Source organism: Lissotriton helveticus, chromosome 8 (genome assembly GCF_964261635.1).
Source record: "Lissotriton helveticus chromosome 8, aLisHel1.1, whole genome shotgun sequence".
Taxonomy (NCBI): domain Eukaryota; kingdom Metazoa; phylum Chordata; class Amphibia; order Caudata; family Salamandridae; genus Lissotriton; species Lissotriton helveticus.
This window is the reverse complement of record NC_136069.1, coordinates 993,428,109-994,581,541: the sequence shown is the minus strand read 5'-3', so window position 1 is coordinate 994,581,541 and position 1,153,433 is coordinate 993,428,109. Positions and strand designations below refer to the sequence as shown.

At 44.1% G+C, this 1,153,433-nt stretch overlaps 2 protein-coding genes across 3 annotated transcripts; both read right to left on the bottom strand.

Moving 5' to 3' along the window:
- Window positions 1-17,729: 17,729 nt before the first annotated feature.
- On the bottom strand, window positions 17,730-32,438 carry LOC144771846 (uncharacterized). Its single transcript, XM_078656112.1, has 5 exons — window positions 32,410-32,438; window positions 23,958-24,147; window positions 22,547-22,720; window positions 19,776-19,937; window positions 17,730-18,338 (listed from the first exon to the last, which is right to left on the bottom strand). The coding sequence occupies exons 2-4, from the start codon at window positions 24,133-24,135 to the stop codon at window positions 19,813-19,815; spliced, it is 477 nt and encodes a 158-aa protein (XP_078512238.1). The 5' UTR covers window positions 24,136-24,147; window positions 32,410-32,438; the 3' UTR covers window positions 17,730-18,338; window positions 19,776-19,812.
- A 422,874-nt stretch (window positions 32,439-455,312) lies between these two features.
- Window positions 455,313-929,924, bottom strand: LOC144773049 (transmembrane protein 45A-like). 2 transcript variants are annotated; one of them, XM_078657833.1, is made up of 8 exons: window positions 929,873-929,924; window positions 772,238-772,328; window positions 628,264-628,393; window positions 626,659-626,868; window positions 619,891-620,103; window positions 587,982-588,166; window positions 506,271-506,416; window positions 455,313-456,818 (listed from the first exon to the last, which is right to left on the bottom strand). In XM_078657833.1, the coding sequence occupies exons 4-8, from the start codon at window positions 626,846-626,848 to the stop codon at window positions 456,725-456,727; spliced, it is 828 nt and encodes a 275-aa protein (XP_078513959.1). In that variant the 5' UTR covers window positions 626,849-626,868; window positions 628,264-628,393; window positions 772,238-772,328; window positions 929,873-929,924; the 3' UTR covers window positions 455,313-456,724. The 2 variants fall into 2 exon arrangements, with proteins under 2 accessions (XP_078513959.1, XP_078513958.1); XM_078657832.1 differs by lacking the exon at window positions 628,264-628,393.
- Between the last annotated feature and the right edge of the window lie 223,509 nt (window positions 929,925-1,153,433).

The following is a 1,153,433-nucleotide window of genomic DNA, read 5'->3' as shown; positions in this document are numbered from 1 at the left end:
AGAGCCAGTAGTCGAGTGGGCAGGTGAGGGGCCCCGCTGAGGCTGCGTAAGTGATTGATAACATCTTTCCTTGCCTCCTGGGACGACTGACCTGCATGCTGCTTATGTGAGCATTGCGGGGGAACTGTGGCCCATGCGGGCTTAAGATGGCAGCTCTAGGTGCCCAGGGAGGAAGAGCTTTTGTCTGCCTGGTGCTCATCAGGCAGGCCCAGTAAGGCTTTGGCCTCTGTCAGCGAGTGCAGGAAGCGGGGCTTGCCCTCCCACTGAAATAAGAGTGCAAAAGGGTGACCCCACTGATAACGGATGCCCTGTGCTCATAGCTTATCAGTAACTGGCTTAAAGTCTTGCCGTTTACGGAGAGTGACATTTACAACAAGGGGTGGTGAGGGACAGAGTCTCTGAATTAAGCAGAATACTCTCACCCTGTCAAGAGATCAGGGCTAGATCCGACACCGTTTTTTAGCTCACTGCACCATCCCAGTTTCAGAACCTGGCTGTATGCAAATTAGTCTGTTCCTGTCCCAGTGCATGATGGGAACAGGGCAAACCAAACTACAAAAGCCAATTCTTACACTGGGAAGGAAACAAGCTTCCGGGGACCGGTTTCTGGCATTACAGCCGTCTTCGGCCCGGCTTGCTTGAATCCTGATGGTGCAATGAGCAAGGGACTCATGTCTGAGTATACCCTTCCACGCTTAGGGTGGACAAAAATATTTACAACAAGGGGTGGTGAGGGACAGAGTCTCTGAATTAAGCAGAATACTCTCACCCTGTCAAGAGATCAGGGCTAGATCCGACACCGTTTTTTAGCTCACTGCACCATCCCAGTGTCAGAACCTGGCTGTATGCAAATTAGTCTGTTCCTGTCCCAGTGCATGATGGGAACAGGGCAAACCAAACTACAAAAGCCAATTCTTACACTGGGAAGGAAACAAGCTTCCGGGGACCGGTTTCTGGCATTACAGCCGTCTTCGGCCCGGCTTGCTTGAATCCTGATGGTGCAATGAGCAAGCGACTCATGTCTGAGTATACCCTTCCACGCTTAGGGTGGACAAAAATATTTACAACAAGGGGTGGTGAGGGACAGAGTCTCTGAATTAAGCAGAATACTCTCACCCTGTCAAGAGATCAGGGCTAGATCCGACACCGTTTTTTAGCTCACTGCACCATCCCAGTTTCAGAACCTGGCTGTATGCAAATTAGTCTGTTCCTGTCCCAGTGCATGATGGGAACAGGGCAAACCAAACTACAAAAGCCAATTCTTACACTGGGAAAGAAACAAGCTTCCGGGGACCGGTTTCTGGCATTACAGCCGTCTTCGGCCCGGCTTGCTTGAATCCTGATGGTGCAATGAGCAAGGGACTCATGTCTGAGTATACCCTTCCACGCTTAGGGTGGACAAAAATATTTACAACAAGGGGTGGTGAGGGACAGAGTCTCTGAATTAAGCAGAATACTCTCACCCTGTCAAGAGATCAGGGCTAGATCCGACACCCTTTTTTAGCTCACTGCACCAACCCAGTTTCAGAACCTGGCTGTATGCAAATTAGTCTGTTCCTGTCCCAGTGCATGATGGGAACAGGGCAAACCAAACTACAAAAGCCAATTCTTACACTGGGAAGGAAACAAGCTTCCGGGGACCGGTTTCTGGCATTACAGCCGTCTTCGGCCCGGCTTGCTTGAATCCTGATGGTGCAATGAGCAAGGGACTCATGTCTGAGTATACCCTTCCACGCTTAGGGTGGACAAAAATATTTACAACAAGGGGTGGTGAGTGTAAGAATTGGCTTTTGTAGTCTGGTCTGCCCTGTTCCCATGATGCACTGGGCCAGGGACAGACTAATTTGCATACAGCCAGGTTCTGAAACTGGGATGGTGCAATGAGCTAAAAAACGGTGTTGGATCTAGCCCTGATCTCTTGACTGGGTGAGAGTACTCTGCTTAATTCAGAGACTCTGTCCATCACCACCCCTTGTTGTAAATATGTTTACGGAGAGTGACAGCAGAGAGGTCTTGGTAGAGTTGGATTGAGTGCCCGTGATATTTGATCTCTGTCTTATTACGGGCCGCGTGCATGATTGCTTCCTTTTACGCAAAAAAAAGTGCACTGTGGTGAGGATATCCGGTCCACTGTCTTTGTGAGCCACTCCCCAGAAGACCCCAGAAGACCCTGTGGGCCTGATCAAGGCAGGCGGGAAAGCATCCTCAGCTCCTCGTATCATCTGCAGGAGCTTGGCAGTGAATGCCACTTTGTCTGTGCCTTCAGCGCCAATATGGACCCCCCGTATGTGAATATTGTTGCGGAGGCTCCTTTTTCAAGGTCCTCCTGCTTGGTCTGAAGCTCAATGTGTTGATCTTCTAATGCATTAATGTGCCGCTGTAGCATCTTGTGGTCCTCTGACCGAGCATCAACAATCCGCTCCAGGTCATTAACCTGGTCCCCTACCTCAATTACTTCTCTTCAGATATTGTGGAGTCCCAACTTAAATTCCTCTTTGAGGAAAGAGATATCAGTACATATCTCCAACAGGAACAGGTCTATGTATCCTTGGGAGACTGGCGCTGTAGCCTCCCCGCCCGTCAGGACCAGCGTCGAAGCTGAGGACTGCATTGACACTTACGGTGGGGGGACCTTGTCCAACAAGATGTCACCAGGTGTTCCTTACATGCCTAAGAGCGTGGCATAGCAGAGGTCCAGAGGTGCTCAGTTATGCAGTCTCATGTGGAAGATCATCACTTCGATGGAATTCGTCCACTTAACGTGTCGCCAGGTGATCATGAAAGCAGCTGTCATTATACCGTGTGTTTGTGTGCCTAGATCCATCTAGGAGCACCACAAGGGGTTCCCAAGGGTGGGGATTTTACATGCCACTCGCCGCATTAGGTCTCAGTGTGGCTCATGCGTCTAATGCGCTCTCAGCGATGTCCAGGGTGATCTGTGCTGAAACTTAGGATGTTACCCTGGGCAGGTGTAAGGACTCAGAGTCAGTTAGCATTCTAGTGCTAACAATGTAATTACACTAAACACCCACCCACCACTGATGTCAGTGGTCAGGTGACACAGCTCTAATAAAAGTGGCCGAGCGCACGTGCTCTGGGCCAGTTGCACCATGTATCCAGAGTGTCCTGTGTCTCCGTTATTTACCAGCATGAGGGCCTAGGGCCCGACCCTACAATGGCGTCGAGGGCGGACGCTAGCCACGCGTGCCGCAGCTAAAAGAAAACTTAGTGGGAAAGGGGAAGGGAGCTGCCTACATCGAAGGCACACCCCCCAAGAAAGGCGCCGGCCGCCGAGAGGCCCACGTGGCGTGTGTCGAGCCCCGGGCCCGGAGGGGAATGAGAAGGTGACCGGGAGCCCACCCAGCACCTCTCAGCCCACCCGCGGCCTGCCTGCAGCGTCCCCCACCGCGCAGCGTGTGTGAAGTGAGGCTGCGGCGGCGGGGTGAATAAATTGCAAAGTGGAGCGACCGCAGCGTGTGGCGAGCTGCCGCGCACCGAGAACTGAAAGCGGAGCCCACCCGCGAAGACTCTGTGAACACTGCCCATATCAAAGACAGAGTCCCGGCACCCGCTCTTGCCCCAGCACAGCGGGAGATCAAATGCGGAGCTGCAAGGAGGCCAGGAGAAGAGGCAGCGAGGCGGCCCCGCCTCGTGATCAGGAGCTCAAAGCACAACTGCCCTCATCGAGCCAGAGATCCCCAGCACCAGCTCTAGCCCCAGCACAACGCTGAAAAGAGCAAGGGGAGCGAACGCAATGTGTGTCACCCCTCCCCATGCAGCGCGGGAAGTGTAAGGCTGCGATAGCGGGGCAGAAGTGAAGAGACAGTCCGACTAGCAACCGGTTGGAACGGCGCCCGCAAAACCCCCTGCAGAGCCAGAAGCGCGAAAGGACTGCCGGTGTTCTGAGAAGCGCTGTACCCCCATGACTCGCTGTACCCCCTACGTCACGGGGGTGCAGCGATTCTCAGAACCAAGCTATTCGTCGTCGCTCCCCCATGGCGCTTTGTACCCCCTACGTCATGGGGGAGGAGCTGTTCAGGTGCTTTAGTGTATTCAGAGGAAAGGGCAGGCGCGCGTCGCCTTGATTCAAGCATGCTTCATTAGCTCAGTTGTGAGAGCGTTGGACTGCAGAGCTAGAGGACACTGGTTCAATCCTGGGTTTCGGCATAGTTGCAACTTGTGCTTTTATTTTTATTTTATTTCTGTATTTATTTATTTATGCGATTTTATATAGCGCGGACTTTACCCGAAGGTGTCAGAGCGCTTCACAATAGGACCAGTAATGATACAAGAGGAAACAATTGCAAATTAACAAATTACAAAAGCAAACGTTAAGTTACATGATCAAAAGTGACAATAGTGAGCAACCAAAATACATGAGGTAGCAATCGGTACATTACTGGAGAAAAAAGTGATATGTGTGCAGGTTACAAAAGCATACAAAGTACAAGTAGAGGTATAATACTGCAATAAATGGCAGACACTCCAGCACAAGAACAAACGTTACGTAGGCAATGGTGGCACTTGTGCAAGTATCTAAAGCAAACAAAATGTGAGAGGTAGCAAACAGTGTGTTACAAGAGAAAAGTGACATGTGCAAGTTACAAAAGGGTACCATAACAGGTACAAGGATAATACTGGAAAAAATGGTAAACATTCAAACTACCAGAACACACTCGGAAGGAACTTCCATAGTCCTGGACAATAGACTTTTCAATAATGGGAGGTCTTCCTTCAGATGATAGCGAGGGTGTGAATTAGATTTGGAGGTGTCTTTGGAGGAGGAGTTGTAACGTAGTGGTTACCATAAATGAAGACACTGCAAGTGTAGAGGATTTGCGTCAGGTTTATTTAATTTATAACCTCTAAAGAGCGCCGAGCCGATGGTGCACCGCTCTCGGCTTTCGCGCTAATCCTGGCGCCTGTGCGCGCACAGCCAGAACATGGCCGCCTGCACGGCACGTCGGTACGTGACGTGCATACACTAGACTGCGCCACCACATATCTCGCCCTTTTTCCCAATACAGAAACTGTTAACTCACAGTCCGCCGTTCATGTCAAAGTCTCTGAACCAGGCTGTTTTGACCACCGCTCTCCCCCTCCGGGTCAGTCTCACCGGGGTGGATGGGGTACCTCCTTCCTGAGTCCTTTCATCGCTCCTACCACTTCCAAATGCAGCCTCACTATTTTCTCTTCTATTCACGTTACCTTCACTCGCCAACGCTTGGTTGGCATCACCGGGTCTCTCTTCCTGCTGCTCTCGGCTCTTCTCATCCGGATGCATCTCAGAATGTTCTTGCTCTGCAGCTCCTTCCTCCTTGTCTTCCAGGTCTGCTCCAACCTGGTCCCAACGTAGCACTTTGTTGCATCTTGCCATGCGGTCCAGTGACCACACGTTTCCGTCACTTAGCAGAGCTGCTCTGGCCATCACTTCCTTGACCTGCATAGGCTTGCTATACTTGCTGTCTCCTTTCTTTTGCAGCGTTGCCAACTTTACTCGCACCCATTTTCCTTTTTCCAATCTTGTCTCCTTCACCTTTTTCCGGTTGTTGTAGTGTTTTGAGTAAATGGCTTGCGCCCTTTCCAAGTTGGCTCGCACCACTGCAGGGGACCATTCACTCACTATGGTCTTTTCCTTCCACACTCTATTGTCTTGAGTGAATGGTTCGCGGCCTCTTAATATCTGGAAGGGGCTGTACCCTGTCCCTGTAGGGGTGATCCTGTACGCCCATACCAAGTGCCATATCTCCTTTTCCCAATCCTTGTTGATGGAGATAGCTGCTTGAACGGACCCCATCACCACTCTATTAAATCTCTCCACCAGTCCGTTTCCTGCGGGGTGATATATTGACGTGTGCTTGACCAGTATGCCATTTCTCTGCATGAAATTGTTCCATTTCTCTGACCTGAATTGGGGACCATTGTCGCTCAGGATGGACTTAGGGATGCCTTCCCTCACAAATGTGTCGGCCAGGAACTTAATAATGGTCTCCGCATCCATCGCCTCATCTATTTTCAGCTCAGGCCACTTGGAGTACCTATCCATAAGAACACATACATACTTTTGGACTCCGTGTATGTCCAGTATCGGGCCCAGAATATCCGCTGATAACTCTTCCCATGGGTTCCTTGGGGGATCGAACTTGCCGAGAGCCGGGCGTAGTGGTTTAAGTGCCTTATCCGCCCCTTGGCACTGTGAGCAGTCCCTGACATGCCTCTCAGCCTTTACGTCCATCCCTGGCCACCAGTAGTTTTGCTTGGCTCTCAATTTCAATTTCCCTATCCCCAAGTGTCCTTCATGGAGAATGTCCAATAGTTTGGGGATGATTCCTGCCGGGGGGATGACTTTCTCCCCTCTGTATACAAACACTCCTAGGTCGTCCATCGACAACTCTTCTCTGACTTCGAAGTATGGGTTGAGGTCCCCACGGGTTTGTCTTTTGTCTGGCCATCCCTTCGTGATGTATGATTTTACTTCTTCTAGGATCTGGTCTTCTCCATATGCTTCCTTCCATTCCTGATGTTCTATGGTTTTCTCTTGGTCTTCTGTGAGTGCCACCATTTCTTCCGCCCCTGCTTGGTCTTCTCCATTCTGATCCATGGCCACTGCTCTACTCAGATAGTCTGCCACCCTGTTCCTACTGCCGGGGATGTGTTCGACATCGTATCTAAATTCTAGCAGTTTGAGAGTCATCTTTGAGATTCTGGGCGTAGCACTTGCGTGTCCGCTGGATGTTAGTACCTTCAGTAAGGGTTTATGATCTGTTTTCAATAGGAAACGTGTGCCCCACAAAAACTGCCTGAATCTGGTCATGGCCCATACGACCGCTAGCATTTCTTTTTCAATTACGCTGTACTTCTTTTCAGTTTCACTCAGTGCGCGGGATGCGAAGCTGAGCGTTTCCATTCTCCCCTGACCTCGGTCTTGCATCAGGACGGCAACCAGCCCCTTGTCGCTGGCATCGGTGGTGAGCACTGTGTTACCTTGGGGGTCATATCCTTGGAGTGGTACTGCTCCTGCCACCTCTCTCTTGATGACTTCAAATTCGCCTTGCGCTTCCTCCGACCAGCAGAATTCTGTGTTGTCTCTCGTCAGTTGCCTCATGTGGTGGGTCTTGGAGGCGAAGTGCTGCACGAACTTACTATAATATTCCGCCATTCCAATGAACGATCGGACTTCTTCTTTGTTGGAGGGCGGTGGTGCTTCGCAAATGGCTCTCACGTTGTCTGCTTTCGGGGTAACCCCTCGCACCTCTATCTCGTGTCCTAGGTACGTCACGGACTCCATCCCTATCCGGCACTTGGTCCATTCAGCTGTGAGGCCCTTACCCTCAAGGATCTTTAGTACTTTTCCGAGTTTGTTGTCATGATCCTGTCTGTCCCATCCCATTACCAGGATGTCGTCCTGGAAGTATTGGACTCCATCTGTGTCTTTGAATAGTTGGTGCATCAGCTTTTGCAACACCGCAGCCGCTGATGCTAGCCCGAACGGCATGTGGCGGAACTGATAGCACCCAAATGGGGTGATACACGAGGTTAGTTTGCGGCTCTCCGGGTGCAGGGAAATCTGGTGGTAGGCGGAGGTCAAATCTATGGTTGAGTACCATTTGACCCCCCTTGTGCTGGCCAGCATTTCCTTGATCCTGGACAAGGGAAATTTCCCCACCACAATGTTCTTGTTCAGTTCGCGTAGGTCGACACACAGCCTGACCTTCCCGCTTGGCTTCATCACTACTACCAAGGGCGCGAGCTACTCCGCGCATGTGATGGGTTCGATGATCCCTTTCCTCTCCAGATCCTGTAGTTCCTCTTGCACTGCGTCTCTCACTGCCAATGGCACATTCCTCACCTTGTGGGCGACCGGTATGGCATCTTCCTTCAGGATTATCTTGTGCGCGAACTTCTCCATCCTTCCAACTGTGCCTCCGAAAACCTTAGGGTACTCACTTTTCCATTTTTCCAAGTCCGGCCATGTTCCCGGTTCCGTGAGTAGTATCTGTTCTTTGCCCCCTGGATCCAACTTGATGCCCAGGTCGCCTTGGTCAAGCCATCCTAGGACCGAGGGTCCTCTCTCTGATATGTAGAGTTTGCAGAACGCAGATCGGCCTCTGAACTCGAAATGTAATGGTCTGAACCCAGCCATGGGTATTCGGTCCCCATTGTACGTCACTGGTCGAATGTCCAGCTTTTCCAGTTCTGGGCCTAGGTGTGGTGCAAAGCTCTCCTCCCATACTGCTCTCTGAATGATGGTGTAAGGTGAACCCGTGTCAGCCACCACGTTTATCGGTATTCCTCCAATCGACATCTCCAGGACGGGTTTCATTGTTCTCTTGCCGTCAACACTCAGCACTTGACCATCTACGCCTAGTACTTGATCCTCGATATAAATGACTGTGACGACATCTTCCTCCGTGCCCTCTTCTTGTTCTTCACTGTCCTGTCCGATGTATTTCACCACGCTCTTCGCGGCCTTTCTCCGACACACCTTCTCATAGTGGCCCACTATCCCGCAGTACATACATTTTGCGCGTAATGCTGGGCACTTCCTGTCGTGCGCCTCGTGGGACCAGCTCCCGCACCGGTAGCATGACTTCTTGTTGCTTCCCGCTTATTTACCCGGAGGGCCTGGGTTGCCTTGCCATCTGTTGGGTCCCTTCGCCGCCGACCCCTTGTACTTGTGGTCCCGGCGCGGTTCCTCATCGTCTACTCTGTTCACCATGGCGGTGGGCGCCGTCTCCTTCCTCGTTGCTTTGCACACCTGCGCGCCAGTTCTGCTCTTTTGACAATCACCATCACTTCCTTCAGGGTGGTGTCTCCGCTGGCCCACAGCTTGTCCTGCACTGCTGTGCTCGTGGTGTGCATCACCACCTGGTCCTTGATGAACTCTTCTTCCCAATTATCGTACTTGCACGTGGACGCCAGTCTCTTCAGGGCTGCAACATATTCCTCCCCTGTCTCGCCTGGACGTTGTTTCCTCTGCTGGAAATTAAATCTGTCTACCGACACACACACCGCCGGTCTGTAGTGTTCATTTAGGTCATCGATGGCATTGGCATGCACGTTGTCGTCCGTGCTTCCTCTTTCCTTTGGCACCAGGCTCTTGTATATTCTCAGACCTTCTGGGCCTAGGTTGAGTAATAGGATACGTTTTTTTCTTTTAGGATTGAACACCTCCTCGCTCTCGTCTTCCAATACTTCTATAAAATTGTCTATGTATTCTCTCCAGTCCTCCTACTTCATTAGTGGTTCCCCTGGCCTGGGTAGAAATTGTACTGGCGCCATCGCGTATCCCGCCTGCGCACTCATCTTCTCACTCTTGATCGCGGAGGGCGTGCTCCCTTGGTTCCTGGGACTGCCTGGTGTGTTGTCTTGCTCTTCCTTGCTTGTGTGAGACTGGGGACTACTTGCGTCCGCCCCCTCGCTCTTCGGTGGGGGATCCAGCGCTGTCTCTCTGTCTCGCCGGTTGCTGTTTGGTTTGGCGCGCTTTGCCTTGGGCTTGCTTGGTTTGGCGCGCTATCTTGTTGGCTTCTGGGTAGTGCCCTGTCCCTTCGGTAGGTTTGTTCTGCCTTTCTGGGCGATCCTGGGCTCTGCCACGCTCTTTAGGGCTGGTACCTGTGTGTTTGATTCTGGCTAGTCTCTCCCCGACCTCCAGCTCTCTTGACCTTTCAGCGCTGTGGTCCTGCTCCTCTGCCACGTGTCTTCTGTGCACCGGTGTGGTTGTTGGTTCCCTCGGTGGCTCCTGCTCGTGTCGATCCTCGTGGTGGGTGGGTCTAACATCCCACCCTCGTCGCCATTGTAACGTAGTGGTTACCATAAATGAAGACACTGCAAGTGTAGAGGATTTGCGTCAGGTTTATTTAATTTATAACCTCTAAAGAGCACCGAGCCGATGGTGCACCGCTCTCGGCTTTCACGCTAATCCCGGCGCCTGTACGTCACGTCGGTACGTGACGTGCATAAACTAGACTGCGCCACCACAGGAGTCGGTCTTAAGTCAAAATCAAAATCAAATTAAGATCAAAATACGGCGGTCTATCCGCAACGCGGGTGGCCTTATTAGACTTAGTTTTTATACCCGTTTTACACCCCTTTTACAATAAAGGCCTGACGGATCTCTGTTATATGTATTCATATGTATTTCCACCTGTTATAGAAGGGACCTTGCAGCTTTTCTGTGTTATTTACTGTCCCTTGGTTTCTCACGCTTACTAAGTGTTCCCGCCAGGAATTGTTTTCGCCCACGGGCGGGATACTTGAAATGTTCCTTGACCGGTGGGGTTTTACCAATGTGCGCTTCTAGTTGCAATGCCTGTGCAATTTGCATATAAGCTTCATGCCTCAACTGCCTAGACGATGTCTTTGTGTCATAACACGAAATGGTTAACACTTCCGGTCACGCAGCCTTAAGACGCTCACGTTGGTGTGGAGATGGCGTGCTCTCATTTTATAGATTGACTCTACATACGTTGGCCCAACTGGACGCTAAATCCAGACGGGGCTGGGAGAGCTTGGCCCCGCTCTGGGGTTCCAGCGTTACTACTACGCCACTGTCGGTGGTGGTAAGGTATCTTACTAATGCCAAGGGTTCCGTATTCAGTGCAGGTAGGTACTATATATTGTCCCAAACTAGTACCTTCACAATGTACTTCCATGGGTACATCGGGGACTACTTCCTATCATGGCGCAGTTTCGCGCTTATCCGCTACAGGCCTTCCCAAGTGGCTGAGTGCGGATTAGAGCCGATTACGAGCCGGGGGGCGTAACCCAATCAGGTTCCACTTATACCAGTTTGGATTACGCCCTTCGCTTGTGTTCCCAAATTGCTCCTAGGCTCTTAATGCCTCAAGGTCAGACGGAGCATTTTTTTGACTTACGCGTTACCGGCTGTAACAACAAGAGGGCCCTCGGAGTGCGCACACGCTCCTTATAACTAGACATGGCTCTTACGCCCTTGTGGGCTGCAATGATTTGGACTACAGCTCTGCTGAGGAGCCGGTTATATTTTTAATTTCACTTCTGGTGTGCAAAGGGTTGGCTCCCCCTCTTACTCCTCCGTGATTGGTGCCTTGCACTACAATATTACATTCTGACACCCTTACACGGGCGTGATTGGTGCTTGGCACTACAGTATTACATTCGGACACCCTTACAAGGCTGGGTGAGTTACAAGGAGGATCAAACGTACATTAAAGGAGCATTCGCTCCAGAATGCACTCTGTGCCAATCGGGATTTTTCCGTCCCAGTGTCGGTCACCAGGGCCCCAGGTATACAGTCCTCAACACGGTGTGGTAAGCCCTATGACCGCCCATCATTATTATTTACGCATATCCTTTGGGCGTTGTTTTTTTGTCTTGTTTCTTATCCTTTTTCTTTTTTCCTATTTCATTTCTCCTACCGCCAAGGTCGGTCTTCTTCCTACCATTGACATCCACTCCCGCCTGATTCTAGATCTTAAATACGATGGATTTATCCAGCACTGTCGTACTAGATAGTTCAGTCTCTCTGGGGACTCCGCGGGTTGCAGGGTCCACGATACGGTTTTGGGTACGTCTTTCACCCCTTCTCCTCCAAGAGATGTAAATCCCTTTTCTGGGAAATGGATGATTTATCCATGCCACATGGGGAGTCGTTCACCATTAACTTTGTGGCAAGGTATCTGGAGTTTTTGGGGCAAGTTTAGCCTTCCCCTAGACCCGAGTTTTTGGGGCAAGTTTAGCCTTCCCCTAGACCACCGGGGATACGTCATAATAACGGTCTTTTACGTTTGCACCTTCTTATCGCCATTTTCGCCTATAACCCCTTATGCTTCAGGGTTTCTGCTTCCGGTCCCTTTTCGGGAATACACAATATCACGGCCAGTTCCAGCTGCACTTCCGTTCCCCTATGCCTCAGGGGGTTCATCCAGTATCTCGTTCTCTGGCATTGTCTGAGGGTGCAATCCTTCACATACTTCCCCTTGAAGCTCACTCTGGAGCTTTCCGTGCAAGGGTTCCTTCGGGTGCTTTGGTGTGCTGGTATTATTACCTTCGTTCCCATTAGCCTCTTTGGCTCTTTCCAATATATTGTAAACGGAGCTACCGCCAACTTAGGAGGTTCCTGTTCCTCCTACTAAAGGAGGGGTTGACTCCTTTTCCCTTAGACACCCTTCTAATGCCTTATATTGGCAAGGGGTGTGGCGTTAAGGCGACTGACGCTGGAATCTGGGGATCACGGTTCGATCCTCGGCGCCAGATTAGCCTGGCACCATGTGACTCTGGCAATAGCTTGCTTAATCTTCCTGACGACCCCTACAGCTCGAGACCCTTAAGGGTGATCGTTTGCGCTTTGCCAATGTGAATTATTATTACACCTTCACTGTCAGCAGAAACAGATCCTAGCATTTCTGATGTATGAAGACCTCCATGCCGACTTCAACACCCATGGCCAAGGGTTGTGTCCTGATTACCAAGGTTTCTGGCATGTCCGCCGTCAAGTAAGCAATCACCTTTTTTGGGTTCAGAGTTTCCGATAACAACGGAAAATTGTCAGGCGCTTAACTGCGTTGCTGGCGCTCCCCTATAACTCCAGGTTCTTCAGTCCCTTGCGTTTCATTCAACGTGGGGGGGCCAGGTTAGCTGGTGGATATATGACACGGGACTCTGCTGTGGGGTTAATTTTCCCCACATGGCGGGCGCTCTTATACCAAATGTGTGCATATTGATTTTTCACTCGGTTTTTCAAATGGACCGGGTTTTAGACTATTATTTTCCAACAGAGGGTGAATGGATAGGCTTGAGCCAATATTTCTCGTTAGGTATTCCGTTCAATCCCTCCCAAATCAGAATATTCCTCAGGGGAAGGGTTTTTCTCTACTTTCCCTTATTGATAATGGCCTATTCAAACATACTATCCGGTGATGATAGGCCTAATCTAATTTGCCAGTGTGCGTTGTGTACGGTTTGGCTGGCGTGGATGGGGAGCAGGTAGTATTTATGCTCACCGTGGTTTTCTGTACCCCCTAAGTCAAAAGGGAGTTTATACATGCCTGTTCAAGTTGTTTGTTGCGCGTTGGCTAGGGCTCGGCTGGCGTGGATGGGGAGCAGGTAGTATTTCTGCTCCCCGTTGTTTTGTGTACTCCCTAAGTCAAAAGGGAACTTATACAGGCCTAATCTTGGTTGACAGTGTGTGTTGACTAGGGTGATGGTATTTGTATACCCCATTTGCAGCTCCTTAATCATTCTAACATATAATTTCTGCACTATCTTTTCAGTTTTGGACAAAAGAGTGTTACCCCGGTGTCTTGTCATCAGGTACGATATCTTTTTCACCTTTTTAGGGCTTGCAAGCGAAAAGCACTTTTACTAGGGTTTCAAAAATGGACCTTGAAATACCACATAGCTTGTGCATGTGCATTTCAAGGTCCATTTTGATTGGGCTTTGCATGCGTGCGGTTTTATAACAAAACACGCAATAGGCCATAGGCGGTCGCTTAACTCCACCTATGGCCTATTGGTGTTTGTTATGCGCACCAAAGCCCATGTGTCTTCAATTATGGCAGCCAGACACGGCCGCTCTAATTCTTGCAAGAATTGAGTTTCAGAGGTGCCGCCCTGGACTGAGGAGCTTGCAGCAGTGCAGGACTTCCTGAAGGAAGTCATCCTGTGTGAACTTTATACATTTGGGGGGGGGGGGGCGCGAACTAGACCTGAAGGCATCAGAGCGCTTTACATGAGCACCAGTTGTGTTACAGACGGACACATTAATTGTTAGGTCTCGCTAAACCAATGCGTAAGCATTGTTCGGCGAGATTATAGTAAGGCTTCCGAAAAGTCTCTTCGTAACAACAAAGGTACCAGAGGGTCAAATAGTGGCAAGTGTACTCGGACTGGGACTAGATACTGATACCAGCAGCTACACCCTGACTCTTATAAAACTAGTAAGATAAGCCAAACCTGTGGATGGTCTTGAACACCCATCAGCCACCAATCGGAACCGCCCTTCATCATTTGGGGTTCCGTGAGAGACCCACACACCAAGATGTCATATCACTGTTGAACCCGGCCTCATGGCGTGGTCCTACCCCTCCCGCATGGCAGGCCCAGGACGACATCAGCCCTACACCAGGCCTCGGGCAGCCCCTTCGGCCCGACCCTGCACGCCCCAACACCACAGGTGCGGCTACCATCCCGGATCCCCACCACCAGCCTGACCCCAGCGTAGGCCCATCACGACCTAAGCACGAGGCCGTGCCCGACTCCATCTTGGGCCCACCACGTCACAACCACGTGCCCTCGGCCCAGGCCCCAGCGAACCCCCGACATCGAGGCACCAAGATCCACCCATGTGGTCGAGTGGCCACTCGACAGATCCCGGAGGAAAAGGAGTTTCGATGGGCCTCCAGCCGTCCACCGGACGCCTGGTATCGATCGCCCTCAGGCCTCCCTGGGCGCTGGATCCACCCTCCTGCTGGGTGTCTGGACACCATCATCCCGGCCCCTCTGGCCCCCAGGCGCGAGGGTCCGGACATCAAAGGACCTCCGTCCTATATCTGGGCCAGCCCCGGAGTAGGACGCCAGTTGTATCCTGGACTGGAAGCCCTGCTGACGCTGTCACGGTCGACACCAGACGAACTCATTGCCTGTAACCTGAAGATATCCCGAGAGCCTGCTGGCGCTGCCGCGGCCCACCTTTGCTGTACTATCTTACGAGCCTGCTGGCGCTGCCACGGCTGAACCATCCTGAGAGCCTGCTGGCGCTGCCGCGGCTGAACCATCTTGAGAGCCTGCTGGCACTGCCGCGGGTGAACCATCTCTAGAGCCTGCTGGCGCTGCCGCAGCCTCCTCTCCGTTAAGATCACCTGTCGAGTCCTGCTAGCGCTGCCGCGGCTCGACCCACGGAACCCCCGGCTCGAGGATTGAGAGCTGTGCGCAGGGTATCCTTTCCTGCACCCATCTTGAGACTGTCCCGCTACCCTATCCCTTATTTACGAGACTTTCCAGATCCCTCGATCTGCCTGTACATACCGCTGAGATCCAGCAACCTTTATTCCTGATAAAGCCTAAGAACTTATCCTCTTGTGTGGTGTCCGTTTGTAGTGTTGTGGTTACTCTACTGTACGATCCTAGGAGAGGGCCCTCGCTCAGGAGGCCTCTCGATAACGCTCGGCTACTTCTCGACAGAGAGGTGGACCTAGGGGTGGTCAGTCAGACATCTTCTGCCTCCCCCGGGATCGCCTTTCTAACAATCACCAACAGGAATGGGCCGAGCAGATGACCATTTGTCCCTCCTGTTGGGAGCGTGGGGTGGCCTCTCTACACTATGAGTAGCTGTAGGGTGTGACTGATGAGAAAGAAGACTGTGCAGTGCAAAAATTGAATGCAACTAAAATAAAAAAGTGTGTTAAAATTGGATTGGGAAGTGAAGAACAAATTTATTCGGATAATGCTTCCTCTTCCAACATTAAAAATAGTCAAGACAGGTAAAGATATACACTGTCTAATGGTGGAACGTGGTCAACATGTTTCAGCAATTCACGGCCATTATGCCTTGCTTTCTTCAGGACCTATTTGAAGACTATGGCTACTGCAGCAAATGAATACCAAAACGTGTAATCAAATTGTGAAATAAATAAACAAATAGTGAATCAATAGACAGACTGGCACAAATATCACCTGGAACTCCTAGGTGCAATGTCCCGTCTCCTCTTACAATTTCAGTTATTCACCGAATTGTAAGGTGTGAAGACCTCACCCCACCTGGCAGCGGCTCAGGGCAAAAGTGAAGCACCGCTCTTTCAGTCGGTACTTCAAACCGGCATCTGTGCCGACTGGGGAGGGACCAATGGTCATCTGCTCGGCCCATTCCTGTTTGTGATAAGACATCTTGGTGTGTGTGGGTCTCTCACGGAACCCCAAATGATGAAGGACGGTTCGGAGTGGTGACTGATGGGTGTTCAAGACCATCCACAGGTTTGGCTTATCTTACTAGTTTTATAAGAGTCAGGGTGTAGCTGCTGGTATCAGTATCTAGTCCCAGTCCGAGTACACTTGCCACTATTTGACCCTCTGGTACCTTTGTTGTTATGAGTATACTGTGGGGAATGTATCCAGAGCTCGGTCGTTAAACTTTCCCTTGGGTCCCCTCCTAATTGTGTTTGTGTAGTTGTTCCGAAAAGTCTCCCCAAACTGCGGATTCAATTCAGTTCATGTGAGCCAGGCGCGTGCACATCGCCAGCCACATCCCACACCATGCCTCGGCATCAGACTTGAAAGGAAGCCGCTCCCCCGCCCCACTCCGCGCAATGCCAGAGCTAGTTTTTCTCGCTTTTTATTTGGTGTTCTTTGCGGCCCATGCTTCATTCCACCTACCACTTTACACTGACTTGTTCACTTTCCTCCCATTTCTATCACCTTCCCTCAGTCTCCTCCTTCATGTATTCCTCTTTGTCAATCTCCGTCTCCCATTCTTCATCTTCGATGCATCTTTTATTTTCTTACATGCTTTGGTGTACTTTCTCCTTTCTTCCCCTTCCTCCATATTTTCTACAACTTTATCACCAGTATTCTCATATCTTCTTTATTACTGCCTTCCTTATTTGATTTCCTCTTCTTCATTCCACCTTCCTTGTTCTCGCTCCGGTTTTCTCTTTCTTACCTCATTCCTCGTTCTTTCCAACATTGCCCCATCCTCTTCAGTCTCTTTCTCTGTGCTTCTGCTTTTCTCCGTCTCTACTTCTGCTCATTATTTCTTGTGTCCCCAATGTGCAGCTTCCCGGCTTTATTCCTTCCATTCTCTTCTTTCTATCCTGTTGATCTTTCCCCTCTACTCCTTCCACCCTGCATGCCTGCCTCGACTGCTTCCTTCGTTTTCGCGCTTTATTTCCGTAGTCTGTATTCTGTCAATCCACTTCTGTTCTCCTCCCTCATAACCCCCTCCTCCGTTTATCCCTCTCTTCGCCCCTCCTCCTTCTTGCTTATCATATTATTTTCTTCCTCCTCTCCTTTCCTTCCTCGTCTTTCCCGCTCTTTCTTGCTTCCTTGGTTCCTCTGTCCCTGTCTGTGTCCAGCCCCCTCTCCCTGGTACCTCAGACCTTTCCAGCTGCCTCCCGACCACCCTGACAGTCGGGAGCTGGTGCCTGTGGGTACAGAGTCTGGCTTGGCGTGATTTATGCCATTGGTATAACAGCAGACACACTGCAGTCCATCACTGCAGTCCCCCCCCGATTAAAATTCAGCTCCGGCCCGACTGCAGCACTCCACAAATGGAATATTCTACATAATTTCCGAAAATGCTTGTTTATCTGGTTTAAAAAGTGACCTTGTGTGATGTAACTAGTGTTCATTTAAAGCGCTGCAATACCTTCCGATAGGGTTCGCGCTAAATAAAAGTGCAGAAAAAACACAAGACAAATCGAACGCTTTAAAGCAAGAAAGGAACACCTCGGTGGGTGAATCACCCAGCTGGTGTCACAAGGCCCCCATAGGCAGAGCGGATATTTCTTGCCATCCCCACCTCTGCTCATTATGCAGAGGCTACCAGGCCTTACAGTAACACCTCGTCACCCAGAATACCCTCGGCCCCCTCTCCAATCTCACACCTCAGCAAAGAGCCTTTGATCAGCATTAAACAGGCGAGTGCTCCCCCCTGGGGCGCTACCTCCGGGCATAAAACACATTATACACCACCTTGAGTGTACCCGTTCTTTGAGGTAGACAGTACCATATAGGAGAGGTGCAAAATAAGTGTATAATCTTGTTGTAAGCCTTTATTACTGCAGGACATAATCAGGGTTTCTTTGCTACAACAGCTTGAATTATATACAACACTACATTGGGCGCTAAAAACTGGAAAAAAATCACATTGGAATGTTTAGAACCCAAACTGCTCAAAATTACTCAAAACGTAACCATGAACAAATCAATTTACACTGGAAGAATACTGACGCATTTGCTGTGCTTAATACAAGCTTTAGTTTATTAAAAAAACAAAACTTAAAACCGGTTTGCCCATAGGCAATTAAAACAGAAGTGGAATGCATGCAGGGTGAACGAACTGCTCAACTTTGCGGAAAATTGTTCTTAAAGTCCACCAATGCAGTGTGCTAAAGTGTTTGGTCTTTCAGGGCAGTTTCTCAACTACTTTTCATCAGTGGTTGTTAAGTCCCCAGAGTAATCATTTGGGTCAGCAGCATCATCCGCATCTGCACTTTCTGCCTCCACATTATCTGCTCCTCATTTTCATTGTTTTCACCATCAATGTCCTCCTTTTCGTTTTGCTCATTGTCTTCATCATTCGCATCAGTTGTTTCCTCAACTACCGATTCTCCCGTTTGTTCAACGATTTCAAAGGGATTCTCACCCTAAAAGTAAACACAAGTTTTAAACCATCTTTAGCAAAATTCTCCAGAACAAATGCACACTAACTATTACAAAAGTAACAGCAAAAGTCTTGTTAACAGTGCAAGTAAAGAACTCAGATTTCAGATCACAAAAAAGCAGAAAGAATATATTATTAGAAAAGGCATCTTACAACGGGGAGAACATATGCAGGACTTATACATTTTAGAGTATGTCCAGACAGACCATAGGATGGAAAAATCCATGCCAGGTCTATGAACGCCCATGAGCTCCGAGGAGTCCTTGTACAGAGGGGGCGATGACTGGAATATTGAGGGTGGGCATCACATTTCCAAGAAATTCATTTCCTGCGAAACTACAATTTTTTGGGTGAAACTCAGTACGGAAGAAGTGTTATTTGCAAAGCTGAGGAAGGAGTACACAGATCTGAACATTCAATATGCAGTGTGAGCCCTGGTGGCAGGAAGGGTGCAAGTGCATCCACAGCATTACAGGCTGCAAGCTAATTGTTGATGGTAATTAACTTATCCGTTTGCAGCATGTGTACCTGTTTGATTTAATTAATGATTTTATTTAATGTGTATAGCACTTGAATCACCCCCAGGGGGGTATCTCAGCGCTTGGAAGCACAGCATAGGTCATGGGTACTCACAAACGTTCTCTCAGGGGCCAAATTTACACTGTGGTTTGTGTCTGAGGGCCGCACCAGTGGGGTCAGTGGGGTGTAGTGTAGTTCCTATATTCCCAATAGGCTCTGCGCATTGGAATAATATCTTCAATAGTATAGACGTAGGACAGAGGTTAACTAGGTCTTCTACTGACTATATTAGACTTAAGTTTTGTGTGCCAGCTAGCTCAGAGTTCACTAGAAACTTTCTCGAATAGGCGAGGAGGATTTTAACCTCCCTGGATAGACAAGAAGGGATTTAGTTTCTGACAACCATAGAACACGACAACTTTGCTCTCCCTGATCAAGAGTACATCTCTAGAGTCGTGTGAAAACAAAAGACAGCTATTTTACTCAGTCAATACGTGCATTCTTAGTTTCACCAGATTGTAGAGAAAAGAAGAGACGGGCGTTTTCAATAAAAGGTGTTATTTATTGATCAGTCTCTTTTCTCATACAAGAGAAATGAATCGCTACAATTGCAATACTTAGGGTTAAGTAGAATGCATATAGTAAAAGCAGGATTATAAAATAATACTGTAAAAGCATTGATATGGTTTCTTAGCCATATGATACTTTAAAATGGATAAAAGATATACATACATATATACATTGACTAATCGTCAATGGTGCTTCTAACTACGCCTACCCCGGTGTACCTGACCTAAGCCTAATACGTGGGAGGGAGTGAGTAAGTAGCAGTTTAAGTTAAGTTTGTTTTGCCAAGAATCTGACTCAAGAATTCTCTGTAAGGTTTTAGTCAGTTCAGTACCTGGGATTTAGAATGCTGGAGGGCTGGTATCTCTCTCTCAGGACTCGGTATCCCAGTCACCCGCGAGGGCAAGCTGGAAACGCACCGGGACTTGACTGTTGGGTTGTTTAGGATACTTGTAGCAATGAGTACGCTCTCCCTTTTTATTTGTTCCTTGTAAGCCTGGAAATTTTTTTAGATAAATAAACGTTAATTTATACACATACTGCTAGTTCAACTACAATAACTTGGTTGGAACCTAGAAGAGAAGGCCTTCAATGTGGACAGAAACCCTATAGAAACTACTCTGCCACCAGGGTGTGCCAGATAAGCGTTTAAAAAACACCAGGGACTCTTATTAGGGAATGACCCGCAATCTCGCTCCCTCCACAAGCAAGCAATCAAACCCCACCAAGCAGGCCGTGACCTGAAACCCTCAAGGGAAAAGAGCACAGCCAAGAGACAAGGCGAGCAGGACTCCAAGGCAGACTGCAAGGCAACGGGTTACACCGAGTCTGATTGAATGGTTTGAAAAACCTCTGGTAGATTTTCTGAAGACAAATAAAAAAACATTGTCATTTACAATGCAAATAGATCAAAGTCTCTCAAATGCGAGACCTTTGACGCACTCGTGCTTTAGCTGTAAACATCGTAAGATAAAGACAAGGAGGTGCAATTGCTTCAAAAGCAAAGCTATAGAAAATAAGCATTTGCAATGCAATAGGTCTCGCAGCATTTAAGTTTGAGTTACTGGCATTGTAAATGACAATGCTTTGCATAAATTCTTTTTTGGTGTCCGTGTGTGCATGGCAGTGGTGGTGCAGAGATGCAAATCAAAGTATCATGAAACAGCAGCCTCTGAATTTAATGGAATGTCGGCAGATAACAGAACCTAGCCAGAGATGAACTGCCAGCAGTGTTTGGTCCACCAGCCATGTTTAGAGGCAATGTATTCAGGTTTACTCAAGAGAAGTGCCTTGTAGCTCACACAACACACTTCGAGGTGGATTATGAAATGGAGAGGGAACTCCTGTAATTATTTCAAAGAAGGGCAAACAAGCTCACATTGTCTGTTGTTGGCGATTAGAAAAGCGACCGCGTAAGAGAAACTTTGACAGGTGTTAATGAGAACTGTGAGAGAGTAGTGTGGGGCCTCATTGGGCAAATGATAAGACAAGTACCTGGAACGTGAACCACAAATGTTTAACATGAAGGGCAAGCTTTATAATGTGCTTTAATGTAAGCTGGGACTCCGATGTCTGTGCTCTTTTCTGGACATGCCCTTTGAAGGACACAGATTGGTCAATGAGAGAGCCGAAGGATTTGGAAAAAAATGAAATAGGAAGAAGAGGCCATCCAATTTCAAAGACATGCCCTTCACATTGACAAAGCCTTTATTTTGAGATACCCATAATTAATATTATAACCACCACACTGCCCAATTATTTCAACTATCAAACCAATACCAAGGTGTTGGCGATGTGAAGGTCTGTAATTGTTAATGACGTGATGGATTGCACTGACATTCATATAGAGCCACTCTCACACAGACAGAGCGCCCCACACACACACACAGACACAGACAGAGCGCCCCACACACACACACAGACAGAGCGCCCCACACAGACAGAGCGCCCCACACAGACAGAGCGCCCCACACAGACACAGACAGAGCGCCCCACACAGACACAGACAGAACGCCCCACACACACACAGACAGAGCCACACACACACAGACAGAGCCACACACACACAGCCGCACACACACACAGACACAGCCGCACACACACACAGACACAGCCGCACACACACACAGACACAGCCGCACACACACAGACACAGCCACACACACACAGACACAGCCACACACACAGACACAGCCACACACACAGACACAGCCACACACACAGACACAGCCACACACAGACAGCCCCACACAGCCACACACAGACAGCCCCACACAGCCACACACACAGACACACACAGCCACACACACACACAGACACAGCCACACACACACACAGACACAGCCACACACACACAGACACAGCCACACACACACAGACACACACACACACAGACACAGCCACACACACAGGCACAGCCACACACACACAGACACAGCCACACACACACAGACACAGCCCCACACACAGACACAGCCACACACACAGACACACACACAGACACACACACAGACAGACACACACACAGACACAGCCACACATACAGACACATCTTCTCACCTGCACAATGGAAAGGACAAAATAGCACACAGGCTTCGATCAAACACCTTCCAGATTAACTGCCCAGAATGCAGCAGCACGCACAGCTTCAGACCCAGCACTTACCCACCAAATACACTTCCGCCACATAAGCAGCACTGGCTGCTGAGACTAGCCAGCCACCAGGGTAAAACCAGACAGAGCAGATGTTCTGAAGTGGCCGCTACCCACAAGACAAGGAGGCCACCAATTTCCAGGACATGGCTCACCAAGACTAACTATTAGTCAGTCAAAGCTCTAGCCTGTAGAAGGGGCAATCCAAAAACCACTTGTAACCCAACCGTGTCCCCGTCCTCCCTCGCCCCAAAAGAATGTACAGTTAAATGAGATTGATAGGACACTTTGTTAGGCTGAAACAGGGCACATTAACTATAATATCCAGACGCGGGTAGAAATCTAAGCTCGGAATCAGAAAGGGGGGCCCTGAACACTGCAGGGGGGCTGGGGAGTTCAGCAGTCAATTATACTCTGCCTTGAAAATAGTACTGTGCCAAAATGGCCTCTTACCCAGAGTGACTAGTACATGTCGCAACTCAGCGCCCATCACAGAGCCATTGGCTTCTTTGTCGAAGACCCTCAGCCCCTCCACAAAGTCATCGTAGGTACCCTGGTCCTTGTTCTTCGCAATTGTCTGCAGCATGGGCAAGAACTCGTCAAAGCCAATCATCTTGGTGTTAAGCTCTGGGAAGGAGAGAAGAGTTCAGAGGAGCAGTCACCGGCTGCAGCAGCGTGCCAGGCTGGCGAGTACACATTAACAGTGACAAACTTTAAACAATGTGATCGTCCAAGTTCCCCAAAACCCCCCTACCACCTCCAGTCAGGTTTTTGTCCCATCCCAGACTGCCAATGAATATTACTGATATGGTCCATCTATCAACTGTGAACGAGGCAGAGATCCCCAATTCAATGTGTGGCACAGGGTAAGAGCTGAGGGCAGAGGGGTAAGAGCTGAGGGCAGAGGGGTAAGAGCTGAGGGCAGAGGGGTAAGAGCTGAGGGCACAGGGGTAAGAGCTGAGGGCACAGGGGTAAGAGCTGAGGGCACAGGGGTAAGAGCTGAGGGCACAGGGGTAAGAGCTGAGGGCACAGGGGTAAGAGCTGAGGGCACAGGTGTAAGAGCTGAGGGCACAGGTGTAAGAGCTGAGGGCACAGGGGTAAGAGCTGAGGGCACAGGTAAGAGCTGAGGGCACAGGTAAGAGCTGAGGGCACAGGTAAGAGCTGAGGGCACAGGTAAGAGCTGAGGGCACAGGTAAGAGCTGATCTGCCACGATTGTCACATTTTATGTAATATCCTAAATCAGATACAAGCAACACGTTGCGTCCAAGTGAAAGGGGCCCATTAGACTCTAATGGAAGCCTAAGGTTTAGTAATAATAGCCAACTAGGATATAGTGAGCACTTCTGACTTGCCCCCTAGGTTCAATGCACCACAGACATAATAAGCCCCTGGGTCTCATCGTAACAGACTTTGCACTCTGAAATACACCCTAAAATGTAGCTCCTTCAGATTCACCCAAGTTAATTTTCAACTGGGGGGTGCTCTGGTCCACGGATGAGTGGCGTGTGCTCAGATCCAGGGGTGAGTGGCGGGTGCTCTGGCCAGGGGTGCGTGGCGGGTGCTCTGGCCAGGGGTGCGTGGCGGGTGCTCTGGTTCAGGGGTGCGTGGCGGGTGCTCAGATCTAGGGGTGAGTGGCGGGTGCTCAGGTCCAGGGCTGAGTGGCGGGTGCTCAGGTCCAGGGCTGAGTGGCGGGTGCTCAGGTCCAGGGCTGAGTGGCGGGTGCTCAGGTCCAGGGCTGAGTGGCGGGTGCTCAGGTCCAGGGGTGAGTAGCGGGTGCTCAGATCTAGGGGTGAGTAGGGGTACTCTGGTCCAGGGGTGAGAGGCGAAACCTAAAAACCAGATGCTGTCTATCTAGAAACATACCTTTTTTGACCGCATTGCCATTTGATCCAGGTTTTCTCAATTTAGGTTTTTTGTCGACAAACGCCCCTCCAATGGGTTTATTAAGCGATTGCATCATCTTTCTTTTCATCCACCTTCCAGCAGGCCGACCAAATACCAGATTTGTCTGGTAGTCGACAACAATTCCAGGTCTCTGCATACCGCCATAATCCTGCAAATTGATAACATAAAATTAGCAGAGAGTATGCAGATAAGGCAAGTTACATGGTGTGCAAAAATGTGTTAACAGTTTTATAATAATGGCAGGCATAATCCAAGAACCAATGTTGGGTGGTCAAGGAATTCGTCGGCTAAGCAGCAATTGTTGCCATTCTGGTAGGTGTAGATACTTCTTGGCTACAATTCTGAAAACTGCAGTAAGGACACTGCTGTACAGCTTTTCATTTGCATTAGTGAGCTTGAGAAATAAAGAAGATAAAATGCTTATAAACATGTGTGTGGTTGTGTCTGGTTGCGCGTGTGGTTTGGTTGTGTGTGGTGTGGTTGTGTCTGAGAGAACAGGGAGTTAGAGAAGGAGGCGGGGTGAAAGAGAACAGCAGATAAGCACAGTAAAAGAGAACAGGGAGTTAAAGAAGGAGGTGTGGTGGAAGAGAGCAGCAGATCAGCACGTGAGAAGAGAAGAGAACAGGGAGTTAGAGAAGGAGGCGGGGTGGAAGAGAGCAGCAGTTCAGCACGTGAGATGACAAGAGAACAGGGAGTTCGAGAAGGAGGCAGGGTGGAAGAGAGCAGCAGTTCAGCACGTGAGATGACAAGAGAACAGGGAGTTAGAGAAGGAGGCAGGGTGGAAGAGAGCAGCAGATCAGCACGTGAGAAGAGAAGAGAACAGGGCGATAGAGAGAGGGAGGGCGAGAGAGAGAGAGGGAGGGCGAGAGAGAGAGAGGGAGGGCGAGAGAGAGAGAGGGAGGGCGAGAGAGAGAGAGGGAGGGCGAGAGAGAGGGAGGGCGAGAGAGAGGGAGGGCGAGAGAGAGAGAGGGAGGGCGAGAGAGAGATGGGAGGGCGAGAGAGAGATGGGAGGGCGATAGAGAGAGAGAGAGAGGGCGATAGAGAGAGAGAGAGAGGGCGATAGAGAGAGAGAGAGAGGGCGATAGAGAGAGGGCGATAGAGAGAGGGCGATAGAGAGAGGGCGATAGAGAGAGGGCGATAGAGAGAGGGCGAGAGAGAGAGAGAGCGAGAGAGGGCGATAGAGAGAGAGAGAGAGAGAGAGAGGGAGGGAGGGCGATAGAGGGAGGGCCATAGCCAGAGAGAGAGAGAGACAGGGCGAGAGAGGGAGAGCGAGAGCGATAGAGAGAGAGGGAGAGAGGGAGGGCGAGAGAGGGAGAGAGAGAGAGATAGAGAGAGAGGGCGATAGAGAGAGGGCGATAGAGAGAGGGCGATATAGAGAGAGAGAGGGCGATATAGAGAGAGAGAGGGCGATAGAGAGAGAGGGAGGGCGATAGAGAGAGAGAGGGAGGGCGATAGAGAGAGAGGGAGGGTGATAGAGAGAGGGAGGGCGATAGAGAGAGAGGGAGGGCGATAGAGAGAGAGGGAGGGCGATAGAGAGAGAGGGAGGGCGATAGAGAGAGAGGGAGGGCGATAGAGAGAGAGGGAGGGCGATAGAGAGAGAGAGGGCGATAGAGAGAGAGAGGGCGATAGAGAGAGAGAGAGAGGGCGATAGAGAGAGAGAGAGGGCGATAGAGAGAGAGAGAGAGAGGGCGATAGAGAGAGAGAGAGAGAGAGGGAGGGCGGTAGAGAGAGAGGGCGATAGAGAGGGAGGGAGGGCGATAGAGAGGGAGGGAGGGCGAGAGAGAGAGAGGGAGGGCGAGAGAGAGAGGGCGAGAGAGAGAGGGCAAGAGAGAGAGGACGAGAGAGAGAGGGCGAGAGAGAGAGGGCGATAGAGAGAGGGCGATAGAGAGAGGGCGATAGAGAGAGGGCGATAGAGGGAGGGCGATAGAGGGAGGGCGATAGAGGGAGGGCGATAGAGGGAGGGCGATAGAGGGAGGGCGATAGAGGGAGGGCGATAGAGGGAGGGCGATAGAGGGAGGGCGATAGAGGGAGGGCGATAGAGAGAGAGGGCGATAGAGAGAGGGCGATAGAGAGAGGGCAATAGAGAGAGGGCGAAAGAGAGAGAGAGGGCGATAGAGAGAGGGCGATAGAGAGAGAGGGCGATAGAGAGAGAGGGCGATAGAGAGAGAGGGCGATAGAGAGAGAGGGCGATAGAGAGAGGGCGATAGAGGGAGGGCGATAGAGAGAGGGCGATAGAGAGAGGGCGATAGAGAGAGGGCGATAGAGAGAGGGCGATAGAGGGCGATAGAGAGAGGGCGATAGAGAGAGGGCGATAGAGGGCGATAGAGAGAGGGCGATAGAGAGAGAGAGAGAGAGAGGGCGATAGAGAGAGAGAGAGAGGGCGATAGAGAGAGGGCGATAGAGAGAGGGCGATAGAGAGAGGGCGATAGAGAGAGGGCGATAGAGAGAGGGCGATAGAGAGAGGGCGATTTAGAGAGAGAGATAGGGAGGGCGATAGAGAGAGAGGGCGATAGAGAGAGAGGGCGATAGAGAGAGAGAGGGAGGGCGATAGAGAGAGGGCGATAGAGAGAGAGGGCGATAGAGAGAGAGAGAGGGAGGGCGATAGAGAGAGAGAGAGAGAGATAGAGAGAGAGGGCGATAGAGGGCGAGAGAGAGAGAGAGGGCGATAGAGAGAGGGCGATAGAGAGAGAGAGAGAGGGCGATAGAGAGAGGGCGATAGAGAGAGAGAGAGAGAGAGGGCGATAGAGGGAGGGCCATAGCTAGAGAGAGAGAGAGAGGGCCATAGCTAGAGAGAGAGAGAGAGGGCGATAGGGAGAGAGAGGGAGGGCGATAGAGAGAGGGAGGGCGATAGAGAGAGGGAGGGCAATAGAGAGAGAGGGAGGGCGAGAGAGAGATGGGAGGGCGAGAGAGAGATGGGAGGGCGATAGAGAGAGAGAGAGAGGGCGATAGAGAGAGAGAGAGAGGGCGATAGAGAGAGAGAGAGAGGGCGATAGAGAGAGGGCGATAGAGAGAGGGCGATAGAGAGAGGGCGAGAGAGAGAGAGAGCGAGAGAGGGCGATAGAGAGAGAGAGAGAGAGAGAGAGGGAGGGAGGGCGATAGAGGGAGGGCCATAGCCAGAGAGAGAGAGAGACAGGGCGAGAGAGGGAGAGCGAGAGCGATAGAGAGAGAGGGAGAGAGGGAGGGCGAGAGAGGGAGAGAGAGAGAGATAGAGAGAGAGGGCGATAGAGAGAGGGCGATAGAGAGAGGGCGATATAGAGAGAGAGAGGGCGATATAGAGAGAGAGAGGGCGATAGAGAGAGAGGGAGGGCGATAGAGAGAGAGAGGGAGGGCGATAGAGAGAGAGGGAGGGCGATAGAGAGAGAGAGAGGGCGATAGAGAGAGAGGGAGGGCGATAGAGAGAGAGAGGGAGGGCGATAGAGAGAGAGGGAGGGCGATAGAGAGAGAGAGAGAGGGCGATATAGAGAGAGAGAGGGCGATAGAGAGAGAGGGAGGGCGATAGAGAGAGAGAGGGAGGGCGATAGAGAGAGAGGGAGGGCGATAGAGAGAGGGAGGGCGATAGAGAGAGAGGGAGGGCGATAGAGAGAGAGGGAGGGCGATAGAGAGAGAGGGAGGGCGATAGAGAGAGAGGGAGGGCGATAGAGAGAGAGGGAGGGCGATAGAGAGAGAGAGGGCGATAGAGAGAGAGAGAGAGGGCGATAGAGAGAGAGAGAGGGCGATAGAGAGAGAGAGAGGGCGATAGAGAGAGAGAGAGAGAGGGCGATAGAGAGAGAGAGAGAGAGAGGGAGGGCGGTAGAGAGAGAGGGCGATAGAGAGGGAGGGAGGGCGATAGAGAGGGAGGGAGGGCGAGAGAGAGAGAGGGAGGGCGAGAGAGAGAGGGCGAGAGAGAGAGGGCGAGAGAGAGAGGGCGAGAGAGAGAGGGCGAGAGAGAGAGGGCGATAGAGAGAGGGCGATAGAGAGAGGGCGATAGAGAGAGGGCGATAGAGGGAGGGCGATAGAGGGAGGGCGATAGAGGGAGGGCGATAGAGGGAGGGCGATAGAGGGAGGGCGATAGAGGGAGGGCGATAGAGGGAGGGCGATAGAGGGAGGGCGATAGAGGGAGGGCGATAGAGGGAGGGCGATAGAGAGAGAGGGCGATAGAGAGAGGGCGATAGAGAGAGGGCGATAGAGAGAGGGCGATAGAGAGAGAGGGCGATAGAGAGAGGGCGATAGAGAGAGAGGGCGATAGAGAGAGAGGGCGATAGAGAGAGAGGGCAATAGAGAGAGAGGGCGATAGAGAGAGGGCGATAGAGAGAGGGCGATAGAGAGAGGGCGATAGAGAGAGGGCGATAGAGGGCGATAGAGAGAGGGCGATAGAGAGAGAGAGAGAGAGAGAGGGCGATAGAGAGAGAGAGAGAGGGCGATAGAGAGAGGGCGATAGAGAGAGGGCGATAGAGAGAGGGCGATAGAGAGAGGGCGATAGAGAGAGGGCGATAGAGAGAGGGCGATTTAGAGAGAGAGATAGGGAGGGCGATAGAGAGAGAGGGCGATAGAGAGAGAGGGCGATAGAGAGAGAGAGGGAGGGCGATAGAGAGAGGGCGATAGAGAGAGAGGGCGATAGAGAGAGAGAGAGGGAGGGCGATAGAGAGAGAGAGAGAGAGATAGAGAGAGAGGGCGATAGAGGGCGAGAGAGGGCGATATAGAGAGAGAGAGGGCGATAGAGAGAGAGGGAGGGCGATAGAGAGAGAGAGGGAGGGCGATAGAGAGAGAGAGAGGGCGATAGAGAGAGAGGGAGGGCGATAGAGAGAGAGAGGGAGGGCGATAGAGAGAGAGGGAGGGCGATAGAGAGAGGGAGGGCGATAGAGAGAGAGGGAGGGCGATAGAGAGAGAGGGAGGGCGATAGAGAGAGAGGGAGGGCGATAGAGAGAGAGGGAGGGCGATAGAGAGAGAGGGAGGGCGATAGAGAGAGAGAGGGCGATAGAGAGAGAGAGAGAGGGCGATAGAGAGAGAGAGAGGGCGATAGAGAGAGAGAGAGGGCGATAGAGAGAGAGAGAGAGAGGGCGATAGAGAGAGAGAGAGAGAGAGGGAGGGCGGTAGAGAGAGAGGGCGATAGAGAGGGAGGGAGGGCGATAGAGAGGGAGGGAGGGCGAGAGAGAGAGAGGGAGGGCGAGAGAGAGAGGGCGATAGAGAGAGGGCGATATAGAGAGAGAGAGGGCGATATAGAGAGAGAGAGGGCGATAGAGAGAGAGGGAGGGCGATAGAGAGAGAGAGGGAGGGCGATAGAGAGAGAGGGAGGGCGATAGAGAGAGAGAGAGGGCGATAGAGAGAGAGGGAGGGCGATAGAGAGAGAGAGGGAGGGCGATAGAGAGAGAGGGAGGGCGATAGAGAGAGAGAGAGAGGGCGATATAGAGAGAGAGAGGGCGATAGAGAGAGAGGGAGGGCGATAGAGAGAGAGAGGGAGGGCGATAGAGAGAGAGGGAGGGCGATAGAGAGAGGGAGGGCGATAGAGAGAGAGGGAGGGCGATAGAGAGAGAGGGAGGGCGATAGAGAGAGAGGGAGGGCGATAGAGAGAGAGGGAGGGCGATAGAGAGAGAGGGAGGGCGATAGAGAGAGAGAGGGCGATAGAGAGAGAGAGAGAGGGCGATAGAGAGAGAGAGAGGGCGATAGAGAGAGAGAGAGGGCGATAGAGAGAGAGAGAGAGAGGGCGATAGAGAGAGAGAGAGAGAGAGGGAGGGCGGTAGAGAGAGAGGGCGATAGAGAGGGAGGGAGGGCGATAGAGAGGGAGGGAGGGCGAGAGAGAGAGAGGGAGGGCGAGAGAGAGAGGGCGAGAGAGAGAGGGCGAGAGAGAGAGGGCGAGAGAGAGAGGGCGAGAGAGAGAGGGCGATAGAGAGAGGGCGATAGAGAGAGGGCGATAGAGAGAGGGCGATAGAGGGAGGGCGATAGAGGGAGGGCGATAGAGGGAGGGCGATAGAGGGAGGGCGATAGAGGGAGGGCGATAGAGGGAGGGCGATAGAGGGAGGGCGATAGAGGGAGGGCGATAGAGGGAGGGCGATAGAGGGAGGGCGATAGAGAGAGAGGGCGATAGAGAGAGGGCGATAGAGAGAGGGCGATAGAGAGAGGGCGATAGAGAGAGAGGGCGATAGAGAGAGGGCGATAGAGAGAGAGGGCGATAGAGAGAGAGGGCGATAGAGAGAGAGGGCAATAGAGAGAGAGGGCGATAGAGAGAGGGCGATAGAGAGAGGGCGATAGAGAGAGGGCGATAGAGAGAGGGCGATAGAGGGCGATAGAGAGAGGGCGATAGAGAGAGAGAGAGAGAGAGGGCGATAGAGAGAGAGAGAGAGGGCGATAGAGAGAGGGCGATAGAGAGAGGGCGATAGAGAGAGGGCGATAGAGAGAGGGCGATAGAGAGAGGGCGATAGAGAGAGGGCGATAGAGAGAGGGCGATTTAGAGAGAGAGATAGGGAGGGCGATAGAGAGAGAGGGCGATAGAGAGAGAGGGCGATAGAGAGAGAGAGGGAGGGCGATAGAGAGAGGGCGATAGAGAGAGAGGGCGATAGAGAGAGAGAGAGGGAGGGCGATAGAGAGAGAGAGAGAGAGATAGAGAGAGAGGGCGATAGAGGGCGAGAGAGAGAGAGAGGGCGATAGAGAGAGGGCGATAGAGAGAGAGAGAGAGAGGGCGATAGAGAGAGGGCGATAGAGAGAGAGAGAGAGAGAGGGCGATAGAGGGAGGGCCATAGCTAGAGAGAGAGAGAGAGGGCCATAGCTAGAGAGAGAGAGAGAGGGCGATAGGGAGAGAGAGGGAGGGCGATAGAGAGAGGGAGGGCGATAGAGAGAGGGAGGGCGATAGAGAGAGGGAGGGCGATAGAGAGAGAGGGCGATAGAGAGAGAGAGAGGGCGATAGAGAGAGAGAGAGGGCGATAGAGAGAGAGAGAGGGCGATAGAGAGAGAGGGAGCGATAGAGAGAGAGAGAGGGAGATAGAGAGAGGGAGGGCGATTGAGAGAGGGAGGGCGAGAGAGAGGGAGGGCGAGAGAGAGAGGGAGGGCGAGAGAGAGAGGGAGGGCGAGAGAGAGAGGGAGGGCGAGAGAGATAGAGGGAGGGCGAGAGAGACAGAGGGAGGGCGATAGAGAGACAGAGGGAGGGCGATAGAGAGACAGAGGGAGGGCGATAGAGAAACAGAGGGAGGGCGATAGAGAGACAGAGGGAGGGCGATAGAGAGACAGAGGGAGGGCGATAGAGAGACAGAGGGAGGGCGATAGAGAGACAGAGGGAGGGCGATAGAGAGACAGAGGGAGGGCGATAGAGAGACAGAGGGAGGGCGATAGAGAGACAGAGGGAGGGCGATAGAGAGACAGAGGGAGGGCGATAGAGAGACAGAGGGAGGGCGATAGAGAGACAGAGGGAGGGCGATAGAGAGAGAGAGGGAGGGCGATAGAGAGAGAGAGGGAGGGGGAGGGCGATAGAGAGAGAGGGAGGGCGATAGAGAGGAAGGGAGGGCGATAGAGAGGAAGGGAGGGCCCTGGAGTATTCTATTTACTCACGAAAACACAGTAGTTTATTAATTTGAATGCGGATGTGCTCTAATTTGTAAGCCCGAGACGTGATTCTGTATGTTTTCTGTATTAATGCCTTTGTGTAATTGACATACAAAATAGACAAACAAAGCGGTATAACACATGAATATTCAAGAACCCCAATTCTACTACTCTCTTGTAGCCCAACAAACAAATCATCAGAAAATGAAGCAGAGTTGAGGGGCATGCCAGGTAGAGATCCATGCCACACAAGCGTCCGGTGGGGATGTATGGCATAATTACAGCACCAGGACGCCTCAGCGACCCATCATATTCAGAACACTGGTACTCACAACAGCAAGGAGGTAGGGAGAACGGTGGGACGGTAACTACTGCACACAAGTCTGTCTTCGTTTTGAACAAGAGATCGGCTTCTTTTTAGACAAGCAACCATCCTCAACTTGTCCCAAGTACAATATCACTCCTAATTGGAGTCCAAGGAGAAATAAAGTTGGTCGTGTCTCGGTTGCAAATTCGCAACCTTGACCGCCCCCCAAACTTGGGGGCTTATTTACAAGCCCCTTGCACCACTTTTGCGTCATTTATAACATAGGAAAAGTGACGCAAAAGTGGCGCAAGGGGCTTTTAAATCTGCCCCTTGGTATTTAAGTCACCTGCACTTCTGTTGAACGTTGTAATACCTAAGAAAGGATTCTACTCTAATGTGAATTAAAATCTCCCGAGCTGATGCCGCAGCCATTCCTTTGAAGGGGAGGCTGAGGTCAGTCAGGAGAGCTGCTGGCTGCGCCCGGTGCCGCCTGCACAGCCAGTGACCGTAGCCGGTGCGTCGGACCATGGCTCCCCGCTCCCCACAGGCCCCTCCCGGCGCGGCGCCGCTGCACTCATCGGTGTCCAGACGCACCACCTGGGGCAGCCGGTAGGAGCTGATTGTTGGTGAGCTGGTCCAGGGGCAGCGAGGCCGAATTCCAGCGCACCTCCTTGAGCGGGGGCACGGCGGCGGCGGGCTCCATGCTCCCGGGCGGGGGAGAGGTGGCGGCAGCCCCGGGCTCCCCCGTCAGCCGCAGCGGGACATGCTGCTGCTGCCACCGGTCAAAGCAGGGTCGCCTTAGCCGCGTCCGCCCGCAGCGCTGCCCCTCTGCCGCCGAGGCTGCCTCTGGTAGGAAGCGCCATCGCAGCGCCTGCCAGAGCTGACTAATCACAGCGGCGGAGGAGCTCGCGCGCGCGACATGGCAACGTAGAACTGGCCCCACCCACACTTGCGTAAATGTGTGCACAAACAGGGGGTACAGTCCCTGATGGGCGGGGTAGTGAGACGTCATGAAAATTATAATGCGCATGCGCACCATTAGTGCGCATGCGCACAACGATGAGGGGACACTGCCACATGGGGGACAGTGGATTATAGAACACCGGCGACACCATAGTGAGAGACACAGTAATTAAAGCGGAGCCCACCCGCGTCATCATGAGGCCCCCTCACCCCATGGACACATGAACTGCCGGCACCCGCGCGTGTACGAAGCGCTGTCTATAATATTAAAACGGAAGAGACTCACCACGTCAGAGGGACAATCGCAGTGCAGCCAGGTGCGTGCACAAGTGCAGCAGAGAAGCACCCCGGCGAAGACTGCAGCGTGAGTGAAGCTGCCCTGGCCAACTGGAGAGCTGCAGGCTGTTGAATGGATGCAGCAGAAAGGCGTGTGCCCCAACCGCATTTGCACAGGCACACAGGGAGAACAAAGAGGAAACACCTACCAGGCTGTGAGTGCCCTTGCCCTGGGGGAAAAAGATAATAAGGACGAGCCCAGTCCACGAGAAGCCTGCACTGGCACTCCTCCAAAGGAAGTGAAAGGCATTGGAAGACTCGGTGAGGAACGAGCCGAGCACAGCACTGGAAAAGTAAGCATCACTGCCATCTAGTGGCCAAAGCACACTACTGCGTCCACTGAATAAAAGACTGGCACCTAGGGTGCATGCAGTGAACAGACTTGAGCCGGGGAGTTTGGAGGCAACGTTGTGCCAGAAAGAAAGCAATGCAGCACAGGGGTAACTGTTGCAGCCCAGAAGTGCTAGAGGAAAAGTAACCAACTCCCTCCAGGCAAGGAAGGGAGAAAGCGAGCAAGCTCACCGTACCAACAGAATAAGACCACAGCAGAACTGGGAACACAGCCAAGAATGCCTAGAGCGCATAGATGATGCCCAAATTAGGAAAAGAAACACTTTTGTCTGTGAGATAACAGTAAGGATACCCAGGCAAGGACAATGCAAAAGGATGGTGCCCAGTAATACTGCCTGCGACCTGCACTACTCCTAAAACCACAGAAAGCAAAGGTGAAGGCAAACAGATTTGCCAGAGTGGTACTAGGCGACTACACCGTGTTTGCGGACAAAGAGAAAAAGTGCAGGAGGAGCACCAAGTAACACCGTTACAGAGACACATCAGCGCAAGACAGACTGCTAAGCAGGAAAGACTGCCAAGCATGAAGGTAAATGCACAGCAACGCTGAATATAGTGGTACCGAGATACTACCCAGATGCAAAAGGTGATGGCGCAGGAGCGCGCCAGAAGCGCAAAGAGCACCCCCAGCAACAGGAGTGCAAGAACTTCCCAGAAGACACTCAAAAGCACGCAGCAAGTGCCCCCGAGAAATTCACAAGGATCGCAACTAGCAACGCACCGAAGACGGAAGACCAGAAGAAGCAAAATGGAGTGGTGACGCAACCCTCCAGAAGCAACGTTCCAAAAGCAACCACGCCACGCCGGAAGAGAACGCAGCGATACCTAGTGGCCACAGGTCATCGCTGCAGCAGTATGGCGAAAGTAGGAGCAACCCCCTCACGAACCGACGATGGTTCTGGAACCCGGCACCAGGAAGTGCAAAGCCGCCTGACACAAATGCGCAGCTGTGCAGACAGCACTAGCCCAAAGCAGCAAACCACAACGGACACCCGAAGAGCGCACCCAGTTGCGCACCAAAGCAATCAAACTGCAATGAAAGAAAAATGGTTGCGCAGACAACCCGCAGCATTGAAGACTCAACACAAGAGCAACCTGACCACTCAGCCTGGTCACAAAGCACGAGGTCCAAGAAGCTCAGCACCACGAAGCCTACCTGCCGGACATCGGCGGAAGGGACCAGCACGAGGTCCAAGAAGCTCAGCACCACGAAGCCTACCTGCCGGACATCGGCAGAAGGGACCAGCACGTGGTCCAAGAAGTTCAGCCAAGGCGCAGTCCGTGGACATGGACCAACGAACTTCAACTTCACAATTAATGGAGGTGACAGAAAGAGGAAGTGAAGGTCGCGACGCTAACCCTGGGAGTTAAGTGACAAGAAGATAGTGTCCTAGGCCTAGGACAAGACCAGGAGGACACGTGCAGAGTGCGCGCACTGCACGAGGAAGCCTGGCCAGGAAAGATGAAGAAGATCGAGCCAGGTTACGTCGCGAGAAGAAAGATCAGAGTGGCCACCGCCACTAAGAAAGAAGGAAGGAGAAATCAGAGTGGCACGCTGCCACTGCAAGAAGAAGCCGCCCCTGCGGAAAGAAGGAAGGTGACAGGCACTGGAATACCTGAGTGCGTTGGAGAACAAGGTGATAGGCACTGGAACATCTGAGTGCATTGGAAGACAAGGCCTGGCAAGAGCACTGGCAGCACAGATCAAAGACAGCTACCTACGGGCCATCCACATGGCGATCGCAGAAGAAAGCAAGCTAGACTGTTGGCGACATCTACCTCTGGGGTTGAGCGGAAGATTGGATGGCGAGACTGCTCAGGCCTCCGGAAGCCGAGGAACTGATCACTTCACACCAGCCCGTGGCAACCCAGGAAGCAGAGGCCTTAAGGGACTCTGGTGGCAGCAAGTAACGCACGGGAGACAGATCTACAGATGCGCGTCTGCAGGACCCTCGCGGATGAAAGCCTCGCGAACAAGGAAAAGAGTCGACAACTCAACCTTCAGGTGGAACTAGGACACAACAGTGAGGCTCGTGGAGTGCCCTGCTCACGGCCCGAAGGCTATGGTAGAGCAACACGACCGACAACACCAGTCCAGTGGAAACCTGGTACAGAGGTCCTACCGGACGTCTTGTGAGAGAAGAACACCGGCGAGAGGGGCATCCTAGTGAGAGGGATGTTTGAACCTACTCTCTTCACCTGCCAAGAAACACACTGAAGCCTGCCCGGAAACATCACGGAACCAGCGTGGGGAAAAGAAGTCAGAAGACAAATAACACCCAAGTCATCCATCTCTCTTTTAACTATTCATCGTCACCAAGAGAGCAAAGCAAAAGGCAGGGCTGAGAACAACCTCCAGACGGCACAGATAAAGAATGAACCCGCCGAACAACTGCGAACCGTGCCACAGAGAACTGGTGGTCCTAGATACAGGAACTACACTGCCTGCAGCCTGCTAGCAGTCAACGAGACTCGTTGATAATCAGAAGTCCAAATGTTATTTTGGTATCTTTTCCTTCCTCGCAGGGTTTTGACTTTTTCCGTTTGGTTTGATTTTCACCAATTTTGGGAGGGATGTAAGGACTCAGAGTCAGTTAGCATTCTAGTGCTAACAATATAATTACACTAAACACCCACCCACCACTGATGTCACTGGTCAGGTGACACAGCTCCAATAAAAGTGGCCGAGCGCACGTGCTCTGGGCCAGTTGCACCATGTATCCAGAGTGTCCTGTGTCTCCGTTATTTACCAGCATGAGGGTCTAGGGCCCGACCCTACAGCAGGCATACTCGCTGTTAGACTGCCTCTTGTCCCTGAAACGCTAGAAGCTTTCACGCACTCAATGCGTGCTCTAGTGGTGGGCTTTCTCTGCAGTCACGCGGCCTTCGGTCTCCACATCCACCGCTAGGGGAGGGCGAGTCCTCCTCCCAGGTTCACCGTCCGGACACCCCCGGTGTGTCAAGGGCGCGGGGCGACAATCTAGTTCAGATTCAACAGAGCCTAATGTGAGGTGTGTGGGGCCACCCGTTGTCATGACTCAGGATCTTGTGCGGCAGTGAGGAGCGATGCAAGCAGGACCTCTGTGCCAACGGGAGTCCCAGAGCCCGATCTGGGCTTATTCAGATGACCGCCAATCAGTTCCACCCCCTACAGTCCTTGCAGCTGTCTAAGCCGCCGGGGGGCCCACAAGAAGAGTGAGCGCAAACTCAGCCCCAGGGATTCAGCTGAGCCATCCACAGCACGCCTTGGATCAAGAGAGGGGGTGGGCTTGCCACAGATGCCTGGGTGTAGATGGCGGCCATCAACCCGACTGCAGTTGCTGTAAGACCCCGATGTGTAGGCCTGCGTGGCACCCAGGTATGCTGCAGCAAATGTCAAACCCGGTGATTCTGGTAGCGGGGCGACCCGATGACAGGGAGCAAGCAATAGCCCAGCCAGCCCCCACAGCTCATGGAGGCAGGAGCCAACACCCCAGGTGGCCTCCCTCAGTGGACGGGCACGGCCCCAGACCAGGGACACCAGGCAAGTGCTTTGTCGATGCAATGGAAGAGGGCACGGGCGTGCTGCGAGTACCTGAGCAAGATGGTGACCGCCGCCCTGCTTTACAGCTTCACTCGATCAGGAGGTGCTGGAAGATGTCAATCAGCTTGGGCATGGATGCAGACTGCAATCTGAGGATCAGCAGCAAGATCCCAGGAGCCCCAAGGGCGGCTGGAACAGTTAGCACTCTTCTGAGTCCCTCCGCGGCGCCCCATGTGGCACCCACAAAATGGCAGCTGACAGTCTCCGTCTCCGCTGGTCGCTGTCCCCAGCCGGGAAGCGGCCTTTTGGGACACGATCGGTAGACTAGTGAGCCCTAGCGGGCTTCAGGTGCAGGGACAGGCGCTCCACGTCTCCGCTACCACTCTGGAGTGCTTTAAGCACCGTACAGCAGGCCCCGGGGGAAACGGAGTACACCAGAGGCACGTCTCACACCATTGCTCCGGTGGCTACGCCCACCTAAAATATTTTTTTTAATGAATGAGTGGTTGAGAGAAGGGTAGGGGTGAAGCAACACAATGGGTGGGGCATAAGCAACAGAACAGGTGGAGGAGAAGCGACACGAGGGAGAGAACACTGGCAAAAGAGAGCAACGTGGAGCCCAGGTGAAGAAGCTCGCAGGTGAGAGAGAGCATCTAGCATGTGGATGTGGAACAGGAGCAAATAAGCAAAAGTGAGGAAGGGGCATGGAGAGAAAAGCACATGCGTAAGACAGCTGGAAAACACATGCACAGTCATGGAGTGTTGAAAAAAAGCAGTTCCCTAAAAATGAGCGCAGAAAGAACAGAAGCCAGCCAATCAAAAAGATGGTAAAGGGACTATGCTCCATTGATGGGGCAAACACAAGATGGACACGCTAAATCAAGAAAAGTCATACAATAGAAATCAAGCAAATGAGAGTGACAGTATGGCCAACCAGCGGTAAGCAATGGGTGGTCTGCAAGCCCCTGTACCTTCTTGGTAACCTCTCAATATTTCCTCACAAGCAACCATACAGCTTGCATTGTCTGTAAGACTCGATCTAAAAAGGAAAAGTGCATCTACAGCACAAAATAAAATTACAATTTACAGTATGCTTTGGAAATAAAGGAAGGACAAGATAGCACTGTAGTGAGAGTGTACAGAGGGCAGGCACTGCAGAGAAGCACAATGTTTTTTTGGTTGAACATACCTGCAGAAAACAAGCAGAGCCCTAAAAGGTCAGCTTAATTTATCATACTCATCGTTGCCTCTTGGAAGGGCAGAGCCTGAGGTACCAAAAGATAAGTGAGTGCAAACATGTGCTACCTTAGCTCACCCAAATTGTAGTTAATTAAACCCCAACAACTCAAGTTGGCATCCTCCCATAGTTAATACTGTGAAACTCACAGTCAGCTAAGCTTGTGGTTTTTTCACTGATTTCTTGCTATTGCTTGTTTGTTGCTGCTGGCACAACAATAGTTCTTTAATAACTCATGGAAATAAATATTTGTTTATAATGTATATAACTCATTATAAGCTATTAGAGGTCACATTTATCACACTTTTGCCTGTTATTTTCTTAGAACAATCTACTACAATATAAATTACTTTGTTTCTTAGAAATGTGTGTCGTGTTGTTTTCTGATGAGGATAAAGTTTATTTCACCATGGAAATATATCAACAGTAGACGGATGTATGTCGTTACAACGCATGCTTTTTCCACGCATGCCTTTACAACGCAGGTTTTACAACGCAAGTCGTTACAACAACTTGCGTTGGGGAGTGCTGGATAGTGAATAGTTTAATTTACTATTCCAACTCCAGTCCCCGTGGATAGTAGGGAGGGTGCTGAATAGTAAAATAAACTATTACCTACCCTACAGCGCCCCCCAGCACAATTCGTTGTAAAGAATTGCGTTGTAAAAGTTGCGTGGTAAAAGTAGTGTGTGGTAAAAGTTGCGTTGTAAACGCTGTTTACCACAGTAGACACATGTTGTGCGATGAGCGACTCAAGATTCGCATGACAAGCAGTATTAGGCCACCACATATTTATTCAAATTGTCTGGCAAACATAACCATGCTTACTAGCCAGGGATATCTTCAGTGAACGAAATTGCGCCCTTTTTATCCTTTCTTTTGGTATCTTCACATTTTCAATGCTGGGCACGTGAACAGACAACAAAGCCTGGTAGGGGATTTGGTGCAACTCTTAGGCCCCATCCATAAAACTCTCAAGTCTACATTGCTCCTACATTCCCATAACAGAGATACATCATCAGTCAATACACAAACTGAACTCAGTCCCGGTCTCTGTTAGAAACCTCAGAACCACTAGGAAAGTCAGCTCCAGATTTCAGAAAGGGATTCAGTATCATCCCCAGGGCACGAGTCAGGGGTACACACGGGTACACAGCGTCCACCCACTATTTTCAGAAGGTGGACGCCGTCCACACGCAAAAATGTTGGGCCTCACAGAAATATGTTGAACTTGTCCCAGTGTAATTTTGAGACACCAGGAAACGTTAAGCAGCTCCTGCATGTTGTCGACTTTCCATTCGCAGCAGCAACATGGAGGAAGCAAGGGGGCTTTTTTTCACCTAAAGCTGGGCAACGATAAAGACAGAAGTTAAGTAGCCATCAGGCCTCCTTTTGATCGAGTATCGGACTAAAGGCGTCCTGGAACCTCACAAATGCAAATGCACCGGTGAGGAAACAAAAGCACACAGCTTATCTCTTCACAGGTACTTAAGAGATGCATGTTTTAACTTTGTTGTATATAAGTGCATGCACTGTAAGGATGTCAAATGGGTTGGTCTGTCTCAGAATTTACTCAAATAACAGTTTAAATAGCACTCTTTTATTTCTTTTATAGTGCTACTCATCCCACTGCAGAGTGTTAGAGCGCTGTACACAACATACACATTATCCATTCCAAATGTAAATCAATGTACAAGATGTCTTACATGAGACAGTCAGGGTTACAAGGTGCAGGAGTCAAATACCCTTCATAGCTCACTGTTGTCAACTAGAAGGATTACAATTTATTAACTGCAAAATGATCTATGTGTTCAAAGCAGTAATCCACTTACTTATCTACATAAAATTCAAATCTGGGATCTGCATGTTACACAATATGCTTTGCAGCAGACAACGTTTTTAAAAAACATATTTTATTGCATTTTCAGTTGGCATGTGTTTTAACATACACATATAAGAGCATCACTTCCAATGAGGTTACTTCCTGTGATGCCACGTGGAATGTCACACGTTGTGATGTCATATGCTTTGATGACACTGTCATGATGTCACTTGCATACTGCCTAACTTGGTCAGTCTCCCACTTCTTTTTTTAGGGCTTGTGCCCTGCTCATATCCTTAGCAAATTGTGCACTATACAAATGCCCAAAAATAATAACAATAAGTGCATATGTTAAGAAGTAAAAGAAGACGCACCTGAAACATTAATGAAAGAGTTAAAGTCACCCTAGAGTACAAGTCCGGTCATTCTGTAAAGCGGTTTAGAAAGGGTTTTTCTCTGAAAGAGTATTCTTTTTAGATATAGAACATAACTTGGCGCCTCCCCTAATCACTTTAATGTCTATTTTTTTCATCATTCTTGTGTCATTTTGTAAAGTTTTTGCATATTGGCAGAACGTGAAATCGAGACGAAACCCCACCACCCAATCCTATTCAGTGCTTAATTTGAGGCAATGGTTTCTGGTGCTTAATTGTCAACACCGGGCTTGTGACAGTCTGCCACAAAGTGGGGGTGTCTGGCTAATTTAGAGATCAAAACAACAACAGTTAATTATTAATTCAATATACATTAAAAATGACTATCACCATTCTTATAGCTTTAGGGGCCTGAAATAGTCTGAATTGTCACACTAGTAAATTCAAATTCATAAAGCTTTATTCGATTTGTAAAGACAGAATCATAAAAGCATACAGTTTAAAAACAGCATGATAAAATGCCTGTGGCATGTAAAAATAGATATATTAAAAAATAGATAAAAAGTGATGCAGTACTCGGGACACTTACTCACAAAAACAGAATAAATTGATGTTAAAAAACATATAATAACATTTGCTAATCTAGTTATTTACCAGTTGTTCTAAGATTGCATCGAGGTCCTGACCCTGACTTTTAGATAAGTAGATACAACTTTAATGACATGTGCATTTTCTAGGGTTTTCAATTTATAATAGGCCACTCTGAAACTTTCCCTCGGGAGCAAATAGAACCTGCAGAATAGTATGCAGTGGATGTTAGACTGGGGTGAGATGTTATCATACGGACAGTTTTCTGTATTTCTAGTCCAATTGTTACATTGTGGGAAAGTGACTAATCTAAAAAAAGTATCGGTGCAAAAGCGGGTCAAGAGCATACGAGGGAAGGGGGATGGTTCTAAGGTTAAGTACTGTTGTACCCCTTCAGTGTTAATGGTCAATTGGTGCTCTGCGACCATGCACTTACCCTTTTCTACAGACCATTTGTTACTATCCGCGTGCTCAATCCCCCAGATCCCAGCTCCGTAAGTGCCAGTTGATATGCATTTGTCTTTATAAATCTGTAAGAGGGCCCTAACCGGCCTTCCTCCCAATTTTTTCGCAACATGAATCAGTGCGCCCGTAGCCCTAGAGAACGCTAGGCTCCATGCCATTACGGCTGCCTGCAAGTGCCCCTTCTATAAAAGTTGATGCCAAGGTATGAAAACCTATCAGTGTTCTCCACTTTTCTACCATCCAGGAAAATTGGGCATTGTTTCTTTCTAGTCCCAGTTCCACAGGACATGGTAAAAGTTTTGGAGACATTTACGTGTAGACCTCTATTTTTCATGAACTCTGTGAACTTCCCTACTGCCCTTTATAGTCCTACACTTGTTTGTGACATTATAGCGGCATCATCCGCATATAAAAGTATGGGTATTGGAATCCCGTTAATGGTAGGGTAGTCGTGGCATGCTCCGTTGAGATGTTGACCAACTGCATTTATGTATAGGGTAAAGAGCAGAGGTGCTAAGATGCACCCCTGTCTTACTCCTCTGCGGATCTGGAACTTATCAGAGCACTCACCCCCCCTTCCGTATCTGACTCGTGCTCCTGCCCCCCTGTAGAGTTCTTTTATGAACAAGAGGATATGTTTATCTAAGCCGATCTCAGGGAGTATCACCCAGAGCAGCTCATGGTCTACGCAATCGAATGCGGAACTTACGTCCACGAAGGTCACGAAGAGGTTTCCTTTTTTTGAGGGAGTATATTTGGCTATTATTAGGGCTAGGTTTAAGCCTTGTTCTATGGTTCCTTTGCTTGCTCTAAAACCGTATTGTAAATTTGAGATAACGTCGTGCTCTCCTGTCCACTCCTGTATTCTGTTTAAAATAATCCTCCCGGCAACCTTCATCAGGGCGTCGAGTAGTGAAATTGGACGGTAACAGGAAGGGTAATTCCTGTCACCTTTCTTGAAGATCGGCACTACAATAGCCTCTGGCCAGGTTGAGATAAAACCGGAGGTATTTAAAGAGTTTAGCACGTTGGTGAGCAGGGGTGCCCATAGGTCAATCATTGATTTATATACATCTATGGGGACACAGTCCGGGCCGGGGGCCTTCCCCGAAGGGCTTTCCTTCAATGCCATAAGGACTTCCTCGCATTCAAATATGATGCCTAACGGAAATGCACTAGGTATTGTATGCCCTGTGGATGCACCATAGTCAGATCTCTGTATGTTCCCAGAATCCACAGGTTCCGCTTTATCGTATAAGCTACTAAAGTGTGTAACCCAAGTGTCACCAGGTATTACTAGGTCTATTTTAGAAGCCTGCTTACTTTGCAGGAAAGGGGCATTTACTGCCTTCCAAAAGGCTGTGTTGTCCCTCCTGTCGGTTGCCTCCTGAAGTGCCAGCCATGCATCCTTTTTTAGTTGTTTTTTCCTGCTTGATAAAGCAGCACGGTAAGTATGCCTGGCTATCCGGATTTTTACCTGTGATCTTGGGATGATATGTAAGACCTCTTTTAGTGCTTTAAGTGCCTTAGTGCAGCTCTCATTAAACCAGCCTTGTCTGTTTTGTGAAGCATGTCTAGGTGCCCTTGTCAAAAGTGTTTTTATCTCTAATAAGATTTTAGTAAACGAGTTAATAACTATCTGGTGCTCGTCGTTAGTCGAGAGGCATATCTGGATGTCCTCATAAGTATTTTTAACTAGAGTTTGTAGAAAGTCCGCAGGCACCACTTTGTCCCATTTGATGTAGTACCCATTGGTACTAGCAAGTTTTAGTGGCGGACTATGTGAAATGCTATTCATTTTATTTGATGAGTCATTAAATTTTAAGATCACAGAAATGGGATAGTGGTCACTTAAGACGATATCTGGTGTATCCCAATTAAGTATTGTCCCTGAGTACCTTGATGATAAAAGTATATAATCAATGGTTGAATTGCATCCTCTCCCATTAAAGGTGGGTCGGAAGGGCTTAACTGGGGAGCACAATTCATTAACATATGACAGAACAAAATGGGAGGTTAGACTATTCAGAAGGTCCCCTAATTTAGAGTGACAGAAATGCGTGGGAGCATCTTCCTTGTTATCTCCTAATCCACAATGCATGCCTTGCCCCGGGGACACAGAGGGCGATTAAAATCCCCTGCCCATAAAAGGGCCATGTCTCCATCCATCTGCTCCTCTATTTTAGATAGATTTAACCTAAGGTTGTTAACAACTGTTTCAGGTAATGAAGTTGGAATATTGTTATAGAAGTTTACCAATGTGAGATTTTTTAGAGCTCCCCAAGAGGTGACAATGATTTGGTAAAACTCTGTGGATGTGAGCTTTACATCTGTGGGTCCTATATTAGTTGAAATATATGTACATAATCCCCCCTTATTTCTGCCATACAAACTAGGCGTGGCTGGGGTATGGAGAGTCTTGTAACCCAAGAGGTGAAACTCATTGATTGTCCATGTTTCTTGTATACAAACGAAACTGTATTGGGTCACGGTTTCCAGCCATAGGGGATTAGTGATTTTGCCAGATAGACCCACCACATTCCAACATAATAAGTTGTTAGTAGGTTGAGCCTCTGTGATGGAGACGGGACTATCCGCCCTTGCTATTAAACCCTCCATTGTACCCGGGGCTGGAGGGGAGCTAAGGTGCAGTTCGTGCTCCTTATGGTGTGTTAAGGACTTGATTAATGGGGTGTTAGTTGACGGTAGGTTATTCGAATTGATAAACTCACAGATTAAAGGGGAGATGTTAGTACCCATATCTAAATCCTTGGTGTTTGCAGGATCCTTTCCCTGTAGCTCGTATGATTTAATCAATGTCGGATTAAACTGTATAGGTTGTTGTACCATCTTACTTGTCTCCCTTAATTAATTTTTCCCACCATTTCGTCATAAGTGCCTAAGATCGTTGCCAAGTTGATGTTGGGCAATGTAGCCTTATCTTTGTGGCTTATGTGTTCTTCCCTAACCCGGCTCCCTCCCTTTAAGCCATCCCATTCAATGGATTTTGTTTCCACATGCAATTTACTGGGATCCATTGGATTGATCTGTTCACCTTCATGTCCACCATTTGGGGCCGCTAGCTTTTCTGAATGTTTAGGTGCATAGCGGTCCCTGAGCGCCAGATTAAAGAGTCAATCTACTCCTTCCAGTCCAGAAAACGTGGCAAAACGATTAAAGGTAGGAATGTTAAAACTGGGGCCTGCTATATTACGCATGTAAGGAGTCCGGGGTCTTAGAGGATTAGTCAATAAGGATTGGGGGTAGAAGTAACTTAAGTCGTGTGTCGAAATTCCGCCCCACCTCTCTCAGTATACCAATCTCCAATATGTGTAATTACCCTGCGATCTCTAAAGTTGATAATGATAACATCCCCTTGTATGTCCTTCGGTCTGTGCCCCACCCAACCTAATCTTCTTAAGTGCAGGATTTCACCATCAATATTGGGGGGTAATGGCCTATTCTTTCTCAGCCAGTGTACTACTTTGTTTTTGAGTTCTAGATATCCTTCTGTTTTCCTGGCAACTAGTTCCGGGACCCCGGTAAGTACCACAACATAGGGTGCCATCTCAGGTGGCAGATCTATTTGTTGTGGAATTCCCCTTGGGTTCTTATCAGAGGGGAGCATCCTGACAGTGCATGGGTATTGTCTGGTTTGTTAACTTGTCCTCCCGCTCTTCCTCCCCTATGGATCACATGGCCTTTATCTGTTATCGAGGGTGCCAGTATGTTTTCATTGGATACGGGTAATAAATCCACACTATTCGTTACGTTAGTTGGTTTCAACCCTGTAGGTATAGCACATGTAGGCTGTTTCTGCCTATGGGTTATCAGTTCCTTGGTTAATTCAGTATTGGTTGCAATTGCTTCCTCTATGGACCCCAATTGTTCTGCCATTCTTTTCACCCTCTCCACAAGTGGTAGTAATAGGGATTTAACTAGTTGCTCAATGTTTCCCATTAGATCTTGAGTGGGATAAGAATGTGGGGGAAAATGATCAGGCAGGGTCTTCCTTACAGCTGTTCTTGGGCCCTTTAAGGGGCTCAGGAGTATTTTAGGTGTTTTTGCGCGCCTACCTTTTTGACTGTACCCCCCGTGCTTTCTTTTTTTACAAGCCCTGGGCCCAATGATTTATTTTGTATTTTCTTTCGTGGGGTGGGCTTAAGAGGTGTTATTGATATAAGCTCCTTGGATGTAATTTCTAGTGGTGTTTCGATATTTGAGTCGTTGGTGTTATGTTCCCTGTTTAATTCAGTTGATACTGTTAGGTCTTGTAACTGTAAAGGGACACTGATGTCACTAATTAAATCTTTTTCCGTACTTTCATTTGGTGGGGTGGTCGCTAGCTGGATGGGGCCCCGGGACGAGCGTTTGTTGTACAGGAGTTCTGAAGACAGATGACGCTCAGTGATAGTAATGTAAAGACAGTATCCAAATTAGATGAGCAGGAAAGGCTTTATTGTAAATCCCACCAGGGAGGCAAGTCTTTCAGCAGCCAGTCCAGGTTACAACTGCCTGGCTTCAACGTGAACATTCCCCAAAGACCAACCCAACATTCTTCACAAGGAATTCTGCATTTAAAGGAGAAAATACAACAGATATCTATCTCACGTTCTAACACTGAGACGGCCCTGGTTATAAACTGATCTAATGTCCCTCTAACGGACCCTCCCACCAAGGATTTCCTGCCTTTGCTAAGATGTGAATTCATATTTCTGTGATGTATAATTACAGGGCTAGAATCAGGTACAACAAAAATCTCAAGATCACGGAGAGTTAATTATAGCAGTATTGTTGCACAGTTCGAACTATTATGAGTCCAGTAAATAATGTCACTAGTAAAATACTACGATCTTACTGTAAGTGTCCCGAAGTGCAGATGTAAAGGTGGGTGGCCTCGTCTGGCCTTGGACGGCCACAGATGGCCCGCCGTTTGCCCGGGCTTAGCCCGGCACGGCCCGCGACGCGGGGGCTGCCCTCCGATTAAATGCGCCTCCGGGCGCGGAAATGGCGTGGGCGGCTTCCGCCGCAGAGGAGCCTAGGATTAGTACTCCCCTCCTCCGCTCGGCGGCCGCGAAGAATGGAGCTGCGGCAGCGGGAGGGGAGACCGAGAAGACCAGCGTCCACAGTGAAGAGAAGGTAGGTAAAGAGCTTGCCCCGTAGGTATTTTCACAATTTGCCCTTTTCCATATTTTAACGACTAATGCTGTAGGGTCAGGCATAGAGCGTGAACCCCCCCCCCACTGTCTAACTTCTGTGGATATCTCAAGGGCCAACGCCCCTCTGTCAGCCATAAGTGAGGGTTCCTGCTGCATGGCAAACACCAAATTATCTATCACCACCAACAGGGCGGCTCGAAAATAAATGAGAAAACAGTCAGCATGATACCTCCTTCATACAGGCCCCTTGATGTAGTGTGCTACATGATTCTGGGTGTCCCTCTTTCCCAGAGTAGCTACCTAGTCACTGAATCAACCGACCTAAAAATATTCTCCGAGACCTCATATGGTGTGTTTTGCACTACACAGAGGAACTTGTGCAGCATTATCATCTTATACAATGCTCCTCTCCCCATCAATGACAGTGGTAGTCTTCTCTGTTGCTTCAAACCTGATTTATAGTCTTTGAGAATCCAGTCTTGTCCAAATTGTGAAGTAATTGGGAAACGCAGGTTCATGAGAAAATGTAGTTTATTCTCAGTAGACAGCTTATACATCCACGCTTGGTAAGAACCTTCCCTTCAGTTCCCAACTCCCACTAACAGAATGTACAAGAGGAAAGAACAATAACATTCTATGGAAGAATATTCTGAAAAGGAATACCACACACCTTCCCCCTATCTATATATATAAAAACCAAAGTATGTCCGTTTGTCCTTTATGCATTACTACACCATTCATCTGATCAGCATGAAACTTTGGGAAGTTGTTGAGTACACTCCCGCAAAGGTTTCTGGCTAAAACAAAAACAACAAAAATTTGTTAAAAGTTATTTAGTACACTCCCGCGAAGGTTTCTGGCAAATAATTGTTTTTTTTTTAAAAATGGTTATATATCGGCCCCCCCGGCCACCCAGGGCCCTCATAATCTTTCCGATACTGAACGTTTACACTTTCCGGTGCGACTTGCTTTTGCACTGACCATCAACAAAGCACAAGGACAATCGCTGCAAGTGTGTGGACTAGATTTGTAGAATCCGTGCTTCTCACATGGACAACTGTATGTAGCCAGCTCACGCATCGGAAAACCTTCTAATTTATTAGTCTATGCACCAGACGGAAACACAAAAAATATCGTGTATCCACAAGCACTCGAATAAAAAAATAGAATTAAAACAACACTTTGAAATGTTTTCCATATTACAATGAATAAGTTTCAATAAAAATGACACAATGTAAATTGAATGTTATCATAACAAGTTTCCTTAAATTTCCTTTCTTCTGAGATCGCAACAACGCGCGACGGGTAAGCTAGTAAAAAAATAAAAAATAAAAATAAAAAAATGTGGATATACAAACAATTAACAGTTAATAATGAATAACATCTTTCAATTTGATATGAGTATGCTTAATGCGATAACTTTTCCTTAACTCAATCACATTACTTCCAGATTCAGAAATGTCATTACATGAGTCAGTATTGTTATCACTAGACATGGGAGAAGCTAGAGTCTGATAATTACCTACACCTATAGAACATGACTCCGAAACATTAGGAGTAGATCTGACATTCTCATATTTATCCAATACAACAGAATCATTTTCATTCTCATCAGTAGATTTGGAAGTAATGGGTTGAGAAAATGTTTGGGAATTTGCAAATTTACAAAAAGAAATGCGTCTAAAATTCCAAATCTTCCCCCCATCTACTCTTACTGCTTTATTGAAGACTTCCAATACTTTACAAGGATCAGAACATTTGGCCCACTTTTTGCCAGAAAGGCCACCAAATTTGACACAAACAAAGTCTCCCACTTTAACTCTTGAACTATGATTACGATGTTGCAAAACATTACTCTTCATTTTCTCTTGATATTTCTAAACACGCTCCCTGACCTGTGATAAATTAAGAGTAGAATCATTAGAAGTTTTAACTTTCATCCACCAAGGTAAAAGTTTAGAACCAGGTTTCCTCCCTCGTAACATCTCAAATGGCGATAAACCTGTGACAGAATTTGGAGAAGTACGATACGACAACAAAGTAGCATGTAGGGCCTTTTTCCATTCAAACCCACTTTTTTATAGCTAGTTGGATGGATTCTTTAACAACCCTATTGAAGCGTTCTACTTGACCATTGGCTTGTGGGTTATAATTGGACACTCTTTTATGCAGAATACCACACCTTTCAAGAAACAGATCAAGCTCCTTGCTAATAAATTGGGGGCCATTGTCGGAAACAATTTCTGCAGGTAGTCCTTCACGGCAAAAGACTTCATCTAAGAATTCAATTATTTGTGTTGAACCGATTTTATCTACAACTTTCAACTGAGGCCATTTTGAAAAGTAATCTATTAAGACTAATGCGTACACATCCTTGTTAGGAGACAAGCCAAGTGTCCCGATAATGTCAATGCCAAGTTTCCTCCATGGGCTTAAAACATACTCAATAGGAGTAACATCCCGCTGGCAATGGTTTCACTGATTTGTCACTTTTAGAACAAGGAAGACACAGTCTGACCCACTTATCTACCATGCCATCGACACCAGGGCACCAATAAAATTCCCTAATGCTTCTTTTGGTGCTGGACATACCCATTTTTCTCTTATCTTAAAAGGGGGAATAATTGTATCCCCTCTTCTTACACAACCATGAGAAAACATTAATTCCTCTTTGATCTTGCAAAAAGACAAAAGATCACCAGTTAATTTCCTTTTTTCAGGCCAACCCACTTGCAGAAATGTTATAACATTAGATAACATACCATCCTGACACATAGCAATCTTCCATTCAGATTCAGAAATGATATCAGATAACGAAACATTGGTGTTTCCACCCTTTATATCGTCAATTGTGTATGCAGCATCAAAATCAAAACTACTGTTAACAGAATAATGTGTGTCAGGCAAAGGTAACCGAGACAAGCAATCAGCATGAACGTTCAAATGCCCAGGAACATATTGAACGATACACGGATATTCTTGTAATTTAGCAGCCAGACGTGCCAAAAGAGCAGTAAGTGTTCTACCACCACCAGTTGCTAACATATTGATTAAAGGCTTGTGGTCTGTTCTTAAACAAAATTTGGTACCCCACAAAAATTTACGAAAATGTTGCACAGCCCAAGTACATGCTAATAACTCTTTTTCGATGGTGGAATAATTGTATTCAGCGCCACGTAACGTTCTGGATGCATACAAAACAACATATTCTTCGCCCTTATTTTTCTGCACTAACACAGAACCTAAACCAACATTGCTGGCATCCACAGTCACAATACATTCTCTTCCGACCTCAAAAGGTCTTAAAAATGGCGCATCAACAATTTCTTTTTTCAGAAGTTCAAAAGTACATTGTTGTTCTTTGTTCCAGATGAATTTTACATTTTTCTTTAAAATAGATCTTAAAGGAAGGACTTTAGAAGAGTAATCTTGTACACATTTACTGTAAAATTCTGTCACTCCTAAAAACAAAACTAATTGTTCTTTCGTTTTAGGAGCAGGGGCATTGAAAATGCTTTGGACATGATTAAGCTTAGGTCTAATACCATTACTAGAGATTTCATGTCCCAAGTATTCCACTTTGTTTTGTCTGAATTTGCATTTAGAACATTTTAAAGTCAGACCTTTCTTTAGTACGCATTTTAACACATTTCCCAAATTTTTATCATGATCCTCATGGTTCTTCCCAAAAATTTGAATATCATCCTGGAAGGCGATGGCACCAGAACACCCTTTCAGGACTTCTATCATGAGCCTTTGGAAAACAGACGCAGCAAGGGTTAGACCGAACGGCATGTAGGAAAACTGAAACAAAGGTTGTCAGAAATTTAAAGTCTTCGTGTAGAACTACCTGGTGGTAGGCACTAGCTAGATCTATAGTGGAAAAGACACAAGAACCTGAAAGTGTAGAAATTAGCTCATGTATGTGGGGTAGAGGGTGTCTATCGATCCATATTTTGCTTATTTAAACTACGAAGGTCTACACATAAACGAAGATCACCATTGCTCTTAAGGAATAAAACAACTGGAGAAACCCACTGAGAGGATTCAGTAGGTTCAATAATGTTTTTGGAATCTAAATCAGACAAAATCACTTTATATTTATCACAATACGCTAATGGTACATTTCTTACCCTGTGCCTGACAGGGATTGCGCCCTCCTTAAGAATGATTTTGTGTTTGAAATTTACAAATTCCCCTAAATTATCAGTGAAAACGGAAGGAAACCTGTTTCTTAATTCATTAGCGAGCTCTTCGCTGTCAGGAGGTACAACATAAACAGGTGACGGAGCATTGGGATCTAACTTTATACCCATTTCTTGTTGATGGGGCCACCAAGAATGGAAACACCTTTAGTGGCTACATATACTTTCCCTCTGGTTCTTCTGTTTTTAAAATCTAGATCTGCCCACATAAATCCGTCAAGATCAATCTTGTGACCAAAATAACCACCCGGCTGAATATCAGGCGGAAATAATTTTTTAGTTCTCCAAAATTCATCAAAAATATCTCTGCCTATAATACTGTACAAAAGGGGGTGGTGATGGATGGAGCATCTGAATCAATCAAACACTCACACCCAGTCAAAAGATCTGGGTTTAATCCATCACCGTTCTTTAGCCCACTCTGCCACCCCAGTTCAGACATGGCTATATGCAAATCAGTCTGACCCTGTGCCTCATGGGAACAGTCCAGCCCGAACTGCCAAGCCATGTCTTCCCCGGACCGGAAACAAGCTTCCGAGGACCGGTTTCTGGCATTCCAGCCGTCTTCAGCCCGGCTTGCTTGAATCCAGTGGCAAAGTGAGCAAGGGACTCACGTCTGAGCATACCCTGCCACACTTGTGCGGCCAAAAGCGGTACAAAAGGGGGTGGGGATGGACGGAGCATCTGAATCAATCAAACACCCACACGGTGCAGGGATGTTTATCCAATTAACCAATTAACAGCTACTGGTGCTATCAGAACACAGAAGTCGCAAGACAGCTGCTGGTGCAATCAAAACATGAAATTAGAGTAAAACACAGTACTTGTTTTGTTACAAGTGAACGCTGTCTGTTCAAAATCCCATCCTCGTCGCCAAATTGTGAAGTATTTGGGAAACGCAGGTTCATGAGAAAATGTAGTTTATTCTCAGTAGACAGCTTATACATCCACGCTTGGTAAGAACCTTCCCATCAGTTCCCAACTCTCACTAACAGAATGTACAAGAGTAAAGAACAATAACATTCTATGGAAGAATATTCTGAATAGGAATACCACAAGTCTAAGTTATGGAGTATGAATCTTTATAGTCTATAGTGACCTAGATTCCCAAATATGTGAAACAATCCCTTGTCCACTATACGAGGTACTCACAGTCTCGAGGGGACTCCCACTCATTGAGTGAATAGGCCACGTATTTGTGTCAATTGACATTTTTACCCGCATGTATCAAGAATGTGGTAAACATGTCTAAAACCCTCAGGTTCGAATGCAGGAGAACAGTGAGATGGTAGTCTGCATACAGAGAAATAACATTCTCACAGTCAGGATCCCAATGAGGGCTGCTCACCAGGGCATTATGTCTGACTCAGTCTGCCAGTGGATCCATAGCAAGGGTGAACAAAAGGGGGATAGCGGGCACCCCTAACATGTTCCTCATCATAATGTAAACTCCCACGAGAGTTGCAAATCACCCCAACCCTAGATTAGGGATGTGTTATAGCAACTCAACCCTTGATCAAAATTCGTGCCTGAATTCAATTTTTTGAAGAATTCCCCTAATATACGCCCATTCAAGCAAGTTGAGTGCCTTTTCTGCATATAGGTTATAGCACGTCTTCTCCTCTTGCCTTCATCCGGTACTGAGGGCATAGATTGTGACGGATGGATCTGTATGGCATAAAGCCCAATTGGCCCAGGCAATTAGTTTTTCGAATACGGTATATCTATTGGCTAACACCTTAGCTAATATTTTAATAGCAAGGTTAAGTAGTGAGATTGGCTTGTATCTTGTGCAGCCCCCCAGAAGTGCTTTTTTCTTAAGTATTCAAATAAATTCAGAGGCCACTAACTCTTTTCTAGTAGATATTTGTGATCTCTACTCAAATATGGAGTAGGGATATCTTGGTACAAAGATAAGAATCTATTGCTAGGGCTAAACAACCACTCCTGGTGCTTGGTACATACCTTCGCTTTCTCAAAAAGCCGAGTCCACCAGGTCTACCCCATCCGTTTTGACACTTCGGATCCAACTCTGACTCTAATCTCTATGAGCCACCCAGGCGAGGAGTTTGCCTGCTCTGTTGTCCACTTCATACAACTGGTGTTGTTTAGCGAGAAAGGTATTCCTGGCTTACCCACCCACAAGTTGTGTATATTCTTCTCTGGTTAGAGTTATTCCATGACCCATTGAGGCATTCGATTCTGCTATATCTTTTGCCTCCCTCTTGCTCAGCCATTGTTCCAGATTCATAAGGGCCTTCAGGTCTTTCCTATGACTTCTAGCTAATTTAGATATAAATCTCCCACATATAACCATTTTTTAGGATTCTCATAATGTCACCCCAGATTTAACCGAGCATGTATTTTCTGTGTTGTGCCCTGCATGTGTTTATTGGTATCCTAGCGCTTGATGTCCCCTGGATCCAGTCTCCGCCCTCTTCCACCCATACCTCTTTTGGCCTCTAATCTCATACACAGTAGGGAGTGATCAGATATTCCCCTCTGGTGAAAATGGACATCAGCACATCTTGCTCTCTGTTTCTTCGGCACCAGGAAATAATCCAGGCTAGAAAGCAACTGCATACTTCCTGATGCGTATGAGTATTGCTTCACCCCGGGTGTATATCCCTCTGCATGTCTATTAATCCCAGGTCCTCAACAAAGCTTTGTAGTCTGTTATCAGTCCTCCCTTGTATTGTGTCAGAACCCATTCTATCCATGTCTAGGTTCATGATGATATTTAAATCACCACACATAATCAGCAGTTTATCTGGTGCTTGGTCTATCCATTTCCCCATTTTCCCTACCATCATCAATTGAAGCCCAAGAGTAACATACCACAACACTACCATTACAGTTTCCCCATTCCAGTCCCTGTTGATAACGGGCTAGCAGCCCTCAGGGTCTGTCCACTCTACATAACCATCAGCGTTAGCAAGTGTCGCACAAGCGACCCCCCTTAAAATCAGGTTGAGAAACCAGAGTGAGCCAATACCTTATACCTGTCTTTTCCCAGGAAGCCTCAACGGTTCCCCATCAGAGAGGACTCCTATACCAACATCGGGTATGGGTACTGCCTGTAAAACAATTTTTGCATGATCCCTCACTTAACCTTATCACCCAGTCCATTCATTTTCCAAGTAGGTATCTTAAGGCCACTGTCCTGTGCCTAGATGTTGGTTCAGTCATTGTGCTTGATACCACTGCGTCTCACCCAACCTTCAAACACACATACCACCAGCCATGCCATATATTAGTGCAGCCTTCGACACAGTCAACCATTGTGTCCTCCTCCAACGGCTGGCGGCAGCAGGGCTCACCGGGATGGCGCTCAGGTGGATAGAGTCCTTCCTTGCCGGGCGCACATTCCAGGTATGGGACAGCAATCACCACTCGTCCACCCTCCCCCTCACGAGCGGGGTCCCCCAGGGATCATCTCTAAGCCCTACGCTTTTTAATGCTTATATGGCCCCCCTTGAAGACGTGGTGACACCCCTCGGCATCAAAATAGTGAGTTACGCGGATGACACACAGCTGGTCGTCTCCCTATCCCAACTAGACGACCACCCAGACAATTTGGCAAATTGCCTTACGAAAATCTATGGCTGGATGTGTGAATCATCACTCAAATTAAACGGGTCGAAGACCGAAGTGATGCTCATGGGAAAGCAATGGGTGACCATCCCCCCATCAGCCTGGCCAGACGTGTTCGGGGAAATTCCCACCCCGAAAAAAGAAATTAAGACCCTAGGAGTCTGGCTAGAACCCGAGCTCTCAATGAAAACACAAGCGGCCAAAACTGCAGGAACCTGTTTTGGGCTTATGCGCACCACCCGCAAGATTCTTCCCCTACTCCCGCCCACCTCCAGAAAACTCCTAGTCCAAGGGCTAATACTGTCACGGTTGGACTACAGTAACATGGTTTACCTGGGTGCCCCAGAGGCCACCTTGGCTAAAATACAACGAACACAGAACGCTGCAGCCCGACTACTCATGAACCTTTCCTCCAGAGTGTCAGCTAAACCTGCCATCAAAGCCCTGCACTGGCTCCCGGTGCGTCAAAGGGTGGAATTCAAAGCCATGTGCACGGCTTACAAACTGATTAATGGAGCTGGCCCTCCGATTCTCAGCGACCTGATAACTCCTTATATAGCTCCCAGATCCCTGCGGTCCGAGAATGAACATCTAGCCAACATCCCCAAATTTAAAAAGACACGCACTGGAGGCCGACGCTTCTCTGTGAAAGCTTCCACCGGATGGAACTCACTCCCACGTACCCTCAGACTGGAACCCAGCTATCTTATTTTCAGAAAAAAATTGAAAACACTTCTATTTCCGAAATAACGTCCCCCCCTTTTCTTTTTTTTTTCTCCTCCATCTCATCTGGATATCAAAATCATTACAGCGCGGGGATGCCTTCGGGTCACCAGGCGCTCTAAAAGTCGTTAAAATAAATAAAATAAATAAATATATACACACCATAAAATCAGCACATATCTCCATATTTCCTAACAGCTCCCCAACCTACTGCCTCATGCTTCGGGTTTCAAACTATCCACTATGTCAATGCACCTGTCACCTCCCAATAAACAATACCAGCAACCATATGGCAATGACAAAAAACTGTTTCCACGCCCCCAATTTGGGGAGGTAGACTGAACGCTTGAAATTGCAGATTTACGTTCCTTTGGCACCTCCAGCTCTGATTTTTTATTAACTCCAGGTCAATCAAAAAATATTATTGTAGTATCACCCACCTGTTACCGCATGCTCATGGTTTTCTTGGTCTGTTTGAGCATTGTCTGTAGGGCCAAAGTAATCCAGGATTTTCTCCAACTCTCGGCTAGGCATCTTTAATTCTCTTTGTCACTTACCTTGTACAGGGCATCAACCATTGAACCATTGCCCTACTTCGTCTGGTGACATAAAGACTTGTGACCCCCACTCGGATACAATTTTGAGCCTTCGTGTAAATAACACATATATTGAATATTCTATTTCCATTTTGTCAAATAGCATTCCTTGGTCTGTACTTTCTGTGTGTTGTCCAGGAAGACCATGATTGCATGGTTCTAAAACGTTATAAGGCCACTTAGCTGAGCTGACCTCAGGATAAGGTCCTGGTCTGTAAAGTTTAAGTTCAGTTTTAAGAGTGGTCAGGTTGTCGTCCCGGGTTGCACAGCAAGTTCTCAGTGCTATCTCCACAGGAAAAGACCTGGACAATTGTTCTTCTTCCATCATAGATATTCTGCAAAATGATTTGCCCTGCTCCCCTCTGCTTTTTTGGGGTGGCTCACCAGGCATTTTCTTGTAGTCAGCTCACCTGAGATTAATATCCAATGTTACGTATCCATTTTATATTCTAGCGCTGATTTGGTTTCTCTCACGGGTTCCATTATCTTACTGAGTGTAGGCTCTTGATCTCCAGGGTCTTTCTGTGACCGGCCCAACTCGTAATCTGTATTCTCACTCTCTGCCCTACTTTGAAAAGCATATTTCTCCAGTTTGTTAAATTGGCCTAGGTTTGGACCTTTGTCTCAGACCATTGTCCAGGTTTGATAGGACCTTTCACAGACCTCCTCATTCCCCAAGCTCCACCAATATTCAGAAGGGCATAGCTGTGTCCCTACAATGTTGCACTTCCACCACCATCAGTCCAGACTGCATGACAGGCCATCTGTGGGTGCTTGCTTCCACCCCTTCTGCTGTGTATTATATAGTGGGAGCCCTCTCGTCCTTCCTCATAGACACCACGCAGGTCAATGGCATCAGCTGTCACCAAGTGCTCAGCCTTTTAGTGATCAGGGCCATAATCTCCTGCACAGCTATTCAGGCAAGGGTAACACCACTACCTCCCTGGCCTCTCTTCTCACCAAGTACAGTGACTGCCACATTGGCCCACATGTCACAGGCAGCAGGGGAGGGGACCGGCAGGCTTGTTACCTAAGGACCTCAAGGCAGCCGCACCGCTCCTGCCCAGGTGTGGGGATGATGCCTCTTAACAGCCTCGGTCTTCCTCCACTGGGACTGCACCCAGGCGACCAATAGGTGTTGTATGGCATGCTTGTTGTTGGTCTTAATGAGATTGCGGCCTCTGACCTACAGAAGGAGCTCTTCCCAGCGCCAAAACACAACCTTAGGCCACCCTCCAAGATGCCACCAGACCACATATCGCCTCTGCCGATCAGGTACCAGTCCTGCTCCTCTTTGCCTCTACGCCCAGCTGCATGTTAACACCTTGGCTCTCCGTGCCTCCTAGACGTCTGGCACAACTCCTGCCTCTACACCCCTAAGTACTTCCATAACCACCCGGGCACCCCCTATTGTCTACCAGGGTGGACTCTCATGTCACCTGTGTCATCAGGATCATGCTGGAGCTTCATTTCTCGCCTAGAGCTCTACTCTGGGCCACAGTCAATGTCTTTCTAGGTATTCACATCACCTGTACATGGCAATGATGGTATAGGATTTGGACACACTGAGTAATGTTCCTTAATTGTGTGCAATGCGAGACAGTCTTTGAGTCTTTCGTGTTCTTCAGACTTGTTCACTTGTTGTGAACAGGCTAGGTGAAGTATGCAGTGGCTGTGGGCTGGGTCCTGATGAGCATGCTAAATGCCTCAAACAAAGAGTAGTCAAACTGTCACATGGCTAGAAACTATTCAGTAACCAAATTGTAAACATTTATTTTAATATTGTGTGCCCTTACATGTCACTGAGGCCTTGCTTAGCAGTCAGTAGCTTTCCTGACTCAAAAGAAGCATGCATGATAAACAATATATGTTGTTGATTTCTCCCAGTGGCTCAGGCCTGGGCTGTTCCAAGTACTATAGGGCCTAGGCAGAGTGTCATTTACCCTCCCTGAACCAGGAACCTTTCCACTTCTTAAACCTTAAATTACACACTGCACAAACAGACAAACAATGACATTGATAAACATAGACAGACAATGACACACACATGATAGGGCTACAAATACAGTTATGTAAAATCTTGAATATCGCCCTAAAAAACGTTTTTTTTAAAAAGTCATATTTTACAGAGCTGTTGCTAAATATCATCGACTTTCAACCCACCCACTGCTTTGAAACAGACACAACTTCTTATCATGTTTGGTGTGACAACATCAAAAGAGGTACAAGTCTATTTATATTGTCAAATTATATTTGCCTCAAATTATACTGTGATTAGTGAGCAATTGTTAGACCTGGTATCTTTGGCGTGCTTTCCCCTAACTTTTTGCTTTCTGACCTCTGTTTTGCTTACTTTATTTTTGCCGACCCTAGGAATCTGAGCACTTTACCACTGCTAACCAGTACTAAAGTGCATGTGCTCTTTACTTTAAACGTTGTAACATTAGTGTTATCCACAAGTGGCATATTCGATTTACTTATAAGTCTCTAGTAAAGTGCAATACATGTGTCCAGGGCTTGGAAATCAAATGCTGCTAGCGAGCTTGTAGCGCTGATTGCATCACCCATCACCCATGTATGTAGCCCTTCAAACATGTCTCAGGCTTGCCATTGCAGAGCCTGTGTTTGCAGTTTTATACTGCCATTTCGACCTGGCAAGTTACTTGCCAGGCCCAAACCTTCCTTTTATTACATATAGGTCTCTCCCAAGGTAGGCCCAGAACAGCCCATGGGCAGGGTCCAGTGTATTTAAAAAGTGGAACATGTACTTTTAAGTTTTATATGTCCTCATAGTGAAATACACCTACAATTGTATTTCACTATTGCAAGGCTTTCTCTCGCATAGGTTAACATTGGGATTGCCTTATTACATTTCAATTTCCAAATGGGGAAAGATGGGAAATCCAAATTTGGTGTCCCTGGCCTCACAATTTAAATAGTTGGGTTTTAAATTGCTGTTTCTGAATGCCACTTTTAGAAAGTTGTATAAACACGAATATCCAGTAGCTTTGTTTAGAACTTATTCAAAACCAAGCCAGTGGAATCAGTTCAAAGGCTTGTGTGATATATTTCACAATTTTTTTTAAATATTCCTGAATTCATTGACATTCAAGTCATGTCAAGCATTAAGGACAATACAAACTGATAACATTTTTCAACATATGAATTACATAGACAAATAACACATGTAAACAATTATCTACAAATGTGTATAATACATCAGCAATATTATGTGCAGTTTAGGAAACAAAAAAGGGTAGGCAAAGCACCAGTCCATAAATCAAAAATAGCAATCAGGTGGAGTAGCAAGTCCAAATTTGCAAACCACTATATTGTCTCCTGTCGTTAGGGTAACACCTCAAATCCTTCAGTCTAATATTAGGTGGTGACTTTAATGCTAAGCTGAGGCACATTTGCCACAAAGGTAACCCATTTGTGCCAGAAGATCTTGTGATCAGTGACTCCAACTCTTACCAAAGAGGCCAGAAACTTTTGGAGGCTCTTGGTTGGGCTGGGTTAAGAAATGCAATGTCTGGGGCCCTAGTCTGTCCTGGGGACTGGCCACCTTTGTGGGTTGGGGAAAAGGGGCCATTATAGATTGTATCTTTATTTTGAGATCTCTCAACAGCTTGGTTATCCCCGGAGTGGTTCACGAAACCACCTTCAGCGACCATAACCCCATAGAAATTGCTGAAGGACTCAATGTTGGCCCAGGTGTAACTCCTGACCCTGGGCTGACTGACTTAACCACCAAGGTCTGAGGGTAAAGTGGCGTAATCTCCCAATGTCCAAAGTGTATAAATATATGGTGACATAGACCTGGAGCCCCTGTTAGCCCTGGATATATCACCCTCCCTGGTTGTGACATCCTTCAACCAGCTAAATGAATCCACTGCTAACACTATAAGGGATATGGCGAGAATAACCAGGGGTGGCAAACCAGGCTGGTTCAACAAAACCTGCAGGCCCATGAGAAATTAGTAGCGTGAGGATTTAAACACTGCCCTGCAGTAGAGAAAATATTAAGGAGGCTAGGAGGGTGTATGAACTTGCCTTGGTGAAGCAAAAGGCAGAGCTTAAATAAGCTTCTTGGGATCGGTTGGTGTCTACATGCTCCTCTAGAGACCCCAGGGGTTTTTGGGCAGTGGTCAACAGAAGGCAGCTCAACGTGGCTGCTCAAGATGATTTAGGCTCCTCCATCCCTCCAGCCGTATGGGTCACACATTGTCAAAAGGTATATGCGCTGGACAAATACCTCCCTTCTAACCAGGGTGATGGTGATAATTTGTACCCTTTGGAGATTAGGTTTGAGTTTGAGGAGGAATATAAGGCAATCATGGGTAACCCATCCAATAAAGCCCTGGTGCCAGATGGAATACCTATGGACCTCTACAAGGACAAACCCCATCTCTGGGCTTCAGTTCTGGCTAACGTTCTTAATGCTGTATCCCAACTAGGTCTCGCGACAATCTGGAAATCAGCCACCGTAGTGCTTGTATTTAAGAAGGGGAACCGTCAGGACCTGGCCTGTTACAGACCAATTTCTCTGTTATGCTCAGTAGTAAAAGTAGTAGGGTGCATAGTCCTTCAGCGAGTCGCTGTTTGGGCTCGGGAAAAAAACATCATCTGCCCCGTCCAATACAGATTCAGGGAAGGGATGGGCAGTGTAGAACAATACCTGAACCTCAACCTCATTATTGGGAAGTATGTCGTGGTGAAGCAGGGATTCATCTTCCTTGCATTCATGGACCTCAGTAGCGGTTTTGATAGGGTGAACAGGTCCAAGCTCTAGGACATTCTTGGGGAGATGGTTCTGTTTGCCGACTGGATTAACTTCCTTGGAGCTTTGCATATGGACGTAAACGTATGCGCTAGATAAGGCCCAGAGGGGGAAACTACTGAATCTTTTAGTCTTCCGCGTGGGGTCAGGCAGGGATGTGTGTTGGCCCCATTATTGTCTTTATTATATAATAATAGCCTAAACACTTGCTTGAGTGAAAATGGAGCTGATCTGCCGAGGGTTAAGTCTAGCAGGGTTACGTCCTTGCTATACACTGACAATGCTGTGTTGATGGCTCAGAGGGCTAATGGGCTAAAACTCCTGGTGGACCGGTTTGTGATGTTCATGGATGACCTGGATTTGGACACTAACATCTCCAAGATACATGGTCTGTGAGAGGAAATCAGCTAAGACGAGGCCTATTGACATCAAAGGGCAACACATCACTAGGGTCTCCACTTTTTCCTACCTGGGGATTTCATTTGACCACCAAAATAACTGTCTTCCTTGTATCTCCAGCTGCTGTTCTAAATTCACCCAAGCCTGCTGCGCCCTATTGAGATTTTCACTGTCAGTATGTAACAAGTCAGTTCTGCCCCTGTTACAAATATACAAAATGAAGTGTCTCCCAGTTTTGACTTAAGAATACGCTATTTTGGGGCACCGAAAGTGCAAGGGGATCCAGTTGGAAGAGGGCCATCTATGTAGGACATTCTTGGGGGTAGGTCCAAACGTTCCTCTTTTGTCACCCACGAGGAATTAGGTTTAAATTTTGTGGAGAATCAGGTTAAACTGACTCCATTGTTACTATGTATCTCTGTCTGGGCCAATGAGAGCCTGTGGTTTAACAGGAGTGTGATTGAGGACTGTATGGAATCCATGTATGGCCAGAAGAAACCGTGGATACACTACATCAAATTGGTTACCCACTCCCTCGATCACATGAATATCTTCGATAGACCAAACCTCCTCAAAAAGGGCGACGCAGTCTCCTAATGGAAACTTTTTAAAATAGGACCAAAGAGGAAAAGGAAGCTCGGGCGCTTACGAAAAATTCTATTAGATCTTTTCTGTTGCTGAAATCTGTTAGTGGCCCAGAAAATTATCTCACTGCAGTTAAGCAACTGGGATAACTAAGGGATAGATCCTTACTTTCTAAATTCCGACTGGGTACTATACCTACGATGATTTGCTTTCCTCTGGGTCAATGTGATACCCATGCCCTTTTAATTTGTTCTTGTGATGACAGTTCCCCTCAGACCCTAATACACCTGGTCCTATTTTGTAAATATTATGAATTTCTCTGTAGAAGATACCTTTTACCACTTTTTAAAGAGAGGGGTTTTATTACATTTCAACCTGCTTTTCTATGCTTACAGTTATTACAGGGTCAGTCGATGATGACGGCAGTTATCGGCTATTTAAAAGGCGCCTTACACTGGAATAAATTAATGTATGCCTAGTAACGATGGTGTACATGATAGGCTGGGGATTTGATCTTAAATGGATTTTACATGTTCATGAATTTTTTTAATCAGATGAATTGATTTGGCTAGCATTTAATAATGGTTTTTAATGTTTTATGTGTTCCTTCTTGACATGTGTTTTATCTTTTATGATTATAATGTATAATCGAATAAATATTAACATCAATCAACTCAGCATCTGAATTTTACTTGCTGTAAGTCTTGCTCTGCCAAGTGGTGCCAATCCAGTCTGGGGCCATTGGAAGTGAGTTTAAACTGCTGCATCTGCCATAACCTGCACATTGATGCCGTTGCGCAGATCTGAACCAATACATCTCCTGCTGTGAGATAGAAATCAAGGCATCGGAGCTGTTGCAGGGACCAGGTCGCTGCATCACACTCCAAGCCACCGCAACGCCCCTAGAACCACCGAATCGGAAACAATACATTGCCGCCACTGCATGGAGATGATCGACCCATCACCCCTACAGCATCGCATTCGGAACCGCTGCAATCGGAAATTATGCTTCGCTCAAGTAAAACAATGCATTCCCAAAGATGTATGGAGAAATCTGGCGCAACAGCCAAACTGTGTGGGTATCATCGATGCATTCTGTGCTGCGACAAAGATTAAGGCTCTTTTACTCAGGGGCACCCCATCACGAGATGCCTGTACTCTTGACTTTGTCCCGGTCCAGTGTGACCAATTAATAATGAGCGCTATTGCTTTTAGGCCCTATTTTTCCATTCAATCTTTAATAATTCATTTCTCTACTGATTTGATTTTTGTCTTTTTGGTCTTGTTTTATTCATAAAATGATTGTCTATTTTCCTAAATTAGTGTGGAGTCTTCTTGTGTTATTTTCACTGTATGATTGTATGTTGTGTGCACAAATACTTTACACATTGCCTCTTAGTTAAGTCTGACTGCTCTGTGCCAAGCTACCTGAGGGTGAGAATAGGTTAATTGACTGTGTTACAGACTTACCTGACTAGGATTGTGGTTCCTGCTTAAATAGGGTGCATACCTCTGCCAAACAGAAACCATTTTTCGACCAACAATCAACAAGGGTTTCCTAGTCTAAATATGGATGTTTTTCTCAATGTAAACTAGATTATTTGGATTGATCAGGATCTACAGCAAGAAATGTTATAGATTCAGGTTATTTGAAGAAAATTGAGTTTGATAGAATTCATGTATTGTTTGATTCAGACTCTATATTTCGGTGTGGTTGAATGCAGAGGGGGCATATCCTTTTCCATTGTTCAGTTCTGTGTGTTACTAGTTGGAAATCCATTGTAGGGAATAAAGATAATTAGGTTTAACAGTAGTTATAAGTTCATGAAAATGAGGAATTACAAGTCTCCCAAATGAGGGTCACTTATTGAACTGAATCAATTGCACAAACAAAAATGGTGTATGTGATATGTGTCCTTGATGGACTAGTTTATGCTTATATGGTGAACAGCAAATACGTTTTAGAGGGTATATAAAAGAAGGTTCATTAAAATGATTTAATGAGTTGTGAAAAGAAAGACGTAAATATCAAAGAAACACCCATGATTTGCTTTGCAGAAAACCTTTCTCTTTAAAAAGTGTAAATCTTAAGACACAGTATTTAGTTGTTTTAAAGTATAGTTAGGTTTAATTTGTTTTTCTCCCTTTGTCTTTGCAAGCGTGCAAATTAGAATGTGCTGCTTTGGATTTATATATCAATGAACATTCATGCACTGGATTACTACTGCAGATTGTAGGAAATTGAGTTACTAGTTGAAGGGGGTGAAACCCTACTCATGCAGGAAGCATAGTTCTTGTCAGTGTGAAACAAAAGCAAACCTCAAATTAACCTGTTCCCAACCCTCTTGTAGCTTGGATCAGAGCAGGATAGGCTTACGTTAGAGGCAATGTGTAAAGTATTTATACAGCACTTCAAAGAGTAATAAACTGAAAACAAAATGCAAGAAAACTCCAACACCAATTTTTAATAAATAAAACAAGACCAAAATGACAAAAATCCAATTGGTAGATTCAGAGATATGCAATTATTAAGATTTTAGTGAAAATAGTACCAAAAAGCACAAAGTGGCAACTGTGATTATCAGGTGGAGCCAGACCGGTACAAAGTCACAAGTGCAAGCCAACCACAATAGAGCATGGACTGGCACAGGTAACCAAGGGCCAGATGTAGGTAGCCCAATACCGGTCGGTAACGGCCGAAAATACCGATTTTCGGCCATTACCGACCGGTATTTGGCATTCGGGATGTAGGGGACCAAAAAGTAGCTGAATCTGTAAATTTTCCGATTCGGTAACTTTTCCGATTCGGAAACTTTACCGAATCGGTAAATTTACAGAATCGGTAAATTTACCGATTCGGAAACTTTACCGAATCGGTTTATTTACCGAATCTGTAAAGTTTCCGAATCGGAAAAGTTACAGAATCGGAAAATTTACCGATTCGGTAAATAAGAAATGGTAAAAATGAATTTCGAGATGTAGGTCCCCTTTTAAATACCAAATTTGCATGAAATTCGGTATTTAAGAGTCGGTATTTACCATGGATTGAAAGCAGGTGGTAACCAGGTGCATGCTATAAAAAAGGACCCAAAATGCACCACTTACACCAGAATGGCCGCATTCTATGTCATTGCGAGGCAGCTACGGCTCCAGGCAGAAGGAGAGAGGGTCTGGAGGAAGGAGGAGCAGGTTTATAGGCAGAGGATCACACTTTTCCAGCTCACTGTGCCTGAGATCCTCCAGAGGTACAGGCTGGCCCCACAAACAATCCTAGACCTCATCAGGGACCTACACCCACTATTGGACTATCCTACCCCAAGAGCGCACCCCACCCCACCCCATGTGCAGGTGCTGTGCAGCCTACACCTGCTTGCATCTGGAACTACCAGAGTGTGGTTCCTGCGGTAGGTGGGGTGTCCCAGAGCTGTCTGTACCGTTTCTTTAAAAAATTCCTTGATGCCATGTTGCAGAGAATGCATCACTACATTAGCTTCCCTGCTACGCATTCAGAAGTGCTAAGGACGAAGACAGACTTCTATCAGATGGCGCAGTTCCCTAACATCATTGGCTGCATTGATGGTACCCACATACCAATATGCCCACCTGCTGCCACAGAGTACATTTATCGGAACCGTAAATCCACCCACACCATAAATGTACAGGTGATCTGTGATGCAAAATACGTGATCACTGACATAGTAGCCAAATTCCCAGGGAGGACCCACGACTCCTACATCTTCCAAAACAGTGGGATCTATGACCGCCTGACTGCGGGGGAATTCGGCGAAGGATACTTGCTAGGTGAGACACTGTGTGTAAATCACTTGAATCGTAATACAGGTGGATGTGTGTGAGCATGTGATTAATGTAAATTTCTTATTACTAATAGGTGACAGTGCATATGCCCTCCGGTCCTTCATCCTCACACCCTACCTCAACCCAACAACACCAAGTCAGAGGAGATACAACAGGGCACACAAAACAACTAGAAATATTGTGGAGCGCACCTTTGGCATGTGGAAGAGCAGGTTTCGCTGCCTCTATAAAAGTGGAGGGGCCCGCCAATACACACCAATCACCTGCTGCAAAATGATTGCAGCCTGTGCAGTCAAGAAGGGCACAGAAAGTGGAAATCTCAGATTATGAGGACCATGACGATGAGGAAGCAGTCCCTGAACCACACACATCTGGAGGAGCAACATCAACTGATGGCAGACACAGACGGGAAGAGGTCACACGCAACTATTTTTAAGTAAGTAAGGAGACAAAGACAGGCGTAGTATGCTACAACACTAGTTTATTTTTGTAATAACGTTGGTTTTTTAAAGCACAAAAGTGCAACAAGAAGCATTTAACTACAATGCTCTCTGTTCTGGTTAAGTTCACCATGAACTGTGAAAGTTATTTCCTTGCTCGCTTCCCAGTAACACTAGTAGGTTGTTCAACCTGCTCACTGTCTTGCTGGCCTGTGGCGTCAGCATGGCGTCAGCATGGCGTCAGCATGGCGCCTGCTCCTCCTAGTTTCAGTTACAGGGGTGCTTCCAATGCTGCTCCTGCTCGTGATCTCCTCACTAATAGGCACATCCAGAGCAGCTGTGTGTGCAGTTTGTGCATTCAACAGCGCCTCAAGGGCACTGGTCATCCTGCCCATGCCCCTGGTGACCTCATTTGTGTTTTGTGTCATGGCCTCCTGCATGTTTGAGCAGCTCCTGCATAACAGGGATGTGGCAGTGGCCAGGCAGTTGATGGCTGTACTTTGGACATGTGCACGACGCCTATCCCTGTGCCTTGCAGCAAAGTCATTTTCTATTTTGGTGCATAGTAGCTGCACCGAGTTGTTCATTCCCCGCATCCCTGCTGCCATCTCCTTGTTGACCTGTACCATCTCCTTGTTGACCTGTACTATCTCACTGATGCCCTTTCCTATCTCTCCCATGTTACTATTCAGGGACCTCAGCTGTCGTTTGCATGCCTGGATGCCTCTTCCCTGCATCCTTTGTATCCACACCATGCTCCCCTCCAGACCAAGGAACACACTTCCACCCTCAACTGGTGCATCTGCTGGCCTTTCTTGCACTCAGCGGCGTCTTGCTGTACTATGGTCCATCCCTGCACTGGAGTGTGTTGTGCCAGGGCTCACTGCTACAGGCAAGTTCTGTTGTCCGTCACCCTCCATGTCAGCTGCTACGGACTCCAAATCGGGGAGTGGAGCCACGACATGCCTCCTGCCTGGTTGTGATGGGGGGACCACATCATGCTGTGATGCTGGCATTTCTGGTGATGACAGCAGGAGAGGGGACTGTGATCTGCTAGGGGACGCCTGCAACTCTTGGGCCATTTCTGTGTCTTGGGCAGGTGGATGGCTACTTGATGCAGCTTTCTCCAGTTGTACGTTGGGGGTACTTTGTCCTGCATCCTGACTCTCCTCCCTCTCAGGTGGTGTCCCTTCAGCCTCCTGCGAGCGCCTGCGAGACGTTTCACCTGTGGACTTATGAGCGTACATTAGCTAAGCGCTACTGTCTCACAGTCACTACGATTAAATATTTATCACATTGGCCATGTTCTGCATGCAGTCATTACATGTACTAATTGGTTGGTGTGCTGTATGACATGTCCTTACATTTCCTGTCTACATATTGCATCATGCATTGGCCCTGTATATTGCTAGCAGTACTGGACTTGGGTTCACTTGCCCACTAAGGGTACAGGTAAGGGTGTTGCTTTTGGGGGGAATGCAGTGCATTTATCTTACCTTTTTTGCTTGCAGCTCTGGCCGAGCTGTCTACATCTCCTAGTCCGCAGACGCTGTCTGGTTCTAGGGATGAGGCCACCATCTCCTCCAGGTCAGTCAGGGGGGGTGCTGGGTTCTTGCCTCCGCCTGTTTTTGATGCCTGCTTGTGTTGGTCTGCCATTTTCTTCTTGGTTTGGCTCCTCAGGTCATAAACACCTTTTTTAAGGTCATCTATGTCCCTGGTGGTGACCCCCACAGCATTCACTTTCTCCATAATGTCCAGCCAGATTTTTCTTTTGGCTGATTCAGCCACAGTGAGGGACTGCCTGCCAAACAATTTGTGGTGCACCTTGACCACCTCCTCCACAAGGACCTGCAGCTCCATGCTGCTGAACTTCAGTTTCCTCCTCTTTTTCTTGGCTGCTTGTCATTTTTCACTTTTAAAAGTGCTCCAAACCCTTTCTGTTGCTCCTGCACTCTGCTCAGCTCCAACTGCCTTTCCAGAAGCTTCTAATTAGTTGCAGCTGCCTGTGTATTCACTTCCTGGTAGGGAGGGGGAGGGTGGTGGCACCTGATTGGCTGCCTACTTGAGTTTCAGTTTTGTTAGCTTTCCGAATTGGAATTTACCGAATCGGTATTTACCGAATCGGTAAATACCGAATCGGTATTCCCTATTCATTCCTATGAGGAATGAATGGGGAATACCAATTCGGTATTTACCGATTCGGTAAATACCGATACGGTAAATTCCGATTGTCCGATACCGAATTTTACCGAATCGGTATTTTTTACTGAATTTTTACCTACATCCCATGTTCCGATTCTAAAATACCGATTCGGTATTTTAGAATCGGTAAAATCGATTTACCTACATCTGGCCCCAAGTTAGGTCAGCTGAATAAGAGTACTGTGAATCTTGAGTGTGGAGTGATGCGAGGTACCGCAACGTCCCGCTTCAAGGATGTGTTGCGCAGCTGAGGCAATGCATCACTTCCCAGGTGCTGCAAAGCGGCTATGCGAGGTTCTGTGTCATCGTTGAGGATCCCTTTAAAAAGGGCTTGTGGTGCGAACTTCGGCGTTGAGGATGTGTCACACAGTCGTTGTGATGTATCGTATTATATAGATTGTGAACCTTTGGTTGTCTAAGAGTAAAGCCAATATTGTCACTCGTTGAACTATGTATAAGGTTGAAGAGGGTGACATTTTTGTTCAAAGCTTGGATTACTGCTGGAATAAAACTGGATAAAAAAGAACACATTGTTTGACTTATTTCGATTTTCCAAATATATTTGCTGTACATCCTGGGTTGTGGACCTGACCAGGCTCAAACATTTGACAAAAGTTTATTTTGCCAGGTCAAAATGACAGTTTAAACTGCACACACAGGCTGCTCAGACATTTTTAAAGGGCTCCATTTGAAAGTCATCAGGAGTGTTTTTGAACAACTACATTTTACTCAGTTAAGCCAAGAGACTGTTGTAGTATTGTGTAGGCTAATTATGCCAACAGTTTCTGGACATCGCTAAGATTTTTTTCACAAAGCTTCTGAGACTACAGAGGGATTTTCCATCATGACCAACATTATCCCTGTCAAGAATTAACACACAGGGTGCTTTGTTTACATCATAAATAAATGGCATTATATCTGTGATTTAAAAAAATTAAAATGGGTATGTATCTTTTGTGACATAAAAGAAATTTTCTACCCAAGTTATTATTAAAAAAAAAGGATCTGGATATCACTTTGATGAAAACAAGGTCCAAATGACTGTGCTGATAATATGTTGTGAAACTGAAATAAATGTGGAATCCACTATAATCACAAGAATATTGCATCCCTACATGAAGGGTCTTTAATAGATTTGTTCTCAATAGGCTAAAAACCTTCACCATTTTAAGGATCACTGACACAATATCAATGAAAACAATGTCGTTTGACACATATATTGTGTCAAAAATATTGTTTACCGAAATATTGTGTACCTATACTTATAATGGTAAGTACAACTATATTGTTGACACTAACATTGACAAAAAATATACATAAATATTGATTTTTTAATAAAGAGTTTAAAGCAGTAAAAAATATTTTAATGCATACATTTACTTTAAGATGAATTAAATAAATTCCACTAATATATATCTCTATAAATTCACTGAAAAAAAACAAAGGTTTCAGGAACAGTATAGTTAGAAATTAGCATTTAAAAAACCTTTTAAATTCACTGAAAAAACCATAGGTTTCAGGGACGTTACAGTTAAAAATTATCATTTTAAAAACCTTAGATATTCACTGAAAAAACTACAGGTTTCAGGGACATTATACTGATTTGGACATTTCACTCGTACAAAACCAGAGAAATTCAGCCGTTATAGTTAGTTTAGCTAACTATAACTCGCGCCCCCGCAATGCACTGCTGATGATGTGACATGTTACATCATTCATGACATGGTCAGTGACTTCACTGTCACATCATATGTTTTATATATATATATATATGCCAAGGTGTATTGCAGTATGAGTGGGTGTGTGAGTATCTGAATGGATGATTTAGTAGGTCCGTGACTGACTGTATAAATGAGTGATTAAGCGTGTCTTACTGAATGCATGGGTTAGTGAGTAAACTGTGTAAATGTCTGTATACGTCTGTCAGTTGGTGTGTAAGCAGCTGCATGGGTTGGTGAGTAGCTACATGAGGGTCTATATGGTTTATTGATTGGTTGTCTGAGTATCTGTATAGGTGCCTGAGTGTGTCTGTAGGTGGGTGGGGGTGTGACTCTGTGCATAGATGTGTGAGGGGGTAATTCACTGAGTGTATGGGTTCAAGAGTGAATCTGTATGGGTGGGTGAGTCTGTGTATGGGTGTGTTGGTGAGGGAATGGATGTATCAGTGGTACAGTGTGAGTAAATACATATGTGAAAGGTAGTATATGTGAGTGTTGGAGTATATAAATCACTATATGTTAAAGTGAGTGATTGTGAGAGTGGCTGTATGGATGAGTGTGTGCTTGTATCAGTGATTGAATATGAGAGTAAGTGTGTGTTAGTATCTCTAAGAATACGTGAGGTGGTGTGTGTATAACTGTATAGGTGAGTAAATGGGAGTGTGAATGATCCTTTGCATGACTGACTAGGTGTGTGAGTGACTCTATGGATGAGTGGTGGTGTGTGAATGTATGTATAGGTGTATGAGTGTATAAGATACTACTGTATTGATGAGTGACTGCATGTATGACTGAATGAGTGGATGTGTGTGTAGACCTAGGAATCAGTGAGAGGGTATGTCATAACTGGTATTGGTGTGTCTATGGTTACGAAAATGGTAGTCTGTATTTTAGAGTGGGTGTATCAACGGTTATATTAGGCTGTGAAGAGGTGCATCAGATTATCACGTGGATGATGTCATCAGTGATGTCATTTGAGATGTCATCAGTGATGTCACTGACCATGTCATGAATGATGTGATATGTGATGTCATCAGCAGTGCAATGCGGCGGCGTGAGTTGTAGTTAGCTGAACTAACTATAACAGCCGAAATTCTCTGGTTTTGTTCAAGTGAAATGTCCAACTAGCTATAACATCCCTGAAATCGTATTTTTTTCAGTGAATTTCTAATGTTTTTTTAAATGCTAATTTCTAACTTTAATGTCCGTCAAACCTATGGTTTTTTCGGTGAATTTCAAAGGTTTTTTAAATGCTAATATCAAACTATATTGTCCCTGAAACCTGTGTTTTTTTCAGTGAATTTCAAAGGTTTTTTAACCCCGGAAATGCTTCTGAATTTATAAAAAAGCATCCTTGCGATGTATATGCAGATTAATGTTGTTGTGGGAATGCAGGTAGCCCTATCACCCTGTGGATGAGGATAGAACCACATTTGTACATTGGGCGTAAAGGCCTTGTAGTTAGTGTTCGAGGCATTATGACAATGCTGCACACAGCCAGATATGTAAGGAAAGCAGTTTCAGAGAATCAAATCCAACATTGTCACACACACAAATATGTGTAAACGGTCACAGTAAAATATTATTTGTGTAGAAAGAGGACAATGTAAGAAAATGTGCAATGTTGATATGTGGGCCTAACCTGAACACATAACACTACCATTGATCCAAATAGATGGAACTGCAACACCAGAGTCAAATTTTCTCCTTTACTTGAGTGCTGCTGCTTGAGGCATTGCAGCCAGCATGTGGCCTTGTTAATAATCCAGGGTGCCATTTTAAAATATCAATTTAAAGAGCAAATGTGCAACATAGTGCAAAACATAGAAGATATGCTATCACAAAGCATTATGTATGTATGTTTACTGTATTACTTTCACATTATCTCATTGTAACTCAGTAATAGTTAACATACTGTATACCTATGGAACATTTAATTGAAACAATTTTAATTTAATTATGTTCACTGCAATTAATAATGTTTCCAATAAGCCCAAGGTGGGCAAATCTAGTACCTTACATTCAATGGTACTGTTCACTGAAACAATTCACATTCTTCTCCACATTCTTCTCCATTATTCCTAGCTATTTGTCCTAACAATTAAAAATTGTTATAATAGTTCACACAAATTTACACATATTTTGCCAAAGTGGGCTATTGCACAAGGACACCTTTCTCATCATGGTATATTTAAAACACTATTAAACGTTTTGTATCATAACATTATTTTCTCTCATTGAATATATTTTTTATCCATGGTCATTTACCTATTGTAACCCTTTATCAAGTGCTCAGACTAAAGTGCTTATTTAAAGTACGTAAACCTACTGCTTAAAGTATTTATACTACCCCTCCTGTTACCTTCAGTAATTCACACACTGCAGGATTGCTGAGAAGTCTTTGTGGCCCCACTTCCTTTTTTTACCACTCTGCAAACACACCTCCTTGTGCACTATTAGTTGGGGGATGAAGTCCCCTCAGCTGCTGAGGGTCCTCGGGGGTGGAAAACCCCCCCTATAGCCTCCAGTATGTCCCAGACAGCCGGAAGGCTAAGAGGTATTCAGAAGCAATTCCCCCTTTCTCCATTAATCTGCAAACATATCACCTGGCCCACTGTTGTTTGGGGAATAAACTCCTCTTGGATGCTGAGGGACTTTGGGGAGCCAAGAAGCCATCCTGGTACTTTCTGTAAGTCCTACACAGCAGGATTCCTGAGAGCTGCTCAGAGGCCTGCCTCCTTTCAACATCATTTTGCAAATGTCATTACTAGAAATTCACTGAAAAGTCAAAGGTTGCATGGATATTATAGTTAGGAAATATTTTTTTTTAAATTGAAAAGTGAACAGAAAAAACAAAGATTACAGGGAGGTTATAGTTAGGCTCAGGTTTAACTAGTACAAAATCAGTGAAATTCAGCAGTTATAGTTAGCTGAGCTAAATGTAATTCAAGCCCCACTATGCACTGCTTATGATCTCAAATATTACATCACTCATGATATGGTCAGTGACATCACTGATGGCATCTCAAATCACATCACTGAAGACATAATCCACAAAATCTCCTACGCACCCACTCCCACCCCATAGAACCTTTCATATATCTATTCCCACATAAGCATTCATTCATTGATCTTTATTGCGGCACAATCTGGCCATAAAAGACACATAAAAACAACAGTACATTTTACACAGTAGATACAAAAGTACATACATGATATGCTGTTGGGGAGCTGGAATACAGTACAATTCATCAAATTTAGTGTTAATTCATGAATTTAAAAAGGCACATAAAATATAAAACTTTTGTTAAAATACAAGATAAAAAACTTTTTAAGTGGCACCATAGAGAATGATCCTAAAGGTTGACTCAACAATATTCCTCGGACAATCAGGACAACATAACCTCTGCATGGCGAACGACCAGATAAGCAGCTACAGCTCCAACCCCGCTTCTTGCGTGAATAACTTACAAGCAATACAAATCTGCTGACACAGAACACAGTAAGACGACTAGTATCTGTTTTGATGATCCTAAATGCTTCCACATACGAACGAATACCTAGGGCATTACACAAGGGCTTTATCCATCGTCTCCTTGCTCTGTCGTATGTGGTGCAGAACAACAATATATGTTTCTCATCCTCTCTTAAGTTGGACTGACAACATGTACAGTTCAAACTTTTTGTTGTCCCGGTGTGCTTTTCCCACCTAGCTAGGACTACATTCGTTTTAAGTATTCCGTATCTAACTTTTAGGTATAGACTTTTTGCAAGCTGGGGTTGTATCTCATCTAAAAACTCCTCAAAGTGTGGTACACTTTTAAAGTTAAGAAAACTACTGGTGATAGAGCCACAAGCATGATCATTTAGAGAGTTATGAGAGATATAGGACCAGAATCTTGCCTTTACAAGTTTCTTGCAACTTTGTGTCAAAAGTGCAGGGTTTTCCCAGAAGTTTTTACATGCTTTAACCAAGGATTGGTATTGTAAGCATCAAGGTTCTTCACTTCCAGAATGCCACTTTTGTAATCTGCAAGATCTGGAGTACTCCATAGTCTAACCCAATGTAGGAGTGGGCGGAGTACTGCAAGATCGTCCGTGCGCTTCATATTAAGGTCTAAATAAAGGGGTAAGAGTGGGGTGCGTGTGGGTAATCTCAGAATACTCCTGTAGAAGTTATTCTCACTTTTCTTAAAAAGATTCCCCGCATTCATACCCCAAATTTCGGCACCATATAAGGCACCGGCCTGTGCCTTGGATTTGAACACTTCCAGAGCTGGTGTAATAGATTTGTTTAAGCTGGCCCCATGTCGTATTGTGATGGGTAGGGTGTTCTGATTAAAAATGGTTTTGCTTTTTTCTAGTTGTGTCTTCCAGGAATTTTTGGAGTCAAGAGAGACGCCCAAGTAGGAGAAATCTGATACAAGTTCCAGTTTTTGGTTGTTAAGAAGGAAATGGCCCTTAAAGGATTTATGGGGATTGAGGGCCATACATTTGTGCTTACTTGTGTTAATTTCTAATCCCTTCTTGTCACAGTACAATTTGAAGGAGTTTAAAAGGTTTTGCAGACCACTCAGGGTTTGTGAGATCAGAATGGTGTCGTCCGCAAATAAAGGTGCGGGAACCCTCTCTCCATTCAACTTAGGTGAGTCATTTTGACTCTCATCTAAATGTGCCGGAATATCATTGACAGATAGGAAAAGAGAGTAGGGGCCAACGCGCACCCTTGGCGGACTCCCCGCCTAATTGGAACAGGATTAGATAGTTCCCCATTCGGACCCCAGCGTATCCTTGCAAAGTTGTTATTATGCAATCTTCTGATCTGCTCGAGTAAACAGACTGGTAGTTCCATTGCAAACAAACAATCCCATAAACGATCCCGCAAAACTAAATCAAAAGCTGCCCTAAGGTCAACAAAAGCTACATAAATATTTCCCTTCAATAAAAAAACATATTTCCAACAAATACAACAAAATCTGAGCACTTGATCGATTGTACTGGTGTTACATCTAAAGCCTGTTTGGAATTTGGTAAAGATATCATGCTCATCAATCCACTGATTTATACGAATTAAAAGGTGCCTCGCAAAAATGTTTTGCAAAATATCTAAAAGACTAATGGGACGATAGTTAGAAGGAACACCTCTATCTCCCTTTTTGAAAATTAAAACAATTTCAGCGCCCCTTTAACTATCAGGTAAATTACCACCAGTAGCAAATATGTTAAAAAGATTGTTGATGTAGGGTGCCCACACTCCAATCTCATGCTTGTACAAGTCCCCAGGTATTTTGTCTAGTCCAGGCGCTTTACCATTTTTTACTGAGCTAATGGCTTGCTCAGTTTCTTCTAGACTAAACACTAGGGGATTTGTGCTATGTACAATTCTAGAGCAATTATCAACGGATGGCTCCTTGTTTCCTGGGGCTTCATATAATTGGGTGAAATGATTGACCCAGGTTTGCTCGTCAATAAACACATCCTCGGGTATTTTGTCTCTATTTTTCTCATTAGCAACAAGTTTCCAAAACCCCACACTATCCTTAGCCTTAGCAGCTAGTAACATATTCCCCCAACATTCCTCGTCCCAAAGGGCTCTGGCGTTAAGCTGTGTCTTCTTGTATTTGCTCCTAAGTGCCCTGATCACATCTGGTGTCTTGTTCTTGATAGCATCTATAAGTGAACTCTTCAGTAAGCGGCACTCCTTATTATACCAAGGTTTGGACCCTACAGCACTAATTTTATGCATCAACCTTTTTTTTGGCATTTTCGACACGTAGGGTACAAGAGATGTGAAAAACTTGGTATGTGCATCTATAAAATCATTGTCCTCTACCGGATGGGATAAATGATTAGAAAATGTATCTGCAAAGAGTTGATAGATGCTAGACAATGCCTCCCCATTTCCCAATATGCTAGGCCATTTAAGGGAACGCCTATTAATGCTCATTACTGGGGCATCATGGGATTTATTCTCCATGGAGAGAACCTCTGACATTGAGTTAGTACTAGGGAGCAATCGGTAATTTATTAACAACTGCAACGGCCGATGGTCACTTTCATACCTTGGGACAATTTCAAAGTCTATCAGATAAGACCAAATGTCAAGGGATACCAGCATATAATCTATACAGCTATGGGAGTTGTTTTTAACAAAGTTGGGGGCCTTGGGAGAATCAGAACGGAAGCGGCCATTACAAGCCCTCATTCCATGTACTGCAACTAGTTTTGTCATTTGCACAGCTAGAGTCGTACAGCGCACTCCCTCCGTATAGGATAGAGATGGGATATTGTTAGCACTGTCCTCATCTCCAAAAACATTGCCAAACCCCTTAATTGGCTCGAAATTACAATTAAAATCCCTTCCGATCAGGATGCTTCGCGAGTCTATATTATTAACAAGGAGATTGTCCAGTTTTTCCAGGGTTGTAGACTCTTTTGAGTAATGCGCCTACCATCCCTTGGGTTAACTGCCAGCCCCAGTATGTAAGCTGAGTCTGTGTGTAATTGCTTAATATTTACTTTAAGAGACACTTTAATCCACACTGTGAGTCCTCCCTCGGGTCTCCCTCGGGTTGAAGCTACTGCCTCTATATTAAAGGTTTTATACCCTACCCTGTGTGGTATATCAAGGGCCCAAGTTTCCTGCAGTAGGCAGATATCACTGGAGTCTATATAATTAGACCAATCGGGAACTGAAAGATTTTTTGCCAGACCCGCGATGTTCCAGGATATCACTATGAGGTTAGGATGGCTGATTAGGGTTTCCTCTGCTGGTTGCGACTCCTTATTTATAGCATCGCGGATACAATTTCTTGTAGCAGGGGTTGTGTCTAGAGTTGTGATTTGATGATAGTCGACCACTTCATCGCACCTTGTTATTGATGTGCTTGCTGCATGGCTTTTAGCTCCCTCATGGTTAGTCCGTTCTAAGGGCATAGCTACTCTTACTTTGTTGCTAACAGGTAAAGATGTCAAGGACTCACCTAAAGCCCCACTATCTGCAGTGATATACTTATTGTATGGGTTCTTCTCAACCTCAGGATCAATGTTCCATCTAACGATAGAGGTACCCCTGTGATAGGGTTTTTGGATTTCTCATGGACACTATTATAATTAGCACCATATACATGGGGATCAACCTTAATTGCACCAGCATTATGGTCCTCAGCAAGTGATAATCGCTGGTTTAACACCTCCCTCTCTCTAACAGAGGCAAATAATAGTCCACTTTCAATAATCGCTTTAGTGGAATTATCCCAACTTCGCTCTGAGTTTATGCTTGTCCCGCATAAATATTTTTCTTGGGCATTAATAGTTTTGCACAACAAAGGCCCAGTACCCTTTAAATGTCAATCGTTCTGGTCCAGGGAGCTCAGAGCTTGGTATCTGTTCTGTGTTAGTACCTCAAAAGCTGGCCAGTGGTTGGGGGTGAAAGGCCTATCTCTTTTAGTGGCAGCAGGTATCTTACTAAGATGATTATAAAAATAGCCCAATGGCCGCACCAGTACCTCGTTCTCATTCGGAGTTAGAGAGGCTGCTCTAAGCAAGCAGTTGCAATATGCTGTGGATATTTAAAATTAACGATGACACAATCACCCCTACAGGATTTATTTGAGTTGCCAATCCAATGTACCCTTCTAGTTGTTAAAATTTGGTCAGAGTAATTGGTTGGGAACCCACAGTGCCTATGCAACCACAAGACCGTTTTATATTTGAGCGAATCATGTGATTCCAGACGGGATTGATCCTGACTAACATCTAGAGGGGGAACGTTAGAAAGGACAACAACATAAGGTGCATAATCTGGCGGGAGATTAATAGAGCGACTTTTCTTGGGTGCTAATGCTCCAGGCATACTTACAGATGCCGCTGTTACCTTAGCGGTTTGGCTTTCCACTGGCGGGTCTAGTATATCTAATCTGTTTAGACTAGGTCCCCCAGCATGCGGTTTCGGGACAGTATAATTACGTGGTACACTCCTCTCTTTAGACCCAAGGCTGTCAATCTTACCAGTATGTGCATCTAATAGTCTGCCTAGTCTGGACACTTCAGCTGTAAGTAGGTCTATTTTGTCTGCCAGTGGTTTAACAATAGTTTCAAATTTTCCCTCTATAATACTAGCTAATAGATCCAATTGCTCGGTGTTAACATTAACAACATTGTTCTTATGTAAAGTCTCATTGTCGCAAGCAGTGTTCTTTGGTGTGTTTTCAACTCTTCTCTTGTTGTTGTTTCCCCCACGCTTGGTTTGTAGTTTTCTACAGGCCCTCATTGTTCTCAGGGCCGGAGATTGGCGTAGCGGGATATCATCAGAGACTTCAGGAAAATCCTGATTAGGGGCTGGCGTTACTGGTAATTCTGTTGGTATAACATCGGGATCATAGTTTACATCCACAGTTCCTTCTGTATCGACTGTGGGAGATGTAAGGGGTAAATCAGATTGACTTTCCCGGCCCAGCGACTTTCTCCGGTCATTATTAATCTTATTTACCACTTTGACTAGATAGTTATCCATAGTGAATTTATTTTTGGACATTTTAGTTGCCGCTAGTTGGTCCCAAGGACTATAGGTGTATAGAGTACGGATAGTTGGTGGTAAAAGATACTGTTTTTAATCAGCACAGGTACTCCAGAAGCGCACAAAGTACTACGTTAAAAATAATGTCATATAAAAAGTCTTTGTTGTAAAACATACTAATTAGTCGTTCACGACAGCCAAGATGGGTTGCCCAGCCCAGCCTCGTCCTGACCCGGACTCGCCTGGCGCTGTACGCGGGCCTCCCACGGGGCGGGAGGTGTTTCGCTGTTTAGTTGCGCCCCCGGGCGCTGACTGTGATGTCACCGGTGCGCCGGTGAACCCCGGGGCACCTGGGAAATGGAGCCTTTGGCGGGGAAATCCACGGTGTTTCAGCCATTTCCCTCCCAGCAGTCGGTCAGCAAAATGAAATATTTAGGCCGTTGCCCTCACGGCGCGGTCTCCACAAGCTGCAAACAGGCGTTAACTGGGCAAATCTAGTAACTTACATTCAATGGTACTGTTCACTGAAACAATTCACATTCTTCTCCATTATTCCTAGCTGTTTGTCCTAACAATTAAAAATTGTTATAATAGTTCACACAAATTTACACATATTTTGCCAAAGTGGGCTATTGCACAAAGACACCTTTCTCATCATGGTATATTTAAAACACTATTAAACGTTTTCTATCATAAAATTATTTTCTCTCATTGAATATATTTTTTATCCATGGGTCATTTACCTATTGTAACCCTTTATCAAGTGCTCAAACTAAAGTGCTTATTTAAAGTACGTAAACCTACTGCTTAAAGTATTTATACTACCCCTCCTGTTACCTTCAGTAATTCACACACTGCAGGATTGCTGAGAAGTCTTTGTGGCCCCACTTCCTTTTTTTACCACTCTGCAAACACACCTACTTGTGCACTATTAGTTGGGGGATGAAGTCCCCTCAGCTGCTGAGGGTCCTTGGAGGTGGACAAACTCTCCTATAGCCTCCAGTATCTCCCAGACAGCCGGAAGGCTAAGAGGTATTCAGCGGCAATTCCCCCTTTCTCCACTACTCTGCAAACGTATCACCTGGCCCACTGTTGTTTGGGGAATAAACTCCTCTTGGATGCCGAGGGACTTTGGGGAGCCAAGAAGCCGTCCTGGTACTTTCTGTAAGTCCTACACAGCAGGATTCCTGCGAGCTGCTCAGAGGCCTGCCTCCTTTCAACATCACTTTGCAAATGTCATTACTAGAAATTCACTAAAAAATCAAAGGTTGCATGGACATTATAGTTAGGAAATAGAATTTTAAAAACTGAAAAGTTAACAGAAAAAAGAAAGATTACAGGGAGGTTATAGTTAGGCTCAGGTTTAACTAGTACACAATCAGTGAAATTCAGCAGTTATAGTTAGCTGAGCTAAATGTAATTCCAGCCCCACAATGCACTGCTTATGATCTCAAATATTACATCATTCATGAAATGGTCAGTGACATCACTGATGGCATCTCAAATCACATCACTGATGACATCATCCACAAAATCACTAACGCACCCACTCCCACCCCATAGAACCTTTTATATATCTATTCCCACATAACCAATCACAAATTAATTCACAGACCCATACCAGTACTTACAAATCCACTCACTCATTCATAGAGCTACACACGCATCCACTCACTCACCCATACAGCCACTCATACACCCACCCACTCACGAATACAGCCACTGACATATACACTCATGCAGTCTTACAGTCACTCACAGAGTAAGTCACTCACTCATAGAGCTAATCACACACCTACTCATGCACTGATACAGTCAATAACACAGCCACTTACTCACCCATACAGTTACACACATACCCACTTACTCATACAGATACTAATTCATACTCACTCACTTATAAAGTCACTGACACAAACACACACCCATACAGCTACTCATATCCCCAATTACTCATGTGTACCTCCTTTCAATACCCAGTTGCTTACCCATATACCACTGACACATCCACTCACTCACACAGCCATTCACACACTCACTCACCTATACAGCTCCTCACACACACATTCACTAACCCATAAAGCCACTGATTCACCCACTCACTCATTCATACAGGCAGTCCTACAGCCCCTCACCCACCCACTCAGATATCCATACAGGTACTCAGACAGCCAATTAATCACCCATACAGCTACTCATACAAACATACATCCACTTAGACTCATACTGACAGACTGATACAAACATTCACACAACCAGTCACTCATCCATATATTCATTGAGGCACCTTATCACTCACTTATACAATCAGTCACACACCCACTGAATCATCCAAACAGGCACTCCTACACCCACTGATTCACCAATAAACCTTGGTATATGTATTTAACACTCATAAACTTTTTTAAAAACACTCACAGGCACTGGATGATCACATCACTAATGTAACTTGCGATGTCATGAATGATTTCACTGACCAAGTCATGAGTGATGTCATATGTGAGGTCATAAGTGGAGAAGTGTGGCTCACTGGTTAGAGGAGGCAGACCCTGAAGCAGAGGTGTGACCCGGGACCAGGGTTTATTTATTTATTAATAGTTTTCTATAGCGCAGACATGACCCATGGGTATCAGAGCGCTTAACATCATGAGGTATAGGTTACAGATAGATTGTACATATAGCGTTGAGCTTGAAATGAGCTTGAGATGAATGACTAACGTCCATGACAGTCTTCAGTTGTGCAAAACTTGATTATGGGAGGAATGTGCTCATAAAAAAGTTCTTAATTTCTTTCTTGAATGTTGTTGTGTTTCTAATTTTTCTAAGGTTTGCAGGAAGGGAGTTCCAAATCTTGGGAGCTACGCCTGAGAAAGTCCTTTCATATGTTTTTTTCTTCTTAAAGATAGGTGGTTTCAGGAGCAGATAATTGGCACTCCTAACAAGTCTGTTTCTTCCTGTGATTTCTATTTTGTGGGCGAGATATTTAGGTGTGTTATGGTGAATCGCTTTGTGGGTGATACATGCCATTTTCATCTGTACTCTGGCCTCGTACAGTAACCAGTTTAAGGCCTTCAGGTGAGGTTTGACGTGGTCGAATTTCCTCGATCCTGTAATAAGTCTTGCCGCAGCATTGAGACATGCTTTTAAGGGTGCAGTTGAAATTTTTGGTAGGCCAGCAAGTGTAGTACAACCATATTCGATCCTAGATATGACCAGCGATTGCACCGCCAATTTCAGGTCTGTCTCCGTTAAAAAAGATTTCATCTTTCTCAAATAGTTCAAATGGAAACGGGCATTTTTTGCCATAGAATTAATATGGGTTTTCATATCCAGGTTCTCGTCCAGTGTGATTCCGAGGGATTTCGCCGAGTCAACTAGAATTGGGATGCAATTTAATGCTGTAATCCTTTTGGACCATTCTTTGACTAAGGATTGATTTTTTTGTGGTGAGATGAGTAAGAATTCGGTTTTGTTAGCGTTGAGCTTGAGATGATTGTTGGTTAACCAATTTAGCGATGTTTTGAGGGCATCATTCATTGTAGTTATGTCTTCCAGGCTGACGATCTTGATGTAAAGTTGCGTGTCATCTGCATACATGTGATAGGATATTTTTGAATTCAGTAGAATTTCTGTGAGAGGTTCGATGTATAAGTTAAACAGAGAAGGAGATAATGTGGATCCTTGCGGTACTCCGAGTGTGTTTGGGCATGAAGGCGATAGTGTTTGGTTTACTAGGAATCTCTGTGTTCTGTTTTTTAGAAATGATTCAAACCATTTCAATACCGTGCCAGACATTCCCATCCTTTCTTGAAGTCAGTTCAGTAATTTTTCATGGTTTACTGTGTCAAATCCTGCTGACAAGCTAGGAGGATGAGTAGACACGATTGATTTCGATCAAGAGCTTGCAGTGCATCATCGACAATGTGAAGGATTGCTGTTTTCGTGCTATGATTAGCTCTGAATCCCGATTGGCAGTCATCAAGTAAAGAGTAATTGTCGATATGTTTACTCAGTTGATTCTGTACACATTTCTCTATGAGTTTTGCAAGAAAGGGGTGTTGGTTACTGGGCGGTAGTTGTTTGGATCTGTTGGGTCCGCTGTGGGTTTTTTAATGATCGGGACTACTTGTCCCGACCTAAGGCATTCTGGCATTCTGGCAGGCATCCCTGTCAGAGTGAGGCGTTTATAATGTCTGTCCATATTGGAATCATATTATGGCTGATTTCTTTCAGGCATTTCGATGGTATAGGGTCATTAAAATGGTTATTATGTTTGGTGGATGCAAGTGTTTTAGCAATTTCATTCTGGTCTAATAATTTGAAGGTGTTCCATTGTGCCTTGTTTTTGGTTGTCCTGTTCTCATAGTTTGGAACGGAAGGTGGTGTAGGCGTGATGTCTTTGATGTTATCCGCGGCGGTCTTAAGCTCTTCTTCCAACTTATTGGCTTTGTTAATGAAGAAGGTAGAAAATTCATCGCAACTTAGTTGTGTTTTAGTGACCTCTTGGACAGATTTTGCTAGTTTGTTGGATTGTTGTTTGATGATTTCGAATAGTTTACATGGTCTGTTTTTGGCGTTATCCAATTCAGTTCTGATAAATTCCTTTTTTGTGTTGATGATCTTCTTGTTATAATCATTTCTGATTTTTCTGAGAGTTTACAGTGCAGGGGAGGATGGGTGTTGTCTCCATTTTCTTTCTGCTGGTCTCAAGGTACGTCTTTCTTCATTCAGCATTCCATTGAACCAAGGATTTTTATTCCTTTCTGTAACTCTTTTTAATTTGAGTGGAATGGTGTCATTGACTATTTTTTCGTTACTCTGGTATTGTAATGGTTCGTTAGGTCGATCACATTTTTCAAGTTGTCAGGTGGGTTGAGGTCTCTCTTGCAACTTTCGGATCGCAGATCCATATTAGCGTCTCTGGTATCTCGGATCCATTTTTTCATTTTGGTAGTTTGATTCGTTTTTATTTTTTCCCGTGATTGTATTCGGAAGGTTATGGCATGGTGATCTGACCAGTCGCACTGTTCATTGGAGAGAATTGAGATGTCCTTGTTCTTCGAGATAATCCAATCCAGTGTAGCTCCTTTTGAGTGCGTTGGTTGAAGACATGCTTGGGATAGTTTCAGATCATATAAAAATTCTTTAAAGGCGTTGACCTGTTTGTCGTTGTTTTCGTTCCAACGAAGATTGAAGTCACCTAAAAATATATTATTGATGTCAGAGGTGGCGTTAGCAGTGATGATTTCCATCATTTGGTCAATGAAAATCATGTTGTTTCCAGGTGGATGATATAGGGCATGTAACTTGCAGATCTGTTTGTTTGCCGATCTTATGTTGAGCCCTAGGTATTCGCATGATTCGAGGGGGTCAGATTGAAATTGGCTAACTTCTAAATTTGACCTATGGATACAGGTAATACCTCCCCCTGTCCTTCTCTGCCTATCTAGTCCTAATATGTTGTATTGCGGTGGTACCAGAAGGTCCATGACTGGCGATGAGGATTCAGATAGCCAGGTTTCAGTCAGGATTGTTATGTCTATTTCTTGATTGATGATGATGTCAGCTATGTCCGAAGCATGTTTCGCCGCAGATCGACAGTTGAGCAGCAGTCTTTTTAGAGAATTCCCCGATCTGGTTGTGGTCATGTTTAACGGATCTGAGGATATTTGGATTTGTTGTAAATTGTTGAAGTTCAATTCCCTTACCTTCCAAGTGGATTTTCTGTTTATGTTTATCTCTACTCTTTTTATTTCTTGTGTTATCATGGGGTTTGATGATTCATATTCCTGGAGTAGTGATGTTATGTCTTCTTCCGTTAGATGGTTTTGGTTCCTAACTGGTCTGTTTTGTCGGTCTGTCAGTGGTAGAGATTTCTTATTATTTAACGCAATGGACGTATTGACTAAGTCTTTGATGAGTTCTACTTCATTCTGAGTCTTCTTAGAGATATCACATAGTTTTTCAATCCTTTTCATGGTGCTTTGTAAGTCTTCTGCTAGATTGCTGATTTGTGTTTGGGTTTCGCATATTTTTCTCATGACCTTGGGTGTCGTCGTGTGAATATTCTTCCGTAAGTTCCCAGTTTCATTGTTTCTGTTCCTGATTTTCCGTTTGGAGTCATGTGTCGTTAATTTCTTGCTCTTTCCCTTCAGTCGATTATTATCTCTCTCATTTATCTGGGTTAGCCAATTTATCATATTTTGTTGAACCGCTGCTATGTTTGTTGTTATATGTAACTTGTGTTCTCTCTGATTTATTCTCGCTTGATGATTTTTCTATCTCGTCTATGGCTCCCGATTGAGGGTCTTGTTCCCGTAGGTTATTTGATGGGATATTTGTTTGTACCGGTTCCTGTTGTTCTCTGGTTGGAGTAATAATTATAGTGTCGTTTTCGTCTTTGCTTAGGTTGTCTGGTGGCGTCTTCTGGTGTTGTATTTGTGTGGTTTGTTCCGGTTCCAGTTGGTCTCTAGTTGTTGCGTTACTTGTAGCGGGATTGTCTGGTGGGAGGAGGTTGTCTTCTGAGCTGCCCTGGTGAAAGGGTGTGTTTGAGTTCTCTACATTTCTTTTTAGGGTGGAGAAGATGTAGTCGAATTTTTCCAGATCTTTGTTAGAGTCTTGGATCATCACTATACCATTCATAAAGATAGTTATGCAAATGTCCGCTCTGAGTGTAGCCGATGCTGTGGTCATGAATTTCGTTCCATGAGGGATGTTGGTAGAGGTTTTAATATTTAGCAGGTTTGTGATGGTATTTCGCCATTTAGCCCTTCTTCTAGTGAAGAAAATCATATCTTTTAAAATGATCCCTTTATCCATACAGAATGAAGTGTCAGCGATCAGTGTTTCAGGGTTTCTCCTCATGACGTTATGTTTAAATTTTTGGGCTGCATTTTTGGAGAGATATGAAGGGTATTGTATGTTGTAAACATTTATGCCTATTCGTTCCAGATAATTGTCTTCCATCTTGTGATATGTATTGGCGTTGTAGGCAAGGAATTTCTTCATCCAAGTGGTATTGTAAATATCTTGTGTTAATTACCGGCTAATAATTATCACGGTAATATTAAGTATTATAACAATAGGATTAAATAGCTGTATCCCGTATTATAACAATTATGCTTATCTTAGTAATTGTGCTTACTTGATATATTCTTGTTATCGATTACTCCTCTCAGAAGTTTCTTCTGTATTCCATTAGAGTATGCTATCTTCATAACAAATTAGATCAATGAAGTTCAATTAGATCTTTAAAGATGTCCACCGTTTTAGTTGTTTTACTATGGGCTGAGTACTTTCTCTCTTTTTACTCTTTTAATTTAGTCCTCTTTCTCTTTTCATCCTCTGTTTGGGATCTGGAGTTGGCTCCTTTCTCTCTGTCCATTACATTTTTTAAATTCATAAGTCCTCTTTCTACTGCCTCTGAAGTGGTGCCATTTTGATTTACTCTCTTTTTGTGCAGTGCAGTAAGAGCTACATATCCTTCTCTTAGCAGTATATGGGTAAGTTGTCCTAAGCGGCTGCCATTTTAGAGTCAGGCACGCCGCTTTGGGAGTTTCCTACAGTTTCACTTTCTGCTCTTTCATAGTAATTTATTTCAATCCCCGCTAGTATTCCGTTCAGGGTTGCAGGGTCCCTTTAAATACTTTCCAGTGCAAAAACCGCTCTGCCTGCGATCCCGTCTCTTATCCCGGTCGCTTGCTGCTATGCATCACAGCGCTGTTCCCTCCTCGTTCCTCTTCTTACCGCGTTGGGCGCGCCTCTTCACTCAGGCTGCGTTCTTCATCCCGGTCCTTGGGCAGAGTCGAGGACACCCCGGCAATATCACAGATGGCATCCAGGAGCCGCTAATCAATTTCCATCAGGCGCTACACAGCCATGTACGCGGTGAGCACCGTGGCGATCCGCTCCTTTATGTCCGGTGATATCAGGCGACATCTGCTGTCCCCGTCGGTGTGCGGCGATCTACGGGGTCAGGAGGGGTCGTCCCGTCGTGTCCTCGGGCACCCTCAACAGCCTTAGATGGTGGCCGTCCCGATGTCCAGTGAGGGTCAGTCTTCCAGGCAACCTTCCAGGGTAGGTCGAGGTATCTATGTAATAACCTCTAGAACTGCTGTCTCTGCGTGCTCGGGGGGGGGGTTAAATTAGGGATTTAAACTTTAAAAAGTTATCCCGAACCCTAGGAGCTCTCGAAGTGAGCTCCTACGCTGCGGCCATCTTGCCAGCCATACTTAGCTGGCTAAGTATGGCTAAGGTTCAATTCCTGACGCAGCAGGGTCTTGAGCCCAAATGTACACGGACTCGATAATTCTCGCTTCGGTGCCTACTTGAATCACGGGTTCACACTCTGCAACTCTGCACAATAGCTTGCTTAATCTCCACTACGGCCCCCCGTGGCGGGATGCCTGGCTTTCACCTTGGGGATGCCCAGTACGGGTTATCTCACAGGGAAAAAGCCAGGACGGGTTCCCAAAGCAAGCGCCTTGAGACCTTGCGGTGATAAGGCGCTATATAAGAACCATTGACATTGACATTGACATAAGCAGTGCATTGCGGGGCACGAGTTATAGTTAACTCAGCCAACTATAACTGGTTCACTGGTTTTGTACAAGTGATACCTTAGCCTAACTATAATGCCCCTGTAACCTTTGGCTTTTTCAGGGTGTATATATATATATATATATATATATATATATATATATATATATATATATATATATATATATATATATATATATATATAAAAAAAGAAATATATATATAACTATATATTCACTGGAAAAAAACATAGGTTTTAGGGAAAGTTATAGTTAGTTGGACATTTCACTCGTATAAAACCAGGGAAATTCCCCCGTTATAGTTAATTCAGCTAACTATAACTCACGCCCCCGCAATGCGTTGCTGATGACGTCACATATAACACCACTCATGACATGGTCAGTGACATCACTGATGACATCTCAAATGACATCACTGATGACATCATCCAGTGACAGTGTGTTCTGTAAAGTTTAAATATGTTTAATATATATAGGGAAAGGCGTATTGAAGAATAAGTGGGTGTATAAGTGTCTGAATGGATGAGTTTATAGGTGCGTGACTGACTATGAGTGTTTAAACATATCTTACTGAATGCATAGGTTAGTGAGTAAACTGTGTGAATGTCTGTATCCGTCTGTCTGTTGGTGTGTAAGCGGCTGCGTAGGTTTGTGAATAGCTACATGAGTGTCTATATGGGTTATTGATTGGTTGTCTGAGTATCTTTATGGGTGCCTCAGTGTTTGTGTGGGTGGGGTGAATGTGACTCTGTGCATAGATGTGTGACTGGGTGATTCACTGGGTGCATGGTTTCAAGAGTGCATCTGTTATGGACTGTATGGGTGGGTGAGTGTGTGTATGGGTGTGTTAGTGAGTGAATGTATATCTCAGTGGTACATGTGTGAGTAACTACATATGAGAAAGGCAGTATATGTGTGTGTTGGGATATATAAATGGCTATAAGTGACAGTGTGTGATTGTGGGAGTGGCTGTATGAATGAGTGTGTGTTTGTATCAATGATTGTATAAGAGTAAGAATGTGCTAGTATTTGTATGAGTAATTTCGCTGGCGTGTGTATATCTTAATAGGTGAGTAAATGGCAGTGTGATTATTTATTTGCATGACTGACTAGGTGTGTGAGTACCTCTATGGATGAGTGGTGGTGTGTGAGTATCTATATAGGTGCATGAGTGCATATGATAGTCCTGTACTGAGTGACCATAAGTATGGGTGACTGTACAGGTGAGTGAGTGGTTGTGGGGTAAACCTAAGAATCAGTGAGTGGTTATGTAGTTATTGGGTTGGAGTGTCTATGGTTTTGAGAATGGCAGTCTGTAATTTCGAGTGGGTGTATCAAAGGTTATATTAGTTTGTGAGAAGATGCATCAAATTATCACATGGATGATGTCATCAGTGATGTCATCAGTGATGTCATTTGAGATGTCATGAGTGATGTCACTGACTATGTCATGAGTGATGTAATATGTGACGTCATCAGCAGTGCATTGCGGGGGTGCGAGTTATAGTTAGCTAAACTAACTATAACGGGGTTTTGTACGAGTGAAATGTCCAACTAACTGTAACTTTCCCTAAAACCTATGGTTTTTTCAGTGAATTTCTAAGGTTTTTTGAAATGCTAATTTCTAACTATAACATGCCTGAAACCTATGGTTTTTTAAGTGAATTTCAAAGGTTTCTTAAATGCTATTTTCTAACTATGCCTACAGAGACAGGACACGTGAATAAAGAAGAAAAATGGACGGAGGGAAGCAAAAGAAATGCAGAAAGAAGCAACAGAAGTCCACAAAGACAAAGAAAAGTTCAGGAAAAGCAAGACATCTGCAGAAAGAACCAACAGAGGAGCAGAAAGAGGCCTTGTTGAAAAATCATCCTGGCCCACAACTTTTTCAGAGGGGCACTGGTGGTAACTGACTCTGACTAAGCATGCCTAGAGCTAGTGCTATGCTAAAAGACACTTAGAATGCACTGAAAACGCCTACATACACTAGGGAACACTATGGGTTGTGGTACCCCTGTGATTAGCATGACCTCCTCTGTAAGGCCCTAGTACATAATAGGGCAGGGGGATACATGTCACTCAAGCCCGCCCCCTTCCTTCACCACTGTGCAAACGCGCCCCTTGGCACGTTTTAAGTTGGGGGATAAAGTCCCCTTGAATCCTGAGGGTCCCTGGGGTCCAACAAGCCCACCAGGTACCTCCAGTAAGCGCCACAGAGCTGTGTTGCATAGAAGTGTTAAAAGGGGCGTGGCCTGGACCACCTCTCTGCAACGCAGCCCTGTTGCGCTTTCTGGAGGTACCTGATGGGCTAGACAGCCCACAGAGACCCTCAGGTTTGAAGGGGAATTCATTTACCTACTAAAAACGAGCCACAGGGTGTGTTTGCACACATGTCACCTCATGTCCCGCCCCCTCCGTTCCCCACTGTGCAAACGGGCCCCGGGGCGCGTTTCAAGTTGGGGGATAAAGTCACCTTGAATCCTGAGGGTCCAACTAGCCCACCAGGTTCCTCCAGTAAATGCCACAGAGCTGCATTGCAGAGCGGTGTAAAAAGGGGCGTGGCCTGGACCACCTCTCTGCAGTGCAGCCCTGTGGTGCCTACTGGAGGTACCTGGTGGGCTAGTTGGCCCCCAGGGGCTCTCAGGATTGAAGGGGAATTAATTCCCCAACTTAAAATGCACCACAGGGCGTGTTTGCACATATGTCACCTCAGGCCCGCCCCTCCCTTCACCACTGTGCAAACGTGCCCCGTGGTTTGTTTTAACTTGGAGGATTAAGTCCCCTTGAATCCTGAGGGTCCCTGGAGTCCAACTAGCACACCAGGTACCTCCAGCAAGCGCCACAGAGATGCGTTGCAGAGAGGTGTAAAATGGGGCGTGGCCTGGACCACCTCTCTGCAAAGCAGGCCTGTGGCGCTTACTGGAGGTACCTGGTGGGCTAGTTGGCCCCCAGGGGCCCTCGGGATTGAAAGGGAATTAATTCCCCAACTTAAAACGCACCACAGGGCGTGTTTGCACATATGTCACCTCAGGACCCGCCCCCTCCCTTCACCACTGTGCAAACGTGCCCAGTGGCGCGTTTTAAGTTGTGGGATTACGTCCCTTTGAATCTTGAGGGTCCCTGGAGTCCAACTAGCCCACCAGGTACCTTTAGTAAGCGCCACAGAGCTGCGTTGCAGAGGGTGTAAAAAGGGGCATGACCTGGACCACTTCTCTGCAATGCAGCCCTGTGGCGCCTATTGGAGGTACCTGGTGGGCTAGTTGGCCCACAGGGACCCCCAGTATTGAAGGGGAATTAAATCCCCCTACTTAAAACGCGCCACAGGGTGCGTTTGCAGAGTGTTGCTGGGAGGGGGTGGGGCCTCCGGCACGATCCCAATTTTTTTTAAATAATTTCTTTTTTTTGGAAGAGGGCTGTGTGGCTCCCCCTTCTTTTTACTTTTTATGGGCCCTGGAGATCCCATCCCCCAGGACCTGACCCCCATTAAAAAAAATATATATATATTTTAACGGGAAGGGGGCCGTGTGGGACCCCTTCCCGTGGCCAATTCCGGGCCCTAGAGACCCCATTTTTTTTATTATTATGGAGGGTGCTGCGTGGCCCCCCTCCTCAGGCCTTTTATTGACCCGGGGACCCCATCCCCCGGGCCGGCCTTTGCGTGATTTAAAAAAAATAATAATAATATTAGGGATGGGGGGGCCCACTTCTGGCCCGGGGTCCCCATCTCCGGGGCCTGGCCACTTCTTTGGGGACCGTGAGGGGAGCCCCAATGCCCCCACGGTCCCTGCGGGCTCCCTACCTCCTTTGGGAGCTGGCATTGCTTTTCCACAAAGGGAGCTGCTAACATGCAGCCACCCATGTGGAAAAGCAACCTGGTTTGAATTTTGGAAGAGAGAGCAGGTTTCCTGCTCTCTCTTCCAAAATCCAAACCACAGTTTGCTATGGCGGGGCGGGAGCAGTGAGGCTCCCGCCCTGCCATAGCAAGCTTTTTGTGTCCTGGGGGTGGGCACCACAGGGCACTGCAGGAGCTGGCCCTGGGGGGTGGCAGTCCCCATCGCCATCTCAGGCTCCTGGAGGGGGGCTTGAAGACAACGAAGAGTGGGAGGTCGCACTTCGTTTTTAAAAATTTTCTCAGGCGGAATTGCGCACCCAACGTGAATTCGGCTGATTTGTTTTTTTAAAAAAAATGCTTTTTTGGTCCCTGGGTGTCCTTGTGGGACCCCCTGAGCAGGTGTTTCTACCCTGCCCCCTTTTCTTGTTTTTCGCATTTCTTTTTATCTTATCTTGTGCCTTGGTTACCGAGGCACAAGATGACTGCCAACACTTCCTGCTTTTGAGTGTTGACAGATAATTGGAATAAAGCTCGTGATCAGCAGGGTGGGCGGACTGACCGTGCCTCTAAATATCGAAACTTTTATTGTTTGATTTTCTCAGCAACTGCTGAACGAATTTACACCATTTAAAAAAAGGTCTCTTTCTGAACCAAAGCCTATCTTTTTGCCAAATTTGGTGTAATTCCGTTCAGCAGTTTCGACTGTAACCGTGTCTAAAGTTTCCTATGGGAAATTGATTTCCCGACCTCTATTTTTTAATGTCAAATTTGGTGTAATTTCGTTCAGCAGTTCGGGCTGTAGCCGTGTCTAAAATTTCCTATGGGAATTAACATGGAAAAAACACATTTTGGGACCCCTCTTTTTCCTCTACCCCGACTTGCCGAATCTCCCTGAACCTTTTAAGATAGGAGCAGACCGGAGCGGGCAATAAGTTTTGAAAATTTCGTGAAGATTCGTCAACTGGCGCCATAGTCATGGGAAAAAAAAAGCTTTTTGAATAGAAACAAGGTCCTAACTATAACTATTATCTCACACAATAGAGGGGAGAGGGTCAAACCACTACTCTTCCACCCCGAACCACCTAAGTCACTATATTACACACGTAGAGGTGTGGTGAGGGACCAACAAACACATAAATAGTGAATTTTACGGATACTGACAAACTCATGTGTTTGAGAAAACTGCCCTCACTCACACACAGATGTGTGTGACATGCTTCATCATAGGGCCTGCTACAATGCCCAGGCATAGCCACGTACAGGGCGGAGAATAGGGAGGGGAAAGGTATAACATAAAGAAATGACAGACACTGAAACGTGACAAACAATATACTAACCAAGACACGTTCCTACTCGCCTGGGTACAATAAAAAATGAAAAGACAAGGTACAGTCACAAATGGTAGTTTAAAACTGACTCAAGGATGCCAAATATCCCTTTATTAGTAGGCTCCAAGGCCAGGATTAAAATTTAATAATGGATGGTGGTGTTAAGGAAGGACTATTAGGAACCTATAACACCCCTCCTCAAATGCTGGAGTCAACATGTTTCGACCTGAGTGTGCCCCCAATTAGTAGGTCACTTTGGTCTTCATCAGGACGTCTTTTCTGTCCCAGTCCCAGATGCAAAACTCCTTACCTCGATGCATAGTCAAGGAGATAATGTTAGATCAAATTGATCCAGTTCGTGTAGAGGAAATTCCGACCACACGGAATACGTAAACTGTAAAGAAATAAACAAGCAACATTCCAAGAGGAGTAATCCGAACATATGAACCCCTTATAGACACTATTGAAGCCTATTCCCCTTAAGTTTATAATACTGCTAATGTATTAGAAGTCCAATTCCTTTATCCCCACATCTGACTACTAAATAGCAGAGACTCCTAACAACCGGACAAACACATCCCATACTTCGACGGAACCTCCAAACCTGAGTTTTTCCATCGTATACTGGAACGTCGCAGGCCTAACCACAAAAATAACATCCTCTACGTGGCTTGACACAGCAAACCGACACCAAATTCTGTGCCTGCAAGAAACTTGGTGCACAACCCCACTACATTTAGTGGGCTATAAAACTATTTTCACCCAAGCAGTACCTGGAAACATGGGCAGACCAAAGGGGGGCCTTACGACCTTCATAGCCAACACCCTCCCCCTTAGAACGAAACTATTAAAGGAGTCACCCACCTTCCAAATCATACTAATCACGCAGACAGCGGTACCTAATGGAAATCATCATATACTGATAAACTACTATAATAATTCAGGTACATTGGAATGCTGCTCGTACCTAGACGAAATAGCCGTATTCTTAACTTCTTTTCAAAGAGATAATAACAAATCCCGAATCTATTTCATCTGGGGTGGTGACTTCAACCTTACACTGTGCCCGAAGCACAAAAGCGGCAATTGTGGGCTTCATAATGAACTTGGGAATCCCATACCCCACTTTGTGCATATGCCATGTGGTAGCAAGTTAAATGAAATCCTTTTCACATTAGACCTAGACTTCGTCAATGAACTAGTCAATCCGCAGCAGGAGTATCTACCCACTTTCCATGGGCGAGGTTGTTCTACAACTATTGACTACATCATAGGCTCAAACTCTTATAAAGGTCAATTAACTAACTACGAAGTTGGGCCAAACCCAATAAGCGACCACTATCCACTCAGTGTGGTAATTCACTTGGAACAACCAGGAGTATGCCCCGCAAAATTTAGCTCCCTTGATCAACAATCGATGTCCATGAATAAACGGAACGGATACTCAGTAAAATGGGTAAAGATTGATCCGGAAGAGATGTCCCAGAGGATTCTCGAAAAAACTCACCACTGGTTAGCTAAATGCATGACCCTGGAGACATCACCAGAAACAATTGTCACCTCCTTCCAAAACATTCAGGAAGTAATAAAGGACGAGCTATTTGTCAACACAAAAAACAAGCCCAGACTTCCCATTACGAGATGGTTTGACACTGCCTGCCGGAAGGCACTAACATCCCTCAAAGAAGCTCTATGCAAGCGACCGAGAGACCCTCAAAATATCTCGCAGTTGAGGAAAACCTATAACTCGACCCGGAAAAATCGTAAAAAGCAGATCAAGCAAGAACTTTGGCAGCGCCTACACGACAGTGCCTATAGGAAAGATAGCACTGCATTTTGGCAGACAGTAAGGTCACCCTTCTTAGCTAATAGCAGCGACCCTGACCATCTTGACGTGGCAATAACTGAGGAAGATTGGGTCTCCCATTTCACAAAAATCTTTGGAACACCAATAGATGCTGCACCAAATAACCAGTTACAAGATCCTGAACCGGTGAAGAACAATATTTACCCGATTGACCTACGGTTCACTCTCAACGAAATCATAAAGGCAATCAAGGCCTCAAAAGCTGGAAAGGCCCCTGGCCCCGATGGGGTCCCAATGTATCTGTTCTTGCATGATGTTGACTACTGGTCAAAAATAATCACACGGGTCATGTCGGCAGTAGTATCCTCTGGTCTCTTTCATTCATGGTCAACCTCCACACTACTACCCATTTTCAAAAAAGGTGACCGTAACGACCCTGCTTGCTATAGACCAATCTCCCTTCTGGACTCCACGGGCAAGATTGCAGGTCGACTACTCCTGGACCGATTACTATCTTGGGCCCGGGAGAATAACATCATAACTGACCTGCAATATGGTTTCCAGAAGGGGCTCGGGACCGTGGAACAGGCACTTAACCTTGTCCTCCTGGTAGGAAAATATGCCCGCGCAAAAGGAGGTAACATCTTCCTTGTCTATGTAGATCTAAGCGCGGCTTTTGACTGTGTCCAGCATGCAAAGCTCTGGCAAATACTAGCTGCCCTGGGAGTAGACCCCCCGATACTAGCCTTTCTAAGGGAACTCTACAGTAACGCAGAAGGCCGAGTACGATTCGGCACCAGTGGTGAATTGTCACGTTCCTTCCGAATAACGAAAGGAGTCAGGCAGGGTTGTGTACTGGCTCCCTTCCTGTTCAACCTCTACACAAACGGGCTCGAACAGGCGATGCTGGAAGGGAGCCAGGACCTGCCTCAGATAAATCACCGCCCAATTCCTACCCTCCTGTACGCCGATGACTCTGTAATTTTAGCACGGACCCTAAACCAACTTCAACGGCAGCTCAATAAATACGTATCATTCATGGACTCACTTGGCCTTAAAGTTAACATCAAAAAAACGTTCACAATGAATACTGGCCCCAGAATAAAAGCTTCAAAGCCCATATTGATTGACAATAACAGTCTCGAAAGAACTCCGGTGTATCCATATCTGGGCATTCTGGTGGACGACGAAATGAACTGGCATAAGGCAGTGGAAGCCAGAAACCTACATTTCCGTCATGCAACCTCTACACTAATTACTTTTTCAAGGAAACTAGGCAAACCAGCCCCTCCTGAACTGTTAGCTATATATTACGCAAAATGGCACAGTGTGGCTACCTACGGAGCTGGAATCTGGGGATATGGACGTATTGACCAGCTTCAGGTTACTGAAAACGCCTTCATTAAATACATTTTAGCCCTTCCCCAAAGCTCGCCGACATTAGCTGCGCACCGGGAGCTCGGTATGGAGGTTATCATCGACACCATTCGTTGCCAGCCCATCTTATTGTGGCAACGAATATGGTGCAATACCGAAAGTCATCTAACTCGCTCCCTTATCACGGACTGCCTCGGCGTAACAAATTGGCGGAAAATCCCGTGGCTTAACTACATATATAACTTCTTCAAAGACCTGGACTGCGAGCAATATTTTCATGAACCGCCCTCAGTCGAAGACGTTTCAAGGAAACAACTAAAGCAAAAATGTATGGGCCATCTGAGAGAACTCCGAAATCAGGCAGAGATTACTAAAGCGCAAAACGGAAAAATCTGTTTAGTGCAGTCAGGAAAAGCTATCCAGTCCTATTTGACATATTTTTTAACGAATCATGAAAAGTTTCTACTTACTAGACTACGTTTTGACCTTTTTTATCGTCTGGTAGCATTCCCAGAAATGAAGAACTGGTCCCGTAATCTGCCGAGATGTCCCTGTGATGGAGTCGCTTTACAATCAACGATTCATGTCGTCCTCTTTTGCAAATATTACAAGCTAGCAAGGAAAACATGGATTATTCCCATACTCCGATCAAGTGGACTCAGACATTCATATCCAGCACTCTACTATTTACAATCCCCGAAATCCCCCTATGAAGCCAAACGTATAGCAACTTTTCTCAAAGCAGTAGTATCAATACGTCGTAATCTTTTCAGTTAAATGAATTTCTTTTTTAATCTGTAAAAACATTTCAATGATTTAAAAGTTTTATTGTATAGTGATTTATTCATTCTGTGACCTTATTACTTTCTCTTTTTGTATTAAATGTACTTTTTATGATTTGCAACTCGTCAAATCGAATAAAAGAAATTGAACTGAACTGAACGGACTACTAAATAGTTAGTCATTTACATTCATGTTCAATAATTTCGAACTTAAATAAAGTGTAGAGGTGTATCATAAAATTCAATAGAAGATGTTCAATGCAGAGTTGAGGTTGGTTTTAAGAGAGTTTATACTAATATCTAATACTCTATTTGTGCACTAGATCAAAATCCCACAAAACTACACACTCCTGTGGTTGAGTGTAATTGAGCCCCTGATGTTAATTTAGGCATATTTACTCACCGAGTTTATTAGCAAATAAAACTCGAAATGGCATAGTTGGGGTGGAGTTCCAAAGAGCATAACCTATGTTTACAGGGCACAAAACAAGACTATGGTCAATGTAACTTTGCTTGAAAACATTATCCGTGATGTTTAGTGCTTTACATAAGTACTGGCTTCCCCGTGTTTGCCAAGGATTTGTACAAACCGGGACCTCGTTACTTTACATTCCAATTAGCGATATTCCTCCCGTATATCACAATATTAAAGTGTAAGAGTGACATAAACCAAAAGGCTCCATCGTATGGTCTGCTCAGGGGGATATCCCAGGCATTCACATTGTTTAACTTAAATCCCACTGCTTCGTTAATTGCCAGTCAAAGTTTAATATTATGCCCCCAAAATTAGGTTAGCCGTAATATTTCCCGTGGTCATGCAAACATGCTATCTACATTGAAGCTGTTAATTTAACCCGGGGTACATTCGTCAGGAGTATTATAGTCTACCCTCCATAACGATCTAATGTAAGCCATATGTGCCCAATGCCCTTCTTACTGCTCTGCGGTAATGCTCCGTCACCTTCGGTGCCCCAGGAATAGATGCCGCGAAGGTAGCCGAGTATCGGGGCATTCTCCATTATATCCTGCTTGTGAGGTTGAACAATTAGCCCATCCCCTCGCGTCTCGAACGTGGTGACGTCAGAGTGTGCACGTATTCTCCTACAGTGTAAATTGTGGGAAATGTAGTCCCACCCCACCTTCCAGCACTCGTAGCGATCTCTGCTAACTGATGCACAACCATGGGTAGAACAATACCCCAATCCCCTCGCATCTAGAGCATAGTGACGTCAGAGCGCATACGTGATCGCCTACGGTGTATTTCATGGGAAATGTAGTCCCGCCCGACCTTCCATTACTCGTAGCGATATCTGTAAACTGATGCACAACCATGGGTGGTCATAGATTTATGATGGAATTAAAGTAATCGTTAGTTCTACCCCATATAGCTTGCGTTTATAATGTGTATATGAATCCAGTTGAAAGTAATTGATACAAAAATGCGGCTAGGGGGCAATCATATCAAATGACAAGTCCATATCCCTGGGTCCCCTGTTTCAGAGAAAAACTTCCATTATACTTTAATGGTAGCCTGACTCTTGCATCATTTATAGAGATGCTATTTAAAAATCTCTGAGCGAGATAGGAGCTTCACTATGTGGAGATATGGATTATTCCTGATCTAGCACCCTTCCTAATGATCAAATAATCCCACGTGTACAGTACTGCACTCAATAATTCTTCCTGGACTGGAACGGGGGTTAGATATAGGATAGGGAGAACTAAGTGTTAGGTCACAATAAAGATATTTCAAGTCCCACCACAGTTGTTACATGTTTCGTCAGAGACTAAATAAATGTTGTTGTTTTGGGACATCAATCAATCAGTCAGACATGTGATTTACATCCCATATCACGGATGGGCAGATCAGAACATGAAAGGTTTCTACTGTACATAGATCATCTGCTCAGCGCATGCCATGGTATATCGTTGTTGAGTCCATTCAAGTGGCTTTTGAGTCGGAAGACTCATTTTTGTTCACGCATAAATAATGCCCTTTCAGATGGATGAGATCCTAAAGATGGTTTCTCAATGATTGTCCATCTAAGGTCGTCGGAGGTGTGGCCTGCTTCACAAAAGTGGGATGTGAGCCTCGTATTAGATGTGCCACATATAATCGTGCTCCGATGTTCGGTGATGCGGGTCTTCACTTATCTGTTCGTCATTCCCACGTATTGTTTCGCGCATGGGCATGTAATTAAATAAATCACTCCTTGTGAATTACAATTTGTGTGTCCTCTTTGTTCCCAGGGAGTGGGTAGTCCCAGGTTAATACTTTTAGTGTCAGAGGTGAGGTGAAAAACACTACACCCCCCACACTTGAAGTGGCCCATCACAGGTGGAAGGCCTGTGATAGTAGATATTTGTCCTTGTCTATGTAGGATTCTAGGTTTAGTATGGATCAAGAGGTCTTTCAAATTATGACTGCGCCGAAATGAGAAAAGAGGTTTTTCCATAACCAAGTTCCCTGAGTTTAGAATCCTATAGTTTTTCAAAACTGTCCTTCTGATTTGTTGGAGGACGTACTAAATGTCGAAACAAACACTGTTTTTTTCACTTCTGCTCTCGTAGATTTGGACAACAGGGATTCTCTGTTCGTGTTCAATGCCCTTTTCTTAGCCCTCTTAATTATCCTCGAAGGATAGCCCCTTTCCCTCAATTTACTGGATAGGAGGGATGCTTCTTCCGCAAAGTCATTACGTTCAGAACAGTTTCGTCTTATGTGGAAGAATTGTCCCACCGGTAGGTTCTCCCGTAGTGATCTTGGATGGAAGCTGTTAAATGCCAGCAGGGCATTTTTGTCGGTGGGTTTGTGGTACACTTTGGTGTGCATAGTGCCACCCTGGGGTTCAATAACCAGATCCAGGAATGGGAGGCTAGTTTTAGTAATGGTAGAGGTAAAGTGTAGTAGGGGGTTTATATTGTTCAGCTATAATAGGAATGCATCCACCGAGTCTTTATCCCCTCTCCTGATGACAAGGACATCGTCAATATAACAACGCCACAGTCTCAGGTGCAATCTCCATGGGCAAGCGTCGTCATAGATGACTGTCTGTTCAAATGCCCCCACATATAGAACCGCCAGGCTCGGCGCAAAGGCGCTGCCCGTGGAGGTGCCATGAATCTGAAGGTATACTGTACCCGCATACTCAAAGAAGTTTTTGGTGAGGGCAATTTCCACAAGATGTAAAATGAAGGCCCTAGGTGTCTGGTATTGCCAATCTTCCTGGAATAGGATGTCCTCTAGGGGTATATTTGTATATAAGGCCTCGATGTCGAGGCCTATGAGGTATTCCATCTCCGGGTCGAATGGCATGTTCTTAACATGATTGAGGATATCCAGGGTGTCCCTAAGGTATGCAGGGAGCTTTTGGACCAACGGTTTTAGAAAGAAATCACAAAACTGTGACAGTGGTTCCAGTAGAGACCCCATTCCGGAGACGATGGTCCTACTGGCGACCGCCAGTAGGTTTTATATATATATATATATATATATATATATATTTCTTTTTTTCTTACACACGAACACTTTTCTGGTTCACAGATGAAAGGCACACACGAAGTTTTGTCAAAGCAGGATGCTTTATTTGGTGCTTATCCTCTCCCCCCCTTCATCGACAGACAGACGCGTTTCGCCTCGCGGCTTTTTCAATGTCGTTTTGTAAGCGTAAAGTTCAACCATTTAAACTCTTCACACATCATAGTTTGTTATAGACATAGAAGATGGACTTTCCATCATCCTTGTTACTATACTTTACTAAAGCGACCATCTTACAGTGTGGTTAACATGGTTCACAACAATAAAATATTTCATTATAAAGTGCATGTGCGAGAAATTATATTATAAAAAAAATAATAATAATGAAATATTATCGGGTGCCATCTTGATTGCCACAACGATTTATCCAGTCTTCATCCATCTAGGGACTGTATAATTACACCACTACAGTGTACCCGGCTGGGTTAACTGTGAGTGTAATTATTTTTATCACATATGGTGTTGTACTCCCACCCTAATATCAGTTTTGCCAACGAAAATCAGAAGTCCCATACACCGCTTCAGTCCTGACGAGACCCACTATACTATTTGGGTCGAAACATCGTCAACGCCCCTAAAAAACGAACCCTGCAAACAGTGGCTATGATTCATGATAGTCACTGAGACATATATTTTTGTCATTTTTTATTAAATAACTGGTCGTTTTTCTATTTTTCCTTGTATAATAATCCTTTTAGAAACCCTTGATAATTCACTTTATAATTGTTACTTTATTTGGTTTTTTGGTTCTTTTAAATACACTTTGGGTCACTTCTGCACATTTTGTATCTAAAACGCTATATGTGTATAAATGCAACTTTGATTGAAAACATTCAAATCATGGTTTAAAAAACAAAAAATGAAAAATGAAACATAAATGATGATGCAACATCTTACTGTGTAGAGTTCTTTTTCGCTTTTGGACATCCTTCTAAATACCCTTCCTATATGTTATTGATTAACGGTTATTATATTTATTAATCATAAAACTAATGTGCCACAAGAACCATTGTTTTTGATATATTGTGAACCCATCCAAGGCATATTTACTCCAAGCTATTCTGGGCTGGTTGCCAGCTGAGACAAGCGACACATGATTAAGGGAGTCTAATTCTGTTAAAAAACGTTTCAATGAGAGGGATGGGAATATTTTGAAATAGGTAGAGTACCTTAGGGAGGACAACCACCTTCATAAGTGCTATCAGCCATGCGACCATCAGGGGTAGTTTAATCTATTCCTCCACTTTCTCCGTAATATCTGATATGGTTTACCCATAGTTTTCTCGTAGAATTGTATCTATTTCCCAGTGGTACTGTATACCAAAGTATTGAATCAGAGCCTGCTGCAATTACGAGAGGATACTGTAGTCGTGGCGCCTCAGTGGCACTGGTTAACGGCATTAGGACAGATTTGGTCCAATTTATAGTGAGTCCAGAACATTTCCTAAATGGAATTATTTATTTTAATAAGGGCTTCAGGTTAGATGAAGGGTTTTTGATTTTCAAGAATATGTTGTCTACATATAGGCAAAGGAGTACTATGCGATGTCCAAATTGAATATGTCTGTGGTGATGGCATTCCCTGAGTATACATGCCATTGGTTCTAGTGCCAGAGCAAAAAGTATCAGGGAAAGTGGGCACCCCTGTCTAGTGCCTCTTTGGATTGCTACAGAATCTGAAAGTTGGTTGTTGACCTATATTCTAGTCTTATTGGCAGTATATAGGAGGGAGATCCATTTCAGCAGTGACTTGACTAGTCACATTCGTTCCAAGACCTTGAGTTAATATGGCAATTTGATGGAATAGAAGGCCTTGGACGTGTGTAAGAATGCTGCTGCAACCTCTGGATGGGGGTTTATTTGATGGGTGATAGCAAACAGGGTTCACAAATTATCTGCAGTTGAACGTCCTGATATAAATCCCGATTGGCCTGGGTGGACCATTGCTGGAAGTATTGGAAGCAACCTGTTTGCTATCATTTTGGTTGGCAGATTGTTGTCCCTATTTATTAGTTAGAAGGGTTATTAGAAATCACAGTATTGTGGTGCTTTGCCTGGTTTGAGTATGGGATTACTGTGGCTTCTCGAATCGTTAGTGGAAGAATCTCTAACTACATGCCTCAGCATAAACTTCCAGTAAGAAGGATGCTAATTCTGCATGTATTCTTTGTCAAATTCAGCCTGGAGGCCATTCCTGCAGGGCACTGCGCATTCCCTAGTGATTTTGTCCCTGCTCTCACCGCTTGTAGGGTAATAAGAGCACAGAGGGGTTCTCACTGTGTGGTCTCCAGCCAAGCTAGGGTGGCTCTATCTAGGTAGGTGGTCACTTCCATGCCAGTAACATTGGACTGCGTCATGTAGAGATTAGCACAGAATTCAGCAAAGGCATTCAGAATATCTATTTGATTGTGCACCATTGTACCATTGTGCCATTTTGATTTTCGACTTGGATAATGTTGGAGGTGGATAGAATAGCCATGCCAGGGTGCTTCACAGCCTCTCTCCCCTCTCCATGTTTTCTAGCTGCATAGTATTTTCTATTAATTTATAACACTTATAGAGCGCACTAGCACCTTAAAGGTATCCTGGCCTGAAGGCTTTTACATAGATAAGAAGCAAACTGCTATTGAGCGAGTTGAATCTGTGAACATAGAATTACATGGGAAAGACCCAGGTTTCTAAGGCTTTTCTGAATAGCAGATCTTAAGGCATCTGGAGGATTATTACAAAGCTAAGTCGTTCTGATCATGAACCCCCTCTCTTTTTTTCCTGATCTTTGCAACGCAAATGAAGTTTGCAGTAGCTGAGCCAAGGCATCTACCTGGAATGTATATTTTCATTCTTAGCAGGGTCCATGAAATCTAATTTCTCATTCGGCAGCTTTCCTAAATTCTAGGTGTTTCAAGTTAAGTTCCCTCAGCCCGCTCTCAGTGCAGTCTGCCAGGCTTACGCTTTTTAGTGCAACAATCTCTTGCTCAAGTTTATCAAGATCCCCTCTAAGTGATTTGAGGGAACCTCAACTTTTAGAGATGCATTCCCCCTGAATAACCATCCTAAATGCCTCCCAGAGGGTAGCACAGGCTGAAACCAATACTTTGTTATCTGTTAACTTTGCAGTAATAGCCTGTTGAATTGAGTCTAGGAGTTCTTCTGGGCTCAATCTCTGTTGTTGGGGGAAGGCTATGCATTCTGAAATGTTGAGATGCATGTGGACTGGTGAGTGATTCAAAAAGGTTCTAGAGTGATATTTCACAGTGTCAACCCATCCTACTGTATACCTATGCGCCGATCCAGTAAACTGGTCGGGAAAGGAGGTAGGTGCCCAAGAGTGATTGAAGTATTCTCTTGTTTGTGAATGACGAGTGCAATATATATCTACCAAATCTAACCGTTTCTTAGTGATCTTCAATTCCTGTCTGGGTTGTTTGTTATGCAGAGGGTACACATGTATACAGTCTAGGGTTAGTTCTGCATTAAAATCGCCCACCCAGAGTACACTGCGTAGGTTGAGTTTCTGAAGAAAGGTTGCAATCATCGAGAAGAAGGTGAGGTCGTCAGGGATGTATGACGTTACAACGCATACTTTTACAACGCCTTCCTTTACAACGCAATTTTTACAACGCAGGATCCATTACAACAAATGTTTTTACAACGCAAGTTTTTACATCGCAGATGCCTTTACAACGCATGCCATTACAACGTAAGTATTGGTAAGTATATAATATTTTTAAAAATGTAATTAATTAAAATTAATATATAATTTTTATTTTTATTTATTTTTCTTTTTTTTATAATTATATATATATTTTTAATTTAATAATTTAGGTGTTTTAAAATAACGGATGTAATAGTAGGGTAAGTGCTGGATAGTGTAGGGGTAAAAATTACTATTCTAACTCCATGGGGGTGTAATAGTAGGGTAAGTGCTGGATAGTGTAGGGGTAAAAAATACTATTCTAACTCCAGGGGGGTGTAATAGTAGGGTAAGTGCTGGATAGTGTAGGGGTAAAAATTACTATTCTATCTCCAGGGGGGTGTAATAGTAGGGTAAGTGCTGGATAGTGTAGGGGTAAAAATTACTATTCTAACTCCAGGGGGGTGTAATAGTAGGGTAAGTGCTGGATAGTGTAGGGGTAAAAAATACTATTCTAGCTCCAGGGGGGTGAAATAGTAGGGTAAGTGCTGGATAGTGTAGGGGTAAAAATTACTATTCTAACTCCAGGGGGGTGAAATAGTAGGGTAAGTGCTGGATAGTGTAGGGGTAAAAATTACTATTCTAACTCCAGGGGGGTGAAATAGTAGGGTAAGTGCTGGATAGTGTAGGGGTAAAAATTACTATTCTAACTCCAGGGGGGTGAAATAGTAGGGTAAGTGCTGGATAGTGTGGGGGTAAAAATTACTATTCTAACTCCAGGGGGGTGTAATAGTAGGGTAAGTGCTGGATAGTGTGGGGGTAAAAATTACTTATATATATTTTTTTTACTTAATATTAAAATTACTTAAATTAATTAATTTAATTTATTTAAAGTACTTTTTATTAATAATATTTTCTATTTTTTTTCTATTTAATTAATTTAAATAAAATATTTTTAATTAAATAAATGTTTTAATAAAATGATATACTTACGTTGTAATGGCATGCGTTGTAATAGCATCTGCGATGTAATGTCATGCGTTGTAAAAGCATTCGTTGTAAAGGATCCTGCGTTGTAATAGTTGCGCTGTAAAAGTAGTCCGTTGTAATAGTTGCGTTGTAACGGTTGTTTACCAGGTCGTCATGATTAGGACCACAAATAATCAAGAGCGTGACATGTGTGCCTCTTAGGACTCCTTGTATAAGTGCGACCCTGCCATTGAAAAAGTGCGACCCTGCCTTGGGTATCTGTCTCCTGGTGTAGAAGGTGAAAGGGTACTCCTTATTTAGTCAGTGTTGCTACCCTCCCTATGGTAAGTTGAGTGTGATCAGCAATGATCAGTTCACTCCAGGATCGAGTGAGCCAGCTGAGTTTATTTGGTGGGGAATGGGTCTCCTGTATAAGAGCAATGTCCATTGTATGCCAGGATGTATCGTGATTTTTGGTGCTCATTAACTCCTGGTATGTTCCAGGTAAGCAGGTTCAGTCTGTATTGAGACTGGATGTCTTTATGTGGTGGTGCAGTATGCGTGTTTATGTATTCGTCCTGTACTTTTGCCATGTTCATATGTAGGCATGTGATACCACGAAAACTGATAAATTACACTCATGTTTAGCCACTTTAACTATTCCCCTCCATCCCCCACCCACATCGAGCCTTAACTCCTTGATGACTTAACCCTAAGGAACTCATAAACATAACAACAAATGTTAATCTGTTTGTAGTACTAATGTGAGTACCTGTAGTGTCCTTACCTTGTGGGGAGCAGAGTAGCATAGTATACAAGTTGTTTTACTGGGCACCAATCTGATACATAACTCAGATAGTCTCTGTGCCTCTGGGACTGAACCATTGTCCATTGCCCCAGGATGTCTAAGAACAAGAAGTTAGATGGCTCTCCCTTGGGTGTCAGTGAGCGCTTCTTGCGATGGCTTGTTTGATGTAGTCAGAGGTATCATTCGGCTTAGCAAAGGTTCATGCCTCTTCATTATGTGATAATTGGAGTTGAGCTGGATACATCATGGCATATTGTACACCATGGTCTCACAGTTTTTGTTAGACCAGCATGAATTTCCTCCATCACTCCTGCACCTCCATTGTAAAATTCAGGAAAATCAAGATCATGGATCCCACATATTGTACTTGGGCTTTGTCTTTAGCAAGGCAATATACAGTGTCTTTGGGTCCGGTGTAGGTGGCCCATTACCGGTCGGTAAACCCGAAATTCGGTAAATTTCAGGCTTACCGACCGGTATTGAGCCATTTCTGATGTAGGGGATGATTCGGTAAATACCAATTCGGTAAATACCGAATCGTACTGATTCGGTATTGCTTACCGATTTTTTATCTACATAGCATTTACCGATTCTAAAATACCGAATCGGTAAAATTCAGTATTTTAGAATCGGTAAATTTTTATTGCCTACATCTAGCCCTAAGTCTCTAATTTAGTAGTTTACCAATGATAGGTCGAGAGCAGTTATGGTATGGGTACCAGGGCTCTGTGGGATCTTTCAATCATAAGTACCATAGTTAAGCTTTCCTTACCAAATATGTACAGTAGCATTGATTTGACATAGTCTTCGACTCGCTTCATAATTGTGGATTCTCGAATGGCCGCAATTCTCACATTATTCCTACATGATTGAGTTTCAAGGTCTTTGTTTTTGGCTCGTATTTTTACTAACTCCAAGATTACGTCACTGGGTGGTTTACACTGTTGACTGGCATCATCTTCTATATCTTATATGTGCTGTTCCGCTGCATCAATGCGTACATTTTGCCTACCTAGGCGTTTCTTCATGGCATCAAGGCGGCTGTTCTAAATGTCTAGTTTGGTTTCTATCGTTAACAATCTACCTCTCATCTCAAGAAGCAGGCCCTTCTTGTCATTGTCATCCTGCCTCTGTACAGCTGCTGACTTCTGGGCATCTGCTTGAGAAGTTCATAAAATGTGAGTGTGGATTGCCTTCCATCTGATTTCCCATTGTGGAGCTGGAGGGACAATATCCGGTGTCCCATGACTATCAGGCTAGACACCACGCTCATGGTGGGTAGTCCTGCCGGTCTGGAGAGCAGTGCGCGTCAACACAACATTCAGGCAGGTGAGGCAGCTCGGTCCTGTGGGACAAAGTAGGTGCTTGACTCTCCAACCGGTAGTTGCCCCATCGGCACAAGGCTTGAAGCAGCCCATGGTGTCTACTCAAGGAGTGTTCTATCCCTGGGCACATGGCTGATGATCTGCAATCACCAGGCTCTGGCCATCCGAATCATCCTTCCTTCGGGTCTGGGCATGGTATGTGGCTTGTCTGTAGAAAATGACAATGTATATGTACATAAGCGGCGTTCATTTGTGTTCACCACAGCCACTGTTGAAAGTAAAGCGAAAATCACGAAGCAGTGGCCACGCCATCTTGTCCCTTTTAGGCCCCATCACGAACGTAGGTGGCAGCCATTTTGTGTGTCATGACCTCTCTGCCCACTGCCAATAGCCTGCGCGTCTCTCCCCCTCACTCCCCAGCCTCGCAAGCATTCCCCCGCGCCCCGACTGCCCCCGCTCTCTCATGCACGGGTTATAAGACCTCTCCTTCTGCGCGACTCTGCCCCTGGGAATCACACCCCGCGCCTGACCAACACCTCCCTTCCTTTCACGAATACCTCTCCTTTGATGACCCCTTCCTCCCTGCCCGATTGTCCAGCCTCATCCCAGGCCATCACCTAGCCCGGCAGATGCAGTTTATTGCCCCCTACAGTAGGACCTCGCCTCACATCAAAGGAGCGGTGGTTAATCAATACCCTCACACCTCCAGATCCGACCGATCACCCACTTTCCCGTTCCCAGCGGAATGTCCAGCTGCGCGACAACCACCACATGCTGAGATTGGGGTGGGAACTCTACTGTAGATGTGTGTGGGAACGGGCTTGGACCGGGAATTCCGGGGATGCATTTCCGTGCTTCAAAGTGTCTTTATTGCAATAAGGAATGTTTGTGCTTCATAAATCTGTGTATAAAAGACGGAGCCTCAGAGAAACTTGTTAGAGCACCTCTTGAAGACATTGTGCGCGTGTCCGAAATGACAGGCTCTCCTCATGAGAAATAAAAATCTGTTCTTGCACTCCCGCTTCCAGCGCCCGTCTCTTTATTTGGTAACTAAGAGGCGTCTTGTGCCAGCAGCCTGGGCATCGGTTGTAATTTGGGCTGTTTTTCCACAATTGGCGTCCCAACGCGGGCCCATCAGCGACATAAGGTCCGGTAAGAGAGGTCCAGACGATGGGGTGAACATTTGAACGATTGGAGTATACCTGCCTTGAGAGGGCCCTCGTCCGGCTGCCGATTGAATGAACTTCACCGATTCCGAACGGACCTCTCTCAAGCGACCTACTGTCCTGACTGGGATCCCACAGGAATGCTGCGGTAAAAACATGGAGTAAGAGAACGATCGGGCGCTGGAAAGGGAAGGCGAAGAACTGTCCACACGGTCCGGTCCGGGTAAGGTTAAGTAGGACGTCTTCACGTCTGATAATCGGCATTTAAATACTGGTATTGTTCATTGATTGGTTCAGGTAGCCTTGGTTGCTACTTGAAGTATTGGTTCTCTTTGAGACATTCTCTGTTTGCAAACAGCGACGAATAGGAACGTTCCTCTCTCTTTGCAAATAGTGAAGGATAGGTAATGCGGACTTTTGTCCCCCGTTGTAATCCGTCATGCCTATTTTTCTCCCCACTGATTGATTGATTGCTCTGTTGCTCTTTGAGACATTCGCTGTCTACAAACGGGGAAGAATAGGAATATTCTGTCTCCCTTTGCAGATAGTGAAGGGTAGGTAATGCAGACTTTTGTCCCCATTGTAATCCGTCATGCCTATCTTTCTCCCCACTGATTGTTTGTTATCGATTTTTATCGATTATCGCTCTTGAGATATTCCCTGTCTACAAACAGAGAAGAATAGGAATATTCTGTCTCCCTTTGCAGATAGCGAAGGATAGGTATTGCGGACTTTTGTCTCCCGTTGTAATCCATCATGCCTATTTTTCTCCCCACTGATTGATTGATTGCTCTGTTGCTCTTTGAGATATTCGCTGTCTACAAACGGGGAAGAATAGGAATATTCTGTCTCCCTTTGCAGATAGTGAAGGGTAGGTAATGCAGACTTTTGTCCCCATTGTAATCCGTCATGCCTATCTTTCTCCCCACTGATTGTTTGTTATCGATTTTTATCGATTATCGCTCTTGAGATATTCCCTGTCTACAAACAGAGAAGAATAGGAATATTCTGTCTCCCTTTGCAGATAGCGAAGGATAGGTAATGCGGACTTTTGTCCCCCGTTGTAATCCGTCATGCCTGTTTTTCTCCCCACTGATTGATTGATTGTCTGGACATTTATTGTTCAAGGAATAGTTCTTTTGAGGTATTCTCTGTTTGCAAATAACGTGGAATAGAAATATTCTGTCTAGTCTTTGCAAGTAGTGAAGGGTAGGTAATGCGGACCTTTGTCCCCCGTTGTAATCTGTCATGCCTATCTACTCCCCACTGATTGGTAAACTAGTTCCACCCGGACCACTTATTAGAGGTAGATCATCTGGCTCAACCGGAGGGCGCCCCTAATAAAAAGGACATACGTAAAATACGAAGTAATCACCGTATCCTGTTAACAGAAACTTTAGCATGAAACGCACTAGAAAAGGAAGGAAAAAGAAATCGAGCAAAATCAGTAGGCCACTGATGAGTTTTTTTGACTTCGCTAGAAATAAGAAACGTTAGAAATAGCCCGCAATAAGAAACATGAGAGTGGTGAGAGAAGCCAAGCTTGACTTCACGGCAGCCACGAGGTAGCTAGGCTCCACCGCCCCTCACTGCTCCAAACTTGTCTGCCCCACCGCCCGCCACGCCCAATAACGGTAACATAATATAGATACAAGTCAGCAGATGCCTACCCCCATTCTGGAAGCTCCCGAAGTGCAACAGGTCCACGGTTACGCCCATCCGGAAGACGAGGCCTCGACACGTGCAGGGCGGGGCCCGGCTGGCCGCCATCGGCCGGAGAGGTCGTGGGGTGGATGGCCCGGAATGTACTGGTCTTCCCATCCTCTTCTTCTGGCACCTTGCAGGCCACGGGGGGGATGTCTTGCTTATGCCCCCGACCCCCCCTCTCTCATCGCCTGGTCCGGCCATCACGAATGTCAGCGGCCGGAGAGGTCGTGGGGGGATGGCCCGAAATGTACTGGTCTTTCCATTCTCCTCTTCTGGCGCCTTGCAGGCCACGGGGAGGGGATGTCTTGCTTATGCCTCCGACCCCCCCTCTCTCATCGCCTGGTCCGGCCATCACGAAAGTCAGCGCCGGGAGACGGCGTGGGGTGCACTGGGAGGGAGAGGCGGCGCGGACGAGCCTCTCCCACCTCCCCAGGTGGAGGTCCCTCAGCTGCACCCCCAACGCTCCACTCACCCGACAAGGGTTCGTCCACTGTTGCGGTGCAACACCACGCCCGACAGGCTGGAGTCCGTCTGCCCTTACGATCCAGCGACTGCCGGTTGCCGCGGAACTCATAACATGGCGGTCGACTCTGCAAGATTGGGCCTGGCGTGCAAAGATGGCCTGGTCGCTTGTCAGCTAGAAAATAAGTCCCCGTCCAGAAGCGTTCTCCCCAGCTTTGAAGATTCTACGAGAACCGCGGGGGCCCCCGACTCCCGCGGGCCCCCCCCCAATGGGGAATGACTGCCATGATTACCCGCGGAACGACCAAGACGTAGCCGCGAGACGTTGGCGCTCTCATGCTGGCGCCAGCCTCAGTTTGAATGACCAAAATCCTGCAGACTACCAATTTGATCAGTTCCGGTGGAACACCAGTATGACCCGGTAGGAAAGATTGTTGCCTCCCTCCCCCCTTTGACTGATGGTTCTTATCGGCGGCCCCTTCTGTTGCCCTTTAACGAAACTTTTGGACTGCCGAAAGAGGCTCTGGTCCAACCACGAGTTGGTGGAGACATTTTGACTATGCTTGGACCTGCCTGACCGCACCCAAAATGGCGCCGATGCAAATGAAACTCGCAACTCCCTGTTGTGTTCCGGTTGCTCAGCCGTGATATCATGAGATATGTATGCAGTTTTTTTTTAAGCGCATGGCGGGAGGGGATGGGTACTGATTGAACATTCGGACAATGAATTGATATTAAGTTCTGACGCGTCATTGATTACCGTATTATTGAAAGTTCGAATTTTCGACACTTATGGTACTTGCCCACAATGAATTTTCGATATGATTTTATTGCACTTGTCGCACCTTTATGAAATCAACGGTCACCGACTCCGTTACGTTTTCCTCAAATAAATATCCCTCATGTACAGTTCCAGTCTGCACCGTGGCCGGCCCACGTGGTTGTAGGCCCGTATTTGTGCGCCAACATTTTCAAATAAAGGTTTTTTGAAAAGCAAACATAGTTGTAGCGCTTAGATTGGTACGTTTCGAATAAATGGCCACTGTTTCCGATATAAGTAAAATACAGGTGAAATGAAGCAACTCGATTACTTAAAGGTTAAAAAGCAAAGTACACAGAAATATCGCAAATGTGAATGGTCCAGGTTTGTTGTGTGTGTGTTTTTTTTAAAAATATTTTTGTGCAACGTAAAGCGATCGATAAAGGTCCCGATATTTAGCCTTTACTTTATGTGCCACATGTATCAGGGAAGTTGTTTCAGATGCCCCTAAGCCACTCCGAAGGAATGCCACCTAGCCCCTCTAGTTTCCGTGCCTGATGAACAAAAACGACCCTGTACCACTGTAGACCATCCCTCCTCCTCGAAGGAGAGCACGAGTTCACCCCACTTTACACTGACTGCCCTTTGTTTTTGACCCTTCCCTACACACGATCCATAATACCACCCTTTGGCGATCTATGCAATATACAGTCCATCAATGATTATCTCTCCCGCACTACCGGTCCCTCTGGGCTTAAAACGCCGAGATGAAAGGGACTGCATCCCGCGGAGATAGGTCGAGTATGTGGTAAGTAAAAGCATTTTCGGGTTTATGCGCGCTGATGTGTTTTAAAACGCTGCCCCCACCCCTTCTTTTTCCCTTCTTTTCTGCAGGTCACATCGGAACGTCGACTAAAGTATGGAGAAGACCTAAGCAACACGCCATGGTTCCGCACGGAAAAATTGTATATTGTCTATGGGGACTGCCCCTGAGAACGTGACGAATTTGTGTGATATGAATGCACGTGTGGATGCCCTGATGTGTATAGCTCGACTGAATACACGTTGCACCCGTTTGGATTGATAAGAGAAATGTTTTATGTATGACTTAAGTGATGATCGAACGGCCGATGGAATGGGGAAAAGGGGTCTGAACACGGTGCCTATACACGACGAACAAACAAAGATATAGCACTCCCTAAACTTAGAAACGACTGTCTCTCTCTCTCTCTCTGAACCCAGCGACTGGGAGGGTGGCCTGAAGCAGAAACTTGACGGGTTATTGCAGTATGACAAAATATGACTCCAACCGGCACCCAAATAATGCAACCAAGAATGACGTGCACCCATGAGTAAATTCATACGATAACTAAATAGGGAAAGGTTCAGGAATATTCCGGGGTGAGGTTTACCCGAGTACACTCCTCCTGGAAGACTAGGAATATTGTCAATGTTTAAGATTTACCACCTCCTTCTTGCACCCTCATAGACATGAAACTCAAAGCTGCCCCATTGTTCTCCCGACTGACACCCTCCGTTGCCTCAGCCTGGATACCCATTCGCTAAAAATGATTCGAAGATCCCACCGTGAGTATTAGCCCGACCAGGTTAGTTCCCGAACAATTGACAAAGGTGTAAGTATTTGCAACCGAGGCCACCAGCAAAGGCAGCCAGATGAATTAAGTAGGATACTAAGGATGCGCAGCATGCAGGAAGAAATCTTTTTGGCCAAGTACTGTTCTATGTTTTGTCTTGGATTTTTGTATACAATACATGTACTATTCCCTCCCTGCCTGAATTCATGTGTACGTAATGTATGGATCTACGTCGTCCCTCAGCCTGTGTTTCTATATAACTTGACCCCTGTTGTTCTGTGTTGTGTGCGCCCTAAATGGCCTATTATTGTACATGTTTCTCTCTCTCTTTCTCTCTCTCCATGTCGTACGTGTACCGAATAGTTCATTTAAAATGCGGACGACTCTCTCTCTCTGAGAGTCCCCCTGTTCCCTCTTCCTTTGTGTGGTAACGCTGTGCCCCGCCGGCACAAGCTTAATTGGTTTTTGAACACAAAGGTGTTCGGCAAAATTGACAGCAACTAAAACAATTGTAATTTGCCATATTACTACCTCTCCTTTCTGTAAAATGATGGAACTTGAATTGGCTAAGAAGGAAAGGACAGGTAAGACGACTGATGTCCCCTAATATGGCCTTTTTATAAGGGGACTATATGTCAGTGGCCTTCTGTTCTCAGTCCGTTAGAAACACAATACCCAATGCCCAGATTGCCCCACCTCTCTGCACCCAAGTACGGATGTCCAAAGCGTCCTCGTTTCTCCCGATTGACCCCAGCTCCATATCCCGAAGTATAACTGACGACCCTGATTAACCGTTGCTCCCCGAGAAAAGAATGTTTAGCCTTTGTTCCTCTCTCATGATGATAGAAGACTGCCAGTGCTTGGGTTAGAAAGACGAGTCTCTACCGTAGGATCCGATTTCGACTTTGATGGAATACGCAGTTGATAAGAGTCTGACTTCTCTCCATATACGTCATGAATGAACGCCAAATAGACTTAGTACAAACTCAGTAGAAATGACCGCATACATACTCCATAGTGATAACTTCTGACTGTGACCGATGAACGTATCCCCAACTACTTAAGATTGGGGGCGGAATAGAAATGTATAAATGTCTTCTCCTGCCAGTTCTCTAAAGCTTGTTTTGGACCCATTCAAAGATACACAATCACCGGAGGAGAGGGGCCGGACGTGACGCACAGCCTAGCCACAGATCATGAAGCACATGTGACCTCGACCAAAGGTGGAGCCGCAGAGCAACGAGACGCGGGACGAGGCACCACTCTCAAACACGGGAAATGAAAGGATGGAGGGCTGCTTTGAAGCCCTCTGCTTGCTGACCCACGCGTGCCAGAAGTCCCCGCCCCTTTTAGCCCGATTGATGGGCCTGCCTGCTCGTTATCCTTTGCTCCCTTGGTTTGTCTCAAAGATCTGATCCCACTCCGCCCTCTCCTCTTCCCTCGATTATCCGACAACCCCCCCTTTTTTTTCACATGGATTTTGACTCAGAGAAGAAGAACAGCATTTAGGTAGAATAGGGTTTGCCACGGAAGGAGAAAGAAATGCAGGTGCCCAGCATGAGGCACCCTTGAAAAGATTAGTTAGAAAACAGGACTGTGGTCTAACAGCAGCGGACAGATCGCACCCTGCAACGTGTAAGGATTGATCCGAGCTGGACCTATAGCTCCACCGCCGGTGCTCAACAGCACCAACGGAAGAAGAAGAACTACTAGAGCCTACCAGTGATGGCTCGCTGCTAAAAAGACACTGTGGTGAAGACCCCCCCTTTTTCAAACTTTCTACCCCCCCCCCTGACTACTTGCTTGTATTGAACTGAATTCCTCCCTCAACCACTTTGTATTGCTTTCAAAATGTTTCATCGGTCACTTTTAACTGTACATTGATACCGCCGGAGAGAGAGTCAGAACATGGTTTCATAATGTGCCGGAACATTTCCTTGATTGACTCCGACTGAGTTGTATACCGATCTCTAGACTCGTATATATATATCGACAAATGTAAATTCATATGTATTGCACCTCGTCTATCGCATCGACTGCACATGGTTATATGCAATCCGCCAGTATTGACAAACGCTATTTCATTGACCACACATGGCTATATGTACACCCCGTCAGTTATGATAAACACGGAAATGAACTAACTTATGTTAAAAAGCGGCGACTGTGGAAAATGACAATGTATATGTACATATGCGGCGTTCATTTGTGTTCACCACAGCCACTGTTGAAAGTAAAGCGAAAATCACGATGCAGTGGCCACGCCATCTTGTCCCTTTTAGGCCCCATCACGAACGTAGGTGGCAGCCATTTTGTGTGTCATGACCTCTCTGCCCACTGCCAATAGCCTGCGCGTCTCTCCCCCTCACTCCCCAGCCTCGCAAGCATTCTCCCGCGCCCCGACTGCCCCCGCTCTCTCATGCACGGGTCATAAGACCTCTCCTTCTGCGCGACTCTGCCCCTGGGAATCACACCCCGCGCCTGACCAACACCTCCCTTCCTTTCACGAATACCTCTCCTTTGATGACCCCTTCCTCTGCCCGATTGTCCAGCCTCATCCCAGGCCATCACCTAGCCCGGCAGATGCAGTTTATTGCCCCCTACAGTAGGACCTCGCCTCACATCAAAGGAGCGGTGGTTAATCAATACCCTCACACCTCCAGATCCGACCGATCACCCACTTTCCCGTTCCCAGCAGAATGTCCAGCTACGCGACAACCACCACATGCTGAGATTGGGGTGGGAACTCTACTGTAGATGTGTGTGGGAACGGGCTTGGACCGGGAATTCCGGGGATGCCTTTCCGTACTTCAAAGTGTCTTTATTGCAATAAGGAATGTTTGTGCATCATAAATCTGTGTATAAAAGACGGAGCCTCAGAGAAACTTGTTAGAGCACCTCTTGAAGACATTGTGCGTGTGTCCGAAATGACAGGCTCTCCTCATGAGAAATAAAAATCTGTTCTTGCACTCCCGCTTCCAGCGCCCGTCTCTTTATTTGGTAACTGTTCAAGATATGAACTAAGAGGCGTCTTGTGCCAGCAGCCTGGGCATCGGTTGTAATTTGGGCTGTTTTTCCACATGTCCACCCAGCTTAAGAAACATCAATTCCTGCACTGGAGTTATTAAAATTCAAGTACAGTGCTGTGGGTTGCCGATGTTTAATATTGATGGAGGTATTTGATGGATATTAAGCTTCGACCTTGGAGCGTAATTTCTGGTGGCCATCTTGTATGGTGCTCTCTAACACCTCCCTGATGCAATATTCACTCCCCATATTCTGATTCACTCATATGAACTGACCATTACATGATTCACCTAAAGATTGCCATTTCATTGTCATTGATGGCTACAATTGCTGCAAACCGCAAGATATGAGTTAAATCTTAGAAGAACCACGACCTACCTACCTTCTGCTATGAACTAACCACGTTCTTACCTTACAACCCAAAAAAATTGTTCTTTAGCTATAACTCGTACTTATATGCATCCTGAACAACCTTTCCCAATCCAGACAGCCCGAACTACTTGATGCAGGTTGGTTGACACTTGAATTAAATATAAAAATTTCCATAAGCAACTAAAAGAATCCTGGAGAGATAGTGCAAGACAATGTATAAAGGCAGCAACAAAAGGCAAAAAGACACATTCCTACATCATTTTAGAAGTGCAGACGCAGGGATCTTTGTATCTCAGTCTTCGAGTGTAACTATTAAATAGCCCAATCACAGGTTGTATGGAACTTTGTTTGTCGACAAGGAGAAATTAACAAGAGCAATCATCTACATCAAACCTTCTTTCTTAATATGATTACTGTACGCTTTTTAGTAGTCGATAAAGAGAAAGTATTTGAGTTAAAGGGTTTTACTCGCAACACAATAAGGTTTATATTATTATTCAGTAAATATTAATCTTTTAGTTCCTCATCATTACAAGTTCAAATAATTCATTAATCAAACTTTCCAAATAAGGTCAAATGCAATATTAGTAAATATTATAGTCAAAATAGAGATAATACAATATGCGTGTTCCATAAAGGAAGTTCCTTAATCTGGCCAGATGTTTGGACAATTATATGTGCCTTTACAGACACAGAGCTACAGAAAGGGCTCAAAAGAAATCTCCCATGAAGAGAGATTATATCCCAAGATTCCCAGAAAGAGGGACTCCCAAGTGCCGCTGCTACTCTAGGAACACACGTCGGTAGGCTAGCTTTTTTTTTGTTTTTAACCGTTACCATACAGAAATCCAAGAGTCACCATTTGCCATCAGGCTTATACACAGTATCTGTAAAGCAGTGCAGACTGGACATATTGCTGCTACCACTCCAGAAACCCTGCAAAGCAGAGGTCTAATCATCTGAGCCAGCTCTATCATTGCTTAACAAAACAGTATCTAGTGCTGTCAACGTGTCTACCAGGTCCCTACATGTAATTGCATGATCCACTGTTGTATCATCCCTTCTGCATAGCTTCATGTGGATCTCTTCCTCTAGCATCCATTCCTCTACATCTCTGTGCTAATGTAGTATCTGTGGGGCGCGCTGACCCATCCATGTAATGGCCACCCTGCGCCTGGCCAAAACCAGTGTGAGCTGCAAGAATTTGTAAGCCATCTTACAGCCTTTGAGCCTACTTATATTCCCTATAAACAGAACTGTGGCTTGAGGGCAGCCTGCAGCATGCGGGTGCATGTGCGTTTGTCCCCTACCCAGACCCAGAAGTCCTGTACTCTTTCACATCCCAAGGCCAAATGAAGGAAGTCAGCCCCATGGGACCCACAGCGAGGGCACTCGTCCGAGAGGCCTTAAGTTATCCGGTGTAATGTCAGGAGCCTCAGGTAGGTACGATGTAAAAAAACTGTAATGAATCAACTTCAATTGAGCATTACTTGAGACAGTCCTCGTAGGGCGCAAATGTTAGCCCAATCAATCTCCCCCATGGTTTCCTCCAGGAATTCTCTATGGTGTACAAGTAACTCTCAAGGAGCACCATCTTGGACATCACTATTCTGCCCATTAGTGATAGTGGCAGTGTGTTCCAAAAGGCAACCAGTGCTCGCAATGAGTCCATCGCCCTCCGCACATTATGACGCAACTGCTTGGCTCCCGGAGTGCGCGACCCAAATTCCCAAGTAGCGAGAGTGATCCAGCTTCCAACAGAAGCCCATGTCAGGCAGGTGCTCCACCGGAGTCACCACCAATGTAGCAAGAGGAAATAGCAGGGATTTATTGCGATTCATCTGCAGCCCAGACAGGGCCCCAAAGTCATCCAATAGAGGCTTAGTTAGGCTAACTTAAGTCAGTTCATTATGTTACTTCTCTTATATGCAATTAATGCTTATGTATGTCTACTTACTACAAATTTGCATACGTATACATTATTTTCCATAAAATTGTGCACTCTTTGGTTAAATGCATTTTCGTTTACAAATGAGGAATCCACTGATTTAGAATGCACTTGCTCCTGAAATTAACTTCACAAAATGATTTCCAAATAGAGAAACCCAGAATGCAGTGACTCCAAAAACAGTGACTCTTAACCACTATATGGCCGTCTAGCAGATCACTTCATCTCAAAAGCCAAAGATGTTGAAAAATATCTTGACAAAAAATCCAAATATATTCATTTGATCAATCCAACCTAGGTTTTCACTAGTTAAATCATACAATGAATGAGGATCCTGTCCTTCAACTGCATGTCTTTTGATGATTTTACTAAATTTAGCAAGGCTTGTGGCTCAGCAGGATCACCAGCAGAACAATGTCAGGTAAGAATTTCAATGCGCCTTGTTGATAATAGCTCAGCAGCCTCACAGCCAAAGCTCACATCATCCCAATTCTTGGTGTCTGTACTATTCCAACATGAACCCTGCTCCTCTTATATCTAATCTGTTCTAAACAAAATAAAGGCAAAGAGCAAGCTGACCAAACACCAATGAGTCATTTTTATACAAACTCGTGAATATAGTTGTGTTGCAACCGCAGCTTCTCAGCTGCCTGGGAACCTGAGAACTGTGGTTCTGGGGTTCCCAGGTCTCAGGAAATGCTGCATTAAGCCCGCAGCTGCAGCTTGCACGTTTTATTCACCTAGGTACTGCCTTCTCTCTTGCTCCTAGGCTCCAAGCTGCTGTTCCTTTTTCCTCCCACTCCAAAAAGAGGCAATTACCTGCACTAGGGATAGCAGCTGTATTTTAAAGCGGTTCCTCAGGTTTTCGTTCCTATTTCTTTCTCTTTCCCATTGTGGCTGTTTCTTTCTTGATTCCTTTCTGGTATTTACAATCCTTTGTGTTTCCTATCATGTGATATTTGATGTCACTTCCTTTTTCTGCTCTTGTGCTACATAAAGGCTTCAGTCTGGTTGGAAGGTGCCGTGTTCCTTTGCTTGTTTTCTCACTCCCTCCACTTGCTGATCCTGACTCCTGAAGAATTCCAATGCTGGATTCTGGACTCCTGGTTTTCTTCAACCCTGTGAAGTCTTCATCCAGCAAGAAAGTTTCTACGCCTTTGGCTTTTTCCTACTGAGTATGTGTCAGCTTTCCAAGGGCATTTGCCTACCACACATTTGAGTGTGGCTTCCAGAAACAGTCAAACAATCAGGATGTAAAGGGGCTCAATGGAGCACTGTCTACGGTCGGGGGAGGAGACTTTTGAGTCAATTGACCCAAGGGATACACTCTCTCTAGTGTTTCTTGCATGGGTTTTCAGTTGTCCAATGTACAAGTGACTGTTACTGGAATAAATCAAACATGGGGTATCCCTTGCCTGTTCTGAGAAAGTCATTTTCCAAGTGAATATCCATTGATTAGTTAATACATGAAAAGGAATCCTTTTTTGTTGGTAAGAGCCTCGCCCATTCTAGTAGTGGCATGCTTCATCATCGGGTCTTATCCTTGTCCTCAAAAACCAGGATGGGCTCGACTGTTTTCCAGGGAACACTGTTGATATTTCTGTGACTGGGGTACCTAGAAAACTTAAAAATACCACTGACAGACCTAGGTTTTCCTTTATTAGTGGTCTGGGTGGGTATAGATTAAAACTTATCTTGAAAAGGGTTAGGATGTAATGGTCCTATGGCCTTAAAATAATCGTCAACACATTTCATCCCCAATTCTATGGCCTCCCTGGTCCAAGGATTTTTTTTTAGAATATTGCGATGTTGTTTTCCTTGGTATCACATTCATTCACAACTTTTTATAAAAGGCAGGCTGTGCCTAATTGCATGCAAGGTGAGTAGTTTTATTCACCTTATTTTACAATCTATGTTCCTGAAAACAAAAAGCAATACATCATCAATGCCTCTAATTAACTTAAACTTAACGTGGGATCTCACACAGGCAAAGAAACTGTAACAAGACAATGTATGCTTCCCAGGGCACGCACTTGATGGTATAGGTGACCATCAACTAAGGAGTGCCAAACCGTGCATATTTGTGTATGATTGATGCCGAGGTCATGTGAGCAAACCCACTTGTGTTTTACTCGTTTGCATATCAAATGCTACACATATTTTGTGATCATTGTTGTCATGCCTTAATTTTATTTGATTTGATTTTTAAATTTAATAAAGCGCAACTAATGGCCAGGGGCGTCTTGGTGCTGAGGACTTGGCTAGACGTGTGTAAGAAGAATGCGGCTTGTAAGCATGTCTTATAGGTCGGTTAAAAATAACCATGTTTTCAATCATTTCTTGAAGAGTCTGAGTGACGTGCTGTTTTTGATCGTCAGTGGCAGGCGGTTCCATATTTTTGCAGTTCCTAGCAGAAAATTCCTACCTCCCCAACGGGCCTGTCTGTGCCTGGGGATTTGCAGCAGTTTTAACTGAGCAGATCTCAAGTTCCTGGAGGGCACATAGTATTTTATATGTGATGTCAGGTACAAAGGGCCTCTGCCTTGGAGCGCCTTGAACGCAATACACAATGACTTAAAGATTATCCTTTTTCTTCGCAAACCATGCATCATTAGCAACAAAAAACTAACATACAGAATAACATTCATGAGGCAAAGCACCCCAATTCATACTGTATATTGTCACTTACCCCTTTTGGGATTATAGTCTTTCCCATCGGGGGCAGGGGAGCATATCCCTGTAGTCACACACTGCTGTTTTCAAGCCACCATGGAAGGTAAATAGTGGAGCCAAGGTATTAAACAGGAATCCGAAATATAGCAAGGAAGACAAATTAATTTACTTAATCCCTGAATTTATGGAGATAGAGTATTCTACTCACGTCATCAAAGGCAACTTGCCTCTCAGTTACCTAACTCAGTGCCCACACTCTCCTGGCTCATCTCAATTTGTTATGTGGGGAGGCTGGCTTTAAAAATGCTTTCTGGCGGTTCCAGGATAGTTTGATGTTGACCATGTAATGACATTGAACGTCCTCTTACGCCTTGTGTGTGGCGAGGAACTCAGGGGAATTGGAGTTTCTTCATCAGCATGGATGTATGTAGGCCACTACAAAACCAAGGGTTCTCCACTCCTACACCCTCCCCAAAATGCACAAAGGGAGATCACCACCTCCCGGAAGACCAATTTGCTTGGGTATAGGATCCATGTTGGAACCACTGTCCAATTTTACGACTCCTGGTTGAAAAGGGAAGGTCTTACATCAAAGACACTAAACACTCTCTCAATATTCTTAGTGAGATGGATTACGACCAGAACATTGAAATCATGCTCTGCATAGATGTAGAGGCACTGTACATGACACAGCGTGGCTTTCAAACAACCCTCAAACTCATCTCACTAACCCAGGAGCAATTTATTTTACTCGAAGTTGGGGCTCATAGCACTGCGAGTCACACATTCACACGCCAGAACACACTGCACCTAAATCAGTGAAAAGAAGGTGAGCTAATGGATAACAGGGGTACCTCACTAACCTATACTTTATTTCTATACATTATATACATTTCAAATACTCAACAGTCATAAGGAATAAACATCAAGGTACTCCGCTATTTGGTCAATGGACCAACTAGTAGGAATCAGTTGATGGTGATTAAGTCCAGCTCAATCACAATATTCCCATAACTTCTTAACATTTAATTGTTATGACTTTTTATTCAAATAAAAAAAGACTCAAGTTTATATTTTACAGAATTTTATCTAGATTCATTAGGGAAGGAAAATTTTGTAATAGCAAATTCTTATTAGACAAATACATTCTAAAACATTTATTGAATACATTTAAGAAATGAAAATTTTAGAAAACATACTACCAATCTGCCATAGGAAGATGACAGAACTGCATAGAACATGTTCCTAAGCTGACTGTCTTTCTAACCTCCTCGATGTCTCCCTCCCGACATAAAATCTCCGCAACCAATCTCGTTTCTGTTCCCCATCAAAAGCTTAAAGTCCAAAATATTTCAAAGTTTCTTGCACCATAAAATTGTTCAAACCGACAGCATGTCGTGGTGCGTAATAAAGTCCATGGAACCAACTTTTTTACCTCATTCGCACAAGCTCTTTTATACCCTTTTCACTAACTATCTTAACCCAAAATTTAAACTTTTAGGGTTCTGCACTAATTTCTTATTGGTCCATTAGAGGGGTGGTGATGATCACCTCATGTCCTCCTCGTTCAAACCAGTTTGTGAATTTACACAGTCATTTTCGAGGCTTTCTCATGACTTAATGTTCACATTTGTACTTGTCATTCATTTCTTGTAACAATTCTAAATATTCAAGTTTCAACTTCTTCCTTTCCCAGGCTTTTAAATGCAGGCATCCTTTGGCACATCTCCCGTTCATAGGCCAGGCTGGCCTTAACTTCCCTGGCTCCGGCATAGGCCATGCACTCATAACTTGTTACTCGTATCGCGCATGCGTGGGGGCCATCTTTGGAAACCATTTCCACCATCGTGTTTAAACAGCCACTTTCAGACTAGGCCACGGAGGCCACAATGGGAATTAATATAAAAACCAACACAACAGAAATTAGATATAGAAATTAAGCCCTTCTTTTTACCTCCCACCATTCTGATTTTTCCCTTTTTAGGTATTACCTAGCTAAGCAAACATATAGGCGATTTTTACTTACCATCTGCAATATTTGCCACAAAACTTTTAATATAAGCCCAAAACACATGTGTTTATTCAGTTATATCTACAATATTACGGCTCTATATTAGTATGACTCATTGTTTTTATTTGCAAATTAATGTTTTGCAAGACAGCAGTTAGTTTTCCCACGTGTTGTGTTAAATTCAGGAGCTTTTGGTTGATTAGTTTACATGCTTCACACAATTAATAATATTACGGTTAAGAGAGAATGACTTTACAAGGGGTACACAAACATTTTGGTCTCTCCCCTGCTCCATCAACTCCCCCCTTTGGTGATTTTATCACCAAAAATCACCCCAACTAAATTTCTAAAAACATGTTTCAGGTTCTTTTTCCTTTATGGCTTAAACATTAGTATATTTCATACTTTGTCTTTTTGAGTTGTTATACACTTTCTCTCTATACTCTTCCAACTCTATTACTCCCATTTCACGTTCTCTCTGCTTATTTTTCTCAATTTTCTTTTTTATCGGTTTTTCAGTTGTTCTTTTCCTAATACATATGCACACTAATCTTAGTATTAATGGTATCAATATTACTATTGTTACTGGTATTAGAATTGTCCCTGTTAATGAACTACCTATTTCTGAAAACCACTTCTTTACAACAGAAAAACTCCTACCAAGTTTCTCAAGAACACTATCAACCTCCTGTGGAGTAATTTCTTTATGTAATTCAGTAATATTCTTAATGTATCTTTGAATGTTTTGACTTTTGTCAGGTATGTAGGTACAACAGTGTTGCACTTTTAGTACTCCACAAACTCCTCCTTCTTTTGCTAACAGAACATCAAGAGCAAGTCGATTTTGCATCACCATAGCTCTCATGGCAACCATTTTAGTTTTTACCATTAAAAATCCTCCAGCAATATTTGTTGATAAATCTACTATTGTTGATGATTTTCTAAATTTATTTGAATTAAATGATATACCCACAGCTGGTATCAATGCTCCAAATATGTCATCTATTATCTCTACAAAACTTTCCCTTCTTCTACGTGTTAATGGTTTACCTATTTCATGAATTCCTTTAGTTCCTCTATCTACATGAAATATTTTTGGAAAGACCAGACCCACATAACAAGTCCCGTACCAATGATCAGGCACCCTACATTAAGCTTTGTTTCGCATATAAAATAAATCGCTGGAAATACAGGAACATTTCCACCTTTAAATCCCCATCCCCCTTTGATTATGTACGTGTCTTTACATTCACTTGCACCCACAAAATAATTGTCATACATAGTGTTATCCCTACGAATACACAAATTCCCTTGTTGTGGCAAATCTAAACCTATTGCTACATTAATATTACCTTTCTCAAGGTTTTTATCTTCAAAATTCCATATTGGGTTTTTTGTTTTGCTTTCAGTTGCTTTTCTTTGATATTTAATACTCCTGTCCTCAACCATATCTAAAAATAACTTTTCCTCTTACGCATTTTGCATGTTAGATTATATCTAAAAGCATATTCTAAAGTCATTTCTTTTGTTTCCAGAAAATATTCACCAAAAACTTTAGCAGATTTCACTTTGTTCAATCCATGTGTTATAGAAAGTTTTGCAAAAACATCATCTACATCTGAAAAATAATATTCTAATTTGCCTGTTTTATCAAATAAGCTGGCTAACACTACAAGTGATTCCATAAGTCAAAGGAAGGTGATGATATGCAACACCCTCTGATACAGATGCAGGTAACTTCATACAAACATAGCAGTCACGAATGTCCATTGTTTCGACATATTCATATAACAATCTAGTAAAAACATTCTTTGAAAAATCTTTAATTGATCTATCTCTATGAAGCTCAGTATTATCTACAAATTTTACATCACTCCTTAAATCATGAATCTTTTCACTCTTGGTGTTATTTTGTTCTCCATGTGAATGTTCAGAACTTGGTCTAAATGGAATAATTATTGGTAAAATAAACCATATAAGCATTAATAAACCGGTACCATAAAACCACATTCTACACCATTTATGAAAAATAGCACATTTAGATCTTCTATTACCGTTTTCAGACTTTTTTTTTACTCAAAGTCTTTTTTCACACCTAAATATGTGTCCTTTTAAATCCTTCTCCTTTGTAATGTCTCTTTAAAAGTATGTCTTTAAATTATTTTCTTTTGTAATGTCTCTTTCCTTTCTATTTTGTCGACCTTCTTTAATTTGTCATCCTTTGGTGTCCAGTACAAACACAGTTTATTTCTAATCACCTTTTCACTCACCAAAGTCACCTTGGTTCTCTTGACTGCTTTACACTTCCTCTATATCAGGCAGTGCAACATAAGTCCATTCAGGTGATTTATATTTCAGATTTGGTCTCCTCACTCTTTTTGGCCTTTGCTAAATTTCTTTATTTGTTTTTATTTGATCCTCCAGGCTGGTTATTTCATTCACTTGTTCCTTTTGATTTCTATTCACATTTATCAATTTGAACTTCAGTCCTTTGATTTCTTTAGGCCAATTATCTCCTTTTCTTGGCTAATTATTTTCAGGGTCTATTATCCCACGTCTGGTAGGAGCGCCGGGGTAGGACATGGATGATCTTGTTACTGCAAACCAACACTACAACTTAGTGTCTGCCTCCACCAGAACTGGTTGCCACACGTTCTCAACTCAACTAGGGTTGGGTTAGATCTACTAGTGCCACTTTTTAGGGTGCTGTACAGGAAGTCATATTTCACCTCATTTGGGGTTTTGACCGCTACCAAAATGTGTAGGTAGATCACTTTTGATTGGATCTGAGGAATTACCATCACTAGAATAAAGACAGGAAACATGTTGACCTATTATAATAGCACACATTCCCACACACCTTAACGTCGGCGGGTGCGTCTTTTAGTTTTTAACCAGGGTAGTGGCCACATCTCATTAAAATTGTTCTGAGTGGACCACTGCTTCCTGTTTTAACTCACACATACACCTTAGTATCACCGACACTCAAATTCATACTAAGGGCCCTCACATGCACTGCACACAATGGCTTGGAAAAAAGATCTCCGCCAAGTAGGCCCCTCTAAGGGCGCTTGATCGGGAGAGGTGTGGCTCACTGGTTAGAGGCGGCAGACCTGTAAGCAGAGAACGGCCCGGGACCAGGGTTCAATTCCCGACGCGGCAGGGTCTTGGACCAGGGTCCACGGACTTGATAAGTCTCGCCTCAGTGCCTACTCTAACCAGGGAACACACTCGGTAACTCTGGGCATTAAGCTTGCCTCATCTCTACAACGGCCCCCCACAGACGCCGGGGATGCCTGGTTTCACCCTGGAGATACCCAGAAAGGGACCATCTCACAGGGAAAACCAAGACGGGTTCCCCAGCGGTCTACAGCGCCAGGACACTCGGGTAGAGTAACAGTGCACTTTACAAGTATCCCACATTTACATTTATTGCATCGCCGACCCGAGTAGGAGCAGGCCGGATGATTTCCGAAAAGGAGGAATCCCTTCTCCTGACCTTACGTTTCCCCACACACTAGGGTACACTATCCTTTTTATCTGACCTCTACCTTCTTGTCTCATTAGGAACTTCATACCTTGTTGGTTATTGTATTATCCCATGTTCAATTTTCCAAGCTCTTTTCTTGGGACTTTTTGTTTGAGCTGTTTCTCCTTCACTTTCATCAGACTCTGTTTCCGATCTTATCTCACTTCCTCTTATCCTGAACTTTATAATTTCAGGTTCCACAATTGAATTTTGATTTTCTTTTGTTAATTCAGTTCTTCCACAAGGAAACATTCCATTGCTGGTGCTTGGAGTCTCTGCCTCATCGTGAGTTAGTTCTTTTTCACCAGTTTCAAGACTATTCCTTCTCTCCAAGTTTTCTGTTTGATTTGCAGAGTTCTCACTTTCACCAGTTTTACTTTGTTCGTTCTCAGTGTCCAAAACGGTATTTGATACTTCCAGATGTAGAATTACAGGTCGATCTTCAAGATCTGGAATCTCCACTATCTCAGTCTCTGCTTCTGATGCAGAACTTGTATCTGATATCTCCAGATGTCGCCTCACAGGTCGAGCTCCCAGATCTGGAGTTCTGTCAGTTTCACTTTCTGTGTCAGAGTCTGAACTAGTATTTGCCTCTTCCAGATGTCGACTCGCATGTGGATCTTCAGGTTCTAAAACTCTGAACGTGGGTCTTGCGGGGTCCCACCTTTTCACACCTGCGCACTTCACTGCTGTGGTGCTGACTAGGATCACTTGGCGTGGTTTGTCCCAACGCCGAACCAGGCAGTTTCTTCTTCTGTGCATCTTTATTTAAACTCAGTCTCCCGGGTTTAGGTCATGAGCTGGATGTTTTTCCTGAGTACTCGCATCAGTTTCAACCTGGTGACACACAGAAGTCACTAAATCAGCCAGTTCCTTCCAATAATCCAGTATAAGGTCATCATTTATAGTCAGCAGTTTGTTGACAGGTGCAAATGCTTGTCCCATTACTTGTCCTATCAGTATTTCATGAGGACTCAAACCTGTTTTTTCTGTCTGGTATGCTTCTTAAGGTAATTAGAACAAGTGACAAAGCATCAGGCCATTTGAGTTCTGTGGCCAAACACATTTTTCCTAGTCTGTTTGTGATTGTTCCATTTACTTGTTCAACTACCCCAGAAGCCCCTGGTCTGTAAGCGGAATGCAATTTCTGTTGAATGTCCAATGCTTTACATATCAATTGTATGCTCTCATTTTGAAAGTGACTTTGTCTGTCTGTTTCGATTGTTAATGGAAATCTGAACCTGAGGATGACTTCTCTCAAAGGGAGTTTTGCTACAGTGACTCCTTCATTCCTCCTGGTTGGATATGCCTCCACCCATCGAGAAAACAAGCAAACAATCACAAGAACATAACACAATCAATTGCCATGTGGTATCTCAATGAAATCTAATTGCATTCTGGTAAAAGGACCTCCCTCCCACACTATGTATCCCAGACTTACACAAGTTTTTCTTCCTGGATCTAATTGTTGACGCATTAGACATCTTTGACACGAGCTCTCCGCAACTATGCAAAACTTTGGATTATTCCAAGTCTGTTTGAAAAGTCTAATCTTTGCATCCCTGCCAATGTGTGCCTGTCCATGGTACATCCGGGCCATGTTAGAGATCATGCTATCAGGCATAACTGGTCTTTCATGTCTGTAAACCCAAATTTCATCTTCCTGTCTTTGTCTACAACCTGCTTTTATCCATTTATCCTTTTCCTCATCACTTGCCTCTTTTTGTAATTGTCTCACTTCCTGCCAGGTCTCAACTATGTTAGTAAGCATTAAAGGACTTCAAACATGTTCTTTTTCTCTCCCCCTATTCATGGATGCCATGTGCCTAGCACAGTATTGAGCTATAACGTCCGCAAACCTGTTTCCTTCAGTGATGTAATCATCTCCATTTTTGTGGCAGCACACTTTACAACCACAATCATTGTAGGCAGCTGTATCGCCTCAAGTAACATCTTCACAAATTTACCATTTCTTATGGGAGATCCCGCAGAAGTCATATATCCTCTTTGGGACCATAGTTGTCCATGTTCGTGGACAACTCCGAATCCATATTGACTATCAGTCACTATAGTGATTCGGACATCTTTTCCTAATTTGCATGCTCGAATCAAGGCAATCAGCTTGGCCACTTGGGCGGGACATATTCCTTTCTAACAAGATGCTTCCATGATAGCTGTTACTGTGCATATAGCATATGCAGCACTCAAAACTCCTTCATCTGTTCTCAAGCATGAACCATCCACAAATAACACAACGGACCAACATTTGCTGCTCTGCTGCTTGCGGGGGCAGTGGCTTGACATCCTACAGCCACACGCCGTGAGGGGAACAGCTGGCTGACCGCGAACGCCGTGAGGGCAACAGCAGTAGTTTCCATCAAGGGAACTACACCACCCAGCACCACCCGGGGCCGGCGCACACCTGACACGCAATCAGCGCACCCGGAGGCGCTTCAAGAGGCTCACGCTCCACGAGTCCTCGGGGGAACAACGGACCAACATTTGCTGCTCTGCTGCTTGCGGGGGCAGTGGCTTGACATCCTACAGCCACACGCCGTGAGGGGAACGGCTGGCTGACCGCGAATGCCATGAGGGCAACGGCAGTAGTTTCCATCAAGGGAACTACACCACCCGGGGCCGGTGCACACCTGACATGCGATCAGCGCGCCCGGAGGCGCTTCAAGAGGCTCACGCTCCTCTCGCCCCGCGAGTCGCGCGAGGGAGCCACCCGGGAGAAGCCCGGGACAAGGGCGGGACAGTCTTTGGCAGTCGTTGGCAGGAGGCAGGGCTGGCCCCCCCTAAGAATACACAATGGGCAAGCGGAAATGCCCCAGACCAGGGAGGTAAGAAAGCAAAATTATCCAAACATTCTGAGTCCATCATATCTTACCTCTCTTCAGCTATGGGGGCACTCACCAAGGAAATTGCTAATGCCGAATCTGAACTGGGCCTACCTTCCACCTTACCATTATCGCCCACACATCCCACTGACATTGTCCATTGGTCCCCCAGAGGTGCACATTCTAAAGGTAAATCCAACCGCAATTCCTGTGGGTTCCCCTTCTACAGAGGGTAACCAGATGACTGTCTTGCCGGAGCCTGCTTTACCGCGGGCCAAAGTTTTGAAAACCACTTCCAAACGGAGGAGGAAGACTGAGGGGAAGGTTCCCACACAAACACAGCATGATGTCACCCTCGGAGACCAACTTGAGTCCCTGTTTATTGCACGCATCGAACCCCTAGTGCTGGGTATTGCTAAGGACATTGTTGAGACTTTGAACACTTGCCTCAGTGGGTTACTTATAAAATGCACCCTAATTGACAAATTGGTTAAAGATTTTGCTACTATTTCGTCCCAGCTGGCAGGGGGAAAATTGCCTTGTGATGTTGTACCCAATAATGATATGGAAATAGCCGACTCTAGCCCACCGAGTTGTGGGAGGGTCCCCGATACGGACAGGGTAGGATGTCAAATAAGAATTACAACCAGTCCGAGCCCAGGCTCAGGGGGCACTAAGCAAGTAGAACACGTGAGGGGCAGCATCACTAATATAACATCACCACTTAAAGGGCAAAAGGTTCGACAGTTAAATGCAGAACTACCCCCAGAAGCAGCCCCCTTAGTTGCAGTCTTTGTGGGGGTACCCCCTCTGGTAGAAGGGACGGTTGAATCAGCCTCTGCCCTAATCAACAAGGCAAAGACATTGTGTGCGGGGGCATGTAGCGGCGGGACGGAAATTGCCAACAAAGTAATATTCGCCCGCAGGGTAGGGTGGATAGGGAAACGATCCAAGCAAATACAGGGTGACTGCATTATTGTTAATTTTGACTGCCCAGATGTGGCATATAGATTATTCAGGGATGGGTCAGATATCTCAGGGGATGAATATTTGAGACCCATTCCCCTGGGGTATTTTTACCCACCCCTACCTTTAGTCACTGGTTTCCGGGACAGTCATGCAGGGCGAATGAGAGGGAGAATGCACCCAATAGCAGGTGGGCCCAGACCAGTAACACAGAAACAACATAATTCCGGGAGAGACCCAGGCGCTGGACCTGTGTTGTTTTCAAGCTAAATAACGGTGATGGATCAAGCCCTGATCTTTGGACTGGGTAAGAGTGGTCTGCTTAATTCAGACACTCTTTTCATCACCACCCCCTTTTCTGAATCGTTTTTGGCCACTATAGGTGTGGCAGGGTATACTCAGACATGAGTCCCTTGCTCACTGCTCCATCAGGATTCAAGCAAGCCGGGCCGAAGACGCCTGAAATGGCAGAAACCGGTCCCCGGAAGCTTGTCTCCTTTCTGGTGAAGAATTGGCTTGGTAGTTTGGTCTGCCCTGTTCCCATGATGCACTGGGCCAGGGACAGACTAATTTGCATATAGCCAGGTTCTGAGCTGGGATGGGGCAGTGAGCTAAATAACGGTGATGGATCAAGCCCTGATCTTTGGACTGGGTAAGAGTGGTCTGCTTAATTCAGACACTCTGTTCATCACCACCCCCTTTTCTGAATCGTTGTTTTCAAGCTCAGCGCACAAGGCAAAGGAGGGGGAGGCACTGACCTTGGTCAATCGATTTTCACCCCTCTCGGACATCGAGGAAATAGATTGACATCCAGTTCCCGTACAAGTTACTCGTACGAGCCCCCCTATCATGAGAGAATTGGGTGTATGCAAGCTGATTAGCTGGAACATTGCAGGGGCAAGAGCAAAGAGGAAAGATGTAACATGGCTGGAGTTCATTAGCGCCCATGACATTATAGCTTGCCAGGAAACCTGGGACACTACCTCTGAGCTCTGGCTAGACGGTTTTATCACTTTCACTACACCAGCAGTCCCTAGCAGGTCTGGTAGGGCCAAGGGTGGTCTTATGTTCCTTTTTTCATTGAACCTGAAAAGTAAATTCAGGCAGATCAATTGTGACTCTTTAAATCTTCTTGTTGTTGAATGGAAAGTTTCACCCAATTGTATGGTTCTTTTAATTAATTTTTATAATGCTTGGGATAGAGATAAGGAAACAGAACACTTAGATTGTTTGGATAATTTCCTATCTATGTTCAGTCAGAATAATCACACGAATTTCGATTTGGTTTTATTAGGTGATTTTAACGTGCACTTATGCAGTGACTTGTGTGTGGTAGAAGAAGAGGTACACATGCGGAGCAGCCAGGCACCCCACTTCGAACATTCTAAGGGGGGGGAGGATCTGGAGGAGTTGCTAGCTAACCATAATTTGTATGAAGCAAATATTACGGAGGATGGGGCTAGAACTGTAACTTACAAAGGTTCGACTTCTGGTTCTGTAGTCGATTACATCTTTTTATCGCCGGGCTTCTTATCCAGAGTCAAGACCTATAACGCAATTGTTTCTGCCCACAGTGACCATAACCCAGTTTTGCGTGTGGTCGCATGGGGGGAACGATTGGACACTAACTTACTATCTGACATCCCGGGTCCAACCCTATGTCCTACAGACCAGGGGAGAAGGCTCAAATGGGCAAATGTGGTCCCTGGGAATTTTATGCAGGAAATATTACCTAAAATTGTGGGTCAAATGGGGATCTGTCACGAGGAAGGCTCCACTGCATGTGAAGTCATGGGAGCCTTCGAGCGCATTTGCGCGGAAGTCTCTGAGGCCTTAACGGTTAAATGCACCCGGGGGGCGGAAAAGAAATTTAAATGGTTCGATGCTAAGTGTTCTAAAGCACATAGGTTGCTAATAACGGCGCTGAAAAACACCCCGAGAGACAGGGCTGAAATTGCGGAGGCAAGAAGGGTGTATAAGGCCACTATTAAGGATAGAAAGCGAGCGATAAACCAGGCAGCGTGGGATAATTTAACATCCACAGGGGTCCTGCAGGATAGCTCCCAATTTTGGGCTACCGTTAACCAACCCTTTTTCTCAGACAATGATAACAGGATAATGGATTGTGTCATACCAGATGAAAAGTGGCTTAACCACTTTAGTACAGTGTATGGCAATAGCGATCCGGATAGTCTGTCCAAATGTGGGAGCCGCTGGAGTGTGCACCACTGGTCTTTACCCCAGCCGTGGTGGAGAAGGCCATTCTAGAAACATCTAAAAAGAAGGCCCAGGGGCCTGACGGGGTGCCCGGTGATTTTTATATGCACTCACCAAAACTTTGGGCGGGGGTCCTGAGTAAAGTTTTCACAGCTGCTAACAGCAATATCTTCCCTAATAGTTGGGTTACATCAGTCATCGTGCCAATTTTTAAGAACGGCCAGCGTGATGACCCGGGGTGCTATAGGCCCATCTCCCTCCTAGACTCTGCTATTAAGATCCTAGGCAGAGTCTTATTGTATCAACTGAGAGAAAACATCGGGAGGAGGGGTGGATTGTCGAACCTGCAGTATGGATTTTGGGAGAAAAGAGGGACTGTGGACCAATGCCTAAACCTCCAACTGCTAATATCAAAATACACAGTTGCCAAGGAGGGGTCCTTGTTTCTGGCATTCATGGACCTCTCCTCGGCCTTCGATTTAGTAAATAGGGCAAAACTGTGGGCTGTTTTATTGGAGATGGGGGTTGATTATTCGCTTATGAACTTTATAGCCTCCCTACATCAGGAACTCTTTGCTAAAGTAAGAGTTACAAGAGAGGGTAGGTGCACCACCCATTTTAAATCAGAGAGAGGAGTGTGGCAGGGCTGCATCCTAGCCCCCCTCCTCTTTACCATCTATATAAATGGTCTTGAAAAACACCTGGAAGATGTGGAGGGGATGTACCGCGTGTAGGAGAGATAAGAATACCTGCTCTCCTATACGCGGACGATGCAGTCCTGATAGCATGTACAGGGGTGAGCCTACAGCGCCTGTTAGATTCATTTGGTTCATTTATGGATCAGTTGGACTTGAAAATTAATACTACTAAGTCCCACACGATGGTGGTAACCCACAACAGAAGGAAGGAAAGATCTATTTCTTTGTTTTGTAAGGGGGAGGTAGTGACCGGAGTCACACATTTTCCCTATTTGGGTGTGACTTTTGATGAGAAAGGTACCTGGGGCCCCCAGATTAAGTTAAAGAAGCTTGCCATGGCAAGAGCTGCTTCAGCCATTATGGGATTTGCTAGCAGGATGGGAGCGAGGCCAATGGAGGCTATTCTAAAGATATATAACGCTAAGTGCATATCCATAGCCATGTATGGTGCGCCTCTATGGGGGTATTTGTTGCATGAAACGCTCCAAAGGACAGAAAACAAGTTCATAAGACAACTTCTTTATGTCCCTCAATCTACTCCGACTTATTCGATTCACAGGGAGCTGGGCATAGAGTATGTAACAGACAAGCTCAGATTGGCCCCCCTAACATGTTGGTTAAAGACATGGCTAAACAACGAACTAACTCTTAACCACGCCATTCTGAAATACCTCATGTCCCTTGCCCACAGGAAGAGAATTCCTTGGCGGGAATATGTGAGACAGACTTTTGAACAGCTTGGTCGCCAAAACTTATTCTATTCGCCATCCTCTATTAGAATGGAGGATATTTCTTGGGTTAAAAAACACTTGTTGGAAAAAATGAGTTTGGCTCGGGAGGAACTAGAATTTAAAAAATCAACAGTTAGATTACATTATATGCTGTTATCCTCCCCTTCTCTGGAGCCCTACCTCGTTTCTGTAACTAAACCCTTCCATAGACATTTGTTAATTAAACTTAGATTTATTTTAATCCCATACATGTTGGGTTGTTTTCAGTCTTGGAGTTCACCGGAAAAAGGACCTCCATGTAAATGCGATGAATTTTCCACTCAGGACACTATGCACTTTATGATGTTTTGCACTTTATATAGGGATCCGAGGATCAAATATTTGTTACCGATTTTAAAAGAAGCAGGGTTTACTCAAGTAAGGCCAGCTTTGATGTACCTACAGTCCCTTGGCAGTATTCGTATTACATACTCTGTGGCCAGTTTTTTAGTGGCAGCATATAGAATTAAAACAAGGACTTCGTCTGCCACTGTTGTTGTTGTAGATCACACTTAGGAAACAATGTGTAGTATGATCAGTTAAAATTATTTGCAATGCCTATTTTTGCACACTATGTATATAATGACTGTTTTCATGAACTATATACAATGAATTTGGATGTTTTAAATTGTATATAAATTGTTGCTGTTTTTTGGGCTTTTATGATTTTAAAACAAATTGAATAAAGTGTATTTTGACTGACTGACTGACACATAATCTGGTTCTTCCAAAGGTTCATCCTTGATGTCAGGTCTTGGTTTTGTACAATACTCAAGCACATCCAAACATTTATGATCAATGTCAGTTTTTTACTTCAACATTCAATGCATCAGGCAATAAAGTGGAAGGATTCACATTTACACATCTTGCAACTGTAACATTGTCTGCACCCAGAATCACTCGCCCATATCTGGTCAAATGACTATTTGTCATGAATTGCGTTTTCGTTCTAGTGCGGAGTATTTCAACTTAATGTGGCATGTAAACTTTCACTGGGTATCCCATCACAATGCCTTCACTCTGTTCCAAACTCACACTTGTAGCAGCTACAGCTTTCAGACATCGAGGCAATGCTCTGGCTACTGGATCCAAAACAGCTGAAAAGTATGCAATTGGTCGTCTCATTCTTCCATGCCTTTGAATTAGAACTGACAATGCACACCCATCTCTTTCACTGCAATACAGTTCGAATTCTTTTTTATATTCAGGCATGCCTAACGTGGGCGCTTAAGACAAACTGGTTTTCATTTGTTCAAAAGCTTCCATTTCTTTTTCATTCAGTACTATAGGGTCTTTCACATTCCATTTAGTTAATCGCTGTAAAGGCTGTGCAAATAATGAAAATCCACTTATCCACTGTTGGCAGTCACCAACCATTTCAAGAAACCTGTTTTTGTGTCTTTGGGGGCTCATTCCTCTTATAATCCTGATTCTTTCAATAGTCACTTTTCTCATCCCTTTTCCAATCTTATGACCTACATACTGCACCTCTTGTTGACAAAACTGTAATTTTGATGAAGACACTTTATGTCCTCCTTCTGCCAAATGGTTCAGCAATGCAATGGTATCAGAAAACACGCTTCTTTGGTCCTTGATGCCACTAATGGGTCATCAATATATTGAACCAAAACAGATTTTACAGACATATTCACACTTTCTAATGATTTTTTCAGTATCTGATTAAAAATGGAAGATCTTTCCGTATACCCATGAGGAATTCGGCACCATGCCAAAATACGCTTGCCAAACCTAAATGCAAATATTGTCTGGCTGTCAGGGTGTAATGGAACTGTAAAAAACTGCATTACACAAATGTATTGTATTTTGCTGTTTTACAACGCGCTCTGTTACTACCAGAGTGTCCTGGCGCGAAATAAATGACTGTGTACCATTTACTTGATCATTTCTCCCAGGAGAGAAAACAGTACTTAACGTTATTGCGGCTGGGGTCATTTCCATCAAAAGATCTGACACCAAAATGGAAATACCCCAGGCAATCCAAGGAATGACGCTTATGCGGAGGTCGGGACGAGTCCCTTTTACACTTGCTATGCATATTCCCCTCCCTGGCAGCTACTCGAAGAACGGTCCTCCGGGAAGCCTTAAGGAAGGAAGAAATACGGACATGCAAAGCTGCTGTCATCCAATGCCTTGGGGGGTCATCAATCCAACTGTCCTGTAGAGCAATAACATTTCTCAAAATGGCAGCAAGAGAGCTGGATAAAAAGGAAATCATTCACTAATTTAATTAGTTCCAGCATACCCATCAATGGCATTGTCTTAATGTTTTAAATTCTTCTGTTTTAAAATTTAAAATGTATTTTTATTTAAGGTGGTTCCCCACCCTTTTATGATTTTTTTATTGAAATCAAATAAAAGTATTCATGACTGACAATGACTGTGTACCATTCTGCATCATGCTGAATTTGATATAATATCACAGCTGGATTTGGTACAATTGGACAACATGGAACAACAATTTTGTTTACGTTTCTTAAATCCTGCACTATTCTAAAAGTTCTGTTCAGCTTTTTCAGTCCCATTATTGGTGAATTACATGAACTGCTCATTATTTCTTTCAGGATCCCTTGCTCAATCATTTTGTTAATTACTGGAATTACTCCTTCAATGATTTCTGGTGTCAGTTTATACTGTGGGGTATTTGGATAAATGGCATCTTCTTTTACAGTAATTTTCTCTTGGGCTTACTCCTTTCATTAGACCTATCTCTTCTCCTGTAAAAATCCCACACCTCATCTTTAACTGTTCCTTTCAATTCAATGGGAATGTTCTCTTTGTTGAACACAGGGAATGAATCACTCTTTTCTGAATCAATTATCGACATTGTCATCAATTATCGACATTGTCATTTTATACAAAATATCATAATCTGCTGTCTGGAAAGCAATGCCATCTGGTGTACAGTAAATGGCACTATTCATTTTGCAGAGTATATCGCATCCAAGCAGATTTCAGGACTGCTATCACAGACTACAAAGCGATGCATTTCTTTAACAGAACCAATTTCCACCTCCACGGGGTGAGTAAAAGGGGTTTTAATCTGCCTATTCGTTATACCTACAACTTAGATGAATTCTCCTGAGAGAGGAATGTTTTGAATATCTATTGATCTAACTGTAGAAAGTGTAGCACCTATGTCCACTAGGAAAGTAACATTTGCACCATTTACCTTTCCATTTACAAAAGGACCAGACTGATCTACCTCTAGAGTTGCGCCAAGCAGGCACTCCACTTCCTCTCCTAGGCACTTTCAATAACTCTCATCTGAGTCATTTCCATCCAGTCTCAACCAATACTGCGAAACAGTAGCTGCACGCGGCAATTGTTTTACCCGCTCTCCTCCGTAGAATCCTGTCTCTGCACTGTATTTCTGAATATTAACACTCTGTAGGAGAGGTGGTAGTGGCACATGACTCTGTTGAGTAACTACCTGTTGTTGAGGCGGTGATTGTTGATTCAACTCATTCTGCACCTGTGGATTCAATGATTTATTTTCGGGATTAACTTTTGGAGGTAAATTACACTCTTTCTTCCAATACCCTATCTTTCCGCAATTATGAAATGGCCATTTCTTTTTAGCCTCATCTATATTCATTTGCCCCTTTCCTTTACTACTATTAATTTTCATTTTTGATTGACCCATTTCATTAGTTTGATTACTCAATTGCGCTTCTTGTTGTTCTGCTGCTTTTACTTGTACCCACATAGCCTTTTCTTTAAGCTTACTTTGCCTAGCTTCTATATCATCACTACAATATTTTGCATACCTCAATATCTTATCAACTGAACTGGATTGCCAACACATCATGTGATGTTTTATCATTGTCACCTATTTCAGGTCTCAAACCAAGCACATATCGATATACAAAGTGACTCCTATCCTTCTCACTCAAGTTCCCATATCCACTATATTGTTTGAAAACTAGAAGTAATATTTCATAATAAGCATGCACAGATTATTTAGGCTGTTGAGTAGTTCTATCAATTTTTACCCAATCCGTTTGTTTTGTCAGAATTTTATTTTTCAAAAATGTTATGACTTGGTCATATTTCCTCATCACCTCCGGACCTGGAGCTCCTGTTTTTGCATCTCTTGGATATTCCTCCTTTGGCCAATCAATTGTAATTTTACATTCTGTTCACAATTCTGCAGGCACAACTATGTCAAACAATCCATCTAAGCCTTCCCACAACATCTTTGAAACTTTCACAAGCCTATGTACTTGTCTATACCATTCTACAGGTTTTTCTCGTAAACTGGAAAAGTCACTCGTAATTGATAATATATCTTGACTAGTCCATGGTACATGTACATAACCTCCTCCTGGTATTTCCCTCATCGGATATTCTGCTACCACTGGTTCCTTTTCTTTAACAGGAAAAGCTAAGGATGTTTTATCATTTGCGTCTTCCTTTTTCTTTATCCACCTGCTTCTCCATCGATCTACATCTCCCCATTTTCTTAATAATACAGTTAATCCTTTTATCTGTGTCAATCTTCCTGCTGTGTTTAAATTATCTATATCCTTTTTGGTAAATCCACTCTTTATGGTTTCTGTAATATTTTTATTTTTGCAAATTCTATCCATAATCCATTTGCTGTTTCTTCTATGTTTATCATGTAGATTTTTTGCTCTCCAAGTTATGCTTTTACACATAAACATCAGTTCCTCATCTTGATATGTTTTTGGTCTATCTGTCCCAAAAGTACTGATAATCAGTTCTTCCATGTCTATTTTTAATCTGACCACATCCAAAAGTTTAGGTTCTGAATCTTTCTTTTGTAAAGTTTTAACCCAATCATTTAATTCTTCTGCTGTTGATCCTACTGAAGTTTTAGACAAATCTATTTTATCTATACTTCTTTCCGGAGTTTCTGTTGCTAATTCTGCTCCCATAGAAATTTTATATATTGGACTTTGATTCATAGTTAAATCAGGTAGTGTTGTTCTAATTGTACTCTTTGTTTCATTAAGGTCAGGATACATTTTTTCTCTTACTTTTTGCATACTGGAATTCAAAGGAATCGTTAACGAATGCTCATCTATTGTCTGATTCTCAAAGACCGGTATTACAGGACCTATAGTTACTGGCACAGTTACAGCTTCTACATTTTTCGTTAATTCTTTTATTTTCTCAACTAATTCTTTTGTAGATCTTTTTAATTCAGAGGTACTAGGTTTTTCAATTTGTATTATCTCCTGCTCTTCAGAGATACTTTTTACTTTGGAATATCGGTTTGGGGTTTCTGTTATTCCAATCTCCATTGGCGGTGCATTTGGTGTCACCACTGCAGAAGTTGGTTGATATGGAGGGGGTCTCCTATTTAGAATGTCCTTCAACACCTTTTCTTCTGTGTCACTAAATCCACAACCACCTTTTTGTTAGTATTTGATGTTTTCTTTTCTCTGTACACTTTCTCCCTACTGTATCATCAACTGTTCGCATAGGATACATTCATCCCACATATCAGCACATCTCCATCTTTTCATCCTACTCTCATGTGTAGTTTCCCATAATCCTCTTGGACTACATCGGTTTTCTTTTGTATCTCTAAATATCTCTCTTTCTCTTTCACACATCTCATCTTCCCATTCCATCAAGGCTTCAAATTGTGTTGGTCTAGGTCTTGGCTCGAGTTTCATCATTTTTTCTCTTAAATTTTGTAACACCACTGTGCTAAACAAACCTATTTCTGGAAATGCCAATACTCCATCATTTTGAGTATATTTCACCCAGTTCTCTAGCCATATACAAGTATGATAGGCATATTTTGTCATCATGTATGATGCAGGCGTTTTCGGCAGAGGAAGGATTTTTCCCTCTGTAGTGACTATTTCTTTGTCTTTCTTAAAAAGATTCTTAATTTTCTTGAACCATGAAAGTTTCTCCTTGTCTTGTTCATAGTTATAATCCATTTAAAAATCTTTGTTTTTTTTACTCAAAACAAAATTGTACTCTCCCTTTCAGTCTGTTCCGATATTCTGACCTATCCCAGCGCAACTCACACAAACGCACCAATCAGATCAGTACACATAACAATCACACAGAACTATTCCAGAGCGATTCTCGCTGATGCAGCAATGAAAACTGTATACATTACAGTCACTTGGACCTAGCCCAGCGCGACTCTTGCTGATGTCAGCTCTACTCTCGCTTCTGCTGACCCCTCCTTTACAAAATTTATCGGCACAGTATTTATTTATTTTATACAACTAAAATCAGTTAGTTACAACACAAAACATTTCCCTTGTCTATTTCACTAAACCAAAGAGATAGTTTGTTCGAGTACACAAGAATTCTGTATTTCTAGTAGGCAGCGCTTATCTCTACCCTACCACAGAATTTAGTTTCGGCGATAAAGTAGCACTGCCCTCTATTTTACCCTTCTATCAAGCAGAAGGCAAACCCATTTTCTCTGGGGATAAAACACTTGTAGAGACTATACTGCTCCTGAAAATTAAGTCCAGAGTTTTACAAGGATACCTAATGCTATTCATTTAACATGACTCACACAAGAATTCCCTAACATAACACCTTCTTGTGTTATCAAACTTTAAAACTAGACAATGCACAATTCCATGTAACTACCTTGTTACATATATCCACTCCCAACGCGAGTCACACATTCACACACAATAACACACTGCCCCTGAATCAGTGAAAAGAAGGCGAGCTGCTGGATAAGCCAGGTACCTCATTAACCTATACTCTATTTCTATACATTATGTACATTTCAAATACTCAACAGTCATAAGGAATAAACATTTGGTCGATGGACCAATTAGTAGGAAACAGTTGATGGCGATTAAGTCCAGCTCAATCACAATATTCCCATAACTTCTTCACATTTGATTGTCATGACTTTTTATTCAAATAAAAAAAGACTCAAGTTTATATTTTACAGAATTTTATCTAGATACATTAGGAAAGGAACATTTTATAATAACAAATTCTTATTAGACAAACACATTCTAAAACATTTATTGAATACATTTAAGAAATGAAAATTTTAGAAAACATATTCCCAATCTGCCATAGGAAGATGACAGAACTGCATAGAACAGGTTCCCAAGCTGACTGTCTTTCTAACATCCTCGATGTCTCCCTCCCAACATAAAATCTCCGCACCCAATCTCGTTTCTTTTCCCCATCAAAATAATAAAGTCCAAAATATTTCGAAGTCTCTTGCACCATAAATTTGTTCAAACCGACAGCATGTTGTGGTGCGTAATAAAGTCCACAGAACCAACTTTTTTACTTCATTCACACAAGCTCTTTTATACCCTTTTCACTAACTATCTAAAACCAAAATTGAAACTTTTAGGGTCCGCACTCATTTCTTATTGGTCCATTAGAGGGGTGGTGATGATCACCTCATGTCCACCTTGTTCAAACCAGTTTGTGAATTTACACAGTCATTTTCCATGTTTTTTCATGACTTAATGTTCACATTTGTACTTGTCATTCATTTTTTATAACCATTCTACATATTCAAGTTTCAACTTCTTCCTTTCCCAAGCTTTTAAATGCAGGCATCCTTTAGCACATCTCCCGTTCATAGGCCAGGCTGGCCTTGACATCTCTTGCTTCGAGCATAGGCCATGCACTCATAACTTGTTACTCGTATCACGCACTTTTAATATAAGCACAAAACACATACCTTTATTCAGTTATATCTACAATATCACATCTCTATATTAGTATGACTCATTGTTTTTATTAGCAAATTAATGTTTTGCAAAACAGCAGTTTGTTTTCCTGTGTGTTGTGTTAAATTCAGGTGCTTTTGGTTTATTAGTTTACATGCTTCACAAAATTAATAATATTACGGTTATGAGAGAATGACTTTACAAGGGGTACACAACATTTTTTGTCTCTCCCCTGCTCCATCACTGTACACAAGCATCTCCCAGTTGGACAGCCTTAGGGTGATCACAGACCTACTACACAATCAGGAGTGAAACTGGGTTGCACCCATTGACTGGATCATGAGACTGGCCAAACTGGCCTTCCAAAGAATTACTTTGCCTTTGAAGTCAAAATCTACCTCCAATGACACCGGACTTTAAAGGAAAGCACATTTGCGCCCAGCATAGCATGTCTATACGTCTGCTGGTTTGAGGAAGAGAACATCTGGTCTATCAACCTCTATAAAAGTGAGATACACCAATGCGCTGATATAGAGACGAAGCAACCACAATGAGAGGATGGATGGAGCGCTGAAACTTTTTTGATACTCACCCCAGTCACTATTAGTTAAGGGGTGAATCCATCAACCTTCTTTACCTCACTTCGCCACCCCAGTTCAGACCCAGCCATATGCAAATCAGTCTTGACCCTGTTCCTCATGGGAACAGTCCAGCCCGAACTGCCGATTTATAGACAACATCATTGTGATCTGGCATGGCAACAATGGAAACACACTGGTCTTTCTGTAATGGTTGAACAACAGAAACTCCTTCTTAAACTTAACAAGGACTTCAGACAACCAGACAGTGCATTTTCTAGACATAACTATTAAGATAAACTGCTGACACCGGATGATGAAGAGAAGTCGTTAATTCAAACCATATCCTCAGGCACCACCTGGCAACTGAGGCACCCAACATTCTAAGGTGACCTTCACTCTAACATTCTTGGGTAGGGACGTACCAAGGGTGAGGGAAAGGCGGGTTGGGAAGGCAGGGAAGATACCAAGTATATAAATATGGTACACATGCAGAAAACAGGCATAGATTACAACAATAACAATCAAGGCAAGCTTTGGAAAACTGTCCACCACTACCTACACAAAACCTCAGGCAAGAACAGTCTACTCCACTTCATTAGCGCACACACCTTGTGCACTCATAGAGAATTGTCCAGTAGGACAGTTCTTGTAAATTAGGAGGAATTGCTCTGACCTGAACAATTTCAACAAGAAGCTGAAATCCTCGCGAAGAAATTTCTTGACAGAATACCCGAAGGGAATTATCACCAAAGCAAATCAACAAGCTAACAATGCCCCAAGAGAATCACTACTTAAAACAAGTGGGAAGAAGGAGACCAAGGGCCAGATGTAGGTAGCATAATACCAGTCGGTAACGGCCGAAATTACAGAATTTTTGCCGTTACCGACCGGTATTAGGCTTTTCAGATGTAGGAGGCCAAATTGAAGGATTCGGTAATTTACCGAAACGGTAGGTAATTTAAGTGATCGGTAAATTACCAAATCTTTAAAATACCGATTTGGTAATTTACCGAATCCCTAATGTTGGGAGCACTCAAGTAAGTGCATTCCTCATTTAAGGATTCGTTATTTACCACCAACTACAAGTTGGTGGTAAATATCGAAAACCGTTAAAAAAGCAATTTTAGGCTTTTTTAACAGTGCCATGTGGCACACATACATGCCCTTAGGGCATGTATGTGTGCCACATGTGCACCCATGCACTATTCAGGGGTGAAACAGGGTGTCAATGTGACACCCTGCCACCCTTGTAAGTCTTCCCCTTATTACCAATTCGGCAGTTACAGAATCGGTACCTCCTATGGGCCTCCAGGCCCATAGGAATGAATGGGAATTACCGATTCGGTAAATACTGAATCGGTAAATACCGAATCAGTAAATTCCGAATATTACCGATTCAGTAATATTTACCGAATCATTAGCTACATCACATTTACCGATTCCTAAATACCGAATCGGTAAAATTTGGTATTTAGGAATCAGTATATGTGATTACCTACATCTGGCCGAAAATCTCTTATTTGTGTGAGTACATGGAAAAACTCCTCCAACATCATCAAGAAAATCTTAAATAAACACTGGCCTATTTTTATTTTTTAGTTTAATAAAAGCTTTATTATAATGTAATACAAATGTACAGAATTTTCTTTTGCTTAGAATAAAATTCCAGGTTATGGAATAGATTAATTATAAACAAAGTTTGCATTTAAATAAAGATGAGTTCAATTGTACAATGAACGTATTGAGATAGTATTGTAATTCTGCACTTACGAAATTGCATTTTTATATTTTGCAATGAAAGAAAAAGAAAGAAAAACGAAGAAAAACGAAAGAAGATAGAGAAGAGAAGAAGAGGGGGAAAAGAAGGGAATGAGGGAAAAATAAGAACATATGTAGTATATATCAATATATGCATCACATAATAAACTTATATCATATAATGACTTATTTCATATAGCAACTTCTTGTCATGTAACAGCTCATCTCATATAAAGGCAATGGTACAAACTATATATGATAATAAAAAAGAAAGGGAAAAACAGTCATGGGGCTGAAAAACCATTGTAGAATCATTGGAGGGGTTATGCTTCTTGTTTAAGTAACCAGTAAGTGGAGGTCCCTATTAATCATATGTAATGTAGATGTAGCCGATGCTGTATGAAGTCTATGGTGAGAACAAAGAAGATTACACCAGCTAGTAACATTTACATTTGTGGTGTTCTTCCAGTTAGATGTGATAACTTGAAACACATTGGCAAGTGATATGTCTAAACATTTACCTAGTTTGGAGTGTGCTGGCCAAGAACATGAGGAACTTCCCAGAAAGATGCATTGAATATCAAAAAGAGAAGTTAATGGAACAAGTAGTAGAGATAGTTCTACATATATGCAGCCAAAAGATTGTAATTGTTGGACATTAAAAAAACATATGTAGGTAGGTGCCAGGGAGGGTTGTTGGAAGAGTTGTGTTGTATTTATGCAAAGAAAGCGGGATAATATATAATCTGTTATAAAAATAATAAAGAGTTTGTGTAGTCCTGGCATTGCATGAGGTATGATGTATCTTTCTCCAAATTAAGCCCCAGAACTTTAAAGAAAAGGAATGCTGATAGTCAGTCTCCCACATAAGTTACATTTTGGATTTGGGACGTGAAGGGGTAATGTATAGTATTTATATAACTACATATCGTGGGAGCTCACTTCATTTCCGCAGCAGTAGTCGTGGCATTACGAACAGGTGATTTTGTTATCTGCTCGGGTGATGTCATGAGTGATGTCACTGACCATGTCATGAGTGATGTGACGTCATCAGCAGTGCATTGCGGGCGCGTGAGTTATAGTTAGCTGAACTAACTATAACAGGGGAATTTCAATGGTTTTGTATGAGTGAAATGTCCAGCTAACTATAACATGTGTGAAACCAATGGTTTTTTCAGTGAATTTGCAAGGTTTTTTAAATGCTAATTCCTAACTATAACGTGGCTGAAACCTATGGTTTTTTCAGTGAATTTCAAAGGTTTTTTAAATGCTAATTCCTAACTATAACGTGGCTGAAACCTATGGTTTTTTCAGAGAATTTCAAAGGTTTTTTTAAATGATAATTTTTAAATGTATTAATTGTTATATTTTTTTATACTAATTTACTACATTGTTTTAAAGTATTTATTTGTAGATATTTTATTTTTTAAATTACATTACATATTTTTAATATAAATTGAAAAAATGTTTTAAAAAAATATTGAAATTGTAATATATTTTTTATTTATTTAATATTTGTTTAATTTATATATATTTTATAAAGCAGGCAATGATATCCCATGGAAGGAAATTCAAGTTACTGGTAAGTACAGTTAAATTTACTTTTCAGGAATAGTAGGGAGCTGAAAGATGCAGCACTGAGGTATCTCCTGATAACAGGTGAGTAAATTGGAATTCGTAGTTCGACTGATTTTTGAGGAATTTTTTTAAGTTCCAAAACTCCACACTTAGGAAAAATTTCAAAGTGAAACCAGTCAATGTTAGCCTATGGAAGGAAATTCAAGTTACTGTAACTACGATTAGAATTACTTTTCAGGATCAGTAGTGGGCTGAAAGATGCAGCACTGAGGTCTCTCCTGATAACAGGGGAGTAAATCGGAATTCGTAGTTCGGCTGATTTTAGAGGAATTTTTTAAAGTTCCAAAACTCCACACTTTGAAAAATTTCCAAGTGAAACCAGTCAATGTTAGCCTATGGAAGGAAATTCAAGTTACTGTAAGTATGGTTAGAATTACTTTTCAGGATCAGTAGTGCGCTCAAAGATGCAGCACTGACGTTTCTTGTGATAACAGGTGAATAGATTGGAATTCGTAGTTCGGCTGATTTTACAGGAATATTTTGCTTAATAGTGAAGGAAGGGGCCAGGGTCTGAGGAAACGTGTGCAAACACGCCCTGTGGCGTGTTCTAGATTGGGGAATTAATTCCTCTTCAATCCTGAGGTCCCCTGTGAGACAACTAGCCCACCAGGTACCTCCAGCATGCGCCAGGCAGCTGTGTTGCAGAGAGGTGTTCCGAGGGCACGCCCCCTTTTTACAACACTCTGCGACACAGCTCCGTGGCACTTACTGGAGATACCTGTTGGACTAGTTGCCCGCTAGGGGACCTCTGGACTGAAGAGGAATTAATTCCCCATCTTAAAACGTGCCACAGGGCATGTTTGCACTCACATCACCTCAAGTCCCACCCCCTACCTTCACCTCTGTACAAACGCGCCCTGTAGCGTGTTCTAAGTTGGGGGATTAAGTCCCCTTGCATACTGGGGGTCCCTGGGGGCCAACTAGCCCACCAGGAACCTCCAGTATGCGCAGGGGGCTGCTTGCAGAGAGGTGTAAAAAGGGTCGTGGCCTCATTACACCTCTCTGCAACGCAGCCCCCTGGCGGGTATGCAGAGGGGAAACTAATTCCCCTTGCATACTGGAGGCCCCCTCAGGGCCAACTAGCCCACCAGGAACCTCCAGTATGCTCCAGGGGGCTGCCTTGCAGAGAGGTGTAATGAGGCCATGCCCCTTTTTACACCTCTCTGCAACGCAGCCCCCTGGCGTGTTTGCAGAGGGGGAAGTAATTTCCCTTGAATATTGGGGGTCCCTGTGGGCCAACTAGCCCACCAGGAACCTCCAGTATGCGCCAGGGGGCTGCATTTCAGAGAGTTGTAATGAGGCCACGCCCCTTTTCCCACCTTTCTGCAACGCAGCCCCCTGGCGCGTTTGAAGAGGGGGAACTAATTCCCCTTGCATACTGGAGGTCCCTGGGGGCCAACTAGCCCACCAGGAACCTCCAGTATGCGCTCGGGAAGGTACAGAGTACAGTACTTTGTACCCCGCCATTTTAAAAAAAAGAAATATATATATTATTTGGCCTTGGGGGACCTTGTGGGACCCCCTGAGCAGGCCTAGGGGATCAGGGTGTTTCTACCCTGCCCCCTTTGCGTGTTTTGTACAATTGTTTCACTGCTTTCTTGTGCCTCGGTTCTACCGAGGCACAAGATGGCTGCCAACACTTCCTGGTTTGGAGTGTTGACTGACAGTTGACAGCCAATGACCATGCAGCTCGTGCTCGGGAAGGTACAGAGTACAGTACAGAATACAGTACAGACTACCGTACTTTGTACCCAGTGATTTAAAAAAAATGATACTTTTTTGGGGCCTTGCGGTCCTCGTTGGACCCCCTGTGCAGGCCTAGGCGGTCAGGGTGTTTCTACCCTGCCCCCTTTGCGTGTTTTGCACGTTTGTTTCACTGCTTTCTTGTGCATCGGTTCTACCGAGGCACAACCAATGACCATGCAGCTCGTGCTCGGGAAGGTACACAGTACAGTACAGAGTACGGTACTTCATACCCCGCGATTTAAAAAAAATATATATATATTTTTTGGCCTTGGAGTCCTTGTTGGACCCCCTGAGCAGGCCTAGGGGGTCAGGGTGTTTCTACATCTGGAAATTTTTTACCTTCCCCGAAGGAGAAAAGAAGGTAAATGCGGCAAAGGTGTGCTGCAAGATCTGTGCCACCAGCTTATCAAGAGGGAATCCAAATAAAAATACAGCTTTGGGAATGCCACTTTAATAAGGCATGTTGAAAGAAGACACCCCATCAACTATGCAAGGGAGAGTGTCAGGGACCTGGCACGCAATCCCCCAGCAGATGGCGGCAGCACCTCGACTGGTGGAGCAACACCTTCGGGAAGTCAAGCTGCAAGATCGATTCCGAATATACAGCCGGTCTTTGCAGACATCAAAATTGTCTGGATGGACTGTGATGAACTGCTTTGTTATGGGAGCAGAGGATTGAACTTATTGCTCATAAAAAACAAGACCACCGCTGCTCCACCCACCACTAATTTTCCCCCTTTTTTTTGCTCCTGTTGAGCAGTTTTGGATTCCCTGGTTTTGTTTTTTCTCCCCCCAAAAAAACCAAAAAAAGTTTAAAATCTTTCTAAAAAACTTTAAAAAAAATATAACATCTAAAAAAGAAGAAAAAAAAAAGTTCTTTTTAGAACTACCTCCAATTCTCCAAAAAAAGCTATATTCTGTTTAAAAAAAAAAAGAATGTATGTGAAGGGGAGAAATGACTGAAGGAACAAATGACAGAAGGGGAGTGAGTGAGGGTGAATTGATGAAGGAGAATGAGGATGTGACAGGACAGAGGGAGTGAGAGAAGGAGTGAGTGAAGTGGAGTATGGTGAGTGAGGGAAGGGGAATGAGTGAAGTAGCGAAGGAAGGGAAGAGAGGGGAAGGGAAGTGAAGCAACGGGACTGAAAGAAGGTGAGTGTGGGAGGTGAGTGAGGGGAAGGGGAGTGAACATGGGGAATGAGGATAAGTGAGGAAAGCGGAGTAAAGTAACGGGGGTGAGGATGGGTAAGAGAAGAGCAGTGAGGTTGAGGAAAGAGGGGTGATAGAGGGTGGATAAAAGCAAGTGAGCGTGAGACAAAGGGAGTGAGGGAGTGAGGAGACAGAGGGAGTGAAGGAAAGAGTGAGAGAAGGGGACTGAGTGAGGGAGCATAGAAAGGTAAGTGAGGGAGTGTAGGTGAGTTAAAGGGAGTGAGCGTGACGGAAGAGGAGTGAGAGAGTGAGGGGACGGAGGTACTGAGGCTAAGAGAGAGGGAGTGAGGGAAGGAGAATGAGGATGTGACAGGACAGAGGGAGTGAGAGAAGGAGTGAGTGAAGTGGAGTAAGGTGAGTGAGGGAAGGGGAATGAGTGAGTGAGTGAAGGAAGGGAATAGAGGGGAAGAGGACTGAAGCATAGGTACTGAGAGAAGGTGAGTGGGGGATGAAAGTAAAGGGAAGGGGAGAGAAGGATGGGAAATAAGGGGTAGTGAGTGAACCGGAGTAAGGGAACGGGGTGAAGGAGGGTGAGGGTCGGCAGAGAGCGTGAGTAAAGAGAGGTAAAAGAGGGTAGATAAAAGTGAGTGAGGGTAAGACAAGGGGAGTGAGGGAGTGAGGGGATAGAGGAAGTGAAGGAAAGAGTGACAGAAAGGGACTGAGTGAGGGAGCAAAGAAAGAAAGGTGAGGGAGTGTGGCTGAGTTATAGGGAGTGAGTGAGACGGAAGAGGAGTGAGAGAGTGAGAGAATGGAGAGAGTGAGGCTAAGAGAGAGACAGTGAGAGAAGGGGAGTGAGGATGTGAGAAGACAGTGGGAGTGAGAGAAGGAGTGAGTGAAGTAGAGTAAGGTGAGTGAGGGATGATGAATGAGTAAGGGAGCGAAGGGAGGGAAGAGAGGGGAAGGGAAGTGAAGCAGGGGGACAGAAAGAAGGTGAGTGTGGGAGGTGAGTGAGGGGAAGGGGAGTGAACATGGGGAATGAGGATAAGTGAGGAAAGCAGAGTAAGGTAACGGGGGTGAGGATGGGTGAGATAAGAGTAGTGAGGTTAAGGAAAAGAGTGATGAGAAACTAAATTTTGTTTGTCAAACTTACCTTATAAGTAATGTAAACTTAATTACATATTTTTACTAAATGTAATATCTGTGGAAGAGGAAAAAAAAGTTATAATTTTTATAATATATATTTCAAAATATAAGAGACAAGGCAGGAGATTAAAAGTCATAAAAAAGGTACTAAGAGATAAAGTATGAGTGAAGGACACAGAAAGAGAAACAAAGGAATACTGAAGGAAAGAGAGAGGGGAAATGTTGGACGGCGACCTCAGGGGCGAGCAGGAAGTGTACCTGACCACCCTGGGGCTCACCTTCCTAAGTACAAGACGAGCACTGGCGGGAGACTTCTCAGGGGGAGAGTCTCGAATCTAGGATTGTACACACTATACCAACACCACACGACAAAGAGACACCACACCGTAGCTTCTTAAGAACGTTTCTTTATCTCTTGATTCAAAAGGATCTTTATGATCGGCAAAGGCAGGTAGTTACAAATAGGGCAAGGGCCCATAGAGTCTCGGTCAGGGTAGGGGTAGCGGGACAGTCTTATGGTTCAGTGTCAATATCGGTGCGTATCCGGCGCACAGCTCTCAATCCTCGAGCCGGGGGATACGATGCCATCTTTGGGGTCCAGCCTGACCAAGAGAGTCAGGGAGCCGCGAGTCACTCAGCAGGGCTCAAGCAGGATGTTGGAGGTCTTACGATCTTCAGGGGAGCTGCGAGTCACTCAGCAGGGCTCAGGGGTTCCAAAGTTGTAGGGGAGCCGTGAGTCACTCAGCAGGGCTCAGGTGTTCCAAAGTTGCAAGGGAGCCCCGAGTCGCTCAGCAGGGCTCAGGTGGTTCCAGCAGAAGTCCTTCTCTGCCAAGCGAGCCGCGACCACGTCAGCAGGGCTCTCGTCGTCCCAGAGTCTAATCTGCCCGATAGTCCCGGAGCATCCCCAGTTATAGGACTGCTCCTCCTTGATCTCCGGAGTTCTGGTATGCGGGGGTCTTGGCACCTGGGGGCCGCTTGTTGGGGTTTCCTGCCACGCGGCCCTTTGATCCATTCATGTCAGGTTCGGGAGGAGTCCCAGACACACAGCAGGCGTGGAGCCAGCCCGCAGGGTGGCTGGAGGGGCGATCGAAACCCATCTCTCGAGGGGAGGTCGGAGGTGTGAGAGAAACTGCTCCTCCCTCTCTCACTCAAGGGGAGCGCGCTGTCCTCCAGCCAGCGTGGCGCCTCTCGGCCTAGGCCGTGCTGGATCGGGCGGCCATCTTAGATGCCGGGAAGTGGGCACACAGTGCCTACGGGCCCGGGAAGATGGAGGCACGGACGGGGCAGTCCGGGGACGGGTGTGTGTAACATGGAGGGAAGGGTTGGCTAGGCCGGGGGACTCAGGGGTCTGTTGTGGGGTACAGCTCGGAAGGGTGTGGCTAAGGGTCAGGGAGGACCACGCCATGAGGCCGGGTCTAACAGAAAAAGAAATAGAGGGAGAGCAAATTACTAAGAGGATAATGAGGTGGATAGATTCAGTGACAGAGAGCAAGAGAGGGAGAGAGAAAATAACTGAAGGTGAGTAAGATACTAAAGGAATGTGAGTTATCAGAACTAATGGAGGAAAGGGGAGTAAGGAAAGGGGAGTGAGTGACAGGGAAGGGGAGTGAGTGAGGGTGCATTCACGACAATGAGGAATGGAAGGTAAGTGAGAGTGAGTGAAGGGGTGTGAGAGAGTGAGGGGATAGAGGGAGTGAGGGTAACAGAGAGGGAGTGAGGGAAGAGGAGTGAAGAAGTGAGAGGACAGAGGGAGTGAGAGAAGGAGTGAGTAAAGTGGAGTAAGGTGAGTGAGAGAAGGGGAATGACTGAGGGAGCAAAGGAAGGAAAGAAGGGGAAGGGGAGTGAAGCAGAGGAACTGGGAAATGGTGACTGTAGGAGGAGAGTGAGAGTAAGGGGAGTTAAGGATGGGGAATGAGGATAAGTGAGGGAAGTGGAATAAGGGAAGGGAGGTGAGGGAGGGTGAGAGAAGGGCAGTGAGGTTGAGGAAAGAGGAGTGATAGAGGGTGGTTAAAGGCAAGTGAGCGTAAGACAAGGGGAGTGAGGGAGTGAGGACATAGAGGTAGTAAAGGAAGGAGTGAGAGAAGGAGACTAAGTAAGGGACCATAGAAAGGTAAATAAGGGAGTGTTCGTGAGTTAAAGGGAGTGAGTGTGAGGGAAGGGGGAGTGACAAAGTGAGGGGATGGAGGGAGTGAGGGTAAGAGTGAGAGAGTGAGGGAAGGGGAGTGAGGATGTGACAGGACAGAGGGAGTGAAGGAAGGAGGGACAGAAAGGAACTGAGTGAGGGAACAAAGAAAGGTAAGTGAGGGAGTGTGGGTGAGTTATAGGGAGTGAGCGTGACGGAAGAGGAATGAGAGAGTGAGAGGATGGAGAGAGTGAGGCTAAGAGAGAGAGAGTGAGAAAAGGGGAGTGAGGATGTGAGAGGACAGTGGGAGTGAGAGAAGGAGTGAGTGAAGTGGAGTAAGGTGAGTGAGGGAAGGGGAATGAGTGAGGGAGCGAAGGAAGGGAAGAGAGGGGAAGGGAAGTAAAGCAGGGGGACTGAAAGAAGGTGAGTGTGGGAGGTGAGTGAGGGGAAGGGGAGTGAACATAGGGAATGAGGATAAGTGAGGAAAGCGGAGTAAAGGAATGGCGGTGAGGAAGGGTAAGAGAAGAGCAGTGAGGTTGAGAAAAGAGGGGTGATAAAGGGTGGGTAAAGGCAAGTGAGCGTGAGACAAGGGGAGTGAGGGAGTGAGGAGACAGAGGGAGTGAAGGAAAGAGTGAGAGAAGGGGACTGAGTGAGGGAGCATAGAAAGGTAAGTGAGGGAGTGTAGGTGAGTTATAGGGATTGAGCGTGATGGAAGAGGAGTGAGAGAGTGAGGGGACGGAGGTAGTGAAGCTAAGAGAGAGGGAGTGACGGAAGGAGAATGAGGATGTGACAGGACAGAGGGACTGAGAGAAAGAGTGAGTGAAGTGGAGTAAGGTGAGTGAGGAAAGGGGAATGAGTGAGTGAGCGAAGGAAGGGAATAGAGGGGAAGAGGACTGAAGCATAGGTACTGAGAGAAGGTGAGTGGGGGATGAAAGTAAAGGGAAGGGGAGAGAAGGATGGGGAATGAGGGGTAGTGAGGGAACCGGAGTAAGGGAACGGGGGTGAGAGAACAGCAGAGAACGTGAGTAAAGAGGGGTGAAAGAGGGTGGATAAAAGTGAGTGAGGGTAAGACAAGGGGAGTGAGGGAGTGAGGGGATAGAAAGAGTGAAGGAAATAGTGACAAAAAGGGACTGAGTGAGGGAGCAAAGCAAGATAAGTGAGGGAGTGTAGCTGAGTTATAGGGAGTGAGCATGACGGAAAAGGAGTGAGAGAGTGAGAGGATGTAGAGAGTGAGGCTAAGAGAGAGAGAGTGAGAGAAGGGGAGTGAGGATGTGAGAGGACAGTGGGAGTGAGAGAAGGAGTGAGTGAAGTGGAGTAAGGTGAGTGAAGGAAGAGGAATGGCTGAGGGAGCAAAGGAAGGAAAGAAGGGGAAGGGGAATGAAGCAAAGGAACTGGGAACAGTTGACTGTAGGAGGAGAGTGAGGGTAAGGGGAGTTAAGGATGAGGAATGAGGATAAGTGAGGGAAGTGGAATAAGGGAAGGGAGGTGAGGGAGGGTGAGAGAAGGGCAGTGAGGTTGAAGAAAGAGGAGTGATATCGGGTTGAAAAAGGTGAGTGAGCGTGAGACAAGGGGAGTATAATATATATTTCACAATACGAAATACAAAATAACTTGTACAACATGTTATATGGTTTATTTTTGCTGTTCTCAGAATATATTGAATTTCACTTAAAACAGTGAGTTCAATACTACTCATCATATGACAGCGGGCAAAAAAAAACACAATAAAAAAGATTGTGTTTAAAAAACCCATACAACGTTTCAATAAATAATGTAAAATTTAGAAAAAAACATATCTTAACTCACTTTTGATCCACGTACTTTTCCACGAGGCCAAATAGTATATGGAACTCCTTTTCTTTGGAAATTACTCAATAGTATTCTTATACTTCCATTTACCCGAGTTTCTGAAAGAAAAGCTCCCAACATCTTTTACATCATGAAACAATAGTTATATTTCAATCTCTGGCTTACTCATGATTAACATTTCCTATAATACTGATATCACTCACTATGTGATACACTTACACTACCTCTATGACAATTACAAGTTTTTTTATTATCATGATCAATCTCACTCACAAAGTAATTTTGAACAGCAGACTAAGTTTTATTAACTGCTCCAATCCTCATAGGCCAATTACCTTTCCTAAAATGTTGGTTGTAAGAACACTAGGTAACAATTTTGTAAGTCAGAAGTCAAACGTTGTTTGAAAGTCAATTGAGTATCATTACAATTAGTCCAGCCTTTTTGACATTTTAAATAGGCTGTGTAATGTCCTGATGTTGTCGAAGGACCATCATTGTAAATATTTGCTGCAGTTGCAAAGGTTCTTCCTGAAATTGATAATTGAGAAGACACACATTTTTTAAATAAAGTTGTCAATTTAATTCCATCAGGTCTACATCGTTGGAACATTAAAATTACATACTGTCCATATCTTTGTATAAATAATGTTGATAGCATTGCAGATTTACATTGAGTATAGACCATGTTTTGATTTGCTTCTCTAACTAGATTATTAAAAGACACTGATTTGCAGTCTGGTAAAGTCAAATATATAAATCTTTCAGTGGCTATTGTAGTAGTACTTGAAAAGGAACAATTGTCACAGATATGCTGCCATTTATAAGAAAGGCCAAAAAGATTTTCTGCATCTATACCTTCATCTTGCAATACAAAAAGCATATACATTAGAAATTCCTGACAATCTTGCTGAATATTCTGTGAAAACTGGTTTAGACCAGAACATATGTCTAAAACATGTCGAATTTCAGAAACACTTTCTATTTTTGTTCTATCACTGCTACATTTCTGAAACACAGAATTCAACAAACAACAAAATCTTTGATCCTGATTTTCAACAATCTGTTCTTGTAAAGTTTGGAGAAAAAACAACAACATTAACCACTACATTAACATAGCAGTTGACACCAGAACTGTTTTCAAACTGAAATCCAACAACATATTTAACTGAATCCTTTTCCTTTCTGCTTACAATTACTGCTTAATCTACTTTTTTTCTTTTTGCTACAACTTCACTAGAATTTTTCTCATTTTTTCTTTTTCGGCCTACCGCACGCTTTTCAAATAGAGGATATCGAGGTAAATTTGGAGCATACTCTCTTCTTAACCTATTATATTCTTTTACACAATTTAGATCTGCACTAATATTTGTCTCATCAAAATCAATCAAGTACAATCCAGATAAAGTTCTGACTCGAGATAAAGCAACATATGCCATACCCTCCTTGAACACAGAACTTCCAATATTCACCAAAGCACTATCTACACTTAAACCATGAGATTTATGAATAGTCACCGCATATGCCAAAGAAACAGGAAACTGTTTTCGGCGGACATATAAATCTTTCACAAGCAAAAATCAAGCAGAACAACGGCTGATTTGTTGTACTTCAATACCATGAAATTTAATTTTTATAAATTCAATTCCATCTCTATTTCGGTAATTCACAAAATCAACAACATGACCCATTGCTCCATTTACTAAACCTCTTTCCACATGTAAATTCCGTCGTAAAATTATACGACAATTTAAACATGCATACAGAGTCTTTTCCAAACCAGCAGTTTTAGATATTGTCTTCTCTAAAGAATCCAATTTTGATTTCAATTTTTCTGACACAATAATAGTTGCTCCTTCATGCTCTATTTTATCAATAGCTTCCAGTTTCACAATCTCTTGATTTTCTAACTTTAACATTTTGTTGTTGAAGATTGAACATTCTTGCAGAGTTGGCATCAAGAATATCACAGATTTGTTGTCAGGAATTTTCTTAAAAATATTCTCTGGCAGAATGTTTTCATTTGGAAACAAATTTGAAATTAATCGTGCATGTAAAGCTTCTTTGCCATGCTCACTTACTTTTCCAATTCTTATATCTTGTAGAATATTTTTATAATCTTCATCCTTTGCCTGTCGCATATTTTGAAGCAGTTCTCAATATTTGAAATGTAACCATATGTTAACATTTCCAATGCTTCCTAAGCACTTCCTGGTATCTTAATGCGTAAGCATTTTAAACACTGGTTGTCCTTTCACTGGAGTTAGCTGCAGTAGATCTTCAAAAACAATGATGTGTTTGCCTCCAAATAACACATCATACTCTGTTTTAAGAATTGCTTGCATTCTTAAATGCACAAAAGCAAGCATTACGTTTGATACCATGCTTACCTCATCAATGATAAGAAGTTTCATTTTCTTTAGGACTCTGGAAACTTCACAAGAAGCTTCACTAGATAGCTTGTGGTATTGTAATTTATTATCATGCTCTACTGGCAGCATCAATAAACGATGTAAAGTAATCCCTTTAATGTTATGTGCTGCCAACCCAGTTGGAGCGGTACCAACACAAGACAGCGATGACTCCGTTCTTTTCTGCAGATAAGTTGCAATTGCTTTAATCAGAAAACTTTTTCCAGTTCCTGCTTCTCCACTCACATACAGTCGGACAGGCATAAATGATGTACATGAGCACTCTTTTTTCTCATGACATAAACCATGCTTAATCTGTTCTGTGACTTCGTCATATATTTGTCTCTGCTCAATGTTGAGTTCTTTTTCCAAATCTTCTAAGTTAACTACATCCTCCTGAGCTTGTTCCATGGCTCTTTCCACTTCATCCATGGCAGTGGCAGCTTCATTTGGGATAATCGGTCCTCCCAGTGGATCCTGACTCAATGAAGCAGAACTCTGACTGTCTTGAGAACTGTCTCTAGAAATCTCTGCTGCAATTGTAGCTTCTTGCTGTATTTCCTCATTCAACATTTGCAGATAATTTGAAAAAACAGGGCATTCTATGGTATCCTTGGTTGCATTGAAGGAATCTTCATAACTGAGAAAATCTCCAAGTAGTTCCTCTTCTGTACGCCATGGCTTAAAGAGTTACGAAAAAGCTAAATATTAAAATACCCTTTTGTCAGGAGATTCACAACTCAATTTTCGATGATTAATCAAATGGCCTTTTCTTTGTTTCACCAGACATCCTTCACATCCAATTACAGCATATACTCCTTTATTGATATATTTTGTGAGGTTCCTCTTAAAAGTATAGGTTTGCAGAACTTCATAAAGACAAACGTTCTCAAGATGACTACTTCTATTTGGATAGTATGTATCCAACATATTTGTCTTCAAAATATCTGTACTGTTTGGTTCTTGCTCCGCCAAATACTCTATTTCTTGTACAGATTTCAAAACTCGGTTTCGTGTTGCAGCAAGACCTAGACTCACCCAAATGATTGTTCTAGATTTGGCATGTAGACTTGCTGATGATAACTGATCAGAACATTCATATGCTCCAATTTCTCGATGCGACAACATCTTCAGACTGTAACTGTATAATTTCTTACTTAGACTCTTTTCATGTGAAATTTCCTCCCACATTTCCTTCAGTTCCGTCTTTTCTGATTTTGTGAGGTAAGACGTCACATATCGAGCCACAGCAATAGGGTTGTCAGCAACATATTGAATATCCATGTTAGCATTCCACATGGACAAAATGACTAGGTTGTAGTCATTTATGTATTTGGACTCTTCTTTTCTTCTTAAGTTGTATGTATTTTTCGGTGATTTTCTTGTCACAGTATGTCACAGAGAAGACATAAAATTGTTCACTCTTCCTTTCGATTTTACTGGACGTGGAAATGCAAAACGACATTTTGTGTAGAACTTGTCCTTGGATTTGTATTTTTGACGACAGTATTTTCCACAACGATGGGTTTGAAAGTGTAAAACTTGATTTCGTAAATTGTTCTCTTCTATACTTTTCGGAACAGCACATGTAGAATACTGTTCAATGAAACTCATCACTGTGTCATCCGAATCTGTTCCGAATTTGGGTCCATCTTTGATCCATAGCAGCATATGTATGTGAGGAGCACCTCTTGCTTGATACTCCTTTCTCCAAAAGAAATCCAAAACCTCTCCAAGTGGAGGATTTTTTTTGTTTGTGATAAAAGAAATCATAGCTTCAATCCTATGATTGAAATACCTGCATACATTAACTGGATCCAAAGAGCACAGTTCTCCAGGTGTCTTGTATTCAATATTTTCATTGCTTGCATTTGCCTCTCGTAGAAATTCAAGTAAGTCTTCCCAAGCATACTCAGCACAACTAAGAGTGAGGAACCATGTAGGAGTTCCTAAGTTTCTTAGCATACATTTCAATTCCCCATGACGATGGTACCAATACTCGTTAGTACTACACTGACATGCCATGAGATTAATTAGCTGAGATTCCAAAATACAGTCTTGCAGTTTGACTTTATCCATAAAGTCCCTTGCCGAAACATTTTGCAGATGTACTCCACTTTTTCAGTATATGGTTCACTGCATAAGAAAGTCCAGACAAGTCACTCTCAAACAGTAGATGAAACAAATATGGAATGCATTGACGAAACCTTGGATCTTCTGCATATAATCTTAAAGTACGGTATTCAGATGCAGGAATTTGAACAGGTCGGTCGTCATATCGTCCACCTTGACCTGTTGGAAATTACTGTGGAAAACAACGAGATTCCAAACTTTCTTCCCATACACTAATGGAACTTCCTTTTGCTTCTTTCATTTGTAACAAGTCAATAGCATTCCCCATTACTTCTTTGGAATGGAATGGATGAACACTATAATGTTCATAAATTTCTTCACTTCGAGAGACATCAACTTTTTCAATTTGCCCAGCTGAGAAATCACTGTCTTCTTCTACAGTTGTTTCCTCCTCTCCAATATATACATTTTTGTAGTAGTGATTATTTTTTACCAAATACAACATTGCCTTTTTGACTTTCCTAACAGCCACTAATTCTTGCCAGATTTTCTTACTCTTTGTTGGAACACCATTAACTAGAATAACCAGAGGTTCCTCTTCTACTTTTTCTACACCAATTGTATCAATATTTTTCTTAAAATCTAGAGGCAAATAAATAACTCTTCCCTTTAATCCTCTCTGTAAATCCGAAGGAGGCAATTTCCCTGTCTTAGGCTCCATGCGAACAATAGCCTGAAAAGGATGCACACATTGAATCAGAATAGACTCATAGGTATTTAAATCTATCAATTCAGAAGGAATGTCTACCAACTCCAGATTATTATGAACAGCTCTAGCAGGCATTCTGTTTTCATTTAATTTATTATAACAATATTTACAAATACATTGATCAGAACCCAAATCAAAACAATTTTCTACCAACAAATAAGTTGCAAAATCCTTCCACTCATCAATATTTTTCATTTCACTTTTTACATATAAATCAACTAACCTAGTCTGATTCTTATAATGAGTTCGTCGACAACACACACAAGAAAAATTAGGCCTTTCACTTGAATTGACCGTAAACTTTGTAATTTCATGGTCACATTTTTCTGTACTTGAAATCTGTACATTCTCTTCCACATTACCTTCTATTACTGTATCAGTTTCTGCACTGTCCTCATTTTCACCAAAGTAACAAAACTCAATTTCTTCACAAATGTTTTTCACATCTAATTCAGTTCCATGCAAAAGAGCACTGTTTAACTGTTTTAGCTTAAGTGCTGGACTTTTTGCATAATACAACCTTCTCACTAATTTCCTCACTTTATTATGATGCACTGCTAACATCCTAAAATGGTGAAAAACACTCTGACATACTTTTCTTGAAAGACAAACCAGTGAATGCCCATGCAAACCTGTTTTTTCTCTCACTCTGCAAGGATCTAACTCTTGCAACATTTTCATCTTTTGTTTTAGACTTTTCTTAGTATATGTCCGTAAGAAATTGAGAAACAAATCAATTGAATCCTGTTGCACACTACAAATACTACTACAATTCCAAGTATACACTGGAGCCTTAGGACTTCTCCCTAAAACGTCATCAGCTAACACCTCTTCTGCACTTCTAGGCACAATTTCTTTCTTTTTCAACCGGACAACCGTCCTTCACCTCATATGCTAGACCACTGGTGTCAACTGCATGCACTAAATCATTATCCTGAAAGTAACTTTCTTCATTAAAAAATGGCTCACAACTTGAACTATGCTTCCATTCTCCAGAAAAAACATCACAAAAATTAGTCCGATTGATTACTCTTTTCCACTTACATTTTGTTTCAAAACATTGATTACCTTATCTAGTGTACAAATTCTCTTGATTACTAAACCGTATAATTTTTTTTTCACTTTAAAAGCCTGATCCACAATCTTCACTATACTTTTTTCTTGTAAAAAGCACTCTTCTTTTTGTACATTTTTACATTTTTTTATAAATTTAAAACAATTCTGTTATAAAACATTCGTCTACGAATGTCAATAAATTGATTTCTCTGTCTATTGCTATAGAGAATATCATCTCCTTCTAAAGGTCTAACATTTTTTGAGGGGCTCTGTTTTTTCTTTGTATTTACAGAGGATTTTTTTTTCTTTGAAAGAACATCTTTTTTTTTAGATTGTATTAATTTCCTTAAAAACTCCTTTGTTTGCTTACCAGGAGCATTCTTTTTTTTCACTGAAGATTGTGTTTTGGATGAATCTTCTAATGGTGTTTTCTTGGACCATAAATCATGTTTATATATTTTTATCTTCTTTCCTTCGTCAGCATATTCTTTTATCTTTCAATAGATGATTACAATCTGTGGTAAAGAAAAAATAACATATTATAGACCACTACTAACATACTACATAGCAATTACAATAAGTAAACAATATAAACACTAGTTTACAACATAACTAAGTTTATACCACAGCAACTGTGTCATAGCAACAATGCAGTACAATTTCATTATTAATCTCACTCTCTGCCTGCACCATCTCACTCTGTGCCTGTGTCTCATCTCACTCTGTGCCTGTGTCTCATCTCACTCTGTGCCTGCCCCATCACACTCTTTGTGTGTCTTATTTCTCTCTTTGTGTGTCTCATCTCACTCTTTGCCTGTGTCTCATCTCACTCTGTGCCTGTGTCTCATCTCACTCTGTGCCTGTGTCTAATCTCACTCTGTGCCTGTGTCTCATCTCCCTCTGTGCCTGTGTCTTATCTCACTCTGTGCCTGCCTCATTTCTCTCTTTGTGTGTGTCATTTCTCACTTTGCGTGTGTCTCATCTCACTCTGTGCCTGTGTCTCATCTCACTCAGTCTCTGCCCCATCTCTCTCTTTGTGTGTGTCATTTCACTCTGTGCCTATGTCTCATCTCACTCTGTGCCTATGTCTCATCTCACTCTGTGCCTGTGTCTCATCTCACTCTATGCCTGTGTCTCATTTCACTCTGTGCCTATGTCTCATCTCACTCTGTGCCTGCCCCATCTCTCTCTTTGTGTGTGTCATTTCTCTCTTTGCGTGTCTCATCTCACTCTGTGCCTGTGTCTTATCTCACTCTGTGCCTGCCCCATCTCACTCTTTGTGTGCCTCATTTCTCTCTTTGCGTGTCTCATCTCACTCTGTGCATGTGTCTCATCTCTCTCTGTGCCTGTGTCTCATCTCACTCTGTGCCTGTGTCTCATCTCACTCTGTGCCTGGGTCTCATCTCACTCACTGCCTGTGTCTCATCTCACTCTGTGCCTGTGTCTCATCTCACTCTGTACCTGCCCCATCTCTCTCTTTGTGTGTGTATTTTCTCTCTTTGTGTGTCTCATCTCACTCTGTGCCTGTGTCTCATCTCACTCTGTGTCTGTGTCTTATCTCACTCATTTTTGACAAGGATCACTCTGAGTGTCTGTGTGAAATTGATTTATATTTTCACATTTTTCAATAATGTAACCTGTGTTTGCTCACAGTTTACATTTCTTACCTTAAAGGGTACTCTGTGCCTATGTCTCATGTCACTCTGTGCCTGTGTCTCATGTCACTCTGTGCCTGTATCTCATCTCACTCTGTGCCTGTGTCTCATCTCACTCTGTGCCTGTGTCTCATCTCACTCTGTGCCTGCCCCATCTCTCTCTTTGCGTCTGTCTCGTCTCACTCTGTGCCTGTGTCTCATCTCACTCTGTGCCTGTGTCTCATGTCACTCTGTGCCTGTGTCTCATCTCACTCTGTGCCTGTGTCTCATCTCACTCTGTGCCTGTGTCTCATCTCACTCTGTGCCTGCCCCATCTCTCTCTTTGCGTCTGTCTCGTCTCACTCTGTGCCTGTGTCTCATCTCACTCTGTGCCTGTGTCTCATCTCACTCTGTGCTTGTGTCTCACCTCACTCTGTGCCAGTGTCTCATCTCACTCTGTGCCTGCCCCATCTCTCTCTTTGTGTCTGCCCCATCTCTCTCTTTGTGTGTGTCATTTCTCTCTTTGTGTGTGTCTCATCTCACTCTGGTAAATATTTAATGGTAAAATGTATGTCTTTAATATTTTTGACAAGGATCACACTGAGTGTCTGTGTGAAATAAGGATTTATATTTTCACATTTTTCAATAATGTCACCACACAGGCACAGAGAGAGATGAGACACAGGCACAGAGTGAGATGAGACACAGGCACAGAGTGAGATTAGACACACGCAAAGAGAGAGATGGGGCAGGCACAGAGTGAGATGAGACACAGGCACGGAGTGAGATGAGACACAGACACAGAGTGTCTAATATTCAACACATGGGCTGAGTTCTCTGTCTTAAAGAAATGACTGTGATAAATGGTTTTAGTAAAATGAGCACTTTTATTTATTTTTTCATGCTGCCTAAGATTCACTACTAGTACATATCCTAAAGCCTAACTGACTTCAAGAATACATGTATTCCCATATTTTTTAACACATCAACTAAGCAAATTATTCACCCAGATTCATTTAAAATCAAGCTTGACTCACAGTGTGATCTTAGGCACATGACCAGGATGTTACATGTAATCTACCATGTCTGACTCTGCCTCCACTATGTGTGTTTGTGCTCATACTATCTCACTGTCTCTACTGGCAAAAAACAGACCATATATATATATAAGCAAGACATAACATTCCTTTTTCATTTCAACAGCACACCCTGGATCTTTATTGCACAGCTTAGAGCCTATTTGTGAAGTAAGAGGCCTAACAGATATGCTGCCTAAGATTCACTACTGGTACATATCCTAAAGCCTAACTGACTGTCAGAACAGAGACTGGTTGACTAACCTTAAATAAGCCGGTACAGCAGGAGCGAGGAAGCTAATTCGCCCCTTCCCTATCCGCGGCACTACCTGCGTGCGGTAAAGATACACTCCACAGATATGGCCACTCAAGGGGAAGGGGTAAAAATGGATAAATAAAACATAACACTGTGGCAGCCTGAAACCATCTTTGGACAGGGTTGGTAAGGTTGTAGACCACACTCCTATGTCTGCATCTGGCTCCCTACAATAGAGACACAAGGAACAAGCATGAGAATTCTCCCCCCTAACTCTATACCCCAAATATATATATATCTTGAATAACAAGGTGACCACTCACTCTAAGAACTGCCACAAGTATCCTGAGAATAAAGGCACAAAATGTAAAAATAAAGAACAAAAAAAGTTCTTGGCTGTTGTAGTTCAGATTTGCCAGTGGTACATCAAATACAAACGATACCAATTACAAATGATATGTAACACAGAAGACCTCTAGTTATCTGCCAACGTCTTCTTGAATTGTTCTTGGCGTTGTATTCCACACAAAAAATTAGATATATGTTCTTCCAGCAGGGATTCACTTGTCCTCAAAACCCAGTGTAATAACTCCGAGCCTCTCAACAGCTCTGTGAAGGAAAAAACAAATCACGTGGCTTCTCTTGCTCTGTGAAGGATATGGCCATCAAACATATGTCCCTTTAATACCACGGAACGCTAGTTGCCTCACTAGCTACCTGCTAGGGTTCCAAATGAGCGCGTGAGAAATGGCACTCTTAAACGGAAGAAAAACGAAAGTCGGGGATGAAAGCTCGAGTTAGCGCCCCAGCGCGACTCGAGCAGAGCTACTTCAGGTGCACTTCAGCTCTGTCGAAAGGTCATAGATCACGGATGCGCTCCAGCGCGAACGCGATCTCTTCTCAAAAATCAGGAAAACACCCGCGGCCTCTTGCATCCACTGCCGAAGGGTGTTTAGAACTTGTTACCTCACAATTAGTAGGTGGATGGCTTCTCTGGCGGTTTGTATTCTTTGGACTCGGGCTATCTCAAAAGAATGAGTGACAAGCCCCGAGTCCATGACTGAGTGGCGTCTATATAGGAAACAGAAGGAGGAAGGAAAGAATTGATAAACACAAAGGACAGATCACTATCTAGGCATTCTGGGACCTGTAGTTTTCTGAGTTTATCCTTCTATCTGACTGAGTATGTGACACTGACTTCAAGAATACATGTATTCCCATATTTTTAAAAACATCAACTAAGCAAATTATTCACCCAGATTCATTTAAAATCAAGCTTGACTCACAGTGTGATCTTAGGCACATGACCAGGATGTTACATGTAATCTACCATGTCTGTCTCTGCCTCCACTTTGTGTGTTTGTGCTCATATTATCTCACTGTCTCTACTGGCAAAAAACAGACCATATATATATAAGCAAGACATAACATTAATTTTTCATTTCAACAGCACACCCTGGATCTTTATTGCACAGCGTAGAGCCTATTTGGAAACTAAGTTGCTTGACAGACATGCTGCCTAAGATTCTCTACTAGTACATATCATAAAGCCTAACTGACTTCAAGAATACATGTATTCCCATATTTTTAAACACATCAACTAAGCAAATTATTCACCCAGATTCATGTAAAATCAAGCTTGACTCACAGTGTGATCTTAGACACATGACCAGTATGTTACATGTAATCTATCATGTCTGTCTCTGCTTGCACTTTGTGTGTCAGTGCTCATACTATCTCACTCTCTCTACCGGCAAAAAACAGACCATATATATATAAGAAAGACATAACATTCCTTTTTCATTTCAACAGCACACCCTGGATCTTTATTGCACAGCTTAGAGCCGATTTGGGAACTAAGAGGCCTCACAGACATGCTGCCTAAGGTTCTCTAGCAGTACATATCCTAAAGCCTAACTGACTTCAAGAATACACGCATTCCCATATTTTTAAACACATCAACTAAGCAAATCAGTCACCCAGATACATTTAAAATCAAACTTGACTCACAGTGTGATTTTAGACACATGACCAGGATGTTACATGTAATCTACCATGTCTGTCTCTACCTCCACTATGTGTGTCTGTGCTTATACTATCTAACTGTCTCTACTGGCAAAAAACAGACCATATATATATAAGCAAGACATAACATTCCTTTTTCATTTCAGCAGCACACCCTGGATCTTTATTGCACAGCTTAGAGCCTATTTGTGAAGTAAGAGGCCTAACAGATATGCTGCCTAAGATTCACTACTAGTACATATCCTAAAGCCTAAATGACTGTCAGAACAGAGACTAGTTGACTAACCTTAAATAAGCCGGTACAGCAGGAGCAAGGAAGCTAATTCGCCCCTTCCCTATCCGCGGCACTACCTGCGTGCGGTAAAGATACACTCCACAGATATGGCTACTCAAGGGGAAGGGGTAAAAATGGATAAATAAAACATAACACTGTGGCAGCCAGAAACCATCTTTGGACAGGGTTGGTAAGGTTGTAGACCACACTCCTATGTCTGCATCTGGCTCCATACAATAGAGACACAAGGAACAAGCATGAGAATTCTCCCCCCTAACTCTATACCCCAAATATATATATATATATCTTGAATAACAAGGTGACCACTCACTCTAAGAACTGCCACAAGTATCCTGAGAATAAAGGCACAAAATGTAAAAATAAAGAAAAAGAAAAGTTCTTGGCTGGCGTAGTTCAGATTTGCCAGTGGTTCATCAAATACGAACGATACCAATTACAAATGATATGTAACACAGAAGATCTCTACTTATCTGCCAACGTTTTCTTGAATGGTTCTTGGCGTTGTATTCCACACAAAAAATTAGATATATGTTCTTCCAGCAGGGATTCACTTGTCCTCAAAACCCAGTGTAATAACTCCGAGCCTCTCAACAGCTCTGTGAAGGAAAAAACAAATCACGTGGCTTCTCTTGCTCAGTGAAGGATATGGCCATCAAACATATGTCCCTTTAATACCACGGAACGCTAGTTGCCTCACTAGCTACCTGCTAGGGTTCCAAATGAGCGCGTGAGAAATGGCACTCTTAAACGGAAGAAAAACGAAAGTCGGGGATGAAAGCTCGAGTTAGCGCCCCAGCGCGACTCGAGCAGAGCTACTTCAGGTGTACTTCAGCTCTGTCGAAAGGTCATAGATCACGGACGCGCTCCAGCGCGAACTCGATGTCTTCTCAAAAATCAGGAAAACACCCGCGGCCTCTTGCATCCGCTGCCGAAGGGTGTTTCGAACTTGTCACCTCACAGTTAGTAGGTGGATGGCTTCTCTGGCGGTTTGTATTCTTTGGACTCGGGCTATCTCAAAAGAACGAGTGACAAGCCCCGAGTCCATGACTGAGTGGCGTCTATATAGGAAACAGAAGGAGGAAGGAAAGAATTTATAAACACAAAGGACAGATCACTATCTAGGCATTTTGGGACCTGTAGTTTTCTGAGTTTATCCTTCTATCTGACTGAGTATGTGACACTGACTTCAAGAATACATGTATTCCCATATTTTTAAACACATCAACTAAGCAAATTATTCACCTAGATTCATTTAAAATCAAGCTTGACTCACAGTGTGATCTTAGGCACATGACCAGGATGTTAGATGTAATTTACCATGTCTGTCTCTGCCTCCACTATGTGTGTTTGTGCTCATATTATCTCACTGTCTCTACTGGCAAAAAACAGACCATATATATATATAAGCAAGACATAACATTCATTTTTCATTTCAACAGCACACCCTGGATCTTTATTGCACAGCTTAGAGCCCATTTGTGAAGTAAGAGGCCTAACAGACATGCTGCCTAAGATTCACTACTAGTACATATCCTAAAGCCTAACTGACTTCAAGAATACATGTATTCCCATATTTTTAAACACATCAGTTAAGCAAATTATTCACCCAGATTCATTTAAAATCAAGCTTGACTCACAGTGTGATCTTAGGCACATGACCAGGATGTTACATGTAACCTACCATGTCTGTCTATGCCTCCACTACATGTGTTTGCGCTCATACTATCTCACTGTCTCTACTGGCAAAAAACAGACCATATATATATATAAGCAAGACATAGCGTTGGTTTTTCTTTTCAACAGCACACCCTGGATCTTTATTGCACAGCTTAGGGCCTATTTGTGAAGTAAGAGGCCTAACAGACATGCTGCCTAAAATTCACTACTAGTACATATCCTAAAGCCTAACTGACTTCAAGAATACATGTAATCCCATATTTATAAACACATCAACTAAGCAAATTATTCACCCAGATTCATTTAAAATCAAGCTTGACTCACAGTGTGATCTTAGGCACACAACCAGGATGTTACATGTAATCTACCATGTCTGTCTCTACCTCCACTATGTGTGTTTGTGCTCATACTATCTCACTGTCTCTACTGGCAAAAACAGACCATATATATATAAGCAAGACATAACATTCCTTTTTCATTTCAACAGCACACCCTGGATCTTTATTGCACAGCTTAGAGCCTATTTGTGAAGTAAGAGGCCTAACAGACATGCTGCCTAAGATTCACTACTAGTACATATCCTAAACCCTAACTGGCTTCAAGAATACATGTATTCCCATATTTTTAAACTCATCAACTAAGCAAATTTTTCACCCAGATTCATTTAAAATCAAGCTTGACTCACAGTGTGATCTTAGGCACATGACCAGGATGTTACTTGTAATCTACTATGTCTGTCTCTGCCTCCAATATGTGTGTTTGTGCTCATACTATCTCACTGTCTCTACTGGCAAAAAACAGACCATATATATATAAGCAAGACATAACAATTCTTTTTCATTTCAACAGCACACCCTGGATCTTTATTGCATAGCTTAGAGCCTATTTGTGAAGTAAGAGGCCTAACAGACATGCTGCCTAAGATTCACTACTAGTACATATCCTAAAGCCTAACTGACTGTCAGAACAGAGACTGGTTTACTAACCTTAAATAAGCCGGTACAGCAGGAGCGAGGAAGCTAATTTGCCCCTTCCCTATCCGCGGCACTACCTGCGTGCGGTAAAGATACACTCCACAGATATGGCCACTCAAGGGGAAGGGGTAAAAATGGATAAATAAAACATAACACTGTGGCAGCCAGAAACCATCTTTGGACAGGGTTGGTAAGGTTGTAGACCACACTCCTATGTATGCATCTGGCTCCCTACAATAGAGACACAAGGAACAAGCATGAGAATTCTCCCCCCTAACTCTTTACCCCAAATATATATATATATCTTGAATAACAAGGTGACCACTCACTCTAAGAACTGCCACAAGTATCCTGAGAATAACTGACTTCAAGAATACATGTATTCCCATATTTTTAAACACATCAACTAAGCAAATTATTCACCCAGATTCATTTAAAATCAAGCTTGACGCACAGTGTGATCTTAGGCACATGACCAGGATGTTAAATGTAATCTACCATGTCTGTCTCTGCCTCCACTATGTGTGTTTGTGCTCATACTATCTCACTGTCTCTACTGACAAAAAACAGACCATATACATATAAGTAAGACATAACATTCCTTTTTCATTTCAACAGCACACCCTGGATCTTTATTGCACAGCTTAGAGCCTATTTGTGAAGTAAGAGGCCTAACATTTTTTCATGCTGCCTAAGATTCTCTACTAGTACATATCCTAAAGCCTAACTGACTTCAAGAATACATGTATTCCCATATATTTAAACACATCAACTAAGCACATTATTCACCCAGATTCATTTAAAATCAAGCTTGACTCACAGTGTGATCTTAGGCACATGACCAGGATGTTACATGTAATCTACCATGTCTGTCTCTGCCTCCACTATGTGTGTCTGTGCTCATACCGTCTCACCATCTCTCACCATCTTACATTTTACCGAAAAACATGTAGCATAGTAAATTGTTTTACACACAGAGCACAGCCCATTTAAATGACCACTACATTACAAGGCAGAAACCTGACTCATTTCCAAAATACATTTCCAATATGCACCATTCATATTTTTTGCCAGCATTACAAAGAAACATGAGACACAATGCAAGAATAAACAAGCCCAATATGCTTCTTAATCTTCCCCGTAGTGCATACAGCACTCTATCTATATTAAATGAATCATTACTCACCTTTAAAAATGCTTTTGAAGATTTAGAACAGTGTCAGTCACAGACACCAGATTTTCTTAAGCAGAATCTCTGAAATTCACCTGAAACACTGCAACCACAAAGGTCCCTGATTCTCTGTAATTCTTCACACATATCCCTGGACTTAACCAATCAAAATTCTGCCCACACTATTTCAAAACCAAACTGACATTTTAATTGGTTCTACATTTCAACACTTTCAAACTCACATAATATTCACCCATCCCCTCAGTGATCATTCAGCCTGTTACCATGGTAACTCCCACCTAACTCAGCACACAGGTGAAAAGTTCATCATACTATGTTGCAAATGAATCCAGCAAGGGTGTTTGAGCTCTCAATATACTAGCTAATCATGTGCAATGTTTCTTTCAATGACTTTTTTTCAACCATTAGAATTACTTCTTTCAAAAAACAAAAGCATGCACCCTAATTTTCGGTGGAGAATTTTTAAAAAAAACACCAATCATTTCTTCTTTTTCAAGTGCACTGAATCTCAACCACTTTTTTTCATAACTCCTACTTTAAAACTGCCATTTCATTTTCACAACTCATCTGAATACAACCACATCTACCTTCAAGATGCCTAAAGTCTGGATTGTGGGTCATAGCTTTGTCCACTGGAGTGAAAGAAATGCAGCAAACAGTGGTATTCACAACCTTTATTTTATCAAATGTGGATATTATGTGGATTTGCCAGAGAGGATTGAGATGTCACCAATTGATACCATTGGTAAAATCCTTTATGCATCTACCACACCCTGACCTCAAAATTGTGCACTGTGGTGAAATGACCTGGGCACTTTGACTGGGGTAGGTCTGGAAATGCTTTTAAAGGACATCTTTGGGCAATTGATGTCACATTTTCCAAAAACGGCCTTGGTATATTCTAACACATGCCAAAGGCAAAGGCACTTTCCTCAGAGACTATGGTATGGGTTCCATATACCACAACAATCTTGCGTTACAACATGCAAGGCATCCATAGTCGAGATGGTGTACATTTTACAGATGAGGGGAATAGAGTCTTCCTCTTGAATTTTAGACTCTGCATCAGTACATACTTGTAGGTACAAAAAACACCCACATAACACAACAGCTCTTTTCAGAGCTACCCTACCTCCAAACACTATTTTCTTTCACTGTTTTTTCCCATGGTGCGCTCAGGGTACGCGTACCGGGAAGCGTACATGGGAACGCACCCAGCGGTTACCCCGCGAAAAGTTTTTAAAAAAAAGTTGTTTTGCCTTTCAGGGTCCTTCTAGGCCCCCCTCAGAAAACCTAGGGGGTCATAGGGTATCTACCCTGCCCCTTTGAATCATTTCCCCCTTTTTTTTTCACCTCTTGTGTCTCGGTTCTACCGAGACACAAGATGGCGGACTCTCCGGACTGTTTGGAATGTTGACAGACACTCGAGAGCCAATCAGCTTTCCGCTCACACACTTCCGTGGCGCGCCGGGTACGCTTACTGGTACGCGTACCGGTAAGCGCTCGAAGTGCGCATAGAGATATATATGTGTTTTTTAAGTTACTTTTCATAAAAACTACTGGAGCAATTTTAAACAAATCTGGAAAACGCCCTACTACGTACCAGTCCCTACCAGTTTGCCAAGTTTGGTGTAATTCCGTTCAGCCGTTCGGCCTGTAGCCGTGTCTAAATGTCCTATGGAAAATTGCATGGGGAAAACACATTTGAAAGTGTTGAAATTTAGAACCAATTAAAATGTTACTTTGGTTTTGAATTTGTGGGTGATGAAGTTTGATTGGTCATGTATATATCAAAAATGAGAGGGAAACACAGCCATTTTGTGATAGTACTGTCTGAGATACACTTGTGAGGAATTTTTGGTGTTCAATTTCTGGTGTGAGATTTACACAGTACTAGCTCTTCTCCTGCTTTCTAAAAGGTGAGTTGTTAATTAACTGTAAGTTAATTGGAAAAATGTTTTCTGTTAGTTATTTACTGTCCTTCTGTTATAGTTATGGATTGAGTTAGGCTTCATCACATGCAGTGCTTTATATTTCTACTTCCTGCCTGATACTATACACTGTCCAAAGTTAACTTCACTGTTAAAAACTCAGAAGTACCTTTGTCAACTTGACCTCTACAGTGACTTAACTCTAATGATATAGTTATATAAAGTATTTGAAAAAATGTGTGCATATTAATATTAAACAACTAAATATTTGATAAAGCTAGTTTTATATTATGTATTACTAAAAACGATAAATGAAAGTGATTATTTTTTTCTGCAATTTACAGCAAGAAATTTCAAAATAAAATGGATCACAATAAAGAGACCGTCGAAATTTCTTTTGAATTTTCCACTACTTTTATGGACATTTTGAATGTCCCGGTTATCGACAGCACCATTAATGAAGAATAAGCATGGGCGGATTTTGCGAATTGGCAATCCGCGAACTTGCGTATTTATGGATTCGCATTCCGCAAAATCCGCGAACTCTCGCGAATTTGCAGATTTTTTGGTTTTTTTTGTGTTCGCAAGGATTTCTGCCAGTTCGCGAGGGTTGTGTACCAGTTCGCAATTGCGAACTTACTTGTCGGCTCGCAACGGCCGCGACTATGTTGTTTCTACGTCTGGTTCATCATCACAGGTTCACAGCATCCTCTGTTTCACCACTGCCACCCTCTGGTACACCCATGCCACCCTCTGGTACATCACTGCCACTCTCTGGTTGGTTTATCACTGTAGATTATGGGGGTGAAAAAAAGCAAGCACACCTGTCCTGCTTCAACTGACATGAATTAATTTGGGGTTGATTAATGTGTCACTGAATTTAAACTTCCAGTCTGGCTGGCACCTGCTTCCTTATCTGTAATTTGCTTTCTGTTGCAGTGCAATTTTTTTTCACAGGACCTTTGTGGCCTACTTGTAGCTATTCTCTGAGCCTGCTGTGAGGGTCGGAGCAGGGTCATAGAATAGTTGCAAGTAGGCAACTGAACTCTGAGGGGGCCCCTCAGGAAGCACTACAGGGAATAGTTACTAATGATAAGATTGAACTTTTGCACCTGCTGAGTTGTTTCAGTTTTGTCTGTAATTGCTTTCTGTTGCAGTGTAATTTTTTTAACAGGACCTTTGTTGTATACTTGTAGCTATTCTCTGAGCCTGCTGTGAGGGTCAGAGCAGGGTCATAGAATAGTTGCAAATAGGCAAATGAACTCTGCAGGGGCCCCTCAGGAAGCACTACAGGGAATGGTTACTAATGATAAGATTGAACTTTTGCACCTGCTGAGTGCTTTCAGTTTTGCCAAAATCCAAATATCCCGCAGCATCCACAACAAGTAATCCTTCCAAGTCAAGATCCAAATCAAAGTGACCAGCACATGAAGAAAGCACTGGGAGGAGCCTGCTGGACAGGAACAGGAAGTTGGAGAATGTGGGACACTTTCTTCCTCCCACCCCCCCCAAAATGGACTCCTTGCAAAGAAAAAATGCAGGCAAATGTCAACCTGAGGAGTTATTCTGATAAAAATCATAATTTTCAAGGTTTATGCTGCCTGCTGGTGGATTTCAAGTGCGAAATTGCAAATTTTGCAATCTCGCAATTGCGAGATTGTCGCTGCCCGCCGCATCTACATGTTCGCAAGTGTTTACTCCCGCGAAATTGTATAGTATTCTAGTTGGCAAGTGCGACCAAGCAAAAAATCCGCTTCGCACGGATTTTACGAATTTTTGGCAAGTTCGCGAGAGTTCGCGGATTGCGAATTTGCCGAAAATCCGCAAAATCCGCGAGCGGAACGGATTTTACGCCCATGCTTAATGAAGAAGTTTCTGTTGGAGGAGATGACATGAGGGATTTTTTTGATCAGTCTCTTGACGGCAAATTTCTCGAATGTTTGGAGACCATAGAGTTCCAGGATTCACCTTTGCAGACTTTTGATGAGGAGATTCCTGATGATGTGATTGAAGAGGAAATTCCTGATGAAGACATATTACTAGTTCTTTTAAATTATGAAAATTCAGAAGAATACATTTATATTTAGAAATTAAAACATTAAGACATTATTCATTTTTATTTGTAATTTATGAGGTAGTAGCGAAGTGATTGTAGTATAAAGTGAGACTTATAGTATAGACTGCAACATTTTTATGTTACAAAGTCAGTTTACTCATAGTTACTTCCCTTCACCCACTATATTTTCTCAAATGTGTATTTGACATCTTTTCTTCATCTCCTGCCTCCTTTCTCTCACTGTCTGTCTCTGATGCACCCTATTGCCGCCATTTTGTGTAGTTTCAGAAGAGAGTGACATGTAATAGTTGAGAACGTGAAAAGGGGGCAGGGTAGATTGCCCCTGACCCCCCAGGCCTTAGCAGGGGGTCCCAAAAGTATCTGTTTCTGCTTTCCTGAGAGACTAAGGTATGGGTTCCATATACCACAATAACTTGCGTTACAACATGCAAGATATCTACAGAGGAAACGTTGTACATTTCTCAGATTAGGGGAATAGAGTATTCCTCTTGAATTTTAAAATCTGCATCGGTACCTACATGTAGATACAAAAAACACCCACATAACACAACAGCTACCCTACATCTAAGCACTCTTAATTATTTTTTTACTCTAATATTTTTTACTGTTTTTCCCCGTGGTGCGCTCAGGGTACGCGTACCAGGAAGCGTACATGGGAACGCACCCAGCGCTTACCCCGCAAAAATGTCAAAAACATTTTTTAGTTTTTTTTTCAGGGTCCTTCTAGGCCCCCCTCAGAAAACCTAGGGGGTTAGGGGGTGTCTACCCTGCTCCCTTTTAATCATTTCCCCCTTTTTTTTTCACCTCTTGTGTCTCGGTTCTACCGAGACACAAGATGGTGGACTCTCCAGACTGTTTGGAATGTTGACAGACACCCAAGAGCCAATCAGCTTTCCGCTCGCGCACTCCCGTGGCGCGCCGGGTGCGCTCCCGGGTACGCATACCGGTAAGCGCCCGAAGCGCGCATATAGAAATATATGAGTTTTTAAAGTTAAGTAAAAACCACTGAAGCAATTTTCACCAAATATAGAAAAGGCACTTCTGCGTACCAGTCCCTACAATTTTGCAAAGTTTGGTGTAATTTCATTTAGCGGTTCGGGCTGTAGCCTTGTCTATTGGTCCTATGGAAATTAACATGGGGAAAACACATTTTGGGACCCCCCTTTTTTCTCAGCCCCTGCATGACGAATCCCCCCGAAACTTCCAGAGAAGAAGCGGAGCGGAGCTGGCCTAAATTTTGGAAAATTACACGCAAATTCCTCAACGGGCGCCAAAGTTATTCCCAATAGAATGTTGTGGATTTCCTATGGAAACTAGGTCCTAATTATAACTACCTACGGGCGACCGCCAGTAGGTTATACACATATATATATATATATATACACATATATTTTATTTATTTATATATTCACTGAAAAAACCATAGGTTTCACACACGTTATAGTTAGGAATTAGCATTTAAAAAAACCATAGAAATTCACTGAAAAAACCATAGGTTTCACCTATGTTATAGTTAGCTGGACATTTTTCTCATACAAAACCTTTGAAATTCCTCCGTTATAGTTAGCTCAGCTAACTATAACTTGCGCGCCCGCAATGCACTGCTGATGACGTCGCATATTACATCACTCATGACATGGTCAGTGACATCACTCATGACATCACTGATGACATCTCAAATGACATCACTGATGACATCACTGATGTCATCATCCACTGGATGTGTGTCTTTCTGAAAAATAAATATTTTTATATATGTATATCTAAAGGTCGACTGAAGAATAAATAGGTAAATAAGTGTGTAAATGGATGTTTTTTTTGTAACTTTCATTGTATAACTGACTTATTAAGTGTATCTTAGTGAATACATGTATTAGCGAGTAATGTTTAAATATGTAAATATCTGTATCAGTGCCTCACTTTGTGTATAAGTGGCTGCATGGGTTGGTGAGTAGCTACACGAGTGTCTATATGGGTTATTAGTTGGTTTTTTGAGTATCAGTATGAGTGTCTGTATGGTTTGGTGGGGGTATTACTTACCGCATAGATGCATGAATGGGTGACTCACTGTTTGTATGTGTTTTGAAGACAGCATGTGTGCACAACTGTATTTGTGGATGAGTGTGTGTATGGGTGTGATAGTAAGTGGATGACTGGCTCAATAGTATCTTTATGAGTAAGTACATATGTTTTAAACTAGTATATGTGAGTATTGATGTATATAAGTGAGTATATGTGAGAGCGAGAGATTCTAAGATTTCCTGTATAAATAACTATGACATTCTATAAGTGATTGTTTAAGAGAGTCTACGATTCTGTAGAAGTTAGTGTAGTGGTGTGTGTATAGCTGTATGTGCAAATAAATGGATGTTTGATCGTTTATTTGCATGTGTGAGTATGTGTGTGAGTGACTCTATAGATGAGTGCCGGTGTATAACAGGATATATAAGTGTATGAGTACATATCATGAGTGACTATATAGAACTGTTGGTGAATGAGTGGATGTGTATGTAGATTTTGGAATTACTGAATAGATTGTTCTAACTGAAATTGCTATCTCCATTTTTTTGAAAATTGTAGTTTCTATTTTTGATCGTGTGTATCAAAGGTTATACTACAGTGAGAGGAGGTATGCCACAAGGATGATGCCATCAGTGATGTCATCAGGGATGTCATTTGAGATGTCATCAGTGATGTCATGAGTGATGTCACTGACCATGTCATGAGTGATGTAATATGTGACATCATCAGCAGTGCATTGCGGTCGCGCAAGTTATAGTTAGCTGAGCTAACTATAACGGAGGAATTTCAAATGTTTTGTATGAGAGAAATGTCTAGCTAACTATAACATGGGTGAAACCTATGGTTTTTTCAGGGAATTTTTAAGGTTTTCTAAATGCTAATTCCTAACTATAACGTGTGTAAAATCTATGTTTTTTCAGTGAATTTCTAAGTTTTTTTAAATTCTAATTCCTAACAATAACGTGTGTGAAACCCATGGTTTTTTCAGTGAATTTCAAAGGTTTTGTAAATGATAATTTTGAAATATACTAATTATTATATTTCTTTCTTTTTATAGTAATTGCCTACATTTTTATTATAAATACTAATATTTATTTTATTTTTAAAGTTACATTTCATATTTTTAATGTAAATTAATAACAAAAGTAAATTCAAAAAGAATGCACTGCTAGTGAAACTACCTGGGTGAATTTGTAAGTGTTTGTTAGGGGTATTTTTACAACACTCTTGTGTCTCTTTTACACCACCGTTGCATCACATTTCTGATAAAGCAGTGGTGCAAAAGATGCGCCATGGTATGTGGTATTTAGAATGTGACGTATGTGGGAGGTGCATTACATTGTAAATCCCTGTACCAGAAGGAGACATTCCTACATAGGGGGGGAGGGGGGGGGCGTTCCGCTGCAGGAACACCTCCTAAAAGTGGCTCACTAAAATCTACAAGATTTCACTTTGTCACTTTTGCGCTCTTGCTGTGTCAAAACCCTGCACTACCTTGAAGCAGGTGTAAGGATTAACACAACAGTCTGAGCATATGGCCCCCAGACCATTGCTAGAGATACGTTGCACTTCCAATATAACTCAAACAATGCACCACCTTTACAGCACAGATACATCACATATATGTTTCATTTTTGGCCCTTGGTACATCGCATTGTAAATACGACGCATCCATGGTGGTAGTGTCACGGAGCACAATAACTGACATATTCCTGGGGATATGCGAGTTATTGTACATGTGCCCATTAGTGTTTTAATGTAGTAATAGGATTACTACATACCGATAAATGAGTCACTTCAAAACTAAAACAACAGTGACAGAGTGTTTGCTGGAAGTGTAAAGATACAAACTAGTAAATTGAACGTATAAAACACAAATTTGAAAGTACATAGAAGACTGCATACATCGTTTATAAGGGTTTGAAGCAGTCTATGCCATCAGGCCTATTTTAAAGCATGACTACTTAGATAGTGGGTGGATGATTACAAGACTGCAAGGAAAGAACCTGATTGAATTTATAACAGCCTCAGTTGTACCACAGTAAACAGATAAACACATACTGCTGAATGGCTCACTACAATATTGAAACAGTAGTGGGAGAATGTTTGCTGGAAGTATTAGGATACACATTGTGGAATTGAACGTATAAAACATAAGTTTGCTGGTGCATAGAACAGTGCATCCACAGTCCATAGAGGTTTGAAACAGCCTATGCACTAAGTCCTCTTTTAATCCATGACTATCTAGATACTGACTGGATCATTACACTTCAGCAAAGAAAGTTCCTCACTAAATTTATTACAGCTTCAGTTTTACCACTGTACAATCAAAAAGAACATACTGCTGAGTGGCTCACTACAATACTAAAACAGCAGTGTCAGGGTGTTTGGTGGAAGTCTAATGATACAGACTGGGGAATTGAAGGCATAAAACACAAGTTTGCACCTGCATACAAGACTGCATGTATACTCCATACGGATTTTAAGCAATCGATACCCTCAAACCCACTTTACATATTTTAAATCAATACAAACATTTAAAGAATATATAACTGAATCTATAACTGCTTCACTTTTAGTACAATAAATACATTAGTAGATAGTGCTCAAACCTTTATTATTTTTCAACAATAAATGTATTCCTGTAACATCTCATAATTTAACAGACATTCCAATACAACTTCATCAGATATATGATTCAGATCAATGTCCTCGTCAGCAGGTTCTGATTTAATGTGTTCTAAAATTTCAATATAATTTAAAACTTCAACGAAATCTCCATCAAAGCTTTCATCTTCGAAATCACAATTCAGGTCTGCAGCACTAATTTCCCCTTCTTCACTCTCATTGCCTGTGACAGAGACGATTAGTTTTTCAATTGCACTCAAGGTAATATCCAAAATCTCCTGAGTATCAGGCTGTTCTCTTTCCATAACTTTTCCTTTATGTTCTTGCTCCTTGTATAAAAATATAAACAGCTAATTTTATCACTTTTTGTAATATATAATGTAAAACTACCGTTTTCACCTATTTTGGCCTACAAAAAATACTATATAAATACCATTATCTAATAACATTCCATTAGTAGACTTTTAGTCCTTTGCAAAATTATACAACTATAATTACCTAACATTCATTAACCTAGGCCTCTCAGTTTATTATCTAATTTTTATATTCTTAATTTCCTTCTGTTCTTCTACTAACTTTTCTTTATGCAGTTGCTTGTTATCTATTCTGTCAATACTTCAATATCTTGTGTTTTTTATTAATGTTCCTTCTTAATTTAAAAGTCTTTCTACTATTCCTAACTCAATGTGTTCTTTTCCCTTAAGACCTTGCTTAACACAAATATTATCGTTTCTTGTTTTAAGTTAGAGAAAATACATCGACTGAGTACATTCAATATTGTCTATAATGTTAGGTAAATTTACTTACTCGCTAACTTGTCAAACAACTTCCTTTAACTGCCACAGAAATATTTCCACTTTCTCTTCACGAATGTCTCAAGAACAACTCAAAACGGGTCTGAACTCCGAAACGTCTTCGATAAAGTGCGCACTCGTTAGTAAGCACGCGCCTCACCAAGGATTCCCCACAACTCTGTGGTAAATGACTAGATCGCAACCGCGTCTCAGCCGTCTCGGCCCGTGCAGGGACTTGCGATGGGGCAAGCAGGGCGGGCGTGGGAGGGGCAAGGTGAGGGGTGATAAACAACGGAATCTGCATGATTGCAGGTAGCTAAACAATTACATTAATGAAATGAATTTTGGGCCATATTATCAACAAAACGCGATATCAACAAAAGGCGACACATTATCTCCGCTTTTATCAGCAGGAAAGTGCCGATGAAGTGGCGATAATCTAACTCGTTTTGTAGATAATATGACCCGAAATGCATGCTAATGGCTTCGTGGTGACGATCATGCGTGGTTAGGGGGTCGTACATGCATGTTTAGGCTCTATTTTTTTTTTTTAAGAAAAATCGCAGCGTACGCGTACAGAAATATGTACAATTACGAGCAGGAGCTGCATGCTGATTGGCTGTCAATACTACAAGCCAGGAAATGTTGCAAGCCATCTTATTTGTCACGGCAGCCGAGTCACAAGGAAACAGTAAAACAAAGTTGACAAATAAGGAAAGGGGGCACGATCGAAACATTCTGAACCTATAGTGTTGCTCAGGGGGTGGTAGATTTATTGTACGCGTACCAACTACGTATGGACGATGTACAGCTGCAATGTTGAAAGTCGTCACGTAAGCGTACGTAAGCAAGAAAACTAAAAATAAATTTAGATATTTATGAAGTGTATTTGTGTATGTGTTGTGTGGCTCTAAAAAGAGCCGTTGTGTTTATTACGAGATTTTAGTACCTACAAGTAAGTACCCGATGCACAGTCTTAAGTTTATAAGGAACACTCCGTTCCCCTCATCTGTAAAATGTACACCATCTCTCCTATAGATGCCATGCATATTGAAACGCAGATTATTGTTGTAAATGGACCCCATTCGGTAGTCTCGGAGAAAGGCAGAAACAGATTTATTCACATATTTCCTAGCTTTTTCAAACTGTGGACAATAATGGTTGGACCGCTTCCATCTCTGCCTTTGGCATATATTAGAATATACAAAGACAGTTTTGGGGAACAGTGTCATCAATTGGGCAAAGGTGTCCTTCATGAGCATTTCCAGAGCTACCCCAGTCAAAGTGCCTAGGTCATTGCCACAACAGTGCACAATTATGAGGTCAGGGTGTTCAGGATGCATAAAGGATTTCACCAATGGCATCAATTGGTACAACTTTAATCCTCTCTGTTCAATCCATTTAATGTCTACATTTGGTAAACCTAGGTCCTTGTGAATTCTTTTCTGTTTTGCGTACCTTTGACTCCAGAAAATACAGCTGTGTCCCACAATCCACACTGTAAGCATTTTAAGAGAGGTCTGGATGCACTCTGATGGCGTCTGTAACTGAAATGCTAGTTTCAAAAGTAAGATTTTTCTAAAATGGTGGACAACATGCTGGTTTCAAAAAACGAAAAGAAATGATTGGTTGACAACATTTTACAGAAAACTAGGTTCCATCATTCTGTTTTTTAAAAGCCTTATTTTTATTGGTTAAGAAAAAGTGATAAAAAAGAAGGTTACATAAGATAAGCTGGTATATTCTCCAGTCAAGCACACTTGCTGTTTTAATTTGCAACAATGTATGATGAACTTTTCACCTGTGTGCTGAGTAAGGTGTTCCCTGAAGTGTTTCTATGGTAATTGGCAGATTCTGGAACGGGTGAAGGGTTGAAAGTTCTATTAGTTCAAAAGCTTTGGAATGTTAAACCAATAGAAACGTGTGTTTTCTTTTGAATTAGTGTGAACAGGATTTTAATTGGTTATTTATATGTATGTATGCGTAAAATGAGAGGGAAAATGTTCAATTTGACGGTTGTGCTGCAAACACTGAACTCCAGAGATTTTGTAGAAAAATATCCACTGTGTGAGTGGTATTCTTGTTAATCTAGAATTCAATTTGAAAGGTGAGTTGAAAAGTTGTATGTGAGTGCGTGTATCTGTGTACATTAACGAATTATGGGGTATATTATCAAGACTCGGCGATACAATTAAAGGTGATAGATTATGGGCCATATTATCAATAAAGGACGATACATTAGCACCGCTTTTATCGATAGGAAACTGCCACTAAAGCGGCAATAATGGTCTCGATAATATATCCTTGTGAATTTCCATAGAAGCCCAGGTTATCACCATAACCTGGATTTCTATGGGAATTCATAAGATTATATTATCGAGAGCATTATCACTGTTAGGATTCACGCCTAGTCCCCTTTCTATGACCATGCACTATCCATCACATGACTTACCTGATTGGGGATTTAAGCTGTGTACGCCCCTTCCTTTTTGCTTGGTATCTTTTCTAGGTTTGATTCCAGGTCCTGGAAGTGTTTTTGTTTGTTCTGGTTTTGGAGACTATGGTGCTTTTGGGCTCATAAGCACTTCTTGAGCTGTCTCCCCTGCTTCTAGCCCCGTGCCTTTTTGTCTTGTTTTCCCTCCCTGCCGCCCTCCCTTTTCCCGTGGACCTCTTTTGGATTCCTACGTTTCGTCGAGTTGATCGTTTTTGTCAATTCCCATTTCAGAGTCGGAACCTAGTGCTTTGGGGGTTCTGGGGCTCCAGTAACCTCGGTGGAAGCTTCGCTTTGGAGGACAGCTGCTTTGGTGGTGCAATGGAGCCGCTCTGTAACTTTCCGGAGTGCCGCACGGCTGTGCGCTTGCCCAGCGGGTCCGGCTTCTGCATCTTTTGCAGCCACTCGACGTCGTTGTGCCGATTTGGGCACTTTTGGCGTCCGTGGATTCCGACCGGAGCAGAGAAGGTGCTCCGCTCCTACTGTTTGTGGATTTTGCCCTATTACCCTCGTTTTGGAGAGTTATGTTCCCTTAACTTTAACCAGGGTTTTTTTTCTGGCCTTATTAGACTTTTTCCCCCGAGTACTTTTAACGAGAAGGGTTGGGTTTGTTTTGAAGTCTACTTCCTGGATTGGACTCCAACTGAGAAACGGAGAGCAAGGCTAGAAAGGACCACGTCCCCCACTGGATATTCTTTGCATTTAGCTCTGGTAAGAAAGTCAATGACGTTGTGATGGGTATGGCATGATCATGGTTAAAAGGGGGAGGGGTCTGATGTATGTCAGTAATGAATAGTAACGTTGCGCCTTGTTTTATAGGTGCAGTCACGTGGAGGGTCTAACTGACATAGGAGTGGTTCCCTTGTCTCTCTTCCTTGTTTTCATTTTTTCTCTCTCCCACCCTCTCCCGGTGTTCATCTGCTTTCTCATCGTGTGTTATTCGGTGAGAGACATATGGGCAGGGGTAGCGGATTGGGCCATACGTCGTTCCTGCAGTGTGGTGGGCGTTCTGAGGTGGAATCCAACAATCACTGCTTTACCGGCAATTTCCTATCGATAAAAGCGGTGATAATGTATCGTCCTTTATTGATAATATGGCCCATAATCTATCACCTTTTTGTTGATAATATGTCCCAAAATTCATTTTATTAATTTAATTGATTACTTACCTGCAATGATCCAGGGGGCATATTACCAAGGGGGCGATAGGCAATTATCAACGATTTAGTTTCCGTTTTCGGCCGCTAAACGGCGATAATTCTATCGCCCTATTAGCAACCTGTCGCTAACTGATGTTAGCGATAGCTTTTAGGCGATAGCGAGCAGTTTGAGGCCCGCTTTGCATGTCAGCGATGTTTATCGCTAATGACGTGCAAACTGGGTGTACCCAACCAGTTAGCAACTGAAAGCAATCACTAACGTCGCTATCGCCTATTAGCAAGGCAGGCTTACCCTTGGAAATATTTGCGCTAACCGCGAATATCTCCAAATACTAACACCTGCCCAGACCAGTTCTTAGCCATGTTAGCAATGGCAGGTGGATAACATGGCTAAGACCATTTCATCTCTAATGCGTGAATATCGCTGTATTCTCAACGATATTCATGCATTTTGCAGCTATGGCTGGATATTTGAGCACAACGGAGAAAAACGTTGCTAATAACATGTTTTCTCCGCTAACATATCCAGCGATAGGCAGCGATAAAAAAATCGTTGCTAACCCTATTTAGCAATCAATATCACTACTTGTTGGTAATGTGCCCCCAGATTTCGTTGTTTATCACTCCTCACCCTGCCCCACCTCCGCCCCACCTGCCTGTCCCATCGCAACTCCCTCCACGGGCCGCGGCTGTTTCTATATTCCGTTATATTGTACTGTCTATTTATACTCTCAGTTTTTATTAGTTTTTCCTTGCTTCATACTCCTTGTTCTTTTACTGTAAGTCCTCTTATTTTTATACTCCGAGGTTTGTCCTCATACTCCTCCCTCTGTTCTTGTAAGTAATATAATAGAATATTTGATATATTTTTTTTGTAATGTTATATATATTTTTTTATTATAGGTTGTGTTTATCGATACTAAAAATACTGATGTATGACGTTACAACGCAGGCTATTACAACGTCGGCCTTTACAACGCGGTTTTTACATCGCAAACCTTTACAACGCATAGCGCTTAGAGGTGCTGGATAGTGGTAAGTATAATTTTCTATTCCAACTCCAGTCCCCGTGGACACTAGGGAAGGTGTTGGATAGAAAATTAAACTTATTCCCTATCCTAGAGCGCCCCCAGCCCAATTCGTTGTAATGGTTTGCGTTGTAATGACCACGTTGTAATGGTAGTGCGTTGTAAAAGTTTCGTTGTAAGTGATGTTTACCTAAAAATACTGCATCATGCCAGCGAAGTACCAAAAGAAAAAGCAATGAAAGAAAAGTGTGTATTTGAAGAGAACTCACCAGGAAGATTTACATGAAGAGAGATGTCTTAACAAACAGAAAAAAAGTCCTGGTAAGAGCAGGAGCAGTTTTTTGAGGAAAATACTAAAGACTAAGGGGGTCATTAGGATACACCGGCGGCCACATTAGGATCAACCGCCACTAAAGACCGACCTGCGGCGGTAGCGGGCCAAGCAAAGCCGTCCGACGCGGGCGGTGATGGCCAAAACAGACCGCGGCGGTCGGAAAAGCTGTGGAAAAGCAACAACCCGCCGCAAGGAGAGCGGACACACCACATGGGAAATTAGGATATCCCTGAGGGTGTCGCGGTTGGAACCGCTGTTACCGACCGCCGCGGACGTACACAGGATTGAATGGGAAAAACAGCAGAAGAGCTGCAGTATAGCCACCACAGTGGACGGGACATGAAAAACATGGCGGACGATGACAGAACACCGCAGTGATGCCAAACATTGCACAAATAAAATAGTCATGCCCCCCAAATACATTAGAAACCGGTCCTCGGAAGCTTGTTTCCGGTCCAGGGAAGGCTTCGCTTGGCAGTTCGGGCTGGACTGTTCCCAGGAGGCACAGGGTCAGACTGATTTGCATATAGCCATGTCTGAACTGGGGTGGCAGAGTGGGCTAAAGAACGGTGATGGATCAAACCCAGATCTTTTGACTGGGTGTGAGTGTTTGATTGGTTCAGATGCTACGTCCATCACCACCCCCTTTTGTACCGCTTTGACCGCCATAAGTGTGGCAGGGTATGCTCAGACGTGAGTCCCTTGCTCACTTTGCCACTGGATTCAAGCAAGCCGGGCTGAAGACGGCTGGAATGCCAGAAACCGGTCCTCGGAAGCTTGTTTCCGGTCCAGGGAAGGCATGGCTTGGCAGTTCGGGCTGGACTGTTCCCAGGAGGCACAGGGTCAGACTGATTTGCATATAGCCATGTCTGAACTGGGGTGGCAGAGTGGGCTAAAGAACGGTGATGGATTCAACCCAGATCTTTTGACTGGGTGTGAGTGTTTGATTGGTTCAGATGCTCCGTCCATCACCACCCCCTTTTGTACCGCTTTGGCCGCCATAAGTGTGGCAGGGTATGCTCAGACGTGAGTCCCTTGCTCACTTTGCCACTGGATTCAAGCAAGCCAGGCTGAAGATGGCTGGAATGCCAGAAACCGGTCCTCAGAAGCCTGTTTCCGGTCCAGGGAAGGCATGGCTTGGCAGTTCGGGCTGGACTGTTCCCAGGAGGCACAGGGTCAGACTGATTTGCATATAGCCATGTCTGAACTGGGGTGGCAGAGTGGGCTTAAGAACGGTGATGGATCAAACCCAGTTATTTTGACTGGGTGTGAGTGTTTGATTGGTTCAGATGCTCCGTCCATCACCACCCCCTTTTGTACCGCTTTGGCTGCCATAAGTGTGGCAGGGTATGCTCAGACGTGAGTCCCTTGCTCACTTTGCCACTGGATTCAAGCAAGCCGGGCTGAAGACGGCTGGAATGCCAGAAACCAGTCCTCGGAAGCTTGTTTCCGGTCCAGGGAAGGCATGGCTTGGCAGTTCGGGCTGGACTGTTCACAGGAGGCACAGGGTCAGACTGATTTGCATATAGCCATGTCTGAACTGGGGTGGCAGAGTGGGCTAAAGAATGATGATGGATCAAACCCAGATCTTTTGACTGGGTGTGAGTGTTTGATTGGTTCAGATGCTCCGTCCATCACCACCCCCTTTTGTACCCCAAATACATAACACACATACAAATAAAAAAAATGCAAATAAAAATAAAACAGCACAGGACAACTCCCACAACACACCTGACACCCAAATTCCACTTGGACACACCCACACAGCTGAGTATAAAGCCACCCCCTTCACTAACCACAATCATTTTCAACACTCCAGAAGAGAAGGCATACACCACATCTAACAGGAGAGGCAAAAGAGCACAGCACACACACACATTCACCACTACCAGCACCATCATCATTACACCAGCACAAACAATCTACCAGCACACAACACACCTCACACCTCAACACCACACCCCTGCACCCACAAACACCTCAACCACCACACACCATGCCATCACAAAAAATGCCAAAATTCACCGAGAGTGAGTTGACAGTCAATCAATCAATCATTCAAGGGATTTGTATAGCGCGCTACTCACCGTTAGGGTCTCAAGGCGCTGGGCGGGGGTCGCTACTGCTCGAACAGCCAGGTCTTGAGTTGTTTCCTGAAGGCGAGATGGTCCTGGGTTAGCCGGAGGTGGGTGGGGAGGGAGTTCCATGTCTTGGCTGCCATATAGGAGAGGGATCTTCCTCCGGTGGCGGCTTTGCGAATTCGTGGGAGGGTGGCGAGGGCGAGGCTGGCGGAGCGGAGCTGGCGGGTTGGTGTGTAGAATGCGAGGCGGTTGTTGAGGTAGGTGGGGCCCACGTCGTGGAGAGCCTTGTGTGCATGGGTGAGGAGTCAGAATATGATTCTCTTGCTGACGGGGAGCCAGTGCAGATCGTTCAGATGGGCAGAGATGTGGCTGTGGCGGGGGATGTCCAGGATGAGTCTTGTCGAGGCGTTCTGTATGCGCTGTAGCCTTTTCTGGAGCTTGGCAGTGGTTCCGGCGTAGAGGGTGTTTCCGTAGTCCAGGCGGCTGGTGACAAGGGCCTGGGTGACCGTCTTCCTGGTTGCGGTGGGGATCCATCGGAACATTTTCCGGAGCATGCGCAGGGTGTTGAAGCAGGATGACGAGACGGCGTTGACTTGCTTGGTCATTGTGAGGGAGGAGTCCAGGATGAAGCCCAGGTTGCGTGCGTGGTCTGTGGGTTTGGGGGCGGTGCCCAGGGCAGGTGGCCACCAGGAGTCGTCCCAGGCAGAGGGGGATGGTCCCAGGATGAGGACTTCCGTCTTGTCAGACAGTCATGGTCAATGAGATTGTGAGAGTAGAGCCACAACTGTTTGGTAGCCTGGTCCAACAGACACCATTAGCCACAAGGACATGAATGTGGGAAAGGATAGTCCAAAGGGTGAATGCAGTAGGGACCACCCCAAGATCCAAGAAGGAGATCATGAAGCGGCGGCATGCTCTCAAGACTGTTGCAAAGGAGAGGAAGAGCAAGAACTGGACGCTGGCGAACGTGACTGGCAGTGGCCCTCCCATCCCACCGAAAACATTTACACCATGGGAGGAGAAGGTGCTTGCCACACTGCTTCCTGAGAGTCTCACAGGAGTAGCTGGGGGAGCGGAGGCTGGTAAGTACAAACAAATGCCAAACAACACACTGAGAAGTACTTCCTTGCAATACCTAAACACCATTACACTGTCCACCCTCACCCAACAGGTAGCTAGCCATCTTGCTTAGGAGGCCTGTATGGCGGAGGGAGGCCTGCACTACCACTCCCAGCATGCCCCCTGGCCCACACTCTAGCAGCATACAGGCCTCCCCCACCCAGGAGCATGTGTCAGCCATTGCACAGTTCAACAAACAGACTTTCAGGTAGGTAGCCATCTTGTATTGGAGCACTGTTTGGGGTGGGGAGGCCTGTATCACTACTCCCAGCATGCCCCTGGCCCACACTCCAGCAGCATGCAGGCCTCCCCCACCCAGGAGCACGTGTCAGCCCTTGCACAGTTCAACAAACAGACTTACAGGTAGGTAGCCATCTTGTATTGGAGCACTGTTTGGGGGTGGGAGGCCTGTATCACTACTCCCAGCATGCCCCCTGACCCACACTTCAGCAGCATGCAGGCCTACTCCACCCAGTAGCATGTGTCAGCTATTGCACAGTTCAACAAACAGACTTACATGTAGGTAGCCATCTTGTATTGGAGCACTGTTTGGGGTTGGGAGGCCTGTATCACTACTCCCAGAATGCCCCCTGGCCCATACTCCTGCAGCATGCAGGCCTCTCCCACCCAGGAGCATGTGTCAGCCATTGCACAGTTCAACAAACAGACTTACAGGTAGGTAGCCATCTTCACTGGGAGGGTGTTTGTGGGAGGGAGGCCTGCACTACCACTCCCAGCATGCCCCCTGGCCCACACTCCAGGAGCATGTGTCAGCCATTGCACTCTTCACCCTCACTTAACATGTAGGTAGGTATCTTAACTCTTCCTGATGTGTGTGTGTGTGTGTGTTTGGTAGACCTACATCCCTAAACACAACAACAATTGCATGCAATGCATTGACATTCAACATGTATGAGTAAATGATGTTCCTCTGCACTATGATATTACACACAGTGTTGCCATGAATTGTACTACTGGCGACTTCATAATTGTGTCGTGTACAGACCGTCGATGATACGCAGATGATACAATTCTTGCACAGTTCCCAACACTGACCATTCCCCATCTACTCCACAGGTGATGAAGAACTCACTGGTGAGGACCACGCCAACGATCAGCAGAGCCAGTCTCCACCCCCGGCACATGGACTCTAAGATGTGGACTCCCAGGACAGTTTGGACGATGAGCTCCAGCCCGGCCCATCTGGTGTGCCACAGACCCAGAGGTCCCAGGACCCCATCCTCCCCACCACCATGTCTGCTGCAACAACAGCGCAGCAGACCCCTGCTGTCACAGCCTCTGCCTCCACTGCAGCCACTACCACCACCACCGCCACCGCCACTACCACTAGTACCACCAGTACCACCTGCAGCACCCTCCCTGTCCTAGGGGATGACCAGCCCACAGCAACAAGGAGGGCAGGGAGAGAGTGCGTGAACCCACAGTGGCGAGGCAAGAGGTCCGTGGCAGTAGAGCAGGTGGGAGGGCCAGGGTCGCCACCAGACCATGGGAGAAGTGGACACCATCCCTGGACCACTTCACCAGGAGGCATACCAAGAGGTCCAGGGACAAAGTGTCCTGTTGGATGAACTATTGCGGGAGCTCATCCTGCTGATGAGGTCCATCGACAACCGCCTTGGACAGATGGTGGCCCTCATGGGCCAGCAAGTGGCGTTGCAGAGGGACAGGCCTGTGTCCCAACCACCATCTCCATCCCCTCCTGTTGTGCCGCAGTATGACAGTGCACCAGCCTCCCCTGCGCCAACAGAGAGGGCGAGTCCTCTGATGCCGCTGGCCGTTCAGCAGGCCCTCCTCTAGGGGGCATCCGAAGAAGAGCCTGGGAGTACCCAGAGGCAAAGCACCTGCCACACGCCAGTCACAGAGCCAGCCGTGATGACAACCCTCTTCCCCACTGCATTCACTGTTTGGACTGTCTTTACCCACATTTCCTTGGCAATGGCACCTGTCTGTTGGACTGGGTCACCACATCCATGTGGTGTCTACTCTTGCATCTCATCGAACAGGACTGTCAACTCACTGCTCATTCCCCACCTTCATGTAAATATTCCCGCACAATTCACATGTCCACCTTCAAAATAAAATACCTGACGCACCTCATTTTGTCCATTATCGTTTTTAGTGCAATATTTACAGTGTCCACAATGTCCATGATGTGTCCAAATGATGTACAGTATGTAGGGCAGTATTCTTCTGTAGCACCTAGGGAGACACAACAGAACAACATTCACTGGTCTCATTGTGGCATCACACGCAGAACACTACACAAAACATACACAAGACACAACTGGCAAACTAGACAATGGGCTGCAGGTGTGAACAAATAGGGTCCAGCATACGTCCCCATATGAAACGTCAATGTCACATTTACCACACACAGGTGACTGAACGTGTGCCAGTCGGTTACACCCGCGCATGGCCCGTCACAACAACAGCAACCACACCAGACAATGTACACGTTGTACCTCGTCACCCACCTTCAAGTGAAGTAGCGGCCGATGAGCTGCTGGCGCAGGTCTACTCCTTCCACCTCTCCACTGTCCTCATCACTGGACTCAGGTCCTTAAGAAGGTGGTGGCCTTGGCTCCTCACCATCGTCCAGGAGCAGGGGGACCCCTTGTGGATGGCCAGGTTGTGCAGCATACAGCATGCCACAACGATCTTGCACACCTTCCCAGGCGAGTATGCCAGTGCACCTCCGGTCCTGTCAAGGCAGCGGAATCTTGACTTCAGCAGGCCAAAAGTCCGTTCGATTACCCGTCGGGTCCTGCCATGGGTCTCATTGTAGCGGATGTCAGCTGGGGTTCTGGGATTCCTGAGGGGGCTCAACAGCCATGGCCTACTGGGATAAGCTGAGTCACCTGTGAATGACAAACACCCATTGCAATGTTGCACAGCCAGAGTGCATCAAGTAACACACAGCACGCCATATCAGTAGGCATACTCACTCACAATCCAAATACGCTCGGGATGCAGATTCTCCATCATCCGTGTCACCATGCTGTTCCTCATGATGTACGAATCATGCGCCGAGCCAGGATACTTTGCACACACATGAGACATGGTCATGTCCGCAAGGCACACCACCTGCACATTGATAGAATGATAATGTTTGGGGTTCCTATGAATGTGCTCCGTCGCCTGTGGTGCCACCAGACCTACATGGGTGCAATCGATGGCACCAACAATATGTGGGATGCGCCCAAGGGGATAGAAGTTCCCCTTCACGGCAGCCAATGCTCCTCCCCTAGGGAAATGGATGTAGCGATTCCGATACAGCATCATGGCTGCAAGAACATCCCTCAGCACCATGCTGAACATGGGCTGCGACATCCCTCCAGCGCTAGCCATGGTCTCCTGGAAGGAACCTGTCCCAAAGAATTGGAGTGCTGCCATCACCTTTGATGTGGGTGTGAATGCCGTTGGATAGTGACGGCGAGGCTGCAGGTGGGGCTCCAATAGATCACACAGGATCTTCAGTGTTGGTCTATCCAGGCGGAATTTCCGTATTATTGCCTCATTCTCCATGTCCTCCAGCACTGTCATGTGACATAGGAGATTTGGCCTCCTCCTAGTTGAGATGTAAAATTGAAAATGTCAGTGACAACCATCATGAGATGGCCGGAGCACATGCCATCAATGATGTCATGGAAAAACAAAGACTGCCTGAGAGATGCCTGGCACGCCAGGTTACATGGGTGGCCTTTTGATACACACAGAGGGCACACCTCTCCACTGACAATACACAAGTGCCACAAACACATCGGGGAATGTGAATGCGCACATACTGGAGAACACAATTCACATGTGCAGGCAAGGTGCTGCAACATCTGCCAATGTTTTGGAAATTACCATGTCTGTATCATACCCATCTGCTGTACCTGTCACACCTCAATGCATCATGTAAACTCTGCACACATCCATCAACACAATGATCACAGTATCAGGAAAACTTTCAGTTGTGTCCATGATTTGTTGTGAATGCACCAGTCTGATACGATACAATGCAGTGACACAAGCATTGTCAAGGCCATCACTGACCCACAACAAAATGATTAGTACTACATCATCAACACCAGCTCAAGAGTGTCAAGCATCATCAGCCATCAAATGCATAACTAACATGTCAGGGACCACAGACCAAAGTGTGTCACACTGAACGTTCGTCCACCTGTGGATGACATGGAAGTATGGCATTGTGTGTACAATGATGTGCCCTTCACCATGTTGCTGCTGTGTACTGATACAGTGTTCTGGAATGACATAGCCATTAATGGTTATGAAAATAGTGGTACCTACTGCCTGTCCCCGCAGTGTGACGTCAGCACCACCCCCTTCACAAGTGCGGTACCCATTGGCATATGGACATGTTTACATGGCGGTGGGCATGCTCCGCCGCATGCATCGCGGTACCTACAGCCTGTCCCCGGCGGTGTGACACCAGCAACACCCCCTTCACAAGTGCGGTAGCCATTGGCATATGGACATGTGTACATGGCGGTGGGCATGCTCCGCCAGCGCGGAGGCGGTAATTGGATACTTTTGAATGATGCACCATTGCGGTAGCGCACCCCGGGCACCCGCGGTGCATCACCACCATGGAGCATTGCCTACAGCCAATGGGAGCGATGATCACGGTGGCATGATGCAGATTTGAAAGTCGCGGAAGGTGTGCTCTGCCAGCGCGGAGGCGGTAATTGGATACTTTTGAATGATGCACCATCGCGGTAGCGCACCCCGGGCCCCCGCGGTGCATCACCGCCATGGAGCATTCCCTACAGCCAATGGGAGCGATGATCGCGGTGGCATGATGGAGATTTGAAAGTCGCGGAAGGTGTGCTCCGCCAGCACGGAGGCGGTCATTGGATACTTTTGAATGATGCACCATCGCGGTAGCGCACCCCGGGCACCCGCGGTGCATCACCGCCATGGAGCATTGCCTACAGCCAATGGGAGCGATGATCGCGGTGGCATGATGCAGATTTAAAAGTCGCGGAAGGTGTGCTCCGCCAGCGCAGAGGCGGTCATTGGATACTTTTGAATGATGCACCATCGCGGTAACGCACCCCGGGCACCCGCGGTACATCACCACCATGGAGCATTGCCTACAGCCAATGGGAGCGATGATCGCGGTGGCATTATGCAGATTTGAAAGTCGCGGAAGGTGTGCTCTGCCACCGCGGAGGCGGTCATTGGATAATTTTGAAAGAGGCAAACCTGGACAACCAATTGTTGCTGCTTTGCAGCTTCCAACGACCCCAGGGGGCTATAAATCTGTGGGAGTGAGCCTCATATTTCCACTGCTCACAGAGCCTGCTGCCTGGGACCCTCTGCTGCTTCTGCCTGGGACCCTCTCCTGCTGTGGCCTGGGACCCTCTGCTGCTGCTGCCTGAAGAGCCTGATGCCTGGGACCCCTCACCACTCACTTCCACCACAGGTGTTACATGTCCACAGGGATGGCAAGGACAGAGAAGATCCGTGCCAATCCATTCACAAGTGAGGAGCTGGAGGTCCTTGTGGACTAGGTGGTGGCACAGTATCCAAGGCTGTTTGGTGGTCCCAATGTAGTGGTAAGTCACCATGATGGTAGCTGCAGGGCAGGGGGGTGTCAGATGTGTAGTTGCGCAGCTGCAGTATATGCCTGGTGGTGTGGTGTTGTGCGAAACACTGACAGACAAGCTGTCTCCAGGGCAAGGGAGTGTGTGTCACAATGTCACTCTTTTATATGCCTGGACTTGTATGTGTGTGTGGTGTGTGTTATGTTGTCAGACATACAGAGCCAACGGTTGATAGCCATGTAGGATCCAGGACAGTATTTGCATGTGTAAATATTTCTGTGTGCACCTGTACTCTGAGTCAGTGTGACCCAGAGAGTAGATTCAGTGCCTGCCCACCATAACGAGTAGACATCACCAAACTTACATGCTCCTTGCTACAGTTCCTTCACACTGAATAGTAGATATGCCCCATCTATGCTGTGGACTACTGCAGACCTACACACTTCTGTCAATGCATATTGTGTTGAGGCATCGTGCATTTGTGGGAATATCATGGAGCCTATACGCCCCAATGTGTGCATGCAATCACAAATGTCTTTGCCATGCATAGTGCCCTTGTGAGGGGTCCCCCAGTTTTGGAGGGAGGGAGTTTACAATTAGTCATGAGTCTGTGTCTTGCTGCAATTCTGATAGATGTTGGTATCTGACATTGTGTAACTGGACATTTACCCTTCTTTTCTCTCATACCTGCAGCTCAAGGTACACTAGCGTAAGGCCTTGTGGAGGGCCATTGCAGAAAAGGTGCGAGTCCTAGGGATTTCTAACAGATGACGCACCCAGTGTCACAAGAGGTGGGACGACATCAGCCGGCTGGCAAAGCAAGTGGCAGAGATGACCTTGGGGATGCTACCACGCACAGGGCGTTTGGCACTGCGCAGCATGACTCCACTGATGGGCCGCATATTGGCAGTGACTCACCCAGACCTGGATGCACATCTGAGAGAGCATCGGCAGCAAGGCAGGGGTGGTGAGTATCTGGGGAGGGTGACATTTGCTGGGAGTGGATGCATGTGTACAGGGCCTGTGGCACCGGAGAGCCATCTGATGTGCGTGCAATGCTGTGATGTGCTGTGTAATGTGAGTGGCTGCTGTGATGTGTCATTCTATCAGGCATTGGCCCACCTTGGCCTTACTGGGCTGATAATCCCTGATGTACTTTCGCATTGCCAGATGGGTTAGGCTCCACATGGTCATTCTTCATTGGGATAGTGTGGGGAATCCATAATGGGGTGAACTGCAGTGTCAACTTTCTTAGTGTGACTTCATGTATGCCTACTTTGCATGCACCATGATCGTTGAGGCCCACACATCAGACAACAATGTGCCCCAGGTTACCACATGGTGCTTGCTATGGCCTACTTGGCATTGTGGACTGTAATGACCTAATAGATGTGTGTGTTGTCCCCTCCTGTTCTCTGAAGGTCTGACATTGGTAATAAGTGTTGTATCGACATCATGTCCCTAGGGCAGGGAGAGTTGGGGGGGGCACTCCATCTACGGGCAGGGAGTAGTGCTGTGTTGCATCAACATGGCTAATTCATGGCATTATTTGTGTGTTACAGGCACTGTTGTGGTCTATGTAGTGTGTTGCTGCACAGTGATTGCAGGGTGTGGTGGTTACCATGTAGATTTGGGCATCTCCTATACTGCATTGCTTGTAATTCGTGTGACCAGATGATGACACTTACAAAACCCTGTATCTCTCTCTCATGCAGATTCGCAAGAGACCACGGAGGAGCATGAGCCAGGAACCAGTGGTGGCGAGAGTAGCACTACAGCTGCACCAGAGGCCAGTGACACTGAGCCCACCAGTGCATCTGAGGGGGACAGAAGTATGCAGGAGGAATCTGTGCCAGAGACACAGAGTACCACATCATCAGATACCAGGGGGATGCATCCATGTTGGCAGGCACAGGGGATGGGGAGTCTGCATCATCATCTACCACCCAGCGGCCAGTGCCCAGCCTCCCATCCACTTCCTCTGGTGCTGCCCGTATCCGTGTCACTAAGAGGGGATGAGTCACATTCACACCTGGCACCGCTGCCCCTGCACCTGTCCCCCCTGCTGCCCTCCATGCAGAGTATGTTGAGCTACTGCGCCAGCTTTGTGTGGGCAACCGACGCACGCCACGACTGAACCACCGACCCCCACCACCATCCTCCGCGCCTGGACCCCGATCAGCACCGAAGACACCGTCCGCACGATGAACTCCATCCACTCCGGTTCCCCGACCGACCCCTGCCCTCACCACGTCTTCAACAAGGCCGACGCTGTCATCGCACCCCACCTGCGGGACATCATCAACACCTCCTTCGACACCGCCACCTTCCCGGAGAGCTGGAAGCACGCCGAACTCAGCGCTCTACTATAGAAGCCATCAGCCGACCCCACCGACCTCAAGAACTACCGCCCCATCTCGCTGCTACCGTTTCCTGCAAAAGTCATCGAGAAGACCGTCAACAAGCAACTGGCTGCCTTCCTCGAGACGAACGGATCTCTCGACCTCTCGCAGTCTGGCTTCCGGGCCAACCACAGCACTGAGACCGCCCTGATCGCAGCCACCGATGACATCCGAGCCCTGCTCAACAACGGAGAGACAGCGGCCCTCATCCTCCTAGACCTCTCCGCGGCCTTCGACACGGTCTGCCGCCGAACCCTAGTGCAGCGCCTCAGCAGCGTCGGAATCCAGGAGAAGGCACTGGAATGGATCACCTCGTTCCTCGCCGGAAGGACACAGAGAGTCCGCCTTCCCCCGTTCAGATCAGAAGCCACCGAAGTCATCTGCGGCGTCCCTCAAGGCTCCTCGCTCAGCCCAACCCTCTTCAACATCTACATGAGCCCCCTCGCAGCCATCGCACGCCAACACAACCTCAACATCATCTCCTACGCCGACTATACCCAGCTGATCCTCTCCCTCACCAACGACCCCGCCACCGCCAGAGCCAACCTTCACGAAGGGATGACAGACGTAGCCAAGTGGATGATGAGCAGCTGCCTGAAACTGAACGCTGACAAGACGGAAGTCCTCATCCTGGGATCTTCACCCTCCGCCTGGGACGACTCCTGGTGGCCCCCCGGCCTGGGCAGCGCACCCAAACCAACAGACCACGCACGCAACCTGGGCTTCATCCTGGACTCCTCCCTCTCCATGACCAAACAAGTCAACGCCGCCTCCTCGTCATGCTTCAACATCCTGCGCATGCTACGCAAGATCTTCCGGTGGATCCCCACCGAGACTAGGAAGATGGTCACCCAGGCCCTTGTCACCAGCCGTCTGGACTACGGCAACTCTCTCTACGCCGGAACCACCGCCAAACTCCAGAAGAGACTCCAGCAGATCCAGAACGCCTCAGCACGACTCATCTTGGACATCCCCCGTCACAGCCACATCTCCGGACACCTGAGAGACCTGCACTGGCTCCCGGTCAATAAGAGAATCACCTTCCGTCTCCTCACCCACGCACACAAGGCCCTACACAACCAAGGCCCAGGACACCTCAACAGCCGCCTCAACTTCTACGCTCCCACACGCCAACTTCGATCGACCGACCACACCCTCGCCGCCATCCCCCGGATCCGAAGAGCCACCACAGGAGGAAGGTCCTTCTACTACCTGGCCGCCAAGACGTGGAACTCCCTCCCGACCCACCTCCGCCTGACCCAGGACCACCTCGCCTTCAGGAAGCAGCTCAAGACCTGGCTGTTCGAGCAGTAGCAGACCCCCCTCCCCCAGCGCCTTGAGACCCTCCGGGTGAGTAGTGCGCTATATAAATGATGTGATTGATTGATTGATTGATAGACCACCCTGCTCAATGCCTTCAGTGACCATGACAAGAAATTAGACCAGGTGGTTGCATACATGGAGGGCATACACTCAGATGTGGGTGGGCTACACCGTTCAGTACAGGCGTTGTCATCCACAGTCACATCAGCCCTTCAACAGGCACATGCTCCTATTGCAGCTCAGGTGCCTTTCTCCACCCCCCAGTCAGTGGCCACATCAGATGACAGTGTGCACGCTTCGCCTGCATCAACGAAAAGGTACAGCACCAGGAGCACACAACAGACACAACCCAAACACTCCCGCCCACAGACACCATCCCCACTGAAGAGCATGGCACCCCAGAATGCACAGACAAAAGCCAGTCAGGGAAGGGCAAGGCCAGAAGAGCAATGAGGCAGACATCAGGCACACATGCTGCAGAGGCATCACCAGCAAAAGACTCTCCTGTCCGTAGTACAACACACAAACCTACCCATGCAGTGTCTGTGCCCACTGAGGAGCTCTTGTATATCTGGGGTACACCTAGGAAGAGCACAGGGACACATCCACCAAAAACATCTACCCCAATTCCACGTCCATTGATGCAGGTGGAGGAGGGCAGTGTAGAGACCACCCCTGGCAAGAAGGCAAAGGAGGGCACTGTAGGGGGTACACCTGGCAAGAAGGCAAGGGAGGGAAGTGTAGAGACCACCCCTGGCAAGAAGGCAAAGGAGGGCACTGTAGGGGGTACACCTGGCAAGAAGGCAAAGGAGGGCAGGATAGAGACCACCCCTGGCAAGAAGGCAAAGGAGGGCACTGTAGGGGGTACACCTGGCAAAAAGGCAAAGGAGGGCAGTGTAGACACCACCCCTGGCAAGCAGGCGAAATAGGGCACTGTTGGGGGTACACCTGGCAAAGAGGGAAAGGTGGTCCAGAGACGTAGCCAGACCAAGCTTTCTGCGGGTTCCAGCACATCTCCAGAGGTGGTACCAGTGTCTGCACCTGATGTAGGACAGTTGGGGGGTGTGCCTGTTGTGTCATCACCACTTCCCATCAACCCCAAAACAGGGAAGCCATTTCATATTCCCAAAAAGTGGAAGGGCACCCCGCCAACCTCACCCACCCACACTGTGTCAGAGGTCAGCATGACTCCACCTCCACGTGCCACTATGCCACCTGGTCCACACAGTCCTCCAGCTTGCCAAGCCACTGTTAGCCCCACAGCACCTGGGGCTCTGTCACCACAGTCAAGTGGGCCTGCTGTCCCCGACACACAGCCAGGTACAAGTCCGCATGACAGCCAGGAGTGAGTTGACATCACCCTCATACACCTGTGCATCATACAGGTGTGCTAGTTCTGTACATTGTTTGGAACATGTGTGTGTTGCTGGCCCTGTTGCTCTGCTGTGCTGTACTCTCCCCTGCCATGGACACTGGCCCTGTTGCTCTGCTGTGCTGTACACTCCCCTGCCATGGACACTGGCCCTGTTGCTATGCTGTGCTGTACTCCCCCCTGCCATGGACACTGGCCCTGTTGCTCTGCTGCGCTGTACTCTCACCTGCCATGGACACTGGCCTTGTTACTCTGCTGTGTTGGCCTCTCACCTACCATGGACACTGGCCCTGCTGCTCTGCTGTGTTGGCCTCTCACCTGCCATGGACACTGGCCCTGTTGCTCTGCTGTGCTGTACTCTCACCTGCCATGGACACTGGCCCTGTTGCTTTGCTGTACTCTCCCCTGCCATGGACACTGGCCTTGTTGCTCTGTTGTGTTGGCCTCTCACCTGCCATGGACACTGGCCCTGTTGCTCTGCTGTGCTGTACTCTCCCCTGCCATGGACACTGGCCCTGTTGTTCTGCTGTGCGCTATGCTGTACTCTCCCCTGCCATGGACACTGGCCCTGTTGCTCTGCTGTGCTGTACTCTCACCTGCCATGGACACTGGCCTTGTTGCTCTGCTGTGTTGGCCTCCCACCTGCCATGGACACTGGCCCTGTTGCTCTGCTGTGTTGGCCTCTCACCTGCCATGGACACTGGCCCTGTTGCGCTGCTGTGCTGTACTCTCCCCTGACATGGGCACTGGCCCTGTTGCTCTGCTGTGCTGTACTCTCCCCTACCATGGACACTGCCTGTTGCTCTTCTGTGCTGTACTCTCCTCTGCCATGGACACTGGCCCTGTTGCTCTGCTGTGCTGTACTCTCACCTGCCATGGACACTGGTGCCTGTTGCTCTGCTATGTTGGCCTCTCACCTGCCATGGACACTGGCCCTGTTGCTCTGCTGTGCTGTACTCTCACCTGCCATGGACACTGGCCTTGTTGTTCTGCTGTGTTGGCCTCTCCCCTGCCATGGACACTGGCCCTGTTGCTCTGCTATGTTGGCCTCTCCCCTGTGCTATGGACACTGGCCTTCCTGTTTGTGTTTCACCTGGGCATGGTATCTAGCATTTGTACATCATTTTGAGCCTTGCTGTTGTCTACTATTGTTGTACCGCTACATCTGTGCAATCTGTGAATAAATACAGATACTTGTGTTGTGTGTTTTGTCAGTGTCCTTGCTGATTAAAGTTCTGTTTGCATGTGATTGCCTGTGCACCATGCTCCATGTATAACTTCAACATTGCAAGGCTCTTTGCAGGCATCATATTTTTGGACAGGGGTGACAGGGTCTTCAGTCCATTCTGACCCTGCAAATGTTGTCATGTGTGATGGCTATTTTACCTGCCATGCAGCCATCTTGTTAGTGGTTTGCTACTGTTGCCTACACTGTTCACATGTCTGGTTGGGGGACACTGCCAGCACAGGGTGTGATGCTGTGCAAATGTTTAGGAGCTGGCTGGGATATGTCATGAAGTATGTGTGTGGTTTCCTTTCTGTGTGCCCAGCCTTGTATGTGTATGGTCATCTTGTGTTGGCCCTTGGTCCTGGTACCATGGCCTACATGAGATGCGTGGTCTTGGGTGTAGCAGAGGTGTGCAGTGTGAAGGGTGTCAGTTTGTAGTAGATGTATGTGTGCCCCTGTATTGTGGGTGACACACATGTGTCACCCAGGAGTTGTATGCCTGTTGTTTGTTTTGTCTTGCCCTGTGTAGAGGATTGTATGCACTTGTGTGAGCTGTTTGTAGTGCACTGTGCTGTGTGTTGGTGTGTCCATGGTGCTGTGTGTGACTCCTCCTTGTTGTGTTTGTAAGTTAGAAGTGTGCAAAGTGTGTGAGTTGCACATCAGTGTTGTGTTTGGTTGATCCTCAATGTGTTTTGGGTGTTTTTGTGTAAACTGTGTGGCCCTGCTGCTCCACACTGGCATTGTGTTTGTCATGCATTGCAGGCACATGGTGGTTTTCTACTCCTGTATGGCATGGTGTGTGTGGTTTTAGTCCATCCACTATGTGTGCCACTTGTGCCTGGTCATTGTGGGTGTTCCCTCCCTCTATTTGTGTGTAGTACACCCCTTACATGTCTGCTACTGACGTTCAGGCTGTTTCACTTTGATGTGAGCTGTCCCCTTGGTTTCCATGTGTGTGTGCCTCTACATCACTTCATTTGTGGGCTTGTGCTTTGTGGTGCAGTTCTTGGGCCATGAGTGTTATTCCACTCTGTACATTGCCCCAATGGTTTATGTGTGCTGTCCTTGTGCTATTGGTCATTCTGTAGTGGTCATGTGCACTTCAGATATGTGTGCTGGCCAGTGCTCTGGTGGAGGTGGCTGGGCTCTTGTATCCCTGAATGGTCCATGTTTAGTTGTTGTGTTGGATGTGTGGATGTTGGCTGTGGTATTGCTTCAGTTCCTGGGTGTGCTGTTGTATTTGTGCAGTGCTGTGTCGTGGCGTGTGTGATGCGGTTGTGTCAGTCATGTGTGTGTGTGGCTGTTGTGCTTGTTATGCACACACTTCTTGTTGTGCATGCAGTGCTGTGTGCATGTGGCCTTGGCATTGCCTGATGTGCATCCCCTGATGTCTTGTGGTGTTTGTTGATTGGGGTTTCATGTGCATCTGTGATCGGTTTGATGTGGCAGTGTGTGTTTGTCCAGATGCATTTCTTGTGTGATTAGTGTTATGGTGTGTGTGTTTTGTTCCGGAGTGATGTTGTTGTGTACTCCTGTTGTGTCTGTGCTCCTATTGCTTTTCCCCAGTTTGGCTGACAGGGTATGTCTGTTTCTGTTGGAGTTCAGTATGTGTTCCTGTAGTGTTTGTATGTTGTTCTTGTGCTGTCATCTGTTGAGGCATCCCTGTGTGTGTGTTGTGTTTGTGGCTACACCCAGGGTGTTTGTTTGTTTGTGTGTGTATGTCATGGGAGGAATTGTGAGCCTTCAGTGTGTGTGGCACTGGTGTTGTGTGTTCCTTGTCAGCCACTCCTGCAGTGACTGTGTCCCTGGTTGTGTGTTGTGTGGTGTAGAGGGTGTGCATTGTGCTTGTTGTTGCAGTGCTTGTTGGTGTGCCTGGGTGGTGCACGGGATGGGCACCTGGCCTGTGACTTGTTGGGGTGTGTTGATGTGTGGTTGGGGGTGGTGTGTCCCTATGGTGTTTGTGCCCTGCCCATGCCTTGGAGTGGCCCTGCCTTCTGCATAGTGCGCATGTGTTGACCGCGGCGGTGACGTGACCGGGACCAGGACGTTGCTGTTGGTTGGTGGACGATGTGTGTTACAGATGCAGAGGGGTGCCTTGTTGTCAGGTGGTTGATGTGTGGGTGCCCGTGTGGATGTGTTGTGTCCCCCAGCAGGGTGTCTGTGTGGTGCTTGGGCCCTGAGTCAGCATGTGTGTTGTGTGTTGCATATGTGTAGTTGCGTACCTGCCTCGTCGTCCACGGCGGCCCATCTGGCGGTAGTGTTGTAGCAGGTACATCACCGGATGCATATGGAGGGCTGGGTCCATGGCGTTCATGACCGGGTCTCCGATTTCGCGCTCCGCTGTCGACTTTCTGCCTGCTCAGGCTGGGCGGTGTCTCCGCTGCGGTGCGTCTGCTTGTTTTGGCCATCCTAATTTGTCGAGCGGGGCGGACGTCATTCGGCACGGCGGTGAGTCTCGATTGGCTCCGCCGTAGCAGGCGCACTTTCATAGCGGTGCGCGTCGCTCCGCGGCGGACGGGAATTAACCTATGCTTTGTTATCCTAATGTGGCGGACGTGAGTACCGCTGCTCGCGGGCGGAAAAAGCTCTTTTTTTGCCCCGCCACCACCGCGGTGCCACCGCCCGACATCCTAATGGACCCCTAGGAGTAGTGTTCAGAAACAGAAAAATGTCTTTAGTATATCAGCAACGAAAAAATAAACTACTAATAAAGAAAAGAATAATGGAAAATCACGTGCAGACAAAACTGAGTATAGCACAAGAAGGAAAAAGCAATTCATGGAAATTAGGAAACAAATGTTTTATAATAGATTGGTATCAAATTTAATGAAAGAAATTAAGGTATATAGGAAAAAAACAGTATTTTATAAGAAAAAGAAAGCTACAGAAAATGTAGTTGCGAAAGCTTTGGAATTGAAAAGAAAACTGTTTATTTTAGTAATCAATAGAATTGGATCACTAGATAAACCAGTCCATTTAATGAAGGGCAAAAGTAGGTGGAGAAGACAAATTAACAAAAGCCATTTTTGTGAGTTTTTTTTGGGTGAATGGAAACATAGTTCAAGTTCTGAGCCTTTTTTTAATGAAGAAAGTTATCTTCAGAGTAATGATTTGTTGCATGCAGTTGACACTACTGGTCGTGCTTATGAGGTTCGACATGGTTGTCCTATTGAGAAAGAGAAAATTGTTCCTAGAAATGCAGAAGAGGTGTTAGCTGATGAAGTTTTAGGGAGACGTCCTAAAGCTCCAGTGTACACTTGGAATTGTAGTAGTATTTGCAGTGTGCTGCAAGAATCTATTGATTTTTTACGCAATTTCTTACGTACTTATACCAAGAAAAGTGTTAAACAAAAGATTAAAATGTTACAAGGACTAGACCCTTGCAGAGTGAAAGAAAATACTGGTTTGCAAGGTCATTCTCGGCCTTGTGTTTCTAAAAAAGTATGTTGAAGTGTTTTCCACCATTTCAGGATGTTAGCAGTTCATCATACTCAGATGAGGAAATTAGTCAGAACATTGTATTACGCGAAAAGTCCAGCTCTAATGTTAAAAAGTTGAACAGTGCTCTTTTGTATGGATCTGTATCAGATGTAACAAATGTTTGTAATGAAATTGAGATTAGTTACTTTGGGCCTCAGGAAGACAGTGCACAAAGTGGGAGATTAATAGAAGAAAATGTGGAAGAGAATGTAGGACAGTGCAGTGTAGAACATTTTGAGCAAGAAATTATACAGCTTAAGGTGATTTCAGGTGAAAGGCCAAATTATTCTTGTATCTTTTGTTGACGAATTCATTATAAAAATCAGACCAGGACTGTTGATCTGTATTTAAAAAGTGAAAAGGAAAATGATAATAAGTGGAAGGATTTTGCAACTTATTTGTTGGTAGAGAATTGGTTTGATTTGGGTTCTAATCAGCGTATTTGTAAATATTGTTATAACAAAACTAGAAGAGAACAAAATGCCTGCTAGAGCTCTGCATAATAATCTTGAGTTGGTAAATATTCCTTCTGAACTGATGGATTTGAATACCTATGAGTCTATTCTTATTCAATGTGTGCATCCATTTCAGGCTATTGTTCGTATGGAGCCTAAGACAGGAAAATTGCCTCCTTCTGATTTACAAAGAGGATTAAAGGGAAGAGTTGTATATTTGCCACTAGATTTAAAGAAACATATTGAAACTATTGGTGTAGAAAATGCAGAGGATGAACCTTTAGTTATTCTTGTTAATGGCGTTCCTACTAAGAGTAAGAAAATCTGGCAAGAATTAGTGGATGTTAGGAAAGTGAAAAAGGCAATGTTGTATCTGGTAAAAAATAATCAATATTACAAAAATGTGTATGTAGGAGAAGAAGAAATAACTGTAAAAAAAGATACTGACTTGCCATCTGGACAAATTGAAAAAGTGGAAGTGTCCAGAACTGAAGAAATCTACGAACATTACAGTGTTCATCCATTGCATTCCAAAGAAATGATGGGGAATGCTATAGAGTTATTTCAAATGAAAGAAGCAAAAGGAAGTCCCATTAGTGTATGGGAAAAAAGCTTGGAAGCTCATTGTTTCCCTCAATTGTTTCCTACAGGAAAAGGAGGACGATATGATGAACGACCTGTGCAGATTCCTGCATCTGAATACCGGACATCAAGATTATATGCAGAAGATGCAAGATTTCGACAATGTAGTCCATATTTCATTTTCAATCTTTATTTCGGCTATTTGGCCATAAAAGATAAACAATAAAACATATACAATCACAGTAAATCACAGTATAATCAATCAGTGCACTCTTAAGCAATAAAACCTTGGAAATGCGTATTACTAAAGGTGTCTAAAAACTATGAATCTTAAAATTAAGAATAAGAGGGAGCCTGCGTCTTTAAAATACGGTTGCGGGTGTGCCAAGCATTGATAAGAAATGTTGCCAGTGCAAACACAGTTGGGCCTGTAACATCAGATTTTAAAATCCTATACATTGGGGCATACTCCCTACAACCCATGTTTCTAATCAATGGAAGGAGCCAGTATTTCCTCGCGACCCTGTAAGCTGGGCAAAAGAGGACCACATGTAAATCAGTTTCCTCCGCGGCATCACAGACCGGGCACTGCTTGGTGGTGGGAGGCGATGACCAGGAGCTGGTAAAAGATCGAAGAGGCAATGTGCCATATCTCCATTGGAGAAACAGCTTCCTGGCCAACACAGGGGAAATGGCATCTAAAACCCCCTCAAACCTATATAAGTCCTTAATTTGTGCAAATACAGAGGATAGTGACCCTTCACCCTGACTATCTAGGGCCCTAGCCAATTTTAGTTCATGGTATGCATTGGCCAGGGATCTCTTAGAAATGTTTAGTGCGGCATTAGCAGGATCAGTCCATAGGTCAGAGAACCCCATTTCCATACAAGTATTTTGGATATATTTAATCCAGGGGATCCGAAGCGCTTTCGGATGGGTCAATAGCTCCATCAATTCCGCCCTATAGGCTGCAAGATCGTTGCTACTCCACAGCCTACGCCAGAAGGCTATGGGTCTCAAACCTATTTCATCAGCTATTGGTCGTAGACCCAGATCCAACCTCAGGGGGAAGAGCGGGGTGCTGGGCGGAAGTGCCACTATCTGTCTGATGAAAATATTCTCCGTTAAGGTCAGACTACGACAGGGTGTGTGTCCCCACAGTTCCGCCCCATACATGGTTGCACCCCTAGCCTGCACCCTGTAAATCTGGATAAGCGACCCCAGCGGACGGTATGAGGAGCCATTCATTATCCGTGCGATACCCCCTGTTGTTTGTACCAATTTAAGGTTCGCCCTGCTCTGATGAGATCCCCAAGACATGGTTTCATTGAGAGTCACACCAAGGTATTCGAAGGTGGAGACTCTCTCAAGCCGTGCGTCTCCCAGTAGCGGGTTTGGCCGCAATTTTTGGCTTGGGTTAAAAACCATGAACTTCGTTTTGGCCGCGTTGATTTCTAACCCCCTGTCAGTGCAGAAGGCCACAAATGAATCTAGGATCCTCTGTATCCCCATGGGGGTTTTAGACGGCAGCAGGGTGTCATCTGCAAACATAATTGCAGGCACCCTGCTGCCATTCAGTTTGGGTGCGTCCGTATAATCGGTGGCATTCAGGTGGGCGATTACCCCGTTGACGAAGAGGCAAAACAGGGTCGGTGCCAACACACAACCCTGCCTTACCCCCCGGCCAACGGGGAATCTATCCGTGAGTGCCCCGGACCTCCCGCACCTCACTCGAGCATAGTTATTATGGTGTAGTCTCTGTAAGATTAGCAGGATGTCCGGGGGAACGCCCATCTCTGCCAGAACGCTCCAGAGTTTCCCTCTGGGCACCAGGTCGAAGGCGGCCCGTAAATCCACAAAAATTGTGTAAAGACTGCCGCCCTCGAATAATGCTGCCCTCCAATAGATGATGTTCAATCTAAAGACCTGGTCCACTGTGGAAACTCCCTTCCTAAATCCCGCCTGGTAGGGGCTGAGGACACCCACCTCTTCCGCCCAGTCCTGGAGCCGATTCAGCAATACCCTTCCAAACAGTTTCTGTGCTACATCAATTAAACTGATGGGTCTGTAGTTGGCTGGGAGGAGAGGCGAGCCCTTTTTAAATATGGGCACCACCTCCCCCCCCAGCCAAGTACTAGGGATTTCCATGCCGCCAAGAACTCCGTTAAACAGAGCGGCAAGGTAGGGGGCCCAAACAATGGGCTCCTGTTTAAACAGGTCTCCGGGTAGGCCATCCAATCCTGGCGCCTTTCCCGCGGCGAGTCCTGCTATAGCTGCAGTAACCTCGCCTAGAGTTATTGGATCCCCCTCATAGTTTGTCCAGCCAACCCCAGTCTCAGTGGTAGATTCTCCCGGCTCAGAGCTGTAGAGGGACTGAAAAGGTGTGGCGCCGCGGCCAGGGCGACTGACGCTGGAATCTGGGGACCACGGTTCGATCCCCGGCTCCGACGGCAGGTTAGCCCAGCACCATGTGACTCTGGGCAATAGCTCGCTTAATCTTCCCGATGGCCCCCAGCGCCTAGAGACCCTTACGGGTGATTGTGCGCTTTACAAATGTGGACTTTACTTTACTTTGGTGCGATGTTTGGCTCAATTGCCGACTGAAGATTTTCCGACCCCCCACTCACTATCCTCCAAAACAGTCGATGGTCTTTAATCACTAGGGCCTTGGTAAGTTCTTCCCATTGATTTTCCTCCCATTCAGCTTTAGCATGGGCAACAAGGTTTTTATAGGCCCGTCTACTTTCTTTTAGCTTATCCCCCCCTAGCCCCTCCTTGATAGATCTAAGGAGTTCCCCCTTTGCCCTTCTACAGGCTGTGTTGTACCATGAGGATTTGCATTGCCCCGCCCTACTTAAAGACCGTGTATTACTAAAGAGGTTAGGGGCAACAGCTTTTATGAGGTCCTCATGGGCCTTATATGATTTAGCCTGAGAGTCTTTATTATTCACCCCGGTATCCAAGTCCCCCACAGTCTCCAAGACGGGAATTATCCCTTCATAGAGCCTAGGAAGTTTCTCCTTGCTAGCGACCAGGTGTTCCCACCTGATTCTTCTCCTGCTATTTTCCAGGAGAAGTTCAGGTTTGCTTCCCTCCAAGGACGTCGTGAGAGTCTGGAGACCAGGATGAACAAGATCAAGCTCAAGTGCATTATGGTCACTATCTAACCTTTCCGTTACCCTGAAGTCCCGGATGGTTGGCCACTTCACCATTTGGACCAAGACATAATCCAAGCGAGATTCTCTTCCCACTCTATTATAGGTGGTTCTGCTGGGTATGTCAGATCTCATTCGCCCATTACAGGCTCTAATTCCAAACTTTAGGGTGAGGGCTGTGATTTGTAATGCCAGGGGAGTCCATGCCTTCGGGGGGGGAGCTTCTACCGGGGGCACTGACCATCTAGCCTCTTCTTCCATTGGGAACCCCTCCAGAAGACCTGGCAATGGCTCGAAATGAGAATTAAAATCCCCTCCCACCACATAGGATAGGTCACTTGATAACTCAGATAGATAGTTTGTGAGTTCATCTATGGTAGGTGATTCCTTGGCAATTCCAACTGGCCTGGAATAGATGTTAATTAAAACAAGTTTAACTTGATTTGGCCAGGATAGTAAAACCACAAGAATATCATCAGAGGTGACCGGTAGCCGTTTTGCCTCACAGCCTAGGTGAGATGCAACCCAGGTTGTGAGCCCGCCTGACGGACGACCTTTGCCCTCCCACCTAGCTGGAATGAAAAATGACTGGTAACCTTGGTGCCCACAGTCTTCTCTTGCCCAGGTTTCTTGAAACATACAAATATCTCCAGTTTCAATGTAATTTACCCAGTCATGGTCATCCATATATGTAGTCCATATTAGTTTCATCTTTTGTTTGAGAGTGATTTGTCTGAACTTTCTTATGCAGTAAACCACATATTGAAAACAGGTGTACATCTGCAAAATGTTTCGGCAAAGGAATTTATGGATAAAGTACAGCAGAAAGATAATGTTTTGGAAACTCAACTGATTAATCTGATGGCATGTCAGCGTTGTACTAATGAGTACTGGTACCGTCGTCATGGAGAACTTAAATGTATGCTAAGGAACGTAGGAACTCCTACATGGTTCCTTACTCTAAGCTGTGCTGAATATGCTTGGGATGATTTACTTCAATTTCTTCGAGAGGCAAATTCAAATATACCAAATATCGAATACAAGACACCTGGAGAATTGTGCTCTTTGGATCCTGTTAATGTATGCAGGTATTTCAATCATAGATTCGAAGCTATGATGTCTTTTATCACCAATAAAAAAAATCCTCCTCTTGGAGAGGTTCTGGATTTCTTTTGGGGAAAGGAGTATCAAGCGAGAGGTGCTCCTCACAAACATATGCTATTATGGATCAAAGATGCTCTCAAATTTGGAACAGACTCAGATGATACTGTGTTGTCTTTTATTGAAGAATATGCTACATGTGAAGGACCCAAAAGTACACAAGATAAGGACTTAAGACAACAAGTCTTATGATTCCAAAGCCATCGTTGTGGCAAATACTGTCATCGAAAGTACAAATATAAGGACAAATTCTACAGCAAATGCCGTTTTGCATTTCCTCGACCTGTAATATCGAAAGGAAGAGTGAACAGTTTTATGTCATCTTTGTGACATAATATCACAAGAAAGTCTCCAAAAAATACCTAGAACTTAAGAAGAAATGAACAGTCAAAATACATAAATGACTATAACTCAGTCATTTTGTCTATGTGGAATGCTAATATGGATATTCAATGTGTTGCAGACAATTCCATTGCTGTTGCTCGATATGTAACATTGTACATAACAAAGTCAGAAAAGACGGAATTGAAGGAAATGTGGGAAGAGATTTCCCATGAGAAGAGTCTAAGTAAGAAATTATACAGTTACAATTTGAAGATGTTATCTCATCGAGAAATTGGAGCGTATGAATGCTCGGATCGCTCATCATCTGCAAGTCTATTCTCCAAATCTAGAAGAATCATTTGGGTGAGTCTAGGTCTTGCTGCAACATGAAACCGAGTTCTTAAATCTGTACAAGAAATTGAATATTTAGCTAAAAAAAGCCAGAAAGTACTGATATTGTGAAAACAAATATGTTGGATACATATTATCCACATAGAAGTCATCATCTTGAGAACATTTGTCTCTATGAAGTGCTGCAAAACTATATTTTTAAACGGAATATTACCGAAAACATTAATAATGGTATATATGCCGTCATTGGTTCTGAAGGATGTCTGGTGAAACAAAGAAAATGACATTTGATTAATCACTGTAAACTGAGTTGCGAAACACCTGACAAAAGGGAATTTTACTATTTAGCTCTTTTGCAACTTTTCAAGCCATGGTGTTCAGAATTGGAATTACTTGGAAATTTTGAGAGCTATGAAGATTCTTTCAATGCAACTAAATATACTATAGAATGTCCTGTTTTTGCTAATTATATCAAAATGTTGAATGACGAAATTGAGCAAGAAGCTACAATTGCAGCTGAGATTGCTAGAGAAAGTTCTCAAGACAGTGAAACTTCTGCTCCGTTGAGTCAGGGCCCACTGGGAGAACCAATTGTTCTAAATGAAGCAGAAACTGGTATGGAAGAGGTGGAAACAGTAATGTATCAAGGTTAAGAACATCTAACAAACTTAGGAAACTTTGAAGAACAACTAAATCTTGAGCAGAAAGAAATATATGAGCAAGTGAGAGAACAGATTGACCATGGATTTCTTCATGAGAATAACGAGTGCTCTTGCTCATCATTTGAACCTATCCGTATGTATGTGAGTGGACAAGCTGGAACAGGAAAAAGTTTTTTAATTAAAGTAATCACAAGTTTTCTACAGAAAAGAACTGACTTGCATTTGTCTTGTGTTGTGTTGTTCTTTTCAGAACTAACTTCACTTTTTTTCCCAGTCTTTTAAGTCTTTTTTGAATGAATGTGTAGTGTATAAATGAATGACTGAAATGACTGAGTGAAGGGGAGGAAGGGACTGAGAGAATGAGTGAGGAAAGAGGAGTATGATGAGTGAGGAAAGGGGAGTCAAAGAGTAACTGAAACAAGGGGACTAAGGGTTGTGGAGTGAGGTAAGTGGAAAGAAAGAGTAAGGGAAGGGCAGTAAGGAAAGACAAGTGAGAGACGAGGAGTGAGAAAAGGGGAGCATGGAAAAGAGACAGAGAAGGTAAGTAAGGGATGGAAAGGGAGAAGTAGAGAAGAGTGAAGGGAGTGAAAGTAAAGGGAAAGGGTATGAGGGTGAGGGAAGGGGGTAATGGGAAGTGACAGATGGGGACTGAGAGAAGGGGAGTAAAGAATGGAGTGACAGAAGGACAGCGAGGGGGAGTGAGAAAAAGGGAATGGGAAAGTGAAAGGGTGAAAAATACAGACAGGAGAGAGTGTAGTGGGGTAAGGGGAGTGACGGTGAGTGAAGGACAGTGACACTTACGGAAGGTGTAAAGGGTGAAGGAAGAGAAATGAGAGTGAAGGAAGGATACTAAGAGAGAGGAAAGGGGATTGAGGGATAAAGTAGGAGTGAAGGAAAAAGAAAGAGAGAGACAGGAAGAGTGAGGGAGAGAAAGAGAGAGAGAGTAAGAGAGAAAGAGAGGGAGAACAAATGACTGAAAGGGAATAAGGCGGTTACACTGAGTGAGACAGAGAAACAGAGGGAGAGAGAAATGGAGTGAAGGAGAGTGGAGGAGTAAAGGAACTTCATCATCTGACTCAGATGTGGAGTTTATTGAAGAGCAGCCACATAGTAAGAAGACCAAGGTGTCCTTTATCTGGAAGTTTTCCACCTTTCTAGAGGGGCACTAGAAGGTAAATGCACCAAAGTTAACCTGCAAAATGTGTGGTAGTGTCCTATCTAGAGCACACCAAAAGAAACACTAGACTTTTAGTATACACACATTGATTACACACGTAAAAAATGTAAAAATGTACATGATGATGTCACATATTACATCATAAATGACATGGTCAGTGACATCACTGATGACATCTCAAATGACATTACTGATGACATCACTGATGACATCGTCCAGTGAATGTGGTTTGCTTCGTTATTTAAATATGCATTGAAGAATGAGTGGATATATAAAAATAATAGCAGTGTAATTGATTGTTTACTTTAACAATTTATAGTGTCTCACTAAATATAGTGCATACTGTCTAAACTGTGTGAATATCTGTATCACTTTGTCAGTTGTTGTGTAAACTGGTTGTCCAGTTGGTTTCTTGCTATGTGAAAGTCTATATTAGTTATTGATTAGTTAACTGAGTATTTGTAGGGGAGAGTGAATGTGTGTGTAGTTCGGTGGGGGTGTGTGACTGGCCAAAGATGTGTGAATAATTGATTCAGTAGATATATGAAATTAAAACTACATGTTGTAACAGTTGTTTGGGTGATTGAATATCTTTATGGGTGTGGTGATAAGCAAATATATTTCTCAATGATACATGTCCAACAAACTAGAAAAATAAAAGGCAGTGTATGTGTCAGTTGTTGTATATAAATAGGTGTACATAAGACTCAATGATTGTGTGAGTGACTATATGGATAACTGTATACTTGTAATAATGATTTTATAATACACTAAGTATGACTTACTATCTAAATGAATAGATGAAGTGGTGTTTGTATAACTGTGTAGCTAAGTAAGTATGTAAGTACGATCCATTGTTTACATAAGGGAGTACCATAACTTCATATGTGAATAGGTTGTGTACTGGGGTGTAATGTCGATATAGGTGTATAAGTATTTTTGATAGTGTTCTATTGTTCATTGACAGCATGTATGAGTGAATCTACAGGTAAGTGTTTAGATGTGTGTATACATCTAAGAATCTCTTAGTGGATTTTAATATACTTGTATTGCTGTGTCAATGGATTCAAATATGATACTCTGTATATTACAAAGAGTGATGAAAGATTTTACTAATGTATGAAAAGGTGTATTTGATTGTCACGTGGATGATGTCATCAGTGATTTCATCAGTGATGTAATTTGAGATGTCATCAGTGATGTCACTGACCATGTCATGAATGATGTAATATGTGACATCATCAGCAGTGGATTGCGGGTGCACGAAATATAGTTAGTACAACTAACTATATAGGAGCTATTTCATTGGTTTTGTATGAGTGAAATGTCCAGCTAACTATAACACCCCTAAAACTTATAGCTTTTTGAGTGAATTTCAAAGGTTTTTTAAATGCTAATTCCTAACTATATAAGGCCTGAAACCTATGTTTTTTTCGGTGAATTTGCAAGGTTTTTTAAATGCTAATTCCTAACTATATAAGGCCTGAAACCTATGTTTTTTTCAGTGAATTTCAAAGGTTTTTTAAATGCTAATTCCTAACAATATAACGCCTGAAACCTATGTTTTTTTCAGTGAATTTCAAGGGTTTTTTAATTGCTAATCCGTACCTATATCAGGCCTGAAACCTATGGTTTTTTCATTGAATTTCAAAGGTTTTTTGAATGCTAATTTCTAACTATAACGTGTGTTAAACCTATGTTTTTTTCAGTGAATTTCAAAGATTTTAAATGCTAAATCTTAACTATGACGTGTGTGAAAGCTATGATTTTCTAGTGAATTTTCAATATTTTTAAAAATGCTAATTTGTAAATCACTATATAATTATCAATTTATTTTTCAACAAACTGCCTTTGTATATTGTAATACATTGACTGTATTATGTAATATGCAACAGCACATATATTTTTTATGATTTGCATAAAGTTGATCAGTATACTCTACATCTTCAATCCACATGTAAACAGTCAAATTTTTTTTGTGTTTCTCAAACATGCGTGCACCTCGCGATTTTTTTTTAAAAGAGAAGGCCCAGGGGTTCAGGGAGTCTCTTCCTTGCCTCCTTTTCACGTTTAGATACTTTTATAAAAATCGTTGTAAAACGCCATTTTGATGTGACGTGCGCGCACCGATGCGCGCACGTCAAGTCATGTGACTCGAAAACAACACTTTTCATTGGTTAATAGTAGTTTCTGTTCTAGAATCTTCAAAAACCCGACCTACTTCCCTCACTATCTGTTTCACTCTCTTGGGAGAAGGAGCCTTTCCAGCTTTCCAGAGAAATTTCTTAATAATGGCACAAAGACAAGATTCCTCTTCAGAATCAGATGACCTTGAACATCAGATTCCACCTGCTGTGGCCAGCACATCAACAGCACCACCATATGCCTCACCATCCTCCTCACAATTGGATATAAGGCCATTCCTGAGTTCTGTGCACATGAGATGCAACATGTGCAATAAAATAATCGTCTACGGAGAGCAGAGCCTCAATCTGGTTGAACGTAAAATTCGAGGCCACCAATGCTCCCAGAGGAGATGATTTTTTTTAATTTTTGATTTACTTTGTTCCTGTTGTACAGTTTTGCTGATCCAGTTTCCTGGTCCTGTTTGAAAAAAAATAAAAACAATATTTAAAACTTTAAAAAAATATAAAACATCAAAAAAAAATGTTATTTTCAGAACTTACTCACTTTTCCAGAAAGAGCTGTATGTCTTACACACTGTGTCATTCATCTTTTTTAATGAATGTGTAGTGTATAAATAAATGACTGAAATGACTGAGTGAAGGGGAGGAAGGGACTGAGGGAATAAGTGAGGAAAGGGGAGTATTGTGAGCGAGGAAAGGGGAGTCAAAGAGTGACTGAAAGAAGGGGACTAAGGGTAGGGGAGTGAGTTAAGGGGAGTAAAAAAGTGAGGGAAGGTCACTAAGGAAAATAGAGTGAGGGAGGTGGAGTGAGAAAAGGGGAGCGGGGTGGAGACAGGGAAGGGGAGTAAGGGACGGAGAGAGGGAAATAGAGTAGGGTAAGGGGAGTGAAGGTAAGAGAAGTGAAGTGATGGTAAGGGAAAGGGTATGAGGATGATAAAAGGGAGGTAAGTGAAAGTGACAAGTGGGGAGTGAGGAAGAGTTGAATTGAGTGAGGGAATGGAGGGACTTAGGAAAGCGTAGTGAGGGAAGGGGATTGAGGATTTAAATGAGTGAAGGAGAGTGAGGGAGAGTGAGGGAAAGAGAGCGGAAAAGACAAGAGGGGTGACATAGAGATAGGAGGAAATGTAGTGGGGGAAGGGGAGTGACGGTGAATGAAGGGCAGTGACAGTTAGAGAAAGGGTATGAGGGTGAGGGAAGGAGAATGAGGGAGAAAGAGAAGGAGAGCAAGTGAGTAAGAGGGAGTGAGGTGGTTAGACTGAGTGACATAGAAGAAGAGAGGGAGAGAAAAATGGAGTGAAGGGGAGTGGGGGACTAAACGAATGGGAGTTAGCAAAAGTGAATGAGGAAAGTGAAGTAAGGGAAGAGGATTGACGGATGGAGTGATGGAAACAGAGTAAGGGGGAGTAAGAGAATAGAAGCAGGTGAAAGAGAATAGGAATGATGCACAGAGATGAGAATATGAAGTAGGAGAAGATGAGTGAGAGTTAGTGAAGGGCAGTGACAGGGTGGGAAAAAGAAGCATATTAAGAGAGAGGAAACAGTAGTGAGTGAGAGAGAAGGATTTATGGAAAGAGAGAGGAAAGAAAAGAATGAGTGGTGGAGAGGGAGGGAGACAGTGAGAGAGACAAACAGAGGGAGAGTGAAGAAGTGTGAAGGAGTAAATCAGTTATACTGACTGAGACAAAGGAAGAGACTTAGAAACGGATGACGGAAAGGAGAATGAGGGAGAGAATAAAGGAAGGGAAGTGAGCAAAAGGGAGTGAAAGAGTGAGAGAAGTAGAGAGACTGAAGGTCAGTGAGGGATGATGTAATAGAAAGAGAGTAAGGGGGAGTGAGAACAGATTGAGCGATACAGCAACACAAGGTAGTGATTAAGGAAGGAAGATAGGAAAGAGAAGTGAGAGACAGGCAGTGGAAAGAGGGAGTTAGACAAGGTCAGTTATGGTGAAGGAAGAGTACTTTTGGAGAGAAAATGAGTGTAGAGATGAATGAAGGGCAGTAATGACAACGAGAAAAGGAGAGTAAGATCAGTAAAGGAAGGTTAGTAAGAGAGAGATTAAAGAATTTGAAAGAGAGAAAGTAAAGTATGAGAGTAATGAAAAAGTATTTTTTGTTTGTCAAACTTACCTTATAAATAATGACAACTTTATAGTATATTTTTTCAAAAAATATACTATCTGTGGAAGAAAAGAAAAAAATTAGTTATAATATATATTTCATAATACAAAAGAAAATAGGAGTGAAGGAAACAGAAAGAGAAAGAGAGGAAGGGTGAGGGAATGAGAAAGAGAGAGAGAGTGAGAGAGAAAGAGAGGGAGAGCAAGTGACTAACACGAAATGAAGTGATAAGACTGAGTGAGACAAAGGGAAAGAGGGAGAGAGAAATGAACTGAAAGAAGTGAGAGACTAAAAGAATACAAATTAGCAAAAGAGGTTGAGGAAAGGGGAATAACGGAAGGGGATTGACAGGTGGAATGAGCGAAAGAAAATGAGGGAAAGCTAGGAAATGGGAGCAGGAGAAAGGGAATGACAGTGATGCACAGAGAGGAAAGCATGAAATGGGAGAACACAACTCAGATTGAGTGAAGAGCAGTGACAGTGAGAGAAGGGATATAAGTCTAACAGGAGGTGAGAGATTGAAAAAGAAACATTTTAAGAGAAACGAAAAAGAAGTACGTGAAAGACAAGTATGTATGTAAAGAGAGAATAGAAAAGGAAACAATGAAGAGAGAGGGAGAAAGTGAAAGAGACAAACAGAAGGAGACTGAGGGAGTGTGAAAGAATAAAACAGTTATAGTGACTAAGACAGAGGAAGAGATTTAGACATGGATGAAGGAAAGGTGAGTGAAGGAGGGAATAAAGGAAGGGGAGTGAGCAAAAGGGAGTGAAGGAGTGTAAGAAGTGGAGTGACTGAAGGTCAGTGAGGGATGATGTATTTGAAAGAGAGTAAGGGAAGAGTGAGAAGAGATTGAGCGATACAGCAACACAAGGTAATCATTGAGGAAGATAGAAAAGAGAAGTGAGAGACAGACAGTGAAAAGAGAGAGTTATGCAAGGTCAGTTATGGTGAGGGAAGAGTACTTTTGGTGAGAAAAGGAGTATAGAGGTGAATGAAGGGCAGTAATCACAACGAGAAAAGGTGAGTAAGATGAGTAAAGGAAGGTTAGTAAGAGAGAGATTAAAGAATGGGAAAGACACAAAGAAAAGTAAGAGAGTGATGAAAAAGTATTTTTTGTTTGTCAAACTTACCTCAAAAATTATGACAACTTTATAGTATATTTAAAAAATATATACTATTTGTGGAAGGAAAGAAAAAATTTAGATATAATATATATTTCGTAATAGAAATAAAGTAGAAGTGAAAGAAACAGAAACAAAAAGAGAGGAAGGGTGAGGAAGAGAGAAAGAGAGCGAGAGAGAGAGAGAGAAAGAGAGGGAGAGCAAGTGACTTACTGGAAATGAAGTGATTAGACTGAGTGAGACAAAGGGAGAGAGGGAGAGAAAAATGAAGTGAAAGAAGTGAGAGACTAAAGGAATGGGAGTTAGCAAAACAAAATGAGGAAAGAGGAGTAAGGGAAAGGGACTGACGGATGGAGTGAGGGAAAGAGAATGAAAGAAGTGCAGAGAGTGAAAGAAAGTGAGGGATGATGAGTAAGGGGAGAGTGAGAAGAGACTGATCAATACAGCAAGACAAGGGTAGTGATGGAGGAAGATAGGAAAAAGAATTGAGGGACAGAGAGGGGAAAGAGGGAGTTGGATAAGGTACTTCAGGGTGAAGGAAGAGTACTGATGGTGAGTAAAGGAATGTAACGGTGAATGCAGAGGAGTAAAGAGAATGATGGAAGGGGACTAACGTAAAGAAAAGGAAGGTGAGTAAGAGAGAGTGAAGAAAGGAAATAAGAGAAAAAGATATAATAGAGTGATGAAAAGAATTTTTTTATTTGTCATACTTACCTTATAAATAATGACAAGTTATATAGTATCTGTGGAAGACAAAAAAAATTGAGTTATAATATATATTTCACAATACAACAGAAAATAGGAGTGAAGGAAACAGAAACTGAAAGAAAGGAAGGGTGAGGGAGAGAGAGAGAGGGAGAGAGTGACAGAGAAAGAGAGGGAGAACAAGTGACTGACAGGAAATGAATAGGTTAGACTGAGTGAGACAAAGGGAGTGAGGGAGTGAGGTAGAGAGAAATGGAGTGAAAGGAGTGAGACACTAAAGGAATTAGAGTAAAGAAAAAAAAATTGAGGAAACGGAAATAAGGGAAGTGGATTGACGAATGGAGTGAACGAAAGAGATTGAGGGGGGTGAGGGAATGGGAGCAGGACAAAAGGAATTAGAGTGATGCAGAGAGAGGAGAACATAAAGTGGTGGAAAAGAACTAAGATTGAATGAAGCACAGTGTCAGTGAGGGAAGGCATATAAGGGTGAGGTAAGAGATATGATGGAAAAAAAGCATATTAAGAGAAAGTAAAAAGAAGTAAGTGATAGAGAAGGATTTATGGTAAAAGAGAAAAAAAATAAAAGGAAGACTGGTAGAGAAATAGGGAGACAGTAAAAGAGACAAACAGATGAAGATTGAGAGACTGTGAGGGACTAAGTCAGTTATAGTGACTTAGACAGAGGAATAGACTTAGAAACGGATCGAGGAAAGGGAAATGAGGGAGGAAAAAAAGGAGAAAGGAAGTTAGCAAAAGGGAGTGAGGAAGTGAAAGGAGTGGAATAAGTGAAGGTGACTGAGGGATGATGTGAATGAAAGAGAGTAAGAGGGCAATACAGCAAGACAAGGGTAGTGATAGAGGAAGATAGAAAAGAGAAGTGAGGGACAGACAGAGGAAAGAGGGAATAAGGACAATGAGAGAAGAGGAGTACGTTGAGGAAAGGTAAAGGAGTAAAAGAGAGAGTGAAAAAAGAAAGAGAGAAAGAGAAGTAAGAGAGTGATGAAAAAGTATTTTTTCTTTGTCGTACTTACCGTATAAATATAATATCTGTGAAAGACGAGAAAGAAACGAGTTATAATCTATATTTCATAATACAAAATAATTTGTACAATATGTTATATATTTTATTTTGCTGTTCTCAGAATATATTGAATTTCACTAAAAACAGTGACCTCAATACTACTCATCATACTACTCATCATATGACAGCGGGCAAAAAAAAAACACAATCAAAAAGATTGTGTTTAAAAAACCCGTACAACATTTCAATAAATAATGTAAATATTTGAAAACAACATATCTTAAATGTTTTCTTTCAATCAGCAATTTCTTACATAAGTACCCAATATCAACAACAACATTATTACTTCTTATTTATACTCTCTAAATAAAGTTATGTATAAACATATGCTAACAACATTTACCTTTTCTCATGGCCATATAGTATGTGTGACATCCTTAGTTTGGAAGTTACTTCATAGTACTCTTTTCCGTCCATTTCCCAACCTTCGGAATCAAAAGCACCAACATCTTTTCTACCATTCAACAATGGTTAACAACATTTACCTGAGATAGTCATTTTTTGTTTCAAATACCTTTCCTCATGGCCAAATAGTATGTGTGAAATCCTTAGGGGCCAATCATGATGACGGACGGACCTGAGTCCGCCACCATAGAGTAGGAGGGACCGTCCGCAGGGGCAGCGGCGGTCCCTCCATGCAGATTAGGATGTGACCGCCAGGGTGGCGGTCACATCCTCTATTTTTAACATTGCGGCGGGTGCAGCTTCAAGCTGCACCCTCCACAATGTTAGAAATGCATGCACGGCATTTGTGTGCACAAAGCGGCAGGCACCACGCAAATGCAGGGGGGGTACCATAGGTACCCCCATGTGCATCCCCCACCCCCCCTTCACCCAGGGGGCCCGCAACGGGCCCCCGGAGTGAAGGTCCGTATGCTTTTCCACGGCGGAAAAGCCGCCGTGGAAAAGCATACTTTCTACTCCATCATAATTTGGCTGGCGGTGTCTGATAGACACCGCCAGACATGTTAATGCTTTTCCGCCGCGGTCGGAAGGCAACCGAGGCGGAAAAGCGGCGGACAGATTCCAAGTACCACCAGCCATCCTAATTTGGCGGTGGGTCTTTCAAGCATCCGCGGCGGTTTTCCTGCATCCTCCGGGCCGGCGGTGGCTTCCGCCGGCCCAGAGGATGCGGGAAATCCGTGATCCTAATGACCCCCTTAGTTTGGAAGATACTTAATAGTACTCGTATCCGTCCGTTTCCCAACCATCTGAATAAAAAGCACCAACATCTTTTGTACCATCCAACAATGGTTATCCCTGGGGTTTTTTTCAACTTGATCACCCTCACTCACAAAGTTATTCTCAACAGCGGACTAACCTTTCTTAATGGGACTCAACTGCCTACATCAATTATTTCCCCTAAAATTTGGGTTTTAAAAACACTAGGTAAGAATTTGGTAAGTCAAAAGCAAACGTCGTTTAAAAGTCAATTGAGTATCATTACATTGTGTCCAGCCTTTTGGAGATTTTAAATAAGCTGTGTAATGCCCTGATGTTGTAGAAGAACCATCATGGAAAATAATAGCTACAGTTACAATAGTTCTTCCTGAAATTGATAGTTGAGAAGCCACAACATTTTTAATCATAGTTGTCAATTTTGTCACCAAAGACCGCTGACCTGACTGTGCCCCCTTGTCCTCCCCCCTCCCTTCTTCACTCCCCCAAGACTTCCCCCCCCTACCCCTCTACCCCTTTACTCCTCCCACTCGCCATGCAGGTCTTACCCCCCTGTAAGCCTCAGATTGGACCTCTAAATCGGCCTTCTTGTCCTCTCCCCCCCTCCCCTTCCTCATCCCGCCTACGGCGCTTTGCATCCCGCAGCCCCCCACACGGATACGGTACCGCACATGCCCGCTCCTGACTGCCCCGACTGTACCACACATTTACGGATTTGACTTCACCCAGTCTTTAATCTTTATAATCCCAGGTTGTTGTTCATAGTTTTTTTTAGTTTTGGACAAAAATTTGAATATACACTGCATAGATGTAACACCTGCTTTTACACAGTACCACAGGTATAACACATCTGTTGCCCCAACCTAACCATTCCTTTGGCGGAGTGCTGGGAAACGAATAGTTTATTCAGAGAACTGCTGTTGTTGATTTGCGATAATTTTCTAGACTTATTGTGCAACTATAACCAATGACCCTGTCATAATGTATGCATCACTTTGCTTTTATCATAGTGTCTCTTATTTGTATACATCAATGTACCTGAACAACTGCGGAGTCATGTAATGACTGTATTGTGCCCTGATTATGACATTACTGCACGTCTGTGTACTTGCCAAAAGAAAAACAAAAATGCAATAAAAGATATTCAAACAAAAAAAATAGTTGTCAATTTTGTTCCATCAGGTCTACATCGTTGGAGCATTAAAATTACATATTGTCCATATCTTCGTAAAAATAATGTTGATAACATTTGTGAGGTACATTGGGTACGGACCATGTTTCGATTTGCTTCTCTAACTAGATTATTAAAAGACACTGATTTGCAGTCTGGTAACGTTAAGTATATAAATCTTTCAGTGTCTATTTCTGTACTACTTGAAAATGGACAATTGTCACAGTCATGTTGCCATTTATAAGAAAGTCCAAAAAGAGCTTCAATGTCTACACCTTCATAATGCAATATAACAAGTATATACATTAAAAATTCCTGACAATCTTGCTGAATATTCTGTGAAAATTGAGTTACACCAGAACATATGTCCAAAACATTTCGAATATCAGAGACACTTTCTATTTTACTTTTATCACTGCTACATTTCTCAAAGACAGAATTCAACAAACAACAAAATCTTTCCTCCCGATTTTCAACAATCTGTTCTTGTAAACTTTCAAGAAAAAAACAACGTTAACCACTACATTAGCATAGCAGTTGACATCAGAACTGTTTTCAAACTGAAATCCAACAACCTCTTCAATAGTATCCTTTTTCTTTTTGCTTACAATTACAGGTTCATCTAGTTTTCTTCTTTTCTCTACAACCTCACTACATATTTTCTCATATCTTCTTTTTCGACGTACCACAGGCTTTTCAAATAAAGGATATTGAGGTAAATTTGAAACATATTCTCTTCTTAACCTATTATACTCTTTCACACAATTTTGATCTGCACTAATCTTTGTTTCATCAAAATCAATCAAGTATGATCCAGATAAGGTTCTTACTCGAGATAAAGCAACATATGCCATACCCTCTTTGAACACAGTGCTTCCAATATGCACCAAAGCACTATCTACACTCAAACCTTGCGATTTATGATGGTCACCGCATATGCCAAACAAACAGGAAACTGTTTTCGGCTGACATATAAATCTTTTACTAGCAAAAATTGAGTAGAACAACGACTCAGTTGTTGTACTTCTTCAATATCATCAAATTTGATTTTCAAAAAATCAATGTCATCTCTATTTGGGTAATTCACAAAACCAACAACATGTCCCATTGCTCCATTTACTAAACCTCTTTCCAATTTTGACTTGAACTTTTCTGACAAAATAATAGTAGCTCCTTCATGCTCTATTCTATCAATGGCTTCCAATTTTATGATTTGTTCATTTTCTAACTTAAACATTTTTTCATTGAGATTGCACATTCTTGCAGAGTTGGCATTAAGCATATTACTGATTTATTTTCAGCAATTTTTCTATATATATTCTCTACACCAACATTTTCCTTTGGAAACAAATTTGAAAGTATTCGTTCCTCTAAAGGTTTTTTGCCATGTTCACTCACTTTTCCAATGCTTATATCTTCAAGAATACTTTTATAACCAGCATCCTTTGACTGTCGCATATTTTGGGTTAGTTCTGAATATTTGAAATATAACCATATATTAACATTTCCACTGCTTCCCAGGCACTTTCTGGTGTCTTCATGTGTAACGGTTTTAAACACTGGTTGTCCTTTCACAGGAGTTAGCTGTAGTAGATCTCCAAAAATGATGATATGTTTGCCTCCAAATAATACATCATACTCTGTTTTAAGAATTTGTTGCATTCTTAAATGCACAAAGGCAAGCATTAAATTTGATACCATGCTTACCTCATCAATAATGAGAAGTTTCATTTTTTTCAGGACTCTGGAAACTTCACAACAAACTTCTCCAGATAGCTTGTGGTATTCTAATTTATTTTCGTGCTCTACTGGCAGCATCAATAAACGATGTAAAGTAATTCCTTTAATTTTATGTGCTGACAACCCAGTTGGAGCGGTAACAACACAAGAGAGTGACGATTCAGTTCTTTTCTGTAGATAAGTTGTAATTACTTTAATTAGAAAACTTTTTCCAGTTCCTGCTTCTTCACTCACGTACAGTCGGACAGGTTTAAATGACGTTACATGAGCACTCTTTTTTCTCATGACATAAACCATGCTCAATCTGCTCTGTGACTTCATCGTATATTTGTTTTTGCTCAACATTTAGTTGTTTTTCCAATTCTTCTAAGTTTATTACATCCTCCTGAGCTTGTTCCATTGCTCTTTCCACCTCATCCATGGCAGTGGCTGCTTCATTTTGGATAATTGGCCCTCCTAGTGGATCCTGACTCAACGAAGCAGAACTTTGACTGTCTTGAGAACTGTCTCTAGCAATCTCTGCTGCAATTGTAGCTTCTTGATGTATTTCCTTGTTCAACATTTGGAGATAATTAGTAAAAACAGGATATTCTATAGTATTTTTGATTGCGTTGAATGAATCTTCATAACTGAGAAAATCTCCAAGTAGTTCCTCTTCTGTACGCTATGGCTTAAAGAGTTGCAAAAGAGCTAAATAGTAAAATTCCCTTTTGTCAAGAGTTTCACAACTCAGTTTTCGATGATTAATCAAATGTCCTTTTCTTTGTTTCACCAGACATCCTTCAGATCCAATCACAGCATATACTGCTTTATTGATATCTTCTGTAATGTTCTTCTTAAAAGTATAGCTTTGCAGTACTTCATAGCGACAAACATTCTAAAGATGATTACTTCTATTTGGATAGTATGTATCCAACATATTTGTCTTCAAAATATCTGTACTGTTTGGTTCTCTCTCTGCTAAATACTCAATTTCTTGTACAGATTTCAAAACTCGGTTTCGTGTTCTTGCAAGACCTAAACTCCCCCAAATGATTGTTCTAGATTTGGCATATAGACTTGCAGAGGATAAGCGATCTGATCATTCATATGCTCCGATTTCTCAATGGGACAACATCTTCAAACTGTAGCTGTACAATTTCTTGCTTAGGCTCTTTTCATGAGAAATTTCTTCCCACATTTCCTTTAGTTCTGTCTTTTCAGATTTCGTAATGTAAGAAGTTACATATCGAGCCACAGCAATGGAGTTGTCTGCAACATATTGAATATCAATGTTTGCATTCCACATGGACAAAATGACTGGGTTATAGTCATTTATATACTTTGACTCTTCATTTCTTCTTAAGTTATAGGTATTTTTCGGTGATTTTCGTGTCACAGTATGTCGCAAAGATGACATAAAATTGTTCACTCTTCCTTTTGATGTTACTGGTCGTGGAAATCCAAAACGATATTTTGTGTAGAACTTGTCCTTTGATTTGTACTTTCAACGATAGTATTTTCCACAACAATGGGTTTGAAACCGCAAGACTTGATGTTTTAAATTCTTTTGTTCTGTCTTTTTAGGAACAGCACATAAAGAATACTGTTCAGTAAAACTCATCACTGTCTCATCCGAATCTGTTCCAAATTTGGGGGCATCTTTGATCCATAGCAGCATATGTATGTGAGGAGCACCTCTTGCTTGATACTCCTTTCTCCAAAAGAAATCCAGAACCTCTCCAAGAGGAGGATTTTTTTTGTTTGTGATAAAAGACATCATAGCTTCAAATCCATGATTAAAATACCTGCATACATTAACTGGATCCAAAGAGCACAATTCTCCAGGTGTCTTGTATTCTATATTTTCTATGTTTGCATTTGCCTCTCAAAGAAATTGAAGAAAATCTTCCCAAGCATACTCAGCACAGCTTAGAGTAAGGAACCATGTAGGAGTTCCTAAGTTTCTTAGCATACATTTCAATTCCCCATGACGACGGTACCAATACTCGTTAGTACCACGCTGACATGCCATGAGATTAAATAGCTGAGATTTCAAAACAGTGTCATTCTGTTGGACTTTATTCATAAAGTCCCTTGCCGAAACATTCTGCAGATGAACTCCACTTTTTAGTATGTGGTTCACTGCATAAGAAAGTCCAGACAAGTCACTCTCAAACAGAAGATGAAACAAATATGGAATACATTGACGAAACCTTGGATCTTCTGCATATAATCTTGATGTCTGGTATTCAGATGCTGGTATCTGCACAGGTCGCTCATCATATCGTCCACCTTGACCTGTTGGAAATAACTGAGGAAAACAACGAGCTTCCAACCTTTCTTCCCATACACTAATGGGACTTCCTTTTGCTTCTTTCATTTGGAATAACTCAATAGCATTCCCTATTACCTCTTTGGAATGCAATGTATGAACACTGTAATGTTCGTATATTTGTTCACTTCTGGACACATCCACTTTTTCAATTTGTCCAGCTGACAAATAACTGTCCTCTTCTACAGTTGTTTCCTCTTCTCCTACATATAAATTTTTGTAGTAATGATTGTTTTTTACCAAATACAACGTTGCCTTTTTCACTTTCCAAACATCCACTAATTCTTGACAGATTTTCTTGCTCTTCGTAGGTACGCCATTAACTAGAATAACTAAAGGTTCCTCTTCCACATTTTCAACACCAATTGTTTCAATATTTTTCTTTAAATCTAGAGGCAAATATACAACTCTTCCATTTAATCCTCTCTGTAAATCAGAAGGAGGCAATTTCCCTGTCCTAGGCTCCATACGAACAATAGCCTGAAATGGATGCACACATTGAATCAAAATAGACTCATAAATATTTAAATCCTTCAGTTCAGAAGGAATATTTACCAACTCAAGATTATTATGTACAGCTCTAGCTGGCATTTTGTTTTCATTTAATTTATTATAACAATATTTACAAATACGTTGATCAGAACCCAAATCAAAACATTTCTCTACCAACAAATAAGTTGCAAATTCCTTCCACTCATTATTATTCTCGTTTTCACTTTTTAAATATAGAATAACTAACCTGGTCTGATTTTTATAATGAATTCTTCTACAACAAATACAAGAAAAGTTTGGCCTTTCACCTGAAATGACCTTAAACCTTGTAATTTCTTGGTCAAATTTTTCTGTACTAAAACTTTGTACATTTTCTTCCAAATTTCTATCTATTACTGTATCAGTTTCTGCACTGCCCTCTTTTTCACAAAAGTAACTAACCTCAATTTCTTCACAAATGTTCTTTACATCTAATACAGATCCATGTAAAAGAGCACTGTTTAACTGTTTTAGCTTAAGTGCTGGACTTTTTGCATAATACATCCTGCTCACTAATTTCCTCACTTCAGTATGATGCACTGCTAACATCCTAAAATGGTGAAATACACTCTGGCATACTTTTTTAGAAAGACAAGCCAGAGAATGACCTTGCAAACCTGTTTTTCTCTCACTTGGCAGGAGTCTAATTCTTGCAACATCTTAATCTTCTGTTTAATACTTTTCTTAGAATACTTACGTAAGAAATTGCTGAAAAAATCAATTGAATCCTGCCGTACACCACAAATACTACTACAATTCCAAGTGTACACTGGAGCCTTGGAACGTCTCCGTAAAACTTCATCAGATAACACCTCTTCTGCATTTCTTGGGACAATTTTCTCTTTTTCAATCGCACAACCGTCCTTCACCTCATATGCTCAACCACTGGTGTCAACTGCATGCAACAAATCATTAGTCTGAAAGTAAGTCTCTTCATTAAAAAATGGCTCAGAACTTGAACTATGCTTCCATTGTCCAGAAAAAACATTACAAAAATTAGTTCTATTAATTAGTCTTTTCCACTTACTTTTTGCTTTCAAAAGATTAATTGCCTTGTCTAGTGTACAAAGTCTATTGATTACTAAAATAAATAATTTCTATTTTAATTCAAATGCTTCATCCACAATACCTTCAATTCTTTTTTTTGCTGATAAAAAGCTGTTTTCCTTTTAGAAGTCTTTCCACTTTTCAACAAATTTAATACAATTCTGTTATAAATCATTCTCTTGCGAATTTCAACAAACATATTTTTTCGTCTATTACTGTAGTTAATTTGATCGCTACAAACTTTTCCAATTTTTTTAACTCCTTTTTTTGTTCTTAGAGATGATTTTTTGATCTTTTCCACATTATCCACATTTTTTATCTTTCAGTTAATTTCCTTTTTAAAAAAAAAAAAAATTACATTTTTTTTTATTGACAGCACAGGCAGTTATTCATTACAGAAATAAAGCACTTTTGAAAAAAAAATGATAGTACATACAATGCCTCAAAGACTTAATCAAATAGCAATAAGCATAGAAATGACAGTAAGTCAAATAGAGGTACATCAGTTTCATTTTAAAAATCATCAAATGGGCTCGCAGCCAGCTTTTAAACCAGCGAATGACCTTGCAAACCCGTTTTTCTCTCACTTGGCAGGAGTCTAATTCTTGCAACATCTTAATCTTCTGTTTAATACTTTTCTTAGATTAATACTTTTCTTAGAATACTTACGTAAGAAATTGCTGAAAAAATCAATTGAATCCTGCCGTACACTACAAATACTACTACAATTCCAAGTGTACACTGGAGCCTTAGAACGTCTCCCTAAAACTTCATCAGATAACACCTCTTCTGCATTTCTTGGGACAATTTTCTCTTTTTCAATCGCACAACCGTCCTTCACCTCATATGCTCGACCACTGGTGTCAACTGCATGCAACAAATCATTAGTCTGAAAGTAAATCTCTTCATTAAAAAATGGCTCAGAACTTGAACTATGCTTCCATTGTCCAGAAAAAACATTACAAAAAATAGTTCTAATAATTAGTCTTTTCCACTTACTTTTTGCTTTCAAAAGATTAATTGCGTTGTCTAGTGTACAAAGTCTATTGATTACTAAAATAAATAATTTCTTTTTTAATTCAAATGCTTCATCCACAATACCTTCAATTCTTTTTTTTGCTTACAAAAAGCTGTTTTCCTTTTAGAAGTCTTTCCACTTTTCAACAAATTTAATACAATTCTGTTATAAATCATTCTCTTGCGAATTTCAACGAACATATTTTTTCGTCTATTACTGTAGTTAATTTGATCGCTACAAACTTTCCCAATTTTTTTTAACTCCTTTTTTTTGTTCTTAGAGATGATTTTTTTTATCTTTTCCAAATTATCCACATTTTTTTATCTTTCAGTTAATTTCCTTATAAAATCCTTTGTTGTCTTACCAGAAGCATTCTTCTTTTTCTCTGTACAATGTTGTTTAGATACATCTTCTAATTGTGTTGTCTTGGGAAAGTAAGCCTGTTTATATTTTCTTCTCTTAGAATCCTTAGTAGGCATCTTGATTTTCTTTCTGTAGATAATAACAATCTATTGAGAAGAAAATAAAACATGTTATACACCACTACTAACATACTACATAGCAATTACAACAACTACATGATGTAAACACTAATTCACTTCATAAGTAAGTTAAAGGTACAGCAACAGTGTCTGAGCAGAGTAGGAAATCATACAGTCACTGCTGTTTCTCAGTTTATGGCAGTTCAGTGGTGTTTCAACATTATAGGGGAATTTCCTTTGAATGGTGTTTCAAGATTCTGAACAGTACAGTTCTGTTTAGACAGTGTAGGGAGTCATGGTGAGATTCCTATTTCTGACTTTAGAGCAATACAGTTGTGCTTGGGCAGTGTATAGTATCATTCAAGGGCTAGAAGTATAAAGTACTGCATATCCTAAACTCTAACTCACTCCATGAGTACATGTATTCCCAAGTCTTAAAACACATATACCGAGGAAGAGAAATGATTACTACATGCTACAGAAAAACTTGCTATAGAATTTCTACAGCACGGCCAGGATCTTCACTACACAGCATGGAGACTGTTTCCAAATTAAGAGGCCTGACAGACATACTGTATAGCAGTTTCTAGTACTACATACCCTAAACCCTAACACACTTCATCAGAACATGTATTCCCATATTTTTTAAACACATCAACAAACCAAATTATTACAATACTACAAAAAGACTCACTCGAATAATTTTTAATTATAAATTATACATTTATTCATCAAACATTTCATACTCCATTAAAACCTCCAACATCACTTCGTCCGGTATTTCATTTTGATTTTCCTCAAATTCAAAATTTTGATCTTCAAATTCAAAATCTTCCACCGCTTCCAGTAATTCACTGTCCAAAGTCTCATGAAAGAAATCTGCATTTTTTTATTTAATTTCCTCTGCAAAAGGTCCATCTATTAGGTTCTCTATTAGTTCGTCTGACATGTCAAAATTTAAAGCAAAGTTCTCCTGATGCTCTTCCATTGCACCAATATGATAATGTTGTTGCACCTTGCAAAAAAATATAAACACTTAATTATATTATTTTCTCTAATAGATAATAATAAACTATCTTTATCAATTTTATAAGTACATATATTCCCATATTTTTAAACACACTAACTACGCAAATTATTCTGCCACCTTCCTCTTAAATGAAAACAGGCTCACACTGTGATCTTACACACATAACACTATCCCTTCCAATTCAGTAAAATGATTACTACAATCAAAGAGAGTTTTGCTGGGAATATTCTTTCAGGCTTTCCAACACTGCATTTATGTTGCAAGACTTGGTTTACTACAATGAAGTGAACTTAAAGCAGTGTATTGTCCCTCTGCCTACAGCCCACCACCATCTATCCTCTGTGTGTACCATGTCGGTGTCTGCTTGCACTATCTGTGTCTCCGCTTGAACCATCTCACCCTCTCTCTCCACCATCTTTTCTGTGACTGCACAATCTGTCCCTCTGCCTGCAGCCCTACACCATCTATTCTCTGTGTGTACCATGTCTGTGTCTGCTTGCACCATATGTCCCTCTGCCTATAGCCCTACACCATGTATCCTCTGTGTGTACCATGTCTGTGTCTGCTTGCACCATCTGTCCCTCTGCGTACCATGTCTGTGTCTGCTTGCACTGTCTGTGTCTCTGCTTGAATCATCTCACCCTCTCTCTGCACCATCTTTTCTGTGACTGCACCATCTGTCCCCCTGCCTGCAGCCCTACACCATCCATCCTCTGTGTGTACCTTATCTGTGTCTGCTTGCACTATCTGTGTCTCTGCTTGAAATATCTCACCCTCTCTCTGCACCATCTTTTCCAATTTACAGCACTATTTCTATACCAGCATTTATTCAAAACACTGCAGTTGTGTTGCAAGAGTTTTGAATATTTTTCTAGGAATGGAGTTTCAAGGTTTAGGACAATGAAGTGAACTTGAACCAGTGTAGTGAGTTAAGGTGGGACTGAGAATGTACAAATCAAATTCACTGAAATGATTACTACATGCTACAGACACAGTTGCTTTAGCATTTCAACACCACACCCAGTATCTAAATTGCACAGCATAAACACAATTTGAAAATTAAGAGGCTTGAAACACATACTGCATAGGACTTTCTACAACTACATCACCTAAACCATGAGTTCATGATTTAGGTGATTTAGCACACAGAGGGAGACAAAGTACAAACAGAGACAACATGGTACACACAGAGGGTGCGAGACTACAGGCAGAGAAGGAAAATATTTAACATGTAAGCGCTGTCTAACACACACCGCATGAAACAACAAGGGTTTGGCTATAGCGCAGCAAGGCCGCGCCATATTAGATTCTCAACAAAACAAAATGCCAGTACTGCTCACTGTTTTAGCAAATTTTGATGCACAATGATTGAAACAATTGCAGCATAACCACACAACTAATTGTGACTGTATTAATCTTTTAAATTTTTTCAAGATTTTTCACAATTTCAAAACAATTCTGTTTTAGAAGGGTTTACCTTGAGGAGAGGGAATATTTAAAATCTGTGGTTTATTTGGGTGAATAGATAAAGGTGTATTTTTTTGACACTTAAAGAAAAAATAATAATAGATAAAACTTTAGATTGAAAGGTGTTGGAACTACAATCACACATCACATTCATAATCTATCATTAGATCGAATCAAACATCCTATGCATTCATTCACAGTTAAAAGAAGGGTGTTATAGAAAAAAGGAAAAAGAATAAGGGGAAAAATGTGAATAGCCTCACCAGGGTTCGGGGGAACCGTCTATTAATCAATGTGGTGGGGTAGTATTTTACTCAATAGGTTTATGTATCTCACAATTATATAACAGGCTATCAATACTTTTTACAATCTTGATATTTTACAATGTTATTAACCCAAGATTAGCCTGAAAAACAGAAAGAGAGATGGTCGACACGTTTTGAAGCCCCTAAGTCATGGGGGTTCTAATCAGGACCTTGAGGGATCAATCCTGCAAAAGAATGAAACAACAGTTCTTACTACACTATCCCATGAGAGAAACCTTCAACTTTACAGCAGACGAACGTCCTCAGCTGAATTACCTTGTATTCTACACAATCCTGTGTTGCTCCTAGTATCAATGCACTGTGACACGTTTCACAGGTTACAAAAGGAGTTCAATACACATCCGCAACGCACTGTCAATTGTATAAGGTTGCCGTCGTCGTCTGCAGGGCAAAGGCAAGCTGTTGTATGATACTTTGTAATGTACACAATGTGGTAAACCAACATGAGACTAATATATTCACAAATATATACCTTCCCAAAGGAGGGGGCCTTCCTAAAATGGGACAGCTGCTCAATCGACCAATGTTTGTTTCATAATTCCTGTATGAAATATAAACGAATATAGTTGTTGTCGATTTCGAGTGAAACACATATTTTCAAACGTTAACTTCATTATAGTTGTACTCTGAGCGTGATGGCACCTCGTTATTGTCTTCTATCAGAAACGGCCTTATGCCGATATATTTTGTTAGAAAACGATGGGGATGGAGCTTCGCGCTGTTTGAACGGTAGACCGCTTTGGATGCCGCTTTTATTTTCAAACGTTAACTTCATCATAGTTGTATTCTGAGCGTAATGCCATCTCGTTATTGTCTTCTATCAGAAACGACCTTATGCCAATATATTTTGTTAGAAAACGGTGGGGATGGGGCTTCGCGCTGTTTGAACGGTAGACCGCTTTGGATGCCGCTTTTATCTAATATTACATCTAGCCGCGGCAGTTGCAAATCGTGCGGCTCTGAATCCCACATCGTGAGTTATTTCATGGACATACCTGGTTTGATGGAATGTCTCTCCTATCACCCAGCGCAGCGTTTGTTCATCCGCTGCTGCACTCTCGTTATGTTCGTCTCTCGGCGCTGGTAGATGAAGTACATCTAGCGCCAGGCATTGTGGGGGATGTAGTTTCGTCGGTAAGACGTACAGTTAGTTTTGCAATAGACCTTAAGTTCTCATTCACTAAGAATACTTTACAAATCAGGTACATTGATGATTTAGTGAAAAATTATATATAAAACATCGTCTTTAGTTCACCATTCAGAAGGTAATTGTTTTTTGGCCTCAATCGAATGGGAGACTGGGAATTGAAGTTCGTGTGTATTATCGGGTGACCTGCCCGATTTCGTAGGCCATATGTATGATGGTGCGTTGCAGCTGCTGTATTGTGGTCTATGAAGTTCAATCTTTCGTGTCCTTGTGTCTGTCTTTTGAATCATCCAGATTCATATGAAAAGGGTGCATTTAGAGATGGTATAATTCTGACATCTCATTGAGTCCTGTGACTGCAGAGTTGTATTTTAGAATTATAGTCGCTTCTCGTGAAGATAGTTTTGCTTCGAGGTCACCTCCTCTTGGGTCGGGTTCCACCTTGGAGATTACAGTCCATTTCAGGTCTTTTTCTGAGTGCTAGCAGATTACCTAAAGACTTTGTTGCCGGGACCCATCGAGGACCAGGAATCCAGTTGGTTCTGCGTTGCTGGGGCTGAGAAAGGACGTGACAGGAGACGCACTCGATTTGTCGGAGTGCCGCTGATTGCTGTGTAGCGCTGCGGGACTGCGAGGCATTACTAACAGCTGCAGCCTCTTCCCGCAGCGGCCACGCCCCCTGCCCGCCGAGCCCATAGCTTTTCGCGGCACCCGCTTCGCGGGTGCCACTCACTAGCAAATTACCTAAAGACTTTGTTGCCGGGACCCATCAAGGACCAGGAATCCAGTTGGTTCCGCGTTGCTGGGGCTGAGAAAGGACGTGACAGGAGACGCACTCGATTTGTCGGAGTGCCGCTGATTGCTGTGTAGCGCTGCGGGACTGCGAGGCATTACTAACAGCTGCAGCCTCTTACCGCAGCGGCCACGCCCCCTGCCTGCCGAGGGCCTTAAGAGAAGTTCAGGCTCTCCGTGGAGTGGGACGCGAGCGAGACGACGCAAGGGACGAAGCCCGGACAAAGGGCAGACAGTCTTAGACAGTCCGAGACAGGCCGTGACTGGACTGGGAATATACTGCCCGTGCTGACAACAAGCTACCCCGCCAAGGAAGACATTTTGTGCTTGGTCTGTAACCACTCTGAGGTGCACTATCTTATTTCCCTCTTTTCATAGTGTTTAACCTTACTTGTATGGTATAGATTTTGTGCTATAACTAACTCTATTGAGGATGCCAAAAAAGATTCCCGCCGTTGCGGCAAACACTATGGATAATTATATGGTACATGTTGTATCTAAGATCAATAGCGACAGAAGACAGTCACTAGGACTAAGTCAATCCCCTATTCTGCACCCCCTGAGCCCACCACCAAATTCCCCGTGGGTAGATATACCATCCCAGGATATAGGAAACGAAGTCCCAGACACTGAGATACGTGATAGTGAGACTCTTAATCATAGTGTACCTTTAGAGTCTGACCAAGAATTACATCACAATCATAACACTGAGTCTCAGGTTGATGATACAGTACAGGATTCCCCTATGCAGGTGGATACACAGGCGGACATGGCAGTCGAAGACCCCCTTATCCTCGTGCCAGTTACACGGGCGATTAGAAAGTGTAGAAAAGTTCAGATAAATCGCGGAGGGTCTCGTCCAGGGAAAAAAAGGGCTGCATCGCCAGTGAAAACTAGGGACAAAAGTAGGGGGCAAGGGGATGCTAGTGACAAACATATCAACCATAGTCACAAATTTAGCTAACACAAATAAAGAGCTTATCACGAGTGGGTTAGAGGGAGGTATAAATGTAGCACAGATCAATCCTCCTGGACATACACCAGCAATAGATCATAACCACCCAGTGACAAGAGAAGATCCGCCTCCAAAACTATCTGAATTGACCACATGAAGCGCAGAAAAAGATTCATTACAATTTATAGAAGATGACTCACCCTTAGTGTTGGTACTGGCAAACGTCCCCCCTCTGGTTACTGGCCAAATAGAATCCCCCACATCATTGACAAGTAAGGCCCTGCATTGGTTGTCGGGTAATATGCAGATGGCCCCTCGGGGAAAACAACAGCTAGCAGGAGAGGTCAGGTCGGCCAGAAGGGTACCTTGGATAGGGCAAAATCCAAAAAAGTTTAACGGTGATTGTATAGTTCTAAACTTCACGAATTCAGCTGTACTACCTAGCATCCTGTCAAATATACTCCCCCCTCAACGTAGGAGAGGCACTATTGTCCCACTCACTCTAGAATTTTTTGGCAAGAAACAACGAAGTATGACCTACCCTAAGACAACTAATACTTTTACTAGGCCAATACAGAATGGAACAACATATGGAAGGGGCACAGGTGCTCCTGTCAACAATTGGGGGAGTAGTTTAGAAAGGTGGGAAGGGCCACATCAAACTCACCATCACGAATATCAATACCCTACTCATTATAACAACCAGTACAACATCCCTATTTTCAACAGGTTTGACGCCTTCTATGGACAGGGAGGGCTGGAAGGGGTTGAATGACTACCTGATACATTTTCCTTTCCTGATTATAACATCTGTTTACAACAAGGTGTAGGATCAGGGTATGAGGATAATACTTTTGTGATGCACGGTTTTAACTCTGAGATGATAGTTTCATCAGCCCAGATAAATCGACCTAATAATTTATCAAATATGCATAACCCTGCCTCTTCTCAAGTAGATATAATATATAATTCCGTGGAAGAACACGTAGACAGATGTATAGGACCATCGCATGTTATCCCACTTGAAAAGGCAAACACAGACATTACAACTCTGTGCTCATCCCCACCCTGTAATGAAAGTTTAATATCATGGAATATCGCAGGGCTTTTTGATAAATCTAGCGACATTGGATGGTTGTCTCTAGTTAAGCAATATGTGGTAATATATCTCCAGGAAACATGGCTGGTGGAAAAAAATGTTCATATTGAGGGGTTTCAAAGCTTTTTCATCCCAGCAGAACCCTCAACTAGCGATAGAGCAAAGGGGGGTTTGGCAATCTATGTTAACCTGGCTCTTATATGCTTTAAAGCGGAGTGTCACTCTGGAAATAGAAATATTCAAGTTTTGGAGCTAAAGAGGGGTAAAACTACTTTCACTCTGATTAATTTCTATAACGCAGTGAATCATACAGGTGATTGTAACATACAATCTTTGTGCGACTTCCTGAGAGAAAATGTTGAGAATTTGCTCCGCCAAATGCTGATTGCAGGTGATTTTAATACACACCCGTGTGGAAACCCCGGAGAGACTGTTATCGACCAACTGGGATGTAACAGCCTGGAAGGCTTCCACTTTGATCACTCGCGGCGTGGAACAGAACTAAACACGCTAATGAATGAAAATAATCTAATTTCAGCAATGTCTACGGTGGCGGACCAAACTCTTTTTCCCATTCCTACGTTTAAAGGCCGTGTAACTGGATCATACATAGACCACATTTTATTGACTGCAGACCTTGCCAACACTGTTCTGGACTTCCACATCCAAATGAGCATTTATAGTGATCACAACCCTATATGTATCAAAATGGGTGGGGGAATCTTTGAGCAGCGAAAGCCACAAGTGGATCCTGGGCTCATAAAGTGTATAAATGGTAAGCGTTGTTTAAAATGGTCAATGGTGAACTGTGAAAACCTGTATACCTCTATTAATAACCTGTGTAGTTCTGAACTCTCACTATGTATATTACCTGCTTCATCATCGCAACAAATTCTGGCAGCCTTTGAGGGTGTTGCCTTAACAGTAGGGTCGATGTTAATGGTGCCAGTAAAAAGGGAATGCTAGTAGTAACCCAAAATGGTTTGATAACGCCTGCTCCAAGGCCAGCCGTGAGCTTAAGACCGCATTGAAAACCAAACCCAGAGACCCGGTCCATATTAAGGCCATGCGTGCTAGGTTTAAAAAATCCCTTGCTACCCGAAAGTGAGAGGTAAAGAAAAATGCTTGGGAGTCCCTTTTAGATCCCGAGACATTGAGAAATAGTGCTAAGTTCTGGGATATCATAAATAAACCCTTGTTTGATTGTTCAAGTAATTCCACTGTGGGTACAAATATCCCAGAGGAAGAGTGGGTAAATCATTTTTGTTCCATTTTTAAAAGCAATGAGTCTCAGGCAGAAAATATTTTGGCTAGATCTAAGGAGAATTCTCTGCTTTTCACATTAAATGAGGTTGAAAAGGGAATTGAAGAGCTGACAAGTAACAAGGCCCCAGGACCGGATGGCCTTCCACCGGACCTTTTTAAATCCTGTATATCGCTATGGGCACCAGTCCTCACCGCCGTACTTAATGCAGCCGTGTCTTCTGGTTGCCCAAAGTCGTGGGGGGTATCCACCATCGTACCCGTGTTTAAGAAAGGAGATCGTAATAGCCCCCTCGGCTACAGACCAATATAACTAATTAATTCTGTTGTCAAAGTAGTGGGGGGAGTAATTTTAAATAGATTAGTCGCATGGGCAGATGAAAATAAAGTAATATCCCCAATTCAATATGGATTTAGACCCGGCCACTCTACGATTACCCAGTGTCTGAATTTGTACCTAATTATAGGGAAGTACACCATGGCCCGTCAAGGTACAATTCACATGGCGTTCATGGATCTATCGTCGGCTTTCGACTGTGTAAGCCGTAGAAAGCTCTGGGACGCCATGGTGAAAATGGGCGTAGAGCATAATTTAATCAACTTGTTAGCTGATATGCATTCTGATACGAGAGCAAACGTCCGGTACACACAAGATTTAAATGTGACAAGAGATTTTGGAGTGTACCGGGGCGTCCGTCAAGGGTGCATTTTAGCCCCGTTCCTTTTTAATTTATATATAAATGATTTGGAAGAGCATCTTTTAAGCACAGGAGTAGACTACCCTTATATTGGACGAAAGGGACTGCCGGTTCTGCTTTATGCGGACGACGCAGTCCTTTTGTCCAGAACTGCCATCGGTCTTCAAACTTTATTAAATTCCTTCTTTACATTTATGAAATCTCGTGATCTGAGCATAAACAACTCCAAATCTTTCGTAATGAAGGTTGGCCAAGGTAATAAAAAGCCAAACTGCCTAAATGTTAACGGGGTAACAATCCCTGTAACAAAAACATTCTCCTATCTCGGAGTCCTGTTCGACCATCAACTGAACTGGGGACCCGTAATACAGAAAAAAAAGGGAGAGGTAACCCGGGCAAATGCAGCAATATTCAATTTTGCAAGAAAAATGGGCAATAGTCCAGTGGCTGCATTACTCCAACTTTACCAGGCCAAGAGTGTTGCTACTGCATGCTACGGCAGTGAGATATGGGGATATGCCCCACTAGGAGCCCTGGAGATAGTAGAAAATAATTTTCTTAAACAGATACTGAAGGCTCCTAGGGGAACAGCAAATTTTTCCGTACACGAAGAGCTGGGTATGCCATTTCTATGTGATGAAATAGCAGTAAACTCTCTAGTATGTTGGCTAAACTGCTGGTTAAATAATGATGTACCTCTCACTCAGCTCATATTGAGGGAAGCAGTAACATGGGAAAATAGGCTTAAGGTCCCTTGGATAAAGTATTTAAGCAACTGCTTTAATGAAATGGGGCACCCCGAACTCTTTTCGACTCCAAAATCCATTACGAAACTGGATATTACTCTTGTAAAGAAGGCTTTCATCTCTTCCAGGTATTTAGCCTTGGAGGCCGGTGAATTAAAGAAAAGAAGTGTACGAAAACATGTGCTATTAAAAACAACTATGCTCATGGAACCGTATTTGTCATGGCAGATGTCAAGCTATGATCGTTTTTTGTTGACAAGGTTCCGGCTGGATTTATTTCACTTACTTCTGGCTGTGCCTAAGGGATCCTACCGTGGTCAAGTGTTGCCGACTTGCTGCTGCGACGAAAAGTCTCCGCAAGACCTGGCACACTTTTTATTTTTCTGTCCATTTTATATTATACCACGGAGGTTGTACCTAAAACCTTGTCTTAAAAAATTGAAGAGCTGGGTATGCCAGACCAGTACTTTATTATCTTCAGATGCTAAGCTGTGATTGTACCTTATTTGTATGCAGTTTTTTAAAATTAGCACTCAAATTTAGGAAAAGTATGGAAGGACAATAGTGCTGGTAATAGATATGTTTCCAGTAAATTACTAACCTTTTTTATATTCTCAGAAAATTCTCTTTTAACATTTTGAGTGTATATTCTGCCTGTAACTTTTTGTAATCCACTTACTCTAAGCTGTTTTTATCTCTTTTTTATGTAAGTATGAGTCAATATCTGTTTTTTGTGTAATGCTTTTATGGTTGCTATTTTAAACAACCGAATAAAGTTATTTGACTGACTGACTGAGTGCGAATATTCCATCCAGTGTTGTACGAGTGGTGCAGTGAGAATATTCTTCTTAATTCGCGATTTATGTTGGTTTATTCGCTGTATCACCTCTTGACTTGTTTTTCCTATGTACAGTCTGTTGCAAGGGCAAACAATGCCATATATAACAAACTTGGTTTTACAATTTGTAAATTTTGAGTGTCTCCATGAAATGCCATTATGTTGGAACAAGTCTCCCTCCATTGTCAGTGGACAGCATACACATGTTCCACATTGATGATGGCCTGTGATAGGCGGCACATTAATGTATTCTCTCAGTGATGGAGGTTTTTTTGCTGGTATTGCTGCTCTGACTATGTGGTTAGCCACACTCTTATCTTTCTTGAACGCGAACAAAGGCGTTTCTTTAAGATGTTCAACCAAATCATTAACAAGGTGCCAGTTCTGACAGATCTGTTTTTTTAACCAATTTGACGTGGGGCAGAAAGTTGAAACACAAACTATTCTATTTTGGTCTTTTCCTGTCCTTTTTGTGAGGAGGGTGTCTCTTGGTGTCCACCAGGCTCTTTTTAGCGCACGCTTCAAAAGTTTACTTGGGTATCCACGAAGTAGTAGTCGCTGTCTTAGGGCATTAGCATGAAACATGTATTCGTCTTTGAAAGTACAATTTGTCCGAATGCGTAAAAATTGACCCAGCGGTAGATTTTCTCGAAGACTTCTTGGGTGGTAGCTTAAAAAATGTAAAGCTTTGTTGCGATCTGTCTCCTTTTTATACAAAGTAGTGACCAAGTTACCATCCGAACAATAAACTTCTACATCGAGAAATGGTAATCTGTACTTTGAATGTTGTATGAAGAATTTAATGTGTTCAGTCCGATTATTTAGCCACTGATGGAAGGACAATAGTTGTTCTTCAGTCCCTGACCACGTGAAAAAAATATCGTCTATGTATCAAAGCCATCCTCCGATCCATTGGAAGTGTGGATTATTCTCATAGATAAACTTTTCTTCGAATTGACTCATAAACAGAACTGCCAGTTCTGGGGCAAATGGACATCCCATTGCCACGCCACGGGTTTGGAAGAAAAAATCGTCTTTGAATTTAAAGAAATTCCATTTAAGAGCTAGTCTTGCCAAATCCATGATAAATTCAGTTGGCACCTTCATAGTTCTTTCTCTTGTATTTAAGACCAGTCTTAGTACCTCCAGCCCCTCTTCTTGGGGGATCTGGGTGTATAGTGATGTAATATCCATACTTACTAGGTAGTCTTTGTTCTCTTCAAAAGATAAGTCTGTCAATTTGCTAATAAAGTCCGTAGTGTCCTGCAAAAAGGACTTGACTTTAGTCATGAAAGGTTTCAGGAAAAAATCAATGAACTTTGAAACAGGTTCAAAGAGGGAGTCACAGCCAGACACTATAGGTCTACCAGGTGGTTGTTTCTCATCCTTGTGGATTTTTGGTAATACGTAGAACAAGGGAATGCGTGGGTGTTTATTCTGCAGATATTCTAGTTCCTTTTTGCCAAGGAAACCTTGTTCAAAACCCTGATTGATGATAGCGAATAGTTCTCTTTGTAGTTCTTGAGTGGGATCCTTATCCAGTTTCTTATAACAGCCTTGGTCTGATATTTGTTTATTAATCTCGGCCGTATATGATTCCACTCCCCAGATGACTATGGAACCACCCTTGTCGGCCTGTTTAATTATAACTTCTTTCTCATTGGCAAGGGTTTGTAGAGCGTTCCTTTGATCTCTCGATAAATTGGGTTTAATGAAACCTGCTTTTTTCTTTTCTTGTGATGAAATTGCAGAGAGGATTGTTTTTTCAAAGGCCAAAACCTCTTTTGGCACCTTGCTTGCAGGGGACAAAATTTTGATTTTTTTCTAAAGCCAGTCGTTTCTGGGCTCTGTAGTGGAGCGATGTCAGCAAAAAATGTAGTCAATCTTATTTTCCTACAGAATTCAATAAATTCTGACTTGAGCCTGATGAAATCTGTGTTCCGAGTGGGCACAAATGATAGTCCTTTTTCCAAAAGGCTACTTTCTGTTGTTGATAGAACTTTATTGGAAAGATTAAAAATTGGCGACTTTAGTTCTTTTAAATGCTGTAGTTCTGCCTCCGTGTTGACATTTCCCATGGTTGGACAAATCTGGTTTTTGCACGTGATTTTGGTTGGCCGCGGCCTAAAAAAGGCGGCTGTTGTTGTTGTTGTTGTCCTCCTTGTTGGTAATTTTGTTGTTGAAAATTGGGTTGGAAAGAGCCTCTTTTTGCAAAGCCTGGTCTGTAGTTTGTGTTATCTGTTTCACTCCCACTAGATGAAGATGTGTCTGAAAAGGTGATAAAATTGTTCCGGGATCTTCCCTGATTTTCTGGGAGGAAGCGTCGGGCTTCTGGTCTAGTACAAAAATCTTGTTGTACGTAAGGATATGCTTTCTCCAAGGAAAAATTCCTTTTGTCTCTTTCAAAGTTACTTTCTTTCTGGTTGATTGTGTAGTCTTTAAACTCGATGATATCTTTGTCTACTTTGTCCAACAAAGCTTTTGAGTCCGTAATATGTTGATTGTTTTTTATTTCTGTCTCCAAAGCTTCTATTTCTTCTAATTGGACTTTAGAGAGACGCAGTGCTGTTTCCACTGTTAATACCATCAGGTCTCTGCTACATTTGGTTTCTATTTGGCTGTAGCCTTTTTTGTAAATAGGATCCTCTGTAAATACTACTGGGATATTTCTGATAATTAATCCTCCAGGAATGGTGCCCGATCGCAGATGTTGAAGAAGGAAGTGGCCGTGAAGTTCAGTTCGTATTTGTTTCTTTTTCAACCGAATGAGTTTCTCTGACTCGTTGTTCACTTTAGCTGAATTGCTGAGTGTCGCTGATCCGAATAAAGGAGGGTTGCTCAAAAGATCTTTTATGTGTTCCTCTGAATCAGCCAGAGTGTCATTTTCTGTCATGGTCTTCAGAGAATTTTTAACACGAAAGATCTTTGAAGGAAATTGTGAGGGGTATTGAATTATCTATTTTTGTGCTTAAGAATGAAGATAAAGTGCTTGAACCATAAGACAAACGAAATGGACAAGATAGCTTGTGACAAAGAAGGAAAACAAGAGGATGCACACCTCTAGACGTGATTAATGGAAGAAGAAGAAATCAGCCTAGATATGGACTTATTTTCATGTCCTGAAATAGACCTCGTGAGCCAGCGCCCGCTAACAAAGCATGAAACAACAAGGGTTTGGCTATAGCGCAGCAAGGCCGCGCCGTATTAGATTCTCAACAAAACAAAATGCCAGTACTGCTCACTGTTTTAGCAAATTTTGATGCACAATGATTGAAACAATTGTAGCATAACCACACAACTAATTGTGACTGTATTAATCTTTTTAATTATTTCAAGATTTTTCACAATTTCAAAACAATTCTGTTTTAGAAGGGTTTACCTTGAGAAGAGGGAATATTTAAAATCTGTGGTTTATTTGGGTGAATAGATAAAGGTGTATTTTTTTGACACCTGAAGAAAAAATAATAATAGATAAAACTTTAGATTGAAAGGTGTTGGAACTACAATCACACATCACATTCATCATCTATCATTAGATCGAATCAAACATCTTTGCATTCATTCACAGTCAAAAGAAGGGTGTTATAGAAAAAAGGAAAAATAATAAGGGGAAAAAATGTGAATAGCCTCACCAGGGTTCGGGGGAACAGTCTATTAATCAATGTGGTGGGGTACTATTTTACTCATTAAGTTTATGTATCTCACAATTATATAACAGGCTATCAATACTTTTTACAATCTTGATATTTTACAATGTTATTAACCCAAGATTAGCCTGAAAAACAGAAAGAGAGATGGTCGAAGCCCCTAAGTCATGGGGGTTCTCATCAGGACCTTGAGGGATCAATCCTGCAAAAGAATGAAACAATAGTTCTTACTACACCATCCCATGAGAGAAACCTTCAACTTTACAGCGGACGAACGTCCTCAGCTGAATTACCTTGTCTTCTACACAATCCTGTGTTGCTCCTAGTATCAATGCACTGTGACACGTTTCACAGGTTACAAAAGGAGTTCAATACACATCCACAACGCACTGTCAATTGTATAAGGTTGCCGTCGTCGTCTGCGGGAAAAAGGCAAGCTGTTGTATGATACTTTGTAATGTACACAATGTGGTAAACCAACATGAGACTAATTATTTCGCAAATATTTACCTTCCCAGAGGAGGGGGCCTTCCTAAAATGGGGCAGGTGCTCAATCGACCAATGTTTGTTTCATAATTCCTGTTTGAACTATAAACGAATATAGTTGTTGTCGATTTCGAGGGAAAACATATTTTCAAACGTTAACTCCATCATAGTTGTACTCTGAGCGTGATGGCACCTCGTTATTGTCTTCTATCAGAAACGGCCTTATGCCGATATATTTTGTTAGAAAACGATGGGGATGGAGCTTCGCGCTGTTTGAACGGTAGACCACTTAGGATGCTGCTTTTATTTTCAACCGTTAACTTCATCATAGTTGTATTCTGAGCATAATGCCATCTCGTTATTGTCTTCTATCAGAAACGACCTTATGCCGATATATTTTGTTAGAAAACGGTGGGGATGGGGCTTCGCGCTGTTTGAACGGTAGACCGCTTTGGATGCCGGTTTTAACTAATATTACATCTAGCCGCGGCAGTTGCAAATCGTGCGGCTTTGAATCCCACATCGTGAGTTATTTCGTGGACATACCTGGTTTGATGGAATGTCCCTCCTATCACCCGGCGCAGCGTTTGTTCATCCGCTGCTGCACTCTCGTTATGTTCGTCTCTCGGCGCTGGTAGATGTATTACATCTAGCGCCAGGCATTGTGGGGGATGTAGTTTCGTCGGTAAGACGTACAGTTAGTTTTCCAATAGACCTTAAGTTCTCATTCACTTAGAATACTTTACAAATCAGGTACATTGATGATTTAGTGAAAAATTATATATAAAACATCGTCGTTAGTTCACCATTCAGAAGGTAATTGTTTTTTGGCCTCAATCGAATGGGAGACTGGGAATTGAAGTTCGTGTGTATTATCGGGTGACCTGCCCAATTTCGTAGGCCATATGTATGATGGTGCGTTGCAGCTGCTGTATTGTGGTCTATGAAGTTCAATCTTTCGTGTCCTTGTGTCTGTCTTTTAAACCATCCATATTCATATGAAAAGGGTGCATTTAGAGATGGTATAACTCTGACATCTTATTGAGTCCTGTGACTGCAGAGTTGTATTTTAGAATTAGAGTCGCTTCTCGTGAAGATAGTTTTGCTTCTAGGTCACCTCCTCTCGGGTCGGGTTCCACCTTGGAGATTACAGTCCACTTCAGGTCTTTTTCTGAGTGCGAATATTCCATCCAGTGTTGTACGAGTGGTGCAGTGGGAATATTCTTCTTAATTCGTGATTTATGTTTTTTTATTCGCTGTCTCATCTCTTGACTTGTTTTTCCTATGTACAGTCTGTTGCAAGGGCAAACAATACATATATAACAAACTTGGTTTTACAATTTGTACATTTTGAGTGTCTCCATGAAATGCCATTATGTTGGAACAAGTCTCCCTCCATTGTCAGTGGACAGCATACACATGTTCCACATTGATGATATTGATATTGATATTGATATTGAGATGTATTTATAAAGCGCTCGTTCGCCCGGGGGCTTCATGGCGCTATAGACAGGGACACAACGCATCAGTCACAGGAAGCAAAAAGGTACTCATCAAAACGCTTGAGAAAAGAGCCATGTTTTGAGGGAGTGTCTGAAACTAAGGATGTTTCCGCACATTTTAAGGTGAAGAGGAAGGGAATTCCAGAAGGCAGCTGCAAGGTGGTCAAAGCAGCTGCCTCCAAGACGCTTCCTTTTATAAGTGGGGACAGTCAGAAGATGTTTGTGCATGGAGCGAAGATTCCTAGGGGGGTCATATTTTTTAAACAGATCTCTGATGAATAGAGGGCCTGTTTGTTGTAAGGACTTAAATAAAATACAACCAGTCTTAAAAGCCACCCGTTGCTCAACAGGCAGCCAATGTAGTTGTTTTAGGCCCAGTCTGACAGACTGCCTCTTAGGTAGATTCAGAATGAGTCTGGCTGCCTGATTCTGAATCAACTGGAGTCGCTTTAACTCGCCGATCGGGAGCCCAAGATAGAGACTGTTGGAAAAATCCAATCTGGACAGAACCAGGGAGATAACAATCTGTGTGAGCGCCTCCAAAGAGAAGAAACGCGCAATTTTCTTAATTTTCTTCAGCTGAAATAAACTGGAGGACACCACTGCGCTGACCTGCCTTTTCAGAGACAGATCTTCGCTAAGGAAGATTCCAAGGCTCTTAACTGAAGACGATTTAGATGGGGGGGCTCCCATGCTGGACGGCCAAAAGCCAGGGTTCCAGCTGAGTACACTCTGCCCAGGCAAGACCAACTCAGTCTTGCCTGGGTTGAGCTTCAGGTGATTGCAGCTCATCCAACTCAGGATGTGAGACATGGTGTTTTGAAACACTACCACTGAGTCCTCGGTGTTTAAAGGAAAGATGAGCTGCAAATCATCTGCGTAATTGAAGATGGTAACTCTGGTATCCCTGAGGGAGTACAGCAGGGGGCGTAGGTAAAGATTAAAAAGCAAAGGTGACAGGGAGGAGCCCTGAGGGACTCCACAGGTGGTAGGGATAGTGGGGGCCGTAAAGGGGCCCAGTCTCACGGATTGGGTGCGGCCAGTAATAAATGAGCGAATCCAGCTCAACGCAGGACCCCTAAGGCCGGCCTGTTCGACACGGTTGACCAAGATGGTATAGTCAACCGTGTCGAACGCCGCTGATAGGTCTAATAATACCAGCGCCTGATGGATCCCCTTGTCTGCATTCCGCCTCAAAGTATTCTGAACTGAGACGATGACTGCTTCAGTGGAATGAAGAGGACGGAAGCCAGCCTGGTTAGGCGCAAGGAACTGTGATTCTTCCAAGAATTGGGACATGCTATCACAAACATGAGCCTCCAATATCTTGGCACAGTACGGCAGCAGGGAAATGGGCCTATAATTGAGAGGATCCGATGGATTAGCCCCAGCTTTTTTCAGCAAAGGGATGAGAAGGGCTTTTTTAAAACTGGCAGGGACCAAACCCTGTGAGAGGGAACCATTCATCATGAAAAGAATGCTCTCAGGGATGGCAGCTCCCACTTCCCGCAGGATGTAGGGAGGGCAGACATCATCAGGAGAGCCAGATTTTACTTTAAAAAGAAGTTTGGATAGGCAGGCGGCATCAATGGGGGGGAAAGATTCCAGGGTAGAGGGATTGTGAAAGATGTCCGGGGAAGGAGGGGATAAGGTGGTAAGAATACTTTGCTTTATGGTGCAAATCTTATTCAGAAAGAAGGTATTAAGGGTATTACAGAGATCCTGAGTAGGAGCCACAACTGGGGAAGTTCTGTCACTGCCACAAAGACCCTCCACAATGTTGAATAAATCTCTGGATTTATTGCGTGAATGAAGAATTTGCTCAGAGAAATAGTCCGTTTTGTGCTTCTGAATAAGTTTCTGATACTCCTTCCGTGCCCTACAATAATCAGCCTTGTCAGATTCTAAATAGGCCGACCGCCACTTACGTTCCCTTTGACGAACTTGCAGCTTTGCGGCTTTAAGATGAGGTGTAAACCATCTATGAGCGTCATGAGTACGGGAACGGGGGAAATTGGAACATGGAGCATGGGCATTGGCAGCCTGAGATAGCCAGCTGGAGAAGGCTTCTTCATACCCATCAATATCCTGATTGAACGGGGGGAGGGATGAAGTTAAGGTATCAATAAAGGCAGGGAGGTCAGCGTGCTTCCAGAGTCTGACTTTCCCTCCTTGCTGAGGCGGCTGTTTCCTATTCTCAGTGAAGGTGATGGAAAAATCGATCAGAAAGTGGTCCGACCAAATACATGGAGTGATGGAGTTAATGATGAGAGGGATGTCCTGCGACCAAATCTGGTCGAGGCTGTGTCCTTTTTTATGGGTGGGGAGATGAATCTGCTGGATGAGATTCATATCCGAAAGGGTTTCTTTCAATGCGGCTGCCTGCCCCACCGGCTCAGCAGCGTCCAGCCAGAGATTAAAATCACCCAGCAGCACAATTTTCTTATAGCTGATTATCAGGGGAGCCAAAGATTCTGCTAAAAGTGCAGCGAATGTGGGCATGCTCTGGGGGGGGCGATAGATGAGGACCATAAGTAAGGATGATGGCCTGTGATAGGTGGCAAATTAATGTATTCTCTCAGTGATGCAGGTTTTTTTGCTGGCATTGCTGCTCTGACTATGTGGTTAGCCACACTCTTATCTTTCTTGCACGCGAACAAAGGCGTTTCTTTAAGATGTTCAACCAAATCATTAACAAGGTGCCAGTTCTGACAGATCTGTTTTTTTAATCAATTCAATGTGGGGCAGAAAGTTGAAACACAAACTATTCTACGTCCCAAGTCGAATTGGTTAAAAAAACAGATCTGTCAGAACTGGCACCTTGTTAATGATTTGGTTGAACATCTTAAAGAAACGCCTTTGTTTGCGTTCAAGAAAGAAAAGAGTGTGGCTAACCACATAGTCAGTGCAGCAATGCCAGCAAAAAAACCTCCATCACTGAGAGAATACATTAATTTGCCGCCTATCACAGGCCATCATCAATGTGGAACATGTGCATGCTGTCCACTGACAATGGAGGGAGACTTGTTCCAACATAATGGCATTTCATGGAGACATTCAAAATTTACAAATTGTAAAACCAAGTTTGTTATATATGGCATTGTTTGCCCTTGCAACAGACTGTACATAGGAAAAACAAGTCAAGAGGTGAGACAGCGAATTAACCAACATAAATCGCGAATTAAGAAGAATATTCTCACTGCACCACTCGTACAACACTGGATGGAATATTCGCACTCAGAAAAAGACCTGAAATGGACTGTAATCTCCAAGGTGGAACCCGACCCGAGAGGAGGTGACCTAGAAGCAAAACTATCTTCACGAGAAGCGACTCTAATACTAAAATACAACTCTGCAGTCACATGACTCAATGAGATGTCAGAATTAAACCCTCTCTAAATGCACCCTTTTCATATGAATCTGGATGATTCAAAAGACAGACACAAGGACACGAAAGATTGAACTTCATAGACCAAAATACAGCAGCTGCAACGCACCATCGTACATATGGCCTACGAAATCGGGCAGGTCACCGGATAATACACACAAACTTCAATTCCCAGTCTCCCATTCGATTGAGGCCAAAAAACAATTACCTTCTGAATGGTGAACTAACGACGATGTTTTATATATAATTTTTCACTAAATCATCAATGTACCTGATTTGTAAAGTATTCTAAGTGAATGAGAACTTAAGGTCTATTGGAAAACTAACTGTATGTCTTACCGACGAAACTACATCCCCCAAAATGCCTGGCGCTAGATGTAATTCATCTACCAGTGCCGAGAGACGAACATAACGAGAGTGCAGCAGCGGATGAACAAACGTTGCGCCGGGCGATAGGAGAGACATTCCATCAAACCAGGTATGTCCAGGAAATAACTCACGATGTGGGATTCAAAGCCGCACGATTTGCAACTGCCGCGGCTATATGTAATATTAGATAAAAGCGGCATCCAAAGCGGTCTACCGTTCAAACAGCGCGAAGCCCCATCCCCACCGTTTTCTAACAAAATATATCGGCATAAGGTCGTTTCTGATAGAAGACAATAACGAGATGGCATTACGCTCAGAATACAACTATGATGAAGTTAATGTTTGAAAATAAAAGCAGCATCCAAAGCGGTCTACCGTTCAAACAGCGCGAAGCTCCATCCCCATCGTTTTCTAACAAAATATATCGGCATAAGGCCGTTTCTGATAGAAGACAATAACGAGGTGCCATCACGCTCCGAGTACAACTATGATGAAGTTAACGTTTGAAAATATGTTTTCCCTCGAAATTGACAACAACTATATTCGTTTATATTTCATACAGGAATTATGAAACAAACATTGGTCGATTGAGCAACTGTCCCATTTTAGGAAGGCCCCCTCCTTTGGGAAGGTAAATATTTGCGAAATAATTAGTCTCATGTTGGTTTACCACATTGTGTACATTACAAAGTATCATACAACAGCTTGTCTTTGTCCCGCAGACGACGACGGCAACCTTATACAATTGACAGTGCGTTGTGGATGTGTATTGAACTCCTTTTGTAACCTGTGAAACGTGTCACAGTGCATTGATACTAGGAGCAACACAGGATTGTGTAGAAGACAAGGTAATTCAGCTGAGGACGTTCGTCCGCTGTAAAGTTGAAGGTTTCTCTCATGGGATAGTGTAGTAAGAACTGTTGTTTCATTCTTTTGCAGGATTGATCCCTAGAGGTCCTGATGAGAACCCCCATGACTTAAGGGCTTCGAAACGCGTCGACCATCTCTCTTTCTGTTTTTCAGGCTAATCTTGGGTTAATAACATTGTAAAATATCTAGATTGTAAAAAGTATTGATAGCCTGTTATATAATTGTGAGATACATACACTTAATGAGTAAAATAGTACCCCACCACATTGATTAATAGACGGTTCCCCCGAACCCTGGTGAGGCTATTCACATTTTTTCCCCTTATTCTTTTTCCTTTTTTCTATAACACCCTTCTTTTGACTGTGAATGAATGCATAGGATGTTTGATTCGATCTAATGATAGATGATGAATGTGATGTGTGATTGTAGTTCCAACACCTTTCAATCTAAAGTTTTATCTATTATTATTTTTTCTTCAGGTGTCAAAAAAATACACCTTTATCTATTCACCCAATTAAACCACAGATTTTAAATGTTCCCTCTCCTCAAGGTAAACCCTTCTAAAACAGAATTGTTTTGAAATTGTGAAAAATCTTGACAAAAATTACAAAGATTAATACAGTCACAATTAGTTGTGTAGTTATGCTACAATTGTTTCAATCATTGTGCATCAAAATGTGCTAAAACAGTGAGCAGTACTTGCATTTTGTTTTGTTGAGAATTAAACACGGCACAGCCTTGCTGCGCTATAGCTAAACCCTTGTTGTTTCATGCTTTGTTAGCGGGCGCTGGCTCACGAGGTCTATTTCAGGACATGAAAATAAGTCCATATCTAGGCTGATTTCTTCTTCTTCCATGAATCACGTCTAGAGGTGTGCATCCTCTTGTTTTCCTTCTTTGTCACAAGCTATCTTGTCCATTTCGTTTGTCTTATGGTTCAAGCACTTTATCTTCATTCTTAAGCACAATAGGTAGATAATTCAATACCCCTCACAATTTCCTTCAAAGATCTTTCGAGTTAAAAATTCCCCGAAGACCATGACAGAAAATGACACACTATGAACACATAAAAGATCTTTTGAGCAACCCTCCTTTATTCGGATCAGCGACACTCAGCAATTCAGCTAAAGTGAACAACGAGTCAGAGAAACTCATTCGGTTGAAAAAGAAACAAATCCTAACTGACCTTCACGGCCACTTCCTTCTTCAACATCTGCGATCGGGCACCATTCCTGGAGGATTAATTATCAGAAATATCCCAGTAGTATTTACCGAGGATGCTATTTACAAAAAAGGCTACAGCCAAATAGAAACCAAATGTAGCAGAGACCTGATGGTATTAACAGTGGAAACAGCACTGCGTCTCTCTAAAGTCCAATTAGAAGAAATAGAAGCTTTGGAGACAGAAATAAAAAACAATCAACATATTATGGACTCAAAAGCTTTGTTGGACAAAGTAGACAAAGATATCATCGAGTTTAAAGACTACACAATCAACCAGAAAGAAAGTAACTTTGAAAGAGACAAAAGGAATTTTTCCTTGGAGAAAGCATATCCTTACGTACAACAAGATTTTTATACTAGACCAGAAGCCCAACGCTTCCTCCCAGAAAATCAGGGAAGATCCCGGAACAATTTTATCACCTTTTCAGACACATCTTCATCTAGTGGGAGTGAAACAGATAACACAAACTACAGACCAGGCTTTGCAAAAAGAGGCTCTTTCCAACCCAATTTTCAACAACAAAATTACCAAGAAGGAAGACAAGAACAACAACAGCTGCCTTTTTTAGGCCGCGGCCAACCAAAATCACGTGCAAAAACCAGATTTGTCCAACCATGGGAAATGTCAACACGGAGGCAGAACTACAGCATTTACAAGAACTAAAGTCGCCAATTTTTAATCTTTCCAATAAAGTTCTATCAACAACAGAAAGTAGCCTTTTGGAAAAAGGACTATCATTTGTGCCCACTCAGAAGACAGATTTCATCAGGCTCAAGTCAGAATTTATTGAATTCTGTAGGAAAATAAGATTGACTACATTTTTTGCTGACATCGCTCCACTACAGAGCCCAGAAATGACTGGCTTTAGAAAAAAATCAAAATTTTGTCCCCCGCAAGCAAGGTGCCAAAAGAGGTTTTGGCCTTTGAAAAAACAATCCTCTCTGCAATTTCATCACAAGAAAAGAAAAAAGCAGGTTTCATTAAACCCAATTTATCGAGAGATCAAAGGAACGCTCTACAAACCCTTGCCAATGAGAAAGAAGTTATAATTAAACAGGCCGACAAGGGTGGTTCCATAGTCATCTGGGGAGTGGAATCATATACGGCCGAGATTAATAAACAAGTATCAGACCAAGGCTGTTATAAGAAACTGGATAAGGATCCCACTCAAGAACTACAAAGAGAACTATTCGCTCTCATCAATCAGGGTTTTGAACAAGGTTTCCTTGGCAAAAAGGAACTAGAATATCTGCAGAATAAACACCCACGCATTGCCTTGTTCTACGTATTACCAAAAATCCACAAGGATGAGAAACAACCACCTGGTAGACCTATAGTGTCTGGCTGTGACTCCCTCTTTGAACCTGTTTCAAAGTTCATTGATTTTTTCCTGAAACCTTTCATGACTAAAGTCAAGTCCTTTTTGCAGGACACTACGGACTCTATTAGCAAATTGACAGACTTATCTCTTAAAGAGAACAAAGACTACCTAGTAAGTATGGATATTACATCACTATACACCCAGATCCCCCAAGAAGAGGGGCTGGAGGTACTAAGACTGGTCTTAAATACAAGAGAAAGAACTATGAAGGTGCCAACTGAATTTATCATGGATTTGGCAAGACTAGCTCTTAAACGGAATTTCTTTAAATTCAAAGACAATTTTTTCTTACAAACCCGTGGCGTGGCAATGGCATGTCCATTTGCCCCAGAACTGGCAGTTGTGTTTATGAGTCAATTCGAAGAAAAGTTTATCTATGAGAATAATCCACACTTCCAATGGATCGGAGGATGGCTCCGATACATAGACGAAATTTTTTTCACGTGGTCAGGGACTGAAGAACAACTATTGTCCTTCCATCAGTGGCTAAATAATCGGACTGAACACATTAAATTGTCCATACAACATTCAAAGTACAGATTACCATTTCTCGATGTAGAAGTTTATTGTTCGGATGGTAACTTGGTCACTACTTTGTATAAAAAGGAGACAGATAGCAACAAAGCTTTACATTTTTCAAGCTACCACCCAAGAAGTCTTCGAGAAAATCTACCGCTGGGTCAATTTTTACGCATTTGGAGAAATTGTACTTTCAAAGACGAATACATGTTTCACGCTAATGCCCTAAGACAGCGACTACTACTTCGTGGATACCCAAGTAAACTTTTGAAGCGTGCGCTATCAAGAGCCTGGTGGACACCAAGAGACGCCCTCCTCACAAAAAGGACAGGAAAAGACCAAAATAGAATAGTTTGTGTTTCAACTTTCTGCCCCATGTCGAATTGGTTAAAAAAACAGATCTGTCAGATCTGGCACCTTGTGGAAAAGTAAATTTTGCCATGTTATATGTGCCTACGTGTTCCCCATCCTATGTTATATGTGCATGATTAAATATGCATATGTATCCCCCTATGATCGATTAAAGACGCAATTATAGTTGTGTCCAACTCTAGTATGCCAGTTTCCAGTTCTCGTGAAAGCAACAAGTATTAGGCCCATGTTACCACGATTTACAGTGTACACGTTAATTCATTGAATTGTCCCCGTTTCTAGGCCTCAAAAGGGCCCGGACACCAGATTCAAGCTCCAGTCTCCTGAACCCGCTCCGAGGAGCGATGCAGCCCCCACCTGCATCCCTGACCCTTCACTTACTTTCTGCCGCGCGGTGCCCGGCCCGGCCTGGCTCTGCCTGCCTGTCTGCCAAGAGTATGTTATGCTTCTAGTTATCTGTCCAGCCTCTCGTCTTTGCATTCCTAAGCTACTGAACCGCATCAACAGTTCCAGCCATGGTCTAGTCTTTCTGTCTCCATGTAAGAGAAATACTGTATTAATATTCATAGAATATTCCTAGCACACGCAATACATGTAGAATTATGCATGCACCAGTCTTAGAGTCAAGTAGCCTCTGCCCTGATAACTTTTAGTTTCTATCAACATGTACTCCAAACACAAGATACCAGATATGCCATAGGTACATGTTGTCCTGACACCGTAGACTTTAGTCTCCTCTTCTAGTGTAGAAGTCATAGCCCCCAGTTCTCCCTGGTAACACGTCATTGTCCGTTTGCGCGCACCACTAGGTTAAAGGTCCCAGCTGCTCTCAGGTAGCCCCCTCCATGTTTCCGCCCACTCATGACATTTCTCTGACGTTTCATACCACATGTTTATGTATACGCCCTGTACACGCCTTCTTGTTACACCCATTTTGTTCTTATCTTTCGCGACTGCTACGAGTTACGCCTACTGCTACGCCTACTGTATTGAATGTAATGTAATTGTTTCCGTATATATACTATGTACTGTTACTGAACGTTATCCTCCCCCCATGCCATTCCCATTCCCTGGCAGCTGCCATCCATTCTATTTCCGTGCAGGCTATCCCGTTCCTGTCCCTTCCCTTATGCCTGATTAAAGCCTGATAGACTCAGATACCTCGAATCCTGTCTCTTATTTATTGAGCTATCTGTTTTATTCACTGTATTCAAAAATAGTACCGGTAATTAATTATTTATTTACCACATAATGGCGCCCGAATAGGGACTTGCCCTTTCCCCACGCGCCGGCGAAGCCACGCAGGCCCCCTGACCCTCTGCAGCCGTGACGGAACTATACCGTGCACGTGCAGATATTTCTGCTTCAAGTATCCCTCAGGCCCACGGAGGAGACGGAGGTTGAGGTCCAGCATCCAGACGAGGCGGTGAGGAATGCGGCGAGTCCCGACCAGAGCCCAAGCTGAGAGTACAAGGTCCGAGGTATCCGGAGGCCCACCTGTAACTGAAGTCCGAAGTTCGTAGTCCGACGTCGTAGCAGTCCAGTCCAGTCCGAGGCCTTCCGTTCTTGCTGCCCGGTGAGTACCGTTGCTGGGGTAGTATCTAGACAGGGTCAATTAATTTGTCTCTGGTCCATTGGGTTTGGGTACACAGATCCAGTCCGAAGTATTCACCTAGGTGGATACGGGTCCGACGTGTCTCTTTATGGGACCGGTATGTTCTGTACTGTTTTAGCAGTGCATCCAGTAATTCTAGTAAGTCTGTTCTCGAGAAATTCATGTGTTCTGTTTTCAATGTACCAGGTAATATTCTGTTCGAACTGTTATTAATGTTATTTAATGTGTTTTCAATGTCGTGGTATGAGTGATTTGTTTTGCTATTCATTACTGTGTTTAGCGTGTATTGTATTGTGTTTGGATTCAAGTCTAGAATGCCTCTGTTCTCCAAGTTACGTCAGATAGGAACCCGGAAAGGGTTACTCGAAGAAGCAGTTCCTGTCCCTCCTAGGGACAGTCCAGGACACTTTATGTATCACAAGCATGGCTTAAGTGCCATATTATATCTAGACTTATGGGCGGATTACACCAAGGAACTAGAACAGCAATATAGATGGCCCGTATCAGGTACATGGGATGCCGAGTGCATCATGCGAGTAGAAGAAGCATTATGGAAAAAGAAAGCCAGACAGTCCCAGAAAGATGCCATCGAGTTATGGCGTAAAGAATCTCATAAAAGAACCGAAAAAGAATTCAGAAAAACAGAATTAAGTAGGGAATCCGCAGAAAAAGCCCAAGAAAGGGAATTAATCGAAGAAGGTGAACGAGTTAGAGCAGAACAGTCAGACAGACAGAGAAATGCTCTTATAAGGGGCATGTATCCTCTTCTTGCCAAGGGCTTGCCGAAGGCAACCCCGGAAGCATCCAGTAATTTTCCGCCACCATTAGTCCCGACTAAGCTACGTCATAAACCGACCGCAGCTGAAATTTTTCTTTCGTCCTATTTGGACGATACAGTCCCAGAATATGCAAATCATATTCCGCCTGTTCAACCTCAGCACCCTGTTAATAATGTAATCCCTGTTCCTCCAGCCACTGGTCCCGGGGACCAAGTTAATGTACCCCCGGCCCAGCCTACAGTAAATGCACCCGTTTTACCAGTCACGTTACCAGCACCCGCACGTCCGGTATTACCTGACGACTCTAGCCCAGGAGGGGCGGCGGGAGGCGCTCCTACCACCCCGCCTCAAACGAAACGAATGACGCTGAGAGAAGTAGCGTTACAACGTACACCGAAAGTCTCTACTTACGCAGCCCTCAAGAAATACCTTACTGATTGCGTATATGATTCAGTACCAGGTGAAGATTACATGATACTGTATTCAGTACGTTTACGACGAGTTACCACCTTTTTGGTTACTCTGCCAGACATGAAGGACCATCTAGATAGAATATATCGTTTTATCCGTACAGGGGAGGATCCAGAAAGTATTCACGAAGCTATGGCACACAGAAAAGTCGAGGCTCAACATCTGATTTTACAGTTTTTGATTAACTGTTTAATAAGAGAACAAGACTATCCTGAGAAAGATAAAGATAAGATGAAAGTCCTGACAAAGTGGAGTGATAATATAGCCGAGGGAAAACACAAGACACAGAATTGTATAGACGCTATGTACAGGAAAATCCGTAAGGAAATTCTAGACATACACGAAAAAGAGAAAGCAAGGAAAATAGCCGAGAAAGAGAATGACTCTTCAAGTGAAGAGGTAGACAGCGAGAATCCCGACAGAATAGCGTATGTAGGTAGAACTAGATTTTCCGACAGACATTCACGTCCAGATTACAAGAAAAGTTTTTCTCCTCCAGTACCAGAACAGTGTTCTCTTGAGCAAGTGTTCCAAGCTACCGATAAAATTCTGAAATCACGAATAGGTTATAGTGAGCTCAGTACAATGCATGAACAAGAACTAGCCCGATCAGCAGTCCGGTGGACTACTGATTCTACCACTTTTCCAGACGAAATAGTGGCACAAATGTTCCTGAAACTGCCCCCAGCCGAGCAGCGACTGGTGGGTATGTATATGATCCAGCACCTCATTACCCTGTATGAGGAACAGCATTCTGATCCAGGTCCACTACATGATGTACTAAACGAGTTACTCCAGTACAGATGGAAAGGTCTAGGTACCGATTTAATTAATGTCATTCTAGAACAACGCCACAAATACCGAACTTTTCTGAATCCGCATTTTGTTCCCGTTCCACCCCCAGTAAGGAAGTCATTCTACATAGATAGACAGAATCCGTTACGAGAAGTACATCCAGTTAGGACAGCGGTGGGTGCTCTAGAACGAGTATTTGTTTACACCCCCATCACAAAAATAGAACTTTTAGAAATGAAAAAGTTAATTCCCTGTCATGATAAAGATCCAGCAGGGTTCCACCGTGAATTAAAGGACATGCTCCGTATGGGAGAATACACGTATCCTGATATCATTAAAATGTCAAAGGTCCTGTTGCCTGTGGGCATATATGAAAAACTCAAGGAAAAAGAATGGGAGGTGGGAGAGAAAAAGATAGATTGGACAGCTCTAGAAGCTGAAGATAATACACGAGTACCAGGTACCGGTCTTGGGGATAAAGCTAAAGAATTGCCCGAGTTATTAATACAAGTCTTGCCAAGATTACTAGCCACGAAAAAGGAAGACTGGGATGCCATCTCAGCCTGTAAACAGAAACAAGATGAAGATACTAGTGATTTTTATTCTAGATTTGAGAAATGTTTTATTATTAATAGTGGTCTGAAAACAAGTAGTGAATCGTACCCTCATCTTTTTGTTACCAAACTAGTCGAGAATTCAAGTCCACAAGTTAAAAATCGAGTCCTGAAAGTCGAAAGTACCTGGCAAGCTAATACTCCGTCACAGATGCTCCAGATGCTCCAGTATCACCAGAACAGAATCAGGGAAGAGCAGGAACATGAAAGAAGACGTATGAAAGACACGAAAATGAAAGTATTAGTTGCACAATCTGTTCCACAAGACAGTCAAAAGAGGGGTCCGAATCAAGCCAGTCATCCTACAGCTCCCGTTAAAGGGACATGCAATTACTGTAAACAGCCAGGTCATTTTATAAACGAATGTGCAGTTCTGAAACATAACATAGCTACTGGTAAGACTAAAGAAAGACCACGTCCGCCTAGACAAGAACATGTTTTACAGAATTCCCAGCCACCGCAGAACGCACAACAGACAGTTACAGCACCGCAGCCTATCGCTGCAACACAGCATGTTACACAGCAGATGTACCAGTATGCACAGTCAGAGTATCCAGATTATCAACCATATTCATGAAACAGCCTAGTGAGGGAGGTTGGCTTGCCTCTCATCGAGATTCCTGTAGATCAAGAGGGTCCCTATGTACATAGTCAAGTATTAGGGAAAGACAGAAAGTTTCTGATTGATACAGGGGCAAGTAGGACTACCATCAGTCATGACGAGGTTCCAGGGGCTCCGCTCTCAGGCTCAAGAAATGTTTCCCTTGGATTTTCAGGAAAGCCTATTGTTAATGAAATATCGAAACCAGTTACTCTAGAAGTTGGTCCATTGTCCCGAACTACAGATTTGTTACTCACGAAGTCTTGTCCAGAAAATTTATTAGGCATTAAGACACTGAAAGAATTAGGTGCCATAATTTGTTGCTCCCCAGAGGGAGTAAGACTGTTCCTGCGAGATTTTAAAGGTCATTATGTATTACGTGATTTTGATCCAAGATTATTGAATGTACCACAGCATTTATGGGCGCAAGGTCCAACTGATGTAGGTTGTATGCATATCACACCCCATCGTGTGACTCTAAAGCAAGGTGTTGTATTACCACGAATCAGACAGTACAAATTGCCACCTGAGGCTGTAGCAGCCTTATCCAAAATATTAACAACTTATTGCTCAAGGAGTGGTTGTAGAAACTGACTCCAATGTATGTAATTCTCCTATCATTCCAGTCCTGAAACGTACCGATCCAAATGCACCTCCAGTATATCGATTAGTGATTGACCTTCGAGAACTTAATAAGTGTATCATACCGCAGTACCCAGTAGTCCCTGATATTTCATCACTCTTGACAGCTATTGATTCTGAAGCCACATTCTTTTCAGTTATCGATCTCAAGAACGCATTCTTTAGTGTCCCTATTCATTCAGACAGCCAGTTCCTTTTCGGATTCTGTTTAAATGGAAGAAGCTATAAATTCACACGAGCACCTCAAGGTTTCACAGAAAGTCCTAGCATTTACAGTCAAGCACTTAAAAGACAACTAGACAATATTCACATGCCAACTGACACTGCCCTACTCCAGTATGTCGATGATCTGTTAATTACAGCCCGTTCTGAACGTGACTGCGAACGTGCGTCACTTACAGTCCTGTATTTCCTGGCCGAGATGGGGCACAAGGTGTCCCCTTCCAAATTACAATTCTGTGTCCAGCAAGTGGTCTACTTGGGACACTTACTGTCCAAGAGGGGTAGGTAGTTGACACCTGACCGTATCCAGTTAATAGTACATCTTCCACAGCCCAAGACTCAGAAAGAGGTACGAGCTTTTATCGGCCTCACTTCTTACTGTAGACAATGGATTCCTCAGTATGCATATCTAGCCAAACCACTGATACAGTTAACGACACAGGAGGCAGCCGTATCGACTGTCCTCCCTTGGACCCAGGAACATACACTTGTTTTTAATGAGTTAAAGAAAGCTTTATGCCAAGCACCTGTTCTAGCAACACCGAACTACAGTAAGTCTTTTACACTTTTTGTCACAGAACGTGATGGTACTGCATTATCTGTTCTCACACAAGATCAAGCAGGACAATACAAGCCCTGTGCTTATTTTTCTAGCACATTAGATCCAGTGGCCCAGGCTCTGCCTGCGTGCCTCAAGTCAGTTGCAGCCACAGCTCTAGCTATCAGACAAAGTGATTCCATAGTGTTAGGACATTCCCTGACAGTACAAGTTCCACACTCCGTGGAAGTTCTTTTAAACCGAACTCAGACCCAGCACTTGACAATTGCACGTTTAACAGGTTATGAACTGACACTGTTTCAGCCACACATAGAAATCAGACGCTGCAACGTTTTAAATCCAGCTACACTGTTACCGTCAGTTACTTCAAATACTGCCACACATGACTGTGTGGAAATTGTTAACACCATGACAAAGCCAAGACAAGACTTGACAGACATTGCATTACCTGATCCCGACCTGACACTTTATGTGGATGGTTCATGTATGAGAACATGTACAGGAGAACTAGTAGCCGCGTATGCAGTGACTACTGAAACCGAAGTTATAGAAACACATCGTATTGACACCCTGTCCGCCCAAGCAGCAGAGCTTGTCGCTCTGACCCAAGCCTGCATACGTGCCAAGAACCTGAAAGTTAACATATACACAGATTCACGTTATGCATTCGGAGTCGTACACGACTTTGGAATGCTCTGGCAAGAGAGAGGTTTCATGACTTCTCATGGAACTAAGATTCAGCATGGTCTCCTCATTCAAGCTCTGTTAGATGCAATACATTTACCGACAGCTATCGCCATTATGAAGTGCAAGGCACATACGAAAGTTACTGACATCATTTCCCAGGGTAACGACCTGGCAGATCGAACAGCCAAGCTTACAGCTCAGACTCCAGACATTCCAGTTAACACGACACCGACACTCATTCCAGATCAGACTACTTGTATGACAGTTAAGGACCCTACACAAGATGTAATAGATATACAGTCACATGCCACTCCAGATGAAATCAAGAAATGGTCCGAACAAGGAGGGGTCCAGACAGATCAAGGATGGTTGACGAAGGGAAAAGCCACATGGTTTCTCCCCGACTCAATGGTTCAAGTCATTATTAATACCGCACATAGTCCAGTACACCTAGGAGAAAAAGCTATGTTAGACAGTATCCAGAACATTTGGTTCAACAAGCATTTACGAGCAGCAGCCAAACAGAAAGTGCGTACCTGTATGATATGTTGTCAGTTCAATCCAGGTAAAAGTGTCCCGGTGGAACAAGGTGGATTCCAACCTCCTGACCACCCTTTTGAAGTCCTCCAAATGGATTATATTCAGATGGAGAGATGTCGAGGTTTCAAGTATGTCCTCGTAGTTGTATGTGCTTTGTCCAGATGGACAGAAGCGTATCCGGTTCCAGATTACACAGCCGCGACCACTGCCAGGCAGTTGGTTCGTGAGTTTTTCCCCCGCTATGGTTTACCACGGGTCGTGTATTCAGACAACGGCCAGCCATTCTCATCTGAACTCATGAAACAAGTATCCCTTCTGTTAGGGTACCAGTGTGTACGGCACCCCGAAGCAGCTGGTCTAGTTGAGAGACATAATCAGACTTTGAAAATCCGCATTGCCAAAGTATGTACAGAAAAAGGTGTAGATTGGTTGGTAGCACTGCCAGTTGCCCTTTTTTATATGAGAATGGTTGCACACTCTAGATCAGGTCTGTCCCCGTACGAGGTCGTATTCGGCCGTCCTCCTAATATGTGGGGTACACCTATGCCCCGAAAGATTACAGACGTTTCCAGTAATATGTTGACAGATTACCTAGCTTCCTTGATGTCTGCCCTACACTCTTGTCGTTCACAGGTTGCCGCTGCTTTTCCAGACAACACTGAGGTGAAACCGCATGAAGTCGTTCCGGGAGAATTCGTCCTGGTGCGCAATTTTGATCGTTCAAGTCCGTTGGAGCCCCGTTGGAAGGAGCCCCAGCTGGTGTTATTAACAACAAGGACCGCAGTCAAGCTCGAGGGACGCAAAGGCTGGGTGCATACCAGCCATATCAAGAAATTCCATGGATTACGGCCAAAGACATTTATCAAGGACTGCCCTATTCTTAAGGACTGCCCAAAGACAGACTCTGAATTCAAACTTCCCCTGTTAGAGAAAACTCCGCAGCAGGAGTATAAAGTAAAACTCCGGTCGAGTAAAATAAGTCAGCCAGTTTAATTGTTTAAGTCCCTCTCGGGTGAAGCGGTTAGACAGGTTCCTGACATGTATGAGATAGACCCACATAGTGAGAGAGTTAGTCAAAACTCTAAAAGATGTATTATCGTTCTATTCTTTTTATTGTTTTTGAGTCTTATGGTTACATGTATAAGTTATGCTTTACATTTATGTTTTCCTATTTCACATGTACATATGTATTCTAATGCTACAGTAGAGCACACATTTAGTGACCTGCCTCCTCACGAGTTATCCTATCGTCTTGCTATGCGTAATAACACATTTATCAGAATGTTACACTATTCACACCAGACCAGCAATGCCACTAATTGTTGGGTGTGTGGTCGACTCCCCCCTTTCCAGACACCGAAGGGAGTTCTGCCACTCTTTCCTTATCCGTTTTCACATAATGGTTCGTGTGGAGCATGGTCCACGTTAACGTCATCCTCCACTGATATGTCCCTTCTGAATCGAACATGTTTCCCAGACAAGCAAGGTCTTTCCCATAGAACAGGGTTAGATCTAGAAAATGAAGTATATGATTTAGGTAATTATTCCTCGAATTTCATGGTTCTGAATGTTCAGTCCGATACTACTCCAGATTTGCCTGCTATTTCAGTACTACCAGTCAAAGGCGAATTATGTGTCAGAAAGAATGGTTCCGCACATGTAGGACATAGTGATTGTACTACTGTGGTCGAGTATAGTGACAGTGGGAAATCTATTTTCAAAGCCTCACGTCATTCTTATTTTGTTTGTGGTCAGACCGCATATGTTCGTCTGCCCCTCGATTGGGATGGAACATGTTACATTGCCTTCCTACTGCCACCAGTTTTTCTAGCCCCATCCGATTATCACAGAAACACACATCTAGTACACGTTAGACATAGAAGGGAGACTGAGTCCCCAATTGTCGATCAAACTGAAACTACTCTAGAACAATATCAAGACTTCAATAAAGGTTTCTTTTTCTTTATAGGCCCTGTCCAGAATAGTAAGTTAATACGTAGGTTAACCAGAACCCTTGAAGCAGTAGTGAATGAGACTACTTCCGCTCTAGGTAACTTAACCGAAGAGCAATCTGCCATTAGATTTGTCGTGCTCCAAAATCGTCTCGTTCTTGACGTCATACTGGCCGATAGAGGAGGAGCTTGTAGAGTCATCGGATCTAGTTGCTGCATTTTCATTCCTAATAACGCGCCGTCTGTTTATTCAGCTATAACCAGACTTCATAAAATTGCCCATCAGTTACACCAAGATCCAGGCACCTGGACATGGTCCGGTTGGCTCTGGAGTATCATATCTGCCTGGGGATGGAAAGTATTGTCATTCCTAGGTATAGCAGTAATGATCATATTCAGTTGCTGCCTCTGTTTACAATGTGGCCCTGCGATTTGCGGCTTGTGCGCTACATCCTGTATTCCTAGTCCTAAGTCCCGTTCCAAGACAATTCGAGACGAGCAAATGATGCTATATGAACAGATAGATGGTATCATGAATATTGATGTTTCCTGATGGAAACGTAGGGCACAAGGAGGGAATGTGGAAAAGTAAATTTTGCCATGTTATATGTGCCTACGTGTTCCCCATCCTATGTTATATGTGCATGATTAAATATGCATATGTATCCCCCTATGATCGATTAAAGACGCAATTATAGTTGTGTCCAACTCTAGTATGCCAGTTTCCAGTTCTCGTGAAAGCAACAAGTATTAGGCCCATGTTACCACGATTTACAGTGTACACGTTAATTCATTGAATTGTCCCCGTTTCTAGGCCTCAAAAGGGCCCGGACACCAGATTCAAGCTCCAGTCTCCTGAACCCGCTCCGAGGAGCGATGCAGCCCCCACCTGCATCCCTGACCCTTCACTTACTTTCTGCCGCGCGGTGCCCGGCCCGGCCTGGCTCTGCCTGCCTGTCTGCCAAGAGTATGTTATGCTTCTAGTTATCTGTCCAGCCTCTCGTCTTTGCATTCCTAAGCTACTGAACCGCATCAACAGTTCCAGCCATGGTCTAGTCTTTCTGTCTCCATGTAAGAGAAATACTGTATTAATATTCATAGAATATTCCTAGCACACGCAATACATGTAGAATTATGCATGCACCAGTCTTAGAGTCAAGTAGCCTCTGCCCTGATAACTTTTAGTTTCTATCAACATGTACTCCAAACACAAGATACCAGATATGCCATAGGTACATGTCGTCCTGACACCGTAGACTTTAGTCTCCTCTTCTAGTGTAGAAGTCATAGCCCCCAGTTCTCCCTGGTAACACGTCATTGTCCGTTTGCGCGCACCACTAGGTTAAAGGTCCCAGCTGCTCTCAGGTAGCCCCCTCCATGTTTCCGCCCACTCATGACATTTCTCTGACGTTTCATACCACATGTCTATGTATACGCCCTGTACACGCCTTCTTGTTACACCCATTTTGTTCTTATCTTTCGCGACTGCTACGAGTTACGCCTACTGCTACGCCTACTGTATTGAATGTAATGTAATTGTTTCCGTATATATACTATGTACTGTTACTGAACGTTATCCTCCCCCCATGCCATTCCCATTCCCTGGCAGCTGCCATCCATTCTATTTCCGTGCAGGCTATCCCGTTCCTGTCCCTTCCCTTATGCCTGATTAAAGCCTGATAGACTCAGATACCTCGAATCCTGTCTCTTATTTATTGAGCTATCTGTTTTATTCACTGTATTCAAAAATAGTACCGGTAATTAATTATTTATTTACCACATAATGGCGCCCGAATAGGGACTTGCCCTTTCCCCACGCGCCGGCGAAGCCACGCAGGCCCCCTGACCCTCTGCAGCCGTGACGGAACTATACCGTGCACGTGCAGATATTTCTGCTTCAAGTATCCCTCAGGCCCACGGAGGAGACGGAGGTTGAGGTCCAGCATCCAGACGAGGCGGTGAGGAATGCGGCGAGTCCCGACCAGAGCCCAAGCTGAGAGTACAAGGTCCGAGGTATCCGGAGGCCCACCTGTAACTGAAGTCCGAAGTTCGTAGTCCGACGTCGTAGCAGTCCAGTCCAGTCCGAGGCCTTCCGTTCTTGCTGCCCGGTGAGTACCGTTGCTGGGGTAGTATCTAGACAGGGTCAATTAATTTGTCTCTGGTCCATTGGGTTTGGGTACACAGATCCAGTCCGAAGTATTCACCTAGGTGGATACGGGTCCGACGTGTCTCTTTATGGGACCGGTATGTTCTGTACTGTTTTAGCAGTGCATCCAGTAATTCTAGTAAGTCTGTTCTCGAGAAATTCATGTGTTCTGTTTTCAATGTACCAGGTAATATTCTGTTCGAACTGTTATTAATGTTATTTAATGTGTTTTCAATGTCGTGGTATGAGTGATTTGTTTTGCTATTCATTACTGTGTTTAGCGTGTATTGTATTGTGTTTGGATTCAAGTCTAGAATGCCTCTGTTCTCCAAGTTACGTCAGATAGGAACCCGGAAAGGGTTACTCGAAGAAGCAGTTCCTGTCCCTCCTAGGGACAGTCCAGGACACTTTATGTATCACAAGCATGGCTTAAGTGCCATATTATATCTAGACTTATGGGCGGATTACACCAAGGAACTAGAACAGCAATATAGATGGCCCGTATCAGGTACATGGGATGCCGAGTGCATCATGCGAGTAGAAGAAGCATTATGGAAAAAGAAAGCCAGACAGTCCCAGAAAGATGCCATCGAGTTATGGCGTAAAGAATCTCATAAAAGAACCGAAAAAGAATTCAGAAAAACAGAATTAAGTAGGGAATCCGCAGAAAAAGCCCAAGAAAGGGAATTAATCGAAGAAGGTGAACGAGTTAGAGCAGAACAGTCAGACAGACAGAGAAATGCTCTTATAAGGGGCATGTATCCTCTTCTTGCCAAGGGCTTGCCGAAGGCAACCCCGGAAGCATCCAGTAATTTTCCGCCACCATTAGTCCCGACTAAGCTACGTCATAAACCGACCGCAGCTGAAATTTTTCTTTCGTCCTATTTGGACGATACAGTCCCAGAATATGCAAATCATATTCCGCCTGTTCAACCTCAGCACCCTGTTAATAATGTAATCCCTGTTCCTCCAGCCACTGGTCCCGGGGACCAAGTTAATGTACCCCCGGCCCAGCCTACAGTAAATGCACCCGTTTTACCAGTCACGTTACCAGCACCCGCACGTCCGGTATTACCTGACGACTCTAGCCCAGGAGGGGCGGCGGGAGGCGCTCCTACCACCCCGCCTCAAACGAAACGAATGACGCTGAGAGAAGTAGCGTTACAACGTACACCGAAAGTCTCTACTTACGCAGCCCTCAAGAAATACCTTACTGATTGCGTATATGATTCAGTACCAGGTGAAGATTACATGATACTGTATTCAGTACGTTTACGACGAGTTACCACCTTTTTGGTTACTCTGCCAGACATGAAGGACCATCTAGATAGAATATATCGTTTTATCCGTACAGGGGAGGATCCAGAAAGTATTCACGAAGCTATGGCACACAGAAAAGTCGAGGCTCAACATCTGATTTTACAGTTTTTGATTAACTGTTTAATAAGAGAACAAGACTATCCTGAGAAAGATAAAGATAAGATGAAAGTCCTGACAAAGTGGAGTGATAATATAGCCGAGGGAAAACACAAGACACAGAATTGTATAGACGCTATGTACAGGAAAATCCGTAAGGAAATTCTAGACATACACGAAAAAGAGAAAGCAAGGAAAATAGCCGAGAAAGAGAATGACTCTTCAAGTGAAGAGGTAGACAGCGAGAATCCCGACAGAATAGCGTATGTAGGTAGAACTAGATTTTCCGACAGACATTCACGTCCAGATTACAAGAAAAGTTTTTCTCCTCCAGTACCAGAACAGTGTTCTCTTGAGCAAGTGTTCCAAGCTACCGATAAAATTCTGAAATCACGAATAGGTTATAGTGAGCTCAGTACAATGCATGAACAAGAACTAGCCCGATCAGCAGTCCGGTGGACTACTGATTCTACCACTTTTCCAGACGAAATAGTGGCACAAATGTTCCTGAAACTGCCCCCAGCCGAGCAGCGACTGGTGGGTATGTATATGATCCAGCACCTCATTACCCTGTATGAGGAACAGCATTCTGATCCAGGTCCACTACATGATGTACTAAACGAGTTACTCCAGTACAGATGGAAAGGTCTAGGTACCGATTTAATTAATGTCATTCTAGAACAACGCCACAAATACCGAACTTTTCTGAATCCGCATTTTGTTCCCGTTCCACCCCCAGTAAGGAAGTCATTCTACATAGATAGACAGAATCCGTTACGAGAAGTACATCCAGTTAGGACAGCGGTGGGTGCTCTAGAACGAGTATTTGTTTACACCCCCATCACAAAAATAGAACTTTTAGAAATGAAAAAGTTAATTCCCTGTCATGATAAAGATCCAGCAGGGTTCCACCGTGAATTAAAGGACATGCTCCGTATGGGAGAATACACGTATCCTGATATCATTAAAATGTCAAAGGTCCTGTTGCCTGTGGGCATATATGAAAAACTCAAGGAAAAAGAATGGGAGGTGGGAGAGAAAAAGATAGATTGGACAGCTCTAGAAGCTGAAGATAATACACGAGTACCAGGTACCGGTCTTGGGGATAAAGCTAAAGAATTGCCCGAGTTATTAATACAAGTCTTGCCAAGATTACTAGCCACGAAAAAGGAAGACTGGGATGCCATCTCAGCCTGTAAACAGAAACAAGATGAAGATACTAGTGATTTTTATTCTAGATTTGAGAAATGTTTTATTATTAATAGTGGTCTGAAAACAAGTAGTGAATCGTACCCTCATCTTTTTGTTACCAAACTAGTCGAGAATTCAAGTCCACAAGTTAAAAATCGAGTCCTGAAAGTCGAAAGTACCTGGCAAGCTAATACTCCGTCACAGATGCTCCAGATGCTCCAGTATCACCAGAACAGAATCAGGGAAGAGCAGGAACATGAAAGAAGACGTATGAAAGACACGAAAATGAAAGTATTAGTTGCACAATCTGTTCCACAAGACAGTCAAAAGAGGGGTCCGAATCAAGCCAGTCATCCTACAGCTCCCGTTAAAGGGACATGCAATTACTGTAAACAGCCAGGTCATTTTATAAACGAATGTGCAGTTCTGAAACATAACATAGCTACTGGTAAGACTAAAGAAAGACCACGTCCGCCTAGACAAGAACATGTTTTACAGAATTCCCAGCCACCGCAGAACGCACAACAGACAGTTACAGCACCGCAGCCTATCGCTGCAACACAGCATGTTACACAGCAGATGTACCAGTATGCACAGTCAGAGTATCCAGATTATCAACCATATTCATGAAACAGCCTAGTGAGGGAGGTTGGCTTGCCTCTCATCGAGATTCCTGTAGATCAAGAGGGTCCCTATGTACATAGTCAAGTATTAGGGAAAGACAGAAAGTTTCTGATTGATACAGGGGCAAGTAGGACTACCATCAGTCATGACGAGGTTCCAGGGGCTCCGCTCTCAGGCTCAAGAAATGTTTCCCTTGGATTTTCAGGAAAGCCTATTGTTAATGAAATATCGAAACCAGTTACTCTAGAAGTTGGTCCATTGTCCCGAACTACAGATTTGTTACTCACGAAGTCTTGTCCAGAAAATTTATTAGGCATTAAGACACTGAAAGAATTAGGTGCCATAATTTGTTGCTCCCCAGAGGGAGTAAGACTGTTCCTGCGAGATTTTAAAGGTCATTATGTATTACGTGATTTTGATCCAAGATTATTGAATGTACCACAGCATTTATGGGCGCAAGGTCCAACTGATGTAGGTTGTATGCATATCACACCCCATCGTGTGACTCTAAAGCAAGGTGTTGTATTACCACGAATCAGACAGTACAAATTGCCACCTGAGGCTGTAGCAGCCTTATCCAAAATTATTAACAAACTTATTGCTCAAGGAGTGGTTGTAGAAACTGACTCCAATGTATGTAATTCTCCTATCATTCCAGTCCTGAAACGTACCGATCCAAATGCACCTCCAGTATATCGATTAGTGATTGACCTTCGAGAACTTAATAAGTGTATCATACCGCAGTACCCAGTAGTCCCTGATATTTCATCACTCTTGACAGCTATTGATTCTGAAGCCACATTCTTTTCAGTTATCGATCTCAAGAACGCATTCTTTAGTGTCCCTATTCATTCAGACAGCCAGTTCCTTTTCGGATTCTGTTTAAATGGAAGAAGCTATAAATTCACACGAGCACCTCAAGGTTTCACAGAAAGTCCTAGCATTTACAGTCAAGCACTTAAAAGACAACTAGACAATATTCACATGCCAACTGACACTGCCCTACTCCAGTATGTCGATGATCTGTTAATTACAGCCCGTTCTGAACGTGACTGCGAACGTGCGTCACTTACAGTCCTGTATTTCCTGGCCGAGATGGGGCACAAGGTGTCCCCTTCCAAATTACAATTCTGTGTCCAGCAAGTGGTCTACTTGGGACACTTACTGTCCAAGAGGGGTAGGTAGTTGACACCTGACCGTATCCAGTTAATAGTACATCTTCCACAGCCCAAGACTCAGAAAGAGGTACGAGCTTTTATCGGCCTCACTTCTTACTGTAGACAATGGATTCCTCAGTATGCATATCTAGCCAAACCACTGATACAGTTAACGACACAGGAGGCAGCCGTATCGACTGTCCTCCCTTGGACCCAGGAACATACACTTGTTTTTAATGAGTTAAAGAAAGCTTTATGCCAAGCACCTGTTCTAGCAACACCGAACTACAGTAAGTCTTTTACACTTTTTGTCACAGAACGTGATGGTACTGCATTATCTGTTCTCACACAAGATCAAGCAGGACAATACAAGCCCTGTGCTTATTTTTCTAGCACATTAGATCCAGTGGCCCAGGCTCTGCCTGCGTGCCTCAAGTCAGTTGCAGCCACAGCTCTAGCTATCAGACAAAGTGATTCCATAGTGTTAGGACATTCCCTGACAGTACAAGTTCCACACTCCGTGGAAGTTCTTTTAAACCGAACTCAGACCCAGCACTTGACAATTGCACGTTTAACAGGTTATGAACTGACACTGTTTCAGCCACACATAGAAATCAGACGCTGCAATGTTTTAAATCCAGCTACACTGTTACCGTCAGTTACTTCAAATACTGCCACACATGACTGTGTGGAAATTGTTAACACCATGACAAAGCCAAGACAAGACTTGACAGACATTGCATTACCTGATCCCGACCTGACACTTTATGTGGATGGTTCATGTATGAGAACATGTACAGGAGAACTAGTAGCCGCGTATGCAGTGACTACTGAAACCGAAGTTATAGAAACACATCGTATTGACACCCTGTCCGCCCAAGCAGCAGAGCTTGTCGCTCTGACCCAAGCCTGCATACGTGCCAAGAACCTGAAAGTTAACATATACACAGATTCACGTTATGCATTCGGAGTCGTACACGACTTTGGAATGCTCTGGCAAGAGAGAGGTTTCATGACTTCTCATGGAACTAAGATTCAGCATGGTCTCCTCATTCAAGCTCTGTTAGATGCAATACATTTACCGACAGCTATCGCCATTATGAAGTGCAAGGCACATACGAAAGTTACTGACATCATTTCCCAGGGTAACGACCTGGCAGATCGAACAGCCAAGCTTACAGCTCAGACTCCAGACATTCCAGTTAACACGACACCGACACTCATTCCAGATCAGACTACTTGTATGACAGTTAAGGACCCTACACAAGATGTAATAGATATACAGTCACATGCCACTCCAGATGAAATCAAGAAATGGTCCGAACAAGGAGGGGTCCAGACAGATCAAGGATGGTTGACGAAGGGAAAAGCCACATGGTTTCTCCCCGACTCAATGGTTCAAGTCATTATTAATACCGCACATAGTCCAGTACACCTAGGAGAAAAAGCTATGTTAGACAGTATCCAGAACATTTGGTTCAACAAGCATTTACGAGCAGCAGCCAAACAGAAAGTGCGTACCTGTATGATATGTTGTCAGTTCAATCCAGGTAAAAGTGTCCCGGTGGAACAAGGTGGATTCCAACCTCCTGACCACCCTTTTGAAGTCCTCCAAATGGATTATATTCAGATGGAGAGATGTCGAGGTTTCAAGTATGTCCTCGTAGTTGTATGTGCTTTGTCCAGATGGACAGAAGCGTATCCGGTTCCAGATTACACAGCCGCGACCACTGCCAGGCAGTTGGTTCGTGAGTTTTTCCCCCGCTATGGTTTACCACGGGTCGTGTATTCAGACAACGGCCAGCCATTCTCATCTGAACTCATGAAACAAGTATCCCTTCTGTTAGGGTACCAGTGTGTACGGCACCCCGAAGCAGCTGGTCTAGTTGAGAGACATAATCAGACTTTGAAAATCCGCATTGCCAAAGTATGTACAGAAAAAGGTGTAGATTGGTTGGTAGCACTGCCAGTTGCCCTTTTTTATATGAGAATGGTTGCACACTCTAGATCAGGTCTGTCCCCGTACGAGGTCGTATTCGGCCGTCCTCCTAATATGTGGGGTACACCTATGCCCCGAAAGATTACAGACGTTTCCAGTAATATGTTGACAGATTACCTAGCTTCCTTGATGTCTGCCCTACACTCTTGTCGTTCACAGGTTGCCGCTGCTTTTCCAGACAACACTGAGGTGAAACCGCATGAAGTCGTTCCGGGAGAATTCGTCCTGGTGCGCAATTTTGATCGTTCAAGTCCGTTGGAGCCCCGTTGGAAGGAGCCCCAGCTGGTGTTATTAACAACAAGGACCGCAGTCAAGCTCGAGGGATGCAAAGGCTGGGTGCATACCAGCCATATCAAGAAATTCCATGGATTACGGCCAAAGACATTTATCAAGGACTGCCCTATTCTTAAGGACTGCCCAAAGACAGACTCTGAATTCAAACTTCCCCTGTTAGAGAAAACTCCGCAGCAGGAGTATAAAGTAAAACTCCGGTCGAGTAAAATAAGTCAGCCAGTTTAATTGTTTAAGTCCCTCTCGGGTGAAGCGGTTAGACAGGTTCCTGACATGTATGAGATAGACCCACATAGTGAGAGAGTTAGTCAAAACTCTAAAAGATGTATTATCGTTCTATTCTTTTTATTGTTTTTGAGTCTTATGGTTACATGTATAAGTTATGCTTTACATTTATGTTTTCCTATTTCACATGTACATATGTATTCTAATGCTACAGTAGAGCACACATTTAGTGACCTGCCTCCTCACGAGTTATCCTATCGTCTTGCTATGCGTAATAACACATTTATCAGAATGTTACACTATTCACACCAGACCAGCAATGCCACTAATTGTTGGGTGTGTGGTCGACTCCCCCCTTTCCAGACACCGAAGGGAGTTCTGCCACTCTTTCCTTATCCGTTTTCACATAATGGTTCGTGTGGAGCATGGTCCACGTTAACGTCATCCTCCACTGATATGTCCCTTCTGAATCGAACATGTTTCCCAGACAAGCAAGGTCTTTCCCATAGAACAGGGTTAGATCTAGAAAATGAAGTATATGATTTAGGTAATTATTCCTCGAATTTCATGGTTCTGAATGTTCAGTCCGATACTACTCCAGATTTGCCTGCTATTTCAGTACTACCAGTCAAAGGCGAATTATGTGTCAGAAAGAATGGTTCCGCACATGTAGGACATAGTGATTGTACTACTGTGGTCGAGTATAGTGACAGTGGGAAATCTATTTTCAAAGCCTCACGTCATTCTTATTTTGTTTGTGGTCAGACCGCATATGTTCGTCTGCCCCTCGATTGGGATGGAACATGTTACATTGCCTTCCTACTGCCACCAGTTTTTCTAGCCCCATCCGATTATCACAGAAACACACATCTAGTACACGTTAGACATAGAAGGGAGACTGAGTCCCCAATTGTCGATCAAACTGAAACTACTCTAGAACAATATCAAGACTTCAATAAAGGTTTCTTTTTCTTTATAGGCCCTGTCCAGAATAGTAAGTTAATACGTAGGTTAACCAGAACCCTTGAAGCAGTAGTGAATGAGACTACTTCCGCTCTAGGTAACTTAACCGAAGAGCAATCTGCCATTAGATTTGTCGTGCTCCAAAATCGTCTCGTTCTTGACGTCATACTGGCCGATAGAGGAGGAGCTTGTAGAGTCATCGGATCTAGTTGCTGCATTTTCATTCCTAATAACGCGCCGTCTGTTTATTCAGCTATAACCAGACTTCATAAAATTGCCCATCAGTTACACCAAGATCCAGGCACCTGGACATGGTCCGGTTGGCTCTGGAGTATCATATCTGCCTGGGGATGGAAAGTATTGTCATTCCTAGGTATAGCAGTAATGATCATATTCAGTTGCTGCCTCTGTTTACAATGTGGCCCTGCGATTTGCGGCTTGTGCGCTACATCCTGTATTCCTAGTCCTAAGTCCCGTTCCAAGACAATTCGAGACGAGCAAATGATGCTATATGAACAGATAGATGGTATCATGAATATTGATGTTTCCTGATGGAAACGTAGGGCACAAGGAGGGAATGTGGAAAAGTAAATTTTGCCATGTTATATGTGCCTACGTGTTCCCCATCCTATGTTATATGTGCATGATTAAATATGCATATGTATCCCCCTATGATCGATTAAAGACGCAATTATAGTTGTGTCCAACTCTAGTATGCCAGTTTCCAGTTCTCGTGAAAGCAACAAGTATTAGGCCCATGTTACCACGATTTACAGTGTACACGTTAATTCATTGAATTGTCCCCGTTTCTAGGCCTCAAAAGGGCCCGGACACCAGATTCAAGCTCCAGTCTCCTGAACCCGCTCCGAGGAGCGATGCAGCCCCCACCTGCATCCCTGACCCTTCACTTACTTTCTGCCGCGCGGTGCCCGGCCCGGCCTGGCTCTGCCTGCCTGTCTGCCAAGAGTATGTTATGCTTCTAGTTATCAGTCCAGCCTCTCGTCTTTGCATTCCTAAGCTACTGAACCGCATCAACAGTTCCAGCCATGGTCTAGTCTTTCTGTCTCCATGTAAGAGAAATACTGTATTAATATTCATAGAATATTCCTAGCACACGCAATACATGTAGAATTATGCATGCACCAGTCTTAGAGTCAAGTAGCCTCTGCCCTGATAACTTTTAGTTTCTATCAACATGTACTCCAAACACAAGATACCAGATATGCCATAGGTACATGTCGTCCTGACACCGTAGACTTTAGTCTCCTCTTCTAGTGTAGAAGTCATAGCCCCCAGTTCTCCCTGGTAACACGTCATTGTCCGTTTGCGCGCACCACTAGGTTAAAGGTCCCAGCTTCTCTCAGGTAGCCCCCTCCATGTTTCCGCCCACTCATGACATTTCTCTGACGTTTCATACCACATGTCTATGTATACGCCCTGTACACGCCTTCTTGTTACACCCATTTTGTTCTTATCTTTCGCGACTGCTACGAGTTACGCCTACTGCTACGCCTACTGTATTGAATGTAATGTAATTGTTTCCGTATATATACTATGTACTGTTACTGAACGTTATCCTCCCCCCATGCCATTCCCATTCCCTGGCAACTGCCATCCATTCTATTTCCGTGCAGGCTATCCCGTTCCTGTCCCTTCCCTTATGCCTGATTAAAGCCTGATAGACTCAGATACCTCGAATCCTGTCTCTTATTTATTGAGCTATCTGTTTTATTCACTGTATTCAAAAATAGTACCGGTAATTAATTATTTATTTACCACAACCTTATTAATGATTTGGTTGAACATCTTAAAGAAACGCCTTTGTTCGCGTTCAAGAAAGATAAGAGTGTGGCTAACCACATAGTCAGAGCAGCAATGCCAGCAAAAAAACCTCCATCACTGAGAGAATACATTAATTTGCTGCCTATCACAGGCCATCATCAATGTGGAACATGTGTATGCTGTCCACTGACAATGGAGGGAGACTTGTTCCAACATAATGGCATTTCATGGAGACACTCAAAATTTACAAATTGTAAAACCAAGTTTGTTATATATGGCATTGTTTGCCCTTGCAACAGACTGTACATAGGAAAAAGAAGTCAAAAGGTGAGACAGCGAATAAACCAACATAAATCGCGAATTAAGAAGAATATTCTCACTGCACCACTCGTACAACACTGGATGGAATATTCGCACTCAGAAAAAGACCTGAAATGGACTGTAATCTCCAAGGTGGAACCCGACCCGAGAGGAGGTGACCTAGAAGCAAAACTATCTTCACGAGAAGCGACTCTAATTCTAAAATACAACTCTGCAGTCACAGGACTCAATGAGATGTCAGAATTATATCATCTCTAAATGCACCCTTTTCATATGAATCTGGATGGTTCAAAAGATAGACACAAGGACACGAAAGATTGAACTTCATAGACCACAATACAGCAGCTGCAACGCACCATCATACATATGACCTACGAAATCGGGCAGGTCACCCCGTGTGGGGTCTGTAAATTTACTAAGAGTACAAAAATTTTGCAATTGACTGACCAACTACTATGGACCCAACGCTATCACACGAATTGCAACTCGACCCACGTGATTTACCTCATCACCTGCCCCTGCCAAAAACAATACATTGGGATGACATGCAGGAAGGTGAAAATCCGAATCGGAGAACATCGGAGCAATGTGAGGCTAAAAAAGAATACAACAAAACTATGTGCCCACTTTGTCGAAATGGGCCACACATGCGATGACTTGAGGTGGACAGTCCTTGAGGTGCTGCAAGAGAGAGACACTAATTCTGAACAAATCCTTTTCGAAAAGGAGCAAAGATGGGTGAATCGCTTGAAAACCCACTTGCTTGGGATGAACGATAATATTCCCTGGCACCATTTTTCCTGAGTTTTGCGTAAAGCTCAGCTCTGATCACAAGAATCAGGGAGATCCCTATCTGTTATGAGTGTGCAACCTAAATTGAGACCAACTTCACATGAGCACTATGTTTGCACTCACTCCGTCACACTTCTTATTATTATAGATCTTCCCACTGAGGTGTGACAACATGAACACTCTAGAGGAGTGTGCAACCTAAATTGAGACCAACTCCACATGAGCATTATGTTTGCACTCATTCCGTCACACTTCTTATTATTATAGATCTCCCCACTGAGGTGTGACAACATTAACACTCTAGAGGAGAATGACCCCTCTTTGGAAATTAATCGTTTTTCATATGAGGAGGTACACCAACCCTTTATCTGTTACGAGTGTGTAATCTGACCGGAACTGAACACTGTTCATTTCAACTACTAACAGTATGTGAGGCTCCCTACATGGGGACTTGTCCGGTAAAATTCAGACCTTGACTTATCTCATGACATTAGTCTGCAGATTTTATCTGATTCTAGGTATCAGTATTAAATAGCGTTTTTGGTTAACACATTATAATTGTGTTTTTTAATACCTAATTTTTTGAGCAAAAACACAGAAATGGCGTGTATTTGGTAAACTTTGCAATAATATTCTCTGCCGTGACGCTAGTCTGTCTTCCCGACAATGCAGACCTTGTCCATTTCTATGCTATCTTGTCATAACACGCTGCCTCTCCGCGCCTCGGCGCTTCCAGAGGCAGAGTCAGTACTAGCAACAAACGGACGAACATGTGGGTAAGTGAGAACCCTGCCGTGTGAATCCCGGGTGGGGCCCCTCCGTCTAACATGACTACTCACATTGTGTTTATCGTTTTCAGTAAATTCTGCATTGACTCTTAGCACTCTGAAGAGGAATTCTCCTCCGTGTACTCAGGTAATTAAGTGCGGAGTGTTTGACAAATGATATGAAGATGCATTAGCGTCTTCTCTTTATTCACCAGCCTGCCCTCCGAATTGAGCACTAAAAAGATACTGAGATAATGTTTATTGAATCCTAATGCCAATGACACTGCTAGCGCTCTTTCAAAATCACACCAGTGTTACTATACTAAGGTTGCCTGCTTGCTAGTGGTCACCTTAATTCTGTGAATTCCATAACAAAGAATTGATCGTTTCTGACTGAGACTCTAGCCTGTTTCTCTACCCACTTTTTCATCACTCGTAGAGAGTATGTGTGCATGCATTTTCACGCACATTTTACAATTTGGCACATTCTAAATAGAATAAGATGTCACAGACTGCGACGCATGTGGCCAGTCCAGTATGCCGATGTCACATATATGAATCATATGATGTTGTGTTTTATGTATCCAAAATACAGGGAAATGAATCTGTGAGTACTTAAACACATGAATACTGCACAAGTTGTGTAAGTACTTTTTGCTTTGTTTTTGTCCTGACGAAAGCTCCACAGACCCGGCTGGGCCATAAGGAGCTGAAACATGTCGACTTTTAACTACCAATTGTATATGGTAATCTAGTCACTCGATTACCGAATATACCCTATTCTTTTAGTCAACAGTTCTCACCTTCCCGAATAAATTGCTTGAGGTGTGCTAACTGTTTTTAATATTTCTCTTATAGTTCGACCTTGTGTTCCCTTCCATTTGGAGGTACAATTGTTGGTCTCTGGACACTTCTACACTGTTCCAGAGGTGCCTCGGGTGAGGCCGGCATACCAAACCTTTTGACTACCCAATGACTATGCCATGAGGCTTGATGAGGGGCGGAAGAAACAAATATACCGCAACTTCTAAATCTTCAGCGTCTATGAGGGTTGTCAATTTGAACCAATGGTTCGTGTAGATACAAGTGTCTCCTTCTCTTTGATTAATCTAAACTCTATCCCTGGGGAATCGAATGGGACAAGTTTCCTCATCCCTCCTTTTTTGATGAACACCCGATAATACACACGAACTTCAATTCCCAGTCTTTTATTCGATTGAGGCCAAAAAACAATTACCTTCTGAATGGTGAACTAACGACGATGTTTTATATATAATTTTTCACTAAATCATCAATGTACCTGATTTGTAAAGTATTCTAAGTGAATGAGAACTTAAGGCCTATTGGAAAACTAACTGTACGTCTTACCGACGAAACTACATCCCCCACAATGCCTGGCGCTAGATGTACTTCATCTACCAGCGCCGAGAGACAAACATAACGAGAGTGCAGCAGCGGATGAACAAACGCTGCGCCGGGTGATAGGAGAGACATTCCATCAAACCAGGTATGTCCACGAAATAACTCACGATGTGGGATTCAGAGCTGCACGATTTGCAACTGCCGCGGCTAGATGTAATATTAGATAAAAGTGGCATCCAAAGCGGTCTACCGTTCAAACAGCGCGAAGCCCCATCCCCACCGTTTTCTAACAAAATATATCGGCATAAGGTCGTTTCTGATAGAAGACAATAACGAGATGGCATTACGCTCAGAATACAACTATGATGAAGTTAATGTTTGAAAATAAAAGCGGCATCCAAAGTGGTCTACCATTCAAACAGCGCGAAGCTCCATCCCTATCGTTTTCTAACAAAATATATCGGCATAAGGCCGTTTCTGATAGAAGACAATAACGAGGTGCCATCACGCTCAGAGTACAACTATGATGAAGTTAACGTTTGAAAATATGTTTTCCCTCGAAATCGACAACAACTATATTCGTTTATATTTCATACAGGAATTATGAAACAAACATTGGTCGATTGAGCACCTGTCCCATTTTAGGAAGGCCCCCTCCTTTGGGAAGGTAAATATTTGCGAAATAATTAGTCTCATGTTGGTTTACCACATTGTGTACATTACAAAGTATCATACAACAGCTTGCCTTTGTCCCGCAGACGACGACGGCAACCTTATACAATTGACAGTGCGTTGTGGATGTGTATTGAACTCCTTTTGTAACCTGTGAAACGTGTCACAGTGCATTGATACTAGGAGCAACACAGGATTGTGTAGAAGACAAGGTAATTCAGCTGAGGACGTTCGTCCGCTGTAAAGTTGAAGGTTTCTCTCATGGGATAGTGTAGTAAGAACTGTTGTTTCATTCTTTTGCAGGATTGATCCCTCAAGGTCCTGATGAGAACCCCCATGACTTAGGGGCTTCGAAACGCGTCGACCATCTCTCTTTTTGTTTTTCAGGCTAATCTTGGGTTAATAACATTGTAAAATATCAAGATTGTAAAAAGTATTAATAGCCTGTTATATAATTGTGAGATACATAAACTTAATGAGTAAAATAGTACCCCACCACATTGATTAATAGAAGGTTCCCCCGAACCCTGGTGAGGATAATCACATTTTTTCCCCTTATTCTTTTTCCTTTTTTCTATAACACCCTTCTTTTGACTGTGAATGAATGCATAGGATGTTTGATTCGATCTAATGATAGATGATGAATGTGATGTGTGATTGTAGTTCCAACACCTTTCAATCTAAAGTTTTATCTAATATTATTTTTTCTTCAGGTGTCAAAAAAATACACCTTTATCTATTCACCCAAATAAACCACAGATTTTAAACATTCCCTCTCCTCAAGGTAAACCCTTCTAAACCAGAATTGTTTTGAAATTGTGAAAAATCTTGAAAAAATTAAAAAGATTAATACAGTCACAATTAGTTGTGTGGTTATGCTACAATTGTTTCAATCACTGTGCATCAAAATGTGCTAAAACAGTGAGCAGTACTGGCATTTTGTTTTGTTGAGAGTCTAACGCACACCAGCAACCATATCATATTAGGCCTCTGCAGATGCACATGAAAGGGTGCAGGCAGTGGGAGAGGGTTGGTGCAGACAGAAAATGAGATACTGCAGGCAGAGAGTAAACTGGTACAATCAGAGGATAGGTGATGCAGGGCTACAGGCAGAGGAAGAGATGATGCAGTCAGAGAAAAGGTGGTGCAGAGAAAGGGTGAGATGGTTCAAGCAGAAACACAGATAGTGCAAGCAGACACAGACATGGTACACACAGAGGATAAAATGGTACAACAGAGAAGAAATACTGGAAACAGTGAGTGAAATGTTACATGCAGAGACTAATTGGAGCACAGAGAGGGAGAGATAGGGAAGACAGAGATAAAATGATACACACAGAGAATGCAAGACTACAGGCAGAGAAGGAAAAGATTTAACATGTAAGCGCTGTCTAACACACACCAGCAGCCATATCATAATAGGTCTCTGCAGATGCACATAAGGCAGTGGGAGAGGGTTGATGCAGACAGAAAATGAGATAAGCAGAGAGAGGTAGACTGTGAGGAGAGACGGGAGATTATAGAAAAAGGTGCAAATATAATTCTTTATTTTACACAGACACTCAGTGTGATCCTGGACAAAAAGTTTAAAACCATCCATTTTAAGAGACAGAACACAGCCTATCTATTTCAGAACTACAATACAGTACAGAAACCAGAGTCATTTTCAAAATACATTTCCAATTTACAGCATTACTTTTTTGCCAGCATTACATCCAAACAGGAGACACAATATCAGGAGAAAGAACACAGTATAAGCAGAGAGATACACTGTGAGAAGAGACAGAGGATATTATACAAAAAGGTGCAAATATAATTCTTTAATTTACACAGACACTCAGTGTGATCCTGGACAAAAAGTTTAAAACCAAACTGTTTACCAAAACACATTTACTACACGAAAAAGTTTAAGAGACAGAACACAACCTATCTATTTCAGAACTACAATACAGTGCAGAAACAAGTAGTCATTTTCAAAATACACTTCCAATTTGCAGCATTACTTTTTTGCCAGCATTACATCCAAACATGAGACACAATATCAGAAGAAAGAACACAGTATAAGCAGAGAGAAGCACACTGTGAAGAGAGACAGGAAAGAAAATAGAAAAAGGTGCAAATATAATTCTATAATTTACACAGACACTCAGTGTGATCCTGGACAAAAAGTTTAAAACCATACATTTTACCAAAACACATTTACCACACAAAAAAGTTAAAGACACAGAACACAGCCTATCTATTTCAGCACTACAATACAGTACAGAAACCTGAGTCATTTTCAAAATACATTGCCAATTTACAGCATTACTTTTTTGCCAGCATGACATCCAAACATGAGACACAATATCAGAAGAAAGAACACAGTATAAGCAAAGAGAGTTACACTGTGAGAAGAGACAGAGGAGATTATACAAAAAGGTGCAAATATAATTCTTTCATTTACACAGACACTGGTATCCTGGACAAAAAGTTTAAAACCAAACTTTTTACCAAAACACATTTACAACACTAAAACGTTTAAGAGACTACATTACAGTGCAGAAACCTGAGTCATTTTCAAAATACATTTCCAATTTACAGCATTACTTTTTTGCCAGCATTACATCCAAACATGAGACTCACTCTGTGACCTTAGACACATAAAAGAAATCCTTCAATTCAGTCAAATGATTACTACAGTGAAAGGGGTGAGGAGGGGGTCTTGCTAGTAGTGTTGTATAAAGAGAGCAAGGGTGAGGTAGAGAGAAAGACAGAGACAATGAGAGGGAAGAAATAAACAAAAAGAAGTAAATCACATGGAGGGAGGGAGTTAGAAAACAGGAGTAAAGGAAAGGGATAATGACAGTGAGGAAAAAGATATGAGAGTAAGGAAAGGAGAATGATAAAAAAGCATATTAAGAAAAAGGAGTAAGTGAAACAGAATGATTTATAGAAAAAGAGAGGAAGGAAAAAGAACAGTGGTGGAGAGAAAGGAAGACAATGAGAGAGAATGAAAGACAGGGAAAGTGAGTAACTTCCACACTACAACACATTTTTATTATCAACTTACATTGCACAACATATATCCCATTACAAATTAATAACTCAGCTTTAAAAATGCTTTTGAAGATTTAGAACAGTCAATCACACACCAGATTTTCTTAAGCAGAATCTCTGAAATGTAGCTCACACACTGCAACCACAAATGGCACTGATTCCCTCTCATTTTTCACACATATTCCAGTACATAACCAATGAAATTTCTTCCCACACAAATTCAAAACCAAACTAACATTTTAATTGGTTGTACATTTCAACACTATCAACCTTCCCCCACTGAACTCTCTGCCTGTTACCATGGTAACTCTCCATAGAACACCTAATTGCGCTCAAAAGGTGAAAAGTTCTTCTCTCAATGTTGCAAACCAAAGCAGCAAGTGTGTTTGACTTCTCAACAGAGTCTTCCTTTTAAACTTTAGACTCTGCATTGGTACTTACTTGTAGGTACAAAAAACACTCAATAAACACAATGGCTCTTTTTAGAGCCACCCAACATCTAAACACACAAACTTGTTATTTGAATGTATTTTTTTTTGTTTTTTATTCTGGCGTGCGCGCACCTCGCGACTTTTTCAAAAAAATGTTTTGTTTGCCCTTCGGGGTCCTTCAGGGACCCCCTCAGAAGGCCTAGGGGGTCAGGGAGACTCTACCCTGCCTCCTTTACCACATTCTCCACTTTTATTTCTCACACTCTTTTAAAACTACACAAAATGGCGTCTATAGGGTGCGCGCAGCGTGCGCGCACCTCCCGACTTTTTTGTATAAAAAAAGATTTTTTTTTTTGCCCTTTGGGGCTCTTCAGGGACCCCCTCAGAATGCCGAGGGGGTCAGGGAGACTCTACCATGCCTCCTTTACCACGTTCTCCACTTTTATTTCCCACACTCTTTTAAAACTATACAAAATGGCGGATATAGGGTGCGCGCAACGTGCGCGCACCTCGCGACTTTTTAAAAAAAAATTTACATTTTTTTTGCCCTTCAGGGTCCTTCAGGGATGCCCTGAGAAGGCCTAGGGGGTCAGAGAGACTCTACCCTGCCCCCTTTTCACACTTTCCACTTTTGGCCTCTGCCTCGGACAAAAAATGGCGGCCAACACTTCCTCATTTCGTCCGAATGGAATGTTGACAGACGTCTAAAAGCAAATCAGAATTTCGCTCAGGCATACATGGTGCGCGCACAGGTGCACGCATGGTGCGCGCTTATAGATATATAATTTTTTTCAAATTCAATTTTCTCAACAACTACTAGAGGGATGTACGCCATTTAAACAAAAGGGCAATCTGCGAATCAGACTCTACCTTTTTGCCAAATTTCTTTGAATTCCGTTCTGCCGTTCGGGCTGTAGCCGTGTCTAAATAGTCCTATGGAAAATTGCATGAGGAAAACACGTTTTGGGACCCCCCTTTTTTCTCAGCCCCCACTTCACGAATCCCCCCAAAACTTTCAGGGAAGAAGCGGAGCAGAGCGGGCCATCTTCTTTGAGAAATTTGCGAAGATTCATCAACCGGTGCCAAAGTTATTCCCAATACAATGTTGCAGATGTCCTATGGAAACTAGGTCCTAATTATATCTACCTACTGGCGTACCCCGCAATTAAAAAAAAAAACCAAAAAAACAGCAGGCCTGGGGGTCAGGGTGCTTCTACCCTGCCCCCTTTTTGAGTTCTACACATTTGTTTTTCTGCTTTCTTGTGCCTCAGTCTACCGAGGCACAAGAGGGCTGCCAACAATTTCTGTTTTGGAGTGTTGACAGACAGTGGCAGCCAATCAGCACGAGCTGCATGCTCATTGGCTTTCAACACTTCAAACCAGGATGCCTTGACAGCCATCTTGTGCTCGGTAGACCGAGGCACAAGAAATCAGAAAAATAAACGTGTAGAACACAAAAAGGGGGCAGGGTAGAAACGCCCTGACCCCCCCAGGCCTGCCCGGGGTGGTCACACAAGGACCCCCAAGGCCCAAAAAATGTTTTTTAAAAACCCGGTCTGTCTTTTTTCAAATTACCCCCCTGGGGGGACCAAATCGCGGGGGCATAGTGATAAAGAAGTGTGGTGGGGCACCAATCCCCCCCACACTGCCCCGGGGACCGCCGTCCCCGGGGCAAAGCAACGCACCCCCCTGGCGCATACAGGAGGCTTCTGGTGGGCTAGTTGGCCCCCAGGGACCCACAGCATGCAAGGGGAATTAGTTCCCCCTCTGCAAACGCGACAGTGGGCTGCGTTGCAGAGAGGTGTAAAAAGGGGAATAGCCTCATTACACCTCTCCGCAATGCAGCCCCCTGGTGCATACTGGAGGTTCCAGGTGGGCTAGTTGGCCCCCAATTACCCCCAGTATGCAAGGGGATTTAGTTCCCCCTCTGCAAATGCACCCGGGGGCTGCGTTGCAGAGAGGTGCAAAAAAGGGTGTGGCCTCAGTACACCTCTCTGCAATGCAGCCCCCTGGCGCATACTGGAGGTTCCAGGTGGGCTAGTTGCCCCCCAGGGACCCCCAGTATGCAAGGGGAATTAGTTTCCCTTCTGCAAACGCACCGGGGGCTGCGTTGCAGAGAGGTGTAAAAAGGGGCATAGCCTCATTACACCTCTCTGCAATGCAGCCCCCTGGTGCATACTGGAGGTTCCAGGTGGACTAGTTGGCCCCCAGGGACCCCCAGTATGCAAGGGGAATTAGTTCCCCCTCTGCAAACATGCCAGGGGGCTGCGTTGCAGAGAGGTGTAAAAAGGGGCATAGCCTCATTACACCTCTCTGCAATGCAGCCCCCTGGCGCATACTGAAGGTTCTAGGTGGCCCCCAGGGACCCCTAGTATGCAAGGGGAATTAGTTCCCCCTATGCAAACGCGCCTGGGGGCTGCGCTGCAGAGATGTGTAAAAAAGGGTGCGGCCTCATTACACCTCTCTGCAATGCGGCCCCCTGGGGAATACTGGAGGTTCCTGGTGGGCTAGTTGGCCCCCAGGTACCCCCAGTATGCAAGGGGAATTGGTTCCCCCTCTGCAAACACATCAGGGGCTGCGTTGCAGAGAGGTGTAAAAATATTTTTTTTCAATTTATATTAAAAATATGTAATATAATTTAAAAAAATAAAAAATCTAAAAATAAATAATTTAAAATAATGTAGTAAATCAGTATAAAAAATATAACAATTAATACATTTAAAGATTATCATTTACAAAACCATTGAAATTCACTGAAAAAACCATAGGTTTCAGCCATGTTATAGTTAGGAATTACCATTTAAAAAACCTTTGAAATTCCCCCGTTATAGTTAGTTGTACTCACTATAACTTGCGCGCCCGCAATCCACTGCTGATGATGTCACATATTACATCATTCATGACATGGTCAGTGACATCACTGATGACATCACTGATAACATCTCAAATGACATCACTGATGACATTATCCTAGTGAAAGAGTGGCAGACCTCCTCTCAGCGTAATATAACCCTTGATACACACATTCAAAAATAGAAACTAAAATTTTCAAAAAAATGGAGATACCAATTCCAGTTAGAACAACCTATTCAGTAATTCCAAAATCTACATACACATCCAGTCATTCAATAACAGTTCTATATGGGCACTCATACATATACTCACTCATCATATGTACTCATACACCTATACATCTTATTACACACGGATACTCATCTATAGAGTTACTCACACACAAAGAATCCTGTGGCTGCTGTTCGGCCATTTTGATATGAAAAAAGCTGGAACAAAGCAGAGATCCTTCTCTCAGGAAACCAAAAGAGATAGTGAGGGAAGTGGGTGGGGTTTTTCAAGATTCTGGAAAAGAAACTACTATAAACCAATTAAAAGTGTTGTTTTCATGTCACATGACTTTACGTGCGCACAACGTGTGCGCACGCATGCATGCACGTTGCGCGACCGTCACATATAAAATTACGTTTTACCCGATTTTCGTAAAAGCTTTTAAAAACCTGAAAAGGAGGCAGGGAAGAGACTCCCAGACCTCCTAGGCCTTCTCATGGGGTCCCTGAAGGACCCCGAAGGGCAAAAAAAACATTTTTGTTTTTAAATCGCGAGGTGTGCGCACGTTGCTTGCACCCTCGAGGCAGAACTGAGTCAAAAACAATAGTAGAGAACATGAAAAGGGGGCAGGGTAGAGACTCCCTGACCCCCTAAGCCTTCTCAGGGGGTCTCTGAAGGACCCCGAAGGGCAAAAAAAACATTTAAAAAAAAAGAAATCACGAGTTGCGCGCAACTTGCGCGCACATTGAAAAAAAAAATCTATTGACAAATTTGACTGTTTATATTTTGATTGAAGATGTAGACTATACTGTTTAACTTTATCCAAATCATAAAAAACTAGCTGTGCTGTTGCATATTACAGGATAAAGCCAATGTATTACAATATACAAAGGCAGTTTGTTGGAAAAATAAATATATACAAAATATAAAAATTGATACAGAAATTAGCATTTTATAAACCTTGGAAATTCACTGAAAAAACCATAGGTTTCACACACGTTATATTTAGGAATTAGCACTTAAAAGACTTTGTAAAATCACTGAAAAAACCATAGGTTTCAGGCCTGATATAGTTAGGAATTAGCATTTAAAAAACCTTGGAAATTCACTGAAAAAACTGTAGATTTTAGAGGTGTTATAGTTAGCTGGACATTTCACTCATACAAAACCATTGAAATTCCTCCGATATAGTTAGTTGTACTAACTATATCTCGTGCGCCCGCAATCCACTGCTGATGATGTCACATATGACATCATTCATGACATGGTCAGTGACATCACTGATGACATCTCAAATGACATCACTGATGACATCATCCATGTGACGGTACACCTCATCATACACTAGTATAACCTTTCGTCACTCACTGTAAAATACATATATTTACCAGAGTACCATATTTAAATCCATTGACACACCGATACAAGTTTCTAAAAAACACTTAGTGATTCCTAGATCTATACACACATCTAATCACTTACTTACAGATTCACTTATACATGCGGTCAATGATCAATAGAACACTATCAAATATACTTATACACCTATATCGACATTGCACACCAGCACACATCCTATTCACTTATAAAGTCATCCTATTCACTCATGCAAACAATGGATCATACTTACATTTACTTGGCTATACACTTATGCAAACAGCACTTTATCTATTCATATAGATAGTAAATTAAACTTAGTGTGTTATAAAATCACTATTACAAGTATACAGTTATCTATATAGTCACACATACAATCAGAGAGTCTTACGTATACTTATTTATAAACAACAACTGACACATACATTGCCTTTTATTTTTCTACTTTGTTGGACATGTACCATTAAGAGAGATATTTGCTCATCACCACTCCCATACAGATATTCACTCACTCAAACAACTGTTATAACATGTAGTCTTAACGTCATATACCTACTAAATCAACAATTCACACATCTTTGGGCAGTCACACACCTCCCACCGAACAACACACACATTCACTCTCCCATACAAATACTTAGTTAACTAATCAATAACTAATATAGACTTTCACATAGCAAGAAACCAACTGGACAACCAGTTTACACAACAACTGACAAAGTGATACAGATATTTACACAGTTTAGACAGTATGCACTATATTTAGTGAGACACTATAAATTGTTAAAGTAAACAATCAATTACACTGCTATTAAATCCTCCATCCAAATATCTACTCCGGTAGGGCTGTGCCATTGTCTTTACAGGGTGGTACAGAGGATTTTGGCCCAGTGCTGGCTGGAGAGTCGCATATGCCCGTCTCTATAGCCAGCATATGAGATAAAAAGCCCAGGGCGGAAACAATCGAACAATGGGTGGCGTAAAGGCTAATGAGGATTAAAAAAAATATATAGACTTTCAAATAGCTAGTAACCAACTGGAGAAGTAGTTTTTACAACAACTGACAAAGTGATACAGATGTTCACACAGTTTTGTCACTATCCAATATATTTAGAGAGATACTTTAAATTAGCAAGTAAACAGTCAATCACACTGCTACTAAATTCTCCATCCAGATATTTATATTTATATATCCACTCATTCTTCAATGCAAATTTCTATATATATAATACATATTTAAATAACAAAGCAAACCACATTCTCTGGATGAAATTATCAGTGATGTCATTTGAGATGTCATCAGTGATGTCACTGACCATGTCATGAATGATGTAATATGTGACATCATCAGCAGTCGATTGCGAGCGCGCGAGATATAGTTAGTACAACTAAGTATATCAGAGAAACTTCAATGGCTTTGTAAGAGTGAAATGTCCAGCTAACTATAACACTCCTAAAATCTACAGTTTTTTCAGTGAATTTTTAAGGTTTTTTAAATGCTAATTCCTAACTATATCAGGCCTGAAACCTATGTTTTTTTCAGTGAACTTCAAAGGTTTTTTAAATGCTATTTCCTAACTATATCAGGCCTGAAACCTATGTTTTTTTCAGTGAATATATATATATATATATTACCTACTGGCGGTCGCCAGTAGGTATATATAGTTAGGATTTTTTCCCTATGGGATTTTTGAAAATTCTATGTCTAATAACTTTGGCGTTTGTGGACGGAATTGGCTGAAATTTTCTGGAAAATGGAACATTTTGTTTCTGAGCAGCCCCTGGAAATTTGGGGGGGGTTCGTCCAGGGGGGGTTGAGAAAAAAGGGGGGTCCCAAAACGTGTTTTTAACATTGAGTTTTCCATAGGGCGGTTGGCCTCACTTTTAGCCTGAACGGCTGAATGGATTTGCACGAAACTTGGCAAAATTGTAGGGACTGGTAGCCCGATGTGCCTTTTGTAGGTCTCAATATATGTGCTCCAGTGGATTTTGAGAAATTAACGTTTAAAAAAAGATATATATCTGTAACAGTGGACCGGGCAGCGCCCCGGTTCGCGGACCTTACGCGTACCGGAACTTCGCGTAGCGAAGCTGATTGGTTCTCCGGTGTCTGTCAACATTCTAAACAGTCCGGAGCGGCCGCCATCTTGTCTCTCGGTAGGATTGAGAGACAAGAGGAGGCCAAAACAAAGGGGGAAATAACCATAAGGGGGCATACTAGATCCTCCCTGACCCCCTAGGTTTAATGTGGAGGTTTTAAAAGGGCCCCGCGGGGCAAAAAAAAAAAAAAAAATTGTTTTTTTGCGTGGGTAGCGCCCGGTCCGCGAACCGGGAAGCGTTCTGGGCAGCGTACTGCAATGAAAAATGAATGATAGACTTTTCAAATACTGTATGTTAATTGATTGTTGGTTTTGTTGATTATTTTTTATTTTTTTTTATTTTTCAAGCAATTATTTATTATTGTGATTGTGTTTCAAAATTTAAGAACATTTCTAACATTTCACTGTCTGAAATGTCGTAATTTTCATTGAACATAGCTTGTAATCTATGAGGGTGTAAAATGTCCTCATTTTGAAGGAGGTCATCCACTGCTTGCACACATTGCAGTAGTTCTTGGTCCCAAGTTTCATCCATAAATTCTATATAATTTGGATCAATTAATTCTTGGCTGCTCTGTTGCAGGACAATTTGAAATGAAACTTTCTGTTCGCCTTCCATGTTGCCTGAAATTTGGATAAAAAAATATATATTAGTAGAGATAGGGCACTGTTGGGATTAATTTTAGATAGGCATTTTTTAACAGAGAATTTATCTTTGGGCAGTGTATAGTATCAGAGTGGAAGTAGGAATATAAAAAAGTGTATGTGATTTAACGTAAGTAAATTCATAATTATAAAAGAGAAGCCTAACTCCATCCATAACTATAACAGAGAAGTCTATCAAAATCTATAACTACTACAGAGGGATAGTATATAACTATCAGAAAAAGTTTACCATATTAACTGATAGTGCACAATATAGTTCAGTTTTTAAAATAACAACTTACCTTTAGAAAGAAGTTGAAGTGATTAGTGAAAATCCAATTGAAATGTACACCAGGAAGTAGTAGTCAAAATGGCTGTGTTTCATTCTCTTCTTTTATATATATTCAGGTACATAACCAATCAAATGTCAGGTAAAAAAAGTAGAAAATGAAAGTAACATTTTAATTGGTTGTCAATTCCAACACTTCAGATGTGTTTTGAGAAGTAATTTACCTCAGGGTATTTAGAGAGGTCTACAGGCTAAATGGCTAAATGGAATTCCAATCAAATTTGTGAAAATGGTAGGGATTGGTATGTAGTATGAGCTAATCTATATTTGGTGAAATTGTCTCCAGTGGCTTTTCTGTAAACTACTTTCCCACCTTTTTTGATGGTGCGCTTCCCAGGGAGCGACCCGGTACGCGAACCGTTGAGCGCCCCGGTTCGCGAACCTTAAGCGTTACGGGAGTCCACCATTTTGTGTTTCGGTCGAATTAAGATACAAAATGGAGGGCAAATAATGTTCAGAATGGGTAGAAGGGGGCACGGTAGACTTATCTTGACCCCCTAGGTTTTGTGAGGGTGGCTGAGGAGGCTTATATGTGCGAAAAAAAACCATTTTTTTTAAAAATTTCGCGAGGTTAGCTCCCGGTTCGCGTACCGGGTAGCGCCCCGGGGAGCGTACTTTGTTGAAAATTAGTGAAAAAAGTTAGAGTAAAATAATAATTGTGAGTGATCAGATGTAGGGTAGCTCTGAGAAGAGCTTTTGGGTTTATGGTACATTTAGGTACTTATAAGTAGGTACCAATGCACAGTCTTAAATTCAGAGTGAAAATTCTGTTGCCCTCATCTGAGAAGTGAACTCCATCTCCTCTGTAGATATCTTGCATGTAGTAACGCAAGTTATTGTTGTACATGGAGCCCATTCCATGGTCTCTCATGTAAGCTGAAACAGATTTGTTTACATGCTTCCTCGACTTCTCAATTTGTGGACAAAATTGGTTTGACCACCTCCATTTCTGTCTTTGGCATATATTTGAATATACCAAGGCAGTCTGAGGAAAAAGTGCCATTAATTGCTCAAAGGTGTCCTTTAAAAGCATTTCCAGACCTACCCCAGTCAAAGTGCCCAAATCATTACCTCCACAGTGCACAATTAACAGGTCAGGTTTGGGCAAATGCATAAAGGTTTTCACCAATGGTATCAATTGGTGACATTTTAATCCTCTGTGGCCAAACCACTTAATTTCCACATCTTGTAAATTGAGGTTAGGTAATTTTCTGTTCTCAGCATACCTGTGAGCCCAGTGGATATAACTATGTCCAACAATCCAGACAGAAAACATGGTGAGAGAAGGTTCTCCTGCAGTCAGATGAAGTGTGGCAATGAAATGGCAGTTGAAAAATGAGAGTTTAAAATGAAAAAAACTGTGGAGTTTCTGTGTTCATGAAGCAGTAACAGTGATTGGTGGATTTTGATTGCTGAAAACAGAAAGTTAGGGTGCATGGATGAGTTCTTTGAAAGATGTATTTTGAGTGGTCAATAAAAAATCATTAAATGAAAGAATGCACTGGATATGCAGGTGCACTGAGAGTTCAGAGTTCAATTGCAACATTGTTGTGTGAACTTGCAAACACCAGACGTCTTCCAAGAGGTGGTTGCCATGCAGAAAAGGCATGAAATGGCAGAGGGGGGAAGGGTTTTCATTTGAAAAAAAGTGAGGGAAGAGTTTTGATTGGGTGACATGAGAGATATGTGTGAAGAATTACAGCATTTCTGTGCTTTTGATAGCTGCAGACTCTGGAGTGCATACCTTTTGCTCTGCTGAAGACAAATTGGTGTGTTTCTGAGACTGTTTTCAAACTCAAAGTATTTGCTAAGGTGAGAAAATATTTCTTTAATTTAGATAGAGAATAGTGTGCTTTAAGGAGAAAATTATGAATTATGTGGCGCAAATTGCTTGTAAATATGCTCCCACCTGTGCATGGAAAATTTAGATTTTGAATGTTTGTGTTACATAGCCATGTTAAAAGGGATACAAACATGCTGCAAAGGCAATCAAAAAACGCTTTTATGTGTCTTAAGGACATTTTAAGTAATTTTCCCATGTGCAGTGTTTTGAAATTATGATTTGAAAATCGTTTTTGGGGAAAAGGAATTGTTTTTAAATTTATGACAAGGACATAATGGTGTATGCTTCTTTATAAGGCAATTGACTGTCCCTGATGTTATTTTTCCCATTTTAATGTAAGACCTTTCTCTGTGGCGCAAATTGCTTGTAAATATGCTCCCACCTGTGCATGGCAAATTTAGATTTTAAATGTTTGTGTTACATAGCCATGTTAAAAGTGACCCAACCATGCTGGAAAGGCAATCAAAAAACACTTTCATGTGTCTTAAGGACATTTTAAGTAATTTCCCTGTGGGCAGTGTTTTCAAATTATGAATTGAAAATCGTTTTTGAGGTAAAGGAATGTTGTTAAAATTTATGTGCGCCATATGCCCCCAAATTTCTTTTTCAGGGGTGCAGCAGGGTGTTCTTGAGACACCCCTGCACCTTTGGAAAAATTCCTAATTTGCGATGAGCTAATTGCTAATCGCAAATTGCACCTTCATTCATATGGGTATCCTGGCCCATGGAAATGAATGGGTAATTTGCAATTAGCAATTTGCTCATCGCAAATTTGGAATGGTAAAGAATCGCTATTTATTCCTTAAAATTCGCTATTTAGGAAATGCAAAATAGTTTGATGGTACATATGGCGGTTTATGTCTAACAAGATAAGAAGCTTAGGGATACATTTATGATGACTGGCGCAATGAAGTGGACATCACTTACTTCATTGGTAGAGCTTTACATGTATTATGTCCTCTGTATTCTTCATCAAGCGTAACTTTAATCTGCAATCCTGAGTAGGCCTCACCTTAAACAAACCTCTGGATAGGCCACACCTTATCGTCATCATGAATTAATCATTTAAAATGCTAGGGACAGATTTATGATAGGTGTATGCCTCTTTTGCGCCACTTACAAAACACTGTCCACGGGGAAATGACTTAAAATGTCCTTAAGACACATGAATGTGTTTTTTTAAAGCGTTTGCAATTTTTTTGGGTAACTTTTAACATGGCTATGTGACTCAAACAGTCAAAATCTAAATTCACCATGCACAGGTGGGAGCATATTTACAAGGAATGTGCTCCATGGGGAAAGGTCTTATAATGTAATATGGGAAAAATGACATCAGAGACAGTGAAATGCCTTATAGAGAAGCATACACCATTATGTCCTTGTCATAATTTTACAAACCATTCCTTTTCCCCAAAAACGATTTTCAAATCATAATTTGAAAACACTGCACATGTGGAAATGACTTAAAATGTCCTTAATTCAAAATTTGCTATTCTTTATTTTGCGATTGCACTGAAGGATTTGCAAATTTTGCGATTCCTTAAATGCAATGTATCAAACAAAAAATATGTAAAAAATAACATTAAGGATTTGGAAACTACCACCAACTTCTAGTTTGTGGTAATTTCCGAATTCTTTTCAAAAAGCATTTTTTTCCAAAAAACAAAAGGTGCCATATGACGCCAATACATGTCCTTAGGGCATGTATGTGCGCCATATGCCCCCAAATTTCTTTTTCAGGGGTGCAGCAGGGTGTTCTTGAGATACCCCTGCACCCTTGAAAAAATTCCTAATTTGCGATGAGCTAATTGCTAATCGCAAATTGCACCTTCATTCCTATGAGCCTCCTAGCCCATGGAAATGAATGGGTAATTTGCAATTAGCAATTTGCTCATTGCAAATTAGGAATGGTAAAGAATTGCTATTTATTCCTTAAAATTCGCTATTTAGGAAATGCAAAATAGTTTGATGGTACATATGGTGGTTCATCTGTAACAAGATAAGAAGCTTAGGGATACATTTATGATGACTGGCGAAATAAAGTGGACATAACTTACTTCATTGGTAGGCCTTTACATGTATTATCTCCTCTGTATTCTTCATCAAGCGTAACTTTAATCTGCAATCCTGAGTAGGCCTCACCTTAAACAAACCTCTGGATAGGCCACACCTTATCGTCATCCTGGATTAATCATTTAAAATGCTAGGGACAGATTTATGATAGGTGTATGCCTCTTTTGCGCCACTGTGCATCACTTTTATGATGCAGCGGCGGTGCAAAAGATTTGCTATGAGGCGACAAAATTACAAATTGATGCATTTAGGCAGATATGTCATGGTGTAAAAAAAACGTACCACATGAAACCGATGCAGCAGTGATGCAAAAGATGCACCATGTTGCAAGACAAAACAAGTTTGATGCAAAATAAGGAATAGCAAAATTTGCTATTCCTTATTTTGCGATTGCACTGAAGGATTTGCAAATTTTGCGATTCCTTAAATGCAATGTATCAAACTAAAAATATGTAAAAAATGACATTAAGGATTTGGAAACTACCACCAACTTCTAGTTGGTGGTAATTGGCGAATTCTTTTCAAAAAGCATTTTTTAAAAAAAAACAAAAGGTGCCATATGACGCCAATACATGCCCTTAGGGCATGTATGTGCGCCATATGCCCCCAAATTTCTTTTTCAGGGGTGCAGCAGGGTGTTCTTGAGACACCCCTGCACCCTTGGAAAAATTCCTAATTTGCGAAGAGCTAATTGCTAATCGCAAATTGTACCTTCATTCCTATGAGCCTCCTAGCCCATGGAAATGAATGGGTAATTTGCAATTAGCAATTTGCTCATTGCAAATTAGGATTGGTAAAGAATTGCTATTTATTCCTTAAAATTCGCTATTTAGGAAATGCAAAATAGTTTGATGGTACATATGGCGGTTCATCTGTAACAAGATAAGAAGCTTAGGGATAGATTTATGATGACTGGCGCATCACCAGGGATGTGCCAGTCATCCTGTGCCGCTGTTCCGCCACCCATGGTGTGCTGCATTTACAATGCGGGGCATCATGGGGCAAAAATGGCACAGATGCGTGACGTATCTGTGCTGTAAAGGTAGTGATTGCTGGAGTTGTATCGCAAGTGCGATGCAGCTCAAGCAAGGCTCAGGGGTGCCCCATCTCCACAATGTTGCGTCAAGACCTATGCCTGCTTAAAGCAGGCGCAGGGTTTTGACGCAGCTTTCTCCTATCTGATTGTAAATACGGCACACCATGGGTGGCAGAGCAGCGGTGCACGTTAACTGGTGCATGCCTGGGGATGTGCCATTTAACATAAATCTGCCCCTTTACATTTAAGTATGTGCAGGGGACACAGAGTTGGTGAGGCGTATCCAAGGTTAAGAAGAGATGAGTCCTGTTCACTGAAAAATTAGACATAGGCTTCACCTGCTCAGCATCGCTGGACATGGCTAAATAATAGCTGCAAAATGTTAATATTGTTAAACAATTTTACTATTATAATCTCTGAGATTTGTCTCTTACTCTGCAACATCTCATTGTTGTTATCTTTCTTTAAAGATAAAGACAACATCAACATGAGCGACAATCTGCAATCAGTTGATTTTGACCTCATCATTGAACTTGTAATTGAAACATCAGTGGATGTTGATCCCTTGGATGATTTAAATCCTGAGGATGAAGAAGAGCGTGATGAGGATGCAGATTTGTCCGAATTATATGACATAGGGTGGGAAGCTGACCTGCTTGAGCCTATTTAACTATAAACATTTATTTTTAAAATTTATAATAAATAAAAAGTAAAAGTGTAAACCGTTTAATTTAAAAATAAAGACACCTTCAAAAACAGGTTATGTGTAGTGTCTTCAATAAAATATTAAAATATGCTCATAAAATTAGATCAGATTCACATATAAAATAGCACAGGTAACATGAATATAAATTCCATTTCTTTTCTGCTATTTCGGTATTGTAAATTTGCCAAGGACTAAAAAATCTTCTATTTAAAATGTCAAGTAGTGTGTTAAGTTTTTGATCACTGTTATTGATTTACTGTTTGGTAATAGTGGTTAATAACATTTTTTAATATATTTTACCACAGATTCAACTGCAGATCATTTCAACATTTCACCATGCCAACGAAAGAAAGAGAGAGAAAGGCTGCAAAACGTCAAAGACAGCAGGTGAATCAAAAGAAGCAGCAGTCCTCTAACAAAAAGATTTGTCAAGTCACGAAGAAAGCACCGGGTAAGAGTACAAAAACATTCATAAGAAATATGTGTAGTAAAAAAAATATTACTACAGAAAATGTTTCAGTCCATAAAAAGAGAAGCAATTCAAATGGAAAGGAAAGGCCAATCAAAAATGTTACTGCTAGAGCAAGAGATAACTCTGTGCATGATAGTAGAAGGAAACAACAGTTTAGGGACATTCGTAAACGAATGTTCCGCAACAGGATAATTGGCAATTTGTTAAAAAATATTAAGAAAGGTCAACAGAAAGTGGTTTTTTATAAGAGAAAAAAAAAAGTTGAGAAAGTTATTGATCAGGCATTTGAAATTAAACGTAAGTTATTTATTTTGATAATCAATAGAATTAGGAAGCTAAACAAGGCAATTTATGATTTCAAAAGAAATAGTAGATGGAAGAGAATAGTTAATCGTAGTAATTTTTGTGAAGTTTTTTCTGGAGAATGGATTCATAGTTCAAGCTGTGAGGCATTTTTTAATGAGGAGAGTTATTTCCAGGATAATGATTTGGTGCATGCAGTTGACACCAGTGGTCGTGCTTATGAAGTGAAAGATGGTTGTCCAGTTGAAAAAGAAAAACTTGTGACAACAGAGGCAGAAGAGGTGTTAGGTAATGAGGTTTTAGGAAGACGTGCTAAGGGTCCTGTGTACACCTGGAAGTGTAGTAGTATTTGTAGTGTGTGACAGGATTCCATCAATTTGCTTTGTGATTTTGTACGGTCATTTAATAAGAAAAGTTTGAAGCAGAAAATAAGGTTGTTGCAAGAATTAGATCCTTGCAGAGTGAGAGAAGTGACAGGTTTGCATGGTCATTCACTGGCTTGTCTTTCCAGGAGAGTATGCCAGAGTGTTTTTCATCATTTCAGGATGCTAGCAGTGCATCATAATAAAGTGAGGAAATTAGTTAGAATGTTGTATTATGCTAAGAGTCCAGCAATTATGCTTAAACAATTATGCGCTGCTCTTTTGCATGGTTCTGAAATAGATGTGAAGAATATATGTGAAGAAATTGAGTTTTGTTACTTTGGAAGTAAAGAGGAGAATGTTGAAATTGACCAAGAAGAAGCGGGTAATGTGGAAGATAGTGTACAGGTTTCCAGTACAGATAATTTCCAGAGGGAAATTGTCACATTTCAGGTCAAATCAAGTGAGAGGCCAAATTTCACTTGTGTGTGTTGTCGACGCACTTATTATAAGAATCAGACTAAGTTAGTGGATTTATATGCAAAAAGTGAAAGGGAAAATAATAGTGAATGGAAGGATTTCACAACATACTTGATGGTAGAAAATTGTTTTGATTTGGGATTGGATCAACGTGTGTGTACTTATTGTTGTTGCAAATTAAATCAAAACCAGATGCCTGCTAGAGCAGTTCATAATAATCTGGAATTGGTTGAGATTCCTTCTGAATTGAAGGATTTAAATACTTATGAATCTATTTTGATTCAAAGTATCCATCCCTTTCAGGCTATTGTAAGAATGGAGCCAAAGACAGGGAAATTGCCTCCATCAGATTTACAGAGAGGATTAAAGGGAAGAGTTGTTTATTTGTCTCTAGATTTGAAGAAAAACATTAACACAATTGGAGTAGAAAAAGTGGAAGAGGAACCTCTGGTTATCTTAGTTAATGGGGTTCCGACAAAGAATAAGAAAATATGGCAAGATTTAGTAGATGTTAGAAAAGTTAAAAAGGCAACATTGTATTTGAAAAAAAATAATAAATACTATAAGAATGTATATGTTGCAGAAGAGGAAGTAAGTGAGGAAGAGGATAGCGATTTGTGTGCTGGTCAAATTGAGAAAGTAGAACCCTCTACTAGTGAAGAAATATATGAACATTATTGTGTTCATCCTTTGCATTCCAAGGAAGTCATGGGGAATGCTATTGAGTTGTTTCAAATGAAACAAGCCAAAGGGAGTCCCATTAGTGTTTGGGAGGAAAGTTTGGAAGCTCGGTGTTTCCCACAGCTTTTTCCAACAGGTCAGGGAGGAAGATATGATGAGCGACCTCATCAAATTCCTGCTTCTGAATACCAGACTTTGCGATTGTATGCAGGAGATGCTAGTTTTCGACAATGCATTCCTTATTTGTTTCATCTCCTGTTTGAAAGCGATCTGTCTGGACTGTCATATGCAGTGAACCACATCTTGAAAAGTGGTATACACATGCAAAACATCTCGGCAAGTGACTTTATGGATAAAGTCAATGTCCAAGACAGTATTTTGGATTCTCACCTGATTAATCTCATGGCGTGTCAGCGTGGTACTAATGAGTACTGGTACCGTCGTCATGGTGATTTAAAATGTATGCTGAGGAACTTAGGTACTCCCACATGGTTCCTCACTCTGAGCTGTGCCGAGTATGGCTGGGAAGACTTACTTGAATTTCTACGAGAGGCAAATGCTAACGTAGATAACATCGAATTCAAGACACCCGGAGAACTGTGCTCTTTGGATCCAGTCAATGTATGTAGGTACTTCAATCATAGATTTGAAGCTATGATGTCTTTCATCATGAATAAGAAGAATCCACCTCTTGGAGAGGTGTTGGATTTCTTCTGGAGAAAGGAGTACCAAGCAAGAGGTGCTCCTCATATACATATGTTGCTGTGGATCAAGGATGCACCTAAATTTGGAACGGATCCAGAAGACTCAGTGATGAGTTTCATCCAACAGTATTCTACGTGTGCTGTTCCAAACGCAAAGGAGAAGAAAAGCCTAAGAGAAAAAGTTCTGCGTTTCCAAAGCCATCGATGTGGAAAGTACTGCTGTCGTAAATTCCGAAACAAGGACAAGTTCTACACCAAATGTCGTTTCGGCTTTCCACGACCGGTGATTTCTAAAGGAAGAGTAAACAGTTTGATGTCTTCGCTGCAACATAATGTCATGAAGAAATCACCTAAAAACACATACAATTTGAAGAGGAACGAAGAGTCAAAGTACATCAACGACTACAACCCGGTGATTTTGTCCATGTGGAATGCTAACATGGATATACAGTTTGTGGCTGATAACTGTATGGCTGTGGCTCGGTATGTGACGTCTTACATCACCAAAAAAGAGAAGACAGAATTGAAGGATATGTGGGAGGACATTTCCCATGAAAAGAGCCTCAGCAAGAAGTTGTACAGTTTCAGTCTGAAGATGTTGTCGCATCGAGAAATTGGAGCTTACGAATGCTCTGATCGGTTGTCTTCAGCAAGTCTCTATGCCAAGTCCAGGAGTATCGTTTGGGCGAGTCTTGGTCTTGCTGCAACGCGTAATCGAGTTCTGAAACCTGTGCGGGAAATTGAGTATTTGGCGGAAAAGGAGCCAAACAGTACCGACATTTTGAAGACCAACATGTTGGATACATATTATCCAAATAGAAGCAGTCACCTCGACAATGTTTGTCTGTATGAGGTTCTTCAAAATTACATATTCAAGAGGAACATCAAAGAAGATACTGAGAAAGGAGTGTATGCTGTAATAGGAAGTGAGGGATGTCTGGTCAAGCAAAGAAATTGCCACTTGGTAAACCATCGAAAATTGAGTGGCGAATCTCCTGAAAAAAAGGAGTTTTTCTATTTAGCACTTTTGCAACTTTTCAAGCCTTGGCGTGCAGAAGAGGAACTGCTTGGAGATTTCCTCTGTTACGAAGACTCTTTCAATGCCGCCAAGGAGACCATAGAATGTCCTGCTTTTCCCAAATATGTAGAAATGTTGAATGCGGAAATTGAGCAGGAAGCAACGATTGCAGCCGAGATTGCCAGAGACAGTTCTCAGGACAGTCAGAGTTCTGCTTCATTGAGTCAGGATCCACTAGGAGGACATGTTATCGAAAATGAAGCTGCCACTGCCATGAATGAAGTGGAAAGAGCCATGGCACATGCTCAGGAGGATGCGGTTAACTTAGAAGAGTTGGAAAGACAACTCAACGTTGAGCAGAGGAAAATATATGACGAAGTTACCATGCAAATTGATCATGGATTAAGTCATGACAAGAAAGAGTGCTCATGTACGTCGTTGAAGCCTGTCCGACTGTACGTGAGTGGAGAAGCGGGAACTGGAAAAAGTTTCCTCATTAAAGCAATTTCATGCTATTTGCAGGAAAGGACAGAGTCATCGCTGTCTTGTGTTGTCACCGCTCCAACTGGACTGGCAGCACATAACATTAAAGGGATTACTTTACATCGTTTACTGATGCTGACAGTGGAGCATGACAACAAATTACACTATCACAAGCTATCTGAAGATGCTTGTTTTGAAGTTTCAAGAATCTTGAGGAAAATGAAACTTCTTATCATTGACGAAGTAAGCATGGTTTCCAATGTCATGCTTGCCTTTGTGCATTTGAGAATGCAAGAAGTTCTCAAAACAGAGTATGATGTGTTATTTGGTGGCAAACACATCATTGTTTTCGGAGATCTTTTGCAGCTGACACCAGTGAAAGGGCAACCTGTGTTCAAAATGCTCACGCATGAAGATACCAGGAAGTGCCTAGGCAGCATTGGCAACGTCAATATATGGTTAAACTTCAATTATGCTGAACTGCATGAAAATATGCGTCAGGCGAAGGATGAAGTTTACAAGACTATTCTACAAGATGTTAGAATTGGAAAAGTGACCGAGCATGGGAAAGAAGCTTTACATGCACGATTGCTGTCAAATTTATATCCAGAACAAGATGTTGTGCCTGAGAATATTTTTCAGAAAATTACTGATAAGAAATCTGGAATATGTTTGATGCCAACTCTTGCAGAATGTGCCAAATTCAACAACAAAATGTTGCATTTAGAAAAGCAAGAGATTGTGAAACTGGAAGCTATTGACAGAGTAGAGCATATGGGATCAACAATTATTTTGTCTGAGAATCTGAAAACAAAATTGGATTCATTAGAGAAGAGTATATCTAAAACTGCAGGTTTTGAAAAGACTCTGAATGTGTGCTTGAACTGCCGTATAATTTTAAGAAGGAATTTACATGTTGAAAGAGGTCTGGTAAATGGATCAATGGGTAATGTTGTTTATTTTGTAAAATACAGAAATAGAGATGGAATTGAATTTTTAAAAATAAAATTTGATGGCATTGAGGAAGTACAGCTAATTGGTCGTTGCTCTGCTAGATTTTTGCTTGTAAAAGACTTATATGTTCGCCGTAAGCAGTTTCCTGTTTGCTTGGCATATGCGGTGACAATCCATAAATCGCAAGGTTTAAGTGTAGACTGTGCATTGGTGAATATTGGCAGTTCTGTGTTCAAGGAGGGTATGGCATATGTGGCATTGTCACGAGTTAGAACTTTATCGGGATTGTACTTGATTGAGTGTGATGTCACAAACATTTGTGCGAATCTAGATTGTGTTAAGGAATACAATAGGTTAAGAAGAGAGTATGCGCCACATTTGCCTCAGTATCCTTTGTTTGAGAAACGTGTGGTAGGCCGGAAACGAAGAAATGTGACCAATACTGGGGAGGTTGTAGCAAAAAGACGAAAAGTCGATGAACCTAAAATTACAAGCAGAAACAAAAAGGATTCTGTTGAAGATGTTGTTGGTTTTCAATTTGAAAACAGTTCTGGTGTCAACTGCTATGCTAATGTAGTGGTTAATGTTTTGTTTTCTCTAGAAAATGTAAAAGAAGAGATTGTGGTCAATTCTGATCAAAGATTTTGCAGTTTGTTAAATTCTGTGTTAGAGAAATGTAGCACTGATAGAACAAACGTAGAAAGTGTGTCTGAAATTCGAAATCTGTTAGACAGATGTTCAGGCCAAACACAATTCTCTCAAAATATTCAGCAAGATTGTCAGGAGTTTTTAATGTATATGCTTGATGTATTGCATGCTGAAGGTGTAGATGTAGATCAGCTGTTTGGGCTTTCTTATCAATGGCAGCATGACTGCGAGAACTGTATGGTATCAAGTACTACTAGTGTAGACTCAGAAAGATTTATATATTTAACTTTGCCAGACAGTAAATCAGTCTCCTTTAATAAGCTAGTAAAAGCAGCTGATCACAACATGGAGTGTAGCCAATGTAAATCTGAAATGATGTCCACATTATTTATACGAACATATGGCCAGTATGTAATTTTAATGTTCCAACGATGTAGGCCTGATGGAACAAAATTGACAACTTTAATTAAAAATTTTGTAGCTTCGCAGTTGTCAATATCAGGAAGGACTTTTGTAACTGCAGCAATTATATATCATGACGGCCCTTCAATAACATCAGGACATTACACAGCTTATTTAAAGTCTAGAAATGGCTGGTCATTCTGCAACGATTCTGTTTTAATTTACAAAAAAAAATTGCCGTATGACCTTAAAAACTCTTACCTGGTGTTTTTAAAACCAAAATTTTAGGGAAATAATCTCGGGATGTGCTCTGTGGAATTTCAAGAAGTTCTAATGGCTCCTACACAATTTGGCCTTGAGGATAAGTGTAGTTCAGAGACATAACTTCTAACTATAAGACTGGACGTCATGGAGAAATAAGTGCACTTTGAATGAGTTCAGAAAAACTATTTCTTTTTATAAGCTAATTGAAGCAGCCAATCAAAACATAGAGTAGAGGGAATGTAAGTCTGCAATGCTGTCTACTGTTTTACATTGCTTTGTGATTGAAAGTGATGTAGAGAATTAAATAATTGTAGTAGTCATAGAGTTAGTGTAAGTCTGCTTCATAGTAAGCAGTATCAGTGTCATAGGAAATGTAGAACATGACTGAGCAAGAAGGGGAAGATATTACTATTCCTGGATTGTGAAAATGATCTTCAACATTTTAATTCTGAAAGTTGCAGAAATGTCAAATGACGGGATTGGCTTACAAGAAATCCAAGAGTTATAAATGGCTCTGACAAGATTTGGCCTTGTGGAAACTTGTGGTAGAGAGCAAGAAGTCATTTATTGCATGTAACATGTTTTTAAAAACGATGGAGATTTTCTTTCAGAAAGTGGCGGGCTGAAATTAATAACAGCACAACAGAGTGTAAGCTGTTCATAGGACATCCTTTGACGTCATGGAAAGTAAGTTAACTTTAAGGAGTTCTGAATTCTGATTTGTTATGTTGTATGGGTTTTTTAAACACAATCATTTTGATTGTGTTTTTTTTCCCCGCTGTTATATGATGAATACCTTCAAGTCACTGTTTTTAGTGAATTTTGATACATTCTGAGAACAGCAAAAATAAACCATTTAACATGTATAATTAATTCTGTACTGTTTGCATTTATGATGTATATGTAGAACTGTGTAGGAGGCATGGAGAAGGTGAGGCTTCTGTAAGTGTCAAAGTTGTTGCATGCAGTGCTGCGCTTCTGCGTATTCTTTCATATGCTAGACTACATCTGCACAATGAGATACCTAAGCAAAGGAAACACAAGTGATGTGATTGTGAAATGAGCAAAATAAATTGCACGTATTTCATTTACATCACCTGTGTTTCCTATCATTACGAATCACATTGTGCAGATCAAGTTTAGGTCTGTCCAGGGAAACATAGGAGGTTTGGACTTTGTTCAAGAGTGCAGTGGACATGACTCACTTCATTGGTAGACCTTCACATATATTATGTCCTCTATTCTCTTCAACAACTCGAAATTTCATCTGCAACCCTGAGTAGGCCTCACCTCAAACAAACCTCTGGATAGGAGACATCTTATTGGCATCCTGAAGCAATTATTTAAAATGTTAGTGTCTTGCGACACTTTTCTGAGACAACAGCAATGCAAAAGATGCACCATGTTTTAAGATAGGCCTCACTTCATCTGCATCAAGATACTGTTAGTTTAAAATGTATATCTTTAGGACTGTGTAGGGGGCCTGGAGAAGCAGAAGCTTCTGTAAGTGTCAAAGTTGTTGAAAAACTGTTTGTCCTTCAATCTTTTCCCTTGTCTTTTGTAATTTTTAAATACATGTTTTAATATTTTTCAAATGTTTGTTCTCTCTTTCACAGATTGAAAGTATAAAAACAAAAAGTGAGTAATTTAACGACAATTATAAGGTAAATGTTTTGTACTCTTTTCGTTACATTTCTATCACATTCACCTACTATTAGTTTCACAGCTTCATTTCTTTAACCCTCAGTTTCCTGCCTTTGCTACTTCCCTCATTCTTTTCTCTATTACCTACTTACTCAACTCCTTCCACTCTTTTTGTCAGTCCCTCTCTTCTCATAGTTCCTCACTCTTGTTCACTCACTCCGTCTCTATTACTCTTAGTGTCTTTGACTGATCACTGTATCACTATTTGTTCATAATGCTTTCTCTGTGTAGTTGAAGCACACTAAGGGGCATATTATGAACACAGCCAATAAAATTATTGCTCTTTTTATTGGCAGAAAACTGGTGCAAAAGTGGTTTTAGCGGCAGTTTTCTGCCGCAAAAGCAGCTTTAGCGACACATTTCTGCCAATAAAAGCTGCAAAACTTTTATTGCCTATGTTGATGATATGGCTCTATGTTACTTACATTTCTTTGCTGTTTCAATTAATCTTTTTCTGTTATTTTTTGTTTTCTGTTTTCTATTTTTTCTCTCTGTTATTCCTCATGTTTTAATCTTATTTTGAACATTCACTCACATTCTCCAAGAAACTCTTCTTTGTTAATGTTATACTCTCTCTTTTTTTCTTTCACTTCGTTATCTGTTTTGTTTTTCACAATTATACCCTCTTCCGTCTTTTCTTCGGTAAATAGATCTATTAAACAGTATCTCTTCTTTACTCCCTATAGCTGTCTTTCTTTTAACATCACTCTCTGTTTACTTTCCTTATACTTACTCTTTTTAAAAAAAAAAAAAATTTGGGTTAGCTCCCGGTCCGCGTACCGGGAAGCTAACCGGGAAGCGAACCAAAAGAAATAGAGCTTGCCAGAGTGCTAAACATTCTAGCAATTTTTTTTGAAAGGGAAGGTAGTTCTGAAAAGAACTTTTTTTTAAATATTTTTGTTGTTTTATATATTTTTTTTATTTTTTTTTTATTTTTTGTTTTTTTTGTATTTTTTGAACGATTTTATATTTTTTTGGGTTTTTTTGGGGGGGGAAACAACAAAAAACAGGCATTGAAAAGGGCTCAACAGGAGCAAAAAAAAAATTACTGGGGGCGGTTAGGGCAATTATGATGTTCATAAGCCAGGTTGATAGCATTTATGCTCATATTGCCACATGCTAACAACGCACGACAGTGCATACAAGTGTGTATCATGTGGCCAAAATTTTCTTGTATGTTTGGCACAGTTTCCCGTGCCTCTGCTGGTGTCAATGAAATTGATATTCTTGATCTGGCCACAGGAGTTGATCTTGGATTTTCCTGCAAATCCCGTATTTCCGCCCGGCTATAATTGAGTGGATGCTTCCTGGTCATGTGCCTGTGCATAGTATGGTTCCCATAACTATATTTCTTATCCGTCCCTCTGGATAATTGTTCTTTGCAGATGAGGCAGGTGACATACCTCGCATTCACTTTTTTTTGGCCAGGAGGGATCGAATAAAACTGCCAGATGAAACTGGCTTTCTTATGGGAAACCCGGGGCACCTCTTCTAAGAACTGTGGTTCTTCTCCCTCCTCTTCCTCCATTTCTTCCTCTTCCTCCTCAGTGTTGGTCATGACCTGGGGAGGTGGTCCTCTCTTCCCATGAGGAGGTGGAGGTGGTGGTGGTGGTGCACCAGCTGAAGCAACTACTGAAGCCATTTCTGATATAGTAATAAAGGTCTTCCTCTCACAATGATGAAAGTCAGAGTGAGGAAAGAAGGAGGGGTTTTCATCATTTGGGAAAAACAATACTTCTCAACCAATGAAAAGTGTTATTTTAGGTCACCTGACCTAGCCTTACATGATTATGAAACCAAAAGTGAAATGAACCAATGAAAAGTGTTATTAACAAGTCACATGACCTGTTATGCTGACCTGTTATGCTTACGTTACGCGCTCCGGTCCGCGCCCCGGATAGCTTCCGGGTCGCTGCGCTTCGCGCCTCGGTCCGCGCCCCGGGGCACTTCCGGGTGCGCTAACGCGGTACGTCACAAGACGCATTACGCGGCAACGCGATACGTCGCGCTTTCGCGACGCGCCGCGGATTGCTTTCGGGGAGCTGCGTTTCGCGCCTCGGTCCGCGCCCCGGGGCACTTCCGGGTGCGCTAACGCAGTACGTCATAAGACGCATTACGCGTCAACGCGATACCGTCACTATGTTGATTTCTTACCGGTTCGCGGACCGGGTCGCGGCATCAATTTGAGCTAACGGAAAGCTTTCCGGTTCGCGGACCGGGAGCGAAACAAAAAAAATATTTAAAAAAAATTATTAATAAACATATAAAATATATTTTTGGATTTAAAGAAGAATACATTTTACAGCTATAGATATTAGCTTTTAAAAAACCAATGAAATTCACTGAAAAAACCATAGGTTATAGACCATATATAGTTAGGAATTAGCATTTACAAAACCTTGAAAATTCACTGAAAAAACCATAGGTTATACACCACATATAGTTAGGAATTAGCATTTATAAAACCTTATTTTACTCACACAAAACCAATGAAATTCCATATATTGTTAGTTGTACTAACTATATATCGTGCACTCGCAATCCACTGCTGATCATGTCACATATTACATCATTCATGACATGGTCAGTGACATCACTGATGACATCACTGATGACATCTCAAATGACATCACTGATGACATCACTGATGACATCTCAAATGACATCACTGATGACATCACTGATGACAACATCCAGTGACTGTATTTTTCTGTAAAGTTAAAATATATCTTACATATTTAAGAATGAGTAGATGTATAAGTGTCTGGATGAAGGATTTAGTAGGTGCATGACTGACTGTATGAGTGAGTGGTTAAATGTGTCTCACTGAGTGCATGGTTTAGTGACTAAACTGTCTTAATTTGTGCATCATTATGTCTGTTGTTCTGTAAACTGCTGCATGTGTTGATCAGTAGCTATATGAGTAACTATATGGGTTATTGATTGGTTGCCCAAGCATTTGTATGGGAGACTGAGTGTGTGTGTGGGTGGCTGGGAGGTGTATGACTCTGTGCATAGATGTATGGGTTCAAAAGTGCATGTGGAAACAGCTGTATGGGCGGTTGACTGTGTGCATGACTGTATTGGTGAGTGAATAGATATCTCAGTGCTACATGTCAAAGTAAGTACATATGTAAAATACAGTACATGTGAGAGTTGACATATATAAATAACTGTGCATAAGAGCCAGTGAATGTGTGAGTGGCTGTATGGATCCTTGTGCACTTGTATCCAGGATTGTATAAGTGAGTAAATATGTTTTAGTATATGTTTGAATAAGTAAGGTGTGTATAACTGTATAGTTGTGAAAATGGAGGTGTGATTGATTCTTTGCATGACTGACTAGGTGTGTAAGTAACTCCATGGATGAGTGACAGTCTGTGAGTGTCTGTTTACACTGAGTGTATCTAAGGTTATATTAGAGTCTGAAGAGGTTCATCGTATTATCACATGAATGATGTCATCAGTGATGTGATCAGTAATGTCAAATGAGATGTCATCAGTGATGTCATCAGTGATGTCATTTGAGATGTCATCAGTGATGTCATCAGTGATGTCATTTGAGATGTCATCAGTGATGTCATCAGTGATGTCACTGACCATGTCATGAATGATGTAATATGTGACATGATCAGCAGTGGATTGCGGGTGCGCGATATATAGTTAGTACAACTAACTATATATGGAATTTCATTGGTTTTGTGTGAGTAAAATAAGGTTTTTTAAATGCTAATTCCTAACTATATATGGTGTATAACCTATGGTTTTTTCAGTGAATATATATATATATATATATATATATATATATATTACCTACTGGCGGTCGCCAGTAGGTATATATAGTTAGGATTTTTTCCCTATGGGATTTTTGAAAATTCTATGTCTAATAACTTTGGCGTTTGTGGACGGAATTGGCTGAAATTTTCAGGAAAATGGAACATTTTGTTTCTGAGCAGCCCCTGAAAATTTGGGGGGGGGTTCGTCAAGGGGGGGCCGAGAAAAAAGGGGGGTCCCAAAACGCGTTTTTCCAATGTTAATTTCCATAGGGCGGTTGGCCTCACTTTTAGCCCGAACGGCTGAATGGATTTGCACGAAACTTGGCAAAATTGTAGGGACTGTTAGCCCGATGTGCCTTTGCTAGGTCTCAATATATGTGCTCCAGTGGATTTTGAGAAATTAACGTTCAAAAAAAGATATATATCTGTAAGCGCGCTCTGGGCAGCGCTCCGGTTCGCGTACTTGACGCGTAACGGAACTTCGCGAAGCGAAGCTGATTGGCTCTCCGGTGTCTGTCAACATTCTAAACAGTCCGGAGCGGCCGCCATCTTGTCTCTCGGTAGGATCGAGAGACAAGAGTAGGCCAAAACAAAGGGGGAAATGACCATAAGGGGGCATAGTAGATCCTCCCTGACCCCCTAGGTTTGATGTGGAGGCTTTAAAAGGGCCCCGCAGGGCAAAAAAAAAAACATTTTTTTTTTTTTTGCGTGGGGAGCGCCCGGTTCGCGAACCGGGAAGCGTTCTGGGGAGCGTACTATAAGGAAAAAAGAATGATAGACTTTTCAAATACTGTATGTTAATTGATTGTTGGTTTTGTTGATTATTTTTTAATTTCTTTATTTTTTAAGCAATTATTTATTATTGTGATTGTGTTTCAAAATTTAATAAACTTTCTAACATTTCACTGTATGAAATGTCATTATTTTCATTGAACATAGTTTGTAATCTCTGAGGGTGTAAAATGTCCTCATTTTGAAGGAGGTCATCTACTGCTTGCACACATTTCAGTAGTTCTTGGTCCCAAGTTTCATCCATAAATTCTATATAATTTGGATCAATTATTTCTTGGCTGCTCTCTTGCAGGACAATTTGAAATGAAACTTTGTGTTCGCCTTCCATTTTGCCTGAAATTTGGATAAAAAAAATATATATTAGTAGAGATAGGGCACTGTTGGGATTAATTTTAGATAGGCAGTTTTTATCAGTGAATTTATCTTTGGGCAGTGTATAGTATCAGAGTGGAAGTAGGAATATAAAAAAGTGTATGTGATTTAACGTAAGTAAATTCATAATTATACAAGAGAAGCCTAACTCCATCCATAACTATAACAGAGAAGTCTATCTAAATTTATAAGTACTACAGAGGGATAGTATATAACTAACAGAAAAAGTTTACTATATTAACTTAAAGTGCACAATATACTTCAGTTTTTAAAATAACAACTTACCTTTACAAAGAAGTTGAAGTGATTAGTGAAAATCCAATTGAAATGTACAACAAGAAGTAGTAGTCAAAATGGCTGTGTTTCCTTCTCTTCCTTTATATATATTCAGGTATATAACCAATCAAATGTCAGGTAATAAAAGTAGAAAATGAAAGTAACATTTTCCTTGGTTGTCAATTCCAACACTTCAGATGTGTTTTGTGAAGTAATTTACCTCACGGTATTTAGAGAGGTCTACAGGCTAAATGGCTAAATGGAATTTCAATCAAATTTGTGAAAATGATAGGGATTGGTATGTAGTATGAGCTAATCTATATTTGGTGAGGGTGTCTCCAGTCGTTTTTCTGTAAATTACTTTCCCACCTTTTTTGATGGTGCGCTTCCCAGGGAGCGACCCGGTACGCGAACTGGCGAGCGCCCCGGTACGCGAACCTGAAGCGTTACGGGAGTCCACCATTTTGTGTTTCGGTCGAATTAAGATACAAGATGGAGGGCAAATAATGTTCAGAATGGGTAGAAGGGGGCACGGTAGACTTATCTTGACCCCCTAGGTTTTCTGAGGGTGGCTGAGGAGGCCCATATGTGCGGAAAAAAAAAGAAAATTAAAAAAAAATTCGCGAGGTTAGCTTCCGGTTCGCGTACCGGGTAGCGCTCTGGGGAGCGTACTTTGTTGAAAATTAGTGAAAAAAGTTAGAGTAAAATAATAATTGTGAGTGATCAGATGTAGGGTAGCTCTGAGAAGAGCTTTTGGGTTTATGGTACATTTAGGTACTTATAAGTAGGTAACTAATCAACAACAAACTTAGGGGTCTACTTAGAAATCCAATAGTGATCATATACTTATTGTCGCCAAGTCAATAGTACAAGGGTACAATAACAGAAAACCTAACAAACCAGATCACAAGATGTGAAGCACCAGTAAACGTAAGTCACCCCTAGTTGAGGATTCCCATCAAAGGTCTTGTATGAATCAATATTATCATTTGGTAATCCTTATCGGGTATTGTGCCTCTTGATCATTGAGACCAGCATACCCAGATAGCCAGTTCGGGGTAGCGACCCACAATCACTCGGTACTACCACATGATGTTGATATGATGGGAAGTGCAGTGCAAAAAAGGGGATCAGTGGTGATTAAAATAGGATAGGGAGCTTAACAAAGACTAATTTTAATAAACGTTAGCCCCTTCCTCACTAAAAACAAGAACAGTGTAACATCATAATCGCAGTCCACACAAATAGCTGCGAGGAGACCAACATGTTTCAGCCACCATGGGGTAATTCCCCAGGCTTTCGTCAGGGTCTCTGTTCTAGGAATATGCTACTGCTAATAAGTGAATAAGGTGTGAAAAATTATACAAAAAACACACGTGAAAACCAGTAAAGGATATAATGTTCCTTCAACTGTGTCAACTCCTCTCTTCGGCACCTGGTTGACTAAATACTGTATGAGGGGGACAAACGTACAAGTAAAACACAATCAGCTATACTGGTCCGTTATGAAAATACAATGTTTCGCAAACTCTGTAACTTCTTTACTCACCCAGAATGTCCGGGGAGTGGACCTCACCTCTTCCTGGACCTGGCTCAGGATATGTGAGACCCCGCTCTACAATAACAGAAACCAACTCCGTGAATACAAAAGACCAAGGGGTCAGACATTATTCTGCTCTGGCAATGTACATAATATGAAGTCATAAGGTTTTCTATGTTTGGAGCTTATTAACAACCATCAAAAGATTCCCAGGTACAACCTTCTGTCCATTCTACTGTCAACTATCGGCTGAGTAAATACTAGCGCTATATGACTTGAGCCAGCAAACAAATAGCAGATAGAAAAAGCGCCTGGTATATAACTAGTAAAAACGGTAGAAAATGGTTCCTACCTGTCCGTCGTTGTCTCAGGCAGTGACTGAGTCAGGGGGAGGCACAGACACTCCTGTCTACTGACTACTTCACTGTTCTGATGTGTGATGGCCACCCAATTGGTTACGTTTACTGGTGCTTCACATCTTGTGATCTGGTTTGTTAGGTTTTCTGTTATTGTACCCTTGTACTATTGACTTGGCGACAATAAGTATATGATCACTATTGGATTTCTAAGTAGACCCCTAAGTTAGGCTTGGTCTTTAAACATTCCTCTAGCCCTGCAATAGAGTGTGTTTTTTCACTTATAAGTAGGTACCAATGCACAGTCTTAAATTCAGAATGAAAATTCTGTTGCCCTCATCTGAGAAGTGAACTCCATCTCCTCTGTAGATATCTTGCATGTAGTAACGCAAGTTATTGTTGTACATGGAGCCCATTCCATGGTCTCTCATGTAAGCTGAAACAGATTTGTTTACATGCTTCCTCGACTTCTCAATTTGTGGACAAAATTGGTTTGACCACCTCCATTTCTGTCTTTGGCATATATTTGAATATACCAAGGCAGTTTGAGGAAAAAGTGCCATCAATTGCTCAAAGGTGTCCTTTAAAAGCATTTCCAGACCTACCCCAGTCAAAGTGCCCAAATCATTACCTCCACAGTGCACAATTAACAGGTCAGGTTTTGGCAAATGCATAAAGGTTTTCACCAATGGTATCAATTGGTGACATTTTAATCCTCTGTGGCCAAACCACTTAATTTCCACATCTTGTAAATTGAGGTTAGGTAAATTTCTGTTCTCAGCATACCTCTGAGCCCAATAGATGTAACTATGTCCAACAATCCAGACAGAAAACATGGTGAGAGAAGGTTCTGCTGCAGTCAGATGAAGTGTGGCAATGAAATGGCAGTTGAAAAAATAAGAGTTTAAAATGAAAAAAACTGTGGAGTTTCTGTGTTAATGAAGCAGTAACAGTGATTGGTGGATTTTGATTGCTGAAAACAGAAAGTTAGGGTGCATGGATGAGTTCTTTGAAAGATGTATTTTGAGTGGTCAATAAAAAATCATTAAATGAAAGATTGCACTGGATATGCAGGTGCACTGAGAGTTCAGAGTTCAATTGAAACATTGTTGTGTGAACTTGCAAACACCAGAGGTCTTCCAAGAGGTGGTTGCTATGCAAAAAAGGCAGAGAGGGCAGAGGGGGGAAGGGTTTTGATTTGAAAAAATGAGGGAAGAGTTTTGATTGGGTGACATGAGAGATATGTGTGAAGAATTACAGCATTTCTGTGCCATTGTTGGTTCCAGCCTCTGGTGTGCATACCTTTTGCTCTGCTAAAGACAAATTGGTGTGTTTCTGAGACTGTTTTGAAACTCATAAAGTATTTGCTAAGGTGAGAAAAGATGTATTTAATTTAGATAGAGAATAGTGTGCTTTAAGGAGAAAATTATGAAGAAAGTTGTGTTTTTAAAATGTTGCTTTGTCTCAAGTGTTTTACAAATAGATTTTGTTTCTTTGAGAAATTGTAATTGGAGAAAATGTGAAGTATTAGTACTGACAGGGTGTTTTTGTGCATAGGAGCTGTGGAGTGTTTTCAAATTATGACTTGAAAATCGTTTTTGAGGAAAAGGAATGGTTTTAAAATTTATGACAAGGACATAATGGTGTATGCTTCTTTATAAGGCATTTGAGTGTCTCTGATGTTATTTTTCCCATTTTAATGTAAGACCTTTCCATGAAAATCGTTTTTGGGGTAAAGGAATGCTTTTAAAATTTATGACAAGGACATAATGGTGTATGCTTCTTTATAAGGCATTTGAGTGTCTCTGATGTTATTTTTCCCATATTAAATTAAAAGACCTTTCCCCGTGGTGCAAATTCCTTGTAAATATGCTCCCACTTGTGCTTGGCAAATTTAGATTTTGATTGTTTGAGTTACATAGCCATGTTAAAAGTGACCCAAAAATGCTGCAAAGGCTTTAAAAAAACGCTTTCAGGTGTCTTAAGGTCATTTTAAGTCATTTCCCCATGTGCAGTGTTTTCAAATTATGACTTGAAAATCGTTTTTGAGGTAAAGGAATGCTTTTAAAATTTATGACAAGGACATAATGGTGTATGCTTCTTTATAAGGCATTTGAGTGTCTCTGATGTTATTTTTCCCATTTTAAATAAAAAGACCTTTCCCCGTGGTGCAAATTCCTTGTAAATATGCTCCCACCTGTGCTTGGCAAATTTAGATTTTGATTGTTTGAGTTACATAGCCATGTTAAAAGTGACCCAAAAATGCTGCAAAGGCTTTAAAAAAACGCTTATAGGTGTCTTAAGGTCATTTTAAGTCATTTCCCCATGTGCAGTGTTTTCAAATTATGACTTGAAAATCGTTTTTGAGGTAAAGGAATGCTTTTAAAATTTATGACAAGGACATAATGGTGTATGCTTCTTTATAAGGCATTTGAGTGTCTCTGATGTTATTTTTCCCATTTTAAATTAAAAGACCTTTCCCCGTGGTGCAAATTCCTTGTAAATATGCTCCCACCTGTGCTTGGCAAATTTAGATTTTGATTGTTTGAGTTACATAGCCATGTTAAAAAGTGACCCAAAAATGCTGCAAAGGCGTTAAAAAAACGCTTTCATGACCTGTGTTTCCTAAGTTTACGAATGACATTGTGCAGATGAAGTTTAGGTCTGTCCATGGACACAACAGAGGTCTGGCCTTTGTTCAAGAGTGAAGTGGACATCACTTACTTCATTGGTAGGCCTTTACATGTATTATCTCTTCTGTATTCTTCAACAAGCGTAACTTTGATCTGCAACCCTGAGTAGGCCTCACCTTAAACAAACCTCTGGATAGGCCACACCTTATCGTCATCCTGAATTACCGCCATATGTATCATCAAACTATTTTGCATTTCCTAAATAGCAAATTTTAAGGAATCGCTATTTAGGAAATGCAAAGCGGTATGTATGTACAAAATCGCTATTAAATAGCGATTCTTTACCATTCCTAATTTGCGTTGAGCAAATTGCTAATTGCAAATTACCGATTCATTTCCATGGGCCAGGAGGCCCATAGGAATGAAGGTGCAATTTGCGATTAGCAATTTGCTAATCGCAAATTAGGAATTTTTCTAAGGGTGCAGGGGTGTCTCAAGAACACCCTGCTGCACCCCTGAAAAAGAAATTTGGGGGCATATGGCGCACATACATGCCCTAAGGGCATGTATGGGCGTCATATGGCACCTTTTGTTTTTTTGAAAAAAGCTTTTTGAAAAGAATTCGCAAATTACCACCAACTAGAAGTTGGTGGTAATTTGCAAATCCTTAATGGCATTTTTTGCATATTTTTTGTTTGATACATTGCATTTAAGGAATCGCAAAATTTGCAATTCCTTAAGTGCAATCGCAAAATAAGGAATAGCAAATTTTGCTATTCCTTATTTTGCATGAAACTTGTTTGCTACATACCATTTGTCTAATTAGCATTCGCAAAGGCCGAAATTCGCAGAATTTCGGCCTTTGCGAATGCTAATTAGCTTGATACATATGGCCCTTAATCATTTAAAATGCTAGCGACAGATTTATGATAGGTGTATGCCTCTTTTGCGCCACTGTGCGTCACTTTTGTGACGCAGTGCCGGTGCAAAAAATTTGCTATGTGGCGACAAAATTACAACATGATGCATCTAGGCAGATGTGTCATGCTGTAAAAAAAACGTGCCACATGAAACCGATGCAGCAGTGATGCAACAGAGGCACCATGTTGCAAGACAGGCCTCACTTGGGGCCATATGTATCAAGCTAATTAGCATTCGATAAGGTGTGGCCTATCTAGAGGTTTGTTTAAGGTGAGGCCTACTCAGGGTTGCAGATCAAAGTTACGCTTGTTGAAGAATACAGAGGAGATAATACATGTAAAGGCCTACCAATGAAGTAAGTGATGTCCACTTCACTCTTGAACAAAGGCCAGACCTCTGTTGTGTCCATGGACAGACCTAAACTTCATCTGCACAATGTCATTCGTAAACTTAGGAAACACAGGTGATGAAAGTGTTTTTTTAACGCTTTTGCAGCATTTTTGGGTCACTTTTTAACATGGCTATGTAACTCAAACAATCAAAATCTAAATTTGCCAAGCACAGGTGGGAGCATATTTACAAGGAATTTGCACCACGGGGAAAGGTCTTTTAATTTAAAATGGGAAATATAACATCAGAGACACTCAAATGCCTTATAAAGAAGAATACACCATTATGTCCTTGTCATAAATTGTAAAAGCATTCCTTTACCTCAAAAACGATTTTCAAGTCATAATTTGAAAACACTGCATATGGCCCTTAATCATTTAAAATGCTAGGGACAGATTTATGATAGGTGTATGCCTCTTTTGCGCCACTGTGCGTCACTTTTGTGACGCAGTGGCGGTTCAAAAGATTTGCTATGTGGCGACAAAATTACAAATTGATGCATCTAGGCAGATGTGTCATGCTGTAAAAAAAACGTGCCATATGAAACCGATGCAGCAGTGATGCAAAAGATGCACCATGTTGCAAGACAGGCCTCACTTGGGGCCATATGTATCAAGCTAATTAGCATTTCGCAAAGGCCGAAATTCTGCGAATTTCGGCCTTTGCGAATGCTAATTAGACAAATGGTATGTATCAAACAAGTTTGATGCAAAATAAGGAATAGCAAAATTTGCTAATCCTTATTTTGCGATTGCACTTAAGGAATTGCAAATTTTGCGATTCCTTAAATGCAATGTATCAAACAAAAAATATGCAAAAAATGCCATTAAGGATTTGCAAATTACCACCAACTTGTAGTTGGTGGTAATTTGCGAATTCTTTTCAAAAACCTTTTTTCCAAAAAACAAAAGGTGCCATATGACGCCCATACATGCCCTTAGGGCATGTATGTGCGCCATATGCCCCCAAATTTCTTTTTCAGGGGTGCAGCAGGGTGTTCTTGAGACACCCCTGCACCCTTGGAAAAATTCCTAATTTGCGATTAGCTAATTGCTAATCGCAAATTGCACCTTCATTCCTATGGGCCTCCTGGCCCATGGAAATGAATGGGTAATTTGCAATTTGCAATTTGCTCATCGCAAATTAGGAATGGTAAAGAATCGCTATTTAATACCGATTTTGTACATACATACCGTTTTGCATTTCCTAAATAGCGATTCCTTAAAATTCGCTATTTAGGAAATGCAAAATAGTTTGATGATACATATGGCGGTTCATCTCCAACAAGATAAGAAGCTTAGGGATAGATTTATGATGACTGGCGCATCCCCAGGGATGTTCCAGTCATCCTGCGCCGCTGTTCCGCCACCCATGGTGTGCTGCATTTACAATGCGGCGCACCATGGGGCAAAAACGGCACAGATGCGTGATGCATCTGTGCCGTAAAGGTGGCGCATTGCTGGAGCTGCATCACAAGTGCGATGCAGCTCCAGCAAGGCTCAGGGGTGCCCCATCTCCACAATGCTGCGTCAAGACCTATGCCTGCTTCAAGCAGGCGCAGGGTTTTGACGCAGCATTGTCCTATCTGATTGTAAATGCGGCACACCATGGGTGGCAGAGCAGCGGTGCATGTTAACTGGTGCATCCCTGGGGATGTGCCAGTTAACATAAATCTGCCCCTTTACATTTAAGTATGTGCAGGGGACACAGGGTCGGTGAGGCTTATCCAAGGTTAAGAAGAGAGGAGTCCTGTTCACTGAAAAATTGGACATAGGCTTCACCTCCTCAGCATCGCTGGACATGGCTAAATAATAGCTGCAAAATGTTACTCTTGTTAAACAATTGTACTATTATAATCTCTGAGATTTGTCTCTTACTCTGCAACATCTCATTGTTGTTATCTTTCTTTAAAGATAACAACAACATCAACATGAGCGACAATCAGCAATCAGTTGATTTCGACCTCATCATTGAACTCGTAATTGAAACATCAGTGGATGTTGATCCCTTGGATGATTTAAATCCTGAGGATGAAGAAGAACATGATGAGGATGCAGATTTGTCAGAATTGTATGACATAGGATGGGAAGCTGACGTGCTTGAGCCTATGGAACTATAAACATTTATTTTTAAAATGTATAATAAATGAAATGTAAAAATGTAAACCGTTTCATTTAAAAATAAAGACACCTTTAAAAACAGGTTATGTGTAGTGTCTTCAATAAAATATTAAAATATGCTCATAAAATTAGATCAGATTCACATATAAAACAGCACAGGTAAAATGAATATAAATTCCATTTCTTTTCTGCTATTTCTGTATTCTAAATTTGCCAAGCACTAAAAAATATTCTATGTAAAAATGTCAAGTAGTGTGTTAAGTTTTTGATGACTGTTATTGATTTACTGTTTGGTAATAGTGGTTAATAACATTTTTTATTATATTTTACCACAGATTCAACTGCAGATTATTTCAAGATTTCAGCATGCCAACCAAAGAAAGACTTAGAAAGGCTGCAAAACGTCAAAGACAGCAGGTCAATGAAAAAAAGCAGCAGTCCTCTAACAAAAAGATTTGTCAAGTCACCAAGAAAGCACCAGGTAAGAGTACAAAAACATTCATAAGAAATATTTGTAGTAAAAAAAATATTACTACAGAAAATGTTTCAGTCCAGAAAAAGAGAAGCAATTTAAACGGAAAGGAAAGGCCAATGAAAAATGTTACTGCTAGAGCAAGAGATAACTCTGTGCATGATAGTAGAAGGAAACAACAGTTTAGGGACATTCGTAAACGAATGTTCCGCAACAGGATAATTGGCAATTTGTTAAAAAATATTAAGAAAGGTCAACAGAAAGTGGTTTTTTATAAGAGAAAAAAAATAGTTGAGAAAGTTATTGATCAGGCATTTGAAATTAAACGTAAGTTATTTATTTTGATAATCAATAGAATTAGGAAGCTAAACAAGGCAATTTATGATTTCAAAAGAAATAGTAGATGGAAGAGAATAGTTAATCGTAGTAATTTTTGTGAAGTTTTTTCTGGAGAATGGATGCATAGTTCAAGTTGTGAGGCATTTTTTAATGAGGAGAGTTATTTCCAGGATAATGATTTGGTGCATGCAGTTGACACCAGTGGTCGAGCTTATGAAGTGAAAGATGGTTGTCCAGTTAAAAAAGAAAAACTTGTGACAACAGAGACAGAAGAGGTGTTAGGTAATGAGGTTTTAGGAAGACGTCCTAAGGGTCCTGTTTACACCTGGAAGTGTAGTAGTATTTGCAGTGTGCGACAGGATTCCATCAATTTGCTTTGTGATTTTGTACGGTCATTTAATAAGAAAAGTTTGAAGCAGAAAATGAAGTTGTTGCAAGAATTAGATCCTTGCAGAGTGAGAGAAGTGACAGGTTTGCATGGTCATTCACTGGCTTGTCTTTCCAGGAGAGTATGCCAGAGTGTTTTTCATCATTTCAGGATGCTAGCAGTGCATCATAATAAAGTGAGGAAATTAGTTAGAATGTTGTATTATGCTAAGAGTCCAGCAATTATGCTTAAACAATTATGCGCTGCTCTTTTGCATGGTTCTGAAATAGATGTGAAGACTATATGTGAAGAAATTGAGTTTTGTTACTTTGGAAGTAAAGAGGAGAATGTTGAAATTGACCAAGAAGAAGAGGGTAATGTGGAAGATAGTGTACAGGTTTCCAGTACAGATAATTTTCAGAGGGAAATTGCGACGTTTCAGGTGAAATCAAGTGAGAGGCCTAATTTCACTTGTGTGTGTTGTCGACGCACTTATTATAAGAATCAGACTAAGTTAGTGGATTTATATGCAAAAAGTGAAAGGGAAAATAATAGTGAATGGAAGGATTTCACAACATACTTGATGGTAGAAAATTGTTTTGATTTGGGATTGGATCAACGTGTGTGTACTTATTGTTGTAACAAATTAAATCAAAACCAGATGCCTGCTAGAGCAGTTCATAATAATCTGGAATTGGTTGAGATTCCTTCTGAATTGAAGGATTTAAATACTTATGAATCTATTTTGATTCAAAGTATCCATCCCTTTCAGGCTATTGTAAGAATGGAGCCAAAGACAGGGAAATTGCCTCCATCAGATTTACAGAGAGGATTAAAGGGAAGAGTTTTTTATTTGCCTCTAGATTTGAAGAAAAACATTAACACAATTGGAGTAAAAAAAGTGGAAGAGGAACCTCTGGTTATCTTAGTTAATGGGGTTCCGACAAAGAATAAGAAAATATGGCAAGATTTAGTGGATGTTAGGAAAGTCAAAAAGGCAACATTGTATTTGAAAAAAAATAATAAATACTGTAAGAATGTATATGTTGCAGAAGAGGAAGTAAGTGAGGAAGAGGATAGCGATTTGTGTGCTGGTCAAATTGAGAAAGTAGAACCCTCTACTAGTGAAGAAATATATGAACATTATAGTGTTCATCCTTTGCATTCCAAGGAAGTCATGGGGAATGCTATTGAGTTGTTTCAAATGAAACAAGCCAAAGGGAGTCCTATTAGTGTTTGGGAGGAAAGTTTGGAAGCTCGGTGTTTCCCACAGCTTTTTCCAACAGGTCAGGGAGGAAGATATGATGAGCGACCTCATCAAATTCCTGCTTCTGAATACCGGACTTTGCGATTGTATGGAGGAGATGCTAGGTTTCGACAATGTATTCCCTATTTGTTTCATCTCCTGTTTGAAAGCGATCTGTCTGGACTGTCATATGCAGTGAACCACATCATGAAAAGTGGTATACACATGCAAAACATCTCGGCAAGTGACTTTATGGATAAAGTCAATGTCCAAGACAGTATTTTAGATTGTCATCTGATTAATCTCATGGCGTGTCAGCGTGGTACTAATGAGTACTGGTACCGTCGTCATGGTGATTTAAAATGTATGCTGAGGAACTTAGGAACTCCCACATGGTTCCTCACTCTGAGCTGTGCCGAGTATGGCTGGGAAGACTTACTTGAATTTCTACGAGAGGCAAATGGAAACATCGAAAACATCGAATTCAAGACACCCGGAGAACTGTGCTCTTTGGATCCAGTCAATGTATGCAGGTACTTTAATCATAGATTTGAAGCTATGATGTCTTTCATCATGAATAAGAAGAATCCACCTCTTGGAGAGGTGTTGGATTTCTTATGGAGAAAGGAGTACCAAGCAAGAGGTGCTCCTCATATACATATGCTGCTGTGGATCAAGGATGCACCTAAATTTGGAACAGATCCAGAAGACTCAGTGATGAGTTTTATACAACAGTATTCTACGTGTGCTGTTCCAAACGCAAAGGAGAAGAAAAGCCTAAGAGAAAAAGTTCTACGTTTCCAAAGCCATCGATGTGGAAAGTACTGTCGTCGTAAATTCCGAAACAAGGACAGGTTCTACACCAAATGTCGTTTCGGCTTTCCACGACCGGTGATTTCTAAAGGAAGAGTAAACAGTTTGATGTCTTTGCTGCGACATAATGTGATGAAGAAATCACCTAAAAACACATACAATTTGAAGAGGAACGAAGAGTCCAAGTACATCAACGACTACAACCCGGTGATTTTGTCCATGTGGAATGCTAACATGGATATACAGTTTGTGGCTGATAACTGTATGGCTGTGGCTCGGTATGTGACATCTTACATCACCAAAAAAGAGAAGACAGAATTGAAGGATATGTGGGAGGACATTTCCCATGAAAAGAGCCTCAGTAAGAAGTTGTACAGTTTCAGTCTGAAGATGTTGTCGCATCGAGAAATCGGAGCTTACGAATGTTCTGACCGGTTGTCTTCAGCAAGTCTCTATGCCAAATCTAGGAGTATCGTTTGGGCGAGTCTTGGTCTTGCTGCAACGCGTAATCGAGTTCTGAAACCTGTGCGGGAAATTGAGTATTTGGCGGAAAAGGAGCCAAACAGTACCGACATTTTGAAGACCAACATGTTGGATACATATTATCCAAATCGAAGCAGTCACCTCGACAATGTTTGTCTGTATGAGGTTCTTCAAAATTACATATTCAAGAGGAACATCAAAGACGATACTGAGAAAGGAGTGTATGCTGTAATTGGAAGTGAGGGATGTCTGGTCAAGCAAAGAAAATGCCACTTGGTAAACCATCGAAAATTGAGTGGCGAATCTCCTGAAAAAAAGGAGTTTTTCTATTTAGCACTTTTGCAACTTTTCAAGCCTTGGCGTGCAGAAGAGGAACTACTTGGAGATTTCCTCTGTTACGAAGACTCTTTCAATGCCGCCAAGGAGACCATAGAATGTCCTGCTTTTCCCAAATATGTAGAAATGTTGAATGCGGAAATTGAGCAGGAAGCAACGATTGCAGCCGAGATTGCCAGAGACAGTTCTCAGGACAGTCAGAGTTCTGCTTCATTGAGTCAGGATCCACTAGGAGGACCTGTTATCGAAAATGAAGCTGCCACTGCTATGAATGAAGTGGAAAGAGCCATGGCACATGCTCAGGAGGATGCGGTTAACTTAGAAGAGTTGGAAAGACAACTCAACGTTGAGCAGAGGAAAATATATGACGAAGTTACCATGCAAATTGATCATGGATTAACTCATGAGAAGAAAGAGTGCTCATGTACGTCGTTGAAGCCTGTCCGACTGTACGTGAGTGGAGAAGCGGGAACTGGAAAAAGTTTCGTTATTAAAGCAATTTCATGTTATTTGCAGGAAAGGACTGAGTCATCGCTGTCTTGTGTTGTCACCGCTCCAACTGGACTGGCAGCACATAACATTAAAGGGATTACTTTACATCGTTTACTGATGCTGCCAGTGGAGCATGACAACAAATTACAATATCACAAGCTATCTGGAGATGCTTGTTGTGAAGTTTCAAGAATCTTGAGGAAAATGAAACTTCTTATCATTGACGAAGTAAGCATGGTTTCCAATGTCATGCTTGCCTTTGTGCATTTGAGAATGCAAGAAGTTCTCAAAACAGAGTATGATGTGTTATTTGGTGGCAAACACATCATTGTTTTCGGAGATCTTCTGCAGCTGACACCAGTGAAAGGGCAACCTGTGTTCAAAATGCTCACGCATGAAGATACCAGGAAGTGCCTAGGGAGCATTGGCAACGTCAATATATGGTTAAACTTCAATTATGCTGAACTGCATGAAAATATGCGTCAGGCGAAGGATGAAGTTTACAAGACTATTCTACAAGATGTTAGAATTGGAAAAGTGACCGAGCATGGGAAAGAAGCTTTACATGCACGATTACTGTCAAATTTATATCCAGAACAAGATGTTGTGCCTGAGAATATTTTTCAGAAAATTACTGAGAAGAAATCTGGAATATGTTTGATGCCAACTCTTGCAGAATGTGCCAAATTCAACCACAAAATGTTGCATTTAGAAAAGCAAGAGATTGTGAAACTGGAAGCTATTGACAGAGTAGAGCATATGGGATCAACAATTATTTTGTCTGAGAATTTGAAAACAAAATTGGATTCATTAGAGAAGACTATATCTAAAACTGCAGGTTTTGAAAAGACTCTGAATGTGTGCTTGAACTGCCGTATAATTTTAAGGAGGAATTTACATGTTGAAAGAGGTCTGGTAAATAGATCAATGGGTAATGTTGTTGATTTTGTAAAATACAGAAATAGAGATGGAATTGAATTTTTAAAAATTAAATTTGATGGCATTGAGGAAGTACAGCTAATTGGTCGTTGTTCTGCTAGATTTTTGCTTGTAAAAGACTTATATGTTCGCCGTAAGCAGTTTCCTGTTTGCTTGGCATATGCGATGACAATCCATAAATCGCAAGGTTTAAGTGTAGACAGTGCATTGGTGAATATTGCCAGTTCTGTGTTCAAGGAGGGTATGGCATATGTGGCATTGTCACGAGTTAGAACTTTATCGGGATTGTACTTGATTGAGTGTGATGTCACAAACATTTGTGCGGATCTAGATTGTGTTAAGGAATACAATAGGTTAAGAAGAGAGTATGCGCCACATTTGCCTCAATATCCTTTGTTTGAGAAACGTGTGGTAGGCCGGAAACGAAGAAATGTGACCAATACTGGGGAGGTTGTAGCAAAAAGACGAAAAGTCGATGAACCTGAAATTATAAGCAGAAACAAAAAGGATTCTGTTGAAGATGTTGTTGGTTTTCAATTTGAAAACAGTTCTGGTGTCAACTGCTATGCTAATGTAGTGGTTAATGTTTTGTTTTCTCTAGAAAATGTAAAAGAAGAGATTGTGGTCAATTCTGATCAAAGATTTTGCAGTTTGTTAAATTCTGTGTTAGAGAAATGTAGCACTGATAGAACAAAAATAGAAAGTGTGTCTGAAATTCGAAATCTGTTAGACAGATGTTCAGGCCAAACACAATTCTCTCAAAATATTCAGCAAGATTGTCAGGAGTTTTTAATGTATATGCTTGATGTATTGCATGCTGAAGGTGTAGATGTAGATCACCTGTTTGGGCTTTCTTATCAATGGCAGCATGACTGCGAGAACTGTAGGGTATCAAGTACTACTAGTGTAGACTCAGAAAGATTTATATATTTAACTTTGCCAGACAGTAAATCAGTCTCTTTTAATAAGCTAGTAAAAGCAGCTGATCACAACATGGAGTGTAGCCAATGTAAATCTGAAATGATGTCAACATTATTTATACGAACATATGGCCAGTATGTCATTTTAATGTTCCAACGATGTAGGCCTGATGGAACAAAATTGACTACTTTAATAAAAAAAATTGTGGCTTCACAGTTGTCAATATCAGGAAGGACTTTTGTAACTGCAGCAATTATATATCATGACGGTCCTTCAATAACATCAGGACATTACACAGCTTATTTAAAGTCTAGAAATGGCTGGTCATTCTGCAATGATTCTGTTTTAATTAAAAAAAAAAAATTGCCGTATGACCTTAAAAACTCTTACCTGGTGTTTTTAAAACCAAAATTTTAGGGAAAGAATCTCGGGATGTGCTCTGAGGAATTTCAAGAAGTTCTAATGGCTCCTACACGATTTGGCCTTGAGGATAAGTGTAGTACAGAGACATAACTTCTTACCATAACACTGGACGTCATGGAAAAATAACTGCACTTTGAATGAATTCAGAAAAACTGTTTCTTTTTATAAGCAAATTGAAGCAGCCAATCAAAACATGGAGTAGAGGGAATGTAAGTCTGCAATGCTGTCTACTGTTTTATATTGCTTTGTGATTAAAAGTGATGTAGAGAATTAAATAATTGTAGTAGTCATCGAGATAGTGTAAGTCTGCTTCATAGTAAGCAGTATCAGTGTCATAGGAAATGTAGAACATGACTGAGCAAGAAGGGGAAGATATTACTAGTCCAGGATTGTGAAAATGATCTTCAACATTTTAATTGTGAAAGTTGCGGAAATACAACATGAGGGGATTGGCTTACAAGAATTCTAAGAGTTATAAATGGCTCTGACATGATTTGGCCTTGTGGAAACATGTGGTAGAGAGCAAGAAGTCATTTATTGTATGTAACATGTTTTTCAAAACGATGGAGGTTTTCTTTCAGAAAGTGGCGGGCTGAAAGTAATAACAGCACAACAGAGTGTAAGCTGTTCATAGGACATCCTTCGACGTCATGGAAAGTAAGTTAACTTTAAGGAGTTCTGAATTCTGATTTGTTATGTTGTATGGGTTTTTTAAACACAATCATTTTGATTGTGTTTTTTTTTCCCCGCTGTTATATGATGAATACCTTCAAGTCACTGTTTTTAGTGAAATTTGATACATTCTGAGAACAGCAAAAATAAACCATTTAACATGTATAATTAATTCTGTACTGTTTGCATTTATGATGTACATTTAGAACTGTGTAGGAGGCATGGAGAAGGAGAGGCTTCTGTAAGTGTCAAAGTTGTTGCATACAGTGCTCATATTCTACGTAGTCTTTCATATGATAGACTACATTTCCACAATGAGATACCTAAGCAAAGGAAACACAGGTGATATGATTGTGGAATGAGCAAAAAAAATTGCACGTTTTTCAATTATATTACCTGTGTTTCCGAACATTACACATCACATTGTGTAGATGAGGTTAAGGCCTGTTCCTGGAGACAGAGGAGGTCTGACATTTGTTCAAGAGTGCAGTGGACATGACTCACTTCGTTGGTAGGCCTCCACATGTATTATCTCCTCTGTATTCTTCAACAAACCTAAATTCCTTCTGCAACCCTGAGTAGGACTTACCTGAAACAAATCTGTGGATAGGTTACACCTTATTGGCATCTTGACACAATCATTTAAAATGTTAGGGTCAGATTTATGGTGGCCGTGCGCCTCTTATGCTCCGTTGTGGGTCACTTTTGTGTAAAAGATGCACTATGTTGCAAGATAGGTTTCAGTTCATCTCCAGCAAGATACCATCAGTTTAAAATGTATATAATTAGCACTGTGTAGGGGGCATACAGAAGCTGAAGCTTTTGTAAGTGTCAAAGTTGTTGCATGCAGTGCTGCACTTCTGGGTACTGTTTAATATGCTGGACTACATCTGCACTATGAGATACCTAAGCAAAGGCAACACAGGTGATGTGATTGTGAAATGAGGAAAAGAAACTCCACATTTTTCAATTACATCACCTGTGTTTCCTAAGTTTACGAATGACATTGTGCAGATGAAGTTTAGGTCTGTCCACGGACACAGAAGAGGTCTGGCCTTTGTTCAAGAGTGAAGTGGACATGACTTACTTCATTGGTAGGCCTTCACATGTATTATCTCCTCTGTATTCTTCAACAAGCATAAATTTGATATGCAATCCTGAGTAGGCCTCACCTTAAACAAACCTCTGGAGAGGCCACACCTTATCGTCATCCTGAATCAATCATTTCAAATGTTAGGGACAGATTTCTGATAGGTGTATGCCTCTTTTGCGCCACTGTGCGTCACTTTTGTGATGCAGCGGCGGTGCAAAAGATTTGCTATGAGGCGACAAAATTACAAATTGATGCATCTAGGCAGATGTGTCATGCTGTAAAAAACCCGTGCCACATGAAACCGATGCAGCAGTGATGGAAAAGATGCACCATGTTGCAAGACAGGCCTGACTTCATCTCCAACAAGATAAGAAGCTAAGTCTTCTGTAAATGTCAAAATTGTTGTATATACTGCTCAACTTCTATGTACTCTTTGATATGCTAGACTCCATCTGCACTATGAGATACCTAGCCAAAGGCAACACAGGTGATGTGATTGTGAAATGAGGAAAAGAAACTCCACATTTTTCAATTACATCACCTGTGTTTCCTAAGTTTACGAATGACATTGTGCAGATGAAGTTTAGGTCTGTCCACGGACACAGAAGAGGTCTGGCCTTTGTTCAAGAGTGAAGTGGACATGACTTACTTCATTGGTAGGCCTTCACATGTATTATCTCCTCTGTATTCTTCAACAAGCATAAATTTGATATGCAATCCTGAGTAGGCCTCACCTTAAACAAACCTCTGGAGAGGCCACACCTTATCGTCATCCTGAATCAATCATTTCAAATGTTAGGGACAGATTTATGGTAGGTGTATGCCTCTTTTGCGCCACTGTGCGTCACTTTTGTGATGCAGCGGCGGTGCAAAAGATTTGCTATGAGGCGACAAAATTACAAATTGATGCATCTAGGCAGATGTGTCATGCTGTAAAAAACCCGTGCCACATGAAACCGATGCAGCAGTGATGCAAAAGATGCACCATGTTGCAAGACAGGCCTGACTTCATCTCCAACAAGATAAGAAGCTAAGTCTTCTGTAAATGTCAAAATTGTTGTATATACTGCTCAACTTCTATGTACTCTTTGATATGCTAGACTCCATCTGCACTATGAGATACCTAACCAAAGGCAACACAGGTGATGTGATTGTGAAATGAGGAAAAGAAACTCCACATTTTTCAATTACATCACCTGTGTTTCCTAAGTTTACGAATGACATTGTGCAGATGAAGTTTAGGTCTGTCCACGGACACAGAAGAGGTCTGGCCTTTGTTCGAGAGTGAAGTGGACATGACTTACTTCATTGGTAGGCCTTCACATGTATTATGTCCTCTGTTCTCTTCAACAACTCGAAATTTCATTTGGAACCCTGAGTAGGCCTCACCTCAAACAAACCTCTGGATAGGACACATCTTATTGGCATCCTGAAGCAATCATTTAAAATGTTAGTGTCTTGCGACACTTTTGTGAGACAACAGCAGTGCAAAAGATGCACCATGTTTTAAGATAGGCCTCACTTCATCTGCATCAAGATACTGTTAGTTTAAAATGTATATCTTTAGGACTGTGTAGGGGGCCTGGAGAAGCAGAAGCTTCTGTAAGTGTCAAAGTTGTTGAAAAACTGTTTGTCCTTCAATCTTTTCCCTTGTCTTTTCTAATTTTTAAATACATGTTTTAATATTTTTCAAATGTTTGTTCTCTCTTTCACAGATTGAAAGTATAAAAACAAAAAGTGAGTAAGTTAACGACAATTATAAGGTAAATGTTTTGTACTCTTTTCGTTACATTTCTATCACATTCACCTACTAGTAGTTCGACAGCTTCATTTCTTTAACCCTCAGTTTCCTGCCTTTGCTACTTTCCTCATTCCTTTCTCTATTACCTACTTACTCAACTCCTTCCACTCTTTTTCTCAGTCCCTCTCTTATCATAGTTCCTCACTCTTGTTCACTCACTCCGTCTCTATTACTCTTAGTGTCTTTGACTGATCACTCTTTCACTACTTGTTCATAATGCTTTCTCTGTGTAGTTGAAGCACACTAAGGGGCATATTATGAACACAGCCAATAAAATTATTGCTGTTTTTATTGGCAGAAAACTGGTGCAAAAGTGGTTTTAGCTGCAGTTTTCTGCCGCAAAAGCGGCTTTAGCGACACATTTCTGCCGATAAAAGCTGCAAAACTTTTATTGCCTATGTTGATGATATGGCTCTATGTTATTTACATTTCTTTGCTGTTTCAATTAATCTTTTTCTGTTATTTTTTCTTTTCTGTTTTCTGTTTTTTCTCTCTGTTATTCCACATGTTTTAATCTTATTTTGAACATTCACTCACATTCTCCAAGAAACTCTTCTTTGTTATTGTTCTACTCTCTTTTTTTTCTTTCACTTCCTTATCTATTTTGTTTTTCACAATTATACCCTCTTCCATCTTTTCTTCGGTAAATAGATCTATTAAACAGTATCTCTGGTTTACTCCCTATAGCTGTCTTTCTTTTAACATTACTCTCTGTTTACTTCCCTTATACTTACTCTTCTTTTTTTTTTTTTAAATGTTTTGGTTCGCTCCCGGTTCGCGAACCGGGAAGCGAACGGGGAAGCGAACCAAAAGAAATAGAGCTTGCCAGAGTGCTAAACATTCTAGCAATTTTTTTTGAAAGGGGAGGTAGTTCTGAAAAGAACTTTTTTTTAATGTTTTTGTTGTTTTATATATATATTTTTTTTTCTGAACATTTTTTGTTTTTTTGTATTTTTTGAACAGTTTTATGTTTTTTTTTGTTTTTGATGGAGGTGAAACAACAAAAAACAGGCATTGAAAAGGGCTCAACAGGAGCAAAAAAAAAAATTACTGTCTGGGGCGTTTAGGGCAATTGTGATTTTCATAAGCTAGGTTGATTAAGGTAATGCTCATGTTACCACATGACAGCAATGCACCGCAATACAAACAGGTAAACTTGATATGAACAAAGTTCTCCTGAATGTTTGGCACGGTTTCCCGTGCTTCTGCTCCTGTCAAAGATATCTGTGATGTTGACCTGGCCACAGGAGTTGTTGTTGGGTTGTCCTGCAGGTCACGCATCTCTGCCCGGCTGTAGTTCAATGGATGCCACCTGCTCATGTGACGATGCATGGTGTAGTTACCGAAGCTATACTTTTTATCAGTGCCTCTAGATAACTGGTCTTTACATATGAGGCAGGTGACATACCTAGCATTTACTTTCTTCTGCCCTTCAGGGAGTGAAAAAAACTGCCAAATAAAACTGGTTTTCCGATGAGAAACCCGGGGCACCTCTTGTAAGAACTGTGGTCCTTCTGTCTCCTCTTCCTCTAGTTCATCCTCTTCCTCCTCTGTGTTGCTGATGAACTGGGGAGGTGGTCCTCTCTTCCCATGAGGAGGTGGAGGTGGTGGTGGGGGTGCACCAGCTGAAGCAACTAATGAAGCCATTGCTCAACTATCAAAAAAGGTCTTCCTCTCACAAAGATGAAAGTCAGAGTGAGGAAAGAAGGAGGGGTTTTCATCATTTGGGTAAAACAATAGTTCTAAACCAATGAAAAGTGTTATTTTTAGGTCACCTGACCTAGCCTTACATCATTATGAAACCAAAAGTGAAATGAACCAATGAAAAGTTTTATTAACAAGTCACATGACCTGTTACGCTTATGTTACGCGCTGCGGAACGCGCCCCGGATCGCTTCCGGGTCGCTGCGCTTCGCGCCCCGGAGCACTTCCGGGTGCGCTAACGCGGCGCGTCATAAGACGCATTACGCGGCAACGCGATACGTCGCGCTTTCGCGACGCGCCCCAGATCGCTTCCGGGGAGCTGCGCTTCGCGTCTCAGTTCGCGTACCGGAGCACTTCCGGGTGCGCTAACGCGGCGCGTCATAAGACGCATTACGCGACAACGTGATACGTCGCGCTTCCGCGACGCGTCACGATGTTGATTTCTAACGCGGCAGTTGCGCAAACGGAACGTTTACCGGTTCGCGGACCGGGTCGCGGCATCAAGATGAGCTAACGGGAAGCTTCCCGGTTCGCGAACCCGGGAGCGAAGAAAAAAAAATATTTTAAAAAAAATTATTAATAAACATATAAAATATATTTTTGGATTTAAAGAAGAATACATTTTACAGCTACAAATATTAGCTTTTAAAAAACCAATGAAATTCACTGAAAAAACCATAGGTTATAGACCATATATAGTTAGGAATTAGCATTTACAAAACCTTGAAAATTCACTGAAAAAACCATAGGTTATAGACCATATATAGTTAGGAATTAGCATTTAAAAAACCTTATTTTACTCACACAAAACCATTGAAATTCCATATATAGTTAGTTGTACTAACTATATATCGCGCACCCGCAATCCACTGCTGATCATGTCACATATTACATCATTCATGACATGGTCAGTGACATCACTGATGACATCACTGATGACATCTCAAATGACATCACTGATGACATCACTGATGACATCACTGACGACATCTCAAATGACATCACTGATGACATCTCAAATGACATCACTGATGACATCACTGATGACATCTCATTTGACATTACTGATCACATCACTGATGACATCATTCATGTGATAATACGATGAACCTCTTCAGACTCTAATATAACCTTAGATACACTCAGTGAAAACAGACACTCACAGACTGTCACTCATCCATGGAGTTACTCACACACCTAGTCAGTCATGCAAAGAATCAATCACACCTCCATTTCCTCAACTATACAGTTATACACACCTTACTTATTCAAACATATACTAAAACATATTTACTCACTTATAGAATCCTGGATACAAGTTCACAATGATTCATACAGCCACTCACACATTCACTGGCTCTTATGCACAGTTATTTATATATGTCAACTCTCACATGTACTGTGTTTTACATATGTACTTACTTTGACATGTAGCACTGAGATATCCATTCACTCACCAATGCACTCATGCACACAGTCAACCGCCCATACAGATGTTTCCACATGCACTTTTGAACCCATACACCTAGTGAATCAACTGCTCACACATCTATGCAGAGAGTCATACACCTCCCAGCCACCCATACACACTCTTAGTCTCCCATACAAATACTTGGGCAACCAATCAATAACCCATATAGTTAATCATATAGCTACTGATCAACACATGCAGCAGTTTACAGAACAACAGACATAATGATGCACAAATTAAGACAGTTTAGTCACTAACCCATGCACTCAGTGAGACACATTTAATCACTCACTCATACAGTCAGTCATGCACCTACTAAATCCTTCGTCCAGACACTTATACATCCACTCATTCTTCAATATGTAAGACATATTTTAACTTTACAGAAACATACAGTCACTGGATGTTGTCATCAGTGATGTCATCAGTGATGTCATTTGAGATGTCATCAGTGATGTCATCAGTGATGTCATTTGAGATGTCATCAGTGATGTCATCAGTGATGTCACTGACCATGTCATGAATGATGTAATATGTGACATGATCAGCAGTGGATTGCGGGTGCGCGATATATAGTTAGTACAACTAACTATATATGGAATTTCAATGGTTTTGTGTGAGTAAAATAAGGTTTTTTAAATGCTAATTCCTAACTATATATGGTCTATAACCTATGGTTTTTTCAGTGAATTTTCAAGGTTTTGTAAATGCTAATTCCTAATTATATATGGTCTATAACCTATGGTTTTTTCAGTGAATATATATATATATATACACATATTACCTACTGGCGGTCGCCAGTAGGTAGTTATAGTTAGGATTGGCCACCATAGGAAATCCGCAACATTCTATTGGGAATAACTCTGGCGCCGGTTGAGGAATTTGCGTGTAATTTTCCAAAATTTTGGCCAGCTCTGCTGCGCTCTTTCCCTGAAAGTTTCGGGGGGATTCGTGAAGTGGGGGGCTGAGAAAAAAGGGGGGTCCCAAAACGTGTTTTCCCATGTTAATTTCCATAGGACGGACTGACAAGTCTACAGCCCGAACCGCTGAACGGAATTACGCCAAACTTGGCAAATTTGTAGGGACTGGTACGCAGATGTGCCTTTGCTATGTTTGCTGAAAATTGCTCCAGTGTTTTTTTTGAAAATTAACTTCAAAAACACATATATATCTATAGGCGCGCTCCGAGCGCTCACAGGTGCACGTACCGGGGAGCACACCCGGCGCGCTACGGGAGTGCGCGAGCGGAAAGCTGATCGGCTGTTGGGTGTCTGTCAACATTCTAAACAGTCCGGAGAGTCCGCCATCTTGTGTCTCGGTAGAATCGAGACACAAGAGGTGAAAAAAGAAAGGGGGATATAATTAAAAGGGGGCAGAGTAGACACCCCCTGACCCCCTAGTTTTTTTGAGGGGGGCCTTTTTTTTTTTTTTTTTTTTCGCAGGGTAAGCGCTGGGTGCGTTCCCGGGTACGCTCTCCGGTACGCGCACCCTGAGCGCACCAAGGGGAAAAACAGTGTAAAAAAATAGAGTAAAAAAATAATGTAGAGTGTTTAGTGGTAAGTTAGCTCTGAAAAGAGCTGTTGTGTTCATTGGGTGTTTTTTGTACCTACAAGTAGGTACAAATGCAGAGTCTATATTCAAGAGGAAAACTCTATTCCCCTCATCTGTAAAATGCACACCATCTCTCCTATAGATGTCTTTTTTTCTTTTTCTTTTTTACCTCATATTTGCGAGAGAGTAGATAAAAAGGTATTTGAGAGATTTGACGGTCTTTCCAAATTGTGTGCCTTCACTGCCCCATATGGTTGTCGATTCCCAGCTGTTATTTGGGACCAGTCAACGTACTCCATTATATCTTTATCCTACACAATAATTCCAACGTTCCTGAGATGAGCTAGCTATATAGCTACCCGGCAGAGTTCCGATCTTGCCTGGAAGTTATTGTCTCCGCTTTAATCATTGGTAAACAAAAAGAAAAACAGAAAAAAAAAAGAAAAAAAAAAGGAAAAGGAACAAAGAGAAAGAAAAGAACGAAAAATAGCATGGAAATTGAAGAAGAAAAAGACAAAGGAATCTAGGTTATCAACTAGAGGTAGTAAAGTTTTCCCATATCTCCCAGAACAGCGATCTTTTACTGCGTTTCCCTTTCCTGTCTAGTCTACTTACTTTAATAACAGAATTTAGCCAGTCCTCATGTGTCGGTGCTACTGGTTTTACCCAATTTATACAGATCTCTCTTCGTGCTAATAGTATCAAGACAAAAATTAAGCTTTCTTGAAGTTTACTTAGCCTTAGGACATCTGTTTGGATCCCAAAGATAATTAAAGGCGTACTTACAGTTATTGGTGTTCCCAATACCACCGATAGTGTCTTACCAATCTCTTGCCAATAACACATGAGGGCCGGACATCGATGAAACATATGAATGTCATCCGCCTTATCTTCACCACATTTACTGCATGCTTTTACTGGTGCACCTTTAAACTTCGATAATCTTTTTGGCGTCCAGTACGCTCTATGAATTGAAAGCAGATGATTTCTTTTTAAAGCTGCCGATTTCACACACGCCCAACATTTTTCCGAAGATTTTTTCCAAATCACTTTCAAGTCAATATCTTCGTTAGGGAACTCTTTTCTCCAAATTTTTTCTGATATTGATAAATCTTCATCTCCAGCCTCAATTAGCGCACAATACCATTTTGATACCTCTTTTTTTATTGTGGATTCCTTTACCATTTCTTCTTCAAAGTTACTTTTATTTGTTGCTTCTTTTGGTATGGTATTAGCCCAGCTGTTCAATTGATAATATTTAAATTTCGAAACCTTCCCTTCCGTTATTGTGTGTAGATGTTCCCAAGATATTAAGGCGTTTTCAAATAGAAGTTGTCCCCATTTTTCAAATCCTAGTTGTCTGAATGGTCTTGCTAATGCATCTTTTAAACACTCCGGTGTCCCAGGTGAGTCCCATATTGGGGCCATATTGCTGTAATATGGGATCTTCACTACGTTTCTAATCTGAGTCCACAATTTGACCGCATTATTTAGAATCTTCAGTTTTAGTTTCTTAAAAAATTTTGGATGGCCAAATTTGAAGAGAAAATTTTCTTCTCCATTTGTAAGATGTTGTAGGAAGTTTGGGTATACACAGTGTTTTCTTAGCAAAGTTCTGAGATTTTTAAACTGAAAAGCTCTATAATATTCAAACACATCTGGGCTTGCTATGCTGCCTTGTTCTTTTCTTTTCCTAAGTTTGTTCCAAGCAATTCTTGTGCTTTTCTCCGACCAAATAAAGCTGGATATTTCTGCTTGTATTTTTTTAAGAGCTACTTTTTAAAATTCCAACGGAATGGCATTAAAAAGATACGTAAATTTAGGGATGATTGTCATTTTGACTGCGTTTGATTTGCCCAAAAAGTTTAATGGTAGACCGGACCAGGTTTTAAAAAGTCTTCTCAATTCTTTTACTACTATATTTAAATTTAGTTGTGGTATTTTCTCCAGGTCTTTGGTTAGCGTAATTCCTAGATATTTTATTTTATACTTTGAGAAGGCTGGCTTTGGATTGCTATTCCAACTCATTGCCTCTGTCTTGCTAATATTTATTAAATATCCTGAGACCTTGCCAAAATTAGTCATTATTTCATTAATTGCTTTTTCTGAGGAGTTATATTTATCCGTGAACACCATAAGGTCATCTGCATATAGTGCCACTTTCTTTGTCCAATTTCGGTATTTAAATGGTGTTATTTGTCTATGGTTTCTGATCGCACAAGCCAGTGGTTCAATATATAAATTGAAGAGCAATGGGGACAAGGGGCAACCTTGCCTCGTGCCCCTCTGAATAGTAATGTTGCTTGTCAGATTTCCATTCACTATTATTTTTGCTCTGGGGCTCATATAGATTTCCTTCACCATGTGGCTGAACTTACTCCCTAGATTGTTTTTTTCTATGATGTTATTTAGAAAGGCCCAATTCACACGGTCAAAGGCTTTCGCCGCATCGTACGTGATGACTGTAAGAGGTAATTGTTCCGAGATAGCTACATCAATCGTAGCTAATAATTCATGTGTAATTTCTTGAATTTGTCTGCCTTTTATGAAACCCTTCTGATCCAGATCAATCAGTTTCGGTATTACTTTTGATAGTCTTTTTGCTATTACGTTCATAAACAATTTATAATCACAATTGAGAAGTGATATTGGTCTATAAGACTCACATAGCTTTGGATTTTTCCCTGGTTTTAATATTAGACTTATTGTAGTGTCATTCCATGAATCAGGGATCTTTTCACAATCCATGTAGGTCTTGTTCATGACCTCTGTCAAGTGGGCAATTAACGGCTCTTTTAGAGCTATGTAGAATTCATTAGGGAGTGCGTCGGGACCAGCAGCTTTCCCCCTTTTTGAACTATTTATAGCAGTTCTCACTTCCTCTGTTGTTATCTCGCTATTCAAAAAAAACACTTCCTCTTCAGTCAATTTTGGCAAAGGTATACCATCTAAATATTTCTTGATGTTTTCTTCTGTGGGGTTTGTGTCTTCTTTATATATTGTTGAAAAAAAATCTAGGAACTCTTGTCTTATTAAGGCATCATCCTCACATAATGCTGATTGGTCTTTGGTATGTACACTTGATATAGTATTTCTTGTCTGGTCCGTTTTCAATTTCCATGCTAACATCTTTCCGCAGCCTTCCCCGTACTCATAGGTAGCCAATTTACTGTTCTCCCATTTCTCTTGAACAATACTCTCCAGATAATCTGTCAGGTCCTCTTTTAACTTGCGATTCTTCTCTCCTAGTCTTTCTCTTAACTCCGAAGATATCCCATCACCTAGCTGTACTTCTATTTCTTTGATTTCTACTTCTAATTTTTTAATGTCTAACTTTCTTCGCTTATTTTTGTAGGCTCCCAAGCTGAGTAGATTACCTCTAATTACCGCTTTGTATGCGTCCCATATTACTCTTTTAGGAGCTGCCACATCATTATCAGTGAAATAATTGATGGTGGATGTTAAAAGTTGATTCACCATATCTTCCACCGTTAGTATTGACCGGTCCAGTGTCCATCTAGTTGGAGTTGGAATTTGTGGTAATAAGAGTTTTAATAGGACTGCTGAATGGTCCGATAAATGTGCCGGTTGGTGCTCAATGCTTTTAACCTTATCCCAAAGCAAATTATTTATTAGGAAGAAGTCTATTCTGGATTTATGCCCTAGCTTCTTATTGTGAAAAGTGAAAGGGTAGGTTTTCTCTCCTTTTTGTTTCCACATGTCATCCAGATTTAAGTCTTTTTTGTATATTCCCAGCCATTCCCTCATCTTTGGTGAGTTCATTTGTTTAGAAGGAGGCAGTCTATCTACTTTCGGATCTAGTATGATATTATAATCTCCTCCTACTATTATCGGGGCTGAGGATGTCAAAAGTTCTGAATATAATTTCTTAAGAGGAGCAGAATCATCAATATTTGGGCCATAATATCCTGCGATCGCAAATATAGATCCTTCAATCCTGATTTTAGCCACTGCCCATCTACCCTTACTATCCACTACTTCAGACTCCAATTTAGCATTCAGGGATTTTTTAATAATGATTGCTACCCCTTTTATATTACAGTCTTGTGATGTATGAATACTTGAGCCTATCCATCGTAAATTTTTTACCATTTGGGACCATTCTGATTTCACCAGATGGGTTTCTTGGAGAATAATAATCTCACTCTCAGCTTCTCTCAGATATTCTAATATTCTTCTTCTTCTTTTAGGAGTTCTAAGTCCATTGACATTCCATGAGAGTATTTTTACCATCTTTTCTCCTGCCATTCCGTATTAAAAACAATCTTATTTTGAAAATGAAATCGAAAGGACCATTTGGTCCTCATCAAATACCTTTTGTTTACCAATTTTGAGGTTATTTTTTGATTTTTTTTCCCTATTTTGCTCCCCACCCTCGTGCAAATATATCTTACACAATTAGTGTACAGTGTGAATCTAGAGTCCCACCCTGAGGAAGCCTCCCTTTTCTTCTTTCAGGTGGTTTTCCACCCGTCTTCGGACTCCATTTCACCAGTTATCTTACTTCTTAAACATTTGTTATATCAGCGTTTCCCCTTCTTTTTATGCTCTTTATTCTTAAGAACTTAACCCCTTCTTTGTAATACAGAAATATATCCTGAGATCTTACTCCTTATTAGTCTTTTCTACTTTGATTTGATCTTTTATTTGTTGGATAAGGTTTTCTACCTCTTTTGGTTCCCTTAGATTATGCATTTTATTTCTCCACATTATTCTCAAAGCCGCAGGGAATTTCAACGGAACATTTGCTCCCAAACTTTTTAATTCCTGCATAAATTGGCCCAGTTCCCATTGCCTGTCCTGTGTAGCTTTGCATATATCCGATCTGACTCGGAACGACCAATTATCCTTATTGATGATTCCGATTTTTAATCCTTCATTTAGAATTTTTTCTTTCAAGGAATAAGACCTAAAATTCACCAAAATTTTTCTCGGGGCTTTTCTCTCCTTACTTTTTCTGAACGGATCCCTGTGGACTCGCTGAATGTCTGCTGCTAAGTCGCTATCTTTTGCCCAGGGGAAAAATTCCTCTAATAAGGATATAACATACGTCTTAATATCCGACCCCTCCGAGTTTTCAGGGATGTTCAGCAGTCTAAGGTTATTTCTTCTTCCCTGATTCTCCAGAGATTCCAGTTTGTCTTTAATCGCCCTCTCACTGTCTTTTAACTGTCGTATTTCCTTTTGATTTGTATCCACTTTTTTGGTTAAAAAGCCAAGTTCATTTTCCACAGCCGTTACTCTTACCCCTAATTCATTTAATTTCTGGTCTAAGTTTTTAACTACCTCTTGAATCTTTGTTTGATTTCCTTCGGATATTGAGAATTTCTCTCTCATTTCCCCCAGAATTTTGTCCATCATTTTGTCCATACACATCTCAATTACCAGTTCCATTTTACTTGTACCTTTCTGGTCTTTATCCTGCTGTTCTGATATCTCCTCATGGATGTCTGCCTCATTTTCTTCCTCGGTTTGCTGCACCGTCGCGCTTGAAGCTTGTGAGGCTATAACTACGTCTACCTGTTTTCCTATAGGTTGTGCCATTGGGGTACTCAATACTGGTTTTAAAGGTAGTTTGTTTAGAGTTTGTACTGGCTGAGCCAAGATTGGTGATTTTATTCCTTGATCTTCTGTGGCACCTTCCAAGAAATCTACTGCAGGTACCCTTTCCTCTTCTCTTTCTTCTTCTTCCTCGTCCTCCCACGTAGAATTTGGAGACCTCTCTTCACCTTCAGCTACACCTTCACCTTCCCCTTCACAAAAAATTGAGACTGATTCAGAGGCAATATCACCCGCCACAGACTGGCCACTCCTTATCTGTAGTACTTGTTGCACCTTAAAATAATATCTTAAGGATGGTGTTATCTTTACTTTTTGCCCCTTAATTTTTGCTTTAGAGGCTCTAATTTTTATACTCTCTGACAGTGCTTCTAATCGTGGTAAATTCTTCTTCTTTGTACTTCTCGGGGATGTAGACTTTTTTTTGTATTGATATTATGCTTTGTTTGAGTAAATTTCGGTTCCTTAAGCTATACACTGACCTAATTCCTTCTCCTTCTATTTTGTCTTGTGTAGTTAATGGCGTTACTGGCGTTGTTTTCTCTACTAGTAATTTCCTTGACCTCGTTGCGTAAACAATTGTGTTTTTAATATCTTCAGCTTTAGCTGGATACTGTGGTTTAAAATCACCATGTGAACCAGAGGAATGTGCTACTGTGGGGGCTTTATGTTTAAGCACTTTATTATTAAGCACACTTATCTGCTTCTCCTCCCTTATTGCCGTGTACGGTAGTTTGTTTTGTGATAGCTCTTCACTTCTGGTGAGACCCACTGTATCGGGCGGTTGGAGGCCTTTTTTACTCATCCAGCACCAGTTAGTCAGGAATTCTGGGGTTTTATTTTGTGCCTGTTTCTCCTTTAAAGAAGTGCTTGAGATGTCTAAAAGCTTATTCTCGTCATAGTTCCTTATTGTGTGCCTTTGTTCACTCAGCGTGATTGCACCTTTGCTTAACTCACTATAATGTTGGCTGTGCTCCCCATTACGTGTTTCAGTTACATTGCACTTGCCGGTGCCGTCGGCTCTGCTGCCTCTCCCCCAGAAGAAGAAAGAGATTCCACCGAGAGTCTTCTTGTAATTCCGGGCGGCGTCTTGCGCTCTCGCCCACAACCCGGTAACCGGCCTCGCATACAACCCGCTCTCTCCCCGCTCCAACATGCAAGTTTTCCAAGTCGCTGCCGCAGCCGCTGTTACTTTACTTTTTAATCTCCCCCCTGACAGGGGTTCATTCGCAGAAGGCGGACTCCACGAGCGGTTTTCAGGCTCCGCTACAATCACCACAGTTGCCGTCACCACCGACACCAGTCAACGCTGCCTCCGTAATCCCCAGGTAAGCGCCGCCTCTCTAATCTTTTAGCAGCCTCTTGAGGATATTGGCAATATCAGCATTAATATGTCACCACTGGGGCTCAAGGCGATTCCTACCTTGACTGTGTTTCTCTATCGGCTGTAATTCACCATGTATTCTCTCTGGGGAAACGCTGAAGCCGTCTTGCTTCACTGGTACCACTGGAGCTCACGACCGAGCGTCTTAGCCGGCCGTCATCTTCCTCCCCCGGGCCCTCCTATAGATGTCTTGCATGTTGTAACGCAAGTTGTTGTGGTAAATGGAACCCATAGCATAGTCTCTAAGGTAAGCAGAAACAGATTTATTTACATGTTTCCTTGCTTTCTCAATCTGTGGACAAAATTGGTTAGACCAGTTCCATTTTTGCCTTTGGTATATATTAGAAAAAAACCAAGGCAGTTTTTGGAAAAAGTGACATCAATTGCCGAAAAAGTGTTTGAGAATCAGTGCAGATGAATAAGTAGAAATAATTGGAGCTTTCTTAAAAATCTCCATTGAAAATTAGGCTGCATGCTTTTATTTTGTAAGAAGTCATTTCAATGGTTGAGAAAAAGTCATTTAAAGAAACATTGCATTTTATTAGCTAGTAGATTGAGAGGTCAAGCAGGCTTGATGGATTTTTTTGCAACATAGTAAAATGAACTTGTGAACTCTGTGCTGGTTTTAGAGGGAGTTACCATGGTTACTTGGTGAATGAGCACTGGGGGATGGGTGAATGTTATGTGAGTTTCAAAGTCTTGAAATCTTCAACCAATTAAAATGTGTAGTTTGGTTTTGAATTTGTGGGGGAATAATTTTTATTGGCTATGTGCAAGAATATCGCTCTGAAATCAGAAAGAATCTGTGCCATTATTGAAAGGCTCTCAGTGAAGGAAGCATTGTTCAGAGATTCTGCTTAAGAATATCTGTTGACTGTGACTGACACTGTTTGACATCTTCCAAACCATTTTTAAAGGTGAGTAATGATTCTTTTAAAAAAGATAGAGAGTTGAAAGATTTTTTACAAGTATCATAGTGTGTGTCTCTGTGAATTAAGGAATGATATTTTTACCTTTTTCCATAATGTTAGCTGTGTGTTTATAAGGTAGTCTTCTTTATACATTGTTTTTTATGCTTGGATTCAATGCTGGTTTAGAAATTGTGTGATGGTTTCATTGGAGTTGTAAATTTGCTCATTTTTTTGAAGCACATTGTGCAACCTGTAGCATGGGTGGAAGGAGTGAATGTCTGGAGAGGAATAGCAGATAGAAAACCATATGAAATGGTGGGGAGATGCATAAACACACAGCTATGTCAAAGATTGTGCACGCAGCTTGTAAATATGCAGGCAGACAAAGCAATCTTTGACATAGCTGTGTGTTGATAAGGTAGACTCTCACAGTGATAAGATCTCTCACAGCATTTCATATTCTTGTCTGGGTGTATATTTACAAGCTGTGTGCACAATCTTTGACATAGCTGTGTGTTTATAAGGTAGACTCTCACAATGTTAACATCTCTCACATTACATAAGGTAAGGTCATGAGATTGCCCCATGTGAAAGTATGCATTGCTGGAAATTATTTTTATTCTACAATTTTTACACTGTTTTTCCCTGTGGTGCGCTTGAGGGCCTCATTTATGAGGCCATGCGTCACTTTTATGCCGCCGGTGCGTCACTTTTTGTGACACAGCAGTGGTGTAAAAATTGCACCTTGTTGAGTTATATTTTCAAAGTGACGCATCTAGGTAGATGCGTCACTTTGTAAAGCCCTGTGCCACATTATACGTGCATCAGGTGTAATGTATGCAAAGGGGGCGTATTGACGCAAAGAAGGGTTGTAAAAATTACGCAGTGAAATCTATGAGATTTCACTGCGTCACTTTTAGGACGCTGTTGTGTCAAAATTTTGCACCTGCCTCACAGCAGGTGTAAGACTTACGCAGGCCCTTTCACTTAGGGCTTGCCCCACGTGAAAGGATGCATTTTTGGAAATAATTTTTTTAAATGGCATACATGGAGATAGAATATACAAAAAAAGAGAGACATATTTATAAGCTGCGTGCGCAATCTTTGACATAGTTGTGTGTTTATAAGGTAGACTTCTTTATAAATTGTTTTTTATGCTTGGATTCAATGCTGGTTTAGAAATTGTGTAATGGTTTCATTGGAGTTGTAAATATGCTCATTTTTTTGAAGCACATTGTGCAACCTGTAGCATGGGTGGAAGGAGTGAATGTCTGGAGCGGAATAGGAATAGCAGATAGAAAACCATATGAAATGGTGGGGAGATGCGTAAACACACAGCTATGTCAAAGATTGTGCACACAGCTTGTAAATATGCAGGCAGACAAAGCAATCTTTGACATAGCTGTGTGTTTATAAGGTAGACTCTCACAGTGATAAGATCTCTCACGGCATTTCATATTCTTGTCTGGGTGTATATTTACAAGCTGTGTGCACAATCTTTGACATAGCTGTGTGTTTATAAGGTAGACTCTCACAATGTTAACATCTCTCACATTACATAAGGTTAGGTCATGGGATTGCCCCATGTGAAAGGATGCATTGCTGGAAATTATTTTTTTCCTACAATTTTTACACTGTTTTTCCCTGTGGTGTGCTTGAGGGCCTCATTTATGAGGCCATGCGTCACTTTTATGCCGCCGGTGCGTCACTTTTTGTGACACAGCAGTGATGTAAAAATTGCACCTTGTTGAGTTATATTTTCAAAGTGACGCATCTAGGTAGATGTGTCACTTTGTAAAGCCCTGTGCCACATTATACGTGCATCAGGTGTAATGTATGCAAAGGGGGCGTATTGACGCAAAGAAGGGTTGTACAAATTACGCAGTGAAATCTATGAGATTTCACTGCGTCACTTTTAGGACGCTGTTGTGTCAAAATTTTGCACCTGCCTCACAGCGGGTGTAAGACTGACACAGGCCCTTTCACTTAGGGCTTGCCCCACGTGAAAGGATGCATTTTTGGAAATAATTTTTTTAAATGGCATACATGGAGATAGAATATACAAAAAAAGAGATACATATTTACAAGCTGCGTGCGCAATCTTTGACTTAGTTGTGTGTTTATAAGGTAGACTTCTTTATAAATTGTTTTTTATGCTTGAATTCAATGCTGGTTTAGAAATTGTGTAATGGTTTCATTGGAGTTGTAAATATGCTCATTTTTTTTTAAGCACATTGTGCAACCTGTAGCATGGGTGGAAGGAGTGAATGTCTGGAGCGGAATAGGAATAGCAGATAGAAAACCATATGAAATGGTGGGGAGATGCGTAAACACACAGCTATGTCAAAAATTGTGCACGCAGCTTGTAAATATGCAGGCAGACAAAGCAATCTTTGACATAGCTGTGTGTTTATAAGGTAGACTCTCACAGTGATAAGACTGACGCAGGCCCTTTCACTTAGGGCTTGCCCCATGTGAAAGGATGCATTTTTGGAAATTATTTTTTTAAATGGCATAAATTGAGATAGAATATACAAAAAAAGAGAGACATATTTACAAGCTGCGTGCGCAATCTTTGACATAGTTGTGTGTTTATAAGGTAGACTTCTTTATAAATTGTTTTTTATGCTTGAATTCAATGCTGGTTTAGAAATTGTGTAATGGTTTCATTGGAGTTGTAAATATTAAGGGTGGGCGTAGTTCGCGAAGTAGCGCTACGCGAAGCTACACGAAGTGCACTTCACACTACGCGAACTTCACGTAGCACTACGTGAGCTGCGTAGTAGCATGTTCGCACTGTGCAAGCTGCGTTTTCAATGATTGCACAGTGCGGACAAGCATCCGGCACTGTGCAAGCATTGAAAACGGCATCTTGCACAGTGCGAGCTGTAGTTTTCTGCTGCTCGAGTAGATTATTACTCGAGCGGAAGCTTTCTCAACGCGAACAGGTAGTTTCTCATTGAGAGTGGTCGCGAGCATGCGCAACCTCTCACAATGAGAAACCTGACCTCCTCGCATTGAGAATCTCGCCGGGATGTCATTTTGCTTGCTCGCGATCGCGAACATGACGTTCAGGACCGCGAACAAGCAAAAAATGACCGCTGCACTACGCTACGCTGCACTACGCATGCTCGCACTGTGCTACATGCAGCTCGCGTAGTGCGAAGTTGCAAAAACTTCGCAAACTCCGCGAGCGTAGCGTAGTGCTTCGCCCAGGGTTGGTAAATATGCTCATTTTTTTGAAGCACATTGTGCAACCTGTAACATGGGTAGAAGGAGTGAATGTCTGGAGAGGGATAAGAATAGCAGATAGAAAACCATATGAAATGGTGGGGAGATGCATAAACACACAGCTATGTCAAAGATTGTGCACGCAGCTTGTAAATATGCAGGCAGACAAAGCAATCTTTGACATAGCTGTGTGTTTATAAGATAGACTCTCACAGTGATAAGATCTCTCACAGCATTTCATATTCTTGTCTGGGTGTATATTTACAAGCTGTGTGCACAATCTTTGACATAGCTGTGTGTTTATAAGGTAGACTCTCACAATGTTAACATCTCTCACATTACATAAGGTAAGGTCATGGGATTGCCCCATGTGAAAGGATGCATTGCTGGAAATTATTTTTTTACTACAATTTTTTACACTGTTTTTCCCTGTGGTGCGCTTGAGGGCCTCATTTATGATGACATGCGTCACTTTTACGCCACTGGTGCGTCACTTTTTGTGACATAGCAGTGGTGTAAAAATTGCACCTTGTTGAGTCATATTTACAAAGTGACGCATTTAGGTATATGCGTCACTTTGTAAAGCCCTGTGCCACATTATACGTGCGTCAGGTGTAATGTATGCAAAGGGGGCGTATTGACGCAAAGAAGGGTCGTAGAAGTGACGCAGTGAAATCTATGAGATTTCACTGCGTCACTTTAAGGGCGCCATTGTGTCAAAATCTTGCACCTGCCTCACAGCAGGTGGAAGACTGACGCAGGCCCTTTCACATAGAGCTTGCCCAATGTGAAAGGATGCATTGCTGGAAATTATTTTTTTAAATGGCATAAATTGAGATAGAATATACAAAAAAGAGAAACATATTTACAGTATGCGTGCGCAATCTTTGACATAGTTGTGTGTTTATGCATCTCCCCACCAATGCTGTGAGAGATGTTAACATTGTGTGAGTCTACTTTATAAATATTTATATTGAGTTTTTAAAGAAGCATATTGTGCTTTTGTATGATTTATATAATGGAAATTAATTTTGGTAATGAGTTAGATTTCTGCTTTGCTGTGTAGTGGTCATTTAAATGGGTTGTGCTCTGTGTTAAAAACGATTTAGTATGGAAAATGTTTTCTGGTAAAAAGTCTGGTATATATATATGCTTATATATAGGTGGCCTGTTTTTGGCCAGTAGAGACAGTGAAATATTATGAGCAGAGACACATATACTGCTTGTAGAGGCAGAGGTGGTAAATTACATGTAATATGCTGCTTATGTGTTTAAGTTGACATTGTGAGTCAAGCTTCATTTGAAATGGATCTGGCTGAATATTATGCTTACTTGTTGTCTTAAAAAATATGGAAGTACATGTTTTTTAAAGACATGGGGGCATATTTCCAATGATTAGCGATATTTATCGCTAACGAGGCTTAGCAACACATTTTTTAACGCTAAGCATCGCCGGAAATTATCGCAGAGATAACTTGCTATTAGCAAGGATTATCTCAGAAGTGATAAAAATCCGCGCGCTAGCTGCCAAATGAGAGATTATCGCTGGAAAACCAACGATAATCTCTCAAAGTTTGGCGTTAGCTTGATGATAGGGGCTCATAAACTTAGCCATGATATCCACCTTCCATAGGATATCTTGGCTAAGTCAGGAAAATACAGGTGTAAAAAAAGCAGCACTAATCGCGGTTAGCGCTGCTTTTTTATCACTAACAGGGTTAGCGAAATTCTTGATAATAGGAGAAATGTCGCTTAACAACATTTCTCCTATTATTTTTCTCTGGAACGCCCCCTTTGCATCTCATTAGAGATGCAAGGGGAAGCGTAGAGAAAAAGGGTGCTAACATGCGAATTTGCGTGTTAGCACCCTGTTGCTGATAGGGAGATAATTTTCTCTCCGCTTTCTTGGCTTTTAAAGCCAAAAAAGTGGAGATAAATCCCTTGATAATATGCCCCATGGTATATTACATGTGACATTCTGGTCATCTGCCTAACACCACACTGATGGGTGAATGACGCTTCAGTCATAGTGTTATTTTAGGCACATGAGCAGGATGTTATATGTAATGAGCAATTAATGTTATGTGTTGCATATATATAGGTGGCCTGTTTTTAGACAGTAGAGACAGTGAAATAATATGAGCAGAGACACACATACGTATTGCAGAGACAGACACGGTACATTATATCTAATATTCTGATGATGTGCCTAAGATCACACTGTGACTGAAGCTTGATTCACCAATCACTGTGATCTTAAGCAGAGTCACACATACTGTTGGCAGAGACAGACATGGTACATTATATCTAACATTCTGATTATGTGCCTAAGATCACACTGTGACTGAAGCTTGATTCACTCATTATTGTGATGTTAGGCAGAGTCACATATACTGTCCGCAGGGATAGACATGGTACATTATAACTAACATCCTATTAATCTGTCTAAAATCACACTGTGAGTGAAGCTTGATATAATGAGCAACTAGAGTGCTAACATTCAGAATATATAGCAAATGTGTGACACATTTGAATGCCTTCTTGATGGAACTAAAGTAAACAAGCATTGAAAATACAATAGATTTGGTGAGATCTTAGGCACATGTGCACGATGTTACATGTAAGCTACCATCTCTGTCTCTGCAAGCAGTATGTGTGTCTCTGCACTAATTATTTCTCTGTATCTACAGGCCAAAAACAGACCACCTATATATAAACAAGATATAACATTAATTAGTAAATCGTTTTTGACACAAAGCAAAGCACATGTAATGTAAATGAGCCTTTTGTTGTATACTAGTGTTTATATTGTTTATTTATTGTAATTGCTATGTAATATGTTTGTAGTGGTCTATAATATGTTATTTTTTGTTTTCCACAGATTATAATCATCTATACAAACAAAGAGAAAGATGCCTTTTAAAACAAGGAGAGCAAAAAATTATAGGAGAAAATTAAGGTCTAAAGAAAAAGAAAATCAAGAACCAACCAAAATAAAATCTTCAGAGAAAAAGAAAAATGCTCCTGGTAATCAAAGTACACATTTTCTCAGGAAGTTATTGAAATGTGAAGCAAAAAAAAGTGTTTTAAATAAGAAGAATGAAACACGTGTAATTTCGAAAAAGACAGGATGTCCTTCTACAATTGTTAGACATGTATAAGGAGACAATATTTTGAAAAGCAATAGAAGAAGCAAACAATTTTCTGACATTCGTAGACGAATGTTTTACAACAGGATTATATCGAATTTATTAAAAAATATAAAAAGGTATAAAAAAAAGACAGCTTTTTACAAGAAAAAAAACATAGTTAAGATCGTGGATGAAGCATTTAAAGTGAAAAATAAATTGTTTTGTTTAGTAATGAATAGAATTCGTACACTTGATACGATAATCAATGTGTTTAAATCAAAATGTAAGTGGAGGAGAGTAATTAATTAAACTCATTTTTGTGATGTTTTTTCTGGAGAATGGAAGCATAGTTCAAGTTCTGAGCCATTTTTTTATGAAGAAAGTTACTTTCAGGATAATGATTTGGTGCATGCAGTTGACACCAGTGGTTGAGCATATGAGGTGAAGGACGGTTGTCTGGTTGAAAAAGAAGAGATTGTGCCTAGAAATACAGAAGAGGTGTTAGCTGATGAAGTGTTAGGGAGATGTCCTAAGGCTCCAGTGTATACATGGAATTGTAGTAGTATTTGTAGTGTCCGACAGGAATCAATTGATTTGTTTCGCACTTTCTTACGGACATATACTAAGAAAACTGTGAAACAAAAAATGAAAACTTTACAAGAGTAGATCCTTGTAGAGTGAGAGAAAAAAAAAGTTTGCAAGGGCATTCACTAGCTTGTCTTTCAAGAAAAGTATCTCAGAGTGTTTTTCAGCATTTTAGGATGTTAGCAGTGCATCATAATAAAGTGAGGAAATTAGTGAGAAGGTTGTACTATGCAAAAAGTCCAGCACTTAAACTAAAACAGTTAAACAGTGCTCTTTAGCATGGAACTGAATTAGATGTCAAAAACATTTGTGATGAAATTGAGTTTTGTTACTTTGGTGAAAAAGAGGTCAGTGCAGAAATTGATACAGTAATGGAAGGTAATGTAGAAGAGAATGTAGAGATTTTAAGTACAGAAAGTTTTGAAAATGAAATTATAAAGTTTAAAGTCAATTCAAGTGAAATGCCTAATTTTTCTTGTGTTTGTTGTCGACGGACTCATTATAAGCATCAGACTAGATTAGTTGATTTATATGTAAAAAGCGAAAAGATAAATAATAATGAGTGGAAGGATTTTGCAACTTATTTGTTGGTTGAAAATTGTTTTGATTTGGGCTCTGATCAACGTATTTGTACATATTGCTATAATAAATTAAATGAAAACAGAATGCCTGCTAGAGCTGTTCATAATAATCTGGAGTTGGTAGACATTCCTTCTGAATTGATGGATTTAAATACCTATGAGTCTATTCTGATTCCATGTGTGCATCCTTTTCAGGCTATTGTTCGCATGGAGCCTAAGACAGGGAAATTGCCTTCTTCAGATTTACAGAGAGGATTAAAGGGAAGAGTTGTTTATTTGCCTCTAGATTTTAAGAAAAATATTGATACCATTGGTGTTGAAAAAGTAGAAGAGGAACCTCCGGGTATTCTAGTTAATGGTGTTCCGACAAAAAGTAAGAAAATCTGGCAAGAATTAGTGGATGTTAGGAAAGTCAAGAAGGCAACGTTGTATCTGGTAAAAAATAATCAGTACTATAAAAATGTGTATGTGGGAGATGAGGAAACAACTGTACAAGACGACACTGATGTCTCTGCTGGACAAATAGAAAAAGTTGATGTCTCTAGAAGTGAAGAAATTTACGAACATTATAGTGTTCATCCATTGCATTCCAAAGAAGTAATGGGGAATGCTATTGACTTGTTTCAGATGAAAAAAGCTGAAGGAAGTCCCATTAGTGTATGGGAAGAAAGTTTAGAAGCTTGTTGTTTTCCACAGTTATTTCCAACAGGTGAAGGTGGACGATATGACGACCGACCTGTTCAAATTCCTGCATCTGAATACCAGACTTCAAGATTATATGCAGAAGATCCAAGGTTTCGTCAATGCATTCCATATTTGTTCCATCTACTGTTTGAGAGTGACTTGTCTGGACTTTCCTATGCAGTAAACCATATACTGAAAAGTGGAGCACATCTACAAAATGTTTCGGCAAGGGATTTTATGGATAAAGTGAAACTGCAAGACAGTGTTTTGGAATCTCAGCTAATTAATCTCATGGCATGTCAGCGTGGTACTAACGAGTATTGGTACCATCGTCATGGGGAATTGAAATGTATGCTAAGAAACTTAGGAACTCCTACATGGTTCCTCACTCTTAGCTGTGCTGAGTATGCTTGGGAAGACTTACTTGAATTTCTACGAGAGGCAAATAAAAACATTGAAAATATTGAATTCAAGACACCTGGAGAACTGTGCTCTTTGGATCCAGTCAATGTATGCAGGTATTTCAATCATAGGTTTGAAGCTATGATGTCTTTTATTACAAACAAACAAAAAATCCTCCGCTTGGAGAGGTGTTGGATTTCTTTTGGAGAAAGGAGTATCAAGCAAGAGGTGCTCCTCATATACATATGCTGCTATGGATTAAAGATGCACCTAAATTTGGAACAGATTCAGATGAGAAAGTGATGAGTTTCATTGAGCAGTATTCTACATATCCTGTTCCGAAAAGTACAGACGAAAACAATTTAAGACAGCAAGTTTTACGCTTTCAAACCCATCATTGTGGGAAATACTGTCATCGAAAATACAAATCCAAAGACAAGTTCTACCCGAAATGTCGTTTTGCATTTCCACGTCCAGTAACATCGAAAGGAAGAGTGAACAATTTTATGTCTTCTCTGCGACATACTGTGACAAGAAAATCACCCAAAAATACATACAACCTAAGAAGAAATGAGGAATCCAAATTCATAAATGACTACAACCCAATCATTTTATCCATGTGGAATGCTAACATGGATATTCAATATATGGCTGACAACTCTATTGCTGTGGCTCGATATGTGACGTCTTACATCACAAAATCAGAAAAGACGGAACTGAAGGAAATGTGGGAAGAAAGTTCACATGAGAAGAGTCTAAGCAAGAAATTATACAGTTACAGTCTAAAGATGTTGTCGCATTGAGAAACTGGAGCGTATGAATGTTCTGATCGGTTGTCATCAGCAAGTCTATATGCCAAATCTAGAACCATTATTTGGGTCAGTCTAGGTCTTGCTGCAACATGAAACCGAGTTTTAAAATCTGTACAAGAAATTGAGTATTTGGCGGAGAAAGAACCAGACAGTACAGATATTTGGAAGACAAACATGTTGGATACATACTATCCAAATAGAAGTACTCACCTTGAAAACGCTTGTCTCTATGAAGTTCTGCAAACCTACATTTTTAAAAGGAATGTCACAGAAGACATCAATAAAGGTGTATATGCTGTAATTGGATGTGAAGGCTGTTTAGTAAAACAAAGAAAAGGCCATTTGAATAATCATCGAAAATTGAGTTGTGATTCTCCAGACAAAAGAGAATTTTATTACTTAGCACTTTTACAACTCTTTAAACCTTGGCGTAGAGAAGAGGAACTTCTTGGAGATTTTCTTACTTATGAAGATTCGTTCAATGCAACCAAAGATACCATAGAATGTCCTGTTTTTTCAAGTTATCTGCAAATGTTGAACGAGGAAATACAGCAAGAAGCTACAATTGCAGCAGAGATTGCTAGAGACAGTTCTCAAGACAGTCAGAGTTCTGCTTCATTGAGTCAGGATCCACTAGGAGGACCAATTATACAAAATGAAGCTGCCACTGCCATGGATGAAGTTGAAAGAGCCATGGAAAAAGCTCAGGAGGATGGAGTTGATTTAGAAGATTTGGAAAAAGAACTAAACGTTGAGCAGAGACAAATATATGACCAAGTCACACAACAAATTGAGCATGGTTTATCTCATGAGAAAAAAGAGTTCTCATGTACATCATTTGTACCTATCCGACTGTATTTGAGTGGAGAAGCAGGAACTGGGAAAAGTTTCCTGATTAAAGTGATTGCAACATATTTGCAGAAAACAATGGAATCATCGCTCTCTTGTGTTGTTACTGCTCCAACTGGGTTGGCAGCACACAACATTAAAGGAATTACTTTACACCGCTTATTGATGCTGACAGTGGAGCATGATAACAAATTACAATACCACAAGCTATCTGGAGAAGCTTGTTGTGAAGTTTCAAGAGTACTAAAGAAAATGAAACTTCTTATCATTGATGAAGTAAGCATGGTATCAAATGTAATGCTTGCTTTTGTGCATTTAAGAATGCAAGAAACTCTTAAAACAGACTATGATGTGTTATTTGGAGGCAAACACATCATTGTTTTTGGAGATTTACTGCAACTAACTCCAGTGAAAGGACAGCCAGTGTTTAAAATGCTTACGCATGAAGATACCAGGAAGTGCTTAGGAAGCATTGGAAATGTTAACATATGGCTAAATTTCAAATATGCAGAACTGCTTCAAAATATGCGACAGGCAAAGGATGAAGATTATAAAAATATTCTACAAGATGTAAGAATTGGAAAACTAACTGAGCATGGCAAAGAAGCTTTACATGCACGATTAATTTCAAATTTGTTTCCAAAGGAAAATATTCTCCCAGAGAATATTTTTAAGAAAATTCCTGAAAACAAATCTGTCATATTCTTGATGCCAACTCTGCAAGAATGTTCAATCTTCAACACCAAAATGTTAAAGTTGGAAAATCAAGAGATTGTGAAACTGGAAGCTATTGATAAAATAGAACATGAAGGAGCCACTATTATTTTGTCAGAAAAGTTGAAAACAAAATTGGATTCTTTAGAGAAGACAATATCCAAAACTGCTGGTATGGAAAAGACTCTGTATGCATCTTTAAATTGTCGTATAATTTTACGATGTAATTTGCGTGTGGAAAGAGGTTTAGTAAATGGAGCAATGGGTCATGTTGTGGATTTTGTGAATTACCGAAATAGAGATGGAATTGAAATTATAAAAATTAAATTTGATGATATTGAAGAAGTACAACAAATCAGTCGTTGTTCTGCTTGCTTTTTGCTAGTGAAAGATTTATATGTCCGCAGAAAACAGTTTCCTGTTTCTTTAGCATATGCAGTAACTATTCATAAATCTCAAGGTTTAAGTGTTGATACTACTTTGGTGAATATTGGAAATTCTGTGTTCAAGGAGGGCATGGCATAGGTTGCTTTATTTCGAGTCAGAACTTTATCTGGATTGTACTTGATTGATTTTGATGAGACAAAGATTAATGCAGATCTAAATTGTGTAAAAGAATATAATAGGTAAGAAGAGAGTATGCTCCAAATTTTACCTCAATATCCTCTGTTTGAAAAGCGTGTGGTAGGCCGAAAAAGAAGAAATGAGAAAAATTGTAGTGAAGTTGTAGCAAAAAGAAAAAAAGTAGTTGAACCAGTAATTGTAAGCAGAAAGGACATGGATTCAGTTAAAGATGTTGTTGTATTTCAGTTTGAAAATAGTTCTGGTGTCAACTGCTATGCTAATGTAGTGGTTAATGTTGTTTTCTTTCTCCAAACTGTAAAAGAACAGATTGCTGAAAATCGTGATCAAACACTTTGTTGTTTATTAAATTCTGTGTTTGGGAAATGTAGCAGTGATAGAACAAAAATACAAAGTGTTTCTGAAATTCGAAAGGTTTTAGACATATGTTCTGGTCTAAATCAATTTTCACAGAATATTCAGCAAGATTGTCAGGAATTTCTAATGTATATGCTTGTTGTTTTACAAGATGAAGGAGTAGATGTAGAAAATCTTTTTGGCCTTTCTTATAAATGGCAACATGACTGTGACAATTGCTCCTTTTCAAGTAGTACTACAGTAGACACTGAAAGATTTATATATTTGACTTTACCAGACTGCAAATCAGTGTCTTTTAATAATCTAGTTAGAGCAGCAAATCAAAACATGGTCTGTAGTCAATGTAAATCTGAAATGCTATCAACTTTATTTTTAATAAGATATGGACAGTATGTTATTTTAATGTTCCAACGATGTAGACATGATGGGACTAAATTGACAACATTAATTAAAAATGTTGTGGCTTCTCAATTATCAATTTCAGGAAGAACCTTTACAACTGCAGCAATTATTTACCATGATGGTCCTTCAACAACATCAGGACATTACACAGCTTATTTAAAATGTGAAAAAGGTTGGCAGCTCTGTAATGATACTCAATTGACTTTCAAACAACGTTTGCCTTCTGACTTACTAAATTCTTACCTGGTGTTCTTACAGCCGAAATTTTAGGGAAGGTAATTGGCCTATGAAGATTGCAGCAGTTAATATAACTTAGTTTGCTCTTCAAACTTACTTTCTGAATGAGAGTGATGAAGGTAATAAAAAACATGTAGTTCTCATAGAGATAGTATATGTTTAATATATAAAGTGTGCTGTGAGTATCATAGGAATTATTTATTAAATTTAAGCTAGAGATGGAAGTCAAACTCTTGTTTCATAACGTGAAAGATGTTGGAGCTTTTCTTTCAGAAAGTCGGGTAAATGAGACATTACGAAAACAGTGGACTAATTTCTATAAAAAAAGGACTTTCCATATACTATTTGGCCTTGTGGAAAAGTGGATGGATCAAAAGTGAGTTTAGATATGGTTTTTAAAAAATTACATTATTTAAGTAATTATTTAATGGGTTTTTTAAACACAATCATTTTGATTGTGTTTTTTTTTGCCCGCTGTTATATGATGAGTACTTTTGAAGTCACTGTTTTAAGTGAAATTCAATATATTCTGAGAACAGCAAAAATAAACCATTTAACATGTTGTTGAAATTATTTTGTATTTTGTATTATTAAATATATATTATTATCCCATTCTCTTATGCTCACTTAGCTATTTCCACCCTCTATCACTTCTCTTAACTCACCCTCACTGGCCTTTTTGACTCTCCCTCACCTCCCTTCCCTTATTCCATTTTCCACACTTATTCTCATTAACCACTCCTTCACGGCTCATTACCTCTCTCCCATCCACCAATTTCCAGCTGTCAGTCACTCTACTTCACTCCCCTTCCCTTTGTTTCTTTTCTTTATTCTCTCAATAATGCTCGTTCTCTCATTCACCTTATTACACTTCACTCACTTCTTTTCTCACTTCTTATATCCTCTCACATCCTCACTCCCTTTCCCTCACAGCCTGTCTCTTATCTTCAGTCTCTGGATCCTCTCAATCTATCACTCCTCTTCCGTCATGCTTACTCCCTAAAACTGACCCACACTCCCTTCCTTACCTTTCTATGCTCTCTTACTCAGTTCCTTTGTGTCACTCTTTCCTTTACTAGCTGTATATTCTCACTCCTTCACTTCATTTGTCTCAAGCTCACTTGCTTTTATCCTCTCTTTATGTTTCCTTTTTCATCAACCTCCCTGCCCTTCACTCACCCTCACTTACCCTTGTTAATCTCCTACTTTGTCTCTTGTATTGTAAAATATATATAATAAATATTGTAACTTCTTTTGTTTTGTCTTTCACAGATATACATTTAAATGAAAATATAAAACTAAGTTGATATTACTTATAAGGTAAGTTTAATGTACAATATTTATTTTCTCTATACTATTTTCCATAACCTCACTACTCTTCTTTGATATTCCCACACCTCTGTTTTCTTATAGCGCTTGCCTCACTTATTCTAAATCCCAACATTTACTCTCTTTTTTCACACTCTTTTCTTACTCTCACCTTCTTTCAGGTGTACTCTTTTACTTTCTTTCCTCTGTCTTCTCTTACTTCTTTGTTTTATTTTTTTCCCTTCCTTTACTGTCCTTACTCCACTTCACTAATTCCTTCTCTTACTCCCTCTGTCCTCTTAATTCTACACTCCCCTTACCTCATTCTGTCTCTGTTAGCCTCATTCTCTCCGTCTCTTTAGTCTCTCACTTGTCTTCTGTCGAGATCACTCCCTATAACTTAGTTATAGTCACACACTCACCTTTTTTGATACCTTCTCTTTTATTTACCTTCCTCTCTGTTCCCATCCTTTGCTCTTTCATTCTTTTCCTTTCTCTTACTCTTCTTACTCCAGTTCAATAACTCCTTTTCTCAAATCCTCTGTCTTCTAATTTATTCACTCCACTTTTCTCAGTCTTTTTCTATTACCCTCAAATAATTTCCAGCAATGCATCCTTTCAACATGGAGCAAGTCCCATGTGAAAGTACCTGCATCAGTCTTACGCCTGCTGTGAGGCAGATGCAAGATTTTAACGCAATGGTGTCCTAAAAGTGACACAGTGAAATCTTATAGATTTCACTGTGTTACTTCTACGACTTTTCCTTGCGTCAATACGCCCACTTTGCATAAATTACATCTGACGCAGGTATAATGTGGCGCAGGGGTTTACAAAGTGACGTATCTACCTAGATGTGTCACGTTGTAAATATGACTCAACAAGGTACAATTTTTACACCACTGGTGCGTCACAAAAAGTGATGCACCGGCGGTGTAAAAGTGACACATGGCCTCATAAATGAGGCCCTGAAGCGCAACACAGAGAAAAACAGTGTAAAAAATTATAGTAACATTTTTTTTTCAAGAAATGCATCTTTTCACATGGGGCCAGCCCCATGTGAAAGGGCCTGCGTCAGTCTTAGGCCTGCTGTGAGGCAGGTGCAAGATTTTAACACAACAGTGTCCTGAAAGTGATGCAGTGAAATCTCTTAGATGATACTGCGTCACTTGTACGACCCATCTTTGTGTCAATACGCCCCCTTTGCATATATTATACCTGGTGCAGGTATAATGTGGCGCAAGGGTTTACAAAGTGACACATCAACCTAAATGCATTACTTTGTAAATATGACTCAACAAGGTGCAATTTTTACACCACTGGTGCGTCACAAAAAGTGACGCACCGGCTGCGTAAAAGTGACACATGTCCTCATAAATGAGGTACTGAAGCGCACCATAGGGAAAACAGGCCTTCTATTTTATTTTATTTCCTTTCTCTTGTTTTACTTCATTGTTTTATATATTTCCCTTATTTTATTCTCCTGACTCCACTTCAATTACTACTTCTTTTTTTTGTCTGTCTTCTTAGTTCTACGCTCCCCTTCCCTTAATGTCTTTCTGTTAGCCTAATTCTCTCCATCCCCTTAGTCTCTCACTTTTCTTCTGTCACGCTCACTGCCTATAACTCAGCTATACTCCCACACTCATCTTCTGTCAGACCTTCTCCTTTATTTTGCTTCCTCTCTTTTTCCTTCTTTTGCTCCTTCACTCTTTTCTCTTCACTTACTTTCTTATTCCACTGTAGTAACTCCTTCTCTTACTTATTATGTAATCTTATTTGTACACTCCCCTTCCTTCATACTCTCTCAGTTAGCCTCATTCTCTCTGTCCTCTTAGTCTCTCACTCCTTTTCTATGACACTCACTCCCTATAACTCGTCCATACTCCTACACTCACCTTCTTTCAGACTTTCTGCTTTACTTTCCTTCTTCTCTTTTCCCATCCTTCACTCCTTCACTCTTTTCCCTTCCCTTACTCCTCTTTCTGCAGTTCAGTAACTGCTTCTGTCAATCCCTCTGTCCTCTAACTTACTCACTCCCCTTTTCTCACTCTCTCTGTGTTACCCCCATTCTCTCCGTCCTCTTAGTCTCTCACTCCTCTTCTATCATGCTCACTCCCTATTACTGAGCCATACTCTCACACTCATCTTCTTTCAGACCTTCTCCTTTACTTTCCTTCCTCTCTCTACACTCCCCCTTACCTCATTCTCTCTCTGTTAGTCTTATTCTCTCCGTCTCTTTAGTCTATCGCTCCTCTTCTGTCAAGCTCACTCCCCATAACTTAGTTATACTTACACACTCACCTTCTTTCAATCCCCCTACTTCACTTCCCTTCCTTTCTCGTCATTTATTTTGCTCCCTCACTCATTTTCCTTTCCTGTCTCACTAAAATTAGGACTGGGGATGGCAGAGGTGGTTCTCTAATGCTCAAACAATGATCATAATACTTTGTTCCCCGTAACAAAGTAGGGCATCACAATTTTTGCATTTGATGGAGGCCTCATTAAAAACAGGCTGAATATTTGGGATCAGCTGCTCTGGTGGCCCCCTGACCGATGCAGTTATTCCTCTAGTTGAAGTAGAGGCACTATTTCTTGGAGCCTCTCGTGCCAGAGCCCTGACACTCTTCCGGGCATAGTTCTAGGCGTGCCTCCTCTGCACATGCCGAATCATAGTTGGATTACAAAAATTGTACTTCATTCTGGGGTCTTTTCTGCAAAATATAGTATGGCACAAATTGAACTCCACGTTTGGAGTATTACAATTCACTGTCTTCTGAAAATACAAAAAATGGCGGCGATAGTGTACATTAGAGAGAAATAGTGAGAGAAAGAAGGCATGAGATGAAAAAGAGATGTGAAATGCACATTGGAGAAAATATAGTGGGAGAAGGGAAGTAACTGTGAGTAAACTTACTATGTAATACAGAAATGTTGCACTCTATACTATGTCTCACTTTATACCACAATCATTTCACTACTATCTCATAAATTTCAAGTACAATAACAGAAGAATGTCTCAAACAATTTATAATTTATAAATATAAATTTATTCTTCAGAATTTTCATAATTTAGCAGTACTTCTAGCATTAATTGAACAGGAATCTCCTCAGCAGAACTCTTCATAAATGACTCCTGGAACTCAACATAGTCCAAACATTCCATTAATTCAGCATCCAATGTTTTATCATTAAAATCCTCCATTCCATCTTCTCTCAAAAGAAGGTCTTCTACATGGATAGTGTTATGAACAGGATCATCTGAGACCTCAATCAAACTCTCCTCAACAAAGGTTGCAGAAATTTCAAAATTAATATTAACGGTGTCCTCATTGAGATTCATATTCTTTTCAAATTTCTTGCTGTAAATAGCAGAAAAAAATCAATTTAATTTATCGTTTTTAGTAATAGATAATATTAAACTTGCTTTATCAAGTATTAAATTCCCCTTACAAATTAACAACTCACCTTTTAGAAAGGAGTAGAAGAGATAATACTGTGTAAATTTCACACCAGAAATAGAACACCAAATATTCCTCACAAATGTACCTCAAAGAGTACTATCACAAAATGGCTGTGTTTCCCTCTCATTAGAGAACCATTTCATTAGTAGAAAACCAATGAAACTTCATCACACACAAATTCAAAACCAAAGAAACATTTAAATTTTTTGTAAATTTCAAAAGCTAATTGGCTCTTGGGTGTCTGTAAACATTCTAAATGGTCTGCATAGTCCCCCATCTTGTGACTCTGAACAACAGAGACACGAGAGGTGAAAAATAAAGGGGGAAATAATTAAAAGGGGGCAGAGTAGACACCCCCTGACCCCCTAGGTTTTCTGAGGGGGGCCTAGAATGACCCTGAAGGGCAAAAAACCTTTTTTTTTTTTTTTAAATCGCGGGGTAAGCGCTGGGAGCGCTCCCAGGTGCGCGCTCCGGTACGCGCACCCTGAGCGCACCACGGGGAAAAACTGTGTAAAAAAATAGAGTAAAAAAATTAAGTAGAGGGTTTAGAGGAAAGTGATGCATTGCTGGAGTGTGTCACAAAAATGATGCAACTGCAGCAATGCATCCTTTCACATGGGGCCAGTACTATGTGAAAGGGCCTGCGTCAGTCTTACGGCTGCTGTTAAGCAGGCGCAAGATTTAGACGCAACAGCGTCATAAAAGTGACGCAGTGATATCTCTTAGATGTCACTGTGTCACTTCTATGACTCTTCCTTATGTCAATATGTCCCCTTTGCATACATTACAGCTGGCGCAGGTATAATGTGCGCAGGGGTTTACAAAGTGACACATCTACCTAGATGCGTCATTTTGTAGATATGACTCAACAAGGTGTATTTTTTACAGCACTGGTGCGTCACAAAAAGTGACGCATCGGTGGCGTAAAAGTGACGCGTGGCCTCATAAATGAGGCCTTCAGTCTTCTACTCATGCGTCATATTTAATGTATGATGCATTATGTCGCAAGGAGTTACAGATACGTCATTATTTCTGACGTATCTGTAAGCACAAAAGTGATGCATTGCTGGAGTGTGTCACAAAAGTGACACAACTCCAGCAATGCATCCTTTCACATGGGGCAAGTCCCATGTGAAAGGGCCTGCATCAGTCTTATGCCTGCTGTGAGACAGGCGCAAGATTTTGACACAACGGCGTCCTAAAAGTGACGCAGTGAAATCTCATAGATTTCACTGCGTCACCTCTATGACCCTTTCTTGCGTCAATACGCCCCTATGCATACATTACACCTGACGTAGGTATAATGTGGCGCAGGGGTTTACAAAGTGATGCATCTACCTAGATGCGTCACTTTGTAAATATGACTCAACAAGGTGCATTTTTTACAGCACTGGTGCGTCACAAAAAGTGACGCGCCGGTGGCGTAAAAGTGATGCATGGCCTCATAAATGAGGCCTTCAGTGTTCTACTCATGCGTCATATTTAATTTATGACGCATTATGTCGCAAGTAGTTACAGATACGTCAGTATTTCTGACGTATCTGTAAGCGCAAAAGTGATGCATTGCTGGAGTGTGTCACAAAAGTGACACAACTCCAGCAATGCATCCTTTCACATGGGGCAAGTCCCATGTGAAAGGGCCTGCATCAGTCTTATGCCTGCTGTGAGGCAGGCGCAAGATTTTGACACAACGGCGTCCTTAAAGTGACGCAGTGAAATCTCATAGATTTCACTGCGTCACCTCTACGACCCTTTCTTGCGTCAATACGCCCCTTTTGCAAACATTACACCTGATGTAGGTATAATGTGGTGCAGGGGTTTACAAAGTGACGCATCTACCTAGATGCGTCACTTTGTAAATATGACTCAACAAGGTGTATTTTTTTACAGCACTGGTGCGTCACAAAAAGTGACGCACCGGTGGCGTAAAAGTGACGCATGGCCTCATAAATGAGGCCTTCAGTCTTCTACTCATGTGTCATATTTAATTTATGACGCATTATGTCGCAAGTAGTTACAGATACGTCAGTATTTCAGACGTATCGGTAAGCGCAAAAGTGATGCATTGCTGGAGTGTGTCACAAAAGTGACACAACTCCAGCAATGCATCTTTTCACATGGGGCAAGTCCCATGTGAAAGGGCCTGCATCAGTCTTATGCCTGCTGTGAGGCAGGCACAAGATTTTGACACAACGGCGTCCTAAAAGTGACGCAATGAAATCTCATAGATTTCACTGCGTCACCTCTACGACCCTTTCTTGCGTCAATACGCCCCTTTTGCATACATTACACCTGATGTAGGTATAATGTGGCGCAGGGGTTTACAAAGTGACGCATCTACGTAGATGCGTCACTTTGTAAATATGACTCAAGAAGGTGTATTTTTTTACAGCACCGGTACGTCACAAAAAGTGACGCACCGGTGGCGTAAAAGTGACGCATGGCCTCATAAATGAGGCCTTCAGTCTTCTACTCAAGCGTCATATTTAATTTATGACGCATCATGTCGCAAGTACTTACAGATACGTCAGTATTTCTGACGTATCTGTAAGCGCAAAAGTGATGCATTGCTGGAGTGTGTCACAAAAGTGACACAACTCCAGCAATGCATCCTTTCACATGGGGCCAGGCCCATGTTAAAGGACCTGCGTCAGTGTTACGCCTGCTATGAGGCAGGTGCAAAAATGAGGCCTTCAGTCTTCTACTCTTATTTTTTCTTTCACTTTCTCTGTTTCTTCACTGCCTTACTTACCTGGTCTCACACTTACTTGTCTTTATCCAGTCTGTATCTCCACTCTTTCCAAAACATCACTGCTCTTTTCTTACCCTTCCACACCCCGTTGCTTTACTACATTTTCTTCGCATATCCACATTCCCCATGTTCACTCTCCTTCTCCTCACTCTCCTTGCCCACACTCACCTTCTTTCAGTCCCCCTACTTCACTTCCCTTCTCCTCTCGTACCTTTTTTTGCTTTCTCACTCATTTTCCTCTCCTCTCTCACTGCACTCCACTCCACTTCACTTACTCTTTTTCATTTTTTTAAGAACACAGCTCTTTGATGAGAATTGGAGGTAGTTCTGAAAAGAACTTTTTTTTTCTTTTTTTAGAACAAAAACAAAAACAGGGAATGGGAAACTGCTCAACAGGAGCAAAAAAACAAAACAAAATTAGGGCTGGGAACGGCAGCGATGGTTATCCAATGCTCGAACCTTGATAAGAACACTTTGTTCCGCATAGCAAATTAGCTGATCGCAATATCTGCATTTAATAACACTTTTATTAAAAGCAGGCTGAATGTTGGGAATCAGCTCTCGTGATTGCTCCCTCCCTGATGCAGTTTGTCCTCTGGTTGAAGTAGAGGCCCCATCACTGGGAGCCTCTCGTGCCAGAGCCCTGACACTCTCCCGGGCAAAGTTCTGGGGGTGCCTCCTCTCAACATGTCGAATCATTGTGGAGTTCCCAAATGAATATTTCTTTGTTGGGTCACCCCGTGAGAGGACAGTGTGACAAATTCTGCACTCCACCTTTGGAACATTTACTTTTTTCCGGTCATTTGGAATAGAAAAAAACTTCCATATGAAGTGTTCTTTTATTTTCCGCTGAGGAACTTCTTCATCAAGAAATCCCTCTGTGTCATCTTCACTGCTGGATGCTCTGGCAGCAATGGTAATCCAAGATATTAATCCAAGAAAGATCCGACAGCAAAAAGAGAGGTCTTGTAGTCACAAAAGTGAAAGAAGAAGTGAAGGAAATGGGTGGGGATTTAATTCTTTGTAAAAAAAACTGTTAGCAACCAATGAAAAGAGTTATTTTAAGGTCACATGACTTGACGCGCTTACGCTGCGCGCACCGGAGCGCTTCCGGGGGCGCTCATGTGGCGCGAACGTAGGCGCTTCCGGGGGCGCTCCCGCGGCGCGAACATAGGCGCTTCCGGGGGCGCTTACGCGGCACGCCTGAGTTACGTTTTGATAGCTTTACGGAAATGCAAAATCATTTTCATTTCGTAAATCAAAAATACTGCTTTTATAACTATGGTACTAAATGTCTTCCATTATTATTTACTTTTCATGCATAATTTTTTTTACGAACGCAGAACTAGCGCTCTCGGTGCAATCTCGGGAGAGCTTACCGGTGCGGGCACCAGGAAAAAATGATTAAAAAAAAATATACATTGAACAAATATTTTTTTTCCCCAAAAATATAATTAATAGTTATAAAAAACAGCTAATAAAAAAAAATAGTAGGTTACAAAGTCGATATACAAAGGAATTAGCTTTTAAAAAACCTTTGAAATTCACTAAAAAAAACATAGGTTTCACAAACGTTATAGTTAGGAATTAGCTTTTAAAAAACCTTTGAAATTCACTAAAAAAACCATAGGTTTCACAATCGTTATAGTTAGGAATTAGCATTTAAAAAACCTTTGAAATTCACTAAAAAACCATAGGTTTCACAATCGTTATAGTTAGGATTTAGCATTTAAAAAACCTTTGAAATTCACTGAAAAAAACTAAGGGTGGGCGTAGTTCGCAAAGTAGCGCTACGCGAAGCTACACGAAGTGCACTTCGCACTACGCAAACTTCACGTAGCACTACGCGAGCTGCGTAGTAGCATGTTCCCACTGTGCAAGATGCGTTTTCAATGATTGCACAGTGCGGACAAGCATCCGGCACTGTGCAAGCATTGAAAACAGCATCATGCACAGTGCGAGCTGTAGTTTTCTGCTGCTCAAGTAGATTATTACTCGAGCGGCAGCTTTCTCAACGCGAACAGGTAGTTTCTCATTGAGAGTGGTCGCGAGCATGCACAACCACTCACAATGAGAAACCTGACCTTCTTGCGTTGAGAATCTCGCCGGGATGTCATTTTGCTTGCTCGCGGTCGCGAACATGACGTTCAGGACCGCGAACAAGCAAAAAATTACCGCTGCACTACGCTACGCTGCACTACGCATGCTCGCACTGTGCTACGTGCAGCTCGCGTAGTGCGAAGTTGCGAAAACTTCGCAAACTCCGCGAGCGTAGCGTAGTGCTTCGCCCAGGGTTAAAAAAAACATAGGTTTCACACCAGTTATAGTTAGCTGAACATTTTACTTATACAAAACCATTGAAATTCCCACGTTATAGTTAGTTGGACTCACTATACCTCGCGCGCCCGCAATCCACTGCTGATGATGTCACATATTACATCATTCATGACATGGTCAGTGACATCACTGATGACATCACTGATGACTGATGACATATATATATATATATATATATATATATATATATATATATATATATATATATATATATATATATATATATATATATATGTGTGTGTTCACTAAAAAACCATAGGTTTCAGGGATGTTATACTTAGTTGGACATTTGACTCATAAAACCAGAGAAATTAGCCTGTTATAGTTAGTTGAGCTAACTATAACTCGTGCGCCCGCAATGCACTGCTGATGACATCACATATTAAATCACTCATGACTTGGTCAGTGACATCACTGATGACATCATTGATGACATCTCAAATGACATCACTGATGACATCTTTCAGTGAATGTGTATTTCTGTAAAGTTTGAATATTTTTCATATATCTATGCTAATGTGCATTAAAGAATGGGTGGATTTACAAGTGCCTGAATGGATTATTTAGTAGGTCCTTGACTGACTGTATAACTGATTAATTGAACGTGTTTTACTGAATGCATGGGTTAGTGACTAAACTGTGTGAAAGTCTGTATTAGTCTCTCAGTTGGGGTGTAAGCAGCTGCATGGGTTGGTGAGTAGCTACATGAGTGTCTATATGGGTTATTGATTTGTTGTCTAAGTATCTGTATGGGTGCCCGAGTGTGTGTGTGGGTGGGTGGGGGTGTGTGACTCTGTGCACAGATGTCTGAGTGGGTGATTCACTGGTTGTATGGATTCAAAAGTGTATCTGGGAAGGGTTGTATGGATGAGTTAGTGTGTGTATGGGTGAGTTGGTGATTGAATGAATGTGTCAGTGATATATGTGTGAGTATCTACATATGTTTTAAGGCAGTATGTGTGAGTGTTGGAGTATATAAATGACTATACGTGAGAGTAAGTTATTTGAAGAATGGGTGTATAAATGAGAGTGTCCTTGTATCAGTGATTGTATAAGAAAGTAAATATTTGTTAGTATCTGCATAAATAAGTGATGTGGTGTGTGTGTATAAATAATTGAGTTGGTGTGTATATACACATGAGTAAATGGGTATGTGATTCATTCTTTGCATTACTGATTAGGTGTGTGAGTAACTATAGATGAGTAGTGGAGTATGACTGTATGTTTAGGTGTATGAGTGCATATTATAGTAGTGTATTGATGAGTAACTGTATGTATAAGTGACTGGATGTGTGTATAGACCTAGGAAAACGTCGGTGGTATGTAGTATCTGGCATTGTTGTATGTATGGTTTCAAAAATAGTAGTCTGTATTTTAGAGTGGGTGTATCAAAGTTTATATTAGAGCATCAGTATGTGCATCAGATTATCACGTGGATGATGTCATTAGTGATGTCATTAGAGATGTCATCAGTGATGTCATCAGTGATGTCACTGACCATGTCATGAGTGAAGTAATATGTGACGTCATCAGTATTGCATTGTGGCCGCGCAAGTTATAGTTAGCTCAACTAACTATAACAGGTGAATTTCTCTGGTTTTATATGAGTCAAATGTCCAACTAACTATAACATCCCTGAAACCTATGGTTTTTTTAGTGAATTTCAAAGGTTTTTTAAATGCTAATTCCTAACTCTAACGTCTGTAAAACCTATGATTTTCTCAGTGAAGTTCAATGTTTTTTTAAATGCTAATTTCTTATTTCAATATTTATAAAACCTATATTTTTTCTATTTTTTTAATAATATTTTGGAAATCTATTATCCTTTTTTTAACTTTAAAAATTATGTAATGTTTTATATTTTCATATTATCATTTTTTTGGGGGGAGAAAACTTGAGTCCCGTACCGGTAGTCTACCAAGCTCCATCAGCACCCGAATCCTATCTGCCATATTGCTAAACTCGTAAATGATGCGCATTTCATATCCGACGGGTTCGTGGCACCACGTCCTGCCTAACAACATATACGTATGAGGTCGTGCCAGCTGCTACTTTGGTATGAGACGGGTACGTAGTACCAAGCCGCTCATTACATCATGTACGTATAGGGTCGCGCCAACTACTACTATCATATGCGACGGGTACAGAGTACCAAGCCGCGCGTTCTGTCATGTACGTATAGGATTGCGCCCGCTGCGCGTTGCGTATGCGACGAGTGCAGACTGCCAGGCCCTGTGTTACGTCATAGAAGTATAGTGTCGTGCCGGATACGCCATTCCCTCATTTTTTTATGTCTCCAGACTATATCTAAATAACTTCAAAGTGTATATGAGAGCCAGCGATAATCTAAAATATTTTAAACATTTATATAATTCTAACTATAATAAACTTATATTGTAATAAATAATATATTTTCTCAAAATCGCGTTGGGTACGGTCTCCTTGCGCGCTGTCTGCACAATTGCCATGTGACCTTAAAAAAAGCATTTGATTACTTCATAACATTTCCCATTGAAGCAGTTGGAAAACGGCTCCCATTTTACTCTTTCTCTCTACAGCATTTGATGAGACACACCTCTTCTCCTTATAGAGCTTTTTTGAAAACATTTTGCTATGTACACATATCTTACACTACACACAACATGCAACCATCATCTGCATCAATATTCATGGTCTGTAAAGTAGCCTTCCACCTGTGATAGCCATGCATTTAAAAGTTACATAACCAAACTTTTCCCCACTGCCAGAGGTAACATGGTTGCATACGCTGTCCACGGCACAATCTAATGTGGTACGGCCCAGGGGCTGTATCATGCTTAGATAATGAACACAATGACACAGATAGATAGTGGAATTGGGTACGGGCACGTGCGCTCGACACCTTTTTATTACTAGGGTCACGTATCCAGTGACGTCTCTCCTGGATGCGTGTGGGGTGAGTGTAAACCAGCCCTCAAGAAATGGTTGCTGCTAGCATCAACTACAACAGCAACCAATCGATCACACACAGAGATTCAATAATAAAAGGGTCAATAGTTTGTGCTGCAGTAAGGTACGTACAGTAGATGTGAAAAAATACAGAAACAAATCTATCATAAAAGAACCACAACTTGTGGTATACTGAAACACAGGCAATAGCTCTGAAATGATACACAAAAAGATTGTATCATAAAGTTCTAGTGCACTCAGATAACAACATCAAAAACATTCAGCATGTGCACAGCCAACGATGATGCGTGCTGCAGGCGGACCGTACTAGGAGCAATGTCTGTTGCCATCAACACTGCATCATCTGCAATAGCGATTCGATCTGAATTGTGAACACTGCTGTCTGCAGTGTAGGCCAGAGAGAGCGGTCAGCAAGGGCCCACATTTGCGTGGCATTGACTTGAGCTGCCCAGTTTTCAATACATGAAGCAAGAAAAAGCGGTTGCCGAACCAGCCATGATACGTATGTGTGTTGCGGACAGAGCGCACTGGAGCAATGTATTTTGCCTACAGGACTGCATCATCTACAATAGCAACTTGATCTGAATTGTGAACACTGCTGTCTGCAGTGTAAATTGAACGCAGTAGTCACACAGACATCCATGAATACTTTTTCTCACTTCCTCTTCACAAAATACAACAATATAAATTACAGAAAACTCCGCAATAAATAAATCAAAACAATTCGATTTACGATCTCTGCTGTCCACAGTGTAGATTGTTATTCAGTGTTCTTTTCCACTCCCAAGAAGAATTTGGTCATTGTACTAAACCTATAACTCTTCTAAAATAAGTTCTTCAAGCAAGTATACCAAAAGGATATTGAATATATTTCAATAGACGTTGTAGTTACTTCACTACTGGATTCTCTGCTTAAACAATCATCACTCGATCTGAATTGTGAGCCCTGCTGACCGCAGTGTGGGCCATAGACAGTGGTCATTACACCTCACAGTTACGTACCATTGAATTCCGAAGCACGGAGTTGGTTGCACCTGATCGGAGGGGGTACATAGAAATGAACACACACTTTAACTTCTGACATCCTCAATCATAGAATCAACACACCGATTCACTTTTTGGACCTGCTGTACCGCGGTACAGTCCAGCCACTGGAGTTGGCCAAGCCCAATAATCATGTGCAGCAGTTAACCACCGAAGCACAGAGTCTGAAGCACCTCAACGGAGGGAGTTGTGTAAAACCAAGCAGCAGGTAATATCGGACATCATCCATTGTGGCATCAAGACACTGTTCCACTGTTGGGACCTAGAGTAGGTTGCACTTGGTCGAAGGGAGTACCGTCATATCCACTCTCAGATGCAATTCTAATATCTTCCATTGTGGGATCAAGACACTCTTCCACTGCTGGGACCTACAGTTGGTTGCACCTGCTCAGAGGGGGTACACAGAAATTATCACAGACTTTAACTTCTGACATCCTCAATCATAGAATCAAGACCCAGTTTCACTGTTCGGAACTGCTGTACCGCAGTGTAGTCCACCGACTACAGTTAATCAAGCTCAATAATCATGTGCAGCAGTTAGCTACGGAAGCACAGACTGTGATGCACCTCAATGGAGGGAGTTTTGTGAAAAGCAAGCAGCAGATAATATCGGATATCGTCCATTGTGGCATCAAGACACCGTTCCACTGTTGGGACCTAGAGTTGGTTGCACCTGGTCAAAGGGAGTACCTTTATCTCCACTCTGAGATGCAGTTCTAACATCGTCCATTGTGGGATCAAGACACCGTTCCACTGTTGGGACCTACACTTGGTTGCACCTGGTCAGAGGGGGTACACAGAAATGATCACAGACTTTAACTTCTGACATCCTCAATCATAGAATCAAGACCCAGTTTCACTGTTCGGACCTGCTGTACCGCGGTATAGTCCACCGACTACAGTCAATCAAGCTCAATAATCATGTGCAGCAGTTAGCTACGGAAGCACAGAGTCTAATGCACCTCAATGGAGGGAGTTCTATGAAAACCAAGCAACAGGTAATATCGGACACCGTTTATTGTGGGATCAAGACACCGTTCCACTGTTGGGACCTAGAGTTGGTTGCACCTGGTTGGAGAGAGTACCTTCATCTCCACTCTCAGATGCAGTTCTAACCTTGTCCATTGTGGGATCAAGACACAGTTCCACTGTTGGTACCTGTTGGACTACTGTGTTAGTAGTATACAGAGCACTCTACGCTTCTGGACCACAGACTGGGCGCTGTGTGCCTGTGTTGCGGTAGCCAGTGTTGATCTCAGGAACCCTACGACCTCGGCCCAGGAGCTCCTGCCGGCACATGGTGGGCCCTCTTTCACATACGGCGGTGTCGAAAGGTGAACTGTGCGGCATATATGCGTCACAGTGGCCATGACGGTTTCTGAGTACCAGCAGGCTGAGAGCATCATTCACACAGCCACCTTTGCTCACAGGGTCAACCTCGTGGCGGTGTAAGCTCGGCAGACCTGGCGGACACTTTCGCCATTCTGGAAGAGAACAACACCCATAGAAAGAAACGTGGCTTTTATTCATACCCCTACGCTATCCTTGCATACGCTGAGCCAGCCCACTACGCTAAAGATTTTGGGGGGAGGGGGCACGTACGCACTATGTTTTCGTAATCTTCCCTACAGACTGTAATATCATGGTTGCGTCCACTGTCTACTTCACTCAATAGACCATCAGTGTATGTTCACATGTACATGTCTGTGCTCTGCGTACTCAGTCTGTCCGGCACATCCCTTCAAAAGTTTGCATTGTAAACTTTTATAATCGAAAACCACTTGCCACCTTCGCAACTACTTTGCTCCCGTCTCTCCCAGCATTCTGCATTGTGTGGCAAAGGTGCCATGTCATCTTTGGTTTGTGTCCATGGCTAGCCAGGGTTGCCACAGTACATAGTATCATTGTGTCTGCTAGGTGTACAGGTTGTTTTTCATGTTGTATGTGATCATACAAGGTAGCACGTTTATTCACGAGCAGTGGTTTGTCCCATTTACATATCGCTGTCTTCAAGAGGATACAGAGGTTTTTCTCACAGGTGAAAAGTGCGACCACGATAGCAGTCATTCATTACTATCCAAGAATATCCAAGTGCACGACACTTCTAAGCTTACATCCCCCAATCTTGCATGCTTTCTTAAAAGCACGCCAACTCCCACAATCAGACCAACATTCACACAGCTTTCTAACGGCAGTTATCTGCTTCTCAATAACATCCACTCCTACGGAATGTGAGCTGGCATACCGTATGTCCTTAGTGTTTCAAACCGAGTAACTTTCTGTGGCAATGTCTATTCCCACCCACACAAAACAACTCCCAAACTTCAACTTGACGTTCAATACCTACTTTGAAAACAGATTTCATTAAAATAACCAAACTGAAAGTGCATTTGTTCAGAACAGAAGTGTTCCTGACTTCTGTAAAACAAATGTATCGACTGCAGATAGCACCAACTTCAAGTAAAATACATTCCCTTTCAAATAAGAACCTCCCATTACACTTTGTGAATTGTTACACAATTTTCAACACATCTCGCACTCAAGGTCTGCAACAAATTTTTAACAAGGTCTCCTCCGTCCTTCCCACACTCTTTCAAACTGTTTTTTGTATAATACCTGACTTAATTTATTCGATCATCTATGGAATAACAGGAACAGTGCCCAATATTCTCGCTCTCTTTGCGGCAATCCAACTACTATTTTTGCTTGTAAAAAATAGCTGCGTTCCCTGTGGTAACAACTATGTCCAACAGAATACGCCTCTACGTGAAGCTACATCAATACTGTCAAAAAATGGAATTACTTTTCGGTTGCCTGCCTCTATCTATAATCGGAGCAAGCTACAACATGACATTTATTTACACATATGCAATCTGCGTGCAACCATCTTTTTATTGCAAAACTTGCCCATTCGACTGCCGAATGGATCTATGCCTTGCCAACATCCCAACAATAGCTCCCGATATCCAACAGATAATGGGGTATCTTGAAAACCATGAACTTGATTGTTCAGGCAGTGGAGAAATGGTGGATGCAATGCAAAAAGGTATTGTGGGGGAATGGGATTTCTGCGCAGCCGCGAAAGATCTCCTGCAACGTGCAACCTTTGACAACATCGCAGATTGCCTGCCAATTCAAATTGCTGCTTCAACATTCGAGGAACATTACTGTCTCTTCGGGGATATGAATTGGATCGCTTTGCTTTTCTTACTTTAAGTACACTGCTCAAAAAAGAGCAAGTTCATATAGAGTGAATATCATTAGCATACTGCTATTTTGTAGCTCCACGAGATAAGATTTTCAAGTCCTTGGTGTCCTTTACATCTTAGGGGCCGATTCCAATCTCGGTCGGAAGGGCATGAATCGGGTTCGGCATTAGCGGATCCGATTCGGAGGCTGAATTTCTGTCCGAGTCGTACACGGGCCCGGACGTCGAAGTACGATGCGAACAAGCGCAAAATCTCTGTCCGAATCGTTTCCTGGTCCGAACCGCTCCTTACGACTCGGTCACAAGCAAACCGTGGTGTGCAGTGGAGACGTTTCACGACCAAGCTAGTACGATGCTCAATTTGGACAGCCGGATCGAGTCAGAGCGTTCGGCTCGCAATAGCTCACGTAGTTGGACTTTGGGGGTCCGCGTCGGACCACTGTTACCTACAGCCTTACGACTCGGACACAGGGGGAGACCCATGGGTCTCCCCAACACAGGCATGTACAGTGCGTATGGCACTGACGCGTACCCTATGCAGGGGGCGCACTTGTCAGCAACGTACACATTCAGTCAATGGGAGCCCATGTACGCGTTGTACGACCGGCTCCCATTGACTTCTATGGGAGTCCGACCGAACCGAGTCCGAAAGCAAACGGCCGCATCGTACTCGCTCGGTCGGACTGCAGGAGTCCGGATCGGTCAGAAAACACCCCGGATCCAGCTCGGTTGGAGTGCTTTCCGACCCAGATCAGAATCGGCCCCTTAATAAGCAGCATTCCCAGCTGTTATCACCTTTAACTTGCGGGAAAAAACCCAGTAAAAAAGCAATCAAATTTAGGTTTTAGGCCTCTGTCAAGCTCATGAGGCCATAAGCAGCTAGCGCGACTGAGCGTGAAAAGCTGGCTCCGTCGCGCTCATTAAGCATAAATTGGCGGGAGAGGAAAAGCAAGGTAAAATGGCTTAAAAATGAACCATAAAGAAAAAATACCTGCTCTCTCTGCATTTGCGCACCAGATTCCTCACAGCATGCCTCGATTATCGGCGAACCACTTCCCGTAACGAGTGACGAGTGAAAGTCTCCAGCAGCAAACTGAGCTTCACTTACCTGCGGCCATCTTAAGGGTGGTTTGCCACACCCCCAACACTGGCGTAACCAATTGTCCTTTGAGAAACCTCTTTTTTTGTTCTCAAATGTCCCAAAGTTTTTTATTATGATTTGAAACTCAAAGAGGTCCACATAAAAAATAGTTCTACAAAACCAAATTTCACAATTGATAATAAACAAAATAGAATACATGCCGAAAACAGTCAGTATGTAGATCTCATAAATAATTATATACATAGTAAAATACATGACAGAAACAATCAATGTACAAACACATTCCACATATATAAAAAGACCTGGACTAATGAAGTGGAAATGCACTATTGAATTGTGGAAAAATGAAGTACCTGACCAATGTAAAGAATGCAGCAGAGACAACAGTGCAACTCTAGTACAGTACTTCAGTATAATGCAGTGCAATCAGCTTTAGGCATTGTAAATGCTGTAAACTACTTAAACTGTGCAAATCTGATTACCCTAAAGTACCATATTCAGCAAATGTGAAAGCAATACCATAACTATAATCCTGTCTAAAAAATATTTAAAAATTGTTGAAAAAAGATTAAAAGTTTTGAACAAACTATTTCCTGAGGGTGAGGCCAAAAGACAGTTCTGGGCCTCCACTGCTGAAGAAATATTGTACTTTATGAACACTGGTCGATGTTGTAATGAATGTAGTAGAAAACAAACAAATAACACATGGTTTAAATTTTGAACATGCTTCCCGCAAAGGTCACAAAAGCCTCTCTTCCCTAGATAATCCCTCCTATGCTCCTGTTATATTTCGTAAGGGGAGAAAGTTCAGCCTTAATAACAAAAAGGTTCTACGCACACCATGGGGAAGGTTCCAGAGAACATACAGTTGGGGTATTTTGCATTAGCTACACTCCATTATTATATCAATCCTGATCTGCCGAGAACAGAAACATGAAATACATGAACCACTGCCTCTCGTTCCACGCACCCCAAAGATCCCTCCGTTCAGCCCAGCTCTCCCTTACGACGGTGCATGCATCAAGAAGACCAGAACAGGAGGTCGCTCCTTCTTCTTCCTCTCGGCCAAGGAATGTAACACCCTCCCTCTCCACCTCCGTCAGACACCAACAATCTCCATGTTTCTGAGAGACCTAAAGACTTGGCTCCTTGATGAACCACAGTGAATGTCCAGTAGCTGGGCACCCCGCCCCCACCCGGGCCTTGAAACCCATTCGAGTGAGTAGTTGCACTTAAAAAACCTTTGATTGATTGCGGACAGGAGGGGAGCAAGGAGGCATCAAATAGAGCGTGAGAGGTTCAAGATGGGAGGAATCACAGAAGATGGTTTTAGACCATGAGCGTGGTCTCAAGGAGCTGGAGCTACAGAGTAAATCCAGCTCAGATGGTGGCAGCAATGCCTCAGTGCACTCAGACAGAGTAGTACACATTCCGAAGAATGTAGGGAAAGTGTACAAGAAGGGTGATGACATGCAAGGGTGGTTTCAGGTCTATGAGGCATCTATTCACATGAATGGAGTTCCTGAAAAGAATTGGAGAGCAGGATTGTGGCCTCATTTCTCAGAAAAGGGGAGGGACACCTTGTTGGCTTCATGTAAGGGACACAACCTCACCTACACTGTCACAAAGGAGGCCCTTCTCACTAGGTATGGTCTCACTCTTGAAAAGGATTCACTAACAGAATATCGATGTAAAATATATAGAAGTCAAAAATAGAAATGAAAAAATATAGAATGCAAAAATATCGACTACCTATGCTTAAACAGGTACGTACAAAAATATTGATATAAAAAACATAGCTGTACAAAATATCGATTTTATATATATATATATAAAATAAAATATTAAATATTAAATATGGTAAATAATAAAATTAATATAACAAATAAAGTAGATTTAATATACATTTTAACAAATATAACAAATAAACGTAATTACAAAAAGTTACGAACCTACATAAAAATACATATGTATATATTTACTTTAAAACAATTAATAAACTATTAATTTTAATTTATTTTATAATTTTAAAATTATATACAAATTTACAAAAATTCATATATATGCACAATAAACTCTATGTGCTGTCCTCTTGGTGTGCCGCTTGACTTATTCTGGATTTCCTGGACATTTCATTGTGTGGATACTATTAGCTGGTGTCATTACTGCTGCAGGCACCGACGCGAAAGGAGGAGGAGAGGCATCAGTGACAAGCTGTTGAAGATATATATTACCTACTGGCGGTCGCCAGTAGGTAGTTATAGTTAGGATTGTTTTCCATAGGAAATCCGCAACATTCTATTGGGAATAACTTTGACGCAGATTGAGGGATCTGCCTGTAATTTTCCTCAAATATGCCTCGCTGCGCTTCGCTCCTTTCCTGAAAGTTTGGGGGGGATTCGTCAAGCAGGGGCCGAGATAAAAGGGGGGTCCCAAAACGTGTTTTCCCTATGTTAATTTCCATAGGGCGGTTGGACTCACTTTGAGCCCGAACGGCTAAATGGATTTCCACCAAACTTGGCAAAATTGTAGGGACTGGTAGCCCGATGTGCCTTTGCTATGTCTCAAGATATGTGCTCCAGAGGATTTTGAGTAATTTAGGTTAAAAAAATATATATATATCTATAAGCGCGCCCCGGTACGCGTACCGGGAAGCGCTCCAGCGCGCACCGGGAGTTCGCGAGCGGAAAGCTGATTGGCTCTCGGGTGTTTGTCAACATTCCAAACAGTCCGGAGCGGCCGCCATCTTGTGTCTCGGTAGGATCGAGACACAAGATGTGGCAAAAACAAAGGGGGAAATGACCAAAGGGGGCAGGGTAGAGCCCCCCTGACCCCCTAGGTTTGATGTGGGTGCCATAAAAGGGCCCCGCGGGGCAAAAACATTTTTTTTTAAAAATTCCGATTTTCGCGGGGGGAGCGCTCGGTGCGCGCACCGGGGAGCGTACCGGGGAGCGTATTTTGGTGAAAAATAGTGAAAAAAGTTAGTGTAAAATAATCATTTTCAGTGATCAGAGGTAGGGTAGCTCTGAAAAGAGCTTTTGGGTTCTGTGGCTGATTTAGGTACCTACAAGTACATCCCACACACACCCACACGCACAGACCCCACACACACACCCACACACACCCACACACACACTCCTCACACACACACACACCCACACATCCCACACACACACACACACACCCCACACACATAACCCTCACACCCCCACACCCACACACCCCCCACACACACCTCACACACCCACACCTCCACCCACACCCAAACACCCCACACACCCACACACACACTTTACACACCCATGCCCCACCCATACCCACACACCCCACACACCCACACCCACACACACACCTCACCCCCCCACACACACACACCTCACAGACACACCCCACAGATCCCACACACACACCTCACACACCCCCACACACACACACCTGTGACACACACCCCACACACACACACACTAACACACACCTCTCTCACACACACACACACACACACACCCCACACCCCCACACAATCCACCCCACACACACCCACACACACCCCACACACACACACTCACACCCCCCCTCACAGCCACACATCCCACCCACACCCACACACCCCACATACACACCATACACACACCCCCACACCGCCAAACACACTCCCACACACACCCACACACCCCATATACACACCCCACACACACCCACATATCCTACACACACAAACATACCCCACAGACACCCCCCCCACACACACACACCCACACATCCCACACACCCACACACACACTCCTCACACACACACACCCACACATCCCACACACACACACACACATCCCACACAATACCCCCCACACCCACACACCCCCCACACACACCTCACACACCCACACCTCCACCCACACCCAAACACCCCACACACCCACACTCACACACACACCTTACACCCCCACACCCCCACCCACACCCACACACCCCACACACCCACACACCCCCACACCTCATCCCCCCACACACACAAACACACACACCTCAAAGACACACCCCACACATCCCCCACACACACCTCACCCCCCCACACACACACACCTCTGACACCCCCCCCCCCCACACACACACAAACACACACACCTCACACACACACCCCACACATCCCCCACACACACTTCACCCCCCCCACACACACACCTCTGACACACACCACACACACACACACACACTCATTATTATTATTATTATTATTTTTGAGAGGGTGCGCGCCCCAGTACACGTACCGGTACACGTACCCTGGAGAAAAAAAGAAAGACAGAGTTTTTTAAAAATGTAGCATTTTTATATAAATTGGAGGTAGTTCTGAAAAGAACTGTTTTTTCTATTCTTTTTGTTGTTTTATCTTTTTTTTGTTTTTTTTGTTTTTGTTTTTTGAACATTTTTTTACTTTTTTTGGCTTTTCTGAGCAATTGTATATTTTTTTTGTAGTTTTTCTGGGGTCAAACAAAACACAGGGAATTGCAAACAGCTCAACTGGAGCAAAAAAAATAGAAACAAATTAAATTGCTTGAGGCACTGATGGTTGTCTGCAGCTCGATTGAGTAAAGTGATGCTTTGCTCACCATATGAAATTGTTTTGTTGCAATATATGCAAACAAATTTAAATTTTGCAAACTTGGTTTGTACATTAGGGACCATCTCCCTAGCCTCTGCACCCGATGGAGTGGGTTGATTGGAGGCGCTTGAAGAAGAAGGATGGGGAGGGTTCTTGCTCAGTTCCCTGACCTCTGCTGCCGAATAATTGTTCGGGTGCTTCCTCTGCATATGTCGAATCATAGTGTGGTTCCCAAAAGAGTACTTCTTCTTTGGGTTCCCTCTTGACAGTTCTACGCCACAGATGAGGCATGTCACCTTAGCTGCATTCACTTTTTTTGCACCCCTTGGCATCTTGAAAAAGTTCCGAATAAAATGTTCCTTGGGTCTGTATGGGGGATTGTCCTCAGGCAGAAAGTCCCTCCGCACCTCCTCCTCTTCGTCCTCCTCTTCTTCTTGACCATCAATATGGTCTTGTGGTGGTCATTGTGGTGGTGGTGGAGGTGGTGGTGGTGCAGATGCACCTGCAGCTGCTACTAGTGAAGCCATTTCTCACAGAATGAATGCAGGTCTTCTTCACTCAAACAACAAAGTGAGAATGAGGAAAAAAGGTGGGGTCTTTCATCATTTGGAAAACAAAACTGTTGTGAACCAATCAAAAGTGTTATTTTCAGGTCTCATGACCTGGGCTTTCTCATCATTTGGAAACCAAAAGTGTTCTGAACCAATCAAAAGTGTTATTTTCAGGTCACATGACCCGACACGCCTACGCTACGCGCCCCGGGGCACGCCCGGCGGCGCTTACGTTGCGCGATCATATGCGCACGGGTGCTTCCGGGTGCGCTTACGCAGTGCGTCATATGACGCATCACGCGGCTACGCGATACGTCACGATGTTGTTTTCGTTTGCGAGAATAGCGCTAATGGGACGCTCACCGGTACGCGCCCCGGGGCGCGCCGAAGCACTGCGCTTACCGGTGAGCGCATCGGTACGCGCCCCGGGAGCGCTCCGGGGCTAAAAAAACAAAACTATTACATAATTATACAATATAAAATTCGTTATAAAAAATATTACTTTTCATACCTATAGAGATTTGATATTAAAAAACCATTGAAATTCACTGAAAAAAAACATAGGTTTCACGCCAGTTATAGTTAGGAATTAGCATTTAAAAAACCTATTAAATTCACTGAAAAAAACATAGGTTTTACACCAGTTATAGTTAGGTGGAAATTTTACTGGCATAAAACCATTGAAATTCACACGTTATAGTTAGTTGGACTCACTATAACTTGCGCGTGCAATGCACTGCTGATGACGTCACATATTACATCACTCATGACATGGTCAGTGACATCACTCATGACATCACTGATGACACCATCCAGTGAATGTGTGTTTTTAAAAAAAATATATGTGTTATATATGTATATGTAAAAGTTGATGGAAGAATAAATGTTTAAATAAGTGTTTACATGGATTTTTTTTTTTTTTAAATGGATTGGTTAACTGGCTTATTAAGTGTATCTTAATGAATACATATATTAGTGAGTAATGTTTAAATATTTAAATATATGTATTAGTGTTTCACTTTGTGTATAAGTGGCTGCATGGGTTGGTGAGTAGCTACATGTGTATGTATATGGGTTATTAGATTTTTTTTATATCAGTATGAGTGTCTGTATGGTTTGGTGGTAGATGCATGAATCACTGACTCTCTGCTTGTATCTGTTTTGAAGACAGCATATGTGCAGGACTGTATGGGTGAATGAGTGTGTATATGTGTGTGTTAGTGAGTGAATGACTGTCTCACTAGTGTCTTTATCAGTAACTACATATGTTTTAATCTAGTATATGTGAATATTGATGTATATAAGTGAGTATATCTGAGAGTAAGAGATTGTAAGAGTTCCTGTTTAAATAAGTATGTGTCTCTATAAGTGATTGTTTAAGAGAGTACATATGTGTAAGTTTCCTTAGAAGTAAAGTGGTAGTGTTTGTATAGCTGTATATGCAAATAAATGGATGTTCAATAGTTTATTTGCATGTGTGAGTATGTGTGAGAGTATCTCTTGGATGACTGTCGGTGTGTCACAGGATGTATAGGTGTATCACTACATATGATGAGTGAGTATATGTATGAGTGACTATATAGAACTGTTGGTCAATGAGTGGATGTGTATATAGATGGTAGAATGATTGAATTGGTTGTTGTAACTGGTATGGATATCTCCATTTTTTTGAAAAATGTAGTGTCTATTTTTGAATATGTGTTTCAAGGGTTACATTACAGTGAAAAGAGGTCTGTCACTCTATCACAAGGATGGTGTCATCAGTGATGTCATGAGTGATGTCACTGACCATGTCATGAGTGATGTAATATGTGACGTCATCAGCAGTGCATTGCACGCGCAAGTTATAGTGAGTCCAACTAACTATAACGTGGGAATTTCAATGGTTTTATGCCAGTAAAATTTCCACCTAACTATAACTGGTGTAAAACCTATGGTTTTTTCAGTGAATTTAATAGGTTTTTTAAATGCTAATTCCTAACTATAACTGGTGTGAAACCTATGGTTTTTTCAGTGAATATATATATATATATATATATATATATATATTCACTGAAAAAACCATAGGTTATAGACCATATATAGTTAGGAATTAGCATTTAGAAAACCTTATTTTACTCACACAAAACCATTGAAATTCCATATATAGTTAGTTGCACTAACTATATATCGCGCACCCGCAATCCACTGCTGATGATGTCACATATTACATCATTCATGACATGGTCAGTGACATCACTGATGACATCACTGATGACATCTCAAATGACATCACTGATGACATCACTGATAACAACATCCAGTGATTTTTTGTTTCTATAAAGTTTAAATATGTCTTACATATTGAAGAATGAGTGGATGTGTAAGTGTCTGGACGAAGGATTTAGTAGGTGCATGGCTGACTGTATGAGTGAGTGATTAAATGTGTCTCACTGACTGCATGGGTTAGTGACTAAACTGTCTTAATTTGTGCATCATTATGTCTGTTGTTCTGTAAACTGCTGCATGTGTTGATCAGTAGCTATATGAGTAACTATATGGGTTATTGATTGATTGCCCAAGTATTTATATGGGAGACTGAGTGTGTGTGTGGCTAGCTGGGAGGTGTGTGACTCTGTGCAGATCAATCTGTACTTGTATCAATGATTGTATAAGAAGGTAAGTATGTGTTAGTATATGTTTGAAAATGTAAGGTGCTCTATGTTTAACTGTATAGACAAGAAAATGGAAGTGTCATTGATTCTTTACAGGACTGACTAGGTGTGTGAGTAACTCCATGGATGAGTGGCAGACTGTGAGTGTCTGTATAGGTGTATGAGTGCATATGATAGTGTTGTAAAGATGAGTGATTGTATGTATGAATGATTGTATGGGTGAATGAGTGAAGGTGTGTGTAGACGTAGCAATCAGTGAGTGCGTATGTAGTAACTAGTATTGGTGTGTCAATGGTTTCAAAAATTATACTCTCTTTTTAACACTGGGTGAAACAGAGGTTATATTAAAATGTGAGGAGATGCATTGTATTGTCACATGAATGATATCATCAGTGATGTGGTCATTGATGTCAAATGAGATGTCATCAGTGATGTCATCAGTGATGTCATTTGAGATGTCATCAGTGATGTCATCAGTGATGTCACTGACCATGTCATGAATGATGTAATATGTGACATCATCAGCAGTGGATTGCGGGTGCGCGATATATAGTTAGTGCAACTAACTATATATGGAATTTCAATGGTTTTGTGTGAGTAAAATAAGGTTTTCTAAATGCTAATTCCTAACTATATATGGTCTATAACCTATGGTTTTTTCAGTGAATTTTCAAGGTTTTGTAAATGCTAATTCCTAACTATATATGGTCTATAACCTATGGTTTTTTCAGTGAATTTCATTGGTTTTTTAAAAGCTAATATCTATAGCTGTAAAATGTATTCTTCTTTAAATCCAAAAATATATTTTATATGTTTATTAATAATTTTTTTTTAATATTTTTTTTGTTTCGCTCCCGGTCCGCGAACCGGGAAGCTTCCCGTTAGCTCAATTCGATTCCGCGATCCGGTCCGCGAACCGGTAACAAATCAACATAGTTACGGTATCGCGTTGCCGCGTAATGCGTCTTATGACGTACGGCGTTAGCGCACCCGGAAGTGCCCCGGGGCGCGGACCGAGGCGCGAAACGCAACTCCCCGGAAGCGATCCGCGGCGCGAAAGCGCGACGTATCGCGTTGCCGCGAAATGCGTCTTGTGACGTACTGCGTTAGCGCACCCGGAAGTGTCCCCGGGCGCGGACCGAGGCGCGAAGCGCAGCGAACCGGAAGCTAACCGGGGAGCGTTCCGCAGCGCGTAACATGAAAGTTAGAGTCATGTGACTTGTTAATAAAGCTTTTCATTGGTTCATTTCACTTTTAGTTTCATAATTATGGAAGGCTAGGTCAGGTGACCTAAAAATAACACTTTTCATTGGTTGAGAAGTATTGTTTTTTCCAAATGATGAAAACCCCTCCTTCTTTCCTCACTCTGACTTTCATCATTGTGAGAGGAAGACCTTTATTAATACTTGAGAAATGACTTCAGTACTTGCTTCAGCTGGTGCACCCCCACCACCACCTCCACCTCCTCATGGGAAGAGAGGACCACCTCCCCAGGTGATCACCAACACAGAGGAGGAAGAGGAAGACCTAGAGGAAGAGGAGAGAGAAGAACCACAGTTCTTGGAAGAGGTGCCCCGGGTTTCCCATAGGAAAGCCAGTTTCATCTGGCAGTTTTATTCAATCCCTCCAGGGCAAAAGAAAGTGAATGCGAGGTATGTGACCTGCCTCATCTGCAAAGAGAAATTATCAAGAGGGACTGATAAAAAGTATAGCTATGGGAACTATACCATGCATCGGCACATGACCAGGAAGCATCCACTTAATTACAGCCGGGCGGAAATACGGGATATGGAACAAAACCCAACAGCAACTCCTGTGGCCAGGTCAACATCGTCAATATCATTGACACCAGCAGAGGCACGGGAAACTGTGCCAAACATCCAAGAGAATTTTGGGCACATGAAACATACTTGTATGCACTGTGGTGCGTTGATATCATGTGGTAACATGAGTATTAATGCCATCAACCTGGCTTATGACAATCATAATTGCCCTAACCGCCCCCAGTAATTTTTTTTTGCTCCTGTTGAGCCCTTTTCAACGCCTGTTTTTTGTTGTTCCCCCCCCCCAAAAAAACCCAAAAAAAATATAAAATCGTTCAAAAAATACAAAAAAAAACAAAAAATGTTCAAAAAATACAAAAAAAATATAAAACAACAAAAATATAAAAAAAAAAGTTCTTTTCAGAACTACCTTCCCTTTCCAAAAAAATTGCTAGAATGTTTAGCACTCTGGCAAGCTCTATTTCTTTTGGTTCGCTTCCGGTTTAGCTTCCCGGTACGCGTACCGGGAGCTAACCAAAAAAAAAACTTTTAAAAAAAAAAGAGTAAGTATAAGGAAAGTAAACAGAGAGTGATGTTTCAAGAAAGACAGCTATAGGGAGTAAAGAAGAGATACTATTTAATAGATCTATTTACCAAAGAACAGACAGAAGATGGTATAATTGTGAAAAACAAAATAGATAACGAATTGAAAGAAAAACAAGCATTGGCATAGCCAATAGGTATCGACTTTTGGACCTTCTAAGTCTTTAGTTATGCAGCATAATATCCTTGGTGCAGCAACATCAACTGTTGCATGGCTAAACACGTATAAGGTCCCAAAGGCAAGACCTATTGTCTATGCCAATGCTTGTTTCTTAAGTAGAATTGCAATACGTATGGCTCTTCCATGTAAAAAAATCTTATCTTGTGCTCTAAAGATTGCTAAAGTCTCGACAGAGAACAGGCTAGATTGTAAGTAGGGTAAATTGCGCTTGGTGATCTGTTTGAGGGAGCGTCTGCTTTGCCTGGTGTCTTTGGAGAGCAATTTTGATTGTTATACTGGACAATATAGCCCTAATGTAAATAACATAGGGGCATATTATCAACATAGGCAATAAAAGTTTTGCAGCTTTTATAGGCAGAAATGTGTCGCTAAAGCTGCTTTTGCGGCAGAAAACTGCCGCTAAAGCCGCTTTTGCACCAGTTTTCTGCCAATAAAAAGAGCAATAATTTTATTGGCTGCATTCATAATATGACCCTTAGTGTGCTTCAACTACACAGAGAAAGCATTATGAACAAATAGTGATACAGTGATCAGTCTAAGACACTAAGAGTAATAGAGACGGAGTGAGTGAACAAGAGTGAGGAACTATGAGAAGAGAGGGACTGAGAAAAAAAGTGGAAGGAGTTGAGTAAGTAGGTAATAGAGAAAGGAATGAGGGAAGTAGCAAAGGCAGGAAACTGAGGATTAAAGAAATGAAGCAGTGGAACTAATAGTAGTTCAATGTGATAGAAATGTAACGAAAAGAGTACAAAATACTTACCTTATAATTGTCGTTAAATTCCTCACTTTTTATTTTTATACTTTCAATCTGTGAAAGAGAGAACAAACATTTGAAAAATATAAAAACATGTATTGAAAAATTACAAAAGACAAGGGCAAAGATTGAAGGACAAACAGTTTTTCAATAACTTTGACACTTACAGAAGCTACACAGTCCTAAAGATATACATTTTAAAGTAACACTATCTTGATGGAGATGAAGTGAGACCTATCTTAAAACATGGTGCATCTTTTGCATTGCTGTTGTCTCAGAAAAGTGTCGCAAGACACTAAAATTTAAAATAATTGCTTCAGGATGCCAATAAGATGTCTACTATCCAGAGTTTTGTTTCAGGTGAGGCCTACTCAGGGTTGCAGATGAAATTTCGAGTTGTTGAAGAGAATAGAAGACATAATACATGTGAAGGTCTACCAATGAAGTGAGTCATGTCCACTGCAATGTTCAACAAAGTCCAAACCTCCTATGTTTCCCTGGACAGACCTAAACTTGATCTGCACAATGTGATTCGTAATGATAGGAAACACAGGTGATGTAATTGAAATACATGCAATTTATTTTGCTCATTTCACAATCACATCACTTCTGTTTCCTTTGCTTAGGTATCTCATTGTGCAGATGTAGTCTAGCATATCAAAGAATACGCAGAAGTGCAGCACTGCATGCAACAACTTTGACACTTACAGAAGCCTCACCTTCTCCATGCCTTCTACACAGTTCTACATATACATCATAAATGGAAACATTACAGAATTAATTATACATGTTAAATGGTTTATTTTTGCTGTTCTCAGAATGTATCAAAATTCACTAAAAACAGTGACTTGAAGGTATTCATCATGTAACAGCGGGGAAAAAAAAACACAATCAAAATGATTGTGTTTAAAAAACCCATACAAGATCAGAAATCAAAAATCAGAACTCCTTAAAGTTAACTTACTTTCCATGACGTCCAAGGATGTCCTATGAATAGCTTATACTCTTTTGTGCTGTTATTACTTTCAGCCCACCAGTTTCTGAAAGAAAATCTCCATCGTTTTTAAAAACATGTTACATACAATAAATGACTTCTTGCTCTCTACCACAAGATTCCACAAGGCCAAATTTTGTCAGAGCCATGTATAACTCTTGGATTTCTTGTTAGCCAATCCCATCATTTGGTATTCCCGCAACTTTCAGAATTAAAATGTTGAAGATCATTTTCACAATCCTGGAATAGTAATATCTTCCCCTTCTTGCTCAGTCATGTTCTACATTTCGTATGACACTGATACTGCTTAATATGAAGCAGACTTACACTACCTCTATGAGTACTACAATTATTTAATTCTCTACATCACTTTTAATCACAAAGTAATGTAAAACAGTATACAGCATTGCAGACTTACATTCCCTCTACTCCATGTTTTGATTGGCTGCTTTAATTAGCTTATGAAAAGAAACAGTTTTTCTGAACTCATTTAAACTGCACATACATGTCCATGATGTCCAATCCTATGATTAGAAGTTATGTCTCTGAACTACACTTATCCTCAAGGCCAAATTGTGTAGGAGCCATTAGAACTTCTTGAAATTCCACAGATCATATCCCGAGAATATTTTCCTAAAATTTTGGTTTTAAAAACACCAGGTAAGAGTTTTTAAGGTCATACGGCAATTTTTTTTTGAAAATTACAACAGAATCATTACAGAATGACCAGCCATTTCTAGACTTTAAATAAGCTGTGTAATGTCCTGATGATATTGAAGGGCCGTCATGATATATAATTGCTGTAGTTACAAAAGTCCTTCCTGATATTGACAACTGCGAAGCTACAAAATTTTTTATTAAAGTTGTCAATTTTGTTCCATCAGGCCTACATCGTTGGAACATTAAAATGATGTACTGGCCATATGTTCGTATAAATAATGTGGACATCATTTCAGATTTACATTGGCTACACTCCATGTTGTGATTAGCTCCTTTTACTAGCTTATTAAAGGAGACTGATTTACTGTCTGGCAAAGTTAAATATACAAATCTTTCTGAGTCTACACTAGTAGTACTTGATACCATACAGTTCTCGCAGTCATGCTGCCATTGATAAGAAAGCCCAAACAGCTGATCTACATCTACACCTTCAGCATGTAATACATGAAGCATATACATTAAAAACTCCTGACAATCTTGCTGAATATTTTGAGAGAATTGTGTTTGGCCTGAACATCTATCTAACAGATTTCTAATTTCAGACACACTTTCTATGTTTCTTCTATCAGTGGTACATTTCTCTAACACAGAATTTAACAAACTGCAAAATCTTTGATCAGAATTGACCACAATCTCTTCTTTTACATTTTTTAGAGAAAACAAAACATTAATTACTACATTAGCATAGCAGTTGACACCAGAACTGTTTTCAAACTGAAAACCAACAACATCTTCAACAGAATCCTCTTTGTTTCTGCTTGTAATTTTAGGTTCATTCACTTTTTGTCTTTTTGCTACAACCTCTCCAGTATTGTTCTCATTTCTTCGTTTCCGGCCTACCAGACGTTTCTCAAACAAAGGAAACTGAGGCAAATGTGGCGCATACTCTCTTCTTAACCTATTGTATTCCTTAACACAATCTAGATCTGCACAAATGTTTCTGACATCACAGTCAATCAAGTACAATCCCGATAAAGTTCTAACTCGTGACAATGCCACATATGCCATACCCTCCTTGAACACAGAACTGCCAATATTCACCAATGCAGTGTCTACACTTAAACCTTGCGATTTATGAATTGTCACCGCATATGCCAAGCAAACAGGGAACTGCTTACGGCGAACATATAAGTCTTTTACAAGCAAAAATCTAGCAGAACAACGAGCAATTAGCTGTACTTCCTCAATGCCATCAAATTTAATTTTTAAAAATTCAATTCCATCTCTATTTCTGTATTTCACAAAATCAACAACATTACCCATTGATCCATTTACCAGACCTCTTTCAACATGTAAATTCCTTCTTAAAATTATACGGCAGTTCAAGCACACATTCAGAGTCTTTTCAAAACCTGCAGTTTTAGATATACTCTTCTCTAATGAATCCAATTTTGTTTTCAGATTCTCAGACAAAATAATTGTTGATCCCATATGCTCTACTCTATCAATAGCTTCCACTTTCACAATCTCTTGCTTTTCTAAATGCAACATTTTGTTGTTAAATTTTGCACATTCTGCAAGAGTTGGCATCAAACATATTCCAGATTTCTTATCAGTAATTTTCTGAAAAATATTCTCAGGCACAACATCTTGTTCTGGATATAAATTTGTCAGTAATCGTGCATGTAAAGCTTCTTTCCCATGCTCGGTCACTTTTCCAATTCTAACATCTTGTAGAATAGTCTTGTAAACTTCATCCTTTGCCTGACGCATATTTTCATGCAGTTCAGCATAATTGAAGTTTAACCATATATTGACGTTGCCAATGCTGCCTAGGCACTTCCTGGTATCTTCATGCGTGAGCATTTTGAACACAGGTTGCCCTTTCACTGGTGTCAGCTGCAGAAGATCTCCAAAAACAATGATGTGTTTGCCACCGAATAACACATCATACTCTGTTTTGAGAACTTCTTGCATCCTCAAATGCACAAAGGCAAGCATGACATTGGAAACCATGCTTACTTCGTCAATGATAAGAAGTTTCATTTTCCTCAAGATTCTTGAAACTTCAAAACAAGCATCTCCAGATAGCTTGTGATATTCTAATTTGTTGTCATGCTCCACTGGCAGCATCAGTAAACGATGTAAAGTAATCCCTTTAATATTATGTGCTGCCAGTCCAGTTGGAGCAGTGACAACACAAGACAGTGATGACTCTGTCCTTTCCTGCAAATAGCATGAAATTGCTTTAATGAGGAAACTTTTTCCAGTTCCCGCTTCTCCACTAACGTACAGTCGGACAGGCTTCAACGACGTACATGAGCACTCTTTCTTATCATGACTTAATCCATGATCAATTTGCATGGTAACTTCGTCATATATTTTCCTCTGCTCAACGTTGAGTTGCCTTTCCAACTCTTCTAAGTTAACCGCATCCTCTTGAGCATGTGCCATGGCTCTTTCCACCTCATTCATAGCAGTGGCAGCTTCATTTTCAATAAGAGGTCCTCCTAGTGGATCCTGACTCAATGAAGCAGAACTCTGACTGTCCTGAGAACTGTCTCTGGCAATCTCGGCTGCAATCGTTGCTTCCTGCTCAATTTCCGCATTCAACATTTCTACATATTTGGGAAAAGCAGGACATTCTATGGTCTCCTTGGCGGCATTGAAAGAGTCTTCGTAACAGAGGAAATCTCCAAGCAGTTCCTCTTCTGCACGCCAAGGCTTGAAAAGTTGCAAAAGTGCTAAATAGAAAAACTCCTTTTTTTCAGGAGATTCGCCACTCAATTTTCGATGGTTTATCAAGTGGCATTTTCTTTGCTTGACCAGACATCCCTCACTTCCTATTACAGCATACACTCCTTTCTCAGTATCTTCTTTGATGTTCCTCTTGAACATGTAATTTTGCAGAACCTCATACAGACAAACATTCTCTAGGTGACTGCTTCGATTTGGATAATATGTATCCAACATGTTTGTCTTCAAAATGTCGGTACTGTTTGGCTCCTTTTCCGCCAAATACTCAATTTCCCGCACAGGTTTGAGAACTCGATTACGCGTTGCAGCAAGACCAAGACTCGCCCAAACGATACTCCTGGACTTGGCATAGAGACTTGCTGAAGACAACCGGTCAGAACATTCGTACGCTCCGATTTCTCGATGCGACAACATCTTCAGACTGAAACTGTACAACTTCTTGCTGAGGCTCTTTTCATGGGAAATGTCCTCCCACATATCCTTCAATTCTGTCTTCTCTTTTTTGGTGATATACGACGTCACATACCGAGCCACAGCCATACAGTTATCAGCCACAAACTGTATATCCATGTTAGCATTCCACATGGACAAAATCACCGGGTTGTAGTCGTTGATATACTTGGACTCTTCGTTCCTCTTCAAATTGTAAGTGTTTTTAGGTGATTTCTTCATCACATTATGTCGCAGCGAAGACATCAAACTGTTTACTCTTCCTTTAGAAATCACCGGTCGTGGGAAGCCGAAACGACATTTGGTGTAGAACTTGTCTTTGTTTCGGAATTTACGACGGCAGTACTTTCCACATCGATGGCTTTGGAAACGCAGAACTTTTTCTCTTAGGCTTTTCTTCTCCTTTGCGTTTGGAACAGCACACGTAGAATACTGTTGGATGAAACTCATCACTGAGTCTTCTGGATCCGTTCCAAATTTAGGTGCATCCTTGATCCACAGCAACATATGTATATGAGGAGCTCCTCTTGCTTGGTACTCCTTTCTCCAGAAGAAATCCAACACCTCTCCAAGAGGTGGATTCTTCTTATTCATGATGAAAGACATCATAGCTTCAAATCTATGATTGAAGTACCTACATACATTGACTGGATCCAAAGAGCACAGTTCTCCGGGTGTCTTGAATTCGATGTTTTCTACGTTAGCATTTGCCTCTCGTAGAAATTGAAGTAAGTCTTCCCAGCCATACTCGGCACAACTCAGAGTGAGGAACCATGTGGGAGTACCTAAGTTCCTCAGCATACATTTTAAATCACCATGACGACGGTACCAGTACTCATTAGTACCACGCTGACACGCCATGAGATTAATCAGGTGAGATTCCAAAATACTATCTTGGACATTCACTTTATCCATAAAATCACTTGCTGAGATGTTTTGCATGTGTATACCACTTTTCAAGATGTGGTTCACTGCATATGACAGTCCAGACAGATCACTTTCAAACAGGAGATGAAACAAATAAGGAATGCATTGTCGAAACCTAGCATCTCCTGCATACAATCGCAAAGTCCGGTATTCAGAAGCAGGAATTTGATGAGGTCGCTCATCATATCTTCCTCCCTGACCTGTTGGAAAAAGCTGTGGGAAACACCGAGCTTCCAAACTTTCCTCCCAAACACTAATGGGACTCCCTTTGGCTTGTTTCATTTGAAACAACTCAATAGCATTCCCCATGACTTCCTTTGAATGCAAAGGATGAACACTATAATGTTCATATATTTCCTCACTAGTAGAGGGTTCTACTTTCTCAATTTGACCAGCACACAAATCGCTATCCTCTTCCTCACTTACTTCCTCTTCTGCAACATATACATTCTTATAGTATTTATTATTTTTTTTCAAATACAATGTTGCCTTTTTAACTTTCCTAACATCTACTAAATCTTGCCATATTTTCTTATTCTTTGTCGGAACCCCATTAACTAAGATAACCAGAGGTTCCTCTTCCACTTTTTCTACTCCAATTGTGTTAATGTTTTTCTTCAAATCTAGAGGCAAATAAACAACTCTTCCCTTTAATCCTCTCTGTAAATCTGATGGAGGCAATTTCCCTGTCTTTGGCTCCATTCTTACAATAGCCTGAAAGGGATGGATACTTTGAATCAAAATAGATTCATAAGTATTTAAATCCTTCAATTCAGAAGGAATCTCAACCAATTCCAGATTATTATGAACTGCTCTAGCAGGCATCTGGTTTTGTTTTAATTTGTTACAACAATAAGTACACACACGTTGATCCAATCCCAAATCAAAACAATTTTCTACCATCAAGTATGTTGCAAAATCCTTCCATTCACTATTATTTTCCCTTTCACTTTTTGCATATAAATCCACTAACTTAGTCTGATTCTTATAATAAGTGCGTCTACAACACACACAAGTGAAATTAGGCCTCTCACTTGATTTCATGTCAAACGTCGCAATTTCCCTCTGGAAATTATCTGTACTGGAAACCTGTACACTATCTTCCAAATGACCCTCTACTTCTTGCTCAATTTCAACATTCTCCTCTTTACTTCCAAAGTAACAAAACTCAATTTCTTCACATATATTCTTCACATCTATTTCAGAACCATGCAAAAGAGCAGCGCATAATTGTTTCAGCATAATTGCTGGACTCTTAGCATAATACAACAGTCTAACTAACTTCCTCACTTTGTTATGATGCACTGCTAGCATCCTGAAATGATGAAAAACACTCTGGCATACTCTCCTGGAAAGACAAGCCAGTGAATGACCATGCAAACCTGTCACTTCTCTCACTCTGCAAGGATCTAATTCTTGCAACAACCTTATTTTCTGCTTCAAACTTTTCTTGTTAAATGTCCGTACAAAATCACAAAGCAAATTGATGGAATCCTGTCGCACACTGCAAATACTACTACACTTCCAGGTGTACACAGGACCCTTAGCACGTCTTCCTAAAACCTCATTACCTAACAACTCTTCTGCCTCTGTTGTCACAAGTTTTTCTTTTTCAACTGGACAACCATCTTTCACTTCATAAGCACGACCACTGATGTCAACTGCATGCACCAAATCATTATCCTGGAAATAACTCTCTTCATTAAAAAATGCCTCACAGCTTGAACTATGTATCCATTCTCCAGAAAAAACTTCACAAAAATTACTACGATTAACTATTCTCTTCCATCTACTATTTCTTTTGAAATCAAAAATTGCCTTGTTTAGCTTCCTAATTCTATTGATTATCAAAATAAATAACTTACGTTTAATTTCAAAAGCCTGATCAATAACTTTCTCAACTTTTTTTTTTCTCCTATAAAAAACTAATTTCTGTTGACCTTTCTTAATATTTTTTAACAAATTGCCAATTATCCTGTTACGGAACATTCGTTTACGAATCTCCGTAAACTGTTGTTTCCTTCTACTATCATGCACAGATTTATCTCTTGCTCTAGCAGTAACATTTTCATTTGTCCTTTTCTTTCCATTTGATTTACTTGTCATTTTATGGATTGAAACATTTTCTGTACTAATATTTTTTTTATTACAAATATTTCTTATGAAATATTTAGAGCTCTTACCCGGTGCTTTCTTCATGGCTTGAGAAATCTTTTTGTTAGAGGACTGCTGCATTTTTTTTTTCTCCTGCTGTCTTTGACGTTTTGCAGCCTTCATCTCTCTTATTTTTGTAGGCATCTTGAAATGATCTGCAGTTGAATCTGAGGAAAAAGATACTAAAAAATGTTATTAAACATTATTATCAAACAGTAAATCATTAATAGTGATCAAAAATATAACACACTACTTGACATTTTATTTTGAAGATTTTTTAGTCATTGCCATTTTTACAATACAGAAATACCAGAAAAGAAATGACATTTATATTTATGTTACCTATGCTATTTTATATGTGAATCTGATCTAATTTTATGAGCATATTTTAATATTTTATTGAAAACACTACACATAACCTGTTTTTGAAGGTGTTTTTATTTTTAAATTAAACGGTTTACCTTTTTACTTTTTATTGATTATAAATTTTAAAAATAAATGTTTATAATTCCAAAGGCTGAAGCAAGTCAGCTTCCCATCCGATATCATATAATTCAGACAAATCTGCATCCTCATCACGCTCTTCTTCATCCTCAGGATTTAAATCATCCAATGGATCAACATCCACTGATGTTTCAATTACAAGTTCAATGATGAGGTCAAAATCAACTGATTGCAGATTGTCGCTCATGTTGAGGTTGTCTTTATCTTTAAAGAAAGATAACAACAATGAGATGTTGCAGAGTAAGAGACAAATCTCACAGATTATAATAGTAAAATTATTTAACAAGAGTAACATTTTGCAGCTATTATTTAACCATGTCCAGCGATGCTGAGCAGGTGAAGCCTATGTCTAATTTTTCACTGAACAGGACTCATCTGTTCTTAACCTTGGATAAGCCTCAACGACTCTGTGTTCCCTGCACATACTCAAATGTTAAAGTGCAGATTTATATTAAATGGCAGATCCCCAGGCATGCACCAGTTAATGTGCACCACTGTTTTACCACCCATGGTGTGCCGCATTTACAATCAGATAGGAGAAAGCTGCTTCAAAACCCTGCGCCTGCTTGAAGCTTGCATAGGTCTTGACGCAGCATTGTATAGATGGGGCACCCCTGAGCCTTGCTGGAGCTGCATCGCACTTACGATACAACTCCAGCAATGCGCCACCTTTACAGCACAGATACGTCACGCATCTGTGCCATTTTTGCCCCATGCTGCGCCGCATTGTAAATACAGCACACCATGGGTGGCGGAACAGCGGCGCAAAATGACTGGCACATCCACTGCTGCATCGGTTTCATGTGGCACGTTTTTTTTACACCATGACACATCTGCCTAAATGCATCAATTTGTAATTTTCTCGCCTCATAGCAAATCTTTTGCACCGCCACTGCGTCACAAAAGTGACGCACAGTGGCGCAAAAGATGCATACACCTATCATAAATCTGTCCCTAGCATTTTAAATGATTAATTCAGGATGACGATAAGGTGTGGCCTATGCAGAGCTTTGTTTAAGGTGAGGCCTACTCAGGGTTGCAGATCAAAGTTACGCTTGATGAAGAATACAGAGGAGATAATACATGTAAAGGCCTACCAATGAAGTAAGTAATGTCCACTTTATTGCACCAGTCATCATAAATGTATCCCTAAGCTTCTTATCTTGTTACAGATGAACCACCATATGTACATGACATTTTAAGTAATTTCCACATGTGCAGTGTTTTCAAAATATAATTTGAAAATCGTTTTTGGGGAAAAGTAATGGTTTGCAAAATTATGACAATTACATAATGGTGTATGCTTCTCTATAAAGCATTTCAGTATCTCTAATGTCATTTTTCCCATATTACATTATAAGACCTTTCCCCATGAAGCACATTCCTTGTAAATATGCTCCCACCTGTGCATTGCAAATTTAGATTTTCACTGTTTCAGACACATAGCCATGTTGAAAGTGACCCAAAAAAATTGCAAACGTTTCCCCATGAAGCACATTCCTTGTAAATATGCTCCCACCTGTACATTGCAAATTTAGATTTTGACTGTTGCAGACACATAGCCATGTTGAAAGTGACCCAAAAAATTTGCAAACGTTTAAAAAAAAAAAACATTCATGTGTCTTAATGACATTTTAAGTCATTTCCCCATGGAGAATGTTTTCTAAGTGGCACAAAAGAGGTATACACCTATCATAAATCTATCCCTAGCATTATAAATGATTAAATCAGGATGACAATAATATGTGGCCTATCCAGAGGTTTGTTTAAGGTGAGGCCTACTCAGGATTGCAGATTAAAGTTACGCTTGATGAACAAAACAGAGGAGAACATTTTATTGTAAATGCCTACCAATGAAGTAAGTGATTTCTACTTCATTGCACCAGTCATCATAAATGTATCCATAACCTTACTTAAATTGTCCTTAAGACACATAAAAGCGTTTTTTGATTGGCTTTCCTGCATGGTAGGGTCACTTTTAACATGGCTATGTAACATAAACATTCAAAATCAAAATTTTCCATGTACAGGTGGGAGCATATTTACAAGCAATTTGCGCCACAAAGAAAGGTCTGACATTAAAATGGCAAAAATAACATCAGGGACAGTCAATTGCCTTATAAAAAACCATACACCATTATGTCCTTCTCATGCATTTAAAAACAATTCCTTTTTCCCAAAAACGATTTTCAAATCATAATTTCAAAAAACTGCACATGAGAAAATGACTTAAAATGTCATTGAAACACATTAAAGCATTTTTTGATTGGTTTTCCTGCATTGTTGATTCATTTTTATCATGGCTATGTAACACAAACATTGATAATTAAAATTTTCATGCACATGTAAGAGCATATTTACAAGCAATTTGCGCCACAGAGAAAGGTCTTACACTAAAATGAGAAAAATAACATCAGGAACAGTCAATTGCCTTATAAAGAACCATACACCATTATGTCCTTGTCATGATTTTATAAACAATTCCTTTTCCCCAAAAACGATTTTAAAATCATAATTTCTAAACACTGCACATCAGAAAATGACTTAAAATGTCATTAAAACACATGAAAGCGTTTTTTGATTGCCTTCCCAGCATGGTTTGGTCACTTTTAACATAGCTATTTAACACAAACATTCAAAATCTAAATTTTCCATGCACATGTGAGAGCATATTTACAAGCAATTTGCGCCACATAAATCATAATTTTCTCCTTAAAGCACACTATTCTCTATCTAAAGTAAAGAAATATTTTCTCACCTTAGCAAATACTTTGAGTTTGAAAACAGTCTCAGAAACACACCAATTTGTCTTCAGCAGAGCAAAAGGTATGCACTCCAGAGTCTGCAGCTATGAAAAGCACAGAAATGGTGTAATTCTTCACACATATTTCTCATGTCACCCAATCAAAACTCTTCCCTCACTTTTTTTCAAATGAAAACCCTTCCCCCTCTGCCCTTTCTGCCTATTTTCCATAGCAACCACCTCTTGGAGAAACTCTGGTGTTTGCAAATTCACACAACAATGTTGCAATTGAACTCTGAACTCTCAGTGCACCTGCATATCCAGTGCTTTCTTTCATTTAATGATTTTTTATTGACCACTCAAAATACATCTTTCAAAGAACACATCTCTACACCCTAACTTTCTGTTTTCATCAATCAAAATCCACCAATCACTGTTACTACTTCATGAACACAGAAACTCCACAGTTTTTTTCATTTCAAACTCACATTTTTTCAACTGCCATTTCATTGCCACACTTCATCTGACTGCAGGAGAACCTTCTCTCACCATGTTTTCTGTCTGGATTGTTGGTCATAGTTATATTCACTGGGCTCAAAGGTACGTTGAAAGCAGGAATTTACCTAACCTCAATTTACAAGATGTGGAAATTAAGTGGTTTGGCCACAGAGGATTAAAATGTCACCAATTGATACCATTGGTGAAAACCTTTATGCATTTGCCCAAACCTGACCTGTTAATTGTGCACTGTGGAGGTAATGACTTGGGCACTTTGACTGGTGTAGGTCTGGAAATGCTTTTAAAGGACACCTTTGAGCAATTAATGGCACTTTTTCCTCAGACTGCCTTGGTATATTCAAATATATGCCAAAGACAGAAATGGAGGTGGTCAAACCAATTTTGTCCACAAATTGAGAAGTCGAGGAAGCATGTAAACAAATCTGTTTCAGCTTACATGAGAGACCATGGAATGGGCTCCCTGTACAACAATAACTTGCGTTACTACATGCAAGATATCTACAGAGGAGATGGAGTTCACTTCTCAGATGAGGGCAACAGAGTTTTCACTCTGAATTTAAAAATGTGCATTGGTACCTACTTATAAGTACCAAAATGTACCATAAACCCAAAAGCTCTTCTCAGAGCTACCCTACATCTAATCACTCACAATTATTATTTTACTCTAACTTTTTTTACTAATTTTCAACAAAGTACGCTCCCTGGGGCGCTACCCGGTACGCGTACCGGGAGCTAACCTCGCGAAATTTTTAAAAAAAATGTTTTTTTTTCGCACATATGGGCCTCCTCAGCCACCCTCACAAAACCTAGGGGGTCAAGATAAGTCTACCATGCCCCCTTCTACCTATTCTGAACATTATTTGCCCTCCATCTTGTATCATAATTCGACCGAAACACAAAATGGTGGACTCCCGTTACGCTTAAGGTTCGCGTACCAGGGCGCTCACCGGTTCGCGTACCGGGTCGCTTCCTGGGAAGCGCACCATCAAAAAAGGTGGGAAAGTAGTTCACACAAAAGCCACTTGAGACAATTTCACCAAATATAGATTAGCTCATACTACATACCAATCCCTACCATTTTCACAAATTTGATTGGAATTCCATTTAGCCATTTAGCCTATAGAACTCACTAAATACCGTGAGGTAAATTACTTCACAAAACACATCTGAAGTGTTGGAATTGACAACCAATTAAAATGTTACTTTCATTTTCTACTTTTTTTACCTGACATTTAATTGGTTATGTACCCGAATATATATAAAGGAAGAGAAGGAAACACAGCCATTTTGACTACTACTTCCTGGTGTACATTTCTATTAGAATTTTCATTAATAACTTCAACTTCTTTTTAAAGGTAAGTTGTTATTTTTAAAACTGAAGTATATTGAGCACTTTAAGTTAATATGGCAAACTTTTTCTGTTAGTTATATACTATCCCTCTGTAGTACTTATAAATTTAGATACACTTTTTTATATTCCTACTTCCACTCTGATACTATACACTGCCCAAAGATAAATTCTCTGTTAAAAACTGCCTATCTAAAATTAATCCCAACTGTGCCCTACCTCTACTAATATATATTTTTTTATGCAAATTTCAGGAAAAATGGAAAGTGAACAAAACATTTCATTTGAAATTGTCCTTCCAGAGTCCAACACAGAAATCATTGATCCAAATGAGATTGAATTTATGGATGAATCTTGGGACCAAGAACTACTGCAATGTGTACAAGCAGTAGATAACCTCCTTGCAAATGAGGACATTTTACAACCTCAGAGACTACAATCTATATTCCATGATTATGAAATTTCTGACAATGAAATGTTAGAAAGTTTAATAAATTATGAAACACAATAAAAAAAACTTAAAAAAAAAAAAATAAATAATCAACAAAACCAACAATCAATTAACATACAGCATTTGAAAAGTCTATCATTCATTTTTCATTGTGATACGCTCCCCAGAACGCTTCCCGGTTCGCGTACCGGGCGCTAACCACGAAAAAAAATAAAAAAAAAATTTTTTTTTTTTGCTTAGCGGGGCCCCTTTAAAGCCTCCACATCAAACCTAGGGGGTCAGGGAGGAGCTAGTATGCCCCCTTATGGTTATTTCCCCCTTTGTTTTGGCCTCCTCTTGTCTCTCAATCCTACCGAGAGACAAGATGGCGGCCGCTCCGGACTGTTTAGAATGTTGACAGACACCGGAGAGCCAATCAGCTTAGCTACGCGAAGTTCCGGTACGCTTAAGGTCCGCGGACCGGAGCGCTGCCCAGAGCGCGCTTACAGATATATATCTTTTTTTAAACGTTAATTTCTCAAAATCCACTGGAGCACATATATTGAGACCTACAAAAGGCACATCGGGCTACCAGTCCCTACAATTTTGCCAAGTTTCGTGCAAATCCATTCAGCCGTTCGGGCTAAAAGTGAGGCTAACCGCCCTATGGAAAACTCAATGTTAAAAACACGTTTTGGGACCCCCCTTTTTTCTCGGCCCCCCCTGGACGAACCCCCCCAAAATTTTCAGGGGCTGCTCAGAAACAAAATGTTCCATTTTCCTGAAAATTTCAGCCAATTCCGTCCACAAACGCCAAAGTTATTAGACATAGAATTTTCAAAAATCCCATAGGGAAAAAATCCTAACTATATATACCTACTGGCGACCGCCAGTAGGTAATATATACATATATATATATTCACTGAAAAAACCATAGGTTATAGACCATATATAGTTAGGAATTAGCATTTACAAAACCTTGAAAATTCACTGAAAAAACCATAGGTTATAGACCATATATAGTTAGGAATTAGCATTTACAAAACCTTGAAAATTCACTGAAAAAACCATAGGTTATAGACCATATATCGTTAGGAATTAGCATTTAAAAAACCTTATTTTACTCACACAAAACCATTGAAATTCCATATATAGTTAGTTGCACTAACTATATATCGCGCACCCGCAATCCACTGCTGATGATGTCACATATTACATCATTCATGACATGGTCAGTGACATCACTGATGACATCTCAAATGACATCACTGATGACATCACTGATGACATCATCCAGTGATTATGTGTTTCTGTAAAGTTTAAATATGTTTTACATATTGAAGAATGAGTGGATGTATAAGTGTCTGAATGAAGGTTTTAGTAGGTGCGTGATTGACTGTATGAGTGAGTGATTAAATGCGTCTTACTGAATGCACGGGTTAGTGACTAAACTGTCTGAAAGTGTGCATCAGTATGTCTGTTGTTGTGCAAGCTGCTGCATGTGTTGATCAGTAGCTATATGAGTGGCTATATGGGTTATTGATTGGTTGCACAAGTATTTGTATGGGAGACTGAGTGTGTGTATGGCTGGCTGGGAGGTGTGTGACTCTGTGCAGATCAATGTGTACTTGTATCAGTGATTGTATAAGAGAGTAAGTATGTGTTAGTATATGTTTAAAAAATGTAAGGTGTTTTGTGTTTAACTGTATAGATGAGAAAATGGAAGTGTTATTGATTCTTTTCAGGACTGACTAGGTGTGTGAGTCACTCCATGGATGAGTGGCAGAGTGTGAGTGTCTGTATAGGTGTATGAGTGCATATGATAGTGTTGTAAAGATGAGTGATTGTATGTATGAATGATTGTATGGGTGAATGAGTGAATGTGTGTGTAGACATAGGAATCAGTGAGTGCGTATGTAGTAACTAGTATTGGTGTGTCAATGGTTTCAAAAATTATACTCTGTATTTAACACTGGGTGTAACGGAGGTTATATTAGAGTGTGAGGAGATGCATTGTATTATCACATGAATGATATCATCAGTGATGTGATCATTGATGTCAAATGAGATGTCATCAGTGATGTCATCAGTGATGTCATTTGAGATGTCATCAGTGATGTCATCAGTGATGTCACTGACCATGTCATGAATGATGTAATATGTGACATCATCAGCAGTGGATTGCGGGTGCGCGATATATAGTTAGTGCAACTAACTATATATGGAATTTCAATGGTTTTGTGTGAGTAAAATAAGGTTTTTTAAATGCTAATTCCTAACGATATATGGTCTATAACCTATGGTTTTTTCAGTGAATTTTCAAGGTTTTGTAAATGCTAATTCCTAACTATATATGGTCTATAACCTATGGTTTTTTCAGTGAATTTTCAAGGTTTTGTAAATGCTAATTCCTAACTATATATGGTCTATAACCTATGGTTTTTTCAGTGAATTTCAATGGTTTTTTAATAGCAAATATCATAAGCTGTTGAATGTCAAGTACGTGGTAAGTAAAAACATTTTCGTGTTTATGCACACTGATCTGCTTTGAATGCTGCCCCCCCCCCCATTTCTATTAGGAGTACTCTCTCTTTGCAGATAGTGAAAGGTAGTTAACGCAGGCCTTTGCCCCCGTTGTAATACGTCGTGCCTGCTTCTCTCTCCATTTGATTGATTGTTATCCAAGCATTTACTGTTTTAGAATTGGTTCTCCTTGGGTCATTCTCTATTTACAAACAAACACAGAGTCGCAATACTCTGTTTAGTCTTTGCAGATAACGAAAAATCGTGTAAAAAAACAAAAGGAATCGAGCAAAATCAGTAGGCCACTAATGGGATCTCTTTTTGACCTCGCTAAAATAGAAACATTAGGAACAACCCCTTATGACAAATACGAAACTAGTGAGATGAACTAAACTCCACACCATGATGGCTGCAATACAGCTCGGCTCCGCCACCCACCCCGCCCAAAATAACGATAAAGAGCGGCTGCCATGATTGCTCGCGGAATGGCCACGACGGAGCTACGAAATGGTGGTGCTCTCATGCTAACCCCAGCTTCAGTCTGAAACATCCAGAAACACTGTAGACTACCAATTCGATCAGTTCCGGTAGCGCCCCAACGTAACCCGGTAGAGAAGAACTAGCCCTCCCCTCTTTGACTGATGGTTCTTGTTGCCTGTCCCTTCTGTTGTCATTTAACAGAACTATTTAGCCTGCTGAAAGGGGTTGTGTTCCGACCGCTGGTTGGTGGAGACATTTCGACTATATTCTGGACCTGCGTTGTCGCGTAATGCGTCATATGATGCGCCGCGTTAGCGCATCCGGAAGTGATCCGGGGCGCGACGCGCAGCGCGTAACGTAAGCATAACAGGTCATGTGACTTGTTAATAAAACTTTTCATTGGATCATTTTACTTTTCTTATTCTAATGATGAAAGGCTTGGTCATATGACCTAAAAATTATGCTTTTTATTACTTCCGAACATTATTTTTTCTTAAACATATATGTTATAATGTTCCAGGCTAATGTACTTTCCCGGAAAATTTACAACTGTCCTGCAAGTAAAATATATTCTTTTTTCGAGAAAAAGGGCGTTTCTTCGTCCCATGACGGAGCCGTTGAGCAAAAGAGGGTCGACCTGCTGTCTTAGTTGCCGATACGCCTGAATATGAGATTCTTATCGATCACTTTATGTTGCAGGAGTAGAAAACACAACAGCCCTTGACCATTTATCTTTACTGCGTTCCTGCGTATTATACCTTTTACCCTTCATGTAATTGGTCTGCTTTATTTCACTTGCCTTTTACTGATTCTAAAACAGTGACTATTATTAAAAACTTTACCAATGTAAATACTACTACCATGTTTTCTTTTAAAAACCTTTATTGTGAAAATGTCAGTATACAAATACGGGCCTATAACCACGTGCGCCGGCCACGGAGCAAACTGTAATCATATATGATGAGGAGACATTTACACTGTAGAGGAACGTAACGGGCGGGCCATTAGGTTGCAAGAACTAAGGTGTCTAACAGTTGCGGAATCGGTGGACGTACATTTTATAATTAAAATACGACAGGGCCAGTTACAATAAAATTATCTAGATATACATTTGCGGGCAAGTACCATGGGTGACGTTAATTCGAACTTTCAATAGTACAGTAATCAATAACACATCACAACTTAATATCAATAGAGATGTCGAAATATTCAATCTATTCTCGTCCCCGCCCGCCATGTGCTTCAAAACTGCATACGTATCTCGTGATATCAAGGTTGTACAACAAGTACACAACAAGGAGTTACGAGTCCCATTTATTCCGGCGCCATTTTGGGCGAGGACGGGCAGGTCCAGGATATAGTCAAAATGTCTCTACCAACCATCGACTATCATGATGTTCAAATGCTGTATTTATTAGAGTAACACTCATCTGTCCACATCAAATTAATTTGCCACAATCTAAACATGTCATTTTAATCTTTCCAAAGTTCTTCTAAATATTTGGGACCGTTTCCCTTGCCTCTGATGCTGTCAGTGCCACTTCTTTGATGAATGTACTGGCAGGTCGGGGGGTTCTTCTCCAAATCTCTCTTTTATGCAGCACTATAATTAATCGGTGCCACCTCTCCATATGACGATGCATGGTATAGTTACCATAACTATATTTTTTTTCGGTTCCTCTGGAGAGTACATCGTGGCAGATGAAGCGTGTAATGTACCGGGCATTTACCTTTTTTTGCATGTAGGGGAAAGGAAAAAAAATTAAAGCGTCCCAGTTCTAAGGTGTCCCAGGGCCATTTTAGTGGACCAGGCCCAAATCCAAAGAACAGGCCGCCATTTTGAGAGTCCTGTTGCAGCCGCCTGTCGCTGTAGCATCAAGAGCTGCCGAAACTCAGCTGAATGGCAACTGAAACGGTAAAGGGGCGCCCCACTACAGCAGACGAGCCTCCACCTGGGAAGGCCCGTTCACGCCGCCTGCCCCCCCCCTTCGGGCACCCCACGCCGTTATTCGGAGCAGTATTGTAGGATGGCCACACCAGTGCAGCAACTTGCTAGACACCACCTCGGTGGTAACCGAATCTCAGCGCCTTGTGGTGTCTTCTAGTCAGAAAATATTGTTGCGCTGCCTTTGGCCCCATTCGCACATCGGTCCGCTACTGACGCCACCTCACAGGCCAACGGGGTGCCCCACGCCGACTTTCAGCATTGTAGGATGGCCACACCAGTACGGCAACTTGCTAGACACCACCTCGGTGCCATCCGGATCTTGGCATCTCAGCGCCTTGTGGTGTCTTCTATTCAGAAAATATTGTTGCGCTGCCTTTGGCCCCATTCGCACATCGGTCTGCTACTGACGCCATCTCACAGGCCAACGGGGCGCCCCACGCCGACTTTTACCATTGTAGGATGGCCACACCAGTGCGGCAACTTACTAGACACCACCTCGGTGCCATCCGGATCTTGGCATCTCAGCGCCTTGTGGTGTCTTCTATTCAGAAAATATTGTTGCGCTGCCTTTGGCCCCATTCGCACATCGGTTCGCTACTGACGCCATCTCACAGGCCAACGGGGCGCCCCACGCCGACTTTCAGCATTGTAGGATGGCCACACCAGTGCGGCAACTTACTAGACACCACCTCGGTGCCATCCGGATCTTGGCATCTCAGCGCCTAGTGGTGTCTTCTATTCAGGAAATATTGTTGCGCTGCCTTTGGCCCCATTCGCACATCGGTCCGCTACTGACGCCATCTCACAGGCCAACGGGGCGCCCCACGCCGTCTTTCAGCATTGTAGGATGGCCACACCAGTGCGGCAACTTACTAGACACCACCTCGGTGCCATCCGGATCTTGGCATCTCAGCGCCTTGTGGTGTCTTCTATTCAGAAAATATTGTTGCGCTGCCTTTGGCCCCATTCGCACATCGGTCCGCTACTGACGCCATCTCACAGGCCAACGGGGCGCCCCACGCCGACTTTCAGCATTGTAGGATGGCCACACCAGTGCGGCAACTTACTAGACACCACCTCGGTGCCATCCGGATCTTGGCGCGTTGTGCTGCCTACGGCCTATTCGCACATCGTTCCGCTACTGACGCCGCCTCACGTGCCAACGTATTTTCTCCGCATTTTATACCCTATGCCGCATAACAGGTCATGTGACTTGTTTATAAAACTTTTCATTGGTTCATTTTACTTTTGGTTTCCTAATGATGGAAGCCTTGATCATATGACCTAAAAACAACACTTTTCATTGGATGAAAACTTTTTTTTTTCCCAAACGATGAAAGCCCCACCTTGTTTCTGGATGTTTCAGACTGAAGCTGGCGTCAACATGAAAGCACCACCATCTCGTGGCTCCGTCGTGGTCATTCCGCGAGCAATCATGGCAGCCGCTCCCCACCAGAAGCCTGCAGGAGTCGGGGGCCCCCAAAACTTTTGTTGAATCCTCAAGGCGGAGGGGACGCTTTCGAGAATGGGGTCCAAGACCTAGCAGACAAGCGTGCGATTTCCAAGGTGTCCCAGGGCCATTTCAGTGGACCAGGCCCAAAAAGGAAAGAGCCTGCCGCCATTTTGAGAGTCCTGTGACAGCCGCCTATCGCTGCACCGCAAGAGTGGGCGCAACTCAGCTGAATTGCGGCTTTTGACACAGTGGACCAAAAGCGGACGGAATGGCAACTGAAACGGTAAAGGGGCGCCCCACTACAGCAGACGAAACTCCACCTGGAGAGGCCCGTTCACGCCGCCTCCCCCCCCCCCGGGGCGCCCCACGCCGTTATTCAGAGGGCGGCAACTTACTGGACATCACCTTGGTGCCATCGTTCTGCTGCCTTGGAACTATTCGCACAACAGACCGCTACTGATGACCCACCCCCCGCGTCGCCCCACGCCGGATACCGAAATCAGTGCCGCACCCAGGCAACATCACCTGGGTGCCGTCCAGAAATATGGACGTTGTGCTACGTTGGGACTATTCGCACAGCCGACCGCTACTTCCTTCATTTTCCCTAAAAATGTTTAAATGTTTTTACTGTTTTTGTTTTGTTGTATATATTTATAAGTTATTAAAGTTTTATAATCTTACTACTTTGTTGGAGTGCTATATATTTTTAATGTGACACATAATTGTAAAAACTTTGATGTACAAAGAGTCATCCCTGGAATCTTCGGCTTCAGGCTCGGTCCCCTCCCCAATCACAATACAGGATGGTTTTCAGATAGTAGGAACGCGTGTGCTGTGACGGATCTCATCGGGTGTGGGCCTTGATCTACTATAACTCCTTTGAAGAGGGGTGATTCTTTACAGCTGGGGCCATAAACTACATCTGCAGGGCTAGCTGATAGCCTAGGACCGGCCTGGACAATCGGACACAGAGGAAAAGGAGTGTCAGAGGGTGCGGTAGTGAATAGGGCGAAAGGGAGGTGTCGGGCGGGCACAGGGTGTGATTCTCAGGGAAGAGCAGCGCAGATGGGGGAGGTTTATTACCCATGCATAAGACAGAGAGCGGGGGTGACCAGTGCCTGGGGGAGATGCTTGCGAGGGTGGGGAGCCATGCTAAGGATCGACAGCGTACAGAGAGTGGGTCTGGTCAAGGCATCTAAAATGGCTGCCGTGCACGACAAAAGTGTGGCATTTGAAAAAAGGCAAGATGGCGCAGACAATGTTTTTCAACACTTCCTGATTTCCTTCGAATCGAACGTTAACAGACGTTCGGGCATATTACCAAAGTTAAGCGATATTTATCCCTAACGATGCTTAGCAACGAATTTTTTACCGCTAAGCATCGTCAGAAATTATTGCAGATAAACCTTGCTATTATCAAGGTTTATCGCAAATGCGATGAAAAACGACCGCAATGCATTAATATCGCTGAAAAGTCAGCGATATTCATGCATTACCGAGCTAATGCTCTTAGCCATGTTATCCACCTCCCATTGGATAACATGGCTTAGAACTGCTCAGGGCAGGTGTTACTTTTTGGAGATATTCGCGCTTAGCGCGAATATCTCCAAAAGTTGGTAATAGGAGATAGCGATGTTAGCGACAGTTTCCAGTCGCTAACATCTTGGCATGCCCACTTTGCATGTCATTAGTGATAAATATCACTGACATGCAAAGTGGAGCCCAAGATGGTCGCTATCTCCTACTAGCGGTCGCTAACTGGTGTTAGCAACAGCTAGGTAATACAGAGATAATTTTATCTCCGCGAAGCGGAGCGCTGTTACAGATATATATCTTTTTTTGAACGTTAATTTCTCAAAATCCACTGGAGCACATATATTGAGACCTAGCAAAGGCACATCGGGCTACCAGTCCCTACAATTTTGCCAAGTTTCGTGCAAATCCATTCAGCCGTTCGATTATTATTTTTTTTTTTGCCCCGCGGGGCCCTTTTAAAACCTCCACATCAAACCTAAGAGGTCAAGGAGGATCTACTATGCCCCCTTATGGTCATTTGCCCCTTCGCTTTGGCCTCCTCTTGTCTCTTGATCCTACCGAGAGACAAGATGGCGGCCGCTACGGACTGTTTGGAATGTTTACAGACGCCGGAGAACCAATCAGCTTCGCAAAGCTCCGTAACGCGAAAAGTACGCGAAGCGGAGCGCTGTTACAGATATATATCTTTTTTTGAACGTTAATTTCTCAAAATCCACTGGAGCACATATATTGAGACCTAGCAAAGGCACATCGGGCTACCAGTCCCTACAATTTTGCCAAGTTTCGTGCAAATCCATTCAGCCGTTCGATTATTATTATTTTTATTTTTTTTTGCCCCGCGGGGCCCTTTTAAAACCTCCACATCAAACCTAGGGGGTCAGGGAGGATCTACTATGCCCCCTTATGGTCATTTGCCCCTTCGCTTTGGCCTCCTCTTGTCTCTCGATCCTACCGAGAGACAAGATGGCAGCTGCTACGGACTGTTTGGAATGTTTACAGACGCCGGAGAACCAATCAGCTTCGCTTCACAAAGCTCCGTAACGCGAAAAGCACGCGAACTGGAGCGCTGCCCGGTCCGCTGTTACAGATATATATCTTTTTTTGAACGTTAATTTCTCAAAATCCACTGGAGCACATATATTGAGACCTAGCAAAGGCACATCGGGCTACCAGTCCCTACAATTTTGCCAAGTTTCGTGCAAATCCATTCAGCCGTTCGGGCTAAAAGTGAGGCCAACCGCCCTATGGAAAACTCAATGTTAAAAACACGTTTTGGGACCCCCCTTTTTTCTCGGCCCCCCCTTGACGAACCCCCCCATATTTTCAGGGGCTGCTCAGAAACGAAATGTTCCATTTTCCTGAAAATTTCAGCCAATTCCGTCCACAAACGCCAAAGTTATTAGACATAGATTTTTCAAAAATCCCATAGAGAAAAAATCCTAACTATATATACCTACTGGCGACCGCCAGTAGGTAATATACATATATATATTTATATATATATATATGTCTGGCGAGGACTGGTGACTGGGCACTGTTGACGCCTAAGATGAAGCGGTGAAGTGTGTTTGGCATTTTCATCCTTTTCTTTCCATCGGCCCCCTTCAACCCCGAGTTTGTGCCTGGTAATTACTCTATTTCAAATACTACTGGTCTTTTAGATTTCGAGACTCTCGCCCTGTCCCTGGTCATATTACATCCATGATTTGACCTCGAATTGTTTAAGATAGCCGGAAACTCCTTTGGATCACTTTCTGAACTACCTTATAGCATTCTGGGATAGAGAGCTTAAATATTTTTGTCAAGTATCATAGTGAGTGTCTGTGTGAATTAAGGAATGTTAGCTGTGTGTTTATAAGGTAGACTTCTTTTTAAATTGTTTTTTATGCTTGGATTCAATGCTGGTTTAGAAATTGTGTAATGGTTTCATTGGACTTGTAAATATGCTCCTTTTTTTGAAGCGCCTTGTGCAACCTTTAGCATGGGTGGAAGTAGTAAATGTATGGAGAGGGATAGGAATAGCAGATAGAAAACCATATGAAATGGTGTGGGAGATGCATAAAGTATTTCAGTAATGGTATCAATTGAGATGGAATATAAGATAAAGAGGGGTATATTTACAAGACTTTTGCTCAATTTTTGACATGGGTACAAGCAGAAAATGCATGCAGAATTATAAAATATGCACTCAGACAAGAATATGAAATGCCGTGAGAGATGTTTAAAGCTTTTTTTTAATGGCATAAATTGAGATAGAAAGTACAAAAAAAGAGAAGCATATTTACAAGCTGTGTGTGCAATCTTTGACATAGCTGTGTGTTTATAAGGTAGACTTCTTTATAAATTGTATTTTATACTTGGATTCAATGCTGGTTTAGAAGTTGTGTAATGGTTTCATTGGACTTGTAAATATGCTCCATTTTTGAAGCGCCTTGTGCAACCTTTAGCATGGGTGGAAGTAGTAAATGTATTGAGAGGGATAGGAATAGCAGATAGAAAACCATATGAAATGGTGTCGGAGATGCATAAAGTATTTCAGTAATGGTATCAATTGAGATGGAATATAAAATAAAGAGGGACATATTTACAAGACTCTTGCGCAATTTTTGACATGGGTACAAGCAGAAAGGCATGCAGAATAATAAAATTGGCACGCAAACAAGAATATGAAATGCAGTGAGAGATGTTTAAAGCTTTTTTTAATGGCATAAATTGAGATAGAATATACCTAGATGTGTCACTTTGTAAATATGACTTAAAAAGGTGCATTTTTTACACCACTGGTGCGTCACAAAAAGTGACGCACCGGCGGTGTAAAAGTGACGCATGGCCTCAAAAAAGAGGCCTTCAGTCTTCTACTCATGCATCATATTTAATGTATGACGCATTATGTCGCAAGGAGTTAAAGATACGTCAGTATTTCTGACGTATCTGTAAGCGCAAAAGTGATGCATTGCTGGAGTGTGTCACAAAAGTGACACAACTCTAGCAATGCATCCTTTCACATGGGGCTAGCCCCATGTGAAAGGGCCTGCGTCAGTCTTACGCCTGCTGTGAGGCAGGCGCAAGATTTTGACGCAATGGTATCCTAAAATGACGCAGTGAAATCTCATAGATTTCACTGCGTCACTTTTACCACCCTTCCTTGCGTCAATACGCCCCCTTTGCATACATTACACCTGGCGCAGATAAAGATAAAGAGGGGCATATTTACAAGACTTTTGCGCAATGTTTACCATTAAAGCTGATACAGAGATAGTGTATTGGTTGCATTGGCATATTTACAAGCCGCGTGCGCAATGTTTGACATTAAAGCTGATACAGAGATTGTGTATTGGTTTCATTGGCATATTTACAAGCCGCGTGTGCAATGTTTAACATTAAAGCTCATACAGAGATAGTGTATTGGTTTGATTGGCATATTTACAAGCCGCGTGCGCAATGTTTAATATTAAAGCTGATACAGAGAAAGTGTATTGGTTTCATTGGCATATTAGAGTGCTAACATTCTGAGTTTATGGCAAATGTGTGACACATCTGAATGCCTTCTTGATGGAACCAAAGTAAACAAGCATTGAAAATGCAATAGATTTGGTGTGATGTTAGGCACATGTCCATGATATTACATGTAATCTATCATCTCTGTCTCTGCAAGCAGTGTGTGTGTCTCTGCACAAATTATTTCTGTGTATCTACAGGCCAAAAACAGGCCACCCATATATAAACAAGATATAACATTAATTAGTAAATTATATCTAACATTGCGCAAGCGGGTTGTAAATATGCTAATGAAACCTTTACACTATCTCTGGACCAGCATTAATGTCAAACATTCAGAATTTATGGCAAATGTAAAACACGTCTGAATGCTTTCTTGATGGAACCAAAGTAAACAAGCATTGAAAATGCAATAGATTTGGTGTGATCTTAGGCACATGTCCACGATATTACATGTAATCTACCATGTCTGTTTGTGCAAGTAGTATGTGTGTCTGTGCACAAATTATTTCTCTGTATCTACAGGCCAAAAACAGGCCACCTATATATAAACAAGATAAAACATTAATTAGTAAATTATATCTAACATTGCGGAAGCTGCTAGAAAGTATGCCAATGAAACCTTTATACTATCTCTGGACCAGCATTAATGTCAAACATTCAGAATTTATGGCAAATGTGTGACACATCTGAATGCCTTCTTGATGGAACCAAAGTAAACAAGCATTGAAAATGCAATAGATTTGGTGTGATCTTAGGCACATGTCCACGATATTACATGTAATCTACCATCTCTGTCTCTGCAAGCAGTATGTGTGTCTCTGCACAAATTATTTCTCTGTACCTACACTCCAAAAACAGGCCACCTATATATAAACAAGATATAACATTAATTAGTAAATTATATCTAACATTGCACAAGCGGCTTGTAAATATGCCAATGAAACCTTTACACTATCTCTGGACCAGCATTAATGTCAAACATTGAGAATTTATGGCAAATGTGTGACACATCTGAATGCTTTCTTGATGGAACCAAAGTAAACAAGCATTGAAAATGCAATAGATCTCGCCCTTGGTGTCACACATGGTGACAGTGACAGACATGGTACATTATATCTAAAATCCAATTAATGTGTCAAAGTTTACACTGTGAGTGAAGCTTGAAATAATGAGCAACTAGAATGCTAACATTCTAAATGTATGGCAAATGTGTGACACATCTGACTGCTTTCTTGATGGTAGCAAGGTAAACAAGCATTGAAAATGCAATAGATTTGATGTGATCTTAGCCACATGTGCACGATGTTACATGTAATCTACCATCTCTGTCTCTGCAAGCAGTATGTGTGTCTCTGCACAAATTATTTCTCTGTATTTACAGGCCAAAAACAGGCCACCTATATATAAACAAGATATAACATTAATTAGTAAATCGTTTTTGACACAAAGCAAAGCACATGTAATGTAAATGAGCCTTTTGTTGTATACTAGTGTTTATATTGTTTACTTATTGTAATTGCTATGTAATATGTTTGTAGTGGTCTATAATATGTTATTTTTTGTAGAAAATTAAGGTCTAAGGAAAAAGAAAATCAAGAACCAACCAAAATAAAATCTTCAGAGAAAAAGAAAAATGCTCCTGGTAAGCAAAGTACACATTTTCCCAGGAAGTTATTGAAATGTCAAGCAAAAAAAAGTTTTTTAACTAAGAAGAATGAAACACGTGTAATTTCAAAAAAGACAGGATGTCCTTCTACAAATGTTAGACGTGTACAAGGAGACAATATTTTGAAAAGCAATAGAAGAAGCAAACTATTTTCTGACATTCGTAGAGGAATGTTTTACAACAGGATTATATCCAATTTATTAAAAAATTTAAAAAGGTATAAAAAAAGACAGCTTTTTACAAGAAAAAAACATAGTTAAGATCATGGATGAAGCATTTAAAGTGAAAAATAAATTGTTTTGTTTAGTAATGAATAGAATTCGTACACTTGATAAGATAATCAATGTGTTTAAATCAAAATGTAAGTGGAGGAGAGTAATTAATCGAACTAATTTCTGTGATGTTTTTTCTGGAGAATGGAAGCATAGTTCAAGTTCTGAGTCATTTCTAATGAAGAAAGTTACTTTCAGGATAATGATTTGGTGCATGCAGTTGACACCAGTGGTCGAGCATATGAGGTGAAGGACGGTTGTCCGGTTGAAAAAGAAGAGATTGTGCCTAGAAATACAGAAGAGGTGTTAGCTGATGAAGTTTTAGGGAGATGTCATAAGGCTCCAGTATATACATGGAATTGTAGTAGTATTTGTAGTGTCCGACAGGAATCAATTGATTTGTTTCGCACTTTCTTATGGACATATACTAAGAAAACTGTGAAACAAAAAATGAAAATTTTACAAGAGTTAGATCCTTGTAGAGTGAGAGAAAAAACAGGTTTGCAAGGGCATTCACTGGCTTGTCTTTCAGAGTGTTTTTCACCATTTTAGGATGTTAGCAGCGCATCATAATAAAGTGAGGAAATTAGTGAGAAGGTTGTACTATGCAAAAAGTCCAGCACTTAAACGAAAACAGTTAAACAGTGCTCTTTTGCATGGAACTGAATTAGATGTCAAAAACATTTGTGATGAAATTGAGTTTTGTTACTTTGGTGAAAAAGAGGTTAGTGCGGAAATTGATACAGTAATGGAAGGTAATGTAGAAGAGAATGTAGAGATTTTAAGTACAGAAAAATTTGAAAATAAAATTATAAAGTTTAAGGTCAATTCAAGTGAAAGGCCTAATTTTTCTTGTGTTTGTTGTCGACGGACTCATTATAAGCATCAGACTAGATTAGTTGATTTATATGTAAAAAGCGAAAAGATAAATAATAATGAGTGGAAGGATTTTGCAACTTATTTGTTGGTTGAAAATTGTTTTGATTTGGGCTCTGATCAACGTATTTGTACATATTGCTATAATAAATTAAATGAAAACAAAATGCCTGCTAGAGCTGTTCATAATATTCTGGAGTTGGTAGACATTCCTTCTGAATTGATGGATTTAAATACTTGAGTCTATTCCGATTCAACGTGTGCATCCTTTTCAGGCTATTGTTCGCATGGAGCCTAAGTCAGGGAAATTGCCTCCTTCAGATTTACAGAGAGGATTAAAGGGAAGAGTTGTTTATTTGCCTCTAGATTTTAAGAAAAATATTGATACCATTGGTGTTGAAAAAGTAGAAGAGGAACCTCTGGTTATTCTAGTTAATTGTGTTCCGACAAAAAGTAAGAAAATCTGGCAAGAATTAGTGGATGTTAGGAAAGTCAAGAAGGCAACATTGTATCTGGTAAAAAATAATCAGTACTATAAAAATGTGTATGTGGGAGATGAGGAAACAACTGTACAAGACGACACTGATGTCTCTGCTGGACAAATAGAAAAAGTTGATGTCTCTAGAAGTGAAGAAATTTACGAACATTATAGTGTTCATCCATTGCATTCCAAAGAAGTAATGGGGAATGCTATTGACATGTTTCAGATGAAAAAAGCCGAAGGAAGTCCCATTAGTGTATGGGAAGAAAGTTTAGAAGCTCGTTGTTTTCCACAGTTATTTCCAACAGGTGAAGGTGGACGATACGACGACCGACCTGTTCAAATTCCTGCATCTGAATACTGGACTTCAAGATTATATGCAGAAGATCCAAGGTTTCGTCAATGCATTCCATATTTGTTCCATCTACTGTTTGAGAGTGACTTGTCTGGACTTTCCTATGCAGTAAACCATATACTGAAAAGGGGAGCACATCTACTAAATGTTTCGGCAAGGGATTTTATGGATAAAGTGAAACTGCAAGACAATGTTTTGGAATCTCAGCTATTTAATCTCATGGCATGTCAGCGTGGTACTAACGAGTATTGGGACCGTCGTCATGGGGAATTGAAATGTATGCTAAGAAACTTAGGAACTCCTACATGGTTCCTCACTCTTAGCTGTGCTGAGTATGCTTGGGAAGACTTACTTGAATTTCTATGAGAGGCAAATAAAAACATTGAAAATATTGAATTCAAGACACCTGGAGAACTGTGCTCTGTGGATCCAGTTAATGTATGCAGGTATTTCAATCTTAGGTTTGAAGCTATGATGTCTTTTATTACAAACAAAAAAATCCTCCGCTTGGAGAGGTGTTGGATTTCTTTTGGAGAAAGGAGTATCAAGCAAGAGGTGCTCCTCATATACATATGCTGCTATGGATGATTTAGATGAGAAAGTGATGAGTTTCATTGAGCAGTATTCTACATGTGCTGTTCCGAAAATTACAGAAGAAAATAATTTAAGACACCAAGTTTTACGCTTTCAAAGCCATCGTTGTGGGAAATACTGTCGTCGAAAGTACAAATCCAAGGACAAGTGCTACACAAAATGTCGTTTTGCATTTCCACGTCCAGTAATATCGAAAGGAAGAGTCAACAATTTTATGTCTTCTCTGAGACATACTGTGACAAGGAAATCACACAAAAATACATACAACCTAAGAAGAAATGAGGAATCCAAATTTTTAAATGACTACAACCCAGTCATTTTGTCCATGTGGAATGCTATATGGATATTCAATATGTGGCTGACAACTCTATTGCTGTGGCTCGATATGTGACGTCTTACATCACAAAATCAGAAAAAAGGGAACTGAAGGAAATGTGGGAGGAAATTTCACATGAAAAGAGTCTAAGCAAGAAATTATACAGTTACAGTCTAAATATGTTGTCGCATCGAGAAATTGGAGCGTATGAATGTTCTGATCGGTTGTCGTCAGCAAGTCTAAATGCCAAATCTAGAACCATTATTTGGGTGAGTCTAGGTCTTGCTGCAACACGAAACCGAGTTTTGAAATCTGTACAAGAAATAGAGTATTTGGCGGAGAAAGAACCAGACAGTACAGATATTTTGAAGACAAACATGTTGGATACATACTATCCAAATAGAAGTACTCACCTTGAGAACGCTTGTCTCTATGAAGTTCTGCAAACCTACATTTTTAAAAAGAACGTCACAGAAGACATCAATAAAGGAGTATATGCAGTAATTAGATGTGAAGGCTGTCTAGTGAAACAAAGAAAAAGCCATTTGATTAATCATCGAAAATTGAGTTGTGAACCTCCAGACGAAAGGGAATTTTATTACTTAGCTCTTTTGCAACTCTTTAAGCCTTGGATTAGAGAAGAGGAACTACTTGGAGATTTTCTTACTTATGAAGATTCGTTCAATGCAACCAAGGATACCATAGAATGTCCTGTTTTTTCAAATTATCTGCAAATGTTGAACGAGGAAATACAGCAAGAAACTACAATTGCAGCAGAGATTTCTAGAGACAGTTCTCAAGACAGTCAGAGTTCTGCTTCATTGAGTCAGGATCCACTAGGAGGACCAATTATACAAAATGAAGCTGCCACTGCCATGGATGAAGTTGAAAGAGCGATGGAACAAGCTCAGGAGGATAGAGTTGACTTAGAAGATTTGGAAAAATAACTAAACGTTGAGCAGAGACAAATATATGATCAAGTCACACAACAAATTGAGCATGGTTTATCTCATGAGAAAAAAGAGTGCTCATGTACATCATTTGTACCTATCCGACTGTATGTGAGTGGAGAAGCAGGAACTGGGAAAAGTTTCCTGATTAAAGTGATTGCAACATATTTGCAGAAAACAACGGAATCATCGCTCTCTTGTGTTGTTACTGCTCCAAATGGGTTGGCAGCACACAATATTAAAGGGATTACTTTACATCGCTTATTGATGCTGCCAGTGGAGCATGATAACAAATTACAATACCACAAGCTATCTGGAGAAGCTTGTTGTGAAGTTTCAAGACTCCTAAAGAAAATGAAACTTCTTATCATTGATGAAGTAAGCATGGTGTCAAATGTAATGCTTGCTTTTGTGCATCTAAGAATGCAAGAAACTCTTAAAACAGACTATGATGTGTTATTTGGAGGCAAACACATCATTGTTTTTGGAGATCTACTGCAACTAACTCCAGTAAAAGGACAGCCAGTGTTTAAAATGCTTACACATGAAGATACCAGGAAGTGCTTAGGAAGCATTGGAAATGTTAACATATGGCTAAATTTTAAATATGCAGAACTACTTCAAAATATGCGACAGGCAAAGGATGAAGATTATAAAAATATTCTACAAGATGTAAGAATTGGGAAACTAACTGAACATGGGAAAGCAGCTTTACATGCACGATTAATTTCAAATTTGTTTCCAAAAGAAAACATTCTCCCAGAGAATATTTTTAAGAAAATTTCTGAAAACAAATCTGTCATATGCTTGATGCCAACTCTGCAAGAATGTTCAATCTTCAACACCAAAATGTTAAAGTTGGAAAATCAAGAAATTATGAAACTGGAAGCTATTGATAAAATAGAACATGAAGGAGCAACTATTATTTTGTCAGAAAAGTTGAAATCAAAATTGGATTCTTTAGAGAAGACAATATCTAAAACTGCTGGTATGGAAAAGACTCTGTATGCATCTTTAAATTGTCATATAATTTTACGACGTAATTTAGATGTGGAAAGAGGTTTAGTAAATGGAGCAATGGGTCATGTTGTGGATTTTGTGAATTACCGAAATAGAGATGGAAATGAAATTATAAAAATTAAATTTGATGGTATTGAAGAAGTAGAACAAATCTGTCATTGTTCTGCTCGTTTTTTGCTAGTGAAAGATTTATATGTACTCAGAAAACAGTTTCCTGTTTCTTTGGCATATGCAGTAACTATTCATAAATCTCAAGGTTTAAGTGTTGATAGTGCTTTGGTGAATATTGGAAATTCTGTGTTCAAGGAGGGCATGGCATATGTTGCTTTATCTCGAGTCAGAACTTTATCTGGATTGTACTTGATTGATTTTGATGAGACAAAGATTAATGCAGATCTAAATTCTGTAAAAGAATATAATAGGTTAAGAAGAGAGTATGCTCCAAATTTACCTCAATATCCTCTGTTTGAAAAGCGTGTGGTAGGCCGAAAAAGAAGAAATGAGAAAAATTGTTGTAGAGTTGTAGCAAAAAGAAAAAATGTAGATGAAACAGTAATTGTAAGCAGAAAGGAAATGGTTCAGTTAAAGATGTTGTTGGATTTCAGTTTGAAAATAGTTCTGGTGTCAACTGCTATGCTAATGTAGTGGTTAATGTTGTTATTTTGCTCCAAAGTGTCAAAGAACAGATTGCTGAAAATCGTGATCAAACACTTTGTGGTTTATTAAATTCTGTATTAGAGAAATGTAGCAGTGATAGAACGAAAATACAAAGTGTTTCTGAAATTCGAAAGGTTTTAGACATATGTTCTGGTCTAAATCAATTTACACAGAATATTCAGCAAGATTGTCAGGAATTTCTAATGTATATTCTTGTTGTTTTGCAAGGTGAAGGTGTGGATGTAGAAAATCTTTTTGGCCTTTCTTATAAATGGCAACATGACTGTGACAATTGCTCCTTTTCAAGTAGTACTACAGTAGACACTGAAAGATTTATATATTTGACTTTACCAGACTGCAAATCAGTGTCTTTTAATAATGTAGTTAGAGCAGCAAATCAAAACATGGTCTGCAGTCAATGTAAATCTGCAATGCTATCAACTTTATTTTTAAGAAGCTATGGACAGTATGTTATTTTAATGTTCTAACGATGTAGACCTGATGGAACTAAATTGACAACATTAATTAAAAATGTGTGGCTTCTCAATTATCAATTTCAGGAAGAACCTTTACAACTGCAGCAATTATTTACCATGATGGTCCTTCAACAACATCAGGACATTACACATGCTACTGAAAATGTCAAAAAGGGTGGAAGCTGTGTAATGATACTCAATTGAGTTTCAAACAACGTTTGCCTTCTGACTTACTAAATTCTTACCTAGTGTTCTTACAACCGAAGTTTTAGGGAAGGTAATTGGCCTATGAAGATTGCAGCAGTTAATATAACTTAGCTTGCTCTTCAAAATTACTTTCTGAATGAGAGTGATGAAGATAATAAAAAACATGTAGTTTTCATAGAGATAGTTTATTTTTATCATATAGTGTGTGCTGTGAGTATTATACAAATTATTTATAAAAAGTAAGGTAGAGGTGGAAGTACAATTCTTGTTTCATAATGTAAAAGGTGTTGGAGCTTTTCTTTCAGAAAGTTGGGTAAATGAGACATTAAGAAAACAGTGGACTAATTTACATAGAAAAGGACTTTCCATATACTATTTGGCCTCGTGGAAAAGTGGATGGATCAAAAGTGAGTTTAGATATGGTTTTTAAAATGTTACATTATTTAAGAAATTATTCAATGGGTTTTTTAAACACAATCATTTTGATTGTGTTTTTTTTTGCCCGCTCTTATATGATGAGTACTATTGAAGTCACTGTTTTAAGTGAAATTCAATATATTCTGAGAACAGCAAAAATAAACCATTTAACATGTTGTTGAAATTATTTTGTATTTTAGATTATTAAATATATATTATTATCCCATTCTCTTATGCTCACTTATCTATTTCAACCCTCTATCACTCTTCTTAACTCACCCTCACTGGCCTTTTTTGATTCTCCCTCACCTCCCTTCCCTTATTCCATTTTCCTCACTTATTCTCATTAACCACTCCTTCACGGCCCTTTACCTCTCTCCCATCCACCACTTTCCAGCTGTCAGTCACTCTACTTCACTCCCCTTCCCATTGTTTCCTTTCTTTGTTTCCTCAATAATCCCCCTTCTCTCACTCACCTTATTACACTTCACTCACTGCTTTTCTCACTTCCTCTGTCTTCTCACATCCTCACTTCCTTTCCCTCACAGCCTGTCTCTTAGCTTCAGTCTCTGGATCCTCTCACTGTCTCACTCCTCTTCCGTCATGCTTACTCCCTAAAACTGACCCACACTCCCTTCCTTACCTTTCTTTGCTCTCTTACTCAGTTCCTTTCTGTCACTCTTTCCTTCACTACCTCTATTTTCTCACTCCTTCACTTCCTTTGTCTCAAGCTCACTTGCTTTTATCCTCTCTTTATTTTCCCTTTTTCATCAACCTCCCTGCCCTTCACTCACCCTCCCTTACCCTTGTTAATCTCCTACTTTGTCTCTTGTATTGTAAAATATATATTATAAATATTGTAACTTATTTTGTTTTGTCTTTCACAGATATAAATTTAAATGAAAATATAAAACTAAGTTGACATTACTTATAAGTTAAGTTTGATGTACAATATTTATTTTCTCTATACTGTTTTCCATAACCTCACTACTCTTCTTTGATATTCCCACACCTCTGTTCCCTTATTGCGCTTGCCTCACTTATTCTGAATCCCCACATTTACTCTCTTTTTTTACACTCTTCTCTTACTCTCACCTTCTTTCAGGCCTTCTCTTTTACTATCTTTCCTCTCTCTTCTCTTACTTTGCTTTATTTTTTTCCCTTCCTTTACTCTCCTTACTGCTCTTCATTAACTCATTCTCTTACTCCCTCTGTCTTCTTACTTCTACACTCCCCTTCCCTCAATCTCTTTCTGTTAGCTTTATTCTCTCCATCCCCTTAGTCTCCCAATTCTGTTCTGTCACGCTCACTGCCTATAACTCAGCCATACTCCCAAACTTACCTTCTATCAGACCTTCTTCTTTAGTTTACTTCCTCAATCTTTCCTTCCTTACCTCCTTCACTCTTTTGTCTTCCCTTATTTTCTTATTCCACTGTACTAACTCCTTCTCTTACTACTTCTGTCCTCTTAATTGTACACTTCCCTTACCTCATTCTCTCTCTGTTAGCATCATTCACTTTGTCCTTTTATTCTCTCACTCCTTTTCTATCATGCTCAGTCCCTATAACTCAGCCATACTCCTACACTCACCTTTTTTCAGATCTTTTCCTTTACTTTCGTTCCTCTGTCTTTCCATCATTCGCTCCTTCACTGTTTTCACTTCCCTTACTCTCCTTACTCCACTTCATTAATTACTTGTCTTACTCCCTCTATCCTCTTCCTTCTACACTCCTCTTATCTCATTCCCTCTCTGTTAGTCTCATTCTTCCGTCTCTTTAGTCTCTCACTCCTCTTCTGTCAAGCTCACTCCCTATAACTTACTTATACTCACACACTCACTTTTTTTGATACCTTCTCCTTTACTTACCTTCCTCTCTCTTCCCATCCTTTGCTCTTTCATTCTTTTGCTTTCTCTTACTCTTCTTACTCCACTTCAATAACTCCTTCTCTCAAACCCTCTGTCTTCTAATTTATTCGCTCCACTTTTCTCACTCTTTCTCTATTACCCTCAAATAATTTCCAGCGATGTATCCTTTCACATGGGGCAAGTCCCATGTGAAAGTGTCTGCGTCAGTCTTACGCCTGCTGTGAGGCAGACAAAAGATTTAGACGCAATGGTGTCCTAAAAATGCCCCAGTGAAATCTCATAGATTTCACTGTGTCACTTCTATGACCTTTCCTTGCGTCAATACGCCTCCTTTGCATACATTATACGTGGTGCAGGTATAATGTGGTGCAGGGGTTTACAAAGTGACGCATCTACGTAGATGTGGCACTTTGTAAATATGACTCAACAAGGATCAATTTTTACACCACAGGTGCGTCACAAAAAGTGATGCACCAGCGGCGTAAAAGTGACACATGGCCTCATAAATGAGGCCCTGAAGTGCACCACAGAGAAAAACAGTGTAAAAAATTATAGCAAAAAAATTATTTCAAGCAATGCATCCTTTCACATGGGGTAAGCCCCATGTGAAAGGGCCTGCGTCAGTCTTAGGCCTGTTGTGAGGCAGGCGCAAGATTTTGACACAACGGCGTCCTGAAAGTGACGCAGTGAGATCTCTTAGATGTCACTGTGTCACTTGTACGACCCTTCTTTGCCTCAATATGCCTTCTTTGCATATATTATACCTGGTGCAGGTATAATGCGGCGCAGGAGTTTACAAAGTGACGCATCTACCTAGATGCGTCACTTTGTAAATATGACTCAACAAGGTGCAATTTTTACACCACTGGTGCGTCACAAAAAGTGACGCACCGGCGGCATAAAAGTGACGCATGTCCTCATAAATGAGGTCCTGAAAGCCCCATAGGGAAAAACAGGCCTTCTCCTTTATTTTCTTTCCTCTCTCTTCTTTTACTTCATTGTTTTATATATTTACCTTATTTTATTCTCCTGACTCCACTTCACTTACTACTTCTCTTTCTTTTTCTGTCTTCTTACTTCTGAATTTGAATTTGAATTTAAAAAGTTTATATAGCGCATCTTACACCATTACGGTTTCTTGGCGCTTTTGACGGCATGCAGGCAGAAAAGGAAGGATCATTAGAGTGGAAAGGCCTGAGCAAACAAAAAAGTTTTCAGTCCCTTACGGAAGAGGGAGTATTGTTTTGAGGCCCTGAGATGATCAGGCAGGGAGTTCCAAAATACAGGAGCCAAAATGGAGAAGTTGGAACCTCCCCATTTTTTCCTAGTGAACCGAGGAACCTGCAAGAGGGATCGATCGGATGAACGAAGATGTCTGGCGGGGACATAGTTAGTTAAAAGGGAAGAGATAAATGCTGGGGCCGTTCCCTGTCGTGCCTGAAAGACCATGCATCCAGTCTTAAAAAGCGATCTTTGCCGAACAGGCAACCAATGCAGTTCCTTCAATAATGGTGTGGAATGGTGGCACCGGGGAAGACCATACACCAACCGGGCTGCTTGGTTCTGCACAAGCTGAAGTTTGCGTAGACTATATGCCGGAATGCCGTTGTACAGGGCATTGGCATAGTCTAGCCGGGAGATGACCAAGGCAGACATAATAAGTTTAAGTGCCAAAGGGGAAAAGAAGCGGGAGACAGAGCGAATAGTTCGAAGCATCAGAAAACAGGAAGAAACAACAGCACCAACCTGTGAGTGAAGAGTGAGCTGGTTGTTAATCTTAATACCCAGTGTCTTAACCGTAGAGGACGGAAGGGGAGGAGAACCAAGAGTGAGGGGCCAAAAGGAAGAATTCCAGGGACTGGAAGAGCCACCCGTAAGCACCAACTCGGTTTTATCCGGGTTGAGCTTCAGATGGTTGTGGCTCATCCAGTCCCTGATAAAAATCATAGTGGATTGAAAATTAGAGATAGCATGAGGGGAGGCAGAGAGGTCAAAGACCAGCTGGAGGTCATCCGCATAATTATATACGGCGACCTCCAGCTGCTGAAGTGCAAAGATAAGAGGATAGATATAGAGATTAAACAATAAGGGAGATAGGGAAGAACCTTGGGGGACACCACAAGTGATCTTCAAAGGATCTGCCATGAACTCCCCCAGCCGAACCGCCTGTGTGCGGTCCCGCAGGAAGGACGAGAGCCACACTAGTGCTGACCCCCCGATTCCCGCCGCTCCGATACGTGAAAGCAAGATGGAATGGTCCACCGTATCGAATGCGGCGGAAAGATCGAGGAGCACCAGGGCTTGATGTTTATTTTGGTCCAAGCCCTCCCTGAGGGTGTTTAGGACCGACACCACCACAGACTCAGTGGAGTGTTTAGGGCGGAAACCAGCCTGGCAGGATGCCAGGCCTCCCGTGGCCTCTACATGGGTGCTAAGTACCGCGGCAACATGGCGCTCAAGCACCTTACCCAAGTATGGCAATAAGGATATAGGCCGGTAATTAGTTGGAATAGCTGGGTCGGCCCCTGGTTTTTTCAGAATGGGCACAATGGTAGCTACTTTAAGGGCCGGTGTCACGATTCCTTGTGAGAGGGAACTATTAAGAAAGGCGATCGGGGCCTGAGTGCAGACTGAGAAAATTTGCTGTAAAATACGTGCCGGGCAGATGTCAGCAGGTGAACCTGACTTGACTTTAAGTAAAATTTCCCGGAACCCTGTTTCCGTGATAGAAGGAATAGACGTTAAGCTAGGCGACAGGGTCGGCGGACAGGGCTCAACATAGGAGACAGAAGGAAGGGGGATGTCGTTCTTGATGTTAATGACTTTATCAATAAAGTAAGAATTTAACGAGTCACAGAGGATTTGAGTGGGGGGGGGTTTAGATACACTCCTATCTGAAAAAGCTAGCTCATTAACTATCGAGAAGATTTCTCGTGGTTGATTCTCCGCTGTTAAGATTTTTGAAGAGAAATAGGTAGTTTTAGTTTCTACGATAGCTTTTTTATATTCCTGCCGTAATGTTAAGTAGCAGGTTTTCAGATGGGGGCAGTATTCCCTTCTCCAAAGTCTTTCGGCGCGCCGAAGGGATAATTTCTTAACCTTTAAGTTAGAATCAAACCATCGGTTCGCCTCCTTAGGTCTTTTAATAGAGATCCGGCGTAGGGGGGCCGCTGACTCGCAGCCGTCCGTAAGCCAGGTATCAATCCCAATGGCTTGTGCTGACGATGATAAGCCAGTTAAGTCAGGCGTAGAGGCTAGGAGAGAAGATGACAGCGAGATCAGGTCGACCCGGTTCCAATTCCTGGCCCAGATGTTTTTTTCCCGCGGAATCCCAGCTGATAGGATAAGATGAAGGTTGAAGGAGATGAGGGCATGGTCGGACCAAGGACAGGGGGACACTGCTACAGAAGAAATAGGGTAATTAAGGGACCAAACTTGGTCGAGCACGTGTCCACCAGTGTGTGTGGGAACGTGAATACTAGAGATAAAATTTAGCGACTGGAGCAGGTCAGTAAATTGTTTCGATGCCTGGCATTCAGACGGATCGTTGGGCCAGTAGTTGAAATCCCCCAATATGAGGATGGAGGCATGGTTAACCGTCAGTGTGGCTACCAGGTCCTGAAAGGCCGTAATAAAGTGGGGAGTGTTCTGGGGAGGGCGATATGTAAGTAAACAGATCAAAGGAGGGGAGAAAGTGTCCGACCGAGCTACAAGATACTCGACCGAATCAATAAAAGCAGATGGGAGAAGCTGAAAGTTGTACTCGGCTTTGGCGATAAGCGCCACACCACCTCCTTTCTTCCCTGCAGGGCGGTCAACCCGAAGGGCCGCATAGGTGAGAGGAAGGGCCGCCAGGAGAGTGGGCAATGACGAGTCGCCAAACCACGTCTCCGTCAAGCACAAAATATCTGGCTTCAAAGAGTCGAGCAAAATAAATAGGTCCTGGTGATGTTTCACCGCTGACCTAGTATTTAATAATATACAAGACAGGGAGGGAGAGGGAGAGGGGAGAGAAGAACAAGGCCCCAGAGCAGAAAGGGCAAGGCCGAGGGCGGAGATGTTACTGCTAATAGCCGGTGAAAGCGGCCACTTACCTCGTAAAAGTTTCAGAGTAGCCGAGGAATAGGTGATAAAAGGACCAGAATGACATGCCCCTGACCCCGGTCGGCCGCGGACGGGCGCAGACGGGCTTAACTCAGGCGCAACTCCGGCGCGCCTTCGTCGCGCCCGCTGCGCTCGTCCGCTGCGCTGACACATGAGGTCCGTATAAATAGACCCGTGACCAGGGTGGGCGGGGTGAACAGGGCGGGTAGGGCGGGGTTACTAAAAAAGAAGAGAGCGTTTCACCGCTATTAGTCAGCGGAGACAATTGTCCTGTAAAGGCTAGTGGTCAGCCAAGGGTGGTAAGTTTTAAAATTATTGCGCGTGCCGCCAGCGAGCCCGTCCTCTGCCACAGGACAGCTCGAGTTAGACAGGCGGAGCAAAGCAGGATCTAAATAGACCCGTGACCAGGGTGGGCGGGGTCAACAGGGCGGGTAGGGCGGGGTTACTAAAAAAGAAGAGAGCGTTTCACCGCTATTAGTCAGCGGAGACAATTGTCCTGTAAAGGCTAGTGGTCAGCCAAGGGTGGTAAGTTTTAAAATTATTGCGCGTGCCGCCAGCGAGCCCGTCCTCTGCCACAGGACAGCTCGAGTTAGACAGGCGGAGCAAAGCAGGATCTAAATAGACCCGTGACCAGGGTGGGCGGGGTCAACAGGGCGGGTAGGGCGGGGTTACTAAAAAAGAAGAGAGCGTTTCACCGCTATTAGTCAGCGGAGACAATTGTCCTGTAAAGGCTAGTGGTCAGCCAAGGGTGGTAAGTTTTAAAATTATTGCGCGTGCCGCCAGCGAGCCCGTCCTCTGCCACAGGACAGCTCGACAGCTTCTACACTCCCCTTCCCTTAATCTCTTTCTGTTAGCCTCATTCTCTCCATCCCATTAGTCTCTCACTCCTTTTCTATCACGCTCACTCCCTATAACTCGGCCATACTCCTACACTCACCTTCTTTCAGACCTTCTCCTTTACTTTCCTTCCTCTCTTTTACCATCCTTCACTCCTTCACTCTTTTCCCTTCCCTTACTCCTCTTTCTGCAGTTCAGTAACTGCTTCTGTCAATCCCTCTGTTCTCTAAGTTACTCACTCCCCTGTTCTCACTCTCTCTGTGTTACCCCCATTCTCTCCGTCCCCTTAGTCTTTCACTCCTCTTCTATCATGCTCACTCCCTATTACTGAGCCATATTCCCACACTCATCTTCTTTCAGACCTTCTCCTTTACATTCTTTCCTCTCTCTTCCCATCCTTCGCTCTTTCACTGTTTTCCCTTCCCTTACTCTCCTTAATCCACTTCACTAATTCCTTGTCTTACTCCCTCTTTCTTCTTAGTTCTACACTCCCCTTACCTCATTCTCTCTCTGTTAGTCTCATTCTCTCCGTCTCTTTAGTCTCTCACTCCTCTTCTGTCAAGCTCACTCCCTATAACTTAGTTATAATCACACACTCACCTTCTTTCAATCCCCCTACTTCACTTCCCTTCCCCTCTCGTCCCTTTTTTTGCTCCCTCACTCATTTTCCTTTCCTCTCTCACTAAAATTAGGACTGGGGACGGCAGCGGTGGTTCTCTAATGCTTGAACAATGATCATAATATTTTGTTCCCCGTAACAAAGTAGGGCATCACAATTTTTGCATTTGATGGAGGCCTCATTAAAAACAGGTTGAATATTAGACATCAGCTGCTCTGGTCGCCCCCTCACCGATGCAGTTGTTCCTCCAGTTGAAGTAGAAGCACCATCTCTTGGAGCCTCTCGTGCCAGAGCCCTGACACTCTTCCGGGCATAGTTCTGGGGGTGCCTCTTCTGCACGTGCCGAATCATAGTTGGATTACCAAAATTGTACTTCATTCTGGGGTCTCCTCTGCAAAATATAGTATAGCAGATATTGCACTCCACCTTTGGAGCATTACATTTCACTGTCTTCTGAAAATACAAAAAATGGCGGCGATAGTGTACATTAGAGAGAGACAGTGAGAGAAAGAAGGCATGAGATGAAGAAGAGATGTGAAGTGCACATTGGAGAAAATATAGTGGGAGAAGGGAAGTAACTGTGAGTAAACTTACTATGTAACACAGAAATGTTGCACTCTATACTATAAGTTTCAATTTATACCACAATCATTTCACTACTATCTCATAAATTTCAAGTAGAATAATAGAAAAATGTCTCAAACAATTTATAATTTATAAATATAAATGTATTCTTCAAAATTTTCATAATTTAGAAGAACTTCTAACATTAACTAATCAGGAATCTCCTCATCAGAACTCTTCATCATGACTCCTGGAACTCAATATAGTCCAAACATTCCATTAATTCAGCATCCAAAGTCTCATCATTAAAATCCTCCATTCCATCTCCTCTCAAAAGAAGGTCTTCTTCATGGATAGTGTTATCAACAGGATCATTTAAGACCTCAATCAAACTCTCCTCAACCAATTTCAAAATTAATATTAACGCTGTCCTCATTGAGATCCATATTCTTTTCAAATTTCTTGCTGTAAATTGCAGAAAAAAAAATCACTTTCATTTTTCGTTTTTAGTAATAGATAATATTAAACTAGCTTTATCAAGTATTAAATTCCCCTTACAAACTAACAACTCACCTTTTAGAAAGGAGTAGAAGAGTTAATACTGTGTAAATTTCACACCAGAAATAGAACACCAAAAATTCCTCAAAAATGTACCTCAAAGAGTACTATCACAAAATGGCTGTGTTTCCCTCTCATTAGAAAACCATTTCATTAGTAGAAAACCATTGAAACTTCATCACACACAAATTCAAAACCAAAGAAACATTTTAGTTGGTTGTAAATTTCAAAAGCTAATTGGCTCTTAGGTGTCTGTAAACATTCTAAATGGTCTGCATAGTCCGCCATCTTGTGAATCTAAAGAACAGAGACACAAGAGGTGAAAAATAAATGGGGAAATAATTAAAAGAGGGCAGAGTAGACACCCCCTGACCCCCTAGGTTTTCTGAGGGGGGCCTAGAAGAACCCTGAAGGGCAAAAAAACTTTTTATTTTTTTTTATTTTCGCGGGGTAAGCGCTGGGTGCGCTCCCGGGTGCGCTCTCCGGTACGCGCACCCTGAGCGCACCACGGGGAAAACCAGTGTAAAAAAATAGAGTAAAAAAATAATGTAGCGTGTTTAGAGGAAAGTGATGCATTGCTGGAGTGTGTCACAAAAATGATGCTATTCCAGCAATGCATCCTTTCACATGGGGCCAGTCCCATGTGAAAGGGCCTGCATCAGTCTTACGCCTGTTGTGAGGCAGGCGCAAGATTTGGACACAACAGCGTCGTAAAAGTGACGCAGTGAAATCTCTTAGATGTCACTGCGTCACTTCTATGACCCTTCCTTATGTCAATACGCCCCCTTTGCATACATTACACCTGACGCAGGTATAATGTGGCGCAGGGGTTTACAAAGTGACGCATCTACCTAGATGTGTCACTTTGTAAATATGACTCAACAAGGTGCATTTTTTACAGCACTGGTGCGTCACAAAAAGTGACGCACCGGTGGCATAAAAGTGAAGCATGGCCTCATAAATGAGACTTTCATTCTTCTACTCATGCGTCATATTTAATGTATGACACAATATGTCGCAAGAAGTTACAGATACGTCAGTATTTTTGTGATGTATCTGTAAGCGCAAAAGTGACGCATTGCTTGAGTGTGTCACAAACGTGACGCAACTCCAGCAATGCATCTTTTCACATGGGGGCAAGCCCATGTGAAAGGGCCTGCATCAGTCTTACACCTGCTGTGAGGCAGGTGCATAAATGAGGCCTTCAGTCTTCTACTGTTATTTTTTCTTTCATTTTCTCTGTTTCTTCACTGCCTTACTTACCTGGTCTCACACTCATTTGACTTTATCCAGTCTGTATCTCCACTCTTTCCTAAACATCACTGCTCATTTCTTATGAACACGTTGCTCCCCATAGCAAAGTAACTGATCACAATATCTGCATTTAATCACGCCTCTATTAAAAGCAGGCTGAATGTTAGGGATCAGCTCCTCTGATTGCCCCCTCACTGATGTAGTTGGTCCTCCGGTTGAAGTAGAGGCACCATCCCTGGGAGCCTCTCGTGCCAGAGCCCTGACACTCTCCCGGGCATAGTTCTGGGGGTACCTCCTCTCGACGTGGCGAATCATGGTGGAGTTTCCAAATTAATATTTTTTTGTGGGGTCACCCCGTGACAGGATAGTGTGACAAATCCTGCACTCCACCCTTGGAGCATTTACTTTTTTTTGATCATTGGGAATGGAAACAAACTTCCATATGAAGTGTTCTTTTATCCTGGGCTGAGGAACCTCATCATCAATAAATCCCTCTGTGTCTTCATCACTGCTGGATGGTCTGGCAGCCATGGTAATCCAAGAAAGATCCAAGAGCAAAAACACAGGTCTTGCAGTCACAAAAGTGAAAGAAGAAGTGAAGGAAATGGGTGGGGATTTCAATCTTTGTAAAAAAAACTGTTAGCAACCAATGAAAAGAGTTATTTTAGGGTCACATGACTTGACGCGCTTACGCTGCGCGCACCGAAGTGCTTCCGGGGGTGCTTACGCGGCGCGAACGTAGGCGCTTCCGGGGGCGCTTACTCGGCGCGCCTGAGTGACGTTTTGATAGTTTTCGGAAATGCCAAATCATTTTCATTTCGTAAATCAAAAATACTGCTTTTATAAGTATGGTACTAAATGTCTTGCATTATTATTTACTTTTCATACATATTTTTTTTATGAACACAAAAATAGCGCTCTCGGTGCGCTCCCGGGAGAGCTTACTGGTGCGCGCACCCTGAGCGCACCAGGAAAAAATGTAAAAAAAATATATACATTGAACAATTAATTTCTTAAAAAATAATTAATTGTTGTAAAAAACAGCTAATAAAAAAAATAATCGTAGGTTACAAAGTCGATATGCATTGGAATTTGCTTTTAAAAAAAGTATGAAACCATAGGTTTCACAATCGTTATAGTTAGGAATTAGCATTTAAAAAAACATTGAAATTCACTGAAAAAACCATAGGTTTCACAGCTTACACAACAACAGACATACTGATGCACACATTCAAACAGATTAGTCATTAACCAATGCATTCAGTAAGACACATTTAATCACTCACTCATACAGTCAGTCACGCACCTACTAAATCCTTCATCCTGTCACTCATACATCCACTCATTCTTCAAAATATAAAACATATTACTTTTCACAAACACACATTCACTGGATGATGTCACCAGTGATGTCATTTGAGATGTCATCAGGGATGTCATCAGTGATGTCATTTGAGATGTCATCAGTGACGTCATCGGTGATGTCACTGACCATGTCATGAATGATGTAATATGTGACATCATCAGCAGTGGATTGCGGGCGCGCGAGTTATAGTGAACCCAACTAACTATAACGTGGGAATTTCAATGGTTTTGCATGAGTAAAATGTTCAGCTAACTATAACTGGTGTGAAACCTATGTTTTTTTCAGTGAATTTGAAAGGTTTTTTAAATGCTAATTCCTAACTATAACTGGTGTGGAACCTATGGTTTTTTCAGTGAATTTGAAAGGTTTTTTAAATGCTAATTCCTAACTATAATGAGTGTGAAACCTATGGTTTTTTCAGTGAATTTCAATGGTTTTTTAAATGCTAATTCCTAACTATAACGATTGTGAAACCTATGGTTTTTTCAGTGAATATATATATGTGTATCTATATAATCATGTGATCAAGACAGTGGATACTGTCGAAACGCGTAATGGCGGGCATGCTGAGCGAGATTGAGCAGAAATAAAACACACTTGTTTGGCACCATTCCTGGGTTCCTCTCTTCGTTTTTCCAGAGCTGTGCAGATTTGGCAGTCTTGTGGATTTGGGACGAGTTTTCTTGAATATATATATATATATACACACGATTATGTGCGGCAGCAGTTTTAAAACTATTTTGTGATATAATTTTTAAGAATATATAGGCAACACTGGATGTGAGTTTGGCTGAACTGTCTAAATGCCCGTATGCATCTCACTGAGCAGTGCTTAAATTGTTATACATGCTTCATCATATATTTTGTCTGCTTTACTGGTAACATTGCAACTTTGGTTATTGCACTGTGCACTGTATAGTAGTATGTTGCGTCTTACCTGCATTTAAGTTTGTGAAGAGCTTTAGGCAGCGCAAGCATGTTGCATTTAAGCTGCAATGGGAATACAGACGCTATAGTATGTCTTCTATGTTTACCAATTGGGTCAGTGAGATGGGCTATTTAACTTATGAGCTATGCATTGCCAAACTAGATTGACAAAGGCCTCCTGAAGGCTGAAACGCTTCTCTCCTTGTGCTTGTGATTGAGGGCGTCCTGCATTGATAAATAAATACCGAATCCAATGCCACTTCGTGTCCATGCCTGCTTTCCATGGATTCTCTGTGGGAGTTGGGTGTTTTGGTTTATATATATATATATATATATATATATATATATATATATATATATATATATACCAATAACATAAAATCTAATTAAACAAATATTCTATTATATAATAAAACACTAAATTATATCAAATCTTTAAACTTAAATTTCCCACTCCAGTCAGTGCAACAGCAGGGAAAGCATTGGATAGCAGAGAGGTAACTAATACTATTCCGACTCTAGTGAGTACAACAGTAGGGAAAGTGTTGGATACCTGAAGGCTAAAAATTACTATTCACACTCCAGTGAGCACAACAGTATGGAAAGTGTTGGATTCCGGAGGGGTAACAATTAATATTCCCACTCCAATAATTGTACCAGTAGGGAAAGTGTTGAATAGCAGAGGGGTAACAATTACTATTCCCACTCAAATTAGTGCAACAATATTGAAAGTGTTGGATAGAGGAGGGGTAAAAATTACTATTCCCACTCCAGTGAGGGTAACAGTAGGGAGAGTGTTGGATACCAGAAGGCAAAAAATTACTATTCGCACTCCAGTGAGTGCTACAGTAGGGAAAGTGTTGGATAGTGGTGAGATAAAATTGACAATTCCCACTCCAATCAGTGCAACAGTATGGAAAGCGTTGGATTGCGGAGGGGTAACAATTAATATTCTCACTCCAGTCAGTTCAAAATTAAGAACAAACAAAATATGAACAAAAATATTTAAAAAACAAAATAAATCAAATTACAACTATATTTAATATTAAGAATGAAAACAAAAAGAATATAATGTTAAACACATTTGACAAGTACCTACAAATATATTAAATACAATTTAAAATAATTTTCAAACAAATTAATATTTTTAATCAAGTCAAATTTGCTTTATTCGAGGTTAACTCATAACTAAAGCATATACAATCTTCAATAAAACCATTCAAAAACATTTGTATTAAAAGTAGGACTTAAAACAGATAAAGTACATCAATTTCATCACGAGAAATTTTTTACAGATAAAATGCAGACACTCTTGCAATACATCATTTTCAAAGTTAAAGGGATAGCTAACTTAAAAGAAACAATCAACTGCCTAAAAACTTCTGTCTAATAGTCCATGACCAACCAAGATATTTGGTGGTGGCTATTACTATAGGCAGTAAAGTGCTAGTGCGTATAATTCTTAGAGCTACCACACTACTAGTCGTACCTAAATTCTTACACATTGGGGTAAGCCAGATGCGTCTTGGCTCTGCATAGATCGTACAAGCAAATAGAAAATGGCCAATTGTTTCATTATGTGCTCCACAAGAGGGGCAGTTGCTAATTGATGGACCACCCCACCTGCCTGTCAGAGATCTAAGGGGAAGGGCACCCGCTCTGGTTTGGAAGAACAACTTCCTATCCCTTGGGCTAGTTATAGCGTCCTAGTAGAGTTCTAGGCTGGGATTGGGCTTTGCTTCTAGGAATCTTCCAGCCATAGACTCTGTACTAGTATAGCTCCACTTTTGAGCGGCCACCTTTTCCCAATAGATTTCTTTAAGGACTTTCTCTGGTGGGAATGAAGCTACCTCTGGGTTTTCCCATAACATGTGAAGACCAAGATCACCCAGCATTTTTCTCAGTTCATTCAGCCATCCAATTTTGTGGAACACAACTGCTTTAATAATGTCCAAAACCCCCTCAGCATAGTGTGAAAGTTCAGGTGTAGTCCAGAGTCTACGCCAATACAAAATTGGACGCAGCCTGGCCAAGTCAACAACATCCTTCCTGCCTAGATCATACCTAAGCGGCAGCAAGGGAGTACTCTTAGGAAGGCCAGTAATGAGTCGGAAAAACTTTTTTTCCGAAATTTGTAATGACTGAAGCTTCTCATAGCCCCACAGCTCAGCACCATAAAGTGCTGATCCGAGGGCTTTGGCCTCATACACCTGAAGTGCTGGTTTTATTGGTTTTATCAGGGATTTTCTATGCTCAGAGCCAAGGGCACCAGCTAATTGTTTGTGCCTCATTGCTGCAATATCTATGTGTTGGGACAATCTTAAATCATTTGATACATGGATTCCCAGGTACGTAAAGGCATTAACTACCTCTAAATGACGACCATTCATGACAATGTGAGATCTACAGCCAAGGTGAGGATTAAAAACCATGAGCTTAGTTTTAGCCAAATTAACTTCTAAGCCATGCTCCGCACAAAATTGGTCGAAGATAGATAGAGCGTGCTGTAGACCACTCGGAGTCTTAAATAAAGATAGAGATGAAATCAGAGTGTCGTCTGCAAACATTAAAATCGGTATCTTGGTGCCAGCCAATGAAGGGGCGTCCACATTTGCAGACAACATGCGGGCAACAACACCATTGATGTACAACGTAAACAGCGTGGGAGCCATCGAGCAACCTTGACGAACTCCCCGCTCGACCGGGAAGTCTGTGGTAACCATACCCTGCCCTCCCCACTGAATCTTTGCAAAATTTGCTTCATGGAGCCTCATTAGCATTGTCAAGAGTTCTTCTGGTAGGCCCAAATTCTTCAGCACCTGCCACAGCTTAGACCTTGGGACTAGGTCAAAGGCAGCCCGCAGATCGACGAAAGCCGCATACAGGCTGCCCTTGCCCAGTAACACGGTCTTCCACTGCAATAAGGTGAAACGGAAGACCTGGTCCATTGTGCTGGTAGATTTTCCAAATCCTGCCTGGAATTGTGACAGAGCATTATTCTCATCGGCCCAATCCAAGAGCCTATTGACAACCACCCTACCTACCACCTTTTGGATGGTGTCTATTAGGCTTATGGGCCTATAGTTTCCCGGTTGGGATCTGTCCCCTTTCTTAAAAACAGGGATTATAACTGCGCCTTGCCAAGACGCCAGTATATTTGCACCCTGGGCAACTGCATTGACAAGAAGAAAGATGTACAGGCTCCAGCGTTCTTTATCATTTGTGGTAAATAAATAATTAATTACCGGTACTATTTTTCTATGCATTAAATAAAACAGATAGCTCAATAAATAAGAGGCAGGATCCGGGGTATCTGAGTTGAACAGGCTTTAATCAGGCATAAGGGAAGGGACAGGATCGGAATAGCCTGGCTTGAAATGGAATGGCAGCTGCAACGTCCTATTAACAGTACATGGTATATATAGTAAAACATTATAATTGCATTGAATACAGTAGGCGTAACAAGTGACAAACGTAAGATAAGAACACATGGGCGTGAATAGAAGGCGTGCACAGGGCGTGCACGAAGACATGTGATGAGAACGTCACAGAAGTGTCATGAATGGGTGGATACATGGAGGGGGCTACCTGGGCAGCTGGAACCTTTAACCTAGTGGTGCGCGCAAACGGACCATGACGTGTATCTGGGGAGAACTGGGGGCTCTGACTTCTACACTAGAAGAGGAGACTAAAGTCTGGGAGGTCAAGACGACATGTACCTATAGCATATCTGATATCTCGTGTTTGGAGAACATGTTGATAGAATCTAAATGTCATCAGAGCAGAGGCTACTTGACACTAAGACTGGTGCATGCATATATTCTTCATGTATTGCGTGTGCTATGAATCTTCTATGGATATTAATACAGTAATTCACTTGCATGGAGACAGAAAGACTAGACTATAGCTGAGGATGTTTATGCGGTTCGTTAGCTTAGGAATGAGAAGACGGAGAGCTGAACTGATAACTGTAGGCATAACATATTCTTGGCAGGCAGGCAGACAGAGCCAGGCCGGGCACCGCGCTGCGCGGCAGGAAGTAAGTGAAGGGTCAGGGATGCAGGTGGGGGCTGCATCGCTCCTCGGAGTGGTTCAGGAGACTGGAGCTTGAATCTGGTGTTCGGGCCCTCATGAGGCCTAGAAAACGGGGACAACTCGATGAATTAACGTGCACAATGTAAAACGTTGGCAACATAGGCCTAATACTCGTTGCTTTCAGGGGGACTAGATAACTGGCATACTAACGTTGGACACAACTATAATTGCGTCTTTATTCGGGCATAGGGGGAACATATGCATATTGATCATGCACATATAACATATAATGGGGAACACGTAGGCACACATGATAAGGCAAAATTCAATTTTCCTCATTCCCTCCTTGTGCCCTACGTTTCCATCAGGAAACATCAATATTCATGATACCATCTATCATTTCATATAGCATCATTTGCTCGTCTCGAATATTCTTGGAACGGGACTTTGGACTAGGAATACAGGATGTAGCGCACAAGCCGCAAATCGCAGGGCCACATTGTAAACAAAGACAGCAACTGAATATGATCATTACTGCTATACCCAGGAATGACAATACTTTCCATCCCAGGCAGATATTATACTCCAGAGCCAACCGGACCATGTCCAGGTGCCTGGATTCTGGTGCAACTGATGGGCAATTTTATGAAGTCTGGTTATAGCTGAATAAACAGACGGTGCGTTATTAGGAATGAAAATGCAGCAACTAGATCCGATGACTCTACAAGCTCCGCCCCTATCGGCCAGTATGACGTCAAGGACGAGACAATTTTGGAGCACGACAAATCTCATAGCAGATTGCTCCTCGGTTAAGTTACCTAGAGCGGAAGTAGTCTCATTCACTACTGCTTCAAGGGTTCTAGTTAGTCTACGTATTAGCTTACTATTCTGGACAGGACCTATGAAGAAAAAGAAACCTTTATTGAAGTCTTGATACTGTTCTAAGGCAGTTTCAGTTTGATCGACAATTGGGGACTCGATCTCCCTTCTATGTCTAACGTGTACTAGATGTGTGTTTCTGTGATAATCGGATGGGGCTAGGAAAACTGGTGGCAGTAGGAAGGCAATGTAACATGTTCCATCCCAATCTTGGGGCAGACGTACATATGCGGTCTGACCACACACAAAATATGAATGACGTGAGGCTTTGAAAGTAGATTTCCCACTGTCACTATACTTGACCACAGTAGTACAATCACTGTGTCCTAGATGTACTGAACCATTCTTTCGGACACATAATTCGCCTTTCACTGGTAGAACTGTAATAGCAGGCAAATCTGGAGTGGTCTCGGACTGAACATTCAAAACCATGAAATTCGAGGAATAATTACCTAGATCATATACTTCATTTTCTAGATCTAACCCTGTTCTATGGGAAAGACCTTCCTTGTCTGGGAAACATGTTCTATTCAGAAGGGACATGTCGTTTGAGGATGACGTTAACGTGGACCATGCTCCACACGAACCATTGTGTGAAAACGGATAGGGAAAGAGTGGCAGAACTCCCTTCGGTGTCTGGAAAGGGGGGAGTCGACCACACACCCAACAATTTGTGGCATTGCTAGTCTGGTGTGAATAGTGTAACATTCGGATAAAAGTATTATTGCGCATGGCAAGACGATAGGATAACTCGTGAGGAGGCAGTTCACTAAAAGTGTGCTCTACTGTAACATTAGAGGAAAAATGTACATGTGAAACAGTAGGAGGAAAATATATATATAAAACATAACTTATGCCTGTAATCGTAAAACTCAGAAATAATGAAATTAAAAGAGTAACAATGCATCGGCTTCGAAGAGCTTTGTGATAACGTATTTTCTTAGAGTTTCGACTAACTCTCTCACTATGTCGGTCTATCTCATACATGTCAGGAACCTGTCTAACCGTTCCACCCGAGAGGGACTTAGACAATTAAACTGGCTGACTTACTAGACCTTAATTTTTCTTTATACTCCTGCTGCGGAGTTTTCTCTAACAGGGGAAGTTTAAAGTCAGTATCTGGGCAGTCCTTGAGAACGGGGCAGTCTTTGAAAAAAGTTTTTGGATGGAGTTCATGGAATCGCTTCACGTGACTGGAATGCACCCAGCCTTTCCTGCCCTCAATCTTCACCGCGGTCTTTGTGGTCATCAGGACGAGTTTTGGCTCCTTCCAGCGGGGCTCCAGCAGACTTGAACGATCGAAATTTCGGATCAAAACAAGGTCGCCTGGTATGACCTCGTGCGGTTTCACTTGGGTGTTGTCTGGAAAAGCAGCAGCAACCTGTGAACGACAAGAGAGTAGTGCAGACATCAAGGCAGCCAGGTAATCTGTCAGCATATTACTGTCAACATCAGTTATTTTACGGGGCCTAGGTGTACCCCACATGTTTGGGGGACGACCGAAAACTACCTCGTAACGGGACAGACCTGAACGGGAGTGAGCGACCATTCTCATGTAAAAAAGGGCGACTGGCAGTGCTACCAACCAATCTACGCCTTTCTCTGCGCATACCTTTGCAATGCGGATCTTTAAAGTCTGATTGTGTCTCTCAACGAGACCTGCTGCTTCGGGATGTCGTACACAGTGGAACTTCCACTGGTACCCTAACAGAAGGGATACTTGTTTCATGAGTTCGGATGAGAATGGCTGGCCGTTATCTGAATACACGACCCTCGGTAATCCATAGCGGGGGAAATACTCACGAACCAACTGCCTGGCAGTGGTCGCGGCAGTGTAATCTGGAACTGGATATGCTTCTGTCCATCTGGACAAAGCGCATACAACTACGAGGACATACTTGAAACCTCGACATCGATCCATCTGGATATAATCCATCTGGAGGACTTCAAAAGGGTGGTCAGGAGGATGGAATCCACCTTGTTCCACCGGGACACCTTTACCTGGATTGAACTGACAACAGATCATGCAGGTACGCACTTTCTGCTTGGCTGCTGCTCGTAAATGCTTGTTAAACCAGAGGTTCTGAATACTGTCTAACATGGCTTTTTCTCCTAAATGTGCTGGACTATGTGCGGTGTTAATAATGACTTGAACCATAGAGTCGGGGAGAAACCATGTGGCTTTTCCCTTTGTCAACCATCCTTGATCTGTCTGGACCCCTCCTTGTTCAGACCATTTCTTGATTTCATCGGGAGTAGCATGTGACTGTATATCTAGTATGTCTTGTGTAGGGTCCTTAACTGTCATACAAGTAGTCTGGACTGGAACGTCTGTCTGTGTCGTGTTAACTGGAATGTCTGGAGTCTGAGCTGTAAGCTTGGCTGTTCGATCTGCCAGGTCGTTACCCTGGGAAATGATGTTAGTGACTTTCGTATGTGCCTTGCACTTCATGATAGCGATAGCTGTCGGTAAATGTATTGCATCTAACAGAGCTTGAATGAGGGGGCCATGCTGAATCTTGGTTCCATGAGAAGTCATGAAACCTCTCTCTTGCCAGAGTACTCCAAAGTCGTGTACGACTCCGAATGCATAACGTGAATCTGTGTATATGTTTACTTTCAGGTTCTTGGCTCGTATGCAGGCTTGGGTCAGAGCGACGAGTTCTGCTGCTTGAGCAGACAGGGTGTCAATACGATGTGTTTCTATAACTTCAGTTTCAGTAGTCACTGCATACGCGGCTACTAGTTCTCCTGTACTTGTTCTCATACATGAACCATCCACATAAAGCGTCAGGTCGGGATCAGGTAATGCAATGTCTGTCAAATCTTGCCTTGGCTTTGTCATGGTGTTAACAACTTCCACACAGTCATGTGTGGCAGGATTTGAAGTAACTGAGGGTAACAGTGTAGCGGGATTTAAAATGTTGCACCGTCTGATTTCTATGTGTGGCTGAAACAGTGTCAGTTCATATCCTGTTAAACGTGCGATTGTCAAGTGCTGAGTCTGTGTTCGGTTTAAAAGAACTTCCACGGAGTGTGGAACTTGTACTGTCAGGGAGTGTCCTAACACTATGGAATCACTTTGTCTGATAGCTAGGGCTGTGGCTGCAACTGACTTGAGGCACGCAGGCAAAGCCTGGGCCACCGGATCTAATGTGCTAGAAAAATAAGCACAAGGCTTGTATTGTCCTGCTTGATCTTGTGTGAGAACAGATAATGCAGTACCATCACGTTCAGTGACAAAAAGTGTAAAAGGCTTACTGTAGTTCGGTGTTGCTAGAACAGGTGCTTGGCATAAAGCTTTCTTTAACTCGTTGAAAACAAGTGTATGTTCTTGGGTCCAAGGGAGGACAGTCAATGTGGCTGCCTCCTGTGTCGTTAACTGTATCAGTGGCTTGGCTAGATATGTGTACTGAGGGATCCATTGTCTGCAGTAAGAAGTGAGGCCGATAAAAGCTCGTACCTCCTTCTGAGTCTTGGGCTGTGGAAGACGTGCTATTAACTGGATACGGTCTGGTGTCAACTGCCTACCCCTCTTGGACAGTAAGTGTCCAAGGTAGACCACTTGCTGGACACAGAATTGCAGTTTCGAAGGGGACACCTTGTGCCCCATCTCGGCCAGGAAATACAAGACTGTAAGTGACGCACGTTCGCAGTCACGTTCAGAACGGGCTGTGATCAATAGATCATCGACATACTGGAGCAGGGCAGTGTCAGTTGGCATGTGAATATTGTCTAGTTGTCTTTTAAGTGCTTGACTGTAAATACTAGGACTTTCTGTGAAACCTTGAGGAGCTCGTGTGAATTTATAGCTTCTTCCATTTAAACAGAATCCGAAAAGAAACTGGCTGTCTGGATGAATGGGGACACTAAAGAATGCGTTCTTGAGATCAATAACAGTTAAGAACGTAGCTTCGGAATCAATGGCAGTCAATAGGGAAGAAATATCTGGAACCACCGGGTACTGGGGTATGATACATTTATTAAGTTCTCGAAGGTCAATCACTAATCGATAAACTGGAGGTGCATTTGGATCAGTACGTTTAAGAATCGGAATGATAGGAGAATTACATACATTGGAGTCAGTTTCTACAACTACTCCTTGAGCAATGAGCTCGTCAATAATTTTGGATAAGGCTGCTACAGCCTCAGGTGGCAATTTGTACTGTCGGATTCGTGGTAATACAACACCTTGCTTCAGAGTGACACGATAGGGTGTAATGTGCATACAACCTACATCAGTTGGACCTTGCGCCCATAAATGCTGAGGTACATTCACTAATCTTGGATCAAAATCACGTAATACATAATGACCTTTAAAATCTCGTAAAAACAATCTCACTCCTTCTCGGGAGCAACAAATTACTGCTCCTAACTCTTTCAGTGTCTTAATACCTAATACATTTTCTGGACAAGATTTCGTAAGTAACAAGTCAGTAGTTCGGGACAATGGACCAACGTCTAGGGAAACTGGTTTCGATATTTCATTAACAATAGGCTTTCCTGAAAATCCAAGGGAAACATTTCTTGAGCCTGAGAGTGGAGCCCCTGGAACCTCGTCATGACTGATGGTAGTCCTACTTGCCCCTGTATCAATCAGAAACTTTCTGTCTTTCCCCAATACCTGACTGTGTACATAGGGACCCTCTTGATCTACAGGAATCTCGATGAGAGGCAAGCCAACCTCCCTCTCTAGGCTGTTTCATGAATACTGCTGATATTCTGGATAATCTGACTGTGCATACTGGTACATCTGTTGTGTAACGTGTTGTGTGGCAGCTATAGGCTGCAGTACTGTAACTGTCTGTTGTGCATTCTGCGGTGATTGCGGATTCTGCGGAACAGGTTCTTGTCTAGGAGGACGTGGTCTCTCTTTCGTCTTACCAGTAGCTATGTTGTGTTTCAGAACTGCACATTCGTTTATATAATGACCTGGCTGTTTACAATAATTGCATGTCCCTTTAACGGGAGCTGCAGAATGACTAGTTTGATTCGTACCCCTCTACTGACTGTCTTGTGGAACAGACTGTGCAACTAGTACTTTCATTTTTGTGTCTTTCATACGTCTCCTTTCGTGTTCCTGCTCCTCCCTGATTCTGTTCTGGTGGTACTGGAGCATCTTGAGCATTTGTGACGGAGTATTAGCTTGCCAGGTACTCTCGACTTTCAGTACTCGATTTTTAACTTGTGGTAAAGAATTCTCAACTAGTTTGGTAACAAAAAGATGTGGATACGACTCACTACTTGTTTTCAGGCCGCTATTAATAATGAAACATTTCTCAAATCTAGAATAAAAATCACTAGTGTCTTCATCTTGTTTCTGTTTACAGGCTGAGATAGCATCCCAGTCTTCCTTTTTCGTGGCTAGTAATCTTGGCAAGACTTGTATTAGCAACTCGGGCAATGCTTTAGCTTTTTCCCCAAGACCAGTACCTGGAACTCGTGTGTTATCTTCAGTCTCTAATGCGGTCCAATCTATCTTTTTCTCTCCCACCTCCCATTCTTTTTCTTTAAGTTTTTCATATATGCCCGCAGGCAACAGGACCTTTAACATTTTAATGATATCAGGATACGTGTATTCTCCCATACGGAGCATGTCTTTTAATTCACGGTGGAACCCTGCTGGATCTTTATCGTGACAGGGTATTAACTTTTTCATTTCTAAGAGTTCTATTTTCGTGATAGGGGTGTAAACAAATACTCGTTCTAGATCACCCCCGCTCCTTTAACTGGATGTACTTCTCGTAACGGATTCTGTCTGTCTATGTAGAATGATTTTCTTACTGGGGGTGGAACAGGAACAAAATGCGGATTCAGGAACGTTCTGTATTTGTGACGTTGCTCTAAAATGACACTAATTAAATCAGTACCTAGACCCTTCCATCTGTTTAGGAGTAACTCGTTCAGGACATCATACAAGGGACCTGGATCAGAATGCTGATCCTCATACAGTGTGATGAGGTGCTGGATCATATACATACCCACCAGACGCTGCTCGGCTGGGGGCAGCTTCAGAAACGTTTGGGCCACTATTTCATCTGAAAACGTGGTAGAATCACTAGTCCATCGGACTGCCGATCGGGCTAGTTCTTGTTCATGCATGGTACTAAGCTCACTATAACCTATTCGTAATTTCAGAATTGTATCTGTAGCCTGGAATACTTGTTCCAGAGAACACTGTTCTGGTACGGGAGGAGGAAAAACTTTCTTGTAATCTAGGCGTGAATGTCGGTCGGAAAATCTAGTTCTACCTACATACGCTATTCTGTCGGGATTCTCGCTGTCTACCTCTTCACTTGAAGAGTCATTCTCTTTCTCGGTTGCTCTCATTGCTTTCTCCTTCTGGTGTATACTTATAATTTCTTTACAAATTTTCCTGTACATACTTTCTATACTACCTTGTGTCTTATGTTTTCCCTCGGCTATATTGTCACTCCACCTCGTCAGGGCTTTCATCTCGTCTTTGTCTTTATCAGGATAATCCTGTTCTCTTATTAAACAGTTAATCATAAATTGCAGAATCATACTTTGAATCTCGACCTTTCTGTGTGCCATAGCTTCGTGAATACTTTCGGAATTCTCCCCTGTACGGATAAAATGATATATTCTGTCTAGATGTTCCTTCATATCGGGCAGGGTGGCCAAAAAGTTGGCAACTCGTCTTAAACGTACTGAATACAATATCATGTGATCTTCACCTGGTACTGAATCATATATGCAGTCAGTAAGGTGTCGCTTGAGGTCTGCGTATGTAGTCACTTTTGGCGTGCGCTGTAACGCTGCGTCTCTCAGCGTCAGTCGTTTTACTTGAGGCGGGGTGGTAGGAGCACCTCCCCCCGCTCCTCCTGAACTAGAATCGTCCATTAATACTGAATGTGCTGGTAAAGTGACTGGCAAAACACGTGACGTGGACTCGTCCGGGGGTACTGGCACATGGACAGGGTTCCCGGGACCAGTGGCTGGAGGAACAGGAATCACATTATTAACAGGGTGCTGAGGTTGAGCAGGCGGAATAGGATTTGCATATTCTGGGACTGTATCGTCCAAATAGGACGAAAGGAAAATTTCAGCTGCAGTCGGTTTATGACGTAGCTTAGTCGGGACCAAGGGTGGCGGTAATTTACAGGGTGCTTCCGGGGTTGCCTTTGGCAAGCCCTCGGCAAGAAGAGGATACATACCTTTAATAAGGGCATTTCTCTGTCTGTCTGACTGTTCTGCTCTAACTCGTTCACCTTCTTCTAGAAGTTCCCTTTCTTGGGCTTTTTCTGAGGATTCCCTACTTAATTCTGCTTCTCTGAATTCTTTCTCGGATCTCCTATGCGATTCTTTACGCCATAATTCTATGGCATCTTTCTGGGACTGTCGGGCTTTCTTTTTCCATAATGCTTCTTCTACTCGCATGATGCACTCGGCATCCCATGTACCTGATACAGGCCATCTATATTTCTCTTCAAGATTCTTTGTATATTCCACCCATAAGTCTAGATATAATATGGCATCTAAGCCATGCTTGTGATACATAAAATGACCAGGACTGTCCCTAGGAGGGACAGGAACCGATTCTTCGAGTAACCCTTTTCTAGTCTTTATCTGACGTAACCTAGAAAACAGAGGCATCTTGAACTTGTACTTGGACTTAAACACAATAAACACAGAAATGAAATGGCAAACATATCACTCATACAACGACATAAATATACATTAATAACAGTTCGAACAAAATTCTACCTGATACATTGAAAACATAATACTTGAATTTCTCGAGAACAGACTTAATAGAAATACTGGATGCACTGCTAAAACAGTACAGAACATACCGGTCTCATAAAGAGACACGTCATACCGTATCCACCTAGGTGAATACTTCGGACTGGATCTGTGTACCCAAACCCATCGGACCAGGGACAAACTAATGAACCTGTCTAGATACTTCCCCCGCAACGGTACTCACCGGGAAGCAGAAACTGAAGGCCTCGGACTGGACTGGACTGGACTGCTACGACGTCTGGTTGCTGCTACGCATGCGCTTCGAGCTTCGGGCTTCGGTTACAGGTGGGCCTCTGGATACCTCGGACCTTGCTCTCTCGGCTTGGGCTCTGGTTGGGACGAACCGCATTCCTCACCGCCTCTTCTGGATGCCGGACCGCAGTCTCCGTCTCCTCCGTGGGCCTGAGGGATACTTGAAGCAGAAATATCTGCACGTGCACGGTAGAGTTCCGTCACGGCTGTAGAAGGGTCAGGGGGCCTGCGTTACATCTCCGGCGCGTGGGGAAAGGGCTGGTTCCTATTCGGGCGCCATTATGTGGTAAATAAATAATTAATTACCGGGACTATTTTTCTATGCATTAAATAAAACAGATAGCTCAATAAATAAGAGGCAGGATCCGGGGTATCTGAGTTGAACAGGCTTTAATCAGGCATAAGGGAAGGGACAGGATCGGAATAGCCTGGCATGAAATGGAATGGCAGCTGCAACGTCCTATTAACAGTACATGGTATATATAGTAAAACATTATAATTGCATTGAATACAGTAGGCGTAACAAGTGACAAACGTAAGATAAGAACACATGGGCGTGAATAGAAGGCGTGCACAGGGCGTGCACGAAGACATGTGATGAGAACGTCACAGAAGTGTCATGAATGGGTGGATACATGGAGGGGGCTACCTGGGCAGCTGGAACCTTTAACCTAGTGGTGCGCGCAAACGGACCATGACGTGTATCTGGGGAGAACTGGGGGCTCTGACTTCTACACTAGAAGAGGAGACTAAAGTCTGGGAGGTCAAGACGACATGTACCTATAGCATATCTGATATCTCGTGTTTGGAGAACATGTTGATAGAATCTAAATGTCATCAGAGCAGAGGCTACTTGACACTAAGACTGGTGCATGCATATATTCTTCATGTATTGCGTGTGCTATGAATCTTCTATGGATATTAATACAGTAATTCACTTGCATGGAGACAGAAAGACTAGACTATAGCTGAGGATGTTTATGCGGTTCGTTAGCTTAGGAATGAGAAGACGGAGAGCTGAACTGATAACTGTAGGCATAACATATTCTTGGCAGGCAGGCAGACAGAGCCAGGCCGGGCACCGCGCTGCGCGGCAGGAAGTAAGTGAAGGGTCAGGGATGCAGGTGGGGGCTGCATCGCTCCTCGGAGTGGTTCAGGAGACTGGAGCTTGAATCTGGTGTTCGGGCCCTCATGAGGCCTAGAAAACGGGGACAACTCGATGAATTAACGTGCACAATGTAAAACGTTGGCAACATAAGCCTAATACTCGTTGCTTTCAGGGGGACTAGATAACTGGCATACTAACGTTGGACACAACTATAATTGCGTCTTTATTCGGGCATAGGGGGAACATATGCATATTGATCATGCACATATAACATATAATGGGGAACACGTAGGCACACATGATAAGGCAAAATTCAATTTTCCTCACATTGATAAAGAGACCCGCGGCACCCCATCTAGTCCCGGAGCTCTACCACTAGACACTGAACTCAGAGCCATCATAACTTCACTGCTACTAAATTAGTTATCTTTGTAATAGGCAGGCCTATAGCCGACCATCAGGTTATCAGGCTGTGTGTCGAGGTACTGGGGCTTAAAATAATTGACCCAGTCCTCCTGGGATACGTTGTTATTGGGAGGCTCAAATAGTAGAATAGCCTAGAGTCTTTTTTATCACTAGCCTCCTTTAACTCTTGCCAGTGGAGCTCGTCCCACAATTTCTTAGCATTTGCTATACTTTTCTTGTATTCTATTCTGGCGAGGGGAATAGTCGCCAATTGCCTCCCCTTAATCGCTGCACCTAAGGCTAATCTGGCGTTCCTGCACTCAGTGTTGTACCACTTAGCCGGCTTAAGGGTTGTCACACTTCCTCTCTTTGCCGGTTTCAGGAAGTGATCCCTGATGCATGAGAAGAGGTTTTCGTGGATTTGAGTTACTTTGTCACTATCTGGGTCAGGTGGATTCGCTTGCTCAAGAGCTATTACTGCTTCATCAACCTCAGTGTTAATACTGTATATGACCTGCTGGTTAGCCTTAACATATACCCATTTTAACCGGCGCATATCATTAGTAGGGACAGTCAAAGGGGCGTTATCCACCTCAAGTGTCAGGACCATGCTGTTTGAAGTCCACCATTTGTGTTCAACACACAGCGGATTGTGGTCGATTTCAATTTTTGATTTTACCTCCATATCAACCACTTGTCTCCAGAACTTCAAACTGCATAGGACATAATGGATTCTGCTCTTATGACGCCCATTGTCAAAGGTATTTGCCCCTGCCTTATCACTCTTGGTCCTCCCATTTAATGCCCTTAGACTACTTTCATAGCATATTGCGTTTAAAGAGATGACATCCTCGGTCCAACGAGTAACAGGTTTCAAATGTAATTTGGGAACACCCCATTGCCTGTCCTCCTCGTCTCCAGCAAAATCATCATAAATGGCCAAAGGTTCAAAGGTTCGGTTTAGATCACCCGCTATCACAACATTGTTATCCAGAGAATGTGTTTCAAGGAGGGAGCCCAAAGCCGCACAAACTTCTGACCTCCCACTCCTGTTACCCCTGGCATAAACATTATAGATATCGAGCCAACCCGAAGAGCCCAGGTCGACTCTCATAAGTTGAATATCTTTGCTTCTGGTGTCGACCACTTTGACAGTAAGTGATAAGCTTTGCCGAACCCAAATGGTAAGGCCACCCATGGGTCGCCCCTTAAGACCCTTTGATGCTGGAATATAGTAGTTCAAGTAACCCTCGGCAAAAGAAGGTTCGCACAGCCACGTCTCCTGAAAAATGCACACATCAAAGATGTTTACAAAACTTATCCAATCCTGGAATTCCTGTCTGGAACGTAACCCGGCTATATTCCATGAGACTAGCTTGCCCACGCCAGCCCCAGTACCCTTGATTATTCTATTAGAAATAGCCACAGTGGGGGTAGTGAGCGGTCCCTGATCAGCTTGACATGAAAAGCCTGAATTCGGGTCGGTTAAGGAAATCTCCCCACAGTTCAGACCTAACTTTGAGTTAAAATTGGGAGGATAGTCAACACCCAACACTATCCCACGAGCTGTCTCTAGTACCCCCGTGGTTTCCTCACCATTCATGACCATCCAGTAGCCCTCATTTCCTGTAGATGAATCTATTGAATGTCAATCATTACTGTCCAATCCGGAACAACTTCTCTCACATGCTCTACCCTTAGCATGAAGGGTTTGCTCCTGAGACTAAGGGCACGATTTTCTTAGCTAGATCAGAGATTGCGCTGGGGCGCTAGTTCTGAATTCTAAGGCAAAGAGATTTTCAGCAAGAGATGCTGATTTCAGGGTTAACTCTATGGAGTCATATTTATAGTTTGGGGGGCTAATCCTTTTCGCCTCCAGAATGTCTTCCCTAATCACTGAGCGGCAGCCTCTAACCTGCCGCAGCCAGTGGATGGCTTTATTTATTAGGGAGTCTGGATACTCTATATTAACATTTGCCAGTTTAGGAACATTAGTCATGTATATTTTGTTATGGGAATAATCGTTATTAACAAAACTAGTCCCTTTTTCCCCAGGGTACTAATACCTGGTACTTTCACCTTCTCTAATGCTCTGGGAATTGTTTTTGATCCTCCTGGCATGGAACCAGACTTCTGACAAGTTTCAGAGGCATTCCCTATTACTGTAGAGCTATGTGATATTGGCCCTTCTATGGTCCTTTTCAGAGTAGAACGACCAATCTTACTAGGGTCAGCAGCATGCGGCATTGTTAAATCGCTACGCTTGTCCCTTACAGGGATTTGATGTACCTTGCATTTTAAGGGGAAGGAATCTTGTGAATTTATTGCCACATTTGATGGAATTTTTCTTCCTTCCTCGTGCTCGCCCCTGACTAGAGTAGTTAAATTTATTATTAATGACTTTAGTGAATCTATTTCACCACGAAGAAGAATAACAAGATTTGTTAAGGTATTAACTTCTTCAGAGACTACTTTGCCCCTACTGATGTTGGCATTGGGCGCAACGTCCAAACTGAGTACGTACCCCTTCAGCTCCTGCGCCTAGCAACATTTGAGGGGCAGGGAGCTCATTATGAATATCAGCCAGGACTGTATACCTATTGCGACAAGGTATCGATGGAACAGCAGCAGGTGGCAAGTTATCACAAATGGCATTAATGGGTGCGTCCTGACCCGCGTAACAGTTAGCCTCACTCGATATAATTGAACAATCCCCGTTATCTTTATTGTTACCAATCCTACATTTTCTTTTTGCCCGAAACATTGCTGGAATTGTAGGGAGATCAGTAGTATCCTCTGGCAATCTTAGTATGTCACCCCCCTTGTCTCTCGTAGCCTCCCCGCTACTATGGCCTTGATCAGCCACAAGGATTCCCTACAGTCATCAAAAAGATCATTGATTTGTTCCATTACACAATTTACAGCTGTGTGTCTAGCCACTTTTCTGGGTTTCTTTCCCTTTCGTTGTTTGGGGGGTTTGCCATCCCCGACCCCCTTCCATAGTTTTGCGTTTCCCCATAACACCAATATATAAGCGACTTTGATTAATACAGTACAGCTGTTGATGATAACTACAGTCAATCCAGTGTAGTAAAGTCTGGATACTTAGCCCTGACCTCGTCTGGAGTACCCTCAGTCCTCAGGTATGGTGCAAGGCCAGTCGAAGATCTAAAATAGCAGATGTTATGGATATGGCCCAGCCCTGCCTCGTACTGCCCCGGACGGCCACAGACGGCCCGCCCTTTGTCCGGGCTTTGTCCAGCACGTCCCGCGCTGCGGAAACCCGCTGCTGATGTAGAATGCCGGTAGGCAGGTGGCATGCCTCCACACAGGTGAGATCACGCACGGGCTCCTGGACAATGAAGTCCCGTGCGGCATGCAGGATGAGCCCTCATCGGCGATTGTCAGGCAGGGGATGTAGAGCTACTCCGGGAGCGTCGGCAGCTTAAATGATGGTGAGACTTTGCTCACGAAGCGGGACCCGCGCCAGCGGGTCTAGCGTGGAGTTTTGAAGCGCCGGTGGGCGGGTGGCGTGCCCCCGCACAGGTGAGATCACGCACGGGCTCCTGGACAATGGGTCCCGTGCGGCGTGCAGGATGAGCCCTCCTCGGCGATTGTCAGGCAGGGGATGTAGAGCTCCTCCGGGAGCGTCGGCAGCTTAAATGATGGTGGGACTTTGCTCACAAAGCGGGACCACCGCTTATTTAGAAACAAAAACATGAATTTTTACATAAATTTACTTTTTTTATTACTTACCCTATAACACCACACAATTCACAACCCACATCTAAATTTTAAAACAAATGTACCTCCATAATTAACATAATTAATTACCAATTAAAGAAATATTACTAATTAAAAATGAAATTAAAACTCATAAAATGTAGGAATTTCCCACACTTTACTCCTATAATCTCCACAACCCACAGCTAAAATTAAACTGTAATAACATTAATTGCACAATTAGAACAAACATCGTTGAAGTAAGCGGAGCGGAGGGGCTTCGCGTAGCAGACTTCAGTTTCTATGAGCTGGGATTAAGGCGATCCCTGATGAAGGTGCTGTATGCACCGAAATGCATTGGAATGAGGAATGATGTATATTAACGCCTAATATGAGCAAATAAGAATTAAATGTGAATTAACATGTGGATATAAGAATGAAAGAACTTTGAATAATCGAACTACTGGATGAACTATATGATTTAACAGAGCTGGCAGTTCCAGCACACCATACTCGTGCCTAGGGTGACACACCTATGATGTAATAGGTGTGCTACTAGTGGATTTATCGTGTACACCCCTAGGAGGGGGGTGATACCCCAGAGCACAGTTCAAAACGAACTATAAAAATCAAGGAGCGGTGCACAACCCATTGTCTAGAAACAATTAGAATGGATTCACAATTAAAAAACTAATAGTATTTAACAACTAATTATAAAGTAAAATTAATTTACTCCCCGCCCTTTACCCCTATAAAAGAAAAACCCACACACCCAAAAATATAAACAATTACCCTAATTAAATATCAATTAATTATTATAATGATCAACTAATAATAATTAATTACACATAAACTAATTCCCACCCTTTACCCCTATAAACACCATAACCCCCACATTCAAAATTAATTACACAATTTCCATATACAATTTTCAATTAATTAATATCAATTAACTGCTAAATATTAATTAATGAATCCCAAATTACTTCCCACCCTTTAACTCCATAAACCCCACAACCAGCACCTGAAAGTAATAATACAATTTCCATAATTAATTTCCAATCAGTTAATTAATATAAATTAACAACTCATTATTAATTATTCAAACATAAATTACTTCCCACCCTTTACCCCATAAACCCTACAACCTGCACCTAAAGAAATAACACAATTATCATATTTTCAAATTAATTAATTATTATTAATTAAATAATGAATTATAATGAATTTCAAATAAATTACTTTCCACCCGTTACCCCTGTAAACCCCACAACCTGTGCCTAATTTTTTAACCATTTCCATAATTAATTACCAATTAATTAATTAATATTAATTAATAATGAATTAATAATTCATTACAAGTAAATTACTTCCCACCCTTTACCCCAATAAACCCCACAACCTGCGCCTATGTTTTTTTACATACTTTCCATAATGAATTACCAATTAATTAATATTAATTAACAACCAATAATTAGTTACAAATAATTTACTTCCCACAATTGACACTATAAAATCTCAACTTAATAAATAATAATACATAAAAAATAATAATTCATTTATAATAATTAAATTACTACCCACCCTATTTCCCTATAAGCCAACAACCCGTTACAGAACTAAATAATGCAAAATAAAAATAAAATAAAATTGGTAATTACTAAAAATTTAACAAATATATGTACGGTCTGGTATGGGGGATTGATGGCCTTGAATCCCTCCATCACCAGATCCCATTTAATGGCGATCGGTGTTTTTTTGTAACCCGCGGTATTCCTCCCTTCTAATGACTACGCTTTCTGCTCCAACCCAGCGGGATGTCTCCCCATGCCAGGTAAATGCTGTTGGGGGAAGAGCCAATTTCCACCTCATTGTGATAGAGCGCTTCAGTATAAGTAGGGCCAAGTGAGAGAATCGGAGCTGCACTTTCTGAGACTTAGGGCGGCGGTATAGCCCTAGAATACAGTGCTCCACTGTGTCCCAGTTGGGGATTCCAGTGATATCTCCTATAATTTGTGCAAGCTCGGACCAGAACCCTTGAAGGCGTGGGCAACTCCACGACATATGCAGCCAAATTCATCGAATTTATAATGCAATGCCTATGTACCAAATGTAACAATGCTTACGCGTGGCGCGACAATGCATAAAACCAATAAAGTATGTTTAGAAACAAATATATATATTAAAAAACATAAACAATACTTACACCAAAAAACAGACATCACATACTCTTAAAATATAAACTAAAATACATAACTCTAATTAAAAAATCGATATTTTAAACAACAAAGGGCCACATGCATCAAGCTTTTTTCCGTCCGCAAACGGGGCGATTCGCAGAATTGGCCCATTTGCAACTGGAAAAAGGCCTTTTCTGATGCATGTTCCTTTTTGCATTCGCAATATAGGTAATTGCAATTTATTGTGATTACCTAAATTGCAAATGCATTTAGGGAATCGCAAATTGTGATTCCCTATTTGAGATGCATCAAGCCTTTCCTAAATGTGGCTTTGCATTTAGGAAGCGCTAATTACCATCAACTTTAAGTTGATGGTAATTTACAAAATCTTTGAAAAATGCACAAAAGTGCCTTTTTCAAAGTGACATGTGGCGCACACACATGCCCTTAGGGCATGTGTGTGCACCACATGTGCATACTTACCTTTTGGGGGGGTTCATCAGGGGGGCCCTAAGGACCCCTGACCCCCTTGCAATTGCATTTACAATTTGCGATTAACAATTTGGTAATCGCAATTTGCGAATGCATTCCCAATTTGAGAATCGTTATCAGGTAATGTGTAGGAATTGCAATTTATTTTGCGATTCCTACATGCATAAGGAATTGCGATTCCTAAATAGTGATTCCTTAAAATTTGCTATTTAGGAATCACAATTACTTCTGTTGATGCATTAGCCCATATGTTTTTGTAAACGATATTAAAGACTTCTATACTTTTGAAAACGATATTTCTTACCTTAAATTCGATATTCTTGACCACAATATTCTTGCTGTCAATATTTCTGTATCACGATATTTCCAACTCGATATTTGTGTAAGTTGACATTTCCAACTCGATATTCTGTCTGAATACCCTTGAAAAGTGCAGGGATCAGTTTAAAACCAGTACGAAAACTCATTTCCAGACATGGTCAGAATGTGTGTCTTCTTTTTGCAGGTCACTGGATGGTTGGGTAAAGGGCAGAAATGTGACAGATTTTCAGGGGCTGTACAATTTGATTGTGTGGAAGTACTTGTCTAGTCTATGTTTTGCAGAGCTGTGCCAGCACTTTACAGATAGTAAACTAACTGACCGCAGAAAGCTTGGTATGGAGGCGGACCGCTGTGTGAGTACCAGGGTCCACAAGAAGGTATATTAGGGATTTAGGAGGCTGGCTTAGTCAATGGTGCACACTTATTAAAGTGAAGCACCCTGCACTAATCCAGCCAACCCTTATGGTGATAATAGTAGTCTTGGGCAACCATAGAAAACTCTCTAAGTGGTAGCTGTGGAGAACAGCCTTTAGGCTTAGTCCAAAAGGAGTATTACACAGCTGCGTACTCAATGCAAGTCAATGGGAAAGTCACGGTTGCAGTTTTTAAGAAGATGGACCCTTTCCAGTGGACCCTGAAGTAACCCTGTGGAAGATAGTAATTTGGTGAGTCACCACACCTGTGGTTACCCCAGGAACCAGGATACCTACACCAGGGAAGCCGGGTGCATAGGTGTGAAGTGACGTAGGAAACCGCCGTAGAATGCAATGGAGGACTTCAGTAAAGATGCCGCTGGTGAAGTAGGTGAAAGAGTCCATGGAATCCAAGGGTGGATTCCTGAAGAGGAGTACCTGCAAGCAGAGGGGACAGAGTCTATGCCCTTCAGAGGTGACCAGGAGGTACGGAAGACCAATAACCACCGATGACGGAAGATGCAGAAGTGATGATATTGACCTTGTCGCTGCAGCTGTGCAGACCAGGCGATGCTGTAGAAGACCAGGCGCAGTTCACAAGCTGCTCCATGTCGGTAGTCAAGAACCAGAGGGTAGGTGTCCGGCGGGAGCACCAACAAGTCTTGGAAGCAGCAACAGACGTGGTAAATGAAGAAGGTGCAGCATTGAGACCAGCAAGGTCCTGGGGACTCATCAAATACAGGAGAGTAGGAGCAGGCCAGAGCAAGCAGGGGAGCTCACAGAAGCCAAAAAAGATCCTCAAGAGGACCCACAGGCCTAAGGCACTGGAGTCACAAGAGGACCTCGAGCAGCTCACCAGAGATCCTGGCCCACAGTGCAGAGGCTGTGGTGAGCATGAAAATCTTGGCATGAAGATATGCTGGAGGCTGGAGCTTCTTGTAGCCTGAAGATCTCTGGAGAACAGAGTCAACAAGCCTTCGCAAAGGCAAGTCGATGCGTTGCACAGGGGTTTTGTTTCAGCGGTTCCGATGAGGGATATCGGCCTCAAACCTGCTGAGAAGAGAGAGCAGGTCTCAAGGGAGTTTCAGAACCACCATTGGTGTTGCTGAGCCTTTCAAAGTCTGTGGGACTTCAGGAACAGTATACCAGTCAGCTTGGTTGCGGTGCCTGCAGATGCAGGGGAGTAAGTCCTTCACTCCAAGGGAGATTACTTAGGGTGTCTTTGATGCCCACAGGCCTGGAGAAGAACCTGGATGAAGCACAGGCACAGATGACGCAGAATACCGGAAGTACAACGAGACCAGGAGCACCAGGAGTCTTCCTTGATGCAGTCTCAGTTCCAGGCGAAGTTTAGCGAAGTCTAAGATGGCCAAACGGTCAAAGTTTAAGTGATTTCAGATTAGAATCTTTTCGCACGACAAATCTGAAGAGCCACCTACAGGTAAGCTCTTAAGTACCCTGAGGAAAGGCTTGTGACAATTCAAGGATCCCTCCAAGAGGAGGGGCTGGACAAAGGGGAGGATACTCTCATGTCCTTTGTCCAGTTTTGCACCAGAGCGGGAGCCAATGGCTCTCTGAACTGGCTTAAACTGGAGTTTGTAAGGATGGCAGCAAAGGTGCCATTCAAAGCTGTCTGGGGCACTGACAAGCGCCCCACCCTAGTCCAATACATTAAGTCCTGTCTGGGAGGTGGTCACACCTCCCTGTGACAGGAAATCTATTGTTCTACCTTACCCTGCTCAAGCTCAACTCAGCAGCAGGATGGTAGAATCATGTCTGTGGTCAGCAGAAGCACTAACTTGCTTTTGGATCCTAAAAGTCTGGTTCCGGGAATACAGGGGTGCACCCTAGGGGAGCCCCACAGTACATGGGATCCTACATCCAACGCTGGAATCGGTGTTGGGGTAGGATTTCAACATGTTTGAGACCAAAGATGATCGGTTCTGGTGCAGCCAATATATAGTTGGACTTCTCGTATTTGACTTCATGTCCACTATATGTATTAAATGACTGACCACACTTACACCTGGAGAATCTACTCCGGTATTTGTAGAGTAACTCTGCTCATGGAGGGTCATCCTCACACTCCCAACCAAGCACTCTGCCCTAAGGACTGAAGGGCCTGCCCTAGGGGTGACTTATAGTTTTTTGTGTAGTGACCCCAGATATAGGGAAATGTATTTCTGCTGTAAGTGGTGCTTGCACCAACCTACAAGGGCTGCAATGGCAGGCCTGTAGTCACAGATTGAGTGGTCTATCATGAGTGGCATAATACATGCTGAAGCCCACGGGACCTATGCCCTGGGTACCTCAGTACCATATACTAGGGACATAATAGGCTACACCAGTAGCCAACTGTGGAGGCATCAAAGTACTTACCATAACAAATTTAGGGGGGAAGCACAGTGACTGGGGTCCTGAATAGCAGGATTCCAATCAGACTAGTCAGAAAACAGAATAACACCAGCAAAAAGTGGGGGTAACCATGAAAGCAGATCCTACTTTATTACACAACCCCCCTCCAAAATGAAAGGCGATGAGACTAACCTTACCTAGTTGAGTCTTCATTTTCTAAGTGAAAATATCTGGAGAGTGCATCTGTGTTGGCATGGTTACTCCCAGGTCTATGTTCCACAGAAAAGTCCATCACCAGTAGGGAAATGGACCACACCACAAGTTTGGGATTTTCAGCCTTCCTCATTTTATTTATTTATAGATTTATAAAGCGTGCAGCTACCCAACAGGGTTTTCCAGCGCTGAGCAGGACATAATTAAAGCCACAGGTTGCAGATAGAAAAGGGCAGAAGCATTAAACTTGCTTGTAAAGGAAGGTCTTTAATTTCTTGCGAAAGACTAAAAGCGAGTGACACAACTTAAGTTCTAAAGGAAGAGAATTTCATAGTTTGGGGCTGAGACAGGTGAACGAGTGGCCTCTCATACGAGTAAGACGGACTCTGGAAATAGAGAACATAGAGAGGCTCGCTGATCTTGGCAGTCGAATGGGCACATAAGGTTCAACCAGACTTTGTATGTAGGGGGGCGCCAAGCCATATTTGGCCTGGAACATGTATCATCAGGCCTTAAACTCAACACTCTTGTGCACCTTGAGCCAATGGAGTTGATGGAGCAAAGGTGGGGCTGAGGCATGCAGAGGTAGCTGAAAAAGAAGGTGCACAGCTACATTTTGTATAAGCTGTAAACGATGGATGGAGGCTTTATTGACCCCCAAATACAATACGTTGTCATAATTGAGTCTGGATATCACCAACGCCTGCATTACTGTTCTCTGGTCAGCCGGAGGAATTAACCAGAGGATTTTTTTTTAGCCACTTGCGGACCGCCAAGCCGGTCGCGGTGACCCCAGACACCTGGGATCTAAGGGAAAGATTGTTGTCGATAGTAAAGCCCAGATTCTTGACTTTAGGGACTGGAGCAGGTAAAGGTCTCAGAGTGTCAGGCCAATGGGTGATTACCCGGAGTTCAGGATTTTTCCCAAAATGAGGACCTCAGTTTTAGAGCCATTCAGCTTTAAGGTGTTTCTGGACATTCACAGGGAGATATTACTCAGTCCGAGCTGGAGCAGGGAGGGGTCCTGATGCTGAGCAGCAGAAAGAGAAAAGATGACCTGTGTATCATCTGCATAGGAAAAAATGGTCAGTCCCGACTTTTGAAAACGTTTGAAAAGCAAAGGGCTCAAATTTGAACCCTGCGGCACTCCTGATGTTAAGGCTACTGGATTAGATTTTGTGGTGTGTGAGAAGACTTTGAACGAGCGATGTTCTAGAAAAGAGATCAGCCACTGAGGCTTCAAGACGATCAACCAAAATGGAATGTGAGACTGTGTCAAATACCACACTCAAGTCCCGTAAAATAAGAGCTGCTGTGCCACAGCAATCAAGCTGTTTAAGCCATAAGAGGGGCTTATGGTCTATCTGAACAATGAAGTGAGTAACAAACAGGTATGGCCTCACCTGTTTCAAGGCCCAGACCACAGCAAAGGCCTCCCTCTCAATAGCTGACCAACGTTTCTTCCTGGGGGTCAACCTTCTGCTATGAAAGCTACTGGTCGGTCCTGGCTCTCTGCATTAAGTTGTGATAAAACAGCTCTTGCTCCTATCTCAGAAGCATCTGTCTGGACAATGAAGGTTTTGGAGTGAACAGGACTTCGCAGAATCGGAGCAGAGCACATGGACTGCTTCCGGTCTACAAACTGTCCACTGAACTTTCTTAGGCATCCTTTTGGAGGTGAGATCATTAAGCAGAGTCACTATGGACCCATAACCCTTAACCCCTTCCATGCTCATGACGAGCTCAGCTCGTCATGCAGCACAGTGCTCGTGTGCTTATGACGAGCTGAGCTCGTCATGACCACACCCGTTTTTATTGCTGTCCAGCACAGCAGGGGATAAACTCAAGCAACGATAAGGTTAACACACCTCCTGTAGTACCCAGTTAGTCCCAAGAAAGCTCTGACCTGAGTCTGGGTAGTGGGAGCAACCCAGTACATTATGGACTGGATTTTGTTCTCCAATGTTGAACTTAACCACCACCTTTCAAGTGACCCAAGTACACAACCTTGTTCTTCCCTTTCTGGCACTTTGTGGCCTTCATAGTGAGACCTGTGTTTTTCAGTGCCTCCAGAACATTTCTGAGGTGGACCAGGTAATCCTCCCAGCTGGAACCAAAGACAGCAATATAATCTAGATATGCTGCACTATAGGCTTCCAGACCTGTGAGAATTTTGTTCACCTACCTCAGAAATGTGGCAAGTGCATTTTTCAAGCCAAAAGGCATCACAATACATTGATGATGCCCACTAGGGGTTGAACTTGCTGTTTTTGGTGTGGCATTCTCAGAGAGTCTGATCTGCCAGTACCCAGCAGTCAGGCCAAACATACTAAGATACTTGGCTGAGGCCAGAGTATCAATTAGCTCATCTGCCCTAGGAATTGGATCGGCATCAGTCCTAGTGACTGCAATGATGCCTCTGTAGCCTTCACAAAACCTCATCTTTCTTTTACCATTTTGGGTGTGAGGTTTTTGTACAAGGACTACTGGACTAGCCCAAGGGCTACCCGAAGGCTCAATGATTCCCAATTCTAGCATCTTTTGGACCTCAGTTCTGATGCAATCTCTTACATGGTCAGGCTGTCTGTAAATGTTATTCTTCACTGGCAGACTGTGTCCACTTCATGGGAAAGCCAGGTTCTTTGACTGGGAGTCAGAGAAAACAAGTGAGCAAACTGGTTGAGGACTTTCCTGCAATCAGCTTGCTGCTAGCCAGTGAGGCTGCCTACCAAGGATACTCCATCAGCCTACCCATCTACAGGGTCCTGAGAGAGATCAGGGAAATGGTCACTCTCGTCCTCCTCTCCCTCATCAGAGACCATGAGTACCTCATCCATGGCCATTAGTGGCCATCATGTCAGCCCTGTCAACAAAAGGTTTTAGGCGGTTCACAGAAAGTACCCTGTGGGGACTTCTAGGAGTACCCAGGTCAACCAAATAGGTGGCCTCACCTTTTTTCTCAAGAATGATGTGGGGGCCACTCCATTTGTCCTGGAGAGCTGCTGAGGCCACAGGCTCTAACACCCACACTTTCTGTCCTGGTTGGTAAATTGTCAGCACGGCCTTCTGGTTATGCCAAGCTTGCTGAAGCTTCTGGTTGACCTCAAGGTTTTTGCTGGACTTCTTCATGTACTCAGCCATACCTGAACTCAGGCCAAGGGATAAGGGAGAACATTGAAAGGTATTGTCCCAACACTTGGTGGCAGTCTCTCTGTTGTTCAGGAGTTGGAGTGGTGGAAAGGATTACTTCTTCCACAGACCCATCCTTCTCCTTGGAGTCCAAGAGGTCAGGGAGAAGTTCACTCTCCTCTTCCTCTTGTTTATCAGTCAAAAACAGCATTATGAGCTCCGACCTCTCAAAGTGTGGTTTGAGGTGATTTACACGCTTGGTTGCCTAGGATGTTGAAGTTCATCAGGTATGTGGCCTCATCCTTTATTTCATTCACCTCGTATGGTCCATTCCAGCAGTCCTGGAGGGCCTTTGGCTCTACCAGCTCAATCTCCTGACTTTCTGTCCAGGTTGAAACACCACAGTGGTAGAATTTGTGTCATACCACTCCTTAATGACTTCCTGGCTGGCTTCAAGGTTACTGGAAGCTTTCTTCAATAACTTCGCATCTGAAGGCCAGCATGTAACTGACTACAACCTGGGGTACCTTCCTTAGGGGCTTACTCCCACCCTTCTTTCATCAGACTCAGAGGTCCTCTGAGTGGGTGTGCATACAACAGTTCAAAGGTGTTAACACCCATTCCCGTCTTATGCTACCTCTTGGTAAGCAAACAGCAGGCATGGTAAGAGGATATTACACTTTTTCCTCAAGGCCTCAGGTAGGCCTCTGATCATGCCTTTAAGGGTATTGTTGAACCTCTCTACAAGCCTATTGGTTTGTGGATGGTAAGGGGTAGAGAACTGCATGTTACCCCACACTCCTTCCACACTGACTGCACATAAGCAAACATGAAGTTTGTGCTCCTGTCATACACATCTTCCTTGTGGAAACCCACTCGGGTAAAAATTCCCATCAGGGCCATTGCAGTATTAGTCTTCAGAGGGATTGCCTCTGGATACTTAGTGGCATGATCCACCAGAACCAGGATAAACTTGTTGCCTGATGCAGCATGGGGTTCCATACACCCTACACTGCTGATGGCCACCCTCTAAAAGGGGGTGCTAACAACAGGCAGGGGATTAAGGGGGGCTTAAAGCCTCTGCCATGCCTTCCCGCAGGCCTGGCAGGTCACACAAGTCCTACAGAACGCATCTGAAAAATTCTTGATCCTAGGCCAATGGAAGTGCGGGACAAGCATGGTACAGGTTTTGTCTTGGTCTAGGTTTCCTGCCAGGAGAGGTTTATGAGCCAGCTCCTGTAGGAAGGCTCTGTAGCATTTGGGGAGCACCAGGGCCCAAGATGTCCCATGCCCAGGAGCCTTAGGATCACTATACAAGAGGTTGTACTCCCAGTAAATGTATTGTCTACCGGAGGCATCACCTGCTGCTTGGGCTTCAGCCTGTTTCCTCATGCCCACAAGAGTTGGACACTCCCATTGTGCCCTACAGAATTCCTCCCTGCTGAGTCCTCCTTCCACATGACATCCAGCAAGCTCAGGCAAGTCACCATGGGAAGCAACGTCCTACTCAGTGGACTCCGGGTGGCCTCTGCATCTATCTTATATCACTGAAGGTACATTCAGGGACTGGTTTCCCATGCCCTCTAACTCTCCCCTTCTTAACAGCGGGCTGGGCCATTGTTCCAGGCTGGCTTCAGCCCATTTTGTTTCCCATCCTAGGCAGCCATGGACTGCATTGTAGCACAGATCCAGTTAGGTATCCCTAACATCTCCACATGAGCCCTGAACCCCACTTCCTTCCAAGTAGTGTGCTCCAGGTCATCACCTAAAAACAGTACACAGGCATGGCAGGGCTCACTGCAACTTTCAGAAGACTTGACCCTTGCCCCACACAAATGGAACAAGTGCCACATGATAGTGACCATCTCTGTTGTCAGCCACCACAACCTGGTGGAATGCATGGGACATTACCTGGTCCGGGGAAACCAGCTGACTCTGTATCATAGTCATACTAGCTACTGTATCCCTCACAGCCTCAACCCCTCGCCCATTGATGGTGACCCATTGTCTATACTTTGTAGTATTTGAGGGCACATGGATCTTAGGAACCATCTCACTGTCACCCAGGGACAGTAGGGTAACCCTCAACCCCCCCCCCCCATTAACTGGGACAAACGTCTCCCCCAGGACTATATTAGCCACCTCTGGTATCTTTCCTCTAGTGGGAGGTTGTGCTCCTCTTTGACATTTGGCATTCCCCTTGTAGTGTCCATATTCACCGTTCTCCTAGCACTTGGGAATTCTGGGAATGTGAACCAGACCGTTTCCCCAGTGAGCTGTTTTTGGAGCCTACAGAGAACTCCTTATTTTTCTCTCCCTTCTCCTTCTTCTGGTGGAAACCCTGACCACCCTTTTGGGAGTCCCCCCAGATACCTTTCTGGACACTCTGGTCCTATTCCAGAGGTCTGCTTCATCAGTAAGCTTCCCGGCATCAATAAGCTTGCTATCAACCAGGTGTTGGCACAGCTCTGGAAAACAAGTGTCAAGAATGTGCTCCTTCAAAAACAAGTTGTACAACCCATCATAGTCATTAACTTTGCTGCTCCTCACCCAGCCCTCAGTGCCTTACCAGCAGAGACAAAGAAATCCACCCATGTTTGTATAGCAAGTTTCTGACTGGCCCGGAACCCCACCTTGATGTACATTGTCATTGTCTTGTAGATAACCAACACCCCTATGTAATGTACAGAACTCCGTTGCTTCCTAGCTAGGTTTGTACTAATATGGCACGGTCTCTCTGAGAGTCTCTCGTTAAGAGGTTGAGGAAGAAATATTCACAAATCCTACGGCTTAGTGTGCTTGGGTGATGCTGAGGTCAGCTGCTAGTCTGAATGTGAGGGATCAGAGTGCCACTATGATACCTAACTTTGGGGGGTTGCTTCTGCAATAACAAAACATATTGTGCAGCTGCCATGCCACAGGAACCACATGGCATTTTAGATTTGCCAAATAATCTTCAGACAGAGAAGTGGATGTACTTTTGGCAAAAGTAAAATTGTCACTAATACGGTGTGGGTTTCTTAATTAGGTGGACAGCCTGCTGCTATGGGGTGCCAGAGGCAGGTTTTCGTCTGCTCAGCATACCCTTTAGGCCACCTGCACCCACAAGTGAACATAAAGCCTTATATGTTTTCAAAATATAACCTTTAGAATAAAAGTGAAAAATGTACTTTTTAAGCTAAATGTTTCAAACTATTTCCCTCATATCTAGGAGAAATATTTCCCCAATATGATTCTGGCAATTTGGCATGTCACCAAAGAACGTGTGACCTAACATATGCAAATATACTGAGAACACCACACATAAGAATAAGAAGTAGCTCATATGGACAATAATGACATTCAGTTGGGTTTTCAACATGAACAACAAGCAAACTAAAAATCTGAAGTGAAACTTCTGTAAATTGTTCTCATAAATATTCATTGTGAATGTCCTGAAACCTCACTGGATATGTCCTTACAAGGCAACAGTGAGTCTTGCCCTAAGTGAATTTCAGTAATGTAAAGGAGGATCAATAATTGCCACTGAATAATATTTATAAGTGCCTTTAGAAATAGTTAAAATAGAAATTATGTTAAGAGCGAACACTATGTGATACTACAAGGCAGTTTTTTTTCATGCTTAACCCCTTCCATGCTGATGACGGCCGGGAGCCATCATGGCACAGTGCTCGTGTGCTGATGACGGCTCCCGGTCATCATGACTGCACCCGCGATCGGAATGTGCCGCACAGGCGCAGAATCGCGGCCGCGCACAAGGGGTTAAATACTGAGATGTCAATATCTTTACCACCTGCTGAATTGCAAAGGTAGCTAAAACACATACACGAATTCAAAGGCACACAGAATCTCCCTGTGCAGGAAAAAAAGGTTGCTGAGCTGATCTCCATATCTCATTGACAAAGGTGCAACTATCTGAGATTCTAGCAGTGATGTATGAAGGCCAGATGACCTGCTTGCTGAATGTATTCTAGGCTTCACAACTTGCAATGAAATTGAAACAGGATATGTCCCCATTACGCAAATCTTTGCATGGGGCACATCTAGATTTCTATACACCTTAGTCATAAAGAAATAGGTTCTCCTTGCCCTGAGAAATCACCATGGTACAGAAGGATCAAACCAAGACACCAGACAACACTTCCCGATCTTAGGTGTTCTATTTTGTTTTTTACACTGGCTCAATTGGTATAAAAAAATCCCATGAGCCTTAAGGAGCTCCCAGAACTATTTCCCACCTGCACATAGGTAAATACTGCAATCATCTAGGTTTTTAAATCATAACTCTGTGCCATTATTCCAGATGAATGTTAGAGGTCGTTGGCTTCAGCACATTGAATAGTTTCTTCTTCTATGTGCACGATGAGAGCATACTTAAATACAGATTTCGTGCAGAATTCTATCTATTTAAAACTACCTTTATTGCTTTCACATTCAATTTGTTTGGAGTCCTGTGGTTCAAGAGGAGGCACGTGGTAAGTAGACGCTTTGTGATCTACATGCTGAACTGATGCACATGTTCCCTAAGGAACCTGGCTCATCATCAACCTTGGTCCAGTCAAGGATAAACACAACATGGTGCCAAGGATCTATCGGCACTTATTTTAAGGGTGTTTATGTGGTCCATCCCAGTCTAGAAGAGGTGTGAGCTGAGTAGGCAAATGGAACTTAAGCCAGTCAGTGAGCAATAACATTGTCTTACCTTAAAGACAAACAGCAACTATAATGACAAATCCACCTGACAATGACTGTATAAAATATCATATTCTTTATTCTTAGGTTGACTTTCAGTTGTAATCATTCACACTGTGTAAGAATAACGCATGTTATATAAATTAAGTTTACTCTACTCCAAAATGTTCTACCTTCACCTACGGTGACTATTAACAGTAGACAAAATCCTGATTTCACTGTGGGAATATTGTCCTGCTTGGCCACTAAAAAAGCTCACATACCCTACCTATAGTTAAAGAAGTGGAGTGCATCTCTGACATTAGCTCAAATTTGCTTTTACTTTGACCTTAAATGTCATTAATTTCATGTAAAAATGTGCCTAATCTTCTCCAAAATTATGTTAACATTCTTTGAAAAATGGCCCCCACTTTCCCACAAACCATCTTTCGTTTGAATCAGAAATAATGTTCTTCATTCATAAATTGTTTGATCACTGAAAAGTATCACTGCAAATGTTTTTCTGTCCCAAACTATCAAATGGCTGTCTCCAAAATGTCCCTTTTCACTTAGTGAATTCAGATCCCTAACAACCCTACCTAAATATACCACTGCTGTCACCCAAGAGGTGGTCAGAAAAAGCACAACACTGCTCAATTAATATGGCTGTCCTTCCCCTGACTGTTGATGCATTTAGGCAGGTTAGAGAAAAGTAGTAAGTTTTAAGGAGGCGCTTTTAATTGCACTTGGACTTTAGGCTCCCCCAGCACATTTAGGAATGCAAAGGGGAGATAAAAAAGAAATTATGAACGTAAGCTGGCATAAAAGATGTTTTGGTCTCTGATTGCTTCCAAAACTCTTCTTGACTGTCTTCATTTTGGCAAGAAAAAACACAAAATTGTGAAAGAAAATATGTTGAGCTGCCTATCACTAAAGTGTAACAGGACCCGGAAGACCCCATAATTCAAGGCTAACACATTAGTGTATCCTAATTCCAATTTTCAGTAAATGACAAAACCAAATGAACTGCAACATTTCTTAAAAGTTATGAGTGTTGTTGAAGTGGGACAATGTTACTTCTCTCTCTAATTCCACCTACTCCTTTGATGATGGCATCAAAATGCGGAAGTTTCAAAAGTTAATCGATTTACTGATAATAACAGAGGCAAAGCACAAACTTTACATGAAGATGATAATTTTATACATGGAAATATAAATACCGACCCTTTATTAACACGTAGACAGTGATATATTAATATCATGTGTACAGACCCTTTGATAAATCATGATCAAATAAAGAAACGCAGTACATTAAAAGGTCTATTGCACATGTTCAAATAAGACATAGGCTTCAACATATAGATATAAAAGTATAGAAATTCAATTTTTATAACAGCAAATTTGGCAAAATGACATCGAAGAACGTGAGGTACTAATCAGCATGACTGAAAAGAAGGCCCACTGGTGAAACGATCGAAGCTTCAGGCAATGATGCTACATTTCTTCTTCTGATTCATGATCCTGTTCTGATGATTTTAACCTCTTAAATTCACTTGGCTGCTCCTCCTTTAACCGGTGTTGCACTACCCTGAAAAATAAGAAGACACAGGTATTTGAATACAGCAGATATCGTTTATTTCCTTGTATACCATAAATAGATAGCTTTTCAGTACTGTTTTTAAAACGCTTTATGGGTGCACGTTTATTCCACTCAGCAGCACCACGCTACCCAATCTGCACATTGGTCTAAAACATTTAAAATGTTCGCAACAGACAGGGTTTCAAACAGATGGCATTCTAAGAAGCCATTAACATACCTCTTCATGAAACACGTTAGTTGTGCCACCAAAATGTGAAATTATTGCAGTAAATTCCCAAATGAAAATCCCCATTTCCGATACAAAAATACTACCTTGCCCTCGCTGAAATGGCCTTCAGTATCTGGAAAAAAGCACATGTGCAATTATTGAATCCCCCAGCACACGCTAATGTCAAAACATAATCATATTCATATAAAGCATATAAATGACATGATCACATCAATTCTTGTAATTCATGTATTCTTTAGTTTATTCTTGAAGTTCTGGTCTTTAGCCTCTTTAGCCAACACGTGTTTCGTCGCCAAAGGTAATTAACCGCGACGTCCTCAAGGCTAAAAAATATAGACATAAGCATCGCTCGGATTAATTCTTTTGTTACATAGTTTATAGCATCAAAATTATGTGACTCACGTGCCTCTATTAGCACACGCTAATGTCAAAACATATTCATATTCATATAAAGCATATAAATGACATGATCACATCAATTCTTGTTTTTCTTGTATGCTTTAGTTTATTCTTCAAGTTCTGGTCTTTAGTCTCTTTAGCAAACACGTGTTTCGTCCCAAAGGTAATTAAACGCAACTTACTCAGGGCTAAACAATTACAGACATAAGCATTGCTCGGATCCATTCTTTTCTTACATTGCTTATAGAATTCAAAATATGTGACTCTCGTGCCTCTCTTAGCCGCATTTAAAGTTTTGGTGAAATCATAGTGGCAACCAATGCACAGTATTTGGATCATATTGTTAGCCTTGGTCATCGCAAAGGATTCAATTCTGAGTTATGCAGAATTATTTAAATAATAGTGTTCGTTTAAGGTTTGGATTATCATAAACATAGCAGTGGACTGTGAAAAGCACTAATATACACTTCTTAAGTAATAATCCATATTTATTACATTCTAATTTTCACTTGCAAACATGCATCCCAGTGTTATAACGTGTTATTCTGACTTTCTTATGTATCCACCCAAAATCGTGATATACCCTATTATGACTCCTTGTGACCTCCTGAACAATAAAGTACCTGTAGCTTTGAGTAAGTTGTATCTATCTGCAAATATACCATAAATAAGGTTTTGTCAGTCAGATGTTCCATTATTGCATTTCAAAGTCTTTACGTGCAGATAATCAAGGTTTCGCATGTAAACAAGGTCTGAAAGACCCTACCTTACGGCCAGTTTTTCTTCCGTCCCGGGATCCCATTAATTTCCTATGTCAGAGGATGTTTCCAAAGTTCAGACAACTCCAAATCTGTTGCCTCCATTCGTCACTATGTCTGTATTCTGGACTATGGAAATACCCAACGTAAGCAATTTACAGCGTCTTGTCTCACAAGGGGCCACCTCTTCCTACTGAAAACGTAATTTTAAGAACCGCCATGGTCTCTTACCAGAGTATTGGTTTCATGGCATCTGGTGATACAAGCGAGTACGCTCTGGTGTCTCCCTCGTGACTTCGGCGCTGTGTCTCAATAAAGACAGAACGAACATGGGTATGGAAAGCGAACTGTCTTCTCATCTTATCTATGTCTAAATGGTCGCCATTTTGAATTGGCAATAGAATGAGAAATTATACTCGATTTAGTACCCAGTTGACATGTTAATTGAATAATATATATGTTCTGGTAATGTTATGTAATTGTAACCAAAAGGTTTCAGGACAAATAGGGTTTATAATCAATTTCACCCATGTTCCCATCTATGTATACCACTTGAACATTGGGTGTAATGTACTTTCATATGTATAAAACGACTTTAAGTTGTTTCCTTGAGGAATGAAATGCGACGTCATGAAGGTCAATCACGTTTTAACTAAATTAAACTGCCCCGATGACTCAGTAAAGGCAACAAATTATCTGTGAATACACAGGATTAATGTCCCTTCATATCCACCTTAACCTGACCACCATTTGAATGTGACCTCTACATGAGTGGTTGTCAATACTTAATATACATTTAGTCAAGTATGTACCCCAGTGTATGGCTGCTAAACTGTTTGATCAATTATTGTGTCCGTTATATGTTTTTACCACCTGTGTCAATAACTGATGATGCATGCTTGTCGTAAGTCACATTCACGATGAAAATCCAAGTGCGTCCAAATCGCCCATTGTCATACGCCCAACAAATTTGGTTAGTCATATTAATAGTGTGTATTATTTATGTATCCATTTACATTTACTAAACAATTTACATTATACTTCAGCATATAAATGTTTACATTTTTGTATGGGAGGTCTGCATGGAGTTGCGCAGTTTGCAAGATGGCGTCTTGGTCCGTATAGTTGAGGATCTTTGCGATAATCATTCTTGGGGAGGCCCCAGGTTTTGTTGGGGGAACCGAGGCCCTGTGGGCCCTTTCCACTGTGAAGAAGGTGGAGAGCCACTTTGGTTTAAGGTGATTCAGGATTAAGTCCTCAAGAAAAAGGGCCATACTGGGGCCTTCAACCCCTTCCGGGACCCCCAACACTCAGATATTGTTTTGGCGAGCCTGCCCCTCCTGATCTTCGAGCCTCAGGGCCACCTGGCGATGTTGGTGGATCAGTTGTTCGACTTTTTCTTCTAATTTACGTGTGGTAGTTTGTAGCACTGTAATATTTGTCTCCGCCGTTGTGACTCGCTCCGACATCTTGTTCATATCTGCTCTTAGGAGATTCATTTCAATCAAGACTTTATCAATTTTTGATCCTAACATTGCTGCGAGGACCTTAATAGCTGCCATAATTGAGCTGAGAGATGGTTCGGAGGTTTCAGCCTGACCACCTGATGCGCTGTTGTCTGTGAAAGTCTGTTTCGGGACTAAATATTTGTCCGGTTTGTTCGATTGCACCGGTGGGGCCCCTTTCGGCTTCATTGTGGGAGAGTCCCAGACGTTGTTGGATCGGTACATGATTTCCAGAAGCATATCCCAGTCTCTCTCCATCCCTCTGGGTGCCCCAGGCTGTATGGGTGGGTCACTGATGACTTTCAGTGGGGGGAGGGCTATTGCTGAACCCCTGTGCTCTTATTGCATGGACGCTTCGTAGGTACTTGCATCACGCAGTGTGGACAGGGTGTGACTGCTGTATTGGAGCAATGTGTGGGGTTGTTTCCCCTCCCACTGTGTTTATTACGCCTCTGCAATATCTGGCAAAGACAGTGCCTACCAGGCCCAGATGTACGTCCCTGGGTTCCCGATAATCGCCGTGAAGCGTTCTGATGTACCTCTCTTCAGTGTGGCCTAGCAAGACCACACCGGCCAACCGGGTTGCTGTGAGAGTGTTAGGACCTTAGGCGAGGCCGTCGGGGTATGAAGTCAGGGGTGCTACAAGACTCAGCCACTCAGATGGGTCTCATCCAGTATCAACTATACCTTAACCATTTCAGAGACGCCGCAGTATGCAATGGCTACAAGATCCTCCCTGCTGCGTAATTAATTGCTCAAGGCCTTAGCTCTGCTGATCAGTCACGGCACTAGGAGGATGTAGCTCCCTTTACAGCTTCCTTGGGGGCCAAACATAAGGGGCTCACATAAAAGGTAAAAAATGGGCCAGTCTTATGTATGGGTGCCTTTGATGTAGCCCTGACGGAAAGCTGCGGTTCATTAGGTGTGGCAGTGCCCCAGCAAGACCACCCTCTCTCTCCTGGGTCAGGGACCTCGGGCCAGGCACTGCGACAAGGTCGGATGTCGCTACTTCATTCTTGGGCTGTATTCTGCCGGTGTTCTGGAGTATAATCGGGGCCTGTTTCTGAGTGGTGGGGGCTCAGTCGGTTCACAGGCTCAGGAACACTGTTGTGAGACAGGCAAGCACCCCGTTGTTCCCGTGCGGCCCCTTGCACAGTTACACTGCCTTTCATATGCCGCCCATTGATTCCGTCTCCCCATGGGTGGATGTTGCCATATAGTATCAATTTGTCTCTTTATGCTGGGCCAATTCTGCGTCGGAGCGGTATCTCGGATTCACGGGGTCTCTCCATTTCTTACACAATTCAAGGCTGCCTCGTACCATTGGTCGAGGCTTCATAGGGAGACACTTTGACTCAGCAGAGCGCCCAGTCCCCCCCGATTGCCTGGGATACTCACAGTGAGGCACCCACAGCCTCCGCCGATAACGCCGCGATTCCTCAGTCACTCGATGTCATCTGGCTCTTCAACTCATACGGAGCGGTTGAGAGAACGCGATGCAGGGGTCCATGAACACAGGGTAGGCTGTCCCTAGTTCTGTGCGACAGTCCCGCCGCCTCTCCCCACAAGATGCTCCTGCTGGGTGCCACTTGATCTCTGCCCCTCCCCACCGAAGACCTCCACACGCATTCCCTCTCACGGCTTAGTAGTCGGCGAACTCGGCCATTACAGGGTGCAGCGCATTACTTTTGGGCTCATTCTGTTACTGTTAGTTTCCGCTGGCACTGCAAAGAACTGTAACACTGCCCTGGAGGAGAAAGGCAGGATATAAAAGGCTTTTCGCCTCGGCCTCTGCGGAGCTCTCCTTCTAGGCTGCCATCTTGGCTGACACCAGGCCACGCCCCCAAAAGAAGGACTTTGAGGGTGTCCATAACCAAACATTTGAAATCATCCCAAGCATCAATTGCAATACTAAATATGTAATATATGCCATAGAATACAAGTGCAGGTAGAGATATATGGGCAGCACAATCAGGACCCTCAGGGAAAGGATTAGTGAACATATAAGAGCTGTTGTACATAAAGACTTAAGAGACCCCATGGCTGAACATATAGCGGAATGCGATAAACAAGGGACACATAGGTCGTTCAATTTCTATGGTATAGAGCACATACCTAGAGACCCCCATGGGGGTAACAGAGAACTTACCCTAAGAAGGAAGGAAGCAATGTGGATTTTACGCTTGAGATGTGTGGAAATGGGTTTGAACACAGATCACAAACTTCCTTGGTGAATGAAAAAGCGTAATAAATAAAGAAAATAATAAAGGGTTTACTTGCCTGTGAAAGAGATTCGTAGGCAATAATGTGATACATAGAATGTTTTGCATGAATTTGATTAACTATACAGTTTCTTTTTTTACATATTCATATGCTGAAGTGTAATGTAAATTGTTTAGTATATGTAAATGGATACAAACATCATACACACTGTTAATATGAGGGACCAAATTTGTGGGCTTCTGACAATGGGCGATTTAGACGCACATGGATTTTCATCGTGAATGTGATTTACGACATGCATGCATCATCAGTTATTAACACCGGTGGTAAAAACATATAAAGGACACAGAAACCAGAAAAGTAATTACTTGCAGAAACGTGATTATCTGCAAGTAATGACTTTGGAATGCAATTTTGGTACATCTGTTTGACAAAACCTTATTTATGGTATATTTGCAGATAGATATAACTTACTCAAAGCTACAAGTACTTTATTGTTCAGGAGGTCACAAGGAGTCATATTAGGGTATTATCACAATTTTGGGTGGATACATAAGAAAGTCAGAATAACACGTTATAACACTGGGATGCATGTTTGCAAGTGAATATTAGAATGTAATAAATATAGATTATTACTTATGAAGTGTATATTAGTGCTTTTCACAGTCCACGGCAATGTTTATGATAATCAAAACTGTAAACAAACAATATTATGTAAATAATTCTGCATAAATCAGAATTGAATCCTTTGCGATGACCAACGCTAACAATGTGATCCAAATACTGTGCAGGGGTTACCACTATGATTTTACCAAAACTTAAAATACGGCTAATAGAGGCACGAGAGTCACATAATTTTCATTCTATAAAGAATGTAAGAAAGGAATGGATCCCAGCGATGCTTATGTCTATAATTTTTTAGACCTGAGATAGTTGCGGTTAATTACCTTTGGTGACGAAACACGAGTTGGCTAAAGAGGCTAAAGACCAGAACTTCAAGAATAAACTAAAGAATACAAGAAAAACAGGAATTGATGTGATCATGTTACTTATGTGCTTTATATTAATATGCATATTTTTTTACATTAGCGTGTGCTGGGGGATTCAATAATTGCAAAATTTGTTTGACCTGTGGTCATCTAACTGGGTAGTGGGTGACCTCCCTACCTCATAGCACCGCTTAAAAACAAGCAATAACAATATCTACATTTACGTTTATTAGAGCGCCTTAGACCTTCTACAAAGTTCACCTTATCTAGTGTAAAAAAGCACATGTCCTTAACTGACTGCAGTAAGATATACCCTCATGTGCTAAGCTTGTAGGGTATTAAAGTATAACAGCTGCAGACTCAATCTTAAAAAGTTAAATGCATGCACTCATTTGCTTAAACACATAAGGGTCTATTTATCAGGAAGTCACGCAACGTAGCACGTCATCTTGATGCGGTGAACTGCATAAATGAGGCATGAATGAGCTGTATTTAAAGCAATATGATGCAATCATGGCCTTTCCCCTGCACTGGCACCCTTACACCATAGTGCAAAGTGACTGCATTGTATAGAGGATTGTTTTTGTGCAAAAACAATCATGGGAGGCCTCTTCCTCTTTCTATGTGTGCTGTAAATGCAGCACTCTTAGAAAGAGGAATACACGAGGACAAATAGAGATATTTCTTCTTGTTATGCCTCTCCTGTGTAGGTATAAGATTTTGGCTCATTCCCAGGTTTACAAGTTCTTGTAGATCTGGGAATCCTTCATGGAAAACCATGGGATTTGCACGTAACTCCAGATTTTTAGAGATACTAAGGGCCACACAAAGTGACTTTGTGTGGCTTCAAAAATATGCCTACGGTTTGCGTCACTCTTGCACCATGTTGTAAATTTCTATGGGGCAAGTCACAAATGGATTTAGCAGTAAGGGAATAAGTGCTACCGGATTTTACATACTTATAAATCCCTTTTTGTCTTCCCTGGAGGCTGTCGCGGGGAGCAGTGCAGCCTGTATTGCACTTGCTCATGCAGGGCACTTCACAGAGGTAGTGTAAGCAGTCACCTAAATCTTTATTTTTGAGTGTCAAGTTTGAACACATTCAACTGTTGCTATTCGCATTGGTCTGGAAAGGACACCCACCGCAGGATTTCTAAGGAGTTTTAATGTAGCTGATTAAATATGAAAGGCATCTCTGCCCCCTCCCCAACTGGGCTGCTGAACCCTTTATTGCATACAAGAAAAAAACGTAAGAAAGCCAGGAACTAACATTTATTTAGCATTTCACAACTCCTTTCTTTGGTAGGAGAACAGAGGATACCATCATTCATTTTAGTTTATTCAACCATGTGCTCGCTTCATTGTGGGCCTTGTATTTTGTTTTTTTAACGGTTTCATCATGGGCTCAAAAATAAATGTGCCTTTCTTGAATTTCTTAGCAACTAGGATAATATGCTGCATAGCTAAAAATGTATTAGGTCCCAAAGACAAGACCAATTGCATTGCAAATGCTTGTCTTTTTTATCTTGCATGTAGCTTTGAGGCTAAAATCTCCCAGTTGGGCCCAATATCTTACTTGACAGCACTGCACTGCACACACTTGATGCAGTCTTTACAAATGTCCGGGGGTTGAGTCAAACTTTTCCGAGCCCAATGGAGAGCAGGTCTTCCTGCTTCTCGCCAGCTGGTAGCACCCTGGTTTCAGACAGTGTGACCTATTTGATTGGTCCTGTCCAATGCTAGCCTTTCAGGCTGCACTGCTGATGTAGCATTGTGTTATCAAAAAACAATGGTCCTGAACCTATGAATTCCAAACCTTATATATTTTAGTAGCTTTTCATTTACTTCCAAGGAGCACCCACAACACAGTATGCTCTGTACTGAAAATTTAGTACCACAAGATTAACATAAAACCACGGTTAGGAGAAAACATATTTAAATTTGTTTTCCATTTTCTACAACAAACATTTTTATAGAAAGTATTTTTATATACATCATCAAAATTGAGTCAATAAAAACAGAGTGGTCGCCCAAACAAAGAAAAAGGAGTGCAAGAAAAACCGTGCTCAAGAGAGTAAAGTGAATGATCCGAGAGACGAGATCATAGAGGTGCTCAAAAGGTCATAATATTAAACAAAACAATATCCAACATGTATATTGTATTTTTTGAAACCTGGCCAAATAATAAGATCAAAAAACAATGTTGTTGCATCTAGGCATATCAGTCCTAGGATTATTTAGCACTATATACAATGTTAATTGGTCCAAGGTTTACTACAAATGACGTCGACGTTTCGACTCGTCTTATGCCCATACGGAGATTTGAACCTGGGGAATGCGAGTCTTCATCAGGACGAAGAGAATACAGGGGCAACCAAGGGATAAAGATAACCCTAAAGAGATTAATAAAGAGAATTACTAACCGTGGTCCTAAGGATTCAAATTAAAAATTAAAAACCTATCTGACTCCACATAGTGGTAAAGACATTACTCTTACCCTACTGGTTGGGAGATACGGATAGGTGATGGTCTCAATTCCAAAAAATGGCTAATACAATCCTCACTGGTGATTGATAGCACAGTATCACATAGATGATACCTATGATAAAGGAATAACAACAAAGTCTCCTTCAGACTGAAGTTGAAATTAATTCTGTCCTCAAGTGAGAATAATTAATTACAGTGTCTTACCCTGCTGATTGAGTAATATCACTAGCCAGCTGACAAAGTTCTCACTGTTGAATAATGTCCGAAGTGGTACACAGTCGGTACCTGTTAAATAAATGATAACGTATACTTCAGACTCCATACAGCATGGGTGTTTAGGCAAAAAATGAATTCAAAAACGTAATTTACCTGGTCGAGATAAGGTGGGGGGGGGGGGGGTTTAGTGGGGAGGCTCACATCGTTCGCTCCACATCACTTGTACAAATACACTCCCACGTTGTCTTGGAAAACTAGTGGATAACGCCACACAATAAAGATTCTCAAAACCGGTAGGTAAGGCTCCTCAATGTTAAACCGGTAGCTGTGGGGAAAAACGGTAAATAATTCCCACTAAGTAGCTAAAACAACACTGCAGTAGGTAAATGTTAGGCGGAAAAGAGACACCGACGTGTCAACTTACCCCTAACCGACTAGAGTTCATCCGACCGCAAATTGATCCCGACGGCAAAACTGAGGGAATAGCAATGCGCTTCCGCATTCGCGTCTATAACCATGAGTCTCTCTGTTCGTTAGACATAGAGAGAGGACTCGATTACCGGTGTTTAGTGCAACGCGTTGTCCTTGCCCCGGGGAGTATTTTATTTAATTGCATGCCAATTCGAGTCCAAATAGATTCGGGTTACGCATGTATCCTACCTCTAACGTAATTAAGGAACCCATTTCGCGCACTAATTTTAATTTTATACGCGATGAAAAAATTATTATTAAACATATATAATCCACTAGATGTTATTAAAAATTCTCAAATTCGCTAATCATATATGTATGATTGGTTTGTAATCCGTGAAACTACGAGAGGAACACGAGAAAAACAGTGTAGAACCAATCCATACTGCATGATGAACATCAAGAAAGGACTAGTACATGGACATTTCAAAAATTCAATGAGGAGGTGAAAACAACCACATTGCAGACGTCACATTATTGGTGAAACCAAAAAAGCACTGTCATCAAATTATGATACATCAAATAATTTGATGACAGTGCTTTTTTGGTTTCACCAATAATGTGACGTCTAATGTGACGTCTGAATGTGGTCTGAAGTATACGTTATCATTTATTTAACAGGTACCGACTGTGTACCACTTCGGACATTATTCAACAGTGAGAACTTTATCAGCTGGCTAGTGATATTACTCAATCAGCAGGGTAAGACACTGTAATTAATTATTCTCACTTGAGGACAGAATTAATTTCAACTTCAGTCTGAAGGAGACTTTGTTGTTATTCCTTTATCATAGGTATCATCTATGTGATACTGTGCTATCAATCACCAGTGAGGATTGTATTAGCCATTTTTTGGAATTGAGACCATCACCTATCCGTATCTCCCAACCAGTAGGGTAAGAGTAATGTCTTTACCACTATGTGGAGTCAGATAGGTTTTTAATTTTTAATTTGAATCCTTAGGACCACGGTTAGTAATTCTCTTTATTAATCTCTTTAGGGTTATCTTTATCCCTTGGTTGCCCCTGTATTCTCTTCGTCCTGATGAAGACTCGCATTCCCCAGGTTCAAATCTCCGTATGGGCATAAGACGAGTCGAAACGTCGACGTCATTTGTAGTAAACCTTGGACCAATTAACATTGTATATAGTGCTAAATAATCCTAGGACTGATATGCCTAGATGCAACAACATTGTTTTTTGATCTTATTATTTGGCCAGGTTTCAAAAAATACAATATACATGTTGGATATTGTTTTGTTTAATATTATGACCTTTTGAGCACCTCTATGATCTCGTCTCTCGGATCATTCACTTTACTCTCTTGAGCACAGTTTTTCTTGCACTCCTTTTTCTTTGTTTGGGCGACCACTCTGTTTTTATTGACTCAATTTTGATGATGTATATAAAAATACTTTCTATAAAAATGTTTGTTGTAGAAAATGGAAAACGAAATTAAATATGTTTTCTCCTAACCGTGGTTTTATGTTAATCTTGTGGTACTAAATTTTCAGTACAGAGCATACTGTGTTGTGGGTGCTCCTTGGAAGTAAATGAAAAGCTACTAAAATACATAAGGTTTGGAATTCATAGGTTCAGGACCATTGTTTTTTGATAACATTGTACACCCAGGTCCATGCCTTAGGGTTACCCCATTTTTTCTTAATGATGTAGCATTGTGTAGCATAGCTTCTTCTTCTTGCCTGCAGCCACCATTGCTGGTGTCAATCGGTCCTGCCCTGGAACTCTGGCCAGATATTGGTTTGGCCCTGTGCCTGCGGGGATGTCAGAAGATTTTCAGATTCTATGTCCCACAGCCCAGTGCAGATCTGCTGGTACTTCACACAGAGCGCCCTTTGGTGGGCAGCTTCCATCTGGGTCATCACTTAATGTAGGCTTGGAAGGAGTAACTCCCCTGTGAGGACTCCCTCTTTTCCTTCTTTTAGGGCAAAGTATTCAGGATGCAAAGAAGGGTTGCTGTGGGAGGCGAGGATCTCCTTTTACTGGCAGTAGCAGCAGATTGCCACTAGGGGGCACACAACTTTTCTCACGCCCATAATGGATCAATGGCGTGACCCTGGTCACTGCGAGAGAGGCAGGAGCTGTATCAATAAATCCTTGGCCACGTTCAGGATCGGATGGGCCAACTTTTTTGTTATGGCTTCCTCCTTGTTGCGATGCTCCTCATTCTTATGATGGGATAGGCACCAGCTGTGGAGAATGGGCTGCAGCAGTTCCACAGCCTTCTCACAAGCCGGGTGTCCTCTGAGCTGTGGTGGTGCTCCCAGTCTGCGCTGCTGAGGCCGTGGTGGTGACCATCGGTCTCTAGCACCGCCTCAGTTGGAGGCACTGGCTCTGCTGGGTGTGGATGGGGAGGAGGCACAGGGGTACTCTTCCTGCTGGTGACAGGAGGCCGCTGCTCTTTCACCGCCAAGTGTGAAGAGTGCCATTCCCTCCTCACCCCAGTGACTGTCTAGTGTTTAGCGCAGCAGCGAGGCTCATGCAGACGACAGCCTTGTCAAATGGAGCAGCAATGGTCTGTCTGGCGGGTGGTTGCAGGGAGCTCTACAGGGTCTTTATGTGCTGAAGCTGTGCTGCAGCGAGCTTCCTACCCCCCAGTAGTGGAACAATCTGGAGCTGAATCGGTGTCACTCCTGTAGTGAAGCAGCTATCCGGCCTGTTCACGTACCCTCTGCTCGCACCCACGCACCCAGAGGGCGGGCTCATCCGAGGGTTTAAATGAAGGGGGTCAGGCCGCTCGGGTCTTGGCCCAGTAACTGAATCTAGTGTGTGTGTGTAATTGTTTGATGTGGCCCAAACCTACGGCCTAGTTCCATCGTGACCAATGTCCCGACCCACACGGACACTACTCTGGCGACGAGATGGGTCTCTCCCACTCCTTGCCGTGTCCATACCTGTAGGTGCTCCCTGGTGCCTGCAACTCACGACCAGCTGCTGCGGGTGCCCACCCTGTGAGAATCTGCCTGCCCGGAGCGGAGGAACGCCGGTGTGAGTCTCCTCGGTGGGTGCACCCCGCCTCCTTCATCGTTGCTGGCTGGTGTCTTCGAAGCACAGAGGCCTGCCCTGCACGTGTGAGGGCACGCGCTGCCCCGGCCCACTACTGCGTTGCTTGTGCCCTCGCACCCATGCCCCCGCTGCATCTCGGCCCGGCCGCGCTCCCACAGTCACGTGGTCCAGCCGGCGGGTGAATTCACACGCTGCTCACGCCGTGTCCAGCATTTGGCTACGTGTTTGCCCTGCGAGGGCGCGATAGTCACCCAAAGTAGCCCTCAATACAGTCCTATCACGTTTGGACTCCACAGCTTGGCAAGGTCCAGGGGGAAAACGCCTGCACTGTAGTGCCACACACAAAGGGATACATTCACTACAGGAAACACAGCCAATCATCCACACGCCGCCCTACAGTTTGGACCTTCATGGAAGGGATTTAACCCAGTGTGGACACACGCACACCTGGGCCAGTGAAGCCACCCAACCAGGCCAATGCTCAGAGGCTCCCCATTTCCACTCCAGCAGCCAGAGCGTGTCCTCACGACACGTGCACCGAAACCAACCCCACGTGTGCTTGCCCTACACACCACGGACCGGTGAGAGATCCTCTCCCACACGGGCTCTACGCCTATTGGCGTCACCAGTCGTTACTGCCTCAGTACCTCACTAAGCAGGCCCGCAGCTGAGGATGAGTGTCTAAGGTGCCGATGGTAGGGGCGCTCCCCTGGCGGTGCCACCATCAACCCCTCAGCGGGTAGACCCACCAGCTCACACTCGGCCTAGCCAGGCCATAGCTGCCCCTTTACCACCCTTCAGCGAACTCTCGGACCCGTACACAGCCACGGTGCTCTGGAAATCCTGGATTGGCCGCCTGGACCATTATTTTATTGGCGTGCGAGAAACCGCTGGGAGGGTGAAGATGTCGCTCCTCATGTGCTACGTAGGAGGTGAGCTGTACAACCTCTTTGAGACTTTACCAGATTGAGGGGCAGATGGTGACTACAACGAGGCTGTCGTGGCCCTAAAACGTCATTTTGATCTCCAGATAAACGCAGATTTCGAGTGCTGCAAACTCCGGCAGGCGCGGCAGGGCGAGGCGGAGACCATCGATATCTTCTACGCTCGCTTACAGAAACTTGCAAGCTCATGCACGTTACCGGACCAGAGGGAGGAGATCAGGGCGCAGCTTATCCAGGGATGTCGGTCGGTCACGCTGCGACGTCTGATACTGCGTATCAGCCTCGATGAAATCCTTGTGCTCGCCAGGTCCCACGAGCTGTCCAACACTCACTCGGGTGAAATTGAAGCGGCCCTCAACCGGCCGTCCTCGCAGCCTGCATCACAGCGGACACCCACGATTAAAGAGGAGAGAGTAGATGCGATTCAAAGACGTCCGACTCAATCAAAAGGATCCACAAGGCCTTCTCAGAGGAGCACGTGCGGAAACTGTGGCCTAAACCACCCTCCAGCGGGAAGGTGCTTCGCAATAGGAAAGACATGTTCCCAGTGTGGAAAATTCAACCATGTTGCAAAGGTTTGCAGGAGTGGAAAAGGACGCAGTAACGCCCTGAGTCCACATGGGCTCTCGGTGGCAGTAAGGCAACTGACGATGGAGGACCCAATAGACCAAGTAGACAACACCCCACCAGGGTTTGGCCAAGGAACTGAAGAAGAAGACGTATTCTTTGTGTCAGTTGTCGGCTGGGAAGGAACAAAGTGCCAACCACCGCCCATGTGCAACATCACCATAGCAGGGTCTCCCGTAAGTACCCTCATTGACACCGGAGCATCAGTCAACATGATGGACAGCGACCAATACGAAAAACTGTCGCCACGCCCGCCGTTCATACCGTCCAAGGCAAGGATATACACGTATGACAGCGACAAGCCTCTTCCTCTACAAGTAGTCATGGAGGTCAAAATTAGCAGTGAAGGCCATTGTCTCAACACAAAATTCCATGTCACGGAAGGAAAACGAGGGACGCTCCTCAGTTACCACACAGCGGAGGACCTGGAGCTTTCGTTCTTCGCGAACCAGGTGCATGATCTGCATGCTCGAGCGATACTCAGAGACTTTCCTATGCTGTTTGAAGGCCTTGGGTGCTTAAAGGGGAAAACGTTTAAGCTTCACGTTGATCCGACAGTCCGTCCCATGGCGCTGAGGTACAGGAGGGTGCCATTTTCCTTGCGGCCGCAAGTGGAGGAGGAGCTGAAGAATCTGGAGAACTTAAGGGTGATAGAGAAGGTGCTGGGCCGCACACCGTGGGTGACTCCTCTCGTTGTAGCCCTGAAACCAAAACAGCTGGGAGCCATATGACTCTGCGTCGACATGCGCCTGCCGAATAAGGCCGTGAGGAGGGAACGCCATCTCACACCCACGATGGACGACATTTTGGCCGACCTGAACGGCGCCAAATGGTTCACAAAACTCGACCTCAATGCTGGATATCATCAGCTGGAGCTCCATCCCGATAGTAGGAACATCACGACCTTCTCCACTCACGTAGGACTACTTAGCTGCTAGAGGTTGAGTTTTGGCATCTCTTCTGCCGCGGAGATGTTCCAGAATGCCATAAGGGAGACCCTCACAGGACTGCAAGGCGTGATAAATTCAAGCAATAACATTCTCGTGTTCTCCAAGATGCTAGAGGAGCACCATGTACACCTCCAGGCCACCCTTCAATGACTTGCCGACAATGGACTCCCCTTGCACAGAGCCAAGTGCTCGTTCTATCAGGAGTCGGTAGACTTCTTCAGATACATTTTCTCCTGGGAAGGGGTGCGAGTAGACTCGAAGAAACGGCGGCCATACGATCTGCCCTGAGGCCCACGTCAGCCACCAAAGTCCGAAGCTTCCTGGGAATGACCACGTACTGTGGCCAGTTCATACCCAACCTGTCCGAGCCGCTCCATGCCCTCACAAAGTCCGGCCAACCGTGGGTCTGGTCCACCAAGGAAGACCTGGCATTCCATGCCATCAAAGAGGCCCTCATTGATGACCGAGTCATGGCATACTTTTGCCCACATCGGCGCACAGAGGTAGTGGTGGATGCCAGCCCCGTAGGACTAGAGGCAGTCCTGATACAAGAGACCGAGTCCAAGGAATGGGTCCCTACCGCGTATGCCAGCAGGGCGTTGACTGTTACAGAGATGCGGTACGCACAGACAGAACGGGAGGCCCTGGCCATCAAATGGGCGTGCCAGCACTTCCATCTGTACCTGTATGGACATGAGTTCCAAGTGATCACCAATCACAAGCTTCTTGTCCCTCTCTTTGCCGGCACATCTCGACTTGCTCATTCCCGGATCGAGTGGTGGGCAATGCAGCTGCAGGAATACCATTTTGAGGTGATTTTCTGGCCGGGGGCCAACAACCCTGCCGACTTCCTGTCACGCCAACCCGGCCCGGCCCTGCCACACTGTGTGCCGGCAGATAAAGACTACACTGAGGAGTTCATCCGGATGTTCTCTCTCGAAGCATGTCCCGTTGGCCTCACGCTAGAAGACATCGGGAAAGTAACCGAATCGGATGAGTGCCTCATCAAGGTGAAGACCACATTAGCCAACAGAAACTAGCGTCACTTCCTGGATGGTGTCAGCTCCCTTACTGCGGACAAAAGGCTGTTCCGACAACGAGTGTGGAAAGTGCAAAGCGAGCTCAGCGAAGGCCTCCATGGTTTTGTGTTGCGTGCAACCACACTCGTGATCCACGAGGAGCTTGCAGAACAGAAGCAAGTGGTCTGTCTAGTGCACCAAGGCCATCAAGGAGTCTCAAAAACCAAGGCCAGACTAAGGAGCAAAGTCTGGTTTCCGGGAATGGACGTCATGGTTGAGGAAGCAAGCCGTACGCACATGTCACTTCTGCATCATCACGAGTGGCGATCCTGCACCCCACCCAGTGATCACTTAAGATCCATGTCTGGAGCCATGGTTCAAAGTGAGCATTGACTTTGGGTCGTTCCCGGATGGGCGAAACATGCTGGCGCTCATCGACTCCCACTCCAAGTTCCCGGTGGTGGAGGTAGTGTCGTCAACAGCATTCCACCACGTCAAGACAGCTCTGGAGCGCGCCTTTGCCATGATGGGACTGCCAGAAGAGATCAAATCTGACAATGGGCCACCGTTCCAAGATGGAGACTTCCAAGAATACCTAGACTCCAGAGGAATTCGACACCGGAAAATCACGCCACAGTGGGCGCAGGCGAAGGGGGAGGTGGAGCGGTTCATGCGTACAATGAACGGGGGCCTCAGGATCGGGGTTGAGAAGGGAGAAGATGCTGCGCAGTGTCTATTGCAGTTTCTCAGTGCCTATCGTCAAACCCCACACTGCACCACCCAGTCTGCACCGGCTCACCTAGTGTTTCGAAGAGCGCCAAGAGACAGTATTCCTGCGGACGCATCGTGGAGTCCCCCAGCGCTGGATCAAGGTGCAGCCTAGGCCAGAAGAAAATCGTCCAATGATAAGGTGAGCCAAGCTGGAAGAGTCCAGTCAGTGATCATCCATGTTGGGGACCGAGTTGTGGTGAAGGACCATCACCCAAATAGGAAGTATCCCACCCCATAAGAGCCCGAAGTGTGGGAGGTTATCAATGTACACGGCACCATGGTATCGGCCATGCGGGGAACCCGGGTGGTCACAAGAAACACCTCCTGGTTCAAGAAGGTTGCAGGTGGAACACCACCTACTGACCAAGGTACGGAAGATATGGAAGACGGAGATGGGGTAGCCCCCAGAGATGCCCCTCCAGGAAGCCCTGAGCCTGTACGCCATCAAGCCGGAAGAGAAGTGGGAGCGGTGGAAGAATTGCAAAACTCTGGAACTGTATCCTCCGAGCTAGAGAAGGATCGGAATCAAGGGCGAACTCCCAGAGCCAGAAGTATGGTCTCCGGCCAAATCCCACCCCCAGCCAGAGACTGAGAGACTTTGTGTGGTGTGCCAAGAGAGACTGAACACCCACCCGAAAGGGTCTTTGTATCTAAAAGATTGGAGGGATGTAGTGACCGAGCCACCCGGCCCGTTCACGTATGCCCTGCACGCACCCACGCACCCCAAGGACGGGCTCGCCCGAGGGTTTAAGTAAAGGGGCTCAGGACCGCTCTGGGTCTTGGCCCAGTAACTGAATCTAGTGTGTGTGTAATTATTTGATGTTGCCCAAACCTGTGGCCTAGTTCCATCGTGACCAGTGTCCCCACCCACACGGACACTACAACTCCCAGGCTCACCTCGACTAAAACCCTATGTACATGGGTCTTTACTTGCTGCAATGCCTCTCCCTCCCATGCAGGAGAAGAGCCCTGCCGGCCTTGCTAATAGGTGGGCAGGCTGAAGCGGCAGGCAGAGTTTGTCTGCCTCATTGTCATTGTAAAGTTGTGGGCCCTAGACCCAAATGCTACGTAACAGATCACACACCTTATGCTGGATTGGTGAGGGGTGGGTGTCAGCACAACCCCTAGGGAGGGGCTGCTGCATTACGTGTCCTGTAGGGCACTACAAGCCAGTGCGGGGGGAGCGTTGCCCAACTGCTGATAGTCAGGTGATGAAAAATAAAATTATACTAAAACAATGTTATTATCATGTGATTTTTCACAGACTAAGCTGAGTGTGGGCCAAGTCTAGGGCGGACGGGGCCATCCTCTACGGACAGCAGCATGGAAGAGGAGAGGTGGGCACTGCAAGAGCATATGTCAGTTTGGCCGGTTGTACTGGGAAGTCCAAACCTAAAATGTGCCCTTAGATTTCTCCAACCCGAGCTGTGTTGCACAGACGAGTGGAAAAGAGGCTCAGGCACACATTCCCTGAGCGAGCATCAATCCTGCCCACTGAGACCAATCCTGGTGCTTCTCTCATGCTGGCTAATAGGTTTACCAGCATGAGAGCAGTGTCTGGATTGGGTGGGGAGTAAGGGAGCCTGTGCAGTATGGTCCATGGAGTGCCGGGAGCTGAGGAGCACCAAGGTGGTGGCCAGGAAGTACTTTATTTTTTGTTATTACTTTCTTTCCCCTACACTGTCTCACTATTTTTTATTAGTAGCAGCCGCCACTGCTACATGTATCCTCCAGCAACACACTTTTTGCGCTCTGAAATGCCTAGCAATTGGCTTTAGACATTGTTAGTGAAATCTTGACTCACACACAGGAGCAATATAATATCACAGTTTTTCTGAAGGCTGGTTGGAGGTGTCCTGCTATATCCACTGGAATACATGCAGGGCTATATTACATTTTTACATCTGAAATCAGTTGTAGAGCAGTCTAGTAGGATGGGGGAGTGAGCTACGGCAAAAGCATCGGAAAAATAGATGCTACAGAAAAGAAAGATACCCTATTTTTATAGCATCCACTTTTCAGATATGTTTGTCTACACTTGCTCCCACGTGCTGCCAGGCAAACAAGCATTAGTAAAGCCAATAGATTTGATGTGTGTATACTCAATCCACATGCCCCATAGAGTTCAATACAGGGCACAAGTCGAGGGCACATGTGGGTGGATGGCGTCCACCCTGCCAAGAAGTTGGGCTCCACTGAATAATGTGCTGAACACATTCAGCAGAGCCTGCACATTGTCAATCAATCAATCATAACATTTGTATAGCGCGCTACTCACCCGGAAGGGTCTCAAGGCGCTTGGGGGAGGGTTCCGCTACTGCTCGAACAGCCAGGTCTTGAGTTGTTTCCTGAAGGCGAGATGGTCCTGTGTCAGCCGGAGGTGGATGGGGAGGGAGTTCCATGTCTTGGCTGCCAGGTAGGAGAAGGATCTTCCTCCGGCAGTGGCTCTTCGGATGCGTGGTACAGAGGCGAGGGCAAGGCTCGTAGAACGAAGCTGGCGGGTTGGGCGTGTAGAAGGTTAGGCGGTCGTTGAGGTACTTGGGGCCCAGGTCGTGGAGAGACTTGTGTGCGTGGGTAAGGAGCCTGAACGTGATCCTTTTTCTGATGGGGAGCCAGTGCAGGTCCCTCAGATGGCCGGAGATATGGCTGCGTCGGGGGATGTCCAAGATGAGTCGGGCGGAGGCGTTTTGTATGCGCTGGAGTCTTTTCTGTAGTTTGGCTGTGGTTCCCGCGTAGAGGGTGTTCCCGTAGTCCAGTCGGCTGGTGACGAGTGCCTGGGTGACCGTCTTCCTGGTTTCGGTCGGGATCCATCGGAAGATCTTTCGGAGCATACGCAGGGTGTTGAAGCACGATGAGGAGACGGCGTTGACTTGTCTGGTCATTGAGAGGGAGGAGTCCAGGATGAAGCCCAGGTTGCGTGCATGGTCTGTTGGCTTGGGAGCGGTGCCCAGGGCAGTACATTGTCTGCTTTCGATAAGCAACAACGTGCAGGCGGGACGGGATGGGGATTTCTTATTTCAGACTCCTGCTGGGCCCATAACAAAGGCTGAATTTGAGGGGTCATCAGGTCTCCTTTTGTTCGAGTCTCCTGGCTGGGAGCAGTTAGGAGCCTCATACCTGGAAGCAAATGCAGCAGACGGGAAAAAAAGGCTAAAATCTTGTTAGCACTTCACACATACTTAAAAGAGGCAGCTTTTTGCTTTATTCAGGCTCTGTTTAGGAGATATGCATGCACTGTAAGTATGTCAGATGTGTTGGTCTTTCCCAGTATTTACATAAAATAAATGTAATTTATGTAGCGCTTACTACCCTTGAGGAGGAGTTGAAATAATTTAAGTACCACTATTGTTTCTTGTATAGCGCTACTTATCCCAATGCAGGGTGTCAGAGCGCTTTACATAACACGCACATATTACATATACAATAAATCATATGCATGCTGCCAGAACTGAGATTCTCGACCCTCCTGCACAGCGGCCGGGCTTGGCTCCGCCAGATTTACTGCAGCAACCGACCGGCCGGGCTTGGCTCCGCCGGCCGGACCACATCCCCCAGCATCCTTAGGGGGCAGCGACGACGCCGTTACCAGCGCGCCAGGCGGTGCATAATGCACCGGCAGGGGCCGAGTCCCCTATCTTTCATTTCTTTACGCCTGCTGCCAGAACTGAGATTCTCGACCCTCCTGCACAGCGGTCGGGCTTGGCTCCGCCAGATTTACTGCAGCAACCGACCGGCCGGGCTTGGCTCCGCCGGCCGGACCACAACCCCCAGCATCCTTAGGGGGCCAGCGACGGCGCCGTTACCAGCGCGCCAGGCGGCGCATAAAGCACCGGCAAGGGCCGAGTCCCCTATCTTTCATTTCTTTACGCCTGCTGCCAGAACTGAGATTCTCGACCCTCCTGCACAGCGGCCGGGCTTGGCTCCACCAGATTTACTGCAGCAACCGACCGGCCGGGCTTGGCTCCGCCGGCCGGACCACATCCCCCAGCTTCCTTAGGGGGCCAGCGACGACGCCGTAACCAGCGCGCCAGGCGGCGCATAAAGCACCGGCAGGGGCTGAGTCCGCTATCTTTCATTTCTTTACGCCTGCTGCCAGAACTGAGATTCTCGACCCTCCTGCACAGCGGCCGGGCTTGGCTCCGCCAGATTTACTGCAGCAACCGACCGGCCGGGCTTGGCTCCGCCGGCCGGACCACATCCCCCAGCTTCCTTAGGGGGCCAGCGACGACGCCGTAACCAGCGCGCCAGGCGGCGCATAAAGCACCGGCAGGTCCCTCGTCCCGCGAGGACGCGCGCGGGACGCGCCGGACTAAGCCCGGACAAAGGGCGGGCCCTCTGTGGCCCTCAGTGGCTGAAGTAGGCTGGGCTGGGCCTACTTATTTACATTATTATCTATTTTAATTGAAAATATTTTCTTTGTTTAGTACTACATGGCATAATATGTCAATATAGACATTATCCGTCTGTGCAGGAACTCATCGTGACTCTCCTCCAATTATTTAAACTTTTATTGACTAATTGGTATTAATTACATTTTTCGGGGCTACGGTCCCCCCTCTTCTACACATACAAGGATGACGGCTAAAAAGTTACGATCAGGGAGAATATTGGGGGAAATGTCCTGCATGAAAACAAGATCCAACCCCCTTAGAAATAAGGCTTCCAATAATCTGTTACTAAAGGGACAATGCCAGCTGTTGCAATTGTGGGAAAAACCCCAGGACAAGGATTTGTTAAACGCCGCAAACAAAGCTTCTGATATAGCTTCCCCATCCGGCATAGCCCCTGCGGTGGTTAAGAAGGTCCCTTTTCTGGTGAATGAAGAACATTTGGGCTCCTTGACTACTGAGGAGCCTTGTCCAGTCTCTTCTGAATTAACTGGTGTCATTAAGTCCTCTGTTTCCAGTTCTGAGGGCGGCAAACAAAATAATGTAGCTACAAACCATAAAGTGTTGTTATCCAATGTTCTTATAGGAGATTCACCGCTAAAGGTGGAAGTTAAGGGGGACTCTAATTTGTCGAGTATTGACCTGGAGCTATGTGGTCGATACCTAGCTGATGTTACCTTGAAATCATCAGAAGCGATTAAGTCCCCTATTGGTGCTACTCCATCTGGTCTTTTGCTTTATAGTAGTACCCCCTCCATAAAATCGCAAGATATGTCTTCACAGTTTAACATCTCGAAGAGCCCATTGCTTAATATCTCTGGCATTGGTCCCATTGGTCCCTCAGGCTCTGATAAATTGGAAAAACCGATTTCTGAATCTATGATTGCATTGGAACATTTGTTGGCATCTATTTTACTGTTACTGGGTAAATTTGTGGGTAGCTCTGATTGTATTTTGGAATCGGTTACTCAGATATTAAATGTCTTACTGTTAAAGCTCCCGGAAAAGGGTCGTGACCCAGATCCTAAGGCTGGATTGCATGGGTCTGAGTTGAGCAGTGACCACTTAGCCGGAAATGTTAATCCAGTCCAAAATAAACATGGGGGAAAAAATGAGCCATCTCCAGTACCCACATCTTCTGCATTTAACTGTGTAAGAAATTCTGCTCTCGAAATTGAAGAAGAAAATGTTGATATTACCGCTCCAAAATCTGAAAAAGAGCTATTCCCAATTTTTGTGCCTGAAAGTAAGGTGTTAGGGGGTGTTAAAAAAGTAAAATCTGGAAATCACAGAAAAAATAAAGTAAAAAAGAGAAAACCAATTCGCAGATATAGGAAAAAAAAGCAGACACAAATAATTTTTGAGGATTCTCATGTTCCCGATATCAATGAACCTATCACTCAAGAGCTTGTGAATGGGTCCCTGAGTCAGGAAGTTGCCATTCATTCTTCTGACAATTTGAATCCCTCTGAATCAGGTATTAAAACTTTTCCTAATTGCACTATCCTTCCTGTGGGAGACCCCTCCTTAGATGTAGGAGGATTGACGATCTCTCCCTCCACAGCAGAAATGATGGAGTTAGGTCCTATTATACCTGCGGCTCTTAATCCGTTTGCCCCCGCTTTTCACGCTACAGGTGACGGCGCGGTATGGCCTCACCATTTGCCTACAAAAGCACCAGAAGTTTTTGTTGATACATTGACTTTGGATTTTCTATCGTTATTTGATTTTGATCAGCCTTTAAATAGAGCATGGTTACTCAAATGTTTCAAAAGCATAGAAAGTTTAAAGTTAATTCAAACAAATGATATTGACCTAGTTTTCTTATCTGGAACAGCTGCCGCGCCTTATGCTAGGGTAAAGTTTTATTCCAAATTCATAGTAAATCTTATATTGCAACAGGCTGAGAATTTCCAGTGTAGGGGAGTGTAGTGTAGTGTACTACCTGTTTTTTCTTCTCGAAGAGATAGTTTCCCTTACAACAGACTCCCTCAGCAGGGCACTGGTAATGATGGTCCCACTACCTCTTATGATGATTTAAAAATATGGGTATCGAAAAACTCTTGTCTGGTGACACATGTAATGCCCGCCCCATTAATTCAGAATAGCCTTCCAATAGAAGAAAACCAGCGGTGGAATTGGCTGCCCGGTGCTTTGTCTAGTAAAATTACAGACAATCATAAACTTTTTCAAAATCTTTAGTAATAATTTGAAAGTTATCTCTTGGAATGCCGCCGGGATAAATAGTAGTCCTGAGAAACTACAGTATTTGTTCTCTCTGAACGCTAATGTGATTTGCATCCAAGAGACCTGGTGTGCTAGTAGATTGTGTGCAGGGAGAGATTATTTTGTTCTTGAGGCTGTGGCTGCTTCTTCGAAGAAAGGGCATGCAAAAGGGGGAATTGCGTGCCTTCTGTCCAATAGATTAAAGTGGAATTTCACACATTATGTTGATCCAAGCAACCTATTTCAGGCTGTGTCCCTCTGTAGCTTACCCAGTAAGGGAAATTATAATTCCCTGGTAATAATAAATGCCTACATCCCCCCCGACGAATGTTTTAATATTCTATTGAAGCAAATGTTTTCATACATTAAACTGATTAAAGATGTAGAATTTCCCCCATATGTTTTGTTAGTAGGTGACTTTAATTGTAAAGTTTCTAATTCTAGCTTAGAGCTATTTAGAAACAAATTTAAAGAAGAAGCCCTTCTTATCCCCCAAGCCCTCTTCCCTAATAAAATTAAAACTAATAAGAGAGGGAAGCTGTTACTAGAAGAACTTTCAGCGGCGGAAAGGTTAATAGTGAACGGTAGGCTTCCCTCTGATGTCCCTGCAAAATAAACTCATAGATCCTCCCAAAGTGAGTCAATTTTGGACTATGTAATCACTGACTATTGTACTTTTTCCCTAGTGAAGGATTTGGTGGTCACGTCAACACTATTTAGTGACCACAATGTGATTACTATAAGCCTCCTATTTCAACCTCCTAAATCCGATTCATGGTCCCTTAACAGTGATATAGTTAACTTCCATAAGGATTCTGGTAGATGCTTCTGGAACTTTAAAGGCAAGAAGGGCCTGGAGGGTATACTTGGTAAAACAATACTAGAACTGAATGTTTGGCAGGGTTCCGAAATAATGTATTTTGAGAATTTTATGAAAGAGGTTATCTCTGTTGCCAAAAGGTCCAGCTCCTCTGTAAAAAAGATTTATGTTCCTAGAACAATTACCCTCCTAAATAAGGAAATAAATAAATTAGTGTGGGAGCAATTTTTGTGTAGAACTATTGAAACAAACAAGAAAATATACCTGCTAAAAAGAAGGAGAAGCAGAATTAGGAAGAAACTTAGAAAAGATAAAGAAGACTCACTTTGGATAAGTCTTCGGGAGGCCGCTGTTTATGGCAAAGTTAAACAATTCTGGTCCCTCATTGGTGAGGGTTGTGGAGCAAGAGTTAGCTCCTTCCCTATTCCCATTGCTGAATTGTCATGGGTCATTTACATTTCTAACTTGTATGCTGGGAATATTGCAATGACAGAATGTAAGGAGACTATTAAAGAAGATGAGTTATCTATTGACTCCCCTTCGGAGAAAACCATTGAATTGGCCATTAGGGATATGCGCTCCTCCGGAGCAATGGGGCCTGATGAACTTCCCATCTCAGTATTGAAACAGGATCCTATCTCATGGAGTAAGATTCTTTTTCCTTTATTTAGATCTTGCTTCATTAGCAAAACTGTACCCTCTTCTTGGAAGGGGAGCATATTGGTCCCTCTATTTAAAAAGGGCGATAGGGATAAGCCAATGAATTATCGCCAGATAGCTCTCCTTGATGCCATTGGAAAAGTCTTTGCCAAATGTCTCCTTTCTTTAATTACGGATTGGGTTGATGTGAATCAGATATTACCCCTTGAACAAACTGGTTTCCGTAAGGGACATGGTACATTGGATAACCTCACAGCCCTTCAGGTTATTTCGGACAAATATATTAGAGTTCGGGGGGGAGGAGTGTATGCGGCTTTTATTGATTTCTCCACAGCATTCGACAAAGTTGACCGTGCCTTGCTGTGGAGAAAGTTGTTCGATTTGGGCATGCCCCCTCTCTTATTAGATCTGGTGCGATCTCTACATACGGACACCTGGTGCCGAGTTTTACAGGGGGGAGAAAGGGGTTTATCGCGGGTAATCCCCTCCATTAATGGATTAAAACAAGGTTGTCTTCTTGCACCTTTACTTTTCTCCCTGTACATTGCTGATCTTCCTGCTACCCTCTCATCTTGTGTTGGCATAGCCCCGGTAGTGGGGGGATAATCTATTTCCTGCTTGCTATATGCAGACGACATTCTTATCCTAGATTTAACGCCCAAGGGATTGGCCAATCGTCTGCAGGCTGAGGATAAATGCCTCTAAAAGTAAAATCATGTGCATTACAGGGAAGAAAAAATCTAAATCTGAGAATTTTGGTTGGGCAGTAGGTGGTCAGAAACTGGAGGTGGTTAAGACATATACCTTTTTAGGAAAAATAATTTCCGCCAACTTGAGTGAGAAGCCTCATATTGATAATAATTCCCGTAAAGCCAGATCCCAAGGCAAAAGTCTGAGTGCCCTTTACTCCACCACAGGGAGAAGACATTTTGCTTGTTTACTGGAGGTTTTTAGGGCAAAAATTCCTCCAACTCTTCTGTACGGAATGGAACTGGTTGATATAAAGCATTGGGGCTTTTTGCAGACGGTAGAAGGAAAATTATTAAGGTCTATAACATCCCTTAATCCGGCTTGTACTGTGGCCGCCTGCAGACTGGAATTCGGTCTCCGTAGTAGTTGGGCTCAGGGCCTATCAGCGCTAGTGCGATGGGTTGTTAGCCTAGCTAGAGGAGAAACGGGTTCTTTGAGATTCCTTCTTAAAGGGGAATTCTTGGGTAATTTAAAAGAGTACTCCCAAATTGTTAAGAACTTTAGAAAGGCTGTGGCACTTCTTGAATTGGAAGAGAGTACTCTTTTTACTATCTCTCCTACCCAGTTAAAATCCCTTTTGAAACAGGCGTCATGGGATTTATGTTTTACGTTGGATAAGAAGTCTATGCAAGTAAAGAGGGGAGGTGATCTCCTTGCTAACTCATATCTTATGAAGCTTGCCCAACCCTATGTCGCCTGGAATTTACCTCATGGTATTCGGAGATTCTGGTTCCTTTTAAGGCAGGACTTGTTGCCCCTGAACATTCTTTTGGCAAAATGGTATGGGTCCTCTCCCACATGTAACTTTTGTAATATATCCGTTCAGGATCGTTCCCATATATTGTTTACATGTCATGCATTGCGCCCACTTCGGTTGAAGTGGTTAAAGCCAATATGCCTACAATTGGGTATCCTTAATATGAATTCTTTTTTACATGCCTTATATACTCCTCCTAATGAAATGTTTTGCTTCAATATTTTTAACTTTTTTAAATGTTTTTTAGCTATTTATTGATGAAATATGGAGGTCTGTGACGCTGATTTTCTTGTTTAGTGGAAAATGTTGTAGTCGTCATTTGTATTTAGAGAAATGTGTATTTGTATTTGTTGTATTTTGTTTTATGTGGCCCTCTTTGGAGTGCCAAAACATAATAAAATAAAATTGAATATGCATTTGTAAATCATTTCACAGGATGTGTTACATAAACAGTGAGGGATTACAAGGTGTAGAAGTCACATATCATCTTTCATAGCTCACTGTGCTATATTAGAAGGTTTACAATGCAACTGCAAGTAACATAAGGATCTCTGTGTTCAAAGCAGTAACCCACTTACCTATCTCCATAAAATAAATTCTGACTTTTGCATGTTACATGATGTGCTTTGAATTAACCCTCTATTCTGCTTTGAGTGAAAACTGATGCTAGACCAACCACATATCTTTCCAGCAAGTGCAATAATCTCAGAAGTTATTTTACAATTATTATTTACTCTGATTTACTGGGAACACACAGATCTCTGCAGCAGGTGCCATACACCCATAAGATATTTTAAAATACAGTCTTTGCAACCAATTAACTGGAACAGATTTACTGTAAGTTTTTTTTTTCTTGTTGCCATTTTCTTTGTGACAGAGTTTAAATAAAAATAAATGTATAAGTTGAGTCCCAGATTTTGCATCAGGGTTAAGTCACTTCTCTGGGTTAAGTCACTTCTCTGGCACAACCCTGGTGTAAACTCTGTTTTGGGATTTACAGTACCACATATTGCCCTGCCTTGCATTACCTTAGGCCAGGCAGGCATTATATGGGTTGTGCTAGGGCTTCCCCGTGCATCCATCAATATATTTTTATGCAAAACCATATTTACAAAGACTTGTAAATATAGTTTTACACCAGACTAGTGTGTCTACCTCAGGCTGGTGTAGCAAGAAGAAATGTATCCATTTCTCCCCGTTATTTCCTCTTGCATTCTGCAGCACAAGTATAAAGAGAAAACAACCTCATAGGTTAGTTTTTGTGTGGCTTTGGGAAAAACAAATAAGCAAACTTGTTCTTAGGGTCTTTAGGGTCCTATTGATGAATGCCAAGGTTGCAATAACCTTTTTCTTTCACTACCCTAAAGTTGCTTATTCTCGCTGGCTCTTTTTTCAGCCCCTTTTATGCATTAATCATAGTTTTCTTATCTCTCTCCTATCTTCCCTTTCTGTCTTTCTCTCTTGCTTTAGGTCATGGTCTGTTGGTGAAAAATTAGCTCCAATCTCGCAAAATGAGTGCAGGTGGGTAAGGCTGAGTAAGAATACTTCACTTAGGAGAGTGATCTAACTTCTAGAGAGCAGTTAAGATAATCACATCTACATGGATATGTGCTGCATATGGAATATTATGCCTTGTTGAGTAGGCTGGCGGTGGAGTTAGTTTGTTCCATCCTTTAGTAAAGGAAGCTTTACAATAACAAAAGGCAACATTTTTTTATGTGTAGCTTATAAAAGTGTTAATCTTTTTCCTAAATCAGGAGGGTTTGCATGTATACTCAAATTGCGCTCATATGTTCTCATGATTGACTTGCTAAACATATATGTGAGGTCTTGAGATCTGATGTGACTTCTTGTGATGCCACTCCGGTAAAGTTGTGGCTTGTGATGCCACTTCCTATGATGTAAATTCCTGTGATGCCATGTGTGATGTCATGTGCTGTGACGTCATGCACCGCAATGTCACTTGCATACTGTCTAATTTAGTCCCCCTCCTTTTTTTTAGGACTTGTGCCCTGGTCAAATCTATTAGATCTGCCAATGCTTGTTCCTCTTTTTTCCATTATTGTGGGACAAATGTGCAGTAACGTAGGTTATTCTTCTCTACATGTATCTTAGCATTAATTTAGAGTTAATATTCATTTAAATCGCCCCTTCTTCGTGACAGTTTTGCCAGCATAAGACACCGTTTCACCTCTACCTTGTGGTTGCAAACTTGTAGTCACTTGTAAAATAATTCTCCTTTAGTGTCCAGTAGGTGGCAGTCCGCCCACGTTTTAGGAATGGAGGACTCTGGCTATAAGCAAACCCAGTTTTATCTAATTTTTTCAACCGATTTTTGTGCAGAGAAAATTGTCTGTTTGAAATTATATGTATTATGGAGTTAAGCATCTACAGTGCCTGTAACTGTTGCTTTCCTGCAGTGCCTAATTTGTAATAAGAGGTGTGCAGGGACTCTAGTCAGGAGGCTACTGCAGCTGGCACCACCCATTGCCCATGCAAGCGCTGCCAATGACAATAACAACACAACTGATAACCATCACACTCACACAAGTGTCACAGTACGAACTATTCCAGGCCACCAAATCTATAAGAATGGCTTGAGGAGCAGGTATCAGTCGTTTTTAATGTATATTGAATTAATAATGTGAGGGAGCAAGGAGAGAGGTGCTACGGTGAACATCCACAGCGACGCTGATGAGAGATGTATGTGTGGGAGGGGAAGTGTGTGAGGGACGCACAGACCATGACTTCACAAACCCTAGCTGCAGACAGATGTGCGTGAAGAGGACACCGAGACCCGATATAGTTTAAGATATCGTTCTCCAGGAATGTTGAAAATAATTGTGGTGAGAGCAGTTTGATGCACCGACCTATTTATGTTTCTGTTTCTAACAAATATTAATGTGAATTTTCCCCACAGAACTTGTAAGACATCCTGCAGGTTTGCATTCCCTTCTATTACACACCCGGACGGCCTCTGCCCACATTCTGCCGTGGGGAAGCCAGAGACACGTGAGGCCAGCAGGGGTGGGGCAGAGTCAGTCGCGGGCGAGGCTGGCACCCGACCCTTGACTGGCTCTTCTCATATCTGCATGCCAGTCCGGTTTGAAGCTACCAGGTTTGGTTGCCAGTAAAATCTGGGCACCCTATTGGTAAACACTGCTCTTCAGCCACCTCCCCTCCCCCCGGCTCTGCTCTATTTAATGTGTTCTTGTTGTGGAGAGGACATGGAGGTACCGCAGTCATGTCATCACCAAAAAAAAAAAGTAGCGTGTGTTGGTTCGGCAATGGACAGGGCATTGCATGATGACTTACAGCCTGATTCATGTACATGCCGTTTTGCGTGTCCCTAATAGCGAATCATAGCGATTCGCTATTGAGGACACGCAAAACGGCATTCATGTAGGAATTGCTACTTAAATAGCGATTCCTACATGTTCTTTATTTGCGAGTAGCAATTTGCTACTCGCAAATACTCCCCATTCATTCCTATGGGCCAAGAGGCCCATAGGAATGAATGGGGATTTGCGAGTAGCAATTTGCTACTCGCAACTAAGATAGCGATTCTAAGGGTGGCAGGGGTGTCCAAAGGACGCCCTGTAGCACCCCTAAAATGCACTTTTGGACAGGTGTTGCGCACACACATGTCCAAAGGACATGTGTGTGTGCTACATGCAACATTGAAAAATGCTTTTAAAAGCATTTTTCTGAGTTTTTGCTATTTACCGACAGGTCTGACCTGTCGGTAAATAGCGGCCCCAAAAGTCCAAAATCGCTATTTTGTTTTGTGTCATGAATAGCATTTGAGGAATCTCTATTAGAGATTCCTTAAATGCCATTCCACGCAAATATGCGAATTCTTACATAGCGATTTTTGCATTTGGTATCATGAATACCAAATGCAAAAATCGCACTCGCAAAGGGCCAGATTCTCAGAATCTGGCCCTTTGCGAGTGCAATTTACCTACATGAATCAGGCTGTTAGTGCTTAGTACTACTTATGGTTCCACTCGGGGCTGCGGGGCACTGACTTTAGTAACTGATAGGCCGCCTGGTGCTGCTACTGCTGCGCTGCCTGCCCTCAACGTGGTCGGACTGATGACTCATGGGGAGCGGATGTGCCGGGGCGTGGCAATTGGAAATAAAACCGCGCGCATCGCACACAACCAAATCCAGCACAGCCCAATCAATGTCTGACTCCCGCCCACCAACAGCAGCACTGAATTAAGGGCCGCCATGACGCCATCACATATATCATCAATGCAGTAAGTAGTAATTTTTGCTCAATGAATGCAGTGTCCAGGACTCCGGCTCATATTCACCCTCAGTGACTTAACCGAAGCACTCACTAGGGACTCAGGAGACCGACAAGTTAGAACAACACCCTGCGCATTAGTCAGTAAGCTAACAACATGTCATATGCGACATGCAGTAGTGCAGAGTGTAGACACGGCCCTGAAATGTAAGTGCCGGTGCTAAGCACCGGAAGGCTCCGGCACAAATTAAGCACTGTTCCTGCGTTGACATCTTCCATGGGGGTTGGGATGGTCTAGTGGGACGTTTTTGGGCTGTGCGCTGCTATTTTTCCCCATTTGCATCTCCTGCTTTGATACTTTGTAGGTTTTCCTCTGATGCTGCCCTTCAGCTGGCGATTTTGGGGCTGGCTCGGGTGGCGGTGGCGATGGCTGGCTCTAGCTGACCTCCCTGTAATGGCAGTCTCCCTCCTCTGCTGGGCTAGGAAGTTGGGTTTCTGCCCTATGAGCTTCTGTTGTAGGATTTCTCTTCGGGTATCTCGAAAGCCGAGGCTAGTTTCCGCTTGGTTCTTCTCCTGGATGACAGTGGGCACCTCCTCTTTAGGGTGACCAATTGGCATGGGTGCAAATTCAGGACGGTGAGTGTAAAAGTTCAAGACAAAGGGTCAAAACTCAGGACAAAAATTCAGGACAGAAGGTCAAAATTCAGGACAAAACTTTGGGACAAAAGGTACGTTTTACAGACCTATCAAAGGAGGTTGCGTGATATTATGTAAGTAAGTAAATAGACAACCACTTAAGTCAAAATAAGTTTATATTAGTTTGAGCAACTGTGCAGGTCTTTCTGTGGTATTTCATATGCTATTAATATATTTATATGGTTGCTGATACATTGCTGAATGGACACCGACATTCAACAATTCATCAGTATTTTGCTATGTAAAATTGTATTGGGGTTCAGACACACGAAATCTCCATGACTCAAAATAAACATGAACTGATCTTGTGCAATGTGGTGCACATGTTAAACGCTCCAATGCCCTTGGGTCCAACGCACGCTATATTAAACCATCAAACATAAACAAATAGTATTTTTTTAAATAAATTTCTTATTAGGTTTACATCTCCAGCACATTAAAGCAAGCAAGGTACAAACATACAGCGTAGCCGCTCCTGCTGAGGTGGTCCGTAAATCAGCAACAACACCTGGCAAGCCGTATATCGATGATTATGATGGCGGAGGTTCCTTTATCTACCACATTTGCAGTATCAATGTCACTTAAACATAATACAACTGTATGAAAACTCCCCCCACCCCCCCACACCCGCCATCCTCCAAATGCCCCCCCCGCCCCCTCCCCTGCTGCCGGGTCCGTAAAAATAAAGTCTAAGTCACCTATTCTCTATGTTGGGTCACCGTGTGTCACTCCTTCCTGTGCTGGTGTCTCCCCCGCCCAGAGGGGGTTGACTCAGAACTGCCCTGTGTCAACTGGGAGTCCTGTCCCACCATCTCCTGAAGCATTGCCCCCCAAGCCAGTAGGACCTCAGGTAGTTTGTCGTCCCTCCTGGTATTCCGCATGCGCCCTTCCTCTGCCAGTGCCCACTCCCGCAGATCCGCCCTCCATTTCAGCAGTGTCGGGCCCTGTTGGAACAACCAATGGATTGCAATACGTCTCCGAGCTGTAACTAGGCCCAACATTAGGAATCGCCTGCTTACTTTCCGTTTGGGATCCCGAGGGATCAAGCCCAGGAGACAAGCACGCGGGTCCAGGTCTATTATCCACCCCGTCACCCTTGTCAGATCCTCCAAGACCGACACCCAGTACGACTGGAGCACAGGGCACGCCCACACCATATGTATAAAATCCGCCTGCGAACTGCGACATCTCGGGCAGTGGGTGTCTCTGGTGTTATCAATGGCCTGGAGCCGCTTGGGTGAGAGATAGGTCATAAGCATAATATTATTTTGGATTTGCTTGAAGCGGTTACTCACTGATACCTTCCGAACACTTTCGGGTATTTTTTCCCACTCACGTGGGGTAATCTCCTGCGGACATACCTGCTGCCATTTGTGTTCTATCGCCAGGGGCCGCAACTTTTTATCCTCCCTCAAAGCCCTGTAGAGATGAGTCACAGACTTACGACCCCTTTCCATCGCTATCATGGTAACCAGAGTGCGGGTGTGCACCGGAGCCTCCAGAAACGAGGGCCAAAGTTGCCGCGCTGTTGCCGCTATTTTAGCGTTTTGGAGAAATTGCCCCGGTCCCAGCTCGAAGGAGATCACCGCCTCCTGATAAGTGATACATTTATCGTCTGGATAAAGGTCGGCCACCATCAGGTAGCCCCCCTCCTTCCACTTGTCTGTTGACATGACCTGTTCCATCTGGGCAAAGGGTGGCATCAGTCAGAGATCTATTTCAGGGGCAAATGGCCTGTCTCGAATTAGGCGCCGTACCACTCGATTCCACATTGTGGCCACCAGCCGCACCAGTGGGGGGGGGGTGGTCTCGTCACCCCCTTACCTGCCATAGCAGCGCTCTCAACTGCCCACTCCCATAAGTACCTGCCAATAAGGACCTCTCCCAAGAGGGGTCAGTATCTAGCAATAACATGTTGCAGTTGTGAGGCAGAATAGTAAAGTTCCAGATCCAGGACTTCTAAACCCCCTGCGCTCCACCTACGTTTCAGAACCTCTAGACTCACCCTACACCGCTTCCCATTCCACACTAAGAGGACCAGCAGGGAATCCAGTTCTCTAAAGAGCCAGTGCGGCAGTTCATAAAATGACCTTTGCATTGTGTACAGACAGCGAAGGAGGACCACCATTTTAATTAAGGCGATCTTCCCCATCAAGGAGAGCTTAAGGGTGTTCCAGAAGGCGATACTCCCCCGCAGACCCCGGATTATCCTCCCCATGTTGTGCTGGAAGAAGGTTGCCGAGTTCCGTCCAATCCATATCCCCAGATAGCGAAGCGTGTCGTCTACCCATGGGAGTCCCACCTCTGGGTGTTGGACTCCCCCCCCCACAGTCGGACTGCTCTCCAATCGCGTAAAGCTGGGATTTTGCTTTATTCACCACAAGCCCGGAAGCAGCCACAAACTGCGACAGTGAGGCCAGCAAGGTTGGCAGTGACTGCGTCGGCCGATTCAAGTAAATCAACGCATCATCAGCATACAGGGACACCACGTGCTCGATGTCCCCCACTTGAATGCCCTGATCCTAAAGCACCGTGTGGAGATGACATGCCAGCGGTTCCATTGCCAGGGCAAAGAGTAAGGGGGAGAGCGGGCACCCTTGACGTGTCCCCCTTGTTATGGGTATTATTTTTGATACTCATGTAAAGCGCTTTGATACCTCCGGGTCTAGCCAGCGCTATATAAAACTCTTTAAATAAGAAAAAAAAAAAAAATGTCTGACATGAATCGTCCCGTGCGGACCCTGGCCACTTAGTAGAAAGCAGTTTTATCCACTTTACAAACCCCTCCCCTAATCCCATTTTCAAAAGTACCTTCCAGAGAAAAGCCCAACGGATTGAGTCGAACGCTTGTTCGATATCAAGAAATACTAGGGTGTTCTGCTGGGCACGTCCCCCCAAAGCTTGCATGACGTGGGCTAGGTGACGAATGTTCCGCAACGTATTCCTGCCCGGAATAAAACCAGACTGGTCATCATGGACCAGCCGTCTGAGACAGGGGAGGAGTCTACTGGCGAGCACCTGACTGATAATTTTCAAATCCACATTCAGCATGGATATAGGCCTATACGAACTAGGAAGAAGAGGCTCCTTACCCGGCTTGGGGATCATAACTATCATTGCTGCCCGCATGGAATCTGGGAGCGAGCCTCGGTCGTGGGTCTCTGCCGTAATTTTGAGGAGCTTCGGGACCAGGACCCCCTTGAACTCTTTATAGAGTTCAGCGGCTAATCCGTCCATCCTAGGGGACTTTGCTGTCTGCAGGTGGGCTATCGCGACTTGTATATTTTCTCCTCCCGAAGGGGGCCACCCAATTCCTCCTGACTGTCCGCGTCAACACAGGGCAGCTGCAACCCTTCAAGATATATTTCCATGCCCTCGGGCCCGTGGGGGCTGAGACTCAGAGTATATTTTACATAAATGGGATTGAAATACGTCTTTGATCGCCTGTTGGGTATACACCATCTGGCCCATTTCATTCTTCAGTTTCAGAATCGGGTGGGGCTGAGTTTCCGCCCTAATCAGACGTGCCAGCAGCCGTCCAGCCTTGTCGCCCTCCGTGTACCATCTCCGCCTGCTGGCCGTTCTATTAAATTTGCCGAGCGAGGCCCACGTGTCCCCCAGCTGCTGGCTCGTGGCCGTCCAGTCAGCCAGCCTCTCCTTTTCTATGGGAAAGACTTTTTCCAGCACCGCCAAACGGTCCTCATACCGGCAGAGATCCCGTTCCAACAACCTTTTTACCCCCACCTCTGTGGACACACAAATCCCTCAAATTACCACCTTCATAGCGTCCCATTCAGTTGCCCTGGTGCTAGCTGAGCCCCAGTTCACCTCCAGATACGCCTCAAGCCCCTGCATATTAGCATCTTTGTAGGTAGGGTCGCCCAAAGCCTCCGTGTTGAGCCTCCATACTGGGATCCTAGGCTGTGATCTGTCTAACGAGTACATGAGCAGGAGCGGGGAGTGGTCGGACAAGTAGCGAGCCAAATATTGGATCTCCGCTACTCGATGCATTGCCGTTCCCTGGAGAAAGAAATAGTCCAGTCTACTATGTGTATTGGCAGCAGGCGTGTAGCACGAGTACACCGGACGAGCTGGGTTGCGGTGCCTCCATGCATCTAAAAGGCCATACCTCTGGAGCATCTGGCCCATCGCTTACCTCGTCCTAGGCTTGACATCTCATTTTGGGGGGTACCTATCTAATTCCCCGTCAAGGGCACAATTAAAGTCTCCTGCAAGAAGTAGCTCTATGTCTGGGTCCAGGTCTAACTGTCCCAGCAACCGACCCAGAAATTCCCCATCAGCACTGTTTGGAGCATAAACATTTACCCAGCATACTCTACACCCATCTAGCATCCCCACCACCATCACAAACCTTCCCTCAGGATCCTGTTTAGTGTGCATGGCCTTGAAAGGGACTCCCGGCACCACCCATATTAGTGCACCTCTGGCGAACCCAGAGTAAGATGTGGCGAAAAACTGCCCCCGCCATCTACGCTTGACATACTTGAGACAGTCTCCCCAAAGGTGCGTCTCATGCAACAACGCAATGCTTACCCCATAGCGCCGGAGGTAGGTGGCCACCCTAATTCGCTTAATCATGTTATTGAGCCCCCGGACATTCCATGTTATCAATTTATACCTTTGTGTAGCACCTGTCATGAGTTAGCAGTCTGTGATATCGCAGCACCCAACTAGCATGCAAGGGACCCCTCACCACATGGCAATGTGACCCTCCAAAAAGCAGACAACTTATATATCCCATAACACAGCAACGGTTAGACCCAGCAGAACCCCCCACACAACCAGAACAAGAAACCCCAACAACCCTCACCCACAGGGGGCAGTGCTGCATTCTCCTAACCCAGTCTCGGTCAGAGGACTCAGAACCCCGCCCCAAAACTCCACCCACCCACTAGATCACCCCCTCAACTTGTAATCAAAGAGAAGAAAAGCACAACAATGTACATGCACAAGTCCAGAGGAGTCACTCTCTGGATGACGCTGGAGCGAAGCTGGTGGCACCAGCCAGGCTAGAGTGGTTTGTGTGTTCCTATGTGCATAGCGCCTGGTCCTTTTATTACCTAATGTCCTACGCATTTAGAATGACAATGGGAGTGTGGGGCTGCTGTTATGCTAAGAGGAGGAATGCGAGGCGGCCCCAGCAGGGAGCTGAGGCTTCTTATAGGGGAACAGCTCTGCTTCCTGCCAGGCCCAACATTACGGACAAAAAACGTCCGTAAAAGGGATCCTCACGACAACGGACGTGAGGCCCAATTTATGGACGGTCAGTGAAATTTACGGACGGTTTGTCATTCAACTCCTCTTCTCTGTTTTTGGGCGGGTCTGCCTAGTTTTTTGGTGGTGGGTTAGCCGTTTGCTTTGTCAGCGTTTCTCCTCAGTGTGTTGGGGGTCCTGGCTTTGTGGGAGTCCTTGCCTTTTCTGATATTTCCGCCGGTTATGTTGCAGGCAAGGGTTGCTGCTCTTGCAGCTGGGGTGGGACTTCAGCACCCTCTGTTCAACCAGTTTCAGGTTTGGCAGATGCTTTCTTGGCAGGTGTCTATGAGTTCTTCTGGCTCACCTTTTGGTCCGTTTTTGTCTTTTTCAGTGTCCCGTACGTATGTCCGTAAGTATGGCCTTGGTGGCCTCTAGTTTGTGTCACTGGTGCCACCTAATTGTTTTGTGAGAGACTCTTCCTATGTGGTGGGTCTTTCTTTGATTGTGATGAGAATTGCTTCTAGTGGTTCCATTCGGTTTTCCAGGGTGCTTTATCCCTGCTTTTTCTGGCCCATAGGGTGGTGAGTGCGTTCCGCCCTGTTCTGGACCTCAGGGTCGTTCTGATCTCCTTCTTGTGCAGTGGCGGCCGGCATGGCTGGCAAGTGGTGAGGTGGGTGTTTGCACGAGGATGCGTTTAATTGAAAAAAAGTTAAAAAAGATAACTTACCCTCCCGCCAGGTCCTGCGCCTCTGCTCTTGCCCTCCTTGAGGAACAGGAAGCCTAGCCAGGCCCACTGACCAATCACAATGCTGCAATGCAGTGTGGTGATTGGTTGGCACCCATGCTGCCTTGACCGATCAAAACGCTGCAAAGCAGCGTTGCCATTGGTTTTGAGCATCTTGGTTCTATGCTCAACCAGGGAATGGGGACCTGGGCATGTTCTCCATGCAGGCTGTAATGCAGCTGCATAGAGAACGGGAAAAGTGTGCAAGACTGGTTTGGGCAGTCCCAGAGGGCTGACCAAATGGTCATTGCACACTTAGGAGTGGGCAGACTACTCCTCCCCTGCCCTGCTCTGAGAACAGAGCAGCCCTGCCCACTCACCCACCCGCAAAGCAGCACAAACATAAAATGATAATAAGTGAAAGTTATTATCATTTTATGTTTCCTCTTTTTGCACTACTTTAAAGCAGTGGTGCGACACTCCACCATAGCAGAGGAGCCGATACTGCTGTTGTGATGCTTCAATTGGTGTCTTCGGCTATTCTGCACCGCTTACGAAGATGCAGTGTCCTATCCTTCATTGGACTTGTGGTTCTCGTCTTCCCGAACTTGGTTCTTTCGTCTCACCTACGGACCTCTGTTTCACTGTCCGGAGCTTTCTCTTCCTGATCTGGGTCCTTCACTTTGGGCTGGCGTCTGGCCCCTGGTGTTCTCTGCTCCGTGGCTCATTCTGGGGGCGCTTGGCTTCTGTGGGGTTCATCTCTCCCCACTCTGGCTGGCTGGTTGCCTCTCATTTCTTCCTTCTGGTTCCAGTTGCTGGTCTTGGTGCCTGCGCTGTTGCTGGTTTTGTCTTCTTGCTCAGCTAGATGTGGCTCCTTGGTCCTGCTGTGGTTGCTTCCCCCCATCTTCGGGCCCCACTGTGGGTTGTTCTAGGGGGTGGTCTTTGTGTCCAGGGAGCATTATATTGGTCTCCGCTCCTTTGGTCCTCGCTCCTTCTCCACCCCTTCTTCTGAGCTATGGCTCCCCTGTCTTGGGGTGTTGACCTCTATGTTGGGCTTTCTCACTAGAGGGGGGGGGGCTGTACCTGTCTCCCCTTCTTCGCAGTCTCTTTGGCTTTGTTCCTGTTGTCTCTGAAGTACATGCCTCTGGTCTGGTGTCTCTTGGTTCCCGCAGGACTCTCCTGTGGTGGTGCAGCTTCACTCCTTTGACTGTAAAACTTAAAACTTGCCAGGTGGAACCGAAATGGCGGAGAAGCTATTCCCCTGCGGAAAGGAAAAGGTATGAAAAAGCACTAACTGATTATAAAGTTGCCATTGTGGAGGCAAAAAAGCCTTCTACACAAACAGGTTGATTAGCTCTGAAAACAAATCCAAAGATATCTTCAAAATAGTCAGAGAACTTTCCATTCCTGACCGTGTCACACTGGCCATTACTCCCTCCCAAGCCTTATGTGACAATCTGAATACTTTCTTTGTTGATCAAATTAAGGTCATTCAGAACTCTATTTCCTCTAGTTCTCAAGAATGGAAATCATATAAGTAATTTACAGATCCCATAACTATGTCTAGTTTTCAAAACATTACCTTAGATGGGCTCGTAGAACTTAGAAACAAGATACAATCTGGCACCCCCAATGACCCTCGTCCCGCTAGGATACAAAAAGATCTTCTCGCACAATTCCTGGATACCTTTCGTTCTCTTCTCAACCTCTCTTTAAAGCAAGGACTGGTCCCACGTGCTTTCAAAGAGGCAGTGCTGGTCCCCTTGGAAAAGAAAGCTGGAGCTGGAGCCTTCTGAGCAATTACAGACCAATATCTCTCCTTCCATATGCAGCAAAAATGGTGGAGGCACATGTAGCAAAACGTATTTGTGCATTCATCAAAGAAACTAATTTCCTGGACTCCCCTCAGGCAGGCTTCAGACCATGACACTCTACTGAATCAGTTATCTTGAGTGTATTGGATGATCTGAAGGAGGATGCAGACAGGGGGTGCACACAGGCTTTGGTATTACTCAACCTGTCCACTGCGATACAGTGGATCATACCATATTAGCGGATAGAATGGCAGTTGCGGGCCTGAGGGGCATGGCACTGGTTGGGATGTTCTCATTCTTAGGGGAACGTACCCAGTCTGTTAGGCTGGCACTATTCAACTTAGCCTGGGTCAATACCACATGTGGTGTACCTCGAGGTTCATCCCTCTCCCCTCATCTGTTTAACATCTCTATTTGTCCCCTGATCCACGCCCTTCAAAACAGGGGAGTAAAGGTATATAATTATGCAGACGATATGCAGCTGATTTTCCCGATTGACAAGACAGAGGAATCCAAGGATTTCTTCCAACATACCATGCTCTTCATTAAAGGTTTGATGAGTCACAACTATCTCAAATTAAACTCTGATAAAACAGACTAGTGGACGCCAGCCCATTGACTAGCTGCATTGGGTACTCCAACCATCCCTAAAAATGTGGTCAAAAGTCTGGGGATTAAAATCAATGCCAATCTATCAATGAATGAACAGATCAACCTGGTTATCGCATCTTGTGACCTTTAAGAAAATCAGGAAATTCTTCACTAGGGAGGCAAGCATGGTAATCATACTGGCCTTGATCATGTCCAGGCTGGAATATGCCAAGGCCATCTATTTAGGGCTCCCTGCCAATCAAACCCATAGGTTGCAGCTGATTCAAAATTAAGAGGCTAGGCTAGTCTTTCAGCAACTGAGACATTGTCACACCAAGCCACTTATGAAGCAGCTACACTGGCTTCCGGAGATTCAGCCGTCCATGTTTAAGACAGGTTGTATGATTTTTAACACGCTTTACGAGATGGACCCCAAATGTATATGCGTAAAGATCTCAAGGTACTTACCCAAATGGAATCTCAGATCAGCCAAAATGAATATGCTGACTATTCCTAGATTTAAGCGCAAGAGAATGGGTGGCTCTCGCTTTTCTGTACTTGGCCCAACACTTTGGAATTCTCTGCCGATAGACATCAGACTAACATCGGGGTACACCATCTTCAGGAAAAAACGGAAAACATGGTTGTTCACCCTAGCCTACTGTTAGAGCTCTTCAGCGCCAAGAGACCTTTTGGTATACGAGCGCTTAACAAATTCCCCAAACATAAACATAAACATAGGTCATCTCTCTCATGATCAACTTGCGATTCCAACATGTCCTGATCCCCCGGCTCAGGCGGGGCCCCTGGGATTCCTCTGAACAGTTTGAAGTGGGATGCATTTCGTGTGACTGTCTCTCGCCCTTGAGAGGTGGTTATCATGGTCCTGCTGACATTCAATATTTTCCACAGGTTTAGTTCAAAAGGGAGCCTAAACTTGCTCACCAGGTGTTGGTCTTTCACAAGCACCCAGTCTTCGAAGGAAAGCTTGGAGTTTCTCACTCTTCTGCACTGTGGCACTTGGCGGTTTTGTTCCTTGCAGCCATTTTGGTTGTGGTTCTGTGGCTCCGGGGCTTGCTGCCACAGATGTGATGGGGATGATTTCTGTGACCTTCCTTCCGAAGCAGAGAGAGCTTGAGGCCACTCCAGTGGTTGTGTGTGGTGTCAGATGGTAGTCTTTCAAAAAGGTGTAGATGGCTTTCTCGACGCACTGCTGCTCGGCCTTGGCAATGCGGATAGTCTTCGTGATGGTTTGCATGGATCATTAAACTTCACCATTGACTTGTGGCCAACAGGGGGTAATTGGCAATATTTTGTCACTCTGGATTGAAAGTTGGGCCATTTACGGTGCATAGTTCTCGGATGAGGCCGTGGGTTGGCATCACTTTTTCTAGTTTTTGATGGTTTCTTCGGCTGAGGTGGTCTGGACAATCTCTATTTCTAGCTAGCGAGAGTAGATCATGACAACGAGGAGATGGTTGTTGTCAGGCAGGCTGCCGAAGTCAGCACTGATGTGATGTCAGGGGCGGTCGGGAGATGGTTTGGTGATGATGGGCTGATGAGGGTCACCTCCCCGGTGGCTGGCAGAGGCTGCATTGTTGGACTGTCCTTTCGACCTTCTCATCATGGCCGGAAAACCACACCTTGTTTCTTATCCTGCTCTTGATCTTGGCGACCCCTTTGTGTGACCTTTGGGCAATATCTACCATCCATTGGGTCAGGTTGGCCGGCACCACCAAGCAAGGTCTGCGGAGCAGACATCCGTCAGCTGAGATGGTGAGCTCCTCCTACACTTGACGCAGTGATTTGAGTGTGTTCTGGGCCTCTGCCGTCCTCTCGGGCAGTTTCGCCTTGATCATGTCCCACTGTCCTGACTGGGTGGCGGTGATAGCTTGTTGGAGGCAGTCATCAGCTTGGGTTGCTTCGATGATCTTGGCCAGTGAGATGGGAAGTGGGTGCAATCTCTCCACCATGACCTGCACATACTCCTTGGCTTCTTCGGCCTCTTGCTCTTCTTAGGGGGTAGTGGGCCAGGGGTGGCTCAATAGGTAGTATTCTGGGTTATGAGATTTGGGTCGGTATTCTACAGAGAAGTGATACTCTTGGAGTTGTAGTATCAACTTCTCGATTCTCGATGGAGGCTTGGATGCTGACCCTTTGAGGGAGTGGTAAAAGAGGCTTGTGGTTGGTGTTGACCACAAAGGGGTGCCCGTAGAGGTAGATGTGGAAATGTCTGCAGCCCCAATGGATAGCGATCGCCTCTTTCCCAATGTTGGAGTACCTTTGCTCAGTGGAAGTCAGGGCACGACTGGCGTAAGCAATGGGAGCCAACTCCACACGGCGCTTCTGGGACAGGACGAACACAGACCTGTGGTGCTTGCTTCTACTGATACCTCAGGGTATTTGCGGGGGTCAAAAAGACTGAGGGTAGTGTCAGCGGACAGAGCTTGTTTTGTATCCTGGAATTACTTTTCTTGTTCCGGATCCCATTGCCATGGAATCAATGTCTTGGTGAATTATCGCAGAGGTTCGGTGAGCTGAGTTCGGTTCTGGAAAGAGTTGCTTTTAACTTAATGCTGCTGCAGGGTGGGATGAATGTAAAGGGGGCGGAGCCCCAATGCCCTACCACAGAAACCGCACCTGACTCGAGCAGTCTTTTAGGCATCTGATGCCTTGGAATAACTGTTTGAAATCGTCCAGCAAAGCCTGTCCTAATGCAACTGCATGTCTCATATCAGGATCTAGAGAATCTGATCACATCACGCCACACCAGAAGGTGCTCAACTAGCTGCCATACGAAGCAAGAATACAACTAAAGATGGCCTGTATCACACATAAAGCAATACACTACAATACTCTCTTGTATCTAGCCCAGAAACTTACGATTTCAGGAGAAAGCAGACTCTCTCGGAGTTCCGGTAATCTTCTACTGAAACCTTCATTCTTCCGTAAGAAAAAAACATGTGATAGAGCATTCTCTGGAGCTGCACCAAGAATTTGGAACTCGCTCCCCCCTGAGTATCAGTAGAATCCAGTCGACTACCGTATTAAAAAAGGAAGTTAAGTCCTTTCTAATGAGCAAATTCCTCCCTTAAATCCACAGCAGCCTGTTCTCATCTTTACTCTAAATGTTCCAACAGATAATCTCTCGACCTTACCTTCCCTTTGGAGGGATACCCTCTGATAATTTCATACGTGATCCGACTCCTGGATGGCGCTCTACTTTCTATAAAAAGTGTGTCTGCTATGAATCAATCTTCTATACTAAACTCGGTTCTTTGATATCCTATTGAGGACAGCCTTTCTAAATGTGAACTTTTATTACTTAGAACACGTTCGACTGTACTAGAAGTTAACAACCTATTTTCTTTTAGACTGTTTTATCAAATGTTCACTTATTTGTTAAATGTATGGAGATGCTTGGTAACTATCTATAGGACTCAACTAAACGGTTGTAGAATTACAATGCTTTTGAACTGTGAAGCACTCTGATACCCAATTCTGGGTCTTGTTTGCGCTATACAAAACGCTAAATAAATAAATAATGAACCCTATGGGGCTAGTACATAACCTAAGCTGGGGTAAGTTTGATAAAAGAGTAAGTCCATTTCGTTAAGATTAATATGTCTTATGTTTGCTTTGTTCCTAGCTGTTCTATCTGTATAATGAATGTTCACGCCTGCCACCACCACGTTCAACAAGTGTGCAGTGACCACACGTTTTCACATTTGTTTTCGCACATAAAAGAAATGAGAGCCCTTAATAAATAATATTTTGTGTCCTACTACCCTGCTGCCACAGGTGAACAATGTGTTCTCCCGCATATGAAAGTTTGCATGATAGTGCACATGTTTTTGTATATCTATAAAACTAGCTACATTATAGGGAATCATTAGGGGATTCTAGTCCATGTTGTTTAGGGATATTTTGGTCCTGATGAAGGCCGCATGACTCTTCTGGGCAATTCATGATGGCCCTAATATGCAGACCACAGGAGAGGACGTAGGAGCCATTGTTACCCTTAGGCGTTCATTATAGTACTACTTCAGTACTCCTTGGATGTAATCTTAACAGGATAACCCTCACTAAATAATATTTGTATGGTTACATCATAGATGATTTTAACTCCCTCATCCCGATGCTATCAAAGACCTCCCAAGTCTCTGGTTGAGCCACCCCTAATGCATTGTCATTTTAGGGTGAGCGTTCAATGCTGAAGCATGCCACACAATTTCATGGGTGAGGACTGTTTTATAACTTTACTGGTTATACATGCATACTGGTTATTTTGAGCCTAGCAGAAGTGGCACCTAGCAGGAATTTCTTCCAGTTTGATAAAACAATGTACCTTCAGTCACATGGTACTTCTATGAGGAGTACATTTGCACTGAGTCTGGCATACCTTTATGTTTCAGAATTCAAGAGGGAACATATTTATTCCCCAGGAAAACCCCTTTTCAGAATCTATCATGATTTGGCATCGTTATATTGACGATGTGCTCCTGATCTGGCGAGGTGACAGACACAAAACATCAATGGAGAGGAAAAGAGAATCTGTGATCCATTCGGCTTCAAATGGCTAGTACAAAGATCAAGTTGGGGGGAGAATTGACCACTTGTCCTGTGTCACCAGGGTCTTTGTTAATGTGGGAGACCATTGTTGTAAAAAACCCTCATAGACAGTCAGTGGAGGAATTTCTCAGATGGTTGAATAGTAAAAACACTTTTTATTTTTTACCTCAACTATCTCCACCCCGTCTTTGCCATTTTTTGATTTGTTGATTAAATCATAGGCCAGCAGGTTGGTGAGTGAAGTATATCACAAACTGACCGATAAGAGCAATCTGCTATCCTTCCAGAGTTTTTATCTGAAACCTATGAAAGAGAACCTGCTCTTTGGGCAGTTTCTTCGCTTGAGAAGGAACTGCTCTGAGAAAAGTAACTATGAAATGGAAGCAGAAAGACTCAGTACAAAACCGCAGGAAAGGTATTACCCCAGACATGTCATCAGGATGGCTAGGAAGAGAGCAAGTAACAACAATAGGGACTCCCTCTTGGAGACATTAGAACAACCTAAGGTAGATAGTAATATCTGTGTGCCTACTTTTAGCACAGCCTCAAACTGTGTGAATAGAATTGTGACAAGAAATTGGCATATTCTGATTTCCAACGGGTTGAACTTAGGAACATCACTATTTTCCTGTAAGAAAAGTGCAAGCATTAAGAACGTATTGGTACACACGAGACCACAAGGGCTGAAATCAAAACCAGGACCTAACATATGGGGGCTTCCTCCGGTAACATGACATTATGCCTGTGGATCATGCAAAGCTTGCCCACTTACCAGCAGTACACAATCAGTGGAGTAGGGCTTATATTACCCCTGGATACTAACAAGTCATACTACATGTAACACAGAGAATGTAATATATTTAAGTAAGGGCCCATGCAACCTTATGTATGTGGGGATGACGACAAGACGAATAAGAGTCAGAATTTTGGAACATATGAGTAATGTGAGGTGCAAGAAAACAATGACAAGATTGACCTCTTATTTTGCTGACAGGAAGCACTCAGAGAAAGATCTGAAATGGGTAGTGACTGACAAACCCTTCATTTCAAACACTGTGAGAGATATTAAAGCCTACCTGTCAGATGCGAACAACGATGGATACATGGATATATTATTAGCGAGAGGGGGTTAAATGATTACATCTCTTGGCACTATTTCAATTGTACCCAATAGGGTGAAGTTGGGAGGGGAACTCTCCCCTGAATATAACATGTGGGATTAACTCAGTACCAGTAGCTAGGAATGTTCACAACATCTGATTTTTACCCTTGAGACGTTACTTAAGCAGAAGATTAGAATGATCATGGTGTGTAAAATACACAGAAAAATACACAATAACAAATGAGGGACTTGGAATTCACAGTTTTGCAGGATGACCATGGTGGGGGCAGTAAATAATTACACCAGTGAGGACACAGACTAGTGTTGAGAAACACATGCACACTATGACTAGTTAATGAGCAGGCTTCCTGCAAAAGCGATCAGGCACTTAATGTGCATTTGGGTGCTTGCTATATACAGGCAGACATATGGTATGAATATCTACTCACTTAGGATTAGAACAAATTTAAAAAACTAGCGGGGAATGCCACGGAGATACATTGTAGTTTTTGATGAAATACACAGGATGGGGTCACAGCGGCAGCTCCTACAATAAGGCGGAGGAGCGTCGCTCCACTGCTTATCAGAAGTGCAAAAAAGGAATAATAAAATGATAATAACACAATATTATTATCATTTTATTTTTCCCTGCTGAGGCAGTTTTGCGGGGCAGGGTTGCTCAGGAGTGGTTGGGGCACTTTCTAAGTGTGCATGATGGTTTGGCCAGCCGTCTTGGCTCTCAGACCAATCACAAAGATGCTGTCATGGTGAGGTTGGAAAAAGCAATAGCATTCTGGAAGACATTGGGGTTGTAATAAGTTCAAAAGGAATTTTGTAGCTTGCGTTTTTAACCTGTGAATGCTGTGACATTGAATATAGTAGAGTTGGAAAGGTGGCCCCGTGCATCTGAGAGGGAGAGGAGTAACAAATAGCATTTACTTACACCACATAGATGACAGAAGTAAAGGTACATGGTATGAGGGGGTAACTTTAAACATGATTTATGGGATTCTTTCAAAAAAATATCTATGTAGGCTCACTGTAGGAAAGTAGGATCTGCTTTTATGGTTATCCCCACTTTTTGCCTGGTGCTATGCTGCTTCTGGCTAGTCTGGCTGGGATCCTACTAACCAGGACCCCAGTCTCTGTGCTTTCTCCCCTAAATTGGTATGGTAAGTACTTAGGTACATCCCAGATTGGATACGGGTGTGCCTTTATCTGTCCCTAGAATATGGGACTAAGGTACCAATGGCACAGGTACACCAGGGGTCCCACTTGGGCTGAAACATGCATTATGCCACCCATGAGGGACCACTCAAACTGTAATTACAGTCCTGCCATTGCAGCCTGTGTAAGCTGGTGCTAGCACCACTTACGAAAGATATAGTTTTCCCTATATCAAAGGTCACTGCACTTAAATCCTATAAGTCACTCCTAAAGCAGGCATTTCCAATCCTTAAGGCAGTGTGCTCGGTTCTAAGTATGAGGGTGACCCTGCATGAGCAGGACACCCCTACAGCCTTCGGAGTCCATTCTCCTGGGTTGTAAGTGCGACAGCCATATAGCATATAGAGCGGCACCACATCATTACGCGATGACCATCTCGAAACTGGCTGGAACAAACCCTATCATGTTTGGTATCAAACATGTTGGAATCATACCCGACACCATAAACAGTGTGGGAGGTATGATTCCGTGCAATGTAAAGTTCCTCTGGGAGGCCCCCAGTGCTCCCGGTACCAGTCTTCTAGCCCCAGACAGCACAACATGGCTGCTGCCGACTAGAGACATGATTCTGCCCTCCTGCTGCTGAGCCAAGCTCGAGCAGGGGAAGGCAGCACAATAGGTATCCTGTCACAGGGAGGTGTGACCACCTCCCAGACAGGGTTTATTGTATTGGGGCCTAGTGGGAGCGCTTGCCAGCACCACTCAGTCTGCTGAAAGGGCACATTTGGTGCCCTACTTGCATAGTTCAGTTCAAACTAGCTCAGGGAGCCTTTGGCTCCCACGCAGGCGTGAAACTGGACAAAGGACATTGGAGTATCCGCTCCACTGTACAACTCTTCCCCTGGGAGGAAACCATGAATCATCCCATCCCCTTTCCTTAGTGTACTTAAGGGCTTACCTGAGGGTGAGTCCTTAGATTCATCTTGGGACAAGATTCCTTTCAAGACACACTTCATCTTCAACCGTCTGGGCACTCTGGACTTCACTGGATGTCGCTCTGGGCATCAAGGCTGCAACTGGAAAGATTCCTGTTAGTCCTGATCTCGTCATCCTGCTCGTTTGCTGCAACATCAGTGCCTGTGCTCAATACAGAAACCTTCCAAAGCTTGTGGGCATCCAAGTCACCTGAAGGAATCTCCCTTGAAGTGTCCTCTCACCGGGTTTGTGGCCATTATGCCTTGTCAGAGCCGCAGGAACTGAACCCCTGTGCACCGCATCCACTTGCCGTTGCAAAGGACTGTTGGCTTCCTTCCATCAAGATCTTTGGGATCCAAGTAGCCCCCACCTCAAGCATCTCCTGTGACCAAGATCTTCATCCTCACCACATCACTTGCACTATGGGCCTGCATCTTTGGTGAGCTGCTCGAAGTCCTCTTGCTACTCCAGTGCCTCCAGCCTGTGGGTCCTGTTGAGGCCCCCCTTTGATTTCTGTGGGCTCCCCTGATTGCTCAGGGACTGCCCTGACTCCCCTGCTTGTGGTGAGTCACCTGGACCTTGCTGGTCCCGACACTGCACCTTCTTCACTTTCCACGTTGTTTGCAGTTGCCAAGGCTTGTTGCTGCTCCCGACGGACACACCGACCCCTCAAATCGCGACATCCGATGTGGGGCAGCTCGTGAACAGCTCTTGGTCTTCCACAGCGTCCCCTGGTCCTCACAGCTGCAGCTCCAAGGTCACCATCATCTCTCCTGCAGCACCCAATATTGGTGGGCATTCATCCTACGTGCTCCCTGGTCACTCTTGAGTGGCCTAGACTCTGTCCCCACTGCTTGAAGGTACTCTTCACCTCGAATCCACCTTGAGATTCCACCAGAGACTTTCACCTTCTCTAGCAGTGGCATCTTCCTGTTTGAGTTGGACGATGGTTTCCAACACCAGTTCACACCTACACACCCAGCTTCCCTGGTGTAGGCATCCTGGTTCCTAGGGTATCCACGGGGGGGATTCTCTACAACCTCTTGTCTTCCACAGGGTTTATTAAGGGTCCGCTGGGAAGGATCCTTCTTTAAAATTGCAACCGTACTGTGTACTGAAAATGCTGTTGTGTTCCCACACTGCACATGACCTCAGTGGGGCTACTAGATACTCACCTTGGGTGGTTCCTTGGGTCCCCAGAACTTCCATGTCCTCTGGGGATAGTCTTGACTCGAGTCGTGATTCGCATACCACATGTTGATATTAACAGATAGGGGGACAGGGATATAGTTTACCAAGTGCATCCCGCCTTTAAGATTTTAACCCTGCCAAGGAGGGCCCATAATGAAATTAGGAGGGTACCTCCTTAGACAGTTTTATTCATCACTTTTTCTGCACATTGTTTGATCCCTTTTTGAGTCAGTTTTGTTATATGAAAAAAAACACAGTGCTCCAACCTCAGCGTTGGTCTGCTTCAGGGTGTGTTAGCGGCCCTATGATGAAGCATGCCACTAACTAGTGGGTGAGGGCAATCTTAAGAAACTGAAGGGTTTCCCAGGAATATTCCTCTCCCTCCTCTCATATGGGATATATCACTTTCCCTTTGTGTGTGTGTGTTAAGAGATTTGGATGGGAGGACGAGGGAAGGTTAGAACATTTTGCCCCTTCCACATTGTGTGTATATGTACATGCATGGTCTCAGACTTAGGAACTGCTTCAGATCTTAGTGGAAAGGTTACTCCATCAGAATGGGAAGGGATATCCCATCCGCTGAAATATAAAGCCATTATATCCTATAGTATTTATATTTCGGTGGACGGGATATCCGTCACTGTTGTGATGGTGTAACCCAGCCGCCAAGCTTTAACTCAGGCCCTTAATCTTTTGACCTATTAGTTGCGACTGGGAGATAGTAAGGCTCCTCAGTACTATCTCCTTGTACCCTCTTGTGCTCAAGTATGTTGCTCAGAGCAGCTAGAGTCGGTTCGAAATGCTCACTAATGAGACGAGGCCATTGCTTTCAAATTGCACATTCTATACTTGCATAATAAAACTCATTAACTGATGTAATTGAAAATCTAACAGAATGTTTTTTGAAAAATAATCCATACTTACCAGGCCACAATGGTATAATTTAGTGCAAGGATGAAAAGAGCAAACGCGTAATGCCAGCAAAAGCACATTGTAACAAACATCACATTATTGTGGTCCATCTGGTCCCATTCAGGGCCTCCGCCAGGGGGATACAATACAAAGCCAATCTATAAAAAATGAGATGGACAATTTAAAAACATATATAGGTATAGCAATTTTTAAAGAAAATTGTAATACAGTCCTTCGGCACATTAGCTTTTCAACACTAATGTCTTGTGAATACACAGTTATAAAATGAACTAAAGACCTCTAGCAGGTTTGTTTATGACACATTTAGCTGCTACTGATTATCTTGCATGGCACAAAGCTCAGTAAAGTGCATTTATTTCTTAACCTTTTTACAGCTACTTGTTATAATAAATCTCCTCGATCGTCGATTATCTAAGCGGCTTTATTCACCATCACATTTCAGTCATAGATAGAATGTTGGCAACAGACCAGCAGCCCTCTAGACCTCAACGCTGCGTGCCTCTTCCCGCCCACCCTCCTCCCGCCTGCTCTTCAAATACTGCTCGCGGCCCACGCTCCGCGGGTGCCGCTCGTAGCAGTGGACTGTTGGTGTAACTGCGCGCTGTTCCTTGGCGCTTTACCTGCGGGCTGAATCCGGGTTGGGACTGCGAGGACCAGCAGCCCTCTAGACCTCAACGCTGCGTGCCTCTTCCCGTCCACCCTCTTCCCGTGTATATAAGTTTACTCACGCCTACCGCTGCACGGGACGCGCCGGGCGAAGCCCGGGCCAAGCCCGGGCCAATGGCGGGCCCGTTTTAGCCCGTTCTAGACCGAGAAAGACCAGTCCGTGCCTTTTTCTGTATATTTTGCCATAGGATCATTGCGATTAACTTGACAAAATAGTAGGTGCTGTCCAGAGGCTCATAAAAGCAACATGTCTACACGCGAGAGTAGGAGTAAAGCCGCAACAGCAGGGACGCTATTAACTGGTACATTGGATAATTTTATAACACAAGCTAACTCTGTAATAGATCAAGGGATAATCTTGATGGAACGCGGGGTGTCACAAGATTTTGGCCATGGCTAAAAGATCTTCCATTGGTCATTTCGCTACAGCTCGCACACCTGAGCACACCACAAGAGCCAATTCCAATGAGGTTCAAGCACTTTTGCATTGCCCACTGAGCCCCCATAAACAGCCCCATTCCCTATTCACGACGAATCCCCATTCACCAGCAGTACTAGAGGCTGCTCCAGCTTTAGTAAGGACTAACTCACCAGAGATTTTAAATACCAGGCAGCTAAGGGAGAGACGTGAGGTTGCAATATCAAAGAGGAAGCGGGCTAATAACAGTGCTATCGGAGGCAGAAAGCCTAAAATTCCCAAGGGCTCAGCCAAAAGCGATATATTTACCATGCGAAAGGGGCATAACACCTTGAATACCCCGTCTAGGCCTGCCCTCCCATCTCCGGATATACTAAGTCAAGACTGTAAATATAGCGGGCAGAATCGACGAAGAAGATGACCCCTTGATTGAAAAACTGGGGGCCCTGTTAAAATCCTTGCTCGAACCATTGGAATCTAAACTGTCGAGCATTGAGAAACAACTTTCCCAGTTGGAACTGACTACTAGGGGTCTATCAGAAAGTATGAAGTTAAAGACGTTACATCACCCTAATGCCCTGTTAAGCACTGCACCCGATGTACAAATAATTCATAACACTCCGTCCCCTGCGCGGCAAATTAATTTAATTACTTCTAATGCACAAACGATAAAATCCCCGGCAGAACTATCTAGACCCACCCAGTCTTCTGCTAAAATAACCCAAGCTCCTAAAGCCCTCTATAAGGAGTCTGGGGGGGGTCTTGCCAGTTGGAACACAGCAAGGGGGATTAAATATCAACTTACCACTAGAAACCAGTCCATACCTGGTTGTATTGACTGGAGTCCCAGAATTAAGTGACCACACTCAGGAATCCTTAATGTCCCTGAAGAACAAAGTGATACATTGGCTCAATAGAAACTGACATATTAAGTACTGAAGAGGGGCTTGGATATCATTATCACTTAAAGACGAGCAACTCAATAGAGAAAACAGATTTAGTAGGTAATATTGGCCAGGGAAATCAAAATACATTTATTGTAATAGGTGAAGGGGCATCGAGGTGTCAGCCCAATATTCATGAGCACACTGTAGGTAACCCTGGTAACTCGATGGCTTTACTTTCAGTAGCGGACCGAGCAAAATCTGTACTAGACCAACAACAGGGCCCAGGACATCCGCTGAACTTCCTATTGCGGGGCATTAGTTCTGCTCACTCTATGAGGGATAAGACCCCAAGTAAGATCTCAGATAAGGGCGACAAATTTATATTTCTCTCCTGGAACGTAGCGGGACTTTCCAACAAGCTTAAGGATTCAGCGTTCTTTCCCTTTATTAACAATTATTCCATTATTTGTCTACAGGAGTGCTGGGAGCGGGTTGCTATCCATATAAGCGGTTTTCGAACTTTTTATACTCCCGCTAAGTTATCAACGAGGGGCAGAAATTTGGGCGGTCTCTGCATCTACATATCAAATACTGTAAATGCCACGGTTAAAAAACAGAATATGGGGTTGCATTACTATCAGTTCTTGCTACTTAAAGTAGGAGGAAATCAACTTATAAACTTGATAAATCTCTATAACAATATCCTAAAGGTAGAATTAACCTATGTTCTTGATGAACTTTCACAAAGTATCCAAAACCCACATGAAGATAGTTCGGTGAGTAACTGTGTTGTATGGATGGGGGATTTTAATTGTCATCTATGTCCACATAGTCATTCAGGTGTTTGTGGGATGGATAACCTTAAAGGCGAGCCTTGTACCCACTTTGTACACACTATCCCTGGGAACTTTTATAATACAGTACTATTCCAGCAGGCTTTGGGGTATGCTAATGAAATATGCAACCCACAGGTGGTGTTTACACCTACTTTTAATGGTAGGGGGTGTACTTCAGTGATTGACTTTGCTTTGGTATCTAACAGTCACTCTTCCAATGTTCTGGAATTTAAAACAGATGACATTGCAATAAGTGATCATTTCCCTATTAGCTTTTTCCTAACTCTCACTTCAAAAAATAGTAGGGATAACGATTTAATTGATAATCTATACAGTTACAGGTTAACTTTAGCAAAACTAAACGGTTATACAATAAAATGGAACAAAGTAGAGCCCACCACCTTCCTTGAAAATTTAATAAAAAATAAGTACACTGATTATATGACCTGCCTATCATAAAATCATGACTGTGTTTTAGTTCTCTCGGCATTTCGTAGTATATCTGAAGAAATTTGCAAAGCCCTCTTAGGAACTCGGAGTAAGAGCCCAAGTACTAAGGCAGAGGGTTGGTTCGATGTAGAATGCAGTAAAGCACACACAGCTCTAAAGAAAACACTCAAAAGAGAACCGAAAAACGTTTCCGAGATAAGAAAGGCAAGAGCCATTTATTATCGTACTATTAAAAATCGGAAGAAGGAACTTAAGCAGGATGGGTGGCGAGCTTTACATCAAGCCTGCATCTTGAAAGATAATATTGGATTTTGGAAGGCAGTGAATGCACCTTTCTTTGTGGACAGGAAAGAAGACACCATAGAGATGACCATAGATGAAGGCACCTGGGTAAATCACTTCACTGAATTATATAAAGAAGATGATTTAGTAGGGAGTGGGCAAGTTGAAGTACCAGGGATGGCAGAGATTAATTCGCAGGGTCTGTTCCCTCTAGACATTGTCTTCAGGTTGTCGGAAGTCGAAGCAGCTATTGAGGAAAGTGCGGCAGGAAAAGCCCCAGGACCAGATGGGGTCCCTGTTGATATTTATAAGACCAATATTAAACTATGGGCACCCCTTCTGACTAATGTCCTAAACAGTAGCAACAAAACAGGGTTCCTACGCACATGGCAAGAGGCCATAGTGGTCCCAATCTTTAAAAAAAGGGGACCGAAACGACCCTAAATGTTATAGGCCAATTTAATTATTGGATTCCCTGATGAAAGTGGCAGGAAGAGTCATTTTAAACAGATTGCAGACATGGACAGAAGATACAGGCGTCCTTTCCAAATTTCAGTATGGTTTTAGAGCGGGGTTAGGCACCGTGGAACAAGGGTTAAATCTGGCAATAATCATAGGTAAATATGTGGTTGCAAAAAAGGGCAACTTATTTTTAACATTCGTCGACTTAAGTTTGGCTTTTGATTGCCTGAACCACGAAATCCTATGGGATACCCTGTCACAACTAGGTATTGAACCTAATATGTTGAACTTTATTAAAGAACTATATCGGGGGCTGGTGCAAAAGTGAGATTTGGAATTTCCCTATAAAAAAAGGGGTCCATCAGGGTTGCATACTCGCCCCTTTTTTATTTAATCTTTATATAAATAGCGTGGCAACCCATCTTATGAGAGAAAAACAGGACTTCCCCCAAATCAGAGGCTGCCCTGCCCCCATTCTACTTTACGCAGATGATGCAGTACTTATGGCCAGAACCCAAAGGGGCCTCCAGAGAGCGCTTATTACCGTTTCAGATTATATGGGCTCCAGAGGTTTAAAAATCAATATTGGTAAAACGTTTAGTATGTGCTGCACAACAAAGAGAAATGTCCAGTGCAACATTTTTTTAGAAAAGTCTAAGATAGAATTAACTAATACCTTCTCCTACTTGGGGATTCAGTTCAAAAGACTTTATTCGGCTATATTTCATAACCAGAAAAGTACATAAAATCACGATAAAATTCACAAGCATCAAACATTGATAAAAGAATAGAAAAGGAGAACAATCTACACAGTATATATATACACAGGCCAAAGTCATGTTATCATTGTCTTGCGCAAATAAAATACACTTTTAAGAAATGCCACAACGGAAGAAACTGAGAAAATATCCTCCAAAGTCTGTATAGCCAGAAATGCGGGGCGACAGTGTCTCAGATTCATATATTTCAAAATTGGCACAATCCATCTCTTCCTAGATATCAAATAAAATCTACAGAAGAATAGGGTGTGTATGTCCGATTGGTCAGAGACATTGTCGCAAGGGCATTTAGACAAAACCTTTGCCCAGTCATTCGTGGCTGGGAAACTCAGTAATCTAAACAAAATTCCAAATCTGAATCTGGTCAATAAAAACCTTTCGTGCTCTTTCATGTGTAGGTTTAAATAGGGCTGGATGGTCCTTCCTTTAGTGACCGTTTGATGAGAAATCACAGTCTTTTTTAACATTTCACCTGATTGTCTTTGGTTCACAAGGAAGTTTAAGCACAAAGATTTCAGAGTCTTCCTGGTAATATTGAGCATGGTTTCCGGCTCATCAAAGAACTCCAGGTGTTTAATATTGTTACAAACAGTTTTGATATAACATAACCACTTTATCCTTTTTGCCCCATCCAACTTTAACGCATCTCCCAATATGAGTCTATTTAGATGACATCTCTCATTGGTCCATACCCGGTGCCATAAGAGAATCGGTTGAATTCTGATTAGATCTTCCAAGAAGGGAATTCCCAATTCTGTATGGCAATTATAGTTGGACATGCTCGTTGGGAGTGCCAATAGGTATCGTAAAAAAACATTTTCAGTTACTAGTAATCTACTAACGTTTAAGTTTCCCCATATACCTGCCCCATATAATGCCACTGAAACACAGCTAGTCTTATATATGTATATAAGCTCTTTGACTGGCTTTTTGCCCATCTTTTTACTAAAGGACTTAAGGGCCATGATGGCTTTGGAGAATAGTAAATTCCTAGCCTGTATTGCACTATTCCAGTTTCCAGTATGCTCAAAGAGAATCCCCAGATATGGGAAAGTTGGAGTGTGCTGTAGAGGGGTTGTTCTAATGAACATGGTCTTTTTCTTTTGGCGGACATTACCACCACAATTCATTACAAAAGTCTTAGTGCAATTTATTTGTAATTCAAGTTTATCCATAAAGGCACTGAAAGACGAGATCATGGTCTGCATGGCTAAGGGGGTTCTCGCCATAAGCACGGTATCATCTGCATAAATAAGTGCAGGTAACCGACGGGCTGAGGCGTTTGGCATGTCGATACATTCCTGTAGAAGTGTGTCCTCTAAGTTATTGATATAAATAGAAAATAAAAATGGGGCAAGGACACACCCCTGCCTCACGCCCCTACCAACTCTGAATTCCCTTGTGCATTCACCATTTAGACCAAATCTGACCATTGCACTAGCCCCATTATACAGTTCTCTTAGAAAGCTAATAATATTTGCGTCTACTCCCAAACTGGTTAGAAAAGTCCATAATTTACCATGGTTTACAAAATCAAATGCCGAGGTACTTGGGGATTCATTTTAATAAGAAGGGGACATGGTCATCAGCCGCCAATACGAGGAAATTAGCTTTTTCCCGCGCAATTGGGGCAGTACGACAATTTGCAATTAAAGTGGCGGGTCGACCAGTACACATTTTGGTGGACATTTATAAATCAAAATGCGTGTCTACCGTAACATATGGAGCTGGATTATGGGGGATTGCAGACACCCGTGATATTCAATCCTGTGAAAATGCTTTCCTTCTGTACTTATTAGCTGTTCCCAGGTCAACCTCTACATATATATGCCATAAAGAACTAGGCATGGTCTATGTTACTGACCTCATAAAAACGAGTCCTGTTCTGCTGTGGCATAAGATATGGACCTTGGATGAAAGTGAACTGAATAGGGATATCATCCTGGACTGTCTTAAACTTCAGGGGGCCCTAAAAATTGAATGGTTTAAATATGTGAAGGATTTCCTAAAAGAGATTGGACACCCCAAATATTTCGACTCCCCGACTTCTCTAGCAACAATTTCAAGAAAAAAGCTGAAAGAAATCTGTCTCCTTTTTCTAGAGAATAAACGATGGCAGCTAGAGGGTAAAAAGGTTTCTGTTCAGGAGAATCAAATAATTTTGCAGGGACAGGGTATCCAGCAATATCTAACTCTTACCCAGAGTAGTTATACTCGGATGCTACTAACACGTTTTATGGGGGGAAGCTTCTTCAGATTAATTACATTTCCTGAAGCCAACACTTGGACAAACAATTTGACCCTGTGACGATATATCACAACAGTCAATGATACATTGCATCTTGTTTTGTAAATTTTACTCGGTGCCCAGGAAAAAATATCTAAGTTTTCTTTTGAAAAAATGGGGCCTGAGACAATGTAGACCTGCCTTATTGAAACTCCAAATGTTAGAGGATGAGTGGTCCATGTATCTAGTGTCAATGTTTTTAAAAAGCGTAATTAGATGCAGATTAACAATGAATTGAACGTTTTTTATATACAGAATTGCTCTTTGGTACCTTTGAACTGCTCTGTCTCAAATGGATTTTACCTCACGTTCAATCTTTAATAATGATTACTTTCTAAATGTTTTAATTGTGTATTATCTGTGCTTTCATGATTTTTTAAATTGAAATCGAATAAAGCTATCTTTGACTAACTGACAGTTAAGGAGTAGTAAGATTCCAAATTCACAGCTGGGGGGGGGGGAGAAAGAGAGATGCCAAATAGGGAGAGGGAAAACGGTTACAACACACTTCCTTGCTTAGAAAGGAAAAGTAAATGTTTTACATCACATGTAAAAAGTAAAAACATAGCTTTACTAGAGAGTATGAAACTGTTATTATCTTAAATTCTGCAACAATATAAGTTATACATAACAAATTTACTATGTGCATTGCAGATGGGTGATAATGTGTATAACTCCACAAAGAGAGTAAGACAGAACAAATGATCCTAAGAATTACTTCATAATGAATTCTTTATGCCACTTTAGTTCCAAACTTTTACTCTTAGAGTGTTGGCTGCATTTTTCATCTACAGTCTCTGGGATAGGTTCCTTCTGTGATTGGGTACGCCCCTTACCAGGATTACACATGACAATCTTGTCCATTCCCCACACTTGACCATTTTCTAGAGTTACAACGTTTCTAACCACATGGTCAATTTTCACAAGTGAAGAGAATCTGCTGAGTTTGCAGTTTATCACTGTTATATTTATTACACGCATACAGATGCTACACCATGACCTCACAATATCAGCCAAAAAGATTGCTCATATAAATGGTAGAAGACCACACAGACACTCTCTCCCCTACTCAGGGAATTGACCGTAGTATCCTGAAATATCATAGGGCTGCTAAACAAAATTAAGAGGGGTGTTGTCCTTTGCCAAGCCAAGAGATATGAAACAGACATCCTTCTCCTTCAGGAGACTCACCTGCTGGGTAATAAAGCTCCCTGCCTTGCCAGATTCAGATACCATACAATACACCTTTCCGGGTTCACTAGGGGATCCAGGGGCACCACCATCTTTATACACTGCTGCGTCCCTTTCGTCCACACTAAGCACTGGCTAGATCCCGGGGGACGATACATCGTTATATCGGGCATAATGCACGGGGATCAAGTCAACATAGGCAGCATATATGCCCCCACCCCCACCCCCACTGGGAATTACCTTTATCGACACAATCACACAACCGTGAGGAGAACTTTCCGAGGGCCTCACGCTGCTGGGTAGGGACATGGACAGGCGGCGCGAGCCCAGACGGGAATCCCAGACAGGTAGAACCAAATTACACCTCCTGGCCACTACACTAGGATGGTCCGACACATGGCACGAGTATCATTCCTTTGAGCAGGGATACACAATTATGTCCGAAGTCCACAGATCGCTGTCCTGAGTATACTACGTATTCACACCATGCAGCTTCATCTATCAGATCTCCCATATCTCTCACCTACCCAGGGAGCTATTCGACCATTATCCGGTCCTAATCAAACTCTGTATCAGCTCTCAGAAACCCCCCTTCAGGTGGCGGATGTCCCCATGGCACCTTTGCGACCCAGATTATCAGGAGGCCCTGGTTCAGACGTGTCGGAGTACCTCACGTCTAACACAGCCTCGGCCCCAGGAACGTAGAAGCTCTGCTCGTCACTAACTTTAGCTCATCCCTCCAGAGCGCAACAGAGCATACAGCAATACCTTGCCAATGAAGTGAAGGAAATCTGGCTAGCAGCACAACACCGGAATTACCAATGAGGGGGACAAATACAATAAAATGCTCCACAGTCTGTGCCAGGTTACGAAGTCTCCCCCAAATGTGCCAACACTTCGAGGGGTAGACGAAACCTTGTGTCCATCTCCTGTGGTGGTCGCCAGGGAGTTTGCGCACTACTTCTCTTCACTCTACACAGGACAGGAACAGCTATCGCAGGCCCTATTCGCTGAATTTCTTAGAGGCATTCCCCCTCGTACACTCACAGAGCATATGCGGGATCAGCTTGATGCCCCCATTACTGTAGATGAGCTCAGTGCTGCACTTCCCAATATACGCCCAGGTCAGGCCTCTGGACCTAATGGCTTCCCCGCTGAATTCCACATGAGCACATTCGGCCCAAACTTACTGGCGGCCCAAGGACTGGCAAAATGCAGAGATTGTTCTGTTTCTGAAGCCCGGCCGTCCACCAGAAGAACCATCGTCGTATCGACCCATCTCCCTTATCAATTTTGAGCCTAAACTGCTGGGCAAAGTCCTTGCAGACTGTCTCCATGCCTGCATCCAAGATCTGATCCACACGGATCAAATAACTCCCCACCAATTTATTTACTTGTACTTCCAAATTCAGATTGGCATTGAGCATAACTCCCAGATTGCCTACTGATTTAGCAGAAACCAGAGTGGAGGTTGCTGAAGAAGGCCAAAAATTGTCAGGAAATGGGGAGGGAACTTTCCCAACAGCACAGTATAAGACTTCTGTCTTATCCGAGTTAAATTGTAGGAAGTTTGCTCTTAACCAGAGAGCAGTATCCTGCATGCAGGCACGGAATGTCTCTAGAGATATAGACTGACTTCCCTCCATGGAGAAAAAAAGCTGAGTGTCATCAGCATAATTCACTAGTTTCACACCATGCGCCTTTATAATATCAATCAGTGGTCTCATATGGATGTTAAACAGAATGGGGCTGATTGCAGATCCTTGAGGAACACCATGATGAATGTTGGAAAACTCGAATTGATACGGAGGGAGGGAAACCGCCTGACACCTACCGGATACGTAGGAATGAAACCAATCTGGAGCCGTGCCCAATACCCCGACCTATTCAAGTCTGATCAACAAGATGTCATGGTTGACCGTGTCGAAGGCGGCAGACAGGTCAAGCGAAATGAGAATGCCAGATTGTCCGCACGCAATTGAAGATTGTCGAACACGGTTACCAATGCAGTTTCAGTTCCATGTCCAGGGCGAAAGCCAAACTGCACATCATCTAGCCTGGTGTTAGATTCTAGGAACTGGGACAAGGTCTTGCTGACCAGTCACTCAATGATCTTGACCGGATAAGGTAAAAGAGAGATAGACCTGTAGTTACTAGAGCAGGTAGGATCAAGTGTCACTTTTTTCAGAAGTGGAGTAACCACAGCCTGTTTCCAACAGGCTGGTACTGGTCCAGAAGTCAAAGAGCTATTGCAAATCTGCCGGAGAGTGGAGAAGAGTTCAGAGCCCAATTCCTTCTAGATTTTATGTGGGAGAGGGTCTAAAGGAGAGCCTGAGGACACACCCAAGGTGATTCTGTTAAAATTCTCCTCCGTGGGTGGCTCAAAATGGTTCAGAGAGGTCAAGGTACCAATCTCTGCCCCGTTCTCCTTCCCTATACCTTGTGTCCTATCAATTCTACTAGTAGGACCCTCCTTCCCAGTAAGATTGTCCACCTCCAATCCATCAATGATGATACTTATTTTCGCCATAAAGAAGGTCGCTAAACTGTTACAGAGAGCTTGGGTTGCAAGATCTTAGTTGCGCACATTCAGGAATAGCCATATCGTTAACTATTTTAAAAATACTTCTGGTGTTGTTTTTAGAGTTCAAGATAATGTCTGCAAAGTATTCTGATTTTGCAAAACAAATTCCCTTCCTGTAATCCACTATTGCAGCCTTCCATGCAGATTTGTCCTCATCAGAATATAGCTTCCTCCATTTTACGCGGACCTCCTTCCCTATTGATACGTTTGAAAAATAGGACGGGCTTGCCTTAGGCGCTTTCAGCGCGCCTCAAACACGCCCGCTGTGCGCGTCCGCTGCGAGGCCACGCCAGCGTGCTGCTTAAGTAGGTTTAGGTGAACAAGACTAGAAGGCTGACCAAACAAAAATGGCGGGTCCGTTCTTACAGGCGGACACCGCAGGGTCAGTCAAAACTTACACGGTCCAAACAGGAGTGCAAGCAATACTAAAAATTCAATAAAAACACAAGATATTATTCTAAAACAAGAATTTGTTCCCTAACAATGTGCAAATGCGCAGAATAACAGTCACCACCACACAGTTTGATTCACGTAGCTTTGGTGCGGGGCCACACCAGAGTGCTGCTTAAGTAGGTTTAGGCGAGTAAGACTAGAAGTCTGACCAAACAAAAATGGCGGGTCCACTCTTACAGGCGGACACCGCAAGGTCAGTCAAAACTAAAATCGCAAAATTCAAATAAAAAAACATAATAAATACAAAAAAAATCAATACATTTTATATAATTAATTTACCTCCCACCCTATTCCCCTATAAACCCACAACCCGCTACAGAACTAAAAACACAAAATCCAAATAAAAAAACATTATTAACGACTAAAATTTTAACACATATAAAAAACATACAAACAATTCTTATACAGAAAACACATCACACACATATAAAAAACATAACATTAATAAAAAATCGATATTTTTAACAACTATATTTTTTAAAACGATATTAAACACTTTGATATTTTTTTAATTGATATTACTTACCTAAAATCAATATTCTTGACCACAAGAATTTGTCTGTCACTCATTTTGGTATTCACAGAAGGCACTTACTCATTTTGGTATTCACAGAAGTTAGGAGTCCTAACTTTAGGACTCCTAAATGCCTTCTGTGAATACTGACAGTCTTAAAGTTAGGATTTTTCTCAGTTTAGTAGTAGTAAAGTTAGGACTCCTAACTTTAGGACTCCTAAATGCCTTCGGTGAATACCGAAAGTCTTAAAGTTAGGATTTTTCTCAGTTTAGGAGTAGTAAAGTTAGGAGTCCTAACTTTAGGATTCCTAAATGCCTTCTGTGAATAGCGAAAGTCTTAAAGTTATGTCACTGACATGTCATGAGAGATGTAGTATATGACGTCATCAGCAGTGCATTGCGGGCGCATGTGAATTCTATTCACCACATTTAAATGATGAGCATTTCGTATCTGACGGGTTAGTGGCACCACGTCCTGCGTAACAACATATACATATAAGGTTGCGCCTTACGTCATATACGTATGAGGTCGTGCACGCTGAGCGTTGCGTATGTGATGAATGCACGTTGCCACGCCCTGTGGTACATCAGAGACGTACGGTGTTGCGCCGCGTACACCATTCCCTCATTTTTTTGTCTCAAAACTATATCTAAGTAACTTTAAAGTGTATATGAGAGAAAGCAATACTGAAAAATATTTTAAACATTTATATATTTCTAAATGTAATAAACTTATATTATAGTAAATATATTTTCTCAAAATCACATCGGGTGCGGTCTCCTTGCACGCTGGGTGAGCCATTGCCATGTGACCATAAAAAAAAGCATTTCATTAGTTCATAACATTTCCCATTTTAACAGTTGGAAAACGCTACCCATTTTAGTCAATCTCTGTACTGCATTTGATGAGCCACACCTCTTCTGCTTAGAGAGCTTTTATCTGAACTTTTTGCAATGTACACATATCTTACACTACACACAACATGCAACTGTCATCTTCATCAATATTGATACTTTGTAAAGTAACCTTCCCCCTGTGATAGCCATACACCTAAAAGTTACATAAACAAAGTTTTCTCAACTGCCAGAGGTAACATGGTTGCATACGCTGTCCACAGCACAATGTAATGTATTACGGCCCAGAGGCAGTATCATGCATCGATAATGAACACAGGGACAGAGATAGATAATGGAAGTGGGTACGTGCGCTCGACTCCTTTTTAATCCCAGTGTCACATATCCAGTGACGTCTGTGCTGGATGCGTGTGGGGTGAGTTTAAAGCAGGGAATGGTTACTGCTAGCATCAACTCCAACAGTAATCATTGGATCACACACAGATATTCAATATTAAAAGAATCAATAATTTGTGCTGCAGTAAGGTATGGACAGTAGATGTGAAATATTGCAGAAAAAATTCTATCGTAAAAGAACCCCAACTTGTGGTATACCGAGACACAATCAATAGATCTGAAATAATACACAAAAAGATTATATCATAAACGCTCCATCATTTCTAGTGCACTCAAAAACCCACAGCCAGCGATGATGGGTGCTGCAGGCAGGCCGTACTAGGAACAACATATGTTGCCATCAATACTGCATCATCTGCAATAGCAACTCGATCTGAATTGTGAACACTGCAGTCTGCAGTGTAAGCCAGACAGAGCGGCCACCAAAGGCCCACAGCCATGTGGCATTGACTTGAGCTCCAAAGTTTGAGTACGTGAAGCAACAAAAATGAATGTGCGGACCCAGCCATGATGCGTTTGAGTGGTGCAGACAGAGCGCACTGCAGCAATATCTTTTCCTACAGGACTACGTCATCTACAATACCGACTCAATCTCAAATGTGAACACTGCTGTCTGCAGTGTAGGCCAGAGATAGCGTTCAGCAAGGGCCCACAGCCAAGTGCTGCCCAGTTTCTCATACGCAAAGCAAAAAAAAAGCGTGTGCGGAGCCTGTAATGATACGCATGCTTGGTGCAGACAGAGCGCACTGGAGCAATGTCTTTTCCTCCAGGACTGCCTCATCTACAATACCGACTCGACCTGAATTGTGAGTATTGCTGTCTGCAGTGTTAATTGAAGGCAGTACTCACACAGACATCCATGAATACTTTATCTCACTTCCACTTCACAAAATACAACAACATAGGTTACAGAAAACTATGCAATAAATAAATCAAAACAATTCGAATTATGATTTTTGCTGTCCACAATCTAGACTATTCAGTGTTCCTTTCCACTTGCAAGAATAATTTGGTCTTTGTGCTTAACCTATAAGTCATCTAAAAAAATGTCTTCAACCAAGTATACTAAAAGGATAATGTGTTTATTTCAATAGACGTTGTAGTTACTTGACCACTGGATTCTGTAATTAAACAATCACCACTCGATCTGAATTGTGAACACTTCTGTCTGCAGTGTAGGCCAGAGAGAGCGGTCAGCAAGGACCCACAGCTACGTAACGTGGACTTGAGCTCCCCAGTTTGTCATAAGCAAAGCAACAAAAGTGTGTGCGGAGCCTGTAATGATACGTATGCATGGTGCAGACAGAGCGCACTGGAGCAATGTCTTTTCCTACAGGACTGCATCATCTACAATAGCGACTCTATCTGAATTGTGAACACTGCTATCTGCAGTGTTAATTGAAGGCAGTACTCACACTGACAACCATGAATACTTTTCCTCAATTGCTCTTCACAAAATACAACATAAATCACACAAAACTCTACAATAAATAAATCAAAACAATTCGAATAGCGATTTCTGCTGTCCACAGTGTAGACTAGTCAGTGTTCCTTTGGTCTTGCAAGATGAATTTGGTCATTCTAGTAAACCTATAAGTCAGCTAAAAAATGTCTTCAAGCAAGTATACTAAAAGGATATTGTGTATATTTCAATAGACATTCTAGTTACTTGACTACTGGATTCTGTAATTAAACAATCACCTATCGATCTAAATTGTGAGCCCTGCTGACCACAGTGTAGGCCAGAGGCACTATTCATTAACGCCTCACAGCCATGTACCATTGAATGCGAAAGCATGGAGTTGGTTGCACCTAATCGGAGGGGGTACACAGAAATAATCACAGACTTGAACTTCGAACATCCTCAATCATAGAATCAAGACCCCTTTTAACTGTTCAGACCTGCTGTACCACGGTGTACTCCACCGACTGGTGTCAACCAGGCACAATAATCATGTGCAATAGTTAGGTACCCAAGCACAGAGTCTGATGCACCTCAATGGAGGGAGTTCTATGAAAACCAAGCAACAACTAATATCGGACATCTTCCATTGTGGGATCAAGGCACGTTCCACTGTTGCGACCTAGAGTGGTTGCACCTTGTAGAAGGGAGTACCGTCATCTCCACTCTCAGATGAAGTTCTAACATCGTCCATTGTAGGATAATAATAATAATAATAATAATAATAATAATAATAATAATAATCATAATATTAATAATAATAATAATAATAATCCATATTTGTAAAGCGCACAATCACCCGTAGGGGTCTCTAGGCGCTGGGGGCCGTCGGGAAGATTAAGCAAGCTATTGCCCAGAGTCACATGGTGCTGGGCTAATCTGCCGTCAGCACCGCGGATCGAACCGTGATCCTCAGATTCCAGCGTCAGTCGCCCTGGCCGCGGCGCCACACCTCTCCCACGACACCGTTCCACTGTTGGGACCTACAGTGGGTTGCACCTGGTCAGAGGGGTACACAGAAATGATCAAAGACTTTAACTTCTGACCTCCTCAATCATGGAATCAAGTCCCCATTTCACTGTTCGGACCTGCTGTACCGCAGTGTAGTCCAGCGACTGCCGTTAGCCAAGCCCAATAATCATGTGCAGCAGTTAACTATGGAAGCACAGTGTGATGCACCTCAATGGAGGGAGTTCTGTGAAAAGCAAGCAGGAGGTAATATCGGACATCGTCCATAGTGGGATCAAGACACCATTCTACTGTTGGGACCTAGAGTAGGTTGCACCGGGTCGAAGGAGGTACCTTCATCTCCACTCTCAGATGCAGTTCTAACATCGTCCATTGTGGAATCAAGACACCGTTCCACTGTTGAGACCTAGAGTTGGTTGCATCTGGTCGAAGGGAGTACCTTCATCTCCACTCTCAGATCTAGTTCTAACTCCGTCCATTGTGGGATCAAGACACCGTTCCACTGTTGAGACCTAGAGTTGGTTGCACATGGTCGAAGGGAATACCTTCATCTCCACTCTCAGATACAGTTCTAACATCATCCACTATGGTATCAAAACACTGTTCCACTGTTGGTACCTGTTGGACTAGTGTGTTATCGGTTTGCGGTTTGTGGGAATTTCTGGTGTAGCAGCAGCAGGAAAAGCGGACAGGGGCTGAGTAAATAACCCCTCTGCAAGTCGCATTGAACACTGTCCATGGAGGTCCAGTTGCAGCTGCCAATATGAGTGGACCATGTCAGCGTAATATACCCCAGGTCAGTGTAGGTGGTGAGGTTCCCATAGCCCAGACTCCCAAGGGGAAAAATATTATAAATCTACCCCCGGAGGTTAGTCCATTTGTGGTAATTTAAGCAGAGGTGGCAGAATTAGGTAAGCATGAGGTGGAGTCCCCTACAACACTGCGGAACAGGGTTATCCACTGGTTAAACATAAACAGACCATTGCCCTTACACATTGTGTGCAAAATACTTACGGTTTGGAGGGTACCATGGGTTGGCCACTTGGCCAAAAATATAAGGGGGTACTGCATCTTGATTAATTTTAACAACCCCAGAACTGTCGAATATATCTGCAACTGGAGATACCCCAGCCCAGGTGTGACTATCCGCTCTCTTCCATTGACCTATTTCTATCCCCCAGGTCATTTCACTTCATTAGCAGATGGCTGGACAATGGTGCAGCGGAATGGGAGGAGGCCACCCCAGGGGGGTAGGCCCAGGCCTTTTCTACCCTTGGACCCTATCTCTACCCAAAATCGCTTTAACTGTTTAGAGGCTGTTGACTGACTTCAGGATGGAGTAGGAGTTTTGACTAGCTCCTTTTCCCCCCGGGGTAGTTGCTCCCCCCTTCCTTCTGTACCACCACAGTCTTCAGGCCCAGAGTTCCCAATTTTGGTTCTGGAACCTATGAGGGTTACTAATGTCATTAGTCAGGATTTATGCCAAACTCCATGTGCCCCAGTTTCCTGCAATGTTCACATCAATAATCTTAAACTTGTCTCGTGGAATGTGGCGGGTCTGCGATACACGCTCTCATTACCGGATTGGAACGATTTTATTGATGGGTATGATATATGTTTATTCCAGGAAACTTGGTGCCTTGAACCTCTGTACAAGCTGGGTTTCTCTTGCTTTTATGTACCTGCTATCTTGGTTGGGCGAGGCCGTCCCTCTGGAGGGCTTATGGCATGGGTAAGGGTAGACCTCAACCTTAAGATTATTCACCACACTTGCTCAACATTGGATGTTATGAGACTTTCCATCAAGGGTATGAATGGTACTACCACTTGGGAATTTTTTTATGTATATGCTAGAGGCACCCAAGGGGGGGCGAAATCCTCCACTATTTCTGTTCTATCTGATTTGCTCAAACTGTGTCCTCCTGATTCCTTAGTTCTGGTTGCAGGGGACCTAAACTGTACATTTGAGCCTCTGGCAGCAGATGACATTCTTGGAGTCTGTGAGGAAGATGCCCGATGGGGCATTCCATCTCTCTTGCTTACGCCTGTGAAGAGATGGTCACCGGTTGTCATCCAACTGAATGCCTTAATGATTGAATCAGGACTAAGAGCTGTAAATGGTCGTACTATCTCCGATGCTCGGGGGGGCAAATACATATAACAGGGTATCTTGTGAAAGTAGAATTGACTACATAATGGTGGATAGGAGGGCATGGAAGTCAGTGGAGGACATGGCCATTATACCATCAGTAGACAGTGACAATAACCCCCTGTCCCTCACAATGGTGGATTTGTGGCAGAGGAAGGAGTACACCTCCTCTATTAGCGTGAGTTTAATAACTAAGACAGTCGTACCATCCAACTGTAATAGGTTTCCCATGTGGCCAAAGTTTATTATGGATAAAGAAAGATTAAGTGCACTGGAAGAAATCCTTAGTGAGCAGACTTTAAGGCTTTCTGCAGCATGTAAGGACGCGGCTGGGCCTGGGGCGGCAGAAACCATTTATACTGACACTATTGGTTAGATCGGTAAACTGTTCGTAGTTCCCGGTAAAAAGAGCCTGATGATTGTCAAGCCAGTGCAGAAGTGGTTTGATAGAAATTGCAGAATGAGAAAAAATAGTCTGATTCTTGCTATCAAATCTAGTAATCCAGTTGCTGTTCGGCTGGCCAGATTACATTATAGAGAAGCCATCACAACAGCTAAGAGGGAGTGAGAAGAATCACATTGGGATAGTCTTAGAGCTGCAAGCAAAACCAAAAATGGCGAGCTATTTTGGGCTTTAGTTAGAAGATTCAATGGCTGTGACCCGGATCAAACCCCCAATCATATAACAGATAGGGAATGGTTTGAGCATTTTAGGAAACTCTATGGGGGCGATGAGCAGCCCGGTACTCCAGGGCCCTTTTGTGGTGCCATGGGTATTGAATCTGCTCAGGCTCCATTCATTAGAGTAGACAAGAAAGAGGTGCTGGCTGCATTAACTAAGATTGTACCTGCTAAGGCCCCAGGCAGGATGGTGTCCCGGGCGACCTCTTTAAAGCTAACACCGAAGGCTGGGCCTCTTACTTTGTAATCCTTACGAATGCCTTGTTGGAAGGCTCACCTGTCCCGAACTCTTGGAAGGGGGCCGAAGTGATATGACTGGTCCTGGAGGAGATGGGGATTCCCTTGCCCATTCTGCATCTCCTGGCTCGTATGCACGACTGAAACTATGCCCGTATTAGATGGGGATCACAGGAGCAAAAAACCGACAAAATCCCTGTGAACAGAGGGGTACGCCAAGGTTGCGTACTGGCCCCGACACTTTTCACGCTATTCGTGAATGGTGTAGTTTCCTTTCTGCTCGAAATTAATGCTGATGCCCCGGTCCTGGCGGGTGAAAAAGTGCCCGCACTACTCTTTGCGGATGATACGTTGTTGGTATCCAAAACTCCCACAGGATTGCAGAAGCTGTTGGACCGCTTCTGCTTGTTTTGCAAGCTGAGGGGTCTTGCCATAAATACATCAAAAACAAAGCTTCTTTACTTTAACCCAAGCAGATCGTTCCTTGAATTCACTTCCCCTTGTGTCCTCTCCCCCCCTGCACTCAGCGCGCGGATTTAGCGCGACGCTGACTGTCTTGTCCGATTTTGGGTCAAGACACTTTTAAAAATTACCAAATTAATTTCTGAGCATTTCCTCACTTACCACACCCAGCGCTACCTTCCTCAGAGGGTCCGGCCGATCTTGGGGCTGCTCGACCTGGGGTTAGGGCAGAGCTAGTGCGGCAGCCATCTTGGGCAGGGCTTCCTCCCTTGGGGCGAGAGGAAAGTCTATAAAAACAGTAGAAGGACTCCTGGCGCGAGATCCCTGCATTCGGTGCCTGAGGCTTGAGCCGGGCAGTTACACTTCGTTTTAATCTCTGTTTTACAACTTTTGCTAACTTTTGTTCCTTGAATTCACTTCCCCTTGTGTCCTCTCCCCCCCTGCACTCAGCACGCGGATTTAGCACGACGCTGACTGTCTTGTCCGATTTTGGGTCAAGACACTTTTAAAAATTACCAAATTAATTTCTGAGCATTTCCTCACTTACCACACCCAGCGCTACCTTCCTCAGAGGGTCCGGCCGATCTTGGGGCTGCTCGACCTGGGGTTAGGGCAGAGCTAGTGCGGCAGCCATCTTGGGCAGGGCTTCCTCCCTTGGGGCGAGAGGAAAGTCTATAAAAACAGTAGAAGGACTCCTGGCGCGAGATCCCTGCATTCGGTGCCTGAGGCTTGAGCCGGGCAGTTACACTTCGTTTTAATCTCTGTTTTACAACTTTTGCTAACTTTTGTTCCTTGAATTCACTTCCCCTTGTGTCCTCTCCCCCCCTGCACTCAGCGCGCGGATTTAGCGCGACGCTGACTGTCTTGTCCGATTTTGGGTCAAGACACTTTTAAAAATTACCAAATTAATTTCTGAGCATTTCCTCACTTACCACACCCAGCGCTACCTTCCTCAGAGGGTCCGGCCGATCTTGGGGCTGCTCGACCTGGGGTTAGGGCAGAGCTAGTGCGGCAGCCATCTTGGGCAGGGCTTCCTCCCTTGGGGCGAGAGGAAAGTCTATAAAAACAGTAGAAGGACTCCTGGCGCGAGATCCCTGCATTCGGTGCCTGAGGCTTGAGCCGGGCAGTTACACTTCGTTTTAATCTCTGTTTTACAACTTTTGCTAACTTTTGTTCCTTGAATTCACTTCCCCTTGTGTCCTCTCCCCCCCTGCACTCAGCGCGCGGATTTAGCGCGACGCTGACTGTCTTGTCCGATTTTGGGTCAAGACACTTTTAAAAATTACCAAATTAATTTCTGAGCATTTCCTCACTTACCACACCCAGCGCTACCTTCCTCAGAGGGTCCGGCCGATCTTGGGGCTGCTCGACCTGGGGTTAGGGCAGAGCTAGTGCGGCAGCCATCTTGGGCAGGGCTTCCTCCCTTGGGGCGAGAGGAAAGTCTATAAAAACAAACGGCTATGACTCCGCGCAGCGGACGCGTTCAGTGGACGCGCCGTCATCGCGCCGGAGTCAAGCCAGAGTCCTGCCCGTCTGCGCCCGTCCGCACCAGGACGGGACCAGGGGCCTCTCCATCGACCCCGGGCTATACGTCATATTCCCGTTCCGACTTACTGTCCTTGCAGTCCTCCTTCTGCACCTTGGCTCCCATTTTCAACTGCCAAGATGCTCCATTAAAATGTGGTGCTTGTGCCCTTACTCTGGATTCTATCCCTGCGGTCACAGACTCCCTGTCCTCCTCCTTTTGGACCACCATTCAGGCTACGCATTCGGCCCCCATCAATATGCCTACATCTACTCCTTCTATGAATTTTATTAGCATAAATTGCCGATCTTTGGCAAAACATAAAAGAGAGATTTTTGATCTTCTCGAATCGGCAAGTCCAGCCGCAATGTTTCTAACAGAAACATGGCTTAGCAATTGCTCTGGTCCTGACATTGCTATGGCTCTCCCTAATAACTACACCTATGTGGGGAGAAATCGTGTGCTCAAGGAGGGAGGAGGCATAGCGATAATTTTTAAAAGAGAGTTTTTCTGTAAATGGGAGGATTTAGATTTCCCTAACTGCGAGGCTGGCCTTTTTTAAACTTTCCCTTACCCCGCATTATACTTTGACTGGAACCCTGATTTACCGCCCCCCGGGTTCGGCCAATTCATGGGCCTCTTCCTTCCCCGAGCTTATTGCTCCTCTTATTTTACAATCCCCTAATTTTTTAGTAGTGGGTGACTTAAACATTCATTTTAATCTCACATCTTGTCCCATTGGTATGCGCCTACTTCAGGACTTAGCTGCCCTTGACCTCCACCTACACAATTCCGGCCCCACCCATAAAGCCGGTAATTTATTGGATCCCATCATCTCAAATCTCAACTGTATTACTCACCACTCTTCCTCTCCTGTTATTTGGTCTGATCACTTTACTGTTAACTTTTCAATTAGAATACCAGCTCATAATAATTCCTCTAGACTTCCCCCTCATAAAGCTAGTAGGAACGGGAAACGTTTGGATATAGACAAACTTAATTCTTGCCTCGATAACTCCAAACCAACATTTCCTATTATCTCGACCAAGGAGGTTTCTGTAGTCAATTCGTGGCTAAACAAAGCCCTAGATTTGTGTCTTCCCACCCAGAGGAATAAGTCACAGTTCCATCACCCACCAGCCCCCTGGTTTAACGACTCATTGCGTTTGGAAAAGTCCCGTTGCAAGAAATTGGAGCGCTTATGGCGTTCGGACTATTGCACACTTAAGAAAGCAAATTACAAGGCTGCCCTTCGGACATACCACTCTGCCTGTGACACTGCCAGAGCCAATCATGCAAACAGCATCATACTCAAGGCCCAAAATAGACCTAAGGCTCTGTTTAAACTAGTAAAAGACCTTTCTGGCATGTCCTCTGCACCTAAAGACCCTTCTTTGGACTCTTCCCAATGCAACGCTTTGGCTAAATTCTTCTTGGACAAAATTGATAAGATCTATGCTATCCTTGATGCCACTCCTAATGCTCCTACTATCCCTGAGCCCGTATTTTCCACCCCCCGTTTCGCTGTTGCTGATGATGGTACTCATACTACTCCACCAATTCACTCTTGGGAACCGATATCTCTCCCGCTTCTCCAGAAATATTTACAGGAAATTAAATCGGGTTCCCCCACTGACCCTCTGCCCCCTCAAATAATGGCCTCTCTGGACCCAAATTTGCTTCAGATCATTCTAGATATGTTGAATGCCTCATTGGAGGAGGCTTCAGTTCCCAGCGAATGGAAACATGCAATGGTGGTTCCATTGCTAAAGAAGGCCAATGCGGATTCTAATAACCCTTCTAACTTTCGCCCTATCTCTCTCCTCTCTTGTTATTCTAAAATTCTTGAAAAACATGTGAATTCTTCTCTCACCTCTTATGTTGAATCCTCTCACCTTCTTCACTGCTCTCAGTCTGGGTTCAGGGCTGGTTTCTCCACGGAGACTACGCTTCTTGGCGTGTCTGAGACCATCAGGAGACAGGTGGACAATGGGGAGACTGTGGCACTCATCTTGCTTGATTTGAGTGCCGCATTTGACACCGTCTCCCATTCCATCTTATTGTCCACCTTGCAATCCGTGGGGATTGTTGGCCCAGCCCTGGCTTGGATTGCTAGTTTTCTTTCTAATCGCACCTTCCAGGTCTTTTCTGCTACTTCTGTTTCTTCTATCTACTCTTCTCCTCACGGTGTTCCCCAAGGGTCGATCCTTAGTCCCCTTCTTTTTAATCTTTATGTGAGACCGCTTGCTTTCTTGGCAGAGCAAGCGGGTCTCACAATATATTCTTACGCTGACGATACTCAAATCGTCTACTCACTTTCCATCAAGAATCGCTCGCCCTCCTCCTCCTTGCAGACTGGTTTGGAACAGATCGCCAATTGGATGCAGAGACATAAATTAAAGCTCAATGGGGACAAAACGGAGTTGCTCCTATTCGGTCCCAATGCACCTTTGTGGGGCCCGCAACATTGGCCTCCGCAGATGGGCCCTTTACCTACCCCCTCAGATTCTGCCCGTAATCTCGGGGTTCTGCTTGACAACCAGTTGTCACTGAAGCAACATGTGGTAAAGGTCTCTGCCACCTGTACTACCATCATCAGGTGGCTTAGAAAAATCACATGGATGCTCCCAGTGGATACCCTGAGAACCGTGGTCCAAGCCCTTGTCATCTCTCGGATGGACTACGGGAACGTACTACTCCTGGGCGCCTGTAAGGAGGTATTAAAGAAACTTCAGGTTGTTCAGAATATGGCTGTGCGCCTGATATGTAACCTACCTGCTAGATCATCGGCCACTACCCATCTGCACAAACTGCATTGGTTACGAATTGAGAGCCGTATAAAATTCAAAGCCCTTTGCATCATGCACCGTATTAAAATGGATAAAGCCCCGAAATATTTATCTTCCTTGGTCCAGCACTATGTCCCATCCCGCACTCTAAGATCGTCTACCCAAAACAAGTTTCAAATTCCACGTGTTAAGCGAGCCAAGATGGGCGGACGTTCGTTCGCCTTTCTGGCCCCCTCTTTATGGAACTCTATGCCCCAATCCCTGCGCTCGGAAGTCTGTTATATGACATTCCGCAAAGGTATTAAGACCTGGCTTTTTAACATGTAACTGCCATGCCCATGGTTTTCTTCACTGTTCCACCTTCCGTTTGCTACAGCGCCGGGAAACCTTCGGGTAGCTGCGCGCTCAATAAATGCAATTATAATAATAATAATAATAATAATAATCGTCCAGATCTACCTTATCTCTTGACGGGGTGACTCTGGAACGCGTAAAAGAGTTTGACTACTTGGGAATTAGAATTTCGGATAAACTTAAATGGCAGCCACATATTGATAAAATGGCGCTAAGCCATAAGAGGGTAGTTGGAGTACTAGGGAGGGAACACCGTGCATCCACTTCTAAGCCCATTGCTCCTGCTCTGGATATTTATGCTGCAAAAGCTGTAGGCTGTGCTCTCTATGGCGCAGAGCTCTGGGGCTTTGATTGTGTTGATGCCCTAGTTACCGCAGAGAACAAGTTCTTTAGGGAGCTTGTATCGCTCCCGAGGGGTACTCCTACTAAACCACTCTTGAGTGATCTGGGTCGCCGCTCCATCAAGGACCTAGCCACTCTGCGCCCTCTTTTATATTGGGCCCGGTTATGGCGCACCCCGGAGCTCTCTAAGTATGCCGACGGTCTAAGAGAGGTTATGAACCTTCAAGGAGCCCATAAAATTAGCTGGATATCTAATATAAAGAAACTCTTACTGGCAACGGGCCTTACAACTGGGTGGGAGCCTGGGGTATCGCTATCAAAGGCTGAAACTAAGCGAGCCTATTGGGCATGGGTTGATGATCGCGAGCAGAGGGACCCAAACCTAGGCAGGCTGACTGAGGTATTCCAACAGCACAAGCCTAAGCCTCGCCTGGAGCACTATCTAGATTTTATTAAGAAACCCAGAGATAGATCCCTTTTTATCCAGTTCAGGATGGGTACACTTCCTCTTCGCGATCGTACTAGTAAGTGGAAGCCACCGCATCAAACTTCTGCTGATTGCCCAATCTGTGAAGGTGTTATTGAAAACATTGCCCACGTCTTCTTTGTATGCCCAGCCTATACAAAACCTAGACAGAAATGGCTCAAACCTGTGTGCCTGTTGCTTGGAACCAGGGACCACTCCGTTGCACTTAGAATACTTAAGGCTGATGCTAGCACAACCTTAGTGTGCGGGGTGGCCAAATTTCTCAGTTGGGCTTGGCTGATTAGGCAGAAGGCTATTTGATGATTTAAGTTCAAGCTGAATCCCTTTTTATATACTTACATATCCACAAAGCTTTCAAAAGTTTAATATATTTTTAATTATTTATTGTAATATAAAAGGTTTTTATAAGTAATCCCTTTTTTACTGTACTGTTAATGAATTGTGTTTTTAAATTGTAATTGTGCTTTTATGATATCACATATATCAAAATAAAGCTTTGATGATGATGATTTAGTAGTATACAGAGCACTCCATTGTGCTGGGCCTCAGGCTGGGCGCTGTGTGCCTGTGTCGCGGTTGCCAGCGTTGATCTCAGGAACCTTCCAACCTCGCAGACCTCAGCCCAGGAGCTTCCGCCAGCACATGGTGGGCCCTCTTTCACATAATGCGGTAGCGAAAGGTGAACTGTGGGGCATACGTGCGTCGCAGCTGCCATGATGGTTTCTGGATACCAGCAGGCTGTGAGCATCATTCACGCACCTACCTTCGCTCACGGGTTCAACCTCATGGCTGTGTAAGCTGCGCAGACCTGGCAGACACGTTTGCCATTCCTGAGCAAAACCACACCCACACAAAAATGCCTTTAATACATATCCCTACGCTAGCCTTGCGTACACCGAGCCAGCCCACTACGCTAAGCATTTGGGGGGAGGGGGCACGTACGTGCTATGTTTCCGTAATCTTCCCTACTGACTGTACTATCATGGTTGCGTCCACTGTCTACTTCACTCAAAAGACCATAAGTGTATGTTCACATGTACATGTCTGTGCTCTGCATACTCAAGTCTATTCGGCAAATCCCCTCAACACTTTGCATTGTATACTTTTATAATAGAGAATCACTTCCCACCTTTGCACATACTTTGCTTCCATCTCTTAACGCATTCTGCATTGTGTGGCAGAGGTGCCATGCCATGTTTGGTATGTATGAATGGCTAGCCACGGTTCCCACAGTACGTAGTGTCGTTGTGTCTGATAGGTGTACATGTTGTTTGTCATGTTGCATGTGTTTATATAAGGTAGCGCGTTTATTCACGAGCAGTGGTTTCTCCCATTTACATATCGCTGTCTTAAAGAGGATACAGAACTTTTTCTCACAGGTGAAAAGTGCGACCACAATGGCACTCATTCATTACTATCCAAGAATGTCCAACTGCACGAAGCTTCTAAGCTTACAGCCCCCAATCTTGCGTGCCTTCTTAAAACCACGCCAACTCCCACAATCAGCCCAACATTCACACAGCTTTCTAACAGCACTTATCTGCTTCTCAATAAAATGCACTCCTACAGAATATGAGCTGACATACCATCTGTCCTTACTATTTCAAACTGAGTAACTTCTTGTGGCAACGTCTATTCCCACCCACACAAAACAACTCCCAAACTTCAACTTGACCTTCAAAACCTACTTTGAAAACAGATTTCATTAAACTAACCAAAGTGAAACAGCTTTTGTTCAGAACAGAAGTGTCCCTCACTTCTGCAAAAGAAATGTATTGACTGCAGATAACACAAACTTCAAGTAAAATACAGTCCCTTTTAAATACAAACCTCCCATTACACTTTGTGAATTGTCACACAATTCTCAACACATCTCACACTCAAGGTCTGACACACTTTTTCAACATGGTCTCCTCAGGCCTTCTCACACTCATTTATTCCATCATCTATGGAATAACAGGAACAGTGCCCATAATTCTCACTCTCTTTGCGGCCATCCTACTACTATTGTTGCTTCTAAAGAATGTCTACGCTCCCTGTGCTAACAACAATGTCCGACAGAATACTCCTCTACGCGAAGCTACATCAATACTGTCAAAAAATGGAACAACTTTTCGGCTGCCTGCCTCTATCTATAATCGGAGCCATCTACAACATAACATTTATTTACACATATGCAATTTGCCTACAACCATCTTTTTAATGCAAAACTTGCCAATTCGACTGGCGAATGAATCTATGCCTTGCCAACATCCCAACAATCGCTCCTGATATCCATCAAGTAATGGAGTATCTTGAAAACCATGAACTCGATTGTTCAGGCAGTGGAGCAATGGCCGATGCAATGCAAAAAAGTATTGTGGCGGAATGGGATTTATGTGCAGCTGTGAAATATCTCCTGCAATGTGCGACCTTTGACATTATCGCAGATTGCCTGACAATCCAAATTGCCTCTCCAACATTCGTGGAACATTAGGGTCCATTTGAGGATATGAATTGGATCGCTTCGCTTTTCTCACACAATGGCAACAGTCACCTTTTGGAACATTACGCATCTCAAGCCGCTGAAGAACTTCCGGACTGCGATCTCCAAGACTTGTAAGAAATTCACGTTATTCTTGGATTGATTTTTTCCAACTTTTTTGACTTTTTCCTTAAAAAAAATTGAATACGCTTAAATTGAATTATTTTCATATAATAACTTTCTAAGTATGCTCACGCATCTGAACTCTGTTTTCATTATTGCCCCCTACGTCTCCACTCTTACCAGGGATCGGTGATGTATGGCCTATGCAAATACGCTATTTACTTGCTATATTATCCTAAACCCGACATCAAATTTGAAACCATGTCTATACTTTGTGCATACTTCTCTCTCTGCTTGTCTGTTATCCACAAAGCCCTTTCACACAAATTTACTCTTCCTCAGCCTGTGCTCACAAGCTGGTGAGCAAGATAAAAAAAACAACATTGTTTAGGAACTGGTTGGCACAGTGTGGTAATCGTATCCTACCTTTATTTTCATTATACAATTTAGTCATTCATGTCTAATAGCTATTGTTCATGTCACATGGAACTGTAACATGTAATGTGGAATTCACTGATGTAGGAGCTTCGATTTCAATACAGCAGAAGCGGTTGGAGTTTGCCTCAGCTCGATGCCTTAGCTCTCTGCACAAGAATTCTTTTTTAAAAGAGCTGAAGACAATAATGTATGGTTTGACCAAAAGGGTACCGAATGTCCTTCTCAGAAGCACAATGTTTGTACGCCTCCTCAAAGTTCCAATGTGGGTAGAACTATTACCAATTCTGACACGCACCAGATAGAATCTACAGTACAACATATTCCTGACTGTTCTACTGTTGATAATTTTGTGTTACAAAAATGCAGAACCAGGGTACCTAAAAAGTGTGATGATTACATTTTGCAAAATCTTTTTTTTCCTTTGTTTTCTTAAAGGATACATGTGGTAATTGTATCCTACCTTTATTTTCCTTATAGAATTTAGAGTGATTCAACTCAGTAGGTAATATATATATTTTCAGGAAAATGGCACATTTTGTTTCTGAGCAGCCCTTAAAAATTTGGGGGGGGTTCGTCAAGGGGGGGCCGAGAAAAAAGGGGGGTCCCAAAACGTGTTTTTAACATTGAGTTTTCCATAGGGCGGTTGGCCTCACTTTTAGCCCGAACGGCTGAATAGATTTGCACGAAACTTGGCAAAATTGTAGGGACTGGTAGCCCGATGTGCCTTTGCTAGGTCTCAATATATGTGCTCCAGTGGATTTTGAGAAATTAACGTTCAAAAAAAGATATATATCTGTAACAGCGGACCGGGCAGCGCTCCGGTTCGCGGACTTTTCGCGGTACGGAGCTTTGTGAAGCGAAGCTGATTGGTTCTCCGGCGTCTGTGAACATTCCAAACAGTCCGTAGCGGCCGCCATCTTGTCTCTCGGTAGGATCGAGAGACAAGAGGAGGCCAAAGCGAAGGGGCAAATGACCATAAGGGGGCATAGTAGATCCTCGCTGACCCCCTAGGTTTGATGTGGAGGTTTTAAAAGGGCCCCGCGGGGCAAAAAATAATAATAATAATAATAATCGAACGGCTGAATGGATTTGCACGAAACTTGGTAAAATATTAGGGACTGGTAGCCCGATGTGCCTTTGCTAGGTCTCAATATATGTGCTCCAGTGGATTTTGAGAAATTAACGTTCAAAAAAAGATATATATCTGTAACAGCGCTCCGCTTCGCGTAACGGAGGTTTGCGAAGCTGATTGGTTCTCCGGCGTCTGTAAACATTGCAAACAGTTCGTAGCGGCCGCCATCTTGTCTCTCTGTAGGATCGAGAGACAAGAGGAGGCCAAAGCGAAGGGGCAAATGACCATAAGGGGGCATAGTAGATCCTCCTTGACCTCTTAGGTTTGATGTGGAGGTTTTAAAAGGGCCCCGCGGGGCAAAAAAAATAATAATAATAATAATCGAACGGCTGAATGGATTTGCACGAAACTTGGCAAAATTGTAGGGACTGGTAGCTCGATGTGCCTTTGCTAGGTCTCAATATATGTGCTTCAGTGGATTTTGAGAAATTAACGTTCAAAAACAAGATATATATCTGTAACAGCGCTCCGCTTCGCGGAGATAAAATTATATCTGTATTACCTAGCTGTTGCTAACACCAGTTAGCGACGGCTAGTAGGAGATAGCGACCATCTTGGGCCCCACTTTGCATGTGAGTGATATTTATCACTAATGACATGCAAAGTGGGCATGCCAAGATGTTAGCGACTGGAAACAGTCGCTAACATCGCTATCTCCTATTATCAACTTTTGGAAATATTCGCGATAAGCGCGAATATCTCCAAAAGCTAGCACCTGCCCTGAGCAGTTCTTAGGCATGTTATCCAATGGGAGGTGGATAACATGGCTAAGAGCATTAGCTCGGTAATGCATGAATATCGCTGAGTTTTCAGCGATATTAATTCATTGCGGTCGTTTTTTATCGTATTTGCGATAAACCTTGATAATAGCAAGGTTTATCTGCGATAATTTCTGACGATGCTTAGCGGTAAAAAAATCGTTGCTAAGCATCGTTAGGGATAAATATCGCTTAACTTTGGTAATATGCCCCAACGTCTGTTAACGTTCGATTCGAAGGAAATCAGGAAGTGTTGAAAAACATTGTCTGCGCCATCTTGCCTTTTTTCAAATGCCACACTTTTGTCGTGCACGGCAGTCATTTTAGATGCCTTGACCAGACCCACTCTGTGCACGCTGTCGATCCTTAGCATGGCTCCCCACCCTCGCAAGCATCTCCCCCAGGCAGTGGTCACCCCCGCTCTCTGTCTTATGCATGGGTAATAAACCACCCCCCATCTGCGCTGCTCTTCCCTGAGAATCACACCCTGTGCCCGCCCGACACCTCCCTTTCGCCCTATTCACTACCGCACCCTCTGACACTCCTTTTCCTCTGTGTCCGATTGTCCAGGCCGGTCCTAGGGTATCAGCTAGCCCTGCAGATGTAGTTTATGGCCCCAGCTGTAAAGAATCACCCCTCTTCAAAGGAGTTATAGTAGATCAAGGCCCACACTCGATGAGATCCGTCACAGCAGACGCGTTCCTATTATCTGAAAACCATCCTGTATTGTGATTGGGGAGGGGACCGAGCCTGAAGCGGAAGATTCCAGGGATGACTCTTTGTACATCAAAGTTTTTACAATTATGTGTCACATTAAAAATATATAGCACTCCAACAAAGTAGTAAGATTATAAAACTTTAATAACTTATAAATATATACAAGAAAACAAAAACAGTAATAACATATAAACATTTTTAGGGAAAAACAACGAAGTAGCGGTCGGCTGTGCGAATAGTCCCAACGCAGCACAACGTCCAGATTTCTGGCGTGGGGCATCGCGGGGGGTGGGTCATCAGTAGCAAACTGTTGTGCGAATAGTTCCAAGGCAGCAGAACGATGGCACCAAGGTGATGTCCAGTAAGTTGCCGCACTGGTTTTGGTATCCTACAATGCTGCTCCGAATAACGGCGTGGGGCGCCCCGGGGGAGGCGGCGTGAACGGGCCTCTCCAGGTGGAGTCTCATCTGTTGTAGTGGGGCGCCCCTTTACCGTTTCAGTTGCCATTCCGTCTGCTTTTGGTCCACTGTGTCAAAAGCCGCAATTCAGCTGAGTTGCGCCCACTCTTGCGGTGCAGCGATAGGCGGCTGTCACAGGACTCTCAAAATGGCGGCAGGCTGTTTCCTTTTTGGGCCTGGTCCACTGAAATGGCCCTGGGACACCTTGGAAATCGGACGCTTGTCTGCTAGGTCTTGGACCCCATTCTCGAAAGCGTCCCCTCCGCCTTGAGGATTCATCAAAAGTTTTGGGGGCCCCCGACTCCTGTAGGCTTCTGGTGGGGAGCGGCTGCCATGATTGCTCGCGGAATGACCACGACGGAGCTACGAGATGGTGGTGCTCTCATGCTGACGCCAGCTTCAGTCTGAAACATCCAGAAACAAGGTGGGGCTTTCATCGTTTGGGGAAAAAAAAAAGTTTTCATCCAATGAAAAGTGTTGTTTTTAGGTCATATGATCAAGCCTTCCATCATTAAGAAACCAAAAGTAAAATGAACCAATGAAAAGTTTTATAAACAAGTCACATGACCTGTTATGCGGCATAGGGTATAAAATGCGGAGAAAATACGTTGGCACGTGAGGCGGCGTCAGTAGCGGACCGATGTGCGAATAGGCCGAAGGCAGCGCAACAATATTTCCTGAATAGAAGACACCACAAGGCGCTGAGATGCCAAGATCCGGATGGCACCGAGGTGGTGTCTAGTAAGTTGCCGCACTGGTGTGGCAATCCTACAATGGTAAAAGTCGGCGTGGGGCGCCCCGTTGGCCTGTGAGATGGCGTCAGTAGCGGACCGATGTGCGAATGGGGCCAAAGGCAGCGCAACAATATTTTCTGACTGACACCACAAGGCGCTGAGATGCCAAGATCCGGATGGCACCGAGGTGGTGTCTAGCAAGTTGTGGCACTGGTGTGGCCATCCTACAATGGTAAAAGTCGGCGTGGGGCGCCCTGTTGGCCTGTGAGATGGTGTCAGTAGCGGACCGATGTGCGAATGGGGCCAAAGGCAGCGCAACAATATTTTCTGACTGACACCACAAGGCGCTGAGATGCCAAGATCCGGATGGCACCGAGGTGATGTCTAGCAAGTTGCTGTACTGGTGTGGTCATCCTACAATGCTGAAACTCGGCGTGGGGCGCCCCATTAGCCTGTGAGATGGCGTCAGTAGCGGACCGATGTGTGAATAGGCCGGAACCAGCACAAGGCGCCAAGATCCGGATGTCACCGTGGTGGTTTCATAGTTGAGAGGCACTTCATCTGCAGTGGGGCGCCGAGATCCGGATGGCACCGAGGTGATGTCTAGGAAGTTGCTGTACTGGTGTGGTCATCCTACAATGCTGAAACTCGGCGTGGGGCGCCCCATTAGCCTGTGAGATGGCGTCAGTAGCGGACCGATGTGTGAATGGGGCAAGGGTAGCGCAAGAATATTTTCTGAAGAGGAGACACCACAAGGCGCTGAGATTCGGTTACCACCGAGGTGATGTCTAGCAAGTTGCCGCACTGGTGTGGCCATCCTACAATACTGCTCCGAATAACGGCGTGGGGTGCCCGAAGGGGGGGGGGGGGAGGCGGCGTGAACGGGCCTTCCTAGGTGGAGGCTCGTCTGCTGTAGTGGGGCGCCCCTTTACCGTTTCAGTTGCCATTCAGCTGAGTTTCGGCTGCTCTTGATGCTACAGCGACAGGCGGCTGCAACAGGACTCTCAAAATGGCGGCCTGTTCTTTGGATTTGGGCCTGGTCCACTAAAATGGCCCTGGGACACCTTAGAACTCGGACGCTCGATTTTTTTTTCCTTTCCTGTACATGCAAAAAAAGGTAAATGCCCGGTACGTTACACGCTTCATCTGCCACGATGAACTCTCCAGAGGAACCGAAAAAAAATATAGTTATGGTAACTATACCATGCATCGTCATATGGAGAGGTGGCACCAATTAATTATAGTGCTGCATAAAAGAGAGATTTGGAGGAGAACCCCTGACCTGCTAGTACATTCATCAAAGAAGTGGCACTGACAGCATCAGAGGCAAGGGAAACGGTCTCAAATATTTAGAAGAACTTTGGAAAGATTAAAATGACATGTTTAGATTGTGGCAAATTAATTTCATGTGGACAGATGAGTGTTATTCTAATAAATACAGCATATGAACATCATCATAGTCGATGGTTGGTAGAGACATTTTGACTATATCCTGGACCTGCCCGTCCTCGCCCAAAATGGCGCCGGAATAAATGGGACTCGTAACTCCTTGTTGTGTACTGGTTGCAGAACCTTGAAATCACGAGATACGTATGCAGTTTTGAAGCACATGGCGGGCGTGGACGAGAATTGATTGAATATTTCGACATCCCTATTGATATTAAGTTCTGATATGTTATTGATTACTGTACTATTGAAAGTTCGAATTAACGTCACCCATGGTACTTGCCCGCAAATGCATATCTAGATAATTTTATTGTAACTGGCCCTGTCGTATTTTAATTATAAAATGTACGTCCACCAATTCCGTAACTGTTAGACACCTTAGTTCTTGCAACCTAATGGCCCGCCCGTTACGTTCCTCTACAGTGTAAATGTCTACTCATCATATACGATTACAGTTTGCTCCGTGGCCGGCCCACGTGGTTATAGGCCCGTATTTGTATACTGACATTTTCACAATAAAGGTTTTTAAAAGAAAACATGGTAGTAGTATATACATTGGTAAAGTTTTTAATAATAGTCACTGTTTTAGAATCATTAAAAGGCAAGTGAAATAAAGCAGACCAATTACATGAAGGGTAAAAGGTATAATACGAAGGAACGCAGTAAAGATAAATGGTCAAGGGCTGTTGTGTTTTCTATTCCTGCAACATAAAGTGATCGATAAGAATCTCATATTCAGGCGTATCGGCGACTAAGACAGCAGGTCGACCCTCTTTTGCTCAACGGCTCCGTCATGGGACGAAGAAACGCTCTTTTTCTCGAAAAAAGAATATATTTTACTTGCAGGACAGTTGTAAATTTTCCGGGAAAGTACATTAGCATGGAACATTATAACATATATTTAAGAAAAAATAATGTTCGGAAGTAATAAAAAGCGTACTTTTTAGGTCATATGACCAAGCCTTTCATCATTAGAATAAGAAAAGTAAAATGAACCAATGAAAAGTTTTATTAACAAGTCACATGACCTGTTATGCTTACGTTACGCGCTGCGCGTCGCGCCCCGGATGACTTCCGGATGCGTTAACGCGGCGCGTCATATGACGCATTACGCGACAACGCAGGTCCAGAATATAGTCAAAATGTCTCCACCAACCAGCGGTCGGAACACAACCCCTTTCAGCAGGCTAAATAGTTCTGTTAAATGACAACAGAAGGGACAGGCAACAAGAACCATTAGTCAAAGAGGGGAGGGCTAGTTCTTCTCTACCGGGTTACATTGGGGCGCTACGGGAACTGATCGAATTGGTAGTCTACAGTGTTTCTGGATGTTTCAGACTGAAGCTGGGGTTAGCATGAGAGCAGCACCATTTCGTAGCTCCGTCGTGGCCATTCCGCAACCAATCATGGCAGCCGCTCTTTATCGTTATTTTGGGCGGGGTGGGTGGCGGAGCCGAGCTGTTTTGCAGCCATCATTGCGTGGAGTTCAGTTCATTTCACTAGTTTTGTATTTGTCATGAGGGGTTTTTCCTAATGTTTCTATTTTAGCGAGGTCAAAAAGAGATCCCATTAGTGGCCTACTGATTTTGCTCGATTCCTTTTCTTTTTTTTTTTACACGATTTTTCGTTATCTGCAAAGACTAAACAGAGTATTGCGAATCTGTGTTTGTTTGTAAATAGAGAATGAACCAAAGAGAACCAATTCTAAAACAGTAAATACTTGGATAACAATCAATCAAATGGAGAGAGAAGCAGGCACGACGTATTACAACGGGGGCAAAGGCCTGCGTTAACTACCCTTCACTATGTGCAAAGAGAGAGTACTCCTAACAGAAATGAGGGGGGGGGCACCATTCAAAGCAGATCAGTGTGCATAAACACGAAAATGTTTTCACTTACCACGTACTTGACATTCGACAGCTTATGATATTTGCTATTAAAAAAACATTGAAATTCACTGAAAAAACCATAGGTTATAGACCATATATAGTTAGGAATTAGCATTTACAAAACCTTGAAAATTCACTGAAAAAACCATAGGTTATAGACCATATATAGTTAGGAATTAGCATTTAAAAAACCTTATTTTACTCACACAAAACCATTGAAATTCCATATATAGTTAGTTGCACTAACTATATATCGCGCACCCGCAATCCACTGCTGATGATGTCACATATTACATCATTCATGACATGGTCAGTGACATCACTGATGACATCACTGATGACATCTCAAATGACATCACTGATGACATCACTGATGACATCTCATTTGACATCAATGACCACATCACTGATGATATCATTCATGTGACAATACAATGCATCTCCTCACATTTTAATATAACCTCTGTTTCACCCAGTGTTAAATACAGAGTATAATTTTTGAAACCATTGACACACCAATACTAGTTACTACATACGTACTCACTGATTCCTACGTCTACACACACATTCACTCATTCACCCATACAATCATTCATACATACAATCACTCATCTTTACAACACTATCATATGCACTCATACACCTATACAGACACTCACACTCTGCCACTCATCCATGGAGTTACTCACACACCTAGTCAGTCCTGTAAAGAATCAATCACACTTCCATTTTCTTGTCTATACAGTTAAACATAGAGCACCTTACATTTTCAAACATATACTAACACATACTTACTTTCTTATACAATCATTGATACAAGTACACATTGATCTGCACAGAGTCACACACCTCCCAGCCAGCCACACACACACTCAGTCTCCCATACAAATACTTGGACAATCAATCAATAACCCATATAGTTAATCATATAGCTACTGATCAACACATGCAGCAGTTTACAGAACAACAGACATAATGATGCACAAATTAAGACAGTTTAGTCACTAACCCATGCACTCAGTGAGACACATTTAATCACTCACTCATACATTCAGTCATGCACCTACTAAATCCTTCGTCCAGACAGTTATACATCTACTCATTCTTCAATATGTAAAACATATTTAAACTTTACAGAAACACACAGTCACTGGATGATGTCATCAGTGATGTCATTTGAGATGTCATCAGTGATGTCATCAGTGATGTCACTGACCATGTCAAAAATGATGTAATATGTGACATCATCAGCAGTGGATTGCGGGTGCGCGATATATAGTTAGTGCAACTAACTATATATAGAATTTCAATGGTTTTGTGTGAGTAAAATAAGGTTTTTTAAATGCTAATTCCTAACTATATATGGTCTATAACCTATGGTTTTTTCAGTGAACATATATATATATATATATATATATATATATATATATATATATATATATATATATATATATATATATATATATTATTACCGACTGCCATTAGGTAATATATATATATATATTCACTGAAAAAACCATAGGTTATAGACCATATATAGTTAGGAATTAGCATTTACAAAACCTTGAAAATTCACTGAAAAAACCATAGGTTATAGACCATATATAGTTAGGAATTAGCATTTACAAAACCTTGAAAATTCACTGAAAAAATCATAGGTTATAGACCATATATCGTTAGGAATTAGCATTTAAAAAACCTTATTTTACTCACACAAAACCATTGAAATTCCATCTATTTTTTTTTTTTGGTTTGTTTTTATTGGCATTTGCTGTACAAAAACATTGGACATTCAACAAGACAATCAGCATAGTACTTTTGGTGTGCTGGTTACAGATAATCATATTAGTCATATCGCATGTCATTGACTCACAATAATACATGGTGTGTAGTGGCAGTGAGCAATAAGCATTGTTACATACACCCAGACTGTAACATAATAGCTTTCTGAAATTTTTTTACTCACTTCACCGGGAGAAAAGTAATTACAGACAGTACAAAGTTCTAGAGGTCACCCATATTTACAGCGCTAAGCGATTGCACAAATGGTTCCCAAAATTGTTTGGGGCGAGATCGCCCAGGCAGCTGCTCCCAGTATGTTTCCAGTTGCGTTCTACAGTGTGTTACGCTCGTAATCCAATTTTTCGTGGTCGGCGGACAAGCCGCTCTCCAGTGGATGGCTACTTGGCACTTTGTCAATATCAGCAGCATCGCCGTCAGCTGTCTGCATTTGGGAGGAACGCCAGTATTGTCCCCTAGTAACGCCGCAAGCGGTGTGCAGGGTAACGCATGTCCTGTAATGTTCTGTGTATATTGAACCACGCGTGCCCTAAAATGAGCTATCAGCCTGCAGTCCCATGCTACATGTAGGAATCCGGCCATTGAAATTCCATATATAGTTAGTTGCATGACATCACTGATGACATCTCAAATGACATCACTGATGACAACATCCAGTGACTGTATGTTTCTGTAAAGTTAAAATGTGTCTTACATATTGAAGAATGAGTGGAAGTATAAGTGTCTGGACAAAGGATTTAGTAGGTGCATGACTGAATGTATGAGTGAGTGATTAAATGTGTCTCACTGAGTGCATGGGTTAGTGACTAAACTGTCTTAATTTGTGCATCATTATGTCTGTTGTTCTGTAAACTGCTGCATGTGTTGATCAGTAGCTATATGATTAACTATATGGGTTACTGATTGATTGTCCAAGTATTTGTATGGGAGACTGAGTGTGTGTGTGGCTGGCTGGGAGGTGTGTGACTCTGTGCAGATCAATGTGTACTTGTATCAATGATTGTATAAGAAGGTAAGTATGTGTTAGTATATGTTTGAGAATGTAAGGTGCTCTATGTTTAACTGTATAGACAAGAAAATGGAAGTGTCATTGATTCTTTACAGGACTGACTAGGTGTGTGAGTAACTCCATGGATGAGTGGCAGACTGTGAGTGTCTGTATAGGTGTATGAGTGCATATGATAGTGTTGTAAAGATGAGTGATTGTATGTATGAATGATTGTATGGGTGAATGAGTGAAGGTGTGTGTAGACGTAGGAATCAGTGAGTGCGTATGTAGTAACTAGTATTGGTGTGTCAATGGTTTCAAAAATTATACTCTGTATTTAACACTGGGTGAAACAGAGGTTATATTAAAATGTGAGGAGATGCATTGTATTGTCACATGAATGATATCATCAGTAAAGTGGTCATTGATGTCAAATGAGATGTCATGAGTGATGTCATCAGTGATGTCATTTGAGATGTCATCAGTGATGTCATCAGTGATGTCACTGACCATGTCATGAATGATGTAATATGTGACATCATCAGCAGTGGATTGCGGGTGCGCGATATATAGTTAGTGCAACTAACTATATATGGAATTTCAATGGTTTTGTGTGAGTAAAATAAGGTTTTTTAAATGCTAATTCCTAACGATATATGGTCTATAACCTATGGTTTTTTCAGTGAATTTTCAAGGTTTTGTAAATGCTAATTCCTAACTATATATGGTCTATAACCTATGGTTTTTTCAGTGAATTTTCAAGGTTTTGTAAATGCTAATTCCTAACTATATATGGTCTATAACCTATGGTTTTTTCAGTGAATTTCAATGGTTTTTTAATAGCAAATATCATAAGCTGTCGAATGTCAAGTACGTGGTAAGTAAAAACATTTTCGTGTTTATGCACACTGATCTGCTTTGAATGCTGCCCCCCCCCCTCATTTCTATTAGGAGTACTCTCTCTTTGCAGATAGTGAAAGGTAGTGAACGCAGGCCTTTGCCCCCGTTGTAATACGTCGTGCCTGCTTCTCTCTCCATTTGATTGATTGTTATCCAAGCATTTACTGTTTTAGAATTGGTTCTCTTTGGTTCATTCTCTATTTACAAACAAACACAGAGTCGCAATACTCTGTTTAGTCTTTGCAGATAACGAAAAATCGTGTAAAAAAACAAAAGGAATCGAGCAAAATCAGTAGGCCACTAATGGGATCTCTTTTTGACCTCGCTAAAATAGAAACATTAGGAACAACCCCTCATGACAAATACGAAACTAGTGAGATGAACTGAACTCCACACCATGATGGCTGCAATACAGATCGGCTCCGCCACCCACCCCGCCCAAAATAACGATAAAGAGCGGCTGCCATGATTGCTCGCGGAATGGCCACGACGGAGCTACGAAATGGTGGTGCTCTCATGCTAACCCCAGCTTCAGTCTGAAACATCCAGAAACACTGTAGACTACCAATTCAATCAGTTCTGGTAGCGCCCCCAACGTAACCCGGTAGAGAAGAACTAGCCCTCCCCTCTTTGACTGATGGTTCTTGTTGCCTGTCCCTTCTGTTGTCATTTAACAGAACTATTTAGCCTGCTGAAAGGGGTTGTGTTCCGACCGCTGGTTGGTGGAGACATTTTGACTATATTCTGGACCTGCGTTGTCGCGTAATGCGTCATATGACGCGCCACGTTAGCGCATCCGGAAGTCATCCGGGGCGCGACGCGCAGCGCGTAACGTAAGCATAACAGGTCATGTGACTTGTTAATAAAACTTTTCATTGGTTCATTTTACTTTTCTTATTCTAATGATGAAAGGCTTGGTCATATGACCTAAAAATTACGCTTTTTATTACTTCCGAACATTATTTTTTCTTAAATATATGTTATAATGTTCCAGGCTAATGTACTTTCCCGGAAAATTTACAACTGTCCTGCAAGTAAAATATATTCTTTTTTCGAGAAAAAGGGCGTTTCTTCGTCCCATGACGGAGCCGTTGAGCAAAAGAGGGTCGACCTGCTGTCTTAGTCGCCGATACGCCTGAATATGAGATTCTTATCGATCACTTTATGTTGCAGGAGTAGAAAACACAACAGCCCTTGACCATTTATCTTTACTGCGTTCCTGCGTATTATACCTTTTACCCTTCATGTAATTGGTCTGCTTTATTTCACTTGCCTTTTACTGATTCTAAAACAGTGACTATTATTAAAACGTTACCAATGTATATACTACTACCATGTTTTCTTTTAAAAACCTTTATTGTGAAAATTTCATTATACAAATACGAGCCTATAACCACGTGGGCCGGCCACGGAGCAAACTGTAATCGTATATGATGAGTAGACATTTACACTGTAGAGGAACGTAACGGGCGGGCCATTAGGTTGCAAGAACTAAGGTGTCTAACAGTTGCGGAATCGGTGGACGTACATTTTATAATTAAAATACGACAGGGCCAGTTACAATAAAATTATCTAGATATACATTTGCGGGCAAGTACCATGGGTGACGTTAATTCGAACTTTCAATAGTACAGTAATCAATAACACATCAGAACTTAATATCAATAGAGATGTCGAAATATTCAATCTATTCTCGTCCCCGCCCGCCATGTGCTTCAAAACTGCATACGTATCTCGTGATATCAAGGTTGTGCAACCAGTACACAACAAGGAGTTACGAGTCCCATTTATTCCGGCGCCATTTTGGGCGAGGACGGGCAGGTCCAGGATATAGTCAAAATGTCTCTACCAACCATCGACTATGATGATGTTCATATGCTGTATTTATTAGAGTAACACTCATCTGTCCACATGAAATTAATTTGCCACAATCTAAACATGTCATTTTAATCTTTCCAAAGTTCTTCTAAATATTTGGGACCGTTTCCCTTGCCTCTGATGCTGTCAGTGCCACTTCTTTGATGAATGTACTGGCAGGTCGGGGGTTCTCCTCCAAATCTCTCTTTTATGCAGCACTATAATTAATTGGTGCCACCTCTCCATATGACGATGCATGGTATAGTTACCATAACTATATTTTTTTTCGGTTCCTCTGGAGAGTACATCGTGGCAGATGAAGCGTGTAACGTACCGGGCATTTACCTTTTTTTGCATGTAGAGGAAAGGAAAAAAAATTCGAGCATCCGAGTTCTAAAGTGTCCCAGGGCCATTTTAGTGGACCAGGCCCAAATCCAAAGAACAGGCCGCCATTTTGAGAGTCCTGTTGCAGCCGCCTGTCGCTGTAGCATCAAGAGCGGCCGAAACTCAGCTAAATGGCAACTGAAACGGTAAAGGGGCGCCCCACTACAGCAGACGAGCCTCCACCTAGGAAGGCCCGTTCACGCCGCCTCCCCCCCCCCTTCGGGCACCCCACGCCGTTATTCGGAGCAGTATTGTAGGATGGCCACACCAGTGCGGCAACTTGCTAGACATCACCTCGGTGGTAACCGAATCTCAGCACCTTGTGGTGTCTTCTATTCAGAAAATATTGTTGCGCTGCCTTTGGCCCCATTCGCACATCGGTCCGCTACTGACGCCATCTCACAGGCTAATGGGGCGCCCCACGCCGACTTTCAGCATTGTAGGATGGCCACACCAGTACAGCAACTTGCTAGACACCACCTTGGTGCCATCCGGATCTTGGCATCTCAGCGCCTAGTGGTGTCTTCTATTCAGAAAATATTGTTGCGCTGCCTTTGGCCCCATTCGCACATCGGTCCACTACTGACACCATCTCACAGGCCAACGGGGCGCCCCACGCCGACTTTTACCATTGTAGGATGGCCACACCAGTGCGGCAACTTGCTAGACACCACCTCGGTGCCATCCGGATCTTGGCATCTCAGCGCCTTGTGGTGTCTTCTATTCAGAAAATATTGTTGCGCTGCCTTTGGCCCCATTCGCACATCGGTCCGCTACTGACGCCATCTCAAAGGCCAACGGGGCGCCCCACGCAGACTTTCAACATTGTAGGATGGCCACACCAGTGCGGCAACTTACTAGACACCACCTCGGTGCCATCCGGATCTTGGCGCGTTGTGCTGCCTTCGGCCTATTCGCACATCGGTCCGCTACTGACGCGAACTCACAGGCCAACGGGGCGCCCCACGCCGACTTTCAGCATTGTAGGATGGCCACACCAGTGCTGCAACTTGCTGGACACCACCTCGGTGCCATCCGGATCTTGGCGCGTTGTGTTGCCTTCGGCCTATTCGCACATCGGTCCGCTACTGACGCCGCCTCACGTGCCAACGTATTTTCTCCGCATTTTATCCCCTATGCCGCATAACAGGTCATGTGACTTGTTTATAAAACTTTTCATTGGTTCATTTTACTTTTGGTTTCCTAATGATGGAAGGCTTGATCATATGACCTAAAAATAACACTTTTCATTGGATGAAAACTTTTTTTTTTTCCCAAACGATGAAAGCCCCACCTTGTTTCTGGATGTTTCAGACTGAAGCTGGCGTCAGCATGAAAGCACCACCATCTCGTGGCTCCGTCGTGGTCATTCCGCGAGCAATCATGGCAGCCGCTCCCCACCAGAAGCCTGCAGGAGTCGGGGGCCCCCAAAACTTTTGTTGAATCCTCAAGGCGGAGGGGACGCTTTCGAGAATGGGGTCCAAGACCTAGCAGACAAGCGTCCAATTTCCAAGGTGTCCCAGGGCCATTTCAGTGGACCAGGCCCAAAAAGGAAAGAGCCTGCTGCCATTTTGAGAGTCCTGTGACAGCCGCCTATCGCTGCACCGCAAGAGTGGGCGCAACTCAGCTGAATTGCGGCTTTTGACACAGTGGACCAAAAGCGGACGGAATGGCAACTGAAACGGTAAAGGGGCGCCCCACTACAGCAGACGAGACTCCACCTGGAGAGGCCCGTTCACGCCGCCTCCCCCCCCCCCCGGGGCGCCCCACGCCGTTATTCGGAGGGCGGCAACTTACTGGACATCACCTTGGTGCCATCGTTCTGCTGCCTGGGAACTATTCGCACAACAGACCGCTACTGATGACCCACCCCCCACGACGCCCCACGCCAGATACCGAAATCAGTGCGGCACCCAGGCAACATCACCTGGGTGCCGTCCAGAAATCTGGAGGTTGTGCTGCGTTGGGACTATTCGCACAACCGACCGCTACTTCCTTCTTTTTCCCTAAAAATGTTTAAATGTTTTTACTGTTTTTGTTTTGTTGTATATATTTATAAGTTATTAAAGTGTTATAATCCTACTACTTTGTTGGAGTGCTATATATTTTTAATGTGACACATAATTGTAAAAACTTTGATGTACAAAGAGTCATCCCTGGAATCTTCCGCTTCAGGCTCGGTCCCCTCCCCAATCACAATACAGGATGGTTTTCAGATAGTAGGAACGCGTGTGCTGTGACGGATCTCATCGAGTGTGGGCCTTGATCTACTATAACTCCTTTGAAGAGGGGTGATTCTTTACAGCTGGGGCCATAAACTACATCTGCAGGGCTAACTGATAGCCTAGGACCGGCCTGGACAATCGGACACAGAGGAAAAGGAGTGTCAGAGGGTGCGGTAGTGAATAGGTCGAAAGGGAGGTGTCGGGCGGGCACAGGGTGTGATTCTCAGGGAAGAGCAGCGCAGATGGGGGGAGGTTTATTACCCATGCATAAGACAGAGAGCGGGGGTGACCAGTGCCTGGGGGAGATGCTTGCGAGGGTGGGGAGCCATGCTAAGGATCGACAGCGTGCAGAGAGTGGGTCTGGTCAAGGCATCTAAAATGACTGCCGTGCACGACAAAAGTGTGGCATTTGAAAAAAGGCAAGATGGCGCAGACAATGTTTTTCAACATGTTGTAGGCTACAAATACAAGACGGAGGCACCATGGGATTCATGTAAGTTTATTCCTTTACAGCACAACACCAGCGCGCCCGTTCTCTTCCGCCAACGAAGCCTCACTGACGGAGAACCGGCGGCGCTCACAAGAGAACGTTCGGCATCGGGACATTCCACTGTGGCGCGGGGGTGCGACCACAGTGAAGTCACAACATACCCCCCTTTCCTCTACACGCAGGTAGAGAGTTGAGTGATAAACAATGAAAGTACAGAATTGATAGGAGAAGGGGACGGGGAGATAAACAACACAACACTTCCTGATTTCCTTCGAATCGAACGTTAACAGACGTTGGGGCATATTACCAAAGTTAAGCGATATTTATCCCTAACGATGCTTAGCAACGAATTTTTTACTGCTAAGCATCGTCAGAAATTATCGCAGATAAACCTTGCTATTATCAAGGTTTATCGCAAATGCGATAAAAAACGACCGCAATGCATTAATATCGCTGAAGAGTCAGCGATATTCATGCATTACCGAGCTAATGCTCTTAGCCATGTTATCCACCTCCCATTGGATAACATGGCTAAGAACTGCTCAGGGCAGGTGTTACTTTTTGGAGATATTCGCGCTTAGCGCGAATATCTCCAAAAGTTGGTAATAGGAGATAGCGATGTTAGCGACTGTTTCCAGTCGCTAACATCTTGGCATGCCCACTTTGCATGTCATTAGTGATAAATATCACTGACATGCAAAGTGGAGCCCAACTAACTGGTGTTAGCAACAGCTAGGTAATACAGAGATAATTTTATCTCCGTGGCGCGCTATTACAGATATATATCTTTTTTTGAACGTTAATTTCTCAAAATCCACTGAAGCACATATATTGAGACCTAGCAAAGGCACATCGGGCTACCAGTCCCTACAATTTTGCCAAGTTTCGTGCAAATCCATTCAGCCGTTTGATTATTATTATTTTTTTTTTTTTGCCCCGCGGGGCCCTTTTAAAACCTCCACATCAAACCTAAGAGGTCAAGGAGGATCTACTATGCCCCCTTATGGTCATTTGCCCCTTCGCTTTGGCCTCCTCTTGTCTCTCAATCCTACCGAGAGACAAGATGGCGGCCGCTACGGACTGTTTGCAATGTTTACAGACGCCGGAGAACCAATCAGCTTCGCAAAGCTCCGTAACGCGAAAAGTACACGAAGCGGAGCGCTGTTACACATATATATCTTTTTTTGAACGTTAATTTCTCAAAATCCACTGGAGCACGTATATTGAGACCTAGCAAAGGCACATCGGGCTACCAGTCCCTAATATTTTGCCAAGTTTCGTGCAAATCCATTCAGCCGTTCGATTATTATTATTTTTATTTTTTTTTGCCCCGCGGGGCCCTTTTAAAACCTCCACATCAAACCTAGGGGGTCAGGGAGGATCTAATATGCCCCCTTATGGTCATTTGCCCCTTCGCTTTGGCCTCCTCTTGTCTCTCGATCCTACCGAGAGACAAGATGGCGGCCGCTACGGACTGTTTGGAATGTTTACAGACGCCGGAGAACCAATCAGCTTCGCTTCACAAAGCTCCGTAACGCGAAAAGTACGCGAACTGGAGCGCTGCCCGGTCCGCTGTTACAGATATATATCTTTTTTTGAACGTTAATTTCTCAAAATCCACTGGAGCACATATATTGAGACCTAGCAAAGGCACATCGGGCTACCAGTCCCTACAATTTTGCCAAGTTTCGTGCAAATCCATTCAGCCGTTCGGGCTAAAAGTGAGGCCAACCGCCCTATGGAAAACTCAATGTTAAAAACACGTTTTGGGACCCCCCTTTTTTCTTGGTCCCCCTTTGACGAACCCCCCCCAAATTGTCAGGGGCTGCTCAGAAACAAAATGTTCCATTTCCTGAAAATTTCAGCCAATTCCGTCCACAAACGCCAAAGTTATTAGACATAGAATTTTCAAAAATCCCATAGAGAAAAAATCCTAACTATATATACCTACTGGCGACCGCCAGTAGGTAATATATAGTTAATTATTTATATATATATATAGAATACCAATAAAGGGCTTGAAGCCAGTGCCGGTGTCAGAGTGCTTCTCACTGCGTGGGCAGACTTGGAGCATAAGATTTTGGCGGCAGCCCTGCCGCCGAGAAGCACCACCCTGCGAATTCAGGGGACCGCTGGAGCTGTGATTCTACAGTTCTGCTACGTGGGACGTCGACACAAGGATAAAGATACGCTCGCCTGCTGAGGCTCATTCCTGGGCTTGAAATCTACCGGCAGTACATTTGTCACTTTCAAATGGAACAATTTTCCAGTGGGACGTCTACTCCCATAACACTCTGCGCTGTCTCATAACGAGCTATCCATCACTTGATGTGCAATTTGGTGTATTTAGGGTGTGGTCAGGACCCAGACTGTGCTTACCTGTTTTACTACCACCAGCCTTTGAGAAAGAAGTTTGTATCTTCGAAACGCGTCAGGCGTATGTGGTGTACAGCTGCTTAAGGAATCAGCAGGCTCATCGTACCTGTACCAATAAAGGGCTTGAAGCCAGTGCCGGTGTCTGAGTGCTTCTCACTGCGTGGGCAGACTTGGAGCATAAGATTTTGGCGGCAGCCCTGCCGCCGAAAAGCACCACCCCGCGAATTCAGGGGACTGCTGGAGCTGTGATTCTACAGTTCTGCTACGTGGGACGTCGACACAAGGATAAAGATACGCTCGCCTTGTGGTAAATAAATAAATAATTACCGGTACTATTTTTCTATGCATTAAATGAAAAGGATAGCTCAATAAATAAGAGGCAAAATCCGTGGTGTCTGAGTCAAACGGGATTTAATCAGATGGCTCGAGCCAATGGACCATCGGGTTCCATCACCTGCAAAGGCTCAGGAAGGGACAGGAATGACAGTCTCAGGAAAAGGGGAATGGCAGCTGCAACGTCTCATTAACATTATACAGTATATATAGTAAGACAGTACAATTGCATTGAATACAGTAGGCGTAACAAATGACAAACGAAAGATAAGAACATATGGGCGTGAAAAGAAGGCGTGCACAGGGCGTGCACGGAGACATGTGATGTAAACGTCACAGAAGTGTCATAAGTGGGTGGATACATGGAGGGGGCTACCTGGGCAGCTGGAACCTTTAACCTACTGGTGCGCGCAAAACGGGCCATGACGTGTAACTGGGGAGAGCTGGGGGCTCTGACTTTTGGCACTAGAAGAGGAGACTAAAGTCTAGGATGTCAGAACGACATGTACCTATAGCATATCTGATATCTCGTGTTTGGAGAACATGTTGCTTGAATCTAAAAGTCATCAGGGCAAAGGCTACTTGTCACTAAGGCTGGTGCATGCATATATTCCTTAATGTATTGCGTGTGCTATGAATCTTCTATGGACATTAATTCAGTAATTCTCTTGCATGGAGACAGAAAGGCTAGACTATAGATGAAGATGTTTAAGCGGTTCGTTAGCTAGGAATGTGAAGCCGGGGAGCTGAACTGATAACTAGAGGCATAACATATTCTTGGCAGACAGGCAGGCAGGCCAGGCCGGGCACCGCGCTGCTTGGCAGAAAGTAAGTGAAGGGTCAGGGATGCAGGAGGGGCTGCATCGCTCCTCGGAGTGGTTTCAGGAGACTTGAGGCTTGAATCTGGTGTCCGGGCCCTGTGAGGCCTAGAAACGGGGACAACTCGATGAATTAACGTGCACAGTGTAAAGACGTTGGCAACATAGGCCTAATACTTGTTGCTTTCACGGGGGACTGGATAACTGGCATACTAACGTTGGACACAACTATAATTGCGTCTGTATTCGGGCGAGGGATGAATATGCATATTAATCATGCACATATAACATATAATGGGGAACACGTAGGGACACATGACAGGGCAAAATTCAATTTTCCACAGCCTGCTGAGGCTCATTCACGGCTTGCAATCTACCGGCAGTACATTTGTCACTTTCAAATGGAACAATTTTCCACTGGGACTTCCACTCCCATAACACTCTGCGCTGTCTCATAACGAGCTATCCATCACGTGATGTGCAATTTGGTGTATTTAGGGTGTGGTCAGGACCCAGACTGTGCTTACCTGTTTTACTACCACCAGCCTTTGAGAAAGAAGTTTGTATCTTCGAAACGCGTCAGGCGTATGTGGTGTACAGCTGCTTAAGGAATCAGCAGGCTCATCGTACCTGTACCAATAAAGGGCTTGAAGCCAGTGCCGGTGTCAGAGTGCTTCTCACTGCGTGGGCAGACTTGGAGCATAAGATTTTGGCGGCAGCCCTGCCGCCGAGAAGCACCACCCCACGAATTCAGGGTACCGCTTGAGCTGTGATTTTACAGTTCTGCTACGTGGGACGTCGACACAAGGATAAAGATACGCTCGCCTGCTGAGGCTCATTCATGGGCTTGCAATCTACCGGCAGTACATTTGTCACTTTCAAATGGAACAATTTTCCACTGGGACTTCCACTCCCATAACATTCTGCGCTGTCTCATAACGAGCTATCCATCACGTGATCTGCAATTTGGTGTATTTAGGGTGTGGTCAGGACCCAGACTGTGCTTACCTGTTTTACTACCACCAGCCTTTGAGAAAGAAGTTTGTATCTTCGAAACGCGTCAGGCGTATGTGGTGTACAGCTGCTTAAGGAATCAGCAGGCTCATCGTACCTGTACCAATAAAGGGCTTGAAGCCAGTGCCGGTGTCAGAGTGCTTCTCACTGCGTGGGCAGACTTGGAGCATAAGATTTTGGCGGCAGCCCTGCCGCCGAGAAGCACCACCCCGCGAATTCAGGGTACCGCTGGAGCTGTGATTCTACAGTTCTGCTACGTGGGACGTCGACACAAGGATAAAGATACGCTCGCCTGCTGAGGCTCATTCATGGGCTTGCAATCTACCGGCAGTACATTTGTCACTTTCAAATGGAACAATTTTCCACTGGGACTTCCACTCCCATAACATTCTGCGCTGTCTCATAACGAGCTATCCATCACGTGATCTGCAATTTGGTGTATTTAGGGTGTGGTCAGGACCCAGACTGTGCTTACCTGTTTTACTACCACCAGCCTTTGAGAAAGAAGTTTGTATCTTCGAAACGCGTCAGGCGTATGTGGTGTACAGCTGCTTAAGGAATCAACAGGCTCATCGTACCTGTACCAATAAAGGGCTTGAAGCCAGTGCCGGTGTCAGAGTGCTTCTCACTGCGTGGGCAGACTTGGAGCATAAGATTTTGGCGGCAGCCCTGCCGCCGAGAAGCACCACCCCGCGAATTCAGGGGACCGCTGGAGCTGTGATTCTACAGTTCTGCTACGTGTGACGTCGACACAAGGATAAAGATACGCTCGCCTGCTGAGGCTCATTCATGGGCTTGCAATCTACCGGCAGTACATTTGTCACTTTCAAATGGAACAATTTTCCACTGGGACTTCCACTCCCATAACATTCTGCGCTGTCTCATAACAAGCTATCCATCACGTGATCTGCAATTTGGTGTATTTAGGGTGTGGTCAGGAACCAGACTGTGCTTACCTGTTTTACTACCACCAGCCTTTGAGAAAGAAGTTTGTATCTTCGAAACGCGTCAGGCGTATGTGGTGTACAGCTGCTTAAGGAATCAGCAGGCTCATCGTACCTGTACCAATAAAGGGCTTGAAGCCAGTGCCGGTGTCAGAGTGCTTCTCACTGCGTGGGCAGACTTGGAGCATAAGATTTTGGCGGCAGCCCTGCCGCCGAGAAGCACCACCCCGCGAATTCAGGGGACCGCTGGAGCTGTGATTCTACAGTTCTGCTACGTGGGACGTCGACACAAGGATAAAGATACGCTCGCCTGCTGAGGCTCATTCATGGGCTTGCAATCTACCTGCAGTACATTTGTCACTTTCAAATGGAACAATTTTCCACTGGGACTTCCACTCCCATAACACTCTGCGCTGTCTCATAACGAGCTATCCATCACGTGTTCTGCAATTTGGTGTATTTAGGGTGTGGTCAGGACCCAGACTGTGCTTACCTGTTTTACTACCACCAGCCTTTGAGAAAGAAGTTTGTATCTTCGAAACGCGTCAGGCGTATGTGGTGTACAGCTGCTTAAGGAATCAGCAGGCTCATCGTACCTGTACCAATAAAGTGCTTGAAGCAAGTGCCGGTGTCAGAGTGCTTCTCACTGCGTGGGTAGACTTGGAGCATAAAAAAAAATATATATATATATATATATATATTCACTGAAAAAACCATAGGTTATAGACCATATATAGTTAGGAATTAGCATTTACAAAACCTTGAAAATTCACTGAAAAAACCATAGGTTATAGACCATATATAGTTAGGAATTAGCATTTAAAAAACCTTATTTTACTCACACAAAACCATTGAAATTCCATATATAGTTAGTTGCACTAACTATATATTGCGCACCCGCAATCCACTGCTGATGATGTCACATATTACATCATTCATGACATGGTCAGTGACATCACTGATGACATCACTGATGACATCTCAAATGACATCACTGATGACATCACTGATGACAACATCCAGTGACTATGTTTCTGTAAAGTTAAAATATGTCTTACATATTGAAGAATGAGTGGATGTATAAGTGTCTGGACGAAGGATTTAGTAGGTGCATGACTGAATGTATGAGTGAGTGATTAAATGTGTCTCACTGAGTGCATGGGTTAGTGACTAAACTGTCTTAATTTGTGCATCATTATGTCTGTTGTTCTGTAAACTGCTGCATGTGTTGATCAGTAGCTATATGAGTAACTATATGGGTTATTGATTGATTGCCCAAGTATTTGCATGGGAGACTGAGTGTGTGTGTGGCTGGATGGGAGGTGTGTGACTCTGTACAGATCAATGTGTACTTGTATCAATGATTGTATAAGAGAGTAAGTATGTGTTAGTATATGGTTGAAAACGTAAGGTGCTCTATGTTTAACTGTATAGAGTAGAAAATGGAAGTGTGATTGATTCTTTACAGGACTGACTAGGTGTGTGAGTAACTCCATGGATGAGTGGCAGAGTGTGAGTGTCTGTATAGGTGTATGAGTGCATATGATTGTGTTGTAAACATGAGTGATTGTATGTATGAATGATTGTATGGGTGAATGAGTGAATGTGTGTGTAGACGTAGGAATCAGTGAGTACGTATGTAGTAACTAGTATTGGTGTGTCAATGGTTTCAAAAATTATACTCTGTTTTTAACACTGGGTGAAACAGAGGTTATATTAAAATGTGAGGAGATGCATTGTATTGTCACATGAATGATATCATCAGTGATGTGATCATTGATGTCAAGTGAGATGTCATCAGTGATGTCATTTGAGATGTCATCAGTGATGTCATCAGTGATGTCACTGACCATGTCATGAATGATGTAATATGTGACATCATCAGCAGTGGATTGCGGGTGCGCAATATATAGTTAGTGCAACTAACTATATATGGAATTTCAATGGTTTTGTGTGAGTAAAATAAGGTTTTTTAAATGCTAATTCCTAACTATATATGGTCTATAACCTATGGTTTTTTCAGTGAATTTTCAAGGTTTTGTAAATGCTAATTCCTAACTATATATGGTCTATAACCTATGGTTTTTTCAGTGAATTTCAATGGTTTTTTAATAGCAAATATCATAAGCTGTCGAATGTCAAGTACGTGGTAAGAATTTTTTTTTTCGTGTTTATGCACACTGATCTGCTTTGATTGCTGCCCCCCACCCCTCATTTCTATTAGGAGTACTCTCTCTTTGCAGATAGTGAAGGGTAGTTAACGCAGCCCTTTCCCCCTTTGTAATCCGTCGTGCCTGCTTCTCTCTCCATTTGATTGATTGTTCTCTTTGGTTCATTCTCTATTTACAAACAAGCACAGAGTCGCAATACTCTGTTTAGTCTTTGCAGATAGCGAAAAATCGTGTAAAAAAACAAAAGGAATCGAGCAAAATCAGTAGGCCACTAATGGGATCTCTTTTGACCTCGCTAAAATAGAAACATTAGGAACAACCTGTTGAAAATAGCAATGCGTATGTATATAAGCGGCGTTCATTTGTGTTCACAGTACCCCTTGTTGATTGTTTCAATCGAGCATTGAATTGTTCGAAGTTAATTCTCTTAACGATCTTCTCTACCTGCAAACGAGGAAGAATAGGAATATTCTATCTCCCTTTGCAGATAGTGAAGGGTAGGTAACGCAAGCCTTTAACACGTCGTACCTATTTCATTCCTCATTGATTGATTGATTGTCCGAACATTGACTGTTTGGGAATTAGTTCTTTTTGGAGGTATTCCCTGTTTGCAAATAAACGTAGGAAAATCTTTGCAAGTAGTGAAAGGGTACGTAATGCGGACCGTTCTCCCCCGTTGTAATCTGTCATGCCTATCTACTCCCCACTGATTGATGCACCTTTTTCACCCGGACCATTTACTAGAGATACGTCATCTGGCCCGACCAGAGAGCACCCCTAGTGAAAAGGACATATGCAATAATAACGAAGTGATCACTGTATCCTGTTAACAGAAACTTTACCATGAAACAACCTGGAAAGAAAAAAATAGGAAAACGAAAATCAGTAGGCCACTGATGAACATGAACTTTTATTAAACAACGAACAAAGAAACGATAACATAACGTAATGATAAAACCTATTAATGTCCTAGAAACAAGAAAACGTTAAAATATGCCAGTGGTGAGAGACCAGAAAAACAGTAAGAGAAACCAAATCACCCCTCGCTGTCCCACCGCCTGCCACGCCAAAAAAATCGATAGACTAGGGAAAATGCAAGTCAGTAGAACATCCACCCCCACTCTGGAAACTTCCAAGGTGGGGCAGGGTTCCGGCTACGCCCAGCCGGGAGCAGCCCATATAAGGCAGGTCCTGCTGCCACGCCTCGGCCAGGAGATCCTAACGTAGGGTGTAGCCGGAGGAGAGGCCGAGACCAGCGGGACCCGGCCAGGGGATTGCCTTTACAACGCTGAACAGTTGCAGGGGGGGGGAATGTCTCCTCGACCCTCCCCTCTCTCTCCCAGTCCGGCCGCGGTGGCCCTTGAGAGTTGCAGGTAGTCCCGCCACATGCTCTTCCGGTCCGACCACCAACGGTCGGGGGGCCGAGGCCGACGGGATCCGGCTGCAGCCGATAAACCAAGAAACCCGTTCATGGGGCCAGAGCCAGGGGCGTCCGGCCGACATCCACCGGAAGCCCGGCCCGAAGACGGACGGGACACTTCTTTCTTTTATAATGGCTGCGACAACACTGGAGGGGGATGTCTTGCACATGCCTCCGACCCCCCCCTCGTCCTCATCGCCTGGTCCGGCCATAACAAATCTCAAGCGAGACGCCGTGGGGTGCACTGGGAGGGAGAGACGGTGCGAACAGGCCTCTCCCGCCTCCCCAGGTGGAGGCTTCCCAGCTGCACCCTCAGCGCTCCAGGCGGTGGCATCCTAACTACAGTGCTGCACAGTTTCGGAACGACCTAGATAACGGTTCTTCCACTGTGGCCATGCTGCAACGTCTCGCCCGGCAGGGTGGAGCCCGTCCGCTCATGTGACCCCGCGATCGCCGGTAGCTGCCGAACTCTCAAAATGGCGGTCGACCTGGCAAGAGCGGGCCCAACATAAAGAAATGGCCCGGTCACTGGTTGACTCCACCACCGTAGTCCTCCACGACCTTGAAGATTCTAGAGGAGCCGCGGGAGTCTCCGACCCCCGATGGGGAATGACTGCCATGATCGCCCGTGGAGTGACGAAACTGTATCCGCGGGACGTCGGCGCTCCCATGCTGGCGCCAGCCTCACTTTGAATTACTACAATCCTGCAGACCTTACTTCCGGTGAAAGCACAGTGTGACCCGGTAGGAAAAATTATTGCACCCCCTCCCCTTTTTGACTGATAGTTCAAACCACCGATCCTTTCCTTTGCCCTTTTAACGGAACTTTGGACTGCCTCCCCCTCTTTTACATTTTCTAGAGAAAACAAAACATTAACCACTACATTAGCATAGCAGTTGACACCAGAACTGTTTTCAAATTGAAAACCAACAACATCTTCAACAGAATCCTTTTTGTTTCTGCTGTGACCCTGCTACAGCACAGGCATTGTCCCCAGCAGTAATTCTGCAATGCCGGTAAGAATAGCTGTGGTGCCTACTGGACTCACTCACCCCCGCGGCGCCCCACGCCGTTTTTTGCTGGGCGGCAACTTACTAGACATCACTTTCGTGCCATCTAGATTTCAGCGCGTTCTGCTGCCTTGGAACTATTCGCACAACAGACCGCTACTGACAAGAATATTTCATTATTGGTGCTGTCAATTTCAATAAATCTATTGGATAATTAAAAAGAAATTGCCACGGTCTCTTCGTTGTTTAAATGTTTTTACTGTTTTTGTTTTGTTGTATATATTTATATGTTATTAAAGTTTTATATTCCTACTACTTTGTTGGAGTGCTATATATTTTTAATGTGACACATAATTGTAAAAACTTTGATGTACAAAGAGTCATTCCTGGAATCTTCCGCTTCAGGCTCGGTCCCCTCCCCAATCACAATACAGGATGGTTTTCAGATAGTAGGAACGCGTGTGCTGTGACGGATCACATCGGGTGTGGGCCTTGATCTACTATAACTCCTTTGAAGAGGGGTGATTCTTTACAGCTGGGGCCATAAACTACATCTGCAGGGCTAGCTGATAGCCTAGGACCGGCCTGGACATTCGGACACAGAGGAAGAGGAGTGTCAGAGGGTGCGGTAGTGAATAGGGCGAAAGGGAGGTGTCGGGCGGGCACAGAGTGTGATTCTCAGGGAAGAGCAGCGCAGATGGGGGAAGGTTTATTGCCCATGCATAAGACAGAGAGCTGTGGTGACCAGTGCCTGGGGGAGATGCTTACGAGGGTGAGGAGCCATGCTACGAATCGACAGCGTGCAGAGAGTGGGTCTGGTCAAGACATCTAAAATGGCTGCCGTGCACGACAAAAGTGTGGCATTTCAAAAAAGGCAAGATGGCGCAGACAATGTTTTTCAACACTTCCTCATTTCCTTCGAATCGAACGTTAACAGACGTTGGGGCATATTACCAAAGTTAAGCGATATTTATCGCTAACGATGCTTACCAACCAATTTTTTACCACTAAGCATCGTCAGAAATTATCGAAGATAAACCTTACTATTATCAAGGTTTATCGCAAATGCGATAATAAACGGCCGCAATGCATGAATATCGCTAAAAACTCAGCGATATTCATGCATTACCGAGCTAATACTCTTAGCCATGTTATCCACCTCCCATTGGATAACATGGCTAAGAACTGCTCAGGGCAGGTGTTACTTTTTGGAGATATTCGCGCTTACCGCGAATATCTCCAAAAGTTGGTAATAGGAGATAGATATCTTGCATGTTGTAATGCAAGTTATTGTGGTATATGGAACTCATACCATAATCTCTCAGGAAAGCAGAAACTGATCCTTTTGGGACCGCCTAAAAAGGCCTAGGGGGTGAGGAGTACTCTACTTTGCCCCCTTTTCACGTTCCAAACTATTTTATTTTACTCTCTTCTGTAATTACACAAAATACCAGCGATAAGATGCATCGGAGACACACAGTGAGAGAAAGGAGGCCGGAGATGAAGAAGACATGTCAAATACACATTGGAGATAATATAGTGGCAGAAGGGAAGTAAATATGAGTAAACTTACCATGTAACATAAAAATGTTGCACTCTATACTATAAGTCTCATTTTATACTACAATCACTTCGCTACAACCTCATAAATTAAAAATAAAAATGAATAATGTCTCAAACAATTTTTGATTTCTAAATATAAATTTATTCTTCAGAATTTTCTAAATTTGAAACAACTAGTAACATGTCCTCATCAGTAATTTCCTCTTCAATCATCTCATCTGGAATCTCCTCATTAAAAGTCTGCAATGATGATTCTTGTAACTCTATGGTCTCCAAACACTCGATAAATTCGCCATCAAGAGATTGATCAAAAAAATCATTCAAGTCATCTCCTCCTTCTGACAATATTTCATTATTGGTGCTGTCCATTTCAATCAATGTAGTGGAATCATTCAAGTCATCTCCTCGTGACAATATTTCATTATTGGTGCTCTCAATTTCAATCAATGTAGTGGAATCATTCAAGTCATCTCCTCCTTGTGACAATATTTCATTATTGGTGCTGTCCATTTCAATCAATCTAATGGAATCATACAAGCCATCTCCTCCTTGTGACAATATTTCATTATTGGTGCTCTCAATTTCAATCAATGTAGTGGAATCATTCAAGTCATCTCCTTGTGACAATATTTCATTCTTGGTGCTGTCCATTTCAATCAATCTAATGGAATCATACAAGTCATGTCCTCCTTGTGACAATATTTCATTATTGGTGCTCTCAATTTCAATCAATGTAGTGGACAATTCAAAAGAAATTGCCACAGTCTCTTCATTGTGAGCCATTTTATTTTGAAATTGCTTGCTGTAAATTGCAGAAAAAAATAATCACTTTCATTTATCGTCTTTAGTAATACATAATATAAAACTAACTTTATCAAGTATTTAGTATAACAGAAGGACTGCAAATAAATAACAGAAAACATTTTTCAAATTATCTTCAAGTGTACAACATAGTTCCCCATACAAATTAACAACTCACCTTTTTAAAAGTAGCAGAAGTGTTAGTACTGTGTAAATCAAACACCAGAAATTCACCACCAAAAATTCCTCACAAATGTACCTCAGACAGTAGTATCACAAAATGGCTGTGGTTTCCTCTCATTTGACATATATACATAACCAATTAACTTTCATCACACACAAATACAAAACCAAAGTAACATTTTAATTGGTTCTAAATTTCAACACTTTCAAATGTGTTTTCCCCATGCAATTTTCCATAGGACATTTACATACGTCTACAGCCTGAATGGCTGAACGGAATTACACCAAACTTGGCAAAATGGTACATCAAACCTAAGAGGTCAGGAAGGATCTACTATGCCCCCTTATGGTCATTTCCCCCTTCGCTTTGGCCTCCTCTTGTCTCTCAATCCTACCGAGGGACAAGATGGCGGCCGCTACGGACTGTTTGGAATGTTGACAGACGCCGGAGAACCAATCAGCTTCGCAAAGCTCCGTAACGCGAAAAGTACGCGAAGCGGAGCGCTGTTACAGATATATATCTTTTTTTCAACGTTAATTTCTCAAAATCCACTGGAGCACATATATTGAGACCTAGCAAAGGCACATCGGGCTACCAGTCCCTAATATTTTGCCAAGTTTCGTGCAAATCCATTCAGCCGTTCGATTATTATTATTTTGGTTTTTTTTTGCCCCGCGGGGCCCTTTTAAAACCTCCACATCAAACCTAGGGGGTCAGCGAGGATCTACTATGCCCCCTTATAGTTATTTCCCCCTTTGTTTTGACCTCCTCTTGTCTCTCGATCCTACCGAGAGACAAGATGGCGGCCGCTACGGACTGTTTGGAATGTTGACAGACGCCGGAGAACCAATCAGCTTCGCTTCACAAAGCTCCGTTGCGCGAAAAGTCCGCGAACCAGAGCGCTAACCGGTCCGCTGTTACAGATATATATCTTTTTTTAAACGTTAATTTCTCAAAATCCACTGGAGCACATATATTGAGACCTACAAAAGGCACATCGGGCTACCAGTCCCTACAATTTTGCCAAGTTTCGTGCAAATCCATTCAGCCGTTCGGGCTAAAAGTGAGGCCAACCGCCCTATGGAAAACTCAATGTTAAAAACACGTTTTGGGACCCCCCTTTTTTCTCGGCCCCCACTGGACGAACCCCCCCCAAATTTTCAAGGGCTGCTCAGAAACAAAATGTGCCATTTTCCTGAAAATTTCAGCCGATTCCGTCCACAAACGCCAAAGTTATTAGACATAGAATTTTCAAAAAACCCATAGAGAAAAAATCCTAACTATATATACCTACTGGCGACCGCCAGTAGGTAATATATATGTATATATATATATATATATATTACCTACTGGCGGTCGCCAGTAGGTAGTTATAGTTAGGACCAAGTTTCCATAGGAAGAGCATTTTTTGTTTTGCTTATAACTTTGGCGTCATTTGATGAATCTTCATGAAATTTTCAAAACTATTTTTCGGTTCATCGTATCAGCTCCTATGTTGAAAGTTTGGGGGTGATTGGTCAAGGGGGGTCTGAGATAAATGGGGGGTCCCAAAACATGTTTTCTCCATGTTAATTTCCATAGGAAACTTTAGACAAGGCTACAGGTCGAAAATGTGAACATAATTACCCCAAATTTGGCAGGGTGAAGGGTCTTTTGTTTATTTGGTGCAAATCCGTTTAGTGGTTTTGGAGAAATATAGAAATTTACGGATAATGATATTTGGGAATTCTGCCATCTGATTGGCTAAAGCGGTACAAAAGGGGGTGGTGATGGACGGAGCATCTGAACCAATCAAACACTCACACCCAGTCAAAAGATCTGGGTTTAATCCATCACCGTTCTTTAGCCCACTCTGCCACTCCAGTTCAGAAATGGCTATATGCAAATCAGTCTGACCCTGTGCCTCATGGGAACAGTCCAGCCCGAACTGCCAAGCCATGCCTTCCCTGGACCGGAAACAAGCTTCCGAGGACCGGTTTCTGGCATTACAGCCTTCTTCAGCCCGGCTTGCTTGAATCCAGTAGCAAAGTGAGCAAGGGACTCACGTCTGAGCATACCCTGATACACTTATGGCGGCCAAAGGGGTACAAAAGGGGGTGGTGATGGACGGAGCATCTGAATCAATCAAACACTCACACCCAGTCAAAAGATCTGGGTTTAATCCATCACCGTTCTTTAGCCCACTCTGCCACCCCAGTTCAGACATGGCTATAAGCAAATCAGTCTGACCCTGTGCCTCATGGGAACAGTCCAGCCTGAACTGCCAAGCCATGCCTTCCCTGGACCGGAAACAAGCTTCCGAGGACCGGTTTCTGGCATTACAGCCTTCTTCAGCCCGGCTTGCTTGAATCCAGTGGCAAAGTGAGCAAGGGACTCACGTCTGAGCATACCCTGCCACACTTATGGCGGCCAGAGCGGTACAAAAGGGGGTGGTGATGGACGGAGCATCTGAACCAATAAGTGTGGCTAGCTGTTTCTACTCATCCCAGGGTCGTCGGCTCATTGAACTATGTCATCCGACCTCTTGTAGGATTTATATTTTTAGATTTTGCGCTTCCTTTGCCTTTTCACTACACTCTGGTCGCTGTACTACACGTGTGTAAGTAGTGTTAGTATGCGTTTATATTAACCAATGCATCATTGTCCTAGGGAGCGTGACCTACCAGGCGCAGTTGATACAATGTCCCGGGGTGTGCATCCGCGGGACATTTATGTTTGCTATTAGAGGGCGGGTGCATGGCTTTCACCTTGTGATAGTAAATCCTTGTTTGACTAGTTGAAGCAAGAGGAGGAAAGCCTTGTATCGCTTTAATAAAGTGGATCCGGATAGTAAAAATGGGGGAAAAAAAAGCGGGGTCTCACTTGTTGATTTAAATGAGGCTCCTGGTGGGTAATGTTCCATGGCTAATCCTATTATTATATTGCGGGGTCTCTCTAGGACTGGGGATCTTAATGTCACCTGAATATTAGGCGGGGAAGGGCACAGAGACGTTTCGCAGCCTAGGGGATCGCCACCTTCCTGGGTATTGTTTACTAATTGTTCAGGGGGCTTCGAGGCCAACTGAAGTCCGGGATCGCCACCCTACGGGGCTTTACCTAAACATGCAGGGTGAGCCTCAGCAGTCCTTGAAGCCGCGGTGGTCCTAGGTAGTGCCTTATGGTTCTGTAATCACACGGGCAGTACTCATGGTATTATAAAGTGATACACGCATAGAACGCTTGCAGTTGTAGAATTACGCAGGCTTCATTTATGTAATAGTCTGTTGGTTTATATTTGGTAGGTGCACCACAAAATTACAAATGTTTTCCCTCATAACCTCCTATAAACAGACGATTTTCACAATAAACTAAAGACAAGTGTATGCTTCAACTTATGTTGTTCAGACTCTTTTTAGCTCACCCATCCACACGTTTGGCGTTTTTTGCACTTTTAACCATCCGTTGCGGTTTATATTTTTGATCACTCCACCAACGTGGCTGCCGTTTATTTCCTCTTTCTGTGTTTATCGCCGTTTACGTGATCACCTGTGTATATTTATTTCTCGCGAGCTTTCGCCCACGTTTGAACGTTGCGCAAGTTCCTCTGTGCACCCACCGGCATACAACGATTACCTTCTTCACTTTCAGGTTAGTGTTGACGTCACACCTTTTTGGTATTTAAAGATTCTCTTTGCCATTCCTTTTAGCTTAATCATATTTTCTGTCTTTTGACAGACCTTTAATACCGAGCGAGTATTTCTTTGACGTGAACAGGTATGACACACCACTCTTGTTTCACTTACGGTGTATTGTAAGGTGTACATTCACACTCAGCATTGATGGATAGTTTTTTCCCCCTCAGATCAACTGCGTATTTTTCTGCCTCTGAGTGGTTCTCACTGCACCAGACCTCAGTGTTAGCTTCAGGTCAGTTTGGCTCTCACTAGCATTTCACTTGGATGCAGCATGTTTGTATATGAGTGACGCAGCACGTTGGTTACTTACTGTTCCTCCTACAACAGAATCTTAAAGGATAGTAAAAAGTTTGTAGTAATCAGGTCCACGCAGGTAGGATGAAATTCAAAAAGCTTTAAAAATCGTTAATGGCCCTATCTATTTTTAAAAAACACAACCTTCAAATTATAAGTCACTTATTATAAGACACTTTAAATGGAGGGTATTTGTTTACAACACAATGACTTATAATTTGAAGATTGTTTTTTTTTAAATAGAGAGGGCCAGAATGAGTTGGGACAATACCTGTGAAACATGAAGGGTTGTTGGTGGGGTATATTAAATGAATTCCCATTCCCACTCATAAAGTTGACAGAATTAAGTGCCTGTTTTGATCAGGTTTGATTGTTATTGATGACCCACAGAACCACTCAAGGTAAGTAGATAGGTACCCGATGGAGAGCATGTGCAGTGTTTGAACACGACTGCATGCTCCGGTCAAGTCTATGTGCAAGTCGTGGTTGGATTTTTAAAGATTAAGGACCCGTCCCAGTGGACCCTGAGGAAACCCCTTGGAAGACAGAAGGTTGGAGAGCCACCCCACCCGTGGATACCCTAGTACCCATGTTACCTACACCAGGGAAGCCAGGTGCATAGGGGTGAAGTGATGCCGGAAACTGCAATCAAACCCAATGGATTTGTTGCAAAGTTGTCAACAAGCCTTTGCACTTGTGAAAGAACTCGGTGCACAGGAGTTCGTTTATTGCAGCCCCCACGAGGGATACTGGCCTCAAGCTCGGTGAGAGGACAGTGCAGGCCTCAAGGGACATAGAGGACCATCACCTGTGTTGTTAAACCCTTCAGAGTCCACAGGAGTTCGGGACCAGCAGACCGGTCAGCAGGGCTGAGGTGCCTGCGAATGAAGGGAAGTGACTCCTTCACTTCAAGGGAGATTCCTGCAAGTGTCTTTGATGTTCCACAGGCCTTGGAGGGTTTCTGTATGAAGAACGGGCACGGACGATGCAGCAGACAAGCAGGGGGACGAAGTCGGGCCCTTGCGAAGTCCAGCGAAGTCCAGAGTTTCCAGACGGTTGGAGATGAAGTGGTATTGGAATTGAATTGCGTCTCACAACAAATCTAGGGACCTACACCCAGGTAAGCCCTTAAGTACCCTAGGGAAAGGGTTGGGACGATTCAGGGTTCCCTCCCATGGGAGGGTTTGGACAGGGGGGAGGTTACGCCCATGTACTTTGTCCAGTTTAGCGCCAGACCGGGAGCCAACGGCTCCCAGGACGGGTTTGAACTGGACTGTGCACAGGGACACCAAATGTGCCCCTCATGCAGACTTTATGGTGCTGGCAAGCGCACCCACCCAGGCCCAATACACAAAATCCTGTCTGGGAAGTGGTCACACCTCCCTGTGAAAGGCAGCCTATTATTCCACCTTCCTCTGCTCGAGCTTGGCTCAGCAGTAGGAGGGCATAAATGTGTCTCTGGTCGGTAGCAACCATCTTGTGCTGTCCAGGTCAAGAATGCTGGTACCGGGAACACTGAGATCCAAATGGAGGGCTCTTCCAGTGCTTGGAATCATACCTCCCACACCATTTACAATGTGAGGGTATGATTCCAACATGTTCAAACATGATAGGATACGTTGCAGCCATTTTAAAGATGGCCATCGCATAATTACGTGGTGCCCCTCTATATAGTATATGGCAGCATTACTGACAACCCGGGAGAATGGACTCCGTAGGCTGCAGGGGTGTCCTGCTCATGAAAGGGCACTCTCTCACTTAGAACCAAGCACCCTGCATCCAGGATTGTCAAGGCCTGCTATAGGGGTGACTTATAGGTTTTAAGTGCAGTGATCCTTAGATATAGGAAACCTATATCTTGAGTAAGTGGTGACACCCTATGTTGAGGGCCTAAAAGATCTAATAAGAGCAGATCGGTATAAGAAAATCCAATAGTTACAGAATGTTAGGTCTACATTAGTAAACATTGGTATGGCTGCCCTTTGGGCAAATCCTGAAAACACTCCATTTCCCTCCAAAGCACAACTGAAGGAACGACACTGGGGATGGGTGGACGCCGCACTTTTCAGGAATAGTGATCTCTCAACATTAACAAGCCAATTCTTAGAGGCTAAACCAACACAAAAGCTAGAATCTTACTGGGACATCATTATGAAGCCTCACAATAGAAAGCTATTTTTCCAGCTGAGAGTGGGCACGTTACCTGTCAAGGCTTTCACTGCAAGTTGGGGCATAGCAGATGACACTTCCTGCCCTATTTGTAAAGCAAACTTGGAGTTTCTTGCACATCTGCTATTTGTGTGTCCTGCTTATACAGCTCCACGGCGTACTTGGCTGGCCACAATCTGTAGAGTTCTGGGTACCCGGAAAGGTGAGGTAGCACTTAGACTAATTGTAAATCTTATTTTTAACACATAGACTTTCACTTGTGTCCACTTCATGGGTACACCAGGTGGTTTGTCTGGGTGTGAAAGTGAACATATGCCCATATTGATTGAGGACCTTCCTGCAAACAAACTGCTGTTGGTCAGTGAGGCTGCCTTCCAAGGCTACACCATCTACTGACTCATCATCAGGGTTTGTGAGAGGAGATCGGGGAGAGGGTCGCTCTCTTCCTCCTGTCCCTCATCAGTTGCCATAAACAAGCCCATGTCAGCCCCGTCCACAAAAGGTTTTAGCCTGTTCACATGAAGCACCCTATGGGGGCTTCTGGGAGAGCCAATGTCCACCAAGTAGGTGACCTCACCCTTTTGCTCAAAGATAGTGTGAGATCCACTCCACATGTCCTGGAGAGCTGCTGAAGCCACATGTTCTAACACTCACACTTTCTGTCCAGGCTGGTAAAAAGTCAGGCCAGCATTTTGGTCATGGCAAGCGTTTTGCAATTCTTGGATGGCATCCAGGTTTTTTACTTGCCTTCTTCATATACTCAGACATCCTGGAGTGGAGACCTAGTACAAATTCCACTATGTCCTGTTTGGGAGGTTTGAGAGGTAACTCTCCTCTCTCCTTCACCAACACAAGGGACCTGTTAGAAATGGGATTTCTGGTTGGCTAAGGTTTGCACCAAGGCCAGGCAGGAACCACCACTCTAGTCAGGATAAGGGAGTTACACTCCTAAAATAACCCCTGCTCACCCCCTGGGTAGCTTGGCACGAGCAGTCAAGCTTATCTTAGAGGCAGTGTGTAAAGCATTTGCACATAACCAACAGTAATACAATTTAGGCACTACAAAAGGACACCACACCAGTTTAGAAAAATATCCAATATTTTTATATACTTAAACAAGACCAATTACGATAAAAATCCACAATACAGTACTTTAAAAATAGTTGCTTCACCAGATGTGGCAGCGGTGCACGGTGCGGTGTTCCTCGATGCGGTGTGGTCAGTGGCTCGGTAACGATCGTCCAGATGTCGTCGGTGAGACCAAGGCGGGCAGTGCAGGGCAAGACGGTGCTCGATGCGGTGCTGGCAAGTTGGGATGCAGGTGACAGAGCTGGTCGTGGCGTCCGTCGCGGTTACGGTGCAAAGTCAAAGCGGTGCACGGTGCGGTGTACCTTGATGCGATGCAAGCAGTGGCGCTCAGTGACGATCGTCCAGACTGCGTCGGTGAGACCAAGGTGGGCGGTGCAGGGTGAGACGGTTTGATGCGGTGCTGGCAAGTTGCAATGCAGCGACAGAGCCAATTGGCGGGAATCAGTGCTGGCTAAGCCGGACAGCTGTACGTGACAAGGCGGTCACGAGTGTCGAGCCAGCGGCGACCAGGTCGGTGAGACCAGGCCAGCGAAGTTAAGCGAGACGGTGCTGGTTGCGGTGCCTCTCGATGCAGTGCAGGCAACAGCTCGGTGACGATCATACAGATGGCGTCGGTGAGACCAAGGCGTGTGGTGCAGGGCGAGTCAGTACTGCCTGCGGTGCCTTCAGGACACAAGGCTAGCTGCAGAGTCGGTTGACGAAGTCGGATGACGGAGTCGGTCGCGGTTCCCTCTTCTCTGTGGCAACTGAAACAGCGGTTCCAGGAGCGGTACCCAGAGGTTGGTGAAGTCTTAGCAGTCCCTGAGACTTCTTAACAGGAGGCCAGCTCGGTTCCAGTCCCTTGGAGATACTCAGCACAAGTAGAGAAAGTTCAGACCAGTCCTTCCACTGCCCAAGGCAGAAGCAGCAGCTGCAGGCCAACCCAACAAAGCAACAACACAGCAAATGTGCAGTACTCCTCCTGGCAGCTCTTCCAGCTCTTTTTCTTGCCAGGTTCCTTGATTCCAGTGAGATCTCTGAAGTCTTTTCTATCCCTGAGACTTCCAACAGGAGGCAAGCTCTACTTCAAACCCTTGGAGAGAATTCTAACAGCAGGATGATGAAAGCACAGTCCAGTCCTTTCACCACCCAAGACCAAAGCAACCACTGCAGGCCAACCCCTCAACACGCAGCATAGGGGCAGTACTCCTCCTTCAGCTTTCCAGTGCTTTTTTCTGGCAGGTTTCTTAGTTCAGAAGTAATCTCAATCTCTGAGGTCTGGGCCCCAATATTTATACCAGCAAATCCTTTGTCCTCTGAAGGTAGAGGGCCAGGACCTAGTTCAAACCAGTTTGGGGTGCAATCTGCTAGGGTGCACCTTCTCTCTTTGTCAGTGTGGGCCAGGGTCCTCAGACGTATCACAGGAGGTGGAGCCAGCATTGTGGAAGGCGAGCCCAGCCCTATTCAGACCCAGGTGCTACTCCTCCCACCCATCTAGGTGTAGATGTGCCTATTCAACCCGGCTGAATCACCCTGTCTCCCCCCAGCTCCTGTCACTCATAAACCAGACAGACAATACACAAGCTAGCAGAGGCATGCTGGATGGTTAGGTTAGAAAATACCCACTTTCTAAAAGTGGTATTTTCAAAGACAGAATGTTAAAACCAACTTTCCTAAAAGATGTATTTTATCATTTTGAGTTCAGGCATACAAAACTCGAATTTCTACCATGTTCCCTGGGTCAGTTAGGATCATAGAAGGTAATGATTAAACTGCCCATTCTGGCCTATGGAGAACAGGTAGCCTTGCAATAGTGAAAAACAAAGTAGGCTGTAATCAACTATCAGGACCTGCCACACACACCAGGGCATGTACTACCTTTTACATACAATGCACCCTGCCTATGGGGGTACCTTGGGCCTACCTTAGGGGTGACTCACATGTAGAAAAGGGAAGGTTTAGGGACGTGCAATTGTGTGCCCTTGCCAAGCCGACATGGCTGCCCCAGGCTGTGCACAGGCTCTGCAATGGCAGGCCAGAGTTACATTTTCATGGGCGGCTTGTGTAAGTGGCACAATCCAGTGCTGCAGCCCACCAACAGCATTTGATTTATAGGCCCTGGCACTCGCAGTGCACTTTACTAGGGACTGACACATAAATCAAATAAGCCAATCATGGAAATGCCAAACCATAACACAGTTTACACAGATAGCATATGCACTTAGCACTGATTAGCAGTGGTAAAGTGCCCAGAGTCCTAAAACCAACACACACAGTTCAGGAAAAAAAATCGGAGTAAAAAGCAAAAAGTTTATGGATAACCCTGCTAAAAGGGCCGTTTCCAACAGGACCCTTAACTGGATGCCCAAACAGAAGTTCAAAAGGGCTGTAACCAACCCCCTTCTGAGGGACCTCTCTGTAGGCAAAGAGAAGGCAGGGCTGAAGGACATCCCATTTTCACCTAAGTGTTTCTGGGAGGCCCATGATCATATCCTTCAGGGTTTTGTTAATTCTTTGAACAAACCCATTGAATTGAGAATGATAGGGTGTGGTGAATTTGTAATTCACATAATACTCTTTCCACATTGCAATAATATAACTTGACATGAAGTTGGTACCTCTGTCAGTTAAAACCTCCTTGGGGAAGCCCACTGTGAAAAGAATTCCTTAGAGGGCCTTTGCCACCACAGGAGCTGTGGTGGTCCTGAGAGGAATGGCCTCTGGGTACCTAGTGGCGTGGTCCACCACCACTAGTATGGAACTGTGCCCAGATACTATAGGAGGGTTCATGGGACCAATGATTTCAATCCCAACCCTCTCAAAGGGAACCCCAACCACTGGAAGTAGAATCAGGGGGGGGGGGCTTTGTGGTGCCACCTGCCTTTTTACTGGCTTAGCAAGTGGCACAGGAGCGACAAAACTCCTTTTTGTCCTCAGACATGTCTGGCCAGTGAAGGTGTGGGACAAGCCCGCCCCAAGTCTTACTCTGTCCTAAGTGTCCTGCCAGGGGAATGTCATGTGCCAGGGTGAGTAGGAAGCCTCTGACCTTCAAGGGTATATCCAACCTCCTGGTGGCACCAGGCTTGGGGTCTCTAACCTCTGAGCACAGAAGTCCCTCATCCCAGTAGATCCTTTGGGATCCACTGACATTCCCAGAAGCCTCAGCAGCACCTTGCTGTCGGAGGGCTTCAAGAGAAATGAAATGAAATGAAATGAAAACAATATTTAATAAAGCGCACTGCTGCCAAGCGGCTTCCTGGCGCTGGGGGACCTGGATCAGAACTCACAGAGGGGAACACAAGGGAACCTAAGAAGGGAAAGCCAAGGAAAAAAGAAAAGTTTTTAAGGCTTTACGGAAGTGGCTAAAGATAGGAATGGAGCGAAGATGAAGTGGAAGACTATTCCAGAACTGGGGAGCCAAGACAGAGAGACGAGTGCCCCCGGATCTGGATTTACGGAAGCGGGGAATGTGAAGAAGGGAAAGAGAGGAAGAGCGGAGGGTGCGACTGGGAACATAGGAAAAAATGAGGGAAGTGATGTAGGCGGGGGCAGTGCGAGAGTGGGCACGAAAGGCAAAGCAAGCAAGTTTGAAAATGGATCTAAAGCGGATAGGCAGCCAGTGAAGGGATTTCAAAGCCGGGGTAATGTGAGAGGATTTGGGGAGGGAAAGAATGAGACGGGCAGCCTGGTTTTGAATGGCCTGTAAGCGACGGGATTCGTGGGAGGGAATGCCCGCGTACAGGCCATTGCCATAGTCGAGGCGTGAGATGACTAAAGCCAGGACTATGGTTTTAAGCGCGTTGATGGTGAAAAAGCGAGATATTTTCCGGATGAGGCGGAGGGAAAGAAAACATGAAGACACAACAGAGCTGATCTGGCTGTGCATGGTTAAGTCAGAACTGACTTTAATGCCAAGGGTACGGACAGAGGAAGAGGGCGTGGGGGGGGACCGAAAGAAGGGGGCCAATGTGCAGGGGACCAAGGGTTAGAAGGGCCACCCGTGAGGACAAGTTCCGTCTTATCGGGGTTGAGCTTAAGATGGTTGGCGCTCATCCACTCAGAGATAAAGATAAGGGTGGAACTGAACTTGGGAATAGAATCGGGAGAAGAAGAGAGATCGGAAACAAGCTGGAGGTCATCTGCGTAATTATATACAGAGACCCCCAGCTTGAGAAGAGAAGAAACAAGGGGACAGATGTACAGATTAAAGAGGAGAGGGGAAAGAGAGGAGCCCTGAGGAACACCACAAGTGACCGGACAGGAGGGAGCAGAGAAACCGGAGAGATGAACAGCCTGATGCCTATCCTGAAGAAAGGATGAAAGCCAAGAGAGGGGCAGGTTTGCTGCCCCAAACACAAGTCTGCCCCGGAAGGGACCCCTGCCCCCAAGAACTCAACCTGATTAGGCTCCAGTTCATCTGGGGCAGTACCTTCGTAGGGATTAAGATCATCTCCCTCAAGAGACTGATCCTCATTCTGAGTCTGGGGAAAGACACAGCCTTGCTCCTCCTGCTCCTTCTCTTAGAAGACACCTGGTCCATTGTTCCAGGATCCAGGGCCTGTTCAGTGGATGTCAGTTTGACTTGTGACCCAGTCACAGCAAACACATCTGCAGAGATGCCCAACATTGCTGCACGAGTCCTGAATTCAACCTCAGCCCAGGCTGAGGTTTTCAAATCATTGCCCAGCAAGCAATCTGCCCAGAAGTTCTGAACGTACCACAACCTTTTTAGGACCATTTACCCCATACAAGCTGAAATTAACTACTGCCAAGGAATGGTCAGTTCTGACATTGTTAGAATTGGTCACTTGGTACATTTCTCAAGGTATGATTTGGTCAGGGGACACAAGTTTCTCTGTCACCTTTGTCACTCTGGTCACTGTGTTCCTGTATGCCATGGCCTCTGTTCCATTGATCAAAGGCTGTTGTCAGTACTTGCCCTGGTTACTGGGACTGACAAGTATGGTGGTAAGATCTATCCCACCATCACAAACTCGAACAGCCTGAGTTGGAGTTCTGACTATGCCAGAACCCAACTCAGATCCCAAGGTTAACCCTACTATTACCTTGTTTGCAGCACTACCACTTGTACTGGATCTAGGGGGTGCAGTTGCCTTAGGGGCAGTGGTAGTAGTTGTAGTTTCCTTGGACTTTGGACAATCAGCACCCCTTGTCCAATGGGTCTTCTGTTTACAGAGATAACATCAATGTTCCTTTTTGCCTTTCTTGTTGGATTGTGACTCCCCCCCCAGATGCAGGTTTTTGGGGGGTCCTTGAGAAGACTCCTTTTTGTCTTTAGCCTTGTCCCCAACCTTATCTTGAGTTTTAGAAGATTCTTGCTTCTTCTGGTCACCACTATTGCTCTGATTTTCTGCTTACCCCTGGTTCTGACCCACTTATCTGCCTTCATTCAAAGTCTGCCTTCATTCCCAATTCTAGGGGAGAAGTCAGACCTGAGTCGACCAAGTATTGATGCAAAAACTGATTTTGACAATTATTAAGGATCTGGTCCCTAATAAACACATAGGCATGCACTTTGCTGCCAAGCAACTAACCTTCAAGAGCCTTAATAGCACTTCCCAGCCCTGGGTCTGGGCTTGCTGTGTGTCTCTGAACTTAATCCTGTATTGTTCAATGGTTAAGCCAAACCCGTCAATGGGAACACTTTTCAAAACTGAGTAATTATCAGCATCCTCTTCTTTAAAAGTGAGGAACTTATCTCTACCTTTGTCAGCAAAGGAGAGCCACAAGATAGCTGCCCACCGCTCTGAGGGAACCTTCTGCACTTTACATGCCCTCTCTAAAGCAGTTATCCATTTGTGGATGTCATCGCAAGCATGGTAGGAAGGGACAATCTTGCTCAGGTTCCTATGTTCAAAGGAATGTTCCTTACCTCCAGGGACACTGTTGCTGCCACCATGGGGCTCTAGTCTCAACTTTCTCCTAGCTCTCTGGACATTTAGGGACTCTCTGTCGAGGGCCACCTGCTCTTGCCTGAGCGTAAACCAAGGTTTATCAAGCTCAAGAAGTTGGTACTCCCTATCCAAAGAGTTCACCTCTTACTAGAAACAGAGGTCCCTACCGAGGCTTGGGATTCTGCAAAGGAGGATCTAGACCCCCTTGGTCTACACTGCACCTTCCCAGGAGGATCAAAGGGAACATCCTCTAAGCCACCTCTGTTCTCCTCTGGGAGGTCTGAATCATCCAGGTGGAAGTCATCAGGCTCCCCCGGTCAGGGTTAGAGTTAAGATCATAGGGGTAATCCCATTCTGGCCTCTCCTCTGCCCCATGCCCACCCATCTTCTCCTGCTCATCTGACCCACTAGTGTTCTGGAGGTCATCTAACAGTAAGGCCTCTAAGAGGCATTGGGTGTTGGTACCTTTCCCTGTCTTCATCTTTCTAGAGGCACTCATAGCTTTCAGTTCTTGGGACGAAAGCTCACTGTATCTAGCAGTCAGAGAGTCACTGGCATCTCCTTTGAAAGACATACTAAGTGTGGTGTGGTGTGATGTTGCACCTACCTAACCTAGTGGGAACTAAACTTTCTTAGGTTGGAGAAAGGGTGTGCTAGGCCCTTAACTTGCCCAACCCTAAGTTCAGTACAACTTACTTATTCTAAGCTTGTATTATATGTGCCTAGTACAGTTAGATTTTTTCAATTAATCAATACAAAGATTTATCTGGTAAAACAATGCAGGCTTGAATCCCACCGCTGCCACCAATGTGAGAAGCTGGCCTGGCATATGATGTCCACTAATGTAAGTGGGCACCTTGCACCAGTCCAGACAACCCTTATGGTGATTTAAGAGGTCTTAGATAACCTTAAAAATCTCTCTAAGTGGTAGCTGTGGAGAGCAGCCTTCAGGCTTAGTCTTGAAGGAGTGTAAAGCAGCTTGTTTTACCAGAATGCAATCTTATAGTATAGATTAAGGGCATAGAACCACACCAAGTATTTAAAAAAGTATGTATTTATTATAGAATACTCTCTAGTACATTCAAGGATCTCCAACACGGAGATAAACACAATGCACACAATACTTTAGCAAAGAAACACAGTAAGCGTGTGCAGTGTGTGATCACGACTGTGTGCTCCGTACAAGTCTATGTGCAAGTCACAGTTGGATTTTTAAAGATTAAGGACCCTTCCCAGTGGACCCTGAGGAAAGCCCTATGAGGTAGAAGGTTGAAAAGCCACCCCACCCGTGGAAACCCTAGTACCCAAGTTACCTACAACAGGGAAGCCGGGTGTATAGGGATAAAGTTGAGTTGGAAACCGCTGTCGAACCCAATGGAGGACTTGAGGAAAGTGCTGCTGCTGGAAGAGGAAAAAGTGTCAGTGGGAATCCAAACGTGTATTCTTGAAGAAGAGTACCTGAAAGCAGAGGGGAGAGAGTCTATGTCACTCTGGAGTGACCAGGAGACTTGGAAGACGTATGCCCTCCGATGTCTGGTGCTTCAGGGAAGATGGCGATGACCTTGACTCTGCAGCTGTGAGGACCAGGCGATGCTGAGGAAGACCAGGATACAAGCTGTCCCATGAAGAATGTCGAGTGCTGAGGGGTCGGTGTCTGGTGGGAACACCAACAAGCCTTGGCAAATGTAACCGTTGCAGGAAGTCAAGAAGTTGGGACCAGCAAGGTTCAGGGGACTCACCACAAGCAGGGGAGCAAGGGCAGGCCCGAGAAATCAGGGGAGCCCAAAGGAAACCCTCAAATGGACCTACACGCCAGAGGCACTGGAGTCGCAAAAGGACCTCAAGCAGCTCCCCAAAGGAACATGCCACGGTGCCCACGAGGCGGTGTGGCTGAAGATCTTGGTGGAAGGAGTTGCCAGAGGTTGGGCTACTTGAAGCCCAACGCACTTGTGGCAAAGTTACAAACAAGCCTTTGCACTTGCAAAAAAATGTGGTGCACAGGGGTTTAGTTATTACAGCCCCCACGAGGGATACTGGCCTCAAACTCAGTGAGACGACAGCGCAGGCCTGGAGGGACATAGAGAACCACCACCTGTGTAGTTGAACCTTCTGAGTCTACAGGAGCTCAGGGTCAGCAGACCGGTCAGCACTGTTGAAGTGCCTGCAAATGCAGGGAAGTGACTTCTTCACTTCAAGGGAGATTCCTTCAAGTGTCTTTGATGCTCCAAAGGCCTTGGAGGGGTTTTGTATGAAGCAGGGGCACAGAAGATGCAGCAGACAATCAGGGGGATGAAGTCAGGCCCTTACTGAGTTCAGAGTGTCCAGACGGTCGAAGGTGAAGAGGTATTGGAATTGAATTGCGTCCCATGACGAATCTAGGGACCTACACCCAGGTAAGCCCTTAAGTGCCCTAGGGAAAGGGTTAGGACGATTCAGGGGACCCACCCATGGGAGGGTCTGGACAGGGGGAGGTTACTCTCATGTCCTTTGTCCAGTTTCTCACCAGAGCGGGAGGCAACAGCTCCCAGGACTGGTTTAAACTGGACTATGCACAGGGACACCAAATGTGCCCTTCATGCAGACTTTCTGGTGCTGGCAAGCGCACCCACCCAGCCCCAATTCATGAAAACCTGTCTGGGAGGTGGTCACACCTCCCTATGAAAGGATGCCTATTGTTCCACATTCCTCTGCCCGAGCTTGGCTCAGCAGCAGGAGGGCAGAAATGTGTCTCTGGTCGGTAGCAACCATTTTGTGCTGTCCCGGTCACGAAGGCTGGTACTGGGAATACTGAGAGCCTAACGGTGGGCTCTTACAGTGCTTGGACTCATACCTCCCACACCATTTATGGTGTGGGGTTATGATTTTAACATGTTCAAATATGATAGGATACAATGCAGCCATTTTCGAGATGGTCATCGTATAATTACGCTGTGCCCCTCTATATAGTATATGGCTGATTTACTGACAACGCGGGAGAATGGACTCCTTAGGTTGCAGGGGTGTCCTGCTCATGCAGGGGCACCCTTTCACTTAGAACCAAGCCTTCTGCTGTCAGGATTGTCAAGGCCTGCTATAGGGGTGACTTATAGGTTTTAAGTGCAGTGACCCTTAGATATAGTAAACCTATATCTTTAGTAAGTGGTGCAAACACCAACTTACACAGTCTGCAATGGCAGGCCTGTAGTTCCATTTTGAATGGTCTCTCATGGGTGGCAAAATACATGCTTCAGCCCATGGGAGACTTCTGGGGTACCCATGTACCCAGGGCATAGATAATTCATGTACCCTATACCCTGGGGACATGGGTACCATATACTAGGGACTGACAAGGGTACCCCAGTATCCAATCTGAGATGTACCTAAGCACTGAACACAACAATTTAGGAAGAAAGCAGGTAGACTGGGGTCCTGATTGTCAGGATCCGAGTCAGACTAGTCAAATACAGCATCACATCAAGCAAAAGAATGGGTGTAACCATAGAATCAGATCCTTTTTTCCTACAAATAGGTTATCGATCATTGCTCCAGATTGTAAAGTTTTATCTGATGTTCGATATGTTTTTCAGCCTGGCCTTCAGACGGTTGGGGGGGGGTTGTCAAAGTTGTATCCCGGTAGCGTTCCTGTTCACCCTATATACTGGCCACTTGAATTATAGGATTGTGCAGCAATTTTCTCATAGTTATAAGATTTGCAGCACTTGTCACATAATGCATAATCTGCTCCATAATCTGCATTTGTTTTATTTTTTAGCTCAAACGGTTCAAAAGTTACTAAAAACGTAGTGACACATGTTGCTAAGCAGTGGAAAGTGCTTTGTAAAGATTGACTGGTCACCTTTCTGTAGCTTATTGCTGGATTTGGGTGTTAAACTGGTACTAAGGAGGTGCAACTAATGCCCAGATAGTGTTAACATGTTTAGAAATGACACAATAATGAAGTGATACTAACCCAAAATGTGCCACCTAATGCCGCATAATTTGCCTTTTCTTGCTGCATAATTTACCCAACCCTGCTACATAATTAAAATAAGCAGCAGGGCTGCTTCATCTTTCCCCAATTTCAGATTGGCGTCAATACCAGTAATCATCAGTGTCGGGGTTAATAAAATATTAAAATATTAAGACCGGTTAGGCCTTCCCAAAATCTCACCATCTCTTTTTTGATAAACTCAAGACATTTACAAGAAAAAAACATATGCATTAAATCTGCTTGACTCTCTTTACATCGGGGGCAATTATCGTTTTCTATCAAGCCCCAGGCATATAATTTCGATGGTGTATGATATAAATTAAAAATTGCTTTATAATGCTGTGCACGTAAATTGGATGCTCTTAATACCCGTTTGTTCAGAGCTAAAGCTAGGTCTAAATCTACCTCAGGGTCGTTTAATTTAGCGGACCAGTTAATTTCCATTTTTTCCAAATCATCAGGGATAGCTTCTAATAAACAACTGTATACAGTCTTAATCTTGTTTCTGTCCCTTTCTAAAAGCTTAATCAATGGGGATTCTTGTGAAGAATAAGCTCTAGGTCTTAAAGCTTGTATAGTTCTGGCTATTTGACCATAAAAAAGCCAATGACTTCTAGGAATACCATATCTCCTCTGAAGTACATCAAATCCCAATACCTTGCCTTCTTCCATAATATCTCCCAGAGTGGTTATTCCCATTCTACTCCAAATCATAAAATTCCTATCACCTTTTAACTGAAAGAAGATACTAGAGTTACGTAACAGTAGGTGAGGGTTAATTCTTGAAACATGAAAAAATGTTAACACTCTATTCCAAGTCTGCCACATGCTTAACAAAATCTTTAATCGAGTGTTTTTATAAAATCTTCGTTCTATTTCCCCCCAAAACAGCCCTTGCGCTCTATCACCCATAAGCATTCTGAAGATTGGGGTTGGGTTATCTTCTAATAAGAGTCCCGTTCTTGTCTCTAATTTTGACTGAACTAAAATATGCATTTGGAGCAAAAGACATGACCAGTGATATAACCGTAAATTCGGTAAGGCCATACCCCCCCTTTCGTGCGGAAGAGACATTAAATTGGTGGATCGCCTTATCCTTCCATACTGCCATATAAATCTTATAAATGTAGACTCCAGACTTTTCAAGATTTTTTCTCGATTAGTAGTGGGATTGCTCTGAATAGGTACAACACACGGGGAAACATTGACATTTTAACAGCATTAATTCTCCCAACCAGGGAGAGGTGAAGTACATCAATTCTCCTTAATTCTTTGTCAATAGCATTAGTTAAGGGGGTATAATTCTCTTCAACAATTTTATCCACTGAAGCATTGATCTTAACTCCAAGATAAGTTGCTGATTAGACAAATCTATAATCAGACTTAAGGATATTTTTAGAACACATAATCTGAGTTTTTGTATCGTTTAGCAAGTATCCTGATTTTGAGCCGAAGTCTTTTGCCAACTGAACCAGGATAGATAGTGCCTGCTGTGGGTTGGTGGTAATTACAGCGAGGTCATCGGCATACGCCAACATTTTATTAGAGTACCCATTGTAGACTACTGGCTGAATTCCGGGATTAGCTAAAATCTCCTGAATAAGGGGGTCAATATACAGAGCAAAGAGAATCGGGGAGCAGGGGCAGCCTTGACGCGTCCCCCTCTTGATGTTTATTATCCCTGATTTCTCTCCATTGACCGTCACTCTGGCTCTTGGTTCCACATACATTGCCCGGAGGGCATCAATAATTTTAGGGCCAAAACCTCTACCTTCCAATATATCCCAAAGAAAGCTCCACGTAACCCGATCAAAAGCTTTCTCCGCGTCGAGCAGGATCATTGCCATCTCACTCCCCGCCGCAGCACAAGCATCAAATAGACTAATGGCTCTACTTACATGATCCGTTGTTCCACGGCCCGGGACAAAACCGTGCTGCCACGGGGACACAAGGCCACCAATGATCCCACTCAACCGATTAGCTAATATTTTGGAGTATAATTTGATATCTGAGTTTATTAATGTTATGGGCCGATAGGAGCCCAGGTTACTCACCGGTTTTCCTTTTTTATGAAAAATTATAATGTTAGTTTCTCTCCAAGACTGTGGGGCCAGACCTGAATAGAAAATCCCATTAAACAAATCCAGTAGTAAAGGGGAAATCTCATCCTCTATTACTTTAAAGACTTCCAAAGGTATACCATCTGGTCCAGAGGCCTTCCCTGAAGCTAGTCCCCGAAGGGCATCAAGGACCTCATTCATTGTGATATCGCTATCTAAATCCATCTTATGTGTTCTATCTAATTTAGGGCCTTTATCGCAAATTATTTCTCTTTCATTACTTCCAGTTTCTTCATATTCATATAACTTTTGATAAAAGTTTTCAAATACTCTGCGTATTTCCGTTTCCTCCGTATATTCTATACCTGCTTCTTCAATGTGAGTGATAGTGGATTTTGCTTTCGCCTGTCTTAGCCGAAGGGCTAGGGCCCTGCCTGCCTGTTCCCCAGTCTCATATCTCTTAACTCTAGATGATTGAAACTCCCTGATTGTCTTCTGTGTTATTTCTTTTTGTAGATCAGCTTTTACAACAGTTAAAACTTTTAAACTCTCTACACATTCTTTCCCACTCGCGATATCTTTTATATGTTGCTCCTCTGCTCTCCCTAATTTCACCATTAAGTTGTCTACTTGCTCTCGATCGATTTTTCTAAGACTTGTAGAGTAGCTTATTGTTTCCCCCTAAGTGCAGCCATAAATGTATCCCACACTGTATTCCGTGGGGCGCTATATCTATTGATATCAAAGAAATCTGTTACCCATTTTTTAAGATGGTCAGTGAATCTTTTATCCATTAATAATTTTTTTTCAAAAGACCAGGGATTTCTTTTTCTTTTCAAACAGCTCACCTTATATGTTATTATTAGGGGGTTATGATCCGAAATTACTTTTGGGAGTTTCATAATGTTTACTTTTGACATCTCTGAGGAGGAGATAAAGGCATAATCCAGTTTTGCATGTTTCTGGGCTGGATTGGAAAAATATGTGTACCCCAAGTGCTGTGGACATTTGGTAAGCCATATATCCTGTAAACAATGGGAATTTATAAAAGCTTCAACTGATCGATAAACCTTAGGTTTCCGTCCTGTATATCTTTTTGAGGTACCCCAATCTGCAGAAATATTAAAATCACCAGTAACTATTAAAGGGGTAGGCCATCCAACTAGCTCTGTCTCTAAAAAGTCAAATATCTCAGGATCATCCTGATTTGATCCATAAATTGCACAGAGTGTAACTCCCAGTTCCAATTCAGGTATTACCCATCTACCGTTGGCATCCGCCAATACTTTTTTTGCCTTCCCCAGTGAGGTTCGTATCAAAATTGCTACTCCACGAATTATAGAAGTCTGGGTTGAGCAAGCAACTAGTTCAAAACCACTGAGAAAAAGCAAGTTACGCTTAGCCCACGGAAGATGGGTCTCTTGTATGCACAAGATGTCAATATTCTCATGTTTTACTAAATAAGCCAATCTCTGTCTCTTCTTCCAATCATTCATACCCCCCACGTTTATAGTACAAATCTTAATGTTTGCCATTTGCTTGGATCAGAGTTCCTTCGGATAAATCCGTCATTATTTCAAATAACCACAACCAACATTTTTGCTTTCCTTTATACATTTGATCTATAATATCATGAATTATGCTCCAAACTTTACCAAATAATAGCGACCAAGCATTTTGTCTTATCCTGCACCATCTTCCATTTTCTCCATTTTCTCCCTTGTTCCCTCGACCCCTCCCCGATCCCCACCTCCACCATCCCCGTGCTCCCCCCCACACCCCCTCCCTTCAAGTGACCCCTCCCCTCCCTGTTATGCGAGGCACTCAGTCCTAGCTGAGTGTAGGATGGAATGCAGTGTGAATGGTGAGGACAAGGTAATACTAGACATCAAAGCATTTCTAATTAGCAGCCCCAATTGACTCTATGTATTCTTTTGCTTTTATCTCCGAAGAGAAAAATAAAGTCTTTCCATTGTGAATGATTTTTAGTTGAGCTGGGTTAACTAAATATGCCTGCATGTTTAAATCTTGAAATTGTTTAATCATGCCTCTCAGCCGCCAGCGTCTCTCCACTGTGATGTGGCAATAGTCTGGTCTTACAAAGAACGAAATTCCTTCCACGGTTCTTTTGGCATTGGGTCTTGCTTTGTCAAAAATAGCCTGTCTTAGTATAAAGTTTCCAAAATAGATCAGGATAGCTCTTGGGAATTCTCCTTCCTTAGCGCTTCTCCTTAGTCTTTGTGGTGTACGATGAGCTCTTTGAATTTCATTAGGCCAATTCCAGTCATTTAATTCTGGGAATGCCTGTCCAAATATTTTGATCACGTAAGCTCTTATATCGGGCCCTTCGGCCCCTTCCGGAATTCCCAGGACTCGAAGGTTATTCCTGCGTTGTCGATTTTCCATTTCTTCTAGCTTCCATTGTATATCCACTAATTGCGCGTTTTGTAATTTGGTGTTGGAGACAGCCATGGCCACTTCAGATTCTGTCGTTACTATTCGATCCTCCAAGTTTGCTACCCTGTCATTGGTGTTAGAGCATGCCTTTGACAGTTTCCGCACTACTCCTTGCATCTTTTGCATTGCTGAGTGAGCTTTTTGACTATCTCTACGAGTCTCTTCTCGGTGGGCTATAATTTCCTGATGTATTGATTCTAATAATGATATTTGTATGTGTTCGTTGTCCAAATTATCATTATGAGGGTGACCAGAGGGTAGTTCCCAGGTTAGCTCCCGACCTGCGGTCTGTAGATCATTATTCAGTACTCCGAGTGCTTTCATTGCTGTAGCTGGTTGTTCAATCTCAGGATCACTCTCTGAGTCCAGATATGAAGAACATACCTCTTCTTCCTCCTCGGACCACTCTTGCCCATCTGATGCTGAGAAAAAAGCCTCATTTGAAGCCTTTTCTTTACTTTCTTTACTTTCTTTGCCATCTCCATCTCCAGCTTCATCTTCGGACCCTTTATTCCTAGTAGGCAAGTATTCATTACTCTTGTCGCTCTGATTTTCTGCATGGTTATTATTGGCCTGTTCTTCATCTTCATCTGCTGCAGTTACCGCCAGCTCATCTGAGGTTATTAGCACTATCTCCGCCTCCTGTGGGTCATTCACTGATTCAAGAACTTTTGTGGATGTTTCTAAATTCTAGTTAATTTTATCCTTTGCCTCTATACTTAGTGCGGTTCCATTATCACCAGAAGTGAAGTCATTAGGTTTTATTATATTAGCAATCGATAAGTCAGTGTCATTCCCCTTCACAGGATTATTAATATTAGTCCCAGTCACCCCCCCCCGGCCCCCTTCTCCTTACCAGATTTAGCAAACAATTCAGCAATTGGATTTGGGTTAGGCAGGGGTCGGGTCCGAGTGCCGGTCTGTTGCTGCTGCTTTCTCCTAACAGGTTCTTCTGCAGCTGGCCTGTGCTTTTCCTTGGATTCTGGTATATACTTGATTGGCGTCTCCTCTCTCGCCTTCCTCCGACTCTGGACGGCCTTGCTAGCAGCGTTAACTTTCGGAGCCATGTTATGAAATACTTTCTGCCACCGGGGGCGGCTGGGCTCCGGCGGGTTACTGTGAAGCTTTGTGCCGCTGAAGTTCCACCGGTCGCGGTTAGCACGTCGGGAACAGACCCGCCCTCTGAACGCGGCTCGTAGTTTCAGTCTCAGCTGTAGATAGGTCCAGACACCCACGAATTCCCGTGGCGGATGAGTTGCAGCTCCGCGGCTGAAAAAGATAAAAAATACTGGCTGCGCTACTATAATTTCTTTAGCGTTTCTCTAGATCCGCAGTCGGGCATTATTTTCCAGCTCTCAATCCCTGGAGCTCACGACCATACATCCTCACTGCTCAACTGCTTCAACCGCTACTGAACGGTCGCCATCTTGCCTCGATCCCCTCCACAACGGCCCCATCAACTCCGGGGATGCCTGGCTCCACCTTGGGGATTCCCAGCAGGGACCATCCCACAGGGAAAGCCAGGACGGGTTCCCCAGCGGTATACAGCGCCAGGACGCCGACTGGCAACAGTGCACTTTACAAGTATACACATTACATTACATTACATTACAAGAGCACTCAGAAGGATAGAGTACACAAGCAATTCTCCACCGGTCAGACAAACTCACGCTGGACACCCTAAAACAAATAAAGCCAGTAAATAGAAAGCAAGCAAATGTGAGTTACCTACCATAGAGCCAATGGTCAGCAATGGGCAGAATGCATTCCCTAAGAAGCTTTCTCTACGCCGACAAGAAGTTGTTAGTAAACAAGACAGCTGTGCTGTATGGTAGGCATTGATCTGATACAACGCAAACAAAAAGCCATGAAGAGTTTTGGGGGGTGGATGGGGAGTAATGAAGTAGCTAGAAGTGGAGGAAGGAGCCTCACAATTGCTGGTGCAGGGATTTGAGCGGGGAAGCAGTAAACATAGGAAAGTACAAGAAAACACATGCACTCACAAGGTGTGCTGAAAGAAAATGAAAAAAACGGTTTCTAGAATGTGGGCATTGGAAGGATACAAGTCATACCATCAAAAAGCTGGTAAAGAAGCTGTACTTCAGGGGAGGGACAAACACAAAAGCAGGAAGGAAAGCCATTGAGTAAGATACAAGCAAATGAGACAAGAAAACCAATAAATGCTAAGCAGTGGGCTGGCTCACAGCCCATTGTAAGCATTGGTATTGCCCAAAAGAGGCTTTCAACAAAAGAAAGCTAAATATTGTCTGTGAAAGACCTAAAAGGACTAGCCATAAGGTCCATTTGGTGCCGTGATGCAATCTACTGCAAAAGTCTCTTTTGATTTGGGCAATATTCTCAATCCTCACGTCTCTTCTGTCTCCCACATGACATTTCAGCAACTAAATAAAATAAACTATTCACAAGACAAATTTTAGGATCAGAAAATTAAACTTTTAGATTTCTCTCAATTTGTAGCACATAGAAAAAGAAAAAGAACCCAAATAACTAGGGATCTTAAACTTCCTCAAGAGCTATCCTTCCTCTGGTTTTATGAAAGCATTGACCGAGCGGAATTTCTAATGCAAATGTATTTACCCCTCTCTAGGAAAACGAGGTGGAATCAAAACTATTCATTTGCTATGCACAGCACTGTTAATAGTTAAACAATACATATTCATGGTAATATTGACTGTAGTAATCTTTTTGCATAGCGAAATTTTGTTTAATGTTAGTGGACCAAATCGCCTGCCAGCATGTAAAGTTGAGAACATGAGATGATCCCTTATTTGCATTGTGCTAAATATGAGTTTGAATATTTTATAATGGTTTATCTTAAACACCCTCATACATGTCATCATGCTTTGGGCATACATACGCAAATAACTACATTGCGCTTCAGCTGTGAAATTTCCCCTTCTCGGGTATGCTGAAAAAAGTCCTATTTTGTGCTTGTGAAATAACAATACCATTGTTCAAGCAATTCATATCTGCAGAGCAATTCATATCTGCCACCAAGCAGCATGCTCTATGAATAAATGACTGTGTTCAGATTTTCTCTACACAGGAAAGAAAGCATTTGCTTTATCAAGGCCTTGGCTTTCTATTTTTAGTACACTCGTCTATAGTGCAGCATCTTTTTTTCCTGTGGAGGCTGATGTGAACTTTTAGTGACCAGAGAAATATGTGGTCTGCAGTTTATTCTGATCCACAAAAGAGTGAGCGCGTGGGTAGAAGAATGCTTAAGATGAGCTATGGCCCTTTACTCTTGTCGCAAAGTAATTTGTGTTATAAAGAAACATACTAATGTTTCTAAAAACTGAAGTTGAAAGGACATGATGGCTATTATCCAAAACCTAAAAAACACTGATATCTGCACGCTATGGTGGGCTATGCAATCATTATGCCTTGCTAAGCACTGCTTGTTATCTGTGCAGGTTTCATTTTGTTGTGTTTTTCCCCAAGCAGAGTTCTCCATAGAGGGATCATTCCCAAGCATGTCTGCGGTGGGTGAGTGGATTCCCGGGTGTGATTTATCCGTATGGCGGTATCGTGTAGAGTGAGTGGGTCTGCCGGCGGTCCAACCAAAAATGTGTTTATGTAAAGCGTGTAGTAGGCTGAGTCTGTGTGGTTGCTTGCATTGGGATTGAGTCCATCTCAGCCATTGCATCCTTGATGCTAGATTGGTCCTGATGGACCTGTTGCAGGGGGCACAGGTGTTGTCCTCCTCTAGTGACAATGTGTTGGTAGAGTAGATGCCATGCTAGAGCGGTTTGGTGGAGCCTGAGATGATGCGTTCCAGATGTTCAGATTAGGGTCTATGCAAGTCAAATGTTGTTAGCAGGTCTAAAACATCAACAAGCAAAACACTATGACACTTTGGTGAAGTCAACAAGTATGTCATTCTCAAATATGATCTGTACGGTCATTTGGTCAGGAGTAGTCCTGTAGCGAGGCTTTGTGGCTGTGTAGTATACCATAATTGAGCAATTTGTATTGTTTTTAGGATTTGTGGTATAACCTTTAACTGTAGTTTTTCAGTAAAAACATGAATGTATTCATTATCCTGAAATATCAAACACCGAAGGACGTCACAGTAAGACAGATTACCCTGCTAAACAAGTGAGAAGGTTCACATACCTGCCAGAACCAGCTTCCTTGAAGAATACAGAAACTTGCCCGGAGGAGCTCGAGTACAATATTACCACGGAAGAATACTTCAAGGAACAGGCAAAGTGCTCCAGCAAACACAGCTATGAGTAGCAGAACATGAACATGGACATCCAGCATTGCTCTTCCATGGACATGGTAATAAAAGATGAAACCTGGTGGGAAAACCGATGATCAGTTTTTGAAAACGCAAAAACAGCCCAATTTCTCAATATTACAGATGGACACTATAGCCTCCATTATGAGTTGCCGGAGTGGTAACCTTGCGAGGAAACTAGTCTGGACAGTTCCAAATGTCCTGATGTTACCAGACCCTAAATCTGTACATCCAGAAAGAGACCGCGTTTTGTCTGCATGAGGCACAGTCCTACACTACCCGCACCCTGCAGCACTATTGGGGAGCAGGCAATGCTCCCAAAGAGACCACAGCCTTTCCACCCCGAAACACCGTACCCAACCCTGTGCAACACCCTCTACCCCAACAGGGCCCACACATATTTACCATCTGCACGAAGTAAGTAGGTGGTAAATATCAGCATTGAAATCCCCAGAATCAAGGAAAACCTGCACAACGATACCCAGTAATTATAAGTCTGACAGGTTAGACCCCATTTTGGATTCATGAATTCCAGCCCTAGTTTCTCCCTTTGGAGTTAACAGAGAACTCATAACAGGGGCCTGTACCTTTGCACAGATTCCTCACCTAGTGAATGTCCCAGGTGAAAGGCAGGATAAGGAAACTACCAAAGCACTAACTCTCCATCATCACCAGATACTGTCATGCGAAGATCTCGCATTCTCAGAGGGTGGCTCTATTCAGTAAGTATTATTCACCACATGTGATGTTTCAAGTCAGGTGGCGTTCTGCAGGTCTAAGTAGAGACATGTATCAGAGCACTGTGCCAGCCATTCTCTGTAAAGGTGTACTCATCCTGTAGCATCTCCAGTGCACCAGAGTCACAAATTGAGCCACAAGCAAAGGGAGTGCAGGCAGATTTGGGTCCCTCAGCACAGTCTGAAGAGGACGCTGAACAGGTCTGGGTGACACCAGAGCTGTTGTTGCCCGTGAAGCCACAGCCAAAGGTTCCACCAACACCTTAGAGCAGAGGTCTTCCAACTTTTGTCAGCTGAGTCCCCCATCTAAACCTTTTTACACGTCGAGCCCCCCCACCACCACCACCTGACATAAAAGTTTGGGAAGCTGGTACTCTGCATCATTGATGACCATTCCTGCAGAGCCCAGGTGGTAAGGGCAAATAATATAAAATAAAGAGCTCCACTTCCAGTTTTGAGTAGTACCTGGAAACTGGAGTGCTCACAACATTTTGTAATATATCTCTGCAGGTTTATATTGTGCGAACATGACCCAAAGGTATTGGAGGCTTACAGGAGCATCTTTTACATTACACAAGCACACATTAATTCTTTGTAAGCACAGGGCGATAAAGTGATATTCCCAGAATCACAGGATGTTGAGCAGACACCAAGAATTAAACCTGGTTCCCCAGCTCCACAGTCATCAGCTCTGGCTATTGCGCCACATCCTTGCCCTAGACAGGAAATCAGAACAAGCATTGGCAAAGCCAATAGGTCTCGGCAATCAGATAGCTACAGACAATGGCAATGTAAGTGCATTTGTGTATGGCTCAGGGGCTGTTTTTATTGATATCCACAAATGTATTACCACTGATTGCTGAGACCTATTGGCTTTTCCAATTCTTGTTTTAGAGACAGCATACGTGTCTGGAGTTGTTCTGATTAAAGTCAGGTCCCTTTTGGAGGGGAAAGGAATGGCCTTTTCAGCACAGAGATGTGAGGGCTCAAAGACACGTGTCTTTGTCTTTGAGCCCTCACACATGCACATCTATGCGTGTGTGTGAAGCCCACACATGCACAGATAGATTATCACAGTCCCTCAACAGAGCAAAGCCCTCTTGCCTACACAGACGGATGTTCACAGTCCCTGGGAGGAGCCAAGGCAATCTCCCACTCTGGCACAGAGTGTCAAGCTATGTTCCAAATTGGTTGGGCAGGGGGTATTGGCATATTAAGTTTTGTCACAAGAGGCAAATGGGAAGAGAGAGCGCAGACTGAGCGAGAGGGGAGCAGGTTAGAAACAGAAAAGTGAAGTAGAGACCCTAACAAAAAGCAAGAGGATGCAGCATTGGCCCAGTGTGGGCTAGCTGGACAGGAATGTGGAAGGAATTGAAGACTGAGGAAATAAACAGCAGGCTCAATGGTGGTCATATTTTTGAAGTTTATGTTAAAAGACGGATTTTAGAACCTCATGGGTGTGAGTGGCAGGCGTGCAACGCCCATAGGGCTCAAGGGGCTTCGCCCCCCCCCCCCCTTGTGTGTGGCAGCCTGGGCTGAGACAGCTTCCCGGGTGAACACACACAGCCTTACCTGAGTACTTCATAGGTCTTTAAAAGACCATTACCTTGTTAATGAGACTTCGTTATTTTTCACCCCTTCTAAGGGATGTATGACATTACAACGCATGCTTTTACATCGCAGTTTTTACAACGCATTCCATTACAATGCATAGCGCTTTGGGGTGCTGGATAGTGAATAGTGTAATTTACTATTCCAACTCCAGTCCCCGTGGATAGTAGGGAAGGTGTTGGATAGTAAATTAAATCTATTCCCTATCCTAGAGCGCCCCCAGCGCAATGCGTTGTAATGGTTTGCGTTGTAAAAGTTGCTATGTAAAGGCACTGCGTGGTAAAAGTTGCGTTGTAAAGGATGTTTCGCCTTCTAAGAGGACCTGCATCTCCACTCTTCCTATTGGTGGAAGAATTAACCTTCCACCGCCCCCCCCCCCCGAAATTTTGGCTCTAGTTGCGCCTCTGGTGAGTGGTGTATCAGGGGAGAAGAGATGGGCTAGTTTGACCATGTTAGGATGTAGTTACATTACGTCAGTTTAGAATGTACGACTAAACCGAAGGATGTTGTGTTTGTGCACTCAACTTGCTTCTGAAACAAAGACCTTTTTCACAAACAACAAATGTTTCTGTAGTCGTTCTCTGCCAGTGTGAACTTAGGAGTGAGAACCCAGGTCTGCATGTGAACATCATGCTGCTCAGTGTCGGCATACTGCGCATTTGCAGAAACTCTTTGACCCTGATGGGTTGTGGGAATTCCGTTAAAACAAACATTCCCAGAATTCCCCTTCTTCGTGCACCTGTGTCTCTCGTGTCCCTCTTTGCTTTAGGCATTCGGGTAGTCCCTGAAGCTAGAAAATAAGCATGGTCAGTTTCTGTGGTTTTATTTAATGCTGACCTCTATGGAGAAACTAATATGCTAGGTCTCAAGCTGCCTCCAGTTGTTCCCCCAACCTAGTCCAGGTGTCATGCAGGGGTTGATGGTGCAGACCTCTGCCCCCTTGAACTCCTGCAAGAGGGTAGCAAAGATTTGTTTGTCCTCCACAGTTGGGGACTCAGTGCACCAAGCATTTTTTGACAGGTTAGAATTCTTTAAATTGTATTGTAATGTAATTGCATTTATATAGCGCTTAATACCGAGGCGTTGAAGCGCTTGTCTTCACACCTTGAGTAGCCCATAAGGGGCTCCTGAAATATGCGCACAAACACACAGCAGCTGGAGCTGTAGCAGCAGCCCGGCTGAGACACATGACAGCGGGGGGCTGCTGAAGAACTTTCAGCCTAATAGGCGTTGCACACCTGGAATCAACAATGAAAGGGGATGTATGAGGTTACAACACATACTTTTACAACGCCTACCTTTACATCGCAGTTTTTACAACGCATACCATTACAACGCATAATGCTTTTGGGCGCTGGATAGTGAATAGTTTAATTTACTATTCCAACTCCAGTCCCCGTGGATAGTAGGGAAGGTTATTGGATAGTAAATTAACCTATTCCCTATCCTAGAGCGCCCCCCAGCGCTATGCGTTGTAATAGTTTGCGTTGTAAAAGTTGCGTTGTAATGGTAGTTTGTTGTAAAAGTTTCATTGTAAAGGCTGTATACCATGAAAGGTGATGTGGTAGGGTCGAGTGCGTGCCCATCCCTGAGGGGATGCTGTGACCACCCCAGGGGGCACACCCCACAGTTTGAAGACCTATGCCTTAGAGGGTGGAATTATAGCAGAGTAGGCAGACCGCAATTAAACAATTCCAACATGGCATGCTGGAAAGCGTGCACTTGTGTTTCATCAACTGCCTTGTGAGGAAACGCGGATGGAGTTTTTCAAGCACGGGCATTAGGGAAATGCATTGCTGACTCCTGGAACAGTCCCGGGAGCATGACTGTTTCCCACAGGATGAATATTCTCCCTTCTTATGGTGCTTCTTATGCTTCCTAGGAACATTATCTCGAGAGTGAGTAACAGGGGCGCACCACCAGGCCTTGGCCCCTAAAAACGTGGCCTCACTCTTTCCATTGGCTTTGGTGCATGAGTGTGCACTTACAACCCCCTCCAGCCCTAGGTAGTGATTGCATCCCAATCACCACAGTCAGATGCTGTCCAGGTCCAACAACACCTTCTCCTTACAACGACTCAAACCGTGCTTCAAGGCGGACCCTCAGGAGGCAACATTTAACGTAGGTACAGCCCAAGCTGTCAAAATATCATAGCAGGATCTCTGGATTCATACTACGAGGCAGGAAAAGAAAGAATTGGAGCCACTGCACAAAGGTATGCCTTAAATAGGATAATGACATCTCTTTTGGAGGTTTGCAGAGCCACAGCCTAAGCCTCATATGGTACTCTGTTGGTGCTGGGGAGCTAATGCTTAGCAAATGTCTGGATACAGTTTGCCACCAAGGATATTAACAATGTGAGGAATTTGGGGCGTGGCTAGCTGCTCTGCGAGATGGCTGCCTTCTGAGCGAGCTCCGCTGACCGGGGGAATAATCCTGTATTCATCCTGTTAAAAAAGACACTGCTGCCGTGCTAAATACTTTTGCCGGTGGAGGAGAAGGCTGTGCACAAGTTGGCAGAAAATCGGAGAGCAGCGCGACTTTATTGCCGCGATTCGATGGACAGCGAGGCAAGACCGTGAAGAGCTGTGTGGGCCGAGGCCGGGGGCCGCTGCATTGCCTCTAAAATTGAGCTAGAGGAGGCGAGGGCGGCCGGAAGCCGCAACTACATCGGACTGCAGCAGGCGCGAAAATACGCCAGACAGTCTAGTAACGAGATCAGAAAAAGCAAGCACAACTGTGGTGTGCGTGGGAATTTGTTGGCACTTAAACGAAGGTGTACAAATAGCCGTTTTATATGAGCCCGGATTTTGACAAAATGGCAGCGCCCTCTGGATCCACATTATGAAGGTAGAAGTTTGGAAGTGAGATGAGGTGGATGGAGTGAGACACGTCTGTGAGACGCTTGCGACCGTGCTGTACATAACTATGGATGGCTTGGAGCTGGCGCTGTGAGTAAGGAGAAAGATGTGCTGCGGAGGAAGGGTTCGGCTGACCTGCATAGCAGTACGCGGCAGTGACGAGCCACAGCGTGATCGCGTATCTGGCAGGACCCTGACTTGGTGGAACGCAATGTAGTGGCGGGGAAGCTGGGTATTGTCCTCAGTGAAAAGGGGCTACGTAGTGCATTCTGCGCACGTGAGACGGCCTATGTGCGAGCTCAACCTACGTGATACTGGTGTCTCCCGGAACTGCTGGTCTGCGCTGGGGGCCTAAGAAGCGCATGCCTTTGCGGGAGATGAGCCGCGCTTGGCATTGAGTGATGAACGATACAGGGATAGACATTTCCTGACAACTGCCCTAACGATTGATTATAACGCACCCATTGAGGAGAGAGGCTGTCGGAGTCGGGTGCGAGATTGCAGGCTATTGCGCTTGTGCCGCGCTGGAACGCGTGGCGCAGGTTGTAGAAGCCCCAAGGAGCTACAATGTGAACCGCTCATCTGCTGCATAATTGCGTATAGCAGGGAGTGCGAGTAGGTGCTCTTGCTTCGCTCCTCGTCATATATATGCTACAGGGGGCCACGTTGCGCAGACGAGAACCCGTGGTGGAATAGGGAGCTCACACGGTCTTTGCTTCCATTACGCATGACCCTACTCCTGGTAGCTTAAAGTGAAATACACAGCCCCATCTGGGGTAACTATGGGTAAGCAAGATCCAAAACAGCCGAAGATCACGTTTGACTCTAGGCACTCAACCAGGCAGAACATATATGGATATGCAATCTGGGGCAGGAGATGAAGATGTGAAGTCCCTACTGCTGGAGATGCGTTCCAGTCTCAAGAGCATTGACTCCAAGTTAGACACGCTGACTAAACAGCTGGACGCAGTGCAAACTCAAGTGTCAGTGCACGAGACGAGGCTGGATGGCCTGGAAAACCGACAGGTGGAATTCCACGAATTTCAGACGGAAACCAAGGAGCAACTATTACAAATGGATAAACTGCTGGGAGTCATACGAGCAAAGAACGATGATTTAGAAGCTCGCTCTCGAAGAAGCAATCTGCGTGTCACAGGCATACCGGAGATGACAGCGATGTCTAAAAAGGAAACCTACATGACGGATTTACTACATACGCTGTTCGACCCGCTCCTCTCAACGGTGTTTATTGTGGAGGGGGCACACAGAACACTAGGCCTGAAGCCGCCAGTGGGGGGTACACCACGACCCATATTGATAAAGTTGCTGAACTACCAAGATAGAGACACCATACTGCGGTTGGAACGAGAGAAAGGCCAGATCATGCACCAAGGGAACTCCTTTTCATTTTACCCAGATTTTACCCCAATGGTACAGGCAGCCAGAAGGGAGTTTCTACCAACTAAGCGACTCCTGCTACAAGCGCAAATCCCATATTCCCTGCTGTACCCGGCGAAACTGAAGGTGTCCCACGATGGAACAGCGCACTATTTCACAGACGCAAAATCTGCGCTTAAATTCGCCAAACACGTTGCCGGCAAGGGGTCCAAGAAGAAAGGAGCTGAAGACGGGTCCCAATCCGGCAGGCTAAGTGACAATGACTGAAATAATATCAAAATAATGTTTTTTGTTTGTCTCTGTGTATTTGATAGGGCTGTTATTTGATAACTGATAGGTTGAGTTGCAATGCGCTGCTCTGGGGCAGGTTAGATGTGCTGATGACAACTGATGTGACCTCCGGAAAACCCCCCCGCACCCCCTCCCCGACACTGTCTTGCAATAGTTAAAATTTGCCTATTTCCGTAATACATGGAAAGCACGGGCTGTTAACCCCGGCCACCCTACGAAAGTGGGGGAGTACGCCGGTCTACCCTCACCCCCTGGGAGGGTTCCCAAGACCTGTTTGATGTTAATAAAAGTTGCAGATGGGAGGGTTACACTACAACCTAATTGAGGGGTTGGTGTGGGAGGTGGGCAGGAATGGGTATGGGTTGTTTTTCTTTTTGAGCCAAAATGTCATGATAGTACGCATAGCAAAGTAGTAAAGCTAGTAACGTGTTGCAAGCAGGAGAGACAATGCTATAAGATTGGTTTGTTGAAATGATGCCTAACGGACAAACTTTAAACATTCTAATCTAGAACGTCAGGGGCTTGAATGATGGCCGGAAGGGGAGACTAGTCCATGCATATTTAGTGAGACATGCTATAGATATTTGTTTCGTGCAGGAAACGCATCTAAATGTGTCACTGTCGCAGAAGCTTAAGCATAGCCGTTGGGGGAAGGTGTATTTACTCTAGCTATGCAAGGGGGGTTGCTATTCTTATCAAGAGAGGATCTGATTGGAACTGTGTATATACGTATGTGGACCCGGAAGGACGTTTTGTCATATTGAATGGGAGGTTGGGTGGCGAAGAGGTGACGTTTGTGCAGTATTTGGTCCTAATACGGATTCCCCTGATTTTTTCCGACAACTGTGGTCAAGTATTAGAGCACTAGGGTGCCAAACTGTGAGATGGGGGGAGATTTTAACGCTGTGCTTTCAGATGAGGCTGATAGAAGGGGCACTGCTAAATCGTTACACCCACAAGCGCGAATGGCCCTTCAAGATATAATGTTGGATGGGGGCTTCTGGACATTTGGAGGGAAAGACACCCTAACCTGAGGGAAGGAACATGCATATCCACTTAACACCAGGCCTGGTCCAGATTGGACTTTTGGTTAATATCAAGGGACGTTGCGGCCTGGACAGTGGATGTAGCCCATATGGCGCGCTCACTGTCGGATCATGCACCTTGCATCCTCCGTTTGTCACTACCCGGAGCCCCATCCCGAGTTTTTACCTGGCGTCTACCTCAGAACGCATTGATAGATGAGATCCGGAAGGACATAGAGATGTATTTTGAAACAAACGAGGGATCCGTAGAAGCTGAGGCTATATTATGGGATGCCTTCAAAGTCGTCATACGAGGGCAATGTATTGCGAGGCAGGCAGGGGTGTTAAAGGACATCAGAGGGACACTGGCAGGGTTGGAAAAAGAAATCAAAGATCTAGAGAGTCAGATGTATTTGCGCAAGGTCCTAAAGACAGCGGGCCTTTTAAAAGCTAAGCTGCTAGAGTTTGAGGAAGAAGCAACTAGGGAGGTGAAATTCCTGGGCAAGTATGCAGAAGCCCGACGATATGCGGAGGGGGATTGGCCGGGGCACACGCTGGCGAATATGATCAGGCCAACGACAAAGACCACGTATGTGCATGAGATTAATGGTGTGGATGGTGAGACTGTTAGGGGCCAGGAAGAAGTACTAAAGGTGTTCCAAGATTTATACACCAACCTTTATAAGACAACTGGGATGGCGGGAACTGATAACATGTCGGAATTTTGGGATTCCATTGCTCTGGCGTGGTTCAATGACAACCACAGATTGTTCATGGATTTACCTGTAACTAAAGAGGATGTGACGCAAGGGATTAAAAGTTTACCGCTGAATAAGGCTCCGGGTCCGGATGGACGGACCACTGCCTTCTACAAGGCATATGCTGAGGAGCTAACTCCAAGGTTACTGGCAGTATAAGAGGAGGTACTGGAAACGGAAATTTTGCCCCAATCAATGAGGGAGGCTATGATCATAACGCTATTGAAGTCTGAAAAGGCGGAAATTGAACTAGACTCTTATAGGTCGCTCTCTTTGATAAATGTCGATGTCAAGATCTATGCCAAGTTACTGGCAAACCGACTCCAACCAATGCTACCAATGATCGCACTCCCTGACCAATCGGGTTTTATCCCGGGGAGGTCGACGTCGCATAATCTGCGCACGCTATTCTCAGTCATACATTATCTACATCCTAGTGTTCAGGCTGCGGCGATATTCCTAGATGCCACTAAGGCATTTGACTCCTTGGAGTGGTCATATTAGTTCTTGGTCTTACAACGCATGGGATTCAGCCCCTTACTTATTAAGCGAATAAAGCTACTGTACGAGGCACCCAGAGCTCGTGTCCGGGTCAATGGCATGGTTTCAGGCTCTTTCCAAATAACGAGAGGTACGAGACAGGGATGTCCGCTGTCACCGTTAATATTTGCTATAGCTATGGAGCCGTTAGCTGCGCGGATACGACAACACCATACAGCTCGAGGAATAGGATTTAGCGCGCGTAGTCTCTTGATATCTCTATAGTCGGACGATGTAACTCTTTACATTCTTGACCCAGAGGTGAATCTTGATCCAGTGCTGCAGGAGTTTATAAGATGTGGGGGATTTACAGGTATATCTATCAACTGGTCTAAATCAGTGATCTTTCCGCTTACAGATGGCACGAGGGAGGTCTGCTCTGAGTTCCCCCTTACATGGGAGGCTACTGAAGGTAAATATTTGGGGGTGTGGCTAAGCCGGAATCTCCAGGACATATGGACACTAAACTTTGGGAGGGCTTATTCATGGCTGGAAGGGAAGGTGGCTCTTTGGTCCAGGTTGCCTCTGTCTGTGGCGGGTAAGGTGGCACTGGCGAAGATGGTTATATTGCCTAAATTTCTTTATCTATTTGTGAACGTGCCAATACCACTTACTAAACACTTTTTTTGGCTGTTGCGTTCACAGCTGATGTCCTTGGTATGGGCGGGAGGACAGGCCAGGGTGTCCTGGGATCTCCTGACTCTTCCCCTAAAACAGGGCGGACTGGGGGCTCCTGATATGCAACTATATGCACTATGCGCGCAAGCTCAGTTCCTTCATTTTTGGGTGCATGAGACCCCATTTCAGCCCCATGTTGCGGTCGAGAGAGATGTGGTGGCTCCGACTCCGCTAGCTGTAGCAGTATATCGCAACGTCAGTCGACCGCGGGAAGATGTTGATACTGCTGGAACGCTATGCTGGGTATGGCACGAACTGCAGAAATGGGCAGGCATGAAGACGCTGTATACGCCATCAATGGTATTAGAAAATGATCCCATGTTCGCGTGCATGGAGAAGGGTGTTGGTAGGACCCAGACTGCTGCTCTGAAACTGCACACCTTCGCTGACCTTTATCCGGAGGGAACCTTCAGGCCTCCCCCTTTAGATACTGAAGAAGGTGTGGTGCCGTTTGCTGAAAGATTTTTATATCATCAGATACGCACAGCCTGTCGTGTGATACATGCGGAGTTCCCTGAAGCTCCCCCGACTATGTTACCACTAGAAAATGTACTTAAATCACAGTCGGCCAAAAAGCTGATTACGAGACTGTACACTACTATGCAGTCCAATTATCCAGTGTTGAGACCAATGTCCATGGAGCTTTGGAATGGTGAACTGAGCCCAGAGATGACAGAAGAGCAGTGGAGATATTGCTGTAGTCAATTGACGGATTTGTCCCCAGACTACTGCCTACGGTTGATTCAATTCAAGTTCTTACATAGATATTACCGGACACTGGTTAGTTTGCATCGCATGCGGTTGAGGGACGACGCCAGATGTTGGAGGTGTGGGCAGGATCAGGCTAATTTTCTTCATGTGGCGTCGGAATGCCCGCACTTACATGCATTCTGGAGTGAGATATTCAGTACAGTGAATCGGATAATTGGTAGAGATTACCCACCGTCCCCGCTGCTGGGTATTTTGGGTTGTGTGCGTGACACAGTTCCCAGAAGGCATAAATTGCATGCCCTTTTGCTGCTATATGCTCGCAGACAAGTTGCTATACGATGGGTAGAAAGCGAGTACCAGACTTTAAGGCTTGGCTAATGGATGTGACCTATGGACACACCCAGTTAAAACTCTTTTGGGAACAGATGCCCTCCACATCTCGCCCAAAGAATATATGGGAGCCTTTCTTGGAATGGTCGACTGCAGACCAGAAAATACAAGATGCGGGTTGCGAGGAGGGGCAGGCAGGAATGTAATAATGTTCTGTGTGCTAATGTGAGATGAGGCTATGTGTTATTTCATGTGTCTGAAAGATGACTTCACTTCCTCCCTATGTATGTGTGGCGGGCGCGGGTGTGCTGGGCGATGGAGTAAGGGGCAATAGACGTGTCTTGGTTAAGGAAGGTTTTATTGCAGCAAACAGGTAGTCTGTACACGTCTTTCTGGTATGGACGATCCTACGCGGGGAGCGACTTTGGGTAGTTCTCCTACTCCGGGGCTTGGATGTCTCTGTCCTCTGATAGCCTTCCGGCTTCGTCGGGGCTTCCGGTCGTCTGGGTCCGTCTTGGCTCTTGGCTCTCCGAACCCATAAACAAAAGAGAGCACCTGATTAGATTAGCGTTCTCCGCTATGCCGACTTAGGGGCGGGTAGTGAGGGATCGAGCAACAACCCGTGCAGGATAACTATGTACAAGTGCAAGGAGGGGTAGTGCTCGGGGAAAGGGAACCGGGACAAGGGGATACCACTATGATACAATGGAACCGCCCTTCCGTCCCACCTAGCCCCTGATCTTGTCACGCACCTGGGCTAGCCACACACCTCCCCCGGGTGTATGGCTGGGCGGCTCGTGGGTACGTTGGCCTCCAGGCGTCTCCTCCGTCTCCTGGACCTCTTCTCCTCCGCTCGTTACTCCCTCCGCTCTTTTCGTCTCTGCTCCCGTATTCCAACCGCTCCGCTCCTTCTCTCTCCTCTCCACCACGCTCCGCCCTCCACGCTCTCTCCTCCCTGGGTGAACAAGCACACCTGTTTATCAGGCACTTCCGCATTTGACGGCAGCACGTCGTCTGGAAAACCCGCCCACTCGTCCTCCGACTGGGAGTTAAAGGGCCAGGTACATTCCTCCACACTGCGGTCATCCCGTCCGTAACCGGACTGCAGTGAATGAGAAGAGGGGGGGGTGAGGTGAGAGTTCCCGCATGGTCCCCGAGTCCCGTACCACCTCACCAGAGCCATCAGTGGACGAACTCATGGACACCCCGTTACACACCTTCCCCCTTGGACGCTCACGATCGGGGAGCGGATGTCTCGAGAGGAAGTCAGCCCTCACATTGTCCGAGCCCTTCCGATGGTGTACCGTAAAGGAGTAAGGCTGCAAGGATAGGAACCACCGTAGCACTCTAGCATTATTCGACTTATTACGAGCCATCCACAGCAAGGGGGCATGGTCGGTGTACAGGGTAAACGGGTGTCCCTCAAGGTAGTAGGCAAGTTTCTCTACGGCCCATTTGACGGCCAGGCACTCTTTTTCTATTGTGGCATATTTGAGTTCACGGGGGAATAACTTTCGGCTCACATACAGAATGGGGTGGTCTATCCCATCGGACCCTACCTGAGAGAGCACTGCTCCAATGCCATAGTCAGAGGCGTCCGTCTGCAAGGTAAATGGCCGGGAAAAGTCAGGGGAGGTGAGGACGGGGGCCGAGGTTATGAGGTGTTTGAGGTGTTGAAAAGCCACATGCATGGCCTCGGTGGGCAGTATAGGAGAGGAGGACTTCCCTGGGTTCCGCAAGGTGTCAGACAGGGGTGCCGCTATGTTTGAGAACTGCGGGATGAACCGTCGGTAGTATCCCACCAGGCCAAGAAAGGCCCTCATCTCTCTCCGGTTGATGGGGAACGGGGTGTCGGCGATAGCCCGTATGTTCTCGATTTGGGGTTCAATGAGCCCGTGTCCCAGAACGTACCCCAGATAATTCACCTTCTGGTAGGCTACCTTGGATTTCTTTGAGTTTATCTTCAGACCAGCTTTCTTCAGTGCCTTAAAGACCTCGTGTAGATGTAGCATATGAGCGGACCAGGAGGGGCTGTGTATGACGATATCGTCTGAGTAAGCCGATGCGAATCCGGATACCTCTTTCAGGACCATGTTCATAAGGCGTTGGAAGGTGGCAGGGGCCCCGTGGAGCCCGAAAGGGACGACAGTAAACTCAAAATGCCCATCGTCCGTACTGAAATGGGTCTTCCGTCTGTCGTCCTCCCTAAGGGGCACCTGCCAGTACCCCTTTGTGAGGTCCAGTGTGGTGATATATTGGGCATCACCCAGTCGTTCGATGAGGTCTGCGACCCGCGGTATCGGATACGCATCAAAAACTGATATTTCATTCAGGGCTCGGAAATCCATACAAAAGTGGCGGGTCCCGTCCGGTTTTTGTATCATGACGATTGGACTGGACCAATTGCTTTTGGAGGGCCGAATTACCCCTAGGTCCAGCATATCTTCCACCTCTTTTCGGATAGCTATTCGTCTTGCCGCTGGTTCTCGATAAGGCCTGATTTTGATGACTTTACCGGGGGGGGTGTCTATGCAGTGTTCGGCAAAAGTGGGCCTCCCCGGTATATTCGAAAACAGGATATCATGTTGTTTTAAGACATCCTGTAACTCCTTCTGCTGCTGAAGGGTCAGCTCGTCATTGACCACTAACTGTTCTCGGGTCGAATCGCTTGGTACGGTAGTTGCTAGATGCACTCCAGAGGGTAGGGGACCCAACCATTTCTTCAGTAAGTTGATATGATACACTTGAGTTTTGTTGGGCCCCGTCTGTAGCTTGTAGCTCGTCCTTCCTATTGTGTCTCGATTACTTTGTGGGGCCCCACCCATTCGGCTCTGAATTTCTGGGTGGAAGAGGGAAGAATGATCAGGGCCCATTCGTTCACTTTCAGCTGTCGCCACCTCTTGCCCTTATCGTAGGATGATTTCTGCCTTCGCTGGCTTTCCTCCAGATGGGATTAGGCCAGATCTCAGAGTTTTCCAAGCTTGGATTTTAGGCTCTGGGCATACTCCAACGTATTGGCTGTCTCCTCTGGGACCTCGTTTTCCCACGCATTTCTGGTCATTTCGAGCAACGAACGCGGTTGTCTACCATACAACAGTTCAAAAGCAGAAACACCCAGGCTGCTTTGTCATTGCCCCGGAATGACATACAGCAAGAGAGGCAATAATTGGTCCCATTCAGCCCCACTGACCTCTAGCATTTTTCTAAGAGTCGTCTTAAGAGTCCGGTTGTATCGTTCCACTAGGCCATCCGTTTGTGGGTGGTAAACCAAGGTGCGTATCTGATGGATGTCAAGGCTCTTACACACCTCCTTCATGAGTCGGGAGATGAATGGCGTTCCTTGATCGGTGATGACTTCCTTCGGGAACCCAACCCGGCTGAATAATTCGATCATCCTCTCAGCGACTTGCTTCGCAGTGGCCGCTGTTAAAGGGAAGGCCTCAGGGAATCGTGTGGCGTAATCGACCACCACCAGCACGTGTTGGTATCCTCTTCGGGTCTTAGGTAGAGGGCCGATAAGGTCCATGCCCACCCTTTGAAAGGGTTTCCCGATAATAGGTAATGGTTGCAAGGGTACTGATGGGGGCTTCGTCATGTTTTTCTTATGGCAGATACTACATTCCTTACAGTATACAGACGTGTCCTAGTAGATACCTGGCCAATAGAAATGCCTGAGGATGTTTTGGGTGGTCTTCTCTGTTCCAGTATGTCCTGCTATGAGATGGCTATGAGCAAAGAACAGGACTTGGTTACGAAAGGATACCGGTACCAGGAGCTGGGCATCTCCGTCAGGACTTCCTTGTCTATACAGCAGATCCTGTTGGATAAGAAACTGGGGATATCTGTCAGGATTGTCTCCTTGTCCTTGGTGGGCTTGTTCCCAGGCGTTAAAAAGCGTATGGTCATTGGCTTGCGCTAAGCGGAAACTTCTGTCCAATACCCAGGGATCTAGAGACAGCATGGCTGGACAAGGACCTCGGGGTGTGTCCGGGGAGGGGGAGTGTCCCTCTGCCTGTTCTATGCTTTTCTTGAACATGAATAGAAAGCGAGGGTTATCCGTCCCTATAATCAGGTCTTCGGGGAGGGATGACAATACCCCCACCCTTACTGTCTGGGTCTTTCCATTCATGGGCTGGATGGGAACGTTGGCCAGGGGATAGGGTCTCACATCACCATGTACACACCTAATGTTCACCATCTGTTTAGGTAAATATTGGGAAAGGGTTACGTGTTTGCTTTGGATCACCGATTGCCTACATCCCGAATCTAACAAGTCAGGTATAGAGGACCCGTTCACCCTGACACTTACTCTGTATGCACTCCCCATCTCCGCTGAAAAGAGAACAGATCGGGGGAGGTATCCCACCTCCATGGGTTCGTCTTGGGTTCTTCTTTTGGGACATAATCGAGCATGGTGACCCCAGGTGCCACACTCGAAACATTGCGGGCCTGTAGATACCGGATTCTCGGGTCTCCATGGCCGTGGTCGAAGGGGTTCTAAGGGGCGCTGTGGTCGTTTCTCCGGTTTAGGAGTCGGCTTGTTTGTCTTCTCGGTCTCCCATCCAGGGTGTCTAGGCTGGGCGCGTGCAAACGTCGTAGCCATGTCTATGGCTTGAGCGGTCGTTAGATTATGGTGCTGACGCAGCCATCTTTGCGTAGCATAGGGGAGGGCCTCTAGGTACTGCTCCAGGTAAATGAGGTCCATGATTTCTTCCTTGGAGCTGGTGGTGGGTGTCAACCACTTATCAGCGGCCATCTTCAGACGCACGAACAGGGCTTTGGGGTTTTCTCCGGGAGCGCCCCGCTCCTTTCTGAATCGTAGTCGATAGGCCTCGGCATCCAGTCCAAGATGATCCAATATGATCCGTTTTACTTCTGGGTATGGGGTGTCACCTGTGGGGTTCGCCACCTGGTATGCGGCTTGCGCTTCCCCTACCAAGAGAGGGGCAAGGAAGAAAGGCCACTTTCCTATGGGCCACCCACAGGCCCATGCCGCACGTTCAAAATTTAACAGGAATGAATCGGGATCTTCCCCCGGGTGGTATTTCTGCAGAGATACTGCGGCTGTACCATGGGGATGACTCTTTCTTCGCCGCCCCCTCGGGAGGTCGGATCAGTCCAGGTCTGAGGGGGTCGGGCTGCTAATGCCTCCTTCAACAGGTCCCTGTCGGCCTGTGCCGAGTTCAACTGCTGTTCTGCAACCCACTCCAGCCGCTCTTGTCCCTTCACCAACTGTTCAATGACGGTCTCCATCTTTTCTGTACAGATGGCGCCTATGCCCGCATTCTCCACCACTGTAGCGGGCGCGGGTGTACTGGGCGATGGAGTAAGGGGCAATAGACGTGTCTTGGTTAAGGAAGGTTTTATTGCAGCAAACAGGTAGTCTGTACACGTCTTTCTGGTATGGACGATCCTACGCGGGGAGCGACTTCGGGTAGTTCTCCTACTCCGGGGCTTGGATGTCTCTGTCCTCCGATAGCCTTCCGGGCTTCCTCGGGGCTTCCGGTCGTCTGGGTCCATCTTGGCTCTTGGCTCTCCGAACCCATAAACAAAAGAGAGCACCTGATTAGATTAGCGTTCTCCGCTATGCCGACTTAGGGGCGGGTAGTGAGGGATCGAGCAACAACCCCCGCAGGATAACTATGTACAAGTGCAAGGAGGGGTAGTGCTCGGGGAAAGGGAACTGGGACAAGGGGATACCACTATGATACAATGGAACCGCCCTTCCATCCCACCCAGCCCCTGATCTTGTCACGCACCTGGGCTAGCCACACACCTCCCCCGGGTGTATGGCTGGGCGGCTCGTGGGTACGTTGGCCTCCAGGCGTCTCCTCCGTCTCCTGGACCTCTTCTCCTCCGCCCGTTACTCCCTCCGCTCTTTTCGTCTCTGCTCCCGTATTCCAACTGCTCCGCTCCTTCTCTCTCCGCTCCACCACGCTCCGCTCCTCCACGCTCTCTCCTCCCTGGGTGAACAAGCACACCTGTTCATCAGGCACTTCCGTATTTGACGGCAGCACGATGTCTGGAAAACCCGCCCACTCGTCCTCCGACTGGGAGTTAAAGGGCCAGGTATATTCCTCCACACTGCGGTCATCCCGCCCGTAACCGGACTGCTGTGAATGAGAAGAGGGGGGGATGAGGTGAGAGTTCCCGCATGGTACCCGAGTCCCGTACCACCTCAACAGAGCCATCAGTGGACGAACTCATGGACACCCCGTTACAGTATGTGTAACAATCAATCAATCATAACATTTGTATAGCGCGCTAGTCACGGCGCTGGGGGAGGGGGGTCCGCTACTGCTCAAAGAGCCAGGTCTTGAGTTGCTTCCTGAAGGAGAGGTGGTCTTGGGTCAGTCGGAGGTGGATGGGGAGGGAGTTCCATTTCTTGGCTGCCAGGTAGGAGAAGGATCTTTCTCCGGTGGTGGCTCTGCGGATGCGTGGAACGGCGGAGAGGGCGAGGCTGGTCGATCGTAGCTGTCGGGTGGGAGTGTAGAAGGTCAGGCGGTTGTTGAGGTACCTGGGGCCCAGGTCGTGGAGGGCCTTGTGTGCGTGGGTGAGGAGTCTGAACGTGATCCTCTTGCTGATGGGGAGCCAGTGCAGGTCTCTCAGGTGTCCGGAGATGTGGCTGTGTCGGGGGATGTCCAGGAAGAGTCGTGCGGAGGCGTTCTGGATGCGTTGGGAGTCTTTTCTGAAGTTTGGCTGTGGTTCCGGCGTAGAGGGTGTTTCCGTAGTCTAGTCAGCTGGTGACGAGTGCCTGGGTGACCGTCTTCCTGGTTTCGGTGGGGATCCACCGGAAGATCTTTTGGAGCATGCGCAGGGTGTTGAAGCACGAAGATGAGACGGCGTTGACTTGTCTGGTCATCGAGAGGGAGGAGTCCAGGATGAAGCCCAGGTTGCGTGCGTGGTCCGTTGGTTTGGGTGCGCTGCCCAGGGCAGGGGGCCACCAGGAGTCGTCCCAGGCGGAGGGCAATGAGCCCAGGATGAGGACTTCCGTCTTGTCTGAGGTCAGTTTCAGGCGGCTGTTCATCATCCACTCGGCCACGTCTTTCATCCCTTCGTGTAGGTTGGTTCTGGCGGTGGCGGGGTCGTTGGTGAGGGAGAGGATCAGCTGGGTGTCGTCGGCGTAGGAGATGATGTTGAGGTTGTGTTGGCGTGCGATGGCTGTGAGGGGGCTCATGTAGACGTAGAAGAGGGTGGGGATGAGTGATGATCCTTGTGGTACGCCGCAGATGACTTCGGTGGCCTCGGATCTGAACGGGGGGAGGCGGACTCTCTGGGTTCTTCCGGCGAGGAACGAGATGATCCACTCCAGTGCCTTCTCTTGGATTCCCATGTTGCTGAGGCGCTGCACTAGGGTGCGGTGGCAGACAGTGTCGAACGCTGCGGAGAGGTCCAGGAGGATGAGGTCCGCTGTTTCTCCGTTGTCGAGCAGGGATCGGATGTCGTCAGTGGCTGCGATGAGGGCGGTCTCGGTGCTGTGGTTGGCTCGGAAGCCAGACTGCGAGTGGTCAAGGGATCCGTTCGTCTCGATGAAGGCGGCAAGCTGTCCGTTGACGGCCTTCTTGATGACTTTGGCAGGAAAAGGGAGGAGCGAGATGGGACGGTAGTTCTTGAGGTCGGTGGGGTCCGCTGAAGGTTTCTTCAGGAGGGCGCTGAGCTCGGTGTGCTTCCAGCTCTCCGGGAAGGTGGCGGTGTTGAAGGAGGTGTTGATGATGTCCCGGAGTTGGGGTGCGATGATGGAGTCGGCCTTGTTGAAGACGTGGTGGGGGCATGGGTCGGTCGGTGATCCGGAGTGGATGGTGTTCATCGTGTGGATGGTGTCTTCGGTGCTGACCGGGGTCCAGGCGCAGAGGGTGGTGGTGGGGGGCGTTGGTTCGGTGGGAGGGTGCGTGGTCTGTGCGCCGAAGCTGTTGTGTATGTCTGCGATCTTGCTGTGGAAGAACGCGGCGAGTGAGTCGCAGAGGTCTTGTGAGGGAATGATGTCGTTGTTTCTGGCGCTGGGGTTGGAGAGCTCTTTGACGATGCTGAAGAGTTCCTTGCTGTTGTGGGCGTTGTTGTCTAGTCGTTCCTTGAATGCTGTCTTCTTGGTGGTGCTGATCAGCTGGTGGTGTTTGCGGGTGGCTTGCTTGAGGGCAGTCATGTTGTCTGTAGTCGGGTCATTGCGCCAGGCTTTCTCGAGGGTGCGGCAGTTCTTCTTGGAGTTCTTGAGTTGGTCGGTGAACCAAGAGGCTTTCTTGCTGCCGGATCTGCTGGGAGGGGTCTTCAGTGGTGCGAGGTCGTCTGCGCAGTTGGTGATCCACTGTGTGAGGGTGCTGGCTGCTTCGTTGGGGTTCGTTGTGCTGGCGGGAGGGTTCTGGCTGAGGGAGGTGGTGAGCTGGTCGGTGGTGATCTTGTTCCAGCTCCTGCGGGGAGCCTGTTGCGGGTGGTGGTGAGTCGTGGTTCTTCTGAAGCTGAAGTGAACGCAGCTGTGGTCTGTCCAGTTAAGTCCGGTGGAGTGGCTGAAGGAGATGTACTTGCTGGAGGAGAAGACTGGGTCAAGCGTGTGGCCGGCGTAGTGGGTGGGGGTGTTCACCAGTTGCTTGAGTCCGAGGTTGGCGAGGTTGTCCAGCAGGGTGGTGGTGTTGCTGTCCTTGTTGTTCTCCAGGTGGAAGTTGAGGTCCCATAGGAGGATGTAGTCAGAGGAGGGGAGGGCGTGCGGGCTGATGAAATCAGCGATGTCTTCGCTGAATTGTGTGCGAGGTCCTGGGGGTCTGTAGATGAGGGTGCCTCTGAGTATGGTCTTGGGGTCGGTGTGTATCTGGAAGTGCAGGTGTTTGGCGGCTGTGAGGGCGTCGTCGGAGTTGGTCGTGATGCGGATGGTGTTCTTGTGTACGATGGCGATGCCTCCTCCAGTCTGGTTGACGCGGTTCCTCCGGGTGATCTTGTATCCGTCCGGGATGGCGATGTCGGGTGCTGAGGAGGCGTTCATCCAGGTTTCCGTCTGGTGATGTTGTGTCGAGCAGGTTCCAGAGCTCGACGGCATGTCTGTGGACGAAGCGGGTATTGAGCAGGATGCACTTGAGGTGGTTGCTGCTGGGGGTCAGTTTGGCGGGTGCAGTGCCGGTCCGGAGGCAGATGAACTTGCAGGCTTGGCAGGTGAAGGGTCCATGGGTGCGTTTCTGGGTGGCTCGGTAGCAGGCGGGGTTTCGGCCGGCGTTGAGTGCGTGGAGGGTGGCGGCGTTGTAAGTCCGACGGGTGGGCTGGCATCTTCCAGGGCCAGGGGTTCTGGCGCTGGGCGCAGACGGGCGTAGACGGGCTTGCCTTTGGCGCGCCTTCAGCGCACAATCGGCGTGCCCGCTGCGCGTACGCGTGCACTCCGCCATAAATGGCGAAGTGGGAGGGAGGAGCAGCTGGGAGGCGGGAGCGGGGCTGCGAATGGGAAGGGAGACAGAAAAAAAGGGGCGGGCCGCAAGGGAGCAGCGGCGGGGAGCGGGGAGAAGGGCGGGAAATGCGGCAAGGGCAGGACACGGAGAAGGAAAATACAGAGGCACAAAACAGGCAAAATACAGAAAATACAAATGCGGAATGCAAAAGACTCAGGCAGAATACAGCCAAGCAAAGGACCAGGGACTCAGCTGCAGGGCAGCGTAGACACTCGGCAAAGCGGGGGCAGCCTGGGCTCACTCACGGGGAGTGTGCGCGGTGCGTGGGGCGACCGGCCCAGAACAGGGTCAAGGGTCAGGATGTTTAAGTAGTGATATGCAATGGATTGGATAAGTTGACCTGGGTCGATGCATATTATACTTGTCATTGAAATGTGCCCTAACATTTGATATGCTGAGATTCTACTGTATACAAGCCAAACTATGATGCTGTGTGACCAATTTCAATGAAAATTACCCAGACAGGTTTATAAATTACCTATCTGAACCCAGTTCATGTTCTGGAATTAATCATTACGTTTTTAAAGTGTCAGTTACCAACCATTACCTCAATAACTAACTTTTATTCACCGGATACGTCTCCTTTTTTGAAACTTTATTTTGTTTTCAAATATTTCGTATCTTCATTTTTTACTTAGCTTCTTTTCTACAGTTTAACCCCTCCCACGCTTGTGACGGAACCGTTCCGTCACGCCCCTCGGGTGGGCTGTGCTGGTGACGGAACGGTTCCGTCACGGCCTGCTCGCCGCGCCTGCACGGCGCGAATTCCGGGCCTGCGCTGAGCGTTCTATTGAGCGGGCGGGGCCGTGACGGGCTTCCATTTAGGCATAAAAAGTATGGAGTACCTATTTCTTTGTGAGCAATTTCCACAATTTATTTTATAGTATGGAGGCTATCCACATGAATTAGAGCGTAGCCTTTTAAATTGCACTTCCTTCGTGAGTTTTGGATGGCTTCAAAGACTTCGTCCCAACTGTATCAGGCAAAAATCACTCTGCCAGGGAACCGTAAGTTTAAGTATGCACCGCCCGAAAGATGCCGGTATTCTGGTTTTAAGTTTCCACTGCTTGCACGGCCCAGCGCACGGACGCCATTCCTAACTTCCGCATAGCTGTAGGACTTACAGCTATGTGGAAGTTAGGAATGGCGTCTGTGCGTTGGGCCGTGTAAGCAGTGGAAACTTGAAACCAGGCAGAGTGATTTTTGCATGATACACCTGGGACGAAGTCTTTGAAGCCATCCAAAACTCACGAAGGAAGTGCAATTTAAAAGGCTACGCTCTAATTCATGAAAATAAATTGTGGAAATTGCTCACAAAGAAATAGGTACTGCATACTTTTTATGCCTAAATGGAAGCCCTAGTCCTGATGAGGTAGGGTAACAGTACCTTCAAGGGATTTTAATAAACAACAGAATTTAAAAACACTTAGAGAGTTGAATCATATGGGCTTAGTAATTTAACCCAATGATGCAGTTTATGCAAGGCGGGTGTATATAGACAAAAAAGTGTTTAATCTTTTTTCTTTTTCAAACCTACACGAAAGAATAGAGACCGAAACGTCGACTGTGGCTTTATCTACCATTGAACACTCAATTCATTTTGTAATAGGTAGAAAAGCCTTAGCAATTGATGTAGTAAGGATTGTGTAGACTAATGTATTTAGCCTTCTGCATCTTTGCCTTTTCTTGTACCCAACGTTTTAATTTGATTTGAAAAAAGAAAAAATATTAAACACTTTTTTGTCTATATACACTTGCCTTTTAAATTCCTTTTTGCTCTTCCACTGATTACTAATAAGTGACAGTCTTCTAATACATATAATTTCTGTTGTTGCATAAACTGCATCATTGGGTTAAATTACTAAGCCCATATGATTCGACTCTCTTTTTATTTTATTATTTTTTTTTTTTATTGAAAGTTCATGACAATTTAATATACATCAAAACATGGTATGTACAGAAAACAGAGAATGAATATATATAAATAAACTTATAAATATATATATACAGACAATAGGGGCAATGGGAGCTTAAAATATCCGGAAAAGAGGATGTTACATATAAAAGACAGAGATTAAAAGAACGATAATCGTGAAACATGAAGCGATCGGGAGAGCTTCACGAGCATTTATGGGGCCGCCGATCTTAACAACCGCCATGTAGCCACTGGCGCCCAAACTCGTGTCCCCATTTCCCTAGATTTAACTCCCTTTAAGGCATACAGTTCTGACTCGATATTATGGATCCCTAGCAACCTGCAAATCCACATTTGAAAAGTTGGGGCCTCGGCATCCTTCCAAGCGGCAGCGATTAAAATTCTCAAGACCGCTACTGCTATAAAAATAAGCGCCTCGCACTCTGTAGTTAAAACCAGTTTAGCATCACAACCAATTATTAAAAGTGTCGGGATAGGTCTATTTTGACAGCTAGCAGCCCCTCTAAGAAAGCTGCGATTTCCCTCTTGATGGAACCTAATTTCCCACAGCTTGAAAACATATGTACAACATCGGCTGGCCCGTTCCCGCACCTAGGGCAGTTGTTATCCACCCTCTTACCCCAATCAAATAATTTCGCCGGTGTGTAGTATAGGTTAAAAAGCGTCTTAAAATGCTGTGCTCTTAAATTTGAGGATCACAGAAATCTTTTATCCATTAATAGGGCTTTATCCAGATCGATATCCGGATCCCCTAGTTTTGAGGCCCAGGCTGTCTCTGTCTTAACCATGTCATCAGGAGATACTACCATAAATAGCCTGTATATTTCCCTGATTTTGAGGCCACCCCCCTTCATATAATCTAGTAATGCACATCTTTTGGATATATTTATGCAGGGTCTTTTTGCTTTTATTGTATTAACCAGCTGTATATATTTAAACTCTTGGCACCCTTGAAGTGAATAGCGTGACCTCAGAAGTTCTAGGGGCCTATATACATCCTTGATCATTACTTGGCCTAATGTAGTTATTCCCTGTTTTTCCCAATGTCTCCATGAACCATCGCTACTTAGATGCGGGAATAGCCCTGAATTCCAGATTAGAGTATATTGATTGTACCTTGGGATCCCTTGATTTTTCTGTACAGAAGACCATAGCCCCCAGGCGTCTTCCAATATTTTATAACCTGAAATCTTAAAAAAGCGTTTATTATATCTCCTTAACAATACCCCATGCGCTTCCCTCCCCAGGGCCAGCTGAAAGAAAGAAGGGATATCACCCTGAATATGCGTAGTATTGTTAGGAAAGAATAGTAAAGCCATATCTGTGAGCAAACAGGACCAATTATAAAACCTCAGGTTTGGTATTCCCAGCCCACCCCTTTCCTGGGGAAGGGACATGAGTTTGCTTGATCTCCTCACTTTGCCATATTGCCAAACGAAATTCATAAAAACTGCCTCCATTTCCTTAATCAATGAGTCATCTATCTTGTATGGGATGGACCTAAATTTATATAAAATTTTCGGGAACATTGTCATTTTAATAACGTTGGCCCTACCTATTATTGATAAACAGAGCATATCTATCCTTTTTAGATCTTGTTTCATTTTTGCCAATAGCGGTGTGAAGTTGTCTTTAATAATATCTCTAGGGTGAGCATTAATTATTATTCCCAGATACACTACTGAGTCAACATATCTATCATCGCGCTTAACTATATTTCGAGAGCATAATACTTGCGTTTTTGCCACATTTAGGCAATATCCAGATAAGTTCCCAAAGTTGGAGGTGATACTAACTATTTCACTCATAGCACTGTCAGGGTCCGTAGTAGTTATAGCTAGGTCGTCCGCATATGCAAGGACTTTAGTGTGAAATCCATTGATAGTGATTGGCTTGATTTTATTATTATTCATTATAAGAGTTATTAGGGGGTCTATATACAGCGCAAAGAGAATAGGTGAGCACGGACACCCTTGTCTCGTGCCCCTTGTTATCTGAATCTGTCCTGAACTCTCGCCCATAAGCTGGATACTTGCAGTAGGATTAAAGTACATGGCCTGAATTGCCTGTAGGAATCTAGGACCAAATCCTCTATCTCCCATCACTCTCCACAAAAAGCTCCACCTAACCCGGTCGAAGGCTTTTTCAGCGTCGAGGAGGACCATTGCGGCCCGCCCTTCCCCGGCAGCATGGATGTCGAATAATGTGATAGCTCTTTTTATATGGTCAGTTGTACCCCTGCCTGGAACAAAACCATGCTGCCAGGGAGATACTAGAGTCCCGATAATCCTCCCTAGCCATAATTTTTGCATATAATTTATTATCGCTGTTTATTAACGATATTGGCCTGTATGAGCCTGGGATCTGTTCCGGTTTACCTTTCTTGTGGAATACCACAATATTAGTTTTGGTCCACGACTCAGGTATAACTCCTGTATTGATAACCCCATTAAATAAATCGAGAAGAAGAGGTGACGTTTCTTGTTTTAGATGTTTATATACCTCCAGGGGTATAGCATCTGGGCCTGCTGCTTTGCCCGCTGCTAGATCTTGTAATGCTTCTAACATTTCGTCCATGGTAATGTCCTGTTCTAGGGTTTCCCTTTCGATGGATGTGAGTTTAACACCGCTTTCCGGCCAAATTATACCTGGGCCGTTGATATCCAGTGTTTCCTTATACAGATCTTGATAAAATCTTCTAAAAACATCAAGGATTTCAGCTGGTTTATTATAGATTTTATCCCCCTCTTTAATTTCGGTAATAGTATTCTTAGATGTAGCCTGCCTTATACGTAAAGCCAATTCCCTGCCTGCCTTTTCCCCGGTTTCATACACCCTTGCTCTTTGAGTTTGATATTCTGCAGCAGCTTTCTTGGCCAGTTGCCTCTGTATTTCGGCCTTTAAGCTATTTAACCGGTCCAAGCTCTGCATACCCGAATTCCCCTGACACACGTCCCTCCTATGTTGTTCCTCTGCTTCTGCTAGTTTTCCCATCAAGGATTTCCTCTCTTCCTTCACTTCTTTCCACTTACGGGCATTATAACTGATCGTCTCCCCCCTAAAACCTGCCTTGAAACTATCCCAGACAGCAATACGGGAGGCACTATACCTATTTTCATCAAAGAAAGACTGAGACCAATTCTTTACGTGCGCTATATAATTGCTATCGGCTAATAGTTTCCTATCGAACGTCCAAGGTCTGGCTTTTTTTGTTTGTTTATTGATGGCGATAGATAAGACTAGGGGATTGTGGTCTGATATTAACCTCGGAAGCATTTCTATCTCTACATTAGGGAGATAGGTGGCCGATACCAAAAAATAATCCAGCTTTGTGTGCTTATTGTGTGAATGTGAGAAATACGTATGCCCTGGATCATTTTTTTTAAACATCCCCATACATCCCTCAGCCCATGAGACTGGATTATGGAAGACACTGATCTAAATACCCGGGGTTTGCGACCTGTGTAAGGGGTATTGCTAGCAAAGTTTGCTGAGATATTGAAATCGCCCGATAATACTATCGGGACTGGCCAGTTAATTAATTCCCTCTCTATATGATCCATCACCCCCGGGTCATCCAGATTAGATCCGTAAATCGAGCAAATAGTTATTCCTAGATTTAGTTCACATATTGCCCATCTGCCAAATATATCGGCCTTGCTACTTTTCGCCCCCCCTAACCCGGTTCTGCCAATGATTGCTACCCCCTTTGTCATTGATGTCTGTGAGGAGCAGGACAGAATTTCAAACCCCCTTAAATTAAGCCAATGCTTCTTTTTCCAGGGTAGATGGGTTTCCTGTAGACATACAATATCAGCACCTATTATTTTGATGTACTCTTCTAATCTACCTCTCTTTTTCCAATTGTTCAAACCCCCTATATTCAAACTTACCACCCTAAGCTTAGACATAGCCCTGCGGAAAGTTTAACCACCATGCTAACCAGTCAAATGTCCTACTACGCATAATTATATCATAGAAATACTGGTTTCCTTCAAGCTTTTGGATTGCATTAGTGTACATATTCATTGCATGAACTTTCTTTTCTTTTACTTTTTCCCCCCACCTGCCCCCCCTCCCACCCCAAAAGAGCCCCCCCTGAACCCCTCCCAGAACCCCACCCTTGTGGAGCGCGCAGACTGGGTCTGTGCGTGTGATGGATGCAGTCAGGCGGTGGACTCACTACATACATTTGATAAACCCTACCTCATAGACAAACCTTGTGCCAACATAATCTCACCTCCAAGAAAAAAACACGCAAATCAAAAAAGAAAACAAAGCAAAACCAAACGAAACCAAGCTAGCAACAGATTTCCTGCATTGCCCTTAATAGCCCTTACAATCCAATGCTTTACCTCTCGTGAATTTCATCATTCTTTTTGGACAGAACATAGAAAGGCTAAAATTAGAGAGTGACAATAACGGGTGCCTTCTGGACTGAGTCTAATTCTATACTATACTATACTGAGTCCAGATAATCTTGGGCTTTGATTTCAGAGGAAAAATATATTGTCTTGCCAAGATGGACTATCTTTAGCTGAGCCGGATTAATCAGATACACCTGTATTCTTTTATCTTGAAAGGGCTTGATTAGCTGTCTTAATCTCCAACGCCTTTCGACGGTAGTATGGCAAAAATCAGGCCTTACGAAAAAAGAACCCCCCTCAAAAGCTCTTTTAGCATCCGGTCTTGCCTTCTCTGCGATGGATTGTCTCAGCAAAAAGTTCCCTATATAAATCAAAATTGCTCTGGGCTTGTCTTCAGGTCTAGCGTTCTGTCTTATTTTAAACGGTGTCCGATGAGCCCTTTGGATTTCGGTAGTCCAGTTCCACCCGGCAATGTCTGGAAAGGCTCTTTCAAATTTTTTTACGATAAAGGCTTTAACATCTTGCCCTTCGCACCCTTCCGGTATTCCAAGGACTCTAAGGTTGTTCCTCCTTGACCTATTCTCTAAGTCTTCCAGCTTCCACTGGACATCCTGTGCTTGTGCTCCGAGGGATTCCACTCTGACGGTGGCAGCCGCTGCCTCTGCTTCAGTGGCAACTATCCTCTCCTCCAGATTTGGAACCCTATCTCCTACAGTCACGCAAGCCTTTGAGAGTTTCCTGATCACTCCTTTCATTTTTCTCATTGCTGCTTGGGCCTTGAGGTTGTCTGATCTTGTCTCTTCCCGGTGTGCTGTGACCCCTTGATGAATTGATTCCATCATTGTCATCATTTGTGCTAATGAGACTTGTGTGGTCTCCTGGCTCTGTACCTCTCTCAGCCCCAGGTCTGATTCCTCTTGTAATGAAGCTGTCGGAGAAAGGTCCCATGTTAATACTGCTTGATCTTTTTGAGCTGCAGCTTTGATAGCCGTTGACGGTAGGCCCGATTCTAGGTCACTCTCTGTTTCTGGATTGCTGGCATCAATATCTGAGCTTTGTTGGTCATCTTCCTCTGACCAATCCGCATCCTCTGCTACGGAGAAGAAACTTTCACTGGGGGTCTTTTCCTTCTCCTTCTCCTTTTCTTTCTCAATCATGCCCCTCAGATAGGCATTCGTTATTGTCCTCCCTTGTTCTTCTGGGGTCACAATAACCTCAACAGAATCCTCGCTTGGGTTGCCTGGGGTCGAGAGGGTAGGGCCTTCTTTACATCTGCCTGCGGTCTCCCCTCCTCGGTCGACCTGACCCCTTTCTAAAATATTATTCACATTGGAAGGGCCGACTGCCTCATCTTCCGGTGATGCAGTCTCTTTTTCATTGACCACCGTGGGGGGTTGAGCCTCCTTATCGGTATCGCTCTCAGCGACCGTCATCTCTACAGTTGAAAGCAATGTCTCGCCCTGTACAGTGTTTATGACCAGGTTCTCCCCGCCAGACTCCCCTCCAGGCTCATGGATTGTCTGTATTTGAGGTTGTGGGGGTAGTTGTAAATCAGGCTCCAGCTGTAGCTCCGGAGCTGGCTCCTCAGCCTCTTCTGTAATTGATATGGAAATAGCTGCAGCTGCTGGGGCAATAGCGGTTTTGGGTCTCTTATCCTTGCGGTTCATCATTTCAACAATGCTTATGGCGGCTGTCGCAGTGGCTGAAGCAGCGGCTTGCCTGGTCCTAACAGATGGTAGCCTTCTCTCTTTAGGGGTCCCCTGCCCCTGCCCCTGTCCCTGTGTATGTGCCTTTGCCCGACCCCTGGGCTCGACTTCAGGCAGCGCTGCTAGTATATTTACAGAGTCCAAAGACACACTCTCAGTGTCTGCAGGGTCGGTAGTTAGACCAGTGTTCTCGGCCACATTCTTTCTCTTTGCGGGTGGCTTACCTCCGGTGTTGATTTTCGGCGCCATCCGTGGGGGAGATTGCTGCTTCTCCCTGTTCAGCCTTCTGTCTCTGCAATCCCGGAGGAGCACTCTCCTCCCTTCTGTCGCTCCGCTGTCTCGACCTCGACCTCGACCGAGCTCCGTCCGAGTTGCTGTACTGCTCCGCCCCCTAACTCCGCGAACACCGCGAGCTCCGCGAGGACCGGCGCAGAGTCTATCAGCCAACCCGATCCTCAATAGTAGCGTGGCGGCCGCCTTCCAAACCCCGAGAGGGAGTATCTTGTTATACAGGGCGCTCAGAGGCATCCGGACCGCCGTACGATCCCTGGATTTCTCCTTTCTTCCCCGACAGTGGTCAGTTTTCCCTTACATTATTTTTTTTTCCTCAGCTTTATCAACTTTATCGCATGCTCGCGAGTCAGGCGTGAATCAGCCCATTCGGCTCATTTAGTCCATCCAAATCGAGTCGGCGATGACACCAGCTTTTAGATAATTTTCCCAGATAGTCAATGGGTCTGTAGCGAGGTGTCCACACCGCCTGCACTGCTTCTCAGCCGCTCCTCGCGGCCGCCATCTTGCTCCCCTCCCATATGATTCGACTCTCTAAGTGTTTTTAAATTCTGTTGTTTATTAAAATCCCTTGAAGGTACTGTTACCCTACCATATCTTTTGCCCAAACCCTCAAGGGTATATTGGGTTGCCCACTATCAATTCTCTAGTCCTGATGAGGCCCGCAAGTTGATGGGCTGAAACGCGTCGACATTTTGGATATGGACACCTAATGAATTAAAATTCATTGACAATAATAATCAGCAGTGAATAAACATTAAGGATCAAATCAAGGATCTCTTAAATACTGCGATGATAAGGTGTACCTGATTAATTAGGAATGCTCTTTTGACAATAGAGGATAGAGCATCCAGTCAAACAGTAGGGGCTATAAGAAATAATGAGTGAATGTTTAATCTATTATTTCCAGTGTTTTGTAAATATTGATGTATGTTGAGTGTATTTGTTTGTAAATATTGATGTAGATATGTTTATACTGTAGAAAAGAAGCGAAGTAAAAAATGAAGATACGAAATATTTGAAAACAAAATAAAGTTTAAAAAAAGGAGACGTATGCGGTGAATAACAATTAGTTATTGAGGTAATGGTTGGTAACTGACACTTTAAAAACGTAATGATTTATTCCAGAACATGAAATGGGTTCAGATAGGTAATTTATAAACCTGTCTGAGTAATTTTCATTGAAATTGGTCCCAAAGCATCATAGTTTGGCTTGTGTTTGTTTTTCCAAGATGCGGTTTGGGTTATATAGGGAAACCCCTTTTTTGATTATGCTTGAGATTCTACTGTATGGCATCGCAACATGTGCTGGGATACGAAATGCTATGCTATTCTTTGTAATATGTATTTTGTATATGCTATGACTGGCTACGAGTTGGCACAATTTGCCTTTGTTCTGTGCTATGTTTAAAAAGCAATAAAAACAAATACAAAAAAAAACAATGTGAGGAATTTATGGGGAAAAAGTATCCATCAGAAACATTATTTTCTTATAATGAGACATATCGTGTTGTAATATACATTTAGCTATGTCACATGACATGCTCCCCCAAATCTGTACATTTGAGGAAAAATTTAATATTTTTGCATGTCTCTGTGTTTGGGGACTGGCAGTTAGGCCAGTGGATGGAGTGTTGATACCCATTCTGGTACAGCATTCTCCTGAACTGCATGAAATTGTTATCTTCAATAGCACAGTGTAATCTTTTGTACCTGGACATGCCCCGATTACTGCATTACTAGCGCCGATCTTCAATGTGTGGCCTGTGTGTGCCTGGGAGTGTGTCTGAAAAACGTACAGGACTGATTTCTGATCAGAAATTTCAAGACAGATTAAGCTAAACGGAAACCCTACCAGTCTCCTTTACACCTGCATCCTCCAGGTCAACCTTAGTGGTCTTGCGAGAGGAGCAGAAGTCTGTTGAATGGGGCACTGGCCACTGGGCATGCAGAAGAACTTGCCTTATGCCAGAAACCCTGCTTGTGCTGATCTAAAGATTGTAAAGATCTGTAACTTGGAAAGATTTTTCAATGTTCTTTCTGACTTTGTCACCAGTGACATTTATGCACATTGCAAGGTACATATTTAAAATGTGGTTTGCTATTAGAATCAGGGGAATCAAAAACTGTCCAGTAACGGTATTTACTGGTCAAAACGGAATTACCAATTGTCTAGAAACCTCAATTCCTTTCGTTAGTCCACGTTTCTGAATTTCAAATTTGCAATAGCATCGCAGTAACGCACTTTCAAATGACTACAGTCCTATGTACTGCATTCAAATGTACAAGTGCAGTTTTACAACACCGGAAGTCTCACATCTCTTGTAATTAGGCTCGAAATCTGTTGCACTGCAAGCTCATAAGCAAAAAGTGATGCCACTTTGTTTAGACAGGTCAATGTATATTGTCTGAAACTGCTGTCTACCTTTTGTGTTAGGCGATATCTAAAATCATTTACTAGAAGTCAGTGGGACTCTTTATTACTTAGATCCTCATATTGAGTTTGGGTATTTCACACTGGGCACTGGGTGAAATACCACAACTCGCACAAGTCTCTCTACAGCCCGGAATTATCAGGTCACCAAACTGTGGAACAGATCATTCTGGGACCAGAGACACTTGTCAAGAATTTGCTGCTGGATGGGCAGGGACCGTGGGCTGGAGCACAGCCCGACCCCTGCCGAAGCACGAGGGCTCTGAGCAGACAGTAGCTTGCCCACACCACCAGACCCCACACTCCACACGCACCCATGGCCCTCCGGCTGGCGTGTCTGCTCGGATCCGGCAGAACATGTCAGTGTTTTATTTTTGCCAGAATCAGGAAAAATTGCCTGGTCAAGAACCCAGTTTTCTGTACCCAAACCGTTATTCCCATTTCTAAGTGAGAAAAAAAAACATTGGTATTGCTGGAATCTGTTTGCGGGGATACAGGCCAAAACCAAACATTCCCCCCTCACCCCCCCTCCCGCCCCCTTTATCCCTGAATTAAATTCTGAAGAGCTTTTAATAAGAGCCTTAGAGGATAGGAATCTAGCTAATCATTGATTACCATTGATCAAGACTTTCTATAATATCACAGATGACATCTCCGCAAAATATTAATCAAAGAATAAAACTGACCTTCAATAAAGCCGGCTATTGAAAGCATCATCCTATCAAATGCGACTGGAACAGCATTAGTTGTATGGACCGCAATATCAACCAATCCAGACAGACCATAGAACAGATACATTGTAGAGTGCTGCCAGTTCATGATATGGTCCCACTGATGTTCTTCCCGATTATATAACTTGAGGTGGGGTCCACCGGGAACAAACTGCTCTGATAACATACCTGCAGAACAGAAATAAAAACAGCTTAATGCTACAAAAAAAGAAAACAGGATAGTGCTTTACAAATAACCCAAACGTTTTAAAACACATGGTTAGTCAGCTAACATCTGCAAAATGTGGGGTTTGCAATTTTGCCAAATGTATCACACTTCTGAGATATCAGTAGTCACCCCCAATTTATACTGAGGTTGACTGATATTTCTATTCAATTGCTTAACATTTTTCTACAACAAAACCTTTCTTAAAATGCAATGTAGCAATAAATGGCCTGATGCACAGGACAGCAGTCGCAGAATATAAGGTATGCAACAGAAGTCAGGAGAAAAAGTTTTATGGAATCTCTGATTTCTGGTGGTTTTGTCTTCTGTTCGTTATTTTAGTATTTGTCGAAAGTGCCATAAAATATAGGCTCCTTCGTCAAGGGTAGTGATGGCCTCTTAGGCTTTCTCCCTATTTTATGGGCAAAAGACTGATTATTTGAGTCCTCTTTTAAAATGTTTTACTTTCAGCCATTCTTGGATTTTGACTCTTTAGTAGTAAGCTTTGAACAAGCATAATTTTTACCACCGCAACATGGAGTCATGGAATATCCACCCTGAATTAACACTTTTGAGTTTAATTTTCCACATCTTTGTTTATTTAGGTATGTATACGCTAACATGTGAATTGTGTACATCAATACTCTTGAATATGTTATCGATAACTTTAGGGACGCCTTCAAGATGGTGTCACGTTCTCAACTTACAATTTTAAGTTTACAGGGACATTTGGGAAACAGAAGTAATGTGGAAGTGTGAAGACAAGAGTATTGTGAGATGATGTGTGGACGTAGTATCGCAAAGAAAGAGGATTCAGGGATGGTGCCACAGGTTTTTCAAAGACTTAATGACCTGTTATTGGCTGTTACTATGAACGTGTGTTTTGTTGTTCTTTTACTACGGATTCATGGGTACTGTAGTTTGATGTTTTCTTAAAGGCTGCTACTGACAACTAGTAACTAAAGTAAAGCATAATCACTTCCAGCACGACCTTAATAGTGTTGTGTTCCCTAACCTCAGGAACACACTGGAAACGGTAGGGTCTTTCAATATCTTCTTTATTGAGTTCTCGATTACATTACTGCAGCGCTTCGTGTCCCCAACCTCTCACTCCGAGGTCCTGCTCGTTACTGACCCCTGGTCCCCTCCCCATACCGGATGTGGTGTCCGGTGTCCCCTGTCCCCACCCTGTGCCCCAGGGTCCTAGTGCCATATCCACGGCACAAAATCTCCCCCTTTGTTGTGAACAAAGGAAAGAGAGAGAGAGAGAGAGAGAGAAAGAGAGAGAGAGAGAGAGAGAGAGAGAGAGAGAGAGAGAGAGAGAGAGAGAGAGAGAGAAAGAGAGAGAGAGAGAGAAAGAGATCTCTATCCCTCGGACATGTACTTGTCCACCTCTTGTGTCCCTTTACATCTCCTCAATCAGTCTTTTTGTCTTCTTGCACTCTTCTTGGTCGTTGTTCTCTGACGTCAATTGGTGATTTCGTTTGTGCTGTGTCTTCATTCTGTTTTTGCTTTGGTGTCTCCTTTTCCTTTGTTTTTAGTTCTCTGAAGTGGGAGCTGTTCCGCGTGATGTGATATCTGCCGGCTGATGCCGTGATCATAGGCCCCTTGACTTCAGTCACCTTCAAAGGTTCCTTTGCGAAGGCGCTGTCCGACTTTTTTACTCGTCTCTGTTTCACTAGCACGGTGTCTCCTTCTTTAATTGTTGTGCTTGTCGCGTGTCTTCTCTGGTCAGCATACGCCTTCATTTTCGCTTTCTGTTCCTTGTCTCTTGTCGCGATGTCCCTTTGTTCTGTCTGCTCCACCTCTTTTATTTGTGGCAGTCTCGTTCTGCTTGAGCGCCCTAGTACCAGTTCTGCAGGGCATTTCCCCGTGGAGCTGTGGGGGGTGTTGCGATAGTCTCTTAGCACCTGACATAGGGCCTGCCCTGTCGATATTTGTGTCAGTTTTGCTCTCTGTGTCACCTTCTTGATTGTTCCCATGAACCGTTCTGCCATGCCATTTGCCTGTGGCCACAGCAGCGTTATTCTTCTGTGATTTATTCCCAGGTACGCCATGAATCTCTTGAATTCCTCGCCGGAGAATGGCGGACCATTGTCTGTTTTTAGTGTCTGGGGCGAGCCCCATGCTGCGAATACATCATCTAGCACAGGCAGTGTCACATTTGCTGACGTTGATGCTACTGGTCTCACTATTGGGAATCTTGAATATTCATCTATGATCACCAACAAGTAACTTCCTGTTTCCAAGGGCCCATAGAAGTCTGCTGCCAGCTCTGTCCACACTGCCTTCGGTAGTGGGGACATTTGCAGTGGTTCTGGCTTTGATGACGGTCCTGTTATTTGACAAATGTAGCAGCTCATCACCATTTCTTCCACCATATTGTCTAGTCCCGGAAACCACACTTTTTTCCGCAACATTTTTTTTGTTGCTACCATTCCTCTGTCTGACTCATGTGCCAGCTCCACAGTCCTTTTTCTCAGTGTCTTGGGCATCACTATCCGTGTGCCTCTCATTATTATTCTATTCCCGCACCCCGATAGTTCTTCACTTATCCTTTTGAAAGCTAACAGTTCTTCTTTTTCTACCCCTTTTTCCACATAGCTGTTGCTGTTCACATGTCTCCATCTTTGCTGTTTCGTGATCTTCATTGATTCCTGCATGGTGCGATCTCTTTTTGTCTCGTCCTCCAGTTCTTCCAATGTAATTGTTGTTGGTGTACTGAGTTTCAGTGCAAAGTTGAGGTATTCTTCTGCCATCGTTGCTGCTTGTGATGCTTGTGGCAGAGGGTGCCGCAACACATAGTCAGCCGGGTTGTGCTCTTTTCCTGGCTTGTGAATAATCTTGAACTTGTAGTCCATTAGCCTCATCCCCCATCTCTCTATCCTGGGCGGTATTTTTGCGTTCGGGTTTCCATAAATTGTTGTGAGTGCCTGGTGGTCTGTTATGATTGTAAATGGCTTCCCGCAGATGAACATATGGTAGTGTTCGCAGGCCCACACCACTACCAAACTCTCTTTTTCTGGTTGCGAGTATCCTTTTTCAACTTCTGACAAGCTCTTGCTTCCGTATGACACTATTTGTCTTGGGGAGTCCCTCCCTTGTTGATGCTGAGCCAGTATGGCTCCTAGTCCCACTGGGATGGCGTCTACCGTTAACTCGGTGCATAGTCTTGGGTCGAAATAGGCCAGATGATCCACCGCTGTTACGGCCTGTCTTATGTCTTCAAATGCTTTGCTGCATTCGTCAGTCCACACGAAGCTTTGTCCTTGTTTTGTTAGCTCTCTTAGTGGTGCGCTTACAGTGCAAAGTCTTTGATATACCTTGCGCAGTAGCTTGCTAGACCAAGAAATGACCTTACTTCCGCTACATCCGTTGTTTTTTTTGCTTTTTCCAATGTTTCCACCTTGCTATGATCCGGCCGCATTCCTTTCCTGGAGAAGATGTGGCCGAAGAAAACCAGTTAATTTCGCCCTAGCTCGCATTTATCTTCATTCAGTGTTAAACCAGACTGCTCCAGGTGTGAGCACACTTCTCTTAGAGCTTTGTCATGCTCTTTGTCTGACTTGCCAAATACTAGAATGTCATCGCTAGAATTTAAGCTGTTCTTTATTGGCCTTATTATCTGTCTTATTGTTTCTTGAAATATTTCTGCAGCCGATGAAATTCCAAAGCTCAGACGTTTGTATCTGAACAGACCTAGGTGAGTGTAGAATGTTGTGATATATCGAGACTGAGGATCCAGTTCTAGTTGGTGGTATCCTTTACATAGGTCCAGCTGATCATGTCGTCCAAGTGTGGTCCAGGATGTCATTCACGTTCAATGGCCTTGTTCGGTATCCTCATGTCTACACATATTCTTATCTTTGATGTGTCTTTCTTTGGGACGGCCACAATGGGCGACACCCAGGGTGTCGGCCCTTCCGCTGGTTCTATTATGTCTTGCTTCAGTAGTGCTTCCAGCTCTTCTTCTACCTGTGGCTGCAGATGTATTGGCACTCTTCAGTGGTGCTGTGCGACTGGCCTTACTGTCTCGTCAATGTGCAGCGTGATTTGTCGGTCCTTCAGCTTTCCTAGTCCTCGTAGTAACTTGGGGTATTCTCTCAGAATATTTTTCTTTTCTGACATGTTGTATGTCATTGCCATGAGACCCATTACTTGAGCCGTGACATTGCTCAGCAGGCATGGTGCCGGGATGTCTCCTTTCAGTACATCTATCTCTTCAGTTGTCCTTTGATCTTTGTACGTCAGTTCTTCTTTGAATTTACCCATGTTTGTCACTGGTCTTTTGGCTCCCCACGTGAACACTCTGACTCGAGATGGTCTTAGAATCGGCTTTATTTCCATTTTGTCATATTCAGAGACGCACATGATGTTGCATGTTGCACCGCTGTCCAGGACAAATTCTGCTTCATGTGGCCCCACCTTTATGTTCACCGACTCTGTTTTCTTTATTTTCTTTTTGTCTATCAGGCATATTCTTTCTTCATCTTCCTCTTCTGTTTCTGACTCTGCGGTCATGAGATACAGTCGTTCCGTTTTTTCTTCTACGTCCTCCTCTTCCGACTCTACTGATGAGCTTCTTGCCCTGCCTCGACATGTCTGATGTGTCTGTTTGTTGGCATTCGTTCTCTTCCTGGCCTTCCTCGGTCGTTTCTGAATTGCCTCCCTTGGCACACACTGGCATAGTGGTCTCTTCCATTACACTTTCTGCAGTTCTGGCCAAAAGCCGGGCATGGGCCTCTGTGTGGGAACTCCAGTCCGCACCTATAGCAGGTTCCTTCCGGCTGTTTCCTTGCCGTCTGTTCACTCTTTTCTTTTCTCCAGCCTCCTGAGCGGTTGGTGTTCGTCATTCGCTGAATCTGTTCTGTGCCTCTTCCTTTGCCTCGTTCCATTTCTTTTGTGTGTGCTGTCACTCTGGCTTCAGCCCTTCCCAGCGCCAGAATGTTTTCTAATGAGATCGGTTCCTTTAGGATCCTTGTGCGGAATTCGATGTCACGACAACCTTCGATGATGCGCAATCTTATTGCCTGTTCGTTGTCGAATTTGTCAAATTCGCAATGAGTTACCAGTTTCCGCAACCTTGTTGCGAAGTCATCCAGAGACTCTTCTGCTTGTTGGAATGCGATCATGAAGCTATATCGTTCGAAGTCTACATTTCTCTGGGGGTCGAATTTATTCGTTAGGCATTTCTTTAGCTGGTCATAGGTGGCAATCTCTTCTTTCGGCAGAGTCACCAGTAGATCCGCCACTTCATCCCCTACTAGGTTCACAAATAGACCTCTCCTCTTTGCTTCTGCTACATCAGTAGCTTCCGCATAGTTTTCAAATCGTCTGATCCACTTTTCCCATCTGATTCCTGTTTGTGGTTCAGAAAGGCTGAATGGTAGTGGCCTTCTGTATTGCGCACTCGGTTTCGGGTCTGCCATTTCTTTGTTCCTCCTTCTCTTATGTCTTCTTTGTTACTTCATTTTTTTTCTTTGTTTGCCCAGTAATGTCTTTTATTTTCCTTTTTATTCCTTTGTTTCCACTTTGTTTCCTTTTATTTTCTTCCCCTTGTCTTTGCCTGTGCTTTTTTCCTTTTTTTCTTTGTAAATCGGCACTTTCTCCCTATTTTCGATCTTTGCCTGACCTTAAAATGGCCGCCCGGGCTTCCTGCTCGCTGATTGGCCCTCTCGCCTGACTCCAAGATGGCGCCGAGACTCTCGCGAGAGCTCGTGCCACATCTTTAAACTTCGCGCTTTGATACACGGCGCTTACCGGCACAATCAGTCTTCTCTCGCAGCGGTCGGGGTGGGCTCCCGCGTCGCTGCGCTTCGTTGTTGGTCACGATGCGATGCTTCTTCTGGGCACGATGCGATCCAGGGTGGGCTCCTGGTGTAAAATCGCACTTTCTGTCGATGAGCACGCAGATGGATGCCGTCGCCTTCGTCGCCAGATGTCGTGTTCCCTGACCTCAGGAACACACAGGAAACAGTAGGGTCTTTCAATATCTTCTTTATTGAGTTCTCGATTACATTACTGCAGCGCTTCGTGTCCCCCGACCTCTCACTCCAAGGTCCTGCTCGTTACTGACCCCTGGTCCCCTCCCCTGACCGGATGTGGTGTCCGGTGTCCCCTGTCCCCACCCTGTGCCCCAGGGTCCTAGTGCCATTTCCACGGCACGACAAATAGAATCGTAACTTTCCTTCACAATGGCTTAGAATATTACGTTATAAATAAACAAAATGCAATCCTGTAAACAATCAACAATACACAAATTATAATATATAGTGGTCCTTCGTTAGAACACTTTGTAATCTACTTACGTGAAATATTGCATATGATGTAACTCATGTAAGTGTTTTTGACGAGCAAGTTAAAATTACGAATACTGAGACGATTTCTTCCTTAAAGCACACAATTCTTTTACATTATTGAAAAGCTGTATTGCGCAGTAGTATGTATGCCTTTGTCTACCCTCCTGAATCCAATATACAATTTGCATTACCTGTGTTTTGAATCAGAGCTTTACTTACCAATAAGTGCAAATGTTGCTTTTGTTATCCCTTCTATAAGTTCCAGACGCTGAAATCCTGCTTTACTTCCAAGGTAACAGGCTTTCTTGTTCTTTCGACATATAAAATTTAATGGGTACTTCACAGACCACCAAAGACCAAAAAGAAGGAAGAAGCTTCCAGGAAGGGCATGGCCTATAAAAGTTGCCATGTTAGGTTACAAATGAAAACCTAAAAAATATAAAACCATTTTTATTAAAGCTGGATAGAAAAATCCAATTAAGTTTAATGTGAGCATTTCAACAATTGTAAGAATAACATCTATGTGCTAGCCAGGCTTTGAAAAAGCAGTATAATTCGTTTTCTTAGTACTATAAAGCTAGTTCAATTTTGTGTTCCATCTGGCTGGGTATTGGTGTTTTCTGGAATGGTTTCCATGGGCACAAGAGGTCAGAAGAGTTAAAGCTTTGTAAATGTCATTCATAAAAGGAAAAATATTGCTTCAATCTTTTAACGTTTGATGTTTGGGCTAACTAGCTCAAGTAACTTACGTTTTTTGGTATTGTATCGTGACCCACCCTCTTTTGTGACAATGGTGGTGTTTACTTCATTATAACACAAACACACTAACAAAATATAATGCAGGGAAATTATAATTTTTTGTGAAATTAGAAGCTGTTCGAGTACAAATACTGGATCATTTGCCACCTTCATAAGGGCATAATTGTATGAGCCAGTTTTTTTGTCGACATCTTTCGGCCTTTCATAATATCAAAAATGACAATCAACAAAACAAGCATTTGCAATGCAATAGGACTCGCATTTACGCAAGACCTATTGCATTGCAAATGTGAGTACGGACACAGGAGTGCAGGCAGGCAGGCAGGGGGCGGGGCGAGAAGGCACGGACTGGGGGTGAGGAGGAGGGTTGGAGTCACGGAAATTAACTAGTGCTCACAATCTAAACAAAACATACCATGCAACACTCGAAGTAAAGGGGCCAGTAGCCATGGAAGGACACAAATGACCACATGTCCATAATAAGGAGGTCTAATAAGCCTCATAATCAATCAGACAGCAGCATTTAAGAAAGACAATGACAGGAGCTAATTAAAAACATGGGTGGAGAATGGGCGGAGCTTCCACTGAGCTTTCACTCCATACTAGATAACTGCATGCCTCGCAAAGCGAGCAGCGCCTGCGCGCTGCCGCAATAGGCTCAAACTAAAAAGAACCTCAGAAATTTCATGTTCCATTTACAGTTTTTAGTGCCTTAATGTGCTGAATTTACGTATTTGTATTAATGAAAGAACATTCCTTTAAAAATGTAAGTTGTGTAACCAACCAACCAGGCATCTTGTGTTTTACATGCTACTTGCATACTTTTTCAAGGAGCTAATGGAACAAGAAACAACAAGGCACAGACTGAGCTAATTCACTCTACAGAAAAAGCAAACAAGCCAAACCAAACACTGCACACTATTACAGTAATGTTGATTCTCATAGCTTTAGTGAATAAAGAATCGTGTTTTTATTAAAGACAAAGAGGCTAGAATTATGCATTATTTTATTTACTACCTACAAACAGCAAACACTAAAAAGATCCCAAGTACAACAATACTCGACTCATAATATAACTCTAGAACACGTAGTCCATAAAGAACAGCATCATTCCATCTTCTCCCTCTTTTGTCGCTGCTGTAAGCTAACCAATCTCCCTTCGCATCCGTAGATACAAAAATTGTTCCTCATGCTTCTGAAACAAAAGAAAACAAAAAAGAAAACCCAGTCACGTATCTTACATCTTTTCTACACAAAAATATATCTCCTTAATACAACCCTAATATCGATAACTTTTGCAGATCTTTTAATATTTAATCTTTTTTTTTAATGCACAAATGTATACTTTGTTTACCAAAACAATCCAGTTTCTCATTTTTTTTTTTGAGTATGGAGGTTGGGATACTGCAAGCCTAAATACAACAAAGGCTAACAATATGCATAAACCTTTTATTGGTGTCCCAACATGCAGCCCTTTAAAGAACATTAAATACACCATAAACAAACATTCCAAGTTGGAACATTGAACAGAATATATAAGTCCATGTCACAGAAGTACATTCCTCTTTAGGCTGTGACAAAACATAGGATTCTCCTCAGTCTTGACAGGAAAATAGTTTTACTGGAAATAATTATCTGAAAGAGAAAATTTAAAGTGAAACATATGGCCTATTGAAAAACAATTTCAATCTGTGAAGTAAACCCGTTATATATATATATATATATATATATATATATATATATATATATATATATATATATATATATGAAAAAAGCAGTCCAGATTCCGAATAGATGTCGGAATCAGCGGTCGGGACCTCAAAATGCCTCGCAATCAGCAGTCAATCCAGCCTCAAGGAAATAAATCCGCCAGTGGAAACAGGGAAGACGTAATTTTATTTAGGGTGACGCGTTTCACTCTACAAGAGAGCTTGTTCACACATATACAATGGGCTAGGTGGGTGGAATAATGTTAGCCTCCAATGTCTTTAATGAAATCAAGATTCTCTCTGTATGTTAATTTGAGACTCACCATTTTATTACAAGACCGGAGACTTCCATTATGCATGTTTAAAGTTCTCCAGTGCCAGACTGCTCACATTCTCCACCGGTTTTAGATAACATTTTGCAAGAGTGCTAGCACTTGACCAGTCTGCCGCCTTCAGAATGTCAGCAAATGTATAACCTAACCATAACACCTTACAAGCCATCGCACCTCTAGATGAGTGAGCTCCAAATTTGGATAAGTCAGTTCCAGCCTCAGCCATCACTGCTCTTACGGATGTATGACGTTACAACGCATGCATTTTCCACGCATGCTGTTACAACGCAGGTTTTACTACGCATACCATTACAACGCATAGCGCTTTGGGGTGCTGGATAGTGAATAGTTTAATTTACTATTCCAACTCCAGTCCCCGTGGACACTAGGGAAGGTGTTGGATAGTAAATTAATCTATTCCCTATCCTAAAGCGCCCCCCAGGGCAATGCGTTGTAATGGTTTTCGTTGTAAAACCTGCGTTGTAATAGCACGGCGTGGTAAAAGTTGCGTTGTAAAGGATGTTTCCCGCTCTTACCCACCGGGAAATTGTAGCTGTTTATACTGCCTTACAGAGTTTCACATGGAAATTAATAATTGGTCTTCTCCAATCTGCTCTGAATTACAACATTCTTGTCTCATAAGCTCTCATGCAGCTCACAACACACAATTTCATTTCTTGCAAAAAGGATAGAAAATGTTTTCAGACATTGTCTTGCTCCTTTTACAAATGTCAACAAAAATTCCATCTGGAGGAATAAAATCTATTGCAAACCTCTAGAGCCGTAAACTCTGAAACTCTTCCAAAAGATTAGACAGAGCAAGGTTGCTAATTTCAACGATATTTGCCTCAATGAAAGATAAATATTATTTCGCCAGGAAACAAAATGATGAAAAACCAAATTAATGTTCAATAAAGAATCATAGCGAGCCCTAGGTGGTCGTTTAAGTCTTATTCCCTTCATCACAATACAGACTAAAGGATACTACTAATAGCATAATTATTCACCAAGGCACGTCCAGCTGAGACACCTGATCTGTAACAATTAACTGTTCTGTAAGACAGACCTGAATTAAAGACCTCAGCTAAGTAGATTGCTGCTTCTTTTACGCAGGCGCCTTCATGGGATCCAAATTCCTTTCCAAGCACCAACCACACAATTTTCTCCAAACTCCTCTGTGCCTTTCCCTGGTACTTGGTGCCCATGATTCATCCACTAAGTTCTTAGCCTCTCCCGAAAGGCCACAGTATCTGCCTGATCCCCTGAAACTTTCAAAACAAGAAGGTTCATGTTTCCCTCTAGCACTAAAGGGTGTTCCTCTCATTCCTGTCCTGAGGTATATTTACTGCCTCTTCCATTACCCAGGGAACCACACTCGGCCCGGTATCAGAAGAAGAGGTCATGACAACGCTTGCCTCAATCAAAAGTGGCTCTCCCAGCGACCCGGTGCCCATCCGCATCCTTAAAAAAGTGGCATCCACTATCGCCCACCCCCCTAGCTGACCTCATTAACTCCTCACTGTGTCAGGGAATGGTCCCTCACAGCTGGAAGGCCGCTGTCGTCAAAGCCCTTCTAAAAAAAACACTTCTAGACCCGTCGGATCTGGCCAACTACAGGCCAATCTCCCTCCTCCCTGGAATCAGCAAAATTACGGAAAAAATAGTGAATAAAAAACTTTCGCATTTCCTGGAGTCTAACAACCTCCTCAGAAACTCTCAGACTGGATTCCGCCCTGGGCAGGGCACGGACACCGCCCTCCTGGCTGTGGTGGAGGAGACCAGATGCATTTTGGATGCAGGAGGATCAGTGGCAGTGATCCTCCTGGACCTCAGTGCGGCCTTCGACACCGTCAACCACCGGGTCCTCATCCAACGACTCAAAAACGTCAGGGTGGAAGGAACGGCTCTAGCATGGCTCACGTCATTCTTACACAACCGCTCCTTCCAGGTCTGGGAGAATAACACCCGCTCCGCAGCGATCCCCCTCCAGTGCGGAGTACCGCAGGGCTCTTCCCTTAGCCCGACATTATTTAATGGCTACATGTCCCCACTGGAGGAAGTGGTCACCCCGTTTGGAGTAAAAATCATCAGCTACGCCGATGATACCCAACTGGTAGTTTCACTATCTCACTCCAACCAAGAGCCGTCCAACCTTCATACCTGCCTCTCCGAAATTTTCACATGGATGAATGAATCAGCTCTGAAACTCAACGGGTCCAAAACTGAAGTCATGCTTCTCGGTCAGAAAGGGCCCACCCTTCCCCCCAACCTCTGGCCCACCTGCCTGGGAGTACCCCCTGCTCCCAAGGATGAGATCAAGAGCCTTGGGATCTGGATAGAGAAGGACTTGTCCTTCATAACCCAAGCAAAAAAAAAACGCCGGGATCTGCTTCGGTCTTCTTAGATCAGTCAGGAAGATTCTGCCCCTGCTTCCACAAAACTCCCGGAAACTGCTAGTCCAAGGCCTGATCCTTTCCAGGTAGGATTATAGCAACGCCATCTACCTGGGAGCACCCGAAGCTACCCTCAACAAACTGCAACGGATTCAGAACGCTGCTGCCCGGCTCCTTACCAACACCCCGGCCAGATCCTCGGCCAAGCCAGCTCTGAAACTCCTGCACTGGCTCCCAATAAGAGAAAGAGTAAAATTCAAGGCCCTCTGTCTGGCGCACAAACTTCTTCAGGACAAGGGCCCCCCCATCCTTAAAAATTTTATCACGCCCTACAAAGCCACAAGATCCCTCCGCTCGGACCACGAACACCTCATCACAGTCCACAGAGTAAAAAAGGCATGCACAGGAGGCCGGCGATTCTCGGTGAACACGGCTAAACTGTGAAACGCCCTACCCCTCAAACTCAGGAGGGAATCCAATCTTAACCGCTTCAGAAAACTTTTAAAAACTCACCTATTCCCCTGATCCGCTTCTTCTCTCCTCTCCTTGGTCCCCCCACCGATTCTGCTGTCCTGGTTATTAGCGCTGGGATGCTCCCGGGTTACTATGCGCTCTACAAAACCCACATTATTATTATTATTATTATTATTACTTGAGAGGTCCAAAAGGGAGTTACTAAAACAATGCTGCATTTTTCTCTTCTAACCTTTAACAACACTCTCTGTATCAGAGCAAACCGAGGGAAAGCTTAAAACGTCTCTCCCTCCCAAATTTGAACAAACGGGTCCACTGCAAATGTTTTTGAGATCCGGGCTTCAGCTGTAATACCTGTTTCCCTGAAATGTCAATCTGCTCACAAAAAGATCTACCTAAAAAGGACCCCACAAGTCCTGAATTTACTTGAAAACCACTGGGTTTAGCTTCCAATTGCTGGAATCCTTCAAGTTCCTCGAGTTCAAATCTGCACTCCGGTTCTGTTGACCTGGGATGAATTCTGCCTTTAAAAGTATTTTGTGTTCCCAACAAAAATGCTACATCTCCCAGGCTAGATCTGCTAGCTGTTTTATTCTTGATCCCCCTGGTCAATTGATATATACTGCTGTAAAATTGTCCATTCGAATCAACACCACACTGTTTGCTAGGATTTTCTTGAAACTCATCAAACCAATCAAACCAGTTAGCATCTCCAAACAATTTATGTGTAATGTTTTTTCTTCCTTGATCGTTTCCCTCCAGTTTCTATATCCTTCAAATGTGCCCCCAACCAAGGTTGCTAGCATCTGATTCTACAATAAATTCTGGAATATTTCCGAATATTGTTTTGCAGTTCCACCTCTCTAGATGGTTCAGCCACCACTCTAGATCATCTCGAGCTTCCTGGGACCGGGGTATCACATTTGCATGCCACAGACCCTTCCTTCATCTTAGGGTTTTTAGTCTCTGAAGAGCCCTGTAATGAAGTGGACTCAGGGAAACGGCCTGAACGGAGGATGATAAAAACCCAACCACCCTTGCCAAATTCCGCAACATCACTACTTCCTTTGCTAAAATATGACCTACTTCCTTCTTTATTTTTGTCAATTTCTTCTGAGGGAGACATAACTGGGCAAAAATTGTGTCTACCCAAAAAGTCAAAATTTTGAGTTGAAATTATGATAGATTTCTCTACGTTGATAATGAACCCTAAGGCCTCTAAGGAATCCCTTGTCCACTTCATGTGTTTCAACAATTCCTCTTGACCCTGAAATATCACTAGTATATCATCTAGATAGATTATTAGATGTGCGCCCCTTTCTCTCAGGAAAGCTACAACAGGGGGCAGTACCTTGGTGAAACACCAAGGAGCTGACGATAGACCAAAGAGAAGACAGAAAAACTGGTACACATTACCTCTTCATCTGAACCATAAGTATTTCTGTGAACTGACGTCCATTGGGAACATGAATTAAGCATCTTTCGGGCCTAACTTCACTAACCAATCCTTCTCCTATAAAACGTCTCGTAAAAGATGGATTTCCTCCATCTTGAAATGCCTGCACACTAAAAACTTGTTCAACTCTTTCAGGTTTATTACGGGACCCCAGCTTTTGTCCTTTTTCTTCACCAGAAAAACAGAACTTACAAAGCGCGGGGACACGCCCTCTGGCGTCACCAGGCGCTTTATAAATGTCCTAAACCAAACCAAACAAAACCCATACCTGAGTCTGTAAACTTGGTAATTGCACCTTTGTGTATCATTTGGGTAACTTGAGTCTACCAAAAACATCTGATCTTTATCTAACGAAACCTCCCTGTAAGGTTTCACAGGATATAGCACTCACGGACTTGATAGAGTGAGTTTTACGATACTTTATGCTGAGTTCGATACAAAAAATTATTCAGGAAAGTCCTTCTTTTATCCTCTTCTTGAGGGACTGGTATTAGGGTTCACCACAGAGGCCAGCGGCTCGTCTCCTCAGAACAGGTAAAGGAGGGGGGAAAAAAAGAACAACAAAAAGGCACAGGTAAGCCTTTTTTTCATGAGATTCTTAGTCAAGGGAAGAGAGTGTGGGAGGAACACCGCTTCTACTATAAAGCAAAGAATTAAAAAGAGAGGGGATAGTTCCCTCACCCCATTTCGGCAAAAGATTCTCTAATGTGGCCTTATCAGGAAAAGAAACAGTGCATTTTTTGGGACGAGTAGACCCTATAGTGAGTACGGTGATGATTTTTAATTTCGATCTTGGTTTTACGAATGAGGTAGCCCACCACACAATGCCATTTGTCCCAACATTTGTGGGGCGGGGGGCTTCGACTACCATTGATTTTAGCCTCTGTACAAGTAGCTCGGCGGGCAGACTGATTAGTTCTAGTATCATGCACTTACCACTAAGTGACCACTACCCACAGGTACTAAAAATGGAGAATTTATTTTCTGTTGTGGATCATGTTGTAGGTCCCAATATTAAGGTGCCGGACGTGAATTTAGGTACCCAAAATGGATATAGCCTTAAATGGAGTAGAGTGGTCCCGGCTGATTTTCTGTCCAAATTAGTGAATAGGTGTAGGAGTAATTTTTTGACCTGCCTGAACGAGCATGCTGACAGTAATGAAATTTTAAATAACTTTTATATTATTTCTATTGCAATCAAGGAGGCGTTGTGGGTTGCAAAGAAAAACTCCCTAAAGCACAATAGAAAATGGTTCGATAATAAATGTACCAGTGCCCTATCAAAGCTTAGACAAGCGATCCATAAAAGACCACGGGATGTAACCCAAATTAGAATTTTGAGGAGGGACTATAACACAGCATTGAAGGATAGGAAGGCGGCTATAAGAAAAGAGGCTTGGGATGATCTATGCGAGGCGTCACAATCAAAGGATCCGGCAGCTTTTTGGAGGGTAATTAATACCCCGCTCCTATCTGAAAAAAAGGCACGGATGGAAATCGCCATCCCTGAAGATGAGTGGGTGGCGCACTTTTCTTCGCTCTATAAGGCTGTGGAACCAGTCCGTGACATAAGTCAGGACTTTATGTGCCCAAACATAGATTCAACCAAAGTCCTGGTCGTAACCCTGCCCGAAGTTCTGGCGAGCTTGAAGGCAACCAAAGGGGGTAAGGCGGCTGGACCAGATGGCATACCAGCAGACCTCTATAAGGCCAATACTGAATTATGGGGGCCTTTGCTTGTCCAGCTTTTTAATGTTGCTCTGGCTAAGGGCTTAGTTCCTACCTGGCTTACATCGATTATAGTCCCAATATTTAAGAAAGGGGACAGGCAGAATTGCATGTGTTATAGGCCAATTTCTTTATTGGACTCCTCTATAAAAAATTTAGGGAGAGTTGTTTTAGATAAATTGCGAATCTGGTCAGAAGAGAATGGGGTGTTATGTGATTTTCAATTTGGGTTTCAAAGAGGCTTAGGGACTATAGAGCAAGGATTGAATTTGTTAATCCTGCAGCAGAAGTATGTAAGGGTTAAAAAACAACGTCTATACCTCACCTTTGTTGACTTATCGTCAGCTTTTGACTGTGTTTCACACAATAAATTGTGGTCAATTATGACTGAGTTGGGGGTAGACAATGCCATTATCTGCTTCTTGCGAGATCTATATTCCGGGGCCAATGCAAGTGTCCGTTTTGGGAAAGATGGTGAATGCACTAGACAATTTGGGATTGGTCGGGGTGTACGCCAAGGGTGTGTTTTAGCTCCATTTTTATTTCTGCTATACATAAATGGCTTGGAGAAACGACTCGTGCAGGAGGGTAGGGACATGCCTATGGTGGGTGGAAGGCCTGTCCCTGCCTTGATGTACGCGGACGATGCCGTTTTGATGGCACGAACCCCAATGGCGTTACAAATCTTGGTTACTTCTTTTAACAGTTTCATGCTTGGTTTAGACTTAAAGATCAACTGTTCAAAAACACTGTCCATGTTTTGTGGGCCAAGATCAAACAAGCATTTGAAACCCATTTTTATAAATTCCAATCCCCTGGAAAAGACCTCCACTTTTCCCTATTTGGGAATTCTGTTTCACGAAAGTGGCTCATGGACTAGTGCAATCCAGGCTAGATCTCTGCTGTTTTCCAAAACTATTATGGCCTTAAAATGTTTTATGAGAAAATTAGGGAAAAAACCCATAAAAGAGATTTTAACTATTTATAGGGCAACCTGCTTAGCAGTAGCCACCTATGGATCAGGGCTGTGGGGCTACTCAAATATTAGCACAATTCAAACCATGGAAAATAAATTTTTACGCCACATCCTGTCTGTACCTGAAAGTACTGCAACTATGATATGCCATGTTGAATTGGGAGTAATTTATGTTACTGACACGATTAAGATTCAGCCAATCCTTCTCTGGCATAGGGTGTGGACAAATGATGAATGTCTGGTTAATCGGGCTATTTTAAAGGACGTTTTAGTATTGGACAATATCAATGATTCCAAATGGATATGTTATGTCAAGAACTTTCTCAGTGAAATAAATTGTGTTCAATACTTTGAGGACCCACCAACTATGGCATACATATCGAGAAGAGACTTGAAAAATTTGTGTATTGCCCATCTCAGGGACAAAAGACATTTAGAGGAGGCAAGAAAAAAGACTGTCTCTGCCCACCAGGATATTTTATGCGGAGATAAATTACAGCCATACTTGTCCTTATATATGTCTAATCATGAACGTTTCCTTTTAACCCGGTTTAGACTCAATATTGTTTTCAGAGTCTTGTCTTTTCCCGTGATGAATTGTTGGTTGAAAGAATTACCCTTTTGCCCATGTGATGATGTCTCCCCACAGTCTGATATTCATATCTTATTCTTTTGTAAATTTTATACTCTTTCTCGAAAGAAACTTATTATCCCTATTCTCAAAGACTTAAATATACGAAGATGTCGCTTAGCGTTTTTAGAGTGCCAGAAAATGGAAACTGTTTTTATGGTAGCCTCATTGGGTGAATTTTTTAAATCTATTTTTAAATGTCGTAAATCGATCTTAATGAATTAATCTCCTTATTGTACATATGTATTTTAAATAACGAATACATGACTCCCGTGTAAACTGTATTTTCTTTATGCTACTTTTATGGTTATTCTTGTCTTTTTAACCGAATAAAGTATTTTGAATCTTGAGTACGGTGATGAGTGTTTTCCCCCTGGAGGGAGGTTCTATCTCTCCTGCCCGCCTACCACCTCCTCCCCAAAGCTGGGCAATTACCTGTGCAAGGCACACTCCTCCTGGAACGTGGCTGGGCGACAGGTGGGAACTTTGGCCTCCTGGCTTCTCCCTGGTCTTCGGCGGTCCTTCATCCTCATCCCCAGAGTCCCACTTTAAATTTTCCGAAACAGTGAATAGTTCCTTTGGGAGTCTCTCCATTGGGATCGGGCGCTCTTCTTCATTGGCGTCCTTCCTTTTAACTATGATCTTGGCTTGCTCTGGGCCTGTTGTTCCTTCTGGTACAGGACTCTCCATTCGAGTCTCTAGTTCCGTCCTTGTAGGCAGGGGGGTGGGACTGACGCTCGCATCTTAGGTCACATGACCAGGAAACAGTGCAGAGTTAAAGGGGCCATAGCTCTTGTAATCGTCCTATTTCTGGTTACCATAGGATGAATACTGTTCCACCATTTGAGCATTTCTGAAGGTAGGCTGTAAATAAAGAAGAGGTTTGTGCAGATAAGTAAAAGATCATTCCTCATTCATGTCGTCTGGGGCTCTTTCTGTTGGTCGCGACTCGTGACACTCCCATGGTTGTATCCTTTGATTGAGGGTTTCCTAAAACTCTATTCTGAAAACTGACACAGTTTGTAAATCTCATGAATTGTTTCATTATGATTCACCAGTTTCTGAGGAAAAAACATAACCTCACCCCTTACTTTGTTTGCGAAGAATGACTTAAATGACTGAAGCTCACCTTGATCTCCTGAGCCTTGGGATCTAACTCTGTTTCCATGGGAAAGAAGGGTTACTCCTCTCTGTAGAAGAAGCCCATGTTGGAACAAAAGTTCCTTCCATAGCTCCGTGGTTCCTGATAGTATAACTGGGACCTTTGCGAGTCCCCTCCTGTCAGTCCTCCAAAAATTATTTTTAAATGTAGACATGTGCTTGACCAAGATTTCACAAAACCTTTGCTAAAAAGCAACCCATTCGGAACACCTGGGTGTTATTTGTTGGCTAGTTCACCCAATTTATGGATCATCCTCATGAGGATGGCCTTCCTCCTTCCGGCTATAAGCCCAACAATAGCATTTCCAAGCAAGCAGATACTTCTTGATTGGGAGAAATTCCTAATTTATTATCCAGGAAAGGTCTTGAACTTTCAGCCCTCATACGATTGTGGTTCTCCTTAATGAGAGACTTTCGCACCCAATATTTAATAAAGGCAGTAACATGGTACATTGGCCACCAGTCTGAGCCTAGAGGGTGCGTAAAGAGGTTGGGATTGAACATATCTGCGCCCAGTGGGTCTTTAATTACCTTTGAGGTTAAAGGCTGTTCTATGTCATCATCAAGATAGTCAGTCTCAGGTGTCTCTTGTGGATCGAATAAATGTTCCTCCATTTGGTCTAAATCATCCTCAAAATTATTTTCATTTGTATTGCAGGAATTCTTTCCATCTATTGTGCCATTAAGGTTATTCTGTCTATTTGTGCCGTAACAAACAGCCATCCTAATTGTGCCAACATGGTCGCTCCTGCTTGTGTTATGCCTCTAAGGCTACCATGGTCTGTTGTAGCGCTAAGGCTACCATGTCTCAAGTGTCTTTCCACTATGGACTCCTCCCTTACAAGGTGTTTTGACTTTTTTGACACCTTACCTCCCTTTCAAATAAATACATGGGAATCCTCTACAGACACTGAAAAATAGTCCTCCTTTGAAGGAGTATCTCTTATCTGTTTTGCAAAAACAGCTTCTAGTGCCTCCTTAAGGGAAGATTCAAGTTTCCTGTCAAAAAGCCTTTTAAATATGTCCTCACTAAGGCCGGAGAAAGAGGGGCACTGAGAGAACAAATCATATGTCATGGTTACAGAAATATCTCCTTTTAAAAAAAAGTTTTTATATCCTGTGAAACCAGTGCTTCGTAAAGATACAGTTTCAGCTGGTATCACATTCAGCGTTTATCTGGCAACTGTAAAAAGTCCTGTCATCATGGCGACGCTATGCTTGGGCCGATGCGGTATTCAAAAACAAATCCCAACACAATATGGTAGCCGCACTACAGTGAGTCCTCTTCTAATTGCCAGCACGTGTTACGTGTGTGGCTTAGGACTTCCTTAGCAAAGAGAAAAAGACTAGCATCTCCGATGCTAAAGGCTGCACAGAATAAACGTGCCTCAGAGCATCTCCTAACTTTGCCAAAAGGATGCCATGGGGTAGATAGAGTGTGCTCACAAGAGCAGCAAGTTGCTCCCCCAAAACCAGTACGATGCTGGGCAAGTCAGCAGTCAGAAAAAAACAGCTAATCTAGCCAGAAGAGCCACGTGAGGTCCAAACTCAATTAATTAACATCGATGTATGCACTTACCTGAAATTTAAAAAAAAACTGAAGAAAAACGGGAAACCAGACAATAAATTGAAGGGGCAAGAATAGAATAAACACCTACTAAGTAATTAAATGGTGATAAAAATAAAGACAAGTAAACATGAATGAAAGAACGTTAGTACCTTTCTTTGTCAGCAGCAGCCAATAAAAGAGGAATGTGCTTATGTGATATGGACTTATATATTCTGTTGAAGATTCCAACTTGGAATGTTGGTTTAGGATGGGGCTGCATGTTGGGGCATCAATAAAAGGTTTATGCATAATGGTATCCTCCGGTCTTGTAATGAAATCGAAATTTTGTGGCAAGACAGGGGGCTAGCATTATGCACGTTCAAAGTCTCAAAGTGTGTAATTTGAAACATGCGCCACAGGTTTGAAACACTATTTTCTGAAAACCTCAGGGTTAGAACATTAAGCCGCTTTCATCACATCCTCCGAGCGTGCACCTGCTGTAAAGGCCTTGGAAGCCATACCTCACCGCATGTGGCTTAAACCTTTCAATGCTTATACCAGACTCTTTCATTACCTCCTCTACCCACCTTGCAATAGTAGCAACCGACACCGCCGTAAAATGTTTTACATATGATATCAACAACTGAACTCTCACATTCTAGACTCATACTCTTTCAAGCATTCAATCACATACAATTTCTGATGACTCTCCAATTTTTGATAACATTTTTTATCTGACAGTCTTTGTCCTTCTCCATACTTAAAAAACTACTACGTCTGTTTTTTAAAATCTACTTGTGACGTCCAATGCTTGAACATCAGACACTCTCCTAAGTGTTATTAAACAAAATAAAGTTGATAACTACGATGCCAGCTCCCTTATTTCTAAATATTGATTAAATGGCCAAGATTTAAACATCCTTAAAACAACATTATCATCCCAAACACTTTTATAACCCCAATAGAGGAACCATGCACCAGCAAATGACCTGCTGCAACCAATGACTTGAAACAATTTACAATCCTGTATGAAAAACCTTCAGAAAATGATCCGGTCAAAGAATTAGCTACCTCAACCTCATCAGCCTCCATGGGATCCAAATCCCTTTCCATGCACCAACGTACCCATACACTCCATGCCCTTTCATGCTTCCTCGTTATTCCTGGGGCACATGATTCATTGAGCAATTGCAAAGCTTCTCAAGAAGGACTTTGGAACCTTTCTTTTGCCCTGATATCGTCCAGACTAGAAGGTTGAGCAAACCTGACTCTAACAGAGAATGATCCTCTCCATCAGCACCTATCAACATTCCTTTGTGTGACTGACTTAACAGAGGTTCTTCTACAACCAACTCCAAGACTGATGGAAACCAAACTTGCATTACCCAAAAATGAGTTGGCAAATCAATCTCACACTTCCAGATTCTGAGTGAATGCATCCACTGCCATTGCCCCGGAGTCTTTCTGCCAGCTGAAATATTTCTCCTTTTGAAATGCCAAACGGGATGCAAATAAATCCTCTTCTATTGGACCTAAACATGATTCTATCCTTTGAAAAATGTCTCTCTTCAACATCCAATCGCTGGAATCTCTCAGATTGCAAGAATCCCAATCCACCACTGCATTCCCCTTCCCTGACAAAAGTAAAGAAGCGAACAAAGACGCTGGACCCAAGGTATAGTGGAAGAAACATTTATTTAGCGAGGTGCATGTCATTTCATACAAGTCCGGTCTTCTTCTGCCAGTAACATGCACCGCCAACCATACAATTGCAAACCTGGGGCCATATTATCAAGAAAGGGCGATACATTATCTCCGCTTTTATCGGCAGGAAATTGCCGCTAAAGCGGCGATAATGGGCTTGATATTATGCCCTTGTGAATTCCCATAGAAGCCCAGGTTCTGGTGTTAACCTGGGCTTCTGTGGGAATTCTCAAGGGCATATTATCAAGCCCATTATCGCTGCTTTAGCGGCAGTTTCCTGACGATAAAACCGGCGATAATGCATCTCCCTTTCTTGATAATATGGCCCCTAGTAATTCAAAAGATGCTGCAACACACGAGCAAAACCACTGCCCAAAACCCCACATGTCCGCATCATATGAAATAGACACAAGCGCAACACAGCATGTCTGCTCATGTATACCTCATAAAACAACAGCACATGAGCACGACAAGCATGACATGCTCACGTATACAACACACCTTCCCCTTTACATTTTCTTTTAATCCTGGAACAATGGAGTTCAATGTGACCTAACACTTCTAGAGGCAGTCTTGACTACCTCTGTCCTACTAGAACCAGAGGAAACACTCATTTCAGTGTTCTTGGCACATTCCTTTTCAGACACATCCTAAAAAACAGATTGTTCCCTGAGTTGTCATGGTACAACCCTCCACCCTTGAAAAGTGACACCCTGTTCAGATTCCAGACACTACCACCATCCACAGGTACTGCACTCCTGAACACTTCAATGACCAATTGGCAAACCCCTTCCCTACCATGGCCCCCTTCTTAAGGCAAACCATGTCGCCAACCAAAACAACTTGTCTGCTGACTGCACCCTTCCTTTTCCATAAAATATCTTTCCATTCTAGCTATGTAGTCATCCACCCTACTCCTGATCTCTTTAAGATACACTTCTGCTGTCTCACGTTCCGCCTTTACTTTGTTCCTTAACCACTACAGTCCCAAGCTGGTGATGGGCTTATGTCCCCTCAACAATTCAAACGGGCTCACAGAAGTCACCAAATTAGGCAAAGTCTGATATGCTAATAGCATGGACTGCAATGCATTTCTCCAAATCAACCCACCTTTACAGAGAGCTGGATAGCCACTTTAACCTCTCAACCTAACCATTCCCTTTGAGATGGAACACTGCAATTCTCCTGTGCTCCACACCACACTTCTCTAAATAGCTTTTCATGTACCTGCTGAAAATTGGGGCCAGTTGCCAGTTACAATTTCTTGGGGAAATGCCCTCCCTGCAAAAAACTTCATCCAGAAATTCCACAACAACCTCTGAAGTAACATCTCGCACCATTTTGATTTTGGGCCACTTACAATATAATCAACTAAAACAATACCAAAAGCCTCCTGCCTTGGCAACACTGCGAAAGGACCAATAATATCGAGACCCCGCTTACGCCAAGGTGCTACAGGAAGGTCCACGGATTGCGGGTAAGTAGGCGAAGCATTAACCGATTTGTCACTAGATGCACACTTTTTACACATTCTTACCTAGTATCAATTCCAGGCCACCAAAAATGTACTTTAACACGCCTCCTTGTCCCCGATATACCAAGATGACAACCATGGGCAATGTCCACGATATTTTTCCTTAAATTAAAAGGAGGAATTAACTTGTCTCCACGCACCCCTTTGTCATTTTCAACAGCCAGTTCCTCTCATACCTTGAAAAACCCCATCAATTCACCTGGCACCTTCCTTTCATCAGGCCATCGTCCTAAGATACACTCTAACATTCTGTTCAGCTCACCATTTTCCTCCATTTCCTCTTTCCACTTAGTTTTTGGACAATAGGAATACTCAGATCTACCAGAATAACATCCTGCATCGTAAAAGCTACCTCACATTTGTTTGTGTCACCTTCCATACAATCCCTACCAGGTAACAGCAACCTAGATATGTAATCAGCATGCATATTAACATTAACTGGCACATTCTACAACTGGTACCGACAAATCTGCACACGCAAAGCAAACCTTGCCAATCTCGCAGACATTTTACTCCACCCACCTGGTGCCATCATGTGCACCAAAAGTTTGTGATCAGTTTTGATAATGAATTTAATCCCCCCACAAAAAGATTCTAAAATGTTCCACTCCCCATACTCAGGCCAAAAGCTCCCTCTCAATACCCGAATAGTTATTCTCAGCATCCGGCAAAGCCATGGATGGATATGCCTCGGTCCTTTCTTTACCCAGGTCTTCTGCATCAGCACACCTCCCAATCCACAATTACTGGTATCCACCATTACAATACATTGTTTCCCAACAATAAAGGGTTTGAGATAAGGAGCATTTAAAATCAACCCCATCAACACTTCAAACACCACTGACATGTTATCAGTCCATTCAAACTTGGCATTTTTCTTTAATAAACACCTGAATGGATCCACTTTAGATGCATAGTTGGGGATACACGTGGCATGAAACTCAGACAGCTCTAGGTACTTCACTTTGTTTTTTTAAACTTGCATTTCTCATAACGCAGATAATGGTGCCAATACCTTCTTAACATTACAGTCGTCCTCATCAATATTTTTGCCAAATTCCAATATGTCATCCTGAAACACAATAGTGACACTTAAACCATTCAAAGTCTCTTTCATTAGCCTTTGGAAAACAGCAGATGCACTATCTAAACCAAATGGCATGCAACAAAATCTAAACAATCCCTCTGGAGTAATAAATGCTGTTAGGTTTTTGGATCCCTCATCCAAAGGTAGCTGATGGTAGGCACTAGCCAGATCTAAACAAGAGAACATCTGCGTTACTCCCAAGGTGATAACCATTTCATTGAGATTAGGAAGAGGATGAGCATCCACTCAGATGGCGTTATTAAGACTGTGTAAATCACCACAGGGCCTCAATTCACCAGAAGATTTAATTGAAATCATCACTGGAGAAACCCATGGTGAATATTCTACAGATTGAATATTTTTTTTATATAAATCCTGCAGCATGTCTTTAAGTTTGCCTCTGTATGACAATGGTACGTTCCTTACTCTGTGGCGTGAATTTGTAGCATTATCATGCAATTTAATATGATTGATTGATTGATTGATAGGCTTTAGTTTAATTTAATATGGTGCTTAAAGCGTGATACTCCCCTAACTTGCGACTGAAAACATCACAAAATTGTTGCTGCAAAACCGTCACCCATGTAACAAAAATGGCCTCCAGGAAGCCAAAATGGGACCCCACCCTCGCGGCTCACCGGAGAAATGCCTGGTGCCAGCTACTGCCAGTCCGGCCCTGCATGTCTTGGGTCTAATCTGATGCCAACTACCTCTTGATGTGGCCAATCTAACAAGGTCTGGCCTTTTTTTTGCACATAAATTTCCCCAAAGGTGCGGCATCCGCCAAATTCAATGTTGGCCCAGAAATAGCCACCTAAATCAATGTTATGGCTCGTCTAACCACCCGGAGATATATCTGGAGGCACACAAATTTTGTCAGGCCATTTCTTCATGACCAAATCATGGGAAATTATGGTATACCAAGCACACAAGTCCACTAAAACCAGAATACTCACACCATCTACTGTAATATTACATGATGGAAATTTAGTGACACATGTGCCTCCATTAATATTCAAAACAGTGTTGATATCCTGATCACTATAGTCATAGAGGGAATCATAATCATCATAACCTTGGACAACATCCTGGGCACGGATCTTCATACTCTACCAAAATGTCCCTTCTTATTGCACCTGGAACACGCCTTGTCCATTGCGGAACAAACCTTAGAATTGCGAAAATGCCCATTACTACTAGACCTATAACATAGCAGTATCCTTCTTCTCCCTTCTGGCCTTTGCCAGTTATTTTTCACCTCAGGTTTATGCAAAAGCAAATTTTTAGGCACAGGAAAATTCTTAGATTTATCCTCTTTTTTTGATACTACATGGACTTCACTCTTGTCATTGCCTTTTATTTCCTGTACAAATGTTTCCGAATGCTCTATCGCTTTAGGAATTTCTGTGACTGCATTAAGTGACATGTCTGAAGTGGTCAATAACTATTCTTGAAGCTTTTTATTGTTCTCATTAAAATGTTATCTCTTAATACCTGTTCATATGTAAAATGTTAAAAATCACAAGTCACAGCAAGAGACTTAAGAGTGGAAACGTGATCCTCAACTCATTCCTCAGATCGTGGCTTCCTAGAGTAAAAAAGGAATCTTTCTATTACCGTGTTGGTCTTTTTTCCATAGCGTAAGGATAATTGCTTTAATACATATTGATACACATTAACATTACCGGGATTGATCACAATTGGCAGATTCTTAAACTCCTTTAATCCAATCCATCCCAAACAGTGTTTAAGAAGGGCTAACTTCCTTTCAGCTGCACACTCCTCCCCTCTAATACCTCCACATAGGCTAAAACACAGCTTCCCACGTTTCCCAATCCTTGGGAAGCTCTCCAGGAGCTGAGAGAAACAAGGTGGTGGAACAATTCCTGACATAATAGTATGGGATGCTAATAAAATATACCACTTGCTTTTGCCCTAACTAATATGTGTACATTACATTTGAACTCATGCCATTAAGTAGTACGTAAACACTGAATATGCACACAAACAATGAGTATTATTATCAAAATAATAAAAGTAGTTACCACTGTCAGCCAAGGATGGTGTGTGTATCACCTTGAGCAACATGCAAAGAATCTCACCCATATGGTTTGCACATTACCGTTGGTACCTACCTGTGGCTTTAATCAAGCTTGGACAAGTAATTCCTGCGCAATTGCTGGTGTGTGCATCACCGTTAGGACACCGTGGGACAAATTGAGTACTTCCTGTACAAACAACTGGTGTGCACATCACCGTACGAGACATGCTGCAGAAATTGGCAGCAGCTCACCGTTAGTATGCTCAAACTCCCTTTGAGAACTGCTGGTGTGCGCGTCACCATACAAAGCGAGCTGCAATGGGAATTGAAACAAGACACCAGCGTGGTATCAATTAGCCTTAAATAAGAAAGAATTGCAAGAGGGAGTAACAGGAAACGATATGCTGGCAGCAAAATGTGTGAACCAATCACACGCCAGAACAATGACCAATAAGGGCAGCAACTGGCATGATAAAGATGAATACAGCTGAAGGGAAAAGAGCCAAGCAGCTGATGCCCTCAGCGCCCACTCTATTGGAGGAATACCAACAAATGAGGTTGCAGTAAAAGTGTGCTTTTCCAATCACAAAATCCTCCAGAAATGCGGAAACTGTACAAATCAATACACATAGATTCACATAGATCTTCCCTGATCGTCGCCAGTGTAAAGAAGCAAACGAAGATGCTGGATCCAAGGTATAGCAGAAGAAACATTTATTCAGCACGATACATGTCATCTCATACAAGTCCGGCCTTCTTCTGCCAGTAACTGCCCCACCCACCATTTTAGTGCAAACCTAGTTGTTCAAAAGATGCTGCAACACATGAGCAAAACCACTGCCCAAAGCCCCATGTGTCCACATCATATGAAATAGACACAAGCGCAGCATAGAATGTTTACTTCAGAAGACTTCATTGCGCAAGCGCGACAAGCATGACACGCTCATGTTTACAACAGCAAGTACTGGGCTAACACATATATTTTGTTCTTGTGACAGAAATCCCATAACTCCTTCGCAATCTCTGACAATTTCTTTAACCTGCTCCCTCCTAACTTGTTTATATAAGTTACTGCTGTCACATTGTCCATCTTCAATAAAACAGAATTTTTTCTTTGAAACTGCATAGAGCAAACAGACCTGCTATCAATTTCCTACCCAATCAACTTCCCTCCAATTTCCTGACCTAGAAACAATGCTCACCATTGAAGATGCTTGCATCTGATTCCACCGCAAATTGTTACCTGTCCCAATAACTGCTCGACCATTCCAAGCATCGGGGTTTTCCAACCACCAAGACAATTCCAAATTCACTTCTGCTGTCATCCTTATCTTGTCTGCATACCACAAACCTATTGCTAACCCATTAGCTTTTAAGCACTGCAACACACTGTAATATAATGGTCCTGGAAAAACTGCCTGAATTGACGAAGACAGAAGTCTGATTACACAAGCAACGTCTCTTAAAGTCACTTCCATCCTTCTCATTAACTGACATACCTCCTTCTTTATCATGCCCATCTTTCTCTCTGGCAACTGTCATTAAACTATCACTGTATCTATTACAAACCCTAAAAACGCCTTAGTTTGAGCCGGTAGAAGAATTGATTTCTCCTGGTTGACCAAAAAACCCTTTCTCTCCAGTAAACTTTTCACCATGTACAAATTAACTTGCAACATCTCCAAACTCTGATTCATGATAAAAATATCATCCAAGTACATAATCGACCTCACTTCCTGTTCTTGTAAAAAACCTACCACAGGTTTCAGAATCTTTGTGAAGCACAATGATGCTGACAAAAGCCCAAATAAAAGACATTTGAACTGGTACAAATGACCTTCTCACCTGAACTGCAGAGAATGTTGACTCTCCTTGTCTATTGAAACCGTAAAATAAGGATCAAGCTTCACCATCCAATCCAACTTCTGTAAAATGTGTACTCCCTCCATTTTGAAAAGTCTGTACATTACATAGTGATTTAGATCTCTTAAATGTATCACAGTCTCCAACGCTTGTCTTTCTTCTTTACCAAGAAAAGGGTATTTACAAACCTTTTTTCATTTTCCATTATTTTCACAATAGCTTCCTTGTCTAATAAAAAAACTATTTCTTTTGCTACAGCTTGTTTTTGAGTTTGAATGAACAGCAACTCCATAGATTCTCTTCCCTGAAAAGGTTCCTTGTCGAACTCTATTACATATCCTTGTATTGCAGCAATCACCCATGGATCTTGTGTGAGTAAGTTCCACTCCTATGAGAAGTGCCCTATCCTTCCTCCCACTTTTCCCTGGATAAAACCAGTAATAAGTCTCATTCTATAGCTGCAATGTTGCCCTTTCCTTCCAGCTATACTATATAAATTTCCTCCCCTAAAAACTTTTCTTATTGATGTTTGTACTTTGTCCAAAGCTTTAAAAGTGGATACATATTTGTCACAGGATTTTTACCATGCCATTATCAAATAGCAAACCTTTTGCCTACTGAGAGAACTCCTTTCATGCTCCCAACTTTAGGCTGATGTACATCAAAATCACCTTTCTTCTTTCCGCAATTAAGCCTGCTTTCGCATTCCTAAGGAAACAGATCACCCTCTGACTCCAACCCTTTAGTAGTTCTCTATTTGTGTCACTTCCGTTGACATACGCCTCCTCTACCAAATCAATTATACGCACTAATGGACCCAAAATGTCCAATAACTTATCCTTTACTGTTCCAATGCACGTTCTAGACCTTTTCTTGGATCTCTTCCAAGCTTTAACAGATATGTTATTAATTCTGGGTCTAGATTAGGAGTTATGGTTTCCTTTTCTCAAGTTACAGGCCATGAGGATTCAGCCTGTATTACATTTCTCTCTTCTTTTTCAAGGGACCGCCTGATTTTATACTTTATATAGTGTGCCACGTTTCATGGGCCACCAATCCAAACTTCTCCGATGTCTTAACTCTCTAGTGTGAAATAATTTTTGCCCTACAGGGTCCTTTACTTCTTTTTCTTAGTAACTCCAACCCATCTAAATCTCCAAATTTCTTACCGATAAATTATCGGTCTCCAAATCACAAATATACTCATCCCACTCTCTGGTACTTCGATCATGTTGGTATGTTCCAATGATGGAGCGAGATTCAGAAATGTATTCATTTCAGCTCGTGAAGTTACACTTCCATAATTAAGTAATAATATTAATAATGTGTGCAGTGAGAAAACTAACCAACTTAGATTAAAAGTTACATTTTCATAAACACGCGGGAAACTAATATGTGTGCTCATAAACGTGCATTATGTTGCATCTGCATGTGTGTGAAAATAATGAATTAATCTTGTCTATTGTCAAAGTCAAAACTAAATGCGGCTGTTTAATAATGGCATGTGCTTATTTTTGTGTGCTCATGTTTTGTTCTCCTGTCTTAAATGTAGCACACACTTGTTTTTTTGCTTTGTTTTGCTTCTGCCAGGTAACATAGATTAATGGGTTAATGATTAGCAAAGGTGGGTGGGTAACAGAACGAACTTTATTTCTTGCATTAATTATTCTTTTGTGTTTGTTTATATACTAGTTAACGTGAAAGTGGTCTGGGGCCTAGTGCATTTGCAGTTGGCAAAAGTTCTGCTTGATGAAAGCAAGAGTCCAGCATGGAGACGTTTTCTGCCAAGTTTTTTTATATGGAAAGAAAAATAAACGTTCTTTTAGTCAGCGTGGCCAAGGCCAGGAACCGGCAGAAAAGTGTGACAAGCTAAGGAAGTCGTGAACATTTTATACAATTGTTGCGAACTGGAGGAAGCTCCATGACTCGAAAGCAAAGGACAATGGACTCTAAGAAAGAGACGGAACTGAGGTTCTGAAGAATGCGATGACATGATAGCCTGTCACTTGACAGCCAATTGGAACTTAGATCGCGCAAAAAGTATATTATTTTTCTTAGATTAAGTTAGTCAGAAAGGTATAAAAACTCATCCCCTGGTAGGGAGGCAGGCTGCTGCTTGCTGTTCTTCAGATGGACATATCGTGCTGTTGGACTTTTCTTGGAGCACGTAAGAGATCCTTTTGGGGCCTAAAAGACTTTTTCCCTTATTCTTTAATAGAGCAAGTATAGCTAGGGACTTAGCGTTTAGATGATGCCAAACTGCTTTTCTATTTGAATATACCTTTTCTCATGCTTGAAACTGTCATTACCGTTTTGCTAAAAACCTTTTCAAAAATGCTTAAATAAAAAGATTCTATTGCACTTTCTTTGATTAAATAGTTAATAAATATTTTCTTTGAAAAACAAGCTGGCCTTGTTATTTCATGTATTTAGGTTACCATTAGCAGATCTTTCGCCACAGTGGCTTAATTAATTCGTAGGGTTTGTTAGAGTGTGATGAAATCATTCTACTGCAGTTGTATATAAATGTATATAATTTGTGAATAGGTTAATTAGGTCACATGATTCAGTTGCTCAAAATATGCCATGTTAGTTTATGGGCCTTGTGAGTGATTTATGATTAATGGTGAGTATTGTGGAGTTGGGTAGTGTTGCTTATGGCATATTTCCTATAGGGCCGCTGGATCAATTAACTGGTAGCAGAGGATGGTTGCTATGGTAACCAACATGCTACATGGTAATGACATAGGATTGATGTCTAACATATGTTGAAGTTTTGTCACCTGTTACATGTAGTCGAAAGGTTTTTTTCCTGCAGTGTGAAAAATCCTAGTTGTACCGGTACAGAGTGGTGTGACATGAGTGTAGTTACACAGCGCATTTGATCTGTTTCAGAATAGTGGTATTATTTTATATCACAAGTGTTGTGGCCGTACAACACGTGTTAGGGATATAGGTGTGCAAGATAGAATGCATGTATAGTAAGGATTGTCTATGAAATTTTGGCTTTGAGTATAGGGACAGAGAGCCCGTTCTAAAACTCACTGCGAAAAGAATAATAGAATATATTCGAGCTTGAGTGAAGGGTAAGATAACGTCAAACTTTGAACTACTACTTTATGTGCATTCAGAGGGAAACAAGTTTGTTATTACCTGTTTGAAGGGTAGAGTAAAGGTTTACTTTATCGACGAATGAATATTCTGTGAGAATAGCGTTGTCTATTCAACGCAAAAGAATACTTGCATGCCTGTAAAAACTGTCACTTTATTTTAGCGAAACAGACAAATGGTTTGTTCTTTTTGTTGTTATTAATTGAGTTTCATTGAAAAAGCGTTCTTAAAATGGCGCTGTGAAAAGTTTTTATGAAGGAGGGGTGAGCTCTGAGAGTAAGACGCGAGAAGCCGCAGCAGCTGTGTACGTCACAGGGTCTGCGCTGTGATTGGTTAACATACGTCACAGCTAGCGCACTGATTGGTTCACGTCACTCTGACAAGCTGCAAGCTGATTGGTTCTTGGAGAAAGCAGTAATTCTATTGGTTGAGCAGGGTGGTGACGTGGCTTAACCTGATTGGCTTGTTGGTGTGTTTCGTGCACGGATTGGCTGGGTTAGCGGAACATCCAGAAAACCTTTACGATCATTTTAAATTGAACTAATTTGATTAAAACATGAGTTATTATTATAAAAAAGAGGAGAAAAAGCTTACGTTGCTTCAGAGATTTAACATTTTTATTTCACCCGATAAGAAAATTGAAACGCGAGGTGGAAAATTACTTCATAAATACAAAACACCTGCAGCGTATATGGAAGGTGAATATGGTTATCATACTTGCCTACGGTTTGATGTTTGGATGCATTATACTAAAGACGACGGTGTTTTAGTTTGGCCGGAAGATGGTTCATTTAACATGAGAATTTTGAAAAATTTGAGAGAAAGAATGACAGCTCTTGTTCCAAAGCCTAGACCAACACAATTTGAAGCATTAGTTGAATGGGAGGATGAGATGTTTCAACTTCAGAAGGAAGCAAATGGTTTAATAAGACCTCCTAAAACACCGATTTACAAACGAGAAACGCATGAGGATAGAATGCGTCAGTGGAGACAGGCAGACATGTGTGATGGTCTTTATATAATAAGAGAAATGATTACTGAAATACCAGGTCAAAAGAATACCCAAAAGAAAAATAGTGCTGTTGCAGAAAGTGAAACAGAAGACCCAGTTTTAGAAGAAATCTATATGACAAACAAGAAACAGACTCCTTTTAAACCAGCTTGTGCATGGTCTACCCCGTTGGTTTCTCCAGGAACCACACCTAGTGCACCTCCATTAAATGAAGAATCACCCAGATTGTACCCGAATAATTCTGAATCTTTTGGAACCCTTGTAAGGTTAGAAACAAGGACAAATTCAAGTGCTTATAATGAAAGTAGAAATTTTTCTGAAACCCCAAGGGGAAGGGAAGTTCCTAGAAATATAATGGGAGCTGGCAGAGATGAAGAAGTTGTAGATCCTTCAGATTATTTACGATCAAAAGAAGAATTAATTCGACAAATAACTAAAGGCATGGAAGCAGTGACAGTTCCTGTAACGATTGGTCCTGTTCAGCCTGTTTTTGATCAAGGGGAAATTAAACAACCAGGTTTAATAATTCCATTAAATGCGGAAATTCTAAAAGTAGCTGAAAAATTGTATTCAGAATTAACTGAAATACATCGAGAAAAAACAAAAATGCCTGATTTAACTTTTAATCAAGATTCATTAAGCAGAACACCAATGGGTGCAGAGTCAGATGCTGAATCACCGGAGAAAACAGAGTCCACTTCAAAACTTGATGTGGCAAAATTAAAAGCAGATTTAGAAGAATTAATAATTGGCACAGTTGGTCCTGACAGTTTGAAGTATTATCGAGATGATGAACTCTTATTTATTAGCAAAAGTATTCAATGGAAAACAAAGAATAAATATGATCAGTTGGAGGAATTGGCTGCAGAATTGGAAATTGATTTGAGTAGACAGAAAAATTTGGGAAAACATTACAGATTAGATTTTACTGAGAAGGACATTGGGAATTTCAATACAATGGGAAGAATTATGCATATAAAAGAGCTGATTGTGTACATCAAAAAGTTAGGTGACTTGAGTAAATGGAGAGTGAAGTGGACCAAAAAGAAGGAAGAAGAAAGGCTGGAAAAACTAGCTAAACAGTTTCCAATGAGAGAAATTGCAGGTGGTGGTTATGTTCATGTTCCCTGGTCAAGACAGGACATTCTGCTATTCACAAATGATTTCCCTCTGCTGAGAGAGAAGCCTGTGGAATGGTATCGACAGGTAGACAGATTCATTAAGGTTTCAAAAGTTCTGTGGATTGATCTTGATGGATTTTTTGACATTGTTGTCCCATCAGATCTTTGGACAGAATGTAAAATTGCTGTGAGTTGGCCTAAAACAGAACCAGATCGAAACAAGGAGACAGGTGCTCCAGCATCAGAGGTCATGGATCTGTATGACAAAGTAATTTAGTGGTTAAAAGAGAAAATTCCACCAAAAGAAGTTGATTGGGTAAAAATAGACAGAACAAATCAGGAGCCAAAGGAATCAGTTCATTCATTCTATGAAAGATTACTATTGGTTTTCAAGCAGTACAGTGGCTATGAAAAATTAAATGAAAAGGACATGAGCCACTTCATTTACAGATTTGTTTATGGTCTTAGACCTGAAATTGGAGAAATGATCAGGAATAATATTGTCGGTTGGCAATCAAACTCAGTTGATGATATTTTGAGAAAGGCAAAATACTGCAGTGATGAATTGGAGGCTAAACAGAAGAAACTAAAAGAGAAAGCAATGTGGGCACAGGTGAAAGTAGCGGAACATCAGATTGCAAACCTTGAAAACAAAAATGTAAATTTTGTTCAGAATCAGAATCAGAATCAGGGTCAGGGAAAGTTTAAAAACAACCTTAATAAGCAAAAATGTAATGTTAACACTGAGGAGTTAAAGCAGAAATTACCTTGTTTTAATTGCGTCGAAATTGGACACTGGAAGCGTGAGTGTAAAAACCCGCCCAGAAATTTTTAAAATGCATCATTGAATCCACAGATGCAGAATGATGTAGATCTGCAGCAACAGCTACAGCGACAGTTGAATGAATTGAGTCTTCAGCAACAGCTACAGCGACAGTTAGTGAATCAGCAGAATCAGATTCCACAGCCTCCTCTTCCAAACTGCGGGGGTGGTCAGAGGTATAACACAAGTACAGGATTCAGCGGTGGTGATCAGGTAATAAGAACTCAAAGACCGAATGTGCAAAATACATCAGGACAATTTTTGTTGACAGAAAACCAAGGGAGTGATTCTGATGACTGCTTATGACGGTGCCTGAGAGAGGGGGAAGAGTGTGTGCTTGGAGCCACTCTTGAGGTTGACCAGTCTGGTCCATTTGTAAATGGTAAGGTGAATGATGTAGAGATCACTTTTCTTGTGGACACTGGTGCTACCCGTTCTACTGTTAGATCAGTGGAGATTGAAAACCTGCCTCTCTCTGGGGATACCATCCAAGTAGTTGGTGTAACTAATCAGCAAATTAAAACAGATTTGACAGAACCTGTAAAAATAGAAATTGGCAATTTTAAAGACAGACACAGATTTGTAGTTTGCAATAGCAGTCCTGTAAACTTGCTGGGAAGAGACATCCTATGCAAGATGAACTACAAAATATATTGCTCACCGGAGGGTATCGAGCTGCAAACGATGGAGGAGGATGGGCTTTATAAATTAGCAATGTTAATGGTTGAAGCAGAGAAAACAAAATTGTTCCCAGTTTTTGATAAACAGAATTTGCCTGAAGAACTAAAAAGGACAGTTAAAGCTGAAATTTGGGATTTAACTGGAAATGAAATGGGTCTGATGAAATATGTTGATCCAGTCAAAATTACAGTGAAGCAAGGAATAGAATTTCCAAACATTCCACAATATAAGATGAAGGCTGAAACAATTGAGGGTGTCATTCCTGTGGTTGAAAAATTTATAAAGCAAGGTGTTTTAAAAGAAATTGAGAGCAGTCCTTGTAACTCACCGATTATGGGGATCAAAAAGCCAAACGGAACGTACAGAATTGTTCAGGATTTGAGAAAGGTTAACCAGATAGTTGTTCCTTGTTGTCCAGTTGTTCCAAACCCAGCAGTCATTCTTTACCAGATTCCGCATGATGCAGAATGGTATACTGTCATTGACCTTTGCAATGCGTTCTTTACTGTTCCATTGCATCCAGAGAGTCAGGAAATCTTTGCGTTCCGGTTCCAAGGTCGTACACTAGCATGGTGTTGAATTCCTCAAGGGTATGCAGAGAGTCCTTCTATTTTTAATCTGAGCTGTTAAAGAAATCTTTGGAAGATCTAGATTTACCTGGTAGATCAACATTGGTACAATACATTGACAACCTTTTAGTGGCAGCAAAAACAAGAGATAATTGTGTTACAGATACGATTACTCTTTTGAATCACCTGGCAGATGAGGGACATAAAGTGTCTCCTGCAAAATTGCAGTTTTGTAAACAAGAAGTAAAATATCTTGGTCATAGAATTGCAAAGGGAATCAGACAGGTGACAATTGAGAGAATTAAAATGATTCAGGGAATGCAACCTCCAAGAACACAAAGACAGGTCAGAATGTTTCTAGGAATGGTTGGCTATTGTCGTCAATGGATTAGTGGATGCTCTGTAATTGCGAAGCCACTGCAGAGACTGACAAAATCAGAAATAAAAGACCCAATTGTCCTTACAGAAATTGAAATGGAAGCTTTTGAAAAACTCAAAAGAAGCTTGTGTGAAGCTCCAGCTCTGGGCATGCCAGACTATGAAAAGGATTTTGAGCTGTACTGCAGTGAGAGAGAAGGATGTGCATTGTCTGTGTTAATACAGAGACATGGGAAACTGAGAAAACCTATTACATACTTCTCAGCAGTCCTTGATCCAGTTGCAAAAGCATTACCAGGTTGCTTAAAAGCAGTTGCAGCGACAAGTGTGAGCCTTGAACAGAGTGAAGGAATCATAATGAGATTTCCTGTGAAAGTCTATGTTCCCCATTCAGTTGAAATTCTCCTTACTAGGAGCAAAACGCAACACTTAACAAGTAATAGACTCACTAAGTATGAAAAGATTATTCTGGGATCAGATAATGTTTCAATAGCAAGATGTGTGAATCTAAATCCTTCCACATTGTTACCTGATGGTACTATAACAGAAATTAGAAATGAAAATGATGTTGATCATGAGTGCTTGGATGTTTTGGAATACTGTACCAAGCCAAGGCAGGACATTAAAGATGTACCATTGCCTGAATCAGATCATGTCTACTTTGTTGATGGTTCTTGTCTGAGAACTGAAGAAGGCTTTTTGAGAGCAGCCTACTCAGTTTGCACAGTTGCAGATGTTGTGGAAGCATCATGTCTTGAAGGAGTTCGTTCAGCTCAAGTAGCAGAACTGATTGCTTTAATTCGTGCATGTGAAAGAGCAATACATTTGAAAATCACCATAATAACTGATAGCCAATATGGATATGGAGTTGTGCATGATTATGGACAGCTCTGGTCTCAGAGAGGCTATTTGACATCAGCAGGTTCACCAATCAGAAATGCAAATTTGATTAAAAGACTAATTGATGGCATACAGTTGCCGGAGAAAATTGCAGTAGTAAAATGTGCTGCACATAAAAAAGGTGATGATTTCATTACCAAAGGAAATGCTTACGCAGACAAAATTGCAAAGTACTGCGCAAGAAATAATTTTGCACTTAATCGGGAGAAGAACAATGAACATGGTTTGAATTCATTAATGCTAACATCAATAGTTGAGACATGGCAGGAAGTTAAAGATTTACAAGATGAAGCTGATGATGAGGAGAAAAACACATGGTTGAGAGCAGAATGTAGACAGCGAGATGAGGATGGAGTTTGGACTTACAAAGATGGCAGGGTAGTTTTACCAAATTGCATGATTGCTGACATGGCCAGAATGTATCATGGCCCAGGTCATATTGGAAGAGATTCGATGATTAGGCTTTTTAGGGAGACTTGGTTTAATACTAAGTTCAGGACGATTTCAGAATCCCTTTGTCAGAGGTGTTTGATTTGTTAACAAATGAACCCAAACAGAAAAACGGTTATGGGAACGGGAACAATAGGACGGGAGGGTGGCCCATTTACCAGATTACAGATGGATTTCATTGAAATGCCAAAGCACAACAAGTTGCACTATGTTTTGGTGTTTGTCTGTTTATTTTCAAGATGGGTTGAGGCATTTCCCACAAGTCACAATGATGCAATTACTGTTGCAAAGTTACTTTTGAGGGAGATTGCAAGGAAGTCCTGTCTTCTTGACATGCTGCTAAGGACACCCTTCCTTTATTAGTCGTGTTGGACTCCTTTCCCTGAACTCTCAGCCTCCTCTTTCACTGCCAAGTGTTGTTTCTTTGACACTTATATCCAGGACCCATATTCATAAATTCCTCCGAAAACAATACCAATTCTTCCTCATCATTTCCTATATTTCTCCTTTTTCTACTCGTTAAAATGAATTTGTTTCCTCCATTGAATCCTTACTCTCTTGCCTCACAGTCTCCCTTAACCGAACTTCCTCACTGTATCCAAACCTATTTTCCTTATACAAAATAGTTTTCTTAAAGCTTTTAGGGAGCTGTTGCAATATTCTGCTACTCCTAGCTCATATCTGGCACACCTTGCAACTCTCACCATTTTCTTCTGAAAAATTAGATTCTGAATGCTTCAAATCCACTGTTAAATGATGACTTGATCGTGTTTCTGAAGCTTAATGGTCTCTCCTCTAACACACAAGTGTTACAAGGCCTATTTCCTTTAGAAATAGGACCTAAAGCAGTTGGTGCCCACTTCAAGGATGGCCTCCCGCTTTAAATCCCATAGGAAGTCGTTTCCTGGATACTTGACCTCAATTGGCGGAAGAAGTGCCTTTCAAATTTAGCCTCATCTGAATTGTGTTTACCTTCCGGTAATCACAACACAACCCACAACCAAGTTATTAATTATCAATAATAAATATTACTTTCTGAATATTTTTAAGAAAAAACACTTCTTGGTGATGCCAACATCTACTGTTTTTAATCAAAACAAGTAATACATCCTTAATTTCCTCAATTCTCCACTTAATATATAAAAGTAAACCTAAATTCTTTTAAAAAATCCATTAATTGGATTTACACCCTTCACAAACTTCAAATAATATCATCATTCCTTAAGACAAATGCAAATGAATATACTTATCTGCTCAGAAGCAGCAAACAAAAAAGGGAGAAGAGATGGAATGTTCCTGTAGTTTTTGGACTATGTGTTCTAGAGTTTCATTATGACTCAAGTATTGTTCTACTTTGTATCTTTGAAGTATTTCCTGCTTGGAGGTAATAAATAAAAGTTAATGCATAATGATAGCCTCCTGTCTTGCCATAAAGTCTACGGTATTGCTGCCCAGGCAATCAAGAGCGCTGAAATTATAGCTACTCATTAAAATAATCACCTATAGAAGTTGAAAACATATATGAGGAGAGGGAGAGACCCTGACACAGCAAACAAGAACACAGACAAGGGAGCATTCAGAAAGACATGTTACAAATGACTGTAATAAAGTAACTCAAATCTATTACTTAATCAATGACACAACATGTTTTTATCACAAGCACAGCAACAATATAGCCTTATAGCCCGCTGTAGCGGGCCATACTGGCTATTAAAGGCCTGCCCCAGCATTAAAGGCCTGAACCAATGGCAAGGGCCTTTAACGAGGTAGCGTGACTGACCACCAGTACTATTTTTAAAAACGCTTTGAGGATGTATTCACAGAAGGGACCTTCAACAACACAGGGGTGTTTTTGTACATTACTTGTTTTGATACAGTTACCATCTCTCTCAATGCTTAACATCTCAAGCAAGTTGTGGGAGATATTGCTCACAGTAGTTCTTGTGTTGTCTTGTATGGACACTGGCCATATTCAGCAAAACATTTTTGTTGATCTAGTGTTTGTAGAGTCATTTTCTATTTACTGCTATGCTGTGTGATGCTATCATGTTAGGCCTTTTTCGTACAATTTGTCATTCTCAAAAGTATGCTCAGGTTACAGTGACGTTTTGAGTGCTAATTTCTCGTATATCCTGTAGTTCTTACGGGGTCCAAGGTTTGCACTCTGGAGTATTCTTCGTGTATTTCTGATGCGTTCCTTTATTTACATTTTTGTTTTTCTTGCTGGGGTGACATTCTAATTATGGTCTGTCAAATTGTGTGCTGAAGCATGCAGTCCTGAGAGTTGCCACTTGTTATTTTGGTGTGTAGTAGGGATTCTGTTTCTCATTCTGCACTACTTTGGTATATTGACATCTTACATCACATGCACACTACGTCTCTACGTTGAATGTTAACATATCCCTTACAAGTGGTATTCCATTATTTGCTTTATTTGCCCATTTTCTTGTGTTGCGTTTGTACCCTTACACTAGGGATGTCACAATGTTTTAGTGTGTGGCTTACACCTATTTCTTGTTTTTTTGTTACACACCCTTACATTGGGGGATTGTTGTATGGGTGCAATTTGCCTATTTTTGCACTGCCCGTCACACTCCCTTACATGAGGGACGGGGATGGATTTTAGTCCCATTTCTACGCCTTAAATGACAAACCCTTACATGACGGATGCCAATATGGATTATAGTTCCATTTCCATTATTTTCTGACCCTTACATGAGGGGTAACTTAATGGGTGTCAGTCCCATTTACACGATTTACATTAAAAACCCTTACACAATGGATGTCTTTATGAGTGACAGTCCCATTTCTGAACGTTTTTTACCCTTACATGAGGGGTGTCAAGATGGGTTTTAGTCCCATTTTCACAGTTTTCTTTTCAATTCCTTACATTAGGGATATCTACATCGGGTGCAGTTCACTCTTGTCAATTTTTTGTCTCTCTCTTGTTTCCCTATCTGTAGAGATAAAGGTCTGACAGTGTGTGTCACCCGTGGCTACTCGTTAAATTTCTTTGCCCTGTTTGTGATGTATGGTTGGGTGCTTCACACCCTTGCCTGCTGTTTTTTCACATTTCTTGTTGTGCATCAGTTCCTCATTTAGTGCCTTTTAGTATTTCCTTGTCAGCAGGTTTTTTTCTTGTGACGTTTTAGTTAACATTGTTTCTTCATTTTAATATGTTATTATAATGGGGAGGATGGGTGATATTTCTTGTGTATTTATTTATTCATCCTCCCTGATTTCTTTTTTTTGTTTATTAAACAGTTCAAACAAAGCATGTCAATCAAGTACAAGCAGGCTACTACATTTGTCACAGCGACCGTATACAGTATACGAAATATATTACAGTTGTTATATTGATTAGATCAAAGGGAATCAGTAGTGTCGTCGTCAAGCTGGCGACTTGGCGGGAGACAAATATCGCCTCTGTATTGGTTCCATTTTCCCCATATCTTAATCCATTTCCCGGGGCAACCCCTAGCAATGAAGACTGACTTTTCCCTGTACATAAACCAGTCCAGATCCTCCCTTCATTTCCTCAGTTGGGGCGGTTGACTAGCCCCCCACAGCTGTGCAATGTTACATTTCGCAATCATATATGCTAATGTTGCCCATTGCGTTGCACATGTGTTTAGATTTGCAGGCTCCCAGACATTTAATAAGCATCTTCGGGCTTCCGGCTGCAAATCCACCCCCAATACTGACCGCAATGTGCGGTGAATGTCCCTCCAATATTGTTGTATCTGCTGACAGTTCCATAGTATGTGGATGAATGTTCCCAGTTCCCCACACCACCTCCTGCTGTCACCACTTTCCTCCCTCCCAATTTGAACTACGCCAGGACCTGTTACATAAGTCCTATGCAATATTTTGAGTTGTACTAGTATCAGCCTGGCTTGGATTGCGACTACGCGTGGGAAGGAGACCCCCTCTTGCCAGTCTTCATCGTCAATTTCTAGACCATCCCCGGTCCACTGAGGGACAGTAGCGGATCCTCCATGTTGTTTATTAATTCCCTGTATATCAGGGAAATAGTCTTCTCTGGAAGATGCCTGTCTAGGACTCTATCCTCCAGGGGGGAGGCTTCCGGGAGCGTCGTGGCACTGGGAATATGAGCGAGTAGGGCATGGGGGATTTGAAGGTAACGTAATGCTAATAGCTGGATTGGACCTACACTCGTGCTTCCAATGCCCAACCTTGTGAAAAATATGACATGCAGTGGTTTTCTTTAGTGTGGCACATTCCACTCCAGTCTTAGGATCAATGGGTTTCCCTCTTCCTTGACCCCCACATTGTGGGTCCCTCCTTGATTGTTTCCCTGTCTTCTTCTAATGTTCCTCCACCTGACTGTGTTTGATCTACCTTTTCCGCATTCTGAATTTGGACCAGCGTTAACTTATCCTTGAGCTTTGTATGCTTGGAGTCCACTTCATCACTACAATACCTGGCACACCGCAGAATCTCGTCCACAAATTTGTTTTGGCAAAAGATTAAATGTTGTTGGATCATGAGGCTAATTTCTGGCCTTAATCCTAGAACAAATTTAGAAACGAACTGTCCCATATCCTTTGGATCAAAAGTTTCTAGCCCGCTGTACTGCTTGAAGGCCTGCAAGAGCTTTGCATAATAGGCATGTACAGTTTCCTTTGGCTCCTGAACAGTTCTGTCTGTCTTAACCCAATCAATGTCTTGTGGTGTAGTTTTGGATTGTAACCATGTGATTACCTGCTCAAACTTTTTCATGACCACAGGTGAAGGACCATGGGTAACAGGATCTCGCTCTGGTTCTGACGACGGCCAGTCAACAGCAATTTTACATGCAGACCTCAAATCACTCGGTACTACAATGTCAAACAATGTATTTAAATCAATTGACAGTACCTTCGAAATTTTGACAAATCAGTCAACCTTCTATTACCATTCAACAGGTTTTTCCCTCACCGAGGAAAATCATTTGTAAACACTGCCAAATTACCTCTACTCCATGGCACATGCACATACCCTCTGTTCAGTACTTCTCGCAAATGATAAGCCTCTACTCATACTGTCCCCCCCTCCTGGAGGCGGTGTTTCTCCTATGCTCTTCTTGATATTCTTCTTCTTAGACCATCTTTCTTTCCATTTTTAAAGCATGCTCCATGCACGTATCCCTACAATCAGCTCTTGAATATGCGTCTTCAGACCAATGACTCTTTTTTCTTCTAATTCCTGGTCACTGTAGTTTAGCCTGTGGTTTCCCTGTAACATCTTCGTTTTGGAGAAATCCACATTATACCTCTGTGCCAATTCAGACAATTTCTCATGTGCCCTCCTTGCCTTATGATTTACATCTTTCTCCACAAACAGCAACTCATCTGGCTAATAGAGTTCCATCCTTTCTAAAGACAAATTCCCACTGATTATGTCCTCTACTTCTAACTTCAACCTCACCATATTTAACACTTTAGCTCTCATAGCAGCTGTAATAGTTCCTCGACTTGATGCACTACTTGACTCTCCACTCTCACTACACTGATCTCCACACTGATTCCCTTTCATAGTGTTCCGTGAGACCACTTAATTCGCCGAAGCTTCCTGATCACTATAGCCTCGAGTCATCCTTCCACTAGGACCTCTGACTGGGGGTTCCAACGTCCTTAAATCGAACCGTGATTCAGCCAAAGACCCTGATCTCACTGATCTCAACTCCCCATGTCCTCTAGAAGAATCTGCATGGGTTGGCAAAGGTGTACTCGAGTCTATAGGTCTCAAAGGGTTACCTGCTCCACTCACTATGCCAATCCCTCCAGAACCAGTGCTCTCTCCCATTGCAGATCGAATTAGACTCCCATTTCCTGCCTGATTTGGATTGTACACTGATACTATAGGACCAATGGTGACCGGTACTGTAAGAGCTTCTAGTAGTCTGGTAATTGTGTTAACTCCACTTGCTTCTAAACTCTTAGATAGCTGTGCTCCCATTCCCTCTGTTCCTGTTGAAATCCTTTCCCTTATTCTTACACTGGAGCTTGTCTGTGGCTCTACAGGTTCCTCTGTAATAGCTCCTTTCAACTCCTCTGAGATTGGATTATATGGAGGTGGACACTCTTCCAGTAAACTTTCCAGTAGACTGTCAGCCATATCACTATCATCTTGTCTTGTCTTCTCTACTCTTCTGAGCATCTCCCACTTTTACTAATCAAGGAAACAGTCTATCTCCCTCAATGGTGTCTACCCTTCATCTTTTCCCCAATGTGTCCCATTGTGCATCTTGAAACGCCCTGATTGACTTTTTCACCCTTTCTTGACATCGATCTCTTTTCCTTGCATGTGCTGCTCTCATCCATGTGTATAGCGCCTCAAACTTTGTTGGTCTGAGTAAAGGTCGCAACGCAGTCATTACTGCCCTCAATTGGTACAACACATTAAATCTAAATGAACCATAACGTGGGAAAGGCAAATCTCCTTCCTTTTTGGTAATCTTGTGCCAATTTTGAAGCTAAATTATAGTATGGAGCCCTCAGTTCGTAGCCATGTAATGAGCCGGGGTATCCTCGGGTAGTGCTTCTTCTCCCACTCGAGTTACCACTCCTCTATCTCCCCTACTAAGATCTCTCAACACTTTAAAACATTTCATGATGAAATCAACTCCTTTACCCACAATGTTTTCGTTCTACTTCCTGATATCAATCCACCAATACCAGCACAGCTTTACACCAACCGACCTATCACAGCGCGGCTCACCCTGACGTCACTTCCCCTCCTCTCTCAGCAGTTCCCCTCCTTCAGAATTCATATCTCACTCTCAACCCCTTGGCCGCGGCGGTAATTCCGCCGCGGCGCTGGGGGTGTGGGGGGGGCACGCGGCGGAGTGGTTCAGTCATGAGCCACGGGTGCGCTGTGCTTGTGACAGAGTGGTTCCGTCACGGCCCCGCCCGCTCAATAAAACGGCCGCGCAGGCGCGGAATTGATGCCGCGTAGGCGGGGCGGCCGCGCCGTGACAGGACCACTCCGTCACCAGCACAGCGCGTCCGTGGCTGGTGATGGAGTGGTTCCGTCACCAGCACGCAACTCACTCACAACCAAGTAACTGTTTGTCCACCATACGACTGAACAGTCACTTAATCGACTGTCTGTCCACCAAACGACCGGACAGTCAACTGTCATTGTCTGTCTCAATCTGACAATTGTCCACGAAACGACCGGACAACTGCCTTCGACAATCTGCCCATGAACAGCCGGACAGTCATATTGGTAATCAATAGGATCCAATCACTCAATCTTGCACACAGTAACCCACGACCTGCGTTGGTCACTCAAACACTCACTCTCTCATTCCCTATCTTGGGTGGGTTTGTTGATGAAGTCCCATGACTCCCACAATCAATGGTCAGACGATTACGGCTCTGGGTGTCTTCTACACCACAAGGTATCTATCCCGGGATCTTAGGCTACTCGTTGAGCCTGACATCAAGAAATCACATGGACCGCGAGCTCTCAGTCCAAAACCACAATCACTCAACTCTCATTCCAACTCCGCAAGACATCACACAATCAAATCCTCACCGCAATCTAACAAACATCCATATTCATACTCACTCCTCCATGAACTGCTGTTTCCACCGCACCGTCACTCTCTGTCGGTCTCTGCCAAACGCCGTCGTTCTCCACTCACAATCCTCCGGGCAACCATCTCTTGGGCTCTACGGGGCTTATAACTAACTCTTCCCTAGCTTCCCCCTTTACTACAGAGGTAACCGTCCTTTCGCTACTAACTCATTAAGCTGGGATCCACTACCTAAAATTTACAAGGAACCCTGGGTCGATGGGTCATTATTACCTGCTGAGAAGTGTAAAGGGGAGAAATAACTCATTTTCAAAAAATCGACCAGTCTATAATAACTGTGCCTCAAAAGGATCACAGAATCCAAGTTCCAAGTTATTGGGTTTATTACAAAGCCAAAACCAACTGAATGTACAAGCACCCCAAGACGAGGTTGTAGAAGTACATAGGAACTCATACAAAACCATATGTACGAGTGAGCTTAATTCGATGGATCATATAAAGAATGAAACGTTCCAAGAATAAGACGCATGCAAGGGCTGTTCCAATATTTAAGTCAGACTTCATATGTGGCTGAAAAGTGAAAAGCATTAGACTATCCCTACTCTATCTCGAAAGTGACATCCCTACTTAGCATTTCCCAGGCAAGATCAGTAAAAGGTGTCAGCTAATGAAGACTTCCTAAGAAGTACATTCACATTGTTTGGGTCAAGTAACCAAAGCTACAGAGCTCGTTCTAAGAAGCTCTTTCCAAATTGATCTTCTAATCCCTTCTCCTAACTCATCCTGTCTTCTTCGCTTCTTCTCCCACGGGGCACTGTCCCTAATACAAAATGCCAAAATGTAAAACACGCCCACAGATCACAACATCTCAACAAACACCTCTCCTAGGTAGTTTTCCACCGTCTTCCACACTTTGGCCAGTGTTCAGCTGTTTGACCTTGATTCCCAGGCCTCCTCTGTGAGAAAGAACACCAACTTCCAATTATCGACATTCCGCAGACAATGTAACTTCTCTCCTCCATGCCTAACACCTAAAACAAAAGGCATTAGTTCTAACTAACAAGGACAGCTCCTTCCGCCTTCTACTGAAACGTGAGAATAGAACAACCTTGCATGTACATGAAATTCGCTGACTACCTCCAAATGCGAGCTTACCAGGGAAATTACATTTTCAAGCACACACAAATCGGACAACATAAGAAATCAACGAATAGGCCTTTCATATACACAAACGTGAACATTTCATTTAGGCCTTTACACTTAAAATTATACACACATGGTTATAATGCTTTGCAACCATCTACAATTATTACACATTAAGCACAACTTATCATTTGCACGTGCAATCTTCATGATGGTGCACGTTTAAATCAAAATGCACTACATTACACATAGACTTTTTGTTAGGCAAATGCAATACACTAGAGGTTACTCTTTCCAACATAGATGTCATTTAATTTCTTTTACATGGCACAAAATACTTTTCTATCCATTCACTTGCACATTTGTATTATTATGACACATTTCTAATGATCAATGGTAATTCAACACATGAATATATGCGGGTGCGGACTATCCATGATTATGATGCACCCCTACAATTTTAGAGCACTATCACGCTCCATCAATGGTGGGCCCTCTCTTATTTACGGGCACCGCGGGTCTAGCTCAATTAAGACTACGATGCGGATTACTTTTTAAAACAGATTATTTAAAAAAGAAATTAGAGCAAAGTGCAGTGTGCAATCAACAAAGAGCAAAACGCACACAGAGTTACACAGAAACTGAACAGAACACATCACACGTGTGGTTCCAGAAGAGAGAGAGGGACCCGCAGGAGTGCGGTTCCCTGCCAGATTCCGAGCCAGCAGCAGCTTCTCTACAGTCAATGTGTCCCCAGAAGAGCTGGATGATAGGAAGGCAGCTGGTTAACCTAAAACTGGAGGCTGAAGAAAGAAAGACTGTGGCAGAGAGATCCTTGGCAAAGGAGAAGGCTGAGGCAGAATAAGCCTTAGCAAAGCAGAAGGCAGAAGCTGACACTGTCCTGGCAGGAAATTAAACTGACCCAGGAAAAGAAGAAAATTCTGCTGGCTCATGAAATGAGTAACCAAGAGCTGGACCCCAAAGACAAGCAGGCCTCAGTGTCCAGAAGACTGGTGGCAGCGATACCCCAGTGCCAAATGGAGACAGGAGGGTCCACATTCCCAAGAACCTTGTGCCTAACTTTGTTTTGTGGAATGATATAGATAATTTGCATGAGGTCAATGTGATTGCCCTAAAGATGTAAAGGTTCCCTTAGGGGAATTTGGAGCTAGTCTCTGGAGGCACATAACCCTAGGGAAAGGGTACAGGATAAAGTATCCACTCTTAAAGGACACTCTTACCAGGGAAAATGGTCTCACATCTGAGAAGTACAGGCAGATGTCTATGGACAGCCAGAAGTTGCCCAAACAGCCCTGGGTGGATTATGTGAATTGCTTGTGTACGGCACTGGATGGTTGGGTGAAGGGCAGTGACATGAACAATTGCCACGGGCTGTACAATTTATTTGCTAGGCTGTACATGTTCAGCAATTGTTTTCTAGAGCTACATCAACACTTAGTGGATAATATGCTCACTGACCCCAGGGAGCTTGCTAAAGAGGCGGATGGCTGGCTGAGCACCAGGGTCCACAAGAAGGTATCTTGGGGGTGGGGGTGGGGGTGGAAAGAATAATCCAAAGGGTGGACAGGGCCCCCAACAGAAGAAAGAGGGGGGAGAAAAACCTACAAATAAGGAGTTCTCTACAGGTCCCCAAAATAGTTCGCAAGGGAGAGGTAACCAGTCCCAACTTGGTCAGAAGGAGAAGGGGTACTTCGACAAGAAGACCGAAACGTTTGTCCCTCAGTGTGCCAAGTACTACAAGTATGTGCACGTGAAGGGAGATGCCAAATGGCTCAAGAGGGCACAGCCCCTCACTTGTAGGCAGACAATGGGGTTACCAATTGGGTTACCCTGTGTAGCGCTTGGGGAGCAGTTGGTCCCAGTTAGCATGGGGCAGAAATCAGAGGTTACCTTAGCACCCCTGGGTGATAAGGAGATGATGCCCAAAGCCCACATACTTTCAAATACTTCTAAGTATAGGCAGTATATCACCATCAATGGCCAGGGGGGAGACTCTGACAACACAGGAGCCAGTATGACTACTGTAAGGTGTCATCTGGTGTCCTAAGAGCAGCTAATACCCGATACATTCAGTACCCTGTGGTACTGGTTCCCTTTGAAGGGGCTGGTTTCAGGTTCTCTAAAGGTAGCTGTGAACCCTGTAATGCCTGTGAATTGTCTGTTAGGCAAAGATTTGGAGCACACGGCTTGGAAAGAAGTGGGGATGATGTCACAACTAGAGATGTTAGGGTTGCCTGAGTGGATGCACATGACCATATGGTCAATGGCTTGGTCAGAAGGAGAAGGGGTACTTCGACAAGAAGACCGAAACGTTTGTCCCTCAGTGTGCCAAGTACTACAAGTATGTGCATGTGAAGGGAGAGGCCAAATGGCTCAAGAGGGCACAGCCCCTCACTGGTAGGCAGACAATGGGGTTACCCTGTGTAGCGCTTGGGGAGCAGTTGGTCCCAGTTAGCATAGAGCAGAAATCAGAGGTTACCTTAGCACCCCTGGGTGATAAGGAGATGATGCCCAAAGCCCACATACTTTCAAATACTTCTAAGTATAGGCAGTATATCACCATCAATGGGCAGGGGGAGACTCTGACAACACAGGAGCCAGTATGACTACTGTAAGGTGTCATCTGGTGTCCTAGGAGCAGCTAATACCGGATACATTTCAAAAGGTTGTAGTTGAAGACCACTGTGACATTCAGTACCCTGTGGTACTGGTTCTCTTTGAGGGGGCTGGTTTCAGGTTCTCTAAAGGTAGCTGTGAACCCTGCAATGCCTGTGAATTGTCTATTAGGCAAAGATTTGGAGCAAACTGCTTGGAAAGAAGTGGGGATGATGTCACAACTAGAGATGTTAGGGTTGCCTGAGTGGATGTACATGACCACATAGTCCATGGCTGCCCAAGAGGAGGTCTGGATCCTGGAAAAATGGCCCTGGGCGCTACCAAAAAGATGAAGGTCAAGGGGGGCCAGCTCCTGAAAATCCCATGATCCATGAGGAAGCAGAACCTGAGGGCGCAACCCTGGAACCTACCAGAAAGGACTTTGCCGCCCTAGGAGACCTGTCTGGTCTTGCTGGATGGCACGGCGAGGGTGGGTCCACTAGGAAGAAATGCTGTAAAGCACATAAAGACAGCCCAACTATAGAGGGCTTGAGGCTGCATTCTGAGGCCCAGCCAACTGGTGACACCTATTGAGATCACATCAAATACTGGAAGAATGAGTTACTATATAGTGTGGCTAAGGTTCCTGAGCCTGGGACAACCGCGTATTGGTGAACCCCCAGTGCTATAGAGCCTTCCTACTGGGTCTGGATACACCCCTGGCAGGATATTTGAGGAAAGGTTAAGACCTTGGCAAAGCTTATCACCCACTTTTATTGGCTCAGAATGAAGACAGACTCAGATACATTCTGCAGGTGCTGCCCCACCTGCCAGGCCATTGGGAAAACAGTCAAAAAGGTCATGGCTCCTCTGGTTTCCTAAGCTGTTATTGGCACCACCTCTGAAAAGGTGGGCATTAATACTGTTGCACTGCTGGACCCCAAAACTGTCTTAGGCAACAGGTTTATCCTGACGTTGGTGGACTATGCTACCAGATACCCAGAGGTCATACCTCTGAGATCTGTAACTGCACCTGCAGTGGCTAAGGCCCTGATGGGGATATTTATCCAGGTGGGGCTCCTCAAAGAGGTAGTATCCGACAGCAGCACTAACTTCATTTCTACGTATATGAAGTCCATGTGGGATGAGTGTGAAGTAACTTACAAGTTCTCCTCATCCTATCATGCTCAGCCAAAGGGCTTTTTGAGAGATTCAAATGGACCCTTACAGGCATGATTATACCTGCCTGAGCTCATGAGGCGGGAGTGGGATGTCCTCTTACCATGCCTCCTTTTTGCCTACAAGGAGCTGCCACAGAAGGGAGTAGGGCTCAGCCCCTTTACTCCTATATGGGCACCCTGTTAGGCAACCTCTTAGCTTAGTGAAGGAGGGGTGGGAGCAAACTCCCAAGAAGTCCCCCTCCCCCAGGATGTGGTCAGCTACATGCTGACTTTCTGAAACCAGATGCAAACATTTCTGGAAGATGGCTTCTTAGAACCTTGTTGCCAGCCAGGAAGTCATGAAAATTTGGTATGACCAGGAGTCCACTCTGGTAGAGTTTCAGCCTGGCCAGAAAGTGTAGGTAAAGGAGCCAGTAGAGCCCAGGGCACTTCAAGACCATTGGTCAGGGCTTTCTGAGGTGAGAGAGGGAAAGGAGGAGGCCAACTATCTGGTGGACCTCAAGACCCCCAGAAACCCTGTGTGGGTACTCCAAGTAAACCACCTAAAGCCACACCATGAGAGGTCTGAAGTCACCATGCTCCTTGTGACAGATGATGGGGTGGAACAAGAGAGGGACCCCCCTCCCTGACCTCTTACCCTCCAAGGAGCAAGAGGGGCCAGTAGAGGGTATCAACCACTTACCCCTGAATAGCAGGGGGTCTGTCGCCAGTTGATGGGGCAGTTTCCCTTTCTGTTCGTCCTCACCCTTGGGCTTACATATCTTGGTGCCCATGAGATAGATACTGGAGACAACATGCCTGTAAAGAACAACGTTTATAGACTGTCAGACAAGGTGAGGGTTAGCATCAAGGTAGAGGATATCCAAGATGTTTGACTTGGGATTGATAGAACACTCCAATAGTCCCTGGTCAAGCCCAGTGGTAATGGTAGTCAAACCTGCCCCACTGGGCACCACCTCAGAACTCAGGTTCTATGTTGATTATAGTGGCCTCAATTCAATTACTAAAACTGATGCTCACCCCATCCTCTGAGCTGAAGAGCTTGTCAACAGGCTGGGAGCTGCCAAGTTCCTGAGTACCTTTGAATTGATCTTAGGGTAATAGCAGATTGCCCTGATTGAGGTGGCTAAATAGAGTTCCACATCTGCTACCCTAGAGGGCCACTTCCTTTTCAGGGTGAAACCCTTTGGGTTGCAGAATCTCCCTGCTACCTTGCAGATGTTGGTCTATAGGGTCCTGTCTGGCATGGAGACTTCTATTCGGCCTTCCTGGACAAACAACATAGCTGTCTTCAGCTTCAGCTGGGAAGAACACCTGTTTCATCTCCATGTAGTGCTTCACGCCTTACAGTAGGCACTACTATCAAGGCCAGCAAGTGCCAGATCGGGCAGGGAACAGTGGTGTATCTGTGCCACCTGGGGGCAGGGCAGAGTGCAGGCCCTTCAAGCCAAGTAGCGATAATCCTGGCCTCGGAACCCCCAAAAAGTCAAGACAGAGGTGAGGACCTTCCAGGCCCGCACTGGTTACTATAGGAGGGTGCCAAGAGGTATGTCACCACCATTGCCCCCTTGACTGAGCTATCTTTCAAGAGGCAGCCGAAGAAGGTGGTATGGCGAGAGGCCTGACCGACTGCCTTTCACACTCTCAAGGAGGCCATATGCATGGCACCTGTGCTCAAGGCCTGTCTTCTCCCAGAAATTCCTAGTGAAAGCATATGCTTCAAAGCATGGCATAGGGGCTGTGCTGTCACCGTTAAATCTAGAAGTCCTATATCAACCTGTAGGCTTTATTAGCACAAGGTTACTTCCCAGGGTACAGAAGTGGAGTGCTATTGAGCGATAAGGTTTTGTTGTGGTCTGGGCACTGAATAAGTTGAGACCATACCTGTTTGGGACTCACTTCCAGGTTCAGACAGACCTCAAGCCCCTTACATGGCTCATGCAATTTAGGGGTGAGAATCCCAAATTATTGAGGTGGTTTATCTTCCTACAGGGAATGGATTTTATGGAGGAACACAGCCTGGAACTGCCCATGCCGACACTGATGTCCTTCACAGGTTTTTCCACTTTAGTGATGAGACTTTTCTTGAGGGTGGGTAGTTCTACCCACTTTCAGCTGGAGGGATACGAGTTAGACCAGACATCTTTGGCATGGTTTCCCGCTCAACTTTTTTCCTTCACTCCTCATGTGTTGCTGAATTCGTTTTTGTGCACATTAGAACTCTGTGTACTTTACCATTGCTAACTAGTTCTAAGGTGCTTTTGCTTCCTCCTTTAGACATGATAAAATTGCCTTACACCGAATTGGCACATTTACTCTACGCATAAGTCCCTCGCAAAGTGGTACTACATGTACCCAGGGCCTGTAAATTAAATGCTACTAGTGGACCTGATTAATTATCGAACAGTGAGCGACCCAAAGTAACCCTTGAGGGCTTGGGTAATATAATGGAAGGGTAGAGGTGCCTTCAAGGGATATGATTTAAATAAAATACAGTTTGTGATTTAGAATTAATTCAAGAAGGAGAAATCAATTGTCCTAACGTGCAACTAATGCATCAAAGTTAAATGACACAAAACCATGAAATCACATATAATAATTTGGAACACATACACAACATATAAACAACGAAACACGAAGGTGTATATTAAAAAATGAGTTTTATCAGAAGTTATTTTTTTTAAAATGATTCAACAAAGCAGAAACAGTAGGAAGTGCAGGTACACAAAGGTAAAATCAACTTAATAAGTGTCACGGCAGAACCTAAAAACCACCTATCCCAAATCAAAATGAATTAAACATTGCAGGGATAAGATGATGATGTCGACGTTTCGGTCTCTTAAAGCACAGTTTCCGAGACCATCCTCAGGACTGATGTCACTTATATACTGCTAACAATTGTGGTGTAATCATAGATTGGGGTATTGTCAATATAGCGTTGGGATTTGGCACAAGAAGACCTCGACCAGGCAATAGACCTATTCTGTTGCAGATTGCGCCCTTTCTTGTTAGTGCTCACACGTTACTAAGGGCGTAGGCGATAGACGAACTACGTGCTAGTCCGGTGGGTATTGATGTAAAACACTTTAATTTGAACAAGATGGACTCGATGTTTAGTAATGGGCAGATCCGCAAAAATATGCCTCATCCCTGTGGTTCGTCAGATTTAACTCGACGTACAGATATTTTTGCGGATCTGCCCATTTACTGAGCCGACCAGTCCTTATACTTCCACATTTGGGGATATTGTCGCAGTGCATAAGGTTAAAATTACAACGTCCTCACGATCTTTTGATGCGAAGAGACCGTATTATTATCACACCCGTCTCTCCTAAACATCGAGTCCATCTTGTTCAAATTAAAGTGTTTTACATCAATACCCACCGGACTAGCACGTAGTTCGTCTATCGCCTACGCCCTTAGTAACGTGTGAGCACTAACAAGAAAGGGCGCAATCTGCAACAGAATAGGTCTATTGCCTGGTCGAGGTCTTCTTGTGCCAAATCCCAACGCTATATTGACAATACCCCAATCTATGATTACACCACAATTGTTAGCAGTATATAAGTGACATCAGTCCTGAGGATGGTCTCGGAAACTGTGCTTTAAGAGACCGAAACGTCGACATCATCATCTTATCCCTGCAATGTTTAATTCATTTTGATTTGGGATAGGTGGTTTTTAGGTTCTGCCGTGACACTTATTAAGTTGATTTTACCTTTGTGTACCTGCACTTCCTACTGTTTCTGCTTTGTTGAATCATTTTTAAAAAAATTACTTCTGATAAAACTCATTTTTTAATATACACCTTCGTGTTTCGTTGTTTATATGTTGTGTATGTGTTCCAAATTATTATATGTGATTTCATGGTTTTGTGTCATTTAACTTTGATGCATTAGTTGCACGTTAGGACAATTGATTTCTCCTTCTTGAATTAATTCTAAATCACAAACTGTATTTTATTTAAATCATATACCTTGAAGGCACCTCTACCCTTCCACTAGTGGACCTGAGGCACTTCTTGTGCCTCCCACTTATATAGCCTTTTAAAACATTTCTCAGGCCTGCCATTGCAGCTTGTGTGCAGTTTTAAACCACCATTTTGACCTGGTAAAAAAACCTTTTGCCCTGCCTAAATATTCCTTTTTGAAACACATTAGTCACTACTAGGGTAGGCGCCAAACAGCCCTAAGACCAGGGTGCATTGTATTTAAAAGGTTGGGCATGCACTTTTAAAACTCTCAAATTTGTTTTTTAGCACTGTAAGGTCTACCTCTCCCTTGGACTAACATAGGGATGCCCTTATTACATTTAATAAGTGATAACTTTTGTTTAAGAATTGGTAGAAATTTCATGTTCGGTCTTTAATACATTTTAATTTCAACCCCTCTTTAATGGTAAGTCGGATTTCAAGTCATAATGCTGAAAATGCGACTTTTAGAGAAAGTTTGCATTTTCTTGTCCTAACAATTTAGTGCCTGCAATCAGCATCCTGGGTCATGGACAAGGTGTTGTTGCCAGGTGGCCTTGGTGTGTTCCTTACAGACTGTATCGCAAAGGGGGAGTGGGTGTTGGCAGGATAGGCCATTCAGACTTCCTGGGAGGTGACGGAGTGGTCACCTACAATACTTGCACTTCAAAGAAGATGCCTCAGCACACAAACAAAAACACCTTTACACTAGCCTTTTGTGACTCCAGACATCCTGGGACCAGGGAAGGGATGTAGTACATTTCACAATCAGATATGAAGGGAAATCTAGGAGTTCCTTCCACTTCAAACTCGCACCAAGTATACATATTAGACTCTCAGACCAACTCTTCAGTACACTCCTGAACCTTTGAATACTACGATAGGACTGCCTTGCTGCTTGGACCTGTCCTGTTGTCTGAGAAGGAAGACTGAAACCCTTTTTTGCATCCCAGACTACCTGAAGTGACTTCAAGGGTCAGCTGACTGACCTGTTCAGAGCTACAGGGTCATACACAAGCTCCAGAGGCCTCCCTACAACTGCCCAGTGGGCCTGCTGCCCTCGACCTGCAACTGGACCTGCCTGAGCACTGCTGGCCTCTGCAAGAGTGGGTTCCTGATCTCCAAGTGGCGCCTCGCAGGTCCTGGACGCGTGAGCTCCTCCTCGGAGTAAAGGAGAAATCCTGACGTTTTGGGATCTTCATGACCGCGAATGCCATCAGTATGTAGCCTATCCCCAACTTTTCAAGCAGGCCCCCAATGTGAGGTTTGATGTGGATTGAAATCTCGCACTACCAATATCCCACCTACATATAATACTATCGAACCTTAGATCTAAAAGCACCCACACTGGTTGTGTGGAAATGTTATAACTTGTTACAGATACAAAAGACCATGTAATCTTTCAAGGAGTCCTGAAAACTGTTTTCCACAGCCATATGAGAAGTAGGAAGGCGTGTAGAATATTAAGCAACCAATGGTTATTTTACTTATAATTCTTTGCATTATGATGCTCCAGCTGAGTGCATAAATGACGAGGTCAATGTATAACTATGCATTGATCGTCCCTGAAGGGTGAATGGGCCTGCCTGCCAAGCGCACACGCCTGCCAATGTGGTCACCACTGAAATAACAACGTGCACTATTTGGCAGCAAATAAATCACCAATACGAAAAATGATAAACGTGACCAGACCTATAACTTCATTTTAAGCAGTGTACTATTATTATCACCCAGTTCATTATTATTCTTTAAAAGGGTCGGCATTCTTTCATGGCTGTTCTTCAAGAAATCTGTGGTGCAAGCTGGCCTGTAAAATGAGTCCATATCTGCGTCTTTCTTTCTTTCTTTCTCGCCTTCTTCAGCATAATGAACTCCATAAACAAGTACTGTTCCTTTCGCATGAATCGAGTGCCCTCAGTGTTTGAGGCCTGTGTCGCCTACGTGTACCAGAGCTTGCGTTTGTTCTACACTGAACACATACGCTTTGGATATATGCATTGGTCTTTCATGTCTTTGTTCTCGGCAGGTGCACCTATGAATAAATACTCTGAGGGCGGTCGTAGATAAAAGGCGAGGAGCAGGCCACTCTGTGGCAGCTGGGCGAGCTCTACGGGTGACGTAAACAGAGCTAGAGAAGATATAGACACCCTATTTCACCAGTTGTGCTATTCGAATTGCATTGCCCTGGGGAATTATTAATTCTGCAGGAAATGTGCCATTTCTGACTACTGGGAACGCGGGAAATTGTGCTCGTTAAACAACCCATTATCACCTCCAAATCACACACCGTTCAACAATGCGTTCAAAGTATTTGCAGGAAAAAATATAGCCAGGGGCCACGTAGAAAAAGTATACATCTGCCAAGAACGAGCAGGAGATCCTGCTTGCTATTCTTAATTTATGCCAGGTACGTCAGAAGATTGTAATTATACATAACTTCAACAAATATTGACAATGACAGTAAGTCTGGCTTACAAATGAAAGTGCCTCTACAGGAACTGGTGAATTCAGGCACTTAATACCTCTTCAAGCATGAACGTGCTCACTGTTCATCTACTCTCTGACTCATTCGTCCATTCATCCATCCACAGTAAAACACACACACACAAAAAAGAAGCATTAGCAAATAGTTAAATCACAAAAGTAGAAAACATGCTGCCGCATGAAAATGAAAAACATGTAAGATATTAAATATAGCAAAGAGTAGCCATCCTGGAATGGTATTTTGCACAGAGTATCATTGCTACGCAGATCTTAAATGGCATACGTGTTGTTTCGGAAGCGGGAGCCATCTTGGACAATAAAACACTGATAGGCTGAGGACACTGTCTTTCATGGATGGTGCCCTGGTTTACAAGCAGAGGCTGAATGGGATGCAGTGTCGTACAAATTAAATATGTGGCCAGCGAGCCGCCAAACAGCACTGCCTGTGGAGTAGTGACCCTCTCAAAAAATAAATTGTTTTAAAATGAAATGAAAGTAAATAAAGGTGAGCCAAAAAATACAAAATAAAGAACTAAAGGGCCGGCACACAAGCCTTGGCGCTACAGTGCATTCCGTTTCAGGAGGATGGACACATGTAAATCGCAGAGGCTTCCCCCAAAGGAGGATGGCGAGCCGGCGCCATAACACAGCGTCGTGCCCCGGACAGGAAGGGGGCGGGTACAACCCCCCCCATGGGAAGGCCAGGATTTCGCGCCAAGACCCCCCCCCCGGCCAATGGGGGGCCCGTGCGAGATTCGAACCCCCAATGGAGGGCGAGCGGCGCGAACACAATGGCGCGGGGGGCATATAAGCGCTGCTCCCCCAAGCAAGCGCCTATCTGCCAGGAGCGGGGAAGCAGCATGGCGAGAGCCAACAATCTTGTGGGTGACTACGACGGATCGGCAGAGACCAGGAGTACCCAGACCGGCGTGCTAAGGAGAACGCCGGAGGCCACCCGACAAATGAGAAGGAACCGGGCGAGTGCCTACCCCGCCGCGATCCAAGGAGCCAGGCAGGAGCCCACCCGGTCTCGAGAGTACGTCCGGACGGGAGCCCACACCGCGGGACGTCGCACGCCACTACCGGAGCCCACCCGGCAGCGTGAGGAGAGAGAGTGGGGTGCTGACCCTGCCTCAGCCTGAAAAGCGACTACCGGAGCCCACCCGGCAGCGCAGGATACGGCAACAGAACACGCCCAGCCAGCGGATTAAGTGCTGCCCCCGCCGCATACAAAGAGCGACTGCCGGAGCCCACCCGGCAGCGCAGGACACTGCGGCGAGAACACCCCCAGCCGTGAAATATACCGACCCTTCCCAGGCCCGTAAGCACGGTCGTCAAGCCGCCAGAGCCGGCAAAAGCGCGGTCGGAGCCAGGAGCAGCATCTCACACCCGGCGCATGCGCAGAGGGGGCAGGCTACACCTTGCAGCAGAAGCGGATGCTGGAGCCCACCCGGCAGCGTAGGACCCCGGGCGCAACTCCAAAGAACACCCCCGGCCGGCAACTGACCGGTGAACCACCCTACCTCTGGCCAGGCCGGGAGCACTGCCGGGGAACCTCCTGAGCAGGGTGCGAGCGCGGTGAGACAGACAGGAGCGTCTCTCACCGGCGCATGCGCAGTAGCGCGCCCCTCAGGGGAACAAAAAAGAGCGCCGAGGTCAGCAACAAAGCCCGGAGCGGAACGGGCGAGCAAACGGCACTGCCCCCATGCCCAGACTGAAACTGGCAGTGAAACAGGGGGGCACATACGTATAAAAAAAAAAAAAAAAAGACAGCAGGGGGCACAGAGCGCAAGAACAGGACGAAGTGGTGAGAGTTCGTGCAAAAGGAGGCGGCAGCACCCCGCCCACAGCTCCAGAGGGAGCAGGCCAGCAGCAGGGCAGCGGCGGCTGCATCACTTCAGAAGCGGGCACCTGGGGGTCAAGTTTGATGCATATTTTGGCGGCAGCACCCCGCCCAGTCGAAAAAGGGGAAATGGCGAAGAAAAACACTAAGCAAGGGCAGGATGACCTGCAGGACCTGCTGAGACGCATCAGGGCTGCTTCTGAAATCCACGGGAGTGAATGGCTGCAGCCGCACATGGGGATCGACCCGGAAGAGGGAACGAGCGGACAGCAGCGCGGCGGCGGGGCACCGGCGGCCAAGAGACAAAGACGGACACCAGCAAAACTAGCGGATGCGGCGCAACCCACAAAAGCCTCACAGAGGCGGGCCTGCCACATTCAGCCAGCACGGCGGCGGCGGGACCAGGCCTGGGGACCAAGGACACCGCAGCAACTAGTGAGCATATTAGCGCGATAATACAAGAATGTTGCAGGACTATGGCACCACTTCTACTACAAGGGTTGGGGGTGCGGGGTGCAGACACAGCACAGGCACAAGCGCAGACAGCAAGCGGGCAGGCGGGGGACGCCACAAGTATCCTGAAGGAAGGGGAGACCCCATGGGCTCCATGGCACTTGCACGACCCCGGCACAGCGCGGCAACGCAGGATAGGCGAGCAGGTCGCCGTGGGAGCAACGGGGGAGGCAGGGGCACCCACGGCAGTGGGGCAATCCGCAGCCAGGGAACATGCCCAACACAGGGAGAGAGGGACCCGAGACATACGCAAGGCCCTCGCCAGGCCCAGCGTCCCTCACCACCAGGGCCACAGGCCTAGCAAGCCTCATCCCACTAGCAGTGAAAGAAAGAATATGGAGGAAAGACATCTTTTCCTTACTGGAGATACAGCTGAAAGGGCTAGACTTAACAACCTGTGATAAGAAAGAGGAAGATAGAAGGGAAAAGAGGAGGGGGCGCAAAGAGAGGACCTTTGACAATTGGTTGGATGCATTCAGGATCATGGCTTGCATCACAGTGGAGAAATTCCCGTGTTGCGCAGCCGACCTGTGGCTCTATGAGGCGAACATACACAGGGCGCAGAGACAGTTCCAGGGCGACGCATGGCTAGAGTACAACAAGGGGTTCAGGCTAAAAATGCAGACCCACCCCGAAATGGAGTGGAACGAGGAGGACGTCTCCGGCTTCATACACAAAATGATGGTAGCAAGAGAGGTCAGGTCATGGGACGGGCGGAGCGAGCAGTCCTTTTGGGGGTCCTTTCAGAAAGGAAAAGGGAGGCCTTCTCAAAGATACAAACACGGCAACACAGGAAAGGGGACACACTCCGGTGGCCCTCCAGCAATATGTTGGAAATTCGAAACAAACGAGTGCACATACGGGGCCGCGTGTACATTCCAACACATATGCTCGGCGTGCGGGGGCGGACACCCAGCAGCAGGATGCAGGCGCAAGGGCGATACTAAGCGGGATTACAAGGAGAAAAAGAAGCAGTGACACGGACACGGGGGAAGCAGGGGGACAGGGCAGGAGAATGCCACGTTAGCATGGTCCCCCATCAACACAAAAAGACCGCGCATGCTAGCTAATGAGTACCACAACAGGACAGATGTAGGAATTTTAGTGTTTAAAAACGGCTTTGCAATCCCGTTCACGGGACCCCTCCCCCCGGTTGCGAGAGAAACCTGAAATCTGCCATGCAGCATCCAGGGGTGGTAACCAGTAAGATTGAGAAGGAGCGGCGCCTAGGCAGGATCGAAGGCCCCCTCCCAGCCGAAAAAAGCAGGGACTTGGTTGTCTCACCATTAGGGGTGGTCCCCAAAAAGGAGCAGGGCAAATTCAGGCTAATCCACCACTTGTCATTTCCAGACGGTAGGTCAGTCAACGACGGAATCACGTCGGAGGTGTGCTCAGTGAGCTACTCCACGATCGATGACGCAATAGATTTAGTGAGGGCGACGGGCCGGGGGACCCACATGGCAAAGGCAGATGTTGAATCAGCATTCAGATTACTCCCGGTTCACGCCGACAGCTTCCACCTACTAGGCTTCCAGTGGGAAGGGAAGTATTATTATGACAAAGCAATGCCAATGGGGTGTTCAATATCCTGTGCTTATTTCGAGATATTCAGCACCTTCGTGGAATGGGCTCTCCACCACAAACACCCGGCGGGGGGAAAAATCCATTACCTTGACGACTTCCTGTTCACGGGCCCAGTGGCATCCCCGAGTGCAGAGAGACCCTGGGGGCATTCATAAACCTTGCAGGAGAGCTAGGGATCCCCCTCTCAAAAGAAAAGACGGAGGGGCCAACCACGAGAATAACATTCCTAGGGATCGAGCTGGACTCAGTCGCCGGGACATCCAGACTCCCACCTGATAAGGTAGAGGACTTTAGGCAGGACATAAGGAACCTCCGGGGGTGCGAGAAGGCTACCCTGAGGGATCTCCAGCAACTCATTGGGAAGTTGAACTTCGCGGCCAGGGTGATCCCAGCAGGCAGGGTCCTCGCTAGGTGGCTGACACAGCTGACATGCGGCCTCACCCCGAAACACCACCACGTCAGGCTCGGGGCTGAGGTAAAAGGGGACCTGGCCATTTGGGCCACATTCCTGACGGATTGCAATGGGCTACTGATCTGGAGGGAGGGCTGGGTGTCCCACCAGCAGATCGCGCTATTCACTGACGCATCAGGGAGCACAGGCTTCGGTGCGATTTTGAACGGGAAGTGGTGCTCAGGGCAGTAGCCCAACAGCTGGCGTAGACAAGGTATTACGGGCAACATCACCTTCCTAGAATTATTCCTGATCATAGTGGCTTTGACGGTCTGGAAGGACGAGATGCAAAACATGAAGCTGACACTGTGGTCAGACAACAAGGGCGTGGTACAGGCCAGAAATAGGGGGTCAGCCCGGTGCCCAGACACACTGCGATTAATGCGCCGTCTGGTTACTTTACAGTTGGAGGGCAACATAGACCTACGAGCAAGGCACTTTGCAGGGGTGGAGAACGAGATAGCCGACGCCCTATCCAGGAACAGGATGAGCAAATTCAGGGAACTGGCACCTTGGGCAGAGCAAAGCGATAAACCCGAACTGCTCATATTCGGAGACCAGAAAGATCTTTGGGGTCCAGCCCATTGGCCTACTGAAATGGGGCCGCTCCCGAAAGCAGTCTCGTCAGCTCGCAATTTAGGAGTAATAATAGATGACAAATTGACAATGTGTACCCAGGTCACTAAAACAGCATCAGTCTGCTTTGCCATTCTCAAATGGTTGAGAAAAATCTTGTGGCAACTCCCGGAAGGGGCTCAAAGAACAGTAGTGCAAGCATTGATTGGGTCAAGATTAGACTACGGCAACATCTTGTTCTTGGGGGCCAATAAAGAAATTATACGCCGACTTCAGGTCGTGCAAAACGCGGCAGCTAGGATACTTCTCCATCTACCTAGGCGAGCACATGTGTCGGAACATCTACGCAAGTTACATTGGCTCAAGATGGGCAACCGAGTTAAATTTAAGGCATTATGCTTCATGTACAAAATAAACATTGGAGAAGCGCCAGCCTATGTGTGCAAACTGGTTCAGAAATATATCCCGACCCGGAACCTCCGATCTATCCATCAGGAGAGATTTGAGGTTCCCAGATTTAGGCGAGCCAGACTAGGAGGACGCTCCTTTGGTTATTTGGCACCAGCACTTTGGAACTCAATCCCGCTCAATTTGCGCCTCGAACCAAACTACATGAAATTTAGGAAAGGTGTCAAGGCATGGCTTTTTAATCAAGAATGATACCATGACTCTATGACCCTATGGAATGTTCTGATCCAAGGCGCCGGGAAACCCTCAGGGTAGCTGTTGCGCCATACAAATGGCATAAATAAATAAATAAAATAAATAAAGCATGACCCCCTTCCGGAGGCAGCTGTGGGAGCTGGCGGGTTAGACTTATCTGAGTTGGTCCTTCACGCCCTCGCCCCGGCAGCAGCAAGGAAATGTCAGAAATACGTAGCCACAGTAATGGAGGTAGGGGGCATCCAATCGCTAAGTGATGAGGGAGACATGCGTAGGGCGGCAGAGCAATTCATCAGATGGGCATACGAAGGCAAGAAATCCAGGTCATGGGCGCAGGCACACCTGGCCGCCGTGGCCCACCACGCAAAGTTAGCGACAGGGCAGAACCCATTGGCATCCCACTACATCAAGACGGCGATGAAGGGGTGGAGGCGGATGGAAGGTAAGCAGGCTGACACCAGGCGCCCGATAGATTTCACAAAGTTGGGAGCAATATTGGAAGCATTGGGGAACACCACTACAAACAGGTATGAATTGCTACTATTTAGGGCAGCATTCTCCACGGCATTCTTTGGGGCGTTCCGTCTTAGCGAGTTGGTGGCCCCGGCTAGGGAGGGCCGGGCGGAGGAATGCATCCAAGCAAGCGACTTGACACCCAGGGCAGGGGGAGTAGAGATCGTGTTGAGACGGTCAAAAACAGATCAAGCGGGTAAGGGGATGGTGGTGAAGCTACAGTGCATCACAAACAAGGAATGCTGCGCAGTTTGCTGCCTACTAGCCTTCATGGCAGTGCGCCCGGCGGGCGAGGGACCCCTACTCACACACAAAGACTGCACCTACCTGAGCAAATTTCAGTTTACATATGTTATGCGGCTAGCGCTTTGGAGGGCGGGCTTGCCGCCAAAGAGCTTTGGGTCACATTCATTCCGGATAGGAGCGGCCACGACAGCGGCACAACATGGAATGAGCGAGGCAGGGATACAGGCGATAGGGAGATGGCGGTCACGAGCATACAAGACGTATGTGAGGCCCCAACTGTTATGACCAGAGCAGCGCAGCAGAGGCGTAGGGGCCGCCCACACCACCCGAGGCAACAAAGAAGTGACCGGCCATTTCCCATTGCATTGACAGAAAGAAGACCGCGTCTGGTGTGGGTAGTGGGGCACTCTTTCGTCAGGCGAATGGAGGCGTGGTGGAAAACCAGGGGCCTCACGCTCAGAGACCGGCCAGCAAACACATGCGTCCGATGGTTTGGACAATCGGGTATGAGATGGGACCAACTGCTGGCCACCCTACGCGACCTACGGGTGGACTCGGGATGGCACCCGGATGTGCTAATCATTCACCTCGGGGGGAACGATTTGGCCAGCGGAGGGCGCTCCTCCACGGGATACAGAATGATCTCACGGAAGCGGCCAGAACATTCGGGCACACAACAATTGTCTAGTCTGAACTGGTCAGCAGGAGGGAATGGAGTGGGGCGGAATCTCACAAAGGCGCTGAGAACTCGCGGAAGAAACTAAACCTCACTGTGAGCAAGTTCTGAAAGGCAAACGGCCTGGGAGCGGTCCGGTACGGGCTCATCCACCCGGGCCGCCCGGAATACTATGCCAGAGATGAGGTGCACCTCTCGGATGAGGGAATGGGCATGTTCTGGGCCAACTTGTGGGGCGCCATGGCACTGGCAGGCTGCCAGTAACAAACACAGGGCGTAGTTAGCGAGGAGCCGTGGAGAGATGGCAGCCTCCCCGACAGCGTAGCGAAGAACTACGCCGATATCGGTTGGTACGGAGGCACACCGGAGTGCGGTGCACCGGAATAGGTACACTCACCTTCAGATGCCGCACGGCTGGGTGAGCTGACCTAAGGTCAGAGACTCTGGGATGCCTCATGGCTGGGTAGCTCGGCCTATCTAAGGAGGGGGTAGCAAATGGAGACGGCCCTCGCAGCCCAGCCTCAGCCGGATGGCAGGGCACAACAAAAACGGACAAGGTAGCAAGTCGGCCTAACCCCGGGACTGAAGCTACCCTCTCCCCGCGCAAAAGGGGCGTAAAAAATCCAACCTACGCAAGAAACGGCCCTGAAGGCCCAAAAAGACTATACCAAAGAACTGTGTGATGACGTAACATGCAAATGCACAATACATACATGTTTTCTGTATTCCTAATAAACTGCGGCCAACAAATGACCACAAAACGAGAAAAGTGTCTAGTTGGCCTTGTTTGGTGGCGGGAATGGGGGATACCAGAAAAAGAAAGTGTTTGTTGCATGTCATGGGAGCGGGGCAGAGTGCAAGGGTTATCGCAGAAGCTTCCCCAAAGGGGGATCGTGAGACGGCGCAATAACACAACGTTGTGCTCCGGACAGGAAGGGGGCGGGTACACCCCCCACCCCCCCATGGGAAGGCCAGGATTTCGCGACAAGAACCCCACCCGGCCAATGGGGTGCCCGGTCGGGATTCGAACCCCCAATGGAGGGCGAGCAGCGCAAACACAATGGCGCAGGGGGCATATAACCGCTGCTCCCCCAAGCAAGCTCCTATCTGCCAGGAGCGGGGGAGCAGCACGGGCGAGAGCCTACAATCTTGTCCCACCCACCCACACCTAAGGAGCAGCAATGTCGCAGTGCTGAGAGGTCCGGGGGCGTGGCGAAGAACTAAGCCGATATTGGTTGGTACGGAGGCACACCGGAGAGCGGTGCGCCGGAATAGGTCCACTCACCTTCAGATGCCGCACGGCTGGGTGAGCTGACCTAAGGACAGCGACTCTGGAATGCCGCACGGCTGGGTAGCTTGGCCTATCTAAGGAGGTGGTAGCAAACGGAGACGGCCCTCGCAGCCCAGCCCCCGCCGGATGGCAGGGCACAACAAAGACGGACAAGGTAGCGAGTCGGCCTAACCCCGGGACAGAAACTACCCTCTCCCCAAGCAAAAGGGGCGCAAAAAATCCAACCTACACAAGAAACGGCCCTGAAGGGGGCCCAAAAAGACAATACCAAAGAACTGTGCGATGACGTAACATGCAAATGCACAATACATACATGTTTTCTGTATTCCTAATAAACTGCGGCCAACAAATTACCACAAAACGAGAAAAGTGTCTAGTTGGCCTTGTTTGCTGGTGGTTGTGGGGGATACCAGAAAAAGAAAGTGTTTGTTGCATGTCATGGGAGTGGGGCAGAGTGCGAGGGTTATGGCACACTGCTGTTACTCACGGGTCAATAGAGCCAATGGCTGAATGTGAATAACACTAAACAGACCAATGGCTGAACGGGGATGATCTAAAGCTCTTCTATGTATGTGTATGCATGCACACATTTTTCAGAATTCTGATTACAAGATCCTTGAAGACCTGGACGGCTAAAAATGTCAAGCCAGATTTAAAAAGTATGTCATTACACATAGCTATATGTAACGTATACATTTACAACTATGTACAAGATTATAATTAGCAAAACCATATAGAACCCCCTCTAAGATGGAGTAGCAGGGGTTCTCTATGAGAAACAGGGGGAGAAGGAGGATTAATGAGACTAGGTCGGCCTCCTTGAGTTCAGTACAAAAAAGTGTGGATCCCACCTTTAGGATCCTTGGACCTAGCTCAGCTTTAGGTGGATGATTGCATTGAATCAATGTACCAATCAAGAAAGAGAAATTTCTTTCTAGTGTTCCCTCACTCACCGGGGTTTCCCCACGGTGACATGCTTCATCATTGGGGCCATCCCAGTTCTCTACGAAAAGGGGCGTGCTGCGACTCACGAACTACGCAGGAGCACTTGAGAGTGAATGACTATATGTGGTGCAGAAAAAGTGGTGGAGTGGGTGTGTGTGAGTATTTAAAAATACCGTGCTTAGTGGGCCTAACTGTTTTATTGAGCTCCTATGCAGGTATATTAAAAGTGGGGTTAATGTCACTGTAGGGCAACCTATAATGTGATTGACTCAGTGATCGATACGGTCGACATGTTGCATGCTACCCCTAGCATTTCTTCGGGACCATACAGGGACCAGCCCTGTATATGCCACTCCTATATCCCAAACTCTGGGAACAGTGAATTTACAACAATAAAATAATAATTTTAGCATGCATTCATATTAGAAATACATACGTTCCTCTTAAATAGATGGTGTTATTAAAGTGAAAAATGACACTTCATGGTCTCGCGGTCCCGGGGAGGTTCCAAGTAGGTGCTTTGGTGCGATTTCACAAGTTAGGAACAGTGTGTCCCATAAGTGAAATCAACCCCCAGCGAGACCATGAAGTGTCATTTTTCACTTTAATAACACCATCTATTTAAGAGGAACGTATGTATTTCTAATATGAATGCATGCTAAAATTATTATTTTATTGTTTTAAATTCACTGTTCCCAGAGTTTGGGATATAGGAGTGGCATATACAGGGCTGGTCCCTGTATGGTTCGAAGAAATGCTAGGGGTAGCATGAAACATGTCGACCGTATCGATCACTGAGTCAATCACATTATAGGTTGCCCTACAGTGACATTAACCCCACTTTTAATATACCTGCATAGGAGCTCAATAAAACAGTTAGGCCCACTAAGCAGGGTATTTTTAAATACTCACACACACCCACTCCACCACTTTTTCTGCACCACACATAGTCATTCACTCTCAAGTGCTCCTGCGTAGTTCGTGAGTCGCAGCACGCCCCTTTTCGTATAGAACTGGGATGGCCCCAATGATGAAGCATGTCACCGTGGGGAAACCCCGGTGAGTGAGGGGACACTAGAAAGAAATTTCTCTTTCTTGATTGGTACATTGATTCAATGCAATCATCCACCTAAAGCTGAGCTAGGTCCAAGGATCCTAGAGGTGGGATCCACACTTTTTTGTAGCAGGGATTCTCACCATGCAAATCTGCCCAGAAGGCTTGTTAGAGAGGGATAACAAACCTTCACCTACCAAAGCAATTTGTGAGATACCTTGTAATAATATATCTATGAACAGGCTTTACCACTGTATAATAACCCACCCGTAAAGGTTTACTACGCTTATCATTTGATTTTTACAAAAATGTAAACAAGGCTACTGCTTTGTCCTACACATTTTATAATAAGCAGATCTGATACAAGGCATCTAACATAACTGTTCTCAACGGGTAGGCCTAACAAGGATTCTTACATTGCAAATCTGTTGCCCGCAAGGTTTACCAGAGGGATAACCAACACCAAAACCTATACATACTATTGTAATCTGTGAGATACTCTGTACCAAAATACCTGTATGCTACAGTTCATTAATAACAATCTACCTTTGAATGCCTACTGGCTTTACAATGTGATTTTCACATTACATGATCCAGGCCTACCGCATTTGTCATAACTTTTCATATTATACATATCAGACATTTGGCATATGACATAATTGTTTACCAATGAACCGATCAGGCCTATAGAATGATGCCTTGGCTTGCTATTGTAAGCACATTACGCTTTTTGTATTGAGCATAAACTGAATACGCAGGTGTTGTATTGGTTTGTCAGAAGTCATTTTATACACACTTGTCATTTTATGGCTGTATGCCGAATGGCTGCCTTGTGGGAAGAGGGCCTGCGTTTTTTTATGATTCCCGGAGTTTCCTTTCGATAACTATAAAACTAATGGCGCCCACACCAGGAGAGTTTTCTCCCATGGTGTAAGGGTCATTTTGTTTTTACCCTCCCTCACCACCTGGCGGTGACGGACAACAAAAAAAGCCATCCAACCACGCTCTTTAAATTGGGCATACAGTCAGATGGCTTATACTCTGTCTGGCTGCTGGGGGAGTATGTCAGCAATAAAGCTGGAGTAGGCTTCGTTGTCGACATACTGGTGGTATGCCCAAGTCAAAATCAGGCAGGAGGACCAATACTTTGTCAAAAAGGATACGGAGAACTGTTGTGGAGGAGTACACTCTCTGCAAACTCTAAATCAGCCCATTCATATTTCAAATCCCATAGTTGTTTGAGCTGTTATCAGGGGAAAGTTTTTTAGTTCTCACCTGCCAATGCGCTTGCGCATTGCTGGCGAGAGATATAGAGGGGCACCAGAAAATCCTACCAAGAGGGCATTGGAATGCGTATTATGGCCAGTGCATATGCGCCGTGCGCGTGCTCGCCATTTGCTCCCCCGCCCCAAATAAGACTTGAAAGGAAGCCGCTCGCACACTACCATTTGTCTGAGCCTCGGCATCAGACTTCAAAGGCCGGCGCTCCCCCGCCACAGCAATGCCGAGAGCATGTTTCACCCGCCCCATTTATTTGTTTTCATGGTCTGTTCTTCATCCAGCTCTCTCTCTCCTTACCTCTCATTTTTTTTCTTGCTTTCTGTTGTTCCAGTACAGTTTTTGCACTATTGTGTTTACTTTAAGAGGTTCGATGTATTGTGCTAGTGACCAGTGACTGTTGTAGTCTTTTCCAAGATGGTGTTCTCGTTTCTCTCGTAGTCCGCTTTTCATGCCCATGATGTGGTGTACATTTCGGCCGGTCACCGTATGTGTGTTTCACAGCGTTTCTCTCCGAACGTTGCGTGCAACTGTCGTTTACATTTGGAGAAGCTTAGGTTACGCTTTGGAATCGGTAAGCATTTTGCAAATATGGCGCCGCTCCCCCGCCCCCCACCACACAATGCCAAGAGCTTGTTGTCTTTCCTTCTCCTTTCACTGCATGCGCGCGCACACAACTCCCAGTAGCGGCCAATGCTTGCACTTTTTCCCTTTCCAAATGCCCCTGTGGTCAGAACCCCTCCGAACTCCCCTTATGACGGCCGGACTCGCGGCACAACACTCACCCCTAAACTTTTACACCCCACCACTTTCAAAAGCAGGCCATTTCCACTCTCAGGGTGCACTTAAACTATTTGTTCACCAGTCCAAAACAAAGCGAGTCTCTTCTCTTTTGAATTGATTACATGGTTCAGTAGTCAGGTTAGGCGCATATATTTGTCACATCGCAAGGCCACTCTTTTATTTACAATAAAGATGTATTTACTTTCCCTATTGCCACCTTCATGAAACATGTTTGTAGGCATTTAACTAAGTTATAGGCATTCAACTAAGCGATGTGCGTTTGTACATGACAATCACTAGTATTCGCGGCTTCCGTTGAAAAGCCACCATGTTTCATTTGGGGAGGCGAGCCCGTGGGCACAGAGCGGAAGCTACATGTTGATTGTTTTCAAGCTGAATCTCTGACATTATCCCAGCTCATGAGCCACTAAGATGACATTTATTGTAAAAGACATGAGCGCTGCCCTTTAAATAGCAAAGTTAAATTGAGCAACTGGAGCTCATGTCAGCTGTGGGACAACAGTTAAACACAGTTGTTGCCCCGATATAAATACTAGCACGCAGACCGTGACACTTGGAGAACCTCTATTTTCGCTTAAAGCGCAGTTTGTTTTACTTTTAAAATGCAACAAACGTTTCTATTTGAGAATTACAAACGAACTCACAAAAAATAATCTACTGTCCCTCTCAGGCGTTAACGAAATTATTAATGTGTTTCGGTGTTCTCAACATTTCATCTATACACTTGGGGCAGCACCTTACCAGCATGAGTTCTCATGACAGAGAGGGTCGCCCATTCTTTTAATCTGATGATATGTTTATGCCCTTGGTTTCAATCTGTACTCATCAACGGTTGGTTTATACAGGAGGTCTTCATCTGCCTTTTTGTTTCTCTTTCGTTCTCATGTTCTCCTCCCCCTTCAATCGTTCCACCACCTTCCTCCGAGTTGTCTTTTGTTTCCGCCTCCGTTTTCTCTTCTCTCCGTCATAATTACTCTCCTGCCTCCTCCCCCGCCGCACCTTCTGCCCACTTCTCCCCCTGATCTCTCTGCATCTAACTTTCCCTTTCCTCTCTCCCCCCTGCCCCCCCCTCCCTCGGGGGAGCTCAGTACGACCTTTTGCTTCCCTTTCCTGCCACAATGACTCTTCCACATGTTGTTGTACATGAAGATGCGTTGTGAGCCCGGCTGATGACACTTCAAGAGGGCTTGCTCCCCTCCCCTCTCCTCCCCTCTCCTGTCCCTCCTGGAGGGGAGACCTACCTAGTGCTGGCTGACTGTCTTCACCAAAATGTTTGATAGTCGGCAAATCGCTTGTTTTAAATGCCACATTTGTAATATAGTTCTCATAAGTATCAGCGTTAATCATTACCTATTCTGCAAGGAAACATTTACAGAGACTGTGCACATGTAGACATAAACAAGAAACACATTAGCTGTTAGCTTTTCTAATTTGTTCATTAGTTATTTTGGAACATATTTCACACCATTGAACAACTGGGGATAGGAACATAAGACCTTAGCTTTACGAACATCAGTCTACCGAAATGGTTGCAAATCCCCAGGTTCTAAATGATGGCTGCTGGGAGTTTCCCTGGAAGGCCACTTATTTCTTCTTTCCATCTGGTTCACATCAAGGAATTATCTCGTTTTAAATAGGTGGTTCTATTTACTTTAGGGAGGATGGATGTGGCTGGTTACACAACATTCTCCAGTTACACACTTTTAGCTAGATTCAGTTTTCACAGTGGTGGCATCATCCTTGTACTATCGGTCCAAGTGGCACATTGCATCTGGGCACAGAGGTCCCATGCTGCTTGCACGTTATAGGATCGAGCTGAATTATCTTGGCCGAGGTGCCACTGACTTGTTGCACTGAGAGCACAGGCCCACGTTCTTGACTATTTGCAAGTCATGGGTCTTAACCTAATCCTCTCGAAGGTGGGAGGGTGCACTAGTGCCTTCTTGTGACAGTTCACAGCTCAGTATTTTTGCTGGTTGAACAAAGTTTACAGTACTCTCATAGCCACACACACACACACACAACCCCCCACACACAAAACCCCACCCCTCACACACGCAACCCCACACACACACACAACCCCACACACACACACAACCCCACACACACAACTCCACACACACAACCCCGCACACACACAACCCCTCACACACACAACCCCGCACACACACAACCCTCCCACACACACACCACACACACACACGCACACACACACACACACACCACACACACAACCCCCCACACACCCACACACACCCCCACACACAATCCCACACACACACAATCCCACACACACACAACCCCACACACACACACAAAACCACATACACACAACCCCACACACACACACAAAAAAACACACACACACACAACCCACACACAACCCCGCACACACACAACCCCCCCCCACACACACACCCCACACACACACACACTCCACACACCACACACACACACACACTACACACCCACACACACACACACAACCCCCCACACACACCCACACACACAACCCCCACACACAATCCCCCCCACACACAACCCCCTATACACAACCCCCCTTACACAACCCCCCACACACAACCCCACACACACACAACCCCCCACACTTACAATCCCCACACACACAACCCCCCACACACAACCCCCCACACACAACCCCCCACACACAACCCCACACACACAACCCCCCACACACAACCGCCCCACACACACAACCCCCCCACACACACAACCTCCCCCACACACACAACCCCACACATGCACAACCCCCCCCACACACACAACCCCACACACAACCCCCCCACACACACAACCCCACACATAACTCCCCCACAACACAACCACCCCACACACACACAACCCCACACACACAACCCCACACACACACAACCCCCCACACACACACACACAACTCCACACACACACAACCACAACCACACACAACCATCTATCTATCTATCTATCTATCTATCTATCTATCTATCTATCTATCTATCTATAGATAGATCGCCCTCACTCTATCTATCTATCACCCTCACTCTATCTATCTATCGCCCTCGCTCTATCTATCTGTCTATATATCGCCCTCACTCTATCTATCGCCCTCACTCTATATGTCTATCTATCGCCCTCACTCTATATGTCTATCTATCGCCCTCACTCTATCTATCTATCGCCCTCACTCTATCTATCGCCCTCACTCTATCTATCGCCCTCACTCTATCTATCGCACTCACTCTATCTATCGCACTCTCTCTATCTATCTATCGCACTCTATCTATCTATCGCACTCACTCTATCTATCTATCACACTCAGACTATCTATCGCATTCATTCTATCTATCGCCCTCACACTATCTATCGCACTCACACTATCTATCGCACTCACTCTATCGCCATCACTCTATCTATCTATCTATCTATCTATCTATCTATCTATCTATCTATCTATCTATCTATCTATCTATCTATCTATCTATCTATCTATCTATCTATATATCTATCTATCTATCTATCTATCTATCTATCTATCTATCTATCTATCTATCTATCTATCTATCTATCTATCTTTCTATCTATCTATCTATCTATCTATCTATCTATCTATCTATCTATCTATCGCCCTCACTCTATCTAGCTGTCTATCTATCGCCCTCCCTCCCTCTGTCTATCGCCCTCCCTCCCTCTATCGCCCTCCCTCCCTCTATCTATCGCCCTCCCTCTATCTATTGCCCTCCCTCTATCTGTCTGTCGCCCTCACTCTATCTATCTATCGCATCACCACAGCATCACTCAGCACCACAACATCACTATGCGCTACCACAGCATCACTGAATGCCACAGCATCACTCGTCGCCACCACAACATCGCCCAGCGCCACCACAGCATCAATCTCATTCAACAACAACTGGTTCAAATATGTTCTCTCAATGTTTCAAGCTTTATTACAAATGTCACAATTTTTTTTTAATATTTCACAATAAAATACACTGAACATAATCTTCACAAAAGTTATTTACAAAAGTTTAAGCTATTGCCATTATAAATTACAATAACTTTTATTTAAGTATTAATTATTAGAAAAAATGTAAAGCCATTGTTATTTGTAATATTAATACATCTAAGTCACGTAAATACAACACATATTGCATTACAAATGCTATAGGTGTCACATTTGCGAAAGCTATAACTATTGGCATTGTAAATGACAAAGCTATTAATTTCGCTATTTTCAAAACCAACACACAAATAACAAATTTGTCATTTACAATACCAATAGCTCAAACTTTCCTAATGCGAGACCTATTGCATTGCATATGCTTGTTTAAGTTATCATCTGAGGGGGGAATTAGAAGGACGCATATCCGAGGAAGAAGTAGTGCTGCTAAAGCTATTAAAGTACTGACATTTGTTTAAAAAATAAGTAACATAATGTATGAATTGTTTACCAGATACTAGTCTAATCATTAAGGGGGTCATTATCATGGCAGAGAGCCCCCCCACTGACAGACTGTCGGTGGCGGGCCCTCCGCCATCGTACTGCGGTTTTCCACCTGCCAGATTACAATGGCGGGCAGAAACGTTGCGGGCGGAAAGACCGGCCACCACAGTTCCAATAGGCCATCATTTTCTGACCGCTGTTGCAGCAGCCGCATTGCCCAGCATTGCAGCGATGTCTGTCAGGCACCGCCATCAGGATAATGATATCCCTTTTCGCCAGTCGTTTCGCGTCGGACAACCCACCATGAAATGGCAGGCGGAAACGGATTGAAGGGCCCGTAGTGGGTCCCCCTTCAGCCCTGGACCACAATACTGTAGATAGGCAATGCGACTGCCGCAGTGGTGGTCACATCCTAATGCGGTCCGAGGATAGGCCGCCTCATCGGTGGCCGGTCCCACTACCGCAACCGTGGGACAGGAGCAAGGGACAGAAATGTAGGGCTAATGTCTTGCCCTGTCCAAGTTTCATGAATATAGAAGTGGGATTTTCATGCAGATCAGTAAAGTTTTGCGCTTCAGATCGAACCAGCCCTGATTCTTTAAGTTGCTTTTCTAGGATCTTGTTGGGATTGGAGCTTCAGTGAATTTCAAGTTTAAAATTTTTTTTTCCTGTTAAATAGTAGGGAGAGCTTTGATTTCCAAGCAGCGGAAAGCAAAATGAACCTCCCACAATAGGGAAACAGAGGAGAAAAGTTGATATACTCGTCAAGGCTTCTTAAAAACATTTATGCTGTGATGAGATGAGATAACACATTTATAGTATGAGTTATTAAGACAGATGCTGAATGTAGCTACAAACATTATTGATGTTATTTTTGTCTGTTGTTTCCGATTGATATTACTGCAAAAAAAAATGAAGTTCCCTTTTGTACACACTGTTTATGTGGCTGACAGTGAAACATGCCTTTATTAAGTTGTTTTTATTTATAGTTGCTTATAAAGCCCATCCCATCCTAATGTGTCCACGCTCTGTATGAAGTAATAAAAACAGGATGACTGCAACCATCACTTATGGTGAACAATGACAATTGCATAAGTAAAATCACAGAACCACAATGGGAAAACAGTCGAGAGGGAAATGTACAATGTCCTTATCTGGAGTGTAATTTTGTTGACTTATTTTGAAGTAATGTTTTAGTAAAATCTCCGAACAACTTACGTGTTTTCCGCTTCTGCTCATTCCTCATGCAAAGTACAGAATTAAAATCTTGTTTAACAGAAGTATAAGGAAAAGCAAACCGTCTTAAGGAAATTCAAAACACAGGTCAAACGTTGGTGCTTGAAAGCAGAACCAAAATATATTTTTAGTGAGTGTCCTGTGCTTTAGTACTGTCATCCTAATGACCCGCGTTATATTTTTTGGGACTTGATTTGAACATTACTAAATTTCTCTACTCCTTCACGGTATCCAACATGAAGAGAACACGTATGTCTTACTCAGCTCCCAATAATAATAATAACAACAACTAAAACTATAACTTGTTTAATTTTGGGATTAATATTAAAGGTTTTGATATTTCTAATCACTGATTAACTAGTGTAACTGAGCAGTAAAATGATCCTCAGAGTGACGACTGACTTAGCTGGTATGCCTGGATCAAACTCATGATCTGCAGGACTATGGGGAGCACTTAACGCACCCCACCACCCTCCCACCCATTTTGTAGGTATAACACTTGGGAGGTTGGAACCCTAAAATGTTTTTGAATATTGAAACGAGAAGCAATATAACTTCTGTCCATCACATCTCCAGCACAGGCAAACACATTGTACCACTAAAACATCTAATCTCAGCAGTGGCCCGCATGTGCATAGCTTCAAGATGGCTGAGTCCTGGCTCTCCAACCTTTTCAGAATGTAAGACATGGTTTTTAGCAATGTAGAATTTGGAGAAGAGTATATATTAATGTAATGGCCAGAAGGCACAAAAACGTTGAGCGTTGATATGGTCACCACTGTCTCACTGGATTGAGAGCATTAGTTATAGAAATTAAATGTCAGGACCAGAGGAGAGGATTTTATGCTCTTCTTTCTTCGTTTTAATAATACATCATCCATTACTTAAAACATTAACAGACTTCATTTCCCATAAACCTAAGGGAAAAAGTCACAATTCAATAATATAGCAACATCCAATCAGACAATGCCATGACCCCTCCATAGTCCCACGTCGCTGTTGCTGCCTCCTCTTTCTTTGCTGCTCAGCAACTGAGTTAAGTGCCACCGACCACTTGGCCTCCTTATTTCTGTAATTTTTATAAGGTTTATGGGTGTGTTTGGATATTTTCTTTCGTATTTGCCATAGTGTGAGATTATGTTTATACTGTGAGGTTGTGGGAACTCTTGTCGCTCTTTCCGGCTGCTGTCAGCTCAGTTGATGTGCTGCAGCATTTGGGGTTATTGCAATGTTTGTCTCCGGCCAATAGAAAGAGACGCACGCTTAATTGCGCTCAGCACATCTCACTACCCCGAGCCGGTGGGCACATTCGATTGCCTGTAACTATCAGCGCGTCCACCGACTGCTCAGAATCTGCTTGTGCCCATCACGCCTGGAGCTTCTACGAGACCCACGGGTTCTATATTCTTGTGCTTAGTGCGTTCTTTTTCTTATGAGCGCAGACACCTGCCCAGTCGAGTCCATCTGCCCACGTATTTTAAGTTGGCGATTGGTGTACGGCAGGGCTTAGCCCTGTTATTAGCCCCCTGGGCTGCTATAGTTGGTTGGGAAGGTCCCCCAATATATAACCATTCTGGGAATCAGCTGGGATACTACATACTTGCTCCTGCCTTGGCCTGTGCAGCCCCTTGGCTCACCCTGGTAGGGAACCCATCCTATCTTTTGCCTCACAATAATTGGCTAATATGAGCGACTTTGAGGAGACTTACCGGGAGAAGGATATTATGACTTCCCTCCCCATGGATGCTTCCATATGAAAGCAGTGGTGCTGGCGGCAGACCCCCGAAGAAGACACTCTTCAGTACGCAGTACGTTGAGCGTTGCTTCAAATCCCTGCCTGGGAGGGAAGTCAATAAAGGGCTTACGCCCCGCTTACCTCCAGGAGGCCCCATCCAGCCCCCACCGCTCTATAAACGCAAGAGGGACCCAGTAGTTTGCGTTGACTTGGATGCCTCTGGCAGGCCAAAGAGGGCCTTCATGGACCACGAGCCGCCTTCGCCCCTGGACCCTCAGAGCCGGGCCCCTTGGGGTTGCAACCCTCGGGTGCTCCCTGCCCCCCCTGGCTCCCCTATTTCTCCACAGGGCCTAGATTTACCCGCAGGCTCAGAGGGGGAGCAGGAGATGGACTCCCATCCCTGGCCTCTCTCACACAGCCACACACAGAAATTGCCAGTGGGGATGCCACCCTGGCTACATCTGATATGCTGCAATTGGAGAGCTTTCTGCACCTCCTTTCCTCAGAATGGGCACCTACGGATAAGGTCGAGGTCACGGTCTATGTTGCGGGCGGCTTGGTAAGCCATTGGATAAGGAAGCCTGTAACCTCCAGAGGGCGTAGTGCCCACGCCCATCTCTGGGAGACAAAGTGGCTCTCACTCTTGATTTAGATAAACAGATGTCCACCTTCCTAGGAAAATATATGTGAGACCCCAAGAAGGGGATTGATCGGTCCTGTGGGCTTACTGGGACAATCTCTTAGACTTGGCTGGCCTCCTAACCTGTATCAGGGGTATGGCGGAGGATGTCAAAGTATCAGGGAGCCTGATCTCTCCTGAGGTCTTAGCTGGTTAGGCCCAAAGGGCTGTCATCCTCCTGGAGAACATGAATTGCACCATCTCTACGGAGAGGCACCCTTCGCTCCTGATCAAAATCAACTCCAAAGTGGGGGACCTAGCCACCTCAAAGGCAGGCCCATTGCCCAAGGGGGGTTGTTCGGGGAACCATTTATATGGGACCAGGGGAAATTTGTTTAGACCTTTACCTCCCTAGAAAAAGTGCAGGCATCCATAAAGCGCATCTTAACACCTCCGGTTGTCACTGGAGTTGGCCGAGGTTGGGGGTGTTTGGCCGGCCATGCTCAGCAGCCAGCCTCCACCAAAGGACAAGACAACAGGAGGGGATGGTACCAGGACACCTACAAGTTTAGAAATGTCTACCCCACCTGAGGGTATCCCTCTACCGAGGTGCCAATTCAGGTGAGTGTACAGACCTTCCCTCAGCAGTGCCTGAGGAATAGACTTTGGGGTTTCTTCCACAACTGGGAAGTCCTCACATCCGATGCCTGGATCCTTCACACTCTACGGGGGTTCCACATAGACTTCTATGGCTCCCCTTATCAAGAAAATCCCCAATCCCCCTGATCTTCTCTCCCGCTCACACTTCTCTGGTGGACGTTGAGGTATCCGATTTACTACACAAAGGGGCAATCATGAGGACATCAACCCACCGACAGGGATTTTTAAGCAATCTCTTTGTTGTAGATCGGAGGAACGGTGGCCAGAGACCGGTTATCAGCTTGAAATAATTCAGTGAATGATTGGTTTACCGTTATTTCAAGATTGAAGGCATCCATCTGCTCCGGAATCTTCTCCTTCACAACGATTTGATGGCGCATCTGGACCTCAAGAATGCCTATATCACAGTCCTGGTTTTCCCTCCTCACCACCACTTCCTCCAGTTTCAATGAAGGAGGGGGACCTTGAAATTCACCACCCTCCTTTTTGGTCTGTCATAGGTTCTGTGGTCCTTCACCAAGGTGATACTTCCAGTAGCTCGGAATGTTCACCTCATCATCTACCTAGACAATATGCTCCTTATGGACCAATGCCCTCCAAGTCTCTCACTGCATCTGCAAATGGTGGTCTCGCTAGCGGAGTCTCTAGGATTCATATTAAACCAACAGATGCCAGCTCTTTCCTCCTATCAGTCGCTGGTGTTATTGGGCTTTGTCGTGGACTCGGTTTGGACCACCCTCAGCCTTCTTTCATGGAAGATGACCAAGATCAGACTCAAGCTGCGTTGCCTGGCAGTCCGTCTTTCCACCTCCTTATGTGAGGTAGCAAGGGTGGTGGGACTCCTGTTCCCCTCGATCAAAGCCATATTCCTGGGACCCCTTCACTATTGGACCCCCCAATGATTACAGGCGTCCCATCTCAAGAGGGGCCTGACTTACTCTCAGGTTGTCCCCTTATTGGAGGACACCCGGGAGGATATCCAGTGGTAGCTGGCTCACCAGGAGGCCTGCAAAAGCCAAGCGATTTTTGGCTCCCTTCCGGACCTGATTATAGAGTCTGACGCCATTGGCATCGGCTGGGTAGCGAGATGTGGGGATTTCCCTACTGGCAGAAGATGGTCTGCACAAGAAAAATCCATGCATATCAATTACCTCGAACTCCTAGTGGGTTCTTTCACAGTCCACTCCAGGACCAAGGATCAAGTGCATTGTTGTGTCCTCCTCAAGATGGACAATGTGGTGGCAGTTCGATACATAAATCATCCCAGAGGTACTCACTCCAAGAACCTTTCGGATCTCGCCCGCAACTTTTGGGACTACTGCCTGTAAAATCAAGTTTCTGTAACGGCAGAACACCTCCCAAGGGCAGCCACCCAAGTAGCCCATCGGCACTCATGTCACCTTCACAACGCGAGCCTCTGGTGTCTGCATCCACCGGTATTCCAGGCCCTATGCAAATTGTGGGGCCCTTTCTCGGTGGACCTCTTTGTTTCCCGCCTGGACTGCCAGCTCCCAAACTACTTCAGTTGGTGCCCAGATCCGGAGGCAGCAGCCACAGATGCATTCCTCCAAAATTGACAACCGGAGCAGGTCTATGCCTTCCCTCCGCTCATGATGATCATGTGCTTATCAACTTAGGTCAGAAGTCAGGTGGTGTTCTAGTGACACCGATATGGAGACAGCAAGATTGGTATCCAGTTATTCTGGAAATTTCCTGGGATTCTCCAATCTCTCTACCCCTGTTTCTGGATTTCCTCGAAGATCCGGAGGGGAATCTCCGTCCTCTAGTGCTGGAGGGGTCTCTGGTTCTTATGGCATGGAGGATTACAGGGAATGCTGGAAAGTCCAAAGCCTTGTGAGACAGGCTGCATCACTCCTCTCCAAGGCATGGACAAACAACACAGTCAAGCGTTATCGATCAGCAGGGACTAGATGGTTGGGCTGGTGTCATACATGACATTTGGATCCCCTGGGGACAGAGATTGTCCAAATCTTGAAATCCCTTGCCTCCTTGGCTTTATAGGGCTTGGCTTATAGAACTATCAATACTTTCAGATTGGCGATTTCGGCTGGCCATTCACTGGTGGTTGATCACCCGTTAGGTGAGGGTTCATTAGGTTACAAACATTTGAGAGGCATTCGCCTTTCTCTCTCTCCGGATCCCAGGTACTCTGTTCTGTGGGACATTAACAAGGTTCTCAACTTATTATTCTCTTGGCTATCAAATAGACACCTGTTGCAGAAAGAATTTCCTGCCAAGTTAGCCACTCTCCTCTGTCTAATATCATGCCAGCATGTCTCGGATGTCAGATTACTGGATATAACCGGTAGGGGGGTCACCTTCCATATTTCAAGATGTAAGAAATGCCATCACTTTCCAAAGTTTAGGGGGCAAGGGTCATCCGGTGCCCTGACTTGCACCAGTCTCTTCATCCAGCTGATTAAGGACTGCCCCCAAAACTTAGCCTACTATCATGGACATTGGCTGGGGTGAGGTCAAAAGTATCACCTGCCTCGATCCAATATATCGAACAATACGATATATGTATCCTCCAGGAAACCTGGTCTACTTCCCCTGCTTTTATTCCTCGCTATATCACGTTCCATCGTCTAGCAATTACCAGCAAACCAGGTCGACCTGCGGGTGGATTACTGATGTGAATAAAAATTGTGCTTCAATGCACTATTCGTGAGCTCAAGCCCAATAGCCCTGATATATTAGCGATCCAAATTAGGGGTAGGGATGGCCTAAGGGTAGACCATTTTAATGTCTATGCCAGAGGAACCAAGGCTGGCTGCAGATCACCTACTCTTCAAGTGTTGGAAGATTGTCTTGACTATGGGCTCACAGTTCCCATTTATTATAGCAGGTGACTTCAACGTCACCTTTGAGTCCTTAGATAAGGAAGATATATGTGATATTGGTAAGAAGGATGAGCTGTGGCTCGTCCCCCCTCTTGATCTACCACCCATTAAAAAATGGACCCGAACGGCGCTGCAGCTCAATGATTTAACTCCTGAGCATGGCCGGCAGGCCTCCAATTGCCACACTAAATCTAATAAGAAGGGGGCAAACACCTACAACAGAACTACCAAAATGAGCTGTATTGACTACTTTTTGCTAGATGTGACACTCTGGCCTGGAGTGATCGACATGGCAGTGGGGTTCACTACTGACAGCGACCACAACCCCTTTGAGCTCGCTTTGATATCACCCTGGGTTAAACACTCTAGCCTCCCAAGTTCTATTCTAACAGCTAGGGAGGTATGGCAAACCAATGACAACAGGTGTCTCAAATGGGCACGTGTAGCTATGTACACTGGGAAACTAGAAGCAATCAATTGTAATCTGGACAGCACAAGAGAGATTTATAGATTAGTTGAGCACCAGGGTTGTTCGCCTAAGATTGCGGCTTGCCATACCAACCTTTTTTACCAGTTGGCGTCCCACTTTGAATGGCACAACGTTCGCAGGATACCTATCAAAATACTAGACCAAAGTATTCCTGGTTTAACGAGGCGTGTAGGAACCTTAGATCAAAACTGGCCACCAGAATTAGAGCAAATAATGTTGAATTAAGAGAAACTAGTAGGTTCTATAAGACAGCTTTGTTCAGAGTGAAAAAGGAATGGGAAGTGAATCGATGGCTGCAGATTAGTGATGCTTGCCACCTGTGTGGTCGGTTAATTTTCATTCCTGATCCTGCCTGCACTATGTTCAGTGTCGGGTTCCTGCAATTTGTCTGCCTGTTGCCCACGCTGTTTAACTGCACTTTATTTCTTAATCAATTCATTTAAAAATCAACTCTGTTTTAAATATCTAACTTGCTTTTAAATACTTACTGTGGTGAAATTGAATTTGCTAACTTCTGGAGGGTGCTTCGGGATGACCAGAGACGCCATGTTTGGCAGAGCGTGCTCTAGTCGTCCGAAGGGGAAGTGCACTTAAAGATGTACGTTGCGTAGCGCACCGCTGGCGCGCCTAAGGTGCGCCTAAGGCAAGCCTGTCTGCGCCTCTCCGAGTCCCGGAAGCGGCCAGCACCAGCCACGCTGCCTGTTTAATCCCCCACAGCAAGTCTGTCTACCGGCCCTACAGCCCGGAAGAGCTGCTGCTCTCTCCGCCCTCAGTTATGTAATGATACAGGTAGATTGGAGGTTTTAGCTAAGCCGGTCACCGTCTGCAGCCACTGTAAGTTCTGCTTGTCTCCAGGGTCAGACGACCTTTCCCCTCCTAGTACTCCAGGTATAAGTTAAATGTGACCTTTAATTAGAGCAGCTGTGAATAATGCTCGCTCGATTTCCAAACACTCTCAAGATAGCTTTGACCTACTCTCCGACTAGCCTCTAGATATGCTGTTTATAACTGAGACCTGGTTTACTGAGCACTTTATTCCAGCGATTGAATTGGCCATCCCTAGGGGCTATAAGATCTCGCAAGTTGATTGTAAATCTGGAAATGAAGGTGGGGTAGCGGTTGGGTTTAGAAGAAAGTGGATTTTCCATCGGGGTGAGTATCTGGGGATTGGGAAGGGAAAAGACTTGGACTTCTGCATTACCGTCTCCCCTCATTTCTCACTGGGAGGTACTCACTATAGTCCGCCCGGCCCTGCAGGCCCATTTCTCAAAGCTCTGGATGAGATAGTCATCCCTCGAGTGTTACGTTTCATCCATTTTATACTCTTCAGGGATCTTAATAATCACTCGGATTGAGAGGAAGCAGGGGACACCCAGGAGTTCCTTGACTCTCTGAATCTTGCCCAGCTCAATCAATGGGTTAGCTCCCCTACACATTGTGGTGGTCACCTTCTTGATCCTATCTGTTCCTACTTCACTATCTCAGTCAAAAATCATCTTCCTGTGCCCTGGTCTGACCATTTTCTGATCTATTTTTCCAGGCAAATCTGTAGCAATCACATATTGGGTCCGACGTGTCGAGGGCCCCAGGGAAAAGTCTCAGTCAAAATAGATCCTGCTGCTTTCAGTCTTGCTCTCGCAGAGTCAAGCCTGTCTCTTCTCTTCAATGACTTGAATGGATCCTTTGACCGTTTCTTCAATTGGATCTCTCAGGCGGTAGAGTTTTTGTCTCTAACAACCCATCACAGGAGTACCAGGGACTCCCCTTCTAAATCTTGGTTCTCAATCACTCTTAAAACCCAGAAGCAACTATGTAAAAGATTAGAAAGCAGATGGAGATAGCAGTATTGCCCGATGACTAGGACAGCCCTTAGAAAGGCTCAAAAGGCCTATTATGCATCAATCGCACAAGCAAAAATCCTCCACTATGTTGAACGCATTGCTCTCTCTAGGTACAATGGCAAGGAAATTTTCAATATCGTTCAAATCTTCCTTTCTGTGATGTGATGTTATGTGATGTGATGTGATTGGAATCTTGTATAGTGCACTACCACTCCGAGGAGTATCTTGGCGCTGAACTTCCTGTGTCTAGCAGATGACCGTAACTAGACCGTTCGAGAAGCTAGAAAAAGATCATATATGGGTTTTACATACTGTGTCTGGCAGAGAGTAGATCCATGTTTTTAGTTGTTTCCTGAAGCTTCGTTCTGTGTTGGCTGCACGGAGATATTGAGGTAGTTTGTTCCATGCTTTAGTGCCAATCACAGATAGGGATTTTCTTCCCTTCGTCGTCAACCTAAACTTGGGGACGGTAAGCAGATTTGATGAGGATGATCTAAGGTCACGTAGCGGATGGTATTGTTTAAAGTATTTCTGTAGATAGGCTGGGCCTTGGTGATGAAAAGCTTTAAAGGAGATTGTCAAAACTTTAAACAAAATACGTTTTTGTATCGGGAGCCAGTGCAGTGCGCTTAGAGTGGCCGAGGCTGAGGATGTTCTTGCCCAACCTAGAACCAGCCTAGCCGCAGCATGCTGCACCATCTGAAGTCTGTGCAGGGCAGATCTATTGAGCCCTGCATAGAGGCTGTTGCAGTAGTCCAGTCCTGATGTTATCAATGCTACTGCAACAGTCCGTCTAGCACTCAAAGGGAGTAGCTTAAAGAATTTTCTCAGACCTCTAATGATATTAAAACAATTCCCATCTACTTCTCTGGTTTGTTGGCTAAAAGACAGAGTGTTGTCAAATTTAACCCCCAGATTTCTCACTGCATTGACAGTATTGGGTGGAGCCTCTACCTCCTTGGGCCACCAGGACTGAGGAGAAAAACAGTTGTTGGAACCGAAGGGCACAATTTCTGTTTTAGCAGAATTAAATTTCAGATGATTACTGGTCATCCATGCGAATATTGCCGAAAGACATTCTTTCAGAGTAATTTCAGCATTTAAAGCGTTTTTATCCAATGTTAGAACCAACTGGGTATCGTCGGCATATGCAATCGAGTCAATGCCAAATGAGGAGATTAATTCGATCAGGGGAACCATATATAGATTAAACAATGTAGGGCTCAAGCTTGAGCCCTGCGGAACCCCTGTTTTCAGCATTTTCTCCTCGGAACGGAATTGACCCAGCATGGTGACCTGACGCCTGTGTGCTAAAAAACTTCTGAACCATTCGAGGACGGTTCCTGCTATGCCCGCGTTTGCTAGGCGATGTAAAAGGATAGCATGGGACACCGTGTCGAATGCTGCAGAGAGATCTAAAAGGATCAGGACAGCCTTTTTGCCCTGATCCAATGCAGCTCGAATGGTTTTGGTAGTAGAAAGAAGAGCTGATTCGGTAGAGTGGCGTGCCCTAAAACCAGCTTGGCATGGATGGAGTATTTCATTCTCCTCCAGATAAGTCATCAGTTGTTTATTTACACAGGATTCAGTCAATTTGCATAGAATTGGGAGAAGCGAAATAGGGCGTAGATTTGTTAGAGTACCCGGATGTTTGATAGCTTTCTTTTGTAAAGGTCTAACTGCTGCCACTTTCCAATTAGAAGGGATCTCGCCTGAGGCGAGAGAGGCATTAATAATGGAATTTATTCCAGGGTTAACTTCTTCTACTATTGTTTCAGCAACGTAGGTGGACAAGGATCAAAAGGAGATCCAGATTTCATCACCGTTATCGCCTTATGCGTATCTTCCAGACTAATGGGGTCAAAGGTTTCCCAACCGAGTTTTTGAATACTTAGATTGGCCTTGGCCTCAGAGTTCTCTTGTTTAAGTGGTGGAAAAACTTTTGTGATAGACTCTATTTTTTGGAGAAAATAGTCAGCTATCTTGTCGCATAGGTTCTGTGAAGGTGGGATATCTTGTGTCAGTGCCTTGGGATTTCTGAAACTATTCACAATATTGAATATTTCTTTTTGGTTATTACCTGTCACTTCAATTTGTGCCGTGTAATACTTGGTTTTAGCATTTTTGATAGCAGCATGATATTGTTTCCGCCCTATCTTATATATTCTTTTGTCCTCTTGTTCATAGTGGCGTCGCCATTTGCGCTCTAAGATTTTAACATTAACCAACATTTCTTTGAGAGGGCCTGAAAACCATGGTGCAGAGAACTTTCTTATTTTAGATTTAGATCCTGCCTCTGTGGTTATAATCTTATTGCCTATTTCAGTCATCCAGTCCTCAAATTTCTGGTTGTCAGTGTGTATATTTCCTGAGAAAATAGTTTTTTTGTCTTTTGCCCAGTTTTGAAGGTCAGGATGTCTGATGATTTTGCCCCAACAGGGTGTGGGTTTATCCTTGATGTTTTTATCCTTCTTCTTTCTCTCCGTTTCCTTAGTGCTAAAATTAAATTCAATAAATTTGTGATCCGTCCATGTTTGTTGTACCGGGGATTTCACATTCATCACCTCAATATTGGTATTAATGCAGTCAAGTGTGTGTCCTGCCGAGTGAGTAGGTTCTGAGATATGCATCATCATTCCCAGAACCTGCATGATTTCTTTAAAGTCCATGGCATGTTTATCATTGGGATCGTCCATGTGAAAGTTTAAATCTCCTAGTACAGTAAAATTAGTGAACCTGAGAGTTTGGCCACTAAGTACTTCTCCTATAGTTTCTAGAAATTGCTTGGCATGTCCTGGAGGCCTGTAAAGTAATACACCAGCAAAGGAAAAGGAGTCCCCTATTTTTATGCAAAAACTAAGGCTTTCCGCTCCTATAATGTCAGTCAACTCTGTCGTTGTACATTTGAGAGTGTCCCTGTATATGATCGCCAAACCACCACCACGGTGGATTGGCCTATCCTGCCTCTGAATTAAATAGCCAATGGGTAGAGCATAGGCTATATCTGGATTCGACCACTCACGTAGCCATGTTTCCGTAATAAATAAACAGTCCAGGGCATTTTCTGTAATAAGGTCATGGATTTGGAGAGCATTTTTACACATGGAGCGTGCATTAATTAACCCCCCTGTTATAGATATGTTTTTAACATTCCATTTGGGTTTGCAGTAGGGTGAAAGTGTTAACTGACACTTCTGACAGCTTATCGGGTCTCGCCAGGTGTCCACACTAACAGTCTGCTGACAGTGTTTAGAATGTATGTTTAGGGATAGTAACTCCTCTCTTGACCAGATAAAAGATGGGGTAGGGTATTTAGCCCTAAGCCCGTCCTTGACGCGGACGGGCGCAGACGGGCAGGACTTAGGCTTGACTTCGGCGCGACTATGGCGCGTCCGCTGATCGCGTCCGCTGCGCGGAGGTGTAGCCATCTGTTTTTATGCTAATTTCTCGAGCGCTAGAGCGCTGGTACTGGGTCTACCCCCAAGATGGCCGCCGGTTTTCTGCGCGATGATACCACCTCCCCACTCAGTACCTAACTCGTCTGAGTGCGTGGCTTCCAAAGGAGAATAAATCAGGTATGGGCACAGTTTAAAATTACACTAATGCGGCGCAAAACAAGATTTAGTAACGAAAATAAACAGCAGGAATTAAAACAATGCAAGCGCAGACAGTCTCCCGGCTTTCCGCCTCAGGAGCATAGGAAGTGCTAGGAAATAGCAGAGGCTATTCCCCAGTCCCGCCTCAGAGGCTAGAAATAGCAGAGGCTATTCCCCAGTCCCGCCTCATCTGCATGGTGTGAAGAACTTTCTAGTTTCTTCATCGATGAGATCCAAGGTCTTCAGGTTAATTTCGACTTTGGCGATAGCCTCTCTGTATGGAATACGCCCCTGAACGGTCTGCTTCCAGCTTTGGCATCTATACCTTTATTGGTCGCTTTCACACCTATTGCTCTGCCAGACTTGTTGGCAGTCCTCAAGTCTCTCAAATCGGGATCACCTACTGACCCCTGTCCTGCTAGACTGTTGTCTATGGTCACAGAGATGGTCAATCCTGTGGTAAATAGACTTATTAATCTGTCTCTCTCGTCAGCCACGGTGCCTATAGCCTGGAAACTGGCCAAAATTGTCCCATTATTGAAAAAACCTACCCTGGATCCCTCTATCCTTTCCAGCCATAGCCCTATTTCTCTCTTTCCTGCTGTGGCGAAAGTAGGGTAAAAATTGGTTAATAAACAACTATCCAATTATGTAGAAGTTCATGGCTTGTTTCATCCGGCTAATTCGGGCTCCAGAGCCACGTACAGCACTGAGACAGCTCTGGTCGAAGTTGCTGAAGCCATCTGGGAAACTATGGATGCAGGAGGTAGGGCAACCTTGATTCTGTTGGACCTCTCAGCAACATTCGATACTGTACCACATTCCCTGAACCTGGACCGTCTCTGGGAAATTGGAATTTTGGGATGTGTCTGGAGATGGTTGCAGTCCTTTCTTGAGGGCAGACAGCAACAAGTCTGGTTCCCCCATTCTCTTCCTCCGCCCAGACCGTGCCTCAGGGGTCTACTTTGAGCCCCCTTCTTTTTAACATATATGTCACTCCCCTAATACAGATGGCTGAGGAGCTTGGTGCTAAGATCATTGCCTATGCTGATGACACCCAGCTCCTCTTCATATGGACCAAAAATGACCCCTCCACTTCCGTAGCTAAATCCTGTCTGTCAGCCATCTTTCGATGGCTTTCCTTGGCCCAGTTAAAGTGTAATGAAGAAACAAACTGAGATCCATCTTTTTGGGAACTTCCCTCCTCAGTTTCGTAAATTGCTTTGGCCAGACAAATATGCCATGCCTATCTCTGAAGGTCACTCGACCAAAAACGTAGTAATCTGATTTGACGAGAAGTTGAACTTCTCTACCCAGATCAAGAAACTCACAGGTCAGTGTTTTGGTATACTAAATTCCCTAAAAAGTTCCTACCTCTTCTCCCTAGGTCAGCTAGGGAAACTGTCACCCGTGCACTGACATCATCATGTCTTGATTATGCTACCGCTTTGTATGTTGGCCTGCCCAGCTATCTTTTGAACAAATTGCAGGTGTTAGAGAATGCCGCTGCCAGAACTTTTCTCAGCATCTCTATAAAGAGCAGCATGAGGCAACACTTGTGCGGTTTACACTGGCTACCGCTGATAGAAAGAGTTACGTTTAAATCCCTTGTCCCAGCACCCTCAGCTTTATATGGCCATGGTCCAGCCTACCTTAGAAAGCGCTTCAGGTTTTATGTTCCTTCCAGGCAGCTGCGTTCAGCCACACAGCTCCTTGTCCTCGTTCCGAGATTTTGCCTTAAGAGAGTTGGAGGGAGCTCTCTTGTTTTCAAGGCCACTTCGGCCTGGAACCTTCTCCCCTTAGACCTCCGCAGCATTCAGGACCCCAAGCTCTTCAGGTAAAAACTCAAGACTTTTCTTTTTATCTAGTAGTCTTTTCCGTCTATCCCTCCACCAGGCTCATGCCGGGACACTCTTTTGAGTAGCTGTGCATGCTACAAATCACATTAACATAACATAACATAGGAATGGCTCTCAACGGCTTTGGCTTTTAGTTACATTGCCATTGCCATCTGGCATGATCACTTCTCTGCACTGTATACTGGGCCTAGGGAGTTTGCCAGTGAGGCCCCCATTCCGGACTATATTTGTTCCCAGACTAGCGGGCTCTTCTCTTTAGCATTAATTCTATCATTAGGAACAAAGCCCCGGGGCCTGATGGTATTCCTGGCGATATCTATCTTCGTGACATTGAGAACTGGTCAACATATATCTTGGTATTAGCCAATGGAATTGTCACAGGCACACCAATACCACTTTCCTACAAGGATGCCAAGGTGATTCCTGTCTTTAAGAAGGGTGACCGCTCACTGCCCTCCAATTACAGGCTTATTAGCCTGATTGATAGTGCTCAAAAGGTCTTTGCCTGCGTACTTCTTATGAAGATCCAGACTTGGATGGGAGACAATAACATATAGTCCCCTTTCCAAGCGCGGTTTAGGCAGAAAACAAGCACTATTGACCAGGTCTTTCGCTTCCTTTTCTTGGTTTGGAAGACTCTGACGAATGGACAGGAAAGTCTGTACATTGCATTCATTGACCGAAAGTATGCATTTGACCTAATTCCTAAGCACAAACTATGGTGCATCTTAAAGGACATGGGCCTCTCCTCTGAGATCCTTGTGTTGGTTGTTCGTCTCCATGAGGACAACTATACAAGGGTTTGTTGGGGTAGTCAAGGACAATTGACAGACCCGATTAGAGTTCATAGGGTCCAACAGGGCTGTGTATTGGCTCCTACACTCTTTGTTTTTTATATATGGAGTTGTCCAATATCTCACTGATATTCCTGCTGATGCACCCACTTTGGGGGGAGTCAAAGTGACAACTTTATTGTTTGCTGATGATACGTTGATAGTTAGGACCCCAATGGTCTGCAACTGCTTTTAGATTGATTCCAGGCCCTTTGTGGAATGAGAGGCTTGGAGGTTAATACCTCGAAGACCAAACTTCTAATGCTGAATCTCCAAAAATCATTTAAAGGCAAGTTGACATTGGCTGGGATTCCCCTGGAGAGAGTGACAACCTTTGATTATTTTGGTGTCACTCGCTCCGAGGAATTAGCCCGGAAGCACCATATCACAAAGCAGATTCTTCAGCATAGGCATACTGCTGGGGTCCTGGTTAAAGAGCATAGGTCCTCCCAGAGCAAACCAGTAGCAGCCCCACGCCAGATTTATGATCACGAGGTAGTGGGCTCAGCATTGTATGGGGCTGAACTTTGGGGATTTGAAATATTGGAGGGTCTTCTTGCGACTGAGAACAAATTCTTGAGGGCCTTATGCTCCCTCCCCCAGAGCACCCCCCTCCACCCACTAAGATTGGATATGGGTAGACCCCTAATCATGAACAAAGCATTTTTGGTTGCACTTAAAATCCACTCCTGAACTCCTCCCTTATGCTGCTGCCCTCGAGGAAGTTAGTGCACTTGACCGTTTTAAGAAAATTGGTTGGCTCGCTAAGGTGAAGTCAGTGCTTTCTACGATAGGGCTGGGGAGTTCATGGGACACAAAAGACCCAGCACTATTGCCTAGTAAAGAACTGATTAAGAACCAATATTGGAATTGGGTGGCACAGACTTCTGTTTCTTGTTTCTCTTGGGGCCGCCTCACATTGGATTTTATGGAATTCAAACTGTTAAGTGTCTATAAACAATACCCGGAGGCCATTACGATTCCACAGGATAGGAAGCTTTATATGCAGTTTAGGTTTGGCTGCCTTCCTGTGAATCCCTTCACTGCCGCCTGGTGGCAGCCGTCCCCTGCAATGCAGTTTTGTCCTGGTTGCTCCCTTGCAGTTGAGTCAATCAGCCACATTTTCTTTGTGTGTCTGTTAGACTTGGCATCTTTTGGCGTGTTTCCCCCGAGTTTTTGCATTCTGCCTTCCCGGTTTTGACTCTGTTTTTGCTGACGTAGTGTTTCTGCGCACTTTACGCACTGCTGATCAGCGGTAAAGTGCATACTTTATGTATGTTATGGATTGGTATTTCCATGATTGGCTGTTTGGTTTTCTTGTCAGCCCCTAGTAAAGTGCACTGAGTGTGCCAGGGCCTGGGAATCAAATGCTACGCGTGGGCCTGCAGCACGGATTGTGCCACCCACGTGAGTAGCCCGGAAAAGGTACCTCAGACCTGCCATTGCAGAGTCTGCGTGCAGTTTGTAACTGTCATGTCGAATTGGCCCGTGCACACACTGGCCAGTCCCTAACCTTCCCTTTTCATACATGTCAGGCACCGCTAAGGTAGGCCCAAAGTACCCCTGTGGGCAGGGTGTAGTGTATGTGAAAGGTAGGACATGCCCTGGTGTGTGTGGCATGTCCTGATAGTGAATTACAGTCCATTTCGTTTTTCACTATTGAAAGGCTACCTGTTCCCCATAGGACAGAATGGTAAGTTTGTGTATAACATCTTATAAACATAACTAGCCCTGTGAACAAGGTGGGAAAATAACATTTAGTATACCTGAACTCAGAATCTAACAATGCATCTTTGAGTAAATGTGATTTTTACATTCTTTGTTTGAAAATACCACTTTTAGGAAGTAGGTATTTTCTTGCTCAGTCATCTGTGTGCCTCTGCTGGAATGTGGATGGCTAGGAAGCAAGGGTGGCTCACGATAGTCTAGGTAGGTCCGGAAAGGGCCGAATAGACCTGGGCTGCAATGGGGGAAGAGGGAGGAGATTTCCTTGCACCTCAAAGGGCCTGGTCTGCCGCTGACAATGCTGTCTCTACCCCCTGCCGGGAAATCACACCAGAAAAGGCAGAACTGGTTCTGGCTGGGCACAGGCACCCTCTGTCTAGAGGTTCAAAGGATCTTTGGATACAAACACTGGGGCCCAGACCCCTGAACTTCAGAACTCTTTTGGATCAAGAAGACTGCCAAGAAGAAGAGCTGGAGAAGCTGCGAGGAGGAACTACCACTTTGCTGTGTGCTTTTCTGTGTTGGCCTGCAGTAGCTGCTTCTGTCTTGGGCAGTGAAAGGACTGGACTGAACTTTCTGCGATCTACTTTTGTGAGTTTCTCCAAGGGCTTGTGGTAGAGCTTGCCCCCTGTTCAAGAAGTCTCAGGAACAGCAAAGACTTCAAGCTCTTCTGCCCTCAGCACTGTGGACTGTGTGTTTTGTGCTGCAACAGAAGAAAAGCAACCAGACAATTTCTACGATGCCGCTGCCGACTCCGTGTCCTGACGGCACCGCTGAGGGCACTGCCGCACCAGGACCCTGGTCTCACCAACGACTCCTGCTGATGCCACCACCGAGCCGCTGCTCGCACCGCGACCTGTGGGCACCGCACTCCGCACTGCCTTGCTTCACAATGATGCCTTGGCCTCCCCGATGATGCCGCTCCATGCCGAAATCCACGCCGCTGCTTGCACAGTGGTTCGAGGGCACCGCTCGTAAAGTTACACAATGCACCGCCCTTATCCCGCAGCCTTGGCCTACCGACACCGGCGCCGTCGACTACAGCGCTTCAGCAACGACAACGCCGCTACTTGCACCGTGAGCTGCCAGCACCGTGACGAGCACCGCCTTCACCTCACACGGCGACCGTGGTCTCACTGACGACGCTATCTGATGCCGCCACCGAGCCGCTGCTCGCACAGGACCTGAGGGCACCTCACGCCGCACCGCAGCACCCAACGCCTGACGACGCCAGCGCTCCTGATCCCAACAGAAAGGAGCGCCCTGCATCTCTAACAGGTACTGTTTGTGGGTCTTCCTGACACGGTAGCTCATCCACGACGCCACGACCAGCCTGAACTGTTAGGATGTCTTTGCTCACGACGCCGTGATAGCCCCGGACTGAGCTATCGATATCAAGGAACTGTTTTGAAAGCGTATTTTGATAACTGTATATTTTTAAGTACTGTATTTTGGATTCTTATCATTTTTGGTCTTGTTTATAAAAACATTGCCTATTTTTCTAAACTGGTGTGGTGTCCTTTTGTAGTGCTTACACTGTATTACTGTTGGTTATGTGCAAATGCTTTAAACACTGCCTCTAAGATAAGCCTGACTGCTCGTACCAAGCTACCAAGGGGGTGAGCAGGGGTTATTTTAGGAGTGTGACTCCCTTATCCTGACTAGGAAGAAGGGTCCCTACTGTAGGAAGGTGGAATCTGACTATATGGTTACCCCAACTTTTTTCCTGGTGTTTTGCTGGTTTTCGACTTAGTTGGCCTGGGACCCTGCTATTCAGGGCCCCAGACTATCTGCTTTCTCTATAAAATGGACTCCATGTACTTTAGGTACATACCAGATTGGTTACTGGGTCACCCTTATGAGCCCCTGTATAGTGTACCATAGGTACCCAGGGCATAGGTGCACCCTAGGCCTACCAGGGGCTGCAGCATGTATTGTGCCACCCCTGGTTTGCCTTCCAAACTGACACCACAGGTCTGTTCACACAGCCTGGGTAAGGTGGTGTAATCACCCCTATATAGACACATATGCACCTATAAGTCACTCCTATGGTAGGCCTCGACAATCCTGGAGGCAGAGTGCTCGGTTTTATGTGAGAGGGCACCCTAGCATGAGCTGAGCCCCTCTGCAGCTTTCAGAACCGTCTCCTTATAGCGGTTATATGATATAGCCATACCATATACTCTTAAGTGTGTTATAACCCTCGCGGTTAATGCTAACTTTGGTTTGGCTTTATCAAAACATGTCGTGTAAGGTGTCAAACACTTTGGAATATTACCCCCCCCCCGCAAATTCTGGCAGAGGGGGTAGCATTCCACCCTTCTAGAGGGAAAAGACATGTATGTTACTGCTTTACCCGGTTAAAGTTTTGTTTTTTTATATTTTATTTATCATTTTGGCAAGGAAAGAACAAAACCATGGTACAGCCTGGAGGTGTGCATACATTCCGTTCACAGATAATACAAAAACCAAATTGTGCATCGCAGTTACATAGACAGGCAGGAAAATCATCAGTGTTGCAAAAACAGCAATTGAGGGTTGAATCAACATCATTATCGCATCTAACATAAATAGCACAATAGCATCATCAAGTAAGGAGGACGCTCACAGTGTGAGCAAAAGAGCACACACACAGCGCTATACCCATCATCATTTAATTAGTCAGCTTCCGTCCTCGTCAACATATAAGCAGTATAAGGTCCCCAGATGTCTCGTGGCCAAGACGCTGCCGGCAATACCTCAGAATAACAAGTAAGTTGGTCATGGCAATATGCCAGGTCCCGCAACCAGTGATTTAATTCAGGCACCCGCCGCCCTCCCCAGCATATGGCAACCCTGCGTTTGGCCAACTGCATAGAAAGCACTACCAATTTACGCACTCCTGCCGGTATTTCAGACACTATCCCTAACAAACACACCTTGGGATTGCGTTCAATCTGAACGCCCGTCATAGCAGTCAGCACCTCAGTCACTCCTGTCCAAAATGCAAATATTCTAGTACAAACCCATGCCAGATGCACAAAGTCAGCTCCCTCCGATCCACAGCGCGCACAACAATCTGAGTCTCTCAGTGCATATTTATATAGCTGTGCAGGGGTGTAGTACATCTGGTGGAGATATTTATAATGTACTAGCAGCCCGTCCCGACCTTGTCCGGGTATGAAATAGAATGTGTGTAATGTGTGTATTTGGCAAGGGCAATTTATTTTAAAATCTCGCGGTAGACAACATTTTTTGTTTCATTAGAATAGGGACGGAGAAGGCCCAGCTGCAGCCCTGGTTGATGTTAGCAGGCACGTGTAATTGGTGTAGTTATCTGCCGCCTGAGCCCGGCTACAGCCCTGGTTGATGTTAGCAGGCGCGTGTAATGTCGTTGAATGAGAGAGTTATAAGCTGCGGGTACATCCGTTTAATGAGAGAGTTGAGTGACAGCGAGTAGGAGAGGCTGCAGTAATTGTCCCCGCAGACACGCTCATTTGCGTGTTCCCCCGCTTGAGGCCCAGATGCAGGCCTGTTTGATGTTAGAAGGCGCTTGTTCCACCGCTTGAGGCCCAGCTGCAGCCCTGGTTGATGTTATCAGGCGCGTGTAATTAGTGTACTGATCCGCCGCCTGAGCCCGGCTAGAGCCCTGGTTGATGGTAGCAGGCGTGTGTAATTCCGTTGAATGAGAAAGTTCAGTAACAGCGCGCAGGAGAGGCTGCAGTAACGTTACTTGCCAGGCCTCCAGGTGAACGCGTTTGTCACGCCCCCAGCACATGGCCGCAGCAGACGATCTTCTGATTAATGTACGACCCACATGGCATGAAGGGCGGAAAGTAGCACACGCCCCCAGAGTTTCTCACGCCCCCAGCGTGTCACGCCCCCCGTGTGCCCCTTGATGCTGCGCAGCAACGTAATTGGCGCTTGTATGTGCGACTCACATGGCATGAAGGGCGGACACACGCCCCCAGCGTTTGTCACATCCCCAGCTTTTGTCAAGCCCCCAGCACACGCCCACAGCCCACGATAAGATGGCCGTACCACACGCCCCCAGAGTTAGTCACGCCCACAGCACAACGCAGACACGCCCACAAGGGACTACTTTGCTGGCACGATTCTTTCTACATTTTAAATGTATAGAGGAGTTGGCCTAACGGCTAAGGCGCTCAACCTCGGACCTCGGACCTGGGGATCTGGGTTCGAGTCTTGGTAACGACGCCAAACATCCTGTGATTCTGGGCAAATCACTTAATCTCCCCGTGCCTAACAAAAATGAATGTGTGTCCTCATGTGCTATGTAAAGCGCTCTGATACCTGATTCAGTTCGGGTCAAGTTCGCGCTATATAAAAATAGCCTATGTCCTTCTGCTGCAACTGCCCTTTCCAACGCTGTATTGGGTGTTGTGATTGGTGCTGTGGTTACTGAGATTACCCGCCTCAAAGGTTTGGGCTCTCTCTTTATAATATTAGTATGGATAAGTTTGAAATTGCCATTAACAGCAAAACTCTCTGTCATTTTACAGCTTTCTTCCCATTCTCCATCCGTTAGTGGTTGCGGAAGACTGTCATCCCACTTACTTTTAGAGCGCGACACTGCAGCTCCTTCATCCCGCTGCGACACGTGATATAATCGGGAGACCAGTTTCGTCCTGTCATTGGCCGTATAGAGAAGCTGTAACGCCTCCAAAGCAACCGATTCCTTAGGAAAGGACGGATATAGCCTACGTACCGCGGCCCGGAGCCTAGCATAAATGAATGTGGCCATGACTGCATTTCGCCCGTTCACTAAAAAGTCCTGTAGTGCGATAAACGTTCCACCGATAAAGACGTCTCCCATATCCTGCACCCCGGCAGCTTGCAGAACTTTAAGCGCCCCCGTTTCACTCGTCACCGATATATCTGCATGATGCAACAAGGGCATTGCAGGTGCATGTAATGGCAGCCGCCCTGCTTGCTTCCCCATTTCAGTCCACGCTCGGGCTGTGCATTGTACCGTGTCCACCTCGCCCCTATCATACACTGAATGTGGGTTCACTATCATGGCCTTGAGAGGCAACGGGTGGACTGCACCAGCCTCAATCGCCACGTGCGGCATGAAGGGCGGCGCTGACTGCCAGTATGAAGCAAAGTGCGCTTGCGCACACAAATAATATAAGTGCATGTCCGGGATCGAGAAGCCGCCAAGCTCGTACGGTTTTGTCAACATATCCCATCCTATGCGAGGTTTCTTAACCCCCATGCCAAAGTGATTAACAAAGAGCGAAGCGTGGTGAAGAAATGGCCCGTAAGAGGAAGTGGGATATTAACAAATAAGTATAAAAACATAGGTAGCACTGCCATCTTAATCAGTGCAACCCGATCCGCAAAGGACAAGGGTAAACGCGTCCATCGTGACACCTGGTCTTCAAGTTTGGACACAGCCACCCCATAATTAGCCCTAATATCTTCTTGCGGGTCCTGATGTACCCAGATGCCGAGGTATCGGACAGGGTCTGTTGTCCACTCCAAGGGGAAGTTCAGCCCAAATGTTACAGTACTGCTTGTGAGCGGCAGTATTATCGATTTCGTCCAATTGATGGCTAAGCCTGAGAACCATTCAAAGCGGACATATTCCCGGATTACCCCCTCCAAATATTGTTCCGGCTCCCTTACATACAAGACCATGTCGTCGGCATACATGGAGACTGCCAGTGGTCGTTGAAAGAATCGAAGCGCCGAACTGGCATGACTCTGCCGCAGTATGCACACCAGCACCAGAGCAAATAACAAGGGCGAGAGTGGACACCCTTGTCTGGTGCCACGCTTAATGGGAAAAGCTTTGGAGACAAGGCCGTTAACCCGCACCCGTTCTACCGGATCCGTGTAGAGTAGCTTTATCCAATCGGTGAAAAAGAAAGGCACCCCAATCCGGTGGAGCACTGCGCCCCTGTATTTCCATGCAATCGAATCGAACGCTTTGGCAGCGTCCAATAGGACGGCCGTCGCTGGTACATCTGGATTAAGCAACTGTAGGACAGCGAACAGAGCTCTCAGATTATGAGCCGTGGAGTGCGACGGAATGAATCCTGATGGGTCTGGAAGAACCATAACATTAAGGAGCAGGCGCAAATGCGTCGCCAGAACCTTAGCAAGGATTTTTACATCAGTATTCATAAGCGATAGCGGTCGATATGACTCGCACTGATTCGGCAGCTTCCCAGGCTTTGGCAGTGCAACTATTAGTGCCTCTCTAAGCGTGGCAGGTAGGTGCCACTGCTCAAACGCTTCTTCATACATGGCCATGAGGTGAGGCAATAACTGGTCAGCATATTCATTGTAAAATTCAGAGGGAAGACCATTGGTGCCCGCAGCCTTCCCGTTCGGCAGTGCGGCGATTGCCTCTTTAATCTCGTCCATCGTCAGGTGGTGCATTAAAAAGTCCTGCTGCCTCTTTGATAGCCAGACCAAGGCCACGTCCTCTAGGTATTGAGCTCTCTCTTCCTCACTGGCCGTACTCCTATGCCCATACATCTCTTTGTAGAAGTGGACAAAGTGCTCCAATATGTCAGCAGTATGCGTCATGGACCGATCACCCTCCGTGAGCTCCTGCACTCCGCAGTACTTAGCCCAGGGCTCCGTGATTCTTTCAACCAACCCACGCCCCGGACGGCCCCCTTCACCATAGTATCGGGCTCTGCGTCGTTTCGCTAAACGTGGCACCTCTTGCTCAGCCAACTCATTGTATTCATCCACTTTCAACCGTATAGCATCCAGGAGGGACTCTGCCGGAGCTTCTTCATACTGACGCTCCAGCCCCGCTAGCTCACACTCTAGCTTACCCATAGAATCTCGCAATGATTTAAGCACCCCTGCCTGCAAGCCTATGCATGCCCCCCTTATGGTCACTTTGAACGACTCCCAGACTGTGCTCCTATCCTCCACCGACCCGACATTCACTGTAAAGTAATTCTCTATAGCTTCACGTATGCCTTCGCGAAACACTAAATCTAATAGAGCTGTGGGCTGCAGTTTCCATGTAAATGGGGCAGAAGCATATGCCGGGAGAAGCGTGTCTATCAGGACAGGTGCATTATCCGACAGCATGCGAGGCAGATGCATAACTTTCGTCACCCAAGCATTAACATCCCGGGTTGCCAGTCAATAGTCCAAGCGGGACCATGTGTAATGTGCATATGTGTAACAGGTTCCCTCCCTCACACCATGATGTCGCAAGCGCCACACATGAAACAATCCCAAATCAATCATGCCATTACGCACTGCCTGCGCCGCTTTCTTGTCATGAGCAGGGTTGCATGTCTTCCTATCTATCTCATGATCTAATACCACATTGAGATCTCCCCCACAAATAATGGCAGATACTGGTAATGCATAGACCTTATTCCACAGTGCCGTATAGAACTCAGGGTCATCTACATTTGGCCCATACACATTTATCATTGTGATCAAGGTTCCGCATAGTTTCCCCTGCAGTATGATGTATCTACCCTCCTTATCGATTTCCTCATACGTGCTTACAAAAGGGATATTCTTCTTTATCAATATCATGACCCCCCTAGCGTAGGACAAATAAGTGGAGGCAAGGCGAACCCCAGCCCATTGCTTGGCTACAGATGCTGCAGCATGCCCTGTAAGATGCGTCTCCTGTAGGAAAGCGACCTGGACATTATGCCGATTCAAATATGCTAGGACTTGCCTGGTCTTATTTGGGCTATTCAAACCCTGTACATTCCATGTAAGCCAAGTGACTTTACCCACTCTATCCATTAAAAATCATAGAGAAGTAACTTGCGACAAATATTCAAGTAGCACACCTTCAGATTACATTGACGAAACTCATAAGCACTCAGTCCATAGCTGCACACACAGAACATCCCCCCGCAAAATAGCAAGTAACAAACAGACCCGCTTCCCCATACCCAACCCCACCAGCCCACCAGCCACTTTAGCACCCCGAACCTGCCAAAGCCATCCCAAAACCCCACCAAACTCCCCCTCCCAACCAACAACATCCAAGATTTGGGGTACACCCATATGAAGGGGCGAAGATGCGTAAACCTCCCGTATACAGGAGGTGACCAAGCAACAATAGTGTATCATCCAAGTTCACTAAATGAAAACATATTCCTACTGGCAGAGTAAAGCAGCCCATTTAGGCCATGTACAGCAGAGCAGTAGACCACAACCACCATCATAGAGAATCGCAGAAGGCAAATAAGAACAGATCAATGTTGCAACCAAGCATTTGCCACACTAAAAAGTACAAGAAAAGCAACATATGTAAGTCAGTTTGCAATCCCGAATCCATAGACGAACAGGGTCATTCCACCCCTCCCCGAATCATATTGCCAGGATACAGGTGCAACAGATAACCGGTCAACATAAGCAACAAGTCAGCAGGTAATGTTCCCAAACTGCCTGAGCAATCCACCTAGCTCTCCTCCTCCCCCGGCTCATCTTCCTCAGGTGCCCCAGCTGAATCTCGCTTCCTGCGTTTCAGTTTCTTTGCATAATCCATTGCTGCTTTTGGAGAAGTGAATATCTTATTGTCCGCAGGCGCGCCAATGCGAAGCCGGGCTGGGTACAGCATAGCATAGGGGACCTCCTCCTTACGTAGAAATTGTTTCACAGTGCCAAATTCCCTCTGCGCCGCCTGAACTGTAACTGTAAAGTCCGGAAAAAACGCAAGCTTGTTCCCTTGATGCTTAATTGTACCTTTCTCTCGCCATGCGTAGAATTGCGTACCGATCTCTATAGTTCAGGATACGAGCTATGATAGGGCACGGCGGAGCCCCAGGCACCGAACGGGCAGCCAAAGAGCGATAGGCACGCTCAACAATAAACATGTTAGACAATTGCTCAGCTCCAACTATCTCCATGATGAGACATTCCATATACACTTCCATTTTACCCACATTCGTGGATTCTGGCAGTCCCGTAATGCGGATGTTATTGTGTCGTGAACGCGCCTCCAAATCTTCATTCTTTGCTTGAATAATGGAGAGGACCCGTTCCATATTTAGTGCCTTATCAGAGACCGTCGTTAAACCATCCTCCGTGGCCGATACCCTCTGCTCCATCGCCCCCATACGCGCGCTCTGCTTTTCAAGTTGGGTAGACATATGGTCAAGTCTGTGATTGACTGCCGACATGGCCCCCTTAATGGACTGCAGTGTCCTCTGCATGGCTACCAACGTGGCCTCCAGAGTGGGCGGGCCCCCTGCCGCCGTTTTCAGTCTCTGAGTCCAAAGCAGTCCTTTGCGAGGATTTGGGCGGCCGCCGTGACTCAACGGTGATCTTTGGTTGACCCGTGTCAGGTCAGCCCATGGTGAGGTTCTAAGCGCAGTCCAAGAACAGATAAGAAGAAGGTATCAGGGGTCCCAGATGCAAAAGTAGGCCAGGGTCACTATTATCCTCCCTGCTCAAGTGTGATCTCCCTCGGCCACCTCACAACCCCAGCCTTCTCGTCACTAATTTAGGGAAGGCCACCAATGTCCACGCTTCACACCGTGTCGCCAAAGCCTCGGACCTCTACAGATAGGGCACCTCTCTGCCAAGATATCTAATGCTGCTGCTTGCAGTTGAATCCGCTATGGCTAGCAGGGTCCACACTAACCAGTATCCGACCTCCACGTCTCAAGAAGGGGGCCGCCATCCACAGCCACTGACAGCCTGTAAGCCAGCTTCTGCAGCCCCAATCGTTAGGGGGAGCAGGCAGCCTCACAGTGTCCGACGCACGTCTGCAAATAATTGGGATCCGCGGCCTAGTCCCGGAGCCTGCACAGGAATCACACAGCCAGTGTCAACAGCATTAATCGCACCGCCGCAGGAGCCGCCACCTCACTTTCCCAGATCCCGCCAGTCAGCGTCGCCACCACCCGCACCAACCGCAGCTCGCAGGGGGTAGCCAGTGCTAGGCCCGACACCGCCTCCACGACCCCGGCCACCACCAGGCCCTAACCCCACTCACCACCGTCAGCACCGGAGAGATCACAGGGGATACAGCGATAAACTCCGGCAGCTCCGCAGGGGCAATCAGCAGTCTCAGGTGAGCGGGCCGCTTTCCCGCCGGCTCTCCGTCCGTCGCCCCGCTCCAGCCCAGTCTCTCCGACAAATATCGCAGGGTGTACGGTGCAGCACTCACTCACACCCCGGGGGGGTCCGCTCGACACCGCACACCTTCAGCAGTCCCACAGGCTCCGATTGCAAGGGTGGGGCGGAAGGAGATCAGGAACTGCAACAGCTAGGATGTTATGCGTGGTCAGGCCCACAGCCCCGGACGGGTCGCCATGTTGAAGGAGCCTCGTGGGCAGGACGGGACTTTCACCGCCAGCCGGCTCTCAGGGTCGACGGGCGCCACAAACAGCCTGGAACTGTGCCGCAGGTCTCGGGAGAGCTATCCGCAGTAGTAGCCAGTCGAAAAGTTCATGGATGCAGCAAATATTTAGCGGATAATGGCTTGGTCAGGCAGAGCCTCACAGAGGTGCGGCCATCTTGCCATGCGCCCTCTAGCGCCCCCTTTACCCGGTTAAAGTTAAACAGAGCCTCAGCATCACAAAATGGATGCTGCTGCCACAGACACGAGTCTGACCTCCTGTTGCTGGGGGCAACTCCAGCAAGGGCAGCCTGGACAATGGGTTTCCTGTCCAGGGAGGTGCCAGCACCTCCTCAAACAGGGATTTTGTGTATTGGGGCAGGGAGGGCTGCATTCAGTGAATGTGTTCCGTGGGCCCCGCCTTTACATTTGTGCTCAACGCGTATTCCCGGCTCCTTGCCCGTTGGCTAGTGAGCCCCCTGAAGATGCCATCTTTAATCTAACTTACAATCCTGGTTGCTTCAGGCTTGCCCCAGCTTCCCTGAAAAGGAAAAGCACCACAGACCTTGCTGGTCTCCAACAGAGCCAATCTCGACATCCTGCGTGGGTTGCGGTTGCCAAGGCTTGTTGGGTCCAATCCAGATACCGACACCGCAGTCATCTAGATCCATTGTGGGACAGCTCGAATCCAGCTCCTGGTACTTGTCGATGCCTCCTGGACCTCGTGGCTGAAGAGACCAACTCACCTTCTTTACCTTAAAGCACCCAACATCGCCTTCTTCCTTCCTGGTTCCTTCCTGGTCACCGGCTAGGGACCCAGACTCTGTCCCCTCTGCTTTCAGGTTCTTCACATCTCCGATCCTTCCTTGGACCCACCCGGACACTTTTCTTCTGGTCGCCTGCAGCACTTCGTTGGAGCTCTCAATAGAAAACGACGACGAAACCCGACATCAAAAGACACCTAAGCACCCGGCTACCGTGGGTGAGGTAACACGAGTACTCTGGTAGTCTCGAGGGTATTGGCCCTCCTAGTGTCTAAGTCTAAAAGAGTTCCATCCTAGTCCATCTGGAAGTGTCCTTAACTTGTAACTTTTACGAACTCCATAGAAAGTCAATGGAAGCCTGCGCCTGTGTTTAGACACTGCACGCGACTCCCGTGGGTCTCCTACTTCTTAACCTTTGGTTGCTTAGCGTAGCCCCAGAGATTCTACAGGCCCTAGGCCTGCTTTCTAACTCTCAGGTGGTACTTATACCACTTTCTTAGTATATGGTTTGTGAGGCCCCTAGGGCATAACGTATACTGTTCAACTTATTGTGTATTAACTGTGTGACTTGTATTGTATTTTTACCTCTGACCTCATAAAGAGTGCAGAGGGGTTGTGTTTAGATTAAATACATATATATTTGATATATACCTTGTGTGATGTCCTTTCATTTGGTATTCAAGGGATTATATATGGTGAAACAACTTGCTTAACTCGCCTACTGAAGTCTTAGCCTGAAGACTGCTGGTTCATGCTACCAATAGGATAGCTTTCTATAAGGTTGACTTTACAACCACCATCAATAAGGGTCGATTAGACTGGTACAAGGTGCCCACTAGAACTTGTGGACATCATATTCCAGGCTAACTTCTCACACCTACTTGGACAAAGGTGCAAGCCCTTGCCAACTAGAGACCCCCATTTCTAACATTGGTTGTCAGCGGTGTGGATAGGACTTGCGTTTGCACTTGACTTACAGTGATTGGTGTGCACTACTACCATATTGCAGACCATTACGTGCCACATACTAGTCCTTTTTCTTTTTGGCCTATTATTTGATCTTGCCAGTTTGAACTTCCTACTTCGTCATGCCGGAATCAAGAGCATCATCCGTTGCATCCCTGGAAATTGCCTTTGAGAAGGATAGGTTGGAACTCTACAATGTTAGGGAATTGAAATCCATTTGCAAGAGCTTAAAAGTTCTAGTCAGAGGCCTCACCAGGAAGGACGAGCTACAAAAGGCGCTGAGGGCCTGGGTAGCAGCCAGAGATGCAAGTGGGCAATCTTAGTGGAGAGGCGGAGGAGGCCTATTCCTAGGGTGGATGTGCTTTTGGGAGGGGGTGAACCCTTCAGGCCATGCAGCAGTAGCCTGTCCCCAGGGGAGCAGGAGGACAGGCGGGAAGCAAGGAAGTTCAAGTTGGAAAAACTCAGGATGGAAAGTGAGAGGGAAAACAAAAGAATAGCCATGGAGGAAAGGAAGATAATGTTAGACCATGAGCGAGGTCTTAAGGAGCTGGAGCTAAGGAGTTGGCCCGGCTCAGATGGTGGCAGCAACTCGTCAAGACAGGCAGACAGAATTGTGCACATCCCTAAGAATGTGGGCAAGGAATTCAAGAAGGGGGGGTGACATACAAAGGTGGATTCAGGGGTATAATATAATAATAATATATAATAATCCACATTTGTAAAGCGCACAATCACCCGTAAGGGGCTCTAGGCACTGGAGGCCGTCGGGAAGATTAAGCAAGCTATTGCCCAGAGTCACATGGTGCTGGGCTAATCTGTCGCCGGTGCCAGGGATCGAACCATGATCCCCAGATTCCGGAGTCAGTCGCCCTATTCGCGGTGCCACACCTCTTCCTGAGGCAGCAATCCACATGAATGGGGTCCCTGAGGGGAATTGGAAAACAGGATTGTGGCCTCTTTTCCCTGAAGAAGCAAGGGACACTTTAATAGCTTTCGGTAAGGGGTATCACCTCACCTATCCAGACATGAAGGATGTCCTCCTCACTAAGTATGGTCTTACTCCTGAAAAGTACAGGGATCAGTTCAGGTCCAATAAGAAGTCTGATGCCAATGGAATGTGTGGATGTGTTTTGCCGGTCACTGGATAGCTGGGTGAAGGACAGTAATGTGACAGATTATCAGGGGCAATACAATTTGATTGCATGGGAGCACTTGTCCAGTCTATGTTTTGCAGATCCGTGCCAGCACCTAGTTGATAGTAAGCTGTCTGACCCTAGGAAGCTTGCTATGGAGGCTGACCACTGAGTGAGTACCAGGGTCCACAAGAAAGCATTTGGGGGAGACTCAGCCAAAGGTGGGCAGAGTCCCCAGCAGAAAAGTGGGGGGGTGACAAAGGTAAAGCACAGGAGTTTTCTAAAGAGCCCCAAACTAACACCCAGGGTAAAGGTTCCCATCCCCCCGGAGATAAGAAAAAAGTGGTCTCATCAGGAAAGCCTGCTGAGACCGGCCCCCACAAAGGTTTTGCATGTGACCAGGTGGGGCACATTAAAGGGAACTTCAGGTGCTCCAAGGGAGCACAGCCAGCCACTGGTGGGCAGACCAAGGTGTTGGCTAGTGTAGCGCTTGGGGAGGAGGAGGAGTACCCATAGGAGGGTGCGACCCCCGTAGAAATGATGCTCGTCTCACTAGGGGACAAAGCGATGGTCCCAGGGACCCAGGTGCCCCCTAACACAAAGAAATACAGCACCTGGGTGAACATCAATGGGAGAAAGGTAGAGGCTCTTAGGGATACTGGAGCCAGTGTGAACTCAGTCTGTTGTCACCTGGTCTCTGAGGAGCAGGTAGTCCCCGGGGCATTCCACCAAGTAATTGCAGTCAACAATTCAGAGCGCCAGTGTCTGGTGGCGCAGGTTCCCTTCGAGTGGGGGGGAGGTCACAGATCCCTTGAGGGTGGTTGTGAGCCCTTCCATGCCTGTAGATTGTCTGCTCAGTAACGACCTGGAGCAGTCCTGGTGGAAGGATGTTGAGCTTAGGTCCCACTTGGAGATGCTTGGGTTGCCAGAGTGGGCATGCGTGTCAACTCGGTCCATGGCGGCCAGAGAGGGTGATCAGAGGGACCCGGAGCCTGAAAAAGTGGCCCAGGTCCGTGCCAAGAGAAAGGGCAAGGGGTGCGGGAAACCACCCCCGAAGTTCCCACGGCCCGGGAGGAGGCGGACCTTGAGGGGGATGCCCCGGTGCCTACAAGGTAACAAGTAGTCAAACTGGGGGACATCTCTGAGCTGACCCATTGGCAACAAGAAGGGGGTCCCGCCAGGGAGGAGTTCTGCCTGGGAGCAGAAAGAGTGCTCTTCTCTGGAGGGTCTGTGGCGGCAGGCCGCAGCCCAGGTGACTGGTGATCAGTCAGGATCACATTGGATCTACTGGGAGAATGATCTCCTGTATAGCGAGCCTAAGGTCGCTGAGTCGGGGTCAGTCCGTGTACCCCAGCGCTTCAGGACCTTCCTACTGGATCTGCCTCATGATGTGCCTTTGGCAGGACATTTGGGGCAGGACAAGACCTTTGACCGGCTTGTCACCCACTTCTTCTGGCCCCAAATGCGAAGGCAGTCAGATGTACATTGCCAGTCTTGCCAAACTTGCCAGGCAAGTGCTAAGAGTGGGAGGAAGGCCAAAGCTCCTCTCCAACCTTTCCCTGTTGTTGGGACTCCCTTTGAAAGGGTAGGGATGGACATTGTGGGGCCACTGTATCCCAAGACAGCCATGGGCAACAGGTACATCCTGGTCTTGGTTTACCATGCCATCCGGTACCCGGAGGCAATCCCTCTCATGACAACGACAGCGCCAGTGGTGGTCCGGGCATTAATGGGGATCTTCTCCCGTGTGGGGTTCCCCCAAAAGGTGGTTTCCGACAGGGGAACCAACTTCATATTGAAGTATATAACTTCCCTGTGGAAGGAGTGTGGTGTCACTTATAAGAGTGTGGTGTCACTTACAAGTCACTAGGTAAATCCATGATTAACAGAAGTAGTCATGAGCAAATAATAAAAATTCTAAACCTTAAGAAAAAACTAATAAGAACGGAACTCCATGCTGATTTTCTAATTGAGTATCTAAAAGCTGGAGTAATACCCATAGGAGTACGTATTAGAAATGAACCTGGACTATTTATCAAATACAAAAAAATCCTTGAGGTTTGGACACACATAGCAAACCGTTGTAGCAGGGATTGGTTAAGTCTAATAATAGAAACTGCACAAGAAGCAATAATCATTGAGAGAAAACAAATAGAAGAGCTAGAAACTGCACTCAAACAGAACACAGCCCTTGAGGAATTAGAATTAGAAACCAACGGCTACCGGGAATATCTTAACAATAAAAGGACCACCAAGTTGAGGAAGGACATAGAAAAATTTAGTGCAGAAACGGTTTACCCATTTCTTGGCAAAGAATACTATAATACTAAAAAGGAACAGAGGCGGGATGAACCACAATACCAGAAACAAGTTTATTCTAGAGGGGGTAACAAGAGAATAACTTTCTCAGAGTCCTCAGGCTCACTCAGTGAGAAAGAACAAACAAATTAGCAATCTGGAAGATCAGTCCCCAATTTTGAGCGTGAGCCTTTTTTAGGCTGGTGCCAGAATCGAGGACAGAGAAACTATAGGAACTATGTCAGGGAGGAGCCAATGAGGAACCATCCACCTCAAAATTACCCAGCTCAGGATTACCTCAAGACCAGGAACCAGCGGTATTGGAGGTAGAGGAATTTCCCATCATTAATCTGTCACATAGGGCACTGACAGTTGATGAGCAGGAGGTTTTAAAGAAAGGGTTCAGTGTTGCCCCTACTGCTCCCCTAATAAATTTGGATTAGAAAAAAATATGAGGAGTTTTTTCAGAAAAATTAGATTAAATAGGTTTTTATGCAGATAGGATATATGAACCAACAAACAATATTTCAGGTTTCAACACAAAATCTATTTTCTCTCCTAGCTTGAGCCAGGTGGATAAAAATGTGGAAATATTTGAGAAAATAGTAGCAATCGAAATCAAGAACATCATAGAAAATGAACATAGTCAGAAGAATAATCTCTCATTGTGTCATAGAAAGGCACTGAGATCATTGCAAGAATGTGATCTAATCACTATCAAACCTGCCGATAAGTGCGAGGGGGTTGTGGTTTTAGATACTAGTGAATACGAAAATAGAATGAGGACACTATTAAATGTAAGAAATCATTACAACTGTGTACCATTTGCAATGATTGATGATTTAAAAAAGGAGGTAGCACAACTTTTAAACAGTGGCAGAGAAGAGGCATGGATTTGCGATAATGAATACAAGTTCCTTTTTAATAACAACTCCATTATTCCAGCCATTTACGGGCTGCCAAAAATTCATAAATATCTAGCAAATCCACAAATGAGACCGATTGTGAGCAGTCTGGGTTCACTCCTTGAGCCACTCAGCAAATATGCTGATTTTTTCCTAAGACCCATCGTCCAAAAACAAAAATCATATTTGAAAGATACAGCCCATACAATTTAGATCTTTGAAGGACAGCGTTTCGACAGGGTGACCCAACTCCTGGTCACCCTGGATATCGAAGCCCTATACAGGAATATCCCCCAAGATGACACCATTAGGGTGATGTCGTACATTTTAGACGAGGAAAACCTCAATGGGGGACATACAGACTTCATTCTGAGTTGTATCAGGATGGTTTTGAAAAATAACATCTTCCTCTTTAAAAACGAACTGTATAAACAAATCAAGGGGACCAGCATGGGGGCGACCTCTGCCCCTAGTCTGGCCTGCCTCTATGTGAGTAACTTTGAACAGAAACACATCAATAATTAAATGGCACCATATTATGAGAAGGTCTCTTGCTGGCACCGATTTATAGATGACTTTATTTTCATTTGGAACGGTGCCAGTAATGAGTTGATGTTTCTAGAATGGCTTAATTTGGGTGATGACAAACTGAAGTTTACTGCCAAGTACAGTGACACCAGCGTGGATTTTTTAGATATTTGTTTGAAAGACACGCAAGGTTTTCTGGAGGTTGAGCTGTTTTCCAAACCCACTGATAAAAATACCCTATTGCGGTATGAAAGCAATCATCCTCGATCACAAAAGGATCAAATCCCCTTTGGCAATTTCTTAAGGTTACGTCGTAACTGTACGAATCTCACCGATTTTTATCATCATTCAGAACTCATGGAAAAAAATCTGAAGGACAGGGGCTATCCCAAAAAAATAATAAAACATTCTTTCAAGTGTGCTAGGTTTTATGAAAAGAAGCACTTTTGAATGTCAATAAAGAAAAAAATAATAAAACCCTAGAAAGAATAGTCTTTGTAAGTCAGTATTCAGGCATGAGCAATACAATAAAAAATTTAATTAATCGGAACTGGAAAATCCTTAATAGTGGACTTCCACACCTTTGGCTAAACCCCTTTTTTCATTCAGGCGCAACAAGACCATAAGAAATGCTTTAGTCAAGACATATAAAAAAATTGATAGTGAGAGTCATACCACTCTGTACAATCAAAAAGCGATAGGAAACTATAGGTGTGGCACCTGCTCTATTTGTCCAAACTGTATTGAGGCAAAATATTTTAACTTCAATGGTAAAACACTGGTAGCAAAAATGCTCAGTAGTATACCTGCTTGTCTGCCCATGTGGCATGGGATACGTGGGCGAGACAAGCAGGGAACTGCGTGTCCAGCTTTTAGAACACAAGTCAGCATTGACAAATAAAAAAGAAAATGCACCTCTGACAGATCATTACTTGAAAAAGAACCACAACTGTAACCAGTGCAGTTGGTTTATACTTGAGAAAGTGAACATAAGCAGGAGAGGAGGGAACCTGGATGCTATCATAAAAATGAGGGAACAATGGTCAATGTGCCACCTAGATACAATTGAAAAAGGATTAAACTCTTGAGAAGACTGGATGAAACTGATTGCAAACCAGTAGAGTAAGTCCAGTATCGGATCTGTGAGGCTGTATACTGTAAAAATATTTGTTCTCATACTCTCTATATTTTTTTGGGGCATAGTTAACTTGGCTACCCATATTAACTTGAAGAAGCCAGCAATTTTTTTTACCCCATATCAAGTGGTCAGCAAAATAGTAGAAACTAATGACACACTAGGGGACCAATAACAAAAGAAAAAATATACAGGTACATGGGTTGCACAAAGAAGATTTCCCACAAGGTAGAAAGTGTTAATGAATGAATAGATCTTTTTATGAAAAGGACTTTGCACCTTTATGCCCATTCTATTATAAAACAACCTTGAGAATACAGGGTGTTATGGTGTGAACGAGCGTAGAGTAGGACATACAGATGAATAAAGTGATATTGATGACCCAATAAATAGTGGGAGGCAGTTAAATATAGGAAAGATAGAAACAGCAGGCTCGTATTAGATTGGGGTAACAGTAGGGCTGTGAACACATAAGTTAGGAATGAACAGTATAAGTAAATAGCTGTCACAAACGGAAATTGATCGTCTCTAAAAATTATATTGCAATCTCTACTTTCTGTGCGATCTCCACAATAAACCACCTAGATTAGATGAAGGCGTGGATAGTTTTACCAGTGCAAGAAAGATGACTCCACATGGGCAAACTGCTAATTGGAATTATGTTCGAACCCTTAGAATTTACTTAAATGACAAAATAAATACCATAATGTAAGCAGGACGACGAGTAAGCCATGATTTAAAATTGGTGTGTCAACGCTTGAACCAGAGTATTTCCGGGTCAATAGAGGCAGAGAAAGGGATGCTCCTAGGTTATAACCCAAGTGGAACACTTCCAGGGTAAGCAGTGGGTCCGGCATGAGAGGTCCAAAGTATACAGCTGTTACCAGTTAAGAGGAAATCGGAGAGCCAATCGTGTGGCTGAGACACAGATATTTAAACCAAGAATGCGTAGGCCAATTTAGTCGAGTTACTTGCAGCGTATGGACGAGTTGGAGCATTGCTAGCAGAAATCTAAGGTAACAAAGAAGGAGAGAGCCCGATGTAGGGGGACCTTATCTTTAGTTAACATCCAGTTCTTACAATAACCTTAATGGGTCTGGGGTTTTTTTCTTCTGTCTTTCAGTGTTTTTTTAACAAGAGATACTTCACAAAACAGCCGTTTAAAAAAAATATTTTATCAATAAGATTTAAAGTGAGTGTGTCATAAGAAGCAAGACTTTACAGGTATGTCAGGCTACTAAATTGACCAACTACTAGCATTCTATTTCTGAAGAAATATAGGACTAATATTAGGTCTTGATCTCTAGATCTAAAACCAAGGATTTCTAATGTAAAACGCCATAGAGAAAAACGACTTGTACAGGAATTTATAAGGAGTCCACCATTGACCTTACCAGGTGAGAACAGAGTCATACTTCCAATAATGCCTAAAATACATATAAACGTGTCAAAACAATTATGAGTTACTTACCGCTGGCATATATACCTATATTTTTTAGACTCTCTGGATCAAGGGACAACAATATGCCAGGCAAATTGAGTGAACTGATATGTCAGTAAACTGAAATAAGTTAAAACACCCTCTGTCCTAAATTTTATGACTACCTCTTAGACTGGGATCGGTAGGGGTTGCTCCTTTTCCAATTCATTCAGAGGGGAAGGGGGCGGTTGCATGGGAATATAGGTACATATTAGAATGAGCCCATCTGATAGAGTCTAGGGGGATATTTGAAATGCCGGACAAGAGATGTATGTCATATCCTGTATAGTTCTCAAAATGTCTAACGAATAGTTTCTTACCTGTCGGTGTAGTTTTGCAGCTTGAAGATCTTTCTGGATTCACTATGCTGTGCATTATTCCGCGGTCTAGTTGTTGGAACCGGAATCGTAGTCTTTTCTTTCTTTTTTTGTTTTCGTCGCCGTCCCACCTTTTGGTGTACTTCCTGTGACGTCGGCACGCTTCCTGCGGAAGCTCCCACCTTTGGGCGCCATCTTCGGATTCTTTTTTCTTGTTTTTGTGTTCTGTTTGCGAATCCTTTGGCAATGTTCAGTATTTCTTCTCCAGTAAGAGATTTATCCGCTTTGTCTTTCAAGGTGTCTGTTTCTGTATTGTCCTTGTATTACCACCTGCTTCTCCAGCCTCATCTTTCTGGTGGAGGTGGGTGGGTTCGCTAGTCAATCCAGAAAGATCTTCAAGCTGCAAAACTACATCAACAGGTAAGAAACTATTCGTTTTGCAGCGTGAATCTTTCTGGATTCACTATACTGTGCTTAGACTTTGTAGTTGTTTGTTATATTTGTGGCGGCTGGGTGGAAGATGAGCGTTGGCTGTTGAATATATGTTGAAGCACTTTCTGTCCTACCTGTGCTTCCTTGTTCATTTGTATATCCACACAGTAGTGCTTAGTGAAGGTGTGCACTGAAGCCCATGTTGCTGCCAGGCATATGTCTTGAATGGGTGTGTTAGCCAGGAAGGCTATCGTTGCCCCTTTATTCCTGGTAGAGTGGGCCCGTGGCCCCTCTGCTAGTTCTTCGTCTGCCTGTTTGTGGCCGAAATGTATAGTTTGTGCGATCCATTGTGCGATGGTTCCCTTTGTTACTGGTCTACCCATGAAACTGCTTGCGAAGGACACAAAGAACTATTGTGTCTTCCTGTGTTCCTCGGTTCTTTCTATGTAGTGCATTACTGCCCTTCTAGCGTCCAGAGTGTGCAGTGCCCTCTCTGCTCTTGTGGTCAGTTTGTAAAAGAAGCTTGGTATTTGTGCTGTCTGGTTGACGTGGAACCTTGACACCACCTTTGGCATAAAGTTTGGGTCAGTTCTCATTACCACCCTATCATTGTGTATTTGGATGTAGGGTTCTTGTAGCGTTAGCGCCTGTAGTTCGCTCACCCTGCGCAGCGAGGTGATTGCCACCAAGAAGGCCGTTTTCATTGTTAGCATTTGTAGGGTGGCCTTATGAATGGGTTCAAAGGGCGCTTTCATGAGCTCTGTTAGGACTAAATTGAGGTTCCATGCCAGTGGTGGCATCCTCTTTGGTGGTGCAATCCTCTTTGCCCCTTCCAGGAATCTTTTTACTATCTGTGAAGTAAAGAAGCTCTTCCCTGTTTCTCCTCTTGTTTATGCTACTATCGCAGCTAGGTGTACTCTTAGTGAGGATGAACTTAGTTTTGCCTTCAGTAGGTGCGTGACATATCTTAGCACCGTTGATTCCCTTGTCATCTTCTTGTGTAGCTTTTTCTTGCTGCACCATTGGGTAAACCTATTCCATTTTGCCACATAGCACCTTCGTGTGCTAGGTCTCCTTGCCTCTCGTTGTACCCGCAGGGTGCTTTCAGGTAACTTCAGGTGTGCAAACTCTATGTCTTCAGGAGCCATGTTGCTAGGCTGAGGCTCTCTGGCTCTGGGTGTAGTACTTCTCCGTTTTGCATGGAGAGTAAGTCTTTCCCTTTTCCCGAACTTGTGGGGTGCACCCTGTGCCATTTCCATTATCTGTGAGTACCAGGTCTGCCTGGCCCACTGCGGTGCCTCCAGGATCAGTCATGTTGCTGGTTCTGTACTTGTTCAGTACTCTGTGTATCAGAGGTATCAGGGGAAAAGCGTAAGCAAATGTTTTCGATCAGCTTATCCACAGGGCATTCCCCAGGGACCCTTCCCCTGGTTGCCTGGATGCAAAGTTTTGGCATTTTGCATTCTGGCGTGCTGCAAATAGGTCTATTGTCGGTGTTCCCCACCTTCTGAATAGCCTTTGCGTTTCCTGTGTATTGAGCTCCCACTCGTGGGAGGCCGATGTCTGTCTGCTGAGCCAGTCTGCTTCCACATTGTCCTTCCCTGGTAGGTGTATAGCTAGCAAGTCTATTTTTAGTGGGATGGCCTATCTCCATATCTCCTGTGCTAGGTTCGATAGCAGGGCTGATTGTGTTCCTCCCTGTTTGTTGATGTAGAACATCGTTGTCGTGTTGTCTGTCTGGATCAACACTCCCTGGTTGTACAGTTTTGTCTGGAAGGCCTTCAGGGCGAGGAACACTGTCTTTAGTTCCAGGTAGTTGATGTGTTTGACCGCATCCGCTGGAGTCCACAGACCCCTCACCCTGAGCTTGGTCATGTGAGCTCCCCATCCCTTCTGGGATGCGTCTGTGGTCACCGTTGGGGTCGGTGGTGTCAAAGGCTTCCCTTCCGTTATGTTCTCCTTGTTCCACCACGACATCTCCTCCTGCACTGCATGCTTTACAACCACTAGATCTTCCCAACTTCCTGTAGCTTGTGACCATTTTTCTTGCAGCCATTCCTGGAATGGTCTCATGTAGAGCCGTACATTTGGGACCAGATGTATGCAGGAGGCCATCATGCCCATGATCTTGCCCGCTGTCCTCACTGTCAGAGCTCGCCCCTTCTGGTAGAGGCGCGTCTCCTTCAGCAGGGCCATTGTTCTCTTGTCGCTGGAGAACACCCTGCTCTGTATGGTGTTGATCTCTGCTCCTAGGAAGATTTTTACTTGCTCTGGTTCCATTGAGGATTTCCCCCAGTGAATGGAGAATCCCAGGTCCGCCAGTGTACTTGTCACGCGCTGTGCGTGTTCTTTGCATGTCCTGTGTGAACTTGCCTTTATTAGTCAGTCGACCAGGTAAGGGTATTCATGTATCCCTTCCCTCCTTAGGTGCGCTGCCACTGCTGCGAGGCACTTTGTGAAGACCCTTGGTGCGGATTTTAGTCCGAATGCTAGGGCTGTGAACTGGTAGTGATCTTTGTTGATGGTAAATCTCAATAGATGCTTGTACTGCCTTTTTATTGGGATGTGCAGGTAGGAATCTTTGAGGACTATGGTGGCAATGAAGTCTCCATCTCTTATCTGAGAAATGACCTCTTGTAGGGACGTCATTTTGAACTCTTGTGTCTTTATGTATTTGTTTAGGAACCTGTCCAGGATGGGTCTCAGTGTTTCGTCCACCTTTGGTACCAGGAAGTAGGTAGAGTACACTCCCTTGTTCCTTTCACTGTATGGTACTGGTTCGATGGCCTCCTTTTGGAGGAGTTCCTTCGCTTCCTTTTGAAGTAGCTCTTGCTCCTTTCCTGACAGCGCCCTTCTTTTTGGTTTCCTGTTTGGCAGTGTCTTTTCCAGTTCTATGCAGTATCCAAACTGTATGATGTTGAGTATCCATTTGTCTGTGGTTATCTTCTTCCACTCCCGTAAGAAATGACTTAGCCTGCCTCCTACTGGTGTTACATGTTCATTGATGTTCAGGCCATGTAACCCTGTGTTGGTCTTGTTGGGCTCCACCCTGGCAGGAGTTTTGTGGGTGGGCACGTATTGCATGACGGAGTCACTTAGAGGTGGGTTGTTGTCCCCCTCTTTTATTTTGTCCACGTCCGTTCGCCCTCCCACAAAAGGACTGGCCCCTTTGCTGGTAGTGCCAGGTTTGTTTTTGATGTCCTTGTTGTGTTTGGCTCTCTCCCTGGTGGGACTGCTGGAAGGTCTGGTGTGACATTCCTGGCTGGTTTCCCCCTCGTCCGTTCGGTCTCCGCGACAGAGTACCCCTTTTCGTCCCCCTGAATTGTAAGGCCCCCATGGACCTTGCAGTTTCGTTTTCTTTTTTGAGCTGGGTGAGTTTTTCATCCACCGGCGCCCCAAACAGTGTCTCCCCATTGAACAGGGTGTTCAGAATGTTGTGCTTCACCTCTGGTTTGAAGCCTGAGATCCTGAGCCAGGCCTGCCTTCTCTCCGTGATTCCCAACATCATCAGCCTGCTGGACATGTCCGCTCCATCCAGGGCTGTTTTGAGGCAAAAATTTGCCACATTTTTCCCCTCTTCCACAAGGTGTGAAGCTCTTTGTTGGTACTCGTCTGGGAGGTGCTTGAGCAGCTGTCCGATCTCGTCCAGAATTTGGTACTGGTGCCTGTTCAGCAGTGCGTTAGAGTTTGCCATGTGCCAGTGCATGGCTGCATTTCTTTCTATCTTCCTCCCTGTTAGGTCAATCCTCCTGCTTTCCTTGTCTGGTGGTGGCCCTGATGTTTTTGGCCCATTTGCCCTCTTCCTGGCGGTCGCCGCAATAATGGAGTCCACCGTAACTGATCCTCGGATGTAGGGAGGGTCCTTAGAGAAGTGTTTATACTTCTCCGTCCTCAGCGTCACTGACCTGCATGTTGCCGGTTCCTCGAACACCTCTTTCAAGGTAGGGAGGTACTGGCTCCTAGTTTGTGTGGGGAACAGGGTCTCCAAGAGGAAATCTGCTTTCGGTTTTTCTTCATCCAGCTTGACTCCAAAAGCTGTTGCCGCGTTCTTGATGACCATATTGTAGGCCCCAATGTCATCTGGCAGCGAAGGCCTCGAAGGGTACGTGTCCACGGCCTCTTCTGGGCTTTCGGTGTCGAGGTCCTGTCACTTCAGGTCCTGTGCCCCGAGGATATTGAGCCGAGGATCGTCCGCAGATTGTCGTCGCCCTTCTTCTCGTAGTAGAAGGCTTCTTCTTCTGGATTTTCTAGAATCTCAGGGCTTTTCGACGGCCCTTCGGCGTCGAAGTCCTCCTCCTCATCTATTTCGACGACTAGTGTCTTTGGTTGCGACGGAATTGAGAATTTCTTCATTTTCTCTTCAAACTCCTTTTTCCTTTGCAGGATGTTATCCATCTCGGCCTCGAGCCGTCTTTTATTTCTCTCCATTTCGGCGGCCTGCTCGGTGTCGAATGGTTCAGCTGTTCTCTTCGACGTATAGGTCGGCATCGAAAGGGGCTTCGGGTCCTTTGTCGACGTCGAAGCGACCTTCGGGTCCTTCTCTCTCGAAGCCGAACGTTCCTTTTCGGGGACGTGCTTGGACAACCTTGGCTTTTCGCCGGTCTTCGCCGCCTGGGAGTCCTTTTCAAAGGATCCGCTGGGTTCTTTGTCCTTGGATGCAGCTGTGTCCATCGAAATTTTCAGCGCCAGTGCTCCCTTCGAGGACTTAGACTCTGATTTTCGAGAGTCTGGCTCAGACTTTCGACGGGCTGTCGGGGCTTTAGGGGTCGTCGAGTCTCCTACCTCTTTAGAAGTCTTCCTATCGGTCTCTACGACCATGTAGTCGTCGTCTTCCTCATTGGTCGAGAGCCCCAGGTCTCGAAGGGACGGCGGTTGGCCCTTGCCCTGCATGTTGTAGTTGGCCCTTCTCTGTCGCTCTTTAACCCGGAGAGTCTTCGGTGTGAAGGCGGAGCAGGCGTTGCAGTCCTTGCTCTCGTGGTCGACCAGTAGACAGAGGTTACAAACCGGGTGCTGGTCCTTCTGCGCGTATTTGTGGTGGCAGTTACGGCAGAATTTAAAGGGTGTCTTGTCCATTTCTTGTGCTCAGGGGGCCCCCTGTGTGCGCATTCTCCGTCGGACGTCAAGGTTCTCGAAGTTCTCCTTCTTCTTCGTCGTCCCGCTCAATGGTGTAGTTTCTCGTCGTCTTCTCAATCCTTTTCGTGCAAAAATCGACTTTTTGGGTCTTCTTTTCTCCAAAACTCCAGAGCCCTTTCGGGAACGATCCAAACCCAACGGCAGAAAAAAGAATCTGAAGAAGGTGCCCAAAGGTGGGAGCTTCCGCAGGAAGCGTGCCAACGTCACAGGAAGTACACCAAAACGTGGGACGTCGACGCCCAACTGGGTAACGAAATAAAAAGAAAGAAAGAAAAGACTATGATTCCGGACCCAGCCACTAGACCGCGGATTAATGCACAGCATCGTGAATCTAGAAAGATTCACGCTGCAAAACACACCATGTAAACTATTCAGATAAGTATGTACTGAAATGGAACAATGAACAGCAATAACGTATTATTGAGTTGTTGCAAGTATAAAGTAACGGATGAAGTTAAGCTCTTAAATATACTGAAATTAATACATTGTATTTGCCTACAGGAATGAGACCAAAGGCAATCAAACAGTGCTGAAAAAGAGATACTTATATTTGTCTTGATAAAGATGGGATATCAATAGAACCATCGAAACGCTTCGACACAATCCGTGGAAATAGCTTATCCTACAGATAAGAATAATAGATTGTATCTAGGATTAGCAATTGAATTATTCCGACCGGATGTGTTTCCAAATGACAATATGTACTGTCTGTATTTGTCTCTCTGTTGAATGTTTGCAGTTACATAAAATTTAGATATATGATCTTTAGGCTTGTTGGATAAGATACATAATCCCAAGTGTACATGGATCAGGTTTCAATGCTTTTGCAATCACTCCTATAGGGAATCATTGTTTTTTTCTTTGTGTATGGAACATATGATTTTAGGGTATATGAATTTGACTTTATTGTTAGTGTAATCATTTTTACTGTGTTTTTAATTGCAATACTTTTCGATTTTTAATAAGCAATATATTTTAATATACATTTCACATTTGTAATAGTTGTATATATAATTCTGCATTATGTAACATATGGGCTATACATTCTCTTGCTGGGTACCTTGAGACCCAGTATTGGTATAACTTTCCACCAAGGGACATTTACTTCTACCTGTCAGTAGCACCCTACTCCCCAGGTCTGGCACAAGGGGTCCCTATCATTTTTTTAAATATTATATCACTTACAAGTTCACCACCCCTTACCACCCACAAGGTAATGGTCTGGAAGAAAGGTTCATCCAGACCTTGAAGGCATGATTAAGGGTCTAACAGAACCCATACGGCGTAAGTGGGACATCCTCTTGTCGTGCCTTCTCTTTGTCTACAGGGAGGTACCCCAGAAGTCTCTCAGGTTCAGTCCCTTTGAGCTTCTGTATGGTCACCCTGTGAGAGGACCTCGCTTCAGGAAACTCGCTCAGGCGAACCTCGAGGCCAGCCAGAAAGAAATGAAGAAGTGGTATGACCAGAATGCCACTCTGGTCGAGTTTCAGCCTGGACAAAAAGTGTGGGTCATGGCCCCAGTGGAACCTTGTGCCTTACAAGACAAGTGGACAGGGCCGGTTGAGGTGGTGGAGCGCAAAAGTGAGGTCACCTACCTGGTGGATTTGCAGGTTCCCAGGAACACTTAACTGGTCCTCCACGTGAACCGCCCCGACCCCACTTCGAGATGTCCTAAGTAAACATGCTCTTGGCGACAGATGATGGGGTGGAAGAGGAGAGTGAGCCTCTCCCTGATCTCCTGTTAGCCAAGGAAGGTGATGGGTCAGTGAAAGGTGTGATCCTCTCACCGACACTGACCGCTGAGCAGCAGAGCGACTGTCACCCGTTGCTGGGACAGTTTGCCCCTCTATTCTCCCTGACCCCAGGTGTTACTCACTGGTGTACCCATGACGTGGACACCAGTAACAGCCCCCCTGTGAAGCACAAATTTACAGGTTGGCTGACCGGGTCAAGGTCAGCATCAAGGAGGAGGTCTCTAAGATGTTGGTGTTAGGGGTGGTTGAGCTGTCCAGCAGTCCCTGGGCCAACCCACTGGTCTTGGTCCCGAAGGCTGCTGCACCTGGGGCCACTCCAGAACTGCGGTTTTGTGTGGACTACCGTGGGCTCAATGCCGTCAACCAGGACTGACGCACACCCCATTCCCAGAGCTGATGAGCTCATTGATCGGTTGGGAGCTGTCAAGTTCCTCAGCACGTTTGATTGAATGTCTGGTTACTGGCAGATTGCCTTAACCGATGGGGCCAAGGAGAGGTCAGCATTTTCAACCCCAGACGGACATTACCAGTTCTGGGTGATGCCCTTTGAGTTGAAGAATGCCCCTGCCACCTTTCAGAGGTTGGTCAACCAGGTGTCGGCTGGGCTGGAGGATTTCCGTGCCGCCTACCTGGATGACATTGCAGTGTTCAGTTCCAACTGGGAAGAACACTTGCAGCACCTCGAGGAAGTGTTGAAGGTGCTGCAGTGGGCAGGCCGCACGATCAAGGCCAGTAAGTGCAAGATTGGGCAGGGTTCTGTGGTGTACTTGGGACACCAGGTAGGGAGCGGCCAGGTGATGCCCCTACAACCCAAGATTGACACCATTCTGGCTTGGGAGCCCCCCAATACCCAGACAGAGGTGAGGGCCTTTCTAGGACTCATCGGGTACTACCGGAGGTTCGTTAAGGGTTATGGCACCATTGTTGCCCCCTTAACAGAGCTGACTTCCAGGAAGCAGCCCAAGAAGGTGATCTGGACTGAGTCCTGCCAGAAGGCTTTTGATGCCCTGCAGGCCACTATGTGCACGGCACCCGTGCTCAAGGCACCTGACTTCTCCAAGGAATTTGTTGTGCAGACTGACGCTTCAGAGCATGGTGTGGGAGCGGTGCTCTCACAGCTGAAGGAAGAGGGCCTAGAACAGCCTGTTATCTTCCTTAGCAGGAGACTACTCCCCAGGGAACAGAGGTGGAGTGCCATAGAAAGGGAAGCTATTGCTGTGGTCTGGGAACTGAAGAAGCTGAGGCCCTACCTGTTTGGGTTCAGACAGACCACACGCCCCTCAGGTGGTTAATAGACTTGGCATCTTTTGGCATGTTTCCCCCGAGTTTTTGCTTTCTGCCCTCCCGGTTTAGACTCTGTTTTTCTTGGTGTAGTCTTTCTGCGCACTTTTCGCACTGCTGATCAATGGTAAAGTGCAAGTGCTCCTGTGATAAAGTATGTTATGGATTGGTGTTTCCATGATTGGCTGTTTGGTTTTCTTGTCAGCCCCTAGTAAAGTGCACTGAGTGTGCCAGGGCCTGGGAATTAAATGCTACGCATGGGCATGCAGCACGGATTGTGCCACCCACGTGAGTAGCCCGGAAAAGGTACTTCAGACCTGCCATTGCAGAGTCTGCAAGCAGTTTGTAACTGTTATGTCGACTTGGCCCGTGCACACACTGGTCAGTCCCTAACCTTCCCTTTTCTTACATGTCAGGCACCCGTAAGTTAGGCCCAAAGTACCACGGTGGGCAGGGTGCAGTGTATGTGAGAGGTAGGACATGCCCTGGTGTGTGTGGCATGTCCTGATAGTGAATTACAGTCCATTTTGTTTTTCACTATTGAAAGGCTACCTGTTCCCCATAGGACAAAATGGGAAGTTTGTTAAAAACATCTTATAAACATAACTGGCCCTGGGAACTAGGTGGGAAAATAACATTTAGTATGCCTGAACTCATAATCTAACAATGCATCTTTTAGTAAAGGTGATTTTTACATTCTTTGTTTGAAAATACCACTTTTAGGAAGTAGGTATTTTCTTGCGCAGTCAACCTGTGTGCCTCTGCTGGAATGTGGATTGTCTGTCTGAGTTTTGGACGACAGATGGCTAGGAAGCAAGGGTGGCTCCCGATAGTCTAGGTAGGTCACGAAAGGGCTGAATACATCTGTGCTGCGATGGGGGAAGAGGGAGGAGATTGCCTTGCACCTCAAAGGGCCTAGTCTGCCTGTGACAATGCCGTCTCCAACCCCTGCCGGGAAATCACACCAGAAAAGGCAGAACTGGTTCTGGCTGGGCACAGACACCCTCTACCTAGAGGATCAAAGGATTTTTGGAAACAAATACTGGGACCCAGACCCCTGAACTTTAGAACTCTTTTGAATCAAGAAGACTGCCAAGAAGAGGAGCTGGAGAAGCTGAGAGGAGGAACTACTACTTTGCAGTGTGCTTTGCTGTGTTGCCCTGCAGTGGCTGCTTCTGTCTTGGGCAGTGAAAGGACTGGACTGAACTTTCTGCAATCTACTTTTGTGAGTTTCTCCAAGGGCTTGAGGTAGAGCTTGCCCTCTGTTCAAGAAGTCTCACGAACAGCAAAGACTTCAAGCTCTTCTGCCCTCAGCACTGGGACTGTGTATTTTGTGCTGCAACAGAAGAAAAGCAGCCCGACAACGTCTACGATGCCGCTGACGACTCCGTGTCACTGCAGAGGGCACCGCCACAATGCTGCACTGCGATCCTGGTCTCATTGACGACACCTGCGGATGCCGCCACCGACCTGCTGCTCGCACCACGACCTGTGGGCACCGCACTCCGCACCAACTCACTTCACGTCAACGCCTTAGCCTCCCCAATGACGTTGCTCCACGCCCAAATAGATGCCGCTGCTTGCACCGTGGTTCAAGGGCACGCTTGTAAAGTTACACGACGCATCGCCCTCATCTCGCACCACAGCCTTGGCCTACTGACGCCGGCGCCATCGACTCCAGTTCGTCAGCCAACGATAGGGCATCAGCAACGACGATGCTGCTGCTTGCACCGTGACCTGCCAGCACTGTGACGAGCACCACCTTCACCTTGCACCACGACCCTGGTCTCACCTACTACGCCATCTGATGCCGCCACCGAGCTGCTGCTCGCACCACGACCTGAGGGCACCGCACCGCTGCACTTCGCACCGCAGCACCCGACGCCTGCTGACGCCAGCGCTCCTGATCCAAACAGAAAGGAGCTCGACCTGCAACGCGAGTGACTTCAAGGGCCTCTGCGCCCTGCATCTCTAACAGGTATGTTTGTGGGTCTTCTGGACACCGTAGCTGGTCCACAAGGCCACGACCAGCCTGAACTGTTTTGATTTGTTTGCTCACGATGCCGTGATAGCCCCGGACGGAGCTATCGACATCAAGGAACTGTTTTTAAAGCGTATTTTGATAACTGTAGATTTTTAAGTACTGTATTGTGGATTCTTATCGTTTTTGGTCTTGTATATAAAAATATTGGCTATTTTTCTAAACTGATGTGGTGTCCTTTTGTAGTGCTTACACTGTATTATTGTTGGTTATGTGCAAATGCTTTACACACTGCCTGTAAGATAAGCCTGACCGCTCGTGCCAAGCTAACAAGGGGGTGAGCAGGGGTTATTTTAGGAGTGTGAATCGCTTATCCGGACTAGGAAGAAGGTCCCTACTTAGACAAAGGTGCAAGCCCTTGCCAACTAGAGACCCCCATTTCTAACAGTGTCCCATGTATAATTCCCCAAGAACTAAATGGCTATCTCCTGTTTGTAGGAGGCTTGGCTCTCGATGCCATAAAGAAGCGTTGCATATTTTAAAATCCATCTCTAGTCTCCTAGTCGCTTGCGCAGTTGCCAAGTTTCTTGGTAAAATGTGGATCATTCGAAGGTCCGCATTAAAAATGTAATTGTTTGTAATTTTGTAACCAATTTTTTTGTCAATTTTTAATAATTTATATGTCTTTTAGCTTTGAATATAGAGTTCTTTTTAGTACTCTGATTGTATGGCGGGCCATGCTGTGCAACTCTATCACGGGCTCTTGGTCTCCCAGTTCTAACCACTTTGAAGGTTCTTTTAATTGGCTATAATACCGTTTGGGATAATTTATTTAGTTGGAACTTGATGTCTTGCAGCTAACGAATATTTGATATGCTTTTATCTTGGTTCCTTGTACTGTATGCATTTGCACTTTTATGGGTGTAATGACCGAAATAAAGTTTTATGATGATGATGACTTCATAGGGTTTTACATCTTGCCAAAATAGTTCTTCCAAGCCAAGTTCTAGCACTGGAACACAGAGCATGGTGTACAGTACACAGAAATAACTAAAGTCATGTTGATGATTTATTGATGATGGCTGACTACATTAAAAGCAGCCAGCTAAATACACAAAAAGTTCAACAGCATTTTACACTGATTCTTTATGTGTATGTGAAAGTAACCGTTCCTCACTTATGGTCTGATGTAGAGTTGTCAGATGTTTACCCATCACAAACATGACAGATATCCCATCTACCTTATTAGAAATACATTAGGATATAAAAAATGTGACGGGTATCCTGTCTGCCTTATTATAAGTGCATTAGGATATCATGCACTTATTGTAAGGTGGACAGGATATCTGTCACATTTGTAACTGACTAACCATCCACCAGACTCTAAACCAAGCCATTAGCTATCTAATATTGCTTCAGTTTAAGGATCACCACCACAAGTCTCAACACTGCTTGTTCTCAATGCAATGTCACAGTTGGCATACATAAAGACAAGTCTTTCTTATTTGGTGCCTGGTGTCTACAGCCTTAAGCAATGCCCAATGATTCTTGAGTACTTTCAGATTACCTCGGACCTTCTTAATAGGTCTAAGGGTATCTAATGCTAGTCCCTATTTTGCTTCTTGGGATTCAGGTTACTGAGATTTAACTCTAATGTTCCTTTTCACAGGCTCAAAATTCTGCTGTCTCCTCAACTTTCTTTTTGTTTGCTAGATCTCAAAATGGCTCTTTAAAACGATATTTAAGGGTATTGACTAGGGGTGGGAGGAACTCGCAAAGCTACATAAAAACTCCTCAAGAGTCCATGGAGTTCAGCAAGTGGGCGAAATTCGGCAAGTCGCGCTGATTTTTTAGCACTGGTAGCTTGTTCTGCACTGCAACAGCACCACGCAGCGTGCCAGAGAACGCTGCTTCTTTATGCCGCTCAAGTAGATTTTGTACTTGAGCAGCAGCTTTTTCAATGTGAATGGTCCTGACCGGCTGCAACCACCCGCATTGACAAATCTCGGGAGGTGTTCTAGTGCCTGGAAATAACTGTAGGGGATGCAAAAACTCTCTCGCCAATTTAATGTTTGCGAGCAGGGTGCAAGAAAAAACTCCAAGCGAAACTCAGAGTGGGCAAAACTCTGTGAACTCTGCTGGTGAAGCAGATTTTTTGCCTGCCCATAGTATTGACACTACTTTCTAAGAGTCCTTAATTTTAATTAGTTCAATAACCTTTAACTGCTAACTAGATGGCTATGCAGTTTAGTCCAGGATTACTCTCAAGTAGATGATGTTTAGTATAGAATTTCCCCAATTCTTGAATGATGAACAATGCACTGTTCAGTGTTCTCTGAAAATGTCCTCCATAATCAGCATTGTTTGGAATATTGAGAGCTTGCAGAAACAAATCACACAGCAATCAAAAACAGTGACAAGCAGCACAATGCATTCAAAGAGGCAGGATTAAATACTAATTCATCTGTGATTGTATGAATTATGCTGAAATGTAATTGTATTTTCTATGTGTATTGTGCTTATGTCATATTCGATCTTTGTAATTTAATTCTATTTTATTATGTGTTTATATGTCTGCTTTTATGAGTAATACTCGAATAAAGCACTTTTGAATTAAAAAAAAAAATACTAATTTAATCCAGTATGGTACCCTACTGAAAGCATCATGAATAAAGTATTTTCCTGGGTTTTCTTCACTAGCATCCATTTCGGAGCTGAAATGTCCTCTTCTTTTCCTTGGGACAGATGGCTGCCTACGTTTCTCTAAGGCATATCCTATGCTAAATTAGTGTGTACATGATAAATTCTGCAAACTGCCACCCTTCACCTAATAGCTTGCAAGACTCAAAATCTATGTATTTCTAATATAAATCACTATTGCTAGAAAGGTTGGGGCACTCTGAAGAGGATACATTGGTTGGGAATGTAACTCTACTCTCAACAAATTAAAGGTTGTATATATATTACCTACTGGCGGTCGCCAGTAGGTAGTTATAGTTAGGACCTAGCTACCCTAGGAAATCCGGAACATTCTATTGGGAATAACTCTGGCGCCGGTTGAGGAATTTGTGTGTAATTTTCCAAAACTTTGGCCAGCTCTGCTTCGCTCCTTCACTGAAAGTTTCGGGGGGATTCGTGAAGTGGGGGCTGAGAAAAAAGGGGGGGTCCCAAAACATGTTTTCCCCATGTTAATTTCCATAGGACGGTCTGACAAGTCTACAGCCCGAACCGCTAAATGGAGTTACGCCAAACTTGGCAAAATTGTAGGGACTGGTACGCAGATGTGCCTTTGCTATATTTGGTGAAAATTGCTCCAGTGTTTTTTTTGAAAATTAACTTCAAAAACACATATATATCTATAGGCGCGCTCCGAGCGCTCACCGGTACGCGTACCGGGGAGCGCACCTGGCGCGCTACGGGAGTGCGCGAGCGGAAAGCTGATTGGCTGTCGGGTGTCTGTCAACATTCTAGACAGTCCGGAGAGTCCGCCATCTTGTGTCTCGGTAGAATCGAGACACAAGAGGTGAAAAAGAAAGGGGGAAATAATTAAAAGGGGGCAGAGTAGAAACCCCCTGACCCCCTAGGTTTTCTGAGGGGGGCCTAGAAGGTCCCTGAAGGGCAAAAAAACTTTTTTTTCTTTTTAAATTTTCGTGGGGTAAGCGCTGGGTGCGTTCCCAGGTGCGCTCTCCGGTACGCGCACCCTGAGCGCACCACGGGGAAAAATAGTGCAAGAAAATAGAGTGAAAAAATAATTTAGAGTGCTTAGAGGTAGGGTAGCTCTGAAAAGAGCTGTTGTGTTATGTGGGTGTTTTTTGTACCTACAAGTAGGTACCAATGCAGAGTCTTATATTCAAGAGGAAAACTCTATTCCCCTCATCTGTAAAATGCCCACCATCTCTCCTATAGATGTCTTGCATGTTGTAACGCAAGTTGTTGTGGTAAATGGAACCCATACCATAGTCACTGAGGAAAGCAGGAACAGATTTATTCACATGTTTCCTTGCTTTCTCAATCTGTGGACAAAATTGGTTGGACCAGTTCCATTTTTGCCTTTGGCATATATTAGAAAATACCAAGGCAGTTTTGGAAAAAGTGACATCAATTGCCCAAAGATGTCCTTTAAAAGCATTTCCAGACCTACCCCAGTCAAAGTGCCCAGGTCATTGCCACCACAGTGCACAATTATGAGGTCAGGGTGTGGTAAATGCATAAAGGATTTTACCAATGGTATCAATTGGTGACTTCTCAATCCTCTCTGTCCAATCCATACAATGTCCACATTTGGTAAATCAAGGTTGTAAATACCTCTGTTAGCTGCGTATGTTTGACTCCAGTGGACAAAGCTATGGCCCACAAACCAGACTCTTGGCATATTGAAGGTAGATGTGCTTGTATTCAGATGAGTTGTGGAAATGAAATGGCAGTTTGAAAGTAGGAGTTATGTGAAAAATGGTTGAGATTCAGTGCACTTGAAAAACAAAAAATGATTGGTGCTTTCTAAAAATTCAGCACTGAAAATTAGGGTGCATGCTTTTTTTTTTTAAAGAGGTCATTTCAATGGTTGAGGAAAAGTCATTTCAAGAAACATTGCACATGATTAGCTGGTAGATTGAGAGGTCAAACACCCTTGCTGCATTTTTTTGCAACATAGTATGATGAACTTCTGAACTGTGTCCTGGGTGAGGAGGGAGTTACCATGGTAACAGGGGAATGATCACTGGGGGGATGGGTGAATGTTATGTGACTTTCAAAGTGTTCAAAGGTACAACCAATTAAAATGTGCAGTTTCTTACTCCACTTCATTAACTCCTTCTCTTTCTTCCTCTGTCCTCTTTGTTCTACACTCCCCTTCCCTCAATCTCTCTCTGTTAGCCTCATTCTCTCCGTCCCCTTAGTCTCTCACTCCTCTTCTGTCACACTCACTGCCTATAACTCAGCCATACTCCTACACTCACCTTCTTTCAGACCTTCTCCTTTACTTTCCTTCCTCTCTCTTCCCATCCTTCGCTCCTTCACTGTTTTCCCTTCCCTTACTCCCCTTACTCCACTTCAGTAACTCCTTCTCTCAATCCCTCTGTCCTCTAACTTACTCACTCCCCTTCTCTCACTCTCTCTCTGTTACCCCCATTCTCTCCGTCATCTTAGTCTCTCACTCCTCTTCTATCACACTCACTCCCTATAACTGAGCCATACTGCCACACTCACCTTCTATCAGACCTTCTCCTTTACTTTCTTTCCTCTCAGTTCCCTTCCTTTACTCCTTCATTATTTTCCCTTCCCTTACTCTCCTTACTCCACTTCACTAATTCCTTCTCTTGCTCTCTCTGTCCTCTTACTTCTACACTCCCCTTACCTCATTCTCTCTCTCTGTTAGCCTCATTCTCTCCGTCCCTTTAGTCTCTCACTCCTCTTCTGTCACGCTCACTCCCTATAACTCAGCCATACTCCCACACTCACCTTCTTTCAGACCTTAACCTTTATTTCCCTTCCTCTCTCTTCCCATCCTTCGCTCCTTCACTCTTTTCCCTTCCCTTACTCCCCTTACTCCACTTCAGTACCTCCTTCTCTCAATCCCTCTGTCCTCTAACTTACCCACTCCCCTTTTCTCACTCTCTCTCTGTTATCCACATTCTCTCCGTCCTCTTAGTCTCTCACTCCTTTTCTATCACGCTCACTCCCTATAACTGAGCCATACTCCCACACTCACCTTCTTTCAGACCTTCTCCTTTACTTTCCTTCCTCTCACTTCCCTTCCTTTACTCCTTCACTCTTTTCCCTTCTCTTACTCTCCTTACTCCACTTCACTAATTCCTTCTCTTACTCCCTCTGTCCTCTAACTTACTCACTCCCCTTTTCTCACTCTCTCTCTGTTACCCACATTCTCTCCGTCCTCAGTCTCTCACTCCATTTCTATCACGCTCACTCCCTATAACTGAGCCATACTCCCACACTCACCTTCTTTCAGACCTTCTCCTTTACTTTCCTTTCTCTCACTTCCCTTCCTTTACTCCTTCACTCTTTTCCCTTCTCTTACTCTCCTTACTCCACTTCACTAATTCCTTCTCTTACTCCCTCTGTCCTCTTACTTCTACACTCCCCTTCCCTCATTCTCTCTCTGTTAGCCTCATTCTCTCCGTCCCTTTAGTCTCTCACTCCTCTTCTGTCACGCTCACTCCCTATAACTCAGCCATACTCCCACACTCACCTTCTTTCAGACCTTAACCTTTATTTCCCTTCCTCTCTCTTCCCATCCTTTGCTCCTTCACTCTTTTCCCTTCCCTTACTCCCCTTACTCCACTTCAATAACTCCTTCTCTCAATCCCTCTGTCCTCTAACTTACCCACTCCCCGTTTCTCACTCTCTCTCTGTTACCCACATTCTCTCCGTCCTCTTAGTCTCTCACTCCTTTTCTATCACGCTCACTCCCTATAACTGAGCCATACTCCCACACTCACCTTCTTTCAGACCTTCTCCTTTACTTTCCTTCCTCTCACTTCCCTTCTTTTACTCCTTCACTGTTTTCCCTTCCCTTACTCTCCTTACTCTACTTCACTAATTCCTTCTCTTACTCCCTCTGTCCTCTTACTTCTACACTCCACTTCCCTCATTCTCTCTCTGTTAGCCTCATTCTCTCCGTCCCTTTAGTCTCTCACTCCTCTTCTGTCATGCTCACTCCCTATAACTCAGCCATACTCCCACACTCACCTTCTTTGATACCTTCTCCTTTACTTCCCTTCCTCTCTCTTCCCATCCTTCGCTCCTTCACTCTTTTCCTTTCCCTTACTCCCCTTACTCCACTTCAGTAACTCCTTCTCTCAATCCCTCTGTCCTCTAACTTACTCACTCCCCTTTTCACACTCTCTCTCTGTTACCCACATTCTCTCCGTCCTCTTAGTCTCTCACTCCTTTTCTATCACGCTCACTCCCTATAACTGAGCCATACTCCCACACTCACCTTCTTTCAGACCTTCTCCTTTACTTTCCTTCCTCTCACTTCCCTTCCTTTACTCCTTCACTCTTTTCCCTTCTCTTACTCTCCTTACTCCACTTCACTAATTCCTTCTCTTACTCCCTCTGTCCTCTTACTTCTACACTCCCCTTCCCTCATTCTCTCTGTTAGCCTCATTCTCTCCGTCCCTTTAGTCTCTCACTCCTCTTCTGTCACGCTCACTCCCTATAACTCAGCCATACTCCCACACTCACCTTCTTTCAGACCTTAACCTTTACTTCCCTTCCTCTCTCTTCCCATCCTTCGCTCCTTCACTCTTTTCCCTTCCCTTACTCCCCTTACTCCACTTCAATAACTCCTTCTCTCAATCCCTCTGTCTTCTAACTTACTCACTCCCCTTTTCTCACTCTCTCTCTGTTACCCACATTCTCTCCGTCCTCTTAGTCTCTCACTCCTTTTCTATCATGCTCACTCCCTATAACTGAGCCATACTCCCACACTCACTTTCTTTCAGACCTTCTCCTTTACTTTCCTTCCTCTCACTTCCCTTCCTTTACTCTTCACTGTTTTCCCTTCCCTTACTCTCCTTACTCCACTTCACTAATTCCTTCTCTTACTCCCTCTGTCCTCTTACTTCTACACTCCCTTTTTCTCACTCTCTCTCTGTTACCCACATTCTCTCCCTCCTCTTAGTCTCTCACTCCTTTTCTGTCACGCTCACTCCCTATAACTCAGCCATACTCCCACACTCACCTTCTTTGAAACCTTCTCCTTTACTTCCCTTCCTCTCTCTTCCCATCCTTCGCTCCTTCACTCTTTTCCCTTCCCTTAATCCCCTTACTCCACTTCAGTAACTCCTTCTGTCAATCCCTCTGTCCTCTAACTTACTCACTCCCCTTCTCTCACTCTCTCTCTGTTACCCACATTCTCTCCATCCTCCTAGTCTCTCACTCCTTTTCTATCACGCTCACTCCCTATAACTGAGCCATACTCCCACACTCACCTTCTTTCAGACCTTCTGCTTTACTTTCCTTCCTCTCAGTTCCCTTCTTTTACTCCTTCACTGTTTTCCCTTCTCTTACTCCCTCTGTCCTCTTACTTCTACACTCCCCTTCCCTCAATCTCTCTCTGTTAGCCTCATTCTCTCCGTCCCTTTAGTCTCTCACTCCTCTTCTGTCACGCTCACTCCCTATAACTCAGCCATACTCCAACACTCACCTTCTTTCAGACCGTAACCTTTTCTTTCCTTCCTGTCTCTTTCCTTCTTTTGCTCCTTCACTCTTTTCTCTTCCCTTACTCTCCTTACTCCACTTCACTAACTCCTTCTCTTACTCCCTCTGTCCTCTTACTTCTACACTCCCCTTCCCTCTTTCTCTCTCTGTTAGCCTCATTCTCTCTAACCCCTTAGTCTGTCACTCCCTATAACACAGCCACCCTCCCTCACTTATGTTTCTTTCCTCCCTCACTCAGTCCTCTACTCTCACTTTTTCTTTCACTTTCTCTGTCTCTTTACTCCCTTACTCACCTTGTCTCACACTCACTTGCCTTTATCCAGTCTGTATCTCCACTCTTTCCTCAACATCATTGCTCTTTTCTTACCCTTCCACACCCCCGTTCCTTTACTACATTTTCTTCACTTATCCTCATTCCCCGTGCTCACTCTCCTTCTCCTCACTCACCTCCCATACTCACCTTCTTTCAGTCCCCCTACTTCACTTCCCTTCCCCTCTCGTCCCTTTCTTTGCTTTCTCACTCATTTTCCTCTCCTCTCTCACTGCACTCCACTGCAGTTACTCTTTTTGATTTTTTTAAGAATACAGCTCTTTTTTGAGAATCGGAGGTAGTTCTAAAAAGAACTTTTTTTTTCTTCTTTTTTCGTTTTTTTCTCAACAAAAACAAAAACAGGGAATGTCAAACTGCTCAACAGGAGCAAAAAAAAAGAATCAAAATTAGGGATGGGGACGGCAGCGGTGGTTCTCTCTTGTTCTGACAATGTTCATAATACTTTGTTCACCATAACAAAGTAGTTCATCACAATCTTTGCAATTGATTGTGATACCATCAAAAACAGGCTGAATATTTGGAATCAGCTGTTCTGGTCGCCCCCTCACCGATGATAAAGTTGGTCCTCCAGTCGAAGTAGAAGCACCATCCCTTGGAGCCTCTCGTGCCAGAGCCCTGACACTCTCCCGGGCATAGTTCTGGGGGTGCCTCCTCTGAACGTGCCGAATCATGGTCGAAATTCCAAAAGAGTATTTCCTGGTAGGGTCACCCCGTGAAAGGACTGTATGACAAATTCGGCACTCCACCTTTGGAGCATTCACTTTTTTTTTGTCTGCTGGTATTGAGAAAATTTTCCAAATGAAGTGCTACTTTACTCTAGGCTGAGGAGCCTCTTCCTCTATGAACCCATCTGAGTCCTCACTGCTACTGGTGGGTCTAGCAGCCATTATAATCCCAAAAAGGTTTAGCAGCAAAAAACAGGTCTTTCAGTCACAAAAGTGAAAGAAGAAGTGAAGGAAATGGGTGAGGTTTTCATTCTTTGTAAAAAAAAACTGTTAGCAACCAATGAAAAGTGTTAATTTAAGGTCACATGACTTGACGCGCTCACGCTGCGCGCAGCGGAGCGCTTCCCGGGGAGCTTACGCGGCGCGAACGAATGCGCTTCCCGGGGCGCTTACGCGGCGCGAACAAATGCGCTTCCGGGGGCGCTTACGCGGCGCGCCTGAGTGACATTTTGGTAGCTTTACGGAAATGCAAAATCATTTTCATTCGGAAAATCAAAAATACTACTTTTATAAGCATGGTACTGAATGTCTTGCATTATTATTTAGTTTTCATACATATTTTTTTTTTACGAATGCAGAAATATTGCTCTCGCGGCGCTCTCGGGAGAGCTTACCGGTGCGCGCACCCTCAGCGCTCCAAGTCAAAATGATACGGGTAAGCTTACCGGTGCGCACACCCTGAGCGCACCAGGAAAAAATGATTAAAAAAAAGAAAAATACATTGAAAAAATACTGTTTAAAATAAATTAATAATAATTAATACTTATACAAAACAGCTAATAAAAAAACACTAAAAATCGTAGGTTACAAACTCGATATACAAAGGAATTAGCTTTTAAAAAACCTTTGAAATTCACTGAAAAAAACAGAGGTTTCACAATTGTTATAGTTAGGAATTAGCATTTAAAAAACCTTTGAAATTCACTGAAAAAACCATAGGTTTCACATTTGTTATAGTTAGGAATTAGCATTTAAAAAACCTTTGAAATTCACTGGAAAAACCATAGGTTTCACACCAGTTATAGTTAGCTGAACATTTTACTCATACAAAACCATTGAAATTCCCACGTTATAGTTAGTTGGACTCCCTATAACTCGCACGCCCGCAATCCACTGCTGATGATGTCACATATTACATCATTCATGACATGGTCAGTGACATCACTGATGACATCACTGATGACATCTCAAATGACATCACTGATGACATCACTGAAGAACGTTGCGGATTTCCTATGGAAACTAGGTCCTAACTATAACTACCCACTGGCGACCGCCAGTAGGTAATATGTATATATATATATACTGCCAGAGCCCCAGAACAGTGTTAAGGACCTATTCAAAGCCCTGAAAAAATGTTGCAAACACGAACAGGCAAAATGGTGGGAGCACTCTTCCCTGTCTGGATACCTGGAAGTGGGTAGAGTGCCCCGCGGTCTCAGAAGCATGCTGACCCCGTCCTATGAAAACCCTGACCCCCAAATGCTTTCTGATTGGGCCCAGTGCAACCTTGATTCATCGCGGCGCCTCATGTTAATACTGGTGCAATATGCCGAAAGCGATCGAGTGAAACTTTTGGTGGAGATTGATCGAATTAACGGTGAAATTGAAAAGCTACCCAGTACCCCAGCTATAACCAAGTATCGGGAAGACATGGAAATGAGGTTAAAACGCGAGGAAGAGGTGATTAAAAAACGCAAGGCGTTCAAATTCCAGCATGATCGTCTCGATTACGAGAATGGACAATATTCACATTCTCTAAGAAGTATGACAGCCTGAAAGCTGGTAAGGCAACAAGTAGCTCTGTTAGCGCGAAACCCACTGGCTCAGCAACCAACATCAGTCAGGCTGAACCTTCATCTATTTTAGAGGAGAGCTGGCAAATTGATAGCGAGTCTGATAGCGAGCAAAAAAGAAAAGAAAGGTCGGGGTTTCGAAAATTTACCATGGGACAGGAATTGGAGGTAATGCAAATGGACCGAAGAATGACCCTCCGATCAGGTCCCCAGGGAGCATCCACAAACAAATCTGCAATAGGAAACGCGCAGAAAGGCGCAAGTGCAGTCAGAGGCGGCAACGCAGGACGGAGGCAGAGAAGGCAACGAGCAAGGTGGCAGCGCAATCAGGCGCAACAATAACTGATGCGCAGACAGTTATCAATTTGACAGATATTGCACTTACTCCTGGAGAAACCTCTATTTTAACTTTAGGTTTGTCCTACAGTGCACGTGGAGACTTTGATTATGCCAGCACCAAAATAGACCTCTTCAAGTATGTCCGCAAATTGAAGCTCAAAAAATATCATGCCACGACAAAAACTAATGAGGTATCCGCAGTTACTGCATCCAATTGTCCTGCAATCAGGGGGATGGCCCTCACGCAGGAACTAATGGAACTTCAACAAGAAGATGCGGTATCTACGCAACCAGTTCCCGGCTGGGGACTGGCACCAGCAATACAACCAACCCCATTCAAGCCCAAATCTAAATTCTGCCCAGTGCTGCTGAAAGACAACTTGGACAGTTTTCACGACAGGGTGTCTGCTGACCTCAAGAACCTGCATGTTAAGATGGCAAATGCAACCAGAAGAAGAAACTACAGGGACATCGAGTATCACAAATTGATAAAGAAACTTAAGGCAGACAAAAATGTGATCATACGCCAATCGGATAAGGGCGGCAATGTGGTCTTGTGGACAAGGAAACAGTACATGGAAACAGTGTTGGGTCAACTGACAGACCGTGATTGTTATAAAAGAACTAATGTCATGGAAGTACAGCAGGCACACAAAGACATTTACTCTAAACTGATGGCTTGGAGAAGCATAGGCCTGCTGACTCTGGAGGAATATAAATATGTAAAAATGGATTGTCCAACTACTCCTGTTATATATTTTATTCCGAAAATTCATAAGGACTCCCTACGACCACCCGGCCGTCCTATTATATCTGCACGCAATAGCATTTTGGAAAATGTTAGCAGGTATATAGATTTTTTCCTGCAGGAACATGTTAAAGCTCTACCTTCATTTGTTTTACATACGGGTGATTTGCTCAAAAAGATGGCTAACTTCCAATGGAAACAGGGGTATTTGTTAGTAGCAATGGATGTGTCGTCCCTTTATACTAGTATTGTACATAGGGATAGTATTAGAGCAGTCGAGCATTTCCTCAAGAATAGACCCCCCTGTTACCAGGAACATTCTAAAATGTTATTGGCTATGATTACACTATGCATGGAAAATAATGTGTTTCTTTTCTCGAACCAGCTGTTTTTACAGACCAGGGGAGTAGCTATGGGGGCCTGCTTCTCTCCCAGTTATGCATGTTTGCACATGGGCTACTGGGAGGAGCAGGTCCTCATGGTGGATTTTAACTTGACCATGACCACCAAGGTCAAAACTTGGTGGAGATATATAGATGACCTCTTTTTCATCTGGGAGGGCTCCATTGAGGAGGCATCATCATTTATAGAGGAACTGAATATAAACAGACTAAACTTACAGTTTACCAGCAACATGAGTGAGGAAACTGTTGTGTTCCTAGATGTTGAATTCTTTATCAACAATGGTGAGTTGGAAAGTAGGCTCCACCGCAAACCTACGTCTGGTAATGCTTTATTACATGCGAGTAGTCACCATCCGGCGCACTTGATAAGGAGTATCCCCTACGGGGAAATGCTCTGTATCAGGAGAATTTGTAGCAACAGTACTGACTGTGAGAGAGCACAGAATGCATGCAGGGCTAGATTCCTGGATAGGGGTTATACCAACTCGTGCATTGATAGTGCCATGAAAAGAGCGAACAAATGTGACAGAAAGACCTTGGTGGACCCAGGCATAAGCTCGGTCAGAGTCCACAAACATACAGCAGACAATGAAGTTCGCTTAATTATTGGATACAGCAACCAACATCAGGCCATACATAAAATTATTAAACAACATTGGCCTTTGATTAATAGTGATCCGATAATTGGGAAATTGCTTAACAAATCTCCCAACATTACCTTCAGAAAAGCTAGGTCTATGCGGGACAGCCTTGTTTCCAGCAGTCCTGAAGTAACCACGGGATCGTGGCTAGACGGTAGTAGGGGCTTCCTGCGTTGTTCCACTTGTAAAGCGTGCAAAAATGGGGTTAGCAGATCAGAATACTTGTCTCCACTTTTTCCTACTCCTGTCAAGATTAAACAAAAGCTGAACTGTAGATCGGAGTACGCAGTTTATGTACTAGAATGTCCCTGTGGTCTGAGGTATGTGGGGAGCACCAGACCACAGGTGTACAAAAGGATCTTACAACACCTGCGAGCTATTACTAATGCAGATCCAGCGTATCCGGTCGCAAGACATTTTGATAAGGTCCATGCTAGAAATGCTTCACTTTTACCGAGACCGCCCTAATCGCAGCCACCGACGACATCAGAACCCTGATCGACAACGGGGAAACAGCGGCCCTCATCCTCTTGGACTTCTCTGCGGCGTTCGACACCGTCTGCCACCGCACCCTAGTGAAGCGCCTCAGCAACATCGGGATCCGAGAGAAAAATCATCTTGTTCCTCGCCGGAAGAACCCAGAGAGTCCGCCTCCCCCCGTTCAGATCCGAGGCCACCGAAGTCATCTGCGGCGTACCACAAGGATCTTCCCTCAGTCCTACCCTCTTCAACATCTATATGAGCCCCCTCGCAGCCATCGCACGCCAACACAACCTCAACATCATCTCCTACGCCGACGACACCCAGCTGATCCTCTCCCTCACCAATGACCCCACCACCGCCAGAACCAACCTACACGAAGGAATGAAAGACGTCGCCGACTGGATGAGGAACAGCCGCCTCAAACTGAACTCAGACAAGACGGAAGTCCTCATCCTGGGATCATCATCCTCCGCCTGGGACGACTCCTGGTGGCCCCCGGCCCTGGGCACCGCTCCCAAGCCGACAGACCACGCACGCAACCTGGGCTTCATTCTGGACTCCTCCTTGTCGATGACCAGACAAGTCAACGTCTCATCTTCATGCTTCAACACCCTGCGCGTGCTCCGCAAGATCTTCAGATGGATCCCCACTGAAACCAGGAAGACCGTCACCCAGGCACTCGTCACCAGCTGCCTGGACTACGGGAACACCCTCTACGCCGGAACCACAGCCAAACTTCAAAAAAGACTCCAGCGCATCCAGAACGCCTCCGCACGACTCATCCTTGACATCCCACGACACAGCCACATCACCGGACACCTGAGAGACCTGCACTGGCTCCCCGTCAGCAAGAGGATCACGTTCAGACTCCTCACCCACGCACACAAGGCTCTCCACGACCTGGGCCCTAAGTACCTCAACGACCGCATGACCTTCTACACGCCCACCCGCCAGCTACGATCGACCAGCCCCGCCCTTGCCACCGTACCACGCATCCGCAGAGCCACCGCCGGAGGAAGACCCTTCTCCTACCTGGCAGCCAAGACCTGGAACACCCTCCCCACCCACCTTCGGCGAACCCAGGACCATCTCTCCTTCAGAAGGCAGCTCAAGACCTGGCTGTTTGAGCAGTAGCGTTCCCCCTCCCCCAGTGCCTTGAGACCCTCCCGGGTGAGTAGCGTGCTCTATAAATGCCGTGATTGATTGATTGATTTATTTTGTGATTGACACTGTACCACCACAGAGAAGAGGTGGGCACAGGGAGGCCCTACTTAGGAAATTGGAGACTAGGCATATTATCCTCCTTGACTCTAAGATACCCAACAGGCTTAATACCAGTGAAGACTGTTACACTCACTTATGAACAGGCGGCTTTTTAGTAACTGTACTGATAATATACTATATAAACAGCAATAAGCTTTGTTTTTTGCTACTACTGAGTAAATAGTAGCAAATAATTATGAATTACCCTACGAATAAGTCCTCCACACGACTGTAATTACATGAAATTTAACATCTTACTTAGGATTTTAAATTCACAGGTAGCACTTTTATATGTATTGTATAATGGACTATGTTTTGCAATCTTGCACAGAGATTAGAGCGTATTTTGCACAGCGGTTCCTGCCCACTTGGGCGTTATCCTATTGGTTTACATTGCAATGTTGCACACAGACGTAGCTTATCTATTGCACTTTATGCCCACTTGGGCTGGAAGTTTTGCCCCCTGGGCGCCCAATTGTATCTTCGAGAGGAAGTCCGTTAGAAAATATTTTGATGTATGTAGTTGCTTTCCTGGCACCACTGGTAAAAGATCTCAGCTCCTTTATACAGGACAGCAATGATTTCATTTGTGCAATCCAGAACATACAGTGGGAGGATGACTTTCTCCTAATGGCAATGGACATCACAAGTCTGTATACTTGTATAGCACATGGGTCAATAGCATTGGAATTCTTCCTGAAAAATAGGCCATTAAGATTTATTGAACATAATCTCATCTTACTGCAGTTTCTATGTTTTTGTCTAAACAACAATATTTTTACATTTGGAGGGCAAATGTGTTTACAAACACAAGGAACGGCCATGGGGACATGCTTCGCCCCCAGCTATGCAAATCTGTTCGTAGTCTGGTGGAAGGAGCATGTGGTCTGGGGAGAGCACAATGAACATTGGATTAACAAGGTGACCCTTTGGGTCAGATACAATAACAACCTCTTTATTGTATGGTGAGGAACGCAAATGGAGGTGGGAAGAAACATTACCATTTTGAATGACAATTCTTTGAATCTAAAATTCACAAGCCAGCTTAGCAGTACTGAGGTGCTGTTTCTAGATCTGTTGGTTTGCATTGAAAATAATCAGTTGTGTACTAAATTGTATAGAAAACCCACATCAGGCAACACAACATTACATGCACTTAGTCAACATCCCCAGAGTCTAGTAGCCAGCATACCATATGGGGAGTTACTAAGAATTAAACGGAATTGTACACAAACAGAAGATTATCAAAAGGAAGAGCAGGAGGCATTAATTTGTTTTGAACAGAGGGGGTATCCTAGAAAAAACATTAACTGGAGCTAGTATGAAGAGAAAAGGAAGAGAGAGGCAAGATTTATTGAATCCAAAACATAAGGAGAGAGGAGAGGACAGGGGTTCAGGTATTGCAGCCCCCACGAGGAATTCTCACCTCAAACTTAGTGAGAGTGCAGCTCGGACCTCCTGGGAGGTAGAAACCTATCTCCTGTGTTGCTGAAGCCTACAGAGTCGATAGCAGCTCAGGGTCAGCAGACCGGACAGCAGTGTTGCGGTGCCTCTGAATGCAGGGGAGTGTCTCCTTGACTCCAAGGGAGATATCTTCAGTCGTCCTTGATGCTCCACAGATCCTGCATGGATCCTGTATGGTGCACAGGCACAGACGATGCTTCAGACTGAGAGAGAGAGATTAAGTCAGGCCCATACAAAGTCCAGCAAAGTCCAGAGTGTCCAGACGGTCGGAGTTCAGTGGTTTCTGGTTCAGAATCTTACCACGTCGAATCTAAGGTCCTACAGCCAGGTAAGCCCTTTTGTACCCATGGGAGAGGGTTGGACAGATTCAGGGGGCCATCCCATGGGAGGTACTGGACAGTGGGAAGGTTACTTCCATGTCCTTTGTCCTTTGTCCAGTTTCGCACCAGAGCAGGAGCCAACAGCTGCCAGAACTAGTTTGAACTGGACTATGCAGAGGGACACTAAATGTGCCCCTCATGCAGATTTTTGGTCACTGGCAAGCGCACCCACCCAGGCCTAATACACTAAATCCTGTCTAGGAGGTGGTCACACCTCCCTGTGGCAGGATGCCTATTGTTCTGCCTTCCCCTGCTCAGGCTTGGCTCAGCAGGCGGAGGGCAGAAATGTGTCTCTGGTCGTCTGCAACCATTTTGTGCTGCCCGGGACCAGAAGACTGGTGCCGAGAACACCAGGGACCCAACAAAGCTTGCTTCTGAGTGGTGGAATCATACCTCCCACACTGGTTAGCGGTGTGAGGGTATGATTCCAACATGTTTGACACCAAACACAATAGGGTTTGTTTTAGCCGTTTTAGAGTTGGTCAGCACACGGTAGCATAATGCCACTCTATATGTCGTAAATGGCTGCTTCACTGACAACCCGGGAGAATGGACTCCGTAGGCTGCAGGGGTGTTCTGCTCATGCAGTGGCACCCTCTCACTTAGAACTAAGCGCCCTGCCTTCACGATTGTAAAGGCCTGCTTTAGGGGTACTGATAGGTTTTAAGTGCAGTGACCCTTAGTTATAGTAAACCTATATCTTAAGTAAATAGCGCATGCACCAACTTACACAGGGTGCAATGGCAGGCCTGTAGTTCCATTTTGCATGGCCTCTCATGGGTGGCATAATACATGCTTCAGCCCATGGGAGGCCTCTGGGGTACCTATTCCCTGGGTACATAGGTACCACATACTAGGGACTGACAAGGGTACCCCAGTATCCAATCTGGAGTGTACCTAAGTACATAACAGTTTAAGGAGAAAGCAGATAGACTGGGGTCCTGATTAGCAGGATCCAAGTCGGACTAGTCAAAAACAGTCTCACATTTAGCAAAAAGTGGGTGTAACCATCCTACAGAAGCAGATTCTACTTTCCTACACATACTGTTGAAAACTTCCAAGTTGATGGAAAGTGTGTGACATACAGAAGAAGTATGTGCAGTTTGAGCCAGGTCATAGGAGAAGGGCACATATGCATGATCAACATCTCAATGCATAGGGGTGGCACATTCTCAGCTTCTGTGCATACGATGGCTCTAGCTCTACATATTGGCAATGGAGCAAATCTGACAATATTGTGTTTACACTCCATGTACACAACAGCATGCAATGCTGAGAGAGTGAATGAGGAAAGCGACGAATCACAGTAGCCCACTGAGGAGTAGTATGGAATTTCATCTTATTTTTCCCTACTACCTGAAACTGTATTTGTCAGCATTAAAGAGTGAAAAGGTAAGAATCCAGTATTTACTTTCTAAGATAGAATCACCACTAGTCTACATAAACTACTCCTGGCCTACTGCAATGCATTGTGCAGAGGTCACACAAACTCCAATATGAAACAAGTAGTGGCAAAGCCTAAAGGTCTCAACTTTGGTACCTGTTGGTTTTGCCAATACCTATTGACAATGCTGTACATCAGGAAGATGTTGTGCAGCATGGCCAAAAGTTAAAAAAAATAAAACATGAAGTAAAAAAAGATGCGATTACAATCCTTGTACAACATTTTGTAGGGGTACACATGCGGCACCACGCATTCGATGCGATGTATCGATGAACGAGGAACACAGGGTGGAAATCTACAATCTCTATAAAACACAATTGCCATCGATGTTTCATCATTGCTTTTTATGTAACACATACCTGCTGTGGTCATGGACAGCACAGACTATGACAGTTTTCACAGTCTCTATTATTTGTTTTTGAATTTTTTTTATCCAGCGCTGCATGTCGCCTCGCCTATATTTCAGAGCGATGTAGGTGAAAATCAAGACATTATAACGAGGAAATTCAGTGCTGGAGAGGCCCAAATAAAATATTTGCTTCCCTATTTAAGTTCAAATAAAGGAAGTTGGAATTGTTGTTTTTCATCCCTTTCTGCATCACAGTAATTTGGGTTTGTTTTTAGGCTTGGAGGCAGGAGTTTTCAGTCTGGGGCCGTGAACTACCAGCATAATCCTCAATTTTTCAGTGGCGTATAACTATGCTGAGTGATCAGATTTGCTCTAGTAGAATGCAGGTTTCTGTTGTGAAGCAAGTGAGGGGTCCTTGTCCTTTTCTTCAGCAAGCCTTGTGGACCATACAGACTATTTTGAAGATGATCTTTCCTTCTTGATGTAGCACTTCCTGGGCTTGTTTGATGTGGTCATGTGACCAAATTAAGGACTGCACTTGCACATGCATACTTCTTTACCCTAAGCTCATATTGGTGCACCACTCAACCAGCACTCACACGAAGGACGGGTAAGTGGCAGAGAAGAAGGAGAATTGATTCTATGGCAAAAGGGCAGAGAGCACTAGCATGGTTGTGAGAGGAAAAAGAGAAGCCAATAAATAAGGGCAGATATATCTCAGACTTGTAGGGCAGAGTAACAGAGAAAAGGGGAGTGCCAGTGTGGTTAGAATGGAAGGGAGGCACCACATCACACACGAAGAGCCGAGAGGTATATCAGAAAAGAAGGAAAAGGCTTGAATGTACTAAGGCAGAGATGGGCAGAGAGACTGGGGGCCAGTAAAAGGGAGTGGCATATGGTGCCAGGAATGGGAGGGTGAAAGTGGTACGAGTAAAAAGGGCTTTCACTGAGAATGCACTGCACACCAGTGCCAATTAAAGGGTCAGAGCTGTAAAGTGTTGGAAAGAGGATTGAGAGATATATAGCCAGTGTGACTCTTTCCCTCCTTCTTTACTTCTACTTACCCACAGTTCAGTGCCATTGCAGGGTCTACAATGCTTTAGGTGCAGTCTCCTACACAATCCCAGAGGACTCCGCCAAGATGTAAATCCACAACAATTTAAAAGACATCTGTCTGCTAAGAGTGCCATCCCATAATAGAAAGGTCAGGTTTTACAAATGACATTGGGTATGAAAAGTAGGTCTTCTACAATCAGAATGGAGACTTAATGATATACTCATATGGTCCTTTAACTTTGTATTGATTGTGCTCTATTTATTATGAATGTCAGCGCAACATCAGACGTCAGAAGGCCAAACTGCTGCTGGTTCAAGCCACTTGATGACGGGAAAACCCTATCAGCCACTATTTTTGCTGTATGGAGCAGTTTCTCCCCTTATGAGCCTCAAAGCCATGAAGTTAGAATGTGGTGGCCATATTAGGCGAGGGAACACCCCCCTCAAGCCTATAAGAGTGCACACAAGATTTTTTTTCAGACCAAATACACAAGTTCTTCTGAATCAAATGCTGCACTCAAGGTAACCGACATATGAACGGAGCCAAAGCCTACTCTCAACAGTGCTTCAACAAAAGTAAAGTCCACATTTGTAAAGCGCACAATCACCCGTAAGGGTCTCTAGGCGCTGGGGGCCGTCGGGAAGATTAAGCGAGCTATTGCCCAGAGTCACATGGTGCTGGGCTAACCTGCCGCCGGAGCCGTATGCTGTCATGCCGGACCTAAAAATGCTGTAGTTCAAAATGTGTGAAACTTGAAGAGATTCTATCTTTTCTGTAATGATCTATAGTATGCAAAAAATAAACACATTGCCATAAATATATCCGTCCAACTGGTCATTATTCATTTTCAGAAAAAGAGTTCATACGAATGCAAACCCTGTTCTTGTTTACCTTATTTAAACTGCAGCTGTAGGTATGCTTTGTGAACTGCTGTTCACTTTGACTGCTGAAGGCAGGCATTATGCCACCACAACCCAAGTGTAACAAGCATTTGCAATGTAATAGGTCTTGCATTTACACAAGTTTGAGCTATTGGCATTGTAAATGACATTGCCTTTTATTTTTGTTTTGCTTTTTGAAACATAAATAAAAGGCATTGTAATTTACAATGCCAATAGCTTAAACTCGCGTGAATGCGAGACCTATTGCATTGCAAATGCTTGTGTGTTCCTGGTAATTAGTTTGCATCCCTCTGAGGATTCCGTCACAGCAGCAGGGCTAAATATTCCATCATTATGACACTGTGGGACAGCCGCGAGCAGGCATCCATGTATAGTGCAGCCCCTGCTCGGCCTCGTGATTGTCGGAGCTTGTCATCGTCATCACAGCAGGTAGCCAACCAGGCGAACGCCCAGCACACTCTGTGATTGTTGAGCATTTTTTTGAGAAATCTGCCTTGACGCTGGGGATATGAAATGTTTCTGGGCAGCCTGTTGGGTACTGTTAAAGGGAAGGGCCGGTGTTCTTTTGTTCACATTCTTATAGCCGCGCCTTACACACGTGCAGTGATTAAAAACCTGTGAAGTGTCTGTTATTATGATATAGGTGTGAGTAAGAGTAGAGGCCTTAGTTGGGTGGGAGGGAGGCATGAGCATTTGTGTGAGAGAGAATGAAAGGGCAGTTCTATAGATTATGCGTGGGTACAACTTGGTAATGCACCTTATTGCCTCTTAAGCTGCACCTTATTGCCTCTTAAGCTGCGTCCCCCTGAGAGGCAGGAGGCAGTAAACAGGAAGAGATTTAATTGCAACCTGAACCACCGCAGTTTCCTGCAACCCAGCCAGACGGGGCCTTTAAGAGAATGTTCTTTCTTTAAAAGGTGGTCATCGTTGGGGGAGGAGAGCAAACATCACAGCAGACCGATCAAGGCTTTTGCTGTTGTACGTTTTTTACAAGAAGACATCACACATCTTTAAGTGTTAAAAGAGCAGTGATGGTGGCTCCTGGATTGCGGTTCCGCCCGGCTGGTAAGACATGAGGTCAGTGAAAGCCTCTCCTGGGGCTTCACGCTGTCACAAAGAGCAGCGTGACGTGGGGTTAGGGCGGGGGAGGCAGGGAGGACGGCAGCTGCTAAACAAGTCATCTGCCCCATCACTAAAATCACCATTACAATCGCACTAATTGGTCGTCTGGCTTCCTCAGCAAGTAGGCTTGAGTAAACATGTGAAATTAACCGCCCCCCCCCCCCCAGCTCGCCCCCCTCCAACGCCCCCGCCGGCCTTAACGTAATTGTTAACATTGGCAGATCATTGTGGTGGCTGCTGATCCCAGCGTCTTAGTGCGAAATCCAAAGCATATTGTGCGCCATCTTCTTACGAGTTATAATGCATATGGTGATCTCTACCGGACACCATTTCAAGGAGAGAATGGGTCAGGGTATCACTTGTCTATACTTTTCCTGATGTGCTCGGCAAAATGTTTGATACAGCAAGCACTGGAGATTTCCAGTGCGCTCAGCATTTGTGGGAAGCACCTCCACGCGGAGCAGTGTTGTTAACGAGGCGCTGTGGCGCCCCACTCCGTGGAGACTCGCCTTCCCGCGCCCTAGCTCAGGGCAGCAGACATTCCTGGTCAGCAAGTGGGGCGACTACTAACAAAGTGCAACTTTAATGTGGCTACAAAAATATACAGATACAGTGAAATCACGTGCCTTGCAACTTTGAGACTTCGAGTACTCACCAAATTGCAATTCTTGTTTAGGTGACTGAGTGTATATGAAAAATGAGGACAGAACTCGCACTGAAACCACAAAGCCGGTCAGCTGCAGCCACTAATGCCTCACCAGCAGAGACACAGTTTCACCGTTTGGCTCACAGCCCACCTGCAAAAACTCTTCATTTCTGCTTGCAGAAACTTCCCCTGTAGCCTGTCACACCCTGCCATGCACAGCGTGTGGGAAGGCAGCCACTGTTTATTTTTGCATTGCGCTTTCACTTTAAGTGAAAGCGCGATGCAAAAATAAACACGCGGCGCCCTGTCTCCTTTTGGGACGGCCCATCCGGACTGGATCTCACGGCTTGTTTATATAACACGCCTCCTTGAGACAAAAAAATTGCTTCACAACAGCCGTGAAGCAGGCGATCCAGTACGGATGGGCCGGAACAAAAGGCGAAAGGGAGGCAACGCAAACAGCTTATTTCCAATGGCAGTCTAACGTTTAGCATAAACGGTGACACCCACCAAGGGAAATGAGGGGCTGGCTTCAAGCCCACTTCTGGAATCCCTCTCTCACAATATCTCTTGCCAGAGTACAACGCATGCGCTGCAACGCTAGGCGATACCTAAAAAGGAGGTTAGAAAACAATCTTATATGTGGATTGCAGGTTTCAATGTATTATATATCGCATAAGGTACCCCCTAGCATACATCATCATATTTTCTTTATTTCGGCTCAGTAGAGCAATAAAAGGTACAATGTAAAACATTTAGAATCAAGATATGATAAAACATACAAATTAATTAAAAAAAATTCTTAGGTAATACAAAATTGTTTGGGAAATTATGGACCGACAATACAAGTCTCATCATATTTTAAAATCCATAATAAAAAATAATAAAATGAGTAGAAAATATTTTTTAAAACATCCTAAAACTAAAAAGATTTCCAAATAAGGTCAATTCAATTTCTGCAAAGAAATTTAGATAGGATATCAATAAAAAGGATTTGAAACAAATCATAAATACATTTGGGACAAGATATTAGGTGTGCAAAGATATTCTTACTGTTTTAAAGAGCATTCGACCCAATGTGCCATTTTGCCGACAGGAATCTCGCTATTGAATATACCGCACATTCTCTGGTATTGGTTTTACATTCTCTAAGGGCTGTGTGGCAGTCCCTAAAACCGAGAAGTTTACAGAGAGGAATAGTCCAGAGTAACTGCTGTTTAGCATAGCCCTTTCAGAAAAAGTTCAAGTGGTCAACATTCTCTGGTACTTGACAACTCATCATGCACAGGTTCGGTATGTTTTCCTTTTTCATCCAGGAGTGGGTACACGAGGCCAATGGCAAGATCCCAATCAAAACTTTACATAAAGTGCACGTGCAGCCGGATAATAACCATATTCAGGTATTGCTCATACTCAGGTACACTTTTAAACATCAAGTACGAATATACCAGGGTGTCAGAGAATGCAGAAGAGAGTTTGACTCCTAATACAAAATTTCAAAAGGACGTTTTTAGCTTATCCTGAGCACCTCGGGGTAATGCAGAAGCTTGCAGCCAAAAATCTTCCAGACCCAACTTGACTAGCCAATTTTCAATATGGACAAGCCAGGGAATCTTCCTAACATGGTGGTCATTTAATATGACTTTAATGCAATCCCTATAAAATCCTCATTGGTTCGCAGCCTTATCCAATATTGGATAGGTCTTAGCATAGCAGTGTCTGAAATTTATCTGAGGTTTAAGTCAAGTCTAATTGGCAGCATCGGCGCACTGGTGGGGAGTCTCATAAAGGTCTTTATGAAGGCATTTTTAGCTTTTTTTTAAATGTTAAGGTCTCAATGCCCCCATAAATCAGCCCTATACATAGCTTCCCCACAAGCTTGAATCTTATATTTGTCCAAGGTGGGAAGATAGCAAAAGTGGGTGATCTATTGGCAATTCTTATGATAGGCCCTGTTCTTTGGTTTAAATTCATAACACCTTTCTGTACCTGGGCTACCCATCTATGGGAATCTTTCAATCTCTTGTACCTGATCCAATGCCTCCCACCTAAGAATACCTTACTCTTGGACGTTTTCCTCCTGGCACCAAAGACCATGTGCTTGGTTTTGTTACTATTTTTTTCCAGGCCATGCTCTAAACAAAAAGTGTTACATTTGTCCAAGAGAATAGATAGACCACAAGGAGTCTTTAATAATAACAAGGTATCATCTACAAAGAAGAGGCATGGTATTTTGTAATCCTTTACTTTGGGGAGTCATTTTTACAATTTAAAATAGATCTGATGCAGCCATTTATATAAAAATCTCCTGATTGGAATGCCTTCCGTCAATTCCCCTGCGGGGGCCCATCTAACCCAACCAAAATTTTCCATAGATAAAGCCTGTATTACAGACAATAATTCCAGCGGCACCCTGATCTTATGCAAAGATCCAACGCAGCTTGCAGCTCCACAAAGGCGCATAAGGCAACCCCTTATCAATGTCTACCCTGGCATGCTTTATGATCAAAACTGCCAGTAATCAAGGAGTTTGGTGACCATATAGAGGAATGAGGCCAAAGGCTGAGTTCCTTTTTAACCTCATGGAACTCCAAGGTTACACGTATGGCAGACGTAATTTTATACCTTGGTGACACCATCCTTCATGTCTGCCACTTTCATGAGAAAGAGGCAGTATGGTTGCAGACATGAAGAATACAAGCTAAATACAGGGTGAAGGTAAACACGTCAAAAAGTAGTTAGAAACTTGTTGCAAAAATAAATTGGAATCAATTTAATGTAAATCAGATTTAAAAGTACTGAGATTCAATATGCATAGAAAGGGAAGAGAGATTCTATTTTTACTGTAATGACCAGTGGTGTGCAAAAAGTAAACATGTTGCCATAAACACCTCCTTTCTGCTCATCACTATTTCTTTAAAAAAAACAGATCATTATAAGGAAAAGCTCATGTTCCTGCTTCTTGCTCTGGCAGGAGGCATTATGACCGCACAACTCTGTTTTAACTTGTTACAGTGAGCAGCTATGCTACTTCTATATTACAGGCGACCAAGGACGTCACAAGTTGCCTATAATAAGGAAATTAGAGATGGGAAATTTGCAGGGATGGCAGGTCAAAATATGTTATATGGACGCAATAAACACATTCAAATGAATAAAATGCATCAGGCAAGCACTCTTCTATGGAGAAAGTGAGGGGGTTCATATGCCTAGATGGCCCATTACAATAATAAAGGAGAAAAGGCCGCGAACAAAATTATATATATATTTTAAAGAACAGGTAGCGAATGTATTGCGCAATCAGAAGCGTTAAAGTGCCTGAACAACCACATGGAGGTTAATCACTAATGAGATGGTGTGAAATTATGTATAAAAAGTTAAATGGAATAACCGAATGAGTCTTCTGGTGGGCCTAATCTACTGCTAACTTAAAAAGTATTGTGTGGTAAAAGGTTCATCAAAAGGCAGATGCTAATTCAGCTCAAGGTTATTCAACAAATCATTTAGTGACCTTATGTGAATGTTGAGAAGGACTCGTGTGACCTCCACGTAACTACACGTTCGAGGTGCCTTTAAACTGTTCTGTGTAATTACTAGAAAGGATGTACCTAAAATAAACACGTGAGGTCCTAGAAAACCCCCAAACGTTTGCACCATTTAGTACAGGAATCCACGTTGGTCCCTTTTTTTGGAGCTTCAGACTGATAATTAAACAGCTATGAATAGGCATCATTTTTAAAGTAGTGAAGTCCGATCGAATTTCTAGGAATCTAGTGCAGAACTGAGCCTGACCTTTTCGTGAGCTGTGATGTCACTTCCCTCTGCTTAACATCAGATGGGTAAATAAAAAAGTGTTTTTGTTCCAGGTTCCTCAGTCTGAGTGGCATAAAAGATTAACACTGTTAAAGATGGGCGATAATCCCGGAATTAAGAGCAGTAGAAATACAGTTGATTGTACAGAGATTCGCTAACCTGTTTCTTAATCTAACTACGACAAAATCAGATGTTTCTGACAGGCTGAGGTTTTAAGAAGCGCTTTTTTTCTGGGTTAAATCATGTATTTATTTAGGGCTTTGTATTTTGCCGATATTTCAGTGGCGGCCTACTTCGAAGCACCTTGCAATACAAACAGGTATAACTGTGAAAAGTACAAACTGGTCATTACCTAGCTATAAGGGAATGCTATTATTTGTAATAATCTCGCACAGCTGGGGTCCGTGCCTCGCGATGTAGGCTCTCGTTTATGAGATTGACTGAACAGTTGTTTTCAATAGTTTCCGGAAGAGCAGGCATCTGCTTGTTTCTATAGTGCGAAGGCCATGGAAGCTCGTTACTTGTCACTAAGGGGTTCACCTGAAACAGTAACTGGAGTAATTGTATGCACACTGGACATAGAGTACTTGGAACTAACCTGAAACTGCAGCTCCCAGAAGCGGCAGAAATGTTTTCATGGTATGGGAGATGCTTAATTCGCAGCAGGGGAATGTTGGGATACGAGTGTCTGTATACAACTGTAGGTGCTGACTGTTACACAGAGACAGATTTCTAACCCTTAAGTGAAAAGATGGTTGTCCATGGAAATATAACACCTCCCTGCAGCCATGGTTCACTTGTCCTGACACACCAAAAATGTCCAGCCTGCTACTATATATTTGTGCTAGAACATTTTTGCTATTTAGGCTCCAGCTAAAACTTCATATTACAAATAGTTAAATACACACATACATGCATGGGCTGGTGGTCTGTCCTGTTCCTCCATCGTTCTGTTCATGTGTCTTTCACGTTTTGCTGCGACGCACAGCAGCATACACCTTTTGGCAATGGGATCTGAGTTGTGTTTTAACATCCATTGTAAATACCTTTTTATTCCATGCTCTGTAATGGTTCCCTCTGCCCTTCCCTCTCCTTAACCAGTGTTATATTCCATCAAGAATGTTCATGAAGCCCCGGACGGTTTAACAGTCATTGTGAGTGAGCTATGGTGTGAGTTGAATAAAGACTTCAAGTTAAGTTTTTGTACCTCATTATTTAAGTCTCCCAATTCATTCATTAGTGTATTGTACTGTGAGTGACAGTACTTTGGCTTTTCATATGTTCACAGACGTCTAAAAAGGAGAACACTTCAGTGCTAGGGCCAGTGTGCCTGGGATGCTGGCTCACTCCTTAATATTTTGGAAATGTTATATTTTTTATCATTGTTTTACATATTACAAAAATACAGTATACCAAAACATTGTACATTTTTCAAGAATAGATTTATTTGTCTTGCCAATGCTTTTTAGATCTGGCAGCAGTGAAGATTTAGATTGTACTACTTGGGACAATGGATGGCCTGGTATTAGGGAAGTGGGGCTCAGCATGTACAATTTGTTTTACTTTCTGGGTGAACATTGAATACCGCATGTGAACAATACTGCATACTAGGATAAACCCGATAGTATCACATGTACATGTAGTATCACATGTACGTGGCCCCGAGCGATTTAGCTGCTTCCCTTATTCCTTTCCTTTACTTCCTAAGAAAGATAGGCATGGGCTTATCTGGAGCCTCTCATCTTCACAGCTCTGTGTGGTAGGTGGGGGGAAGTATCTCCTCCGCATTTTCAGTTCTTTATACATGTTGTTGCTCAAGTTGCAGCAGGCTGAGCCTTGCTGCGTGTCTTGCTGAGTGTATTTTGTGTGTGCGGCACAACTTCAAGTTAACTGTGTCAGTCACAACTGCTCCTTTTTCAGACTGGTGGACATTGTGAAGATGTAGATCCCCAACCTGTTCTGTAATGAGAGATACTTCTGATCAATGAAAATCACCACCAGCTACTAACATAAATCATCACAAGGGAGATGACCCCCAAGCATGATTACTAGTAGCAACAACTTCAGCACGCCAACAGGGCCAGCAACATAATGACGTAAAGAATTCACCATTATGAGAAATCCCCACAAGAGTAATGAAACGAGTCATAGCAGCAGGGTAACTAGACATAATATCGAATACAAAATATAGAATAGCCATAATATCGAAGTAAAAATATAGAATGGACATAATATCGAATGGACACAATATAGTGGTGAAAAATATCGAATTGAAGGTAAGTAATATAATATGGATTTTTAAAATATAGAAAGTCAAAATATCGAAGTATATAATATAGGTACATTTTTTAAAGTGTTTTGTATGTTAGTATATGTGTGAAAAGTGTATATTATTTTTGTAATTTATTTTAAGTAATGAATTTTATGCTATTTAATTTTTGTGTAATTTAATTCTGTAGTGAGTTGTGGGTTTATAGGGGAATAGGGTGGGAAGTAATTTAATTATATTAAATTAATTACTAATTTTTAGAAATTACTAATTATTATTAATTTAATTTAGCATTTTAGTTGTGTAGCGGGTTGTGAGTTTATAAGGGAATAGGGTGGGAAGTAATTTCGTTGTAATTAATTAAATATTTGTATTTATTTATTGGTATTCATTTTGAATTTATTGTTAATTCATTTCTAATTGGTAATTCATTTTTATTAATTGGTTAATTGATAATTATGTTAATTGTATTAATTTATTTTCCATAGCAGGTTGTGGGTTTATAGGGAAATAGGGTGGGAAGTAATTTAATTGTAATTAGGTAAATAATTTGTATTTATTTATTGGTATTGATTTTTAATTTATTGTTTATTAATTTTAAATTGGTAATTAATTTTTATTAATTGGTAATTAATTCGTATTAATTGATTAATTGATAATTACAATAATTGTATTAATTTATTTTCTGTCGCGGATTGTGGGTTTATAGGGGAATGGGGTGGGAAGTAATTTAATTGTAATTAATTACATATGTGGGTTTATAGGGGAATGGGGTGGGAAGTAATTTAATTGTAATTAATTACATATTAAGAATACTGTTTGTGTATTGATAATTAATTTACTGTTAATTAATTATTAATTGGTATTCATTTTTATTATTAATTCGTTTTTGTTATTGAAAATAATTAGTTGTTAAATATTTATGAAAAGGTAATTAATTTTAATAACTAATATTTATTTGTATTTCTAATTAATTAATTATTACATAATATTACATTGGTAATTATTTTTTTATTGGTATAGATATTTAATTTATTTTTTATTAATATATTAAATCATTACTTTCCCTACTGTTAAAGTCACTAGAGTGGGAATAGTAATTTTTACCCCTATGCTATCCAACGCTTTCCCTACGGTTGCACTCTCTGGAGTGGGAATAGCAATTTTTACCCTCCATCTATCCAACGCTTTCCCTACTGTTGCACTCTTTGGAGTGGGAATAGTAATTTTTACCCCTACGCTATCCAACGCTTTCCCTACTGTTGCATTCTCTGGAGTGGGAATAGTATTTTTTACCCCTACGCTATTTAATGCTTTCCCTACTGTTGCACTCTCTGGAGTGGGAATAGTAATTTTTACCCTCCTGCTATCCAACGCTTTCCCTTTTGTTGCACTCTCAGGAGTGGAAATAGTAATTTTTACCCTCCCGCTATCCTACGCTTTCCCTACTGTTGCACTCTCTGGAGTGGAAATAGTAATTTGTACCCTCCCGCTATCCAACGCTTTCCCTACTGTTGCACTCTCTGGAGTGGGAATAGTAATTTTTACCTCTATGCTATCCAATGTTTTCTCTACTGTTGCACTCTCTGGAGTGGGAATAGTAATTTTTACCTCTACGCTATCCAATGCTTTCCCTACTGTTGCACTCTCTGTAGTGGGAATAGTAATTTTTACCCTTCCGCTATCCAACGCTTTCCCTACTGTTGCATTCTCTGGAGTGGGAATAGTAATTTTTACCCCTACGCTATCCAACGGTTTCCCTACTTTTGCACTCACTGGAGTGGTATCCTACGGTAAAAATATTGTATATTTGTTATCAATATTACATTAATATATATATATATATATATATCAAATAGTGTATAACAAGTCACTTGAATTGTATAAGATACCTCCCATCCGTGCATATTCACCTATCTGTAGGTATGATTACGTTGAGAACACTTATTATGAGCATTCAATAATGTACGTATATTTTACCATTACAAGATGGCGCTTGTTGGGAGAGCTATAGTCCTCTGTCGATGTCGACTGAGAGGTGTAACCTTTGTACTTTGTCATCAGTATTAAATGTACCGGTTATACGTGTGTAAACACACACACTGACGAAGGCCAAGTGCCGAAACGCATCTGTGGCAAGCTTGTAGTTGAATAAACTACTGTATGATCAAAGGTACCCCCCGAGTGCTGTCATCTCTTCCTTGGGATTTCAGGATTGTGACGAGCGCAATATATATATATATATATATATATATATATATATATATATATATATATATATATGTATTAAAAAATGAAATTGAATGTTTTTTTATAACTTACATTATTTAAGAATTTTAAGGTTAAGTATTTTTAAGTATGTTTTAGTTAATTATATTTATTATTTCATTCATTTTAAATTACTTTTAAGACATTTAAAAAAAATTGCTATTTTGACTAACTATATTTTTTACGACAATATTTTTGATTCGATATTTTTGTACTCACCTGTTTGTAGAAAGGAATTCGATATGTTTGCCTTCTATATTTTGTCAGTGATGTTTTGGTAAGTCTATATTTTTGTATTCGATATTATGTCAGTGATCCAGCAGCAGGTGCTCTCTTAACAGAAGGAAATAACACCAGCAGTAAATATCCTTTCCCATGCACCAAGGGGTCCCATCAGATACTACTGGTGGTCCAACATGGAACGGACTGCAACCAGAGAAAGGTATTGTCTGCAAGGGATGGATACCACTACAATAACAGTCTCTTGCTTTTTCTCTCTCTTTCACACACACACACACACACATGCACACACGCACACACGCACACACGCACACACACACACACACTCTCTCTTTCTTTCCCACTCTCTACTTTGAATAGGGCTGGAACAATTCGTTCCTGACCTGGGGTTGCAGACTATGTGGGTGAAGACTATTTTTTTTCTAGGGCCCGTGCTGACAGTCACACTATGTGGGATCTGAGGGTGGGGAGCATTTGTGTATGAGTATAAATGTGCTGTATGCTTATGTGGGCATATACATACTCCACAGGTACTCCAATAACTGGATGTTCAGTGCAGTGCAAAAAAACAGCTATGAGAATACACTGTATTTTCCTCTTTAATTATGTTACAAGTTTAACCTGCTCTCACAAGCACCGAGCATGCTCAATTGCGTGCAAATATTTTCAGCGCAGGTACACTCATCAACAAGAACTGACAAAGCAATAGGTTTCACCCTATTGAAACAAGTGCGGAGCTTTTGGTTTTGCCAATGTTTACAGTGTTTTTTAAAAAAAAGACAATTCTAAATACTGGAGAAAAGCAAACACGTACCTTATGGCATCACAAGCTTGTGCATTGGAATCAATAGTTTCAATCTTTGAAAGTGGTATGTTTATTTTGCAAACACCTTTCAGTCAGGAAACTGGACAGAAATGGAAAAGAATAAGGATGTGTCACAATTTGAAGGGAAATGCCTGCCAAGGCCTAATTTACTTTTTATTCATAAGCTTTCCAAAGAGAAATTACAAGAAAAGAGATAAAATGAAAAACATTACACACAAAAAATAATGGTCCGATTCATTACAATGGCAGTATGGGTTGCTGTGCAGGAGCATCTCATATTTACACACATCTTAGCCATAAAACATGACAGCAAGGCCTGTTCTCCTTTGATATCCCCGCATCTGAGGTAAACGTAGCATACATATTTCAAACCGATGTGGAAAAGGGAGCTATGAGTGGGGTAGGTAGGCTCTTTCATTTAGACCGTAGTAGCTGTCCTAATTGCTCCCGTCAATATATTATGCCTTCTAAACAGGTGCTAGCCTTAAGGGTCCTATCTCGGCCCACAAACACAGGCCACGCGTTGCTTTGCCAGTAGCAATGCAAGAGCCACAAAATACCTGATGTCACTTTGCACCTCAAGAGTGGATCCCATGAGGGCCAGTTTAGGAGACGGCAGCATTTGTGTGCGGGTTATTATGGAGAGCAGTGCAACAGTCTTCCAGTCTGCCCACAACTGTGTATCCAGTCTTTATCTGGGATTTCAATAGCTAGTTCCACCTCCCACTTTAGTATTGCCCTGGGATATGTCAGTTTAGCCTCAGACTGCAATGTGCGGTACCACGTGCTGACCAGATGCTTACTGTGGTAGTGAGAAGGAATTCCAGCGCCTTGCATGTTGGGGGCTCAAGAAAAGGGCGCGGTATTCCCTACACAGCTCCGGAAGTCTAAGGTAAGTGAAAGCGTCCATCGTGGAGCGGTGTCCTCCAGTTATTATCACAGATCAGTGCAGGAATAGGCCCCCAGTGCAGATGTAGTCTATGGAGAGCAGTTCTCTCTCTAGTGAGCTGGACAAATGGGAAGTGTGTAAAAGGTTGTTCTGGAGAGTAGAGTATAGGGTGTGACAGTCACCAGCGGGCTCTATGCCAATCCACCAGAGTGGTTGTCACCATGTTAATCTCACAGCGGGTACACTTAGGCAGCAGGCCCAGACTCGCGCTCAGTACATTGGGGAGTGTGGTATCTTATTCTACTGCCATATTAGACATATGAGGCAGAGGGTGCAGCTAGTATTTGGCAAAATATGCCTGGCCAAGGTTCTATTAGAGTTCAAAGTCAGGTGCACCCAGACCACCCTGTTCATATGGCATGGTCGACACCTCCCAGCGAATTCTGGGCTGTTTGTTAGCTCAAGCCAAGGAGATCATTTATGATCTGAATGTTTTAAAGAATGTTTGATGCAGTGTGACGGAGATGTTATAAAATAAATAAAGTAACCTGGACAGTATGATCATTTTCATTGAAGACTAATTTGCCCATCCACGAGAGAGGCATGCATTTCCATCTAGCTACCTGATCTTCGATCTTTGCTAGCGCCACCGCATAGTTATCCCTACTTATCTGCACACCCAGATACTTGATTGATGCAAAGCGCTAAGGAAGTGGGACCTCTAGGGAGCAAATGGGGGTGCTAGGCGTTAGGTGGAATATGGTGAATTTGTTCCAGTTAATAGTGATCTTCGATTAGGTCCTGAAGATAGTGAACTCCCTGATGATTGGGCTCAAGGTTTTAGCTGATTGGGCTCAAGGTTTTAGCTAGATAATGGAAGTATAGTGATGTTGTCCTCATATAGGGAAACCAGCAAATTATGAGAGAGGAAAAAACAACCTCTATCAGCGTGCATCTACCTGATTGCAGATGCCACCGGTTCTGATGACAGCACATACAGCACTGGCGAGAGCTGCACCAATTGTCGAGTGCCCCTTACTTTTAGAAATGGATGCGATAGCAATCAATTCAATCATACCCTGCTAGTGGCTCACAATATAATAACTTAACCCAGTTTATGAAACTGATGGGAAATCCCATTGGAGACAGGACAGCACATATATATGCCTGTTCCAAGAAATTAAACGCCTAAGTGGCGTCTAAGAAGACCGCCACCACATTCAAGTCTCAAATCACCTATTTGCATCACTGCATAGAGAGATCGCAGATTGTGAGATTTTGAGCCCCCTGGTATGAAACCCGCCTGGTTTGGGAAGCACAAGGTCAGGAAAATGAGGCTTGAACTGGTTAGCAAGCACCTTGGCAAGTATTTTAACGTCTACATTGAGTAGAGGCGGGCGACTGGAAATACACTGTGACAGGAGCATGTCAGGTTTTAGGAGGGCTATAAACATGACCTCGCTGGAAGATGGCAGAAGTATGTCATTCACCAGCACTTCGTTATATACCTTAAAGAGTTTAGGGGCCAATAGCATAGAGTAGGCTTTGTAAAATTCCGTATGAAAGCCATCACGTCCTGGGTTCTTGCAGGTGGGAAGACTCAATATCACAGGTGTGATCTCCCCCAGCACAATAGGTGTGTCAAGGAACTGGCTCCGGGGTCCCTCCAACCACGCCAAGACTATGTGATCAAAGTGAGCAGTGTAATTGGCCTTGGCCTGGGTGATGTGGGACGTGTATATGTTAGAGTAATTTTGAAGAAACTCTTCAAGTATATCCTCTGCTTCATATAGAACTCACTATCATCTCTTTGGATTTGGAAGATAACTTGTGGCATTCGCGCCTGGCGTTTGAGGGCCTGTGGGTATGTTTGCCACCTCCATGAATTCATCTGGCTTAGTCCTGCTATGTTCTAGGCAGATGGTGGGCCCTGCTTGTATGCTCGAAGGGTTTTAATCTTGGCCTCTAGCTTGTCAAGCAGTGTGTGCAGGAATTTGTAGATTCCATGCTGTTTGGCAATACAGACACTGCACAGATATGCCTTGAAGGCTTTCCCAGAGGGTGCCCACCCTTCTGACTGACTTCGCATTCACCTGAAAGTAGTGTATTATTTCAGACTTGAGGTCTTCATTAAAGATCCTGTCAAGGAGGGCCGTGGGATTGAGTCTCCATGTAAATGCACGGTGTTTATGGTACTTTTAGCGTCAACTTGACTGGGTGTGATCTGAGAAAGTGCAGGGAGATGTTCTATAGATTTCGTCCAGATGCACACATCTTGAGTACAGAGTGAGTAATCCAGCAGTGCCCAGGAGTTGTGAGCAGTGGAGACATGCGTGCCTTCAAGGGGAGAGAGGGATGTCTTAAACGCCATATATCGACCAGACCCTCCACCTGCATGATCGCTAATAATGTAGCTACAGCTGTATTGTGTGTATGGGCCGCAGCGTTGGATCAGTCCATGTGTTTGTCAAGTACAAGGTTAAAATCCCCTTCTGAAAGTTTCGCCTAGGGGGCCAGAAAAGAATACGCGCCTCAAATGTGTCTTAAAAATTCGGAGTTGTCTGTGTTGGGACTGCATGTGTTAATGATGGTAATGTGTTTCCATGTATTAGGGCCTCAATTAAGTTAAAGCAAACTAGCGGGTCATTGATTTAGTGCAGCAGCCGGAAGGGTGTCCCATGCTTAATCAGGAGTACCTCTAGTATATGATGAGTAAGAGGCTAGTACCCTATAGCCCCACCATTTGGAGGCGAAACTGGGAGGGACGCCCGCACTGAGATGGGTCTCATGAAGCAGGGCTATGTCAATTTTGTGTCTGTCCAGGTAGTATTTGCTGACATGTCTGTGGGTTATTTAGCCCTCGCATATTCCACATCAGTAGATTGATCTGTGCTCATTTACTAGAAGGAAATGCCATGCTAGTACACTTAGCCTCATGTGTTAAGACATGATGTGTGGTTTGCTTTGGTGCATGAGGAACAAATAGGTCAAATTCAATGTGAGGAGCAGAAACCAGTGTATACAAAACAGAGAAAGGGGGGCATATACCTGCAAAACAATAATGTAGACCACAAAACCCCCCAACCCCCTTAACACTAGCAACCCTACCCACCAGCAGTCATCTTCCCAAGTAAACCCACAGTAGTGCAAAAACGAAGCCAAAAACAACATCAAACAAAACAACAATAGTTTTAGCCACATGGGGATACCCTAAGGAAAAGCTGAGTGCTGGCTGGCCAATGCTACCAAAAAAGGGGAGCGTCTGCCGGGCAGGCATAACATGGTAACCAACCACAAGAACATTCTAAGTAAGAATCTTCTCAATGGTAATGAAAATCTATCCCAATTGGGAGTAAGACATTAATGGAACAACCCATCTAATTTAGGGGATAAGACAGTGGTATAGCTAGCAGAGGTGGGGGCTTTTTTGGGGGCTGCGGAGGTAAGCAAGTATTGTCTGTCGATTACCACCACCCCAGTGAACAAGGTGTCTGTAGGCCGCCAGACCCCCCGGAACAAGTCGTACATTGGCCACCACCCCCACCGCTCCTACCTGCACCGTGCGGCAAACTTAGGGTCCCCCCTGCTTGGCAGTAGTTCTAGCTTCGCCACTGGGATAAGAGGGATATTGACCTGTGGACCATGTGGGCACAGCCAACCTGTACATAATACAGTTGTTAACAACATGTGCTGGGCACACAGTACAAGGTAAGATACTTCGAATAGTCTATAGTCACATGGTATGGAGACATCAATCACGTATGGGTGAAGAGCAGTCAACACATGAAACCCACACAAATGTTGGTCAGCACTGTAAAGTGAAAGGGCAAAGATGGATTCCAGATCATTCTATTTCACTTAAATTGCCCCCAAAGAGTGCCGTTCACACTTTCAGGTGTTTGAAAGATGTGTGTTTTATTTTGTTGCAAAATCCTGAGGCATGCCAGATAGATCGTGGCATATGGGATACCAGCCAGGTACAGCCTGCACTACATGGGAAGGAACTCACAAATAGCCTCCTGGACAGTTCTGGTGAAGTCCAAATAAATGGAGATGTGGCCCTAGTATGACAGTGGCTGCTTCTCTCTTGCCAAGTGAAGTGCATTATCATGGTCTCTGAAGTTGAAGAGCTTGGTGATGATCGGCCATGGGGGCGCCCCAGGAGGAGGATGGGGCCCCAAGGATATAACTCACCTCTGTACCATACACTATGTTCTGCCACATTATTTAATTTCAGATGTCATAAGTGTTGGTATTAATTCAATAATTGCACATGGTTATAAGTAGTGCATGGAGAGGAGGGGAGGTATAGTTAATGTAGAGTGGTGAGTGAGGTGAGAACATTCTGTACGGAGGTGCGTGAGTTATATGAATTTTAATGTGGCGCATAAGTATTAATGTGGGTTATAAGTATGACATATTAATTTGAAAGTGATGTATAAACGATAAATTAAAACTAGAACTGGAACTTTAGAATATCTAATTTTTGTGTAGTTTAAGTTGCGTTTGTTTAGCAAACATACATTTTTTCCCAACTATAACTTATCTTTAACCTTTGTTTTTTTTCTGAATATATGTATGTATGAATATGAGTATGAATGTATATATGTATGTATGGAAAACCAAGTGTTAAAGTAACATAGTCAGATTTTGAAACCATATAAATTCACTAGCTAGAGTTTACTGAGCTAGCTATACCACTGGTTATGACCTCACATATTACCTCACTCACAACATGTTACATGGCATCATTGATGACATCACTGATGACACCTAAAATGACATTACTGAAATTAACAAAATGAGGGCAATTTCCACTAGTGGCTGGTGTCAGGGCAATGTGGTGGGCCGTGGGGGAGGGGCCTGTTATATTACAAACAATTAAAAAACGTACCAGCCCGTCTTTGCTCGCCGCTCTTCTGCTCCTCTGGGCACAGGCTGAAGCTCCCGGACTCCCCTACGGTCACTCCAGACGCTGCTCTCGTACCCATGAGAGCAGTGTCGGGATTGGGCGGAGAGGGCTTGCTTTGAGCTCCTTTGAGAGCTGGGAGCCTGTGCCTGCTGCTCTCTCCACCCAGCAACACACTAGGATTGGACAGATGTCAGTATGCATGACGGTTAGGCCGTCCTAAGACGGTTGGCCAAACCGTCATGCGAAGTGACAGCAGTGCCCACCACTACTCCTCCCCTGCTGCAATGCTGTGGCCCTGCCCCCAAGACTCAGCTACAGGACGAAAATAAAATGTTTATCATTTTATTTTTTGTTTGCCTCTGTGGGGAGCTGGGGCTATTCTCCTATGTCACAGCGAAGGAGCTGCCGCTAGTAATTTCTTCCTATACCATTAACTATAACTCACGCCTTCTCCATGCACTGCTTATACCCTTTCATATTATATCATTATTACCATTTAAAATTATAGCATTTACAACAACACTTATGGCATCGCAAATCACATTATTTAGGAGAACAGAGTGCATGGTAGAGAGATGAGTTATAGTTAATGTATTGTAGCTACTGAGTTGAATTCACTGTGTATGGAGGTGCTCAAGTTACAATAAATTGAAGGTGTTGCATATATTATAAATTAAAGGTAGTTTAAGTCTTGTTTGTATAGAAAGAATAAATAAAGTAATAGTAATTTAAAAGTGTTGCGTAAATTATACATTTAAGTTATAACTATAACGTAGCACTTCTAACTATAACAAAGGTTTAACCTTTGTGGTTTTTTTCATTGCATTTCAATGTTTTTCTATTTTTAACAAAAAAAATTGGAAACTGTAGAGTTTACTGTCCGTGAGTAGAGTGTCATTAAGTGGAGTGTGGTACAGTAGAGTGAAGGAGAGTGCAGTAAAGTGTTCTGTGACAGAGTATAGTTTCATAAAGTGGAATGGGGTACACTGGAGTAGAGTAATAGTGTACAGTGCAGTAGCATTGTGTAGAGTCTAGTGGCGTAGAGTGGGTCTGTGTACAGTGGAGTGAGGTACAGTGTAGTGGTATACTGTACAATAGCGTAGAGTGAAGTGTTGTAGAGTGAAGTGGCGTAGAGTGGAACAGTGTGTAGTGGAGTGTGGTACACTAGAGTGTCATAGTGTGGTATAAAGTAGAGTGGCGTAGAGCCGGGTAGGGTAGTGTGGGCTGGCGTAGAGTAGAGTTGCAGAGAGTGCAGTGGCATAGACTGGAGTGGCAGAGTAGAGTGGCATATGGTGCAGTGGCGTACAATGAAGTGGCGTAGAGCGGAGTGGCATAGAATGGAGTGGGTCAGAGGAGTGTCACAGAGTGAAGTGGTGTACAGTGGAGTGGTGTACCGTGGAATAGTGCATATTAGAGTGGCATAGAGTGGAGCAGCAGGGAGAGGATTAGCATAGAGTGGGGTGACCATAGTGGATTTGCGTACAGTTGAATAATGCAGGGTTTATTGGCATACAGTGGAGTGGCATAGATAGAAGTATAATACAGTTTATCAGCATACAGTGGAGTAGGTAGCATACGGAGGAGTATTGTAGACTGGACCGGCATACAGTGGATTAGGGTAGTGTAGAGTGGCATACAGTGGAGCTCACGCAGACTGATACCCCTACTCAGAAAGAACTGACAGACCTTTGTTACTAAGTGACCTTGTAAAGAACGTCCCCTCCTAGGACCGTACTGAACCTGTACAAACCCTCTGATGTATGATCTCCTTAGGTCCGGAGGAAGCCCCAGGCTGAAAGCCATCTTTGAGGGGGGAAACACGTGTAGGCGGCTGTATCTCTATATTGCATTACGTCTTTGTATAACTCTGAAGAGAAAAAATCTTTTTATGAAGTGCACTGGATTCAATAAAAAGGATCAAAAAAAGATTATATATTTACTTGCGCTGTCACTTTCTTCTTCTTTATTCTCATACAGTGGAGTGCTGTAGGCTTGTCTGGCGTAGAGTGAAGTGATGTACAGTGTAGTGGCGTACATTGGAATAGGATAGAGTGTAGTGCCATAGTTTGGAGTGGTCAATACTGGAATGCACACAGTATAAGGGCATACACTGGAGTGTGGTAAAGTGCAATAGCGTAGAATGGAGTGGCGCTCAGTGGAGTAGAATAGAGTGAAGTACAGTGTAGTGGTGTACAGTGTACTAGCACAGACTGCAGTGAAGTAGAGCGGAGAGGCGTTCAGTGCACGGGTGTACTGGTGTAGTGTGGTAGAGTGGAGTGTAGTAGAATGGAATACAGTAGAGTGGAGTATGGTAGAGTAGAGTGTAGTAGAGTGGTGTGGGATAGAGTGTAGTAAGGTAGACTGTAGTGGCATACAGTGTAATAGGGTAATGTGGAGTGGAGTAGGATGGAGTGTTGTAGAGTAGAGTGGTGTACAGTGGAACAGCATTGAGTGTAGTGGCAAAGAGTGGAGTGGTGTAGAGTGGTGTGGCATATAGTGGAGAAGCATACAGTGACATGGTTAAGAGCAGATTAACTTTGAGTGTTACTGGTGCCCAGTGTAGTGACAGAGTGTAGTGGCCTATAGTGGAACAACATACTGTAGAGTGGCATAGACGAGAGGGAGTCAAAGCAATCTCCAGAAGGGCATGCAGGACCTTAGGAATCTCAGTGCCACTGCCAGGTTCCCCTCTCACAAGTCATCACCCTAGTAAAAGATCTAGATGCCTAAATACCTAAAAGTGTGGGACACAGATCGCACCCCAGGTGGGAGCCCCCCAGGTGGCGGGGAGTTCCAGACCACTAAAAATATGCAGGTATTTGTATAAGCCAGACTAGCAGCCAGCCCGGTCTACCCTACTCTTCATGTGCTCAGTTACTGTAATCTTTATAACTGTGGCATTGCAGACATTCCAGGGCAATGTTGTATTGTTCCGTGGTTTCCAACAACTGGGACAGGGTGCTTTAGTACAGGCACCCAAATGGTGCACCCTTCGCCATTTGGGTCAGGCAATAGCTTCTGACCACCACTTTAAAGGCCTCCCACTCAATCGGGCCACTCAAAATTGTCCATGGGTTGGTAGCAAAGTACTGTACAATCACATCTCGCAGCATATCATGGAACAGGGTGTCCTCCAGGGCTGCTGGGTCTAGTTGCCAAATTGGGACCCAGGGGCGCTTGTCAGTTGACTGGAACGCCAGAAAGAGGGGACTGTGGTCCAAGATAGCAAGACTAGATATCCTGTGTGAGTCACATATCGGCACATCCCCCTGGACCAGACATAACAGTTGATTCTTGTGTGCACTTTGTACATGCTGGAGTAAAAGGAATGGTCCCTATCTGATCCATGTTGTGTTCGCCAGACATCATCTAACTCCAAGTATGCCATCCACTCCCTCATACCCTGAGTCAGCCTTCCTGTTAGCGAGCGCTTCAGGCAGTGACAGGGCAGAGCAGTCCAGTGTGGTGTCTACCATGCAATTGAAGTCACCCCCAAGAAGAAGTGCCCCTTTGGCTATGTGGCCCAGCTGCGCAGAGAGTAGTCTCAGGAAGGAAGCGTGGTCCTGTTTGGGAGCGTAGATGCTACCCAGCAATACCTATTGGCCACTCAGTCGCTCCTCCACTAGGACAAAACGCCTTTTTCCTTATGTATCCTGATGTCGTGACCTTGAAGGGGACACCCTGCCTCACCGAGATCAGTGCCCCCAGGCATATACAGGAGTAAGTCGAGGCGTAGACCTGCTCCCGCCTACGGCACTGCAATTGCTCCGCCTCCACCCCAGTAAGGCGCGTCTCCTGGAGCATGGCGATGTGTACTCACCGCCTTTAATATGCTGCAATTATTGTGTACGCCAGCTATGAGAGGCGGTAGAATTTGGGACTTCTAGGGTCTACCCTGCCTTGCGTCCCTGAAATTGCATTCAGTCCCAAGAGAGCAAACCAAACCATAAATGCCCCAATACCCCAACAGTCTAGCATTAGCTGGCCACCCAAAAATGTACATTCGAATGTGCAAGTAGTTTGCTGCTCTGCTATTCAAATCCCCAGTGGAAAGTGTTGTGGGTAGGCTGAGAATGGGAGCAGTTCGGTAGTCCCTATGTTGCCTAGGCTCGAATGAGTCCATCTTTACCCCTAAGTATGTCCAGGAATGGATGGGGCAGCTCCCCATGGATACGTAGCAGGCCCTGATGGTGCCCCCAGTAGCGGGTCCCAGATCTGTGGCTACAACAGTTTCCCTCATCCGAGGTGGAGAGTTGCGATCATAGTCCTCTTAAAATCTCTGGGCTGTGAGAGGATTGCTTGGTTTGCTTATATCAAGGCCATTCTGTATATATAGTCTGCCTTTCTTAGTGGGACACTAAAAATATAGTAAAACGATTAAAGAAGCATCTATGGTTGAGGGAATATAAATACGTTAAAGCGGGAAGTTTAACTTACTACGTTTTAGACATTCAGCTCACTCCTGCCTATGAATTATTCCTTGATATCCTTCCAGGTCCTGTTCCATTGCAACTTTTTTTTAATGGAGGTATGGAGTTCTGCATTAAATAGCTTCTGTATAAAATGGGGTGTGAAATAGTGCAGCTCCAACAAGTGTCCTTCATGCAGGCGGGCAACTAGAGCCAAATTTGGGGGGGGGGGAGGCTGAAAAATATTTCGGGGGGGGGGGGCTAATTCTTCCATCCATAGACAGAGTGACTGTAAGAAGGGGTGAAAACACAACAAAAGCCTAATTTACAAGTAAATGGTCTTTTAAAGACATGTTAAGTACTCGGGTGCGGCTTCAATTAGATGGTCGCCAGCCCGCAAAGCTGTGTCCATCCGGGCTGGCGCACACGACGGGGGGTGGGTGGTGGTGGGGGGGGGGGGTGCTGAAGCCCCGTGAGCCCAATGGGTGTTGCGCTCCTGCCGTCATGTATCTTAGCTTAGCAAACTCCACAACATTTTGCCTTTTTCTTCCCTGCTTATGATAGACCATGCAAACTGTGGATAAGGCCAGTAAGTAACCTTTTGGGTTTCCATCATTATGAGCATGCACTACGCACTTTACGTTCAGATACGAGAGAGGTAACTTTGCATGCTGCTTGGTTTATTTGCATGCGCAATGTTAAAGCATTGAAGCAAGGATGCATTGAAAAAAGCTCCTTTCTTGTCTGTATCCACGCTGAATGTTGCTACAGGTTTGTTGGGGTTTCTCTTCTTTTACTTTTTCATCTATTTTATTGACTGTGGCTCTGTTGCGATTGTATGTATTTATTGCTTTCTATTTGTTTTTAATTTTGAAATGTGCTGAATAGTGTTTAATGGATCTCTGTATCCGAAATATTCATTTTTTTTAATTGATAGAGGGAACACTTATTACACAAAATATGGGCCAAAACAGAAAAGAAGCTGCCACGGCTACATTTGTGTTAAAACAAGGAACAGCAAAATCAGCAAGTTGCTGGATCATAAAATACCAGTAGCAGTATAACTTAGAATTGAGCAGTTGGAAAATTTAGAGGGCGTCTGAAAGTTAGTTATGAATGTAGAGCCAGTGAAGCAATTTAGATGATAGGGCAGTTGAAGCAAAGTGTCTGGCCTCAGTGGAAGGTATACTGCTGCATTCTGCACCATGTTGAGTTGTTGAAGAAGAAACTGAAAGAGACCCATGCAATTAATTCTTCACCACTTTTACTGAGGTTAAACAAATATTGAGCTCAAGGAACCAAAATGGAGCCCCGCAAAACTGTCTACTGACACCATTTAAAAAAAATCCTAGTCTTGTCAGCATTGAATTTGAACAGTTAGATGCCCATCCCGGCCAGCATTTCAGTGATATACTTTTTGAATATAGATGCAATGACACGTCACCATCAAACAAGAGGGAAAACGTGTGTCATCCACATATGAGCCTTGAGCGCCTTGAGACCCTCACGGATGAGTAGCGCACCTTATAAATCCCCTGATTGATTGATTGTAAACCCAGAGGCAGTGGGACTGGATTAGGAAGACATGTTTTCAGTTGGCTGAACAACACTATTGAGCCTGGAGGGACACCAAAGATCATTCTCCTAGAAGAGGGAAAAGAGGGAAACAGGACTATCTGTCAGCTGTCAGAAAGAAGATACAACAGCCACTGAAAGTATTGCTGTGAAATCGAATAGCAGTCAACTGTTTCAGCAAAATTAGATGGTTGATTAAAACAAATACAGAAAATAGATCAACCTGAATTGAGTGTGATGAATTCTGCTGTTAATTTAGAATTATCAAGGACTGGAGTCAATATGATACCTATATTAAGACAGAAACCTAATATTTCAAGCAAGCACAATGGGATTCAAGAATGTTCGTAGCAATACATAGGGAAAAACCGACATACACATCAATATGTCGATTAGCTAACTGGAAACTCAGCAGATTTGATCTTATATTTTCTTCCTTGGACATGGACAGCATTCCCATAATGCTGCCACTTAATGTATTATCCAGGTGTTTTTCTTGGGACTACTGTTGCCTTATAGCCTGTGATACAGTACACATTTTAAGAAGACTTTATTTAACAGAGGTTCAACCTCATGAGCCTTAACTAGGGAGTCCACTTTGACTGCCACTGGATCCAGACATTGCATTTCTTTATCTGTGGCCTCCACTTTAGTCTTTCTCTTCGAGAAGCTTTACATGGAGACGACTTTGCTTTCAATACATTTTAGTTTCTTTGAAGTCATATATTTAATTCAACAGTACGGATTACCCTTGGATCAGCTGATCCATGCGAGGATTAAGCCAACATGTCTACCAGTGATGGCCTTATCGAACAAATGGGGCTCTTGAACAGAAAATAGCTTTTGTTTCTGGGGAGCTTGGATTTATTTCCACTGGGTGCATAGACTTCCTCCAGTGTAGGGGAACGTGCTAGAAACATCTGTGAATTTCTTCCTAGTCCCTGAAATTACAAATCACCATAGTCTATTTGATGACTTTATAGCTGATGAGTCACGGGCAAGCTTAGCTCAAAGCTCAGCTATGGGTCTATCACAACAGTTCAGGGAGGTACTTTATGGCACTGCAGTCCTTTGGCCGGTCTTGCTCTTACTAGTCAAGTATTTCTTCTTAGCTCTTCTGGTGACAAACTATTCAGGGTGTAGCATCTATCCCGTCACGTATTTGATATGTTGTTCAGTCTTCAGTGTTCACCAGTACCGTTTCATGTGGGTACTTCTGGCACAATGCCCTTGTCTTAACAGAGGACTGCACTTCAGCAGTGCAGACGTCTGTACCCTCTTGGAAGTCAGGGATCAGGGGGCATGAATAAAAGTCTCTCTTATGGCCTGCGGGAAACAACCCGGGTCCATGCGAAAGTCCCTGTGTGTGATGCTGTCCCACTTTCTACAGCCCCAGGAAGGAATCATTGCAGAGCTCCAAGGAGTTGTGACTCCATCCCTCCTAAGATCACCTTCAAAGCCCTTTGTCTCCTTCACAACACGTCCCAGGACATATCCAAAAACACGATTACATACATTGACTGGCCCTGCCCTTGATTATCATGCAGCGGGGTGCATGTTCCTGAGATCTTAACATTATTGGAAGAATGAAGTTAAAAACACAAAGCTGACTGACCACACTCACTGTGGTATGATCCCACCGACCCTGGTACGTATCTGGCCACTGCCTACCACCAGGCTACTGTGCTAATTGAAAAGGCATTGCCAACTAAACTTATGTCTCGATCAAGGTAGTCCAGTCTCTTATGTGCCGCAGTACAGGCTAAAACATGTAGGCAGGGTCATGAGCTGGGGCATGTGAGGAAGGGAGGGTCGCTTGCTTGTTTTTTTACCCTTCTACAATACATGACTAATCCAGATTCCCGGTGGGCAGCGCTCTTCTCTTGATGGTGGACTCTGCAAACACAGTGGGAGCAAGTAGCCTTTCGTTTCAGTGCGAATACGCTGAAGAGTGGGTCATGTTTAGAATGTCTTGCATCCCGTGAAGCAATGCGTGTTTATCAACCAAGAAGCCCCATACTGGCGAGGGTGAGTATCAACCCACCCATGTCCAGCAAGGAAGAGGCGAATACTGTTGCATTAAAGTAGACCTGGATTCTTTGTTTTCTGCAAGAGTGGGCACTCTACAATAAACATGTTTAGGATATTCAGGTGTCCACACTACTTACACCAGATAGGCCGGGGTGAGGGAACAGGGCTTATGTGTTAGTGTTGTTGTAAGTTCCTTTATTATTACAATTGTTTTAGCTCCATTCTTCTTTTGTTTCAACTCTTGTTCAGGCTGGAGTAACCTGTAGCTTCCTCCGATGAGTGTGCATTGTTTGACCACACTCCCCAAGGTGCATGTTCTTACCCTAAAGGGTATTCTACCACATTCTTTAACTACCCAGAGTTCATGCTGCTGCCCTACTAACCACCATATCTTCAATCTCCACGACCAAAAGATACTCTATCCTACCCCAGATGGTGACCTTTTGATTATACCTTTTCCTTCTTCCAATGGTGCAAAAATAGATTTTGACTATCCAGCAGGTACAACCGTTGGTTTTATCAATGTTTTTTCAGCAGAACCATGGTTATGTGGAGATAGGTAATTTGGTGGTGAGTCACTCATTCAGAACGTCATACCTTTCTGTGATGCCCTCCCTCTCCATTTAAATAGTCTGTGTTTAACCAAAGGTTTCAACATAATTGGAAGGCAATGCCTATTCTTAGTACTGTGACAACACCTTTCAAATCACTGTGCACAAGATCCGTTAGTTACAATATCACCGGGTTAGACAATTTCTTAATTTAACATTCAATCAACTATCCTCAGGAGGTAAAGATTTTAACTAAATCAATCAATAAAAATATTATCTTATTTTTCGGCTACAAGTGATAGTATAATCAAAAATAAATGCCTATTTATATCACTTTACATACTTTACATTTCCAAATAGGGTGTTGAAAAGATTTTACGATCTCAAAACCACATAATCAATTTTGAATTTGGAGGTTTGCCTCAAGAAAGGAAATAGAAGTGTTGTGAGTATTTCAGTATAGAGCAGAAAGTGATTGTTGATCATATTCCAGCACTTAAGTGATTTTGTACAAGGCTGATCCATACAATGTGTACCATTGGTAACTACAAATAGAAGCCCACCATGCAATAAGGCCATCATTTATTTAGGCCCATGTCAATTTCTTAAATCTGTACCATCACTAACAGTTTGTGTTTGCGTTGGGTTCTGAGCAGCTGCAGGCTTTAATATGAAAATACAAACTAGGGGGCAGATTTACAAAGGCTCTGCATAGGGGTGGCATCACTTTTGTGGCGCAGCCCCGATGCAAAATCCTTTTTGTCATTTGCTAAGTCATGCAGAGCCACTTAGTGTGATTTAGTGAATACAAAGTAACGCAAGGCAGAGCATAGCACTGCCTGGAGTTACCTTCGTTGGTAAGGAGTTACAAGGGTGGTGAATCAAAATGCTAGGTCTTCCCCAGTGAGACATAACAAGGAGAAATGTGTTTATTTCTCCTCGTTACTTTGTCTTTCTATCTTTGCTGCATAATGCAGCACAAATAGAAAGAGGAATATGCCTCTTAGGATGGTTTTTTTGCAGGAAGGTATACTTTCCAGCACAAAAATAATCCTGCCCGTAAAGCAGGCTCCCTTGCAGCATGATGCTTTGACGGTAGGCAGCCTCAAGTGCGCCAGCACAGGGAGAGGGCTGAAGAGCACCATATCTTAGTAGATATGGCGCTTTTCAGCTCTCTCCATGGACCTACATGGATCTGCTGGTCAGGGGGTTTTCATTCTTCTGAGCTTGGTAAACTGGATACCACGCCACTAAATTGGGTAATAGTAACACGAGTTATTTAGAGTGATTTGAAATGGCAGAAAAGCAGCATAAGCCAAGGTATGTGGATTCTGGTGCTTCTCTGTCAATTGACAGTTCAAACCTACCGCCTTTGTCAATGATTATTTCAGATGAGTGCTACTGTCTGCTTCAGCTAGAGAGCTTATTTACTTTTCAAAATCTAGTGAAAGAGCACTGTCTCTGATAAAAACTTTCCGTCCCAGGACAACGCTCTGGATGTGATGACTAGTTGTTTTTCAGGGCCATGTGTAGTGGTACCTGTCAAGGGCTTAACTGAATTCAAATTTGTCGGGGTTCATAGGGGGCAGATGCAGATGGCTAACACGTCAAACAGTGGAGAAGAGACATCATTGAAGCCATGCCAAAATTGCAATTGGGGGCTCCCTACTATTGTGGTGCAATGTATAACAAGGGAGTCATTTGTCTGGACTACATGCGGTAAATAAGCGTTTTATAGCACACTGGATATATAACTTTGTTTTCCTCATAACATAATGGAATATCATTTTTAGGGGTTTTGGAGTTCACCCTCGATGAATATTAGTACAATAAATGGCAAATGTTTTCGTTTGTCACATATTAAGCCAGTAGACCTAGTACCGGGTGGAACATAGGTTCTACTTAAAGGGTCCATGACACATTCCATAACACACTGGATCACTTGCATCAACCTAATAGGACTTAAAAACATACAACCGCAACAATATATTTGAGGATTTTTCCCCAGAGGATGTTTTGAAAATTGATAGCAAATGGTGCAGCTTAACCACATTTCTTTAGGCACTGTTCTGCTCAGGCTGCATTTACTTCACACATTTTATTTTATTTGCACAATAGGATTCTAGTTCAATAGGCAATTATTTTTGTGTCTGAGAGGATGCCCCATGTCCTTGTTCTGTTACACAAAGACCATTAAAAATGTATGCATAAGTATTGATATAACTCCCATCAAATATTCTTGATTTTTGATTTTTACAGCCTGAAACTCAATCGATGTTTTAGAAGATCGCCTGTATTAGTCTGCATGAAGTATAGAAACTGAGCGTACACATGACTATCCAGGTTACGCCCACATCACATGTGAGTTAGGGTTTACCAGCGGTAGCAATTGCTGCCCCTTGTTTACCATTTGGTGCCCATGGAACTGCCCTTGCTACCCACTGTCTTAGGGGTCATGGTGGTAGCATTAGTAAGTAAAGAGTGCTCTAAAGGTCGTTTCCTTACTTAATTTAAATTACATTTCTCTCTACCTAGCCACAGGGAAGCAAATATCCAGATGTTAGGTGTGGGTCAAAGGATCAACCTGTGATGCCATTGGCAGTCAAAGGTGTGCGGTGTCACTTTAACCACGTCTGACATTTTAGTGAAACAGCACCCATGACGAACAAAACTGAGTCCCAAACTTGGAAAACAGACATTAACACTAGTAGGGGAAAATTGTTAAATGGTAATATCCTTTTTGAAATGATTTGGCAACAGTGCATACAAAATTACGGAAGGTGGTTTAAATATAGGATGGTCAGTATATTTCCGCAAATTCTTGTGCGAAAGTGAGCATGAAATATGAAGCCTTGGATGGGGTAAATTCAGTTATTGCATCACAACGTAATTCTGGAAGCGACCAAGAAAAGGTCTTTGGACAAACACAATTAATCCCAGTGTGGAGAAAAAGATTACGTTGTAGACAAACTACTATCTACTGTTTTGTGGCAGACAATACATTAGCCTCAATACCTAGGCCCTGCAAATCTAATCCTAATCGTATTTTAATTTTCAATACTGGCTTATCTGAGCAGGAAGCAATTACTCCAAATGAAAACTTACCTGTACTTAGTATTGTTCATTTTAAGTGCTTCTTCTACTGCAAACCTAGTCTTCTTGCTTCCACTTACTTAAACCATTGTAACATACAGTTTACCTGACCCTTGGCCTCTGTCCTCAAATAAGGAACTAATGGCACATAATTGCTTCTTCTATCTGGGCGCCCTTTTTATGGTTTCTCTGAGGTTCCATAAATTAAATACATTCTCAACTGATACTTACCTGCTCTCATTTTGCTGATTTTACTGATTTGTTTGTTTACATTTATTTTTTTGGCATTTTGCATATGTCTTCACAGCACACAAACAATGTTTAAATCGGTATCCAATAAAGCATTAGGGCACATTGCAAATAAGTATTCTGGGTTAAACATAATAGTTATATCACTTTGTTATGAACCAGAGATTACTTAAGGATAGCAAAGCAAGCCTGCTGTGCTCAGTTAAGTATTTTAGTACACAATATGGTGTCTTATTTCACGATTTTGTGCATGAGTGGCTATCATCCTTACTTTAGGGAGTAACAATGCTATCCAAAATTATTGAATTTACTTTTAATAAACTGAAAACAGAAAGAGAAACTTGAACTTGTGCAGAGGAGTGATATATAGTAGCGACCAACATAGTCGTTGCGGTGAGGTGTCACCTGGGGGGACCCACTGGTGGGCGGGTACGGGGGGAGGGGCTCTCCACACTCAGCAGTCGCTCTCGCTCAGGCGGTCCCATTCCACCACCTTATATAAACTTGGGAGTTTCACATGGACAAACCCACTCCCATGTGAGTAAGACAGGGATATTATGCTTCGGAAACCCCTCCTGGATCTGCCCGCTCTTCCTCCCCATTCTCACTGCTAGTATGGTTCGGTTGTTCCCAGGCCATCATCAATTCTTTCCATTGCTCAGCTATGGCGCGCTTCCTCATCCCACTAGCCTCTTCCCAGTATAACGCTCTGCCCTCAGCTCCAGCCCAATTAAACAGGTCTCAATTCCAATGTTCAACCCTGGGGCCATGCAATAATTTCCACTCTAGTGCTATTCTACGTCTGGCCAGGCCAAAGTTAGGTCAATCAACCTGTTCCCAACTTTACGTTTATGTGGGCGAGAGAAGAGTCCCAGCAAACATACCCTTGCCGTGAGAGCCAGGTCCCTTCCCAGAACTTCTTTAAGCTTGGCAGTAACTGCTTTCCAATAGGGGCATAGTTGTTGGCAATCCCATGTCATATGCATGAAGTCTGCATCAAGTTGGGCACATTTTAGGCACCTCCGCACATCCCCTCCATAGGTGACATTAAGACGGTGAGAAGTCATGTAGGTTATGTGTATGAAATTGCATTGTATATATTTTAGACGTGTATTGTGGGAAATCTTTTTAGGGGACAGTAATATCTTGCTCCACTCGACATCTGCAAGCACCTCCCCCACATTCCTTTCCCACCTCTCTATTAAGCCGCAGAGGGGCTCTAGAGACGCCGCCAGTAAGGCAGCATAAAACCACTTCACATGATGCCCAAGCCGTACCCGCGGTAATCAGTGCATGTAGGATTGGGTGTGTCCCAGGTTCTTTGCTCATTTTACTGATATTCTAGCCTCTACCATACACCTCCTCACAGGCAGGTGTCTTGCTTGACATGTTAGAATCCCACAGGAACCTCTGCATTCTGGGAAAAACGTGAGCATCTGGTTTGACCAAACAAAAACTTCCTCAAACAAGATATAGCCTGAAAAATCAAAGACTCAACTTCTTTCAAGTTACAGCTGGAACAATGCACTGAGCTGAACAGTCTCTGGGTGCAATCATTTCCCCACCACGAATCTTCCTGGGAACTGGAAATTAAACCTTCTCGTTATCCGCACAGAACACTACCGTATCTTTTTAAATGTTAACTTGGCCACCAGTACCCTTTTTACAACATTAAAGAGCAGCAATACCCCCTACATACATTTGAATAAGTTCAGCTTCATTGCGGTCAGCTCCCACCTTCCTCCGTCCTTGATATCGTAACTGCATAGCATGACAGAAGAGAGGGCTATCTGTATGCTCCATTATAGACTACTTCAAGACCTCTTACACCTGAACGAAGACCCAATACACAATGTATCAACAGCGATGTAAATTCATAAATAAAAGTCAAATGACTGCAATGACCAGCTCTGCTTAAGTGATGAATAACAAATAGCAAGCTGCCCCGCTGTGAGAAGCTCTGGAGGTGAGTGGAATGCTTTGCAGTCCTGAGGCCACAATCCAGCCGACCGCAGTAATGAGAGGTGAAAGGGCTCTAAGCCCTATGCGCATAGTGCACTCTCGTAACACCCATTTTTCATAATCATTGCCACTGTTAACTCTCCATCCTCGTGTGATAAGCGGCAGTGACACTATCCTTCAGTCATTCATCTTGACTGGCTGCCAAAGACTAGTATTGTCTCAATCGGAGTTATCAAAGGTCTGGCTGACTCTGCCCTGCATGTTAATTGATATTGACCCATCTTCTAGGGAGAAGTTAGGGCTTTGATTCTCCCTATTTCACTAAGGGCTAAAAACTACACTGCAGGGATTGCTAGCTAACCAAAAGATAATGACACCTACATTTTCAAAATCTACAGCAAAACGCGCAGTAGAGCTATGGAGTGGCTGTTTGTTCCCAATGTTGAAGTCTTTCCTTCAAAGAAGCGACACTGGCTCACTCATGAGTAAGCATGAGGCGGGTGCATGCATTTCCATTGAGTTCATGGCATGGCCGGAGGTCCACAGGAGATAGTAGGCCTGTCTTTCTGGTTCCAAATTTCAATACCTAAAAATTATCCTTAACGACACCCGTATCAGTATGTTTAGCGATTAGGAAAAACGTTGCCCTGATTGAAATGACAGTCGACTGGTTGCAAATGATTTCTACAGGATCCAAAACTGAGCCATTTTTGTTGTATTGTTGGACACACTTCTGTGTGTTCAGCAGAAAAAAATCTAGAGTAAATCATCCACACTAAAAACTCCTTAAGACCAGATCTAAGATGTAGTTCAGATCGAACATATTTTTTTTCCAACTAGTTGTCTATTGAAAAAATAAAAGACAAACTAGAGTCAGTTGAAACCACTTACAACTGGTTAAACTGCATTTCCAGCACAGTTTTGAGATATATACGTGTTATCCCTCTGCTTAAATAATCCTCAAAACGTACTCACCTTTTTTTCATTGCCACTGGAAAGGCATCCTAGGTTTCAGTTTGGAAAGATGTTAAGTAAACAATTGGTGCATAGCTATCACTAGTGCAGCATGTTCAGTGTCACTAAGTCCGGGAGTGGGAAGGACCCACTGCAGACTAACTAAAAATACAAGTAAACATGAATTCCTAAAAACCTGTTTGGGATTATTTAACAATAGGCGCTGCTGCAGAAAGACTCTGACTAGAACTCACTCATACTACACAAAGGAGCTGTTGCTCTCTTCAAAGGCAATCGGCAGTTTCCGCATCCAAATGGAACGCGCAATTTAAATGAAATAGAGCAACGTCGCCGCGTGTGCCTGTTTTCACGTAGTCATTTTACGGGACTTTTCTCAAGGTACAGTGAAATGAATGGTCTCTTGACACAGATGGTTTAATGCAGAGGTCTAAATTATCTGTTGCAAAATAACCCCAGGGAATTCCGAGCTTAAACCTTATTCTAACCTTCTACGTGCGGAGGAGAAACCATCATTACACACTCTTGGGCATATTTTTCCACCTCTGAACAGTAATTATTTAGCAGCACAAAACAAGTAGCAGAAAGTGGCGTTTCACAGCCCTCCCTACTTTCGTAGCAGCAGACAGGAGATTTTAGCACTTAAGCAATGAATAACATAGAGCGAAGGTGGTTAAAATGTCTTTGTAAGAGAAGCTAATGCTACCAACAGGAACAAGTGAATGAAGTACTTGTATGGCGCATCTTTGTGAACAAATGTAACCGTGCGGCTCTTCTGGCTAGGAGGAGGGTAAGCACTGGTGAATTTCGAAGGGAACATTTTGAGTGTTTTTCCAAGGCAAGTTGCTAGCCTTGTATTTTTTTCTGTGGCATTTGTGGGCTCTCTTATGGCAGTATCATAAGAATGCCATTTCATTAAGACTGTTCTTTATACCTCCAGATGAAAACAGTCGGGATAGATTTATCAAGACTTCGCACAGCCCCAAAGAGACTCAAAGCAGCACAAAGTGTTGATAAGGTCTTTTTGTACTGGAAAGGGCCCTTGAAGTAGCACAATGCAAAATAGCACTACTGTGCGTCAGAGGGCATTTCATGCGAAGGCTAATTTGGTGTTCCAACTGTATCACACGTGGTTACTTACGCAAAGTCAGAGCTACAAAGATTGCCTCCTTGAGGCAGTCAAAAAGTCAGAGATGTATTTGTATTTCTCCTTACATTTCACAAATTGCATGTGTGCGGCACTGTACAGTACTTATCCAATGTGTGAAATGTTTTAAAAAATGTCTAGGCATAGGATTTTGTACTGGATGGGTACTATTTAGTACCATTTAGTACATAACCGCTCGCGGCCCCCGCTCCGCGGGAGCCGCTCGCAGCGGTGGATATTGTACCTGCCATTGCCTTTGCCTTGGAGGGAGCAAGAGGGACACAGCGGGACTCCGTAGACCAGGAGTCTCCGCTCTTGCCGGCAGCACAGCGCTCCTCCCCCAGCCACAAGCAGCTTCATAACCGTTCGCGGCCCCCGCTCCGCTGGAGCCACTTGCAGCGGTGGACTTTTGTACCTGCCATTGCCTTTGCCTAGGAGGGAGAAAGAGGGACACAGCGGGACTCCGTAGACCAGGAATCTCCGCTCTCGCCGGCAGCACAGCGCTCCTCCCCCGGAAGCTATCCTGCTACTTCTTTACCACTTGACCCCGCTGCACGGGCCCGTTCTAGCCCGTTACAGACCGGAAGAGACCGGACCAGGCCCACTCTCTTTCTCCACTGAAAACCGTGAGTACCCCTAGCCCTTATTGTTCGTTTTTGGCCATGGCTCATGGCGGCCCGTCGAGGTATGAAACCTACCTCCACAGGGCATGTCATCGGGACTCTGGATCAGTTTATTGTGAGGGCTTCTTCGATTTTAGAACGTGAGATAGCCATCACGGAACGGCGTTTGTCCCAGGACCCGGCCTTCTTTAAGGAGATCCTCATTGGGCCAGTTAGCACAAGTGCGTTCACCGGTCCATTTCCATCTAAAACCTGCTATGGTAGGACCAGGCACTGGGCAACACCTTCTTACAAATAAAGCGACAGATCCAACTAATGAAACGGTTGAACTGGACCCAATTGTGGCTGATAGAACAAAAGACATTACCATCCCCTACGAACCTCTTGTATGTAAAGAAGGTGCCGTCCCCAAAAGGAAACGAGCGGGTGCTACACTTCGGGGTAGAAAAGCCAAGCAGCAGAAAGCTAACAGCCACATTGATGCACCTATTGTGGAGATAGGCGAGCTAGTAGATCCAGTGGCGTCAGTGAACAACAATCATGACCAACTCCATCAAGCCATAACTCCGAAACCTTTCAATGTAGATTCGCTCCTTGAAAAATTCTCCATGGCCATATCTCTAATAATGCAGCCACTTGAACAAAGGCTTATGTTAATCGAAAATAGGCTGGCAAAACTGGAGGATTTAAGTGGCAAAAATATCGACCTTGCCAAGGAACTAATAGCCATCACAGCTTATGGCCGAGCACAGGCAATTCCAGCAGGGTCCCCGCGAACTACTTTGCAGCCTCCACTGCCAGTTCGACAAATTCACTAGGAGACATCCGTGACCAACTGCCCAATGCACGGCAAAGCCAAACTCTCCCTAAAGTAGCAGAAACTTTACGACCTTTATCTCTGGTAAACCGCAAATCTTTGGATCGACCCAAGAAGGACTCGCCTCCCTCGGAACTACCGTCTATTGATCTTCCCCCGGAAAGTGCTCCTCATTTGGTCGTCCTAACAGGGGTCCCTAAGCTGGCTATCAACCAAACGGAATCATACATGGAACTTAAAAACAAATCGATGTACTGGTTGAATACTTACAGACCTCTGACTAGGAATGTGCGATCACAAATTTTGTTTGCTACAAGGGTTGGTTGGGTGGGTCCTAAAACCAAAGATATGGACGGGGATTGTGTAGTTATTAACTTCCAAAACCCTAGGGTGGTGGATCACGTGTGTAGAAGCCCCCCTAACAGTGTAGTTTCTAACATTAAAACTATGAAGCTAAGCTACTTCTATCCCCCACCAAATTCCTCTTTTTTCCATCGCATTAGGTGTCCCGCTCAATGGCAGCCACAGTCTGATACCTGGCACAATGAAGAGGGCTTGTGGGGCTGGAGGGGCAGTAAGGAAATTCCAAGTTTCCCGGTAACCAATAGGTTCAGCCTCCTAGACCAGGTTGACTGACTACGGGAGCCCACAACGTGCTACTTACAGCCCACCACAGCTCAACAGATGATCAAAAGTCTTGGGGGGTCTGTAGCGACAATTGAAGTTCCGCCAAAAACTGTCGAAGCTACGAATTTGGGGGAACATTTGCCCTGAGCTCTGAGCGAGCCCGCGGTTGGGAAAATATATCACGTAGCATCTGTGGTTCAACCCCCTACACTCCCTACTGGTGGCTAAATTGTGTGTACCGATCCTTTCCAATATACCCTCTGCAATCATGGGGGTTTAAAGCCGCAGGTAAATCCAGGCAATATGCTGATGTCTCCGGCAAAGTCCCTGAAAATTCTTTCCTGGAATATTGCGGGCCTAGCAACCAACATAGATAACCCTGATTGGTGCACTTTTGTAGACCTTCATGGGATCTGCTTATTACAGGAAACATGGGGTTTAATTCCCCTACATAGAATGGGATATTTTTACCTATGTGGAATTAGCCACTAAGGGTTCGAAAGGAAGACCATCAGGTGGGCTGTGCATTTGGGTGGGCATACACCTTGGACTCACGGCTAAAAGAATTAACACAAATAGCCCAGACCTTACGTGTACTCTTATGACTCACAAGAAACTACCCAAATTTGCATTAATTAATATCTACTCACGGCCTGTACGGCATGGTGGAATTTCCCAGACCTTAAAGTCCTTAATCACCCTATTGAAACTTCTCCCAGACGATATCGCCCTGCTGATTGGAGGTGACTTTAACTGCCACTGTGAACCTCTTAGTGGTGTCCCTCCCATAACTTCAGAGGAAGATGAAATTTGGTCAATTCCACCTCCGAGTATGTATCCTGCCAAAGGCTGGACCCCTCTGGTTCTTCAGCTTACCTCCCTCAATTACCTATTCTCTATAAGAGCTTGCAATGGGCAATTTCGTGGGGACTCCCCAGGGCAACAGACTAATAGGGGAATGGGCCATGCTTCCGTGATAGATTATTTTGTGGTTAGTCTGGAACTTTGGTATAAAATTCTAGACTTTAATATAACTAGACGCACGGAGAGTGATCATGATCCTCTGACGATCGAACTGGATTTCCAGTTGATTAATGAGGACCATGATGATGCAACACCTACAAATAGTGATTTAAGAGTGGTGCAAGGCGGGAGGCGAATTCGCTGGGCAATGATTAAGCAGTCAAGAGAAAATATGGCCACTCTGTACCAAAGCATACTTCCCCAACTTGAAAGGGTAAATTTTATCCTTGGCAATAACACAGCTAATGGTGTGGGAGCAGATATAGGTGGAATTCATAACGAACTGGTTGCAACTCTGGCGGATTCTTTTTACAAAGCAGGCTCTGCCAAGCTCAAAAAAACGGAGGATACAAATCCCTGGTTTACTAAGGGTTGTAGGGACGCCAAGTTTGCACTTCTTAAAGCCCGCAAGCAAGGCAACAAGGCACATGTTACGGAAGCCAAGCAGGCATATAAGAAAATAATTCACAATGCTAAATCAGAATGGGAAGCAGAACGATGGCAAACCATCAGGTCTGCGCTTATTATAAAAGATTCAAGGACCTTTTGGAATCTTGTTCATATCGGGAAACCGGAGGGTAAAACACTGATCGATCCAAACATTCCCGAAGAATCTTGGGCTCTTCACTTTAAAGAGCTCTATTCTATTAATCTGATCAAGAGTAGTGAACCCCCGTCTAGCCTATTGACCATAGACCCAACGTGGGGCACACCACCCTGTACGCTAATGGAGGTCCAAATGGCACTAAAAAGTCTCCACCATAACAAGGCGCCAGGATTAGATCGGATCCCAGGTGACCTCTTTAGAGACAAACAGATAGTTTGGGCCCCTTATCTGTTATTATTGTTCAATGCTATCCTCCAGGGCCTATCGTTACCAACCACTTGGACGGGGCGGAGATAATTCCCATATATAAAAAGGGCTCCCCGCTCGACCGTCCAATTATAGGCCCATCAGCCTTATTGATGTGAGCCAGAAAATCTTTGCCCGGCTCCTCCTGCAACGTCTGCAGGACTGGATTGATGAGAACAGTATCCTGACCCCGCTTCAAGCGGGTTTTAGGGCCAAAATCTCAACTACTGACCAACTCTTCAGACTCCAGGTCCTCCACTGGAAACATGTTGTATTGGATGGGGGAAGCCTTTATCTAACCTTTGTGGTCTTGAAGTCCGCATTTGATATGGTGGACCGCAACCAGCTTTGGAATCTATTGTTATGAATGGGGGTTCCGCCATATCTATGTTATCAATTTAAACTTCTCCACGAAGGGACATACGCCAGAGTTTGATTTGGTAAGAACGGACAACTAACGGGCCCCTTTCCAGTTGAAAAGGGTGTTCGACAGGGCTGCGTCCTTTCCCCCACCCTTTTCTCCCTTTTCCTTAATGGGCTCATAGATGAGCTTCTGGCTACTAAAGATATCGACTCCCCCAAACTGGCCTCTCAAAGATTTCCTGCTCTTATGTTTGCAGAGGACACCCTGCTGCTCTCTAAATCGCCTATGGGCATGCAGCGGGTGTTAAACCAGTTCACTAACTTCTGCAAAAAAAGAAATCTGGTGATAAATATTGACAAAACCAAGTATATGGCTTTCAATGCCAATACTACCAATTGCCCTCACCCTACGATGGAGGGTATGCCCTTGGATAGGGTCCCTACTTTCGAGTATCTGGGTCTAACGCTGAACGATAAAATGAGGTGGGGTCCCCCAAAGTTCAAGGCGAACCTAAAACTAACGCAGGCTGTAGGGGGCATTCTAAAACTACAAAAAAAATGTGTTGTAAAAATAATAAGTGCCCCTCTTGACATTTTTAGCGTTCAAGCAAGGTCTTCGTCCCTTTATGGGGCGGAACTTTGGGGCTACACAGCATCAAATGAACTAATTAGCACAGAAAATAATTTTATTTGGCAGAATATGTCCCTCCCAAAAAATACGCCACTTGTGCCGCTAAGGCTTGATTTAAATATCCGTCCGATTTCTGACGTTATAGCTTCGCGGCCTCTGTTGTATTGGAGGAGACTGTGGCGCACTCCCGAGTTGGCGAACTATAAGGAAGAACTAAAAGTGGTATTGGGTTGTTTAGGCGCCGATAAGATCCCCTGGCTCTCATTTATTAAGCAGTCTTTTATTTCAATCGGGCTGGAGAACCTCTGGATTAATCCCAAGCATTCTAGTACAGCTATCTCTAAAAAAACACTTGCCCTAACAATAAAAGATTATAACCTAATTAAAGTACTTGGCTCTGCCAAAACTTCAAGCCTAACACATGAGTTCCTCGACTTTAAGCCACGTTATAGCTTCGAACCTGAACTAGATGCTATACAACCTACTTTAGCGAAGAAGCTATACTTACAATTTAGATACGGAACTCTGCCCTACATGCACTTACTGATAGGTGGACGGGAGGCCCATCCCGCCCATGCCCAGGATGTGGGAAGGAGGAGGAAACTCTCCTACACGTTATACTTTTCTGTCCTATATATGCAGCAATCCGGAAGAAGTGGGTTATCCAGCTATGTGAAAACCTGGGTATTAGGAATTATCTTGTCTTCTATAGGATTCTGAGAACTGATACTAGTACAGTGATAGTAGCTGCAGTTGCAAAGTTCCTGTTCTCAATGTGGCTAATACGTAGGAAATTAATTAGTTAAATTCTGTTATTTATCTGTACTAATTAAATATTGTAGATCTCGGGAATTAATGTGTCTAATAATGTAATTTTACTATTTTTGTAATTATATCTAGTTATAACTTAAAATGTTATAGTTTTTAAATTTTGTCTTCCTTTTCTGATAATTCGCATTGCTGATGTATTTTAAATCAAAAGGTCTATTTTTAAATGTATGGAATTTTAAAAAAATAAGAAAGGAAGAATGTTTGAAAACTGTTTTTTTTTAAATGCACGTGCTTTTATGGTTATATCTAACCGCAATAAAGTTTTTGAACTGACCTGAACAAAACCATAGTTGCGAACTGTCCCGTTTTTGCAGGGGCAGTCCCAGCATGTTGGAGACTGTCCTGTGTAAAATTTTTGCAGGAACTGTTCCCCTTTATTACACACAAGTACACAAACAAGAACTTTGGGCATCATTACGATGCCAGTCAGACACCGTAGAGGAAGCGGGACTGCATGACCAGGAGTCAGCGGTCCAGCTTCCCCTATTACAATGCAAATGTCTTCACGGCAGTCGCAAAGTATATATTTTCCATTACGGCTTGTGCTGCGGGCTGCAGCACAAGCCACAATATAAAATATACACTTTAAAAACATCCCTGCACCATGTAGCAGGCACCATGCAGTGCCTGCCACATGGTGCAGGGATGTTTAGGGGCAGGCCCCATAGTCGAGGGCCAGGGGAAGGGACCCTCCTAGGGTCCCTCAAAGTCACTTACCGCCTGCCTTTTCATGGCGGGCGAAGCGCCATGAAATGGCAGGCGGAAAGGGACATTGTATTCCCTACGGCAGTGCCTGAGTAGGCACTGCCCCTATTGTAGGATTTACTGACCCTCCGACGGGCGAGCTCATCGGACTGTCCCTCCACCTGCTGCCTCTGACCGCACGCATTGTAATGCGTCGGTCGGACCGTTGCAGCAGATGGTGGCCGGACCACATCCGGTGACATGTCTGATGCGGTCCGACCGCCATCAGAAGAAAGTGTTGGATTATGGAGGGCTCAAATTTACTATTGCCACTTCAGTCAATGCAACAATAGGGAAAGGGTTGTGTTGCAGAGGGGTAAAATTTACTATTTCCACTCCAATCAGTGCAACAGAAGGGAAAGTGTTTGATTGAGCAGGGGTCAAATTTACTATTACTACTCCAATGAGTGCAATAGTCGAAAAAAATGATGAACTGCGGAGGGGTAATGTTTACTATTCCCACTCCAGTCAGTGCAACAGTAGGGAAAGTGTTGGATTGTGGAGGGGTAACATTTATTATTTCCACTCCAATCAGTGCAACAGTAGGAAAAGTGTTGAATTGCGGAGTGGTAAAATGTACTATTCCCACTCCAGTCAGTGCAACAGTAGGGAAAGTGCCGGATTGTGGAGGGGTAAAACTTACTATTTAAACTCTAATAAGTGTAACAGTAGGGAAAGTGTTGGATTGCGGAGGGGTAAATGTACTATTTACCTTCAGAGAGCCGCTGCAGCCGAACAGGTTTCAAGAGGGTCGTGACCGCCAGTAGCGGTCCACTCCTCTGCCGGGCATCTCTAAAGGGGTATTCGCTTCAAAATTATAGCTTATGCTTGGAGAGGGAATCCCCCCCTTCCACACGTATGGCACCTTAGCGCGTGCAACAAATTTTAATACCACGTACTCACCATTAGTACAGTATTCACCAGATCAGTTAATTGGTCCTGAGGAAAGCCAGTTTAATAAAAGGCCTGGCTGAAACATGTAGACCTACCACTGGATGTAGGAGTTCATAATCACCACTCCACCTACATCCTCAGCCTTGTTTTTAATGCTACCAGAGGCCCGGACATTAAAGATAGCCCTCCAGGGCACTGAGACCGCTGGATTGGTTTTAACCTGTTCACGTATCACTTCACCATCACTGCACTCTCAGTAATATACCAGCTCCGCTGTAACACAGACGTTGAAGCACACCCGGGACACATTCGGTGGGCACGGTGATGAAGCATGCCACCAACTAGGTTGGTGGGTGAGGGCTTCATGATGGAACATACTCTGTTCCCCGATACATACAGTCGTGAGTCTTTTACTATCAATAGACCAGTCCATTCTAAATTACATATAATCTCCCTGAGGATTCGGACTGGCTACCCAGTCCTCTCTTTCTCTCCCTGATACTCGATTAAAATTTACTATTCCCACTCCACTAGGAGCAACAGTATGCAAAGTGTTGGATTGCAGAGAAGTAAAATTCACTATTAAAACTCCAGTAAGTGCAACAGTAGGAGAAGTGTTGGATTGCGAGGGGTAAAATGCACTATTCCTACTCCAGTCAGTGCAACATTAGAAACAAACAAATTCTCTTCAACACAATAAAATAATTGCGAAAACCTAGTTCACAAATAAAAATATAAATATGTAAAAAACAAATACAAATATATTTTATATAACAAATTAAATTAACTAGATATGACAATGTTAAATACATATCACAAATAACTACAAACAAATATTATTATAATTAAAAGAAAAAAATCATTTAAATAAATAATTTAATTTAAAAATTATTTATCAAAAAAATATTTATTAACTACCAACTAACAATATGCACCTAAAACTCAACTTTAAAAACATATTATTCACACTATTACCATCAATATTTATCAATAACTAATTATAATTATGTAAAAACTAATTATGACTTAATTATAATCAATGTACTTCCCACAATCTACCCCCACCAAACACACTCCTAACATTTAATGTAACAAAAAATTACTTACACAATTAACATAATTAATGATTAATTTAATAATTAATATCACAAAAAAATTATAACAAATAAAATTAATTTACTACCCAACCTATATCCCTACAAAACACTCAACCCACACCTAAAATTTAAATAAAAAAATGTAACTGCACGATTAACATAATTATCAATTAATTATTATTAGTTAAAAACAAAAATGTATTTACTTATAATTTGTTTGCTTCCACCCTGTGCCCCTATAAACCCCACAACCTTCAGCTAAAATAAAAATATAAAAAATGAATTACACAAATAACAAAAATATAAAAAATGAATTACACAAATAACATACTTAATTATCAATTAAATAATTAATAATAATTAACAACTAATTATTAACTATTTTGAAATAATTCTCTTCCCACCCTGTACCCATATAAACCCCCACATCCCACACCTAAAACGTAAAAAAAAATATTTGCACAATTAACATGATTAATTATCAATTAAATAAATAATATTAATTAACATCTAAGGGGCCTATTATGATATAGGTGGGAGTTTCCTCCGACCGTCACCGAGGCTGAAACGGGACCGCCAGACCTCCGGTTGGCCCTCCCGACCACCTACTTATGATGCGGCCACACATGGTGCGGTTGCATTCTCCCATTTCTCTACGGCAGATTTTGTTACTGCCATAACCCAGCTGTAACAGAAGCTCCCATAGAGAAATGGGAGCTTGTGTTAATTCTTGCACCCCGTGGCAGGCACCCAACCAGAGGCCGCAAGGGAAAGGGGACCCTGCTGGGGGCCCCCAAACATGCTTTCCGTCAGGGTTTCCATGTCAGAAAGGCAGGGATGGAAACCGAGCCGGAAACTATGCATCGCAATCCTGACAAATAAACTGGTGTCCATATAGATTGTGGGCTGGTTCTGAATGGCGTCGGAAGCCAGCCGGAATGACCGGCCGCCTTCACTTACGACCAGCTGTATCATAATCATCCAGTCGGAATTGAAACCGACGATGTTGGTCGTAAAGCCTCCGACCTAAGGTCGAAAGCTTTACGACGGAGATCGTAATCGGCCCCTAATTATTAATTAATTACAGTTAATTTACTTCCCACCATGTACCCCTATAAACCCCAAAGCCCGCGCCTACAATTTAAATTAAAAAAAATTTACTGCACAATTAACATAATTCAGTACCAGTTAAATAAATACTATGAATTAAAAATGAATTGATAATTCATTAAAATAAATTACTTCCCACCCTGTACCCCTAAGAAACCACAAGAGGCTACAATACTAAAAATCACAAAAAATAATTTATAGCATTTCATAACTACTAAAAATGTAACAACTATATTAAAAGACATAAACAATAATTAAACAAAACATTCCATCATATACATTTAAAATCTATACTAAAATACATAACAATAATTTAAAACGGTATTACAAATAACTATGGTTTGAAAACTACATGAATGACCGATAGTTTAAAAATTGTTATTATTACCTTAAAATTTATATTCTTGCAGACGATATTTCCATATCACGATATTTTGGAGACGATATTTTGGTATGACGATATTTTAACTTCAATATTTTATCTGAATACCATAGGAAAGTAGGATATTTCTGGCATAGATATCCCGCTTTTTGCCTTGGATCAGTGTGTTTTGACTGTAGTTCACTGGGATTCCTGCTAACCAGGACCCCAGTAGCAGTGCGCTCTCCTCTAAATTCATTGATAAGAAATTTGTACACCCCACAATTGGCATACTGAGATTCCATTGTAGGTCCCTAGTAAATGGTACTGAGGTCCCCAGGGCATTGGTGCTTCAGGGGGCTCCCAAAGGCTGACGCATGTATTATGCCACCCATGGGAGCCCATGCAACTGTATCAGCTGGACTGCATTGTAGTCTGTGTGAAATGGTGCTTGCATCTTTTCATTCTGGATATAAGGTTACCTTTATATCCAGGTCACTGCACTTTTACCCCCATAAGTCATCCCTAAGGTAGGCAATTAAGTCTAAAGGCAGGGTGCATGGTTCTAAGTGTGTGCGTACCCCTGCATGAGCAGAGGTACTCCTACAAACCCCGGACTCCATTCTCTGCGCTTCATAAGTACGGGACAGCCATTATAAGGTATATAGTGGACACTGGCAAGTTGAGATGTCCAACTACATAAAGGCTGACCATAACCTGGTCATGTTTCGTATCAAACATGTCTGAATTATGCAACTACATCGATTCCAGTGTTAGTTGCATAATGCCATGTACTCAGGGGCTCCTTAGAGGACCCGCCAATACCTACCTGTGTAGCCTTTCACTCTCTGCCTGCCAGCCCACGCTGCTGCCGACCCTAGACAGAGTTTTGCCCCCTGCTGATGAGCTTAACTTGGGCAGGGAAAGCTAAACAAAGGATTTCCTGCGACGAAGAGGTGTGACCACCTCTTTCTTAGAATTAGGTAGGGTGGGGGTGCTTCTGAGCACCACCAGATGGCATTGAGGGCACATTTGGTCCATTCCTTGTGTAAACCAGTTTAGCCCAGTTCAGGAGGGCGCAAAACTACACAATGGACAGGAGAGTGTCTACCCCCTGTCCAGCTCCTCCCTAGGGAGGTTCCCTGAGCTCCTCCAGGTGGTCACTTGATTCTGCCATGTTGATTCTAAGCCATTGGGAGCAAATTGGGTACCTTCTTCCAACATAAGGTGGAAGGTATATTTTCCATATTCACTTCAGCTCAGAAGGGAGAAGGAATATACCCACAGAAAATAGTCCAGGCAGAAGCCAATCCTGGGCCTGTCTTTGATCATTTCACACCACTAGAAATAGCAGTAACCATTAAACTCTTGAATTCCATTCGATCAGGATCCCCCACAGACCCTTGCCCAGTTTCGATTTTGAAATCCATTCCGGAAGTCATAGGATCCGCCTTATACCCTCTGATTAATAATATATTTGCTTCTGGGATTTTTTCAAAGGAGTGGCAGAGGACCTCTATTTTCCCTCTTTTGAAAAACCCTACTTTGGACCCCACTGACCCTAGCAGCTACAGGCCAATTTCGCGTCTTCCACTGCCTGCAAAAATCATTGAAAAGGCTATGAATATCCAGCTTAGCACTTATCTTCAAACCAATAACTTATTTGATCCAACTCAATACGGTTTCAGAGCAGAATATAGCACTGAACTGACCCTAATTAAATCTCTAGAAAAAGTAAGGGAGGCTTTGGATGGTGGAGGGAAGGCTATACTGATTTTGTAAGACCTATCAGCAGCCTTCGACACGGTCCATCACATGGTTTTGATGGACCGATTGTCAGAGGTAGGGGTACAAGGGTTGCATGGAAACTCTTGCAATTCTTTTTATCCTATAGAACACAAACTGTTGACTTGGACAATATTAAATCCCTTCCGTTCTGCCTTCCTTGTGGGGTCCCCCAGGGGTTCTCACTGAGCCTAACGCTATTTAATGTTTATATGATATCTTTGGCGGGCCTGATTAGATCTTTCGGCTAACAATTAACCTCGTATGCGGATGACACTCAAATAGTGTTATGCTTCAACGATGGAGAGGAAAAGGAAACAGAAGTACGCTTTCATAACTGCATAAAGGAGCTAGCAGGATGGATGGCGATGAACAGTTTAAAATTACACTCCAGCAAACCTGAGTTTATTGTATGCGGAAATAATCCCCATGTATGGACACCTGACTGGGGCCAGCAGATTTGGGCAACTGCTCTCCCCGACTCAGAAAGCAAAGAATTTGGGGATAACAATAGATGACAGACTGACATTTAGCGATCATATAAGTTCTGTGGTATCCGCACGTTTCCTGATATTACAAATCCTTAGGAAAATAAAACCCTATCTTTCAGAAGAAAATCTCAGGACAGAGGTCACGGTACTTGTAATGTCGTGATTGGATTACTGCAGTAGTATCTATCTGAACGCCCAAACACAGCACATCAATAGGCTTCAGATAGCTCAAAATGCAGAAGCCAGGCTGTAGTCAAGTATTCCCACATTTGTCAAGGTGAAAAAAGAATTAACTAGGTTAGATTGGCTTCCGGTGAAACAAAGAGTACGCTTTAGGGCCCTATGTACAGATTTCAAGGCCCTTAATGGAATAGGCCCTGACCATTTGAAGAAAAAGTTCAAGTGGTATGTTCCCAGTAGCACCCTTCGGTCCGCATGAGCAAAAATATGTCCAAATCCCCACTTTTAAAAAAAACTGTTGGGGAGGAAAGAGTTTTATTACATGGACATCCAAGGCTTGGAATGACCTGCCATTCCATTTGAGGAATGCTACAGATCTCCTCTCTTTTAGAAAGGGACTGAAGTCCTGGCTGTTTACTCATTGACCTTCACTCCGTTGACGAACAGGCAGTACACAGCGCCAGGGCACCCCAGGGTAACCGCTGCGCTTAACAAATCCAATTAACAGAACATAACATCTGACTGGCTAGTCCAGCTAAGTATCGTCACGGACCCCCTCTGATAGGAGGGTCATCACAAAAGAGGTCCCTCCCCTTTTTAGGGTAACTTAAGGGCTCCCCTGGGGGTAGGTCCTTAGATTCGGCCCTGACAATAACTTCAAGATCTGTCTGCCTGTCATCTGAAGACTTTTAAAAGACTCTTCTGCTGGTGGACACTGGAACTCTGCTGTTCTTTGAGCCAGGACCAAAGACAAGACTGCTTTTGGTGTGAAGATTCCTGCTGAACCTTCGTCCTTGTGCTTCTTCAGGTTCTGCAACTCTGTGGCTGTGCATCCTCCGAGTTACCAAAGACTCAGCCTGTATCCAAGCCAGAAGGATTCTCCCTTGAAGTAAATGACAGGGACCGATTTGTTGATCCTGTTGTCCCACAGACATTGCCCAGGTCTGCAACACAAGTGGTGGTTTGTTGGTTCTCCAGAGGCCTGACCAGTCTTCCCGGCAACTTGGGTGACTGTAATCCCTCTCCAGCCAACGGGAACCGCCTTCCTGTGCACAGCATATATTTGCCGTTACTAAGGCGTGCTGGCTCTCTTTACAAAAGATCTTCAAGCTCCAAGAAGCCCCTGCCTCCAGCATCGAACAGCTCCAAGAATGACATCCTGCCTGTATCCTCTGCATCGAGGGTCCTGCATCTCCTGTGTGCTACTGAGGCTTCCCTACGACTCCTTGTGCCTGTTGCTAGAGGGTCCTTATTGGGGCTTCATCAATTCCTGCTGGCACTCCAGCGTGCTGAAAGCTCTGACATACCCTTGCTGGGTTAGTTCCACAGACCTTTCTGGTCTGCAACACAGCATCTTCTCCTGCAAACCATTGTTGGCATTTGCCAAGGCTTGTTAGTGGTACTGCTGGCCACTGACCTTCCTGCACTCATCGACCGGCATGGGACAGCTCGTGGATGGCTCTTGTGCTCCTGCATTGTTGCCTGGGCTCCACGGCTGCTGCTTCAACCTCACAGTGATACAGCATGAACCTCTGCCAAGGTCTGGTATTGTACTCCTGTGCCTCCTGGTCCCCTCCGGGTGCTTTGGACTCTGTCCTCTCTGTTTTCAGGTTCTTCTCATCTGGATTCAGCATCCTGGTTCCAGGAGACACTGTAGCTGCTGATCTTTCACGAACATCCATTGTTGTCTACTGGCGGTTCCAACACCACTTCATCCCTATGCACCTGGGCTCCCTGGTGTAGGTATCCTGGTTCCCGGGGTATCCATGGGAAGGGCAGCTCTCCAAGCTTTCTTTATCCAAGTGATTCTTTTGTGGTCCTTTGGAAGGGTCCTAGATCTGTGAAAGTCCAACCAGGACTGACCCGGTGTAACCACTCTGCACCCGGGCGCCTTGGGGTATCTGGCTACTCACCTTGAGTGGTTCTGTGATTCCCCTGGGGTCCTCCATCCTTGGGTACTAGTCCAATGTTGTTACTTACTTCACATCCCACTATTTTAGTTTATGGTTTGTCCCCCCCAGTTTTCTTATGCTACTTAGCCATTTCTGAAATATTTCTTGTGTGTTGGTGTGTTGTTGATATCTCCGGAAAGGAGAAATACCAAGTTAGTGTCTAGTGTGTGTTATTAAATACAAGGTATGTTTATACTCACCTGCTGTGGTCCTTTCTTGTGTGAAAAGCTTGCTGACTGACTATAGTGGTAAACGCACCTGCTTTACACCCTCCTGTATAAGCCCTAGCTGCTCTCCACAGCTACCCCTTTCTTGAGTGCTCTGGTTTTCAGGGAACTAAACACTATCAATAAGGGTTGCCTGGACTCAGTGCACGGAGCCGCCTCACCATAGGTGGACCTATATACTGAGCCAGCTTCCTACACCCCTATATGACTGTGTGAATTGGAGTCCAAACATCTAAATGGGAAATATTCAGGCAATATTCTTTTACATTTCGAATAGAAAGCTCTATGCAGTTTTTGCTCTTTTCCTAATTAGAATTTGGATGCTGTTGTGTAACTCACAAAGGCTTGCAAGAGTACACAGAAGACGACTCCTGTTGTTCTAATTCCTGTTGTCATAAATGCTTTAGTACATTTGCCCCTTTTATACATGCTTCATACTATACAAAATGCAGCTTCAAAATAGGAACACGGTTAGTAACCGCTTTCGGCGTGGGAGTTTAGGATACATGTTTTCATTCCATCCACTGAACTTTCTTTTAATATTTTTGTAAAATACGAAGGAATATTAGTGCATTTGAGTACAACGGTGTTCCATTTCTGATGCCAAGAGTGGTGTGCACTACCTCTTCGGTACTAGTGGCCCCCTGCATTCTTACTCAGCACAAGAGAGCTCCAAATGCATTTTGGGATCAAGATGCTAACTCAATCAGTTGGCAGTCTCAAGTATCGTGGACATAAAGAGCAATCGGTTTGATAACTGACACTATTCAAGGGAATGTAACACAGAAGTAGAGGAAAGTGAGAACGGGAAGAAAGAGAGGAGTGCAAAAAAGAGACAGAAGCATTGAGAAATACGTCATCATTCCTGATGACAACTGTTTAAACTCCGCACTTTAAAAAAAAATCTTGGAGATTGTTATCTGTTGAAAAGTAGAAACCTCCGTTTAATAAAAAACAGTCTTTATTTGGAATACGAGTCACCAATTCTGAATTTCGAATCAAAACTTTCTGTTTGCCCCTTTGAAAAGAATGTCTTTGTGTGTAGGTAGTCAAGCGTGTTGTGTGCGGAAGGACACCCCCATTCTTCTCGTTCCGCAGGTTAGCTCTAACTTTGGCACTCACAGTCCTATCTGAAGTATTGGATGGAGCATGCACCTTGGATTAACCCTTTTGACGCTTGCAGTTCTGGAGCCATACTAAATGAAATGTTCTAGGGGTGCAACAGGTGTGTGTGCATGTCCACTTCTTGGCATCCCGGGAGCACCTTCCTAATACAGAAAGGAGCACAGAACTTGCAGGCCCCTTCTGCAGAACAGATCACCTTGGCACTAAATGTGCTCCAGGGTGATCTCGAGGGGGCTTTCTTTATATGCACAGGGAATGGTGGCACGCAAATTAGATAATTTGGGAATAAGGAATGCTTTGCCTTTAAAACAGTGCGAAATTACAGACATAGGCGCAGGGGCCAAGAGGCAGTCAAGTCAGCGCAAACCCCCAGCACCACCGCCCCGAGGGGCCCCCTGGAAGGGGAAATAGGATCCCAAGGACCACCAAGCGTACCACTGTAGGCAGGTGCAGTCGCACATTGAATCCACCTGCAGGAGGATAGCTGCCCCTCTTTCAAAGGCAGGCCAGCTTGCATCTTGCACAGTCAGAGGCAGACCAGCAGCTTCAACCCGCCAGTCTGCCTTCACAAATGGGAATGTCCCTAGTAGAGCCAACAGCATATTTATTGTACTAGGGTGCACTGCTTCAGTCTGCCCCAAGTGCTCCCGGTTAAAGGTACCCCAAGGCACCCTACATATATTAGGTTCTCAGTTGTTTTTCCACGAGCGGTTTCCTTCCCTCTCTCTGAGGCAGTACACGTCATCCTTGTGACCTATGAAATGCACGCGACTGAACACTAGTCCTGAATAATGTTATTTCCTGTACACTTTTCTTGTTTTCATTTCTGAACCTCAGGATACACACTCGTTAGTGAACCTAGATGATCTGTGACTCTAAAAGTTCCCCACATAAGGTATATTCCTTTTCTTATATTGATGAAGCAAAGCTTCGCATATTTTGCGGCTTGCCGAAATCAAGAACCTCGTTTATGTATAACAAGGTAATAAATGTACGTCTTACTAACATTTATATTAAGTTTGAGTAAAGGTTTAAGACGCTTGCCTATGTGTATTTCTAATGAATTTAATCTGCGTCCTCTAAAATGGCCGCCGCTTGTATTTTAGTTACTGCGCATGCGTCAGCCACACTCACGTGTCCTGACGCGTCTGCAGAAGTGGAGGGAAAGTTATGCGCATGCGTAATTCATAGCTGTGCTTATCATGTGGTACTGCTCGTGCCACTGCTCTTGTGTCTGTGTCAATGTAGCTAACATTTAATGCAATTAAGTTTATTTCTTGATGATGAGTTAAAAGTACAAACTCTGTGATGTGTTTTCCTAATGACATTATTATGTATTAATTTGTTTTCGCTTACTTTTCATGTACCGCGGGAAATGGGGGTCTGAGTGAGAGGAGAGCCATATTGAAGGTCCCTTCTGCGCCTGTGCGACATTCGGCAGCACGAGGGACCTTGGCTGATGGAACATAGCCAGCTGGCAGTGATGGGCGAGATGCTCCTGAGAAAGTCACCTCTGCCCTGCGAGAACAGCGAATGTGGCTCCTTATATGATACATTGTATTGTTGCGCTACTGTTAGCTCATGGGAACCCCAAATCTGCTAGGCGGTACCCAAATATGTTAATGAAGGCTTCAATTCGCGTATTGTGATTGGTGTGTTACCCAAACCCTACCTTAGGACCAATCGAAATTGAGGGATTCTGACACTTTGCAACATTGGGGGGTGGTACACTGTCCCCAAACTGTATATCTACCCTGGGTTCACCTACTGAACCGTCCGACTTGTCTGGTTTAGCTGACCTGTCACTGACCCAACGCACTCAATAGGTGACTGAAGATACAGAGCGCTGCGGAGCACTCTGTCCGAATTTGACCATAGACTAAGGTTTTACTGAACCTTAAAGTGCTGGCAAGGCACTTAGCTGGGAGTTCGCTGACCCAATCGGGGTCTTGATCGATAGCTGCAGAGCGGGTGGAGCGCAGGCGTTGCTTCCGAACTGTGGGTTCCGGTCCTGTCCTGAAGAGGGTCCTGTCCTGAAGAGGGTCCTGTCCTGAAGAGGGTCCTGTCCTGAGGGTTTGCTGTCCTGTCCTGAGGGTCCTGTCCTGATTCCTATTCCGAGGGTATCCTGTCCTATCCTGGGTGTCCATTCTGCACCTGCTGTCCTTTGAGGGGTATCCTTCCTTGAGGGTTTCCTGTCCTTAACTGACCCGTGGCCAGGGTTTGGTTTCCACACCTTTTCTAGGTAAATATTACTCTGAACCTCTTGAAATTCTTGCACCTTCTGAATTTCTAACTTTTGCTTAAATAAAGATCAACATTGCATATGTTATATTTCCATGCCTTTCCGCAACTATTGAACAGACATTTATAATTTTGCAAAGTTATTCCTATGTCTTCTCAATTGTTAGAAATTATATTTTGCATAGCAGTGTGTCATTTTCTGATATGGTCTAGAACTTCGTTGCCTAGATTGTTCAAAGGCCCCTTCACCTTAAGTGAAGCGTGTTATTCATTATAAGCTCTTCTACAGTCACACACACTTAGTCTATCCCTGTCTAGATAATACTGACTTTACATAGTATTTTTCTTGTTACAATTTATTAGTACTTTGATGATTACTCTGTCATTATTTCTTTCTGCCTATGTGATTTACGTTATCTTGGTTATTGATTGCCTTATTTTACTGTACCTCATGCAAGAAAATATTGAATTTAGATAAACATTTTAAAACTTCCAGTTGTCCGTGGTCATTTAAACAGTATTTGAATGTTATTGGTTGGGTTTGTATTTTGCTGCCTTTCTTTTTACAGCTAGCTCCCTGATTCATTGTGGTCATTAGGCACCCGCGTCGGTGGATGGTAAGTCGGGTGCACTGAAAATTGGTAGCAGGGAACACACACACACCAACTTGATAGAGCTCGTGAAGTCACCTGATCGATGTATATGGTGATTTGAAAAGTATATGGGCCCTGAAGCCGGAAACGGCGAAAACTGTTGGTCGGGTGGCCTCGCGCGCTCTATCAGTTTTCTGGTAGCTAGAGGATGGTTAGGGACTAGTTGAGAGCAAGGCAGGGATTAGTTGGACTAGATAAGTCGGAAGCTGCTATTATATTAATGCTGCTATAAGAGCGGCTGTTCTGAGGGAACTGATCACTCTCTTGTGAATACGCTGCTGAAACTCATGAATTTTTGTATTGTTATTATTCTTGTTCTTATATTGTTATATGTACTAATCCATGCAATTGTCAACCGTCTTGTTTCTTGTTGTCCGAACTCCCCGGGGAATTGAAAGGGCAAGTGGTGAATAGAATCCATTGTCCTGAGGTCACAGGTTCGAGGAAAGTTAGGTGCAGGTTAGGATAACCGGGAAGCACTAACTAGGGTTTTCTGAATACATGTGTGAATAAATGACAGTAACGGGGTTCATTGGCAAAATTCCCATAGTGGCGTAACCTAGTAAGGGTCACATCGGAAGAGTAGCAGGTTCCTCGGAGCTAGCGTGAAAGCAGAGGGGTCCGCTGAGAAACCTTAAACTCGGAATATATCCCGGAAAGAAGTGGATGAGTTTAGGGGAATAACAGGTTCACCGATGCTAGAGTGAAGGGTAGGCGGAAGAGATCTGCCCGCAGCGAGTGAAAAGTAAATGGAAGTAGTTTACTTGCTGTAAAAGAATTCTTTCTCTGTCTAGACACTTGAGCACTGTGGCGAATGTGTATTTGTTGTAAAATAACCAAGCACTGAGCACTTTAAAAGAAAGAAAGTTTCCGTTACCTTGTGAAGGGAGGGAGTCAGTCGCGAAGCGCCTCTGACGTCACTCTGTGCCGCGCTGGGATTGGTGGACGCAGCGGGCGGGTAGCGGAGCTGAAATTGTAAAGGAGGGGTGAGCGCCGGAGCGTGGGAACTGTCTCACGAAGGGGCCGCGCACCCATTGGCGGAGCTTATTTTGTGTCGCGCACCCATTGGTTGCACGAATTTTCTGAAGCGTATTCTGATTGGAGGTAGTTTGTAAACAAAGTTAGCGCAGAAGTCGTATGTGGCACTCGCGGACTACAGAGACGCGACCTGATCCAAGGCATCTAGGGTTTGAAAGGGATCAGTGGAAGGCTAACAGATACGATATTATGTACGGAACCAAGAGAAAAATGTCCCTTGTAAGTAAGGTGAAAAATTATTTTAAAACGGACAAACCAATTAAATCTAGGGAAGGTGTTCTTGTCCCAGCACCCAATACTCCTGCCTCATTCATGATGTTTGACCGAGGGTACAATACCTGTGTGTGGCTGGAGAATTGGGTGAAGTACACAAAAGATGACGGAGTATTGGCTTTTCCGTTAGATGGTACTTTCAATGGTAGGATCTTATTTAATTTAAGAACCCGAATGAATGAACTGCATCCCAGACCGAGACTAACGCAGTATGAGGCATTAGAGGAATGGGAGATTGAGGCTTTTGAAAGAGAAAGACCCCGAATGGACAAGGGTTTGACCAAGTGGTACCCCAGGCAGAAACAGGAATCCAGGGATAAAAGGATGAAACAGTGGAGGCAGAGCATGATTGTTGAGGGTCTGTTTCCCATGATGCCGGCATGTCATAACATTGGAGCGGGTGAGAAAAGTACTGAAAAATGTAAGCATTGGGGGGCCCTGGGGGATTCAGATGATGAACTAATAGATGACATCTGTACCAGAAGTCCGCCACCTTACAATGAGGGAACCCGACCTTCCAGTGTAGGAGATATTCCCCGACGCCACTTCCCAAAGGAAGAAGACAGGTCCCTGGGACTGGGAGGGGGTGGTCAAGTATTACCCTATCCTGAGAAACCCGAACTGGCGGAAACAAGGGATATATATCCCAAAGTGCCCGCAAGTCAGGAAGAAAAATATCCACGTACGAAAACTTTTTTCCCCAGACCCTTGTATGAAAGCGAAGAGAAACCCTCGAATTCAGGACTGCCTTTTGTTCAACCTCCATATAGGGAAGAGCGCAGGTCCTTTAATACTGGAACTTTATTCCCGAAACCAAATTATGGGGGAGGACCAAGTGAAACGCATCCTACTGCCCCGAGTTTTTCTCCTCTGCCTACTGCCCCGAGTTTTACTCCTCCATTGACTCCCCAGATATTACATGACACAACTCTAAGAAGGGTACTAGTGGAAAAGGAGCAAGAGGCTCTAGCTAGACAAAGAACAGAAATAATTCAGAAAATTTCTCAGATAAATACCAGTCCTGAGGCATTGACTATTCCAGTAACTATTGGACCGGTGGTCCCGTTATACGGAAATGGTCAGGGAAATCCGATTACTCCAGTCATGACCCCAGTCATAGCAACCCCAAGACAGGAACCAATCATCATAGATGATCAGTCCAGTGAGTGCGAGTCTGAAGTTGCGTTCTTGGAATTACCAAACAAACAGACTGTAAAGGGAATACAGCAGAGGTATAATCCTTTTAATACAAAGGAAATTAAATTAGAAACAGCAACCGGTACTAGGAATGTCTCTCTGGTAACTCCGGATGAAATTGAGAGTTGGAGTCGTGAATTAGAGAAGCAGACTCCGCAAACAAAACCTTTAGACCTCTACAAGCTGAGGGTCGAAATAGAAGAATTAATGGCAGGAAATGTGGGGTTGGATCGATTAAATACCTACTCTGAGGAAGAATTGTCGTTCATATGTAAAAGCTTTACAAGGAACACCAGAGTGCTCCACGAAAAACTGACCGAAACAGCAGTTAGTATGGGGGTAGATATCTCAAAATCCAAGCCCTTACAGAAACCGTACAGAGCAGACTTCTCAGACAAAGATATAGAACACCTGAATGTGGCAGGGAAGAAGTTGCAGATTAAAGAATTAATGGGGGTACTGCAGAAATGGGGAGATGTGGAAAAATGGAGAAGCAGGTGGGCGAAAAAGAGGGAAGAGGTTCGCTCCCGACAAGTGACTCCCGAGTTTGCTTTAAGAGAGGTAGAAAAACCTGAGCAGCTATGCCCCATGCGCGAAGTTCCAGGAGGGAAATATGTGCATGTTCCCTGGTCTAGGCAGGATATTGTATCCTTCACGAACGATTTTCCAAAATTACGAGAGAAACCAGTTGACTGGTACAGGCAGGTGGAAAGGTTCGTGAAGGTACAGAAATGTCTGTGGAAAGACCTGGATGGGTTTTTCGACATTGTGGTTCCAGTAGATTTATGGACCCAGTGTAAAATAAACATAGATTGGCCCAGTGAAGAGTATCCCAGAAACAAGGAAACAGGAGAGCCATCAAAGGATGTCATGCGAAAATATGAGCAGGTAATTCAGCACTTGAAAGAAAAGGTGCCTGCAAAGGAAACTGATTGGACAAAAATAGATAGAACAACACAGGAAAGGGACGAGACAGTGCACTCCTTCTATGAGAGGTTATTGCAGGTATTTAAAACATACAGTGGTATTGACAACATCGACCTGAAGGATATGACGCACTTTATTTACAGGTTTGTAAATGGTTTAAGACCTGAAATTTGTCAGTGGATAAAAGACAATAAAATCTGTTGGCATACTAAGAAAATGGATGAGGTCCTGCGGTACGCTAAGTACTGCGAGGACGAGATGGCAGAAAAGAAAAAGGCCCTTAAGGAGAAGGTTATGTGGGCTCAGGTGAAGCTCGCAGAACAACAGGAAAAACAATTGAGTAACATGGTTAAAAATGCTGAGAACAAAAGTCCTGGGGGAGGGGGTGGAGGAAAGCCCCGGCCCAAATTTAGCAGGGAAGAGGCTATGAAAAAATTTCCCTGCCATCAGTGCGGCGAAATTGGACACTGGCGAAACGAGTGTCCCCAATTAGTCGATGTTAATGAGAAAACTCCTGATTTAATTCCACAGACGCAGAAAGAAAGACCAAGAAAGACGCAACCCCAGGTAAAAACAGTTCAGGTGCCTCGAGCACCCAAACAGGTGTACAGGGGAAGACAGGCAGAAAATGAAGAGATAGAGGTTTGGGAAAGCGGGGAGAACAGAAATACAGCAACTTCGCAGTATCTGCTGAATGATACCTTCCTTTGTAATGATCAGGACTGACGGGGCCTGAGAGGGGAGGACGAGGAGTGCGTACTTGGCGCTTCCTTGCCGGTAGACCAGTCTGGACCATATATTGAAGGAAAGGTTGACGGGAATGATGTCACCTTTCTGTTGGACACTGGCGCTACCCGTTCTACTGTAAGAACAGTGGACGTTCCAAACCTACCCCTCTCGGGAGAAAATATCCAAGTAGTAGGTGTATCTAATCAATTGATTAGTACTCCTGTTACCGAACCAATGGAGATTTCAATTGGAAATTTTAAACAGATGCATAGATTTGTCGTCTGTGACACCAGTCCAGTGAATCTACTGGGACGTGATTTGCTGTGCAAAATGAACTGTACCATCTTTTGCACACCAAAAGGTGTTGAAATACAGACCCCAGATGAAGACGGCATTTATAAATTATTATTGCTTAGACCTGACTCAGAAATTAAAAGATTGACCCTGCAGGACTTGCCCCAAGAACTACAGGAAGCCGTAAAGCCAGAGGTGTGGGATTTCACTGGAAAGGATGTGGGGTTGATGAAAGATGTGGACCCCATACAAATAGCCATCAAGGACAATGCAGTATATCCTAACACTAGGCCCTACCGAATGAATGCTGAAGTGAAAGCAGGTGTCACTCTGGAAATACAAAAACTATTGGAAGGAAACATCATACAGGAAGTGATGAGCAGCCCATGCAACTCACCGATTATGGGCATTAAAAAGCCTAGTGGCAAGTATAGGGTAGTGCAGGACCTGAGAAAGGTTAACAAAATTGTAGTTCCTTGCTGCCCTATTGTCCCAAACCCTGCAGTGATATTGTACCAGATTCCTTGGGATGCTGAGTGGTTCACTGTGATTGATTTGTGTCATGCATTCTTTTCGATACCCCTGCACCCCGACAGCAAATTTCTTTTCTCATTTGCCTTCGAGGGTCACGTGTATTGTTGGAACCGGGTCCCTCAAGGGTATACAGAGAGCCCCTCTATCTTTAATCAGATCTTGAAAAAATGTCTAGAGACTTTGATCTTACCTGGGAACTCTGTGTTAGTCCAGTACATAGACGACCTTCTACTGGCGTCTAAAAGTCACCGGGACTGTGTAGTTGACACCATTGCCCTCCTAAATCACCTGTGTGAGAAAGGGCATAAAGTGGCCCCTGACAAACTACAGTTCTGTGCAAAATCAGTGAAATATCTAGGACACCAGATAGAAAAGGGTGTCAGAAAAGTCACTTCAGAAAGAGTGAGAATAATTCAAAAAATGCAGTTGCCCCGTACTCAAAAAGAAGTCAGAATGTTCCTGGGTGTATTAGGGTACTGCAGGCAGTGGATTCTGGGATTTGCAGCCTTAGCCAGGCCCTTGATAAAAATGACCACGAGAGGAATGCCAGATGTTGTACAGTGGGACGATGAAAGTCTAATGGCTTTCACAAGATTGAAAAACTGTCTGTGTACAGCCCCTGCGTTGGGAATGCCAGATTATTCCAAAGAGTTTGCCCTTTTCTGTGACACTCGCAATAATTGCGCATTGTCTGTCCTGACTCAAGAACATGGCACGACCAGAAGGCCTGTGGCTTATTTCTCTGCCACACTGGACCCAGTAGCTGCTGGGTTACCAGGCTGTCTAAAAGCAGTAGCTGCTACCTGTGCAAGTTTGGAACAGAGTGAGTCCATTGTCATGGGACATCCTGTGACTGTGTATGTTTCACATGGAGTGGTAATTCTATTGACCAGAACTAAAACACAGTATCTCACCCCTAGTCGGCTGACTAAATACGAGAGGATTCTTGTGGGTGCAGCAAATGTAAGCATTGTTAGGTGCGGTATTCTGAACCCTGCCACCTTACTCCCCGACCCCTTGGAAATGGAAGGTGGGGATGATGATGAACATGATTGTATTGATCTGACAGAGTTCAGTACCAAGCCACGCCCAGACATAAAAGAAGTACCATTGCCTGAGCATGATAAAGAACTATTTGTGGATGGTTCCTGCCTAAGACATGAATTAGGAGGCTTGAGTGCTGCTTATGCAGTAGTGTCTTTCACAAAAATTGAACAAGCAGGTTACCTATATAACATCAAGTCTGCACAAGTAGCTGAATTGATAGCCATGATAATGGCTTGCAAAATTGGGAAGGACTTACGCATAACAGTGTATACTGACAGTCAGTACTGTTATGGCGTTGTGCATGACTTTGGCCAATTATGGCTGCAGAGGGAATTCATGACTTCCTCAGGTACTCCCATTCGGAATGCAAAAGTTGTTCATGACCTTCTAGAGGCCATCCAGTTGCCCAAAGAACTGGCAGTGGTAAAATGTACTGCTCATCAAAGGAGCATGGACAGAGTATCACTGGGAAACGATTATGCTGATCGAGTGGCTCAATGGTGTGCCAAAGATCGGTATATTGTAAATCCAAAACGAGGGGGGCCAGGAACCAGCTGCCAGCTTCAGGTGTTTGAGGAAGTGCCTACATGGGATGAGGTGAGAGAGTGGCAGGAGTCGGCTCCTTGGCAAGAAAGAGAGAAATGGAAAGAGGATGGATGTAGACCGAGACGTGTGGATGGTGTCATCTTGGGCCCAACTGGTATGCCTGTGTTACCCCGACACTTGCTTGGCACAATGGCAAGATTAATACATGAAGGATCACACATTGGTAGGGATGCCATGATTCTGGTATTTCAACAGACTTGGTACAGTAAAAAGTTCAGGAAGGTAGCAGAGTCCCTCTGCCAGAGGTGCCTGTCATGTCAACAGATGAACCCAGGCAAAAGGACAATGGTTGAGCTGAGCAAGATTGGGAGGTCAGGGGGTCCCTTTATAAACATACAGGTTGATTTCATCACCATGCCCCGTTGTGAAGGGAAACGATATGTCCTTGTCATTGTTTGCGTATTTTCAAAATGGGTAGAAGCTTACCCTACTCCTCAAAGTGACGCACTGACAGTAGCGAAGTGTTTACTAAAAGAACTGATACCTAGGTTCGGAATACCATGCATTATTGAATCAGATAAGGGTGGACATTTCCAGAATGACATACTGGCTGAACTCTGTAAGGCCTTTGGAATAAGGCAGAAACTCCATTGTGCATACCACCCAGAGGCTTCTGGAATAGTGGAACAAGTAAATGGAACTATCAAAAACAGACTAGCAAAACTGACAGATGCTACTGGCATGACCTGGGTGAAGGCCCTGCCCCTGGTCCTGATGGGACTGAGAAGTGTTCCAGACCGCAAGACAGGCCTAAGTCCCCATGAAATCATTATGGGAAGAGTGATGAGACAAGCATGGGTGCCAGGAAGCAAACTGTTGAGTATTACTGATGATTTGGTGCTTGAATACTGCAGAAGATTGGGTGACCAAGTGCGTTCTATCTCTCGCCAGATTGGAGACGACGGCATCCTTAATCCAACGACTCCTCTCCACAACTTGGTTCCAGGAGACTGGGTCAAAATAAAGAAGCACACTCGATCAAGCTGTCTGGCACCAAGGTGGGGAATTAAACGCCAAGTAATCCTGGTAACAACCACTGCAGTGAAAGTCGCAGGTGTTCCCCAGTGGATCCACGCCGGACACACTCAGAAGGTATTGCCAGACAAAGGATTTGAAGAACCAGGGCAACCAGCAGAGGACCCTGAAGGAGCCAGACCAGTAGCAACTGACAACGAGCAGCCCAGCACCAGTCAGGTTGCAGGAACAGCAGATGTTGGCCCAGGAGTAGTTGACTGCGAACTGCCAAGAAACCAGCCTGCTGAAGAGGTCCAGGAAACTGAGCCAGGAGTAGCTGAAGACGAGCTGCCAAGCATATGGCCAGAAGAATGGATACCGATGATTGATCTGACCGAAGATCCTATCAGAACAAGAGAACGACTTAGTGAAGGTAGAGAGTGGACTAGTCAGGAACAGCAAGGCACAGGCGAAGATCCTCAGCCGTTTGAGATTCAAATCAAAACTGAGGAAGGAGAAGGTCAGACAGGGACAGAGCACGTGATTGATACAGATCAAGTGAATAAGACTGAACAAGTGCCCGATACTGAACAAGTGCAAGATACAGAACAAGTGTTTGATACTCCTCCATTAACTCCTGATGTGGATAAGGGACAGACTAGACATAGAGTAATAGTTCAAGCAGAAGACAATCAAGAGATCGAAGTGCTTGAACAGGATCAGATAGAGTTAGAAAAACGGGTTCAGGAAACAGGAACAGAAACAGAGACAATCGAAAGCCAAAAACAAAATATTCCTGAACAAGGCCAGATTAGCAACCAGGCAGAAGAATTTGATGCTAGCCCTGGAACTAGTCAGATAAGGGAAGTAGGAGAAGAAAGTGGAGAAGAATTACCACAAGATAAAGAGAACAAGAGAATAAGGAAAGAAAGTGAAGTCAAAGTACCGACTAAGAGACTAAAGAAAAGAAACAACCTTGAGCCTAGGTTTGTAAAAAGACTGAGACTAAGGATAAAGACAGTGGAAGAAAAACGTGCAGAAGCAAGAAGAAGTGCTCGAATAGCAGAGCAAGAAGAAGACTCTTCCAAAAGAAGGAGTGAGCGAATAAAAAGACAAAACAAAAAGTACAAGTCTCCTGAATGGACACTGGTTTTGGAAGAACTTGAAGATCTTGATATAACTGACGTGAGCGACGGAGAACCTGTCCCAGAGTACTCAGCTGAAGAGGAAGACGAACCACCGTGAATTTGCACAAAGTAAGCTAGTTGTGTAAAAAGTAAAAAAAGAGGGGTGAGAACACTCCTTCTGAGCTAAAATGTCTGATTCAACAGTGAATGGTAGTCCTAGTTGCAGCCGTTTTAAGACGTGTTGCAAGGTGTGTATATGTAGTGTAGTAGTACTGATAGTTATCTGGATAGGATTAACAATTTTCATTCCCTTTGCTGTAAGTAAAGATACTAACATTGTCCCTACTGAAGTTGTAAATACTGACAGTGAGGAGCTAACAACACAGAGTGTAGAAAGACATGAGAGAGCATTGAGACAAACTAAACGAGACTTAGAAGCATCAGATGAGAAAGGACTACATTATCATGGCATGAAGAACAGGACACATTTAAATGTTTTCGCAAACTTGTTAATACACTATGTAGAGACTATGGAAATTGAAGATTGCTATGTCTGCATGAAGCTACCTACTTCGGTGGCTGAAGGCGTGACATACCATCATCTGCCATTGACATATGGAATTTCCTGTAGCATTTTAGCTAGTTTATTTTACAAAAGGGGACCGTTACAGTATTATTACTCTAACAATGACGTGATCTTTTCTGAACTGCCTATACGTGGGAACTTGAATCCTGTACATACCAAAACTGACACCATAAGATATATGGGAGACTACTTTCTGACTATAGGGAACATTGACATAGCAGACGCACACAGAGATAACTTGACTTGTTCTTTGCGTGAGCAGGAAAAGATGTTCCTGAACATGGCAGAGAAAAGGAGAATTAAAATTCAGAAGAAGGCTAATGACGAAAGTCAGAAAAAGCCAAAGTGGGCAGAAAACATGGAAGGCACCTCATCTGGTGGAGCGGGTCCTGCTCTGTTGCTGGATTTTGAAAAGAAAGGCAAGCTATGTCTTCATCGCGAGAAGACTAGCTATTATAATAATGTTTTCATTGGTTCCAGTGAATGCGAACATAATTACAAGGTAATTGGAGGTTGGGGTTTCAAAAATGGGTCAGAGCCTGTGTTTCCTGGAATTTATTACATTTGTGGGGACAAGGCTTATTTCAAATTGCCGGATCACTGGTATGGAAGCTGCTACTTTGGCATTGTTTTCCCGAAAATATACCATGTGAATGGAAAAGCTGGAAGCAATGAAGATACTAACGGCTTAGTGCGTAGTAAAAGAGAAAGTATAGGTGAAATTATGGGTAGTATTTTCAGTGCACTGATACCTGGAGTGGGAGTGGTTCTGAACACTCACAGAATTTGCAAATTGTCTACTATAGTAGATGTGCTGTCTACTGAAACAGCTCATGGATTTCTGCTGGTCAATACTGAAATGGTTGCGATCAGATCAATGGTTTTACAAAATCGACTTGCTCTTGACACCTTATTAGCGAAAGAGGGCGGAGTCTGCCGGATGTTGAAGGCGCAACATTGTTGCACTTATATTCCGGACAAAAGTGTACAGATCAAAAGATATGTGAAAAACATTACTAATTTGGCAAAGGAACTCAAACCACTCGAGGTTGATAGTGCCTGGAAGAGACTGGTAGATGGTCTCTCAAATGTAGGTCATTGGCTTGCTAGCATAGGTAAAAGCTTATTATTCAAAATTCTGATGCCAATTGGTATTATAGGTCTTATTATACTTTCCATTTTCTTATGCTGTAAATACCGCAAGCGCACCAAAAAGCACGAGGTAAATGCAAGAGGAGTGAAACGAAGTGTGGATGAGATTGAATTAGAGGAAGTGAATGATCAGATATACAAAAAGGTGAAAACTTCTCACCCTGCTAAAACTGAAAGAGAAAAGTTAGAGCGGTTGCTGGAAGAAATAGAACTTTATAAAGTGTGAAAGAAAGTTGGCATCTGGTTCCATTATAATTTGTGATGATAGTAAATATCATCAAAGAGGGGATTGATGAAGCAAAGCTTCGCATATTTTGCGGCTTGCCGAAATCAAGAACCTCGTTTATGTATAACAAGGTAATAAATGTACGTCTTACTAACATTTATATTAAGTTTGAGTAAAGGTTTAAGACGCTTGCCTATGTGTATTTCTAATGAATTTAATCTGCGTCCTCTAAAATGGCCGCCGCTTGTATTTTAGTTACTGCGCATGCGTCAGCCACACTCACGTGTCCTGACGCGTCTGCAGAAGTGGAGGGAAAGTTATGCGCATGCGTAATTCATAGCTGTGCTTATCATGTGGTACTGCTCGTGCCACTGCTCTTGTGTCTGTGTCAATGTAGCTAACATTTAATGCAATTAAGTTTATTTCTTGATGATGAGTTAAAAGTACAAACTCTGTGATGTGTTTTCCTAATGACATTATTATGTATTAATTTGTTTTCGCTTACTTTTCATGTACCGCGGGAAATGGGGGTCTGAGTGAGAGGAGAGCCATATTGAAGGTCCCTTCTGCGCCTGTGCGACATTCGGCAGCACGAGGGACCTTGGCTGATGGAACATAGCCAGCTGGCAGTGATGGGCGAGATGCTCCTGAGAAAGTCACCTCTGCCCTGCTAGAACAGCGAATGTGGCTCCTTATATGATACATTGTATTGTTGCGCTACTGTTAGCTCATGGGAACCCCAAATCTGCTAGGCGGTACCCAAATATGTTAATGAAGGCTTCAATTCGCGTATTGTGATTGGTGTGTTACCCAAACCCTACCTTAGGACCAATCGAAATTGAGGGATTCTGACACTTTGCAACATTGGGGGGTGGTACACTGTCCCCAAACTGTATATCTACCCTGGGTTCACCTACTGAACCGTCCGACTTGTCTGGTTTAGCTGACCTGTCACTGACCCAACGCACTCAATAGGTGACTGAAGATACAGAGCGCTGCGGAGCACTCTGTCCGAATTTGACCATAGACTAAGGTTTTACTGAACCTTAAAGTGCTGGCAAGGCACTTAGCTGGGAGTTCGCTGACCCAATCGGGGTCTTGATCGATAGCTGCAGAGCGGGTGGAGCGCAGGCGTTGCTTCCGAACTGTGGGTTCCGGTCCTGTCCTGAAGAGGGTCCTGTCCTGAAGAGGGTCCTGTCCTGAAGAGGGTCCTGTCCTGAGGGTTTGCTGTCCTGTCCTGAGGGTCCTGTCCTGATTCCTATTCCGAGGGTATCCTGTCCTATCCTGGGTGTCCATTCTGCACCTGCTGTCCTTTGAGGGGTATCCTTCCTTGAGGGTTTCCTGTCCTTAACTGACCCGTGGCCAGGGTTTGGTTTCCACACCTTTTCTAGGTAAATATTACTCTGAACCTCTTGAAATTCTTGCACCTTCTGAATTTCTAACTTTTGCTTAAATAAAGATCAACATTGCATATGTTATATTTCCATGCCTTTCCGCAACTATTGAACAGACATTTATAATTTTGCAAAGTTATTCCTATGTCTTCTCAATTGTTAGAAATTATATTTTGCATAGCAGTGTGTCATTTTCTGATATGGTCTAGAACTTCGTTGCCTAGATTGTTCAAAGGCCCCTTCACCTTAAGTGAAGCGTGTTATTCATTATAAGCTCTTCTACAGTCACACACACTTAGTCTATCCCTGTCTAGATAATACTGACTTTACATAGTATTTTTCTTGTTACAATTTATTAGTACTTTGATGATTACTCTGTCATTATTTCTTTCTGCCTATGTGATTTACGTTATCTTGGTTATTGATTGCCTTATTTTACTGTACCTCATGCAAGAAAATATTGAATTTAGATAAACATTTTAAAACTTCCAGTTGTCCGTGGTCATTTAAACAGTATTTGAATGTTATTGGTTGGGTTTGTATTTTGCTGCCTTTCTTTTTACAGCTAGCTCCCTGATTCATTGTGGTCATTAGGCACCCGCGTCGGTGGATGGTAAGTCGGGTGCACTGAAAATTGGTAGCAGGGAACACACACACACCAACTTGATAGAGCTCGTGAAGTCACCTGATCGATGTATATGGTGATTTGAAAAGTATATGGGCCCTGAAGCCGGAAACGGCGAAAACTGTTGGTCGGGTGGCCTCGCGCGCTCTATCAATATAACAATGTCACTTTTGCTAAAAATCATTCGTATCAGTCAGGAATCAATGATAACACAAAACTTTAAGTCATTATGTGAACAATGTAGCCGTGTCTGGTGGATCAGCGGACTCAAGCATTCACTCCTGTGATCTGTGTCTCAGCCAGGTCGATAAAATAAGCAGAATTAAGTTGGAAAGCAATATACATCTGTTATCTGTCACTGGCGCTGAAAATAACTCATGAAACGTGTGGAACAAGAGAGAATTGTTAAACATGCTGCCAATAAAACAAGGCATTTCTTGAATAGAACAAGCAAAAAAAAAAGTCGGATTTCGCAGGCATATGAAATGGAACACAATTTGAGTGTGCAGCACATTTAGTGTAAGGTAAACACGAAAGGGTTCTACATTTGTAATTAAGCAAATTACACAAATATGTGTCTGCCTGAAACGTTTAAGGCTGCGAGGACCCACGCCGTTTAGTTATGTCCCCGCCTATGAGGGCTAAAAGAGAAGCTGCTGATGTGACTCCTGTTGCCAAGTAATGTCAAAATGATAACGTTAGGTCTATCTGTTTTGTGACTGGCTAGATGCATTACATGCATGGAGACACACCCTCCACCACCACACAACACTTCTCTTATCAGTTAACTGAGGCTCCAAAGTCCAAAGTGCTGCATTACCATCCACACCCGCCCGCCACATAATGCACGCGCACGGCAGGGCAGGTGTGCATTTCAGTCGTGGGCAGGAAGAGATAAAGCTGCTTAAGTTGCTCTTCCCTGTTCCCAAGCCTCTTAGCTGCAGAGAAACACTCTCAAATCCGGCATCTGTTCAAGTTATTTTGAATATTGCACTGCTGTGCCTTTGCAGTGATGACACTGTAGGCATATTGAAAGGGAAATAGAGAAGGCATGTCACAGGTAGGGGCGTAGGAGACACTACATTTCTGGGGGGGGGGGGACTAGGACAACCTTTTGGACTTTCCAGTGGCCCAATAGAAATCGCCCATTGTCTAAGAGATGTACGCTCTGTTAAACGAATACAATCCCATAGTTTTGTAGTCACAGTTTTGCAAGTATGCTTTAATTGTTATTTACATTCACAAAGTAATTAGACCAAATGTGAAAAAACATGTTTTTGAATCTTACGTCTTCGTGCACCAAGCAAACAAAGGTGGGACGAAAAAAAGGAAGTATAAACTGAATGCTCTTCGCGACATTCCTAAACCTCAAAATGCAATTAGACTAATATTGGAGTGTATTGGAGACATGCTGCAGGCACACAAAGATGTAAGAGCAGAGAAATGCTCACTTTTTGGGGGCGCTAGGTGACTCACGACCAAGATGGCTGCACACCAGTAAGGCTCCTGCCAGACAGGGCGGAAAGTTATCCTTAACCCCCATCCTGCATTGTTCTATTAACCCTATACACATCCCAAAGAGGAGCGGGATAAACGCTGATATCAGCGATACCAACATGCTGCCGTAAAGACCAAGCTGTGCCGAGGAAAAAGCTGTCGGATATTGGAGCTGTGAATTGAGGCGGGGGACTGGAGAGTGGAGACGGCTGCCGTTGGTAGGACAGGCCGGAGATGACTAGGCCTCACATAAGCTCGTGCAGAAGCGAGGTGGCGAGCTGAGCGACTACCGGTGAGAAGTCTGGGCAAATTCTGAAGGCTGAGAAAGTAACGGCGAGAGGTCAAGGCAGCCGCGACCAAGCACCGAGGCACAACGCGTAGCTGTGAGGTGAGAGAGGCCAAGATCTACTGCCTGAGACTCGCGGCTCCCCGCACTCGATATATAGCTGTGAGGTGAGTCACCGGTAAGAAGTGCGCACGGTAGACAGCTGGGGGGAGCAGTGAGAACCCTGTGATCAGTCCGATGGGTAGAGAAACGTGAGTGCCCATATGCGCAGACACCACAGCATATCCTACCACTGCCCTTGAGACCTAGAAGGAGGGCCGCCATCTTGGCCGTAAAGTGTGGATGTTAAAGAGTGGAGTGTCGTTGTTGAGACGGTGCACCCCCCTGCTGTGGAATATCCCTGAACTGGAGATCGAGGACAAGGCGAACCTGGCGGCAGGTTGTGCTCTTGAGGAATCTGGAGGGGGAACGGCAAGACTAGATGGGCGGCAGAATCACCATTACCTGCTTCATTGGGCAGTCACATTGACTGAGCAGAGCCGCCCGGATCAGACAGTGATGCACCAGGACTAGGAGTGAGACGGTTACGAGGCCTGTGATTCATCTTTCCCCGTGGCGCCTGCACTTCAACAGACCATAGACACCATGCATAGCGCAACACATGTAGCTCTACGAGAAGGAGGAACGTTTTTGCAAGGACTGTCCTACACAGGGGACTGACCTAAGGCGAGCTCTGTACTACCCAACGAAAGCTGTTGACTGAAGACTGGTGCGACCGCCTGCGGTGAATGGGCTATTAGAGACTCAATTCACATAGCTCCAGAGCTCAGGCCTGCACATTACAACAGCACAACTGATTTGAGCTACTCCTCGGATACAGAGCCCACTCGGGACAAGCACTGGTGAAGGCTAGAAGTGGAGACCAAACATAACCCTATAATTAGCCCAAAGGCAACACAGATCAGTCAATATGGGTCAGGCCGATGCTAAGCAAGCGAAATTAACGTTTGACTCTGGCAGGCCGCCTCGCTCCCACTCAGCGGAGCGGACGGACTCGTCCGCAGCAGAACGTCCAGAGGAAGATTGGAAAACACTGCAATTGGGGATGAAACAAAGCCTAACTTCCATTGATGCGAAAATGGACACCATGAATGCCAGGATGGATTCAGTGGTGAATAAATTGGAACAACATGACCAGTGGATCAAAGAGGCCGAAACCAGGGTGTCGGAGTTGGAAGATGGAGCGGTGGCGAATAGGGAGCATGTACTCCAAATGGACAACTTGCTCAAAATAATTGTGGATAAGAACGAGGATTTGGAGGCACGCTCCAGACGGAACAACGTCTGAGTTCTTGGCCTAGCGTAATCCACCAACACAGGCCGTATGGAGGACTTCATGGAGAAACTGATTATAGAACTCTTTGAGAGGGACTCCTTTTCAGCACATCTGACGGTAGAACGGGTCCACAGATCGCTGGCTGCACGCCAACTGCCGAGAGCACCGCCGCGACCAGTCATAATGCGCTTCCTGAATTGCCAGGGTAGGGACACGGTACTGCGCCTGGCCCGCTAGAAGCAGCAAATATGCTAAAAGAACACTGATTTTACACAAGCCGTCCAGAAGCTCGACGCAAATTCGCAGCTGTGAAGAAAAAGCTCCAGACACAGGCCATACCGTATGCCATGATGTATCCTGCAAAATTGAGCATAACCCACCTCGGAAAACTAAATTTTTTCACAACTCCTCCACAGGCAGAAGACGTAGGGGCAGATGTACAACAGTAACAGAAGGGTGATTGAGGATAGTTTGCGCTGGGGAGAAGTAGTTATCAGTTTGAACACAATATTTGGTAAGCTCCAAAGGATCCGATTCTGGTCACCCTACCAGAATCAAAAACCTGTGACACCAAGGGGCCACAGTTAAAACATTATAACACACACAGTTGATCCTGAGCTAAAAGAGACAAAATCAATTACAAATATCAAGTCCCAAGTGTATTAGGTGCTCCTCATTTTATTCTTCATAAAAAGTTCTTTCTTTGGTTCTTTGATAAAATCCAATCTTCACACAATAGGAAGAGAAACAACCACTGCCAACACGTGTTTCGTCTAGGTCGTCAAGACCACTAGACTTCGTCAGGGCTGTAAATATTACAATAAACATAATCACAATCACATTCCACTAAAGAGATATACTATTATAAGATAAGAAAAACACCTTTCCTAGTTACAGTATATTTACAAAGTGGCAACCATTCATCAAAACAGTTAAGTTTATATAAAGACTGAAAACACAATTTGAGTAGTTAACAGTAGAAACTCATCCAAAGCTAAGAAGGTGTCTAGTGTTATACGGACAATAAGAGTTATAGGTCCATCATTGCACAAATACAATATATGAAAAGAATTCTCCCTTCTTACATTGCTTAACATGCTAAATATGAATGTGGAGAGAAAGATAGTCCAAAGGTGATGATAACCATAGAAAAAACACCCAAAGTCAAGGTTAAATCAAGGCGGACAGACCCAAATTCACACCCAAATCAGTGACTAACATATCTATAAAACCCAAAGAGGCTAGCCAACCAATATACGATAAAATAATCAAAAAATTTGCTCACCAAAATGTATCTCATCAAACAGCCAAATCGTTGAAAAGCAGACGTTTTAATCTAGCTCAAAATCTGCAACAACATTGGAGATCATGAGCACGCACATAGTGTAATCACCACTCGCCTAAGTTTCAAAAGAACAGCCTTTCTACATAACAGTCCAAAAGGGTGACATACAAGTGGTACACTCACTTAATTTCCATAAAGCGTCCTGCTCCAAGTATTCAATTCAAAGAACAAAAATCCAATCCTTGTAATAGGTAATCTGTTAGCACCCAATCCATAAAAAGCATTCAAAATAACCTACAAAGCAAGTAAACGTAGTGTCAATAATATGCACTCTCACATGTATTTAAATTGGTCGAGCACAGTAAGTTTGATCATTCATCTCAATATTTAACTTGAACTTACTAAAATCACAGTGCAAACAGCCTCTTTGTAATTAATCGGCTGATCGGTTAAAGGAAAAAACATTCACCCAATGCTATAATGGAATCACGAACCAACACAAGAAAAAAACTGCCTCACTCGTTATACGGCAATGCATAAATCCGTTAAGCCCTTAAGTGTCCCCTGACCAAATCCGGAAAAAGATCACAAAAAGAACGTACCTCCGAGTACAGGGTCATGAAGAGAAGGAGTGTATTCCTTCGCATATACCGGCGTTCAGCACACGCGCCATCCAGTCTTGCCCCTTATCTTCACCTAACGCGTGGGTTTCCATGTAATGGAAATAAAAGTAGGATTATCGTGCGAGCTATTCTATGGTCGCCATCTTTTAACAGTTAAAAGTCTATTAGAAACATAGTCCAAGTTCCATTAGTCCCTTCAAACCAATTGTACATATCTCGGGTGATCCGGGCAGATACATTTATTTGCCAAAAGTGTTATTATAGCATCAGAAGAATTAGTATTGGTGCATGCAAGTCTTAAAAAGCCCAACCATTATAGTGTCCAATAAGGCAGGAGAGTGTCACCCAATTGAATAAATATGACAAGTAGGTGACACGAAAATTCAGATTAGTGGCATCCATTACAAAAAACGGAAGGTCAAAGATAAGAAAGAAATGTATATCACCAACAATAGGGAGAGCACCCCAAATGTAGTATAGTCAAAGCCCAGCGTGTTTTAGGCAAACATACAAGAGAACACATCCAAATGAATTATACAGAGTTACATGATTCAAACCTAAGAACTGCGTCGACGTTTCGACCCTTCTGCGCCCCTTACTGTCTCGATCTATGATTCGTAATGGCGATCGCCATTACGAATCATAGATCGAGACAGTAACCACCGCGGCTTGCTGACTAGAAACAATCAGATTAACAGCATTGAATTAACTCTACTGGACGTGCTATTCATTTGCAATATAGGCACAAGATTCCAATGCCTATCAGGATCGTGCACATTTAATTCAAGCCTTCCCGTCTTGAAAAAGACCCGCCGCAACCACCGAAAGGGGCGCAGAAGGGTCGAAACGTCGAAGCAGTTCTTAGGTTCAGGATGACCCGGTTTCTATAACAAAGGATGAAACTGTGGTTTTAAATCGAACTCTGGCCTCTCTTGTATATAGGATTTTAGACATAACCATTGTTTGTCATTTGTATATAATGTGCACCCATTCACTATTTCACTTTGCACAAATGTCACAAAATTGTATTTTGAATATAAATTGAATGCATTTTTTGATATCAATTAAACAGCTCGATACGGAATGAAGTAATTCTGATATATATAAAAAATTGAGCAATATTTGATGGTTGTCTTTGGGGTTTTTGTGTGTGTTGAGAATACAATTAGATGCATTACATATATTGTAGTATGGAAATAATTGCAGGTCCACCCGACAGAACCACTTTTTCTTGAAACAACTACAGGAGGGTAGCCTGCCCCAGACCATGCGTGAGGCCCAGATAACCTCCTTACTAAAACCCGGCAAATCCCAGACAAATTGTGAGTCATAGCGTCCCTTATCGTTGCTCAACTGTGATACTAAAATCCTAGCAAAGGTCCAGGCTACCAGACTCAACCTCCTGATGGAACGGCTAGTATTGACGGACCAGGTGGGATTCGTCACTAACCGTGCCACATCCCACAACCTCAGGACTTTAATGGCGGTACTGCAAGACATTGACTCTAACTGCTCAGCGGTGGCTGTCTTCCTTGACGCCACTAAGGTGTTCGACTCAGTAGAGTGGGACTACCTGGTGGGAACCCTGGGATATATGGGGATGCCGCCTTCTTTTCAGAATTGGGTGCAACTGCTGTATAGTCACCCACGGGCCAGAGTGCTAATAAATGGGGCCAGATCTGCCATTTTTCCATCTCCAGGGGCACGAGACAAGGCTGCCTGTTATCTCCTATTTTATTTGCTTTGGCAATCGAACCTTTGGCAGCGAAACTGCGGCAACATCATAGAAGCAGTGCACTGGCCTACCCAACTAGACAGCTCCGTATCTCACTATATGCAGACAACATGACTCTGTATATAAAAAAAAACAAGATAATCTTAACCCCATATTACGCGAGATCACTACATTTGGGGCCCTTTCCGGAATACAAATAAATTGAATCAAGCTAGCCGGGCTGATGAGAGGTGTTACCTCGAAACCGGGCCGGTCCTCGGATGCTTGTTTCCGTTCTGGGAAGGACATGGCTTTTGTAGTTCGGACTGGACTGTTCCCATGGGGCACAGGGTCAGCGCTGATTTGCATATCGCCATTGTCTAACCCAGGGTGGTGTGGAGTGGAAAAACGATGGATTTGGGCCCAGATCTTTGGACTGGGGTGAATGTGTGACATTGATCCACATTCTGTCCATCACTGTTGTGTTTGCAATTACCGCTCTAAGTGTACTGGGGATGCTCAGACGTGAGTCCCAGGCACTCCACACCACTGGAATCAGGCTAGCCGGGCTGATGAGAGGTGTTACCTCGAAACCGGGCCGGTCCTCGGATGCTTGTTTCCGTTCTGGGAAGGACATGGCTTTTGTAGTTCGGACTGGACTGTTCCCATGGGGCACAGGGACATCGCTGATTTGCATATCGCCATTGTCTAACCCAGGGTGGTGTGGAGTGGAAAAACGATGGATTTGGGCCCAGATCTTTGGACTGGGGTGAATGTGTGACATTGATCCACATTCTGTCCATCACTGTTGTGTTTGCAATTACCGCTCTAAGTGTACTGGGGATGCTCAGACGTGAGTCCCAGGCACTCCACACCACTGGAATCAAGCTAGCCGGGCTGATGAGAGGTGTTACCTCGAAACCGGGCCGGTCCTCGGATGCTTGTTTCCGTTTTGGGAAGGACATGGCTTTTGTAGTTCGGACTGGACTGTTCCCATGGGGCACAGGGTCATCGCTGATTTGCATATCGCCATTGTCTAACCCAGGGTGGTGTGGAGTGGAAAAACGATGGATTTGGGCCCAGATCTTTGGACTGGGGTGAATGTGTGACATTGATCCACATTCTGTCCATCACTGTTGTGTTTGCAATTACCGCTCTAAGTGTACTGGGGATGCTCAGACGTGAGTCCCAGGCACTCCACACCACTGGAAACAAGCTAGCCGGGCTGATGAGAGGTGTTACCTCGAAACCGGGCCGGTCCTCGGATGCTTGTTTCCGTTCTGGGAAGGACATGGCTTTTGTAGTTCGGACTGGACTGTTCCCATGGGGCACAGGGTCAGCGCTGATTTGCATATCGCCATTGTCTAACCCAGGGTGGTGTGGAGTGGAAAAACGATGGATTTGGGCCCAGATCTTTGGACTGGGGTGAATGTGTGACATTGATCCACATTCTGTCCATCACTGTTGTGTTTGCAATTACCGCTCTAAGTGTACTGGGGATGCTCAGACGTGAGTCCCAGGCACTCCACACCACTGGAATCAAGCTAGCCGGGCTGATGAGAGGTGTTACCTCGAAACCGGGCCGGTCCTCGGATGCTTGTTTCCGTTCTGGGAAGGACATGGCTTTTGTAGTTCGGACTGGACTGTTCCCATGGGGCACAGGGTCAGCGCTGATTTGCATATCGCCATTGTCTAACCCAGGGTGGTGTGGAGTGGAAAAACGATGGATTTGGGCCCAGATATTTGGACTGGGGTGAATGTGTGACATTGATCCACATTCTGTCCATCACTGTTGTGTTTGCAATTACCGCTCTAAGTGTACTGGGGATGCTCAGACGTGAGTCCCAGGCACTCCACACCACTGGAATCAAGCTAGCCGGGCTGATGAGAGGTGTTACCTCAAAACCGGGCCGGTCCTCGGATGCTTGTTTCCGTTCTGGGAAGGACATGGCTTTTGCAGTTCGGACTGGACTGTTCCCATGGGGCACAGGGTCAGCGCTGATTTGCATATCGCCATTGTCTAACCCAGGGTGGTGTGGAGTGGAAAAACGATGGATTTGGGCCCAGATCTTTGGACTGGGGTGAATGTGTGACATTGATCCACATTCTGTCCATCACTGTTGTGTTTGCAATTACCGCTCTAAGTGTACTGGGGATGCTCAGACGTGAGTCCCAGGCACTCCACACCACTGGAATCAAGCTAGCCGGGCTGATGAGAGGTGTTACCTCGAAACCGGGCCGGTCCTCGGATGCTTGTTTCCGTTCTGGGAAGGACATGGCTTTTGTAGTTCGGACTGGACTGTTCCCATGGGGCACAGGGTCAGCGCTGATTTGCATATTGCCATTGTCTAACCCAGGGTGGTGTGGAGTGGAAAAACGATGGATTTGGGCCCAGATCTTTGGACTGGGGTGAATGTGTGACATTGATCCACATTCTGTCCATCACTGTTGTGTTTGCAAATACCGCTCTAAGTGTACTGGGGATGCTCAGACGTGAGTCCCAGGCACTCCACACCACTGGAATCAAGCTAGCCGGGCTGATGAGAGGTGTTACCTCGAAACCGGGCCGGTCCTCGGATGCTTGTTTCCGTTCTGGGAAGGACATGGCTTTTGTAGTTCAGACTGGACTGTTCCCATGGGGCACAGGGTCAGCGCTGATTTGCATATGGCCATTGTCTAACCCAGGGTGGTGTGGAGTGGAAAAACGATGGATTTGGGCCCAGATCTTTGGACTGGGGTGAATGTGTGACATTGATCCACATTCTGTCCATCACTGTTGTGTTTGCAATTACCGCTCTAAGTGTACTGGGGATGCTCAGACGTGAGTCCCAGGCACTCCACACCACTGGAATCAAGCTAGCCGGGCTGATGAGAGGTGTTACCCTGAAACCGGGCCGGTCCTCGGATGCTTGTTTCCGTTCTGGGAAGGACATGGCTTTTGTAGTTCGGACTGGACTGTTCCCATGGGGCACAGGGTCAGCGCTGATTTGCATATCGCCATTGTCTAACCCAGGGTGGTGTGGAGTGGAAAAACGATGAATTTGGGCCCAGATCTTTGGACTGGGGTGAATGTGTGACATTGATCCACATTCTGTCCATCACTGTTGTGTTTGCAATTACCGCTCTAAGTGTACTGGGGATGCTCAGACGTGAGTCCCAGGCACTCCACACCACTGGAATCAAGCTAGCCGGGCTGATGAGAGGTGTTAGCTCGAAACCGGGCCCGTCCTCGGATGCTTGTTTCCGTTCTGGGAAGGACATGGCTTTTGTAGTTCGGACTGGACTGTTCCCATGGGGCACAGGGTCAGCGCTGATTTGCATATCGCCATTGTCTAACCCAGGGTGGTGTGGAGTGGAAAAACGATGGATTTGGGCCCAGATCTTTGGACTGGGGTGAATGTGTGACATTGATCCACATTCTGTCCATCACTGTTGTGTTTGCAATTACCGCTCTAAGTGTACTGGGGATGCTCAGACGTGAGTCCCAGGCACTCCACACCACTGGAATCAAGCTAGCCGGGCTGATGAGAGGTGTTAGCTCGAAACCGGGCCGGTCCTCGGATGCTTGTTTCCGTTCTGGGAAGGACATGGCTTTTGTAGTTCGGACTGGACTGTTCCCATGGGGCACAGGGTCAGCGCTGATTTGCATATCGCCATTGTCTAACCCAGGGTGGTGTGGAGTGGAAAAACGATGGATTTGGGCCCAGATCTTTGGACTGGGGTGAATGTGTGACATTGATCCACATTCTGTCCATCACTGTTGTGTTTGCAATTACCGCTCTAAGTGTACTGGGGATGCTCAGACGTGAGTCCCAGGCACTCCACACCACTGGAATCAAGCTAGCCGGGCTGATGAGAGGTGTTACCTCGAAACCGGGCCGGTCCTCGGATGCTTGTTTCCGTTCTGGGAAGGACATGGCTTTTGTAGTTCGGACTGGACTGTTCCCATGGGGCACAGGGTCAGCGCTGATTTGCATATCGCCATTGTCTAACCCAGGGTGGTGTGGAGTGGAAAAACGATGGATTTGGGCCCAGATCTTTGGACTGGGGTGAATGTGTGACATTGATCCACATTCTGTCCATCACTGTTGTGTTTGCAATTACCGCTCTAAGTGTACTGGGGATGCTCAGACGTGAGTCCCAGGCACTCCACACCACTGGAATCAAGCTAGCCGGGCTGATGAGAGGTGTTACCTCGAAACCGGGCCGGTCCTCGGATGCTTGTTTCCGTTCTGGGAAGGACATGGCTTTTGTAGTTCGGACTGGACTGTTCCCATGGGGCACAGGGTCAGCGCTGATTTGCATATCGCCATTGTCAACCCAGGGTGGTGTGGAGTGGAAAAACGATGGATTTGGGCCCAGATCTTTGGACTGGGGTGAATGTGTGACATTGATCCACATTCTGTCCATCACTGTTGTGTTTGCAATTACCGCTCTAAGTGTACTGGGGATGCTCAGACGTGAGTCCCAGGCACTCCACACCACTGGAATCAAGCTAGCCGGGCTGATGAGAGGTGTTACATCGAAACCGGGCCGGTCCTCGGATGCTTGTTTCCGTTCTGGGAAGGACATGGCTTTTGTAGTTCGGACTGGACTGTTCCCATGGGGCACAGGGTCAGCGCTGATTTGCATATCGCCATTGTCTAACCCAGGGTGGTGTGGAGTGGAAAAACGATGGATTTGGGCCCAGATCTTTGGACTGGGGTGAATGTGTGACATTGATCCACATTCTGTCCATCACTGTTGTGTTTGCAATTACCGCTCTAAGTGTACTGGGGATGCTCAGACGTGAGTCCCAGGCACTCCACACCACTGGAATCAAGCTAGCCGGGCTGATGAGAGGTGTTACCTCGAAACCGGGCCGGTCCTCGGATGCTTGTTTCCGTTCTGGGAAGGACATGGCTTTTGTAGTTCGGACTGGACTGTTCCCATGGGGCACAGGGTCAGCGCTGATTTGCATATCGCCATTGTCTAACCCAGGGTGGTGTGGAGTGGAAAAACGATGGATTTGGGCCCAGATCTTTGGACTGGGGTGAATGTGTGACATTGATCCACATTCTGTCCATCACTGTTGTGTTTGCAATTACCGCTTTAAGTGTACTGGGGATGCTCAGACGTGAGTCCCAGGCACTCCACACCACTGGAATCAAGCTAGCCGGGCTGATGAGAGGTGTTACCTCGAAACCGGGCCGGTCCTCGGATGCTTGTTTCCGTTCTGGGAAGGACATGGCTTTTGTAGTTCGGACTGGACTGTTCCCATGGGGCACAGGGTCAGCGCTGATTTGCATATCGCCATTGTCTAACCCAGGGTAGTGTGGAGTGGAAAAACGATGGATTTGGGCCCAGATCTTTGGACTGGGGTGAATGTGTGACATTGATCCACATTCTGTCCATCACTGTTGTGTTTGCAATTACCGCTCTAAGTGTACTGGGGATGCTCAGACGTGAGTCCCAGGCACTCCACACCACTGGAATCAAGCTAGCCGGGCTGATGAGAGGTGTTAGCTCGAAACCGGGCCGGTCCTCGGATGCTTGTTTCCGTTCTGGGAAGGACATGGCTTTTGTAGTTCGGACTGGACTGTTCCCATGGGGCACAGGGTCAGCGCTGATTTGCATATCGCCATTGTCTAACCCAGGGTGGTGTGGAGTGGAAAAACGATGGATTTGGGCCCAGATCTTTGGACTGGGGTGAATGTGTGACATTGATCCACATTCTGTCCATCACTGTTGTGTTTGCAATTACCGCTCTAAGTGTACTGGGGATGCTCAGACGTGAGTCCCAGGCACTCCACACCACTGGAATCAAGCTAGCCGGGCTGATGAGAGGTGTTACCTCGAAACCGGGCCGGTCCTCGGATGCTTGTTTCCGTTCTGGGAAGGACATGGCTTTTGTAGTTCGGACTGGACTGTTCCCATGGGGCACAGGGTCAGCGCTGATTTGCATATCGCCATTGTCTAACCCAGGGTGGTGTGGAGTGGAAAAACGATGGATTTGGGCCCAGATCTTTGGACTGGGGTGAATGTGTGACATTGATCCACATTCTGTCCATCACTGTTGTGTTTGCAATTACCGCTCTAAGTGTACTGGGGATGCTCAGACGTGAGTCCCAGGCACTCCACACCACTGGAATCAAGCTAGCCGGGCTGATGAGAGGTGTTACCTCGAAACCGGGCCGGTCCTCGGATGCTTGTTTCCGTTCTGGGAAGGACATGGCTTTTGTAGTTCGGACTGGACTGTTCCCATGGGGCACAGGGTCAGCGCTGATTTGCATATCGCCATTGTCTAACCCAGGGTGGTGTGGAGTGGAAAAACGATGGATTTGGGCCCAGATCTTTGGACTGGGGTGAATGTGTGACATTGATCCACATTCTGTCCATCACTGTTGTGTTTGCAATTACCGCTCTAAGTGTACTGGGGATGCTCAGACGTGAGTCCCAGGCACTCCACACCACTGGAATCAGGCTAGCCGGGCTGATGAGAGGTGTTACCTCGAAACCGGGCCGGTCCTCGGATGCTTGTTTCCGTTCTGGGAAGGACATGGCTTTTGTAGTTCGGACTGGACTGTTCCCATGGGGCACAGGGTCATCGCTGATTTGCATATCGCCATTGTCTAACCCAGGGTGGTGTGGAGTGGAAAAACGATGGATTTGGGCCCAGATCTTTGGACTGGGGTGAATGTGTGACATTGATCCACATTCTGTCCATCACTGTTGTGTTTGCAATTACCGCTCTAAGTGTACTGGGGATGCTCAGACGTGAGTCCCAGGCACTCCACACCACTGGAATCAAGCTAGCCGGGCTGATGAGAGGTGTTACCTCGAAACCGGGCCGGTCCTCGGATGCTTGTTTCCGTTTTGGGAAGGACATGGCTTTTGTAGTTCGGACTGGACTGTTCCCATGGGGCACAGGGTCATCGCTGATTTGCATATCGCCATTGTCTAACCCAGGGTGGTGTGGAGTGGAAAAACGATGGATTTGGGCCCAGATCTTTGGACTGGGGTGAATGTGTGACATTGATCCACATTCTGTCCATCACTGTTGTGTTTGCAATTACCGCTCTAAGTGTACTGGGGATGCTCAGACGTGAGTCCCAGGCACTCCACACCACTGGAAACAAGCTAGCCGGGCTGATGAGAGGTGTTACCTCGAAACCGGGCCGGTCCTCGGATGCTTGTTTCCGTTCTGGGAAGGACATGGCTTTTGTAGTTCGGACTGGACTGTTCCCATGGGGCACAGGGTCAGCGCTGATTTGCATATCGCCATTGTCTAACCCAGGGTGGTGTGGAGTGGAAAAACGATGGATTTGGGCCCAGATCTTTGGACTGGGGTGAATGTGTGACATTGATCCACATTCTGTCCATCACTGTTGTGTTTGCAATTACCGCTCTAAGTGTACTGGGGATGCTCAGACGTGAGTCCCAGGCACTCCACACCACTGGAATCAAGCTAGCCGGGCTGATGAGAGGTGTTACCTCGAAACCGGGCCGGTCCTCGGATGCTTGTTTCCGTTCTGGGAAGGACATGGCTTTTGCAGTTCGGACTGGACTGTTCCCATGGGGCACAGGGTCAGCGCTGATTTGCATATCGCCATTGTCTAACCCAGGGTGGTGTGGAGTGGAAAAACGATGGATTTGGGCCCAGATCTTTGGACTGGGGTGAATGTGTGACATTGATCCACATTCTGTCCATCACTGTTGTGTTTGCAATTACCGCTCTAAGTGTACTGGGGATGCTCAGACGTGAGTCCCAGGCACTCCACACCACTGGAATCAAGCTAGCCGGGCTGATGAGAGGTGTTACCTCGAAACCGGGCCGGTCCTCGGATGCTTGTTTCCGTTCTGGGAAGGACATGGCTTTTGTAGTTCGGACTGGACTGTTCCCATGGGGCACAGGGTCAGCGCTGATTTGCATATTGCCATTGTCTAACCCAGGGTGGTGTGGAGTGGAAAAACGATGGATTTGGGCCCAGATCTTTGGACTGGGGTGAATGTGTGACATTGATCCACATTCTGTCCATCACTGTTGTGTTTGCAAATACCGCTCTAAGTGTACTGGGGATGCTCAGACGTGAGTCCCAGGCACTCCACACCACTGGAATCAAGCTAGCCGGGCTGATGAGAGGTGTTACCTCGAAACCGGGCCGGTCCTCGGATGCTTGTTTCCGTTCTGGGAAGGACATGGCTTTTGTAGTTCAGACTGGACTGTTCCCATGGGGCACAGGGTCAGCGCTGATTTGCATATGGCCATTGTCTAACCCAGGGTGGTGTGGAGTGGAAAAACGATGGATTTGGGCCCAGATCTTTGGACTGGGGTGAATGTGTGACATTGATCCACATTCTGTCCATCACTGTTGTGTTTGCAATTACCGCTCTAAGTGTACTGGGGATGCTCAGACGTGAGTCCCAGGCACTCCACACCACTGGAAACAAGCTAGCCGGGCTGATGAGAGGTGTTACCTCGAAACCGGGCCGGTCCTCGGATGCTTGTTTCCGTTCTGGGAAGGACATGGCTTTTGTAGTTCGGACTGGACTGTTCCCATGGGGCACAGGGTCAGCGCTGATTTGCATATCGCCATTGTCTAACCCAGGGTGGTGTGGAGTGGAAAAACGATGGATTTGGGCCCAGATCTTTGGACTGGGGTGAATGTGTGACATTGATCCACATTCTGTCCATCACTGTTGTGTTTGCAATTACCGCTCTAAGTGTACTGGGGATGCTCAGACGTGAGTCCCAGGCACTCCACACCACTGGAATCAAGCTAGCCGGGCTGATGAGAGGTGTTACCTCGAAACCGGGCCGGTCCTCGGATGCTTGTTTCCGTTCTGGGAAGGACATGGTTTTTGCAGTTCGGACTGGACTGTTCCCATGGGGCACAGGGTCAGCGCTGATTTGCATATCGCCATTGTCTAACCCAGGGTGGTGTGGAGTGGAAAAACGATGGATTTGGGCCCAGATCTTTGGACTGGGGTGAATGTGTGACATTGATCCACATTCTGTCCATCACTGTTGTGTTTGCAATTACCGCTCTAAGTGTACTGGGGATGCTCAGACGTGAGTCCCAGGCACTCCACACCACTGGAATCAAGCTAGCCGGGCTGATGAGAGGTGTTACCTCGAAACCGGGCCGGTCCTCGGATGCTTGTTTCCGTTCTGGGAAGGACATGGCTTTTGTAGTTCGGACTGGACTGTTCCCATGGGGCACAGGGTCAGCGCTGATTTGCATATTGCCATTGTCTAACCCAGGGTGGTGTGGAGTGGAAAAACGATGGATTTGGGCCCAGATCTTTGGACTGGGGTGAATGTGTGACATTGATCCACATTCTGTCCATCACTGTTGTGTTTGCAAATACCGCTCTAAGTGTACTGGGGATGCTCAGACGTGAGTCCCAGGCACTCCACACCACTGGAATCAAGCTAGCCGGGCTGATGAGAGGTGTTACCTCGAAACCGGGCCGGTCCTCGGGTGCTTGTTTCCGTTCTGGGAAGGACATGGCTTTTGTAGTTCAGACTGGACTGTTCCCATGGGGCACAGGGTCAGCGCTGATTTGCATATGGCCATTGTCTAACCCAGGGTGGTGTGGAGTGGAAAAACGATGGATTTGGGCCCAGATCTTTGGACTGGGGTGAATGTGTGACATTGATCCACATTCTGTCCATCACTGTTGTGTTTGCAATTACCGCTCTAAGTGTACTGGGGATGCTCAGACGTGAGTCCCAGGCACTCCACACCACTGGAATCAAGCTAGCCGGGCTGATGAGAGGTGTTACCCTGAAACCGGGCCGGTCCTCGGATGCTTGTTTCCGTTCTGGGAAGGACATGGCTTTTGTAGTTCGGACTGGACTGTTCCCATGGGGCACAGGGTCAGCGCTGATTTGCATATCGCCATTGTCTAACCCAGGGTGGTGTGGAGTGGAAAAACAATGAATTTGGGCCCAGATCTTTGGACTGGGGTGAATGTGTGACATTGATCCACATTCTGTCCATCACTGTTGTGTTTGCAATTACCGCTCTAAGTGTACTGGGGATGCTCAGACGTGAGTCCCAGGCACTCCACACCACTGGAATCAAGCTAGCCGGGCTGATGAGAGGTGTTAGCTCGAAACCGGGCCCGTCCTCGGATGCTTGTTTCCGTTCTGGGAAGGACATGGCTTTTGTAGTTCGGACTGGACTGTTCCCATGGGGCACAGGGTCAGCGCTGATTTGCATATCGCCATTGTCTAACCCAGGGTGGTGTGGAGTGGAAAAACGATGGATTTGGGCCCAGATCTTTGGACTGGGGTGAATGTGTGACATTGATCCACATTCTGTCCATCACTGTTGTGTTTGCAATTACCGCTCTAAGTGTACTGGGGATGCTCAGACGTGAGTCCCAGGCACTCCACACCACTGGAATCAAGCTAGCCGGGCTGATGAGAGGTGTTAGCTCGAAACCGGGCCGGTCCTCGGATGCTTGTTTCCGTTCTGGGAAGGACATGGCTTTTGTAGTTCGGACTGGACTGTTCCCATGGGGCACAGGGTCAGCGCTGATTTGCATATCGCCATTGTCTAACCCAGGGTGGTGTGGAGTGGAAAAACGATGGATTTGGGCCCAGATCTTTGGACTGGGGTGAATGTGTGACATTGATCCACATTCTGTCCATCACTGTTGTGTTTGCAATTACCGCTCTAAGTGTACTGGGGATGCTCAGACGTGAGTCCCAGGCACTCCACACCTCTGGAATCAAGCTAGCCGGGCTGATGAGAGGTGTTACCTCGAAACCGGGCCGGTCCTCGGATGCTTGTTTCCGTTCTGGGAAGGACATGGCTTTTGTAGTTCGGACTGGACTGTTCCCATGGGGCACAGGGTCAGCGCTGATTTGCATATCGCCATTGTCTAACCCAGGGTGGTGTGGAGTGGAAAAACGATGGATTTGGGCCCAGATCTTTGGACTGGGGTGAATGTGTGACATTGATCCACATTCTGTCCATCACTGTTGTGTTTGCAATTACCGCTCTAAGTGTACTGGGGATGCTCAGACGTGAGTCCCAGGCACTCCACACCACTGGAATCAAGCTAGCCGGGCTGATGAGAGGTGTTACCTCGAAACCGGGCCGGTCCTCGGATGCTTGTTTCCGTTCTGGGAAGGACATGGCTTTTGTAGTTCGGACTGGACTGTTCCCATGGGGCACAGGGTCAGCGCTGATTTGCATATCGCCATTGTCTAACCCAGGGTGGTGTGGAGTGGAAAAACGATGGATTTGGGCCCAGATCTTTGGACTGGGGTGAATGTGTGACATTGATCCACATTCTGTCCATCACTGTTGTGTTTGCAATTACCGCTCTAAGTGTACTGGGGATGCTCAGACGTGAGTCCCAGGCACTCCACACCACTGGAATCAAGCTAGCCGGGCTGATGAGAGGTGTTACCTCGAAACCGGGCCGGTCCTCGGATGCTTGTTTCCGTTCTGGGAAGGACATGGCTTTTGTAGTTCGGACTGGACTGTTCCCATGGGGCACAGGGTCAGCGCTGATTTGCATATCGCCATTGTCAACCCAGGGTGGTGTGGAGTGGAAAAACGATGGATTTGGGCCCAGATCTTTGGACTGGGGTGAATGTGTGACATTGATCCACATTCTGTCCATCACTGTTGTGTTTGCAATTACCGCTCTAAGTGTACTGGGGATGCTCAGACGTGAGTCCCAGGCACTCCACACCACTGGAATCAAGCTAGCCGGGCTGATGAGAGGTGTTACATCGAAACCGGGCCGGTCCTCGGATGCTTGTTTCCGTTCTGGGAAGGACATGGCTTTTGTAGTTCGGACTGGACTGTTCCCATGGGGCACAGGGTCAGCGCTGATTTGCATATCGCCATTGTCTAACCCAGGGTGGTGTGGAGTGGAAAAACGATGGATTTGGGCCCAGATCTTTGGACTGGGGTGAATGTGTGACATTGATCCACATTCTGTCCATCACTGTTGTGTTTGCAATTACCGCTCTAAGTGTACTGGGGATGCTCAGACGTGAGTCCCAGGCACTCCACACCACTGGAATCAAGCTAGCCGGGCTGATGAGAGGTGTTACCTCGAAACCGGGCCGGTCCTCGGATGCTTGTTTCCGTTCTGGGAAGGACATGGCTTTTGTAGTTCGGACTGGACTGTTCCCATGGGGCACTGGGTCAGCGCTGATTTGCATATCGCCATTGTCTAACCCAGGGTGGTGTGGAGTGGAAAAACGATGGATTTGGGCCCAGATCTTTGGACTGGGGTGAATGTGTGACATTGATCCACATTCTGTCCATCACTGTTGTGTTTGCAATTACTGCTCTAAGTGTACTGGGGATGCTCAGACGTGAGTCCCAGGCACTCCACACCACTGGAATCAAGCTAGCCGGGCTGATGAGAGGTGTTACCTCGACACCGGGCCGGTCCTCGGATGCTTGTTTCCGTTCTGGGAAGGACATGGCTTTTGTAGTTCGGACTGGACTGTTCCCATGGGGCACAGGGTCAGCGCTGATTTGCATATCGCCATTGTCTAACCCAGGGTGGTGTGGAGTGGAAAAACGATGGATTTGGGCCCAGATCTTTGGACTGGGGTGAATGTGTGACATTGATCCACATTCTGTCCATCACTGTTGTGTTTGCAATTACCGCTCTAAGTGTACTGGGGATGCTCAGACGTGAGTCCCAGGCACTCCACACCACTGGAATCAAGCTAGCCGGGCTGATGAGAGGTGTTACCTCGAAACCGGGCCGGTCCTCGGATGCTTGTTTCCGTTCTGGGAAGGACATGGCTTTTGTAGTTCGGACTGGACTGTTCCCATGGGGCACAGGGTCAGCGCTGATTTGCATATCGCCATTGTCTAACCCAGGGTGGTGTGGAGTGGAAAAACGATGGATTTGGGCCCAGATCTTTGGACTGGGGTGAATGTGTGACATTGATCCACATTCTGTCCATCACTGTTGTGTTTGCAATTACCGCTCTAAGTGTACTGGGGATGCTCAGACGTGAGTCCCAGGCACTCCACACCACTGGAATCAAGCTAGCCGGGCTGATGAGAGGTGTTACCTCGAAACCGGTCCGGTCCTCGGATGCTTGTTTCCGTTCTGGGAAGGACATGGCTTTTGTAGTTCGGACTGGACTGTTCCCATGGGGCACAGGGTCAGCGCTGATTTGCATATCGCCATTGTCTAACCCAGGGTGGTGTGGAGTGGAAAAACGATGGATTTGGGCCCAGATCTTTGGACTGGGGTGAATGTGTGACATTGATCCACATTCTGTCCATCACTGTTGTGTTTGCAATTACCGCTCTAAGTGTACTGGGGATGCTCAGACGTGAGTCCCAGGCACTCCACACCACTGGAATCAAGCTAGCCGGGCTGATGAGAGGTGTTACCTCGAAACCGGGCCGGTCCTCGGATGCTTGTTTCCGTTCTGGGAAGGACATGGCTTTTGTAGTTCGGACTGGACTGTTCCCATGGGGCACAGGGTCAGCGCTGATTTGCATATCGCCATTGTCTAACCCAGGGTGGTGTGGAGTGGAAAAACGATGGATTTGGGCCCAGATCTTTGGACTGGGGTGAATGTGTGACATTGATCCACATTCTGTCCATCACTGTTGTGTTTGCAATTACCGCTCTAAGTGTACTGGGGATGCTCAGACGTGAGTCCCAGGCACTCCACACCACTGGAATCAAGCTAGCCGGGCTGATGAGAGGTGTTACCTCGAAACCGGGCCGGTCCTCGGATGCTTGTTTCCGTTCTGGGAAGGACATGGCTTTTGTAGTTCGGACTGGACTGTTCCCATGGGGCACAGGGTCATCGCTGATTTGCATATCGCCATTGTCTAACCCAGGGTGGTGTGGAGTGGAAAAACGATGGATTTGGGCCCAGATCTTTGGACTGGGGTGAATGTGTGACATTGATCCACATTCTGTCCATCACTGTTGTGTTTGCAATTACCGCTCTAAGTGTACTGGGGATGCTCAGACGTGAGTCCCAGGCACTCCACACCACTGGAATCAAGCTAGCCGGACTGATGAGAGGTGTTACCTCGAAACCAGGCCGGTCCTCGGATGCTTGTTTCTATTCTGGGAAGGACATGGCTTTTGTAGTTCGGACTGGACTGTTCCCATGGGGCACAGGGTCAGCGCTGATTTGCATATCGCCATTGTCTAACCCAGGGTGGTGTGGAGTGGAAAAACAATGGATTTGGGCCCAGATCTTTGGACTGGGGTGAATGTGTGACATTGATCCACATTCTGTCCATCACTGTTGTGTTTGCAATTACCGCTCTAAGTGTACTGGGGATGCTCAGACGTGAGTCCCAGGCACTCCACACCACTGGAATCAAGCTAGCCGGGCTGATGAGAGGTCTTACCTCGAAACCGGGCCGGTCCTCGGATGCTTGTTTCCGTTCTGGGAAGGACATGGCTTTTGTAGTTCGGACTGGACTGTTCCCATGGGGCACAGGGTCAGCGCTGATTTGCATATCGCCATTGTCTAACCCAGGGTGGTGTGGAGTGGAAAAACGATGGATTTGGGCCCAGATCTTTGGACTGGGGTGAATGTGTGACATTGATCCACATTCTGTCCATCACTGTTGTGTTTGCAATTACCGCTCTAAGTGTACTGGGGATGCTCAGACGTGAGTCCCAGGCACTCCACACCACTGGAATCAAGCTAGCCGGGCTGATGAGAGGTGTTACCTCGAAACCGGGCCGGTCCTCGGATGCTTGTTTCCGTTCTGGGAAGGACATGGCTTTTGTAGTTCGGACTGGACTGTTCCCATGGGGCACAGGGTCAGCGCTGATTTGCATATCGCCATTGTCTAACCCAGGGTGGTGTGGAGTGGAAAAACGATGGATTTGGGCCCAGATCTTTGGACTGGGGTTAATGTGTGACATTGATCCACATTCTGTCCATCACTGTTGTGTTTGCAATTACCGCTCTAAGTGTACTGGGGATGCTCAGACGTGAGTCCCAGGCACTCCACACCACTGGAATCAAGCTAGCCGGGCTGATGAGAGGTGTTACCTCGAAACCGGGCCGGTCCTCGGATGCTTGTTTCCGTTCTGGGAAGGACATGGCTTTTGTAGTTCGGACTGGACTGTTCCCATGGGGCACAGGGTCAGCGCTGATTTGCATATCGCCATTGTCTAACCCAGGGTGGTGTGGAGTGGAAAAACGATGGATTTGGGCTCAGATCTTTGGACTGGGGTGAATGTGTGACATTGATCCACATTCTGAACATCACTGTTGTGTTTGCAATTACCGCTCTAAGTGTACTGGGGATGCTCAGACGTGAGTCCCAGGCACTCCACACCACTGGAATCAAGCTCGCCGGGCTGATGAGAGGTGTTACCTCGAAACCGGGCCGGTCCTCGGATGCTTGTTTCTGTTCTGGGAAGGACATGGCTTTTGTAGTTCGGACTGGACTGTTCCCATGGGGCACAGGGTCAGCGCTGATTTGCATATCGCCATTGTCTAACCCAGGGTGGTGTGGAGTGGAAAAACGATGGATTTGGGCCCAGATCTTTGGACTGGGGTGAATGTGTGACATTGATCCACATTCTGTCCATCACTGTTGTGTTTGCAATTACCGCTCTAAGTGTACTGGGGATGCTCAGACGTGAGTCCCAGGCACTCCACACCACTGGAATCAAGCTAGCCGGGCTGATGAGAGGTGTTACCTCGAAACCGGGCCGGTCCTCGGATGCTTGTTTCCGTTCTGGGAAGGACATGGCTTTTGTAGTTCGGACTGGACTGTTCCCATGGGGCACAGGGTCAGCGCTGATTTGCATATCGCCATTGTCTAACCCAGGGTGGTGTGGAGTGGAAAAACGATGGATTTGGGCCCAGATCTTTGGACTGGGGTGAATGTGTGACATTGATCCACATTCTGTCCATCACTGTTGTGTTTGCAATTACCACTTTCTAAAAGTGGCACATCTAAAAAAGTTATGTGAAATCCAACCAAACCAGTAGAGGGGATTTATTATTACCATTCCAAAGATATAAAACATGACACAGCTACTCCTTTCTAACCAGGATTTTCAGCTTACAGGAGTGTATTAAAGAAATCACAATGTTAATCTAAGAGAGGAGTAAGCCTCACTGTAGTGAAAAATTAATGTAGGTGGTTTTCACTACAAAGACATGCAAAGCTTAAAAGTACATTTCCTACCTATTCGTTACATAGCACCCTGCCCTATGGGATACAGAGGGCCTGGCCTACCTTAGAGGTGACTTATGTGTAATAAAGGTAAGCTGAAAGCTTGGCAAGGGGTTTTTAATGCCACGTAGACAAGGAAGTAAAATTCCACACACAGGCTCTGCAGTAGCAGGCCTGAGACTAATAGTGTGGGTGGCACAATCAGTGCTACAGGCCCATTAGTAGCATTTAATTTTCAGCCCTGTGTATATGGTATACCACTGTACACGGTGTTTACAAGTACATTTAAATATGCCATTTGTGTACATACCAATGTTACCATGTTTAGGGGAGAAGCACATGCATTTTAGCAGTGGTCAGCAGTGGTAAAGTGCTCAGAGTCCCAAGGCCAACAAAAATAATCAGCAAAAGATGAGGTAAGCAGGCAAAAGGTTTGGGGGAAGAACACCTTAAGGCTGGAAGGGCCATTAGTATGGTATAGGATTCTGTGTGTCTGTTTGAGTATTGAAGTCAGTTGTGTCCCTTTTGGAAGCCCCTGGTTTAGCAGGGCAAAAGAAGGAGAGGGAAAATAATTTCTTAAACACTGGAAGTTTATCGCCTGCATTCCTGTGGCTGGTTGGTGACAAAACCCTTAATGCATCGCAAAGTATACAACATATTACAGAAACTGTTGTTGCCTAATCTAAGATAAGAGTTATTGCAGATGGATGAAATGAGGATAGAATGCACTAAAACCGCAGTATCTTGCACAAAAATATAAGAATCCTGAGGAGTTACATTTGCAATAACATTTAGCCTTGTGTGGAATGCTCACAAAAATGAGATTTACAGTGTTTGTATGGAAGAGAGATGCTTAACAAGTAAAAAATCCTGCTATCAGAGATACATATGAGAGGCTAACAGAAGATAGGCATAGTGAGATATGCAGCATGAGTTCTCAAGTTTAGGTGGAAAGCAGCTCCAGGATAGAGCACTCTCAGCACCAGCAACACTCTAAGTTTGCTCACCCAAATGTCTGCTTTTTTATCAAATTCTTTGAGCATAGGATTAGCACAGTGCCATCCATGCAGAGATAGAAAGGGACAAGGTCTTTTGAGGTGAGCAAATTTAGAGTGTTGCTGGTGTTGAGAATGCTCTTTACCACCTAAACTCGAGAACTACCCAGAGTTCTTAGCTTCTTTTTTTGCATAACTCTCTGAATAGCTCTAATGAGAGCGAAACACGTTTCAGGGGTTGCTTTTATTTATTTCAGGTTGGCTTGGATGGTATTTTTGGTATTTATTTATATATATCCGCTCATTCTTCAATGCAAATTGCTATATATATAATGCATATTTAAATAACGAAGCAAACCACATTCACTGGATGATGTCATCAGTGATGTCATTTGAGATGTCATCAGTGATGTCACTGACCATGTCATGAATGATCTAATATGTGACATCATCAGCAGTGGATTGCGGGTGCGCGAAATATAGTTAGTACAACTAACTATATAGGAGCAATTTCAATGGTTTTGTATGAGTGAAATGTCCAGCTAACTATAACACCTTTTTTGAGTGAATTTCAAAGTTTTTTTAAAAGCTAATTCCTAACTATATAAGGCCTGAAACCTATGGTTATTTTCAGTGAATTTCAAAGGTTTTTTAAATGCTAATTCCTAACTATATAAGGCCTAAAACCTATGTTTTTTTCAGTGAATTTGCAAGGTTTTTTAAATGCTAATTTCTAACTATATAAGGCCTGAAATCTTTGGTTCTTTCAGTGAATTTGCAAGGTTTTTTAAAAGCTAATTCCTAACTATATAAGGCCTGAAACCTATGGTTTTTTCAGTGAATTTGCAAGGTTTTTTTAAATGCTAATTCCTAACTATATAAGGCCTGAAACCTATGGTTTTTGTAAGTGAATTTGCAAGTTTTTTAAATGCTAATTCCTAACTAAATAAGGCCTGAAACCTATGGTTTTTTCATTGAATTTCGAAGGTTTTTTAAATAACAATTTTTAAATGTATTAATTGTTATATTTTTTATACTGATTTACTACATTTTTGCAGGCAGGTGTTCAGAGGGCACGCCCCCTTTTTACAACACTCTGCAGCGCAACCCCTGGCGCGTTTGCAGAGGAGGAACTAATTCCCCTTGCATACTGGGGGTCCCTGGGGGCAACTAGCCCACCAGGAGCCTCCAGTATAAGCCAGGGAGCTGCATTACAGAGAGGTGTAATGAGGTCACACCGTTTTTTACACCTCTCTGCAATGCAGCCCCCAGGCGTGTTTGCAGAGGGGGAACTAATTCCCCTTGCATCCTGGAGGTCCCTGGGGGCCAACTAGCCCACCTGGAACCTGCAGTATGCGCTAGGGGGCTGCATTGCAGAGAGGTGTAATGAGGCCACACCCTTTTTTACACCTCTCTGCAGCGCAACCCCTGGCGTGCTTGCAGAATAGGAACTAATTCGCCTTGCATACTGGGGATCCCTGGGGGCCAAGTAGCCCTCCAGTATGCCCCAAGGAGCTGCGTTGCTTTGCCCCGGGGCGGAGGTCCCCGGGGCAGTGTGGGGGGGAATGTGGACCCCCCACACTTCTTCATCACTATGCCGCCGCAATTTGGTCCCTCCGGGGGGTAATTTAAAAAAAAACAGACCAGGTTTTTAAAAAAGAAAATGTGGGCCTTTTTTGTACTTGTGGGACCACCTGGGCAGGCCTAGGGGGTCAGGGTGTATCTACCCTGCCCCCTTTTTGTGTTCTTCTCGTTTGTTTTTCTGCTTTCTTGTGCCTCGGTCTATCAAGCACAAGATGGATGCCAACACTTCCTGGTTAGAAGTGTGGACAGCCAATGAGCATGCAGCTTTCTCGGGAAGGCATGCTGATTGACTGCCACTGTCTGTCAACACTCCAAACCGGGAAGTGTTGGCAGCCATATTGTGCCTCGGTAGAACCAAGGCACAATAAAGCAGTAAAACAAAGGTGGAAAACACACAAAGGGAGCAGGGTAGAAGCACCCTGACCCCCTAGGCCTGCTCAGGGGGTCCCACAAGGAGGCACACCTGTGCTGGATTCTTCTCCACGCTACGCAAATGACAAGGACTACTAGTCCCACAATGCAGCGTGTGGATGTCCAGTGCGTGTGGGAGAGCGCTGATTTTAACACTAGCCTTTTGTCCCCTTCTCTCAACCATAAACCTCACAAGCACCTGGATGGGGGTTCAGAATCCAGTGACAGCGTCCGGTCGAGCGTTCTTGACCCGCTGTACCACAGCAGCTTCCTGGTGCTTTGTAGGTAAAATGGTGGGTCACAGATAATTCGATGCCTCGACTACCTTCAGAAATGTTTCCATGTCTCTGTGACCGCTTCTTACTGAGAGGGTCTTTTGTGCCCACCATAGGCAGCGCGCATTAAATAAACTCCAACACTTCACACCATCGGCAGAAGAACAATGGACACAGCAGGGATTGCAAACGGCTGTTTATTCGGAGATTAAGGCAGACCGGTTTCAGCAACAGCTTTCTTCAGTGCCAGCAGTCCAAACAATGCGTTCTTTCACTTGAGCTTTTTAAGTTACGGCCCCTCCTTCCCAGTGGAATGAGGCACACCTGCGCTAGATTCTTCTCCACGCTGCGCAAATGACGAGGACTACCAGTCCCACAATGCAGAGTGTGGATGTCCAGTGCATGTGGGAGAGCGCTGATTTTAACACTAGCCTTTTGTCTCCTTCTCTCAACCATAAACCTCACAAGCACCTGGATGGGGGCGCAGAATCCAGTGACAGCGTCCCGTCGAGCGTTCTTGACCCGCTGTACCAGAGCAGCTTCCTGGTGCTTTGTAGGTAAAATGGTGGGTCACAGATAATTCGATGCCTCAACTACCTTCAGAAATGTTCCCATGTCTCTGTGACCGCTTCTTACTGAGAGGGTCCTTTGTGCGCACCATAGGTAGCGCGCATTAAATAAACTCCAACACTTCACACCATCGGCAGAAGAACAAAGGACACAGCAGGGATTGCAAACGGCTGTTTATTCGGAGATTAAGGCAGACCGGTTTCAGCAACAGCTTTCTTCAGTGCCAGCAGTCCAAACAATGCTTTCTTTCACTTGAGCTTCTTAAGTTACGGCCCCTCCTTCCCAGAGGAATGAGGCACACCTGCGCTAGATTCTTCTCCACGCTGCGCAAATGACGAGGACTACCAGTCCCACAATGCAGAGTGTGGATGTCCAGTGCATGTGGGAGAGCGCTGATTTTAACACTAGCCTTTTGTCGCTTTCTCTCAACCATAAACCTCACAAGCACCTGGATGGGGGCGCAGAATCCAGTGACAGCGTCCCGTCGAGCGTTCTTGCCCCGCTGTACCACAGCAGCTTCCTGGTGCTTTGTAGGTAAAATGGTGGGTCACAGATAATTCGATGCCTCGACTACCTTCAGAAATGTTCTCATGTCTCTGTGACCGCTTCTTACTGAGAGGGTCCTTGGTGCGCACCCTAGGCAGCGTGCATTAAATAAACTCCAACACTTCACACCATCGGCAGAAGAACAAAGGACACACGCAGGGATTGCAAACGGCTGTTTATTCGGAGATTAAGGAAGACCGGTTTCAGCAACAGCTTTCTTCAGTGTCAGCAGTCCAAACAATTCGTTCTTTCACTTGAACTTCTTAAGTTACGGCCCCTCCTTCCCAGTGGAATGAGGCACACCTGCGCTGGATTCTTCACCACGCTGCGCAAATGACGAGGAGTACCAGTCCCACAATGCAGCGTATGGATGTCCAGTGCATGTGGGAGAGCGCTGATTTTAACACTAGCCTTTTGTCCCCTTCTCTCAACCATAAACCTCAAAAGCACCTGGATGGTGGCGTAGAATCCAGTGACAGCGTCCCGTCGAGCGTTCTTGACCCGCTGTACCACAGCAGCTTTCTGGTGCTTTGTAGGTAAAATTGTGGGTCACAGATAATTCGATGCCTCGACTACCTTCAGAAATGTTCCCATGTCTCTGTGACCCCTTCTTACTGAGAGGGTCCTTTGTGCGCACCATAGGCAGCGCGCATTAAATAAACTCCAACACTTCACACCATCGGCAGAAGAACAAAGGACACAGCAGGGATTGCAAACGGCTGTTTATTCGGAGATTAAGGCAGACCGGATTCAGCAACAACTTTCTTCAGTGCCAGCAGTCCAAACAATGCGTTCTTTCACTTGAGCTTCTTAAGTTACGGCCCCTCCTTCCGATTGGAATGAGGCCCACCTGCGCTGGATTCTTCTACATGGTGAGCAAATGACAAGGACTACCAGTCCCACAATGCAGCGTGTGGATGTCCAGTGCGTGTGGGAGAGTGATGATTTTAACACTAGCCTTTTGTCCCCTTCTCTCAACCATAAACCTCACAAGCACCTGGATGGGGCGCAGAATCCAGTAACAGCGTCCCGTCGAGCGTTCTTGACCCACTGTACAACAGCAGCTTCCTGGTGCTTTGTAGGTAAAATGGTGGGTCACAGATAATTCGATGCCTCGACTACCTTCAGAAATGTTCCAATGTCTCTGTGACCGCTTCGTACTGAGAGGGTCCTTGGTGCGCACCCTAGGAGCGCGCATTAAATAAACTCCAACACTTCACACCATCGGCAGAAGAACAAAGGACACACGCAGGGATTGCAAACGGATGTTTATTCGGAGATTAAGGAAGACCGGTTTCAGCAACAGCTTTCTTCAGTGTCAGCAGTCCAAACAATGCGTTCTTTCACTTGAACTTCTTAAGTTACGGCCCCTCCTTCCCAGTGGAATAAGGCACACCTGCGCTGGATTCTTCTTCCGCTGCGCAAATGACGAGGAGTAGCAGTCCCACAATGCAGCGTATGGATGTCCAGTGCATGTGGGAGAGCGCTGATTTTTACACTAGCCTTTTGTCCCCTTCTCTCAACCATAAACCTCACAAGCACCTGGATGGGGGCGCAGAATCCAGTGACAGCGTCCTGTCGAGCGTTCTTGACCCGCTGTACCACAGCAGCTTCCTGGTGCTTTGTAGGTAAAATGGTGGGTCACAGATAATTCGATGCCTCGACTACCTTCAGAAATGTTCCCATGTCTCTGTGACCGCTTCTTACTGAGAGGGTCCTTTGTGCGCACCATAGGCAGCGCGCATTAAATAAACTCCAAAACTTCACACCATCGGCAGAAGAACAAAGGACACAGCAGGGATTGCAAATGGCTGTTTATTCAGAGATTAAGGCAGACCAGATTCAGCAACAGCTTTCTTCAGTGCCAGCAGTCCAAACAATGCGTTCTTTCACTTGATCTTCTTAAGTTACGGCCCCTCCTTCCCAGTGGAATGAGGCCCACCTGCGCTGGATTCTTCTCCACGCTGCGCAAATGACAAGGACTACCAGTCCCACAATGCAGCGTGTGGATGTCCAGTGTGTGTGGGAGAGTGCTGATTTTAACACTAGCCTTTTGTCCCCTTCTCTCAACCATAAACCTCACAAGCACCTGGATGGGGGCGCAGAATCCAGTGGGAGCGTCCCGTCGAGCGTTCTTGACCCACTGTACCACAGCAGCTTCCTGGTGCTTTGTAGGTAAAATGGTGGGTCACAGATAATTCGATGCCTCGACTATCTTCAGAAATGTTCCCATGTCTCTGTGACCGCTTCTTACTGAGAGGGTCCTTTGTGCGCACCATAGGCAGCGTGCATGAAATAAACTCCAACACTTCACACCATCGGCAGAAGAACAAAGGACACAGCAGGGATTGCAAATGGCTGTTTATTCGGAGATTAAGGCAGACCGGTTTCAGCAACAGCTTTCTTCAGTGCCAGCAGTCCAAACAATGCTTTCTTTCACTTGAGCTTCTTAAGTTACGGCCCCTCCTTCCCAGAGGAATGAGGCACACCTGCGCTAGATCCTTCTCCACGCTGCGCAAATGACGAGGACTACCAGTCCCACAATGCAGAGTGTGGATGTCCAGTGCATGTGAGAGAGTGCTGATTTTAACACTAGCCTTTTGTCCCCTTCTCTCAACCATAAACCTCACAAGCACCTGGATGGGGGCGCAGAATCCAGTGACAGAGTCCCGTCGAGCGTTCTTGACCCGCTGTACCACAGCAGCCTCCTGGTGCTTAGTAGATAAAATGGTGGGTCACAGATAATTCGATGCCTCGACTATCTTCAGAAATGTTCCCATGTCTCTGTGACCACTTCTTACTGAGAGGGTCCTTTGTGCGCACCATAGGCAGCGCGAATTAAATAAACTCCAACACTTCACACAATCGGCAGAAGAACAAAGGACACAGCAGGGATTGCAAACGGCTGTTTATTCGGAGATTAAGGCAGACCGGTTTCAGCAACAGCTTTCTTCAGTGCCAGCAGTCCAAACAATGCGTTCTTTCACTTGAGCTTCTTAAGTTACGGCCCCTCCTTCCCAGTGGAATGAGGCACACCTGCGCTGGATTCTTCTCCACGCTGCGCAAATGACGAGGACTACCAGTCCCACAATGCAGCGTGTGGATGTGCAGTGCCTGTGGGAGAGCGCTGATTTTAACACTAGCCTTTTGTCCCCTTCTCTCAACCATAAACCTCACAAGCACCTGGATGGGGGCGCAGAATCCAGTAACAGCGTCCCGTCGAGCGTTCTTGACCTGCTGTACAACAGCAGCTTCCTGGTGCTTTGTAGGTAAAATGGTGGGTCACAGATAATTCGATGCCTCGACTACCTTCAGAAATGTTCCATTGTCTCTGTGACCACTTCTTACTGAGAGGGTCCTTTGTGCGCACCATAGGCAGCGCGCATTAAATAAACTCCAACACTTCACACCATCGGCAGAAGAACAAAGGACACAGCAGGGATTGCAAACGGCTGTTTATTCGGAGATTAAGGCAGACCGGTTTCAGCAACAGCTTTCTTCAGTGCCAGCAGTCCAAACAATGCGTTCTTTCACTTGAGCTTCTTAAGTTAGAACCCCTCCTTCCCAGTGGAATGAGGCACACCTGCGCTGGATTCTTCTCCACGCTGCGCAAATGACGAGGACAGCCAGTCCCACAATGCAGCGTGTGGATGTCCAGTGCGTGTCGGAGAGCGCTGATTTTAACACTAGCCTTTTGTCCCCTTCTCTAAACCATAAACCTCACAAGTACCTGGATGGGGGCGCAGAATCCAGTGACAGCGTCCCGTCGAGCGTTCTTGATCCGCTGTACCACGGCAGCTTCCTGGTGCTTTGTAGGTAAAATGGTGGGTCACAGATAATTCGATGCCTCGACTACCTTCAGTAATGTTCCCATGTCTCTGTGACCGCTTCTTACTGAGAGGGTCCTTTGTGCGCACCATAGGCAGCGCGCATTAAATAAACTCCAACACTTCACACCATCGGCAGAAGAACAAAGGACACAGCAGAGATTGCAAACGGCTGTTTATTCGGAGATTAAGGCAGACCGGTTTCAGCAACAGCTTTCTTCAGTGCCAGCAGTCTAAACAATGCGTTCTTTCACTTGAGCTTCTTAAGTTACGGCCCCTCCTTCCCAGTGGAATGAGGCACACCTGCGCTGGATTCTTCTCCACGCTGTGCAAATGACGATGATTACCAGTCCCACAATGCAGCGTGTGGATGTCCAGTGCGTTTCGGAGAGCGCTGATTTTAACACTAGCCTTTTGTCCCCTTCTCTAAACCATAAACCTCACAAGCACCTGGATGGGGGCGCAGAATCCAGTGACAGCGTCCCGTCGAGCATTCTTGATCCGCTGTACCACGGCAGCTTCCTGGAGCTTTGTAGGTAAAATGGTGGGTCACAGATAATTCGATGCCTCGACTACCTTCAGAAATGTTCCCATGTCTCTGTGACCGCTTCTTACTGAGAGGGTCCTTTGTGCGCATCATAGGCAGCGCGCATTAAATAAACTCCAACACTTCACACCATCGGCAGAAGAACAAAGGACACAGCAGGGATTGCAAACGGCTGTTTATTCGGAGATTAAGGCAGACCGGTTTCAGCAACAGCTTTCTTCAGTGCCAGCAGTCCAAACAATGCGTTCTTTCACTTGAGCTTCTTAAGTTAGAACCCCTCCTTCCCAGTGGAATGAGGCACACCTGCGCTAGATTCTTCTCCACGCTGCGCAAATGACGAGGACTACCAATCCCACCATGCAGAGTGTGGATGTCCAGTGCATGTGGGAGAGCGCTGATTTTAACACTAGCCTTTTGTCCCCTTCTCTCAACCATAAACCTCACAAGCACCTGGATGAGGGCGCAGAATCCAGTGACAGCGTCCCGTCGAGCGTTCTTGACCCGCTGTACCACAGCAGCTTCCTGGAGCTTTGTAGGTAAAATGGTGGGTCACAGATAATTCGATGCCTCGACTACCTTCAGAAATGTTCCCATGTCTCAGTGACCGCTTCTTACTGAGAGGGTCCTTGGTGCGCACCCTAGGCAGCGCGCATTAAATAAACTCCAACACTTCACACCATCGGCAGAAGAAAAAAGGACACACGCAGGGATTGCAAACGGCTGTTTATTCGGAGATTAAGGATGACCGGTTTCAGCAACAGCTTTCTTCAGTGTCAGCAGTCCAAACAATTTGTTCTTTCACTTGAACTTCTTAAGTTACGGCCCCTCCTTCCCAGTGGAATGAGGCACACCTGCGCTGGATTCTTCACCACGCTGCGCAAATGACGAGGAGTACCAGTCCCACAATGCAGCGTATGGATGTCCAGTGCATGTGGGAGAGCGCTGATTTTAACACTAGCCCTTTTGTCCCCTTCTCTCAACCATAAACCTCACAAGCACCTGGATGAGGGCGCAGAATCCAGTGACAGCGTCCCGTCGAGCGTTCTTGACCCGCTGTACCACAGCAGCTTCCTGGTGCTTTGTAGGTAAAATGGTGGGTCACAGATAATTTGATGCCTCGACTACCTTCAGAAATGTTCCCATATCTCTGTGACCGCTTCTTACTGAGAGGGTCCTTTGTGCGCACCATAGGCAGCGCGCATTAAATAAACTCCATCACTTCACACCATCGGCAGAAGAACAAAGGACACAGCAGGGATTGAAAACGGCTGTTTATTCGGAGATTAAGGCAGACCGGATTCAGCAACAGCTTACTTCAGTGCCAGCAGTCCAAACAATGCGTTCTTTCACTTGAGCTTCTTAAGTTACGGCCCTTCCTTCCCAGTGGAATGAGGCCCACCTGCGCTGGATTCTTCTTCACGCTGCGCAAATGACAAGGACTATCAGTCCCACAATGCAGCGTGTGGATGTCCAGTGCGTGTGGGAGAGTGCTGATTTTAACACTAGCCTTTTGTCACCTTCTCTCAACCATAAACCTCACAAGCACCTGGATGGGGGCGCAGAATTCAGTGACAGCGTCCCGTCGAGCGTTCTTGACCCGCTGTACCACAGCAGCTTCCTGGTGCTTTGTAGGTAAAATGGTGGGTCACAGATAATTCGATGCCTCGACTATCTTCAGAAATGTTCCCATGTCTCTGTGACCGCTTCTTACTGAGAGGGTCATTTGTGCGCACCATAGGCAGCGCGCAATAAATAAATTCCAACGCTTCACACCATCGGCAGAAGAACAAAGGACACAGCAGGGATTGCAAACGGCTGTTTATTCGGAGATTAAGGCAGACCGGTTTCAGCAACAGCTTTCTTCAGTGCCAGCAGTCTAAACAATGTGTTCTTTCACTTGAGCTTCTTAAGTTACGGCCCCTCTTTCCCAGTGGAATGAGGCACACCTGCGCTGGATTCTTCTCCACGCTGCGCAAATGACGAGGACTACCAGTCCTACAATGCAGCGTGTGGATGTCCAGTGCGTGTGGGAGAGCGCTGATTTTAACACTAGCCTTTTGTCCCCTTCTCTCAACCATAAACCTCACAAGCATCTGGATGGGGGCGCAGAATCCAGTAACAGCGTCCCGTCGAGCGTTCTTGACCCGCTGTACAACAGCAGCTTCCTGGTGTTTTGTAGGTAAAATGGTGGGTCACAGATAATTCGATGCCTCGACTACCTTCAGAAATGTTTCCATGTCTCTGTGACCACTTCTTACTGAGAGGGTCCTTTGTGTGCACCATAGGCACAGCGCATTAAATAAACTCCAACACTTCACACCATCGGCAGAAGAACAAAGGACACAGCAGGGATTGCAAACGGCTGTTTATTCGGAGATTAAGGCAGACCGGTTTCAGCAACAGCTTTCTTCAGTGCCAGCAGTCCAAACAATGCGTTCTTTCACTTGAGCTTCTTAAGTTAGAACCACTCCTTCCCAGTGGAATGAGGCACACCTGCGCTGGATTCTTCTCCACGCTGCGCAAATGACGAGGACAGCCAGTCCACAATGCAGCGTGTGGATGTCCAGTGCGTGTCGGAGAGCGCGGATTTTAACACTAGCCTTTTGTCCCCTTCTCTAAACCATAAACCTCACAAGCCCCTGGATGGGGGAGCAGAATCCAGTGACAGCGTCCCGTTGAGCGTTCTTGATCCGCTGTACCCGGCAGCTTCCTGGTGCTTTGTAGGTAAAATGGTGGGTCACAGATAATTCGATGCATCGACTACCTTCAGAAATGTTCCCATGTCTCTGTGACCGCTTCTTACTGAGAGGGTCCTTTGTGCGCACCATAGGCAGCGCGCATTAAATAAACTCCAACACTTCACACCATCGGCAGAAGAACAAAGGACACAGCAGGGATTGCAAACGGCTGTTTATTCGGAGATTAAGGCAGACCGGTTTCAGCAACAGCTTTCTTCAGTGTCAGCAGTCCAAACAATGCGTTCTTTCACTTGAACTTCTTAAGTTACGGCCCCTCCTTCCCAGTGGAATGAGGCACACCTGCGCTGGATTCTTCTCCACGCTGCGCAAATGATGAGGACTACCAGTCCCACAATGCAGCGTGTGGATGTCCAGTGCGTGTGGGAGAGCGCTGATTTCAACACTAGCCTTTTGTCCCCTTCTCTCAACCATAAACCTCACAAGCATCTGGATGGGGGTGCAGAATCCAGTAACAGCGTCCCGTCGAGCGTTCTTGACCCTCTGTACAACAGCAGCTTACTGGTGCTTTGTAGGTAAAATGGTGGGTCACAGATAATTCGATGCCTCGACTACCCTCAGAAATGTTCCCATGTCTCTGTGACCACTTCTTACTGAGAGGGTCCTTTGTGCGCACCATAGGCACCGCGCATTAAGTAAACTCCAACACTTCACACCATCGGCAGAAGAACAAAGGACACAGCAGGGATTGCAAATGGCTGTTTATTCGGAGATTAAGGCAGACCGGTTTCAGCAACAGCTTTCTTCAGTACCAGCAGTCCAAACAATGCGTTCTTTCACTTGAGCTTCTTAAGTTAGAACCCCTCCTTCCCAGTGGAATGAGGCACACCTGCGCTGCATTCTTCTCCACGCTGCGCAAATGACGAGGACAGCCAGTCCACAATGCAGCGTGTGGATGTCCAGTGCGTGTCGGAGAGCGCGGATTTTAACACTAGCCTTTTGTCCCCTTCTCTAAACCATAAACCTCACAAGCCCCTGGATGGGGGCGCAGAATCCAGTGACAGCGTCCCGTCGAGCGTTCTTGATCCGCTGTACCACGGCAGCTTCCTGGTGCTTTGTAGGTAAAATGGTGGGTCACAGATAATTCGATGCATCGAGTACCTTCAGAAATGTTCCCATGTCTCTGTGACCGCTTCTTACTGAGAGGGTCCTTTGTGCGCACCATAGGCAGCGCGCATTAAATAAACTGCAACACTTCACACCATCGGCAGAAGAACAAAGGACACAGCAGGGATTGCAAACGGCTGTTTATTCGGAGATTAAGGCAGACCGGTTTCAGCAACAGCTTTCTTCAGTGCCAGCAGTCCAAACAATGCTTTCTTTCACTTGAGCTTCTTCAGTTACGGCCCCTCCTTCCCAGTGGAATGAGGCACACCTGCGCTGGATTCTTCTCCACGCTGCGCAAATGATGAGGACTACCAGTCCCACAATGCAGCGTGTGGATGTCCAGTGCGTGTGGGAGAGCGCTGATTTCAACACTAGCCTTTTGTCCCCTTCTCTCAACCATAAACCTCACAAGCATCTGGATGGGGGCGCAGAATCCAGTAACAGCGTCCCGTCGAGCGTTCTTGACCCTCTGTACAACAGCAGCTTACTGGTGCTTTGTAGGTAAAATGGTGGGTCACAGATAATTCGATGCCTCGACTACCCTCAGAAATGTTCCCATGTCTCTGTGACCACTTCTTACTGAGAGGGTCCTTTGTGCGCACCATAGGCACCGCGCATTAAGTAAACTCCAACACTTCACACCATCGGCAGAAGAACAAAGGACACAGCAGGGATTGCAAATGGCTGTTTATTCGGAGATTAAGGCAGACCGGTTTCAGCAACAGCTTTCTTCAGTACCAGCAGTCCAAACAATGCGTTCTTTCACTTGAGCTTCTTAAGTTAGAACCCCTCCTTCCCAGTGGAATGAGGCACACCTGCGCTGCATTCTTCTCCACGCTGCGCAAATGACGAGGACAGCCAGTCCACAATGCAGCGTGTGGATGTCCAGTGCGTGTCGGAGAGCGCGGATTTTAACACTAGCCTTTTGTCCCCTTCTCTAAACCATAAACCTCACAAGCCCCTGGATGGGGGCGCAGAATCCAGTGACAGCGTCCCGTCGAGCGTTCTTGATCCGCTGTACCACGGCAGCTTCCTGGTGCTTTGTAGGTAAAATGGTGGGTCACAGATAATTCGATGCATCGACTACCTTCAGAAATGTTCCCATGTCTCTGTGACCGCTTCTTACTGAGAGGGTCCTTTGTGCGCACCATAGGCAGCGCGCATTAAATAAACTGCAACACTTCACACCATCGGCAGAAGAACAAAGGACACAGCAGGGATTGCAAACGGCTGTTTATTCGGAGATTAAGGCAGACCGGTTTCAGCAACAGCTTTCTTCAGTGCCAGCAGTCCAAACAATGCTTTCTTTCACTTGAGCTTCTTCAGTTACGGCCCCTCCTTCCCAGTGGAATGAGGCACACCTGCGCTGGATTCTTCTCCACGCTGCGCAAATGACGAGGACTACCAGTCCCACAATGCAGCGTGTGGATGTCCAGTGCGTGTGGGAGAGCGCTGATTTTAACACTAGCCTTTTGTCAATTATATATATTACCTACTGGCGGTCGCCAGTAGGTAGATATAGTTAGGACCTAGTTTCCATAGGAAATCCACAACATTCTATTGGGAATAACTTTGGCGCCGAATTTCTCAAAGAAGATGGCCCGCTCCGCTCCTTCCCTAAAAGTTTTGGGGGGATTCGTCAAGTGGGGGCTGAGAAAAAAGAGGGGTCCCAAAACGTGTTGTCCCCATGTTATTTTCCATAGGACATTTAGACATGGCTGCAGCCCGAACGGCTGAACGGAATTACAAGAAATTTGGCAAAATGGTAGTCTGATTCGCAGATCACGCTTTGGCTTAAATGGTGTAAATCCCTCCAGTAGTTCCTGAGAAAATCAAAAGAGAAAAAATATATATATCTATAAGCGAGTACCGTGCGCACACCGTGCGCGTACCGTACACTGACCCCGTGATTTTTAAAGAAAAAAGAAAAAAAATTGGGCCTTGAGGGTCCTTGTGGGACCCCCTGAGCAGGCCTAGGGGGTCATGGTGCTTCTACCCTGCCCCCTTTTTGAGTTCTACACGTTTGTTTTTCTGCTTTCTTGGGCCTCAGTCTAATGAGGCACAAGATGGCTGCCAACACTTTCTGTTTTGGAGTGTTGACAGACAGTGGCAGCCAATCAGCACGAGCTGCATGCTCATTGGCTTTCAACCCTTCTAACCAGGATGTAATATGTAATGTAATTTAAAAAATAAAATATCTAAAAATAAATAATTTAAAATAATATAGTAAATCAGTATAAAATATATAACAATTAATACATTTAAAGACTATCATTTACAAAACCATTGATATTCACTGAAAAAACCATAGGTTTCAGCCACGTTATAGTTAGGAATTACCATTTTAAAAAACCTTTGAAATTCCCCCGTTATAGTTAGTTGTACTCGCTATAACTCGCGCACCCACAATCCACTGCTGATGATGTCACATATTACATCATTCGTGACATGGTCAGTGACATCACTGATGACATCACTGATGACATCTCAAATGACATCACTGATGACATCACTGATGACATCATCCTTGTGAAAGAGTGGCAGACCTCCTCTCAGCGTAATATAACCTTTGATACACGCATTAAAAAATAGAAACAAAAATTTTCAAAAAAAATGGAGATACCAATTCCAGTTAGAACAACCTATTCAGCAATTCCAAAATCTACATACACATCCAGTCATTCACTAACAATTCTATATGGGCACGCATACATATACTCACTCATCATATGTACTCATACACCTATACATCTTATTACATACGGACACTCATCTATAGAGTTACTCACACACAAACTCAGAAGAATCCTGTGGCTGCTGTTCTGCCATTTTGATATGAAAAAAGCTGGAACAAAGCAGAGATCCTTCTCTCAGGAAACCAAAAGAGATAGTGAGGGAAATGGGTGGGGTTTTTCAAGATTCTGGAAAAGAAACTATTATAAACCAATTAAAAGTGTTGTTTTCATATCACATGACTTTACGTGCACGCAACGTGTGTGCACGCAGGCGTGCACGTTGCGCGACTGTCGCATATAAATTACGTTTTATCCAATTTTCGTAAAAGCTTTTAAAAACGTGAAAAGGAGGCAGGGAAGAGACTCCCAGACCCCTAGGCCTTCTCATAGGGTCCCTGAAGGACCCCGGAGGGCAAAAAAAACATTTAAAAAAAAAGAAAAATCGCGAGGTACGCGCACGTTGCTCGCACCCTCGAGGAAGAACTGAGTCAAAAACAATAGTGGAGACCGTGAAAAGGGGGCAGGGTAGAGACTCCCTGACCCCCTAGGCCTTCTCAGGGGGTCTCTGAAGGACCCCGAAGGGCAAAAAAATCATTTTTTTTCTTTTTTTTAAATCACGAGGTGCGCGCACGTTGCGCACACGTTGAAAAAAAAGAAAATTAATTGACTAATTTGACTGTTTATATTTTGATTGAAGATGTAGACTATGCTGTTTAACTTTATCCAAATCATAAAAACTTGCTGTGCAGTTGCATATTACAGGATACAGTCAATGTATTACAATATTCAAAGGCAGTTTGTTGGAAAATAAATATATAAAAAATATAAAAATTGATACAGAAATTAGCATTTTAAAAACCTTGGAAATTCACTGAAAAAAACCCATAGGTTTCACACACGTTATATTTAGGAATTAGCACTTAAAAAACTTTGTAAAATCACTGAAAAAAACATAGATTTCACACACGTTATAGATAGGAATTAGCATTGAAAAAACCTTAGAAATTCACAGAAAAACCATAGGTTTCACACACATCATAATTAGGAATTAGCATTTAAAAAACCTTGCAAATTCACTGAAAAAACCATAGGTTTCAGGCCTGATGTAATTAGGAATTAGCATTTAAAAAACCTTTGAAATTCACTGAAAAAACCATAGGTTTCAGGCTTGATATAGTTAGGAATTAGCATTTAAAAAACCTCAGAAATTCACTGAAAAAACTGTAGATTTTAGGGGTGTTATAGTTAGCTGGACATTTCACTCATACAAAACCATTGAAATTCCTCCGATATAGTTAGTTGTACTAACTATATCTCGCGCGCCCGCAATCCTCTGCTGATGATGTCACATATTACATCATTCATGACATGGTCAGTGACATCACTGATGACATCGCAAATGACATCATGACATCATCCACATGATGATACACCTCATCATACACTAGTATAACCTTTCATTACTCACTGTAAAATACAGAGTACCATATTTAAATCCATTGACACACCGATACAAGTTTCTAAAAAAACACTCAGTGATTCCTAGAACTATACACACATCTAATCACTTACCTCCAGATTCACTCATACATGCAGTCAATGATCAATAGAACACTATCAAATATACTTATACACCTATATCGACATTACACACCAGCACACATCCTATTCACTTATAAAGTCATCCTATTCACTTATGCATACAATGGATCATACTTACATGTACTTAGCTATACACTTATACAAACACCACTTTATCTATTCATATAGATAGTAAATTATACTTAGTGTGTTATAAAATCACTATTACAAGTATACAGTTTTCTATACAGTCACACATACAATCAGTGAGTCTTACGTATACTTATTTATAAACAACAACTGACACATACATTGCCTTTTGTTTTCTACTTTGTTGGACATGTACCATTAAGAGAGATATTTGCTCATCACCACACCCATAAAGATATTCACTCACCCAAACAACTGTTATAGCATGTAGTCTTAACGTCATATACCTACTAAATCAACAATTCACACATCTTTGGGCAGTCACACACCTCCCACCGAACCACACACACATTCACTCTCCCATACAAATACTTAGTTAACTAATCAATAACTAATATAGACTTTCAAATAGCTAGTAACCAACTGGGAAAGTAGTTTTTACAACAACTGACAAAGTGATACAGATGTTCACACAGTTTAGTCACTATCCAATATATTTAGAGAGACACTTTAAATTAGTCAAGTAAACAGTCAATCACACTGCTACTAAATCCTTCATCCGGATATTTATATTTATATATACACTCATTCTTCAATGCAGATTGCTATATATATAATACATATTTAAATAAAAAAGCAAACAACATTCACTGGATGATGTCATCAGTGATGTCATTTGAGATGTCATCAGTGATGTCACTGACCATGTCATGAATGATGTAATATGTGACATCTTCGGCAGTGGATTGCGGGCGCGCGAGATATAGTTAGTACAACTAACTATATCAGAGGAATTTCCATGGTTTTATATGGCTGAAATGTCCAGCTAACTATAACACCCCTAAAATCTACAGTTTTTTCAGTGAATTTCTAAGGTTTATTAAATGCTAATTCCTAACTATATCAGGCCTGAAACCTATGTTTTTTTCAGTGAATATATATATATATATATATATATATATATATATATATATATATATATATATATATATATATATATATATATATATATATATATATATATATATATATATATATATACACGTTTCTCCAACCTCCGAAAATTGCTGGGACAACTGACAGCTGGGGTGCACCTCCGGGTCCGAGGTCGCCAGGTTTAACACTTTCACTCACCGTGTACACAAGCACACGTGCACTCCTCGCCTTCAAAATCACCAACAGCGTATCTTTCCTCCAAAGAAAGATTTAATGCATCTGATGCCAAACATATGGCATAAGATGCATTAAATCTTTCTTTGGAGGAACGATACGTTGTTGGCGATTTTGCAGGCGTGGAGTGCACGTGTGCTTGTGTACACGGTGAGCGAAAATATATATATATAATATGAACTGAACAAGCAAATGGCAGCAAGGGACACTGATTTTTGCACCACTACGTGTGATTCTTATTTTGGACCACTACTTTAAACGAATATTCCCAGATATTTGCACACCTCTAAAGGCTAGCCACCATTTTTAGCCTGTTGTAATTCAATATATATAATGAAAAGAGAGGCAACTTTCAAAAGAATCTAAACAAATTGCTGTATTTTGCAATATAAAGACGATTTGAGAGGTTTTTGTTTTTTAACCTTGTGATTCTTTTTTTCACTTTCTTCCAAAGTGACATAGAGAGTTCCACGCAGCCAACGTGTTTCGCCCACGCTTTGGGCATCTTCAGGGCATAATAAAATTGAATAGTTCATTAATGCTCCAGACATAGGGTGAACTCGTCTTCTCCCTTTTAATGCTCGGCTTAACCATGTACCCCTTATTGGAATCTCAATCCGTTGTTATACTCATATATATATGTATAGTCTGGCTCCATTCCATAATCCAAATTCGACAAGCAACTGTTTTATGCCACGAGTCTAAGACCGTGTATGGTCATAGCGTGACCCGTCGAGTCAAAGTTTTCCATATTTTCATAATGTTCCGGGGTGAGGTTCAACTGCTCAAAATTAACCTTTTATTTTTTTTATTTGTTTTTATTAGTTTAAAACCATGAAACATTTTTGATACATGAATTGTACAAGCAGGTGAATGCTTCTACATTGTAGACATCAACAGCAGAGAGAAACACATGTTCGACTATATTGATAGTAGCAAATTGCAGGAGATCTGTAATACACTAGTTTAACACATTATTTGTAATAATAGGAATGTCACATTCAGGAGTATTCAGACAACATCCCTTTAACCCCAGATCTTTATTCATGCGTGGGCCATAGCGAAGTAGCAGACATTAATGTATTTATGTAGTATTTGTGGTGTCAATCGGGTGTGCAAGGAGATATGATATGAGGGGTTCCCATATGTCTCTGGGCCTCGAGGCCACTGGTAGCAATTCCGCGTATGGGAGTGTTTGATCCTGCCAGAACAATATCTCTTTAATCCAGGCCTTAAATTTAGGGGTTCTGCCCGTCCCCATCTGCATGCTATTCCCTGCTTGGCTAGTAGCAGCCCTAAGGAAGTGAATCGTCGATAACCCACCTCTATAGCCTCTGTGTAGTTCAGGAGAGAACTGAATCAGGGATGACGTCATCTGTTGCAACACTTCGAATACTTGTTTCTAATAGTCTAGGATGCTGGGGCAATTCCAAGCAAGATGTAAGTCTGCCATTCCATCCCACATCTGTCACAGTGGTCGTTATCCTGCAGCTTGTACCTACACATTTTAACAGGTGTATGATAAATACGGTGTAAGATCTTGTTATGTATAATGGGCAGGCGGCAACTAGCTGAGACCAGCTCTGTTTGTTTACAGCAGTATAACCACTGTTTCTCAGTTATTGCTTGTCCTAATTCTATTTCCCACTTCTCCCGTGCGCACATCGTGCCCCGATCTAACTGGTATATATAATACGGTAAAGCGCATACACCACATGCGAAGCCTGTTCTTTCAGTAACAGCATGTGTAATGGAGGGAGCGTTTGTGGATCTTGTAGGTATGACAGCGTGTATTATTTAATGCCTTGTCGCAATCTAACATATATAAAAATGTTCATGGGGGAGGGTGTGGGTGTAACAAACATCAGCTGCATTGTGCGGAATTTCCCTTTCAATGATAAGTCACCCCATTTGTGTATGCCAAATTTAGTTTTGGTTTGTTTAAAAAAACAACTCCTGTAATACTGGCATTTTGGGGTGGTACACCAATGGAAGTATAGGAGAATATAACATGGGAACGTGCATACGCTTGGTTACACGCTGCCAAGTTTTCACTGTACATGTGACTGCGGTAGGGCCGGACTCACAGAGTTGGGCATGCTCAGCAGTACCCCTTCCAGAGGTATGGGATCAGCCAGCCACTGTTCCACCGTCACTTGCAGCATGTACTTAGGGGGATGGAGCCAGTATTGGGCATAGTGGGCTTGCGTACAGACGTAGTACACATCCAGATCTGGAACATCAAATCCCCCCTGAGAATAGGGCCTAATGAGCACATCCCACTTCAACCTAGGCTGTTTGCCACCCCATAGTAATCTAATCATCTCAGTGCGTAAAGTTTTTTAAAAAGTACCTACCGGGCTCGAATGGAATGTTCATAAATACAAGAGCTTGGGGAGAATAAGCATCTTTATTAGAGAGGCACGTCTTGCCATAGAAGTGCGATACATCTCGTGGCACAACTAGTAATGCAGTATCTCCCTTTCGTATCTGAGGTCATGCCTTCCATGACAAATGAGGAGTTTTTATTCATCAAGATCGCAGTACCCCTAGGGTGCAGAGTAAAAATATTGCCGCAAAAATATTGTGGGATAGAAATATCGCCGTAAAAATATTGTGGGGAAGAAATATCGACAACAAAAATATAGTTGACAAGAATATCGACTGACAGGTAAGTAATATCGATTACATAAATATATTTGTAATAAATATCGTTTACAAAAATATATTTTACAAAAATATTGATTTATTAATACTTTGATGTATTTTAGTGTTTTTAATGAGAATTGTTTGTCATTTTATTATATGTTTTAGAGTTTTACTAGTTATTCATTTATTTTTAGTTCAATTCTGCGTTTTAAGTTCCGTAGCAGGTTGTGGGTTTATAGGGGAATAGGGTGGGAAGTAATTTAATTTTATAAAATGTATTGAATAATTAATGTGTTAATTGATTAATTAATAATAGTTTAATAATTAGTTGGTAATTAATTTCAATTTGTCAATTAATAAATAATTAGGTTAATTGTTTAATTTTAGGTGTGTGTTGTGGTGTTTATATGTGTAAATTGTGTGAAGAGTGGCAAGTAATTTAATTTTTGTATTGATTAATTATTAAATACTTTTACATTAATTACCATTAATTAATTAGTAATTAATAATTGTAATTGTGTAATTATTTTAGGTGTGTGTTTTGGTGCTTATATGTGTAAATGGTGTGAAAGGTGGTAAGTAATTATTTTTTTATTTATTAATTAATAAATAATAATTAATTTTCATTAATAATTAGTAATTATTCAATTTAATTGTGTAATTAATTGTAGGTGTGTGTGGATTTTATAGTGTTAAATAATGTGTAATTACTTTTTTTGTATTATCGTTGTTAATGATAATATATTTACAGTTATATATTAATTATGTTAATATTGGAAATTAAATTCAATAAAAATGTTGATGGTTTTGTTTTTTATTGTTTTGGGATCCAGCGCTTTCCCTACTGTTACACTCATTGGAGTGGGAATAGTCATTTTTACCCCTTCGCTATCCAGTGCTTTCCCTACTGTTGCACTCACAGGAGTGGGAATAGTATTTTTTACCCCTACGCTATCCAGCGCTTTCCCTACTGTTGCACTAATTGGAGTGGGAATAGTAATTTTTACCCCTACGCCATCCAGCGCTTTCCCTACTGTTGCACTCACTGAAGTGGGAATAGTAATTTTTACCCCTTCGCTATCCAACGTTTTAACTACTAATGTTTTTATTTTGTTATTAAATGTATGTATTATTTTATTTATAGTTTAATGTGTTAATTAACTATAGAATAATATATTTTTAACTTGTTTATATATGTTTTTATTTTATTTTTATATAATTAAAAAAGTGTATAAATTTTAAATAACGATAATTGTTGATAAAATGTATTTAAGTAAATAAATGTATATGTACACATTCTTTTGTGTTTATATTTATTAAATTAAGTTTATTTGTTATAATTATTTAAAATATATATTAAATGCCCTTTATTTTGTTAATAATGATATTATTTAATGTATTTATTTTAAGTTATGTTATTTTTTAAGTCGATATTTTTTACATCAATATTTTTGAGTCAATATTACTGTACTTACCTGTTTAAGTATAGGGATTCGATTTTTTTGTAATCAATGTTTTTACATCGATATTTTTTTCATCTATATTTTTGTAATCGATATTTAAACATGGAACCACCCCTAGAGTATGAGGAATAAGAAGAAAACACCCTATTCATGGCCCATTTGCTGGCAAAAAGGGGGGAAAGTGTTGGGTTAAAGTGTGTTTCCTGATTAGATGGTCACATCCCTGAAAAAACGATTTTGCTGATCTATCGCAAGCTGGTGAATCTTTCAGAGGATCCACTGCGGAAGATCAGGGCCCAGTGGTGTGAAGATGGATTGGAATTGGATGATGAAGACTGGACGGAAGCGGTGGCCTCTCCCAGGGTGGTAGCCATTGAGATGCGGTTGAGGCTGGTGCAGTTGAAACTCCTGCATAGATCCTATATTACGGGACCGCGTCTGGTTCGCATGGGACGAGCTGATAGTAGTGCGTGTCGGAGGGGGTGTGGGGAAGATGGTACCCTAATGCATATCTTGTGGCATTGTGAGCGAGTGCAGGCGTTCTGGTCGCTCATGCATGTGGAGCTGGGCCAGGTGTTGGGAATTGAGCTGAGGCCCGAGGCTCGGCGTTGTTTGCTGAATGTCTGGGAGCAGTCTGATTTAAATGTGTCTCAGAAACAATGGGTGACATTGGCGTATATGGTGGCCAAACGTAACATTGCCCAGCTCTGGGGCGCTAGCCAGGCGCCTGGGGTCACCAAGTGGGCGGAAGACCTGGACTGGTGCATGGTGCGAGAAAAGTCAGTATATGTGGCCAGGGGGTGCCCTCGAAAGTGGGGGAAGATCTGGGGAGCGTGGAACAGTCACAGGGGAGATATTTGCACTCCCCCTGAGCCCAGTCCTGATGAGGAGGTGCCCGAAACCATTGATCCCTGAGATTTTATGGTGGATCATGTTATCCTGATGCTTCTCTCGTACCGATATACTGTATTGTCTTGGTTTCCCTGAGATATTTCTTATTTGTTTTTTATGTGTGATATATGTTTTAATAAAAAGATTTTTTTTTTAAAGTTTGTTTCCTGGAGCATAGCGATGTGTACATGGTGTCCATCTTGGTATGCCAAAATCTGCCTACGTTTATGTGGGTCTCCCAGACCCCTGACATTCCACGTCAGTCAGTGTATTTTTAGAGTGTCAGCATTTGGAGTCATAGGCAGAGTATCGTATGAGTGCTACCAGAATATGTAAAATTTCCATTGCCTAAAGTGCATTGTGCATGTATCAACAAATCTATCTATATCAATGTATGTCTTACGAAACTATTAGATAATATACCCAGTACCCATCCCCCCCACCCACAACAGCAACCCAATCATGCTGGTATCTATGCACCTACACCCACCGCCCATAAATTATAACAAAGCATACAACTGTTAAAGTCCCAAGAGGCTTTGGCTGCCCAGCGGCAATATCCTGCTAAATATCCTGCCAATGACTGCCTGAAGCGACTCCGAACTAAGCCGACTGCTTGTGACTCCTCCGGGCGCCCAATAAATTAACACACATTGGGCGTCGGGAGGAGTCACAAGCAGTCGGCTCAGTTCGGTATCTCTTCATGCAGTCATGGGCAGGATGTTTAGCAGGATATTGCTGCGGGCAGCCAGAGCCTCACAGCAGTGTGGCTATATTGGTCGTGCGCCACCTAGCGCCCCGCTCAAAATTAACCTTTCAACGAAACATTAGCTTTTGAGTGGCTGAATTGCGAAGTGTGAAACAGTGAAATAAGGCAGGGTTGGGCAGCAATCAACAAATTACCTCTCTCCCTTTGTCCTGGAAATGCATACTGCAGGCAACCAGGGGGGCGAGGGAAAGATGTGAACAAAATCCTTGAGGTCTGCAGCACAACAAAAGGGAAGGCCACAGGTCAAGTGCAGAGCCCTTGTAGGTAGTGGTTTGATGTGCCAATGACCCTCCGACTGACAGAAGAGAGAGGGAAAATTCTTATGTCCACACGTCCACCCCACCCTTTTTCCCCATGACTCCGCACTACAAAATCTGGCGGGGATATGTCCCCTGTGTCCCCCAAACTTCCTATGCCCATGGTCACAGGATCTTTAAGACATGGCCAAAGTGTGGAATGGTGCTTACTAGCCCATCTCCCGCCCATCAGAGAAAGTGATCTGTCTATATCTCACCTCTGTCAATTTTCCTATTTCGATCTATTTTCCTCGCAATGCCTACCTATACCAACAACATTGTTTCTCTCATTTTAGGAAATATACCCATTCGTATTAAGAAAACATTTTGAAGCCCCAGACAAGACATACTTCGGCTGTTTTGTGTGACCCCTTTTCTTAAAATGTAAATTATAATTCAAAATTGTTTAGCATCATGAGGGCTTGAATTGGCAGAAATTGGTAATAACACTCAACAGTCAAATAGGGAAGACTATAATGATAACAGGAAAATGTCAAAGTGGTATCTTCAACAAATGTCTCTCTGCTTCCAGTTTAGAGACGACCAAATTACATGCAATTAAACAGCAATGTAGAGGGCTGAGCACCAACACACTCAGACAGGAGTCAGACAATCCATTGTTTTTTCAGGGCATGCACCAGTTGTTCTTTGTTGCATAAACACATATTCAGATCGTGGTAGGTAGTCATTACTCTGTATGTATCACTGAGCACTGCCTTTGATTTAATGTGTTTTAGGAGGCCAAGATCCTTTGACTTCACTAAGATTATTTGTATAATAACCTTTCAGCATGCCCTCAGCATCCATTGGTTTGTTATTGTTCTTCCACCCACCAAAGTATATATCAAGGGGTAGTGGGTCGTCCCACTTCAACTTCAGCAAACCACTTTCTGCCACTTTCATGAGAAGCAAATCAACACAAAAACAGTTCCCTGAAGTGCCTTGGGCCACCATGGCAATTGGGGCTTTTTGAGACAAAATCAATATTTTTGCTTTTTAGCCAACGTTTTTTTTTTTAGATTGATGAGGGTCTGGCAGCTTAACAACAACATTTTTTGCAAAAACCATGGCAAAAAAGATTCAAGCACTTCCCAAGCCTTATGTCCTGAGGTCAATGTCAATACTATTGGCTTCGCCGATGCTTGTTTTGTATTTGCTAGGCATATGCATCCGACAAGATTCCATATATAGGGCAAATGAAATTACGCATGAACAAATTAATAGGCAGGTACACAAATGGAAGCTAAATGGAGGACACCATGAAATAAGAGAACAGAATCAGGTACAACAGTCTCATGGCCCAATATTACCATGAATACACCTGAACAATAGGCCAGGCCCAATTCTAAAGAATCTTATGGGCACTAACCAACACCAAACAGTTACTCACAAGCATTATATAATAACCAACACTTCTAACCTCGCCCTTTATTGCAATCCGTCTCATGCACAATATGACAACATTGCAATTTATTTCATAGCCAAAATAAAATAAATTAGATATAAAAGATAAAAGTGCTACAAGCGATGCAACACAAAACAAAGAAAGGCATCCAGTCAATTGATAAACCTGCTAAGTCTCATAAGACACCACAAAGTAACAGTGGTGTGGACATAAATCTAGAAGGGATAAGCACACAGTTTGGCTTTATATCACATAAGCTATAAACCCAATATCTTACATCCATCCTTTTTGCAGTTAATGGAGTATTTGCCTGGAGCTTTGGAAATTATCCTTTATGTCTTCCACATATGTTTGAAATAAGGTGACATTTCATACCTCCACAAGAACTATTGTCAATGAACTTATTTTAATGATTAAAATAAATGAGAATATGGTAGTAAGTAACCGCAAGGCCACATAGAAACCTGCTTGATGATGACCAATCCTGCTTCTGACCCAGACATGGGAAGCAATCAGCTGTGCCCTCTGGGAAAATCTCCTGTTCGTAGTAAAGATAATGTCTTCACACTGATACAACTGGTCCTCAGTGAGATCTTCAATATAGTAATCTGGTGCTTCATTACATATTCGAAAGTCACAAACAATTATCACAGCTGGGTTCTCAATTGCTCCACTGTGGGGTTTACCACAGATTGCCACATTGCCGACTGTTGAATGTCTACATTAAATCTTTTTTTTAGGTTAATAAAAAACCATGGATTCCAATCACTGTTAATGCTGATGAAACTCAGAAATTCCTCCTCGGAGTTGGATCAGGGTGTAACTATGAAACCTGCAAACATGCAGAGAGAAATCCCATAACTAGATGGCAGAAAACTTGCTTCAACTGAATGTAGAAAAGGAAAAAGTAAGTTATCTGTGGCCCTCCAAAACTAAGGACAGATCTAAAGCTGATCTTGCTTACTCTTTTTTCCGCGCCTCAATGTTTACTCTTCTATTTAGCATAAACTCCAGAGATTCCCATTCACGAAAGATGTCCATATATCTCTAAATACACCCTGGTAAAATATCGTCTTCCAGGTGCACCTAATTCCAGTCCCAGCAAACACATTCAATTGATTGGAACACTATTCGAGACTAGAGTAACTCATAATTTATTTACCTATTAATCCTTTGTAAAGAGCTATGTTGCCTTGGTAGGTCTGGTTTGTGCTCTATAAAACTGCATAACTAGTAAAAAAAAATATTGTTATCAGTACAAATACCTAATTCTTGGACTGGCAGTCTGAATGCCTTATACCTAATTTTCCCCCCAAAAAAGTGGACAGGTTATTTGTAAGAAGCCCAGAATACAGGTGCACACATGGTTCCACAACTGGAAAGAAAGCGGTAAGAAATGTGGTTATTTGTTGCGAAGGATGTGAATACTTCAAAAGTAATAAGTCCGCAATTGTATTTTTACTGGAAACAAAGTACTTCATTGTAACACTTGACCCTCTAAAAAGTCGCGAAGCAGACTAGCCCAAGGCCTACTCAAGGGACGTTGTGTGGACTAGTAACCAGCTTGCTGGTACATAACAAAAACAGTCAATAAATAAGTGTCCAGCCAACGCTTTTTAAAAAGAATTCATAGAAAAGCACCTTATTATGCATGCGCACTAAATGCTTCACATTAAAGTACAAATATGTACGCCAGGAAGATGAAAATACCTTTGGCGATACCCTCATCTCACGTTATACCCCAAGTGAGTTGAGTCCTGGATCCTATAACTAAACCTCCACCTCTACTACCATAATGTAAAAAGTCATTATACATACGGTAGGCTTGTTGGCTTAGTCAGGCTGTCACCCCATCAGTAAAAGCAACAACATGGTATACTTCACCATTGCAACACCTGAAATCAATGGGAATATTAACAATATGCCATACATATTATAATTTCACATTATAGGTTTCACATTCGCTATTTCATTAGCCCCCACACTTACATTTTCCGGTGCACCTATTTACCAACCTCCAGTTCCCTCTAATCAATTTATCCAGACTGTCCCAGACTTAATTACCAGCCTAGTGGTGAATAAACCCCATTTTACTGTGTTAGGCGATCACAGTATGCATTTAGAAGAGCCCGCCATGGCCCAAGCTACAGGATTTTACATGACCTTGCTTCTGTCCTGTTAACTCAGATGGTACACTGACCCACCCATGGAAATGGTTATTTACTTGACCCCATTTTCATGAACCATCCTCGTTTAAACGTACAGGATTCAGAACCTGTTACCTGGTTGGACCATTTCTTGGTCCCATTCACCTTTACAATTCCTTTCCGTCTCCCTACTCCCAAACCTTTCACCTGGCGAGACCACAGCTGATCTAAGTTGAATGAGAATGAATGGGCATCTGTCCTCAGGTTAGCCAGACAGGAGCTGAGACCTGATCCTCAAGATGTGCACACTAAGATTTCTCAGTGGATCAAACAGTCTCTGGACCAGACCATTCCTATATCCACCCAAACCAGGAAAACAACAGATAAATCTGCTCTCTGGTATGCCCCCACCTACTGACCGTAAAAAAACAATGTAAAATAGTGGAAAGAAAATAGAGAAAAAATATGCAGAGGTTGATGAAGTAAACTACTGTGAGATTGTGAGGCAGTACCACTCTGAAATCAACTCCTATCAGTCCTCCTATTATGAAACCAAAATCCTGGGGGCAGCCAACTCCTCCCACAAAATGTTCAGAATGACCAAGTCACTATTAGAGCCCTGTTTGAGTGATCCTATGCCAACCTCTCTGATGCAATATGCAATGACCTTTCTCTTTTTTTTCAAGACAAAATGGATGACATTTGCCTGACATTTCAATAATCCAAAGCAGGCCTAGATCTGGAACTCTCCTGCGATAAGGAGAAAGACTGTGAAAGGAGACCCAAAATTTCTGTGCATTTCCCATGAGAATTTTGCTTATCTCTTTTTGAAAGTTACAATGGGTTCCCCACTCAAACCTGCTCCCCCACACATTCTCCTACAAGCAGCTAATATCCTTCTTCCAGTCTTTGTAGATATGGCAAACCTTTCTCTTGAGAAGGGAATAGTACCCGTAACATGGAAACACGCTATGGTGAAAGCTACATTAAAGAAACCCAACCTCGGCCCATGCTGCCCAGAGAATTTTTGACCTATCCCTCAACTCCCAGGACTGAATAAGGTGGTCATGGATGAGGTAAAAATGAAACTGGATCTAGGAGGTAATGCAGCCATTGTCCTACTGAACCTAAGTGCTGCATTCGACACAGTGGATCATAGGACCCTCATTAAGAGGATTTGGAATGCAGGGGTGTCAGGCCTGGCTCCTAAATGGGTCAGGTCATTTCTGGAAGATAGATTTTTCCAGGTCTTCGATAAAACATGCGCCTCAGACATTTTCCGGTTAAGATGCAGTGTCCCACAAGGTTCATCCCTGAGTCTCACATTGTTCTAACTATATATGCGGCCTATGGCCAACATTTGACTGCCTTTTGGGATCTCATTAGTGTCCTATGCGGATGACACCCAGTAGGTGTTCTCCCTTACCCCGGACTGCGAACACGCCGCTCCCTCCCTTTTTCCTTACCTCGAGAGGGTAGCTAGCTGGATGGACAATTCCTGTCCAAAGCTCAATGGAAATTGAACCGAGCTGATAATATTAGGGAACAGTGCAAACCCTCACAAGCCCCTTTGCTGTACCAACTGTCTATGCCCTCCTGCTGCCTCCCAAACGATTTTTAAGCGTTTGAGGGCATGGCTCGACACAACCTTTTCAATGGGGACCCGGGCAACTAAACTCTCCACCTGCTGCTATGGGGTCCTCAGACTGCTACAAAATATTCTGCACCTGATCCCTTCTCTTCTCAGGAGGCTTTGGTTCTTTCCTGCCCGGACTACAGAAACTCCCTCTATATGGGAGCTCCAAAAACCGTGATTCTTTTTTTTTTTCATATGTGGCTTAGAACTCAACGGGAAGCCAGTCTATTCTGATAGTTTTGTTACGCAGCAGCCCCTTTATAGCAACCTTAATCTCGTGGTGTGTTACATGGCCTGTGAGTTCCTTCTGTGCAGATGTCGGTAGTTTTGGCAATGTTAAGGTGGACAGGAAAGCTTCCGTTTGTTCCTTTGTGGCAAAATCTGTTGCCCTGTATAGTGTGGCATAGTAGTCCCTAAATGCGGCATTAATAGCACCCGGGCTGGTCGCCGTAGTCCCGTTCCCTGTGTCAATTTCACGTATGACCACTGCTGGGGGAGTGTCTCGAAATATCCTAGCAAGTAACACTCCTGCTTTGTCCACTTCAGTATGTGTGCGTTGTGTATATGCCTTGTAATCTATAACCCTTAGTGATTCAAAAAGCTCAACGTGTCTGATTTGCATCTCCTGTAAAGGGCCTTTTTGTTCCATATTTGTCGCTGCTTCCTGCTCTAATTTCCTCATTCCCTCTTCCATTTCCATGCGAGTCTTGTGCAGTTCCTGTCGCGCACCCACTGTCCCACTGATTGCTTTCCCCCTTATTACTGCCTTAAAGGCATCAATTCCACCAGTCTGCTCACGGCCGTATCATTGTTTGCTGCAAAATAACAATTTATGGTGTCAGAGAGATCCGTGCGAAACACTGGGTCCTCAAGCAACTGCGGCCAGAGCCGCCATGTAGGTACCGGGGTGGGTACTCTGCCCCATGTGAGTATTATCTCTAGTGAATTGTAATCTGAAAAAGTTTTGGGCAGATATGTAGACTGGAGCACTTGCATGGCTATTCCATTTGAGCAGAACATCCCGTCCAGTCTAGTGTGCAGATCATGTACTGCAGAATAGTAAGAGTATTCTCTGTGTGTGGGGTGTCTCATTCGCCATACATCACACAGTCCCCACCCTTCAGCCCATCTCCCCAATGCCTCTGCCTGTTTGACCACCCCAGTGCCCCACAAAGGTGGTTGCAATCAATCCAGAGATACATCCAATATTGTGTTGCAGTCTCCTCCCACTATCCACGGGTGTGCTTCCCAGCCCGCCAGTGCCCCGCTCACTACATCCCAGTATTTATCTTGGTCAAAGTTGGGTGCGTATATTGTACCCAGCACTACTAACTGACCGTCTAGTGTCCCTTTTACAAATACATATCTGCCTAATTTGTCGATCCTCTGTTCGGGTAAAGAGTAGAAAATATTTGACCCCTCCATCTCTTTTGAAGTTTCACTACCGCACTTTCCACCATGTGCGACTCTTGTAGGTACACTATCTGTGCCTTACGGCGTTGCAGGTGCACATGTATCCTGTGGCGTTTCTGTATTGTGCCCATACCCCGTATGTTCCATGTTATAACAATGTATTTACCCAATGTATGCATCGCCACGTGGTCTGTATCAGATAACTGTGCAATATGGTACCCAGGTAGGTTATTCAAGTCTATAATACTTTGCAAGTTGAGACCATTCTTCCCTCTAACATCCCCAATACTCGGTCTGGTCATCGAACTATACTGGACCATAAAACATAACTTAACCAATGAAAACATAATGGTTACTAAAGGAGCCTTCTCCATGTGGGGGACCACGCCAGCGCTACTCGTGGGGTTGATTTGTTTTTCTAGTAGTATCCTGAAGCTTCTGCGACAACCCGGGCCGCAGTGATATTACGCCTTCTGCTATGGGTCTGCTAGCACCACCAATATATCAATCAGTAATACACATTACAATTACAACAAGAGAAAATGTATACTTGCACGAGTCCAGTTAACCAAGCAAATCGTTTATCAGCTGTGGGGTAGCCGAAGGGAACAGGGCCACACTGATTCACAAGGAGTGGATGTACGTTGTTACAATGCATGCTTTTACAACGCATGCTGTAACAACGCAAGTTTTAAAACGCATTCCATTACAACGCATTACACTGGGGGGTGCTGGATAGTGAATAGTTTAATTTACTATTCCAACATCATCCCCCCTGGACACTAGGGAAGGTGTTGGATAGTAAATTAAAACTATTCCCTATCCTAGAGCGGCCCCCAGTGTAATGCGTTGTAATGATTTTCGTTTTAAAGTCTGCGTTGTAATAGCACTGCGTGCTAAAAGTTGCGTAGTAAAGGTTGTTCCCCCAAGGAGTGTCTTCTCCTGTGGAGGATTTAGTGTCCGGCCGTGGGGTGTTCGTGAATGTGGCTGTAGCAATACTCGCTTTGGGATTTGTTTTGCCGTATCTGCTGCGAAGTGACGTATTTGCACGTCGGAGTGCGGCGCGGTCACCCCACTTTGCGTCCCACAGCATCGCTGACAGATTGCCGGTTCCTGTTCTTGTTTTGTGTGGAAGTCTCTGCAGCGTTAGTCAATTCCATTACTTCCAACTGGATGTATGACGTTACAATGCATGCTTTTACCACGCATGCTGTTACGACGCAGGTTTTACTACGCATACCATTACAATGCATAGCGCTTTGGGGTGCTGGATAGTGAATAGTTTAATTTACTATTCCAACTCCAGTCCCCGTGGACACTAGGGAAGGTGTTGGATAGTAAATTAAATCTATTCCCTATCCTAGAGCGCCCACCAGCGCAATGCATTGTAATGGTTTTCATTATAAAACCTGCGTTGTAATAGCACTGCGTGGTAAAAGTTGCGTTGTAAAGGATGTTTCCCCCTCCAACCAGTCTTCTACGTCCCCAGGACTTTCAAAGAAGTATGACTTCTGTTCATGCATTATTTTTAGTCGTGCCGGAAAGAGTAGAGCATATTTCAGGCCCAGATCTCTGAGTCTCCGTTTGACTGCCATAAAGGAGGACCGCTGCCGCTGCACCAGCATTGTGTAATCGGGGTACAGTGAGATTCGCGCATTCTCAAAGGTTATTGGAGCTGATACCCTGGCTTTTTGCAAGAGAGTGTCCCTGTCCCGGAAGTTCAGCAGCCTGATGATAAGTGGTTGCGGTGGGGCCCCCGGTTTCCGTCGCCCCGCCGGTATTCTGTGTGCTCGTTCAATACAGTATTGGCCCGAGAGGCCCTCCGCCGTGACGTGTTCTCGTAGCCATTGCTCCATGTATCGTGGTACGTCATTTCCTTCACTTTTTTCAGGCATTCCTATCACACAGATGTTGTTCCGTTTTGCCCTGCCTTCCGCGTCCTCCACACGGTCGAGTAAAGTGGCCACTTGTGTCTGCAGTTGTTTCACATCTGTTTCGATCTGCTTCTGTTTCGGCACCACTTCAGCCAACGTCGTCGCATGTTCCTTTACCTTTTCGGATGTCTTGGCATGATCCACCCGGAGTAGAGTAAGGCCAGTTGACAGGGTCCCAATCTGAAGCTCGAGCGTTTTTCTGGAATCACGCACTTCCTGCAGGATATGGTCGAACATATCCACCGGTGCAGTGACGGCCGTAGGCGGGACCCAACCAGAGGCAATCGTGCTGTCCAAACTGTCTGCTCCATCCTGCACAGGGTCCGTACGGTCCTGCTCCTGCTGCCTCGCCCTGTTGCGCCCCATTGGCCCTAGTTAAGGATATGCTAGGCAGTGGGGTCAGTGCACCCCAAGGAGGTCAATCCCCAGTGTGTCCGTCCTTATCCCCGCGAAGATCCGAGGCTCTCCCACACTGCGACCAGCATATATTCTGCCCTGCTCACTCTATGACTGTCTCATGTGGATTGTCTCACGTGGGTCACTGCTACACCATCAGTGTTACATCCCAGCCCACCAGGCACACCACACATCCTACCTTCACCAGTGCCTCAGGGGGCAGGGCTACACGCCGCCCAGGGTCTCGGCAGGGCAACCATCATGAGTCCCAGGGGGCAACACCACACCGCACCCAGTCTCCGCAGGTCCACCCGCCGCCGTCACCCCATTCGCGGAGGTCATGGGGCAGCCGGGCGAGCCTCACTTTCTATCACAGCCCAGTCCACGTGGAGTCTGCGTTGCTCCACATCTCCTAGGAATCGCCTGCTCCTTTTATTAGATACAGGGGCCGGAGGTAGGCCACAGCCTCGCGCGCAGCAAGCTCACCACAAGGGGCACATCGGATCTGCCCGCAGCAAAGGAGCACATTTCAGTTACATCCCGGGGGCAGCCAGGGATACAGGGCGGCGCTCCTTTAGTGCCGTGGGGGCACAGCTTCAGTGATGCTTTGCAGACTTGCCACGGTTTCAGTCCAGGGTGGCTCCCCCGTTACGGGCACCGCAAGCGCATCCGCAGCAATGTCGTCTCCTTCCGTCTGAGGCGGGCGCGGCCACGGCAGCCAGAGGCACCCCGCAGCCACAGCCACACACCTGTCAAACAAGGGACAAGAGGTAGGCCGCCTGCATGTCTGCACCTCTACGCCTCAGCTTTGGTCCGCCACATTAGCGAGGGGAGGCGGGTGGAGAAGGCCGCACCGCAGCCTCAGTCTAGCGCAGCTCCGCTGGCCATCTCGTGAGTCCGCCGTTCCCCTCTTGCATCAACCCCGGTCGTCTCCCGGCCCAGCCCCACTTCTTGGCAACGATCATCCACCCACATACAGTTAGCTGCAGCGTCCCCCCAGCACGTCACTGCAGTGGCCAGCAGCTCTCCCACAGGTCCCCGGCCGCGGGCTCAAACGGCACCTTTCTTTATGTGCGACTCCAAGCTCGCATCTCCGAAGTCCAGATCTCGGTAATTTTACTGGTCTTTGGCAGTGGAGACCGACCCGTTGTTCCCTCGGTGATTCGGAAGTCCAGTGCGGACTTTTGGTGTGGTTTAGGCGAATCTTTGGCAGGATATTGGAGGCCCGGTACCGGAGCTCCTCTAACAGGCGGCCACCATGTTCAGCGCTAGCCACGCCCCCCTCCTCCAAAAACCGTGATTGATAAACTTCAGGTGGTGCAAAATGCGGTGAGAAGGACCCTGCTATATATTACTAGACACATTTCGGCATGTCAGCCCCTGGCCTCCCACTATTGGCTCCCGGTCATGCAGATGATCATTGTCAAGGCACTGTGCATCTCACACAGCCTTTCAAAATCAAAGCCCCTCCAGCCCACGACAGCTGATTGCTCTCTACAATTCTGACAGAACTCTCAGATCCTCCAACACCCTATGGGCCATAGTTCCACCAGTGAAGAGGGCTTAAAATGGAGGAAGGTCCTTCCGGTACAATGTGGTAAAACTTTGCAACACTCTGCCACTTACCTTGCAGACAATTGATAATGAAAACACTTTAAAACCTTTCTCTTTATAAACTAACCCCCATGGAGCCTGCGCCCACAGCCTGTGTTGCTCAGTCAGCACTAGGATACCTCCGGGTCACCATACGCTTAACAAGTTCTCATAACATAAAATAACACAACCCATCACTGTGGGTAGTATTAACATTCAATATATTGTAAAACCTTTCATTGTCAACCATCAACACTGTCAGTGAAGCATTGCATTGAATTTCCATTTGTTCAAGAGTCTTTCATGTACTTTCACTATGCTGCTACTGCAGCTGTAGGACTATTCAAAAGGTGTCCCTGTACTTCAGAGCCCTGGTGCAACAACTCCAGGCGTGCTTGATCCAATACAGAGCCTCTCCCGGTGTCATAGTTTTAAGGCCCTATAAGACTCAGGGCGACTTTTGAAAAAAGTTTATGAGAGCTGCTACACTTCCTGCAGCCCCCTAGACATTTCTAAAAGTAACTTTGGTTGGACCCCTGCCCATTCTGGCGCATGAAGAACAGAAGTTCTTTGTGGTGTTCTCAATTAGAGTACTGAAGGTAATGAATAAACAGTTATTTAATCCAAAAGGTAGAAGTTCAAAACTTCAATGAAAGAGAAGAGGGCCCACTGTAACCCTTTATACATATATTTTGCAGCATAATACAAGATGCTCCATGCTCAGGTGATCACACAGTGAGTGAAGTAGAGTGCACTGGTGTGTATGATCGAAAAAAACAACAGAACACTAGAACGTTTTTGTGCAATCTAGGTCCCTGGGATTCAGGAACATAATAGTATACAAATAACCAGATCTGATCGCTATAATTGCCAAGAGCATTTCAGTCATTATCACAACAAGAATATGTAAATTGAAGTGAGAGCAGTTGGTCTACAAGTGGAAAGAAAACAACTCAAAATGAGTTATTAGTTCATTCTGCGCAGGCAGAATTCTATTGGTAATTATGATGGTACTACTCAGTGATTATGGCAAATGGACCAATCTGCAAAAACAGTGTTTACAATGATCTACTTACTTGAAAAAATGAAATAAGAAAGGGTAAAATAAATCGGCTTGTTAGAGAAAGTCATTGCTCTAAGAGTAAACACAGCCACATACAAAATATATAAAGTGACATTTTAAACCCTATATTTTTAGTGATGGCCCCACTATGCTATTTACAATGTTCTTTTCAACTTGGTTGCACCACCCTTCTTTTCCAGAAGTTTAAAAAAAAATCAATTAAATATTCTTATTTGTCCTAAACATAATGTGTTCTTCTCTCCTCCTCCCTCTGTGTTCTTCTTTTCATGGGTGCTTCTCCCTGCGTCAACCCCTTGTTGGACTTTACCTCTCACAATGCCTTTCCTCTTCTTGCTGTCATTGCCCCGACCATTAGTTAATCCTTTACTCATTCCACACCCCTGAATCCCCTTTTTAAAATGTTCCCTTCTGTGCTATTTATTTTATTTACCATTCCAAGTAGTTTCCACCATCTCAGACGGGTGAATAAAAAACAATTAAAGCAAATGACGCTCATGCCATTCTATTGGTGGGCGCATGTTTTCAAATGCATGCATAGTTATATGTCATCATGCATGCATGCACCAGTGGAATGAGGTGATCACATTGTTTTGCCTTTCCTTAACTTTCTTTTTTTGACAATGCTGCACCGCTTCTGGAGAAGCCTGGCTGTGTACAGCATCACCAAAAGGCAATGGCATAACCAATGGGTCCCAAAATCAAGACCTATTTGTTTTCTTAATGCTTGTTTCTTAGTGATAACACCTGCACAGTGTGCTTCTGTGATCAATACTGATTCTAAAAGCCACTGGATACATGTATCTCCTTTGGAGGGAATGTGCAGCTTCATTGGTGACCACAACCGTGCTTCCTAATTTCCAATGGTAGCCCTTCCAAATCTAAACTTATTTGAGGATGGTGGCTTTAGGGTGATCAGCGAGCAGTAATCCACACCACACAGCCAGGTACGTTTTCTCTGGTAGAAGACACCCAAGAACAAGGCACTGGTTCCCGGCAAGTCATAATCGCTACTTGTTGCTCAGCTCTGCTTAAGGAGTTAATGAGGGTATGACCCAATTGTCTCCCACATGTCCAGAGAATTTCATTTTCATTACAAAAATAACTAGAGTGCTGGGTCTGCCAATCCTGTCACTGGGCACATCCACATTGCTCAATCATTCAACCACTTTCTACTTCCTTTGGCTGCTAGATTTGGGAGGGCGGTACACCCTATTCTAGCACCAATGGAGAATACTAGTGCCATTACCCACCAGCAATTCTTCGAAGTGGGAGCATGAGTCCTGAACAGCCCCTGACTTCATCTCGACCCATAACCACCATCCAATATTCAGTTGTAGGAGTAACCCACAATCTGCCTCATCCAGTGGAGCTAGAAAGACAACAAGGCACGAGGGTTGTTGACTTGGAACACAAACGTAAGGCATGTAAGGCATGAGACAGATCTGAATCTCCATACCTAAAGCACCAGAACTCTTGAATATGGGAATTTGCCGATGGCATACTGAATTCATAGCCTTAGACATTTGGTGGGGTTGTGTGTGCCTTATGTTTTCAGACTGTTTCGTAGATTCATAGATTTGACAGCAGTCTAATAAGTACCAGCCTGTTTCATCCTACCCCAGATAACCTCCTGTGCACACAACAGATGCTTACTTTATGCATCTTGCAAGGAACTGTTCACTAACATTGGCTTTATGGCCCAGTTTATGTGAATTGAGACATGTTACTGGATACATTCTATATCTTTGTCTGAGGCAGGGTCTTGAGCTCTTGGTGTTCTATTTGCTCTCTTATTTTAATCCATTGACTGCTCCAGTGTCTGCACACTCCTGTGCCATATACCTTTTCCGGAAAGTACAAACATTATAGGGGTACTTCAATTGAAATAGGTGACTCATGCACATGATGACTATTACATATACATACATATGAGAAGGTCCTACTGTGTATACCTTTTTAGAATAATATGTCAAATACACAAAATCTACTTTCCTGCAGCTTCTTGCAGTTTATTGTCAATAGATATTTGTGTATTATACTTTCTGATTCCCAAACTTGTTACCACTTTCAAGCGCAAGCCTTGACTGTTTGCCGCAGTTAACCATGGAGAGTCAAGTACACAAAGAGAGTGGCATGGATATCCAATAGGAGTGAAATAGAGCCTGAGACATTTAGGAACCTCAAGTAAGTGACAGTACACACCACGGATACTGCTGAATAACCATTGATGACCACTAGAAATAAGGCTCAATATTTTTGGGCGAATTAATAAACTGAGCTCCTATGGGCGACAAATCATACATTTTTTAAACTGTATCTATGGAAACGTAATATTTACAGTTTGTTACTGACCAGTCTTGCCCATCATAACGATTTGAGGGGATAAAATATTTTTTTACCGACATTATGCCAGTTATTTGCAACATACATAAGTGAGCCTCAGAGTAATGTAATGTTGATCTATAACTATTATGATAATCATTATTTAAAGTGAACAGCTCTGGTTTCTCCATTTACCAGATCCTATACGCATTTATGCGAGAGGCAGGAAGATACTATAGCATGGACAAAAGCAATTATTTAATCCTATAGACCTTCTGTTATCCGAGTCTGTTACACAAATGATCTGCATCTCATTCTGGATGAGAAGAAATAATCATTTTTGAAGGATTCAGTAAGGATACATCCAATATCTTTACAATACAATAGCTTTAATCTAAAACCGACTGATCCACATGATTAGTGCTCAGGTTGACTTTTTAGATTTGTTATTAAAAAGGTAGCTGATTTCATTTACAAAGCTCCATTTGCGGGGAAATTAGCTCCATAAGATTTGCACACTCAAAGCTGAAACCCCACAGATTTGAATCAAATACCTGCTGTAGGAAATGTTCCTTGGATTGTGATCATCAAAAATTACATTTTCATAATTACTAATTGGTTGATAAAGATAATATACACAAATGAACATCCAATATATCTAAACAAAGATTAATAATGACAAAAAGGCAAATGTTACAAAACATTAAAAATAACGGATAAGCCAAAATAATTATTTGATGATTATAACAATTTCCAGATCTTTTGAATTACCTAGTGAGGACCATACTGAAAACATGTTAATACAATTTTATTTATTTTAAATATGTATAATGTGCACATTATCAAGCAAATTGTCTTTAAGTGGAAACAGTTCGAGATAAGATTGAATGAATGAACAGAGACTTGAGCAAGTTAGAAAGACTAACCACAGGTTAGTGTAATGAAGAGAATAAATTGCAGTCATGTTCTATAATACTTTGAAAACTGAAAGTGTATACAAAAGAACATTCTCAGCTAAACGCTCAAGAGTGCCCCTTACTCAATGATAAATCACCTCCAGTTGCTGCGTGTCAAGTAAGAAAAAAGATGGGAACAAACACAATGATTCATGAAAAAGCAAAATGTCTGCTTACATCACCTTGCAATGGGGCTATAATCTAATATTCTAAAACAGGGCTACTAAATCCTTTGTTATTGAGAAAATGTATTAAAAAAACCTAATGCTTTAAAAAAACGATTAAAAGTGACATTAAATTTTCCACAACCTTGTAAATTACTGCCTGCCATGTTACATTTTTATCATTTTGAGAGTCAGCAAGTACTGTGGACAGATCATGCAATCACCGTTAAATTCAATAATCTGGTTGTAAAATGAATGAGTGGCTCGATTGAATTTATGAATGTATGTGTGAGTAAGTAGGAGGATGAAAGAAAAGGTGGATGGAAGTGTGGATTGGATCGCTGGACAGATGGAGGTTTGGTGAGTGGATGAATACATGAGCAAGTGGATGCATGTGTGGTGAACAGGTGGATGAATGTGTGTGTGTGAAACTATGGGTTGTGACTGGATGTATGGAGAGGTGAATAAGTAAATGGATGGTTGGGTGTAAAGCTGGATGGACTGTTCCTATATATATTTTAGGGTCCCCAATATCATAGATTTGCTCAGTTGCATAGGACATACACGTCATTATTCATTTGCAATAACTCCATTAACTCCATTTTTTTTCATTTTTGTACAACAATGTGAGTTAAATGTATTATATGTTTGATAGCAGGGGTCTAGGTCATATATTCTTGGATTCATTTCAATGGATGCCCATTAGGAAAAAGTATAATAGTTTTAGGCTTTAATATAAGCGTGCAAGGGAATTTGCACATTATTTGACTCACTTTACATACCATCAGAGGTTTCTTTTTCTCAAACAAAATGGTTAGAGCGATATTCAGTACTGGGGAGAGAGTTTGGAACTTTGACACTCCAAGTAGCAGAGCAGCCTGGCTCCAAGGCAAGCCATTGAATGCCATCTGAGGCTATTTGTCTCATGACATATTTTCCAACAGAGACATAGCTTAATCTTGTTTTACAGACAGCCCTTCTTTAGACAAATATAAATTAAGCACAGGAATGGATGTGTGTTGACTCTATTGAAACACTGACCCTCATTAGCAAAATACTTATGATGCTCTAAGGATTGCACATGTAGAGATTCTGAAAATGTACAGTATATATTTTGGCAATTTTCATATTTAAATTTTTTGCTTAAGCTGTTACTACAATTTTACTGATTTCTGCAATTAGTTTGTTTCATGGACTCTGCACTAAAACTGACAGCGATAAAGCCTTTAAAAATAACAGTGTGGAATGTGTGGATTCATGCTAGCGTGCACTTGTGGCAGAACACTACCAGAACTCAAAACATTATATACATTCATATACCTGGCAGTCTCTGGCATTGATATGTGCCCAATAAGCATTATCATCATCATCATTATCAAAGACTTTATTTTCGGTCATACGATCATACAAGTGCAGTGTGCAATACAGCTCAAATAAAAATACATTAGATATAATAAAGCCATAATACGTGAACAGCGAGTCAAGTAATTTCTCCAGGAAAGTTGCGAGACATGGCGGGATTGTATCTTGTCTGTTCCTTCAACCCAGAATTGATAAATTGGTCAATTTCTGACGCTTGCCAAAAAGCCATCAGGAATCATCCTGGTCGTGTTTACATGTTTGAAAAAAATAAACAGTATGCACCACTGGGTGAGTGCATGAGCAGATGAGATGGGTGGGTAGATGGTTGAGTTGGTGAAGAAATGAATGAAAGTATGGGTGGATGAATGGATGGTTCAGTGAATGGATGAAAAGTGATTGAATGTGTGTTTTGACAGGTGAGTGGTTGAATGAAAGGATAGTTGGGCTAGGGGATAAATGAGCGGGGTACAACAACATATACACCTTCACTCTTGCTGTATAAAAGTACAATTACTTGTGCGACTAAAGAAGTTACTGAAAATCATGATATTCCCAGTAAGAAGAGCTTGGACTTCTTGAACTCGTGACCAGTACAAGATTCCAACCCAATCACCTATGAATGGATCAGTGAGGGAGTGGATGGATAGATGAATGGAAGGATGAAGGTATGGTTGGGTTGACTAACAGGTCGATTAGGGGTCAATATATGACTGGATGGATGGGTGTTTGGGTGAATTGTGAAGGTGTGTGTTGGTGGATGAAAGGGGTGGCAAGCAGGGGAATGGATGAGGTGAATAGACGGATGTGTGGGTGAATGTATGACATGATGAGTGCATGATCAGATGGAAGTTAAAAGGTGAGTGAGTTGTGCAGTTGGACATGGGGGCGGATGTAAGAGCACATGGGTGAGTAGGTGGGAGGATGGATAAGTCAGGGGAAGGATGACTGGACATTGGATGAGTGGAAACATAGGTAGGTGACTGATGGACAATAGATGGATAGTTGAATAAATGGAAAAGAGATTAATGGTTCAATAGATAAGTGTAGGCGAGTGGACAGATGGATGGGTCAACACGCAAATGGGTGGGATGAGGGAGTAACTGAACCGTTCAGTGGATGGATGGATGCAAGTGGGTAAGTGGACAGTCAGATCCACCTGCGAGTAAGGTTACGAGTGAATAGAATTGATATATGAGTCACATGTGATTAGATGGATGAATGAGTGAATGTAGGCACATATAGTTCAGTGACAGAATGGAAGGATGGATTAATGGAGTGAGCAACCCTGTGAGCCACAGGAATGAATAGTGAGAGTTAATGAGAAGATGGAGGAAAGAAAGCGTGGTTGGATGACTTTGAGAGAAAATGTCAGTAAAGGCACTACTGATTGTACTTGTGATTGGGCGGGTGTGTATCTTCGAAAGTGCACATTAAGCAACAGGAGAGTGTGTGACGCTAAGTGTCAGTCTTTTGTCTATTATAGAATCCCATTCATTTTAAAGGGAGTCCTAAAAAGCCTCTTTTACTAACACTATGTGAATGTCTTTTCACGTTCACAAGTGCTCATTCTTTTCTTGTTCTGGCTCCCACTCGTTGGATCTCTCTTCATCTCAATCTGACAACTATGCCACTCTATGATTTCTTTATGAAGCAATTGAATGCATAACCTTTCAGAAAAAATGATTTCTCTGTTCATTATGTTTTAATTTCTAGTACTTTTCTTCCTTTTGCCCTATGGATGGATGTGTGATCTAAATAGATTTTACCATAACATATCTTGAAAAAATATCCCGGCAATAAATGTAAATTGCTTTGCTGGGAATGGCATGATGGACCAATGACTTCATATAGGACTGCATGGTCTTGTGGTTATTCCATGTGACACATGCAAATATTTGCTCTTGCATATCACTCAATATATTAGTATTTGTTTTGTACATCAATGTACATAGCTACTAGAATGTTTATGACTAACAAATTGAAACTGTAAAATATTTTGGGGTCTTTCCTACCAGCAGTTGGCATCAGCTTAGACAAGATATTTTCACATCAAAAAATGTAACTTGCTGCAAAGGAAGTTACAGGGTTCTGAAGCCGGTTTGTGCAGAAACATGGCATCTAGTGCAGGCACACATACGAGGTACGTTCGCACGCTAGATCTCAATTGGACACTTCAAACACAAGAACCAACGGCGGACTCCAAGTGCCGCACAAACCTCAGGTGTAAACCAAAATTGTCGAAAGGTTCCAATTAAGTGGATGGTGTGCCACGTCTACTCCTGCATCTGCCGTTGAAAGATGCAATCCTTAACTCGGAAAACAGACTTTCTGTGAAAATCTGAGACCCGACACTTTGCTTCGAGCTTACCGTGGCCCTTTTCATGGAGGCTACAACATCCGATGTGTGACTGGATGGATTTCGAGACTAGACCACTGTTCTTTCTGTAATACTGTGACATATAACGTTCTTCTGAATTCCGTGCCCTGACGAAGTTCACGTCTAGAACGAAACGTGTTGGCTGAGGTTTTATGTACATACGAAATTTTGATGAGCTTCAATAAAAATTACTTTTTAAAGGAAGAAAGTGACTGTGCTTCCTAATTGAACATCATTGACCTTCGGTAGTGCACCACTCCACCCAGTTTCAAACTCAATTGGACACTTGTTGGCTTGAAAGTGCCGCTCTTGTCCTTGTATTTAAATGATTTTAGTAATAATTTGGTAACCAAGCAGCTAAAGTCACAACTGCAGGCAAGTAATTGAATTAGGTAACGTTTCCTGTTCAATCTGCGAAGGGCTGTTTAATCTGATGAGAAGAGCCTTGTTGTATTATTCCAAGCAGCACTGTGCTTTGTTTGGTTCTTTGGGTCCGGTTCGATGCTATCAAAGTTGATGTATAGGAAAGATCGGTATCAGGGCAAGAAGACATGGGAAGAAAGTTCTGCTCTGATTAGGAAACTATGGATTATCTGAAGCAGTTACTCATGCCCCCTCCGTCGGGCCCCGGTGCACGCACGAGCGTTGTGGTGAATTCCCTTTCCAGAACAGATTGTCACCTGGTCAGAGGTGGGGAGCTGCAGTGCTGAGCGAGAGGTGTGTGCATTTTCTCAGTGTGATACCACTGGGCTCTCACTCTGAGTGCTAGAAAGGAAACAAAAAAGTTAACACCACTCACTATATGGACTTAGCTTAATTCTCCAGCCTTTAAATTCCCATATACCTGGATAACCGCTTCACGTCATGAATAGAGTAACCGGGACAGTTCCGGGGACAGTCTCAGTTTTTCATAACATGTCCTGGCAAATTTAAATTAATTTACCACTTGTCCTGATTTCAGAGGGGTCTACCGAACACAGAGGGAGGAAGCTTTTTACATGTTCCAGGGTATGATTAGCTAGCATTCCTGATCAGAAAGCAATTTACTTAACACAGTTGGTACTCTGTGTATAAATTGCATTTAATTACCCTCTTTACTTCACGGTCTGTGTTTTCACTGTTGGCGAGCTTTGTCAATTACGCCATTCTGTGCCCTTCAGTCAATTCAAAAGTATAGGACTACTTTTATGTTTGAGAAACATCCTGGTTTTTGGTCATACGACATTTACAATTAACCAAAATCTGATGAATGCGGTCTGATCGACATGCCAATGAGAATACTAAGAGGCAGCTAGTGAACTTTTAAAGTAGTGGGGCGTACTGAATTTAGTTACACAGCTGAGGGAAGGGAATTCACCACAACGCTCGTGCGTGCACCAGGGCCCGATGGAGGGGGCATGAGTAACTGCTTCAGATAATCCATAGTTTCCTAATCAGAGCAGAACCATCTCTGGAACACGTGAATCGTTCCAGGAATACTTCAAGTAGGCGGTAAGCCACTCGGAAAGAAGAAGGAGTGACCAGGGGATTTCTTCCTCATTGTGAATGGATGCGAAAATATTTTTTAAGAGAAGGCAGTGGACCCACAGACCACTGTAAGGTCCTTTTGATGGGAAGAGGAGGTTTCTGAGGTGGGAGTATAAGGCAAGTAACACTACTCAGCCTCCCTCATTGCCAGTCTTCAGAGAGAATCTCTCTTCATTACTACCTGCAGAGTCACCGGACTCTTCAGCACACTCCCTTCCTGGCCTGATTATCCATTTTCTACTATCCATCTCCTGTGCACCTTAGCTCACAGCTGACCTTGGGCCCAAGCCCCATATCAGCCACCATCCAACTCCATTTTCATTATTCCCCGTAAAAAAACATTAGGAAAATTAGCCTCAAACTTACATCGTTGAATATACCAGTAAAACAAATTAGCACAAACTTTAAAATATATTCCACAGTGGCTCTAATGAACCGACTGGTAACTAAATAAACAAAAACAGAAAGGCCAAGACAGGGCCGGCTTTAGATCTGGTGCAAAAGTCTTTATTGTTGCCCCACCACTGACCTCTTTCTCAATAGATACCTTTACTACCACCCTCCAGCAGTGTCCTTAATCTCTCCGTAGCGCCTCCCCCTCATGCCCTTCTCCTCGGATGCCCTCACTGCCACCCTCCAACAGAGTCCCTCATCTCTATATAGCCTCTCCCTCTCATGACCTCCTTCTCAGACTCCTTCACTACCACCCTCCACCAGTGCCCCTCATCTCTCTGTAGCCCCCCCTACACCCCACGACCACCTCCTTGGATTCGGTCACTGCCACCCTCCACTAGTGCTCCTTATCGCTCCAGAGCCCCTCACCCCATCCTCGGATGCTCTACTGCCACACTCCACCAGTGTCCCATATCTCTCCATAACCCCTCCATTTCATGACCTCCTCCTCAGACTCCCTCACTACCAACCTCCACCAGTGCCACTCATATCTCCGTAGCCCTTCTCTCATATGCACTTCATTGATTGTACAGCCCCACCCATAGTGTAGGGTGTCACAGTACTTTACATGATCCCCACATTATGCAGAGACAATGAATCATACAAGTATGTAAATCAGCCTATAGGGAATGTTGCATAAGCTAATGAGGATTACCAGCAGTAGGAGTCACATGTCATCCATACTGGTGGGCAGTATGTTTTAAGAGAGTTTGGTCTGGAGAAGCACAAACACAGGATTTAAAGCATACCCCAGGCAGGTGCGGGGGGGCTTTACTAATTAAAATGTATATCTGCCCTAATAAACTCTTTATAGCAACATTAGAATAATGAAAGACAGGGGAAATAATAACTACACAAAAAAAGAAGTTCTAATTATACCTTTCAGATTTGTAAGTGGCTCTTTGATGACAGTTCATAGGTCACTGTCCTGTTAGGATTGTAACTTCTGAACTGCAAGTAACAAAAGGATCTCGGTAACCAAGGCAGTAACCCACTGAGCTATCCAAATTAACAACAGTTTATCTACATCTCAAAACTATCAACAGACAAAGGATTGTTCTCCAGTAGGATCATTAAAGAGCCCAGGCCCAATCACGCAATGCCTAGAAGAAGAAAAATAACTTTCAGAGGAACGTTTTAACTTTCAGTGGCCATTTTCTGTTAGCCTGCTTATTGTCGCTGCCAGTGGCAGCTAGTGACATTTGACAGTGGTCAGGCGTAAATTTAGGGATGACTTAAGTAGCAAGCGAGCACTGCATTTTCTTTTACTCTACTTTAGCCTTATTATTTTAAAGACTGTGTAGCCCCATCAAAAGGGTCCCATCACAACCATTTCAACAGAATCACAATTACAACAGGAGTATGTGACCACTTTGTGCTCTCTGCGGAGAGGCCAAGGATGGATGGCCATGTATTCTGAACAAGTGTTTGACTGACTGCAGGCACTATGAGAAACGTGCAGGACCCTCAGTCTCCGCTCCAGAGCTCTCAATTTGGCATAAACACATAGCGCTGATGGTGCGACTCGATCCAAAGGACAGATGCCTGGAATCTTGAGTGATCTAATATATAATGCTCTGTCTGCCACATTTCACGTTTAATGTTGCCATATTATTGGAGTGCTTTGCCTGAGTACCAGTTACTTTAAACAAGGAGAACACATTGGGGTATATTCACAAGAAGGTGTGATAACTACCACAAGAGTAGCATAAGGCAACTTTCAACATCGCAGCCCATTGCGGGAAAATAACCCCATGTCAACGTGGATTTCACAACACGGCAGTAGCATGCTATAGTCTGCCGAAACTGCAGACAATGTCCGTGATACAACCACCTAGATGGAGACAAAAACACAAATCACAACACCAAAAAACATGCGATGGGCCAAAGCGTGATGAGGAAACCAGCTAAGCAGCGCCAGGCCTGCAACACACACCTGGCAGGTGGGAAAAATCACCATAAAAGTAGAAAAAACACCCAAACATAAACTGACCAAAACCCAAGCAACATGGAGGCAGCTGGAGCAGGCGCAGAGGATGAGCGCAACCCCACAATCACCCCGGACGACCACCCCATGACCTAGGGGACAGGGAAGGGCAAGGACAAGAAGAAGAGGAAGACGAAGTTCAGTCTGCAGGCGAACAGGATCATAGTCATGGAGGTGATGGAACACCATCAACAACTGTTCGTCACCTCCAATGTTGTCATTGGGCACCAAAAACGGAATATGGTGGGACATTGTGGACAAGGTGAATGCCGTCAGGGAGCACAAGAGGACAATGGACGAGGTCAAGAGGAGATGGAATGACATCAAGCGGCGGACCAAGGAGGAATCTCCGCCAACCGGAAGGCAGCAACGCAGACTGGAGGTGGGGGCCCAGCGCCACAGCTCGAGCTGGATGACATGGAGGAGCTGCTGTCGACAGTCATCAGTGTGGAGACTGTGGCCGGAGTTGGAGGATCGGAGACTGCTCGACAGGACACACCACAACCACAACCGGCTGAGTGACCACCAGGTACTGGGGGGACGGGTGGAGATGGGCACAATGGCATACATGTACAATCAAGCAGAGCACAGTGCACAACCACAATGACTCTGGGTCCTCGCCCAGATATACATACTGTCACAATGCACAATGCCATGCTGTCTGAATGTCAACGTGTACCATGCGGCTACATACATGTGGCCACATCGTGATACACCATCTCCCCTTCACATTGCAGGGGCACCATCAACACCTCCTGCAGAGCCGTCCCAGCCACTTTTCACTGATGACGAGGAGGACAACACCAGCATCGACACCCAAGCCTTCCAAGACATCCTGGACCTCATCCAAAACTCACCTCCAGGATCAGGGCAGGCCAGCTGCATCGAGGAGACCCCACACACTACCCAAAGCACCCAGCAGGAGGCACCCACAGCACCCCCAAGACCCCAGGAACAACACATGGCCTTCCAACTCCGTTTGCTGCAGTGCAAGAGGGAGACCGCAGAGCAGGTGCGGTTGGGCTTCAGAAACATGGCAACCAAACTTGATGCCATCCTTGGGTGTGTATCCCTGCTACATGGTCTCCAACGAGCCCTGACTGACATTGCTGGAGTCATGATGCGGAGAGAAGAACTCTCTCTAGTAAAAGAGAGGGACCCAAAATCCAAAGGGGTAGGGTACCAAAGGACAGGTTTGTCAAAACAGAGTTCCCCTTTGGGTAGCCTTTACATTAGCACCAGCGCTTATACACACCACATCCAATACACACGGAGCAATGAGTAAACTATAAAAACAATGCATATATAAAAAATGTAGAGTTTATTTCAACACATATAATGTAACACAGTATACAATATTAAAAATTATACAATAATTTATACAAAGTGGGAGACACAATAAGGAAAATGATTCCAATTAAAAAGTTGAGACAAATACACTAGTCCAAAATACAATCAAGCTCCAAACCATGTAATACTATCGTGATTGGAGCAGTTGTTTCCTAGACTTAAAGTATTATAACTCAAATATTGCATCGACGCGTTTCGGTGGGCACATATTTAGAAAGCCATCACCTTCTTCAGGATTAAAAATTTGAATCCCACAAATAAATCATATATCTGAAATGTAAAAACAGTACACACCATAAGATACACATTAAGGTTAAAACAAAAAGCATTATACATCATCATATCTCTACAATTTACAGGGTGCTCCAAAACATGTTCCATACATATTCACAATCAAATACAGAAAAGTTTATTTTACAAAAGCCAGGACTATACATTTACACAATCAAATACATAAAAAGATGACCTTTTATAATTGGTATTTTATATTGATAGTCTTGCCAAACTAATTGCATCAGAGAACATAAAAAGCCTTTCAAACCTCTAGCTATGCAAATACGCCAGAGGAAAGTGCTTAAATAAACAATACTCATATGGTCTAACTGCATACCATCATTCCTATTTTTATCCTAAATACCGGGATCACCATCTATCAGTACTGGATGGTTGATCAAGAAAATTGTTATTTTGTTTTTATACGACATATATATCTAATCAATGAGTAAATGCAATGTTTACCTCGTGTATGGTCGCACAGAGACCTCAATGTTTCCAAATTTCTTTCCACGATATAAAAGACAATGTTATCTAAATAGAATGTGAGTAGAATAAATGGATTATTCTTCTGACTAGCACTACTATAAAGGCAAAAATGTGCTTCATTTTATTAAAATAGGATTGAAACTTCTTACTCTAACGCACCTTTGCCTTGTATGAAGGTCCTGTATTTATTTCAGAAAATTGAAGTTCGTGGATTGAGGTTCCTGGCCATCAAAGTTGCAGTCCTCAATCTATTTGGAAGTTGAAAGAATATATTTTTGCAGTTATTATTCCTTTACTTGTATTTAACGGGCAAAGACCTTATTTAATTTCTTATTTCCCCTTTATAGAGGCAGGTCATACTATACAGACTACTCTAATACGCAAGTATCACCAAGTATTATTCACTGCCCACCAGATAGATAACAGGGCTTATACATATTGTCTTTACAAAAATGTCCTCGAGTATCTCTACATATATATTAGATATTAACGCACACCAAATAGATAGCAGAAGGTGTGCATGTTGTCATTCCACAATATCCCCGAGTGTCAACAGGTATATACTGGCTGTCCACTGGCAGACATCCAATAATGCTATTAATTTGGCATCAATTAGGGCATACATCAGCGCTACCTATTCCCTTCAAAAGGTAGAAATATATATATTTAGATTACCTGACTAATATCCTAGCTGATCACATAAATGAATGTCAAGCGTCGCAGACCGTCTAATATGAGCGGCGTGATGAAAAAGCGGGTAAAAATATGATCCCGGTCCGAAAGTGGAGCAAGACCGCCCGCAGTCTGTAAAGAGAGGACGACGAGAGATTTTAGGAGGCATATCAGTTGTATTCATCTCTCCCATTCAAGTCTGAAACTACCCATGACCTCCCATAAACACATCGTACCTGCTGTTTATTTGTATTGTCGGCACGTCGGGTCCTACGCCTCGAATAGTGGATAAAGAACCGTCAAACAATTGACGGATTTAAATACCAAATTTACTCGCACATTGTTAATGGTCGTATCTTACGGCCTCACAAATACATCTGGTTGATTACTAGTACTTCCAGGAAGAAATCTCGTGATAGTACTTATAGAAAACGGATCTATGTGGTAGATATGCTATCCGAAATTTGGTCCTTTATGCCTGTTAGACTAACAGGCTCGAAACCTAATCACGTTGTCTCTATGTACGAGGGTATAGAAAACTATAATATATACCCGCATATGTTATAAAGACGCCGATACATCGCTAAGCCTATTTATTGAAATCTCATGTGATATCTTTTCCTATTCCTTCTTATTCTAAATAATCTCCAAGAAATACCAAATTCACATAAGGATAGTATTCATTCTATCACATAAACGTGGAATTATATAATCCAATAGTGCTTTGACAATGCGTCTAGTTATATCTTTCTAGACATTAGTACATAAACACATTACAAGATGGCCGCCATGAAAAATGGTTCATCTTATAGTCAGCCCATTTATCCACAATAGTTGTTAATTTTATCACTTTAAAGGTAAACCTTCATTATTGACATAATTTAAGTGAAACACATAGATCATCATTTTAAAGATCACTAGAATTAGAACAGTGTAAAGCAGTGAATTTTACATACATCATATTCATAATATCTAAGTTATTGTTATCTCAACCCTATATCAGCAATAAGGAACACCTATGACAGATGATCATATATATTAGATGGTTTATTTTTCACATATATTCACATAGGTGTTAATGATATGGACAATCAATATTAACCAACCATCCAGAAAAGGGGGCTGTCAGTATTAAGTTGGCCTGATAAGACGTTCCCATTCCTCCTTGGAGTTTAACCCCTTTCTTACAGTGTTGAGGTGGGATATGTAGAATTGCTCACGCATCTTTCGTTTAGATTGTATGTTACCACCCCTCTTGCCAATTTTTATTTTCTCAATGATAAACCACATGAAATCATTCTCACTGTAGCTTACCTCAAGAAAATGCTCTACTAGAGGTGCTGTAAGTTTCTACGTCCTAATTGCAGACCTATGTTCTTGGAATCTAACACGTGCCTCTCTGCCTGTCTCCCCCACGTAGCCAAGGCCACGGGGACACATTAGGAGATACACAATGTTCTTACTACTGCAATTGGTCATAGTTTTAGATTTTAGTGTATTACCATTACATAGTACTTCAGTGATCTGCAAACATTGTGAACACACATTACATGTCCCATATCTAAAGTTGCCTAGTACTAAAGTATTGTCCAGTGTTGTTTGAATAGCTTGAGTTTCCTCTCTATACGTGTGTACTAACAGATCACGCAGATTTTTGTTCTTCTTGAAAGCAAAGAGGGGTTTCTCCAGCTTAACAGATTCATCATGGTTAAGAATGTGCCAATTCTTATTTACAACATTCTTAATCTGATTGCTAAGGGTAGAAAACTGGCTAACAAATACAACCTTATTAAGAGGTTCCTTGTTTTTTTCTTTTTTGTTTACTAGAGCCTCCCGATCATAAAATCTAGCTCTTTTCATGGAGTGCGATACAAGTTTTTTGGGTATCCCCTATCCCTAAACTTCTTTTTGAGGATTTCAGAGTGCTTATAGAAGTCCTCAAGTTCAGAACAGTTCCCCCTAAGACGGAGGAACTGGCTAAAGGGAATACTTTCTCTCTGCGTTTTAGGGTGGAAGCTAGCGAAAGTAAGGAGGGTATTTTTTGCCGTTGGTTTGGTGAACAGTTCTACTTCTAAAAATCCATTAACTTCCTTAATGGATATGTCTAAGAAATCAACCCTTGTACTGCTGTGGGAAGATGTGAATCTTAGATTTGGGTCACCCAAATTCAACCACAGTAGGAAGTCATTCAGGAGTTCAACTGAGCCTTCCCAAATAAAGAAGATGTCGTCAATGTAGCGGTACCAGCCTGCTACATTTTCGAAATATGGTACTAGCTCGTTGTAAACATGTTTGCCTCAAACTGCCCCACATAGAGGCATGTCAGACTGGGGGCACGTGGGACCCCATGCTGGTCCCCTTAAGCTGCTTGATATACTCATCCTTGAACAAGAAAACATTGTTCATCAGGATGAGTCTAACACACTTCACTATAAAGTCCCTATTTGCTCCTCCAAGATCATTGGACTCTAGAATACCCTCGATCACATTCACAGTATCTATTTGAGGGATATTGGTGTAGAGAGACTCAATGTCCAACGTAACCAGACATTGAGTCTCTCCATAAAATTCTCTACCCTCAATCAGTGAGATCATGTGTGCAGAATCCCTAATATAGGATCTCATACCACATACGATCGGTCTTAAAAAATTATCTACGTATTTACTGATTGGTTCAAGCAGGGAGTCAATACTACTCACTATTGGTCTCATAGGGGGTTTTTCATAGTTCTTATGAACCTTTGGCAGGCCATATATAGCAGGAGTCCTTGGCTCAACATTTTTGAGGAATTTAAATTCCTCATCACATATCCAATTTTGTTCTCTTGCTTCATTTAAGAGGTCTAAGCAATCCTTCGCTATCCTAGGGATACTATTTGAATGGATGCGTACATAGTGCTCTTTTACATCCAGCAATTGATACATTCTATTGTCATAGTCTCTGGTATTAAAAACAACAACCCCACCCCCTTTATCAGCTGGCTTTATCGTAAGTGATCTATCATCCTTCAAGCAGTTTAAAGCCAGCCTCTATTCTTTATTTATGCTGTGGGTTTTGGGTCTATTTGTCTTACCTAAGATACTGTGAATCCCACTTTCAACCCCAGTTGCAAATGCTTCTTTGTTTTTTCCTACCATGGATAGTGTAGGAGTAAAAGATGACGTGGGTTATAGTCCTGAAGCATTCACTCGTTCTCTAGGTTCCCTATTCTCAAAAAATCTCCTTAATCGTACCTTCCTAAAGAAGGAACGCTTGTCCTTCTCTAGCTGAAAATGATCAACATTAGCTGAGGGAACAAAGCTCAAGCCTCTACTTAAGACACTAATTTCAGTTTCATTTAAGACTCTATCAGATAAATTGATTACTGGTATTCTGTCAGTTGCCAGCACCGCTTGCTTCTTGTACTCATATACTTCTGTTGTTGTGGAGGTCCCCGGTTGAACTGGCCCCTCCCCGCATTCCCATTGTACCTTTGCCCTCTCCTCGGGCGTGATCCTAAAAAAGATCCCAGGTCTCTGACATAATTTCTACCTGTATGTTCTTCTCTTTGTGGGCCTTCTTCCTCACTACTTGACCCTGATGTCTCAGAGAAGGTGATTTGTTTTCTCCCTCCTCTGTTATAGATCTGTTTATTTTGGGGTCTTTCCCAATTGGGATTATTACGTTGTTGGAAATAGTTCTCTTTCAAGAAGGGATAAACCTTTTCCTCTGAGAATCTTTCAATATCTTTTTTCAATGTATTAGTTTTTTTTATTAGACAGGTATTCGCTATATCCTTCAACATCCCTATTTATGTCTTCAAGTTTTCTTTTTGCTTCTTCAAGGGCTGGGCAATTTTTTAATTCTATCTCCAATTTCTCTATAGCCTCTTTTTCTATTATAATACGTTCTTGTGCTGTCTCGATAATCAAGAGCATCCAGTCACGGCTGCATCTATTGGAGATCATGGTCCAGGTTTCCAAAAACTTTCTGTTCTCAAAGAACAGACCAGGCTCATTTCATACCTGTAGACCAATAGGGATTGTACCTGATTTGAAATTGGCAAGAGGGGTGGTAACATACAATCTAAACAAAAGATGCGTGAGCAAATCTACATATCCCACCTCAACACTGTAAGAAAGGGGTTAAACTCCAAGGAGGAATGGGAACGTCTTATCAGGCCAACTTAATACTGACAGCCCCCTTTTCTGGATGGTTGTTTAATATTGATTGTCCATATCATTAACACCTATGTGAATATATGTGAAAAATAAACCATCTAATATATATGATCATCTGTCATAGGTGTTCCTTATTGCTGATATAGGATTGAGATAACAATAACTTAGATATTATGAATATGATGTATGTAAAATTCGCTGCTTTACACTGTTCTAATTCTAGTGATCTTTAAAATGATGATCTATGTGTTTCACTTAAATTATGTCAATAATGAACGTTTACCTTTAAAGTGATAAAATTAACAACTATTGTGGATAAAATGGGCTGACTATAAGATAAACCATTTTTCATGGTGGCCATCTTGTGATGTGTTTATGTACTAATGTCTAGAAAGATATAACTAGACGCATTGTCAAAGCACTATTGGATTATATAATTCCACGATTATGTGATAGAATTAATACTATCCTTATGAGAATTTGGGAATTCTTGGAGATTATTTAGAATAAGAAGGAATAGGAAAAGATATCACATGAGATTTCAATAAATAGGCTTAGCGATGTATCGGTGTCTTTATAACATATGCGGGTATATATTATAGTTTTTTATACCCTCGTACATAGAGACAACGTGATTACGTTTCGAGCCTGTTAGTCTAATAGACATAAAGGATCAAATTTCGGATAGCATATCTCCCACATGGAGTACGTTTTCTATACGTACTATCACGAGATTTCTTCCTGGAAGTACTAGTAATCAACCGGATGTATTTGTGAGGCCTTAAGATACGCCTATTAACAATGTGCGCGTAATTTGGTATTTAAATCCGTCAATTGTTTGACGGTTCTTTATCCACTATTCAAGGCATAGGACCCGACGTGCCGACAATACAAATAAACAGCAGGTATGATGTGTTTATGGGAGGTCATGGGTAGTTTCAGACTTGAATGGGAGAGATGAATACAACTGATATGCCTCATAAAATCTCTCTTCGTCCTCTCTTTACAGACTGCGGCAGTCTTGCTCCACTTTCGGACCGGGATCATATTTTTACCCTCTCTTTCACCACGCCGCTCGTATTAGACGGTCTGGGACGCTTGACATTCATTTATGTGATCAGCTAGGATATTAATCAGGTAATCTAAATATATATTTTTCTACCTTTTGAAGGGAAAAGGTAGCGCTGATGTATGCCCTAATTTGATGCCAAATTAATAGCTTTATTGGATGCCTGCCAGTGGACAGCTAGTATATACCTGTTGACACTCGGGATATTGTGGAATGACAACATGCACACCTTCTGCTATCTATTTGGTGTGCGTTAATATCTAATGTATATGTAGAGATACTCGAGGACATTTTTGTAAAGACAATATATATAAGCCCTGTTATCTATCTGGTGGGCAGTGAATAACACTTGGTGATACTTGCGTATTAGAGTGGTCTGTATAGTATGACCTGCCTCTATAAAGGGGAAATAAGAAATTAAATAAGGTCTTTGCCCGTTAAATACAAGTAAAGGAATAATAACGGCAAAAATATATTCTTTCAACTTCCAAATAGATTGAGGACTGCAACTTTGATGGCCAGGAACCTCAATCCACGAGCTACAATTTTCTGAAATAAATACGGGACCTTCATACAAGGCAAAGGTGCGTTAGACTAAGAAGTTTCAATCCTATTCTAATAAAATGAAGCACATTTTTGCCTTTATAGAAGTGCTAGTCAGAAGAATAATCCATTTATTCTACTCACATTCTATTAAGATAACCTTGTCTTTTATATCTTGGAAAGAAATTTGGAAACATGGAGGTCTCTGTGCGACCATACACGAGGTAAACGTTACATTTACTCATTGATTAGATATATATGTGGTATAAAAACAAAATAAATTTTTTTTTGATCAACCATCCAGTACTGATAGATGGTGATCCCGGTATTTAGGATAAAAATAGGAATGATGGTATGCAGTTAGACCATATGAGTATCGTTTATTTAAGCACTTTCCTCTGGCGTATTTGTATAGCTAGAGGTTTGAAAGGCTTTTTATGTTCTCTGATGCAATTAGTTTGGCAAGACTATCAATATAAAATACCAATTATAAAAGGTCATCTTTTTATGTATTTGATTGTGTAAATGTATAGTCCTGGCTTTTGGAAAATAAACTTTTCTGTATTTGATTATGAATATGTATGGAACATGTTTTGGAGCACCCTGTAAATTGTAGAGATATGACGATGTATAATGTATTTTGTTTTAAACTTAATGTGTATCTCACGGTGTGTACTGTTTTTACATTTCAGATATATGATTTATTTGTGGGATTCAAATTTTTAATCCTGAAGAAGGTGATGGCTTTCTAAATATGTGCCCACCGAAACGCGTTGATGCAATACTTGAGTTATAATACTTTAAGTCTAGGAAACAACTGCTCCAATCACGATAGTATTACATGGTTTGGAGCTTGATTGTGTTTTGGACTAGTGTATTTGTCTCAACTTTTTAATTGGAATCATTTTCCTTATTGTGTCTCCCACTTTGTATGAATTATTGTATAATTTTTAATATTGTATACTGTGTTACATTATATGTGTTGAAATAAACTGTACATTTTTTATATATGCATTGTTTTTATAGTTTACTCATTGCTCCAGTGTGTATTGGATGTGGTGTGTATAAGCGGAGAGAAGAACACCTGTCTGCTCAGAGTAGCTCAAGCAATACTGGCTGTGTACTGCCACAGATGCGGAGGCTCATGGAGGACATGGTGCGGATGTAGGCGGAAAGGATGGCAACCACCGCTGAACATCAGCGGAATGTAACTGGGATCTACCATGCCCTGCAGATCCTCATCATGGCATTGCTGCCACAAGGTGTGGCGATGTTGAATGCTGCTGCCCCCACAACATCCACATCTCCGCCCCCTGATGTGACCATGCCTCCCTGTGCAACAGGCCTAACCACTCCGGCACCTGAGGTGTCAGTGCCATACAGTGCGGCAGACAGACCACCTCCGGCACCTGAGTTGTCAGTGCCACACAGTGCTGCAGACAGACCACCTCCGGAACCTGAGGTATCCATGCCTCCCTGTGCCACAGCCGGTACAGCAACACCCCAAGCTGGGGCAGGGCACATATCCGGGGATGAGGACGTGGATGGGCTTGTGATCAGAAGGGCTCTGTAGCATTCATTTCCACCACCTGGCTGGTTCCTGGTTGGTCCCGCACATGGCCTCATGACCTTCCACTGACCCCAATTTCACTCAGATGCACTCACCTTGGACAACGACATGGACCACCACATCCTGTCTGATGACCAATGACACGGCGACCAGACTGCGGAATGCACCCCTTCTCTTCCACAGTACTTGTCTTCCACGGATGACTCAAATAGTGTGGTACATTCGGCAGTGCCCTGTACCGCTCCAGCTGCTGAAAAGCACTGGATGTGCAATAAACATCCAGTTATGCACTGCTGTGTCATGTCTTCCATCATTCATATATGTATGTGTGAATGAATGTAGGGACAGTGATTTCCCTTGTGTCAATGATGCACAACCTTTGGGATGGCATTCAGAGGGTGCAACATGGCAATTTGTGTCACGGGTCCCATGGACACCACAACCGGTACGCACACATCAGCCACTTCCTTGTCCGGATATGGACTGAACCACGCCCAGTGCCCACGGGTAATTGTTTTGCTAGCCCTGCTCTGTTTCGGCATACTTTTTTTTACTAAAGGACAAGGGGACCCACTAGGTAAGCAATGCATTGTAAATTTTCCTTTTTGCTCCATTCTTCTATATGCCTGAAATACCCTAATTATATTTATTGTCTAATGTTTGTGTAGCATTGTGGATGCAGGATTGTGTCCCACTGTTTCATTGTTAGTTCGTCTGATTTAATATATTCAAACATTGAATAAATTCTAAAGTCCGGCTGGACTTTTTTTCATTATAGTGCATATTGTGGCCTATAATTATTGGAGTGTTCATTTTCCTTGTCAAGGACCTTTGTCTTTAACATAACTGTTTCGGCATACGGCAGGCCGGACCACTCCGCTCACGCTCCCGGGGGGGGCCTCGTTGCTACCCATTGCAGGCGTACTCGCTGGTGGTGTGCAGGTCACTGGTCTAGTTGTCAGCATGTCATAGCCACTCCCTGAGGGCAGGTCTGCACACACACTACACCCACCCAGCACAGGCGTCACAGGCCATGTGACCCTGCAAATATAAGGGGCTGACGATGTCACATAACCCTCTGCCGGTGGTGACTGGATGGTGGGCCCGAGGCCTTGAGGCTGGCACGGGCCTGCCACCACGTTGCGCTGACTGGGTTTGCAGAGGGTTTGTGATAGGCGCTGCGATGCGGCCTGCACAGGTACCCCGCCACGGGACGCTGACAGGGGTTGGACAGAGTTTGTGGTAGATGCTGCATTGCGGACGGCACAGGCACCCCGCCACGGGACGGTGACTTAGGGTGCAATGAGTCAGTGGCACCTTGAGCTGCTGAGTGGGTGTGCAGCCTGCGATGATGGCCCGTCCTGGCGTTCCGGACTGCCCAGGATTTGTGTGCCTTGCTGGACCGCAGTGTAGGCCGTGTCAGCGTCATGCACGGGCCTACCGCAATGTGGCCCCACTTCCGGGGTCACAGAGTTAGTGGCACCCATTGGGCTGAGTGGCTGTGCAGGCTGCGATGTTGCCAGGTGCTCTGGTTCATACCATGCTATAGTGTCAATTAGTCCCAGCACCAGACGTGTTACCTGGTGGCAAGCGCAGCATAGATGCATGGTGCAGAGGGTGCCATGTCTGCGGGCCCCGGCCTTGTGGCTTGTAGCGGCACGTGGTGGGACCTGCAGTCTACACACTGGTGGCGGAAGGTGAGCAGTGTGGCCCGGGTGTGCATGGGCGGGCATGCTCCGATGGGCGGCGGGAGGGGCTGGAATGCCTCTGCCTGGGTGTGCATGGGCGGGCATGCTCTGATGGGTGGCGGGACGGGCTGGGATGCCTCAGCCTCGGTGTGCATGGGCGGATGGGCAATGTTGTCTTGGGCAAGTGTGTGTACTGTGCCTGTCATGTCTCTGGACTCTGTTTCAGATGACGGCTCTGTCTCAGATGTGGGACCTGGTGTGCTGCTATACGTACCGGCAAGTGGTTGGAGACACACCGGTGGCAGCATATGAGCCGTGTGGCCTGGGTGCGCAGGGTCAGCTCTCTCTCTCCCCCTCTCTTTTTCTCCCTCTCTCCCTCTCTCTCTCTCTCTCTCTTTCTCTCTCTCTCTCTCTCTCTCTCTCTCTCTCCCTCTCTTCTCTCTCTTCTCTCTCTCTCCCCCTCTCTTCTTCTCTCTCTCTCCGTCGCTCTCTCTCTGTCCTTTGATGTGTGCAGGACACTCCTTCCCATCATGTTTTTTGTTGTGCAGGCTGTTGCCTACGGGATGCGTTGAAGGGAGCCGACATGTGTCTAAATTTGATTTATGTGTTGTTTCAATAAAGTTTAATTGTTTGCTTGGATAGTGAATGTGTGATGGTCATTTCTGTGCCGACACATGCATGTCACCCGTTGTGATTGTGCGACATCAGGCGGATTATTTGGTACATGTTTAGGTGTAGCTGTTGTGGCATGTCTTTGCCTGGGGGAGCGGTGGGGGTCCTGAGTCTGGTGGCGGTGGGTGTTGTGGCCCTCTTGGGTGTCCGGGGGGCATAATCAGTTGCTCCATGGCATCTGTTGCCATTCCGATGACGCCCTGGGCTGGGCTCCCTATTGTGGTGCAGGCTGCCGTCCGACTTTACACCAGGTCAGAGCATTTGTAAATTTCCTGCAGCTAACGTGCCTTATCACGTGTTTTGTATTCTTATCACCGATCTATCTGGTCGTTGTGAATGTTGAGGTGTGGTGTTGTTGCTTTTTTTGGCACGGAAACGCCTACTCTGCATCTCATTAGCGATAGTTGCGGGGGTCCTTAGTGGCGATGTTTTTGTGGCTGCTTTCACAGGAATACTGGTGCTGTGGGCTCTGGGCTGTTAGCACCTACTTGTGAGTGGTGGGGTAAATTTATCACCACTTTGGCTGCGATAAAGTGCCGTTAATTCGGCAATGGCTCCTTGGGAATATGCCTCATTCAGTTTTGGTTTCCACACGCAGATCACAGACTATTCCACTTTTCACTGAGTGATAGGCTGTAATTAAATAAAGCACGTCTGTTTAAACATCAATAAGAGTTGAGCATTTGCTACAGCAGAGTGGGCACAAACCACGGTTATTAGTTAAAAGAAAATCCTCGAGAAGATCTTAAGCATCTTCTTAAAATACGCCACTTCCCACCTTGAGCAAAATTTCCTTACCGAATGCGGGTAAATAACTGCCTCTGCATTTTAAACTTCCTCTGCTGCATCCAGTTTGCTTGGATGAGCGCTGAATGTGCCCGGTAACATCAATTTGGCATTAAATCTAAAATGGTAGAATATCTCACTTCAGCAAAGCCTGACATAAATCGTTGGGAGACGGGGCATTGCACATGCACAACTTCCTGTCACTGGAGAGTTTCTGAGTTTTAAGTGGAAGATAGGAATGGATCCTGGCTGACGAAGGGCAAAACATAGCAAATAATGCTCCCCTCCCACCCTCTTATCACCATTCCTTTAAGGAGGACCCGTTCACGTTTTTTTACACCACTGGGGATGCCCTGAGCTTCAACTCTCTGGATAAAATAACCACACAACAGTGACAGACACGCCACTTCTCACAGGTTGTACAGAACTAAAATGTGAGCAGTCTCCACTCGCTGTGAGGACCAAGGCTCATGTTTGGGTGGGCCTGGCCCACCCTAGAACCCAGGCCCAGCGATGAGAGGAATCGAGGTCATTGTCAAGCTCCATCCACACATGGTCCTCTGAATCTTACAGTGGTCGTTCAGTACCCCCCCCGCCCCTCCTCCCCCACATAGTGAGTTATGCCAGCAGCACCAGGAGGAGGTACACAAAGTCAACAAGAGCTCGCCGGCGCGATTTGCCCAACCAGTTTTAATTTGCAAAGGTGTGCCGGATACATGTCACTGGTTATTGGGAAGCAGCACAATATCAGGAGCCCACTGAACACAATCCAGCATTAACTCCTCAACACTGAAATTACATTGAAAATCAAGTACAAGTGAAACCAGCTGTGGCAGTGGTAAGTATTGAGCAAGCTCAGACAGATATATAACGGTAATACGCAATAACCTAAAAAAAAAGAGCGCTGGCACTACGGAGCCCAATGAAATCTACATCTTTTGAATCCAACTGAAAATTGTCCCATAATGTCTTCTCAATGAGGCGCAAACAAAAAAACAAAAAAAAAACGGAGGGCAACGCAAACAAATAGAACGTCAGCAACAGAGGAATTATTATCTTGTAACTAACGGAAGCATCACTGCTCGAAATTTACATTCAAGGAATCTTATTCTGGAACAAGCTCCCCTGTCGAAGACAACCAAACGAATTAATCTAAGGCCTACACTAACCCAATCGAGGGCAAAGTCTGGCAATGGGCCCTGCGTACCTACAGTAAAGACAACTGATACATTTTACCGGATAAAGGAACAGAAAATGATTTACCAAAAAAGAACTATTACAGTGTCCATTGCACTCACGGAGAAAAGCAAGGATGAATATAGGGCAACAATACCCTCCACAGGACGACAAATAATAGAAGCACATGTCCACCTCTGTAACAAAGAAGTTGGGAAATTACAGGACTTATCAGCCATCAAAATATCTTCAGCCTCCGCTCAGGCTTAGAAACATATAGAAGGAGCCAGAATACTCACTAGGAGAGCATACAAAGATTTTTTAAAATACAAGAAAACCCGATCTAGGGATCAGCTACAAACTAACCGAGAAAGCAAAGATGGCAACCAGAGGGATGAAAAGTTGAAATACTACCCAATCTTCAAGGAAAGGAAGGCGCATGAGGAGCCGCACGCAAACATAAACATCAGAGACAATCTAAATAGTGAAACAGACAGTAAAGTAGGCACTATAAAAGAAAGAACCTGACAATAACACTGACCCAGGAGACATAGTAAAGGAAAGAGCAAAATATATTAACTCTACTATGGATTTATCAGAAGGACACAATACAAACACAGAGTGGAGCCTTGACCAATTCTCGCAACAAACAGGCAAAGTAGAGGTAAACCAAAAATGGATAGCCCTGCGACGTTAATGCATGAACAAAGACCTGCAATGGTGAGAGCAGTGCCCCTCTGCAATACAAAGGGCCAAGTAAGGAAGCATGGATCACGACACACCAGCCCAACATCAAATAATGAGGGAAACAACAAACAGGATCAGTATGAACCAGGCATGGATACATGGCCCTCAGAAAACCTTCCTACCTCAAACAACCATGTAACAAATAACCAGCATTTGTTCAAAATAAATATACATTTAAGTTACTAAACATCAAAAAAATATTAAAATGTTTACACCCAATAAACTGGGAACTAGACCACATTTACCAACAACACAGGACAGGCCAGGTGGTGTAAAAACAGGGAAGGATAAGACTCCCCACACTCGAACTAATATGTATACCAACATACATTTCACAAGGGCAACAAGATACACCAAAGGAGGTGAAGTATACTATGGTTAGGTCATGATATATACCTTCACTAGCCCATATAAAATCAGAGTATATTAGCAGAATAAGATTTGATTAATCTAAAAACACACCAGATACAGAAACTACAATAGTATCCTGGAAAACCAAAGAATTAAGGCCCAGATGCATCAAGCTAGAATCCGCTCGCAAAGGGGCAGATTCTGAGAATCTGCCCCTTTGTGACCGGTATTTTTGCATTTGGGATATATCCTCCCAAATGCAAAAATCGCAAATTAAGAAATCGCAAAATTGCGATTACTTGCATTTAAGGAATCTCAAGTGTTGTCTGGTCCAGGATGGCCCACCGACAAAAAGACAGATGGATATTGTATACTTAAAGTTGAAACACTCCCATGTGCTCTGTTACAATTAGGGAATACCCAAGTAAAAGTAAATATAAATAATGAAAGAACCAACATCCTATATGAATTGGTTGGCGTATACACTCTCCTCAAAGACCAATTTGTTCCCCTAAGACAGACCCTGAAATCAGAATGAAACAAATCACCGGATACGCCAATAACAAATAATATCTTGGAATGTTGCGGGACTCGAACAAATCATACAAGATAAGGACACTCTATATTTTTTTTTATCTGGAGACATAATCTGTATCTGAGAAATGTGGAGAACCTGCTTGTTAACGATAGATGGATACCAGGGAGTGTACTATTCTGCAAAAAAATCAAGTATGCAAGACCATCTGAAGGGCTGGCAATTTAGGAAGCCGCAAACATAGAAGCAAGGGTATCACTGCTGAAACAAAACTCATTGTTTCAAACATTAGTATTTAAACAACATAACCTTGGCATAACAAACAAATTATTAACACATACATGAAGCTGCTTAAAATTGTTTTTGAGAGATTCTGCGAATCAATGGAAAAAATACTTTGTGCCTTCCCCACATACGATATCTTAGTTCTAGGTGACATCAATATAAAAAACCTGCTCATTCTATAAACATGTCTGATTGCTCTCGTAAAAAGTCCAGTAAACTGCATAATATTCTTCAGGTATATAGTCTGCACCCATTGCAGACTAATGATCCTGGCCAAATCCCTGGAATAAATAATCAAATCACACATAGATGTGGATAAAAACTAGATTACATAATTCCATCTAAAGCCCTAAGGGATTGTTGCAAAAATATCTCCATCCCAAAATGAAAATAAATCAACCACTGTCCCCTGATTGCCAACTTTAGGATAATGCACGAGGATGGAACAACTCTACCAGTTATTGGTACTTCAGATGGTTTGGAAACCTGTTAGCCAATTAAGAGATTCAAATGGGATAGCATATGTACAGCTCAGTTTAAAGAATTGCAACTTGAAATCAGTCAGGCAAATGTTAAACCTCTCATGGCAGCCTAACGGCCCCACCACATCAAAGGGTGAGCAGTAATGATCGCTGTTAGACCTGGTATCTTTGGTGTGAGTCTCCCTTCCATTTTTTTTTACTGTTTGCCTCCTTTGTTTTTTATTCGTTTTGCTGGTTAGATGCTTTGAGCACTGTGCCGCTGCTATTCAGTACCACAGTGCAAGTGCTCCCTATGGTAAATTGTTGTACTAATTAGTGACTCCATGATTGGGTTATTTGATTTACTAGTCAGACCCTAGTACAGTGCACCCTGTGTGCCCAGGTCTTGTAAATCAAATGCTGCTGGTGGACTTGCAGCACTGGTTATGCCACTCACAGAAGCAGCTTGTAAAGTGTGTCTCAGGCCTGCCATTGCAGGGCCTGTGTGCAGTCTGTGACTGCCATGTCGACTTGGCAAGTGCTCCCACTTGCCAGTCCCTAAACCTTCCCTTTTCTTCATATCAGTCGCCACCAAAGGTAGGCCCAAGGGTAGGGTGCATTGTAAGTATAAGGTAGGACATCCCCTGGTGTGTGTGGCATGTCCTAATGGTGAAATACAGCCATTTTCGTTTTTTACTATTACAAGGCTACTTGTTCCCCATAGGCCAGAATGGGCAGTTTGATTATTACATCTTGTAATCCTAACTGACTCAGGGAACTAGGTAGAAATTTGAGTTTAGTATGCCTGAACTCAGCGTGATAAAATACATCTTTTAGTGAAGTTGCTTTTAACATTCTGTGTTTGAAAATACCACTTTTAGAAAGTAGGTATTTTCTGGGCTAATTATCCAAGCCTGTCTCTGCTAGGTTGTGTATTCCTTGTCTGGAGTTTGAGTGACAGGGGCTGGGGAATTTCAGGAGACAGGGTGAGTCAGTACAAGGCTAAATAGAGAAAAGTGCATGTAGATGGGTGGGAGGAGCAGCACCTGGGACCCGAATAGGGCTGTGCCTACCCTCCACAATGCTGGCTATACCTCCTCTGGTGTGCCTGATGTCCCTGGCCTACACTGTGAAAGGAAAGAAGGAGTCTTGTCAACAAAGTGCTCCAGGACTGACCAGAACTGGTTTGGACTAGGCAGAGGCCTCTCTGCCTTCAGAAAACAAAGAGAATAGTAGTATAAATATAAATATGGGGGCCCAGACCCCAGGACTTTAGATCACTTCTGGGAACAAGACGAACCTTTAGCCAAGGAGAAGAAGCAAGGAAGCTGCAGGAGTTTGGACTGCCCCTCTGCCAAGGAAAGGAGAAGGAACTTTTACAGAACTTTCATCATCATGCAGAATATTACTCCAAGGGCTTGATTGGAGCTTTCCTCCTGACCGAAGTCTCAGGGATACCAGACTTCACCCCCTTTTGTGTGCCTGCATCTGGAACTTGCTGTTCTAGTGCTACAGAAGGAACCTGCAATACCGACGCCAGTGAGCGATGCCGTAATCTGCAACAAAGTTGTGAGCGCTGCTCCGACTTGCAACGTAGACCCGCCGCCGTGCCACATCGACGCCAGCGAACGACATCGTAAGCCTGCCATAGCTGTGAGCGCTGCTCCGAAATGCGACGCCGGCCCGTCGCCAGCTGCTGCGCAGCATCGACTCCGAAGCTGACATGATCACGGAGCCGATCGTCGACATGGGTGGTCAAGAATCCATATACATCGTGACATTGTACGGAACGTGGTTTCGGCGCCATCGAGACGTCACCTCCACTCCGGTCAGGAACCGACGCCTCCCCTGCCTGCGCAAGCATCCAGGACACCGACACATCATCTCCCCCGAAGTAAGGAACTAACGCCGCACCGGGCCAACAACGCTGCATCTCCCCGACGCCATGAGCTGTCTTTGTTTTAGCTTTTCCATGGTACAGTTCTTTGTGGGTCTGTTTTGACTCCGGGCCCGACACTGCGCACCTCGTGGTCGGCACCGTACTTTGGGATTTCTTTGACCTTGACGTCGTGATAATTCCAGTTGGGGTTATTTGTTACTAAAGACTATTTTTAAGTGAATAACCTATTTTCGAACTATTTCTACCATCTTGAAGAATTCTTATTGAGTACAGTATTGTGGATTTTTGTTGTTTATGGTCTTGTGAAAATTCTATATAAAGAATACTTATTTTTATAAAACCTGTGTTGTGTCCATCTGTAGTGTTTTCACTGTATTGCTGTATGTGATCACAAATGCTTAACACAATGCCTCTGAGATAAGCTTGTCTGCTCATGCCAAGCTACCAAGGGGGTGAGCAGGCATTATCCAGTAGTGTAATCCCCTTTCCCTGACTTAGAAGCAAGGGTCCCTATTTGGTCAAAGGTGTATACCATTGCCAACTAGAGACCCCCAGTTCTAACATTGGTGGTCAGCAGTGAGGATTTGGACCTGCATTTATGACTCATATACAGTAATTGGTGTACACTACTAGTGAGTATAGACCAAAAGCGACCACATACTTTTTTTTTGGTTTAATCTTTTTTTCCTTGGACTATTATTTTTCCTGAGAACTGCCAATTCTTACTGCCATGAGTAAACCAGCATCAGTTGCATCTATGGCTCTAGATTTTGAGGAAGAGAGGTTCGAAACCTACACTTTGAAACAGATCAAGCATCTACGGAAGAAATTGAAAGTTGCTACACCAGGCATTTCCAAAAAGGATGACTACCAAAAGGCGCTGAGGGCCTGGGTAGAAGCATGAAATGCCCCTGATCTGGTGGTGGAGCCAGCTGGGGATGAAGATGCAGATGGGCAACTAGATAGGCCAGTTTTTCCAACTAGGGACGAGGTACCGTCCCCACCTGGCAGTAGTACCTCTTCCAAAGACCTGTCCCCCAGAGAGCTGGAAGACAGGGAGAGAAATAGGACACACAAGCTGGAGATTGCTAAGCTTAAGATGGAGGGTCAGAGGGAAATAGAGAATAACAGATTGTCCTTGGACAGAGAGAAAATTAGATTGGAACATGAGAGGATGTTGAGGGAGGTAAAGATCAAGGCAAAGGGCTTAGAGATCAATACCTTTGGTGGCAGCACACCATCTCTGCCTTCAGAAGGCAGGGTATATATCCGCAAAAATGTCATCAAATATTTCCATAAGCATGAGGATATTGGGCAGGGGTTTGCAGCCTATGAGATAGCAATGTTGGCCCACCGGGTCCCTGAGAAGGATTGGGGAGCTGGGTTGTGGGGAAGCCTCGTGAGTGAGGGTAGGGATACGTTGTTAGACCTATCCAGTAAAAATAGGATGTCTTATGCCCGCATGAAGGAAGCCCTGATGACAAGGTATGGTTTTGCCCCAACTCTATAGACAGAGATTCAGGAATTGTAAGAAGCTGGAGGGAACCACTTGGGTAGAATATGTATCCTTCTTTTGCAGAGCTATGGATGGTTGGGTGAAGGGTAGCAAAGTGGATACTTTTGAAGCGCTCTATGATTTGATTGCATGGGAGCACTTGTCTGCTAGCTGTTTTCAAGAGCTACACCAGTACCTTATTGATAGCAAGTTGACTCACCCTAGGAAGCTTGCTGAGGAGGCGAACCTCTGGTTCAGTTCCCGGGTCCACAAGGGTCATGTGGGAGACTCCTCCAAAGGTGGGGAGGGTCCCCAGCAGAAGACTGGGGGGGCAAGGGTAAACAGAGGGAGCCCCAGAAAGGGCTCCAAAGTAATTCCCAAGGGAACCAAGGGAAGGGTTCCCAGCCTTCCCCTGAGAAGACGTCAGAGCCTCCGACAGGAAACCAATTCACAGGGGGCTATGATCCCCAGTGTCCCCAAAAGGGTCAGTATGTGCCACCCCGTGCACCCCCGTCAGATGGAGAGTGTAGCCCAGGGAGAGGAGGATATTGGTGCTCAAGGTGGGTGGGGTCCCGCAGAAATGTCCCTTGTCTCATTAGAGACTTTGAGATGGTCCCTAAGACTCAGCTGCCTGATAACACTAAAAAGTACAGGCAGTGCGTGACCATCAATGGCCATAGAGTGGAGGCTCTGAGGGACACCAGGGCTAGAGTGACAGCTGTCAGTTGCCGGTTGGTGTCCAAAGAGCAGGTTATCCCTCATGCATTCTTCCCTGTAGTTGCAGCGGACAACTCACAGAGCCAGTGTGAGATTGCTCAAGTTCCCTTTGAGTGGGGGGGGTCTATGGTACTCTTCAAGTAGCTGTGAGGCCAGCCATGCCTGTGGATTGTCTGTTGGGCAATGATTTAGAGAACTCCCATTGGGATAAGGAGGAGAAGAAGGCTCATGTGGAGATGTTGGCTCTGCCTGAGTGGGAGTGTGTGACCACTCGGTCTATGGCAGCCAGTATGGGTGTTCAGGAGATCCTGCAGCCTGAAAGTAAGGCCCAGGTACCTGCCTTAAAGAGAAGAGGTAGGGGCTGCGGGATACCATCCCCCATTGTTCCCACGGTCCAGGAGGAGGCAGACATTGAGGGGGATGCCCTGGAACCTACAGGGGAACAAATTGCTGAACTGGGCGACCTACCTGAGCTGACCCATTGGCAGCAAGAAGGAGGACCCTCTTTGGAGAAATGGAGAAAGTTTGTACAGAACAGAGGAAGTGCCCTTCTCTTGAGGGTTTGCTGCAACAGGCCACAAACCAGGCAGCAGGTGATCAGTCTGGATCACATTGGATCTACTGGGAGAACAATCTCCTGTATAGCGAGCCTAAGGTTGCTGAGCCTGGGTTAGCCTTTGTGCTGGTGGTACCCCAGTGCTTCAGAGCCTTCCTACTCGGGTTGGCTCAAGATGTACCTTTAGCTGGGGCAGAACAAGACCTTTGAAAGGCTTGTCAACCATTTTTATTGGCCCCAGATGCGGAAGAGTTCAGATACTCATTGCAGGACTTGTCAAACTTGCCAGGCAAGTGGGAAAAGTGGAAGGAAGCACAAGGCTCCTCTCCAACCTTTTTCTGTAGTCAGTACCCCCTTTGAACGGGTAGGCATTGACATTGTGGGGCCACTGGACCCCAAGACAGCCATGGGCAACGGGTTTATCCTGGCCTTGGTGGAACATGCTATCCGGTACTCGGAAGCTATCCCGCTCAGGACAGTGAAGGCCCCCGTGGTGGGACGTGTACTGATGGGGATTTTCTCCCGTGTGGGGTTCCCCAGAGAGGTGGTGTCTGACCGAGGTACAAACTTAATTTCCAGTTATATGAAGTCTCTGTGGAAGGAGTGTGGTGTTACATATAAGTTCACCACTCCTTACCACCCACAAAGTAATGGGCTAGTTGAGAGAGTCAACCAGACCCTTAAAGGCATGATTATGGGTCATGAGGAACCTATGAGGCGTAAGTTGGACGTCCTCTTGCCATGCCTTCTTTTTGCTTATCGTGAGGTGCCACAAAAGTCCCTAGGGTTCAGCCCCTTTGAACTGTTGTATGGACACCCGGTAAGAGGACCTTTGAGTCTGGTCAAGGAAGGCTGGGAGCAATTGTAGGAAGGTGGAATCTGACTATATGGTTACTCCAACTTTTTTCCAGGTGTTTTGCTGGTTTTCAACTTAGTTGGCCTGGGACCCTGCTATTCAGGGCCCCAGACTATCTGTTTTCTCTATAAAATGGACTCCATGTACTTTAGGTACATACCAGATTGGTTACTGGGTCACCCTTGTGAGCCCCTGTATAGTGTACCCTAGGTACCCATGGCATAGGTGCACCCAAGGCCTACAAGGGGCTGCAGCATGTATTATGTGGCATAATACATGCTGCAGCCCCTGGCTGGCCCTCCAAACTGACACCACATGCTGATCACTCAGCTTGGGTAAGGTGGTGTAATCACCCCTTACTTAGATATAGTATACCTATATCTACCTTATATATAGACACATATGCACCTATAAGTCACTCCTTGGTAGGCCTCGACAATTCTGGAGGCAGAGTGCTTGGTTATATGTGAGAGGGTGCCCTAGCATGAGCTGAGCCCCTCTGCAGCTTTCGGAACCATCGCCTTATAGCTGTTCTATGATATAGCCATACCATATACCCTTAAGTGCATTATAATCCTCACGGTTAATGCTCACTTTGGTTTGGCTTTATCAAAACATGTTGTGTGAGGTGTCAAACACTTTGGAATACTACCCCCCCCACTAATTCTGGCGGCGGGGGTAGCATTCCACCCTTCTAGAGGGAAAAGACATGTATGTTACTGCTTTACCCGGTTAAAGTTAAACAGAGCTCCAGCATCACAAAATGGATGCTGCTGCCACAGACACAAGTCTGTCCTCCGGCTGCTGGACGAATCTCCGGCAGGGGAGGCCTGGACAATAGCTTTCCTGCCCAGGGAGGTGCTGGCACCTCCTCACACAGGCAGATGTGCATTGGGACAGGGAGGGCTTCATCAGCAGATGCTTTTTGAGACACTGCCTGGGGCACACAAGGTGTTCCATGCATAGCCCGGTTCAAACCAGTTGCTGGGGTACTCCAGCACCAGCTCCGTAGGAGGGACCTAGGCAGGTAATCCAGCCCCTTAGCTTAGTATAAGTATAGGAGTTGTGTCCCCAGGACTTTAGATTATCCTGGTAAGAAACTTTGATACAGAACTCTTGGACCTTCGACATTCTAGTCTGACTAGAAGATGGAAGACATCTCCTTTGTGGTCAAGGAGGGACCACCCTGTGCAAACAGGCACCACCAGTAACTTGCTGGTCTGCTTTGTTGACACTCCTGCCAGAACTGCTAACTGCTCGACTACCGAGGTACCCTCACAGTTGTGCATTGGGGTACGAGAAGCCCCAGACCCGAGCACCATTTGCACTGAAGCTCAGCCCTCCACACTCCATGAGTGCTGCGTGGGGCCTGCTCTTGCATTTCAGCTCGACACCTTCCCGGTTGCTAGCCCGTTGGCTAGTGAGCCCCCTGAAGACTTTTCTTTTGAACTAAACTGCTTTCCTGGTTGCTTCAGGCTTGCTCCAGCTTCCCTTCAAAGGAGAAGCGCCACAGACCTTGCTGGTCTGCAACAGAGCCAATCTCGACATCCTGCAAGGGTTGCGTTTGCCACGGCTTGTTGGGTCCAATCCGAATACTGACACCGCAGTCAACTAGATCCTTCATGGGACAGCTCGAATCCAGTGCCTGGTCATCATCGATACCTCCTGGACCTCGTGGCTGAAGAGACAAACTCACCTTCAAGCATGCGACATTGCCTGGTTCCTACCTGGTCACTGGCTAGCGACCCAGACTCTGTCCCCTCTGCTTTCAGGTTCTTTACATCGCCGATCCACCCTTGGATCCACCCGGACACTTTTCCTCTGGTCGCCTGCAGCACTTCTTTGCAGATCTCCATAGAAAACAACGACGAAACCCGACACGAAAAGACACTTATGCACCCGGCTTCCCTGGGTGAGGTAACACGAGTACTCCGGTGCTCCCGTGGATCTTGACTCTCGAAGTGTCCTAGTTTAAAAGGGTTCCATCCTAGTCCATCCGGAAGTGTCCTTAAACAGTAACTTTGTAACTTCTTCGTTTCCCATTATAAGTCAATGGTAACTCACAACTGTGTTTAAACACTGCACGCGTCTCCCGTGGGCCTCCTACTTCCTAACCTTTGGTTGTTTAGTGTAGTCCCAGCAATTCTACAGGCCCTAGGCCTACTGTCTAACTCTCACGTGGTTCTTATACCACTTTCTTAGTATACGGTTCGTGAGGCCCCTAGGGCATAACCGTATATGTGCAACTTATCGTATGCTAATTGATCTAACTTGTGATGTACCTTGACCTCTGACCTCATAAAGAGTGCAGAGGGGTTGTGTTAGAAATAAACACATCTATATTTGATATATACCTTGTGTGGCATCCTTTCATTTGGTATTCAAGGGATTATAATTGGTAAAATAGCTTGCTTCACATGCTCTCTGAAGTCTTAGCCTATGACTGCTGGTCATGCTACCACTAGGAAAGCTTGTCTATAAGGTTGACTTTACAACCACCATCAATAAGGGTCGATTAGACTGGTGCAAGGTGCTCACTAGAATAGTGGACATCATATGCCAGGCTAACTTCTCACAGCAATCTCCCAGGAACCTCCCTTAGGATGTGTACAGTTACATGCTGACCTTCAGGAACCAGACTCGGTGATTCAGACAACTCGCTCAAGCGAATCTGGAAGCTAGCCAGGAGGACATGAAGCAGTGGTACGATCAGAATGCCACTCTGATTGAGCTTCAACTTGGACAGAAAGTTTGGGTCATGGCCCCTGTAGAGCCTTGTGCGCTCCAGTACAGGTAGACCGGACCATTTGAGGTGGTGGAGCGCAAGAGTGATGTCACCTAACTGGTGAACTTGCGGTCTCCAAGAAACCCTTTGCCTGTCCTGCATTTTAACCTCCTGACGCCCCACTTAGAAAGGTCCGAAATGGGCATGCTTCTAGAAACAGATGATGGAATGGAGGAAGAGACAGAGCCTCTTCCTGACCTCCTGTCTGCAACAGAGCAAGATGGGTCAGTGGTGGGTGTCAGCCTCTCTGCCACACTGGCCCCTGAACAGCAGCAAGATTGTCGCCAACTGTTGGCGCAATTCTCTGATTTGTTTTCCCTGGTTCCTGGTGTCACTGAGTGGTGCGTCCATGATATGGACACTGGAGACAGTCCTCCTGTAAAGCACAAGGCTTACAGAGTGACTGACAGGGTCAGAGCTTACATCAAGGAGGAGGTCTCCAAGATGTTTGCCTTAGGGGTGATTGAGTCCTCCAACAGTCCTTGGGCCAGCCCAGTGGTCTTAGACCCAAAGGCTGCTGAGCCTGGTGCCACACCCAAACTCCTGTTCTGTGTGGACTACCAAGGACTCAATTCAGTCACCAGGACTGATGCGCACCCCATCCCCAGAGCTGATGAACTCATTGATAGGTTAGGGGCTTCCCGGTACCTCAGTACGTTTGATTTGACATCTGGGTACTGTCAGATCGCCTTGACTGATGGGGCCACCGAGAGGTCAGCATTCTCCACACCAGATGGGCACTACCAATTCCGGGTTATGCCCTTTGGGATAAAGAATGCCCCTGCCACCTTTCAGTGGTTGGTCAAACAGGTGTTGGCTGGACTGGAGGATTTCAGTGCCGCCTACCTGGATGACATTGCAGTGTTTAGCGCCAGTTGGGAAGAACATCTGCACCACCTCTGGGAAGTGTTGCTGGCACTGTGAAAGGCAGGCCTCATGATCAAGGCGAGTAAGTGCCAGATCGGGCAGGGTTCTGTGGTGTACTTGGGGCACCAAGTAGGGAGCGGCCAGGTGGCGCCCCTACAACCCAAGATTGATATCATCCTGGATTGGGAACCCCCAAAGGCTCAGACACAGGTGATAGCCTTTTTAGGACTCACAGGGTATTACAGGAGGTTTGTCAAGGGGTATGGCAACATTGTTGAACCCTTGACTGAGCTGACTTCCAGGTAGCAGCCCTAGAAAGTGAACTGGACTGACATCTGTCAGAAGGCTTTTGACGCCCTGAAGACTGCCATGTGCACAGCACCAGTGCTTCAGGCGCCCAACTTCTCAAAGGAATTCATTGTTCAAACAGACTGTTCAGAGCATGGTATGGGGGCTGTTCTATCACCGAATAATGAAGAGGGCCTAGACCAACCTGTAGCCTTCATCAGTAGGAGGTTACTTCCACGGGAACAAAGGTGGAGTGCAATTGAGCGTGAGGCATTTGCTGTGGTCTGAGCACTGAAGAAGTTGAGACCACACTTGTTTGGGACTCACTTCCGGGTTCAGACAGACCACAAGCACCTCAGATGGTTAATGCAGATGAGGAGTGAGAACCCAAAGTTGTTGAAGTGGTCCATTTCCCTACAGGCGATGGACTTTACGGTGGAACACCACCCTGGTACAGAACACGCCAATGTGGATGGTCCGTCCAGATTTTTCCGCCTTAGTGAAGAGAACTCCCAAGGGGAAGGGTAGTTTTCCCCACATTTCAGCTGAGGGGACATGTGTTAGACCTGGTATCATTGATGTGAGTCTCCGTTCCATTTTTCTTTTACTGATTGCCTCCTCTGTTTTTGATATGTTTTGCTGGTTAAATGCTTTGGGCACTGTTAGAAAGGCGAACCCGGGGGAGGCAGAAGGTGTCTGACTGACCACCCCTAGGTCTACCCCTCCTTCAGAGAAGGGACCGAGCGAGGTCGAGAGGCCTCCGACGGGAGGGCCCTCTCCTAGAATCGTACAGCAGAGTAACCACACCACTACAAATATACACCACACGTAGATAGAGTTTTCAATCTTTATCTGGCAATAAGTATCATTTCAATATATACAGCAGATCCCGAGGTCTGGAAAGTCTCTTGACAAAGGGGCAAGGTAGCGGGACAGTCTTATAGATGGTCGGTGGCAAGGAGACTCTACGCACAGCTCTCAATCCTCGAGCTGGGGAGTTCCGGGAGGTTGGGCCGCGGCAGCGCCAGCAGGCTCCAAGATGGTTCAGCGAGTGTGGACCGCGGCAGCGCCAGCAGGTTCCAAGATGGTTCAGCGAGTGTGGACCGCGGCAGCGCCAGCAGGTTCCAAGATGGTTCAGCGAGTGTGGACCGCGGCAGCGCCAGCAGGTTCCAAGATGGTTCAGCGAGTGTGGACCGCGGCAGCGCCAGCAGGTTCCAAGATGGTTCAGCGAGTGTGGACCGCGGCAGCGCCAGCAGGTTCCAAGATGGTTCAGCGAGTGTGGACCGCGGCAGCGCCAGCAGGCTCCAAGAGGGTTACAGCAAAGATGGACCGCGGCAGCGCCAGCAGGTTCCCGGTAGAACAGCAAGGGGAGTTCGTCTCAGGGTCAGCCGCGATAGCATCAGCAGGGCTTCTCGACTCCGGGATACAACTGCCGTCCTACTCCGGGGCTGGCCCAGATATAGGTCTGGAGTTCTTTGATGTCCGGACCCTCTCGCCTGGGGGTCAGAGGGGCCGGGATGATGGTGTCCAGACACCCAGCAGGGGGGTGGAGCCAGAGCCCAGGGAGGCCGGAGGGCGATCGAAACCAGGCATCCGGGGACGGTTGGAGAGCCATCGAAACTCCCCTCTCCTTGTCTCTGGTGGAGTGGCCACTCTACCACCCGGAGGGTTCTTGGTGCCTCGATGGCGGGCTCGCTGGGGCCGTGGCCACGGCTGGTCCGGGACCACGTGTCTGTGACGTGATGGGCCCAAGATGGCGTCGGGCCTGGAATGAGGGTCCGGGGTGGGCACCGGACCGGTAATGCTGGGGCGGCCCGAGGGTGCCGTGTCAGTGGTTGTGGGCCGCCGGGTGGCGGATCTGGTGGTTTGGAGGGCGTGCAGAGGTGTGCCCGAGGCCGACCCGGGCTGGATGGAGGGCCGATGTCGTCCGGGGCCCACCATGCGGGAGGGGTAGGACCACGCCACGAGGCCGGGTCCAACAGGCACTGTGCCACTGCTATTCAGTGCCACAGTGCAGCTGCTCCCTATGTTAAATTGTTGTACTAATTAGTGACTCCATGATTGGGTTATTTGATTTACTTGTCAGACCCTAGTACAGTGCACCCTGTGTGCCCAGGGCTTGTAAATCACATGCTGCTGGTGGTCTTGCAGCACTGGTTTTGCCAGCCACAGAAGCAGCTTGGAAAGTGTGTCTCGGGCCTGCCATTGCAGGGCCTGTGTGCAGTCTGTAACTGCCATGTCGACTTGGCAAGTGCACTCACTTGCCAGTCCCTAAACCTTCCCTTTTCTTCATATCAGACAACCCTAAGGTAGGCCCAAGGGCAGGGTGCATTGTAAGTTTAAGGTAGGACATGCACTGGTGTGCGTGGCATGTCCCAATGGTGAATTACAGCCATTTTCGTTTTTCACTATTGCAAGGCCAACTGTTCCCCATAGGCCAGAATGGGCAGTTCGATTATTACATCTCATAATCCTAACTGACTCAGGGAACTAGGTGGAAATTCGAGTTTAGTATGCCTGAACTCAGAGTGATAAAATACATCTTTTAGTGAAGTTGGTTTTAACATTCTGCGTTTGAAAATACCACTTTTAGAAAGCAGGTATTTTCTTGCCTAACTATCCAAGTCTGCCTCTGCTAGGTTGTGTATTCCTTGTCTGGAGTTTGAGTGACAGGGGCTGAGGGGTTTCAGGAGAAAGGGTGAGTCAGTTCAAGGCTGAATACAGAGATCTGCTTATAGATGGGTGGGAGGAGCTGCACCTGGGACCTGAATAGGGCTGTGCCTTCCCTCCACAATGCTGGCTCCACTACCTGTAGTGTGTCTGATGTCCCTGGCCTACACTGTAAAAGGAAAGAAGGAGTCTTGTCAACAAAGTGTTCCAGGACTGACGAGAACTGGTTTGGACTAGGCAGAGGTCTCTCTGACTTTAGAGAACAAAGAGAATAGTAATATAAATATGGGGACCCAGACCCCAAGACTTTAGAACACTTCTGGGCACAAGAGGAACCTTTTGCCAACGAGAAGAACCAAGGAAGCTGCAGGAGTTTGGACTGCCACTCTGCCAGTGTGCTGTTTGCTGGGTTGGCCTGCAGTGGTCTCTTCATTGCCAAGGAAAGGAGAATGAACTTTTAAGGAACTTTCATCATCTTGCAGAATATTACTCCAAGGGCTTGATTTGAGCTTGCCTCCTGACCGAAGTCTCAGGGATACCAGACTTCACCCCCTTCTGTGTGCCTGCATCTGGAACATGCTGTTCTAGTGCTACAGAAGGAACCTGTAATACCGACGCCAGCGAGCGATGCCATAATCTGCAATGAGGTCGTGAGCGATGTTCCGACTTGCAACATAGATCTGACGCCGGCCGCCGTGCCACATCGACACCAGCGAACAACATCGTAAGCCTGCCATAGCCGTGAGTGCTGCTCTGACTTGCGACGCCGACCGGACGCGAGCTGCTGTGCCGCATTGACTCCGAAGCCGACATCATCCCGAAGCCAATCATCGATGTGGGTGGTCAAGAATCCATCGACATCGTGATGTCACCTCCACTCTGGTCAGTAACCGACACCTCCCCTGCCAGCGCAAGCATCCAGGACACCGACGCATCATCTACCCCGAAGTAAGGGACCGACAACGCACCGTGCAAATGACGCTGCATCTCCCCGATTCCGTGAGCTGTCTTTCTTTTCACTTTTCCAAGGTACTGTTCTTTGTGGGACTGTTTTGACTCCGGGCCCGACGCCGCGCACCTCGCTGTCTGCGCCATACTTTGGGATGTCTCTGACCTTGACGTCGTGATAACTCCAGGTGGGGTTATTTGTTGCTGAAGACTTTTTTTAAGTGAATAACCTATTTTTTAACTATTTCTACCATCTTGAAGAATTCTTATTGAGTACAGTACTGTGGATTTTTGTCGTTTATGGTCTTGTGATAAGTCTCTATAAAGAATACTTATTTTTTATAAAACTTGTGTTGTGTCCATCTGTAGTGTTTTCACTGTATTGGTGTATGTGTTCACAAATGCTTAACACACTGCCTCTGAGATAAGTCTGTCTGCTTGTGCCAAGCTACCAAGGGGGTGAGCAGGGGTTATCCAGTAGTGTAATCCCCTTTCCCTGACTTTGAAGCAAGGGTCCCTATTTGGTCAAAGGTGTATACCATTGCAAACTAGAGACCCCCAGTTCTAACAATCACCTCTATACACAACTCTCTGGTGGAAAAGAAGACTAGACAACTTAACACAGGCCTGGGGGCGGCCACCCAAGGCAGAATTCATAGTATAAATGCACATTTAAAAAAATATAAAGCATCATTAAGAAAAGCAACCTAATTGCATACATTTAAACCAGCAAAAGATGAAATAATACTCAAGCTACCAATGACAAGGAGATATTATCGGAAAGCTTTCTGGAAGGCTAAAAATACATCCCACGACAACCAATTGTGCAGTGTGCACACACTACTATAACCCAAAAAGCAGTCTGAATTTTGGCACTTTGTGAACACACTAAAGAATCCATGTATGTAAAGGTAAACTGTATACTGCAAGAAACGTGGATGACACATATAAAAAACATGTACACTACTGACGAAGCACCAGGGGCGTCATACAGATGCCCAACAAGTGGCTGGAGCCAGTATGCACAGGTCCCAGAATCGTGATGTGGATCCAAACTGCACCTGATTCTTTAGAAGGGGAACACAAAGAATGCTGCAAACTACAGGTGATAGCCTTACTTGATGAAGAGGCTAAGACATGCACAGCCATTCTCCTAAAAGATCTAGAAAGCTGGGCAGGGAAAGAAAATTAGATCCCCTACTACCAAACTGGACTTAGGCATAAAGCCTTACTGTAGACAATATCATTGCCTCATCATACTTGGCCACTTGAACGAAAAGCTCTTATCAGCCACCACTCTACATCTGCTATGTAGACTATTCAGTAGCGTTCAACAGGGTGGATCGTCAAACATTATGGAAGAAGCTGGCCATGTGGGGCATTCCTCAAAATCTGCTTAATGCAATCATGGCACACTACACAGATACCTGGGTGCGAGTAAAACTAAGCCAAAGGAAAAGACCACAAAACCAAATTGGCACAAATAAAGGCACAAAAAAGGGCAACAGTTTTGCCCCGCTGCTATTTAATTCATACTGTTTTAAGGACTACAATAAAGAATGCCTACTCATTTTCCCCTAGTATAGGATGACCCAAGATAACGATCCTACAATTTGCAGTTGATCTTGCAGTCTTATACCACACAACAGTAAGAGAACAGTACACCCTTGATGAGCTGTAAAAATATAATATGAGCAATAAGTGGGGCAAACACCAACAAAACAACAGTAACGATATTCGGGTAGCTTAAGGAGAAAGCCAGGTAAGTGTGGAAACTTGGCCGAGCGAAGATCGGTGACACTAATACTTATAACTAGCTAGGAATATGGCGAACTGACACAATTAAACCACAATTCCATTAGCGATCACTGGAAAAAAAAGCCTGCAAGTTAATATTTGCAATTTTTCACCTAAATACAAAGCTATATAGCCCTTCAGCGGAAGTTATTGTGAGGGCAATAGGAGCGAAATTGGTACCCTCTATTTCATATGAACAACCAGCTTTCCCCAGGATAATGGCCGCATTACTAGGCAAGATGGAATGCATTACCTGCAGATGAGTATTCCAGCTACCACAGTATATCCATCGAGCACAGATACGCCTGGAATTTGGTTTACATTCTAGAACAATATGCAAAGACTCTCTACACACATGCGAACTTTACAAAGCGATTCTACCATCTTTCGAAGTTCTGCGTCTGCAGTATTACCTGAAAGAAGCTCTGAGCCAGGGTTGCAGGAGAAATATATTGTTTGTCAGCTTTTTAATTTTGGCAAGTGATACGTTTTTTCCTTTGGAAATACAACTTGCGTCACCAATTCACCAGTTGTGCATTCAGACAACCAACATCTCAATCCAATGATCATGCGTTAAATACTCGTCACCCCAATCCCGAAAGGTAAGATGTTACAAAACATACTAAATATTTTTATCACAGGGCTTTAATCGAAAAACAATCTGTATGTCGTGACACAATTTATTTATGAAAAACCTTTTTGCGCTAAAAAAAGCATCATATAGAGAAAGTCATAAAAAGCTGTTTATAAAAAGTTGCATGTACTGAACAAATAACCCAAAAATCAAGGATTTAAAAAGAAAGTAAGAGAGAGAACACAACCAAAACAGTTACATCTTTCATTGAATAGTGCTAATTTGTAGAAATCAACTCTACAGGGAGGAAGGCAGGTAGAAGTCACATGAAAGCTCGGCTTGTTATGGGCTCGAGGTTCCAGCAGGACCACGAGCTGAATCAGAGCCAAGCCTCAGGCTCAAGCTTTCTGTGGCTCACCCATGTCTAGTACACGCAAACTTTATAAAAACAACGGGGTTGACCCTGTGTCCCTCAGAACCTGGGTAATATGTAATTTAGAAAAACACGGTTCTGTCGGGTTCGAACAACAAATAATTTATCCAAACAGTTTTTTACAATGCTCCTAATAGAACCAACAGAACCCCTCCGAAATACTGTAACAAATCCTTATAGTAAATAAAGAAGGAAGACCTAAATATTACTTTATAGTCTCTTTATATCATTTTGTGAGTCAAAAAGTCATTTCTGTACATTACATACAATAACTCTCATTATATCAAATACAGTGCAAAACCAAGTGACATTAGTGAATAGTGAACTTGTGATAAACAAAATATATCCAAATTTCATGTAGAAAAACTGTACATGTATGTACAAAATATCATTTCATAAGACCATCAACTAATACAATCTAGGAACCCTATCATTTCTTTCAAGTTCGTTGAGGGCTCCGAGTTTTTATGGCCTGTGAATAGATGTCGACGTTTCGACCCTTAAAGCGCCAATGTTTTCAGTCGCAGCGGGTCTTTATCAAGACAATAATATATGCAGCACGACAGTCCTATCAACCAGGTGCCATAGTCACATGGAAGGAAAGATTTCTTTGGTCAGGAATTAATCACGATGGAAGATCTAGATAATCCGCTATTTGGTCTCGAACCGGCTGCTGGAAGTCAGACTAGTACACGCAAACAGCATCCAACTATCCCTGAGGCTAGGATGGTGCTGTATAGCTGCGTATATGTCCTTATTACAATTATACACATCTATCTGTCGTATACCCTAACCCACCAATCACACTGCCGGGCACTGAGTCCCATAACATAGTAACCGCACCTCGGTGTTCATCGCAGACGTTTCTCACGTAGGGTCAAAACAAAAAACAACACCATTCCAACAACTTACTCTTATCTACATAGCGTAGCTTGCTATTCGTGTAAGCGCTTCAGCGCCCCACACTGGGGTACAAGCCCGCAATACAAATGCCACGATAAAAATACAATTTCGTGTCAATGTCAGATAGTGTCCCCATCCAATGGCGCTGGCAGCAGCTCCACTTGAGGCAGCTGTTTAAATTCTGACAATAACATTAGTCTTTGAGTATTTTCTTCTTTGCTCATGCACTTCCCTACATCTCCGGTTTAACATCAACTACGATACCCATTAAAATGAAAGATTACAGGAACCAGTCATATCGGCGACTTGGACCATTACCTTCTTTCAGTCTCATAAGTGTTTATTGCAACTTTTTTAATGTTAAGAAAATGGCACGATTCCAAATTGCTTAAAAAGCAGAATGAAGGCAGCTTCGAAGCAAAGTTCGCGCTTTAAACGAATCAAGGGAGTCCGCTAGCGCTGATGGAAAAAGCACATCTGGAAGGGGGGGGGGATACTGTACGGTACACAGGGCTCACTGTGTGAGCAAACCAGCTGTGTTGGCTCTGCCCAGCACTCACAGCCTTCATCTCGTTCGTACGTGACTCGCTCGGAGTCTTCCCTGACCCCGGCAGCAGATGACCCCCTCAGGGTAAGGACTGACTGAGGAAGGATGCGGGAGCATCGAAGCTGCCCCTCTTTTGCTCCTCGTGGCATGAGGTGGTGAAGGGAACAGAGTTCAGCCAGAAACAAGGGCATCTCCCCGGACCCCTTATGATTTTCATTGAGAAAGTTGTTTCCCTTGTCTCTCGTTTCACACACTTTCGCCCCACTACTGCTGACAATCGAGGTTGACAGATCTGAGCACAGCCTGCGCACCTCAGTGCTTTCTTTTCAAACATGCACGGAATACACGTAGCTACTTACCCAACCAAGACTGCTTCGTGGCTTGCACGTCTTCTAACAGGACAAATAGTCTAGGCTTTACGAACAGAAAAATGTTGCTCCAGCCACGCCTCTTCCTAGGAAAGAACCAATGACAGCGCATCCAGTAATTTAGTTATTACATGCCTGGCAAGGAGAGTTTGCTGTTGGGCTGGACCTGTCCCTCCCCGGAGCGTGCCGTCCGTGACATTTTCCCCGGCTCTCCTCTGTTAGCCCTGGCAGCCAGTGGGACGGATGGTTGCCCGGTCTCCGTGCCGGCGAGCTCCACGTGTTCAGCTGGCTGCGCGCTCTGCAGTAACCTGAAGGAGACGGGAAGAGCAGGGAGAGGCTGGGCTGTGAGGTGGCAGTGCCTGCTCGGCTCATGTTATCCATCTGCGAGAATTGGTCTCCCCGAGCCCTCGAAGCCTCGACATCTCTCACAGCGACGCTCTCAAACGCTGATCTCCAGGAAACACTTGAGAGCATTTACTGTCAGACTTAAGATTCCATAACAAATTCCGAAACGGAGATTTGAGTTGGACCTCCCTTGAAGGATTGTCTCGTGTCTTTTTACACTATAAATACACAATAGAAAATTAAGTCCAGTCAAACTCACTACATAGCTAGTAAGTTTCCACACTGCTTATGTGTGACATTTCCAATAAGGTCCTGTAGCGTTCTAGCTTATGCACGTCACGCAGACGTGACGTGCGGCGGCCATTTTGGCGGCGAGGCGCGCGCATCGCATTGCGCGCCGAGAATCAGAGTGAGAGCAGCGCCGGCCGGCGCTCCTCGGAATATATACATTTAAACTGCGAATAAACCCAGTTGTTCAACTACCACTGCTGGTCTGTGATTATTACACAACTTTACAGTGGCGACGAGGCCGGGAGGCATCTCTGGACACCACAACAGAGAAAGCAACCCCACGTGGGCAACCTGAAGGGAAATACAAACCTGGACACAGCCACTGGGCTACCCGGACCCAGGCAAGGAACCCTGCACTGCCCCGCAGACCAGACCGATCACCAGACCACAGCAGGACACGCATGAGGTACGGCGAATCCGAGGAGCGTGGCAGTGCCACAGCTATCCACAGAGGCGGCGAACAGGCCCGAGCAGCAACGCGAGCCCCCCCCCCACAGCAGCAAGAACACCCTAATTAACCACGCCAAGGTTGCACAGCGCTGGCTACCAAAGGGGAGGAAGTGGGGACCAACACCAGGAGTCCCCAGAGAGAAGTGAACACAGAGTTCAAGGACAGCACCCCAGGTAGCCCCCCCGGCAAAGACGTCGACACAAAAGTCATCAGGGAAGGAAAAATGAGCACACCGGCGGGGTATGCTATAGCCCCTGTGCAATTTCTACCGAAGCCGGGTGAACCACTAATGAAGTGGGAAGATTGGAAAGAATATATTGTCAATTTCATAGGGGTCCTGGAGGATGAAAATGAAGACAAATTCACCCCCCAAAGAAAGAAACGTATCCTGTTACTGAACCTGGGACCGGAGGGTCTCAGGATTTACAAGAGTCTGGTGCCCAAGAAGAGAGAGGACACAGATAAAGATGTGTATGCCCATGCAGTGGAAGACCTAGATGAACGATATCGCCCCACTATCTGTGTGTCAGTGGACAGGTTTAATTTCCAGCAGAGAAAACAACGGGCTGGAGAGACCATAGAAGAATACGTGGCGGCCTTGAGGAAGCTGGCGTCACCGTGTAAATACGCACTGTGGGAAGACGAATTTATCAAGGATCAGATTGTGATGCACACTACGAGCACAAATGTTCAAGACAAGCTATGGGCAAGCGGCGACACCACGCTCAAAGATGTAATGGTCATTGTAAAGAGGGCGGAGCTTGCACGGAGGTGCGCTGACGCAACCAAGAAAGACATGGCCACCCCAACCATGGTGAACAGGATACAAGAGAAAGACCAGAGAGACCAAGATCAAGGGGCCAAAGGGACCAACAGATGGCAAGGGAAGCAGTCGGGCAATGACGGCAAGAAATCATGCTACAGATGCGGAAGTTGGTCCCACGATGCACGTGATAGAAGATGTCCAGCGTTCCGAGCCAAGTGCCTACACTGTGGCATCTTAGGCCACTACGAAAAAGTGTGTAGGAAGAAACAAACCAGGGGCATGGTGAAATGCGTTGATCAAGGCGAAGAAGAGCTGGAAGAGGTTGCAGAGGAAGAGGTGGTCACCGTCTTATGTATATATGACCAAGTGTTGAGTGTAGAAGGGAAGAAGTCTACAAAACCTGTCCTGGACATGTCAATGGGCGGAATCAACATCACCGTGGTGGCAGACACCGGATCTCCATTCACCATAGTCCAACGGGAAGTGTGGGAAGAAGCGTTCAGACCTAAGCTGGGCCCAGAGTTGGAGAAACTAGACATTCGGCCGGTCACCTACAATGGCGACCGCATCCCAATGGTGGGGTTCCGACGCCTGTTGTTCGAATTTAGGGGCCGGTCAGCATGGTGTAAACTGTACATCGCAGAGAAAGGACCCTCCGTCCTAGGATGGCTGGACCAGGGCGACCTAGGAATAAAGTTGGATCCGGGAGGAAAGGAGCAAATACTGCTCACCGAACAAGAGGAATGGCCGGACCTGAACAAATGGAAGGAGAACTACCCCAAAGTATTTGGAGGCACAGTGGGAAAGATGGAAAAATTCCAACACAAGATCGTGCTCAAGGAAGGAGCCATCCCGGTAGCTCACAAGGTGAGGAACGTACCAATTGCTGTAAGAGATGCAGTCCAGAAGGAACTCCAAGAATTAGAAATGAAAGGAATAATAGAACCGATCACCTGCGCAGAATGGCTGGCGCCCTTAGTGGTCGTAATGAAGCCCAATGGGAAGGTCCGGCTCTGTGTGGACCTGAGAGAACTGAATAAAAATATCGTGGTGGAGAAATTTCCCCTCCCCAGAATAGAGGAAATGTTGACCAAGACCAGAGGGGTAAGGTGGTACTCCACTATCGATTTGACCTCGGCCTATCACCAAATAGCACTCCATCCGGACAGTAAAAGCTTGACATCCTTCATCACCCCGTTTGGGTGCTACCAGTTCTGTCGTATGCCGTTTGGGCTGTCCTCGGCAGCTGCAGTCTTCCAGAAAATGATGCACCAACTGTTCAGAGATTGCAAGGACGTCCAATATTTCCAGGACGACATCCTGGTGATGGGGCGTGACAGGCTAGATCACGATCAAAAGCTGGGGAAGGTGTTACAAACGCTGGAGAATAAAGGCCTTACAGCGGAGTGGACCAAGTGCCGGTTGGGCCTGCAATCGGTAACATACTTAGGCCACGAGATTGGACAGCAGGGTGTCACACCCAAGGCAGAAAACGTAAAAGCCATCGCAGAAGCACCGCCCCCCAAGAACAAGGAAGAGGTCAGGTCGTTCCTGGGGATGGCGGAGTACTACAGCAAGTTCGAAGTACACTTTGCCTCCAAGACCCACAACATGAGGCTGCTGACCAGGAAGAGCACTGTGTTCCAGTGGACACCGGAAGCCCAAGCAGAGTTCGAAACCATAAAAAAGGATGTCACGGGGGCGGTACCTCTCAAAGGCTATGACCCACAAGGCACCACAGTACTCACGACTGACGCCAGCGACAAGGGCCTGGGCGCTGTGCTCATGCAAGACGAGGAAGAGGGGAAATGGAGACAATCAGTTTTGCATCCAGAGCGTTGACGGATACAGAGAGAAAATACAGCGTGATTGAGAAGGAGATGCTGGCGGTGGTATGGGCCATGACGAGATTCCGGCAATTTCTGTGGGGAACCCGGTTCCTACTCAAAACAGATCACAAGCCGTTGGTAAAGGTGTTAACATCGAGTGGACATGCCAGTGCCACACCCCGGATATCAAAGATGTCTCTAAAGTTACTTGAGTTTAGGTACGATGTAGAGTACATTCCTGGAAACCGGAACCGAGTAGCGGATTACCTGAGTAGAGCTGCCGCCATGGAGCCCGGAGAGGAAGACCCTGCAAGCAATGAGGAGTTGGTAGCTCTTATTGAAGACCAAGAGAAGTTAATCAGCCAACAAGAATGGGCTGAAGCGTATGAGGAGGACACCGACATGAAGGAAGTAAAGGAACATGTTGTACAAGGATGGCCGGACAAAAGAAATGTGAGGGCGAGCCTTAGGCCATACTACGAAGTACGGGAGGAACTGTCGGTAGGAGACAAGGGGGTATTCATCTACAGAGGAGACAAGGTGATCCCTCCAAGGAACCTCACCACCAAACTGTTGGACCTGCTACACGAGGGCCACCTGGGCATAGGAAAACTCAAGGCAAGAGCTAAACAAAACTACTGGTGGCCAGGCATGGACATAAGGGCCGAAAGGCACGTCAGGGAATGTCCACAATGTCAAGGAGCAGACAAGACCTTAAAACCCTTGAGACCAGCGCTAGGGAAGTTTGACCCCCCCGAAAATCCGTGGGAAGAACTATCTGTAGACATTTTGGGACCCGTCCTTGATGACCAGGGCACACAGAAATACGTGTGTGTACTCATGGATCGATATTCCAAGTGGCCGGAGTTGAAGGTGGACGAGTCCATGGACACAGAGAACATCCTAAAGTTTCTGTCAGAAACCTTCACCAGGGAAGGAATCCCTAAATCCATCTTGAGTGACAATGGCCCTCAGTTTACGTCGGAAAGGTGGAGTAAGTTTATGCAGAGAAATGGCATCACTATCAAACGTACAGCAATATACCATCCAGCTGGAAATGGCTTAGTGGAGCGATTTAATAGAGTGGTGATGGGAGCCATACAAGCCGCCATATCCAGCGAACAAAATTGGGAAAAGGCGCTAGAGAACATGGTGTGGGCCTACAGGATAACCCCCACTGGCACGGGGTACGGCCCATTTCAAATATTGAGAGGGCGTGAACCATTCACGCATGACAACAGGATCTGTAAGGAAAAGGTCTTTACCAGCGAATGGTCCCCTGCCGTGGTACGGGCCAACCTGGAAAGAGCACAGACAATCTACACTAACAACTACAACAAACGAAGGAATGTGAAAGAGACTGGCCTGACAGCAAGTATAGCAAGCCGATGCAAGTCCAGGAAGTGTATGATCGAGCGGCCTTGCTGAGTGATGGAAACGTGTGGTCCCAGGACCGCATGGCCCGGTGTAACAAGGTATTGAGATGGGAACAACCGGAATTGGAATGGGCAGAAGTGGAGGAATCGAATATGGAAAGGGGACAAGATGAAAGTGAACAAGGTGATAGAGCAAGTACAGAGAGGGGGAGAGAAAGTGAAGAAATGGGCGAGAGTCAAGGAGCCGAATTGGACCGACCTGGAAGAAGTGTGAACGATGAGGGAGAAGTAAGTGAAGAAATGGAAGGAAATGGTATGCAGCACCAAGGGACTATGGGGGACCCCGTCAGGGTCACCAGGAGCGGAAGGCAGGTGGTGAGACCTTCCAGGTTTCGAGATTTTGAACTGGACAATGATCGTAAGTGACTATTTAAAATTCAGTAAAAGGGGGACATATGTAGCGTTCTAGCTTATGCACGTCACGCAGACGTGACGTGCGGCGGCCATTTTGGCGGCAAGGCGCGCGCATCGCATTGCGCGCCGAGAATCAGAGTGAGAGCAGCGCCGGCCGGCGCTCCTCGGAATATATACATTTAAACTGCGAATAAACCCAGTTGTTCAACTACCACTGCTGGTCTGTGATTATTACACAACTTTACAGGTCCATGTTTTGCATGTGTCATTCAAGCGCCTGTGAGTTACACTTTTAGTTTTAGTGATACTTTACCACAAGTAAAGAAAAGTAGTTATGCCCATGTAATGAGATTTCAAAAAGGATTCAGTGATGTACTACTCATGGCTTGTGGGGAGGCTTATTTCCAGGGCTTTAAGTGGAATGAAAAATCTAGGGCGGTCTCTCAAAGGGGCGTGGTCGATGTAATTAAGGTCGTGGCTTGAAAATACGCAAACTAAAAATCTGTGCTTAGCATAATGTGCCTTTTTGCTGTTTCTGTAATTGCATATAGATATATAATAAAACTTACGCACTGGGGTATTTCCTATCCTGCTGAGTGAATTGGAGTAGGGACGTTGTACTTGGCCCTCTGCCCTCCCGCCGCCGCGTATTTAAAATCCCACGGCCGCCGAGTGGAGGACTACCACTCCCAGGGGGACTAGCGGCTAGAGCCGCCCACGCCATTTCCCGCTCCCGGAGGCGCTACAAATCTTGCTGACACCCCGCGCGCGGGACGCGCCAAGAGAAGGGCGGGACCGTCGTAGGCCGTCAGAGGCCGGAGGAGGCTGGGCTAGGCTTACCACCAATGAGGGAAAGGTGCTATATTTAATTAATGTATATAATAGACCTTCTGCATCAACAAAAGAATCAGCGACTTTGGGAAAGTTGGACTGTTTTTTAAACAGTAAAGAAGAGAAACCAACTGTAATAATAGCTGGTGACTTGAACTGCAATTATGAACCTATCATAGGTCTGGGAGACGTCTTCGATGAGAAAGATAGAGCAAATAATATACCCTTGTTAGATAACATTGACCCTGTGCATTGTTCAGTATTGGCTGTCCAAATCATGAAGTTGACTGCGGAGTTTGGCCTAAGGGCATGTAATGGCCACCTTCCATCAGACTTATCGAAACAATCGACCTTTGTAAGGAACGACTCAAGTAGTAAGCTCGACTATATAATTGTTTCCGTGGATATTTGGCAGTACATGGTTGACCTAGAGGTTAAAGACAGAGCTGACAGCGACCATCGCCCACTGGAATTGATATTCGACTCTGTCTTACTTCATGGCACAAGTGTAGAATAGAAGACCAAACCTGCAACAATGATGCGATATTGGTTAGCAATAACCGGCGTTCGTTAAAATGGTCACATATATTGGAGCACGGTGAAGCACTTGCTGGGATCTATTTACTTTTAGTTGAGACATTCTCCACTTATATAAATGCGCCGGTGGAGGCTGACAATTTTATTAATTTACATAATGATTTTTTTTTAATTTAAAACCAATGGAACGACAAGGCCGAGGAAAAGACACCAAAAGTTAAATAATTTATCACATAGTAAACCATGGTATGGCAAATCTTGCAGTTTAGGCAAAGCGAGTTTCTTAGTGGCAACAAAAACCAAATCTCCCGCTGAAATCAGGTTGGCAAGAAAAGATTACAAGCAAATCCAGGACGCTGCCAGAAGAGACTGGCAAGAAGAATGTTGGGCAGACTTGCTAATAGCAGCCAAGACCAAGGACCACGTTGGTTTCTGGAGACTGGTGGCAAAGTGGTAAAGGATGTGTTCCTGGATGAATTAACTTGGGTGAACCATTTTACTACACTCTTTAAAAAACCTGACTCTGTAAACGCCTTCGGCAAGGATGCCCAGTGGCTTACTCCATTGGAAGTATGTGTATATAAGAAAAGGGCAACTTTACGTTGCCTTTGTAGATCTCAGGGCCACGTTCGACCTTGTATCATGCGATCTCCTATGGGAATCTTTACATTCACAAGGGCTACCAGATTGTCTGCTTCAACAGATCATAAGGTTGCATGCAAACAATTTTGCAAAAGTGCGATGGGGACCAAATGGAGAATTGACACAAGAAATACTGATTGAGCGTGGAGTTCGCCAGGGCTGTGTGCTGGCTCCAACGTCATTCTCACTATTTGTTACCGACATTCCGTCCCACTTAGCAGGCTGTCACAACGATTCCCCTAAGTTGAACGGAGAGAAGGTATCTGCCCTGCTATTTGCGGACAATACTATATTAATCTCTCAAACCCCTAAAGGCATTCCACTCATTCCACTTATATTGTAATAAAAAGGGTTTAGAGATTAATGCTAAAAAAAACTAATGCATGGCCCTAAACCCCTATAAAACCTTTAAGGGTAATCTGACACTATCTGGGCAAAAATTAGAACTAGTTCAAGACTTCTCTTATTTGGGAATCTCCATTGACTCTAAATTTTCTTGGAGAAGCCAAATAGAGAAGAGTAAACTGACATTCACGCAGAATACCATACCTATTCTAAAAAGACATGGCACAAGTACAAGAAAAGCTATTTCTCCGGCATTAGAAGTATATAAGCTTAAGGCCCAGTCTGCAGCACTGTATTAGGCCGAAATATGGGGGCCAATGTCTAAGAATGCATTCACAACTAATGAGACCAAATTCTTGAGAAGCCTTGTGAAGCTGCCAACGGGCAACCCGTCAATACCACTAATGCTAGGTTTTAATATCAAACGCACAGATCATTATACCATCTTACGGCCTTTATTATTCTGGGTGAGGCTCTGGGTTACACCTGAGCTTCTAGACTACAGAAATGGACTGAGGGAAATAATGAGCCTGGACTCACTAAAGACCAATATCTGGCTCAAACACGTGCGTTCCTGGCTCATCAAAATTAGGTTGTCACAGTTTTGGGAAGAACCAGAAAATTTACCTCAAACGCTAAAAATCTGGTTAAAACTGCCTTCTGGGGCTACATTACATATACTTTGACCACCGAGCACAGGGGTGGATCACTAACAAGCAATTTCTTGGTCTTCAAGGATTCTCCTAGTTTCGAGGATTTCCTTGATGACATCCAACCCCCTTTGGCCAAAAGTCTATTTATGAAATTCAGATATGGCAACCTAAAAACGAATTCAACTTTAGCAAGATGGTCCAGGGTGGACGAATCAGGGCAAAGCGAACCAAGGCAAAGTGGATTATGCACTTTTTGTCAAAATAGCACCAAGGAGGACGATCAGCACATCCTCTTTTTCTGTCCTGCCTATGCGATAGCTAGGAAGAAATGGATTAAGCCATTGTGTAATTTCCTAGGAGTAAGATCATGTGGAGAGGCACTAAGGATTATTAAGTCGGATACCAGAAGAGTGATTGTATTTGGTATTAGCAGATTCTTACTTTCCATAAATTTTGTACGAAGTAAGAAGGGACTCCAATTGTATAAATGAAAGAGAATTGATTTTGTTGTAATATCTATTCACTTTTTTAACCAGTACCAATCTTAAAGTTTTAATAATGACACTTTTTTATATTTGTATGTCGTTTTAACCTATTTATGATTCTTTTATCTAACGAATCTCCCGTGTAACGCCATTTGTTCCTCTATATAGCAAACGCATTATGTAACCAAATTTTTTCTATGTATTGTTGATCTATGCATCTTTTATGGTTCAAATTGTGCCAAAATAAAGATTATGATATGAATATAATAAAACAAGTAACATTGTACCTACAATTAGGGTGACCAACTGGCATGGGTGCAAATTCAGGACAGTGAGTGTAAAAATTCAGGACATTGGGTCAAAATTCAGGATAAAAATTCAGGACAGGAGGTCAAAATTTAGGACAAAAGGTAAGTTTCACAGACACATCAGAGGAGGCTGCACAATAGTATATAAGTACATAGACAACCACTGAAGTCAAGTAAAAATAAGTTTATATTAGGTTGAGATAATTGTGCACTTCATGGTTTGTCAGTATGCGCACAGCTTTAAGCAAATGTGCAGGTCTTTTTGTGGTAACAAAACAGCCCCCACCTTTCCAGCTCCCAGACAAAACGCCTGATGCCTGGTCCGGCCAGTCTTGCCTTGTTACCACCCTCCAATGGAGCCCCTCATCTTCACATAGACCCCTCTCATGTGTATTTAATTTCTTCTAGAGTGCTACTCATCCCAAGTATTTGAGGCAGAGTGTTGGAGTGTGTTACAACACACACATATTATATAGAGACAATCACTCATATAAATGTGAAAGTCAATGTATAGGAAATGTTGCCTAAGATAATGGGGCTTACAATGTGTAATCATACTTTCATCCATCATTCAGTCTTTCACCATTCATTCTGTCCTTCCATCTGTGAGCCCATCCATGTCCATATTCAACTATTTACAAACCTATCCATCACGTATCCTCACATACATCTTTTCACACATACCAAAATCCACCCTTTTACTTATCCATTATCCATCCAGCCACCCTTTCACCCTATCCATCTGTGCACTCATCCATCCACTCTTCCACCCATACATCCATTCACTGATCTATCCAGCCATTTACCTATCCAGCTATCATTTCACTTACTCATTCATCCATCCAGTCACTCATCCTTCCACTCATTTACCCGTTCAGTCATCCATTTACGCATCCCCCTTTCTCTTTCAATTCCCCTTTCACTTAGCCATCCATCCTTCCATCCACCCACACATCCATCTACTCATCCACTCATGAATCCATCAATTGAACCTATCATTCATCCATCCTTTCACTCATCCATCCTTTCTCTCATCCATCCACCCTTTCACTTCTTCATGCACCTATCCATCCTTTTGTCCATCTACCCGCCCTTTCACTCACACATCCAGCCTTACATCCATCCTTTCATACATTCGTCCATCCATTCACCCTTTCACTTATCAATTCATCAATACACCCTTTCACTTATCAATTCATCAATCCATCCATCATTTCACTCATCCATCCACCCATTCACTCGCCCATCATCCATCCTTTCACTCATCCATCCGTCATTTCACTCATCTATCCAGCCATCCATCCACCCATCCCTTCACTTACTCACTCACCTTTTCACATTAATTATGAGACCCATCAAGAACTCCACCCTCGCTGTACTTCCTAAAGCAAGAAGTGGGGTGGGGCAGGGTTCACTATGCCCCTGCACATAGGCAATCTGAAAAAGTGGAAGGCCTCAGTCATGCATGATGCACAGTGCCTGGACGTGAGGCAACTGTGACATGGTGTTGTTTCCAGAGCTTTAAGTGGGATGAAAAAACAAGGGGGGGGGTCTCTCCAGAAGGGTATTCTGTAATAAAATGCATGGCTTAAAAGACATAAGCTAAAAATCTGTGCTTAATATATTGTGCCGCCCTACTGGTATTTTTGTTGCTTCTGTCATTGCATCCAGATATATAATACAACAAGTAACATTACACCTAGAACAAGTAACGTTACACCTACAATAAGCCAGAACTATTGGCTTTGTCAGTGGTTGTTAGATGCATAATAAAAAAATGCAGCAACCATGGCTGCTATACTATAACTATAATCCTTTCCTTTGAACTTCTTTCACCGCCTTCCTTTGGTTAACTGGATTCTCATCTAGCAGCAGCATGGGCGTTTTTGCACTTCCATGTGACAGAATGCCCTGCCCTGGACCGAGGCTGGAGGAGGCCACCACATGCTGTGCCAGCCCAGACTGACCCATTGTCATTCTGTATGTGTCAATCAGCTCCACACAGAATGACAATGGGCGGGGTGAGCTGCTCTTGTGCTCAGAGGAGTGCGAGGCGGCCCCATCAGGTAGCTGAGGCCTTTTGCAGGGGAACAGCTCTGTTCCCTGAAAGGCCCAAAATTACGGACAAAAGGCATCCGTAAAAGGGATCCTCATGGACAACGGACGTGAGGTCCAATTTACGGACTGTCCGTGAAATTTACTAACGGTTGGTCACCCTACCTACAATAAGTCAGGGCTAGTGGCTTTGCCAATGGTTGTTAGTTGTGTAAGATAAATAAGCAACAACTATGGCTTTCTTTGTTGTATAGAATATTGAAAATGCTTCAGTTTTGAAATTGATGAGACTGGAAGAACTATTATATCACAAGCAGTGAAGGGTGGTACTGCTGCAGAGTTAAGATTGTTTTTTTCACCCTGACTGCAAAAATGGAAAGCCCGATAGAGACCCGTCTCAGCACCTGCTTTCTAGAACTGCTAGTGCTGGGCACTGGCAGGACCCGGCCCACCTAAAGCCCTGGCCTATATTATAGGGCAGGGAGGCAAATATTAGAAACACCACAAACTGGTGGATGGATGCCGGCAAAGACCTCGAGCGGTTTAACATCCCTTTATATATATATCCTCTGGATGTCCATCCATAGGGTGAGGTGCACTACATCCAAGTTGGGGGTCAGGGTCTAGTGGCCAGGTGGCTCACTACATCACCTTCCCACTTCCCACTGATTCCTAGGACTTGATTCTGAACACAAAGTCATTAAGTCTCTGACTTGGTTGAGGATTTGGGTGTAGGTTGTTTTACTGGCTCCGGGACCTGTAATGCGGTTCCTCTTGGCTCACTTCCCCTTGGGGGTCTGTTTGTTCGACTCTCACTCCTAAGCTGGTTTTGAGGCTGATCACCTCCTGTTGGTAGTCATGGGACATGTCTGCTGTGGTGAGGTCTTCATCCTTTTGATCACCTCCAGTAACCTCATTACCCCCGTCAGGGGCGTCCACATGTTGAAACCAGGATATGTTCAGAATTACCGTCTCCACACCTCTGCGGGTGGTTACCATTATGCCCTCCACGGTTGTTACCTTTCAGACTCCAGGTTTGTATGATGTACAGAACTTTCCCCCCGGCCGGCGGTCGTTCCGGAGCACATGCTCTCCGGGTCCAAGACTGCAGTGAGTTGCTCTCCTTTTAAGGCTTGCCCTTTTGTTGTTCTGCACCCGCCTGTTCTGGGTACCATCTGGATCATACTCAGGCGAGATCCACTCCGGGTGTACTGTAATTGTGTTACGCCGGTAACCCTTTCGCACAGCGGGTCTTAACCTTTTGACTGGTGTGGACCCCCACAGAATCATTACTGGGAATCCGGGACCCCTACTGAGTCAGTATTGGAAGACTGGGACCCTCAACCCAAGCACTTTCTATGATTTGAACCTCAAAGCAATGTACACAAATATTAAAAAAGAAGTATACACCAAAGAAATGCCTAAATATTGGAATATGCAGTTTAATTCACAATCAAATTTGTAAAAGTTTTAAAGTTTTCAATTTCTTTCCTTCTTTTTTTGTATATCCTGCATTGATTTTCATTTTGTTAAAAGTCGTGGACCCCCTGAATAGCCCTCATGGATACCCAGGGATCCCTCGGCCACAGGTTAAGAACCACTGCTTTGGCATGATAGCCCGTGGAGGGCACTGGGTTGTGATATGCAGGGTGCCTGTGTATTCTTGAAGGAACTGGTGTAAGCTGGTTTCCGGGTTCGCTTCCTCATGCACAGCAATTGTCAGAGCCTTGCTTAATGTATGCATAAAGCACTCAACATTGCCATTAGCATGCGGCCACTGCGATGTTGTATACCCAGGCAGTGGAGCAAACCCTAGAATTCAAGGTCTTGAACTGGTGGGCCATTGTCAGTCCTGATTTCTTCATGGAGGTTGAACAGGGCCATAACCTTCTCCAGTATCCCAACACAGTTGATTCTATGAGCGCGACAATGGGGTCTTTGAAATTGCTGTCCACTAGTACCATGGTGATCCTCTTCTCTAGGAACCTGAACCAAATGAGGCTTAAATTCTTTCATAGAGCCTCACAAGTTTCTTCCGTTATGATCGGTGCTGGGGCTTCCGGCCAACTGGTGCCTTGGCGGGGAACATCCTTTACAACGCAACTATTACCCCGCACTACCATTACAACGCGGGGATTACAACGGAAGTCGTTACGACTTTCGCTGGAGGGCGCTGTTGGATAGGGAATAGTTTAATTTTCTATGCAACACCTTCCCTACTGTCAACGTGGGCTGGAGTTGGAATAGAAAATTAAACTATTCCACTATCCACCGCCCCCCAACGCAATTCGTTGTAACGACTTGCGTTGTAATCCCAGCGTTGTAATGGCATGCGGGGTAAAAGCATGCGTTGTATTGACATATAACCGACTTGGCATGCTTCACACTCGTATAAGGTTATCCATTATGGTTTTCAACCCAGCGAACCACACTTTCTGTTGCAGTTGGGTTTTCATTGTGCCTTGGTGTCCTCCACATACAACTTCTGAAACCCGCCTTATTAGACTTTCAGGGATAACTATGTGGTGCCCTTTAGTATATGACCATCCGGAGTTCAGCTGAGTTCATGCCAAACTCTCCACTTTTGGAATACTATACTCCTCCCTGAGCACAGGGCTTTAGATTTCTCCATATTTGGATCAGTCTTTTTGACCCTCATCAGCACTGTTTCATCAGCAGTCCCTTGGCAGATTTTGGGAATTCTCAAAGCCCTCAGGCATGCCCCCTGGCTCACCAACTGTACTTACTCCTCCATCTGGCTAGCCTCCTGCTCTGGTCTTCTGTCTGCTCTGAGGGGGTGCCTGGATAAGAAGTTATCTGGATTCCTGGATCTTTTTCAGTAAATCATCTTGAACCGATAGTGCTGCGACTGTATTGCTCAATGTTGGATCCGGGGTGGAGGACGTGGTGACATGCCCTTGAAGAGTGTGACCAGCGACTGATGGTCTGTGATTACACGGAACGATCGTCTGCACAGATACAGGTGGAAATGTCCACAGGTCCACTTAATGGTGAGGGCTTCCATCTCAATCTGGGCATCTCTTGCTTCCGGCGGGTACAAGGCCTGATTTGCGAAAGCCAGAGGCACCTACCTTCCGGGGTCGATCTCTTGTGTGAGCACCTCCCCAAGCCCCAAGGGGCTTGCATACACAATGAGCTCTGTCCTTTTCGTAGAGTCAAAGTAGGCCTTTGCTGAGAAGCGCTGACTTGACCGGTTGCAACGCGTCTTCCTCTCGGAGCCCCATGTCCACCTGGCATCATCCTTTGCCATTGCCCTGAGTAGGAACGCTATGATCCCTAGGTTGGGGGTGAATTGGCCACAATATGTAGACATCCCCAGAAAACTAAACTGCAAACGTCAGAGGCATGGCACGGTACTGGGCCCTGCCGAATTGCTTTCAACTTCCTTGGGTCAACCTGGATGCTGTCCTGGGTAAAAGCAAAGCCAAAGAATGCGACGCTGGTCTGGAAGAGGGAGTACTTCTCCCAGTGGAGAGTGATGTCATGATCACACAGGCTCTTGAAAGTAGCTCTTAGCTGCCTATGATGTTCCTCCATTGTTGCTGAGTATATTAGAATGTCATCGCTAACGTTCATGACCACTTGCAGTCCAGAGAGCACCTTCCTGATTAGATTTTGGAACACTTCAGCTGCGGATGATATTCCAAAGCTGGGGCGCTTCTATATCCACAGGCCCAGGTGTGTGGATAAGGTTGTGATATATCTGCTTCTTTCATCCAATTGTAGCTGTTGGTACCCAGCACTGAGGTCAAGCTTTAAAAAGCACTGGGCCCGCTAAGGTCCGCGAAGATATCGTCCATCATCGGAGTGATGTATCTCTCTCGTTTTAATGGCCTTCTTTGTAAGGCGCATGCTGATGCATAGGCAGATTTTGCCTGGCTGTTTTTGTTTTTTGGCAGTGAGCCATCAGCTATACCCATAGAGACCTGAGACATTCTCAGTTACTCATAACTTCTACAACTTGTCCAGCTCCTGTTCAACCAGCGGCTGCAGGTCAAGGGACCCACTTCTATGCCACAGTGCCACTGGCTTGACTGTTTTTTTCGTATTGTGGAGCCAGACTGGGGGGATTGGAAGCACTCTAGCCCCTGGAAAAGGCTGGGAAACTGGCACAGCAGTTCAATTTGGATTGCCTGTACATACATTTCAAAGGATACTAGTCCAAGGTCCCCCGCTGTGTGGCATCTGAGGAGGGTCTTGGCGTCTTTGTCAGAAGAATCAGAATCAGAATACACTTTGTTCGATTTAAAAGGTATTAAACCATAAAAGCACAATACATATTAAAAAATCATACATTACATCAAGATAATTTAAATAAAGTAGGTTAAAAAAAGGACTCAGACAGTTTAAGAAATAGGAGGACCATCCATTGTCGTCAGGTGTCTAACCACCCCTTTCAGGGATTCGGCAATATGATCAGTCACGGGTCCATCATTCAAATATTGCAGCTTTAAGAAGGCAGGTCGACATTGTCTCAGGCCATACCACTTTAAAATAGGTAAAATCCATTTTGTCCTGGGCATAGAATAAAATTTACAAAAAAACATAACATGATTTGTCGACTGAGCAGAGATGTTATCACACGGACATAAACATAGAGAGCGAGACCAATCCTTAGGCTTTGGAAAAGTGACCCTGATGTGAAAAATACCAAGGCGTAAACGGGTCAATAACAACCTATCATAGGCTCCTATGGTATTTAGGTATGGTTGTATCCCTGAGTGAGTCGGTAGTTGGTGTGCTCACACTGACGATTTCACAATATTAATAGCTAAATTAATAGACTTCAAATGATCTAGACATATTGATTTTAAATGTATTTCTGGTGACATTGTTAAAGCTGTCAGGGTTAGAAAAATACTCGGGGTGTCCTAAATCCTCTAGGAAATTTTTAGGGTAGGTCAGCCAGGCAATGCAGTCCCACCCATCAAGGGACAGACAATCATTGATCAAGTCCCTGTTCAGGCTAGCAGAGGTACTGGTCCAAGCCTTATGCCACAGCAGGATAGGCTGCCGTTTAATCAGATCCGAAAGAGAGGGCAAACCCAGCTTAGCGTGGCATATAAATACCACTATACTGTTAGGGACCGCTAGGAGATATCTTAAAAACCTATTTTCTACTAGCTGCAGGCACTCAACATTAGCATAACCCCAGATACCCGCTCCATACATAGCAATCGGTGTACATTTAACTTTGTAGATTGTTAATAAATCAGCAATTTGGCGCCTCCCTAACTTTCTGGCAAAGTGAATCAATGCACCAGTTGCTTTACAAAATAGTATTTTTCTGGATTCTATAGCTTTAACCCATAGACCCCTTCTTTCAAATACAATGCCCAAGTATGAAAAGTGAGAACTAAATTTGAGTTTCCTATTTTCAATGTAGAATTCTCTGCACTTAATACTGGGCTTACAGCATTTCATTGTGAATGTTTTGTTTATATTTACATGGAGGTCAAGATTTGACATATAGGCAGAAAAGCTGGAGATGACTTTTTGTAGGCCAAGGAGGGTACGAGCCATAAGGACGGCATCGTCCGCATATCACAATGCTCTGATTGGTCGTCTATTTATACATGGTAGATCCTGACAGTCACTACTTAGTTTTGGTCCCAGGCTGTTAATGTAAAGGGTTAACAGGAAGGGTGCTAGCACGCACCCCTGCCTCACCCCCTTCTTTATAGGGAAGCTGTGGCTGAGTTCACTGCCTCTTCCATAGCACACTCGGGCCCTGGCATCTAGGTAGGACTGTTTTCAAAAGTTTAGGATGGGTGGATCAACCCCCATGGTCCTAAAATGGTCCATAGCTTCTGGTGGTTGACACTATCAAAAGCTGAACACAAGTCAACAAAACATAAAAATAGACTCCCCCTTTTAGCCTGTAGATATTTTCACAGCAGGAGATTCAGATTCACACTCTGTTTGACGGTTCCCACGGCTTGACGGAAACCGTATTGCAATTCTGAAATTATGCCCTTTTCCTCCACCCAGAGCTGGAGGCGATTTAGGACAACATGCCCGGCCACCTTTGCAAAAGAGTCCAGTAGTGATATTGGTCTATAGCAGGACGGGTCGTCACAATTACCTTTCTTGTAAATAGGGAAGAGTATGGACTCCGTCCAGGTGGCTGTAAATCCCAAGGTAAAGCAAGCCTTCAGGACCAAGGCTAACAAGGGTTCCCAGAGCGCTGGTAAACCATCTGGGCCCGGGGCCTTACCGCCCACACTGGCATTTAGAGCTTAAATCACCTCCTGGGCATCAAAATCAATCTCAATCCAAAGATGATTTGAGGAGTTTATGCTTAAGGCCTTTTCGTTTTGGGGATCCACCAGATTGTTATAAATACCAGAGCAGTGAGTCACCAATGTATCCTTCCCTATTGTGATTTCAATGCTGGGCGAATTACCTGGGGCAAAAAAGGGGGCATTCACGGCCTTCCAAAAACTTCTCATGCCTTTCAAATCTGATGCTCGTTTTAGATTTTGCCATAATTCTAGCTTTATGGCCGACTTGCTTTCCTTAAGGGACATCTTGTTAGCTAATCTAGCCCTTTTTATTGCTCCTCGATCTTTTATGGGCTTATGTAAGGCGGTTATCAGGGCTGCATGAGCATTTGAACATTTAGAGTCAAACCAACCACTCCTCTTATCAGCCAGTTTTTTGCATTTTACCCGTAATCTATTTTGTATAGTCTGGGATATGTTTATGAAGGAGCTAAGAACCTCAGATTTGTTAGCAGTTTTGTCGAGGCAGACGATGAAGTCGTCTTTACAAATAGTTAAAAGGTACTTACATAATTCAAGTGAATTGACGCCTGCCCATTTGACTGTATAGCTATTTTGTCTGTTTATAAAAATATCTTCTGCCGGGTGGGTTGCCATTGTTTTGCTAGTTAGCCCCTTGGCAGGAAGATCTAGGAGAACACTAATGGGGTAGTGGTCGCTAAAAGTAAAGGGATTTACTTTAAAATAGTGTATTCTGTCTGCGTATCTATTTGATACTTGTATGTGGTCTATAACCGAAGACAGGCCACGTCCATTAAAGGTGCTACTAAAAGGAATTGGGAATGAACACACATTGTTAGCAAATCCCCAATCCATAGTATATTTTAACAAGTTGAATAGGTCACCGGGAGCAGAATGTGAAAAGTGGGATGAATCATTAACATCATCTAGTTCTGTGCCACAGACATCTCCTACGGTATGTGGGCAGGGTCCACAATTGAAGTCCCCTCCCCAAATTATGCAGTAGTCTATACTGGTACTCCTTTGAATCTAATCCAAGTCTCTCTGCAGGTGCATTAAAATTTGTTCAGTATCTACAGCGGGTATGTTATTATAAAAAATTATTAAAACTAAGTAATGAATCTTGTCTATATTAATTTTAAGCACCTAATATTAGATCTTAAACTCCGCGAAGTCTATCTTACGTGCATTTAACCTATAGGACATATAGGTACAAAGGCCACCCTTATTCCTCCCCTTACTCGGAGAGACGGCTGGGCTGAAGAATCTTTTATAACCATTAATATGTAGTATAGTATCAGTCCAGGTTTCTTGAGTACATATAATGTCGAATTTATAAATATATTCCAGCCAGGCAGGGTTAGTCAATTTGGCTTTTTAAGGCCTGACACATTCCAAAACAGAATTTGCATTTCTTTAGTTCTAGGCCCAGACTGAGATGCGCAATTGGTGAGGGAAAGGGCGGCATAAGGGCCATCAAGGCTATTTGACATTTCACTGTGAGTGATGTCTATGGTGAATTGAGTTGTTCCATTCTGGGGATTATAATTATTAGGAATGTCTCTTGCCTCGGTGCCGACTTGCTCGACTTTAGCCGTGGGGACTATACATGGCGAAGGTATTCCTGTAGTTTGACATTGAGCCACATTACTACTACTATCGCTGAGTCAATCAATGTCCTCCAGGGAAGAAAGCACTTACAATCTGTTAAACAGGGGTATGCTGGGTTGGAGATGATTAATTGGATAAGCCAGGGTCTGCTGTCTTACATAAGGAGTATAATTTGTAGGAGTGTAAAAATAACCCAATGGCAGTACATTTATACCATGATTGGTCACATGATTGGAACCCTGTTGGCGCAAGATTTCTTATATTTGGTTTGGTGTTCTAAATGTGAGAACAATGCAGTCACAAGGGAACCTCTTATCTCTTTTCTCCACCCATCCAACTCTCCTTGCCATTTTAAATTCCCTAATAGGACATCAGTTAAGCCGGATTTGGATCCGACCCAGCAAAGGGCCTTAATACGTAAGGACTCTATGGTAATGAAGGAACATCGCACGCTTAAGATAGCTTTTAATGTTTATTTCTTCAGAGAACATAAGTAGCACATGTCATCTATATGCCTGGGTCTAACTGTCTGAACTGGAATCTCGAACACTGCAGTGTTCCAGATTCCAGAAAGGTACAGCAAGATACCACACATTCCACTTCGTCAATATTTTAAAAAGATTAACACATTGAAAAAGATAAGAATAAATAAATAAATAAATAAAGTAGGTAAATGCATCTCACATTTACAAAAACAAAGACTTAAGTAATGTGAGCATAAGCAACTTTGTACCACATCTGGTTACAGTAAAGAAAACGACAATAGCATAAATAATGAACATTATCTATTTGACATTAGTATTCATGCATACATGAGATGGAAACTTTAGTGAAATTACAGAAGATATTACTTGCCAACATGATAATCCTTATACCACACAGGATGTTGACGTGTTCTTCGTAAATATTGGTTATTTGGAATTTCACAATGCGGAGAAGGGAACTTTCTCCGATTTGTCCTACTATATGAAGATTTGGGCGACCCAATATCAGTAGAATCATTTAACCTTTCCTCAGGCCTTAACCACTGAGGAATCCTAATAACTTTAGACAAATTCCACACATTACCATCAGATAACTCAACTACTTATCTACCAACACGAACCACTTTCAAAGGATGAGAAAACCGAGATTCTCCTGATCTGGCAAATCTACCTTTCTTTACACGTACCCAATCATTGATTTTGACCGGAAAATTGATAACCTTATCTTGACAGTCCTGGACGGACACTGTCCTGTTGTCAGCAATTTTGTCATCTTTGTTAATTAATAAAACTCTCATCCACATTTGACTCATATTAGACACACTCTTCCTCCCTCTCATTTTTTCAAAAGGAGATAAATCACCCATACTCCTAGGTGTATTCCCGTAATTCCAAAGAACTCCACTGATCGTTTGTTTACAATACTTTACATTGGAAATGGCTAATTGTAACCCTTCCTTAAATACTCTGATCCATCTTTCCACAATTCCGTTACTCTGTGAATAAGCGAAGCACGTTTATTAATAGCATCTTTTCACCCATTTATCTGTAACACATTTTTAAGACTATTCATCATGGCATTTTGCCTTAAGATAATTTGCATTTTTAATCATATAATTTTACATGGAATTTGCAGCTTTTAAGATATGTATTACCGAAATAAATCTATTTTGATTTGATTTGAATATTGCCGTGACTCTCAAGAAAACTTTTCATCTCAGTGGATACGAATTGTACTCCATTATCCGTTATGATGGAATCAGGAAACTTTCTCTTTCAAAAACTTCATTTAAAATTTGGATCACCACTTTTGAGGTAATAGTAGGAACTATTTTGACCTGAGGCCACTGCGATAATTGATCAATAAGTATGACGGCATACACAGGATTCTGATTAAAACACATGGGACCCGCAATATCCAATGAAACACATTGCCACACATGACAAGTTCTAGAAATAGAAAAATGTTCATAAGAAACAGTTTTCTGAGATTTATCACTTAAGCAACATTCCATACAATCTCTGACTTTGTGTTCAATTGATTTATCCATGGCTGGCCACCAAAATCCACTTCTAATTCTTCTTTTCATGCTGGTCATACCTGGCTGACCTTCATGGGCCATATCTAAAATAGTTTGTTGTAAATCATACGGTACAACCAATTGTAAACTTCTCATTAATGCATCATCTTTTAAAGACAATTTATGAGCAATCTGAAAGAAAGGAAGAAGATTTTCTGACAATTCTGCTTTTCTGGGCCATGACGACTTAACATATTTAACAACCTCTTTGAGTACAATATCATTTTCACATGTCATTCTCCATTCTTTCTCTTGTATGCATCCATTTGACACCTCACAAATAGAAATAACAATTTCTAAATCATTGTCTTCTTCAACTACATTGTCATCAGTAACAGATATTCTTGATAGAAATCTGCCAAAATATTTCTTACACCAGGTATATACTTTGAAATGGAAATCCTGTAGTATGTATTGCCATCTTGCAATTCTAGACATGGCTCTACCACATCCTTTTGTTGTAAACAAATCAACTAAAGGACGGTGATCAGACCTAACTTTGAATACAGTACCATACACATATTTTCTAAAGTTTTCAATGTCCCACCAACATGCTAGTGTTTCTTTTTCTAAAGTGGAATATTTACATTCTGCACCCCTTAATGGTCTAGATGCAAATTAAATGGTGACCAAATGACCATTCTGATTTTGCATCAAAATTGCACCTATACCCACATTACTTGCATCAGATACAATAATTGAATCATACGCTGTGTCAAATGTTGCTAAAGCAGGTGCAGCAGAAATAAATTTTTTCAATTGTCTGAATTCATTCATGCAATTGTCATCCCACAAAAACAACTTGTTTTTTTAATCAATCTTCTCATATGTACAGTTTTGTCAGCAAATAATGGTATACATTTTGCATAATATTCAGCGAGTCCTAAAAAGGATATAAGCTGGTCTTTATTTTCTGGATCAGGAGCTAGTTCAATGGCTCTAATCAAATTCTGTGTGGGAGAAATGCCATGTTTGTCAATAGAATGGCTTAAATAGTCAACTGTTGATACCCCAAATCTACACTTTTCCTTGGTAAGTGTCAGACCATTGTCTTGTAAAATGCATAAAACCTTGTGTAAAATGTCAGTATGTTCAGATGAATTAGAGACAAAAATCAAAATATCATCTTGGAAATATAGTACATTTTCCATGTTTTTAAATAAATTGTGCATTACCCTTTGGAAAACTGATGATGCAGAAATTAATCCAAAGGGCATTCTTTTGTATCTAAAGGCACCTTCTGAAGTAATAAAAGAAGTGAGATGTTTGCTTTCATCATGCAGGGCAATTTGGTGATAGGCATTAGATAAATCAAGGGTGGAAAATAGGGAGGCACCTTTCAATTTCGTGAATATCTCACCAATGTTTGGTAGGGGATGTCTGTTAACCCACACATTGTTGTTCAGATCTCTTAAGTCAACACATAGTCTGACCTTACCATTAGGTTTGTGTGCGACTACAACCGGAGATAACCATTCCGAAGATTCTATTTCCTCGATTATATCAAGATCACACAGTCTTTTAAGTTTGCTTTTAACAGCTTCTCTTTAATGTAAAGGGACATTCCTAACTTATGAACCCTTGGTACAGCATCCTTTTCCAAAATGATTTTATGTACAACATTTTTTAGAAGACCCAATTTTGAAGATGAAAATACACTAGGAAATCTTTTTTTCCACTCCGATGCTGGATCCGAATCAATATGTAAGATCAAATCTGAATACCCAAGCACCTGATCAGGATGGTTAGGGTCTAAAGTGATCATTAAATCTCTTTGTTGAGGCCATCCCAAAAGACAAGATCCTTCTTTTGCGACATATACTTTAGATGAAATGGTTTTACCTTTGAAACTAAGAGTAGTTTTGAAAAACCCTAAAACATCGATAGGTTTTCTACCATACCCAACTAACTTTATGTCAGGAGGAGATAAACTTAAATTGGGACATTCTTTTAACCATTTTTCTCCAATGAGTGTGTGTCTGGCACCAGAATCAGTCATAACTCTTACTTCCTTATCTCCTATAACAACTGTGCAGAAAGGAGCATCCTTCATTATACTATTAACCTCATAAACAGCTAAAAGAAATTCTTATTTGTCAATGTTACCTCTAACCTCTTTTATAACTCCAAACATCTTTATTTTGACAAAATATTGTCATAAAAGAGCACAGCAGTAAGACAATAAAAATAGTACAATAAAATGTTTAAAAACAAGTAATAGTAAGACCAATCCACAGCAGTGGCTACTTCTAGTACATCACAGGTTCTCTCACCTACCCTGCTAAAGTGGGAATACCCGGCCCAATATAAATCTACAAATATATCCGCTTTATCCTAGTTTAAAAGTTTAGCCACAAGTGCCCTTCTAGTAATCCACATTGCTCCTAGGAACTTAGTAACAGCAAAGGCCACAACCGATGAAACATCCGTCTTTAAAATTCTGAGCGCCTGCGAGCAGTGGGTCATCTCCAAATTTTTACATATTGGGATGATCCATCTTCGTCTCTGATTTAAATAGGCTGGACAGAAAAAAACAACATGGACATCATTTTCTAGGTATGCATTGCACCCTGGGCAATTCTTGGGCAATAATGCACACCATTTGGACGTATGTGATCTAATGGGTAGCGAACCATGCCGCCATTGGAGGAAGAGCTTCCTTGCGACAGCAGGGCTAATGTCATCCAGGACTTGCTCCAGATAATAACGGTCCTTAAACAGTAGAAATGTGGCTGTAAGAGTGCCCGATTGGGCGCTAGATGATAGGAGGGCCATTTTGTTATCCCTGTACAACTGAACCAGATGTTTCCGTGACATTCCAGCACAGGTGTGCTCCGGATCTGACCACATTGATGCTAGACCAAGCTTCTCACATTCCTCTCTGACATGCTTAAACCAAGGAAGTTTACCCACATTAGGCAAGCCCAGGATTTCGATTAGCTCTTGCCTATATGTAGTCAGCTCTGGGGTAACCCAGAGTCTCCTCCAAAAGATTAAAGGTCTGAGGGCCAGTTCTTCTTCAATAGGTCTAAGGCCTAGGTCAAGTCTTAAAGGTACTAATGGAGTACTCGGGGGCAAGGCTACCAGCTGCCTTAGAAATCTATTCTCCGCAACCGTGATTGCTTCACCACTCTTGTAACCCCACAGCTCAGCCCCATAGGACACTGCCCCCCTTGCCCTTAGTTTGTAGATTTCAAGTGGGGGACCGATCGGCTTAAGCGTAGATTTACTCAGGAGTTTCAAGATACCCCCTGCTATCTGGGTCATCTTAAGTTGCGATTTCAGCTGGTGCTGAGCCCAGGTAAAGGATTAATTGAAGGTAAGCCCTAGGTAGACAAAAGTGTGAACCCTTTCCAGCCTAACTCCCTCTATCACAGGGTTTGGGCATGTTGTTGCGGGGGGATTAAAAATCATAAATTTGGTTTTTAAGGTGTTAATTTCCAAACCCCGCTCATTACAAAAAGAGACAAACCCGTCTAAGACCCGCTGGATACCCATAGGTGTTTTAGAGAGTAATAAGGTATCGTCCGCAAACATAATCGCGGCGATCCGGGACCCTGCAAGCCTTGGAGCGTCGCTATCTTGTACCACCTCAGGTGTGTGATTACCCCATTGACGTAGAGGCAGAACAGGGTAGGCACCAAGACGCACCCCTGCCTTACCCCCCTGACAACGGGGAATCTGGATGTTAACGAGCCATTGCTACCACACCTGACCTGTGCATAATTCTCATCATTGAGTAGTGGGGGTGGGATACCAAGCTCCCCAAGTACAACCCACAGCTTCTGACGAGGGACCAGATCAAATGCTGCCCGTAAATCAATGAAAACTGTATATAGTGACCCGCCCCCAATCTTAACCATTTTCCAGTAAAGCATATATAAGCGAAAGATCTGGTCCGTGGTGGAAACATTCTTTCTGAAACCTGCCTGGTAGGGGCTCAGGATAGAATGCTCCTCAATCCAGTCTAGAAGGCGATTTAGAATCAACAGTGCAAAAAGCTTTTGGTGCACGTCGATGAGGCTGATTGGCCTGTAATTGGCTGGGAGCAGAGGTGAACCCTTCTTAAAAATGGGAACAATCTCTGCCCCCAGCCAAGTACTCGGTACCTCCATGCCTCCCTATATGGCATTGAAAATGGACGCCAGATAAGGGGCCCATACCACAGGTTCATGCTTTAAAAGATCGCCTGGTACTTTATCTAGGCCCGGAGCTTTGCTTAATGGAAGGTTAAGAATAGCTGTGTGTACCTCCCCCACAGAAAACACTCTGTCATTTCTCTCTGGATATTGGGGGATAGCGCCAATGGGTTCAGAGCAACTAAGGGGGTGTCTGCCTGGTATAGGGTGCGGAAATGCTCTTCCCACACCTCGGCGGCCACATTAGGGGCCACAGCTGCAACTAGCTCAGCCAAACCAAAAATTACAATTTGCCAAAAGGTCCTTGCATCTCTTCCTGCCAGGCTAGATGTTAAATTGGCCCAATGATCCGCCTCCCACTCGGCTTTGGCATGATGAATTAACTTCTTGTATGCAGCCCTCTTTGCTTTAATGAGAGCTCTGTTGTGGTTTTGCTTTAGTGCGCTGAGGAGCTCTGATTTCGCCCTTCTACATACCGGGTTAAACCAGGTAGATTTATTACCTAGTTTTTTCCCTTTTCCCACAGGATTAAGGATCTCCGCTAATCCAGCAGTTAGTTCCTGGTGCAAGGTCCCAAGCTTCGCAAATGCTGAGGCGGAGGGGAACTCAAAGGCCAGAGGAAAAAGAGCTTCTAGTGCTGTGGCTACTTGAGCATATATTTCAGCCACTAGCTCAGGTCGGGTTACTGCTTTGTCCCATCTGATCCTTCGTGAATTGCTAGTAAGGAGTGCCCGATTGTCTGGACCACTCCCTCCATTCAGACTATCTTTAGGACAACCAGATGAGACGAAATCAAGGATCAGGGGGTTATGATCACTTTCACCCCTGGGTTCCACCTTAAAATCAATACCCTTGTGCCACGCACAGGCCTCAACAAATATATAGTCCAGGCGAGCCTCTTGGCCAGGGTTATTATAGGTATGTTTAGCGGGCGTGTCCGAGATTACGCGGCCATTGCATGCCCTTATTGAGTGTGTTAAAGTCAGGGCAAGAATTTGCAGCGCCAGCGGTGCCCATGACTTTGGCGGGAGACCCACCACCGGAGGTATTTTCCAGTAATTGTCCTCTTCCGAAATGGCGCCGTCCAGCAAATCTGCCAGTGGCTCAAAGTGGGAATTAAGGTCACCTCCTAACACAAAGGTAGCCCCCTGGGGAATCCTAGTTAGAAACACGGAGAGCTCCTCAATAGTTTTTGACTCCGCTGTAACGGTAACTGGTCTGGAATAAACATTGACCAGAACAAGTTTGGAGGCGTCAGGCCATTCCAGTATGATACATTGTACATCCTCCGACCTGGTCTCCAATATCCTGGCACTACACCCCAGATGGGTTTCCACCCAAATTGTTAACCCCCCCGATGGCCTCCCCTTCCCCCCCCACTTTGCGGGTATAGAGAAGGAAGCAAAACCGCACCTGAATTGCTCCTCTCTTGCCCATGTTTCCTGCAGGAGACAAACATCATTCATGTCAATGAAGGTACCCCACTCTAAACAGGCAAGTTTATTGCATAACCCTGCAATATTCCATGACAGGATTTTAAGCGATGTTTTACCAATATCTGCCTTTGAGGTTGACATAGAGTGGGATTCCACCCCAGTTGGCATGAGCGCTATATTAGACGTGTTAATTCCCATTTCAGGCCGGCGATTGGATACCACCTGCGCTTCCCCCAGTTCTAAGTTCATCCCTCTCCCCTCTGCCAGAATAGGCTGTAGATGTATGTGGTTTGATAAACCATCAGGTCCCCCCGGTCTTTTGTCTGTTTGACGTCAATCGACCTGGTCCAGGGAACTGAACCTATGATCATGAAGATAGTTAACATGCATGGGGGTGATATAGGGATTATATTTAGACCCTCCGATATGGCTCCTAGCACTCACCCTTGTCCACCCTTGTTCACAACCCATATCAGCTTGATTACTTGGGGGTGGGTAAAAGAAAGATAGTGGGCGGGACTGGATTGTGGTGCAGAGAGTGTCACCCACCCAGTTGCAGATGTGTGAGACTATCCCTGTGTTCCTGAAATTAACCAGGACACAGTCACCCTTTATGTTTTTAGTTGTTGGACCCACCCATGGGACCCTTCTCACCATAACAATTTCGGATGCCTGGCGCGGAGGGGGGGGTCTATGAATGTTCAACCAACTAACCACTTTGTTTTTTAGGGAAGAGAACGATTCTGGAGTAGGGCCACCAAGCTCAGGAACTCCGGTTAGTACCACCACTAGGGGAGCTGCCTCCGGGGGTAGGTTAACTATCTTGCTCCACTTTAAACGGCTCTCCACTGCAGTGGGCCTCTCTGCCTTCTCCCAGCCAATACCACTGTTTCTGGTGGAATTTACCCTAGCCACAACCGTTGGCGCCGGGGCCATCGGTGCAATGTTTGCTGGGACCGAGTTGATAATGGGCAGGGGAGTGGTCACTAGGGGTACCCCCCGCCACCAACATCATTACCCTGCTGTACAATCGGGACTGATTTAAGATAGTTCATCATCTCTCCGGTGGCCTGTTCAATAGTTTGTAGCCTATGGTCAATAGAGTTAAGTCTGTCCAGCAGAGGGTTCAACAAAGATTTCAGAGTGGTTCCCATAGCGAGGATCAGATGGTCCGCCCCTCCTTGCACCGGATCCCCAAATCTAAAAGCATTGGGCTGGGTTATCGCAGAGGCCTGGGGAAATGAATTTGTAGGAGGGATGATTACTGAGAGGGCTTCCCTAATTTCAGTTTGGACCATGGAGTGATTGGCTTCAGGTCCCTTATCAAGTTTTGCCTTTTTCCCGCCCCTCCCCTGGGTACCGCATTTCCTCTTGGGGACCGCCCCTTCCCGTGCTCCCTGTGACTGTCTGCATACTAGATCCAGCCCACCCACTGATCGCCCAGTGTTACCAGTGCCAGCAGACGATGATAACACCACCATCTCTGGGACTGATGGCAATGAAGTGCTAACAGCTCCTGGGCTGTTCCCAAGATCTTGCAGAACAGCTGTAATAGTCTGATCAATGGTGTCCAACAGGGCAGTAGAAGCCCCCCCTCCCTTTCTGGCGTTTTGGCAGTAGCTATAAGGCTCAAAGAGGATCTTCTAAGCGTTTCGATGCCTTCGGAAAGACGCTGCTCAACCACGGCAAGCTCACTGGCCACTACGGAGTTAGCTCTAATCAGGAAATTGTCCAGTGTACCTGCAACCACAGTGCTTGAAGCCATAGCCTTACTCATTAGTTCACGAGCCGCCATTGACCGCGCTTACACCCTCCCTCGTAGCCAGATCAAATGAGTATCTTCCAGCAAATCAAAGCCAAGAGAGTGGGGCCGGTCCGGTCCTACACGGTCTATAACGGGCTAGAACGGGCCCGCCCTTGGCCCGGGCTTCGCCAGGGCGCGTCCCGCGTAGCGGGAGTGAAGCCTGTTCAAATAGAGCAAATAGGCGGGACTACGCAGGGGAAGAGGACCAGCTGGTGTCAGGAAGGAATGCTGGTCCTCGCAGTCCCCCACGCCCGCGTCCAGCAGCAATCTCGTGGCACTGACCCACGATGTCTCCAGCAACAAGGACCCTTCAAGAACTCCTTAGTTCACGAGCCAGCACTGTCCTATATCCTTTCAGCTCCCAGCAGCAGCACAGAAGGGAAGCTCTAACAGCGAGCGGCACCCCAATTTCGTGAATATCTCACCAATGTTTGGTAGGGGATGTCTGTCAACCCACACATTGTTGTTCAGATCTCTTAAGTCAACACATAGTCTGACCTTACCATTAGGTTTGAGTGCGACTACAACCGGAGATAACCATTCCGAAGATTCTATTTCCTCGATTATATCAAGATCACACAGTCTTTTAAGTTCGCTTTTAACAGCTTCTCGTAAATGTAAAGGGACATTCCTAACCTTATGAACCCTTGGTACAGCATCCTTTTTCAAAATGATTTTATGTACAACATTTTTTAGAAGACCCAATTTTGAAGATGAAAATACACTAGGAAATCTTTTTTTCCACTCCGATGCGGGATCCGAATCAATATGTAAGATCAAATCTGAATACCCAAGCACCTGATCAGGATGGTTAGGGTCTAAAGTGATCATTAAATCTCTTTATTGAGGCCATCCCAAAAGACAAGATCCTTCTTTTGCGACATATACTTTAGATGAAATGGTTTTATCTTTGAAACTAAGAGTAGTTTTGAAAAACCCTAAAACATCGATAGGTTTTCTACCATACCCAACTAACTTTATGTCAGGAGGAGATAAACTTAAATTGGGACATTCTTTTAACCATTCTTCTCCAATGAGTGTGTGTCTGGCACCAGAATCAGCCATAACTCTTACTTCCTTATCTCCTATAACAACTGTGCAGAAAGGAGCATCCTTCATTATACTATTAACCTCATAAACAGCTAAAAGAAATTCTTATTCGTCAATGTCACCTCTAACCTCTTTTACATTTTCATCATTTTGACTTCCACAATCAATGCTTCTATTTTTAGATCTGTTCTTGTTTCTACACATCCTTGTGTAATGTCCTTTTGATTTACAATATCTACATACTTGACCCAAAGCTGGACATTTCTTATCGTTGGCCAAATTACCTGGAATACCACATTTAAAACAGATATATTCATTTTTTTCTTGGTTGCTCTGGCTTTTATATTTTACTTAGCTGGAAGTTGCTTCTTCAGGATTATACTTTTTAACAGCATTAATCTCAGACGCTTTTTGCTCAGCGAGTTCTTTTAAACGAAGGTTCATATCTTCAAAATGATGAGCAATGTCTAAAGCTTTGTCTAAAGTTAAATCCTCTGCAGCTAATAATTTTTCTTAAAGTTTGACATCAGCAACCTTGTGTACCATTTGGTCCCGCAACATTTGGTCGTGAAATGTAGAATAATTGCACTTTGATGCCAATATTCTCAAATCATTTACAAAGGCATCAATGGATTCATTGACAAGTTGTCCTCTGCTGAGAAATTTACGATGAGATACAACCTCATTGACTTTTTTTATGTAACGTTTATCCATTTGTTTGATAGCCTCTTCAAATACATCAGTGTCATCTTCAGACGATGATATAAGATTATTACTAGGTGGTAAATGACTTTAAATGTGTCTTCCCTCGCACCAAGACAATATTTTAAAATAGCAAATTTTCGTTTATCAGTGTAACCATCACCACCATTGGCTTCAATATAAGCTTCAAAACCTTCTTTCCAACGTTTCCACTCTAAAACAGGTTCCCCATGTAACGGTAAGAAAGGTGCAGGAGCATTGAAACTCTCCATTGTGAATAATAATATTATTAATAAACAACAATTAATATAAAGTACACATTTCCGTTAAATAACATATATTAATAGATCTTGTAGTTTATGAGCAGTGTACATCAACACAACACTGACAATGCGCTGATATTCTTAATGTAAGAGAGTTCGTTAATTTTCCCCAAATTCCTTGAGAAAATAATTCTCAATTTCATAAAGCTGTGCCAAACAGCACTTTTTTATTAACTTATGCACTAAACATACTTCTAATCAGCTGTGTACAACAGCGATGTTTCTGCTGTGCACTTCCCCACTTTGTTATTGATAATGGACCAAATATACGAAATTCCAAGGTTCATATGAGGCACAATCCTTGTTTTAAACTTGACCACTGTGAACTTGAATTAATTTGCCATGCGCGACAGATTCTTTATGTCATCCAGCTCACGCGATGTATATCGTAATATCTGTCCCACCGCAATGAACTTGACACTAAAAATGCCATTTAAGATGGCCGCCACTTTACGTGCTGTTATCCCAAAGTATGGCGGCTGTGTGTGATTTAAAATGGCCGCCACATTTTATTTACTCGTCCCAAAGTCTGGCCTCTGAGTACGCTGATGCTATGACATCACGCGCATTCCATGAATAATATGCGCACTGGTCCGATGCACATTCAGCGTGAAAGAGGATAAAAATAGCAAAAAGTCTCACCCGATGTTTGTTGATATGCGCTTTTCACCAAATACCTTAGGACTATAACAGCTATGCACCGGAACACCTCATGAAGCTCACAGGTCTTTGAAAATATGACAGCAACTCGATCTGCTTTCCGCAGGACTCCAGGCTTATCGAAAATGTTTCCAATCGTCGCCAGTATGGTAATGAAGGTACATCGCACGCTAAAGGTAGCTTATAATGTTTATTTCTTCAGAGAACATAAGTAGCACGTCTCATCTATAAGCCTGGGTCTAACTGTCTGAACTGGAATCTCGAACACTGCAGTGTTCCAGATTCCAGAAAGGTACAGCAAGATACCACAGACTCCCAAGATTTAGTTGACTTAGAGGTGAGTTGTGGTACATTCACCAATATTATTGTGAAAGGTGTGGCTTCTGGTGTTAAATTTAAAGTCACCTCCTCTCTGTTTGCCCTGTCCCCTTCCCTAAAAATGGTGCAAAAAATTGGGTATCCTTTGAGAGTCACTGGGTGCTATTTGGGGTGGCACTTCATTATGATTTAAATTAAGAGGGCTCTGGAAGCCAACACTTTCCCCTGGGACTGATTGTGTGATATCTGCCGAAAGGGGGTTTGCTGTCCTGCAGTCATTTAGTGTGCTCACTGGGCGATTATGGAGTGTGTTATTTAAGCCTACACCTTGTACTTTGCTCATCAGGTCCTTGATGACCGATGTCATGGCTGACAATTTCTCTAGTGAAACCAGAGCTGAGTTTTGATGGTCAAAAGCATTGCCGGAGCCCTGACCCTCCCTCGACACCTGGGGGTTAACGAAGAAGCATCCGTGGTCTGTGTGCCTATGGAACACGTCCTCACCACAGAATGACACTGAGGATTACACTGAAGCCCCTTTTGTTGTTTTTGTTTTAGTGGGCCCGCACCCTTTTTGGAGTTCACAGATGCCTTTGTCTTAACCCTTGTGCCCTCTGTGAGGAGATGGGAAGTTGGGGTCCTAGAGGCTATATCGGGCCCGTTATAGGTATCCATATGTGGTGCTATCAAGTCATCAAACGCGAGGCCAGAGTATCCAGGGCGGCCAGTGCTGCCCCCGGGTTGAGTGGTGATGAGCAAGATTGAATTGGGGTTTGATTTTGAGAAATGCCAGCCAGGTTATGTGTTCCAATGAGGATCGCCTCAGAAGAAATGAAGGGTCTAGAGACAGCCGCCTCTCTGTTAGTTCTATTTTGTGGCAGAGCAGTGATTCGTCCCGCATTATAAAGGCATCCAAAATCCCCTTGGCCCTTTGACCCTTAATCACTGTGGGATTGCTCATTATTAAGACGTCGATGTAAATCGCTCTGCCACGATAATAAGTACCAGTCACACAGCACTCAGAACGTGGAGGCAGAAAGTAAAATCAGAAGGCAGTACCTGGAGATTGGTGAAAGATTGCAACAAGCTGTCCTTTGATAGCCACATAAAGAAAACTGTAGGCAAATGCTTTGGGGTGATGAAAACGCTCAATCGCACCCTTGACCTGTTACCTCTTAACTCCAGACGTACCATGATGCAGGCATTAATAACTTCCCGCATTGATTACGGGAATGTACTGCTCCTGGGTACATCGGAGAAAAACATCAAGAAACTACAGGTTCTACAAAATTCGGCAGCACGCCTGGTGTTAAGGCTTCCCCGCAGAGCCCCCTCACGACCCTCTCTGGCAGCCCTCCATTGGCTACCTATTAGTAAGAGGATTGTTTTTAAAGCTATGCTATGGTGCCATAGGATAATCCATCACAGAGCACCGGCCTATATGTCGGATCTGGCATCCTTGTATGAACCCAACAGACCACTCAGATCCAAAGGAATAGGTCTGCTCAGAACTGCCTGCCCCAAAAAAGCTAGAATGGGAGGTAGATCATTCCGCACTTTAGCGGCTAGGCACTGGAACCTCCTGCCTCTGGATACCAGGCTAGAGATTAATGAGTCCTCTTTTAGAAAGAAGTTGAAAACCTGCCTCTTTACTTTGTGATTGCGCTCTCTCTTTCCTTCTAATATGCTCTCTCCACAGCGCGGGGACACGCCGGGAGGCGTCACCAGGCGCTTTACAAACTCCTTTAAATTAAATTAAATTAAATTGCGGGGCCTATTGTTAGAGAGGGGGCCCAGCCTCCTCCGGGCTCCGACGGGCCCGCCCTTGGCCCAGGATTCGACCGGGCTCTGTCCGTGCGCGCGTCCTGCGTTGCGGGAGTCTGCGGTGAGTTTTGTAGCACCTCCAGGTGCTGTTGGGATTGCTGTCAGCTGTGTGCCCCGAGCCTCGAGCATGAAGCAGGCTGGAAGATGTGGTCCTCCGGGACCAGGCAGAAAGCAAAGGCAAGCAGGAGTGGCAGAAAAGGAACCCCTTTGTCTATTTCGTGAAACGTCGGCAGGACCTCCTGACTATTGGACTGGATACGTACATTCATTGTCCCTTTTAATGGTTGAGGCGTCTGCCCCCATACATATAGATCCTGGTCGCCTCTGGTGATAGAACTGATATGGAGAATAGGCATCACTACTGCTGAAAACCCATCAAATTGATGGACGCCCCCTTGTCAATGATTGCCTTGATGGACGTGCCATCTACTTCAACCACAAAGGTGGGTTGAGGTCTTCTGTGTCATTTGAGATGCTCAGAGAACGAGGAAGACTTCTTCATTGTTGTAGGGTATATCATATTAAGTGTTACCAACCTACGTGAAATGCTGAGTAGGGCTCCGGTGTTCTGGGTCAGCCAGCAAGAGCTGAAGAATAGCTTTCATAGCTGGCATTCTTCTGGGTGCCCCATGGTCCTTGGTCCTCCCCGGCATACCGTGGCAAAGTGATTAGACTTGACACAGGTGGAGCACATCTTCCCTTGGGCTGGGCAGTGTTTCAGGGGATGTTATTCATGCCCACAGTTACTGCACCTGTGACCAACTGCACGGGCGTGGGTGGCTTGTGTCAGGTAGTTTTTGCTCTGGTGGACACTGCATCCATGGTTTCCTCTTTTACCACCAGCGCCTTGCTGGATTCCTGCATCAGGGCCCTGTACATCTCTGTGGCCCATGCCACTGATAGGTTGTGTGACCTTGCCATGATGAGGATGTCATCAAGAATGATTTTGGGTTGGGGGTGTGACTTGCAGCCGAAGAAGATGGCAGTGTAGTCCCAGAGCTGCGCTAGAGGTCTGAGAGATCTCCCGACATCCGTCATTATCCGAGCACCGCCGCAGCTGCAGAAGGCACCCGCTGTTCTTTGGGCGGTCGGGCAGTCAGTGGCGGTGTTTTCAGAATCCCCAAGTGTCCCGAGACGCAATCAGTGAACCTCCAGAGTTCGGCGGTCTGCTGCACAAAATGGCGGCTGCCAGGCAGATCTGAGTGGCGGCTCCCCGGTGGCACGGCGGTATGCCTGGCAGGAGTGAGAGCAGGCCCTGGCACTGCACCCTCCGTGTGATACAGCCACGGTGCCTTGGCGTAGTGGGACCTGACCGCGTGTGAAGCTGGCTGCGGGGGGGGCGCAGATGTCCCTCGGCAGCTCCGTGGTAGACGAATGCAGGTGGCCTGAGCGAGGAGAGTGGTGCCGTTTCACCTCCTCCGGAGATAAATCCTGCGCCTGGGGCAAGAAGAGTCCACCCTTGGTTGTGTGCCCTCGACACTGCTGCTATCCTTATCCTGAGGGTGTGCCCCGTTGAACTGTGGAGTCTTGCGGTGAGCTGTTATGGCTACGAGAGGGGCCCGGAACAGCGGAGCGAGCGTCTGATTGCAGAGGTGGCCGGCCTGGGAGGTGGGAACTGCGCGGAATCGTCCGGCAGTCTGTGGTGGTGTGAGTACCTGGCAGTGCGGGGGGCCTCCTCTGCAGTGCTGACCGGGGCCTGGCCTGCTGAGTTGCGACCCCCTGCGGGCAGTGGGGGCACCCCAAGGTTGGGGGCCTCTAATCTTTTGACGGTCCCGTCGCCTGCGCCACGGACAGTACCCAGTCCAGTCTGGTGTTGGCAACCCCTGGGGGACAGGGGTGCCTGTGCAGCTGAAGAGCTCTCAGAAGTGTTCTGGTGGAGGCTGGGAGCCAGTGTGCTTCAGGATTGAGCGGACTGCCTTGTTGGAGCCTCGGGGTAGTCGGGCCCCACAATGAGCCAGAATACAACGTCGGGCCAATCCAACCAAATTGAGAAATACACGGTGGCGATGAACAGGGATCACGGTTTGTCAGGTGGCGGCCAGGTTGGCGACCAGGATGACGGAGGCCCAGATCTGTCTCTGAAAGACATAATGAGGGCCATTAATGATTTTCAGGGCACGATGGAGCTGAAATTGAACTCGGTCACGGAGGAGGTGAATCTCCTGCGGGCGGATTTCCGCAAGATGTCCGACAAGGTAGCAGATGCGGAAACTGGCATTACTGGGCTACAGGCGAAGACGAAGCGCTTGGAGGAGCAGGTGGCCGCACTCACTAAAAATCAAGCAGACGTGCATGCCCGTCTGGAGGATCAGGAAGGCCGTGCCAGGCGCAATAACATTCGTATAGTGGGTGTTCCAGAGGGGATGGAGTGGCCCTCGATGGACTTCTTTGTTGAGGACCTTATCTTGAACCACTTGAAGCTGAAGCTCCTCTCGAACATCTTTTCCATTGAGCGGGCACATCTTTAGGGATAGAGACACCATATTGCAGGCGGCACGAGTCCATGGAGTCCTTCATCGGGACAATGCTGTTATCCGTTTTTTCCGTATTTTGCACTCTAGGTACAACACCAGCGGCGCTTATTTGATGGTGTTTAAAGGGCGTTCTGAGACGCGGGGGTGAAGTACATGATGCTGTTCCCGGCCCGGCTTAAGGTTCTGGACGGAGACAAATCCTACTTTTTCGACGCACCAGCAGATGCCGCCGACTGGTTGGAAGGATAGCGTATGGTGGGACGGTAGAGCAAGTGGCAAGATCCGCAGGTGGAGTGTGGTGGCCGAGGGCTGAGCCCGGATCCAGGGAGGGCTCCCAGAGTTGAGGAACGGCAGGAGGCGGAGTGACTATGGTATGGTAGGGGCTTGCATAACTACGTCTGTGTCCCTGCCTGAACTGCGATTTTACGTAATGGAGGCGGAGGGCTTGGGTTCCGGAGGTTGGGGGGCTGCCTCGCCACGGGACCTTGATGTGAGACATTGACTGAGGTTTCTCACGAACTTGGGGTTGCATTGTTTGCTGGCCTGGGGGTGCATTGCTGTGGGTGGGACACCGGGGGGGGTGATCTGCGTGAGAGGGGGTGCGATCTGGTATGATACATCTGCATCTTCCTCGGGCTAGCGATCCCACATTTCCTCTGGTATGTTCCTTGTTGTGGATTTGGGGTGACAGGCACTCTGCATTTTTCACTGGTGGGTGGTTGGAGGCTCACCTGGCAGGGAGGCAGGGAGGGGGGAGTTGGGGGATGGAGTGTTTGGTTGGTACAGGGGAGGGGTGGGGGGGTTTTAGAAACGGGTTGGTTATGCTCATCTCTTTGTCAGTTCATCTTGGGCAGCGGTGGCGGGCAGTTCCTGGCAAGGTTGTGCTTCCAGTCGTACAGTGGGTGGGACACGATTGCTAAATGGGCTCCGAGACACATGCTAGGATTTGGACGTGGAACGTCAATGACCTAGGCAACAAGATTAAAAGAACCCTTGTACTACAACATCTGAAGCGACACTCCCCGGATGTAGTTCTCCTGCAGGAGACGCATTTGGGGGCAACAACTGCTGGGCACTGGATCATTTTGGGTACAGAATGGTTGCCCACTCGGGCTGCACGTCTAGCTCCAGGGGGGTGGGCATTCTCATACGCAAGACGTTTCCTATAGTACTTTCTGGGAAGTGGACAGATGATTGCAGTGGCGGGAGGATGGGAGGGACATACGATTGTTTTTTGCTCAAGCTATGTCCCACCGGGCCTCCACTCAACGACATACGCCCGACTGCGCGTTTTCTTGATGGCTCTTCCCCTGGGGACGCTCATGGTGGGTGGAGATATGAACCCAGTCCTTATAGTGGATCTTGACAGATCGGGTGGGGGCAGGGATATCGGGGGGAGTTGGGGCTACAGGGCTTCCTGGAGACTTATGGCCTGAGCGATCTATGGCGGGCACATCATCCCTCTGTGAGACAATACATGTTTTACTCGGCCAGGCACGGGACCTTCTCGAGACTGGATCACCTCTTGGCTCGGACGGATCAACTGCGGGAAATTCAGACCCCCAAATCATGGCTCGGGTCTCTCAGACCACTCGCCGGTGGGTGCCACCTTGAGGGGGCCAGTCGTAAATAAGGTCGCGTTCCCACGGATAGACCCCTGGCACCTCCATGATGATAAGTTAAGTGACAAGCTCAGGGAGGGCTTCCAGCTCTACTTTGAGGAAAACCAGGGATCCGTAGCATCACGTATTGTTCTGTGGGAAGCGTATAAGACCGTTTTACGGGGACAGGCTCAGGCCCTGATTGGAGGCAAAAAGAAGGAGGAATCCTTACAGATTAGAAGGTTAGAGGATGAAATCACAGAACTGGAGAGGGGGGAAGAGGTGGTTTCCTCACCGGAGAGTCGCCATGCCCTGGCACTTAAGCAGAAAGAGCTCAGTGCTCTAGCGGAGGGCGAGGTGCGGGCCTATGCCCTTGCCACGCAGCACCGTATATATGATGCCGGAGACAAAGCCCTTAAGCTCCTAGCGTGGCTGGAACGTAGAGACAGAGAGCGCTCCTGGGTGGCGGCAGTTTGAGATAAGTCGGGCGCCCTGGTGACCACAAGTACTGACATCGCGGAGGCGTTCGCGACGTATCTGGAGGAGGTTTATACTCTGGTATGTACTAAGACGGAGCAGGATTGTGCAGAATTTCTTCAGGATTTTGTGCTTCCCACCCTGTCGCAGTCCCAGAGTGATGCCTTGGAGATGGCTTTGTCCGGAGAAGAAGTTGGAGCCGTGCTTAGCTTCTTGCAATCGGGCAAGGCTCAGGGTCATAATGGGCTGCCAGTTAAGAGCTTCAAGAAACAATCAAATATCGTTACGGGGCCCCTTCTAAGGATGTACCTAGAGGCACGTCAGGTCGGCGTATTACCACCGGACCAGAGAGAGGCCACAATTGTGGTTATACATAAGGAAGGCAAGCCGGTTGATTTTTGCTCCTCCTACCGGCCGATCTCCCTCATCAATATGGAGGCAAAGGTGCTAGGGAAGGTCCTGGCAGACAGGCTGCTCTCGTTACTGCCTGACCTGGTCCACATTGATCAGTCAGGATTCATGCCGCGCAGAAGTACCAGGCATAATTTGTGACGCCTGTATGGCGTACTGTGCATGACGGAGGGGGTTGGGGACACGCAGACGTCATTGATGGCATTGGACGCATCAATGGCGTTTAATAGTATTGAATGGCCATAACTCTTCATGGTCCTGCGCAGATTGGGCTTCGGACCGATCTTTTGCAGCTGGGTGGGCCTCCTGTATGAACAACCTATGGAGCGGGTGCGGGTGAATGGTACGGTTTCTAGAGCCTTCCAGCTCCGGCGGGGTACAATACAGGGTTGCCCCCTATCCCCCCTTCTATTTGCCTTGGCATTGGAGCCTTTAGCACTCTGGGTTAGAAGGGACTGACTTATGCCGATGACTGGGAGGAGCGCATTAGCCTGTATGCTGATGACATTGTGCTCTACATGGCTAGGCCCTACCAGTCAATGGCGCAGGCACTCCACCTCTTCGAGCTCTTTGGAAGCTACTTGGGCTATAGGATCAATTGGTCGAAATCGGTCATCTTCCCCCTTTCTGGCCTGCCTCCGCGGATACCGTCTAGATGTCCGGCGGTGGTAGCGAGTGATGGCTTCAGGTACTTAGGGGGGTTTATTACTAGAGACAAAGCAGAGTTTTTCACCAAAAACCTTGACTCCCAGTTGAAGCGCCTGCTCACGGATGTGAGCCACTGGCGCACGCTGCCTCTATCCCTGATGGGCAGGGCGGCAATGTTCAAAATGCTGGCATTGCCCCGCCTATTGTATCTCCGGCAGAACACCCCATATCCGGTATCGCCGGGATTCTTCAAAAGAGTATCTCAGGCGGTGCGGACGCTTCTTTGGGACGGGGGTGCCCCTCGGATAGCGCTGTGCAAGCTGACACGGGGGGTGTACGACAGTGGGCTGGTCCTGCCGGACGTGCAGTTATACTACTGGGCGTCCAAGCTGCAGGTGGTGAACGACTGGGTGTATACGGATAGGTCTGAGCCGGCCTATCGAGTAGATCGCTCAGTGATGCCTGGTGGAAACTGCGAGTCACTATTGTACACCAGGAGGGCGCGTACTGATTTGACCTCACATACCGGAGTAGTGGTCCAATGCTGGAAAGAAGCGAATCGGTTTCTAGGGTGAACGGAGTCCCTGACGGGTCGAACTCCCTTATGGATTGGGGAGCAGCTGAGTGAGGTGGCCAGATTGCAGGGCTTCATGGGATGGCAGCTTATTGGCATTGACTATTTGGGGGATGTGTGGAAGGGGGACGCCCCACGCTCGTTTGCATATTTACAGAAGGAATATGACCTGCAGGACCCGCGGCACTATCACTACATCCGTCTTGTACACGCGCTGCGATCCCATATGCGAGGGGGTGCGTCCATCCCGAATACTCCCCCACGGAGGATCGGTTACTGCTGGATTCCATTCTGGACAGGCCAACGTCTACGATCTACTGTAAGTTAATTAACAATATGCTGGACCCGTTGGTGTCTTTAAGGGAAACCTGGGAGAGGGATCTGGGGCCCTTGGACGACGACCATTGGCAGGACGCCCTGCAGAGCCCACGGGAAATTGCGATCAGAGTCCGGTTCCGGTTGGTGCAAGTTAAAATTCCTCACCGGGAGTACTACCCCCACACTCTGTTGTATACCTTGGGGGGAGCCAGTCCTCTTTGTGTGCTCGGGGATGTGGAGGGGAAGGGTCCTTTTACCACATACTTTGGGAATGTCCGGAGATCGTCACCTTCTAGACCAAGGTCACGGACATAATGATAGAGGTGGTGGGGTCTCCGGTTCCGAGGGAACCCAAATGGTTGCTTTCATTGATAAAGGGTCCCACCGATTGGACCAGATATGGGGAACTCTGGCTGCCTATGGCGGCGGGCGTGGCTAAAAGAAACATCGCCAGGGCCTGGGGGGTGCGGCACCTCCGCAGTGGGATCAGTGGGAGCGGGACCTGGACTGGTGCCAGAGGGCAGAGGAGACCATTTATAAAAGCAGGGGTTGCCCTAAAAAATGGAAGAAGATCTGGGGGCCAAGGAGGAGATACAGGGGCATGGGGGGACGCCTAGGGTAATGAGTTCTACTGTGATTGTCTTGATTCTGGCTAACTGTGATTATTCTGTATGCCTTACACTGCCTGTTTATCCGATGCACTGTGACCAATGGATGGATATGTCAATCAGACTGAGCACTGTTAATAAAAAGAGTTTTAAAAAAACAAAAAAAAGAATGATCTTGGATTGTGTCAGAATCAGACCCCAGAGGGTCTAAGACCAGCACCCCTGAATGTTCTGTGCACAAATTTCATTTGGCATAACAGGTGCTGGCCAATTCACGTAGGCGGGTGTAAAAGTTATCAATTGTCTTTTTTTTCATGCTGGTTTGCTTGGCGTAGCTTGAAATGCTAAAAACCAGGGTTCACCTGGGGGTTGAAATTAGTGTTGTGGGCCCTCACAGCAGCGTCTTAGTCATCCTCTGCACCAATTTGGGTAGGTGTTCAAACAGTTTGTAAATCTCCTCCCCTGCATAATGAAGTAGAAGGTAACGCTTGACTGCGCCATCAGTTTCGTGAGCGGCTTGAATGTAAATACTAAGCGGGCTCACCCACGTCTTCCATATAGGGGCAACTGTGGCAGGATTCGGCAGCTACCTGAATGGTTGAAGGACCCCCATCGAATTGTGTTGCGGAGGTGCTGTAGGAAAAGGTGGCACCCGGGGCGCACACATCATTGGCATTATCAGCCGTGGTGCAGGAATCGTGTGCTCAGCTCACTCCTTGGAAAGTCACTGGGTTTGCCGTTGGATTCCCCTGGATGCTGCGATGTCCACTGCAGGAGAGTGTTTGGACGGGTGAAGTTCAGCGAACTTAAGGAACGTAATGGATGACGGAGACCTCCGTTAACAGGAGTAAGGAGAGACGCTTTTTGATATTTGAAGAGTGACATGTGGGTGACATATAATGCACTGAAGGACTGTGTTCTTTGAGATGCGCAGTGAACCTTAGGATTGAGTTGCTGTGCGGACTCTCCCAGTAAATTTGGGAGTGGAAAGTGTTTACTTCGCTCCCTCTGAAGTGACATTATACCCTTGTCCTGATGAAGCATATAGAAATGACCAGCAGAAACGCGACCGCGACTGCGTCAACACTTAGGAATCCTCTAAGTGTTGAATTGGTTAAAAGAGTATAGCGCCTACAAAATAAGTAGTTAGGGGTGTTTCACCTCTGGCGCATCTTGGATTTCCTCAGAGGGTAACAGTTCTAAATTAGTAGTGTACACCATGATAGTTTATTTTCATTAAGGGTATATTCTTCTTGTATATATTCTTTGATTTATGTATGTACTCAATAGGTTGTACAGGTTGTGTATATAATGTATTATGTCTTGTAATATAGATATGAATATGATTTAATGTACTGAGAGTATTTTTGTTTTTTGTTTGAAATGTATGAAGTGTATATATATAATTGTGTTTATTTGTACCCCACCCGTCCTTTGACATGTATATAAGTTTCATTGACATATGAATATATAGGATTTATAAATAATTTTGAGAACATCTGGGTAATTAATAGTATCTTGTATGAAAATAAATGTTGAATTGATCCCTCTTTACTCTTTGCTTTTTTTGATATACATCATTGATGTCTCTTGCTCATGTATAAGAGGGTGGTTTGGGCTTAACCCCTGTATGAGTTTCTCGGGAGAGTGGCAGGCCTGCACTTCAGACAGGGCCATCCACCACTAATGATCCAATCTGGAGCAAACCTTCCAATGACGAATTGGAAAGGCCAGATGGGAGCCAGAACAGAAGGTCCTTGCAGATCTGCCATCAGGGGTCGTGTCTGGGCCTCGAGAACAGCTGGGCCACTCATGTAACTCCAAACCAAACACTGATACAGGTGCAACAACCAGGGCCGTGGCACAGCCGATGAGGAGCAGCAACAAACAAGCACTGACCCAGGTGTGACAACCAGGGCTAGTGTGCTTGCAGGGCCATGTGTGCAGAGCATGTGCTCACACAGGCACAATGTTCAGCACTGGAGCGCAGGTGTTGCTGTGAAGGTGGAGCCACAGGGAGCTGCGACCAGGGGCGGTGGGTCCATTGGGGCGTACGGGTGTAGCACTCCCGCCCGCAGCTGCTCCCTCGGCCGAAGAAGAACTGACAATCATGTCAGTCGGCATGGCGTCGGGCCGCCCACCCCCTTCAGAGTCTAAGGGGGATGGGTGGTCCGGCGTCGTGGTGACTGACATGATTGTCAGTCAGACGTCACCAGGGGCATGCAGCAGCACAGGTGCGCATGAGTGGGGACGAAGGGTGAATTTTCGCACCGTGCCTACTCATGCGAACTTGTGTTTTGACTTGTTCGCGCATGCCCACTAATGGGCGTGTAGCAGGTGAAGATTAGCCATGTCCTAAGCCCATCCTGGTGCTGATGGCAGCACCAGGATTGGCTGAGAGGGGCTGTAGGCTGTAGGCGCCAACGGACTCGGTGCGGCGCGGACCTGCTCAGGACCTCAGGTAGGATTTTATAATGTTATTTTAATACCCCCTTTCCCCCGTACGACACCCCCCCACCCCCGCGAGCCGCGACTGCAGAGGTGGCGCAGACCCGTTAAGTTTTTTATTTTAATCTTCTTCCCCACGTGACCATCCCCTACCACTCCCCCCCCCCTCCGAGTACTGCGAGCGAATGATACTGGTTCTGGTGATCATCGTTTCCTTCGTGAAAGTGCTGGAACACCTGGGTCTCTTAGACGTGAAGGAATGAGAAGCGTGGCGAGAGACCCCATTTCACCCGTGTTTAACATCTGTGCTAGGCTTGCATGCGGTGTGCGAGTTAAAAAGTGAGGGGCAAATGCCGCAGTTTTGATTTACTCTTCTTCACACGAGGTGGCAAAAGTACCACCATTTATGTATTCACTCGTATGGCGGACGGTGATACTAGAACCTTATTTAAGATTTTCAGTGGTAAATTTACTGAAATGAAAACCGTGATTTTATCATATGCTTGCTGCTCAGTCAGAACCAATATCTTTTTTTGAGTGAATAACGTCACATTTGCCCGTTATCTTAAGTATTGGCATGGATACATTTTTGGATTCTTCACCTAATATTTGACTGTCTCTGTATTTTAAATATTCTGAAATATGCTTGGACTGCCACTTCCAAAACTACTCAAAGCAGTGAAATCCCACAGTATCGCTCAATTAATTGTAAATGGCATTTTATTGTGTTGAAATGTTATCTGGCGTCTGATTGCTTTGATTTAGATATGTGCTAACTTTTGCCACGTGACTTTTCATAGTATGCTGTGCACTACTTTTCGCTAACTGCACCAGGATCAAATATACAACATTCTGTAGTCGATTATAGGGAGACGAACGTGTTTGGCGTTTTGATCAGGAGATCGCCTGTTTCTCCAGTGTTTATATCGGCATTGCATTTGAGCATCATACCGAGATTTGGTATGTGAAGTGTGCGTTTCATTGTAAATTTGCAATTACTGCGTCACAGTAAATTATGCAGATTAGCGAGGACGATGTTTGTCCGGAGTTAAATTGGTGATCAGTCTCTGTATGCTTGTTATGAGCCTTACATTTATAACTGTGTGTTTGAACAACTTTAACATTTCAGAAATTCCCACATTATATGAAATGCAGGCGTACGTTTGAAAGGTTTAGTCGACAACTACATTTTTCTGTGCTGCTTTATTTTCCCAATGACATTTGAGGTTCCCGCTCATTTTTATGGCAAGTGACAGTCGTTGAAACTTCCTTGTGGGGAGTAAACCTTAACCTATTTAAAGCTGCCTATGTCACGCATCACATTTTGTCTGCACGTCTCGCATCCCTCACACTTCTCTTGCGTGCCTGCTCCTCTTCAAGCGTCCTATTGTCTGCCTGCTCCTGTCTTTGTTGAAGAGGCGATGAATAGTTTCTCTGGCAAGATGAGGATGGGTATAGGGGAGGGAAAAAGTGTGTGAGGGTTAAGGTGGCTGATGCAATGGTCCTCCACAGAAGGTAGGGCGAGGAGGGGGTTAGGGTCATGTCTTTCATGGTGGAAGAGTGCGGAGCGGACAAGTTTCACACTTCTAGGCGCACACACAGTCTAAATGTTATCTTTTCATTCTGGGACTTGTAGTCCCGGTTAATTAGAGATACAAGACTACCAGTCCCAGAATACATAGAAAAAAACGTGAATTTGATGAGCTACCCACGTGTGGACCTGGGCACTTGAGCTCTGTGGTGACGGGGATTTTTAATAATAATCCATATTTGTAATCCACATCCATATAAGTGACCAGTGCAGTGTCTCTGCATGTAGTGTGGGGGAGTAGTGGCTTTATGGTGGTTTGTGCGCTTTGCCTTAAGGAGGAGGCAGCGAGTGGGGTTACTGCACTTAAGACGTGCGTTTGTGAGAAAGTAATATGTGAGTTTATGGCGCCCGGTACCAAGGTATGGCGCCTCTGAAGCTCTGGCACAGTGGACTGTGCTGTGGGCGAGTAACCGCTTGTGTGGGACGGGCACAGAGGTAAGAGTTACATTTGGAGAGGGGAAAACTGACACAGGGGTGAGCAGGAAGGGACAAAATGGACAGAGGAGAATAACGACTAGTCTGGGGGGTCAAATGGAAAAGGGAAAGACAAAGAGGAGGGCGGACAGGGGCAGAGAAAGAGGGAAGAAACTTGACAGTAGCTTGAAACGGAGAACGCCATGGAGCATTGAGAGGAAAGGTTAAAAGTGAGTCAGGAGTGACATAAAATGATGCGCGGGTGAGAGGGGTGAATGAGAAGAGTGAAGGGTAGGAGAAGGGCGTTGCGGGAGGGAGATGAGAGGACGAGAGGGTCGGGGAGGCTAGAGAGGCACAATGCCAAAGAGGCATGCGGCAACACAGCGGGAGGGAAGGAAGCAGAGGAGAGATGGGTAAGTGATGGATAGGAAGAGATAAGGTAGCTTATTGTGCCACTCACATAGCGCTTCATATCCCGTTGCAGTGCGCGGTAGCGCATTTTCAGGTGAGTAGCATGCAGCACAGTGGGGGGATGAGTGGTACGCAGGGTGTATTGTTGGGATCTTGTGTGGAGGAGTGTTTTTGTGTCGTTTGTGACAGATCAGAGCGGTCTGAGGATGCGTCGCTGGACGTAGAGTGCGATGAAGGAGGTTGATGAGCGACTATTTGTCTCAGTTGACTGACAGCTTGCTTTCTATTCATCAACAGGTTTGAGAAGCTCTTCCTGAAAGGTCGCAAGGTGACGGTCATGATCTGCGACCCGGTGACCAGGTGATGGTGAAGGTGTTCCAGAGAAAGTTCTTCTGGCAACCAGAACTACAGTTCAAGTGACCTATCAAAATAACTGGGTATATTCTACCCATTGCAAGAGGGTGCCGTCCAACTTGGTGGAACCTGCTGCGCTGAAGGATCACTGCAATATCCTGAACACTGAGATAGGCCAAGCTATGTCACCTGAAGAACCTGAAGAGGAAGTGTTCCCTGACCACACGATTCCTGGTACATCTCGATATCAGCTCCGACCCCGGAAGAGAGACACTTCGTTATTGAAAATGACTGTTTCAGCCAATGTCCTGGGTTAGTGAAAGTCTGAGTAGCAAAGGGGAGGACTCTTTTAGTGATACTCGTCTCAACCTTAGTGAAGAAACCAACGGCTGCCCAGGACCTTAGGGCACAATCTCTTTTGTTTTTGAACATCGAAATTACTATGCCTGCAGAAAAGAAATCAATTGCTGCAAGAGTCGGTAATCGAAAGAGTATGTTCATTATTGAACTCACTTTGATTGTTGTCATCATTGCTACAATAACATGGGTTGTAGAGGGAGTAGCTCCTGCTCAAAATCTACTGACTGCTACTACTCCTGCCCCATTGAGCACCACTACTACACTCTCCCTTATCACGAGCAGAAGCACCCACAGTCTTATCTCAACAATACGTTCATTGAAATGTTGCATCATACCCACAATGCTACAAACATTACCGATTGTTGGGTGTGCGGAATGATGCCAGCTCATCAGAAAAAGGGAGGATCGCCTTTCATTCCTCTGCCGTTTTCACACAATAGTTCTTGTAGGGCCTGGTTTGCACTACTATGGGCTTCTAAAGTTGCTAACATTACTGAAGCTGATATAGGTGGACTGAATGCCCAATTAAACAAGTTCTTTTACCCTGATGAGGAAGGAGATCCACAAGCTAAAGGAACTGTATGGGAAATGGAGAAGTATCACCGAGGAAATTCCTCCACACGCTATGTTTTCTCAAACACTCAAACTGTCAAGGGTAATGGATCTCCTGTTATAGCTGTTACTAGAGCTCGAGCAGACCTTTGTGTGAGCAGTATTGGCAGTATTCCTGTGTGGAAAAGTGACTGTAATATAGTGTTAAATGTTTCTGGAACGAACAAGTTTTTGGTTGTCACATAACACCTATTTTATTTGTGGAAGTAAAGGTTATTACCATCTACCTATTGGGTGGTCAGGTAGCTGCTACGTGTCCTTTTTCATACCACCTGTGTTTTTGGCTCCTGCATCCTACCACAAAGACTATAAATTGTATAATGACATTTCTAAGAATCGATATAAGAGGACAATAAATCATGATGAGTTGGATCAAACTAATACTGTACTGCAGCAGTATGTTGACTTTAATTTGGGGCTATTCTTCTTTGTTGGTGCAGCCTTAAACATCAGAAAAATCAGGTGCTTAACACGTGTTGTAGAGGCTGTAACCAATCAGACAGCCATGGTACTTGGAAATATCACGGAAGAACTACAAATTACGAGAATCGTGATGCTCCAAAACAGGATGGTCTTAAAGTCATCCTGGCCGATCATGGTGGAGCATGCCGCCTCATTGGGAGCAATTGCTGCGTGTATATCCCTGACCACGCCCCTTCCGTTTTTAAGGCGATTTCTAAACTGCATAAAATAGTCACTGAAATCCACCAGGATTCAGGAACATGGACTTTGACTGGATGGCTAAGAACAATGTTTACTGTCTGGGGGTATGTAACGTTTACAACAAAAATTTTACAACGCACTACCATTACAACGCAGGCATTACCACGCATACCATTACAACGCATTGCACTGGGGGGCGCTCTAGGATAGGTAATAAGTTTAATTTTCTATCCAACACCTTCCCTAGTGTCCACGGTGACTGGAGTTGGAATAGAAAATTATACTTACCACTATCCAGCACCTCTAAGCGCTATGCGTTGTAATGGTATGCATGGTAAAAAACGCCTTGTAAAGGTATGCGTGGTAAAAGTATGCGTTGTAACGTCATACATCCCTGTCTGGGGCTGGAAGTTATTATCAGCCCTATGTATATTTGTTGCAATCCTTTTTTCCTGCTGCCTCTCTATATAATGTGGCCCAATGCTCTGTTCCCTATGTGTTTCTACTTGTACCTCATGTATACCAGCTAAACAAAATGTTCAGAATATAAATGCCCGACTAGTAACAGACCAAGAAATTAGTCAACTAATGTCGATTGATATTCGTGATAGCTTCCATGCTCCTTCCACTGCAAAGCGATGTCTTCAGCTAATGCTGAAAGGGCTGTCTGTGGGAATCAACAGACATTGGCATTAGCATGAGCTGAAGCCATTTTTTGTGGCACCCATTTTGTTGGCCATGTGATTCTTCCGTCTTCACTGTTGCTTGTCTTTCTATTCTACTTGAGTCATCAACTGTAGTTAACTCCTTCGCGATACAAAAGGGGATGATGGACGGAGCGTTTGAGCAAATCAAACACTCACCCCCAGTCAACTGATCTGGGTTTAATCCATCACCATTCTTTAGCCCACTCAGCACCCCATTTCAGACATGGCCATATGCAAATCAGTCTGACCCTGTGCCTCATGGGAACAGTTCAGCCCAAACTGCCAAGCCATGTCTTCCATGGACCGGAAACAAGCATCCTGGGACAGGTTTCGGATTCATAATCCTCATCAGCCAGGCTATCTTGAATCCAGTGGCCAAGTGAGCAAGGGACTCACGTCTGAGCATAGCCTGCCACACTTAGGGTGAACAAAGCGATACAAAAGGGGATGATGGACGGAGCGTTTGAGCAGGCTACTTCAACTGATATAAGCAGTTCTGTTTCCCCTCCCACTTTGCTGACTAAGTGATATTAGTCTGACCATGTTAGTCAATAGCTATTCCTGTGTATGCCTGTACCTTCTATTTGAGCCTCCATGTTTACTCGGCAACAAACCCAGGGGCAGATTTACAATAAGTGACGCATCCCTGCATATCAGCAGGGATGCGCCACTTATTGTGCGCCATGCCTACGCCACCATGGATGCGCCGCAATTACAATGCGTAGCACCATGGGGCAAAAACGGCACAGATGCGTCACGCATCTGTGCCGCAAAAGCGGCGCATTGCTGGAGTTGCGTCGCAAGCGCGACTCAGCTTCAGCAATGCTAGGGGGCCCTATTCTTACAAAGCTGCATCAATCCTTACGCCTGCTTCAAGCAGGCGCAATGTTTTGACACAGCTTGGGCCCAAAAGTGACTGAGTGAAATCTTGTAGATTTCACTCAGCCACTTTTAGGAGGCGTTCCTGCACCGTAATGCCCCCCTGCGCAGGAACGCCTCCTTCCGGCGCAGGGCTTTACAACGTGACGCATCTCCCAGATGCATCACGCTGTAAGTACCCCGCACCAGGGTGCATCTTTTGCGCCACCGGTGCGCAACGGTGGCGTAAAAGGGCCGCAAGGGGCTTGTAAATCTGTCCTCCAGTATATAAGACCCATGTTTTTGTATTCCATGTACTACCTCCTACAGTGCCCGAGGGTGTTGTATTGATGTAGTTCCACTCATGAGTGATTTAATAAACTTGTTATTTGATATTCCAGCTTCCGTGACAATCTCTAGCTTGTTCGTTTAAGGAACAGTGGACAGATAAGGGTGAACCCCTGCACCGGTGGGCCCCTAAAAAGGCTCATTTTCACAATGTCACCTCCAGCACTTAGGAATGTGATGTGGCAGAACCCTAGGCCCTCATGCATAAATAATAACCACACGGATACACCCAGATAGAGAGTGGTTATGGCGTCCAGCATGTGCGCCTGGCCCTTTTTATTGGCAGGGTCACATGTCCTGTGACGCTTGTGCTTGATGGGTGTGGTGTGGGTGTAAACCAGCCATGAGGGAGTGGTGGTGGCATGCTGACAACTAGACCAGTGATCAGCAAATCACGACAGGGAAGACCTGGGACATGTAGCGTTGTCGTCCCCCGTAAGCGTAAGTGGAGTGGGCTGACCTGGTGTATGCCTGTCCAGCCTAGGGGTGTGAACAATGACCCCGGGACACTGGGCGTGGTTCCGTCCTGGGCTGGACGAGGAAGTTACTAATGCGTGTGTTTCTGTTGTAGTGTCGGCGATACCCGTGTCACCCTGTGATCCAAGTCCCACAACATGAGCAACATGGACGTAAGAAGGGAATCACTGACTCTACATTCATCCATACTTTCACACTTGAAAGATCATAGACATGACACATATGTGTGAATATGAATGTTTAATGCACATTCAATGGAGTGTTGTAGCTGGAGCAGTACAAGGCATGCATCTCCCCACTTTACATTGTTGGCCCATGGAGGGCCAGCCAGAGTCATTTAGGGAATGACAAGTTCATCAGAAGATGAAGAGTACAGTCCGCAGTCTGAATGCTGTGTCATTGGTGACCAAACAGAATATGGCAGTCCATGTCGAGGTCCAAGGTGAGTGTCGCAGATTGTATCGGGGACAGTGGAAGGTGATGATGCAGAGGGCAGAACCAAGCAGAAACAGGCCATATGGCGGAGATGAATGCTATTGCGTCCTTAATACCACGAAGGCAGATTCATTCGGATCTTCGTCCTCTGCTGTTTCATGTGCTTCACATGTGGGTGGTGGTGTTCTGTCTCCAGCACTATGTGGCAGTGATACCTCAGGGGTCAGAGGTGGAATGTCTGCCGCACTGTGTGGCACTGACACTTCAAGGGGCGGAGATGTGGATGGAGTGGTAGCAGCACCATGCATCAGCACCAGGACTTGTGGCAGCAATGCCATGAGAAGGGTCTTTAGGGCATTGAAGAACCCAGCTACCTCGCGCTGGTGAGCAGCCATGGCAGCTGCTCTTTCCACCTGCGTCCGCTCCATGATCCTCCGCATGTGTCCCAATTTCCGGGTGACATCGCTGGAGCCACTCTGACTAGACAGTTGTTCTTGTCTCTGAGTTGGAAATCTGTTAACCTTAGCATCAGTGTCCTTTTTCAAAACAGGAAGAATAGGGCTATTACAAGTATAGTAGGGGACTTCTTCCACAACCCCCACTCCAATCAAATCCTGCACAATGTGTATCAATGCTTTTTCACCTTCTCAAGAGATTTTATATTGGGGCAATCGAGGCAATGAAGCACCTTCCTTCACTTGAATATGTACTGGTGGAATAACCATTTGTCCCACATCAGTAACTGATGTAGCCCACAAGGTACTAGGTAACGATGCCAAGGCAATATCCTCTGTAATAAGACAAGACCTCTCAACCATTTGATAGTTGTCATTCAAAATAACACACACACCTTCTGGGAAAGGTGTGCGTGTAGCACGGAAATGTTTAAGCATATCAATACCCACAATGTTATCCAGTGTGTTAGGGGAAAGCAGAAATGGATATGTTACAGTGAATTTATCAAGACTAAATGCAAGTGGCTGTGACAGTGGGCTAAGGGAAGGTGTCCCATCGAATCCTATGGATGTTATCATTGCACCAGACAGGGGAGCCCCAGGAATCAATTGTTTAGACAGAGCACTACGAGTAGCTCCTGTATCAACCAGAAAGCGATCAGTAGAACCCAAGATGTTTGCATCAACATAGGGATCCCTCTGATCTACTGGGACTTCAACTGGTTCCTTACCCCATCCTAGGCATTCCTATGCATAATAAGAATCCATAGGACCATCAGCCAAATAATCAGACATTTGGTATTGGTTTTGTCTGTCAAAAGTATTAAAAGAAGTTGGGTTGTTTTCAACTGCCTCAAATCTGGTATGATTATCTATGCCTTCCCTATTTCCCGCATTCCCTGGGTAGCCTCTCATACTTCCACTGCCCCGCTGATACTGCTGACCTTGCAAATGGGAGGACTCAGAACGCCAATGTCCAATCTCCTTACAATACCCACACTGATCAGAACACAAAATTGTTAGAGGGAAAGGGGGTACACCAGGGTGATACATCGCACGTCCACCTCTCGCACTACCTCTAAATTATGTACCATAGACTTGAGCCATCATATCTTTTGTTTTTAAACCCTTAATTTTTTTATCCTTTTTGCCTTTTGCTTCCAATTCCTGACACTCATAATACTGGGCCATAGTCAGAAGCGAGATGGGGGAAGACGTAGTCCATCAACTCTCGCTGGCCATTAGGCGACTAGCTATTTCTGGCAACATGTTAGCACCAAATTTGTCGACAAACAAATGCTTACCCGTGTCATTGGTCAATGACTGCCCACTAAAGTCCTGGAATGTCTCCTCAAATCGTGTAATGAAATCAGAAACTGTCTCATCCGCTTTCTGCTTACAAGACGCTACTGTTGTCCAATCTATTTTCTTAGGGGGTAGAAGAGTTTTCAACTTATTTACAATAGCTTTAGGAAGATCTAATATCACTTGTTGTGGTTTCTGCGCAAGCTCTCTAGTAGCATCTATCCCCTCTAAATGCACCCAAGTATCACCATAGGCTACATTATCATCTACCTTCCGAATTGATCTCCACATATCAGGGGGAAAAATTAGCCCAAAGAACATGTCAATATCAGGCAATGTCATAGTGCTAGAACTAATAGCTCCTTCTACTTCTTCATAAAAAGCGGCTGGATTTTTGCGCGGATCAGGCAAAGCAGCTTTAAGAGCCATAAGGTCTGCTCTACTGCAACGGGTCTAAACCCAATTATAAATAAAATATCCCTTCGCATTATCTGAAGTTTTATCGTCACTTATTCCTGTACCCTTTGGAGGAGCATGCAAATGAGCAGCTTCACGCATCAGTTTCACAATAACGACAGAATTACCAGTGTCTCTATCTGTCCCTGTGGCTCCTTCATGTTGCGCCGGGGACTGAACTGTTTGCTCAGCTGTAGCTTTATCAGTTGCCTTTTTCTGTTCTCGTAAACGGAATGCGTCAACAGGCAATTTAACCACTCGCCTAATTAGATTGGACACCTGTGAAGAAAGAAAGGTGCCATCACTTAACTGTTTATAATCAGAATTTATATCAGAGGGTTCTAGAGCACCAAAATTGACCTGCGAGAAGTCAACAAAATAGTAGTGCCCCAATATCCACTAGTCTTTGACATCATAACACTTCTTGCTATGGTTCCTCCTACTTCAACTACATTCAGTGTGATTGATTTGCAAAATGCATTTTTCTCAATACCTATTCATCTTGACAGCCGTTATTTGTTCGGTTTCACTTTGAATAATCGATGCTTCAGACTTTGTAGAGCTCCACAAGGGTATACAGACAGTCCTAGCATTTATAGCCAGGCATTGAAAAGGCAGCTTGATTCTTTCCTTGTGCCGAAAGGGGTTGCTCTCATTCAATATGTTGATGACATCTTGTTGGCTGCTGATACCCCTGAACAGTGTGAAGAAGGAACATTTTCATTGCTCTCATTCCCTGCATCTCATCATCACAAAGTCTCTCGGAAGAACTTGCAATATTGTAGATAGCAGGTTACCTACTTAGGTCACCTCCTGTCTAAGGAAGAATGTGCACTCACACCAGATCGCATTCAAGCTATTTTAGATATTCCTGCGCCCTATACTCAGAAGGATGTTGGTGTACTGAGTGGCCTTATTTCTTTCTGTAGGCAGTGGATCCCTAGCTTTTCTCACATTGTTAAACCCTTGCGCGCATTACGATCTAGCAACCGGAATCTGCTTCTCCCTTGTAAAATCAAGTACACTAAAATGGGAGGTCGCGCATTTTCGCATCTAGCCCCCCTCCACTGGAATTGGTTGCTGGATGAGTTGCGCCCTTGCTCCAGTCTGGAACAATTTAAGAAGCTATTTAAAACTTGGTTGTTTTAAAACCGTAATTCCTGTCCCAGCCGCTTGCACTGTGCCCCCAAAAGTGCCGAGGGATCCCTGTTGGGATGATTCGTTGCGCGATACAAGTCTTAAATAATAATAATAATATTTGTTTGCCCTTTTGACCAAAGATACCCCGATGCCCTCCCATGGACTACTGAATGTCAGAATGCTTTCCAACAGTTATGTCATGCTCTTTGTTCTGCACCAGTATTAGGAACTCCAGACTGCACAAAGGCCTTCACACTCTATTTACACAAGAGAGACGGTTGTGCTCTCTTGGTTTTAACCCAGACACACAGTGATAAGCAGCGTCCTTGTGCATATTTCTCAGCTGTCCTTGATCCAGTCACTCGTGTGTTGCCTGGGTGTTTTCGAGCGGTAGCAGCGACAGCTGTGTCCATACGTCAGAGTGAGGAAATAGTCTTGTCACACAGATTGCTTGTGTTAGTACCCCATTCAGTTGACGCCCTGGTAAACCGAATGAAAACACAACATTTGACTAGTGCTCGCTTGACCGGTTATGAATTGACACTTTTGGCCCCTCATATCACATTGAAAATATGTTCGACCCTAAATCCTGCTACACTATTGCCATTTCCAGCTACTCAGCCCCAGTCACAAGAGTCCCATGACTGTATATCCCTTACTGAAGAACAAACAAAGGGTTATGTTGACCTACAAGATACGCCCCTTTCTAGTGTTGACAGGGAACTGTGGGTTGTCGGGTCCTGCTTGAAATGCCCGAAGGCACGATATCTGCTGCCTACGTAATTACAATACTTCAGACTGTAGTTGAGACAGCTCGCATCCCACAGAAGTCAGCTCAGGCAGCTGAATTGATAGCGCTAACAAGAACATGTGAGCTTAGCACAGATCTGTTTTTTAACATCTACACCAACAGCCGATATGCTTTTGGAGTGGCTCATGATTTTGGGCAGCTCTGAAGGAAAGAGGCATCCTTACTTCACATGGGAAACAAATAGTGCATGGGAAATTAGTACATAATCTCCTTACTGCTTTGACATATCCTAAGAAAGTAGCGATTGTTAAGTGTAGTGAACATAACAAAGTGACTGATAAAATAGGACAGGGCAATGCCTTTGAGCATTACACAGCCCGTGAAACTGCAATGCAGGGAAATACTACATCTATGTATGTGGTCAAGTCACAAGCAGAACATTGGCAGGATGCCAGGCAAGACGAGCTGCACATGAAACGATCTGCCTCTGCTGATGAATTAGACCAATGGTCTAATGAGGGAACATTGGATGATGAGGGCTGTTGGAGGAATAAAGAAATGACCAAGTGGAGATTGCCCACAACCTATTTACATCCCATGATTCACATGGCACATGGGCCGGCACATGTTGGTGCATCCTCAATAGCAAAGCTACTTATGCAAGGTTGGGATCATCCAGATATTGCCGGCACAGCTAAAAAGATGGTCCAGTCTTGTCTGATTTGTCTCTAGTATAATCCTGGAAAGGGAACACGAACTCCAACAGGAAGGTTTGCCAAACCTACTGCACCTTTTAAGGTTCTTCAAATGGATTACATCCAGCTTGAACGCTGTAATAATCTGAAGTATGTCTCAGTGGTAGTCTTTACCTTCAGTAAGTGGATAGAGGCATACGCTACGAAAGATAATACAGCTCTTACTACAGCAAAGGTGCTCCTAAAAGAGTTTTCCCTCAGATTCGGCGTTTGTCGAATTTTGTGAAGTGACAATAGACCCCATTTCATTGGGCAAGTTGTTGAGGATGTCTTTAAAGGATTGGGGATTAAGCAGAAATTTCATGCAGCTTTTCACCCACAATCAGCAGGGCTAGTGGAACAAAATAATTCTACTCTCAAGCTTAAGTTAGCCAAATTCCAAGCTTCCACATCTCTGAAATGGCCTGATGCACTGCCCCTAGCTTTGCTCTCCATTATACCACATCTGGCCTCACAACATATGAGGTGGTTTTTGGGAGGGCAATGAATATTTGGGGGATTCCTAAGCCACGCCCTATACATTTATTTATATTTATTTATCTACTTGAGTTTTATATAGCGCTGGCTAGATCCGGAGGTATCAGAGTGCTTTACATAAGGACATAGTGAGTTACAGGTTGCAAATGTATCACAATAGTTACATAATGGATAAATAAACAATGCAGGAGTAGATTAGCGAACATGAAAGTCAGGTTAGGAAAGATCAGGGACAGCAGGTGATCCACAGGAAGGAGACAGCAGCGGGGAAAAAAATTAGTCAAATGTCCGAGATCCGGCTGATTAGGTGATGGCCATAGCGGTGTGCCAGGGCTAGTCTCCCCTTTAGCTGTTGGTGCAGCTCCACCAGGAAGTGGCCATGTATGCGTTTAGGGTACTGCCAGAGAAGAGTGAGGATCAGGGGGAATCAGAAGGCTAGAAACCAAAGACGGGTGGTAGGCGCTGGCGAAGATGGCAAGGTACGAGAAGGGGTGTAGTTTTGCCAGCCATCTTAGAATCAGGCACGTGGAATCTATTAGTCTCCTTGGTTCAGTGCTTGTTCTAGTCACCACCAGTTCAAAAGTTGGTTAAAAAGCACAGTGACAAAGGTCCTGGAAGAAACATCAGAACCTTGGTCTCAAAGAGACGGCTGGAGGGGATCCAGTGTAGCATTCTCAAGCAGCAGCGAGGATCTGGGATTACAAGATGCTCCTGTGAGGCGCTGGGTGTGTGCTGTTCTTTGTTCTGCCGGTGAGAACCAGCAGCTCTGGAAACCCAACTCTGAGTCACCTTGGAGTGGGTGGAACGGCAGCCATGCACCAGGCCGCAGGTGTTAGCATGGGGCGCAACAGCATGTCAAGCTGCTGGCTTCTTACATTAAGCAGGTCTTAATTAAAATGTTGGTACGTGTTGCTGATCTTTATAGCACAGCTCAGCACGGAAAGATAGAGCTCTTCTCAGCAACCGCTCAACCCACTCCCAAAAATCTAGAACACCCCCAAACAGCCCCCAGAAACATGCAGTACTACTAGGCCTAAGTTTAAATCGTGCCAAAACGCTGTCTGCAACAAGGCCCAAACCCCCCTTTTCCACCATGGATTTTCTTCAAAGCACTTGTAATCAAAATTAGACCTTCCCAGCAGTGCTCCCAGACCCCTCAACCCACCCCCAAAAATCTAGAACACCCCCAAGCAGCCCCCCAAAAACATGCAATACTACTAGGCTTAAGTTTAAATCGTGCCAAAACGCTCTCTGCAACTAGGCCCAAACACCCCTTTTCCACCATGGATTTTCTTCAAACCACTTGCAATCAAAATTAGACCTTCACAGCAGTGCTCCCAGACCCCTCAACCCACCCCCAAAAATCTAGAACACCCCCAAACAGCCCCCCAAAAACATGCAATACTGCTCTCCCCAAAACATGGCAAATCGCGCCTTGACAAAAAATTGTTGTTTTCAGCACTTCCACTACTTCGATCCTCTTGAAACTTACCAGGACACTTGTTCCTGTGATTCCCAAGAATCTCAGCAAGGCAGAACAAAATCGATCCACTGGAAGGTGTACGACTAGTTTTCACCCAAACACACGCGCCCGCAAAACAGCAAAAAAGGCCACAATTCGCCCAATTCTGGACCAAAAAACTCCAAACCCCCCTAAAACCTTGCCAACATCATTATGAACGAGCCTGCATCGGGCCCTGAGCCCTAGACTCCGCGAGAACCCTACCAAATTAAACCCAAAAAGCCTAGTAAACCGCACTGAACCCTAAACCCTAGATATGCTTTGTCTGTCTGTGTCAAAGAGCCTAGGTATGCTACATCAGGTTGCTTCACTCAGTGGTGTCTGCCTTGACCGTCTGCATGGCCCTGCCGCAAGCATGGGCCAAAAATCCGTTACGCTCAAGAATTTGCGAATTTTCGGCAATTTCGCGAGATTCGCGGATTGCGAATTTGCCGCCGAAAAACAGCAAATTTTGCGAGCAGAACGGATTTTTTTGCCCATGCTTGTGGCAGGGCCATCCAGAAGGTCAAGGCAGGCACCTCTGAGTGAAGCAACCTGATGTAGCATACCTAGGCTCTTTGTCACAGACAGACAAAGCATATCTAATTGTATGCAGCAAGCCACATAGCCCCAATTTTACATGAACTGCTGTCTGGACTCTGCCTGGCATAACAACACTACACTGCATTGACCACTCCATACCACGACTAGACAGACATGTAGTTCTGCTGTAGTAGTTGTTGTAGACTGGTTTACCTGTTTGCCACTCACAAATTGGCCATAGTTCTTCCGTAAACCGACGCTGATGATCCATCCATCCCAGTGAGTGACTGTAAATAAAAAAGATATATTATTTAATCAATCATCATGGTATATTGGCAAAAAAGTAAGTCCAAGGACATTTTGCATATTGGAAAATGCAACATAGTGGCCCCTGCAGTTGAAGTACAATTTGAATTAAACAAGGTAAAAAAACAGCAGAGTAGAATTGAGTTACATTTAGTGTGTAAAAGATTAAATAATAACAGAAGACATATGATTCTTTTCATGCACAACAAACAAACAGCAATTGCTTTCATCAGAGCCAGACAGCCATTGCAGTCCACTGAATGTCATCTTCTTCTCATTATCCATGACTTGTTCCACTTTTTGACCGCATCTTCTTCTGAAAGTGAGGGCCCACAGGGCAGCCTCTCCTGTCAATTTCAGAAGTAACTGTCAGCAATCAGCAAGCATGTAGTCAGTAACTCCAGTCCCACTTGAGGGGACTCGTCTACGAAGACAAAGTTTCTTTATTCTGCGTAATCCAGCCATCTGCCTTGAGGGAAATGGATAGGGGGAGTCTGAAGGAGGAGGATAGAGGAGCATGATTGAGTTGTGAACTTTTGAACCTCAGGAAGGCAGACTGCGGCACCTTCAAATCAATAAGGAAATACGATTAAGACAGTGCTGCTGATGGACTTGTTGTGATTAGGTGATTAGAGTTTTGTTGTGGTAAAAGTTGCAAAACAAAGAAAGACACACAGGAATAAAAGTGAATAAGGACGAAAAAAAGGAAGTCATTTTCAGGCCTCGGTGTCAGGGAAGTAGAGCTCGTCCTCAAATTCTAGGAATTGAGACGGGAGTAGGTCAGCTAACAGAGAAGAACTTCTGTCACCTAAGTCGGTGTCCTCTTCTTCCTGCGTGCATTCACGTATTTTGTAATCTGGTGGTATGAAGTACTGATTCATCTTGATCAGTGTTAACCTCTCCACATTTTTGGGCGAGAGGCCAGTGCTTTTTGAAGTTACAATGGCAACAGCAGCACTGAAAACACGTTCAGAAGACACGCTTGCGACTGGGCAAGACAAATAATTTAGAGCCAGGTTGATGATCAGTCGTCATAGAGGCCTTTTCCCAGACCAATACAGCAATGGGTTCTGATTAACAAAGACCTCTGTTGGGTCATCCAGATAGGCCTGCACCATCGATTCAAGGTTCTCCAGGGTTGCTCCACTTTGTGTACCATCTGTGGCCTTTGCATCAATGGAACGAGCAAACCCTTGATGAGTTAGCCAATCCGCTTCCGACAATATTACGGCTGGGCCTGGTGCAGGTGAGGATGATACAGTTGCTGGTGTCGATAACGGCTGTGAGGGAAAGTGACTCCCTTCGGCCACAGATTCAGACGTGAACTTGGCGCCGGATGGCCTTCTGATTCAGTAGTACTTCTGCCCGCTCCTTCAATTTTCTGCCGCTCTTGTTCGAACCGAGTGGCTGACAGAGTTAGCCAATGTTTGTACTTTGAAACATCTGCTTCATCAAAAGGAATGAATGCTTTGCTGGCCACGGCCTTTTTTGTACCGTGGATCCAGAATAGTGGCACAAATGTAATGTTGTTCTGTATGTATTTTTTTAAGCCTTTCATTGTCAACCAGGTGGCTTAATAACCTCTCCGCCAACTGATATGCGTCTTGCTTTTCAGCATCATCTCGGAACGTTGAAGACACCGCCTTCAGTTGGTGCTCTAGCATGCGCAACAATGGTATATCTTTGCCCAAAGAACAGTACTCCCTGCTGACTTCACGTGTGAAGACCTCAAAAGGACGAAGCCTGTCTGTCAGGCTTGCAACTGGCTTCCATTCCTTCAACTCTAGCCTCATGTCTTTCATAGTAGAACCCAGTGCAAAGACATACTCATTGATTACCCCCCACTGCTCAGACAGATGCTCAAGCATGTAGAAGGTTGAGTTCCAACGTGTTGCCACCTCCTGGATGAGTCCTTTGACTGGCAGTCTACGTTCATGTTGCATGCTCCTCAGATTCTTCTGGGGCTTAAAAGAATGGCTGAAATGTGTGCAGATTCTTTGGCAGGTGGTCAGTAACTTGCTGACTGTGATTTCTTTTTTCGAGAAATCTTGCACAACAATGTTAATACTGTGCGCCAAACACTGCACTCTGAAATAGCCACCTTGCTGGATGGCCTTAACTATGTTAATGCCATTAACCGTGGAAACATAACCAATCATTTGATTTCTTGGATGCAGCCATTCATAGACCTTCCTTTCAAACTCCTCCAAAAGATTAGGTGCAGTATGAGATTTCTCCATGGCAAACATGGCTACTGTTGCATGTTTCCGAGCTGCTTGAAAAACTGTGTCCGTGTCAACACCTGCTTTTAACTTGTCTTTAACCCCTGCAAAAGAGACCCAGTGTGCAGTGATGCACATGTAATCAAGGGCTTGGCAACTGGTCCACATGTCTGTTGTCAGGTAGACAGTGTGAACAGCACTCTTCTGAATAGCTGCGCCAATCACCTCCAGCACATCTTGATGTAGTGCTGGAACAGCAACTCTGGCAAAATAGGACCGGCTAGGAACCTTCCATTTAGGGCAGACTGTTGCCACAAATTCTAGAAAACCCACCCCTTCCACGTTATGAACGAGCCTTATACAGACGTGCCGTTGGGGGGTTGCGTTCAAATGGCGACTCCGACCAAAACATGGTTCTAATGGTGGTCTGAACCGCTTTACGTGATGATGATGATGCAGACTTCTTCAAACCAGTTAGGCTCATTGATGTACTTTTTCGCATTGGTGTCTCTCCCAGACTCTTAGTGTGTCTCATAGATGTTGCTGGGGTAGAGGGTGTGGGCGCTACCACTGCAGTGCTGCTGCCAGGGATACTGGGTGTACCAGAAAAAATGTCTGTTGCTTCTTCACTTCCCCCCGGCACGATCAGCCCCTCGCCATCATCAGATTCAATATGAATGGATACATTTGGATTTGTTGTACGTGTGGTTTCCCGGATCTTGCTCATGTGCGCCTCCCAAATGATAGTGTGGTGTTTTTGGAGATGACCTCTCTGGCCTCCTGTACCATAGTTGGTACCAAGCTTACCCCGACTAACTACAGCTTTACAAATCGAACAAACGACGATGTGTTCCGCCTTTTTGCTAACACTAAAAAGTCCCAAACTGGGGACTGGAGATGTCTGCTGGTGGTGGAGGTGCTACTTTCAATGCCAGATGAAGTGGAGGATGGGTGTAGCTGAATTTGACTCTGTTGTGCACTTACAGCACCACTACTTGAGGTAATGGAGGTCGAGCTGGATGGAGGTCCCTGCCAGACCTTCTGACGAGAAAATATGGAAGCTGTAGGTCGTGTTGGTGTAGTAGTTAACTGCATTGGTGGTGGTACCAGTGCCACCCCGCCCACATCACACTCAGCAGCAATTCGAGATAGGGTAAAAATGTCTGTCTGCTGCATGCACGCTGGGCCTGGAGTGATGACTGTGATGACTGGGTCATCGTCAGACTGTTCATCAGCAGCAGAATACACCACTTCTTGTTCGTCGTAATCACCCATAAGTGGAAGCCTTGCGGGAACATTCCTTTTAGGCTTAGCTACCTTTGTCGGCTCATGGCGTGCCTCAATCTCAGACTGCATTGGTGGGTTCCAATCGACATCAAGATCATCAGAAGGAAGAGGGCTTGAAGAAGAACTTGTAGTAGCCCTCCTTGACCTTTTTCTTGCTTTGGATCTGGAAGACAATGGATCACCATCAGGAGGAGTGGCTTCCTCGGATGATACCTCCGCTTTAATATCGATTTCCTGATGTGCCCCTACTTCTGGAGGAACAAGCATTGTGGGCAGTGTGCCGCTCCATGTGCTTCTAGTTGCGCCTCTCCATGCGCCTCTCCATGTGCCTCTACTTGCACCTCTCCTTGCACCTCTCCTTGCGCATGTACTTGCGCTTGTACTTGCGCTTGTACTAGTTGCACCTGTGGTTGTTGTTGGGGCTGTGGTTGTTGAACACTTGTCAGATGAGTTACACCATGCATTGATTGGATGCTTCTTTCTTGCGATGAGCCAACATCACTGGTCGATGGTGATTGAGCAATTACAGTGGCTGCCTCTGCAGCACTCATGGTCTTGGACCTAACTTGGCGTGGTGGCACTGAGCCCAATGAAGCGGAAGAGCTGCTCCCAGCTTGGTCCCCGGCGGACACCGCTGCTGCTGCAGGCGTAGTTTTTTTCCCCCCAAAAAGGTGTCTGTGGGCACACCAGTCTCCTTGGTAGGTGGTGCCACTTGCTTCTTCTGCTCCTTCTTACTGGCAGTGGCAACATTTTTCATAGAGGCGCTACGACCACCTTTCTTTGGGCCCATCTTCTTCAGATGTCAGAACAGCAGGCCGCAGTTGTATGAGTTGCAGAGTTGTCTGTGGCCACACGTGACGTCACGTGACGATGTGCTGCACACACCGCTGTAGCACTTCTTCCTGGCACTGGCGGTTCTCTTGTGCACCTAAAAGCAAAGGAAGCCAGAGGAAAATCAGTTAAACACCCCAAAAAGTCGAAAAACACACAAAAATGATCACAATCCAATGCCATCCATGCCCTAAATGATGTTTAAAATCAAGAGAACACACAGAAAGACTTGGTGCATGCACCACTCACTACCCCTGGGCATAATGGATGAAAGCAGGGCAGACTGGGTGCAGGCCTATGGCACAAAAGCACACTGCCTGGCTTCAAAATGGCCCCTTGACCCCCACGACATGGCCAGGCCCTGCCTGGACCAGGACTCAAAATGGCCCTCACCCACATTGTCAGGCCCCAACAGCACCCAAAAAGTAAAAAACATACAAAAATCACCACAATCCAATGGCATCCATGCCCTAAATGATGTTTAAAATAAAGAGAACACACAGAAAGACTTGGTCCATGCACCACTCACTACCCCTGGGCATAATAGATGAAAGCAGGGCAGACTGGGTGCAGGCCTATGGCACAAAGCACACTGCCTGGCTTCAAAACGGCCCCTTGACCCCCACCACATGGCCAGGCCCTGCCTGGACCAGGCCTCAAAATGGCCCTACCCACACGGCCATGCCCCAACAGCACCCAAAAAGTCGAAAAACACACAAAAATCACCACAATCCAATACCATCCATGCCCTCAATGATGCTTAAATTCAAGACACCCCACAGAAAGACTTGGTACATGGACCACTGAGTATCCCTGGGCATAATGGATGAAAGCAAGGCAAACTGGGTGCAGGCCTGAGCACACTTCCTGGCTTCAAAATGGCCCCTTGACCCCCACCACATGGCCAGGCCCTGCCTGGACCAGGCCTCAAAATGGCCCCCACCCACATGGTCAGGCCCCAACAGCACCCACAAAGTGGAAAAACACACAAAAAACTCCACAATCCAATGCCATCCATGCCCTCAATGATGTTTAAATTCAGGACACCGCACAGAAAGACAAGGTCCATGGACCACTGCGTACACCAGGGCATTGGGCAATAGCCATCTCTGTTTGTCAGTCAAGTCAGTCCAACAATCATTTTTGTCTAATCGTCCTATTTCCTGTTCCCATTTCAATAATTCGTCAGGAGTGGCTTCTCTCTGCAATTCTATAACACTTTCAATAGTATTATCAAATACTGTAGTCTCCGCCACCCATCGGGCTGCTACACTAGGAAACATTGTGGACGTTTTAGTTTGTGCTGTTTCTTTCGCTACTTGATCAGCAAAGGCATTTCCCTCTCCTGTAGTGTAAATGATTCTCTTGTGGGCACTACACTTAATGATAGCCACCTTCTCTGGTAAAGTTAGAGCATTTAACAATCTTTCAATCAAAGGGCCATGTTGTATTCTTTGACCATGGGAGGTAAGAAATCCTCGTTCCCTCCACAGCCGCCCAAAACTATGGGCCACGACAAAGGCGTACTGGCTGTCTGTAAAAATATTTACTCTTAAACCTTCACTCAGTTCACATGCTCTTAATAGAGCTATTATTTCAGCTGCTTGCGCTGAATGCTGAGAAACCCGAGCGGTCTCTACTACTGTTCTAAGGGTAGTTATAGCATAGGCAGCTGTTGTCGTGCCATCCGGTAACTTAAAACAAGAGCCATCCACATATAACTCCCCTTGTGGGTCAGATAAAGGGGAGTCAGTGAGGTCTACACGTCCCTTCGTTTCTTCTTCAGTCCGAAATATACAATCATGGACATCGTCGTTTTGATCACTCGAAGGGAGGGGTAGTAACGTGGCTGGATTCAGAGTGGCACATCTTTTAATTATAATGTGGGGTGCAAATATAGTTAATTCATAACCAGTCAATCGTGCTCTCGTGAGATGCTGAGTTTTTGTTCGATTCAATAATATGTCCACAGCGTGCGGTACCATCACTGTGAGATCAGTATTTAAAACAATCCCTTCCGATTGTCGAATGGCCACCGCCACAGCAGCAGTGGCCCTTAAACAGCTAGGAAGGGCCCTGGCAACATTATCCAATACTGCTGAAAAATATACACAAGGTCGTTGCTTTCCGCCAAAACCCTGGGTTAGCACTGAAAGAGAACAACCGTCCACTTCATGCACGTAAAGTACAAAAGGTTTTCGGTAGTCCGGAGTACCCAAGACGGGTGCAGAGCACAGAGCGGATTTCAAAGAATTAAAAGCATCTTGACATTCATCCGTCCCGGGCAAGGGTTCATGCACATTGTTGGTAACCAAATGCAACAAAGGTTTAGTCAGAAGAGAAAAATTAAGAATCCATTGGCGACAGTAAGAGGTTATGCCTAGAAAAGCACGAACATCACGTTGAGTACGGGGCACACACATGTTAGTAATAACAGTTATAGGTTCAGGAATTAATCTTCTCCCCACTTTTGACAGTAAATGACCAAGGTAGGTCACTTCCTGTCGACAATACTGAAATTTGGATAAGGACACTTTATTACCATTAGCTTCCAAATGGTGCAACAATTTAACTGTGGCCTCCTTACAACCGTCTGCCGTATCTGATGCCACCAGAATGTCATCCACATATTGGACGAGAACATTACCAGGAGGTAGGACTAATTCATCTAATACTGCTTTTAGAGCTTGGCAATAAATACTAGGACTCTCAGTATAGCCTTGAGGTGCACGGCAGAATCTGAAGCTGCGGCCAGATAATGAGAATCCGAAAATATGACGGCTGTCAGGATGTATTGGGATACTAAAGAAAGCATTCTTCAAATCTATCACTGAGAAATACTGCGCAGTAGGGGAAATCATAGTCAGAATTGCACTGATGTCCGGAACCACAGGGTATTGAGGAATCACTATTTTATTAACCTCTCTAAGGTAAATTACAAAACGATAAGTATCTTTATAATCAGGGTCACTATCTAGAGGGGCCTTCTTCAAAATCGGTAAAATGGGGCTATTACAAATATTTGCAGCCGTTTCTTCTACCACTCCTTTCTTAATTAAATCACGAATGACATGCAATAAAGCCTGTTCACCTTCCAGCGAAATTCGATATTGGGGAATACGTGGTAGATGTTCATTCCGTTTTAACGTTATTGATACAGGGTGTATTTTCAACAATCCTACATCTGTGTCCCCCTTTGCCCAAAGAGTGTGGGTTATATCTGAAAACTCAGGAGGGAGAGGTGCATCTTTAACTAAACATTGGGACATACGTTCAATAGGAGGCTGCAATGTTAGATACACACCTTCAGGAGAACAATAAATATGAGCATGCAACTTCTTTAGTATATCCAATCCCAGCAGATTTTTGCCACAACTAGAAGTAAGCAAAAATGGTGAATCCACAGTAACAGGGCCAAAAGTAAAGGGAAGTGGCTTCGAAATGGGGCTTACCACGGGGATTCCTGAAAATCCCACCGAAACGTTATTTTGCCCAGACAGAGCAGCCCGTGGGACCAGTGTAAGAGTAACAGAACTATTCATTGCTCCAGTATCCACCAAAAACTTCTCAGATGTCCCTATCAATTGCCCCTGTACATAAGGCCCATGTTGGTCAACTGGTACTGATATGTGGCCCCTGCTCTGTCCGTGGCTGTCTCATGCATAGTTATTTCCGTCATAGCCATCTTCCCGATAATCCTCATTATAGTATTGCCTTCCCTGAAAATCATCAAAATAGTTCTTGCCTGATTCATCGCCTGACCTGTCACCACGTCTCATACTGTTCCGATCAGTACCTCCTCTTCCTCATCCTCGATTAAAACCTCCCCTTCCATATAATAATGGACACTGAGCTCGCCAATGTCCCTCCTGTCTACAATTGAAACACTGGTTTATTCCTATATTAGGACCCGGACCTCCTCCCCCTCTCATCATAGCTCCTCTTGGGAAGGAGCCCCTTCCTCGCCTTCTACCGTTTTGTCCTCTGCTGACTTGCTGCAGCAGTACTCAGGTTTTCAATTCCTTAACCTTTTTATCTGACTTATCCTTGCTCCCGTTTTTTCGATTGTTCATAATACTGGGCCATGCTAAGAATAACTGAGGGGGTTGAAGTGGTCCAAGTACTTTCGGCAGCCTGTAAATGTGTCTTTATTTCTGGTAACAAATTAGTGACAAATCTATTTACAAATAGCCGTATGCCACCTTATGTGGACAAGTCTTGTCAACTGAAGTCAATAAATACTTTCTCAAACCGAGTGAAGAAATCAGACCCATTTTCATCCTTCTTTTGGTTGCAGGCTGTTAATTTATCCAAATCCACCTTTCTTGGGGGAATAAGGGTTTGCATATATGTAATAATTCGAGCGGGTATAGCTAAAATCTCGTCTTTAGGCTTGTCGCCCGGTTTTCGATCTTTGTCCCATGTCTTAATCTGATCTCAGGTCCCTCCAAGTTCGGCAGCATGATCTGAATCATGCCCCTGTCTCCATATATCTACTGGGATCAAAAGACCAAAAAATAACTTGATGTCAGCTAAAGTCACAACGGCCGAATTTGCGGCTTCTGTCAATTCTTTATAATAAGCCATGGGGTTTTTTCAAGGGTCAGGAAGTTGGGCTTTTAAGGTAAGAACCTCACTCCGCTTCCAAGGGGTATAGACCCACTGCTCTTGGAAACGTGCCTCTACACGTGGTCTGGTCACTTAGCCCCCTCCATCTAACACTTCAGGAATTTCTGGGTGAAAAAGAGGGTGCACTTCTCTCATAGGATACTGTGCCTCTACATCTGGACATTTCCTATTCATTCGGTCCCGATATTGTATCAAAGTTTCGACATTTTGAAATACTTCTTCAACCTGTAATTCAAATTTAAATGTTCGATCTTTGATATCACATAATATCTGGGGGGCTAGCCCTTCCTGAAAACATTGCTCCCATAAGGAAATCAGTCTTTTTGCCATGTGTTCTAATGCTAATTGTTGTGTAACTGGTTCAAAATCTTTCATAGTACTCCAAATGTCTTCCAGAGTATAAATCGGATTCCGCATCCATTGGGGTACCTGAATCACTATAGCCCTTCTTTCTTCAGTTCCTAAGGATGATCGAGTAAAAACTCGTCGACCTTCCATCCCTCCAATAGGGCGTCGCGGCGTGACATCTGAAGAGGCAGCGGTCATTCCCATAGGGGTGACCGTCGTTCCTCTAGCTGGGGGTGTTAAAAATACTGGGGACAAGGGAGAGGCAGCAACCGACCCAGGTAACAAAGTAATCAAATCTGAGGTAGTTGAACGAAGGGTAGGAAGGGCGGACAACGGAGCCGGAGGGTGTACAGCTACCGATGCGGTAGCAACTGCAGGCACCGCTGCTCCCGCCCTCCCTGTCCGGTCCACTGGGACCGCCGGGTACAAGCCTTGGGGGGCATATGGAGGTGGTAGGCGAACATCTAATAATTCCTCTATTTCATCTTCTGCCTTGGTTAGGGTCACATAACTTTATCTGTCTGTAATCGAAATTGTCTATCCAGTTGTTCAATATTCTTTTCTACTTTTTCCTTTTCATATGCCACTGCCTTTTGAGTAACAGTCTGTCCTGCTTTAATCTTTCCCAATTTTGCTTTTCGTATTCGCCGTCGCTTCGCCTTTTTCAACCATAGGGTCAAGGAGTCAAACATAGTCTGACGGCTCCTTTTCAAAAACAATTTATTCTGTAAGTAATTAATTTTTCTTTCATCAAAAGACCCTGTTAAAGGCCATTGTAATTCTGCATTGTCTTTAGTATATTTATTCCACAGTGTATTAAACAAAATGGGAGAAATACCATGTTTAACATACATATCAAAACTAGAACTGCCTTCCGGAGTAGCAGGCTGTCGTTCTTCCAGCTGTCCACTTCTCCGACGACAGCATCCAAAACACAGTTTACTAAAACACGACATTTTTATGAATTCAATAAATCCTACCATTCCAACTGCAGTTACTCTCATGGACGCGTCCACTCACCACATACTCTTTCACTTTTCAACTCAAAACAATTCCATTCACATAAGTGCATAAGGTTCGATCGATAAAAGTACTCCGGTCATGAATTCACAATTCCATACAACATGTCTTATACTCGAACAGAGCCCGTCGACTCCTGTTCGGGGAATCGCTCACCCTGGATTCCAGACCACTTAAAAGAATTCACAAAAGAGACAGTCCAAGGACTGCCCTGGGATCATCAGACAGGTGAACCACAGACCCTCTTACAGACTATCCGTAGTCCTGTGCTGGTTGGGCCGGGCATTTTGGGAGCAACCCTAGACCCCGCGCTTACCCAGTTACTCCTAGGGCTTTTCCGAAGAGGATTCGGCCGAGTGAGCACCCCCCGTGCAACACTAAGGCGTCCGATGTTGTCCCAACTAATCACCGAACAAGTCTGTGAGGCATCTGCCCGTGCAGTCACACCTCTGCCACGTCAGAACCCCAGATTCCCTGTGGTTCACTAACCACTACATTCTATACTCAGTTAACTGTTCTTCTGAGCCACTTCTCAAAAGTGCTCGTTCCAAAGTCAACAAAAGGACTTACAATACAATTCACTCACCTGGTGCATTCAGGTCTGATTGCGCGTTCTCCACTGCCGACTTCTTTTATAGACCAACACGGTCAGCTGTTCCCGGGTTAAGCCCGAAGGACTCCGGCGAAGGGTTATTTAACAGCTGGGAAGGTCACTGGGCCGAAGAGTGGACTTTTCCTTTTCTTCCACAAACTGGTTTCTCAATTAGGATCCTTTTTCAGTCCACCCCCGTGACCAGAACCCCTCCCCGTCCCTCTTCTCCTGCTTACAGGAGGGGACAACCCTATCGCGGAGTCCCGGCGGAGACGCCCACTGAAGTACTAAAAAAAATATACTATAGAGCTATACTTACCAATAGCCCATATACCTTATTTACCAAGAATAAGTAAATCGGCAATGGAGAAGGTTCAATCGTTTATTTTGCAAAAGCGCCCTATATCGGGGAGCCTCCCTCTCGCCACAGCTCTCAAAGGTGTGCAGAGGAGAAGACTGCTGGATTACATACAAGACAGTGCATATATACTTTCAGCATACCTCATGAAAACCCCGTACAAGGAAAGTATCGTTTCTCATGAAGCTAACAGGAAAACCCATATAAGGCACAACTGATTGATTCGAAACTTAGCTCAAGTTATTCCGGGCGTAGGTCAGTAGAGGTGCCTCCCTTTCATTCTGGTGCACGGGAGTACAGACATGGCGCCTACAAGAATGTGTTCATCCCACAAGGAAGACAGATGTGATCTTGTGTTTCCTAAGTTAGAATCAATGGTCTGTTCATATCCCAGGCCGACCTTTCAGGCTCTCCCTTCAGCAGTATGTCACATGTTTTGGTAACTAACGAAACAGACGTTGCGAAAGCTAACACTATAATGGCGTCTGTTCATCCTAGGCTGGATTCTTGCTTCTCGATGTATACATGGTAGAAGTATATTTACAGGGGGTTCGTCTTGGACCGCATGCTGATATATATTGGATATATCAGGCCAACATTATGGCATCGATTTTTTTATTCCTTCAGATGCTTCAGAGCATGGTGTGGGGGCTGTTCTGTCACATATGAATGAGGCGGGCCTAGATCAACCTGTAGCCTTCATCAGTAGGAGGTTACTTCCATGGGAACAGAGATAGAGTGCTTTTGAGCGTGAGTCATTTGCTGTGGTCTGGGCACTGAAGAAGCTGAGACCATACCTGTTTGGGACTCAATTCCGGGTTCAGACAGACCACAGGCCCCTCAGATGGTTGATGCAAATGAGGGGTGAGAATCAAAAGCTGTTGAGGTGGTCCATCTCCCTACAGGGTATGGACTTTACAGTGGAACACCGCCCTGTTACAGAACACGCTAACGGTGATGGTCTGTCCAGATTTACCGCCTTAGTGATGAAAACTCCCAGGAGGTACGGTAGTTCTCCCCACATTTCAGCTGGAGGGCACACGTGTTACACCTGGCACCATTGGTGTGAGTCTCCCTTCTATTTTTTGCTGTTGCCTCATGTGTTTTTCTGGTAATAGATGCTTTGGGCACTGTGTCACTGCTGTCCAGTGCCACAGTGCAAGTGCTCCCTGCCTTAAATCGATGTATTGATTAGTGATTCCCTGATTGGATGTTTGGTTTACTGTCAGACCCTAGTACAGTGCACTGAGTGTGCTCAGGGCACGTGATCCAAATGCTGCTAGTGGGCTTGCAGCACTGGTTGTGCCACCCGCGGAAGCAGCCTTGTAAAATGTGTCTAAGGTCTGCCATTGCAGAACCTGCATGCAGTCTGGTACTGTAATGCTGAGTGGGCAAGTGCACCCACTTGCCAGTCCCTAAACCTTCCCTTGTCTTCATATTAGTTACCCCTATGGCAGGCCCAAGGGCAAGGTGCATTGGAAGTATAAGGTAGGACAAGCCCTGAAGTGTGTGGCATGTCCTAATAGTGAATTACAGCCATTTTCGTTTTTCACTATTACAAGGCTACCTGTTCTCAATAGGCCAGAATGGTCTGTTAGAATTGTTACATTCTTTAATCCTAACAGATTCAGAGAACATGGTAGAAATTCGAGTTTATCTGCCTGGACTCAGAACAATAAAATACATCTTTTAGTAAAGTTTATTTTAATATTCTGTGTTTGCAAATACCACTTTTAGAAAGTAGGTATTTGCTTGCCTAACCATTTGAGCCCGCCTCTGCTAGGTTGTGTATTCATTGTCAGGGTTTGTGTGTGACAGGACTAGGGAATTCCAAGAGACAGACTGGGGCAGCCCGGTTGTGAATAGGGAGGTTTGCATCCAGATGGGAGGGAGGAGTTGCACCTGGGACCTGAATAGGGCTGGGCCTTCCCTCTAAAATGCTGGCTCCACCCCCTGTGGTGTGTCTGAAAGAAGAGAAGGAAGACTGTCAACAAAGTGCTCCTGGACTGTACTTGCCTTCCACAATGGTGGCTCTACCTCCTGTGGGGCAGCTGATATGCCTGCCCTACGTGGTGAAAGGAAAGGAGAAGTCTGGTAAACAGAGTACTTCAGAATTAGCTTGAACTGGGCACAGGCCCCCCTCTCCTCACAGAACAAAGGATTTTGTGGTATAAGTATTGGGACCCTGATCCCAAGAAATTAGATCACTCCTGGAACTGACAAGATGAAACCTCTGCTGAGGAGAAGGAACCTGAAGTAACTGAGGAGAGACTATTCCTAAGCTGAAGTGCTGATTGGGGGATTGGCCTGAAGTGGTTGCCTGACTGCCAAAGAGAGGAGAAAGGACTTTGTGGACTTTACCTTTAATTTTCAACTTATGCAAAGATCTCCAAGGGCTTGGAAGAGAGCTTGCCCCCTGATCGAAGTCCCAGGACCAGTGGACTTCACCAGCCTTTGTGAATTGCTGCTGTTCCAGTAGCTACAGAGGCAGGGCGCTGTGACAGACTTTCACGACCGGCCTGGTGTCCTGTAGGCACCGCATTGAGCAACGTCCGCCTTAAACAATGCAAGCTCTGCGCTCACCGACTCCGTCTCGACGCGTCAACGAGCCGTAGCCTGCACCACAACTGGAAGGACACCGCAACGTGCAATGCTTTGCTACACCAACTCGAACTGGTCTGACCGACGCGTCACTGCTGCTGACTTCGAGTCCAGTGACCACAACGGAGTTGGGCACTGCCTTGCATGCTTTACGAAGCACAGCCAAACTCCACCGCTGTCCGGACTGACAGACGCCAGCTCCCGAACTCCGGCTCTGTTGCTGCACCGTAAAGCTAGAAGCACCGCAACGAGCAACGTCCGCCTCGAACAGCGCAAGCTCTGAGCTCACCGACTCCGTCTCAATGCCGTCAACGAGCCGTAGCCTGCACCGCGACTGGAAGGACACCGTGACCTGCAACGCTTTCTTTTTCTACACCGCGATGAACCCCGGATCCGGCTAGCTACATCCGTGCCCGCCACTTCAAGGAAAAGGTACTGTGACTGAGTCTGTCGACATTTGAGTGGGCCCGGACTGTCGCGGTCCGCTGGATTTGTTAGACTCTGTGTTCTTTTCAACAATGCTTTAGCCGGCTACTGATTTGCTCAGAACCTTGAACTAAGCTTTTTAAACCTGAACTCTTGAAATTTGATAGTACTGTGGATTCTTTTTGTCGTTTATTTGTCTTGTGGTAACTCTATATAAAGTATAACTTATTTTTGCTATAAAACCTGTGTGGTGTCCATTTGTAGTGCTGTCACCGGGTTACTGTATATGGTCACAACTGCTTAACTTACATCGCCTCTGAAATAAGCCTTGACTGCTCGTGCCACGCCCCCTAGAGGGTGAGCAGGGGTTATTTTGAGAGAGTAATTCCCTTGCTCTGACTAGCGGAGGGTCCCTGCTTGTCACAAGTACCTACCTGTGCCAACCAGAGACCCCCAATTCTAACAAGTATCTCATATTCTAGCATCACATCAGTGAAGATGCGTAAAGTTTCTGGTAGATACTCTGTCTAACAGCATATTCTTTACCTTTAGAACAACCCAGACTTCAAACTAGTTCCTGAAGATTTTTCAGCATAGCCCCTGCATGCCAGTAGGCGATATTGTGCAGCTTTCCATCAACTCTACTCCACTCCTCCCCGCATTGCATATAGCATCCACTGAAGCACGCTGATGTCAGTTTTTTTGGGTACGGCCTTTGCACCTTTCGGCCCGGAACCCAGAAACCAATTGTTTATGCCAGTGAGCAGATCTCTAATTTGGAACCGTTTAAGATGGAAAAGAGTCTATGCCACAGAACAGGGAGGTGGTGAGGAATCTGTGGCTAGACCGGGTATCCACCAAAAAGAGTCTTAGTGAAGATAATTAACTTGTTCTTCTGATGGATACTTCTAACCACAGATTCATCATCTTTAGAAAAGATACCAAAGCCACACGTCCTCTGGTGGTGGGTCTGTGAAATTACTCAGAACAAAATGTCCTGGAGGACTGAATGGGCAAAAGGCCCCTCTCATTGGACTTGGCTGTTAAGGCAATAATTCCAACAGGTTAGGAATCAACTCTGAATCTGAATCAAACCGCATCACAACAGGTGGTTTGAACAATGGCAGTTGGTTTGGTAAATGCAAAAAGGTTGAAAGTGCCGACAGATAACTGTTAGCAGTGCTCTGGAAAAGTGAATTATTCATTGGAGTAGAAGGTACTCCAATAGAGGTTATAATGTCACTATTCTTGTTAGGTCCAGTAAAGGCAATACAGTAATAAAGACCTGAACTCAACCCCTGGTAGCTTTGACACAGAGCAGACAGTCTTAACTTAAGAACATGTGTAAAGCATTTTGATGTACCAAAACAGTTAAAAAGTTGAAAACACAACACATTAACAATCACACTCCAATTAATAACAAGCATTTGCAATGCAATAGGTCTTGCCTTACTGACAAATTCATCTATTCGCGTTGGAAATTATAATGTTTGTTACATTTTATTTTGTAAAAACAATTCCCAGCAGTAGCATAAGTAATAAAAGAAAATCCACGAAGCAAGAAAAGGGTGCAGTACCACAGATTGTTACTAGGTGTCTTTGTGGAATTGTAAAGTGACCTCTATTAGCCATAAAAGGTTCTGCACCCTTACTTATGCAAGTGCTGGGATATTTTTTAACAAAAAAGCAATCAGTCTTGTATTAGTTTGAGTTAGAGCTATTAGCATTGTAAATGGCAATGTCTTTACCTATGTGTTATGGAGTATATGTATGTGGTGTGTAGTCGAATGATGTGGGTTGTATTGGATGAGTTAGTTGTGTAATTGTGTGGGATGGAATTTTGGGGTATGGATAGGGATTTGTGTAGAGGAATTATGCGGCATGGTGTGCTGTAGAATTATGTGGATAGTAATTATGTTGTATTTAGTGTACTGGAATCATGTGGAGTGGCATTCTGTGTTATGGAGTGTAATTATGTTGAATGGCATTTTGTGTTGTGGAGTGGTATGTAGTGGAGTTTAATTATGTGGTGCGCTGTTGAATTTTGTGACATGATGTGGAATTGTGTAGTGCGGATTGGATTTGTGGGGTGTGGAATGTATATATGTGGTGCGTTGTGTAATTGTGTTGTTGAGTTGTAGTGGGATGTTGTTGTGGAGTGTAATAATGTGTTGGTGTTGAATTATGTTGTGTGTATTTGAAATGTGTGGTGTTGAATAGTGTGGCATGGAACTGTGAGGATAGCGTTGCATTTTTGTGACAAAAAAGAACAAATAGATCTGTGTGTTTGGGTGTTAAAAAAAGAAAGAAAGTTAGAGGTATTGGTGTTGTAAATGTAAATATCTTACTTATGTGTTATGGACTGGAGTGGATGTATGTGGTGTGTAGTGGAATTATGTGGGTTGGATTGGAATTGTTAGTTGTGGCATTGTTATGTGGCTTGGATTTGGGTAGTGGAATTATGTGGTATGGTGTGCAGTTGTATCATGTGAATAGTAATTTGGTGTTTTTTTACTCTATTGGAATTGTGTGTAATGGCATTTTGTGCTGTGGATTGTTATGTAGTGGGGTTTAATTATGTGTTGTCCTGTTGAATTTTTTTTTATGATGTTGAATTCTGTGTACTAAACGAAATATATGTGGTGTGTAGTGGAATAAAAAAATGTGTGGTGTTTTATATAGCGCAAACTAGACCCAGAGGTATCAGAGCGCTTTACACGAGCACCAGTAACGTTGCAAACGGGCACATTCACTTTTGTAAGGCACAGGGAGGTTAAGTGATTTCCCAGAATCACAGAATGTTGAGCGTCCCTGCCAGGACTCGAACCCGATTCCTCAGCTCTGAGGTCAACCACCCTAGCCGATAAGCCACATTTTCTCTGTGCTATGGTGTGGAATAATGTGGTTTGGTGTTAATTTATGTAGTGTGGATTGGGTTTGTGTGGAGTTGAATAGTGTGGCATGGAAGAGTGTGGTGCTCAGTAAAACATTTTGTAGGGAATTATGTGGCATGGTGTGGAGTGTATTTATGTGGATTGTGATGTGTCATAGAGTAGATTTATGTGGAGTGTATTTATATGGTATTGAGTAGCATGCAATTAGGTGGAGTTGAATTCTGTGGTGTTGAGTGGTATGATGTGGATTGTAATTATGTTGTGTGGTGTGGAATTGTGTGGCTCTGAATTGTGTACTGTAAAAATTGTGTGGCATTGTTTTGATTTATGTGGCACTGAATGCTTGTTTTACATACGAAAAAGCATTCCCTTTAAAAACAAAAAAAGCTTCAGAAAAACAATGGTAACATTCACATAATTTCTAGAAAGAAACCTGCCCTGTTTGTAGGTCCTGAGTGAGCAGAATTTAGTTTTTATTCCAATAAAGGAAGAATCCTTTTGTAGAAACCTGTGGGTTATTGTTGTTTGCTTACAACAGATAGCCCAGATGTATTGGTTACATCTGATATTCCCTGTTTACAGGTCTTGAGTTCCCTTGGATTTTGAATTATATTGTGGACACTTTAGAAAATAAAGAGATTAAAAAAGGAAAATGTTTACAAAAGCAGCACACTATCCCATATTAAAGAAAAAAAGCCTTGGAAGATATATCAAATATTTTTTATATAGGCTAGTAGTGTTGGGATTATTGCGTAAATGTTTGTTAAAAAAGAAAAAGATTTTGGCAAACATTCTATGCTGTATCATATTATAGTAATAGAAAAGCAGCACATGTTTCTTGAAAACAGCCGTAGCCTTTGATTGCTGATCCATATCTTATCAGGGCTGTATCCTTCCCGGAGCACCCATAAAAAAGCTTGTGAGTAGCGTGAACACTTGGCAATATATTCTACTTAAGAATAACAAAAGACTGGATTTCGCAGAGCAGTGCCTTGCACTCTCTAAAGCTTTGTGTTCTAGCAACTCAAATGTGTGCTAAAGAAACACTCCCTTTGCATTAAAGCCAGAAAACTGCATTAAATGACAGTAAATGAAAGATGCAATGGGCTGTTACTGTACATATATTAAGCATAACAAGATTATTTATAAAGTGCCCTCCCTCCTCCTATGTCCACAGAGACAGCACGTTTTGGACACAATGTGTATTTAATGCATTGCTAAACTTTCTCTGCGGACATAGGAGGAGGGTGGGGATTTCATAAATAACCTTACAATTAACAGGAAAGATTATGCTGTTTCACTTTTTAAGAAAAAATTAAAAAGCTTGTCGGTACATGAAATGCATTTTTACAAAGCTTTTTCATTTGTACTTAAAAAGCGAACCAGCAATCCTTCCTGTTAGTTTGTTTAGAAAACAAAATCCTGTGGGGTGAACATTTGGTCAGAAAGCATGCTGAATGTTTCTTTAACAAGATTACTTATAAAGTGCCCGCCCTCCGCCTATGTCCCCAGATACAAAGCGTTTTTTACATAATGTTTCCTTCATGCATTGCTAAACTCTCTCTGCGGGCATAGGAGGAGAGAGGGCACTTCATAAATAATCTGGTTCTTAAAAAAATGCCACATTTCACCTTTGTGAAAAAAAATTTGAACATCTGAATGGCTGCTAAACTCTCCTTTTTGGAAAGAAAATGTGACTGTGGGGAAAACTACATTTAATGTGGGCTTGTAAAGAAAATGCTTTTTCCAAGTTTAATCTTTCTCTGCCCTCATGCACTACTAAACCTTCCGTTAACAACTGGCATCTCTGTAGGGTAGTTTAACCAACAGAAGGGGAGGATGTTGGTGCCAATTAAAGCTGGGTGGGGATGTTAATGTAAAACTAGCAGAAGACAGCATCGATTAAAGAAGCAGGCAGGAGGAGGAGGGAGCCGTGGAGAGGGAGGGAGTGTCTGTCAGTAGTAAATTGTAAACAAGCAGTTGCAGATTGCAGGAAAGCATGTTGTGCGTGCGATAGAAAAAAGCCATTAAAAAAAATAGTGTCCACAGACAGTAAATAAAACATACTGAGTAACACCACAGTAAGAGGGCCAGTCCTCATGGGAGGTTACAAAGAGAGATAAGAAGGTACTAAGTAGGGACTACTAAGCCTATTGACGAATTAAAAGTCATCATTTACAAAGGACAGGAAGGAAAGCCACTTGTAAAGATGGGCGAGACATGGGCGGAGCTTAATGCACTTATACTGAATACTGCATGTCTCGAAGAGACAGCACAAGCGCTGCTCTAAGCGAGACCTATAAAGTATAAAGAATATTTTAGTGAAAAAACTAACACCAAAACAACAAAAATCCAATCAAGGGAACCAGAGATATTCTTTTTTAAATCTTTAAACATAAAAGCACCAAAAGTGCACTCCACCAACCCCCGGCATTGCTGAGAGATGCCCTTTATCACACCAGGTGTATTTGCCATTTCTGATCTGCTAGGCGTCACCAGCTGAGTTCACCCTCCCTGGCGTTTAACAATCCCTCCCAGTGGTGCACGATCTGGTAGAAATCCTGACAATTAAACCAGGTCTAGAAATACAGGGCTCTCAGCACAGAACCCAGGACCCCTGACTGCCCTGCTTGTTTTAATGCAATATTGAGGTGCTGTTGTATGTGACGCCTCCCCTTGATCAATGGTAGGAAGGCTTGCAATGTCAAGCGGATGCCCTGCAACTCCAGTGAGTTGATGTGTCTCTGCCAGAGATCACAGTCCTCTGATCTCCACCTATCATAGATGATCTCCCTACCATCAGCTCTAGGTGGGGTATGGAGAGGAGTCAGCTGCTGGTTCAATTGTGGTCGAGCAGCCACCACTGCTGACCTTATGCAGTATCCTCCAAAACCTGGATGGAATCTGGTAGGTTCCCTTGGTGCTGGGCCACTGAGACCTCAGATCCCACTGCAGAGTCCACATGTGCCATCTGACATGGTTGACGAGCAGGATGCAGGATGCCATTAGGCCAATAAACCTCAGAGGACTCATTGGTCCGGAGGAAAGGCCGAAAGTACACCATATCTAGGATGGCTCCAATTAAAGAGAGCCTCTGACAAAGGAGTCAGGTGCAACATTGGCACATTGATTGTGAACCCCAGAAATATAAGGAGGTTTGCCATCTTCCAGAGGTGGTCTATGAATGACTTTGACAAGCCCCTCTTCAATAGGTATTTGTCACAGTAGCAGAAGGTTGGTATTCCGGATCTCAGAAGTTATACTGTATTCACCGCCATCGCCCTTGTGGGCACGGGTGAGGCTGAAAGGAAGCACATCAAACTGAAAATGTTTGTGGCCCACCTTGAACCACAGGTGACACTTGTAGGACTGCAGGATGGGGATACGGCATTCTGAATGGCCAATGCCACCATCCAGTCTCCTGGATCCAGGGCAGATAGAACTTGGGCAAATGTCTACTGAGTCCCCTGTAGTGTAGTTCCTATTATCCCAATAGGCTCTGCGCATTGGAATAATACCTTCAATAGTATAGGCCTAGACCAGACGTTAACTAGGTCTTCTATTGTCGATATTAGACTTAAAGTTTTGGGTTTGCCAGCTAGCTCAGAGTTCACTAGAAACTTTCTCGAATAGGCAAGGAGGAGTTGAACCTCCCTGGATAGACAAGAAGGGATTTAGTTTCTGACAACCATAGAACATGACAACTTTGCTCTCCCCTAATCAAGAGTGTATCTCCAGAGTCGTGTGAAAACAAAAGACAACTTATTTTACTCAGTCAGTACGTGCATTCTTAGTCTCACCAGATTGTAGAGAAAAGGAAGAGACGGGCGTGTTCAATAAAAGATGGTATTTATTGATCAGTCTCTTTTCTCATACAAGAGAAATGGATCGATATTATCGCAATACTTATGGTTAAGTAAAGTGCATACAATAAAAGCAGAAGTATAAAATAATACTGTAAAAACATTTATATGGTTTCTAAGCCATATGCAGGTTTAAAATGGATAAAATATATATATATATATACATTTGACTAATCGTACTCAACTGGTGTTTCTAACTACGCCTACCCCGGTGTACCTGACCTAAGCCTAATACGTGGGCGGGAATAGAAAGTAGCAGTTTAAGTTAAGTTTGTTTTGCCAAGTGACTGACTCAAGAAGTCTCTGTAAGGGGTTATTCAGTTCTGTACCTGGAATTTAGGATGAATGAGGGATGGTATCTCTCGTCTCTGGTCTCGATATTCCAGGCTGCCTGCGAGGGCTACCCGGAAGCGCCGGAGCTGGATTTCTCGGCAGGAGAAAGCAGCGTCTCGTTCTCAGCGCATCAGGAAGGCGGGGCTGCGCCAGCGGGGTCTGCTCTGCTCTGGGCTTCGGCAAGTCTGGCTGCTCCGATCTCGTCACCACCGCGTGTGTTTGCTTAAGGCAATACCGGTAATATTTATACCTGTAAGGTGCCGAGATTGACGTAAGGATGGACATAGATACGTCAATAAGGATGTCATACGACTTGGTCGTTAGCACATTCTTTTGCTGAAGTTCTCGATGAAATCAAAACAATGGCCGCAGGGTTTTTCCCAGGTTGTCATAGGTTTGATTTGTTTTGAGAACTCCGTATGCCTTATCAGGGGCTGGAGGAATAACGCTTGTCTAATTAGATGGCAAGCGTTATGACATAATCAGATAACACGTTCCTGTGCCGTGGTGTGGCTTAATCAGATAACGGTTTCTGCATCATGGGATGGCTGCTAGTTAACTTGTTAACCAGAACAGGGTCAGGAATAGGGGGATCGATACAGAACCTATAGGAATACATCACACCCACTCCACGCTAACTATGGCCATATTTACGAATCTAGGCATAGTAAAACATACTGTAGAGTATTGTGTATACCTTTCCACCCCAAAATACATATTATGCATTTCGAATTTATCTAATATACGAAAAAATAGTCACATGTATTATATGCACTCAAGCTGTTGAATAATTCCAAAGTAATCAAGCATATGTATACATTATTACTAATCGAATATGAGAATTACACATGAAATGGATCTTAAGACAGAAGAAAAAGTTCGAGACCATTCCATCACAGAATAAAATAATTATGAACATACCAGCGGGCAGCTAATGTCTATAAAGTATCTAAAAGTAGAATTTTTAGTTCTCTAAGAATAGTTCTTACTTTAAGCAGAAGATAAGTGTCCCGAAAAATCGTAAAAATATTTTGGGGCTACTGAAAAAATTGCTGTCCGTGAACTGGAGGGAAATTGTTCATGGTATTTTGTTATTAAAGTTGAAGGCCAAATTCAGGGTGTTGGGAACGCCGTGTGCTAGCTTGCTCAAAAGTCTCTATTTCTGCTCTGGTGAGAACATCATATCATTTAGACTGTCGAAAAAGCTGTCAACAGCTTCCTGGGAGAGTTCCACTAACTCGGAAAAGGATGTAACCATGCATTCATGTGCATGATTGTCTCCATTGACGTTTTGATTAGTATTGCTGACAGAAGGTCGTACCTGATCGATGCTGCTTTCATCTTGAACTTCACTACCCCTTAATCGTAGCGGTGAAGTCTCCACGAATGCCGTCATCAGGATTGGCAGCCGTTGAGGGCAGCACAAAGCATGAGCCTTTATCGGACCCAACAATGTTTCTGCATCCGTAGGCGCATCCGATTGTAGCGTCAGACAGGTGTCCAACACGCATTCTTCTCCGCACAGCAAGCACCTTAATACAGGTAAAACACATCGATGCCACATTGGTCGAAATGAAAGAAACCAACTCATGTTCAGGTCTCTAAGCCGGGATAGTCCCAGGATTTTTGATATCCGGTCCCGGTATCCAATGGCTCGGATTGTTTCTTCCCTTGTCGCAGGTGTTTTGTCTGTGACACGGTTTGCCATAACGAAATATAAGGACTAAGAATAGAATTCCTGCAATTAGTCCCAAAATGAGGTGAAGTCCGCCAAAAATCGAATGGACGAAGTCTGGAAAAATACCCAGTATGGCTTTGAATGGTGTTAATGCCATCGAAAATACTGTCTTAAATACTTTTGAGACTCCACTGGTATCAGAAATATTTAAGATTTCATTCAGGATTTCTGTGAAATGTATGGGGGAAATAGTTGATAATAATGAGTGAATCTCTGCAGTCGTCCTTGCGACTAGGAGATCATACATTTCTTTTGATGACGTGAGCCTGGTTGGCGTCTGAAGAAGCACTGTTTTCATTCTGCTTAAAGTGTCTATTCGAATAGAAGTAATTTTCAAGTTGGGCCATGCCCTTGCCTCCCTGTCTGGAAAGGAGCTGGGGAACAATAAGCGTCCACAGCACTTGACCTTCGCAGTCGTAGTTATGAGATAAGGAGTCCCGGGCATAAGACTACAGCATCTGCGGTCCACAATTAGAATGTAACTCCCATTATATAGTCTTTGAAAAAATGGTTCTATCTCTGTTGCAGGTGTGCCTAGCTGGTGACATGAAAGGTTATTCGAGTTCCCTTCACAGGCTCCATGCAAACTAATTCCATTACACAGAAGTGTACCGCTTAGTGACATCGCACAATTATTGCCACTAAGAAACACTTTCTGTCCTTTATTACTGACACATGCATGTGAATAGGGCAAGTTCCATGTTGTCTTAATGTACCCTTTTCCCAATTTTTCGTACATGCCAGCCTGTATATATTTTTGGCAGTATTGAAACCTGAAGGTTGATATTGGAATATTAATTATCCCATGTATTATCCATTCACTGACAGGTCGTTCTGACATTGTCACTGGTAATCTCTCGAGTTTCTCAATGCTCAGGATTGTATAATCAGCACCCTTTTGTGCCATACTGATTTGTTTATCAGTAAGGTTAAAGATATTGAATAGTGACGTTGTGTTGATTAAACGCCAAGGCACATAGCCTGAACGCAGATTTTGTAACGTCCAGCCAAGCTGTACAATAGAACGCAACTGAGACTGACCGTGTTGTAACAACAGTAAGTCTTGCGATAAAATGTCGATTGCTGAAGACACAATGCTGTCCAAAGAAAAAATTCTGGAGGACAGAGTCATTAACCCATTGTCCACTACAGAAAGTGATTTTTCCAAATGAATACGGTCAATTTCCCGTATTCTTTCTGCTGTCTCAATTTGAGTCACCTTCCAGGCCTCGTTGTAAGCTGCATATACAGAGGCTGCAATGAAACGTTTCTGACGCTGTTTGCGCGGTCCCATAATGAAATCACGCAAGTCAGCACCATCAGTAAGTAAAGTTAGGTGTTGCTTAATTTCTGTCAGTGTGGAAGTTTGTAGCCATTGAAGGCATAATTTGCCCACACTGTAGGTGGTTATTATCCCTGGGTGTTGTCTTTGGGAATATCTAGGGTCTGGCCTGGTCAATGTGAACCCCTGTGTTTTGTTCAGGAATCTATCTTGACAGTTATTAGTATCTGTGGGCCAGATCAACCATTGTTTCCAATCAGGATGTGTTCTGTTTTGGTTTAATACATAGTTTACGTCTATCTCTTCATCTGTAGAGCTATTGCTGTCCATTGTTGGCTTTGGAATAGACGGTTTATTTAAGTCTTTGATTTTGGCTAAGCCAAGACAGGTGGTTTGTTGAACAGTGTCATTCAGAAATATTATTTGTTCTGGGATCATGCAGGCTCTAAACAATGATTCTATACCTTGTACTTGCCATTCTTTTGTACCCCAAACACTTTTTACTTCAACATTTTTGTCCCAATAATCAAAACCAAAGGTATTCATTTGTTCAAAAAATGAGTCTGAATATATCAATTTCGTGTTTGTTAGCATGATCTTTGTCCCTGTCTTATTTGACAATTTGAAATAAAATGTTTCAGCATTACTTGTGTTGAACCCTGAAAAGTATGAATATTTGTCGTAAAAGGTTCTTGAGCTTCCTTTTGGAGGGGTCGCACAATGTTCCCATTGATTATAATTTAAAACATTTCTAGGTTGTGCCGATTTATGTAAAAAATGGTTACCATAGCGGTTGTAACAGTACATACTATCATAATTAGTCGAACCCTGCAAATAATCATGTTTGGTAAATTTAGCAGACATCACTAAGTCAGACATCATATCATTTATGTTTTCAAAGTCCCAATCATCAGCAAATGAGCTTGGTTTTACAAAGTCACTTAACGAGATCTTGATTTGGTGTGGATATTTCAGGATTTCAACCGGACCATAAATTTCGTAGTCAGTATTGTCCCATGCTACCCCACCTGGTATAGGATTGGCTGTGAAGTTGACTGAAGAAAGTTCTCTTTTCTCGACGTGTGAAGATGTGTGTGGCTTGAGGATCAAGTTGATTTTCTTACTTGCTGTGTCCATTTTAGCATATTTTCCCTCAATGAAGCGTCCCAAAGTTAGTATCATGATGAGCCAAAGTATGAGGATAAATGCACCGAAGTCCACCCAAAATTCAATCCATGGAGAAATCAGATATGTTTCTTTCAGTTGTTTCAAAAGTTCTTTAGCTTTATCTTTAAAGGTTTTTGATGATGGCTGTGTTTTTGATTCACTTAGGTCTTCAGAGGAATCATCGAAGTTTATGAAGTAGCCGGATGCAGTTCTGTCAATTGTTCCAATTGCTTCAGGATTACTGTTTCTTGCATATTCGTTTGTTACTTCATTGTAGGTCGGTGTGTCTCTACTAAATGTTTTTATTTGGGTTGTTAGAGGTCTGAGTTCCAATGCATTGTTGCATAGTCCTTGTTGTTTTTCTGTAGGCGTTTCGAATGTGATTAGCCTCTTAGTTTGGACCTCTGTATTTGTAGCAAACCTTGGTGTTCTGCTACTTATCGGGAGTCCACTTGGCCTACTGTTTGTTATCGGCCACATGATTGTGGTTTTACCAAGTCGATGGATACAACTCGGTTCTCCTTTTTACCAGCAAGCGGCGGTAGTACAACTGATCTTGTCCCGTTGGTAGACAAGACAGGAACTGCTTTTCTGTAAGAAGGCCCAAATTCCTTCTTTACCGCGATCTTTTCTCTGACTAGATCCCCGACTTTTGGAATCCAGACAGGTCTTGCTGGGACAGGTGGTGGTTCTTCAGTGGTTGTTGGCTGCTGTTTCAACTTTATGTTGCTCAGGTCTTTTCTTGTTTTGTTTAAGTCCTGTAAAATAGCCAAACGATCTTTGATATCAAAGCTTTTTTCCTTCACCACTGAAGTCTGACTGTCAAGATCTAAGACTAACATCCTAGTTCCAAACAATAATTCGTACGGACTGAATCCCTTCAGAGAATTTCTTGGCAAGTTATTTAGACTACGTTGGACACTTATTAGATGTTTGACCCACCCAGCTCCCGAACCTAATACCTTTGCTGTTATAGATTGCTTTATGTCACGGTTTTTTCTTTACACCATTCCGTATCCCTCAGGAAGGAAGTGAGAAGAATCCCGCTATGCTATGCTCATTTGGCCGAGCTTTCCCCCAAGCTTGAGGGCTCAAGTGAAAAACATTGGTCAAACGTAGCATGCTCCTAGCGTATATGCCATTTAGACTCGCAAATCTTTGTATAACAGTCCAGACGTCAGCCGAGTGCTGGGGATCTACATTATAAGTGGAAACTAGCCTGTATATGTTAATCGGACGCTTTGCTTTTTACTGTCGATTCTTTCTGGAGTGAAACGCCAAGGTAGTATACCGTTTCTCTCGCCACTGCGATCTCTGTTGCAGTCCGGGCATTTTTTTACAAAAATGTCATGCTGCAGGCTCATGCCTGGCCACCAGTACACTGATTGTAGTTCTTCCAGAGAATCTTTTAGTTTGAGGTGTCTGAGACCCTCGCCCATATGTGCGTCTGCAATTAACAAAGTTCTCCTGTCCATGTTTGGAATAACTCTATCCCCCACTCCAGGGATTCGAGCAAAAGAGACGGAGTTTGCATCGATTATGTATGTATAATTGAGTGGATAGTTGATCGGTAGCGCTGAGCAGTCGCCTTTTGATGACGTTTTCACCGCCAGCACTGTTTCACCGTCAATGTTTTTCATTGTACGCTTTTTTCTAGCTACGGAAGCCGATTTAGTTGCTACCGTTGTGGCTGTCTCAGCCAATGAATTCCCTGCAACGTGAACGCCATCACGCTGATGACTCAGTGTATGTATCACGTGAGTCTTTGGTAGTTCTTTTTGTAACAGAACTATGTGTTCCCAAAGCAGTTTTTGCTTTATTATTGCACCTGTGTCATCTTTGTAACCGTTTTGAATCCATTTCTGCAAATCGTTGTTATATGATTTGACGCAGTAATATGAATCGGACACTATAAGTGTTGGGAATTTGCGATCTGCATTATCTAGCGCCATTTTCAATGCTATTATTTCAGTCTGTTGTTCTGAATTAGTTTCTACTGAGTGTGTTTTTGTTAATAGAGGTCTTAGTTTACCTCCGCGCCACACTTCTTTTGTAATCTCACATGTGGGGTTGTATGCTTGTTCTCCCCAAACGGAGGGTTGAGCATGTCCGTCTGTATAGATTACACAAGCGTACTGTCGTAATGGCAGAATGTCGGCCGGCAGAGGGAATATTCTTTCATATTCTAGATTTTTTAATTCCTTTAGTTCTGGATCAAAGTAGTAGTATACTTTGTCCGTTGTAATTGAATTCACCCATTGTATCCACTTTGGATCAATGCTGTGGTTGGTAAATTACACGGGGTTGTTAATGCCTCAAAGGCTGATTCTGCTGTTATGACTGTGATGTGTCTACCGTCAGCTTTATCTTTTTCTTTAGCTATTGCGGTTTGAACTGCATGAACAATGTTTTCTGTAATGCTGAATTTCTTTTCAGCTTCTGTGTACAAGTGTGATTTGAATGCAATTGGTACCTTTTCTCCCTCGTTAGAGGTCAGGTATGTGAATCCGCATCTTCCTGGGATGACTCGAATCACAAGATTGCGTGTGTTATCACGTGTTTCTAATTTTGTTTTAATTAACATATCTGTTTGTAAGGATCTCAGAATTTCTGTGTGTATTTGAGTCCAATTGGTTCTTTTAAAATCTGGTTTTATTAGATCATAAAGGGGTTTGACCCTTTCTGTGTAATTTGCAATGTATGTTCTTCCGAAATTTAGGAAGCCTAGAATTGACTGTAGGTTTTTTAGTGTTCTAGGTGCTTGGAGTACGGCACATTTCTCTAGGAAATTGTCAGCCAGGCTTTTGCCTTCACTTGATAATTCATATCCTAAGAACAGGACTGTTAGATGGGCAATTCTGGATTTTTTGAAGTTGAATTTGTAACCCTCTGCTGCGAACCCAAGTATTATGGTGTTCACTCTCTTCAAGTGAGTATCCAAGTCATCATCTGTTAGGTATATGTCGTCGACATAAGATAATGCCTCTTCGTCATATGTTTGTAATAATTCTGTTACTCTCGCTGAGAATAATCCTGGGCTGATCTTGAACCCTTGGGGTAACCGACAGAATTGTTTTTGAGCGCCATTTATTGAGAACGCGGACAAGTATCTGCTCTCTGGTGCTACATTTTGACAGAAGAATCCATTAGAGATGTCTAATGTTGTTTTGTATTTTTTGCGCACTATGTTATTCATTAGTGCTGCACTATGCGAGTTTTGTACTGCAAAAGTTTTGCAACATGAGTTAAGGTGTCTGTAATCCAAAACTAGACGATATGAATTGTCTGGTTTGGAGACAGGAAACAAAGGGTTGTTCATTTGTGAGGTGCAAGTTTCAATCACCCCCTGGTATTCTAATTGGTCTAGTATTTCTTTTACCTGTTTTTTAGCTTCTTGCTTAATTGGGTACTGTCTTTGTGCAGTAGGTTGTGATTTTAACTGGATTTTGTGAGGAGGAGAATCCTCATCCCATCCTACATGATTTTTATATAAAGCAGGAGCTTGAGCTACTGCCCACTTTCTTGCAAGTGTATATTTTTTATGAATTGGGATATGATTTGAGAAGGCAGGCATAATTATTTCTTCGCCATGAGGGCAGTCCCTGACAAACTCTGGTGGCCAGTCTTTTTCAGCTAGAAGGATGTCATAGCCCTTGGAGAGATTATCCCAAAATAGTCCCCTTATTTTTCTAGTCTTATCCCCCTCTATACGTAATGTTATTTCATATATTTTGTGAGGTTTGCTAACTCTGGTGTCTGCAGTTTCCACTTGAAGGTATTCATTCGTGTCCACTGTCTCCAGATGATTCATAAGGACTTTGCGAGCTATGCTCACTTCTGCTGCGCTGTCTAGCATTGTCTGAGCCCACTCTCCGTTTTTCAGCTGTGTCCTCAGTATTCTCGGCATTGTTGAATACTTTAATACTGGCTACCTTCTTTTTTGGAAATTGTAATTTCTTATTTGGATGAGCAGGTTCCTTGTCTTTGGACTTGACGTGCCCTTCCCTGGGTTCCGATCGTCCTCTTCTTTCCGATTTCTGCGAGGAAGTCTGAAAAGATTGAGAGGGACGTGTATCAAAATCTTGATATCTATCCGGTTTCTTTATATTATCCCTATTTCTAAGGTTGTATTTTTTCCCAGAGGGCTCACTTTGGGGAGACCTGTGTCCTTGGTTTGGAGATTTTTCTCTCCGCCGAGGAGACCTTCCTCTGGACTGGAATCTCTTTTCTTTCGGATTGGATTGTTTGTTTCCATCCCAGGTTTCTTATGGAAACAAAGATTAGATGCACAATATTTTGGAACAGTGTATCCTTCAACGTTGACTAAACCAAGAACCATACATAGGAGTTTCCTCCTGCGAGGTTTGGCGGATATGACCTTTCACCCACTCCAGACGTCTTTGGAGTATTATGGGAAAAAAGGGGGTCTGAGTGAAAAAGCACGACTGAGTTACTCTAATGTCTTGTGTTAGTTTTATCGCCTTTCCAAACGTTGGGCGCCATGTAGTGTAGTTCCTATTATCCCAATAGGCTCTGCGCATTGGAATAATACCTTGGATGGATGGATGGGTTTTTATATAGCGCAATATCACCGCCAGGTCTCAAAGCACTTTGCATTGGGAACCCGTCCTGGTTTTTCCCTGTGAGATAGCCCCTTACTGGGTATCCCCAAGGTGAAAGCCAGGCATCCCGCCACGGGGGGCCGTAGTGGAGATTAAGCAAGCTATTGCCCAGAGTTGCAGAGTGTGAACCTGTGATTCGATTAGGCACCGAAGCGAGAATTACCGAGTCCGTGGACATTTTGGGCTCAAGACCCTGCCGCGTCGGGAATTGAACCCTGGTCCCGGGTCTGACCTCAGCGTCCGGGTCTGCCTCCTCTAACCAGTGAGCCACACTTCTCCACTCCACTCTCTCCTTCAATAGTATAGGCCTAGACCAGACGTTAACTAGGTCTTCTATTGTCGATATTAGACTTAAAGTTTTGGGTTTGCCAGCTAGCTCAGAGTTCACTAGAAACTTTCTCGAATAGGCAAGGAGGAGTTGAACCTCCCTGGATAGACAAGAAGGGATTTAGTTTCTGACAACCATAGAACATGACAACTTTGCTCTCCCCTAATCAAGAGTGTATCTCCAGAGTCGTGTGAAAACAAAAGACAACTTATTTTACTCAGTCAGTACGTGCATTCTTAGTCTCACCAGATTGTAGAGAAAAGGAAGAGACGGGCGTGTTCAATAAAAGATGGTATTTATTGATCAGTCTCTTTTCTCATACAAGAGAAATGGATCGATATTATCGCAATACTTATGGTTAAGTAAAGTGCATACAATAAAAGCAGAAGTATAAAATAATACTGTAAAAACATTTATATGGTTTCTAAGCCATATGCAGGTTTAAAATGGATAAAATATATATATATATATATACATTTGACTAATCATACTCAACTGGTGTTTCTAACTACGCCTACCCCGGTGTACCTGACCTAAGCCTAATACGTGGGCGGGAATAGAAAGTAGCAGTTTAAGTTAAGTTTGTTTTGCCAAGTGACTGACTCAAGAAGTCTCTGTAAGGGGTTATTCAGTTCTGTACCTGGAAATTAGGATGAATGAGGGATGGTATCTCTCGTCTCTGGTCTCGATATTCCAGGCTGCCTGCGAGGGCTACCCGGAAGCGCCGGAGCTGGATTTCTCGGCAGGAGAAAGCAGCGTCTCGTTCTCAGCGCGTCAGGAAGGCGGGGCTGCGCCAGCGGGGTCTGCTCTGCTCTGGGCTTCGGCAAGTCTGGCTGCTCCGATCTCGTCACCACCGCGTGTGTTTGCTTAAGGCAATACCGGTAATATTTATACCTGTAAGGTGCCGAGATTGACGTAAGGATGGACATAGATACGTCAATAAGGATGTCATACGACTTGGTCGTTAGCACATTCTTTTGCTGAAGTTCTCGATGAAATCAAAACAATGGCCGCAGGGTTTTTCCCAGGTTGTCATAGGTTTGATTTGTTTTGAGAACTCCGTATGCCTTATCAGGGGCTGGAGGAATATCGCTTGTCTAATTAGATGGCAAGCGTTATGACATAATCAGATAACACGTTCCTGTGCCGTGGTGTGGCTTAATCAGATAACGGTTTCTGCATCATGGTATGGCTGCTAGTTAACTTGTTAACCAGAACAGGGTCAGGAATAGGGGGATCGATACAGAACCTATAGGAATACATCACACCCCAACCCTGAATCCAAGAGGACTGGGGTGTGTGCTATTTTGGTGGTGGGACTTGACACTGCCTCTAGGTGAAGCCCCTTAGCAAAACCTCGAGCAGTGGCGTAGTAAGGGGGGGGGGGGTGGTGCGCCCGGGCTGCACTAGTTTTGAGGGTGGAAGCCTTTTAAAATAAAATATTGTTGAAGTCCTTATTCGCCTTGGAAAGAAAAAGAAAAGAAAGAGCATGCTCTGGAGTCCCCCTTAACATAGCACCAGCCAGAGATCTTTTGTTTTGAGCAAAGGATGGATCACTCTACACACAACTTCTCCAACCGTGGTTAGCTCAGTCTAACTCGGCCATCTGTGAAACCACCACCGGAGTAATGAAGTAATATGGTATAAAGGCCTAATCATAGGAATGTGTTCAATCAGAGGATTTTTACCAGTTTTCATAAGGAGCCAAAAACTCATCATTCTTAATTTCTGCTGCCCTATCCAACCGGATTGTATACTTTACTGAAATCATCCACTTTGCCTTGGTCGGGGGGGTGATATTTATCCAGTTTTTACATATCTGTTTACGAGCAAGCAACATCAAATAAAAAAACAACAACATTCTTGTATTGATTAAAAAGAATTCATAAAATTCCGGAACCCCCAAAAAGACAAGAATTTTGCTTACCTGAAGTGTCTCGCCAAGTATCACAGACATAGAATTACTTATAGAATTACTCACATCTGTCCAGAAACATGAGATCTCAAGACACTCCCGAAACATGTGGATATCATCCCCCCTTTTCCTGGTTACATTTTGGACATCTCGGCGAGGGATCATTCCCCAGTTTGGACAATCTAAACCCTGTGAAGACAGAAAAAGTGATTCCTCCTTAAATTTGCGGCACACCCTGGAGTACAGAATGTTACAGGATACTTGCCATAGGTCTTTTAACCGCATCCCCGGCAAGCTTTTCCCCCAGAGGTTTGTTGGTAATCTAAAGTCTCCATCCGATAGGGCTTCTGGACGGGGATACGACATTCTAAATGTCCCATGCTACCATCCAGTCTCCTGGATCCTGGGCAGATAGAACCTGGGCCATTGTCTACTGAATCCCCAACCCTGAATCCAAAAGGACTGAGATGTCTGATGTTGGGGTGGTAGGACTTGACACTGCCTTTAGGTGAAGCTCCTAGGAAAACCTTGAGCAGTGGCCTAGCAAGGGGGGGTCCACCCCGGGCAGCACGAGTTTCGAGGCGGCAGCCTCCCCCCCGCTCTTACCTGCCGTTCTCGGGCGGCAATCACACCCCACGCCCTCGCTCTTCAATCAGCAGCCGACGGCAAATGGAAAAAAATCTCGCCAGCAATCCCCAAAATTGATGTGAATACTGCCTTGCAGATGTTTAAGGCTCGAGGGAGTTTGCAGTCTCTCTATGCTCTATATCAAGCAATCGAGGGTGGAGTCAGAAATTAAATTTACCTGTGAGTAATCGGGCATAAATAACTTTTGTTCCATTGAGATCAGATGAACTCTGTTCAGGTGGTGCAGAGGCAGTTTGCACTGCTCTGGGGTAGCGCTCTCAATATGGGCATCTCAATCTTTTATAGTAGTTTGATGAATAAGACTCAATTTTAGCAAAAGATTCACATTTGTGCTTTTTTAATATATGTAATTATTGTGCCTGTATATTTTACTCGTATGTTTTAATCCGTATTATTAGAACACACTCGATAAACATGTTTTTAGTACGTCAGTTTGTTTTAAAGTAGTCTTTTTTTAAGTACATGAGCTCTATCGTGCTGCACTATTTTCCCAGCTGTGATACCGCACTCAGAATAATGAAGACAAAAATATTAAAATGATTCAAATGTTCCTTCACTGAAGCTGTGAAAGAGCAGGTCACGAGCTTGATTCCAAGCATCCTCTCTTCGGACCTCCCTCCTCCTGAAAGTTGTAAGCGTTATGGCATAAATTAGTAAAATGTTATGTTTGTTATATAAAATATCAATTTTTGGAGCCAGATGCACCCAAAAGCAAGGTTGGTAAAGAATGAGAGGCCAGCAGGTGTCACCCTCCAAAGGCGGGTTTAGTAATGTATGGCATCTTTGACAAGCACTACAGAGTGCCAGTTTTCAACTTTTAGGCTTATAGGCTTCATATTGCAGTGTGGAAATAATTCACTCGGTCATTACTGTGTACTACATTTGAGTAATGTAATGTGAACTGGAATTATTCACTAGATTACACATATTGTGGCCTAGATATACTGTGAGTTCAGCGGGCTTTCACTCTGCGCTTCACAAATGTAGTAAGTACATTTGCTTACATACTTTGAGCACTGTGCTCTGCCGGTCCCTGGAGCGATAAAGGAAAGAATACTTGAGAAAAACAATAAATAAGCAATCAAATTACAATAATTGCTATGAACTGATCCTGATGTGAAAGTAGACACGATTGTGCACCCAATGTAAGAAAAGATTATTTACATTATCATTTGTGTACAATATCAATTTGTATGTATCCTGCACAATAACCAGTGATAATAGAGGTAAGTCACAAGTGGTTGGTGCTAGTGCTGCATAAAAAAATGTAAACTTGTATATCAGAATATCTGCTACAGAGTAACATGTGGCAGAATACTGATATATGTTAAAATCATGGGAAGCTAAGAGGCGAGGTTTAACCTCCTGCTTTGTGTGGGAGGATGAATGTAGTGTATGATGCTAACGTGACAAGGGCTGGGGGTCGCGTTTGTTCCTGTACAAAATCGGGTAAAAGATGAGTGTATATCTGCGTCGCTCCTTGTGTAATGAAGTTTCTTCTGGGATGCTACTATTTTCTGCCAAAGGCTCCGAAGAGGTTGCAAATGAACTAGTATGTCCATGTGCGTCTCAAGCCAGCAGGTAATACAATTATTGTTAAAATGAGGGATGGTGCTGGTTTGGACTAGCCTTGTGAAATGTATAAATCCACTTCAATTACAATATTGAAGGTATGAGACCGGAGAACGGTCAGGAGATAAAATAAAGTTTATGGAATCAACTGATAACATTGTTGCATAACTAAATGACCATAGTGTGCTGAGTTTTGGCCTCAAGGTCATTTTGCTGTGAGTGGTGGAATTAAAGTTCTTGTATTGTTTACTATGCACCCCCACAATGTTTTCGTTTTTACAGTGAGGCGCTTACAAGCTTGGTAGTAATGTAACTATGAAAAGTGGGTTAGGTGTGCTTGCGCTGTTAATTTGATTAATGGAAGTAGAGTTGACTTTCTTTCATTTAAGCACATGCCCACATGCCGGATACAAATATGTGCCAAAAAATGGAGCTCTTCACTCCTCTACAAATATCACCAAGATGTGTAAACATACCTCAGTAAGGGGCTGGTTTTGTTCCATTGGATGTAAGTATGAGGCGGGTAAGCTAACAATGAGTCACTTAATTAGCAAAGGAGGAAAAATATCTTAGGTATCTGTGTTAAGTTGTAATAAAGTAGCAAGCAAAGCACAAGTTGCAGAGCGAACAAGGAAGAAGTTAAAGAGCCAAAGCTCTTGTTTGTGTGTACCCACTCGTAGTGCGTCTAACTGTGTTTTTTTTACGAAGTTTTATATAACGCGAACTTGACCCGGAATCGGTTATCAGAGCGTTTTACATAGCACCAGTTGCATTGCAGTCAGACACATTCATTCGTAGGCACGGGGAGATTAAGAGGCCCATTAGGATGGCGGGCGGACTTTGCCCGCCCGCCGTCCTGTCGGTGAAAGGGACCGCCCGCCATAAGGGCGGGGGTCCCGTGGGCAGCATTAGGATGCGCCCGCTACAGTGGCGGGCGCATCCTGCATTCCTACCATTGTGGCGGGCGGTGCACTCAGCACCGCCCGCCACAATGGCAGGAAGGCATGCTGTGCATGGAGCATCCCCCACCCCCCCGGAGTCCCTGGGGGGCCCCTGCAGAGTGTCTCCGCATGCCTTTCCGTGGCGGCATTGCCGCCACGGAAAGGCATTGTTTAAAGCACATGCTAATATGGATGGCGGTGTCTGATAGACACCACCACCATATAAACCATTTTCCGCCCCGGTCACCTTGCGACCGGGGTGGAAAAGCGGCGGACGGTCTTTCCGTCCGCCGCGGACCCCCCAGCCATACTAATATGGCGGGGGTCATTCTGGAGCAGATGGCGGGCGGATTGCCCCCGCCAGGCCGTCGGTGACCACCGCTGGCCTGGCGGGGGCAATCTGCCCGCCATCCTAATGGGCCCCTAAGTGTTCAGCGTCATTACCAAGACTTGAACCCGGTTCCCCAGATTCAAGGTTGACCGCCCTAGCTGTTAGGTGTATCGAAAAAAGTAATTCCAAAAATGTTGTACCTAAAAAGGGCTGTGGATGATAAATAGAAGCCAAAAATTGTATAAATAATATAAATTAAAAACAGACTGACTCATTCGGAAAAATATGAATGATGATGGCCACTGGTATAAAATGAGAAAAGCGGGATCTAAGTTATTTTATGATATATTAGCTTCCTTCTACACATATACCTTTCATGTACTAATGTATCTTAATATATATTACTTTACTCCTAATTCAGCACCTCCAATGCACTACCCTTTATCTCACCCTATACTTCTCTAAATATATCCTCTACATATATACCCTCCATGTACTTACATTTCTTTATATTTATTACTTTACTCCTAATTCAGCATCTCCAAAGCGCTACCCTATACCCCACCCTATACCCCTTTCAATATATCCTCTACATACACTCTTTGGCTCTTCCCAACCCTCATTCTACTACTCTCTCCTATGCACTAAGCTATTTCTCACCCCATACCTCTCTAAATATATCCTCTACCTCCACTCTCTGACTCATCCCAAACCCCATTCTACTACTATTATCCCTAAAATAAACCTGTCCAGACCCTTCCTTCTTCTATTGTTCCTTACATTATCTCAAACCTCTTTTACTATTCAGATCACCTAAACAAGTCTTTCTAAAGCCTTTCCTCATGTATCCCTTCTAGACTCATCCGATACCTCATCTTCCTCCCTAGCCCACTTCTAGAGACTCTTCCCCCTCCATCTCTCATTTACTCATCCCAAACCTCCTCCTCCTGCTATGAACTCCAAATAAGCACTTTCTAGACCCTACCCTCTTCTATCCCTCCACTATCCTTTTCAATCTAACTAACAGATTCACATGTCTACTTCTCAAATTAATTTCATATTTCCCTATACTAATACATCAGTAATCCTTTATGAGTTTCGGAGTAGCATGCTACTCGTCGAAAAGCACTTCGACACATTGTCAGGGGTTGTAAGCGCTATATAAATGTAATTACAATTACAAAATCCATGAGTGATGCTTTAACATCACCTGAAAAGTCAGTGGATCTCAGCCATTCCCTGCACTTGAGCACCACACTAGTGCCAGCTGCTCTGCCTAAACATTCAGTTGTGTCCTGGCCTGGTGTTATGATGTACTTGGCTGCATTCTGGCCATCTTGAATGGTCAGTGCCAAATTGACACAAAATTCTTCTGCGACCCCTGGCAGGATCTCAGGTACCATGCCCCATAATATATGGGAGTATCTTCCCAACAAAATGCTGGCACTGACTGACATGAGGCCGAGGCTAACTGTCGAAAACATCCTCTTGCTAAAAGCCTCTATTTTTTGGTATAACTCAGCTCTGTGTCTAGGGACCTGTCCAGCCCACGGGCCTATTGTAGGACCAGATAAATATTTTCAATAGCATATTGTGTATATAATTCGTCTCCACCATTGCCATCATCACTATCATCATCAAAGACTGGTTGGTATTGATCAAACTCCAATCTGAACATTGAAGCTCCAGAGAGTGGCTCCTAGGCAAAGATGCTGTCTCAGAGCCAGAGTGTATTGGGGTTGGGCATGTCAAAATTGTGCCGAAGACACATTTATCATGGTGGATACGGATTTGATTTGGGATCGGGCAGAACAGTGTAATTGACATCTTCCCCCAGTGTTGTGGTGCAGAGACTGACGTCGATGTGGCAGCAACCAGCATGGATCATATACAGTGCGTGGAATAGGCTCTGAGTCAGAGCTTACCCCGGAGTGGGTTTAGGAGGCAAAGACCAAGGTACAGACTGGAGGCCTCCGAGCATCCATGGGGTCTGAAGACACACCAGAGGAAGGCTGTATGTAGGGTGCTGGAGATGCAGTGAATAGACTCAATCTGTTGTAGCAGCACCCTTGAACCTGAGAATTTGGGATGCAGCGGGATCAGCTGCAGAATCAGCGCCATGGACTAGAGGCTAGATCAAAGGGCACCTTGTGGTCCTTGAAACTTCTCCAATGGAGAGTAGGGAGGTTGGGACGAGGCCTGCTTATAATTCTTGTGCTACTTTTTAGATTTCTACTTACCAGAAGACTTGTACCGTGACAATGAGCTGATTAGAGAGTGGGATTTCCTCCGTGTCCTCAGCTTTGAGTGGGAGCGGGCCTTACATCTATTCCTGAAGTGCTTGGTGACGTGCAGCTTTACTTCGAGTCCCGGATCGCCTTTGGGACATTCGGGGCACCCTCTTCGAACCACTTGAAGTCACAGCTCGAACCCAAACACCAGATACACGCCTTGTGGGGATATGTCACAGACATTTTTTTATGACTGTTCCTGCAAGGCTTAAGCCCTGTAGGTTTAGAAGCGCATATGTTGCCTTGTACACTGAAAAAAAAAGTTGTAGAGAAAAAAGCTTTTCAATTTATGAGAAAAAAAATTGACCTACCTTGGATCCTTGTACCAAGGCGGAAAAAGAAAGGAACTGACATAAGCACGCTTGGTTGGTGCCTATATGTGACTTCAGTCATCACTTCTTGAACTGAGTTGATATGGAGCTGTATAATGCCACCTACAGGTGCACAGGGACTATGCTGAAATAACTTCCAGATCCAGTCTGGCGGCCGGAGATATGCTAAAGGTGAGGAATCTGCAGTTAGAATTATCCATCAGAAGCATATGTATATTAAAAATCGCCACACTTGTTGAATAAGAGGCTGATTTATATGTTGGGGATAAGGATACTCAGTTGCAAACTATCTTTACAGCTAGCATAATAGTCCACTCACCCAATCTAAATGCAGGTGGACCTTTGGTGTAACCAAGGCAGAGACTACTCTGCCTCCAACATGGTTACACCCTGCCAACTACCCGACGGAATAAGGGCTGTTTAAGGTTGACCTCAAATTCCCCCTACCTAATTTAGATGGACGGGTATACAGGTCAGTTTTCACTGCCAATCACCTCCAGGAAAACCCTGGAAGTAAGGGCAGTGAAAACTGTCTAATGCCCCCTCGTCATGGGAGATAACTTCCATGGTAAGAAGGGCATTTTTTTATTTTCATAACAAAAATCCCCCTTTGGGATTTTCTTTTTGAAAATAAAAAATTCTTTGTAACTTTGTCGTAGGGCTCCATTATGATTGACGGAGCCATACGTCAAAGTTACAATGAATTCACAGGAACCACCTTGAATGCTGTTCCTGTGAATGCTAGAAATGTCCGCCAACCAGACGGACATTTCTAAATGTGGTCATCAGGATCTCCTCCAGGGTGACATAGTAATTTACTCCATCACCAGGGCGGAGGAGAGCCAGACCTCCAAACTAAACATTGGGCCCTAAGTGATTTTCCAATATTGTTATATTGAGATTAGAGTATCTTTTGGAGGTATCTCAGGGGGAGTTACAGTGAGTAGGCTTTTGCAATTTTATCCCAACCCAAATAGCTTGCTCCGCAATACCGGACAGTCTTAGGGATTGACAGATGGCCAGAGCCACCCCAGAGCATCACACCCCATGGCGATTCTGGCTGTTTCACTGATATCATAGACCCCTCCTTCAGTTGGCATGATGGGGTCCATTTGGTGGCATATTGGGGCATATTGTAGTTGTGCGACTATGTAATACAGTTCATAATCTGGATCACCTAGACTACCACATGACATGAGGAGGTGGATCTTGCATAGTCCTACCCCGTGCCTACCTTTATTCCAGAGCAATCCCATAAATAGAATATCTAATTTGTTAATTATAGCTCAGGGAAAAGTGACTGGTAGGTAAACAAAAAAATACATCACTAGAGGTAGCAGCGCCCTATACAATAGAGAGGCCTTTTATAATCACTGATCGACGCTGGCTGTTCCAGAACGATACTGAGTTTCTGATCACTCCTATTGCTTTCCCAGTTGCTTTTAATCAAGCCAGAGCCTAAATGTGTGCTCGGTCAAGGATGATTGGGAGGGATTAATTGCTGACAAGGCGTTAACTTCCATATGTCGCAAAGGGAAATCATAAGACTTTTTCAAGTTAACTTTAAGTCTCAAGACACATTTACATTTTCTGAGTAGGGACATCACATCTTTTAATTGAGTGGTAGGGTCCTGGAGAGGTAACAAAATATAAATTGCATGTAACTATTCATTAGATGCCAAAGGTTAAGAGGCCATTGTTGACTCCACACCTTCTAAAATGACATGCCAGTGGCTTTGTGGCAAGTGCAAATAATAAGGTGAAAGGGGGCATCTCTGCCTGGTACCTCTCTCAATCATTCATTAGTAAGTAAGTAAGTAAATATTTATTGTACAAGTTAATAAAAACCTTTACAAAAAGGAGATTGCTGAAGTCAAAACAAATTCATAAAAATAGTACACTAAAAGTTCATCATTTTTGCAAACAAAAAAGATAGAAAGTGATATGGGAGGAATTGGACTGGCCCAGTTTTTCCTTTTCCGCTTGGATGAGCCTTCCTCCAACAGAATGTCTATATCAACAAGTGTGCTTTAGTCAATCCTTAGTCCAAAAGTTTAAATTTAAAAACCTAGATTTAAAAATTTAAGAATTGCATTTATATTTAAAAGTCACAGAATTAAAAGTTGCATTTATCAGGATTGTTTAAATTTTTATGATATAAATACTACTGGTCCTTCTTGACCTTGGGCCTTTCCAAAGCCCTGTAGTTTTCAAGGCGACGAAGGAGAGCTTTATTATGTCAGGCGTTTCCCCGGTTTAAAAAAGAAGAGGCCAATTTCGGGACCAGGCAGGGTAAGCCCCTAATTTAGAGCAGTTTTATGGTGTGTCAGGTCTCTTCATTTTCTCCTCTGCCGCCACCATAAACTATACAAACCGGCATGCCAGCTGTATGTCGCCTCCACCAAAGCAAGCCTTCACTGCTTGCCTGCAGGTTCTTATCCTCTTGGTGTTAAAGATAGATTTCAGGAACAAGCATCGTTTTAGGTCTAGACAGTGGCAAATGCATAGTAGATGCATGATGCTCTTTTCAGCTTCTCTGCAGAGGTGGCACTCAGTTGTTTCCGCGGTTCGCTTACATGGTGGTAGATGCGGGACGACTTAAGAATTCCCAATCGAAACCAGAGGTATTTCTCTTTAAGCCTCCTGCTGAAGCCCGCACACAGGTAGTCTTGAGGGCCAGGTGTTGTATTGCCCAGCAGCACGCACCAACCCTGGGACCTTCTCCTGAGTGTTTCTTTGTCTTTAAGTACTGATAGCTTTTTTTACTGTCTTATTTACCAAAGACTTAAAGCTGTTCTGCGTTCCCATAGTTGCCCAGAGTTCCTTCAGGCCTATGCGGTTTATGGATGCGGTCAGGTAATCCTTTGGGGAGCAAAGAGCAGTTATCAGAGCTTCTAATCCTAAACCAGCATTACACATAAGAAGCGTTGCGAGCTATTTTTTGTGACTGTAGGCCAAGCACCAGCCTGATTTGCACAGGAGAGACTTCATTTGGTAGGCTAAAGATTATTCTTGCTGCTCTTATCCCAGTTTGTTCCAAAGTCTCTTCATCTTTTCCCGATGCATTCGCTTCCATATGTAATAGTTGGAATTAACTTTGCTTGTAGTACTTGTAGTAAGGGGTAAAAGCTTGACCCGGCAGTTTTATGTTTTAGAGATTTTAGAGCTACCGCTGTGGAATTTCCTCTCCGTTTTATGGCTTCTTTTTGTGGGTTGAAGGTACCTTTCTCATTAAGTATCACCGCTAGGTATTTGTATTCTGACACGACTTCCATAGGTGCACCTGCCAGGTTCCAATGAAACCCGGTTGTATTCTTTTTCGGGTTGAACCGCATGATTTTTGACTTATCTAGGTTGATAGTTAAACCATTAGATGCAGCATGATTGGCAGTTGTATTTAGCAAGTGCTGAAGCCTAATTGGAGTTCGGCTTATTAGGACTATGTCGTCAGCATACAATAAGTTAGAGAGTGACAGCCCGCCTAACCTCGGTGCATGAGAGGTGCTTTTGTTTAATTCTGTAGAAAGGTTGCCATAAACAGCTTAAAAAGCGTGGGGGCCAGCACAGAGCGCTGCTTCAATCTGCTAGATGTTGGTATTCTCCTTGACAGATATTCTCCGGTTCCTAGTTTTATTTGAACCCAAGCATTAGTATGTGGGTGGAATATCTGTTTTAATAGTGCTGCTGCAAATTCCATCTTTGCTAGTTTAGCACACAGCTTCTGCCTGTTTATACTGTCGACAGCAGCTGAATAATTGATGAAGCAGAAAAATAGGGGGAGATTTGCTACTTTGGCACCGTCCATTAGTAGCGTCAGGGCAAGTAGATTTGTGATGGTCCCAGTGCCTGTCTGATTGATGGGGATGAAGGATTTTTCATTTGCCCATGCTGTTAGTTTGTCTAAAAGGAGACCGGCATAGTATTTTGCCTCAACATCAATTAGGGCTACAAGTCTGTAGCTAGTAGGTTTATTCTTATCTCCCTTCTTATAGATTGGAGATATTATGGAGCCTTTCCAGGAGTCTGGGATGCCAGCCCCTTCTTCTATGAAGTGGAACACTTGTAATAATGCAGCTGCCCGGTAGTTCGGATCAGTTTTAAACAATATTGGGGGGATACTGTAGGAGAGTAGGGTTTGCTTCCTATGGTTACCCCCACTTTTTGCTGTGATTCTCTGTTTTTTCGACTTTAGTGTGGCTGTGGGCATGCCAATCAGATCCACAGCCCAGATGTTCTCTCTCTAAATTGATACTATGTACTTTAGGTACACACCAGATTGGTTACTGGGTCACCCTTGTGAGCCCCAGTATAGTGTACTATAGGTACCCAGGGCATAGGAGCACCTTAGGCCTACCAGGGGCTGCAGCATGTATTGCGCCACCCATGGTTTGACTTCCAAACTGACACAAAAGGACTGTTCACACAGCCTGGGTAAGGTGCTGTAATCACCCCTTACTTAGATATAGTATCCCTATATCTATATATACATATAGATACATATACACCTATAAGTCACTCCTATGGCAGGCCTTAACAATCCTGAAGGCAGAGTGCTTGATTTTAAGTGAGAGGGTGCCCTAGCATGAGCTGAGCCCCTCTGCAGCATTCGGAACCATCTCCTTATAGCTGTTCTATGATATAGCCATACCATATACTCTTATGTGCATTATAATCCTCGCGGTTAATGCTAACTTTGGTTTGACTTTATTAAAACATGTCGTGTAAGGTTTCAAACACTTTGGAATACTACCCCCCTCCCCGCCAGTCCTGGCAGCGGGGGTAGCATTCCACCCTTCTAGAGGGAGAAGACATGTAGTTACTGGTTTACCCGGTTAAAGTTAAACAGAGCCTCAGCATCACAAAATGGATCCTGCTGCCATAGACACGCATCTGACCTCCTGCTGCTGGACAAAACACCGTCAGGGGAGGCCTGGACAATAGGTTTCCTGTCATGGGAGGTGCTGGCACCTCCCCAGACAGGCTTTTAGTGTATTGGGGCAGGGAGGGCTCCCAGACAGGCTATTAGTGCATTGGGGCAGGGAGGGCTGCATTCAGTGAATGCTTTCCAGACACTGCCTAGGGCACACAAGGTGCTCCATGCATAGCCCAGTTCAAACTGGTTGCTGGGGCACACAGCCCCAGCTCTGGAGCGAAACTGGACTAAGGGAAAAGGGTGTAACCACCCCCTTCTCAGGTCCACCCATAGGAGGGACCTAGCCAGGTAGTCCAGCCCCCATCCTTAGTATAAGTATAGGAGCTGTGTCCCTAGGACTTTAGATTACCCTAGACAAATATTTGAAAGACATATCCTGGAACTTCGACATTCCATTCTGACTGGAAGACGGAAGATATCTCCCTTGTGATCAAGGAGTGACCACCCTGTTCAAACAGGCACCAACAGCAACTTTGCCGGTCTGCATTTTCGAGGCTCCTGCAGGATCCCGAAGAATTTGCGACACAGGACACAGACTTCCAGACATCTCTGACCCCAAACCACATCCACAGCAAAGCTGAGACACGTGGCGGACACGAGAGATGTGGGATGGGAACTTCTGGACATCCTGCATTTTGCAAGTTGCACTCCTTCACAAGGTACCTCAAAGTTTTGCTTTGGGGTGCTTGAAGCACCGAGCACTATTTGCACCAAAGCCCAGGCCCCCACACTCCGCGAGTGCTCCGTGGGCCTCGCTTTTGCATTTGAGCTTGATGCATGTTCCAGGTTTATTGCCTGTTGGCTAGTGATCCGCCTGAAGACCTTTCTTTGAATTTAACTTGTTTTCCGGATTGCTCCAGGCCTGCTCCACTTTCCTGCATAGGAGAAGTGCCACAGACCTTGCTGGTCTGCAACAGAGCCAATCTCGACATCCTGCGTGGGTTGCGGTTGCCAAGGCTTGTTGGATTCAATCCGGATACCGACACCGCAGTCAACTAGATCCATCGTGGGAAAACTTGAATCCAGTGCCTGGTCATCGTCGATGCCTCCTGGACCTCGTAGCTGAAGAGACAAGTTGGATTACTTCACCTGAAATCACCCAACATTGCCTGGTTACTTCCTGGTCACTGGCTAGTGACCCAGACTGTGTCCCTTCTGCTTACAGGTTATTCAGATCTTGGATCCACCCTTGGATCCACCCAGACACTTTTCCTCTGGTCGCCTGCAGCACTTCTTTGCAGCTCTCCATAGAAAACGACGACGAAACCCGACACGAAAAGACACCTATGCAGCCGGCTTCCCTGGGTGAGGTAACACGCGTACTTCAGTGCTCCCGTGGGTCTTGACTCTCGCGGTGTCCTAGTTTAAAAGGGTTCCATCCTAGTCCATCCGGAAGTGTCCTTAAATTGTATATTTGTAACTTTTTCGATCTCCATAGAAAGTCAATGGTAACCTGCACCTGTGTTTAAACACTGCACGCGTCTCCCGTGGGCCTCCTACTTCCTAACCTTGGGTCGATTAGAGTAGCCCCAGCGATTCCACAGGCCCCAGGCCTGCTTTCTAATTCTCTTGTGGTTCTTATACCACTTACTTAGTATATGGTTTGTGAGGCCCCTAGGGCATAACGTATACTTTGCAACTTATCGTATATCAATTGTGTGACTTGTATTGTATTTTTACCTCTGACCTCATAAAGAGTGCAGGGGGTTGTGTTTAGATTAAATACATATATTTTTGATATATACCTTGTGTGGTGTCCTTTCATTTGGTATTCAAGGGATTATAATTGGTAAAACAACTTGCTTAACTCGCCTACTGAAGTCTTAGCCTGATGACTGCTGGTTCACGCTACCACTAGGATAGCTTTCTATAAGGTTTACTTTACAACCATCATCAATAAGGGTCGATTAGACTGGTGCAAGGTGCCCACTAGAATTAGTGGACATCATATACCAGGCTAACTTCTCACATTGGTGTGCAGCGGATGGGATAAGAGCTTGCATTGTTTTACCAAATAATCTTGAGATATCATCTGAAAGATCACATCAAGGTACCTGTAGGTACATATAAATCAAGTCTTATATACATAAGTTCTACTGAACTTAGTAGTTGTATATGGTAAGGGCTTAGCACACACTGACTACAACTCCTAGAGAGGTTCTAGTACGAAAACAAGTAGTATAGGTAGGTGCACACACCACACCACACTAGCCATGTCCTTGTAGCAGGGCCTAGTGGACCTCTGCTAGAAGACAACGAAAGGTTGCCTTCTAAGTATGACACATTCTCTTTTCAGGAACTGAGAAGCCTGTGTGTGGTCAGAAAGTTAAGACAAGGAGAGAGTCCAACCTTTAACCACCTGGTAGATATCTTAGTGGCTCATGATGTAGATAATGCATCAGTCCCAGGTAGCCAAGGTAGTAGAGAGGGGGGCCATCCCTCAACAGAAGAGAATCCTCTTGGGGAGGACCCAGTGGTCTCTGATGATGATGTGGATGCTGATCAGGATGAGGTTAATGAACCTGACCTGGGCAACTCAGGACTATCTGGAGGTGGAGAGGGCCAAGGTAGGCCCCCCTCTAACCTTCCAAGTAGGCCTAATGTTGGGAACAGAAGGCACAGATCACTTTCCTGAGCATTCTGACTCATCAGTAAGGTCCAATGCCTCTGCTCAGAGGAGGATGACTTCCCCTCAGAGAAGAGAGCATAACGCTAGAAGGAAAGAAGTCAAGTTGAGGATTAAAAGGCAAGAAGTTGCCCTTGCAAAAGAGACCCTAGCTCTTGAAAGAGAGAAGAAATCGTGTGGGCTAGAGCCCACTGGTGGCAGCAACAGACCTAGTGTTAGGGAAAGGTCTCATGACCATAGAAACCTGAACAACATTGTCCCTCCTTTTCAGATTGGGGATGACATCCACAAATGGATAACTGCTTTGGAGAGGGCTTGCAAAGTACAGCAGGTACCCCAAAGTCAGTGGGCAGCAATCTTGTGGCTCTCCTTTGCAGACAAAGGAAGAGACAAGCTCCTCACTGTAAGAGAAGAGGATGCTGACAACTACTCTGTCCTGAAGAGTGCTCTTATATATGGTTTTGGCCTAACCACTGAGCAGTACAGGTTGCTGTTCAGAGATACTCAAAAGACACAGACTCAGGACTGGACTGCTTTTGGAGATTGTGCTACTAAGGCTCTGAAAGGCTGGTTGCTGGGCAGTAAAATAAGTGACTATACAGGATTGTATAATCTTATTATGAGAGAACATATTCTTAACAACTGTCAGAACCAGTTATTGCATCAGAACTTGGTTGACTCTGGTCTGACCTCTCCCCAAGAAGTGTATAAGAAGGCAGACAAATGGGTCAGAACCAGGGTGAAGCAGAAGGTAAAGAACCAAGGTGGTGAACAGAAGAAGCAAGACGAAAAGGGTGGGGAGAATGCAAAAGACATGAATTCTTCTCAAGGTCCCCAAAAAGCTTCTAATGGGGGGGGGGGGGTTCCCAACAATCTAAGAAGAAAGAAGGCCCAAAGAAACCATGGTGCAAGTTTTGTAAAGTAAATACTCACTGGACCAGTGATTACACCGAGAAGGAGGCAGCTCCAGCCACCATTGCCTCTAAGGCAACTGTTACCCCTAGTTCAGCTCCAAGTGGTGGTACTCAACAGAAGGGTGTAGTAGGGTTTGCCCTGGGAACTGAGATGGATTCTGGCCTAGTCAGAATACCAACTCAAGCTGTTTTGATCTGTGATGGGGACATAATTATGTCCTGTACTGTGAGTCCCAACAACTTGGGCAAGTACAGACAAACTCCTTTAATTAATGATGAAGTGGCTCAGGCCTACAGGGACACATGTGTTAGTGTCACAATGGTGACGCCCAGCTTTGTAGACCCTGGACAGATCATACTAGGTGAAAATTATCTAGTGACCAATGCTAGCAATGTCACTACCACTCACAGTATGGAAATTGTTATTTTCTCCTGGGGAGGGATAACTGGCCTCAAGAAGGTTGTGATTAGCTCAGACCTCCCTGTAGAATGTTTGCTTGGAAATGACCTGAAGACTACAGCTTCGGCTGAAGTGGAGTATAGGACTCATGCAGAAATGTTAGGAATATCAGCACATGTCCTTGCTGTGACTAGGTCACAGGTCAGAAATCGCAACACTGAACAGGCACTGGATTCTGAAACAATGGACCAGTTGCCTACCAAGAGGAGAAGCAGCAGGGTTAAGGCAGTGCCTTCCCCCTTGCCTCAGGAAGAGGATCAGCCTTCTGAGGAAGCTGATTGTGAGACCCAGGAAGGAACTGTCCTAGAAGAGCTTGAGACTGATCAGGTTGAGTTTCTTGGGACGGGGGACCTTCCAGGGCAGATCTGAGACAGGTGCATTTGGACTGCCCTACTCTTGAACCCTCAGACAGCAAGCTGCTGCTGAGGCGGCAGGGAATGCTAGTGGGACCCATAAGACTTATTGGGATGAAGGGTTTCTGTATTCAGAGGCAAGAGACCCCAAGCCTGGTGCTACCAGGAAGTTGGTCATACCTTTGGCATTCAGGGGCTTCCTTCTCACACTAGCCCATGATATTCCCCTTGCAGGACATCTTGGCCAGAACAAGACTTGGGACATGCTTGTCCCTCACTTTGACTGGCCTCACATGTCAGAAGATACCAAAGAGTTTTGTCGCTCCTGTGTCACCTGCCAAGCCAGTGGCAAATCAGGTGGCACCACAAAGGCCCCCCTTATACCACTACCTGTGGTGAGGGTTTCCTTTGAACGTGTAGGGATTGACATTGTTGGACCAATGAATCCCCAAACAGCCTCTGGGCACATATTTATTCTGGTGGTAGTGGATCATACCACCAGATACCCAGAAGCCATTCCACTTAGGACCACAAGAGCCCTCCTGGGAGTTTTCTCAAGAGTGGGTTTTCCTAAGGAGGTTGTCTCAGACAGAGGTGCAAACTTTATGTCTGGATACCTGACTGCAATGTGGAAGGAGTGTGAAGTGAACTACACGTTCACCACACCCTATCACCCACAGTGCAATGGTCTAGTTGAGAGATTCAACAAGACCTTACAGGGCATGATTAAGGGTCTCCCTAAAAAGCTCAGGTGGAGATGGGACATCCTGCTGCCTTGCCTTTTGTTTGCTTACAGAGAGGTCCCACAGAAGGGGGTTGGCTACAGCCCTTTTGAACTTCTGTTTGGGCATCCTGTAGGAGGACCCCTTTGTCTGGTGAAGGAGGGATGGGAGTTACCTCTCAAACCTCCCAAGCAAGACATTGTGGATTATGTACTTGGTCTCCGCTCCAGGATGGATGAGTACATGAAAAAGGCATCCAAAAACCTTGAGGCAAGTCAGGAATTGCAAAAGGCCTGGCATGACCTAAAGGCTTTGCTGACTGTTTACCAGCCAGGACAGAAAGTGTGGGTGTTAGAGCCCATGGCCCCAGCAGCTCTCCAAGACAAGTGGAGTGGACCCCACGCTATTGTTGAACAGAAGGGAGAAGTCACCTATTTGGTTGACTTTGGAACTCCCAGGAGCCGCCACAGGGTGCTTCATGTCGACAGACTGACACGATATGTTGACAGGGCAGACATGGGCATTGCTACTGATGAGGGACAGGAGGAAGAGAGTGACCCTCTCCCAGACCTGCTCTCTCAGAACCCTGATGATGGTTCAGTTGATGGTTTAGCCTTGGCAGGCAGCCTCACTGACCAACAGCAGCAGGACTGCAGACAAGTTCTGAAGGCCTACAGACATATGTTTTCACTGACTCCAAGTCAGACTACCTGGTGCACTCATGAAGTGGACACTGGGGACAGTCTACCTGTTAAAGGTAAGATTTGCAGGCAACCTGATCATGTCAGGGACTGTTTCAGGACAGAGGACCCGAATATGCTGGAATTGGGAGTCATTGAGCCCTCAGAGAGCATTTGGGCCAGTCCAGTAGTCCTGGTGCCTAAACCTCACACCCAAGATGGTAAGAGAGAGATGAAGTTTTGCGTGGATTACAGAGGTCTCAATTCTGTCACTAGGACAGATGCCCATCCAATACCCAGGGCAGATGAACTCATTGACAGATTGGCATCTGCCAAGTTCTTGAGTACATTTGACCTGACAGCTGGCTACTGGCAGATCAGACTAGCTGATGATGCAAAGCCAAAGACAGCATTTTCAACCCCAGTTTGCGGTAATGCCCTTGGGTCTGAAAAATGCACCTGCCAAATTCCAAAGGTTGCTGAACCGAGTCCTCTCAGGTCTGGATGAAAACTGTACAGCTTATCTGGATGATATTGCTATCTTTAGCTCCACTTGGGAAGATCACCTGATCCACCTGAAGAATGTTTCGGAGACCCTGCAAAAGGCAGGCTTAACTATCAAGGCTACCAAGTACCAGATAGGGCAGAGTCAGGTTGTATACCTGGGCCACCTTGTGGGTGGAGGCCAGGTTCAACCATTGCAGAGCAAGATCCAGACCATAATGGAATGGACTCCTCCAACCACCCAGAATCAGGTCAGAGCTTTCTTGGGCCTGACTAGGTATTACAGGAAACGTGTCAAGGGGTATGGTTCCATAGTGACACCCCTTAATGACTTAACTTCCAAGAAAATGCCAAAGAAAGTTCAGTGGACAGTCAGCTGTCAAAAGGCATTTGATGACCTGAAGCAGACCATATGCACTGCACCAATTCTGCAAAGTCCAGACTACTCCAAAGAATTAATTGTTCAAACAGATGCTTCTGAGTTGGGGGTAGGTCAGTGCTTTCACAACTGAATAAAGATGGTCAAGACCAGCCAGTAGCTTTTATAAGCAGAAGGCTGACCCCTAGAGAGAAGCGTTGGTCAGCTATTGAAAGGGAGGCCTTTGCTGTGGTTTGGGCACTGAAGAAGCTGAGGCCATACTTGTTTGGTACTCACTTCAAGGTTCAGACAGACCGTAAGCCCCTCTTATGGCTAAAACAGAGGAAGGGTGAAAATCCCAAATTGCTCAGGTGGTCCATTTCCCTACAGGGTATGGACTTTACAGTGGAACGTAGACCTGAGAGTAACCATGCCAATGCAGATGGACTCTCTAGATATTTCCACTTAGAACATGAAGACTCAACTGGTCAAGGTTAGTTTAATGTCCCTGCGTTTGGGGGGGGGGTTGTGTAGGAGAGTAGGGTCTGCTTCCAATGGTTAACCCCACTCTTTGCTGTGATTCTCTGGTTTTTCGACTTTAGTGTGGCTGTGGGCCTGCCAATCAGACCCACAGCCCAGCTCTTATCTCTCTGAATTTATACCATGTACTTTAGGTACACACCAGATTGGTTACTGGGTCACCCTTGTGAGCCCCTGTATAGTGTACCATAGGTACCCAGGGCATAGGTGCACCTTAGGCCTACCAGGGGCTGCAGCATGTATTGTACCACCCCTGGTTTGCCTTTCAAACAACTGACACCACAGGTCTGTTTACACAGCCTGGGTAAGGTGGTGTAATCACCCCTTACTTAGATAAAGTATCCTTATATCTATATATACATATAGACACATATACATCTATAAGTCACTCCTATTGCAGGCCTTAACAATCCTGGAGGCAGAGTGCTTGGTTTTATGTGAGAGGGTGCCCTAGCATGAGCTGAGCCCCTCTGCAGCTTTCGGAACCATCTCCTTATAGCTGTTCTATGATATAACCATACCATATACTCTTAAGTGCATTATAATCCTTGTGGTTAATGCTGACTTTGGTTTGGCTTTATCAAAACATGTCGTGTAAGGTGTCAAACACTTTGGAATATTACCCCCACCACCAGTCCTGGCGGCGGGGGTAGCATTCCACCCTTCCAGAGGGAGAAGACATGTAGTTACTGGTTTACCCGGTTAAAGTTAAACAGAGCCTCAGCATCACAAAATGGATGCTGCTGCGACAGACACGAGTCTGACCTCCTGCTGCTGGAGGAAACTCCGGCAGGGGAGGCCTGGACAATAGGTTTCCTGTCCAGAGAGGTGTTGGCACCTCCCGAGACAGGCTTTTAGTGTATTGGGGCAGGGAGGGCTGCATTCAGTGAATGCTTTCCAGACACTGCCTGGGGCACACAAGGTGCTCCATGCATAACCCAGTTCAAACCGGTTGCTGGGGCACACAACCCTAGCTCTGGTGCGAAACTGGACAAAGGGAAAGGGGTGTAACCACCCCCTTCACAGGTCCACCCATAGGAGGTACCTAGCCAGGTAATCCAGCCCCCATCCTTAGTATAAGTATAGGAGCTGTGTCCCTAGGACTTTAGATTACCCTGGATGAATCTTTGAAAGATATATCCTGGACCTTTGACGTTCCATTCTGACTGGAAGATGGAAGATATCTCCCTTGTGGTCAAGGAGTGACCACCCTGTTCAAACAGGCACCAACAGCAACTTTGCTGGTCTGCATTTTTAGGGCTCCCACCGGATCCTGAAGAATTTGCGACACAGGACATAGACTTCTAGACATCGCTCACCCTGACCCACATCCACAGCAAAGCTGAGACATGTGGCGGACATGAGAGACATGGGACCGGAACTCCTTGACATCCTGCATTTTGCAAGATGCACTCCTTCAATGAGGTATCTCGAAGTTCTGCTTTGGGGTGCTTGAAGCCCCAACCCTGAGCACCATTTGCACCAAAGCCCAGGCCCCCACACTCCGCGAGTGCTCCATGGGCCCGCTTTTGCATTTAAGCTTGATGCGTCTTCCCAGTTCCTTGCCCGTTGGCTAGTGAGCCCCCTGAAGACCATTCTTTGGCTTTAACTTGCTTTCCTGGTTGCTCCAGGTTTGCTCCAGCTTCCCAAGGAAAAACCAAAGGTGATGATGGACGGAGCGTTGACAATACAAACACTCACCCCCAGTCAACTGATCTGGGTTTAATCCATCACCGTTCTTTAGCTCACTCCGCCACCCCAGTTCAGACATGGCCATATGCAAATCAGTCTGACCCTGTGCCTCATGGGAACAGTCCAGCCCAAACTACCAAGCCATGTCTTCCCTGGACCGGAATCAAGCTTCCCAGGACCGGTTTCTGGCATTACAGCCGTCTTCAGCCGGGCTTGCTTGACTCCAGTGGCAAAGTGAGCAAGGGACTCACGTCTGAGCATACCCTGCCAACTTGGGGCGAACAAAGAAAAACCAAAGGTGATGATGGACGGAGCGTTGACAATACAAACACTCACCCCCAGTCAACTGATCTGGGTTTAATCCATCACCGTTCTTTAGCACACTCCGCCTACCCAGTTCAGAGATGGCCATATGCAAATCAGTCTGACCCTGTGCCTCATGGAAACAGTCCAGCCTGAACTGCCAAGCCATGTCTTCCCTGGACCGGAATCAAGCTTCCCAGGACCGGTTTCTGGCATTACAGCCGTCTTCAGCCGGGCTTGCTTGACTCCAGTGGCAAAGTGAGCAAGGGACTCACGTCTGAGCATACCCTGCCAACTTGGGGCGAACAAAGAAAAACCAAAGGTGATGATGGACGGAGCGTTGACAATACAAACACTCACCCCCAGTCAACTGATCTGGGTTTAATCCATCACCGCTCTTTAGCACACTCCGCCTACCCAGTTCAGAGATGGCCATATGCAAATCAGTCTGACCCTGTGCCTCATGGGAACAGTCCAGCCCGAACTGCCAAGCCATGTCTTCCCTGGACCGGAATCAAGCTTCCCAGGACCGGTTTCAGGCATTACAGCCGTCTTCAGCCGGGCTTGCTTGACTCCAGTGGCAAAGTGAGCAAGGGACTCACGTCTGAGCATACCCTGCCAACTTAGGGCGAACAAAGAAAAACCAAAGGTGATGATGGACGGAGCGTTGACAATACAAACACTCACCCCCAGTCAACTGATCTGGGCTTAATCCATCACCGTTCTTTAGCTCACTCCGCCACCCCAGTTCAGACATGGCCATATGCAAATCAATCTGACCCTGTGCCTCATGGGAACAGTCCAGCCCGAACTGCCAAGCCATGTCTTCCCTGGACCGGAATCAAGCTTCCCAGGACCGGTTTCTGGCATTACAGCCGTCTTCAGCCGGGCTTGCTTGAGTCCAGTGGCAAAGTGAGCAAGGGAATCACGTCTGAGCATACCCTGCCAACTTAGGGCGAACAAAGAAAAACCAAAGGTGATGATGGACGGAGCGTTGAAAATACAAACACTCACCCCCAGTCAACTGATCTGGGTTTAATCCATCACCGTTCTTTAGCTCACTCCGCCACCCCAGTTCAGACATGGCCATATGCAAATCAGTCTGACCCTGTGCCTCATGGGAACAGTCCAGCACGAACTGCTAAGCCATATCTTCCCTGAACCGGAATCAAGCTTCCCAGGACCGGTTATTGGCATTACAGCCATCTTCAGCCGGGCTTGCTTGACTCCAGTGGCAAAGTGAGCAAGGGACTCACGTGTGAGCATACCCTGCCAACTTAGGGCGAACAAAGAAAAACCAAAGGTGATGACGGACGGAGCGTTGACAATAAAAACACTCACCCCCAGTCAACTGATCTGGGTTTAATCCATCACCGTTCTTTAGCTCACTCCGCCACCCCAGTTCAGACATGGCCATATGCAAATCAGTCTGACCCTGTGCCTCATGGAAACCGTCCAGCCTGAACTGCCATGCCATGTCTTCCCTGGACTGGAATCAAGCTTCCCAGGACCGGTTATTGGCATTACAGCCGTCTTCAGCCGGGCTTGCTTGACTCCAGTGGCAAAGTGAGCAAGGGACTCACGTCTGAGCATACCCTGCCAACTTAGGGCGAACAAAGAAAAACCAAAGGTGATGATGGACGGAGCGTTGACAATACAAACACTCACCCCCAGTCAACTGATCTGGGCTTAATCCATCACCGTTCTTTAGCTCACTCCGCCACCCCAGTTCAGACATGGCCATATGCAAATCAGTCTGACCCTGTGCCTCATGGGAACAGTCCAGCACGAACTGCCAAGCCATATCTTCCCTGGACCGGAATCAAGCTTCCCAGGACCGGTTATTGGCATTACAGCCGTCTTCAGCCGGGCTTGCTTGACTCCAGTGGCAAAGTGAGCAAGGGACTCACGTCTGAGCATACCCTGCCAACTTAGGGCGAACAAAGAAAAACCAAAGGTGATGATGGACGGAGCGTTGACAATACAAACACTCACCCCCAGTCAACTGATCTGGGCTTAATCCATCACCGTTCTTTAGCTCACTCCGCCACCCCAGTTCAGACATGGCCATATGCAAATCAGTCTGACCCTGTGCCTCATGGGAACAGTCCAGCACGAACTGCCAAGCCATATCTTCCCTGGACCGGAATCAAGCTTCCCAGGACCGGTTATTGGCATTACAGCCGTCTTCAGCCGGGCTTGCTTGACTCCAGTGGCAAAGTGAGCAAGGGACTCACGTCTGAGCATACCCTGCCAACTTAGGGCGAACAATGAAAAACCAAAGGTGATGATGGACGGAGCGTTGACAATACAAACACTCACCCCCTGTCAACTGATCTGGGTTTAATCCATCACCGTTCTTTAGCTCACTCCGCCACCCCAGTTCAGACATGGCCATATGCAAATCAGTCTGACCCAGTGCCTCAAGGGAACAGTCCAGCCCGAACTGCCAAGCCATGTCTTCCCTGGACCGGAATCAAGCTTCCCAGGACCGGTTTCTGGCATTACAGCCGTCTTCAGCCGGGCTTGCTTGACTCCAGTGGCAAAGTGAGCAAGGGACTCACGTCTGAGCATACCCTGCCAACTTAGGGCGAACAAAGAAAAACCAAAGGTGATGATGGACGGAGCGTTGACAATACAAACACTCACCCCCAGTCAACTGTTCTGGGTTTAATCCATCACCGTTCTTTAGCTCACTCCGCCACCCCAGTTCAGACATGGCCATATGCAAATCAGTCTGAGGCTGTGCCTCAAGGGAACAGTCCAGCCCGAACTGCCAAGCCATGTCTTCCCTGGACCAGAATCAAGCTTCCCAGGACCGGTTTCTGGCATTACAGCCGTCTTCAGCCGGGCTTGCTTGACTCCAGTGGCAAAGTGAGCAAGGGACTCACGTCTGAGCATACCCTGCCAACTTAGGCGAACAAAGAAAAACCAAAGGTGATGATGGACGGAGCGTTGACAATACAAACACTCACCTCCAGTCAACTGTTCTGGGTTTAATCCATCACCGTTCTTTAGCTCACTCCGCCACCCCAGTTCAGACATGGCCATATGCAATTCAGTCTGACCCTGTGCCTCATGGGAACAGTCCAGCCGAAACTGCCAAGCCATGTCTTCCCTGGACCGGAATCAAGCTTCCCAGTACCGGTTTCCGGCATTACAGCCGTCTTCAGCCGGGCTTGCTTGACTCCAGTGGCAAAGTGAGCAAGGGACTCACGTCTGAGCATAACCTGCCAACTTAGGGCGAACAAAGAAAAACCAAAGGTGATGATGGACGGAGCGTTGACAATACAAACACTCACCCCCAGTTAACTGTTCTGGGTTTAATCCATCACCGTTCTTTAGCTCACTCCGCCACCCCAGTTCAGACATGGCCATATGCAAATCAGTCTGACCCTGTGCCTCAAGGGAACAGTCCAGCCCGAACTGCCAAGCCATGTCTTCCCTGGACCAGAATCAAGCTTCCCAGGACCGGTTTCTGGCATTACAGCCGTCTTCAGCCGGGCTTGCTTGACTCCAGTGGCAAAATAGAGAGCAAGGGACTCATGTCCGAGCATACCCTGCCAACTTAGGGCGAACAAAGAAAAACCAAAGGTGATGATGGACGGAGCGTTGACAATACAAACACTCACCCCCAGTCAACTGATCTGGGTTTAATCCATCACTGTTCTTTAGCTCACTCCGCCACCCCAGTTCAGACATGGCCATATGCAAATCAGTCTGACCCTGTGCTTCATGGGAACAGTCCAGCCCGAACTGCCAAGCCATGTCTTCCCTGGAACGGAATCAAGCTTCCCAGGACCGGTTTCCGGCATTACAGCCGTCTTCAGCCGGGCTTGCTTGACTCCAGTGGCAAAGTGAGCAAGGGACTCACGTCTGAGCATACCCTGCCAACTTAGGGCGAACAAAGAAAAACCAAAGGTGATGATGGACGGAGTGTTGACAATACAAACACTCACCCCCAGTCAACTGATCTGGGTTTAATCCATCACCGTTCTTTAGCTCACTCCGCCACCCCAGTTCAGACATGGCCATATGCAAATCAGTCTGACCCTGTGCTTCATGGGAACAGTCCAGCCCGAACTGCCAAGCCATGTCTTCCCTGGAACGGAATCAAGCTTCCCAGGACCGGTTTCCGGCATTACAGCCGTCTTCAGCCGGGCTTGCTTGACTCCAGTGGCAAAGTGAGCAAGGGACTCACGTCTGAGCATACCCTGCCAACTTAGGGCGAACAAAGAAAAACCAAAGGTGATGATGGACGGAGCGTTGACAATACAAACACTCACCCCCAGTCAACTGATCTTGGTTTAATCCATCACCGTTCTTTAGCTCACTCCGCCATCCCAGTTCAGACATGGCCATATGCAAATCAGTCTGACCCTGTGCCTCATGGGAACAGTCCAGCCCGAACTGCCAAGCCATGTCTTCCCTGGACCGGAATCAAGCTTCCCAGGACCGGTTTCTGGCATTACATCCGTCTTCAGCCGGGCTTGCTTGACTCCAGTGGCAAAGTGAGCAAGGGACTCACGTCTGAGCATACCCTGCCAACTTAGGGCGAACAAAGAAAAACCAAAGGTGATGATGGACGGAGCGTTGACAATACAAACACTCACCCCCAGTCAACTGTTCTGGGTTTAATCCATAACCGTTCTTTAGCTCACTCCGCCACCCCAGTTCAGACAAGGCCATATGCAAATCAGTCTGACCCTGTGCCTCAAGGGAACAGTCCAGCCCGAACTGCCAAGCCATGTCTTCCCTGGACCGGAATCAAGCTTCCCAGGACCGGTTTCTGGCATTACAGCCGTCTTCAGCCGGGCTTGCTTGACTCCAGTGGCAAAATAGAGAGCAAGGGACTCATGTCTGAGCATACCCTGACAACTTAGGGCGAACAAAGAAAAACCAAAGGTGATGATGGACGGAGCGTTGACAATACAAACACTCACCCCCAGTCAACTGATCTGGGTTTAATCCATCACCGTTCTTTAGCTCACTCCGCCACCCCAGTTCAGACATGGCCATATGCAAATCAGTCTGACCCTGTGCTTCATGGGAACAGTCCAGCCCGAACTGCCAAGCCATATCTTCCCTGGACCGGAATCAAGCTTCCCAGGACCGGTTTCCGGCATTACAGCCGTCTTCAGCCGGGCTTGCTTGACTCCAGTGGCAACGTGAGCAAGGGACTCACGTCTGAGCATACCCTGCCAACTTAGGGCGAACAAAGAAAAACCAAAGGTGATGATGGACGGAGCGTTGACAATACAAACACTCACCCCCAGTCAACTGATCTGGGTTTAATCCATCACCGTTCTTTAGCTCACTCCGCCACCCCAGTTCAGACATGGCCATATGCAAATCAGTCTGACCCTGTGCCTCATGGGAACAGTCCAGCCCGAACTGCCAAGCCATGTCTTCCCTGGACCGGAATCAAGCTTCCCAGGACCGGTTCCTTGCATTACAGCCGTCTTCAGCCGGGCTTGCTTGACTCCAGTGGCAAAGTGAGCAAGGGACTCACGTCTGAGCATACCCTGCCAACTTAGGGCGAACAAAGAAAAACCAAAGGTGATGATGGACGAAGCGTTGACAATACAAACACTCACCCCCAGTCAACTGTTCTGGGTTTAATCCATCACCGTTCTTTAGCTCACTCCACCACCCCAGTTCAGACATGGCCATATGCAAATCAGTCTGACCCTGTGCCTCAAGGGAAGAGTCCAGCCCGAACTGCCAAGCCATGTCTTCCCTGGACCGGAATCAAGCTTCCCAGGACCGGTTTCTGGCATTACAGCCGTCTTCAGCCTGGCTTGCTTGACTCCAGTGGCAAAGTGAGCAAGGGACTCATGTCTGAGCATACCCTGCCAACTTAGGGCGAACAAAGAAAAACCAAAGGTGATGATGGACGGAGCGTTGACAATGCAAACACTCACCCCAGTCAACTGATCTGGGTTTAATCCATCACCGTTCTTTAGCTCACTCTGCCACCCCAGTTCAGACATGGCCATGTGCAAATCAGTCTGACCCTGTGCCTCATGGGAACAGTCCAGCCGAAACTGCCAAGCCATGTCTTCCCTGGACCGGAATCAAGCTTCCCAGGACTGGTTTCTGGCATTACAGCCGTCTTCAGCCCGACTTGCTTGACTCCAGTGGCAAAGTGAGCAAGGGACTCACGTCTGAGCATACCCTGCCAACTTAGGGCGAACAAAGAAAAACCAAAGGTGATGATGGACGGAGTGTTGACAATACAAACACTCACCGCCAGTCAACTGATCTGGGTTTAATCCATCACCGTTCTTTAGCTCACTCCGCCACCCCAGTTCAGACATGGCCATATGCAAATCAGTCTGACCCTGTGCTTCATGGCAACAGTCCAGCCCGAACTGCCAAGCCATGTCTTCCCTGGACCGGAATCAAGCTTCCCAGGACCGGTTCCTTGCATTACAGCCGTCTTCAGCCGGGCTTGCTTGACTCCAGTGGCAAAGTGAGCAAGGGACTCACGTCTGAGCATACCCTGCCAACTTAGGGCGAACAAAGAAAAACCAAAGGTGATGATGGATGAAGCGTTGACAATACAAACACTCACCCCCAGTCAACTGTTCTGGGTTTAATCCATCACCGTTCTTTAGCTCACTCCACCACCCCAGTTCAGACATGGCCATATGCAAATCAGTCTGACCCTGTGCCTCAAGGGAACAGTCCAGCCCGAACTGCCAAGCCATGTCTTCCCTGGACCGGAATCAAGCTTCCCAGGACCGGTTTCTGGCATTACAGCCGTCTTCAGCCTGGCTTGCTTGACTCCAGTGGCAAAGTGAGCAAGGGACTCATGTCTGAGCATACCCTGCCAACTTAGGGCGAACAAAGAAAAACCAAAGGTGATGATGGACGGAGCGTTGACAATGCAAACACTCACCCCAGTAAACTGATCTGGGTTTAATCCATCACCGTTCTTTAGCTCACTCTGCCACCCCAGTTCAGACATGGCCATGTGCAAATCAGTCTGACCCTGTGCCTCATGGGAACAGTCCAGCCGAAACTGCCAAGCCATGTCTTCCCTGGACCGGAATCAAGCTTCCCAGGACTGGTTTCTGGCATTACAGCCGTCTTCAGCCCGACTTGCTTGACTCCAGTGGCAAAGTGAGCAAGGGACTCACGTCTGAGCATACCATGCCAACTTAGGGCGAACAAAGAAAAACCAAAGGTGATGATGGACGGAGTGTTGACAATACAAACACTCACCCCCAGTCAACTGATCTGGGTTTAATCCATCACCGTTCTTTAGCTCACTCCGCCACCCCAGTTCAGACATGGCCATATGCAAATCAGTCTGACCCTGTGCTTCATGGGAACAGTCCAGCCCGAACTGCCAAGCCATGTCTTCCCTAGACCGGAATCAAGCTTCCCAGGATCGGTTTCCGGCATTACAGCCGTCTTCAGCCGGGCTTGCTTGACTCCAGTGGCAAAGTGAGCAAGGGACTCACGTCTGAGCATAACCTGCCAAATTAGGGCGAACAAAGAAAAACCAAAGGTGATGATGGACGGAGCGTTGACAATACAAACACTCACCCCCAGTCAACTGTTCTGGGTTTAATCCATCACCGTTCTTTAGCTCACTCAGCCACCCCAGTTCAGACATGGCCATATGCAAATCAGTCTTACCCTGTGCCTCAAGGGAACAGTCCAGCCCGAACTGCCAAGCCATGTCTTCCCTGGACCGGAATCAAGCTTCCCAGGACCGGTTTCTGCCATTACAGCCGTCTTCAGCCGGGCTTGCTTGACTCCAGTGGCAAAAGAGAGAGCAAGGGACTCATGTCTGAGCATACCCTGCCAACTTAGGGCGAACAAAGAAAAACCAAAGGTGATGATGGACGGAGCGTTGACAATACAAACACTCACCCCCAGTCAACTGATCTGGGTTTAATCCATCACCGTTCTTTAGTTCACTCCGCCACCCCAGTTCAGACATGGCCATATGCAAATCAGTCTGACCCTGTGCTTCATGGAAACAGTCCAGCCCGAACTGCCAAGCCATGTCTTCCCTGGACCGGAATCAAGCTTCCCAGGACCGGTTTCCGGCATTACAGCCGTCTTCAGCCGGGCTTGCTTGACTCCAGTAGCAAAGTGAGCAAGGGACTCACGTCTGAGCATACCCTGCCAACTTAGGGCGAACAAAGAAAAACCAAAGGTGATGATGGACGGAGCGTTGACAATACAAACACTCACCCCCAGTCAACTGATCTGGGTTTAATCCATCACCGTTCTTTAGCTCACTCCGCCACCCCAGTTCAGACATGGCCATATGCAAATCAGTCTGACCCTGTGCCTCATGGGAACAGTCCAGCCCGAACTGCCAAGCCATGTCTTCCTTGGACCGGAATCAAGCTTCCCAGGACCGGTTTCTGGCATTACAGCCGTCTTCAGCCGGGCTTGCTTGACTCCAGTGGCAAAGTGAGCAAGGGACTCACGTCTGAGCATACCCTGCCAACTTAGGGCAAACAAAGAAAAACCAAAGGTGATGATGGACGGAGCGTTGACAATACAAACACTCACCCCAGTCAACTGTTCTGGGTTTAATCCATCACCGTTCTTTAGCTCACTCCGCCACCCAAGTTCAGACATGGCCATATGCAAATCAGTCTGACCCTGTGCCTCAAGGGAACAGTCCAGCCCGAACTGCCAAGCCATGTCTTCCCTGGACCGGAATCAAGCTTCCCAGGACCGGTTTCTGGCATTACAGCCGTCGTCAGCCTGGCTTGCTTGACTCCAGTGGCAAAGTGAGCAAGGGACTAATCTCTGAGCATACCCTGCCAACTTAGGGCGAACAAAGAAAAACCAAAGGTGATGATGGACGGAGCGTTGACAATACAAACACTCACCCCCAGTCAACTGATCTGGGTTTAATCCATCACCGTTCTTTAGCTCACTCCGCCACCCCAGTTCAGACATGGCCATATGCAAATCAGTCTGATCCTGTGCCTCATGGGAACAGTCCAGCCCGAACTGCCAAGCCATGTCTTCCCTGGACCGGAATCAAGCTTCCCAGGACCGGTTTCTGGCATTACAGTCGTCTTCAGCCGGGCTTGCTTGACTCCAGTGGCAAAGTGAGCTAGGGACTCACGTCTGAGCATACCCTGCCAACTTAGGGGGAACAAAGAAAAACCAAAGGTGATGATGGACGGAGCGTTGACAATACAAACACTCACCCCCAGTCAACTGATCTGGGTTTAATCCATCACCGTTCTTTAGCTCACTCCGCCACCCTAGTTCGGACATGGCCATATGCAAATCAGTCTGACCCTGTGCCTAATGGGAACAGTCCAGCCCGAACTGCCAAGCCATGTCTTCCCTGGACCGGAATCAAGCTTTCCAGGACCGGTTTCTGGCATTACAGCCGTCTTCAGCCCGGCTTGCTTGACTCCAGTGGCAAAGTGAGCAAGGGACTCACGTCTGAGCATACCCTGCCAACTTAGGGCGAACAAAGAAAAACCAAAGGTGATGATGGACGGAGCGTTGACAATACAAACACTCACCCCCAGTCAACTGATCTGGGTTTAATCCATCACCGTTCTTTAGCTCACTCCGCCACCCTAGTTCGGACATGGCCATATGCAAATCAGTCTGACCCTGTGCCTCATGGGAACAGTCCAGCCCGAACTGCCAAGCCATGTCTTCCCTGGACCGGAATCAAGCTTTCCAGGACCGGTTTCTGGCATTACAGCCGTCTTCAGCCCGGCTTGCTTGACTCCAGTGGCAAAGTGAGCAAGGGACTCACGTCTGAGCATACCCTGCCAACTTAGGGCGAACAAAGAAAAACCAAAGGTGATGATGGACGGAGTGTTGACAATACAAACACTCACCCCCAGTCAACTGATCTGGGTTTAATCCATCACCGTTCTTTAGCTCACTCTGCCACCCCAGTTCAGACATGGCCATATGCAAATCAGTCTGACCCTGTGCTTCATGGGAACAGTCCAGCCCGAACTGCCAAGCCATGTCTTCCCTGGACCGGAATCAAGCTTCCCAGGACCGGTTTCCGGCATTACAGCCGTCTTCAGCCGGGCTTGCTTGACTCCAGTGGCAAAGTGAGCAAGGGACTCACATCTGAGCATACCCTGCCAGCTTAGGGCGAACAAAGAAAAACCAAAGGTGATGATGGATGGAGCGTTGACAATACAAACACTCACCCCCAGTCAACTGATCTGGGTTTAATCCATCACCGTTCTTTAGCTCACTCCGCCACCCCAGTTCAGACATGGCCATATGCAAATCAGTCTGACCCTGTGGTCCAGCCCGAACTGCCAAGCCATGTCTTCCCTGGACCGGAATCAAGCTTCCCAGGACCGGTTTCTGGCATTACAGCCGTCTTCAGCCAGGCTTGCTTGACTCCAGTGGCAAAGTGAGCAAGGGACTCACGTCTGAGCATACCCTGCCAACTTAGGGTGAAAAAGAAAAACCAAAGGTGATGATGGACGGAGCGTTGACAATACAAACACTTACCCCCAGTCAACTGTTCTGGGTTTAATCCATCACCGTTCTTTATCTCACTCCGCCACCCCTGTTCAGACATGGCCATATGCAAATCAGTCTGACCCTGTGCCTCAAGGGAACAGTCCAGCCCAAACTACCAAGCCATGTCTTTCCTGGACCGGAATCAAGCTTCCCAGGACCGGTTTCTGGCATTACAGCCGTCTTCAGCCGGGCTTGCTTGACTCCAGTGGCAAAGTGAGCAAGGGACTCATGTCTGAGCATACCCTGCCAACTTAGGGCGAACAAAGAAAAACGAAAGGTGATGATGGACGGAGCATTGACAATACAAACACTCACCCCCAGTCAACTGATCTGGGTTTAATCCATGACCGTTCTTTAGCTCACTCTGCCACCCCAGTTCAGACATGGCCATATGCAAATCAGTCTGACCCTGTGCTTCATGGGAACAGTCCAGCCCGAACTGCCAAGCCTGTCTTCCCTGGACCGGAATCAAGCTTCCCAGGACCGGTTTCCGGCATTACAGCCGTCTTTAGCCGGGCTTGCTTGACTCCAGTGGGAAAGTGAGCAAGGGACTCACGTCTGATCATACCCTGCCAACTTAGGGCGAACAAAGAAAAACCAAAGGTGATGATGGACGGAGCGTTGACAATACAAACACTCACCCCCAGTCAACTGATCTGGGTTTAATCCATCACCGTTCTTTAGCTCACTCCACCACCCCAGTTCAGACATGGCCATATGAAAATCAGTCTGACCCTGTGCCTCATGGGAACAGTCCAGCCCGAACTGCCAAGCCATGTCTTCCCTGGACCAGAATCAAGCTTCCCAGGACCGGTTTCTGGCATTACAGCCAACTTCAGCCGGGCTTGCTTGACTCCAGTGGCACAGTGAGCAAGGGACTCACGTCTGAGCATACCCTGCCAACTTAGGGCGAACAAAGAAAAACCAAAGGTGATGATGGACGGAGCGTTGACAATACAAACACTCACCCCCAGTCAACTGTTCTGGGTTTAATCTATCACCGTTCTTTAGCTCACTCCGACACCCCAGTTCAGACATGGCCATATGCAAATCAGTCTGACCCTGTGCCTCATGGGAACAGTCCAGCCGAAACTGCCAAGCCATGTCTTCCCTGGACCGGAATCAAGCTTCCCAGGACTGGTTTCTGGCATTACAGCCGTCTTCAGCCCGACTTGCTTGACTCCAGTGGCAAAGTGAGCAAGGGACTCACGTCTGAGCATACCCTGCCAACTTAGGGCGAACAAAGAAAAACCAAAGGTGATGATGGACGGAGTGTTGACAATACAAACACTCACCCCCAGTCAACTGATCTGGGTTTAATCCATCACCGTTCTTTAGCTCACTCCGCCACCCCAGTTCAGACATGGCCATATGCAAATCAGTCTGACCCTGTGCTTCATGGGAACAGTCCAGCCCGAACTGCCAAGCCATGTCTTCCCTGGACCGGAATCAAGCTTCCCAGGATCGGTTTCCGGCATTACAGCCGTCTTCAGCCGGGCTTGCTTGACTCCAGTGGCAAAGTGAGCAAGGGACTCACTTCTGAGCATAACCTGCCAAATTAGGGCGAACAAAGAAAAACCAAAGGTGATGATGGACGGAGCGTTGACAATACAAACACTCACCCCCAGTCAACTGTTCTGGGTTTAATCCATCACCGTTCTTTAGCTCACTCAGCCACCCCAGTTCAGACATGGCCATATGCAAATCAGTCTTACCCTGTGCCTCAAGGGAACAGTCCAGCCCGAACTGCCAAGCCATGTCTTCCCTGGACCGGAATCAAGCTTCCCAGGATCGGTTTCCGGCATTACAGCCGTCTTCAGCCGGGCTTGCTTGACTCCAGTGGCAAAGTGAGCAAGGGACTCACGTCTGAGCATAACCTGCCAAATTAGGGCGAACAAAGAAAAACCAAAGGTGATGATGGACGGAGCGTTGACAATACAAACACTCACCCCCAGTCAACTGTTCTGGGTTTAATCCATCACCGTTCTTTAGCTCACTCAGCCACCCCAGTTCAGACATGGCCATATGCAAATCAGTCTTACCCTGTGCCTCAAGGGAACAGTCCAGCCCGAACTGCCAAGCCATGTCTTCCCTGGACCGGAATCAAGCTTCCCAGGACCGGTTTCTGCCATTACAGCCGTCCTCAGCCGGGCTTGCTTGACTCCAGTGGCAAAAGAGAGAGCAAGGGACTCATGTCTGAGCATACCCTGCCAACTTAGGGCGAACAAAGAAAAACCAAAGGTGATGATGGACGGAGCGTTGACAATACAAACACTCACCCCCAGTCAACTGATCTGGGTTTAATCCATCACCGTTCTTTAGTTCACTCCGCCACCCCAGTTCAGACATGGCCATATGCAAATCAGTCTGACCCTGTGCTTCATGGAAACAGTCCAGCCCGAACTGCCAAGCCATGTCTTCCCTGGACCGGAATCAAGCTTCCCAGGACCGGTTTCCGGCATTACAGCCGTCTTCAGCCGGGCTTGCTTGACTCCAGTGGCAAAGTGAGCAAGGGACTCACGTCTGAGCATACCCTGCCAACTTAGGGCGAACAAAGAAAAACCAAAGGTGATGATGGACGGAGCGTTGACAATACAAACACTCACCCCCAGTCAACTGATCTGGGTTTAATCCATCACCGTTCTTTAGCTCACTCCGCCACCCCAGTTCAGACATGGCCATATGCAAATCAGTCTGACCCTGTGCCTCATGGGAACAGTCCAGCCCGAACTGCCAAGCCATATCTTCCTTGGACCGGAATCAAGCTTCCCAGGACCGGTTTCTGGCATTACAGCCGTCTTCAGCCGGGCTTGCTTGACTCCAGTGGCAAAGTGAGCAAGGGACTCACGTCTGAGCATACCCTGCCAACTTAGGGCAAACAAAGAAAAACCAAAGGTGATGATGGACGGAGCGTTGACAATACAAACACTCACCCCCAGTCAAATGTTCTGGGTTTAATCCATCACCGTTCTTTAGCTCACTCCGCCACCCAAGTTCAGACATGGCCATATGCAAATCAGTCTGACCCTGTGCCTCAAGGGAACAGTCCAGCCCGAACTGCCAAGCCATGTCTTCCCTGGACCGGAATCAAGCTTCCCAGGACCGGTTTCTGGCATTACAGCCGTCGTCAGCCTGGCTTGCTTGACTCCAGTGGCAAAGTGAGCAAGGGACTCATGTCTGAGCATACCCTGCCAACTTAGGGCGAACAAAGAAAAACCAAAGGTGATGATGGACGGAGCGTTGACAATACAAACACTCACCCCCAGTCAACTGATCTGGGTTTAATCCATCACCGTTCTTTAGCTCACTCCGCCACCCCAGTTCAGACATGGCCATATGCAAATCAGTCTGATCCTGTGCCTCATGGGAACAGTCCAGCCCGAACTGCCAAGCCATGTCTTCCCTGGACCGGAATCAAGCTTCCCAGGACCGGTTTCTGGCATTACAGTCGTCTTCAGCCGGGCTTGCTTGACTCCAGTGGCAAAGTGAGCAAGGGACTCACGTCTGAGCATACCCTGCCAACTTAGGGGGAACAAAGAAAAACCAAAGGTGATGATGGACGGAGAGTTGACAATACAAACACTCACCCCCAGTCAACTGATCTGGGTTTAATCCATCACCGTTCTTTAGCTCACTCCGCCACCCTAGTTCGGACATGGCCATATGCAAATCAGTCTGACCCTGTGCCTCATGGGAACAGTCCAGCCCGAACTGCCAAGCCATGTCTTCCCTGGACCGGAATCAAGCTTTCCAGGACCGGTTTCTGGCATTACAGCCGTCTTCAGCCCGGCTTGCTTGACTCCAGTGGCAAAGTGAGCAAGGGACTCACGTCTGAGCATACCCTGCCAACTTAGGGCGAACAAAGAAAAACCAAAGGTGATGATGGACGGAGTGTTGACAATACAAACACTCACCCCCAGTCAACTGATCTGGGTTTAATCCATCACCGTTCTTTAGCTCACTCTGCCACCCCAGTTCAGACATGGCCATATGCAAATCAGTCTGACCCTGTGCTTCATGGGAACAGTCCAGCCCGAACTGCCAAGCCATGTCTTCCCTGGACCGGAATCAAGCTTCCCAGGACCGGTTTCCGGCATTACAGCCGTCTTCAGCCGGGCTTGCTTGACTCCAGTGGCAAAGTGAGCAAGGGACTCACGTCTGAGCATACCCTGCCAGCTTAGGGCGAACAAAGAAAAACCAAAGGTGATGATGGATGGAGCGTTGACAATACAAACACTCACCCCCAGTCAACTGATCTGGGTTTAATCCATCACCGTTCTTTAGCTCACTCCGCCACCCCAGTTCAGACATGGCCATATGCAAATCAGTCTGACCCTGTGGTCCAGCCCGAACTGCCAAGCCATGTCTTCCCTGGACCGGAATCAAGCTTCCCAGGACCGGTTTCTGGCATTACAGCCGTCTTCAGCCAGGCTTGCTTGACTCCAGTGGCAAAGTGAGCAAGGGACTCACGTCTGAGCATACCCTGCCAACTTAGGGCGAAAAAGAAAAACCAAAGGTGATGATGGACGGAGCGTTGACAATACAAACACTTACCCCCAGTCAACTGTTCTGGGTTTAATCCATCACCGTTCTTTATCTCACTCCGCCACCCCTGTTCAGACATGGCCATATGCAAATCAGTCTGACCCTGTGCCTCAAGGGAACAGTCCAGCCCAAACTACCAAGCCATGTCTTTCCTGGACCGGAATCAAGCTTCCCAGGACCGGTTTCTGGCATTACAGCCGTCTTCAGCCGGGCTTGCTTGACTCCAGTGGCAAAGTGAGCAAGGGACTCATGTCTGAGCATACCCTGCCAACTTAGGGCGAACAAAGAAAAACGAAAGGTGATGATGGACGGAGCATTGACAATACAAACACTCACCCCCAGTCAACTGATCTGGGTTTAATCCATCACCGTTCTTTAGCTCACTCTGCCACCCCAGTTCAGACATGGCCATATGCAAATCAGTCTGACCCTGTGCTTCATGGGAACAGTCCAGCCCGTACTGCCAAGCCTGTCTTCGCTGGACCGGAATCAAGCTTCCCAGGACCGGTTTCTGGCATTACAGCCGTCTTTAGCCGGGCTTGCTTGACTCCAGTGGGAAAGTGAGCAAGGGACTCACGTCTGATCATACCCTGCCAACTTAGGGCGAACAAAGAAAAACCAAAGGTGATGATGGACGGAGCGTTGACAATACAAACACTCACCCCCAGTCAACTGATCTGGGTTTAATCCATCACCGTTCTTTAGCTCACTCCACCACCCCAGTTCAGACATGGCCATATGAAAATCAGTCTGACCCTGTGCCTCATGGGAACAGTCCAGCCCGAACTGCCAAGCCATGTCTTCCCTGGACCAGAATCAAGCTTCCCAGGACCGGTTTCTGGCATTACAGCCAACTTCAGCCGGGCTTGCTTGACTCCAGTGGCACAGTGAGCAAGGGACTCACGTCTGAGCATACCCTGCCAACTTAGGGCGAACAAAGAAAAACCAAAGGTGATGATGGACGGAGCGTTGACAATACAAACACTCACCCCCAGTCAACTGTTCTGGGTTTAATCCATCACCGTTCTTTAGCTCACTCCGCCACCCCAGTTCAGACATGGCCATATGCAAATCAGTCTGACCCTGTGCCTCAAGGGAACAGTCCAGCCCGAACTGCCAAGCCATGTCTTCCCTGGACCGGAATCAAGCTTCCCAGGACCGGTTTCTGGCATTACAGCCGTCTTCAGCCGGGCTTGCTTGACTCCAGTGGCAAAGTGAGCAAGGGACTCATGTCTGAGCATACCCTACCAACTTAGGGCGAACAAAGAAAAACCAAAGGTGATGATGGACGGAGCGTTGACAATACAAACACTCACCCCCAGTCAACTGATCTGGGTTTAATCAATTACCGTTCTTTAGCTCACTCCGCCACCCCAGTTCAGACATGGCCATATGCAAATCAGTCTGACTCTGTGCCTCAAGGGAACAGTCCAGCCCGAACTGCCAAGCCATGTCTTCCCTGGACCGGAATCAAGCTTCCCAGGACCGGTTTCTGGCATTACAGCCGTCTTCAGCGGGCTTGCTTGACTCCAGTGGCAAAGTGAGCAAGGGACTCATGTCTGAGCATACCCTGCCAACTTAGGGCGAACAAAGAAAAACCAAAGGTGATGATGGACGGAGCGTTGACAGTACAAACACTCACCCCCAGTCAACTGATCTCGGTTTAATCCATCACCGTTCATTAGCTCACTCCGCCACCCCAGTTCAGACATGGCCATATGCAAATCAGTCTGACTCTGTGCTTCATGGGAACAGTCCAGCCCGAACTGCCAAGCCATGTCTTCCATGGACCGAAATCAAGCTTCCCAGGACCGGTTTCTGGCATTACAGCCGTCTTCAGCCGGGCTTGCTTGACTCCAGTGGCAAAGCGTGCAAGGGACTCACGTCTGAGCATACCCAGCCAACTTAGGTCGAACAAAGAAAAACCAACGGTGATGATGGACGGAGCATTGACAATACAAACACTCACCCCCAGTCAACTGATCTGGGTTTAATCCATCACCGTTCTTTAGCTCACTCCGCCACCCCAGTTCAGACATGGCAATATGCAAATCAGTCTGACCCTGTGCTTCATGGGAACAGTCCAGCCCGAACTGCCAAGCCATGTCTTCCCTGGACCGGAATCAAGCTTCCCAGGACCGGTTTCCGGCATTACAGCCGTCTTCAGCCGGGCTTGCTTGACTCCAGTGGCAAAGTGAGCAAGGGACTCACGTCTGAGCATACCCTGCCAGCTGAGGGCGAACAAAGAAAAACCAAAGGTGATGATGGACGGAGCGTTGACAATACAAACACTCACCCCCGTCAACTGATCTGGGTTTAATCCATTACCGTTCTTTAGCTCACTCCGCCACCCCAGTTCAGACATGGCCATATGCAAATCAGTCTGACCCTGTGCCTCATGGGAACAGTCCAGCCCGAACTGCCAAGCCATGTCTTCCCTGGACCGGAATCAAGCTTCCCAGGACCGGTTTCTGGCATTACAGCCGTCTTCAGCCAGGCTTGCTTGACTCCAGTGGCAAAGTGAGCAAGGGACTCACGTCTGAGCATACCCTGCCAACTTAGGGCGAACAAAGAAAAACCAAAGGTGATGATGGACGGAGCGTTGACAATACAAACACTCACCCCCAGTCAACTGTTCTGGGTTTAATCCATCACCGTTCTTTAGCTCACTCCGCCACCCCAGTTCAGACATGGCCATATGCAAATCAGTCTGACCCTGTGCCTCAAGGGAACAGTCCAGCCCGAACTGCCAAGCCATGTCTTCCCTGGACCGGAATCAAGCTTCCCAGGACCGGTTTCTGGCATTACAGCCGTCTTCAGCCGGGCTTGCTTGACTCCAGTGGCAAAGTGAGCAAGGGACTCATGTCTGAGCATACCCTGCCAACTTAGGGCGAACAAAGAAAAACGAAAGGTGATGATGGACGGAGCATTGACAATACAAACACTCACCCCCAGTCAACTGATCTGGGTTTAATCCATCACCGTTCTTTAGCTCACTCCGCCACCCCAGTTCAGACATGGCCATATGCAAATCAGTTTGACCCTGTGCTTCATTGGAACAGTCCAGCCCGAACTGCCAAGCCATGTCTTCCCTGGACCGGAATCAAGCTTCCCAGGACCGGTTTCCGGCATTACAGCCGTCTTCAGCCGGGCTTGCTTGACTCCAGTGGGAAAGTGAGCAAGGGACTCACGTCTGATCATACCCTGCCAACTTAGGGCGAACAAAGAAAAACCAAAGGTGATGATGGACGGAGCGTTGACAATACACACACTCATCCCCAGTCAACTGATCTGGGTTTAATCCATCACCTTTCTTTAGCTCACTCCGCCACCCCAGTTCAGACACGGCCATATGCAAATCAGTCTGACCCTGTGCCTCATGGGAACAGTCCAGCCCGAACTGCCAAGCCATGTCTTCCCTGGACCGGAATCAAGCTTCCCAGGACCGGTTTCTGGCATTACAGCCAACTTCAGCCGGGCTTGCTTGACTCCAGTGGCAAAGTGAGCAAGGGACTCACGTCTGAGCATACCCTGCCAACTTAGGGCGAACAAAGAAAAACCAAAGGTGATGATGGACGGAGCGTTGACAATACAAACACTCACCCCCAGTCAACTGTTCTGGGTTTAATCCATCACCGTTCTTTAGCTCACTCCGCCACCCCAGTTCAGACATGGCCATATGCAAATCAGTCTGACCCTGTGCCTCAAGGGAACAGTCCAGCCCGAACTGCCAAGCCATGTCTTCCCTGGACCAGAATCAAGCTTCCCAGGACCGGTTTCTGGCATTACAGCCGTCTTCAGCCGGGCTTGCTTGACTCCAGTGGCAAAGTGAGCAAGGGACTCATGTCTGAGCATACCCTGCCAACTTAGGGCGAACAAAGAAAAACGAAAGGTGATGATGGACGGAGCGTTGACAATACAAACACTCACCCACAGTCAACTGATCTGGGTTTAATCCATTACCGTTCTTTAGCTCACTCCGCCACCCCAGTTCAGACATGGCCATATGCAAATCAGTCTGACCCTGTGCAGCATGGGAACAGTCCAGCCCGAACTGCCAAGCCATTTCTTCCCTGGACCGGAATCAAGCTTCCCAGGACCGGTTTCTGGCATTACAGCCGTCTTCAGCCGGGCTTGCTTGACTCCAGTGGCAAAGTGAGCAAGGGACTCACGTCTGAGCATACCCTGCCAACTTAGGGCGAACAAAGAAAAACCAAAGGTGATGATGGACGGAGCGTTGACAATACAAACACTCACCCCCAGTCAACTGATCTGGGTTTAATCCATCACCGTTCTTTAGCACACTCTGCCACCCCAGTTCAGACATGGCTATTTGCAAATCAGTCTGACCCTGTGCCTCATGGGAACAGTCCAGCCCGAACTGCCAAGCCATGCCTTCCCTGGACCGGAAACGAGCTTCCGAGGACCGGTTTCTGGCATTACAGCAGTCTTCAGCCCGGCTTGCTTGAATCCAGTGGCAAAGTGAGCAAGGGACTCACGTCTGAGCATACCCTGCCACACTTATGGCGGCCAAAGCGGTACAAAAGGGGGTGGTCATGGACGGAGCATCTGAACCAATCAAACACTCACACCCAGTCAAAAGATCTGGGTTTGATCCATCACCGTTCTTTAGCACACTCTGCCACCCCAGGTCAGACATGGCTATATGCAAATCAGTATGACCCTGTGCCTCATGGGAACAGTCCAGCCCGAACTGCCAAGCCATGCCTTCCCTCGACCGGAAACGAGCTTCCGAGGACCGGTTTCTGGCATTACAGCCGTCTTCAGCCCGGCTTGCTTGAATCCAGTGGCGAAGTGAGCAAGGGACTCACGTCTGAGCATACCCTGCCACACTTATGGCGGCCAAAGCGGTACAAAAGGGGGTGGTGATGGACGGAGCATCTGAACCAATCAAACACTCACACCCAGTCAAAAGATCTGGGTTTGATCCATCACCGTTCTTTAGCACACTCTGCCACCCCAGTTCAGACATGGCTATATGCAAATCAGTTTGACCCTGTGCCTCATGGGAACAGTCCAGCCCGAACTGCCAAGCCATGCCTTCCCTGGACCGGAAACAAGCTTCCGAGGACCGGTCCCAGCCATGTCTGAACTGGGGTGGCTGAGTGAACTAAAGAATGGTGATGGATTAAAACCAAGATCAGTGGACTGGGGGTGAGTGTTTGATTTGTTCAAACGCTCCGTCTATCATCCCCTTTTGTATCGCTTTGTTCGCCCTAAGTGTGGCAGGGTATGCTCAGACGTGAGTCCCTTGTTCACTTGGCCACTGGATTCAAGATAGCCTGGCTGATGAGGATTATGAATCTGAAACCGGTCCCAGGATGCTTGTTTCCGGTCCAGGGAAGACATGGCTTGGCAGTTCGGGCTGGACTGTTCCCATGAGGCAATGGGTCAGACTGATATGCATATAGCCATGTCTGAACTGTGGTGGCTGAGTGAACTAAAGAATGGTGATGGATTAAACCCAGATCAGTTGACTGGGGGTGAGTGTTTGATTTGTTCAAACGCTCCGTCCATCATCCCCTTTTGTATCGCTTTGTTCGCCCTAAGTGTGGCAGGGTATGCTCAGACGTGAGTCCTTGTTCACTTGGCCACTGGATTCAAGATAGCCTGGCTGATGAGGATTATGAATCCGAAACCGGTCCCAGGATGCTTGTTTCCGGTCCAGGGAAGACATGGCTTGGCAGTTCGGGCTGGACTGTTCCCATGAGGCACAGGGTCAGACTGATTTGCATATAGCCATGTCTGAACTGGGGTGGCTGAGTGAACTAAAGAATGGTGATGGATTAAACCCAGATCAGTTGACTGGGGGTGAGTGTTTGATTTGTTCAAACGCTCTGTCCATCATCCCCTTTTCTATCGCTTTGTTCGCCCTAAGTGTGGCAGGGTATGCTCAGACGTGAGTCCCTTGTTCACTTGGCCACTGGATTCAAGATGGCCTGGCTGATGAGGATTATGAATCCGAAACCGGTCCCAGGATGCTTGTTTCCGGTCCAGGGAAGACATGGCTTGGCAGTTCGGGCTGGACTGTTCCCATGAGGCACAGGGTCAGACTGATTTGCATATAGCCGTGTCTTAACTGGGGTGGCTGAGTGAACTAAAGAATGGTGATAGATTAAACCCAGATCAGTTGACTGGGGGTGAGTGTTTGATTTGTTCAAACGCTCCATCCATCATCCCCTTTTGTATCGCGGGGTTAGAGTGGAGCCAACTTCTCTTGTCCCCCTTATGGTGCTAATTGAGGAGTAAATGGAAAGGCCACCCTTTAGGTGACCAAATTTGGCTCCTTTGGTTGCTGGGAGATGATGGGTTTTATAACCAAGTAAGTGCTGAGGTTCTTCCTGCCTCGTCTCCTGCATTAGAATTAAGTCAAAGCCTTGGATATAAGAGAGAAATTCTGTGTCCAATACCTTGTTTCCCAGACCATTTACATCCCATGAGCATATTCGAAGGTTTGGGCCGTCCTCACTGTCTTTGATGGAACAAAGTCAGGTGCTCTCTCCTTGTGAGTTTATTGTTCTAGCTAGCCAAGTCCAGTCGTCCTGTTGGGGCTCGTCAACCTGTCTTTTCCCTTCCGATGGATGCACATCCGTGGTCCGCGCCCCTTTAAGGACTGATTGGGCGATCCTGGTATGTGAATAGTTTGAGTCAACTGGTCTATTAGGTATTAGAGGATCAGGATAGCCCGGTTGTTGGTATAAAAGTATTTTGGTTCCCCAGGCTTTTAATTGGGCATCTTCCGCTAGGATCCTCTTTGCCGTTCCCTCTGAGGCCCAAGTTGCCTTGGTCATCTCTCTTTTTGACAGCTCTTCATTGGTTGTGAACTCAATTCCTTCAAGATCAGCTGAGTTGATGTCTGCCAAGCTGATTGAATCAGATGCAAGATGTTCCCTCTGTTAAGGGTGTCCCCCTGGCCTCTTGATTTGAATTCAGGGATCAATAAGATTGCTCGGCTCTGCTGGCTTGTGGTGTTAATGCTAAGGTGCTCGGTCTGATTTAACTGGCCTGTTAGTGGGGGGCGATCAATGCCACTAGCTGTCCCCCCCACAGCATGCTTTTGTCCAGCAGGCGGGTGTGCAAGAGTGTTGTTAGTTATCAGGTTGCCGTTGCTGTCCATCGGCATGGTTTCTCTCCCCGCGGAGTGGTCTTGTGCGGGCTGTTCTACTCCGAGAGCTACCACCTCTGGTTTTGGGGTTTGCTGTGATGCCTCGAAGGTCTGTTTGTAACTGGCGTGCGTATGTGCAGTACTGTTAGTTGTCCGGACCAGGTTACTGTTTTTACCGGTCGATATATTTTTGCATCCCTTGTGGCAATTTTCCTTAAGTCGCTCTACTGCGGGCACTTTCATCTCTGGTTCGGGTGTCTCCCTAAACACCACGGGGGACATCTCCTGGGAGGCCCTTGTGATTGAAAGGCCCGGTTTGCTATCTGTCTTTAGCGAGCAGAGTTCAGAGGTAGCGGTGTTGACCAAGCTTGCTGTCCCAAAATCTGGTCTATTAAGAGGGAAGTAATCCGTTATGTTCTTCTTCCTGTTCTTCCTTTCCTCTTTTTCTTGTGATTTTGGGTCTGCTGCTCCTTGATTTGCCCATTTTCCACGCCTTCGATGCTGGGGGCTTGAGATATCAATGGTTCCCCTTCTGACTCCTGCATGCGTTCACATTGCTCTATGTCGCTGCTTTCTTCCGTTACATTGTTCCCCTTACTGGTTAACTTTTCCGCCCAAGATGGCTCTGTCTTAGATCTATCCTCCTTGGTATGGGCCTTTGAGGGGGATTTATCCCTGCCCTTCTCCTCAGGGGCTAGTTCTCTACTGACAATTGCCTCCGTAATGTATTTTTTGATGGTTTCTTTGGAGTTTGTCCTGGCAATGTCCGTTAAGTTCCTAATGTCGCTCACCAGATCCCCCATTGCTACAGGCAGCGTGGATAGTCTGTCCACTATGGTGTAACAGGTACACTGCGCTCGCGTTAATTGTGTTCCGTCCTTCACCCTGTGTATCATTTCAGCCATGTTTGTAAGTCTGTAGTCAATGTTAGCAACATGATTGGCAAATGAATTAAGGATAGTTAGTTGTACATCCATTTTGTCCAAATGAAATTGCATTGCCTTGATGGACAGCTGCATAGTATCCAATAGGGACGACCACAGCCTGCCTGTGTCTAGGCTGTCCGTTTCCTTGGGTCGGATTCGGTACCCACTATGACTCTGGGTGCCTTGTACAAGAGGTGATTAGTGTGTCATGGTGCTCCTGTTCTGGCCCCATGTTGGGCCCGCTGCTATCAGATTCCAAGAGTGGCAGATCTGGTTCACCCCAGTTATGGATCATGATTGTTCCTGTTCAGTTTTCGGGAGATTTGTTACTCATACTGCCTGAAGATGTCATTATAGTTTTGCTTTTACCATCTGGCCCACAGTGCAGTATTCCTTTATTTGCCTCATCTCATTCTATCTCCTTTCCTCCGGTGGTACTTGAAAACCACAGGGCAACTAGATCAGGCTCGAGAGTGGGGGAGGTTTGATCTGTGATTCTCTGTGCCCCATGTGAGGAGTGATGCTCATCCACCATTGACATTGTTTCATAGTGTGCTCTGTTATGGTCTCTTGTGCAGCATTAATGACCTCAGCAGTAGAACATGAAGAGGAAACGTCCGTAGGAATAGAGAGTTGCCCCTCCTCAAGATTTTGCAGGTGCTTGGAGTTTAAATCTTCTCTTCCTATTGCTACTGTGACTAAGGGTTCAAGTGGTTGGCCTGTTCTTACTTCAGATGGTGCGCCAGAGACTCTTGGCGAAACTTGACTTAAGCCAATCAGTGCACCTCTCTCTATGGCTTTTTATGGGAGTCCAAGGGTCTTTGTTGAGTGAGGCTGCCCTTAGTGTATTTAAATCTGGTCCTTCTTCTTGGGTGCCCTCCAGGCTTGGGGCTGCTCTTTCACCTTTCTTATCCTCGCCATCTTCGTCGTCTTTTTTTCCAATTTGCTATTGTTTTGAATAAAGTGCAGACTCTGGGCAGAGGGGAGAAGGGAGATCACTAAAACTTTCATTATTGAGAGTTAACGCTGCCCCTGCGTATTTTAGGAATGAGAATTTTGAAAAGATTTTGGGCTGAAAGCTGCCACTACACATTGCAGGCATCTGCATTTGTTTGTCGTCTAGTGCTACCAGACTGCAATGTGATGCCTTCTCCTCCATAGCCTGTTTCTCGTGGCTGGAGATCTCGCTGAGGCCTTTGCTCTTCCTTTTCCTCTTGCTGAGTGTAGATGTAACTGACTGCCTCTCTTTCCCTGATCTCATTTCTTTTATACTGCTTAAGGCACTTTAAGGCACTTTAAGTCTCCAGAGATCTCCTTGGTTTTTTGATTGATTTTAATAGCCTTAGGATGGCCTTGAGATGACCTTATATGTTTGGTACTTCTGGCGTCCTGACCTCCTAGAGGCTATTGGCTAAAATAGCTACTTCTGATGTCCTGACCTCCTAGAGGCAGTTGGCTAGAATGGCTTCAGTGGCAACGGTGGCCTGTTCTGCTGATGTAACAAGACCTTATGTTGTGCAGTCACAGGGAAAGGAATGGGGGGGAGAAGCGAGCAGGGATCACAGACAGCCCCCGGGAGCTGTGCCCAGCCTAGTTCGGCTGTTTCTATCGGGCCGACGGGCACCCGCTCTGCCACTACCTTCTAATGGTGGTAGCGCTCGCTCCTTGCCCCCTTTGCCTCCTTCCTTCCTACTTCTTTCCTTCTTTCCTTGTATCCCCGTATTTGCTGTAGGGGCTACCACAAAGATGAGCCGTGGATCGTAGCTCTGTCCAGCCGTCTATGCTGTTTTACTGTCTTTTACTCTTTTTTTTATCTATTTGGTTTTAGTGCCTTCTTTATTTGTTAACGCCACCTGATGCAGGCCTAGTGGCCAAGCCTAATGGCCCAAGCGAGGCGATAAAATGAAGGCACCAAGCGCGCTGAGGAAATCACCCAGCCTGAGGTGGGAAAGTCTGGTGCAGGTGATGGTGCTGGTGCAGGTACTGGTGCTGTTGCAGGTACTGGTGTTTGTGCTGGTACTGCTGTTGTAACAAATCTCCATGGCCCCCGTGCTCCGCTAACCACCCAGTGCTCTGTGCTCCGATACTTATGGTCTGGACTGGTTTGCTCTGGTGTCTGGGGCTGTACATTAATCGCCCCTCATAACCCCTAAGTCCACAAGCAAGTGGCCTCTTGAAGGCATTAGAGTGGTACGAAGCATCTGAACCAATCAAACACTCACACCCAGTCAGCAGATCTGGGTTGCATCCATCACCGTTCTTTAGCCCACTCTGCCACCCCAGTTTAGACATGGCCATATGCAAATCAGTCTGACCCTGTGCCTCATGGGAACAGTCCAGCCCGAACTGCCAAGCCATGCCTTCCCTGGACCGGAAACAAGCTTCCTAGGACCGGTTTCTGGCATTTCAGCCGTCTTCAACCAGGCTTGCTTGAATCCAGAGGCAAAGTGAGCAAGGGACTCACGTCTGAGCAAACCCTGCCAACTTATGGCGAACAAAGAGGTACAAAAGGGGGTGGTGATGGACGGAGCATCTGAACCAATCAAACACTCACACCCAGTCAACAGATCTGGGTTGAATCCATCACCGTTCTTTAGCCCACTCTGCCATCCCAGTTCAGATATGGCCATATGCAAATCAGTCTGACCCTGTGCCTCATGGGAAGAGTCCAGCCCGAACTGCCAAGCCATGCCTTCCCTGGACCGGAAACAATCTTCCTAGGGCCGTTTTCTGGCATTTCAGCCGTCTTCAGCCAGGCTTGCTTGAATCCAGTGGCAAAGTGAGCAAGGGACTCACGTCTGAGCATACCCTGCCAACTTATGATGAGCAAAGCGGTACAAAAGGGGGTGGTGATGGACGGAGCATCTGAACCAATCAAACACTCACACCCAGTCAACAGATCTGGGTTGAATCCATCACCGTTCTTTAGCCCACTCTGCCACCCCAGTTCAGACATGGCCATATGCAAATCAGTCTGACCCTGTGCCTCATTGGAACAGTCCAGCCCAAACTGCCAAGCCATGCCTTTCCTGGACCGGAAACAAGCTTCCTAGGACCGGTTTCTAGCATTTCAGCCGTCTTCAGCCAGACTTGCTTGAATTCAGTGGCAAAGTGAGCAAGGGACTCACATCTGAGCATACCCTGCCAACTTATGGCGACCAAAGCGGTTCAAAAGGGGGTGGTTATGGACGGAGCATCTGAACCAATCATGGTTGCCAGGGAAGGCAAACTTCATCATGTCAGGACTGCAAGGCTATATGCCCACCACAGTGAGTTAAAAGTTCTTTCAATGTCCAATGCGACTACAGTTAGCATAGTTTCATCGATGGAATGCTAGACGTAACATGAAATAGATGTGCTAAGTACGGTGATGTTCTACGGCCTTGAACAAACCTGTTATGATCTAGGTGTAGTAATGAAACTAATACTCTTAATATTCTTTTTTGGATAATTTTACCTAATATTTTATAGTTCAAGTGTAGAGTTAAGGTAGTTGGCATGAAGTTGCTTCAAGTGAATCCTTTCCTTCTTTAGAGAGAGCAAATATAAAGACCTCACGTGTGGTTGGTAGCAAGGATTTAGCATTCCATGAGTCATTATATTTGGCTAGTTCCTTTGAAGGAAATCTGCAAATTGATCATAAAAAATCCTGGAGTAATCCATTGGATGTCAGCGTTTTAATTCTAGCAATTTCTTTAATAGCGTGATTTACTATCCCAGGCAATAAATGGGTTTTCCAACTGTTCCTCTGTCAGAATATAGATGTGTACTGTGATCAGACAGTTCTCTAACTCTGTAGATGTTGATTGGGACACCTCAGTGTAGAGTGTTTTATAATATTCCACAAAGATGTTGTTTATTTCTGTTTGAAAATGAATTATCTCTCCTTTGTTGTTTTTCAGTTTCATTAGTTGAGGTCAATGTTGTTCTGCTTATAATAGGGAGGCTAATCATCTTCCAGCTTTATCCCCATAGACTATATTTTGTTGGTGTAAGTTGTATTATCAGATTTCTAAAGTGATTCTAAAGTCTTAAAGTAATCTTACCACTTTCAATTAAGATTGTGTTCAAGATCACTGCAATGGGCTCCATCCATATCTAGGTGAAAAATCTTGTCTTCTAGCTTTATCAGCTTTCTGAGGAAGGTATCTTTCACACCTTTGCATATTTTATGTACAGTCCTCCAATGTATTTAACGGCTTCCCATCCAATATTGCTATCTTGCACTGATCCGTCAGTTCCAATAAAGTAATGTCACATGACTTCCCGGATCATTCCATTGAATGCAGAATTCAAGCAAATGTGTAAGTGGGGATTGCCAAAATGGGTCTTCCCCAATAAAGGGTTGTGATCAGATATGTTTATGCTATCCAGTTTTTGGTTACAACTGATTATTGCCGGTACAAATCTATTGGACAAAATCATGGCTTTTCAGTTGAGACCGAAAACCCCCTGGCACTCTGGCATGAAAATCAAGTACATATAGAGGATGTACTGTACTTTCTTGATTATGATACTCCACTGCTGGGGGAGGGAGGGTCAGGGCCGAACTAGGAACCAAAACCGGCCCTGGCAAAGGGCTCGGTTCCCCCCCCGTTGTTGGGGGTGCGGGCGGGCTGTTTGCCAGGGCCGGTTTCGGCAGATTTTGTTACAGAGGCCAATATTGCAGCTATGCTGCAAAAACAGCCCTGAAACAAAAATGACCCCCAGGCAGGGCACGAGTCGGGGTGCACGCGGGTGGACGGTATCCACCCACTATTTTCACAGGGTGAACACCGTCCACCCTGCCAAGAATTTGGACCCCGCTGAATAATGTGCTGAACTCGTCCTGGTTAATTTCCAAACACCGGGACTTTCAGCAGCGCCTGCACATTGTCTGCTTTCCATCTGCAACAAGCAACAACATGCAGGCGGGGACAGGGCTTTCTTAATTTAGACTCCTGCTGGGCCGATAACAAAGGTCGAATTTGATGGGTCATCATGCCTCCTTGTGTTTGAGTCTCCTGGCTGGGAGCAGTCAGGAGCCTCACACCTAGAAGCAAATGCAGCAGAGGGGAAACAAAGTTTAGCACTTCACACATACTTAATAGAGAGGCAGCTTTTCACTTTGTTCAGGCTCTGTTTACTAGATATGCATGCACTGTAAGATTGTCAGATGTGTTGGTCTCTCCCAGTAGTTACATAATACTAAATGTAATTTATATAGCGCTTACTACCCCTGAGGAGGCGCTGAAATAATTAAGTACCACTATTTTTTTCTTGTATAGCGCTACTCATCCCAAAGCAGAGTGTCAAAGCGCTTTACATCACACATACATATTAAAGTTGTGGCTTGTAATGCCACTTCCTATGATGTCAATTCCTGTGATTCCACATGTAGGTTAATTTTTTTGTTTAAATATCTTTATTAGTATTTTACTTTTTAACATGACTGTCATCACAAATTTTTACAAAAATGTTTGGATGTTGATACCAGATATACAAACCCATGTTCAGAATAGCATTATCCATCACAGTAATCCATAAACAACACAAATGTGCCATTCACCATTACAAACATCTATATCATACGTGAAAATATGTACTAGTGCCTCTGCTCGTCATTGCCAACATGGTAGCTACATCATAGTTTGTAAATTAGTGTTGTTGCTATTCCCTTCTTACTCTTAACACATCGTATCTGAGCAGTCATGACAGGATCTCGCGCATGTGTACTATATATATTCAAAACTTTGGCAGTCAGGCCTTATTATCTATTCAATGCTTAGTAGGAGAAAGGACTTGAATGATGATAGGGCACAAATAATAGTCACCAGTGAATGCCAATACATTTTATTTCCCAAAACATTCAAAATAAACTGAAACTTAGAACATATAAAGAACATCTGCCATCCGTTAAATATAATCAATATCCATTGTGCATGATAGAGTGCAAATATGTTATTGGTACATTTCCGCATAGCCACATATCTGGTGGGTAGTTGAAATATTACACACAACAGGGCATAGTAATTTACCAGTTACTAGGTGCTTTGTGCCTAAGGGCGGGTGAGGTGCAGGTGGCTATCCATGACAGGCCAGAGGGAACGACTTTTACCCATTCTACAGATTCTGAGGCGTATTAACTTCCCTTGGCTAAGAGATGGAGATCTGGTGGGTTTATCACTGATTGACTAATGAGGGGATATCAACTGCTATCGGGTTGCCAGCCTGCAAGGCTGCAAGCAATGTGTCCCAGCTCTGTGCAATGGGAAATTTACGAAGCCCTGCTGTCTCCTCTCTATGTAATGCCGTACTTTCCGCCTGTGCCCATATTATATATAAGGTCCTGGCGACTTCCGATTGGACAAGGAAAAAATACTGTATCAAAAGTTCCTCTGAGTGGAGAGGTGCATTTAGTTCTTCGCTTTATGCGTGTATCGACCATGCCAGGTCTAAGCTGTCCAGATATGTCTGTATCTCCAGGGCTGTGACTTGAAAGCGCGATTTTTACAGTTCCCAATAGTGTGTCACAAACGCGTCATGAATGTCCCGCTGCGCATATGCAATTTCTGCCGTCACCTTCCTCACCGACACTATGGGTGCCGACGACTCATTCTGATGAATGAGCCATGAGAGCAGTTTGCCTGCTTTGTCACCCATATGATCAGAGTGTGTACGCCCCATGTATGTGGAGTCTGGAATGCATGGTAGCAGGTTGTTTGACACAATGAAACGGTCCAAACGTACATGTAGTCTATGAGCCCCAGAGTAGTAGGAATATACCCTATCTAGTGGGTTTCTGTATCGCCATACATCGGAGAAGCGCCACTGTCATGCCCAGTGTCCCAGCGCTTTCGCAGCTGTGTGTGGCGGTGCCAGGCAAGGGAGGGAAGGACCGGTCCAAGGAGACGTCCAGCACACAATTATAGTCTCCACCCAGAATCATAGGGAGATCATGCCATGCGGACAGTTTTTGTGATATAAATTCTAAGAACGCTGCCTGCTCAGTATTGGGTGCATAGAGCAATGCCAATACTACCGGTTTCCCATCAAGCATCCCTTTAACTATAACATATCTGCCCTCCCCGTCTACCAATGCATCCATCAATTTAAATGGGCTACCCAGCTTCACCCACACTAGGACTCCCAGCATGTATGCAGACTATCCTGTCGCATATAACTGCCCCCTCCCGCCTGGGTGACCGTCTTCCTGGTTTCGGTGGGGATCCACCGGAAGATCTTCCGTAGCATGCGTAGGATGTTGAAGCATGACGAGGAGACAGCGTTGACTTGTCTGGCCATCGAGAGGGAGGAGTCCAGGATGAAGCCCAGGTTGCGTGCGTGGTCCATTGGTTTGGGTGCGCTGCCCAGGGCATGGGGCCACCAGGAGTCGTCCCAGGCAGAGGGTGATGATCCCAGGATGAGGACTTCCGTCTTATCCGAGTTCAGTTTCAGGCGGCTGTTCATCATCCACTCGGCTACGTCTTTCATCCCTTCGTGTAGGTTGGTTCTGGCGGTTGCAGGGTCGTTGGTGAGGGAGAGGATCAGCTGGGTGTCGTCGGCGTAGGAGATGATGTTGAGGTTGTGTTGGCGTGCGATGGCCGCGAGGGGGCTCATGTAGATGTTGAACAGCGTGGGGCTGAGCGATGATCCTTGTGGTACGCCACAGATGACTTCGGTGGCCTCTGATCTGAACGGGGGGAGGCGGACTCTCTGGGTTCTTCCGGCGAGGAACGAGATGATCCACTCCAGTGCCGTCTCCTGGATTCCGATGTTGCTGAGGCGCTGCACTAGGGTGTGGTGGCAGACCGTGTCGAACGCTGCGGAGAGGTCCAGGAGGATGAGTGCCGCTGTTTCCCCGTTGTCGAGCAGGGCTCGGATGTCGTCAGTGGCTGCGATGAGGGCGGTCTCGGTGCTGTGGTTGGCTCTGAAACCGGACTGCGAGTGGTCGAGGGATCCATTCGTCTCGAGGAAGGTGGCCAGCTGTCTGTTGATGGTCTTCTCGATGACCTTGGCAGGAAAAGGAAGGAGCGAGATGGGGCGGTAGTTTTTGAGGTCAGTGGGATCCGCTGATGGTTTCTTCAGTAGGACACTGAGTTCGGCGTGCTTCCAGCTCTCTGGGAAGCTGGCGGTGTCGAAGGAGGCGTTGATGATGTCCCGGAGATGGGGTGCGATGATGGAGTCGGCCTTGTTGAAGACGTGGTGAGGGCAGAGGTCGGTTGGTGATCCGGAGTGGATGGAGTTCATCGTGCGGATGGTGTCTTCGGTGTTGATCGGGGTCCAGGCGCGGAGGGTAGTGGTGGGGGGCGTTGGTGCGGTCGAAGGGTGCGTCTGCTGTGTGCTGAAACTGTTGTGTATATCTGCAATCTTGCTGTGGAAGAACAAGGCGAGCGAGTCGCAGAGGTCTTGTGAAGGGGTGATGTCGTTGTTTCCGGCGCTAGGGTTCGAGAGCTCTTTGACGATGTTGAAGAGTTCCTTGCTGTTGTGGGCGTTGTTGTCTAGTCGTTCCTTGAATGTGGTTTTCTTGGTGGTGTATGATTGCTGTGAGTGCATGGTGCATGGTGATCAGTTTGAGTGCATGGTGATCAATGTGAGTGCATGGTGATCAGTGTGAGTGCATTGTGATCGCTATGAGTGCATGGTGATCGCTATGAGTGCATGGTGATCAGTGTGAGTGCATTGTGATCGCTGGGAGTGCAGGGTGAACGTGAAAGTGAAGGCGAGAATGAGAAGTGAGTAGTCTGAAAGCAGGGTGCATTTCCAGAAACTTGAAGCGTAGGGTTTCAGATATAAGTTAAACTATTGCTATAATGGCATTAATCAGGGTTCGAGGGTGAAGGAAATAAATAATGTGCTGATCCTGCAACAAACTTCCAGTCTAATGATTAGGGTTACCAGCTCATTATTTTGATGGCCCAGAAATAAGCAGTCACCTACAGCTGTATTTTTTGCACTTATCTGTGAATACTTAGAACAGCAAATATAAATAGAAAGCACTTTTAATTGTGTTCTAGGGATGCCTCAATGATCCATGACTAATAATTAAAGAGAATAAAGACAGAAAAGTCACATAACTAATCAATACATACTTTTTTATTTATAACTCAATTTAGTGACAAGAGCGGGTCTCTGCAGGATCTTTAAACAACACATAGCAGGCATGTTTCTTTTGGCAACCCATCTTTATATTTCTTTTCATTAAATGCATTCCCACACTACAGCAGTAAGTGTAAAAATACAAATGTAAGGAATAGGCAGAGTGTGAGCCCAGGGGGCACTGAAACCATAAAAAAAACTAAGCTTTGGTAATCAGTTAACAAAGGCATGTAAATATGCTAATGGTCTTTAAAGACCTGTGAAAAACTCAGGCCGGAGATAAGACTCCAGACACTGCCCAGCCGAGGCCCCAGGAGCGCGAGCTGCACTGCAGCAGCCCGAGCTGAGACACAGGATGGGGGAGGAGGGGGGCTGAAGCCATGGAGGCCAGGGCAGAAGTGACACTGTGAAGGCACGAACCCCTTTGCATTGCTCCACGGCCCCCCTGGGGGTCGCGCCCCGCAGTTTGAAGACCCCTGTTTTAGGGGAAACGGAGTTGTGCTTCCATAAGTCAGAATTTTGATTTTTGATGGAGTGAGAGTTGGCCTCGGCTTTAATCTTTTGTAGTGTTGTGAGCCCATCACATTGACAGTCGCCCCTGTGTCAATTAGGCCTGTCACCTTGGATGCGTCAATTTCAACATTGCACTTCGGTAGTGGCCGTCGCCTCTTCTTGAAGTCACTCGCGAACGACACGAAATAGCACTCCTCTTCATGCTCTGTTGACGAGTCATCCAGGCGAGTAGGTGTTCTGTTCGATTTTGATGGTGGATGTTCCTCTAGTGTTAGATTTCTCACAGCTCCCGTTGGCCGCCTTCTCCCTGTGTTGCCTCTTACTCGTGAACCCCCTCGACATACACTCGCAAAGTGATTTGGGATTGCACATTTCGAGCATGACTTTCCTCTTGCTGGGCAGCTTTCAGGGGGATGTTCTTCTCATCCACACCATCAACACGAGGGTCGCCGTGTTGGTCCGGTAGGCCACCTTCCCTTTCCACCTCGAGATGCTGTGCGACCTGCGTCGGCTCGCTCTACCTTGACGTTGGTTGCCTGATCGTGATGGGAAGCGAGTGTTGCTTCCATAGCTGTCGCCTTGACAGCTCATGCGAGCGAGCGAGAATGAGTATCTCTTCTAGGGTAATCCGAGGTTGTCGTAATATGAGTGTCCGCAGTGCCTTGTTGTGACATCCTTGGATGAGCTGTGCTGTCACCTCCTTGGTTTGGTCACTCTCCGTGCAGGTACTGGCCAGTTCTTCAAGGCGTGCGTGATACGCATCCATGGATTCCCCTTCTCGTTGTATTGCCTGCCTGAGTTTGAAGCATTCTGTAGCGGGCGGGGTAGAAAAGGGCAAGAGGCGTGTTTTAGTAACTATGGGATTTATTCGAGAAAAGAGGTAGTTAGTACAAGTCTTCCTAGTGGAGGGTGTTCGTCGGGGTGAACGGCTTCTCCCGGGTTGGCCTCTTCTCTTAACGACCTCTTCCTCTCTCCTAGGCACTCCGGGACTTCTCCTCTTGTCGGGGTTGAAAGGCTCCGTGATGTCGGATTCAGCTGACGAAGCGTGGGGAAGAAAGGACAGAAAGGATAGGGGTCAGTCCTCTTGGTGTAACACTCCGTTAGTGAAGGGAAAAAGGAGTGAGGATGCACCACCCGTGTAAAACAATACCACGATGTGTCGGGATAGGGGGGTGAAGGTGCAGTAGGGAACAGGGATAGGGAAGCGGGGGAAGCCCAGTCAAGTTACGGAGCCGCCCTTTCTCCCCACCCAGCCTGCTAAGCACCCCGTACCTCTGTGAGCCACACACCTCCTGGCGTGCAGCTGGGCGGCTTGTGTTGCCGTTGGCCTCCTGGCTCCCGCGCCGCCGACGGGTCGTCTCTCTCACTCCCGATGCAGGTAGATGGAATTCCGCTTTCTCCTCCGTCTCTCTCTGTAACTGCCTCCGTTAACTCTCCTCTCGACTCCGCTCTCCTCTCTCCGGTGAACAAGCACACCTGTTCGTCCTTGGGGGCTGTTCTTGACGTCGCTGTTGGTTCCGCCCACTCTCTGTGCTCCACCCAGTTAAAGGGACCGGCATCTTCTTCTTCCTCTTCTGGGTAGTACGGACCTGCTGGGCTCGTCCAGTCGTTATGCTGTAATGAAAAGAGGGGGGGGGTTTGGCATAAATCCCCGGAAGGGGGTACTGAGTCCTTGGTCCTTTGGGGCCGTGGGCCTTCCCCGCTACACATTCGTAATGAGGGTTGAGTTGGGGGTCAAAGTGAGCGTTCAATGCAGTGACGGCGGCATCATAGTTAATGGTGGCACCAGTGTTAAGGAGGTGTGCAAATAGTTGATATAACTCATCACCAGCAAACTGTAAGAACAACAAAATTTTTACTGCTCCGTCTGTCTCTCTGGTAGCCACAAAATAATTGTTGAGACGGCTCACCCATACTTTCCACCTTGGAGATGCGGTGGCTGGGTCAGCGAGCTCGCTAAATGGCGGGAGCGCTGTAATCTGTGGATGTACTGGGTGCGTCATTACTTGTTGCGCTGCTGTTTGTTGCGCCGCTGGTTGTTGTGCCGCTGGTTGTTGTGCCGCTGGTTGTTGGGCTGCATGCCCTGGCACGTTCGACATGACTTGGCTCTTGTGGGTGCTTGGTCGTTCTGATTGCTAGGCATGCTTGTGATCCCTGCAGCGTTATGCTGGCTTTTGCGTGATTTTGGTCATCCGTTGAATTATGGCTTTGGGATTTTCCTATCCTCTCTTGCCCCCTTCGCTCCTATTGTCCTGCTTGCTTTAGCGCTGCTCACTGTGTACTCTGTTGCCTTTTGTTGGTGTTTGCCTTTACCAATGCTTGTCTTTTGCTTGTATGTGCATTTGCCAGTGCTTGTTCGCGTGTTCTCGTGCACCTTGGAAATGCAGTTGCTACTGGTATATATATATTTTTTCTTGGTCTCTCCCCCAGGCTTGCTCCGGGCCCCTTTCTGCTCTCCTGGGGGCCGCTGTGTTCAGTCGCGGCGTCTCCCCGTGTGCTGGGTTCAGTGTCTGTCGCGTGGTTAGGCCGTGAGGCCTCTCCTATTCACTGCGCATGCGCGCGCTGGGTTCTCAGGTGCGTCGTCTTTCCAGCACCTTTGGGCCTTGCTGACAGCGCGCCCAGATCTTTCTGGGTGCTTGCAGCTGGGGGTTATTTTGCGGACTGCTCACCCCGCGGCCTCGGACCGGCTGCTCCTGAGATTCTCCACTCGACGTTGCTGTCTTGCTGGGCTCGGCGGGGCCTCACTGATTTCACGTTGCCGCAGCCGCACGGTGAGTCTTCTTTTTCTTGGGGCAGGGTCACAATCACCCTGATCCCACCCTCGTCGCCAATGTGACGTGTGGGCAGAGTCGCAGGCCTATGGGGGATATGCTTACAAAGTATTGCGCCAGTACATTGCAGATCATGACATCGCCAGCATAATGAGTGTCAACCCACACAGATGCTTAGTGTGGACCGGAAGTCACGAGCGACCCCGGCCCTTTTATTTATAGCTCTCAGCCACGCCTGGCCAGAGAGTGATACAATGTGTGGAATCAATTCCGGGTCTATACCCGGCCGGGCAAACACTAGAACGTTACAGTGTGGCCAGGCTCTCGTATGTGGTGAGCTGCGACGTGGAGGACTGGTGGTATGCCTGCCGCTGTGTTGATGCATCGCCGCAGCTGCACTTGAGCCTCCTAAGATGGTGGTGGCAGCGATGAGGCCATCTTTGCAGAGAGCTGGTAGCCCCAGAAGGTTAGGCATTGATATACAATTAGCCCCACGAGAGGCACAGAGGATGGCAGGAATGGGCTGGGGCCTGGATTGATAGCAGCAGTGTGGGGGGGACGCGACACAGTAGACCACGAGAGGCTGAGAGTGCTGCATTGCAGCAGCTGTGTTTGTGAACTGTGCACAGTTAGGTGCGGTGGTCCTTCCTTGTGACTTTGGTGGCGGGATACTTGTCCGCAAGTGGGAGGTAAAGGCTGCCCAGGCACCAGGCCACATGAAAACAGCTGGTGTGAGACCACCCAGAAATCAGGCCCTGGGTTGCTGCCCTCCCTTACTGCTATATGGGGAGGGTGGTCCTGGCCCTAGTTGCTTGTGCGAGATGCCCTGGCTGTGGGTCAGCAAGCCGGCCCTAACACTGTGACCCAAGAGGCAAAATAATCTAGCATCTTGCTCTGGGCCCTAGCACCCTCGGGGAGCTGAGACACAAGGACTGGCTTCACTTAGGACACCTGCAACTGAGAACAAGGAGTAGCATGAGTAGCACGAACAGGGCTTACTGTTGAACATAGAGAACACCTCATGGCCCCGTTGTGCCCTGAGGAGATATGCGCAGCTCTTAAGAATATGCCCACTGGGAAGGCCCTGGGTACGGTCTATCTGGATCAACTTATCCGGCATCTGGTCTCCTTATACGAGGAGATGACTGCAGATGGCTGTATGCCTCCCGCCCACAAAGCGAGATGCACTATTGGTTTCTATATCGAAGCCGGGATTTTTCCTGGTCATATTGTCTGCTGTCCCGAACAAATGTTGACACTAAGATATATGCGAAGATATTAGTTAATTGTTTGGCCCAATTGTTGCCGGGGGTGATGGAATCTGAACAAGCCAGTACATAGCTTGAAGTTTAACCTCAGCACCTTATTCGCCACTATTCAGCGGGTGGACCCAAGCTGTATTAAGACCTTTATGACTCTGGGTACGCTTGTGGACTATACAAGAGCATAATCGTTATAAAGAAGGGCTAACTGAGATATTGGGACTCAACCACAACGTAACCCTTCCATGGCTTCGCAATGTGTGTTGCTGCTTTTATAAGTTACGGTTAAACAGCTATTGGGATGACCCTCAATCTCTGACATCTGACTCAAAGAGACGCTGAAAAATTCCTATTGGATGTATGCCGAGGATAGTATGCATCTTAGCTCGTAAGTAAGATGGCTGACCTCATAGTTCTAAACTATAAGACTGTTCCCCTTGTTTGAGGATTACATGGACGAAATACAACCCCGACTAGCGAAGTCCTTATACATGAAGTTTCGCTTTGATGTGTTACAGACCAAATTTAATACAGCCAAGTGGTCATGTAATGATGATAAGGAGGCCATCTGTCCTTTATGCACACAAAATGCTGTAGAAAATGATCCGCACATACTTTGTTCTGTCAAGCATACTCAATCCCTTGGAAAAAATGGATTAGACCTATTCGTATTAAGCTGGGATTGAGATACACCTAGGATCTTTACGCATTTTAAAAACAGACACATCGCAGCAAATTGTTTTTACCCTCAGTAGATATTTATTTACTATGAATTTAATACGAAAAAGAAATGGACTGAAATTTTAACTTATTAACTTCTATCTTATCAACTGATCTCACCTATTGATTTCAGTATTGTATATTATGTATATAATCCTTTGATTATGTATAAAGTGTTTGAAATTGATTTTATGACCGATACACTTGCTTTATTTATATGACTGTTTTAACTATTGCTTTTATCATAATACATTTACTATATCATTTTTTTGTTAATGCATAAAGTGCGTTTGAAATCGATATTGTAATTGATGCACTAGCACTTTATTATTAACACGATTGAAACCACACTTTAGTGATCTCAATTAGAATAGGCATATGATTCATAGTGCCTACAAACAATGCTTTCCAGGAAATAGGGAAAGTGACTAATGCTTTTGCACTTTACAAATTTTATGGTCACTTCCCTACGCAAGTCCCTGGGTTTTTACAAACTAATTTGTTTTACAATGCTACATATTGTTATTTAAAATAATATAACCATGTTTGGATTGATTTTAACAATTTAAACAAGCATTTGCAATACCTAGGTCTCGCATTTGTGAGAGTAAGAACTACTGGAGTTGCACATGACAATGTCTTTTACCCTTGTGTTTTGGTTTGGAGTGGAGTGGATATATGTGATGTGTAGTGTAATTATGTGTTTTGATTTGGAACAGGTTAGTTGTGGAATTGTGTGTGGTGGAATTGCGTGGCTTGTAGTGTATTTGTGTTGTGTAATTATGTGGCATGGTGAATAGAAGGGGTGAGAGCTGCGCAGAATAGTTATAAAGGAAGATAGAGAGGGTTAGGTAGTTTGTGCATGAAGTGGTGAATGAGCTCCAGATAGAGGTGCAGAAAGAGTGTGTGCGAAAATGAGAAAGAAGGGGAGAGCAGGCCACAGACTTATAAATAAGGAGTGCCTGTGTACACAGCAGACACTCCAAAAAGAGGAGGGTGGGTGGGTTTGAGGGAGCAAAACCTTGAAAAGGCGCAGGAAAAGAAACTGCACTCGAAGGCCTGAAGGGAACATGTGATAGACAGGAAAACTATGTGCGAGAGAGAGGGTTAGGAGATCGTAGGAGCGAGAGAGACAGAGAGAGGTGGGATGAGTGGGAGGGGCAGTTAGAGGCGAGAGGTGGACCAGTGCATAGCGCGAGGAAGTACAGGAAGGTAGCTTTTGTCTTTAGTGCACCCACCGTTGCTGTGTTCGACATGTAGGCTGTAGATTATTTACAGCCTATCGCAGCTACCAGGACTTGAATCAAACACTGAGACAGGGAGCTGGAACACTCCAAAAGAGGGTCCAAAACAGGCTATGTAACTCCATTACCGGACTAGGCTTGCAAAAATGAATTGTTGAGCCTTGATCTCTTGCCTTTGTATTCTGTGTAGTAAAAAGACATTTCAAAGTTTGCAAATCATATGCTGACTGAAAAATGAGAGTCAAGTACCTCTGTAAAATGACGCCTGTGCTAAAATCAGAAAAGCTCACACTCTCTTTACTCAAGACTATACACTGCATGCTAACCATATGACAAAACTGAGATGTTACGCGTCCACTAATACTAGGCGTAGAGTTTTGACAGGGAGTGTGCATTGCACCTCAGCTGAGAGAGAGGGAGAGAGCACAACATCTCACATACTAGATGAGAAGACAAACTGCAGATCTTATTAGGACAGCGAGACAAGGTGCTTTTTGTCTTTGAGCTCAAATTTAATGCTGCGTTTCCCAGAGGCTGCAAGACGAATTTGAAGTCAGAGATGCCTGAGACAACAGATCCACTAAAAAACAAAATGTTAATTAGATATAAATGTTGCAGCATGACCCTCCGGATCCACCGCAGCTCTGGGCTACAAACTATAAAAAACATAAATAGTAGCATAAAGCATAACAACACTCCCAAGCCATCTACTAGCTCGGTTTGTGCTAAACTACCTGTAAGGCTTTATAGTTCTCAAACAGATCTATGACAGTTTGAAGGAATAAGTGCCAGAGGCAAACTCGAAACTACATGTAACGTCCATACAGAAAAGAAACAACGTTTTGAAGGCCAGACACAATTTCTATACATGTCCATGACAAACACTGAATGCGGACAAGCAAAAAGGAAACACATTCCCGTCCCATTTTGCACATAAAGTAGAGTGGAACGGCTGTCACATCATACGTATTTAAAGAGAAAAAAAACAAGGCCTGTGCACCTCAAAGAATCAAGTAGAAAATCATCTAAAGGTCACAGACCCCTCAAGAATTGACCCAGTGGATGACATTCCAGTGCACCCTGCCTGCATACATTGAACATGGGCAGTGAAGGCAGTGGGACGTACAGAGAGGGTACCTGGGCCACCTGTAGCACAGAACTGTGGCGCCCCAGCCATCAGGAAGTGAGCCAAACACCTGTTCCCCTACACTAGCAAAACAGCAACGCAGGCCTTGGTGCCCACATATCTTGGTGCGAGCTGGGTGTGGATCCAGGGGGAGAATGGGGTTGGTCTAATGCTAATCAACACAAATGCAATGTCAATTGAATGACACTGTGCCCTGTTGGCACTCCTTTCGAGACGTGGTCTCACGCTGTGTACACAAAATGTGCTCCGTTTATGTTCATAACAATAAGGCACTTAATTCCATTTGTCATTTATGTATTCAAATGTTCATCTTTAATTATGTTCATTACATTGTTACTTCACAATGTTGGTAAATTCTTCAAATCTTTCTTGCTTTACACAAAATAATTGTTTCTTCTTCATTGTGCTATTGCCAAATTGAAAAATGTGCATCCCTATACATTTCGGGACCGTGCTCTTCGTCAGGGGAATTGCATACAATCTGGGAAATGAAAGAAAAAGTATTCAGTGGTACCCAGGCCCGGCTACTCCCCCAGACTACAGTACAAAAACTCGAGAAAAAAACTAGGGTATCTGAAGGTGGCTCTTGGTAAACGTCATGCGTTCATCATGTCTATGGCTGTTACTGTGAGGGTATACATGTCAGTGGACGATCGTTAATGCGCCTGAGGCCAGTGCAGTGAGGTGGTGGTGCTCGTGTACAATTGTTTAATGTTATTGGCGCGTTGGGCTTTCCTGCTGGCTGGTTAACATCAAGGTGTCATATCGTTACTGCCAAAATCAAAGTTAGGGCGTATATGCAAGCAAACATAGGTGCTACAGTAATGTGGATTAAAGTGGTTATGGTGTGCTGGTTGTGAAAAAAAACCTGTGGAAGCCGTACAAATATAACAAGTGATGACGGCGAAAGTGTCGAGGTGGTGAACGCCGTGAATCGGCATTGTGCGGTGACGGTGATTCTGACAATCACCCAAGCATAAGAAATAGAAAACAACCAGGAGATTCGGATCTTACCGCATGAAAGTTCATAAACGTGTGTCCCTCGGGCGTTAAACACAACATTCCGATCTCAACCTGCGGACTTCCTATTAGAACTGTTACAGTACACACTATACCACAGTTATTTTACAAGGAACGAGGAATTTTTCTTACAACTAGCCAGTACATCGATGGACAATTGTGCAGCCCCCAGCTATGCAAATCTGTTCATGCATCGTCTAGAATTAGATAACATCCTCACCAACCCGAGATGGCATGACAAAATATTTAAATTCTGGCGTTATATCAACGACATTTTTCTAATTTGGTCCGGTCCACCCGAAGAGATAACTGAATTCATTTCTTTAATCAATGATATAGATGACCACATCCAATTTACCCACTCTGTTAGCATGGACAGTTTACCATTTCTTGATGTATTAGTAATCTTCCGGAACAAGATAGAAACAGATGTTTACACGAAACCGACAGACAGGAACAACTCATTACACTTTGACAGCTGTCACCCTATGTCATTGAAGAGACATTTACCTAACTCACAATTACTTAGGATAAGAAGAATTTCCTCAGAACCCAGCACATACATGAATAATGAACACAAAAAGCTCACAAGATTCAAAGACAGTAAATATCCAGACACAGTGTTGGGTTCAGCCAAAGAACGGGCAGGCGGCACAAACCGCAGCAATCTTCTATCCCTAAATATAAGGGAAAAATCAACCAACAGACCAGTGTTGGTGTTGAAATTCTCAACTAAGAGCCAGCAAATTAAAAAGATCATCTTAAAAAACGGGTAAATGGTAAAATACGAACCGGATTTTAATGGGATCTTCAACCACGTACCACTTTTCGCATATCAACGATCTAAGAACATCAAAGATTTACTGAAAGCAACGCCCAGAGAAGAAGGTATTAGATACACGGGAACTAAACCATGTTTGAATTGCAGTCATTGCAACAATGTCATCCAGGGTAATACATTGAATCACCCCACATCTGGGAAACTAATTAAATTATTTACCAACGCAACAGGTGAAACCAAAAACTTGGTTTATTTACTGAAATGCCAGTGTGGTCTTCCATATGTGGGGAAGACAGAAAGAAAAATAAAAGTTCGCCTGACTGAACATAAGAGCACCATCAGGAACAAGGTCATGAAATCACCCTTTAGCTGCACATTTTACAACCCAAAAACACAACATCAGTCAACTTAGATTTCTGGTTTTGGAGGTTGTCCCTGTCAAACAGGGTACAGACAAAAGAAAGAGACTGTTACAACGTCAAATGATATGGATGCTTGTCATCCGAAGGTACTCAATGGTAGGATGGAATATAGTTGTTTCCTTTAAACATGTTCTTTCATTTTTTTTACGTATCAACAAATGTTGATTTTCAGCGAAATTATCAGTTTTGATAATTCTTTCTTATTCTCACTTCTTATTTCTTCCCACACTCTCTAGAATCTTTCACAAACTTTCTTGAACCTTTTACATTTACCTGTGTTTTTACTTCACTCGAACAACCTATATCTTTTTAAGTGGTTCTTCAGATAACATTCAAGAGGATATGTTTCCACCCTCTTGAACGCACCATTACAAAATGGGCGAAACTTCGTGTTGCAATCACATCGGGCTTCGATCACCTTGGAAGATATTTTTACAAATTGTTATTACCGTTTGCACCCGTAAGCGACAATGTCTACACAGTGGTTTGAGTTTAAATCCCACTCTATTGACACAGTATTATTATATTACACAGTGCTTTGAGTTTAAATTCCACTTTATTTGACATAGTATTACTCAGGATCCACTACTTCGCGATTTCACCTTTTCAAGATGGCCGACACTGAGTTAGTCCACTTTTTGTTTTCACTAGTAAGATTCACAGTACTTTTAGCGTGACCGTGCAGTCCGCAGGTTGAGATCGGAGTTTGTGTTTAACGCCCGAGGGACACACGTTTATGAACTTTCATGCGGTAAGATCCGAATCACCTGGTTGTTTTCTATTTCTTATGCTTGGTTGATTGTCAGAATCAACGTCACCGCTCACTGCCGATTCACGGTGTTCATCACCTCGACACTTACGCCGTCATCACTTGTTATCGTTGTAGAGCTTACACTGTTTTTTTTTCACAACCAGCACACCTTAACCAGTTTAATCCACATTACAGTAGCACCTATGTTTGCTTGCATATGCGCCCTAACTTTGATTTTGGCAGTAACGATATGACACCTCGATGCTAACCAGGCAGCAGAAAAGCCCAACGCGCCAATAATGTTACACAATTGTACAGGAGCACCACCACGTCACTGCACTGGCCACAGGCGCATTAACGATCGCCCACTGGCATGTATACCCTCACAGTAACAGCCATAGACACGATGAGCGCATGTCGTTTACCAAGACCCACCTTCAGATTCCCTAGTTTTTTTCCCGACTTTTTGTACTGTAGTGTGAGAGAGTAGCCGGACCTCGGTACCACTGAATACTTTTCCTTTAATTTCCCAGATTGTATGCAATTCCCCTGACGAAGGGCACGGTCCTGAAATGCATAGGGATGCACATTTTTCAATTTGGCTATAGCACAATGAAGAAGAAACAATTATTTTGTGTAAAGCAAGAAAGATTTGAAGAATTTACCAACATTGTGAAGTAACAATGTAATGAACATAATTAAAGATGAACATTTGAATACATAAATGACAAATGGAATTACGTGCCTTATTGTTATGAACATAAACGGAGCACATTTTGTGTACACAGCGTGAGACCACGTCTCGAAAGGAGTGCCAACAGGGCACAGTGTCATTCAGTTGACATTGCATTTGTGTTGATTCAAGTCTCAACTCCCAATGGTCAAAGGGAGTTTGCCCACTGGCACCCAGAAGAATTTTTGAAACCACAACAAATAGCGCAAAAAGCAACAAACTCAAACACAGAGAAATAGGAAGTGTGCCCCACGTCACGCATTACGTTGGTCTAATGCTGCCTCTACAGCAACCTGCTCATACAGAGGGTGGGCGGGGAGATCGCCTCGGCAGCGGCAGTAGCTGCAGCGGCTCCCAGTGTCCACTGCTCGCATGGGCTCTGATCCACCTCCTGGCATCACTTTCGCCCAAAGTAAACAAAACACAAATACTTATTAACACGGCACCCAAAGAAAACAAGCGTGCGTTCCTCGCGCTAAAGTAAAAAGAAACGTGTCTCACTCTCGGGGTAGCCTGCTGACACTGGGTAAACAAGTGGGAGGGGTGGGAGGAGTGCAGCCGAGAGCCGGGACGCTCCCGCAAGGGAATCGCCAAACCTACACGAGTTGCCATTGAAGGCAATGTAAGGTGTGCAAGTTTTCAAGCGAAAAACCGAACCATTTTCGAGAGGTCTCCTCCCAAGCAGCGCATGCAAGCTGCATAGGCAAGACCTAAAAACAGTTGCTGAGTAAAAATCTTATCATCTTTACGTGTGGGTCTGGATCATTATATTATACTACGTATTTGACCTGGTATGTGACTGATATGTATGAAATGTTGGAAAATGTCTCATATGGTTTTTGAAATCGAATAAAGATATATGAAAGAAAGGACCCAGAGGTACGTGCAGCAGCAGTCTTCCTCGATGCTGAGAAAGCGTTCAGTTCAGTAGAGGGTAGCTTCATATAGGCTGTCCTGTCACGCATAGGGATTGGAGACATCTTTTTGCGATTGGTGATGGTACTTTACACTCAACTGACAGCGCAAATGAAGATTAATGGCACCGCTATTGCTCCTGTTGCTATCACAAGAGGCACCAGAAAGGGTAGGCCCCTGCCGCCTCTGTTGTATGCCCTGGTTGCCGTGCCCTTGGCTTGTACGATGCTTGAATATCATGCACATCAGTGCCTGTGATTCTCGGGCTATAAGTTAATTATCTCGGCCTATGCAGATGATACATTACTTTACATACACAATCGAGAACGTAAACTAACACCGGTGCTGAGAGAGGCTGTGTTGTTCGGGGAGCACTCAGGATTTTGAGTTAATTGGGATCAGTCCACCATTTTCCCACGTACCCCCGCTATGATGCTGGTGAAGTTAGAATACCCACTGCAGTTGGTGACGGACTCTGTGTGCTATCTGGAGATACAGGTACACACAGACCCGGTGGTTGTCAAGCAGAACAGAAACTCTCAAATATGATAAAATGTTAGTTTAGGTTGCCGTTATCTCTTACGGATGCATCGCAATCATAAAAATGGTGGTGATACCACGCTTTTTGTTCTTGTTCATGAATATTTAGATGCTGCTGCTGCCCCGAGTGATGTTCAATCGCCTCTGGACTCTTAAGATTCATCTGGCGTGGGCCGGAAAGCATCCGCAGATGCCTTTATTTTGCCATACCATATGGGAGGACTGAACGCCCGACTTAGAGACTTAATATAGAGCAGCAGGCAGGGTAATTATTGTATTCACCCCATGTGCCCTTAGCCTGGTGTGCATGGTTTCCCATCAACCGCTCAAACCGAAGGTGCCCCCTGATAATGATAACAGGCAGAGAGGGCAGGGCGAAGACTACACTATAATTAAACAGAGACCCTCTGCCTGTGACCTGATATAGAAAGTGCTAAGAAGTCACTGATACATTAAAACAGCCCTACAACACTAGCCTTCCAAATTATGAAGTAAAAAACATATAAAGTACTACTAAAGTCACATTTATTGATTTCATTTTATCAAGTTATTAACAAACATGATAGATTAGATACCAAAATCTTTACGGCGCATCCTACATCACACGCACACAACCTCTCAACCAATCCACGCACACAAAAACCCAAACATACTACAACATCCTGATAGATTCAAATTCTCGGTGATGTAGGATGCTCAGGAAGGTTTTTGGTATTTAATTTATCATGTTTGTTATTAATTTGATAAAATGAAATCAATAAATGTGACTTTGTCAGTACTTTATATGCTTTTTGCATCATAATTTGGAAGGCCAAAGCTGTTGGGCTGTTTTAATGTATCAGTGACTTCTTTGCACTTTCTATCTCACCTTACAGACAGAGGGATCTCTGTTTAATTATACCTTGGTTTCTCATCGGCCAGGAGTGCAGCACAGTGAAGACCTTGAAGAAGTTGGGTATACTACATACTATGGGAGACCTCATTAGCGATGGCGCATGAGTGGCTGGAATATGGTGCGGGAGCAGGCTGATGGGCCCACTGTTCTTGCACAGTTCCACTATTATAGGACGCAGCACACATTACAAGACCTGCTGGGTGAGGAGGTTCTGAAACCTCCAGAAATGCCGGCATTGGCATCACTTCTCTGGACAGCTGCCCCTTGCTGACTAGTGGTGAGGGTCTATGCCGATGTGCAGGGGGCGCACAGGCCTGAGGTATCCAATGTCAGACTTGATTGGCAAGGCGACTTGGGGATAGTTTTCAGTGACCAGAAGTGGCAGTATTGTTGCTCTGTTATAATTATAAAGACTACCTAAATAGCAGACATAGGTTACTACATTTTAAGTATATCAACAGAGTGTACAACACACCACCCAGGTTGTACCATTATAGTTTGCGCGGCAGCCCGGACTGCCCGCACCACAGTGGACACAGGTTTTGTGCACCTTCCTTGGTTTTGCCCAGGCATACAGGAATTTTGACGAGCTGTGTTAGGAGAGCTTGAGTCTATCACTGGGGTGGTCCACTTTTGTATTTTATGTAGTGCCTCATACTGAAATCCTGTTATTTCTAACTGCTGTAAGTCACAAGTGTTCACATTATTCATTTTAAACAAATGAGCCAACTTTCTGCACAAGAACCCCTGAGGAATGAAAGGTAGACTTGGCAGTTTGGTTTGGGTTGCCTTGTCCGCAGGCCTTCCTGATATGATGGCGGAGGGTGGGGGGGGGCATGCTAGTGCTCTGTACTTCAACCGCATGGGTACATGCCAGTCTGGTTTGCACCTCAGCAGGTCTACTGCTGCATGCTAAAGTGCCCAGAGACCTAAAACCACCAACACCATGTCAAAGAAATGACTATGAGAAAGGCAAAAAGTTTAGGGATGACCCTGTAAAAAGGGCCAAGTCCAACATATCCTACTTCTTTATTTCCCACCCATATTTTATTCACACCAATACAACTGACCTGCGACACTCTTTCTTGTTATAACTGCCATTACCATTGACCACAACCAGCATTTCTGACTGTCTGACTAGGACCTCTCATGGATCTATCTGCGTGACATATGTATTTTGATCCAAACTTTCCACCCAGGCCGTGTTTAGGAACTACAAGCCCACCCTAACGTATCTGTTCAACAAAAAATTAATGTCTAAAGAGGACTCCAGGGACAGGAGTTCCTTACATCAATATAATATCAGTATTCCCTCCCACTCACTGCCAGTTAGTGGACAAGTGTGCTGTACAGATATTCTACTCACAAGGTGTGTGCCAAGTGGCAGACTTGGCTTGTGTACCAAATACTGAACTGGTGAGTCTCTCACCTAGAAGGTTAAAAAAGAAAGAGGGAGTGAGAGATCAGCCTATATCTACTGCTCTGTGTCCTTTGGAAGACATCCACCTTATGTTTCTGTCACTGGATGGAATTTCCTGCTTATGTCATGGGTTCTGTATGGTCTTTTCTGCTTTCTCTGGATTGCTGACTTTTGATTATTTCCTGGACTTACAACCTGTCTGCTGAACCGCAGTGGAGTTCCCTTTATAGGTGCACAGCTGAGGGCCCCCAAAACTGATTTATATTCCTTGGGTGCAGGCTGGACTGGGATTCCTGATCTGTTACCTCCTGGGCTTTAGCTTGTGACATGTTCTCTGTCCCATTGCCCCCTGCTGGCTATTGTGTACCACAGGACACCTACTCAACTGATTGGGTGCTGTGTGTTGCTCTTGTATTGTTTGGCCTGCTCTTTAATGCTTCATAATAGGTTTCTAGTCTGGTGTTGGGTTTGATGCTGTGAGCCTCTGGATGGCTATCTATTCTCCACTTTACTGTGGGGGCGGGCTGGAGCCGTCTCCCATGTGCTCTCTGCTGGGCATGTGGCTGATTTGTTCCAACTCTGTTTACAGCACTGGAGCACCTTCACAGATGAACAGGTTAGTGCCCCTCTGTATCCTGGGGTCTCAGGACAGGGCTGCATCCTGTGCTCTCTGCAAGCATTTATGCCAGCGGTGATGTGCACACAATTGGACATCAACCTTTTAAGATACTTGTCGCAATGGGTGTATAAATTGGCTACACCATTATTACTTTAACATTCTGTGAATAAGGTTGTTAGTAGTAGTCTGGTTAACCATATATATATTCACTGAAAAAACCATAGGTTATAGACCATATATAGTTAGGAATTAGCATTTAAAAAACCTTATTTTACTCACACAAAACCATTGAAATTCCATATATAGTTAGTTGCACTAACTATATATCGCGCACCCGCAATCCACTGCTGATGATGTCACATATTACATCATTCATGACATGGTCAGTGACATCACTGATGACATCACTGATGACATCTCAAATGACATCACTGATGACATCATCCAGTGACTGTGTGTTTTTGTAAAGTTTAAATATGTTTTACATATTGAAGAATGAGTAGATGTATAAGTGTCTGGTGAAGCATTTAGTAGGTGGGTGACTGACTGTATGAGTGAGTGATTAAATGTGTCTCACTGAGTGCATGGGTTAGTGACTAAACTGTCTTAATTTGTGCATTATTATGTCTGTTGTTCTGTAAACTGCTGCATGTGTTGATCAGTAGCTATATGAGTAACTATATGGGTTATTGATTGATTGTCCAAGTATTTGTATGGGAGACTGAGTGTGTGTGTGGCTGGCTGGGAGATGTGTGACTCTGTGCAGATCAATGTGTACTTGTATCAATGATTGTATAAGAGAGTAAGTATGTGTTAGTATATGTTTGAAAATGTAAGGTACTCTATGTTTAAGTGTATAGATTAGAAAATGGAAGTGTGATTGATTCTTTACAGGACTGACTAGGTGTGTGAGTAACTCCATGGATGAGTGGCAGAGTGTGAGTGTCTGTATAGGTGTATGAGTGCATATGATAGTGTTGTAAAGATGAGTGATTGTATGTATGAATGATTGTATGGGTGAATGAGTGAATGTGTGTGTAGACATAGGAATCAGTGAGTGCGTATGTAGTAACTAGTATTGGTGTGTCAATGGTTTCAAAAATTATACTCAGTATTTAACACTGGGTGTAACAGAGGTTATATTAAAATGTGAGGAGATGCATTGTATTGTCACATGAATGATATAATCAGTGATGTGGTCATTGATGTCAAATGAGATGTCATCAGTGATGTCATCAGTGATGTCATTTGAGATGTCATCAGTGATGTCATCAGTGATGTCACTGACCATGTCATGAATGATGTAATATGTGACATCATCAGCAGTGGATTGCGGGTGCGCGATATATAGTTAGTGCAACTAACTATATATGGAATTTCAATGGTTTTGTGTGAGTAAAATAAGGTTTTTTAAATGCTAATTCCTAACTATATATGGTCTATAACCTATGGTTTTTTCAGTGAATTTTCAAGGTTTTGTAAATGCTAATTCCTAACTATATATGGTCTATAACCTATGGTTTTTTCAGTGAATTTCATTGGTTTCTTAAAAGCTAATATCTGTAGCTGTAAAATGTATTCTTCTTTAAATCCAAAAATATATTTTATATGTTTATTAATATTTTTTTTTTAATACTTTTTTTTTGTTCGCTCCCGGTTCGCGAACCAGGAAGCTTCCCGTTAGCTCATCTTGATGCCGCGACCCAGTCCGCGAACCGGTAAACGTTCCGTTAGCGCAACTGCCGTGTTAGAAAACAACATCGTGACGCGTCGCGTCCGCATGACGTTTCGCGTTGTCGCGTGATACGTCATATGACGCGCCGCGTTAGCGTACCCGGAAGTGAACCGGTACGCGAACGAGGCGCGAAGCGCAGCTTCCCGGAAGCGATCCGGGACGCGGCCCAAAGCGCGTAACGTAAACACAGCAGGTCATGTGACTTGTTAATAACACTTTTCATTGGTTCATTTCACTTTTGGTTTCCTAATGATGTAAGACTAGGTCATGTGATCTAAAATTAACACTTTTCATTGGTTTAGAACTATTGTTTTTCCCAAATGATGAAAACCCCTCCTTCTTTCCTCACTCTGACTTTCATCTTTGTGAGAGAAAGACCCTTTGTTACCAGTGAGCAATGGCTTCTTTAGTAGCTTCAGCTGGTGCTTCCCCACCACCTCCACCACATCCAAGGAAGAGAGGACCACCTGCTGAAGTTAAAATTCAGCAAGAAGAGGAAGAAGAGGAAGAGGAGGAAGAGCAGGAAGAGAGGCATTTTTTGCCTGAGGAGCCCAGGAGGTCTCACCTGAAAGAGAATTTTATTTGGCAATTTTTTAAATTTCCCAAAGGCCAGAAAAAAGTAAATGCAAGGTACGTAACTTGCCTTATATGTCAAGATAGACTGTCCAGAGGGACCGAGAAGAAATACAGTTATGGAAACTACACAATGCATCGCCATATGACTAGGTGGCATCCTAACAACTACAGTGCTGCACAGTTACGTAATGAACAAGATAATCCCCCTATTATGGCCAGAAGATCTGTTGTACCGGAAGTGATGGGACTAGAGGGGAGGGAGATGGTGCCAAATATTCAAATGAGATTCGGGGAAGTAAAACAAGTCTGCGTACATTGCAATGGGTTCGTTTGCTACAGAGAAAGTAGCATCACTCTGATCAACAGAGCTATCGAGAATCATGTTTGTCCGAAACGCCCCAGACAATAAATTCTTTTTTTTTTGTTGCTCCTGTTGAGCCCTTTACAATGAATCGTTTTCGTTCCCCCCCCCCAAAAAAAAACCAAAAAAAATATAAAACCGTTCAGAAAAATTCAAAAAAAGTAAAAAAATGTTCAGAAAAATAATAAAAAAAATATAAAACAACAAAAACAATAAAAAAAAAGTTCTTTTCAGAACTACCTCCCCGTTATAAAAAAATTGGTAGAATATTTGAAACTCTGCCAACCTCTATTTCTCTTGGTTCACTTCCCGGCTCTCTCGCCGGTACGCGAACCGGGAGCGAACCCAAATTTTTTTTTTCAAAAAAAGAACAGTAAGTATAAGGGAAGGAAACAGACAGTTATGTTAAAAGAAAGACAGCTATAGGGGAGTAAAGTAGAGATACTGTTACCCGCAATCCACTGCTGATGATGTCACATATTACATCATTCATGACATGGTCAGTGACATCATCAGCAGAGGATTGCGGGTAATAGTATCCCTAGTTTACTCCCTATAGCTGTCTTTCTTTTAACATAACTGTCTGTTTCCTTCCCTTATACTTACTGTTCTTTTTAAAAAAAAAAATTCGATCAGTCAGAAACAGTGACAGTAATAGAGACAGAGTGAGTGACCAAGAGTGAAGAAGTATGAGAAGAGAGGGACTTAGAAAAATAGTGGAAGGAATAGAGTAATTAAGTAATAGAGAAAGGAATGAGGGAAGTAGCAAAGGCAGGAAAGTGATGCTTAAAGAAATGAAGCAATGGAACTAATAGAAGTTAAATGTGATAGAAATATAACGAAAAGAGTACAAAACATTTACCTTATAATTGTCGTTAAGTTAGTCATTTGTTATTTTTATACTTTCAATCTGTGAAAGAGAGAACAAACATTTGAAAAATATTAAAACATGTTTTTAATAAATTAGAAAAGACAAGGGAAAAGATAGAAGGACAAACAGTTTTTCAACAACTTTGACACTTACAGAAGCCTCTGCTTCTCCAGGCCCCCTACACAGTCCTAAAAATATACATTTTAAACTAACAGTATCTTGATGCAGATGAAGTGAGTCCTATCTTGCAACATGGTGCATCTTTTGCATGACTGCTGCATCGGTTTCATGTGGCATTGTTTTTTTACAGCATGACACATCTGCCTAGATTCATCATTTTATAATTTTGTCGCCTCATAGCAAATCTTTTCAACCGCCACTGCGTCACAAAAGTGACGCACAGTGGCGCAAAAGAGGCACACACCTATCATAAATCAGTCCCTAACATGTTAAATGATTGATTCAGGATGACAATAAGGTGTGGCCTATCCAGAGGTTTGTTTAAGGTGAGGCCTACTCAGGGTTGCAGATCAAATTTACACTTGTTGAACAATACAGAGGAGATAATACATGTGAAGGCCTACTAATGAAGTAAGTCATGTCCACTTCACTCTTGAACAAAGGCCAGACCTCTTCTGTGTCCGTGGACAGACCTAAACTTCATCTGCACAATGTCATTCGTAAACTTAGGAAACACAGGTGATGTAATTGAAAAATGTGGAGTTTATTTTCCTCATTTCACAATCACATCACCTGTGTTACCTTTGCTTAGGTATCGCATAGTGCAGATGGAGTCTAGCATATCAAACAGTACACAGAAGTTGAACAGTGTATACAACAATTTTGACACTTAGAAAAGCTTCACCTTCTGCATGCCCCCTACACAGTGCTAATTATATACATTTTAAACTGATGGTATCTTGCTGGAGATGAACTGAAACCTATCTTGCAACATGGTGCATCTTTTACACAAAAGTGACCCACAGCGGAGCAAAAGAGGCGCACAGCCATCATAAATCTGACCCTAACATTTTAAATCATTGTTTCAAGATGCCGATAAGCTGTAACCTATTCACAGATTTGTTTCAGGTAAGTCCTACTCAGAGTTGCAGATGAAATTTAGGTTTGTTGAAGAATACAGAGGAGAAAATACATGTGCAGGCCTACCAACCAAGTGTGTCATGTCCACTGCACTCTTGAACAAATGTCAGACCTCCTCTGTCTCCAGGAACAGGCCTAAACCTCATCTACACAATGTGATGTGTAATGTTAGGAAACACAGGTAATATAATTGAAAAACGTGCAATTTCTTTTGCTCATTCCACAATCATATCACCTGTGTTTCCTTTGCTTAGGTATCTCATTGTGGAAATGTAGTCTATCATATGAAAGACTACGTAGAATATGAGCACTGTATGCAACTACTTTGACACTTACAGAAGCCTCTCCTTCTCCATGCCTCCTACACAGTTCTAAATGTACATCATAAATGCAAACAGTACAGAATTAATTATACATGTTAAATGGTTTATTTTTGCTGTTCTCAGAATGTATCAAATTTCACTAAAAACAGTGACTTGAAGGTATTCATCATATAACAGCGGGGGAAAAAAAACACAATCAAAATGATTGTGTTTAAAAAACCCATACACTCTTTGCCTATCACTCTTCGTGATATTCCTGATCTGCTTCTTTTTAGGAAGGCATTAAAAACCTTCCTATTTTCTTCAGTCTAATTCCCTTTGTTTCTTTCTATTTCTGTTGTGTTGTGTTCATCATCTCTGGAAAGCGCCGGGATGCCTCTTGGCTGCGGCATCTGTGCGCTATATAAAATAAAAATAACATAACATACAACATAACAAATCAGAATTCAGAACTCCTTAAAGTTAACTTACTTTCCATGACGTCGAAGGATGTCCTATGAACAGCTTACACTCTGTTGTGCTGTTATTACTTTCAGACCGCCACTTTCTGAAAGAAAACCTCCATCGTTTTAAAAAACATGTTACATACAATAAATGACTTCTTGCTCTCTACCACACGTTTCCACAAGGCCAAATCATGTCAGAGCCATTTATAACTCTTAGAATTCTTGTAAGCCAATCCCGTCATGTTGTATTTCCGCAACTTTCACAATAAAAATGTTGAAGATCATTTTCACAATCCTGGACTAGTAATATCTTCCCCTTCTTGCTCAGTCATGTTCTACATTTCCTATGACACTGATACTGCTTACTATGAAGCAGACTTACACTATCTCTATGACTACTACAATTATTTAATTCTCTACATCACTTTTAATCACAAAGCAATATAAAACAGTAGACAGCATTGCAGACTTACATTCCCTCTACTCCATGTTTTGATTGGCTGCTTCAATTAGCTTATAAAAAGAAACAGTTTTTTTGAACTCATTCAAAGTGCACTTATTTCTCCATGACGTCCAGTGTTATGGTAAGAAGTTATGTCTCTGTACTACACTTATCCTCAAGGCCAAATCGTGTAGGAGCCATTAGAACTTCTTGAAATTCCTCAGAGCACATCCCGAGATTCTTTCCCTAAAATTTTGGTTTTAAAAACACCAGGTAAGAGTTTTTAAGGTCATACGGCAATTTTTTTTTGAAAATTAAAACAGAATCATTGCAGAATGACCAGCCATTTCTAGACTTTAAATAAGCTGTGTAATGTCCTGATGATATTGAAGGACCGTCATGATATATAATTGCTGCAGTTACAAAAGTCCTTCCTGATATTGACAACTGTGAAGCCACAAAATTTTTAATTAAAGTTGTCAATTTTGTTCCATCAGGCCTACATCGTTGGAACATTAAAATAACATACTGGCCATATGTTCGTATAAATAATGTGGACATCATTTCAGATTTACATTGGCTACACTCCATGTTGTGATCAGCTGCTTTTACTAGTTTATTAAAAGAGACTGATTTACTGTCTGGCAAAGTTAAATATATAAATCTTTCTGAGTCTACACTAGTAGTACTTGATACCCTACAGTTCTCGCAGTCATGCTGCCATTGATAAGAAAGCCCAAACAGGTGATCTACATCTACACCTTCAGCATGCAATACATCAAGCATATACATTAAAAACTCCTGACAATCTTGCTGAATATTTTGAGAGAATTGTGTTTGGCCCGAACATCTGTCTAACAGATTTCGAATTTCAGACACACTTTCTATTTTTGTTCTATCAGTGCTACATTTCTCTAACACAGAATTTAACAAACTGCAAAATCTTTGATCAGAATTGACCACAATCTCTTCTTTTACATTTTCTAGAGAAAACAAAACATTAACCACTACATTAGCATAGCAGTTGACACCAGAACTGTTTTCAAATTGAAAACCAACAACATCTTCAACAGAATCCTTTTTGTTTCTGCTTATAATTTCAGGTTCATCGACTTTTCGTCTTTTTGCTACAACCTCCCCAGTATTGGTCACATTTCTTCGTTTCCGGCCTACCACACGTTTCTCAAACAAAGGATATTGAGGCAAATGTGGCGCATACTCTCTTCTTAACCTATTGTATTCCTTAACACAATCTAGATCCGCACAAATGTTTGTGACATCACACTCAATCAAGTACAATCCCGATAAAGTTCTAACTCGTGACAATGCCACATATGCCATACCCTCCTTGAACACAGAACTGCCAATATTCACCAATGCACTATCTACACTTAAACCTTGCGATTTATGGATTGTCACCGCATATGCTAAGCAAACAGGAAACTGCTTTCGGCGAACATATAAGTCTTTCACAAGCAAAAATCTAGCAGAACAACGACCAATTAGCTGTACTTCCTCAATGCCATCAAATTTAATTTTTAAAAATTCAATTCCATCTCTATTTCTGTATTTTACAAAATCAACAACATTACCCATTGATCCATTTACCAGACCTCTTTCAACATGTAAATTCCTTCTTAAAATTATACGGCAGTTCAAGCACACATTCAGAGTCTTTTCAAAACCTGCAGTTTTAGATATAGTCTTCTCTAATGAATCCAATTTTGTTTTCAAATTCTCAGACAAAATAATTGTTGATCCCATATGCTCTACTCTGTCAATAGCTTCCAGTTTCACAATCTCTTGCTTTTCTAAATGCAACATTTTGTTGTTGAATTTGGCACATTCTGCAAGAGTTGGCATCAAACATATTCCAGATTTCTTCTCAGTAATTTTCTGAAAAATATTCTCAGGCACAACATCTTGTTCTGGATATAAATTTGACAGTAATCGTGCATGTAAAGCTTCTTTCCCATGCTCGGTCACTTTTCCAATTCTAACATCTTGTAGAATAGTCTTGTAAACTTCATCCTTCGCCTGACGCATATTTTCATGCAGTTCAGCATAATTGAAGTTTAACCATATATTGACGTTGCCAATGCTCCCTAGGCACTTCCTGGTATCTTCATGCGTGAGCATTTTGAACACAGGTTGCCCTTTCACTGGTGTCAGCTGCAGAAGATCTCCGAAAACAATGATGTGTTTGCCACCAAATAACACATCATACTCTGTTTTGAGAACTTCTTGCATTCGCAAATGCACAAAGGCAAGCATGACATTGGAAACCATGCTTACTTCGTCAATGATAAGAAGTTTCATTTTCCTCAAGATTCTTGAAACTTCACAACAAGCATCTCCAGATAGCTTGTGATATTGTAATTTGTTGTCATGCTCCACTGGCAGCATCAGTAAACGATGTAAAGTAATCCCTTTAATGTTATGTGCTGCCAGTCCAGTTGGAGCGGTGACAACACAAGACAGCGATGACTCTGTCCTTTCCTGCAAATAACATGAAATTGCTTTAATAAGGAAACTTTTTCCAGTTCCCGCTTCTCCACTTACGTACAGTCGGACAGGCTTCAACGACGTACATGAGCACTCTTTCTTGTCATGACTTAATCCATGATCAATTTGCATGGTAACTTCGTCATATATTTTCCTCTGCTCAACGTTGAGTTGTCTTTCCAACTCTTCTAAGTTAACCGCATCCTCCTGAGCATGTGCCATGGCTCTTTCCACTTCATTCATAGCAGTGGCAGCTTCATTTTCGATAACAGGTCCTCCTAGTGGATCCTGACTCAATGAAGCAGAACTCTGACTGTCCTGAGAACTGTCTCTGGCAATCTCGGCTGCAATCGTTGCTTCCTGCTCAATTTCCACATTCAACATTTCTACATATTTGGGAAAAGCAGGACATTCTATGGTCTCCTTGGCAGCATTGAAAGAGTCTTCGTAACAGAGGAAATCTCCAAGCAGTTCCTCTTCTGCACGCCAAGGCTTGAAAAGTTGCAAAAGTGCTAAATAGAAAAACTCCTTTTTTTCAGGAGATTCGCCACTCAATTTTCGATGGTTTACCAAGTGGCATTTTCTTTGCTTGACCAGACATCCCTCACTTCCTATTACAGCATACACTCCTTTCTCAGTATCTTCTTTGATGTTCCTCTTGAATATGTAATTTTGAAGAACCTCATACAGAAAAACATTCTCGAGGTGACTGCTTCGATTTGGATAATATGTATCCAACATGTTGGTCTTCAAAATGTCGGTACTGTTTGGCTCCTTTTCCGCCAAATACTCAATTTCCCGCACAGGTTTCAGAACTCGATTACGCGTTGCAGCAAGACCAAGACTCGCCCAAACGATACACCTGGACTTGGCATAGAGACTTGCTGAAGACAACCGGTCAGAACATTCGTAAGCTCCGATTTCTCGATGCGACAACATCTTCAGACTGAAACTGTACAACTTCTTGCTGAGGCTCTTTTCATGGGAAATGTCCTCCCACATATCCTTCAATTCTGTCTTCTCTTTTTTGGTGATGTAAGATGTCACATACCGAGCCACAGCCATACAGTTATCAGCCACAAACTGTATATCCATGTTAGCATTCCACATGGACAAAATCACCGGGTTGTAGTCGTTGATGTACTTAGACTCTTCGTTCCTCTTCAAATTGTATGTGTTTTTAGGTGATTTCTTCATCACATTATGTCGCAGCGAAGACATCAAACTGTTTACTCTTCCTTTAGAAATCACCGGTCGTGGAAAGCCGAAACGACATTTGGTGTAGAACTTGTCCTTGTTTCGGAATTTACGACGACAGTACTTTCCACATCGATGGCTTTGGAAACGTAGAACTTTTTCTCTTAGGCTTTTCTTCTCCTTTGCATTTGGAACAGCACACGTAGAATACTGTTGTATGAAACTCATCACTGAGTCTTCTGGATCCGTTCCAAATTTAGGTGCATCCTTGATCCACAGCAACATATGTATATGAGGAGCACCTCTTGCTTGGTACTCCTTTCTCCAGAAGAAATCCAACACCTCTCCAAGAGGTGGATTCTTCTTATTCATGATGAAAGACATCATAGCTTCAAATCTATGATTGAAGTACCTGCATACATTGACTGGATCCAAAGAGCACAGTTCTCCGGGTGTCTTGAATTCGATGTTTTCGATGTTTCCATTTGCCTCTCGTAGAAATTCAAGTAAGTCTTCCCAGCCATACTCGGCACAGCTCAGAGTGAGGAACCATGTGGGAGTTCCTAAGTTCCTCAGCATACATTTTAAATCACCATGACGACGGTACCAGTACTCATTAGTACCACGCTGACACGCCATGGGATTAATCAGGTGAGAATCCAAAATACTGTCCTGGACATTGACTTTATCCATAAAGTCACTTGCCGAGATGTTTTGCATGTGTATACCACTTTTCAAGATGTGGTTCACTGCATATGACAGTCCAGACAGATCGCTTTCAAACAGGAGATGAAACAAATAGGGAATGCATTGTCGAAACCTAGCATCTCCTGCATACAATCGCAAAGTCCGGTATTCAGAAGCAGGAATTTGATGAGGTCGCTCATCATATCTTCCTCCCTGACCTGTTGGAAAAAGCTGTGGGAAACACCGAGCTTCCAAACTTTCCTCCCAAACACTAATGGGACTCCCTTTCGCTTGTTTCATTTGAAACAACTCAATAGCATTCCCCATGACTTCCTTGGAATGCAAAGGATGAACACTATAATGTTCATATATTTCTTCACTAGTAGAGGGTTCTACTTTCTCAATTTGACCAGCACACAAATCGCTATCCTCTTCCTCACTTACTTCCTCCTCTGCAATATATACATTCCTATAGTATTTATTATTTTTTTTCAAATACAATGTTGACTTTTTAACTTTCCTAACATCCACTAAATCTTGCCATATTTTCATATTCTTTGTCGGAACCCCATTAACTAAGATAACCAGAGGTTCCTCTTCCACTTTTTCTACTCCAATTGTGTTAATGTTTTTCTTCAAATCTAGAGGCAAATAAACAACTCTTCCCTTTAATCCTCTCTGTAAATCTGATGGAGGCAATTTCCCTGTCTTTGGCTCCATTCTTACAATAGCCTGAAAGGGATGGATACTTTGAATCAAAATAGATTCATAAGTATTTAAATCCTTCAATTCAGAAGGAATCTCAACCAATTCCAGATTATTATGAACTGCTCTAGCAGGCATCTGGTTTTGATTTAATTTGTTACAACAATAAGTACACACACGTTGATCCAATCCCAAATCAAAACAATTTTCTACCATCAAGTATGTCTTGAAATCCTTCCATTCACTATTATTTTCCCTTTCACTTTTTGCATATAAATCCACTAACTTAGTCTGATTCTTATAATAAGTGCGTCGACAACACACACAAGTGAAATTTGGCCTCTCACTTGATTTCACCTCAAACGTCGCAATTTCCCTCTGGAAATTATCTGTACTGGAAACCTGTACACTATCTTCCACATTACCCGCTTCTTCTTGGTCAATTTCAACATTCTCCTCTTTACTTCCAAAGTAACAAAACTCAATTTCTTCACATATATTCTTCACATCTATTTCAGAACCATGCAAAAGAGCAGCGCATAATTGTTTAAGCATAATTGCTGGACTCTTAGCATAATACAACATTCTAACTAATTTCCTCACTTTATTATGATGCACTGCTAGCATCCTGAAATGATGAAAAACACTCTGGCATACTCTCCTGGAAAGACAAGCCAGTGAATTACCATGCAAACCTGTCACTTCTCTCACTCTGCAAGGATCTAATTCTTGCAACAACTTCATTTTCTGCTTCAAACTTTTCTTATTAAATGACCGTACAAAATCACAAAGCAGATTGATGGAATCCTGTCGCACACTGCAAATACTACTACACTTCCAGGTGTACACAGGACCCTTAGGATGTCTTCCTAAAACCTCATTACCTAACACCTCTTCTATCTCTGTTGTCACAAGTTTTTCTTTTTCAACTGGACAACCATCTTTCACTTCATAAGCTCGACCACTGGTGTCAACTGCATGCACCAAATCATTATCCTGGAAATAACTCTCCTCATTAAAAAATGCCTCACAGCTTGAACTATGCATCCATTCTCCAGAAAACTTCACAAAAATTACTACGATTAACTATTCTCTTCCATCTACTATTTCTTTTGAAATCATAAATTGCCTTGTTTAGCTTCCTAATTCTATTGATGATCAAAATAAATAACTTACGTTTAATTTCAAATGCCTGATCAATAACTTTCTCACCTATTTTTTTTCTCTTATAAAAAACCACTTTCTGTTGACCTTTCTTAATATTTTTTAACAAATTGCCAATTATCCTGTTGCGGAACATTCGTTTACGAATGTCCCTAAACTGTTGTTTCCTACTACTATCATGCCCAGAGTTATCTCTTGCTCTAGCAGTAACATTTTTCATTGGCCTTTCCTTTCCGTTTGAATTGCTTCTCTTTTTCTGGACTGAAACATTTTCTGTAGTAATATTTTTTTTACTACAGATATTTCTTATGAATGTTTTTGTACTCTTACCCGGTGCTTTCTTGGTGACTTGACAAATCTTTTTGTTAGAGGACTGCTGCTTTTTTTCATTGACCTGCTGTCTTTGACGTTTTGCAGCCTTTCTCAGTCTTTCTTTGGTTGGCATGCTCGAATCTTGAAATGATCTGCAGTTGAATCTGTGGTAAAATATAATAAAAAATGTTATTAACCACTATTACCCAACAGTAAATTAATAACAGTAATAAAAAACTTAAAACACTACTTGACATTTTTACATAGAAGATTTTTTAGTGCTTTGCAAATTTAGAATACAGAAATAGCAGAAAAGAAATGGAATTTATATTCATTTTACCTGTGCTGTTTTATATGTGAATCTGATCTAATTTTATGAGCATATTTTAATATTTTATTGAAGACACTACACATAACCTGTTTTTGAAGGTGTCTTTATTTTTAAATAAAACGGTTTACATTTTTACTTTTTATTTATTATAAATTTTAAAAATAAATGTTTATAGTTCCATAGGCTCAAGCACGTCAGCTTCCCATCCTATGTCATACAATTCTGACAAATCTGCATCCTCATCACGTTCTTCTTCATCCTCAGGATTTAAATCATCCAAGGGATCAACATCCACTGATGTTTCAATTACGAGTTCAATGATGAGGTCGAAATCAACTGATTGCTGATTGTCGCTCATGTTGATGTTGTCTTTATCTTTAAAGAAAGATAACAACAATGAGATGTTGCAGAGTAAGAGACAAATCTCAGAGATTATAATAGTAAAATTGTTTAACAAGAGTAACATTTTGCAGCTAATATTTAGCCATGTCCAGCGATGCTGAGGAGGTGAAGCCTATGTCCAATTTTTCAGTGAACAGGACTCATCTCTTCTTAACCTTGGATAAGCCTCACCGACTCTGTGTCCCCTGCACATACTTAAATGTAAAGGGGCAGATTTATGTTAACTGGCACATCCCCAGGGATGCACCAGTTAACGTGCACCGCTGCTCTGCCACCCATGGTGTGCCGCATTTACAATCAGATAGGACAAAGCTGCGTCAAAACCCTGCGCCTGCTTGAAGCAGGCATAGGTCTTGACGCAGCATTGTGGAGATGGGGCACCCCTGAGCCTTGCTGGAGCTGCATCGCACTTGCGATACAACTCCAGTAATGCTCCACCTTTACGGCACAGATGCGTCACGCATCTGTGCCGTTTTTGCCCCATGGTGCGCCGCATTGTAAATGCAGCACACCATGGGTGGCGGAACAGCGGCGCAGGATAACTGGCACATCCCTGGTGATGCGCCAGTCATCATAAATCTATCCCTAAGCTCCTTATTTTGCATCAAACTTGTTTGATACATACCATTTGTCTAATTAGCATTCGCAAAGGCCGAAATTCGCAGAATTTCGGCCTTAGCGAATGCTAATTAGCTTGATAATTAGCTTGGCCCCAAGTGAGGCCTGTCTTGCAACATGGTGCATCTTTTGCATCACTGCTGCATCGGTTTCATGTGGCATGGTTTTTTTACAGCATGACACATCTGCCTAAATGCATCAATTTGTAATTTTGTCGCCTCATAGCAAATCTTTTGCACCGCCGCTGCATCACAAAAGTGACGCACAGTGGCGCAAAAGAGGCATACACCTATCATAAATCTGTCCCTAGCATTTTAAATGATTAATTCAGGATGACGATAAGGTGTGGCCTATCCAGAGGTTTGTTTAAGGTGAGGCCTACTCAGGGTTGCAGATCAAAGTTACGCTTGTTGAAGAATACAGAGGAGATAATACATGTAAAGGCCTACCAATGAAGTAAGTGATGTCCACCTCATTGCGCCAGTCATCATAAATCTATCCCTAAGCTTCTTATCTTGTTAGAGATGAACCGCCATATGTATCATCAAACTATTTTGCATTTCCTAAATAGCGAATTTTAAGGAATAAATAGCGATTCTTTACCATTCCTAATTTGCGATGAGCAAATTGCTAATTGCAAATTACCCATTCATTTTCATGGGCCAGGAGGCCCATAGGAATGAAGGTGTAATTTGCGATTAGCAATTAGCTCATCGCAAATTAGGAATTTTTCCAAGGGTGCAGGGGTGTTTCAAGAACACCCTGCTGCACCCCTGAAAAAGAAATTTGGGGGCATATGGCGCACATACATGCCCTAAGGGCATGTATGGGCGTCATATGGCACCTTTTGTTTTTTGGAAAAAAAGCTTTTTGAAAAGAATTTGCAAATTACCACCAACTAGAAGTTGGTGGTAATTTGCAAATCCTTAATGGCATTTTTTGCATATTTTTTGTTTGATACATTTCATTTAAGGAATCGCAAAATTTGCAAATGCTTCAGTGCAATCGCAAAATAAGGAATAGCAAATTTTGCTATTCCTTATTTTGCATCAAACTTGTTTGATACATACCATTTGTCTAATTAGCATTCGCAAAGGCCGAAATTCGCAGAATTTCGGCCTTTGCGAATGCTAATTAGCTTAATACATATGGCCCCAAGTGAGGCCTGTCTTGCAACATGGTGCATCTTTTGCATCACTGCTGCATCGGTTTCATGTGGCACGGTTTTTTTACAGCATGACACATCTGCCTAAATGCATCAATTTGTAATTTTGTCGCCTCATAGCAAATCTTTTGCACCGCCGCTGCATCACAAAAGTGACGCACAGTGGCGCAAAAGAGGCATACACCTATCATAAATCTGTCCCTAGCATTTTAAATGATTAATTCAGGATGACGATAAGGTGTGGCCTATCCAGAGGTTTGTTTAAGGTGAGGCCTACTCAGGGTTGCAGATCAAAGTTACGCTTGTTGAAGAATACAGAGGAGATAATACATGTAAAGGCCTACCAATGAAGTAAGTGATGTCCACCTCATTGCGCCAGTCATCATAAATCTATCCCTAAGCTTCTTATCTTGTTAGAGATGAACCGCCATATGTATCATCAAACTATTTTGCATTTCCTAAATAGCGAATTTTAAGGAATAAATAGCGATTCTTTACCATTCCTAATTTGCGATGAGCAAATTGCTAATTGCAAATTACCCATTCATTTCCATGGGCCAGGAGGCCCATAGCAATGAAGGTGCAATTTGCGATTAGCAATTAGCTCATCGCAAATTAGGAATTTTTCCAAGGTTGCAGGGGTGTCTCAAGAACACCCTGCTGCACCCCTGAAAAAGAAATTTGGGGGCATATGGCGCACATAAATTTTAAAAACATTCCTTTACCTCAAAAACGATTTTCAAGTCATAATTTGAAAACACTGCCCAGGGGGAAATGACTTAAAATGTCCTTAAGACACATGAAAGTGTTTTTTTAAAGCCTTTGCAACTTTTTTGGGTCACTTTTAACATGGCTATGTAACTCAAACAGTCAAAATCTAAATTTACCATGCACAGGTGGGAGCATATTTACAAGGAATTTGCTCCACGGGGAAAGGTCTTTTAATTTAATATGGGAAAAATAACATCAGAGACACTGAAATGCCTTATAAAGAAGCATACACCATTATGTCCTTGTCATATATTTTAAAACCATTCCTTTTTCCCCAAAAACGATTTTCAAGTCATATTTTGAAAACACTCCACATGGGGAAATGACTTAAAATGTCCTTAAGACACATGAAAGTGTTTTTTTAAAGCCTTTGCAACTTTTTTGGGTCACTTTTAACATGGCTATGTAACTCAAACAGTCATAATCTAAATTTACCATGCACAGGTGGGAGCATATTTACAAGGAATTTGCTCCACGGGGAAAGGTCTTTTAATTTAATATGGGAAAAATAACATCAGAGACACTGAAATGCCTTATAAAGAAGCATACACCATTATGTCCTTGTCATATATTTTAAAACCATTCCTTTTCCCCAAAAACGATTTTCAAGTCATATTTTAAAAACACTCTACATGGGGAAATGACTTAAAATGTCCTTAAGACACATGAAAGCATTTTTTGATTGCCTTTGCAGCATGTTTGGGTCACTTTTAACATGGCTATGTAACGCAAACATTCAAAATCTAAATTTGCCATGCACAGGTGGGAGCATATTTACAAGCAATTTGCTCCACAGGGAAAGGTCTTACATTAAAATGGGAAAAATAACATCAGAGACACTCAATTGCCTTATAAAGAAGCATACACCATTATGTCCTTGTCATACATTTTAAAACCATTCCTTTTCCCCAAAAACTATTTTCAAATCATAATTTGAAAACACTCCACATGGGGAAATGATTTAAAATGTCCTTAAGACCCATGAAAGTGTTTTTTAAAGCCTTTGCAACTTTTTTGGGTCACTTTTAACATGGCTATGTAACTCAAACAGTCAAAATCTAAATTTACCATGCACAGGTGGGAGCATATTTACAAGGAATTTGCTCCACGGGGAAAGGTCTTTTAATTTAATATGGGAAAAATAACATCAGAGACACTCAATTGCCTTATAAAGAAGCATACACCATTATGTCCTTGTCATAAATTTTAAAACCATTCCTTTTCCCCAAAAACGATTTTCAAATCATAATTTGAAAACACTCCACATGGGGAAATGACTTAAAATGTCCTTAACACACATGAAAGCGTTTTTTGATTGCCTTTGCAGCATGTTTGGGTCACTTTTAACATGGCTATGTAACGCAAACATTCAAAATCTAAATTTGCCATGCACAGGTGGGAGCATATTTACAAGCAATTTGCTCCACAGGGAAAGGTCTTACATTAAAATGGGAAAAATAACATCAGAGACACTCAATTGCCTTATAAAGAAGCATACACCATTATGTCCTTGTCATAAATTTTAAAACCATTCATTTTCCTCAAAAACGATTTTCAAGTCATAATTTGAAAACACTCCACAGCTCCTATGCACAAAAAAACCCTGTCAGTACTAATACTTCACATTTTCTCCAATTACAATTTCTCAAAGAAACAAAATCTATTTGTAAAACACTTGAGACAAAGCAACATTTGAAAAACACAACTTTCTTCATAATTTTCTCCTTAAAGCACACTATTCTCTATCTAAAGTAAAGAAATCTTTTCTCACCTTAGCAAATACTTTATGAGTTTCAAAACAGTCTCAGAAACACACCAATTTGTCTTCAGCAGAGCAAAAGGTATACACTCTAGAGTCTGCAGCTATCAAAAGCACAGAAATGCTGTAATTCTTCACACATATCTCTCATGTCACCCAATCAAAACTCTTCCCTCACTTTTTTCAAATCAAAACCCTTCCCCCCTCTGCCCTCTCTGCTTTTTTTGCATAGCAACCACCTCTTGGAAGACCTCTGGTGTTTGCAAGTTCACACAACAATGTTTCAATTGAACTCTGAACTCTCAGTGCACCTGCATATCCAGTGCATTCTTTCATTTAATGATTTTTTCTTGACCACTCAAAATACATCTTTCAAAGAACTCATCCATGCACCCTAACTTTCTGTTTTCAGCAATCAAAATCCACCAATCACTGTTACTGCTTCATTAACACAGAAACTCCACAGTTTTTTTCATTTTAAACTCTTATTTTTTCAACTGCCATTTCATTGCCACACTTCGTCTGACTGCAGGAGAACCTTCTCTCACCATGTTTTCTGTCTGGATTGTTGGACATAGTTACATCTATTGGGCTCAGAGGTATGCTGAGAACAGAAATTTACCTAACCTCAATTTACAAGATGTGGAAATTAAGTGGTTTGGCCACAGAGGATTAAAATGTCACCAATTGATACCATTTGTGAAAACCTTTATGCATTTGCCAAAACCTGACCTGTTAATTGTGCACTGTGGAGGTAATGATTTGGGCACTTTGACTGGGGTAGGTCTGGAAATGCTTTTAAAGGACACCTTTGAGCAATTAATGGCACTTTTTCCTCAGACTGCCTTGGTATATTCAAATATATGCCAAAGACAGAAATGGAGGTGGTCAAACCAATTTTGTCCACAAATTGAGAAGTCGAGGAAGCATGTAAACAAATCTGTTTCAGCTTACATGAGAGACCATGGAATGGGCTCCGTGTACAACAATAACTTGCGTTACTACATGCAAGATATCTACAGAGGAGATGGAGTTCATTTCTCAGATGAGGGCAACAGAATTTTCATTCTGAATTTAAGACTGTGCATTGGTACCTACTTATAAGTACCTAAATGTACCATAAACCCAAAAGCTCTTCTCAGAGCTACCCTACATCTGATCACTCACAATTATTATTTTACTCTAACTTTTTTCACTAATTTTCAACAAAGTACGCTCCCCGGGGCGCTACCCGGTACGCGAACCGGAAGCTAACCTCGCGAAATTTAAAAAAAAAAATGTTTTTTTTCGCACATATAAGCCTCCTCAGCCACCCTCAGAAAACCTAGGGGGTCAAGATAAGTCTACCGTGCCCCCTTCTACCCATTCTGAACATTATTTGCCCTCCATCTTGTATCTTAAGTCGACCGAAACACAAAATGGTGGACTCCCGTAACGCTTAAGGTTCGCGTACCGGGGCGCTCGCCAGTTCGCGTACCGGGGCGCTCCCCGGGAAGCGCACCATAAAAAAAGGTGGGAAAGTAATTTACAGAAAAACGACTGGAGACACTCTCACCAAATATAGATTAGCTCATACTACATACCAATCCCTACCATTTTCACAAATTTGGTTGGAATTCCATTTAGCCATTTAGCCTGTAGACCTCTCTAAATACCCTGAGGTAAATTACTTCACAAAACACATCTGAAGTGTTGGAATTGACAACCAATTAAAATGTTACTTTCATTTTCTACTTTTTTTACCTGACATTTGATTGGTTATGTACCTGAATATATATAAAAAAAGAGAGAGAAACACAGCCATTTTGACTACTACTTCCTGAAGTACATTGCAAGTGCATTTTCACTGACAACTTAAACTTGTTTTTAATAGGTAAGATGTTATTTTATAAATTTGAAAGGAGAACTATGTTATGCACTTTAAATTAATTTGGGAAAACATTTTCAGATAGTTATATACTGTCCCTCTGTAAGAGTTAGACATTGAGAAAGGCTTGTTTATTATAATTATGGATTGATTTAGGTTTCTGTGCTATAATTATGAATTTACTTAGACTTCTTCACAGGCACTTTTTAATAGTACTATTTCACGCCTGAAACCATACAGTGCCCATAGATAACTTCTCTGTTATAAACTCACAAGTACCTGTCTGAACTTAAACCCAACAGTGCCCTATCTCTACTGATATATTTATTTTTTATGCAAATTACAGCAAGAAAATGGAAGGAGAGCAGATTATTTCCTTCAAAATTGTTCTGGAGAACAACACAGAAAAAGTTATTGAGGACAATGATGACTCAGATTTCATGGATGAATCACGGGACCATGAATTAGTTCAATGTGTAGATGCAGTAGATTCGCTGATTGAAAATGAGGACATTTCCGACAATTTGTTGTTAAATGTTCTGTTAAATTTGGAAAAAGAATCACAAAAATAAAATTATTTAATAATCAAAAATTGTTCGAGACTTTAATCATTTGTATATGTAATTCATAAACTAGTACCTAATTGATTATAATGTAAAGTCAGACTTATAGTATACTGTGCAACTTTTTTATGTTACATAGTAATTTTGCTCATAGTTACTTCCTTTCTCCAACTATATTATCTCCAATGTGTATTTAACAACTCTTTTTCATCTCCTGCCTCCATGTTCTTTCTGCTTTCCTGACAGACTATGATATGGATTCCATATTCCACAATAACTTCTGAAACAACATGCAAGATATCTACAAAGGAGACGGTGTATATTAATTTTTTGACTCTGCATTGGTACCTACATATTGCTACTTAAATAAAAAAAACAAAAAAAAACAACAAAACGAACAATCAATAAACATACAATATTTTAAAAGTCTATCATTCTTTTTTCCTCATAGTACGCTCCCCAGTACGCTTCCCGGTTCGCGAACCGGGCGCTCCCCACGCAAAAAACAAAAAAAAATTATTTTTTTTTTTTGCCCTGCGGGGCCCTTTTAAAGCCTCCACATCAAACCTAGGGGGTCAGGGAGGATCTACTATGCCCCCTTATGGTCATTTGCCCCTTTGTTTTGGCCTCCTCTTGTCTCTCGATCGTACCGAGAGACAAGATGGCGGCCGCTCCGGACTGTTTAGAATGTTGACAGACACCGGAGAGCCAATCAGCTTCGCTTCGCGAAGTTCCGTTACGCGTAAAGTACGCGAACCGGAGCGCTGCCCAGAGCGCGCTTACAGATATATATCTTTTTTTTAACGTTAATTTCTCAAAATCCACTGGAGAACATATATTGAGACCTAGCAAAGGCACATCGGGCTAACAGTCCCTACAATTTTGCCAAGTTTCGTGCAAATCCATTCAGCCGTTCGGGCTAAAAGTGAGGCCAACCGCCCTATGGAAATTAACATTGGAAAAACACGTTTTGTGACCCCCCTTTTTTCTCGGCCCCCCCTTGATGAACCCCCCCAAATTTTCAGGGGCTGCTCAGAAACAAAATGTTCCATTTTCCTGAAAATTTCAGACAATTCCGTCCACAAACGCCAAAGTTATTAGACATAGAATTTTCAAAAATCCCATAGGGAAAAAATCCTAACTATATATACCTACTGGCGACCGCCAGTAGGTAATATATATATATATATATATTCACTGAAAAAACCATAGGTTATAGACCATATACAGTTAGGAATTAGCATTTACAAAACCTTATTTTACTCACACAAAACCATTGAAATTCGCATATATAGTTAGTTGTACTAACTATATATCGTGCACCCGCAATCCACTGCTGATCATGTCACATATTACATCATTCATGACATGGTCAGTGACATCACTGATGACATCACTGATGACATCTCAAATGACATCACTGATGACATCTCAAATGACATCACTGATGACATCACTGATGACATTACTGAGCACATCACTGATGACATTATTCATGTGATAATACGATGAACCTCTTCAGACTCTAATATAACCTTAGATAAACTCAGTGTAAACAGACACTCACAGACTGTCACTCATCCATGGAGTTACTCACACACCTACTCAGTCATGCAAAGAATCAATCACACCTCCATTTTCTCAACTATACAGTTATACACACCTTACTTATTCAAACATATACTAACACATACACTCTCTTATACAATCCCTGATACAAGTTCACAATGATCCATACAGCCACTCACACATTCACTAGCTCTTATGCACAGTTATTTATATATGTCAACTCTCACATGTACTGTGTTTTACATATGTACTTACTTTGACATGTAGCACTGAGATATCCATTCACTCACCAATACACCGCCCATACAGCTGTTTCCACATGCACTTTTGAACCTATACATCTAGTGAATCAACTGCTCACACATCTATGCACAGAGTCATACACCTCCCACCCACCCACACACACACTCAGTCTCCCATACAAATACTTGGGCAACCAATCAATAACCCATATAGTTACTCATATAGCTACTGATCAACACATGCAGCAGTTTACAGAACAACAGACATAATGATGCACAAATTAAGACACTTTAGTCACTAACCCATGCACTCAGTGAGACACATTTAATCACTCACTCATACAGTCAGTCATGCACCTACTAAATCCTTCATCCAGACACTTATACATCCACTCATTCTTCAATATGTAAGACATATTTTAACTTTACAGAAATACACAGTCACTGGATGTTGTCATCAGTGATGTCATCAGTGATGTCATTTGAGATGTCATCAGTGATGTCATCAGTGATGTCATTTGAGATGTCATCAGTGATGTCATCAGTGATGTCACTGACCATGTCATGAATGATGTAATATGTGACATGATCAGCAGTGGATTGCGGGTGCGCGATATATAGTTAGTACAACTAACTATATATGCGAATTTCAATGGTTTTGTGTGAGTAAAATAAGGTTTTGTAAATGCTAATTCCTAACTATATATGGTCTATAACCTATGGTTTTTTCAGTGAATTTTCAAGGTTTTGTAAATGCTAATTCCTAACTATATATGGTCTATAACCTATGGTTTTTTCAGTGAATTTCAATGGTTTTTTAATAGCAAATATGAAAAGCTTTAAAATGTATTCTTCTTTAATTCGAAAAATATATTTTATATGTTTGTAATACAATTTTTTTATGTATTTTTTTTATTATTTTTTTTTGTTTCGCTCCCGGTCCGCGAACCGGGTAGCTTCCCGTTAGCTCAATTTGGTGCCGCGACCCGGTCCGCGAACCGGTAAACGTTCCGTTTGCGCAACTGCCGCGTTAGAAAACAACATCGTGACGCGTCGCGTAAGCGCGACGTATGGCGTTCTCGCGTAATGCGTCTTATGACGCGCCGCGTTAGCGCACCCGGAAGTGCTCCGGAGCGCGAACCGAGGCGCGAAGCGCAGCTCTCCGGAAGCGATCCGGGGCGCGGCGCGCAACGCGTAACGGAAGTGTAACAGGTCATGTGACTTGTTATTAAAACTTTTCATTGGTTCATTTCACTTTTGGTTTCCTAATGATGTAAGGCTAGGTCATGTGACCTAAAAGTAACACTTTTCATTGGTTTAGAACTATTTTTTTTCCAAAATGATGAAAGCCCACACCTTTTTTCTCACTCTGACTTTCAACTTTGTGAGAGGAAGACCTATTTTGCTTACTAAGAAATGGCTTCAGTAGTAGCTGCAGCTGGTGCACCCCCACCACCACCACCACCTCCTAGGAAGAGAGGACCACCTCCTCAGGTTATCCTTCAGCAAGAGGAGGAAGAAGAGGAAGAAGAGGAAGAGGAGCAAGGGGAGAGGCAGTTTTTGCCTGAGGAGCCAAGAAGGTCCCATGTAAAGGAAGATTTCATCTGGCAATTTTATTCATTTCCCCGGGGCCAAAAGAAAGTAAATGCCCGCTATGTTACTTGTCTCATCTGCAAAAAAGATTTGTCCAGAGGGACTGATAAGAAATACAGCTATGGCAATTTCACCATGCATCGCCACATGGAGAGGTGGCACCCTATTAATTATAGTGCTGCGCAGGTACGTCACCTGCAGGATAACCCCCCTCCTGTGGCCAGAACATCAAATGAAGAGGCAGTGACGGGACCAGAGGCGAGGGAGACGGTCTCAAATATCCAGCTGAAGTTTGGGAATGTGAAACAAGTGTGCGTTTATTGCGGCCAATTGATTTGCTACAGGGAGAGTAGCATAAATTTAATCAACGTTGCTATTGACAATCATAATTGTCCAAAACGCCCCAGAAAATAAATTATCTTTTTTTTTGTTGCTCCTGTTGAGCCCTTTATAATGAATCATTTTCGTTTCCCCCCCCAAAAAAAACAAAACAAATATAAAACCGTTCAAAAAATACAAAAAAAGTAAAAAAATGTTCAGAAAAATAATAAAAAAAATATAAAACAACAAAAACAATAAAAAAAAGTTCTTTTCAGAACTACCTCCCCTTTATAAAAAATTGCTAGAATGTTTAGCACTCTGGCAACCTCTATTTCTTTTGTTTCGCTTCCCGGTTCGCGCCCCGGTACGCGAACCGGAAGCGAAACAAAAAAAAAGGAAAAAAAAAAAAAAGAGTTAGTATAAGGGAAGGAAACAGAGAGTAATGTTAAAAGAAAAACAGCTAGAGGGAGTAACAGAGAGATACTGTTTAATAGATCTATTTACCAAAGAAAAGATGTAAGAGGGTATAATTGAGAAAAACAAAATAGATAAGGAAGTGAAAGAAAAAAAGGAGAGTAGAAGAATAATAAACAAGAGTTTCTTAGAGAATGTGAGTGAATGTTCAAATTAAGAAGAAAAACAGTAAAGGATGTGGAATGAGAGGTAGGGATAGAACCGGACTAAAAGAACAATCCTGAGGGAAAGTGTTAAGAAAACAGTGAGCGAAAGTAAATAGGAATAAAACAAGATGTATGACAGTGACTAAGGTTAAAACATGTGGAATAACAGAGAGAAAAAACAGAAAGCAGAAAAGAAGAAGTGACAGAAAAGGAATGATTGAAACAGCAAAGAAATGTAAATAACATAGGGGCATATTATCAACACAGGCGATAAAATTATCGCTGCTTTTATCGGCAGAAAACTGCAGCTAAAGCCGCTTTAGCGGCAGAAAACTGCCGCTAAAGCCGCTTTTGCGGCAGTTTTCTGCCGATAAAAGCAGCGATAATTTTATCGCCTGTGTTGATAATATGCCCCTTAGTGTGCTTGAACTACAGGGAGAAAGCATAATGAACAAGTAGTAAAAGAGTGATGAGTCAGAGATAGTGAGAATAATAGAGACGGAGTGAGTGAACAGGAGTGAGGAACTATGAGAACAGAGGGACTGAGAAAAGGAGTGGAAGGAGTAGAGTAAGTAAGTAATAGAAAAAGGAATGAGGGAAGTAGCAAAGGCAGGAAACTGAGGGTTAAAGAAATGAAGCAGTGGAACTAATAGAAGTTAAATGTGATAGAAATGTAACGAAAAGAGTACAAAACACTTACCTTATAATTGTCGATAACTTAGTCACTTGTTATTTTTATACTTTCAATCTGTGAAAGAAAGAACAAAAATTTGAAAAATATTAAAACATGTATTTAAAAATTAGAAAAGACAAGTGAAAAGATTGAAAATCATCCAATTTTACAAAGAAATAAAGTTAGAGATAAACATGAAGAAAAAAAGAGAAAGAAACGGTGATAGACAGTCAGAGACAAAAAGAAATTGTAATTGAGTAAATTACTAAGAGAAAAAAAAGGAAGATACTTTCAGTGACAGAAAAGAAGGATAGAAGAGAAAACTAAATTGAAGTTGTGTAAGCTACTAAAAGAAAGTGAGTAAGGTAAACTATATAAGGAAAGGGTGAATAAGGAAAAGAGAGTGAGGGAGAGAGGAGACAGAGGAAGTGAAGGAAAGAGTGTCAGATACAGACTGAGTGAGGCAACAAAGAAAGATAAATGAGTGAGGGTGAGTTATACTAACTGATTGCACCAAAAAAGGAGAACCCAAAAATATTTAATTTAGAAAACAAAGGGAGGAAAGATGGAAAAGACAAGCGAAGCAGAAGGTCTAAAAGCTGGAAAATGGTGCAAGGGAGAAAAGAAAAAAGCAGAGTTGGATTAGGGAAACAAAGGTTGAAAGATAAGTGGAGTTAGAGAGCAAGGGTGAAAGAGAATAAAACAAAAGGCAATGTGAGTATGTAAGGAGGATTGATAGAAGGTAGTAAAAGATGAGTGAGCATGAGATAAGACGAGTACAAATTAAAATTAACTATACAAAGTACAGAATTAATTATACATGTTAAATGGTTTATTTTTGCTGTTCTCAGAATACATCAAATTTCACTAAAAACAGTGAGTTGAAGGTATTCATCATATAACAGCGGGGGAAAAAAACACAATCAAAATGATTGTGTTTAAAAAACCCATATAACTAAACCAATCAGAAATCAGAACTCCTTAAAAGTAACTTACTTTCCATGACGTCGAAGGATGTCCTATGAACAGCTTATACTCTGTTGTGCTGTTATTATTTTCAGCCCGCCACTTTCTGAAAGAAAAGCTCCATCGTTTTGACAAATATGTTACATACAATAAATGACTTCTCGCTCTCTACGGCACTTCTCCTCAAGGCCAAATCGTGTAAGAGCCATTTATAACTCTTGGAATTCTTCTAAGCAAATCCCGTCATTTTCTTTTTCCGCAACTTTCAGAAAGAAAACGTCCAAGATCACTTTCACAATCCTGTACTAGTAATATCTCACCCTTCTTGCTCACTCATGTTCCACATTTCCTATGACACTGATACTGCTTACTATGAGGCACACTTACACTACCTCTATGACTAATACAATTATTTAATTCTCTCCATCACTTTTAATCACAAAGCAATTTAAAACAGTACATAAAATTATATCAACTCCTAGAATCATTATAGGTCAGTTACCTACCCTAAATTCTCTCTTCTGAAAACAGAAAGTAAGAATATTTTTAAGTCAAAAGGCAACATTGTTTCATAGTCAAATGTGAATCATTTCCGAAACATCAGCTACTTTTACATTTTCAATAAGCTGTGTAATAAGCGGATGTTGTCAAAGGACCATCATGTCATATAATAGCTGCAGTTAGAAATGTTCTTCCTAAAATCAACGACTGTGTAGCCACAACATTTGTAATTAAAGTTGAAAACTTACTTTCATCAGGTTTATATAGTTGGAATTTTAAAATGACATTATAACCAAAAGTTTGTACAAATAATGTGTACAGCATTGCAGACTTACATTACCTCTACTCCATGTTTTGATTGGCTGCTTGAATTAGCTTATTAAAAGAAACAGTTTTTCTGAACTCATTCAAAGTGCAGTTATTTTTCCATGATGTCAAGTGTTATGGTAAGAACACCGTTTGCTTTGGGAAATACTCTGTTGTCCTTTAACTAATCCGTGCCCACCACTTTCTGTAAGAAAACCTTTTTTTTCAGGAACTACTTTAAACTTAAAAATAACTTTTTACTCTGTACTACACTTATCCTCAAGGCCAAATAGTGTAGGAGCCATTAGAACCTCTTGAAATTCCTCAGAGCAAATCCCGAGATTCTTTCCCCAAAATTTTGGTTGTAAAAACACCAGGTAAGAATTTTTAAGGTCAAAAGGCAATTTTTTTTTTAAAGTTAAAACAGAATCATTGCAGAATGACCAGCCGTTTCTAGACTTCAAATAAGCTGTGTAATGTCCTGTTGTTGTTGAAGGACCGTCATGATATATAATTGCTGTAGTTACAAAAGTCCTTCCTGATATTGACAACTGCGAAGCCACAAAATTTTTAATTAAAGTTGTCAATTTTGTTCCATCAGGCCTACATCGTTGGAACATTAAAATGACATACTGGCCATATGTTCGTATAAATAATGTGGACAGCATTGCAGAGTTACATTGGCTACACTCCATGTTGTGATCGGCTGCTTTTACTAGCTTATTAAAGGACACTGATTTACTGTCTGGCAAAGTTAAATATATAAATCTTTCTGAGTCTACACTAGTAGTACTTGATACCCTACAGTTCTCACAGTCATGCTGCCATTGATAAGAAAGGCCAAACAGATGATCTACATCTACACCTTCATCTTGCAATACATCAAGAATATACATTAAAAACTCCTGACAATCTTGCTGAATATTTTAAGAGAATTGCATTTGACCTGAACATTTGTCTAACAGATTTCGAATTTCAGACACACTTTCTATTTTTGTTCTATCAGTGCTACATTTCTCTAACACAGAGTTCAGTAAACAGCAAAAACTTTGATCCGAATTGATCACAATCTGTTCTTTTAAAGTTTCTAGAGAAAAGACAACATTAACCACTACATTAGCATAGCAGTTGACACCAGAACTATTTTCAAATTGAAAACCAACAACATCTTCAACAGAATCCATTTTCTTTCTGCTTATAATTTCGGGTTCATCGACTTTTCGTCTTTTTGCTACAACCTCCCTACTATTGGTCACATTTCTTCGTTTCCGGCCTACCACACGTTTCTCAAACAAAGGATATTGAGGCAAATGTGGCGCATACTCTCTTCTTAACCTATTGTATTCCTTAACACAATCTAGATCTGCACAAATGTTTGTGACATCACAGTCAATCAAGTATAATCCTGATAAAGTTCTGACTCGTGACAATGCCACATATGCCATTCCCTCCTTGAACACAGAACTGCCAATATTCACAAATGCACTGTCTACACTTAAACCTTGCGATTTATGGATTGTCACCGCATATGCCAAGCAAACAGGAAACTGCTTACGGCGAACATATAAGTCTTTTACAAGCAAAAATCTAGCAGAGCAACGACCAATTAACTGTACTTCCTCAATGCCATCAAATTTAATTTTGAAAAATTCAATTCCATCTCTATTTCTGTATTTCTCAAAATCAACAACATCACCCATTGATCCATTTACCAGACCTCTTTCAACATGTAAATTCCTTCTCAAAATGATACCGCAATTTAAGCACACATTCAGAGTCTTTTCAAAACCAGCAGTTTTAGATATAGTCTTCTCTAATGAATCCAATTTTGATTTCAAATTCTCAGACAAAATAATTGTTGCTCCCATATGCTCTATTCTGTTAATAGCTTCCAGTTTCACAATCTCTTGGTTTTCTAAATTCAACATTTTGTTGTTGAAGATGGCACATTCTGCAAGAGTTGGCATCAAACATATTCCAGATTTCTTCTCAGTAATTTTCCGAAAAATATTCTCTGGCACAACGTCTTCTTCTGGATACAAATTTGACAGTAATCGTGCATGTAAAGCTTCTTTCCCATGCTCGGTCACTTTTCCGATTCTAACATCTTGTAGAATATTCTTATAATCTTCATCCTTCGCTTGACGCATATTTTCACGCAGTTCAGCATAATTGAAGTTTAACCATATATTAACGTTGCCAATGCTCCCTAGGCACTTCCTGGTATCTTCATGTGTAAGTAGTTTAAACACTGGTTGTCCTTTCACTGGTGTCAGCTGCAGAAGATCACCGAAAACAATGATGTGTTTGCCACCAAATAACACATCATACTCTGTTTTAAGAACTTCTTGCATTCTCAAATGCACAAAGGCAAGCATGACATTGGAAACCATGCTTATTTCGTCAATGATAAGAAGTTTCATTTTCCTCAAGACTCTTGAAACTTCACAACAAGCATCTCCAGATAACTTGTGGTATTGTAATTTGTTATCATGCTCCACTGGCAGCATCAGTAGACGATGCAAAGTAATACCTTTAATGTTATGTGCTGCCAGTCCAGTTGGAGCGGTGACAACACAAGACAGCGATGACTCAGTCCTTTTCTGCAAATAACATGAAATTGCTTTAATGAGGAAACTTTTTCCAGTTCCTGCTTCTCCACTCACGTACAGTCGGACAGGCTTCAACGACATACATGAGCACTCTTTCTTCTCATGACTTAATCCATGATCAATTTGGTTGGTAACTTCGTCATATATTTTCCTCTGCTCAACATTGAGTTGTCTTTCCAAATCTTCTAAGTTAACCGCATCCTCCTGAGCATGCGCCATGGCTCTTTCCACTTCAATCATGGCAGTGGCAGCTTCATTTTCGATAACTGGTCCTCCTAGTGGATCCTGACTCAATGAAACAGAACTCTGACTGTCCTGAGAACTGTCTCTAGCAATCTCGGCTGCAATCGTTGCTTCCTGCTCGATTTCCGCATTCAACATTTCTAGATATTTGGGAAAAACAGGACATTCTATGGTCTCCTTGGCGGCATTGAAAGAGTCTTCGTAACAGAGGAAATCTCCAAGCAGTTCCTCTTCTGCACGCCAAGGCTTGAAAAGTTGCAAAAGAGCTAAATAGAAAAACTCTTTTCTTTCAGGAGATTCGCCACTCAATTTTCGATGATTTACCAATTGGCATTTTCTTTGCTTGACCAGACATCCCTCACTTCCAATTACAGCATACACTCCTTTATCAATATCTTCTTTGATGTTCCTCTTGAATATGTAATTTTGTAGAACCTCATACAGACAAACATTCTCGAGGTGACTGCTTCTATTTGGATAATATGTATCCAACATGTTGGTCTTCAAAATATCTGTACTGTTTGGCTCCTTTTCCGCCAAATACTCAATTTCCCGTACAGGTTTCAGAACTCGATTACGTGTTGCAGCAAGACCAAGACTCGCCCAAATGATACTCCTAGATTTGGCATAGAGACTTGCTGAAGATAACCGGTCAGAACATTCGTAAGCTCCGATTTCTCGATGCGACAACATCTTCAGACTGAAACTGTACAACTTCTTACTGAGGATCTTTTCATGGGAAATGTCCTCCCACATATCCTTCAATTCTGTCTTTTCTTTTTTTGTGATGTAAGATGTCACATACCGAGCCACAGCCATACAGTTATCAGCCACAAACTGTATATCCATGTTAGCATTCCACATGGACAAAATCACTGGGTTGTAGTCGTTGATGTACTTGGACTCTTCGTTTCTTTTCAAATTGTATGTATTTTTGGGTGATTTCCTCGTCACATTATGTCGCAGCGAAGACATCAAACTGTTCACTCTTCCTTTAGAAATCACCGGTCGTGGAAAGCTGAAACGACATTTTGTGTAGAACTTGTCCTTGTTTCTGAATTTACGACGACAGTACTTTCCACAACGATGGCTTTGGAAGCGTAAAACTTGTTCTCTTAGGCTTTTGTCTTCCTTTGTCTTTGGAACAGCACATGTAAAATACTGTTTTATGAAACTCTACACTAAGTCATCCAGATCTGTTCCAAATTTGGGTGCATCTTTGATCCATAGCAGCATATGTATATGAGGAGCACCTCTTGCTTGATACTCCTTTCTCCAGAAGAAATCCAACACCTCTCCAAGAGGTGGATTTTTCTTGTTCATGATGAAAGACATCATAGCTTCAAATCTATGATTGAAGTACCTGCATACATTCACTGGATCCAAAGAGCACAGTTCTCCGGGTGTCTTGAATTCGATATTTTCAATGTTTCCATTTGCCTCTCGTAGAAATTCAAGTAAGTCTTCCCAGCCATACTCGGCACAGCTGAGAGTGAGGAACCATGTGGGAGTTCCTAAGTTCCTCAGCATACATTTTAAATCTCCATGTCGACGGTACCAGTACTCATTAGTACCACGCTGACATGCCATGAGATTAATCAGGTGAGAATCCAAAATACTGTCTTGCACATTGACTTTATCCATAAAGTCCCTTGCTGAGATATTTTTCATCTGTATACCACTTTTCAAGATGTGGTTCACTGCATATGACAGTCCAGACAGATCGCTTTCAAACAGTAGATGAAACAAATAGGGAATGCATTGACGAAACCTAGGATCTTCTGCATACAATCGTAAAGTCCGGTATTCAGAAGCAGGAATTTGATCAGGTCGCTCATCATATCTTCCTCCTTGACCTGTTGGAAATAGTTGTGGGAAAAACCGAGCTTCCAAACTTTCCTCCCAAACACTAATGGGACTCCCTTTGGCTTGTTTCATTTGAAACAACTCAATAGCATTCCCCATGACTTCCTTGGAATGCAAAGGATGAACACTATAATGTTCATATATTTCTTCATTTTTAGAGGCTTCTACTTTCTCAATTTGTCCAGCACACAAATCGCTGTCCTCTTCTTCACTTACTTCCTCTTCTGCAACATATACATTCTTGTAGTACTTATTGTTTTTCATCAAATACAATGTTGCCTTTTTGACTTTCCTAACATCCAATAAATCTTGCCAGATTTTCTTACTCTTTGTTGGAACCCCATTAACTAAGATAACCAGAGGTTCCTCTTCCACTTTCTCTACTCCAATTGTATTAATGTTTTTCTTCAAATCTAGAGGCAAATAAACAACTCTTCCCTTTAATCCTATCTGTAAATCTGATGGAGGCAATTTCCCTGTCTTTGGCTCCATTCGTACAATAGCCTGAAAGGGATGGACACTTTGAATCAAAATAGATTCATAAGTATTTAAATCCTTCAATTCAGAAGGAATGTCAACCAATTCCAGATTATTATGTAAATGTAAATGTAGTTGAGCTTATATAGCGCACAGCTACCCGCAGTGGGTTTCCCGGCGCTTGCTTAGGGAACCCTTCCTGGTATTCCCCTGTGAGATAGCAGGGTATCCACAAGGTGAAAGTCAGGCATCCCGCCGCGAGGGGCCGTTGTGGAGATTAAGCAAGCTATTGCCCAGAGTCGCAGAGTGTGAACCCGTGAGTCGAGGAGGCACCGGGGCGAGAATTATCGAGTCAGTGGAATTTTTAGCCCAAGACCCCGCCGAGGCGGGGAATTGAACCCTGGTCCAGGACCGATCTCAGCTTCCGGGTCTGCTGCCTCTAACCCCTGAGCCACACTTCTCCATGAACCGCTCTAGCAGGCATCTGGTTTTGATTTAATTTGTTACAACAATAAGTACACACACGTTGATCCGATCCCAAATCAGAAAATTTTCTACCATCAAGTATGTTGCGAAATCCTTCCATTCACTATTATTTTCCCTTTCACTTTTTGCATATAAATCCACTAACTTAGTCTGATTCTTATAATAAGTGCGTCGACAACACACACAAGTGAAATTAGGCCTCTCACTTGATTTCACCTGAAACGTGGCAATTTCCTTCTGAAAATTATCTGTACTGGAAACCTGTACACTCTCTTCCACATTACCTTCTTCTTCTGGGTCAATTTCAACATTCTTCTCTTTACTTGCAAAGTAACAAAACTCAATTTCTTCACAAATATTCTTCACATCTACTTCAGAACCATGCAAAAGAGCAGTGCATAATTGTTTAAGCATAATTGCTGGACTCTTAGCATAATACAACATTCTAACTAATTTCCTCACTTTATTATGATGCACTGCTAGCATCCTGAAATGATGAAAAACACTCTGGCATACTCTCCTGGAAAGACAAGCCAGTGAATGACCATGCAAACCTGTCACTTCTCTCACTCTGCAAGGATCTAATTCTTGCAACAACTTCATTTTCTGTTTTAAAGTATTCTTATTAAATGTTCGTACAAAATCACAAAGCAAATTGATGGAATCCTGTCGCACACTGCAAAAACTACTACACTTCCAGGTGTACACTGGTCCCTTAGGACGTCTTCCTAAAACCTCATTACCTAACACCTCTTCTGCCTCTGTTGACACATGTTTTTCTTTTTCAACCGGACAACCATCTTTCACCTCATATGCTCGACCACTGGTGTCAACTGCATGCACCAAATCATTATCCTGGAAATAACTCTCCTCATTAAAAAATGCCTCACAACTTGAACTATGCATCCATTCTCCTGAAAAAACCTCACAAAAATTACTACGATTAACTGTTCTCTTCCATCTACTATTTGTTTTGAAATCATAAATTACCTTGTTTAGTTTCCTAATTCTATTGATTATCAAAATAAATAACTTTAGCTTAATTTCGAATGCCTGATCAATAATTTTCTCAATGTTTCTCTTTCTCTTATAAAAAGCCACTTTCTGTTGACGTTTCTTAACATTTTTTAACAAATTGCCAATTATCCTGTTGCGGAACATTCGTCTACGAATGTCCCTAAACTGATTTTTCCTTCTACTACCATCCACAGAGTTATCTCCTGCTCTAGCAGTAACATTTTTGAGTGGCCTTTCCTTTCCGTTTAAATTGGCTCTCTTTTTCTGGACTAAAACATGTTCTGTAGTGATACTTTTTTTCTGGAAATGTTTCTTAGGAAAGATTTCGTTCTCTTACCCGGACCTTTTTTGGTGACTTGACAAGTTTTTACTGTAGAGGACTGCTGCAAGCATGTAGTAAGCTGCTGTGTTTGACGTTTTGTAGCCTTTCTCCTTCTTTGCTTCGAAGGCATTGTGTAATTTTGAAATGATCTGCAGTTGAATCTGTGGTAAAATATAATAAAAAATGTTATTAACCACTATTACCAAACAGTAAATCAATAACAGTCGTCAAAAAATTAACACACTACTTGTCAATTCTACATACAATAATTTTTAGTGCATTGGCAAATTTAAAACTCACAAATAGTAGCAAAGAAATGGAATGCTTCTACATTTGACCTGTGCTCTTTTATATGTGAATCTGAACTAATTTTATTAGCATATTTCACTATTTTATTAAAGACACTTCACACAAGCGGTTTTTGAAGTTGTGTTTAATTTTAAATGAAACGGTTAACATGGTTACTTTTAATTTCCAGCAACTTTTAAAAATTAGTCTTTATAGTTCCATAGGCTCGAGCAGGTCAGCTTCCCACCCTATGTCATACAATTCTGACAAATCGGCATCCTCATCATATTCTTCATCATCCACAGGATTTAAATCATCCAAGGGATCTACTTCCACTGATGTTTCAATGACAAGTTCAATGATAAGATCGAGATCAACAGTTTGCTCATTATCACTCATGCTTTATGTTGTCGTTATCTTTAAAAAAAGAGAACAACAATGAGATGTTGCAGAGTAAGAGACAAATCTCAGAGACTATACTAGTAAAATTGTTTAACAAGAGTAACATTTTGCAGATATTATTTAACCATGTCCAGCGATGCTGAGGAGGTGAGGCCTATGTCCAAGTTTTCAGTGAACAGGACTCATCTCTTCTTAACCTTGGATAAGCCTCACCAACTCTGTGTCCCCTGCTCATACCTAAATGTAAAGGGGCAGATTTATGTTAACTGGCGCATCCCCAGGGATGCAACAGTTAACGTGCGCCGCTGCTCTGCCACCCATGATGTGCCGCATTTACAATGTGGATCACCATTGAGCAAAAATAGCACAGATGCGTCACGCATCTGTGCCGCAAAAGCGGTGCATTGCAGGAATCACGTCGTAATCGTGACATGCCTACTGCAATGCACAGGGGCAAGCCACACATTGCATGGTGCATCACTCCTTATGCCTGTTTCAAACAGGCGTAAGGATTTGATTCAGCAATGCCATAAAGCTGACTCGGTGAAATCTTCTAAATTTCACCGTGTTAGTTTTACAGGGCTTTCATGCAAATGAATGCCCACCCTGCAACAAAACGCCCACATGAAACCTGACGCAGGTTTCATGTGGCACAGGCCTTTACACCATGACACATCTGCCTAGATGCATCAAGTTGTAAATATGTCGCAACATAGCGCATCTTTTGCGCCGCCGCTGCGTCACAAAAGTGACGCAACAGCGGCGCAAAAGAGGCACACGGCCATCATAAATCTGCCCCTAACATTTTAAATGATTGGTTCAGGATGCCGATAAGGTGTGGCCTATCCAGGGGTTTGTTTGACGTGAGGCCTACTCAGGGTTACAGATGAAATTTAGGCTTGTTGAAGAGTACAGAGGAGATAATACATGTGCATGCCTACCAATGAAGTGAGTCATGTCCACTGCACTCTTGAACAAAGGCCAGACCTCCTCTGTCTCCCTGGACAGGCCTAAACCTGATCTGCACAATGTGATTCGTAATGTTAGGAAACACAGGTGATGTAATTGAAAAACGTGCAATTTTTTTTGCTCATTTCACAATCACATCACTTGTGTTTCCTTTGCTTAGGTATCTCATTGCGCAGATGTAGTGTAGCATATCAAAGAGTACCCAGAAGGTGAGCACTGTATGCAACAATTTTGACAATTACAGAAGATTCAGCTTCTCCATGCCCCCTACACAGTCCTAAATGTATACAGTTTAAAGTGACGGTATCTTGTTGCAGATGAAGTGAGGCCTATCTTGCAACATGGTGCATCTTTTGCACCACTGCTGCGTCACAAAAGTGACGCAACAGCGGCGCAAAAGAGGCGCACGGCCATCATAAATTTGCCCCTAACATTTTAAATGATTGATTCAGGATGACGATAAGGTGTGGCCTATCCAGAGGTTTGTTTGAGGTGAGGCCTACTCAGGGTTGCAGATGAAATTTAGGCTTGTTGAACAGTACAGAGGAGATAATACATGTGCAGGCCTACCAATGGAGTGAATCATGTCCACTGCACTCTTGAACAAAGGCCAGACCTCCTCTGTCTCCCTGGACAGACCTAAACCTCATCTGCACAATGTGATTCGTAATGTTAGAAAACACAGGTGATGTAATTGAAAAACGTGCAAATATTTATGCTCAATTCACAATCACATCACCTGTGTTTCCTCAGCTTAGGTATCTCACTGTGCAGATGTAGTCTAGCATATCCAACGATTTTCTGGTCATAATTTGAAAACACAACACAGCTCCTATGTAGAAGCACACCCTGTCAGTACTTAAATTTGCCAAGCACACATGGGTGCGTATTTACAAGGACCTTGCACCACGGGGAAATGACTTAAATTAAAATGGGGAAAATAACGTCAAAGTGACTCAAAAGCCTTGTAAATATGCCCCAAGCAGCCTATGAAACTCTAGCAGTACATATCAAGAAACCGAATTGACTTCAAGAAACGTTTTTAAACACATCAAGTAAACCAATTATTCACTCACATTCATGGGGAAGTGACTTAAAATGCCCTAACACACATGAAAGCGTATTTTTAAGTGCCTTGCACCATTTTTGCGCCACTTTTAACATGGCCATGTAACTCAAAGAAACAAAATCTTAATTTGCCAAGCACACATGGGGGCGTATTTACAAGGACCTTGCAACACGGGGAAATGACTTAAATTAAAATGGGGAAAATAACATCAAAGTGACTCAAAGGCCTTGTAAATATGCCCCAAGCAGCCTATGAAACTCTAGCAGTACATATCAAGAAACCTAATTGACTTCAAGAAACATTTTTAAACACATCAAGTAAACCAATTATTCACCCACATTCATGGGGAAGTGACTTAAAATGCCCTAACACACATGAAAGCGTATTTTTAAGGCCCTTGCTCCATTTTTGCGTCACTTTTAACATGGCTATGTAACTCAAAGAAACAAAATCTAAATTTGCCAAACACACATGGGGGCGTATTTACAAGGACCTTGCACCACGGGGAAATGACTAAAATTAAAATGGGGAAAATAACATCAAAGTGACTCAAAGGCCTTGTAAATATGCCTCAAGCAGCCTATGAAACTCTAGCAGTACATATCAAGAAACCTAATTGACTTCAAGAAACGTTTTTAAACACATCAAGTAAATCACTTATTTACCCACATTCATGGGGAAGTGACTTTAAATGCCCTAACACACATGAAAGCGTATTTGTAAGGCCCTTCCACCACTTTTGCGTCACTTTTAACATGGCTATGAAACTCAAAGAAACTAAATTTATTTGTAAAACACTTGACACAAAGCAACATTTTAAATACACAACTTTCTTCATAAATTTATCCCTAAAGCATACTATTCTCTATCTAAATTAAATGAATCTTTTCTCACCTTAGCAAATACTTTTTGAGTTTCAAAACAGTCTCAGACACACACCAATTTTTCTTTAGCAGAGCAAAGGGTATGCACTCCAGAGGCTGCAACCAACAATGGCACACAAATGCTGTAAATCATCACACATATCTCTCATGTCACCCAATCAAAACTCTTCCCTTACTTTTTTCAAATCAACACCCTTCCCCCCTCTGCCCTTTCTGCCTTTTTTCCATAGCAACCACCTCCTGAAAGACCTGTCATGTTTACAAGTTCACACAACAATGTTTCAATTGAACTCTGAACTCTCAGTACACCTGCGTATCCAGTGCAATCTTTCATAAATTGATTTTTTCTTGACCATTCAAATTACATCTTTCAAAGAACTCATCCATGCACCCTAACTTTCTGTTTTCAGCAATCAAAATCCACCAATCACTGCTACTGAATCATTAGCACAGAAACTCCACAGTTTTTTTCATTACATACTCCTACTGTTTCAAGTGCCATTTCATTCCCACACTTCATCTGACTGCAGCAGAACCTCCTCTCACAATGTTTTCTGTCTGGATTGTTGGACATAGTTACATCCACTGGGCTCAAAGGTATGCTGATAACAGAAATGTACACAACCTCAATTTACAAAATGTGGAAATAAACTGGATTGGTCACAGAGGATTAAGATGTCACCAATTGATACCATTGGTGAAAACCTTTTTGCATTTGCCAAAACCTGACCTGTTAATTGTGCACTGTGGAGGAAATGACTTGGGTACTTTGACTGGGGTAGGTCTGGAAATGCTTTTAAAGGACACCTTTGAGCAATTGATGGCACTTTTTCCTCAAACTACCTTGGTATATTCAAATATATGCCAAAGACAGAAATGGAGGTGGTCCAACCAATTTTGTCCACAAATTGAGAAATCGAGGAAGCATGTAAATAAGTCTGTTTCAGCTTACATGAGAGACCATGGAATGGGCTTCATCTGCAACAATAACTTGCGTTACTACATGCAAGATATCTACAGAGGAGATGGAGTTCTCAGATGAGGGGAACAGAGTTTTCATCCTGAATTTAAGACTATGTATTGGTACCTACTTATAAGTACCTAAATCTACCACATACCCAAAAGCTCTTCTCAGAGCTACCCTAACTATGATCACTCTAAACAAATTTTAAATGTAACTTTTTTTTTACTAATTTTCACGATTTACGCTTTCCAGAGCGCTACCCGGTACGCGCACCGGACGCTAACCGCGCGAAAATATGAAAAAAATGTTTTTTTTCGCACATATGGGCCTCCTCAGCCACCCTCAGAAAACCTAGGGGGTCAGGATATGTCTACCGTGCCCCCTTCTACCCATTCCGAACATTATTTGCCCTCCATCTTGTATCTCAATTCTATCGAAACACAAAATGGAGGACTCCCGTAACGCTGCCGGTTCGCGTACCGGGGCGCGCACCGGGAAGCGCTCGCTTAAAAAAGGTTGGAAAGTAATTCACAGAAAAACCACTGGAGACACTTTCACCAAATATAGATTAGCTCATACTACATACCAATCCTTACCATTTTCACAAATTTGATTGGAATTCCATTTAGCCATTTAGCCTGTAGACCTCTCTAAATACCCTGAGGTAAATTACTTCACAAAACACATCTGAAGTGTTGGAATTGACAACCAATTAAAATGTTACTTTCATTTTCTACTTTTTTTACCTGACATTTGATTGGTTATGTACCTGAATATATATAAAGAAAGAGAGAGAAACACAGCCATTTTGACTACTACTTCCTGAAGTACATTGCAAGAGCATTTTCACTGACAACTTAAACTTGTTTTTAAAAGGTAAGATGTTATTTTGAAAACTGAAGTATATTGTGCACTTTAAGTTAATATGGAAAACTTTTTCTGATAGTTATATACTATCCCTCTGTAATAGTTATAGATTTAGATAGACTTCTCTGTTATAGTTATGGATGGATTTAGGCTTGTCTTGTATAATTATGAATTTACTTAGGTTTCATCACATACACTTTTTTATATTTCTACTTCCAGTCTGATACCATACACTGCCCAAAGATAAATTCACTGTTAAAAACTACCTATCTAAAATTATTCCCAACAGTGCCCTATCTCTACTGATATATATATTTTTTTATGCAAATTTCAGGCAAAATGGAAGGAGAACAAAAAGTGTCATTTGAAATTGTCCTTGCAGAGACCAATCAAGAAAACATTGAACCAAATGACATTGAATTCATGGATGAATCACGGGACCATGAACTACTACAATGTGTACAATCTGTAGATTTCCTCCTTCAAAATGAGGATATTTCAGACACTCAAATGTTGCAAGTTATGTTCACTCAAAATAAGGACATTTCGGACACTCAAATGTTGGAAGTTATGTTCACTGAAAATGACGACATTTCGGACAGTCAAATGTTAGACGTTCTATTACATTTTGAAAAACAATCACAAAAATAAATGTATATTTAATAATCAAAAATTGTTCGAGACTTTAATCATTTTTATATGTAATTTATAAACTAGTACCAAATTGATTATAATGTAAAGTCAGACTTATAGTATACTGTGCAACTTTTTTATGTTACATAGGAATTTTGCTCATAGCTACTTCCTTTCTCCAACTATATTATCTCCAATGTGTATTTAACATCTCTTTATCATCTCCTGCCTCCATATTGTTTCTGCTTTCCTGACACACTATGGTATGAATTCCATATTCCACAATAACTTCTCAAACAACATGCAAGATATCTACAAAGGAGACGGTGTATATTAATTTTTTAACTCTGCATTGGTACCTACATATTGCTACTTAACTAAAAAAAAACAAAAAAAACAACAAAACGAACAATCAATAAACATACAATATTTGAAAAGTCTATAATTCGTTTTTCCTCATAGTACGCTCCCCGGACCGCTTCCCGGTGCGCGTACCGGGCGCTCCCCACGCAAAAAAAACGAAAAAGCCTCCACATCAATCCTAGGGGGTCAGGGAGGATCTACTATGCCCCCTTATGGTCATTTTCCCCTTTGTTTTGGCCTCCTCTTGTCTCTCGATCGTACCGAGAGACAAGATGGCGGCCGCTCCGGACTGTTTAGAATGTTGACAGACACCGGAGAGCCAATCAGCTTCGCTTCGCGAAGTTCCGTTACGCGTCAAGTACGCGAACCGGGACGCTAACCGGGGCGCGCCTACAGATATATATATTTTTTTGAGCGTTAATTTATCAAAATCCACTGGAGCACATATATTGAGACCTAGCAAAGGCACATCGGGCAAACAATATCTACAATTTTGCCAAGTTTCGTGGAAATCCATTCAGCCGTTCGAGCTAAAAGTGAGTCCAACCGCCCTGTGGAAAAATGAATGGGAAAAACGCGTTTTGGGACCCCCTTTTTTTCTCGGCCCCCCCTTGACGAAACCCCCCAAATTTTCAGGGGCTGCTCAGAAACAAAATGTGCCATTTTCCTGAAAATTTCAGCCAATTCCGTCCTCAAACGCCAAAGTTATTCGACATAGAATTTTCAAAAATCCCATAGAGAAAAAATCCTAACTATATATACCTACTGGCGACCGCCAGTAGGTAATATATATATATATATATATATATATATATATATATATATATATATATATATATATATATATATATATATATATATATATATATATATATATATATATATATATATATATATATAAAACACAAAAGTTGCCTCCAGAATGAAGCCACAACCACGGCAAGTTGAACCTTTTATTCGTGAAATGCAGGACAAACAGACCAGCTGCTTCTTTGCAAATGTCTCGAGCCAAACGCGTTTCGAGCGTAACACCGCTCTTGTTCACTGGCAGAAGGGGAAAGGCAGCATACGCACCAACAGCGCAGATTTGAATGTCCCGCCTCCGTGGGCGTCTGCGCTAGGAATGCTGGTTGTTGTGGTGCATAACAAATATTATCCCAAGTGGGTTGCATGCCTTGCCCCAAAATGTTCAAAAATAAATATCCAAGTGGGCTGCATTGAAGTTGTCCGGAATTTCATCCTGCCCATACACCATCCACGAAGCGGACTCACCGCCCCCACAGCGTCTATGATTTTCGGCGCTGTAGGCCCGCCATGTTATCAGTGGGGCTCCATCGTGGCGGGGCACGCCGCTTAACATAAAACACAAAAGTTGCCTCCAGAATGAAGCCACAACCACGGCAAGTTGAACCTTTTATTTTTGAAATACAGGACAAACAGACCAGCTGCTTCTTTGCAAATGTCTCAAGCCAAACGCGTTTCGAGCGTAACACCGCTCTTGTTCACTGGCAGAAGGGGAAAGGCAGCGTACGCACCAACAGCGCAAATTTGAATGTCCCGCCTCAGTGGGCGTCTGCGCTAGGAATGCTGGTAGTTGTGGTGCATAACAAATATTATCCCAAGTGGGTTGCATGCCTTGCCCCAAAATGTTAAAAAATAAATATCCAAGTGGGCTGCATTGAAGTTGTCCGGAATTTCATCCTGCCCATACACCATCCACGAAGCGGAATCACTGCCCCCACAGCGTCTATGATTTTCGTCGCTGTAGGCCCGCCATGTTAGCAGTGGGGCGCCATCGCGGCGGGGCACGCCGCTTAACATAAAACACAAAAGTTGCCTCCAGAATGAAGCCACAACCACGGCAAGTTGAACCTTTTATTCGTGAAATGCAGGACAAACAGACCAGCTGCTTCTTTGCAAATGTCTCGAGCCAAACGCGTTTCGAGCGTAACACCGCTCTTGTTCACTGGCAGAAGGGGAAAGGCAGCATACGCACCAACAGCGCAAATTTGAATGTCCTGCCTCAGTGGGCGTCTGCGCTAGGAATGCTGGTAGTTGTGGTGCATAACAAATATTATCCCAAGTGAGTTGCATGCCTTGCCCCAAAATGTTCAAAAATAAATATCCAAGTGGGCTGCATTGAAGTTGTCCGGAATTTCATCCTGCCCATACACCATCCACGAAGCGGACTCACCGCCCCCACAGCGTCTATGATTTTCGTCGCTGTAGGCCCGCCATGTTAGCAGTGGGGCTCCATCGCGGCGGGGCACGCCGCTTAACATAAAACACAAAAGTTGCCTCCAGAATGAAGCCACAACCACGGCAAGTTGAACCTTTTATTCGTGAAATGCAGGACAAACAGACCAGCTGCTTCTTTGCAAATGTCTCGAGCCAAACGCGTTTCGAGCGTAACACCGCTCTTGTTCACTGGCAGAAGGGGAAAGGCAGCGTACGCACCAACAGCGCAAATTTGAATGTCCCGCCTCAGTGGGCGTCTGCGCTAGGAATGCTGGTAGTTGTGGTGCATAACAAATATTATCCCAAGTGGGTTGCATGCCTTGCCCCAAAATGTTCAAAAATAAATATCCAAGTGGGCTGCATTGAAGTTGTCCGGAATTTCATCCTGCCCATACACCATCCACGAAGCGGACTCACCGCCCCCACAGCGTCTATGATTTTCGTCGCTGTAGGCCCGCCATGTTAGCAGTGGGGCTCCATCCCGGCGGGGCACGCCGCTTAACATAAAACACAAAAGTTGCCTCCAGAATGAAGCCACAACCACGGCAAGTTGAACCTTTTATTCGTGAAATGCAGGACAAACAGACCAGCTGCTTCTTTGCAAATGTCTCGAGCCAAACGAGTTTCGAGCGTAACACCGCTCTTGTTCACTGGCAGAAGGGGAAAGGCAGCGTACGCACCAACAGCGCAAATTTGAATGTCCCGCCTCAGTGGGCGTCTGCGCTAGGAATGCTGGTAGTTGTGGTGCATAACAAATATTATCCCAAGTGGGTTGCATGCCTTGCCCCAAAATGTTCAAAAATAAATATCCAAGTGGGCTGCATTGAAGTTGTCCGGAATTTCATCCTGCCCATACACCATCCACGAAGCGGACTCACCGGCCCCACAGCGTCTATGATTTTCGTCGCTGTAGGCCCGCCATGTTAGCAGTGGAGCTCCATCGCGGCGGGGCACGCCGCTTAACATAAAACACAAAAGTTGCCTCCAGAATGAAGCCACAACCACGGCAAGTTGAACCTTTTATTCGTGAAATGCAGGACAAACAGACCAGCTGCTTCTTTGCAAATGTCTCGAGCCAAACGCGTTTCGAGCGTAACACCGCTCTTGTTCACTGGCAGAAGGGGAAAGGCAGCGTACGCACCAACAGCGCAAATTTGAATGTCCCGCCTCAGTGGGCGTCTGCGCTAGGAATGCTGGTAGTTGTGGTGCATAACAAATATTATCCCAAGTGGGTTGCATGCCTTGCCCCAAAATGTTAAAAAATAAATATCCAAGTGGGCTGCATTGAAGTTGTCCGGAATTTCATCCTGCCCATACACCATCCACGAAGCGGAATCACCGCCCCCTCAGCGTCTATGATTTTCGTCGCTGTAGGCCCGCCATGTTAGCAGTGGGGCGCCATCGCGGCGGGTCACGCCGCTTAACATAAAACACAAAAGTTGCCTCCAGATTGAAGTCACAACCACGGCAAGTTGAACCTTTTATTCGTGAAATGCAGGACAAACAGACCAGCTGCTTCTTTGCAAATGTCTCGAGCCAAACGCGTTTCGAGCGTAACACCGCTCTTGTTCACTGGCAGAAGGGGAAAGGCAGCGTACGCACCAACAGCGAAAATTTGAATGTCCCGCCTCAGTGGGCGTCTGCGCTAGGAATGCTGGTAGTTGTGGTGCATAACAAATATTATCCCAAGTGGGTTGCATGCCTTGCCCCAAAATGTTCAAAAATAAATATCCAAGTGGGCTGCATTGAAGTTGTCCGGAATTTCATCCTGCCCATACACCATCCACGAAGCGGACTCACCGCCCCCACAGCGTCTATGATTTTCGTCGCTGTAGGCCCGCCATGTTAGCAGTGGGGCTCCATCGCGGCGGGGCACGCCGCTTAACATAAAACACAAAAGTTGCCTCCAGAATGAAGCCACAACCACAACCATATATATATATATATATATATATATATCAACAACACGAAGGGTAGCCCTGATGAAAGGAAGCCTCAGACAGTTGTAATAAATCCATTTTATTAGAGGCTCGACTTGCCAGCAAAGTTCAACGTGAACAAGGAACTTCCAAGTGTCTCTTATCCCTCTTGCCAAACGCGTTTCAGGAACAACGGTTCCCTTTCTCAATGGCTTGGAACTGCATCAAGTTCGTAATGCTGCCTCGCACTATTTTATCTTCACGGACCCTGCTCCAGTGGGCGTGGCCACAACAGCCTTCTGGGACCTGTAGTGCGAAGAAATTAAACTCAAGTGAGTGCCTCGAACTTTGCAGGAAAAATTACATAGTCTTAAAACCCCAGTGGGTTGAAGTCAATGGCACGTTGAAAACTGCCCTGCTTTGTAGTAGAGTCTCAGGACACTGTCTCCCATGTGCGCCATCACCCACACGGCGATAGCACAGGTCCGCTTTTCGAGCAGCGAGCTTCCTTTCGCGGCTGGCAAAGCCGCTAATTTATCAACAACACGAAGGGTAGCCCTGATGAAAGGAAGCCTCAGACAGTTGTAATAAATCCATTTTATTAGAGGCTCGACTTGCCAGCAAAGTTCAACGTGAACAAGGAACTTCCAAGTGTCTCTTATCCCTCTTGCCAAACGCGTTTCAGGAACAACGGTTCCCTTTCTCAATGGCTTGGAACTGCATCAAGTTCGTAATGCTGCCTCGCACTATTTTATCTTCACGGGCCCTGCTCGAGTGGGCGTGGCCACAACAGCCTTCTGGGACCTGTAGTGCGAAGAAATTAAACTCAAGTGAGTGCCTCGAACTTTGCAGGAAAAATTACATAGTCTTAAAACCCCAGTGGGTTGAAGTCAATGGCACGTTGAAAACTGCCCTGCTTTGTAGTAGAGTCTCAGGACACTGTCTCCCATGTGCGCCATCACCCACACGGCGATAGCACAGGTCCGCTTTTCGAGCAGCGAGCTTCCTTTCGCGGCTGGCAAAGCCGCTAATTTATCAACAACACAAAGGGTAGCCCTGATGAAAGGAAGCCTCAGACAGTTGTAATAAATCCATTTTATTAGAGGCTCGACTTGCCAGCAAAGTTCAACGTGAACAAGGAACTTCCAAGTGTCTCTTATCCCTCTTGCCAAACGCGTTTCAGGAACAACGGTTCCCTTTCTCAATGGCTTGGAACTGCATCAAGTTCGTAATGCTGCCTCGCACTATTTTATCTTCACGGGCCCTGCTCCAGTGGGCGTGGCCACAACAGCCTTCTGGGACCTGTAGTGCGAAGAAATTAAACTCAAGTGAGTGCCTCGAACTTTGCAGGAAAAATTACATAGTCTTAAAACCCCAGTGGGTTGAAGTAAATGGCACGTTGAAAACTGCCCTGCTTTGTAGTAGAGTCTCAGGACACTGTCTCCCATGTGCGCCATCACCCACACGGCGATAGCACAGGTCCGCTTTTCGAGCAGCGAGCTTCCTTTCGCGGCTGGCAAAGCCGCTAATTTATCAATAACACGAAGGGTAGCCCTGATGAAAGGAAGCCTCAGACAGTTGTAATAAATCCATTTTATTAGAGGCTCGACTTGCCAGCAAAGTTCAACGTGAACAAGGAACTTCCAAGTGTCTCTTATCCCTCTTGCCAAACGCGTTTCAGGAACAACGGTTCCCTTTCTCAATGGCTTGGAACTGCATCAAGTTCGTAATGCTGCCTCGCACTATTTTATCTTCACGGGCCCTGCTCCAGTGGGCGTGGCCACAACAGCCTTCTGGGACCTGTAGTGCGAAGAAATTAAACTCAAGTGAGTGCCTCGAACTTTGCAGGAAAAATTACATAGTCTTAAAACCCCAGTGGGTTGAAGTCAATGGCACGTTGAAAACTGCCCTGCTTTGTAGTAGAGTCTCAGGACACTGTCTCCCATGTGCGCCATCACCCACACGGCGATAGCACAGGTCCGCTTTTCGAGCAGCGAGCTTCCTTTCGCGGCTGGCAAAGCCGCTAATTTATCAACAACACGAAGGGTAGCCCTGATGAAAGGAAGCCTCAGACAGTTGTAATAAATCCATTTTATTAGAGGCTCGACTTGCCAGCAAAGTTCAACGTGAACAAGGAACTTCCAAGTGTCTCTTATCCCTCTTGCCAAACGCGTTTCAGGAACAACGGTTCCCTTTCTCAATGGCTTGGAACTGCATCAAGTTCGTAATGCTGCCTCGCACTATTTTATCTTCACGGACCCTGCTCCAGTGGGCGTGGCCACAACAGCCTTCTGGGACCTGTAGTGCGAAGAAATTAAACTCAAGTGAGTGCCTCGAACTTTGCAGGAAAAATTACATAGTCTTAAAACCCCAGTGGGTTGAAGTCAATGGCACGTTGAAAACTGCCCTGCTTTGTAGTAGAGTCTCAGGACACTGTCTCCCATGTGCGCCATCACCCACACGGCGATAGCACAGGTCCGCTTTTCGAGCAGCGAGCTTCCTTTCGCGGCTGGCAAAGCCGCTAATTTATCAACACTACGAAGGGTAGCCCTGATGAAAGGAAGCCTCAGACAGTTGTAATAAATCCATTTTATTAGAGGCTCGACTTGCCAGCAAAGTTCAACGTGAACAAGGAACTTCCAAGTGTCTCTTATCCCTCTTGCCAAACGCGTTTCAGGAACAACGGTTCCCTTTCTCAATGGCTTGGAACTGCATCAAGTTCGTAATGCTGCCTCGCACTATTTTATCTTCACGGGCCCTGCTCCAGTGGGCATGGCCACAACAGCCTTCTGGGACCTGTAGTGCGAAGAAATTAAACTCGAGTGAGTGCCTCGAACTTTGCAGGAAAAATTACATAGTCTTAAAACCCCAGTGGGTTGAAGTCAATGGCACGTTGAAAACTGCCCTGCTTTGTAGTAGAGTCTCAGGACACTGTCTCCCATGTGCGCCATCACCCACACGGCGATAGCACAGGTCCGCTTTTCGAGCAGCGAGCTTCCTTTCGCGGCTGGCAAAGCCGCTAATTTATCAACAACACAAAGGGTAGCCCTGATGAAAGGAAGCCTCAGACAGTTGTAATAAATCCATTTTATTAGAGGCTCGACTTGCCAGCAAAGTTCAACGTGAACAAGGAACTTCCAAGTGTCTCTTATCCCTCTTGCCAAACGCGTTTCAGGAACAACGGTTCCCTTTCTCAATGGCTTGGAACTGCATCAAGTTCGTAATGCTGCCTCGCACTATTTTATCTTCACGGGCCCTGCTCCAGTGGGCGTGGCCACAACAGCCTTCTGGGACCTGTAGTGCGAAGAAATTAAACTCAAGTGAGTGCCTCGAACTTTGCAGGAAAAATTACATAGTCTTAAAACCCCAGTGGGTTGAAGTAAATGGCACGTTGAAAACTGCCCTGCTTTGTAGTAGAGTCTCAGGACACTGTCTCCCATGTGCGCCATCACCCACACGGCGATAGCACAGGTCCGCTTTTCGAGCAGCGAGCTTCCTTTCGCGGCTGGCAAAGCCGCTAATTTATCAATAACACGAAGGGTAGCCCTGATGAAAGGAAGCCTCAGACAGTTGTAATAAATCCATTTTATTAGAGGCTCGACTTGCCAGCAAAGTTCAACGTGAACAAGGAACTTCCAAGTGTCTCTTATCCCTCTTGCCAAACGCGTTTCAGGAACAACGGTTCCCTTTCTCAATGGCTTGGAACTGCATCAAGTTCGTAATGCTGCCTCGCACTATTTTATCTTCACGGGCCCTGCTCCAGTGGGCGTGGCCACAACAGCCTTCTGGGACCTGTAGTGCGAAGAAATTAAACTCAAGTGAGTGCCTCGAACTTTGCAGGAAAAATTACATAGTCTTAAAACCCCAGTGGGTTGAAGTCAATGGCACGTTGAAAACTGCCCTGCTTTGTAGTAGAGTCTCAGGACACTGTCTCCCATGTGCGCCATCACCCACACGGCGATAGCACAGGTCCGCTTTTCGAGCAGCGAGCTTCCTTTCGCGGCTGGCAAAGCCGCTAATTTATCAACAACACGAAGGGTAGCCCTGATGAAAGGAAGCCTCAGACAGTTGTAATAAATCCATTTTATTAGAGGCTCGACTTGCCAGCAAAGTTCAACGTGAACAAGGAACTTCCAAGTGTCTCTTATCCCTCTTGCCAAACGCGTTTCAGGAACAACGGTTCCCTTTCTCAATGGCTTGGAACTGCATCAAGTTCGTAATGCTGCCTCGCACTATTTTATCTTCACGGGCCCTGCTCCAGTGGGCGTGGCCACAACAGCCTTCTGGGACCTGTAGTGCGAAGAAATTAAACTCAAGTGAGTGCCTCGAACTTTGCAGGAAAAATTACATAGTCTTAAAACCCCAGTGGGTTGAAGTCAATGGCACGTTGAAAACTGCCCTGCTTTGTAGTAGAGTCTCAGGACACTGTCTCCCATGTGCGCCATCACCCGCACGGCGATAGCACAGGTCCGCTTTTCGAGCAGCGAGCTTCCTTTCGCGGCTGGCAAAGCCGCTAATTTATCAACAACACGAAGGGTAGCCCTGATGAAAGGAAGCCTCAGACAGTTGTAATAAATCCATTTTATTAGAGGCTCGACTTGCCAGCAAAGTTCAACGTGAACAAGGAACTTCCAAGTGTCTCTTATCCCTCTTGCCAAACGCGTTTCAGGAACAACGGTTCCCTTTCTCAATGGCTTGGAACTGCATCAAGTTCGTAATGCTGCCTCGCACTATTTTATCTTCACGGGCCCTGCTCCAGTGGTAGTGGCCACAACAGCCTTCTGGGACCTGTAGTGCGAAGAAATTAAACTCAAGTGAGTGCCTCGAACTTTGCAGGAAAAATTACATAGTCTTAAAACCCCAGTGGGTTGAAGTCAATGGCACGTTGAAAACTGCCCTGCTTTGTAGTAGAGTCTCAGGACACTGTCTCCCATGTGCGCCATCACCCACACGGCGATAGCACAGGTCCGCTTTTCGAGCAGCAAGCTTCCTTTCGCGGCTGGCAAAGCCGCTAATTTATCAACACTACGAAGGGTAGCCCTGATGAAAGGAAGCCTCAGACAGTTGTAATAAATCCATTTTATTAGAGGCTCGACTTGCCAGCAAAGTTCAACGTGAACAAGGAACTTCCAAGTGTCTCTTATCCCTCTTGCCAAACGCGTTTCAGGAACAACGGTTCCCTTTCTCAATGGCTTGGAACTGCATCAAGTTCGTAATGCTGCCTCGCACTATTTTATCTTCACGGGCCCTGCTCGAGTGGGCGTGGCCACAACAGCCTTCTGGGACCTGTAGTGCGAAGAAATTAAACTCAAGTGAGTGCCTCGAACTTTGCAGGAAAAATTACATAGTCTTAAAACCCCAGTGGGTTGAAGTCAATGGCACGTTGAAAACTGCCCTGCTTTGTAGTAGAGTCTCAGGACACTGTCTCCCATGTGCGCCATCACCCACACGGCGATAGCACAGGTCCGCTTTTCGAGCAGCGAGCTTCCTTTCGCGGCTGGCAAAGCCGCTAATTTATCAACAACACGAAGGGTAGCCCTGATGAAAGGAAGCCTATATATATATTCACTGAAAAAACCATAGGTTATAGACCATATATAGTTAGGAATTAGCATTTAAAAAACCTTATTTTACTCACACAAAACCATTGAAATTCCATATATAGTTAGTTGCACTAACTATATATCGCGCACCCGCAATCCACTGCTGATGATGTCAAATATTACATCATTCATGACATGGTCAGTGACATCACTGATGACATCACTGATGACATCTCAAATGACATCACTGATGACATCACTGATGACATCATCCAGTGACTGTGTGTTTCTGTAAAGTTTAAATATGTTTTACATATTGAAGAATGAGTAGATGTATAAGTGTCTGGATGAAGCATTTAGTAGGTGGGTGACTGACTGTATGAGTGAGTGATTAAATGTGTCTCACTGAGTGCATGGGTTAGTGACTAAACTGTCTTAATTTGTGCATTATTATGTCTGTTGTTCTGTAAACTGCTGCATGTGTTGATCAGTAGCTATATGAGTAACTATATGGGTTATTGATTGATTGTCCAAGTATTTGTATGGGAGACTGAGTGTGTGTGTGGCTGGCTGGGAGATGTGTGACTCTGTGCAGATCAATGTGTACTTGTATCAATGATTGTATAAGAGAGTAAGTATGTGTTAGTATATGTTTGAAAATGTAAGGTACTCTATGTTTAAGTGTATAGATTAGAAAATGGAAGTGTGATTGATTCTTTACAGGACTGACTAGGTGTGTGAGTAACTCCATGGATGAGTGGCAGAGTGTGAGTGTCTGTATAGGTGTATGAGTGCATATGATAGTGTTGTAAAGATGAGTGATTGTATGTATGAATGATTGTATGGGTGAATGAGTGAATGTGTGTGTAGACATAGGAATCAGTGAGTGCGTATGTAGTAACTAGTATTGGTGTGTCAATGGTTTCAAAAATTATACTCTGTATTTAACACTGGGTGTAACAGAGGTTATATTAAAATGTGAGGAGATGCATTGTATTGTCACATGAATGATATCATCAGTAAAGTGGTCATTGATGTCAAATGAGATGTCATCAGTGATGTCATCAGTGATGTCATTTGAGATGTCATCAGTGATGTCATCAGTGATGTCACTGACCATGTCATGAATGATGTAATATGTGACATCATCAGCAGTGGATTGCGGGTGCGCGATATATAGTTAGTGCAACTAACTATATATGGAATTTCAATGGTTTTGTGTGAGTAAAATAAGGTTTTTTAAATGCTAATTCGCTCTGGGGAAAAGCAGCCACCACAGGGGAGGTCTGCAGCACAAGATCCCGGTGCCGTGAGGGGAACGGCGGAAAACTCCACTTTGCCAGCAACCCGACCGTCGTGAGGGCAAGGGACTACATCCCCCAGGTGCCCCGGCGGTCGGGTGACGTCAGCGGAGCGCCCGGAGGCGCGGGAACAAAGGCGGGAGAGCCGAGCGCTGTTGTGCGCGCTCTGGGGAAAAGCAGCCACCACAGGGGAGGTCTGCAGCACAAGATCCCGGTGCCGTGAGGGGAACGGCGGAAAACTCCACTTTGCCAGCAACCCGACCGTCGTGAGGGCAAGGGACTACATCCCCCAGGTGCCCCGGCGGTCGGGTGACGTCAGCGGAGCGCCCGGAGGCGCGGGAACAAAGGCGGGAGAGCCGAGCGCTGTTGTGCGCGCTCTGGGGAAAAGCAGCCACCACAGGGGAGGTCTGCAGCACAAGATCCCGGTGCCGTGAGGGGAACGGCGGAAAACTCCACTTTGCCAGCAACCCGACCGTCGTGAGGGCAAGGGACTACATCCCCCAGGTGCCCCGGCGGTCGGGTGACGTCAGCGGAGCGCCCGGAGGCGCGGGAACAAAGGCGGGAGAGCCGAGCGCTGTTGTGCGCGCTCTGGGGAAAAGCAGCCACCACAGGGGAGGTCTGCAGCACAAGATCCCGGTGCCGTGAGGGGAACGGCGGAAAACTCCACTTTGCCAGCAACCCGACCGTCGTGAGGGCAAGGGACTACATCCCCCAGGTGCCCCGGCGGTCGGGTGACGTCAGCGGAGCGCCCGGAGGCGCGGGAACAAAGGCGGGAGAACCTCTCGCACCGCGAGTCGCGCGCGGGAGCGCCGGGCTAAGGGCGGGCCCTCTGTGGCCCTCAGAGGCACGAGGAGGACGGGACGGGCCACCCCTTCTGGCTCCTGCTTTGGATAAGGTACAGTCAAGCTCCTCTACTTCCATCCCTATTGCCTTGAACTGCCGATAGCTATCATCAGGATAACTGTACACAGTCACTCAACTTCAATGTCCATCTGGGAGGAGCTGAATGCCCTCTGTGGCACACACTACATCCCGGATGCTCTATCCCCCCCCATAGTGTCTCGAGACACTGCTCAAACTACCTGCTCCCCCCAGGCTTCCCCCGCTACCACCCTCCCTCCACTTACCAATTGCAGCTTCACAGTACCCGGACCCAGTACAGCCTCATCACCTGTGGACAAGGCTGAGTCTCGATCCCCCCTACAATCGCCTCTTCTGGCCCAAATCGAGCGACTGCTTGTTACTGCTCTCTCTCCACTGGTTGCTAAAATACATGATTTGGGAGATAGACTGTGCAGGATTGAACAAACGGTATCTCAGTCATACCCACCGACTAGAATCATTGTTACTCCCATACGCTCTCCCCCCACTAATACCCACAAAAGGCCTACAGACAATGCTCCCAGGATTTTACAAACATGTGATTCCCCTGTTACACCACCGACTCAAAGTGATCACAATATCACCCGTATTCACGAGCATGTCCCACAAAGAGCACCTGTGATCGCACTAGATAGAAGACACTGCATCGATTTACCCCCCGTAGCTGCCCCATATGTCACCATTCTCTCTGGGGTCCCTGCTCTCCGACCAGGAAAACGTGAACTGCATCGGGACCTTTTGAACAAAGCCATATATTGGCTCCAAAACAATAGACCATTACCTTCCCTGCTAGACGGTGGGATACAGAGCGTCAGAAGGGTGGGGTGGCTTGGTCATCTGCCCAAAAATGTTCCGGGGGACTTGATTCTGGTTAGGTTTAAGGACAGGAATACTGCCCCCTACTTGCGTTCTATCCAGCCAAAACTTGGTGATGGTTCCATTCGTATCTGGGACCTCCATGACTTTTATCCTGGCCCTCGAGCACCGAATCACAATAACAACGGGTGAAAAGGGGGGATTCTGTGTATTGGGGTTTTTATTTTTTAACTGCTTATATGCCAAACTATTTTTAGTTGGGTCTTATCTAGTCCAATCCAATATTCACTGCACTTTATATTGCACTTTATATGCACTTCCAAGGCGACAAATATTACGGCCCCTTTTATTAAAGTGGGGCATAAGAAAATCGAGAGATGCATATAATAAATTGTGAACCCTGGAAGATTACTATTTAAGAGCAATATTGAAATCCAGACGGGACATTACGCTAGAATAAGACAACGGTTCCGCTCGAGGTTATGCTCTATCTATTACTGAATTCATAATTTCCACATGTCGTTTCAATTTTAGCATATACATGGATTTTTTATATTGTTTTTGTAACAAGAATTAATTTTTCTGCTTTCTTGATTGTATGTATGCTTTTATGAATTGTTTTTAACATTTCGAATAAAGCTTTTGAACTGAACTGAAATGCTAATTCCTAACTATATATGGTCTATAACCTATGGTTTTTTCAGTGAATTTTCAAGGTTTTGTAAATGCTAATTCCTAACTATATATGGTCTATAACCTATGGTTTTTTCAGTGAATTTCATTGGTTTTTTAAAAGCTAATATCTGTAGCTGTAAAATGTATTCTTCTTTAAATCCCAAAATATATTTTATATGTTTATTAATAATTTTTTTTTAATACTTTTTTTTTGTTCGCTCCCGGTTCGCGAACCGGGATGCTTCCCGTTAGCTCATCTTGATGCCGCGACCCAGTCCGCGAACCGGTAAACGTTCCGTTAGCGCAACTGCCGTGTTAGAAAACAACATCGTGACGCGTCGCGTCCGCATGACGTTTCGCGTTGTCGCGTGATACGTCATATGACGTGCCGTGTTAGCGTACCCGGAAGTGAACCGGTACGCGAACGAGGCGCGAAGCGCAGCTTCCCGGAAGCGATCCGGGACGCGGCCCAAAGCGCGTAACGTAAACACAGCAGGTCATGTGACTTGTTAATAACACTTTTCATTGGTTCATTTCACTTTTGGTTTCCTAATGATGTAAGACTAGGTCATGTGATCTAAAATTAACACTTTTCATTGGTTTAGAACTATTGTTTTTCCCAAATGATGAAAACCCCTCCTTCTTTCCTCACTCTGACTTTCATCTTTGTGAGAGAAAGACCCTTTGTTACCAGTGAGCAATGGCTTCTTTAGTAGCTTCAGCTGGTGCTTCCCCACCACCTCCACCACATCCAAGGAAGAGAGGACCACCTGCTGAAGTTATAATTCAGCAAGAAGAGGAAGAAGAGGAAGAGGAGGAAGAGCAGGAAGAGAGGCATTTTTTGCCTGAGGAGCCCAGGAGGTCTCACCTGAAAGAGAATTTTATTTGGCAATTTTTTAAATTTCCCAAAGGCCAGAAAAAAGTAAATGCAAGGTACGTAACTTGCTCTATATGTCAAGATAGACTGTCCAGAGGGACCGAGAAGAAATACAGTTATGGAAACTACACAATGCATCGCCATATGACTAGGTGGCATCCTAACAACTACAGTGCTGCACAGTTACGTAATGAACAAGATAATCCCCCTATTATGGCCAGAAGATCTGTTGTACCGGAAGTGACGGGACCAGAGGGGAGGGAGATGGTGCCAAATATTCAAATGAGATTCGGGGAAGTAAAACAAGTCTGCGTACATTGCAATGGGTTCATTTGCTACAGAGAAAGTAGCATCACTCTGATCAACAGAGCTATCGAGAATCATGTTTGTCCGAAACGCCCCAGACAATAAATTCTTTTTTTTTTGTTGCTCCTGTTGAGCCCTTTACAATGAATCGTTTTCGTTTCCCCCCCCCCAAAAAAACCAAAAAAAATGTAAAACCGTTCAGAAAAATTCAAAAAAAGTAAAAAAATGTTCAGAAAAATAATAAAAAATATATAAAACAACAAAAACAATAAAAAAAGTTCTTTTCAGAACTACCTCCCCGTTATAAAAAAATTGGTAGAATATTTGAAACTCTGCCAACCTCTATTTCTCTTGGTTCGCTTCCCGGTTCGCTCGCCGGTACGCGAACCGGGAGCGAACCCCACATTTTTTTTTTTTAAAAAGAACAGTAAGTATAAGGGAAGGAAACAGACAGTTATGTTAAAAGAAAGACAGCTATAGGGGAGTAAAGTAGAGATACTGTTACCCGCAATCCACTGCTGATGATGTCACATATTACATCATTCATGACATGGTCAGTGACATCATCAGCAGAGGATTGCGGGTAACAGTATCCCTAGTTTACTCCCTATAGCTGTCTTTCTTTTAACATAACTGTCTGTTTCCGTCCCTTATACTTACTGTTCTTTTTTTAAAAAAAAATTTGGATCAGTCAGAAACAGTGACAGTAATAGAGACAGAGTGAGTGACCAAGAGTGAAGAAGTATGAGAAGAGAGGGACTTAGAAAAATAGTGGAAGGAATAGAGTAATTAAGTAATAGAGAAAGGAATGAGGGAAGTAGCAAAGGCAGGAAAGTGATGCTTAAAGAAATGAAGCAATGGAACTAATAGAAGTTAAATGTGATAGAAATATAACGAAAAGAGTACAAAACATTTACCTTATAATTGTCGTTAAGTTAGTCATTTGTTATTTTTATACTTTCAATCTGTGAAAGAGAGAACAAACATTTGAAAAATATTAAAACATGTTTTTAATAAATTAGAAAAGACAAGGGAAAAGATAGAAGGACAAACAGTTTTTCAACAACTTTGACACTTACAGAAGCCTCTGCTTCTCCAGGCCCCCTACACAGTCCTAAAAATATACATTTTAAACTAACAGTATCTTGATGCAGATGAAGTGAGTCCTATCTTGCAACATGGTGCATCTTTTGCATGACTGCTGCATCGGTTTCATGTGGCATTGTTTTTTTACAGCATGACACATCTGCCTAGATTCATCATTTTATAATTTTGTCGCCTCATAGCAAATCTTTTCAACCGCCACTGCGTCACAAAAGTGACGCACAGTGGCGCAAAAGAGGCACACACCTATCATAAATCTGTCCCTAACATGTTAAATGATTGATTCAGGATGACAATAAGGTGTGGCCTATCCAGAGGTGTGTTTAAGGTGAGGCCTACTCAGGGTTGCAGATCAAATTTACACTTGTTGAACAATACAGAGGAGATAATACATGTGAAGGCCTACTAATGAAGTAAGTCATGTCCACTTCACTCTTGAACAAAGGCCAGACCTCTTCTGTGTCCGTGGACAGACCTAAACTTCATCTGCACAATGTCATTCGAAAACTTAGGAAACACAGGTGATGTAATTGAAAAATGTGGAGTTTATTTTCCTCATTTCACAATCACATCACCTGTGTTGCCTTTGCTTAGGTATCTCATAGTGCAGATGGAGTCTAGCATATCAAACAGTACACAGAAGTTGAACAGTGTATACAACAATTTTGACACTTAGAAAAGCTTCAGCTTCTGCATGCCCCCTACACAGTGCTAATTATATACATTTTAAACTGATGGTATCTTGCTGGAGATGAACTGAAACCTATCTTGCAACATGGTGCATCTTTTACACAAAAGTGACCCACAGCGGAGCAAAAGAGGCGCACAGCCATCATAAATCTGACCCTAACATTTTAAATCATTGTTTCAAGATGCCGATAAGCTGTAACCTATTCACAGATTTGTTTCAGGTAAGTCCTACTCAGAGTTGCAGATGAAATTTAGGTTTGTTGAAGAATACAGAGGAGAAAATACATGTGCAGGCCTACCAACCAAGTGTGTCATGTCCACTGCACTCTTGAACAAATGTCAGACCTCCTCTGTCTCCAGGAACAGGCCTAAACCTCATCTACACAATGTGATGTGTAATGTTAGGAAACACAGGTAATATAATTGAAAAACGTGCAATTTGTTTTGCTCATTCCACAATCATATCACCTGTGTTTCCTTTGCTTAGGTATCTCATTGTGGAAATGTAGTCTATCATATGAAAGACTACGTAGAATATGAGCACTGTATGCAACAACTTTGACACTTACAGAAGCCTCTCCTTCTCCATGCCTCCTACACAGTTCTAAATGTACATCATAAATGCAAACAGTACAGAATTAATTATACATGTTAAATGGTTTATTTTTGCTGTTCTCAGAATGTATCAAATTTCACTAAAAACAGTGACTTGAAGGTATTCATCATATAACAGCGGGGGGAAAAAAAACACAATCAAAATGATTGTGTTTAAAAAACCCATACAACATAACAAATCAGAATTCAGAACTCCTTAAAGTTAACTTACTTTCCATGACGTCGAAGGATGTCCTATGAACAGCTTACACTCTGTTGTGCTGTTATTACTTTCAGACTGCCACTTTCTGAAAGAAAACCTCCATCGTTTTGAAAAACATGTTACATACAATAAATGACTTCTTGCTCTCTACCACACGTTTCCACAAGGCCAAATCATGTAAGAGCCATTTATAACCCTTAGAATTCTTGTAAGCCAATCCCGTCATGTTGTATTTCCGCAACTTTCACAATAAAAATGTTGAAGATCATTTTCACAATCCTGGACTAGTAATATCTTCCCCTTCTTGCTCAGTCATGTTCTACATTTCCTATGACACTGATACTGCTTACTATGAAGCAGACTTACACTATCTCTATGACTACTACAATTATTTAATTCTCTACATCACTTTTAATCACAAAGCAATATAAAACAGTAGACAGCATTGCAGACTTACATTCCCTCTACTCCATGTTTTGATTGGCTGCTTCAATTAGCTTATAAAAAGAAACAGTTTTTTGAACTCATTCAAAGTGCACTTATTTCTCCATGACGTCCAGTGTTATGGTAAGAAGTTATGTCTCTGTACTACACTTATCCTCAAGGCCAAATCGTGTAGGAGCCATTAGAACTTCTTGAAATTCCTCAGAGCACATCCCGAGATTCTTTCCCTAAAATTTTGGTTTTAAAAACACCAGGTAAGAGTTTTTAAGGTCATACGGCAATTTTTTTTTGAAAATTAAAACAGAATCATTGCAGAATGACCAGCCATTTCTAGACTTTAAATAAGCTGTGTAATGTCCTGATGATATTGAAGGACCGTCATGATATATAATTGCTGCAGTTACAAAAGTCCTTCCTGATATTGACAACTGTGAAGCCACAAAATTTTTAATTAAAGTTGTCAATTTTGTTCCATCAGGCCTACATCGTTGGAACATTAAAATAACATACTGGCCATATGTTCGTATAAATAATGTGGACATCATTTCAGATTTACATTGGCTACACTCCATGTTGTGATCAGCTGCTTTTACTAGTTTATTAAAAGAGACTGATTTACTGTCTGGCAAAGTTAAATATATAAATCTTTCTGAGTCTACACTAGTAGTACTTGATACCCTACAGTTCTCGCAGTCATGCTGCCATTGATAAGAAAGCCCAAACAGGTGATCTACATCTACACCTTCAGCATGCAATACATCACGCATATACATTAAAAACTCCTGACAATCTTGCTGAATATTTTGAGAGAATTGTGTTTGGCCTGAACATCTGTCTAACAGATTTCGAATTTCAGACACACTTTCTATTTTTGTTCTATCAGTGCTACATTTCTCTAACACAGAATTTAACAAACTGCAAAATCTTTGATCAGAATTGACCACAATCTCTTCTTTTACATTTTCTAGAGAAAACAAAACATTAACCACTAAATTATCATAGCAGTTGACACCAGAACTGTTTTCAAATTGAAAACCAACAACATCTTCAACAGAATCCTTTTTGTTTCTGCTTATAATTTCAGGTTCATCGACTTTTCGTCTTTTTGCTACAACCTCCCCAGTATTGGTCACATTTCTTCGTTTCCGGCCTACCACACGTTTCTCAAACAAAGGATATTGAGGCAAATGTGGCGCATACTCTCTTCTTAACCTATTGTATTCCTTAACACAATCTAGATCCGCACAAATGTTTGTGACATCACACTCAATCAAGTACAATCCCGATAAAGTTCTAACTCGTGACAATGCCACATATGCCATACCCTCCTTGAACACAGAACTGCCAATATTCACCAATGCACTATCTACACTTAAACCTTGCGATTTATGGATTGTCACCGCATATGCTAAGCAAACAGGAAACTGCTTTCGGCGAACATATAAGTCTTTCACAAGCAAAAATCTAGCAGAACAACGACCAATTAGCTGTACTTCCTCAATGCCATCAAATTTAATTTTTAAAAATTCAATTCCATCTCTATTTCTGTATTTTACAAAATCAACAACATTACCCATTGATCCATTTACCAGACCTCTTTCAACATGTAAATTCCTTCTTAAAATTATACGGCAGTTCAAGCACACATTCAGAGTCTTTTCAAAACCTGCAGTTTTAGATATAGTCTTCTCTAATGAATCCAATTTTGTTTTCAAATTCTCAGACAAAATAATTGTTGATCCCATATGCTCTACTCTGTCAATAGCTTCCAGTTTCACAATCTCTTGCTTTTCTAAATGCAACATTTTGTTGTTGAATTTGGCACATTTTGCAAGAGTTGGCATCAAACATATTCCAGATTTCTTCTCAGTAATTTTCTGAAAAATATTCTCAGGCACAACATCTTGTTCTGGATATAAATTTGACAGTAATCGTGCATGTAAAGCTTCTTTCCCATGCTCGGTCACTTTTCCAATTCTAACATCTTGTAGAATAGTCTTGTAAACTTCATCCTTCGCCTGACGCATATTTTCATGCAGTTCAGCATAATTGAAGTTTAACCATATATTGACGTTGCCAATGCTCCCTAGGCACTTCCTGGTATCTTCATGCGTGAGCATTTTGAACACAGGTTGCCCTTTCACTGGTGTCAGCTGCAGAAGATCTCCGAAAACAATGATGTGTTTGCCACCAAATAACACATCATACTCTGTTTTGAGAACTTCTTGCATTCTCAAATGCACAAAGGCAAGCATGACATTGGAAACCATGCTTACTTCGTCAATGATAAGAAGTTTCATTTTCCTCAAGATTCTTGAAACTTCACAACAAGCATCTCCAGATAGCTTGTGATATTGTAATTTGTTGTCATGCTCCACTGGCAGCATCAGTAAACGATGTAAAGTAATCCCTTTAATGTTATGTGCTGCCAGTCCAGTTGGAGCGGTGACAACACAAGACAGCGATGACTCTGTCCTTTCCTGCAAATAACATGAAATTGCTTTAATAAGGAAACTTTTTCCAGTTCCCGCTTCTCCACTCACGTACAGTCGGACAGGCTTCAACGACGTACATGAGCACTCTTTCTTGTCATGACTTAATCCATGATCAATTTGCATGGTAACTTCGTCATATATTTTCCTCTGCTCAACGTTGAGTTGTCTTTCCAACTCTTCTAAGTTAACCGCATCCTCCTGAGCATGTGCCATGGCTCTTTCCACTTCATTTATAGCAGTGGCAGCTTCATTTTCGATAACAGGTCCTCCTAGTGGATCCTGACTCAATGAAGCAGAACTCTGACTGTCCTGAGAACTGTCTCTGGCAATCTCGGCTGCAATCGTTGCTTCCTGCTCAATTTCCACATTCAACATTTCTACATATTTGGGAAAAGCAGGACATTCTATGGTCTCCTTGGCAGCATTGAAAGAGTCTTCGTAACAGAGGAAATCTCCAAGCAGTTCCTCTTCTGCACGCCAAGGCTTGAAAAGTTGCAAAAGTGCTAAATAGAAAAACTCATTTTTTTCAGGAGATTCGCCACTCAATTTTCGATGGTTTACCAAGTGGCATTTTCTTTGCTTGACCAGACATCCCTCACTTCCTATTACAGCATGCACTCCTTTCTCAGTATCTTCTTTGATGTTCCTCTTGAATATGTAATTTTGAAGAACCTCATACAGACAAACATTCTCGAGGTGACTGCTTCGATTTGGATAATATGTATCCAACATGTTGGTCTTCAAAATGTCGGTACTGTTTGGCTCCTTTTCCGCCAAACACTCAATTTCCCGCACAGGTTTCAGAACTCGATTACGCGTTGCAGCAAGACCAAGACTCGCCCAAACGATACTCCTGGACTTGGCATAGAGACTTGCTGAAGACAACCGGTCAGAACATTCGTAAGCTCCGATTTCTCGATGCGACAACATCTTCAGACTGAAACTGTACAACTTCTTGCTGAGGCTCTTTTCATGGGAAATGTCCTCCCACATATCCTTCAATTCTGTCTTCTCTTTTTTGGTGATGTAAGATGTCACATACCGAGCCACAGCCATACAGTTATCAGCCACAAACTGTATATCCATGTTAGCATTCCACATGGACAAAATCACCGGGTTGTAGTCGTTGATGTACTTAGACTCTTCGCTCCTCTTCAAATTGTATGTGTTTTTAGGTGATTTCTTCATCACATTATGTCGCAGCGAAGACATCAAACTGTTTACTCTTCCTTTAGAAATCACCGGTCGTGGAAAGCCGAAACGACATTTGGTGTAGAACTTGTCCTTGTTTCGGAATTTACGACGACAGTACTTTCCACATCGATGGCTTTGGAAACGTAGAACTTTTTCTCTTAGGCTTTTCTTCTCCTTTGCATTTGGAACAGCACACGTAGAATACTGTTGTATGAAACTCATCACTGAGTCTTCTGGATCCGTTCCAAATTTAGGTGCATCCTTGATCCACAGCAACATATGTATATGAGGAGCACCTCTTGCTTGGTACTCCTTTCTCCAGAAGAAATCCAACACCTCTCCAAGAGGTGGATTCTTCTTATTCATGATGAAAGACATCATAGCTTCAAATCTATGATTGAAGTACCTGCATACATTCACTGGATCCAAAGAGCACAGTTCTCCGGGTGTCTTGAATTCGATGTTTTCGATGTTTCCATTTGCCTCTCGTAGAAATTCAAGTAAGTCTTCCCAGCCATACTCGGCACAGCTGAGAGTGAGGAACCATGTGGGAGTTCCTAAGTTCCTCAGCATACATTTGAAATCACCATGACGACGGTACCAGTACTCATTAGTACCACGCTGACACGCCATGAGATTAATCAGGTGAGAATCCAAAATACTGTCCTGGACATTGACTTTATCCATAAAGTCACTTGCCGAGATGTTTTGCATGTGTATACCACTTTTCAAGATGTGGTTCACTGCATATGACAGTCCAGACAGATCGCTTTCAAACAGGAGATGAAACAAATAGGGAATGCATTGTCGAAACCTAGCATCTCCTGCATACAATCGCAAAGTCCGGTATTCAGAAGCAGGAATTTGATGAGGTCGCTCATCATATCTTCCTCCCTGACCTGTTGGAAAAAGCTGTGGGAAACACCGAGCTTCCAAACTTTCCTCCCAAACACTAATGGGACTCCCTTTCGCTTGTTTCATTTGAAACAACTCAATAGCATTCCCCATGACTTCCTTGGAATGCAAAGGATGAACACTATAATGTTCATATATTTCTCCACTAGTAGAGGGTTCTACTTTCTCAATTTGACCAGCACACAAATCGCTATCCTCTTCCTCACTTACTTCCTCCTCTGCAACATATACATTCCTATAGTATTTATTATTTTTTTTCAAATACAATGTTGCCTTTTTAACTTTCCTAACATCCACTAAATCTTGCCATATTTTCTTATTCTTTGTCGGAACCCCATTAACTAAGATAACCAGAGGTTCCTCTTCCACTTTTTCTACTCCAATTGTGTTAATGTTTTTCTTCAAATCTAGAGGCAAATAAACAACTCTTCCCTTTAATCCTCTCTGTAAATCTGATGGAGGCAATTTCCCTGTCTTTGGCTCCATTCTTACAATAGCCTGAAAGGGATGGATACTTTGAATCAAAATAGATTCATAAGTATTTAAATCCTTCAATTCAGAAGGAATCTCAACCAATTCCAGATTATTATGAACTGCTCTAGCAGGCATCTGGTTTTGATTTAATTTGTTACAACAATAAGTACACACACGTTGATCCAATCCCAAATCAAAACAATTTTCTACCATCAAGTATGTTGTGAAATCCTTCCATTCACTATTATTTACCCTTTCACTTTTTGCATATAAATCCACTAACTTAGTCTGATTCTTATAATAAGTGCGTCGACAACACACACAAGTGAAATTTGGCCTCTCACTTGATTTCACCTCAAACGTCGCAATTTCCCTCTGGAAATTATCTGTACTGGAAACCTGTACACTATCTTCCACATTACCCGCTTCTTCTTGGTCAATTTCAACATTCTCCTCTTTATTTCCAAAGTAACAAAACTCAATTTCTTCACATATATTCTTCACATCTATTTCAGAACCATGCAAAAGAGCAGCGCATAATTGTTTAAGCATAATTGCTGGACTCTTAGCATAATACAACATTCTAACTAATTTCCTCACTTTATTATGATGCACTGCTAGCATCCTGAAATGATGAAAAACACTCTGGCATACTCTCCTGGAAAGACAAGCCAGTGAATGACCATGCAAACCTGTCACTTCTCTCACTCTGCAAGGATCTAATTATTGCAACAACTTCATTTTCTGCTTCAAACTTTTCTTATTAAATGACCGTACAAAATCACAAAGCAGATTGATGGAATCCTGTCGCACACTGCAAATACTACTACACTTCCAGGTGTACACAGGACCCTTAGGACGTCTTCCTAAAACCTCATTACCTAACACCTCTTCTATCTCTGTTGTCACAAGTTTTTCTTTTTCAACTGGACAACCATCTTTCACTTCATAAGCTCGACCACTGGTGTCAACTGCATGCACCAAATCATTATCCTGGAAATAACTCTCCTCATTAAAAAATGCCTCACAGCTTGAACTATGCATCCATTCTCCAGAAAAAACTTCACAAAAATTACTACGATTAACTATTCTCTTCCATCTACTATTTCTTTTGAAATCATAAATTGCCTTGTTTAGCTTCCTAATTCTATTGATGATCAAAATAAATAACTTACGTTTAATTTCAAATGCCTGATCAATAACTTTCTCAACTATTTTTTTTCTCTTATAAAAAACCACTTTCTGTTGACCTTTCTTAATATTTTTTAACAAATTGCCAATTATCCTGTCGAATGTCCCTAAACTGTTGTTTCCTTCTACTATCATGCACAGAGTTATCTCTTGCTCTAGCAGTAACATTTTTCATTGGCCTTTCCTTTCCGTTTGAATTGCTTCTCTTTTTCTGGACTGAAACATTTTCTGTAGTAATATTTTTTTTACTACAGATATTTCTTATGAATGTTTTTGTACTCTTACCCGGTGCTTTCTTGGTGACTTGACAAATCTTTTTGTTAGAGGACTGCTGCTTTTTTTCATTGACCTGCTGTCTTTGACGTTTTGCAGCCTTTCTCAGTCTTTCTTTGGTTGGCATGCTGAAATCTTGAAATGATCTGCAGTTGAATCTGTGGTAAAATATAATAAAAAATGTTATTAACCACTATTACCCAACAGTAAATTAATAACAGTAATCAAAAACTTAAAACACTACTTGACATTTTTACATAGAAGATTTTTTAGTGCTTTGCAAATTTAGAATACAGAAATAGCAGAAAAGAAATGGAATTTATATTCATTTTACCTGTGCTGTTTTATATGTGAATCTGATCTAATTTTATGAGCATATTTTAATATTTTATTGAAGACACTACACGTAACCTGTTTTTGAAGGTGTCTTTATTTTTAAATAAAACGGTTTACATTTTTACTTTTTATTTATTATAAATTTTTAAAATAAATGTTTATAGTTCCATAGGCTCAAGCATGTCAGCTTTCCATCCTATGTCATACAATTCTGACAAATCTGCATCCTCATCACGTTCTTCTTCATCCTCAGGATTTAAATCATCCAAGGGATCAACATCCACTGATGTTTCAATTACGAGTTCAATGATGAGGTCGAA

Excerpts from the sequence above, each read along its gene's own strand:
- LOC144771846 (XM_078656112.1), bottom strand. The coding sequence starts at position 24,135 with ATGCAGAGACCTGGAATTGTTGTCGACTACCAGACAAATCTGGTATTT. Across the intron at positions 22,721-23,957 it reads TGGCAATGCGGTCAAAAAAG|AGCTTAACACCAAGATGATT; the intron begins GTATGTTTCTAG and ends TCTCCTTCCCAG. Across the intron at positions 19,938-22,546 it reads ACATGTACTAGTCACTCTGG|GCTTACAAGGAACAAATAAA; the intron begins GTAAGAGGCCAT and ends AAAAATTTCCAG.
- LOC144773049 (XM_078657833.1), bottom strand. The coding sequence starts at position 626,848 with ATGGCAACTTTTATAGGCCATGCCCTTCCTGGAAGCTTCTTCCTTCTT. Across the intron at positions 620,104-626,658 it reads AGCAACATTTGCACTTATTG|GTATGTTATCAGAGCAGTTT; the intron begins GTAAGTAAAGCT and ends TCTGTTCTGCAG. Across the intron at positions 588,167-619,890 it reads AATAGCCGGCTTTATTGAAG|GTTTCATCTTTTATTACCAT; the intron begins GTCAGTTTTATT and ends TTTTCCCACCAG.